The sequence below is a fragment of the Serinus canaria genome, chromosome 3 (assembly GCF_022539315.1).
Source record: "Serinus canaria isolate serCan28SL12 chromosome 3, serCan2020, whole genome shotgun sequence".
Lineage (NCBI taxonomy): Eukaryota > Metazoa > Chordata > Aves > Passeriformes > Fringillidae > Serinus > Serinus canaria.
Window position 1 is genome coordinate 61,606,963 of NC_066316.1, and position 1,149,224 is coordinate 62,756,186.

At 37.8% G+C, this 1,149,224-nt stretch overlaps 6 protein-coding genes across 10 annotated transcripts; 2 read left to right on the forward strand and 4 right to left on the reverse strand.

Moving 5' to 3' along the window:
- The first annotated feature begins 245 nt into the window (after positions 1-245).
- Positions 246-9,589, forward strand: HDDC2 (HD domain containing 2). The gene is made up of 6 exons (XM_030236310.2): positions 246-589; positions 1,103-1,224; positions 2,101-2,203; positions 4,401-4,469; positions 8,118-8,256; positions 9,451-9,589. The coding sequence occupies exons 1-6, from the start codon at positions 386-388 to the stop codon at positions 9,543-9,545; spliced, it is 732 nt and encodes a 243-aa protein (XP_030092170.2). The 5' UTR covers positions 246-385; the 3' UTR covers positions 9,546-9,589.
- A 1,827-nt stretch (positions 9,590-11,416) lies between these two features.
- Positions 11,417-62,251, reverse strand: TPD52L1 (TPD52 like 1). 5 transcript variants are annotated; one of them, XM_050972729.1, is made up of 9 exons: positions 61,740-61,840; positions 46,039-46,101; positions 42,610-42,725; positions 37,398-37,546; positions 26,469-26,570; positions 20,008-20,022; positions 17,423-17,461; positions 15,713-15,773; positions 11,417-13,222 (listed from the first exon to the last, which is right to left on the reverse strand). In XM_050972729.1, the coding sequence occupies exons 3-9, from the start codon at positions 42,655-42,657 to the stop codon at positions 13,091-13,093; spliced, it is 546 nt and encodes a 181-aa protein (XP_050828686.1). In that variant the 5' UTR covers positions 42,658-42,725; positions 46,039-46,101; positions 61,740-61,840; the 3' UTR covers positions 11,417-13,090. The 5 variants fall into 5 exon arrangements, with proteins under 5 accessions (XP_050828686.1, XP_018772515.1, XP_050828682.1 ...); XM_018916970.3 differs by lacking the exons at positions 46,039-46,101; positions 61,740-61,840 and adding an exon at positions 62,162-62,251; XM_050972725.1 differs by lacking the exon at positions 46,039-46,101 and having other exon boundaries at positions 61,740-61,836.
- Positions 62,252-85,606: 23,355 nt separating this feature from the next.
- RNF217 (ring finger protein 217) lies at positions 85,607-149,880 on the reverse strand. The gene is made up of 6 exons (XM_050972452.1): positions 149,086-149,880; positions 117,794-118,027; positions 111,031-111,195; positions 103,610-103,811; positions 97,183-97,254; positions 85,607-95,070 (listed from the first exon to the last, which is right to left on the reverse strand). The coding sequence occupies exons 1-6, from the start codon at positions 149,719-149,721 to the stop codon at positions 94,997-94,999; spliced, it is 1,383 nt and encodes a 460-aa protein (XP_050828409.1). The 5' UTR covers positions 149,722-149,880; the 3' UTR covers positions 85,607-94,996.
- Positions 149,881-201,772: 51,892 nt separating this feature from the next.
- Positions 201,773-715,957, reverse strand: NKAIN2 (sodium/potassium transporting ATPase interacting 2). Its single transcript, XM_030236153.2, has 7 exons — positions 715,850-715,957; positions 482,962-483,099; positions 443,073-443,153; positions 275,371-275,571; positions 224,464-224,524; positions 208,976-209,057; positions 201,773-203,494 (listed from the first exon to the last, which is right to left on the reverse strand). Exons 1-7 carry the CDS (start codon positions 715,901-715,903, stop codon positions 203,485-203,487), a joined length of 627 nt encoding a protein of 208 aa, XP_030092013.1. The 5' UTR covers positions 715,904-715,957; the 3' UTR covers positions 201,773-203,484.
- Positions 715,958-776,494: 60,537 nt separating this feature from the next.
- TRDN (triadin) lies at positions 776,495-995,283 on the forward strand. Its single transcript, XM_050973020.1, has 40 exons — positions 776,495-776,611; positions 806,867-807,076; positions 819,599-819,736; positions 821,739-821,765; positions 835,135-835,185; positions 841,450-841,509; positions 844,161-844,220; positions 845,607-845,666; positions 848,212-848,271; positions 849,593-849,790; positions 853,991-854,050; positions 870,960-871,037; positions 881,388-881,423; positions 882,567-882,629; positions 883,453-883,515; positions 904,112-904,147; positions 907,365-907,418; positions 919,362-919,394; positions 919,499-919,531; positions 920,714-920,740; positions 926,278-926,325; positions 928,941-928,964; positions 931,023-931,073; positions 931,594-931,638; positions 933,084-933,152; positions 936,595-936,645; positions 938,451-938,501; positions 939,071-939,121; positions 950,894-950,923; positions 963,446-963,472; positions 964,561-964,608; positions 969,040-969,084; positions 969,781-969,798; positions 971,400-971,447; positions 972,324-972,344; positions 976,484-976,510; positions 977,574-977,609; positions 977,783-977,827; positions 978,848-978,883; positions 994,144-995,283. The coding sequence occupies exons 1-40, from the start codon at positions 776,590-776,592 to the stop codon at positions 994,284-994,286; spliced, it is 2,283 nt and encodes a 760-aa protein (XP_050828977.1). The 5' UTR covers positions 776,495-776,589; the 3' UTR covers positions 994,287-995,283.
- Positions 995,284-1,056,590: 61,307 nt separating this feature from the next.
- On the reverse strand, positions 1,056,591-1,107,497 carry CLVS2 (clavesin 2). Its single transcript, XM_009092543.4, has 5 exons — positions 1,107,067-1,107,497; positions 1,098,436-1,098,610; positions 1,067,073-1,067,183; positions 1,064,335-1,064,555; positions 1,056,591-1,059,594 (listed from the first exon to the last, which is right to left on the reverse strand). Exons 1-5 carry the CDS (start codon positions 1,107,453-1,107,455, stop codon positions 1,059,507-1,059,509), a joined length of 984 nt encoding a protein of 327 aa, XP_009090791.1. The 5' UTR covers positions 1,107,456-1,107,497; the 3' UTR covers positions 1,056,591-1,059,506.
- Positions 1,107,498-1,149,224: the final 41,727 nt, after the last annotated feature.

Genomic DNA, 1,149,224 nt, shown 5'->3' on the forward strand with positions numbered 1-1,149,224 from the left:
GTCAGGTAAGTCACCGTGTTATTTATTCAACTCATAAAAGTGAGGGATGTGCTTGCAGCAAGATGCCGGGAGTCCACAGAATAATTTAAAACTCATCAGCAAACCTGATAACTATTCGTTCTTGTCTGAACAAAAAATGAGTTTCCGCTACTCTTTTTTTTTTTTTTCTTTTTTTTTTTAGGGTAAAGGTCACCGAGATGCTCAGTTTTGACAGAAGTTTAAGCCATTCCGGCCTCGGCGGCTGTCTTTTTCCCTGCTGGCCCCCAGCGGAAGAGAGGAGAGGACACGCCTGCCACCTTCCCTTCCCCACGCCACAGCGCTCATGCCCGTGAGCAGCTCGGCTTCTTTTGCAGTCGCAGCCCGTGTCTTTTTTTTTCTGTGGTGAATGAACCCCGAGGAGGCAGAGCTTAGGGGACGCGGCTCCCCCACCGCCACTCTCCCCACACGGCTGCGCCCGGGCCCCCCTGCGGACGCGTCCTGGCAGGAGGAGGAGGAGGAGCCGCGGTCGAGGCCGTGCTGCCGGCGGCCGATGGCGGCTGGTGGCGGGGTCGGGCTGCTGCCCTTCCTGCGGCTGCTTGGGCAGCTCAAGGTGGGCGCGGGGCAAGGGCCAGGCGCAGGGGCTGGGGCCGGGTTCCCTCGGCAGTGCCCGGCCTGGCAGCGGGGCCGGGGCTGGCAGGGGGCGGCCGCTGGCGGAGGCCGGCGTGAGCCGGGGCTTCCGCCCGCGTTGTCCCGGCTCCGCGGGCCCGGCCGGGCTGCGGCTGCGGCGAAGACTCGTGGGTGCCACCGTGTCCCGGCTCTTCGCCTGCGACGGCCCCTTCTGCGGCTGGGTCAGGCTCCTGGCCGGGGACAGCCTTGGGGCGCCGGGCTCGGCCTTGGGGCAGGTGTTCGCTGCGAGCATCAGAGCTCTCCGGAGCGTGGAGGCCGTGGTGGGGCGGAATTTCTGCCGGTGTCTCTGAAACGAGGGCCCGCAAAACCGAGGGGTTTAACCTTTACCGTGCCATGGTCTGGCGGATACGGTGGTGTCCGCCCAGAGGTTGGAGTTGATGATTTCTGCGGCCTTTTCCAGCTTAACTGATTGTGTGATTCTGTGACACGAGCGCAGAGAGTACCGCGGACGGGATGGGTGTACAGGAACGTGGCAAAGCCAGAGAGCGTCTCCGACCATATGTACAGGATGGCGATGATGGCTTTGGTGACTGAAGACAAAAACCTTAACAAGGACAGGTGAGACTGCCTCTGCTTATCACGACCATATGTTAATATTGTGGGAGAGCTGCAAACAAAATGTTAAAAGAAGCTGTCGTCCCAAGTAAGAGCTTTTAAATCACGCTGAAGGAATTTTAAATCCTTTCCCCTCTTCCCTCTATACTTTAAGCAGTGTCCTGTTTACCTGGTTGTTTGAAAGGGGCTAAAAACTTCTTTATTGCTTAACTGTGAGTGTTGAGGCAAGTCCTTAGTGCAGAGGCTCAAAGCTGGTCTTCTTTCAAGCAGTAAATAAACAGGCTGAAGACCCTTGTTAAAAAACAATGTCAAGCAACAGACAGCCACGTCAGAGCCCTAGATTGTGTCAATTTTGACAGGCTGAAGGAGCACTCAGCAGCAGTTAGGATCCCCAGAAAGCCTCTAGGATAGCAGAGAAAGCTCTAGCAGCTGACATGAAGGCTTTTTTGACTATTCTGCTGCAGACTGGCATAGCTGCAGAGCTGTGAGTGACAGATTATATACTGAATTTGGGTTTGCTCCAGATTAACTTCTACCTTTTGCCGGAATCATGTGAAGTGTATAGTGTTGTTAATTACCACAACATCTCCAAAAGCCAAGTATACAAAAGCTAAGTACATTACTTTTAAATATTATGCTCTGGTACACAGTGTGTACTTAAATCTACATTTACAAGCAGTAGATACTAGAAATCATGTCCAGGTGGAAAATAATTCCATTAACAAAAAAGTGAAAAATGTTGTATAAAGTTTAAGAAAGGCTACAACAAACCTTTCGAGTATATGAAGGGGGATAAATTCTGCAGTCTTTTAGCCTTTTGGATAAGTTTTCAACTGAAAATGCTGAAAAACTAATTATTCTGTCCCTCCTTCTTGTCAGATGCATACGATTAGCTTTGGTTCATGATATGGCTGAATGCATTGTTGGAGATATTGCTCCTGCAGATAATATCCCAAAAGAGGAGAAACACAGGAGAGAAGAGGTATGAACGTAAGGTGTGAAGCCACAGCTACAGAGCATTCTGTGTGTTTTTATGTTCTGGTGGTGGTGAAGGAACACCCCAAGCAATATAACACTGTCATTGGCATTGGACAAGCCTGCCACAACCAAGTAGAGTTTTCAGCTCATTGAGATTTTTGTACCTGTAACATTACCAAGTACAAAGTTAAGGAAGAGTCTTTGAAGTAATCTTCACCTTGGACATTTATTCCTGAACTAGCTGCAGTTTTAGTAAGCCTGAATGAGTCATGTTCAGCCTCCTTACTGAGAGGTGAGGAGCGGGGAGTAGGTGCACCGAATAGGATGGATGACAGTTCATGTCAGATTGTGTGTGTGGTGCCAGATCATGAGGTTGACAGAGACTTCATTTAAACCTTCTGCACAGAGCCTCAGATGCAGGTGTCTCTTCTGTTGTTGTGATTCTTGGAGTGCAGCGTCGCTTTATTTTTGGCCTTGCACTTATCCAAAGTGCTCTTTTGTTGTTTCTGGTTTGTGGCATTACTTGAAGAAAATGTAAACCATTTCTGTAGCTACAGCTAGAGGGCAATGTCATGCCTCAGAAACTCTTCAGAGGCTTTCTTCATTCAGTGTAAGAACACACAAGGAAATATATTAAAAGAAGAAACACCAAAATTAGTCAGTAAAGATAGTACTTCAAGAATACCAAATGCACCTTACATCTTTAATTTCCATTTTCTTAGCAAAGAGCTTACTCCTAGAGTTAGTCATGGTCCCCCAGCCCCTAGTTTTAACCAGATAAGCATAAAACAGGCCCCCTTTTATGGGTGATGAATAATCACTGGAGTGTTTGTTACACTCTTCAAAGAGCTTCAAAACACTGAACAGAAGAAACCTCTTTACTGGATGCCTCTAGAGGTTATTGTGTCACTGAGGATCAGCCTTCAGCTTTGGTCTCATTTGAATTTAGGCAAGGAAAAAGATTTCGATGCCTAGGTATGTTTAAGAAGTTTTCTTAAATATTTGCAGCTCCTTCTGCTCACATTTCAGTCAGTGAGGACTTTCTGTTGACTTTGTGAGAAGAAGAGTAAAGCATTAAATATTTAAGATGACTCTGAAATACTTTGTTGTAAAAACAGACCATGGGTAGCCACTTCAGGAGGTGGCTTGAGGTGAGTTATCAATACTCTGCTTCCACTGCACAATTCTCCTTTTTTCTGTTGGCTCTACAGCTGACATTGAGCTGGCTCCAGAGTTTGCTGCTTGTGCAGTAACTTTAACCAGTGAGTCTCACCAACACTAAGGCAGCAGAAAATGAACCTGATTAATAAAAGAAGTTTTGGGGTTTTTTTTGGAGGAGGGAGGGTGTTGTTTGGAGTAGGGGTTTTTGACAGGTAAGTAATTTTAGCCACCTGACCTTGAAATCTGGTGAGTTCCAGAGCTGGAAGGAGGTGAGAAGGAATGAGACCTTGATCCTTCAGTGGTGGCAAGCAATTTGGAACCATATTGTGACACTATATCCTGTATATGAAGTGGAGAAACAATCATGGCATGAAACCTTTGTCTTGCCTGTGATATTGGTTGTTCTAGAAGCAGTCCTTCATGTCACTGGGCAGACAATAGAGACAGCACAGAAATGAGACTGATCAACTGGGGAACGCAAAGAACGTGCAGAACAGTTTCTGGAGTCACTAGTTCTGCTGGGAGCCTGCTCCAGTGCAGGCTTCCTACAGGGTCACAACCTCCTCTGAGTATCCTGCTTCAAATCCTCCATGGGCTCCAGGTGGATATCTGCTCCACCATGGACCTCCAGGGGCTGCAGGTGGATCTTTGCTCCTCTATAGGACTGCAGGGGCACAGCTGCCTCACCATGATCTTCCTCACAAGCTGCAAGGGAATCTGCTCTTGCATCTAAAGCACCTCTTACTTCTCCTTCACTAACCCTGGTATCTGCTTACTTCTTCCTCTCACTTCTCATTCCTCCTCCTGGGTGAGGTTGCACAGGGCTTTCCCCTCCTCTTAAATATGTTATCCCAGAGGTGCTACCACCTTGGCCTTGGCCAGAGCTGTAGCCAAACATTGCCATGCCAAAACAATACAGTAATTTGCTGTGTAGTGGATGTTTCTGCTAGCTTGGTAACAACTAGATAATTATTCAGAAAATATAATTATGAAAGTGTTGCTCAGAAAATTGATAAATGAAAATGGCTTCTTTGTTTCAGACAGCTATGCAACAGCTGACCCACCTTCTATCAGAGGACCTCAGAAAAGAAGTCTATGAACTCTGGGAAGTAAGTTCGCATTCTTTTAATCCTGTGTTAAAATTCAGGGTGACCCATTCCCTTCTTCCCATGTACCTGTGAAATTGTGCCATCTCCTAGATGGCACAAGAATTTGAGATTTATTTGCCTAGAAGATAAAGCCTAACAGTATGAATCAAGGTCAGTTTTGGATCCTTTTCAAACAGAAAGCCTGGACTTTGATAAAATAACCATCTTCTGCCCCTAGCATCTCAGAGTTCCTGATCAACCTGTCTAGGGCTTGGTTTACAGCTAAAGGAAGGGTTTGTCCTCTACATCCACCCCTCTGGATATAAATATGATTTTTCATTACTTTATCACGTTCATTCATATCTGGCCATATGCAGCTTTTAATACAGGAAAAAAAAATAACGGTAGGTGATGGTGCTGTGGTTTATCTTCTGCTTTTTAAGTAATTTCTGTAGCTCTCATTTCTTTCTCATAAAGTCCATTAGACCAACTTATTTAGTAGTAACCTAAAATGATTAAGTAAACTAACGTTTAAACTAAATTGTGACAAAAAAAAATGCACTTTTCTACAAACACCAGAGATTTCTGGTCCTGGGTTCTTTAAAAGTTGTATTAGAAAGTATCTTTTGTGTTTGAAGGTGATTTAACCATTTTTATGCAAACCCACGCTGTTAATTGATAAGATCTTTTATACTTGCAAATGAGGGATGATTAAATTATTTCCAAACAATTCAAGTTTATAGTTATTGTGCTTTATCAATCCTTGTGACATAAGGTCACATGGGGGAAATTGAATCCACAACCTCTTGTCCAAGCATTCTATGTTTCTTGGAGTATATGTCCTGAATATCTTACATTCATATTCTTTTCTTCTTAGACTGTATTTAAATTCCAAATATTTGCATCCAATTTCTGCCTTTTGCTACAACACCCTGTTTGTGGTTTTGTTTTAGGTTTAGAGTTATTTTTGGGGTTTTTTTTCCTGTTGCAATTGTGTGGTTGAACAGGCAGTGGGAATGGGCACTCAGAGCTATATTTTAAGGTAAAGGGGGTAAACCAGCATCATCAGATATAGGAAATAATATGTATTTTTTTAGGGAGCACTGGTTCGTTCTCCCTTGAGAAACTGTTATAATTGAGGAAAATGAGGTTTTGATAGATAAGGTTAGTTCTGTATAATTGGGTTTTTTCTTTGGTGGTCTCAGTCTTCTCCAGTGACATTGTAAGAGCTGGTTCAGTATGGGGTTAGTTCTTTAGCATGGTAGCTTTTCATCATTCTCATTAACCATAATTTAATATGTGCACACTTTTGATAATTTGGTCTTTGTTTCTACCTTCAGGATTATTGGCACTGTGTCTGTAATTCATTAGCATGAGTGCAACCCACCTGGCAGAGAGGGTACCCTAAAAATCTACTATTCACATGTAGTCCCTCTAGTGTTAAGTGGAACAACTAGTTGCTCTTTAAGAAGAAGGAAAAAAAGAGATAAAGAAAATAACTTAGTGTGCTGATAACTCTTATAACTTAGTGTGCTGCTCTGCTCTCAGCTAGCCAGAGACATTTCCCTATTTTTTTTTTTTTTGTGAGTGAAGGTGGTCATGGACCAGAGCTGAACAGTGCTGAGTAGTACAAGATTTCTTGACACTCTTAGCAAGTCTTTCCTGCTCTCCCCTGCCCTTGTCTCTGTCTCTCTACGTTTTTCAGCTTTACAAGGACTGCTGCCTTCGATGGTCTTGGTGGGTACCTGGCGAGTGTTGTGTAGGGGAGAGGCAGCAGAAGGATGCCTCAGATATATCTTCACTTTGTAACTTAATCCCAAACATGTTTGAAAAAACAGTAGAGTAAATGAGTCAGCATATTTCAGCTCTGTCCTGCTTTTTTATTCTCAAGTGCAAAAGCATGGGAATGATTTTTAAAAGACGACCTGTGGTGTTGGAGAGACCAGTTAGTGTTTTTCCAAAGTACACTGTTATTTCAGAGTCTTAACCACCTGTGGGGAGGAAACAGTAAGTGTTTGTTTCAGCACTGTGCACAGTTGCACATCTAATAGCTGATGTTTCTTGAGGGCAGTGTGAGCTGAGGTGTGAATAACATTGGTTATATAGCACAGAGGTTGGCAACAGAGTCATACTCCCACCTAATTGTTGGAGGTGAAACTGACTTTTACAGGTGAACAGCCCTACTTCTTCTTTTCTTGAAGTTCTCCCTTGTAGTGCTGCCAAGAGTTTGTTGTCTTTGAGGGACCCTCCCCCCCTGCAAAAGAGATTATTAAAAAATAGAGTAGAAAGAAGTAGATTTAAGAAAATAAGTGGTACTTAAACAATTTAAAAATGAGGCAAAGCTCAGGATGAATAGAGAAAAACAAGATAAAAACACTGAAATGAAATTTATTATTAAAATAATGATGAAGATGTAACTGAAAATTCAAAGTACCATTGAAATTTATGTGGAATAATAAAACAATCAATCATGGCCATCGAAATCTGGATTTCTGACTTCAAAGGTAAGTAATAAGCCTAAGAACAGGCTCCTAATAGTATGCAAGACAAGGAAATGACTGTCACACTTACCTGAGCATCAGTGTGCTGGATTACAAAGCCAGGGTCTTTCCACTGTGAGTGACACTCACACCACAGTTGTTATCAAAAGATGCAGAAAGGAATGCCAAGTTCTGTGGTCAGTAGGCAAACCTCTTCCTGCACTCATGTTGCTCTTCCCTGTGGAGGTGCTGTGGATCTGGGAGTTTAGATGGTCCAGTGTGCACTTTGGTGTGATTAATGGTGATGGGGAATAGGGTCAGACCTGCCAGTGGTATCAAGGTAACCTGCGGAGAAGAAAACCCCTTTCTGTGGGCTTGGTTTGGAAGTCAGGAGAGTTAGGAAGACCTGCTTGTGAGACATCTCATACAATGCAGTAGATTTGGAAAAGAGGAAATGCAATGCCAAACCTGTCTGCAGCCATCACTGGAAGCAAATGACAGCAAAATTGTTCAAGTTGAGTAGAAATGTGAATCACTCATAAATATATACTGATGATGTCTGTAGAGAGGGAAAAGATAGCAGAGAGATTAAAGGACTTAAATTCTGAAGGGGAGGAAACCCCTTAACCACTCCCTATCTCAGAGGAGAGACATAAGGACATAAGCAGCTCAGACAGATTAGAGCAAAAAGATTAGGCAGGATGACAGGAGGAATATAAAGAACAACTCCATATAGAAACAGTAAGTGGTGAGAAAAGTGCAAAATAGGTCTTAAAAATAGGTGGTGACAGTGCATAGGCACACACTGTGGTAATTAATAGCCTTAGCCAGGCCTGAAATGATCTTTCTACATAAAATACAGTTAAATCAAACCAGTTGTTTAACTTGTGTGTCATGCAGAGTTGTCTCCATATCATTCCTGATTCAGCCAAAACAATTGGTATATTTAGAGTTAGATTGTGCAAAAGGCTGTATTTTACATCCCACTGCATTTAATATAAAATTGGCACATATTTCAAATGTTTTGCTGACCGCTGTGTGTTTGTAAAAACAAAGTTAAAGACGTAATTGTGCTGAATATTTCTGAATTGGCTTGTACTAATGAAGAAAGTTCTGGATATATAAATAGATTTTAGTGTTCGTTTTCAGAGTAGCAAAATTATTTTCTTATAACTGCAAATCTTTTCAGGAATATGAAAACCAGTCTACTGCTGAGGCCAAATTTGTAAAGCAGTTGGATCAGTGTGAGATGATACTGCAAGCATTTGAGTATGAAGAGCTGGAAAAGACACCTGGCAGACTGCAGGATTTTTTTGATTCAACTGCTGGTATGACATTTGGGTATTTTTTTTCCTCTTTCATAAATGAAATATATAAATTCCCTTTTTTTTTTTTTTCCTGACAGACATTCAGAGCAAGTGAGAACTAGTTATTTTACTCATTACTCAAGTCCCCTAATATTTCTGGGGAAACTTGATGCATTGTGAACATACCTGACATTTATCTGTAGGTATTAAACCTGAACTTAATTTATGACAAATTCCTTTTAGATCGCTTTTCACCTTAGAGAGAGGCTGAGCTTTCATTACGCTTGCATGTGTGTAAGAATGTCCCTGAAACACCAGAGTCTTCATAAAGGAGTCTTCAGTGTTCACCCATGCTCTGACAGCAGCTTATTTGTACTCTGTCAATGTTTCAGGAACCAGTGAGGTAGGGTTTGTTATCCCAAGTGAGCTGAGTGACCAGCCCAAGGTTCCTGTGAAAACCACCTCTGTGAAATGATTAAGTTCCAACTGTGTTACTTTTTATTCTATCCACTGCTTTTCATCCTTTGCAAAATACACTGGTAGTTTAAAGCAGAGATAGCTAAAATAACAATATTTATCATTTTGGCAGGGTAGTTGAACACCAGAGGAGGACTGTAAGTAACTCATCCTGTCCTGGGAAAAAGACTAAAGATAGATAAACTCTAGGGATAGGAGGACAAGCAGTCACCCAACAGAGTCCCTGACAAGTCCCATTTATACTTTGGTGATTCCCCAGGGAAATAATAATCTCTCTGTAAGACTTTGCTTAGCAAAGGAAAAAAAAGGACAACGTGAACAAAGCCGGTACTGCTTTATTTTCTAACCATTCGTCTTTGCTCCCCTACCAGAATTCAACAACTTAAATTGAACTGGTGTGTGAGTAGAGCCTGCAGCATATACCCTAAGTGCACCTGGAACTGGAGTGGTTTCCTGTAGCATGATACATCGTATAGATTATCTTGGTCAGGGTGCATCCCTTTATCAGCTCTTAAATGTTTTAATAGAGCACAAAATACAAGCTTTTTATGAAGAAGGCATGTAGCTACACTTACTCCATAGTTGGATTGAACTGGGAGCATTCACTTTCTTAAAAGAATAATTTGACATTTATTCTAAGCCTAAAGTGGTAATTCTGCTATTGTTCCAATTCCAGCCTTTCACACATGGCAAAATGAGAGCATTTTTCTTTAACCTTCCCTTTCTTTTGTTTTGCAGGGAAGTTTGTTCACCCAGAAATACTCCAGCTTGTATCTCTGATTAACACAGAAAGGAAAAAAAGAATAGCTGCCACACCTCATCCACATTCCTGATGTGTTCCTAAATGCTGTAGCCATAATAAATACTTTGGTTTATATTCTGGTCATTATTTTTTCTCCTCTAACATTACTATCTGCTAGCAGAATTTTTTTTTCCTATGCATTCACTGCTGAGAATCCCAGGACCACTTAGAGAGGAGCAGGTAGTGTAGTTGCCTCCCAGATCAGAGGTTGTGTCAGGGAACAAAATATATTTGGGGTTTTCCTTCTTTTTAATCAGCCTCTGATTAATGCAGTCTCAGTTACAAATAGATTCTCCACTGGGGAAGTCCATGTACATTTAAAAATTAGTTGATTGCAATCTAATCTGTTCATGTAATGCACTGTGTGGGGCAGGTGGTCTTGTTCTTGAATTTCCTAAACATGTATGGATTTAAGTGCCTTCAGAATGGGTTAATATCCACTCAGTGCTACACAGAAAGGAGACCATTGAGAATGTGTCTGTAGAAGCTCTTGACTGAGCTTAGAGATGAGATTTCTTTGGAGTGCACTAGCCTTAAGTGATGGTGCATAAAACTGGTAATCTCATTAATTATATTTTCTCGATATCTTTGTTTCATACAACTTTTCCCCTGTTCATGTGTTGTATCAGGGAATGGTGCCAGTATTTCCATAAGGTCTATATTTCTCACTCCCCCTCACCCCAGACTGGCAGTTTTACAGACTCCTTCACAGGTAATTAATAATCACAGAATACCTGAGGTTGGGAGGGACCTTTGGAGTTTGTGCAATCTAATGCAGAAGCCTTTACATCCATGTAGAGCTGGCTCTCTTCTCCAGGCTCTGGCATGCTGGGAGCAGTTCTCCCGTAAATGAGTTTCTGGCAGAAGTAGATGCTGATGTAGAAGTACAGAGTAATTGTGAAGTAAAGCTGTAGTGGTGGTAAATGCCATAATGAGGCCAGTGTCTGCACACCCAACTGCTGAATTGTGTGCAGCTGGAGATGAGGACAATGCCATGATTACCAAGTAGGCAAAATTTGCACTTGTAAAAATTACATGGTAGAGACTTGGAGTTCTCTATCTTCCACCTCATGTCAAATGAAGCAGCATAAAACTAAATTCAGTTGTCATATCCTTTAAAGGTAGGTAATGTATCTGAACACACATTGTCAGGCACCATGATTCAGGAAATGCTTTCTTTACATGAACCTCAGGGGCCTGACTGAAGCTCCCCAAGTGTTCTGTGGCTGGTGCCTTTCCTAGAGCACAGAGTGCTGTGCAGAGATGCTGGGAGCTTCTTGCCTCAATGGCTGGCACAGTACTCAAAATCTGCAGAGTGCATTAGTCTGGTTCAGAGGAGGTGGGAGGTGCCTGCTCTGCTCAGGAACCCCCTGGGGCAGCAGTCATGCCTTGTGGCAACCCTGGAACAAGAGGTTGCACTTTGCTGAGCTGACTAGTGGTTCTTGGCAACAGATTGCCATACTGCAGAGGGGGATGGAGTGGGGCCCACCGAGCTTTTGTCAGCATTTTTATTCCACCTGGATGCACACAAATGATAGTGTCCATTAGTTTGCATTGAATGCTGAGCGTGAAAGCTACAGATGCTGGAAGGGCAGAATTGAAAACATTCTCGACAAACCAGCAAAGCGGCCTTGAAGAGATGTTTGGTAGAAACACACCCAGCACAAATACTACCCAAAGCAGGAACAGTCCATTCAATTCATGCAGCATAGCAGGAGGCTTCCCCATTCTGCAGGGGACTGAGGGGACAGTGAGGAACCCCATGCACAGTAATCACAGAGTGGTTTGAGTTGGATGGGACCTTAAAGATCATCTAGTTCCAACTCCCTTGCCAGTGGCAGGGACACCTTCCACTAGATTAGTCAGTACTACTGGTAAACAGAATTAAAACATCACAAAGGGTAAAAGAGAGAGAAATTTATTTTTAATAAGAATATCAAGAACTTCATTTACACAAACTATAAGTTGTCAGTTAATATCTTCCATTTTAAATAAATTCACATTTATGCACAAAACCACGTAAAACAAGCTAGAAAATTGTCACAAGAATACTAGAAAAACAATTAGATTTGCTTCCATGCTAAAAATCACACTGAAGAGGCATGTGATATAAATGTCCAAAGTTAGCTTATGTCCAGTAGAACATTACAAAAGGACTTTCAACTTCGTAAAAACTAACAAAAGCCACACAAGAAAAAACAAAAATCACTTAAAGCCACATTTTCTCACAAAATTTTAAGCAGTCTGTAATTCAAACTCACTAACACTGATTTGAAGCTTTGGCGTATGCTCAAAAAACACATCCATTCTCAAAGTAGCCAGGCTCTTTTCCATCCTGTTTACTGATAACATCGTGCCCACCTCAGTGTGTGGTGAGCTGAGCAACGCAACATGCGGACTGACATGTGCTCACTACACAGCAAGATAGTGTCACAAATGTGCTGCTCTTCCCTTAGAAAACATGTTAAAAGAATGCAGTTCAGAAAACATGCTGAATCAAAGCTGAGAGACGCCTGGCTCTTGGTGACTGAGCGAGATAATGTGGTTGGTGGAATTAACATCTTGGAGCGAAGCACAGCAAAATTTGACACCAAAAGTGAAGTTCTTACTCATCCTGTGCATGGTCAGGTGACAGGGTCTACGCTAGCAGCTCTGAAGGCATGGGCTCTCTAAGCTATGGCACGTCTGAAGCCAAATGTTTGGTTTGTATTCTTTCACTTAAGGCTGTATCTTGACAGAGGCTCATAAACATATTTTCCCTTGGTTTTGAGGGGAAAATAGGGAGGCAGAAATATTAGAGGTTCCCTCCACTCCACTTGATTTTCTAATTAAGTTCACTGCCAAGTCTTACCAAACCAAAGAGAGCAAGCAATGATGCACATTTTGAAACTGAAACCTTTCCAGCCAAAATGACAATCTGAAATCAGCAGCTGTGATAGGTTGTTTCTGTATGAATAACCATGTGTCTCCTCCTGCTCTCCTTAACTCTGCTGCCTAACGGGCGTAAGGCAATGCCAGACCGTACCACTGAAGGAGAAACAGCTTTTTGTGACAGTAAGTGATTTTAATTCTGTTAGGAAATAGATGATGTACAGACACTCCTGAGCAAAGGGCACCTGGTATGGATGGTTGACAGCTGGTGTATGGGCTACTGCTGGCAGCTGAATGCTTTGCACAGCTCTAGGTCCATCTGTCTGATGTGGCACTGAGAGGGAAGCCAGAAACCAACAGATAGAAAAAAGGTAAACCAAAATAAATAAGAAACAGAGACTGGGAGATTGTTAGAGGGAAGTTACATGTAACTGAAAACTATTTAGCCACTTAACACAGAATTTAGTGTGTTACAGCCAATGACTTGCATGTGGTTTTGATGATGTACAAAGTACCTGGTGATAAAATGGCCCAGCTAAAATAGAAATAGGGAGAGGAAGCATTTCTCCAACACAAGGCCAGGATGGCAATTTTCCAAAGCTGACAAAACCTTGTTGCACACATTGTGTGGTGAGAGAGAGCTGAAAATCATTGTCTGGGCAAGTCTCTGAAGAGAGGCATGTGGGGCTCAGGAGGGCGTGCTGTTCAGCACTGAAGCTCTTCTTCACTTTCAGGGAGCCGGGTGCCAGCAAGGGAGCTCTGAGCACTAGCATGGGCTGTAGAGCTGAGAACTTCTTCAAAACTGCCTCCCGTGTGGCTTGTCCCACCAACCTTGGTCTGAAATAAGGCAAACAGAACAGCAAGATTCTCTGCTCACACTGAAGCAAATCCCATTTCCAATCCACCCCATGGCCAAAGAGAGCAGGAAACTTCAGGCAGAGAATGCGTAGGGATGGTTCCTTAGAACAACAGCTATAAATCCAGTCAAATAAAGCAACTTCTTTACTTCATAATTTCTAAACTAGGCTGCCATCATAAAATCTGACAGTGAAAATCTGACTGTCTCATATGCTTAAAGGAGACAGTCCCTAAGTAGATCCCAGGTAGGATCCTAGACCCTAGCAGTAAACCCAATGTGGTTGTTTACCTGAGTAGCTCACACTGGTTTCACTGCTTTTTTTCCAATTCTATGCAGGCTGGAAAAGAGATGGATACTAAAATGAACTAGTTCTTTTGCTGTATGGCCCACATGCCAGCTATAGCAACAGAGCCGCTCACCAAATTCATGGGATTTTGGACAGCAGAAAGAAATGTCGTAATCAAAGGACCTGAATCCCTTCAGGCACTTATATCTGCCTAGATACTGGAATATAAAACTGCCAGTGGCATTTTCATGGGAGAAGGCAGAGAAGAGATACCAAAATACATTAATCAAACATATCCAATGTGCTTGCACATCTACTTCCAGAGTGTTTCAGGTCACTGAATTTATAATAAGTATTAAAAATAAAAATCAGTAAGACTGAATCTTTGAAAAAGAAGTTTCCTAACAAAGACAGAGCTGTATCTAAAGATTTTGAAATGATCAAGACCAAGTGATGAAGAGACAAAGCTGTTGTGACTAGGTTGTCTTGGTAAGAGAGCATTCTATTGTGGCTTTGCTTGCTGATATGCCCACTCCAAGTTGATTCAAGCCTGAAAATAGGGCAAAACCTTTTACTCCATCCTAGAATTGCAACAGAACTCAAAGACAAGCTGATATTTTTTCAACCTCTCAGCCACTGAATGCTTAGAAAGATTATTTTAATTAAATGAACCTTGTGTTCTAAGTTTCCAAAGGGTTAATCCTATGTAATCCTGTTTCTTTAGCTAGCACAGCAGCTTACCTAGCTTGAAAGTCCAATAAAGCATTTAATTCATCAGAGTTCAGATTTTCAGAAAAGTTGAGAAGAATGAGGCGCCCTGGTCCTGTTTGATTTCCAGGGGAAAATGAAGTAGTATACTCTCCCAAGAAAGCTGCAACCCAAAGTCCAGACTCCAAGAGAAAATAAAATTTAATTTGAAATTTGACTTCTAAATGTTATGAAACCTGAACATCAGTTTTGGCAAACTGCAGAACACTGTAGGATCACTGAAGATTTGTAGCTGATACAGGGGTTGGAAAGATTATAAGACTACTGCTGTTCTTTTTTCAGGGGCCTCTCTCTGGGTAGTTCTTCACTTTTTGAGACCACAAGAAAACCCTAGAATTGAAGGGTAACTCCATGATTTCTCCCCCATCTCCTGGTCTTCCTAATCTTGCAAGCCTTGGAACAGAGGTAGGAAAAAGGAAGAGCAATGCTGAAACATTCCCATTTGTCTGCAGTCTATCCTGGTGGCACCCTAGATCCATGACTCCAGCTTCCCTTCCCCATTCACATAAGGAAATAAATGAAAGAAATGAAAGAATGGAAAGAAAGAGAAAGAGAAAGAGAAAGAGAGAAAGAAAGAAAGAGAAAGAGAAGAGAAAGAGAAAGAGAAAGAGAAGAGAAAGAGAAAGAGAAAGAAAGAAGAGAAAGACCGAACGCCACGAACAAAGAACGAAAGAAAGAACTCACGACAAGAAAGAACGCAAGCAAACGAAAGAAAGAAAGACCGAAGCCAGAAAGAGACAGACAGACGAAAGCACGAAGAAAGACCAAGACCGCACTCACGCCCACTCCCTCAAGAAAGACAGACTCCCGAAAGACGAACGAAAGAAACGAAAGAAAGAAGAAAGATTTTGAGAAAATGTCAGTGAGTTTGTCAATAAAGATAGACAATTAAGGTTCCATGAGATATGGAGGATTATTTCAGACTCAGAACTTACTGTATTGTCCTGCTTAATTACAGATTTCTTAAAGGATGATCACTCTGAACACAACAGGCTGAGCTGGCATGACAAATACTCTCCTCTAGAACACCTTTGCTTAATCAACAAAATAAGATCAGACTTCTCAAGCAGATCACTGTGAGTGGAAATGGTCTTCAGAGCTGTGCAGTTTGAATTACCTTTTTCTATTTTTGAATGACACATTGAGATGACTGGGAACAGACACTCCTTACCACCACTATTTTTGGCATTTCCAAGGCCACCTGCTTACTTTGGCAGGCATCAGAAATAATTTCTTAGCAACAAAGCAAAGGAAAACAATTTCTTTGCATATTGCCTTCATTTTCCATTAGTGTTCAATTAAATTCTTGATGGAACAACAAACTAAATCAGTCTCCTGTACAAGTGATAAGGACAGCTAAGCTGTCACACTTTAACACACACAGGCATGCACACACTCTGCCCCCAGCCTTTACCTTAAGGCTTGTGACAGTGGTTTCAACCTTCTCCTCAAAGGATTTGAAAGTTGGAGAATTCCTAGGAGAAAAAAAGTTGAAGGGAGGAAAAAGAGTCAATTGCCAGCATCATGGGATAATTCCACAATTTGATCAGGTCTTGCCAGGCAACACTGCCAGCACAGAATGAAGGCTGGCTGGCAGCACAAGGCTATGAACACTCACTTGTGCTCTGTCAGTCAAATCCAATTATGGTAATTGGATGAGTACTTTTTAGCTACAAATTTTCAAAAGTAGAACCTGCATAGTAATTGAAACCAAATTATAAGTGGCCTGCCTACTCTATGATACATTTGTCATGTTCTCAGAAGAACAACCAGACAATGCTGCCTGTAATGCTGCTTTTCTATGGCTTTATCCATTTGTATTGTTGCTGTAAAGAAATAAACATTCTTTTCAGCTGATGAGCAAGTTCATAACCTACATTATTAAAAAGATGCCAAGTTTAATGTCCTAAGGTTGGGAAGAAGGAGATTAGAACCACGTGGGAAGTGGGTCCCAAATGCCTTTGAGGAATCCTGCCCTGCCCCCCCCTTCCCTGTGATTTTGTCACTGCTGCTTTCAAAGACAAAGACTTTAGAGAGACTGTGTTCCTAAGGTGCCTCTCTGACTAAGCTAAGCTTTTCTCTGTGTGCACCCAACACAATGGAGACTTGGACAAGTCTACAGTGGGTGAAGGGGACCTTCTTCTGGTTCTCTGCTCCTTGCTTGGCACCTGAGAGCTCATTTAAAGCATACGTTGTGTTTCATTATTAGTGAATACTCTGAAGCTCAGGCACTGTTGTCCAGCACAGTTCCTCGTTGTGCAAATACATTTATATCATATCCCCCCATCAGGCTGAATTAAAATTACCCCAATTTAAGAGAAGGGCAAAGAGAAGCCAGTTGAAAAAAATAATGCAAATTTAATTTCTGTTATTTAGATGACAGATTTTTTTCAAAGGGCAAGAAGGGTCAAAAGGAGACAGAAACTGAGTTTTATAACTTATATTTGATCCATAGGTCACATTGGTTAATGCTTGCCTTAAACTACCCACCTGCTGAAGTTGAATGAATCCATCATTTAGTTGTGAGATTGTTTTTCATGCATGCTTGGCACGGAGTAGGGACAGTAATGTATTTAGAGGCCAAGGGAGTTAAAAAAAAGCTGGATACTAATTTTATTGAAAACAGTCAGAGCTTTACTTGAACAGACGTCAATATTTGGCTGCAGTCAAGTAAAGCGTGATTATAGCCATTAAAATATGAAAGCACTCATGTAAAATCCCTACATAGGAGCATGATCCAAAGCCTGTTGGAGTGGAAAGCATCTCTGACGTTAATGGGCTTTGGATGATGTTCTAGAGACTGCAAAACAACTGAATTTCAGATTCAGTAATACAAACCTGATAACAATCAGCTACCCAAATATATCTCAGAACTGCTTCATCTACTCAAAGGCTTGTACAAGAGATTAAGCAGTTAATACAATTAAAATGAAAAAAAAACCAAAACAAAACAAAACCACAGTTAGCCTGTCCTGCAGCCCTCATCTACATGAATAACATAATTGATTGAAGTGAGACTTCTCATCCAACTAAAAACTGCAGGATCAGGATCAAAGTATGCAAATCCCCCCTCATTACTCTGTTGAACATCACCACAGCAAATAGAATGTGGGTAGCACATTACCTCATTGCAGGCATGCTTATGGAATGGCGAATAGAATAGCTGTGGGATGAAAGAAAAACATAAGAAAAAACCAGCTGTAAAATCCAATTTCCAATATGATCATCATGTATTTTTTTAACTTAGCTTTAAATGTACATACACATATAGTCAAGAGAGCTGGTATTCTTCCTCTTCAGATGGCAAGGGCTTGTCAAACTCAGCACTAAAGATCTTACCACCACATTTTCATGTCAACTGACCAGCAATGGGGCTCAAAAGAATGATGCAAAACAGCTCCTGGCAAAATCCATTTAAATGGTGCAGACCCTGGCTATCTGCAGAGACACATGAGAGGGGCAAAGCGAGCCACCTCCATGTCCCGTAGTGACAGAGGACGAGCTCTGTGTTGGGCAGGAGGGATACACCCAGGTTTGTGCACATCAGCAGAGCTGGTTCAGCTGACTCCCAATCTCAAAAGGTTCCTGCACAACTGCTTACCTGAACAAGAGGTTTCTTCAGCCAGAGAGGCAGTACTCACATATCTGCACCTGTCCAGGACATTTTACTTCCTCCTTCACTCCTCAACTTTACCAAAGGTATGGAGCTATCTTCCACAGCTCTTATCCAGCTCTCTTTGTGACATTTCCCTCCTCAGACTTCCCAGCAGCAGGAGTATTGGAAAGTTGTAAGCAGAGGATGGCGCCTCTGCATTACTCAAAGATCCCCAAATCATGCTGCACACCTTTAGACCTCCAGATGCCACCCACGCTGACTGCTTGACTTACATGAGCCAAATTCTCCCATTTGAGACACCAACTCTATTTTCACTGCATCACCTGTTCCCTGCTGCTGGGAACCATCATGCCTGGTCAAAAATAAGAATCTTTATTTGAAGCTTGAGAACTTTCCATAAGCACATTTAGATCTGAGCACTTTAGGTAAAGTGTGTGATGCAAGAGTGTGTCTTTTTCCAAAAATCCCTGCATTGCTACTTTCAGATGTTGACTGACAGCTGCAGCCTGGTCTGACTGAGAACAGGGAGAGCTTTACTGTAAGCATCATCAACACTTGGCTGCAAGCAAAGCATGATTATAACATTAAAAAATCAAAGCTCTCATACAAACAGCACACGTGTTTGTTATAAACTACACAAAATCAGAGCAGCACTGAGTCTATATACAGATTTGTTTTTCCAAATTAAAGATTCAGAAATGGGGGTAGGGAAGGGAGGGAAGGGCTATTTGGCAAGCAGGTAGAATAGTGAGATCTAATACAAACTGTTTGTTGTATATATTTTAAGGCTTCTGCTAAGATCAGATAGACAATACCTGACAGCAGACAATGCTAATATTTCATGTTCAATTTTTCACATAATTTTTAATACTTATGAAAGATTAGCCCAAACATTTCACAAGTGCAACAAATCTTTAACAGTCCTCATTAAATTAAGTGAGCATCCTTGCCATTTTAGTTTTGCAACCCACAACAAATAGGCAAATATAGAGTTTGGAAGTATTTCAGCATAGAGTGCTCCTCTTTTAATAGCAAAACATTCCAAATATAAAGGTTTAAATCAGAAGATTAAATTCACACAGCTAAGAGATGGCACATGACATACAATCACAGAGATGGCACATGACATACAATCAAAATATTAAATGCTTATTTTTTTGAGTTCATACTTTAATTTCTCTAAAGGGTAATAATGCAAGTTATAGAAACAGTGCAAAATCTTCTTTTAGTACAAGCCTAAAATATTAAGCTTTTTTTAAAGACATGCATGACTGTGATAGTGATCATTGCAGAGAACAAGGATCCTTCATGACAGAGATCAGTAAATACTACAGTTTCATGTCAGAGTGAGTTTAGGAGGTCAATCTATGCTGTACTTTGAGGTTTACTCAGTAAATTAGAGTCCTTGTTAGGATAACTTAGCTGGATGGAAAACATGCTCTTGAGCTTTTCAGTGCACTGAAGATACTACAAGGCCAGAGGGAGTGGCAAGGCCTTCAGCACTGTTCAGCTCTCTTCAGGGTGAACTGACGTAAAGCCAGACTGCTTATAGAATCTTTGAGAACACATAAAATTGTTTTGTAACAATTTTTTTAATCATATATTCAAGTGCTTTACAGAATCAATAAATTCAAACTCTAATTATAAAGAACTCCGTTATCATTTTCAGAACTTGGAAATTTACCCAGGACTCAAGACTTTTAAAGAATCATGGCCAAGATACTTTTGATCTATTGAAGATAATTAAATACTTCATATAATCTTTACAAAACTCTGCTGAATAGAACTTTTTACTGTTTGTTGCTCATGTTCAAACCTCTGACAGAAAGAATGTGGTTGAGAGAATGGGATTATATATAAGTAGGTTTTCTCAAGACCGACATCTTTTGAATATGTCCATTATTTGAATTTAAGACTAATCTGCTCAAGGCAATCACTAAGTCCTTTTCTTGTTACAATCACCATGCTGTAAAAATGAGGCATAAAAGTTTAAGTAGCATATAATGATGCTGAAAGAGGTTACTGCATTACAGCCCATAAAACAAATCTCGTCAAATACAGAGGCAGTATTCAAGAAGAGTAATGTGTCTTACCCAATTGAATGCGATCTGGGGTGGATGCACAAGGAAAGAAAAGCAAGAGTTAAAAGTATTAGGAAAAGGTAACAAAAATAGACATACACATCTGTAGCATGTCAATCTGCCCAAGGAGAAAAATAAAATAATTTGCATTCAAATCTTGATGCTAGAATTCACAGTAGAATGTGGATCAGTTCAGATCCCTCCAAAGCAAAAATTTTCACACAGTCCTTCACTATGCAGTCACCTATTCTGTATGCATTGAAAACCAGAAATTTTATCTTTAAAAATGCAATTTTGTGTTCTCTTCATTAGAACTGATTTAAACAATGCTGTTTTCTTTTCTCATAGCCTCCCTTAATATCATTAAAGAAAAAGTATAGGTGAACTGGAATTGTACAGGTACATAAGAGCAAATGATGCTCTGAATCCCTTAATCATCTCTCAGTTAAAAAAGGGTATGGAAAAAATAAGTTTTTAACTCCTAAAAAAACATTTTCTAAAATACTTGGTCCTAGTTGAAAATAATACTTGAAACACATTGACACTGTGTTCCACCTCACAGGAAACTTAATTAAGGTGGAAGTGGGAGAGACACACTGATATACAATATTCAAAGGATGTCATTAATGTTCCAAAGTTGAGAAATGATGAGGCAGACAAGCCTCTCCTTCATCTCTGTTACTGATGTAGTCTTTAATTACAGACTACTTCAAGGGAACACCTGCCTCATGCAGTGAGCCAGAGAGGTGGTGCACACTTAATGAACATCTCTTCAAATACTTATTTTTCACATCCTTTCTCAATGTGTAGTGCGATGCATTATTTACTGTGCAATGTTCATACTTTGCTCCAAAGAAAAGCATTGATTTCTTCAGGTTTATTTACAAGGTTATACACATCATCACGTATACTGGTGCTTCTCAAACATTCAAGGGTTTGTCTTCACAACACATTTCTGCTTAGACCCGTTTAAGTAATACTGTTGCCCTCCTTATACTACCTGCTGGCTCCCAGTAACAGCCACCCCCTTCTCCATGCCAGTACAGATACTTGCACAGACATATGACGAAGAAATCTCTCTTACTGCAGACCTCTAAAAACCAGCACAAATTAAGGAGCAAATGTCCATGGAAATGAGAGAAAACAACTTCCTCTTCCATCAGCAAAAGAAATGCTTATGAAATTATGCTCTGAAGCAAGGTAATATTGCTATTTCCTTTATAGGAGTATCAAAAGACACAAAGGTTTGAGAATGGTACTTTCAGGCATGACAGCTACAGCATTTGAAGGAATTCAGAACTGACAGCAGTTTTAGGTGCCCAAAACATCCCTACATCACAGAAATTCTAAAAGGTTGTACAAAAACTCTGTCACCACAAACAACAACAACAACAAAAACCCCAAAAAGCACAACAATAAAGGCACAACAAAAGTCAGCTCCCAAAGCGGTAAAGCAGATTAATCACACCTGAACCATCATCAAAAGATTTTGGCCCCACAAGCTCCTAAAAACTTTAAATGACAGAGATTTCACAGCCTTCAGAAATAACCCCTGTTTGGATGTACTTGGGAACCACAAGGCTAGACTTGCTAGCCCTTCTCTGCAGATCTGCCTGGTCAGTGCTCCCCATCTCTGCTTTTGAACTTTTTCCCCATTTGGCAATAAAGCACGTTACACTTTCCTACACTGAATTTTATAATTTAAAATAATGTGGATTTCTAATCCTGGTGCCTAAAGTGCTTGCATACCCTGCCACTGCAGTCATATGGGAATTCTAAGCAATGCCATTCTGGCACTTTTATCTAACCCAGCAATGAAAATGCTGATGAGCAACAGACTCAGGACAGATGCCTGCAAAATCCTGTATTATGGTCAGCTACTGAGACCTATTCTTTGGATACAATTTTCAATTCCCTATGCTCTCTTTCTGCTAAAGCAGTAACACCTAAGCTGTATTTCTCTACTTCTACAATAAAAATACAGACAGCCTTATCAAAGTCAAGCTCTATCACATCTCCTCCCTTCCATCTATCCTCTATGACAGGTGCTGTCAGTTCAAGGTAATTGTTCTTGACAAACCTTTTTATGTTTTTGCTATCACGCTATCTTCTAGATGCTTAGAAAATAACAGGTTAATGCATTCCTCCAGTATCTGCTTTGTAGTTCCCAGAATCCCCCTTGCAGCTCCGGAGAGGAATTAACTCTGCCTTCCTCTACCCCTCTGGTGCCTCCTATTCTCCCAGGAGCACATTCAACTGCCACAGTCATGGCCCCAGGCCGTCCCTCCCTGCAGTCTTTTGTGTGTTTCCACCTGTGCCTTCCAACTCCTGGCAGGAATGAGGCATTATATTACCTTCATTCATCTTCAGAGCTGGCTCATCCCAGGCACTGAATTTGAAAGGGGTCTGTGTGATCATATAATTAAAGAAAATGTACCAGACAGCTGAATGAAGGAGCTATACAAAATGTAACTGCTGACGTCCTAATTTGCATGCATGCCTTTGTTAGGCTAATCTTTAAATACCTTTACTTGAGTAGCAGCAACGTATGTGGTAGTGTGCATATAGTAGTGTAGTGTGCATAGTTTATTTTTTCTTTCTTCTTTTTTTTCTTTTTTTTTTTTTTTTTAAAGCAACCCAAAACCCAGGAAATCTCTCACTTGGTATCACAACTTGTTTCTAAAAAGGTCATCAGGGATGAGACATAGATTCATACAGACAACTGCAGAGTAGTCCAGCAGTATAGCATAAAAATATTCAAACTTTAGCAGAAAGCAAAGAAAAGGATAAAGACCCTCAACTCTATCACACCTGTGCTGTTCTTAGCAAGAGCCATGTTAAAATGTCAGTGCAATCTCTAATACCGAGAGATCTGAGCCTCTGATCAATGCCCTGTGAGTGACCTGGGACCACCCCCTTCCTCTGAACTTTCCACACCAGATAAATATTAAAAGAGACAATGTGAGCTGGAGATGGAGGAGCAAAAAAAACAAAAAAAAATCTTGATGGCATATAAATAATCACAAGCCCTATTAATGAAGAATTTATTATCTTAGCTATATGGCTAGTGTCTGGTTTGTATCCTAAAGCAGAAGTATCTGTACACTGGTTTTATATGCATTTCTTGTATTTCTAGAAACACAATATTAAATAGGACGCATTATGACTGTAAAAATCCCTTTCAAGCTTATTAATACAAAATTCAGAAAATGTAAAATGCTAGTGATTATTCATGCACAAAATGAATTAGAGAGTTGTGATACTGTGAAGATGGGGTGGGGATGAAAGAGAAGCACAGCAGCTGCAGGAAAAGCACTTGGTCCCCAAAGGGTGGCATCTGTTCTTTCAGACACACAGAATTTTTTCATTTTTCTTACAGATTTTAACTTCTTGAATGTTAACATGGCAAAATAGCACATTTGGGGGAGTATATCTGGCCTGTTTTTATATGATATTTTAGTAATATTTTTAGAGATAAAACAAAATGAAAATTAAGACCCAATAACTTCAGAACAGAAATATGTTTTTTCATGTAGTGCTCTCTACAGTTGACATAGCAGGTAACATAGAAAACAGAATCTTGTTTCATAAAGAAGGCAGGGTTCAGTATTTAGTCAGTCTACAAACCCTTTCAAAATCACCATCACCAGGGGGTAAGGCTGCTGAACATACTGGGAATTATGATGACATCTGGATTTTAGAAATCAGTTTCAAATGTCTGCTCTGAGTGAAAGCAGAACAGGGATTTGCATCTGGATGTCATTGGTGACTATCAGCCTTAATGCCTAACCAAGAGAATTAAGCTAGAGTCTGATGTTTGTTTAAAACAGCAGTATGGGAGGGGGTGGTGATAATCCATACACTAAATTACTGAAATAAAATTATTTGGATTAGCAAAAAAAAGCAAGCCAACAATGACACAGAAAATTCCTGCCTCTTTACAGTTTAGTCCTCCAAACACAAGTGAGATTGGAAAGGGAGGGGGAAGATTTTTAATAATCAGGTTATTTAAGTGATAAGGTTTGTAATGGGACCCCACACAGAACTACACCTGGCCAAGCTGAACCAAGAATTTAGGCCAGCTTTGTTGCTAAGGGAAGCATACTGTCCATCACTCCAGATGTGCAGCAGATGCAGAAGGTCCAAGTCACTCCACTCTATAACTATGGGAACCTGGTTAGACCACTTGCTGCTTCATCATCAAGCATCAAGAAAACTCTCCTAACAGAACTGAAACCAGCAAGTATCCACAAAAAAGGCAGCACTGATACTTCATACTTTCCTGAAAAATTCCCAACCAGGTTTAAGGTAATAATTTCAATCAAAGAAAGCTACTAGAAATCCTCTTTTTGATTAATCAAAATGCTTTTGGACTCAGCCTCTGCTTTGAGCCCTTGGCTAAAGGGCTAATGGGATAAACACCTCCCATCTGCCATGTCAGAAGCATGACTGCCATGGGCATGAAGGCTGATACTGATAGGTAAGACAAAGGCATTTGGTAACAGTAATTAATTAAGGGAAATATTAAAGGCTGAACAGTGAAGACATTTCTGCATTTGCAGTTAATCTCACATCATGTGTGAAGGACAAGGATCTGAGAAATCCTGAACCAAGGATCCTTCCCTCATTAATCCAGAGCCAGTGCTCAAGGTATTCACACAGAAACTCTTTGGTCACTGCTGTAGAATCTAAACCATGGAAGCAGCAACTGAGCTGTGGGCTTGTCTTTTTTGCAAGAGGAAGTGTTAAAAAACATAAAATGAAACAGGGAATATGTGGTGCCACATGCATCACATGTATCTTATACATTTCTCAAAAATACAGAATATGACTACAAATGCAGGGAAGGCAGAAAGAATTAATAAAAGTAACAAAAAGGCCTGTGAAAGTGACTCATCCAACTGGAGCCTGGAAAGAGGGAACTCAAGTGAAATACAATAAACCCACAAGAAATAATGAGAGAAATGAAGGTCAGAAGAAGAACTCACTCACTGTTTCTCATAATGGAAGAGCCAGAAGGCACCAAAGGAAAGACCAGGGAGACTCCAAATAGGGAATGAATGAACGAACAAATAAACCACAGACTTTACCACATAAATTTCTATTCCTCTGGGGAAACATGAGGTTTTATGAATATCAAAAGCTCATATAAGTTAAAATAAATTCTAAATAGATAAATTTATGAAGAAAAACCTTCAAGAAACTTTTAAATGAAGGCTTTAAACTTATGTTTTAGAAAGTTTTCAGCTCTTAGATTTTTGAACACTAAAAAAAATTACACTAAGAAAATATAATTGCATGCCTGCTTATTCTTCTATCCTTTGATAGGCATATACTCATGAATGTTTAACTGTCTCAAGTAAAAAATTCTTAGTTATGTTCATACATAACTAAGTTATGTATGAAGGTTGCAGGTCATTCATTAAATCTCCATTTTGAACTGCAGTGTGGAAAAAGACACTGTAAAGCTGATGATAGAGTAGCGAAGATTTTCCTTTTTTAGTTTCACCTAGAAAAACATTAGTACTTCTTTAGAAGATTTATTAAGCTGTATATAAAAGGGGGGGACTCTAAAGATTTAAGATCCAGAATAAAAATAAAAAGGGGAAAAAAGGTTTTATTGACATGAACTAAGCTTCAGTCATTTGCAGCACACACGGATCTTAGGACATGGCTATCTCATACATTACAAAATAACAAAAAAGTGAAGTACAAACCAATGGGATAATATGCACTATTAATAAATGAGACCCTAATTACACAATTGTAATGAGTTATCCATGTCCACTTATAACAAAAAAAATCAACTCCTTCAAACACTCAGGAAGTTCTGTAATTCTACTACCTAATGAAAACTGGAATGCTGGTTTACAGTATACAATTTTTGCTCTCATACTGAGAAACTTTAAAGCCAACACTTTAAAAGATACATCAACATATAAAGCCTGACACTGAAGTTGCCTTTAGGTGGCAGTTCTACTGACCTCAACTCCTGTTACTTCTATCATATCTATTTTTATACAACTGCAGAACAAAACTTTACAGTATATCTTGAAAAAAAAAAGATTAAAAATAGCCTGAAATATTTTTTTGTATTATCACAAGCAGCTCCAAGGTAGGCTTCTTTTCTTCAGATGATATTTTTCTCTAGCATTCACATAAGAATAAAACTGGGTTAATGAAGATCTAACAGCAATTTTTGTTCCATTTCACTTATACATTTCCTTGAGTTTGCAAAATTATTACCAAAAAATTTTTTTTAAAAAAAAAACCAAAACAGGACTCATATAAAAATTCTATCTTTGGTCATCGTTATGCCTTCTTTCCAGTTAAAAACGTGAATGTTATTAAATACTCTAACTACACACTACTTGAACGTTTAAAACACTAATGTAGAAGGAAATGAAAAGCTGACAAATGATTTATACATTTAGTCCTCTAAATAAGACCAGAGAAGCAGCAGATGCCAATACCTCATATCTCCAAACTTCTTGCTGATTGCAGTTCCTACATTGCTGATAGCTGCTGTTGCTTTTTGTCCCGCATGGCTCAGGGTCTCATGTGTTTTCTTGTAACTGGAAACAAAAATAGAACAGAAATAGTGACAAGTATTAACAAAGAGAGACTAGAATCCCTGCAACTAATTTCCTTCAAAGTCCTATCCACTGAAATGTTAATCAACATAGTAACTGTGGCTCAAAACAAACATGGGTGAGGATGCCCATTTCTGCACAGCTTCCTATTTGCAGGATTCTCCAGAGCAATCCTTAACTTAGCAATCCTCTCCTTCTCTCTTGCAGATATCATTCCCCAGATGGGCCAGCGTATGCCAGTTAAAAGCAGAATGCAGTGATTTGTTGAATACCTGCTTGACACAACTTCCGTTTACAGAAAATCATATTTGCATCAAGTAAGTATTCTTTCAGCAGACACTAGCCTTCTGGAAAAATGTGCTGTCTGAAGCACAGAAAAGAATCAGGACAAATACAATTCTGCTCTTTCATGCATATACATATTAGGTACATTTAACAGATACACTTCAAAATGATTCTGTGATATTTAAAACAAAAAAAGTCATCACCATTTTCTTTTTTTTTCACTTTTAAAAATTTCTTTAAAGGAAGAAGGTTTGGGGAAGGATAGAGAAAGAAAGATGAAGAAACCTAGAGAGTGAATGCATATTCTTAGTAGGACTGAATTATTTTAAAAAATGTCACTAATTTAACTAATAGCATGCAGATTCAAATACAGAATCATCTTAATTTACTGATTCAGAATACATGCTCGGACCCATACAGACCCTTCAGTACAGGTAACTTGCACTCTCAGAATAATCAGTAAGCTTTTCCACAGAGATGATTTTCTGCTGACTAAACTAATTCTGAGCATGTCAGAGGCTTCCTTCTGAGTAAATTATCTGATACTCCCAGTGACGCAGACAAGCTCAGAATTAGAAGTACTGACCTAGTAACAAAAGGAGAGCACACTATAATCAGCCTTCTATCCTGTGGTGTGTGCTGGCAGACAAGAAGAAATGATCATAAAAAATTCAGAAATAAAACTCCACTGGTTCTCATTCTCCTTTGAACAAAAACTATGGGATTGCAAACATGTACCAAAATATACTGGCAACTGATTAAAAAAAAAAAATCCTACTGCCTAAGTCCTTACAACAGAGTATTTTCTCCTTATTATTATGTATATGAAAGTAATAACTTTGTGGAGGAAGGAGGGGAAATAAGATTAACATTTGCAGTATGGCACACCACATTTTCTGTCACATAGTTTTAGCCCCAGCAGGACCTATTGCTCAAAGTTCTCTGTTCAGGACTGTGTTTTACAAACCACTGCTTTGATGGCAGAGGCCACATAATGCTCTGTCTTTTCAGACAATATATTTTGATTTTATGTTCCTAAGCCACAACATCCTACTGACCTAACAAGTTCTTAAACTGCCAAGTGAAAGGGCTCCTTTTATGAAGGTTCTTGTCTCTGTTTTCCCTAACAAGGCAGGGAGCTACTGAAGACTAGGCTACGGAATCTCTAGGAGTCTCCAGTTAGATAAGCTGAACCAAACACATTGGCAATGTTGAATGACAAGGGCTAAAACATTGCAACACTGACAGAAGGAACACAAATTATAATTAGAAAGGAAGAAGCAATGGTTATGCTTGTTTTATTTATTCTAGTACAAAAGAGAGAAGATGGAAAAGATTGTCCTTTACGGAATCTCCTTTCTTCTTAGCCAGTCGTCCTTGGACATAGCAAGAATGCAACACTCTTATTTCACTGAGTCCTCATTCTCTAGCTTAACTAGTTTAATAGCTATTTCATTCTCTTGCTGACAGTAGATATACTCTCATAAACTAGAATGGGATGAGACCTTAAAATAAGGATTCTATTGTCAAACTATAAGCACATAGCTTTTTGGTAAGAGTTGGCTATGAAAAAGAAAAAAAAAAAATCAAACATTCTGTTGCCTGGGGCATACAAGTCTTAAAGAGTTTGTTAACAGAAAAGCTTCCTAAACTATTCAGCACAAGTGGACTTTTGCTGATGACAACATGAAGACTAAAATTTAACTTCCAAGTCTAAAAGGTCCTTTGTAGTGCAACCTATTTATGTACAGGTTGAATGTACACAGTAAAAATACCTTTCAGATATCCCTCTAAACTGATTTTTTGAAATGACACCTTGGAGTTAATTTTATTTATAGGCACATTTAACTTTATGATAAAATATCTCTATGACTTACCTTTTCACTGCAAGTTCTTCACATCGTGTAAAATTATTTAGAGAACAGTCCAAAATGCGCCACACAGAAGAGACCCAAATTTCACTGAGAAACATTAGAGTCCCCTACATATTTCTGAACATTACATTGGTCAGAACACATCTTCAGAGAATTGGCTGGAACATCACTGATTTTGCCATTCCAGCAATATTGTGTGTTCTCTGTAAATCCCATAAACCAAACATCTTCCAGTATTTCCACTAGCGAGGAAGACATGGAGACTGCATTTGTGTTCCTAATACTTTTGATATTACATAAGAGCACAAATCCAGCTAAAACTGTTATACAACTAGTCTTTTTTCAGCACCAACTTCAGCAAAAATGACCTATTGCATGTCCCCTCCTCCCTTCAGAAATGCTGAGAAGACCTTTAAGGAAAAACAAAATAACAAAGGTGAAAATGCAGCACAACATGCAATACCTGTCAGCAGAGACAAGAAAAAATAATTTGCATCTCAGCAGAGCTCTCTAATAGCTTAAAAATCAACCCTCCTGCCCATTACCACCTCTCCACCATTACATGTATCACTATGCCTTCCTCATAAATAATCTTTCCATAGAGCACATTGCCTCCCCATAGTTAGTTATGTGCTGTGTTGATATTTGGATGTATGATGCATTGCATTTTGGCTCAGATATATTTATCCTCATAGTTATTTTATATTTACAGCATCGATTTGATATCTTGCCAAGCACCCTAGTAACAATAATCTCTTCAACATATTCTCTTTGTCATCTGGGTATCTGCTCAGTTGTATTGCACATTAATAATTTGACCAAGCAGTTTTCATCCTCTCATGTAACTCACAGCAGTTTGTACTTCTGTTTTAATGCACTGAACAGCTCACATAATTTTCAGAAACCTTTACCTGCAGAAATAAAGTTAGATATTCTAGGTAAGAGCTACAAACATTTATAACTGGAAAAAATGCTCTACGTATGGTTTAAGTCCTCCTTGCGCCACCAAGTGCTCTGCATGCTAAGTTGTCTACAACACCTGGGTACTCTCATCCTTTCAGCAGCCACTGCTGGCAATCCTTAGGTGAGTGCTGACCACCAGCTCATTGAGACAGCTGACAGCACCTTAGGAGTCAGCCAGCAGCTCAGGTCAACCAGCGACCCCAAAACTTCTAGGGAGAAATACTCCAGCAAAAAAAAACTCAGATAATTTAGGATACAGGGATTGAAGAAAGACCACCTTCCATCCAAGCCACTGAGTGCATTTTTAGACAAATACATCTTTACACTCATACAAAGGCACCATCAGCAAAGTGCATCAGCAAAAGTAGAAACAGCCTACTTGATTTATTCAGTTAGAGTAGGAATTCCTGCTCTGATTTTGTGGCATCTGAGCTGTAGCACCTGGTAGCACGGAAGAACTGCTGGTAATGGTTAACAAGGGTCATATTCTGTGCTTTCACTCAACACTTAACAATAAATGTTTATAATGTATTTCATGGACAAGAGTGATTAAATAAATAAGTTATATCAACTGCTGTCTCAATTTTAAACTTGTAAATAACACTCACCTGTGAACATTTGAGCATTACCTTTATATAATGACATTAACCTAAAAATTTAATCCATCAAGTTCTGATGATAATTTTGTTTTTAAAATAGGGTATTTCTTTAACAGAAGCAATTATTTATAGTGATTATAAGAGGTTATCACAAAACATGCTGATATTGCAGTTATATTCCAATAACATGCCCAACATAATTAAAAGGAGCTTTAAAGATAACTCACGTCTCCAGTGCTGTAACATACTATTTAGACAAAGTAGATTTGCAGCATATTTTGACTGCACTTTCACTTGACAGTGTCACATTCTACATTTAGGTAATGCTATCCTGTGACAACCAGATCTCACTATATATATCTCACTGTGATTTTTATGGACAGTGAAAGGAAATATAAGGAAATACTGTTTCATAAAACACAACATGTGAAGGAATGAGTGCTTTATAGAGTGAACAGCCAAGCAGCAGCCATATATAGAGATCTAGACATTTAAATGGCCAACATCATCTGCAGGATATGACAGGACAATCATCCTCATCTCATCTCAGTAAACACTTGCCCTTTACATGGCAGAGTTAAATGTACCCTTCATTCACAGGTGCAACACAGAGTGTGCTGACAGAAGTAGGCTACACACATAATATTTATATTTTGCATGTCAAGCTGCACGTTTGATGTACTGCAATAAATGATAAAGAATGTTAATTCAGCTTCTGTAAAATTAGTACATTTGCTAATTAGTACATCTTCATTCAGCATTAAGCCTCTCCATCAATGCTTGCTGGCAAAATTAATCCATTTGAGAAAGCCTCGCCTGTGATAAGGCTCACAGAAAATGCAACAGAACACAAACAATTAACAACAAAACCCTACAGTAGAGCAGAGCCTGGTAGCACAAGCTGTGCCCTATGGAGCTTACTTCTTTTCAGTTTTCAAACCATTAGTCATCTTAAGAATGACTTTTCTGCAATTGATCTAAAGCGTCTGGATCCCTGAGAAACTCTCAGCTACAAAACTCTTTTTCTGTTGATTTTCTGGGAGAAACAGGGCTCAGCATTAACCAAATTATGCTAATAGTCAAGTGAGATAAATGCATATATGACAGATAAAAGGTACATAAAACATTCTCTAAGAGCATTCTTATTGTAATTTTTTTTCCACAAATTAACTCTAAGCTGTTGTGCATTATTTTGGGTTTTTGTTTTGGTAGGGCTTTTTAGTACTCTCCTGAAATTCATTCCAACTACAAAAACCAAATGACAGACTTTTTTTTTGTCATCCTTCCCATTGCCAGGGATGTTAAGAATTAATTGAAACAGTGCTGGCATTTGGATGGGTACATACGCCCAAACCTAAGGAAGTAAGCCCAGGTAGTTCCTCTCCCACAGAGAGAGGAAGGAGAGAACTAAGGGAACTGAACCTCTGCAGGCTGCAGCAGAACCTCTGCTCTGTGCAGCACTTGGAAGGTGACTTGACTGTTCAATAGGCTGGGGAGAGTCACAGGTCAGTGCCACATAAAGGTGACAAATATTCTGCCTTGTAAATTTCAAACACATGGGAAAAATATGGGATACAGCTGTTTGAAATGCATTATTTGTGCAATGCAGCATAGAATGGGGGGTGGGGGGAAGTGTGCTACGGTTACGCTCCATGTAGAAAAGCCAAAAAGCCAAAATATCTTTGCTAAAGCACAGATGATCTTGAGACATTAGAGGCAGTTCAACACACCTTAAACTGTATCAGTAATGCTGTCTGTGGGCTATGTACTGTGCACTAGATCAAAAAAATTCTGCAAGATTAAATACATCCCAGTCTCTCTTTTTCTTTCTTCCCCTCCCTTTCTACCCTTTCATTTCCTTTCCCTTCCCTTTCCCTTTCCCCTTTTTTTGACTAACTCTTTCCTGGATATTTTTAATCCTTGTAATTTCAGAGATCTCAATTTACATTCAGGCCTCCCTTCCCATCCTTACAGTTAGAATTACACACATAAAGATCACTATAATACATGTTTATATTTTCTGGTGCCCCATAATAATTACAGTGGGTTTTTCCCTGAGAAACGAATATCTGGAACAGATCACCTGACCTTGCTGTGGAATTTCCATTAGCTGAAGGCTCTTGTGCAAACAAATGGACATACAGAGTAAAGTTAACTTCTAGAAGTCCTTTCTCCTTATTACTCTACCCTTCAAAATTCAAGGCCAGAGACACATGTGGAAAAGCAGCAAAATAATTCTCTTTGAAGACAGCATGAAGGTTGCCTGATCTGACCCAAAGGAAGCAAAGGAAGTGGAAGGGAAAGGCTCCTTTTACTTCCATATAGCATAGACCGACACACAGGTAATGTACTTGCTAAAGCCAACACACAATTTCTTCACTTACACAACTGTTACATTTACTTGCAAATTTAGAGAAGAAAATGTCAAAAGGTGATTACACATTGCAATGAACAGAAACACCCACATTTCTTTTACTACCACTCACAAGAAGTAGGTGTGTGGGAACACAGTTTACTTAATTCCTAGAAGTCACAGTAGGACTGTGGCTGTCCACAAATTATATCTGATTTACTGAAAAAAGTTCTGAAACTTTGGAACACATTACTATATATTTAAAGCTATATTAACAAAGACTGCCTGTACCATGGATTGTAAGGCTAAAACACATGCAGTGCAACTATTACCTTCTATTTTCCTATGTCCTGGCAGAAATTTGAACTATAAAACAGTAAGTTCCCAATGACTGTTGAGACCTATGCAGTTGTCCTCAAGTTTCCTATCAGCAGAACAAAACTTGCTCACATAGTTCAGTCAATATTCAATGAACTGATCTTTATTCCACCTCTGGAGGAAAAGGCCAAGTCCATATTGAATGTTCTTGTCCCAAATCTTAAATATCACATGCAAGAACAGAGCAACACTGAAACCTTCCTAAAAAGGCTTGAAAAGACAGTCACCATCTAAAAATAGCCCAGGGCCCTGTCTAGGAAACATGCCCTTGGGAGCCAGCACTTACAGTTCTCTTGATTTTGGCCTATAATTCATGAGCTTTTCCCTTTCTACAACTGAAAATTTCTGTCTGAGGTCAAAAAGATGAAAAGCCATTTTGAAAACAGCTTTTTCAGATTCCTGTCCTGAGTGTTAGCCTTGTGTGGGTCCACTCTCCATCACATCAAAGGCTTCAAGCCCCCCTGTTGGAATCACTAAGCATACAGACTTTGAAACATTTTATATCATTTCACTACTGCAGCCCTTGAAGACAGAATGGGTTTCCTCTAATTTTCTAGCTCTTCTAATAATTTATTTGCCATGGCAGTACTGATGCTTACAGTGGTCTGAATGTCTGGAGTATTTCTTTTTTTGGAGAGGTTTAGTAGCAAACCACGGATTTTCATCTCCCTAGAAGCTCTGTCCATAGTTATTATTGCATCCATGGGGGGTTGAAAGGGTAACCATTTAAAACAGGAGGTTTATGTTTTATAACAGTTGATAGCATTTTAAGAAAGAATGGCAAAGAAATCTGTGGGAACTATTAGACTGGAGTGAGTTTATTGGTGAGTAATTTTACAGGTAAAACTGCTCCTTAGAAACTCAGTAGAATTGAAATATCTCACAAGAAGACAGGACTACAATGGCTTACGTGTTTTTTTCCAAAGTACTAGAGAAAAGCACCAAATGAAAAGCTGAGGGGCAAAGCTGAGTGTGGTTACAACATAAATGCTCAGCAAAGGGCAAGATATCTTGTGGATCCATAGTCTTTAGTGCTTAATATGAGGAACTAGTGAAAGGCTAAAGTAACCCTTGTAACCTTCTCCATATATAATGAAATGCAATTCTGTAATTGCATTGAAGAATACAATTGGGACTTGGTCTGAAAAAAAAAGAGGCAACAGGAGTCTCAGTATGTTCAACAAAGGGCAATGCAGAGTCCTGCAGGCTGGGATTAATAACCCAGTAGAGGATGGGGATCAACCAGCTGAAAGCAGCCTTGCAGAAAAAGGCCTGGAGTCCTGGTAGAGAACAAACTGGACATGAGTCTGCAATGTGCCTTTGCAGCAAAGGTTTGTGAAGTGATCCTTCCCCTGTCAGCCCTGGTTATGGCCATAGCTGGGTCCTGTTCTGTGCTTCCCAGTACAAGGCAGACATGGACAAACTGGAACAAGTCCAGCAAAGGTGCATAAAGATGGTAAAGGAGTGGAGCACCTCTCATATGAGGAGGCTGGGAAAGCTGGGGCTGGGCTGGTCACCTTAGAGAAGGCACATGGAAGGACTTCATCAGTGTGTATAAACAGCCTAAGGAAAGGAGGAAAGAAGGCAGAGGCAAGCGCTTTTGTGTGGTGTTTAGTGAAAGTGCAAGAGGCAACCAGCACAAATTCAATGCAAGAAATATTAAAATATATTGATATTTTAGTATTTAAGAAAAATGTTTTTCACAGTGAGGGCAATTGAAGATGGAACAGGTTGCCCAGAGAGGCTGCAGAATCTCCATCCTTGGAGATATTCAAAACCTGACTGAACATAGTCCTGAGCACTCTGCTCTAGCTGGTCCTGACTGAAAGAGTCAGTTGGACCAGACAGTCTTCTGATATTGCTGTCAACACCTCAAATATTCTGTGATTCTGTATGAAATCAGCTTAATTGTCATAAATACTACATTCTACCTTAATCCACTATATGGTGAAAATCTGAAGTATGGAAGGTAAGGAGACCTGTGGGAACTTTACAGAAGCACTACCAAGAAGCTTCAACTGAATACAATGCATTCAGATTATATAAAACCTTTCTTTTGTACCAGAACAATAATTAGAAAAGCTCAATTATGGTCTTTACAAATATCCATGTAAAGACATTTGTAATTATTTCTTAAGCTAAAATAAATAACCTCAAAATCTACCAAATTGACCCTGCTTCTGGCATCTAAATAAGAATGAATTATCTATTTTTAAAATATAAAAAACCTGCATTGCTAGAAGTTGAATATCCACCCACCTCTATTCACTGAAAACCCAATCATTAAAAAGGTGTGTGTGGGAAGTCATTCCAGTTGAATGCCTTACCACCACGAAACCAAACCAAACCAAACCCAAGGCAATCATTTGCTCTGTAGTTACTGATGTCCTCTATAGCAGAACCCTTTGCCTCCTCCAACACATTATATTAAAATATAAGAGATTATACTAAACATCAATGCACTGAATAATATAGGAAATTAACAAGAAAGTTAGGGCGAACCATTTAACATGTAAATGCTTTAAAATAGTCAAAATCTCAAGTTTAAATTTAGTCAGTAGAGGTGGCATGCATCCTGTAAGTTAGGTCATGACTCTTAACTAGTGGTCAAACACACTTTACAGGACTGTTTCTGAAAGAAGTCCACTGCTCTTCCTTTAAGTCCACTGTAAACCTAAGAATGCATCCCTAAATGGAGAGCTTAAAAACATTAACAATACGTAGAAAAAAACAGGTGCTCTGTGGCTTTGAAAAGTTCCCTGCTAAAGAAAAGTAGTTTTAACTTACAGGAAAGCACATCAGCTAAGTGAAACAAAATTTCACCTCTTAAAACCAGATAATTTTAAAACTTAAAATGAGTAATTGTGGATTTAGCAACCTAAACCAAAGGCATGTGAATATTTAGAACTTTTTTTCTTCTTTAAAAACCCAGGCTTTTCATCCTTCCAAAATCAGAGAATCTTGGTGAATAATGCTGTCCCACTGCTATTTTGGTACAGCAACAATGAATCACCTCTATTACTCAACACATCCATTCTTAAGAATGCTGTATTGCCATGATTTGTATCAGCACTGGTGTTCTGGCATGAGGGTCTAGCAGAATTATACAGCAATTGGACCATAAACATGAGAATTTTCTGGGGCACAAATGGGACTCCTGCTGCTCAGTTCCACATAACAATTTCTGGACACTTGCCACCTAATGGACTATAGTCTATGAAACTCATCTCAAATTAAAAGTAGCAGCTACCACACTGAAAAAGTCTCCCAAGTCTATCTTTGTGGCAAATGTCAATGTGGAGTAAAAAGGAAAACCTATCTGGGAACTTGTTATCAAATTTCAAGTAAAAATGAAAGCTTTTGCTTCAAAATTTTGCTAGTCTTGTCCAGTAATTCTAGTTCATGTCTTGTGCCCCCTCCTCTCCTCTAAAGCTTAGTGTCTCTAGACTGCTCTCTCCTAGCACATGGCAGACATCCTCACCAAGGCAACAGTGATACCCCTGCTAATGACATGTCATGAGAAACAGGACCTAGATGAGAAACTGTCCAACAGTTAGAGACAGGAGACATACAAACTGTATTTTTATTAAGAGGTTTATGCCTTATTGGACTTCTCATGAAAATACAAAGAATAGTTCTTTTAATGTCAAAGTGTACATTTTAACATCTTTTACCAAGTCTCTGTCAGCACCTTGAATGCACCAAGAGGACCTGCTAATGCTTTCCCCCCCACTACCCTGAACTTGGCAGCTGAAGGTGAGATCTGGCAGTGCACAGCTGTGAAACCTCAGGTAAGACTGATGAAAATGTTGTGCAAGAGTTGGGAGAACCTTGTTAAGCACCTTTTCCCTTCATTTGGGACCTATATTAAAGCTTAGACTGAATTTAATGTCAAGTCATATTACTGATATATCTGTATCTGTCCAGGTACCTCACAGATCTTGAACTCACAGATTTGACTCCCTGGCTTGATCTAGGACCTGGCTCATCAGTACACAGGCACTTGGAGACCTGAACTCTCGGCTTGACCCTCTTTGCTGTCACTGGACCTGCTCTGCTCTCTCTGTTCAGGTATTGTGAGACTGTTCCTTCTTGGATGATGCATGCCACTGCCCCCTGCCTTCCTTGCCGTCAACTTCCAGCTCAGCTCAGTTGTGGAGAAGCATACTTTTCCTTCTCCTTAAGTGTCAAATTCAGTTGTCAAATGAAGAGGGAAAAAAAAAAAGCAAATGACTTTTAAGACAGCACTTGATGAAGGTGGGTGGTTCTTTCTACCAATGTTGCTATTAATTCAGCCCAAAAACTTTTGGAAAAACATGGTATGTTCATATGTGTAAGTATAAAGATCAGTACTCACGCAGAAGTTGTCTGCATATCATGCCAGCTTTTGCTAAAGTTCTGCTTCAGTTCATTCATCAGACTTATGCCAAGTTTTTGTTTAATTTCAACCAGGTGCTTCTCTTTGGCTGCTAGCACTTGCCGCAAAGTTGAAATTTCATCCTCTAGCTGAGGAAAACAAGGAGAAAGGAGTTAGCCTGTTCCCACAGAATGATAAACACATACAATGCTAAAGGCTAAATGAATCTCACAAACTTGTGCTTTTCGTAGGTACCTAGAGAGACTGAGTCAAGTGCTTGTAGAGGTCACAAAGGCATGCTCAGAACAGAGCTGACTCTATGTTAAATTAATGTGTCTGTGTCACCTATGTTCACCATCACACACATGCATCTGATAAGAGAGAGAATTATCCAGTAAGGAAGCAACTTCACCCAAATCTGCCTTAGAGCATTAGGAGTCTTAAATACCAGCTTTTCATTCACTAGTAAAATGGGAATGGACAGGACAAGAGAAGACTGGAAAATTCAAGCAAATATCTTTCTTTGAACTTCATACTTTCAGGTTTTTAGTCTTCTGGTCCTGAAAAAAACATATGCAAATTCTTAGGAGCAGAGAAAAAAAATAAAAAGCTGCATGATAATATATGACTTGAGAGTACCATCAAATGTTATATCCTTGTCATATGAGTTTTATTTATGTATTTTAGGCCCTACATATTTCAAAATTGTAACATAAAAATTTATAGTTGAACTATTAACATGAGTGATCAATACCTAAAGCATAAAAGCACTCAGAAGACAGAGCAGATTAGTCTTTCCAGAGATCCTAGTATTTAACCGAACTCTGCAGCTAGATCAAACCAGATAGCTCCTTCTGGGAAGGTGTGGGAGGGGGAAGACACCAAACAGAGCAATATAATTCTCTCTGCAGTAGACATTTTTTTAAAACATTTAATTAAAGCCAGTGTTTTACCAAGGGAAGAACCAGAAGACAGGACTGTAAGAAGAGGAACTCCAGAATGGTCCTGCCACTGGCTCAGAATCCTGCTCCTTGGGCAGCACTCCTGCAAGTGAGCAGGGATTTGCATTCTTCACCTGGAAGCCTCCCAAGCCAATCTATACAAGCAGCACACTGAGATACTGAAGCTAACAAGGGCAAGTGACACCAGAGCAGCTCCTTACACTTCAGGTTTAGAAATTCCCCTACCAACTGTGTTCCTTCCTCCATATGTTAGTAAGGTAACATATGGCAACTTATCTGATTACCATATGCTAAGTTCCCTGCAGCCACAGTCTCCCTCTGTTTTAACTCCATTGGCTGCAGGGAATGATGCAAGCACCAGCTGAAGCAGTACTGACCTCCAAGGCTATATTTAGGATATCAGCACCAGCATTTATTGTACACATTCGTGCATTCTGCCTCACTGTAAAACTGGCTGCAAGCTCACTGTTCTTGGAAAAGTCTCATCCTTGAATCCCCCAGCTATCAGTTTCTTTTGTCATTACCTGCTATTTCAATTTACAAGCAGCTCAGGAGTTAAGCAGCAAGGCTATGAACACAGAGCAAAATCATGACCTGAGTGAAGCAGATATTAGTATTCACCAATGCCTGTGATGCCAACATCTCACCAGTACTGTTGTTAGATCAACAGCAATCCAAATTGCTTTGATCCTCCCCATGTCCTTTATGCTCCATTATATTCCCAACCTGCAAATGGAATTCTGTCAAGAGGCAGGAGTCAAGAGGCTCTCTTCTGAGAAAGTAACTGGTTATATGCTTATAGAAAGAAAGCACAAATGTCAGCTTTCCTCAAGCAGCAGTTCAGAGCTCCTTTTTGTTGTTTCTCACCGAGAGCAAACCCCTTACTGCACGACACACTGAGCCACACTGCTAAAGAACTTTACTAAACTGATGCCAGGACGCTTATGGGCCAGCACTACAGTGATCATCAGCTACTTGGATACATAAACATTTCAGGTCTTCTATTAAAATTACCTTCCATCTGTTCCACCGAATAGACATCTTAAAGCTGTGATAACCTAAGCAAGCGTTAGCCATGTGCTCAATGGCAGAAGTATGAGCAACATTTTTGATTAAAGAAATTTATTATTTATAACACAGCAATCAGTTTTGAATTGTCAAAATCCTCCTAAACTTCCATCATTTTGAAATAATGACAGATACAAAGCCGCCCTCAAGTGCTCAAATATCAGTGATGAATCTGAAGTAGGTAGAAAGGATTAGGGACTTACAGTAGGATCTTGAAAAGCATTTAAGCATGTAACATACCTAATTCTCATGGAAGTCAGGCATCACCTGTTTCGGAATTTTTTAAGTCCACTTTTGTTTATAACTCCTTTATAAAACTAGGGCTTCAGACAACAGAAATACAAGCTTCTAATTCTCATGGTTCCCTTCTTTCAAAGTGCAACAGAGTCAGAAGAATATAGGCACATCATACAGAGACAAAGTTTTCTTCTCCCATAAGTTTGCAGGAAAAGGTATTATTATAATGTTTCCTCAAACTGGGAACAAACATGCAGTAACACACACTGCTGATGCTGTGCATCAGCTAGATCAAACCAGATAGCTCCTTCTGGGAAGGTGTGGGAGGGGGAAGACACCAAAGAGTAAATGAGTACTTTGATGAGTGTAATGGAAGGACAACTGACAGCAGTGAGCAAGGTAGCTCAAAATCTCAGCCCCCAGCATGACTCAAGAGTCATTGTACAATGCTCCTCACAGTGAGGGGGATAGGGGGAATTTGTTCTGCTAACAATCTTCTGGCCTTATGTAAAGCTTTTGGGCTACAATTTTCTGCTGTTATTCTGAAAAGTCAGACTGACCTCTGTAAATTCAAATGACTGTTAGAAGTTTCTGTAAGAGTTACTCATTTTAGTTTCATTTAGTAGAAATCCTAAGGCTTGATTAGAGTCAGAGCCCTGCTGTGTTAGCTAGGTTACAAATACAAGAGCAGAGCAAGTCCATGTTCTGAGAAGTTTCCAGTAAAAAGAGATTATTAGCAGGAGAATAGGAACAGAGGATACAAAAAAATCCTGCCAGAAAAACAGTAATGCTTGTTCCTCTCCTAATGTCAGAGCGAGAAGAAAGAAGAAAACAAAGAATATATACATTAGATACACAACACAGAGATGAAGCACATATTTTCTGCTTAAATAAATGCACTACAGGTGCTCACAAACAGATCCCCATTTTATCAACTATTGATAGAAGAATTAAGGATGATTTTTACCCCTCAGAACAGTAAGAGAGGTGCTTGTTCCTACAGGCTCAAACAGATATTACTTAGCACATAAGGACACAGAAGAAAACAAAACTATCATTGGTGGAGCAGAAAGGGCTTGTAAGTAAAGACTAACAGATTTTCAAAAGGAAGCATTACCCAATTCCCACATTAGCAAATTTTTCTTTTTGAAGGAGGCAATGTCACACTTTTTTTTTTTGCAGTCTTTTATAAGAGTCATAAGCCTCATTTAACTTTAGACGTTGTTCAGACTTTGTTCACTCTACATTCAAGTTTTCCAAACCTTTCTTAGCATAACTATCAGTTTTATTTTTCTTTTAAGCATCAGCTGCATGCCAGTAAACTGCTATGAAGAATTCAGAAAATAATTCCTAGGTCAGTCAAGATCATAATATTTGACAGGCAATCTCTCACTTGCATGTTAGTACAGGAATTAAAGCATTTCCAGCACAAGCTAAGGCGAATTTTCTCTCCTATGGGAATCAGTAAGCAGAAGGAACACCCAGAAACATTTGAGATTAATTCTGTTGAGAGAGGCATATCATTCTCAGATGATTGCAGGAAGTTCTGGCCTTTTTTCCTTCCTTGTTTCTACCTGCCTGTGAAGACCCCTTCACCAGAGAAGAGAATCACAGAATGGCTGAGGCTGGAAGGGACCACTGTAGGACATCTGGTTCAAGCCCTACCTAGAGCATGGTTCCCAGGACTGTACCCAGACAGCTTTTAAATATCTTCAAGGACAGAGACTCCAAAACATGTTGGGGTACACTGCTCAGTCAAACACACACTAAAAACATGATGTTCAAGAAGAACGTACTGTGTTTCGGTGTGTGCCCACTGCCTCTGGTCCTCATAAAAAGCCAGTAATGAATATGCCAATTCCTAACTAATTTGATAAATTGAACACTTGATAAATTTTTGATAAATTTGATAAACTTTCAGCTTCTTTCTGATTATTTACAGATGTGACAGGATCAGCAAAGAAGTAAAAGTTAACTAATAACTGAGAAACACTAAGATTGATAAAATATTAAAGTGATAAAATGGTCTTCTGTTTCACTTGAAAATCCTGAATCAGTACTGCAAGTAAATTACTTGAAAGTCATTGCAGATGTTACTTCTTAGAGTACTTTGTAAGTACTTTGTAAGTACTCTAAGTAGTACAAATTAATATCAATTTAAGTATTCCAGTTCCATAACCAACTCCTAACATTCATATGGCTGTGATTTCTGTTATTTGACTCATATTTCAAAAAATTAAACCCACAGTTTTCCTCGTTCTCTCATTTTCCATTTTGGAATTTCACTTTTCTGCAGTATTCAGCAGCAATAATTAAAAGTGAATCCATCCTTCCATGGTAGACCAAATTTAGACAATTTCTTTGATTGTTGTAATAAAGAGATCATGTGGTTCACACCTTTTTCCTCCCATTTCCTTATTATTTTTAAGCCTCTTCACAGTGTCCTGAGTTCCAGACTCCTGAAAAAAGATACTACCTTCTCAAAACACGTCAGTGCCAAAGGAAACAAAAATGTGATAAAATTACTGTGCTTGTTATCATCAGCCTCTTCTGTAACCATCATCATTACCTTTTCCTCTGAGCACCAGAGATTTCTTTCACAAAAATAAATTTTTCTATCAGGTGGCACAACCATATTGTAACAACAATACCACAGATCTAATGAGAACACCATTCATTCTTTTTCAAGGAATGTTTATAAATAAAGACACGTCTTGCCTAAGACGGGAATGTGCATTTGACTTTCACAGTACAATCATCAAGTAGAAGACATTTAACCTTCAAAAACTAGGTATATAAGAAAATTATAAACTACATTGTTGTTGCCTAGAATAATTTCAAAAAGGAAAGGCATGCCTTTATGATGTATACTTCATCCTAAAATTAATAGTTTCCAGTTTAAAGAAGTAGAAACAGTAACACTCACAGAAATTCAAATTCATTACCTTGGCTAGCTCAGTCTTTAACTCTTCTTTTTCTTCTTCAGAAATCATATTGGTGAAATCAACATCAGTGACCACATCTTCATCTGCTTCATGGAATGACTGAGTTTCCAACAGGCCTTAAAAAGTTAAAAGGTCAAGACAACCATTATTCATTCTTTCAACTATTGTATTGGCCTCCCCTAAAATCTGAGTATGATATAGTAGTTACCCACTAGGAAAAAAAAAACCAAACCCAAACAAAGAAAAACCAGACTTTTCCTGCTATAATCATTTGCATTCAGCTTCACTTCTGAAAAGCTATTGGAAGTATCAGAGGGTAGTGTCTGCACAGGAGCAATTTAATATGTGTAAACACCACTCATTCCCAGAAATTAATCACCTTGGACCCTACTAATCCCTGATAAGGCATTTTCTTGCTTCTAACAATACAGAAGGTAAAAAAAGAAAGCTTTTTCTTCAAAATAAGAAAGCTGGCTAATGTGGATCACTGATGCAAAGAGCAGCAATAGTACACTGAATAATAAAGGAAGTATATTACAGAGCCAAGATTTCTCTACAAGTACCTCTGAGTGCAGCAACTTGAAACCTTACAGATGCATACAGTTTGCAGAAGCAAATGCCACACCTATTGTTTGAATTTTCTGAATGTTAGTGAGAAGAATTCCTTGATTGCTCAGTCTAAGCCTGTGAAGGGGGACAAATACACAGGACCTTGTTACTTTCTTCTGCACACCCAAGATCAGGGTCAGTATCTATAATGAGGAAGGTAAGTGCATACATAAATGCTTGCAAGACCAGGGTCTGACTGCTATAATAGGTACTGATGAAACAAAATACCTCCTATCTCCCAATCATTCAGTGGAGATTGCTGGGGCTCCAGCCACTAAGAGCCTCTCATTCTTTATGGTCTGCAGAGAAAACAATGCAAACCACAAGATAACAGAAAACATTCTAGTCACTTTGGAACTCGTTTTAAATTCTAGATCTTCTTCTGTTGTGGAACAAAAATCTCCTCCAGGTTATACCTGGGACAGCACTTTTCCCTTTATTTCAGTTCCCTAGCAGGGTAATGAGCCATCTCTGCTGACTCCTGAGATCTGTATACTGCTTAAAATGGAAGAGAACAATTTCTTTCCTAGCTCCACAGAGGCCTGTAAACTCTTATTATACAGAAATTAAAATACAGCTTAGTTAAGTTGGGGCATTAAAGAACAGAGAAAGGAACAAGTCTGTTGAAATTGAGTACTTTACATTTTCATGCAGAAAACTAAATTCCCTCCAGCATTCTGCCATTTCCTTCACCTAGAGTCCTCCATTGTACCTGGATTTCTTTCTATTTAACAGAACAGAAGTGATTCGATTCATATTGTCAACTTCCCTGCAGAACATGATAGAGTGAGTTCAGCCTTGTTAATTACAATCTTCCCTGAGTGGGAAGATAAAGAGCAGCAACACAGGTGCTGAACCCCTGCTTGGCACCATATGCAGAAATAGATCACACCACCCTCAAGCACAAAACCTTTTAAAAACATGACGGCATACAGAAGTAGTTGAAATCTTAGCTATTACCCAAAAAGCAGCTTGCCAGGAAAACCTAGATTGCTGAAGTCAGGACAAAGGAAAGCATATTTGTTCAGTAGGAACACTCCCAAATCACCTTTATTAACACCCCTACACCTCTAAACATGATTGCTATTTGGTATTTGAGGATTAATAGTGTTGCTATGGGACTCAAGCTAAACTTAGTCTGCACAGTCTTGAATGCAGTCATTTTTTCATGGATGGAGGAGCAGTGCTACAGGGCAGGGGCTGGAAATGGTGGAAAGGATCTAAGGGGAAACAGGGTTGCAAACAAGCCTTGGGATAGATGTTGAGATGAGGTGATTTCAGAGCAACTGATCCTTAAGCCAAAAAGAAGGCAGATCCATGCTCAAGGGACAACAATAGTTTTGGAACGGCTAGGTAAGTGATAAAAGCCAACATGGACAAAATCACCAGAAACAACGGAATAACACCTAACACTTGGCCCAATGGTCAACTTAAAACTTCAAGACTGGACTGAAATTACAATTCATTCCAAAACAACAAATACATGTCAGTCTTCTCTATGATACTTTGCAAACTCATCCAGTTTCTCCCCCAATTTTTGTCCTTTGCTTCTTGTTTAAGTCCTCTAAAATCTAGTCTGATCCTTCAGTCTCTACTTTCTTGTTCAAGCTACGAGAGTCCTCCATAATGGTCACTGTCCCTCTGCAAATGCTTCACTTTGATCATCTTACAGCTCCAGGCTGAACATTTCTTCAGCACACTGTGGGTCACAGCCTCCTTTAGGTCAGTCTGAGTTCTGAAACTTCCTCATGTGAGAATACTTAGATTCTAGCAGCAACAATGGCAGAGTGGTTACAATTAGGACATTATAGTTGTAATGGAGCACAGCGGAGGTCAGCATCCACCAGCTCAGACTCAGACTGAAGTTACAGAGCTCATCAGCCCAGGTGTGCTGATAACCTAATACAGTGCTTTGGAGCCTTGAGTTAGGACTCAAGGATGTTTTGGATCACAGGTGTACCTATTGGTCAGGATTTGTGGGTGTCTCTGCACTGTGTGGCACTGCAAGGCCAGCAGAACATTTCTTTCAGTCACTGGTTTCTCTCTCTAGGTACTGTCATCTCTCACACTTTGGTCTCCTGACTGAAGGAAGTTCTGCGATTCCCTGACCATGCAGGAGACAGCAGCCTGGCACCCTCCAGTACAACTGAAGGGATGTAAGCCCACCTACAAGTTCTGATCTCGTGCAGCCTCAAAATCCAGGGTGGGCATGGAATAGAAGCATAGAATCATAGAATATTCTGAGTTGGAAGAGACCCACAGGGATCATCAAAGCCCAGCTTCTGACCCTGCACAGGCCAAGCCCTAGAATCATACTATGTGTTTCAGAGTGCCCAAGCACTTCATAAACTCTGTCAAGCTTAGAACTGTGACCACCTTCCTGGGAAACCTCTTCAGAGTCCAACCACCCTCTAGGTAAAAAAACCTTTCCTTAATATCCAAGTTAAACCTCCCTGAAACAGCTTCAGGCTGTTCTCTCAGGTCCTGTCCACTGGTCATGAGACAAGAGATCAGTGTCAGCCTCTACACTTCCCTTCATGAAAAAGTTGTAGACTGCTACGAGGTCTCCTCTCAGTATTGAAGAAGACTGAGGCATTTTCCTCTCCTGCCCAGCTACATAACCTGACAACACACAGGAATTGCTCTGGGAAAGACAGTATTTTTGCTTAAAGATGCATAGGTATTAGTTATGAGCCATGATGGCTTGATGACTCTCAGAACGGAATTGTACAAGTAGCTGAGTTATTTTCAAGATTAACATAAAGTCATTAGTAGCTGGAAAAAAGAATTGCCTTCAAGTTGCATTTCCTTTCCTCTTACCTACTCCTCCCAGAAATACTGAAGATCATGCCTTGCTTCCAGCTGTGGTCAGATCTGGAAAATCTGGAATTGTGATTAAATTGTTATTAATTATTCAGATGCAGAGCTGCTATTATTTCACTAATATCCAAGTGTGGTATTGGAAATTATCTTTCCACCCTTTTAGAAGAGCACTTCAGTTGTTGGATGGTTAAGTAACTTTTGCTTTACCTTGTAGTATAGGTGTTACAAGCTTCCCTGAATGAATTAGGAGCTTATCCAGTGTTTACCCGCCATTTACAAGAACCTGTGGCATTGGTGATGTCCTGTATCTCTAATGCCCTTTACTAACAGCACAGTATTTTAGGCATTGACCTCCACATATAGATCTAAAGCACAGGTTTTCCAAGTTTCATTCAAGCAGGCCACTAACAGGTAAGGCATGAGGATAGAGCCTAGACACTACCACTAACTAACATCTGTTTTCTTCTCCTACTATGTCTTATACAGATTAACTTAATTCTGTTGCTCCTGAATTTAATTTCAGTTGCTGTGCCTGGCCAGCAGTTCTACTACACTAAAAAAACAAAAAAATCACACAAGAGGCATCAATTGAACAGAAGCTGTCTTAGAACCTGTTCCTTGAACTTCCCCTCCTTCATTTTCCATGGTCAGCTAAGGAGGTCTCATTACCTATCCCTTTCTCTCCACTTCTCCATTTGCAATGAAGCTCAATCCAGAGATTAATCAATTAATCAACAATTAGCTCTGGGATATACTGTCACAAGACTCTGCCCAGAGACAGATGCAAGACCCAGCCCACCTCCCTCATTATCTTTTCCTGACAGCCTTGTCTTGTGGTATAGGATTGCTGGAGACAAGACTGCAGGTCCTATGGTCTCATACAACCTCCTGTTACTACAGCAAATTACACTAAAAATATACTCGTGTGTAACTCATTTACCCTCCACAAACAGGCAAACTAGTGATTTTCTGCACATATGTTACCTCAAAATAACAAAAAACCCGCCCCCATAAAGTGTGGGAAATCATAAAATAGGTTTGAATCAATGCAAAACACTGTTTGGCTTCTAGTTTAAAGAAGGTTTTAGTACTTACTGTCACATATATCATTAGATAAAATATGAATGAAACATTAAAAGTATGGGATTATCAGTAAATAGGAACTGCAAGTCATACAGAAGGACCCAAGTTGAAACAAATGAGCAGAAAACCCTTTGTATTAGGAGATTTATACAGAAAGAAGTAGGAGGAGCTGGGGAAGCACATTTATTGTGTTCTTCTGAAAGATTCATATGACAAAATAATACTACAACCATGCAAGTAGTTCCAGTGTGCTGAAATGGGCATTTCTGATTTTCCCCCAAAGTTCACAGTGGTTGTGGCTAAGACTAGCGACCCTAATTCTACAGTCTGCTGTTAAATCTGATTTAATGCAAGAAACTGTTTCAGCATTGATCAATACCTGTGCATAGGTTTGCCACTAGAATTGTAGGGGTGACAAATTTAATAAACCACTAAGAATCTAGAAGATCTGTAACTATTCTACAAAATTTAAAATAACCAAACAATACAATGACAGATTTTTTTTACTTACTAAGGTATCTAAGGATTACCTAAATAAAGATGTTTTAGTTAGTGCTTTTTGTGTTTTTTCTTTGTATTCATCTCAGACCCATGTTCTGGAGTAGATTGTATCAGACTATTTTTTGTATTGACTGTTTAAAAAAGAAAAATAACCCCAGAAGCCCCCCCAAAAAAACAACAAAAGGAAAAGCTTACATTATAGGTACTGATGTTTGTTGAATTAACCATAATGACAGCAAAATTAAGGTAAAAAACATCAAATTTCTGTTTGTGTACATTTTTTAACATTCATTCAACGAAATATATAGATGAACCTTTGTGTTAATCTATATATTAACAAAGCATTAAGAATTGAAGTGCTTTTACTGCTCTGCTTTTTTGTTTTCCAACCAATTAAAAATACCATATCTACCTTGTTATCTAGCATACACATCAAATAGTGAGGAAAACAAATTACATAACCCTTCTAGTAAGCAAAATGTCTTGCTACAGCTTCTTTTGCCATGTCATTAGAGTTCCTTATTTAAATTTGGAAAACACTTGTTCACAAATTTAAATTGCAATTAAGTCTTCAAAGGGATGAAATAGTAAGTAGAACAAAGGAACTGTCCAGACACTGCATTAGTGTCTTTGATCTTCTTTATAATGTAGTCTTAATGCCAGATATAGAGATTAAGGGGGAGACAAGGGGGACTAGAAGCATGTACTAAATAACTAAATTGATCAGAAAAATCTATCAGAAGTTGCAAGGATTTCCATACCATTTTTTCCACCACAAAGTTATTATTGGAAGATCAAAATAGGAAAATATGTTTTCATTTAATTCATCTAGAAAACAAACTACTGAAGGAAGATCTTCCCTTCTGTGTCTGGTTTTAACTGTGGACAAGTCCGAACTTGTCTTGAACTTGCTTAGCCTTGAGCCTAACAATTACATACAGCCTGCCACTCTCCGAAAGGACTTAGAACTGAAAATATATGGTTGATTTTGAAGTTATGATTGAAAAACAAACTCAGAGGCTGGAATCACCTTGGCTAAGAGAGGGAAATACTCAAGATGCACAGGTGATAGATGAAAAATGTAAGTATAACAGAAAAATGTAGGTTCTACTTTCTGCAACCAAGTGGGCTCAGACTTCTTTTTGCTCTGAGTATGTTCCTTCAAAATGAGAGATGGATGTGCAAGTGTCTTCACTCCCTCTCTCCCTGAGCTTTAGACTGGCAGTAGTGTCAAGGATAGCAAGAGTACAGCTTTTGGGTATTCAAGAGTTCTAGGATGTAGTCTAAAATCAAAGGGTAGCTGTCCCTGGTCATCCTAGAGCAGCTAATAACTGACTTTGTTAAAGCTTTGCCTTCCATCTCTTAACCCTTGCAAACCTGAGCAGTAAGAAAATCTATCCAGAGCTATGAGATAGATCGGCAGATTTCCAAACAAAGGAAAACTTTTATTTGGAACCCCTGGATAAAAAGACAGTTGTACTGAGCTGATTCTTTTCTCTGTTTTAGTACAAAAAAAATAAATTAATCATAACTTGAGGATGTCTCTACCTTTTTTTTCCCCCAGAAACCACTGACACAGCTGCCAGTCTATGCCAGTGAAAAGAGACAATCTACACACGAAAAACTAGCAAAAAGAGACTCAACAGCTTGACCACTGCACCAAGAAACCATATACACTGATAAGGAGTTTGATAATCATGCCAAACATGGAAACACAATGGATAAAAGTGAGAATAGCAATAACGGTTAAAAAAATACCTATCACTTACTTCAACCTTAGATTTCAACCTGGGAACTGATCTTCCAAGCAAAATAATTATCTAAAATGTCCAAGAATGAAAGGATGAACTTGCACATTTTACCCTATAGCAAGTTCTCTTTGTATAGAATAACAATCCTGAATGCCTAGACAAGACAAGGGTAACATTTTCAAGCTGTAGCTATGGAAAAACAAAGCAATCATTGTGAAATGTAACAGTTTAAAGACAGTAGAAGGTTCCTTCTGTTATGTCAAACTGAAAGTAATGACAGCACTGTACCACTTTCTGTGCTTTCTATTGATCATGCTGCACAACTTTCTGTGAAGTCAATGGTAAGAGAAAAAAAGCCTCAAGTAGAAGAGTTGTCATCTCTTTTTCTTTAGGAAGAACAGGGGGAAAGAAGGAAAAAGATGAAGTCACAATGGAATAATAGGGAATGAGAAAGTGGATAACACTGCATCACAAAAGGGACTTGTTCTCTACAAATAAGGTACTCTGGAAACTGTAACACACAGCACAAAGCAAATGAAGGAATAATGCATATGTAATCAAACTAGAGAAAAAGCAATGTAGGGGAAGATAAGAGCTATGACATGGAAATGCTGGCAGTCAGAGGTGGAAGTTGTCAGTCACATTTCTTAAACCCACCCTTTCATACTAAAAATACATGACAGTACGTTTTTCTCATCTCTGAACAGAGAGGCACCTGGGGTCCCATCCTCAGCTGGTAGAAGTGACGGCTATACCATCAATTGTATAATTAAGATCATGCATCTGCTTCACTGAATCAAAATCACTGAAACTTAATCGCAGGATTTAATAACCTTTCTCTCCTAAGAATGAATCAGTTTATTGTACTTTTCTAAAGCCAGGTGCAAAAGAGTATAATTAGATAGCAATCTAACTGCAGTATAATTAAACTCAAAAGCCTCCTCAATTAACTTTCAACAATGTACCTGTACTGCAAGAAGTAATAAAATTATATTTTTAATTGCAAAATAAATTTTTCATGTAGTCATATTTTGTGTCCTTTAAATCACAAAACACGTAACTAACAAGATCTTTAAAAGTGAACTTAAAAATGAGCAAAATCATGCTGCAGCCAGCGGGTTGCCTGCTTTTCTCACACCCCCTTCCAGCTATTTCAACATGTAAGACAGATGTGTCACTTTTGATCCTGTAAATGTACTAGGAAAAATACACAGGAAACAATTATACTTGGGTGCATGATAGATTCTGTATCCTCTTCAGGCTCAAATTCATTATTTCCATTGTTTTAATACAGAATAAATGTCTCTATATTTATAGTTACATATACTAAAGTTAAGATTTAGGAATGCTGGGAGAAAAGGGACAAACGATCTTTCTCCTCTGTGATCAATCTCTCATACTGGGAGAGTAAAGATCACAGTTTTAAAGGAATAGGACTACCTTATTCCAAACTGTTTGCCACAAAATATCTGTGATCTCTGACTAAGCTTTGTAGGCAGAAAAATTACAAATTAGCAACACTAAATTGTAGAATAGTTTGAGTTGGAAGGGACCTAAAAGATCACCCAGTTCCAACCACCCTGCCTTGGGCAGGGACACCTTCCATTAGACCAGGCTGCTCAAAGCCCCATCCAACCAGGCCCTGAGTGTTTCCAAGGACGTGGCATCCACAACTTCTCTGGGCAGCCTGTTTTTTTGTCTCACCATCCTCACCGTAAATAATTTCTTTGTGGTATTAAATCTAAACCTACTCTGTCAGTTTACAGCCATTTCCCCTTAGTCCTGCCACTACATGCCCTTGAAAGAAGTCCCTCTAGTTCTCTTGCAGACCTTCAAGTATTGGAAGGAGCTGTAAGGTCTCCTCAAAGCCTTTTCTTCTCCAAGCTGAACAACACTAACTCTCTCCACCTGTTTTCTTAGAACAGGTTCTCCAGCTCTGTCATGATCTCTATGGCCCTCCATGCCTTTTTTAAGTTGGAGGCCCCAGAGTTGACATCACTCCCTAAGTTGGGACAAAGGTGCAGTTCCTTTTCCCAGAGTTTTTTTTAATTTTTTATGTTACATTATGTAAAAGCTTGTGGCCACCAAAATGAGGCACTGAATCAAACACTTCTCAGAGCAGACATGTCTTCTGTGTTGTGTCTTCCACCCTCCCAGCCCTCCATTTTTTTAAGCACCACCTGCTTCACCCCTTAATCCCTTCATAATTAAGACTAGCTACTTTGTGCCAGTGCACTTTTGCCTTCCTAACAGGGTGGGGGGAGTGGGGAGGGGGGCTGTGTCATATGACAATGGAAACTTCCCCTAGTCTTCCCTAAATAAACTTGATCTACTCTTGGATGCATCTACCTGCAACACAATTTATTAAAAACCAATAAAAACAAAGCTCATTTATATGAATATTATTTGAAAACAACACATTTTGATAAAGACAATGGCCATGTTCTGTTGCAGAGGCCCTCTATTCAAGATGAAACTATTTTTTATTTTTTTAAAGGAAATACTCCAAATATATTGACAAACAGCTCACTTGAGTGCCACACCACCTCCTGCAGACACACTGCTTTTCAGCCAGGATGTCTTGCTGCAGTGGTTTGCTCTGATAAACCTGGAATTTGGAATTAGTGTAACAGTAATTCCCTGCACACAGGCCACAAAAAACACTTCTCAGTCAGAGCAGCACCATCTATCTGGGCCTGTCCACCACCAAGTTTTACTTGTTTTTCCCCACAAGCTTTTTTGCCAGCATTCTGAGGTGTGAAATGAAGCACTTACTATTCTGCTCCTAGTGTTAAGCTCCACGTTAAGGCCTTCAGAGTTTTTGGCATCGTTAACTTTGTGGTTTTGCCCACTCAGCGTTATGTAAAACGCCACTAAAAAGAAATGTGTTTGTTTAGTGGGGCTCTGAGTGGAGGCCCCTGGGGTTTAGGGCCCTGGCTATCTGTGTAGAAACAGGTGGCATGCCCCATGCAGCCATCCTAGTGACACAAAGACTGTGCTTCAGGAACAGGGGATATTTATGGGACCAGAAGACAGACACTGGCACATCCAGCTGCACCATACAGCCTCAATCTTTGAGGTCCCCAATTCACTCTCAAATACCACCAGAAAATGGCAGCTGACACAGGCAGAATGTAGGCTTTTTTTTTTTTTTTCCTTGCAGATCAGCTGGGAAGATTAGCCCTGAACCAAAGAGGGTGAGCTTCTATGACAGCTGCTGTGGGCACAGGCAATGGCAAGCCCATGGGCAAGAGAAGGATGGGGTTTAGCTAAGTTTATGGCATGAGTTGCCATGCTGCTGAGGTTGCATTAGACCACACTCAAGTGGAAGAATATAATTCAAACTTCCAATCTAGAATCTTTACAGATCACCCAGTGTGAAATAATGCCTATTTTAACTTCAGTACCTTAAGAAAGTCTAGAAAATGAGCACAAGACAGTCCTTGTCTTCTCTTCACTCTTCAACTACCTTAAGTAGTAGTGTTTTACTGCGGAACTTCTTGCAAGAGGGATATAACACACTGTACTTTTCTGAAATAAACCAGAACTACAATACTTGCATCTCTGCTAATAGCTTTCATTCACATCTTCATCCCTACTCAACTAAATTGTTAATTTTTTTCTCCCTTCTTACCCTCCCCATCCTTTACTCCCAAGCACAGCACATAACCATGACCAATATGCTGCCTCTCCCTTTTCAGAACACGTCCATGATCCACATTTCTGTTCAGAACAGGGCACAACTGAGAAACCTTCTAATTCTGGATCTAGGTCTAAATCTGGTTCCTATCTTTGAGCCTCTCCTAAATGGGTAAAAACTATTATCATTACATACTCTTCTTTATTCCTTGTGCTTACTGCAGGCTTCATCTATATTGCTGATTATCTATGCTTCTCTGTTTTCTGAAGCAAATTAAAACCAAGAGGACACAATTTTCCTCCCTCTGTAGTATTTGATTTCCACTTTCCTGATAAAGTCTGTTATTTAGCTCTGCAAAGACCTTACTTAGGTCTTCCAAGTCTTTAATCTTCATTGTGATTCAGTTTATATGAATGTCTGAATGACATTATTCAGCAGCCTTTTTTTTTTTTTAAATCAGTCAGGCTATTCAAGTAATTGCTCTTTCTTCACCGTCATCTTTTCTTTGCTATCAAGAGCTCTGAACCACCTATCTCACTACATGACTAAAGGATTTTCTCTTGCAAGAGCACATGGCTTAACTGGTTCTTCATATGCACACAGTAGTGCACAGCACTGGTTAGGTAATGACATGGCAAACATCATTCTGTCTGATTATGACTTTGATTCCTTCCTCCTACAATAATAAGTTAATAGCTGCCATCTACCTAAAATACTTTGAGCACAAAGTAATCTTCTGTTCCTGGCATAATTGCCCTTCTAACTCTGTAATGTACATATATTTTACTCGTCTCTAAGAAAAAACTGGATGTGTTTAAACACAACTATCTCTGATCACTTTAAAATGAAATTTTAGCCTGCAACAGCCCGGCATGCACCAGAGAAAGAACATAAAGTATTTAAGGCCTTCAGAAGACCCTCTAGCTAGACACATTTTCTCCATATCATCCTCTAAAAACCTTAGAGTGACCTGCAGTCTACTCTGTGCTTTTAAGAACATTTTAATTCAAATGAGAAACATAGAAAGAGGAAGTTAAGCACCTAAAATGCCTTAGCCAATATCAGCATGACAAGTCACTACTAAATTCTTCTAAAGCACAATGAAAGCAGTTATTCTGAGGCAACTATGCAGAAGTATTTTAAAAATTTGGAGGGTGATGAGCCAGTTTTTGTAACCACAAACCTGGTGGCAAGGCAATTTCCTGGTGAGGAAACTGGTAAAAAGACAGTTGAACAAACAGGTGAACAGAGAAAAACCTAACTCTTTATTGAAGAAGCAAACATAGAAAGCATTACCTCCCTTCAGCTACCCTTTATAAATATTTCCAGAACATAAATCATACACCCTTTTAAATTCATATCATATGTAGTTTTAAACTATGCTTTATTTACGATTTCTATGTTAGTGACTTTAATTATTAGGCAATTATTTAATACAATTTGAAAGCATGGCACAGGTACAAAATAGAGACAACTTATGTATTTGGATGACTAAGGAGAAAGGGTGTTTCACAAATTAATGCAAAACTCAGAGAAAAATCAGACTGTATAAATGCCAAAAAAAAAAAAAAACAACCCAGAAAGAATGATTTGCAATATAGGAAGAAATAGATTGGAGAGGATCTGAGGATCTGGTCCTAACAACTTCATTGATAAGCCAACAAAAGTTGGCTGATCAACACTTTCAGCAAGAAAGCACATGAAAATAAACTGCACTGCCTGCTACGTAAACACTTTGTGCAAACACTTTTCACTGGGAAAACCAACACTATATCTATAGGCACTTCACACTTGTATGACTATCAAAAGTATTTTCCAAATGTAGCTTTAGGTCTCTCTCTGCCTAAAGCACCACTGCTGTTCCAGTTTCTGTGTACTTTTTATTATGTTCTTGGTGGACAGCAAGGATAATTGCTGGCTAAAGTACATTAGTAGTGAGAGCAGGACAATTTTACAGAAACCAAACCCTAGAAGGCCAACAAAAAAAGCCCCAGAAGTATTCTTCCTGACAGCCCTTCTTGCTTCAGAAAGAACTGACTGCTCAAGACATATCAGTGCCTTCCATTTCTGGAAATGACACAAGTCATTAGACCTCCTTCTGTTCTTTATACCCCCAGCCTGCTTCTCTGAGCTCCCGGGATTCTCCTTAGGTGACCAGAAATGCAAAGAGGTAAAAAAAATCCAAGAACTGGTTCCCCGACTACATAGCTCCTAAGCATCTGAAAGGCCATTAGTTGGGGAGCAGACTAAATGAGAGAAGATACTTTATTGGGATACACACACATTACCATGACTTTTCCTTTTCTCTGTAAACATGTCTTTATAAACTTTACTGCTGTATTATTATTTGTTTGCTGTAAAAGACTGAGACTTTACCTACAAGCATGAGATATTTTTCAACAATCAGCTTACATAAAAAACATGATAGATAATGTGAAGAAAATACAGAAATTCCTAGTATTTTATGCAACTATTTGCAGTGGAATCTTTCTTGTCTGCTTGGGGATCCAATAGTGGATCCTTCACTTCATCATGTCATTAACCACATGCCATTAATATATGCACAATAACATTTTGCTGGAATAAGTAAAAAAAGAATCAAAAAGTTCAAGAAATCTTACACAGAAGTAATTAATTAACCAGAGCAGCCTTTTAGGAGCCCTTTTTATCATCCTGCAATTTTAAATCCTAAAAGCACAGAAAAGGTAAAATGTACCCAAGCAGGAGAGGGAAAATTGAAGACACGGCAAGTGCTTTATCACCGTGGTAGGATGGCACTCCAGGAAGTATCACTTTGTAGTTGCTGCATTCTTGCATTGTTTTACACTTTTCGATAAGAACATTTGCAACAAGATCCTCACTGCTGCCATTCTATTTCTATGTATGAAGTGAAAGAGGGCCTGAGAGACAGCACAAGAGAAAGAAAAGGGAGATTCATTGCTAAAGCACTTGCTAAATATGTGGTTTGCAATTACTCACCTGCATCACTTAACCACATCATGGATGCAGAAGTATAATCATGATAAATAAGATTTTGATCCGTGGGCCTAAAAGATGGCTAAGTAATATTATCTCTGTCCTAAAGAATGAAACAAATCCACTTATATAATTTTGAAGGGTTTTGAAGAAGGTCAGTGTGACATGATACTAAAATCTGTATTTGTCATATTTCCCTTCTCACCATTTCTCACACAAGACAGGTTTAGAGGATGCAGCAGCCAAAAGGCCCAGTTTAGACAGCAGTGATATGACTACAGCATACTACATATATAAAATTTGGCATTGCAACTGTGCATTTCTATGAGGTACAAATAAAATCAGATAAAACTAGCCTGCCCAGATCTCATTTTTATTTATTACCTCAAGAGGTATTTTCTAATTAGAAAGCAAGAAATCATTCTACCCTGAAAACACTTTCTGAGTCAAGGGTTGAGTACGTTCTTTCTAAATCCGAATTCCAGGATTGTGCTAAAACAAGCTACTAATTGATACATAAATTTTTAAATGTGGCAACATTCCTTCAAACCCTCTGCAATCTTCAGTCAAGGTTGTGCCACATTCTTCAAGCAGCACATGGCTTAAGCAAAGCACCTCCAAAGTTCCATGCACTTCTCTACTGTACTTGTCAGTGAGGCATGTCAGGACAGCATCAGCATACTCATCTTTCCACTAATGCACTTTAGCACAGAGAGCAGACAGATTATACTTGTGCTGCTTTCTAGGGCTCATACCATCAGACCTGTGAAAATAAGACACAGGAATAAAAAATAGAGCAAGAATTTTAAAACATGCTTTCGAGTCAGATGCCTTTGTTTTAGCATGTTCTGCATTTGATGTTCTCATGGCTGCAAAACTGTCAAAGTTAAAAATACTTGTAAAATTGGCCCTAGATTTTAGATGAGGTCTCTTTTTTATACCTCATTTCTGAATCCCATAGTATACTACTTTCACTTCTCAGGTGTAGAATGAAGCCACTCTAATTTTCTCAGCCTCAGCACACTGAATTTCAACCTGTGACAAGAGTAATGAAGCTGAAAAAAATACAGGTATAAAAATGTAAGAGAAGCACTGCACTTGATTTATTTCATTTACTTCCGTAAAATCTGATATACCAAATAACTCATTCCACACATGCATTTTCTCTCCTTGTAGAAAAAAAAGCATGAAAGAGCTATTATTCTGAGTTTTGTGCACTGTTGTTAAATATTTACGAATCCTATCATAAATTACAACTCTGCCTTTTTCACTTGACCTCCTCTACATGTGCTCTTATTAACACAGCAGCTGAAACTTCCATCGTGCAGTGAAATAAGCAGGTTATCACTGGCTGGTTCGATTATTCCAAATGCCCCTTTGCAAAGTCCTCTCTCCTGCTTTCCATAGTGGGGCAATGCTGAGCTCTAGAAGGCACTACAGAGACAGCACAAACCCCTGGATAACTAGAGTGAATCCTGATGCCTCAAAAAAGCACTGGTGGACAGGCACTTCTCATAAAACAGTTACACTAAATCAGCTCCAAACAGGTAGTTGTACTACGTCCTTAGGGAAAAGGTGAACCACATAGATCAAAACAGCCAGTGCTCCTTGGTAAAGCACCAGACTCAAACATGAGGATAGGGAAGGTGCTGCCCTCTCCAGTGTGACACTGCTTTGGTTGATGGCTACAGCACTGCTGCTGCAGTGAGGTAGCATCACCGTGTGTTCTCTATCCCCACTTTCCCTCTGCAAGACTGACTCTATCCAGATTCCTATCTGGATTAGTAACCCCACTAGCAAGGAGAGAGAATGCTGACCAAGCTGCCAATGCCATTTTGGCAAGTCTTGTACACTGTATCAAGGCAACACAAGTCCTCCTCACCACTGCCTCCCATCATGGAGACTTCAGACCACCTGAGTGGCAGGTGCCACAGATGGCAGGTGCCACTGTGGCAGGGAGAGGGCACTGAGCTAATGCTGTGACTTCCAATGATATTCCTCTGATCACAAGCTCCACTCAAATGCACGTGCCAAGGTGCTGCCTCTCTGCTCTGTTACATAGGACAGATGCAGCTGGCTTGAGGATCCCAGAAGCAGCGTGCCAGCTGCCCACAGCAGAGGGAAGAAGTGAGGTGCTGCAAGACTACAAGATAAGGCCTCAAGAAGGAGTCATCTAACATCTGAACTAACTACAATACCTGCAAGCTATTATGGCTACAAGGAATAACTGACTGAGGATGCAGAACATGTGCCAGGAACAGCTCTAAGGAGAATTGCCAGGACAGAGTCATGCCTCAAAAACCCCTTCAGAGGCCGGGAGTGCAAGCAGCTGGTTGAGCTACCTGTGTAGGTAAAAAGGGAGCAGAAAGCTGCACATCAAAAGCTTTTTATCAAAGTAAGAATTAAGAGAGGATGTGACAAGGAAAGAGGGTACAACTATATCTGAATACATACAGAAATGGAGAATTATAGCTAAAGGAGAGAAATGTGTAATGAGCAAAGCTCCAGTGTTAAAAAGTCACATGGGGCTCTCAGATGAGAGACAGAGCAAGACATCCATGGTACTATCATTATTACAGGACATTCATAGTTTTAAACTGGAAAGCAGGACTACATGTGATAGTCAGTTAATCTGGATCTGGAGTAGAATGAGTATGATGAGAAGCAAATACACAGCTTGGATCTTCCTCACTTTCAAAGAGAAACACTGTTCTTCAGATTTCCAAACTTTTCACTTGAGAAATGACTGGCAGCCATAGGAAGGAAAACAAATATGGTCTTAAGAAATTTTTAGCAGCTAGTCCAAGCCTAGCTGGTGTGTTCCCAGATTAGCTCTTCCATTAAGAATAAAAAGTAATCAAAGAGAAAAACACCCAGAGGCTTAAAGTTTATATAAAGTATTTTTAAAAATTATTTAATTTTTTTAATCATATGAATTGTTTACACAGAACATGTGGCTATTTCTTTTGAAAATAATTTAAACATGAATTTCTATCACCCTCTGTCTGATTGACTGTCTTATCAAGTTCATGCAAATGAATGGTGCCAGACACATTCAATATGTTTAAGTATAACAGTAATTCTGTTTCACTCCATGAACTCTCTCTACTACTTTAAAGTAAGTATCAGAGCAGTTAATTTTCACAGTCCTCAGGGCATGGACAGATACTGCCTTGTGCCTTAAACAACCCAAAAACTCATGGAATGCAGCTGTAACCCCTACCCAGTACCCTGATACATTTACACCTAATACTTTTCTTTTGTCCACAGTTGCATTAACCCTCATGAAATTAACTCATCCTGCTATGTAAAAATGCTGACAAAAATTATTTTTCTGCTCTGAAGAAATCTGATTTTTATACTTGCATGCATTTTTTGAAGATAAAATTGCTCTACTCAGGCATAGCCTGCCTTAAGGACAATATAAAATGGCACAAACAACACAATTTTGCTTTTAAACACATAGCTTTTTCTTTATCTTTTCAGTTGGAATACAATACCCCAGCAGAGCACACTGGAACAAACCATTCAGCATTCATTTCTCTGTGGGCATCTGAAAGTTCTTTAGAAGCAATTAATAAACTCATTCAAATGCATTCACATTCCTCCTGCTGCTTAAGGAGATATTGGAAGTAAAGCAATCTTTCAAGGAAATTGCTACTGTTTTGTTAGTAAAGTGCTATAACGGTTCTCTGCAAAATGTGTAACTGGGATTGAAAAATTCAGATTTCTGGCCAGTGCTTAGATGTACTTAACTGAATCTGACAGCATTAGACATACAGGTTGAATTCTTTTTGCCAGCAAGGCTCCATAACTGCAGTAGCATACACTAAAGTCTAGAAGGAGAGGGAGGGTAAAAACAAGGTTTGCTGGTGTGCAAATACCTACCACAAAAATCTTGGATTGTACTGCAAGTTTATCAAAGCAATACTCTTTTTTTTTTTTTTTTCTTAGTAATGGGAGACTGTTCTGAGAGACTGTAGAAATAAAACACTCAGGTGAGAAACCAAAGGAAAAAAAGTGACTCAAGAATTGAATACAGGTAACATTTAACATTCTCTCACTAGCCAATAATCATCCAGAAGAAGAATTCATTCAAGACCTGGGGAAGTAACAGACCTGCTGACCGAAATATACATTAGCAAAACACACTTATTGACCTAAATTTTTAACACACACTGAGAACATGTGTGTTTACTCATCTTACTAGTCAGAGAAGGCAAAAGATTCATATGTACATACATCACTATCCAGCTAACCAGAATCTGATACTGTTTTCCATCAGCTCTGCGAAACAAGAAATTATCCAAATTCTGTATCATATGGAGGTCCTGTTTAATGAACAGGACCTCCCATCAGAGTAGCTATACAGATGTATTCAGAAAATTAGTTTAAATAACAGTCTTATGCTGTAGACTTAATACTGACTTCTAAAAATCCCAAGAACTGAGCCACAGATCAATTTATTTCAGCAGGCAGCTTCAGCCATGCATCCATTGGGACAGCACATGCACAACACTTGCCAGAAAGGCTCTCATTCACAAGCATCATGAACTCAAATTTCCCACTGTACTCCTTCACATAAAAACACATTCGCAGCCAACATTGCCTCTTTTAATTGTATTTGTTTAAGGCAGATTTTAACTACCTTATTAGGAATTAGGAAGCCTATTTTTTCAGTTAGTTCCAATGAGCATATGTCTCCCGCTTATTTCATCTCCATGTCTTATAGATGACATAAAATGTTTCCTAAAAGTTCTGATTTTGCAGAAATATTCGTACCACCTGCTTAGTGGTACAAATCCATGTGTCACAAAGCCATGAGGTTCTTTAGAAAACAGAAGGAAGATTATGAAGGTGAGCAAGACCTGTCTGTGCTAAATTTCTTTGGCTGACCCAAACATCATTTGTAACTCGCACGAAAAGTTTCTTCAATTCCTTGGACCCCAATTAACTTTATCCAGAGAGAGATATGAACAGCTAAGTAAGCCGTAACTGTTGCAACAGAAAATGCTCACTTTGAGCGCAACAATGCCGTGTTTGCAAAGCTGCACAAATATTTTAGCGGATCCAATTTTAAGCGGCTCTCGGCGGATCCAGAGCTCTGCTGGAAGCCGAGTCCGAGGGGCTCTGATGCTGGAGGCGGCTCCCGCCCTCCGGCTGCCTCCAGGACAGGGGCGGCGATGCCGGCTCCGGCTCGCACCGTCCCGCTTGTCCCCGGGAGGCAGCGGCTGCAGCGCGACCGGGGGAAGGGGACAGCCAGCGGAGCAGGACACAGAAATACCTCAACCAACCAACAAACCTCGATGGCAAACAACACAGTTGTCAGCCAGCTACCTTACTGACCACGAAACGTCTAAAGCCAGCAGCAGGAGAAAGCGGCAGCCAGCATCCCAGCCATAAGGAAAGCCAAGGGGATGCCGGCTCGGGATGGAGGACGGGGCGCAGGGCGAGGACGCCCCGCCCCGTCCTCGGGTCATGCCGCGCTCCTCGGCAGAGCCCGGGGCTGCCACAGGCGGCGGGCACCGGGCAGCGCTCCCGGGCACCGCTCACCGCGCTCCTCTCACCGGCCCCTGCCTCCTCTCACCGGCCCCTGTCCTCGGGCTCTCCCCGCCCCGGGCGCCCCCCGCCCCAGTTCGCGCTGTCCCCGCGCCGGCTCGGCCCCCCCCGAGGGCTGAGCGCAGCTCCGGGCGGCAGGGACGGGACCCCCGCGCCGCCCCGGAGGGCCCTGTCCCGACGACACTCACCGCGTGCCTGCGGCTCCATGGCAGCGCGGAGCTCAGCCGTGCGTGCTGAGGCGCGGAGCCCGCTCGCAGCCCTCTCGGAGCCCGGCTCGGGCGGCGCTGACAGCCGGGGCCGCGCCGCCACCGCCCCCCGCCCCCGCCGCTCCCGCCCCCGCGGCGCCACCGCCCCGCGGCGCCCCCTCGCGGCCAGGCGCGGGCGCTGCCGCTCCCGGCCCAGCCGTGCGCCCGCGCCGCTCTGGCTCCGCACAGGCCCCGTCCCGGGCCAGCCCCGCCGCGCCTCCGCTGTTCCTCGCCGTCTCCACCGCACAACACCTCCGGCTGTCACGGCTGTGCCCCGCGAAGGGGAGGCACTCGGCACCGCCCCCAGGGGAAGCCAGGAGGCGCAAGGCACCGGCCGCACGGGCTCCCCCTGAGCGAATGCGTACCTGGTGTATCAGCGGCACAGTGGAGTAGTCAGGGGCCTGACGTGAACGAGTTCATGGCTTATCTCAGTACCTGGGCGTGTCAAGTTCTACTACCTGCTATGGTAGAAGCACGGGAACACATGCAAAATAATGACAGAACCTGCGCTATCATGTATACTTAGAAGCTTAAGTAAAAATTGGGTTTTTTTCCCAGCACATATCCTGTGCTGGCATCCTGCTATTACTGTGTGGCGTGACCACAGACAGCTCACGCTGCAGTACTGATTTACCCTAGGGTTGCTCATGCCAACATAACTTCCACACTTTGTTACCAGTCCACATTAACTTCACTCCTGGAAGAGTCCAGAATATTGTTTTAGCAAGGCTGCCTTCTCCATGGCTGATTATCCACGTATTTATCAGTATCTAATAAAATAATAATAAATAAACTGTATCTAATTTGAGTCTACAATACTACTTAGTGCCTCCAGGACACACTGAGGACACATAGCTTCCCAAGGCCTGTGCTACTAAAAATTACAAAGCTAGGCAGTAAGGGCAGATGAAAGGAGTATTGGGCATTTGTTTGTGAAATTATACAAATAGGTCATACTTTGATTGAAGAAAATTATCTGAAAGAAAATGATTATGTGGTTTGGTCGAAGAAAAAAGACCATTTATAGCTAGAAAAAAAAAGTTCCTTTTTTCCTTAAAGTTCTGTAGCAAAGCATCAAAATTACTTATTTCTCACCTTTTTTAACCAAAAAATTAGAAAACGAAGGCCAAAGCAGCTTTAGTTTGTGCATATCTAATGAGGTTTTCCTTTAATACACACACACTTGTGGGTTTGAATTTTAATTTCCATAAGGCGTGAATTATCATTATTTTTTCCTAGGCAAACCTCTCTTCATTGTGATTTGACATCTCCTTGAGCTGGAGTTTACCACTGACAAAAGCAGAACAGAGGCTGTCAGAAGAATGAATTCCTGCACTCATGTAATTTCAAATGCAGAGACATCTTACCGTGACAAGATTTGAGCTCAGAAATGCTAGCAATTTTTACATGAAAAAAACACAAAGCCAAGTCCAGCCACGAATGCATGAAATCCCTGAGAAATTTCTCTCAACATGTGAAATTATCAGCAAAATTAGAAAATGTACTTTTATGTAAATATAGGCAGGACTTTCTAAAGCAGCCTAAGCAGTTCCTATGAAGCATGATGAAAACACAGCACCCAGTCTGCTTACAGGGCTACAACAATATTAACAATACTGTTTATGTACAAACCTAATTACAAATCTTACAGCAGCGTATGCTATTCAAATTACTGAACAACAGGAAGTTTTACCAAATGCTTATATGCTGAGTTTGATTTATCCTTTACATTTAGATACATTACTTCTTTTTCCACGCCAGGAATGCCCTCTACTGTAAGGAAAATCCAACCAGTGTTTTACCTAACAAGTTATGGTGAACAACAAAACTAGTTCTGCATTTAAGAGAGCTACAAATAGGAAAACAAACCAGTAAGTCTTGAGTTCCACAGCAATATGTTCATCTCGTGGCATGTTTGACAGGAAAAAGAAACCTGTCATTAACAATATCCTCCTGCAATATGCAGCTAGGAAATCAGCGTTTTAAAGGTGGATTTTATTAGAAAATGACTATCCCATTGAAATGATGCAATTTAATTGTAAAATAGCTGATTAATTTTCTACCTACAGTACAACAGGATGCATTTTCATATTTTCCCACATATATCACTGATTTAGTGAGATTCCTCCTCAAATTTGCCTTGCAAGAGATATTGTTTCACTTCTATGTCTGAAGAGACTGGCATAATTCAGACTTTGTTTTCTGTCTTGAAAGGGCTCAATCAAGTTGTAGGAGCTTAGTTGTTGCTTGAGAAAGGTCATTGTCTCTCCCATCATGCTGAAATTAAAAACAGTTGGGTTTTGTTTGGTTTTTAAGAGGTCAGACAGAATGAAACAAAAGCCAGATTATTTTATTTTCGAAACAATTATGTATTACCACACACTTCAGATCACACCATTTTCACAGCCATAGGCTTCAAATAAATGTATCATGTTTATGTCATTGCACTGACTGGTTCTTGTCCTCTAACACAAAAGTGACAACATCCAATCTCGTGCAACCCTCGTGCCAGTGGGTGTCTTTTTTCTTGGAGGGAGTAACTACATGCATTTTGCAGTTGGGGATTAAGGCAAGATTCTGCATAATAATGAGTATCCTAAACTCTTACTGACTTTCCATGGAAGGTAATGGGGAAAAACTGCTGAATAATTCACAGAAGTGCAAACCATCTAAAGACTGTGAAATAGCAGTGGGATTTGTTGGTGCTAAAGGCCAATGATTGTTTAACATGATGTTCTGTGGCATGTGCATACATGCACTTTGGAGAAAAGATGGCAGGCTGCAGTGAAGCACAGCATTACAGTTGTGACACAAAGCTAGATCTCCAGCAGCAGGTTAAATCTTTGTAGGAATCTGCCATGGATAGAAAAGCCAAGGATATGCTCTGTGCCTTCTTGTACAAGGTTCAAAAACCATGTGTTCACCCAAGACATTACGATTTATTTCCTTCCATTCAGATGTCTTTGCCAAATGTGCTTTTCTAAATGTTCAGTTCTCAGAATATTGTGGGTTCTGATATTTGAAAGAAATACTGAAAATTAAAATAGAATATGCTCAATCTTCTTTCAGAGTTTTTCTTTAACCTTTAGTAAGTTCTTTTGATTTTCATCTCTTATTCTTTGTATACTTAATGCTTAGGGCAATGTTGCAATTTAGAGCATGAAGTGTGAAATGAAGTGTTACTACAGTGTACAACAGTGAGATGTTACTTGCATTGTGTATTTTACAGACAGGGATTGTAGTTTAGCCTGCAGTTTCATACAATGGGATGCTGGCTCCATGGGTCAAAAGGTACTAGAATAATACTAGAAAGACACTAGAAACACTATAAAAAATAGCACTGAGCTAAATTATATAAATACATTATTACAGTACAGTATACACACACTAGACCTTACCTCTTAACAGTAGCTATAACTTTTAACTACTTTTTCCACTGGTGCTAGAGTGACAGGGAATGTGCCTAAAGCATCCGATAAGCTCATGAAGGTGAGTTCTGATGGGGACTCAACCACATTCCTCAGGAGATTGTTCCAGTGATTAATTACTCTCATTGTAAAAAAGTCTTTCTTATAGCAAGATAAAACAGCTCCCAGAATCTCTTCCAAAATCTCTCTCCTTTACCTTCTTTGGTAAACCTCAGTAAAAAAATAATGTATAGCAGAGGACAGGGCTAGGTCTGAAGATATAATGGAAATAGGAAGCATTAAATTGATTTTATCACATGTGTGTCTACCATAGGACAATATTTTCCTTTACACATGTATCTGATCCATAAGATTGTATGAAGAGATGACAGTTCAGCAAAACAGAATTTTGATACTGGTTTAGGAGACATTCTTAAGTTTTCTTACAGGCTGTAAGGATGCTTATACTAGGAACATGCAGAATTATTTGGAATACAATCTAACCATGTATTAATTGTGCCATCACATATGTCATACTACCTGTAACTGGATGTCAGGCCAGGCCTGCAGCAGAAGACAATTCTAACAAAACAAAAAAAAAAGATTGAACAGGTTGCTCTTTAGTGATTTACTTTGAACTTGAAATTTTAAATTTATGTTTTTATCAGCAGATTTTCATGATTGTCCTGATGGTTCTGAAACTAATTTTCCAATTGTCTTAATGGTCTATTTATAAAGTAAAGTTTAAAAGTTCATTTTTTCTTTTTCTATCATGAAATGTTTGGTTTTTTTCTCCAGCTGTAACTAACAGAATGTAAGAATGAACATACAAGCCTTGTGTGGTACTTTTGAGTGTGCATAACTTTGTATGAAGCATGCTCTGTGATAGAATCATGAGCAGAAAATTATTGTATTATTATTGATATGAATTAAAAAGATCTGCCTGATTCTTAGGCAGCTCTGTTTTCCTTCAAACACCCTGACTTCTCGTGACTGGGATTAGTGGAACTGAGCTTCGCATCAGTGATCCAGCTTGATCACTATGCTCCTAATGTCAGAGAATCTGAATCAAGATCCTTTTCTGATGCCAACATCTCTATTAAAATAATAAAGTTCTGATCACTCATTACAGTTGTCTTGGATAAATATGTAACAGGACTACCAGTGACAGTATTACTCTGAGTTTTTACAATTCACAGAGGTTATTTAGAATATTTTTGAAAAGTGAAATACTTTTTCCCCCATTGCTCAACAGATTTCTGGCTGTCCTATCAATTGAGTCTTTTTCCCTCTCTCAAATGTTTTTCCAGTTTGCCTGGGATGAAAATGGATACTGTGAGGTGAAAAATGGAGGATGAGCACGTGGGAAGGCACATCAAACTCTTCACCAATAAAACAGAGAGAGAGAGAGAGAGACTGAAAATGAAGGTTGGTTCAGGCTCGAATTTATACATGAAGTGATTACAAACTGCGGACACATATCCTGGGGCTTGTGGATACCGCAGTGTGAGCATGTGTTGTCATTAGGCTTTCGGGACTTTCTAGAAGATATATATATATATATACTACCATAAAAAATTCAGCATGCATACCTAAAACTTGTGAGATGAAATACTCTGTTTGTCAATGTAAAGGTTCATCTCTCATGTAAAAATACAAAAGAAACCCAGCATTTCTAGGAGTGGGTTCATGCCACTTTGACACACAGCTTTAGAGTGATTCAGATGAACTGCAACTGTGAGAACTCAGAGCTGATTCCCTCGTGGCATCTTTCAACACCAGATGGCACACGACTAAACTTAGCTGCCTGAATGAAGGAAGGCAATTAAATGTCTAAACATACATACATAGAACCATTTTAGATGTTCAAAAGACCCAAGATACCCACATGAGCTGGCATGTATCACACAAGATCTGTGGGAGTTCTGTGAAATGTCATATTGGGACAGGCAGGATACCCTAGGATTTTTAAAATACTAGTGGATATTTTATTTTAAGCACTTGAAATATTCAGTACAGAAGGAATTCTGTTACCTACAAACATCCAATGCCACTTGGGAGTTCCTGGAGAGTCTGGGATGCCTCGATAGAGCAGAGATATGCAGCCCAACCCCAATATGAACCCTGAACTCTCTGAAGCAGCAGCAGATCCAGACCAGGTTAGACTCCTTGTGATATCTGAAGTGCTTTTCATAAAATTGAATCCTGCTTTGTGCAGCTAGGTGTGGGCTAAATGTCTGTAGGTTGAGTCCCTGTTAAGATGTACTTAATGTCATGCTGTGTTTGTAGAATTGTTGCATGTTCAGCAAGTCTGCCTGACAATGCGCATCCACCCCTACCAGAATCACCTCATTCCTTTCAAAGAACATCCTTGTCACTTTATGTAAGCTGTAAGTATCCTGGTTTGTAAGTCAGGTTGCCACTAGGCTTTTGTTCAGATCAGTCATTAACCTTGAACAACTTCATTGGTGGTGTATGGAGTGAAAAACTTGCTGGTTTTATACTCCTAAAGCAATTTAATTGTAAATTAAATTGTAAAATAATAATTGTAAAATAGCTGACCTCCCCCACCTCCCCAAGAGCATAGCCAATAGCCCTCCTTCAGAAGTAGGGCATGGGCATTGCTACTACACACGTCAGAAACTAAACACCGGCCAATCAGTTTAACTCACGCAGATGAAAACGTCGTACAAAGCCATTAACCTGAGGAAAAGGAAACCCACACTGCCCCAGCCTGCACCCTGGAATAGGGCCACAGGCAGCTAGCTGTAAGTTCCCCCATGGCTGTGGGAGAGGGAGTTGCTTCCCCCAGTCACACTCTGTGAAACTTAGACTGCATTTTCTAATTCAGAGGCCCATCACCTGATTCTTCTTGTTCATACAGGTTGTCTTTGGAATCCCTTTGGAGCTCCTCTTTATTGTACCCATGCACATATCCTTTGGTGAAATTTTGTTCAGGTTTTCCATTTTTTCCGACAGCATTGGGTGTGCTCCCCAGCACAGCACAAAGCCCAGGGGCTGCCCCAGTGATACTGCAAGCATCAAGTATTTATACCCAGTGATGAGATTCTTCCTGAGCCTTCAAGCTAAACAATCCCAGTCTTCTCAGCCTTTCCTCAAATAAGTATCTCTCAATCTTCTTCATTGTCCATTGCTGGACTTGCATGTCCAACATATGTCCATGTTTGCCCAGAACTGGACTCAGTACTCTACACATGACCTCACCTGTGCTAAGCAGAGGGAAGGATCAACCCATTTCGCTTGCTGGCACCACTCTACCTGTTGCAGATCAGTACAACACAAGTAATTGGCCTCCAGCTGGGCTTGGGCTACTCTCTTTGAACCCTGTCTTTCAGTCAGTTTTGGATCCACCTCTCTGTCCATTGATCTAGTGATGTGCCAATCCTGCTGTACAATAAACTGTACAATAAAAATCCAGGTTTGGCAAATGCTGCAAAGTGATGCTGTATTAAGAAAGTTGACTTGGTGAATCCATATTATGACAATTAATTTTTTAATGGGTTAAAATCAATCTTTGATACAGGTAAAATAATCATGATAGATGTGATTTAGTTTTCACTTAACAGAACTGATGTGGCTTCTTCTGTCTTCTTAGACTGTTTTCTTTATACCCAAAAGATAAGAAGCCATTCTAAAAGCAAGGACAGAAATTATTTTTCACATGTAGCTCAGAAGTAGATTTCTTTATTGGTTTAGAAAGCATTCATTTCTGTATATGTGCATTGGGAGTCTGGTACAAAAGCTATTGCTAAAAAACATTTAATTCAAGTTCTTAAAGGAGGTTCTTCTTTGAAGTGCTATTGATACTGACGGAATGTCTAGCAGATGGAATTATTGCTGCATTGCTGGATGCAATACCTATTTCTGGGGTTTAAATTCTACATCTCCAGACTGAAGTGGAAGTGCATCCTGCCATGTGACTGGGAGTGACTGAACCAACCTGACTATTATCTATATCACCAAGAGAAAAACATAACAACTCTTTCAAAAATAGCAGAAAGAAACAGGTAAGTACTCTATTGTAATGTCCTTACATAGGTATCCATTTAGCATCATGATGCAAAGATATGAATCACACTTCACTGAAAAGTTAGGTTTTTAAAAAATTTTCCAATTTTTGCAAAACCCTTGGGATGGATCCTTCTAAGAATGGAAACCCCCCCTAAGATTTCTTCAAAAGGAGTTCACAGTAAAAAGGATGCCTCTTTATGATCAATCACAGAATCAGCAAATGCGAGAATAAAGTTTAATTTCCTTTTCTCTTAAAGAAGAAAACTGAATAGGGAAGAACTGCCAGCAATCTATCACAATGAGCAAAGTGTATTTAGAGAATTGGATGCCCAGTTAGAGTGACTTCAGCTTCCGTAAGAGCACAACTGATTCCCAAAAGTAGAATGCCTTTAAAATTGAGTCCTGTGCCTTTAAAATCCCAACTGCCATAAGACAAATCACTTGGTATCACATGTTATCTACTCTTGTGCCATCACTATTTAAAAAAATTTCCTCCTCTGTGTCATGTATAGCCATGGCAATTTCAGAATCTCTCTCCTCTTTTTAGAAAGTGGCTGCTCTACGGCTGTTTGTTGTTCTGCATTTTGCTTTAGCTTGATAAACATACATATATAAGAAAGCAGAACAACATCAACATGAAGATTCAAATTTTGGTCAGCTGACAGCTTACCTGTAAGCCATACCAATTATTTGGGATGCCAGTATTCTGGGATAAGAAGTAGCTTATTTGCAACACATTCTGACTTCATCTTTTGCTAAGTAGTGAGTGGTGGGAAACAGAGCAAATATTGAATAGCTCCTCAGTTTTTACCTAATTTATTAAAACAATTAAATCACAGACTGCATATTCTCTTTTGATGTGTCTTTGTACTTTGCAGGGGTTTTTTAAAAGCCCTTGTTAAGCCATGGCTTTATCCATGTGATAAAGTGGCATCACTGCATGCTCTTTTGGTTTGGTAAATTCTAAATTCAGGGAGAATTAAGATGACGTGAGGATTGAGCTGAAGGATGTGTGATCTGTAGAACAGATTCCTCTCAAAGGTGTGAAATGACACACCCTGTTACTCAGACTATGCCTACAAAAGCTTCCTGAGGCTCACACAAATAGCAGTTTTCAGTGCAGCTTGCCTGTGCTCCAGCTCAGAGGGACTCGAGCCAGTCCTGCACTGAGCCCCAGCCAGACAGCTGAACTGGAGGCAAGGTACATTAGCTTGGATTCAGGGCTGTGCCAGAGTGGGGATCCATGGCTCCTGCTTGGGAGTTGTCTGGCATTTGGGTGGAGCTGAGACACCACTCTGCTGTTGGCAGAGCAGCGCTGCCATTCCCCAGATCATCTTCCCTGCTGATAACAAAGCCTGCAGCAACCTTTCCTCTTCACCTCTTCATTGGAAAATGTGGGGTTTGGGAGGATGACAGCAGAGTGCTGCTATCAGTCACTCTCTTACGAGTAGTGGCAAGGCCTCTACAAGGGAATGACACCAAATTATTATTGAAGACTTCATGAAACTCAGTGCATCTCCCTTGTCTCTCTCCCCATTGTTCCCTCATAAATGTCTTTTTTTCTTCTATGATACTCTCACACAGCACTCATGTATTTTGGTCCTGATTAAGCTGGGCAAGCTACTACAATCAAGTGCATCCAGTATGTAAAAAAAAAAAAAAAAAAAAAAAAAAAGGACAATTTGAAAAACTTTTTTTTCTGCATGTAATGTCCTAAAATTTGGTCAAGATGTCACAAAAGGTCATTAAAATTTCCCTTCCCCTTTTGTGAAAGTACAAGAAATATATAAAAAGCATAATGTTACAAGCTATGGATGCAGGAAGATGCTTTGCATCCTAATTTTCAGGGAGCCTGCTGCAGTCTGCAAATGCTCTCCCCTTCCCATTATGACAATCCCAGGTTCAGTTAACACTGATTTCAACTAACAGTAGAGAATGAAGTCTTCACTTCTTACTAAAATATTGAGCTTATATGTCTGAAGAGTAGAATGGAAGAAATTAATTTAAACTAACATTAATAATTTCCTTTTCTGATAAACTGAATTCAATCTTCTGTATCCATAGCAAAATGGAGAAATATTTTCTACATCAGATACTTTTTCTCCCATAAACATGAAGATTCAATCCATATAAATGCTTTGTGTTATTCAGTGATATCAGGAAAAATACCTTTGACTGTAAGACAAGGATTTTCTGTTCACTGTTATTGAGGTTGGTTTGCTGCCTGGCACAAATTACCTGTTTTTCCTCCTCAGAGGTCAGCTCATCTGCCTGTCTCTTCTATCTCTTCAGTTGTGTGACCTCATTCACTGGAGTGTGCATCTTATTAAAATAATTTTTTGAGTAATAAAGAAGGTTATTTTAATGGGTTTGGGCTTTTGGTTTGTGGGTTCTTTGGTTGGTTGTTTGGTTTGGTTTAATTTGGTTTTCTTTAAGAAGAAGAAGGTCTTTTAATCCCTATTTGATAAGCACACACTGGCAAAATTAAAAACATTTATGTAACAATCAACCAGTATAATTATAGATAATTTTACCCCACAGGTAGATCTATTATTTCTTTGATCAAGTTATGCATATATTAAGTGTTATCCATACCAAAGCTGGTACTAATTGAAATGATGCATGATTACAGTATAATTTAAAGTCTCTTCAGATTTCAGAATTGGGTTTGGCCTAGAAAAAGGCTTTGTTGCTGTTATTATTTTAGAACCAAATTAATTGTGCTCTTTTAAATTCTGTATTTGGTTTCTACTCATTTTATCTGCCTACACATGCCTCTTTTGCAGACTGCCTTTACCACTGGCTGGCCCCATTCAAGCCTATTCAATGGCCAGCAAGGAAAAGTTAAGCAAGTCTCATAAAAATGCAGGTTACTACTTCTGCTTCCATTTTACAGAACTATTGTTTTAAGACATCACCAAGGAGAATAATAAAAAAGTTCCTACAAGCTTCTCTGCTAAAGTAAACATTATTTCTATGCTGATCACATGTAAATAGACTCAACTCCAGTAATTTAGACTGAAAAACACTGAAACTGATTCCCATGATATATCCAAGTGGAAACAATAATAGATCCAACTTGATTTGCTGGAAACAAAAACATTTAATACTGTACTTTTCCTGAGAAAACCTTGTAAACTTTTTCAAATAACCCTGATAAAATATATTCAAAAATTTCTTTAGGCTCCTTTCTAATACACAAATACATCATTGTTCCCTTTTTTATTACTGAGACTGCTATGCAGGAGCAGTCCACCGTTTTACCACTTGATGGTGCCAAGTGTTTTACACAATCAAAGCTAAAAACACTTAAAAAAAAATCTTCTGAAAAGGAGTTTAAGTAGAAGCTTGAATTGTATTTGTTGTTTATGGAAAACATACATTTATCATTTGATATCAGGGCTATATGAAGATTAGGCATTATCATTCACTTACTGTAACTTCACTTACTGTAACTGAAAATTGTTTTTAAACGTGTGTATCTTGTATGTGTGTGTGTGTGTGTGTGTGTGTGTGTGTGTGTGTGTGTGTATCTTAAATATCAGCGCAATCTGCCAGCGATTCCTCTGGCCTCTGTCTCTGTGATGCTGAGCTACTTGGTGTTTACATCCTCTAGGTGAGGACAACCAGGCATGTACAGATCTCCAGTGTGCTCCTTTTCCCCATACACATCCCTGACAGTGTGTCTACTCCACAGTCACCTCCTTTCACAAATCACTCTCATGTCCTCACCATTTGCAACACTCTCATTTTTATTTGAGTCCAGGATAAAATTAGCTGAGCAAGTTGACTCAGCAGTGAAATGTGACTGACTCATAGCGCTTGGCATAGCATCACCATGAACAGAATTTGGCAAGAGCAAGCACAAGATTGTTCAGGGGGCTCTTAGCTTTGGTTAGAACAGAGAATTTAGGTAGGATTGATTTGATATTTAGGACAGTGAGCTACGATAATGCTTAGCAGCAATTCAGCATCAGAAGAGGAAAAATAATTAGAAAGAATATGGGTGGAGATCTGTGCCTGTTCCTTAGGACTTGGGTGTAGTGAAAGACAGTGGGGTGGGAGAAGGCACTTGTACATACTTGTGCCAAGGAGGCTGCAGGCAGAATTTACAGGCAAGTTGACGTGTTGGTGTAGTGTGGCTGACTTTGGAGGAGTTACAGGAAGGAGACTGCCCAGATGCTGATACTGATAACCTTTTGGCCATAGCATTATTTAGGACACAGAGGAAAGATCTCCACTGGCTTGCTCTGCTTCAGGATGGACATGAACAACATGCTGTACATTTGCAAACTCCTTTTGAATACTAATTTCCTTAAGAGAAATGAAGTTAATTATGAAGTTGCAGCAAGCATTCTGTGCAGGTCTCCTTTACAGCTCACAGGGATGGGCTGTATGCTTATGGGGGCTATATGCTTAAGAAGGTCTGTGGGTCCCTTCAGAGAGTATGAAAGAGGGAGAAAATTGTGCATCAAGATAGATTTGCAAAGAGAAACTGAAAAGAATGATAAATGCAGAATGAAAAAGTGTAAGGAGGGAAACTGCAGAAGGCAGCTGTCTCAAGGACACCTTGAAGATGTTAGGAAGCCATTTAGCTGCAAGAGAGTTACACCCAAGTGCAAGCTGAGGTGTTGAGTGGGCACCAATCCATGCACTTGGGCAATTACTACCAGTCCTGTGAAAGATGCCATGTGACTTACTGCAGTCAGGCAAAGGGATTTAGCTACACTTTCTGACACCTGTGCTATAGTGGAAGTGTCTCAGCCATGTCTCTGCAATCATCTTCACTCCTGCTTAATTTCTGACCTCCTGATTAACTTCTGATCAGAGTGAGATGCTGGTGTCAGGAGCTATGTTCAAAAATGCTAAAAGCTTCTACAATTTTTAGAAAAAATGGTGTTTGCATAATAATCTCATTACTATTATGCCTGGCATTTATCTGCTACTTTTGTATTTTTCAATTGGTTTGCAAAAGTCTAATTGAATCACATTAAACAGCACCTGTCCTCAGCCAGTGCTCCAACCCAGGAACTTGAATACACAAGCTTGTTAGAGCACAATTAGAATCGAATTGTGAAATCACACATCTGCCTCTCCAGCTCCAACATGCTCACAAAGCACTTTTCAAGGCAGGTTTTTCCTGGAAAACAGTTCATGCTTCCAGCTGCTCAGTTCCAGTTTTTCATCTGTTGTGCTGAAAAGAGCACATAGTAATTAAAAGTTCAATTCACACTATTCTATTGAAAGAACATTTCTGACTGTTCTGTGCCAAGATCTCAACTGTTATTGCTCCTCTTTCCAATTCTCACTTTTAGCACCCACCTGTTTAGCTGGGATGGGCTCTTGGTTTCAGCCTAGCACTCCTGACATGCCCTGACATGTAAACATGCATTCCCAGCTAATAAACAGATATGTCCTAACCTCAGGTCACCCATGGTGGGAAGGATTTATTAGCACACATTGCCACACCACAGTTTCACATACAGTTCAATACAGTACTGTTGCCAGTGCTGCTGCTTAAGTGTTTGTGAGAATTAATGCATGAGCCTACTGCAATCAGATGAACATGATTAAAAATTGGTAATACTTAACAGGATTCAAATTATACATATATAAAATGTACATAGCAGCATATACTTTAATATGATAACTAGTAATGAACATGTGTTTCTGTGTATATATATATATATATATATATATATATGTATATATAAGCTAGAGGGAAAAAGAACAGTATTTGATTATTTTACTGTTTTACATAACCATCCAAGTGAAACAAACCATTCAATTTAAAAGCTTGGCTATACATGTATGTCCACAATGTCAAGAAGCAGGCTGAATTTTTTTCTGATGAGTTAACTTACTAGCGTGGGTGGAGAAAATGACAGGCAAGGAATTTTCCTTGTGGAAAGAAGTCTGCCCTTTAGTTCTCAAGGTGCATAAGAAGTCAGTGGATGGGTGAAAGTGGAACATTTTGAGTAATTTAACAAGTGGGGTTTGAAAACTGATTGAACAAAGAAGAATACCAGAACTGTGAAAAAGGCCTGGGAAGGACCCAATCCCTTTCCCAGCTGGGCATATATTAGCAATTTACTTCTTGGTATTTAGAGGGAAGGTTCTCTTACCAGAATATTTAGCTTCTGCCTGGTGCATAGTTTCTTGTAACTCTTTTGGAAGCAATAATCAAGAGGGCTCTTCAGTGCTGGAGATGGTAGACTAAAATAGAAAGAGTAACTGCTATAATTAGAGCTATTCCTCAGATTATTATATTGAGGAGACAGGACATATCTATATATAGGCTTATAAAGTGAAAGAAAATCTATATTTGAGGAAACATGGAGTAATAAATAATCTAAAAAAAAAAAAAAGACAGAAAATTGCATCAGGACTAAATTTATTTTCCAGAAGGAAGAAAAAAGTTAATCAGGAAGAAATTGAAACAGAAGGAAGAAAAAAGTTAATCAGGAAGAAATTGAAACAATCTCCTAGATTCTAGAGTCTCTTTACCCTGTGTGGCAACCTAGCCAGATCTCAATTCAGTACAGAACTGAATTGGTGTGAGACCTTGGTGTTTGAGTGGGACTTTCAAAGAACTTTCACTTCCTTACTCAGTAGTCAAAAAAGCCAATCATGCATGAAAAATGAGAAAGCCATTATAAGAGTCCATAATTTCCCAGATATTCAGGGCCTTGTGTGTGTCTCATCTATGTTCTGTCCTGTACCACCTATCTCAAAAGAAAGTAGAACTGGAAAAGGACCAGAGAACAGCAATAAGAACAGTCAAAGTATTGGGAGCATTTCTGCTGTGTGAGCAGCTCACAGGCTAAGGCTCTTTAGCTTGGAAAAGAGATGTTGGGTGATGGAGAACAGGGAGAATTTGACATAATGTTATTTAGAGCAGGGGCACACAAGTCTCACAACATGGAGGCACTGGGCAGGGGCTGACAGTTCACTGGCTCTTCCTATGCAGTGCCTATTGGATTCTAGTGGCAATTCCAAATTAAAAAAAAAATACTAATTCAGATAATGTGTGCTAACTTAGCACCTCCCTTGCTGTGGAATATTGTGATTAATAAAAATCTGCATCTGTTTAAAAGTTATTGGGAAATTTCATTTAATAATACCTGTAAGGACAACAAAACACAAAAAATACCACTTCTTCCCCAGCAGATCCTGCAGAGCCTCCAAGAGTGCTTAAAAAGCCCTGACTCTATTCAAGTTGTGTGTTACCAGATTTTGTCTGATCTAGCACAGCTGCTGTCACAAGTTCCCAAGGACCAGGTATTGATTCAGGAACACTGTTGTGAGCTACTAGGAGAACATTACAGTGCCTGGGGGACCAGAAAGCTGCCTCAGAGTGGCTGTTCCCACACTGTTCTCTTTGTGCTGTCCTAACATTCACAGTCTGGTGTGAAATATTTCACACTTCCAACTGAAAGGTAGAAAGGGACTGAAAATCTGTTAGAAAAATTACAGGCTAGAGACCAAAAATTGGAAGCAAATATGTTGCCTTCTGGTAGCAAAGCAGAGGATATTTATGATCAGTGGAGAGATCAGTTTTACTAAAATGTAAGTGGTCTGTCAAATTGTGAGTGTGGGAGAGAGAGAGATCATGAAAAAATGCATTTGTGAGACTGTAAAAAGTATTTATCATCTACAATCTCAGTCTGGCTATTAACACACTCCTTTTTTTGTGCTGAATACTTTTCTGCAGAAAACCACACTCCTTTTGCTTTAGTTCCAAATGGAAGTTGCCAGCCTGAGACCACAGTGCCTAGAAGAAAATATTTAGTTTTATTTACCTCATTAACTGAATGTTTCCATTCAAGAAGTCAGCCTTATTGTTTCTCAGGTCAATCTAGTAATGATCCTAAAAATTATATTAAAGTGATTAAAAATGCATTTAGATAGAAATTTGCACACTCAGTGTCTGATAGCATTCCACAAAGTCAACATCAAACTGCTGTCTCCTTCTTGCTGAAAGTGGTATGTCCAGACATGATAAAACTTCAAATTGTGAGTATGGAACATTGGTCTCAGCCTCTACAATACCAACAGTAATGTTTCAACTAAATTAATTCTAACTAGTTAGATTGATAAAGCAGGACACACAAAGACTGCTCTTTGTGAGGAGTATCATTTACCTAAAAATATAATTTTAGACATAACATCTGAATATATCAGTCTAAAAAAACCTGTCTGCCAAGACAATTTTTAAAAATAGATTGCTATGTAATTTGCTTTCTTACCTTTTAAAAATGCTGGGCCGTTTTCAGCTGGTCTTGACTCTTATGCTTGTTTATTCCTAGTTGGTGCTACACAACTCCTATCTTAAAACCTTCCTGGCTCCTAGTAGTCTCTCTAGAAAGGTGCTGACTATTCAGGGTGAATTGGACTGAGACTCATTTACATTCCATGGGAGGTAATGCTAACTTCAACTACCTTTGAACTCATGAACAATAAAATGGAGACTATGCCTGATGGCTAGACTCTATTTTGAAAATGCAAGTATAGCCCATTATTGTGCAAAAACCTTTCAAAGATGTGTGCTTCTACCATCCACTTTCAGGCAGTTCCTTGCCCTTTAATAAAGAAGTTGGGGCAGCATTCTTCAAACACGTAAGGCTGATGCTAGGCTGCCAAGTACATGGCATTTTTCCAGAAATATCTTGCATCCATCAAGGTATTTCTGGAAATCCACTGAGGTCAGTCATATTGTGCCCCTACCCCATTTCAATGGCTTTCTGAACAACACTCTAGCCACCATGTGTAGTCCAACTCAGTTCAGCTATATTCTTCAGTGAAATCACCACATGTTTTCCTTTTCCTTACATGAAAGACGTCTCAAAAATGCCTTAATGTGATTTATAATAATGAATATGCTTGATGTACTCTTCTTCTCCAAGGTAATTTTTAACTTTTGTTAACTCCCGCCCAAATTCCTTAAATGCCTGGTCACAGAAGAGCATGTCCTGCAATATTACTCAAATGTGATGTAAACCACTAACAGACAAAAAATGTAATGCCACGTCTCTTAACCCAGTTGATCAAGTCCCTTTTCTGGCATGGTGGGCTGTCAATAAAATAAGCAGGTATGAATGTGAGAGATTTACCAAAATGAAGTACTTTGTCTCCTAAGGCTCCATATATTTGCCAGTATAACCAGACTGAGTAAGAAAGCTTTTCCTGCATTTAGTTTATATTGAATTAATATATGGAATATATAATAATAGGATATTTATATGGAATATATAGAATAATGTACCTAGGTACAGAAAAGGTACAGAAAATGAACTCTTCCCTTACTGGCTTTATCTGTCTAGGTAAGGAGATAGACTTTGGTGAATTGCATGGCCTAAACAAAATGATAAACTGAATGATAAAAACACACAGTTAAGCTTAGCAAACATGCAGTAACTTGAAACTATTTTAACAAGTTCTTAGAATCTGACATCCTTTTAAAACAGCTTTTTTACTATTAAAAAATATCCAAACCATCACAACTCTGAAATATTTTAGGCTAGACCATTTACAGAATAAATCTAACCAATAAAAGAGTAGATCCATGGCTTTTTTATTCTGCACAACTCTGATGATTTAAAGTTAAGTTTGCTAAGTAATTTTTCACTAAAGTTATATAAATGCCATATTTTTTAAAATGTAAAATAAAGAAAATTTACTTCATTGAATAAAAGATGAAAACAAATATTATTTATTTTTATTAGCAGTTTTCAATATCCTTCCCTAGCAATTGTTTGGCTGGTGGCACAGACAGCACCAGAAGGAGATTTGAAAATTCCAGTTACAGGAAGTTTCTGCTGGAGATTCATTGTAGATTCAGACTCAAAACTTGAAGAAATAAATAGTCTCCATAGCCAGGAAATATCTGGTCAAAATATCAGTATCAGTATCTCTATCAGTACTTTTTAATTTCTATTCCTATCTCCAGAATTTGTTCTGTGTTTGTCCATGTACCTCTTGTCATCTTTTTCATACCCACTGCTAATAGTGTTATCCAACACACAGCTTGCTCACTTTCCATTATTTAATTACCTTTGCTGTGCTTTAATACTAATGTTCAAATAATGAAACCTCACATTGATAAAGGGAAAATCTTAAATCTGCATATATTAAAAAAATCTCATTTTTTTCTGGGATTCTAAAGAAATGAGGCTTAGAACACTAGATTGTGTGATGGCCTAGAGTAACCATGCTCCAATAGGATTTTTAAAATCAGTACCAGGACAAAGGCAACTGATGTAGGAGTGCTTCAGTTGGGAAAAAGAGTGAAGCACCCAGTCACCACTTCCTGATGGGCAGCCAGCCTGCCTGACAGCTCCTGAAAATTGGTCTGGCAACCATCACAGTTCTCGTAGATGATCAACTGGCAGCTATGTGCTTTGGGAAAAGGTAGAGCATGTGATAATTCTTGCTTAGATAGAGATGGGGAGAAGGCACTGTGTGAGATTTTAGAGAACACTGGGCAGAACCAGTGACATTTAACTGGGAGAGGTAGGTTCATATAGGCTGTACCAGGTGAAGACAGGTTGTAATAGAGGAGCACAGAAAATAAATTCTCAAGGAAACAGACTTTTAATTTTCCCATTCATGGAACAGCTAATTTTAAATATGGTATGCCTAACAAGCTCAGTAGCCAGCAGAAACAATGACAGGTTTCTGCTTTTAATCACTGAGTTGTATAAAAGTTTTTGGGTACCTCAGTCTAATGTGGTCAGTCTCTAACCTAAGAAATGCACATTTCTCATCAGATGTGCCTTCATGTCAGTGGTTTTCCTTTATCTGGTAATCCTATTTTGCTATCCTCTTTATAACTGAGAAAACTTTTTTTAGTTCTTGTTTCACTTTTTAATACACACAAATTCAAATCAACAACCATTTTCCAGGACCTTGTTCTTATCTTAAAGGAGGTAGACAATCATTACATAAAAAAGCAATTACTAAAGCAAACAAATACATTTGCACATTGGAATGTAGATAACTCAGTGCCAAAGAATGCCATCAAGATAAGCAAATTAGCAAAGGAGTAATAATAAAAAAGCCCTAGAGGTGTATATGAACAATAAAACAGGCAGGTAAATTATTTTACTGCAATTCTTTTGTTATGCAGCATGACAAACCAGCAAGGAATGAACAATGCTGTTGGTTTGCTGTTATTATCCCCCCATAGATGAGAAGATACCACAGAATAACAGAATGGGTCAGACTGGAAGGGACCACAGTGGATAATCTGGTCCAACCTCTCTCCTAAAGCAGGGTCATCCTAGCACACACAGTATAGGATTGTGTCCTGATGGTTCTTGAACATCTCCAGTGGGGAACACTCCACAACCTCTCTGGCCAACCTGTTCCAGTGCATGGCCACCTGCACAGCAAAGAAATTCTTCCTCATATTCAAGTGGAAGTTCCTACAAATCTGTTTTTTGCCCATTACCTCTTGTCCCTTTGCTTGGCACCACTAAGAGCTTGGTTCCATTCTCTTGGCACGCTCCCTTAAGATACTGACAGACATTGATGAGGTCCCCTCTTCTCAGTTGTCCCTTCTCGAGGCTGAGCAGGCCCAGTTCCCTCAGCCTGTCCTTGTAAGAGAGATGCTCCAGTCCCTTAATCCCCTTTGTAGCCCCACACCTGACCTGCTGCAGGAGCTCCAGCTCCTCAGCTTGTGCTGAGGAGGCCAGAACTGCACACAGTGGCCTCACCAGGGCTGAATAGAGGGGGAGTATCATCTCCCTGAGCCTGCTGGGAATGCTGTGTTTGATGCACCCCAGGACACCACTGACCACGTGGGAATGGTGCTGGCTCATGGGCAGCATGTTGTCCACAAGGATCCCCAGGTCCTTCCTTGTAGAGCTGCTTTCCCATCAAGTCAGCCCCCAGCCTATACTGGTGTCTGGGGTTATTCCTCCCCAGGTGCAGGACCCTGCATTCACTGAATTTCAGATGGTTAAATAAATAAATAAATAAATAAATATTTATATATTATTACATTATAATATAAATAGTTACATATTACATACATACTTTAAAAAAAAGTAAGAAAGCAAAAGCTTTCATACCATATGCATATACACAATAAACTGAAACACGTAAATGCATTTTTCTAAATTCTGTGTCTTAACATAGGAAATATTTGTTGCCTGAATTTACAGCAGGCAGAGAAACCCTGTGCTGAAGGATGTTGATAGGTCTATGAAAAGATGATAGTTAAAAAAATTATACTTAGTAACATGTTACCTTTATGCACATTGACAGGACTGGGTCCTGAAATGTCTTCCAGTAGCAGGTCTGGGATGTGCAGGGCTCTGTTGTGACTTGACTGGACCTGTGGCTCAGGAGAGCCTGCACCCTACACAGCAAATCCAGGGTCCTAGGACCTGCTAGTTCCCATGCACACACCCCACATGCAAAGAGCTGGAGGAAATGGCAGCTCAGGACAGGCTGCCACCAAAGCAACAACCACAGCTCCCATTCAGCCACTTTTTTCTGAGAAGAACTCATCTGTCAGGTGAATGCACAGAGACAGCTGCTCCACTTATCCACCATCAGGTTGACAAGGGGTCCCCACAAAGGTTGATTTTTATGAAGTACAATTCTGACAGCCATGTTTAGTCCTTGAATGCTCTTTTGTGGGAGAGGAAAAGTCAGCCTTTGTCTACCTTGTCTCCTTTTACTGCTACAGGAGAGATAACATCGCTACAATCATCTCTAAGGTTCAAAGCCATAGAAGAGCTCACTCAAGATTACAATACATAAAAAAATGATAGCTAAATGGAGGCTCAATGTTGCCTGAAATCTATGTAATCTCTTTGTTAAAAATAGCATCAAAAGGGGAGTGGTGACATGGAGTGCTTGTAAAGGAATTTGAAAAAAAGGCAAAAACAGACACAGAAGGTCTGAAACACTGAAGATGTTATTGGAAAGCTCTGTTGAATTAAAAATTGTTTGATTTGGCAAAGGTTTGTCACTAAGCCCTTTATTATTAGCTCTACTTGTCCATCACCTCATAAAAGTCAAATGAAATTAAAATGAAGCCATGTATGAGAAAGTATTTTTTAATAAATGACAAATATGATCAAATAAAAGGTAAAAATAGACATGGTTTGAAGAGAAAAAGTTAAAATTAAGAAGCAGGGAGAGCTGTTGGTAGATGCCTGGAGCAGTCTGGGGCAGAGGGAGACAGGTGCCCCACTATACTCCTGCTGCTGACACGTGTCCTTCCCACCACTGCTCCCACACACCATCTCCTGCTCCATGAAGGGTTCTGGGGTGATGTACCAATGACTGGAGCCTGCCATTACTGTTACTCGACAAGGTATGAGTTAAAAGAAGAGAATCTACAAGGTGGTTCTTAGGCAGGAAAGGGCTGGAGGTCAGGGACATGAACTGGCCATGCTCTAGCCCCAGGGGATGAAGGCAGCAAAGGGAGCCAGGCCCAGGCACTGGAATGATGCTTTATCCATCAGACTCTGCTATTGGGAGCCTGACACAGACTCACAGGTAACGTTTTAGATGCATCATTCACATGTTAAACCAAAATTAAAAAAAAAAAAAAAAATCAAAGTGAGGAGTGTACAATTATCAGACAGGGGAATCTCTGCAGAGTCCCATTTAATCACTAAGTGCTGCTTTTCTGCCGTTGCAATTTTATTTGGATTTGCTGCACTTTTTCTCTTACCTACTTGGAGAGACTGTCCAACAGTTCTTTGGCATAAAGAGAACAAAAAGAGAAAATATAATTTACAAAATAAAATGGGATTGAAAAAATAGAAGGCAGACAAAAGTGGGTAAGGGACACCTAAAATGGCATGCCATTTAGAAATATTTCTAGAGAAGTAATGCTATTTATTTATATCCAAATTGGCCAAGGAGCCAAGGTCTGGGTCAGCACAGAACACAGATTTGGATGCATACAACACTCTTAGAGGATCACAAAAACAAATCTTAGCTTCAGAAAATTTCAGTATTCCAGTAAGGGAAGTATTAAGGAAAACAGCCTGGGAAAGGATGAGATGATCATGAAACCATCCCAGAGAGTGTAAGAGCACAAGCTAGGTGGAAATTAGGTTGAGGCAAGAACATTAGAGCAGGAAAAAAAATTGGCTGGTGGTGAAAACAGTACACAAAGGGGGCACATTTGCACCACTTCACAACTTTGAAACCCCTAGCTTACCCATCAGCATCTCATCCATGGTAGAGTGTTTTCTATGGTCAAGTAGGATGGAAGAGGCCATATCCCTCCCATTCTCATTGGATCCCTGCTGGGATCCACTATGACATTACCCCTACCTAGGGAATTCTAATTAAGAGAAAATTACCTAAAAATACCGGAACAGAGCAATGCTTCAGGAAACCCAATAGTCTCTCTGACAGTAAATAAAACCAGGTATCTGGGGGAGAATGCAAAATACTGCAAACAAATACTACCATCTACTACTGTTCAGGCATCCAAAGATTTTTGACTCAAAAGACTTTCTGAGCCAAACTGGGTATTCTATACATTAAGTGACTTGCCACCACTTTCTCTCCTGTAATTGCTCCAATTTTCCTGTAAATGCTCTCAGCATTTACAATATCCTTTGGCAGGACACTTCACCAGTCTTTCATTGTTTCATTAGGATTCACTCTTCTTTTTTGTTATAGATCCCATCTGATGACTATTGTCAGTATCACTTAGAGACCTTTGGCACAAGCACAATAACCAATATCTATCAGTCATATCATTTAATGCAAAGAACGTACCTACCTCTATTTTGTTATTGTCCAACCCCATTTATTTGGTTACAGTAACTAACTCTCATCTCTTCACTCCCAGGTAACTCAAGATTGTTTATTTCCTCATTGTTTAACTTTTTCTTTAGATAATTTGCAAATATGGTCAAGAGCAAAGCCAAACAAAAATCTCTGCAGAATTCAATTGGCATCCTCCCTTCATGGCACAAGCTATTTACTACAGTCAATTTCTGTGTTCTGACCATACTATGCCCACCTTGTCCACACGAGATCCTCCTTCTCAGCCCATGTCTAGGTTTAATTTGAGACTATTGCAAGGAATTACAGAACTTGCTGACCTGCCAATAAACTTTGTGGTTTGTAAGACAGGACTCCTTCAAAAAAGCTACACTGACCTTTTAGAAGCATAACAGGTGTACATGGTTGCTAATTCTAATTCAGTATTTCACATACCCCACAATGATTCATTTCACTGCTCAAGCCAACCTACTAAGCAAATCATGAAAACCCTCAAAAGCACCAAATGTCAATCAGCTGAAGAGGAGCATCTAGAGATTACAATTCTGTATCTGCAATCTCTGCGGAGCTCATTAGTCCTTTTTACTTGGGGAAAAACCATGCTTAAAGTCAAAGTCTGCTGTCTGTCTTTTGTCAAACAGTTTGAGATCGCCAGTGAGAAGTGAGTTAAACTTCAGTTTCAGCTCCAGGGCTATCGATTTCTTTGGCCTGCAGACTATCCCTCTTCCATTGCTGCACACTGCACGCTGGAATTCCTGCAGATAAGGAGCCTCTGCTATGATGTCCTTGACATTTTGTTGCAAGTCTTGACTGTTTGGTAGGGGCCTGGGGAGGGGGATGAAAGGCTTTTTCTCCACCAGCGGGACAAAGTATAGGCCTCAAGATTTTTCCTGAGTATTTCTCAGCAGGGAATTGGTTTTCAGCATTATTTCCTACAGAAACTAACTGTAGGTAGTGGTGATACCTTGTGTGCCTGTTCATGAATGTGCAAAAATCCCCAACACATCAGAAAACACATTCCATCACATAGTAAGGAAACACATTTCATCACCTAGTAAGGAAACTGAACACAGTTCCTTTCCAGAGAAAACAGGCAACCGCTTCAATTGATGGGTTACCAATTTCAAGTTTACAGCTACAGACTGCTTTCTCCAAAACCCTTTGAAAGTGATAAATCTTTATGAAGTAGTCATAAAAAGGGACTGGGAAAATTGGATTCCAGCAATTTTGTCCTCATTCTGCATTCAGTTATTTTATGCTAACATTTTAACATTTCATGAGAAGGTAAAATTCTGTGTTGCATATCAGGATGCTTTGAAAAGTGAAAGCCACATGACAGGGAGTATTTTGTATTAAAATATTCACCACAATAAACCGGCTTTTTACTTCTGCTTTCATTTTCAGTGTTACAGCAGCTAAAGAGTGAAGTGACTCTAATACAGGGTTTGAGAACACAAAGATTCTGAAGTTTAAATTATTTAGTGTGATTTTAAAAAAAGTTTATATAAACATCATAAAAAGTATTACAAATTTAAGCAAGACTCCTTGGAGATTGTCAATGCATAGAATTGCTTAAAGAAAGAGTTAAACATTCAGGCAATTTAATTTTTTCTTTTTCAAAACTTTATTAGGTAGACATTACTAGATGACATTGTAAAACCCCTTGTGTGCAAGTGAACGAACTCTACAATGTATGTCTCCCCACAATTAATCAAATCCACTGCCCCCCGCCCCCAATTCTGAATAGTGATTCTAAGATGGGTGGAGTGCATTCAAATGCTACTTCACATTCTTCCATTTCATCATGGGGAAGCACTTTTTCAGTCTGTTGCTAACAGGGGCTTGGGATGTCAGTGTAAGTGAAAGGAATGCCTTCAAAGGAAACAAAGTACCGTAAGTTTTGTCTTACGAAATTCAGTTTCATAAGAACACCAGATTCATCGCAGAGTCTTTTAAAAATTAAACTGCTTACCGTGATTGTATTTAGCAAAGTGAAGCAATACAGAGACATATCTACTACTGAATACTAGTGAGGTAACATTTTGAAAATAAAACTGTTAAAAAATTCACTTACTTTCGAAAGGTCCTGTCCAGCAGGACAAACATTGGCAGAATACCTTCCCTTGTATCCATGCATGTACATGTGCATATACAACCTGTGTCTACTATAGCTTTTTAAAGAACAAGATTTTAGTTATACATTCATCAGGACAAGTTTAAAGATCAGACATTACTATGGTAGATTCAACAGAAGACTTCAATGAACCATCTTTCTAGACCTCCTAAATGAAAAGGCACTCTGAAGTGGGTAGGAAGAGGGTAAATAATCCTTACAAAACATTGACATGAACTAAAGCAGCCACATAGGTAGCACACTGAACCGTGATTATTGTTACACATTTAAAATACCAACTTGAAGATGAATTATTTGTAAAATATTGCCCAACACTACTGAATATTTTACCAAGTTATTACAGCATGAAGACCATTGTTGCAATACTAGGCAACAGAAAATATAGTTTTAGATAAAGGCAAGACAAAGATAACAGGGAAATCTTATCAGCATTTTGGTTGTGTGAATGCTGGTTCTAGGAGAGAAAAAAATTCATTTAAGGAAATAACTAGTACAAATAAACAGTAACTCATAATGTTGAAGGAGTATTTTGACACATGGCATCTTCTACTTAATAGATTATAGAAGAATCAAATTTTAAAATTCTGAGATAATGCTGAAACAGAAGTCATTAAGATATGTACTAATTCACTTATAATTTTATTGCAGTATGGCTCTAAATCAAATTCCCTATCACCAAAACCTTTAGATGTGCAAGCTGAATCCTGACTAAACACTCACAGTAGTGTTCACAGTATGTGAAAGCTATATTACAAATTAGTAACTCCAGGATGGGAAAAAAGCCCCTCCTACAGTTCTGAAAAACTCATGAGTTCCAGGAAAATAAAAGGTTCAAAGGGATACTCATCTTAATTTCTCCTGCTTTCCTTAACAAATTCTCAGTGGAGGAAATTGAACATATTAAAACTATCTTGTGATCATGCATCTATAAAAAAATAAGACCTTCTAAGCATCATTTTTCTTCTTACCCCCCATTAACTCAATTTCCTTCTGATAATTACCTTTTTATACTTTTTTTTTTGGCAGATAATTGCTACCATAAGCTTATGAAATTTAAGATAGTTTTAGAAAAGTAGCTTATTCCTGACTTTAACAGTAGATGGACAACAGTGGCATCAATGTTAATAAGAACAAACAGGTTTAGTAGGTTTAGAACCTAAAATTCCACTGTGTTCTGGAAAACGAAGCAAGAAGAAATAAACCCCACAACACCCATTTTGAAGCTATGAGAAGATGGCAAAATGAGTAATACTTTTCCAGATCACACCTCCCACCTTGCAGTGAAGGGCTGGGCAGAGATCCCAGAGCTGTGCCACCATCATCATTGATGGTTTTGTCCACCAAGATATCCACCCCACAGGAGTTACCAACTTGTATTGACAGGATACGTTAGCTCCAGTTGGATAACACTGAAGTGCTCTCAACCTGCTTTAAGGCCCAGCCTAGTGGCAGTGCACCTCCATGTGCCATATTCCTTGGTGCTTCCACCTCCAACAATTAGGGCAAACAAGGGACGAGTGAGCCCCCGAGCTGGCAGGTGCAGCCACAACAGGCTGTGCTCAACTCCCCTCTCCAACAAGCTGAGTTTCTGTCAGTAGTTGAAAACTCATGGCTTCTTATGCTGGAGGAGCCAGACCTACTCCAACTTATGATGCATTTCTGCAGAAGTCTGAAGGAAGATGGGAGGGATGGGGGCAAAGAGCAAGTTTAAAAAACCTACAAAAATGAGATCATCAGAATTAAAATAAGCGTGCCAGATTAATGATAGGCTTTTATGATTAATGATAGGCTTTTATGATAGGCTAACTTCTTCCCTAATATAACATCTGTCAACTTTCTCAGCAAACCAAAACTCATTACTTTAGCTTAATGTAACTGTAGGATTCCACAGAACAGGAATTCCCACATTGCTCCTCTGAGGGGTATGAACACCTTTCATTTGTTTCACGCAATAAGGCACTTACACATTTATAAACCCTTAATTATACAAAACACTAAATACTGGAATTCAAGTGTTGCTTTCATGGGCATTGCCTTCCTCCAGTTTTTACAAGTTCTTAGTCAGCCCATAAATATACTACAAAAAGTTCCCATCACTGATGCATCTAGCTTGTATGCTGCCCAGATGTAGAACTAGAAATTGCTTTCTTCATGAATCCACAGTGTTTGGCCAGCACCCTAGTTGTGCCAGAAGCCTGTACACTAAAAAGGGTGTGATTTATTATCTCACTACCCTCACACCTTGCCATTAAAATTAAACTTATTTTAAAGAGAACCCTTCACCCTAAAATACATAAAACAAGAGATGGGGGCAAGGGAAGACTTCTCATTGAACTGTCATGGAATTAAATTCAGCTTTTACTCCTCAGAGATAATTTTTTCTTTTTTTCAACACTATTCTCATCTCTACCATAGTGACAAGAACTAACAAAGACCTGAAAATGTTATTTTGTACTCAGATGGTTAGTTATGTAACAAAGATGACTGTGCTGTTTAAGTAACTTCTAAAAAATTAAAAATTAAAAGCCCTGAAGAAAAACAGATTTTAGCATCTTGCTTTTAAGTAATGTAAATACAACAAAATTAATATTTTGCTTATATCTCAGCAAAGCATTAATGAAGCAACTTATGAGATCACATTTTACAGGGTGCAATTTGATCATCAGCCATTTTCACGAGTCAGTTTCAAATTATGAGATTTAGAACGAGAAGGAGTGCATACAAAGTGTATAAGAATGGAAACACGGTAAACAATTTATTATGAGATGGTAAACAGTGCAATGTAAATCTATCCCTGTCCATGCAACTTCTGGACACAAAGCACTAGGATGCAAATTGATATGAAAAACTCTTAAGAGTGTGTTTTTTATGCAAAAACATAGTCCATGACTAAAGACTGAATCCATCTACTCACCCAGAGCTTGCATAAGACATGAAGATGTTTCCTGACTGCATCATAATTTTACAGGATGGGTTTAAAACACCTGAACAGCTTCTCTGAATTCTGTAAATATATTTCCTTCTAAAAATGAGGTAAATGTGGCATTGTGTTAGTAACATCATGCTTTGTGACAGTAAGTTAAAAATTTCAAAAATACTGTCTTCAGTCTGACAAATTTTCAACACGGTGAACAGTGAATGGGGTTGGCATGCAATTGTGTTTAAGATATGTGCAAAATTCACATTAATGCTAAACAAGTATTTTTACAGAATAGGCTTCTCTTCTGCCTTTAATCTATCCAAACACCTCAAAATAATTTTTCATGTTTTGATAAGCCAAATAAGCACCAAAAAAGGCTTTTCTTTTTGCACAATATGCATATTTTAATAAATGCATCACTATTATAACTATTATGTTATACAGACAGATTTATAAATTAACAGCTGGAATTATGTTTCAAAATGTATGTTAGTTTTGCTATGGAGTAATTAAAACTTATTACACATTTTTAACTTTGAATTCAGAGCATGCACTCTAAGATCAGTTTTTATTTCCCTACTTTATGGCATTTGATTCTTAGGCCAAGAGAAGAGAAGCATCAGTGCAGTCTGTTCCTTACTGCAGAGAGAACATATGGTTTCTGAACTCTTACGCACAGAAAGGAAAGGAAGAATCAGCAAGGAAGCTTCAGTCTGCAAGCAACTGCATTTGTTACAAAAATGTTTTGGAGTGTTAAGTACTCAAGCTGTAACAACAGTGAAAACACTGTCTTCAATCGAATCAAGGCTCAGCTGGTTTTTCATGTAACAGTAGCAAGAAAAACTACCACATAGATCAGCAACATAACTTTTTAGATGTTGCGCACCCTCAAGTTTGTGTTTTAAGTCCTAAAAATACTGAACAGCTGCAATTCTATTTCTTACAGTGTGTTGCTATTTGTTACATTGAAGAAAGCAGAATTTGAAGAAATGTTACTTAACACTGTCTTTGGGTGTTGTTTCTAATTTTACTAGTGACTCAAAGCATTAAGGTTTCTTTATTGTATTAAAAGCTAGTATCCCCTCTCCTGACAATCTGCTCTAGTGAGAATGTTTGGAAATTCTTCCCAAATCTTTCCCTCTCCTGTGCTTACTAAACACATTGGCATCAATCTGCAGTGAGAGGAGTGGCTCCATAGTAGTTTGCACTTCTTAAGAAGTGAACCAGGTTTTCCATGGCTATCAACATGCTTCCAGATATTTTTATAAAAGTATTTGTGACCAAATTCCACACTGGCATAAAAATAGCTTTCTCTTGTTTAATGGGGCTGTGACTGATGTCAGGAATGAAGCTGACTCACTGCAACTATAAGGCTTAAAAATTAAAAGAAAGTACGAAATTATTGAATAGTTTCCTCATGTAGGATTCTTTCCATCAGCAGAGATCTAATATAGATTATAAGAATAACAGCAATCTGTGGTTCTTATCCACAACTTCAACCAGCACAATTAGCATACCAAAAATTATGATGTAAAGTTTGCTCAAGAAACAAAATAACACAACTGAATTTAAAAACAAAACAAAACAAAACAACAAAAACTAACAAACCAACCAAGAATTTGCATGGCAATCTGTTTGGCCACTGAATATTAAACAGTTTCTTGAATCTAACTGGCGTAAGAAACCGTTCCATCACTGCTGAATTTGTATCCTCTGGGAGAATTACTGCCCCACCTACACACCATTTAACATCACACAAACTGTGACAGTCTTTGGAAGAGCAAAAAGCCTCTTGGCTAAAAAAGAATACCTGATGGTGATCCAAAATGCTTTCTAGTTAAATTGGCAGTAGTCCCTACAAATTAATATTTTTAATAAAGTAAAACTTTTATAATGAATAAATAGGTGTAAATTACAAAAACCCTTAACACACCAGGAAGAGTAAAGAAATCAGCATTAGGAGCATCAAAACCAAACAAAATCTTCCCTTACACATTTGCACAGCCTCAAAGGAAGATAATAGATCACTCAAAGTGCACTGTACTTTAATGACACTGAACAGGTAGGAATATACTGTTTATTACAGAGGTGGTGAAGAGTCACTGACTTTTTTGTACAGAACTAAGCCTGATGGGTCAGCTCAGCACAAAGCTACTTGGAATTGTTTTTCTGCTTCTTGCTTGTATTCCTACTCAGCTTATTACTCTCACTGGCTAATAGACTTACATAAGGAAAAGCACAATTATTTTTTAGTAACAAGCTCCTGGATAAACTCTCTACATATACCTAACTATGCTCTGAGATGCCACGGACAGAAAATGATCCTGCTGCTGATATGGCTGAGAAGCCCTGGGACTTGACCCCACTACTGAAATACAACTAAATTCTGCATAGTGGAGAAAGGGAGAGCAGCTCCTGCGGAGTGGTGTGTCCAGCCAGCCCTCCCAGCAGGAGCAGGATGGAGAACACACAGCCACGGCACAGGATGGGGAACACAAAGCCACGGCAGCACGGGGAGAGCCCCAGCTCTGACTGCGCGCCTGCACGCAGGGCTGAGTGCACAGGCAAATCCGGCCCCAGCAAGCTTGGAACAGATAGCTAGCGTAGAATGGATTTAAGCATTTCCTAGTCTGAACACAGGCACTGATGAGCAACATCCTTGCACAAAGATAAATAATCTTAAATATCAACTGTTGCGAAAGCAAACACAATGACCATGACGATCAGCAAACAGTAGTGTGGAATCTGCCTTAGCAGGTTAATATAGCTGCCTGATGAAGCTTTCTGCTAATAAACATGGAGTAGAACAGCTCGATGGTTTCTTTAGAGTAGCTACAAAAACCACAATACACTTAGATAATTTCCTTATAAAGTTCATTCAGTTTCTTTCAAAGGAATAAATTAATGTTTTTAAAACAAATGACATGGCTTCGATGCACATAAAGTTTGCTGTGATGAGTTGCTGAAAAGCTAATGTTTAACCAAATGAAGCTTTGTACTGAGCTACTTCTCATGCTTTAGTAGGTTATATTATATAATATTGATAAAAATTGTATTCATGTACTTTTCAAGTGGTAGTATTTTTATAAAGAAGGGAAAAGACTTCCATACCCCTATTCTGCCGGGTTCTTGAACATTTATCCTGTTCTACAGGAATTATTGTAATTCTTTGCAATTGCAAAATTATTAACTGCAAAAATTATTTTAATTCCTTTTTTTTCTCTGCAGAAAAAGCACAATCAGACTCATTCATCTTTACAAGGTCAAAGATGTCTCTTTCCACTCTGTATAGAAAATGAAGAACCATTTCCCCTTGATTTAATCTGTTCTGATAAAATCAAAACGGCCTAGATGAAATGATAATGTAGGAGCTGAGTTGTATGTTCCTCTTCTCCATCCACAAGGACATACCTTCTGAATAGAAGTGCAGATCTATTATCTTCCCTTTTATGTTCTTTATTCTAATATCTTCGTTTCAGATTTTACTGAACTCTAGTTAAAAACTGAAAAAGGCAAACATGGCAGAGTGAAAACAGCTACAAAGACTGTAAGAATATCTCTCACATTTATACAGAATCAGGAAAAGAAAGGAAATTAATCCACTGTGTAGTTAAGTACAGATAATCTCAAGTACTAAAATATTCTAATATTCTCAAGTGGAATCGTTTGACACCAAGTTATAGACTGCATTGCAAACCCAACTCTATCTATATATATCTCGCTCTGAGGTCTGAAGGTTTTTCTAAATAATATAAAAATATCTTCATTATTTGACATTTAAAGAGAGGAATAAAAATCCCTGAGTAAGCCAAAGACAACTGATATGTATAGCCTCAGAAAACACACTCAAAACCAATTTTAAGGCAGCTTCCAACTTCAGACAGAACACAAATAGAAAACTGATGTGTCTCAGAAAAAGTAAGTCTAAATAACAGGTGAATTTGCATTGACAATAGGCTTTGAATTTTATTTCTAAACATCACTGCTTCCCTTCTTAATTTGAAAATCTTTGAAAGGTACTATTTCTGCTGTTAGGATAACAGGGTAAACATGCCCTTAAATTCAAACGGAAATTATGAAATAGTTATTGACTACTATGGTGTGCTAGAAGAAAAAAAACCACAAGAAAACAAAACCAGAAGCTGACAGAAAACAAGCATACTAGCCAACTATGGTAAACTGATATTTGTGTTTCCAGGTAAACAAAAGTTATCAGCTTCTTCCACTGAGGCTTCAAAGTATCTTGTAACAATATTATGTTGGTGGGGCAGAACACTATTTGCTTAAAAATTACAACAGGATTCAGATTTAACAACAATTTTCAAAGAAAGTGGTACAAAGTACATCCTCTTAAATTATACGTTTTTTTGCAAGGCTAAATTTTGAAGTCAGTAGACTCTTAAGGACATTTCCCTTCTTCCTGCTTCCCCTTTCCCCATATATACATAAACATATATATATATATATATATATATATATATGCGTATCTTCAAAAACAAACTGAAAAGAAGTACCTTCACAGTACAAATCCAATCTTATTTTCTTTAAGATTAGCTTGTATTTTTACAGTATTAAGTAGATATTTATTTTTATTCAGTTCCTTTCTTTATTGTTTCAGTGTTCTGTCTAAACAAATTTATTCTAGTTTTTTAAGTTATATTTGTATGATAGATTTGGATTAAAATTAAAAGTGTAAAAATTCTCAGTAATTGACTCCTTATGCTGAATTACATTTCTTTTGGATTTGGTAGCAAACAGTAGAACTTAAGGAAAAAAGAGCAAAGAGAGCTGTTCTCTTCAGAACTGTCATGTGCCAGGAAGAGAAACACTGGAAGCAGAAAGTCAGAATGAAGTGGTCTCCTAAGAATTTATGATCGCCTCCCTTACCCAGGATTCACAGATTTTCCTCATAAGACATCAGCGGATACTCCAAGACTTATGTAGTAGTAGCCTACTCAAGGAAACAAACAAACAAAATGTGCTATTTAGGCTGTAACATTTCATCAAGACAATCCTCACAAAGGTAGTGTGTAGCATGTGTATCATATTCCAAGTCAGAATAAAAAGAGCAGGTTTCCAGCTTCCCTGAAGACACATTTCAGGGATATCTTGGGACAGATTAGGCCACTGACACATCTTGTTATCTAAACCCTTCGGATTTTTTCTGTACTGTCAGAATTTAAAAAGGAAGTCCTGCTGTAAGAAATCTTCTCACACCCTCTGCCATTAATATTAACAGACTGTGATAAATAAATTACTGAAGAGAAACCAATCAGCATCTTGTTAAGTATCACGGCGCTCCAGTACTAAGGGTATTTCCCTCTGAGGCACTGCAGTTTGGCGGTGGCAATGTGCACTCCGCTGGCAGGAGGGCTCAGAAGATAACCAGCTGTCGTGCTCTGGCATGTGATGGGGTTTCGGTATGCTGAACAGAATGCTGTGTGATGGAAGTTATTTACAGAAGTCGTTTTTAATACCAAAAGTAGTATGCTCAGTACACAGTAAGAGTCCAAACACTTCTAAGCATTTCCACCTTAAAGGCCGACACTGAAGTTAAACGAGCACATGTTAGCAGTTAAATGCTTTCTTCACAGGCCAAATCGGTAGTAGAGTTGTGGCTACAATACAGACTTGGATTGTCTGGTTCAAAAACTTAGACTCAAAAAAACCCCTCCAAAGTAATAACTAAAAAAAAAAAACAAAACCAAAAAAACATTTAAAAAGCAGCAGTCAGGGGGCCCATCTTGTTGAGAGTGCACCAGAGCAAAGAGGCTTTCTGGTCTGCAGTAGTGTTTTCAGCTGAGGGAAGATGGCAGGAGAGCCCCCATCCTTCTTCCAGGGCGGTGGCTTTGATGCTGTAACCAGCACTGTATTGCTCTGTTGCACAAAACACGGATAGCCCTTGCAGGACCAGCTCAGTTCAGGCGAGTCATGTCCATCCTCACCAGGGCATACCTGTCCGTGACCTTTTCCTCTGCTTTTTACAAAGGCAATAGATAGGAAACACAAATAAACCTGCCAAAAGAAGGAAACATGAAAAAAACACATAATTAAATGCAATCCTTTGTGCATGTGTTCTTTAGATATATTAATTCAGATGGAGCTTTTCATGTCTCAGGAGAATTTAGACCAAGCATTTGGACAAACAGAAAAATAAAACCTCACCTGCAACAACCAGTGTCTTTGATAATGAGTTAAGCTACACTTACTCTTTCTTGTTACAACAAGTTCCTACTAACCCTACACTTACCTCTGACAAATTAATTTCTGAATCATGCTGTTTGGTAAATGGTACAAACAAAACTTTTAAAAGCACTCTGGAAATTCTTAGATCTAAATTCAAAGCTGATGTATCTAAACTAGTTTTCAATTAGATTCACATGCAATAGAGACAGAATGTTATAGTTTTACTTTTTATTTATTTTATAAGCATCCTCATCTAATATGAAGTAATACCAAATGTTTATCTTTAATAATATCAAGTGTTTATGCTTGCCTGGACAGGGAATTATTTATTCTTAAGTCTTTTGAGAGAAAGAAAGCTGAAGAAACAAAAATAAATGAATACATCACAATCATTTGGGTGACAAATAATTTGTCAAATAGTCTGTACTCTTTCAAACCCAAATGAGAAGCAACTTCCTCTTTCTCTTGCCACCAGCTGACTGAAATGACCGAGGATTTTCTTTTCAAATACCACTACAATAACAACACAGAACAAAAGACTACTACAATCACAGGGTTGTTGTTTTGCTCAATAGCCTTGTAAATGGTGTAGTATGATTTTCAGCTATGTAACTGAAATTATTCTAATAGTGGTTGGCAGCAAATATTGCTCTAATTACCTCAAAACCAAAACTTTCCTATAAATAATCAATGTTTTTGGAACTGCTCATACTGCTGTCCTTGATCATATCTTATCCAGCCAAGCCTAGGATGAGACTTCAATGGCATTCTGATTATTATTGCAAATATTGTTACTGTATTACTGCAAAACTCTCTTGATTTTCAGTATATAAAAAATAATCGGGGGGGGGGTGTTCCCCCCCCCCCATACACAGATTATACCAGATTGCAGACCAAAATAAGATTTACTGGCACTAAGAAGCCTTTATTGTTTAAAATTTTGATATAAAAATGCTATTGAATAGAATAAATATTGAAGATAAGCACCACTTACTCTCTCCATTGAAGATGGTTGGTCTAAATACAGAAAGTACAGCAATATTCCTTATTTGGCCAGATGTAGTCTAGAAAAGCTGTAACAGTATTTTGTTTATAGGTTGACTGGTTACTTCCAACCTTATTAATATAGCTATGCTGGTGTATTTTGGCTTTATTGTATCAAAATAAAGGAGCCACACCCCAATATACCTCAGGGCTGGGCATGCACTGCAAATTCTCAGTGGAATAAGCAGTTTGATGAAAAGCTGTGAAGCAGCATGATCCCTCAATGACATATTGCTGCCAATATAAAGAGTGGATATGCACTCACATGAGCAAAATTATACCTTGTTGTCACAGCTAATCTATTTTCTGTGGGAAAACTCAGCTAAGCCAGGCAAAGAGCAGCTTTGCTGAAATATCTGTCCACCCTAATACAACCACATTAACAGAGCTTTGATACTGTAATCAAGTGAGTTCAGAGTACCAGTTTTTGTAATGGAATGCAATTTGGCAGCCTTTGCACTGGATCATGTTTTGAGACTGACTCATCCCAGTTTGCTGCTTTGTTGCTGCTGCATCTTCAAGCTGGTGAGCTCTTAGTTCCCTAAAAATCTTGTCATACAAATGACCAAGATTATAAAATTGTAATCCAAGGGGTTGATTATAAAGCTGGGTCCAAGTCAGTCAGCACCCCAGGATTATGTTTAAATTACTCTGAAGTTTTTGCTAGTTAATCTACAGGAGTTAAAAACGTTTATTTGGAAAATGAAAAATATGGGAACAAAAATAAAGCTAGTAAGCATAAATTTAAAAACACTATTTTTTAAGAAAAAATTAATGTGCTTAATACTAAAACAGCATCTGTGAAATCTGTACTTTGTCCCCATGTCTTTGATATGTCATATAGAGTAAAGTCACTGCATAATCAGGATTAGTTTCATTCATATATGTAACTCTTACCTATTACAACAGCTACAGCTCCCAGTGCCAGTCCCAGAACCAATATTAGGGGTGTAATGAGTAGTTTTCCAGCTGAAATGCAAAATTCATCAAACAGTTCAAAGAAGGTTTCACTTTTTCCTTTCCAACAATTCATAAATATTTCAATATCAGAAAATATTTTAATCTATTATTTTAAAAATATTCTTTACCTCAAAAATAGGATTCCTATTTGTAATTTCATCCTACAAATTCAGCCAGGAACTACCACCACGCAGTCAGTTCCCTATACACATTTCTCTTTGCCCTCTTCACCCATGACAACTCTCTGAGCACAGCTTATCTCATACATTAACAGCTTGCATTTATTTCTGTTTCCATTCTGAAGTCCCTCAAGCATTGACAGGAACGTGACAGCTATAAAGCTACTATAATTTGGCTTCTCTGGAATCCTACTGCACAGCAACCAGCCTGGAGAGATGCCAAGCAAACTAGCATCTTGGAAAGTTTAGGATAGCTCAAGGTGATGAGACCATCACCTTTAAATACATTTCTGCTTGCTTTAAAAGGTTACAGTGAAGTGTTCATGTACAGCTGTGATTTAGGTCTAAGTCAAACCACAGCCAAGTCTATTTTGGATCTACATTTATAAGGATATGCTGTAGCTCTCACATGAGCAGGGCAGTGATGTTGAGCAGCATACTTGCTACAGCATAAGACCAAGAACAAATAAAAAATGTTCATGTTCTTTACTTTCTGATGAGTTCGTGATTTGTAGAAGTTCACACAGTGAAGGCAGGGGGTCTTGCTGAAAAAGTGAATTTGAAACTGAACCAGAACCCAAGCTATCTTCCTTGCACTGCATGCTTTCAATGGAAGAATCTCCCTGGCTCTGGTGGCCGAGCAGTTGGAACAAAGACATCCCTTAATTGAGCTGTCTGAAAATGCAGGAGGGCAGGCATTTTTACTGATGCACCAGCAATCTGAGCAGGGACTTGAAATTCTGCAATTCTCTAAGTTAGGTATGTGTTTAAAAGGTCACCTCTAGAATGGGAGAAAAATTGAGTTGGTTACCTCTCTCTTCCCTCCCTCAAGTCCCTCATATCAGATTTCAGTAAGTGGATTACTACATTCAATAATGATGTAAACCTTTCCATAACCTGAGACACTAATTTGAGCAGTCTAAAGGAAAAATGAGATATTTTGGAAATATTTACAGCAGTTAAATGAACTGGTCTTTTTCCTGCTCTGTTTTGATAGCTTTTAAATTTCACAGGAGTGCAGTGGGTGGGAAACTTTGATTCCTAGAAGAAAAAAAAATTGGCAAATATTTGTATTACTCTAGTTGCTAGGCATCCTAATGGCGCACCTTTCTGGGACTCCACTGAGCTGTGTTCTATACACACAGAACTTGTCAAGTACATTATTCAAGTGTAGACAGAAGAATGAATGTAAAGTGATGGAAAACCTTAAAAAAGGTCCAAAAATAAGAAATTAAAAGCATTTTAAAACACCACCAGAGTCTTCAACAATTTCAAGTAAAACTTGTTAAAGATTAGAGGCTTAAGGTATGAACTCCTTACTTCATCAATAGGCATGTAATTAGAATGCTAGAAAATTATGATATTTGGTACCAAAATTATTAAAAACTTAAATCACTGAGCTGGTGACTAAGTATGTAGAAACAGAGTCTATGGGAAGGGCTAAGCCAGTCTTCAATTGGAATAACTTCTTTTCAGACAAAAAGAACAGTTCCTCAGCTAATTCAAGAACTTGTTCACTTATATTTGACAAACTCGGAGCTGAAATAAAGCATGAGCAGTGTCTCCTTCTGCCTGTGAATATGAAGTGATGAGTACTGTGTAGTTATCTTTTATAATTTACCTTATAGGATAAAATGACTTATAATTGTGAGACCATATCTTCCTTTGGTTAGCAATGCATTATTTCGAAAGACCAAATTTCAAAACAAATACTATTTCTTCTTATATAGCTGTCACACTCAAATCCTTAATATTTCTCTACCTTTGTAAACTAAAAATAACAAACAATACAAGGTGAACAAGGCTTGCAAATGTTATCAGGAAGAGTACAAACAGCAGCAATCACTGGCAAAGCAGAGGGTATGTACTATTTGCTCCAATGGTTTTTATTTGCATTCTATGAAACAATTATAAAATGCTCAGTTTTACATGTCAGAATTGAAAATTACTTTATATTCAATTCCAGCTTGATAGACATTGTTTGTCATAGTGCAAAAGATTATGAGGCTCTTTATCATATAGGGAATCATGACACACTAAGAAATGTCACTGAGACTAAGGCTGTTTGCTGCAGGCACTAAACTGTCCTACGTCTGTTACCTGAGAGACTGAGAGCACAGAGAGCAAATGCAATGCCTGTCTCAGAGCTGAATAAAATCTTGGGTCATTAGCCCATGTGGTGATAACAGCAGTAGGCTATGACAGTCAGTCTGCTGTTCTCCAGAGTTCATTTTTAAAGGTAACTTCACAAAAAGCAATTGAAACAGAACCTTTTTACAATTGCACTCAAATTAATCATAAAAAGTTTCTCTACTGGGTGGCCCAGCATGAAGATGCAGGCATCTGTGCTAATACAACAACTGTATTTGCAGGTGTCTCAGAGGGGTTGCCTTATTTGTGATACAGAGAACCACATTCTTCTGCAAAATAACAAAGTATTTCAGGAAACATGAGGGAATACTTTTCCCTTGCATAACTTTGGGTTTAGTTACAGGTTTTAGAGCAATATATCAACTGTACTGTCATAGGACACTTCTCTAAAAACCATGCTGGCTAAAGAAGGGAAAGATACATCAGAGATCACTTCTGCTCTCAGGTTTTCTTTTCCCTGTGATTACTATCACCTTTACATAACAGCTGGTTGATGAAGCAAAGTATGTTTAAATTATGCTGCCATAAATGCTTTTCCCTTATTTTTACTGCAGTTTTCCCTTATTTCTACTGCAGAGCAGTTTGTGACTGTACACACTTGCTCCTCAACAGAAATCATGCCAGCCTGCCATGCGGTGATCTTCTACACACTCCAACCAGCCAGATTTTAGGAAGAACCCAAAAAACCTTCACTCCATATGGCTTCAAAACCACATTTTAATAAAGTACTTCTTCTCCATAGCAATAAAGTAAAAAGTCATACAATACCCCCACATTATCTAGCAACACCTCACCAGTCTCCCAGGTAGCCAAGATAACATTCCTTTAGTTTCCACTACTTAGCTAACTAGCAGAGGCATTTTTCTACAGGAAATCCACCCTCTGTTTCTCAGGAGATGTTACTAAAATGTAGAGCCTATGCTTTTAATGGCATCTCTGCTACCATCTCTTCTTCTGTTGACTTTCAGAACAGAACCAAAACCCAGGCTTCTGCAGTAACACCTACTGATGATAATGCTCCTCTTTTGCCTGATAAAGTATTTATATATTTATATTTTCAGTTCTAGCTACTGGGACCTCTCTGAGCCTTGGTGTGATCCCTAACAGAAATTCCACATTTTTAGGTTTTAAATTTGATCTTAAGTGATTAAGACTAGTAAGCTTCAGCTCAACACATAAAACACAAACAAAACAAAAAAATAAATCCAATATCATGACAAAGTAGAATCTAATGGAAAGTCCATAAAAATGACATGAAAAGGCCAGCAAGCTATTATTATTTACTCAATTTCATGATGACAAAACTAGCCAATGAAATTATCAAAAATCAATAAAAAAACCCCAGGACTTTCTCCACCTGACACATAGTGAAATTCTAGAGCCTCTACCAGAAATGTTGTGGAAGCCAAAATTTAAGAACTGTTAAAACTAGTGAAGGATCCATCGACTGAGGGTTACAAAGCAAAAGTTCAGATACAAACCTTAACTAAGTGTCTAAAGCAATGATTACAGGAAACAAACAGGGAGTGAGATCTTATTTCTAATTGACCACTGCTGGGGACAGACTCATTAGGCAGACTTTTATACAAGCCCAATTAACAGCCACAGATTGATTCTGTTGAATTCTGTTTTACAAAGAGAGGTGATCCTAGCAAATTTCCAGCATTGAAAATGGCATAATCCACAAAGTGTATCACAGTTTGGGATTATACCATCTTCAAAAAGTCAGGAGGTACAATCTTACAGCAATATAACACATTTTTATAAATCAATGTGAAAACCCACACGTACACTCATGTGGAAAAGAGTACAAAAACCTAGACTGGCTCACATATGCAAGTTACAGCCAAAATCTACAGCAAAGGAAGAAGAGCTGTGAGCTCAATTCCAAAATTCAAATCAGATGCAAATTTCTGAAGATTTTAATTTTTTATTTTCATGTATGAGTTCTGTTAGGTCTCTGGAGTATTTTGGTAGTTATTCATAAAGTGTATCAGGATCAATATTCAAATCCAGAGCTGTAGAAATGACAGACATCTAAGGTCATAAGTACCAATCAAGAATTTTCTGAATTCTTGTCAGTTTGAGTGTTAACAAGCTACTGTAAAAATGGGGCACTTACTACATGTGCTGACAGATTCAGGTACCTCTGTCTCTATTCAGATCATGACCATTCTTGTGAGAAATCACATCATATGACAGTGGGAGTTTTGGAGAGACATTTTTAACAGAAAACCCTATATGAAATGTAATCTGAGGCTTTGAGCTTTGCTAATCTTTCTTGGTTTATTAATAAATGCAAACCACAAGTACACTTGCAAATAGGAGATGAAAATAAAAGTATCTTATACCTTATTTATGTGTGATCCTGTAAATATGAGCATACACATATTTACCATGGAGCTTTAATAACCAAGACCTGGCTGAATAGGGCTCTGAGCAACCTGATTTAGTTGAAGATGCCCATGCTCATTGCAGGTGGCCTTTAAAGATCTCTCTCAGCCCCAAATTTTCTATGATTCTAATAAGGTTACCCATGATTCTGCAGGTGAGCAGAACTGACTTGGTAATGTCTTCAAGTACAATCTATTGCTGCAGCAGACAAATTACACCAAAATAACGAGATCTATTTTAAAAAGCTTACATTGTTTGCCATTGTGGCTATGAAAGCTCTTCTGAAATCTTACTAAGTGCTTTGAAACAGTTCTTGAAGTTTAAGCCTAAATTTTTAATGAATGTTCATATTCATGTGCCCTAATGCCAGCATTGTCTTTCATGTAGACTAGATCTTTTGGTGTACTGCAACTAATCTCTACAAAATGTTTCAGAGTAGGCACCTCCAATTTTTATCTCCTTTCTAGTTATTTCTTTAAACCACTTCTCTCAAAGTATCTTTAAATCACTTCTCTAAAAGTTTGTTACCAAAGCCTTGCAAGCTCTTAAGGTCAAACTAATGGGCTTGGATGCCATATTGCCACTTTTTTAAAACAAGCATTCCAGGTCTGCAAATCCCCTACAATGCAGAGCAGCAACACTGGCATTTTCATTTCCAGGTCTACGAGTTTGTGAGTCAATTCTTATGTTGCTCCTCTGGAAAACACCAAGTTTTCTTACTGGAACATGTCTGGCTCAGGAGTAATGCTTTCACCTCAGGTTTGCTTTTTCCCACATGTTCTGTCTCTTGCCTTTACCCGTACAATCAAGCTCAAAGCATTTCCTCATGCTAGGTGAACTACAAGTCATCCCCAAATTTTATGCCTTAGTTCAAAGTATGGAAAGTTCTATTTTCCTTGTCAAGTATCCATTTTTTGACATTTAATACATCCATTTCTTGTAACATTATAGGTCACCTTACATGCTGTAAACTCACTACAATGACTGATCTTCACATATATGAAAGACAACACATAACATAAGAGTCTACTTTATTATCTTGTGCTTCTCTAGGTTGAGACAGATATCTATCTGGCTCAAAAGCAAATTATGAGTGCCTTTTGGTTTAATAAAAAGACATTTTTAGCATCAAACTTTTGTGAGCAAAATTAATGTATAGAAATTCTTTTGCTTCGAGCTGATTTTATTTGAACTGAAGCTAACAGTTAAAAAAGTGTCCTCCTATTTATATGGGAAAACCCTGAGTTTTTCTACTCAGATCAGGTTCAAATCAAAGAGCACTATATTCAAACAGACTTTCACCAAGGTTAATTTAAATAAGGTTTCTCCTCTGACCCATTTCTCCAGTAGCCCTTGATAATAATGAACACACCCAGTGACATGCATATTGACAGCTCTTTTACAGTTTGCTTAAGTATTATTTTAAAAAAATAGGAAACAAGCTATCAGAAGAGGACAAAATACTTAATCATACACAGTCCATCTAAAAAGGGAGGGCAAGTGCCATATATTTGAATATACTTAATAAGCCACCTTTTGAATGACTGAAAAACAAGTTGTCCATCCAATCCTTTAAACCACTAGTTTTAATTTAACTATAGCATTGTGCAGCTCTCCACAAGGAGCCTTAATGCACTCACCACAGACAGAGCCTCGCACTAATCTCCTTAGATGTGGTCTCTCGGGGAGGTAGCGGTATTTGCATCCAAAGATACTGAGGTTTGACGTGTGGTCTCCAAAGAAGCGGAGCTGGCGGTATCTCTCCCCACAACGGTAACAGAAATTAGTGTTACACTGTGAACAGGTCATGTGGTCACACCCTTCGGTTCTCTGGATGTGGATCTGTATGAGCAGAAGGAAAGAAGAAATATTTTTTCCCCCTTCCTAAACACAGGAAAGCGGGTGCTACCCGGAGCAGTTCACGTGCCAAATGAAAAGAAGCTGCAAGCAACCCCCTGCAAAGTCAGTACTTGCATTAATTAATACTGCACCTGGCTTAAGACAATAATGGTTTTCTGAGGCATGTTTCAGAGCACTAAATGTGAGTTCTATTGTTTCCAGATTCCCACTTCCTACATAATCTTTTTTTGTTTAAATGCTCTTCATATCAGATGAGAAGTCTTGCCCTTACTGAAATTTTAGTTTTATTGCTGAAGTAGGTATGCTAGCACCAAAGTTTATTAAAAATAAAAGCAACACAGTGAATATAGTTATGAATTCTGTTTGACCCCTCCCCGGATAGGTTTCTCTCTTAGACCAACTGTGGCTCCACTCCCTTTTCCATCACAAATTAATCTGGCATTTTGTAATAAACACCAGAAAGACACTGCTGTTACATTATTTGGGAAGTATGGATGCTTTCTCCTATTTAAAAAAACAAACAAAATAATTCCACAAACTATATGTGGAATAAAAACTTTCACCAAGCTTTCATGATACCCACAGCACAGCATGAAGCAGGGTTGCCCTTGTTCTACAGCCATCTTTCTACCGATTGCCTGCTAAATAGCTCCACATCCTGCATTCCAAGACCACGTTCCACAATGGAATTGGAGATAGCCTAATAATTGAGGTTGAAACTGATGCTCAGGGGTCATCTATTTTAACCCCAACTCCAAGCTGGGATACCTCCAGACAGATCACATTGCTCCAGATCTCATCCCATTAGTTTAAAAAATTTCCAAGCATGGGTATGTCACAGCCTCTTTGAGCAATCTATATCATGCTTCACCATCCTCCCTGGGAATACTTTTTTCCATTACATCCAATTTGAATTTCACCTGCTGAAACTTGCAACAGATCCATCAATGCCTCCTGAAGCCTTCTATACTTATCTACACATATTTATTTTGCAGGGAGGTACAGGCAAAGACATGGCATGACCACTCAGCGGCTCTGCAAGCACCAGAGACACTGAAAGCTCAGTGAGCTCCAGAGAAGCTTGTGACTCCTGGGGTATCCGACATTCTTGAGGGTCAAATGCTTTTGTTCTTTGGTGTTTATCAGGGGTGATGTGGGCTCTCACCTTGCTCACCCAAACATCTACTGAAACTGGCACTCTATCCATGTAACAAAGAGTTACAAGGGTAGCAGTAGCTCCAGGTACCTCTGCCAGCCTCCCTGCGCCACAGCAGCGATCTCAGGATTTGCTTTTCTATACTTTCAAATGCTGCTTTTGTACAAAAGAGGGGAAAATGTTCACAAAAGAGAGAACTGGGCTATTAAAAAAAAAAAAAGTTTTCTAGTGGGCAAGTATTCTAGTACACTTAAAATTTGTCAGACCAAGCAATCATCCCCTTTTACCCCAAGGAATTCTGCTGTATTACAGGTGCCCTGTTTTCCAGAAGCATCTGAAAAAACACCACTGCTGATGAGCTTTATAAGCCACTTGACTTCAAAACTTTGACAGTTAAGCACTGACAGTAGACAAAGCAGAAGGGGAACTCTACCCAATATTACATCAACTTAAGCGAAACTTAAGAAGATACACACTTTTTTTTTTCCTAAAAGGGACATTACACTGTCAGTTCAAATTCTTACTTCTCAGGTTACATGTGAAAAAAGATGTTGACTCCAGTTCTGGGAGCCACAGTTTATTTACCATAATTCCTCAGATTAGCCTGAACTGAAATGAAGGTATTTTAATAATGGCTTAAAGTATTTTGACAAATTAACTTTAAAATTTAATTAGAATTATTTTTTCAGGGAACCAACTCAGACAGCAACTATAGAGACTTTTGTAATTTAAAGGATTATTTTCCTCATCTGCTGATTCTATCTTAAAAATGTAAATGAGGGAACTAGATTTTGTGACTAATGAGAATTAACTGGTTGCTTTATTTTCTTTTTGAATCAAGACTGTTGAATTTTCCTCTCTCTACTCCAATTTACCAACCCAATTAAGTTATCATTCATCCTCATTCTAATTCTGCAGAATTGTGGAACCTATAAAAATCCTAGATGCAAATCAAAATTACTTCACATTCCAAAAATAAGGTAATTTTTATTGGTAGTAAGAACTTCAAGGAGATGCTAGCAATAGCCTTTTATGTTTTACCATTCATATCAGAAATATCCACCTTTTAGAAACTGCCTGCCATCCTTCTACCCATGCTTTCCTAGAAGCCTCCCAGCTCCAGTTAGTCATGCAATTCTCCTGAATCATTTGTCCATCTACTTGTTCCTGCCCTAAATTCTCCAGACATACTGTCCTCTTGAAACATGAAATAAGTTGATAAGAATTTATTATCTTACAGATAAATACTGCAACTACATGCACTTCATATTTGCTTCTCCAAAAAGCAAACCATAAAAATATTTTAGTCAGTACTCATCTGCACATGTAACGGTCTTCAAATGCTGCTAATCTGGAATAACCAGCTGACTTGCCTATAGCTCTTTATTGCAAAAACTTTCCTTTTTTCCAGTGAGTAAAGACTTGATTAGAAAAAATGAAGTGAAAAACCCCACGAACCTCAGATGCAGGGCTTGAACTCCCTATCACATGCTTTACAGACTGACAATGCCAGGTGAACTTTGTATCATCTGGTCAGGCTGCTTTCATCCCTACGACAACATCTCACCAGATCAACTCCATCTCCGGTTCACACGGGCATGCCTCCAGATAATCCACTGACAGAGATGGATTACAAACCTATAGGGTGGGAAAGCCATCGCCGATGGCTCGGGTATCATGAGTGCTCCTGCCCCACTGGCAGCACCACGGCACAGGAGGCAGCCGGGGGAACGCGTGGGGCCGGGAATGCTGCTGGCTGCGGGAAGCTGTGGCCGTGTGGGGCTCGGTGCTGTGAGACTGCAGGCTCCCCTGCAGCACGTCCACTGCAAGCCCAGGTTCTGCCTCCATGCATTCAGTCAAAGCTACAGGCTTCATCCTGCACCCACGGCCTGTTCAAAACCAAAGATGTACACTCACCTTACAGGGGAAGGTTAGCCATTCAGAAACCCAAGAATAACTTCCAGAACAATAGGGGTGAAAGCTACACACAAGGGCAAACACATCAGTTGTCTGCTTAAGACTCTGAACTGGAAGTAGCACAGTGGCTATTTCAGACCTCATTTTACCCCCTCTGCATGTTACATGCCCTCTCAAAGAAATCTTCTAGGGAAATCGCCGCCAAGACTTCTGAGGATGAGTGGCCATGTCTCCTCCACCTCTGAAGAAAACCTGCACAGCTTTATCACTCTGTACACAAATAAGGACTCTCCTCCCTCCAGAAGATGAGAATTAATTTGCAGAGTGTTTCCAAAAACTATGCCCTGACTTATTTGATAATGTTTATATGAATCAGAACAGATAAGAAGTACACACTTCTTTATTTACATTGACTTGTTCTTTAAGCTTGTTCTTAAATTTCCACTGCTGTTCAAAGCCTTCTAAGCTAGAGCTGCTATGTGGTGTTTCCTCAGATAGTGCTGCTTTTCTAATCTGTGGTAAGATAAAACCACTACGGAGTATTTCCTTAGTTTGCTTACTGTAAAAACACTTGTGTAAACAAAAGCATTTTGTTGCAAACATACCAAGAAATCGTAAAAAACAACCCCTTAAAACTGGGAAAAGACAATGTTATAGATTTTGGCAAATGACATCCAATAATGTAGCAAATTTGCACTTATTAGCCAACTTATTCTAGAACAAGAACAGCACTTTTTGGACAAGTCTTGTTGAGAAAAATGGTCTATACTGACTCTCAAAATAGTGTATAGTAAATTTGGAAAAGGCTGTATTAAGAAAAAAAAGTCAAAATAAATTTAAGATACATTTAAAAGAAGTAGTATTTTTCCATGTTTCCATACTGACACACAGTCACAACATGAATATATAATTAAGCATTTGGATTGTGTGTAACATTTTTATTATCTTACGTAAACACATCTTGGAGAGACCAGGTAAATATAAGCAATTCCTATTAGATGTGTTAAAAGCTGTATCCTACTACAGGAAAAAGAAATCAAGTTTAAGATTATCTAACAGTCCCTGCTATACTGACATTACAAAGGATTATGTTCTTTCAAATCACTTATCCAAACCACTGAAATACTCTTATTTGCCTGAGGATCTGCTTCTGTATACACATATCTCCAAATGTGTTTTGATTTTCTCACCTGCATGCCCAGAGAAGATAATGCATTCGATTTCTCCATGGTACAGCTAAAAAGAGTCAGTGTGTGTATGTATCTGTAGGTATAAATAATTATCTCCAAAAGCTATCTGCAAAATATGGTCACAGTTTACACTGTCATCAGTATCACACTGTGGAACTTACCAGCAATTTTACATATTACTTCAGTAAAGAAACTATCTCGACTTAAGTTTCTACCTTTTATTTCCATTCATTTCAGTTTAAGTGTAGAGATGAAATACTAAAATCTTAAGACACAATTTAATATTGACTTTCCCTCAATCTGTTTCCCAATTTTGGCTGCTGCAAATTGTCAACCAAAACATGAAAGAGGTTAAAACTAAAGTATTTTTTCACCAGAAACATGGCCTCTGTGGACCTAAAACATGGATAAATCAAACTGTGTGTTACAAATTATTTTCTTTGTCACTATTTTATTTGGAAATAGGATTATCATCTGAATCAATATTATTTTATATACAGGTTTTGGAGGGAGGGATGGATGGGAGAGAGAGGCAGAGAAGTATTAGATTTAATCCCCCTGACTGCAAATTGTTAACTGTCAGAATACTTATCCCTGTGTGCCCAAACACCTACTAAAGATTTGATGAAGAATACTGCTTAAGATGTATTTTTTTAACTACCCAAAGATGTACTTTTTTTAACTAACTTCCAGTTAAGTGGTACTTTTGATTACTTTCACGTTATAGACTTGATTTAAAGATAAACAATATGTTGAGAGAAACATTTTGGACACTGTAGGCAAGAACTTTTTTTCTAAAGAAAAAAGTATCAAGAGTTGGGGTAGCAACACAGTTTAATAAAAGGTTGAATTCCCTCTTCAATATTCACTTACAGTGCCACATTACCAGGAAGGGCTTAACAGAGGTTCTTTTTCTGTGCTAGTTCCATAAGTTTCCATACTGCCTCCCACCATGTAGGAGGTTTTATTTTCCCTTGATTAAGAAAAGAAACCTCAAGTATTTTTTTAAATTAGCAGCCAAACTCATGCAACTTCATGCTTCAGAATTAGTAACAAGCCATGTAAGTTTAAAGTGTCCAACCTTTTCTTTTGAAGATGGTGAAAAGAGTTGAATATTTAAACACAGCATTTTAAATTTTAACTTATTCAGGCTGAATTTTAGACTTAGCAGTTTTGGTTCCTTTCTTTTTCCAGCTGTCAGCCTTCTTACCACCCCTGGTTTTCCACATTCTTTTTTTTTTTTTTTGCTTGGTCCACTTTCTTAATCTTTTGGACAATTTATTTAAGTTACATCATTCCCATTGTCATAAAATCTGACACAAGTAAAACAATTAAAATCAAAACAGATACTTCTTCCCACTCTGAAAGGAAGAAAGTATTTTACTTTAAGACTTCCCAGAAAGTGAACATTTTTGGAACTGAGTCAAATCTATCAACTCTTACCAAAAACAAGCTGCAAAAGCTCTGTTAAAAGGTCACACGTGTGCAGGATGAAGGGTAAACAAGCAGCTGCTGATTTCAGAGCTTTACAATTTTGCATAGTGTTTTGAAATCTTTCAATTTCAAGCTATGATATCACAGGCTTTTCTTTCTCAAAGACCAAAATATGATACTTAAGAAAACGTTCATCATTTTACTATTTGCACAGTGTAGGCTCAAAGTGTTAAATATACTTTGTATGCTTATAAGTAAATCTTCCCATTCAATATTAATTTTCTACAAAACAGTCCAGCTTTGACTTTCTACTCTGTTGGTAGCTCCGAAAAAAATAGTGAAAAATTTTAAGAATGGCCTTCATTAAGGGCAACTGGAGCAGGGGTGGGCAGGGCTGTTGCATCTCATCTGAGTAGTGAGAAATACTTCTTATCTCTTAAGGGATCAATGACATTTTTAGGTTATGGAACTGCATTTCAGTGTTGAAAATTAATAATGAGAAAGACTTCAGAGAAGCATCCATGTTGGAAAAGACCTCTGAGATCACCAACTCCAACCTTCAATCACCACCTTGTCACCTGACCATGGCACTGTTGCATCCAGTCATTTCTTGAACACCTCCAGGGCTGGTGACTCCACCACCTCCCTGACAGCCCATTCCAATATTTAACAATCCTTTCTGCAAGGAAATTCCTCCTACTGTGCAGTCTGAACCTCCCCTGAAGTTTGATGCTATGCCCTCTTTTCCTGTCACCTGGGAGAAGAGGCCAAGCCCCACCTGCCTACAACCTCCTTTCAGTTGTAGATAATCAAGAGGTGGCCCCTGAGCTTCCTTTCCTCCAGGATAAAAAGGAGGCTCAGGGGACCTCAGCCACTCCTCACAGGACTTGTGCTCCAGACTCTCCACCAGCTCTGTTGCCCTCCTCTGGATTCACTCCAGAACTTCCAATGTCCTTCTTGAAGTGAAGGGCCCAGAACTGGACACAGCACTCAAGGTGTGGGCTGTTCAGTCCCACCTCGAGGTACAGCTTGTGAAGTAGCAACATTCAATCCTACAAAACTTACAGTTTTGCCAAGTCTTACTTTCCCTTAGTTAACTTGTTGACAGAGTATTTCCAGCCTTAATCAGACATTGACTACACTCAAACTCTCTGGAAAACCTGACAAAGGGCACTGAATTTCCCTAAAGTTTTCAATTTCTTTAAAGCTTTATTTTAGGATTAATTTACTTTGTAATTGATTGACCCAAACATTTCTATGATTCATCGAAGTCCCCTCTTAATAATTTCCATAATGTTTCTTTACCTGCAGACACTCTGCAGAATCAGTGCAGGAATCAGCAAAAAAATCTGACCTGTTTTTCTCAATGGGTCATTCATAAGAAACTGCACAGCAAGTGTAATTTCATTTCCAGTGCGGAGCAGAAGCTCAGCAAGTATTTATTTTAAGTGTGTATTTGAACAGTTTGAAGCCACTACCTGCAAGCCAAGGGAGAGCAGCTCACCTTGCATTTTGGACACTTCTGGGCATTCCTCTGCCCGTGTTCGATTTCGTTGGCCCAGTGACGTAACAGCTTGTCTCCCTTCTTGTATTCTTTGCAGTTAACGCCTTCATGCCAGGGAGAGTGGCACTTGAAACACCAGACAAATTGGCAAGATGGACACTGGATCTGTATAAATGAGAAAACACCACACGTTTGCAAGTTGGGTGCTGATACAACTAGAAAGCCTGTTTTAAAACCACTGCTCCTCAATTATGAGAGCAGCTGTCCAGCAAAGACCTAACCTCTTTTGGAGGCTCTGTTTTAAAAACACAAGAGGTTGTGGAAGCTAGCTTGTTCTTTTCCTTTTCAAAATAGTGAAAATACAGAAGTAATTGCTAAAGCTGGGAAAGGCCTCAATCAAATGAAGCACAAGTAGCTTGGCTTAATCACAGGCTCTACTTCCCAAAGTGACTGTGTGGGTCAACTGACAAAAAGCAGAATCCAGAAAGCTTATTCAATTGCCTCTAATACATTTGTGAGAACACTTGAAAATTAGCTGACAGTTTTCAGTACAGCGGATCTGTCTTTCTCTAGGAATAAACTGCACTGCCAAGGCTATTACAGAAAGTACTTGGTCTTCTGAAGGGGCATAAAGGAGCTCGGCTTCATACAGGTTCTGAAGGTTATATTAGAAATGGTCCTGGGAAAAGAAGCCACGAGCAAGGCTCTCATCCAAGAGCCACAACTACCAACGGAAGTCAGGCACCTCCTTTTGCTCTTGACTGCGTCAAGGCAAGCTGAGCCTGTGCCAAACAGCCCACTTCTACAGACCACACCTAATGGCAAAACCCACAAGCCATACTCAAACTGAAAAAGGATCTATTCTTTCCACTCCCTCAGTTTTAAATCATTGTGTCAAACAGGTACCATCGTCATCACGTCGTCTTCCACAGCCTGCTTACGGTTTTTTTTAGGAAAAGCTAAGGCAGCTGCTCTGTTTGCAGGAGTAATAAACAGAGGCACATTGGAGCTGCTTATATGATGAAAGGCAGGCCTCCAACCCGGATCATGACTAAGGACAGCACGACCTAGAAGACACCTTAGGCTCAGGCATGTCCTGCAACATGTTCACTTCTGCTGTGTTCAGCAGCAAAATATCTGAGCCATTCAAGTGACTGCTGAGCCCTGTCCACCATCTCCAGCTGCAGTCTATGTCTGGCACTGCCCTGGCTTTGTACTCAGTTGATGGATGGGACTGAGGAATTCAACCAGCCAAACCAAGTAGTTTTGGTTATATCTGTGTCCAGACTTGGTTCACCACCAAACCACAGAAACATCTGTGCTGACCATGCATGGTGTGGGGGTGCTACTCAGGAAACTACATCCTAGTGTGTAGTCACATGTGAAGTCCCCAAAACATATATCTCAAGTTCTCACTCCCACCAGCTGCTGTGCCCTCCTGTTGAGTCATGACAACTGGTGCTACGCTTCTTTGACAACAATTAGTAAGAGCCCAAAGCAGATGCTCTGATCTCCCTTACGTGTTTTGCTGGGGCTAGCCAAAATTTTTACACATGCAATCACTACATCTTGTTTAAGGAGAAACAACACATTAGGACTGAAACATGTGGATTACAAACATTGTTAGTTTTTACCTGAAAACCTGTCCAAGACCATGATAAGGTATTAAACAAAAGCAACACAAAGAAGTGCCCTTTCTCAAAACCTAATGAGCCAGTGGTCAATATGCTGAATCAATGAAAATATACTAACTTGCATCTCTGCTTCCCAGATGAATTCTCCTAATAAAACCAGCTTAACAAAAAGGAAATTTCCTGCTCTGAGGAACCTAAAGAATGATACATATATTTTTCTACTAACAAAACTAACACAGAGCACTGATAAATGTTTACACAATACATTAAAATCCAATATGCACAAGAGAGTCATCTAACCTATCCTAACCCATATCTTTCTATCTTTCTTTTTTCCTTTTTGTCCCCCATTCCCTCCCTGCATTGAATTTGTCTTTCAACAACACAAGTCAGTGTCCTACTGCTGGGAAGACAGATTATAGCAAGCATCATATTGAAGGGCTCAGTATTCGTTATGCCTCAGCCAAAGATGGAGCTTGTAGCCACAAGTCAATGTTCTACAACCTGAAAACTTTTATCAGTTGCAGTATTCAGATATTTGAGAGAGAACATGGCTGTTAACAAGTACAACCCAAATCAACAGGTCAGGAAGTTAAAGCTTCTTCCTTAAAAAAAAAAAAAAAAAAAAAAGCAACATAATTTAAACCACAAGTTCTGTGGTTTTTTTTTGTTTGTTTGTTTTTTGATGAATATGTGACAAATTAATTGCACCCTCTATCTTTCTATTATAGCATGTACATAAGTGAAAGCAATGCAGCAGCCACCAGGATATGTATTAAAACTTACACACGTACACTGACATCAGGTGTTTCCAAATACATTAATCAGAAAGTACTGAAATACAGGATGAGGCTATAACCACAGGAACTCAAAATAACATTTCTTACCACAAATGGCCCTAACTGAACTAGTGAGAACTCTGTGTTTCATTACCAGTTTCCTCTTCCACCTGTCACTCTGACAGCACCTTCCTCAAAACTGAACTTGTAAATAGTTTTTATATTTTGAATGGGCTTTTTCACTTCTCTGTGGGTTCAATGCTTCCTGAGCAAAACTGAAGCAGGCAAAGAAAACTATGTACCTTAAGTACTTATGAACCTTATTTTTCTTGGAACTAGTAGCTGCAAAAAAAACCCTAGAACCATTCAAACTTGGATGCAATGTGATGCCCCTGTGCTTAAGAAACAAACAGAACAGGGCAATTAAAGCAGTCTTTCACATTCTTATTCCACTTTTTCTCTGCTTTTATGAAAGGAAAGTCAAATGTTATTTGATTCCTGCTCTAGTAGTTATGCATGAAATCACCATAGCAAGGATGCAGAAATGCTATCTACATATGATTTTAAACCAGTAACATATAATATAGCCCAGCAAAGCAGAAGAACTGTATCTGCAAAAGAAAACATTAACCTTGTGTTTTTTTAGTTACGTGTTTTCTCACACAAACAAAATTTTCCCACTTACTTTATGATTTCTATTTCTGTTGATTAAAATTGAGAGAAGGGATACCTACACAAACTTCTATGTCACCTGGAGATCAGCCTCCCTTGAAATAGAAAAGATTACACAATTTTGTGTTTTAAGTCTTTTGGTTCTCAGCTTTCTGAAACACTGACCTTTGAGGCTAACATTTTCCATTTTCTTAGCAAGCCTCTTTACTACAAGCTACTTTATCTACCAGTTTCCTCACCTCACAGGAAAAGACTTTTCAAAACTGATATATAATTTCAACACAAAACACAATGTGACCTGATGATAGCAAAACTGACTGCTCATAAAAAATATTCCTATAACCTGAAAGTGCAAAAAGCTTAGTGGGATTTTCTGCTGCTTGGTGGAGCAGTAGTTCTATAACAGGATGGCCAAATTAATCATGCAATTAACTGATTACATGAATTACAGTCTCTAGCTGCAGTCACTGTCACTTTATTTGAAAATAAATATGGGCTCCAGTCAAAACATCTTCCCTCTCCTCATCATCAACCTATGCCCTCCCCTCTCCTGAAACAGCTGAGAATAAGCAACAACAAAACAAACAAATTTTGTACCCCATTAAGGCAGATCTTTGATCCAGCTCCCAGTGTGACACCAAAACATCAACATAAGCAAAAGCAGGCTGGCAGGAATTAAATGCTGAGAGAAGGAGGGAGAGCACAGCAAAATCACCACACCTGCAGCAGCTGAGGCCCAAGGCAGCTTGAAGCCATGTATAGCCATGAAGATATCTGCCACTTAAAGTTAAAATCTGACCCAAAAGTGGGGAGCTAACACATCAAAGCATCTCTGCTGGTACAAATTCCTGCTAGTTCTAGAACAACTTTCAGAAACTCTTTAGTAGTTCAAAAAAAAGGCAGTTTGTGTAACAACTGCATTGAGAAACCATCTACATTTCCAAACCCAAGCACTCAAGTCCTCTTTTTATGTGACATGTATCTCTTGACAGAAGTGAACAAAAAAACTTCATTATGAATATCACAGAGCAGAGTATTGCTTCTCCAGGGCAAGTGGCAGGTCAAAAAACTAACTCTAACAGGCAAAAGCCAGAGCTTCCTCACTCTTACTCACTCTTGTGAAACCTTTACCTGTTCCATGCACAGGAACTCAATCAGCAATTTTTCAATTTTTGCCCATTTCCATTGCTCTTTTGCATAACAGCTCTGAACAAAGGTTTGTTAGGGTCTTGTCTGCAACCACATTACACTCTCAATTCAGGACATATGAGACGGGGCAAGGAAATTTTCAGAGTTAATGCTAGATCCATTTGTGATAAAAATATTTTATATAGAAAATTCAATAGTTCTCTTGTTGTTCTGTGTGGCCCTAAGTGGCACTAATAGTAGAAGAAAGGTTTGGATAAGCAAGCTCTCCTTTTCTTCCCCTCCTCCTTTCTCAACATACATGTTAACTTTCTAGCCTTAGTATACCAAGACTTGAATCTCAGCCAATAGAACTGTTGGACCTACATCAGCTTAGCTGACACAAATCAGCTATAATAAGAAAAACTAATTTATAACTTTCTTTAAATTTCCATGTTACTTATTATTATTTTAAATACCATATAAAATTTTAGAAATGGCATTAACATTTTTAAAGCATCAGTTCAAATAAAGTCTTGGATTTTAGAGTGCTTTCCCCTTGCAGTGTATAAAAGAGTGAGCGTACTGGCTGTGCTATGACCCTACCAGTCCGCTTGTGCACACGTGTTCCCCACACGACTCAGTTCTCTTGAAGCCAACACTTGCAGTGCTGGAGCAGAATTCATCTGGTGCAACTGCTGTTCATATTACTTGCACATGAACAGGGCAGCCTCAAAAGCCTCCAGTCAGATGTCTCCTATGCTATAGGCAAAAGAAAGTGCGTCTTTGCCTCCAAACAGCTTAAAATACAAGACACAATGTGTACATGCAATCACATGAGAACCTAAGAAAACAGGTAATATTGGTCCACAGCTACGTGTGTATGTAAATTACTCACATATACTCCATGTCATATATAGTCATCTTTTTAAACCTTTTCCCTGCAACAAAATTTCTCTTTGTGCTAAGCTTAAAACAAATCACTAAAACTGTACCTATATCAGAAAACAGTTGAGGTTCAAGGAGTATGCTGAAGCACTGTGGACCACTATCATCCATACTGCTTGCCAGCATTTTCCCAATTATATTTCTGACTAGCAACAAGCAGACATTCTTGCACACAACACCTGGGCTCAGCTCAAAGGACACATTTTGCCTGAGTCTGTTCCCAGGAGATTTCAGCTCTGCAGATCACAGGTATACACACTGAATCACCACATGACCAGTGAACTTCTCCTGGCTTGCACTAGGCATCACACAGTCTCCTATTCTTTTCCATAGTGGTTTGTAGAGCAGTTGGGAACATTTTAACTCATAAAAGAGCACTGGTTGCACCCTAAGGAATGTTCTCAGATCTGGCAGGCCTGTGATACAACTGTTGCACCACAAATGACCCATACTTGTGGGACAGTAACAGCCTCTGGCACCTTAAGAGAGGAGACTGCCAAAGTACCACAAGCTATGATCTACCCTGGGTTACGTCTGATGTGTGCTGATGATGAAGCAGATGGGTGAAGGAGAATAGCTTTGGGCAGAAGGAATTTTACTTGCAGTTTCAGATTTTTTTCACCTCAACGTAAGATGACAAAAATTTGAAAACACTGACTCCAACAGAGTGTGGCATGTAATTCATGCCCTAGAGAGATATGCACAAGTAGCTCATAACTTAGCAACTCCAATGAATACACAACCTTCCACCTTTTAATCTTCATACTGGGCTGAATCTTATGCTGTGTAATTAGGGCTATCTAAACAGTCATCTAAACTCCTACTGAGGAGAACTGGTTTGTCCAGGAAAGGCCAGCTCAATCATGAAATTAACCACAACAAATCTAATAACCAGATGGAAAACTATCACAGAACATGGTGCTGCAGACCACTGCTGCCTTCTGGAAGTCAGATGGACTTTAGGCAGCTCAAAGATTATTCCAAATTCTTGCTTTTTTCATCTTTGATTAAAATCACAGTATAAGCAACTCTTCTATGAAAAGAAATGCTGCAGAAATGGCTTTTCCCACCACCCTATTTCTCCAAATTCTGCATTGTGAATGATGAGACTACAGTAATGTATAATCTCTGGTAAGGGAGCGAAGAAATCAGATTCAACAAGAAGGACAAACAACAGCTCTATTATTAAGGAAGAAGCAAAGCCAACTGCCTAACATCATAGATGCCCAGAATTCACCCAGAGTTTCAGGAAAACTTAGAAGTTCTGTGTCTAAAATTATCAGTTGTAGTGGTAACTCCCCATTCCCAGCCTCTTCTGACTGTGACCATATTGTTTGCATGTCAGAAAGAAAATACCCCCAAAATTAAAATGCATGTCAGGACAAAATTATGCCACCTACCAAAAAAAGTATAGGCTGAAGAGTTCAGCTGCTTGAACTGTCAGAAGTCAATTTAGTACTTAATCAGTGATGTACTACAGGTTCACATTCCTAATCACAGCTTGCACACAGCTCCAGTGAAACAAAAAAGTTCATTTAATGCTCACCAAATGCTGTCCTACTTTTGCAGTGCCATCTAACCCACAGCCCCGGCAAGCATGCTCACTTTGTATTTGTTCTCCAACTTGGCAGGGGTAGGAATGTGGCCTCTCCTCCGGAAGGTTGTAAAGTGCTTGCACTGAGGGCATGGCTTGGTGCTGGAGTCAATGCGGCTGAGTTCCAGGAAGTATTTATACTTGATGATGTCGTCATGGGGCAGGTTATAGAGGACAGTTGTTTCATCCAGGTGTTCGCTGCACTCTGTGATGGGGCATTTTATATCCGCTTGTCCCAGCTGCACCTACATATAAAAAAAAAAAAAATAAAAAGCTGTATGACCTTTTGCCTGGAGAAGTTAAGCACTGGTGAATTTTGTGAGGAAAATTAACTGCAAATACTGTAACAATTCAGAGACTACCCAGCATACAGTCTTCAAATTATTTAATTTGTGCTCAGTGGAGTTACACCAAGCACACTGCAATTTTTCCAGAGAGCGTTTTCAAATCCAAACTGAAAAGCTAATTACCCTGACAAGTGCAATTATTAAACATATTCTCTCAGTGCATGCACCATGGCTACATACACCACAAAACCAAACACAAGTCCTAACTAACGATGTCTACTCCACACTTTGGGTGTAATGGTGAGTGCACCAGAGTTATGGCTCACAAAGGCTGTGAGAAAGCAGACAGTGGAAACATTTGCATACTGTTTCACTGACAAAATGACCTGGGAATCACAGCACAGAGAAATTAAAAATCAATTTGGGATCAGCAACTCTGACTCCAGAACCGTGAGCTGGTTCCTGTTCAGTACACTCAGTGCATCTGCAGTCTGCTTTCAAGAAGTTCCTCATATGCTATACTGCACATGCAGAAAGTTTTAGTTGAGCTTGGGGCTGATCAAGCTAATACATTTGCCCAGAACTCATGAGTTGAAAGTTTTAAAAAACATGCACCCCAACAGCATTAAAAAACCTCAATAAAACCAAACTAAAACCAGACAAACAAACAATCTTGAGGTTAACAGGGCAGAAACTGCTGCTGATCTAATGAGTCCTGATGGTCCCAAGCTGATCCATATGTTCAGAAATCCGCAACGTGTTTCTAGAGCTCCTGGATCCAAGAACCACGCTGGACCCAGATCTGCACCCTTCACGCTTGGCAGGCTTTGACTGCTTGGACTCCATGCCAAAACAGCAGATCCTACTTGGTCTGGAAGAACCACAGTTGCATTTGCTTGGCAGTGAGCCCAAGTTAATAAACCCTGCTGGATCTTGAGAGTCTGCAATGACCCAGCTAGAGCATGTTTGTGTCTGCCCTGAGTGATCTCGAATGAGTGAGTTTTGACTGCACAAGTGCAGCTGACCACCTTCCTTATTGACTATCTCCATGAAGAGACAAAGGGTGCAATCAGCATCTCTTTCCAGGAATTACTATTTGAAGGTTGGCAAGTTTGATTTCCCCACACTGCTTATTCTTTAACATCCTCAATTAGAGAAATCTGCTGAACAACACACTAAATAAGACAGAAACGCCTCAGATTTGGATGCAGATCTCATTGCTGCATAGTGGTACCAGAAGACACAAGGACACTAATGCAGTATTTAAGCTAAAAAAGGAGGGCAAAACCCTAAAAAGCAACACAACACAACCCTGTCATTGCTGCTTCAGCAACTGAGCCACATGAGCTCTAGTGAATGACAATTCCGTCACAAATGCTAGGATTAGAAGTCATAACAACATGGTATCAAACCCAAGCTTTATACTGATTAAAAAAAAAAAAATCCTACTGCACCACCTCTGTTCTCAGCAACGTAGCTAAAAATGCAGGGTGTGGATGGTGACAGTGAGTCTCAGACCAGATCAAGGTGGAGAACACCTCAGCAAACCTTGGTGCCCCCAAGCAGCCTTGGCTCATGACACAGGCAGGTCAGGATGGAGGCAAATTTGCCTGCACTATGGAGGATAGGCAGCTCCCCAGTAAAGCACCCATTTTAGGAGGGAAATTCCCCACATTTCATTTCCAGCTCTAAAAGATGAGCAGAGCTCTGCCACATGCAAACAATGCCAGGCTCAGTTTGGCTTTTACACACACGTCTACAGGAAGAGTATGTACTCAAAGATATTAAAAAAACAACAAAAAATCCCCCAAACCTCACATACTACATGTTGGGGAATGCCAGCATTTTATACCTGTAGAACATTGATTGACCTGCAGCAGCATGTAAACTGAAACCAAGCATGGACCACTGGACTGTTCTCAGAAGAATCACCCAGTGCATCAAGGAGCTGTACTTAAAAAGCAGATGACAATCAGTACAGCACTACAGAACACAAACATGCTGAACTAAGAGAACAATTTGCTACAGAACCACAAAAAGTTACTGTACTAGGATTAGCATCAACTTTTGTTTAGACAAGTATAGGTACACTATAGAATTGAAGAGTAAAATTAATCCTACCTATGACTGCATCATTAAAAAAAAAAAAGTTAAGCATTAGGGAGGTATTAAAAGAGCCATATCTTTTTGCCAGGAGTAAACGAAGCTACAATGGAGTAGCACTACATAATGAGAAGGTGCACTGTATCTGACAGTACTAAGGCATTGGTTATATTAAATGCTAGTTAGAACAAACCTGCATTTATAAAACCAAGGAATACAAAGCTCAACATTTTCTGTACTTCATGCCCACACAGAATATGATTAATATATGTGGTAAGAGTCAGGTGTGGTTTCCATGTTTATTTTGAAAATACGTTTTACACCCACTTGAAATAAATAATTTTTAACCTCTGTAATAGTTTCAAGTTTGGCTAAGACTGAGACTTTTCCTGTGTTTTGAATGGTACTGAAGTGAACAGAGCTGGCTTGCTTACTAGCAGTAACTTCAATGGAGCCTTGTCCTAGCAAACAGCCTATCTTTGTACACTAAACAGCAGCAATTGATGGAAGTATAGCTTTAGAAGTAGCCTGTCATGCTACCTGCTGCCATGGACTCAGGACATGCTACAGAATGTTTTATTTAGTTTTTCCTTTCTCATTCTGTTATGACACTGGTACAAATAATTAGTTTTATTCTTTTCCTAATTTTTTTTTGTTTTGCAGAGCCTTATCCCTTCAATATCAGCTTCTCACAATGTCAAACCCCCAAGTTTTAAGAAAACCACTGTGTATTAAGAACTTTAGAACCCTCAGTATACAGAACAGCATGGTGTACTTTCACAGCATGAGAAAGGACTCATATGTCTAAGAGCAGCTGAGCTGCAGCAGTGTTAAATGTCAGGCAGTATCCAGCTCTGATACTTGTTGTACTTCACTTCTGTAAAGCATCGCAGGAGGGGATACTCTGCTTACAATTCAGAAGGAGAAAGACTCCAGCTCCTTTCATCCTACAGAAAGGCAACATTTAAATTATCCGGAGAACAGTATGTGCCTCCTCCTGCCAATTCCTGACATTCTATTTTAAAAGTGTTTTTATTGGTGAGTGGTAGAGAGGAGAAAAGGCAGGAGGAACAGAGACAGGACACACACATGAACTCTACACTGATTTACTTACTGCCCAAGAAAGCAGTGATACTACCAACAGAGAACAGAAACAGATGGCATGATACTTTAAATCAGAAAATCATTTCCACACTCTGAGCCTTCTTTTAAAGGAAATCTTTGTTTCAGATTTTGCACAGAAAGCAAAGTTCAAACTAGACCAGAAAGCACTGATTTATACCTGTCATTTGGCCTGCCCCGGGCTGGATGCAATGTGACATTTGCAGGCTGTATTCATGCTGCAGTATTGCAGCTGTATTCCTTAAATAAGGGGCCATTCTATTTTATAACATATATCTACAAACAAGCATTTTCTAACTGAAACTTCACTCTTAGTTCAGAGATGCACATGCTTAATTGCTCTTACTTCTTAACGCAGAAAGAGAACATGGCCACACCAAATACACACTTCTGTAAAGAAATTTAACTTCTACCAGTGTGGCACATTGCTTCCTGTAAATTACCAAGGAAGTTATGCATAAAAAAATAATATTCTGGAAATCTGCAGATGCAAGGGAAGGGACAGTATAGTCTAGAGGACTTCAGAGGACTTCATACTCTAGGTAAAGAAACAGCTGATTAAAATTTCCTTTACTTACAGGCAAAATCCTATTCCTTTCTTGTTCACTGGAAACATTTCTTTAATTTTCATTGGTAAGCTACAAAGCAGTGAAGAATTTCTTTTCTTGTACATTTGGAAAGTGTGACATTATCAATTTATTTTCTTTAACAGTAGTAGTTTGTGGAAAATACTTGAAGGAATCACCACGATTCAGAACTCCACAGTGGCAGGTGCTAACCAAATGAAATCCAAGTAGACTTGATTCAAGAAGTACAAACCAAAGACTTTTCAAACTGTTACTACACACTTTACACCTGCCTTTAAGGCATTTCTGTGTTTTTAGTCCTAACTTCATCAGTCTGGATCCCTGATTTGTGCCAGTGATATCCTGGCATTCTCCATCAAAATGCTTTAAAAAAAATCCTGTGAAATACATTCTCTTTTTCAGTTCATTCATCCTCCCTCCTTGCTCTCAAATGGTACAGATCCCCAGTGGTGCTTCAAGACAAGCAAGAATAAACAGCTACAACTTAGATCAGCAGCTTAGACTTAGGTTCTATCACTACCCAACAGTAAAAACATCTTCTGTTTTTTGTGTGTCACCATCTCCACAGAACATTTTCACACAACTTCTTGCCTGTTGCTCATTACTTCACAAACCATACCCCATAGGGTGTTTCACTTTTACTCCCTTTAATTCATTTCTCAACAGACTTGCAATAAATTACTTCTTAAATGTCTGTCTCATTCAGTTGCTCCACCACCTTCTCTTACAACCATCTGTAACATCAGTCAAGAGTCATCACTCCTCTCCTCAGGAGGGAAAGGCTTCACTAGCCTTTATCAGTGCATGTATCACTGTCCTCAAAAGAATCCAGAAGGCATTCAAAATATTATATTTCATCTGTCATTAAGATCATCTAAAGGCAATTTGCTATTAAGAAAAGTTGAACCAGAGTATTTTCTACTGTGTCACCAGGTCGGGTTTGTGAGGATGCTCCCCTTCACATGTCCTCAGAGTCTTTGTTTTCCTTTCACAAGTACCCCACTTGTGGATGCAGCCATGACAATGACACTGTGACTCCTGCTCCACGTAACATTCACTAAGACACAAACACTGCAGGCTTAAGGAGACACCACCTCTTCTACTTTTGACAACAATTTGGTCTCAATGAGTTTTGCATTAATTACTACACTGCCAACACTAAAAAAGACACAAAAAAAAGCAAAGTCTCAGGGCCTTTGAAGTACCTGCTAGTCCCTCTTCCTTCAGGTGAAAGAGAGTCAAAAGCAAGAAGATGGGAGAGAATCTAAGTGTACATAACTGCATCCAATCACCACCAGCACATCAAAGGTTTGGCCTTTCTGCTCCAAAAGCAAGTCTTCTGAATGCTTTACAAAGCATATTTAAATACAGCATCAACTTTAATTCTCAAAGGTCATCTGGTTTTTACAACTTTAACCAGAGTCTGAGATTGCAGCTTCATTCATAACTCTGAGGACCACTGTCAGGAGCACACTTACACACATCCATGTCCCCAGAAGCACTGTGGAATGGTGCAGCTACACACCAGCGAGGGTCACAGCCAGCACCACCTGTGTGGGAAGAGACCAGAGTGGCTTTAGCCCCAGAAACGACCCCAAACTTTAACCGACAAAACTGTCCTAGGCTGCCTGGAGCAAAACCCCACACCATTTTGTCTGTTTCCCATTCAAACTTCTTTTGACTCCAGTCACATCTACGACTCTCCTAAAAAAACTCTGAGGATAAACTAGAAAGATATTTGTCAGAATGCACCTAAATGCCACTAAACCTATTTCTTAAATGCCTCTTAATTTGCTTTCTCATTTAATGACATGGTGACACATAGTTCTACTCCTTTTTTCTTCCACAGAACTAGACGTTACATACTCACATGGATCTGATATCAAGAGAAACATTCAGATTTTACTTGTCCTCACCACACAGCAACAGGATTTACAGAAAATTACTTACAGAAAAACAAACTAATAACTGAAATTCTCCTTTGCAAGAAGTGAACAATTATCAACATGGAGAGCTATCCCTTTTTGTCTTTTCATGTCCTGTTACTTCACTGAGTGAATTAAAAAAGAAAAAAAATTTATCTCAGCAATGCATTCAGAAAAACTGCATTGCATTAAATCATGCCTCTGCCTGCCACTACTCATCAATCCCAGTGCACATCACCAGCAAACATGGAGGTTATCTGCTTTCTGTTCTGGTGTTCTGAAATCCACAATGAGCTGAAACCCAGAGCAGAGGTAAAGCTTAGTCCCATGCCTGGACAAAATTAAGGCTGGTACACCTGGAATGGCTGCTCATTGAGCTGGGTCACCCTCTGGCAATGAGGCATGCCAGACTGATTGACTAGTTAGAGACTGACTAGCAGAATGCTTCATCCTGCACTCTCCAGGACTCCCAGAGGTTGTGAAAGTTATCTTTCACCTTTCCTCCCCACACATGTGTGAGGCCAGAGGGAGGGGGAAATCCCAGTGAAGGAAGTTAACCTGGGAACAATAAATGGCAGAAACTGCAAACCTTGGAGGAATCTAACCCAAACCCACAGCCCTCTCAGCATTCATTAAGGGAAGAATGAAAAGCACAAAAGCTTTCTGATTTTGCCCAGGTGTGCATATTACCAGTGTAAGTATGCTTATGCTAACTTTTCTACTCCTTAGATCAAAAATTCACTTTTACTAAAGATCCAAAGATGCTCTTGAAAGAAGAGCTTTGAGGACAGCAGAACAAGCCAGATACCTACCCTTTCTCAGCTGAAAAAGAGAGACAGTTGCTCCTGCCTGAGAGAACAAAAGACCCCATATTAAAACTGATCAGGTGCAGGAAGGGAATTCAGAAAAGAAGCAAGACCCAGGAGACCATCCATGTACTATGATAAATTTAAATAACCTGGGCATCTCAGGAGTAAGCCCTGCTTGGAGGGTCTCAGTAGCATTAGGAAATACTACTGCAAAGTATCAAAGAAGCAACACCTTCTTTGTAATGGTGGTGGTTTTTCAGGCTTTCAGTACGGGTATAAAAACATTTCCCATGCCTTTCTTAAAAGGTGAACAGAAAATTAACATCCATAAGATGATCAGAAGGCTGGAGCATCTCTCTGATAAAGACAGGCTGAGGAAGTTGCTCAGCCTGCAGAAAAGAAGGCTCCAGGGAGACCCTAGGGCAGCCTTACAGTTCCTAAAAAGGGCCTATAAGAGAGCTGGAGATTTCCTACAACTGCATGGAGTTACAGAACAAGGGGTAATTGGCCTTAAACCAGAAAGAAGGTAGGTTTAGATCAGATATTAGGAGAAAATTCTTTACTGAGAGGGTGGGGAGATACTGGCCCAGCTTGCCCAGAGACGTTTTTGATGCTCCATCCCAGTAGGTGTTGAAGGCTAAGCTGGACCAGGTCCTGGGCAAACTGATCTAGTGGGTGGCATCCTTGCTCACAGCAGAGGGACTGGATGATCTTTAATGTCCCTCTCAATCCAAACCATTCTATGATAAGCTGTTATAGAACAGTGAAAAAACATGGTCTCAACCTTCACTTGGAATCATCACTTTGGTCTTCAGCTGGAAACAAGAAAAATCCATGAACTGTAAAAATTTATCCTACAGTTATTTATGTTGAAAAAGACAAGATCAAAAGTCCATTCTTCTACTTTTCTGCTATGTAGTAGTCAGGTTCCCCACCAGACATGAAACCTGGAATAGGCTCCTGAGCTCCCATTTGCCAAGCAGTATTTTATTTGTTTCAAATAAAACAGGGCAAATCACTGCATATTTGCACAACCTATTCACTAGAGCCTGTATTACTGAACTTCTAATACAGATAAGCCCAACTGATATCATCAGCAATAATCAATCAAGCCTTGGTTTCTCCAACAACAGCTGCTGTTATGTTTTGCTGTTGTACCTACAGAAACACTTCATGATGCTTGATATTCTTCCAACAGAAAGTGGTACTTAGCATAAAATAAGAAAAGCTCTCATAATCAAGCAAAGGAGGTAAGAGAAGTATACTCCTGCTTATCTCACTATTACATTCCAAAAGACAACTACAAAACCTGATAGAGTTGGCATGGATGTGGGTAAACACTTAAAAATAGCAAGAACTTTTAACACAAATGTCTCAACTATTCTCCTCACCAACCTGATCATCTACACTCCCCTGCCCATAGAAAAAAGGACATGCATTTTATAGCTGTTCCTAAACTGTCCTGCTTTCCTTCAGAAAGATACCTACAACTAGTTTCCATGCCTTTGCCAGTTTTGACGTTTTGAGTTTCCCTGTTAATAATCAGTATTTTCATGCTTGACTATCAGAAATAAAATCAAATTGTGCCCTCCTTACATGATGAATTTAATAAAGAAACAGCAGAGTTGCACAGGTACAAGCAAAAGCAGAAGAAAGACTGAAAAGTATTTTCTAACTGGAAGGCCACTGTCAGGAGTAATAGTAGACATTTCTTAGATTCAAGGTATAATGTATGATGTTAAAATACCATCACTTGTCTTCCCCTACAACAAGGTAACCTGAATAAATTACTTTATACGATCAAGTCGTTACAAAAGAGCTAAGTTTTGATTTATAAATAATTATTTTGCTCTGCCTTTTTGAAAAGTAACCCATCTCATTGTATCAGTACCGATCCCCAACACAGCCAGTTTTGATGAAAAGCTGTGTTAATAAAAGGTACCATGAAGAGACAGAAATTGGTAACTTTTACATGGCTTCAGTGATGGATGTGTATGCTGACCCATTTTCAGGAATAAATCTAGGAAAGGCTAATGCAGAACAAACTTTTAATCTTCTCCCCATATGCCATCACTTGGACAAACTGTAGATACTCTGCTGTAACTTCAGTGTCACGCTACTTCATCAAGTAATTTCTCACAGTGCATTTTAAGTTGAAACCACATTTTGATTACATTCAGTGCAACGATGGATAGAGCCACCGCAGGGAGCAAACAGGCAAGATAAACAAGTGCAAACAGTACAGCCTTCTCCAGGGAGTTGTTGCAAAAGCTTGAACAGTGATTCTGATCCATACTTGGAGAAGCAGAACAGAAGTGTCTGTCATCCCAGCTGGGAGCAAATTACACATCACCAAAGAGTTAAACTGTTACCTAAGATACCTCAGCAGAAACCCACAGCACAGAAGAAAAAAAATCATCTTATGAAAGTTGAAAGTCCGACAATTCTGTCCCATAATTGATCTAATCCTGTAGAGTGCTGCACTCATCTGGAGCACAGTAATTTTTAAACAGTTAAAAAAACAGCCAAACTGTGAGAGTTAGTTCTCCTGATAATCAAACTCTGGCTGTAATTCTGGGATTGTTACTGGGTCAGGTCAGTCTACCCAAGAATCTGACAGAATAGGGTCCCCACTGAAGCTGGTACTTCAGATTGATTATAGGACAGTTTGTGTGTTGATTGCTGCAGAACTTGTTTATCAAAAGCAGCTAAAATCTTTATATCATAAACCCATTAGAAACAGCAACACAAGGGGGGAAGCAGACAATACAGATGTTGTACACTAGGAAAATCAAACTGTAACCGTGTTTAGAACAATATATTACACTTACACTTTCTCCTAAAGCAGAGAAAATATGAAGCAAGTTCATTTAAATTCCTAAAGGCAGTACTATCAGCTGACAAGGCTATTAGCATACTCATTTTTGCATCAGGCTTACAACAGGAGGAGAAACTGCAGCTTCCTATTTTTTACAAATTCTCTTTATAAACACAAAACCCACTACTAGTTATCTCATCTGCTGTTTATATATGCAAATCTATGTTTAACAGAAAAGTATAACATACCATGACCTTTACTACAAACCTTTCACTATTTCAAAACATTGATATGTATTTCACAAAGATGTTGCGAGGTAGTGTTGTGCTCAGACAGCCTGCTTTTGGGATGAGGCAAAAATGAACAAAGGTAGACTGAGTAAAGTGGCCTGGGAGACTCAGGGCTAAAATCTCAGTGTTAACAGCGAGGAGCTTTGATTTGTGCAAAAGTACCATTGTGATCAGATAAGGCTGTGGAAATACTTGCATGCAGGAAAAAAAAAACAAAACAACAAAACAACAGAAACACTGCAAAAAGAAGTTTCCTTTCCCTACCTTAAGTTTTAAATCACTTTGAGAATAACAGCAATCCCAGACAGAGAATGAATATGGAAAGGTGAACAACTGTTGGTATCACTGAATTCAGATTGCTGCAATCATCCTTTTTGGCTGGTTAGAGACAATGACCTGGGATAGAAAGGAAAAAAGAGGACTCCAACCCACACAGACTTCTCTTTCTGGATGGTATGCCAGTTTAACCCAATGGCTCCAGTTAAGTCATCAAACACCTATATGGACCTGAAAGGTTTGGGGTGCAGGTCCAGACAGACCTCTCCCATACCAGCTGTTCCCGGCATCCCTACCCTGGTCTCAGACCCCTTCAGCCACTCCATCAGGTCACAGTCAGCCAAGACTGACATTATCTCAGACTCCACTATGACTAATGGATAGAAATTTATGGAAAAAGTCAATGTAGCTTTCCCTTCTTCCTCTCTCCTTTAGAGAGCAATTGCAAGGCTGCAAGGAAAGAAGTTTCAGTTAGCTAACACAGGAGACTCAAGTGTTTTTAAATTAAGTTTTCTAATTGATGAAGCAGCTGAATTAATTCCCCCTGTGACACACGATCACTAGTTCACAACCCAAGAAAAAAATGGGAAGCACACAGACAAGGAGAGACTCTTGCAGGTGTAGCAGGTCACCAGTTGTCTTACCTGTCATGTCAATCTACACCTTCAGATCAAGTACCAAGCCCATCTCATGTTAACTGTGTTTACTTTTAGGAAGCTACAAGCCCAAAACATGCTCAGCAGCTCCTCCCAGTAAAAAAGAAAAGCTTAATGCCAACTATAACACCAGGGTTGGAGGAGTGCACTTGATCACTGCCTCCATGCGAGTCAAAGCAGCATAGTTTTCTGCACAGCTGTCAGAATTTCCCTTCTTCAGAAAGCAGCTGGTACCTTGTTATAGCTAGATGATTATTAGGTTTATGAGTACTAAAGTATATTTTCCCATTTTGCATGAGTACTTAAAATGCTCAGCACCATGCACAAAAATCCTTCACTGAGCTTCAGGTCTCAGCCCAGCATCTGCCCTAACACCCACCCCACAGCCCTTCAGATGGTCTTCATGCTTTCGACTTCTGTAGGCACAATTCCTGCTCTCCTCTCAACTGTCTCCCTGAAGGATACAAGAGTCTTATCTGTAAAGCCAGAGCAACAGGAATTGTAACGAAGTAAGCACGTTTTTCAAAATGAAGAAATACATGACTTGTAATGAAACAACTAAAGTTAACAGGTAACCTCAGCAACTTTGGACCAAGAAGCAGAGAGGAACTCTACCAACAACTGTCAAAACACTGGTACAAAACATTGTGAAGTAGCTGACTATAAGAAGAATACAATGATTATTAAAAGACATACAATGAACAGAACATCTCATTAACCTGACATACATTGCAAAATGTTTTTACTAAATATGTTTCATTTTTCTATTCCAACAGTAAAGATGTTACCTTTGGAGACTCCAAGTTAAAAATGGTTATGGTAGGAGAAACTCCCTACAATCAGAAGAAAACCACTACTTTTTATTTCTGTAGGTACTGCCTATCTCTTTACAAGCAAAAGTAAAATTCAAACTTGTCTCAACATCACCCCAGCAATAAACCAAAATGGAATAAAAAATAAAATAAATAAAACCCAAAAATGGAATAATCAAAGATGATTGAGTGCAAAGGTTTAAAAAAATGATGAACAGGTTGTTAGACACCTGGATACTCCACTTCTGCCAGTGTTAAACTTTTGTGGGGCTGCACAAACTGGTTTGTCATACTGAATTTTTATAGAAGCATTTTTGCAGTACCAGAAGTTAACAGTTTTCAAATCACTACCAGAAAGGACTGGGGACCAGGAGATGGGCAAGGGAAGTGAGGTAAAGAAGGTATCAAGTCAACTATATGCATCTCCACTTCTGAAGCTTCAGACTCTAGTAGTAATTGAATTCAATACCAGTTGAGGAAATTCTAGTTTCATTAATTATTTCCAAAGAATTTATATAGTCCTCAGTGGGAGAAAAGCTACTAAGTAGGAACTGAAGCAGCACAGGAGTAGAAGTTACAAAGCACAGTAACAGAACACAAGAGGGTTTGTACACAAGGACATACATCTCCAATTCCAGATTTTGCCAGACCAAAAAGAAAGGACCAACAGATTTAGTGACAAAGAAACAAGCAGATAAACAGAATGATTGGTAGCAAGGAGGAGAAAAGGAGAAAAGGAGAAAACTTTTCAAAATCATCTAATTTACATTTCTTTGATATTGTCACTGAAATGGAAATATCCCACATGATGTCAAACACTGAACTGTCCAGCCAAAATACTAGTTTTGTTTCAGATTTTTAATGGGATAAGAACTATTGTTTTTTAGAAAAATAACCCAACAGTTCATCTAGATCTGCCCACTGTGATTATTCCCTATGGTTAAGCAATCATTGACCACCATTTACCACCAAACAAGCTTCTCTAGAGTCCTGGTTAGCTGCAGTGATTCCCCTCAGAAAGGGGAAAGAAGTTGCAGCTTTGATAACTTGTTTGGGGAGAGGAAGAAGAGAAGAACAGAAAATTCAGGAAGAAGAAGAGGGACACATATAAGCCTTTCCTAAGAAATCCTGCCTTTCCCATAACTTGCATATTTTCTCTCCTGGAGTTTTCCCCTGGAAAATAACATCCTCTTGCCTGACATTCATGGGGGAGAAAAGTCTAGTCTTCAAAATTTTCTGAATCCACCTACTTTTCCTGAATTTAATAATACACACACAGGCTGGCTCACCTCTGAACTGTTCCAGTTGCTCCACATTTTCATCCAGTGATGACTCTGCACTTGTCAAGTCTCTTTTTAGCCAGCATCAAACAGCAGAAGCTCCCACTTAAAGCTGCTGCTGTTGCTATGCAGGAAAGTGCTGCCCCAAAGCACACTGACTTTCTGTGCAAAATAAAGGCAGGAATATTTGTATTTGTGACTAAAGTAATAATCAGCTGCATTCTTATGCATAGGGTAACCTAATTATGAAGCCATTTTAAATAATGAGGTCTTTGGAGTCTTCTTTCAACCTGTACTGAAATTCCTGTCTAGTAAAATATTTTAATGTAACCACGGTAAGAATTATAGAAGACCGAAGAAAACACTCACATACAGTTCAAGGGGAATAAAAAAGTATCTGAGCCTTTCAACTGATCAATGATTCCCCCAAATGATCACCTACATATCATGTTTTCATATGCAGAACAATTATGCAAATTTTGCAAAATAAACAACTAAATACATATGATAAAGTTTAACAAAACTATGTAACTCAAGAAAGCAATAAACATTAATAAAAGGAAAAAAATGAAACTCCATACCAGTGCTAATTTCCATACACTTGCAACATTTTGTCTCTCTAAAGTACAAACCGTTATGCTTAAAAGTGCAAATTACAGTTCTGTTTGATTTCTCATTTGCAAAACTGTAATCAGTAAGAAAGAACAGGCTAGCAAGTCTACACAAAGAAAGATAAAACAAATCATGTAAGCATTTTTTAATGTGCCCCTTCAGCAATTTCTGCACACAAAACCTCTAAAGAAAATTATTCATTTCTCATAATAGAACATAAATGTCTTGCAAGTAAGAATGTATTTTTCCTAACACCAGCTTGATTGACCTCAAAGCACAGCTCCTAGTGATTTTGAGTGCCAAAGGTGAGTTCACAAATTGAGTCACTGTACTAAGTGGTCACCTGTGAGAAGACCCCAGGGACTTAGCTGGGATCATCCTGGAGGGCTCTAATAGTACCAGGAAGGGGAAAAACTGACAACACAGTTCTTCTACCTTCACTATTACATTATTCTCTCTCATCTCATTGCTCCTAGACTCATAAAAGTTGAAACAATCCTCTACACCTCAAAAACATTTCTATGTGAGACTGTCAGCTTCTACACACTTTTTTCAGCAACGTGGAAATCAATCCATCACATACAGAGGAAAAAAGCCATAACCCTTGATCAAAGGGAATAGCTACTAGGAGTAGCAGGCAGTTACCTCATGCTGATCAGCTGCTAGGAAGATATGTGCCAGAAGAGAGCACTTCCCAGGCAGAGCAAATGTAGGGAGAGGCAGAGCCCTGCAGCCTCAGCTGCACCTCTCCTCTCCTCTTCCCTGCTCTGCTGCCACTGCTCCCCGCATCTCTTCTGGTCTCTGCACCAGGATTCCCACACACCACACTGGTCTCACTCCTCACCAAGACACACAGTCAGCCCTCATCCCCTGCATCAGAAGCCTTTAGTGGATGTCCACCGGAACGCAGGCTGCCCTCAGGACCCTGCTGAGGCACAGCATCCAGAAACAAGGAGCCCTGTCCCATGCACTTTAATCCACCACAGCATACTACACGGGTCTAGAATTGCCAGCATGAACAAAAAGTGCATCTAGTTTAAATCCCACAGGACTGGGACACCTCAATGCTGTAAGAATTAGTGAGTTAAAACACCTAAATGAAAAAATCTGCACCTAATACATGGTGAAAAACTGCAGCTAAATATTTCATTCCCTGTGTACAGTATTTGTAAATATGAAGACAGACATCCTGCAATACTGAGTTCCTCACTCAGTCACTGAGACACCAAAGATTTTCACTGAAATAACCTAAATGTGACTTCTTGGGGTGAGGTTGAGTAGCTTTTTCCTTTTTTGGTTTTTTTTTTTTTTTTAGGGTTGGGTTTTGTTTGTTTACTTCGTTGGTTTGTTTTTACATCCAGAGGAGCAACCAAGTGGGTTTCTCCAAAGTTCATGCTCAGAATTCTTCAAATTAACTGTTCACTCAGATTTCCCCCATAGATTCAAATAGGATGGAACATTTCCTTCTGGAAGAAACCAAGAAAATCTGTAAGTCTGTGTTAGGACTCTTCAATTCTAACAGCAGACAATAAATTGCACCTGCAATGCAAAAACTATAATTTTAGTAAATTAAAAATACACCTGCTGAATTCTCAAGGGACTTCACATAATTTTCCTCCTTAGCTACAACAGCAGACAAATATCTTAGGATGGAAGATCTTGGATTCACATCCTACATGAGACTAGACAAACTGCACGTATGCCGTACTGAATACCACACAACAGAAGTACTTTTAAGAGACCCCTGGAAAGTCCCATTAAACTGTAAATTTGAATGCAATACAGCAAAGAAAATCTGGCCAACCTGCAGAAACTGCTTGAGCTAGAACGAGAAAAGTGGAACAAAAAGCAACAAACAATGTCCACAAGAGTAGACTGGAACTTTTATTGAGACCCCACTAAAGATGGGGGCAGGCCAATTCTACCTGTATTACAGGAACTTTACATTTACTGAGGTGTGCAAATTCAGAGAGCAGAAAGGACCTAACAGCAGGAGTTCAAACACAAAAATACAAAAGAGAACGTGAAAGGAGAAAGGAAGTTATGCAAAATGTATATATTTCCACTTTCATTAGATGAGCTGTAATTTAACTTTAGTACGAGAGTTTAATTATCATCATGTTCATATTATTACCATAATCAGTGTAATTCAATACACTGTTTACAGGTTCAAGGAAATTTCAACAATCAGGTACCAGTTCCCCAAATTTACAGCTTTTGTGGGGGGGAAAAAAAGAAAGATTGGAATTTTACAAGTTGGCAGCTAGCTTCACATGAAACAATACCAAAAAGCAACATGTTTTTCCCAAAGAGTTACGGCAAAACTGGTTTTTAAAGTAGTTTGAACTGGATCCACAATTAGGCACGATTCCAAGGATTTTTCCCTGTGGTCACCATAGGACAAGTAGGACTGAACTGCACTCCTAATTCTGTTTTTCCAGTTTAAAAAATCCCAAAAAACTAGGAGTCATTACTTGTTTGCTTGGTTTGCACGATGTAGTGTAAGAACAACTAATTTATCTGTTACACAACTCAAGGCATAAAATATGCAGATAATTTCTCTAAAATGTACACCCCCCCAAAAAAATTCTTAAATGTGAATAAGTAATGAAAACAACAGTATGCCAAAACAACACTAAATTTCTTGATGCCATGTGATATGTTCTGTAAGTTGGACAGTGAGAGCTTCTCTGTTATTAAAAAAAGCCCTTTTTTTTTTCTGGTCTCATTAGTGCATCCCTACCTGCCCAGCTGTATTAGTCACTTCCTGCACAAGGACATTTGGACACCTACATGGCATCAAAACACCTCGTAGTCCATCTAACACAGTATAACACAGGTTTGACTGAAACATTAAAGCTGCATTTGGAGTAACCCTGTCTCTTGTGACACGACACACAGGAACTCTACTGCTCCAGAAAGATTAGATCTTTTTTCCAATGCCCTCCCAACCCAACCAAATTCTGTTCAAAGAGAAAGAGAGGAGGAGGAAAAAAGGAAGGAAAAGCAGATAAATGAAGTTTTAATCTCACAGTTATTCCATTCTCTTATAGAATGGAATAGAGCTTGACAGGTAAGAAAAGGGAGAACAAAATCTATCTCTTCTAGGAGATAGATACGACCTCAAGGAGATGGGTGGGTGCCTTCCAAAACCTTTGGTAAAAACCAGTGCAACAGTAAGATAACATTACATGCTTTTTTATACTTCCAAATTTCACAATCGTTACACTTTGCAACCAAAACTATTCATATAATAGAAGCACAAAGCTCCTGAGCTCTCTCTTCAAAACCAGTGTGCTGGAATCACAGCTGAGTAACAGAGTAACACAGGCTAACCCAGAATTTCTGCAAGCCACAAGGAACAATGCTTCCCATGACCATGACTGCTTTGGACATAGTTCAGTCCCCTCTCCAGTGGTGTACATCCTAGCAAGGAACAGAGAAGCCAGCTTTACATGGTGTGTCATGAAGGTTCAACCTTGTCTTAAGGGTCTTAGCTGAACACAACAGAGTGACAACAGCAGTGCAAAGCACAGACAGCTCTCACGGAAATCCACTACCTGCTCTAAAGCTTTCCTCAGACAAAAGGATGTGACATATATTTACCAAGATCCTCCTGCAAGGAAGTCTCTCTCCTGGGCAATTAAACATTGCCAGGAAGAAAAACAAGACAAACACTTCAAGACAACGGAAATAAGAAAAGTTCACAATGGAGTAATTTTTACTTGAATGGCACTGATGAACTATCTATAATGCGATCAAGTTTTTCAATTCTGTAAACCTTTTCAGAGTGCTACTACAAACACCGTATGCAAAAGGATTGCTGTGAAAAGGAAACTGCATTTCAAAACACTCCTGACAGGGGAAAGGAAACTTATCCAGGAAAGGGAAGAGGAAAGAGAGTAAAAGTTGGAAGCTGGTGAGAACAGAGGTCACTCTCCAGGATCTTTACAGCACTCACTAGATAAGCATGTATCTTTTGAAGAACCTCAACTTCCTGCCATGAATAAAGGTTTTATAACCCACTCAAAATATGTACCAGCAGCCATTTATTTCTTTTAGTCCATCTCATTACTTGGGCAGTAGCACTGCATTTTTCAGGTGTTTCAATGGATCATTACACAAGATATACTATTATCTGATATATTCCAGAGAGAGTTCTCATCAGTTTTTCCACCATGGCTTACATATATGAAGAACTCCATTAAAATTATACAACTGTCAGAAATATTTTCAATGTTTCAACACCTGAATGTCGGTGGCAGCATATGTCAGTTTTCATGCTTGTGCAAGGTTTGCTCAAATCCAGAAGCAGGCTTGCTGTGATCCAACTGGTGCTCATACTGACTGTAGAGCCAAAATTTGCATCTATCAGTGCTTCCATTAAATTTGTCTTTCCAGACAGACTTCACTGGTGAGCTCTGAGACGTGAAGTGATATAACCCTGCAGGAGACCAGTTTAGTCTCATATAAACCTAACTTAACAAGAACTGAATAAAAAAAAAATTCTTTTATGTTGCACAGTCTTCAAAGGTGCAAACACATACACAACATTAATAACATAAGGCATGTATGCACGGCTACCAAGCCTCCAACTCTATGCAATATTTATTATTTTCCCTGTGGATCTAGCTTCTACATAAAGCAGCTATAAACAGCACAACAGCTTCAACAAGCTCATCTAGACAGTTTGCAGATGTACTTCATGACAAGTACAGAAACTCAATGTTTACTGCATCTCAGCACCAAAGCCCTCCCTATGCACACACCAGGTCAGGCACACAGCCAGGATGGACGTCACCATAATCCCCAACGAACTACTTTGCAAGCACCCTGAGCTTCCAAAGGACTACCTGGCACCCAAGATAAGTACTCTAAGAATGCCAAAATCTTTCCACTAAACTTGACAGATATTGGTATATAAAACTAGAAAGGGAAAAAAAGAGTAAAAGAGAAAGCAACAACTTAAGAGTGAGATATCAGGAGATGAATCCAGAATGATAATGCTGCAGCCTGTCAACTGAAGCACACAGCTAACTAACAGACAAGGACATTGAACAGCCAGCTACTTCCTTCCAGTAAGTTACAACAAATTTGCCCAGGTGGTAACAGTTAGTTTCATCAAAAAAAAGTATTTTCCAAAACAGACCCCACGCCCAAGTCACATGATTTCAGAGATTGTTTTTCAATGTTACATAGCTCCTCCACCTTAACCATCTGTTCTGTTCATTGTTTTAAAGTAAAAGCAATCAGTGGAAACTAAAACAATCACTGGTCTTTGCTAAATGCTCTCTCTCACAAGTTTCTTTATACAACAGCCTGCATGCATTCCCTTGGAGAGTTATTTCACAAAGGCATCCTCTATAGCCTAGGTCAACTCGGGTAACACCAATGCAGTCTCTCCTTTGCCAGCAGAGGGAAGGAACTGCTTAAAAATTGCTCTGATTCAGCCAAAACAGTCTAATCAGAAACTGCCTCAAAAACTCAGGCCTGAAATTTATTTGAGAGCTATTTCTCCTAAAACCAGTGTGAGATGCTTGACTTCACCTCCCATACAAACAAAACAATGCCAGATACAGAGCACTGTTTGAAGCATGCTGCAAGCAGGTACGATTGGGCACTAAAAAGTATTTTACTGTTTTCAATGGTCAAGAAAAAAGTAACCCCAGACAATAAAGCTCTTCTACCATTTCCTCATTGGACACCACCTTCTCAACAAAGAGCACTGAGAAGCCCAGGCAGCCTTACCATCTAACTGGGCCAAATTCAGCTCACAGCGAGGCCACACAGAAAGCCTTCTTTTGAGAGTACTGAGGGTGCTGGCTTTGCAAACTGCTCTGATATTGCACCTTTCTTCCCAATTTCAGAGACTGGAAAGATGCTCCAAATCCCTCTCTCCGACAGAGGCTCATACTGATTTCCAGCAATATGTTGCAATTTTTTGTGTTGTGCCAAAAATTCTTTACAAGGGCCTACCCAAATGACAACCTCTTGCATTTAGACAGAACAGTTATTTCTTCTCCCAGTTCTGCTTATGCTCAAGTAAAGAGTTCTGCATCTGCACAAGAGCTCTTTTCTCCTTGCAGTCCTCCTTGGTTCCATTTTTCTTAAACCTGATTTGCTTAGTTTACATTGCCTGGTTTGTGGGGGGGGGAGGGCAGGGAGGGATTACAAGGGTGGCCTCTGTAAGAAGCTGCCAGAAGCTTCCTCCATGTCCGGCAGAGCCAGTCCCTGGTGGCTCTAAAGACGGATGTGCTGCTTGCCAAGGCTGGGCCCATCAGAAATGGTGGTAACATCTATGGGGTAACAGATTTAAACAAGAGAAAAATAATTTGTTGTGCAGATGTAATTGTGGCCAGAGAAGAACAGAGTGAGAATATGTGGGAGGAACAGCCCTGCAGACACCAAGGTCAGTGCAGAAGGAGGGGCAGGAGGTGCTCCAGGCACCAGAGCAGGGATTTCTTTGCAGCTACACTGTGCAGACCATGGTGGGGCAGCTGTGCCCATGGAGCTCCACAGCAATGCAGGGATCCACCTGCAGCCCACAGAGGAGATCCATGATGGAACAGGTAGGTGGGAGTCCCATGGAGAGAGGGGCCCACGCTGCAGCAGCTTGGCCTGGGGGGACTGCACCCTGTGGAAGTGTGACCCATGCTGCAGCAGTTTGAGGGGGACTGTTGTCTTTGAGATGGACTCAGGTTAAAGAAGTTTGCAGAGAACTGTCTCCTGTGGGAGGGAGACCACTGTGCAGCAAAGGGAAAGGCTCCTCTCCCTGAGCAGGGGGAGAAACTCCTGATGTGATGAACTGACCATAATCCCCATTTCTAGTCTCCTAGCTCCCAGGAATAGGAGGTGGAGCTGGGAAGGAGTGGGGTGTGGGGAGATGGTGCTTCAAGGGTTTATTTTTACCTATTATCCTGCCCTGATTATGTTAGCAATAAATTTAATTAATATCTCTAATTTGATTCAGTTTTTCCCATGATGGTATTTGGTGAGTGATCTCTCTCTGTCCTTATCTCAACCCCAAGTATTTTCTCTCTCCTGTCCAGCTGCAGAGGAGAGACAGAGAGAGGCTTTGGTGGGTGTCTGGCATCTGGCCAGCATCAACTGACTACACCCAAGACTCCAAACAAGCCTCACCTGATACAAGTGCCTCCTGCTCTCTTCTCTGTACTAGAGCATCAAATTGCATTCAGGTTTTAGTGGTTTCATCATTATCAGCCGTTTACATCATCTGCCATCATTCACCCAGATCTGCTGTCTCCTACTAACATTCCAACAGCTGGACAAGCTCGTACTTGAAAAATAAAAATAATCAAAGACCTCTTCCTTGCTCCTTTTCACCATAAGGATAGATAAAATTCTCCTACATGGAAACTTGATACAGAACCAAAATGATAAGCTAGTATCATAAAACTTATTGTCTGGTGCCAGTTCATTACTGATGCAATGACATAGGATTCTTCTCCTGCTCTCCTCTCCTTTCTCCAAACATCTCAAAGCTGTTCGCTAAAAAACATGCTTCTAGCCTGTGAAAGCTGCAGTCACAGCCCAGTGCACATGCTAGAACTTTTCTAAAAATCTAGATTTTAAAAAGAGACTTAAAATTTTTACAGGTCAAAAGCAGTACACCTACAGAAACGTAAAAAATCAATTAGAGTGGAAAAGAATTTGCTGGAATAGTCATTATTTTGGTTGCCTTCTCCAACAGAAATGTTAGGTTTTCTACTTATACCAAGAGACTGTATGACCAAGCTCAAAAGAACCTTCACTATCAAAATCTAATCACATATACCAGTGCCATACCTTGCACAACAGTGCCATACCTTGCTCTGTTGTATGTTTTTAAATGTCATATTCAATACCAATGTGCATTTTGTGTTTTCAGAAAAAAAAAAACCCAAACAAAACACACCAAAAAACCTAACACCCCTATCCCCATCCCCCCAAAAACCCCAACAAAACACAACATAACCCACACAATAAAACCCCCACATTCTTCTATAATTTTAAGTTCTGCATCTTTTCACTTGTTATTCAAACGGATTTGGAACAACAAGAAACTTCCGTTGAGAGCTCTGTGGTGCAGAAAAAAATTTCTCTCAATAAAATAACAACCACACTTGGCATTGTTTGGCTGCAGCAAACTAAAGCTGTTGAAATACGCAAGATCAAGAGAGAGGTTCCTCATTTGCAGCATATTCACAGGAAAAACTTCACTTGTAAGACTATCTTCAGAATAATCTACGTTACAAAACACATGAAGATGCTTTAAAATTCTGCTAGTTGAAAGCTCATATGTAATGATGCCACAGGCAGCGGAGACAGGAGCAGTGGGTACCAGCCTGGGCTTGACTGGGCACCTCAGAGCTGTGAGCAGCTTGAGTAACTCCCTGGACCCTGCCTGTCCAAGAGCTGTGGGTGCAGATGCACCTTCAGGCACTGGATAAGCTGTAACTTCCCTCTGGATTGTGAAAGAGGAAATGATGCAGCAAAAGGACCAAACTGCAGTTTTGATTTCATCGGGCTCAAATGAAAACCCCCATCTGCCACGTTTGTGAACATGTCATTTTTAAATGTTTTGGTCTGACAGGCAGCCACAGCTGCCAAAATAAACTGCCCGCCTTAGCATTTTATTCAGTACCACCTCATGGTGAAATAAACATTTGTATATTCTGCATAACACAATCAGAAACTAGGTAAGAATAAAAGAAGCAAAAAATGACTGTGAAAGGTTGCTTTTCAAACCAGATCTTTTTTTCTGATGATGGATCAAATGATGCACAAATAGTAGGGAACAAGTAGCAGACTGGGGTAAGCAGCACTGCTAGCTAAAATCACTGTACAGAATCAGCTTTAGACAAGTTTCCTTTTCTTGACATGGAGAGAAAATAGAATGAGATCTAGAACTCATTTTAGATCCTTAATTTACCAGAAGTGATAGCTTGGCCTTGTCTGACTACCTGTCATGGCTTGGGTGAGGTTCTCATGAAGCATTACACTCTGGGATAATTCAGGCAGGATTTGATGAGTTGCTTTCACTGAAAGAACAACAAATCAAGCCTTGACATGAAATACCTACTTTGCTGAGACAAAAAGCACTCAGTGATGTCCATCAGTAACAGCTGCACCTCACTGCAAGGAAGATTTATATCTTACTGCCTGGGAAGATGCTAGTAATTTAAAATAAAGTAAGAACTCCAAATAAGGTATTGAAAGAATTGAAAGAATCTTCAGAAGTTTGAAAGCTACTCTTTAAATGTTACTGAGAAATACAACAAAAGCAAGGCTACATTTACTTTCCATTATACAAATAAGTGAAAATTTCTGAGTCTGCTTGATTTCCACTTCCCTTATGTAAGACAAATGGGGACCGCCAGATATGGGCATATCCAGATTTTTTGAAATATTCAGATTTTAATACTGTATTTCATTTTGGCCACTTTGAGGTCTAGGTGCACCTGTATATGTCAACATGCATACATGTCTAACAGAAACAACACTTAGACTGCCAGTGTTTCACAACTCCTTTTCTAACCTCCATATAGATCTGTTCATCACAAAAAAAAACATACTAATATGTACACTTTGTAGTTGGTATGCAGCACTAGACATCTAAATACTGTGGGCTATCATTGCTCTTTTGCAGATCCATCCATTCAAAAAAAATCCACAGTTGCACATTCTTTCCCATTTTTAACCTGCATGCTAATGCCATTAAGTTAACTAAAGAGTTTCCAAGCTACTGCACAACTGAACTGCACATGCATGTAAAAAAGCACTGAGCAATTTATATGCTTGCTCCTGTGAGGCTTCTAAGAGGACAGATTTTACCCAGCACTGCACAGATGCATTGGAATGGAAAGGCATAAGATGTCCTCTCCCCACTTAACACTCTCATAGTGAGCAACATTAAAATGGCTGAAAGGTTAAGAAGTCCTTGTCCAAATTTCTTTGCCCCCCATACAACAGCAATAGTACTGACTACAGTGAAGGACACTATATTCTTTCTGCTTCTGTAGGGAAGTGGCACCTCACATGCACTCTGTAATCATGTTACAGATAGGATGTTTTACCTACCTACTCCACCCACCCTGGTGCCAGGGGGGTATAGAAGTCTTCCAGCAGCTCAGTAAAACACTAACCCATTATTTTCCTGGAAGTTCTATACTTTAAACTGTGTTTAGAATCCTTACTAATTTTTTTTTTTCTTTTTTAAGGCTAGATTTATTTCCTGCCTACCTCCATCCAACAGGAAACCAGAAAAAGAGCAAGACGCATTTTACTTTCTGGCCACCATTTACCAGAATAACTGGCCAGTATTCAGCTGCAACTTTAAATAGAGGCCAAGGATCCACCCTACATGGAGGCCACCAACCTTCACAATTCCCTTTTGTTTTATGAAAGCTTACCCTGAGCAAGTCCACCTTCTGGAGCAAACCAATTCCTACCCGATCATCATGCCCTTCCCATCCCAGCAATCTTCTTTTCCTGTTTCTTCCTTCCTTGTATTGTGTGAGCAACCCCCACAGAGCCACATCACAGCTGAAACAGTTTGGATAGGACTTCCCTTTCCTACAAGCTAAAGGGACAGAGTCACTCAGATCCCCATCCCACATGCCCAAGCTGATACACCACCATTCCTACAAGATCAGGAAGCCAAACCAAGTAAATCAGAGGTGCTTGCCTTTGCTGCCATCCATATCATGTTAGTGGTAGAAAACAATACACAATGGCATCAGGATGACTAAGCTTGAGATAATAAAACTTTGCCCCTTCTATTTTCCAGTACAAAATCTTACACTGTTTGTGCTGTACTTAATAAAAACATCACTGGGGAAAATGAGTGCGCTGCGGTCTACTTAGCAAGCTTGTAAGGAAATGGAAGTGTGATATACTTGGAAATTTCTTTACCTTTTCATGGACTTCTAATCTAGAAACTGCACAGCTTTTCTCACAATTGAATAAGTAAATGAGAGCAACAGCACACCTCAACAATGCTGTCACTGAAAATTTACATCAATTTCAAATCAAAGCAGTAAGGCAGCATTTAAGGTAAATGTGGACTTGAACAAGGAACCTAAATCATTTCAGGTTTAATTCCAAATCTGGCCTAAACTACTGTTAAACTTCTGACCTTCCCAACTGAAATTCATTAAATTTTCTTCTGAGTAAAGTCTTGATTTTTTTACCCTAGTTTTTAACTTCCAAGTAAAATTAATTTCTTTGCCTTACCAAAAATTTTTCATGTACTTAAAAAGGGATTAAAAAATTAAATAGCCTTTTCACAACAAGGCAAATTTGTCACTTTTTCTAGTATAGAAAAAATAGTATTTGGCTAACAAAATGCGATAGATGAGGACTTTTTCACTTTTAAAATATAATTCATCAAGAAAGTACTTTAAAAAAAAGGAGCAAGAGAAACATAAGTACAAGCAGATAAAGCATACAGAAAGAGATAAACCTGGGTGGGTAAGTAATGTACTTCTTCAGGGGGAAGCCTCCAGTTTGAATTCTTTTAAAGAAATTACATCCCTTACACCTCTTAATCATTTTGACAATGTACTGACATCCTGGCCATTTAAAATACATACTTTCCTCGAGCCTGGCTGGTTTAGACAGCAGGAAGCAAGATATTTGTACAAGAAGAAAAGAGGAATGAAGGGCCAAGAGGCCCCAGAGCAGTTGGAAGAACAGTTGCTCTGGGTGGAAAAGCAGTTATGGGGCAGAGGTGAGCTGTAGGCCTTCCCAAACCTCATTTAACTCCTCCATTTCTTTTTGTTTGAGCAACAGAACACCAACAATTTGGTTTTCAACTCATTTAATTTTACATTTCCTGGACTGATTCCATACCTGTGCCTGGTAGCTCCTGTGAACAGCTGGTGGGAGCAGGGAGGGAGGGCATGCAGCAGAAGATCTCCTGACGGCTCAGCCTGTCTGTGGTCCCCAAAGCCAACACCACCCACAGACCAGTGAGGTGCAACACACTGGCTGTGAGACACCGCTGACAAGGAGGGCTTCTTCTTCATAGAAATAACACATTTTCATAATTAGGTCTCAGCCCCAACTAAAACAAAACTGTTCTCCATCTCCCACTGCAATTTCCCATTCATAGGAAAATTTTACACCTCAATCAACTTTACTATCAACATCAGCCGACTTATGGTATCACGGTAGCACCCACCATTTACCCTTACCACTCACTAACAACATCAACATTTCATGATGCCATTTATCCTCCTCTCAGGAACTCAGGCCTTTTTCCATCAGCAAAACCCTGCCTGCAACTGTTCAAACGTGACACCGCGTTTTATTCTCAGTATCTCAGATCCCAGAGTTTTACTGAAAATGTTCTTAGCTGTAAGAACAGCCACTCTCTTCCGCTTCACTTCGTAAGCACGGCTAAGAAATGACAGCCACAATTCCAGCTCTACATCTGCTAAAGACTTTTCCAAACAAGAGGAAGTCATAGCTAGCCACATAGAGTAAGCCTGAAGCTACATCTGCACAGGGAACAAAAATACCATGTGCAGTGCTCATATGCTGACAGAGTACCTAGGCTTACACACAGTGGGATAACTAGGCAGTATTATCATTCAAGAACATTGCTCAAAACTAGTTTTCTTGAAAACTAATTTCAAAGCATTTTCATCAATGCTGGATTTTGTAAACTGTTCCAAATTTAAGTTTTGGCACAAACTGGATTCACCAAGAAACATTCAAGATGCTTCAGATTCAAAGTCTGCCATGTATCTTGACAATATGAAAGACTAACTCTCACAATCTTAGAGGTATCTGGGTAGCATCCTGAACTGTGATATCTGCCTAGGCAGCAGCATTTTGACACTGGTACTGTATACAACACATCAGGAGAACACAACAGATTTTCAGAAGCTGCTTGCTGAAAATGACAGAGAAATAGTTTAGGTGCTCCTGCAGCTCATAGGCTGCTTACATCTGATGGACCAAGTCTATCTGCCTTCTTCTCCTCGGGAGCACAACCGGCTTACAGTGGCTGAGGCTGTTGATTTGGTTTAGAAAGCCTGTAAACCAGCACGTTCTTTTCTCCTCCTGCATCTCTCCTCCTCCTCTGGAAACTTCTGCATTCTTGCAATGTCAGCTGGAGGGGTGGTCGCTCACCCTGCCATCACCTCCTGGCAGGCAGTGTGCAGCCATCCCAGGAACTCAGTAGCTGGTGTTAGAGCAAGGTTTTAGATTAATTACCCTTGCAAACACAGAGCTGCTTCTACACTGAATGACAGTGGCCCTTCTGAGCTCTGGTTTGACTCAGGGCACAAGCAGCTCATTAACCATCAGATGATTCAGCACTTGGTGCCTACATTTCTGCTGGCTGGTTTTCATCAGCAGACTACAGCTTTGAAGATGTATCATTTATATGATACCATCAGACACCTGACGAGACACAGGTGTCAAGGCCCTCCAGCTCCAAGCCAGTACTAGTTTTATGTGATGTAGACTGCTCCTCAATTTTCCTCTTCACTATGCAGCCTTATAATCACATTCCCCACAAAAATCCTGACTGTAACAGTCAGCAGCTTTTTTTCTCCAGCTCTTTCAGAAAAAAATCATGCACAGAAAAGAGAAGGATCAAAAAAAAAAAAAAAAATCTCAGGTCACAGAGAGAGAAAGACTGAGATCCTGAGAGGGAAGATGATCTCCACATTTCATGCTCAGAAGAAAGAAGGATCCCTGTCCCACCAAAGCTAACCATGCACAAAACAGTCAGCTGCTCCCCACCCCCAACCATCCCTTCTGATTTACTCATGGCTACTAAGCTCATTAGAGTTCCTATAATTAAAGCACCATAAAATCTGATGAAGAATACAGTATGGTGTTTAAATTAACTCACCCAAAGTCTTTTACTAAAAGAATGACTACTCCAACAGAGTTACAAGATTTACAAAATAAAGCTTCACTAATGAGCACAGCATCAAAACAGGATTATCAAGTTTCCCTATTTGCATGTAGAAAAAGCAGGCACTGAGGTTTCTATAAAACTTTTGCAACCATTTTATAGGAAAAGTGAAATGCTCCCTTGCACATAAAACTACAAGCAGCCCAGAGTGGTTAGACAGTGAATAACTTTTTTAGCAAACCTTGGTATGCACAGTTTCTGAAATAATCTGGGTTTGGTGCCATGTTTAATGAAGAGAAAGATGGGAAGTGAATGAGGTGAAGGAGATACAGATGTAATATCACACCTGTGAGATTAAATGTCCTGGGTCTTGCTTCCCAATCCCAAGTTTGTATCCTGGATGACAGAGTGCAGAAACCCACAGCTTCCAGCTGAATGGGAAATGGTTCTTCCACACTTTTGATCCCAACCCCACTCAATACAAACCTGAAAGTCCATGGAGGGAGAACAGACAATCACACTCTTCAATCTCACCCATTAAGCATAACAAACAACAGCTCTGGGCTGCATCAGTTCCTGGGGACAGGGCTTGCTGGGACCTGACTCAGCCTCTGTGGCATCCACACCAAATCCTGGGCTCCACACAACCTCTTCCACAACAACCCATTACCCATACCCATCAATTACCACATCATCAATTTCTTTGAGTCCAAACAAATGGTCACAGATTTTTTTTGTGAATTGTAGATCAACTGGTCATACTCAGACCCCAAAGTGCTCTGTGACTATCAGGATGTGAGACAGAATAGCTAAATTGAGGCAGAAGTAACATCACATGATTTCCTAAAGTCAAGCTCCAGATCAGCCTGGGCATTCCAGGCTTGCCTGCTAGCCTTCTGCTCCAGCCACTAAATCTTTGAAAGGGATCATGCAGCAAGGTGCCAGCAATAAGACTGACTTGACCTCTAAGGACCTTCAGATGTTACCCTCATTTTCCAGCATGATGAGCAACAACTCTGCAGTTGGAGTATTTTCATCTGGCATTCCTTTTAAGAATGCCTAAAACTTTGGTTGATTTTCTTATCTATAAAGGGCTTGAAGGTAGAAGTTCTGATGCTGTTATATATTTGCATAGAAGAAAGCAGGGTGCATTAACAGAGTTTTTACTTTGCTACTCCATTAAACATCATTTCAGGAATCACAATGAAGCTATCATGAAGAATACAGTTTTCTTCAGTGAGAGAACACACACAGACATCAAAGGCCGCACAAATTACTTTAAGTGCTATACTTCTGCCAACATATTCCACATTTTCAGCAAGAGAGACCACTCCTCTGGAGACGTAGAGTCAGCCAGGGCAGATATTACTATTTCTCTGACAAGAAAACCAGATCTAAACTATTCACAATGCTGCTTGGCTTTTTTTTTTTCCTATTGTTTTTCGTTTGTTTTCAATTTTAGGTACATTCTTAAATCATGCTGATCATATCCAAAAGTAAGATCTTTTAAAATTTTCAAACAAATACAGCTTTTCAGCATTTATACCTTTTGAGCGTCTCATAAATTTTCTTTTTCATTTCCTACAAAAAAAAATGCAAAGTCTCAAACATGAAAGGTAACTTGATTTCTAACCTATACTGGCTTTTCACTCATCCTTTCCAGAAATTCTTCTAACATAACTGACACGGAGATGCCTTTCTCTCTCCCCAGGATGACTCACAGGGTCCTTCTACAGCACAAAGGAAAGAGAGATCACTTCTTGTTCTTCTTGAAGAAATATCGCTGTCTTGTCCTTTTCAAAAAGGAAGATAAGGGAAGAACACATTGGACTGTTATTTGTTGCATTTTGTTTCATTTTTCCCTAAAAATTTTATCAAGCAGCTAACATTCTGCCTGTTCATAAAAGCATCTGTAACAACATGTCCACAGAAGTGTTCTGTGAATCTCACTCCTCAAGATCTGTATCCCTGCCCCACCTTTAAAGTACAGCAGTTAAGTACTCATCCGTGCCATATGGGTACCTTCCTTTTACCAGCTGCTGGGACCAGCTTTGCAGGTGCTTAGCAAGAGTAGTGGCTTCCTTGTATCCCTGCATCCACATCCAATACCTGGCCAATGCTAAACCCACTCCATAGCACATATACCTGCTTCCTAGGCCAGCCAGCTATTTCAGCCACCAAGCTGCTGCTTCCTTCTCCAAGAGTTCAGCCTAAACCAGGCAGAAGAGTTCTTCAGTATGGCTTTAAGATACCAGATCATGTAAGTTCCATTACATCACTGTAAACTGCAGGCACCTGCAGGACATGGGGAAGATCACCCTGACATCACAACACTTGTCAATTTCCAGCTTAAATGAAAGTCAATACTCTGACATATGACCCGAGTGGCAGATATCAAAGCAGCACAAATGTCCACAAACAATATAATCTAAAACTTACTGAGAGTTTGCAGTCTACCACTTATCTACAAATCAAATAATTCTGTGCATGAAGTCTCAAGAAGGCTTATTAAGTGTTCCTGAGTTTCAGTGTTACAGGAAACACACAAAATATTAACTCTGACCATCCAATCCATCAGTTCCCAAGTAAATCCTTTGCTATTATCTAAACATATCCAAACAAGATCATAAAAATGCTACTGAGTTTATGATTAGCCAAAACTAATGCTACCAGCACCAGCAAATGCTACATCGGCTACCAGGGCCCAGAGAGGAGCAACTTGCACTTCACGTGCAATTTCCAAGCAGTGAAATGTACTCTGGCCAGAAGAGGCCTGTCAACTATTTATGGATTGCAGGGGTAGCTGTAATCATCCATTCCTTCCCTACACGTACAGCCCAGCAGGAGCACAAACTGCCCCAGCACAGCACCAAGCCCCAAATAAGTGAAAAAATTCATTCCATCAACAAACTAGCACATTTCCACCAGGCACATCCTAAAAGCTTCTGCGGAATAAACTCATAAAGGTGGTAAGCAAAGGGTTTAGTTGATTTTGTTTTTCCCACATACACCATACTTCTCCCATTGTTGTTCCTGTTTAGGGTATGACTACACTAGCAGCAGAAACACACAGATATTCAGTGGTGCTAAACTAACTACAGAAAACATTAGCCAAGACAGAGCTTAGTTATCAAGCTGCTGATTTTGGTTTGAAACAGGAGTTCTGACTGACAAAACAGTGATGAGCATGTAAGCACCCTATATGCCAGCTATCTGCCAGGATGAGCAGCTGCCTGACTAGGATGGAAAAGTGGTGTTTTCAAATTTTTTCCTCCAAAGAAGTTATTGTTCACTGTTGTAAACTGCAATTGTCCACCAACAGTTACACACACACACATACACTATTTTAAGCTAGCACAACTGGCGCAACACCAAACGCGATGTGTCCTGCGAGGAGCAGGCTGAGCGGCTGCACCGAGGGCCCGAACATCAAGCGGCAGCGGGGAAAACCCCCGGCTCCCGGAGACGCTTCGGGGGCGGTTGCCAACGCTCCCAAACTCCGCTCCTTATGACTCCTTGGCCGCCTCTTAAGAGAAAACTGGCGCCGCCGGTCAGGTAACAGCAAGAGAGATTTCAAAGCGAAAATTCTTATAAAGACGGCAAGAACCTAAAAACGCATTAGCGACCAGCCCGACCAGCCGCGTACGAACGCGCAGACCAGCGCTTCAGGAACGAGAGGTGGCTGAACCCGCAGCTCGCACGCAGGTGGCGGCCGAACGCGCTCCGTCCGGGACGGGAAAGGCTCCCTCTCCCTCCGCACCTCACGGCCCAGCCCCGACAGCCGGGCCGCCAGGGCATGCTGCGGCCACAGCCCCCCCAGCACACCCCGGCTGCGCCCGCTGGGAAGTACCTGGGAGCTGAGGTACCGCCGGAGGCACTCCTCGCACACCGCCTTCTTGCAGCAGGACAGGGGCTTGATGGGCTTCTCCTCCAGGCACACGCGACAGCTCAGCACCAGCAGCGGCCCGAACTCGCCCGCGATCAGCCCAGAGAAGGGCTCGGGCAGCAGGTACAAGTCCACCACCTCGATGCTGCCGCCGGACGACAGCGGGTCGTCGCCCGACACCACTCCGCGCCGCGCGGGGGGCTGCCCCACGCCCGGGCCGCCGCGGGGGGAGCCGGGGGCCGCCACCGGCCGGTCATTCTCCACGCAGTAGACGGTGCAGTACACGTGCCGCCGGGGGGGGCGGCGGCGGCCGCTGCCTCCCTCCGGCCCCTCCTCCGCCGGGGCCGCCGGCTCCCCCGAGCCCGGTGGCTGCTCCGGCCCGGCCGCCGCCTCCGCCTCCTCGTCGGCTCCTCGCCGCTCCGGCCCGGCGGCGACCGGCGGCAGCTCTCCGCCTCGCCCCGGCCCGGCCGCGCCGCCGTCCGGCACCGCCTCTCGCGGCGAAGGCGGATCGTCCGGCCCGGGCTCCCGCGGGTCCCCGACCGGGCTCGGCGGCGCGGCGGCCGCCCGCGGGGCGCTCAGCGAGCTCTGCTGCTCCCCCATCGCCGCCCGCCGCCGCTCCTTCCCATCCAGCCGCCTCCCGGCCCCGCTTCTGCTTCCGGGTCCTGAGCCCCGCTGCGCCGAACCCCGCGCTGCCCGCCTGCGGGAGCTGGCCGCCGCCGCCCGGTCTCCCCGCCGAGGGGCTGCGGGCACGGGGGAGGGAGCGGCGGCAGCGGCGGGCGCCGCTCCGGTCAGCGCCGCCCGCGGGGTGCCGGCCCGAGCCCGACCCCCATGCCGGGGAGGACGCGGGCAGCCTCCCCTGGTGCCGCGGGGCAGCGCGCCCGGCCGCGCCCCGCAGCCGCCCCGGCCCGCCCCGCGCGTCACCGCCCCCCGCCCGCGGCGGCCGCCCCGCCGGGCGCGTCCGCCTCCCCCGCCCGGCCCGCCCCCGCCCGCGCTGACGCAGGTCCTCGGCTGCGCCCCTCATTCCGCCGTAAACACTGCGTGGCTGTTCGGTCGGCAGCGCCCGGCATCGGCACCGCAAGGCGTTGTCCTGGGCCCCAGGTTCCCTCCGACGTGTGTACCTGCGGCCCGGCCGCAGAGTAATGTTCTCTGAGTAAATGGTGAGCGTCCGATTAAAAATCAGCCCCGAAGGACAAAAATTGTGGTGAGCATCATCGACTCCATGTGAGAGCCATGCACTAACATCCAGGCAATAGAGTCACATTCATAACAATAATTGAAACTATTAGCAACAGGAGTATCCTCACAGGTCCAAAACAGTATTTGCTTCTTCAAGTACTGATGGGGATTAGGGGGATGTATGGACATTCTGCTCTAGAGTTGGTCAGTATGCCAGTGCCTCTGTTTGAAGATGGTATCTCCAGGCCTTGATGTCATCATTTACATCATCACATAGGGAAGATGTCATGGACCTGATGCTGCAGCAACTGAGTACCTTAACATGGATTGTGCAGTTTCCATGCCGAACTTTGTGTTCCTCGGAGGTTAATTAGACGCTCTGCTTGAGAGGACATGGTGTTTGCCTTAACTAGAGTGAGAGGAGGAGGTCTGCAAGTCAGGAGATGACAGTCAGGGACATCATGGCTGTCTGCATGTTGCGCCCTCAACCCCAGTGAGCTCATGATCTCAGGCTCATGCAGGGAGCAGCTCCATGCATTTCCCTGGCTCTATGTTTGAGTTCAGCAGTGCAGCTGCTTAGCTGCAGTGTCCCAGAGTACAGGGCATTAAGGACACTTTATGCAGCCAGTCCAGCTTTTGGTTCCTGTGTGGCACTGAAGTACATGTGCACTCTGGGAAGGAGCTGAGCATCCCAGAAAGCCACACAGGGTGGCTACAAAAGGCTGGCAATGTGGAGGCACTGCAGGCTCTGTGTAGCAGCTGGCAACAGCTGCTGGCTTGGGGGGGCTCTTCGCCTTGAAAATGCTCAATTTCTTGCAAACCCAATTAGATGTGGAAGTCAGTGGGTATGAATTTGTGCAATGTCAGACTACAGTTACCCTTCTAGGAAAACAATGTAGGGGAATTATTTCTTTTAAACAATAGGTATAACTTTTCTTAGTTGAGCCTTTAGGGAGTATGATCCCAAAGCTTACTTTGAAAATACTCACTGTAGAACTTCTAATGATTGAATAAACATGAGAATTAGAAACAGGCCTACCGCTTAAGAACTTGGAACTTCAAGTAACAACTAGAAAGATAGCATCATTGCAAGAGCCAGAATGTTGTTCCACTGTTAATTCAGAAATGTGTGTGCTAAAGCACAGCAGGGGAACAGGGTCCTTCAGGAATTCAGAATGGCAATGATAATCATACTTAGCTGAGGCGAAGCATGAAGCAAATAGGAGTTACAGAATTGCCTGTGCCCTACCAGCTAGTGGTCCAAGGACAGGTAGTTCAGTGGCCTGTGCCCAGCCATGGGTCCTGCTGCTCCTGGTTGTGAAGAGTGAGCAGATGTGCCAGCCCAGCTGTTCCCAGGATCCCCCATTCTGTCTGTGATTGTGGGATTTGCCCTGGCCTTGGCTGGTGAGCAGCCCCCACTCTTTAACAAACATATCAACCAAGTCTTTGCAACAAGTCTTTGCCAAATTGTGTACGTATTCTCTCAGGCATATTGAAAAAGTATGAAATTATACAGTAGTAGACAGAAAAAAAATACAGGCTTGAGGTAAACATAACATGACCTGCTAGTACGTATTGATGGCCTTTCCCACTGTGCCTTTACACAGACGCATATTTGAATGACATTAAGGGAGAATTTTCACAAAAAGACCATCCCAACCTCCCACCAGCCCCCAGCAATCTGACAAAATAGGATTTTGTGTTGCATGGCCCTTGCTTATTCTGCAAGAGAGCTGGTGAGAGAAAGAGCAGTCAGTGAGGGGTGCTGGTTCTGTTGCACTGCTGGTAGCTGCCTGGGTGCACGAAGCACAAGTCCATACAGGGATGAATGTGCGGATCCCAAAGAGGCTGCACTGCTGCTGACAGGCTGCATGATGTGTCTTAGGCTGGCTGTTGCACAGGTTTTGATAAACCATGAGTCAGATTTGCATCCAGAATGAGTCTGTTGCTAAAACTTTCTTGATTTAAAATCTGATTTTAGATCCACTCATTTTACACTCTCTGTAGAGCATGTCTAGCCTTACAGAAGATATTAGAAAGATAGCAGCACTGCTGGATTTGCATAAGATAATAGATTAAAATAAATTATCCAACAAAGATAAACCATTTTATCACCAAACTGTTTGGTTTACAAGAACTTCATTGTGTTTGAGCACAGTTGTGTAGAACTGAGCCTAGTTGCTCGAAAAATCACTTTTCTCCCTGTGATGTACTGCCAAGTCAAACTCCACAGAGATTCACACATTTGAACTCTGCAAATGAAGTATGAAGAAGCAGCTGGCAGGGCATTAATTATTTGTGAGACATCCCTGGTTTTGGAAAGCTCTATCCAGTGTGGTCCACCAGAACCTAGATTTGCCTATCTTTGGGAATGTAGCAAATTCCATAATGCTTTTCTTTTCTGTTGAATAAAATTGGAAGGTTTGGTTTGAATAGGTATGTTTATGGCTGGTCCTTTTACTCATGCCTGATTTTAAAGTTCCATAGCTTAGAACCAAGGTTCTAGTAATGCCCAAATTTGGGATTGTTTTGGGTTTTTTATTATTATTGTTATTAATTATTCACATTGAACAAAGAGGTTGTGATTTTGTGAAAATTGTTGTGAAAATTGCATTTTTCCAAATTTGTAAAATTTTCCGGAGTAATGCCTGAGACCCTCCACCCTCGTTTGCTCTCTGTTTTCTGTCCTTCTTTCCTACCTTCCTTTCTTTCCTTTAATAAAAGAGCACAAACTTATGTAAAATTTCAGCAATAGAAAGTACTGGGCTATGCAGCATATAGGCAAACTGTAGAACTCATTGCTACACACAGTCACGAAAGCTATTCTATAATGAATTTCAAAACTGATTAGATACTTTCAGCAATGTAACAGAGCTAAAGCAGTCTGAGCTGTTTGTGTCATACATCTATCTGTGTGTATACTTATATGTAAAAGGAGGATTTAATTTCCCAGGGCTGTGATTCCTGAGACTTCTTGAAAATTACTTTTACTAAAAATAATTAATGTTTTTAGGAAAAGTAATTAACATTAATTCTTCTGGGCTTATGCTGATAGCCTCTGAGGAAATGTGAAGCCTTCTCTTTCTATGTAGTGAGTTAGTAACTGGCAGTATGGTACTGAGTCACTGGGTGCAGAACTTAATTTTTGAGGGGCATTCTTGGGCTTCTGTTCATCTTGTGAGGTGGAAGATTCACATATATTTTACAGAAAGTGTAGGTTAGAAAAAGGCATGCACTAGAATAATTTCTTATGAGCATCCTAATTAGATCAGGAAGAATGGCTGTGTGCCTAGTTTAATTGTTACAGTATTTATTTGGAAAACAGTCTGTGTCATTATTTTTATCTAGCACTATGGAAACAACCTTCAAAACATAACTGTGTATCTTACACATTGCTTAAACAGATCAAACCCTCTGTGCTACCTATGATACTTACTGCCTGCATCTGGGCTAAGGACAGAAAATGCTTTTCTAGAATTTATGGATCTTTCCAAACAGATCTTATTAACATCTCAAGTCAAATTTTAAAGGGCACTTAGAACCTTAATTGCTGCTCTTGTTTTGGAGTTATTAATTCTACACACTTCTTCAAAGTCCTTTTTTTACACTTGTAACACTGTTTTTATTTTCTTGTTTTCTTGCCTGCATCACTAATTTTTAGTATGTTTATCCTTTTTCCTATCTCATCTTCTCTTCCTAAAATTGTCACAAAGATCTGTATGTAGCCTACAGCTTTGTAGAGAGATTCATGCCTGACTTTGTGTTCTGAATACTGCTGAATCCAGTTTCCCACTGAAAGCTTGACCAACCAGAAACTTAAGCTGATGGAAATTACTTTCCTCTCCTCATCATTCAAATCTTTTATTCTTCCAAGATTTTCTGACCACATTATGTCTGTCATGTCAACTGGGTTCTTAAATGAGGAATCACTTTCATCTTCAACAAATGCAAAGAACCACTTGAGTGAAGCAGGAAACTTACTTTTCATAGAACAGGAGTATATATTTTCAAGTTCTTGAGGTTAAAACTGAGGAACTGAGCTGGGAATATCATGACCATGGCTGGCTTCCCCAGGTGGACTTTTTCACTGTTAGTCCCAGAAGCACACTGGACTCAAGGTACACTCCATGTACCCCACAATCACTGTTTTTTCCTTAACAACAGGCAACACCCAGATCATTTATCAGCATTAATCTGGAATGAAATGCCTCAATGCACAGCCTGGGTGCAATGCAGTCATTTTGGGGAAGCAGGAGTTATTTACCACCATCAGCAGCAGTACAGCCATGAGACCATGCTAAATTACATCAGCATTTTAAGATTCTCCCAAAGAAAGAATCCTTCATCACTGCATTATTTTTATTAGTATTTCTTTGAATTTATTTTTGTAGTAATAGTTGGCCACAGGATTACCTGACACCACCACAGTGAGAGGAAATTCTGCTGAAGGGCATGTATATTTTAAAGCTATTATTGCATTGATTAACTATGCAGAATGACACACAAATAGAATGTTTTGTAAAATAAAGACTTAGCAGCTACGTTTTTGAAAATATTGTGAGTCATTCTCTAATGTGCAAATTGCTATCTTTTCCTTCTTAGCTTCAGGCCTGAAAAGCAGTTGAACATTTGTTAAAACAATTGTCTACCCTTATTACTGGATTATCAAATTGAGCTTTTCTCATTTTTTACTAGAGGGTTTTTTGCAATGCAAATAATTTAAAAGGATTTCAGGAAAAAAAAGTGAAATTAAGCAATTAACCTGATCAGACACTGGGGATACATAGAGATATTCAAATTAGCTATTTTTTAATTATTCTGCTTTGCTTCTTAAAGCCAAATTTCAGAATGCTTTTGAAGACTTCCTTAAGTTCATCTCTGTAATTCAACAACCCCCACTGTTATCAGCAGAGACTCACTCCCATGACACGCTTTGTGACTCCATGGAGACTCACCACGTCTGCACAGGAAGCTGCTGTAACAAATGGAGCTGCTTTCGCCAGCCAGGCAGGGATGGCAGTGAGGTCTTGTGGTGAGGGCACTGGGGGTGGGGACCCCCTTGTCTAATCTCAGCTCTGTTACTGACCAGTCGTGTGACCTTGGATGAGATACTCCTGCATCTCCGTTTCCCCTTTTACCCTTTGCCTGTCTCCATTATTTAGACTGTAAGCCGAGTGTGACAAGGAGCGTTGGCAGCTGCAGCACTGCGTGACCCAGTGAATCCCCTGGTCTTGGCTGATGCTCGAGGCACTACTGCTGTATCACAGACAAAACACAGTCATTTCCTCATGCAGAGTGCCGCGTGAAATTAGCTCATTAATAACACATTTTATAGTTAAAAGTAAAATTACATATGTTCAGATACTTCTTTCTAAATTTAATTCATTTGACTGCGGAACACCACATTCACAAGAATATTTCTGCTGGGCTGTAGTCATTACTGAATAGCACTGTGTGTGCTCTGAGGGTTTTATTTGCATAAGCTAACACCAGGAAACTTAACCCACCTTCAGCCTTATGCTCTCTTTGGGTAAGAATGCAGGGATCAAAACATTTTTCCCTTACTCAGATCATGTGTCCAGATTTCCAGTGGGATTTTATCTAGTATACCAAAACAGGTATTTAGTAGGGTATGCATGACAATTACACCAAGGAAAGAAAGGCCAGAATAAAACCTAATTCACTAGCAGGATCAAAATACTGTAATTTCTCTCCACAAATTCATTTTTGTTACTGCCACAAGAAGTAATGTCTGACTACACTCAGTAAGTCATTCTGTAGAGTGAGGTGATGCTGGTTTCATAACTTCACAGGTCAAAATACAGATTTATTTTATGGCTTTGTCCCTAATTTGCAAGTCCCTGTGCTTTCCAAGCTGGCTTCACTCTGGAGGTACCATGATAAGAAGATCTTCTCAGCTAGATGGAAAATAGGAGTCTGAGTTATGACTCTGCAAAGTTAAAGTGGTGATATATTGATTATACACTCAATTGATTATTCTATAGATAGCTTGACTGCAGTGGGGATTGAGAAGCATCAGAAATGGAAACAGGCAAGAGAGCAAATTGCCTTAACAAAACTTAGTACTGAACTTGCTGCTACACAGATCCAGTGTGTGACACAACACAATGTCAGGAGCCACGTCTTTTCTGAATTGCTGCTCAGACACAGCAATTAACAGGGAATCAGTTAAATTATTTCCTTGAAAGGTAATTTCAATATTTTTGCTATGGACTGTTGGTTTTCATGTAGCATTCTTGGCTTGTCCACACTTTAAAGGTTGATTCTTAAAGCCTTCATTGCATACATTGAAAAAGTTGTTGGTACAAGTCATGTATTTTACCTTAGGAATTGCTGTATACAGCGGAAGACCACACTCTTTACATGCATGAGTAATGAGTCTATACACAGCTTCATGAATCTTTTTGCACACAGTACTCAGCAACGTTGAAAAAACTGTTCCTAGAAGTCTTTTCCTATATTCTCTTATCTAACATGTCTTGTTTTAAAACAGGCACCAATCATACTATTAGAAAGTGCTGACCAGCTAGAACAATCTACAGACTGCAATGGAAAGCTGTTTTAAAAGAAAAGTTTAGCTAGGAACCTGATAAATAGAAGGGAAAAATGGTTTGTACTCTCCCTTCAGATGTTGTTTCTTAGTAGCCATTTTAGACACAACGTTGGTACATCATGCCCTAACAACAAGGTCAGTTGTGTAGTTTACAGATTAAGTCCTGGATGGAAATGTCAGAACAATCCCTGGTGTAATAAAAGAGCATCAGTAAATTTCTTATCCTAGGGAAGCCTGACCTGGGGGAAAAAATGTAACATTTGAAGATATTGTCTGGGCAGAAAACAAAATCCTTATATTGTCAGAGTGGAATCTGAGACTGCTGCAAGCCAAAGCTGCGGTGAAAGCCTTGCGCTTTGTTTTGTGGTTCTGGTATGCTTATCAGCAACATTAAAAGTCAGAAATGCCAAGCTATCACAGGAGCCTTCCCAAGGAGCCACTCACGTGGCTGTCTGCTGGGAAATCAGCTGCTGTGATGGGCTCTTGTTACATGAGTTTGTGAGGATGAGAACCAAGCCTAACTTATTTGATGCAGCTGCAGAGCACGAAGATAAAAAGCGTTGATTTCACTTTAAACCTCGGACAAACTTGAAGCAGATTAGTGGAGAAAATTCTCACCGTCATACTCTTCAGTGCCAGTCATAAGTTTCCCTTTCATATGAACACTGGCAGGTTTTACAAAGAAATAGTAAATAGAATTGCAGCAGTGCTCTTTCTATTAATTAGATCAGGAGGTATCTGGCTACTTATGATTGCTTGATGTAGTGTGATCTCACCGGCTACTTGGAGTGATTTGATCTGCTTATAAGAGAGAGCCTAAAAATAAAGAAGAGGGCAACTGTGTAGTTGCAATCAGATTTGTCTTTTAAGTTTTTGCTGCCTATAAACTTTTTGGCATGTGAAAAAGTCTAATGCTAGAAGACTACTGCTTAAGCAATAATATGTGAAACAGCTGTAGGCTTGCTTTATTCTGTGGATACTAATGAAGTGCATCTATTCACTCCTTATTTTCCACTGAAAACATTTATCTATTGTTCCTTTAGGATGCAACTATAAAGTAAATGGAATATTTTTTTCATCTAAAAGTTGATCTGAACATAGCACTAACAGCTTGATTTTAGATCAGTGACATTAAAAGGGTGCAATTCAGAACCAGTCAAAGTAAACTGGTTCAGCTTGCACCAATGCCAATGAAAAAATATCAAAAACAAGATGTGTTTATTTAAATAAATCAGTTAGCAGTGTATGTTAAAATAATGTACTTCTAGATATCGTCTTCTCAGTTTCTTTAGTCACATCAAGAGCACAATAAATTGAAAAATGGGTAAAGCATTTATCTTAGTGTTTCATAATATTATTGTTTAAAGCACATTAAATTGTGACAGAAGTAATATACATGTAAAATAAAGATGAAAAAAGTGGTAAATTAATTCAAGAAGTAACCATCAGTAGGGAAGGATCATCAGGTGGGGCTGTTTCCAGTAGAGTTCAGTGGGGATTTGTGTGAGTCCTGGCATTGCTCAATTATTTCATAAGCAGGGAGAAAATATATAGCATGACTAAAAGCTAGTGAGTAACAGTAAAAAAAAAAAAATCACAGTTTTACAAAGAGGTTTGACTTGACTGTGTTAGTCTTGTTTCAATAAAATATCTTAATATAATTAAAAATAAACTAGTATGTTTCAACATACAAATCTAGTTTGTAACAGACTTTATAGCACCCCAAGTCTTCAAGAATAAATGCTTTTCTAGAAATTATCTTTCCATCAAAGATATATTAACTGCACTCTGTATATCCTGAATAAGTAGAAAATGAGACTAAAATCTACCAGAAAAGTCCTTTTTTATTAGTTTTTTATGAATCTGTTTGTTAATAGCAAAACTCCTGCACATTGATCAGAGCTGGTAAAAGCAGCTGTCAGTTGTCACCTGAGTGTTTAGGCACAGTGCTGCTGCGGGAGTCTGGGCTTTTTCTGTGCAGCAGTGTTAGGCATGAGTTAGGGTCCCAGTTCTGCTGGAACACCAGAGCACACAGAAGGCTGACTGGGAACAGTCACAACAATTCCTGCAAACAAAAAGTTAAGAAAGCTTTTTCCTGGTTAATAACTTCACTTGCAGTGCAATTTTTTTTTTCCCTGGCAGTTATACCAGGGAAAAATGTTTGCTTCCACATTTGTGGATGCTAGTAAAATTTCAGCTTATAAGTTTCTTCTAGGAAATTTTGAAATCTTTATACCTTCATTAAATAGCAATGAAGAATTGAAAGTGCAGAATAGTAAAGCTTAATTTTTCCACATATTTTTTATTATTAATATATAAAGTGTGTGGAACAGAAAAGGATTACAGATGAATAGCACTACTTCCCCTGTAATCTTTATCCTTTTCCTGACTAAGTGCTTTCTGCTCATACAAATCCCCAAGATCCTGACCTTTCTTTTTTGCTTTCCTTCCCTGCAAGCAGGGTGGAGGAAATGATTCCTGTCACGTAGCCAAAGGGGGCATATTTACATGGCTCCACACGATGTGATGAGGAAATCCTGTTGCAGAGAATTCAGGAGGGGAAACAAGTAGGTTGCCAGTTTTTTTTTTGTTTGTTTTTTTTGGGTGGTTTTTTTTTTTTGTTTGTTTGTTTGTTTGTTTTTTTAAGTCCTGCCTCCACTCCTCTACAGGTTTGCTTCCTGAAAAGCCACTTCTGTGACTTTATCAGTACAGATCTGTTTTCTCAGTTTGCTTTTTCCATTTTTGTATGTGGATGTTTCCAGGATGTTATTCTTCTGCCTGATATCTTGCCATATAATAAATGATTGTAGTGTGATCTGCTATGGATTATTGCTTTGCAGATTTTGCTTTTAGTACTTGAATTTTTATTGCTTCTCCACTATTTATCTCTAAAGCTCTGCACAAAGTAAGGGAACACTGTAAGTGCTTTAATTCTGGTCTCTTCTGGGTTAGGGGAAAAAAGGCTTCTCTGCGTAGAGGAGGATATTGTAATTTCAAATCCTAAAGCATTTAAACAGCTTTAGCTGTATCCTAGAGGAAATTAAACATTAAGTGTTTTTATTTTTAAGTGCATTTAGTACATATGGAGTTCTATAGTCAATATTTTCTGGATTATATTATAAACAATATATGAAAACTTGGTGTGAGAGCTTTCCTTCACCTAGGCTAAATTCACCAAGGCTGAATTCCATTTTATACTGACTTTGAGACCTGCAATCAAAAAAACAGTGAAATGCATCAGTTGACTAGAAAATAAACCTTTCATGAATGTAGAACCTGGTGTAAAATCAACATGGAGCAAATGCAAAAAAGCAATTTTATTAGATGCATGAGGCACTAAAGGCTAAAGAGTGATTGTTAAGAGAGCATGATGGGTGTGAGTGTCATTCTGCCATTTCAGACCAGTAACATGCTCCTTCAAGGGCTAACCATGCCTTCAGCTGGCAGCCAGGTCATGTGTGTGTGCTGGATCCGATCAGAGATTAAGAACAAGAACACTTTCTCATGGTAGCATTAGTTTTGATCCACAGTACTGTCCATTAAAAGCTTTAATGGAACTTAAAAAAAAGCTTTGGGAACATTTTGATCTGGACCCAGATGTTCCCTGCTTCATGCCTCAGAACGACTGCTACTTTTGTTCAACAGATCGTAGACTATTTTAAAAAATATCTGATTTCAAAGAGGAGATTTCCTAAACAGAAAGACTTTTTATGTTTTATTCCAACCCCATAATTCTGCATACTTATTTTGATCTGTCTCCTGTCTTTCAGAAGGACATAGAAGAGTAGGCCTTCAGTGATCAAATAAAATTTACCAAGATCAAATGATGGTACTGTTTTGCCTTTTGCCAGTCTCATAATATGGAGTGTGAGATTCAATTTCCTAGTCTGGCATCTCCAGCATGGCACTAATTTAGATTAATGGTCTTGTCATACCAGTTAAAGAGACTGTGCAACCGTTGCTTATTTTTTATAGTGATTTTCTTCTTTCCAGTGATACTAGAATTTATCCAATGCCAAGAACATTTTTTATTTGCTTAGAGATATTTGAGTTGAAAACCTGACATCTTGTGTTTAAGGGAAGAACTACTAGGACAATACTGTTAGGCAACAACCAAGTCAGACTTCCACAGTACAGAAGTGTACAACTCTTGGATTAGAAAACTGTAGAATATAATAAACACTTTAGGAGAAAAAGCAATGTTTTCCATAAAAATAATAAAAGCATTGCAATACTCATATTAGGAAGAGCAAAAATATAAAGACCTCTCATTCTGAAGTCCACCTCTTTCACCTTTCTTCTTCAGAGTGCAATGTAAAAAAATTTAGAACTGGAGTACAAGGACGAAGGCAAGAAATATTAAATGTAAAAATATTCTTTGGGTTTTCCCTACTTTATTTGGAAAAAAAAAACACAACAAAACACTCAATAAATTAAAATTCCTGTTGCAATTTTCTTTATTAACAGATCTCTTTATCTCAGAAGGTGAAGGAACCCTGGAGACGACAAGACAATTTAAAAAGACAAAAGATACAGTTCTAGTGCTGCCTTAGATTTTTAAAGGGGATAAAACACCAGTATAATGATGGAATGTCAAGTTTCAACTCTTATAAGATCAGGGTTTTCCCCCTTGCAATTTTCTTTCAACAAGTGTGTAGGGAATGGTGACCACCCCTAAAGGGCTTGAGTAGAATGAGAAGGTGGCACTATGAAAAAGTTCACCAGGACTGCTCATAAAGACCAAAAGTACCTCAGCCATTGGGCCTGTGATTTGGAGAGGCTTTCCACATGCCTCAGGACACGGGACCAGGGCTGAGCAGCCGCACTGTCTGTGTGGCACCTGCCCCACATGTGGCCCTCAGCTGGCTCAGCAATGCTGTGGGACAGCAGTGTCTGCACTGGCCCTGCTCTGGGCACGGGACACTGCAGGATACACCACCCACAGGCAGTGGGATGGGAGCTGGCAGCGTGTGCTGCTGATGTTTTAAACTGAAGTAGGATTTCTTGCACAGATTTGCTCAAATGCAACTTCAGCGTGTTTGACTGCTACTTTATGAGGCATCAGTTTTTAAGAGGGTTTTATGTAGTCTTGATCTGGGCAAGCATATTTTTTAGATAGCTCCTGTCTAGTTTTTAGAAGAAAATAAAAACTACAAATAAAATAATAAAGATGGGCAATAATAAAAAGTCTGTAAGAATTTTGTGTATGTGAGGCGAAGATTTAGGTTTGAAGTTGACTGACAGAAAGAAAGGGAACTGTAGATTTCTAAGATGAATCATTGTGCCTTGTTCTTCATAAAGTTTAATTTTCAAGTAGTTTAGCAATAATAAAAACCCTTAAGGATTTTGTGTGTGAGGGGAAGATTTAGATTTGGTTTTGACTGACAAAAAGAGAGGGAACTTAGGTTTCTAACATGACTCATTGTTCCTTGCTCATCATAGAATTTCATTTTCAAGTAATTTAGCCTCGGATTACCGGAAACAATTTCTGGTTCCACTCTAGATAATGTCAATGAGACAGCTGTAGATTTAAGGGTCATTAAAGAATTCTTATTCATAAAAGTATGCACTTACCTTTAATCACATATTTAAGTCTTATTGAAGCTAATGGGGTTTAAAAATCTTCTTAATTCCTTTCCTTTTGCTTCCAATGGAACTTCAACATTTTTTTCAACTCTAGATTCCCTTTAATATTTTTCTTAATTGGGGACTTTTCCATCTTCTTGCTTTGAAGAGTCAGCCTCTAGGTCATTCCTCTTGGCAGGCACAGGGAGGGGCAGAGAGAGCCAGGATCTAAATGGGAAGCAGGGCAAGGCTCTACCAGCTCCCTCTACTATGTAATGGAAGATATTCTATGGGCACCACAGGCTCTACTGTGTGCCGGTATAGTGGATGGTCTCGAGCCTCCCTGGTAAACCCACTCCTGAATTCCTGCTCATGTGACACAGGCAACAAACACTGCACCTTATTTTTCCTGCTGCAGGTAAAATTAAAGAGGGTTTTCCTTGAGCTTCTACAGATCTGGAAAGGGGTGGGGGGGGGTGTCCATTTTTTAAGTGCATTTTATGATGAAGTTAGGTGGATGATTTTCAGTCATTTATCCTCAGGATTCCTTTAGCCCTGATATGTTTTCTGCTCTGTGGGGAATTTCCCACTTCATACATCCAGCAAAACATCCCCAAAAGTACACAAGAGAGTAAAACCTTAATATTTCATTTTAGAAGATTTTATACAGAAACATAATGATGGTTATTGTTTTATTTAAAGGAGAAGCTCCATTTAGGGACAAAGAAAACAACCAGTTTAACAGAGCTAGTCAAATGACTTTCCAGAAATGTTAACATCAGTGGAGGCCCTGAGTGACTGATACTTCAAATCATTTGTCTTCTCTGTTCACTTGGTGACAGAATTTTTGAACACTTTCAAAATTATTTGGAAGAGACTTAGCAGTGAATAATCTATGTTTTCTGTCATTTTTTTCTATTCCCTGTGAAATTCAGTGAAGATCTGTAATTCAGGCATGGTGTAGTTCTACCCACAGAGTAAGAAAAAAAAAAGTTTGATAGTAAATATGCCTGAATATATTTTGAATATAAGGCCAAGATGGAGACCCATGGGGTTGTCAAGGAGAAACATGGGTAAATGGACTTTATCTGCTCTGCAGAAAAATAGAGAAATTATTTCTTTCTTGCTATCCATCACACAAAGATGTTTGCCTAAGTTTTTATCTACCAAATAATTAGTGTGTCTTTTAAAGTAATTTTTAATTTATCACTACATCACTGGAAGGAAAGAACATAGTTTAATTTCATTTTTCTTTGCTAGCCAGTAGATATGTCCTGATTTGTTGTCTTAAAACCTGGAGAGGAACAGATATAATAGTACAGTTCTTTATTATATTACTTAAGCATTTGAAAGAGCTTAACTTACTGACTGAGTCCAAGAGGTAGTTATGCCATGTTTCAATTTGTACCAGTAGTACAAATATCTGAACTACACTAGTTCCAATGCCCCAGATAATTTTTTTAAGCTATGCTACTATTTTATTTAAAAATAAATAAAGAATGGCTTTGTAATTTGAAGTTTTGCCAAGACTTTGAATGTAATCACTTTCAATAAATCCCAAATTGTTTTATGAATTTAGGCAAATGGAGTAATCCATGTTGCATGTCTGTCTGGGCACAAGCATCCATGTCTGTCCTACAATCTTTATCCTGCCTTAAAACATCCAGTTGGAATCACAGTGCTGTTGTGGCTACCTGGTTAAAAATATCCCTGTTGGCACCAGGAGACACTTGTCTGCACTGAAAGCAGCCCATACCTGAATGTGCCACTTACAGAGCTGGCTCTGCTTGTCCTCAGTACCCGCCTGTCTTGGCACTGGTAGAAGAAACCTGGGGTCTCAGGATTTTTCCCAGGACTTGTTTGCGCTCCCACAGGACGACTGCTTGCTTTGCGTGCCAAGCTGTCCCCATCAAAACCCAAGGATCAGAGGATCGTGGTGTCCTTCTCTTGTTTCCGAGGGACCCCACCTTGTACCACACCTGAAAGTGTATAATTTCCTGGACCAGCAGAACGGACCAGAGCCAGGAACATGGCAGTGAACACCTCCCTTGGGTTTACAGGCAGGGTAAGCATAGCATGGCTGGGATTCTGAGCACAAGTCCTCTTCTCAAGAAGCCTGTCAGGGGGCAAATGCTGTGCACTATTTCTGGCAAGAGACTGTCGTGGTTTAACCCCAGCCAGAAACTAAACATTACACAGCCACTCACTCCCTGTTGTTGTTAATCAGTTCCCAAAATGAACTTTTTCTTTTCTCCCATGGAGGCTGAGGTGAAGAAGATGTCCCCAGTGCTGCAGAGAGGAGCATCCCTGCAGGCTCTGTGCCCCAGAGCAGTGCAGAAGTCATAGCAGCTGCTTTTGGCAAAAGAGCTCCTGAGTAACTCTTGAATAGCCTGAAGCAGGTAATTTCACAAGAAAACAGAGAAGGCCTTAGGCTTAGCCCTGTTTCTGGAGTTGGGCCCCCAAAGAAGCCTCATTCAGCTGCAGGGACAGTGCGATCCTCTTCTCCAACTCACCCAGCCACACCAAGGTGTGGGTGAGCTCTGCCTTGGCATCTGCCCCCCTCAGCTGCCTCCAGCAGCACCACAGGGTCTGCTAAGAAAACCAGCATTGGTTAAGCCTCCTTAGGGACCTCCTCAACCTGCTGTGTCTTTATTCTGGTCCAGTAGCAGTTTTAAACCCTCAGTTGCACAGAGTGTTTAGAGGGATACCAAGGGTTTGTTTATAGACTGGGGAACGAGAGGCTGCAGAGCAGCCCCATGGAAAGGGACCTTTTGGTCCTGGTCAGTTGTGGAGTGCAGAGTTTCAGGGACATCACACCATAACCAATATGATCAAGTGAAGCCAAATTTATTATCCCTAAAAGGGCTATATTTCTAATAATTCTCTACTATCTATGTGTCTCTAGCTAATGTGTGATTGGTTAATCCTAGCTGTTCACACGTCTAAAACAGAATGCTGATTGGATCATCTAATTTTTCACACATCTTGCTGCGGTCGTCTGACCCACCCATGGTTTCTCTTTTTTCTCACTTTCTCGAGCTTGCTGACAAACCTGCTGAGTCTCAATGACTCTTCTTCTTATATCTTTCTCAAGGATATACCGACCCCATTTCTGAATACGTCTATTATCCATTGTTTGTGAACATGTCCATTGTCCATTATTACAAGCAGGCTGGGTTGTGCATTGGCTGAATGTGGCCATTACCTTACAAAAACTCCTCAACCTGCAAAAAATCCTCAACAGTCGAAGATTTTGGCAAGTTAAACATGAGTCAGCAGTGCCCTGGAAGCCAGGGGCCAAACTTTTCCTGGAAGGCATCAGGCACAGCATTGCAGCTGGGCAAGGGAGGGGATTGTCCTGCTCTGCTCTGCTCTGCACTGGGGTGGCCTCACATTAAGTCTTGTGTGCAGTTTGGGGTGCCACAACATAAAAAAGACATAAAGCTATTAGAGAGTGTCCAAAGGAGGGCCATGAGGATGGGGAAGGGCCTTGAGGGGAAGCCTTATGAAGACTGAACTTCGTCTGTTCAGCCTGGAGAACAGGAGACTGAGGGGTGACCTCATTATGGTCTTCAACTTTCTCATGAGGGGAAGCAGACGGGCAAGTGCCAATCTCTTCACTCTCATGACCAGTGACAGGACTTGAGGAAATGGCATGAATCTGAGTTAGGGGAGGCTTAGATTGGATGTCAGGAAAAGGTTTTGCACTGGAACAGACCCTCCAGGGAAATTACAGCACCAAGCCTGACAGAATTCAAGAAGTGCATGAACAATAATCTCAAGCATATGGTATGATTCTTGGGGTGTCCTGTGCAGGGCCAGGAGTTGGACTTGATGATCCTGATAGGTCCCTTCCAACTCAGCATATTCCAAATGCTCCCCTGCAAGCCCCATATTCTCTATTTATCTTCTTTACGTTCTTGCACTCCAGAAGATTTCCTGAGAGGACTCCCTTCTCCAGTCCAATGGTTGGCCCAGAAAAAGAGGACTTTACCATGACTAGGATCCATGCCAAAGTCCAATGGAGGAAGAGGAAGGTGGTGAGGATGAGGAGAGAGCATTTGATAGTAGGTGGCTCTTATCCCTGGTTGCAGTAGAGTGGAGCAGTGGGGCAGATAGAACACAGTATTTTCTATCCAGAGAAAATGCAAGGATGTTAGGCTTGTCCATGTGTAAGTATTCGTGCATCTGGGCTATGAGCAGAGCTGGTGTCTGTTTACAGTGACCAGCTGGCCTAGAGTAAGTTTCAATGACTTTTGTTTTCTTTCAGACTGGGGGTGGGAAGGAAAGGAAAACAAGGAGCTGCCTGAGAACAAAATTAGAGTCAGACACACACACTTGTGGGATGCCGGCCAGTGAGGCTTGATGTTATTGTCTAGAGCTTTTCCAGTTCTGCTAAGATTGGCGGCCTGAGAGATTTTGTCAGCTGATAATCACCAGTAACAGAGAAGAGCTCTGGATTGAGAATGGAGGGGAGATGCTGTAAGTGTGAGGCAAGAAGCCATGGCAGAGTCCAGCCGTTGCAACCATGCTACCCAGGAAGGTCACTGCCAGGGTGGTGTGGGAGAAGAGCCTTTTGATTCTGGCCATAGCCCGTCCCTGGTGAGAAGAGCATGTTGGCTCAGCAGGGCATCTCTGCACAGCTATCCTCCTGCAGCTGCATGTGGCAGGGAGTTGGGACTCTGCTGGGTGCACTGAGAGTGTCAGCAGCTCAGAACATGTGTGAGCAGTGTGAGTGCTGGTCAGGCTGTGTTGCTTTGTGGATCCTTCAACAGACCTAGGTTTTCTACATCTCCTTAAACTAGAGAGTGTGCAGAACACCTCAGTAGGTGGACATCTAAGTGCCCCATGGGGTTTTTTTCCCCCAGAGTTCTTTCTCTGACTCTGGTTAGATGCAGTCAGAAGTTGCAAAAGTTACTCTTCTGCAGAAAGCAGTGGGAGAGACAGCCTAGGAAATCATATTAACCTTGTCATCACATCTTGCTCTCATGCTTCCGAACCTGGTTGCATACTATTTGCTTTTACTTTGACCACCATATATGTTCTAGTTTAGCAGCAGACTAAAGGTCTAAAATGCAGTAATTAAGTACCAACCATAGAAATGAAGATGTAGAAACCTTGTTTAGGAGTAGGAAACATAAATTTCCAGTCAGTCCTTAAGGCAAAAATACTTGACCAATGTAGTTCAGATCCATCCAGATATCTGTTCTGTTTAACATATTCATAAACAGCCATAATTAAGACAATGTCAAAGATTGAAGATGTCCCTAATTTGTTTAAGGAAGTAAGACTAATTGTGGGTTGCAGGGAGAATTCATAGGGGCAGCTGAGCTGGCAGCAAAAAGGCAGATGAAATTCAGACTAGGTATGTGTAAAGTAAGAAGGTGAGTTTTTCCACTGTGAGACATGAACCCAACTTCTCAATCAAAGGAGGTAGATGTTAAAAGAGGAGCTGGAGCAAGTTGATAGAAGATTGCAAAGAAAGTATATCTAGCCCTGAAAGTCCCCAAGCTGGAAATAATTGATATCTGGAAGAGCTTTAAATGTGTAGATTGCATATACTTTTTCTGTTCTTACTCTTTGACAAGCAATTTTTTATGGCTACTTTTGGCAAGAGCACAATGGGCTAGATGGACTCTTACACATCATACATTATACAAAATAAACCATGAGCATATGTAGCCCAGTGCTTACTGTTCCTTCCTGCCTTCCTACCTCCCTACTATCCTCCTCTCCCTAATGCAGGAATTATGTAAAAATGCTGATGGTTAAACAGACCTTTAAAATTTTTAGCAGCTGCTCTTTTCAGGAGGGAGGAAAACAAATCCAGGAGTTTCCAAAAGGAAACTTTCTAATTTCTCATGATGCTCTCTTGGCATCCATTGGATGCAGATGCAGGCAAGGAACAGGGTTGCCTTCACTGAGAGACAAAAGATGCCCTAGACAGATTGCTCCCTGTTAGTGGAATAATTTAAGGTTTTATTCTATACAAATGGAAGCACTGATGTAATTGTGATGGCTTAAGGATGTAGATGCAGCAATATTTGAAGAAGAAATAATGGCTGTAGTTAGGCTGGCTGACACATCAGCAAAAGCCACCAGGCAGTGCTGGTGCACAGGCGCTGTGGCCTTGGGCACACAGCCCTTGCCCCAGGCAGGGACAGATGCCTCTGACTGGGACACGCAGGCCTTTCTTTACCCTGAATCAGGAGCTGCCCTCTGAGATGGGAGGAAAGGCTTCTGAGCTCCCTTGTTTTCTGTAGCACTACCAGCTGGCCTGATACAGGAGCTCATGCCTCACTTGCTGATATCTGTTAGGGATCTCACAGATGAAGTGCCAGAGATTTCTGTACCATTTTTGGATACTGCAAGGCTATTTAGATTTTTTTGCAAACTTCTTCTGTGCACAGTTGACATTGGGGCTTTTTGATAGGGACTTCATTAAAATAAAGAATAGGGAACCCAAGATGAGTTAACTGACAACAAAAATGCTGGTACATACAGTAGCTGGTCATAGATGATGAAGACTTCCCTTCAGACAGAGACCTGTCCAGCTCAGGCTCAGGACAGCTAGGATGTGCCTTTAGGAGCCGCCTGGGATGAGCAGTGCTGCTGCCTGTCTTAGGAAGTGATGATGAAATGTGGAAAGAGCCACAGCTTGTCATGTCTTCAGTTGTCTGGAGTTTGCTCTTTCAAGTGGCATAAGTGTAGCCAGGATGGTGCCATACCTGCAAAACCACTTTGCAAACTGAGGAATGCAGACAGGGAAGAATCAAGGGATTTACTTACCCTGATGTAGAAAGACACAGCTCACAATGGCACCTAAGTCCTCAGTTATGTCCAAGACCAAATAATGATAAAAGATCTGTATCTTGGTGCGTGTATCCTATTGTGCTTTTCTATACTGCTTTTCTACTGAATTGCTTTGATGTGGATCTCCCACACCCTGAGTGAGCTATCTAATAAGTCACCTGCTGTGTAAAACCCGGATACAGTTCCTCCTCCCACTGTATTTTTTAATGAAAATAACCATGACATCTGCTTTGGTCAGGCTTTCAGGGGCATAGCTTGTCTCATTTCATAGTGGGGCCTGGGAAGAAAATAGGAGCCAAAATGTACCTAGGTTACTGAAACAATATGTAGGGAATTTTTCAATCCAAACAAGGTTTGATTTAGCCTTGACCAGGGATTTGATTTCATCTAGCATTGGTCACCTAAAAGAGAGGTGTCTGCTCTGGTTCTGACCTTCTTTCAAGCAATGGAGAAAGTACCTTGCAACAGAAAAGCAAGTTATTCCCTCTCATCTAAGTCCAGTTTTAGGGATGGGGTTTAAGGAGCCCACTTTTCTTCACTTCTGTGGGTCTCTGCAGCAAGTCCAGGTTTACCTTGCTATGCACAGAATATCACTGGTGCTAAATATCCATTACTCACACTCTCACAGTTATGCATTGTGTGTTATAAGTATGCACAGGCTGAAAAATGTATTGGTCAGCTAAAGAGCAACCATAAGTCATTACTGTTCTCTAAGAAAAAAGGTAAAAAAACCCATCAAGTATTTCCTCTGAGGTAACAAAAATCTAAAATACTTCCATGAATTAGCTGTTGGCCAGCTGCTTCAATCCAAAGCACCAGTTTCTCAATACCATTTAAGATAAAGAGATAAAACATGCAAAAAAATACAATTCTGTGGGGTTGGTTTCCTGGGGAAAAAGACATATACATTTCTTTCTTTTCTGATTTTAAAGACAGAGTGTCTTTACTCAGAGTGTGCTGAGTACAGACAAACACATCATAAGTATTGACAAAAGGGATCTATAGTATGGGTTTTAACTCTGGTAGTGGCATCAGAGATAGCTGAAATGCTCTGCCATAGCTGCATTAGTCTTTAAGTTGTGCACTGCAGAAGACATAGGCTCCCAAGACTCAGTTTAAGAAGACAAGCTGTCTGAGCTAGATGAAGTGTCCTGCCTGTGGGAAACAAAACACCAGCACATATGTTACAGTTTTGGAAAACTGTAACACATGATAAGTACTCCAGGTAGACATTGTTGAGAACTTTCTTTTATACTCAAGAAGACTTTATAGTAGATTCTTATGTTTAAATCTGCTGAAGTAATCTTTTTGGTTCAGTTTTTAGAATTTCTTTCAGAAAATTATCTCATGGTGCAAGGTTTGAGACACTGTAATCAGATGGGAGTAATGTTAAAAAAGTGGTAACTTCTGAGGGATGCAGCCATTACTGCTATCCCACTTGCAAATAAAGTTGTAAAAAGTCTAAAGAGAAGCAACCTGGAAAAGACCTTGTGCACACAATAAAGGGACAAGGACATACTAAGGAAAGAAATCTATTTTTCTTTATATATCTCTAAACTCCATGCTTCTACTGAACAAACCTAAAATTATCCCGACTGCTCTCCAGTTCCCGTTTTTCAAGCTGACCTATCTCAGGAGTTCCAGGAGCCTGTTTTCCACCTCTTCCTCTTCTGCATGGACTAACACTTAGGCCACTCTGATCTCATAATCCCAGAAGGTGTTTATGTTACACAAATCAGTCAAGAATGTTTGTAAGACATATTTCTGCAGTTGGAATATACAGGTTAGATTAAGAACATCCATTGATGTTGAAGGGCTATAGGGCTAGCTACAAAACTATTTAGAGACATTTAAAAAAAAGCTGACATTAAAGCTATTTTCTCATCATTCCTATAATCCTTTAGTCATCATCCTGTGTTCAGCTTTGCAAGTCTTCTTTAGTGAAAATCAGTCTAGTCCTACAGCCCCCTCTCCTGTGCATTTATCATCAGTGCAAGAAATTCAGCAATTTGGTCAGCTCTGTAGCATTTGTTTCTTGCATATTTATGCAGGGACTTAAAATTTTCCTCAGTATTTCAAGCTTGAACAGTTCTTAGCTAGTAGTGAATGTATAATTGTTGCACTTCAGTGTGTTAGGGGAGTACTATTAAAGAGAGCAGCTAAAAAGGAGGCAGAAGTAGCTACATTTATTAAAATACTTACAAAGATATAGATCATCACCTGCTGTGTTATTCCCAAATGCCTGAGCAAGTTAAGTACTTAATTTTCAAAGGGAGTTTATTAGAACCTGTTTGTGCTTATTTGTCTGTCTACCAAATGCCAGCATTCTCCCTGGGGCTTCTAAACACCTTTGAAATTCTGCTTGGAGAAGAGCTGAATGTCTATGCTGTGGTGGCAATATTAAAATAGCTGAGATCAGGGTTTAACTTCTCAGTGTCACTCTAAGGTTGTTCAGAACTTTCCTAGTAGAACTAGATATTAAGCCAGGGATTTAATAATGAAGCTATCATTCCTTAGGTAAAAACTGAAACGGAAATGGTTGAATTTATTATACTGATGGCTCTTCCTCAAAAGCCACCTCTGCCCTTTCTGTCACATATGGACACTGTGGCTTCCTTCACCCAGGCCGTGCAATAAGCAGCACAACCATGGCAAACTCCTGGCCAGCCAATAACCAGTGGAGTCTTCTGTTCCCTGCATGAAGCTTTTCTTATGTGCACATTTCATCCCAGTGTGCCACGCTACTGATTGTCCCATTGCTTTTATGAGATATGTGTGTGTGACATACAGAGGCACCCCAGAGCTGGTGCCATGTGCCTTCTCAGGCCTGGAGCTGTCTCAGCTTGCAAAGTGTTAGAACTAACAATATTTACTACTACTACAATATTACCTTAACTCTTAGCTTGGTGGCATCAGCTTTGCTTAGCACTGTTCAGTACTACTCAGCCCAAAACAGGCTGATAGACTTCCAACCTATTGTTACATATGCTCCTCATAACAAGGGTGCCACTACCCTTCACAGCACCATCCTTTACACCGAACTCTGAGGAAATAAAAGAGTGGAAGAACAAATGTATAAGAAAGTATATGGAAAACAGAGGTGAAAGAACGTCTTTTCTTATGTGTCACAAAATCCTTGCAGAGGGACAGCAAAGAAACTGCTGAGAAAATATAATTCCATTGCCATAGCCCAAAATGGAAAAGAGGTTTTCCATTCTGACATAGCATATAAAATATGGTAAGTAGGGAGAAGCCACAAGAAGATGTGACATAACTTCTGCAGGTAGAATATTCAAATTATTTGGTTAAAAATAGTCTTTGCTGTACTTGCTAGTTTGTGATGGTCTTATAATTTGACCAAGTTTGAAGGAAATTTTCACACAAATTATGTTGAGACCTGTCTTCACCTGAGCTGTAAGCATCATTACTGTCTCAATAGTTATAAAGACATTTTTAATAGCCATAAACAAATTGTCACTACCAACTGCTTGCTATAATGTTTGTTTGTTTGTTTTTCCTTTCTTCTTCCTGAGGATGCTGGAGATATCAAGCAGAGTTTTGCAAATCCTGGTCAGGGTCCAGAGCAGTGTCATCAATTGTGCCACTATGGAATAGCCACAACAGTTGTTTTTCAAAATTCTGTCAATTCATCAGCATTCTGTCATTGTTTGGGAGTGAAGTTCCAGACCATTGGGGATGAGAAGTTCTCTAGATACCTGCCTATATTCTTCCACATGCTTCACACCCCATGATCATACTCTCATGGAGCAACTGCTCATTAATCTTAAACAAAACCAAAGCAATATTCCCAGGAAATACCAGTAGAACTATTTTAACTGTTTTACTAGAATAGTTCTACCAGTAGAACTATTTTAACTATTTTAACATCCAAGGATGTTTAAGACACTGGCAATTTGCTGTAATGAGGGAGAAAACACCACAGAAGAAGATAGGGAAGGTGCCACTGTATTTCCTTCACAAAAGCCTCTTAGAGGAAGAAATATAATTGTTAATTGTCTCCAGGAGATGGTACCCAAAGTACAGTAATGACTTCCTTACAGGGCCCAAAATAACAGATTAAGCTCAAGGTCAGTGTTTTAATAAAAAAAACCTCCCAGTCAAAATATCACTACTCACTACAGAGCACAGCAAACTGAAAAAGCCAACTCCAAGCTTTAATATCTACAGCAAAAAATTGCATGGTACAAGTCTGATAAACTAATATTGAGAACATATGAATCAATGTTGTGACCTACAATTGCTAATAGATAGAAATCCTTTCTAATACACTCTGGTAATCTGCTGTTATCTCAAACTCTTTGAGCCTTACGTTGGGCACCAAAAGAACTGTCATGGTTTAATTTCAGCCACCACACAGCTGCTCATTCACTCCCCTGCTCAAGCCCCTGGCAAGTTGAGGGTAAAGAAAAGGTAAGAGGGAGAAAATCTGTGAGTTTAGCTAAAATGAGGTTAATAATGGCAAAATAATAATAATGAAAAGAAACCCAAGGAAGATAAGTGGTGCAAACAAAAACAATTTCTCCCCACCAACCAACTAATGCCCAGCAAGTTCCCCAGGGAGTGACCCCCTGCCCAACCTTCCCAGTAGCTTTTGCTGAGCATGACTCCAGATGGTGTGGTATAGCCCTTTGGTCAGCTGGTGTCAGCTATCCTGGCTGTGTCCCTTCCCATCTTGTCCACCTCCTTCATGGTGGGATGGGGTGAGGAGCAGAAAAGGCCTTGTCTTGGGGAAAGCCCTGCTCAGCAGTGACTAGAGCATCACGTGTTATTAACACTGTTTCCAGCACAAGTCCAAATCATAGCCCCATAGTTGCCACTATGAAGAAAATGAACTCCAGCCAGAACCAGCACCTTGTCTGCCCCTGCTGTCGCAGTTTCCCTTCTTTTTTACAGTTCCTGGTGTAGAGCAGTGCCATTCTGCTGAGGCTTCAGCATCTCATGTGACTGCAAAGAAGGGAATGTCATGCTTTGAATGAGGGAGGTCTTAACCTACATCAAGCCTGAGTGTAGGACACCCCAGCAGTGACTCCATGATTAGCACATGTGGATCTATATGAAAAGCTGCAAAGAGACCTTTCAGGAAGCCCTGAGGTAGAGGTCAGGAAGAAGTCATGTACTGCCTGTTGCTGGTAACTGGTTTATCACTGCTGCTGACCCTTGCATTGTCCTGAATGCCAATGGTGACAATCAAATCAAATGGTTGATTTGAAATGAAAGCTAATTTGATCCTAATAGCCAGTGCTGGCAGCCAGGAGCAAGCTGCTGTGACTGGAAGCTGTTGCTGTGATAGGTGACCTGACACTTCTGCTGCCCGCTTGCCACAGTGGAAGTGTCCCCAAACTCAGTTTTGCTGAGTAGCTGGCCAGTCTGCCAGCCACAAGGCTGCCAGACAGGGGATCCTCTTACTGCTCCCTGCTGGGACCCAGCCCTATTCTGTACCACTCACCCTAAGAATCCTGTCTGGAGCTCTGAGATATTCCAGTTAGTATTTGGAGCAAAAAAATGTTTTGGAGAATGTGATTTAAATGAATAGTTTTTAGGCAAAAACTTGGCATGAACTCTTGAGTTTTCTGGAATGGAGTTTTTAATTTCCCATCTCCTCTATCAACATCTGGCCCAGGTTGTGGAGTGGTGGCATAATGGTGATAACAATCTAAATACCTCCTGCTGAAATTACTCTGTTTCCCATGAAATAAAAAGTGCTTCACAAGAATCAGAAAATAAAGAGACCACTCTTGTAGCTTAAAAGCTGGGATAACTCCATGTTTTCCCTTCTTGGCTCCAAGGGCTGCTCTCTGACTTCATACTGTGTAACATACAGGCATGAATGACATGAATAGGGATGGCTGAGAGGAAGGACTGGAACTCAGGGATTCCTCTGTCAATATCAATTCCTATAATATTTCTTATGGTTTTCCTTCCCCTCTTTCCCCAATGTTTTCTTCTCATTTTCTATGCCATAACTGAAGAAAAAGTACATAGGAGACAAATTTCAGTTTTAGTGAAGGAACAGGACTTTGGGAGGCTGGAGGTGATCAAACATTGCTTTTAAATATCCCTTATTGGGAGAAAAAACATTGTAAACTCAAAAATTGCAGTATCATTTAAATGTTTCTAACCATTTTAACTATTAATTCAGGTATATAAAGAAAATTATATTTTTATACATGATACATTTTTTATTTAATGGAATTAAATAAGATCATCATATTCAAAAAAGTGCATAACAATTAAATGTAACATTAGGAACATCTTAAAGACTATTTCATTTGCCAAATAAGTACTGCAGGGTTTTTGTGGAGGGTAAAAATTCTAGTACCTCCTCCTGATATTTATAAGATTGGGATGAGGGGGAAGGGTAGAGCAAATATGTATTTTTATCCTTCTTGTTTTTTATTTTCTTATGAGTCATTACTCTCTTCTTCTTAGTGCTCCTTATGAGAGTCCACAAGACTCTACACATTCTCTTAGCTAATTTATGGATGCATTAAGTATTTTTCAAAGTTCAATGTATTCTCTACCCTCCAAGCTACTCAAGTCCTTTTTTTACTTTGTTTTTCTGAATCACTAACAATATTTTACCCTACTCCGATCATTACACAAAAGTAGCTATTATATGGGAAGGGAGATATGAGGAATCACTTTCACTTATTTTCCTGGAATGAAAGCCTCATTAGCAAGACTAATTTTCCTTTGGCAACTGCTCATTTTGACCCTGGCCTGGGAAGATATATAATGTTGTGTGCAGCACATCACTATACCTTGGAGACAGGGTTTTGTTATGGATGGTCCCAGTGGGGTGTCTGTCTCAACGGGACTCCCACACCTGCTGAGAGTCTCTAATGTGATTCAAAGACAGGAGCAGGGTTAAAAACTCAGAAAAGAAGTATCAGATGTATTTTATCGCTGCACACAATCAGATTGTGAGAGAATAAGGTAGCCATGAAAAGATTATGGTTTTCAATTAGTAGAAAAGGTCTAACTATGTGAGAGAAAAGGTTCATAGACAGCATGTTTTGGCAGCAACACAATCTGACCAAGCTTTTTTTATCACTTGGGTTATTGAAGGATGAGGAGAGCTCATCTGCTATGCTGTTTCTGCTCTGAGGATGCTTGGTTTAGCTGTTGCAGAGTTTTAGCTGACTGTGCCCTTGCCTTGTTTCTCCTGCCTCCATGCTGATTTTCTACATGGATTTAGATACTGCAGTGGGAAGGTTAAGCTGCTCTTCTGATCTTTCTTGGTCTCTCAGACTGCATTCCCTGTTCAATGTCTATCACTATCTTTCTCTCACAGGAGGCTTGCACTGCTCTCTCAGATCCTGCCCTGAACTGCTGCCTCCTGTGCCTCTGTGGTTACCTGAGAGGTCTAACTTACTTGACATGCCTACAACACTCTGGGAGCAATAGCTTTGCTTCAGAAAGAAAAGTTATGCACAAAAGCAGAGACATTAGAGCAACAGAGTCACACACATTCACTTCCAGTTTGCAACTTACACTTTCTAAAGCATTGAGTCCCTGAATGCTGCCATACATAATCGCAAAACTGTCTCTTGCTCTGAAATGTATAATTTAAAATCCAGAGCAGTTCCTTGAGCTCTTCATTTAGATCAAACCATGACTGCTTACCTGTCTATAGCTTTCTGATGCCAATGACTACCTCCAGCAACAGTAAACTGGTCCTGCAATGTGATGGAGACAGAATAGAAGAGCTGTGAATTGAGTAGCTCCTAACACTGTTTTACAAACGTAAACCAGAAATCCCACAGCCTTTATGTTTATTTTTGAAAACCTTTTATTTTTTCTCTTGTTACGAGGTAAATAAAACCTTTCAGATGGGAAGATTTAACAATTTCATGGAGGTTTTCATTGTTTCTGATCAGAGACAGATAAGCAATCACATTGAGGTGTCAAGGAAAGAACTAAATGGAAGTGTTGAACAGGTGGCATTACACTGAGTGACTGGCTGGTATTCAGAGATGTGAGCTAAGGCTCAGCTCCTGAAGGAGGCATCTAAATTCAATATCACATGAGCTTGGTGCCTAGATTTTCACTGCTGTCAGAGTTATTTTGGATGTCATTGAACGGAACAAAGAGAGGTGTCTTGTTTGGGGAAAAAAGTCAACCAAAATCTCCATGCATGATATTATCTAGTGCCTTGATTCAGCTGTCTGACCAGAGGAATCCAATGTCACTTGAGATGCCCTCAATGGTTTGGCAAATATGACATATGAGCTGCAGAAGCCCATGCCCTTCTGGAAGAACAACCAGAGGCCAGTGAGACATCTCTGGCTGTATTCCTTGACTCTTGTGCTTGAGCATTTCGACAAAAATACTGAACCCTTAAATTCCACTGAAAGCCAGCTCACATGCAGAGGTTTAAATCAGTTCCTGTTTTCAGGAACTGATTCATACCCATAAGTGGCTTTTCTGGCTGTGAGAATACTGGGAGAGAAATTAGGCACAGCTAAATGGCTATAGGCCTTTCCAGTGTGCGGTGAGGAAAGCCTCCTGCCATTTGATGTGGATCCAGGGGAGCCCCTCCATTCCCTATTGACATTGAGTATGAGGGAGAACTGCTGTCAGGAATCAAGTGGAGAATGAGCCTAAGCAAAGGCATACATGGAGCACAAGGACAGCTCTGACCTCTTGCAGCTCCCAAGAAATCTTCAGAGCCCAGGAAGAGGTACAGACATAAAGCCCCAGCTCAGCAGAAGTACCACAGAGGCTCTGCCGTGGTTTCTGTCTCCTGTGCTGGCCAGCTGAAGGTCATTGCACATGTACATTTTGCAAGAAATGCCTTCAGCTTCTACTCTCTCGGCAGTAGATGGCAGTCAGCTGTTAGCAAGAGCCAGGGCTGTTTATGGCATTTTTGATCAGTAAGTAGACTGTTTCTGTACTCAGTGCTATGCACTTTTTATGTCTTAAGATCACATTTTCACATTTCTACCACTCTTTCAAAATTTTCTTAGTTATAAAGAATGAATGATATAACAAGAAGCTGGCAGATCTGACAAAGAGCCTCAGTAATAGTCAGCATTAAGATTCTTTAATTAAAATTATAAATACGGCCTGAAATGTCAATTTTCTCTGTGAAAACTCTGATCCAATCATGATTTTCCTTGATTTTGTTTATAACCGTAATTTCAGATCAAGCTCTTTAGCACTATTCTGAGCTGAAAAGGACAGGATAGATTTTCTAGTTTAATAGTGTATATGGGAATATACCTTGTGAAGAATGAGATGGGGAAAGGAAAAGGTGATAGTGGGAGAATCCCAGGAATTACTGATCCCACGAATAATGTGAAGCTATCACATGCAATCAGGAAGGTGAGCAGACAAGATATCTCTTTTGAAAAGAGACAGTATTACAATCTCACCTGTAATGCTACAGCTTTTTCCCTCAGGTCAAAGTAGTTAATCCCTCTGCTGCATGTCTCATTCCCTTTGTAACTGTGTGATTGTTAGAGAAAAGCAAAGGGAGAGCTGATAAGGTACTTTTAGCTCTTGTAAAAAAAAAAAAAAAACCCGTTAGGGACCAGGATTAGGATTCTTTGATGGAGTCGAGATAAAATATATCAAAACCCCCAAAGAAGACCAACAGAGCAGATCCTTCTATTTCTGCCCAATACCCAAGGTACAAAGGGCTGATTAGACTATTTTGCAGGGCACTCTTAATGTCTTTTGCTTATACTTGCTGGGTCTGGCTCCTCCCTTCTTCTTTTATAAAAAAAGAGATAAGCTACAAGCAACCTTAGTTTGGAAGGAATACACTCTGCCACAGTCATTACCTGCTTTTAAAAATAGAATTTCGACATTCATGAGGGAAGGAAAATCTGTAGATGTCTGTGTTTGGATTGCACTCACCTTTAATTACAGTGTCACACAAAATTGTAATCTCAAAATTAATTCAAATTGAGGTGGAAAGGGAAACTTGTCATGCAGATTGAAAGCTGAGTGCAATGCCATAATCAAAGGGTGATAGTAAATATGGATGTACTTCATTCAGACCCAAAGACTCCTGGTGATTCTGCAGACTGATATAATTTAACAACTTAGTAAATAATCTAAAGTAAGAAGCAAAGGTTGTAATTGTCTCTTGGCTGAAACTCAGGACTGGAACAGAGTCCCTAAAACATGAGGTTGATACATAGCCTGAACTGTTGATTTGGGCTGGAAAACAACTTTTGTGCTCCACAAATTGAAGCACCAGGGGAGTTTTTTATCTTTCATGCACCAAAGGGTAACATTGATAGTATAAATACTGTTGAGATATGTAGGTACTGGGAATAAATGTAAATACCTAGGAAGAAAAAGGAAAATGACAAACAATAATAACAACCTGACCTCAAATCTTAGAAAAATAAAGGAGATACCCATGGGGAGTATGTACATTTGTTTAGGTTTTTTCATTTTTTTTTTTTTCTAATATCCTTTGTTGGATCAGGTTAGGCAAACAGCAGAATAGAATTCAGAATAAGACACTGAGGAACTGGCTGGGTGCAATTAAAAGAGCATGTTCAAAGGAACAGAGGAATGTAGAAATGCTACAGCTGAAAGAGAACAATGGATGATGGCAGACAGCAAAACTGTACTGATCTGAGGGCTTCTGTAAACATTTTGTCATGCTATTGCTGTGAGGAATCAAATCATCACTGGGAAACAATGTCCTCAATAATATTTTATTGAAATAAACGTGCAAACTTTGGAAATATAAAAAACTTACGTAGTGTATTTTGCAACGAGTGCTTGCCACTCTTGCGCTTATCACAATACAATGTCCAGATACAGAGATCTGCCACAGTGTCTCCAGCTGTATCTTTTAGGCAATACTTAATGTCTAGTGTCTCAGACACCCAGGGAGTTGATCATTGCTCTCTTAGTGTCTGTCTTTACTGCAGATGCCAAATTGAAGGGTAGTGTTAGCCACTCCCTCAATTTCTTTTCAAGCCTACTCACCTGTCTATCTAGAAATGCCTCCCACCCAAACTCTGCCTATCTGCTTGACAGGAATCAAGTAGAACTGTGATCTCTTCCCACTGGCCAGTTTATTTCAAATACATTCAGAAGTTTTCATGAGAAGGGACAAGTACAAGTAGATCACAGCTATGTTCTCTTTGTTCAGTTTGCAGCATGGACAGAGTTTGTGAATACCTTCAAAATGCACTAAAAATTAAGAACTTATGCAGAGCCAAGGAGTATGACAGAGGTCTGCTTGGTCAGAGACCTGACTGATTAGTGTTACTTAACCTGAGCTGCAGCATGACATGGCAGCTCTTTCCTATTGAGGTATGCCTAAGCCTTTTAAAATCTGAGTTCTCCAAAGGCTCTATACACTGTAGAATAATTGTGTATAAAATAGTGATGAGCCATTGTCTGAAAATGTGTTAAAGGGCAGAATATCAGGAAATACTAATTTCAGAACATCTGAACATGATGCATTTGTAAGAAGGCTCTTAGATTACTCCTAAAAGAACAATTATGTTTTTCCAGTTGTATTGCAACTTCCAGATGCACAGGCCTGAGTAAATGTGTCATTGCACTGTAAATCCAGCAGACAAAGTCTGAACTTGCTTCTGTACTCTTGCCCAAAGTATCTTCCCTTTCAGCAAGGGAAGAGGGGGGACTGGGTGATTAAGGATGGTTGTGAGGTGACACTGGGCACAATGGAGGCTGTAGATGTTGCTCACTGTAGCTGAGCTCTGGACCATGGGACAGAGATTATGGGATAGCAGAGATTATGGGAGCTACAGAGATTATGGGAGAGCAGAGATTATGGGAGCTGCTCCTCCAGAGGCTGATGGTGTGGTGGCATTGAGCCAGCATGTCCCCACATTCACCTGTGCTTGCCATGTGGATGGATGATTCAGAGAAGTCCAAGAAAGCTCTCTTCTCCCTGCCACAATATCCCAAGTGGTTAAATAAATCTGATATCAAACCACTGAGCAAGTCTTGAAATGGTGGCCTGCCTTCTCCCGCTAAACAGATTTACAGATAAGTACCAACTGTTTCCCTTGCAAATCAAACTTCTTGACACTAAGCAAAGTAATTGCAGTGGGTCTTCTGGGAATTAAATATATTTACTGCTGACGTTGTTTTTAAAAGAGTTGTTTACCGGGTGTCAGATGGTATGGCTATGTATGACTTATGGCAAATGACCACATGCAGGAACTTTAAACTCTCCTTGCATGGTGACTTGCCTAGTACCTGGGTTGGATGGAAAGAGAACATTTAGTGTTCTGCTGTAAATATACTTTACAATTAGCACTCTTAAAATGGAAAATGGGAAATGCAGCATAACAAGCTCTGTTAACATTCATATAAACACCATTTATCAAGAGCCTTCTGTATTGTATTCGTCTTGCACTTATGTTCCAAACTGACCATTCTTTTCATCTCAGAAAACATTTTCTGTTATGACATCTTTCCTATTTTTTTAAATAGGTTTGAATTTTTAAAAATTGTTTGAATTCTGTTTTGATTACGCTGATAGACATCTGGAACATTTTGAAAGACGTACAACCGGTTGCTTCATTGTTCATTACGCTGTACCTGCCTAGAAGTGAATGGAGAATTCCCCTGTACTTGCCATTGTACAGTTGCTGTAGAACCTGATTAAACCTGCTAATGTGTTGCATACATGGCTGGACAGCTGCTCTGATTTTTTTGGGTCCTTCTAGAAACTGCTTAGGCACAGGGTGGCAGCTCTTTGGAGCAGTTTAGACAAAAGGCAAAACTAATTTTTTTATAGGCCATTTATTTTACCAGTTGGAATGAAAGATGTCTTCTGCATGTGTAAAATAATGCCACATATTCTTTGTAGAACTACTCAGCTGCTTCTAAGAATTCTTTCTATCTTCAAATCAAATCTGCAATAGTAGAGGTAGTGTAGGAAGGTCTGAGAGAAGGTATCTGTCCCTGCTACCTGGTCAGTGGCATCATCAAGGGACCAAGGAAGCAGGTGTGGATAAACTGGTATAGATATCCTAAGCTTTACTATAGACAAAATCTACTTTACTTATTATTCCAGGAGCTTGAAGAGAGACACTGGACCTATATCCATGCTCAGGATAAATTTTTTCATATTCCAACCTTCTAAAGATCTGTGCACTTGAATGGCTATTGGACAGCACTAGGTGAGGCATGAGTTGTACTCTTGACACAGGTCATCTGCAATACTTTCATGAATTAACTCTCTCCCACAACATATATACACATGTACAAACAAGCACACGTTCAATTTCTGCAGCTATTTCCAAAATCTTTGTGTGTAGATGTTCTTTGAATCCCGCACTGAACTTCTTTATTCAGCCTTCTGAGATGAAAATACCTCCATGAAACAGAAACAGATTTAAGTAAATTTTGTTTTAAAATTTCTATTGCAAATCAGCACTGAGGTTTGTGCTTGGATGATGATAATTTCTGACCTCAAGACAGACTTGTAGATCCCCAAGGCATACATCATTCCCACAAAATTAGCATACTATGGGTTATGCTGGAACTCAGAATGATTTATCCAAAATGCATTCAGTGAAATGTTTGGTATGTCATTCTGTTTAACAGTTATTATTAGCAGAAGTTAATTTGTTGGCTTCTTTTTATTTCCTACTGAAAAAAATGCAGAAAGATAGCTTTAAAACTGGTACATAAAACTCTAAGGGGAATACATCATGGGCTACTTTTTCTGTTAATTGTACTTATAAATCTTAGAGTAATGAATTTTTTTCATTACATTAATTTATTTCCATGTTTTTTCTCTTTTCATCTCTCATCCCAATTATTATTTTCTTTTGTAATGCTTTTGTTAAATACTTACAATCCTGCTGTAATCTGTTGCCGCAGCATTTGCACAGCTGAAAAGAAAACATTGCTGAATTGTCAGCATGTTTTCAACTTCATTAAAGTTGACAACCTGGAAATCAGCTGTACAGACTGTACTACTACAACTACAGGGAAATCTAAGCTATTTTCCTGCCATTACATCATCTTAACATCAAGCATCATATACTCATAAATGAAGTTGCTCAGCTTACATTTTCATGTTTCCTAAATAAGCTACATAGAGAGGATTTGGAATTTTTCTCATCCATCTCTCTGGAAAAAAAGCTGCTCCCTAATCACGGTTTGAACTGGTGATAGATTGTCGATGTAGCTGTGATAAGTTTACTGGGGACAACTGGTTTTGAAATTAAGTTTGAGCTGCATTAACACTTATTTTAATAACTGAAATTTTTAAGGAGCCAAGAGTCCTGTTAAAAGAGAACTGACTTGCTTAATCCTGCTTAAACTACATCTTTGTTTCACTAAATTGTGTTCTTTTGGAAATGTTGTGTGCACAAGTAGGTTGTTTTTATTTTTTCATAATTTGCCAATTCAAACCATACTGCTTCCTTACAGGCATGTTTTGAAAGGGTGCAAACACTAAACTTGGCACAAACAAAATGCAGTACAGCCAAGGAGAATTCTTTTCCCTAAAATAGGAAGAAGAAGCTAATTAGTGATGCATGACTAGTCCTTCAGGATTAGGACAAAAGTATTTCAGGATTTGGTAGAAGAAAATAAATTACTTGATGCTAAGTTTGCAGCTGTCCATGCAAAGCTTGAAAGTTAGTGTGGAAGAAAGTAGAGAGGTGCTGCTTAGAGAAAAGTCTAATTAGAGTTCATCAAGATGAGCAGAACTGAACTGTGGGAAAAGAGACAAAATGTTTTCCAGACACAGGCAAGGTGATATTTTCTATAGGAAATAGGAAACAATCTGAAAGTGATGCAAAGGGACTTAACAGAACAATTTTAGAGACAGACACAAAGAATTATGCAAAATAAATGGTTCTTGGCCATCAGATGAATTTAAATCAAGAAATATAAATAGAAGGAACAAAATGACAGCAGCTGCAGTAGTCAGATGAAACTTCTAAGAGAAAAATGAGAGCAATTTCAGACAGGGGAGGACACAATAAGGGTGAACAAAGGCAGGAAAGGAGCCAAAAAATATTTCCTGGGTCAAAAGAATCATTCATGATATATAAGTGATGGAAAGCCATATGGCCAGAAATAAAAGAAAGAAAGAAAAAAAGAAGTATGGAAGCAACAGCAGGGTACAAAAAGCAATTGAAGGAAAGCATGTGGCATAGCACTATCACAGGAAGCATGTAGTGTCTGGTGTTGGATAAGGATATTAATGAATATAGCAGGAGCAAGGGCTTCTGCATGGAATAAGCAGAGAGAAAAACTCAGTTCAGGTCCTTGCAGGAGGGGATGGAAGATTTAGCAACAGTGCAGCCGCTTTTACTTTTGCTGCAATGCAGTATGAGAAAATGTACATAACCAGTGGTTGTTACCTGAACTGCCCTGCCAGAATGGGCAGAATAACTCAGAATGTTGAATCTAAGCCATAAAATCCATATAGCTTTTGTCAGCAAGGCTGATAATGTCCTAAAGGCCTGCTGGGGAATGCAGGTTTAGATGTAAGCATTTGGACAAGTCTTGATGCCTGTGTGATAGCTGTGACAACAGAGCCATTCCTAAGAATATTTGTCTTAGTTTCAGGAAGAATGATAACAATTTTATAGTCTATGGGATGCCTGAGAATTTGCCTTCCAGCAGAAAAGATTGAGGAACCTTTTCTTGGTGTGTTTAAGGGATGCCTGATGCCTCCAAGACTCCAGGGATTCAGATACTTCTAAATGCAGTGTGACAGGGGACAGCAGCAGCCTATGGCTGAGCATAAGTGAAAAAAGGGGAACCTCAGCAGCTGGGATACCCAACACTGGTGTGAGATAAGGGAATACAAGCCTTCTGTAGCTACCAAAATCAAGTATCAGAGCTAAGAGTCTCTGCTGAGCCTGAGCTACTGTGCCCCCAGACTTCTCCCTTTTTCAGCTAGATTATGTGATTATACAGGACCTTATTCTTGGGGCAAATGTCTCACTTATCCTTTCTTCTTCCTTACAGCTCAACTACAGTCTAACCAGCCTAAAGGACATCACTTACGTGCCCACTTCAGCAATTAAAGTCTGCTTTGGGACACCATGTCAGATTGGACAATCTGAAGAAGAAGGAATTGAAGCACACACTTTTGTCGGTCTGGAAGACAGCTCTTCTAGAATATACCTTCTCCTATGCTCACAAGCTCAGAAAAGGTACAGTGAAATGGAATAGAAGTCCTTGCTATTGACAACCTAGTATACAGAGACATTCAACAAAAACCTAATGGCCCAACTCATAAGATGGAGTGCCATCTAAAACTGAATCACAGCAGAATAAAAGTAGGTGTAGGTGTTCTGTGAGTTACTTTGGCCAAAACTTAAGAAAAAATACCTCTGGACCTGTTCAAACAACATGAAGAAAATAAAGCATTCTCAAATCTCTAACTTCTTGCTTGAAAATTAAAATCCATGATACACATGATGGTTTACCCATTAACAGATTTTTACAGATGCTTATTATGAAGCCCAAAATAGAAAGTACATCTTACTGTGAAAATCTGAGGAGAGTTTTGAGAACACGGAGGCTGCATCATTTTTAAACTACAAAAAATGGCAGCAACAAACTCACTGGATATGTTCCAGGGTATGTTCCTAGAAATTCAGGTCACAACACTGAAAAGGTAGATAAGCCGTAAATAATGGACAAAACAGTATTTTACAGGAGACTCTTAGGGGGCATAAGGATTGAGAGCATAGAACTATCACAGGAAAATTATACTCAAATAGAAAAGAATTTACCACTGTCACTGGATGTCAGTACATACTGTGCAGTGTAGCTAAAATAGATTACAAACCTTAGGGGATATTTTTGACAAATCTGAAGCTTCTGAACCATCTAGACTTCGCACATGATCATAAACCTACAAAGGCGTGACTTCAAAGTGAAGCACAAGCCCAGAAGAGAAATTCCTGTAGCAACATGAACTAGTGTCTGAAAAAAAAAAAAAAAACCAAAAACCAAAACCCACAAAACCAAAACCACAAAAAAAAAAAACCAACAAAAAAAACCGCAACCAACCAAACAAAAAAAACAAACCACAACAACAACAACAAAAAAAACAACCAAAAAAAACCAACCCTGCAGGAATGCTAAAGAAAAATATAGAACATTAATATGATGAATCTTTTAAAGGAATAGGTCAGGATGTCTTGTTCAAAACCAAGTTCTCCTGTCCTATCCGGACCTCAGGAGTTTGAAAAAACAAAGTTAAGCTTGAAAATGATTGTAAAGAAAGCAGTGACACTGAAGAAAAGTCCTTCCAGGCATCTGCAAAGATTTATGGATCAGACAATGATGTTATGGAAAGTCTGAGGATCAGACATACTTCACCAGTTTCAAATGTGCATGAAAGACAAGATATGGTTAGGACTGCTGATGATTTGTAGATTTTTTTTTCATGTGGCGATAATATGTGTATAACAGCATCTGAAACATTTGAATAAGTTGATCTGCATTAGTGAATTAATAGATACTTCCATTATGAAAACTGCTAGAGGCAGAAGCAGAGGCTCTTATTCTAACAGATGATGCACTTTAGAGAGCCCAGGAGCAATGGATAACTGATTTAGAGGATATCCTTAGCCTGATTATTATGACAAAAATATGTTTGAGGCAGCTCCAATAGACAATATACTGATGATCTCTGGACTGGGTGACACAAAGGCGATGTTAATGAGCTAAAGCAGCAATAAAAACCTCACTGCACACAATGAACCACAGGGTATGTTTGAAAAATTTCCAACCATTAGTGTTTTGTTTATATGCAGGCACACATAGACCAAGAAGGGCAGAGGCAGCCACTGGCTCTGCTCACCCTCCTTGGGGCTGGCTGAAGGGCACACAACTCTGCCAGCAGATTCTGATAGTGTTCAAGGTGGTCAAGAGTGCTACCTCTTTTGTTTTATTAAGCTGCTAAACCAAACTTCTGGAGTCAAACATTTCATCTTCACAGGCAAGCAGAAAGTGCAAAGCTGTAACCCTGTGAAAAGCTTGTGTTTTCCTTCCCAAAACCTCACACCAGGGTGAAATAAAACAGCTGAGTGAACAGAGGGAATAAAATAGGAATACTGCTGGTGATAAAAGTGCCAGTTATACAAAAGTCCTTCCAAAAGAGGATTATTAGAAACAGTGCCACTTCAGTGAGAGAACTGAACCCCATGGGCTGGGTGTTTCTGTGTGAAATAACAGATGCTTAAGACCCACTTGTGTCTCTTTGAGTATGGTGGGTGTTGAGCACACAGGCTCTGATATGTGTGGAAGGTGATTCCTATTGAGCCATCTCCCTCTGGGAGAAAACAAGCAGCACAGCTCACAGCCTTGTTTATCCTAGTGACTATATATAAGAATGTGCAGAACAGACCATGATGCAGGTGTGGGAAAAATCCAAATTTAAAAATTAGGGGACTTTTACAGCATCTGCTGAGGTGTCTCCCCCCTTGGCTTAACCATATTAATTCCTAGAATCCTTATCCTGATTCAGATCCTGTGGTTTCCTTGAGCTTCATCTTCCCTATGGAAACGTGTATACTGAGCTTCTGGTCAGAGACCCCCAAAGGTGCATTCACTCACAACACGAGACATTTACCCTACACAGCAAACTCCCTAAATGCATGTCCCATGCCTGGGCTTGTATTCCCCATGGAAGGAGTGAACTGCATTGTTACACAGACTCAAATGGGAGCTGCGTCCACCTGCATCGGGGTAAGAAGTTGGGGGACTGATTTGTGGTTTGATCTTGTGAAAACTGACCAGGATTTTTTAAAACCAGGATTTTTTAAAATATATTTTAATTTTTTAAAATATTCTTACCTGTGTCTCCACCTGATCTAAAGCTGCCTGACTCTTTAGGGCTCTTCCTCTGCCAGGCATATGTCTCGTTCCTAGTACTTTCCTTCCTGTCTAAGGTCTTGATGAACTTGTGGTACCCTTCATAAGAAAGAAGTAGAACAGCACCAACCACCTCCTCAGGGTGTCTAGGAGATTTCATTCTACACAGGAGCTCAACACCTAGCAATTCACTGTGATAAGGTCCTCCAACTCTCACAGGCAGCATTTGGGGTACTCTCTATTCCAGACACCTTACTGTCCTACATCTTGAGTTGTTTCCTCTTGCCATTTATGCATTCAAGGCAGGTACTGAACTGCATGCTGATTTAAGTATTCTACAAGCTGTGATTCTGGAACAGCGTGTTTTTCAATTTTGTATGCTTAATCTTATGTAACAGAGAAGTATAGAGATGCTGAGACACTGAGTTTGCAAGAAGGGCCATGCTTGCCTTATGTGAAAAGTTCTGACAAGGATGGCTGCTGCAGCTCAGCAAGAGGCCACATTTGCCTGAGTTACAGAATGGCTGAGGTAGGAAGGCATCTCTGGAGATGGGCTACTCCAACGTATGGCTGAGCAGGGACACTGAGCAGGTTGCCCAGGGCTGTTTCTCATTTGGTTTCTGAAATGCCTTTACATATCAGAGGCCAATATTGTGACAAACAGCCTTTCACTGACAAGAAACTTCAGGGCTGCTATCGCTCTTTTAGGTTAAGTACCAAAATTGCAAATTATGGGATGAAAGAACGATTCACTTCCAGTCCAAGGGATCCTTTGCAAATAAAAAGGCACAGTAGCAGATGTTTTTACATCAGCTTACAGTCTTATTTGGAAAGACAACACCCAAGAGAGGTGATCTGCCTAAGGAATTAGGCCCTAATTCTGACGAGTGTGGAACTGTCATGTCAGCTTTGCCAGCTGAGCAAACCAATCAGCACAGCCCAGACTCAGTCAGCACATGAAGCAGTTTTAAGGTGTGCTATCATTTCATTTCTTTGTACTGACTTTCAAAGCAAATAAATAGTTCCTTGACTTTTTTCCGAAATGTCTCCTCCTGAAGTTTTCTTCCATTTCAGAAGCTATTTCAGGCTGGCCTCATAAATATTAACCATTTTCTTCTTGAGGTTTTGGAAGGTTCCTGGAAGATGCTGATTGTAGCTAGGACATTTCTCTGCTGACCAATCAAAACAGGTAACAAGGGCTACCAAGCTGTGGCTAGAAATAGCCCCTGCTCTCAGCCAAACACAGGGATCAAGCAGTGGGGACAGGCATAGATGGCCTGGAAGCTGAGTGCTGTACTGACTAACACCTGATTACCAGCTGACAGCATGACTCACTGGTGTGACTCAGACCTGCAAACCCCTCATGGATGTGTGAAGACTAAATTCCTCAGGGAGAGAATGCCCCAAAGTCCCCTGTGCTGCCTTAAGACTCTCCAACTGCCCAACTGATATGTGCCACTGGAGTTCACCCACAGCAACTTGAGGGCTGGCATCTGCAGACCTCGTGTGACAGAATGCAGTTGTATTGCAGCAATGTCAGTCATTTCATATCTGTAGCACTACTTTTTCAAGAGAGGAATTGTGAGTAACCCTCAAGTAATGCTTCTTGGTCACTATCAGCATGTGCCAAGCCTGCGTTCCTACTAAAAGAAGGTTTCTTAAGTTTTCATTAATTTGAAATCCTGTTAGACTCCTTTCAGGCTAATCTGATCCTAGATCACTTGTTCCAGATGCCAGTGCAGTAGGACAGCACTGTCAGCTGTCACAGCCAAGAGAAATAGGAAGAGGACCTTTGTTCTGAGTCTGTCATTGCATGGGTGAGTAATTTGTTCCTATGCAACACTGTTGATTTTCATTACATTCAGAGCAGTTAAGACCAAAGCCTGACACTAATCTGGATGGAAGTTAAAATGAAGTTAGGCTGTTCAAGATGAGAAATAAAAGTGAGAAGACTCTGGAATTTTCACTCAGACAGCTATTAAATGACTTGGTACCCAATATTAAATAGTACCTGCTGCTTGGGAAAAAAAAAATACTAAAAATGCTGTAAAAAAATGTTGAAGGATTGTGAAGTTGCTTATTCAAATTTGACTGTGCAAAAGCTGTCAGGTCTTCTTTGAGAAAGAAAAAAAATGCTATTTTTGTAAAATCAGTTTAGGCTCCCTATCTTAAATTTTAACTCCCCATACCATGCTACAGCTGCAATACATACTACCAGATACCTTGAAACCATCTTCTCCAGGCCACCAGAGTACCAAGCACACACTATGCCCCCAGATTTAGGTCCTGTTGCCAAGCCTGTGGGTAATCCAGACCTCCTCGCTGTTTTTTCCCTCTTTAACAGAAAGTGTCAGCAGCAAACAAGCCGTGTGCTGGTAGCATTTCTGCAGATAGCTGTGCACAAAAGCCAAAACCTGACGGTTACCATAGGATTATCTCATTAAGCTTTTACTGAATGTACTGCTTTCTTCATTGTCTGGTAATCTTTTATATTCTCCCTCTCCTCCTCTTCTCTTGCCCTCTGTGCAGGAATGTGAATTGTATCAAACCCCTTAAAGGGTAAGGGAGCTGCTGTGCTCTGTCACCCAGCAGAGTGGTTCCATGGTTGCTTTTGTCTTGAAAAATCCCATCTTTCAAACCCTCTCCAAAAAGGCATTGCTGTGTATTTTGGAAAAAAAGAAATCAGCTACTGCACCTGTTGTTACTTATGAATAGTAATAAAAAGCCCTGAAGAAGGAGGATACTTAACCTGCTCTCCTACTGAGAATTGGATCAGGTTCTTGTTTTCCCCAAGCCGCCTTTGTGCTCCTTTAGCAAGTGCAGAAATCTTCAGATGGGTGTGTTTTACAGTTGCTCCTGTGAAGGGCTATTTACATTTCAGAGAGACACAAGAGGGTCCCAGTAGCAAAGGTGGTTATTATTTAACGAGAACCAGTCCTTTCTGGTTTGTGCATTCCTCCTGTGTGCCCAGGGTTGCAGGAATGGTCCCTTGGGAAGACTTGGCTCTATGGAAATATTAACAGCATCTGGTGTTTCAGCAGAAAGATTTTTGTTCTTTTGGAACAGGACGTGGCATAACCCAGTATGCCCAAACTGCCAGGGAGGCTGGTGCCACACTTTAATGCACACCCTTTTTTACTTAAGGGATTTTCTTCCCCCTTAGCTCCTCAGGTGAAAGAGCCTGAGTGACAGATTTTCCCCACTGTTGTCCAAATCTCCAGTATATTCCAGACCTGTCAAGAAGATTGTCAGCTATTGCTTTGCTCTCCTGCTATGGCTGTGCCTGTTTGGAGACAGCTGCTAGCCTGGGTCAGGCTGCCTGCGCTGGCCCCAGGTGTTCCGTGGGCTGTGGTACAGAGCTGCTGCTGCTGCTGCCGTGAGCCCGCAGTAGGTTTAAGAGAGCTGGGAAGGGAATTATGGTGACTTGCTGCTGGCACATTCCTGTTAATGTGTTTACTCACTTTCTTCAGGATCTTATGAGAATTGCCAGTGAATTCAGACAACTGACAGGATCTTAGTTATAATTAGTAGCAGCTTCCATTCTGACACACGGGAAGGACTAACAGCATTTTTCTTAAGGCAGAGTTGTTATGCTCTTCTCCAGAGAGGTACTTAAAAACGTACATTTTCTAGCAAAAAGCCTCTCCCACTTGTTTAGGACAGATGGGAGAGGAAGGGATTCTGAAGTGATAGAGTTTGAGGGTAAAAAATTATTGTACAAACTGTCACAGAGCGTGGGCTTTCAAAGTTCAGCTATTTTTGTTATTACTGACTTGCATCCATTATATCAGGGACTCAGTATTAGAGCAGATGTGGATGAAATTTATATTTCTTTGTTCTAAAAGCTGTGAAAAATCACAGGGAAATTAGCAGAGTGTAATACATGTGGAGACCTGAAACTTGAGGGCTGAATCAAATTACTGAATTTATTTAGCCTGATGAGCGAAGTGTACCTGTCCACAGAGTCTAATCACAAGACACTGATTTTCAACGGTCCTTTTGTTCTGCTTCAGAGGAATTTGAAAATAAAAATAAACATTAGTGAACATTCAAAAAGTCCCAAGAAGCTAAATACCCAAGAAGAGTTTAAGATCTGCTGACTTTCAGTGAAACTGGGGGTCTGGTTTGCGGGTAACTCTCCTCACAAACACCACAGAAATGAAGTGGCTGATGGAATGGCTTTGGCTCCAGTTTTTTACAACTGCAAGCAGCCCCAAAATGTTTGAGAAGGCCCAGCCTGAGGAGCCCTTTGCCATCAGTATTTCCTCTGAAATTCTCTTTGTTATACATGCCTGCAAGTCCTTCTAGGAATCTGCCAGGTCTCTTTCTCCAGGTTCTGTTATGGAATATACAAATGAAAAGCAAATAATTCAGGGACAAAAACTGAGCTATGAACTTCCATTTCACAAACCTGGAGCCCTTATCAGTGCAAATGAGAGTAAAGGGGATAGGACTGGGAGATGATCTGGGGCAGTGACCAGTCAGTCATGTAAGTATAATTTAACAGCCTGAGATTAACAGAGCTTCTGGCCATAACTATATGACTTCCAGGACTGAGGAGCTTTTTTTGTAGTGTAAATGGTTTATAGGCCTGAGCTTGGGGAGAGTTTTTGAGATTGATCCTGATGGTTAACTTAACAGTCTGCTGGTGTTGTAGAATACTTTCATGTCAATTTTTCCTGCTATTTCCTTTGATTTTTCTTCATGTAATATGTATTAATTTTAATATAATCAATAAGCATTCATAAAAGTAATGACACTAAATAACCATGCACATGACTCAGGGTGTCTTCACATCGATAAAGGAGGCTTGAATATGTTCAAGTTCAAACAGTGAATTATCCTTTTTTTACTTATAGTTTATTTTTCAGAAGTATATGTGAACAATAGCTTTCCTAGTTGAAAAGAATTGAGCATTGTCCCTGCTTGCCAAAACTACCTCCTCTATTTGAACTTGCTCTTTACCAAGTGCAAAGTGAAGCAAGGCAGGACTTTGCCACCTCAAATGTAAAAAGCTGTAGCCAGACAAAAGTCTGATTTCTTCTCTTACAAGAAGGACATGATCTGAGTTAAAACAGAGACTTTGGAAGTGATTCCTACAGATGCAGACTTGCTCTTCCTGCTGGTGCCAGGAGATGGGACCTCTTGGATGATACCACTGGTCAGCTCTGGGTGCTACTGGTGATGGAGCCAACACAGGGAGTGGGAGTTTTTGGGGCTCTGGCAGAAGCTAGGAGCGGGGACATAGATGTTTTTGCCCTTCCTGGTTGCCTCTGCTTGAAGGATTCTCTACTCCATTTTTGCCTAGATCTGTCCCTGCTCTGGTGGCACAGCACCACTGGAGGACTGGATGCTTTTCCACTAAGGATGTAGAGACCCTGCTTAATTTTAATTGGCACTCAGCAGTGGTTCAGCTCAATAACTCAGCGTGCCCATGACAACTGAGACTGTTGGGGGGCAACAGCCTCAAGTGCTCAGGTGTGAGAAGGACAAGCTCAAGGGAACAGGCCTGAAGGAGAGATGCTAGCTTCTCATCTGTATCCTTTCAGAGCAGAATATGGGCTGTACACATCAGTGACTGTCAGGGTGGGAGTCTCACCCAGACAGAGTTTTGTCAGGAGCTGCCTTTCAGGCTGTAAGTTAATGAACAAGAAGCGTTTTTGTACAGGAGAAACTCCAGAGTGAGAAATGCCTTTGGCAAAAGTATTTGATTTCTAGAAGCACTGTCTTGGCAAAAGTATTGGATTTCTAGACTGTCTTTTGAGGTGGTGCTTTATCTTTCTGTTTGTGTGCAAAAATTTCCCTGCCGCTGAATTAATTTGCTCAATGGAAATCTTATCAAGTCTGAGGAGCTCTGTGCAACTGAGCAAGAAGCTAGAAGAATGTGAAATACTTACACTAAGAATTCTGGGTTACAACTAATATTTAACTTGTATGTATAAAGGGAAAAGAGGCTATGTAGTAGATTCCTACTATCACATTGGCCAAATAGCTATGCAAATGTCTTTTGATTTCTCCCTAATGCTCATGTTTTGCAGAAGGCCTCCCAGGATGTTGATACCCTGGGTGATATTCATTCATATGAAATGAAATACGCAGAGGAGTGGGAATGATGGAAGTATTTTACTGGCACAAATGTGGCAATGAGCAATTTATATGGGTCAGCACAAATGAGTACAGATAAAATTTTTATAACACCAGACCATGTATTTCACAAATGCTGGGCATGAAAAGGGAAAAAAAACCAATTTTTGTAGATCATTTAAAAATTATTGAGGATAATGGCAGTGGGTTTTTGTTTTTCAAGGAAAGCAAATATTCAGACATCTTAATCACAAAGTACGAGATCTTGAGATCTCATTGAAACAATCAGCAGGATTTGCACTGGCCTTAATGGAGCTGGGATCTCATCCAACTGGCCAATTATAGAAGACTCAAATAAGGGAAAAATAATAATCAATGCATTTTAGAAACTGATGGGGTTTTTTTCTCTCTTAATGTGCAGACCTGTTATTTTCACTCCAAAGGTTAATTCTGAGACTACCTCAGACCAAAAAGGAAGATTTTTGCATCCTTTTGAGATGCTAGGAGTATTTCCAATGGGGAAAAAACATAGCTTGAATGAGAGGTGAATCCCAGAATCAGAGATTGGTTGAGGCTGGAAGGTGCATCTGGTAAATGTTGAGTCCAACAACCCTACTCAAGGAAGGCCATCTACAGAATGTTGCCCAGGACTAAGTCCAACCTCCTTGGGCAATCTGTGCCAGTGCTCGGTGACTCTGACAGTAAGAAAGAGTTTGCTGATGTTCAGAGGGAACGTCCTGTGTTTCTCTGTGTGTCACCTGCTATTACTGAGAGGTGTCTGTCTCCATCTTTCTGTTATAGTAGGTTTAATAGGTAGGGTAGAGTTTTCTAAATCCACTGGGGAAGGCTGTCACATGATGCAGACTGCCAGGGCTCTTGTCACTGGGTCTGTGGTCTTTCGCTTTTCCTGAATTGTTCCTAGCCACCTAAAAGTGAAATAAGAATTTGACCCTGCTGAAGATGCCTGAAAATCTGTTCCAGATTGCAAGGCAAGATGTATTCCATTACCATCTCTATGGGAGTTGTCCTGTGTCAAGTGGGCAATTCTCCTTATCTCTCTCCCTGAGTGATCATAATCACTTCTCCCTTGGCAGAGGACATCTGCTGATAACAGGCTATTGAATGTCACTGCATGGCTGATAAGAGCTATAACATCCCATTGTGAGATGCTCTGCCCAGAGGGAGGAGCCAAGCATTGCTCTCCAGCTATAATCTGGAGGTTCTGAAACACTAGCACTGCTTCCCACTGGATTCCCCAGAGGAACAGCAGCTGCTTCTACTTTCACAGATCTGCGGAGGAAGAATACATCGGACCCCCCTGCCCCAACAGAACCACACCTGACACTTCAGGAGGACTGCAGCCACTTTTCCAACTGGACGGCTACCAAAACCCTGACCAACAGGGTGTCAGGTTGAGTCCTGACTCTGTCAGTGTTGTTCTAGTGTATTGCATTGTTTTATTTTATCCTTTTATTTTTTTCCCTTCCCTATTAAAGAACTGTTATTTCCCGCTCCCACATTTTTTGCCTAAGAGCCCCTTAATTTAAAATTCATAGCAATTCGGAGGGGTGGGGAGGGTTTGCATTCTCCATTTCAGGGGAAGCTCCTGCCTTCTTTAGCAGGCACCTGTCTTTCCAAACCAAGACAGAATCACACCCATGCTGCATGTATGCATGCAATGAATACGTTAATTAAAAAAAAATAGCTGTTCAGTGTTCCTGAGAGTTTAAAATAAAAATATTTGCTCAAATAGCTGTTCAATGTTCCTGAGAGTTCAAAATAAAAATATTTGACCAAATAAGACTCAACATTTTCAAAGAATGGCTTCCTTTCAGTTTCAGTTCTTCATCTTTCACAGACCTCTGTTGTGCCCAGTGTCTGCCATTTTGATTTCTGTGACTTGTCCTAATTTGGCCATTTCTATGTATTGACTTTGAAGCATATACTGTGACAGTATTAAAACAGAAAATCATGGAATCATGGAATTATTTGAGTTCGAAAGGACCTTAAAGATCATCCAGTTCCAAAACCCCTGCCATGAATAGGGAGACTTTTCACTAGAACGGATTGCTGCTGCCTGCTGGGATGAACTAAGATGTAGCCTGTGTCCCTGTGTGTCTCTGCTGCTTGGCATTGTAAGCAAGGCAATGAAATAAATGCAGTCTTTGCATTTCATCTGTGGTTTGATGATTGCCTTTGGTTTCCTGTATGTGCTGATTCCCTCACCATTCAACCTGGCCTTGAACACTTTCAGAAATGGGGAATCCATCACTTCTCCAGGCAACTTGTTCCAGTGCCTAACCATCCTCAAAGGAGTGTATTTTTTTCCCAATATCTAATCTAAGCTTCACTCTTTCAGTTTTAAAGCCATTCCCTCTTGTCCTATCACTTCTTGCTCTTGAAAAAACTTATCTAAATTTATGGAAAGCATCATGAAACTGCTGACCTCCTTAAAACATTCTTGCGTTGTTTTCCTGGATTTGAACTACAAAATATAAGGAAAAACCAAAGAGGGAACAGTTATTCTATTTACTGTCAAAAGTGTTCAAAATGATTTCCTAGTCATTTCCTGTCTAAAGTTTAAGCAGGAAGTTACGCTAGACAGGAACTTACATCTTTGCCATGTTGAGCAGACACTAAAAGCAAAGATTAAATGAAAAACACATCTTTATATTAATTATAGATGGCTAGTGTTTCTCAGGACCTGAGGGAAATAAGCAAAAGTTCTCAGCTCCTGAGAGTTTGGAGTGTACTGCTTTAAATCAGTAAATGTGGACAATTTACCTGCCTAACATGCCACATATCAGCATGAAAACATTTGTCAGAAACTGATGAATGAAACAAGAAGAATAATGAAGAAAAATGACAGTATACAAACTGTCCAGAGAGAAAAATAAACAAAGAAAGTGTTTGGTAAATAAATCCCTGCAGAACTCTTAGAAATGAGTCACTGATTAATTGAATCAATCCATCAACCTTTTGTGATTGCATCAATATGCAATTCCTTTGATGTTCTTCTTCCATAGCTACTGTTTTAAATGCCTTTAAAATGTAAGATAAGATATAATATGTCCATATGGAGCTACCATAAATTAATTGGATATCCTAGTAAGATATAATTGGCTGATTCTTATACTTAATTATTATATGTAATGCTGTAAATAACCATATCACCTTCTCCTTTTTCTGAATTTTTTTTGTCACCCACTTCTTTGAATAACTGAAATTTAACAGCAGGGTGGGACTGTGAGATCATATTTTTCTTTTATTTTCTAATTGAAATGGTCTCATTAACTTACTTTATTTATCACATAAACCCGTCATAAAAAGGACCGTCTTATTTACTCTATTCATAGGTTGCACCATGCTTGTGCATCCAGCAATTATCAGAAATAATAATTTTTGTGTACCAAATGCCTGTCTAGAAAATAAACACTTAGGGCTTTGAATGTCCTGAGGGGAGGGATAGGAAAAGCTAAGCAGAAAAGGTGAGAGACTGTGTGTGGTTATGTATCTCCATAAAATATAGTCACATAACAGGTGTGTGGATGTGTGCATGTATGTGTGACTGAGTGAACTGAGTCAACATTTAGCACAAATGCACACAGATGCATCAATAATGGAGAATCCTATGCAAATTAAAGCAATTGCACATACTTGCCTGCTCTCCTAGGAACAAAATATTCACCTGCATGCATAGAAATCAACTATCTAAATGTTTGCAAGGGGAAAAAACACAATCCTGAGAAAATTCTTGAAGAAAATGAAACGTGAATCTAATTCAGGAAATGTGTTCACAAACATTTTTTATTAATTTCTTCTGATTCACCTGTGCCTTTTGTAGCTCTGGATATTTATGACTTTCTGAGTACTCAGTGAGCTATAACTTTAGCAAATGGAATTGCACATGTGCTAGTGATTCCTACCAGGGCTTGCTGCGTCTCGTGGCTTCTGTAATGCTGCCAACCTTCACCATTCTGTTAAATGTCTCCCTGTCTGGGGCTTTTTGAGAATGTACATAACCTTGTGCTTCCTCTTGTGGTTTTGCACACATCCTCAGTGACACTCCTCCACAACTGCCATCGCCACCTTTGTGTGAGTTGGAAACAATGGGCGTGACAAAGAGCAGTATGTAATTTTTAGAGGGTATTTGGGGTAGTGTTCAGGAAGAGAGACAGTGAGAATGGCGCAAGAAGATGATGACAGAGAGAGAGAAATTAACTAGATGTGAAACATCTGTGTGGCAGAACTGGGGGTTGTTGGAGAGCACATGCTGGATGTGAACATGCTTCTTCACCTTAAGCTCCCCATAACCTATTTCCCATCAAGACAAAGGCAAAGCTGGGAAAATGATAAGGTGCTAGATGGCAATAAAGACCCTTTTTCATTGGTGGATGGAGAAGCATGGCTTTTGTAGAGATTTAATTTTGGATCAGAGGTGAACACAAGCATTATTTATTTTTTAATTCTCATTTTTCATAGTGCTTCTATCTATCCAAAATAATAATCCCAAGGCATTTGGAAGTCCAAAGAGCTAAGTCTTCTACTCAACAGAGAGCAGAAAAATTGGTGGTTTTATTGGATTTTTTATTAAAAAATGTCTTTCGTGATCTTGGCAAAATTTTGGAAGACACTTGTAAAAGACATAATCTGTTGCAATTGGTTTCTGAGAGATAAAGGAAAAGTGCATTTTTAATAGACCCTTCTTTTGTACATATGGAGAGAGATGTGCAACAAATGTATGTATGGTGCTACTTAGAACTTCACATCTAGTACAGTATCTTCCTAGACCACTCAGCTATGCCAAGGACTCAACTTTAACTAGCTGTAATTGCTTCTCATGTTGAAGGTCTGAACAGAGGGACTTGTCAGGACATGAGATCAAACAGAGCTGATTTCTCCAATCCATGTCAGGAGATGAAGCATAGTGGTGACTACAGGAGGAAAATCTCTTTTACTGATTGATGCTGTGCTGTGCCACTTCTGTATGTGAATGAGTAATTGCAGTCTAAAGAGCAGTTTCTTTTATGCATTGTAATTGCATTTAATACTGCACATAGCTTGAAGCAGACCAATTAGCTTAACAACTGTCTTCATCTTTCTCCAAGGAGCAGTGGACACAGTGCTGTCTGCAGTATTGCTGTGTATTGGTTCTTCAACAACACCTGGCTTACCTTTAGTGTCTGCTGTCAATCCACCTTTACTGCGAAGAAGCCAGATTTGGAATAGCTAGAACATGAACTCAAGAAGTCCATCACTTTCATCTCAGCTACTCATCAGGAGACAACAAGCAATACATACACATAGACTATTAATGGAGCTTTCCATTCTCCTCTTAGTATTTGCCTTTAAAAATAAAACAGAGGACTGGAAATGAAAATATTGCAAGGTGGGGTGATTCACGGAGTGTGGAGTTTTGCTTTGTCTACTATCAATGTGCTCAAGTGGAAGGTGAGCATGCAAGTGATGATAGGCTTCAGGCACTGAGTTAATGGCCATTCCTATCTGGAGACATCCAGCAATCAATACAGGACTGTGCCAGACTGTCAAAATGCTGTGCAGCAGTGGAGTATTGTAAACAGTACTTAGATTAAGCAAGTGGAGCACAAACCATTTCTCCTTACCTGACTGAAAATATCACTTGCACTATTATGAAGTCTTAAAAAATCCTAATAAAAGAACTCTCTTTCTAAGGAGTCATCCTAAGAGAGCATGACCGAGTATCTCAAAATCATTCTGCTCCATCTTTATTAAATGACCTCTGGCAAGCTGTCAATATATGTGAGCTCTATAAACATTTTGCCTAAGACAGGATTCCATCATTTCAGTGCAGGGAAAATAAATAGCATATAAAAGAATAAGAATGCAGAGGAAATATCCATGTTACACACCTCCTTCTTAACAAGTATTATTTTTGCAATACTTAACACTGTTGGCAACTCTATACCTATCATGAGCTTTAAATTCCTGATGAGTGGGCAAAAACAGCCCTGTTTTCTAAGTAAAGAGTGTGTTGCAGTCAGCCTTGTAAAAGAAACCTTTTAGTGTCAGTGATAATGAAAATACCTGGTACATATGACAGCGTTAAAATGGTGTCATGACCTGGCAATTTCTATTCAGTGCTGTCACATGCATGCACTGCACAGATTGGGATTGTCATCATGTAAATGTAATAGGATTCTTTATCCTGTATTGTTGCTCAGCTGGGAAGAGTAATTCTGAGTTTCCTGTAAGTTCTGAATAGCAGCAGGGGGCCATGAATAGCTTGGAAACCTATATTTTTTCCATTTATTTTTTTAAATGCAAATTACACTAGTAAGTAAAAAAAATCACTTTTGTTAAAAATACATTCAGAATTAACAAATGCCAAAAAAGAAAAGAAAAAAAGACACATTTGGATTGTATCTCTTGCCTTCTGAATATTTTAGTTTATAACAAAAGCCCAGCCTAGAAAAATAACATTCTTTACTGGTTTTTGAGGAGGATACAGCTGTACAAATCAAAAATGCCATCCAGATATTCTCACATTACTGTGCTCTAAACTGCTTCCAGAAGAGATCTGTCTACTAATCATTTAGTTGAATAGTCAACAGTCCTATTTTTTTTAATGGTGGTGCTCTAGCTGCAACTTAAGCAGGGTTATGAATACCGACTTCATATAGGTATGCATGTATATATATATATACTGTGTGTTTGTGAGTGTGTGTATCTACTCTATATGTAATATATGAATACACATTTATATTGCAATCCATAGTAGTTAGATGTGCTTCCTATTTCCTAAGCATTTTACAAACATTAACAATTCAGACCTCACAAAAAGCCTGTGAGGCACATATTATTCCCGTATTATGGATGGGAAGACTAAGACACAAAGAAATTAAGGCCAACATTTTCTAATTTAAAATCAGGCCTATTAACTACGTGTAGACACTTCATTAAATTGTCTCACTTCTAAAATTGCTAACTACCAGTAGCCGCTGTTCCATGGGAAATCACTGAAAGGCATGAAAAATTATCTTCTGAAAATTGGATTGCTGCTTAGGTGCCTAAACTGGTTTCTTTTCATGTTAAAAAATGATTTTTATAGAAATATCATTTTGATTTACTGGTGTACAGGGAAAGATAAAATAACCTGCTATGACATTTTCATCCCGTTTAAACCTCTTCATTGTGTTTAATACTGTACATCTGCTATATTTAATACTACATAAAAGTAGAAACTTTTTTAGTTTAGCAAGTTATGGGAAATTTCAGCCTGTCACTTGGAAGTTGCATGGGGTTTCCAGGGGGTGAAAAGCATCTCTAGCCAGCAGGAACTCATATTTTTAGGTACTCAAGTATGAAAATTTAAATTTGAGATCCAAATCAGCAATGAATGCTTTACAGGATCAGGCCTAGGGGACATTCATATTTCATGCATGAAATTCCCAGTAGTATCTGAGATGGGAACCCTTGGTCCACTGCATCAGAGTCTTCCTGGGTGATGCAGCCCCCAAAAATAGTTAGTCCTGTGTATTTTATATACATAGACATACACACACCTTCACACACTTACATATATATATATCTATCTATATCTATATAAATCTCACTGAATCAATGTAGGTATAGCTCCTGAATGTGTCCCGTATCTTGTTTTCACTGGTGAATGCCTGTTCCTCTGTCGTTGTCCAGAGTTGCTGCTTGTGACACTGTACATCCATGCAGACACAGCAAAGGGCACTGGCTTGTACAGGGATGGGTGAGTGGTGTGAGCTCACAGGCCTCTGGAACAAGGGTTTGGCCAGCAGGGAAAGGGGACTTGCTCAGGGGTGCCTTGAGCATTTCCAAGAGCTGACCTTCCCTCTTGCCCTCAAAAGCTACGTGGTCACCTCAGGTGTGGTAGGTGCGTGCGTTTGTCTACGCAAGGTCTGAGCAAAGAAACAATGACAATCCAAGTTTCCGAAAAACCTGAGCAAAATATTGGGTTTTCCTAGTGAAAGCCATCTACGTTCTTGAAAATACAGATCAGATGTAGAATAAAACATATGTTCCTAGGAGTTCAGAGTATTTCATATACACATTGACCTACTAGCAAAATTCCCAAAGGCATCTTGTTGCCAACTACGTAACAGCACAGAGGGGTTTTTTTTCAGCCACAATAATACAGGAAGATAAAATACACATTCTAACACACAACAGATCCCCCAAATATACCACAAAAAGGTCTTCAGTATTTCTTCAACTCAACTAGTCCCTCCCTGCCCTCTCCAACCAAAATTGAGAAATAAAATATGTGGATCCCTTATGGTGCAATTAGGAAAAAAAAAGCTCACTTACAGAGAATTTTTAGTTGAAATCAGATATAAAAGAGTAAACATAGCTAGTACATATTCAGTTGGCCTTTGTTCATAGAAATCTGCAGATGTCTCCGTCGTTAGTAAAAGATGTTTAGAGATAGCTATAAAAGCACCTACAGTGCGATAAATAAAACCAGCGGGATTAAGAAGCACTGTTTCTGCTGCTTATTTCCAGTAGGTTCAATTATTAGTTTCTGTTACCCCTTTCCCCATCCTGACCCCCAAAAGGTCTCAGTTATTTCTTTGTTTATTTTTGTTTTTAATCATTATAAACTATTTCTTGACCACTGTGGAGCCCCAAAAGTAAAGCACTTATCAGACAGCTGGCAGTTTTCTACTTGGTTGCTCTGGAGCCATAGAGCAACAGAGCCTTATTCCCTGACATGAAAACAAAGCAAAACCAAACAGAAGAAAACCACTGACTTAGAAATCGTTCAGAATTAACAGCAGCATGTTAACTTCAGAAAGCTTGCACGTAGTTTCTCTAATGTGCAACGCAGTTGGGTTAAGGCAAGTATGAACTGTACAGCCTTCAGGGCAAACAATGCGCTGTCTATTGACTTCTGCTGCAAGGTCATCCTGGTATTTCAGTGTTGTGTTGACTGAGGAGACTCAGCCCGGAGTGTGGAGGAGGCTCCCACAGCACTGAGTGGGCTGGGTTCATGTCTTAATCCAGACGGGCCGTGCTGGCGGTGGCCAGGGGAAAAAAGGGACAAAAGGTGGCACCGATGCCTCTGCTGTGTCCCTCTGGTGCTGAGAGGCAGGAGGTTCAAGGAGGGAGTCTGGAGCATCTCCTTTAGTACCTGTTAGAAAGAGAGGCTGCAGGTCTCTGTTGTTTTCTGTCTCACTGTTCAATCAGCTTTTATACATCATTTTTAGCACAAAAATTGGATTTCTTTTCTCTTTGAAGAACCAGGAGGCCATCCTGAAAGAGATTTTTGAACAGGTCCTCTAGCCCACCTTGAGTAGTACCCATGTTTACTTTGACCTAGAAGAAAGACAGAGAAAGAACAATATTTATAATCCAGCATATACTTTTCTGATCCCTGCCCTGCTGCTCTGGTGCCCTTTTGCAAGCAAGTGTAATCCACAAACCAGTAACAGTTCAGATACACATGGGAGGAAGAGGACAGAAAGACAAAGTGTTTACTCACGTAACTGCCTGGCTCTCTCTGGAACGTTGTCAGAGAAGTCAGCACAGGTTTTCTAAACAATCTTAGGCAGGAGTTATATTTAATTATAATCTTAACTCTGTGTCAACTGGAATATGACCTGATTTATATAATCCATCAGATATGTAGCTGTCTTTGTAAAATCAAGAAGTGATTTTAGCAGAGACCCTGTGCAAGTGCCACAGCCTGACCACCTTAACAGTACTGTCCCAAACCTATGTTTTGTAACTAAAACTTTCAGTCTAAAATGGACAAGATGTTGTTAGTTGATCGTGAAAGCTTAGGTGGTAGGTTATTTAAATGTGTCTGAATCCCAAAACATGAGGACATAATTACACAGAAGATTTGTACTGCATGAACTTGTGGAGCGTCGTGGTGGTTATACTCTAGGTGCTAGTTTAGGTGTCTTTTTTTTTGTTTCATTTATACTTTAAGTGAATGGTGAAGTAGGTAGCACTTTCAGTATGTGCAATTATCTAGATAAATGCCTATATATGTGTGTGTGTGTGTGTGTGTGTGTGTGTGTGTGTGTGTGTGTGTGTGCGCGCACAGGAGTACAGATACTGCAAATATTCTCAGGCTTCACAATAGGAGGAAAGCATGCTTCACTTTAGGGCTGCACTGCTTTTGAGCAATTTCTCCAGTGCATTAGGCATCAACATCAGACATGCATGGGTTTTTTTGCTTCACTTCTTCTTTTCTCGAGCAAACAAGTTCAGTGTGAAGAACATAAAGAAAGATCTCTCTCCCCTCCCTCCTTCCTACTGTTTTTAGAACAGTGATCATGCAGTGCAGTCTTGTTCCACAACTACAACTGGATTTTTTCATGTGCAGCAGAATCAGTGTCAGGGAGTGTTCAGTCACCTTCCTCCGTCACCTCCCAAGAGGAGAATTTTGTCTTGACAATTGATTTCCGCCATCTTATTGTGTCCTTCTCCCATGGTCTGGAAATGAGCACTGGCATCTCCGGCACAGAATGCCAGGAAGCTGCTTTTGAGTACATCAGCTGTGGCCACACTGCAAGGAGGTACATGAGCATCGGTTCTGTCCCGTTCTGTTCAAAAAGCGTATTCGTTTTGAAGGGACTGTCTAGGCTTCTTGGCTTGTACAGCATAGAGCACACTGTTGGCACTTAAATAATAAAAAAATCCCATTTATAACAGGTAGAGAAATGTCACCATAAGAATTCTTCCCCAAAACATAGTTTAAAATTGCATATAGTTTTCACTTTAAAAAGTAAACTGATTTAAATTGAATACTAAATTGGAAGAGGTGATAAGGAAAACTGTGATTGGAATTTAAAGCCTAAAACATAGAGAAAAAAACTTCAATGTGAGTCTGAATCTCATGATTCTAGACTATTAAAGGTAACAGTAGCCAGACTTAGTCACTTCAATTAACTGCCTAAAGATAATATTTCTTTTTCAGAAACCAAGGTTTTTTTTTCCTTAGATATTTTCATTTAGGGTAGTTTTGCATAACTGATGAAACACCAGAAAAAGTGAATAAAAAAGTGATGTGTGTTTAAAGTGTATTAGAATGTTCTTAAAAGTAGAGCTTGATTGATGACAATCACAAATAAAAAGTAATATGTCTTTAAATTAAATAGTCTTGACGACAGAATAGAAATGTAAATATGAGAAGCCTGAATAGATCAATATAATTTGCACATGTTAAGTTGGCATAAGTTCAATACAACCTCCACATTAAAAATGAAGTCCTAACTTTAGCACACAGGAAGAAACTGGTTACAAAACAATATGTCTTAACAGTTAGCAATTAGTAAACCCAGCATTCCTTCAGAAGAATAGTTAAGTAGTGCATGTATAAAGGAGTTAAAATTTATTTCAATCACTTGGATGAAAAACTGACTTCCAAAGAAATAAGTTTCTGTTGATGGACTTCTGCCATTGCAATCCACTAAATTCACATCAGCAAGCACTATGTGGGTAATGACTGAGACCTAACACAAAATTCTGTATGTCTTCAAGATTTGTGCTAGTTCTGTAAATGAATCAATCTGATAAATATATAGGGGCTTCTCTGTTCTGTACTAGTGAACTGCATGTTGAAATTTGTGTTTTGAAAGAATCTGAGCAACCATTAGAAGCTGATGTTGTTTTGGTGAGCTCTTCAAAGAGGAGGCCACATGCTCTCCTTCCATTTTGCAGGATGCCCAGCACACCACAGCACAGAGAACAAACTGCTGTTGTGCCTCTGCATATAGTTAGCAATCAGATGATTTAAAGGCACCTGTCTCCTGTTCAATTTCTCTAATAAATCCAGAGCTCCATATGAGATGTGCCCAGTGTGAATCTGAATAGGACAGGATGCAGTGGTGGCAAAAAGTGATCTCTGTATTTTCTTGATCATCTGCAGGAATTAGAGGAATTATGGCCTGGGACCGTGGTGCGAGCCTGGCCCGGGCCGCCTTGTCCCGCAGACAGGGGTGCGAGCGACAAGAAGCGCATGGCCGAGAAGAGACGTCGCAGAGAAGAAGTATAGGCCAGCCGCGACGCGAGGCACGAGAAGCGCAAGCGACGCGAAGAGAGCGACGAGAGAGACGCAGAAAGAGAAGGAAGAGAATAAAGGCCGTAGAACTGCCAGGGCCCTGTAAGTACGAACCGAATCGATCAAGCGAAGGAAGAAGAAATAGAAGGAAGGACAGAGAGGAGAAGGCGAACATTGGAGAGAAGAAACGGAAAGTTCGAGTAAAGGGGGGACGCGCGCCGAGCAGCGAGCCGAGCACGTCAGAGCCGGACGCGAGCCGCGCCTGCGAAGAGACGAGCCGGAGCGCGGCCCGGCAGCGACGAGAAGCGGCAGGAAGCGCCGCGACTCGCGAGAGCCGGCAGGAGACGGATGTAAGCGCGGCCGCGACGAGGCAGAGGAAGAGCCGCGCAGAGTAGGAGAAGCGCCAGAAGAGCAGCGCAACGAGCAAGGAAGTAAGGAGAGGAAAGAGGACGCGAAGAGAAGAGAGAAGAGAGAGAAGAGGGAAGAAGCTGTTTTCGTCAGCCTGCCAGACGACCACGTAAGAGCAGTTCAGGGAGCAGAGAAGCAAGAGTCAAAGCGAAGGGACGAGACAGAAAGGAGACAGCGCAGAGACAGAGCAAGAGCGAGACAGGAGTAAGCGGAAAAGAGCAGGAAGCTCAGATGCCCGAGCCGAGCCCGCTAAGAGCCGTGGCGCCCTCCGACGCGCCCGACCGCGCCGCGACGAGCCGCGCCCGCCGTGCCGAGACCTCTGGCGCTCTCATCTCCGAGACTCTACTGCTCCTGCCTAGAGAGATGCTCTGAAGGCCTCCCAAGAAATGCTTTAAAAACAAGTATTTTAAAGGCCTGCTGTTTTCATATCAGCATGTTTTGATTTCTAGTACATAATATTGCTGTAAATAGTGCTACAAGCAGATCAAACCTTGACTTGATTAACTTGACATTCGAATTTGTCACTCCACTACCTAATGGACTGCCTACATTTACAGAGCAGCTGAATGTGAATACATATGCATGCATTCCTAGTGTGTAAATAAAGAAAGGTATTACTAAATGCCATACATACAGCTTACTAAAAGCTTCTTAAGGACAAATTGTAGCAATCCTAGAGAGCCCTGTCAAACACTGTACAGTCAGAGGGAAACATGAAGTGTCTTGATTTGACTGTGGCTGGGACATGGCAGTACTTTTGCAGGTTGATTGGACAAAATGTCCACTCACATTCTGATTTCTCTCTCTTGGTCAAGACAGCTAAATCACCTATACTCCAGTGAGCATGCAGCACTGAAATAGGAGAGAACACAGTTTACATGGATTAATCATCTATCTCTTCATCTAAGCTACAGGTTTAAAACTATTGCCTTCTCTTTTTTTTTTCCACAGGTCTAGCTTTCTTTCCAGTCAGTATGAAGATGCATAGTAAATGCAATCTGCTGTTCTGGAAGAAACACCGAGAGCATAAAGAGAATGGGATAATAGCTAGAGGGCTCCATATGTTGATGACAAGGTATGGTCTACTGAGAAAGAGATAGGATTAGAATTGTTCTAAGTACCTATGTACCTCATACAGTACTATGAAGGAAATAACATTTTCTAAATGCGCAGCACTCTGCCAAAAGTACAGGTGAAAAATATTTACTTGAGCACAGACAGATGGGAAGCTGAAGCTGAGACGACATTGGAGATATGCACTATTGTAATTTGAGATTATTAAAAAGCTCCTAGCAAAGCTCCTGGAGGGCCCAGTTCCAAACACCAACACAGAACAGATTGTACCACTAATAAAGGAGTAAATGCAAGATTCCGTCCAAAAATACCTTAATCCATTAGTAGACTTGCTTTCACTGATCCGAAGAAATGAAATTACATTCAAAGGTGAGTGGAATTGTGTGTTGGAATGGGTACTGTTTGCTTGAACTTAGTTCTTTTCCACAAAAGAAATGTTCAGATGAGAAACAAAGGATTAAACGTAACTGTTGCCCCTTTATGAGTTGTTTGGTGCTGTGCTTTTAGTGTGTAGGGCATTGATGGCAAATAAAAAATATTTCCAAAGGCTGCAGCAGTGAGGTAAGATTTATCTGGGCAGTCAGGACTGTTCTGCATTTCAGATGACATCAGTACAAGAAACATTTGGAGACGATTGTTCCTGGGCTATGGTTGTGCTTCATCTCCAGTGTGAATATACTCCAGCTGTGTGTATGAGTTGAGATTTGTTTATCCATTTAATTTCCACATATATCAGACTGCACTCTAAGATGGAGTTGTCAGTCAATGGTTAGGTAAAATACTGTCTTCTATTCAAACTAGTATTAAATGCCATATGTTGTTACATTTGTTTCGGCTTTTTTAAATCTGGAAACTGGAAATGAGGTACAGAGGTGCCTTGGTGAACAGATGCTCTGGTAAGACAAATGCTAAATGCATCCACTAAATTAGCAAGTTTCTGAACTTTTGATAAAACTTCATAAAAATCCACTTTTTTTCACAGCCAAGGTTTGTCATATGTGATTAGTGTTTTTTCTACACCAAATTGTCACTGTCTCTGAGTGGAACCTGCTTGAATGAAAATAGGGAGAAATCAGGTGAGAGTTGGATGCTCTTTGAACGACTGTGACACATGATATCCTACCCTAAGAATTCATTATAATTCAATACAAGAGTAATGTTGGTTCCCAAGTGTAACTTTAATTCAGTCCATCAAAAAAGGCTTCTGACTATTCTGAATTTTTAAGTCACGCTATCTTTCAGCTTAATGATCCTTTAATATCAGGCTGCCACTCTGTTGAATATCCTAGAAGTTAAGTACTTACATATACATGGGCTGAAGCTGTAAATGAGATGTCTTCTGTGGACCTTGATAGCCGTAAGAGTCAAATCCACCTATGAAATCAACTGAAAGGAGAGAAATTGCTTTCATTAGAAACATCTTTTCAGAACTGATAGGCACTATCATTCAAGAAACACCCAGTACACAGATTATTTTTGACAGTTCCTGTAATAATCTGTTAATATTTAACCAGCTAATTGAGAAGATACAGAAAAACAGTAAAAAAAGTAAAGAAAGGCAAAGTACCCCTTTTTTCCCCCCGTTACTTTTAAAATTATTCATTTCAAAACCACATAAAAACAGTAAAAGATTTATAACAGTCATCTTTCCACCAGAAATAACCACACATCCCTCTTTTTCAAGAAAACAAGCTCACTAATACAAAACAACATGCTATTTAGACATTACAAATGCTGAAAACCATTTATTTATTGGCATGAATGCATTGCTTCTGACTGTGATTACTGTGGCTGGCTTGCTGTCATACCATGGCTCAGCAGAGGATGTAGAGGAGGGAGTACATTGATCCAACTCCGTCTGAGAGACAGAAGTTTCTCTGATTCCCTGTTTTGACATTTGGGTTGAAATGCATGAACAGAGAGTTGGAACAATTTATCTGAGCTTCAGAGATGAAACTTCACAGACCTAAGGAAACCTGCATCTCTCTCAAGATGCTGAAGGTCTGCAAGAAGCTTGTAGGGTGGGAATTATTTATTAATTCACACAATTGCCAGCTCCTGATGGTCTTCTCATGTTTGTTTTAAACAATTTCCAGGAAAATTAATCTCATCTGAGCCCAAGACCCCTATATCTCTGCTAAAACATTTTCTTTGCACAGGTAAAAGGGGGCCATTTGCTTCCTTTGTCCCAGGAGACTCAACTATCAGCTTATAGGGGTTATTGGGGGGCAGTTCTTGTCCCTGAAATATTGTCTCTTACATCACAGATCTGAATTGGACTATACTTTGATAGAAAAGGGCCAAAGAGTTCAGGGATGAAAGTACATTTTTCACATGTCTGGTCACTGCTACTGACAGACTGGCTCTGTGTACATTAAATGCAAAAAGAAAAAAAGAAAAAGAAAATAAAAAGGCTATTTGATAGACAACAACTTCTTGTAGATCTAAAATGCAGTTACAGTCACAAACAACAAAAAGTAAATTTACATGCTTTGAGAAATTCCACAGTGGTTGGACTCCTTAACACTAGCATTTATAAAGTTGTTTTAATACTAAGGTACCCCCCCAATTTGTGCCACACTTAGTGATACTTATCAATACAGCTTCAGCGATTCCAGACATTTACCAAAAAATCAAATTCTTGTAGGCCTCCTTTCACCACTTTGCAAGCAAAGAGCTACCAAAACCACTGGACTGCCTGGGTACAGTATGTTTCCATTGCAACTGCACACATGTTGAATCTGTCATAAAGTCATTCTTTGTAGGCAAGAATGGCCCCTGCAGAAATAATTTAGCCAATTCTGTGCCCTGTAGCAGCATTATGTGTATTCCTATCCCAGAAAGATGTGTTACTAAATTAATCCCTGACATCTCTAACGAAGGAGGTTCTATAGCCTCTCTGTGTTGCTTTTCCCTGTGCCTAATTTCCTATTGTCTAATTTAAATGTAATTTCCTGCAAATTAGCTACTTATCTATATTTTGGCTATTTCTCCCTATGGATATGAGGAAAAATGAGCCAATTTTTTTCTCTTATAACTGGTTTTAAGCCTTTTAAAAAAGTATTTCATGCCATCCATTGCTTTCCAGTTTAAGCAAACCTAGTTATTTCAAACTTTTTTCACAGCTAGTGTTGTCCAAGCATCTACATTTTGAAACCTGAAGCTCTTTCCTCAGTTTACTTATGTTTTTCTTACAGTGGGGTGCACAAATCAGGGCTAACTGGGACAACTGCCATACAGTCTTCTGTTCATTACCTGAAATGATTCAGTAGGTTTTGGGGTTTTGTATGTTTGGTTGGATTTTTTTTCTTGTTTTTGTTGTTCTTGTTTTGGGTGATTTGGGTTTGGTTTCCAATTTCTTTTTTCAACAGCATCACACAAATGCTTAATAATCAGCTCTTTATTTTTTGTTTTGACACTAACTGTAGCCTAGCCTAGTCCATATTTTATTTGAAGATTGATTCTTCCCCACAGGAGTTCCTTTGCACTTGTCTGTACTGAATTTCACCTTCTTGATTTCAAGCCACTTCTCAAGATTATTTTGACTTCTAATCCTATATTCACAAGTGCTTGTAACCTTCCCAGTTTAATCTTAAATTTTTTACACATGTTCTCTCTTCTATCCTCATTGTTGCTAATAAAAATAATGAAGAGAATTATTTCCCTAGCTGACGTTCCAGTGGGATCCCATCTGAAATGTCCCATCTGCTTTATAACTACATTTCAAAGAGAATTTTAAACAGCTCTGCACTCCACCTATGCTGGCTGCATCTGGACAGTACTGTCCTGAACGTCTTACAAACCTTTTATAATGTCAAAATATTGCTAAAATAAAGACAAATGCTATTTGTTGCATTCCACTTAATCAATGTCTGTAACCATCAGAATATATTTATCAAAATGTTATCATGTCTTTGGGAACATACTAAGTTTACAGGTAGAAAATGAAGGATATTGTTTAGTGAAGTGCTAGGCTGGGAGGAAAATCCCCCCCCTCCATTCAAATACAAAGATTGTGGGAGAAAGGATATGGATGTATGGTTTGTTGCAGGTATGGTTTGTTGTTTGCTTGCCCAATTTTCTTTTTTTGTTACTCTTGATCTCTGATACCACAAGTCAGAAAATGCCTGTGTTGGATCAAGTGCCTCACTGTTGTGAACTCATGTCACTTTAGGGATATTGCTCATACTCATTTGTCCTGCTTTGCATTTGTCCAGCTTTGCTTCTTTACTTTTCTAGAACATTTTTTCCCAAGCAACCTGTAAAACATTATTAGTAGGCTGCAGGCATGGGCACTCTGCTTTGCAGATGTGGGGCAAAAGCTTGTCTTCAGGGCTGTTTTCAGAAAGCCAAACCAATGTGTTAAGAAAAAGATTTCTTTGCAGAAATGATTTTGTGTGAGCACGAGGGAAAGATGCGTGCTGAATACCTCTTTGTGCACGGTGGCTTTGCCCTGCTGTACAGAGCAAGCACAGAGTGTTAGTAAGCCAGATTGCCAAGTTACAAACAAAGCAAGGTCACAGAGACATTTGTGTTCAGCTCACTATAGAAGGTCCCATGTGTGCAACCAAATGATGGCAGGGCAGCGAGTACGACCATGACCTCACTGGAGACATACAATGGCTTCTTGCAGGCAGCAACAAGCTTTGCAAGGTAGGTGAAGGGAGGTAATAGAAAGCAAACTCCAATACAAAAGGATTTCATCAATTTGTTTGCAGCAAGGTTTCTTCATGGCAGCTGCTTCTCAGCACTGCAAACCCTGTGGTGTCCAGACTGTGCTAAAAGCTCCCTGTGGACTCTGAGCTAGTTTCTTAAAGCATGCAGCAGGCTGCCCTTTCTGCAGGCATTTTATCCTGGCTGTGCCTGAAAGGTCACCAAAATGTCATACAAATGATACATTCCTGGCAGCCATAACATCAGATGAATAAAACAAGGCTCATTAGCTGAATCAGTACAGAGGTGTCCATCCTTAGCCTCATACATCAAACCCTTTTTTGACTACTCTATCATATCTTACATGTCACTGTTATCACAAGAGGCTCATGTTGTGTTTCACTTTAGTAAAAGCACACATGAGCATACAAACATAATACAATTCCTTTTGTGGTGGGTTGACCCTGGATGAACACCAGTTGTCCACCAAAACCACCCTGCTGCTCCCCTCCTCAGCTGAACATGAGAGAGAAAACGTAACAAAAGGTTCATGGGTCTAGATAGAGACAGGGAAAGATCACTCAGCAATTACCATCACAGGCAAGATAGCCTTGAATTATTACCAAAGAAAAGCAGTATAATGAGAAATAGAGCCAAATATTAAACCTTCTTCCCAGGTTTATCTCCTGATTCTCTGTCTTCTCCACCCCAGTGACATCGGGGAATGAGGAATGGAGGTTGTGGTCAGTTCATCACAAGTCTTTCTGCTGCTCCTTCCTCCTCAGGGGGAGATCTCCTTATTTGCTTCCTCTGCTCCAATGTGGGGTCCCTCCTATAGGAGACAGTCCTCCACAAACTTCTCCAATGTGAATTCTTCCCATTGGCTATAATTCTTCATTAACTGCTCCAATGGGTCCCGTCCTTGTGGTGCAGTCCTTCAGGAACAGCCTGCTCCAGTGGGGTCTCCTGTGGGGTCACGAGTCCTGCCAGCAAACCTGCTCTGCTGTGGGCTCCTCCTCTCCACGGGGCCACAGATCCTTACAGGAACCTGCTCCAGCACAGGCTTCCCACAGGGTCACAGCCTCCTTTGGGCACCCAACTGCTCTGCCCTGGGGTGCTCCATGGCTGGGGTGGATCTCTGCTCCCCCATGGACCTCCCTGGGCTGCAGGGGCTCAGCTGCCTCACCACGCTCTGCACCAGGGGCTGCAGGGGAATCTCTGCACCAGCATCACCTGGAGCAGCTCCTCCTCCTCCTCCTCTGTTGGTCTTGGGGTCTGCAGAGCTGTTGCTCTCACTCCCATTCCACTCTCCAGCTGAAGTTGTTGTGCAGATTTTTTCCCCTTTTTTAATATGGTATCCCACAGGCACTACCGCTATCAGTGATGGGCTGAGCCTTGGCCAGCAGTGGGTCCCTCTTGGAGCTGTCTGACATTGGCCAGAGAAAGACACAGGAGAAACTTCTAGTAGCTCTTCGCAAAACAGACCCCTGAGGCCCCGTCAAAACCTGGCCATGCAAACTCACCTTTGAAATATTGTGAGCTGAATCTTTTATTTTCCTAGCTGGACTTGAATAGGATAATAGTAGTACTACATATCTGTAAAATGTCTTATAAAAAATTCAGATTATTTTCTTCTTTTGCTTGTGTTAAGGGTCTTGTCAGACATATGATTGTTACAAGTGTAACACAGGACATATGGCTCAAAGTAGGGACATATTTTTTATCAATAATTACCCACAGGAATGTGAAGTTTCAACCTCTGCTCATGGTCAGAATCCCCACTGTTTCTGCAGTACATCAGGACAGGATGAGAGCCATAAATGGGTTTTTCATTTTCCATTTCTGGAAGTCTGTGGTATATAGAAGGACCACTAAAATGCGATGCACAAAAAAGACCCCAGTGCTTGGCATTATGATAGTCCTTAAATGCATCTACTAAAATAATATAAAAAACCTAGAATTACCCATGATAAAGATGATACCTTTTAAAAAAAAAGAGTTAATGACCATGGATGTGCATGTGCATGCCATGACTGGACATATTTCCTGTGTGGTATAGCAGAGAGACAACACGTGGTGCTCATATCTGCATCTGACCTGCGAGGTCTTAAATTTATCTGCAGTTTCTCCAGAGGCCAAAGACTTGGCTCCCTGACTCAGGATTTTGAAGTGCTGCAGTTGAGCTCCACTGCCACAGCAAGGCACATCACTGCAGGTGTAGCTGGAAGGAAGGAGAGATGGCAAACCAACTACAGCTAATAATATTACTGAAAGCAGTGCTGGTGCAGAAGTGAGTATGTGAGGCAAAAGAGAGCTGTGCACAAAGAGGGGTAGCTAAAAACTGGTCAAATTGAGTAAAAAAAAAAAATGGGGGGGAGTAAAATTAAGTTTCATTTTAATACCTTGGAAATTACATGTGGGGCAAAAAATATAAAAAACCATATGGGGACACCTTTGCTCTTGCAGTTTTGCCAGTTTCCTGCTACCCAACTCTCTGTTTGGTGAAGACACTTCCAAACAATTCTGTTCTGCTGCCTTTTTATGCTGTGAGCATGGTCTGGTGGCTGCTCCACAAAATAACACACAGGAGGAGATTTGCTTGAATGTGATCTCTATAAAGTTTGTTTACAATTATAATCAAACATTATTGGTCTTTGTGCTGAGTACACAGTGATTTAGGCTCTCAAACCACAGCAGAGCCAAACACCAGGGAAACATGGGGAAGGAGACATCTGCCAGCACATGAGGCTGTGCCCTTTCTGCTGTCACAGGAGGATTCAGAAATGGCATAAGGACTTGGACATCAGGTCCAGTTCTTGTGGTGCAATGAGCAGCATTTCTGCCAAGCAGTCAGTAATGAAGGGCCTGTGAGTGCTCTCAGCTCAGCCATTTGCAAGGTGAATATAAAACCTCAGATTTTGAAACTGTAACCTCATGGCATTTGTGAGCTCTACAATGGCCACTGGAGCTGCAAAGGGAAGCCCTTACACAAATTTTGATGGAGTTTCTCAGCTCAGATTTTGTTCCACTGCCACTATTTTCGTGCTGTTTACTTGTATAATAATCAAAATTATTCAGTAATTTTTGCTTCACAGGGCCTTGTCCTCCACTTTTTTCTCCTCTTATTGTGCTTCTTGGTGTAAGGCAGCATGTTCTGTCTCTCTTTCTAGTGATCCCCTGGCTGAATCATTTATCAGCCCATCTGAGATAAGATGTAGGAGTGGGGAGGTACTCAGGTTTGTGAAGTCTAATAAACATGATCTGGTGTTTCTGCCCTCACAGAAATACAAGCAGGGATCTCTGCCTCTTGCTCCCTAGAATTATGGAGCAACAGGTATGCAGATATTGCTTTCCAGGTGAATCGAGCTCATGGTACCCAGCTCATGGTACCCAGCAGAAAAATACCAAGGTGAATGGTGCTGCGGGTCCGGAAATTAGGCAAGTCACAATTTCTCTCAGATTCCCAGGTAGAGAAGGCATCTGGTCGGTGGCAGGTTCTTGGACCATGACATGAGGAAGACCAAGCTCTGCAGGGCAGGGCTGGCCAACAGGGGGAACCATGTTGAGGGGATGGGAACTAAGGTGCTTGCTGAGCAGAAAGGAGCCAGGATGAAAGTTGTTGGGAATAACCAAGCAAGGGCTGGGAGGCATGAGCAAGTCTTTTGTAGCTGAAGGCAGAAACTGGGACCAGGGATAAGGCAGGCAGGGATAAGGACCAAAGGGCAAACAGAAACAACTGGAGCATAGCTGCAGCAATGAGAAGTACTGGACTGAAATGGCCAGCATTGCCTTTTATACCTGACAAATACAGCAAGCCTGTACACCTGGAAATAGGGCTGCTGCCTGACCTCTGCAAGGCTTTGCAAGGATTGTCTCCAGACTTGCAGTGGGGCTTGTCTGATGCTTAGTAAAGAAAGAATCAGTAAAAGACCTCCACTCAGCTAAGAGAGCAAGGGAACAATAATAAGCTAAGAGAACAATAAAAGTCTGAACAATATATTATTTTTCTAAACTGGATAGACTTCAGCATTGCTGGATAATAGCCATTTACTTTCAAATTTTCATCCCTAAGTGCTGAGCAAAAAAATATAGCCCAGCAATATAGATTTTGACAGACAAATCATTCTAAGAATGAAATGTGTGGTAGACTGAATTATTGTAGAAGTTATCAAATGAGTCATTAGGAAAAATTGTTCTTAGCCAGATCACTGCTAGGGGCGAGCAATAAAGAGAAGAAAAAGAAAAAAAAGAAGGAAAAAGAAAATGCCTGGGGCAGTGGCCTCCAAGTGTGACTGCCACACTAATAAATTAGAAAAAGAGTCATTAGTAGGTGCAACAAAGGGGAGAATTAAGGCCCAAATCTATGAAAGTTAACAATCCAATGCTAATGAAGACCTATCTAGAAATTTGAAAGGAGAAGCAATAAGGAAAACTTTAACAGGAGTCATGCTGATAAAAATAATTTTGTACAAAGCTATGTTCATGGCATGTAGGAAACTGCAAGGAGCTCACACTGACTGTCTCAGCAGGAAGGACACTAAGGCTGTGGGCAGGTGTCCTTCTCAGGGCCACTGGAAATAATTAATTAGTCTGGTCCACCCACAGCAGCCCATCACCATTCCTTTCAAAGACTCTGCTATCTGTCAACCTGGAGTGAGCTTGGATGGCTGGGACCTGCCATTCCCAAGATTAGATTCCCCTAATCTTGGCTGAAACCCGAAGAAGACCAGGGTCCCTAAGACAGCTGCCCTCAAAGGGTGGGACACCAGGGTGGGAAAGGGGGCCAGCAGCCCCACATGGCCACTTGCAGGCTGTTCCTCTTCAGAATGCAAGCTGCCTACCCTCCTCCTCAGGGGATGAAGGAGGAGATGCTCCCCATGGGAGTGCGGCCTTTCAAAGACAGCCCTCCATGTTTGGTGCAGTTTCTGCAGGAAAGGACTGATGCTGAAATGGAGTCTTTCACCAGCACCACAACAAAACAGGCCTGAAAGTATTTTGCAAGCAATTTTCAGCTTGTGGAGAGTTTCAGATTTTGCTAATTTTTTCTTGATTTTGAATATGAGCTTTGTCTATTTTTCAATGTCTAAACATTTCCATGTCCAGGAAGACCACGCCCTATTCAGCTGCATCAACAACCTGAGCGTTGCTTCAAATGATCTGTAGCCTTTTTTATCAGAACCATCACTAGTTACTACCTCATTTCTGCTACTGGCTCGACATAACTGCCTGGGACAATGTTTCATGGTCTGAATGCCTTTGTGTTACTCCCCTGAAATAAATAATTTATGACGAGTAATATTTTCCCAATGGTTTGGTATGAAATGCATCTTGCTTCAAAAAAACAGATGTGAGCAGTTCATTCACTGCTGACATGGGCAGATCTTTTCCAACACTTCTGCAATGTCATTCTTGAATAGGTAAAAATTGTGTGGTCTATAGTTAAAAAAAAATATTATGTAAGGTAAGTATATTTTCCTGGCTGTTACAATGCATTGGTTTTATTAAACAGTATTGCATTATGATGAGCTGCTGGAATGGCAATGTTACTTCCTTCAAGCTTTACTTTATGCTATTTAGACATTTTTAAACTTGGGGTTGACAATCCCCACAGGAGGTGGTGATGGATGCAAGGGGAGTGGCAGGGAAGACAAGAGAGGGAGAAAAGAAATTATCAGAGATTAAGCCAGCAATGCCACCATTTTCCCTTGCGTGATTTTATTTATATATTTGTCTCATACCACAACCATGTCTCCTAGGGATTCCTTGAACATCAACTTCATTAGTTACGAAGGCAGCAATCCATAACCAATTTTCTTTTCATGTCAAGCTTGTTCATGTATAAACCCAGCCCTTTTGTTGGAAACATTTGCGATTAATCCCACTAACAAAGAAAATGCAAATCATACAGTCTACCCTAAGCAACCCTTCTGACTCAAGGCCCTGACCACCATCTATTATACACTAAAATGAATTGAAATTCCCACTTTGAGTCTAACCTAATTTTCTAGTGATAATAGGCATGGATTCCCAGAAGCATTGTATGCATCTAGATAGTAACATCCTAATTTCCCTTCCTGGTAAATGTTTTAAATAAGACTTTAGCACCAAAGGAAATTAACCTTTAAATTAATTGTAATTATAAAATGCCATCACTGATTTTGTCTTCAGACTAATTACTTGCCATTATTTAAACAAACTGCACCTCCTCAGAGCTTTTAAGTTTGTTTCTCTCTGCAGTGCTGTGCCAAACAGAGCAGGCTGTGTAATGTCTGCCAAGCCCTGTGACACCTTGGACTGCTCAGCTCCATTTGCATCTCAAATGCAGCCTGTTTCACTTGTCATATCTTCCTGCCATAAACTTGCTCCCCTGTGCTTCAGCCTTGCGCTCTGCAGCTCAGATGTTTTCAGCCTGCGCCGGGAAGCAGCGAGCGCACCTTGGGGGACAGCGATTGCCTGTGCTCTGTGCCAAGGAGAGCACCAGCCTTCTGCTCTGTGAGGGGCCCCTCCCAGACAGGACATGACTGGAAATAATGACACAGGACCCAGCTATTGATATGTGCGAAAGATTGATGTTGTACAGGCATGTCAGGGAATTTCCTAAATGTTCCTGGTGGCATCATGGCTCTCCGAGGCAGCTGTCCTTAGAATGACAAACATGAAGTAGCACCTTGGGATTTCAAAGGCTTCTCTCCCTCTGCACTTCTATCAGCATCCTGACAGCCAAGGCATCCCATTTTCCTCCCTCTGGTTTACTTAGATCATGTAGCAGTCACCACACTAACTGAAACAACTAAATGGAAAAAGCTTCTAATTGAGCTGCAGGCTGTAAATTGAAGAGCACAGCTGAGCAAAAACAAGCTGAAGCTTCAGAACTGTAGTGTATTCCTTGCGTTCCCATTCAAAATGACCTGTTCAACAATTTCGAGAACAACTGTGTTTTAGATATTGGCTTTTATTTGTTCCTGTTATTATTTGTTGCTGGGCTGCCTCTGCAGGCTGTCCAGGCTGTCCCTTGCCCCAACCAAACAAGACAGACCAGAGAGTCCCCCTGTCATGAGAGAGCTGTCTACCACAGATAGGGCAGGTTGCTCTTTGGGGTTACATCCCTGCCTCCACTGACTGTGGTGGAAATCTTGACTGTTAATTTAAGCTGCAGGCCTGCTAATATGTGGCTGTAGGAGTGTGAGATGGATGCCACCTGTGACAGCATGGAAAAGGTGAAGATGTGTTCTGGTGTTTTCCAGAAAAAGACTCAGGACACACTACACAAATGGTAGGTGCAAAACAAACAAAGTGTATAGCTGAGGTATCGGATCTCCTTTTCTCAGGAGGCTGTGTTATAAAACCTTTCTTGGTTCAAACATAGTTTCCCACAGGAAAGAAAAGACCACTGTGGGAAACTAAATACTGCTAGACCTCTTGTGGTTAAGGAAGCCCATGAACAGCAAGTTACTCTCAAGAATTTCTGGGAACAACAAACTTGGGATGGGAAACAAAGAAGCATAATTAATACTCAAATGTTTGCTACCAGTTTCTCTTTCTCTTTGTTTTAAAGGTTGTTTTAAGCAGGAATGGAAGCTGAGGTATTATTTCTCTGTAGTGTCTCGCTAAGCAGATTGTGACAAGCATTTGGCACAGAAAAAAAGCAATACCTGAGCATATTCTGCACTTCAATAGTGCCTTTCATCCCAGACGCTCAAAGTTAGGAAACGACACGCCTGTGAGTTTGTCCCTGTAATTATTTCCCATTTTAAATATGGGAAACAGAAGTATGGAGAGGGTAAACAACCTGCCCAAAGGTGGAAGGTTGCCTATAACATGGATAAAAAGAAAATATTTTTCTGTCTACCTCATGTGCATGTCAAAATTTCACATCTCTCACATATAATCAATTTAATACTGTCTTTCAAAAGAAAATCTTTGTCATTGCATTTTGTACTTCCCAGGTCAGAGTGGATCCCAGACTGGAATATTGTTTGGCACCAAGTTGATTGGCAAGTAATGCTGTATTGCTCACCAGAAGATATTTCCTATCTAGGGTGTTGCTGTCTTGCTGAACATTTTCAGTAATTCAAATGCAGTCTTTAATCCAAATTTTTATTGGAGGGGGAGGAGTGAAAGAATTGTAAAGGGTTATATAGAGCTTCACTTCTGTGCCAAGACATCCCCAATAGCAGGGTTCCTGGGAATATGCAGCAAAAATCTTCTAGACAAAGTTGCCATTTCTTTTGCTTTGCAGTTGAACTGGAAACAATGCCAGGAGAAAAGAAGAAAGTGTATGTGCAGTTTGAATCCCTGCTAGCATCAGATGGTGCAAAGGTTGTACCTCATGGTACACAAGGGAACATTCAGAGGGGCCATGTTTGTTCTCTGATTGCCTTGCCATTGCCTAATAGTAGGTAAATGCTATTTCTGCTCCCTCTCTGGGTCAGCAAGAGAGCCTTCTAGGTTAGGATTTTACACTGAGACACAGACTAAATTAGAGATTTTCTCTTAGCTGGGGTTATTCCTAGCCAAGGCTGTCCCTCTAATAACAAGCAAGTCTCCTTACTCTCAACAGAACCTGTGAGTGCAGAATTCCCATTTCAGTAACCTAGGTTCTTTCTTAATTGCTAGAGACAAAAAGCTCTGGGAGGATCCTGCTTATCTGCTTATATTCCAGTGTTTCCCACAAAATGTCTATACAGTTAATGAAGTTTTCAGAAATACGTTGAATTTTCTTTTAGTAAGGCAGTAGCAGCTTATAGCAGGGAGCCAAATTGCTAGGGAGAAAATGCACATTAAAGGAACATTTCGATGTTATTAAAAATAATGTGCATCCTTTGAAAATGCAGGCCTAACATGATTTTGGGAGGCAAATGAGGAGCTCCAATAAGTTCACAGTCATTGAATGCCTCCAAGTAATGGCTGTTGCTGACATTTTCATGTTTTATTTTTAATTGATGCAGCTAATAATGCTAATGAATGGCTTAGGCATTCCAATGGCAGTGGTGAAGAGGAGAGTGTGGAGTTGGCAGCAATGCTGCCGGGGACTCGCTCTCCCCTGTCTTTCCCAGAAAAAGACCTGAGGCACTCCAACCTTCAGAGTTCCTCCTACCTCTGCAGTCACAGGGTAAATGTTTGGGAGTGGTAAACCTCCACTGAGGAAGGCAGCCATGGAAAAGCTGCTCTTGTCTGCCCCTTGGGAAGACACAGGTGCTGCACTTTGACTCTGGTGCACCAGGTGGGCAGCAGAGCACTTCTGGGGTAGTACCAGGAGACAAAGCAACTTCCCCTTTAATCCTTGGTGCAGAATTAACCTAAGGTAGATTGTTCTCATGAAAGGTAGCACAGACTTGAGCTTTGATTTAGGGGGCCTGTGGCTGGATTTATTTGGTGTGTGAGTAATTAAAACCTCTAAACTTGCTGATTCGGTCCTAGTTATGACCGTGATTTTATCACTGTATTGTTCCATTCCTAATCCTTTAGTGAAATTAGAGCAGGTTAATCTTAGTGAAATGTTTGCTTAATTCCACCACAATTCATTTTTTCTCTTAATAAAATCTGCATTAAGAATGGAGAAATAGTAATTCTTTCGGCTTGTTCCAATTACTTTGAGAGCAAAGCTAATTTAGCTGAAGCAGCTTAAGAGCAACTTGACTGCGTTTTTACAGTTGAGGCTGTGTGCCAACAGGAGATGAGAAATGTTCCATGCTCCAGAGCAGTGTCAATATCTTCATCTGGGTAAAATCTGGAACATGCCCAGGTTTGGCTCTTGGACGTTGCATGGCTTTTTCTCCAGTCTTATGCCTTGCTGCTCACTTCTGCCAGGTTCAGTGTTTCTGCCTCTTTTGCTTCTCTGTTGGACTGCTGTTGTTCCCATGGCCCATCAGCAAAGCAGAAGGAATGGAATTGACTGTATGGGTGCTCACTTTGTTCATCATGAAAAGCAAAAGGTTTTCCTGTTGGTTCTGCCTCATCAGAATGGACTTGTGGCTAAATGACTCTTTGGTATCACCCAACACATTTATCCTTACAAATACTAAATAACATGACATCCATAGGGGATACACTTCTCAGACAAGCATGATAGATGCATGTGTTGCCAAAAGGGATGGAAAAAGCGAGAAAATGTATCTAAGAAAATAAAAGAATTTTAAATTAAACCTGAGCAGGAAGTATTTGTATAGACTGCAGGCCCAGGCTGTCACAGTGAACACTTGGTACATGGCAGCATGAATGTCTCAGCAAGGAGAGAACTAGAATAATTCTTACTTGTTTCTTCATGAGGCCTCTCCATGGAAACTAAAGCTATCTTCATTTTATGATACTTTGAGGGGCCAGATCCAATCTGAACAATATTACACTGTTGGCACAACTCAGCCACAGAAGTTCCCTTTCCCTTTTGGCCAGCTAAGCTTCCAAACCTTAACAGAGGGGAAGCTGCAGCACCTGAGCTTGTGCTGGCTTCATTGCAGAGGGTGGGGATTCGCCCTGGTGCCTCCGAGAGGTGCTGGCAGATGGGTGAGGTGCTCTTTGACTGGATGAGGAGACCTGGCTGGGGCGTACAAAGTAACAATGAAATCTAAATGACAAAAGTAAGGACAAAATAGTCAAGGTGATGGCAAGAAAATGTTCAAAGAAGCGTGACAATCTGTGGTTGCTGAACAGCAGGGAGCTCTTGGTGCAGAGAGAAGAAAACAATACCATATTTGCCATGGCATTCCTGCCAGGAATGCCGCTTTATGAACCATGGGAGAAAGCTCCCAAACTTGTTCTGACTTCTGTGTTTGATTGGTGAGCCAAGTCTCAAGTCCCTTTCTTGCTTTTTACCTATATCATGCCCTAAAGCACTACAGAATAGTGAAAAAAATATTTAAGCCCTTAGAAGAGAGGGCAAGACAGTATTGAATGGGATTTCATTTTGGGGGACAAGGAATACCTCTCCTTCAACTCTGTGGATAATGAATGCACTTAATGGGAAAGCAGGAGAAAATGCATATGACTGGGTACTTCTTTAAACAGAGAACTCTATTTGTGACAGACCCCTGCTCCACACAGCTTCCCAAAGCCTTTGTACTCTTTCTACTTTCCTCACTTCCACAGAAACACAAAGACAACTGAAATGAGCATAGTTGAAACGACCTCCAAAGTGTGGTGGTTTGATTTCAGCATTAAATCTCCCCTTGATGGTTTGCAGTGACACTGTATTGCCAATAGATTACAGGGTTGTAGCTATTTTCCACGCAGGAGAACACACAAAGGAACCCCCGCCAGCCCTAGCAGCGCTCTCAATCAAATAAAAACCCTTTAGCTTCCTGTTGCAGAGCTCTCCCTAGGATTCATGTATATTTTATCAAAGCTACATGCAGTTCTGATACTTGTTTCTAAAGTGCTTTGGTATGAATCCCAAGATGTACTGAAATGCTGCAGTGGACCTCTTTAAAAAAATCCAGGTTAGAGTACAGAAAAAAAAATGAAATGGCTTGACTCTACAAAATGCAACAAGAACAAATTTTGCTCAACAGGCTTCTATTGATATAAATAAGCAGAAGAAACACAAATCTACATCTATATGAAATCATTTCACTTCAAGTAAGCACACCCTGGGAGCAGCAGGAACAAAGAGGAACAAAGGGGAGCTCTACTGTTTAACCTCTCATAAATTAAAGTCCTGCAATGATCTAAAGCTATTTTTTTTTTTTCAGAATTGCTTTTACAGGACAACATACAACACAAAAGAGCTATAACTTCAGTTTTAACCAATTACTCTGAAAATAGTTAATAACAGGCTGGAGCAAGGAAATAAAAAAGCTTGTTTTTACTAATTGGGATTTTTTCTTTCTTTTTATTAAAAAAAAAAAAAAAACACCAACAAAAAACCCCAAAAAACCCCCTTGTTTTATGTCTTAAGCTAAGTAGTGAGATAAAGAGTTGTAATGATCTTTCCAGAAGAAAGGTGTATGTAAATTTAAACCAGTATTTCATTCCTCCTTTGTCTCAGAATTTAGAGATTTTAGACCAAGAAGGATGGACAGAAAACACGATCTGGCTACAGTATAATAAGGCATTCAGGTTGAAGTCAGCAAGAGCCAGCATAGTGGAGAGGTGATTAAAAAAAAATAATTCATTTTGTATGTAATAAAGCTTTAGTACTTACAGCTGTCCTCTTCTTCAGTAATACACTTCACAACATAACAGGCATAGATGAAGCCTGCCAGCTGAAACAAAATGTAATAGTGTTAGATGTAAGACTGATACCACAGAGAAACAAGAGATGGCTTTAGAAAAGCGACTACAGAAACAGAAACAACAAAATTCAACAGGCTTTCTTTGAGGAGGTAAAGATATTTCTCCACAAGAGTTTAATAATTTTAATTAGAAAGAGGGGCAATCTGCATCTTTCTTGAAAAACACATCCTTCAATAAAACACCAAAAAATTGATCAAAATTTTTCCAATACCTAGTTAACTTCTTTTCAATCACTGAAAAAAATACAAAAATGGATGAGTTTTTGGATGGATGAGCTTTTAGGTACTGAAAATGTAAATATTTCTGTCAAAATCAGATTTGCTACCCAACAAAACCTGGCCCTCTAGCAGAACATTTTTTAAAATCGGAACTGTGCCAACTAAATCAAGGACAAATTCAGTGCACTTGTAAACCAGCTTTATAATGACATTTTATCAGTTGAAATTAGGGCCGTGGATTAATAGAACTTCTTCCAATATCTGCAATAGTCCCCAGGCCTCATTACAAGTCACTTTGGATAGTCCTGGATGTGTTTACATCAGCATCTCACACAGCAGCTGGCAAATTTGTATCTTGTTCCCTTCAATCCTCTCTGCAGAGCATGCCCAGAATTGAATTGTAAACAGGAGAATGGGATTTAAAGAAAATGAAAATCTGGAGTAGTTATTGAAGTACCACCTGAAAAAAATGATAAAAAAAAAGGAATAAATGGCCAATGTCATACATGCAACAGGCCAAGTATCACGTGAGTCAGCTGCTGGTCCCTCCAGCAAGTTCTGTTGTTGCTAAGTTAGACCAGAAGTAAAAGAACAAAAACTGAAGCAGCAACACGTGTCTCATGTGGCCTGCTTTACCCAGCTTCCTTTTGTGTAGGTCTGGAGAGTTTATTCTACTCCATTAAAAGAAATAATTTTTCATACTTTAGCTCATCGCTGAAGTTTGCATGGTAGGATGTCTAAAGAATTCCAGTTATTTGATCTCTGTGTAGTGAAAAGTGAGCTGTGCTGCCAAAATGTGTTATTCTGCACAGACCACCTCACAGAGATATTTTCATGAGCTGTAAAACCATCTGTACACTTTGGGAATTTGTTCTTTATATGGATAACAAAAATGCCTAGAGGCTTCAGCCAGGACTGAGCTCTCTGTGAATGGTGCAAAACCCATAATCTCCGGCTGAGGGAGATGATGATCTTAGCTTCAGTTTGAGTAATTGGTGGGTTGGACAGTAGAAGAAGTGAAATTTGAGAGACCATGTATTATGAATGCTGGTTAGTGAAAATGGATTTTTTTTCTTGTTAATCCAAGGCATATGTACAATCACTGCAATATTGTGGGTTACTAGAGCCCTTAATATTACCCATAAATAAATTAAATGCAAACAAATCCATTCTCTTTTGTAGTGCCTTCATGCCTGAGGCAGTAACCTTGCCTAGTTTTTTCCAGCTCTTACACAGATATTCCTGGAATTTCTGTCAGTTTTCCATGTAGAAAGTTACCTATACCCACAAATGCTACCTTCTAATATCTATATGGGTTGGAGATGGCAAAAGGGGGGGAAAAAAGGTCAGCCTGAAGGCTTTCCTAAAAAAAAATCAAGACTTGATTTGGAGATCACACTGAAGCCAGGATATGTGTTGTCTGCTCACAGTTTAAATTCTTGTTGGAAGCCCAGAAGCTGCATTACAACGGAACTAAACCATTAATTTCGTCATTTATTATAAAACTGCCTTACAGTGCTGCTGGGAAAATTTTACACCTGGGAAGGATGAAATATTCACTGCTGGACACAAAGAACGTGCTGTACCAAGAAGTGGCATTCAGCTAATATTGGCATTTCATCTCTCCTTTATTGGATCCCTCTTCCCTTTTGTTTCTTGGCTTCAAGACAGAGGGCTAATTTGCTCCACTGACTTATGCCCTGCATAACCCCATTGACTTCAATGACATTACTTGAGGTTTAATTCAGCAACAAATTAGGCCCAGAAAGGTTGTTCATAAATGATTCCATTCTTGGATGTGAACCTTGGCTTAATAGTTTCTCTGTTCTCTTTTTACAGACCATCAGATCCAAGATAGCTGAATAGTTGCATCTCTAGCAGGCTCCTGTGCTAATCCTTTTCTTGCACTACATTTCAATACTTTACTGTCTTGTTAACCACCACAAGTTCATGTGTTATTAACTGAACTTATCTTACAAAGCACAGCAAACAAAACGTGTCACAAATGGTGTTTACAACTGATCTTTTAATTGTATTCAGTTACATCGCTTAAATCTCTAGGGAACTCCTTTGATATATAAGCAAATCCTACAGCATTTCATCAGATGAGCTGGTTGATTAAAAGAATGCCTTAAAGCTCAAATTGTTCTGATCTAAGCATGAATGTCAGGGTTTTTTTCCCATGAGATAATCAGAGTTCATAAAAGAAACTTCCCCTTCTCCCCTTCTCCCACATTTATCCAACCCTTTGCTTGGTAAACAAAATCATTTTGTTGTTATTTGAATCTCACATTAGTTTTTTTCTTCTCTCTCTCTCTTTTTTTTTTTTTTAACCAAGTAATTTATCAGTTCTCAGACAGAGACAGTCATTCAAGTTTACCCTCTAATTGCATCAGCAGCAGTGGGCACGCACTGCGAGCTGAGGCTCAGAACCAAAAGGGGCAGTTTTCACTTTGATGATACTCAATGACCTGAGCCCATGGTAACTGTAGAGATCTCCAAGATAGAGATCAGGAACATTTCCTTCCCTGTGGACTTGGACTTCCCATAAGAAGCTACAGCTCATCTATGAGCTACAGCTCATAGCTACAGCTCATAATGAGCTACAGCTCATCTATGCAGATAGCAGAGATTTCTTGGGGACATGGTCAACTAAAATTTTTATTGAATTCCCACGTGGATTGATGGGTCTCCCTAAATTTACTACCTTTGTTACAGTGCAAGACTTTAACCTTTTCTCTCTAACAAAAACACACCACACTGTACCTTTGTATCACAAAAAATACCCCCAACCCCCCCAAAAATCCAAACAAAACAGTGAATAACTCCTCATCCTAGAGAAGAAAATGGGAGAAGAAACAAAACCCAAACCAAAGCAAATAATTGAAGTTAGTCACATCACTTAAACGGAAGTCCTCAAACACAGCACTGCTCAGTGCAGTATGAGAATTACACAGAGTAGAGTCTTCCTGATTCAGTATCTCCAAAAGATTTTTGTCATACATGAGAAGGAAGGAAATGAGTCCTCAGAGATTAAGAGGAGGAGGAGCCTGACTGTCTCAGAAAATTTGTTCAAAACTGTGAAAGTTACTTTGAAAAATCTTGTTGCTTTGCATTTCCTACCAATTTTTTTTTTTTTTTTTTTTTTTTTTTTTTATTTTATTTTTATTTTTTTTCTGTAAACCATGCAGTGATTGAAAAAAAGAAATAGGTGCAATGACTGGCTGGGTCCCAGACCCATCAAGCTTAGGTGTCTACATCTGTCCCACTCACATTTTAATTCTGTAGTATGGGCCTCTAGAGAAGGAGCCATTAGCAACATTCCTGCTCATTTATACATAGAGTGATTAGTGAATGCATGTTTTTATGAACCTCATTTTCTGCACCTTGAAAAAATCTGCTCTTTACAACTTTCCCTGATGTGTCCATATGAGAGTATAAATGAATACTGCTCTTTCTAAAAGTGACATATTATCCATGCCTGCACCAGCTCCCTGGGTGTACTTTGATGGCATCTGATGACCTTAATTTTAGAAACAATGATCTCAAACACTTAATAATTTTGTGGGGTGTTTTTAATTTTTTGGGGTTGTTTTTGTTTGTTTGTTTTTATAAGCATGTTGATAAAACCATTTTCCTTCTGCCAAGAAAAAAAAAAGAAGACAAGCAAAGCCTAAAATAAGTCACCAATAAAACAGCATTACTAAAGCTTTGGTAATAAGATTATCTACAAAATGAAGTTAATGCATTTTATTGCCTTATCATAGCTGTATAAGGAAAACAGAAAACTAGAATATTCCCACCTAAGTCAAGGATGTCCCGTTACAACTCTACAGACTCTTGGCAGAGCCTGAGTCACTGTGAGTGTACTTCCAGACTTGCTCAAAATGTCAAGTGCTGTGATCAAACTCAATCAGGATCAGTATCGATTAAAATCCTGTCTTGCTATTTTTTCTCACTTCTTTCATGGAGATGAATGTTTTTATGCACTGAAAAGAGCACCAGATTTGGAAAAAAAGCTATCATATAAAAAAACATAATTTCTGGTCAAGCTTCCCACACTTCCCTCTTCTAAAGCAATATCTATATAGGTAATTACTACAAGTTATGTTTATTAAGCTGGGAAATTGAAACAAAAGAGTGATGGCAAGGAGGAAACAAAAACTAAAAGGGGATGTAATTGGGATAGGGTGGTGAGGAGCAGGCTTGAGATGAAGATTAATGAGTTAAGGGTTGTGGAAATAATACATAGTCTTTGTTTCATTGAATGAATATGTTTATAATCTATAACCATACTTGGTCTAGTGAAATGGACCTTAGACTTAGAAATGGACCTAGACCCACAAGTTTATTGTGTTTTCCTATGGAAAAATGTTTCAGTTTCTCTGAAACAGCTAAGGTTTGTGCATTTATTTTTCATTATTAGGTTTTTGCAGTTGTCTATAAACACTCTGCTTTGAAGACCTAAGGAGAATATGGGCTAGTTCTATCAATAATATGGCAGAAATACATGGATGTAATTCTGGCCCTGGGAATGCTCTATTGCAAAGCTGTGTTGTTACATCTCCAGCCATGTGCAAATTAATCATATTTCTTAAGGTTGCACTGGTATGCACACATAAAACCTTTGTAGTGATGTGCATTTAAGGGGCAATGTTTCTTTAAAATGGATTTTTGGAGTCTGGAGGTATATTGCTATATATATATATATATATATATATATATATATATATACACACACACATTATGAGCAACTGAAGAACTGGAAAATTACTGTCTAGAAAGCTTCCAGTGTATTGATTTTCAGAAGAATCATACTCATTATTTAGCAGGAAAGGTGAGGCAGAGACCTTTCTCTCAATATCTGTAGATTTAAGTCAGTGTCACGGGGGTTCTAAAGCTGCCCCCTGCAAAAACCCTTTCAAGCTTGATTTCACTGCCTTCAGCAGTGCTGCATCAGTGAATGAACATCATTGCTGGGGTTTAATGTAAAACTCAAGCTGTGTTCCATGGAAACTACTCTTTGAGGTATGCTTTTATTTGTGCTTACATTTAACATTATGAGAACCCTGTCATGCCTCCAAATTTAAATCTCTTTCATCATAAAAGGAGAGAATAGGAAAACTGTTGGTATAAGGACAGACTCCTGATAGGGAAGGTAGACTATGTGGCCTTGTTGTCATTCTTTTACAGAATTAACTATCTATGTACTGTCCAGAAAAATGATTTCATTACTATGGCCAAGTAGCTTTATTCTGTAAAATAAAATAATTACTTAAAAGAACTAATGTCAAACTGAAATGTCCATAAAAATATCTAGTGGGCACTTATGAAATTTAGAAACAAGCCAAAATGATAACTTCTTAGCCTGTGTAATCATCAAATTATTTTTCTTTCCTCTCTTGAGAAAACTCAGCCCCACAGGTTTTTGGTTTTTCCTTTTTAGAAGACACAGTAAAACCATGAATCACAAATTCAGATAAGTCTAGGAACATTGGAAAAGAGAAGTGTGATAAAAATTGCATTTATTTCAACTAGTGCATCATAATCTTTTTTTTTATATCAACTGCCTAGAAGGTGCTTAGCATAAAATCTTCCTTTATTTCTCAGTGGACTCTTCAGTTTTCTAGAGATTTCCTTTTTGTATAATCATTTGAAGATCCCCATGGAGACCTGCTGGAAAGCTTTTGTTTGAAATGCTGCTGGGTGCTTGAGAGCAGTTCTGTGTTGTTCAGGGTTCCCTGAGCCTCTTCCCTGGCAAGCCTCTGCACCTGATGAATTGGAGACTACAGGGGCACTGAAAACCACAGCACTATGGCTTGTCACAAAAGAGCAGTGCAAACCTTTAACAACAGTAGAAAGCAAGAGATACTTACCTGTTTTGTAGCTGTATTACAGACGTTTGGCTTGACCCAAATTTCCAGAGCGTTTAAACTTTAGCGAGAGTTTTCTGCAATTTTGACCTAAAACTTTCTACAAGTCCTCACTCTTCCTAGGATTTCAGAGTGATTTATGCTTTTGATAACCACATGATATTTGGCACTTTTCCATGATTTCATCTCACAGCTAAAGAGTAGCATGTCCTTATTTTCCTGCCTCAGACTTAAAAGGTAACCTAAAATACAGGGGCTACCAGCTCACATGAGGCAGATGTGGGATGTAGGGATCAATTCCTGCTGACCTCTGTGTTAGCTGAACTGAGGAGTATCCTGTAGATTCAGGCTTAACACTGAACTTCATATTCTTGCTCCCACAGGTGAAATGCCTGAGCCAGAGTTCTGCTGTACTCCCTCAAGAAGCTGAGGCAGGCACATCTCATTGGACAGAGGGTGGGCTCACCTGTGCAGATCCCCAGGTGAAGCTTAGAGCAAGGATGGGGCTGAGAGTCCAGGAACAAATTCCCCACCTGCATTCAGCAGGTACTAGGTGCAGCTCAAATGTGCATTGCTCAGTGCAGGCTGAAGGCATTAGTGATGCCAAAAAATGTGTTAAATCTGGAGAAATTTTAATTTTATATTTTCTGCTTTTGTAAATTTTTTCCACTTTACATTTTCTGACTTCATTAAGGTCAGAGGTGATTTTTGGTTACATATTTTTGTTAATTCCATCCAATCCAAGTGTATGGGAAGTCCTGAAGATGGAAAAGTCTATTGCTCTGTTTCCTCTTATGGTGTAGCTCTGTAGCCCAACTTGTCATTGTGAGAACAGAGTTTTGATTGCACAGGGGTCAAGTGTGTGTTGTGTGTGGTGCCTGATCTTCACATTAAAATTATTTAGCCATTAGAGCTGTGTAGATTGCACAAAAAAATACCATTTATCTTTAAACAAAACTACCTCTGGCCTCTTGGCAACAAAAAAACCCCAACAAAGAATGAATTAAACAAACAAAAAAACAAAGTTAAAGGTTTTAAACTACACATCAACCAGTTTTTTCTGTAAATAGAAAGAATGGGTTATTAAAGCAAAAGTGTATACATGTCTTTCTGGGGCCTTTGTTCTGAAGGTTTTATAGCATGATAACTTCTATGAAAAAAACTTTGGGCCTTTGCCTCCTCTTGTCTTCTGGGAAAGCTTTGGAATGGTTTAATCATCTGGCTTTGGTATCTTACTGCCTTTGGCAGCAGTAACTTTTCTTATCATTATGTGAAACTCTGTGTCACCTTTTTCAGACAGCCACAGGATTAGGATAAGAAAAATTGGTTCTTTATGCTGCAGATCTAACAAAGCCACAGACTCCTTGCAGCCCACTAAATGAAAGTCTAGCATTTTAAATTGAACTCTGCTAGAAGACACAGTTGATTATCAATGCTACTCACTCTTTTGAGGAGCTGTCGGAAAAAAGAATAATTGTGCAGATTGTGTAGGGGAAAATATTTTGAAGGTACAAGAGAGCTTTGAATTTCTGATAAACAAACACATATGAGAAGTTCTGTTCAGTGAAAATTCCTCCCTCCATGTTGAGGCACCCATATGGCAAATAAACTTCATTGCTTTGAGTGTGAACACCAGGCCCTTGGATCTGGGAAACAGAAACATTCTCAAGACAGTGAGTAGAAGATGAGAAGGATGTGTTGTGTCTGCCAGTTTCTCAGGACTGTGGCCAACCACAAACACTGTATAGAGTAAAAGTTCAGAAAGAAAGCACAGGTAATTTTCTCTTCTCCAACATCAGATGTTGGATTAAATTAGATCATTGCTGTCACACAAATGACAAGAGCCAGAACATTTCATCAGAGATAAGAGACTTTTCAGTAACAGCCAACTCTTTCTCTGTGATGATACTTATTTTCCCTGTGATGAATTGCTGTTTATTTGAAGGCTCTGATGATGGTCCCAGGGTCAGCAAACGTCGTGGAACGTGACAGCTTTTGCACTGCAGTGACTTCATGGTGGTGGTTATGTTGTAGCAGCCTAATAATGCTGTGATCAAAGTGTTCCTACAACAGCTGGTGAGGGTGGTGCTGACAAGGCAGACGGATGCACGGTATGCAAAGTGCACAGCTCAGCTGAAGCAGCTCTTCAGCAGCCTCAATAGTCAGGCTCATTACTTTAACATACAGAAAGAAAAACAAATAAGGCATTCACAGGAACAGCTCTAAAGATTGTGATCAAGAGGAATAGGGCTTGAATTTAAGAAACCTGAATGCTGATGGATTATCAAAATACAGTAATAGTTATTCAGCAGCTCAGTGGGAATTGTGGACTAACAGCAGAGGAATTGACAGATCTCTCTGACAGTGCCAGCAGCAGCAGAGCTGCCAGGAAGGTGACTGTCAGGTGGAGGCTCTGCCTGAGCCCCCTGGCTGTTCATGTCTGTGCACAATATGGAAAAGTGGGATACCTGACAGGACAGCCTCCGTCTCTGGCAATGCATATAAGGAAGATGAGGATGAATGAATTTATCCTAACTGAATAACTCCCTTAAGCCTCATGCTCTGGAGTAAAGAAATAGAGGTATCTCAGAAAGGCACAAAGCAGTGTGCATAGGGTGCTCCACATCATTCCATCTCCTTAGAGTCCATACATCTAGAAATGCACTGCTCAGCACAAACATTTTGCTCCAGGTGCACAATATAACAGCATCAAGTGTCAGGAGGGGTTTCAAAGTCAAAAAAACCTCTTCCTGTGGTGTCTAATGTTTAAAGTAACTAAACTCAGCTAATGTTTCAATGCTATTTTCCCTCTCAGCATTAGCCTACTGCAGGCTTTGTCCACCTTTGAAAACTATAACAAAAGATATGTTTTAGGGCTACCTTTTCCATTCAGCAAAATCAGCTAAGCAGGCTTCAAAAAGCAAATGCCAAAGCGCTTTGTGAAAACCCTTCCTGCAGAAGGAGAACCACTGGAGAGTTTAAATGAATATCACACCATGCAGCCTAGGCTGGTACAAAGAGAGATTATTCCCTAGAGGCTCCAAGCAGAACAACAGATTGAATTCTGTGGTCAAAGGCACCTTTCCCCTTACAGACCTTCTGCTTAAGGGCAGGGGATCACTCTCTTGTTTATTCAGCATGAAAAATAGTGATCTCCTCGCTCTGAACGGAAATAGTTTGATGGCAGACACCCCAGTCACCACCTGGGGTGGCAGAATACATATGAATGCATTCTGCAATACTTGTGACCAAAAAAAATTGAACCTTTTGGCTGAAGATTCCAGTAACATCATATCACATGAGGCATTTCGGGGGAATGACAAATTACAACGAGAGAGCATTCTCGGAAAGGCCATGTCCTCAGAGTCTGTGCCTCATTGCAGAGAGTTAAGTGGATGAGTTATATCTCTGACAGTTTATGAACCTTGTTAATATAATGCAGTACCTGGGACTGTGCCAGCCATGGTGATCAAGGAAGTCTGAATTAGACCTCTGCCATCATCAGACATCAGATGCCCATTTAAAAATAAATGTTTCATCTGAACTGGGCACGTTTCTCTCTAAAGCAGTGATCACCAGCTTGAAGCTCTGAAGACCTGTGCGGCTCTCAGTAACACGGCACACATCTCTTCCCTAGGTTTCAGTAACAGGCTGTTTGACGTGCTGAAGCAGAAGCTGCTTGGTAGGAAGAGCACAAGTGGCAGCAGTACATTGACATGTTAGTCTTCATGAAAAATGTGAGGTTTGTGTTTTCTTTAACCCACATGTGGTGCAGGCTGCAGCTCTGTCACCTGTTCCAGGCATGGGTCACTCAGGGCAGCCCGTCTAGTGGCAGATTAGGTTGCCTTGGCCCCAGCAGGAGAGGTGAGGGAAAGCCTCTGCACTAACAGAGAAGGCCATTCCCCATCAAGCCTGCACACTGGCAATGGACTGCATGGAGTGAGAGCAAAAGCCATAGACCTTTTCCTTCTACTCTGACAACTGCACACAAGCAGCCACCATGCTGGTGCAGCAGCTGTGTTTCTTCTTTTTCCCTGACAACACTCTGCTATTCTTGCCTCCAGAAAGTCCCAGTTCTGTGATGCAGACCCCTAATATGAATATCAAAACAACACAATCAATCACGTTTTAGTCTTTTTTTTCCTCACAAGATCTTTAACATAGAGATAAAGGTGCCTGTTTTTCCAGGGCACTGCAAAGTTCCAGTAAATGTTCTGACTTTTGGTTGCAGTTTTTGCATGGAAGGCATGAAAAGTGCTACAGCTACATATGCTATTCTATGTTGTTATTTGTCTATAATAATACTCTGTGCAGAATATCAGCAATGTGTTAATGCTTTATTTTTAACATTGTTTTTATTTAATTTGTGTATTACAGCTGTTCATAGTGTCACATCTTTTGCAATTTTCTGTCTAAAGTATATATTTAGTAGACAGGAATTTGGTGTTGATTTGAACAGATGCACCAAGTCTTTGAAAAATGAAAGACAATGTTATTTCCTACTGAAGGTTAGAGAAAAGATTATTTTTAGATGTTTGGTTCCTCTACTTCACCAGTTCATTGCCAGAGTGGAAAAATATTTCATCTGGCTGTATTGACTTGGCAGAATAAAGGGTAGAAAGTTAATTTAATTGAAGAGCCATGAGAGAACACAGCACAGCACAGCACTGTGCAATGAGATCCAGAGCCATCTTTGCAGACCACTGAGCTGTGTAGCTGCATAGCAGCAATAAATATAGGGTAAAGTTTTAGTGAGGGGTTTTCTTCCCCCTGGTTTCTTACATACCCAAAATTAGTGGAAAATTTTAAATTGAAATCTTTGGAAGTTAATTTCAATGGAAATCTTTAGAAGAGTTTTAGGGAAAGTGTACATAAAGTTGTGTTAGTCTTCTCAAAAGAAGGAAAAAAAAATTCTGTTGTCAGAGGTCAGTTCTAGTCATGTTTCCAATTCAAAAGCTTTAATCTGAGATGTTTTCTATGGTCTAGCCTATTTTCAAATATCAAGATACATGATACGAGTCAGCAGCAAAGTTGTATGTACTAGGAAACATCAGGAGAATATTCCAAAGGAAGAAGAAAAACATTATTTGCAGTATAATGTGCTGGAGAGCTGCGTGGTCAGAGGGGAAAGAAGAGTGCCAGCACAGATGGAAAGAGGACCAGGTACTCAAGTGCACACAGGCATGCTGACCTACCTTTCATTGGTATTTTTCCCTGGTGCTCCAATAAATTTCATAAACTCAGATTTATTTGGTTTTTCACATTTAGGGCAGTAAAATACTACTACTATCTTTTGAATAGAAGATACTTGGAAGTTCTTGGAAAATGAATAACAGTATTAGTGGGCAAGAAATCATGAATCTGTCGAAGCATAAGATTGCAGCATGAACCCAGAAATGTACAGGTATAACACATAAGGTTTGAAAGTCCATTGGAAGGCCAGAGACATTGCAGAATAAATTCAGATCTATAGAAAATGGAAGAAAAAACACCAGATATTTTCTGCCAAGACAAAAGAAACAGCAGCCAGTAGTCCAGTGAAAAGGAACTGGAGTGGCAGCAGTTTTTAGAGATCAAAGATTTGCAAGGTTTGACATATGAATGTGCTACCCAAATAAAATAGATCCTTTGCTTGGTTGCCTATGAACCAGAGTAGATATACAGGTCCAATAAACAGGTCTCTATTTCCCAAAAACCTGAAACATATCAAAAACATTAATAATACTAAAGAAATAGGATAAAATTACGTGGAAAATGCCAAAAGCCTTCACACACAAAATTCATTAGGGCAGAAAAATCCAATTTCCAAAAGTATTGCAAGAAGTGTCTAAATCACAACTTTAGCCAAAGAGCTCTAATCTGATGGTCTTGGTCCCTTTGCTTGAATTACTGTGGGCCTGGTTGGGACAAGCACAGCACCTGCTTAGCATGTATCCAGATATTTTTTCCTGTGGAAACTTTGGGATCACGAAGCAGAAGATAAGTGAGCTCAGTCTGGGCATGTGAGAGTGGAGATCTTTCTTTTACAAACTTCACAGTCCTTTGTTCAGATTTGCAGAGGCCTGCTGTTCCTCTGCAATGGAAATGAAATTTGCAGAGGTAGGTGGCTGCTTATGTGCCCAGAAAGTCTGTGTGCTCACAATTTTTTTCTGAAAACTCTGCAAAATTGTCAGTGAAGACATAATTCCACAACAAGGTGTTAGACTTCATGCTTAATATGGGCCTAATTAGTAGGTGCTTGCCTCTGAATTTCACAGTGGTCTTCAGCATGCAGCAATGTAGACACTAAGAAAGACTTTATAGGAGTGGGCAGCAAACAGATGTGAAGCCCTACTGGTATTCAGAGACAAGTTATTTGCATAATTCATGAAGATGTCTATTTTATCTGGAGGATGGCATGTAGAACAAAAGCCTGCCTTGGGATCCTTTAGCTTCTCATACTGATCATTCAGCCAAGCCACCTCATTCAACTCCAACACAAAATCTGGATAATGATCCCTCATCCTTCCAACTTGAATCTGAGAGTCATCTTAAAATCTTCCATGTTCTTTTGGAGATATCCTTCCAAATTCTTTTTGGGTCATTGCCTCTTTGTACCAAATATAAAGGTCCTGATGACTGCATGTTTTTTTCATCATTCTTATATTGATTTACTTGATCTTGAGCTCTTACTGATGCCACTAAGTACTGCAATTGTCTTCATTGTCTTTGCTGCTGCTTCAGTTAGACAGACTTTAATTTCTGGTAACAATATTTTTTCAATCAATTTAGAGTCATCTTTTGCAACTTTCACATGCACCCTTTTGCATGCTTTCATTATTCATGGCTTCTTCACACTGATACTGTGTGTATCAGGGGGAGATTCTATATTCTAATAAAATATCTTTTGTCTTCCATATGTCAACTAGACTGTTTCCTGCTGTCAAGAAACAAAAATTGTGGCCTTATAGTTTCTATTAACCATCTAGTGACTTCTTGTACTATTTCCATCAACTCTGTTTGTCCCCTAGTCAACCACTATATTGCACATGAAAAGACATAAACAAGTACACTTGTATGCAGGTATACTAATAAAGATGGAAAGGTGTCACAAGTACACTGGAATGTTGAATTAGCAGCAGTATTTACAGCTAACCTTAGAGTAACATTGAATGTTTGAGTCATTTTAATGACTGGGGTATCCACATCAACTTTACAATACTTTCCAGTTAGACCATCTTTGTCATGAATTATTCACTTTTCCAAAATGAACGAGGTAATACCGAGGCAGTCCCTGTGCTTAGTGAGAGATTAATGGAACACCAATACACTGATGTTTCTTCTAAGAGCCAAGAATTCTTCCTTAGTGCTTCACTCTTTGTGACATAGGAGAATGGCCATGATAAAAATGTCAGAACTAGTGACAAATATAGATATATCCCTTTTTTCCCCATAATTGTGAAAACAAGTGCCAGCTAGCTTTCCTTCGTAGTCACTGGAGAGCCAGGCCACTCTAGAATGAACAAATTTCCCACCTGTTTCAGGTATCTGAATTCTTCAAAACAGGTTTGGATGAATCTCTCCAGAGATGTCTGTCTTGTTTCATGTCTGGGAAAGTAGTCCCATTGCTGTCTAGCTTCAGCAAGGTACCAGCATTTAGGAGACTGAAGCCTTGATGATTTGGTTTAGCCTATTCTAGCAGAACAAAGCAAGAGGTTCAGAGTTTCTGTATGCCTACAGCAATCTTAAAAATCAACTGAATTTAGAATATGCAGACTGGAGGACTGACACTCCTTCAGAACAATCTGAACATCTTGATACTGCAAGCACAAGCAAATACAGTGTTTGAACACATAGAGGCAAGAAAGCTTGTCTCACAGATGGGTTGTCTGTGGAGCAGTGACTCCAGACCTGTGGTTCATAATGCTTAATTAGGAACAGCATTAGAATGTGGATTCCCAGTTTAACACAGCTTTTGAGGAATACATTTAGTGCCTTTAGCTTGGTGTGGAGCTGCAGTCTAAGTTGCAGGTTAAGCTCTGTGGGGCTGGAGTCTGAGGCAAGAGACCACAGAGTGGCCCCTAGATAGTCAGACAGGAATGTTCCTTTAGCAAGGTAGCTAAACAGATTGTGTGGTTATTTAAAAGGGAACTCTGACTCCAAACAAGAGTTGTCTGTTCTTAACAGTGGTACAATACATGCTGATTTTCAAAATATTATTTTAAGTCCACACTCGAGGAAGGATTTTGAAACAATGGAGAAGATTCAAAGAAGAGTTCTGAGAGTGATTAGAGGGCTAGGAGGAGGAGATAAATGGAAATTAACTGTCATCATAAAAACAGCTAGTAAAATATTCCAAATGACAGGATGATGTACTTTTGCAGATAACTGCATTGTAAGCACCTGGACAGAAAGCTAGATATTTAGACAAGTTAAAGGTAAATTTTAACAAGAATTGTGGTGAGCTTTCAACTGTGGGACACTTTAAGATCAATAAGAAATGTTTTATAACTTGAGACAGGAATTAATTCAGGGAATCTCTATGCTCTGTCTTACTGTCTTATGTAGGATGTCAGACTAGGTAATTTCAGCATTTTCCTCTGTCTTCATGTTTCTCTACTATAATATGGTGTACAGAATATTGGTATGTAAGGATTTTAGTATATAGGAGTCTTTGTGAAAAAAAGTTAATTCTGAAAATTGGGAAAAATGACCACTGCTTTAGTGGAACAATAACAGAGAAACTTGTAGTGAAAGTAAAATATTTGTAATTAGTATCTAGCTCGCTGTGGTGCAGTGGAGTACAATTATCCTCAACTGTATTATGATTTCTTTTACTTTTTTCTTCTTGAGTAAATTAACTTCAATTTGCAGACTCAGTAATAAGTAGCACTGTGAATATTACACCATTATTACAACACCTAATTCATTAGATATGTAATTTACATTGCTATTTATGTAAGTGCTGAATTAAATCCGAAGAATCTCAGGAGAGGGGTAACCAGCTTGTTCCAGATCTCAGCTTAATATTTAATATGGAAATATGGGGAAAGAAGGCACGCCTCAAAAGCTTCAACCCTTATGTCAGGAGCTGCATGTGAGTTTCCAGAAAGAAAGAAAGTAGTATCTTAAAATATACATCCAAAACAGAATGCAGAGGATTTTAAGAAGGTAAGGAGCGCTTGGGAATATCCCAAAGAGAAAACTGAGGAAATATGTCACCTTGACTCACTCTTTCACTTCCCTTTTTTTTTAATTTTTCATTTTTTATGGAGCATATTATTTCTGACTAGTCTATTCTAGAGAGGGCTGTGGATTAGTATGAAATGTGCAGAGGGACACAATTTCAAAATAGACATTGTACCACTGGCAGGAGGTTGCCTGAGGCAAACACAGCTCTTCTCTGCTGATCACCACGAAACCTCAGTGTCAGACATTTCCTCTTTTGAAATGATCAGGTGCAGAAAATTCAAGGCTACAAGAACACTGGGGCAGCCCATGGCTGGTGGAGCCCTCCCTTGCCAGCAAGTAGCCCTCATGAAACATATTAAGGGAAGTGATCTGTAGAGCCAGCAATGACAGGAAGATGTACAGTTGAGTAAATCAAGTGTATTGTGGAATAGGGCTGCACTCATGTCACAGAGTGACACTGCAGAGCTGGAAATATTTTATCTTCATAAAGCAGAGTGGGACCTGGGCAATTAATGATGCAGGGAAAGATACTCTGCATATGGCTATGTTGCTAAATAGGAAAGGGCCAAGAGCCAATGTCTGGTTTCCAGGCCGAATTTTGTAGATCAGCTTTTGACAGCACTGCTTTGGTGCATCTCTAGCTAGAGCACAGGGGCCATGCACAGACTGCACAGCACAACTGGGACTCCTGTGAGTCCAGAGTGGTAGGGACTGACAGCTCTGAGGCAATGCCATCTTCTCTGAGCGGTTACTTTTCCCATTCAAAGTGTCTGAAGCAATGAGAGCTGAGTCACAGCCCAGCAGAGCGAGGTTTTGCACTTAGTTTACTGTTGCTGTACCATAAAATGGGTGTCTCATATCAGTCCATCCAAGTTTTTCTCATAGTGAAAGTGGCAAGGCAGAGGAGAGAGAGCAGAAAATATTCTTGTTCGATATTGATGTCTATATTGAGATGGTTCCTCAATTTTGTCTTTAACTCTGTAAACTACTCTTGGATGCAAGACTGAGGATTTTGTCATGCCTCTCAGATGTAACAGAAGAGTATGTAGGGGTGCTTGGGATTTCAAAGCATCTGGGATAACACTGGGAAAATGTGTAAGCTTGAAGGAACAAAGGATGGTCCTATCTCATCCATCCTGCCTTCTGGGAGAGTTCTCTGAAAGGAGCTATCTCCAGTAATGTATTCATGTACTGTCATAGAAAATGTTCGTGGGAGTACTCCAAACAGAGGCAGGGTGTAAGCTGAAAAATAAGTAATGCCATTTATCAGGAGGTCAATGCTTGAGTTCTCTCTCTGGCTCTGTCTCACAACCAACACAGATACTCCCTTTGAGGACCCTCGCATTTTCAGCATTTCAACATCTATGACCCAAAGGGTTGCCAAAATACTTGAAACACATATTGGTAATGTGATTATTATTATTCTGTAAATCTTCACAGTCACAGCAGTATTTACTTCCCTCAGACAGCCTCACTGAGATTAATGGTCTCCTGAATATTAATGCAAATTAGTGCAAGTAAGAGCTTCACAACTGGAACCAGTCAGACTGATTAAGAACAAAGTTTCCCTTCACATTTTTCCACTGACCACATTTAGGATCCTCCTTGTATCTGTATGGAGATGTACCACATCTCTCAGTTGGAAGTTAGCTCTTCAGCATTTGCATTAACCTTACTCTGTGAGCTGTTTACTCTTTTGTACAGTGCATAAAATGGTGCACCTTATTTGTTTTAATTTTTCTTTCTGGGATGCTTAGATTTACTTTCAGACATGACTTCCCTTCCTCCTCTCTGACATCTTTTAATAAAGGATATAAAAATGATGAAAGTAATTGCTAGACACTAGGTGATTTAAAATATTTTTCTGCAATGGGTATGTGCTTATGCTTCTGTGCACACATGCATATGAGGACAGGCATGACAAAGAGGGAGGAAAGATTTTGGTGCAAAGGGACAGGCTGTACTTGTTGCTTCATTCCAGCTACATATTAAAGTTTATGAGTTTCTAAATGCAGAGAATATATTTTGTTCCTCAGACTAACCATAGTGAAAAAGATGTCATGTGAAACACAGTCTGGCAGCCTCCCAACATCACTCTTCAGAGGCTTGAATATCGTAGCACACTGACATCAAGTATTAATGTCATCCAGGCTTTAAGTCCAGCTTTAGTTTAGTGGCTGCTTAAGTAAATATTAAAGCACAAGGTCAAGGAAAGCTTAGAGTTGACAATAGCATAAAAAAAAAATATATTCTGTGATGTCTGCTTAACCTCTCTGTCCTTACTGTGAGAAAAATGCATATGAATGCGACATAGTATTTTATGGCAATGAAAGAGTGCACCAGCAGAAATCGGAACACTCAATACTGCAGCTTCTTCAGCCATTTTTGATATTTAGATTAAATACAGTAAAACCTGCCCAGCAGAAGCTTTCAGCATGTAGCACCACTTGTCCACTTCTTCACCAGAACTGATGAATCTGAATAGTCTTTCCTACATACACCTTAAAGCCAGCAAAAACAAGTAATTCCAAGAAAGTTCTTTTGTTCCCCTCCACATAAGCCAATGAATTGACAATGTTATAGCAAAGTAGCAGGCAACCTATTACCTCTGTTTTCAAGTGCAGAATGGGAGATAACAATGAAATGGTTTACCAGGAGGTCACTTGTATTTATACTCTGAGCAGAATTGAAGAACACAGGCTTCAATCTTGACTCAAAGGCTGAATTTCTGTGCAATTTCAAGTATAGATAAAACTTCTCTACAAGCAGAATTGGTACTCCTTGGGACTTGACTCCTGGCCAATATTTAATTCATCAGACCTGAAGGAAAAGAGGGTTTTCGTAGGGAAAATTTGGAATATTTTAGGAATAACTTGGCAGTTGATGCCACTACCTGGCCAAGTTTTCCACCGCACATGTGCACACAGAGTTTGCAGCAACTTTTTCTCATTCTGGTTTGAGCTTCATGTGCTCACCACCACCACCTGTGTTTTACCACCTTTAACACCCAGTTCTGCCCATAGCATCATAAGGCATCACACCTCCTGTGAGTCTGTGATCCTTGTATTCTGTCATAGCCATTTCCAGAAGGAATGAGGAATGAAAAAGCAAGTCACTTTTCTGGCCTGTTAACCACTGCCTTTTACAGTCCCTATCCTTCCCACTTTCTGATATTATTTCCTGATAAATCTTTTATCGTTTCATCGTTTTTACTCTCACTTTAATGATTTTACATCAGATCTATGCACTAAAAGGAAAGCATTTTGAAAACACTTGACCTATTTTCATAACACCTACACAGCAGCCTGCTGTAACACCTAAATTTTTCTTTCACCTTGTCTCAAAGCATCACAGTTTTTTTTTTTTTTTTTTCTTGGCAGTCTTGCATGTTTTGGTTTCTTACTTATTTTGTGCTGTTTCTTGATAAGGTTCAGCTGGAAAAACTCATCTCTCTGAGGACCCAATCAGGGTTTTACATCAATTAGTCTAATTGACAGAAGGCTTAACATATTTCTTCATTACGACAGCAAACACCTTCTTGGAGGAAACCCCAAAGCACAGTAGTTAAAAAATAATAATGAAAAAGACACCAACCTCTTTTCTAGTAAGATAATTTTGGAAATATTTTAGAGGTAAAAGACCAGGAAGGAAGTTTCCTAAGGGAGGGCTATTTTACCATGGTTAAAACTGCTTTCAGCCAGAATGTTTATTCCACTCCAAAACTATCACCCTGTGCCTGACTGCAAAAATGTAAATGATCACATAAATAATTACAAAGAAAGAGAGAGTAAGATGCATATAAGGGAAATACATGAAGACAGAAAATACATAACTAGCCACCAATCTACCAAAAAGCCTCCAAAATGAAACAAAACTTCTAATTCTTCAAAAATCAACTGGATTTTTTTTTTAAAATTTGTAACAGGACATCTGAAATAATTTGTGTTTATTTAGATTAGCTGTCTTGATTTCTTTTTAACTTATGCTAAACTTCATTAAGCTGAACCTCATAACTGAGACATTGAGCTTAAGAGACAGTTTACATTATAATTCAATATTGTGTGTTAAACTAATCTTTACCTTCTATTTCAGATTCTAGTCTTTTATAATAATAAAAATGATATGGTGTTTATGAAAGATAAAAACCTGCACTTTCTCCATATTTCTGTTACTGTGTTTGTCGTTCTACCTGGTATCCTGTGCTCTGTGTGAAGCTGTGGGAAGGCAACAGAAAAAGGCAATTCTTGGTTTTCAGAATAACTTAGAGTCATAAAACATTTTCAGAAAAGGAACCCCTGAGGGAGGTATTTAACCTTAGTCTTCGCTGGTATTTTTGAACATCTGGCCACCCTACTTGATAAACATGCTAGCAGTGTTGGGGTTTTTGGAATGTCTGTGCTGCACAAACCCCAGACAAGCAGTTCAGAGAAGAAGAGCCTTTAGAGAGGAGTATTTAAAGGAGTACAGAGGAGTTCTCTACATAAATCCCGTGGACATATTTTCTGTGCAGCACACTCCAACCCAGCACTCTATTACTTAGCATTGCTTCCCTGCAGTTGGAGTCAGTGTCAGCTGCAGCAGTGTTTTGGAATAAATGGGCCATGTGGCAGTTCTTGTGGGTATGTGTGAACACAGAGGAAGAAGGTCATGACGTCTCCAAGTGCATATGCTCCACACTGAATCCAATTGCCAAAATGCCATTTCCTATTCTAGCTACACTGCAGCACCACCTCTTTTCTCTTTAGCATGGGACATGTCCCATACTCTTGAAAGCTTTTTTCCTAGAACTTCCCTCAAAAGCATCACAGCAAGCAATTCTTCCCTTTCAAGCCCCTAATTTTGAATAATGGAAAAGATGAAGTTTTCCCTTCAGAAAGTACCCTCAACACAGCAATAACTATGCTAGACTATAATAATATAATTTTTCTCATATGTTTTCTAGCTCTCAGGTGGGAATTCACTAGCCCTGAGGAGGGAAAGGACAGAAAGGTGTCATGGTGCCTTATTTCCTTTTAGCTGGTTTGGAGCTTGTCAGGATTGGAGTTGGTGGTTGGGGCATGTAGAAAGAGCTTGGGGTCCTAGGCTTTTCACCACAGGCATTACTTCATGTAGGATTTGCTCTGGATTAATTCAGTGCAATTTAAATTGTAGGAAGATTCAGCCGTCCTTTTAATATGTATGAGGGCTACTCCCTCCCTGTGGAAATAGGCAGGCTGCTCTGTGAAAATCCTGGTGTATGACAACATGTTCCATTGAAAGGTGAGGAGGTGAAGAGGACTCCTCTTCCCTTCTTTAGTTCCAGCCTAGATACTTATCTCATTTTCCCTTAACAGCTCTAAACATTTCTGCTCCTTACTCTACATCGTCCTCAGCAGAAAGGCAGTATTTTTTTCTAGAAAAGGTTTGTCAACTCATGGGGTTTAGCAACATGGAATTATGGAGAGGTGTTAGTGGCAAATCTGTCTCTTTTGTGACTTCCAATGCTTTTCTTTATGTTTTCTTTAATGCAAGTCAACACTGCAGGTCAAAGGGGAATGCTGCAAAGTGGATTAAGCTCCATTCAGCAGCCTTCACTTCTACTCAACTTCTACTTCTGTCCCTTCAACTCAAGTTAGTTTCTGTTCACCAAATGAGTACAGCCACGGTGCACAATCTGTCTTGCAGGCAGCTTCTGTGCAAACCCACCCTGTGAATCCCCTCTGTTGTCTTAGTCTCCCTTGGTCTATTATCCCACACACCAACCCCTGATTAATAGTGAATTAATGGGGGACAGAAACCAGGCAAAAAAAGACGGAATGTTTATGCTCCGCTGTGTGTCTTCACTATGCACTGCCCAGATCCCAGTGCTGACTGTCCTGAAGGTAACATGCTGTGTCCAAAAATGCTGTGGAAGGGAAGCCCATCATATGCTTGGGGAAATTGTCCAGTGAAACAATAACAGGAACTCAGGGCCTGTCTTAGAAAAAGGATGGAAGCCGCTTATTAAAACCTTTTCTGTCCCCTGTGTGTATGTGTGCGTGTGTGCAGAATTACTTCCTGGATCACACTCCTCAAGATTATAATCTATTTTTAAAGAACACTTGGGGTCATACGAAAGAAGGGAGAAAAGCACACCTACGCATCTCTGACTTTTCCAATCTCAAGGCAGAGATAACTCTGCCTATACTGTTCCTGACAGATGTTTTGCTGGATGAGTGAAAAATGCTTCAGAAACCTCTCCTGGAAAAAATTCTTTTATTAGCTCACTCAATCAATATCAGTAACTCCCCACTTCCATGCTCAGCACAGAACTATGCTGCTTCTGAATTTTCTTCATTGCAATTTAAACTCAAGGTTTGCTGCCCTAGTAAATCTAGATGATGAGAAGTGTATTCCTGTTTTCCTTTCTAGTGTTCATTTCTGAAACAACAATTTTCTAAGCAGGTGGGACAGGGGAAAAGTCCAGGGTTCTGGTCTCTTCAAGCAGCAGTTTCCAAGGACCCTGGTGCAGGGTCTGGTCCTGGCCTCTAGCTAGGTCTGGGCTCACATCCTCTGCCTCTAGCATGACTGCCATCAAGCTTGTTGCAGCCTTCTTGCCTCCAGCTTAGCAAGCACTGAAATTATGAAGTCAGAAACAAACACACCACTATTTTCTCTTTGCAGGATCAGTTTTCAGCCCTTGTCTTTGTTTCTCAGCTGAATGGCTCTTAAGTGCCCATCATGGGCACTGTGGGGTCAGTAGATCATCAGAGCCATGTTTCACATCCAGGCATCACCTGCAGTTAACTGTAAAATCAGAGCAACTGCAAAATCAGAGACTGAGGGCACAGATTAAATACAGTTACCTAATGTTCAGTGACAAGGAAGACTGATACTTCTGAGCCAGTCCAAAACATTAGATGTTAAAGGAAGTCTACTGGTGAAAACTCAGTAGGCTCCAGGCACTGACAGGGTGAAATGTCTTTGCACCTCAGCAGAACAAATGCAGCAAAGAGTTAATAGTGCTGTCTAGCAATAGGCATCTGACTGATGCTCTGAATCACCTCTGAGCCTTCTCTACCATACAGAAAGGATTTTACATTTTATTTGACATAGCCTGAATCTCACTAATCAAACGTAAATAGCCCTACTCTGCCAGAGCCCTCTTTTAGAAGATTAGGCTCTTTTTAGATATAACTGCCAGAGCTGGTCCTATGAAAATGGCAGTAATAGTGAAAGTAGCAAAACAGAAATTAATGTTTCTTTTTGTTGTTGTTTGCTTGCTGTTGACTGCAGAATTCATATTTGTATTTCAAAATGGTTTCATGGAATACGTTGCATAACAATTCATTGAGTAGATGATTGTTGTAGTTTATCAGACTTGCTGATGGCAACTACAAATCTACTCTGTTAGGCAAAAAGGAAACTGATTGGTTTAGACGTTTTTATAGACTTACTGAAATGCTTCATCTCTAATGCATACTGCTCCCCAGCACAGCAAAGCATGCACAGCATTACCTTTACAGCAGGATTTGAGCCTGGCACGACAGAATAATCTGTTTACTGGAAAACAATATTCTGTAATATGTGGCTCGAGAGCATGCAATTCTTTTTTTTTTTCCTATTACTTGCCCCTGGTGCCCAAGAGCTGGTGTCAATTAAATTGTAGATGAGGGAGGCTGCAATCATCCTGATATGCTCCAGCAGTTGTAATTTGGTTAAGGCTCAAATCAATGTTCTGGTTCTTAACATTTCTTGAATGTGTTGAAAATCTAACCTAATTGTGAGAAGCAGTTGTCCTGTCTCTGGGAAGTAAACAAAAGCCTTCATTTAGGCTTGAATGAGAATGGACTCAACTGAATTTTACTATCTTTTAATTTCATCTTTTATAATTTTTTCTTAAATATGTTTTGCAAATAATCATCTCATTTTTTCATTGTATCTGTAATTAGATAGTGCATATGCCTTTTTTCTGTTTTTAGCAATACATGATAAACATATAAAAAAGAAAATGTGAAACAACTGAGGATGAAGACACAAAGTTAAGCTCAGAGGGAAGAAACTGTGACTAGAAAAATGTACCAGATATTGATACCACCCTACAATAACCTCTAAGACATTGAATTACATTTAAAGAGTACTCAAGAACCCTTGTGAACACAAGATTTTACAAAGGCAATACACCTTTCTGCCCCAATATTTGGCATGTCTTCTCTTGTTTTCCTCCCCTATAAACCAGCTGTCACTGATTTAAGTGCTGATATAATGACTTGTTTCCTTGATCAACAGCTGTTCACAATTAGTTATTGCAGATTATTTCCTCTCTGAACTTCTACTGAGGGTCTAGAGTACCTTAGACCTTTCTGCTTGGAATGTTAAAAATAATAATTTATCCACATGGTTCATATTCATTTATCTCTGAGACTGTGCCATTCTAACACACTGAAAAAAGAGGTGTGAAGTCTGACAGTGATTTTTCTGAGTGTTAGATTTGCAGGCTGTAAATGAAAAATTGTGGCAGGCACCCCTACTGAAAGCCTATTAGAAAATGTGACAGAAGGAATTTTTTAGCCATGATAATCATATTATATTTAAAAACACAAGAACTAGAATAAAATCAGGGATAGCAGTCAAACTTTTGTGCAATTATTTTTCAATTTTCAGATAAATTTCCTTATGAGTTAATGAAAATCAAAGCAAAGTGCAAATGATAGAAAAACATTAAAGATTATCTCACAAAGCAGTTGGATTTCTAAGCTGTTGGATTCTAAGCAATTTATTCATGTCACAAAAACATTTCTTAGAGGAATAAATGAAAAATATAAACTATGATGTCATGAGGCCACTTGCTGGACCAGATAAATATTCTTAATGAAAAATATAAACTATGATGTCATGAGGCCACTTGCTGGACCAGATAAATATTCTTTGTTCTTTCCAGTCATCACAAAAGGTGACTGTATGCATACTCAAGATAAAAACTGAGTAGAAAAATCCTCTTACCTTTATGCTACTTACTCTGCTTCCTTTTTTCCCTTCTTTTTTTTTTTTTTTTTTGAATTATGCTAGAGGACAGCTAACCTGGGAATAAGTGCAATTGATGTACACCCTGATTCTACTTGATAGTCTAGAAACAGAAAAATGCAGCTGTTCCAGGAGGATAGCTTGTTCAAAGATCAAAAGAACTACTCCTTTAAACTAAGCCCAGCTACAGAAGTAGAGAGAATCACAACCTATGGTGTGTGTGTGCTATTAAAAATCCCCTCTTATACCAGAAAATAAGATTTCAGTTTCTTACTTTGTAAACTAAGAGTAAATGAAAGAAGTAAAACTTTTTTTGAAGATCATGAGGAATTACAAGGCCTCCAGCAGAAGGCTCTTACATAGTGCCCAGATGATTTATCAGCTCATTGAAAAAATTTTTTATGTAATACAGACACTTCTGTTTTTTGGTTTTGTTGGTTGTGGTGTTTTTTGTTTGGTTTTTTTGTTGTTTGTTTGTTTGTTTGTTTGTTTTTCCACTGTGGGTGAAATGGGAGCAACTAACAGTGGTTTATTGGCAATTGGAAAGCAGGTACAATTTTATTTAATATTACTGAAAGGTGGCATATTTACAGAATACATTAGCTACCATTTGTTTTCTTGAAATAAGAGTAGGCATTAATGACAGGGAAATTTCCCTATATTATTTTTCTGTGCTCCAAAAGACAACCTTCCTTAAAGGGTACAATTTTTCAAGACTCAGTTTCCCATGTTTAGAAAAACATTTTAAATCCAGGTGAAAAAAACCCCACAAATGGCAGCTTCTTGAAGCTGTTTTGTCAAGGGCCTTGGTTTAAAGCACATTAGGAAGAGTCTCTAACTTGTTTAAAGATTTAACTATCCAAGCCATGTGACTGGATATGCAGACACTAATGACCTACACCAGACACCAGGTCTCCACACAAGGGCTGGACAAAGCTGTCGAAAAATGAATGACTTTGACTTGAAATGAATTAATAGTAGTTTACTACAAATTGCATATGCCACTAATAAAATTAGTTCAGGAACTGTTTGCTCCCACCAGATCTGTGCCTGGCATCCTTTGTATTCATATGGATTTCTGTATAATTTTTTCAGACTCTTTTCCTTCCTAACTTATGGAAAAGCATCAACTCACATGGATGGCACTTATTTTCTGGTCTGGTCTTGCAAGTGCCTTTCAGAGTACATGCAACCCAGGAGGAACCTCGTCTACTGCAGGATGTAACAAATTATTATATTCCAGTCAGACCTATGGAGAATTAGTAAACAGTGGCAATACAAAAACAAGTCAGGGCAAATCAGACCAGTGATTTTTTTTTTTCTAAACCTGAATAAAACCTGGAAAACAATACCAATACACAGCTTACCACTGAGTGGTATATGTCTCATTAAAAAGGAAACAGAGAAATAAGACACAATAAATTACCTGTGGTAAAGTGAAAATTGGCATCAGACAGAAATCACACCATTGTGAATTCAGATTTAAAAGAACAAAGCAAATTGGCTCATTTGGAACTGTAATTCCATGTATACCTCATCACTGCATAAAAGGAATTGTGAACATCAAGAATGGAAGTAGAAGACGTCCTATTGAAGCATTGCATGTAGGGCTTATTGCAGCACTCCCAGCAGCCCCTGATGCACTTCCATTCTTGTAATTCCAATTATTTACCTATCATTTAAGACTCTCCATAATTCATACTGTCATGTGTTGTAGCCTATTATGCCACTGTGATACCATAAGGATTTGATCAGTGACTGAGCTGCTTTAACTCAATTAAGTATACTTGACAAACTGTGTGATACTCTAAATTTTACAAAATTATTTTTAACCATGACAAGATGACACATCATTGTCTCTTGATTGCTAACCTAGATGGGATGATACCAGCTGATAGTGGAGGCTATCTGGGATGACATGTGTACACAGCAGTAATCGAGAATGCATCATGCTATTAAGCTCCTGCAATTGCTTTACTGCTGTTATAAATGTCAGTTCCAACCTATGATAACACAATTTTCACGGCAGGGCTCTTACTCACACTTCTTTGGACATCGAGACTCATTTTTCTATCAGCCTGAGTATTATGAAAATCTACAGAGAAGAGAGAGTTTGAGTTTCTTCTAAGTAAGTCTTATCCAAAAAGTTTAGAAACAAACTGAGATCCATCTTGCAGTCCTGGAAAGTGCACATTTACATTGTTTCTTTAGAAATTGCATTTAGGTTTTGCCTGTACAACTCAATGAACATAAATACCTGCTTTGTTCTTTGGGTGGTTTTTTTTTTTTTTTTTTGGATTTTGGGTGTTTTTTTGGGTTTAGGGTTTTTTGTTTGTTTGTTTTGTTTTTTTTTTTTTTGTTTTTTTTGTTTTTTTTTTTTTTTTTTTTTTTTTTTTTAATGAAGACTAGAATGTAAGTATCTTGTAACTCAAGTGTCAGTTCTGGCTCTTCCATGGACAAGACCATATTTCTGGCTCTACACCTCACACCATGCTTGCAGTGATGCTTATGGCCTTTGAGTCTGCTTGTTCAGCGACCAAACCAGGTGGCATATTTTCTAACTAGGTTTGTGATTGTTTGAAAATGGTACATCCAAAGGAGCTCCCAGTCCTGCAGTGTAGGGCCAAGTCTTGTAAGCGACAACACTCTCTGAGGTGAGTGCAGAAATCTTCACCGTGATCAGAAGATGTGCACCCATTGGGCCTCAGGTGGTGTCAGTGGGGACAGCCAGAGTACAGGGCTGAGAGGAAGCCTGTAATGCAGATGTTTTAATGAGAGCAAACCTAAGGAGAGATTTGATATGTGAACAACCTACATCTTTGATAACTCTCTATGGTATTTGATTACTATGCTTTGATACAGTTTACAATATTGGATGTCTTTCCTAGAACCAGACCAGTATTTGCTAATGGTAGAGATGAATGGGAGTGTAAACATCTTTGTTTAATTTTAAAGAATGCAAAATTTTCTTCATATATATTTTCACATATATAACATATTTTAGTCATGAGCTTTTTCCCTCAACTTTCTTCATTCTTGCCTTTTCTACCTTTTCATTAATCAGAGGAAAATAGGATAAGAGGAAATCTTTTTCCCTCTAGTAGGCTGTGTAAAAGGCTGTGAGAAATGGGTATCTGAAAAAAAAAGAAAGTGTATTGGGAATAAGCATAATTCTTTCTATCATTTTTAGTATTTCCAAGGTATTTAATTATAAAGCCTCTTTTCAACAGCAGGGTAGCCTAGGAGAAGGCATGCAGCATTTCAGTTACCTGTCTTTCAGACTGTGACACCATCCAAGTAAAACTGACATCACAGCCATAAGCCTAGAAGAAGACTGAAGGGATGAATATAACACCAGAGAAAGGGGTGCATACTGGGAAGTTTTTGCATGACAATTTTAACTGCATAGCTGTTTAGACCTTCCTCTGGTAATTGGATAGACTAGACTATTAGTATCATTGTAATTTGGCTAGTAACAATTGTTTTGTTTTGATAGGATTGTTAAATCTTTAATTGGTCTCAATAACTCTTAGCTGCACATATCAAGCATGTAATACTTGAGTTTGACAACTGTGCAATTTAAAGTGCATTGTAACTGAGCTAGAAAAAATGGTTGTCTCACAGGCAGATAAATTCAGACAGAGCAAAGTGTTTCTAGCCTGTAACCCAGCGGATCAAGGTGTTTTCTGGGTATTTTTGGGTGGTTTCTGTGGTATGAGTTAAACGTACTTTTTCTCTAAATTTCCTCATATTCTTACAGCTCCCTTAACACTGGTCAGATGACCACTGTATTATTATAAAGGAGAATAAAAAGAGATGCAGGTACATTAATCTAACTTAAGCAACATTAGTTATTTTTTGTTCACCCTGTTAAAAAGTCTTTTGAGGTTCAATACAAATAAGAAATACTCGGATGATGAAGAAAGAATCATTGTCATCTTCCAAATTCTCAACAGATGCTGTAATACAACAGGAGTCAGAGAATCACAAAATCACATAATAAGCTGAGTTAGAAAGGATCTTCAGGGATCAGCGAGTCCAACCCCTGGCTTTGCACAGGACCATCCCCAAGAGTCACACCATGTGCCTGAAAGTATTGTATAGACACTTTAACTCTGTCAGACTTGGTGCTATGACCACTTCCCTGGGGAAGTTGTTCCAGTGTCCAGCCACCCTCTGGGTGAAGAACATTTACCTAAAGGTTCTTCAGCCTAAAGCACCCCTAATACAACTTCAGGCCATTCCCTCAAGTCCTTTCTCTGGTCACACAGAGATCAGTGCCTGCCCACCTCCTTCTCCCACCCCCTCCCCCAAGAAGTGCCACAGAGAGAAATGAAATAATGATTTTAAGGAAAATGGGTGCAATATGCATTTTTTTCACATCTGGTGGATGTATTGGGACTGCTGGAGCAGGGTAGAATGGCTGTCAAACCCTACCAGTCCATCCAGAAGGATTCATCCTTTGGTTGTGGGATAGCTGGAGCTGACCCTATCCTCAGTTGCTGCTCCAGCTACATTGGTGGCCAGGCTCTCCAGTCTCATTTGGGGCTGGGAACACACTGCTTTTGGACCACAGAGGAGTTACACAGGTACATGTGTACATGGGATGACTTTACTCTCAGATGCATTTGATCAGTCATTCTTCTTTTCTGTGTCCAATGAAAGTTTTTCTTCCTTAGCAGATATTCTGACATGGGAACAAGTTTGAAATGTGTCTCTACAAGGTTTACTGACACCAGCTAAAATTTGAAGTTGGTATCTGCTCCAGCCACAGTTAGAGATACCAGCTATTTCCCAGAGGATTTGGAGTGGCAGTAGAGAGCAGTGGAAGTTTGGTTGGAGATGTCATTATAAAGTTTGGTGTGTTTGGACACAATAATCTGTACTAATACACTGCTCTGTTAGCGAGAGTGTGTGGGCAGATGAATGTGGGAACAACTTGAGATTTGTGACATGTCATTCTGCATAATAAAAATAAATGAAATTTTAGTCTCTGCTGTGGTCATGTAATCTCAGCTGTGGGGCTCCCTCCACTGCCCTCTTAGCCCATGTAAAGCTAGGTGTGTCATCAGTCAGATGGCTGATAAACCCATTTCCAACCCACCTGTAACACTTGTCTGTCTAAATTCCTGCCTTGACCTGGCACAAGGTGAGCGTATCTCAGCTAAAACAAAAGGGATGCACTCTGTACAGCTGGCCCTGCTGGTCTGCACCCCCAGCTCAGGAAGCAGTGCCAGTGCAATGTGAAAGACTGTCACAAATAGGCTTATGCTATTTCAAAGCTACAAGGGAAGAGAAATTGAGTTCACATGCTGCAGTGAAGCAAATCAAACCCCATAACGTTTGTATTAATTGCCAAAAGCAGATAGCGCCCGGGAAGCAGAATAGAGGGTGGAAATGCAATAAATCTTCAAGCTTAAATCTGGAAATGAGCCCAGGTTTTAGGGAGTTAGAGTCTAGTCAAGCTTGCTTTTAACAGTATAAATCTATCAGAAAAAAAATAAATCTGAGAAGTATATTTTAGATCTTTGGTTTTCTTTGGTTTCTAGCCAAATATTAATCAAAATTGTAAGAAAGAAATAGTCTTTTTTAGAACAACCAAATGCTCTCAGACCCTTTATTATACCTAATATACAAGTTTTATATTCTATTTAGGATAAAAATATACATTAACCATTAAATTAACAGTACAGTGATTTGGAACTCTTCTAGGCTTTTACTAATGAAAAAAAGTGTGGAAATAAAATGTATAGCATTGCTGTGCAGTGATACAGTAATAATTTCCTTTTCTGCAGAGGAAGCAGCATCAGAATTCCTGAGTTCATGACAATTCTGAGGTAAGTAAGGAAGCCCACAACCACAACCACAAGCCTTGTGGAGACAGCCTTGGCCAGGAATTGTTTATCAGTACAATACAGGTGATGCACTCCAGAATCAAATGTATATTGGAAACCTGAGACAAGTTCATGCTCTGAGAGGTAATCTTACAGCTCTGAAGTTGATGAAAGGTTGAATGTTTTCTCACATAAATGTGGTGAAGATTTGACTGCATGTGTTAGGCAGCTCTTGTATTCTGTTAAACTGGCAACAAGAGGAAAATGAAGAGGAACTGATAAGGTTTGGGTGATGCTAACAAAGGGATAAACTAAAGAAAGAGAACTAAGAGTAGTGGAAAGAAATTTTGCTCATTTCACTGGCAGTACTTGACCTTTCCTTTTCCAGTTCTTTTTTCCTGAGTTCTAGGGCTCACTGCATACTGTCTTAACTAGCACCCTGCTGCCTACAGGTCATTATGGCTTTATTTGCCATCCAGAAAAGCTTCTAAGAAAGGAATTCAAAGAGCTAATAACAATGATATCAATGAAGCCAAAAAAGGTAATTTGCAGGACATTCTAGTGCTGCTAAAATTTATTTATTTTATGCTCTAAAAATAATGCTTCTTTTTCAAGTGGAAAGGCAAAGGATGATGTTGCTTGCACTGAAGCATTTACTCATCATTTTTTGCCTGCAAGTCAATGAAGTAAGGAAAAAGCAGAGGTATAACATTAAAAGGGAAACATAGATCTGCCCTGAGAATCAATACAGCCACACAAGCAAAGGTTTCTAAAAGAGATCTAGAATATATTGGCAAAACTAGTTTTCTGCTTCTATAGCTTAAGTAATTTCCACTACTGGATTTCAGATTTATTTTAATACAGCAACATAAACATCTATGTTTTTGCTGGTAAAGCTATACAGCTGGGGGCAGGAAAATAAATTAATAGCATAGACATTCATAATGGCATTCCATGAATTTTCATATCCTGATTCCATGGAAATCCACATATTCTTTTCTCCTACTTAACAACCCCCATGCTTGGAAGGGTTTCATCTATATAGATGAAACATTATTCGCTTGCCATACTTTTCAAATTATTTCTGGCACAAATCCATGCAATTCTAATGAAATTCAAACATATCAGGGCTTAAAACAAAGCAACTTTCTGATATAGTTGGTCACTACTTCTGATAGCTGTCAGTCCTGCCTAATTTACTTAGGTTCCTTTCTGGTAGCTTATGCACAGCTTTTTTAGCCCAAGAGAGAGACAGAATGGGGGAATAAAAAGGATTGTCTGGGTGACAGCACACATAAACAGAGACTTGTCAAATGCTAGACCAGGTAAGATGTCCCTGGTGAGTCCATAGCACTCTAGTAAGGAGAAGCAGTTGTGCTGGTGTTTTCACTGAGATACTGTTGGGATTTTCTTTTCCTGCCTCTTTCTGTGAAGGCATTTGACATATGGTTCTATGCTGTTCAATTACACATTTCTTTTCCACTCCCAGATAGGATTTTTCATTTATTTGTCATTTCCCATTCTTAACTAGAATTATACTTTATTCATCCTTCCACATAGTCTTATGTTATTAATTTTTATCAGGGATTGGAAAAATTTAGTCTGGAGAAGAAGTTTAATCAGCACAGAGCCTGGCTTAGAATAAGTCTCCCATTTTAAATGGGCTGGGAGTTAGTCACTAACACAGTTTTTCCCATGCACTTAAAATGTGTTTAAAACGATGTCATTTGATTAACTTGTAAAGTCTGAGAGTAGCTAGCAGATTCAATTATGGATTCAAATTATGCAACTAAATTGGTCTAATTTTTAAAACTGATGAATGGAGTGCATTAAAAGAAAGGGATAATAAAGGTCTAAAGAGGAATTGGCAAGGATTCCATTAATTAAAACTCAATGAACAAATGCATACCCTTACGTGAATGGGTGCACAGCTATAAATACATTGATTTGCATCAAAAATCCAACTTGACATAATGTTTACATTACATTGGATTTAATTTCCTACATATCTGAAATCCATTTAAATACATGTTAATGATGACAGGAGATATTAGAAATCTGCTACTAATATTGCAGCAAGCAATAACTCTATTAACTATATTAGGGTGAAGTGCCTTTCCCAGAAGACAGAAAGCTGCTTAAAAACATATTGAAATCTGTACAAGATATAATATTGTCTGACAAGACATAAAGCTGTCTAACCCTAATTACAGCTTTTGGTCGTGTCAGGAATAGTTCAAGGATAAAGTTGCTTTCTAAGAAACCTGAAGAGAGGATGGGTCACAGAGTTTTAAGTGCTGCACCCACAGACCAGCTCTCAGAGGCATCCATGGCATCAACAGTGTTTCCATGGGGGTCATTTCAGACCCTGCCACAGCCCAGGAACACGAAGACAGGAGGACACTGAAAGCTGCAGAATCACCTCATGGCCTCTGCTGTAACTTTCACTTCTTGGGATCAGGCCATGTTTTGATCCACCTGTGTTGGTGAAGTTTTAATTCCATCTCCCTTTTTTCAAGGATGGAAAGCATTTACTCCAAGACAATGGTTTGAAATGACCACCTGTTCCAGTGTGGATTTTCACACTTCCTTTGTAGACAAGACCTCAATCTCTGCAGGTCCTTTTCTGCACTGAGAAAGAGCCCAAACACATTGTCTTGCAGGTGAGCCATCGCCCAAACCAATCTATATCTGCATTTTCAGTACATTTCTGTTTTAAGCAGGAGTATCTAAGAACTGAGTGACCCTCTGGAGTATCCTTCGTTCTACCTTCCTCCAATAACTTAACACCATTGTTCAGCAAACTAGATCAGGACCTGCATATCGACCCTTTTCATCCAACCTTCTTGGTTTTTTAAAATTTTTAACTGATGAGCTTATTCTTATCAGTTGCTAAAAAGCTGGCACACTTTCCTGCAGCTGGTGGAGAGAAGAACCTGCTTGCATGCCTGCAAAGCACAGAGCTAGCTCCTCAGGGACAGCCTTTCTCTGACAGATGCAATGTGCATCTTCTGCAAACACTCAATTACATTTTGAGGATGAGAGATTTGAATTTCAAAGGTTCTCACAAGTAAATCTCCAACTGCCTAAATTTAAAGTATTTTCAGAAAATAATTTCTTTTGTATTTAAAGAATTTGTAGGAAATAAGAAAAAGTGGGATGTTTCAAGTCCTTTGTGGGTGAAACTTAAATGGCAGCTCAAAATGAGGAGGTTGTGATGTGATCAGTGAGGTGGGGCTGGAGGCTCAGGGAGGTGCACCCACTGACAAGTCGAAACAAATGGTTCTTGTCAAAATCGTGGAGAGACAGCTGGTGTTGCACAGGTCAAACATTGCCCTAACCAAATCATTTGCAGCTCATAGCGAAACCTCTGACTGGTAAGACTGTCACATAACAAAGAGTACAGTTGGTAGCCTGGGAACGGAGGCTGCCTCCTGTCAAAAGAGTCCTTGATTCACCCAATTTAAAAGCAGCTTTCCCCACAGTCTTTCAGGCGTCCCTGCTTCCTGCTTCAGAGACTCCATCTCTTGGAAATAGCCTGTCAGGTCCCATCTGTTTTTTTGTGAAGCTGCCAGCCCCTTGAGAGGGGGTCCACCATTCCAATCTCCCATCTGATGCTGGAAAACCAAAGGGGAATAACCTCTGCAATCTGCCAGAAATTGGTTTTTTGAAAGCAAGGACTCTGCTTCAGAGAGCTGCAATCTACCATACTTAAGGGAAAATTAGTTTTCTAAGTACAGTGCTTTCTTCTGTTAAATGCTTCAGCCCTCTGTCTTCCTGTGCTTCTTCTCCTTACACTGTGGCTTGTGGGAGCTTAAACCTAAATAACTCATTAACAAGCAAAATCCAGTACACTATATTTCTTATTCCAGCAGGTATTGTGAAGGGAAGGAAACAATGACAAAGTAACTTTCAGAAAACTCTTGCTATTTTAATGATAGTGAAACTGCCTGAGCACTAAGCAGGCTACAGCTGGTATAATTAACAGCTGTTACATTTGTCAGTACTTCAAAAATGATTAGCAGGTGTCCTAGTTGATTCGACAAGTTCATTAATCATTGGAGGCTTTCCTTCCAATTGGCTTATCAGTCTTAATGTGCCTTCACTACTGCTTTACAGAGGGCAATAATTTTAAACTGAGTATTATAAACATAAACAAACTGACATCATGTGCCCCAATGGGCTTAGACAAACATGCACAGTAAAGACACCATGGAGCAAAACCTGAGAAAAAGTGTTTGCCATGAGAACGAGACATCAGAGAGTTTCAAAGTGGATTTGTGAACACAGAGTAGTTTCAAAATGGAATGGAATGGTTAGAAAACAAATGGAAGTTGTACGACAAGCAAAAAGATTAGAGCGGTCGTGGTCATAATCCTTTACATAAATTTGAATTTTTCAAAAGCTTTAAGATAAAACATAAGGTTTTAGGGTGATTCAGCGAAGATAGTGAAAGGTGAAAGAAAAACTGCACCATTTTGCATAAAGGACAAGGAAGACAAGGGAAAGGCTAAAAAAATAAAGTTATGGAAGTGCAAAACAGCTCTTGGGAAATGACAGAAAGAGGATATACAATTTAATGAGCTAGAGCATCCCCAGTGAGTAAAGGGAAAAAGAGAAGTAGCCTAGTGTGCATGGAAAATTTTCAGAGGTGAGAAGACGACTTTCAAGTGATTAAAGGGCACAGGACGGGTGGATTTTCTTGTGGCTTTCAGTTGTTTTGCTTGTTTTTGTTTTGTTTCCTTTTTTTCTGGAAAATGAAAAAATTTGATTCCTCCTTAAAGGATGGCCCATCCTCTAGCAAAAATTTCTCATGCATCATTATTCAGAGCAGAACACAAAACTGACCCCAGGAACTCATTAGGGAACTGAGCTGACTTCCAGCTTATTCTGACATATTGTTCATTGGCAGTGTCAGAGATTGGGTTTTGAAGCTGATGGACCCCTGAATTATTCTGATGTCTGTACCATGTCTATAGAACAATGTCTTTGCTGATTTTCTGCAACTTCTCATCCAGACAGCAGACACTGGGTCTGAAGCTGAATGACAACGAGGGACACAAGGCATAAATCTTGACATGTTAATGATGACAGGAGATATTAGAAATCAATAGAAATTTCTTTGTATGTTATAAGAATGCTCTACTGCACATTGGCTAAAGATCTCTGATTGGACTGCAGTGAGTTCTGCTTCATTCATTTCATGCACAAACATGCAGAGGTGTATGTGTGTTGTATAGATGCCTATTCTTGCTTCCTACATTTGCTCTTTGCACTGTCTCTACCTTGGTACAACAGGGGATCATTTTTGAAGGGGTCTTGCATACTAGTTCATAAGTAGGAATAGATGTCATCTTGAAGAATCCTAGCTGACCTCATGCTACTTCCAAGCAGGGCTAAAGCTGCTGTCATGTCCTCTTTCTGTCTAAACAGTAGAGATGTGAGTGAAAAGTGCTACTAACTTCGAGAGCAAAATACTGAAGTACTGTTCTAAAACTATGCTGGCTTCTGCCCAGATGTCCCTAAAGCTTAACATCTATTTGTACCTTAATTCTTGAGTACTCTTGAGCTTTTGAAACCCTCTGATTTGATAGATCCCAGAGGCTGAGGGAAGATGTTACTGCTGCTGACAATAGTTTTACTCAAGTTGTCTGGGCAAAAGAGGTATTTCTTTGCCTATCCTGAATGTCAATGCCAATTGAAAGGCTCCATTACAAGAAAATGGTGCAAAATTCTGTCAAAAAGTGAATTACCAAGACAGGCACTGCTACTAAAAAAGCAGAACAAACTCTGAAACAATGGGATAATTTTTGCACAGTTATTCAAAGGTATCAGCAAGCAGACACTATTTGTATGGAAAAGCAATTATTACAGGAAAAATGTGAGCCTGTAAATGTAGCACATATTGCTTTCCTATGCTTTTTATGTAATTGGTATCATTATGCTACATAATGACACCAATTACTTAAAAATTAAGCACACAATAATGCATACTTCATATTTATTATATTCAGGTGGAGTTCCTATCTGCAGCACTTCAGGGCCAGACATCCTTTAATAAATTCTACATGTGCCTTCAGTATTTTCTCTAGGGTTGTATTTTTTAATGCTTACTCTTTTAGTGGGGAATCTCAGGCATAAAAAATTAAAAAGGTCAATTTTATGATGAAACACATGAGCCTGGATATTTTAAGTGGCACCCTAGACTGCAGAAGCTAATTGCTTTTTGACTGAAGAACTCTCTTAAGTGCTCACACTGGAAACAGGTTCATGTGAAAAGCAGGATGCATCTCTACTCTGCTTCCCAGCCTGCTGGGATTTGTTGAGATGAGTGATGCTGGGAAAAATAGAAATCACCTGGAGCCTGTTAATATCATAATCAAGTGAAAGCACAATTACTGCTGTCTTAATCCATCTGTCTGCATGCATCCGCTCCACTTCCCATCACCTGCTTTAGTCACTGGTGTATTATTATTGAGATGGCATTCAAAAATCCAAGGCAGGCATGTTCCAAATTGCTATGTGCTCTTCCACGTCAGTCTGTCTGTCTGTCGCTTCAGTGAGGCCATTCGTCAAGAAGGAGAGCAAACAAAGGTCGCAGATTGCATGAAGTAAAGCCGAGGTACCTTTGTGTGTGGAGGCTGGCTGAATGAAGCCCAAATTTAAGTTAGCAGATTGCAATTTTGACAAGTGCCATTTATGTTAAATGAAGGGAAAAAAAAGTCAAACAAATGTACTGAATTCTAACAACTCCTGTAAAGCTCAGTAATGCTCAGTAGATGCCATGTCACGTCTGCAGAACACTAAGGTAGCTTTGGTAAACAAACATAAATTTGTAGAGTATGATGGCAGTTCTGCAAAAACAATCTGACATGATAATATATTTAGTTTTTTATTTCACCCTGAATGATGTTTGATAGTGTAAGTGATCAAACTGAGTGACAAGAATTCTACATGATAAAATCAAATGACAACAACAACAGCATCAACAATCAAGCAAAAACAACTGCAACAACAGGTAGTAATTTTAAATATAGAATAAGAAAAGGCTAACTGAACTAAGGGTATATTTTCACATTTTGGTAGACAAGCTATAGGGAGGAATGTTGGATAGTTTAACAATTGAGATGTTCACCATTTCTAGCTAACAGGTCTTTTTCATGTGAAACTAAATCAGACATTCTTTTGAAAAAGCTGAATATTACCATGCAAGTCTCTGATTCACTAAATGCTTTGTATAGAAAAATATTAGATCCTGGGATTCATATTAAAAATTCTTCAAATATAATCAAAGAGACTCTTAGGAACCATTTTGAAGAGCAACAGGAGAATGGGTTTTGAAGGTAATTGTAGGTATTGGAAAAGAATGGTAGGTTCTTGTACACCCCCTTAAGATATTAAAAATAAAATTTTAAAAACAGCTAGCTTTCCAGAAGTGATGATAAACACACTTTTGTGTTTGCCTGCACTAACCAGGAGTTAACTTAATCTCTCAGCAGTTCAAAATTCCTTGCTCTTTTCCAGTTGACAGTCTGTTTGGGAGAGAAAAAAATCTTTAAACAGTCTTTTAGAAGAATGTTACTTTTTAATTTCAGTGAAGTTTTGTTTAAACACCTGAAGTTAGAGGAAGAATTATAAACCTCCTGAATGGTCTATGCAGCTGCATATGCTGACTCCAAAATGCCACCAGATCTCTCCATGAGGCAGCTAATGGCCCTAATGCTCTTCACACTGCCTTCAAAATTCCCCCTGAGACTTGTTCAAAGCTCTGTGCACTGAGTCAAGCTCTCTAAGGAGCTATGGATCAAATGGAGCCTCTTGCTCCTAAATGTGTCAGAGCTGAGGAAGACACCTTTGCAAAGTTCAGCTCCAAGTTCAGACCTGTTCCGAGATCAAAATCTCCAAATCAAACCTCGCTCAAGTGCACGGTGCTTGTCCAGTCCACTGAAGTCAGCTGTCATCTCTGGCTGCCCTTGTCTAGAAATCCCTTGTCTGGAAATAGGTGGGATTAATTTTGTTTTTCTGGAAGTTCATGAATTTGTTGGTTATGGATCTCACTATTCAAGGCAATTCCCAGTAAGGGCAAAAAAGGCACATCTTCATGTGACTTTGGAAACAAACCTGTTGGACCTGTTGGATTTTTTGTTTGTGGCATTTTTTTAAATTGTGTTTTGTTTGTTTATTTGGTTGGTTTGATATGGTTTACATAGAAGTATAAGAAACAAACCAGGAAAAAAACAAAAAAAAACCAACCAACCAAAAAAACCACACCGTCATTCCTTTTTCTTTCTCAGGTTCTTTTTGACTGCTTCAATGAAAATAAATCACAGAGTTTAAAGAAGCTAAACTTTTGTAGACAAAAGGAGTATTTCAGGATAGAAAATACAATGTACTGTGGAGGGATTTGGTTCATCCACGTATTTAAAAATCATAGCATTAAAATGACTACTACTGGTAATTTTTAGGCTCTTCATAGTGAACCTCTCATAGCAGTATTATTTCCAGAATAGAAAAGAGACTGGAAATGCAGCATGCATTGCTTACCTATGTCTCAGATATAATCAGTATAATAATTTTTAATGTGACTAACCTCTTCCACTCAGTCAGAGCTTCATAACTCATGTGCAGAAGACATTTGGAAAGACTTGATGCTTTAAAAATGACAATTTGTTTTTTCATGCAATTCACATTTCTGTAACATTTGCTGCATCGTTATATTCTGATGGTTGCGGCAGGAAGCAATAATCATGGCAAAAAGAGCTAACAGCCCAGGGAAAAATCCTTTTCTTATGATACACAGTGATTTTAGAACGATCTTTACAAGCCACAAAGCCACTGAAACCTAAAATGTAGGTTCAGCCAGAGTACAAAACAATGATGCAGCAGATTAACATTTTTGAAGATGAGATCAATTCGTGCAATTTGTAACAGAAAATGTTTGCAAAAGTCTGCCTCAACCTTTGAAACGTATCTGGGTTATGTATTTTGTACCATTGCTACTGAGACACAGCAAATTTTCTGCAGGCATCTCTAATGGAGAATCAGGAGGCTGCCATCTGAAAATGAGGCAAGCACCACCAGCTGATACAGCAAATGCCAAGTGGCCATTTAGCAGTGCCAGCTCATGATAGACTCACACAGAAAAACTACCTGGCCCCCCTTCTCCCTTTTGTACCTAAATCTTCAGGAAACTAAATCACTTCCTAAAAGCAGGGATGGAGAAAGCAGTCTATTATTCCCTGGCACACCACAAAGGACTGCCCATATTGACAATCTGTTTTGTGTAGGCAGGCTGCAGAAGCAATAAATCCTATTAACCTGTTCAAAGTCAAATGAAGACATTTAGAAAACAGAACTGCTATTACCTGCAGTGGTGAAAGAAGAGCATATCAAAGAAAGGTTAAATGGCTGCACCAGTATTAGATTATGCAGTTGCAACTGTAAAATTCCCCAAAGCTTTCTATCAGCTGCTCTTGCCCTTCAGGATATTAATTATATTCCCTTCAGGCTAACTAGCTGACCATTCAAATATTATCTTCTGTTCTGTCAATGATAATTTTCAAGATAAAAAATCAATTTCAAGCTAACAGGGCTTCTGTGGAAAATGCTTATATTATACTATGGTTTTGCTAGTGCACACTTCCTCTGTCCAAAACATATGCCATTTTGTGTGTCCAGAGCATTCTGGAGATTTACTGTAATGATGCCATGATGTGCTCATTGTTATGGATTCAGCAGCCTTTCTGCCTCTCTACCTGTTTTGTTCGAGAGCAGCTGCTAGCTTCAAGCTGTTGCCTGCTTCCAGTGGCAGAAGCTGAATGAAGGAGTGCTTTCCAGGGAAGACATGTTTTGAAACAGACATACTGACAATAAACTGGTTCACTAGGGAGGCATAACATTGACTGGATAAAAGTTGAGTAATCATTCTATGATAATTTGCTGAAACTGGGTGCAATTTGCTTTAAAACAGAAATTCCCTCTGCTGCTGATGTTGGACTTGGAGGACTTTTACTGATAAAAGGGTGGCATTTGCTTTTATGAAGTAGCTGATCTTTGGAGATTTATTAAACCTCATTATTTTTTCTTATACATAAGTGACTGTTAATACTTATTCACTGAATGAGAGGAATAGGAATTATGGAGTTGTCTAAAGCAAGGCTTCTCTTCCTCCAGCTCTCTCTGCTCATCATGATCAAATACACTGAATTGAATTACTAAGGAAAGCCTTGATAATCTCTTGGGAAAATGGTGAGCTCTTCGAGTGAGGCTGCCCAGTATTGCCTTGATTTCTGTGGCTGGTTTCAGTCGTGAATCAGATGTGTGCAGTCAGTCCAGCTCCTCCCAGGGCTGTTCTTCTCTGGGAGTGGGGAGGATGTGCTGAGGATCCAGCCCCTTCTCAGTAGCCACTTCCCAGAGCACTCCCAGGAAAAAGGGCTATCTGAACAGCAGTTCACCTAAATGGAAGGTAGGGAATTGCATCCCAGTCCCAGATCTATATTTCCTAATCTTTAGGTGAAGAGTATGTGGAAGAGGAAACAGTTAAATAATTAGGTGCAAAACAATAGTGCAAAAACGTCAGAGATTTCTCTGCTGTGTTCTTGTTACAACCTTCTCTCTGGAAATGGCAGATATTAATATTTTATTTACTTGAACCTCTGGGGTAAGTTCCAGATGTCACTACTTGATCACTGTGAACATATAAGGAAAAATAAATTCTATCATGGCAATGTTGAATTCCCATCTATGGAAACAATTGTTACGAGAAGACAAATGCTTCTGTGGCTTTGTAGATGCCTGTTTTTCCTCTGTTTGTGATTATGCACACACATCTGATCTGTCTGCAGAAAACATGGATATACAGAAGGAAAATAAAGCAGAGGAAAAGTCACAACATTTCATTATTAAATTGTATACATTAAGAAATAGCTATTTCCTTTACAGTGCTCAGACCAGAATAGAGGCTGACAAAGCTCAAAGGTAGAGTTAAAAGAATGCTGCCTGCTGGGTAAAAACCTGCTCCAATGGTTTTGAAAACATGAATCACTTTATGCCAGTCTGTTTAAAGCAGTACTGAAAACTGATGTCTCAATAGTGCTGCAGATTAGGTGAAAGGTGCTGCTCAGGGGCACACCTTGAAAGCACCCCAAACACATCAGAAGTGCATGCAGGTGCTCTCTACCTGCCCAGCTGGTGCTGAAGATAACATCTATTAAAGAAGTGGTGAGAACTGGCTGATGTCTACTGAGAATACGAGCAAAAGAACAGATAACCTCTGATTTCAAGGGAAAGCAATTTTCTTCAGTTAGATGGAACAATGACTTTGTCACTAATGAATATTACCTGCCACTTAAAATCTAGGCTTCAGGTGGAAATTTCAGAAAATTTACAACAAAAAGACTCAATTTTCAATCTCAGACTCCAGTTTCCTTAGAATTGCAGAAGTCAGAGGGCCAAGAATCCTTAGGTCATGTCTGCCGAGGACCTTTATTGCATGCATTGTTTCGTGTGCTACATAAGCACTAAAAAATTAAGATATATGATAAACTTTTCTCTCCCAGTACAAGGATGTCAATTCATGTTTCCTTCCTGAGCTCCAAGGTCAGAGTCCACTGCATGACTCAAACACTAGCTGCAGATCTAGATACCATTAGTATTGTTAAATGTCCAGGGAACATGGACATGATGTTGTGAACATGCTGAAGTGTATATAGACGTAGTATCAAATGAAATCACCTACAGACTGTCTTCTGACCTAGAGGCCAAATGGTATAGCACAGCTTATGTTCACACAAATAAGCTCTTTTTCTGCCTCAGAACAAGATGAGCAGATCCAAACTGGCTAACAGAGATGCTCCCCTGGTTTGTGCTGCCTCTGTACCCATGGCCCAACAAAGTCTGGCACAGTGATACTGGTCTGGGCTGAATGCATGACAGGGCTTTTAGCAGAACTCAAGCATTATGAATAATCATGCTGCAGTTTTTAGGATGAGCCGCATCCAAGTATAAATGTACTATGAAATTCTAGAGCCCAAGCAGCCAGCCAAAAAGTCTACCTGAAAACCAGGTGCTATGTTAAAGATCACTTGCCTGCACTTTAAATTAAGATCATGACACTGTTATGTTAAGACAAAACATTTCAGGGCTGATGCATTTTCAAAAGAATCATATTCCTTCAGAAAATTCCCAATTAGCTCTGATCCTGAGATTGCAAGAGAAACTTAAGTTATCAAAAATATTGTGAGCAGTTTTCTGACCCCAATACCTTGGTCTGATCAGACACTTATTCCAAGGGTTCTAGGGTATGCAGCTGCATGAAAGCAAGGTACTTTTAATTTTTTTTTCTGGAAGGCAAAAGCCTTGTTATGCTGTCTGTGCTAGAAAATGGGGAAAAATTGCAGAATTCATAATGTCATACAATTGTTTTTATCATACACACACTAAAGATCAGGGACACTTAAATACTTCCTAGATTTTTATTTTCCTTAGACACACTTATTCTTTTTAGTGAGGTAGTTAGCTCTACCAGAAACACTCAAGTTGTATTATAGAATTTCAGGAATCTATCATTGATCTGTGCCTTCAATACAGGTTCAGTTACAGCTGCTGACATTGTTTATCTTTGGTGAATTTTACAGATCAGATTTTCAGAAGCATGGTATTGTGACCAGAATAGTCATGACTAAGGCTGCAAAACAGTTCATTCTATATTTTTGTAATGCTATATTTCTATGTGCTCAGTTCATCTTCTGCTTAAGAAGCTGTGCTAACAGCACACAAAAATGAAATTTGAAGCATGCCATCTAAAGTATACCAATGAAGTTTCACCACAGATTCAATAAACAATCATAGTTCTGTCTTTTTCTATTTTTTTTCTGTTTTTTTTTTCTTTCTTTCTTTTGGGTTTTTTTTTTATATATATGTTTGTTTCTATAATGAAGTGAGGAAGTTGGCTGTATGTTTTATGAATCTCTATATTATATTCAGGAAAAAAAGTCACCTTAACTCATGAAATGAGTCCTTGTACTTCCAGAACTAGAGGGGCTTTTTCTGGGAAATGAAACAAAATGGCAAATGTCACTTTTGTATCAAGCAGAACAAGACAATACTGTAATAACAGCAGGAATACCAAACATGGAGACACTGAGGAATAGCTGTACTGTGGATGGGTTTTCAATATTTCCAAGCAGCAGCCCTCATTTTTATTGTACCTTCAGAACCAGCTCAGGAATGGGGTTGGTGAACCTGGCACTCAGCTATGAGTTTTCAGTATGAAGAGGTATTGCTTTTTGTTTAACTACATGTTGTAAAGGAATACTTATGATTATAGAAGCTTGTGCTACTTATTGTTATTGCTATTCTTCTCAGCACTATTTTTACATCTCAAACAAGTGCAATAAGCCTTTTCTACCCTGTAAATTCCTTTGTATAGAGAGAAAATCAAATGGACCAGGCTTTTTATCCAGAATCTCTTCAAAGAGAGAGGCTCACCAAGACTAGGTAGATAGACCCCAGTCCAAGTCATCTGACCCGTGTTTAGCTGGAACACGCTCACGTGCAGCTGTCATGCTATGACAGTGAAATAAAACTAGGACTATGCCAGTACCAGAACTGAGGAATAATTTATATCCCACCTGTGGGAGGCAGCAAGTCAGAAAGCATCACCAGTCAGCACAGCACCCCCCAGATCACACAGCCCCAGGACAGCCATGAGGCACTGAACCCAGGGATCCTTAATCTCATTGCTCTATCATATCACTACAGGGTCAGCCAGAATTCAGAGTCCCCTGTGTCAAGGGATACATATGAGGTGGTCAAAACAAATTCTCAGGAAAATTTCCTCAGGCCTCAAAGTAATGAGTCCAATGTTCAGTTCCTTTTTTCTTAATTCCAAACCCACTCAAAAAAAAAAAAAAAAAAAAAAAAAAAAAAGAATCACATATGCTATTTGCCTTTGCTTGCACTTTGCTTCTCAAGTGTGAGAAGCAGAGCTGCTTCTTCCAGTCTCAGCTCATGCTGGTGCTGTTGTCTTTCTCCCCACCAGGGAAATAAACCTTTCAGAGACAATCCGGTTTCCCTTGATTAGGTAGGACTGTTTAAAGCTGACTTCTCTCTTCTGAGTTGGAGAAAACTTGTTTTCAGACAATTACATAGCTTAGCTTTATACAAACACAGCTCATTAAGAAGGGAAGCTTTTAGGGAGATGAATGAGTACAATTCTACTGACAAAGCAACCTACTCATTATGAAAAACGTTTATGCTTTGATGTGTAAAATTCAGTTTTCTGCAAAAAGTAGTGAAGAAAGGCAGGTAAAATTTGATAGAAGCAATAACAGATAATACTTACAGGCATTAAAAAAACCTCTTATAGCAATCCTTCAAAATACTAATGACATGTACTTTAGCATTATTGTCAAACACAGAAGCAGCAATATGCTGTCCTCTGAACCAATGTCAAAGATGCCTGAACCTGATGCCTGTCTGCTAACATGGCAAGACAGTGTTATTAACACTTTATAATGATTCATACCCTCTTCACATTGTCCTGATTTTGCCCAGCCCCACAGTGAAAAAAAGGCTTTCTAAAGTACCAATCTACATCATTAAGAATCAATTTTCTTTCAACCACTGTATTGCCCTAGAAAAGAACTTTACCTTAATTAAATAATGTTATTTTTCTCCATTAGGTTCAAAGAGTCACAACTTAATTACATGAGCTCTCACCTCCTCACTCACATTTAAATATTCTCACCACTCTAGAAGCACAGGAAGAGACAGCTGATGTGCAAAGTACATGTATGAGCATAAGCATGTAGAAGATGTGGAGGCTGCTGACAGAAGAGCAGTGCAGGAACAAAGTTATCAAGGACAAACCTAAGAATGGGCTTTTATGTGCAAGATATACTTCCTGCACAAATGAAAACCTTTATATTGGGTAAGAAGGACTGGAAAATTAAGAACACAGCATTAGATTTACTGCTGCATTTGATGTTTTGCATGAGCTTTGCTGCACTTAGTTTTTTCACAGCATATCACACTGTATGCATTGTGAGCAGAGGAATGGAATATGATGGTTTATTGGCAGAACACAAGGGCTACATTAATAGTCACTCTTCCTAAAAGATGGCTATAATCCATCTGAGCATGGTAAAGGCTGTTACTACAGTACAAGTTTTCAGAATACTCTTTTGCAGCTCAGGGACCTGCCTGTCTAATTTTAGAATTTCAGCTTGGACTACCCAGGGCAAACCTCTGTGGTGTTTCCACTCATGAATATTTTGGGACACACAGAAACACTCTTTGGCTGTTTGCCTCATTCCTAATGACATTATTAGTTAGCTTTTATTTTCCATGCATTCCAGTGACTACTTTCCACATCTCCCCTGCCTTTGCTGTTCTGTCTCTCCTTGTATCATGCAGTGTGTCCTGCTGATATATCTTCTGCCTGAGTCTTTCAGTCTTGCTCTATAATTTGATAGTGTATCTGGAGGATCTTCTGCCTTTTTTCTTTGCTCAGGTATTATTAATATCTTCCCAAATAAAAATAAAATTAAAACCTCAAGGAAAAAACAAAGAGATGGAATGTACTTCCCTAGCAGAAGGCTTGTTTTCTCTTTCTGTTCAAAATGCCAGAGCTTTACAAGCTCTCATTTTAACCTTTGGTGTCCTGCTTATATCCTCTTGATGTCTCTGTCAGTCTCAGCTTCTGCCTCTCCTCCTGTGCCGTGTCTTCTCCTTGCTCCTGAAAATGCCCACTGCTGGGATTATTTTCCACCTCTTGCTTTAAAACCTTCAGTTCTTCTCCTCAATTTCATCCAGTGAAATTCAACTACTTCATTCTCTTGTAAGACTTTCTGTGGCCTGTCCCACCTGGCTTGTCCCCTCCTGTCAGTATGAGAGTGCACTGCTAATGAGACACTAGCTTCTTGTCAGCTAATTCCTAAATTTCAGACTTTCACACACTTCTGTCTTTTTCTGCTTTTTAGGATAATTTTCCAGCACATAAAAATTTATCAGAAGTTTATTCATTCTGAATCATAGGACTTTTTTATCATGCCTACAGGAAAGCTGACAATGGTCAAAGAAGAGGTCCCATGAAACTTCAAACTAATATTCCCTCTCTGTCTTCCTGTTTTTTCCTGTCCTTTCTGTATGGGCTGGCTGGCTTGTTTTATACTTCAAAGTTTAGGGGAACCACTGCTTTTTTCCCCAATCATATTTCCTCAGCAAAGTTAAGGGCCTTTAAGTGTTAGACTCTGAGTAATGTATTTGAGCATGGAGGTCTAAAACACAGGTAGATAGTTCAGTAAATATATTCTTGGAAAAGTACACTTTTACTGAGTACTCCTATCTCTCCACCCAGGCATGAAAGTATTTAATGCCACCTGTGCTATGCAAACATTAAAGATTTTAAGACTATCCTATTCTAATTATTAATCCTTTAGAGAAGCAGGGAACATTAATGCTATTCTACTGTTCTAAGTGCTTAAATACATACACAGACCACCTTATCATAATATTGGATTACCTGCAATGTTTAATGGAATTGTCCTGGCAGCATCTTTCTGAAATATTTAAGAACCACTGTTTATATAGTACAGACAATAATTGGCATGAATTAAGCACCTTGCCAAAGGTCTTGTGGTAAGTCTGCAGCAAAGCAGAGATTTTGATGCTGGTTCCCTAACTTCATAGCTGTACTAGTGCATTTTAATAACACAGTTATGCTTCATGATAGCATCAGGGCTTGAAAGGCTTGAAAGGTATTGTGCATGATGCAGAATTCAAACATTATACATTTACTGTAAATACTACAGATGGGTAATTACATATTACAGATTTTGAAGCATGAAATAATAATTTTAATGGTTGCATGAAACATATACTCAAGCACAAGTACAGGAAGGAACAAAAAAAATCTGACTAATATATAGCACATAAAAGTCAGTGGACAGGATCACTTTGAAAATGGTCAATACTTTTATGTAAGAGTTTACTTATGGTTTTATTTATTCGGTATGTAAATTACCATCAATAATGCAGATGCAGTACATAAGAACTGCCTTTCTTCCACTTGTTTTCCTGGAATAATATTACACAGTTAATCTTTTCGGGGGCTATATAACTAAAAATCAAACTGGCTAAGGCGATGCCTTCACATTAGTCTTATTCCCATAACTCAGGCACTTATCTCCACTAAAATCAATAGATTTTTGAGCGTGCAAGAAGTAAAAGACAAGCATACTAAATACTTTTAATCCTGTGTTGGCAAATAGATTTGTAATTCTGTTACACTTATCTCCAAGGCTGATCTCTAATTTGCATCTTTTCAGAGTTTTGATCTACAAATGGGTTTTAATTTGTTGACTTTTGCAAGAACAGACTTGTGGGAGTGAGGGCAGGTCATACATAATCAAAGTGTAAAACAAAGACAAAAGAAAGATGCAGAGAATCTGAGCTCAATTTCTGTATGAAATGCAATTAACATTATAATTTCCTTGTACCACATAAGGACCTTCCTGCATATCTAGGGGCTTTTTGAAAGATTTAAGAGATCTCTATCTAGGCAAATGGTACAGAGTCTTATGAAATGAACATAAAAAATTTAGGCATGCTTTTTCTCTCTCTTCCGTACCTTGAAAGAGGCACAGAGAGATGAAATGATTTCAAAAGAACATTGTGATAGATCTGGAAGCAGAACCCTCTGACCTGAACAGCAGCTCAGGTCCTGAACTGAAAAACTTTTCACCTTCTCTTAGAAGACAAGAATTCAACAAACTGTGGAAATGAAGAAAATTGTACGTAGTCTCTGTAGGTAGAATTAGACATTGATATGTGTGAGTGCTTGAGAAACTGCGAGCTCCAGGAGGAACTTTCAGCTGCGTGGCAAAAGGCTGGGATGCAAATGCTATTTACACACAGAGCCAATGACTACCTTAAGCCCTGACACGACGTGCCAAGATTAACAGTGGTGTGTGACCTGCACTGTGTCCTTCCCAAACACTGCCCTTCCAGTGGTGAAGTTGCAGCTATACCTCCTATTGTTTAGAGTTAGGAAGTTTCAGTCAGGCTCCACTCTGCAGATACTACAGCTCAAATAGCAGCAAATCAAATCCCCATTAGTACTACTGACCTCATTCTTTACCTGGAATAATTCTCTCCAGAGATCAGTCATTTAAGTATATCTATCCTTGATAACCCAGTAGGCCTGAAAATGAAATAGCTTCTCTAATGCAAGCAACAAGAATCAATAACCTTTAAACACACAAGGACACTTTATTTTCTGAAGCATATGAGTATATGAGTCATGCCATCACTAGACCAGTTCATTTTGGTAATTTGTAGACATAAGGACAGGCAGAGTTGTGGTCCGTGGAGAGCATATTGGATGGATCAGATGCTCAAGACTTGGAAGCTCTATAAATGAGACTTCCCTGGGAGAGAAGTGCCTGGTGGAGAGTATATGAGTACAGGCTACATTAAAGGTTAGTTCTTTCCAACAAGAACATTGAATTAGTTGTGGCTAAAATTATGCATTTTTCCTGCATTTATCAGCAAACCTTTTAATAGCTGTTGCTGTCAAAGTGTGATGAAGCTAAGATCTCACCTTTGCAGATTCAGCTATGATATTGACCAGGAACTGGGAAGGGCAGGAAATGAGGGAGCTGTTCCATGGAAATACAGAATCACAAATTCACAGAATTGTTAGAGTAGGAAGGGACCTCTGGAAATCATTTAGTCCAACTCCACTGACAATGCAATTCCATAGGAATTCCACTGATTGACACAACGAAAAGGGGGGAGGTATATATTAGAAGGGGGTCTTAGATATTAGGAGACTCGGAAAGTCTGTACCTCTCAAGTACCTCAGCCAAAAGGGAAATGTGGCTGAGAAATTAAGATAAAAATGAGGCTGAGGTCTCTAACAATTTGAGAGACCCAATGGGAAATGCCCATGACCTTTCCTTTTATTCAAATAAACTAACAGGACTCCTCTGTCTCCATTTTGGATATAAACCTCTGGTATTTGTGGATTAATTTTATTGACACAAACAGTATCTGCTCTTCTTACTTTGTGCTATATGTCACTGAGCTCTACCAGTTTATTCCTCTGTTTCCCCTTTAATCACATTTAATATGGGAGTGAATTTACACTAGCATTTCTATTGGAAAAAAAAATAGCCACAATGGGAAATGTGAAAGTGATGTAAACAGTTGTCAAGCACAAAGTTTGTAAATTGACCCAAACTTATGCTGTGCAGCTCTTTACCTGTAATAACCACATTTAGAGTAACACGACTGGGAATATGACACAGATGTAGTTAGCTACAGCTAGCAGATTACTAATGTCTTGTTATTTTGAACCATTACTCTGACTTGACAAGAATGAGCTTATCCAAAACCACAGCTCTATTTAAACACAGACACACAAAAAACTTGTTGAATCAGGAATGGAACTGAGCTTGAACTACATATACCTCGAGTTTCTTGTTCATCATTTATTTAATTACAAAAATAAAAGGCAGGAAAAAATAGCCTGGTTATCTGTTTTTGAAGGCTTGAGGGTAGGAGGGCTCTGCACAGGGATCTGGGCAGGCTGAATCAATGGCCAAAGCCAATTGTATGAAGTTCAACAAGGCCAAGTGCCAGGTCCTGCACTTGGGTCACAACAACCATAGGCACTGCCACAGGCTGGGGACAGAGTGTCTAGAAAGCTGCCTGTTGGAAAAGGACCTGGGGATGCTGGTCAGCACTGACTGAACATGAGCCAGTGTGTGCCCACATGGCCAAGAAGGCCAATGGCATCCTGGTCTGGATGAAGGGAAATCAAGCTTGCACCAGGGAAACTTTATGTTTCTTTACTGGATATTAAGAAAAAATTCTTCACCAAAAGGTTTGTTGAGCACTTGAACAGGCTGCCCCGGGCAATGGTGGAGTTTCCTTCCCAATAGATACTTAAAATATGTGTAGATGAGTTGCTTAAGTGCAGGCTTTACTGTTGGACTTGGCAGTCCTGGATTAAGGGTTGGGCTTGATGATCTTAGAGGTCTTTTCCAACCAAAATTATTCTATGAAGCTATAATTCCATGCGTCAAGCATGAGCAATATAAAATGCTGGGGAATAGACAGATGGAAAAGCTGACTACTTTTTGGATAACTGTGAGCTCCATTATGCATTTTGTCCCCCAAGCAAATAGTTTTCATCCCTTATAAATTTTCTGCAGTGCAAGAATGGATTCTAGTACTCCTAGAAAAGATTTAAGATCTTGTGTTTTGGTTTTCATATAAGTGTAACTTTTTTAGGAGGGGAGGGAAAACCTCTCCCATTGTAGTCTAGTGTCAATTAATACAGTTAAAGACAAATTGATGAGTTTGAGTCCTGTGAAATGATCAGTGAATCTATTTTTACTGTTGGTTTGTCTTTTGTATTCAATTTCATATTTAATTTGGCTTTCACAACAATAGCTGTAACTTGCTATTATGTCAAAACTCATATATTATAGTACCAGGAAAACAGAGTGTGCCACTTCAGTAGTTCTTAGTGCAATAATAAATATGTATGTTGGAAATTTTTACATGCAGCTATCTTGAACTGACTGGATGACAACTGAGTTTCATAACTAAACTAAGACCTAAACCCAGGGTTTGTGAGTGAATGCCAAAACCATCCACTGTTCCAGTAAAGACAAGAAGAAATCCTGAAAAGGTGGTGGAATTGAAGTTATTTGTAAACACTTACTGCAAGGAAGATCTGAAGAGAGCTGTGAGCCACTTCTATGTACTGGTACTCAAGGAAACACCCCGAGACAGTGATATAACGATGATCCTCTGGTGCCCAGTCTGGTGCTGGGGTTACTGAGGTCACGGTGCAGCCTGGCCCATTCTCCATCCACCAGGAACGGTGCATTGAGATGTTAAAGGTCAGAATGAGATCTGTTTCCTGCAGAAGAGCAAGAGAAGAATTGATGTGTGGGGATGGTACTCTGGTATCCAATGCCTCAGCAAGGGATTTCACAGCATGCATAAAGAAGCAAAGAGCTGCAATAAAACTGTGCTGTCACATGAAAGTTAGTGGAGCTTGCCTGCTGTAAGCAGGAGTAGCTGTACCTTGTCAGGCAGAAACGCTTTGGAGCAGAAAAATAATCCTGCAAGCCAGCATCTGTTCCTAGAGATCATGGCAGCCTAGACTATAGCACCCATTTCTGTTGATTGCCCATTTTCCAGTGGATACCATAAGGATTGATGGCCCATGTTTTGTTGGTCTGATGTACCAAACTATACAAGAATCCCCCAGAATCAACAGTTTATACATTTCAACATACATACATCTGTAAGAAGATTTTTCTCATAGACCCAGCAAAGGAGACTTATGGTAGTTCTGCTGAAATATTGGAGAAGATTGAAGAATCCTGTGCATTTACTTGCAGGCAAATCTTTTTTCCAACCAAAATTATTCTGTGAAGCTATAATTCCATGAGTCAAGCTTGAGTGATATAAAATGCTGGGGAATAGAGAGATGGAAAAGCTGCAATGCCTCTCTCTGATTTCTAATTTCCTAGGATCCTGTAAGGAAAGAGTGAGTGTTGCCTTGTCTAAAGCCTACTGGGCTAGGTAAGAAGAAGGGGCAGAGGTGTGCAACCTTTGACTCTCATACAGCTAGTGTGATAGAGTAACTAGTCAGCCATGCCTTCCATTAGAATTGTATTTATAAATAGTTCATAAAGGATTAATAAATTATTAATACACATCATAAACAATACTACGGATATTACTTTCATAAATTATACGTGGTTGCACATTACTCGAGGGTGTTACACAAAACTATAACAAAACTATGGACTCTGTGGATTCTGTAATAGCCTACAGTGTTTACCAACATTTTATAAATAAATTATAACTGTAACCTCATTGTAAAGTGTGACTATCTAGTCTATGTGCACATGTGCTCAGTCATGCAAAAAAAAATTGCTTTTAAGTAATGTCTTTGCAGAGCCAAACTCTCTCCACACCTAACCTACATTTTTCCAGCCTGTTGATGTCATTAATAATTAAGATTCTCATAAAGATTTTAAAATGTAACTATTTAATTAGGCTTACCATGCCAAAAATAATAGAATGTTATTCTGTAGCAGATAAGTTGTATTCACATTTCTCTCCCTTCAAAAGATCTGTTTTTTCAGTCCCACTTATTTCACCTTTTTGCACTAACTTATGAAGAGGCAACTCCATCCAGTGAGGTTTTGGATAATGTCATGTGTCAATCGATCTGTGACTGCACTTGGCTCTGCAGTGTAGCTTAATGCTTTTTCTCAGATTTGCAGTTTGTACCAAAAGTATGGAATTTTTTTACATTTAAAATAAAAAATCAATCACTACCCTGCATAAACACCCACAGCTATCATATGTCAGGAAGGACCTTAAATATGTTTGCAATGAATAATTACCCTTCATTCCCACAACAGTCCAATCCAGCAAATAGTGAGCTGCAGGAGAAAATTTAAAATGCTTCATATGAATTTAATCATACAACTAACTTCAATCATTTGTTAGTTTTGATCAAAGCTACAGCAAATATTTCTGTAAACCATGCAAATTGTGCCCAAATATACATATTGATGTATGGTTGAAGTCTTCATCCCCAAGAACCATCTCCTTTCTCTGGATCCTTCCCTACTAAAGCCATAGACACTGAAAAGTGTCTGCCATGTTTTTATTGGAAATGGGAATTTTTACCTTTCACCCAAGCCAGAAGATTATTTTTCTTTCTGAAGGCTGCTACCCCTCAAGTAGAACACCGGTCTTCTCACTTGGTGTAAGAAGTTGTAGAATAGACATCTTTGGAGTAACTTTGCTTAAAGTAATAGATTTATTCCTAAATGACTGAAACTGGAATTCATCATGTTGCTGTCAAAAGAAAAATTCAGCCATTCTAGTTACCATGGAAAATTCAAAACCTCTAATCTATTATCAGAGATGCAGCACAAATGAATAGGACTCATTGTCTATTTATATTTTAGCATTTGCAATACCTTGAGAAGAATCGTGATGGACTAAATATATTTTACAAAATGCAGACTAGGGATGAAAAATGTATTCCTTGAAAAAGAAAGGGATAAACTGGCTTGCAAGAACTGAGTATGTTATGCATCTGCCAGATGAAACGAAAATGGATCAAAACTGGGCTCTGTGTGTAGAGTATAACTTCTCTAGGGGCAGATAATTTTGCTTACCACAGATTCAATAGTTAAAACTTTATTAGTTAAAAGCACAAGTAAAGCACAAGTAAATATTTTCCAAGTTACATAGGAAATATAGTTACACATTCAAATATTTAAGATTACATGTGTAAATAGAAACTTCACAAAATCTAGCCTTCTTCCATCACTGAATTTATCCTCAGATGATTTTTTGACATATTTACACTACTCCTTTGCATTCAAATAATCTTTTGGCAGTTAAGTTGAATGCTGTGATTAGGATTTGTTTTGTTCAGGAATAATTTTTGAGTGCTTACCAGTGAAAAAGTTACAGATTTTTAACAGACTTATATTCTATTTCTTTCTTTGAATAATCAGTAAATTACTATTCTGGTTTTTTTTTGATCTTAAAATAGATCTGATACCTAGCATAGGAATGTTGTATTCCTTAATAAATAATAACAATAACAATAAAAATAACAATAATAATGAAATATTATCAATAACCCTACTGCAAGACACAGCTGCAAATCTTAAAGAACTTTGAATAATGTAATTGAGAAGGCTTTTGAAAAGCAGTTCTTACTTTTGTTATGTACTGAGCCAGTTAAGAAAAAAGGTCAACTTAGAAAGCAAAACAATAAAACATGAAATCTGGTTGTGTAAGATTAGACACCATTCATGTCTCAGGTCCAACTTGGATGGATTAAGAATGACAATGAAATAAAATCTTGAGAAGTCAACATGTAAGTCAAACCTTGCAAACTTCTATCCCCAAAATATCTGGGATCAGAATAAGCATAGAAGGAGCCTGTTAAGTACAAAGCTGCTGCACAGCTAAATCTCCAGTATAAGTTGTTATGGTTTGCTTTGAACTTGCCTATAACCTTCAAGCCATGTCCCCTTTCATGCAACCGTATTAGCAGAGCAATTCCTGTTGCTCAGTATTAAAGGTCACCCAGCTTATGAAAAAAGTTTTTCTCAGTGAGAAAACACTTAAAGAATTGAATCCCATTTTAGAAGTGTGGAATCCAAGAAGGGGATGATGTATCTATCATTAACATCTCTTCTACTGACAGCATTCAGAGCTATTTTTGGACAAACTCTGCTTGCCATTTACTTTGTTCTCTGTTTGAATACAGTTTTAGTGGACACAGACAAAGTCTACAATGGAAGCTGGGGATTTATTATGCTCTCTGGTGTATTTGCCGTCTGTTTCCCTTCCAACATCTGTGGCTCAAACTTTGTTCAGGGAAATGCAGAGAAACGGTCTGATAAGCCTTGAAGCTATGAAAACTAACAAGAATTGTTGATACACATTGGGCAAGCCAATATGTTGTTGTTCAAAGTCTGTATGTCAAGGAAGATTTCATTATCCTAAATTCAACAAACAGCTGCTTCCTTTGTGGACACAGAAATACATCTGTAAGGGCTTTATTGCCAATCACTGTGCTGCTTTTGCAAATTCTGCTGGTATTTGTAAAGCTTTTTTGTGAAAATTAGTGCATTAAAGTAGATTTTGATACTCATCAAGGAAAAAAAACCCAAAGGAAAGCATTTTGTAGGACATCTTTGCTGACATTCTGAAGATGTCTTGATATTTGTAGTGGTCAGGAAAAGTACTGCTAGATTAGACAAGTCTTGAAGTTTGGAGGTCTCAGAGACTCAGATTTCTGAGATTAGGATATGAGACATCTTCAAATTACATCTGTAATTTTATTTCAGCTTAGTTGGTAAAAAATTGAGCTCTGATGGTTTGGTGCCTATGTTTAATACAGTAGATGGCAACCTTTTTGGAGGTCAACTGCACAGTACACAGCATTTTCTGGCTGAGGACAGCTGATAACAGACCATAGCAACATAAAGCTTTGTAAAAGCTGCCAGAAAAAGAATAAAAGCTTCTTTGTAATCAGACACAGCAGGAGGAGAGCAGTGCTTAAAAGGAAGACAGCTCTTTGTGTATTGTATTAGCACTAGCACATACTAGTTAAGTGCACTGTCTCTTTGCAGAAATTACAATATATTACTGTTTCAATGATTTTTGTTGGTTGCACCTCAGAGAAGCTAATTCCAAACAGTGCCATGAGAAAAAAGAGGCAAGAGTGGTTCAGGGTGATTCTCCTTGAAAGTCCAGGAGATCTCCCAGACTCGGGGAAGTTGAATTGTACTGATTTCAATGGTTGTGGCTTGCTGTGTCATGGGAAATGATTTCTTCTATTTTTCTAATTAGGAATTGCTGAAATCTGTGCAAACCTGCCAAGCTTCTGTACATCTTTTGTCGAGTACAACCGTGTAACCACTTGCTCCATTTATCAAACTCAAACTAGCAAGAGCTGGCTGCTTGGAGAGTGAACAATCACACGAGGTTTCAGTGATAAAAGATCAGGGTCTGAAAGCATTTGTAGTTCTGGATGCCTAGGATGCACTGAGGCCTTTACAGGCATTTTTTCTTCTCCTGTTATCTCACTTTTCCACTAAAACTAACTCCCACCAGGCAGTACCATTTTCTCATGCAAGCAGACTTTTTCCTGTCTAAAGAAAAAACTCTCCTCTCTGAAAAACCAAAATAGAGCTTGTCAGCTGTGTGGGATTTTTTTTTTTTTTTGGTTTGCTTTTAAATTCAAAGTTTATATATAGAAAATAATTATTGTATAAATCTGTAAGGAAAATGGATATTTAAAGGTTATTTTTTCTATTTCATTGCATCTGAATTGGGTTTTTCCTCCCTAATTTTTGTATAGGTGTGATGTTTTCAATTAAATTTGATTTTTTTTCAGTAACCTGGAATTCCCTTCTTTAATTTCCTCTTGTAAAGCCAGTTTGTACTAGTATAATTGAAAATTGGTTACAGAATCTGATGTACCTATGTGTCATTAATTAGATAAGGTTTAACCAGTTGGAATATACCTGACTGATATACTTTTGAAGCTCGCCAATGAAAAATGGCAAAAATTGTCCCCCTAATAGCTTTTCTCAGTATTCTATTTCTCAGTTTAAAATGCTACAAATGTATTTTAAGTGATTTCCAGTGTACCAATGTACTTCCGAAGGATTTAATTATAAAGTTCCCAGCATGAAAGAGATGACTCAGATGTCCTGATTTTCTTCTCTAAAATGAAACTAGAATATTATATTGATAAAATACTATAAATAATCCTCAAAAAGCATAGGCACTGCTATACAGAGCTTGACACTGTCAATTATTATTCTGTTATATCATACATGTCAATTATCTTCTGAAATTAGTAAAGCTACAATTAATGCTATATTAATTTAGATCTCCATTTTTTTCTAGTAGTTTAATATGTACATTGAAAAATCTAAAAATTTTAATCTCCTCTGTTTCTACTCATTAAAAAAAAAAAGATACCTGCGAGGCTCCAGAATATTAATTTAATTAGTTCAGTGGCATCAACATTTTTTATTAACATCATTCTTCAAAAAATTTATATCTATTTAGTTCTTTAATGTACATACAATGAAAAAGGAAGTAGAAACTTCAGTTTATATTGCTAGGATAACATGATTATTCTTCCCCATGAATATAACTCTTCCATGAATATTTTTTCATATTTAAACTGAATATTTTTAGAATGATCTAGACTATGATCCATTGTTTTTTTTCCTTGTGCAGAACATGCAAATTTAGCCTTTCACAGTAGTCCAATGTCATTTTTCATGAGGGCGAGTTGCAATCAAATATAAATTTTAATTTAGCTATTATACATATTTACTGAAGAGCCTGAGAAGCATAATTTTTGTAATTTCTTGGAAAATGACTTTCTGGAGAAGAAAACACACTGAAATAGAAAGCTAACTATGGGTACTCACATCCCACAGTAGTAGCTAACTCTGTCGAATCTTATTTATTTCACACTGTGCAGTAATCAAGGATATCATTCTGGAATTGAGAAAATTTGTTTAAGGAAATTGAGTTAAATATAAAACATTGTTTTGACAAATTGCCATTCTCTGACAAAGACATCTTATACCCAAGCCCAGATAATGTGAGTGCACAGTGGACAGTTTTCCAGGTGATCTCTATGGTTCTGTCCTTGGGATTACCAGATCTCATCTGTGTCCCATGAACAAGACTGGTAAAGAATTTTATGATTGAACTAAGATCAGTATGGGTCTGGGTTGCTTTTAGAAATGAAGTGAATGTTCTGAGAGGTTTCCAAACCCTGGTTATTAGTACGGAGCTGAAAATGATTACACTGTTTTCACAATATATTAGTACCAGATTTTTATGAGTAAGGCATAATGCTTCTAAAGATGTTTAGTTCATTACTCTCTTGGGACTGGTTTTTTTCCCCCTTTGTTTTTAAACAGTAAAGGAAGTATGTCTCTTTCTTGGTTTACCCAGGAAAATACACAGATCAATAGTGCTTAGAATTTTCAGACACAAATATACATAATCTCTTAATTCTAAATAAAACCCCTCTAAGGACAAGTGTTGCCTATAAAAGACAAAAACTTTCCAAACAATATTAAGAGTGATAATGTGAAAAGCAGATATTTAATGCAATATTTCAGGAGCACAAGTATGGCTCTGCACATGTATACATTTGATTTACTACAAATTTTATAAGGTTAATGGGTACATCCAATAACAGAATAGTTTCCCCAGCAACCCACCCCGGAGTCTGTCCCTTGGAGTTGTTCCAGGGGCTTTTTTGCCCTATTTCTTGTTATGTCTTCTAAGTTCTAGTGCAAAATAGAGTGTGCTTGTTAGAATTTGTCTTCTTGAGAAGAAGACTTAACAGAATTTCAGGAATGTCTTTGAAAGGGTTAGCTTATTACTCTAAAATGTGAGAAAAAAGGGCAGAAAAACTACTGCAAGCCATATAAACGTCTATTAACAGTCTACAAAGCTACAAGTATATGAAAAAATATATAAAAATAAAACGTCTTTAAGCATTGCAATCTTATACTTGGATTGTATCCAAAAGACTATGCAAATCTTTCACTGAGCTGGAGTCACCATTCTGAAGGCTGAATACAGAAAGGTCTAGGACTTGATTATTGCAGCATGAAATTAATTATCTTTAAAATTCTTTTCTTTTTTAGGATAAATGGCTTACCAAGTTACCAAACCATCTCCAAAATACTTCGCTTGGTCATCTCTGCCCATGGAAAAAATTTTAAAATTGCCCAACATTTAGTAAGGAAGGATGCAGAAGTGTATGATGTAGAATGTAAACACCAGAAAATTTATAGAATGTATGCACAAAGACACTCAAGCTGATGCAGTTTGTTCAGTGTCCTCTGCTGCTGGTTACTGTTTAGTGTTAGGTTCTGTAAAACAAAATGCATGTGTACAGTGATAAATTTTTGTTTTCTGTTTCCTTTTTTTTTTATTATCTTTTAAAATGTAAATAATTTTCTGGTGCCTGTAGTGTGTTCAGAAAACAGTAAGATGACTTTGGACAGAACTCTAAAACCACAAAAATGGTGTTGCTATCCCAAAAATGCTATTGCTATACCAAAAGCAGTGTTAGGAAACCTGAGAATATTGTAACACAGGTAGGGTTCATGAAATACAAAGCTGAGGAGAAATACATGTTATGTACATTGTGCTCTAAAGCCCGAGCATTTCTAGTCAGTGGTAATTTTATAAGCATTAACATCTCAAAATGATTAAAATGAAGCCTAGATAAGTCAGAAAATGACTAAAAATGAATATGGAGTAATCTTTCTCAGTTTGATTCATATCTATTCCAAAGCAAATATTTTCTAAAGGATTTACTTCTGTGGGGGGGTTGCAAGGAGCTAAAGCATCAATTTAAAAAGCATAGCTTGTTCTCACAACCCATTTGCATTCTCAGTGCAAATTAAAATATCCAGATTTAAATGGTTTTAATTCTTCTGAAGTCAGTAGAAAGGACCCAGTTGTAACAGAGTGGTAAATATTCCTGAAGGACTCTGAAAAGCTTTTTTTGAAACCTAGATGCTGAGCAGCACAGAGTGGTTATCAGGAAGCACAGAAGGAGAAGTGTGGGCTCTCTCCACATTGCCCTTGGGCATTGTTCAAGAAATGATGTGGAATAACTGTACAGCACCAGCTACTTCAGGCTCTTTCACTGTAACTTATTCCACTACTGACCATGGTGACAGATGTCATCACCCACAGCATTAGATTCAGATCTGAAGCTGTGCAACGTTCATGTACCTTGCAAATTTGGGCCAGTAACACAAAAGTCAGATCTCTGCAGAAACACTGGTACATGCCCAGCATGAAGTGCACCAAGCCTGCCTGGAACAGTCTCTATTGCAATACTGCTGAATATCTAAGGTTTCTGACCATTAGTTTAGCACATTTTACTGCTCAGTATGACTTTCACCAGTTTGAAGGAATTGCACAGCTGCAATCCATCGCATGACATAGGAAAACCTGTGTCACAGTTTTCAATGCTTTCAATGGATGGCAAGGGGCTCCTTTTGCCTGAGCTAAACTTTTGCCTAACCCTATACCTACCCTACAGACTTTAAAAGCCACCTTCAGCTCCAGTCTGAAAGATCTTATTTGTTTTTTTAAATGAAATGATATCTGTCACGGGAACATGTTACACGACTCTGATAAACTTCAGTTCATAAAGTGTTTATTCATGTCCTTGTAGGTGATGATGGTTATTATTAGAATACCTAAGGCTATATCAGATTTGATAAATCAACCTCTTTTCAATTTACATGAACTAATTAATTTAGCAGTAGGTGAAATTGCTCTCTCTCTTTGTGGTGTGATATCATGTCACTCACCATGGACCACAGATTAGTTTTATTAAAAATAATTTGACTATCAAATACTGTCATTTAAGGACAGAAATAAGAAGATCTAAATTATCTTGAACACAGAGAGAATTATGGATGTTTTGTACATTGGCTGCTTCCTGTGTTTGAAAATTATTTTAACTAATTTTAAGAAACAAAGTACACAGTTGATTCTGTCCTAAAGCTGATAACTATTTTTCAGGAATTTTTTGTGTGGGTTTTTTTTTTTTTTTTTTTTTGGTGTTGTTTTGTTTTGTTATTAATCTGTGTGTTGGAAAAAAAATTTGAATAATGAGACTGCTATGGATGAAATCCATTTTTAGCTAGTTTTTGCTTTCAAAATGAAAAGGACAAGAAAACTAACTACACTGTGGAAAATGTGTTTCAACATTTTCATTGTAAAATGTTACAGTTTTCTATACCTGAGGTGCTTAGTCTGCATTTGCAAACTGGAAAATATTAGCAGTCCCACATATCCGATGGAGGGGCCATGGTTCAAATCCTTGAATCAGAAATTAAAAATAAGCTATTCATAAACTTCTATTCTGACATTAAAAATCTCATGGAAACAGATGAGAAGAAACTTAATCATCTGCATTAATAAACAAACTATAATCTCAACAAGATGACATAAGCAAAACTTTTCCAGTGGGTGTCCTTTCCTCTTGTGAGCTGCTGCTATGACATGACAATTCTACCACTGCAGTAAACCACAGCCTCCTAAGGACAATTCAAAGCCCTTTAAAAATAAAAAGACTCAGTGTATAACTCTGGCTAAATGTATGGGTTTTATTACATTTTTAAAAGCACCCCCTGAGGAATAATCTTATGATACCATGCTAGACATTTTTGCTAGTATGCAGGAAAGCATCTCATGTACTGCAAAAGAAACTGCAGCAATTTAAACCAGCTAAGTACTAATCCACAGATGGATGGCATGTCTCTCTTTTGCCTGTTGTGGCATGTAATGCTGCTAAAGCCTAAGAGGACTACCTGCTTGTATAAGAATATTTGTGTTCTTACATATAATGCAAGAACACCTAAATGAAGAAGGCAAAGTCACCTCAACAAAAAGATCCATTAATTTTCTGATCTTATACTTAGCATCAGTTTGCACACCATATATAACTATATATATAGTATATATAAGATCTAGGAAAAATATGCAGATTAAGTGTGTGGGCTTACAGTTTTGAACTGATGGTGTTATTAGGTGGTAAAAAGTAATTTTCCAGATATCACACTCTTTCTTTCTAAAACTCTTTACATCTGCTTTTGTTTCCCATTATTTAAGAGTCTTCTCTCTTAGATTCAAATATTTTCATCTCATACTTTTGTAGGAGATATAGAAGATAGAGTGTAGAAGATATGTTACTTAATGACAAAGCAAATTTGTTTGGTCTTGTATTTTCCAGGGCAGTCTTGCAGAAACTTTATTCTATTTTAAAGAGATAAATTAAAATTTATATAAAGAGAAATTATATGGACTGATTAAAATCTAATCAAACTGCTTTTTTCTTCACGTGTTAAACAAAGGTATAAGAGATATTTTAGAAAAGACAACACAGCAAACCCTGTTAATTGAAGAGTAAGATCTAGTACCTGGCAGGCATCCTTAAATATTAATTCCTAGATCAGCTATGTTTTAATGACAGTTCACTGACTGTTCATGTCAGCTGTCAGCTGCACTGGTACTGAAGTTATGTTTGGAGGATTTGCTAATGTTTGGATGCTCTGCTCCATCTCCCAGGGCTGTGGAAAAGGGAAGATTGGCTTTCAGTTAATACAACATTGACTGCCCAAGAGTGTTTGAATGACTGTGAGGGGTCCCTGGCTCTGCTCTCAGACAGGACCATCAGCAGTTTGCTCCCTTTTCAGAGAGATTGGAGCTTTCTCTGTGGCTCAACACTGACTGGCAGGGGAGCAGCTGTGCAGAAAGAAACCTGGGAGTGCTGGTGGGAAAAGACTTCTGGGCAGTGTTGGGGGAGTGTCACCAGCAGGCTGAGGAATGTGATTCTTCATCTCTGCTCAGCACTGGTGAGAGGGCTGGTCCAGTTCTGGGCTTCCCAGTCTGAGAGCAGAGTGGAACCAATCCAGCAAAGGCTTCCAAGCTGGTTATGGGCTAGAGCACAGGACATTGTAGGAGAGGGGGATGGAGTGAGGCCAGTTCAGGATGAACAGCTGAAGGCTTGTGAGGATGCTACACCTGCCCATAATCACCGAAAGTGAGAGCTTAGGGGAGGCAGAGGCAGCCTCCTCTCATAGGTGCACAGCAGAAGGACAGGAGAAAACAAACATGAGCTTAAACACAGAAAATTCTTATTATTTTTAAATATTTTTTTAAACCATGAGAATTTCTGAAGACTAGAACGAGTTCCCAGAAATGAGGTAAAAGCTTTGTCCTTTTCAATATCCAAAATATGACCAAAACAGCACCTGAACAATGTCATTTAGTTGGCCTTCCTTTGAGGAGAGGGTTACACAAGGTGACCTTCCAACAAAAATAATTTTGTGATTCAATGTGTCTTTCCTTGAAGGCTTTAGAAGGGTTGTTGCAGTTCTTTGAAAATCAAATAAAACTCAGACAATCAATGAATCAACCAACCAAATCAACAAGAATTCCCAACCCCCCTGGTTATAGAATGGATTGTTTTCCTGCAGCATGAATATCTATGGGGTGTCTCTAAAAATCTTACTGGAACATGCTGGGGACCATGGTAGTAGTGAAAGCACCGTATTTGAGAATGAAAAGAAATGTGAGTGTGCAAAAATTCAGGAAGTTTATTTCAAGATATTTTCTCCCTCTTGCCTCCATTCCTTTTGAATCATATCACAGTTCTTCAGTGTTCATATTTTACTTGCAAGCTTTTCCTACTGGCTAGCTAAAATTTACTTCAGAAAATCTCTTCAATATCCAGCTCTGTACTCAAAGACCCTCCAACTTCCAGCCAGGATTAAGATGAAACACTGGGAGCGATGACCTTTAATGAGCATAGATTGAGAGGAGTACCTAGAACAGAGCTCTATCTCTGCAGACCAAATCAGTGATTGAAAACTTTATTTAAGAAACTGATGGGGAGTAGATTTACCACTCTAACTCTAGTGTCTGTGTCAGTTTCTTAAATTGAGTTTTGAGGAGCTGATTTAGCCCAGGGAAATGGAGGAATCTGGTTGAAGCATCTCTTGGGGCTGCTTATACTAAATTTTTTGTTTGTGTTTAGTGCTAATGCAGAATTAGATGAACTCCACTGCCAAGATGTTAGAAGATCAATGCTTTTATTACTTGGAATTAGAAAGTTGGTACAACAATAGAACAGTCACAGGGAGAAGAGTGATACAAAGAGCTCTTTGGTTTCCTGGTGCTTAGGAATATTGAAAAATACTGTGAATTCAAAGAAACAAGGTTCATTTTTTTAGTCAAGGAATAAACATATCATGTCTGATTTATTAAATTTAGCCTGGGTAAAAAATATTTTCAAGGAACTGTATATCTGCCCACTGGAAAAATATATAAAATTCAATAAATAATTCATTTTTTCAGAATCTACAGAATCACTTCACTGTGAAATGTCAGTAATGCACCACATGTGCTTTGTCATTTTCTTTGGAGTAAAACTCTCATAAAATAGTTGTGAGAGGTGTCTTTTCTCTACACAAAGTCACGTAATTTTTACATCAACATCACTGGTTTTTCTTTGCTGAAGAAAAGCATTAGAAGTACTAATGCTTCTCTGAATTCCCAGGATCACAGCAGTTTTCTACCATGTGTGTTAGTGCAATTCTGTCTTCACTGGGAGTTGAATTTGCCCAGAGAATGCACCAATCTAAAATACATACTTTAATTTAATCTGAGAGGTGAATCTATGGAGTATTATTACATTAAAGGCATACATCTCTTATATCCAAGAAAGAACCTAATATCAAAAATGAATGGCAGGGTAAAGAATGAAAATAAAAATTACATGCTTAAGTCCTCAAAGCTTAGGAAATGACAAAATCCTTGGTTCTGCCTTAGTGTGCCTCAGCACTACAATAGAGTATTAATTACATACAAATTTTTATTGCCTGGGCTGAACACACAGCATCCTGTAAAACTTCATCATTAGGCTCTCATGTATTTTTTGGTCATTTAACCTGCAGAGACTAACAGCTTAATCCAAGATAACTTCGGATTTTTTTAATTTTTTTTTTAAATACTGGAAATAATTCCATTAAATTAATGAAACTTTCATAGGATGTGAGATTAAATTTGTTAAACTGAGACTAGACATTCAGATAAACACTTCCCAAGGCATTATTATGCTTTATATATATTTGGACCCATTAATATATCTTTCCTTATTGATGATTATATGGGTATTCTTTCATTTTGGGTATGATTTTCCTTCTGATTTTGATAAATATACTGTGATTCTTTAGCACACTGAAGTGAATGTCATATGAGACTAGCAATTCAAACAATTCAACAATGTCAAAAAAAAAAAAAAATTCTGATTTACCCATTAGATAGTCTGCAAAAAAGGGGAAACTATTTCCAGAAGGAAATTTCAGTAGTTTACAGTCATAATGGAAAGAAATATGAAATGATGATATACTGTGATCTGTTCTGGGCCCAATATTTTAATTATTATGTGAATGACTGAAAAGAGGAAAGGCTTGCTACTATATGATACTGAGAGATTGCAAGAACATTTGAGGAAAGGACTGGCATTCATCATCTTGAGAAACCTCAGATTTTTCCTGTAAAGTGCTATTCAGTAAGGACAAGTTGAAAAGTACATTTGTGTTGAAACAACTAAACATACAAGCACGGTATGGGTAGCAAAATTCTGGATGTCACTCTCTTACAAGGAAGAGGAAAGCTATCACAGCACAAACTCTCTCTAGTATTGGTAGGGTTTCAACCCAAAGGACTTCAAGAAAAACTGTGGACTAGAATGAGCAGTTGTCTGAAAACAAAACCTGTGAAGAAAGGTAAGAAAAACTGGGGTTTCCTGGCTCAGAAGCCTGGAAGCAGGACTGGCTGTTGGAATGAAGTGAGTAGCCTCTTTCCCTGCCTGTATTGGGGGTACTTTGTCACTGGCCCAGGAACTCCACTGCCTGGCAAAGACATTGCAAAGAAAATACAAATTAGACCTTGGGGGAGAAAGTTTCTGAAGCCAAGGGAGAGGTAGAGACCTGACTTGGGAGTCTGTGTGATCTATTGTTACTGGCTTTTAAGAACAAAATAGACTGAGTTCTATCATGTATTCATGCATATTTAGGCTGATGACATGTACTAATTGACCTACTGAGCCATTCATCAGCGTGAATCTATGATTCTAATAACCCAAAACACGGTTCTGGGAATACATAATATTTATAAATATGTAACACTTATCACCAGTCATCCCACTGAGATTTGATATATTTAATATAATAATTGGAAGTACCCAACATGTAACGCGTAAACATAACTGAATTTAAATATAAGACTTTTCCCTGGAGCTTTCTAAGAGATATGAGCAGTTTTAATGCAAGAAAAGAAACCTTGTTTATAGAAGTAATTTTAAGGGAATGACTATAAAAATTAATTCTTTCTTAGGTTCCCAGCTTTTGATAGGATATAACACAATATGCACAATATGCAGTGGCACTCATGACCTGTAAAAGCTGGAATGCATTTCCCTAGCCTTGGCTGTCTACTTCTGAGCTAGTTGCCTATGGAGCAATGGAGCAGAAAAAGCTTTGTGAGGGTATGAGTAATCTCAAAAGGTGTGGAGGTTTTCTTCAGCATGAGGTGAATCATGCCTTACAGTCCTTTGGCTTTAAAGCAGCTCAAGTTACTAATCCAAAGGTACATATCTGCATTCATTTCAACTCAATATACTCAAGAAATAAAACCAGAAGTATGGCTATTCTAGAATAAAAAGAAATCAGATTAAAAATAAATAATTATATGTGTGTATATACATATATAAGACCTGTGAGCCAGATGCTTATTTTCTGCAGTAGATGTGCTAAAATAGCACTTCAACTAGAAATAAGTGGTATTAAAGCAAATATTTGATCAGTTGGAAATTCCCTTATGAATAATAAAAAACATTGGTTTAGTTAAATATATAATGTGGCATTTCCTTTGGAAGAATACTGACGTTCTATTTGAAAATTAAGAAGATTTTTCACTTTAACACTTACCTATGATTCCAAAACTCCTGAAGGTTTTTGGGAACTTGACCTGAAACAGCTACGAACTCATGCAGCATAAGAAATTTGAGGACTCTGAGAAAAAGTTCCTGGGGGTCTGCAGTACTAGAAAATTGATTCCTGAATTAATCAACTAAATAGTTGATTTATGGGTGTCTGTGAGCTCCAGGAACTGTGACAGTGCTGTAGGCAGTCCCCAGGATTCTGCCATCATTTTGCCATGAATGTACTGCTTTGGATGCAATATCCAAACTTCAAAACTTCCCCATTGGAGCACCAAGCTCTCTGGATGATATTTTATATCCCACCCTAAAACTGGAAATAAGAGATACTCTGTGCATAATATCAAAACTTTCTATGGAATTTTTGTTTGGCATCACAGAGTTGATAAAGGAGCCAAAAAAAAAAAAAATACAGGCAGCTAACTTTTACCTAGTTCTTTAAAGAGAAATTGGTTTGCAAACTGAAACTACAAACTGAAACTACAAACTGAATAAAAGGAGACAATATGGAAATTTAATGCACCTGATTTTTGTTGTGTTTTCTTTTTTGACAGCATTATCTCGAACACAAATGTTAAATTGCCACAAAGAAAGCAAAGTCACAAATTATCAGTTATTTAAAGTCTCAGATACAGAAAAAAAGCAACACAAATGAAAAATGCTGGGATCAGCAGTAGCTCGCAGTATTATGGAGAATATTTGGTTCATGCATTATTCAGAATATTAAAACATGATATCACTTGATTTTGGATCTTTAAATTAAAATCTGCCTGCAAATGAAATGGTCCTTGATACAGTCTAGATTTTTCAAAGGTGAGCTAACCTGTATTTAGTCTGTGCTAAGTGAGACAGGTAACCATGTGTAGAAGTTCAGCTTTCCTTGTACGAATCTGAAAGTTATTTTCCTATTTTCAAATTTGAGATGAAAATATCCATAACTTTTAAGTCCTGATTTCCTACTCAGTATCATTTCTCTTCTTATCTTCTGTCATACCAGTTGCCTTTATTTTTAATAAGTCCAGTTTCAACTTCCTTCACTACCAGCTGTAATTGCCAGCCTATATTCATGTAATATACAACTGATTGCATTAGATCCAGTGGTTCTTGATCCCTGCACAGAGTTAATATGCTTTTGAAATATCACCTATTTCTCAGTACAAATTAGATATTAATCATTAGACTCACGTGCAATATGTCCTGCTGAACAACAAGCAGATTAAAGTTTATGATTCCTGTTCTGTGTGCAAGTGTCATGTTCTGTTCAATAATGCAACTCCCTAAATCAGTCTTTAGTGGCAGTGTTTGCTCAATAGTGATGAACACTTTCATGGGATCTCTGTACATAATTCTGTGTAATGGAGTTTCTGATATTGCCACTGAATGATTAATTGAACAATCATACTTTGTATTTTCCAGTTAAATTCAGCTGTTACTTTCTAGTAGTGTATTATTCCTCTGATTAATACAGAGCAATGTATATTAATTTGCCTTTAGTAAAAACTTAACAATATTTTCTTCATTAAGAGCATATCTGAAACATTTTTATTCATTATATGAAGGTTTTTTGAAAAATGGATAGAAAAAATATGATCAGTATGGAATCTGAGAAAAGTGTTCCTTATTGTATTATTGTTGGCAAACTACAGTCAATGCTATCTTTATTTAGCTGATCTCAGATTTAGAAACCTTTTTTAATTAATTTATCAAGATAATGAACCTGTTTCCTTAGTTTAGGATGCCGGAAAAGTGTAAAGCTTACTAAATATACTAATTAGCAAACTCCCTGATGTTAATGTGCTGTTCAAATCATCACTATTGGATCACTAAAAAGAAAGCTACAATTTAATGTGAAATCTCTTAAAAACGGGATTTCTGATTTTGCTTCATTCACTTTAGTAACATTTGAGTATAGGAGAATATGTGTGCCTGGAAACTACAGGTCTGGTAAAATTGCAATCTGACACTTGTGAACTTTGCAACCACAGAGTGTTCTGAGGAGGAGGGGACCCACAAGGATCATTGAGTCCAGCTCTTAGGGGAATGGGCCCCATAGGGATCGACCTTGGCATTATTAACACTGTGTTCTAAACAACTGAGCTGTCACAACTCAAAGAAGAGGAAAGTTACAGATCATATGGGTAAGTATCTTGCATATGCAATATGCACACTGGAAAAAAAGAATAGAAGAACAGCCACCTCTATGCAAAAATACAACCCAACAGTGGTGTATAAAGTCAGTCTCCTTTATCACATCTAAATTCAGTGCAGAATCTTTACCTTTCAACCCTCCTTCCAACACCGTTAGAACCATATTGAGCATGCAATATTTTGTCAGAAAGCTACAGTACAACTTATAGATCCCTCTGTAATCAGGAAATTGTATATTAAACCCAAGAAAATTCTAATTCTATTTTAACTGATCCCACCCTGAATTTTCATAGATAACCATACTGCAGTTGCTCTAATGAATATTTAGTTTTATAATAGCTACTGAAATTCCATCTATCTTCTAGTCATTATGATAATTATGTTGCAAACTGACATGTGAGTTATTCCAGCATGTTGGCTCATATTAACTAAACTACCCAAGGAGGAAAAATTTGTCTTGTGACATTGAAATTCAGCATGCATTTGCAGCTTAGATGTACATCTCTTGGTTAGCTTTAATTTAACTAATTTTACTTAGCAATATTCATTAAGAAGATGCACAGAATAATTCAGCCACTTGCTTAGACACCCTAGATGGGCTTTGCACAGTAAGATCCATATTGCTGTGAATATATGATATGGCTATCTAGATTTAACCTAAAAAAAAAGCAAGCTGTCATGGTTCTGACTACATCAAATTACATAAAATGCCATCTCACATGTTACTTGCAATTGGAATGCTATTTTTAGGTCATACCTAACTTTCTACTTCCTTTACTCTGGCATGTAGTGTAATATTACTCTTTTCCTGGCAGAAAGGGCATCTGAAACAACTTCATGTATTTGAGCCAATATGCTTGGCAGGGAACAAACAAAAGGCCTCATGTTTTGTCATTTCTCTTTCATTGTCCTTCTTTTTGATAGCCATCCACTGAGGCAGAAGTAGCAGATTTGGAATAGCATAAAATAGCCTCATTAACCAGTCAACAAAGAGGGAAAAGAAAAAAAGAAAGAAAGAGGGGAACACTAAGTTGTCATCATAATGCTATGTACAACAAAGCAAGAATTACAGGTGTGTAAGAAACTGATTTCAGGGTTTTTATGTATGGAACACTTCAACTTCCCAAGTATTTTTGCAACGGACAAAGGTTGTGAATAGCCTTATGTGTTTACCATATAAACTTCTGCAAACACATCCTAGACTTTCTGGGTTGATTGTCAACTACAGGGAATAAAGTGACACTACAGATAATGTTGCAGAAAAGTCCTTTGCAGTCCTGTGCAATTTCACACAGGTCAACTATATTTTTCCATTTTGTTTACAGATATGGATTCCAAACTTGTCTTCTGTGGTATATCAAGATCTTAAAATGCATTGCTATTGTCATTGTTATTTTTAAACATGTTTTGATCCTTCTGACAGATTATTTCTAGTGTTCTTTTATGGGATTTCAACTAGATCTTTCTGGCTTTAGATGCCGTGTTCATTTGCTTTTACTTGCTAGAAAACCCTCCAAGCCTTTCAGCTATTTTTCTTTAGATAATAATAAATTTGACTTGAACACAGACATGCTAAAAGGTTTAGTTTGCAGAGTCTTGACCTAGCATAATTTGTCAACTAAACCCCTAAGCTTTAATGGGACAGCAATATTCAGTTCAGAATTGCATTTAACACTTCTTTCTTTGGGCACAATTGTATGAAACATGTGAAATTAACCTGAGATAATGTATCTCACAATAGCAGTTGTAACTTCCCTTATTATATATCAGTATCCAGAAAACCAGGAGGTGACTAATAAATGGGACAAAATGAATTATTTTCTTTCTGTCCATCCTTTTGTATTTTACAGAGTGTGCACATTAGAGACAGAATGATGCAGTGCAAGAGGACTGAGCTGGCATGGGTTGCTGTGACTTTATGCTTTCAGCCAGAATGTTTGATCATTCATTTGTGTAGCATTAGTTTTCTAGATGTCATTGTGCTTCTTGAAGCTGAACTGTAATTTGTCCCAATGCTTTTCAGGAGTTGCCTGTCAAGATGGAAGCCTAATAAAGAATTTTAATTCTACTTGCATTAACATTTCTTGGGTTTAGGCAGGGGTTTTTGGGAGGTTTGTTTTTTTGTTTGTTTTTGATTTTTTTTGTTTTATTTTGTTTTGTTTTTTGATTTTTTTTACAGATGAAAATTAAAAATGCTTATCTTCATGCATCTGAAAACCTTAAAAAATATAATAGAATTAAATCAATTGAATGCAGTCAGTTATATCAAGTCTAGTAAGAAAACAGACAAGAAAATTATAGGTTTCAGAAACACCTTTTCCCCACTGTTTCTGGACTAGATGAAGACCTCCTCACTTCCACAGTGTATTAGAAGTTACCACTTTCTTGGATGAGTCATTTAGTCAAAACCAATGCTACCATTATCAGTCAGTTTAACAGAGAATAACTATTTACATTATTTAAACTTATCTGCCTCTCTTGAACAACAAAGAGATTAAGTGCTCCACAAGGATTTGATAAACTTTGACAGATGTTTGGATGATGGAACATATTTGGGCAGCTGAGATCCATGTGGTACAATCATATCTGAAAAGTCTGATTAAGCAAAGCTGGTCGACACCATTAAGCCTGGCAGTCAAATAATAAAAGGATGCAGCCTTGACCAGAATCTTTCTTTTCATTGTACAGGAAATAAGCATGTCTACAGTGCTGTAACCAGTTACCAGCTTCTACCAACCAGCAGTGACAATCAGTTTCTTGGAGGTCTGGCTTGACCATTGAGCAGTCTATTCCTACTTCCAGGTCTTGCTTTTCCTTGTGCTACCTCACTAAGGACTGCATGCCTTCCTCAGATATATCTCAGATCCCAGCTCTTCACAGGTCTGATGGGTTACCTTTTCACCTGGATGCCAGCAAGCAGTTACAGTTTTAGGCTTTCCCTGCACTTATTTTTGATTATCTCCCTTGGGCAGTGTGCTGAGATCTGCTCCACAGGTTGGAGCTCCCTGCCTCTTCGCCTCACTGGTGTGCTCACTGGTCCTCAGCAGCCAAGCTGGTGCCATCTGATGTCTGCACGGTGTTAAACACTCTGAAAGAGTGAGGGAACTCATCTGTGTGTGTTTTCCTCTAGTCTCTAGAGTAACTAGTGAATTGCTCAAAATTGACACTTCATATGACAGTTATTTAGCTAAGATTTCTTATTAAATCAGGTGCTTTTCTGATTAAAAACCACTAACATTCCTTGTTGGTTTTCTGGGATTCATGGGAAATTAGCACATTTGTGCTAATATCTAGGCATTCTTTTAATCTTCTCTTAGATTCTGCGGGTTGTTTAATTAAATGATCAAGAAAACTTTTATTAGAGCAACTCAGAGAAAATGTTTTGACAATTTACATAGCTTGTGAAATTGGACTCCTGTCAGCAGATCACACAAGTGTTTCTGTGAAATTACCCCAGTTTTTTACAAGCCTTCAACTAGTTAGTCCTATGATGGCGACTAAGATAAGTTAAAATGTTATGCTTTAAAAATTACATCAAATTTTGTTTTGTATAATATTTTAATTTTAATCTCATGCTGGTGATCAATCACATTTGGTATCATTCCCCAAATATTTTCCTTTTTCACTATTTTTAAAGCTGCCCTATATGAAAACATGGTCTATAGATTTCCTGTTGTATTGCCTCCATTACCTACTGTACTCAGAAGAAGAAAAATATTTTTATTGGTTGTTTTCATGTGTTTTATGATGACACAGCAATCTGGAAAATCTTCTGAGAAAGAAAACCCATTGCTGATTGAATGCCTCCTCCACTTTCCTAATTTTTGATGAGAAGTCAGCAGATTGGTGCCTGTATAAAGTGACTAATTTGAATTTCCTGTTGCCTGATTCTACATGCACATTATGTAGTACTTGCATCTCTTTATTGATACTGCAGCTCTCTGATATGACCAGTGTTTGGGGCAGCACAATAAATACTGGTGTTTCACATTTACTGCAGAAAAGAGCCTGTGATTCTGAAACTTCACCTATGTTAGGTAGTGCTGTTTTGTCTGAATAAATCAAGATAGTGCACTTATGTTCATGGTCTCCTGTTTCAGTAGAATAATATTATTTTGAAATTTTTTCTTTGTGAGGAAGTGAGAATTGTGCAGGATTTCCATGACATATAAAAGTCTACTCTATTTTGATAGGCATTTAAATACTATAAAAAACCTGTATCAAAAATGCTTTGGGTGGTTAGGTTTGTGACAAAGAATAGATCTGAACCAGCCTCCCAAATCCAGCTTGCTGATTGAACGATTTGATGGGTTTTACTCTCAATAGGACTTCTCAGGAATAATCTCAGATTCTACAAATTGATATGTAATTGCTTTACTACTACCTTTAGATTTAAATAGGTCACCACACCTGTGCAGAAAATCACACACATTGTTTATTGAAACAGAATTAATTTTTGCATTTTTATGGAATAATAACCAAGCCTGTTGCTGGGGTTTCTTTCAGAGTGCAGGTCATATCTTTGGGGTTTTTATTCCTCTGCCAGTACAACCATTGCAATGACATGGTCTTTGACAATCTACCTGCCACTTACAGAATTTCAAAGCACATATTTCTAAATTAAAATCATGTTATGCCCAGAGATGCCACATACAATTACCAGTGACTTCCACTGAGATCTGAACACACATACTAAAGGGAATATTTGGGTTTAAGAACACACAGATTAAGGATATGTTACAGATCTGGTACTACCTCTATTTTTTAAACTAGCTGTAGTTGACAGTGATGAGATTTCTGGAGGCTTGCATTTCATTGACACTTTCAGAAAGGAGATTCTGCTAGATTGTGTAGAGCTGCAGATGAATAACAAAATTAATTTGTAAATAGAAGGGAAAATTATTTTCAAAGTCTGAGATCTGATCATTTAATAGACTAAAATATTTGAAAGTCATTTAGGTGCATTTTAATGAACTCAAACTTAAATAAATTTTCACTTGCTTATTTCTTCTATATTCAGATAGGTTCTGATTGTCTTAGTTTTGCTCTCATCATCACACTGCACAGATAATAGCATCCTGTTTAATTGCTAATTATTCTTTGCAATTCTGTTTAGACAGTTTAATTTTTTTGTTCATTGATTTAATAACAACATTTGACTCCTTATATTTTCAAAGAACTTTAAAATTAATGAATAGCATGGGATATATAGTAGGTGCAATAAAATCATAGTAAGTGGAGAAATCCAGACAGCAAAGTGACTTGATTCTAACAAATTAGGACTGGGGAGTTATTCTTTTCCAAATTTGCTTTTAGACCATTAGACTTAATCCTATCTTCCTTATTTTGCTTAATGAGGATTCAAGATTACAATTTGCTTTAGTTAACAGTAGTCTAGATGTTCCCTTCAAAAGACAAAGATGAGAATAACTTATTCATTCCATATATTAACATTATATACAAATGAAAAAGGAGCAGATCCAAAATGCATTTTAGACAATTAGAAGCCTTTTTTCCCATGAGTCTGATTGAGTTGGGAATTAAACTCTTAATGCAATTTTGATCACTTTTTGTGGTGCTGTAAGTGAAATGCTTTTAGAAAAGTACATTTTGTACAGGATGTTTTGACCTGTTTTTAAATTCTCACCTCCAAGAATTTCAGTGAATGTGTAATTACTTAATATTGAACATTTCTAGATTATTGTCACTAATGAATAGACAGGCATAAAAGTAAATAAATTGTTCTCTCTGCTAATTATGGAGGAACTAGCTTCACTCCAAAAGGGAAAATACAGTTAGAATTTATTACAATATTTTTGGGCAAAATATTTTCCAGAGGAAATCCTTCTTAAGAAAATCCCACAAAACCTCAAACCCCAGCCTAATTTAGTGTCATTTATATATTTGTGAGTTACCACATTTAGATCCATGTCAGACAACCACATTGCATTTTAAGCTGTCAAATGACTTGAAAAACATATCATTGCAAGTATACACAGATTTTGTAAACTTTTCTATATGCAGAAGGATGTTCCTTCAATAGAACCTACAGTTCAGAAGAAGAGAAGTCTGTTGGATCATGACTGTTTTATACTCCATGTTGCTTTTAATCAACTTAATATATCATCAGCCTGTGGCTATGAAGGCCAGTTGTCAGCCCACAGGCTTTTTGACCCCAGATTCATCTTCCTCCAAGTAAACCACAACACCAAATGCTGCAAAGAGATAGATACTCAGAGCTTATAAAAACTTCCTCCTCTGGTGGTAGCATCAGCACCAGAAGCAATTCCCTCCCCTCCTTCTTAGTGAGCAGTTCAGCTCCATCTATAGCACCAAATACCAAATAAATTGTGTTTGTTCCCAGTTCTGACTGGATGTATGAAAACCCTTGCTATGGAGGAAATGAAAATAATAAACAATATTTTCTCGTTCTGGATCAGTTACTAGCTATATTTACAAGGCAAATTTAACAACCCACTCAAAATGTAAACTATTAAAGTAACCTCCATGTGGCACAAAGTTTTTTCAATTGCACACCACCATAGCAACCTAAAAACTTCCTCTATTTTTCTTTTCTAAACTGTCTTCTATTATTAGATAATTCCCTACAAAGACATGGATTTTTTTTCTTTTTAAATTTTTTCTTTCTTTTTTTTTTTTTTTTTTTGATGGAAATACACCTCATGGTTCTTGTTTTGGTATGCATAGATATTGCCAGACATCTGCTGCTGAATTTTCATCTGCTAAAAAAATCTTATGCATTTCTCAGAATTATATGAATTTTGGTAACAAAACTAAAGATAGAAAAAAATTAAATGAAATGCATCTTCTGACAACTTTCATCGTTTTTCCAAGTTACAGAGATGAATTAATGAGATCTAAGGGAAGAGTTCTAAACTCATAAAGCTGGATGCTTTTGTTTTGGTATTTTACAGGATGTGTTCTGCAATGAGTCAGAAATCTGGTTTTGTTTGTTTGTTCTGTAGATTTTTATGTTTGCTATAAAATCCCAGACTTAGGAAGGGATTAATGGAATCATGGTAACATGCCACCTTTTCCAGAATTTATAGAAAGTGAGGAAGACTTGTGTTGCCCAGTCCAGGGAGTTGTTTCCCACCTAGGCACAGTTTGCTTCCTTCCATGGCTCTATCCCTTGCTGGTCCCAGCTCCATCTTGAACACCTTTGTGGAGTCCAGACTTTTGCTGTATGGCAGCAAGGCACGTCATCAGTTTTATAACAAGAGTAAAACATGAACTCACTGTTGCAGACTTTAGAAAGTGGGATAATTTAGATTTTTTTCAATGTTTCTTTCCATTCTAATTGTCCTTCCACCTATCAAAGAAGAAATTCCAGCAACCCTGCTTAAAGAATAAACATGCTTAGATATGGAGTTTTGCTCTTCACTTCTAAAAGGATTATAAAATCCATTTCTATGGGTCTTGGACTCTCTTGAGGATTGATTGGAGATCTTTAAGAATCAGATTTTAAGTAAGTGTTTATGAGGGTTATTTGTAGCCTGGGATGTGCATGGGAACATAACCTTTGCAGCTGATGGGAATATGCATGAACTCTACTGGAGCAAATGACATTTCCTCTTGTTAAGTATAAGTACCACTCTTTAGGCTCCCACAAGTGTCAACATATATTATAAAACAAGGAACATAAGTGCATTTGTAAGGACACAAGAGGTCTGACTTTTTAAGGATTTACAGTTATGTTTCATTCACTTAGGAGGTTTCGTTCTGTTGGAGCCAGAAGCCTTGTGCTGGAGTCACCCTGCAGCTGACAAATTCCCTCTCTCTGACCAAATATAATAAAAAGCAGATCACCTTTTTGAGACAAGGGTTTAGCACTAGCAGCAGGCAGAGACCAGATGCAGGTGCTTCAACTTCTGTGATCATTTGGGGAATGCTACTGTGCTACTCCTAAGATTAATGCTGCTTCATTCTGCAAGGTGACAGTGTTAGCAAATTACTGACACAAAAGTGCACTTGCCTGACAAAACCTGCTGGAATGGTGCTTTCTGCACAAACCTCACAGGCAGAACCAGCATGTGAGGTGCAATAAAATGCTTCATGGCACATTTGTAACTGGTCTGATGTAACAATTATGTTTAAGTGACCCAGTGTTCCCTTAGTTCTAATTTTTTAATTGTTGCTTTTCCCATACTCATTTTTTTTTGTCAATACAGTTGCATGCATTCAGATAATAGACTCAGCCTTCACAGTCTATTTGGCAAGAGGTTCAAGATTCCAAGATCACCTTCTGAACTGGGGGTTGTCTGTACCCTTACTATGAGGATGAAGAGCAATGTGGCATAGGCACACTAAATATATAGAAAAATTATTATGTTCATTAACATACTTTCTGGATTAGTCTTCAGAGAGCTGACATTAGTTGCTCTTCTGTCCTACCACTCCTTGAAAAAACCCACAGTTACCAGGTTATATTATTAAATTTTTTAACTAATTATATCTTTGTATTTTTTTTCCATCACATAACTTATTTGATGCCAATACTTTAGAAAGGAAAAAACTCTGCCATTATATCAAGCTTAATTATATGTCTTCTACAGGAATGAAAGCAAAAAAGACTGGAATAATGAAACAATAAAAAACCTACATATCATCCTTCTGTGTAAAAAGGAAGTAGCACTACTACATAGTTTAAGAAGCATCTCTCCTTACTTAGGAGAGATTTGCAAAGATTTAACAGTAGTGGGGAAATAAGGATGAAGTTAAGACTGTGAGTACTACAAAAAATTTTCAAATGTCTTTCAACTGTTGCTTAAAGCCAGGGAAAAAGCATGCACAAATGAGTTGAGGGGAAAAAAAATGTTCCCCAGGATTTATAACTTGAAAATTTGTCACACAATATTGATTGCTTCCAAAGAAATGCCTAGAATGTAACCTTATTTTACTCTTTAGTCACTGAATTTGGAAAATTACTTTTTTTTAAATCTGCCTCACAATTTTTTGAGTTTAACAAAACCTAATAAATAAAAGTTCTTGATTTTTTTAGATATCAAAAATGAATCATATTTTCCAGATCCCAGATGCCTGGTATCATATCAATGTATTAATAAGATACAGTAACACAGAACCTTCTCCAAAATGTGTGACAGTTACTCACCACCTGAGAACTGCCTGAAGACATGTGCTACCACAAGGATTTAAGCCACTTTTTACAGCTTCAGTTTGTTAGTGTAAATTCAAAATTAATTAGGTCAATCCTTTAGTATACAATCTTCCTCTAAATTAACCTAAATATAATGTTAACTTTTTCCATTCTAGGATAAAGCATCTGGAAATAGTTAAATTATTATCTTAAAATTTTCAGTATTAAAATGTGCTCTATATTTGTACAAGGTTTCTCATAGTGAGGTGTTTTTCCATTCATAGGGCTCCATTTTTCTATCCAAAGCCAAATATAAAATGTATCACTTTATTATTTGACATAAGAGTACTTCATAAATGATGCTATTAGAATGTCTTTAAAAGTAATGAACTGGACCTTGTCTTGTCAGCAATTAATTACAACATCTGCTCCATATTTCATATGTGTCTGATCTCTGAGTATAGTACTGTGACATTTTTTACCCCAGCTGACTTTGCCCCACACAAAAATTAAAAGAATGAACCACATAAATTTCAATGGCATTCAGCTTAATGAATAATATGAAATTTTCAATACTATCCTACACAGAAGTGGTTCAGTAGGAATATATTCTAGGCACATGATTTAGTATTGTCGTTTTATTATTTTGGAGATGCTTGATTCTGTACGAGTCCAGTATTAGGCACCAATCAACCAAGCCTAGATATCTGCAAAGGCAACTCTCTCATGGAAATAGTTTAACAAAGACCACTGTAATTTCTTAGAAAAGTAGAGGATTAGAGAATAGGAAAAATCTGCAAAGAGAATTCAAAGAATTAGCCATTAGATACAAATTCAGACATTCACTATGAATGAAATTCTATCAGTAATTTCATGCTAGCCCAGGAGACTTGGTGAGGCTGTCCTGGTGTTTTAACAGCTTCTTTCTTCTCTCTGTAACATGTTCTATAACATTAGGGAATCTGTCTGTGTCTTGCATTTCAGTACAGAGTAAAAAGATGTTTTCATTTTCTAAATTCAGGAGCTTTGCTTTATGTACTTCTGCTAAGTCCTCCATTTATAGATTGATGCTTTCACTCAGCTTCATGAAGTTTTTAAGAATCATGATGTGTTTAACCCAAAACAAAACAAAGCCATTTGCCACTGATATAAACTATGGAGCTAAAACATGACTGTGGGTGCTTTTGTGACCATTTTGTTCTACCTTGCTCTGTGCTCCAGAAATGCTGTCACAAATCCAGCCTCTCTGCTCTCTCCAAGCAATTCCATTTCATCTGATACAGCAGCCTTATACTGATCTCATCACTGTAATCTCCAGCTGCTTTCCAGCAGGGACTAAAACAAAATTACCCATGTCTGTGATGTGTTGTTTCCTTTCCTATTGTTTGGAGGGGGAAAAGGTGGGTGCAAAATAAGTTTTTGATTTCTGTTTGTGTATATAAATCACTTATATTGCATATTATAAGACATACTGTGTATTTACTGCTTTTAGGATGCCTGACTGAAGCTGTAAAACTTTTTTGACCTTGGCATTTACAACACACTATACTGCTTTTTCCAAGGGAAAACAGTCCTGCTTTCACATATTTTGCTTTCACATATTTTTTTTCCTAGGTTTTGTTCGGTGCAATGGTGAAAATCCTGCTCCCTTAATTACTTAGAGTAACTCTGCTTAAAAAAAAAAACCTTAAAAAGATATTATGGACAGACAGGACAAAGCAGAGGGCTTTGCCCAGTTTTATAGTGGATGCAGAAAACTGCATCTCTACTCAAACTCGCAGTCAGCAGTTCTGAAATTACAGGCATATACTTTTTAAAGCTCCCTTATACACATTATTGCTGATATTCTGCTTGTTTCCCTGAGAATGGTGGTTTTACAAAAAGCTGGGGAATTTTGCAATAATTTAGGCCAGTACAGAACAGATTCAAAACGCAGCTTTTTTCTTGAAAGAATCTTAAAAGGGCATAGTTTTTCTTACAGTTCATTGTCTAAATAGAGAGAAAATTTGGCATGGGATGCTGGAGTCACAGCCTCGGATCATCCAGGAGAGAGTTTGAGAAATTTGTCAGGGTTTTTTTGGTGAGATATAGAAAAAATATATTTTTTTTGTCTGTTGCTGTCTGTTTACAACTTAGTAGTTGGAGAAATTAATATAAAATTGTGAAGATAGTGGAAGGTATAGATCTATAATCAATTATTCCTGGAAGAACTAGATTATCATTCAAATGAGAGTTCTGTCTCAACTCATTCTTGCCCCAAGCCACATGGGAAGGATCTGCTGATCCCGTGCCTCTCTACTTCTGGGATGTGTTCTCTGGTGGGTTCAGTGCAGCTTGCACACTGTGAGACTAGAGCAGGAGCAAGGTGCCAGGATTAAGAACAGGCGACTTGGGGCAAACCCTGTCAGCACTTTCTCAAGAGGCGCACCAGGAGATTTTAAGACTCCTCTAATTTGGCCAAATCTGACTTTCAAATGGGGCAGATGTGTATCTCCAACAGCAGTTTTCACTACTACTGCCAGAATGCTGTTCTAAGGTATAAATAGTCCAGAATGCATCAAATACCAGACAATTTGTTTTGGTAAAACTATCTACTCTCATTCTTTGAAGTGCTTGAACCTCTGCTGAAATTTAACACCCATCTCCCTAAAAGAAAAATTCTGAAGTATGGAGCAAGTACGGAAAATTTCAGCATGAAAAGTTGACCTAAGGCAAAGTCATAAGCTGCTGAAAACTGGGATTTCTTAGTGTAAAGTATTATGCAGCCTCAAATACAGATTTCTTATACTACCCAGTGCCAGAGGAAGACACTTTAATTTACTTTTAGTACCTTACTAATGATACAGATTTTTTATTAGAATTTCCTGCTGAGGTAGCAATACAGAAAGACAGCACTTTATTATACAACCTGTGCTACAACAGGTAAATACAACTTTTAATCTAATGTTGACAGTTTGATAGCAAAATTCCATAGCACTATTATTCTTGACAGGTGGCTACCAATGGGCAAAGACATTAGCTGCTTCACAAAGTTCCCCACTTAACTATTGTTCAGAGAAGTTTCTTTGACCTCAGTGCAGAAACATCAGTTAACTTAGCTGCTGATAGGAAACAGAAATTGGAGCATCTTCCAGAATTCAGGAATTTTGTAAAAAGGCTTTTATAAAGTGGGGGTTTATCCTGAAACTTTTGTTTAGTAGTAAGACTATTAAGCTCGCAGTTAGATGTTTTGCTGCAGGAAAGGAATGACTGCTTGACAGGTTTAAAAAGTCACGCTTGACAGAATAGTTAAAGCTGTTTTATAGTCAGACTTAAATTTTCAGCTTTATTGGATGACATACTGAAGAACAGAGAGACTATCAAAATAAACCTTTTTTTAATATATACTCCTTTTTTCCCCCTACTTAATAATCCAAGGTTAAACAAGTATTTTAATCACAAACCCTCTGAACTTTCCTGCTCGGTCAGGGAAACTGGAACAAATTTAATGCTCTTTTCAATGCCTTTGCCAGTCTACATACTGAAAGTGCATTACATAGCTGTGTGAGCAAAGGCAAAGCTTTTTCGTGATTATCTAGGGCTATTGTCCTTGGACAAAAGCTTTTTGAATGGAAATTTTAGACTTTGTAAAATAATCAGAGTTGTGAATTTCAATAATATCCCAAAGCTTTTGGTGACATTTATATTTATTACAAAATTTGGGGACAATTTAAAATGATTTCAAATTCAATTTTTTTTTGTCTGATATTTCTACATATTCAGTAATATAATAAAGCACATTTTCATCCACTTTTTTCAACATGTCTGATTCTTTATATGAGTTCTTTTTTTATCATATGTTATTGGAGAGCTCAATCTTGATCAGCTTGACAAACAGGTAACGTTGTACAAATTTCTTTCAAAAGGTAATGTTGTTGAGGATGAAGCTATAACATTAAACTCTGTTTACTGGCAATGACATGATATTCCTCAGGAAATTTTCATTCTTTAAAGCTTTTGCTGTAGTACTCTCATATCAATCAATAAACATGACAGGTTCCTTGAATTGCAGCTGAGGGGTTCAAAAGAAGTGGCTTTTTTCTGTATATTTTAGTACCTTTCATATTGATATTGATATTAATTTTAGTATGATTATTATAACTATATCTCAAATCTATTTTTTTGTTTGCCCTTCAGTACCAATCACTAATTCACAGTGAGGGGAAAAAATTGCTGTGATGTTATATTTAGAAAAATAAATTTTCATCTCCGCTTTTTCTCAGCTATATGAGGATGTTTCTGCCTTCGTGTTTATTCCTATATATTGATTACAATGCACCATTTACATATTCAGGACTATTGATTGTACATAAAAAGGTCATTCATTTGATGCTAAAATTCTACTTAAAATGAAGAGAGAAAAGAGATTATTTTTTGAACTTTTAAAACAGTTTTAAAATTGCAGTCTTTCACATCCGTCTCCCATGTTGCTCCTAAGGTTTATTATAAAAACCTCTGAGAGTTCATTTTTTTTTCTCCTTTAATTTTCCCAGTCATTTGGCAGTAGGGGAGAAATATTCCCTTTGCAACTCCCATTATTCTTCATTTATGTTGCAACTAGAGCCCTAGTCCAGGAAATAGCTGAACACATCCTTTTTTCCTATTGGGCTCAAATTATTTTCACATCCTCTCTTTAATGTAGGTCAAATTTTGTATCTATTTATCTACTGAAGTATATATAACCTTTAGAATACATTTAATTGCTAAACTCTATGACTGTTTGATGCAATGAAACGAAAACCTCTACATGAGGAATAACTTGGACTATATAGAAAAAAAAGAAATTAAAACAGTGTTAAGGATTTATTTCAATGGTCTATATAGAGTGCCTGATATCCCAGAAGATTCCACTGAGTTCACTATACTTTCAGAATAAACCAATTCCAGACATAATTATGGACTGAGTCCATAAGTCTTCCCTTCAGCTGGATTTATAATTAGCTTGTTAGTCCTCCTACAGCCTAAGAGAAATGACCTTTTTAGAGTCAAGATATTCTTTCTCATAATAGCATCAGAGTTATGAGAGTAAAAAATGACATTAATTTGTTTATTGGACTTGCAGTCAATTACAGCTTTGCCTCGTAATATGATAGGAATATTTCTTGAAGTCAAATTATTAAAGAGTTAGAGACCATTTGTGTGAGAATATTATCACCCATGAGAAAAAGTATAATGCAAATCACATCTGCTATCCCAGGCAGATATTCATCCTGCTTTGTGTTTTTTGTGACTGTGCAAGTGCTTCACCTAAAGATCAAAAGGAACTGTATCACTGGAGAAAAAAGGATTAGCTGCATCAGAAAAACAATACTAATTTGTCAGTGATTTTGCTAACATATTAAATGTTGTAAGGAACTCCCTGGCAACTTTCTCCAGCATCTTTGCCAATGGTCAGTGGTGATTCCACAGGAATGGAGATCAAAACCATAAATAAGAACCTGGCCTACCTTGAACTCTATTATAAAAACTCTTATGTTATAAAAATATTTTCAGTTCAGAGGCTCAGATAAGCAAGGTACTCAGGATTCCAACAAACCTCAGCTTGGCCTGTAGCCTAATGCTTTTAAAAGGCAAAAGCTAGGCATAAGCCTCAACATCCCACTGAATAAGTGTCAGAGGAATGACATTCTCTATTTTTTTCTTTTTTTGAAACACACTGATGTTTTTTCTTCCCAGTGTGATATTTTTGTTTCTGAAACTGCTGACAAAAACAAAAGCAACCACTAGGAGGATGAGGTGATACAGGATGCAATTTTCCTTGTACTTAGAGAATGAGCTCTTGAGACTTTCTCAAAGGTCTTATATATTTCAGAAGTCAATCCATCTGAAATTCTGTCTATTTTTCTACTTTTACTTTCTTCTTTTGGTAAGCTTTAGTAGTCAAACCCTGTTCAATAGAATTCAAAAGAATCAGTTTTTATAAATCCTCCTATCAAGTTGTATCCAAAATAGAGAAAAGAAAGGTACTATCACTATACCTTTGTAAGAAAAAAAACCAAAAAGAAGTATAAAGGCATGCAGAACATTGTTTAACATAATGGCAAAGTATTTAATAAAAATCTTTGTATTAGTGCAAAATAAATTTTTTCTTTTAGCTTCATAAGAGTGGCTGGATGTTGAACATCACTTCTGTCAAGAAATGAAATGTTTTTCCAGTGGCTGCACAAACAGAATAAACCAGAAAAAGAACATTATTTTATATAAGTGATCAATCTCTTCATGGTCCTTGAGGCTCATTTCAGAACAGATTTCACTGAGTCTGTGATGCATGTAATGGAATCTGAGAGCTCCAATACAATTCCAGACTGGGAGGATCCCTGTTTATCTCCAAGCTCACATTTCTAGCATCAGGTCTAGATTTAATGGCTTTGGTTACTTTCAAAAGACCAATAAGCTGACCTCTGAAAACAGGTTTTATCTGTAGCTCTATCTGGTAGCTAATATAAGGTGGTATTTTACTTAGGAAACTGAGGGAAATGACAAAGCTCTGTTACATATTTAGCTTCTTCACATATAAGCAGATTTGACTATTCCTGCTGCAATATTTTCTCACAAGCTCAAGTGCAGGAGAGTTTATGCTCTAAAAGGAAGCACACTGAATTGCATTCAGTTGCCTTGAGCTGTAATAAAGAAGGTCTGGATACCTCTGTGGAAGCTAAGGAGTGCTCTGCAGCTCCACAAATCAATGTAGGAAGACATAAAAGGTTTCTTTAAGCAGAGAACTCAGCTCCATTCCACTGCTCCTTCTTACCCTTTCCCATACAGACACCTTCAGTATTCACAGAAATTTCATAGTACATGTAGACACTCAGTCATAAAAAACAAAATCCTCTATAAAGGGAAAGCTTTTTTCATCTAGCTCCTGCCCAATATACTGAGAGAAATTAATAATTCCTGGAAAATAAAAATGCTTTCCTTTGTTCTGAAATCAGCTTTTATTTACCTTAACCTTGGAGCGCTAGTGTTGCAAATATTCAAACGGTTGAATTGTGCAACATACATAATAAAGTGAAAAATAAAAGAGACTGTTGTTCTGACCTGCCTGCATTCACAGCACACTTTTAAGTTTGTGGAAAAGAAATCACATAGACAGATTCTTGGTGAAGAACAGACAGAAAAATTTATCAACTACCAAGAGCAAGAGCATCAACTTGTATTGCTAATAGAATATGTACTCCCTCATCTGCAATTTTCACCACTGAAAGCTTTTACCATTTGTCTGATTTAGAAAAGCGGCAAAACATCAGTATCAATAAAAACAATCAAAAATAATTTCACAATTAAAAATATCCACTTTTATGCTAGATATTTTTAGTTTAATTAAAAATATGTATTTTTTCTACACCTGCTTGAAAACAAATTTGAGTTTTCAGAAAAAATTACAGAATTAATTTTAAAATTTGCTTCACGTTCTCACACCCTTTTTGATCCTGGAATGCAAGTGAGGAAAAGGAGTGTAATGAAAATATATTAAAAATCTTAGGGGATTCGATTTCAGATCTGTATCCAAAGCCAATATTTTTCCTAGAGATCATTTGAGAAAAGTCTATTTGAAATGTAAAACTACCCATGAACCTTGGACATTTACACCAGTTAATTTATTCACCTGCACTTCCAAGACAAATGATACAAATGGAATTTACTCTTATCAACACACTGTAATTAATGTCAGAGCTCAACTTTTTGCTCCAAATCTTGCCAGGCAATGTAGTCCATATAGCAGGACAAAGCAGGATAAAAGTTCACTTAATTTTGCTGATAATTGTTCAACATAGTTGTGACACATGTGAGGGAAAATTCCAGAGAAAAAAGTAAGACAGAGCTGGTGTCAAAGATTGATGATGGATAAAAAACCTATCTTGCATGCATTTTTTTTTTTCATTGCTGGGGGGATATTATGTACAAAATTGAGCAGAGAAATCATTACTGTATATCTATATTTCAAGATCAATGCTCAAAAGACAAAAATTTATGGATTTACAAACTTTGTCTGGGCTCCTTAACACAATCTGCACAAGGACTTTCTCCCAAACCAGAAGAGGAGCAACTTGTAGAAAAAACTTTTACTGTCAGGAGCCTAATTTATAACTCTTTTAAAGATGATCACTGATAATCCAATTTAATGATGGTAAAAATGTTCATCTAAGAAGACCCTGAACTTGCTGTTTTTTAGCAGTAAAATACTAAAATACCCCATAGAAATACTAAAATACCCCATAGAAAGATTATGAAAATAATGGGATGGGATGGAATGGAATGGAATGGAATGGGATGGAATGGAATGGAATGGAATGGAACGGAACGGAACAGATCAGAACAGATTAGACTAGACTAGACTAGACTAGACTAGACTAGACTAGAATAGAATAGAATAGAATAGAATAGAATAGAATAGAATAGAATAGAATAGAATAGAATAGAATAGAATAGAATAGAATATTTTGGATGGAAGGGACATACTATGAAGGAACATACTAATCCTGCTGCCTGACCAATTTAGGGCTGATGAAATGTTTAAGCATAATATTAAAGGCATTGTTCAAATGTCTTAACACTGATAGGCTTGGAGCATCCCCTTCCTCTCTAGCAAGCCTATTCCAAAGGTTAGCCACCCTCTTGGGAAAGAAATGCTCCCTTAATGCCCGAATCTAACCCACCCCTGGCACTGTTTTGAACCACTATTGCTCTGAAGTATTCTTGCACCTACTTCAGTGAAAGGTGGCATATGTCATTTTAAGGCACTCTGTGACTAAGGACAACTTTGTAATAGATAAGAGCAATTTTATGTGCAGAGGTTAAGATTCATCTCTCTTATCTTTGGCTGACTAATCAAACTTAGTCAAGTTTCTAGACAGAGCTAGGTGTTTAGTCTCCTTTGTCAGGATTAAGGAGTGAGGGCCACCTCCAGTGGATGAATCATCCCACCTACCCAGATGAATACCTCATCTGGGATTAGGCAATTAGGATATCCAGGTGATTAGCTTTGCTTTAGACAACTCACTGTCAGACAGCTTCCTGTGACAGGCAGTGACCTTTGAGTAGGTCACTCCTACTCAAAGTAAAGCCAGGCTTTCATACCTTCACACTGAAATAGAAGACGAGATTACATGGATTCAAGGCAATAATTACACATCTGGGGAAGCCTAAAGACAGATGTTACAAGGAAAGCTGAGGTTTCCCTCTTTGCCACCTTTTTGATGTCCCTGTGCCACAAGTGATCAGACTCTGTTCGGGGATCCCACTGCCAATGTTGTGGCCAGCTCCCCTGTCCTTGTTGCCTCATTCTCATCCTTCCAGAATGATCAGAAACCTCCGACAGGGAAAACTTCTTTCAGGAGCAGCTTTTCCAGACTGTGAAACAAGGACAGTTGGTAAATGTTACAATACCAGTTACCAAATGATCAGTGGAGCTTCTTCAGTATTCCGCTGCTGCTTCCTCACCAATTTCATTATCTATGTGCCTTTCCAGGCTTCTAATGCCTTTTTGTGTTGTTTAAACACAGTCCAAATATATTAAATTATTAGACCTTACCTGTCCTCAGTAAAGTTTCATTTTATTGGTAGGAAATAGTTGTTTTCACCTCATAGTTTTGAATAGAATTAATTCAGTATGGACTAAAACAGTATTTATACTCTTACAAATTGTACTGTTACATTAAACTATATGTCTTTCCTATTAAGTATCTGAGCCTGCCCTGCAAACTCAGTCAAAAAGAAAAGATTTTTCCTTAAATCTGTACAGAACCTGGCATAAAGGTGGATACTGAACCTGGTTGCTTAATTATAGGCACACGAGGTAAACAAAAGCAACACTGAAATTTTTGAGACACTTTTTAAAAGCAGATCTTTTGATTCTTAGGATTTGAAACTTCCTTCAGACATTTCCTTCCTTCCCACAGCTTTCAGGCTTGTCACTATGTGGAACAGTCTGCTGTACAGGTTGTTCTCTGTGAAGATGGGCTTTGTATGCCCTAGGTCATAGTTTCTGCAGTCAGCAGCCTTGCCCAGAAGCTTTTACTAAAAGAGCAGAAGATAAAATGGAAAAAAAGGCCATAAATCAAATGAAAAAGTTGTATTGACTTTTTTCTTCTTTTTCACTTTTGCATTCTCTGGATGTTTATTATCTTTCAGATTACAGACTGTGTTGGTGAGGGATTGTGTACTCCTCCCCTATTTTATTGTATACAGCACTGTCTCTGAGCAAGACTATACTTATAAAATGCACAATGCTTTTGTGTTCAGTAAGACCTGAATAAACAACACTTGCTTTGTGGCCAGACAGGTATACAGATGCCTGATGATGAAGAAATAAACTTTTTTTTTTTCCTGAAGTTGAGAGCTAGACAAGTCTTTATTTTCCTTTCTTTGGCAGCAGCAGACTTTGATGACTAAATACATCATTCTGTAATAACCAAGAAATGAACCATGCTGCAGGTTTCTTCAAGGAGATGAGTCATCACATCTTACATGAGGATCTGTCCTGGAGGATGGCATGACCTCAGTTGAAGCTGAATTAATGGTATTGACCTTTCCTTAATTTTCTGAATACTACAGACATCAACACTAATTTTGATAAGGTTCAGTGAAAACTGAGAGATTTACAGACCAAAATGTCTGAATTTAAACCCAGGCAACACAGATTCAGAAGCTGTCATAAGACAAAGTTGTGCTCTGGATGAACACTCTCAGACAAGGTTTAGGCTGCAGTAAAATCTGAACTTGTAGCAGTTTCTATAATTTGTTCTGCCAAATATATAAAAGAAGGGGAGAAACAGGTTCCCAACTCTAACCATGAAGCAGAGAAAAAACAAAATCCAACCCATTTTAAAGAATATCATCCTGAAATCCAAAGGAGAAAAAAAATCAGTTTTTATTTTGTTCTTCTTATTATTAATCTCTTTGAAAACAAAAAGACAAAGAAAGATATTCTGAATTTTTTTGTAGTTAAAATTGACCCCCAAATATTAATCAAAAGCTGTGCCATGCCCATCCTCCTAGCAGAGGCCACAAGGAAAAGAAAACAAAGACAGAAAGTCAAATAGTGGATTCATTCTCTGTTTTGTCCAAACTCTGTTGAAAAAGGATCTTTGGGCCTTTCTGTTGTGCAAAAGCAAATATGAAGATGTAGACATGCCTATCCCTACTGTTACATAACTGGAGTTGTATCATAAGTTAAATATCATATTTTCTATTGATATAAATTTAAAAAATTTAAAATGGATGTAAATTTAGAAAATTAATTTGTAACTTTCTCTGTGTTGGAGGGCTTTGGATGGCATTAATTGGCATTACATGACAGAAAAATCATATGTTAAAATACAGTCCATGCTTGATTAACAGCTATAAAAATGACACCACTTTTTCAGTAAAAGCACTGTTCAATCACTGCTAGTGGTTGGATTTCTCCTGACTGCTAGAGGAATTAGATCAGATCCATCAGTAAAATAAAATTCTACAACAGGGAAGCCACAGCAATTAAAACCTCTTGGTTCGACAACTTGAGAAGTAAGATGTGTTAAAATATCAGAATATCTTTAAATAGTAGATTAGGCTTGTATTAATCTACTTAAGGATGAACATTTAAAAAAACATCTGCTTATTGATCTCTCCAGCATGATGTCATTGGCAGTTTTTCCCTCTGAAAATTCCTGCATATAGAATGTGGATGGAGCACCATAAACTCTAATCAATTCTTGTTCAGGTGAGCTGAATTGCATGGAGAAGTATAAGTGGATCTGGGAGGAATGAAAGTAGCATTACATGATACTTTAGAGCTGTTCAAACTGCTCTTCTGCTTTCTTCAAATGAGAAGTCTGGTATGTCTCTTTGAGGGTCTGCTAGGACTCAGTGGAAAACTAACAAAACCCCAACATGCCCTCCCTCCCAAACATGAAGCTCAAAAAACCCCAAACTAAAATTCTTATTTTTAACTATTGCGGGGCTCATTCCAGTGCCCTGTGTAGCTCTATGGTGCTTGGATTCTGGCAGCATGAACATGGTGGTAGAGAGTCCCATTGCTCAGCACCAGAAAATCAGGCTGAAGAATTTAATTCAGAGGTCTGCTCTCCCCACACTACTTCTGCAGTTACTCAAGTGTGGCTGAAAGCTCTACATGGACGATCAGAGAAGGAGATTAACTTAAGTGATACAACTATACTATGGAAAAGTTTATGGAGGTGTTTACAGGGCAGCCAAGCCGGGTGTCTGAGTGGTTGAAATCCTGGGCACTCACAAGACCAGAGATTTTGCACCTGCATTTTTGTGCAGGCAGCCATGGAGAAGGCTGTGTTTCAGCAATAAACAAGGGAGGACAAGGTCTGGCACCTTTGGGCCATTTGATATCGGATGCATAAAAGCCCTGTAAGAGCAGATGAGATGGATGAGGTCTGGTGCTGACCCACATGGCAGGTAAATACAACAAGGTGTTTTGTAAGACACAATTTTCCCCAGGGGTGCCAAAGCATTTACAGGACTGCTTCTGCAGTTGCTGAATCTGGTCACAAACTATGGCTGTGGAGCTGTTTCTGTGCAGCAGAGCATCTTCAGTCCTCCTCCATTTCTCAAGTCCGTTGGATGCTTAAGAGGCTTCTGACTGATTTATTTTTCCTGAAGATACATGAGGTGTCTATGACGTGTTTTGGTCTTTCATCAATGAATAGTTTTCATTTATTGGACTAACTTTATAGCTCCTGATTGGTCATTTAAGTGAAATATCCATTCATACTCTCACACAGCTAACAGAAGCATTCCTTGCCAGCGCCATGACTCGCTGTATTAGCACAATAAATCCAGTTCAGTCGGTCATTTCTGGATTTGGGAATCCAAGTCTGAGTTGATCTGCCTTGATATTAGTCAGTCTAATCATTCCTTTCCACTGAGATAAAAAGAACAGGCTAGTGCCTTTTGAACGGAGCTTTTACATTACGCTCCCAGTTAATTTTCTCTTTCTTCAAGAAGGTCATCACAGTGTATCCTTTTGGTGTGGTTTACCATGATTTCTACTGATATTTGCCCTAAATGACACAAACCCGTGGTCAAGATTAAAAAAAACCCCATAAAATTGCTTCTTTATTTCTACTATATTTAGAAGTAATTAATCAGTTATGAGTACCATTATACCAACAAACTTGGCATTATTCATTTTGGCAGATAAACCTGGGCTTATGGGATGTATCTGAATTTGAAACAAACAAACAAGCAAAAATATACATATTGTTAAAAAAGCACTCTGGAGCAGGCTTTGGGCATGTTAAAATGCATTAGGAGGGATTCCAGTGACAGATGCACTAAAGCTAGTGAGATTTGCTAATTAGAACTTTTCAGGAGAGATAAAAGAATAGGCAAGAGATTACATGAAAATCATAAACCAAATGTAAATTTAGAAATAAAATATGTGGAAAAAACGACCAGAAGAGTCAAGCTTTTCTTTTGCTACATTATGTTAACTACCACTTGCAATTGTTATAAATGTCACTTGCAGGCTTCCAGCTGTTCTGGAATGGGTTTGTTTTTAAAGCATTGACTGAATAGAATAATTGTTTTGTAATGTTGAACTGTATGGTGTGCTGGTTTTGCTTCTGCTTTTTAATGTATTTAACTGAATAAACAAATAATGTTCATGCCTCACATACCTGCAATGTGAAAGGAAATACTCATTCTGAGTATCTAAAGATTAATATTCACTTCAGTGATTTATCTAAGCTGTATATGTCCATTGTGCAGCATATAACTCCTATGCCTCTGATCAAAGTACTCATGATTCAAGACTTCTGTAGGTTTTAGCTATTGTTCAGCAGCTAAATTTCTATTAAATTCTTTATGGTTTTGTACGATGTTGTTATCTACATTACAGTCTCCAACCTCGGCAACACACTTTCTTAATTAGTAGAGCATTTTCAAGCTGTAAGTTTGGTTTTATGACCTGCTTTGATGATGTCATCCATAAATTCCCCTTCTCCTTTTATTGTTGTATAAGCTGGGTGGCCTAAAGCCCTGATTCTCTTTTCATGTGGGTTTTATTCTGTGAAATAAATCTAATGTCTTCAGGAAAGTCACTTGTGATTTAAACTCACAGCAGAGGAAAGCCAAAGCTTCAGGTTACAGTAGTACAATCAAACACAATTGAATTGCAGTGACTTAACAAGCTGCCTCCTGTCTGTCGGAACTCAGGACATCCCTCTGGGAGTCTGGAGTTACCTGGGACCCTTGCCAGGGGGCTCAGAGACCCTGGCACACAGCCCAGAACACCAGCGGGTTCGAGTGCGGGCCATGGAACAGCTTGGCACCTTTGCATGAGGAGATAGAGGCCACGGCAGTTTAGATGGTATAGGGATAAAGTATTCACAGAGTGTAAATGTAGGTTTTAGGATTTTTGGTATAGGGGTTTCTGGTGACAAGATGGAGGGATTTGGGCGTGTCTAGCCTTTCTTCTTCTTCTCTACCTCCATCTTGTCTGGTGATGTTGGCACTTTTAGATTGGTCTAGAGTAGAAACTCACTGTCTAGCGTGGATGATAGGTATTGGAAAATAACTGTAAATATTGTACACGTAGTTTATAGTATATAAAGATAACACCGCCCTGGGGGGGGGCGGAGTGCCTCTGACTGTCCTGCCGAACGGATCTCGGCTGGACAGGGAGAAAGAATTTTATAGATAAGATGTAATAAATAACCTTGAGACCGAAAAATGAAGAGCCCTGACTCCTTTTTCAAGTACCGGGCTGGGAAAAGAAACTTTTGAACTTTTTCGGGGTCACTCTGACCAGATAGAGAGAGAGAGACCCCGACACTGGCAGTCCCTGGGTGGGCCGAAGAAAAGGTGCCTAAGCGTGTGTGGGGACAGAGACAAACAGCCGGACTCCACACCTGTCAGCTGAGCAACTGCAAGGATCCAGGAGCGTGGTTTTTGTCCAATTAATTATGAAAGAGTATAACTTAGCTTAAATGAATGAATGAGGGTGAAGACAACAGAAGACATCAGGACAAATAAAAATAACTTTCTAGGCTATTTAGTGCTTGACCTTAAGCTGTAGCTTTGGTCTGTAACCAAAATCTGTGAACTGTACTCTGGGATCCAGGCTTTTACAAGCCTCTTGCTCTCATCCTGACACCAGGCTCCTCCATTGCCATGTTACAGGCTCCCATTTTACAGCCAGGGGAGGCAAACATCCAATTTTAACTGTGATTTATATGACTTGTATTATAGATGATTTTTTAGATGAGGTGAGTTGCATCCTAGAGCATATTAACTGTTAAAAATAATTCTGGTAACTGTCAAAGGAGAGAAAGCTGGCTGATTTAAACACAGAGTTATGCATTGCCAACTGTTGAATCCCACCTGAGTCTCATATAAGCAGACTTTATTTACTCAATGTAGTAACTGAACTGAAGTAAGGAGCAGGCTTGCCTTGCTCTTTTTTCTGGGCATGGAGGGAGGTATTTTTAAATATGTAAAATGTAATAACTAGCAAAGACAAGCTAAGCAAGGTGTGTGGAATCCCTTTAGAATCAAAGAGAAAATGTCCCTTTTAGAGGTAAAAAATGTTGTCCTTTATATCTATATATATAGGTCTCTTTCCTATATAATGTAGGGTATCATACTCTATTTTTCTACATTGACTTAAAATGTTAACCTGAATAATAGTGTCAGATGGAGATACTAAGAGAGAGGAATGTTCCAGCATAACGTAACTGAGAAACATCACACTCCTCTTTTGTGTTATGTCTCCTGTCTTTTCCTCTTCTCTCATGAAGATTTTTCTCTCTCCACAGGTTGAGTGGAGGACCAAAACATTTTCTCATTCCATATAAAAATAAGAAAGTACATACAGTTAGCAAAGTTTCTTCAGGTCAGAATAATTGTAGTGATCAAACATGGCACTCTGTTGGTGACCAAAGACAGTGGTATCTTTGTGTGCCTCTTCTCCCAACAACCTCTTTCTTTTTCCAGCTCTCTGATGGATGATGTGGTTTGTCCTAATGCAAGAACACCAGGTGGGTATTTCAGGAGGAGCTGTCTGGATGTTCACATAATCAATGCATTCCAGAAATGGGGGAGCTGAGATGTTTGTGATTGACTTTGATGCACATCAACTTGCAAAAGGGGGTAGAATGCTGCTAGAGCCAGGATCATCTAGTCTAACAGGGTTTCAGGCAGCTTCCAGGTAGATCCTCTTCCTAGGTCCAGCTTGAAGATGGGAAACACTCACTTTTGGATGGGACAGTATAAAACATTAAGGCCCAGTCAAATAAAGTTGTCCAGACATAAAGTTATCGCCACCTAGGTGCTTTGTTACTTTGTAATTGTGAACTCTGCAAAGCCAGAGGCTGTAAACCTGTACATTTCTGGCTGAAACTGCTTATATGACTACCTTTTAGACACAGCCTGTTGCCCAAATCTGAAACTCAGTGGGCTAAGCCACACCTCACTTCTCTGAGAAGTTTAGGGAGCATGTGGGCTTCACTAAAGTCATGATGCAAGAGGAGGGACCATGACTGGATTAAAATAAAATCCATTGCAGCAGATGATGAACTGTTTAGATACTGCACTGGCAATATTTAGATACTTTATTAGCAACAAAGCTAATCATAATCATCCACATGATCACTGAAACCTTCTTGTGCCCGGCCAGGAACCTTCTCTTGATCACTCTGCTACAGGTACACAACATTGACCTGGCATGACTTGTTAAATCTGGTGAGCTTCTCACCCTCGTCAACAAATCTTTCTACTACATCCAGCTAGAAATTACAGGAAACGTAACAGCAAACTGGTAACAGATAAAGTCAAATTAATAACCAACTGTGCAGAGTCTAAAAGACATTACAGACAGCAAAAGTTCAAAATCAGTGGAAAATAGTGTGCAAACCTTCATCCTTTACACAAGGAGTTTGCAAAGAATTACAAGACCAGGGCTTTTAAAATTAATGACAACTCTTCAAATGTAAGTTCTATAGACTTGTTAAATCAGTAAACAAGAACCATATGATGTGAAAAGTGAATTTGAATTTTAACTTCACTTTGTAGTTTAATCCATCACAAATAGCTTTAGACACAGCAGTAAAACATCATAATCTCATCTTTTGCCCGTTTTAGTTGTCTGTATTCCGTAATCCAGAAAATTGCTTTTCTAGAGTATGTGGTATGGTGTAAAACATGAATTTCCATTCCCCAGTTTGACTGTGGCCTCAGCTTCAAGAGGAAATAGAGATTAGAGAAAAAAAAAACAAAACTTCAGCTAAAATATACTGTGCAGTTTTGTTTACCTACCACAGCATAAGCATTATATCTTAGGGTTTTGTTGTCTCTAATTTATTGCTTGGAAATATTTGAATAGACTCTAAGGAAAAACATGGGAAGCTCACACTGACAAAAGCTATAATTAAAAATAAAACATTTTTAAAGGTTTGTTTTATTTTAAGCAGTGAGATAAAGTCATGATAAATTTGTGTGGATTTGCATTTTATGTGTGTTTTGTAAAGCACATAGGAAAAATGCAGCCTTCATGTTGATAGAGATTGATAGGATATTACTACAACACTTGGGACATGAATAGTAGGAAAGGATTATCAGCAAACAACAGTCTAGCAGAGGTAGTCTTGAATAAAATGTCATGCAAATCTCTGAAGTAGACTATGAATATAGAAGGCAATCATTAAAGATGAGAAACTCTTTAACGGAGAGGCTCGCAGGAGAAGTTTCCTCATCTATCTTCTAACTTTCTGGTTTTAAATGTTCATCTGTGGGAAATAAAGCTTTCTCTCTCCTTCATAAAATTTCAGTGTTGTATTGTTCTCTTATCAGTAACAGTTAAGTATAAAAACACATTGAAAGAACCCATAAACACTTGTGAAGAACTATGGTTCCCACAGCACACCTCTGTGTGCATGATTCCTCTTAGAAGCATTGTTTAGAGGCTTACACTTCTTATGCCATTACGATTTCATTTGAATTTTATATTTTCAATGACTGTAACATTTCAGGATGCTTCTTTCAGATAACAGCCACACTGTGCCTTGACTCAAGGACTTCACAGTTGCACATATAAACCTCTTGCACCTTCATCAGGTAGTTCAGCTCAGAGAGGCCTTTCTGCCTTGCTGCACATCACACTGGCTCATAGGCTTGAGCTGTTCTTGCCTAGGGTTAGGCCAAGTCTAGGAGGTTCTTTGTCCTGCTGTGATTGAGTGTGTTTCTTAAACAACTCTTTAGACATGTGAGAATGTCTGCTCCAGTAGATGTTATGGTGCTCTTCTTCTCCAAGGACATTCCACAGTAAAGATGACACTAATACTCTAATTTCTCTCTGTAGAAGCTAGCAACTTACTACTGGTCTACATTTACAGAAGTTTATTGTTCCCACTGTTCCTGTCACCAAGTTAATAGGTGTAGGCAAAACTCCCAAAAAAGCTATTCCCTTTTTCTTTTTACATTGTGGCTTGAAAGAGAGAAAATTTTGCTTAGGGAAGACATAAGAAATTAATAACCTACATAAAATGCCTGAAATGATAGACAATCTACATTTGCATTTTCTTTACTAGACTTAAAACTAGTAAAGGAGAATCTTGTGAGATTTTAATTACTACTATTGTTTGGGTTCACTTATTGCAGGTACAAGTCTTACAAGGATTTATTGCCATGATCAATTTCCAGTTTTATTGGCAGAAGCCATCTTGCCCAAGAGGTATAATGTTTCAAAGTGTCCAATGGAATCTGGAAAGTTATGGTGCATTTTTTTGTGGTGATGAGCTCCCTAAGCTTTCTACTGAGTGGTGTGCAATCATGGATCTGCCAATTTGTTATTTTCAGCTTTCCCCTACTCACATAAATAATACATGTGAGGAGAGGAAGAGTTCTCAGCTCTCCAGAACTTCAGAGAAGAAGGTGTGCCTGTCTCAAAAAGGGATTTGGGAGCGCAATATTTGAAAAAGGATTACAGACTACCAAAAGAAAAAAAATAAATAATAAAAAGGCCTGATATTACTTTTGGAAAAGGGCTCTGAGACTTAGAAAAACACTGATATAAACTGATAAAGGTAGAGGAAAGAGAAGCCAGGAGTTCTGATTATCTTGCTGCTTTAATCCTGACAGCATCTTTTCCATTTTATCTAATAAAGACCTGGATTTTCTGCAAACTTCACTCTTCTATCTTCAGTAAAATTATAGAACTAGAATATTTGAACACAAATATTCTATCTTCTCTTGGGTTAAGCTTTTCTCACAAAAAAAAAAGGATCATCATGTTAAATGGAAACAAATGCCCTCAAGAAACAATAAAATCCAATTTTAATTTTCACAAAAAGAAATATTAAAGACTTAAGTAACTAGTAGCAGCACCAGAGACAATCATTACAGGTTGAGATACCTTACTGTAAGATGCACTCCCTTCCTTGTTGGTTTTGGTTACTTATTTTAAACAAACATACCCAACCACACAGACAATGCTCATACATAAAACTGCTGTGGACTGAGCCTAAAAACATCAAGGAAAGTATAAGTCAGGCCCATGAATCCAATTCATATTTGGCAAACAGCTGATGGTTTTTAGAACTGAAAACAAAATTCAAAATCTCTCAGATACCACGGAGGTTCAAAATTCAGATTTTTTCCCTGGATTGCGGAAGTTGTTTGAGAGGCTTGAACAGCTATTTAATACTTAACTGAGAAAAAACAATTTGCCTTGTAAAGGTCAGAATTATATAAAGTTTATGATTTTAATGTATGCTAATTTCTAATTGCAACTCATCCTAGGTGTTTAAATATTTTTTTCCTGAGAATTTTCCATTATTCTTCAGGGAGATCCAGCATCCTTCTCACTTTCAGATCTCCATGCTTTTTATCTTCTATATTAGAAAAAGACACTCTGCTCGAGAGTAGAACTGCTCATTAACTTTCTTTTGTGTTTCCTCTCTTAAGCTTAAATATTTTCCCACAAATTGTTTAAAGGTAGTTTTGATTTTCTTCTTGCCTACACTAATTGAATAAACAGAGAAGTCATCCTTGACATGTAAAACAATATTAAAAAGTTTTGAATTATAACCATTTTCTCTAGTCAGAGCTAAGCCAAAATATTGCTACCACTGATTAGGTCTTTCATTTTTACCAGCATCTAAAGGAGAGCTTCGTCAAAATTTCTCTTAGGGAGTGTAATTGCATTGCATAAGGCACTACTCAAAACGGTTTCTCTGTCCCATCAAGACCTTCCCATTCAACCAACACCCTCCAGCAACTGCACACTAAATATGGTTCTTTTTCACAATCTGAAGATTTCAAAATCCTCCCTCTTCAAAGATGTCTATTTTATTTTATATTTTGTTTTAAGTTGGCTATTAAAGCCTAGGTTTGTTTCTGTGGTCATGCATTGCATAAGAGGGTCAGTTGGAGTTTGCCAATTTACTTATTTTGACTATGCATCCCCTGAGGTTTGCAATATGTCAATGGACTATTTTCACTTGTCTTTAAACTATTCAACTTAATGAATGGCTAAAAAATCCTTCAGATCCCAGGATGCCAAACTGCACATATGAAAATTTTGTTACACAAAAAGTAAACCAGGTTTCAAAACCAAATAGGATGTTATTCCACAAATATTATTTTAACAGGTAAATGAAAGCAGTATACTGAGTAGATCATGACAAAGTAAAACTTTAGCCAACTAATCTGAAATTATAGGAATAGTGGAAATATCAGTGATGTTGACCCTCCCCCAAAGTTTACATCTGACCAAGCAGCACCAGTTGCAAGTAAAACAATTGAGCCTTACCTTGAACTCCTCTTTTCCATTTGAAAAACAAGCTCCCCTGTCACAACAAGCATGCTTGCACTCTGCAAAATCCCTTAATAGCAACAAGTTGTTAAGTGGAATTTGCCCTAAATTGTGCTGCTTGAATGGCAAGATCAAGCTGGGAATGAAGCTATGGACATAAATTGACCATGACAGCTGACTTGGCAGGTGAGAGCCTGGAGTTCTGACCCCAGGTCACCTATGCTGTGTTAACACAGCTTTAGTAATCTAGAGCAGAGAAAGGCAAGGTTTTTATATTTTTCAGTAGATGTTTATTATTAGATGTTTCAAATCTACATGTAAGACACAGCTGCTCATTGTTTTCAGAAGCCTGGATTTTAGCTGACATACATCTAATCACCAGCATGTCTGAATAGTCTGAAGAAGTCACCTAAATGTCCCTTGTGACTTTTAATTTTGAAGTCTTTCTTCTCCCAGAGTTTTAGGTACCCCCAATCAGCCTAAAATCCAGCAAAAGGAAGTAAAGAAATTGCATTTCCTTCAAATCTTGATCTCTGTAATGCTCTAAATTATTGAGAACATCCCACAAAATTCTTTGTTTTATCTATGCTCTGATATGCAGTTCTTACAGACAGGCTCGAAAAGCAAAACAATACAGAAGAAGAAAGGAGAGATAACAAAGGTCACTATGTCAACAGATGTATTTTAATACCATTCTATGTAGCTATTTAGAAAATCAAGCATTTTTTGTTAAAGAAGAGGATTCGATTTTAGTGCACCAAGAATTAAATTTTTGTTTAAGGTGTGGTAGTGCAGAATATCACTGCTGAAGGACCAAAATTTAATTTCAGTCCTAACTTTATATAACTTTTATTGAAATTGGTTTTCTTGGTTGATTTGGCAGTATCCCTTCATACACTGTTGTTATTTTGTTCTAATCCCATAAGTAGTAGCATTACTGTCATCTAGCTGAATTCTTCAGCAGGTGTGCAATGCATGAGCAAACACCAAACATGCCTTAGGTCGAGATGCCCTGTTGTGAAGACTGTGCAGTTTTGTTTTGATCAAATTCATCAAAATAAAGAATTTATTTTTCATTTATATACTCAAGACTGTGGGAAAAGTGTTAAGATTTATGAATCTTAAATAAATGCCATGTTAAGATGGAAATCCATCAAAATGCATCCAAATCAAAATATTTTGTTTGACACAAGGTTTTATAGGCAGTCCAGGGCTCACCCTCAGCCCAGATGTGGCACAAGCCAGGTGCTGATGAAACACAACATGGACATGCACCTTGTTTTATGAGGGGTTCACAAGCCATGTTCCCAGGACAAATCTTACAGGTGGTCTGGCCCATGGGGCATCTTGCTTTCCAATGACTGGCAAGAGGTGCCTTGTTCAAGGGGACACATCCGATCAAGGGACCTCTGGATGTCATCTGCTGCAAAGGGAGACAGCAGGGAGATGAAATAGTGTGATCCACTTTCACTAAAGTGGGCACACTCTGTCACCTTTCCTCCTTTCAAATTTGAGTGTTTTCTGGATGAAAGATTTCATTTTTCTAAAAGCTAGGACGGTTTTGTTCCTCTTCTCTTCTTGTATGATTCCTAGGGACATTTTTGTATGTTTTTTGTCTTATTTGGAAGACAACCAATTTTTCTTTTTTTTTAACTTAAAAATATTTTGTGAAATAAAATCCCTAAATTTTCCTCCTAAATATTTTACTTCAGCTGTAGTGGCTTATTTTATTCTAATGCATGACTAAATACTCATATTGAATATTTACATGAGAGGACAGTTTATAGATCTCTATGAAGCTGTTATTTTCTAGGCAACTGTATGGCTGGGTTTAGCTTTTATTCTTTTAGGACCTGTAATATCACTGGACAGTGTGGGATTTTTCTTCTCTCCCATCTTTTCAACTCACTTGATTACCTTCAGCTTTAAGTAGACTGAGAGAAAGAAAAAAAAATCTTAATTTTACTCTGCTGGAAGTCCATGGAGGTGGTGTTTCCCTGGGTGCAAGAAATGCACCTGTCACACTCTGCCTCTGGAAAGCAGGTGTTCTGCTGAGCTGTTGCAAAGATGCAGTTTGGCTCCTACCAGAAGTTCCTGTTAGAGCCCACTTTTGGAGAGGATAGAGAATGTTTCTACTTTAATTTTTATTTATATTTTCTAATATAAAATACAGACAGTTCAGAAAGTATTATGCAATTTGTAAATATTTCAGAAGTAAAATATGTGGAGGTTGTGATAAATATGCAGAGGTGTTAATGCTTTATTAATGTAGATGTTAGCTTGCTTATTGGCATGCTGTTGGGGTTTAAGTATTTCTCTGTAGAGATCTTTCAAATAGGAGGATGGGGAATGTTCAGTAGAGTCACCTGGCAGTGAACATTTGCAATTCCTTTGTGCATGGGACAGCACATAACTAGTAACTGTGGGTCTTTGGTCTGATCCCTGCTGAGACCAGAAATGAACTTTGAAGAGAAGGACTAAAGGTCTCTAGAGCTGTTAAGAAACAGCCTTGACAGATTTTCATGAATTTTCAGGTGGAGAAGGCAAAAATGAGACTCAAGTGTGTTTAGGACACAAAATTCCTTTGGACCTCTGGAGGCACCTGTCCTCAGGTGGCAGGACTGCCAAGTAATGTACCTGTGTCTTTCTAAAAAAAATTAAATATCTATTTCCCTGTATAAATTTTGCTGCCCTGGCCAATTTGGGTGGCTGGGATAACTGTTTCCCTGTCTCTCTGCACCAGAGAGGGAGAAACTCAGGTAGCCGGTAAGACCAAACCAGCATGATGAACAGGTTATATGGCCAAACTGTGGATCAAGAGGCTGTAGAGAGGTCCTGTGGAAAGAGAGCTGGGGGCTTGAGTGGATGGCAAGTTGAGCAGTGTGCCCTGTAGTGTGCCCAGTGTGTCTTCCCAGCGCAGCAGCCTGGGGCCAAGTGTGTCCTGGGGGGCATCAGGCACAGCATCACCAGCCAGGCAAGGCAGGGGACTGTCCCACTCTGCTCTGCACTGGGGCAGCCTCACCTTGAGTTCTGGGGGCAGTTCTGGGTGCCCAATATTAGGAGGCTGTAAAGTTATTAGAGTGTACTCAGGGGAGAGTGAGAAGATGATGGAAGGACTCAAGGACAAGATTTATGAGGAAAGGCTGAGGTAATTTGGTTTGCTGAGCTTGGAGAAGGCAGAGGGTTTGCCCTCCTTGCTTTCTCAAGGGGGACAGAGGAGGGGGAGGCGCTGTCTCTGTCTCTGGTGATAGGACATGAGGAAATGAATGGAAATACACTGTGCTCAGCTAAGTTCTGATGGACATCAGGAAAAAAATTCTTCATTGAGAGGGTGACTGGTCACTGGAACAGGCTTTGTAAGGAATTTCTCATGGGATCAAACCTGACAGACTTCAAGGAGTGTCTGGACAATATTTGTAGTCATATGGTTAATTTTAGATAGTCCTGTGGGAAGAAGGGAATTAGACTCAGTCATTTTTTTGGATCCCCTAGAATTTAAGATATTCTACTGTCATGGTGCGTGGGAGGTGAAGAGATGACACACATCGTTTTCAAGCAGCAGAGAGAGTATTTGGGTGCACAGCTTTTTTGTGGGCTATTCAAAAGACTCCACATTCAACTCTTGATTGGTCACAATGCACCCCAAGAGCCACCTGCTATAGCCACAGATATGTGGCTCTCTGTAGCCAAACCCCTCCTCCTCCTCAGAGGCACACAGTCCATCCCATGCCATGATATTCTACAATTCTGTGCTTCTAGGTAAGTGTCAGCAGGCTGCAGCCAGGGAACACTGAGAGAAATGAAGAAAGAGAGAAAGGGAGGGACACTAGTGCACTCCTCTGTGAAAAAGCAACAAAGGGGAAAAAGACAAATTTCAGTCCGGGCACACGGATCTTGCTAAAAGTGTGTCAACCCTGAACTGCTAAGTAGTTAAAGCTCCTATGCAATATTATCTTACTTTGCTGAGAAAATAAAGTCAGAATATTTCACTGAGATAAAGCTAGGGACTTAATCTTGAACTTTGGTTTAAGCCCCTGGTTTTAAATGAAATACCTACATTTCCTTTAACTCAGCTATACCTAAGCTGACTGAAAATCAAAAATATCCCCTGCAAAGATAGCAACATAATTCCTTTGCATAATAATGTGTACAGAAACTGATTTGCCTTAAGAGGGTATATCAATCAGACATCTAATCTCAGGACAGATCTTTGAGTTTTTTAATTGTTATTTAACATTTATATAAACTTTGGGTGTAAAAGAATACTTTAAAAGCTACAGCATTTTGGAGGAAATGTTCTAAAAATGTTTTAAATGGCCATATTTATTCAGATCATCAGCACAACAACTTTTACTTCTCCTCGTAGTGTGTCTGGCAGTATAATGCCATGTTTATATTTCCTCCAAGAATACTACATAAAGTTATTTCAAATAAAAATAAAATATAATTTAAAAAGTAATTTAAATTATTTATCAATATAATTAAGCTTTATTAATGCTCTTTATTATCCATATTAAAAATTCACAAGGATTTTCATCCCTTTCATCTTTATTAGATGTGTCATAACTTGTTACGTATTTTCATGAACTATTGATGAATGTGAAATGCTCAAAAGCAATTTTTCCCTTTTAGTTATAATGACTATATGGGGAGTTTATTAATATTTGAACAAGTAGCTATATTTCTAGTTAGTATAATTTCTAGTTCTTTTCCTTAACGTGCAGTACAAAGGAAACATCCTTAATGCACAAAACCTGCAACTACTTGGAGCTGAAAAATAATTTTATGTAGTATATAGCATAATTACCTCTGCCTCCTTATCTCATAAAAGTAATGGTATCAAGACAACATAAATTCATTATGATGAAATAGGCATCAGTTTCTCTGTTAGAGGCAAGTTCATGAGGAAGTTGATTTTTTGTATGAAAACCTTAGGGGTCTTCTTCCCCAAATTAAAGTATTTTCTCTTTAAGTTAAACTCATCTTTTGGAGAAGTAAACAATTAAGGAAGACTTAGGAATTTGAAATATAGGCCAACTTAGGACTTTAGGAATTTGAAATATAGGTCAACTTGTATAAGATTTTTATTTTTAATTTTATTTTATGGGGGTTTTTTGTCTTTTTTTTTTTTTTTTTTACTTTCAGTTCTTTGTCTCTTTTTATTTTATAACCTGGATATTGAGAAAGTGTTTCTAGCCCATAGACATCTTCTGATACATTTGGCAGCTAGTTTATCAAGATCTCTAAATCATTTATGGTGTTTTATGCTGACCAGTGCATAAAACTAGTAGCACATAACTTCCTAAATTGCTTAACTGCTTTGAGAAAACCCATCCTTTAACAGCCAAATGAAAGGTATGAATATAATTTATTCCAAATGAAAAGTGTGAATATAGTCTATTCCTAAGTGTTTTGACCTAAAAATTTGAAAATAGAAAGAAAATACTTAGTGTTTAGAAAGTGGAAGTAATAATGCCTCATTGACTGCAAGGCAATTCGGGTTTTAAGCTACAAGGACATTAGACAACTTAGAGAAAAAACACAACAAAACTGGAATTGGAACTGGAATTTGAGCCCTCAGACAGCAATATTCTTCACTTTCCAACTCAAATTTATTTGCAGATCAGTTGCCTTGTGTAGGGACAGATCCTAAATTGTGTTATACATTTGCACAAATTGAAACATAGGACTAGTAACTGCTCATGTGCAGAGGAACGAAGGAGTTGCCTAACTACTTGCAGTAAAAGACATTGCTTTTAAAGGGCCATTTTATTTCTTTGCCTCTAGATGTGCTGCAAAATTCAAAAGCAATATCCTCACATTGATGACATTAAAATCTACATTCATAATTTTGATGACATTAAAATCTATATTCATAATTTCTTCATTATTTCTTCACACAGCAATGGAACACAGGAATGCACAAGATTTTGAAGTTATTTTTTATAATAAATCATGTTGATTAGAATTTAAACAAATAATTTTAACAATTAATTAAGTCTCTTTGACATGAAATACTCCATATTTCCATGGGGAAAACCAGACAAAAACAAGATGTGAAAAAACTGGAAAATTTTTTCAGCGAGAAGTTGAAGGTAAAGTTATGGACTAGCTTCTGGATCTAATAATAGAATTAATTAAATAATAAAAAGATAGATTTCATCTCCCATCTTTTAAATTTTTAAAAAATCTTCCATTTGTTCTTTTTCTTGGAAAGATATCTCAGTGCAAAATTAATGCAAAAAAAAAAAAGGAAAAAAAGGAACAAGAAAACCCAGTTATTAGACAAAAGTTATTTTAGCAGTGGACAGTAACACCACTCAGAAACTCAGGCAGAGTTTCTGAGGATTAGAACCTATTCCTCCAGAGCAGCAATAGCTGTCTTAGTTTTTTTCTCTCTTTCAGGTTCTTGCCTTACTATTCCAGATCAGCAAAGGAATTCCCTCAGACAGTAGTCTCTTTCATTCTTTGCAGGTGATTTATCTATTCCACTCTGCAATGAACAAGGCAGAGATATTGAGGAAAAATAGTAAATCATAGTATAATTAAAGATGGTATCATAAGCCACAGGCAACAGAGGCAAATAAAGACTTCACAAAAAACATTACTATTTAGATATTTTGGAAGAACGAAGCAATTAATTTCTGTGAGGGTGGTGAGGCACTGGCACAGGTTGCCCAGAGAAGCTGTGGATGCCCCATCCCTGGAAGTCCACAAGGCCAGGTTGTATGGGGCTCTGAGCAACCTGCTCTAGTGGAAGCTGTCCCTGCCCATGCCAGGGGACTTGGAACTAGATGATCTTTAAGGTCCCTCCCAAACAAGCCATTTTATGATTCTGTGATTCTATTTTACCAACCAAAAGATTTCTCAGGCCAGAGAAAACTATAAGTAAATACACTCTTTAGTCTGTGGGCTATTCCACATTACAGTAAGTCTCCAAAATAACGTTCACTCCTGGGAAAAATATGACACATTATAACATGCTCTTTAGATTCCCAAAGAAAAGATGCTGCTGCAAGTGTTTTATCCAAAATGTAAAAGAGAGTGGGTACCCTCCCAGAAGACAGCATTTAAGAGAAGGAAATACTTGAAACATCAAAATCAAAAGTACATCAAAAGGCAAATGGCAACCTATTTGTCATGGCAGCTCATCCATAACCTAATTGCATGACAGATTCATCCAGAGGTAACTTGAAAGACGCTTACAGACGTGTCTGATGGAAATCTTTTGGGAGACGGATGCCACTTTTGGAAAAAGAGACTTTATGGCTGGAAATTGGATTTGCTGTGATTGTTGTCCAGTGATAAGATGGCTGAAAATATGGTTGGGTGTTCTGCAAACAGAATCCAATTTCTTCAGTAGTGGCAGCAATTTAACAGTATGTTGTCTGGTAGGATATAATGACAATATAAAGCCTCCCAGAGTCTTTTTGAGAAAGAATCATAAAAGGTCTTTGCTGAGTCATTTAATTTTTACAAGTATCATCTAGAACTTTCTGCTTATTTTCATGAATACACTGAAAACAGTGCATGCAGTCTGTAAAGGTATTTAGAACCCTCTATCCTAAAGATGTAAATGCATTATTACTAAGGAATTGTACTTGTTCAATAAAATTATCTTGCCTTAGACATTTGATTCTCTTCAAACTTGTGTTTTTTTATGTTACACATACAGTTATTTGAAATACTTTCCAGTTAAATGCAGTCAGTTACTTTATGGACTCATCTTTATCATAAGTATTTTTCTCAATAGAGTTCTAAGAATTCTCAGCTGGATGATGAATCAATGTTTGGAATGTTCTTAGAATCTTTTTTAAGCACAGTAAGTACCATAAGAAGTTATACATGATGATGTGTCTCTGGCTGTTCATTAGAGCACTTTTAAGGAGGGGAAAGTTGGTGTTTGAAAACTTGATTTCAAGCATAGTTTAGTAATTACCTTATAAAAAAATTCGAAGCCATGAGACACTGGATAGGCAGGATTTTTCCTTCCCTTTTTTATAACACAGGGATTAAGGAAAACCATATGATGAGGTAGATTGACTGGTATGAACTAATGTACACTCTGTCTCCTTATGCAGCCTTCAGAGGCTGGGAAGAAACATCCCTAAGTGTCTGTGGAGTCACTGACTACGTTCACACAGAAGAAGGCTAGGGATGAGTGGGCTGGTCTCAAGCTACACAATTCCCTGATCAATCCCATGTGTACATGGCAAGATGTAGACAGTTGCTGCTAAGTCATAGAGACTGTCTCTCACTGCATAATAATTTTTTGTGCCTTCTGTGCAGCCACCACAACCCTTTCAACTCCTTTGCATGGAGTGTAAAAGTATTGTCCTAAACCTGTGATCAGAAAAAGAGATGAGGATTCTTCCTACTCTTGCAAGAGGGACCTCAACTTGTCACTGAGGATTTATCTGAAATCCAATTCACCCAAGTGATATGCAGTAGCATAAATTGTTTAAATTGGTTTCCACAGAGCCCACTGTATCCTGCTGCAGTGTACTTACTGACAGCAGGTTTAATTTACTTGGAAATTGAAAGTACAATCCACATCCTTCATGCAATGCAAAACATTGTGCATATTTAATAAGCTAACTTTTTATACCCTTACTGTGTAAACGGAACCTTTAAGGTTGATTGAAATATGATTTAAATGTAAATCTGTCTGCCTACATTTTTATCTTTTAAAATAGCATTAAATACTTTTTACAGCTATTCAGCCTAGTACGTTCCCTTGTAGAGGGTAGATAATTATATATAATTTTTGTGTGAAATTTCATATGAACTACCTCATTTTCTGAGCAGGTACAGCAGCATATATTAAAGCACATCAGAAATTATTCCTTTGTTGCAACACAAGATAAAACCCTGATGTGAAATTTGATACAAAGTTTTGGTTGGGGTTGATTTTCAGGTATCCTGATGTAATTTGGGAGGGCAAAACAGTTGAAAAAGAAACAAAAATCCCACAAATGAGCAATCCCAAAGTAATTCTGAGTGCAGAAAGAGAAGCTTTGAAATGTGTTTGCTCAGCAGTGGGTGCAGTTCAGCACAGCTGTTTTTCTGCAAGTGGTCTTCATGGGAGGTAGAGAACAATGTTTGTGTTCATCCTCTGAAGGTTGTGTCTGATATTTCACCTTTCCAAAAGTCTTCCTTGGAATATTGTGAAGACAACAATTTGCATGTAAATGAAGCAAAAATTCTCCCTCCCTGTTACTTAGAAAATCAGTAATAATCTATACTTAGGAGTTTAAAATAGATTAGAATAGATTGGAGAGTGACTTTTGTACACAGGCTCCCTGAAGGAGTAAATTCCATCCAACCTGAAAACAAAAAATCATCCCTGTCATGACTGAATCACTGGAAATCCAGCCTCTTGAATTCAGAATCCTCTTTTTCTCCTGCTATGACTCTACAGATTGGTCATAGTGGAGAAGGCACACCATTTCTTCAGCAGAAGTCAACAATCTCCTCAGTGGGAAATAAAACATGTCTTAGAGGTAGTCTTAAAAACCCTTTCCTACTTCAGATATGGCTGTTTGTTGTTTCAGCACTTCTCTTCTGTTAAGATACTTCATATTACTTTAAAAATTCCTTAGAAATAAAGGACCATCCAAAAATAATCCTAAGGGAAAAAATTTGAATCTTAACAGTAGTTTCAGTACCTTTTCTGATTGAGCTGGTCAGCCTCTTAAAAATTTTTCTTTTTATAAAGTAAGCAGTCAGAAGATATGTCTGGCTATAAAATAATTTCTCATTACTTTTAGGTGTGGAAAAGTGTAAAATATCAGCCACAGACTTCTCTAATGACTGCCCACTGTATGTAAGCCTGAGGAATACAAAAACAGATGCATTGATTACTTTGGAACAGGTTGAACTACTTAGGAGAAGGAACATGTATCAAAACACACAGAAGTGGCATGGACTTGCAATAAAATAATCAGAACCAGACAACCCTCTTCAAAGACTACTTTTTTTTCCTGTCAGTTGTAAGAGACAAACAATAAAAGCATCATCTTTTTCCCCATTCTGCTTGTTCTTTTTCAGCTCAATCAGTCTTTCCAGAAGATTCTCAGTGTGCCTATAAGCCTTTCCAGAATACTTTGTCCTAAATACTGTACCTATAGGCTTCTTTTTCCAGCATCTACTAACAGACAGCCAGAGTTTCCACTCCCTCAGCAAAGAGTAATTTGCAATACTGTTGGATTACTATTTCCAAGTTAATGTGCAATAGAGGGCAATAAAATGGTTCTGGTCACACTGAACATGATAAATATTATTTGAATAACACAAGATACTCAAGTAACAAATGTAGCAGAAATAAGATCCAAATGACCCTTGAAACAAAGCTGCAAATTTCTGGCTAAATATGAGTAGGAGTATTGAAGAGACCTTATCTAGGTGATTTGAAGTCAAAAGGAAAAAAAAACCTGCACAGCACCATAGGTGTGGATGCCCACCCAGGCAGGGAGGAGCTCTGTGTCGTGTGGCATTACTTGGGACTCTGGGTTCCACCTCGCTCCGAGAGCCTTAGCCAGTGCTTGGCTCCTCAGTGGGTGCTCCTGCTTCCTGCTCTGCTTCCCAGCAGAGACCTGACATCCACCAGTGAGAAATGTATCGTGCTGAGGAGGGCATCTCTAGGCCTCCTAACAGCAACTAACCACCACACATAACCATTTTACTGTGACTGTGTAAAAGGCAAAATGCAATCTGTTCAGGACACAAGCGTGGGACACCAAGAGAAAAGCAGTCTGGCTAGGTATGAGTGTCCCTCCAAGGACATCACCATGGGATTTTCCATGGAATGCAGTGCTATTGGATGCACTCCTAGGCCCTCCAAGACTCCATCAGAGAGACAACTGCAATGCCTGCACAGATTTGAGCAGGTCTCAGCTAGCTTGGCTAACTACTGAGCTGCAGCTCACAGTACTTGGTGGGAGTCATTCAGCAAACCAGGCTGTGGGGGAGGCATACACCCTTCCCAGTGCATCCAACTGCTGTGGTCACATCCATCCCTTTTCTCTGGAAGTACAAACACTGTTTAAACTGTTTACATTATGAGAGTCAGGATAAAGGTTTGTGATGACCCACATGCTCCTTCTAATTTTGAGTTCAGATCCCCCAGTTGCAAATTACAAACCTTTCATTTTTGGCAGGATATTTGGACAAAATAATGGATGTTACTTCCCCTGCCCTTCCTCCCTCACCCCACAAATGTTCTGAAAACATGTTCCTTATCAGGTTTAACTGGGTAGGATTCTGACCTAATCTAAAGGCAAACTTCTAGAAGAACTTAATCAAATATTAGCATTTGATCCAATTCTCTACTGACTATTTGGCCAGAGCTCTAGTACACTCATCAGGAATTATCAAAATCCACACAGTTATTTCAGCTGTTGGGTGCTTTAAAAAATGTACCTGGAAATTTTTTAATACCTCTTCTACACAAACTTATTCTTGTTTGATAAAAATAAATTAACTCATCTCAAAAAGACTTTTAAATTTCCAAGTGTTGCAGATGATTTGAACAGAAAATAAATGAGACCTCATAGGCCACATTTGCTCTGTCTTTCTGAAAGATAACCAAACATCTTATTTTTCACTCTATTAAAAAATCCCTTGAAAATATCTTCTCGCATTATTTGTTAATGTATATGATAATTGCAGGCAGAACACCATCCTCATCTTCCTAACTGAGAACAAGGATTACAGTGCTACATAATACATTTTTTCAGATGAATTTTGAATGCAAAAACATATTTTCCTGTTTGAAAGGCTGGGATTTATGCAGATAGCTATCAATACCATTAATAGAATTACCTGCATAAATCCTTTTATTTAAACAGAAATCTACAATTTATAAAGATTTAATGTAATTTTTGGCTCCACATCTTATTTTTCATATAAAGAACTTTTTACAAAAAGTCTTTACTCAGCTAAGAGAATTTAGTACATCTTGTTTGCTACATAAATCTGATATATCTATTTAAGTAACTTTTGTGGTCTCTTCTGCTATTAATGCCATAACACAGCATGTTCAAAAGCCATGTTGGAGCAAAAAGTGGAATTTAAAGAGCTTGTTGTTGAGTTACTGGTAACACAGTAAATCCCACCCAAGTGAGAAAGCTTGTGCTTCACTTTGGGTGCTGCTCAGCTCCCCACTGCAGGGCCGGAGTTCTTAGAGGTCTGATTTTTTATTATAGTTGGAAGCAGCGAATAGGATTTTACCATAGCACTTCAAAAAGGTGCCCTATAGATCAGATCTTTTAGGTGTCATAGTGAGAAAGATGCATTGCTTGCCTTCTGACTGAGGCCATTGATTCATGTCCTGGGGAAGCCCAAAGTCTGCAGGTATGGAGCAGGCAGAGAGGAAGAGAGCATCCTGGGTCCTGGGATCTGGTTTTTTTTACACCTGCTCCTGCTCCTTCTTTTAATCCAAGCAACAACAACAAAATTTAAGGCTGCAACAGTAGTATGCCAATGCAACAGTAAGACATTAGGCACCCATAATCAATAAAATGGATTGTCATCCCAGAATCATAGAACACCAGGATGGAAGGGGACAATAAGGATCATCTGGTCCAACCTTTCTTGGCAAACAATGGTCTAGACAAAATGGCTTAGCACCCTACACAGCTGAATTTCAAAAGTGTCCAACACTGGGCAATCCATCACTTTCCTGGGGTGATTATTCCAATTCCTTCTGTTCCCTTTCCACAGAGGTACTCCCCAGCTGGGTAGATCCCAGCCTGCACTACACTCACGGACAATATTTTCCCAGATGCAAGATCTTGTTGGGCTTGATAAGATTTTGTCCCTCTCTTTAAGCCTGTCCAGGTTTTCCTGCAGGGTGGCTTCCCTTCCAAAGTCTTCAGTTTGGTCTCAACAGCAAAAGTCATCAGAGTACACTTGATCCTATCTTCCATGTCATTTATGCATGCAGCAAGCACCATTGAGCCCAATATCTCTCCCTGGGGATCCCTTGTGACAGGTTGCCAGTTTGGAGCAGAATAATTTCCCAGCACGTATGCTGTTCTGGGTGACCTGGTCAGCCTCTTCCCCACCCACTGCACAGGCCACTTGCCTAGACCATAAACCCCCAGTTTCTCCAGGAGGAGGCTATGGGAAACCGTAGTGAAAGCTTTGCAGAAATCCAGGCAGACCCTGACCACTGCTTGCCCTACATGAGCCGAGCACGTTACTTTGTCAGAGAGGGTGGTCAGGCTTGGCAGGCCTGGTTTGCCCTTGCTGAATCATACTCATACTTAAATGACAGCTATTGCAAATTGCTGATGGTATCACTGTGTTTTCCTGTAGATAGACAAATGCAGGTTACAGGGGGATTGATTAAATTACCTATCTTGAGTGCAGTAAGTGCCAAAACCATATCCTTTTATTTTTTCCGTGGCTAATCTATGAATCCAGTAAACACTGCACTCTTTTTTAATTATTTAAAAAAATTAAACCTCAAAAATCTAGATAAGGGCCACAAATGAAACACTTTTGCCTTTTGACATGAAATGCTGACTTGGCATTTCAGTGCCAAGCAGTGAGTAAATTCCTTTTTTTAATTTTTGATTTTATCTACCCCTCCTGCTTTGTTCCTGCCTGTAGTCAGTTCTCTTCACACAAGGCCTGAACAATATAATAAGTTTTTAATGGATCTCCAGTCAAGCCCAAAGACATGAGTGTAGGAATTTTCATGTGGGCAGTCTGCAAACAGTGTTTTACCTCTACTGTTTTCTCAAATAAATAATTTTGTGGTAGTACCTAAAGCCTAGGCTTTGAAGTATATCATGCAATGTCATGTTCACTGGAAAGGGGTTTAATAGTTGGACAGTATATGACTGAATAAAAATACAGGAAAATCTACTGAGTTTTTGGAGGGTTCTAATGTAATTGTGCTTCTTGTTTTGGAAGATTTGGGGAGATACAATTTAATAAGGTCATCTCTTTCTCTGCATTATTATCAAAATGAAGCTGTTCTCATATCTCATGTTCCAAATATATTTGATCTGTTTTTCTGGCACCCCCCAAAAAAAGTATAAAATTAAAGCAAGATATCTCTTCCATCATTCAATATTCAGCCTTACAGAAAATGGCTTCTTAGCCTTAGTGAATAAAACATTTGAGCCTGATATGCTCAAATTCTGTCGCTGGCATAGGTGCTCACAAAGGAAGCACAGCATCTGCTCCCACTCTGTTGCACAACACTCAACCCAATAAAGAGCTGCAAGATGCAGAGCAGAAAGCAAGTAACACGCAACTAATTAACATCTCTTTTATGTCTCTGTCTGTATCTGGCATAACAGCAACACAATTTTTATTTGGTTTTAGTGTTGTGGTTTGTTTTAGTTTTGTATTTTCTTTTACTATGGCCATGCCTCTACTGGTTTTAAACTGCTTACACCTGCAGAAAGAGAAGAAAAATATATTCCTATACCATCTTATCTATTTCAGACTTTGGTCCTACTAAAAAGGCAAAAAATTGCTTCCTCATTACTGTCAGCCTCCTACTTCTCCCCAGAGAGCAGGGAAACCTCTCCACATAGCTGCTATTTTGCATTTATCTGTGTACTGTGAACAGAAGGGACATGAAGAGACTGGGATGAGAAAGACTTATTCTGCTGCTCTTCATCATGTCTCTTTGCACCATGCTGCTCTGCAGGAGCAGTCATGCTGCTTTGAGGAGGGATAAAACTCAGCTCTTTTTTTTTTCTCAGAGACTGTGGCAAAACAGGAAGAACATCCAGACTGACAGGCAAGACTACAGCCTGCAGTAGGACACTGGAGAACTCCCAGGGCAAAGGCAAGAGAAGGGTAGCTGGATGAGGGACCTAGATGCCAGCAGAGGACTGGCCCAGGACTTGCCCTGAGCAGTGGAGAAGAGAGGGAGCTTTGTCCATTGGGACTTCAGGACTGCACTAACGTGGATCTTCCTTGACCCAAGCCCAGTGCGATTTTGCCCAAATACAAAATGAAGCCAGCACAGGTGTTGCTGACAGTGAACAAGGAAACCATGGAGGAGAGGCAGGAGTTTCAAACAAGACTGCCCTAACCCAGGTCTGAAGACTTGCTGTAGCTACAAAAGGTGGTTCTTTACATCAGGCAATCCCATCTGAGTGATGAGATCACATTGCCTCAAGGCTGCTCAGCCAGGAGTGCAGCAACACTGTGCTGTCCATCAGAAACACCAGGATACCCAGCCCTGTCCCCTGCTAGACTTTGAAAGAGATGGAAAGGGAACATTTTCCTTCATTTGCCTAAGTACCAACTAAAATAGTTACAGAATGGCAACCTTATTTATGTAGGGGGATACAGTATGGGTAAATGAAGATAGTATAGAAGGTAATCTTATCCCCCATGATTTGCAGCTGGACCAATTACTAAAGATTAGAAGCAGGCCTGATCTTAACAGGCCACACATGTAACCAATAGAAACAATTGGTGTATAAGAGTGGATTTGTGGGATCTGGAGTAAGAGGTGTTGTGTGACTGCTGCAAGGACCAGGACCAGTCAGTACTTAGAGGAGCTGCCTGCAATAAACATTGAGGAGGTATGAAGCTCTGACAATATGCAATCCTTAATGATGTTAGAACTTCTTCTATCTAAGACAACAATTTATACATAAAACTTGAGTACGCTAGGCTACGTATCATAGTAAATAATTTTCTGTCCTTTTATTGTACAATATAAAATCCATATTACACAGCTGAGTAAAAAGGCACTAGAAACTATGCAGAAAAGAAAGAAGAGTATCTGTCCCAAGTATTTTAAAAAGAAGGAAGTGCAATTAAAATAAAGGAGCATGTCTCCCTTTTAAAACATTTTTTTTTTTTAATAAATGAGTGCAATGTGAAAGCCCTGATAAACATTTATGCCCAAAATTTTTTTTCCTTTTTTTAGATTCAGCTGTCAAAACTTGTGGGATTATAAAAAAGCCAATACATGTACTTCTGCAACTATTCACATATAACTTTTTTTCCAGTTTGAAATTCATATTAAGTCACAGACACCTGTACACAGAGTCATGCATGCAGAACAGGTACAATTTTTACCTGACTTTTCCTTTTTTTTTTATTTATTTCTATCACATAGACTGTGATGAACTTATTTCTATTCCATGCATTTAAGTTTTTTATGCTTCTGAATTATTTCTGAAAAATAATGCATCTGAGTCATTCTGGAGAGGAAGAAAAAAGAGCAGGAAGCACAGAAGCAGCAGCTGTACAGCTCTGTGAGTCAGACAGAGGTATTGGGCTGGCATTTGCTGGCTGCTCCTCCCTCACCCCATGGAGGTCCAGCAGTGGGAGCCAAACAGATGGTGCAAGGCTCTTCATCAGCAAGACTCCCACAGCCACATTTAGCCACAGAGAAAGTCAGGGGGGTGTGTGGCATCCCAGGAGTGCAGCGAGAGGCATTTTAGCACGACTTGTCTCAGATACACTACTCTGAGCTGGGCTTGCAGTAAGGATGTACCCAATGTCTACAAACTGGAGTGGCACAGAAAAAATAATGTTTTCCTGATGTTTCTCAGAGGTCATACAGTGTTTTTTTTCTGGCTGAAAACATTAAAAGAAAAAGTAATGATCAAAAAGAGAAAAGAGGCTGGAAGAAGCCTGCTTTGCACAGTTTGTTCTCATCCCTCACAGAAAAATGCTGTATTGACTGTCTATCAGGCTACTTTGTAAAAACAAGAAGTAGAACTGATCTGGCCATTTGTTCTAATCACAGGAAAATACAGATAATAAATGACATGGGGTGTAGTGCTTGTTTATAGACTGAGTTCTGCTGCTATAAATAAATATTGCAGAACTGTAGTCCATGTGTTCAGTTGGCAAGTTCTGCATTTTGGGGAAATTCAAAGAAATTTTCACAGGAATCTCAAGGCAGTCATCTCAACACACAAAAGGTGACTTGGCTTAACTCCTCTGGCAAGGGATTTCATTTATAAAGCTAGCTTTATCCAATACACTTTTGGATGTGTCTTTATTTAGGGTTTTGTACAACATCCAACGTGCTGTTCTCTCTTGGCATGAGACTCTCAGTGTTGATGGCCTCTGTAATACTCAGTCATTAGGAAAGAGCATTCATGTTGTTTTAAATTTTCTTAAGAGTATATTCTCCTTTACTGGAGTACAAGGAGGCAAGAAGAACTAAGCAAGCAAGCACGATATTACCTGGATTTTGGTACAGCACTCACACCAAGATCCAAAAGATCTGTGCGGATTTCCAATATTTGGAAAAAGAATATTATAATTGAGGAAAAAAGACCCTAAGCCTGTTCTCTTTCTTGGACTTTCTGAACAGAAGATAGTACTACTTTCATATTTCACAGCAACACAGGAAAGATAAGGGGTTTTTTTTAAGGATGCAGTGTTCCAGAGAGAAAGCTGCAGGTAGGTAGCAGGAATAACTTCCTGATCTGTCCTTCTTCAGGGAGTAGTGGGAAATGCAGGAATAAACACAGGAAAAGAGGACTAATTTTGTGCTGATGTAGAGCACCTGCAAATCCTATTTCTAAAAGAAGCAACATTTTCTAGAAAGCAGATGCTATCTTCTAGAAGGTCTAGTTGTTGGGATTTTGGTGGGTGTTTTTCTGTTTGTTTGTTTTTGTGTTTGTTTTGGTTTTTAATATTAGTCAGGGTGAGATGGGAAGGTGGTAATTTAAGACATCAAGTAAGTAGCATGTGCCATTTTTATTGCTACACCCTAAAATTCAGATTTCCATGAAAACACACATGCTTGCTTCTCACTTCTTGATCTGTGCCCAATGTTTAGACACAAACAGTGAACACCTCAAAGTTCCAGGACATCACACACATTTCTGGAGCAGAGAACAGCCTTTCTTGAAGTATCCTTATGCTTTCCTATTATGGTGTTTCATTCTTCACTTACATTTGCTACAGAAAGGAAGATTATTTCTTTCTTTAGTCCCTTATGAATGTTTTTTTTACCAGTACACACAGACTTGTTTTATGGAATCTCTCAGAGATAAGAGGAAGGAAGAAATATTTTGTTGCATTTAACATCTGATGCAAGGTCAGAGACTGGATCAGTTAAGGGCATGAATTACTTCCCTGGTCTCCAGAATCTGTACCTTTATAAAACCCAGAGGAGGAGATTTGTAGACTAGTGAATTTGTAGACTGCATTATGCTGAAGAGTAGATACTACCTGCATTATTCTGTAGATTAGAAACGTGGAACATTTTTGAGTGCTACACTCACTTTAATTCATAAAGAATGATAGAGTAAGAAAAGGATTGAAATGTGGCATTGATTCTACTTCAAGAACTAAACATTCAATTATTTTCAAGAAAAAATATTGTGCAACAAGGTCTATCTTTTAGATGCAAAAATGAGAACTAAAGTAGTATTAAATTTTGGGGGTTATGGGTGCAAAAATCATCAATCAATCACTAATGGGATTATTACATCAGCCATACTGCATATTTTTGCAACATACATTAATGCTGTAGACTAATACATTAGGATTTAAGGTAATAAAGAGAGAAAAATAACAAATCCTGGATTTATGCAATGAAAAACACTTAAAGAAAGAGGAAAGCTTTTGTGATATTTCTATATCATCTGTATCTTTCTATCAATATCTATATCATCTATGTAATCTATATCCATATCATCTATATCATGTGTATCTATATCATGTATATCTATATAATCTATATCTATATATTTGTATATCTCTATATATAGATATAGATTATATAGATATAATCTATATCTATGTATATGTATATCTATATCTTTGTCTGTATCTACTGTGGGGGTTGTTGAACATGGTGCCATGATCACACTGCTGTCAATCCCTGCAGCAGGCTGGCTCCCTGGGATGGTGCAATGGTGTGGTTTTCTCAGTGTCTCAAGATTGTCTCTGTTACCTCAAAGAATATCTGCAAATATCTTTTAAATAACGAACTTAGTGCTTCATAAACCTTCATCAGGCACTGGTATGAGAATTTTCTAACTGGAGGAAAAACGAAAAACAGTGTGTAAGGTAACGAAACCTGCATATCAAGGTACTGTGTTCTCAGAGAAAATGAATGCATACTTAAAAAGTGGATGAAAATTTATCCCATGTCACTAAAAAGTAATTAACATAACATGAGCAACAACCCATAAATTTGGGATTAATATTAATGTTAAAGGTGTAATGCAGTCTATTTGTTGCTGGATGCAAAATAATTCCTCATTTCTCCACAGTTTTCCTACTAGAGGTGCAGAAACTGGTGGTATGCACCAATCTAGCTAGACATGAGCAAGCTGAAAGGGGGAACCAAAAGTCTAGTGTGCCTCTGAAAGTGAAAGGTTTGTCTTATTCACTTAAGAAGACCAAGAGCATTCTGGCTCTCATAAAGCTCCTCTCCCAGATGTAGAAGAGGTTGGAGAAGGGGAGGAAGGCAACATACACAGATCAACTTTTGAGTTATCATGCTTTTGAATTAGTGGGGCTTGAAATATCAGGGGTCAGCTGCACCCACTGTGAGGGAAAGGAAATAAAAGGGTCTCCTGTCAGCACATTGCAGCACTTGTGCTCCATCTGTTCCACTTGCAGGAAGGACTGGTCAATGCTGCACATGCTGCCAGCACTGAACTCCTCTGCTTAACACAGGATGAGCCATTCAGGCTGATACTGTACAGGCCCTGGGCTTCTCCATACCCCTGTTTAGTCCTCAACTCCTTCCCATACCACCCTTGTACCACTTGACTTTCCAGGCTGCATTATCATAAGTTTTGGAATTGATTAGCCTAATATTTTTAACCCTTTTTCTCTTAAGCTTTGTGCTCATTTATTGATTAGTTCTCTGCCCTGGCATTTCCCTGTAAATATGTTCAGGCAGCTGATAGGTTTCAACTCATCATACAGTGAGAATCTGAGACAGACCTGTGCAGCAGTGATTTGCATTGATTTGGCTTCCAAAATTTACCTTCTAGAAATTGAATTTCTAGACAGATTTGCATTAAAATGGCCTCATGAAAAATATTAGCATAAGGATTATTTTGTCCTTGAGGTCTTTTTCCTAACATCTCTTTCCTTTGTACCACAGTGGCAGCCTCTGTACTTTCTCCTCTTCCCAAAAACTCATCCACATTTCTCTGCCTCTATCCACTTTCTTTTAATTCTCCCAGGTGTTTTCATGTGATTATCTGTGAGTTGGCATTCACCAAGCAAGGCAAAGGCACATAAACAGGCAGCCAGATGCTTCTGGTTATTGCTATTTACAAAAGAGACCAGAGCTGTGCATATCACAGTTTAGATACCTCTTTCCTGAGGTAATACTGAATTCTGTGTATTTCTCCACCACAATCCCTCTTTATTTTGCTTAAAGATGAGCAGGTGTATTTTCATACCTTGTCATTCCTCGGTCAACAAAAAGTGCGAGTTGTGCTTTGGAGGGGCAAATTCCCATATAGGGAATCTATGGCTATCTTGGTGTATTTTTATTGTTGGGGACACAAAGGCTTAAATCCCTGTGGTCTGGTGCTTTGTGACAATTTTTCTCTGCACCAACCTCTGTGAGATTTATACTTCTATTTTCCTTCTTAACACATAAGTTCTTCACAGCAGATTGTGAGGTCTTCCAGAGGAAACAAAGCCAAGCAAAACAAAGCCAACCAACAAACTATAGAGCAATAGCAACACAGTGCTTTCAACATGCAGATCAGCTGTCACTTCTTTATTTCAAAATACACATGATGTGCAAATGCAAAAGTCAGATTTGTCTGTAGCATAAACCACAATAGGTAGCAGCATGTTTGCTAAACCTGAACAAAAAAATCAGCTGGAGAAAGAAGAAAACTGTTTTTTTTTTCTTAATAAGAAAACTAACAGTTATGTTGAAACAGGAGAGAAAGAAGTTACTTATTTGTACACTCAGAGACACATAGCTTTTATGTTGGGTTGTGGTAATGTAAAATAGATTCTTAATTTAAAAGAGAGAGCTTAGACAAAGAGCACTCTGAAAGAAACCACTTTATCATGATCTCTGATCAATAAATGAAATTTATATGATTAGAAAAGGTCTCTCTGTGTTTGCAAATGAACAATATGCCATGACATGTGTACAATTTTTTTCTACCCATCATGTGAAATAATGGTTATTTGCAAGCAGGATAGTTCCTAATTTATTTTTCTAATAATCTAGTCACTGAGTAGCTATAATACTTATTGATTGTGATTCTTCCAGTTCAATAACTTATTGTCAAAACAATCCTTTAGTTGTTCCATAAAACAAAAGAAAAAATGATGAAGCAGTATTTGCTGTACAGAAATAGCACCAAGTGCTTCATTATGCCATCATTATGTGATGTTACCAAGGAAGACTGAAGTGCAGTCCACCTAATTTTAGTCATCCAAAGGACAGATTTCAGTCCATCCTCTAAACTCCCTTCTTATTCAGAGAGTAAGATGAAATAAACTTTCTGAAGACCACAAAATCACAGCACCATCAACGTTGGAAGAGACCTCCAAGGCCATCTAGAGTAAGCATCAACCCAGTACCACTGTAACCACCCCAAACCACATCCCCAAGTGCCACCTCCTGAGCATTTTCAGACAAGTGACTCCATCACCTGCCTGGGCAACTCATTCCAATGCCTAACCACACTTTCAGTGAAAAAAAAAAGAGACCATGTCCACCTCACTACAACTTCCTTTCATGTTGTAGATAGATGCCAATATATCTCCAATAACTGTAGAAGTTGGTTTTTTGGTGGTTTTTACTAGCTCACAGTACCCCAGATAGCCCAAAATGAGGCAGAGCTATTAACCTGTGTATAACTAGATTTTTTTTGTGGAAGAGGATGGAAAGGCTTGCTAGAGAGCACTTCAACTCATGCACTCTACTATGGAATATTTATGAGAGGAGTCCAATCCAAATTTCTCCCTATGTATTTGGGTTGGTTTACAACCTCAAACATAAAAATCTTGAACCTGTCTCTGAGAATCCTGGCATTAAGTTTAAAAATGTGAGCATTTAAAAAAGAATTGTTTCCCTTTGTTGGTTTCTGAACCTTTTTTGTTACTGCTCCAAGACTTCAAATACTTCTTAATGAATGTGAGGGTTGTAATTAAAACATTTTTACTTAATATTTTTTTGATCCTTCATTAAGATACTCCTAAAATAGAAGGGTATTCGGATGGTGAATTTTGTCTACAGGAACAGGAAATCAAGCAAAACACAAAATATTACAGCCATAACTGCTAAAACTGCAAACTTTTTGCAGTTTTTAGGAATCTGAGCAACTGTACACTGATATTTGAAAGAGGCTGAAGGTATTGCTATGAAGCAGCACACTTAACTTCTTTCTGGGGGTTCTGGGTCCTGAACTCCCTTGCCCTGTGTCAGTCAATCTTTCCAGTCATTGCCCTGTGTTTTTGATGAGGACCGTGACAAAAAAAATTGTGCACTTAGAGTAATGCCTTAATCTTCTCTCACCTTCTTACGCACACTATGTAGAAAACTAAAGGAATATAACTTCCTTAACAAGGAATTAACCACAGAAATATATTTTGACCAAAACCAATTAATATTTAATTCTGAAACAGAAAAGAGTGCCTATTTGTGATAGAAGAAATTCTTGTGTGCTGTCAGAAAAAATATTTCAGGTAAGCAGGTTAGCAATGGGGCATCTTGCAATACTAAAATTTTCATTTTCTTGAGATCGAGATAATTACACACTTCTCTGCGGTTTTGTGAGCAATAGCAAATAAAGCAAACTCAAATGTTTTCTGTCACCTAAAAAGGTGTTTCTGTAAGCTAACAAAATAAATACCAAAAAAACCATCCAGAGAATAAACACAAGCTTTGCTCACTAAATAGTCATTTGACACCCCTTTTCACAGAGTTTGCCCCTTGAGCAAAGATCTCTGTGATAAGGACAACTCACATTGTAAATGCTACTTTATAGCCAGCTATATTGAACTGAGTTAAAGGCATTATTTGTAGCTAATATTACTGTGCAAATTTCTTGCTCTTTTTGAGCTAGCTAGAAAGGCAATGCTGCTGATGTTTCTATCAGAGCAAGATTTCTCTCCAAACTTCTGCCTGTATTTTTCAAAGCTACTGGAATCGGAATTTTTAAAATTATTTTTCTTCCTTTTTTTGTTGATTTTGCTTTGCTTGAAGACAAAGCTTTTGCTTTACCTATTAAATTGTCTTTATCCCAGGAATTTTCTCACTTTTAGTCTTAATTATCTTCCCCATGCCCCTGGGAAGAGGAGATGAGTAAGTGTCTGTGTGGACCTGAGCTGCCTGCTGGGGTCAATCCACAACATAATTGTTTCATGGTCAGCCAAAATGAAGGATAATGCCTTAAATTCATTCCAACTTTGGCTGTTACTTAAAATATAAAGTTCATATGAAGTGAAGCTCAACAGCAGATCCAGCCTATTCTCTACCTTCTGGTTGTAGAAACAAGAACGTGCATGCAGATAAAATTATATTGATTTCTATTGTGATTTACACAAACCAAGGGTATTCTTACCCTTGGTTTGTGTAACTGGTCTCACTGAAATTGCCCAATAAAAACGTGTAAGTCATAGGCAAGTTAGGACAACTGACATGAGTAGAGGTTCCTGTTTAAGTGATAGTATGTTATGATTCCCTAAAATACTTAATTACTACCCTCCTTCTGTGTTTTAAGATTTTAATGTTTCTGTGTTCCTGTTCTTGACACTTTTTTCTTCTAGAAATGCTATGGCCAAAATTTCAAAGGGAAAATCTAAAGCCTACTACCAAATCTGTGCAGTCTGCATTTTCAGAGATGATCACCAATTTTTACTCACTTGTGGCCACAAACAGTTTAGGCATCTCATAATCCAATTTTGACTTATGAACACACTGCATGCTTTCAGAAATGTGCTTGCATGTGTTTAATAGATATGGGGTAATGCTTACAGCTCCTGCCAAAGCATTCACCAGAGAGCACCCTGGAGAAGGAGATGAAAGCAACCAGAGCAGCAGCCAGACAAATTGGAATGTGGGGCAGCAACAGCAGGAGCCCAGAGCAAATGAAAAGTTAATGCAACATTCCTGGGAACAAGAAAGGGACTGTATCCCCAACAGGGCTTAGAACAGGTCCTGAGATTGGCATGAAACAAACTGGCAATTGTGAATTACCAAGATACTGTTCTATCTTGGGATTCGTGGCAACTCTGTAAATCACGTTTGCTTTTCTGTCATGATTTATGATGTCATTGAAAACCTTTGATAGATGTATAACCTCATAAACAAGATTTCCTCTGTTTAATCTCTGTCTTTTATATCCAATCAACAAATTTTTGTTTACAGCAAGTCTGACTTACTTCTAATACATTTGAACTCAAGGACCTCCAGAGATGAAAAACAAAGCAATAATCTACAGTTTTCCAAGCCCACCAGAATACCTTGTCACAGCGATGGAGGGTGGGAAGGAGGGCATTTCTGCCTGTGTGTCAGCAAAAAAAAAGGAAGGTGGACAAGTAGGTTAAGCATATGTGAAGCAAAGAAAATATATTTTGAAAGGCTTGCAGTCATGCAACTCCTTAAAGTCTGTGTGAGATATTTGGCTAAGTTCCAGGCAACACTGAAATTTGAGGGGCAAGTCTTTATCCATTAGCTGTGATGTAATTTAGTTTGAAAACTTAATGAGAGTGGGAAAATAGCATTTTGGGGGCAAGGCATTTGCATAGCCCACTTCTTCTGCAGGTGTCTAATTGGTAGTGATACCGGTTTCATTAGAATACGCAGCAGGTTGTGGAGCTATCTACAATGTCACTGAAGATAAATGCATTTTGTTATCAGCAAATGTAACTGCTTGCACTGGGAACCAAATGCAGAATGTACTGTATGACAATTAAGGTGCATCCACCCTTTCTTCCAGCTCTGTAGAAAAAAAATAGAACACACAAAGAGTTATTAACACCTTGTATGTTGCCGAGAAACTAGCTTAAAAGACACAGGCAAGGAAATCTGAAGTTGGGGTGAGTAAAACCAGTGTAGAAGCTTTAGTAGTGCTGTATTTGCTGCAGTCCTTGCTGGAGCAAAAAAAGCAACAGAATCACAATTTGAAGTCAATGCGCGTCTGTGCTTTCAAGACATGATGTAAGACGTTAAAGGGGTTTTATACTAAATCCTGTGTGCAGGATATTAATTCTCAGATCTGCTCTTCTCTTGCAGATGTGAAGTATTTGTGCATAGAAGATATTAAGAATTGTTGCCTGAGGAGAAAATTGTCTTGGGCTGGGAGTGGGTAAGAAATACAAGTCACAAACCAGAAGGAAATACTACTTTTAGACCGCTTCTGTCACTTTACTCTTTGTAAAAATTGAGTGTGACAGCAAATACATATCTTTAAAGCAAGTGGTATCAAATACAGTACTGGCCTTAAACCCACAAACATTGGCAAAAGTAGACAAAAGCAACCAGCCAAAGTGGAATATGGAATGAATACGTAGCACAGAGTTGCAGAGTTAAAGTACATTAAATCAAGTAAATGGTTCACACTTGTAGCATTACTGTTATCTTATGTTCCCTTGCCTTTTAGTTTTGCCTTCTACTTGAAATTGTGAACACTTTTACATTGGACTATCTTTCTTTAGAACACTTGGCAGAGATTGATTTGTCTGGTGCTGATAGTCCTGGGTAATGTGCTTACACACAGAAGAGGTGTCATTAGTAAGAAAGCATCTGGCTATCTTATTATTCATAAGAGGTGGAGTTCTTGGGTATTTGGGAGGGGACCAAAGAGGATCTTGTTTTGTATTTTTGTTCTTCTAACAGCAAGAAACTTAAAAAGTGTTATCACAGGTGGAAAAAATCTCTGAATTCTCAGCATGCCAGGTGTGAATACTGGGAAGCATTTCCATCAGTCAGAAGGTGATTTCTTTTAAGGATCATAACAGTTTACTTGCAGTTACAGTAATAGAATATATTGGTGTGGAGGGTTTTTTTTTATTTTTTTGTTCTGGCTGGTTTTTTTTACCTTCAGGAAATGCACAGAAATTTGTAACACAGAGACAGACAGGCACCTCACTGACTGGTACAAAGGACATCTTAGTACAGAATTGGGGAACCTGATAGATTTATTGTGCCCATGTTTGCTTTCAATAGCCAGGGCTGCTCAGGTCTTCCTGGGCTTCTTGGCTGCCAAGTAATGAAAAACCACCAGAGCTAAATGTGCTAAATGTCCCTTTGAGTTCCCACCAGTCTGAAGATTACATGAGTTCCTTAGGCCACTAGTACTGACTTTTCTGCAGGCTTTTCATGCTTCATGCCAACAACCTTCCTGCTGTGCCTGCCAGGATCCTACACTACATTATCTGTCTTTGAAAAACTGCTATTTTCAAGTACAGCTAGTGTTTTACAGAAACTCTGAGGCTGTTCTAAATCCCATTTTTTGTGTATTAATTAGCAAGTAAATAAATATTTAAAGCTCTGTACTTAACTATGTATTACAGGAACTTTAGATTAGTTTTATAAGGGAAAAAAAAGGCTTACAGCATTCTACCACCTGACTTGATATATTTTCTTTCTGTATAACTCCTTCTTTCCTTCTCCTATGTAATTTTTGAGCCTGTTGGCAGATTTTAATCAAATTTAACAGAAACATCTAGATATTAAAATCATACAAATTTCATGGAGAGAGAAAACAGAGAAGAGGAAAAACAATCTATTACAGAGGTACATCCTACATCCACAGAGGGGAGGTTAAAATGTGTCTAAAGCTTTTTCTGTGGGCTGGCTTGGTGTTCCACCAAGCAGCCCATGTACCTGGACCAGAGAAGCAGCACAAACAGAGCTTGCAACTCAGCAGAACCAGCTTTTCTTGTCTGGCCAGGTAGGTAGCAAATGTGACAAGGTGTTAAGCATTGTGTAAGTGCTTTTCTTTTGGGGTGTTGTTGTTGTGTGGTTTTTATTTGTTTGTTTGGTTTTTGTTGGCAAATAAAGTATTACTGCAGTAGAGAAGTGAGGGTAGGGATGGTGTGGAGAAGAGCCGGAGTTAGTCCTGGATGCCACTAAAGGAAAAAAATGAGAGTATTGAGGAAAAATAAGTCTTCTGGGCAGAGGGCAGGCAGAGTAATAACTGTAAGAGAACCAAAATCACAGGAAGTAAAATCTTACTAATTACTCTGCCTATGTAGCAACTTGTTTTTCATTTTCTAATCTATATTCTGTCCTTTTTGGATTCTGCATTTGCACTTTGTTTTTCTACATATAAGATTATATTCTAAACAGTCAAACTAACTTGTTCCCCTTTTTAGCTATGAGCAGAAAAAAAAGCTTTCCCAACTTCATGGAGGACTGTTAATGAACATATTTTTCTTGTCCAAGCAACACAATAAAAAGTGGATATTTATTGTGGATACTAACTATGGAGAAATAACTTTTCTCAATGAATTCAGTCATTCTGCCAACTATTCCAGAAAAGGCTGTTAATTAAATCTCTGTATTTGTGTATTTGTCGTAGTTTATATGCACAGTTTTAAACCTCCTGTAGAATTTATTCATAACTGGTCAGTATGATTATTTTCTGTTTAGTCTGTGCACTTTGATTAATGACCAAATCAGATGGTATTATTTCTGTTCCAAGACTGAGTGACCTATGCATTATAAACAGGAAAATTGCCTTGTTTGTTAATGAATTATACATGAATATCCACTGGTTTTGATGGCACTTGTGATAAAGACAAAAAAGAGGCTTTAATAAATGGCTATGATGCTTTTCACTAGCTGTGAATACCCTATAAATCTATTCTTTCTAATATTCACAATTCATTCCCTTTCTTGGACTATTCACATGAATAAGGTCTTCCTTGTACAAACGTTTGTGAATAAAAACTCTGTGAGTATGACTGAAATCAATCAGCAGATATAGTCACAAAACACAGGCAAATATCTTGTTACTTGGTGCACCTCCAGTTCAAACACAGTGGGAGATTAATCCTGCTGGCTATATTAGACAAACTAAAGTTCCTAAAAGTAGGAAAGCAGAATGATTGTATAGCTCTTGAAGACAGAGAGAATTGGATTTTTTCACAGCTGAAGTTGCACAGGAAGCCCAGCCCTGCATTGTTCATTAGCACACAGTGTATCTTATAGTACCCATTGCATTTGGAAAAGGTATAGCGTGTATGACACTACTTGTTAGAGTAGAACAGATTTCTGTTCCTATTGTCTGCACAAAGCAAGAGATAAACAAGAATCTGAGGGGTATTTTTTGAAAAAAATTGGCCTATACTAAATTCTGAGCAATAACAGTAGGTGCACCAGAGTGTACAAAAAGGTTTCAATTTGCAAAAAATATTATACTTGTCATGAAATATGTGCTCTATGAGACTCAGGAGGAATACTGTTTGGAAAGGGAGCAATAAACTAGAATAAAAATGCTTTAAAATGCATAATTATCATGCATTAAGCTGAAAAAACAGGGGATAGAAATATCCATGCTCCTCAAAATGTCAAGTTGAACACCTTGCTGTGAGCCTGACTGCTTAATGTAAGTGTGGCTTTCAGTTCTGAACTTCTAACGCATAGAGGACAGCATGACAGGATGTTATAACTTTATAAAAAGGACATGAAAACTGTAACATTTCATTAATATTAAATCAGTTATTAACATGTCTGAAGAATTACATTTTTGAAGTCTGATACTTTATTCAATGAACAAAAGTTAAAATGTCACATGCCTTAGACCACTGCTGTGCTCAATGTCTTAGTTAAGGATGCAAAGTCAAGGGTCTCTGTGTTCAAGAATATCAAACAAAGCCTCTTATTTTTTTAATTTTCTAATAAAATAAATAAACAAATCTTGCTAATCTATGAAGTATTTTATATTGAGTATATTTTGTTCTTTTTCTTTCTGCTCCTGAGTCATAGCAAAATCTGGCAAAAAGATTTTTTATGACCCCTTTTATGATCAAAATTACTGCCTGAAATTCAGGACCTTTTATTTTATTTTTTTTTTAATGTCCATATAGTTGTTTAAAAAAGGCAGGTTTTTTTCACTCTGGGCTATGGGTAATTCTCCTTGCTGACTCTGCTGTTGAAAGGCTTAATTGTAGCACTAGTATTTGTGATGGGTGATGTCTCACTTCATGAAAATAATCCCCAAAGACAGAAAAAGCAATTAGAATCAGACTCCACAACCTAGCATGTTAAAACACAGCCAAACTTTTTGATCCCTGCTTCTAAATAAATATAGCACTTATTGAAGGGCTATGGAAGCCCAGATCCCAGACAAGTCTAAGTCTGCTCTCTTTCTCTCTTTTTTTTTTTTTCCTAAGGATAGTTTGATAAAAGCAATCAGTTTAATACAATGACCTTGCTTCTGAAGACCTAGGTTACTGAAGATGATTTTGTTTGCATATGTAAATGTAATTATTTCCTGTCTGAATGCAGATAGCTGCAGACCAAACCTCAATATGCAGAATGAACAATGATTCAGGGGTTTAGGTAAGATATCAAAACAGCTGTACATCCTAATTTGTAATACACATCCATAGAAAAGCCCCCCTATGAATGTACATACAATCAAGGTTTCTCCTTCGGAACTTGGTTACTTTTCTATTCACTAGGCTACAGAATATAAGGGAAATAGGAGATTCTAAATGCCACCAGGATTTCAGGAAGTTGCAGAGTATTTGCTCCTTGGAGAAATATCTTAATATTACCAGGAATGTAGTTTTTAAAGTCAGAGGGGAGTGTTAATGGGATTTTCTGCATAACAGGACAAAGAACTTCAGACTGTTCCACCAAGTATGAAGATACTGCTCAGTGACATTCTGCACAGAATTCAAAATAACATACAAGTGGTTTAACCACTTCAAGTGATGAAGGTTCCTCCAGCTCTTTAGGGAAGGTTAATTACTTCTATTTCATAAACAAGCCCTTTAAATTTATCCACCTAAAATTTTCAATCATAGTTTTTATTGCAACTTTAGTTTCTCCTAGATTAAAAATTATCTGCTAGGATTTTTCTGGTCATTACACTGGAGTGAACATGCTGAATAAATTGAGTTTCCTATACTTCTTGCTATGTTTTATTAATCACTCTTTCCCCATTGCTCTCCTGTTGTTTGCTACCCTTCTAAAAATGTCAACAGCAGAACTGCATCCAGAGAGCAACAGCTATTTCCAGCTGCAGTGCTCTATACCCACAGGTTGTCTTTATCCTCAGAGCTACAGTATCTAACTGAGACTTTCCTTTATCTCTTGTGCCTCCCAATTTTGTCAAACATCAGTGCAATCCAAAATATTCTCTCATCTCACAGGAACAACTTACATCTTTTTCTCTTGGATGCATGATCTTGGATTTTATATTTGCATTTTTCAGGTGAGTCTTCACCAAGCAATCAGGATTAATCTGTAAAGCTCACTTGAGTCTGGGAAATTTTTTTTTTGTTTGTTTATGATTTGGTTTCAGTCCTAATCAGATCCCAATTTGTGCCCAAATTAGACATGGAACTGGAAGGTCTGCCTCAGGGCACTGATCCCACAAGTGACCCCTTATGGCTTTTAAATAAAACAGACATTTTTCATACCTTTGTTTGTAGTAGAAGTGTCAGGAGTGTCAGTTTCTTGAGTGTACACCTATCTGTCATCCTTACAATTTTAAAATATAAAAATAGTTGCTCTATTAACTTCAGGGAAGGTTTAACAATATTACAATTTTGTGAAATCATATCTAAATCTCAAAGTCAAAATTTATACAACCTTTCAGCATTTAAAATAGGAAGCAATGTCCAAATCCTCAGAGAAGAAAGCTTGCATAAGTACTTGCCCTTGTCTGTCTGTGGAATAGGCAAACCTCCCTGCAAACAAATTCATGGGCACTAAACACTGTCTAGACCCCATTATCAGAACCACAGAATGGAGTTAAAAATGAAAAACTAATCTTGAGGATCTTGTGCTAATTCTTTTTAGGAAGCTGACTTGGGGCATGCCCAGGTGCTTGCAGCAATGATCAGGCACAGACTCTGATGTTTAGACTCTGTCTTACAGCAGGCAGAGAGGGAAGGGAAGGGAACACAAACACCAGGGCAGTGGCTTGCCTGGGGACTGTCCAAAAAGGCTGTCTCCTCCCAGCAGCTCAAACAGAAAATTAAGTTCCCCAAACCATGAGATTTCTGGATATGCACCTGTCTGACAGACAGGCACACATCAGGAGGGGGTTTGCCAGATTCCAGGGATCATTTTTTCCAGCTTTTCCAAGTGAGCTGCCACTCTGTGCTGAAATGTGCCAGCAATATTATACTGTAACAAGGTCATGCATATAGATTTTTTTTTCTATTTTCTAAATTAGTGATTTTAAATCAGTAATTTCAGATGTTGTTGTCAGTTCAGTTCAAAAATAATGATATGACTGACTGGAATAAATACTTTATATTAACCTTTAATTTACTCCTGGGATAAGAGCTTTATCTAAGACATATCAAAGCAATCCAGCTCTGACTGCTACTATAAGGAAAATGCTTTCTCCAATCTTACCAGATTATAAAGAGCAACAAACAGCTAATTTTGGTTTCACCTTGACAAGAACCAGTTTTCCTGTTCTCTTGAAAATATTTTCTCTTCCCAGAGTTAGAATAAAGTAAAATCTTTCCAGGCCCAGAGACCTAAGAATAGTATATGTGTATTCTGCAAGCATTTATGTGCATGTCCTGGTCTGTATTTGGGATGTGGCACTGCAAATGGTTTTAAATGATGTTGTGAATTACAAGTTTCATAAAATTTTGACAAAAATTGTCCGAGGAGTTCTGGCTCTAAAGGCATCTTTTATGTTTTTTTCTAACTAGCAGTTGACAAGCTTGTTAACCTAAAAGGAGATGCTGCATCTCACTGAATCCAGCTGTATAAATATTTTAACATCATAAATATTTTCCCTAGTGCTGCAGCACATGGTGGTTTCAACTTCTAAGCACATAAGTATAGTTGTTCTTTTGACTGGCAGGGGAGGTAAGAGAGAGAGAACAAACATTTCCAGTGGTGAAGGGAAGGCAGGTGAGGCTCAGGAAGGTAAGAAACCAAATGATTCTTTAACAAATGACCAGCTTGGTGTTAATTTTGTATTCCATTTTCAAGTCCCACTGGGATGCTAAGGTGCATCTCTGGAATCTATTCTTATTTTTAGTGACTGCAAGTGTGTTTCTTCTCGAGTAATTTATACAATTGCTAGTAATTTCTTTGAAAAGAATTTAATGCAGTCAGAGAATCTTGCTTTCAAAGTAAGAAATTGCTGCTAGGTGTTCTTAATTTTCAATGAGATGTTAAATACAGCCTTCAAGAATTATTCAGAATATGCTTTTGAAAGAAGAAATAAAACTCTTAAGAAGATATTATCAACTTTTGTGTAAACTTTGGTAAGGAAACATGCTGCTCCAGTTTGCAGCATCAGAAAAATACTTATTTTGAGACAATGTTTTTGTACCCAAATGTAAAAGGTTTGTTATATAGCTTTCAGGGCTACTATACAGCAAGGTAGAAATAAAATTTTGTGTGATAAATGCAAAGCTTTATAGCAGCAAATCCTTACATCCTCTCAGCTTCCTATTCCTTGTTCCAGGAATGGCAACTGTACCAACCCATGCCACAATCCTTCCCTATTCTGAGAGGGTCTGAAATTTCCACTGACTCAACAGAAGTGCCACAAACCCCCAGGAGGGCTCTTTGGCTCTGCTTTCTGCCTACACAAATGAATGAATTTATGAAGTGGAAACCTATCTGATTTTCACTTCACTAATCCATACCAACCATAAAAAACTATAAAATCTGTGCTTTTACACAGTTTTCAAATTATTCATTTTCTTGAATTAGAGTGTCACAGAACTGAAAAGCCTTTGTTTTAACATTACAAACTGCAGAATTCATTTAGGACCCTTACCCTGTGTGTCTGATGCTGTTACACTTTATGAATAAAAACTCGGTCTAGCCAGTCACAGAACAGTCCTTAAATATTGATAAAACACACTTTTGGTGTACTTTAACCCAGGGAATGCAAAGATTTCTGGGGCACTATTGCAACACTGGCCTTTTAATACCATATGACTTGTGATAAATAATTGACTACATTTTTCTAAATAATGTATCTTCATCAGTTCAAGAAACTCAGTAAAGCATGCTAGAACCATCTGCCACTTGCTTGAATCTGAAATGTGTGGTCCTGAGCACTGCTAGCATTTACCTAAACATTTCTGGAGTAATGAACATAACCCTATTGCAAAATACCCTAAGCTGCAAGAAACTGGATCCACACGCAGGAGCAGGGCAGACCACATCTAAACCTTTGGCTTGCAGGATTATGAACTGGATATCCTTGCCTTTAACCCTGACTGTGGCCATGTTCTGCTGTTCACCTGAAGAGACCTTGGACAAAAGCCATGACCTTTTAGCTGCCAACAAGACCTTTCACTGGTGCCATGTGGACCTTGCTTGGAGCTGTGCCCAGGTCCTTGAGGGCACTGCTTGTATTGTGGTTACCCAGATCCCCCCAGCTCACCATCCCACGCTAGGGCAGCCCTGCTTTTGCTTTTCCTGCCTGTACCAGAGGACAGTTTGGACAGCACAGCCTGCCTAAGGGAAAGCAAGGGATTGACAGAAGTTATGAATGTTTTCCGTGTTTAAGTTTTGAATGCTTTCAGCTCCATCTTGATGTTTCTTGATTGCTTTGTACAGGAATGTACTAGACTAAAATACAAGTTTCATAAAATAAAACCTGTCTACAAGGACACTGCAGTTGCCTGCCATTATATCTGTTTACACATGTAATCTGTTTTCCAGGTACCAGCTTCAATCCTTTTCCCTATCTTCCTTTTCTCCTCCCTCCTGAAAATGAGTTCTGCTCTGAAACTTCAGGACTAACCCCCTGGTACCAGATATACAACCATAGGGGAAAGTTAGCAAGATGATCTTCATCCTCAACTTTTTTTCTTTTATAACCAAAACCATTCTTCTGCTGCATTGACCAACATAATATCCTTTTTCTTGTGTTGTTGCCACTGAGGGGAGACAGCTCCCAGTCTAGGACAGTTTTTCCTATTTGAATGTTTTAATGTGTGGTGGTATAACACAATCAGGACCCTTTGAGGCTCAGCCCGTTTTCTTTCACTTGTTTTAGCTCAGTCAGGATTCCTCAGTCTCAGAACCTCAGCTCCTTTGCCATTAAAGGGTGCCTGCTCAGCCTGACGTTATCTCAGCAGCTTCTTTGCAGTATTTGAGATTCCTCTAATGGACATTGCATAATTCTCGTTAGCATGAGAAAATGTTTTGCCCTTTTGGTCATTCCTGACAGCCATTGTTGAACTTTTCCCATATTCCTTTTTCAGTGTTTATGGGGTTCTCTCCTCCCTCTTGGAGCACTCTACCTACCCAGCCAAGCTTGTTTGTTCACAGACAGAAACCACTTTCTCCTGAAGGGGCTGACAGGTGTGAACAGGACCGCTGGACTCACATTGATATCTTCTACACATTTTGAGAAACTGTTTATGTGCAGGGCAGAACCCCACTTCATGTAAGTCCTTTACTGTTTCCTAGAAGGTATTTGAATTTCCAGCATAGCCAGCATTGCCTTTTCTTCACTGATTTGCCATTTTCTTTCCTCTGAGGTGCATTAAAACCAATAAAGTACTGCATATTGTATCTTATGCTGCACTGTGGCATCTACTTCATATTTTTCTTACTGTCCTAGTGGTTATTTCCTACCACTATGCTTTTTTTTTTTTTTTTATTTGCAAACTCTACAAGGCCCTTATAATTCTGTTCCAGTTTGGCAATATCTTGGTGCCACACTGAAATTAAATAAATGGATTTCTCTATCCAGTTTCCTAGTCCTCTGTGCTACTGATGTTTGCAAACATCTATAAACCTTGACTTTCTCAGGAACTTCTTATCAAATTACTGCATGTTTCCACTGGCATCATAATGTTTTCTTATTCTAAAACACTGTAACTTGGTCATGCTCCTTCAGCATGGTACTTCTGCTTTTCAGTGTGGCAGGGGTTGCAATGCATCTGCCTCCACAACTCAGCTGAAATGCAATTTTTCACTGATCTAATAGCATAGATGAAAAATGCAGCAGTTGAAAGGATTTAATCCTTTGTAACAGATGAGATGTTTTGGAAGAATGCAATAATAAATATTCTATTGACATAGATGCAGGGCACATGATGAAATGTCCAAAAAATGTTGCATCAGTGTACTACAAGAGTTATATGTATTTCTGTGCAGATACAGAAAGCAGGAGCACATGGGTGTTACCTGCTCCTATATCCATAACTTCCACAAAGGGGAGGAGAGGAGAGGAGAGGAGAGGAGAGGAGAGGAGAGGAGAGGAGAGGAGAGGAGAGGAGAGGAGAGGAGAGGAGAGGAGAGGAGAGGAGAGGAGAGGAGAGGAGAGGAGAGGAGAGGAGAGGAGAGGAGAGGAGAGGAGAGGAGAGGAGAGGAGAGGAGAGGCGAGGAGAGGAGAGGAGAGGAGAGGAGAGGAGAGGAGACATTAAATCAGAACAAAAAAATCACAGACTAAGGAAAATTAGTTCCTAGAGGTGCAATAGGCAGTGTTAGGAAGGCAAGGTGTGACTGTAGCTGCTTATTGCTCTGTGATCTATTTCCTCTCTTCTTTCATTCTGAAAAATATATACTGTGCTCTAAAAGCCTGGCCAACTTTGACACTGCCTGGAAGGAGCACCGTTGTTGGTGCTGGTCTCACACAGCCCTGCTGGGATAATCAGAGTACAGGAAGCCTTGAAGAGATGGCTAGGATTATTTCTCACTCTCTTCCCACCACTGGATAGCAAGTGAATGTTTTCTCTCCAGACATGCTGATCTTATTGATAACTGTAGTGGACATTATATGACTAAACACTCAGTGTTTCTGTCCTGCTGCTAGAGCTCTTGAAGCTTAGCCAGAAGCTCTTATTCTCCAGCAGGGATCATCACCTTTTAACTTTTACCCTTTGTAGCTTGGCCACTCTTGTTTGGGAGTCACTTTAGTGTAGCTAAATTCATTGCTTTGAAAAATGCCTCCTAGAAATTGGTGTTACAAATCTCACATCTGATCCTGACTTTTTGAAAACTTTGTATTCTTCTGCAGTGACTGGTGCAGCGCATCCCAACTAAGAAAAGAATATTAAGGAGCAATATTAGAAAGATGAGTAAGAGGGTAAGATGAGTAAGACAAAAAGTGCATCCTGACTTGTGTCTTGTCTCTCTCAATGGCCAGAATCAGGTGCCTTGGGAGGCAGATAAGAAGGGGCAAACATATTGCCTTTTATTTCTAAAATGCTCTTACAGCTCAGTGTTCAACAATCCTTACAGAATTTATTCCCCATGAAAATAATTTATTTGCATTCAAAGTAATGAAAATTAGGAGAAAAATCTAGAGCTATTGAGGAACTTGAAAAACTAATAAACAGCTATGACAAACATGTTAGAAACTCCCTAGGTACAGCCTTGTGGCATCTGTGGGGATCAATAACTTCCTGAGACCCATTTCTGGTTTCAAAGAAGGACAATTTTGTTTTTCTTTTTTAAATGTTATCAGTTTGGCCTTTATTGATAAAATCTCTTCCACCCGACCTTTTAGTTTCACTAACAATGAACTAAATGAAGATTTCTATAAGAAATAAATAATCTTTGACTTTTGTTTTTTTTATTATGGAATAAATTGCTTCTGGAGAGGGGAGTCTGCAGGGATTTATGTTTAGACAGGGCACCCAATATCAGTAGCAGAACAATTTTCCTTAGAAAACAGCTCATATCCAACTTATTCTCTCCTGTGTGGCAACACTCCAGTGTTTGCCAGCCATTTGATGGAAAGTTATGTCTAGCCACACTGTCTCATTGACTTCCTAATTTGTCCTTTAAAAGGGGGAGTAATGAACTTCATCTTCATTTTCTCAGTTTTTACTCTCATCCCCCATAATCGCTTCAAACACAATAATTAATTTTCGTTACCACTACTTTCCTGTTTATGCAAGAGTGCTTTATTTTCCTGGAAATAAGGATTAGAGGTAGTCTGAGTCTTTCCTGTATGCCTCCTGCTCTGTTCCAGTATGTTGCTTTCCTTTCCTGTTAATCACCCTCTCTTCCTTGCTGTGAGAGGTTCTACTTTTCTTCATGCATTGTGCACTGTGTAATTATATTAGAGGACCTATTCTTTATAAGTCTGAATTGTTTCGTTATTTCTAAGAGCTATTTACAAAAGTGGTAAAATTAGATGAAGATTACCAGCTCTGGGCACACAGACTGGTGTCCTGCCTCTTTTTCCAAAACACTTTCTTGTTTTGCAATTAGTGTTTCTTCACCCAGATTTCAAGCATACCTCTCATGTACATTTCTGGCACTGACCTAAATGTCAGGAATAACAAGCTGAGGAACCTTACAGCTGAGGAATCCTGCAGCTGATGAATCTGTTTTCGAAATACATTTATTGGAGCTCATAAAACTAGACTGATGTCAAAATGGGATTGATTAAGCCACTGTAGCTGGATCACTACTTGCACTAGAATATGAAATCCTGAGGAGGATGACAGTTCTATTTTGGCACAAGCATTTCCATATAGGCAGGGGAACCTTTCTGCTTCAATGACTACCCTGTTTGTCATCATTTCAAGAACTGCAGTTTGATCCTTGATTTTCACTGCTACAGACAAGTCAATTTATTATTGCATTTAATAAAAGTGGCAGTTAAAAATAACAATAAAAATGTAGCAGCAGATATTCTTTGTTTCTCTGAATTCTTCATCAGCCATCAGGAGGCATCCATAAAACTATACTGTACCTGAAAAGCTCAAAACTTTCAGGGGTTCAATTTTCTGTATTTTCACAACTAAGATCAGAATAAGAAAAACACCAGTTTTCACTTTGCAATGAGGGTTCACTGGTATTCACCAGAGCACTTATAATTTCACACATTTGGAAAGTTGCAATTATATAAGATTGAGTGCTTTAACTTAAGAATAATTATATTTTGTATATATGGTTAAGAAAAGGGCTGATCAGAAACTTGATGAAGTTCAACGAGGTGAAGGGCAAAGCCTCACACCTCTGGGAGAACAAACCAAAGCACCAGTGCAGGCTGGAGGATGACCATGTGGAAGGAACCTTTGCAGAAGAGGACCTGAGGCCCTGCCATGAATACACTCTCACACCAAAGAAGGCCAGTGGAATCCTGGGCTGCATTGGGCATTCCAGGAAGGTGATCCTTTCCCAGCCATTCCAGGAAGGTGATCCTTTCCCCGCTACTCAGCAGTGATAGAGTCACACCTGGAGGTCTGGGCCCAGTTTTGGGTGTTCTTATACAAGACAGGCATGGACATATGAAGACGGAAGGATTGTAGCATCTGTCATATCAGGAGAGACTGAGAGAGCTGGGATTGGTCAGGCTGGATAAGAATAGGCTCAAGGGGAAAGAGGTCACAAATGCCTGCAGGGAAGGTGCAGTAGGATTGAGACTAGCTTTATTCAGTGGTGCTTAACTAAGCAGAGGCAATGACTAGAAACTGAAATGTGGAGGTTCCCCCTGAATATCAAGAAACACTTTTTACTGTGCTGTTTACAGAGTACTGGCACAGACCATCCAGAGAGTTTGTAGAACCTCCATCCTTGGAGACACTCAAAACTCATTAGGCATGGTTCTGGGCAATGTGCTATAGCTGATTCTGCTTTGAGCCAGAGGAATGGACTGGATCATCTCCAAAGAGTCCCTTTCAGACTAAGTTGTTCTGTGCTTAGGCCATTCAAACTTTCTGCATGTGTAACTTTCAGGTAGACCCCAAACAATGCTTGTCCAAAGGACACCTATCTTTGAAATATAGTATGGGTAGAGATGAAATGCATCATCAACACTGATGTCATGCCATCCTGCAATGCCAGTCTAATAAACAATCATATATTCTCCCTTCCTTAAAAAAAAAAAAAAAAAACCACCAAAAACCTAAAGCATAACAAAACTGAAAACAGAAGGGTTTTTTCAAAGCACCTTATCTATCTTGCAGTGATTTATGCACCTTGGGGTTTTTTCTCCATGCAATAATTCTCTGGTGAGAATCCATAAAACAGGCAGGGGACAAGGGCTTTAATTGGTCTTCCCCCTTCAAGGGGAGTAAGCTAACCTTTTGACTAAAGAGTTTGATCCTTTTGTGCTCCTTTTTTGACTCATGTATACTTTGCTGCTCTGTTTCCCAGCCTTGGTTTACCCATATATTTTTCAGCTGTTCTGCACCCCATCTACTAAAGACATCTTTAATAAAAGTAGCAGATGAGGATTTGAAACCCTGAAATCTGATTAGAGACCTTTTACTCAGATTCAAGAAGGAAATTGCTTTCATTATTACACTATTTGTAAAAGATAAGGACTATATCATCATTATCCAAATATCCTTTTCCAGAAACTGACTTTTTTAAATAAATGAAGCATGGTCTGTTTGGCATTTACCTAAATTCTGTACAATTTAGCTTGAAACAATATTTTGGGCCTGAATAAGAAACTTACATTCCAACAGATTTGTTTTTTACTTGCTACCATGACTTTTGGTATAAGATTTTCCTTGATCTTTAATATTCTAAAATAACTTGAAACATTCAGGCTTCCTTTTATTGTTTGTTTAATTTTCCTTTTACAATTGAAGGGCATAATATGAAAAAAAATCTCAAAAGAAGAAACTCAAATTTTTCATTTTCAAAACATAAAATATACCCTTTAAAATTTAGGACTTGTTTTTAAACTGATACAGTTTTGTAAACAAAGGGATGTATCAGATATACTAGTGCTGTAATTTTGTCTTTTGCTCAAAAAGAACATGTCTTGGGATGAAATGTTTCAATCAACATTTCTTTTCATTTATACTTTTTTTCCTCTATTTTCTTTTCTTCCTTGAAGTATCAAAATGTATGCCACAATAAGAGTTAAAGAGGAAAAAATAAAATAAGCAAAACATTAGTCTTCCCACGTATTCTGAAACTGTCATTAACAAAAAAGCAAACAAAAGAAGAAACCAAAAATACTGTGATTTCAACGGAAAAATAAGGACATTTAGCAAGGCTGCATGTTAAATTTTTTATCAAAAATCCTTTCAGCTACTGTCCATAGTTTCTTTCTGATATGTGGGGGTTTGCTACTTATGCAGCAATCTTTCTTCAGTAATTTTAGACTGAGGGGAAAGTAGTGAAAAGGAGTCAGTTCCCCCCATTTGAAGCATCATGTTTAGCCAAGGCTCTCCTAATTCACAACCAAGTCTCTAATTGAATTATCTCTATTGATCACACATGCATGACAATAATGAATTTTTTCTCCTGGAGGCTAAAAGCACTCATTTTTAATTTTATGCACAGGACAGTCTCATGAAAGTGAGTGTTTCTGCTCGTGTTTTTGTGTTAGGCACATAACTGCACAGAACAGGTCTGAAGTCAGAAGGTCTCTCTACAGTGTTTTTTAGGCCAATAGAGGATCTTAAAGCAGAAAATGGCTTGTGGATGCAAAAACTGCATTTTTCAATGTCTGACTACCAGGTCTTTCCCAAGACTAGACCATGACTTTGAGGTGCAGTTGCATTCAATCATTGTGCCTGTGTACAGGTAATGGTCTTACAAAAATGTTTCAATCCAAATATTTCAGAACTTCTTTTGGTCTCTATGTGATAAAGCTTCGATCTTGCAGAAAAAAATGAGTTATCATTTTTATGCTTTAGGAAGGTAAGGAGTTCCCTCCCAGCTGACTTGAAAAATCTTGCAAAAAATGTCAAAAGAGCAACTGCTATTAGATCAGCTCTACCAATAATTCCAGTGACCTTATATGCTTAGCACAGCCAAGTGTTTTTTAACCCCCCGATCCCTACCTTTTTCTCTCAGTTATTGAATTCCAGAAAGAAGTGCAAGACATTAATATCTCAGCTGGAACACCTGAGACTGAATATTATTGAGCTTTCTTATTAAAAGTGGCATTTTCATTACATTTCTTTTCTTTGCTCTGAAAAATCATGATGTTGTATTGTCTGTTCTGATACAAGAGTGTTGCAGCAAGTGCCTAGGAGGTAATACAGTTTAAGAAAAAAAATACATGTGATGGCTGGCCCAGAGGTAATTTATGCATTTGTTTCCTTGTTGGCAGGCTGTATTTTTAACAAGAAGTTATTCACCTGAAGCCTCAGTGCATTGATTTCTTAGTGACATAATAGACAGGAAGGTTGTTTTCATAATCTGATCTACAAGGACATGTAAGTCTGTCAAGAATGACAGGAGTTGGATGTTTCTGTTAAATTCAATGGACTGTCATGTGAGAGTAAAAACCACTTCAGAAAAAAAAAAAAACAAAACAAAAAACCAAAACCAAACCATAGAATAATAAAAGGGAAGTGAATGACATACTGTAAATTTGGCTTATGGTTTGCTATAGAATTACAGATACCATCTTCCTTTGAATCCTTCGCCCGTCTGAAAACTTTGTGCTCTGTGCAGACACAAGCTGGTTTTCTTTCATCATAGATGCTCACTCTTAACTTCCCTTCTCTGGAGGAAAAAGAAGTCAATGAAATAATTTGATTTCCCTAATCACACATGGACACCATTGCTCTGTTTCATAGAAAGCAACTGCTGTCCCTGGCCCTGCCTGTCAGTGAGTGGAACATGAGGGAAACTGGGGAAAGGCTGCCCAATGTGTGAGTAGAAGAATTGTTTCCAATGTCTTGGCTCTGACAGCTCTATGTGAACTGTGCAGTAGTGAATGATGTTTTTAACCACTTTGTTTTCCTTGTGACTGAGATACAGCTGCTTAATGCAGAGGCATGGGCATCTCTGTTGCCAGGGCTTCTCTTCGTCCTCTATCCCAGCCCCAATCTATCATCACAGCTGTGCAATGGGGTGCCATGGACCCCAGCAACAGCCACAGTGGCTGCCCAAGGAATAGTCTAACAGTATCCTTCCAGGTTTGACACAAGGCTTTGAGACAGCTCATGAGAGGCCAGTTTGCACTGTGGAGGAGGCTTGCTTGCAGTTACCTGTAGGTAACCACAGGGACATCCAGCTTCTGGTCCTGCCAATATTCAGACGTGTACTTAACGCTGACTTTTTATTTGCACGAGCTGCCCTGCTGGAATCAATGAGATGATGACTGGTGTGCTACGAGACATCGAGCTGGCAGGGCCAGTGCCAGGTGGGCCCTGTTCAAGCAGGCACTCAAGCCTGGGTCTGCCTTTGCCCATTCAACAAGTCCCTCTAATGGAACTCAAGTGTGTGCCTAAGTGCTTTCTTAAGCCTGAGCAGTGATAGCTCCTATAATTGGGGTCAATGAACAGAAACTGTGTTAGCAGCCACATAATGAATAGCATTTTCTCCATGTCAAGCACAGATGAAGTGTTTGAAAGCAAGGAACAGAATTAGCCATTCCTATTATGTATGCAAAGAGCAAAAATGATACCTTGGAGTAATTGCACTCTGGAAAAGAAACTTTTTTCTTTTCACTTCTTTCCAGTGAAGCCATTCTATTATATTTTGTCTATATTTATCTGGAGAAATGAAGATGTGAATTTCTACATAGATATCAGCTGGAAAAATAAATTGAAAAGTACTTCTCAAATCGGTGGCAAAGTGTTAACATCCAAAAAGTGTGTAAAAGTAGTTGAAATTGTACAAAATTAATATATCTGATTTCATCACCAAAAATGGAATTAAGAATTAAAACTTAGTTAGTATTATACTTACTAATGGGATTCAAATCAAAAGCATTTGTTTCATACTGAAAGGTTGATTAAAACTTTTGAAAAGATACTTCAGAATCTTTTTTTCCAAACAAAAAGTAAAAACAGAAAACCTCTTAAAAATATAAATTAAAAAGTGATGATTTGATGAAAACAATTTGGTTTTTTGATCTAGTTCTTAATATGGACCATAGAATGCAGTTTTTCACTAAATTATATAAATTAATGAAACACATCAAATTAGTCAGCTACAGTCTCACTACTCAAGTTAATTTAGTTCAGTTATCAGAACAATTTGAACATAAAATTATCTTAGATATTTCTAGCTTTAAATTTGCCAGAAATCAAAGTCTGGATCACCAGGAATGGAAAACAGAGAAGATCTTTGCTCTCTAACTCATGTGCTTTGACCTGCTATGGGTTAGGGTTTGCATAATTTATAAAAACAGCACAGGAAAAAAAAAGACAAATCCACTTTTCACTTGCAACATTACTTTTTGTGTTAAAATTGCAAAGACCCCAATGGCACTGCAATGAGTTCTCATCATTCTAGAAATACAGATTTTCCATACAAAGTAGAAGTGATTTCTGAGTATCAGATCATAGAATATATCAAGGCTTGAGGAGACGACAACCAAAAGTTTTGAAAGATATTCAGCCTGTCTTCAAGTGTTTAGGTAGTAATTCGGGTAAAATTTATTCTTCAAAATACTTACTGGTTTGAAAGTGGTTCAGGGAGCACTTCTGCTAGATCCCTCAGTACCCTTGGATGAATCCCATCCAGCCCCACAGACTTGTGTGTGTGTCTAAGTGGTCTTGCGGACCACTGACCATTTTCCCTTGGATTATGGGAGCTTCATCCTGCTCCCCATCCCTGCCTTCTGGCTCAGAGGGCTGAGTACATTTATGTTGATGTTCAGTTCTCCTAAAAGTAACTTCTTTGTTGAAACACAGATGTGCCTGCTAATGATCTTCCAGCCTTTCTGCCTTTTCCCATCTGTATCTTTAAACTTTTTCTTTGCTTGTCACAGAGGGACTCTTGTCGCTGTAAAGCAGGTAGATCTTGCCCTTCAGTTTCCGTAAGTGATGCAAAAAGAAGTAAAAGAAAGTGGATGGAGTAAAATGAGGGTTGTAAAGCTAAGAAGTGATTTAAGTATGGCAAGATGACCCCAGCCCTCAGCTGTGAGGCACTGTCTGTGTCTGTGCATGAGAAGAGGAAAAATCTGTTCCTCAAGCACATGGAGAAACGAGTTACTGCTCTTCTGCAAGAGAGGAATTAATAACAACAGGCAAAGAAAGAGGAGAATTATTCATTGGCTGCAAGATTTCCCTGCAAATTGATAATTTCTCAAATTTACTATATTACAAGATAGTTCCTGTGGAACTCAAAATCTTAAATTTATTCCATAAACATATTTATTCCAAAACCAAAAATAAATTTATGTTGTAAATTAAAAATTCGCCATTCTGCCAGTAACACACAATGTTAAGTAATCTGGTTTTCTTGCAAAGGGAAGGCAGATTTTTGAGTCTATTCTGAGACCCTGACATTCTCTTGCTGAAATCACTTGCCCTTTTAAAATATACTCCCTTTTAAAAGATCAGTGTATAAAGATTCACATTGATCTGAATAATCCTAATGTGAATGATTTGAACAAGAAAACTCTGCTGGTACTTATGAAGCCCTTTGAGAGATTCATCATGGCCAGGTTCTGGTTTCAGGAAACAAATCCAGTGCAAGATCAAGTCACCTAATGATGTGTCTCATGTATGTGTATGTGAAAAACATCTACATTCCCACTGTATGGGCCTATAAGGCTCTGCTACAGTGGATGGAGACAGAGCCAGTGGAGCCCAAGGAATTATTTAGATGTCTAGGAGATGGAGATTTGCTTTTGGAGGAAAAGTCTTGCCCTGATCCCATGGTGGGCTCCACGCTGTTGACAATATCATAGTTGCATGACGTGGAACACAAGATGCCTCTTTATAAAAGGTGCCTAAATCCTGGTGCCATGATATTGAACTAAAGGCCTTGTCCAGGGGATGGCAGGGTTTCCCTGGCCCAGCTGGGGTTATGCTGCTTGTGTGCAGCTGCTCCCACAGCCTGTGTCAGAGCTACCCAGCCAGCACAGGGTAGCCAGATGCCACAGGGCATTTCTAAGGGTGCGTGATTTCATGTCGCTTGCCCAAAATCTGAGAATCCTTTGAGATTTGAAATCCCCCAATTTCCCAGTTTTTTCACATCACAAGGGTGAGACTAATTTAGCAAATTTTTTTGGGGACAGGACAGCAGGTCACCTCACTTTTGGCCTCAATTTACACTGCAGAGCAGGCCCAGAAATACTGCAGGGGAGCCCTTTTGGGCAAAAAAAACCCCAGATGTACTCTAGAAGTGTTCTCAGTGCTGCAGGCATTGAAGCCATAGGGTCTGACCCTGAACCCTCCATACTGTGTGAGTCAGGTCCACAGCACCAAAAACTTTCTTCTGAAAATCTCCCACTGGGCTGCATTTGTGGCTAATGGAGCTGTAGGGCCAAATTAGCAATGAGCTCATTTTGCTGCCCCTGTGTAACAAAATATGTCCTAGGAAACCTGAATACTGAGTTCTGCATGGGGTATTTCAGGAGTGAGAACAGCTAACTCCATGGATTACAGTATGGATTTTTAATTCACATGTCATGCCTGATTAACCATCTGGCATTACTTTAGTTGTTGAGTTATGTAGTGATAGGTCTAATGAACAACTTGGCTAACTATAAGTTGTTGGAAGTGTTTGAATTTTAAGCACGTTTATCACAAATGAAAGTTGGACTTACTGGGTTAAGTACTAGAACTGTAACCTAAAAATCTCACACAATGAGAGTGAGGCATAGTTAGGTCATATGTAAAAAAAAAAGGCTGTATATAAAAAAACACCTTGTGTTAATCTTATATTCACTCCTGTGTTAAGCATTTCTTTCCCTTTGATATCCACCTCCTTCTGTCAGGTCTTCAATGTAAAAGTGAGAGGGAGTCCAACCTTAAATTTGCATTTCCATAAAAAGCACCAGGTGTTACGCTATTTGCTATTCATGTTAGAGATAAGTTCCTCTATCTTTCTGAAGTTGTATCACTGCAGGAAAGGGCATGGATCCACAGGGCTTTGGGAAGTTCATTTAAAAGATGATCATCCAGAGAGATCAAGGTTTGGATATGTTCTCTGAAAGGTGTTATTCAATATTTTAGCAGTGGCTTTGAAACACAAAATGCACAAACAGAACAGAATAAGTATATTTTTCTTGTAAAAGGAGTGCATCATTTGCAAGGCAAATGTGCATCCTCCTCTACAAATTTCCTCTGTGGCGTTCTTCATTGTAGAACCAATTCTTCAAAATGGTAGAGAATTTTTAGCTTGTTGACTAAGGCACCATCTAGGAGTTGGGAGAAGTTTTGGTTTTGAATGCTGTTAAAGGCAGGAAAGAACTGAATCCAGATGACCTATTTTCTAGGCAGAATACAGGCACACAAAACAGAGCTTAGGTGTGAAGCAGGATCCTCAAAAAACAGCAGTTCTGCCTCAGTGCAGGATCACTGAGTACTAAAGAGTTTTTAAGTCAGTGATGTGTCTGATGATATCTTTGTGGTCAGATGATGAACCTGAATAATAATTATTTTCTTTATACCATAATTTGCACTTTTGTTGCTCAATGCACATTGTGGATCAGCACAATCTTCACAAGACCTTAGCTGTAGTTCTTTCCTCATCACTGCCTATATTTTTTCTGCTTAACAAATTTGTTGGCAAACCTGTGAATGTAAGCCTTCCAGTCACTGTTTTTAATGTTGATTTTGTTCACTTGAAGGCAATTTCATTAACATAAAAGGAAATTTTAACTTTTTGATCAAGTTGAAGCTTCTGCCTTCTGGTTGTTTTTATATCATACAGCACAGATTGATCTCTGCAGTGTTTTGGATGCAGAAATGAATAAGAAACTACTACTGAATACAGCAGATGTGAAAATGTTGCTGAAAGGTCTGAGAAGAAACATTAATTAACATGTGACTATGTTTCAATAAAGACAATGAAATAAAAAGTGTCTTGCAAGATCATCAGACCCATCAATTTTCTGCTCATCACTAGACAAAATTTTAGTCAGTGGAGTATTTTATCTTGTGGAATTCAAAGAAATCGATTTTCTGGGCTTTTTGAGTTCAACACAAATTCAGTGAGTCTCATGAAGGATCAGTGTTTCTTAGTTCAGTTCTCCTTCAAAACAATCCCCTGATTCTTTCTCCTTCTTTCAAACTCAGAAATGCAGAATTGAATAAATTAAAAAAATATTTTTTATATAATCACTGAACAATAATGACATTTATAATATTGATTATTGCTTTTACAGTTAGAACTGTTACATACCTACATATAAAATCTGAAAAATAGCATAGCATGCATTACATAGAGACAGGTGGTGTGACATAAACTGCTTATTTTTCAGATGACCTTTCTGAGTTCACTAGACTTAATTCCCAATAATTTTACAAGTCTCCCCTCTCTCATCTTTTAATTTCCCTCTCTTATAGTCAGGACAGTTACATTCATTTTCTTAATCAAATCCCAGTTTTACAATTGCTTTTATAACAATAAAAATGCTGCTCTCATTACTTTCATAGTTTTAATTGGTGAATTTTTTTTTATGGATTTAAAACTGATTAAGTCTTATATTTGCCTTTTCTGGGATGCCCAAGGGCTAGAATACTTCTTTCCTACCACTGCTTTAGATTAATCATACTCACAATTTAAATATGTTTTCTATAAAGAGCTATTCCCAACTTTAACATGGGTTTAATGCCAGCAATTACACACACACAGAGAAAAATAAAAAGCAAAAAAACTCCAAAAACCAAACCAAACCAAACCAAACCAAAACGAAACAAAACACCACACAAAAAACCACCCCAAAAGAAAAATCCATAAAGAAGCATGTGATTTGAATTGTACAAGGGAATTTCTGGGGTCTTTAGGATAATCTGTTTCATAGATAAAGTTACGACTATTGATTGACCTTAAAATAAACAATTTTGCTCATGAGATGATATTTAAAACTAAAACACTTGGAACCCATGCTCAGTATTCTGAATATCTACGATTTCAAATACTAACTGTAATCAGGAACCATGATTATAGGTTGAAGTCCATAGGATCTATTTTCATTTTCTCTTTGACTTGTTATTTTAAACTTATATCATTATTCTTTTGACAGCAAGAAATAGATATAAATTCTTCTGCTGAAGAGCATCAGACATCAGTTCTGATGATATTTCTATGATCTCAACAATGTTAAAGTGGCCTGCACAGTGCAAGTGATAGCTACCAATGAGAAAAGCAAATCTGCTCTCAGTGGTCATAAAATTGTGAGGGTAAAAATGTCAGCAAAGCCTCCTAATATTATTTCAATGTGGGGGTTTACTTTTAGATACATTTATTATGCTCTAGGAAAATATATTGATAACAGGGAAAGAAAGAAGTAGCAGGTAAGGTAATTATGCTGCCATGGTTACTCCGAGAAGAGAAAGCTCACAGCAAATTTTAATAAAATTCAAAAAGGATAAAACCAATAGCATTCAGCCAACACAAAGAATGTCTATGTAGAATATTTTTACAAAAACATTGCAAAGTCTGCCTAAATTTGTGGGCTATAAATATGAATCAGAGTAAAGTTGTGGCCTGGTGGGAAACTCCCCTAAAAATAAGAAAAGAGGCATATTAGTGTATTCACTGGCTTCATATCGGTTAATCCCTGGATAGAAACTCCTTCTAAACCCTGTGTAGAGGATGGTGCTGAAATGGGGGCAACATCTAAGAGACCCCACCACGGGTCACTTTTTGTGAGCCACAAACCCCTGGAGCTGTCTGAATGCTCCTGGGCATTGAGGTAGTTCAGAGGAGGAAGGCACAAGAACATTTTTGCAGCTGCCTATTCTATTTTGAAGCTGTAGAGGAAAGGCTGGAGAAGTTAACGGACTGCACCAAAAAAACCTCTCAAAAGCAGACTTGTCTTAAGAAAAAGGAATTCAGAACCAAGGCTCTCCTACATAAAAACAAAACCAAAGAATAACTCTTTCCCCCTCCAACTTCCTGCTTGTGTGACATGAGATTTGCAGAATTACTTTGTTAGAGAGAGACTCAGGAAAGAAAGGTAAGGTCCCTTGGTTCTTCCACTGATATAGTTTGAACATTTATGTGCTTCTGAAAACAGACTGATCCCATCAAGTCTTAGGGAAATATCCTCCTTGGAGTTTGATTAAGGTACATTTATACACTCTAGCAGCAGTAGAATACATTAAAATGTTTCTGTGAAGAGACAAGTGCACCTGTCCACTCATTGCAAAACAAAATAAAGGCACTTTCGGGTAAGTAGCTCCTTAAGGAACACAGCTTTTGGCTCATGCATCATTTCCATAGAAAAGATGCCTACATTACCCTTTGCTAAACTCAAGTAAGTTTCCTAGCAACCCAGTCATTATCTCTGTGGGGTGTAAAAAGACACCACCATTATAAAAAAGTTGAGTCTTTGACAGAATAGAGTTTTTTGACCACAGTTAATCACCAAACCTGCTGGCATCAGTCTGAACTCCTCTTCTTCAATAAGTATCAATTAAGTACTTTGTTAGTGTTAATGCATTTTATTTTTATTTTCTGCTACAGGATAAAGTCATATTCTGTATATCTAGTATACTATGCAAAGTACAGAGCATCCTAAACAAAACATCTTCAAATTAACCTCCTGTTTTGCATCTCCAGTGTCAAGGATAGCCAAACACTACATCACAAAGATGTCTTCTTAAGATTTATTCTATTAGGTAATTATTGGCCTAAATAGAAAACTTTTCTAGTAAAAAATCTCTCTCTTTTTTTTTTTTTTTTTTTTTTTTGTTTCCTTTTAGGTTGTTTGTTTTGCTTAACTTGCAAATTTTGCAATTGCAAAACTTAATTGTTATTAAAGCAATTTTTCCAGCTCTGTAGTGTTAAATAATACCCAACAATTTCAACTAACTGGCTGTTAGTTCCAGGACTGGAGCAGTGAAGAATATTGCAACTGAAATATTAGGATCATTCATTTATGTTGCCCTGTGTGTATGGTTATGGTATCAACAGATGAAAGATATCTCAGAAATACTAAAAGCAAGACACAAATGACGAGTGGAAAAAGATTCCCCATTATTGCTTCATGACCTGTGTTGAAATGTATTTATCTTTGTACAGAAGAAACTCACCTGACAGTTCTCAAATTTATGGAATGTATAAAGAAAGTATGTCATTAAAATTTACAGATCCTTTACTTTTAGAGTAGATTATTTGTGTTTGAGCAAACATGTTCTTGAATAAACCTCGACTTCCTCTCCTTACAAAATTTCACTAACAGTTCAAAATATCAGGGTTTTGCAGTAGTTGCTTTTCCTTCACACTAGAAGTAGGAACAAACCAAACTGAAATAACATATCACTGCAGACTATAGTAAAAAATTATATTCATTTATTGGTAGTCCACCACTTTAGGGAAAAAGAAAAAGAATTTTAAAAAAAAGGAGAAAGAGAGGAATTTCTTTCAGATACATATAAGCATGGAAAAGAAGCAGCTAATTCAAAACACCCTTTTTTCAGAAGCCATGCTACTCCAGAAAGAAAAGGAAAAAGAAACATGTGTGATTTGTGAGGAACCTATGACAGCACTTCCTGTGTAATTCCTTCCCTTACAAGCAGAAGAAAAAAGTGTTGCAGGTTTGCTGATTCCTGACCTTTCTTAAAAGGTAAATCTCCTACCTATTTTTATTTGAGTATCTGGACTCAGTCATCTTTGAAGCAGTGTTTTATGGGGTTTTTTAGGTTGTCCCTATCACCCACAGTGATAAAATAAGGATTTTTCACCTATAAGGCAGTCTATTACAGAGATGTTTGTTTTCATTACAATGATTCCCATAATATGCAGGCAACATGACTACAAAACAGAAAGTGCAGACACCTTGTATTACCTCATTGAGGTTATGGACTAACGTTAGGATAATCTATAGCTCCATTGAATGTGGTTTTCTAATAGAATTTAAAAGAAAGAAAAAGAAGCAAGCACATACAGCCCTGGTCTGTAGCTTAAGACAAACCAAGAATACACTTTTTGACTAAATGACCTCATTAAGTTTTAGGAGTCTGTTATTTCTTGCCTGCTTATTACTCTGAATATAATACTATGGTTTCTGTGACTCATGCATAGTGCCTTAGGATAGATTTCTTTTTGATGTACACTGCATTAGTCATACTTATCTATGAACACAGATTATATACGGTGCAACCTCTGCACCTACTGCGGTATTCTAGAAAGGAAATATTAATATTTTACTTGGGTCTGTAATTAACACTAGTACATAAACCCAAGCAAGTCCAAAATAGCTTTTAGGATTCAGGACTGGATGATTAAAAACAGAAATTCTTCTCCTCCAAGTTTTTTCATGGGTACTGTTAGACATAATTTATTATGGTAATAAAAATTCCTCTAGTTCTTTTAAGAAGTATGATGTTAAAGAAGAAAAATATGAAAGCTAATGGAGAATCTCTTCTGCAAGACACAAAATTAGCAGTCATAAAGAAAGCTAATAGTCTTTGCATGCTAAGAATCCAAAGACCTGCAGTTATCATCTTTGAAGAAATTAAAAATTACACCAAATGAAACGATTCCTGATTGGCTCACAGATGTTGTCTGCATATTTTCTAGTCCAAATTGGCAGGTTCCATGCTAAGATTTGAACGGGTGTATCCTAGGAGATCAATTGTGAAAAGAGAACTTCTTTGTTAATAGAGCATGACCAAACTTCAAGTGTAAACTGAGGAAAGGATGTCTGAAAAAGGAGCAAAAGTATCTGTCCTTTAAAAATTGAGCATCATTCCTCTGACCTCTTCATAGTTAAACAAGGTGTAATGTCCTGAACCTGGGGAAGAATAACTCCAGGCACCAGTGTATATGCTGGAGGATGACTATCTGGAAGGCCTCTTATAAGAAAAGAGGGACCATGGTGGACATCAAGCTGAAAATGAAGCATCACTACACTCATGGCAAAGCTGGCTGGCAGTAAGTAGCAGTATTAGACTGCATTAGGAAGAGCACTGTCAGCAGTGGAGTGTCCTCCACTCAGCACTCTGCTCAATACTGCTGAGAACACTCCTGGGGTGTGGAGTCCAGTTTTTAGTTTCCCTGAACAAGGCAAATATGGACATATTGGAGAGCTTCCAGAGAAGGGCCACAAAGTTTATTGAGAGTGAGCTGTCAAATTAGGAAAGGCTGAGAAACTGCTACTCTTCAGCCTAGGGAAGAGAAGGCTCAGGAAGATCTTATCAGGGTATAAAAATACAGTAACAGGGGGTGCAAAAAGTCAGGGTCTTTTCAGGGATGCCCAGTGACAGGACCCGAGGCAATGGGCCCACACCAAAACACAGGAGGTCCTTTCTGAGCATCAAGAAACACTTTTTCACTAAGAGGTTGACCAAGCACTGGCACAGGTTGCCTAGGAAGGCTGTAGAGCCTCCATCCCTGTAGATATTCTTAAGCTGTCTAGATAGAGTCCTGGGCAATTGGCTGTGGATGGACCTGCTTGAGCAGGGTTGGTAGATCAGATGTGCTTTAATGTCTTCTTTCAACCCTAGCTACACTGTGTTTCTGCAATTCTGTTTCATATCCTTTTATAGATGCACCATCCTGTAGCATTCCTTCACCTCCTGAAGAATGCATCTTATGAAGGAGCTGAAATGGAACTACATTTTTGAATCATTACAAATCCAGCAGGATGTTCTAATACAGAAATAAGGTTATAAAATTTCCGAGTAGGGGAAACACAGTCACTAATCCTTGTCTTTCTAACTCCACACAGTAATTACAAGAGAATGCTGGATCTTCTAAAAAAAGGAGAGCAACTTCCCCGGCATTCAAAGTCCTCCTCTCCTGCTTGTCTCACTCTTATTCTTGTGAGATATTTTGTGGTTGTCTTTCTCTCCCTAATCTTAGTGCTGTGAATGCTTTTAAGTCATCTAGCTTTGCAGGTAGATGGATATTTGGGTTTCAAAATTAATGGAAGCATTTTACTTAATGAAATTTCAAATGAAAGTGAATAAAATTTTTTGTGCAAAACAGAAAATAAAATGTCATTGGGAATGAATGAAACTTTTTCTTTCTCTCTGCTCCTTTTACAACTTAAGAATATCCACGTGATATGGCCAGAATAACCAGTATCAGATGACTTAGCAGCACAAAGTTTCCCCTCCTGCTCTGCTCAGGGGAACTTGACATACACGTCAAGTCCAACTATGGGATCATGCACCTCAAAAACTTCATAGTCATTATGTCTCAGTGTGGGTGATTAGGTACATTGTTTCAAACATCCATAAATAAAGGATGGAACCAAGGACTGAGATTTCCTGGTCCCTGTAACTACACTGCAAGGCAAAGCATTTCTTTCTTAGTTTTGTGATACAAACTGAAGCATTGAAGATTAAAGTTGTGATTTATGTCATAATTTGTAAAGACCTGTGTCTATATTGATTTTGCTCCCTAACACTGACCAAAAAAGGTGTCCCAAGGTGTTAAGTACTGGCAGCAGAACTCCTTGAAATATGTGTAAAGAAGGAATTCCTATAGTATGGCCAATTCAGAGGCTGGTTTTTTAAAGTGCCCTGATGGTGCACTTGATCCAGTCAAGTGGCAGCACTTCTTTAAGCACCCCCAGGAGATTGTTTCTTGTTGCATGCAGTTTTACTGTTAGAAAAATATGGCTATAAAAGAAAATGTGCCAAAATCCTACCCTTACTTCTATTCTGGTTACTTCTCTTTGAGCCCCTTCCTGATTCCTCTCTCATTTACCCCTTTAAAACACTTACAGATATTTAGCATGCCGTTCATGAATCATTATTTAGACAGGCACTCCATATTTAGCTCTTCTCCTTTCCTCATAAATCAGTCCCTTCCAGACCCTCAATCATTTTTATTGCTCTTTCATAACTGCTGATAGTACTCATAAATGAAATGTCTGAAATGGCACTAAGCAAGAAAAAGGGAAGAGACTAAGTCTGGAGTTAATAAAATAAAAATAAAGCATAACCTAACTTGGGCATCCTCTTTATTTTGGCAATCAAACAGGCATAAATGATAGCACAACATGGCAAATGAATTACCAGAGGCCCAGGCACACCTGCTGACATTTCTATTTTCCCTTGTATTTTTTCCACTGTAGAGAGAGAAGAAGAAAAATAGCCAATGTGGACATCTATTTCTGTTTCTTCAAATCAATATTCTAACATTCTGTGGACATGAAAGGCTGCTGAAGCCATCAAACTTCAAACATCTCAAAGCAGGACTCATGTTAAGTCCAACATTTAAGAGCAGTATTTGTTATCACAGGGAAACTTTCTGGACACTTTTTCCATAACTCTTCTGGAAGATGGGACACTGTACAGTAGTTTAAATACACAATACACAGAAATTATAATTTTACAGGAGTTATAATTTTAATCAAGACAGATTAAAGGCTTAGCATGGAAATAGTCATGCTTTTGGCAGTCTGATATTTACTTCACCCTTGTAGTTTTAGTTTAAAAGGGAACCTCCATTTTGCCTGTGAGGCCAAAGAATGCTGGGATCTTGGATTTTTAAAATTAAATAGTAAGAAGCAAGCTTTAGGCAGTGTTTTAATTTTAATTTCTAAATTACTTTTTATAGAAGAGGTGAAAACTTTATGGAAGTTCAAATAAACTGCCTTTGGCCAGTGAGCTGCTCTCTCTGTGCTGTGTGCAACAGTGTACACATCACAAATTTCTAAATGTATGGAAAACAGGACATTTGAAGATGAATCCAGTTGCATCTATTTTTAAAATATTTTACTGTGCATTTGAAAAATAAAAACAACTGGACAAGTAAAATTTATTTAAAAATTACTTTCTACAAGAAACAGAAAAAATGATGACTCTTGAAAATGATAACTCTCAGTATGTGCTTAGTTACAGCATGTTGGTGCTCATATAGCTTTTACACCCTTTCTTACAGATCCTTTATCTTGCTAGTCTTAAAATCTAATTTTAATTGCCTGTATCTAGATTGGTTTAGGTTTGTTTTGCTCTTAAACACTGATCAAGATGTTAGCCTTTTAGACTAATTCGAAATTAAAAAATATTAAGTGTTAAAATGTTCTGGCACTGCAGGTATGTAAAAGCATAGAATACTTAGAGTGAAATGGGATACTGATAATAAAAAAAAAAACAACCCAGATATAAATAAGTCAAAAAGAAACAACTGTCAATGTTCTCTATATAGGCTAGAGCCTATATCAGACCAGGTCATGCCTTGTCAGCAGATGAAGATTTAAACCTGTTTATTTTTTCAAGCAGAAGAACATCAAATGCCAAAAAAAAAAAAGATTAAAACACTGTAGAAAAGCTATTTTAATAATAACAAAATATCTACTCACTTATATTTGGAAGATTTAGGAGAACATTAGGGGTCATGGTTATAAGGCTGCGAATTCATAGAGGGGTTGCTTATTTTACAAAGAACTCAGTTCCTCTTTTATGCACACACTCTCCTCTCTATTCTTCTCAATGATTTAGACAAAAGGAAAGAAAAGGATCAAAATCCTCCTTTTTTTTTATTTAGGTGAAAAATAGGCTGAAAATGAGGTATCGTGATGCAAAAGGCTCCTACACCTGCCCTCAGTACTTCTATCAGAAATTTTTCAAACTTTTATCTGTTGCCTGACTTAACGGAATACTTTCCTAGTTTGAAGGCTCTAAACTTGTCTAATGAAACATTTATGACTTCAGTCCTTTAAGTTAAAATGGTAAAAGAAATAATCTAGAGTGAGTATTAAAAGCTGAAGCTTTAATCATTACCTCTGATGGAGCAACTCCATTCATCAATCATTCTCTTTCAAAGTCCATGAATAAAGAAGGAATATCTATACACTGCAATGAAATACTGGCATCTGATAAGATACTCAAAATAAATTATAGTCCTGGCACCCAGAAAATCTGCTTTAAATGTCTAGGATATTTAAAGGAGGCAAACAAAACATTCGTTACCTTTGCTAGAAGTCTCAGAACCATAAGACCAATAGAAAAGATTTTCCTTAAACAGCTCTAGAAGTAGCAAATACCATATTAAGAAGCAAAGAGTCTCTGAAAGACATGCAAGGTGATCCTTTTCTCATCCCAGCACTGGAAATGACACAACTGGTGCACTCCAAACACTTGTTCTGAGCACCAGGTTACCAAAAAGTCATGGGCTGACAGAGATGCACATGACAGAGTGAAGATGAAGAGCTGCAATTATCTGAGGAGAAAGTTCAAGGCTTTTGGCACCACAAAGGCAAATCTGAGTGGGGGCATAGCAAAAGTTGATGCTAAGCAATTGGCCTATTGCATCTATGTAAAAATAGGACAAACCTAGCAGATTTACGTAGAATATTTCCGTTTAATATAATAAATATCTTCTCATTATAAAGTCATGATTTGAACAATAAACTTTATTTAATAAACTTTGAACAATAAACATGATTTCCTACCTTATAGCTGCATCTAGAAAGCCCTGTTTTGAGGGCCAAAAGGGTGCATTTAAATTGTCTAGGCAATGATTTGATGGCATAGGACAAAAATATGTCAGGGACCTGGCTAAACAATGCAAGAATATGGACTTGAACCAGTGATTCAGTCCCTGCCTGAGTTCTTTTAAGTCTAGTAATATAGACATAGGCTGCATACCAGGACCAGACACAGTCACATCTTTGAATAAATAATATGTGAGAGAAATTCAGGGCTAACTGCTGCAAAGTAGCTTTACTTTGAAAACTTTAAAAGAAAAATAAAAGAAAACTTTACAAAGAAAAGTGTAAATCTCTGCTTATATAAACTCATTGATGACTGAGTTATGTGTAACTAGTCAGAAAAGAGCCTTTGGAAAGATTGTAGACCTAAAAAAGTCAACCACAATGGAAAGACAGACAGAATATATTAATTATTTTCTATAGAGAGTGTAGGAAACCAAAAAAAAAAAAAAGAGGAAAAATTAAAAAAAAATAATTATGCCAGCATACAAATATATAATGTATGGAAATCTCAATTACTGTCTGCACACTTCAGGCCACTAATCTCAGACACGAGGTTATGATACTCCTCACAGTACACATGAAGTGGCAAGGATGGCTGGTAGTATGGAATAGCTTTCTATATCTCAGGAGGTTTCTAATACTGTGAGTCACAGAGGCAGAAAGAGATATCAGGAAAATGACTCCCTCCTCTTGCCATCTTTCTTACAATTTTCTGAATTCAACGGAATAATTTGGATCCTCGCAGGAATTTCTTGCAAGCTCTCCAAACCTCTGATCATTCCAAAACCTTCTGTGTACATCTTTTATTTTCAAATACTTGGTTCTTGGCTGCAAACACTGGGACTATACTCTGCATTTGGTATGAAAATTCAGCCATGCCTTATAAAACAGCTTCTATACTTCTAGTGGAGATACCTTACCTGACATAACCCAGTGCAACATCTGTCTTTTTTATGATCCCATTACATTCTTAATAGTCATTCTATGGTCAAATAATGAAAGCTACTGAATCAAGGAGCACAGAAGATGCTTTATGACTTTGAAAAATCAATCTATTTTCATTTAGGTACATGTTAAAGTGTCTAACAGTCAGCCATCAATTAAAAACAAACAAACAAAACCACTGAAAACAAAGCAGAAAAAATATAAAATATGAATAACTGGAAAAAGGTTAAAATAAAAATTGAGAAGAAGCTTAAATTATGTCTTCTCTTCTGTTTTCTTTATTCTTTGCATGACTAATGATTTCAGCCATGGTATTTGTGTTTTAACATAAAACATCACTAACATACTGATTGCTAGAGTTCACATTCTAATTTTAATTAAAATCAAACATATCTGGTGGTGTACATTTTGCTTCAAAAGAATAATTGCACATTTATGCTGCTTTAAATGAGAAAAGAATTTAGCTCACTACATTTTTACACACTTCACTGGCTTGGTACTGAGAATGTCTTGCTGGATTGGCTAGACTTTTTCCTCATAAGAAACAGACGTGATTATTTTTATTTCGCAGTTAAACACCTGGTCACTAAATATTTAAAATTCTGAAATGAAATGCCTCTCAATAAGCTGTGGAGCAATAATATGCAAATACTTACTTACACTCAATTGGCATATAACAAGGTATGAACAATGTGTGTGCATTGTAATGAAGTGATGCAAATGACCTCAGAAGCTGGAAGACACTGCCAAAAGTTTGAATTGTATCCAAAATAAGAATGTCTGTTTTCCCTACAATCTGCTGAATGCAGAACACATTAGTATCTCAGCACTGCACAGCTGTGTTTTTCTATCAAAGAAGGATAATGCCTGCTTTCAGACTTGCAGAAAAAAATCCTTCCTAATGGAGTTGGGTACCTTTATCTGCATTCAAGCTGCTGCTTATTTATTTTTAAATAACTGAATTCTGGCAACATTTTATCCTGAATAAAACACACAGTTAAAAAAGAGTTAGACATTCCCTGTCAACCCTCTGCTATGAAAACACAGTACTTATTTAAGATGGATCTTGACCTTTTTTTAAATGTTTTCTCATCACCAATCAACCAAAATTTCTTGGTGATCTAACTTATGGCCTCAAGCCCTTTCCTCCCTGATGTCTGATACAGTCTTACAGGGCAATTATAACATACAACTACAGTCCTGCCTTCCCCTGCCCTGGTACAACCTCCAGCTCCTTGCTTCTTCTTCTCCCTCTTTTAGAAGGGGAGATCTCATCTTCCTGAGAAGCTGTCCACCACTTTCTTCTCCAGGCTTTTCTCATGTAAACAAGTCCAGAAGGTCTGGATTGCTTGGCAAGACAATATCAAACACAGGGCTTCTCAAGAGAAGGCTTCAATATAAATCCAGGTAATGAATGGTGCCTGAACAGCTCCATGGCCCCAGACATGAAGTGTTTGTGATATTTTTGTGAAGCACCTCTTCTTCCCTTTATCTTTTCCTGGTGTCACATTGAGGACATCTATCCTGCTGCATTTGGCACATGTGAGAGTGCTGTTGAGCTGCCTACAATAAACGTGTTTACTCTTTGCTAGGGAAGAATTCAGGGAAGTCAGATTAAAAAAATATTTCAAAGCCTGATGAAAGTGATCTTCAATAAAATTTTCCATTAAGTATGATCCATGAATGATATCTATACCAGTAGAAAATATTCTTCTTTTGCAGCAGAGCTATACTACTCCAAATGCCTCTTGTCCACAAAGAGGCCTCAAGTTGCTGCAATAAAAGTATTTCCAAGGCACTCTGTTATTCTGAAGTCAAAAGCAGTTTCTTCTTTTCAGTCATACTCCACTAGAGCACAGGAGAACCTGTACTTACGTGGTTAGAGATAATAATGGTACAGAGTCCCAGTGGGAGGAAGTCCATAAGTATGTGTTTAAGTCTCTCTTTACTCAGGAGTTTGATAGAAGTGAGGCACATGCTTGAAGAATAGGAATGGTTTATCTTTAATGTTTTTCTTTGAAACTTTGTTGGTCTGCATTTGCATTTGTGTATGAAAGAATCACATTCCAGCAGTATGTTAGAAGAAGGTAGATCATTAGATAATTATATGTCATTGCAGTTCCACCATCTTCATTATAGTGAAGAACCTATCACCTGAACCAGGATATTTTGTACATTTTATTCTTACATCTCCCTAATGACACAAGGACTTGCTTTTCAGAGACCTGATTAATTTATTTATATTTTCTAACTAAATAGATTTTCATTGTTTACACTTGCTCTTGTATTCTAGCAAAACCAAATTTTTATTTCATAACCTTGCTTTCTATCTGATATATATCAGTGAAGTACAGATGTGCCCTGATTGCCATGTGTCAAATGTGACTTGTTCTGTATGTTTCTAGTAAGATGTGGAAACCATATTTAATAATCTTTTATCAGTTTTGTATAGGAAGAATAAAGTTTTGTTCACACAAGAGATTTGTGGTTATTAAGTTTTTTTCATAAAGCGAATTAGCTAAACTCCACTATGTATGTATAACTCAGTTTAAAAGCAGTTTGTTTCTATTTAGCTTAAACAGATTCCAATTTATCTTACATTGAAAAATGCCTCATTTAAACTGCAATAAAAGTAGCTGCACAGCTTCATTTAGTGGTTTAGTTAAACTAGTTGGATTTACTGTATTTGGTTGAACCAAGATAACAGTATTGTAAAATCAAGGCTGAAATTTTAGACTAACATGCATCATGTCATCTGACAAATTTTGCAATTTTGGCAGCAAATATCTGCCAGTATTGCTTTGACAGTAAATCTGCTGGCTGCTTTGGGCAGTAAGTAACAAAGCCCAAGTCTGAAAATGATTACTGTGCAAAGCAATTGCACTATGCATGTGAGACCTAACAGCATGTTACAAAAATCTACCAAATACTTCATATGAAGTTGAAATACTCAACAATCCTCAACAATCAAATGCTATGAGGTGTTTTAAAGAAAAAAACTGAGTCTTATGGAGATCGTCTTTATGATAAGGAATTGATTTGGTAAATACATCTTTGTTTTCTGAATCATTTTTTCATTGGTCTCAGTGAGCTCACATTGAAAAGGGTGAACATTACTTTGAGCCATCTAAGGATTTTCTGAAGTTATTGTTATGCATAACCCTAGCCCAGGTGATAAAAACTCACTCCTGATGTGACTCGTTGGTGCTTAAACTGCATTATCAACCAGATTGAAAGCTTACTGAAAGTATGGGTGAGGATTCAGCTGAGCAAAACAGTTAGCAAAGAAAGATGATTACAAACAGGAGACAGAAACCCCTGACCTTAGGGCTTCCTGGGATCTGGGCTTCTAGGGAATCTGCCACTATCTTTCCTTCATGTTCTTGATGACCAAAATGAATTCAAGCACATGCTGAGGCAGCACCTTGTTATTACTCTGATGCATTTGCAGAGATACAAACTTTTGCAGAGGGACATCAGATACCAGAATCAAACTGCATAAAATTTTAGCTTTACCAGGCAGAATAAATAAACATTCACACAAATTATAATTATTCAAACTCTATGAGTGGTTACATGGTCAATTGCCACTGTTCTTTATAGTGTTTTTCCCAAGCAGTCTTTTGAAATGATCAAATAATACCTGTAGCTACCATTTTTTCAACTACTGAAGCCTTGTAATTCAGATGTCATTCAAAACAAATTTGTGACTAGACTCAATGCATTTTTTTGCTTTATTTATATTTGCAGTTTGAAAACATACTTAGCTTTTCATAAAATGACAGAAAACATGAGTTCTCTATTTAATATTTCACTAATATGTATTTTCATTCAGCAGAATAGGGCTGCTATAAATATTAACCCTTTCCCAAAGCATTTCTTTGCCTACTTAAGTTATAAACTAAGCACTGTAGTGCTTTGCTTTGCCACTACATAGAGTTAAACAACTCTAGAAACTTCCAACTTATGCAGTCATTTGCATATATCTGCATACATTCATATGCATAAATACACATAACACAGAAGGTGAAACTCAAAGAATGTGAGTAAGAAACTGAAATTCTCTTCAAGGGCTGTGCTAACTTTGAAGGTAGCTCACTGACCTGTGAGGAAAACCAAGCACCACATAAATAAATACACTTACTTTCTTCTTAAAAAGAGAATCTGCCTTGCAAGCAGATTGCAATTAATACACTACCTTGTCAGCTTGCAAGGTCTAAACTAAGCACAGAGCTCTTTTTTGTTCTCCACCTAGTCTGTGATCCTTTTTTCAGAAGGAGGGAATCTGCTATTTGGAAATTCCATTTGCAAGCATTTTCATATCAAAATAGATATCTTCACATGAAAGTCAGAAGAATCTTTTTTTGAAATATGTCCTTTTTAAGTTTTTCAAAGAATTCTTTTCAGAAAAGGCAAGAACCTCATCAACTCCCACACACACAAATCTTCAAATGTTGTTTTTGAAGAATTGCATTTAAAAGTATGTTCACTCATATACCAAGCATGAGAAGCCAAAAAAAAAAAAAAAGTCTTTGAATTTGAGCTACAGCTCATCATAATCTGGTTAAAATTATCTTCAACACCACCTGTCATTATTAATGCAGGAAGAGAGGCGGAAAAATACCTTCAGCCCAGCTACATTATTGCAAATAAGGTCCATCTGCTTTTCACTGTTCCATCATACAAGAATAGCAGTTATATTTATGATGGATTTAGGATTTTGCCTGTAGTAGGTGAATGTGAAACTGATTTTATTAAAAATTTTTTGCTTTGAAGATGTTCTACCATTTTAGCAGACTTTATACCCAATTTTTAATGTGGAGTCCTTAGTCTTTGATATATTCCACTGCCAGGTAAATTATTTTTTCCAATTAATTATATTCTTATTATATATATAAGACTACATATACATAAATACTCTATTAAGCTTTTTGTGGTAAATGGTACAGCTGTGAAGAATCTGATTTAAGGCATAATGGCTATAAGAGCCATTTTATAATAGTCATGGTAAAATATTCATTATCTGCATCCTTGAAGGAACACATTAAAAACATAAAACCAACTGGGTAAGAATTTCTAAAAGAGAAAGCAAGGATGTTTTATGAAGGCAAATGAAAAGGTAAAGCCTAAGACACAAAATGCTTGCTGTTATCATGGGAAGTGTTCAAATCATAGGAAGGAGATTCAAAGTAAACAATGGGTATGTCTATATTAGGCATTAAATTGTGGTGTGGTGCATCAATCCAGAGCCTGTGGTGTGAGTTATTCTTGGCTTGCTCTCTGCTGTCCACAAATTTGAGTGCCTTTGCATGGCCTCAAAGAGTATTATTGTATGATGAACACTCATCATTAAGATTTTTAACAGAACAAAAAAGCTAAAAAAAAAAAACCCAAAATAAAAAAGAAGAAGCCATCTTCAATAAAAGATATCTTACAATTAAGAAATTGTGATTTGTGTTCAGACTAGAAGAACACAAAAGAGAATATAATATCTGAGAATTTAAATGCAAAAGTATGACAACACAGGCCAAAAAGAAAGTGTGAAGCATTAAAGGCATTAAAGTCTGAAAAGGCATTTAAGTCTAAAAAAGCCTTTTTTTTCCTAGGCTCATTGGAAGAGCTCATCCAGACAAATAGTTTTCAGTGGCTGTAGATGTCAGTATGTTGTATGAGCACTCAGAGATGGCAGGAAATAAGATGTTAAACAGTTAGGGTTATGTACAAACACCTTGAATTTTCCTTGAGGTTAACTGATACTTGTTGGAAAAGAAAAGAAACAGCACCACTGAAGTATATGGCTGACATTCCAGAGCCTGTGAAGGCCAGCAATCTAGTTTATGTTATCTGTTGCTACCATGGGAATAACTCATTGTGGTAATGAGTTTCTTAAATTCCTGAAGCAAGGTCAGCTCATGAGTAGAGAATCAACAGGATTAAGGGTCTTGCAAAAACTTGCCAAATTTTGTGACTAAGGAAACTACATTGAAGGGATATTCTTTTATCAGTACTTTTGATTTGACTAACAATTTGCATTTCATTACATTCAAGTGCAGCAGATATAAGCTACAAATATGCAACAGCTAGTTTATTTTGGCTTTATGTCTGATATATGAATTTGTTTTAGTAGGATTGACTTTTTTCTGCTATTCTTGAAAAGAGCAGCAGCATCTTGTGCAAGGGTGGATAGAGTTAACTGCAATGATGCAGTAAACTGCAATTTTAAGCAGTAAAAGAAAGGAACTATCAATAACCTAAAAATGCTAAAGAGACCTTTCTTAATCAAAAAGATAAAAAATTATAAATAATCATGTTTGATTAAATTAACTTATATCAGAGAATGCTGAGTTAAAATCTTATTCCATAAAGACTTTGCACTGAAACCACATGGTACTGTTAATTGAAGCCATTTGAAATAAAAATTCCTTCCATCTAAAGCCCTGAACAATTATTCACTTTTATACCTTAATATTACAAACTCAAAACACAGTTTATATTCTAATAATTTAATAAATATCTCCTGAAAGTTTTTTCTCCTCTGCAGTGATGCTAAAACAGTACTGAGAGAGGATAAAGCATACAGAAAAAGCAAGTTCTCTACTGTTAAAACCACCAGGGATTTCTCCCCTGATTTTTGAAAGCTTTTCAGTAGAAACAAGACAGCAACATAGCAGAATGTAGTGGGTTTTTTTGATTTTGTCAGGCTAAGGATACTTTGTTGAATGCTGCAACTACAAGTCACATGTCAAATCAGTTTCACATAAATTAGAAGGTGTTTTTTGTTTATTTTCATATTTTTTGAGGTATAAAGAATAAAATCTATTTTTTTTTATAACTGACTGAGAGACAGAAAGGATTCCGAATTAATTTAACTTCATGGATTTGAAATATTGTCAAGTCAATTTAAGAAGTGTTGGAAGAAATAATTATTCTAAATTTAAACTTCAGTGAATGATTTCTGTGACTATGCATACATGAGTGAGTAGAGATTTGCTCTTATGTGTTCCAGAGAGTATAACCCAGTCATCCAGAGAGTATAGCCAAGCCAATGCTGTAAAATGCATGCCTCTTTTCATATTAAGGAAGTAGAAAGATTTACTATAGTGTTTTGCTGAATGTCATTTAAACATGTGTCAAATTTCTGACAAGCCCCCAATTTTGGATAATTCCTTTAGTCTGTTTGAGCATTTTCAACATACCTGATATTTGCAAGTCCTGGCCTGCCATGAGTAATGTATTTAATAATGTTATTATAAGATTTTTTATGGCAAAAATACTGTCTTCATTGTAATGAAAGCAGACCAGGAAAATCTAACTTTTGAAATAACTTCCATGAATTATCTATTTGAAATTGAGAAGTCCCTACTCAGATGCTGGGAAGACCCACCCACAAGCACCCAGTGACTGTGTCTGTAGGAGGTGTGACTGAAATGTGGGAGACCCAGATTAAGTACTCAGCTCTGACTCAGGACAAAAGCTCCGTGTGAATGCCTCCTCCTTGGCAGTCATCTGTGCCTCAGGAGTATTCCAGGGCTGATGTCTCTGGCTTTGATCAGTTAATCTGTCCACAAGCTGTGAAATGCTATAAACATGGTTTAATAAAAATTGCCCTCTTCTCACAAAAAACAAAACCAAACAAAACAAATGAAACAAAACAGAACAAAACAAAAAACCCTGAAAAACAAATCCAAAGAACTCCAAATAATCAAAACAAAGAGCTACAGCATAAAGAAAACTACAAAGTTCAAAATCCTGTAAAAATTTTGAAATATTTTATTTTTTTTTCCCATGAAAAAGGATTGTTTTGTGCCGCAATTGGGATGAAATACTATTTGGATCAGGAGAGACCAACGTGTGTTGAAATCTGTGATATTTTCAAAGTTCAGCTTCATCTTCAAATGAGGCTAAATGTGATGCAGTTTGATGCAAACTGGATGAACTCAGGATATAAGCTATACCAGTAAGGTAGAGCTATATTTGGAAAGTTTAGCTGTGTTGTAGGTTTTGCCTAATCTGATTGCTAACATGTTCTATAAACCAAGGTATTTACTGGAAGAAATGTACATCATATATATTTCTTCCTGTAAACCATCTAATATGACCCAGTTGAAGGGAAAAAAAAAAAAAAAGAAATCAGTTCCTTACTTCAGAGTCCTACTGGATTACTGATGGAAAACAACTTTTTATTGTGCTCATCTCCACCATGGCTTCTGTGAAGGTTTCAATTCACCTGAATAGTAACAGTCTTTAATCAATGCAGTGAAGAGAGTGGATTCAATGCTTTCGTCTGTGGATTTGTATCATCACTCCACTAGCTGTTTTTCTTTTCTGACAGGCTTCAGTCACTTCATTTTCTCACATTTCTGGCTCAACAGCTCAGAATGAAACTCGGCTGATGTTGCATTAGGAATTGTTCAAGGTTTTCTGTATAAATTTCTTTTACTTATACTCTTCAGGCTTCATATTTATAAGCATCAATGGTTATTTTTCTCCCTGCTTTTCTGAAGCCATAGGATTAATACACAGGATTTTGCTTTTGAGGCTTCAAGGCAAGCATATTGAAGTGACTGCTGCACAGTAAATATAACATCAATTTACACTGGATTTTCAGATGTTTACCATTTTAACTAGCAGGAAGGTACCTCTCAGAAAACTGAAAATTCTATATTGCAATTCAAATTCCTACTGTTCCCTTTAATAAATCATTTTTCAATATCGTATCAAAGGCCTAAAGGTCACTTTTTATTTACCATAGTAAGAACATACGCAGATACCTCAATCATTCCTCATTCTTTTAGGACTCCACTGCAGATGTCAATCAAATGGCAAAACCAGAATATTTACTTGTCAGAAATTAGCATTTGGCCTAGATATGAAAAGGAAGGATAACATATTTAATAAAAATGGGGTAATGATTGCTACTATTAATAGGTTTTGTTTTCATGGATTTTTTTTTTTTTTTTTTTTGTTACAGGTTATGTAATTATTATACATTTCAACAGAATGAGCTACCCAAAATGAAGCACTGATATGACAGATCTCTTGATGAGGAGTAAATGTGATACTGGAAAAGATGCATTTTCTGTCACTGTGTGAGTTATCTCAAATTAAAACTTCCCACCATCCTAGGCATATTTTACACTAAACACTTCTACTTCTGTGTATAGAAATTAATATGCATTTAGCATGTATTTTTAGAAGGAAAATAAGATTAAGTTATACAGATGCATTCTATACATATTGAGGATATTCAGGTGACAAACAGCAGAGATATGTGATGAATCCCATCCGCCTTCCAGTTTATGTATTGATTTTTTTATAGCACCCACCACACTAAGTGTGAATTACACATGCAGCTCTGAACACTCCACCTGCACTCTGCCCACTACTGCATTTCTTCCAAGATTACTTGTAACATATCACACCTCTACACAGTGTGAAATGTTTGCCATTTTTATTTCTAAAACCCATCTTCTAAGGAGTTGTTTCTCTCTTCACTGAAAAGTTACAGTTGTTTAAGAGGCAACACTGGCTACATAGAGAGTGAGAAAAGGGAGGAGTTTTAGCTTTGACACTCTACAATCCTATGCAGAAACGGAAGCTGCACAAATTCCTGTAAGGAGAGTGATTTTGCTTCCAGTGGACAACCACCATTTCACTTTGGCGGGGCCTAAGGAGACCATCACCTTTTTTCTGCAACAGCTGTCTCTGCAGTGTCATTTGAAGTGCCTCATGGCTACATAGCACTGCCTGGCACACGCTATCCAATAACTCCTAGCAGATGGCACGCCAGCTTCAAGGACTTCCATGGAAACTGTACCTACACTGCGTTACAACTTTTCAGCTATTATCATTCACATTACTCTCATTCTTGCAAAGCAGTTCATTATTAATCTGAAAACATATTACAGCATTTAAAGTACAATGGCCTGAAGAACTCAGGTGCTGCTTCACTGCCTGTGTGCTGCAGGAGTTCTCGGCTGTTTAGATCTCCCATCACTGTATGTTTCATAAACTGACACCTGCAGAGCTTTCTTGGGCCACCTGCTTGGTGTGCCAAGCATTAAAGTTACATACACATGTCACTCCCAAATTTAGCACTGGCAAAAGATAGCTTTCACTTGGTGGATGGTATTTATGAGGTCTACATATGATAGCCTCTTTTACTTAGAGACAGGAACACCTGTGACAGAAGTTCATTCATTTTACTGCCTTATTTGAATCCATTTACTTTCTTTAGTAATAAACTCAGGTTCGATATGATTTAAGCTCATTCTTATGCAGAGATGAGACCTTGAGTTTTGTTGTTTTAGAGATCCAGACTAGACTCTCCAGCACTGTCTAAATGTCTGCATTCTGGAGAATGACATTTGGCAGTTAGTCACTTATTCATGTGTGATGCTGATGGGAGAGAATTGATGCCATAAGTATGCAGGGGATCACTGCATCTGCCTCCTGTCAACATCCTTCTAAATGGCAAGGGCAGTCTGCTTTTATAGTTCTTTGCTGGAAAGACGAGGCAGTTGGCAGAAACGCAGCCGTTATAAGAGAAGTAGTTCAGACAGGGCAGGGAAGCAGAAAAGAAGATGCTCTCTCCATCTTTTACTGGTATAGAGATTTAATTCTCCATTAATATTCTAGCTATTTGCAACGGCAATTTGAGATCCCACAGTAGCATCTGTGGCCAAATGTCAGTACTTAAACCATGTGTACTCTGAAGTTTTTCCAACAGTCTGTCATTAAGTATAACCTGACAAAATTTTAGTCATGCCAATATGAGATGAAGACTGTGCTACTGCAAAGCCTTTTACCTTGAAAAAGCCTTTAATAGCATTTGGACAACTAAATATACATTATAGCTCTGAGCTCTCAGTTTCCAGAGAGTAAAACCAAATTCTTTCCATCCATACAACACTCAACCATAAGAACGCCCGGCGTCTTTTTTTATGACATAGAGCAGTTTCAGGAGCTTCAGAAGAAAACATGTGCACACATATATACAGTCATTCTCTGGTGCATTCTTCCAGCTTTGAACACTCAGTAGGTTACAGACTGATCTGCTCCTGTGCATCCATACCCTCTGTCACACAACTGTGAAACCTGAAAACTGGAGAAGAATGCAGAGCATTTTTACAGTCCAGGTCAAGCAACTCCATGGGATGGTGTAAGGATTTAAAGCATGCACTTGCCTGTCTCAAAGAATAGTCATGGCCACAGAAGGAAGTACAAGATAAACCACAACAACAGAAACTTGAGATAAGCTCAGATAGCAACATCAGGAAGGTTCTAATTCCTGGCCTAATGAAGGTGAAGATTTGGTTAGCAGGCTGGACAAAAATTCCCACTGTGCAGACTGTGAGAAAGGACACAAATGCTTACACCCATGTGAGCCCAGGCTGTGGGAATGTCTGCGACCACCCTGAGGATACCCAGAAGATGAACTGTATAAAGGTAGTACTGACAGAAAAACAACTCTGAGCCCCCCACCACTGAGAAGAGCAGGGTGGAGGAGGACCAGCAGGATGCCACTGCATCCATGGGAGGTAATTATCTTCTGCTTGATCTCTCCATTTCTCTCTCTCTCTCCCTCCCCCACCCCTCTAGCTTCCTTCTTTTTCCTCTTTCTTTCTGTTCAGCTACCTCAAATTTGCTGTTAAATAAAATCCATACTATTGACTTCAGCCTATGATCTTGTTTGCACCTTAATTCAGGCAGAGACATCTTTTAATAATTGGATCATAACAGCTGGGGACAACTGTCAGTGACTTGACAGTCTGTCACCCCCTGCAATCCTTAACTCACTGGGATCTCCTTACCTAGACACTGATCCCATATCCTGCCCTTCCCCACCCCTTCCTGCACAAATGCAGTCCCATATCAGAATACCAGGAGAGAGTCCCACTGAAATTATCTGTGTTTTCTTCTCATCATGTCAGGGGTTTATGGAGCAGAAGCTTGAGATATGCTTTTATAAAAATCCTTAAAATACCACAGAATTACCCTACTATGTAAACCAGAACGAGGGAAGAAAAAATGTCCATTTTATATGTACATCCCCAAGCAATCTCATCTAAAAATTACTAGCAATTTATAGTTGCAAGATTACTGGACTTAAATTTTATTTCTTATTCTGACTCTATCTTTTAATTTCTCATCTTAAAGTGCACATACTTTTCAATTAAAATGATACAAACCAAAGAATTTACATTTATTTCCTATGGATAACTGCAGTGCAGTTAACATTGAGATGAATCAGCTGAAAAAACTTTCAAACTATTTTCAGCAGTGAAAAGATTCTTGCAAACACTTCTTAACAGGAAAAAGCTACATGGATGATTTTGACAGCCAAACAGCTGCTCTAGAAAGATGTATCAAGTCTTTTAACAAGAGAAAAAACATACCTGTTAATTACAATTATCTTATTATTTTGTATCAGGATTGTCTCAGATATGTAACTATGGCAAGTATCAGTTTCTGAAAATAAGAACTGGCAGTAAAAAGAGGTCTGTTTTCTATTCAGTTTACTTGCTAAAATATGTATTTCTGTTACATTTTAATTTACAAAACAGCATATCTACTTATATATTCACATATGGTGCTTTAAATAAAAGATTACTTGGCAAGCCCATCTAATTTTATAAAGGTATAATTTAAATTTTATGGATTCTTCAATTAATATTCCTAAACTTTTGAGGTTGTGGTTATGACAAATTTTAAAAGCAATTAATGAATTAAGAAGCAAACACATTGTTTTTCTTGACAGAGAAAAAAGCAATATTACTTGGGAGGAAAATTATAAAATGTTTTTCTTAATCCAAGGCACCTCAAATATTAATTTTCAGAGAAATTTTTTTATGCTTCTTTAGCATTATTTAATAGGTGGAATGGAGCCTCTGAATGCGTTTCCAATGTCAAAATTCAACAATTCAAGTAGAAAATTTATGTTTTTAGGATAAAACACTATTAAAAGATTGTTCACATTGTTTATAATTCAAAGCATTTTAATTCTTTTTTTTCCCTCTCTTCAAGAAAGCCCTAGAAAAAAGTTAAGCTAAATTTGCCTCAGCTAATTTGATTTTCACCTGAAATCTGGTGTGGCTGAAAATGACTTCGTTTTGTTGTTTAATCCATGTGGTTTTATTCAAATCAACACTGCAAAACAATGTTTATATATGATAATATATATGTGAGAAATCATACTGAGATTTTTTCATAATTGTGGTTTTAAAGATGTCATCATCAGTAGATATGAAAGAACTGCTGATTTTATTTTGTTTTTAATTTTTGTAAAGAATATTCCCCTTTCTCTAGACAGTTACAAAAATTTCAGTCAAATTCTTTTACTTTGGGGCCTGAGTTGGCAATTGAGGATAGCAGACATTTATTGTTAAGGTAAACTATTAATAATGGGAAATATAGGTCTGAAAATGGAATATTTTTTTTAGAAAATAATATTTAAAGAGCCACAAATAAATACATTACTAGTTGTTGGTTTATAGTAAGATTTTGTCCACTTGGAAAATATAATTTACACAAAGCAAAATCACTGTCATAAGAAAGATCAATACACTAAAATCAAAGGAATTATTTTTTCTATAAGGAAAATGGAGGAGAAATATTTCTGTCTAGATATCTATTAAAGAAAAACAAACAAACAAACAAAAAAACTAGAAGCAAACCGAACAAACAAGTAATCAAAACCCCCACAAACTAAACAACATTTGCACTGAACTATACTGAAGCCTGGCTGAGTTTTATTTGTCCATCTGAAGCAGCCCAGTAAAACAATGCCAGATGGTCATGTTATTTCACTCCTAAATTGAATTTTAGATTTGAGTCAGATAAATACCTATTACATAGTTTGCCTTTGAAGCATAGTCTGTTGTCTAGGAGACCTAAACAACATCCATTTTTCCTTTCAGCACATAAGAAATTATTTAGATCCAGTATGCTTGACATGTTGAAAGATCACAGATAGGCCCCTTGTGACTCGAGGAAGATGTTGTATAAATGCATTGCTTTGTTACTGCACTGAAGAGGCTGTTTAAATTCTCCATTGCTCCCAGGTCAAAACCAGCACATTTTGAGACACAGATCTTATATCTCAAGTGAAAGAGCAAAATCTTGATTCTTCATTACATACATTTCTTGAGATAATGCACTATGTTGCTTTGAGGGAGATTGTTCCTTTCCCATTCCATAAATTTACAAAACAATGCATTCTGGCATAAATGATGCTTATCAAAATATGTGGCTACATGCATTCACCACATCTGCACCTATTTTTACTTTCCTAGAGTCTGAGTATAATCTGATGCTGAACAAGTGTCCTTACAGAGGCTGAAGAGGTGATGCTGGTGTAATGGAAAGGGATTGTTGGTGAGAACAGCATCTGCAAGTGAACACTGTGTTTAACCTTGAGAAGAAATGATTACTTCTCTGTGTGTCCTTAAAGAACAAAATGCCCCATGAACACTTCAGCTCGGTTCTGTTCATTCATTGTTTTTGAAAAAAAAACCCAACAAACTAACCCCATACAATTGGAATAAAAAACCTCCTGAGATTAAATATTGCCCTTGCTAAAGAGGGAACACCATGAGGGAAGGCTGACAGATTTTCTTTTTCCTCATTCCATATTATCACTATGGTATCTTAAACACCAAATTCAGTAAGGAAGCCCTGTATACCTTGAAGTCACTTCACATCAGTTTTCCCAGAAGAGAGTAATTCCCATATTTCCAGTAAGAGAAAAGTAATTGTCTACATTTACTGTCATATTCCTAGGAATATAATTGGCTTTTAGATCAGTTCGACCTGAACAAATCACAGACTAGGCTGAGATTTTTTTTTAAATTTAATTACTTCTGAAATAGAGCCATCCTTTCATACTTCACCCTAGCACTAATCTCGAACTACAACACTTGGTAGGATTTTGCAAAACAAAAACTACATATATAAAAGGAAGAAAACCTAGATTTGTTAATTTTCCCATATTTCTCCTTATTCTCATGAAGCCATTGAACAAACAGCAGATGTGTGCCAGAATTTTTTTTTTGCCTATGTACATTTTGCATTTGGCAGTGCTGGTCATAGAGATTGTTGCAAAAAAACCAAGAACAAAAACAAAAACAAAACCAAAAAAACCAACAAAACCCAAACAAGCCAATAAGGAAGGATGAAACAATCAAATTTAAGCATAAGTTGCAGTTTTTTAACACTTAGCAGCAGTAGAATGGGATATCAAACCTTACAGAAGAGAGGAAAAAGCTTGAATGGGGGTACAGCTTCTCAAAAAATATAGTTTGAGTGGGGAACAAGTGAGCTTGCAGAGGTCTTAGGTTTTATTCATTCTCTCCAAATATATAAAGATCTGTCAACATAGTATTCAGCAGCACTTGCTAATATAACGAGTGCAGGTAACATAAAGCATGTTTTCTCAATTTCTCAATATTTCATGTAATATAATTTGAGGTATCTTCTAAGTGTCATGTCTCCTAACTGAACTGCCTAGAATGTCTAACTTGAAAAAGAAGGAAATGTGTGACAGATTCTGAATTTATAATTCTTATTTTTTAAAAATGAGATGCTCATACTGTTTATCACTGAGCTGAGGAAAATCACCTTCAAGTATGAAAGGAATAAAGTAATTGTCCATGCTGTTTTAGTCCTGATACTCTGCTGAACACAGACTGAGAATTGCCAATTAAGCCTAATTGTGATAAATTATATTCTCTTTATTAAGGATAATGGGGGACTACAGTCTAATAACCCTAAAGCACTCTTCTAATTGTGGTTAAAACCTCAGGCTGAGTTTAAATGACCATAGATGTAACATGCCAGTGCTCCATGTACTAGACCATTATTACAGTATTCTCATTTACATACACAATTAATTTTGGCACAGTGTTAGACAAAATTTGCCACAAGTATGGCTGACTAGACTTTCTACCAGTGTGAGTTTTCATTTGAACTCTTTTCTTTTGAACTCCACCTGAATCTGTATTTGGAAAGAGACAGGAAGTGCTTTTGCATTATATTCTCCTTTTCTTGCCTTAAAACAACCCCTGTAGCAAACAGCATTCTGAAATAAGTAAGAAGTTTGAAAAAATGCAAAAATAAACTTTCCTCTATATGAGAGAAAAAACTAGCCAAGAAAGACCAATCATTCCTGGACTGATCAATACACAGAGATGGCAAAAAAAGGCTTCAAACCCTTCTAGTTGGAAAAATAATTTCCTTTAGGCAATCATGTACATTAAGTGTATCCATAAAATTACTCCTTGGAAATACTTCCCAATTTTCAACCAAAGCCAGTGTTTGTAAAAGCCATATTTCCAGTCTTTCACTGTGAAGATGAAACATTCCTCTATGAATTTTAGAAAATAGATTGTTTATGTGAAAATTATCCAATGCGATAAAAATGATACTATGATAACCAGATGTATTCAGTAGCTCAAAAAACATGTCACCACCACTTTAATCTGCAAGAGCCAAACTTCAGAGAACTTTTCCTCAAAATTTTCATCCAAAGTGTTAACTGATTTTCCCAAAATCAAGAAACAGCAAAATGGTAAAAAAGAACAATAATAATAGTTAGAGAGTTTTGTTCCCAACGTCTTTAGATGGCATAGGTGTTAATAAAAAGAATTTGTCTATATAAAGGAAGATGCATACTATAATTTGTGGAGAACTCTAAATGTTCTAATTTTGAACATACCTGGATCATATTTCAGTGATTATACATGTGGAGAGGGAATTTGAAAAATCCCAGTAAAACTGCTAGACAGGACAATTCAGGTTGTATTGTGGTTATCATGATCTTAACTGGCTTTATCACTGACAGTTTTGCTGACATGTATTTTAGAGGCCTTCTCTATTGCTTCACAGCTGGTTTACATCTATTTTTCATGCATCACTACGAACTCCTCCATTGTGCTCCTTGGTGGTAGATTTCCAACCCTTAAGCAATTTGAAACACACACACCTGAAGTTCTCAAACACCATAAAGCCTTTTAAGAAGTGTAGTGATTTTGCTAAAAAGTTCGAGAAGATTAAATGGAAAAAACCTTTTGCTATAAATATCTTTACATTATGGAAAAGGCTGAATGAAATTCTGCAAATTGGCAAATTATCACATAAATAACATACATATTTTTTCTCTAACAATCTGTTCTATTAAAAAAATCTTTTCATTATTTTTTCATCCCACTATGCATTCCCCATTCCCTTCTTACATGTTAACAAACCTTCAATGTTTTATCAAAAGAATTTTGCATCACACAACCTGTGTTCTATCTGTATTAATATAACCCTCAGCTTATTTTACCATCCAGATGAACATTTTCTGATAAAATGCTTTATCCTAAATATGCATCAGAATATTCAGCATTTGAAGTATTGGACTCAGTGACATAAAATAAATTGATATTTCTATTCTCCTTTAATATTTGTGTGACAGTTCTATAAGTCTATGTATGCATTGAGTGTGGAATATGATTGGGATTGAGAGATGAGTTATCAAAGATTCATAAATTTTTGCTGACAGATTTATTTTTTTTTTATTGTTTACTCCAAATTTGAAAGATATTTTCAGTTAACTAAAATTCAGCTTCAGGTTTCAGCGCTTAAAAGTCTGGAACAGTACATAATAAGATTCTGACTTTTCTCTTCTGATATGGATAGCATCATTTAATGATTCAGATCCTTTTTTCTGTGACCTACTTTTGGGAGAAATTCCAGTCTCTTAAGCTCAGAGCATGTTTTTGAGTTTATTATTTGAAACCAAATTTAAAGAACAGGAACTTAGTACTGGTGGTTTAGAATGAGTCAAGTACAAGCAGGCAATAACACAGCTTTAAATCTACTTTCTATTAATGTTTATAATTTCTGAGTTACAGAGCAGGGGCACATTAAGAATATTTATAACCTGCTTATATTTCAGAAAAAAGGATTCATTACCTTTTCCCTTCCAGTTTCTTTCCAAAAGGCACTGCCTTTGTTACAAGACTGGAGCTTCCTAATTACCCACAATGCATTAACAATTGCCCAAAATCTGATTCATGGTGTCAGATGAGCTCAGGCACTTGTGGAGACCTATCCTCTCCACAGCAGCCCTAAGAAAGGAGAGAGTAGGAAAAGACTTCTCATCAATGAAACAAGGAAAGGAAATTACGTGATGGAAAAGAAATGAAGATGAGAGAGCCAGAGTCTTTTCTGTAGGACCAAGTGAAAGACCAAGAGGTAACGAACCTGAATGACAATTTTCAACAATGGAAAGTGCCAGATTCTTCACCTGGGAAGGACTAACCCTGAATGCACAGACAGACTGGGGAGCGAGACACTGGGAAGCAGTGCCACAGAAAGGGATTTGGGGGTCCTGGTTGATGCAATGTTGGATAGGTGTCAGTAGGGTTCTGGGAGCCAGGAGGGCCACCTGTGTCCTGGGGCACATCAGGAACAGAACCATCCTGGACATCCTGCTACAGCTGACCCTGCCTGAATGGGGAGGGTGAGTGTGGTGCTTGGGAAGTGTGGACTAGATGATTTCCAGAGTTCCCTCCCAGCTTCACCTCCTCTGAGATACTGTGATTCTGTGAGCTGAAGTCTCCCAGTTCGAAAAAACAGCATAATACAGATTCTGATTTCAAGGGCACTGAAGTAAATCTTAAGAAATCTGATGCCTTTCCCTGAAGTCAAATCAAAACAGGAAAATAGGTTTTTCAGAACAAGATTCACAGCCCCATACAAGCTTGGGCATTCATGGAGATCTTCATTTCCAATTGGGAAATCAAAACAATTTTCTCCCTTAAAGAAAGGGACAAAATTAATTATTCCATCCCACTGGGAAGAAAGTAACGTGAATCAAGAAAGTAAAAACCGACAAGTTTTATTTGAGCTTGTGTTTGATTCTTGTGTGGAAAAAATAACTCTTGGGTCTCCTCTGAGATGACAAGCCATTTTATACCACTATTGAAGTAGTCTATAAGTACTGGGATGAAAATTCATAACATTTCAGTCAATCACCTCTATGTGAGTCAGAGAACAGTAAGCTGAGCAGCCAGACCACCTACGTTGATAGCTTAATTCACACTAAAAGGCAAAAGCGTAAACCTTCAAAATTTAACACAGCCCAAAAAATGTGCACTTCACTGAGTTTTTTTTTTTACTTATATAAGGGGCAGAGCAAGATACAGATCATAAAAAGATAAGTAAAATCTGACATTAGACTGAAGACTTAATACTCACTTTTTTCCACTGCCAATGTAATCAGAGAAATAAAATTCCAACTACTACAAGCCAAGCATATTAAAGAAGCAGAGTTTATCTTCCCAAAAACACTGCATTAATTGTCTTGTCAAGTATTAGTAGTCAAGTTTTATCCCTTAATGAAGAAAGCGTCATGAATTAAGAAAAGTGAAATGACTAGAATAATAATCATAAAGTTCAAGAAAATGAAAGAATGAAAGAATGTGTACCATTTTTTTAAATTATGATGATTTGAGATAGAAAAACAAAACTAAAGAAAGAGAAACTAATAAAAGTAGCAACACATAGTAAAGCCATTATGAAAATAAAGATACAAAAGCAAAATACATATCACAAAGAAACTACACTAGTTTAGCATAATGACATAAATTATCCACTGCAAACTCAGCAGGTAAATATCAGTAGAAGGTGCACAGAATTAACTCAGCATAAGTAAGAGTGTAATTCTACCTTACTCATTTCTTCACACTGTAGGATAATAAAGTCTAAGCAGAATATAAAGGGACCATCAAAAGCTCAGAGAAAGGCAGAGGAACTTCACAAAATTCCGTAACACAGTCAGAAATACACAAAGGCAATTAAAATATACCAAGATTTTGAAAACATTTTATGTTACAAATATACTCATTTGCTATGATAAATGTGTACCACAAGAACACTGGCAGACTTAGGCAAGCTTGCTTTAGATGGAAATAAAAAAATCTTTATTTTTAGTTGATTTGAAATGCAGCTGACATTTTCTACTGTAAATCATTAACACAAAATTTAAAATGAATTATTGAATTAGGAAACAAAATTTTCAACTGAAAAAAAAAAGATTCACAGTGTTCTTATTCAGTGTCAAGTGAAACAAACTATTAATAATGTAGTATTTATGAAAGCAGTGAAAATCTATGTCCTTCATAGCGTTGGTAATATACACAATGTGTAGCAAGCTTTCTAAGAAAGAACAGACATAACTACTAAAGAATCCATGATCCCATTAATAAAGACCAAAAGGCTTTTGTTTTGGTTTGGTTTTTTAATAGTTACGAGCTATAAGCAAGAACAGTAATGAGTTTTTCAGGTATGACCTTCAATAAACCTGGTAGTTTATATTAATATGGCCAAGCATGTGCAGAGGCACTATGGTACTGTTAAAATCAAAGTGATTAAAACAGCCTACTCCTAAAAAAGAGTAGTTTTGTTAGGGTTAAACACTTATTTCTTGATACAAGTGGGAAGGAAATCAGTCATGCTAAATACCAACCAGTCAGTGAATAATTAAAAGATGTGGCTGGAGACTGTCATTTTGTGGAACAAGGGGGACCCTCAATCCCTCTTTATTTTAAATGCATATTTTGGACAAATCAAAATAATGGTATAAAATGTGCATCATTGATTTCTAGATGTATCTGTATGTTTAGGCAGAGAAAGAATTCTTGCATGTCAGTGAATTTTCCAGCTTGTTGGAACTGGATTGCTACAAATTCTATGTGACAATCAAATCATTAGTTCTTGTTGCCATCAGAAGTGACATTTTCATTTACAAAAGAAGTTTGACATGAATTTGGTCTCTTGTCAGATTTTTCTCAGCATCTTGCAAAAGGGAGCTGGATGCAAATTCACCAAATGAAAAGTTTGCCACTGGCAAACATCAGTTTGAAGAAATCAAGATATTTCATACAAAACCACCGATTTCTACTAAGACTTTTGAAGATAAGGAAGGAGATGGTGCTCCTCAGACCCCTGTGGGCATCTGACACTCTTGGTACCCATGTTCTGATTCACAAGGCCTAATCTTCAACCCCTTAAGTAGAAATGATCAAGAATTTTATGGCATATAACAGGTTATGCTTGAAGGGTAAAGAGCATTATTACTTCAAAAGAGAATCTTGCTGCCAAATCACTTTCTAGTACGGCTGGAGGTTTCAGGTTGACTTTCCCAAGAGAGAAGGAAAATCTGAAATATCCCCCATGGCAGGTGACTGTAACCCCAGTGCCACTGTGCTAAATGAAGAGCCAATGTTCCTGTTGACTGGCTCCCTGCCTGACCCAGTAACAACTGCCCAGAGTAGCATATGCTTCAAATCAGCAAATGACATCAAAGTGACATATTGGCTCCCCTCCAGTACGTCATCAGTAATACAGGAGTTATCCTCCTCCCTTCTGCCCTTGAAGGTGTCTGGATCATGCTCTGAGAGCCCTACTGATAGGAATTGCAGAGGACTGCAAGGAATTTCACATATTTTCCCTTAGCAGACCATTGATGTTCATTGACTCAACCCAAATGTTTGAATGAGCCGAAGTTCTTGTGGACAAGAAAGCAGAAGACATGGTGGAGCCCTGCAATGGGGACCACGAGCCAGTTCCACTGGGTACTCTGGGCTGTGGGTTTGGAGACAGGGCGGGATGGAGGCAGTGCTGTTACATCTGCACCTGTTATACCTGCATCTCTGAAACTAGCTAAAACAAATCCACAGCTGGAACTGTCCCTTGCCTCCTGCTGATGATCAGCATCCTTTATTTCATCTCCAGAAATATGTTAGCCTAAGCAGCAAATGTAGCTGAGAGATGGGGACTCCACCTTGGCCCTGACTCTTATTCATTAGGCTTTGTAGCACGCATGGCATTGCAATGCTCAAGTGAATTGCATTCACAGACAGGTACTTCATAATGGTTTGCACCATCCAGTTATTGCCAGAACTGTGTCTGAGGAGAGGTGTATATGTACAACTCAATCTGATATCATATAAATCCAGTAAATCTAGCCCAGTGCCATTTCCTAAGTTTATTTTTCAGGTGATATGAAAAAGATATGAATAAGGCAGCCTTAAAGAAATCTTCCATGTCAAGACATGTCTTTGCCTTTAATGTTTATCTTTTGTTAATTGAGGCCTCGGTTTTTTTGTTTTTTTTACTTAATTATGGATTAAAAGAAAGTAACTTTCATAGGCTCCTTTTAAGTTTTAAGAGAATAAACATAGTGTCATTAGATAGTTAACATTCAAAGCTTCTGCTGGTATCAGGATGGTATGCTGTAAAGACTTCCTCAACTTTATTATAAACACTCCAGTTTTTCCTCACTGTTGATTCTACTCTAATCCTTGAACACTGTTGGAAAATCTAGATTATTAAGGCTCAAATAAATAAAGCAACAGCATCCCTACTGCGGTTCTCATCTACCTAGACCATGTATTGAGTCCAATTTTCTTCTTTAGATATTATCCATTACGATTTTACTTCAAGAAATGGAGAAGTTGTCATGTTACACCTTGAATTGCTGTACAGAAACAGCACTCCATTACTGAAAAACAGAGAATATAATAAAGAAATCTGAGCAGTGATTCAACTACTAGAAAGTAAATTATTTGATCCCTGAGCAAGATACACAATTCCTCACCCTGTAAAGGACTTTCATGTCAGCCCATGTGAGAAAAGCAGAGTGATGCAATTTGGCGACAGATTCGCCTATTACGAGCTGCACAACTGCACAGAGATTGAAAATGGCTCAGCTGCATTCTTACAAGCTCAGTTTTACAGCAGAATTTATATAATTATTCCATGAATAACTTTGACAGCAATTAATACCTTCTAGTAAGTTCTTATCTTTTTTACACAGGCTCTCAACCTGTAACAGCTCTTAAGGTTTTACTAGAAAATAAAATGGAGATAATGTAATATAATCATGCACATATTCACCTGAAATTCTGTAACTGAGAAACTCACAAGATACTTTCCTCTTTCTGAAGATAATTTTAATATATAATACTTGTACAGAAGGGCTGATTCCAGTACAGAAGTCATGGCATTGTTGCACTTACTTCAAATCCTTTGGTTCTCCACAGACTTTGGTAAAAACTCCACATATTTGTGGTTTTTTTCCTTGCAAGTACAAAATTAGAGGCAAAGAATAAGACTCTCATTCAACAGGATGTTAAAAAAAATACTAGAACCAGTGCCAGAAATCGTGGGAAGGCACTCAGGCAGGCAATGTGGAAATGCCCATGTGATACTCCTCAGCTATGCATTCATCCTGCCTGATTATCTCAGTTCTGGTTTGCCTCTGCTGTTGGTATTGTCAGCTTTCAGAGTGGCTCTGTGACACAAATATCTTTCAAATGTGAAATGTGGACCGAAACTGAAAATTCATTTTGTCTTTCATTGCTGATCTGGAATCTCCTTTGAGATCCAGAATGTAAAAAGGATACAGTTCACTTGGGAAATATGACAGAAGACTAAAGGTGTACCAGCCACCAGCAGAGCTTTATAAAGAATATTTTAGGACGTTCTTCAAATTCAAATGCTGATTCAGAACATTTCAGAACAATGTGTCTGATAATCAGTTATAGCTATGCAAGATGGGAAAATACTTTCCTAGCACTCTCAGTCAAGATGGACACATCTATAGTGAAGTGGAAAACAGGATAAAATTAGACAAAATCTTGGCTCAAATGAGAAATTATTGCCACTTCAAATTTTGGAAGTCTTCATAATCCTATGACTTGTAGTTCATGCTTCATAGCTGAGACTACAAGAAACACAAACCAATTTTAAATTTGAGTTCAATTCAAAGAGAAATCACTCCTGAACAATAACCTCAACTCCAGTTATAATTAACTTCTTGGAAAATCTGCTAGCTGAGGAACCTGATATATATGATTTTCTCTTTCCATTTCCCTTTCTCTTTCCACCTTTCCTCTTTCAGTTCTCTCCTCTGGCTTTTTCAATTTTTGCCTTCTTTCCTCATCCCCTTCTCCATTTCCTTGCCTTGCCTTTCTGCCATAATATTCCCACATAGAGATACAGGATCTTCAAGAATGTGAAAAATCATTTGAAAAAATTCAGTTCCAGTTCATGCTCCATGCTTTAGTCACTGGAGAGAGCAGGAAACAGTTGCAGTGAGATAATACTCATGGAGCCTTGGTATGCTAGTTTGCTATCCCTTTTTATGGTCAGTTAAAAAAGACAAAAAATTGAAGTGCTGCAGGAATCCCTATGAGTTCCTGCTCCTTGCATAGAGAATTTTAAGGCTCTGCCATAGGATTAGTATCTCCTGTGTTCAGCTAAGTGAAAAACCAAAAGGAGTGGAAAAATATGTGGTGATAGGTTTTTTTTGGATTTCTCAAGACTAGATTAATGTGTAGTTCCTTATCTTCTTTAGAGTTTAAGAGGACAGATGACTGATGTCAAACACAGGACTCTATGACTGTAATCATCCTGTTCTTTCCTTACTCTGTCTACACAGAGTTTGATCCATTTATGACACACTTTGCTTTTCAGCCCTCTCTGGCTCCAGGAGAGAGGAATACAAATCAGAAATTGTATCTTTGTATTTATTATTCCTAGATGAAAAATTGTCTATTAAATGACAAACCCGTTAATCTGATCTGACTTTGAATTTTTTTTTTCTATTTTTGTAAGTGCATTTACTGAGATTCTCAAAGCTTAAGAGAAAAAGATTAAAGATAGAATTGGTACACAGCTTTCAGTCATTTAGGCAAATGAAAGCAGCACAGTATTTGAAAAAATAAATGGTACCTATTAGTAATGACAGGAATGGCTCAAGAACACGGGAAAATAACCTAGGCAAAACAAAACAGCTAGCAGTGTTTTAAAAATTCAGGTAAGAAACCATCATTTTGATATTAGCAATATTTGTCTTGTCTGTGCTTTTCTACAAATGTAGAATGTTATTGTTATTCCAAATATTCATAGCAAGATAAAAAGAAATCAAATAAAGTCCGTCATCATTAACTCTTTTGGCACTAGGTTAGTCATACCTGCAATGCTTGTACAGCCTTGTTCTTCTTAGATTGTAAAATGAAACACCATCTCAGCCAGACCCAATACATAATGAAAGACATATTTGATAATAATTTGAATTTTTTTTCCTTGTGAACTCTTTAGCTTTTATTTTCAGTGGGCATATGATGAAAGGAATTTCTGCAACTGAATAGGTATTTAAATTTGTTTTGTCCAATCTATGGACACAAGCAAAGACTTGGAGTCTGTCTCATTTCTTCAGATAAATAAGGGACAGAGATATAGTTGTGCTGACTGATACAGGCGCAGTAGTGTTTGATTCACAACATAGATTTGCAAACAGAATCAGGTAAATAAGACATATCAGGGAGAGTGAGAACATCACAGACTTGTTTCTAACTGTCATATAAAATTCTCCTTTGGGAGTATATCTCTATCTTAAAAAGCAGCCTGGCAATAACATCTGTGAGTTTTGGGCACCACAACTACAGAAGATATTAAACTATTAGAAAGCATCCAAAGGAGGGCCAGGAGGACGGGGAAGGGCCTTGAGGTGAAGCTGCATGTGGAACACCTGAGGTCACTTGGTCTGTTCAGCCTGGAGGAGACTGAGGAGAGACCTCATTGCAGTTACAACTTCCTTGTGAGAGGAAGAAGAGGGGCAGACACTGATCTATACTCTGTGCTGACCAGAGACAGGACCAAAGGGAATGGCCTGAAGTTGTGTCAGGGGATGTTATGGTTGAATATCATAAAAAGGTTCTCCATCCAGAGGCTGGTTGGGCACTGGAAAAGGCTCCCCAGGGAAGTGGTCACAGCCTGACGGAGCTCAAGAAGCATTTGGGCAATGCTCTCAGGCACATGGTGTGATTCTTGAGGATGGTGCTTTGCAGAGCGAAGAGCTGGATTCAATGATCCTGATTGGTCTCTTTCAACTCAGGATATTTTATAATTCTATAATTCTATTATCTCACCCTTGTAACACAACAGTCCAGCCTAAGAGAATGTTTAATGCTGACATCTAGGGACCAAATTCATTACTGAAAATAAAAATCACAGAAAAGGTAAATATTTCAGCATGAATCAGTAAAGCAAATCTGGATTTCTGTTAAGAAATCTGGCTGTGCAAACATCCTCATCATAGCTTTTTGTACAGACACCAACAATTGCCAGGAAAGTTCTGTGCAAAAGAAACACAGCATAGTATAAAAGTCATTTATGCTGATCTGTTTTAACAGGAGCACATACACAGCAAGTACATCAGCTTTGTCCTGAATATTTTTCTTCCTGGAACTGGAACACAGATATTTCTAACAATTTGTAATTGTGGCAGATGAAAGTCCTCTTTCCTCTGGGCATGCACAGGTGGCTCTGAGGCTGTGTTTGTATTGCAGTCTTGTGAGATGGATAGTGACAAATGCATTGTATACAAAATCCCAGCAGATTGAGGATTCTTTTGTTTTTTCGGCAAGGGCTATAAATAAGGCATGTGGCACAAAACAGACTGCTGAGTGAAACAAATGCACACCCACAAAATAAATCACAAAAACCTTAGCAGTTTACAAATGGACATTTTCAACTTGATCCACACAGAGAGATGAAGGGCTGTTTTTATACAAAAGAAAGAACAGCTTTACTACTTTCTACAGGCACTTATGGGAAGAAGCTACTATCAAATATTCATGGTAGCCTCTTGTCTACACAAGTCTGGTTGATGGAGTAATAGTGTCGACTCACCTTGCACAAAAACTCAGCCATTTTTTCTTTCCCCATCCAGTAAATCTGTGGCTGTCAGTGATAGGAGCTGATGGGAAATGATAGCCTTATTGAGCTGCCTCATGAACTGTAACTCATTTGTTCTGAAGACCCAGACTGACAGCCTCTGCATTTCTCCCTTCCAGAGAAATTGAGTATAAATCACTTTATCATTTTTCCCCATGACAGTTTATCAGAATTCTGGAGTTTTATATGAAGTCATAGAGGCTGGTGGTAGAAATAAGACTTACAATCGATCTTGCTGTTGGAGGGCATTGCATCTTGCAAGGTTTAGCAATCCCATGAAAAATTGCAATTTGACTTGCACTAACCATACACATGCATAGACATACACACACATACTTGACATGCGACAGAAAGGGAAAGCTAATCAGGCTCACTTCTACTGGGCAAGTAACCTAAGCTTGTGGCTCATGGGAACTTAAAATTTGCAATCACTTTCAGTTCTTGGTACGTTAATTACTTATTTTGTCTTGTAAGTCTCTTAATAGATTTCGTAACCAACAAAATAATAAAATCCTTCTCAACACAATACTACTTCACTGGAAAAGTGACCTTTTCTTCTAGTTTGCTTTCATTCTTAGTAAGGCACAAAATAGAAGAATAGGATGGACATACTAAAGATAAATGTAGATAGTTCCTTCAACCTAGAAACTATTTTTAGGAATTTGTTATTTAGAAAAAATAAAAGACTATCACGGTGGATCAGAATTACATAAAGTCAAAGATATTAACTAGCACAAAAAAACCAGTTAAGTTAATGATTTCTCTTCTTTCAAAAATCCTCTGTGAGTTGATATGTACTATTCTCCTAAGGTGACCCAAACCATGACAACTGTGTAAATATTATTAATTAATACTAGCACTAAAGAACTCGCTGTACTTAAGCAAATAGTTATCTCTGTTAAAAAGGTAAAAGATGTCAAGCTAGGCCCACAGACCCTCTACAGGAAGCAACAAAAGATGAAGACACTTAGAAATATATATAAACGTGAAATACAATGACTTAAACTTATGACTTTGATCATTATAACTTCAAGGAAACTGGGATTTGATGCCCAAAGGAACACAAATCATTATCATAAATAATTTCTATGAACACATGCAAATATTTGGAGTCAGATTTTTTTTGTTTGATTACATTGAACTAAAATGTGTTTCCTTGCACCCCTGGAAGTAGTGCACAGATGATGACCTAAGTTGAAATAACTGAATTTTGGGTTCTTTTGGGCTCTAGGACAAGCAAATTCCTCCAAGTGATTATTTTTAGCTTTAGATGTAATACATAAAATTTTATTTTCTTGATGCCTGTGCGTAGGTATTTTAGAATGCAAACTGTTCTCTAAAAGTGACAGGACAGGAGGCAATAATTTCTACAGGTGGGTGACATAATGAAGCTATGTGATATAACATGTTCCCTGTTCTCTGAATTTACTTTGTCAAAATGCAGCTCTTCCTGCTTACCAGCTACATTTACTGTGGAAAATTCACAGCAGAACACGTTATACTAAATAATAAAAGTCACCCCAGTAAGGGACATGGCTGAAAACTGAAACCATTTTGTCATTAATGATTAGGTCACAATGTAATGCATTAATAAGATGAGCTTAAAATTGGTTCAACAAGAGCAAAAACCTCACACAACACCAAACCTTTCCCCTTAGAAGGCATGTTAACACCAGTAAGTTGCAAGGGAAAAGGTATTTTAGTTTGATGGACTTGTCAGTGTCGGGTTAATGGCTGGACTCAATGATCTTAGGGGTCTTTTCCCACCTAATGGATTCTCTGATTCTATGATACTTGTATCACAGTAGGTAATGAGCATGAGTCTTAATTATTATAAATGGTTGAATAGTGACATCAGCTGCCTGTTTTCTACTCCCTTAGCAGTGACTACTGTCATTCTTGACACTCACTTGTGCAGCAGAATCCTCCCCCACCTTTCTTTATTAAACTCCACTAAATGTTATAATGTTATTTCATTTGCTTTTGTATCAGGTTGCATCTATCATTAGACAATGAACACTTGCTTGCCCCATTAACTCCACTAATGACATGGAATTTTGCACAGCTGATGGATCAGTAAGGTAGAAAACATGTGCACACAGTATTCAGCAAAACATCTGAGATGAATCTGAATTAAATGTAAACTAAAAATAAAGTATGGGGGGTCCCTGGGAGATCAAGCTTAGGACCATAAATAGAATATCGTAAAATGTTTCAAAAGTTTCTCATTAAACCCAATGCCAAAGGAATTGAGAAGGCAATTTATATCCATGACATGAAGCTAAACCATGAGTGAGTGAAATATGAATGCAACTGGATCCTCAATGGTGCAGGTATAGGAGAAGAAGAAGAGTAGATATAAAATTTTTGAGTGTTTGGGGGTGTTCTTTGTTTGTTTTACATTGCGAAAATCAAAACACAGGGAGCCCCAGTGGTCAAATGCTTTCATTTTCTGATCTTACTCTTGAAACACAAATTGTCAAAATAATCTTGATAGAACTTCTCTTCTTAGATAAATTAACTTCTAAAGTTCACAGCCTCATGTAGACTTCACAGAAACAACCTTAGAAAGTTAACAGAACAAATATGTATAAGAAATAATATTGTGGGGCATAAAAAGGGACTTAAAAAACGAAATAGATTTTTTTTCTGTTTATAAAAATCCAGGTTATCCGCAGAAAATACTGTGCAAATGCAAATTTACTGTATTTATGTAGGTATATATTTTTAAAAAATATTGTAAGGCTCTTATGAAAAATTATTACAGTTTTGAATTCTGTTTCTGTCTTCAACTTCTGCAAATATGCTGACATTGAACATTACCCTTAGGTGAAAAAAAGCCAAGAAAATAAATGTTCAGAAAACACACTGCCCTGCAAATGTCATAAGGCTATTGCTGTTTTCATGTGGAGAGTTTTAAAGGCTGTTGAAATGAAAAGGAATTATAGCCAAGTCACTTAAGTGTCATGAATTTTCCACTGTGCTTCAGGCATGTTTTTTGTGAGCTTGTGTGTGTGTCTTGCTAATAGCTTGACCTTCATGGATTATTAAGACAAAATTTTATGCAATGAAAATGCTGATAAATTTGAGCTGAACAGCGTACTTTGAAATGACTATGTTTAAATATGCTAATTGCAGCAGTTTTGTAAAGCAAAATGTTATCATAATTGCAGACAGGATTGAGATGCTGGCTATCACACAATGCTATGCAAGCAAGCCTGTCTTAGCATTTTATGGGAGTGGTTTCTTCTTTTGGGTAGCTTATACGCTCTTCTGTATTTATTTATGGATTGGAGAACACACAAGAGAAACAAAAAGCATCCTTTCTCAGACATTTGTCTGCTCCCACCCAAAGTGAGTCAGAAAGATAACATTTCTTAGCATATTAATCAGACTGATATTTCATCTACATTCCAGAGAGAAATATGCATATTGTAAGCAAAGCTGCACTGCTGTTGAAATGATAGCCCTGAAACACAACAAAGGCACTGAAAAAGGAGGCAGGTAAATGGTATCAAGGCAGACTCATTTTTATTGCTGCAGATGAATTGCAGGTGTTCCATGAGGGTCATGGGCTGTGATCAATGAAAAGGATTGTAACATTTCTGAGCCAAAGCACTGCAATTGAACTCTATGAGAAAAGCATTTGGATATGGAGGGAGACAAGAATCACAAAATGACTTCTGTGAAAGAAAAAATAGATCTTTTGAAAAAAGAAAAATCAAGAGAGATTTTGGAAAGATTATGAGACTGCAAAGCAACAACTGGCAGAAAAGATGGGAATTTCTGGAGTTCAAAAAAACAGAGGAGGCAGATGGTACAAATCCTTGACTTTATGTATATGCATTTTGGACAGTAACATTTCACTTGTAGCATGTTTTATTTCTTCAGGTTTGTTAATTCACTTTTTTTTGGTTGTCACATTTTATCTTTGCTGCAGGATCCAAGAATCCATATTTGGGGACATCAAAGGAGAAGCATGTTTAAACAACTAATTCCAGCATTGCCTAAAAGGAGTATTCTTATGATATATCACTTAAAAAAATGAGATTGTTTTTGCCTCTTTTCTCTGTTTTATAGTATAATGATTAGAAGATTTAAAATTAATGTGAAATCTTCTTGACCTGTTTTAGACTCTCCCATCACCCGGATAAATACAGATTGTCATCAGCTATAATGTGTGCTGAAACACATGTGTCTCAGACTTGATAGCTGAAATTTCAGGCAGATCTAATAGCAATACCTCCTTCTAAGTTCATTGTTGGAAACTATTCCAGTTAGGAGCTATTCCAGTTTGTAAACTAATAATGTATTCACAGAGTCAGAGAGTGGGAATAACTGCTATGACCCTGTGATTAGGTTTCCCCTATTATCCTAGGGTGTCTCTACTCTTATGTCTCTGCCTTTTGAGTGGAATCACTCCTCTGGACTTCACTTTTAGTTCAGTTGTCTCAGAGGTGAGATTTAGGGTTTCTTTTTTTCTGATAGTGAGATCTGTATCTCTCCCATGATTCTTTCAGGTCTGCACTGCAGCCTTTGATTTCATACATTTTATATGCATATATATATATATATATATGTGTGTGTGTGTGTGTGTGTATATATATATATATATATACATGTATATCTATATATATACATATATATATATACATAATATATGCTCTTCTTTCCATATTTCCAAAAGTATGAAAGTATGGAAATTAATTCTCCCACAAAGGTAGCTTGGTTTTTATTTTCATTTAGTAGGACTGTGGTGTTTTGGGTGTTTTTTCTTTATTTGGTTTGCTCTTTTTTTCCCATATAATCAACAGCCAAACATATAGTGAGTTATTGTGTTCTTATACATCTCTCTACTGTTTTCACAAATTTTAGATATTAGGACTGCCGTGTGTTCATAACTGAGATTTATTATCCATGCACTACAAATATAGTTTCATATCTAGTCCTGGATTCTGGTTCACTTAACCTAATTATATCCATCAAATACTAAGTTTCCTTGGAAGCAGATCTAAACAAAAAGTTCATTTGCTTGTGGATGCTGGTAATGATGGGAATGCCTCACCATCTGTGTCTCCTCAGGTTGTGATCTCGTCAGATCTCATAAGGTAAGCAGATTCTGACCTGCATAATAATTGGTTGGGACCTTTCCAAAGAAAATCCCAGGTGCTAAGGAAAATAACACTGATGATTTGATATTTGGCACTCCTCCCTCTGTTCAGTAGCAGACCACTGTCTCAGCATAATATTGAGAAACCATTTGGTAACAGTGTGCCAGCTACCAGGGGGGGACACAATCAGTGCAGACAAGACTTGCAGTTAGAAAATATCTAGGGTATTTCTTGCAATATGAGCAGACAAAATAGCATTTTTGGATATAAACCAAAGATTTGCTTGTGCAGTAAAGTGCTAAACTGGCTGGGAGGATTTGGTACATGCCATTGCAGAACCTGTTTTAGTGCACTGAATGAACAACATTAACACACAAACTTCCATGAAATATTTGGGGATAATTTGTGAAAACTGCTTTGGACTATTGTTGGCATTAATTTCTAGTTACTACTGCTGGCAATTTTCCTAGAAAGATAGGCCAGAGTTTTTAGATTCAGTGTAATTGGATTATTAGGCACCCTTAAAATAAGTAATTTAGATAAAAGAAACAGTTCCCATCAGATCAAGGAGTAGGCAGGGAGCTGAAATGACTGATTTGTCTTCCAGTTCTGTTAATACTATTCCTCTGGCAAACCATTTGTGTGTTGCAAAGAAAACTGGACTGTCTTATCAGGATGCAGTTTGCATAACTATTTTTAATCTATTCATGTAATGTTTCAGTGGGTACCTTTGCATGCATTAGTTTCTGACATACAATTAGCTTTTAATAATAGTTACTATATTGCTTGCAAATAAAAGTTTATCATGGGATAAAAGGTGTCCTTATTATGGCTATGCACTGCACATACTCTTCTTATCAAAGGGCTGACTATTCTGTAAGAAAAGTTTGTGTTTATAAAGGCAGCCTTCAAGAGGACATTGCTATTATTCTATGCAGAGACTGGAAAACCACAGGATCAGTTAGGTTGGAAAAGATCTCCAAGATCACCAAGTCAGCTTTTGACTGACACCACCACCATGCCAACCAAACCATAATGTCACATTCAGTCATTTCTTGGGAAACTTCTGGGAATGGTGACTCCACCACCTCCCTTGGTAAGCCCATTCCAATGTCAAGGGTGGAATATGCAAATGCATATTAAATCCAAATCCAGTGCAAAATGTGTAACAAATAATTTATGTCCCAAACAGAAATAACACACTTCAGTTCTAGACAGCAAAGTGCACTTTGTTCACTTAATGTAACCATGGTCCTGATGTAAAAGTGGTGTATAAACATTTAATCACTTTCTATGTAGTGTTGCCTTCCCAAAAGGACAATAAATTAGGGCTTCCCTTTTCCAATGCCTGAATAATAGTCTTCATAATTCAATAACATGGATTGCAATATGGTAGGGTTGGCCATATATTTTTTTCTGGATATAAAAAAATCTACATGGAATTGAAAATTTTGACTGTAATTGTGAATTATAATCTATCCTGGATTTAACATTCAGTGGACCATTTACATGATAGCAGCACAGTGAGAACAACACTTAAGGACAGACTGAAAACAAAGAGAAAATGTTTTCTCTATGAAAAGGTGATCCATAGAAAAGACAGGTATTTAAAACATGAATTATCATTAGCCTCATAATTTCACGACTTCCCTGGATTTTATTTTCTTAAGAGAAAATAATATGCAGGTATTATTGAAATAAATGTTTAGGGAGAAGAAAATTAAACATAATTTTAGCCTTTCCATGCTTTTTGATTCTTTCACTGAGTATACTCTATGTCATGCAACTAACAGCTACCCCATGTGTTTCTCTAATCACCTTGATCAAAGGGAGAGAGAAATGAGAGATAAATGTGCATTGGAGTATCATTTTTTGGCAGTATTATTGCTGTTATATTTGAACAGTATTATTATATGTGCACATCCTCAAAATAGGTTTTGCTCCGTATTGACATTAAGAAAGAACAATGTGAGACATACGGTCATAGAAAGACTTGCTGAAGTTTGTGACTGTTCCTCAAGAAGCTCATTTTTTTCTTGTTAAAAAAGCAATATTCTTGTCTCTCAGAAAAATAAATCAAAATTAAGGTTTGTCATCTTATTAAAAGAAAAGAAAAAAGGCAGCAAAAAAATTACACTTTCCTTGGTAGCAAAACAATTTGGAATGGTAACATTTTCAAGTCATTAATTGCATATGCATCGTGGAATTTCATATTGGAGCAATTACATCCCAAAAGCTAAAAAAAGGCAAGAAACTTTGTAAAAGAGGAGTTCTGCCCTGACATAGCTGTCTTTTCTCTGCCCCAGATTTACAGTGAAAATAAAAAATTTGAGGCAACTGAAGTTCTCTCTATTCTACACAAGACTCGGTAAAAGTAACAAGTCTCCATGTACCCCTGGAAATTTTCTTCAGAAACTGGATCCCAGATGAGCACAGGAATAAAGACCTCTGACTGAAAATGAGCACTGAGGCTGTTTCTCCTGCTTTCCTTGTACTTCCCCCATCTACCTCCCAAAAATGAAAATAATTGAGTTTACAAAACAAAAATATAGAGAAACATGATAAATCATATTCCAACGGCTAGAACCTGACCCCAAACAATAAAATGTGGGAAGGAATAAAGGAAAACAATTAATCAAATTTTTATCAGTGAAAAACTGCCTGTTCATCTACCATTTTCTTCTTCTCTTTGAAATCTGTCTATTTATTTTATTTTTAGGGGAGTTTTTTGTTGGCTTTTTTTTTTGTTTGTTTTTTTAATAATTTATCAGTGTTTTTACCCTTCTCTTCCCTCAAAACTATCTGATATGTTTTCCTATCCTTAGATATGAAGCCAACAGACATGATTAGTCTTCACCTTTCCTCTGAAATTTATAAGCAGACATGACTGAAATCTGAATAAGAAAAAACACATTATATTAACTAATTAAGTTTTCTCCATACCAACTATGTCATAATGCTGTCAAGTCTCTAAAATACCTTCTAAACACTGGATTTTTACAGAAGGAAAATAGGGAGGAAAAGCATCCTTAATTTTTATCAGTAAATAAGCAAACACAAATATTTTTTCCTCTTCAAAAAGTATAACTATAAAAACTGGACTAATAATTTAAAAATACATGACCAAAATAGCTATGGAAACTAGTCCACTTTTAGGCCTTCTTTATTATCTTTTTCGTGCAATTTTTATACCATTAGTTTTGTTAATGAAGCTTTCCCTCAGTTTTTTAAGCTACCATTAATGAAAATAAAAAAGACTTAAGAAAAACTAGTCTACTTAAGAGAAATTAGTCTTACAGAAAAGAATGGAAAATATACAAGAGTCTTCTGTCTCTTTTCTGCACTGAGATACAATACAATATGGTGAATTTTCCATAGCACTGGGGGAAGATAACTGGGAGGGGCTGATTGCTTGGGGCTGGGCTGGACATCAGTCAGTAGGTGGTGAGAAATTGCACTGCGCCTCACTTTTCTTTTAGGGGGTTTATTCTCTTCCTCCTCTCTTATTTTCATTATTATTATTATCACTAATAGTAGTAGCCATGCCAGTACTACATTTTTGTTTAAATTATTAAACTGTCCTTATCTCAAACAATTAATTTTCCTTTTTTTCTGACTCTCCTCATTGTGCTGGAGAGAGTAAGTGGCTGCCAGCTGAGGTTAAGCCACAACAGTCCTACCTGCCCTACCCTCATCTTATATCCTGGACATGATATTCTTTGATTTAGAATAACCCTTTGGACAGTTTGGGTCAGTTTGGGTCAGCTGCCTGGCAGTTCACTGGCAGAGCTTGGGGAGCTAAAAAGCAAGGACTACACAGCAACAACCACAACACCAGTGTGTTATTAACATTATTCTCATGATAAATCTGAAAAACAGAACCGTGTCAGCTTTTAAGTAGAAAACTAGCTCTGTCCTAGCCAAAACCAGGAAAATAACCTGCAAAGTTTGCAGCATAATCAAATGGAGAAAATTGTAAAAGAAAGCTGAGTAAAATTAAAGTTCAAAAAAAAAAAAAAAAAGCCTCCCAAAATTCATATATCACCTCATCACCTTATGAACACATGTTTGGTGCTATTTGCAGATAAATCTCTATCATCTTCATAAGATAATAATTAAAAAATAATATGGTAATAGTATTGATATAAAATCAGATTTTTGTGGCATACAGTTTCCATGGAGAACAGAGAGGTACAGTTTCAGGTGATGAAACCAGGATGAGACTTTGTTTGCCTTTCCATATTAAACAGTTGTCTTTAAAATGTGAAATTTTCCATTGAAATGCAAAGCACACCTGCAGGAAGTCAGACACCACATTGAGGTCTACTGCTAAGGACTCACAACAGCCTCTGGCCACAAATAAGCACTACTAAGTACGGACTAATTCTAGGTGGAAGTAGGCAAACATCACCTATAAACAGAGTAATTGCAATTAGGTCTCAGCTAAGGGTGGGAGTTAATTAGAACTTCTCTAAAGACTGATCAGTATAATACACTTACTTTTAAAAAAGGTGAAATTCAAGGACTTTTAGGCATATTATAATTTAGCAACTGAATTTCTCCATCATATGTGTTATGTTGAATAGGCTAAAGATAATTTGTGTCTCAGACTTAGGAAACTGAGCAGGATTTTTCAATAACAAATTTTAATACCTTGGAAGGAGAGTCATTATGATTAAAAATTATCAGTCTTAATTAATCTTCAAGTTACTTTGTCCCAGATCACACATATACATTCCACAGATACTCCTATAACACACTGATAATAACTATCTTCTTTACAGACAAGTCAATGGTGTTCAAGACCAGAAAATTATATGCATACCAAAACCATATATATAAATATATATATATATTATTTATCCATTATAAATTAAAATTTAGTGAAATCACTTAAAAAGGAAATACTCAAACCAACTTTGAGGAATTTTCAAACCAATTCATGTACCATTTTTGAAAGCACAATATCTGAACTTTTCCCTGGTCATGGAATCAAACCTAAATATATTGCCTCCAGAATAAGTGAGAAGTTTTGTTTGGTTGGCTTTGGTTTTGTTTTTTTGGTTTTTTGGTTTGTTTGGTGTTTTTTTTTTTTTTTTGCTTCTTTGAAGCAAACTTACATAAACATCCAAAGAAAGTAATTTGGTTGATTCCTAAAATCAATTTGCATTAGAAAATTTCCTAAAAAAAAATCTCCTTAGGAGAATTCTGGATCAGAGACGTTTTGTAGACTCCTTGTAGAGAAATGTAAACTACATTAAAAAAAAAAAAAATTCCCTGCTATTTCATATAATTCCAAAGAAAATATTTAGTTAGAAGAATTTTTGTCTGGGGAAATACCTTGATTAAGCTTTTTACATGTACATGTGCATGAACATTTCATAGCAGTTGCTCAAGGTGACATCTGCTATGAATCCTCAACTGTGGCATAGTATGCAGATCATACTTTCTCTAAAATTTATTTATGCTTCTTATACATTTTAATACACTTTTTATAAATATGCATAATCAAATAGATTTTGTTTACACTTTTTTTCTTCCACGCAGAAACCAGGGTTATTGCACTGTATTTTCAATCCCTCTAGAGTTTTGCTGATGTTTGATGTATTGAAGTGCCACCTCAAAATAGAAGGACTTCCAGCATATATTTTTTGCTAGCACATTTCAAAACCACTCAGTCCTCCAATTATTTTCCAAGATCAAAATGGCAACAAAATGTGTATCTGATTTGCTAGTAAAATTACATTTCAAATCATAGCTACTTCCTTTGTACATGCCAACCTCATCTGTTGCACAAGAGAAGACTGGGTTTGTAATGTGGAAAATATAAGCTTTTTTTCCTAAAAGTGCACCTCTGAAAGGGCAAGAGCAGGCATGAAAATATTGGATTTTTTTTTCCAGAAAGTGTTCTTTTTCTGATTGTGCTACCTTTCTGGGTTTTATTCTTTGCTATAAAAGAAGGCTCAGAGGGAACCTTTTGATGTATTAATCTAAAAACATCATAAATACTCCAAAAGAATGCTAAATATTTAAAGAAATCAGAAAGGTTTTTGGTAATGCCATGCAACTCTGGTAACTCTTCTTCAGGAGTAAAAGAAAAATATTGTGTTAATGCAATTCCAGAATGATTATGGCTGCTCAGCTGCTGTATAAATCATAATGACATCACGTAATTTAAGAGCATTGCTCGTTGACACTGCTTTACCCTGGCTGAGCGCCTGGCCCTGAGATTATAACTACAAAAAGATCATGAGATTGAGAACTACAGATCCATAATAGATAAATATTCTATTTTCTAAATACAATTAAGTCTGTCTGAACCATCATCACTGAAAGCAACACATGCTGTGTAGTGATCTTGATCCATCTTCGTGGTGTCTCTGGGACATGCTTTCTGTGATGTCCCAGACATCACAGATAACAGACAAGACAGTGATACTGAGCTGTGGCACAGGCTTTGAAAATGTACCACTGAAAGATATTATTTGAGATATGGAACAACTTAATGGAGCAGAGAAGAGTTAAAGCAGGTTGTAACCTTTCCAGTAGCATCATCAGTATGCACGCTGTCATGAGATAAGTAAGTGATATTCAGCCTCTGCATATAGATTGCAAATATTCTGCCCTGTGTCAGACAAGCTGTCCCACGGCCTGCAACCCGAGTTCTTTTCAAGGACAGAGTACACAAAACTGTACTTTCCATTCTGTAAGGAGATCTTAGGCTATATTTGTAAAACATAATGGAAAGGAAAAGGAGCTGTAATTGTCTATTGTAGCCTATTTTCTAAAGGGTAGATGAGATGACCCAAATAATTTACGGTCTGCTTTAGTTGAACTTCCGTTCTCGGCAAAGTCGCAGAAAAGCTGATGCAACATAAAAGTACTAAAGAAATAAAGGATGGTGGCATAATTAGTGCAAATCAGCACAGTTTTATGGAAAACAGATCTCATCAGAACTTTTGATGAGGCTACAAGTTCAGTTCACAGAGGAAAGGGTGTTGACATAATATGGCTTCTCTAAGGGCACTTGTCTGCACAACATTCAGATTAAAAATTAGCACTACGCAAAATTCCCTGTAGCACATAATAAAAAAAGTTGTTCACTGTCTAATCTCAGAAAACAGCTGTTAATTGGGAACCATTATGCAAAAAGAAATTTTTAGTGGGCTAGTGCAAAGATCTTGATCTATATATTATTCATACCATGAATGTGCATGTTGACAAAAAAAAAGGAGGAATGATGAACACTCATGAGAAGCAGACATTTATATACCTACATTATAGACCAAGGCAGATTTTCAAAATAATACATTTTGAAATATCTTAGAATGAGGAAGAAGGAACACACATCACATGTTTTCTGACGGATGCCTGAATTTTGGAATCATAGAACCATAAATCATTAAATGGTTGGAGTTGGAAGAGACCTAAAAGATCATCCAGTTCCAGTACCTCTCCCATGGGCAGGGACACCTTCCACTAGACCTGATTGCTCAGAGCTCTATACAATGTGACCTTGAACACTTCCAGGGAGGAGGCATCCACAACCTCTCTGGACAACCTGTTCCTGTGTCTCATCACCATCACACAAGACTTTCTTCCTAAAATTGAATTTAATCTACTCTCTTTCAGTTTAAAAAAATTCATTTTTCTGTCACTACATGTTCTTGTGAAGTCTATCTCATCTCTCTTGTAGGCTCTCTTCAGGTACTGGAAGGCTGCAATCAGGTCACACCAAAGCCGTCTCTTCTCCAGGCTGAATAAACCCAATTCTCTCAGCTTTTCCTCTTAGGAGAGGTGTTCCATTCCCTCTAATCTTTTTTTTTGGCCTCCTCTGGACTCCAATAGGTCCATGCTCTTCCTTCCTGTGCTGGGACCCCAGAGCTGGATGCAGGGTTCCAGGTGGGGTCTCACCAGAGCAGAGGGGCTGCTCACACTGCTTTGGATGCAGCCCAGGACAAGCTTGGCTTTCTGGGCTGGGAGTGCACATGGCTGGGTCATGTCCAGCCTCTCATCCACCACCACCCCCAAGTCCTCAGGAGGACTGCTCTCAATCTGTTCATCCCCCAGCCTGTGTTGATACCTGGGGTTGCCTCAACCCGGGTACATCACCTTGCACTTGGTCTTTTTAAACCATGAGATTCCCATGGACTCAACTCTCCAGAGCGCCCAGGTCCCTCTGGATGGCATCATGTTGTTCAGGTGTCTTGACAAAACTGCTCTGCTTGGTGTCATCTGCAAATTTATTGGGGGTGCACTCAATCCCTTCATATCTGTCATTAATGAAGATATTAATTAGAACAGGTCCCATTATAGCCCTTTGAGGGACACCAATTGTCAGTGATGTCCATCAGTACTGTGAGCCATTGATCACTACTCTCTGGATCCAAACATCCAACCATTTTTTGATTCATTTAAGAGTCCACTCACAAAATCTTTTTCCAACATAGAGAGTAGGAAACTCATTCTCAGGAAGGATTTTGAGCTCTATAGTGATCAATGAACTAGAATTCACAGAATGAAATCATGAAGAATAAAAATACAAATCCCTGAAAATATATGTAGTATGCGTATGTTCGAAGTGGACTTTTTATTTACCCTCTTCTTTACATTGCTGAGATCATTACTGAGAAACAGCTCTAACATCTCACGTTTGAATGGAAATTGAAAAAGAAAATAGTTTTGTGAAGAGTTAAAAAAATTATTCTGGATCTAGGAATTCTGAATCACAGAGAGAAATTTAAGAATTTTAATCTATATCACTTAGTCATTTATTATCAGTAATTTTATAGCTGAAACTTGGTAAAGATGATACAGGACAAGTGGTACAAGAAGGAAGACAATATAAAGATGAACAGAACATTTCTGACAAGACACTGAATTTAGCAGACAAAGGTATAACAAGATGCACAGGATGAAAGTAGAAGATAAATAAATTCAGATGAGATAGGAGCACTGTTTTAGTCCCAGAGATACCTACTCAATAAAACAGAGAACAATGGATTTTCCATAATTTTAAATCTTTTTAGACTACAATGAGTTTCTTTCCATAAGATAAGACAAGCTCCATCAGAATCTGAAAAATTACTCAGTGAAATTCAAAGGACTGTGTTATTCAAAAGATCAAACTAGAGGACCATAGCAGGCTCTCACAGCCTTAAAATGGTTTACTTACATCTCTGCTTACAAGTATGCAATTTTTAACAGAAGAGTATGTAGCAAGTGTAAAAGCAAAATTGCCCTAACATTTCAAGAAATACCCTTGACCCTTTTACTCTATCCCCACAAAATATAGGTCTATTTACTTCCTCAGTTTGAGTTTCCATTCTAATGACTTTTTCTGACAGACAATATATATGATGAGGGAAAGTAGGGCCAAATTAAAAGATTTTCCCATTAAAAAGAACCACAAGTCCATTAATATTATATTTTTGTTAAGACAAGTCCCATTATTTTTAAACTGGGTTACTTAAATATGTTATCTTTACAGTAACAATAAAACTATATTTCCCTCTCATGTAAAATAATTTTATTGCTCTTCTTGTGCACCATCAAAGATCTCTTGTAATACTTTCCAACTCTCTTTTTTCCTTAACTTCCTTTCTTTTCATATATTAAAATTTTCAAAAGCAGGTGACTGCTTGCAGTATTGTTACGCTTATTACATTATAATTACTGAGAATATTCTAAATTTAAATTTGTGTCTGCAACCTTTGAGAAGAATAAGAAAAACAAGGTGTTTCTTAATGAATTTTCTCAATAATCACAATTTATGTCCTCAGAAGTAAAAACTTTACCTCATATTCTGACAAAACCTCACTGTTTTATATGATCTTTAATTTAAAAAGAGAACCGTAATGTATTTCAACGAAAAGATGTGCTACAACAGATCTGTACATATCTACTACAATTCTCAAGATGTGATACAAGAATTACAAAAGACTAAATACATGGCTCCAATTATAATTTTTCTAAATGTTTTCTAGATAAAAGAACACAAAATTCAGTCTAGAATCTGAAGAGATTCTAGACTGAATTTTGTGATAATGATAATGATAATCTTCTTTTATCATGCCACTACCTAGGCAAAGATTTGTTGAGATAATTTACGGCCTTTAAATCTCAGACCTGTCAGTAAAGGTGTCTCCAAAATGTGTCTAATAATGTTCCAGAATTTTAGAAGTATAATTCACTAGATAATGCCAATGATTAGACAAGGAAAAAACTTACCCCTCTACCTGTCCATCTAATTGCACCAACACTGTAATGAGGCAACAAAGGAGGAACATACACAAATTTTGTCAATAAAAAGGAACATCCTAAAATATCAGACCTATTGAAGAAAACTATTTTTTATTTTTCTGCACAGAATATTTTATACACCTGTTTTTATTATTTATACACCTGCCCCCTACATACTTCTTGTGCTAGTATGTACACCACCCAAGTCACCCCTATGCACAACCACCATCATTCTCACTCATACAACCCATAACCAGAATCCATTATTTGAACTACATGGAATTGTGTCTTAAGCAAAGATGAAACATGTAAACTTCTTTATTACATGACTTGTTCAAGAAGATTTTGACTAATTCCACCAAGCATTCCTCCCGTCTTGGGGCTGATGATTAGGAGTTCTACTTTTGGCTGCGAGATATACAATGTTAGAAAAAAAAATATTGCAATTTTAGAAGCAGAAATCTGAAAGTAAAAATTCACATAATATTTCATCTACATGAAAATATATTCAATGGACTTGCCAATACTGTGCATTTTTACTGCCACAAGTGTTATTTATATCTAAAGTGCTAAAACCTTACATTCTATGAAAAAGAAAAATTTTGGTGTTAACCACCAAATCAGTTCTCTGAAAATATTTAGATATTTTTAGTGTTGCACCATTAGCATAGAAAAAAATTATTCTTCTATTTTGCATATGACAAAAAGATTTTTAGCAGTCCAAAAAACTACTAACAATTACCACTAAGATGCAGATAGTTTTTCCAGTTACTGCAGCATTTAAATGTTACAGCCTAAATCAGCAGAGGAGGCATCATTTTATCTTCAAAGTGCATTGCATATTTGAAAGCCTAAACAAAGCCATAAAATGACCTATTATAAACCAAGCACTGTAAATGCAATTTTTGATGGCTTTTTATATATGATGACTTAAAAATTTACAATATTTCAGCATTAAATTCAAGATCTAAGTAGTCATCACTGGTACCTTTTTTCAAATAGCAAAAATGACATTTTATTCAGAAAAATACCACAGTGAGACTTATTAGGATTTTCTTCTCTTAGCTTAATAGTTATTTGAAATGCATTGCCTATCATTTAAGCTGTGCAATTAATGTCAAGGTACTGAAAACAGAAAAGACTCTTAATTCAGTGTTTTCAGAATTGTACCTTCATTAGTTTGTTTTTGAATGTTTTTACATTTTCATGGAATTATAAAAATAAATTGAGATTCCTCCTAAACAAGCCTACAGTGTATTTATAGTCTGAGTGCTTTGCACACTCTAAGTCATTAGGCACAAAACCTGCAAAAGGAGCTGGTGAAGGGAAGGTATTTCAGTACTGAAGGGGAGATATATGAAGATCCCTAGCAATCATTTCACATTCACAAGCTGATGCTCTCTATCACTCTGGCCTAGCATTCCTTCATCATCTCTTCTACACCACATATCAGCAAGGTGGCTCCATTTCCTTAGCCTGCAATCCTCTGTTGTTGCAGGCAGAATTGCATAAACTAAAGGGAGGGAGATAAAATACAATTATTTAAATCCCCCCTTACCCCAACACTTTCAATACTGAGATCATGAAGGGCAATAACCTGTACAAAGACTACCAAGACAAGCAATCTTCAAGCAAGAACAAGCATGGCTCAGTCTGTTGGCATGAATTGACTGGACACTGTCTTACAGTGGTGCTTCAAAGTAAAGACAATTGTGCTCAAAGCACGGCTTTTTTAAAGGTAAAGCATTCAGTGTCTAGTAGGGAAATGGACTGAAAGCAGTATTTCCAACTTGGGGAGCTAATCTGTCACAGATGGAGCACTCAGCTCTAGCAGAAAGCTCACAATTTAAAAACATCCGTGTGATACCATCTGGTAGTAGAAATATCTAGCATTAGATGGGTTAATGGGTTCTTTTTTTTCCCTGGTGTTCCACTGCAGCCTTCTGATTGCACATTAGGACATAACTATGGATAGTACATGATAGAACAGGAAAAACAAAGTAAAATATAAAATGTCCATAAATTAACATTTTTATAAGAATTTTTATTACATTCTGTGCTTCAATATCAAGAAATCAGAAAATAATTCCACTTTACTCTTTTAATACTTTTTTAATAAATCTCATATTGTTTGGATTCAATGTTAGTATAGGTTATTTGCCTTGTTATTTTATGCAGACTGAAGAAACTCCAAGCAACAGAGTTTTTTAAGAATAAATTTGACATATCTGGAAGAAGGGAGTTAAAACAGCTTGTAATCATCAAATCGCTTTCTAATTTTGTGCTTGCAGTTCTTTTTACATTATTTTCATTAATGTAAGAAAAAAATCTGAATGTTCTCAACACTATTTTAGCATGTGCATTGATTTGGAAAAGAAATACAGAATGCTCTTACAGTTGCCTTTCTTGAAAATGAAGCATGTTCTCTCAGTGACAGGTTTAAATGAAACTGTAATAATTTAGAAATTATAGGAATCTACAAAAAGTAGACATGTTTCACTTGCAATATTATACCCTTTCCATGCATTAGGATATACATTTATTAACATTTTATGGTGGTTGTAATGCTGCTCATTAAAAATGCTTCATTTGGCTTAAAACATTAAGTTGCCTAAAATTGCATTAGTTTCCTGAGAAAATGAAGTATTTGTAACTAACTCCAGGAAGATTTTAGCGAAAAGATTAGTTTGAACAAGTGAAAGAAAAATCCCCACAACAATTAAACAAGTTCACAACACAGTAGCTGCAGGAGAATATTAAAATTAAAAAAAAAATTAACTTAAAGTGGTTGATGCTCCTGTATTAGCTGTTCCTACAGAAAAAGTATTATTACTGTTGTTTCAGCAAGGCTCTGATTGTTTAGTGTGCATGCAGAAGCACTCACTCCTTCAGTGAGTCTTCACTGTGCTAATCCCCTTGGAATGAAGCATTTATCACCTACCAAACAAGTGTAAAATATTTCCATCCAGGAGGATTATCAGCACTGTCTTCCACTTTGCTTTACTGGAGCAGAAGAGGAGAGGGAGGGTAGGCAGGCAGAGTGATTCATCAGCTACAAACAAAAATCCAATTACTAGTAAATTCCTAAATAATTTGGTTCAGTTGTCTTTATCCTTCAGTTTTTTATTGTGTATTTTTTTGTTGCTATTTTAAGAGGACAATATTTACTAGCAAAAAATCAGAACACACTCTCTTTCCTGAAAATCAAAACGCATGAGAATCCTAGCCTAAGCTGAAACTATAGCCCTGACAATGTAAGTGTAAAAACAATACTCCAGGAAAACATTCCTTACTCCAAGAAGTTGTGACAGTCATCCATCCATCAGGAAACCAATCTAGCCTCCCTGTTCCTTCTTAGACAATTTCAACAAGCAGAACTGGTCGCATTCCCGAACTCTGGAGTTTGCTGTGGTTTATGCAAGTAGTACAACATTGCTTGCCTGGTGATCTGTTCCTTTCCTAGTAAGTTTTAAGATTGTTTTTTCAGTGTTGAATTGATGATTTCAAAGAACTAGTCACATGATAGACCTACTTCATAAGTGGTAACAGGTAATTTAGAGGCATTTGTCAACCATCAGGGCCAGCTTGTCCTATCAGCTACTTTGCAAAATACAAAGATTGTGAGATTGTTCTGCAATTCTACCTAGACTCAACTTTGGCAAGCCTGAAGTTCTTGATAGCTATTTCTGTAACCTGATTTTATTCATCATTTCTGCTTGAGCAGTGCTGAATATTCTGCTGGAGAAAATGTTAGCACAGATCTTGCTAGGATACATTGGCCAATTCTACCCTTGTGGAAATTTGTTTTCTAATTTTTGTGTCCTATCTGATATTTGATTACCAAATAATATTTTAATTAAAAAATAAGTTAAAAGGGAAATAAATAGCATTTTACTGGGAGAGTATTATACAGCAAAGTCCCTGGCTTTCTATCTGATAAAATTTGCATGACTGAAGTGACATTACTCTAAATTTTCTTTCCCATGGAAAAGCCTCAGGTCTCCTGGAGGGCTAGCTGTAGGTGGAGGCCACACTGGGCTGAAAAATAATCAATTTTCTGATAGATTTCCGTTTACTGATGGTTCTGATAAATTGTCTCATGCTTAAATGTTTGTGATTGCTAAAGATCCCATCATATTTTTGTAGAGAGGCACTGGCCTCTGCAGTAAGGTAGATGACCAGAAAAATTTAATTATATCTAATAAGGTTAAATGATAACCGGCATATCTAAATTCTTTTTCTGATGATATCCCTCTTCTTCTCTAATCTAAAAAGGATTGTTCATACCTCTGCCTTCAGATACTGCTATGGTTCAGCTACAGATTGTGTTATTTCTATATCTGTTTACAATACTTCAAAATAAAAAGTTATGCCTAAACATAAATCAGATTTTCTTTTTCCCTCCTGAGATTCTTGTTTAAAAAGTCAGCTGTACTTAATTTCATGCCACAGGAATAAATATTAAACTTCCTTTTCTCAAAGTGATTTCCCATATTATTTATCAGGGGAAATCACCTTTCCCATAGGAAAATATAATGCCTTAAAAAATGAAAAGCAGAAACTTTCAATGAATAAGTATTCATTGAAATTGATTGTTGTTGATCTTCATGATTTAAGACAGAATATGTGTTTTAAGAACTTAGAATATTGTACAAATGTTCAGCTTGCATAATCCCTAAAGTAAATATCATTTAATAGCTCTATGCAACTATCACTGAAATTCTAAAAGAATCTTGTTTAGTTTATCATCCTCTTTTTTCCTCTGTGCCACAAAAAATGAAATGAAACATAGACATAAAGATTCCTTTAACCCAGAAGACTGAATCATGAACCAGTTTCTTATCTTAAGTAAATATACTGTTTCCAGAAAACATATTTTTCATATCAATCTATAAAACACAAATGTAACAAGAAAAGAAAAGTTGCAGTTACAGATGTATGTACTTAATAAAAAACAGACTGAAATGTTGGTCTGTTCTCTGAGTTGATGTTGACCAGTTCTCTTTTCCAAACTCATCACCCAAAACTTTTGCCCAGGCAAAAGCTTTCCAGGCAAAAGATTAAAGACCATTACAAGGACCCTGCCACATATTTACTACTTGTATTGTTTCATTGACTGTCATTCTTGTAAACCCAATATGCCAAACAGACTCATGTAGGCCAGTTATAATAATCAAATCAGTAAAAACAAAAAATATTTTGGACCAAACTCCAAAATGTCAGTTATTCAGTGAACAGCTTCTAAAAAATATATATTTTTTCCCCATAAAGTTCAAAAAATAATTTGAATATACAAGTATGATAAAGTCATCACAAACATTAGCACAAGAAAGATTAATTATATTGTTGACTAGTTGTCTTATTAGCAGTAGGCTGAAGATGCACTGAGGAAGGGAAAAATTCATACATGAGCAAACTTAAAGGGATCTGATTCTATGATCAATTCCACTTTCATGAAGAGGACCAGGCATGGTGAGCCAGCAGAGTGGGGTGTCTCCACTAATACTGTGAGGCACTGTGAACTTACTGATTCAACCTCACTATGATGGTTTCCTTTTCACACAGGCACCTGCAAGCATCTTGTTTTACAATAGCAGGAACTGACAGCAAAAGCTGAGGTAAAAGCTGTGATTTGCAGGAAATGTGAGTCAGAGATGAAAACTGGACTTAAATCTCCCAAGGTTCAGTAAAGCGATTTGAACTACAAAGTCATGCTCCTGTTCCACAGTTAAATAACTGGCTTATTTGCTGAGATTTATTTAATAGATTAATAAATGTTTGCTTCTTCATGTACATATTCAGATCCTCCAAGATTTGCACATCTTTTATATTCCAGTTGCATAGAAATATAAAAGCAAAAACCAAAACAGAACTCATACTATTACTCATATGTCTATCTGTGTTTTGTGATGATAAGTACAAGTACATCTTTTTCACTAAATCAAAATTAACAACATTTTGGTGAGGATGGAAATTATCTATGAATGCCTTACATGGTGTCAGTTTAGACAATGAATGCTTTCATGATGCATGCTCCATAACATGATTTCCATATCAATGAAACTAAAATATTCTCTTCCATTATGGAATTGTTTTTGATGTGCTGAATTCTTGAGACATCATCATGCTTTTAGGGATGAAACTTGGCACTTTGAGAAGCCCTTGAAGACTTTGTGTTAGCTACTGGCCTCATTGTACTAAATGGAATAAAAATCCTCCCATGTATTGACTTCAACAGGGACATGATCTCACCTGAAATTTCTGACCAAAAAAAAAAAAAAAGAAAAAAAAGCAGAACAAATTAAAAAAAAAAAAAAGCTGATGAAGCAACTGTAAAGTATCAGAAAGACAGCCATTGTTTTCACAGTTTTAGAAAAGTGAATTAGTAATTGATCTTGTGGTTCTGTAACAAAATTTTTAATCCATCAATCCCTGTGCACCTATGAAATAGTAAAATGAATATGAGCAGTTCTTCCTGAAATCACTGTCCTTCTTCTGTGGCAGGTGATTTGGATGTGGTGGTTTTGGAGAGGCAGAACAATAGACAGGACCTAATTTATTCCATCTTATGACACTGGGCTATGTGATGTCCCTTATACACAAAGAAATTGCATAGTGCGTGTAAATCACCAGAACAACTTCCACAGCTGGTTTAAAAACTGTTCACAAAAAAGAATTCATCAGTGCTTGGGTGTTAAGCTGAGAAAACGTTTGAAGAGGAAGGTGGGCGTCCACTCAATTCAACTCAATTTATTTTTTCAGTAATTATTGGATTATAGGGTTTAACAGTGTTTATATAGTGCAGAAAAAGGATAGCAAATGCTGCAGAGGGCAGATCTCAGCAATGAAGAACAACAAGGTGAATTAAATAAAGAGCAAAATGCTTCCTGTAGGCAGGAGAAATCAGACAGAATGGCAGCAAGTAACATTTGGCAAGGTAGTAAAATATGGCAGAGAACTGGAGATTGTAAGAGTGACACAGAAATGAAAGCCAACACTGTAGCATTGAGCAAAATCAAGAAAATCTCATTCAGTAACACTTAATGGAAGTTTTATAATAAAATACTAAAGGTCCTATGGGTCAGTTTTACTTGGTGCTGGGGAAGTCTTAACTGAAATAGCTTTTTTTTTAAAAAACACTCCATACTAAGAAGACTGCAGAGTATATGAGAAGAATACAGTGGACTACAATAAAAAGAAAATGCATAGAAAATATGAGTGATTAGAAAACATGAAAAAAAAAATCCACCTTGTCAACAGCAGCGAAGAAAAATGAAGAATCAACATAATGAAAATATTTTAACATGTACATAGTAAAATAATGATAAAGTAAATAATCCCAAAGGAGTTTATACTTAACATAGTTCCATGTGACTTTCCATGTATAAAATACAGGAGTTCTAAATTTTTTAAGTTTGATATTTAATTTTAAAAAAGTAAACTAAAATATTTATTTGCTCAATGGCTTCCATATTCAAAAGTTTGCCTCCTTCTCCTTTTTTCCTGATCTAACATGTACCATGCAGCCCATCACAAAAGAAATACGACAGAAAAAAACCAGCCATTAATAAAAATTTAATCTTAAATTTTTCAGTATGCTGAATATATGTCCCTTCCTAAGTATTGGGAATCTTCATATCAGATCTTTTGCTTTGAATTTTTCATGCAGTCTTTCAATTTTTCTCATTATAGGCATCTTCTATAGTACCAATCAATACAGAGCCACAAATTCTTGACACTGCTCTTTGCTTTGAAGCATGTACTTTACTTCATTTGCCTTTTTAAGGATTTCAGGTTTTGAGATTCAGCTGTTTCATGTTCTGAACCAAAAGCTTATTATTCATATGCATGTCAGTATGATGTTTTTTTATTAGGCATTCAAAACTGACTCTCACTGTTTCATGGGTATGGTAAGCAGGTTTTTAATTTATTTCACGTGCAGCATCACTGCCTTATTCTGAAACAAAATTATAATCAATGAAGGAAGAGAATCAAATAATATGAACTGAAAACAAGAAGCAGTTTTCAGTATGTCTATAAATGAAATCTCCCCCATTGCCATTCTTTCTCCTTTTCTTGAAGGCAAATCAATAAATGCAGGATTTTCAAGAAAGGATAAGGATTTTTTTGCTAGAACTCAAGCCTAATTTTCAGAAATTACTAACAGACAAAACACTTAAATTTCTAATTAAATGCAATTTAGGCTCCATGCCACCAGATTTTTAAATATATTAGGAGCTTATTGTTAAAGGAAGGTATTCTGTTAGTGCCTAAGTACCATGAATTCAGTAGGTGATAAGCACTTAGGGTTGGATTCAGCTGATTTAACTTCAGCTGCCTAGAAGTCAGGCATCCCCTCTGTGCTATATTGGCAGTCTAGGAAGAGAAGTAGGGATCTCCAAAGGATGTTTCAGCCCAGCACCACCTGCATCAGGCAGGTGTCCCGGAAAAGAGGGGAAACGTAAAAAGAAGGAGTAAGAGAGAGTGAAGGATTCCACACAGGAAAGGGGCATGTCCTATGGGTATGGGAGGTTAGCAACACACCAGGGCATGTCCTGCTGAGAAGGAAGATTTTTTGAGTATTTGAAAATAATTTTTAGACTTAGGATTATCAAAGATCTAAGTTACACATGAAACAGCACTCTACTTATTACCAATTTGCCACAAGTTCTCTTAGAATTTTGCTCTGCCTCTATGAGATGGTACTTGACACTTACCAGCTTTAAAAGCATCACTCTTTATGAAAGGAAACAAAGGAGTACTGTCTTATACAGCACACAGAGATATCAGTGTGAAAAAGATATTATTTTTATAAATTCTTTTTAACAGAGACATTACTGCACTAATGAAAAAAATGAAAACATTGCCTAAAGCTAAACAAAATATGTACAGGAATCAAAGAAATTTTCCATGTAAGCTTTTTCAATAAACTTTAGTCTCCAGTGATTTTTCATATAGCAGCAACTTTTCTCTGCAGAATCTATTGTTAATGCTACATGCTGTGACACAGACAAACATCCTTTAATGGGAAGCTAAAGAATGTGTGCTACACTCATCTTCACTTTGAGACCAGAATGAGAATAAATGACATTATCTCCTGGAGATGTTTTGCCAGAAATTTAACATCAAAATTAAATCTCCAGTCTGCTACAAGCTCCTGCTTTCACTATGCAGACAGAAACATTTCTTGAAGTAATCCCTATTACTTTAGAGTTGTACTTTACACTATTTCCAAATGTGAAAACCCAAGAGTCTGGCAATTATCATTATATTCTCATTCCTGTAGCAGGTTGTGTATGCTAATGAAGAGAAAAAAAATATAATTATGTAGTATCATAGTCTGTTGTTACTGAGTTCTCCTGTAGCCTCTTCTTCCAAACAGCTGTCTGAGCTCATGACTTTTTCCTTTATTAAAAATTAAAACCATAGAATTCATGAAGGAAAACACAACAGCCAGAAGTAGTAGTTTTAGGAAACATCTCATGCTTTTAACCCCGTCCTTGTTTGTCAGCCATGAGAAATGCACATTTAGAAGCTGCAAAGATTTCTAATTCTGTGCAAATTATGCTATGTTGAATATCCTTGTGCTGAGTTGGATGTAGTTTTGTGATTGAAATACTTTAAAGGAAGTGGAAAACACTGATCTAATATGTATGTATGTATGTATGTTTAAGTCTGTTTTTCAATAAAAGCAAGTGGTTAGTTCTCTAGGCTTAAGAAGCTTTTCCAGTGGAGGAACCTCTTAGTATTGCTCTTGGCAGTGCTTCAATGGCCATTTGAGCACCTAGGATTGCATACAACTGGGTAGATGATAATCATGGATAAGCTTTGCACAACCCTCAGTATCACTTTTTTACATAATTCTTATGTGAATACTTGTGCAAGTAGTTTTTATACTGTATATTATTTCAATTATATCAGCAATATATTTAACAATTTTTCATTACAATTTATATTATTATGTCATACACAGTATGGCATAAACTTCATATTGGCATTCCAATGAGGAAAAAAAGATGTCTTTAAGTTAAACTTTAAGATAAATATGTTCCATCTGCTTAACTTCTTCACCTAATGCAAATCAATCTCCATCATTGCAGATGCAGGACAAATGCCTTGGACTTGTGATTTAAGAGCATTTGTGGGACACTTTGAATCAAATGCATTTGGTTACAATGAGGAGTCAAGAGCAACAACAGTTAGTGTGTTCTGTAAACGGTGATTAAGAGAAATACCTAAATGAGCATGCACTCAAATACAGTGTTTCCTTGTGCTCCCAAATAACAAACACCCTGGCCAGTTTAGCCAAATCAAGATGGAATACCTCTGGATGTGCTAAGTGTCAGAGGAATGTGCCAGAGGTGAGAAAAGGCAAGATAAAAAATGATCAGCTTTAATAAGCTGATGGAAGAAAAGAGAGAAGTGACAAGTATAAATTGCCAGGAAGGAGAGAAAGAGAGGATGTGCTCTGTGCATCTGATTGGAAGTCACAAAAGGACCCCTTCTATGAGGCTGCTCTATAAAAGGAGAGCCCTTCACTTTTGTGATATGATAAAAAGTTTGACAAATCTAACCCCTTTTATTTTTTCATTTTAGTAGTGAGGTGTATCTCAAATTATCCATAGATGAGGTTGTTCAGATATTTTTTACCACTCTGATCTTATTATCCTTCTGCATTGCAAACAGCAGTTTTTCTATAAAAGGATTCATTGGCTGTTTAAAGACACCAGTGAGATACTTAGATACAGCACATTACTGATCACCTCATTATTGCTGAATTACCCACCTGTTGTAGGGTGGAAGAGAAATAGCCTGAGTTACACTTGTGGCCTGCTGAAGAACAGGCTCTTAGTGTGAAACCCACAATAAACCACACTTCAGTTCAATTCCTAAGGTTATTCAATCAATCAAATCCTGCCCTCAAAACAGGGAATCCAATTTCTTAACAAACAGGTATTTGTGGCAGTTTGATAAGAGGGATGTGGCACCGTACTACAGCACTCCTGAACAGATAGGATGCCCCTTAAAATTACCGTAATTGAAGTAGGAGCAGCAAGTTTTGAAAACAGCACTACAGTAAATTTATCCTCCGGGGATAAATTCACTAAGGTAATCATTGAGTTTAATGGGTTATTAGAAAAGGACATCAAATATTTTCATATATAGTGCTTCATTCTGAGCAGAGAGAATCAACAAAATGAAACCAGTTGTGAGTGTGCTGTCAACTGCAGTGTGACAGCACTGAAGTCAATGGGAGATAATATTTTTTCTGTTTATTGCAGACAATTATCAAAAAATTATCAGCTAACCCCACACTGGTTTTGAAGTTGACATTAGTTAATTCACTTATCCATATACCACAGATCACTCCCTTTCAATACCACTTTTGGAGACATTCTTTTCATGGGAATGAGGAAGGAAGAAAATGACATGAAAAAGATTACTAATATTTAAAATATTTCTACGGTTTTGCAAAAGGAAAAATTAATTTCTGTTTTCTCTTAAATAGCTACATTCCAACATGCTTCTTGAAATTTGAAATTCCTGTTAAAATGTTCAAGGAAATTTATCTAGTGAGAATAAATTCTCTCACGGTGCAGAAAGTGTAGCATGACTCTGTGACTAGGGTAAACATTCACTTTGAAATATCTGTGACAGTTTGACCCCATTACCCTCTCCTTAGCTTTCTAGAAGAGCCTTTTGTAGGAGCTGCTCCCATGCAATGCTCCAGTGCAAAGTTGTGTCTGTGTAAGAATGGATTGTATGTGGTTGCCCGAAGTGCCTTAAGGCACATCTGTGTTTTCAGCCCAAAGACAGATCATGAGTGCTCATGTGGCAGGACTGTGGGAGTGGGGGCCTCCAGCAGAAGGGGAACTGCAAATAAAGAGTCCTATAAGATGATGAACTGCTGCAACAGGTGATTAGCCACCACAGGCATTTTCAGTGCATGGCCTGTGAGCCCGTTGCTACCACTGCAGTGGTGAGAAAGGAGTTTGGGCTTTCTATATTAAACAGGATCAAAACCAGAGAGTGAGCACTTCACAGCTCACACTGCTTTCCCAGGTTCAATAAATGCTTATCCATATGTAAAAAGATGCTGAAGGCAATACAGAATTTCATTTTCATACTGCATTAAAACTGGGAGAATTTTTAGTGGCATAAGGATCAGAATGGCTTCCTTCAGAAATTCCAAATAACACAAATCTCCTCAGAAAATGCATGGGCTTAGAGCTGCATCGAAATTTTTGGTAGACCCCTGGTTCACAAGATGGGGTTTATTTGACAGATTCTAATTAGAAGGTCATTGATATATTTAGAGGAAGAGTAAATGTAGGGAAAGCATATTCTATCCATTGCATATTTAGAACAAAATATTTAGAGCAAAAAATTGCTAGTGTCTCTGTTATTAATGTATTGGACCCATACCCCAAAAGAATAAATAATATCACAAGGCTGACACCATGAGACAGGGAAAATTAAAAAGCAGAGCATATTTTTGCATGCTTTTATACTTTCACAAAAGACAAATGGTTGCTCTGGCAGACTCTCCTGCTTTCAAGTATGGTAAATCCCCTCCAGCCCTTGTCCATAGCTGACTCACCTAGCCATAGTAAAGGTACTGTGTATGACAGGCAGGGACAACGCCCAGATGAGCTGTCACAGAAAACATGCATTCTGTAGCTGTGATCTTCTGAGCATCTGCCTGACCGGAAATAAATTTAGATTCTGATCTTTCATTTTGAGCAAAATCTACAGTTTTTCCCCCAGTGCCTTAAACAACTGGTGAAGTGCTAGCAATGGTGCACTGCAGCATACAGAAGTGTTTTCCTCACTGAAGTGGACCATAAAATGCTGGAAGAGTAGGGCTTTGTGTCACTCAACTATCAATCCTCACAGAGATGGGAAACAGGGGGAAAAATAGAACAAGAAAGTTGTGAAAATCCAGACTTCATGAAGAATTCCAAAGATATAACACTGTTTTGGATTTTCACAGCAATCTACTAGTTTTTGGTTTCCATCTCCCATTCTCACAGAATCACATAGTAAGAGTATGTACCATTTAGTTCACTTATGTGTGTCTAGGGTTCACAGTATAATGGCACCCTGATATCAAAATGGGGCCACTAGATGGTACTGCAATATAATTAATAAATATTAAAAAGTAATCTCATAAATATATATTTGGATATTTTTCTGCAATGTCTTGGCTGCAACATCTGAAAGACTTGTAGAAATATTCATGGCACTGCCTTTAGATAAGTAGGAAAGCCTTCATGTAACTATTATATCTGCAGCTTTAAGGTACATGATAAAGTGCATGCTTACCCATCTTAACAGTATAACTGAGGTACTCAATATATATGTAAACATACACATAAGTAAATCATCATATGGAATTACCATCTAACCAGTCACTACACTTATTTTCATGTGTTCTGTATTCAGTGCAAAGCCATTGAATTGTGGGAAAAGTGAGCGTATATAAATCAACGGGAAGTTGTATGTTTATTCATAAACTCAATGTAAAATATGTGCCAGGATTTTAAAAGATAAAACTGTTACAAATAGCAAAATATATACAATCATATTTCATATTTTTCTATACTTTGAATGATTTGCTATCACAATTTACTTCACCATTAAAAGATGAAAAATTCCACTTTTATCTTAATGCATTCCACCATATGCTATGTCTACAGTATTAAACAGATTACATTTTATAATCAGTTATTTTCCAGCTGGTAAAGATCTTGAGGTTTAAAAATTGCTGCAGAACTAGATTTTCTGAAACTATGAGCATGCTTAATAGTATCTACCCATGAAACTACCCCCTGAATAACCTAACACTGCTGGTTGCCAGCACTATTTTCAATTTTCATCTGTTAGATATATGATCAAGCATGTCAAATGTGCCCTAAGTAATAGAAGTGAAAAAAATAAAGTCATTTACTTAAAACATTCTGATAGCTATTTATCTGAAAACCCTGGTCAGATTTACTGCTCAAAGGCATTTACCTACAAAGTTAACCAGATGCTTTGAGTTGAAAACTAATTTAATTTCTCTGTTATCTTAACAGGACATCTGTTAAAACAACATCCAAGGAAGGTAATATGTTCAAAATTAACCATCCTGCAGGTTGTTTTATTAAAGTATATATGACATTGACATTTAACTTCTATTGACCACTGCTTTACAACGATAATTAGCAAATGTGGAATCAAAGCAGTGTAATAATAATACCAAAGGACACAAAGTAATGTAGAATGAATGCAAAAGTGGTGTAAGTTCAATCTTTTTTGCCAAGTTCATTGCTTTGTTACAACTGAGTTATGCTGAAGATGAATTACCCTTTTCTTTTGTTTTGTTCTCTCCTCTGCTTCATCGATGTATGAAGCCCTCCCTTTAAAATCAGAGCATATTAGCTGCATAAAGTGTTCAGCACTCATAGCCAGCATGTTTTTTAAGAAGCATGAGTGACAAGCTATGCAAATCATATCCTGAAGTAATTTGCATTATTGCAGTTCATTTGCATATGGATATTAACTGGATTTCAGAGCAACTAGGTATCAATCCAAGCAGTGGTATATGAAAGTCAGACACATAGGTGGATGTGTACTTGCCAAGGTTGGGATATTCAAATGGAAAAATACTACTTACTGCAAGGTGTATTTCTGGCTGGTCCTTATAATTTTGTGCAATAAGATGGTAGGGACAAATGGGGACAGCTGGAGGAAAAATAGGCTCCATATTTCCTCCCACCCTCCCCCCTCCTCCCATTCTCTCCATTTATTTCCATCAGCAATCTCTGTTGGTGCTAATCTGTTGACAAGAGGTACTATGACCATTGCTGCCACTTCCTCTTCACATTAGGGTATCCCAATGGAAAAGGAAAAGATAAAGAGCAGGCTGCCCTGCAGGAACTAAAAGTCAGCTATATCTGTCTAATCCTGGACTAACATCTCAGATCAACAAGGGAAAGGAGGATTTCTCAGTGATGGAAAGTGGATGAGCATCATTTGCAGGTGGATTTCTAAACTGATCATTTCTTCCTTGAGATCATTTGCATCAGCTGCTGTCCCACAGTGCAGGTTGCTGGCTGGGTCTGGCTGGAGGCAGCAGAACTGATGGCTGTATCCTGAAGTCCCTTCTGCTTTACTTTACTATGAACCATGACCATGAGTATGTAAACGCTGACTTTAAACAGGTTGCACATTGGCAGCTGGACATGATTTCTTACATTTGTCTTTATTCCTGTGATTTCATTATGTGGAACGCAGACTAGCTTCACTCCAGCTACAGAGTGGGCAGTCCTTGCAGATAATGAAACAACAGCAAACCCTCTACCTAAGTCTTCAGTCCTCCAGCTTTGCAGAGCTGACTCTACCCAAGGGTATTCCCCAACAATGTCATGACAATGACTTCCTCCTGCTCCCTAGCAGTTACTTGGGAGCCTTAATCAGGTTTTGGTTAACCCTCCCGATTCGCTTTCCTCAGCGGGAATAGGGAAGAGTTACATATTTGCGCCATTTTACTAGATTGCAGGGTTTATGAACAAGATTGTCAGTTTGTTAAATACAATATAAGGAAACTTAAATATTAGCATAAGTTGAATTCTCTTTGAACTCAAGGACTCTAATTCTTTTTGAACGTGTTACTACTTTTTCCAAACATAGACAACCTATATACACAAGATACTATATAGCTTTACATATGTGTGAAGACCCTTCATTTTTCTCCCATAGTAAAGCAAAATTGTGAAAAGTGAACTGATTATTTATTACAAGATCATTAGGAATTTTCTTGTGAGGTGCAACAAACTATCTGTGGTTTGGAAGAAAATAGGAAGTCAACTACAGAAAGAACAAATAGAAAACCAAGTACTCAGATTCACTTAAAAGCCTAAAGGGAATGTTGGAAAAGGTAGACTCTTCTCAGAGTCACACAGTGAAAGAACAAGAGACAATGCCACAAATTGCAGCAATGGAAATTTCAGCTGCATATCAGGAGAAAGTTTTTTACAATGAGAATGGTTAAGAAATAGAGAAGTTGTGAAACTTCTATTCTCGAAGACTTCTAAAACTCGACTGGCTAAAACTCTGGGCAACATGACAGAACTTTTAAGTTGGTGCTGCTCTGAGTGGGAGACTGGATTAAGTGACCTTGAGAGGACTCTTGCAGCATGAATAAGTGATTTTGTAAGTCTATATTTCCAGTTATTTGTGGTGGGTAAGAGAGAAAGTGTTCAGAAACCTTTAATTTCCCTTAAAACTTCTGGCAAAAAACAACCTGATTACACATTTTCCTTTATGTTTACATTTTAATAACTACAGAAAATTCAGTTCTTTGCATTATACTTAACAATTTCAATTTTAAATTAGTGCATATTTTAAATTTATTCTTTCAAGTTCACCCTTTTGCGGTACAGGGCAATATAGGAAAGGAAGTAACATGATTTGAATGCAAATAGAAACTCCTTAATTTTTTTTTTTTTTTTTTAAATTAAGAACAGTTGCTCGGACCTGTGTAATGAATGATGAGGAACCACAGTTTGACTACTCCCAGTGATCTATGTACACAATATCACTTCTATGCTTAGAGATCTAAGGTGCCAGAGGTCTGTACCTAACCTTTCCTATTTTTATTCTATATGTTTTCAGATCAGAACTGAACTACAGGATTTACCTTATACTGTTATTAAGCTTTTTCTGACTGCTGCAGTGTATGGAGTAAGATCCAGTATGTCAGCCTCATTCAGCTGCCAAAAAGTCATCTCTGAAATAGGCTAAGTGGTACAGAGAATAAAGAAAAATACACAGTTGTGACTTCATCATTAAAAGGTATGTAAAAAAGAATGTAGAAGAGAGCTAAATAATGCTTAGTCAAGCAGTCTTAATTCTGGCATTTCTTGATATCAGACTGACTTTCAACCATCTAATTTTTGTGTAAAAAATATAAAAGTACAACCTTATAATTTATTATAGCAAGCATAATTTTTTTTCCATAAATAAGGAAGACATCAAGAATGCCATTGAAATAGAAACTAAGTCAATTTCCACAGTAAAAAGGAGCTTTTCAGATGTGTGCTCTTGCTCATATTCACACAGTACTCTGGGAACTATGGTAAAGTGATTACAGAGCTCAGCTGGGTGACAGTGAGAGGAGAATTCTTGGATCTAGTCACACAAATAGAGCTGAATGCAGAGAGAACCAGAAGTACTGACTCAAGGATGGGACCCTGTGCAGCAAGGGCTGCCTTGGACCCTGAGGCCCAGCTGGTTCCCCTTGTCCAGCACCCCAAATCCAGCCTCTGCCTTGAGTTCCAGCAGCTGACAGCACCAGTCTCCACTACCACGCTTGTGATGGGACCAGTGCAACCTCAGGAAAGGGTTCCTTTCAGCAAAGAGTGTTTACTCATTTCAAAACTAAAAATGGGAATATGACAGTTCTTATTCTGCTTATTTTCTGCTTGTGGTATCATTAGACATCATTAGGGGAAGCTTTCAAATGCCTTGAATCGGGAGTGCTGTTCTTAATCACATGAGTATTTTCTGCAGTTGTTCTGAGATAGCTGAATTTATCTCCTTCTCTACTTTCCTGGGTTTAAAAAAATCACAGAAATTTTACATTTTCTCAGAAATGCTTTCTATTATGTTCTCTTTTTTTTGTGTGTGTGTGTTTTTTTTGTTTCACTAGTGTACTTCAGATGTGCCTCATTCAAGATAAGAGGTTATACTTTTTATGTGCTACATTTGGTTAGCCACAGGCCAAAATAAATAATATTACCAGTCCTGACACCTTAAAATCCTACTTATAGAGAGTACGGCAGTCACCAGTAAGCAAAACAACAGACAAATTAATTAAGTATTTTTGAAGAATAATACTGAAAAGCAAGTCTGTGAAGTGGGTTTTCTAGGCATTTATTCACAGATCCACATAAAAAATCAAGGTTAAGAACAAGTGATTATACTTCCTCTTTGTTACAAACCATTCTTACAAAGCCATAAATGTTCCATCTTGCTGTGATAGAGTTTCAGCAAAGATAACTGCGCCTCAAGGACAGAAAATACTTGGTGTGACACCATTTTCACGAGATATCTGTGATTGTAAGGGTGCATAATGCAAAGAGATTTACATGGATGTTCACAAATAGTCCTTGAATCTCCTCACTTTCTTTAGAGATGCTTATCTCATTGTTCTGAAAATTTCTGAGTCTTTACAGACCTGTTTCAGTATAATAGGAGAAGCTGTAAAAATGTCATGACCTCCACCCCCACAAGTAAAATATTAACAATTGAAATATGTCCTCTCCATTTTCTCAGCAGGTGATGATGGAAAAATTGTTGTAAACATAGAATAAAAGCTTTCTTAAAACTTTGGGAAAAAAACCCTGCCTTCTCTTTATTTTATTTTGTAGCAAGCTATAAATAATACATATAAAAATAAACTATACCAATCTGAACTATTATTAGGCTGTAATTTTAACCTATCAAATCCTAAAGCCATGCTGCACAGGATCCTCTCTCATGGTTTGCAACCTCAGAGGCATCCCCCTGGTAGTTGCCTAAAGGTTGTTCTTTTATTCTCTATTTAGAACAAGTTCACACCCAGAGCTTTTCTCAAGGTTCTACCCACCATTTCAAAAAAAGAAAATACCCAGGTTTATCATCACAGATTTAAAAGTGCAGTTATTCCCAGATGAAAATATAAATAATAAAGAAGATTCAGTGCAAGATTTATGAGTAGGCCTGAGAAACATTGCACTTGAAATGATCTATTCTGTAAGATGCCTCACTGTGTAAAACAGCCAGAGCCTCTGAAGGATCTAGAATGGGGGTGGTGGGGGGAGGGGAGAGGGGGATATGTTATATCAACCTGAATAGTGGGGTGTCTTTGCATTTGATGTATATTTCCAAGTGCTAGATCTTCTAGAATATTTCCCATGTGGGGAAGTCTTGAAGTAGCATTTGAGTTGAAAGGGAGAGGAGAAGATGCTCCACATCTGAATTAATTCTTTTGTAGATAATGAGTTGATCTCTACCATTTTTTAAAATTCATTTTTGTCTGAACTTTTCCTTTTCCCCATCTCTTTACCAACTCTGGTGCTCTGAAAGCCAATTGAAGTGGAAAGAATATAATCTACTGGGTATTTCAAGGCAGATCATATCTCTGGAGCTAATAATACCTCTAGAGACCAAATAAAAGATTAAACTGCATTCAAATATAGACCTGAACCCTATGATTGTTTGGGAAACATTCTAGATGATGATTTCTAGACTTCAGAAAAAAAAAATAATTTCAAGGTTTAGGTACCATTTGTGGCCCATTTTATTTTCAGCTAGTACTTAGGTTCTTATCCTGTTTTTATGCCCAGTGCTCAAACAGCTACTTCTCCTTCCTCCATTTTTCCCGCCCCCATTCACTTCCCGAGGGAAGGTAAGCATCCCAACATTTACAAGTTTAGGAATGCAGGTGGCTGAAACAAGCAGGTGGAAAGAGGGTGGATTGGGTTGATTATAACTGTACAACAGGTGCTGGGTTTGTTGTATGTCTTAGTTGACTTGGCAACAAAGAAATAATTTTGACCAAATTAAGGATAATATATGCAAGTTCTATTATTTGCTATGTTTTTGCCAAGCTTTTAATGAGATTTGGGCTGTCTGAAAATATAAAACCAGGAAAGGGTAATGTTTTACCTGCAGAAAATTACTTTACACCCTCAGGAAATGAAATTCTGATCCTTTTGAACTGAGCATCTTTGAAGAGGCAGAATACATGGGGATGAAGTACTTTGTCTCTAGTAGTTTTTGTACTTTGGGGGTGATTTGAAAGAAACAACACGCAAGGAAGTATCTCTGCCTCATTTATTCTTCCTATAATTGTGTTTAACCTTCTGCATAAAAAGGTATCAGTAACTCACAAAGGATCAGAGGATTACATCTGTAACCTACAGTTGGGCTAAACTCCCTATAATCAGGTAAAAAATTAAAATCTGAGTCAAGAAGACACTGTGATGTGTTTGACACGAGGGATTCTGCTTGATGGTCAGCTCATAGCACTGTGAGCATAATTCAGCAATAAATAGACTCAGTGGAAGCATATTAACCTAAAAAAAAAATTGTTGCCACTGCTAATCTTTTATCCCACAAATTGCCAGCATTCTGGGAACACCTTGGAAAGTCGGAGTGTTAGTGTGAGGCCATTACCAGCCGCCACTTTATGCATTATCACACTGTCAATAAAACTCTATAAATATGTCATTCTTAGGAAAATATATGTTTGCTATAGATTTTTACAATGTATAAGTGTTCAAGGAAAAATTCATACCAGAAGCACAAACTTTAAAAACACTGATGAAGCCAAATGGCAATCTGTTCTGGTGCCTCAATTTACATCTTAATTTAATGAAAAACCCCTTCTTTTACAACTATTATGCTATGTATAAGACCCCTGAAAGGAATCCAGCTAAGTAACAGCAAGCTAAAAGGTACAATAAATATTTGTTTGCCTCAGATATGGCAATGTTTTGTATTCATGAAACCATTAATTAATGTCTCTCACATGGGTGGAATTTGCATTGCAGGGCTACTGAGGGGGACAAAAAAAGGTAATTTTCTTTTAAGAATATATACAATTATTATTATGGGCAACAGAATGTATATGCTCATTATTGTCTGGTTTAAAAGTTTCTAACATAGCCAGAATGTTCCAAATTTACATCATGCTATGACATTCATTTAGGTAACACTAAAAGAATGAGTGAAACAGAGCACAGCCTGGGGCATGTTAACAAAGAGTTGATGGCTTAAACGTATCCAACTACCTTTGAAAGGTCTCCAGCCTCCAAATAGAAGCAGATAACAAACACATTCCATGTAACCCAAAGGACCAGCCAGACAGCATACTGTAGGGAGGAAGAGAGAAACACAGAATTAACAATTCCACTCTCAACTGAGTTAAACTTCGTTCATTAGATCAATCCACGACAAAACCAGATTATAAGTCTGGTGCTTATGAATAAAAATGTTACACATATGAGAGAATTACAAATAAATTCTTCCCTTTCCCTGACACAGTGTCTAGTGACCTAGTGAGTGCTCAGTCCCAGCAGAAAACCTGCATCTCAGCAAACAGTGATAAATCTGACATTTTAATTTGAGACTAATCTCTATCTCTTTTTTTGTTCAAATGGGCAATTCAACTCTAGCTTACTAAATAACAGCCTAATTGAACTAGCCCTGGATTTTTTCAACACTTCATATTTAGTCTCAAGAAACCAAGCATATATAACCTAAAGAAAATCTGCCTATCTATCTATCTATCTATCTATCTATCTATCTATCTATCTATCTATCTATCTATCTATCTATCTATCTATCATCTATCATCTATCTATCTATCTATTTTTTGCAGTATTTCTACAAAATATGGGGTAATATTGTGACCTTCCAAAGCAAAGTTCCTAATTATTCAACACCTTCAGGAGGCAGACTGCATTTTAAATTGCCACTTTCTTTGGGCTTTTAATATTTTTTTGTTTTGTCTTAGAACATATAGGAGAGGCATTCATATTTAAGCAATATATGTTCATTGGTAGTTGCCAAATGTCTTATTAATCTATCTGATGTGAGTAGTGGAATACATTTTTTTCTCTCCTGTCCACTATTCTACTTCTGTTTCGTATTCAGAAGACCCTATGTTCTAGGACTGGAAAGTAAATTCTCCTGCTGTAATGCTGGAGGATCCTGCACAATAAAAGGCAGGATTGGTAATCTTATCTGATGTTTGTATTTAAAAATTTCCCTTTACAAAGTATTCTATTACCTAATAAACATGAGGATCCTCAAATGTTTTTTTGATGGCTGTTGTAGCCATCCTCTAGTCCACAATTCAATTCTGCATGTTTGTTTATTTCCTTCCACAAGGCCTTGCATACATGTGATAGGATACCATTCCCTACCTGCAATGGCTGAGAGCTCCTTTCTGCTTTTATATCACCACCCCACTTCTCACAAGTATCTACAGGCTTACTCTTCATGTTTTGTAGCCTTTTCTCCAAACCATATTGATTACATGTTGACAGCTTCTTTTCCAAATCAGGAAGGATTATTTTCTGCACACCTCCAAGTGTTCACATTCAGAATAAGCAGACTATATTTTGGACTGTATAGTATCCATTCCATACAAAAATACCCCAAACACATGATAAACTATTGCTTGTCATGAATGACAATCTCTTTCTCTTCTTTCAGTAACAGCATATGCAGGATTCTTCTTGCATTCCTCTTGTAAGTGATGTTCTGCATTACACTGTCTATTATTCAACATGCCATTTTCAACCTAATCTACTAGCTACTGTGAAAATTAAACAATTCTGCTGTTTCCCAGAATTTAAAGTGAGTCTATATCCAATACCACCAAAATTTAAATCTGTTCAAGTTTCTTATTTTTATAGATAACAAAATAATTTCCAGCCAGCCTAGCTATTAGTTGGACCCTGTTAAGATTTTAAAAAGTTATGATAAAAATAGTTTTGATTTAATGGAAGCTAACACAGCTATAAATGCTTGGATTGCTTTATGCAGAAGTAATTTCAGGTAATTTAAAGCATACAGATTACATATACTTTATAGGTCAGCTCTTTCTGGTCACAGATGACAGATTTATTTAGGTCAGGACAACTCTCTGGAGGTCACCTGGTTCAATCACTGCTCAAAGCACAACCAGCATGGATCAAGTTTTGCAGGGATTTATCCAGCTGAGGCCAGAATATCTCCAGAGATGACCCAGCTAATCCACATCTATACTTTGAATCCACATCTACACTTTGAATGTGGGCTGCTAATAAAACTTTGGAAAATAGGAACTTAGTTCAGCTGTAGAGTGTAGAGCTTAACAAACTCATTTTATTTAAACAAAATTTTGAGGCATTAAACATATTAAGCATTTCATTTTCCTGTAACTTTCTCACAATACACCCCGCTTCACATGTAACATGGAGCATTATAATTATAAAAGAAGAGAAAACATCAATTTAGATTCAAAAACCCTAATTTGGCTTTGTTAACCAACTTTGCAGCATTTTAACTTGTTGGATTTTGACAATTATTGTGATAGTGTAATGTTATATATTCTTATACAGATCACAAAAAAACTCTCCTTCTGACATATTAAGGTAACTGGATTCCTTATCTAAAAATGTGAAAATTTAGTGAAAATTATAAATACTGCATTTAGATTTGTTTCTCAAAGATACAAAATGTGCAATTTCTGATCCCTTGAAAAATTTTTTGTGTTCCAGAACAATTTTAAGAAAATTGGGCAAAAGAATACAAGATTGGAGGATACTTTTTCCACAAAAGTTTCAGGAAATTAGGCATACAAATGGGAATAGAAACTATGAAGTCCTTATACAGAGAAAGACTTACAAAGTCATCATTTATCAGTCAACATGAAGGAGGAAAAATATGTGAGAGAGACACTGGAAACCAGGTTTCAATAGGTTGGCTGTTCATAGCACAACATCTCCCACTGGATGTAAGCAACAGTGATTAAAAACCTCAGCATGCATAGAACATTCAACAGAACATTCCAAGGAACTTTGGAACTGCTTGTGCCAGCAGAGAACCTTATTACTTGAAGAAACAGAACTTTTCTTTTTTGCTGCTAATTTATCACCAAAAAATGGACACATTTTTCTGCTATTTAGATACACTCATTTAACAAGAATCTCTCGTTACAGGACTACAGGTAAGGCTAAAAGTGTCTTTTAAAAGTGTTTTAAACTTCTTCCTTTTGAAATGCTGTATTTAGTGCTTGTTGCCTGAATTCGATGGACAAACGCTGAGTTAATTGTCTTGAAATAAAAGGATGTTTCTGCTTCCCATTACTTCTTATTTCAGAGGCTTTAGATGTAGCTCATCTCTTATCTCTGCATCACATGCAGTCATAAATGCCTCTTGTTTTCTACGTGCTTCAGAAAACTGTTGAAGAAATTCAGCACTGAGGGTCTGTGACAGTGAACAAATCCTCCTGACACTCTCTATGTATCTAATTAGAAGCACATTTTATAAGAGTTCTTCAAAGGGCTACAGCTGTATTTCTTTCTTATACGTGGGAGTTCAAGACAGCTGCATTACCTGACAGAAGCCACCACAATGCTACAGCAATCACATAACAGCAAGACGAGAACTTTGATGAATACACACTTGACCAAGCAGGAGACACTAAGGGGCACAGCAGTGACAATAAAGCTTATTATTTTTATGGAGATCCACACTGGAAAGAGGTATAACTGGGTTAAGACTGAAGACTTGAATAGTAAACATGAATTCATAACCCTCTGCAAAGAATTTCGAGAAGAAGTAGGAATTTCACGATTTATTGATACTGTGTAGTTGCACTCACTATGAACCATCTTAAATGAATATAATATTTTTTTTTTCTTGGGGAATGGAAAACTGAGATATTAAAATACCTGTACCAGTACTGAGAACCTATACATCTCACCTCACACTTCTGTCAAAGTTGGCTAAGTCACATTATCTCCAATTTACTAACAGGAAAAATGGAGGTCAAATAAATTAAATCATTTAATACCTAAGCCAAATAAAAAAGTGATCACAAGGGCACAAGAAGCAAATGTTCAGGCAGGCCACAACTGCCTTTGATATAAGCATGGTCAGCAGAGCTCACATCTAATACTCTTGTCACACTTTGCCTGAAGGAGAAATATGTCCCATACCTTTCAAGTATAAATAGTCAGGAACTCTGTAAACTATGAGTATTTTAAATTAAATAATTGTTTTTCTTTTCCAAAGAACTTTACATGGCATTTCTCTTGCTTCCAATTTCTTTTCTGATAAGTGTGCCAGTTACAAACACATTTGTCTGGGGGATACAAGAGCTGAGACCTGCATTGTGGAATTCAAAGCAATTGAATTGTTCTTGTCATTAACTATTTGCTATTTATTTTATTTTTAGAAATCGATACAATTTTAGTTTCAGATTCTTCCAAATCTGAAAATATTCCCCAATATCCTTCTGTGCTACATTTAGGAAAAAGAAACTGAAGGGCTTTCTAAATTTATAATTAGTACATTTACCACAGTCACTAAATAAGTGATTATTAATGCTATCTGGACAACAGTTCTTGAGTTCTTCCAAGGTTACCTAGACCCCAGCATGTCTGGGAAGAGCATGAAACTTTTTCCAGTAATGCAGTAAGAAATACCCACAATATAATTATCATTGTTTCTAAAGTTATTTTCCCCTAAATTCCCCAGTCCATAAAGGTAAATCTCATAGAAATACAATTTTCAAACCTATCTCTTCCCCATCAAATATGACAAAAAGTGAAATTCTGAATCAATATACTTGACATCAGTAAGTATATTGATGTCAGTATCTCTGCCTCTTGTTTCCAAATGTCAGGAATTGATAGAATCCCCTGGATTCCCCTGTGAGAAGTCCATCTGAAGCAAACAGAACATCAGTCTACAGTGGGACTTCACATAGCTACTTATTAGGCACCATCTCTGGTTTCATCTGTTCTGTGCATTTTGCTCTTTCCTTCCTATTCCCATTGCCTGAGGCTTTTCCTGGGGAGCTGATGAAGCTATGGGCAGCACAACATGGTGGAGAGTCCAGTCCTAGAACCCAGCAGGAGCCACACATCACTGCTTCCAGTGCAGAGCAGGATCAGAAACCACAGCCTGACTCCAAAGAGGAATCTGAAGTCAAATTCTCACCCAGTAGAAATTCAGTGATTGAATGCATGAGGACCAAAGAGAGATACCGTGTTCTGCTTTTAATAATTGAAATGAAAGTCTTTCCTGCCCAGCAGTTATCTACAGGCCTCACCTGAAGTGAGCTCAGGGCCAAAACCAGTAGTCTTGACAACAAATAATATTCCTGGCAGCAGAGGACTTTGTGCAACCAGGTCAACTTCAATAAATGTTCATTGACATTCCTGAACGTACTGGGAAGCTCTTGCAAAATGACATAATTCTCTGGATTTTTTTCATTGCTTGTTGTTTGTCACAGCATGAAGCTTCCACTAGTTTTGCTTGGCTGAATTCTTCCTATCATTAAAACTTAGATATTTATTTTTTTAAGAATTTCTTTTTAATCATGGTTATAGCATCAGAGCACTGTCCATCCTTGTGAGCATCTGCTTCTAAGCAAATATGAATTGATTCTGTAGCATCCATTTTGAGTTGCTGTAGTTTTCTGTCTCAAATTGCAATGACAGTCTAGTTTTCTGCTTGTGTTTGTCAGGGAAATTTTAACCCATTGGCATAGTGATTCCTTGACTCTTCAGTCTTTCATCAGTCACACATTTACGTATTTTTTTATATTTTCCTTTGTTCCCTCAGGTAAAAAAATCTGCCTGATACTTTATTTCCTTGTCATTATACTTTAATAATTAGTGTACTGTGCCAAGACTGATTGAAAGATGCTGAACTGTCATGTGTATCAGAACTGGTCACTACCAAACAGAAAATTGCTGTTGGAATGTTTTTTTTTTCCTCTTGAGCAATTAGTGCTTGCAGATATAGAGCAAATGCTGCTTAAAATTTCTTTCCAGAGGCTTCTATGCACCCCATGGCTATGTACAAACTTTCAAGTTCCTTGAACTCAGTTATAAGCTCTGCCTTTATGTTATTCATTAACTCTACTTTTCCCTTGATGTGCATGAGAAGGATTCATAAGCATAAAAGACAGGAGGAAAGTTGAGGCACGTTCTGGTCAGGTCATAAAAGGATAAAGGCACAGCCCAGAGCCCCGTACATTGATATGATGTGCAGTCAGCCCTCAATCTACTCATGGCCAAGGGGCTCTAGCTTAAGTGGGACTCACTGGGCTTCTTCTTTCTTTTGGCTGCTTCTGTTTTGCTCCCTCTTCTTTGTGCCAGAATTATGCTGGGAACAGAAAGCACAGCAGAGATTTGCTTTTTGTTCGGAAGACATGGCTCCAACTCCTTTTGCATAAAATAAGTTGAATTTCTACGGAGCACATTACTGTCAGAGTACCATCCATCTGCCCACATTTAGGTGTCTGCAACGCAGATGTCCTCCTCTGAGCAGCATCTAGATTCTATTACACTCAACTCAGAGGAAAGGCACTTTCAGGGCTCGGTTCATTTCCCAGTGTCTGACACAGATCACTCTACCCTTGCTGTTTGGAAAGCTAAACTTTTCAGAGGTGAAATTCCCAGTGTCACAGAGCCCATTAAAAATCTTGCACAGGTGACATAAAGAATAAGATAGTAACACTACACTATGCAGATATATACTCTTCCCCCCCCCATAAACAAAAATACCAAAGTAATTTAAACATCTCAAGGGTAAAATATCACAGATGGACTGCTGAAGATACATGTTCTGAGAACTACTGTTGTTTATATCCTACATTTTCTGACGGTCCATTAATGCTTAAGTTTGAATAATTCATTTGTTAATTTCCTGTTAATTTGTTAATTTCCTGTTTCTTGAATTCATAGCTCTTTAGGTTTTAGTGCAAAAGATTGAGAAAAGTGGCTTTTGGTATTGCATCACATTGATTTGTTCTTCAGCTTCTAAATCGGTGTCCAACTACACCACTGAAGATATAACCCACAACACTAAATGACAAACTTCCACTCCAAGAAACCACAAACAGCTCTGGAGATACATCAGCCCACTCATACTGCTTTCCTAAGGAAGATATGCAGACATTTTCTCTGTATAGTAACTCTGTTCTTACAAATGATAATAATAATTTCTTTCAATATGATGCTAGAAGTGTGAATGGCCAAAATGTAAAAGAAAGTTTATATTGTAGCACTATAGCACTGTTCTGTCAGTTACAATAGGGAGTTACAAATAGTTTGGATCTCCAAATGAAAATATACTGGAACTAACAAGTTACTTTTAAAAATTAGTTTTCTTTAAAAAAACAGTTTTTCTGCCATTCTTCTTCCAAATGAAAAGCAAAGAAATTTTCTTCTTTTCATCTCAAAGACTTTCCTATTGTCTTGGTTGGGTTTTTGTTGTTGTTGTTGTTTGTTGTTTTGGTTTTTGTTTTTTTCTTTGTTTTGTTTTGGGGGGCAGTTTCTTCTGCATCAGCATGTTACAATTCTTGAGCTTTTTAACAAAAGTGTATTTAATGTATAAAGAAAGTAAAGTAAGGCAGAATTTCTAACAGGACATATTTATTTTACCTTTTGACATAGCAGTAGAAATTTAATTGGTTTGGCTTCATTCATCTATCAATTCCTTTATATCTTTTGATCACATCTTTGCTGTGAAACATTTATCAGCAGGAAGTAACTTCAAATATCGGAATACTCAATGTACTACAACACAGTACATATCCAACCAGCTGCAGACACATGAAAACATACATTCACAGATGGACTGATATTTTTCCTCTTATTATTTCCATACTTTTTCAGTAGTCTTTCTTTTGTTTGTAGAACAGATTATAAAGTCTCTCAAATAAGAAATTACTAATTAAATGTAAGTAACAGGAAAATGATAGTTCTCATTTCAATAGAACTCAAAACACTTTATAACAGAATTCTTGTTATATCTCTGTATTTCAAGACATAACTTGAGCTGGTTACACAACAGTCAACCTTAAAATAGCACTGCTTTGAACCTTTTTTAACCTTTCTGCTTCAATTCCAATATTAATCTACCAGGATCTACTTCAAGAGCTACTAGCAGTAGAAATCAATGCTGTTCAAGATATAAAAACATGAAATAATGGTTTTGAAATGACATTATTTTTGACCAGTTCTAATCAGCTGTTAAATTTATAATTAAGTTGGCATAAAATAAAAACTATAGAAACAAAAATGATGTGATTTTGCCATTTGATTCTTCAACTAAAGCTAGAAATATTTTGAAAGAAATTTTTCAAACCCTACCTTCTAGAACACTCCTAAAATACTAGGAATTTCAAGACCTGGACTTTCTCAGAGATAATACATTATCCAAATATATTAGTTATCAGTGCAGAAATTACATTCACAGGAATCCAAACTGCCTCTGATGGATATAGTATTTGTAAGAAATCTTAGGAGAAAGTTGCAGAAATTGTTGTGGTAAAATTCCACTATAACTTGTGGCTCCCCGGAATATTTTACCAATTAATTACCAGTGAAAAAGAAACATTAACAAGATCATTGGATATTATAAATTGCTTTGTCAAAGGCTTCATCTAAGAGTCAATACTGCTATGAAATTACCACATCTCAAAATAGAAGAAAAAATTAATAAAAAATTTTCCACATATTTAGGATAAAAGGGATAGGTGGCAGAATGGCTTTATATGTACAAGTTTGCCTCAGTTGTTAAGAAATATTTGAAAATGTGCTCAAGAGGATTATGTAATTGCTTTTCTGCAGAATATGTGAATACTCCCTTGCCAAGAAGTGGGGTTGCTCACTACTTCCCACTGCCCAGTCGAGGGATCACTCTCCTGAGAGGCTCTGCTGATGGTGCCAGTTCAGGAGGCCACGCTGATGGCCCTACCCCTGGCAGGGCACAGTGCTCCTCCATGTGGGCTCTGAGCTGCACTCACCTTGCCACATGTCTGCATTCCACCCAGGTAAGCCAGGCTCACCAACTGGGAACCACTTCTCCCAGCCCTTTTCAGCCTGGGGCAGTCCTAGGTGGAATCTGCCTATTCTGGCCAGCTCTCAGTAGGAATACTTTCATTTCCTCCAGTTGGAATTGGACAATGTTCAGTGAGGAAGGAAAGGTGTTCTTGTCAGCTAAAATAAACATGAGACACGTAACCTCACTGTAATCTAACGAGAAGGGCTTCTCACTGGAAAAGTGGGAAGCAGTAATTTGCTTCAGACGTTAGCAATTGATGGAGCTAGACATGTATTGACTGTTTCCTTGGTGTCTCTGGGCTTTTCAGAAACCCCCAAAAAGAAAAATCTTGATTATAATTCAGTCATTGAACAGTTTATTTTAATGGAGTGTTTAGCAGCTGTTCCCATTTGAATTCTCTATTAAAAATACAAATCAGGACAATCAGAATTCTTTCAGTGTTCATTTTTAACAGAGTGCAAAAAATAAAATCAATAGCTACTGTTGCTAGGAACAGAAGTCTACTGACATTTATTTAGATTCTTTTATTGATGCCTCAGTATTTGAGTGCCAACTACAACTATTTATAAAGGGAATCCATCCCCCTCAGAGAATATACTGAAATGCTTGCTAAAACTAAAACTAAGCCATTTATAATAACATCTTTTTGATAAATTGAGATGGTTTTATTCAGCTTACCAGGTATTGTTTTCCTCCTTCAGTTTTCTTTGTCTTAATGCCTTAACAGGCAAAGTCATGAGGATTCTAGTGGTTGAGTCCACAGAGCTTTGAGTGTGGTCTTTAATGCTCATATTCCAAAGCAGATAAATTTTAACTAAAGTTTTACCACAGTAAAAATAAATGAGGACCATCAAATTCTTTCTTGCCTCTCTCCAAATTGTTTTTTGCAGCACATTTTTAAAGAAATTCCTTAGACTACTCCAAAATTTGGGAAAAAAATTGGGATGTGGCTAAGATACTAGGAGACTTTGTGTTTCTGAGTTGCAGAATGGAGCACACAGACCTTCAAAGTCACTGGCAGGCAACTCTGTTCTGGGAGGTTAGCAGCTGCTTTGAGAGCAGCAGTCAATGGTCACTTCCCATTCTTTGGAGATAACACACAGGAACTGGATCTGCAGAGTGTTTCCAGCCAGCCATACCATGGAGCCAGACTGAATTTTGTTCAGGAGGTTAAGGTAGCTGGAAGGGAGGGAGCCAAATTCAGGAGGCACAAAACTGACACGTTTTCCTTGTGTAGGAGGTGCCTACCTGTGAGAGAATCACTGCCCCACTTCTGTGGGATGGACTCTGGGAGTGAGTCTAATGAGTCACAGCTAAGGGAGAGAAGACAGAGAATGCTCTTCCAATTCCCTTATTCCCTTCTAGTTAATCTGATGGGCAAGCCTGCCTGATTGACAAGATCAGTATGTTTTAATACAACATGGCTTTTTTTCCAGTCTTTTTCAATCCTGAAGGTATAGAATTAAACAAAAGAGAAATCTGAAGTTTTAACAATGAATGTAGATACACAAACACCACTTGCAAAAAGGGGATAAAATACAAAATGGATTTAATTTTATAGTTTCTTCAGGGAGATTTATGACTGCGCTTGTATAAAAATATTATTTTGTGTTGAAACTGTAGTGCATATATTCAAATGAAGCACTATTTTAAAAGCATTTTTCTTTATCAATCAATCAATCCCTGATTTTTCTCAAATCACCAAAACACATTACACTTTTTTTTGCACATTGGATGCATTAGGACCTTCCTCAAGGAGGTTTATACATGACTCTGTGTGCAAATTTGCTCTGTATCACTCAGGAAATAATGAAAGTTCCTTGTCTTAGATGGTATTAGGGAAACTGCCTTTCCCTTTTCTTTCAATTGGCATAAAAAAAAAAATTAGCTAAAAATATTCCATGGCCTAGGTTTTTGAAATTCTGAGAAGAAACCTGAAATGAAATCAGATAATGTTGTGGTCCAGCCCTCTTAATATACATAGACTGGTCAAATTCTATTTCCCTAAATGTGATATGATCAAAGAATAGCATATTGTTCTTTATTCATGCCTTTGAGAGTGTTTCTTTCATGGCATCACCTCCAAATTCTTTTATTGGTAATATTCTGGTAAATGTATATCTCTGACTGTATTTGATTTTCTTTCTCTTAAAGTACCTGTTACTTCTCTCCTCTGCATATCTCTAATACCCTGAAAAATACTATTACTTTCTGGAATTTTTGTTTGCTTAGTTTTGGGAGAGAGCATGCAGCTGTTTAGGGCTGGGGAAAGTTATTCCTATTATTTCCTTTACTGCTAACCCTCTTGTTCCAACTATCATCTAGGTCAAGCATTCCCAAAAAAATTCCCTATAATTTATAAACAAACCATGAGAAAATTTCAAACACCATTCAGCAGTAAGGCTGGCATCTCTGTAACTACAGATGCAAAAAACTCGAGACATTTAATCGTTAAGACATCACTGACTGGGAAGCCTGCCACCAACATCCACACTTGATGCACATACATTGTCTTTTGGCTCTCTGTAGCTATGCCCATCTGCTTTGGTGGCATGGTGCCTGCTTATCAGCTAGTTGGACGATTTCAGTACACAGAGGTGCCAAAAAAAGGTTTTACATGGGTAGCTTGTATAGCCACAAAAGTGCCATTTCTTTTGTAGGAAGAAATGCTAGAGCTGAGATGCTAATACTGTCTTTGTGCTTTTTTTCCTTCTTTTTTTTAAACTGCTGAAAACGGGTCTTGCCATCACCATCTTTGTATCTCATTTACAAAGAAAAATATGGTACTGGGACCGAAACAGAATAAAAGCAGATAAGACACTGATGAACAAAGCCACTATGAAACAAAATGAGGGTAGGGTAGGTTATGAGTATAGTTTAAGTATTGTTCAACATATGCCTCTAATTCAAAGGAAAAAATAAGGCAAAAATACATACTCATCCCATTCTACAAAATTTGAAACCAGAAAAGCTTTGCAAATGGAATTTGATTTGATCAAGAGGAAGGCAAACAAATTATTATATGAAATAATAGAGCTGAGATAGAAAAATAATCTTAGTTTGTCCTAAAGATATGGCATACGATTCTGACAGAAATTTAAAGATTATTTGTTGGTTTTGTTTTCAGGACCATCGTTCAGAGTAGATATTATTTCAATCTAAGGCTAGACCTCTTATTCTTCTTATAACACTCCTAACTCAGCAAATTGGAATCTAAGGAGATTATTTAAGCTTTAAATTAAACAAGTCTTTAAAAAAATTATCGAGAAAAGCGCAATGAAGGAATTAAATTGACTTTCAGTGTACAAGATGCATATGAACTTGTCATGTATCATAAATACAATCAATTGCAGCATAATTTCTGATGTAAGAACATTAGGAGATACAGCAAATATAGTCAAGAAAACTAACAGTGCCTTGAAACATCAGATTGCAGAACTTAGCTTCACTTTTAGATAATCATTTGGTAAAATGATTATCAGGGTTTTTTTTCCAACCCAGCTTTTCTTCCGATTCTTTGATTCTTACATATCTTTCTTGGCATTATGACCTATGCACAGCTCAGATAGAAAAGCATACACATTATTTTGGTAAACACTCAGTGCTACACAGATCCTTTCCCAGCACTTTCCAGAAACAGTAAAAATAGCAGGTTGTTGAAAGAATGATAGCTATAAGAAGGTAAGAGAGGTCAACAGTGAGGGGGAATAAAGATCTGATACTTCAAATGGCGTGGGAATATACCCAGATGTCAAGATGGCATTCGATGACATTAGCAAAAAAAGGCATGGAGCTTCCACATTGAGGCAGAAGAGCCACGTGACTTCCACTGGAGCAGCCCAACTTGCCATGCAAAATCTGAGCACGGCTGAGCCAAGAACCTTTGCCAGTGCCCCCAGCACTGCCACATCAGAGACTGTGATGACAGTTTTATGACAGGAGACAACAGCATGACAAACTGATAAATGTGCTTGGAAAAGCGTTGAGTTTTTAAGCAACCAGACTGAATCATCCCAAATTCTGCAAGTTATAATGAAAATTGAATGGGTTTCTCGTGCTCTCCAATTTTATTTCAAAGTGCCAGAAAGAGTGTTTACTCCACCAGGTACGTGGAAATAAGTACTGAAACACCCAGTAGGAAAATAATGCCATTTTCTAATTGCTGCTGTCTCAAAATCAGCAAGATAATTTTGTGGCCGATGAAAAATCTTGTATCTGTGCAAGCTAAAGTTCAGGCTTATATTTCATGCTTGAATTAAATTACAATATTCTGCTGGCCTGATTGCTTGGATACTTAAACACTACATTTCTGTCCAAGCACAAAATGTATTCCATGAAAAGACAAAAATAAAGAAAAAGGGGAAAAAGAAGATATTTCCAAGCATCCAAATGCAAGTTGAAGTAAAGTCCTGGAAAAATTAGAAAAAAATGAAAAGTTACCCATGATAATTTACATCAACATCCATTTTTTTTTCATGTATCATAGTAGAGGTTCACTGGATGTTGCTGTTCAATATTTCATTTTGCCTTTGTCACCCAGTCCATACTTGTGCTTTATTTACTGAATATCATCCAAATTCAATGTTTGTTGGATTTTCTTAGGCTAGCTAACTTACTGTAGCTTCTGAGTGAATCTTAAGCATGGATTACCTTCTTAAAGCACGGCTGGGCAGGATAATAGTCATTAGTCCCATGTTAGAGATGAGAAATTTCTGCTGCAAATGAGTCTGGGGTGCTGAAGGCAACCACGTTATTCATTACCAGTGCCAGAAAACCATGTTGTGCACTAATAAGGAGATGCTCACTTTGATCACACAATTAAGGACTGTGGCATAATTCAAAAACTCAGGTGGCTAAATAAAGGTCACAGAGGAAGCCTCAGTTTGGGAAGTTTCTAGGTCTCAGATGCCACATTTGCAGCTTTAATAGATTCTTATACCAGGGCTTGAAAAAGTGTGTGTGTAAGCATTTTCTCAAGTGCACTTGTACTGTGGACAGTGGGTGTTTTGCAGTCAAGTAGCCACAGTTAATAATGTGTGATGAGCAGTGTCTTCCACATGAGCTGATAATAGCTCCCAGGTGAGTCTTCTGTTAATACATAGATATAAATACTTCTATGCTGTCTAAAGGACACATTGAAAACAAAAAGAATCCCAAACCCACTGTTACACGGAGATGTTGTTCAACATGTGAGACAGTAGAGACTCTCAGCCTCTCAAAAACAATTGTGCCAATCAAGGCAGCAAAACGACAGAAGGCAACACCCAACCACCCACAATGATACGGACTACAGGCTTCTGTGCTCTGCCCTCCCCTCTTCCCCCAAACTGAAAGACGGCTTCCTGCCTCTCCCCTTCACCACTGGCAGGAAGAAACATGGTCCTCTTTGTTCTCCCTTCTACAAAGGTGCCAGTTGCCTGAGCCAGGAGAAGCATGGGTTGAGTAAGGGCCTGAGTAGCCCCCAGGGTTCATCCCTTTGTTCAGCAGAAGCAAAGCCTGCTACCTCAGCACTGTGGCTCAGTTGCAGGGTGGATGGCTGCATTCTGGCTCTTCTGCATAGAGTTTGTTGCCATCCCCTGATTTGAAATCACTGCCCATTCTAACGAATCTAGCTGAAGAGACAGCCTGAAATGATGCTCTGTCGTGTCTCTTCCCTCTTTCTTTCTATGTCAAATGTCACAGTGACTTTGCAAGAAAGAAGTACTAGAACATATTTATGTTCAAAACAAAAAAAAAAACCCTTCTTCTAATTTTTTTTGTTTTGTTTGCTTTTAGTTCCTTCGATCTAGATGATCAGACTGAGTTGCTTTAGTGGAAAAAATGATAAATAGATTTGGGAAGAACTTTAGTTTGAAGGGTCTAAATGTAGTCTGTTCATAAAAGTGGTTGAATATCAAGGTTCTGTAATGAAACCACTGAATAACTTTACATACAAACACTTACTGCCAAACCTGACTATCACTCTGGAAATCGTTAAATAGATGCAATAATTTATTTTTCCCCAGCCTTCTTCAGAACTTCACGTGTTGAGTAAATGCACTGCTGGGACTTCAGTAATTAGATGATATGTCCCTATTCATTGATGATACTTAAGAGAAACAGTCCTATCAAAAAGATATGCTGTCCTTTTTCTACAAGAAATTTCAATAGGTTGCCCAAATCTCGCTGCTCTTTTCTGTTAATCTCTCCACATTGTTAAATATTCCTTTGCCCTTATTTCTACTTTAAATGTATCCCATAGTCTTAGTAATACAGAGAACAAATAAAGCAAAGGGGAACTTCCAAAGCAAAGAGGGTAAGGAAGATAGAAGTATTAATACTGCAAAGAGATATAAAGTCTCAAAACAGAAAGAAGCATGTGAAAGGTTAAGCAAATAAGATAATGTTCAAACATATAAGCCACAAGAGGTTATTGGAGAGTATGATTGCATTTTAAAGAATAAAAGCATAAAAAGTGCAATTTTACTGTCAAAAGAAAAAGATAATTCTAAAATGCAGACAGGATCTGTGTCTCACATAAGCACTGGGGAACAAAAGCCCAGAAAGATAAAACTACAAAACCCTAAGGGGTAAAAAGAAAGGGAAAAAAAAAAAAAAGAAAAAGAATTGCCGGAGTAGCACTATCAGGTCAGTAGTGATCAGCAAGAAATTAGACCAAAATGATTAAGAAAACTCCCACAGCAGCTGGATTCTGTCCCACAACACTAATGAAATGGCAACAAAGAGAAAAGAAAGAAAGGTTCTGTTTACAATCTCAGCTGCAGGACCACCCTTCCAACGGAAATGCAATGAAATCATCAGCGAAGGAGCTTGGCATTAAAATGAAAAGAAAGAAATCTAGAACAACCATAGACTTGTCATCTAGCTATAAAATTAGAAAACTCTCCCCTACCAGACAGAATTGGTCCAAAGGAATCAGAAAGTCTTGGCTGAGCAGTATAAATATGGATTCACCTGGGGACTTACGTAAATGCTCATTGTATTAACTGATTTTTTTAGCAGATGCAGACCTAGAAAGAGGAAAATACTTAGAAATCTCTGTCCTTTCCCTTTCTAAACACTTTCTTGTCTCACCCAGCCTCAGATCGCACTTTCCTGGAGGCTCACGGATGGGGAGAAAAGGATAATTAGAGCACCCTGGTACTCTGCTGAGCTCTCACACTTGCAGTGTCTTTGGCTGAATTAATTCTATAGCCACTTTGTCTACTCCCAGGTTAAGTGAGAACCTGCTGTCGTGGTGACATTCCCATGGCACTCATTTTTGAACAAAGTTCTGCAGAAAGCAGATGAAGCAGCATAAGAGGCTGCTGTGTAGCCTCAAATTCTAACTTACACTCCCTATTTTCCTCAGCGCTGCTCTAAGTGTCTTCAAGGTTTTGCCTACTGATCATGTCTTAGGAAGCAATGAAGAGGATCTTTTTCTCATTATCCCATGGGATATACTTGCAGAGCATTCAAACTAATAGATGGCAAGTCTTAGAGAAGGTGTCAAGTGCAGATTGCAGATGCGATCCCCTAACTTTCAGTGAAAAGAATACTGGTCTGTACAATTGTTTTGATTCAGTAGGGATTTTTGTCTTAATATCTTATTTTGCTGTGGAAAATAAATGACTGCTATATATATGAATCTGCAGAAATTAGGTCTTAAAATGCCTCCAATGCAACATTTTTATTGATGAAAGAAAGGTATGGGAACATCTACCAAAACAGAGAAAAGTCCTGAATTCTTAACTTAAAGAAACATGTTGGTCCCCTAAATTCTTGATTCTGGCATAAATAGCAGTGATAAAAATTCTGGCACTGATATGACAGATCAAGTAGGAAGACCTGTTTAGTGTGGCAAGCTCCTTTCCATATGTTTTTTGACACCCAACCTTGTGGATCAAATATAGCAATAAAGAAGTTGCAGGAATTAAATGGAAAGAGACAATATATTGTCCAGGAAATTTGAAAATTTTTGTATAATTAGTTTGCTACTTTTGCTGTCTACGTGGTAGAAGGCAACTAAGAAATGGATGCTAAGATGGATAGGTAAAATATAGATTTATGGCCAAGTTTATAATTTTATTTTAATTCTAAGCAGAAGAAAAGGCTTGCGTTCATTTAGTTTCACAACTGGAAAACACCAAAACTATTAGCTACATATCTATATTTTAAAAAATTTATCACAAAGTTGTGGCATTTTCATAGATTAACACTTATTAAAGAACAATTTTATGAGAACCAAACTTGATTATATATAAATATGTAAATATATATATATAAATGCTGCTTCATTACGATGCTAACCCCCTTTCCATTAATGTGATTAAATAAAAAGGATTAGAAAAATTTTATATACAAAGCTCCTAGTTCCTTGTTATTTATAAGGATATTTTTGGTTTAGTTCAGTATCATTTTAAATGATATGACAAAAACAGTGCAAATAGAAAGACCAAGGACTCCAAACATCACCTGTGCAGACAGTAACATTCAAATATCAGCCTAACGCCTTTTCTTTCCAACACTGAGTTTACAACTGTTTTTTAATTTTTTAATTCTGTTGTCCGACATGATGTTGAAATATTTTTTAGTTTGTTTTTAGCTTTGCTGTACTCCAAGAATAATTTTACACTTGTCAGTTGCTTCTGGCATTTTTAGAGATTTCCCAGCAGTATGAAATTTCCTGCTTTGTGTTGCTTCCTAAGAAAGATCAGGTAAACAGTCTTCAATGTTTTCCCTGTCTTAGTAACTACTTATTTTCATTTTTATATTTTTTATTCTCATAATGATGCCTTCTTATTTTCTTCTTGTAATTTCCTTACCAAAAATCCCAACAATCGCCTTCCCCAAAAGCCTACAGTTTTATCTATTAACTTCTGTTTCTTTGTGACAAAGTGTGTGAGAAGCTTTGATGGCTTTTTTTGCCTCATTTTCAAGCACAAAAACTAGAAAAAAAAAGTTACCGTATCTCCGAAGAGCCTCCATAAATTAAAAAGAAGAAAAAGCAAGCAAACAAACAACAACCTCAGCATCATCTTATTATGATTCCTGGCAGAAATTCTTCAAGCCTTGTCTAAAGACAGCTAAGGTTCAAATGATGATGATGATTTCCACCTTCATAAAAGGACCCTTGTGTTTCTCAGCACCCACACAAGCATTCATTAGTTTTGTTTTAATTTCTTGTCGCCCAGTATTTTTCCTTTTGCCACCCAAATGCATTAATGATAAAGCCTGACTCACAGTTCACTGGTTTTAAAGGCTAAAAATCAGAGACACAATGCTGTAATTTATGGTGATTTCTCTGCAAAGTTCTCGTTTCTTAATGACCCATAGTAGAGTTGCTGTGGAACTGTTTGCTTGTGTTTACACTCTCTCTCTCTGGGTGTGCCATACATCACTCCCAAATGTCCATTTGTGTTTCCCCTTCAGCAAACTCCACACAGTGCAAAATTTAACAGTACATTTTTCTATGTGAGAAGAAAAGTGGAAAAAATATTAAGCTGGCACTGGAAACATTTACACAGCATGTTCAGGAATTTCACACTGGATCCAAAATGTAGGTCTAAGCCTTTATAGATGTAAAGAGAACAAATCAAAGATTTCTCAACCATTTCTCTTATATGGCAGGATCAAACAGCTTCAGTTAACAGCAAAAGGAATTCTGGGGTCATCATCAGATAATATCTATTGCATGGGCAAAGATCCTCTACAATTTTTTGTTATTGAATGCTTTAAACTAGCATGATAAATTAAATCCTTACTTGAAAATACATGTAAATATAAATTATTAACGTCAAGCAAAGTCCATTGGAATCATTGGAACTTAAGTACTCACTAAGCATGAGATAGCTGGCGGACCAAAATGCAATGATAAATGTTATACTGTTGAAGAATGAACTTTGGATTTGGTTTTATTAAATTCAGTGGCTGTCTAACAGACACTACATATCAAAACTTAATTATTCTACCAGTGTTTTTAATGATGTTATGAAACCTCCTCTATTAAAATAACAATCAGAAACAAAAAAAACAAGAACTAAGAAGAATATATATTAAAAATCTTCCTAAAGCAGCAGATTATGCTGGAAGAAAGATGTTATGTTTCTATCTATATATTTCTTTTTCAGAAAAATGACCTAATTTTCTCAGTTTTAAAATGCTGATAATGTGAAATATTAGTGAAGCACTTAGAAACCACAGTATCAAGTGCTGTAAAAATACCTATTTTGATCAGATTATATGTGGCAGACAGGCCAAAGATTCTGTCACGGAAAATTTACATACATTACTATTGGAACTAATCCACTCTTCCACCTATTGGCCTAGGATGAGCTACCTGTCAGGTTATAATGCAGATGCTAACACAGATGTCAATTACAGTATGCTCATGGCTGTTCAGAGTACAAAAAAACCCATGACTTAATTTTTAATGCTATCAAGTTGCCTCTTTCCATGATAATTAAATTCATGTAACAAAAATAAAAAGCAAGTCCTAAACTAAATTCTGCACCTGCAATATCATGAGATTTTTGAAAGGGAGGAAGGTGTTGACAAAATAGATACTAGTTATTTTCAGGCTCTAAAACAAGTACTCCTCCAGTTATGCTGCTAATTTGGTGGTGGTGTTATTTCTTTTCATTTACCAAGGGGAAAAAAATATCCCTTCTTATCAGCATTACTTTTAGCCCCTAACCACAAATTCTTAGCTAGTACATTCAGTTAAGTTCCACTGAAAGCAATAGCTTCCCATGTATTTACACCAGGCTATAATCCAGACAAGGATTTTATATCCTCGTGTCTGCTGGCCTGTGATAACTGTGTCATCTCTTTGTGACATCCTGTATCTGATACAGGCTAGACATTTAATAAGGTGTATGTCATCTAACATGTCATCTTGTTAGAAAAGGAGACAAAGCTGTAAAGACGCTTATCTGCTAGCTCATTTTTTTAAGATAATCAATAAACTCTTCCATGATAATTGTACCCCTGCAGGTTTCAAACAGCAGACACTGGACAGAGGCACAGTGATCCCTCTCTGTTCCCCAGGCAAATGAGGTAAAACTTCTGAGGAACTCTCCTGCCTTTACAATGACAGAAAGAAGCCAGACAGGGAACATCAGAGTCTGAGACCTTTCTGCAGGAATGACTAGAATCCCCTGTGCTGAGCTTCTGCATGGCCTTGCCTTACTCTTCTGCTCCAGCAGCATCTTCCAGCACGCTGAGGGTGTGCATGGGGTGATGCTCCCACTTCCAGAGTCTCCAGGGAGTTTGACAGTTACAGGAAACCATACAAAAATCCACCGTCACCTAGTGCATGGTCATTAGGTGTTAGGATCTAAATGGGGGATCCCTTTGCACAATGGCAGCCTGGTATATGCACCTGCCATAAAGCAGGTGTCTCCTCATTCAGGTTTACTCTTGCCTTTCTCTCTGTGATTGTTAGATTCTCTCACTTTTAACTTCTCTCTCCAAGTGACAGTGTTATCCCACCATTGCTCTATTTATACACTGCTTAGCACAACAGAGCACCTTCTTGGTTAGCACTTAGAATTTACTGCAAGAAAAGTGATTAATAATGATATTAACTTTACAGACCATGCATTTTACTGTGTGATAATTCAAATCCCAGCATTCTGACATGAAAGCTTAGTTAAACTAAAAGGTGTGAAATTAGTCTTCAATTTTCTATAGAAGGTATAATTTACTACTCATATAAGTAGGTGATAATGCTTGGAAATGCCTTTTCAAAATTGAAAATGCACAGAAACAAAATTTCGTACACTGGACATTTTTATATCCAATTAATCAAAAAGTACTTTTGCAAATATATTCTACATACTCATATAAGAAAATTTCTTGATACATTGGCTGCTAGATACCAACTTAACAGTAATACTTTATTCCTCTCTGCAATTTTGGTGAAGACAATACCTTGTTCTGTTGTTCAGGTTATTTCAGAACTCACATGAAAGCAAAGCTGCTTTACATAAGTGAAAAATCAAAACAATGAACTAAGAATATTCCACATGAATGTAGGATTTGCTTTCAACTTCAACTAAAATGGAAATGTTCAGGATTATAATCATCAGATTGTTTTCTCCCTCAGTTTTGAAGTTTCATGCTTATTAAGGTCATTTAAAGGAATACTCCCAGGAAGGGAAGACATGCAGAGCAATGTAAATTATTTGATATGTTGCATAAATATTATCAAAAGTGTTTTTGCAAGATTGACCAGATATATTAGTTTGGTAAGATATCTTCAAAATCCCTGCTACAAGTGCACATCCTCCATATATCTGAAATGCAAAGTCATCATTCTGTTTATGAGGGTTAGAAAGCTCAGTAGGCAAAAAATCCTCTCATATTGTAGATTTGCATTTAAATTTGATTTTATTTAAAAAAAGAAGTTGTTTTTTCTGTTCTGTGTTAGTTTTATATTAAATTCCAGCAGAAATTCTCTTTTCAGTAAATCATATTGTAGATCAGAATTTATAACTGCAGTTCTCCAAACGTGGTCATGCTTGTCTTCATACCTAAGTAATCCTGCTAAGTTCAGTGTTTTGCTGATAAATAAAAAGGTAAAATGTGCACGTAGGTGTATGTAGGATTGATTACTTAGTTGTCTGAATATCTTTGTTCACTTCAGCAAGCATCTTGTGACTCCACACAGCTGTCTATTCATGGAAAATTAAAGAACAGGTAGTTCTACTTCAGGTAGAAATGAAATTAAAAACCTCTAATTAGATCCTGCGTTTGCATCAACATTAACCTTTTTTTACTTTTAATATTCTTAGTAGCTTATTACAATACTCGTGATACTTGCTAAAGGCTGTGGAAACTAGTAAAATAGTGATATTCTGTACCCATTTTATTCTTCCAAATAAAAGAAAGGAACTTTTAAAGGAAAAGGTAGAAGTTAATATTCAAGTAATGCCTGGTATTTTGTGGACTGCAATTTTTACTAGAATCAAATTGAGGTCACATATAATTTAGTTACAGCAAAATTCTCCTCATTTGGCAGAAATAGAGGCAAATTTTTGGAAAAGTGTTTATTCTGGACAGACATACAGAGAGAGAAAACTTACAATTGGAGAAGCATTTTAAAATAAGTAGCTAGCCAAACTGCAGCTATTTGTTGCTTAAGATTTTGTTCCTTGGATTAGTGAAAGGAAAAAAAGAGAATTTCAATTACAAGTGTTATCTGTTATGTATATTAAAAGCTTTCCATTTTCACTGGTGACAACCACAGCATACACACAACTATTGACTAAAAGCCTTTTATAAGGAGTGGATTAATAGCATTTCTCCTTCTGGTAGGTATAAATATTTCATCTATAGCTCAGGAAAACTTCAAAAGTTAAACCGTTAACGATGTCATTCTCCATTCTCTTACCATGTTACTTCTCACAGAAGCTTTACAGCAGGGAAGCCTAAGACAGGTGAGAATCAGATTTCACTGCAGCATTGCACACTCACTTTATGCTTTTCTAAATGTCCCCTTGTCATGTGGTTTTCTTGGGTTTGGTAATTAGAAGTATAACTGAAAGCAGTGCATGCACTCTAGCTTCAAAGGGAGACATAGTAAGACAGAACTCAGCATGGCTCTCTTATCAGAGATGCACAGAATCATTTATGTGGGAAAAAACCTCCAAGATCATCGAGTACAGCCTTTGACTGGTCACCATTCTGTCAACTAGACCATGGTACTAAGTACCACTCCCAGTTATTTCTTGAATGCCTTCAGGGATAGTGACTCCTCGACCTCCCTGGGCAGTCTGTTCCAATGCTTAACAACCCTTTCAGTGAAGGAATTCCTCCTGACATCCTACTTTAACGTCCCCCTGGTTTAGCTAGTGGCCATGTCCTCTTGTCATGTCACTAATTGTCTGGGAGAAAACATCAACCCCCATCCTGCTACAACCTCCTTTCAGGCAGCTGTAGAGAGCAATGAGGTCACCCCTGAGCTTCCTTTTCTCCAGGATGAACAACCCCAGTTCTTCCAGCTGCTCCTCATAAGACTTGTGATCCAGACCCTTCATCAGCTCCATTGGACACACTTTGACACCTCAATGTCTTCTTGGAAGTGAGGGCCCCAGACCTGGAGATGGTACTGGAGGTGTGGGCTCTCCAGCCCTGAGTACAGAGAATCAATCTCTTCCGTGGTCCTGCTGGCCACACTGTTCTTGATACAAGCCAGGATGTCACTGGCCTTCTTGGCAAATCTCTTAGCCATATCTTACCAAGGTCTTTACCCATCCTGCCATAATCCTGTCTTTAAACGTATGGGAGTAACCCTCTTTTCACAAGAGTTGGTGCAAACCTCAACCACTTTGAATAATTTGAAAAGGGTTTTTACTTTTGGTATAAAAGATCAAAAAAAAGTAATGTGATTTCCCGTCTATGCCATACTGATCAGCTAACAAGTCCTAACAGGCAGTAGATCTTTGAAGAATATAAATAAATATATTCTACTAAGCCATTAGTTTCCATATATAAGTTATCAAAAAAAAAAAAAAAAAACCCAAAACTAACCCATTGAAAAGTGTAAATGCTTTCTAATAAGTGAGAAGAAATAGTTCCAAATAGCAGTGAAATGAAACAGCAAACTATGCACAAGCATATTAATGAATATTTCTGGCAGTCTTAACACAGTTGCCATTGACATTCAGCACTCAGCACTCACCATGCAGCCTCAAACAGATTACATAAAAACGATGGAGAGACAGATGATAGATTATTTATTGAGAGTCAAGCCCTACAGGAAGAGGGCTAAAATGTCTCTGATTTTTATACTCCCTCAGGATAAAGGTTACACTGTAAAGAAATGGAAACTGTCCTCCCCTTCAACTAAGGGCAGGATCCAACTGCAACCAACTTGATAGATTTAGATAAAATAGGAAGCAACAAATGCTACAGTTACTTAGTGTAAAACCTCACTCAAAAATCCAAACTCAAACTTGCAAACAATTCCCCACAGGATACTTAACACCAAAGCTGCCCTCCCACCCCCCAAAAAAGGGAAAACAACAAAACCAACCCTTTCCAATTAGACAAAATGAGATTTCACATTTGAGGTTTATTTTCAAAGTGTATTGAAGAAAAAACCTAACCCAACAAACTAAACCCAAAAAGCGTAAAAAGAGAACTAAACAGAAGTCATCAAGAAGCTGGCCTTATAATACAGCCCAGGATGTGTAGGAGCAATTCAAAGCCTACATAGCCTTAGATCTTTTTCCCTCATATCTCAGTGGAACAGTCATTATTGTATTGAGTAATTCTACTTTCCCCTACTAGCCTCCCCACATAGGTCGATTTGAATTATCTTGGTAGAAAGTAATTCGTTGTCAAAACAATTATGTTACCATGCCAAGTTTAAAATGTACTAAAATTAGGCTTCAAGCAATAACAAAACCAAGTGAAAAATGCTAGTGAATGAGAGCTATTTTGCTTCTGTCATGAGGTAAACTCATGGTTCAATTAGCAAACAAATGCAGCTTGAAGCATTCCTATCTCCACCCAGATTTCATAGAGAGAGACTGATGAAAGCAAATCCTAACCCTTAACAGCAACACATGCCATTTTCTGTGAAAATGTACGCTACTTGTAGCAAAAGAAAATTGCAGTATTTGTTGGCCTAAACCTGTACAGTTGCTAGATGTCAAAGCTGATATGGGATATCTGAGTTAGTGTTTTGAAAGCACATAAACATACTGAAATATTTTGCCATTCAAATAATGTCAAAATACTTGGGTACTATTAGGCAACTAATTTAAAAATACTGTCTGTCCAACCTACTGTCCTCTAATGTACCCCAAACTCCCTGGGAATATGAGACTGAAGCACTCTAGATTTCTGATCATAAGACAATATGTTGTAGCTTGTCTCATCAGAATTGTTTTAATGACCTGAGGAATAAAAAAAAGTGAAACTCAAGGAGTCTAAAACTTTGTCTGGAACATGTAAGTCAAAATTCAGATGTGGAACTGAAGTAAGTTATGTTCAACATGTACAATATATATTTGAACCAGACTCAGAGGAAATTGGTGGGGAATAATCGAGTCATAAGAAGTAGTAATTATGCTAAGGAGGCAGTCAAATAAACAAACAAACAAACAAACAAAACCAAAACCAATCAAACAAAAAAATTGCTATCCCATTGGTTTGTAGAGATAGGAAGGAAAATTTGAATTTCCAAAACACAACTGATGCTGAAAGATGATGAAAAACTACAATACTTTATCATAGGAACTTGTAAGAAAGTTCAACGGAGACACAAAGACTGATAAGAGGATTAAAAGAAATTAAAAAAGAGAAGGCACAAAAAACTCACAGAGCTGAACCTTGAAATAATCATTTTTGCAGATAGGTTAACTACAGCACGGGTCCATAGGCAGCAGAAGTGTGCAGACTCCATTTTTGAAAAGGGAAGTGAGTGGAGAATTTGCACCACAGCAAAGTCCAGGAGAGCAGAGCTGGCAGAGTATCTCATTATTGCCTACATTAAGGAGCACAAGATCTAATACAGTGACCTAAGGTATTGAACAGTGAGGAGAGAACATCCATTAAAATTGGCAACTACTCAATGAAGGGTTTCTATAGAAAAACAGGGCCAAGAGTAAATAACACAGTGTAACTAATTCCATATTCTATTTATGTGATTTTACTCCCAGGATCACTCTGGTGATACACACTCCTTTAAGGCGATAAAAAGTAAAAAATCCTTGTGTATTTCAATGTGTTTCATTCCTCATGATTTTTAATGCCAGAACTTGGAAGTTCTGTTTCCCAGATGACAGAAAGGGATAAATCTGAGAGTCTCATCCTCTCTCCTACTAGTAGAATGAAGACTAGTTTTATGGGAAAGACAACATTGTATTTAAAATTCCCATTCATGATCATGCATGAACATTCACAACACTTCCCTGACTTAACCAGAGCTTTTAAGTTTCTACAGACTGTCTATGATGTGGTTTGGGCAGGAATCCTCCTACTATGCACATCTTTTAAAGCACAGTTGAGTGCAAATCACAGCATATAAGGATAAAACTTCTTTACCCCATTCCATGGTCAGTGCCTGAATAACTTTTGTGACCATAAATAAAATTGGCCATTTTCAGAATCTGTTATCCCAGAAGTCAAATATCAAATGGTAAAAGTCAGTGTCAATAAAGTTGTCAAGAGACTTCTCACACAGAAACAGCAATGTATTTCAGAAACAGACACATCACAAAAGGCTGCTTATTCACACCATGTCTACACCCTTGTGAATTTAACAATGACATCTTTATGAGAGAAAAGCACTGTCAATCACCCTAAGACATTCAGACAAATGCATTAATATTGGTAGTAATTAAATTTATTACAAGGGTAAATCTCTCAAGACAGAAAGAGGATCTAATTTTGCTGCAGAATTCAGAGCATCAACATGAAATAATAAAATTGGCTTAACAAGACAACTAAGAGCTGTAGAACCCAAAACCTTTGTACCATTTATGTCACTAAAAATATTTCAAATCTATGAAGAGGTATTTCAACAAGACTAAAGACAGAAGAGTGCTTACTATTTCACAGAAAGTAGTAGTACCACCTAGGTAAAACAAAACTCATAAATAAAATCAGTGACAGGCTTGTTTCAACATTAAATTTCAAACAGGAATTTGCTCTTCAGGGAGATGCAAAATTAAATATGTAGAGTGCTCAGTGTCATAGGTATGAATAACTTTTTGGTTTTTACTCACAACAGAAACATTTTGAAGATTACTTTAGATCTAGACTAAAAAAGCCCAACTGATTAGCAATGAGCTGATAAAATAAATTATGCCAATTTAAAATTAATTATTTTGATTTGAAATTTATCACCTATTCAAACTATTTAGCAAAGGACACATGGCTTGTTTATGCATTACTTACATTTGGTATCCTTTAACAAACTTTTTATCCAAGGAACAACCTATATTCTCTTCCAAAAGATGGTGATTTAACAAACTTGAAAACTTCTGTAGTTATTTCTAATGAGTTCTGCCTTTTTCCAGTTGGACAGTAAATTCACAAGCTAAATGTTTGATTTTGTGAGCCATAAATGAAAGGAAAAACATTCACTGGTTTCAGAGCACAATGAGCACAGAATCTTTAACTGGCCTACTAGCTGATAAAAAACAACATGAAACCCAAAATTATTTATGTCTCATTCACCCAAAATTGATACTGAAATCAATAAAAACAGCTTCAGAGATTAGTATAATAAATAAATAAATAGAAATCTAACAAACAGGATGATTGAAAATAGCTAAGAAATTACAGGTAGGAACCAAACTGAGCAGCAGCATTATTGGTTGCTTGAACTGGTATAGGGGGAATCATACCATTTAATTGTAGAAATAAAATGTTACTTTACTAGACTTGTATAGAAGAAAAATTTCTATTGATATGCAAAATTCTGTCCTTAGAGGCATTTATAATTCAAATCTTACCTGCTGAGTTCATAGCATGTAAAATGCTGCTTCACTATGATCTAACCAATATGACTGTATATAGCATTAACATCTATGCCGAATATACATAATAAGCCATAAAACAACATGCAAATAAATAGCGCCCTTGACAGCTAAATTATAGAGGTAGGGAGCATTGGAAATTTTGGAACATGCTTAATAGTGCATTTTATAACTCTACTCATTGTTTATCCTGCCTTTCATTGTCATTCAGAAAATATATCTCTATTGGTAATGTTCTCACAGCAACAGGCAAAACTTGAAAGAACTACCATGCCCTGTTTCTTGTGGAGCTTTGGGAGTTGAAAACAATAATGAAAACATCAAAAATTTTAAAAGGTAAGTACAGATGGGAAGAGAAAAACATCTCTGAAGTTCTGAAATGAAGATTTGTGACAAGATTTACAAATGATTTTTAAGTAGGTTCTTGTTCAGATCCAAAAAAAAGGCCACATTTGGAATATAACTAAAGAAAAGCATCTCCATCTTCTCTCAGAATTGGAGATGGGGATTTGTAAATGAATAGGGTAGTACCACACTTTGTGTGATTCTCAATGCACCTTTCTTCTAACCTCAGGGTGACAATGAAGCTCACAAAAAAGAATCAGCCACATTTCCTAGGAAAAAGACCTCTTGAAAAAAATATGAGGGTGGACTCCAGGTCCTGTCAGGTCACCCTGTGCAGAGATATAAGACAACTATGACTAAAGTCAGCTTCACTCAAATTACTAAGATTACATAAATTTTAATCAGTTGGCCAGAAGAACTTGGTTTCAGTACAGTACTGGTCAGCAGGGCTGCTCAGACTTCATTTAATTTAAAGCTAAAACTTCATTTTAGCTACACACAGTACAATGCATTTTCAAATACACATGTAGAGATTAGCAACTGAATCAAGGTGAAGAGATTAGAGGGAGACATAGAAGTACAGGAGGAGCTGGAATAGAAAGAAGAGCAGCAGCAGAGTTTTTGTTCTGTGATGGTATTCCACTACAAGCCCAGAGCCAGGAGCCAGTTACAAAGGAGAGGCAGCACAACAGAGGAATGTGACATTTGAGCAGTTAGTTTGGACTAAAGGCAATGTTTCCTGTTTTTTCTAATGTATATTTCACTGTGCTGCAGAATTTTAATTAAAATGTATTCATTCCTTGGAAGAAGCACAACAAGAGATACCAGTAGCCATTGCAACAGCCATGGAGCCTGACAAAAGAGTGATCACAAAGCCAGGTTCAGGCATCAGCAAGTTTTCCCTTGCTGAAAGAATGTGCCAGCTTTGTCTGGGATAGCTTGCTTCAGAGTAGCTGGTATGAAGCCTCGTTTTGGGTTGGTGCTGACAACAGTGTTTATAATATAAAGATGCTTTTGCTGTTGCTGAGAAGAGCCTGTAGCCTGCCAAGGCCTTTTCTGCCCACCAGCAAGGAGGCTGGGAATGCACAAGCTGGGAGGGGACACAGCCAGGACAGCCAACCCCAGCTGACCCTGGCAACACTCCATGCCATATGACATCATGCTCAGTATATAAAGTGGGGGAAAAGAGGAAGAGGGGCATCTTTGGAGTGATGGCATTTGTCTTCCCAAATAATTTTTAGGCATGATGGACCCTTGCTTTCCTGGGAATGGTTGAGCTCCTTCCTGTCCATGGGAAGAAGTAAATGAATTAGTTTTCTTTGCTTGCATGTGCAGATTTTGTTTACTTTTTTAAACTGCCTTCATCACAACCCGTGAGTTTTCTCACTTTTACCCTTTCAATTCTCTTCCCCATCCCAGCAGAGGAGCATAGCTGACAGCTGGGACAGAGAGTTACTGTCCAAAGTCTGTTTTTTTGGTTTTCTTGGGATTTTTTTTCTTGGTTTTTTTTTTTTTTTTTTCCTTGCAGAATTATTCCACATTGTTAGGTAGCTGTGATTCCAATCTTTATTCCAAGACTTTATAGACAGTTCGCAGCATCCCAGTTTGCTGGATGCACTGGGTAAAACACAGGCTTGTACCGAGAAAAATGGATTCACATGATTATCTCTCAGAGCCTGTCATCTGATAATGGGAAAATGTCTCAGACCTTTAATGTGTCAGCTCCTACGTTTTAAAGCAGTGTGGGGGAATACTTCCCTACTCCAGTAGTTTGACACAAGGCCAGAGACATTAAAAGCTCTGAGGTGGACAGACATCTCCACGAATGCCTGCTATAAACACATAAAAGATAAAAAGATAGAGCTATAACCTTTTAGACAAGCAAATGTCAGTATAATTGATATACAGCAAGTAGAAAAAATATTAAATAAACAATGTGAAAATCCACAGTAACAAATACAGGTGTAAGTCTGGGAAACACAAGGAAACCTGATTATGCTAGATAAAGAGAAATATTCAGCACTGAGAAAAGGTCATCTTAGAGCAGTGGAAACATTACTTTATCCTTGCTTGGTTTTTAATTATATCTAACTGTCCAAGGCTATTGGATGCTTAAGAGAATTTTAATGCTTTCCACTGCAGTTTAGGTAGAGGTAGCAAACCCCACGGATTCCATCTCTAATCTCTTCCTTTACATATCTGTTTAAAGACTTCATCTGCTAAGTCATTCATTCTCCATGCTCTTTATAGTATTTCAACCACGTGCCAATTAGACATTATTTTAACAGAAAGGATTGCTAGATGTTCTAAAGAGAAAAAAAAAAAAAAAACAGTCACGAAGTACCAACCCCACTGTAGGAAAAAAACCCACTTGTTATTAGAGTGACAAAACAGAGGATCTCTTCTAAAGAAACAACACTAAATGCAGAGGAACTTCCATGGTGAGCTCTCTGGTTTGAATGCAAATAAAACGCAACATTCATTATGCATTTTTTTCTGTTCAACATGGAACTTTACTCCTCAGTGGCAAATCCCTGGAAAACCATCTTCCTTTGCTGAGGAATGGGAGAGGGAGAGCCATTTGGAATGGCTACTTTTTAAATGTGAATACAAAACATTGTAAGGGAATAAAAGCTCTAGGAAAGGGTGAATGTAGCTGAATTCTACACCAGTCAAACCTGTCATGAGACTAATAAGTGTGGATTTAAATTAAAAGTATCAGTCACTGAACAGGTTCTGCATAAAATTTCCTGGGAACCAAAGCTGCACTTAATTATATGATGCAAATTATAATCTTTCATCTTAAATTAATCAGCATTTTAATCACTTTAAAAAACAGTATTAGCTAAGTGTCTTTAAAAGGACTTTTTTATAACTGAAAACTTAGAAAACACTCTGAAAATTAGTGAAAATCCATCTCAGTCTGAAGGAAAAAAAAAAAAAACCCTGTTCAAGTAAATTCTGTATTGGAGTCTTGTCCAGAGTGTCTTTAATAATACTTTCTGAAAATATATCCAATAATTTTCAGGAATCAGTGGCTCTAAGAATCAAATAGATTTCATGTTCAAATAAAGGAGAAGACTATACTGTGTTTTTAAAATGCTTTCTTTTTAAAAAGCCTCTTGGATTCTGGCCATTTCTCTTTTGCTCTTTGGAACTGTTTTCTGACAGCAGGAAACTTCTGAGAAAGTAATGTCCCACACAAATCTTAAAGGAATTGGAGACTAAGGAGCTCTTATATGGGACCACTTCCTTTTTATGTCTTGACTAGTTCTCTGATCAGCAGGGGGTTTGTGATTTTTTTTTTTCCCATTGTGCTTTCCTAGGGCTGGCAGATTAACTGTCTGAGTACTCTTTAATCTTCAAAGAATATTTTACACTTTTTAAAGAAGAGTCATCCTTTAAATAATTTCCTTTAGATTAATTATTTGTATCCTCAATGCCTCACACCTAAATAAGTCCAAGTAAAGAGAGCAGATGAAAGAAGTCAAACTTCACCCAGACAATTACAGGAAAAAAAATATTCTATCCTAAATAATAGGAAAAGTTTAAAATAAAGAGCCAAAAATGACAGAAAATGCAGAGAAATTTACTGTAGACTATCTTCTTTCATCAGCTTCCATACAGTCAAGACAGATGCACTCTGTATAATATTATACTGGAAGTGATTCTTGAACATATATATTCAAGGCTTAGCCGAATGTGCAGGGCTTAAGAATTTGAAATCCACTGAGATTTCTTGCAAGTTATCAAAATGTATCTAAAAGGAGAGGTCAAAAGTACAGGGTCATCAAATCTTAGACCAACTTTCTAGACTGATTATCAGGGAAAAAACAACATCTTTTTTTTAAACATGTATTTAATACTCCACCAATAAGCTAACGGATAAGCATACAGAAAGAATTACTTTTTGAACACTGGAATAGTTAAGCTTTTGTTTGATCAAGTTCTGTAGTGTTAGCCATTAGACTAAAAATTTGTATTAGGGCTGTGACACTGACCAGCCAGCCATTCACAAACTTCTACTCCCTTCACATTCTCATCCCTACCCTAAAGCAGGCTAGATTCACTTACAAAAGTAAACTGCTGAGCCTGTCCTTTTAAATTTAAATTAAAGTACATTTGAATCCACAGCATCCTAAAATCTAGTCTTTTAACACAACAGCAGCAAAGCACTCTATTAAACAGAATACCTCCCTGTGAATCAAATCCCTTTCAGCATATGTTGTTCAAAGCCCAAAGGGCAATCTTCTACTTACATCCCTACTGATTTTTCACAGCATCTTCCAGACGTGAGCCAAACCCTCCAATAAAATAACAGTCAGCCAAGTTTACAAAGGTCATTTGTATGGAGGTAGCATCAGTAGTAAAAGGACAGACTATAAAAAGAATCCCAAACTCTACTCTTCCTTGGCATCCAAATTATCACTAATCTCTTATGAGAATTTTTAAGAGAAAAAAGTTGCAACAACGTGCTCTTGTTCCCAGTATTTCTGAACATGGAACTATTTCAGAAAACACTGACAAGACTTGAATAAAGACTACTGAAAAGGTGACCAGAATAAAGGATATTTTTTAAGAAGAAGAGCCTTGACAAACATTTTTATTGGGCAAACATATTATTGAGCAAGCATTCCTCAACCAAAATATTAAGTATAAATTCTGGAATGAAAAAAATGCTAACATATTGAATACCTAACACGGAAAATGCCAAGGAGAATTTATGCTGCTATTCATGGCATGGAAAGCATTTCAAGAAAATGCTCCTATGCCGAAACTAGTACACCATAAAATACCAGTGCTTCATTAGCATCAATTTATCTGGCATAACAAATATTAAGCTGTGAATGAAGCAAAGCTAATTCAGGGTTGAGGTGAATTCTCCAGCACTGCAAGAGTCTTAATTCATGCTATGGAGTTTTACCAGTGTCCCAAGCATGTTTCTGCAAGGTTTGCTAGTGCTCTTTTAAGTTTCGTAGTTTAAGTTTGTATTTTTTCTTTGTCCTCATCCTCTTGGTCACACACTTTGCCCTTCAAAGCTTTTATTTACTTCAATGCAATCCTATGCTGCATTACAGTTTTAGCAACTTTACATCTCCATTTACTTCATCAGACACAATCTTTCACAGAAATGTATTATAGTTAACTGTCTCTACTAACTAGCTATACTAGTGTGCTGTTTCTCCCTTGCTTTGTCTCTTTAATTTGGGAGTTTACAGAGATTCTAAAGCAATATTCTACTGAAAGTATTCAAAGAAAACATGTAAATTTGGTGCTTAGGGAGATGGTTCAGTGGTGGGTTTGGCCGGGTTAGGTTAATGGTTGAACTCAATGATAATACAGGTCATTTCCAATCTTAATGATTCTATCATTCATTGGTTTTTCATGAAGATGAGGATTAGCAAAAAATGTTGGCTTCTTGATATTTCCGGAGGCACAGTGACCACTTATATTTTAGTCACTATTAGTTGATGACTAGATATAATTCTGTTTTTAAGAACTCATCTGGTTTTCTTTCAACTGAAGAAAAACTATTTACATACCTAATTTTTAATCAACAGCCCCAAGAATAAAACAAGTAAGAATTGAGGAACTATTTTGTTAAAATTTCACCTGAGCATTTGTTCTATTTAGATGTAGGCAGAGCTTTCCATAGTGGCCACTCTGAGGGTTGCCAGCACCTCCTCAATCTTGCATAGTTGGTATTTTCTGAATGTTTTTGATTGTTCTGATTGAAAAGATAATGGTGGTGTGCTTATGATGCAGCCACTTGAAACTAATGGATGGCAACCTTTACTTTTCCTTCCCAAGTGTAAGAACATCTTAATACACATGCAGTTCTCAAATGAAAAGCTGCTTTGTCCTCCCTGTTTAAGGCACATGTGAAATTTAATTCCTGGAATTCTGTGAAATCTGGGGAAATTACTATTCTGTCATTATTATCTTTCATTGCTTATCCCTGAGATACCTCTCTTTTTTGGTTAGTTTTAACTTTTTCATTGGGTAAGTGTATATTTTTGTAATTACCTAAGTTTTCACTGGCACAGATTTTCTTACTAGCATGGAAATATAACTGTGGTCACACATGTCCTGGTTGATCTGGCTTGTAAGCACTAAGATATAAATCACCTTGCATCACACTGAGTGAAACAAACAAATCCTGAAAATTTTTATACTGAGAAGATTATGGACAATGAAAAATTTTTCATACAAGTAACATTTCCAGTTTTAAGTGGATTTATTCCAGTCTTGTTCAGCTTGATTTCTAGCTCACATTCAGCAAAGATTTTAGCAAATAGAGTGACAGAATATCCTAAAATTTAATAATTTTGTGGCTGGAATTAGTGATAGTTCCAGGAAATTATTTTTTTCAAGCCCATTTAAGTCAGAAATGCAATTCTAAGGGGCTGGTCTTCTCTGATTTATAGTAGATATAACAGCTAACTTTTTTCTACTCACATTAAAAATAAAATTATCTGAAATCTATGTGAGTAATAGAAATAATTTATGCATTACATTTATACATTGAAATACAGAAATGAATATATAGGTATGAACACATAAGGGACAGAGACAAGACAGGGGTATTTAATGCATTCATTCCCTCTGACTTCAGCATGGAGGATGGGCCAAGAGGGTCTCAGTGCTGAGCTGGAGGACCATGACTGTGAGAATGATCAGCTTCCAGCTGATCCTGAACTTTTGTGGGATCTGCTGCTCCAGCTGGATCCCTACAAATCGATGGGACCTGATGAGATTAACCCAGATTCCTCAAAGAGCTAGCTGATGACACTACCAAGCCTCTCTGGATGATTTTTGAGTGGTCTTGGGAATCCAAAGAGGTTGACTTCCAGTTGACTGGAAGCTAGCTAGCATTGTTCCAGTTTGCAAAATGGCAAGGAGGACCCTGGAAACTACATGTCTGTCAGTCTCACTTCAGTGTCTAGTAAACTCATGGAAAATGTTATCCTGGGAGATATTGAACAATGCTTGGAGGACAACACAGTCATCAGTCACAGGCAGCATGGCTTCATGAAGAGAAAATCCTGCTTATCAAACCTGTATACAGGCTTCCTTCTACAACAGAATAACCCACCTCACTGATCCAGAAATGCAAGGAAATGTATTCTTTTTGGGCTTCAACAAAGCTTTTGATACTGTCTCCAACAGCAACCTTCTGGAGAAAGCACCCAGTTCACAGCTAGACAGCTGTGTTATGTGATGGGTGAGCCACACCCCGATGAGCTGGGCACAAGGGATTATAGAGAATGGGGTGACAGCATGGAACCCCACTAGTGGCTGGTGTCCTGCCACTAGTGGGGTTCCATAGGGCTCCATCCTCAGCTCTGCTCTTCAATATCTTTATTTATGACTTAGATGAAGGACTCAATGGAATACTAAGTAAGTTTGGCAAGGACACCAAACTGGGAGGAGCTGTCAACTCCCTCAAGGGCAGAGAGGTCCTACAGAGAGACTTTGACAAATTAGGGAGATGAGCAATCACCAGCCATATGAAATTTAACAAGGGCAAGTGCCAAGTTCTGCACTTGGAATAGGGCAACTCTGGCTGTGTGCACAGACTGGGGAATGAGAGGCTGAAGAGCAGCCCCTGGAAAGGGACCTGGGGGACCTGGTCAGTGGCAAGTTGAGTATGAGTCAGCAGTGCCCTGGCAGCCAGGAGAGCCAAGCATGTCCTGGGGGGCATCAGGCACAGCATTGCAGCTGGGCAAAAAGGAGAGGATTGTCCTGCTCTGCTCTGAGCTGGGGTGGCCTCACCTTGAACCCTGTGTGCAGTTTTGGGCACCACACCATAAAAAAGACATTGAGTTATTAAAGAACATCCAAGGGAGTGATAGGATGGAACAGGGTCTGGAGCCTCTTATGAAGAGGAGCTGAGGTCACTTGGTTTGTTCAGCCTATAAAAGAGGCACCTGAGGGGAGACCCCATTTTGGTTTTCAACATCCTCACAAGGGGATGTGGAGGTGCTGATTTCTTCTCTCTGGTGACCTGTGACAGGACTTAGTGAAATGGCATAAAGCTGAGACAGGGGAAGTTCAGGCTGGATATCAGAAAAAGATTTTTCACCCACAGGGTGGTTGAGCACAGTAACAGGCTCCCCAGGGAAGTGGCCACAGCACCAGCCTGTCTGAGTTCAGGAAGCATTTGGACAATGCTCTCAGGCACATGGTGTGAATCTTGGGGTGTAATGTGCAGGGCCAGAAATAGAACTCAATGATCCTGATGAGCTTGTTCTGACTCAGCACATTCTATGGTTCAATGATTCTAAGAACAACAGAAAAAAATATTCCCATTCATTTTTATATATGACAAACTACTGAATCAAGGAAGAAACTGAAGAATAGTATTTTGTGTGCTTGAGCAAACTTGAACAAACAAGTCATCTTTCCAATGGCACAGCTTGAAACAGAAGCAGAATCTTGATTCACAGCCTCCTGTGACAGCCACCAGACAGAGCTGCTACTGAAATGTTCAAGGTCATTTACTTAATTGTACTTATTATTGGGCATTAGCTCAAAATGATTATGCAGAAAATTATTGCTTATGTTCCCAAATTATCTTTTGCTCTGAAAAGTTGTGTAGAGCAGAGAAGTAATATCTGTGTGCCTCTTTCTATAAATAAATATCTACATTTCAGTTGCAACACAGTAAGTACAATTAGCTGAAGCACTGAATTGTTTGTCTCAGAATGGAAAAGTACTTCCTAAAAAACCTTTTACAGAGAGCAGATTCAGATAGGAGTCTGACTTCATAGACTTCAAAATTTTGTGTCTTACATGCTGACAAGAATGCACAATGACCTTTCTATTTAATTTCATCATCCTTTTTGTTTAATGGTTTTACACATAGGTTTTTTTTCCCCAAGTGTTAAAAAGAAAGCAGAAGTAAAAGAAGAGGAAAAACTTGTTTACTGTGCAGATGAATGAGCAGTAGAACAAGTTGCTCTGAGAGGTTGCAGAGTCTTCCTTAGTGGAGATATTAAAAAATCATCTGGATGCAATCCTGTCCCATGAGACCTAGGATGACCCTGCTTGAGCAGGGAAGTTGGACCAGATGATCCACTGTGGTCCCTTCTAACCTTACCCATTATGGGATTCTGTGAAAATATATTTTTTAACAATTTCTGCACTGAGCTTAAGTACACACTCTTTCTTATTATAAATAAAACCATTATCTGGAAGATAAATCTAATTATGTTAATAAGGTATATTAATGCCAGAACTCACTTATTAAAAATGTTAAGCATAAGAATCCTTTTATTATAAATAACTGTTTTATCTGAAAGTTGGTTCTCTTAACAAGATGTATCACAACAGTCTTCTGAAATGTTTTCTCACCAAAAATCCTGGCCAAATCATTCACCATATGGAGACTGTTACTTTCTTTAAAATTCAGAAAGGTGGCTCAGAGGCTTTATAATTTCCCATGGCATGATTACAGCCATTGGATAGTATCCTGGGATGTACATATGGGAGACGAACTGCTGCACATTTTCAGTGCTACTTTAAACATTTTTTAAGAAAGGAAGACAATAAATTTCAATTTAAAACAGAGATATCCCAAACCTAAATTGGTAGAGTCAGGGCTACTTGTCATATACAACATTAAGTGGACCCCATTAGGTGTGTTGAGCAATTGACCATGCCTAGTCTTTAAAAAGACATAGATTAACTCAACTGTACTCTCTGGGGCCTAATGGTTTGGCAGATGGATGACGCTGCAAAAAGCACAGATATAAGTAATTCCCTCTTTCTGTTTCTCTTTTTTTTTTTTTTTTTTTTCACATGTATATCAGCAATTACATGTTAAGTGATGTACTAATTTTCTATCCTTTTCCAACAGACTTAATGTGTACAGGTACAAGCTTGGAAGGGACCTTTAAAAATCCTCTAGTCCCCTGCCATTGGCATGCATATTTTTCCCTAGATTCGGTTTTTTCAAAGTCCTATCCAACATGGCCTTGAACACTTCTAGGATGGGGCATACACAAATTATCTGGTGATCTGTTTCAGCATCTTGCAATCCTCATTGTAAACATTTTCTTCCTTATGTTCAATCTAACCCCACCTTCTTTCAGTTTAGACCTATTGTTCCTTCTTCTGTCACTATCAGCCCTGGTGAAAAGAGCTTCTCTCTCTTTCATATATATCCTCTTTATATATTGAAAGGCTACAATAAGGTTTGCCCAGAGCTTTCCCTTCTCCAGGCTGAACAATTCCAACTCTCTCAGCCTGCCTCTTGAGGACAGATGTTCTACCCCACTGACTGTTTTCATGGTCCTCCTGCTCTAACAGGTCCATGTATTTCTTTTACTGTGGGCCACAGAGCTCCTCTGTTGATCCAACTAAATAAAGGATGAAATTGTTATCACTATGCTCTTATTCAAACAGTCTGTGGTAACTGGCATGTTCAGGTGTCTTTTACAAACTCTGAACAAGACAGTTCGATCTTAGATTGGTTCTATCCAAATCAATGAGATGATGCAGAGAGGCAAACTCACAAAGCCAGATGGGCTCCACAGTTGGGGTGAGCTCTAAGAAAGATGTGTGCGAAAATTAGTTGGAACAGTGTTGCACCAACCATATCATTCAGAAACTCATGTGAATGAACTCAATTTATAAAGCTGGTGTTCTTCCCCATTCACAATGCACTTATCATAGTAGCAGGCCATTTCAATTTAATTTTTTGTTTAGCTCAGTTATCCAGTTTATGCTCATGCTTCATTTAATGCCACAGAATAGTCTTGGGATGGAACATTTAACCCTTTTTCTTTAACAGATGCTGGAATTTTGCATGTTTATTTTCAAGTCTCTTGCACTGGTCAAAGTACCAGAAATGAAAGGAAACTCCAGTTCAAATGACTCCCAGTGTTGTAACTTGAAGGGAAACTAAATATTTAAGGCTTTCAACATACTTTTCAATGTTGATTGCAAATTTTTTAGAATATATGAAAATGTTTGCATGCATAAAGGCATCACAGATGTGGATACAAATTTTCTGCATAAGGAGATCACAGAGACAGAAACACAGACAGTAATGCAATATGGATGTTAGCACAGGGGTAAAAGTAAAATCTTTTTATATTCTGAGTGACTGCTGGTATATGAGGGAGAAATTAACAGAGGGACTTTGCAGAAGGTACAGACTCAGTGTAGTTAACACAGACAAGAGGTAAAGGCCTTAAACTGAAAGAGTAAACTGAGAATAGGTTTAGATTAGATATTAGGAAATCTTCACTATGAGGCTGGTGAGACACTAGAACATGTTGTCCAGAGAAATTGTGGATTCCCCATTTCTCGAAAGGGCTCAAGAGCAGGTTGGAGTGGAGTTTAAAGCAATCTGGCTTACTGAAAGGTGCCCCTGCCAGTCTGAAACCAGGTGATCTTTAAGCTTGCTTCCAATGCAAACTGTTCTATCATTCTAAGATCCCCTTGTTTTCACCTGACCTGAAAATATGATTGTGTATGGGCAAATTTGTCAACTCCCATCTCTCAAATGTATACAAGCTTTACATGAATTAATAGTCAGTTTTGACTGTAATATTGTTATGAAAATTTAACAAAAAGTATTCGGAGTTGTTTTTATACTTTCTTTGTAGAAGTACAAATGGCAAAACCCCCACAAACCCAGAGTTTTAAAAGAGGATTTAATTAATACTGCATTGTGCCAGAGAGCACAGACATACTAAGTCTGTGTATAAGGCGTAGCTGAATAAGGAAAGAAATGGATTAAAAATATTAATTGAGGTCTAAATCCTTATTTTCATACTGGAGCCCTCAGTCCATTATTTTCTTACCATAACATCATACCTCACTTTCAGGTAGGATTATAAATTCTAGTAGGCATGTACATAACAGATAAGCACTGTAGCAACAGAAGTTAATAACAATAATGAGTAACCATAATGAATCATGCCTCTGTTGGGGAGGTCCAACGTATCTAGGAAAGTTACAGCTAACATTTAGACTAGCTCTAAATTCCCCTAATACTGAAGACATTGTAATTCCTTAAACTGACTCCACTTGAAAGTTCATACTGTCATGCACTTAATGACCATATTGACTTTTAAATTTCAGAGACTGTTACCAGTTGATTATTGCAGGTGTCCCAAAAGCAAAGTAAGTAAATGTCAAAATGTTACAGAAGAAAATTAAACTTAGATAAGGTTTCTATTTGCTTTAAGAATGATGCAGGTTGGAGTGTTTATCTGTTTGTTTTTTTTCACAAGCACATCAAAGTAAGTAAATGAAATGAAATACTCACTCCTGTTATGTAACGAGGTCTATACTGGATGGTTCCAAATAAGCCAAGTATGACTATAATAATGTGTATAAAATTTGCGAGGATGGGTGCCCACTGATAACCAAGGAAGTCAAATATCTGCCTCTCGAGCACAGAAACCTATGATTAAAAAGCAAAAGCATAAATAGATTAGAAAAAACTTGAAATCATATATAAAGGTATGTATTTCCCCTTCCCATATCCAAGACAATTTCTCTGAGTTAAAAAAATACTTGTCAGCAGTATAATAAGATGAGTTTGAAACGCTTCAACTTCTTGTTTTAATGAAAGCTGCACTTCTCACTAGTTACTGAGTTATATTCTACCAAGATACAAAACTGTTCACCTAGAATGGTGTGTTTGCAGGAGGAGAAACACAAATCACCCTGTGTACAACAGCAAATGATTTAGGGTATCAGTGCTTTTATCAGTGTTTTCATTACAATGTTTTAGGGTATCAGTGCTGAAAACGCGATAGGTTTATGAAATCTTCTCAGCTACATTGTTTCCATTTACAACACAATCCTTTAGCGTGGTCCTTCTCTTCCACAATTTTACTTCATTTTGATTTTTATCTCTTCTCTCTACCCCAGCTATTCTTTCACTGGGTTTTTAACCTGTAACCAAATGCATGCAACTTTTTGACCTGGTTCTACTGATAATGACTCTAGTTTGCTTTCTTCCATCGTCAGAAACATCAGCTGAAGTATAAATTTCCCCAAGACTCTAGATAAATAATATTAAAAATCAATTGAAAAACAATCCCAGGCTGATGCTTACTGTTTATAAGCAATACCATTCCAAACAGACAGATCAGATATTAGAAAAAATGGCTTCCTAACAGTACCAGTAGAAATAATTTCACAATTCCAATAGCAGGTGTCCCTTAAATGGTGTTCTAACATTATGTAAAAATACAGTACTGTAGCCCAACCCAAAGGTAGTATGACATGTTTTGACAAAAATAATATTTATGTTAATATTAGAAGGCAATGTAATGGTGAAGTGAATTTAGACAGAGAGATCAGGGAGTTTCTTTGACTGCAGTCCAACAATTTCACTAACTGGAATGGTGAATTGATGAACTTCATGAAAATGTGAACAATGAAATGAAAAAAGAATTACTATAAATTATTATTATTGATTATTATTAATTAATTATTAATAAAAATAATTAAAAGAACATCAATGTAAACACCACAAACATAAAAAAAGAGAAGGAGAGAAAGTGAGAAAGAAAGAAAGAAAGAAAGAAAGAAAGAAAGAAAGAAAGAAAGAAAGAAAGAAAGAAAGAAAGAAAGAAAAAGAAAGAAAGAAAGAAAGAAAGAAAGAAAGAAAGAGAAAGAAAGAAAGAAAGAAAGAAAGAAGCAAGCTCAGGTTGTTGTTTCTTGAATAAGTTTCATTAAATAGTTTCATTAAATAAGTTTCATTAATAGACTATTTACTGAGTTTATGTTATCCTGTGTATGAACTGAATTAAGTTTATGTGCCAACGACTCTGTTCATTTAAAAAATAACATCTTTTGAGATCAAGTACTAAGTGAGTAATTAACTATTGCTTTTATATGGTACAGCTATAAGAGAATTCTTCAATTTTCATGCAACAGTCCACTATCACATGAACACTTCCTTTTTGAAATTAAATAAGAAAACTTTTCATTAAAAGACAGCCTACGTTCACATCAGCATTGCAAATGTGAAGAAGCTGTTAACTACATGCTGTGTACTGACACTTGTTGAACTTTGAGATGGAGACTGCTAAAATAATCCTGGGAAAGTTTGCCAGCCATGTAATTTCAAATTTGAGTGTTCAGGTTTCATGTTAAACATGGAATTTCTCTTTTCAACAAAGACTCCTTTCACACAATGCATCCTTTCTATAACCAGTCTTGGTATTTTGACTACCATTTTATTTTACATATTTATTGAAAGAAATTATGTTTCTACATTATCCAAAATCTTTCTGAACTATTTGTGCTATCCTACAACTCTCCCTTGCAGAAGGAAACCACAGAAGAGTTCCCAGAATCCCAAGACGTGTCTAATGGTGACAATGGGATGAAGAAGAAACAAAAACTTCATGAAAACTCAGATTGTCTGTGCTTCTAAGTTTATCATTAAGAAATATTAAGAAATATTTCCTTGACTACAGACACAGTAATTTATATTAAAAAAGGCCAACCTGCGGCATGAAGCAGGTCAGTGTGAAGTCTATCAGCAAAAGACCTGTTACAACTAAGTGCTGTTAAACAAGTAACAAAGGGAAAATGCTCCCTCTGAGCACAGAGCTCCTATTTATCAGATAAACAAAGGGAAAATGAGAAGAGCAAAGCAGTAGCAAAAAGAATATAGACTGTACACTAGACTGCTTCTAGTTTAGTACCAGTAGAGATTCAGCAAGCAAAAAACAACACATGGGAAGATGCAAATCATTCAAACAGCAGGAGATCATCCAGTTAAGTATGCCAATTATAGAGGAAAATTGCAGCATGCTAGTTAATTGTATAAAAAGTAGAAAACCTTATATTCCTGACACGACATCTAGTCAAAAATGAAACTGTGCTACCCTGCATAAACATGTTTTGTTTTGCTTGTCTTGGCGAAAGATGCAGTTCCACCAAAACTTCCTTGTGGGACTGCATTGGATAAATGGCTGTTCTGTGAGAATCTTTCCTTTTCAAACACCAATGTACTTTTTTTTTTTTTTTCCCATTACTAGTAATTTCTTCAGAACCAAGCAACCACTCAGATTTTGTGGTCATGTTGAACTCGGGTGAGTAAATACTAGACAGGAGGGCACACAAGGGAGGGGTTAAATACAGAACAAAAGGACAAGTCTGCACCGCTTCTGTCCATGTATATCTACCTCTCATTTGCCACAGGCAGAGTTGCTATTAGATTTTCTCACGTCACTTCAAGGAATCAGCTGTCTGCAGGAGCTGCTGGATAAATGAAATGGCAGCACTGTGGTCAGGTATGCACAGAAATGCCATGGAAATGCAACTCTTCCTTGGAAGATCACACTAACGTGGCAAGGTGCGTTGTGGATTTATGAAATTGAAATTCCAGGACAGAACTAGATCTTTATTCTCACTTCCTGAAGAGACAAAGGTGAAGAGAAACTAAAACTTATCCACAAACAAACATAAATATAATACAGACTTTCTACATGAGTTACTTTTAAAAAATTCTCACTGTCTGTGTTTCTAAAAGGAGAAAAGTGGAAAGTAGGACAAAGTAGTAACAAAGACTATTAAAATAGTATTATGTAGCTTCCTCCTCTTCCACAGATGTCAGAATCATAAGGGATTTCCTTACATAGCAAGAGAAAATATAGATCTTATTTTGAAAGCATTTTATCCCTTTACTTCACAATTTTTGGTTAAACAAGTGAACTTCTTCAAATCATACCTGCTAGCTTCAAACGTTCAGTGATGTTTCAAGGATATTACAGAGAAAAAGGAAAGAACTAACAAAGAAATATTAATCTTTAAAGTCAAAGGATTTCCTTTCTTCCTCCTCAGGGGTTGGCATTGGTACTTTCAACATTTTTGTTATTGACGTGGGCAGTGAATTTGCTGATGACACCAAGATGTGTGGTGCAGGTGACACACTGGAGGGAAGGAATGTCATCCTGAGGGACCTTGACAGGCTTCAGAGAGCCATTTGTGTGAACCTCATAAAGTTCAGCAAGGCCAAGTGCAAGGTCCTCCATCTGGATTTGGGCAATTCCAAGCCCAAATACAAGCTGTGCAGAGAACGGATGGAGAGCAGCCCTGGGTAGACAGACTTGGGGCTGTTTGTGGACCAGAAGCAAAACACAAGCTGGCAAAGGGCACTTGCAGCCCAGAAAGACAATGCTATCCCTGATAGCATTAGGCTGAATCAAAAACCAGTATGGCCAGCAGGGTGAAGGAAGGGATCCTGTCCTTTTTCTCTGCTCTGGTGAGACTCCAGCTGGAGTGCTGCATCCAGCTCTGGGGTCCTCAATACAAGAAAGATCTTGACTAGTTGGAACAAGTCCACTAAGGCCACTAAGTTGGTCACAGGGCTGGAGCACCTCTCCTATGCAGACAGTCTGAGAGAGTTGGGACTCTCCAGCCTGGAGAAGGGAAGGCTTCAGGGAGGCCTTACAGCAGCCTCCCAGTAGCAAAGAGGGGCTTACGAAAAACCTGGAGAGGGATTTTTTAACAAGGGGAAATGGCTTTAAGCTGAAAGAGGGTAAATTTAGATTAGATATTAGGAACTCTAAGAAAGTCTTTCTTGTGAGTGTGGAAAGGTATTGGAACAGGTTGCCCAGAGCAGTTGTGGACTCGTCAGTCTCTGGAGATATTCAAGACCAGGTTGGATGGGGCTTTGAGAAACATGTCTAGTGGAAGGTGTCCCTGCCCACAATAGGGGTTTTGGAACTAGATAATCTTTAAGATCCTTTCCAACCTAAACCATCCTGTGATTCTATGATTCTGGGAAAGAGTTTAAATTGAGAAAAGCAAAAAGGAAAAATGGATGCTTTGGATGAAAAAGTATAATATCATTGGAAAAGAAAAATATGCTTTAATTCAATTCCACTCTAATAATGCAGTGAACTCAGAATGTAGGGTTATGGACAGTCAGGTTCTTATATCAGAAATTAATCACTCACCAAATTGTCTTCTTAGGCAGATTATTTGATGTATTCACTGATAAAATTACAGAAGACTTTATTTAAAGGGAACTATTTTACTAACACATTATTTTTTCCAGACCCCTACAAACTGTTGTAAAAATAAATAGAAAATAAAATGAACCCATATAAATTGGCATAGCTCAAAAACTATTTCCAGATTCTTGTCAGAGGCTGGTTGTTGTTAATAGATTAAGAGTGCTACTGACCTTGAGGGATCTATGAATTGAATTTCCAGAGGAAAATGAAAAACATTTGGAAATGATTCCTGAAGGATATGATTGGACTAGAATTCCAGACAGGAACCACAAAGAAGAAACCAGTCAAAAGATGATTTATAACGCAAACTCCAAAATGGAAAATGACTAAGTGCCTTTGCTCAGAAAGCTCCTTGAGAAGAAACTCAGCCACGACTACTTTACAATGATACAGAATCCAAACTTTGCGCTGATATAAATTAAAGTTCACCTAGACAGAGACACACAAGAGGATATGTACAGCCCCAGCCAGCCAAGGTCCTTGGACAGCAAACACAGCGCACAGGCACTCAGCACGCCAGGGCTGGGGCAGGGTCACACAACTGGCTGAATGGTGGTGACAGGCTCTCAGCAAACTCCAAAGGAAGAAGAGTATTAGCTTAAATTACAGTGCAGGAGAATTAAACAACCATGCTTATATCATTGAATGGCTCACACTAAGAATGAGCTAAGGAAATTAAGCTCTAATCACTAACTCATTAAGTCCCCTCAGCAAAACTGTGTTTTATCAGATGCCCACACCATCTAATAATCCCCTTCTGTTTTTTATGTTAGCTTTTAAGTTTTTTAAAGACTCTCAGTTCTTGCTCTATAACATAGAAAATTAAAAAGAGTCAAATAAATACAGGTATTTTTGGGCCTTTAGCTTATGAACAATTTCTTATGCTAAAGCCTGCCTGCATGAGTACAATATCCCCAGCTAACACTCCTCCAGCACTTCCATCATTTTGAGGCAGAATGCATTTATTTGTGCAATTCCTTAGAGAGGTTCATTTAATTTTTCATCAAAATTTCAGATGGTATCCTGAGATAGAGGGCCCAGTTACTCAGAAAATTCTCCACAGTCACCCAGCAGAAAAACAGATTAATATTTTGAAAGTCAAATCTATGTGAAATACACATACACATCTGCAAGCGTGCATGTGCACGTGAGTAAATTCCTTTACTGTGAGACAGCAGGGTAGATAAAAGCAATTTTTTTTTTTTTTGTAAGAAGAAAGGCAAAAAAGGCAACACTGAAATACTGAAATTAAATACTGTTAAGAGCTGCAGACACAATGGAGTTCCTGGTGCATTTCATATAAACCATCAAGACCATAGCAAGAACAGGTAATTCAAGTTAAAATCAAGAAGGAATTAGTTTCCACTTGTCCATTTGTTCCTCAGAGGAATCACATATATAATACTAAGTCACCATCCTTAATCCGTTTGATGTTGCTGAGAAAAGGAATAGGCCTCCACCACTCTTGATAAGAAGCTAATCATAGTTTTTAAAAATCCTGTGTAGGACCACATTCCTCCATCATATTGTGTATAAGTGGATTTCTGCTGTGACCTACTAAGGACAACAAACCTTTCCTCAGGTACAGAGTGCATTTTTAGTCTCAGCTGCTGCCTTCCCTAACTGAGCACAGCAATAATAAAATAATGGCAAGTCCAAGTTTTCTGCAGTAGGTTTGCTGTTATGGAGTAGTGAGAAGCATATCTGCACAGCATTGTTGGGATAATTGTGCCTCAAAAGGCCATAGTTTTTACTGTATAAGACCAAGTTCACTTCTACTATTTAAAACAACAAAAATCCCAAATTTGTGAGCCATAATACATTCAATACTGTTGAAACCAGCAGAGCATTTCAGTTAATTTCTTTGTTTCTAAGTTTTGTATTCAATTGCACACTCAGTCCCAAAGACTTGCTTAGATGGGTTAGAGCCTTAAGTTCATGACACAATTTAGATCACAAATATTAAAATCAGAGTCCAGCAAATTTTGTTTGTGTGTGCATATGTGTATGCTTTAAGACAACTGAGTTTCTTGTTTCTGGTTGGCCACCAGTAGCAAGACTTAGAGATGTGTCAGAACACATTCTTTTGTTTGTCTGAAAGAAAACTTAAAAAATCCATCTCATGTAAACTCCTCTACCCATGAGACTATCAATAAGTTGGTAGTTTGACTACAGGATGACCTTTAGCAACAGGTGCTAAAAGTTTTAATCCCTTTAGTGTATTTTATTTCCTGCTCATGAACACTTGTAATAGCAATTTGCAAATTATTTAATATTACTTATTTGATGCCACCAAACACAGGGAGAGGTGCATAAAAGTGGTTTGCTCTCAAACTGATAAATTGGGTCAAGTTATTAGGTTCTGTTTTACCTTAAAATCAAAATAATGTTGTAGCACAAAACACTCAGCTGCCAAATCCCAGCAAGGGGGTATAACAAGAGGGTTAGCTGGGACTGTGGCCAAAGGAGGGATCATGACAGATGGGTTAGTGACCACCAGTGGGAATTACTTTAAACACTGTCAACATATGAGTTTCCTTCCACCTCTTTGGCTGACCCTTATTTCTCCCTCCATCTCTTTCAGTCTTTCTCTCTCCCTTCCCTGTTCACATCCTTCTAGCAAGAACATTGAAGCACTGGCACCCACACTCTGCTTTAAGGTGGCAAAATTCAGTTTTACTGACACTGCTGAGAAAGCTTGAAACAATTCTAAATGTAAAATTGTTTTTGAATTAAGATTTAATAATAATTTATAATTGAATAATCTGAATTGGCCTGCAGTAAAGCCTGAAGGCAAAATCAAGCATGCAGAGATCATTCAGAAAGATTAGCCTGATCAAATACTTTCAAATTGTTTCTGTCCTTATGGAGATATTTATCAATAAAATAGGTCTTTGTTTCATTAAAAAAAATACAACTAGTTTTACACTCTGGTTAATATTATGCTATGTTAAATTTATAAACTCAAGAATGATGTGATAATGCTGTAATGGAATTTACAGAAAGAAATATCTCAGGTATGTTCAGGTAGTGAACTTATCTTTTATGTATGAGTCTCAGTCCAGAAGAAACTCTGGCTTAATACCCCCCCCAAAAATAATTACCCTATTACAACAGCAAAAAATTAGTCTCTAGTTCTCAGCAGGAAAGGCACACCTGTAAGAAACCTCATTAGCCAAATTATTTTGAGGGGAGTTGGCAGGGATCACTCATTATCTCATCAGATCTGAGTCTCATCATAATAATAAGAACCAGGCATTTAAAATCAGAATGAAAATCGAGTGAAAATAGCCAATCTAGAGTCACCAGTTGTTGTGTCCTGGTGGTTTTATTTGTATGCAGGCATATAAGTGTCCACAAAGCAAGAGAGAGAATGACATGGTGAGAGAATGTCAAGTAGCCCATGTCAGAACTGTAAGGCAGAGAGGGCTCCTTTTAAATCTCTCATTCCACAACTAAACCTGGATAAGCAGAATGCTGACTTTACTGTCCTTATAGAAATCTCTCCCTTAAGATGCTTCTACTGGAGCCATCATTATTACTACACAGAATATTTGAAGCACCTGCTACATTTTCATGCCTACATTTTCAGGCATCCCCTGAAAAATGAGATTTAAACTATGTAGATCACTTAATGGAAGAAAGATAATTGACATCAGTTATAGAAAGAAAAATTTCTACCTGCTGAACTTTGCTTATTACCTGTGTATAAAGCCATCCATCCTTAGAGAGCTTCAAGTACTGGGGAAGGAATGAAGGCATTTTCTCTGCAACATGCCTGCCTTAGAGTCAGGCTTGTCATCTGGTCTCTACACAGAGCCAAGGGAGAAGCACAAGGTCTCAGATCTCATCTTCCACATGCCCAGTGTTCCCAATTCCCAGGTCCAGCGCCTTTAAATTCAATGGCAGCTGGGGAACACTGATTATTGCCTACAACCCAGTTCTACAAGAATACATTTCTATCCAAAGCATCAAGGTTTTTTTTTGTTTGTTTGTTTTTGGCTTTTTTTTTTGGTTAAAAAAGAAAATGTGGTATTCAGAAGCTAGTTCAATACTTAATTCAACTCAAGAATTTTTGATTGGAACTGGCTAATTTGCATCATATTTCAATATTTAATCATTTTTATTCAGTATTTTTTGGAGCATAATTATAAGGGGAAAAAAGGCAGCACATGAAGAACTCTGTGCTGTCATTGTCATGATAAGAAAACTCTAGATCATTCCAGCTCCCATGGACAGCTAGAGTGACTCACTCAGACACTGCTCCCATTGACTATTTCAAGGAAAACACAAAGAGGTGGGTTTTTCCTGATGTTATGAAAAAATATGTTTTAATGAATGGTACCCTAAGCTTTCTGTTTTGAAAAAATACAAAACCTATCACCTGCCCCTGGAAACACAGTCTCTGTAATATAAGTAAGCAGTACAGATTATAGTCTCATCCTCTAGCCTTTTCCAACATTAACACTTCAGTAAAATTATGAAACACTCTGATCAGTCCTTTTCCATAGCCCCTATTACTAATGCAATGAATATAAAGCTAGTCTGTAATGAGTAATGTATTTATTAGGTGTGCTGAACTCCTTTTCAGTAGCCAATTCATGTATGGATACAAATATTTCCTTCTCTTCATACATTCTTTCTGAAATACTGTCTATTTGCATCCAAGATTTATCAACTTAAAAACTAAAAAATACAGAAAAAGGGAAAACTTTATTAAAATTCCAACGTGGTGAGATGCAAATCTCTCCTCCTAGTCTGTTATACAGAGAAGTTAAAATGTGAGTGACATGGAAAAGGATAGATGCAAAGCTCTGACAAAAGAACAAACACACAAGATGAATGCTTGATATATTATATAGAGCTACTAGGTGTTAGCAGTGATGAGAATGGTGTAAAAAATATACACTTCCATGCAAGTAGATTGTCCAGAAAAAATGTATGTGGAATAAAATTAAAAGTTTCAAAAGAAAGGGAGGTCAAAACCAGCCAAGCAGTAAAAAAACAGTCACAGCAGTCAAAAGCACTTTTCTGAGAATAATTTACATCAACTAATTTGAGACTAAAATCAGATTTTTACTGGGTGTTTAGTCTGTGTTTTGAAGGCTAGTGTTGTGTCCTAGATTAAACTCATTTGCTTACCCAAACTATACACTCAAGCACAGCAGCACTTTCTCAGTAGATATGTTAATGATGAAAATATTGTTAAGTAACTAAAATAAGGCTTTTTAAACTTTCCTTCTATTTTTCTTATGGTAAAAACCTGACAAAAATATTATACATCTCTGTATTGAAGGAATAATAGCATCCATTTGCTGACACCAGTTGGTACCTTAACATTGTGAGGAAGGCTGGAGAGGGCTGGCTAACAAACCTGCACGGCTGACACGACATTGTTTGTGGCAGGTTTTCTCTTCATAAGGAGAGCCAATCACAAACTGTAAGCCAAGAATTGGCTCCTTGTCAGATTTTATCCTCTACTCTTCTGCATTTGCCTTCGAATCTTTGTTTTCCCCACCTCCCAATTTGCTTTCTTTAATTCAGTGCCCACAGCAGTTCCTCTTGGAAGCAGCAAAAGCTATAATCTAGCACTGCTGCAAGCTCTCCCCCAGCAGAGGCCTATCCCTGCCAATAGCTGTCATCATTCAAGTGGCACTTGCTGGCAAGATAGCACAGAGTTGCAGCAATTTCTTTCCACTTTTGCATACCTCATATCCCCAGCTGTTCCAAGAGGGTGATCACCTTGCTGGTTTCATGAGGTCTAGAAAACGCAGCAATAATTATTGTGCTGGCAGTGCTGAAGGCAGCCAACATCACTAAGGCAGGAATTGGAATGCAGCCCAACCAACACAGCAGAATCTACTAATTTGTTGCACTGAATATTCTGTTGTAAGAAATAATCATGAGCCTTGTGATAGACTATGAAAGGCAAATTACATTGCCTGAGCCAGAGCCTTCTACAGTGCCTAGCAAAAATAAAAAAAAAAACCCAAAACAACAAAACCCCCAAAAAACCAAAACAACAACAGCAAATCCCAGAAGCAAAACCAAACCTGACAATTTTAGGTTAGCTGCTTAAATCTAGCCTTTTAAATTCCCTGGTTTGTCAGTAAATTACTGCCTTGAATTTTCAAAAAACCCCCAAGCTTCTATCTAGTCATGACCTGTCAAAGAAAGAGAGGTGTTTATAATTGATTTTGACCAATTTTGTGTGTATTACACTAGGAGGGGAAGGCTAACAGTGTTCACTCTAATTTCATATCGCATGATACCTTACACAAAACTGTAAAAAATCTGACTGTTTACCTTTCTTCCTATAAATTCATTAGTCAATGTTTGAAATTATGCATGTCTATGACTTTCTAATCCCTGCTAGGCAGCAGATTTTAATACAATTATTTGAGGGTAACTACAGCATCTTTTCCAAAGCAAATTCCTATTATTAATGGAAAAATAAGAAAAAAATAACATTTACATAACACCAAATGCCGGAGCACTTCTTAGTGGTGTAGGTGACCTCTCTGGAGAGAGAGTATTTTTAACTCAAGGAAAAGATAATCTGATAATATTGTGCTTGCTGCTTCTCTGCTAAGGCAACGACAGGGTTTTTTCAATGAATGCAGCACCTGCTGGCTCCTGCTTTGTGCTGCATGGCACTGCTTTGACTGTGGTAATGGTTTACCCAGTGGTTTGCCTCTAGCCTGATGACATTCTGATTGGAATTCCACTTACAGTGAAGATACAGGGAACTGCTGTCCCTGGCAAACAATGCAGTTATGTGGAAAAGGAACTATGGTTAGAGAGAGATGCCTTCTTTCTAAGCAGGAAAAGTAAAAAAAAAAGTAACTGAAGCAGAATCAACCTCCCTCACCCCCGCTGCTCTGTTACCCAGCCAAGGAAAAAAGGATCAATGTCCATTCAAGATGCCCTGATATTGACAGGCAATTCTACATCGGAGAGAAGAAGGAATACATAAAACTCGTGCACATCTGAGAATATAGGAGGAAAAAACAGGAGCCATCAAATTTCCCAGCAACATATCTCACAATACAAAGTAAATTATGGTGAAAAATAAAACTTTAGGGTAAAGAACACTTTTTACTCTGGGAAACTAATCAAAGATTTCTTAGATTTCTGTTGAGAACTGGCAATGGTGGCCAACACCAAGAATATTTTTAGGGATATTCATGTCTTTTTTTTGTGAGAAGCTCAGGTAAGAACCATTGATTCCTGAATAGCTGCTCTCTAGATAGAACTGTCTTCCCTGCTGTGGGGAGTGCTGCTAAACTGCAAGTCTCTTCCTTCATCCCCTGCTAGCAGGTGTCACCCCACACATGGCTGTATAACCCTTTGAGCTAAGCAAATGCACCTTCTTCTTGCAAGGATACTATCTTAGAAAAGAAGCCACTGGCCCACCCCAATCATACCTTCTATTTAGAAAGCAGAGGCGAGGTCCAATCTACCTAATGTAGGACTCTAACTCCTATCCACATTTTAGTTATTTAATCTCCACCAAGTTTCTGGTATACTAAATTAAAGCCTGTGTCACTGTCAGTCTCCAGAGGCAAATCCATTCTAAGTGCAGGGAGCTAAGCAAGAAAAAATGACTATGACCCATCCCTTTAATCTAAAAGAACCATAATTATGACTAAATTAATCAATACGTGTGATAGTCCAAGAATAGACTACTGGGGTCTATGCTGTTTCAGGGACTGACACAGATACCCTATGGGATTCAGACAAAATCTTTTAGCTTCAAGGTAACACAGTTAGGCAGTATTTAAATCCTAATCTCAAAATGGATCCTCGTGGAACTTTAGATTTCACTGAGTTTCTCTAATAATTAAGATCCTATCTTAGTTAAGTAACTGTGAATATTTTATTTTGTTTAATCTGTAAGGCGAAAGCTGTTCAAAGGCAAGTATTAACTTTCTGCATTATCATACACTCAACTTTCTCTTCTACTCTTGTAGAAATATGCCAGGAGTCAGAGGTGAGACCAAGAAATGTCAACAATCAGCGTGATGGAGTAAAAATTTGCTCAAATAGTATTTGACCAGTTTCTTCTCATCCTGTATGGAAGATTACAAGTTAGATTGGGGAAAAAAATTGATTAATGCAATTTTTTAATGGGAGAATTAACACTATTTTTGCTAAAAGATGTTAAGAAAAAGTGACTGAATCTTCCCAGTATAACTTCTTTCATAAAGCTTCAGCAATACTGAACACTTGAAGGAAGTATGTTTTAATAAGAAGTTATGTGGGAAGGTACAGAAACTTTATGTCTATCCAAATCTGCAAAGTAGACAATAGTAAAATTGCCAGAATATTTTTGGAAAGGATATTACAACAGTGAATGAGTAGGCATCAAAATGATAAATAAATAAAGTCCTGATAAATGCAAAATTATGTACCTCCACGGGAAAGAATATTTACCATACACAGTGGATGATTCTAAATTAACAATCACTACTCAGGAAATTGTAAAATTATTTCAGAAAATTAGCATAAAATGTCAGCTTGATGATAAACAAACCCCAAATTTCAGAAATCATTAAGAAAGAGTGGGCAATGAAACAGAAAACTGCACTATTGAAGGGAGCACCACACTGGCAACAGTAAAGCTGGAAAAGGACAAAGAAATATAATAGGGATTATCAGAATAGTGGAAGATTTCTACTGAGGACAGACAAAACCAATTAGGACTCTTGAAATCAGAAAAGAGAGAGCTGTAGGAGAATATAAAAAACTCTTAAAAATCAAGGATTACATAAAGTAAATAGGTAAGGAGCAAGTTTCATTACTTTTTCTAGCACTAGCTGTAGAGGCAGTTGGCTGCAATGAAGTGAGAAAAACTGAAAAGAAAAAAGAAATCTATTTTTACAGGGTTAATAATGAACCTGGGAAATATATTTCCACAGGCTTTTGTGTTTTAGACAGAAAAAATGCAGATAATTTCATGGAAAATTAGTCCATTGATAGCAGATAAAAATGATGGTCTTGCTACAGCCTTTGGTTTAAGAAGTCTCATAATTACCAACTCTGAAAGCTGAGAGGGTAAATTGAAGGAATGACCATGCTCTACAGGGTCCTGCACTGTTCACTAGGCAACTGCAACTGGCTGCTGCTTGAGGCAGACTTCCTCAAAAACTTAGGTGATCATTTTTTCCCATCTAATATGGCTTTTTTATTTTCCATTTGAAATAGCTTACAGCTTTGGGTTTGATTTTTTTTTTTTGGGTTTTTTTTTTTTTTTTTTTTTTTGTTTTTGTTTATGTTTTAAATTTAAACTGCAATGACATGACTGCAAAATCACAAACCTTATTGAAATTATGACCATTTATACTTATGCTTAAACCACAGAACATTATGCCTTCAGACACATGAAATCTGAAGTGTTAAGATTTAAATTGGGTCAGGAACAAACTCAATATGTTCTACAATCATACTGCCTGAACTTATTTATAAAAGGACTTTGAAACATGTAATTTTGGAGACATTCCCTGTTTACATTTCAGGAACTCTGCAGGACAGTAATCTCTTTCAGGTCCTGTAGAAAGCTGCTCTCTAGTGGCTAATGCGAAAGACCAAGAATTAGGAGAGTATAAAATGAAACCACTTCCTTTACTTACAAATGTTCATCCGTTTTCATTTTCAGCTTATTGGACACATACATAGCCATGAAATTGAACAGCACTATTTCAAAACTTTTGAATTATACTGTAAAAGGCTCCATTTACTTACACATCAAGATACAGGGAGGCAAAGAGGGAGGACAAAGCTAAGGAACAACTCATTTAATTTGTGGATAAAATGAGACTACAAGAAAACTACCTCAAGCTTGGATTTAGTAATCCTTTGTGATGGGTAACTCTTGTCCATCCTGGGATAGGTATTGCAGTGCTGATCCTACTCAGTTATTCCTCTTCAATTCTTTCCATCCTCTGTGGTCATTAGCAAGCTTACATATCTAATTAAATAAATGTGGAATTCTGCAACTGTGCCTTTTATCTGAAGACTCTTGTAAAAGGACATGAAACACTGCTATCTTAATGTTAAAAATAAGGACTTGAAGAACAAGTAGGCTACAGATCTACCAAAATTCACCCAGTTGAATACACCATCATGGAGCTGACAGTGAAGTAAGCAGTCTCTGCTTGCTCTGAAGACAACTGTTAAGTGGCACTTTTCTTCAGTTATCAAGAACCTGAAGGCAGGCACCTATCCATTTATAATAAACATCTGTTACTAATATTATTATCTGGCTCTAATAATGTACATCATGAAAAAATACAAGACTGTCAGGTACATTAACAATAAATTGATGGTGTTCCTGAATCTTTAAAAGCTTACAAAATATGAGCAATTCCTTATTTTAATGAGCCCCTTCATATCAGCATAGCTAGCATGGCACCAAGAGGTGACACATCTGGTAGCTGCTACAGGACACACCCCCACTCAATACTGACACTGCAATAAGAACAAACCAGTCAGTGCATTTTGAAATGAAAAAAATATTGCTCAGATATGGCAGATTAGTGCCACATCATGCAAGCTGGAGCACAGGACAGAAAAAGTCTTTTTCAAGCTTAAAGTGAAATATTTTGAAGAGAAAATATATACTCTATTAAGTCTGGATAGGAAGAAAAGGATGGCAGACGGAAAATTCCACTGCATGCTTCATGAGCCACTCACCAACCACTGAATGGCCAGTAAAAAAAGCTACACCCTATTAAGTTATAAAGGGGAAGGTGAATTTAGCAGTAGTGGGAAAGTGCAGTAATTTTGGTTACTGATGAATAGTTGCCTCTAAATAAAAGAAATTCAAGTTCTGCTTTCAAAAGGGCAGACATAACTTAAATAATGACTTTGGGGCAAGGCACACAAGACCTTGCAGATAACCATCCTTTTAAGTCTTATTATGCAACTAATCTTGAACTTGAAACTTTTCATACCTAAACTAGCAATCTTTTTGCTTTGGACCAGAGAACATGAATGAACATTCAATGAATGAACACAAACTCATAAATGGGTTGGATAACGGAGTTTCCTAGGACTTTGCACAGTTTCCTTGAGATGCAGGTAGCTAAGAGGTCTAGACTCCCTGGCTTTGTAAAATTACAAAATTATTGTGTACCATTTTGTTATGGTACACAATACATATCTTCTTGGAAGAACAAAAACATTAAAATGAAAAAAGATTATTTTAAGAGACCTCCAAACCAGCTCTTTCTTCTTGTGAGTCCACAAACAGAAGTGGCTAAAGATAACAGAAAATGCAGTTGGTATCAAAAGTCTATAGAAAAACTGCTCTATTGTGGGAATAATACAACAATTTCATTGCCTTGGAAAGTAGCAGTGATAGCAATGGCAAACAGGTAATGATTAATAGCAACACAAATCTGGACACTGAAAGTATTAAGGTAGAGAATCAAACTTCTTTTCCTGCTATTTAAAGGCAGCAAACATGGATTTAAGCTGAACCAGGCTGACACTTAGCATTTGCAAAAAAAGTGACTTATGTACATGTATAATATGGGCTTACAAATCTGTGCTTATGACTGTGGTTTTTTACCCATTCAGTTCATTAATCTAGGCAATGGAAAATATAATTCCACTTGTATCTAGATATTATGACTACCATAACAGGAAAGCTATTAATATTTTCTGAGGGACAACATCATCAGATATCTCAACAGAATCAAAATAATATGAAACAATACACTACAATGTTGAAAAAAAATAACTTTTTTTTTCATGAATACTTGAGAAAGTGTTAAGACACAGAGAGATTTATGATTTTATGGTATATGTTAACCTGATATTTTTCATTTCCAGTAGGTTTCCTAACTTGTGCTGTTCCACCATGTCACTGTGCTCCTTGTTCTGTCCTTCTCTGGCAAAACTATGTAGAGTTGAGGAACCCCAACTTTTATGGGATATTGCCTAACACAAGTTTGTGTGACTCTGCAATACTTCTAGGGCAGCATTTCATCACTAAATCTGATTAAACTATTGTAATCCCATTGTTGCAAAACCAGACATTGTCACAAGAAACAGAAATCCTATTAAACTGGTACTATTCACTCTCTATACGCTTTCTTCCTGAGAATTTTTATGCAAAATTACTCAGGTTTTGGTGATTGCATTTTAATTTATTTAACTTCCTACTATAAATTAAGAAATATCTCATTAGTGAACTAAATTAAAAACCTCATAGTTATGAGAAGTATGAAGCCTAGTCATGAAAAAAAATCAGAAGAAAGAAATTGTCTATAACTCATACTATTTTTATTCTAGTATATTTAATTAACTCACATTTTACTTATAAACCTGTGCTGGTTGCCCAGGCAGTGGGGGACCTGCCCTATGTCAGACATGGCCAGTTTAAGTGGGCTCCCACTCACCCTTCCTAGGAAAAGGCTGAGCCCCCCAGACACGATGGCAGTGCCTTAGGGAAGGGCGTGTAGGGATGGGCAGTACACCACCCATGAGCAATTAATGAGGGGAAAAAGGTGTGAGAAACAGCTCTTTGAGGCCCAGGATGGAGGTGGGGAGGAGGAGGTGTTCCATGTGCCTGGACAGAGTTCCCTGCAGTCCCTGGAGAGGCCAGGCTGAAGCAGAAAAACAGCATAAGGTTGGAGACAGGAGAGAATTGTCATGGGCTTATCCTAACCCTCCTATTCCCCATCCCTATGCACCAGTCAGGGTGGGGAGGTAGAGGAGTTGGGAATGACAGAGTGAATTTGAGGCTGGGAAAAAAAGCCAGGCAGAGGGTAAAGTGTTTAGTTTTTCTCCAAATCAATTTTAATTTGCAATAAATTTAGATTTTTTTTTTCCAAATTGCATCTGTTTTCTCTTTGACAATAATTGGTGAGTGATCTCCTTGCCTTTATCCTGGCCGATGAGCTTTTTCATCTAATATTTTGTCCCAGTTCTGTTGAGGAAGGGGAGTGAGAACAACAGGGTGGGCACACAGCAGCTGGCCAAGGTCAGCCCACCACATGGCTGTGACAAAACCATGACAAAAAATACTGCTCTTAATATCTATGATTTTGACTAAAGGTATCTTAGGATTTTTATAATGGTTCACTATTTCTGCAGAAGTCCATAAAAACTGCAGCTGGTGGTTCAGCACCTCCCCAGCTCTCAATTTTCAAAAAATATTTGCTCAGAAATGGTTTAAACCAATTACACGTATACATAGCCCAACAGCTTGTATTAGAAAAAGTAATATCATTGATCAAAATGTCTTTGAAAGATAATTTCTGTGGCTTTTCAAAATTTGAGCTGTTTTACCAACCTGCATGACAAACATGTTTTTGAAATCAGGAGCTATAGTGCTGCTGGAGCTACAGTGAATCTATTCTACCCTGACTTACCTGACTTACTCTATGAAGCCTTCAATTATTTTGGTTGAGCTTGCCTTGTCTTGCTGGCCTTTATAGAAAACAGAAGGCACAAAAGATAACTGAGGTTTCCCCATCTGTTTCCTTAATAAATGCCCTTTGCTACAAAGGACTGGTGTGCAGAAAAGAAAATAGGACTCACTTATCAAACGATACACTCAGTGCCACCAGAGATCCAAGCTGTGTTTTGATAAGGATTTCCTGGTTGATGTGACAAATTTCTGCCTGGATCTCAGAGGTATGTTAGGCATCTGGCAAAAACACTTTATCCAGATCATGAAAACAAATCACTTTTAATTAGTTAAGTCCTAAGCCCATCTCTTCCCACCCCCAGAAAAAAACAAAACAAAACAAAGCAAAACAAAAATCTCCAACTTAAATAAAATACCTCTGGCTCTGACATTTGGAAACATGATGCCATGCTATTTCCTAAAGGCCCACATGACAAGACTAAATAACAGAAAAAAAAAAGACAAAATCAAAACCTGACTTGTATGTAAACATAAACCCTTCAATTTTTAATCAGAAAAATCCATAAGTGATTACTCCAGTCGACGTTCACAAATTATTAGTCTGGTTTTGAATATATTTTTAAATGCAGCTGTATGAAATCAGGAAATGTTTTTAAATACACACAGCTAACAGAATTTTTTTCCGGTCAGATATTTTATTACAGATAAATCCCTGTATCTTTAAACAAAAAGAAAGAAGAATCTGAATGCCCCCTTTATTTAAATTTCCCTTCTGTTACTAATTTCAACATACCAGATTTTTCCAATGTAATTGGCCAAAAGTGCTTTTTATGCCAATACTGTGATTGCAAAGCACTCTATCAAGGATGCTGCAGTCCCTGCACCTTGCATGGAGGACAGGTTCTGTTGGAATCTATCCTCTCTCCTGTATCTGGCTTTCTCCACAGTACCCTAAGTTACCACATAACACCAGAGCTTCATCTTTTTTACCTCAGACAAAGGAAATACAGACAACGGGCTCTCAGGCATGCTGCAGCCATAGGTGCACCCGTTACAAAAATAATTTTAAAAAATATTCACAATCAAGTTGAAAGAATCAATTTATCCTACTTCACTCAGAATAACCCAATTGTTCAGGTGCCATGTGTATGATGTCTTTTTTGGCAGTGTGTGTTATAAGCCACTGCCAGAGGCAGAACTTTGAGATAAATCAATGACCATTCCCACATGCCAAACCAAGAAACTGTCAATAGGGTGAGGCATGCTCCACTTTAAATGCCTGAAGCACCTTCCCTATGTCTTAGTAAGGAGTGGGGGTCTCTGACTGGATTAGTCTTGATAGCTTGGGAAGGAAGCAACACATTTCCCAGAGATCTATCACTCTGGAGAAAGCAGGAAGGAGAGAAAAGGGTTTATGGACTACAAAGCTCTTTGGCAAAAGGTCAAACAGTAGATGAGTATAATTCTTCAAGGAGAAAAGACAAGAAGACATTGAAAATGTTACTTTACAAAGCAAAAGAAAAAGCAAACTCACAAACTGATGAAAGAGCTGAGATAAAAGGAAATCTGTGGCACAACAATTAGACAATTTTGCGGGGCTTTTCTTGACAGACTGAAATTTCTGGGTTTGAAATAGTTCTTCTGGAAAAAGATTCCCCGAATGGGTTTTATAGGTTTCTTTTCTGGATACAGATCACTCTAACAACTTGCAGAACTGCAAGAGTGAGGATAATTGTATTTGTAATTCTCATACAGTGGATATTATTGTCTCTGCTATCCCTGAAAATGGATCAAAAAATTACCCTAACATCTGAAATGGGAACAAAAAAAATCCTGTTCTCTTGCTCTTCTTGTGAAGACTAGAGATTTTGGGACTTTTTTCCCCTTTACTGAGAAAGAAAATACCTTACATTAAAAAAAGTGTTAATACCTTGGAGTGACACCCATGAAAACAGTTTGCAATTCTGAATTCTTCCTGAGATCAACATGTACAAGACTGTGTTTTTCTTTGGTATGTCCTTTGTATTATGTAAAAAAGGCAACTCTTTAATAATCTTTTTTGAAATAAGTTCATTGTGTAATTATGCTTTACTGTCAATGAATCTTTGGTAAGCCCTCAGCCAAGCATTTCACAAACTGCCTTTCAATACATAAAATCAATCTCTCTTTTCTTCTTTTTTTTTTTTTAATTCATAGGGTTGAAAAAGGGTAACCAAAACATGCCCATCTCAGAGTTTTCTGAAGCAGGCTTAACTCACACCTTTAGCAAGCACAGAAGAATTATTGAAACATCCTTGAAACCATTGCTGCATTGACATTTACAGCACAGATTTCTTTGTGACACATTGCTACCTTGGTTTCAATATGACTTCTCTGACCTGAAGAAAAAGGATTGATATATAGACATTAAACCTGACCAACTGTAGTGATGGGCAGACCATCTAAATCACTGTCCTTAAACCACCACTGTCACAATAGCCTTGATCCTTGTTCTGCCCTTTATGACCTCCTGATTGTCTAGCAATAAGTCCAGGTACTAATGTCAACCCAGAGTCTTCAATAGCACTCTGTATCCCCTTTCCCAGGGCTCCCAGCAATGACCTGAGTAAAAGACAAGATTATTCTGTGGTGGTTCTGAGTCATACTGGCACTGAAAGGTGCACTTGAAGGTACACTGAATGAGTATTGCTGAATTAGAGCCACCAAGCAGGCAGGAAGCAATACTTAGGAGATCAAGACAAGATATGCACCTGAAACAGAATTCAAAATTTCATGTGCAATGTTAATTTGTATCCTTTAAAAGATGCTCTGTCATTTGAATGAGCTTGTTCTAAGCAATTGGGATTATTAAATTGCTCTTAGATTTCTTGCTTTGTGCTTTCCCTCCTCTCACCTCTCAGTAACATCAGAATACATTCCTGATTCTGTAAAAATTCTGTCTTAAACTTCATTTTACATCTACTCCAACACAAAACCTGAGTAAAACCAAGCTTTGCTGAGGAGAATGGCAGCTTGGGCTATTTTGACCTATACTTAGTGATGTACACTTTTCAATAAAATATTCAGTCAAACATAACCAAAACAGCAAAAAGCATACTGATTTTAGAAAACCATACTGGATGGAATTTATTCTAGAACAGATGGCTGGAATAATGCCAGTGCCCTTAGTGAAGAACTCTTATGCTTATCGACCATTCTGACATCCAGAGATCCCTGCTGCTTAAAAACTGTACAAGAATGTAACACATAAAACAATGTCTCCATTTGCCAAACAACATGTGATGCAAATGACTTTCTAAAGAAAATAAAATAGAGCAGAGCAGCCTTAACATCAGGCTCAGGACATTGACCAATGTTTCCAGAGTTTTGAAGCACTTGTCACAGTACATCTTCACACAGTCATAAATATTTTTTTTTGTAAATTAAGAAGACTTTGCTTAATATTCCAAGGATTTCAGAACAATGACATTGGTATTCTTTTACTGTGTTTACACAGTTGTTTGAAGACTGTAGGAGACAATGAAGCCTTCTCAAAACTGTGGGGTGGTCCTTGCATTGCTCTTTTACTTTCTCAGTGTGTAGAGAAAATAAAACCTTTGGATTTAGAAACGTTTGAGGAGTTACCAGGTAAAAATGTTTACGATGCCTCTTTGCTGCCTGTGCAGCAAAGGCTTGGTTATTTTGCCTAAACTCAAATGTGGTCCCCAAACCAAGTTCCAACAACTCCTTTTTCCAGCAGACTAATTCTGAAGGTGTAACCAGGTTGGCTTATCCTGATTATTCATCTGTGCATGCTCAAAATTGCCTCAAAAGGTATGGGAGATGACATTTCTTACCAAAGACCCCAGTTTGGCCTGGAATCCAGCAACTAGACAGTATTTAAAGTCAATTAAAATTGAGCTAATGACCTGTTTAACAGCTTGATGGTTAAGCACAGCTCCAGAAAGCATCTGGCATTCATTCTAAGCTGCACACAGCCCCTGGTGCTCCCCAGAAGTGCATTACATGAAGCAGGACCATGTTAGAGTCAGGGGCAGAACCAAAACACCCACACTTAGGTTAGCTAAAGTATCCATACCAACACTGCAGGTCTTCAGTTGCCTGTTGAGTCTTCTGTCTTCAGTTCCTTTTCAAGAATTTTAGGTAGTCAGTCTGGCAGCTAGAGATGCTAGTCAGCTTTAGAGTCTACTGACACTTATAGTAAAAAACAGGGCAGGAATAATAAAATAACTAGATTTGGAGGCAGCCCTCACCTCAAGATGTAACAGCTCTGGATTAATCACTAATCCAGGAAATGGGGCATGTGATGATGAAGCAGAAAAGGTGGGAAGAACATGCTTGTATCCCAGCCACGTAAAGGATTTGATTTCTAACACAGAGCAGATAGGTAATGATATGGCTTCCATAAAAAGAATTAAGTTTTAGGTCCTCACTGACAGAGGGTGTGTCTTCATAACACAACTGTGTCTAATTTTCCTTGTTCACTCTCCCTTCATAAATCTAGTATTCTTGGCTTTTTGGTGTAAGGAAGACAGAAAAACATGAGAAAATATGAAGAGAAACAGGGAAGAAAAGTTTTGGAGTGAAGAAAACAAGAAAAAGGAGCTAAGGATAAAAAGCTTAAATTTATAATCCACAAAAAAGGAAAATCATTATTTCAGTCTATAAATACATTCAAGCTAACAATATAAGAATATATGTGAACACAGGACGGAGGAGTAAGAGCCTCTTGTTATGAAAAAAATATAAAAGCAGAACAGAGGATAACTTCTTCCCAAAAACAAGAATACTATGAAAAAGAAATAGATTACATGAGGAAAACAGGCAGGACAAAAAAATCTGTACATGTTCAACAGCTATTCAAACCTTTCACTACTGAACGAGTAACAACAATATCAAATGGAAAAAAAGCGGCTTTCAAAGAATGACCATAATTAATAAATATTTATGTGATAAAAGAACTAAGACTGATTTGGTGCCAGAGTTTAGAATTTATAGAGTTATTCATAAAAAAAGAAAAAAAAAAGACTTAGAGTACCTTAAGCTTAGACATGCTGAATCAGATTAAAATCCATATGGCAAAATAGAAATTATTATGATATTTCAATAGGGAACAGAGAAGTTTTAAATAAAAACCAAGACATGAAACATAAAAGAAAAATCCCCATATCTCATAATAATTAAATCTATAAAAAGTTCTAAATACTCACATTTAAAAAATGAGGATCTATTGAAATCAATAAATTAACACACAATTATTATTGTTTATTTTTTTCCTAAACTGATGTTAGAACATACTGATGGCAGAAAATTAATCTTATCTCTTAAACAGTACATGAATATGTACACATAGATAGACAGACAGTTAAATACTGAAGAGAGCTTGATAAGAAACTTAATGTAGTATTACAAATGCAGATAAATTATTTATAATTTATTATTAGACTATACATTAGTAAAACAGAAAAACTGCAGCCATGATAACATATGTGATTACACTGAACCTCAGTTGAGGATATGTTTTCTGATTGTCTTAATTGTGTAAGTCTAAACTTGGAACTGAGACACTGAGCAGCACGATTGTGTTTTGATTTACAAATTGCTCTTATTCTATTCCATTGGAGAAAAATGAATTTCAAAGGTAAAACAGTAAGAGAGTATTTCAGACATACTTGGTATTTCAGACATAGTCTATAAGAACAAGTTCCACGTTCACGTACGATTTATCTTTTAAGCCCTAAAATGATAATTACATTTAAATTACTCTCCAATTCCATTGCATTAACATAATTGTGTGTCAACTAACAAGATGTACTTATTAAATGGAGAATTTCTGGCCAATTTACACATGTAATAACACGTTATTGTTAAATTTATTGTACACCTAACAATACTTTGCCTAGCAACTCGGTCTCACTGAAAATGGTGTCACTAAATAACAGCAGCTCTATTTCCTGTTGACCTCGACAAGCTCTTTAGTGCTCTGTAAAGAATGTAAAACTTTGCATTGTGCTACTGCACTTCTCTGAAGAAAAACATACTCTTTAAACACAAGTCTGGAGTAAGCATTGTCTTAAAACTGCAACACTTTCTTCATCCTAGGAAGGAATATTGTCTTGGTAGCAGGCACAGTAAAAGAAAGAGTTAGTTTTACTTTCATTTTGTGCCAGATTAGTATATTATTAAAATTCTTTAAATTAAACTAGGCAATTTCAGTGGTTTGGTGCTGAATGCAGGAAACAAAATTTTCTTCTTACCCCTACTAGTACTATCAAAAGTTCACAATTAGTTTATTTCCTCTTTCAAAATTTGTCCTTCAAAGTGAGAATTTAATCATCCTAGTGCAAACTGTTAATTTGGTTAATCTATACACTAATACACACACACACATGTATATACATATAGAAGTCACAATTGTAAAAGTTTCAACCAAAGTCTTGGTGTAAATTTAGAATAAAATGTCTGATGCTAAGAAATAGTATCAGGTTACCATATACTTGCTTTTCCATCCCAGTGCAGAATTGCTCACAACAGCATGTATGTTTCTGAAAGCTAAAATGTGCATATGTAATGCTTGGCTTCTGTGAAACACTGTTAAATCTAAAAAGTCCTGTGAATGTTGAATGATCTGCTTGCAAGTTATCTCTTGCAAAACTCTGTCTTTACCTAAAAGACAATAAATCCAAAAGTCTAGAGTCCTGGTATATTTTATTGTTTAAATACTGATTTCTCTGTGACAACAAATGCACATATTTATGATGAGACAGTCTGGAAATTTTTCTGCTCTACCCCCAAAGCAACACTGACTCTGTACATTCAGAAAAGTCACAGAAGATGCCTTGATTTTATTTGCAAGTAAAGTTTACACGGAAAATTGAATGTACTCATTTTTCACACACAAGTTTGTCTATTTTTTGGGATTGTACCAAAGAAGGAAAATGCTTCCCTAGTTCTATATTTTTCTCAAAAATTCTTGGATATATGCTACTAGTTTCCAGAAACTGCTAATTTCTTTGAGTCAAATATTCAATCAGAATGAATATTCAAGAGAATGTTCAACCAGAAAATTAAATCTCCCATTAACAATCAAAGGGTATGCACAATTTACGGGTGAGCAGTTGTTGTAATTAAAAGAAAAAAGTGAAATAGAAAGTGACTTAAATCTGAAAATAGCTACTGAACATTTTCACGAGCTACTTTGCTAATCCATGCATTCAGAAGGGCAGCCACACTGTGTGTAGACCTGGAGATGCCATAGCAGAGAGAACAGCAGAAGGGCTGGCACTCCAAGAAGCACAGAGGGAAAAAATGCTTATTAAGGCTCATCCTTTCACTGTCAGTACGTTCCCTACAGTATTTTTCTTCAGCAGCACATTGTATCTGGTTTTAAGTGTCTCAAGATCTGAGGCTACCAGCTTTTTTCTAAAGAGCTACCTCTAAGTCAAAAGGAAGAAATTAATTTTATCCTTTTTGATATTGTATACCTGCACTCTTACAGTAATGTTATCAGTATGTTATCAGAAAATCAGTAATTTTTCTTTTCCATTATTGTTTTTAATGGTTTTACCACATTAAAAACAGTAATGGAAAAGAAAAATTAAATGTCTTTCAGATACTTATACCATGTTTCCCTTTGGTTATGAAAGGAACATTGTAAGAATTTATGGCTCACTGACTTTAATATAGTGCTAGTTCAGGTAATTTATTTTGTGAAGTAAATATGTATAATTATTATTATCTTCAAAGCAGTTAGTTTCTGGCTTTTCTATTTCTGATATAAAGCTTTAAACACAAACCTGTCATGGTTAGAAATCTATTATTTCCAGGTTGAAATAATTAACTGACAGTTTGTATTCAACTAATTCTCTTGGTAAAACTAATTTCTAACTTTGTAATTTTCTTCTGTCCTGTATTTATCTTTTTTGTGGGTTTAGAGAAAACAATCATGTATGCTTTTGGCTTGAGGTTTTCTCCAGTTTCTTGGTATCTTCTACTTTGTTGCCTTTTCCCCCATATTGATTCTTTTGGGATGCTTTCATTCATCGATTGCACTGCGAATTCATTTTTTCTTCAATTTAGTGTCCTCAATTTTATAAAGATTTTCAGAGGACGCCTTAATACTTCCTTACACAATGACATTATCACTTTTTAATTTTCAGAACCAACCCCTCAACTAAATTTGCTTTCTTCTCGTCTTAATGATTTTGAAGATTCAATCATCTAATACATCTAATTATTTCCCCCTTCACCTACTGAACATCTCCTACTGTAAAAACTTGTAAGAGACTCCAAATATATTACTATCCATTGCACTGATGAATTTAGTTCCATGTACCCATTTTTATTATTTAAGCCTTCAAGTTTTTAAAATTATTTCTTTTCCCTATGGTAGTTTTATTTAAAATTGACCATACATACTGAAGACAAAACCAATGACATACTTTTACCTTTTAGACCGAGGTCATTAAGGAAAATACTAATTTAGAACACAACAAAAATGCTAAAAATCACCTGCAATAACCCCCTTCTCCTTCAGTGTATCTTATCTGTTTTAAAATCACACATGATTTTCTCCTCTTTAGTCATTTCCTTGTAAGACAATAAAATTCTTGTAGCAATCCTATTTTTATTTTACTCTTTGGCACTAAATCAAATATTTAACAGAAGTCCAAATAGGTGAGTTTTACTGCATGTCATTTGCCTGGAAAATTATTTATCAGAGAAAAATTGCAGTTAAAAACATGTCCTACTTTGTCCTATTTCTAATTGCCTTCGTACATTTCATTATAATTGCCATTGAAATTTATTGTAAAACTTTGCATGTGATAAGGGCCAGATGAATCCACTATCCCAAATCTCTGAATTCAATGCAAAACCCTCACTAAATTTAAAGTGTAGGCTTTAGCATTGTTCTCTGAGTATATATCTGTTGGGAAAGGTTGACTAAGAATAGGTTCATTGAATAGATCCATGGTTTTAAACTGTTTTTTTTCAAAATTCTGAAATGAAGACTTTCTAATCTTCCCCATCTAGATCACATGGAATTTTTAAAGATTTTTTTCCTCTGTGAAACAGTAAGTCACATTTCCATGTCCTCATTTTCAGAATTTTTTCAATATTAAGGACCTTTGTCTTTATAGAAAGCTTTGATAAGATTTTAATTTAGAATTTGAGGCAAAAAAGAACCATTTTACAATCTGTCTAATCCTAGAATAAAACCCCTTTTATTTTCTTTTTTATTCTTAATTTAACATGGATAACTATTGTTTGTTTTGATTACCTTTTGTATGCTGCAGCTTGGCTTGAATTTTGACAATTCTCACACTCTAAGTGTGTGCCAAGTTCTAATATGTAGCTTTCATACTCAAAAGTTTAAAAAAAAAGCTGTCTGCTTATGATCACTAAAAAAAAAAAAGTATAAAAAATGAGGAGTTCTTTATTTATCTGTCTATGAACTTAAACTATTCCTAATGAAATGTTTTCCCTTAAGTATTTTTTGCTTTCATGCTTAAGAAAATTCTAACTCTTCCTAATTTTTAAATTCTGGAACTGTTTGGTGCACCTAGTTTTACGAGAGAAGCTACATAATTATTCAGATTTCCTCTTCTAAAATTAAGTACCATGTATACATTCTGTACATAATCCAGGAAATTGATTCATTTTAGGAACACTCACATGCAGGGTTGTTTTAGAGCAACAGGTTTTATAGAATGACTGGTCAATGTAAGATATAAAGTACTCTTTTGTTGGTAAATTGATTATGTGGTGTAAAAATACACAAAACCTGCTATAATTTACAGCAGTTGTTCTTTAATTAGGCAACTTCAAATATCCCAAAGGAAATTTATTCCTGTAATAATAACAATATTGCACCCAACCTTTTACAACCTAACACTGGCAATCTGTAACAACTCTCAAATTAGACTCCTGAGTCCTTTCCACACTTCTGTCACATATCTTGACCTACAGATATTCAATTTTTAATGATCACTGCCTTTATTAGCCCAGCACTTTGTAAATAGTCCTGCTTTAGTATGCTTGCATTTACATATTTTCTCACTAACTAGTTCTTCCTGTTTTTGAATGCCTTCTCTTTGCTAAATATGTTTTCATTTTCTGTCAATTTTAGTTATCTATGAATTTCACTTACGTGTCATCTACTTCCTTGAAATCATTAATTTGGAAGTTAAATCAGAGAGTGTCCTGCAAAGACCTAAGTATTTATTTACCTTTAACCTTGCAGATTCTCACTGCATGGTATCTTAGATATTTTGTACCTTTTCACATGCATATATAGAAAGTATAGAAGTCTCTGGCATCTGAAGTTTCAATCACAGAATCCAGTGAGCTGCTGAGGGGCATCCATTGCACTCCATCCCATTTGTCTTTTCCTTCACTATTGACTCAACTACAAACCTCAATTATTAAGACCATTTCTCTCATCAGCCACAAAGTCTGAATTCTGCCACTGATTAGCTCATGATCCAAGCCTTCATTCAGTTATTATGTTTAAAAAAATCTGTTTCTCTCCTCCCTGGTTTGCTTTTCAGATTTTGGAAGATTTCCTTGTAAACATGGGCAGAACTACCTCATTATTCTCCTTCATGCCTTTTTATATTTTTTTTTCTTTTCCTTGAAGCCATCATAAAGTTAGATTGTTAACACACTACCTATCATACTCATCATCTTTTTCCTCTTTCATCTATGATAGGGCAGTTTCCTGACATGAGATCAGACCTTTAAGGCACCAAGTGTCATTTTGTTTGGTATTCACACATAGAAGTCTCAGCCATTATAGAGTTTTCTACAAAATATTAAAAGCAATAAACAAATAGACCTAGCAAAATAGACACAAACACACACACACAAGAAACCTCAAGAGTTTTCTTCACCCTGATTTTTATTGCCATTATATTTTTTAAGTCTTATAGCTAGTAGTGAACCAGCCTACTAGTATTCCTCTTCCAGCCAATAAGCATTGCAATATGTTTTTTTCAGTGAACAGATGCTGTGTCCAATCTCTTGTTTTCAAAAAAATCGAAATTACAGGAAATTATCATATGACTTAGCGTGGTAGTCATGGACTGCAAATAGCAGATACTGGAGGCAGAATATTTATCACAAACTGATAAATAGTGATGCTTCTGCAAATAATTTGCCAGAAAGAGGAATTTTGCCTTCACCATGTGAACCTTCCTATGAGAATATTTTTCATGGTATTTCTGTGAATAGCCCTTTTTACCTTTACAGAGTGCATGTTTGAGGTGAAACATGGAATAACTCTGTATCCTACTGCAACCTCACAAATTTTAAGTTTTGTGGCATTGGTTGCTATGATGCAAAATCTACAGTCCAAATTTCACTAGGAAATTGTTGAAGGAACTGATTATAAAGCAATCACATTAAACACACAGTATTTTAAAAACTAAGTTTTACATGGTGCATTTAGCTAAGCCAGTATAGATAAGCAAGATAAATTTCAATGCAGTCAGTGATTCAAAGCTGGGTATTTTGAAAGCATAAACACCTGGGCAGCTCCTGGATGAATAACTGGAAACAGTTGGTCCAGAAGACTCCTGTTTATCCCCAAATAGCCCATTCAAATTATGTTTGGTTCAAATTCATAGACAGTAATGGTCTCAAAATAACACAGACCTTTTTCAGGTACAGAGACAATTCTCTAGGACTAATGAAACCAAGCAAAGATTTTCTGAATCACTCTGTTGACATCTCTGCCTTTGGATCTTTTCTGCCCCCTTCCATTCTGGGCTCATTGAAGCTTAGCCAATAAACCATGATAAGAAGACCAACTCCTTACTGGTTATTTGGTTTAGAGGTCTGAAGAGTGTAATGCAAACATCCTTATCCATGGGGTGTACAAGGGAATCTAGTAATCCAGCAATCACCATTTCTGACATTTTTTACTCTTTTCTTATCTTTACCTCCCTATTTGATATTGAATTTCAATGTAAAGTCAGTCGCAGATTCTGGGAAAAGAAGAAAAAGGGCCCCCTAGGTTTTTCAGAACCTTCAGAACCACTGTATATGAGCAGTCTTCTAATAATTTGTAATCATTTTCATTACTGATACACGTAGTTGCACTTCATACAATTTTTTCTAGATAAAATTTTAAATTTAGAAGAAATACAGAACTAAATTAATCATAAGAGAGTAAAAAATACTCTAAAACATGCAGCCAACTTGATTTGAAAACTTCTTTCTTCACATGTTCTCATTTCATTATTTTTCTTCAGACCATAAAAAGAAGAAATTGAAAGGTCAGTTACAACATTTCTGACTAAATCATTTGGTTCTTGAATTACACCACTGTCATAGTCATTCTGTCATCTGAAACACAGAAATACTTTTGCCTTAAATTATTTAACCATTTTTTTTCTTCAAACTGTCCCTTCACATCATTTTAGCAAAGATTTTGATATTTAAAAAGGCCTATTTTTTCTTTCTCTGTACACACAAGGGTTCTCACTGAATCATGTCAGATTATATTTTGTATTTATGCAGTCAATAGAATTTTACAGATGTTGAAATTGTTCTAGAAAGGCAGAAAAGCTGGTTCTTCTGCTTCAAACATGAAAAGGCCTTGCAAGCCAAGAAAACTCCATAATTCACAGAAGGACATATGCTGCAGAGGCCGAGTGATGGGTGAGTATATGGTAGAGAATTCTGGTGTAAACATCAGGATGTAGGAGGATTTTGACAGCTGGGAGGAAGGGAGAGGATGCCAGGTCCTCTCTCCTACTGCTGCTGCAGCCACACAGCACAGTGAGGAGCACCTCAGAAGCTGGTTTACAAAAAATGCTGTTTCCCTCAACTATGCAATATTCAGGGGGCTTCTCTGAAAAACCCAAAGGCTTTTCCCTCTGCTTGTCCTTCCACTCCCTGACTTTAAGACACCAGACTGCATGACTCTAGGTGTTAAATGTGAGCAAAATTATCGCCTTCTTTCAAAACAAGAGACATACTTGTAAGTCTCAGCCTTATAAATTTCCACAGAACCAGAATATCTGATGGCAATCAAGGCTGTAAGCTTTTAGTTCAGTGCTTGGACATTCTGAGTCTTCAAAAAAAAGCATATTAAAAAATGGTGCATCTTCCACAACATTAGAATAAAGGTGAGTGTAAGTTTACGTCTGTTAAAACTGAATAAACATAGAGTATCCGTTTAGCCTGAAGAGATGTATTTAAAATTCTCCCTCTCAGTCCCCTGACAATTGATGATGCCAATTACAGGACTGCTTCTTTAACATTGAGTTAAAGTAATGAAAGAACATCCCTACCAGCAAAGCAGAATGAATCAGAGCTTACAGTAGCTACTTGAGAGCTGTCAGAGCTACTAAGCTCCCAAACTTCTATCCTGGCCCACAGCCCCACTACCACAAAGCCAGAGTCAAAACACAATTTTACCCAAAGGTTCCTTTAATTAAGAGATGTCTAATCCTTTTTCTGGTGAATTCCCAAAGACATTATTTCAAACAATAGTGTTTGGATTGTTCAGGAACTTACTCACATGGGGTTTTTTTTCTGTTTTCAAGCAGGGGAAAATTGCTTTAAATATGTCAAAATATTCTGAGTGATAAAGATACATGAAAAGTTGAAAAGTCTTTTTTGCTTGGCATGTCTGAGGTCAGATTCTCTTAAGTCCATGACTGCATGCTTTTCTTTTATATTCCAGTTCTATTTGTATCAGCTACTACTGTCTTCTAAATCTCTTTGGTTTAGAACTACTGTAAAAATTTCCCTAGCACTGTCATCCTTTCCTTGCAAAGTGCACTTGCATTTGACCACAGAAGAAAGAACACCAACTACAGCTTAAATCCCATCCTGACTAGGTCTTACTCATAGCATTTTTAAAGTAACACTTACTTGCTTTAATTAAGATCTTTGTGTCATGGTGAGCTTAATCCCCATTTCAGAGACTCCTTCGAAAAGGACTGTTGGAATGGAATTCAGTTTATCCAGGAAAGAGATTTTACTACAGTTTTAGACTTTAAATCATAGCAAGAAAACCTATTTAAATAGAAGATAAAACTGTGGGGTTTATTTTTAAAAGAATACATACCATTCTTTATTTGGGGTTACTATAAACAAAGAGTGTACATCAGCAGGCCTAAATGGTCTCATGGTCTCACTGAAATCAAGGCTTTTGTCCTCATCTTCTTCTCCATTATTTATTTTTCATTACACCTTTCACCTTTTTGAAGTGAAGAGTTGAACTGCATGGATAATCTCTTTATTAGTGTATCTATTAAAGTACAAATTGAACAAGCACAAGCTATAAAATGGTCCATAAGAGAAACATGTGTCTTCAGAAGATAATACGTCCATCTGCTGGAGTTCTGCAGAGCATTTGCTGAGTTCAGCAGAGGGGAAGGAGCACATGGGCTGATCAGTTACTGCCACATGAGCCATCCTTAACAACAAAGCATGGGAAATATGGATGAATGCTAATTCTGCTGGGTAGCACACAAAAGAACACTTTAAAACAAAGCAACTATGTTCACTACAATACATTTCAAAGAATTTCTTTATCATCTGAGAAGCCTATTTTACCAAATAATTTAAATAAATTGCCCATTCAGCTATAAGCAGTATGGACACTTCCAGAAGTGTCCCAGTCAGGAAGAAAGTATTGCCACCTTCTGAAAATAAGAATGTGGTTTAGATGGTATCTGCTCGAGGTTGCTTGCACTGCTATTCATTCGATGTTTATTAGAGTAAGCAGTCACTCAGGTACTTAGCACTAAAAAGGAAAGATTTATTGCAAACACTAACCAAGCTTTCTTTTTGATATTAAGTATCAGAAAATAGCTCTTTTATGAGGTTTTTTTTTTTTTTTTGAAAGACATGTATTAGTTCATTCCTCAAAGTATTTGTGGTAACAACTTTCTTATTCTCAATTTAAATCACTATTTGCTATTTGTTTCTGGCATGTTGACCATTGGCAAGAAAAAAAAAACAAGTTGTCCTGCTGATTTGGCAACTGCACACATGCTTTGAAGCATAAAGGCCATAAGCTGCCCTGACTAATCTGCAACAGCTCAGCTTCTTTCCCTACCTCATCAACACCATGACACTAAAATGACATGTCCTATTAGAGACCTATTCAAGCTTGAATTAAACAGGATCTTCCATGACCTAATGGCTTTTAGATTATGTCCTAGAGCTCCTGTTCTCAAATACAGAAATGTCTGGGTATTTTGGTAAAGAACCATCAGATCTATCAAGTGACTGAAGAACTGATGCAAAAGCAACACAATTAAGCACTGCTTGACCTATTGTAACACATACCAAAAGTACAAGGTCACCTTTTAACCATGCAAGACGTCACGGTTTAACCCCAGCCAGCAACCAAACCCCACAGAGCCACTCGCTCACTCCCCCACCAGTAAGACTGGGAATAGAATTAGAAGGGTAAAAAAAAAAAAAAGGTCATTGAGACAAAGGCAGTTTCATAGAGAAAGGAAAAGATACACACACAAGCAAAGCACAGCAAGGATTTGATTCACTGCTTCCCATGACCAGGTGGAGGTTCATCTATCTGCAGGAGAGCAGGGCCCCATCACCTGTAACGATTACTTGGAAGACAAATGCCATCACTCCAAATGTTCCCCCCTTCCTCCTTTTCCTTCACACTTAATATACTGAGTATGATGTCATGTAGCCTGGAATATCCCTTTGGACAGCTGGGGTCACCTGTCCTGGCTGTGTCTTCTCCCAGCTGCTGCTGAACTTCCCAGCTCCAACTTCCCTTGTCAGCCATGGCAGTATGAGAAACAGAAAAGGCTGTGGCTCTGTGCAAACCTTGCTCAGCAATAACAAAAACATCTCCATATTATCAACCTCATGTCCAGCAAAAATCCAGAACACAACCCCATACCAGCCACTGTGAAAAAAATTAATTCTACCCCAGCCAAAACCAGCACACATGCAAAGGAACACTGTGATCATCAAGCTGTGCTTGATGTTACATGGTGCCTAGAGCTGAACAGGGTTAAAGGGATACAGGCCCAAATGCCCTTTGTCACAAACACAGCACAGCATGGATTCGTGGATCTAAGTCTATAACTTTTTGTTCTGCAACTGGCCAGATGGCCGAGTTCAGCGTGCCCTAGTGTTAATGCTGTCTCTTCTTGATAGAAATGGGTTAGAGAGCAGTGACCTATGCTGGTATGCTGTCAGATATAAAAGCAAGTGAGATGTAGGGTTAAGAATTATCCCACATGCAGATATAACCTCTAAAATCAGGAAAAGCAAAACTGACTTTTTGACTTAACACCTTTCAGTGAGGTTGATGCTATGACTTTTGATAGGGTGATAAAGAATTCCAGGGCAGTTTTGACCTTCTACAGATTTGGTAATATAATGGATCCTTTCTGTCATGCTTTTAACAACAGTTTTACTGATATATCACAAACTCAGAAAGACAAGTGAAAATCAAGTAGATAAAAATTCATCGTGTAAAATTTGCTATACTGTATCCTTTGAGACATGCTAGAGAAAGAACAATAGAGGAAAAATACTTTGTATAAGTCAAAACATAAAGGGGGGAAAATTTTGATCTTTATTTCCTATCCAAAATGGAAATCAAACTACTACATCAAACACAGATGAAGACAAAAATCTCGAGAGCTTCATTGTGCCTAATGCGGCAGAAGCGCTTAAAGATTACAAGGAAAAAATACATCAAGGCATTCAAAATTTGAAGCATCAGGTCTGCAGTCAATCCCACTGCCTATTTTCTGGCTACTCAGGACAAAATTAGTATCCTTCAGATACATGTTTCCAAGAAAAAAATTCCTTGTAGCCTAGGAGAAGCACACTGATCTATAAACCAGAAGAATGCATTCTCTTCCTACTTTTCTTGGAAGCCTTTTATGCTTCTGTGAAGAGTTTTGTTGAGGGTAAGCTGGTGTTAAAAGGCTGATCACCAGTGCCTCATATTAGTACTAGCTTGTAGTGTTGCATGAGGAAACTAATATCCAGTCTGAACTGAGAATTTTTCTGAACTCTGCTGAATGTGACCTCAATCCAGCAGTCTCATGCAGTGCCTCACACAGCAAATGCATGAAGTTTGTATGGGTTTCTATTAGACTACTTGTATTATTTCTTAGCTAGCTAGGAGTTATGCCATTATTATGAAATATGGCCATAGCCTTTACTTTGACTGACAGATACTTGTAATGAAAAATAGCTTTTAAATTATTGACTGTATACAGCTTTCTTTGGATTATACATAAAGTAGCTCAGATTCATAGACTTTTTAAAAATTATTTTTGCAGCCTAGGTTATTTTTCAAGCTAAGAAAATATTCTAAATAAAATATAATATATTAGAAACTGTAAAAAAAAAAAAGTTAGCCTAACTCTACACAAGCAATTATGGTAACTGATAAACTTGACAAGCAATATTTCATTTTAGGGAGCAAACAGGAAAGACTCACCTGGGAAAAGTAGCTACTAATAGCTGAATGAGAATTTTGGGATGGTTCAATTTCCTCAAAACTTTGCTCTAGGTAATTTGAAATAACTACTTATGCATGATGAGGAGAAACAGTGGTAGTATTTCCTGCTCTCTTTCATGTTGTGGCTTAAAGTACAGACTGACAGAAGAAACATGACCTGTTTGGGTGCTCAAACAGGGATTCAGCATCAAGATGTCTGACAAGGGAAACTATTTCTAGAGGAATGGGGTGAGAAGAGGAATATGGCACACTAGTGAGGTAAAAATGATGCCAGCTCTCACAGTAAATCTATAATACATTAGATGCTGTAAAAATATGTTGGCTTAAACTTTGTAAAAGACCTCAACCCTTTTTAAAAATTATTTTGATAAAATAAGCAGTACCCTGAAAAGTCCTGGCAGAGTTTAATACCACTGATACTTGTTTAGAACCATCTATTCATCATCTGTTTATAATTCCTACATTTTCCTATTGAAGTGGCACATCTGTGAACCTTTATTAGAGAAAATTATTGATGTTTACTATGCTTTCTTACAAAGGGCACCATTACTGTTATACTGCCTCCTGCTAGTAAGAACTAGCAGGTATCTTATTTTCAAAACTGCCAACAGTTCATCAATATAGATTACAACTGAAAATTTGTAATTGTATAACTATAAGAGTTACAAGAGGCACTTCATATGGAATGTTCAAGTTCATGTCACACAAGGGTTTCTATTTGTGTTCACATTTGTGTGTGTTCTATCTTTAAGAAAACTACGCCTTACTTGCTTAACTGGTCTAGGGTAAATCACAGAGTAGTGTGGGATTTTTGAGCATTCAGTAAGTCAATGGTAAAATCTTTTTATTAAGAGATGCAATTTGAAAAAAAAAACAAACCCACTTTATGTCATCCAGTCCCCTTCAGCAAAAATTAGTAGCATGTGTGGGAGTATTTTAAGGTGTATTATATGGAGTGCATGCTACAATTTAGGCAGAATGAATAACATGGTTTAGAATATTTGTGAAACTTTTTCAACTCAACTTTTTGAATACATCATTTAATAAACCTTTATGCTCAGCTTAAAAAGAACTGGCATAGTACATCCTTAAGAAGTGCAGTTTGGGATCTCAAAACATTCAGCAATTCCTTCACAGCAATGACGGTTTTTATAATGATTCTTGCTGCTGAGACTTACTGGACAAGGTTGGGATTTTTTTTTCCCATCCTGCAGTACAAAGGACTGATTAACTTGAAATAAAAAACATGGATATTTAATCCACTGAAAATAACAGCATGAATGTTCTTAAGCCATTCATTTCATCCGGTAATTTTATGAGCAGTTCTTTGTACAGCAGTGCATCTTGCAGGAGTTGTAAGCCATTTTTACACTTCATTTATGTAACACAGGAGATGTGATTTGAGGATATAACAATGCAGAGAATCTCTCTATATTCAAGCAGAATTCTAATTGAGGGTATGAAGTTGCTGCATCATTAAATGGCTTAGAGTATATGATACCAAGGCAATGCCGTGGGTGTCTTGGACCAGGAATAATAAAACCTTAATAGCTCCCATTCAAATGGCATCATTCTAGGAAAACAGACTACCAAAGTCTAGGGAAAACATTAGATATGAGGAAGAAATGTTTACTGTGAGGGTGGTAAGGGTGAACAGGTTGCCCAGAGAAATTGTAGATGTCACATCCCTGCAGATGTTCAAGGCCTGGATGGCCTGTTGAAGGGCTGGATGGAGCTATAAGCAAACCAGGTCTAGTGAAAGGTGTCCCTGACCATGGCAGGGTGGTTGATACTGGGTGTTCTTTCAGGTCTCTCCTAACCACAAAATTTCTATGATTGTATGATCCCATGCATGACTTCCTGCTCCAAGGAGGTAATGGCTTGGCTCAGTAGAAAACAAATATGGTTCATACTGAGAATGTGAGTAAATCAGAAATACTTGCACAGTACTTAATGAGCAATAATTTAGCACATATTTTAAAAATTAAACAAAATTCTGAAATAGTTTGCTTTAAGAAAAGTCATAATTTTACTGTAGATACTCCACACTATGAACAAATTCCCTCTTATCAGCTTGCCTGGCCTGTCAGAGTCGGTGATGTGTGTATCCTCCTGCAACCTGAGAATCTGATACACAGTCATTACTTGCCTGGTGGAAGTTCTTTTCTATAAATATTTTTGTGCAGTATGTTATAAAGTAGAGAAAAAAATTATTACTTTTTAAAGAAAATTTCTTGTATTTCAAAAAATTGTGATGTCCATGATATACCTGTCTGAAACACAGTGCCACCTGTGCAGTGTCAGAACACCAGATTGCCAACTGCAGCCAAGTAGCAGGATTCATTGTGCATGGCCACTGTGCCCTTGGCAAAGTATAATTTCAGCAGCTAAATACTTCAGGCAAGAAGTACTACAAACTGAAAGAGCTGAAACTATTCTACAGAAATATAGAATAGTTTCAGCTCTTCCATAGCAGCTTTCTAAAACAATTAGGTTTTTCAATTACTGCTTTTTAGCATGTGCAAAGACTGCAGTCTTAACATCTGACTTGACAGAGATATGGAATTCTTGTATGTATGGAGTTACAGCTTGCAAGCACAATTGATAAAAAGAAACAAAAAAAAACCCCAAGACTTTCTCTCTCTTTTTTTTTTTTTTTTTTACGACATGCTGTCTTTCTGCACCCTCTGGAATCTACATTTCTCCTGACACCAGCCCTCTTCTCAAGTTCACATGCTCCATCTGGCATCTCCTTTCCTATATACCTTGTCCACAACTACAAAAAACAGTGTTGCTATAAAACCTTCCTTTCATACTACCCATATTTATCTCACCTGAATTATTTCTGATATTTACCCCATGGTAACAGATCCCAGATTTTGTGTGGGTATTGGCGCCTGAAAACTGGGAGGGAGGGAAAAAAGAAGGGGTAGAATCAGGAAGGGAGAGAAGATGGTGGTTTGGTTTAAATACACAGGAGCAAAGACAGCCCCCTGTGGAGATACAATTAGCTTTTCAAACACAATACACTCATGCAGACTTTGATAAAAAGTGATAATTGGTTGACAGAACATTAAATTTATAATCATTCATGAAAGTAATTATGGTAAAGCCTTGTATTCTCCAAATGTGTTTTGTTTCAGATGCAATACCGTCAGGATCAAGTCAAATTCTAGCTATGACTAGATTTCCCTCTTTAGTTGTAGATAAATCAGTACTTTCAGTTTATGAAGTTTCTGGTTGTTGCTGTTTCAAATTTTGTGTTTGTATGAAACCAGACCCACCACTCACACTCAGTAATGTAAAGTTTTCTTCCAGAGAAAGCTTATGTGCAACAAAGAGGCTGCATCACAACAGAGAAAAGGAGGGTGATTTGACATTAAATTAGAACAATTTAACTTTAATTATGCAGTCAGAGAGGAGATAAGAATAGCATAAAAGTAGAATATAATGGTTAAAATAGAAAAAGCAAACAAACAAAAAAATCCCAAAAGCACCCCCAAAAGCCTCCAAGACACCCTAAACCTGGAACTCCAGCTATTATTGTAAGAAATACAATGGAGATTATTTTTCTTCTTTTTTAAGGGTCAAGTAAGAGATTACATTCATACAAAATTAATTTTCCTTCATCAAAAATCAGAGATTTGAAAGTTAAATTTGAACTTCTGAAGTCTTATCTCTTGAGCATATGAATATTTTATGTACCTTTTAATTACATAATGATATACTATCCTTTGACTCAGGTCTCTCTTTATTAAAAGAATGTTATTTTTAAACCAATTCAATATTTTGAGCTGTCTCAATATTATAGTTCCCATAGAAGAAAGCCTATTCCCTAGAAATAATATAATAAAACAGAAACTCCATGTGGAACTCCAAGAAGAGCTAACACTTAGTAAAAAGGTAGATATGCACTTGCAGGAGAAAGCCTGCTAGCATTTTCAGTCGCAAACATACTGATTTTCAAAGATATTTATTGACAAAATGTCATATATGAGATTGAGCTACACTTCAAAGATCATTTGTAAGGAGATCCCACATGAAACTGTGTTGGAGAAAGTGCTAAATTTTGAAGAGTAGAAATATGGGTAGAAGATATTCTTAGCTCTTCTTGCTTCAGGCTGATTGATTTGCACTAATTGCATCACTTTGTTTTCTTCCATTATGACTCTTTCATAAAATTTAGATGCATTTTACAGAAACTGATCTTCATGAGTTTATATCATATATTCAGTCTTGATAGAAAGAAAGATGCTTCAAAGCAAATAAATTCTATAAAAAGACAGCTTGCCTTTTGGGTGATTCTTCAAATAGATAGGCTTCAACATAGAAACTATTTAATCTATTTTTATATTCAAATTTTGATTGATATTGTAAACTCTAGTTCATTTGTGATATTCTAAGTTAACGGCAGCTTCTGAAACTGCCATCAATAACTGCTGCAGACATGACAAATAGTGATATGAGGGTCACCCTTTTTTAACTCAGCATATTTAAAAGCTTTTCCTGCTAAATTTGCAAGTATTCAAATTGTGGGATGTGTACATGCTGTTTTAACCCACTTGTCAGCTTCCGCTACCCGTAAAGGCTATTGTTTCGCAACTGACGTAGAAGAGACATCTTCCAAAGAATGTCAGAGAAAGGAATAGCAAAAGAAGAGACTGTAATCTCTCTTTTCCTCAAGAATTAACAGTAAATGTCATTCTAGCTTGGAATTATGAGCAAAATACAAAGATGTCTTTGCTTGAACAAGGCAATTACCATGGCTGAAAGGTATATGGAAAATATGTGTTTCGTTCAGAAAGCACTGAAAGCCAAAGCATTTGACAGAAGTAATTTTCTTTCGGTATCTGAGCCTTAATTCTTAGACATAAGACTTGGAGAATCTCTGTAGAAAGACACCACAGGTCCTAATTAGCTCATGCAGGAATCCCCTTGAGTTACAGTTTCCCACAAAAAGGGCCTTTACTTCCAAAAACAAAACCTTGATAATCCTCAGAGGTCATAGAGACATAAAACAAAGCCAAAAGCTCAACTTCATGGGACTTATTTTCTCTCTTAGGGGCTAATTAGCTATTTTATTTTAATCTCAAAGTAGGAAGGTTGTTAATCCTTGACTTCAAAGACCCCCAAATCTAAAATGTAATTAAAGGGAGCAACTCATTCTTCCAGCCTGGGAAGTGTTGACTTAACATTTCTGTTTCCTTTCTTTCCCTGCTTCCAAGAGAGACTTGATTTGCAGGAATCCCTCCCTGCCATTTAGGTCCTATAACAGTGCTTAGGGAGGTAGGACATCACCAGTGTTAGATTTACTTTTTACCCTTTCTAGCTGTCTTGGATTTCTACCTGTGGGTTTCAGGTAGCGGTGCAAAACAACTACACAAAGTGGAAATACAGTGACGACATGGAAGAATAGCGCACAGCCAATGGTGGAAGGAGAACATACAAGCACATACACTCAGATCTGTCATAAAAGCATGACTAAAACTGCCCTACAAATATATTTCATAGAAAATCATAAAGAAGGAGAAAGACTTATATAATGTAACTTAACTTCATAGGTAGTATCAACATGTTACAATCTTTTGACTTTCAACTGAAATCAAATACTTATTTAAATTGCAGATTATTTTCCCCAAATATGTTTTTAGTGAATTTCAACAGTACGTAGAAGGACAACACTTATTTGTATGGATTCGTTATTGGAGAATCCATTACGTTTTGTGAAGTAAAAAGTAAATCAGTGTTAGATCTTTTAACTCACAACAAATTATAGCAAGTCGGATCTCTAGTTACCATGGTTACAGGTCCCAACAGACCATTCTTTAAGAATTTTCTCCTCCACCCAAGATAGCAACAGTCTTTTAAAAATATTATCTAGACTACAGCAAAAGGCGATTCATAGTATATTTATGCTGATATGCAAATTACCAGAGCATTTGTTAATGAGACTTCCACTTGGGCAAAAGCATGGGCATCCTTATACTAAGACTGACAGCTGCTGGAAATTATAGACCTTAATTCTAAATAAACCATGAACGCTCTAAAAATAAACTCCACAGAATTTTAGCTTGACAAATATGAAAAATATTTCTTGCAACTATCAGACTAACCTATGAGAAAATCCAACAGAGTAACTTTTTCTCACCCACTTCTGTTCATCTCTGACAGTGCCTCTGTTTTATTTTGCACCAATCTATAATTCTGATAACTGTCACCATAATTAGTAATCACCTTTACTCACAGCTTTTTACTAAGCAATTTAACCTGTTTGTTGCAAGGGATTTTTCTGTATATTTTTCTTAATCATCTGGAGCTTTCATACAGGCTCAAAGGAAAGGAATTTAGTACAATTTACAAACAAAAAATCCCAATTAATTTAAAGGGAAGGTTGTTCATTATCTTTTCAAGATAATCACAGGGAATAATATAAAAAATGGATTTGTAAGAAATCTCTTTCAACAGGTGTGAGGCTTCACTACAATACCCAAGTGCACTGACTGAGCTGTCAGGTCACCCAGATTTTCTTTTCAGATGTAACCATCAGACATACACCAAGGAGACACAATTCTCAGATTTCTAGGAACAATGGCTTGAAATGACAGCAATAATAATAAATATTAATGCCTAGGCCAAAACTGACATTTGCTAGTCTTTTACAGATAAAATGATAAAAGTCCAATGCTAATATTATTAGCTACAAATTTAAGAATGTCAAAGAAACTGGATGGGTTTTAGCTACTGATGGCTTTGTCTGGCACACATGGAGTCACATGTTTGATTCCCTATTATGTTATCCTGGCAACTGTCTAAGGAAATAAAATAAAGAAAAAGTGTGTAATATTTATCTAGAATGGATTAAGATGAAGCAACAGACATAAAAGTATATGTGAAATTTACAATATTTACTTTGTGTCTTCCTTTCGCAAAGGTTGTTTCATTTATACAGATAACAAAAAAAAAGTGATGCAAAATCTATCCATGCGTTACATTTCCTCTAACTATTGTGTTTTCTGTTTTTCTTCCTATCAAGATTTTTTTCAGTCTGTCACTAACACTCTTTATCGTATCTTACAGTTACTATGAACTCCTGATAAATTTCTATAAAAAAATCCTTTTTCTACTAAATTAATCTTAATGTGCCAATATGTCCATTTTGTGTCTATATAAAACATCGATGATGTTAAAAAAGCAGTTAAATATTCAGGTAAATATTAATTCATCAATTCATCAAGGTGTTCTACCATCTGCTCATGACTAAAGAATTCCTTATCATTGACAATGGTGGGAGAGAGTGTGGGCAGCATCTGCTTGCTGTAATGCCATTAAGGTAGATGTATTTCCAGGTGTAGGAGAGAAGTCATCATCCCATGCTCATTTAACAAACCAGATCTGCTATCTAAATTGCAGTTTAACTACCTCAGATCCATCTTAGGTCAACAACAATATACTCCACTTTCTAACTTAGGGTAAATGAGTTTCTCACTCACCCTCTTTGAGCCAGACTGTGGGCAGCCAGGCATGGACAAGTCAAGAGCCAAACAATCAGAAATATCAAGAAAAAACATAATTATAGAAACGTGTTTGGCACTGAACTGGCTCCTGGATGCTGCTGCAATACTATTTCTTTGTCTAAAGCATTCCCAGTGGAGAATGTTCCTGTTCATGGGACTGACCAGAAAAACAGTAGCGTCTGTGGTCATAAGGAGAGAATCTCCCCTTTCCAATAAACTGTCAATCATTGCTTCTGTTCTTCTGTGGCATAAAGTGGAAAGAGAAGCACATCTTCATTCAGAATAGGGATTAGGACATAAGGTCATGAGTTCAATCTTTCTTGAAATGAATAGTGCCAAGAGCCCGGGTTGCTACTCCAGACAAGTGGGGCTTCTCTTGCCAGACAGTGAAGGTGGTCAGAAGTAGCAGCAGTAAGGTAGTACCACATCCCAATGGATGTACATTCTGCCAAATAAAGCTCAAGGAGACAGGAACCAAACACCGACTCCTGGCTCTCTATACTTGAGATAGGCATCTGACTTAAAAAAGATTGGACTGCGTCTTCCTATTGCCTGAACTGCATGTCTCTAGGAGTAGGAACATTTTTATGATTCAGCTCACAGGGTTCTTATGTGGTTGAACCACACAAGGGTTAAACAATATTTATGTGACATGTAACCTGCACCTGCAACACTTCTGTGCTTATCATTTTATAGCTTAGCTAGCTAGAATTCCCATAACAATTATAAACTTTACTCAAAGATAATAGTGGAGTCATCATGCTTCCACTGTAAATTGCTGGAGACTTTTAATCACTGATTAACACTAATATCTATGGCCATTCCATCATTTTTGTTTTGAACAGAGAAGTATTTTAAAAGGTAACGAATACAACAACAGGCGAAGATTCTCCAAGGCTGTATCTAAAGATTCAGAAGTATGTTCTGAAACTGATTCTCTCCTCTGGTCCCTTCATTGTTGGAGCTGTAAACTACATCATAGCTCCTTTATGGCTGATGAACCCAAATTTTCTGCCTGTGGCTGACAGTCATGTTGATCCAACCTTGGCTGGAAGTCAAGTTACAAGAAGGACACATTGCACAGATCTTTTTACTGTGGACACACAGTTGTACTAACTCATATACCAGCTGTACAGAGCCAGGGCAGGGTAAAACAGGAGTAAATACCAATACAACAAGCATTGAAATCAATTGCAAAAGATAAAAGATTCTGATATTTAATTGTGACAGCAATTAAAGAGAGAGAGGTCATAGGAAGAGAAAATGCTACTTTGCACTGCAGGCATAGTTAGTGAATAATTTTCCTACTGCCGAAAATTTTCCCCATACTGCTACACAAATAAATATCATCCTAACCTAAGCACATTTATCCATTCCCTATGAAGATTAAAATATTACACTTTGTCAAAGACTCTTTTTAGGTGTTCATTGATTACTGAACACAAATTCACCTGAACCAAACCCACTGGGCTGGAAGGAGCTGCCCAACAGTACATCCCACTGCCCTAACATGAGCAGAAATTCATGTGGTATAGCTGTTCTGTAAGGAACCATGAGTTTCTGACTGGGTGGCCCAGTCATTACACTGACAATAACTGAATTATAATTCTAAAAGAAAAAGCTTGCTTTTATTGTCATGGGAAAACCTGAAAACAATAAATCTTATTTATTTCATTGCTTGAGGCATCCATACCCTTTACATAAAAACCAACAATTTTTTCTAGAAAATATCATTACAATCTGCCTCCTCATGGGGTAAATTACTATAATTTCTAATACTTTTTAATTTTCAAAACAGAAGAATTATTTATATCTACCACAAGTAGAAGTGTATTATATTATTTAATTTTCAATTATTAAGCCTTATCAGCTGGTTGAGGTAGAAATTGGGAAATAGAGTTGTATGTACTGAGACTTATAATACAGACAACTGCAGCACTCCCAAATTAATGCCACCAACAAGAGATAGCTAATTTCCTTTAACTTCTATGATTCTTATTAAAAGCTCTTATAATAGCTGGCTTTTTGAAATCTAAGGTTTGCTTCACAGTACACTTCCAATATCAATTATCTTAGTGTGACACTTCTGAAAAGCATAAGTTCAGTAGCTTCAATTATTTATTAAAACAGGTGTTCACACACAAATGTGTTATTAGAGGCAGCAAAGAAAATGAGGCTGTCTGAGAGAATTATATTACATTTGTCTGATTTTCAGCTGAGGATGTTCTTATAAAATAAAACAAGCGAGAACTATCACAACTGATCATAAACCTCTACTTTCTAACAATTCCCAAATTTATTTTCACTGTTGCATGTAAATAGATGCATTTTAAGAGAAGGGAGAAACAAAAGTTATTGCAAGCATTGGAAGCAGTAAATAAGGTACTGGAAGAATTGATTACATAGAATAAAGCTAATGAACCTTGGCAGCACTGTCTGGTTAATCTCTCTTTTTTTTCTGCTTCATTTTTCCATTGTCCATTCAGTTTAGGGCTACTAATTAAAGAACCCCCTGAAAGTCTAGCAGTTTTATAGTGCCCAAATTCTCAATTTGGAATGAAAAAGCATCTTTGGTACCTAACAGTCTTCTGTGAGTTGCCTTCCTTTTGTTCCAGTGGCATCCAGCCTGCTTCTGTATTCATCTTCTGGTCTAGGCAGCAAAATCATTTTCTTCCTAGTTGTACAGGAGATGACTGCTCTCTCATGACAAGGCTATTTTCAGTGCTGGTTAATTAGCAAGCACATGGTCGCAGAGATGTCCAGCTTGTCTTTTATCATATAAACCTGGCATTTTTATGCAGCACATGAGGCAGTCTTAATATCAGGACAAATCTTGCAGGGGTAATCAAGTTCTTACACTTGATTTTTTTTTTTTTTTAAGTAATAATTCATTTCTGAAGTTTCACCTATCTATTCATTAAGTGATGAAGTGTCAGGGCACAGAGGGAAGTAATCTTTTATGTTGTCTAAGCATAATTTAACTCTTAATTCAGAAGCTGGAAAATCATAAATACAGCCAATTATTCTCATGTGCATTAGGGTTTTTTACCTCCTCTATGATCTGTGCTGTTAGGTATGTGTAATAGAAGCCTAGCAGCTTTTCAATCTGTACTCTAGACAGCAAAGTCAATGACTGAGAAGTCTACAACACTAGCCTTTGCACAGAGGAGTCCTAGAGTTTGCAAAGTGTGAAAACATTGCAAGAAGCTACAAAAAAATGCAGTGGTTTGAGTGTCTATTCTAAAATTATTCTAGGACACTATTCATCACACTTGCTGTCACTCTGATATAAAATCTGTGCAAACCTGTCCTAGAATATAATAATCAAAATCCTGGATTTTGTTCAACAAATGACAGTAAAAACATTGAAAACACTGCTCAAAAAAGTTTCAAATATTAGGCTACTTCTTTTAAGAAAATGAGCTTCATAATTTATTTATGAGATTAATATGATGAAGGTTGCATAGTATACAATGAATTCCACATGTATTTGCTAATATAATCAATACCAATGTTTCATTTTATACATTAGAGAAATATTACCACATTTTATCAAATAATTTTAAGATATTTCAAATAAACATGTCAAGTTAGACTTTTAAGAAATAGTTCTCATTTTAAAACATCTCAAGACAGAAGGTTTATAGTAACTACTTTTTCTTCCCTGTCAATCTTCACATAAGTTTTGAGTGGGCCAACTTTAGGTAGATTTAGCAAACAGGAAAAGGCTCAAAAAGAATTTGACTTTCTTAAAAATGTCCAAAAGATGCTATAAATTTGGAAACTAAAAAACGGGGAGGTAGACAGATAACTGTGGACACAGTTACATCCTGAGATACAATATCCTGAGGGGGAGGTAGGCAGAATGTAACAGCTACACACCCCGTCTGAAGGCAGCTGGGCCAGGCAATCTGGACATATCTAGTTGCAGACTAATGACAAAATGCTTTATCTGCAGGGGTGTCACAGACAGATTCAGGAAGGAACAGATGTTATTTCCATGGAAGACAGATCTGAGCGATTAAAGGACAAAAGCCAGTAGGAAACCAGGCACTGTCATTAGCTCTACAGCTGATACAACAACTAGTAAGAACTCTCAGTAGCATATTCAGTAGCATGCTTAAGAAACCTTCCTAGGTGTCTGAGTAGAAACCTTTTAATGGCCTGTCATAGGTGATGTGTGTACACTGACAGATAATCGCACAATTTCTTGTTGTGTGGCTGCCACGGAAGAAGGACACATGGTGTTCCCTCAAACTGAGAGGTATTCCCTCAAACTGAGAGGTATTCCTACAGCTCTCATTTGTAGACCACATCGGACAACAGAAAAGAGTCAAAGAAGCACAAGGGGCTTTGTTGTCCCCTGCAAGATTTACTAAACAACAATATCCATACTCCAGTTACCTACGGCTCGACTGACTCCATGGTGCAGATCCTACTACAGGAATGGTCACTAAATTTAATTTCTCTTCAAGGCACAAACATGAAGATCTCCAGCTCTTAAAACTGTACAAAATACTGAGGCCTAGCTTTACTGAAGAATGTCTGCCATGGATAACTTGTGCTTCACATTTAGATCCACTGGGAGTCCATACAGATAACTGGTGTGCTCACAAATCACTGCAACAAACAATAAACAGCTAACTTCCTTCAGGCAGGTCATAAGGACATGCTTGCCATGGGACAGGTGGGCAACCCTTTTTAACATATTCCTCTTGTTCCTAAAAGAGAAAGAATACTTGCATAATAATAGATAAATTGAACTTTTTTATCTCAGAATCGAAAATATTTAGAATTGTTTTCTTGGTGACCACAAAACTAAATATGTTCGATTATGTTTAAATTTGCAAGGCTTTCCTAGGCACTAAGATTTCCTTTTACAAAGGACAGCAAAGTCAATAGCATTAGGAGGTAGACAGCTAATAGGTAGAACCAGTCAAAGTATAGGAACTATGAACATGCTTTCCCTTTCCAGTACAAATTTGATATGAACTGCTGAAAAATACTAGTGTCTGTATATATACATTTTTTTTTTATTTCAAATACAGCTGCTTTAGGAGCACTGCAATGATTGGTATTCTATTTTATTGTATTTAACAATGTTCCTGACATCCTAATAGCTGATGTACTTTCCTGTTCTTGGTGGAGAATTTTAATTATTCAAAGTGTAGCTGTACTATATTAATATCATGAATGATTATTTCCAGCTTGTAGAAGAACTTCTGGATCTTCTGATCAATATCCTGAACAAGAACAAAACTGTTGTTCTCTCAAATCTTTTCCTGACACTTTTTTAGTCTCTTACAGACTTGAAATGAATTTACTGCTTATATTCAATAATAAGTTTTGTTGCCTGTGTTGAGAAAAGTGACTGATTTTACATGAAGCCTTAATTTGCTTTTTCATCATTTGCTAAAAGTTTCTGAAAATTTTCCTGGCTTTGGGGAAGATTGGCCAGCTTTTGTAATTAGAACTGTATGAAAAAAGAGACTGAGGCCAGGCATTGGTTGGAATTTCTCAATCTTACATCAATTATTGTCCACTTAAGAGACAAGCAGCAGTTGCCAGTTTAATCGTTTTATGAGACTCCATTTATCATTCATGTTAAAATGGCCCTGGGTAGGTTCTTTTTATCCATTATAAATCAAAATAAATAATGAATAATGATAAGTAATTGCAACTAATGAATCAGACATGGCATTCCTTATTCCCACTACATCAACTCTACTCCTGTGCACTGCTTAGAAGAGGCAGAACTATCTTCACAGATAGCAAAAAATAGCTAAGAAGGCAACGCTGTTACTTCAAAGAGATTTTGCAACAATTAAGTATTTGGAACAAGAGGACAACCTGGAATTAATGTGGATGCTTTAAAAGAAAGAGAACAGTTCTGATTTTGTTGTTGCAGAACTCTGAGTTGGACTTTTATAACGAGTGAATAGTTTTTGACACAGATATTATTACTGAGCAGGCTACAACATGAGAAATAGTACTCAGGTCTACACTGCTTAAAATTTTTCATACCATTTACAAAGTCCCTTAGTTCTATAAAAATAGATTTGTGGATCCATGTCAGATAATATTAAATACATTTCTTGCTTACAAAAGCAGTCCTGTAATAAATAACACTTTTTCCATTAACAGTTTAGGATAGTATACATCCCATATGGTGGTGAATGAAGTTTAAAAACTATGAAGCACTCTCACTGTTGGGAGTAGCAAAGGAATTCCAATGATAGAAAGACAAGAAAATAAAAATAAGTACAAGAAGATAAAAATAATTAGTTGATACACAAGTGCTTTTCATTTCTTTAAAAAACTTCTAGGCCCCCCAAAATACAGTATGTAAAAAGACTTAAATTAAAGGAGCATATGAATACTAGAGAAGCATTAAACACATCTTCCTTAAAGAGTAGTATCCAAAGATATTTGATACAGTAGGCATACAGAAAATAGCCATAGCAATTCTGCCTCCAATGTAAATTTGAGCCATGATCCCACTGTTTGGCAGATCAATACTCTATTTTATAATAAATTTTGAAAATAAAAAAACTTAACAGACAAACCAGGAAAAAAAATTAGAGTTAAAAAAAGGTCAAAAAATATTTCAATTTATTTAATCTGAAACTCACTACTTTTTGTCAAAAACTTGAGAAATAATGACTTTTTTAGAAAAAAGTACTTTTAGATGAGAAATGGGAATAGCCTTTTTTAAGAGATATAGTTTTTATGTTTTCATTTTTTCAAATCTCAAGAAACTAATTTGTTAAATTAAAAAAAAAAAATTACCTCAATAAAATGGAGCACCAAACCTCACTGGAAAGTGGTATGTCAGAAATTTACTTCTATAAAATATGTCAAAAGGATCTTTATGAAAGTATTTGTGCTGATCTTGGAGGAACAGCTGAATGATAAGAATGTCTCTGTCATAGCCTTAGTCATAATGGAGTGCTATTATGAGGGGAAAATATAAGTACATTAATTTGACATTTTAAAGTAACACAGGAAAATAACTGATGTTTGATTTAAAAGAAAACAGAAATAAGACCAATTATTTGAATGGTACTTTTAATAAAAAACGGTATGCAGATTTTTTCCTACATTTCACCCATGATTTATCCCTTTTCACAGCAATGAAGAGCTATATAGGAAGGAACTAAAGGCTTGCTTGAACAAAGTCAATTGCATCCTCCAAATATCTACTGGTTTTGCAATGATTATTTTCCCAAGGCACTCCATTGATCATTGCTGGGTTGATCACTATGCAGCCCATTCAAGCATAAACTCCATTTGACTTGGCTTCATTCAATTTTCAAAGCACTACCCATACAATTCCTTTCCTATGTATTGTTTTAATTTGTCACAGTTTCTATCCCTGACCAAATAATAACACTGGTATTGCTACTAGATATATTTTCAAACATACCAAGTCTTCATAGCTGTCTCTAATGTCCAATAGGAGTTCACTGTAAGCATCCAGAAAGACTTCTCTTAAACCTTACTTTAAGTTCTTCCTTGAAACGCACTGGTGCCAGACAGTGATTAAGTTGCTGGCTGTTAGGTAATGCCACCCCTCCATCTAAGCAGATCCACCTCATTTTTTCAACATCCTTGCCAAAGGTCTGCACCAACCTGCCATCTCTTGTCTTATAAACCTATCTGAGCAAGAATGACATTTTCATGCCACGTTGATATACTACCTGGTGCAATGGGATTCTGATGCATGCACGAGAATGCAAGTTTGATCAAATACTGACAGAACATTCACAAAAATATGCATAAATAAAAAGTGATGTTGCTTTGAGTTAAGCTTCTGTTTTCTAATTAAAGCAAAATATTCAGCACCACAGAGCAAATGGAAGCAAGTTTGTCTGTAAAATGTCACTGTTCTCTGAGGGCTGTAGGCTTTGCATAAAGCTGTGGTTATACTCAGTGTAAAACTGGGAAGAGGAGAGGAATTTTTCTCAGGTAGAGCTTACAGAACTCATTATCAGCAGGCTCGCAGAAAATGCAGAAGACTTTAACCAATGGTACATTAATATGCTTTCCTTGCCTCAAGAGTTGCTAACCAGGACCCACAAGAGCCCTCTGGCACCAAACTGAAATGCGTTCATTCCATTGCCACTGTGGAAAGAAATTTCCCTAGTACAGGAAGAAAAAATTACTTTGTTCATTCTGACACAAAGGTATGCTAAGTTTGCATGAGGATCTGTCCTTCAAAACTGGAAGAAAAACAAAGTATTTGTCCATCCTGCTTTATCAAAAGAAGTTACTTAGGAGGCAATGTGTAAAAATCCCTTTGTAACAGGTAGGCAAGACACAGATGTTGCGAGTATCTTGTTTGGAGGCTCTGCTCTCATAAGTCAGTATTAATAAGCACAAGTGATAGAACTGAAAGGATATGCCCAAAGTAATTCATTTATACTGGCTAGAAAATTAGACAGAAGCACTGAGTCTTTCATTGTTCCAGGATGAAGAAATATCTTGCAGCAGGAATGCAATTGTTGAAGCATAACAAACAAAAGGCAGACATCTGAAATGACATCTGTATTTACAGGATAGAAGACAGAGTTTCCAATTCATAGATCATACATATAAGAATTACTTACTTGTTATATTTACAAAAAATTATCTGAATTCATCTTCTTTTTCGGTCTGTAATAGGAAACAGCAGTGGTGCCTTTGTAAATCAGGCCTGAGCTATTAAACCAGGGAACTTGACATGCAATGGAAAACAAAGGAGCTAATGTGATTCTAATTCTTCTTCACCATGATAACTTGCAAGTGTTTTCAGAAACCAAGAAAAGTGTGCTCTCAAAATTAAAAAAAAAAGAAAAAAAAACCCAAACCATGTCATAGCTTTCCATAGTCTTCTCTCAACTAATAAAAAACCAAGATACATGACACAAACAATTTTTCAGTGAGCTATAAAAAGATTTTAAAAGCAGCAATTTTCCACACCCTACAGATAAACCAGTTATTTATCACAATCTACTGAATGCCTTAAATGACAGTGGCTTGTTATATGAAGGTACTTAAAGAAGCACGTCACTATTTCAGCTGGCAAAAGTTCATGATAAATACTTCAGGTCAGTTTTGCATTTACTCTCTATTTACCAGTTCAAAAGAAGAAAAAAAAATCATTAATTACTATAATTTACTTTTCCTTTTTAGTACATGGGTCCGTCAGGAAAATACTTGTGACTATGGTCCATGCAAGTATTGGCATTGATTCAGAGAAACTATTTAAGTAAAAATCAAAGCTTTGAGCAGTTATTGATTGTTCATGAGTCTACATCATTATTGGTGCTGACAACTTAGATACATTTCTGACACCTTAGGTATTCTTACCTAATTAAAAAAGCTATTCAATAATCCTGCATTAAACTACTAAAATATACTTGCATACAAAAAAGGTATAAGTGCTTCGCCCTCTTATTTTAATGATAGTTCTGGAAAGAAGAATCCAAGAATTCAGTAGTGTCAAATTATTATTAATAATTATAATTCTCTGGTAAGTGATTATGAATCTTAATAAAGGTCTTACTATACAGATGAATCTGTATAGTTTACAGATTAACTCACTGTTGTAATGATAAAGATTCACCAAGCAAAAAAAAAACAAAACCAGCCAACAAAAAAAATCACAAACTATACAAGATAGAATAGATAGAACAGATGAGTCCTTCTTCTCTTTAAATGCTTGAATTTTCCCTTGTAGCAAAATTGCTGAAGAGGAAACAACATATTAAATGTCAAATTGACCAGGGACACATAATATTACTGGATTTTAGCCATCAAAATTTCCTTTTATCTTAATTGGCTATTAGTCTCTATGAACACAAAATTCTCAGGAGAAAATAAAGCTTTTATCTTTGTTTTCCTCTTGCAGATTTGGTCGTAAAGAGTGCACAAAACCCAGTAAACCTTCACACAATGTACACCAGGTTCTTTGTGGAGTATGAGACTTTGAGGATTTATTCTTCTTCTGAACACAAAGGATCAGAACACAAAGAACAGCAAAGCTAGGTAAAACAATTGATTGAGCTACCCAAGTGAGCTGCATATTTTCACTTCCAAGTAATTATCTTTTATAACTAGCAGTGAGTGCAAGTAAAGAAGCTCAAATCAAATGATAATCATAGCATTTAATCAGATACCCAGATGGTTATTAAGCAATATACAAGTGTAATTAAACAGGACATAGGAATGAATGTGTTCATTCCAGGCTTTTTGTAAAAATAACTCTAAAAATTGATTGCATCTACAGTTAGTAACTACCTATGGAAAGTTAGAGTCAATGGAAATTATTACTTTAAACTGAATAAACAATATATGAACTCCTGTTTACTCAGGATCTATGTCTTGCAAATTTAATAATGAGGAAGACTTGAACCACTGCCGTGTTCTTCAAGTTTTTTGTTTCTATCACCTCATAAAATTGCACCATTGCAAAACTAGAAATTATTAGGCTTCTAGCACTTGAATTCCTCTAACAACTAGAATGAGGCTATGCATTTTAGAAGAGCTTTGGAGCTTCTCTAAAATAGAATCAAGTAAAAGCTCAACCAGAGCATTTAGACTAATACACTGGCATGCCATGACAGAAAGAAAAACACGATGTAATAGAAATTGTACAATTCTGCCAGCTGAAGGCTTTCCAGATATGGCAAAAAGTCTAAAAGCTCTGACCAATATGAGTTGAACACAGAATGAGCTAGACATCTTGTCCCAACATTATAAATCAACTAGCAGAAGTAATTTCAATTCCAAAATCTATATCAGAATAACAGAATAACAGAATCACCATTACTGTCTTAAGTTGCTGCTAGCTGGCTGATACTTTTGGATCAACTTAAGACCAGCAAAATCAAAGAAAAACCTTTAATTTTTCTGACAATTATAAATTGCTCTATCATATTATGTGGTATTTTTAATTTGAAGCCATAAAGAGCTCATTTCTTCTCTTTAATTTTTAAATAATAGCTTTGCTTGAGAAAGAATACATTATAACTGCAAATGTGCCTATTTGAATAATTACAGATACTGTATTCCATTGTTTAGTTACAACAGAGATGAATGCAAGCAGCATAGAAACAGGCACTAAACAGCACCCAACACCTCCCCCCACTTAGTTTTACAAAGCTTATCCCCTCTGACATCTCTTACCAGGTCAAAATAAACCTGACATAAAATCCAGCATATCCTTTTTTTGGGAAGTAAAGACTGGGTGCTCTATTATTTGTATTTTGGTTTTGGAACGTGCTTCCTCTTGAACCTCTTAGAGAATATTTAAATCTGTGAAAATAATATTAACCCTTTCATGATACATTTGGATTCTAGAAAACAGTTCTAAGGAAGACTTGGCTGAATGGAAATGGTGATAACAAACACGGCATGTTAGTAAAAAATGTAATGAAACCAATGTCTGCTACTTTCATAATTCTGTTTTGATTAGATTTTATGGTGCTTGCATGCTACTTAGTCCTAACAATGTATGATTCAATATAATCTCAGTTCTCTAAGGTAATAACACATGTACTGGGTACCTCTGAAATCAACTACGTGTGCTGGAAAACTAGGCTTGTTCTTAACTACTTGCTGAATAGCAGTCTCATTTACTTTTCATTAAAGTTGATGTAAGGACTCCCACTCAATTCTGGCAATATTCAAGTCTTAAACTCCACATCATGTTGTGAATTATGCATGGATAGACACCTGTATCCCATTCTTATTGGTCAGCCATAATATTATGGCATTGCACCTTTAGCTATTTCTCACACACTGGAGAGCTGGCAGGGCATCTGCATTTTGTCCCCAACCTGTCCCTTCTCCACTGTCCCATCATCCTCTGCCATAGTCCCTCAGCTGGTGATCTGACTATGCCAGTGGAAGGTATCAACTGACTACAATTGCCTTGATATTAAAGGTGCTGATCTAAAGTACTTCAATAGTTAAATTTATTCCTTTGCCCACCCAAATGAAAGGTTAAAGACAACATTAGCTCCTTCTTTGGCCTTTGTAACACTTAAGGAAAATTGAAATCTTCCAGGTAAGTAAGCAGGAAGAACCAGTTGGGTGTCAGAGGAGGTACCCACAGTAAACCTATAACAAATGCTAAGGGTGCAGCAGAACTCCTGCATAGGCTCAAATGAAATTCAGTAAATGTACTTTCCATTTTATAATTTCCCCCTAAAGAAAAGCCCTGCATTATAAAGTACTTTTGAGACTTTAAGACCTAATTTTTTAAATAAAAGGAAGTTACAAGGCCCTATCACATCACTAACAGTCTGTTGCAGTGATAATTTCAGATTAAAACTAGTGAAGTAATTTGCACCTTTCCATTAAGAACTATCCCTTTCATCAGAAAAAAAAAAAAGAGTGAGGTGGTTTGCATAATAAATCATAATTTGCTTTATGCCTCACCATAGCAGGAAGCATTATGTCATTCACTCTCTTTTCAAATGCAGGAGCTAGGGAGTAACAAATGAAACCTAAGAAGTAGCAAGCCAGGGGAAATTCTGATGAAATGCATAGTTAGTCCATGGAAATACTTTTTCAGAAGTAAATAGATGATAAATAGTTAGATGAAAATAAAGGGAGGCTATACAAGCTAAGAGAGAAAGAACTTTCAGATCTAGTAAATAGAAAGGTAGTTCCTTGAACATAATGGCTGATATTCTGAAGAACTGTTTTGACCTGCTTATTCTGACTTGATCCATTTGCATTTGATAACCACTAAAGGTTAGAGTCTAATAAGTTAAAGAACTTCTTCTCTGATCTTGATTCCGTGGAAGTAACCAAAACACTTGACATTCAGTTTAATTCAGGAAGCCAGGATAACCTTCCAAATTTTCTGTAATATCTAGTATTGGAGCATGAGCAAAATTGAGACCTTGTTTTCCTGAGTACTGAAGTAACATGAGAAATTCTTCCTGTAAGGGGCCACCGACCACCAGAGTTTCTGTTCTTGTGCAGCAGCTCACATGAACAGTTGCAGAATTCAATAAGAAAAGTGCAACAACTTTGTAAAGCTTTGATTTCAAATTCTGAAATAACGCTGAAGAAAGAAGGGATCATAAAAGCTATTAATTAAACACACTTCAAATATTTCTGACTGCTCTTCAGTCTCTCATCAATAGATTGGCTAATTAATTGCAAGTGTCTTAAATGCTTCACTGTGTTTTTGAATATTTTGGTTGTCTCCATGTTTCAGGTGAATTTTTATTTTCCCAGCCAATTCTTAAAGGAAAAGAAATGCTAAATTGACAACCTTTTAAAAATGACCTTTTCTATTGTGAAACATTTGAGAGCCTCTTTTTGAATTCAAAAATAATTTGATATGAAGAAGATTCAAAAATGGGAAATCAATCCAGTCATTTTATTGTATATTGAGTTGCATTTCCTTTAGCTGTTTAATCTTTTTCTTGCTTTCTGTATTGCTTCTTGTCTCTATTCTCCGTTATCTGTATCACTGATATACAGCAAGTGAACTAGAGCAGAACTCCATCTTTGATAGGAAGCAAGGTAAGAATTTATAGGAATGCCTGTCTCAAAGCTTAAGTTACAGTGTCTGAAAAGTGTTTTAACATAGTCAGCCCTAATGTCATTAGAAATGTTACATTTAAAACACTGCACAGTGTACCTTTATTAAAAAGTTGCAACACTGGCTAATTCCAGAAACCTTACTCAAACAGAGAACATAACAAGATGCTTTATGGAAAGAATATGCCTTATTACAGAATAATCTGCCCATTGAGAATGTTTCTTCTTAACTCTTAAGCCTGAAGGCACATTGCTTGCAAAATCTTTATTTGACATAATACAAAGTCAAAAGAAGCATGCAAATGTCTAATTCATTTTTAAACCATATGAAGATCTTGGCCTCAATTCTACTTGGCCTGTGAAAATGAGATTTACACATAGTTTGTGCTTAAAAACTTTGTATTTTAGAAAAATACGTTTTTGTTCTTTATTTTCTTTTATTTATCCATTCTTTTTTATACCATAACAAATTTAGGTGTGAGAGAGTACTTTATCTTCCTTGCGTGTATCTACATTATATCATTTATTTTATTTAATCCTTTCTAAATAAAAATAACATGACGAGTCTTTGTATACTCTTTATACTCATCCTCCCTTCAAAAACCAACCAGCCTTCTATGATGGAGTAACTACATCAGTAGACAAGGGAAGGACCACAAGATCTTTCTCTTCGAATTGGAGACAAACGGGCTTAGTTGATGGACTGTATATGGATAAGAAATCAGTTGGATGGTTGCATCCAGAGAGTAGTGGTCAATGGCTCAGAGTCGCAATACACATCAGTGACAAGTGGTGTCCCTCAGGGGTCTGTACTGGGGCCACTGTTATTTACTATCTTCATTATTAACATATCTGAAGGGATAAAGTGCACTCAGCAAACTTGCAGATGACAATAAGCAGTGTTGCCATTGACACACCTGGAGGATTGGGTACCCTCCAGAAGGAGCTGGGCAAGGCCAAGAAGAGGGCCCATGGGAATCTCATGTGGTTTAACTAGACCAAGTGTAAAGTGCTGCACCTGGGTCAGGGCAACCCCAGTATCAACACAGGCTGGGGATGAAGAGATGAAGAGCAGCACTGCCCAGAAGCACTTGGGGGTGCTGGTGGAGCGACTGGACATGAGCTCCACCAGCACGCATGCAACTCAATAAACCAACCATATATGCATGCAACTCAAAAAACCAACCATATCCAAGGCTGCATCAACAGAAGAATGGCCAGCAGGCTGAACAAGGTGATTTTTCCCTTCTGCTCTGCTCTGGTGAGATCACACCTGGAGGATTTAATTCAGTTTTGGGGTTCCCAGAACACAAAGGACATTGATGTGTTGGAGAGAGTCCAGAGGAGGACCACCAAGATGATTAGAGGTATGGAGCACCTCCCATATGAGGAAAGGCTGAGAGAATTGAAATTGTTCAACCTGGAAAAAAAAGGCTTCAGTGTGACCCAACTGCGGCCGTACAATTCCCAAAGGAAGCCTGCAAGAAAGATGGAGAGAGACTATTTCCAAGAACATGTAGTGACAGACAAGAGGGAATGGATTCAAACTGAGAGTAGAGGTTTAGATTAGGTATTAAGAAAAAAAAATTACTGAGAGGCACTGGAACAGATTGCCCAGAGAAGTTCTGCAGGCTCATCCATGGAAGTGTTCAAAGCCAGGTTGGATGGGGCTCTAAGCAAGCTGGTTTAGTGGAAGGCATCCATGCCCATGGCAGAAGGCTTGGAACTAGATGGTCTTTAATGTCCCTTCCAATCCAAACTGTTCTATGATTCTACTATATACCTACTCTCTTTTCTGAATTAGCTTTTTTGACCAGAACTGTCTTATTCCAGCTGAGTTGTAATTGATTCATGTGTAACATAGCACGATTCTCTGACTGTTTGAACACCCTGTTTGCTTTTTCTCTTTCTGCTGCAATCATTGAACAATCTTTGACAACTCTTCACTGCTCAGTTAGAACCCAGCAATGTATGGCTAGCTCACATTATGCCTCTCAATGAGCCCTAACTTTCACTTGTCAACTATGGGGATGTAAACACTGAGATAATCACTCAACTGGCTCTGACAGGCCTCTCCATAGTCTATTCCAGCCAGCACAGGCTTGCAATCTTATGAGTTATAAAACTGGTCTTATTTTTGTCTAGTCAGCCACATCTGAGAGAGACAAGGAGATACAGTTAGAGCACTGAGAGATTTAGCTGGTTATAGCTCACCTGCTGTAAAAGGGCTTCAGGAGGCAGCTTTGTCAAAACATCTGTGCCATAAAAGAGGTTCTACTGTCTGTGGTCTCTTGTAGAAGAATTCTGGCTCACTGAAACTGCTTCATGGGGATTATTCAGTTTTTGCCAATTTACTGGAACACCCATGTTTTCCAATTCCACCTGCCAGCTTCTGATACTCAACTGAATATCTTGATCTTCCAGGTCTTACACTGTATTAGGCAGAAAACAAGACAAGAGCTGAGACACTAAGAGTTGTCTCAAAAGCTCTAACCTATCCTATAGCCTGGGTAAAATCCAAGGATTAGTTTTGGAGAATGCAGAAGCTCTGGAGAGGTGCTTCTGAACAAGCTCACAACTTCAAGCTCACGACTTCAAGTGGTGGATAGGAAACCACCACTTTTGCATTTTCCATGTCTTGTGAGTCTGAAATGTGTAATTCTGCTTTCAGGCATCCAGATTTTTTTTTTCTTTAAATTTCATTCCACATTGGAATGAACTTTATCTTTAAAACCCAAAATCTTTACTGTACATTTCTACTTCACTTCAACTTTACAAGAAAATTGAATATTTCTGATGAAAACAGGGCTTCCTATACATTTTTATCTCATAATCTTGTAATAAATTTGACAGGACTGAGAAAACTGTGCTCAAATACATCACCAGTACAACTGCTAAACCTGCATAACTTTTTATGAAAGTTTATCTGCTCAGAAAGAGACTTCCTTGTTATAAATTACTTTCTGTATCAAATAAATTCTTTTATTCTATGGCTCTATGGTACAACTTGAACAGATAAGAAAATTTTTGACAGAAAAATTTCCCATCAGAAAATAAATATGATTGCGTAAAAGCTACACAGAAAGGCATTCTGCCAATAACAAAACCTATTACACCAGTGTACACTTTCAGATCAAATTTCATTTTGGGAATGGAACACCTATTTTTAAGTTCACAGTAAGCTTCCTGTTTCAGTACATTCCTATGTTACAGAAAAATGTCTTTTTAAAGGTCAATTATGTTTTGAATTTTTTTATTGCAATTTTAATTTTAATTTTCTGCCTTTGAAGCTTGCCAATTTAGACTTTCCAGAATACTAAACAAAATAGAAATTTTAGTTTGTTGCAATTCTAGTCAGGGTAGATTTTCAGGTTCTGCAGTACCTGTTTCAAGAGGAGATAGCAGTCACTGCAAGTAATTCTTGTCAGTTTCTAAGCATCAAAACATGGTACTGCTCTTATACATTTTTACAAGCTGTATTGGCTGGGAGTCCTCATACACTGGGAATAAAAATGAGTGGAAATACTGATTGCTAACCTTTTTCTGACTTAGATGAAAAGCCTTCATGCATTTCTGGCAGGCTCTGCAACAAATGGCAGTTATGACTACTTGGCAAAAGACAGGACTGCAATGTTTTCAAAGTAAGGGCAGGATGTGCCCTTCCTCTGGCAAAGCCCACCTCCAGCAGCAGCCATTTAAAATTTTTAGTCCACCTCTGAATTAATTTTTGTAACAGTGGTGCCCAAACTTTCTTCTGCATCATCTGCACAGATTATACTCTTTCTAACTCTATTGCACTTAGAAAAGACAGACTAACACCCTGGAGACAGAGAGAGAGAAGAGCAACTTTCAGTTTCCTTTCTTTGACACTATTTCAAACTGCAGAGAGCTGCTGTGCTGCTGCAAGCCAATCTATATTCAAATCCTGTGTGAGCTGTTAGTGTGGCTTTTAAAACCATTCAGCACTTTGTGAGAATCGCTCTTTGGGCAGAATCCACAGATAAACATGGCAATAGTATTCAATCTACACTTACCTTGACAATTCACAGCTCGTTTTTTTACCTTGTACATGTTGAAGGGGGGGAAAAATAATAATAACAACCTGGAAACTAGAGACTTCAGGATGTCCAGAAAAGGTCATCTGGCATACATAATATTATCTCCAGTGGCAGGACAAAACCTTAACAGTCAAAACACTAAGAAGGCCAACTTAGTTCATTAAGAAACTTAATGCAAAATGCATTGAAAGATAGCCCCAAATAATTTATAATGGTATTAACACTTGTGGTGAAAAGGCTGTTATAATCATGCTCAACTAGTAAAATTCAAGCCTGGATTAAGCCCCAGGGGTCTACTAAAACTAAAGCTTGAATAGGAAAAAATCTAGTTTGTTACTGAAACAGAATGTAATCACCCAATTAGAATCTGTGTAATAAACGTTTGTGCAGAAATGTACACAGATTTATGTGAACATGAGTTTTATGAAACAAAATTGTAATCAAAGGACATTAAAATAGTTGCAAGGTTGAGTACTCAAATGAAAGGCAATTCCAAAGGCTGACTTTTCCATAGACACTTCTGCATTTCAACATTATTATGTCTTTGACTGCATGCTGGGTTTTTTTCTACATAATCTCCACTTTATCTGAGGCTCCTGATGGACAGTAAACACCTGAATAAGTAATAATTCAATGTTTTGCTTTCTTTTTGGTGTTCAACAGATGTTCTCCATTCATTACCTACAGCACACTATTCACATCCTGTTCTAAATACACAGTTTTTAATTTTTTCTAAGAGCTATTAATTTTCTCATAGCTATTTTTCTGGTGCTTTTTTCCACATGATGTTTTTCAAAACAATCTTTTTTTTTTTCACAGTAGCCTTAGCCTTTACACTGCTGGCTACTACAATTGTAGCACAGAGAGATCAAGGTCAAGGCTTTTCTTTTTTTCTGAGGGTCAGGATGAGATACTTAAGACTTGATTTTCAAGTTCTCAGCACATACAGCATTTCATATATTGAAGCCCATTTTCCACATCTCCAAATCTGTATCTGAGGTTAGGAATTTTAAAATGAAGAACATACAATCATATCTAAGAAAATCTGCCTTAATTTATTGTCAGGCAAAAGGAACTTGGCATTAGTGGCAGGCTTAGAATACAATTTGTCAGAGCAAGTGCCATCGCCTTCTATCCTGGAGTGAACCCCATTATTCTGTATTCCTTTGTCTACTTAGCCTAGGCTTTCCAACTTTTGCAACAAGTGATGCAGAAGTCAGTTTAAAAATATATACTTTGGTTTGATTACCCAGTATTGATGAATTCCCAGAGTAGACCCATCCTTCTCTTTGCCTGAAGTGTGAACAAGAAAAAACCTTACAGGTGTGTTAGAAGGGCAGGACACGGACATTGCAGAAGCATCTAGAGCATTGTAATTTCTAAATGCTAAGCTCTGCTTTCATCACTTTAGTTGTATTCTTATTCCTGCAACTGATTTCTCATTGTCTAGTTTGATTTTAAAAGCAGAGTGCAAAACAATAGCGCATTACCTGATATTTAACTCAAATTTATGTTCCAGTATCAGCTATTTGGGGAACTTTTACATCTTCCACATAGTTTTTTCCTTAAGGTAGCAGAGCAGTAGTGGACAGGTGACTGCTGGACACCACCAACTGAAACATCAGCCGAGAATCTGCTGGAGATTTTCAGAAACATTTACAGCTACCAGAACAACTGTGCTCAGTCTCTGTAGGCCATCTCAAGGCACTGACCATCTGGGGAACAGACTCTTCTGCCTGATCCTCACAGGCCTGATCTTTCCTTACGGTCTTTTTACAATCAGCTCTTCTCCAGCTCCTGGAAAAGATGCCAGCTCATGACTTGAATGACTTGATCCAGGTGTGCTGCTCACTGGATCAAGAACTGTCTGGGTGGCCTGGCCCAGAGAGAGGAGGTGAATGGTGAAGACACTTTGTGCCTGCTCAGTAGTGGTGTCCCTCAGGGATCTGTGTGGGGCCAGAGCTGTTCAATACCCTTACTGACAATCTGGACAAGGGGACTGAGTGAAGCCTCAGTTAACTTGCTGACTGCACCAAGCTGGGTGAGAGTGTTGGTCTACTGAAGGGTAGGGGAGCTCTGCAGGGGGATGTGGACAGGCTGGATTGATGGGCTGAGACCAATAGCATGAGGTTCAACAAGACCAAGTGATGGGCTTTGCACTTTGGCCACAATAAGTCCCTTTGGTGCTACGGGCTGGGTGTGGAGTGGTTGGAAAGCAGCCCAGAAAAAAGGACGTGGGGATGTTGGTTGACAGCAGCTGAATTCTCTCCAACTACCTGCAAGGAGACTGTAGACAGGTAGGGGTCAAGTTCAATTGACTTGTAATGAGATTTTCTTTGAGGTAAGGTCTAAAAGTGCCAGGCATCTAATGGTAAATGCTTACTGGCCATGTATTTGATACAGTAAAAACTGTGTAAAATCAATTCAATGACATAAGTTTGGATTTGGGCATGCCTGCCAAGTGTGACAATCTGGAAGTCTGAGCTAAATTTTGCAGCTACACCTAAAAGTTAGTGATATCATGCATCACATGGGCCTTGTACTTTCCAAGAGCTTGTTACGATATTAAGGCAACCCTGTTGTGAAAAGAATCTATGAGTGGAGAGAAGCTATGCAAATATTTAGGGAATAAAGCACATACAGTAAATGACTTTCTACACTACATTTATTAATTTATACTGCTGAGATAAAAATCTTATCCTTCAGTTCCATCGTATCACATCTTACATTAAAAAAATAATAAATCTCTACTTAAGCCACAATACATTATACTAAAAAATATTCCTACTGCTTTCAAGGAGCATATCTCCTAGCCATTAGAAAAGAAACAGGACATGAATTTCTCATGACCTTTACCTCAACAGGCCAATAACTGCCACTCCCCTAAAAAAGGTTGCAACTGAGTTTATCATAAGTCTAAATTAGTCCTTCCTAAAAATACATTATTCTTTCACCAGTAAATTAAATTTAGGACTGAAGTAAATTTTTGTAAAACACTTGAAGTGACTTGAAGAGGTTTCTGAAATATTTTTTTATACTTTACTGCAGAGTAGTAAGTAGATAGAGAAAAAGAGTAAATAAAATAAATTTAAAAGGAAGGTTAAATGTATTTGTCTATACAAAATGCAGACACTAAATTATGTTAAAAAACATTTATTATTAAAATAAGTATATTAATTAGGGTTAACAGTTACAGAATGTGTTAAACACTAGAGATCTGAACTTGCATTTGTCAATAATTGAAATCATTCCTTTGTTTCATCTGCTCAGGGATTTGGTAGTGTAACCATCCCTGCAGGTATTTAAAAGATATTTAGATGTGGCACATGGTTTAGTAGTGGAGTTGTCAGTGCTGGGTTAACAGTTGAACTTGCTGATCTTACTAAATGCCGCTACGATCACCAAAGATAAAATTTTAATTTCACAAACTCAAATAATCCATATGAGGTGCTGGTCACCAATGTGGTTATCTAGTACACAGCCACAAGAGAATGCTCTGCTGGAACAAAGTAAACCAAGAGGTTGCCATCTTCTACCATTCTCTCTGAGGAATGTGCACACTGCCAGTAGTTCACAGTTGTTTGCTTACATAAAGGGTTTGAGATATCATGAGCTTTGCTTAACTCTCCTGATCTATTTCTCACTTTTTATTTCCAGCATCCTTTTCTGGGACCCTAACTTTGATATCTCTGGGACCCTAACTTTGATATCTCTGGGACCCTAACTTTGAAATCCTGCCACTGCCATTCCCTCCATCAGAGGCACAGATGTAAACTTAGATTCTTCTCAATCTGAATTCATTACTTCAAAGCAGGTTTATAACCACAATCTGGTATATCCTGCAATATCCTACTAAAGTTGTTTCCTGATGTATGCAGACTGAAACCTTGCAGAGAAAACTAAGGGACACAAATCCAAGTGTTTCAGTTCCTGTGCCCCTAGCACTCCTGCACACGACAAGAGTTGCAGTTGTAGGGAGTGCACAGCTGTGGCAGATTTTTGTGAAGGTTTCACAAAAATAAATTCACGTTTCTGAAGACTTGAGTGCTTGTTCTGCCAGTCTTGGCCCATGAACTGAATACCTGCTTCTCAATCTCCCTCCCTCCTCTCATGGCCTCTATGTTCACATAGACAGGGGGCATTGATCTCTTTCTCCCAGCCCATTTTTTTCTCCTTGTCTCCAAGTCTATTCCACTAGAGGATTGTGGAGCTACTCAGAGTAGATGAGGGTGTGAGAAGTAATACTAACATAAAGGAGACAGGGTTTCTGATCTTTCCATTTGAGTCAGGCCACCAAATTGTCCAGCTTTGCATAGTGATAAAATTAATTATGTAGAAGTCTTAACAGTTCTTAAGTATCGACTTTCTAAAGCTTTCCTTGAAGTTTGTGTTTGCAGTGGTCACTATGACAAAGGCACTTTGGGAAGAAATACATTTAAAATCTGTGGTTTTGAACATAAATTACATATACAAGGGTAGAGATGCTTTATAATCCTACCCATACATACATACATGTGCAGAATTTTCCTTGTCTTACTCAGGCTTTGAATTCAGCTGTTCTTTTGTACTAACTCACCTTTTAGGGGGAAGGAAGTCAGAATCGCAAGGGTAGGAATTAATCCTAAACAAACCTAAAAAAGATTATTCATCATAAATTGCATACCCTTATGTGCCCTGATCACTTGTTTATCTTAGATCAAAAGTCTCCAGATAACACCAGGATGAGCAAACCCAGCAGCTTCAGATGCTTTATTCTAATGTGAGATGTCTATCTCATTAATAAAATCCCATGAAGCTTCTCAAGGTATTTCTGCCTTGGCACTTCCAATTGCAAGGAAAGCAACAATTCCCAATCTATGCTTCTTTAAAGCAGTTAAAGATCATGAATAAATTACTGAAAACTTCAGCATGGAAAGAAAATGGACTAGTGCCAGAATGAAAACATAGAGAGGTATTATAATTAAAATCCTCATCACACAGAAAATTTCTTTACAACATTTACCATTTTGATACCAAGGAGGCCAAGGTTATAATGGCATAGCAAAATATGACCTTTTACTTGTCACTGTGAACAATAAATAAGCAGGCAAAATGCAAAACACTACTTTCTGCATTTATCTATATTAGGCATTTCATTAGTATAGTTTTCTCTTAGGCCTTCAAATTCTTTGTATTCCCATATATCTGCATAGAAAGCACTCAATAAAATGTCTAAAGTCAAGCTATCTCCATTAGGTGGGAATTAAAAAGGCAAAATGATAATATTAAGTAAATTTTAAAAATCTCCCAAATAACTTCATGTTCACTATCAAATGTATTTAAAAAATGACTTCAGGTAGCCATTTTTACTTGAACTACTGTGATTTATTTTCTTCCAGAAAGAGAGTGTAGATTTCCTCATGGAACCTCCTTGAAACTCCCCAGTTACCATTCAGCATCTTAGTTTCTACTGTTGGCCTCTGCAGCCATCAATCTCAGGGAATTTCAGCAATTAAACATCAACATGAAAGCTCTAGAATTTGTGAGGCTTCTTCTCACAGCTTTGTGACAAGCTACATCTTCCTTACAGAGCAAGAATTCTATCTGATGTAGTAACACTCCACTCTGTTTTGTGTTTTTACAACAATATTTTTTAGAATTTCTTTCTCTTACAACTTAACACAGGCCTGTGAAAATCTCAAACGATCTGGAGACTGACATCTCCTAATTTCAGTCAGACATTACAACACTAAAGGAAGACAAAAGATATTTGGCTGCTATAATTATAGCGAAAGAAAAGAAGAAAAAAAGGTGTAATAGCAAAGGATGAACTGAGCAGAGAAAAAATGGGATTCTCACCACAACAGGAAAACCTAGCCTGGCTCTTCGAGTTTCAATGCTGAAGAGAGGCTGCCCTTACCTTCCATCTGCAGTCCACATTCCTAAATGTTTTTCAAGGCAGGTAAGGAAAGCTATGATTAGATTGACCAAACAAACCAGATTAGAATCAGATCTTAAGTATCATGTTAGTGCAGACATTTTTCCTCACTCTGAAGTCCTCCTAGGCATCTCTAAGGAAGCCAAGAATCTGTCTAACTCTGCTGTGAAGAAGCAACTAACAACATGCAAGGAGACAGCATTTGCTGCTTCATTTTCAGGGAGTGCAATGCAAAGTTTATAGCTGTGCTCAGAAACTGGTCTAGGATCCCACTGATAACAGAGCCTTTCCAGATGCTGGAGCTGGGCTCCCTGCTGCTCCTCCTTTCCTTGCCCTTTGCCCCTTACAGTCCCAGCTGTGTGGTTACCAATTCCAAACAGGGGTGGACCCCATTCCTGTCCTGCCCACAACTGCATGGCCACCAGGGCAACTGAGACAAAGATTCAAGCCCATGAGGGCTGAAGAAAGTGGAGGTCTTCCAAGGGAGACAGAAATCTCCCTTATCTCACTAATGTAACTGAGGCTCTCATTTTCTGCCAAGCTGCACTTAATCTGGGGTAGGAATAGTAGGGCTATAGACAAGCAAGCATGCATTTTTGACTATGACTTGTGAGGAGTTCTGAATTCATCCTAAGTTCTTTCTAAAACTCCCACCTTACAATTTTAAATCTCATGCATGTTTCTTGAATTGGAAATGGACCCTGTCCCAAAACATGAAGCATATTTACAGGTCTAAAGTGAGCTAGGATATCACATGCAATGATATCCTAGCTCACTATCAATAAAAGTAAAACTCCATTTAATACAGAATGTATTTTTATACTTGATATTTCTCTGTCCCCTGTTTTTCAGCATTATATTGTTAATAGAAATTTATAAGTGAAAAAAATAAGTTTTGAGAAACATTTGAGAACTGTTTAACAAAATTGTCTTAGGTCCTCTTCCAGAACCTAAATCAAACAAGTATTAACAAAGCCCAGCTCCAAACATGTCCAGATAAAGATACATATTAAAAGAACACCATATGATTATCTGCTGCTTAACCAAAATCCCAATATATAGGTCAGCAGTCTTGGCACCACCAGCCCCTACACTGCAGCAAACCACTGTGCTGTGCCAGTGCTAAAAGCACTTATTGATTTTTTTTCTTCTGAGAAAAGGATGTGAAAGTAGTAAGAAAAATTTAGGCAACAGAAAGCTGAGGAAACTAGTCTGATGAAAGGAAAAAAAGAGTAATTCACAGTGGAACACCAACAAAGTGAAAACACAAAGTGTGTAATACATCACCAGTCTGGAAAAACACAAGTAGGCTTTTTACAATTCTTTCAAGTTTTCAGGTGACCACATCTAATTGCCAGAAAAAGAAATCATAAATCTATGAAGCAAATATTGTAATACACAGATGTGTATCCCATTCTTCCCTTTCTTGCTGCTTGCTGCTCCTGCTGATTTCTGTGAGTGGTGAGTACATGAGAATATTTGGTCTCTGCTGCTCATAAGAAAAGACAGGATGACAGAATTGCTGAACTGAGACCTACTATGGCCTGTAAATCTGATTTTAAATCCAGTGTGAATAAAGCACTCAAATTGCTGAAGCTTCACCTAGACACATCAACTTTTGCTTTCCCCTCCTCCCCCCTAGCAAGGATGTGGATGTTGTTATATGTGTTAGTGTTAGAGGGTCCCACAGCATTAAAAAGCTAATTTTGTGTTAGCAAATGGTGCTGGATTTACAGCTCTGAAGGATAAAATGCTTTAAAATGGGTAAATAATTTGACGTTTATACAGCGACTTTAGTCCTGAAGATTTGCTACAACGTGCTTATCAAACTGTACACATTTGGTGGCACTGAAATACAGCCAATTTGGTGTGCAGCCCAGAGCACAACAAAGCAAGATCAGAAGGAAGGTATTTAACTAGGTACACCAGGGAAAACCTACTCTCAAAACCCTTTTTTTTGAAAATTCAGTGTTCATATTGACCAGAGGGAGCTGTGGATTTCAAAGGTACAACCCCAAGGCTGTCACAAAGACAACTACAAAACAGGTTTCTGTTTTCTCTCATTCAGACAGATGCAACTGTCTATATACAATGACACTCTTTTCTAACTTTGTGTGGGCCATTAAGAGCTCAATTTATACTAAGATGGTGTGCAAAATAAGAGCAGCCATTGCATTCCTTCTTGCTGCCAATCAGCTCACATTTGTTCACCGGTACAAAATATCTCAAAACTTAAATTGGAGTTTCTAGTAGGCATAGCTAATTTCTGTTCTGCATCCTACTTGATTAGCAATTTCTCAGCCAAGACTACAAGCAAAAAAAGATGGAAAATGAGAGTGAGTTTTGCGACTCTGGTCCTGAACTAGCAAAATTCAAAAGATCAAATACCCTAATGTCATACAAATACAAAAGATCAACTTAATTTGACCTACTCTGAATTTTCTGCAATCCCTCCAAAATTCCCAGTAGACTACTTGCACAGAAATGTGAATGTATACACATGCACATGTAAATGCACACACATATTTAAAATGCTTAGTAAGGTTTTCAAGAAAGCATGAACATTTAAATAAAACAAAGTAGGAGTAAGTCACTCATGGACTGCCACAAATGTGATAAGAACAATGCATAATCTAACAAGACGAGGCTGCAGTCTGTCAGAATGATCCAAGATAAAGACTATAGAAACTAGGAGCAAAATTATTTAGATGGCTGTTTAGAATGTGTAGGACCTAGGACTAAGTGATTCCCACTCTTGGAGAGCTTTCACGCTGGTTTTTTGGTTTTTTTTCATTAATTTGGAGAACTGAATGAACGTCTGGGTTTCAAAATGCAAACTGCAACTGCAGTGGTTTGCAGTACATTTATCTAGGTGTTTTGCTGAAAAACTGAACTACAGTACTGATAAAGTTGAAAGAAGAAAAGAGTTTGGAGTTGATGTAAAGGGGCTCCTAACGATTTTCAGCAACATTCACTTGAAGAAAGAAGTCTCCTAGTCCACATACTTCTGATTTGCTTTTGAAATATTCCACCTTTTGTTTCATTCCATTTGAATCCCTGTGATAGTTTTATGAAAATGTCTCTATTTTTGCTCATGTCTTTATTTTTCCACTTTTTTCCCTCAGTCTTCCTTTCATGACCAAGAGATACTGAAGTAGATCTATGAATGCCAATCTAAATAAAATGACTTTTCACTGCCAAATGCACACAGAGCAAAGATTTGACATACTACACATTACTTACACCCTCCACTGAGAGGTATTCTTTATTCTTTTGGGGGGCAGGGTGGGGGAAGGATTTATGTTCATGACCTTTACCAGCATCTGAAAGCAAACCTCTGCAGGTGTCAGTTCTTTAACATCATGGATAATGATAAGAGAAATTATCTAGGAATAGAACCTTAGACTATCAAAGGTTATTTATAGCAATTTGATTAACCAGTGAGGCTTCAGAGACACTGCTTTACCTCCCTCCAATAAACCTCCCAGTCATTCATTAAAATTAATACACATTAAAAAATCCATTTAAATTACAAGGTTGTATTTGAGATATTAAGAATGAATCCAATTACATATTTTACAAGTAAAAGATATTAATGAGGCTTTCAGGAGCTCAAGCAAGATAGTAGCTATTTAATATTACCAAGAATATTCTGTTTTTATTTGCATACTTATTTATGTTTTACAAGCTAAAGTGTCATCACTTGGCAGCTGACTATTTGGTGTTCACACAAAATATGCTCAGCTTGAAAATTTTCTTAGCTCCTTGAAAACAGTGAGGTCCAGCCATAGTCCTCTCCAGAAATATGTTGTCCTAATGCAAAAGCACACATAAACAGGTTATCATGTCTACTCATCACTAACGTCACTGTTGATGAAACCATCTGTGATCACAACACACTCCACAGATCTTCTGATGGAGCCCAGTTACAAGCAAAAAACACTCAAACTGAATTCAGCTTGGAAGCTCCAGTGCATCCTGCAGAATGCACCACTAACAGAATTTTCTGACTTCCATACTCAAGAGAGGATATTCAAGGGAAAATCAGCATGTCAGCTACTGACCTCTGAAAAAGCTTGGTCAACAGTGTCACCAGGGGCCACACTTTTGATAAATTGAAAACAGGAATTTAGCTTTTTCAAGCTCTGTGACCCTCAAATGGACATTAAGAGCATAGAAATGTAGCTCTGGACTCTTTTGAATGCATAATTTCAAATGTCAATGAAAAGAATTTTCTTTTGGCCAGAGAGGAGTCAAGAATCGAAAAAAAATCAAAATCACCTGTCTGAATCTTCAAGAATCTTTGATTCTTGAATCTTGAATCTGTCTCACCTCTTCAATCTGAGTTTAGTGATTCTTGATCTTGAATCGCTAAACTCCACGGTATACTTTTGATTCTCCCAAATATTTAAGACTACCAGCATGATCAGAAAACACTCCAATGATCTGAGATTTTTTTTGTTTCAGTTACACACCACGGTATGGGAGAGTTGCATCAAGCACTCCAGGATTGTCAGTCAACCAGATACATATAAATAAAATGCACATGATTTCAGCTCTTAGAGTTATCTGGTCAACATATAGATCACTTGATTAGGGTCTTTGATCTCCAGATTTGAGGATTGGATAGAATTTGTCATGTTAGTGGCTGTCTCCGAAGTCCAAGCATGATGAGGACAGCATACTTGCAGGCTTGCAGGGAGGTGGTTATGACACTAGCAATGCCCTTTATTCTCTTCTTTACCTCTGGGGCACACTAGTTGAGGCTGTTTGTTTGTTTGTTTGTTTGGGTGGGGTTTTTTTTTTGTTTGGTTTTGGTTTAACTCCTATCTTCAATCCTTTAAGTGTTGGAATTTATGTAAGATAGTGGAAAATGCTTTGTGGCCAGTTTTGTAGAGGCAGATGTTTTATGGACCATCATGATCTGTGTAGCTGCTTGATGCCTGTCTGCTGTTGTAGAGTACTCAATGTAAAGATCTCCTTAGCAATCTCCTACAGCCTTCTATTCCTAGCAATTGTCATATTAATTTTATAACTACTGTTCAAATGCATTCTTAAATGTCAACATTTCTTCCATGAACACATAGTCTATGAAATATAATTCTATTCTAGTGATATTGTTTTGATTGAGTAGGTTTAAAAGGAGGAGGAAATTTTTTACATCAATTTGAAATAATTGTGCTTGTTCAAGCAACCAGTTTGTATCAAACAAAATTTGCCTACTTAGGAACCAAATATTGTATTCAGATTAGAAATAGGTTTCTGAGAATAAATTTGATCATTTAAAAAGTACATTTTTAAAATATTTACTTCATTGTATGAAAGCTATCTACTATCTCAATTAAATCTTTTAAATTAGAAATGCATTACAAATTTGTAAATAGTTTCAGTTGTGCTTATTCTTCAAAGGAAACCAAGTTTTCAACAAAAACAAAGTGGTCCAATACAGCACCCTCTTCATGTTTTCATATGTGGTAACTACAACAGCACCTAATAAGTTTCATGAAACCTATTTCAAGCAATTAGCTCTCTAGCTATTTTTTCATCCAGTCTGTCAGTACCAGAGTTTATGACACCAGCATACAGGGCAATAATAAGCAAAATTAACAAAGATGTATTTTCATGTTATGCATTGCTATTAAAAAATGTAAGTTTCCAATTTATACAAAGAATATAAGCAGCAATAGATTATAATGAGTTCTGCCCCAAACTGTTCAACTTTTACCCAAAGAAAATGACAACTAATCTGACATTAAGGCAGCAATAACACTTTTCTTTTTGGACAGCACCATATGGATTTTGTATTCTCAGAAGACAAGACAATTGCTAGAAGTAAATCTCCAAGGTCACATGCACTTCCATAAACCTTGCATTGTACTGATTCAGGGGTATGAATACAAGAGCATAGGTAAATAAATAAAACAAATTAATCCATAAATGAAACATTAAGTGCATACAAGCACATCAACTTTGTCAGATACCAAGCAATCTTCATCAACAACATGATCAATTTAAAAAATTGCATCATTTTTCATCTAAGATTTTAAATTGAGAATTTAGAAGACCACAGTAAGGATTTTCTCTTCACTCTTGATTTTTTTTTGCCTGTAACAAAAAGTACCTAGCACTTTAAGCAACTACCATATTGATTGTGCATTATCGAAAGAGCTCTCTAGATGGCAGAAACCATTCCTCAAACCATCTTCACCAAAATATAGACACCAACTCAGAGAAGACAGGCCAGACAATATCTGGAGTCACTTGCTTTCTTGTTCTTTTTTTGTATTCTTTCTCCCAGAACTCCAGTTTTGGTAAAAATTACAACAGGAACAATATTCAGAGGAGAATTTCAAATGAGACAAATAATTTGAACCAAAAGCAGAAGTAATAGAAATGACAACATGAATAAGATCAACTAATAACTAACAAAATTTATGTGACAAATCCAAAATCTAAGAAAAATACAAGATGATAAAATTTGGTGGATTAGTAAATTATAAGTGATAAATGTAATGTGGGCACAAAGACTGGAAATTAAACCCTACTCTGGCTCTGATAAAGGAAATATTAAAGGTAGTCAACAAGGCACTGGCTGGACTAAACTACGAATATTGCATTCAGTCCTGATCAATTATTCTCACAAAAGTCAAACTGAAAGCTACTCCTACTTTTGTTATATATATTATAAATTGAAAGAGAGAGAGAAAGAGAAAGAATGATACAGTCCAGTACTATATTTACAGGTAACTGTCAAATGTTTTTTACAGAACAGTATACATAGCAAACAGGGTTTTTTTTTTTTAATTATACTGATTTTTTTCTCCCTGTTCTAATTCCTGCCATGAATGAAGTTCGAAGAAAGATTTCTAGTCTTTACTGCTCTGAAGAACTTACGCTATGATACAAAAAGAACATGAAGAGTACTTCTGCCAGAATATGTAGTCTCTTAAGTCAAAGGAGCACAATTTGCCATGGAAACTTATCTGGTATTTAAAAGTCAAGAAAAACAAACCTTGTTTCTCCACAAATTCTTTTCTGAATAAACTACGGACAAAAACCACAAAAAATCCCCCAACAACAAAAAGAAACAAACAAACAAAATCCAAAACAACAACAAAAATCAGTAACAAAACCAAAAAACAAAAAAATCCCTAGCCAAACAAAAACCAAAACCAAACAAACGCCAAGAAAAACAAAACCCAATGACCCCCATTGTGGCATCTGTGAAGCTCAAAAAATCACCCATTGGACAGGTTCAGCCCCTCAAGCAAAGACACAGAATATTATCCCCATGGTTAAAAATTTATTAATAGAGACATTATTCCAGCTTCATGCAACTACAGCTGTTTTCAACCTTTTATTCTACTTATTTGAAGAAAGACAACTATCTTCAAACCTACTAGAATTGGAAATTAAAGCCTCTGGGAAGATGATCAACAGCATTAACCTGCACAGACATCAGTGCAAGTATCTCTTTGTGTCAGAGAGATCTCCTTGGTGTGGATACTCTTAACTGTTCTCAAAGACACTGACTGGAATCCTTCAATGAAACAAATTATATCATGATACTCTGTGCTGCCAAACATAGGAATATCATGGGCAGTGTTATGTTACACTGTTTAAGAAAAAGGCTGCGAAGGCCTAAATATTAAAAAAAAAAAAACTTCACATTAAAACCAAAAAAAATTCAGATCAAGAATAATTTTTGCTCCACAGAGAAAAAAACCCCAAAGACTCTGACAGAAAGGACACATGATAAGGCATAATCCATAGAGGGGTAATTGAAACCAGCACTTACTATCTTTTGTCTTAAGGAACGTTACTCAGTGGAGGAGAAAGCCATCAAGCTTCTAATGTGTAGGAGAAGTCAAACTCCCCTTAAAATGCATATTCAGGAAAAATATCTATGACTGAAAAGAACACTGAACACCTTGGTATAACTATCTTATTCAGAATTACTCTGAGATTTCCAGTGGCAGCTAAAGACATTAAAATATTTAAGAACTCTAATCCTGTGAGATTTGTAAGCAACAGCTAAAATGCATTCATTAAACAAATCACTGATGGTGGATAGACACCATAGGGAAAAATAAACCTGATACAAATGAACTTGCTCCCCAGATTAAATATATCTATGCCTATGAGATTCTGCCTCTGCCCAGTGCTACTTTCAAAAATGAATTATGCCCTGGAAAAGGTGGAACAGTCACCATAAGTACACACACTTTAAAACATTTCATCCAAGAAATGAAAGAGGACAGTAACATACTTAAGACTCTGGTAATAGCTACTGCTTTTTTTGAAAACTGTGTCATGCCATAGATGGAAATTATTATAGATAAGATGTTTATATGCTCAAGTTGCCATTCATAGCTATCCTGATCTAAATATTGTATGTGCCAAAGAGAATCCACCCCTTATCCACATATCTCTGTAGCTAAAATCTGGTTTAGTGTACCAAGAATAAATCTGTTCTTCATCTTGTGTTGACACTTCACTGGATGGACTTTTATGGTAAAAGGTAAAAAAAGTAAAATGCAGGATATTACAGATAAACTGTTTAAAACTGGGAATCAGCCTGTCAGAAATATATTACAACTTGCATTCTGTAGGCAATAATAACATTTTCTAAAGCCAAAATTTAATCAGAGCTTAATCTGTCTGGTAGGTCTGGAAAAAGACAAAGAAAGTGGTAGTGCAGGAGGGATGCAAAGGGCGCATTTACATAACCCACTTAGAGCACTAGAACCATCCTTTTCACTCGCTCAGTGACAGGAATGCATTGCATTATATCTGGATTTCAGTCCTGTGGTATGGACCTAACTGCATCTTGAAATGAACTTGAAATGCTTTCTCCAGAGGTGCAAACAAGGCTGAGGTAAAATGCCAGGGCAGAGTGATTCCCACAGGCTAAGAAACAAGATGATGCCTTCCTCAGGAGAACAACACATCCTCTCAGAGGGTTTCCAGCAGTGTACTCAATCCATATGCATGATTTCTTTTAGTAACAGAAAGCGCAATGGGGACAGTCATCTGGGAGGACTGTATAAAATCTGCTGGATGCAGGTTCATCTTGTGTACCTAAGAACAGCAACTAGCACCATGTCCATTGCCAGCATACAGAAAATATAGATATATGGTCCTAGAACAGTATCAGAACATGATAAATCAACATTGTCCTTCTTTCTCCAGGTTGTGCCAGGCACTATTAGAGACACAATGTAAGGATGTTGGCATGATGGGATATAGGACATGCAAGGCTGCATCAAGAGGGACATTGCATAATTTATGGCAATCATTTCCTAAAGGTAAACATTACTTCTGTTAACTACAATTTTGATCACTAAACATAACTGCTCAGAGATTTGCTGCAGCAATAAATCAGATCTCGGGACAATAGTTTAATTATCACTACTCTTTCTGAGTGACAGGTGATCAATTTCATTAACTCCTCTTCATTTGCACTTGTACTCTTCTTCATCCAGGCATCCTTGACTGATTGTCTTTTTCATCTCATCACAAATCTCAGTTTACTGACTTGCCTTCTAGTTGATAGTTTTCTGTCACACAAGTCTCTTTATGAAACTGACCCAGCCAGAAGACTTTCTCAGTGACCATACAGCTCTAAACAATTCTCTCTAAGACCTAGTTTCAAGCATCTATTAAAAAATAAAATGAAATTTAAAAAAATCTAGGGGTGCTGCATTCTGACTCCAAAAGATAAATTTTACATTGAAGTTGAACACTCCTTAATAAACCTGCCAGGGCTTTCTTTACTGTATTGGGTAATAACTTAGCCTATATAGCAAACTTTCAATCTGAATAGAACACTCTCCCTCTTCATCAGATTCCTGCTCCTTTCTCTTTTGTCTGCTTTGTTTTGTCTATTGAGTGCAATTCTATACTCTTCTCCTATGATATGCATCCTTTTGTTCAACTACAATCTTTCATTCATCATCTTATGAAGTATATGAATTTTTTATAATTCATGTACCTCCAATTACTGGAAAATCTATTGTTCATCTTGAAAGATCTCTAAATCCTTCCAGCACCTCTTTTCCTTTCTCTCTGTGTGTTGAATAAATGAGATGGCATTGAACATCCTCACTTTAGCCTTTTACTGACAGCAACCCCTTTATTAATATTGCTTCTACTTCTTTGATAACTTAAGTTTCTATGGCTCTTGAAGGTCTCATTTTAAGCCCTAAGTACTATAGAAAATCTGTATATATAAAAAAAAAACTTCTAAATAAAACATGATCTTTTTTATTTTTTGTAATGCTGCTTTTTTCCTCATAGCTATAGATCTCTTTTAAAATTTTAAACACTTTCTTATTTTTGCTGTAAAAAATCACCAAGTCAAAGAAGGTTTATATGGAAACGGAACAGGTATTTAGATTACCAGCAAGGAAAATATTTAATTGTAATGTATGAAGGACTCCATGACACAAGGACATGTAGGTGATGTAGCAAAAAATGTTGACTGTGAAACTAGTTATATCTCTAATGGATGCTGAAAGTTACAAACAATCAGAAAACCTTGTACAGACACTTTGAAGGGCTTAATCCTACTGTCACATATATGGGTGACCATCACTGACAACAAAATCAGCTAAAGATGCTTTCAAATGCATTTTTTATTCAAAGCAGGTGAAAATATAAGTATTGGAAAAGGGTTTAGAACGTATGTAGAACTTGTCACCACAGGTAGATTCAGGTACTTGAAGTTTGAACTTACAGTGATGTAGGAAAAAAACATATCTGTTAAGTATATGGACAAGATAGAGATTTTTTTTTTTTTGGAAGTCACTCAAGATGTTAATGAAAATAGACAGAAACACCAATTCCCAAGAATAAACCAATGCTGAGCCCTAAGAGAGAGGTTTTCCTCTAGTCTGAAACCTTTGATATCTGATTACATTTGCTTTTCACTTCCTATTTAGTGTAAATGTTGGAATTTCCTGTGCTAATCCATCCAACTCTGGACCCTTCCACACCTTTGAAAAAAAGCCTTTCAAAACAAAACCAACATCAGGATCAGCATCAGCATAAATCTACTTTCCAATAACTCTTCTACTTCTATGTCTGAAAAACATATTTCTCTCAGGAGATTTTTCTTTACTAAAAGAAAAGGTAGAAAATACATCAGGTATCAATTATATCAGCCACTCCCATGAGAAATACCACCTGTAGACACTGGTCTACAACATTTGATCTGGGATGTGACACCATATGAAGATAACTAGTTTAATTTGCTTGATAGCTTAGTGGTTTCCTCCTTGAAGTGAAGGCATGTGCTGGTTTTTAGCTGGATTATACACTGTCCTGCATGGAAGAGATATATCAAAACCAGAATTTATTATTAGCTTTAGTTTCCATGGCTATTTAATATAATGTGGGTGTATTAGATGACTCTATTGCCCTCCATCTTAATGGGCCACCTCTGGTCAAACACAGATGTTTGTGTGTAAATAAAATATTAATGTTTTATAACATTAAAGAAAAAAACCATTGAAGCTAATGTCATCACTTATCTGCTGGAAAGCTGACCTGGAAGATCACACACTTCAGCATCCTTCCATCAGAGTAGCTACAGTGATGTAATCAGACAGCTAGTGTCAGAAAAGGGAAAAGATCACCATCAACACATTTAATTTTTCATAACTTTGCTTAAGTCTCCCATAGGAATCAATAACTTGAGAGAGGTGGGGGAGGAGGCTTGGGTTTTGTGTTTTTCAAAAATATTCTGTTCAGTATTTTCTCCACTGTTTTTGATTTAGGGCATTTTTGAATAGAATGCAAATAAAGCAATATTCAAGTTTAAACCATAGTAGTGCTTTTCAATACAGAGTAGCTGAGATGGTTTTAAACTAGACAAAAATCAGCAAGAATAGAAAGTGCTAAACAAATTTCTGCCAAGTGACTTTCCATGGCACAATTATTTTGGTCTTTTCTAAAAATCTTAAACATTGGAGTTTTTGCTAGCTGCCAAATGCTGTGTATCTTTAGAAAGTTTAATTCCTTTAAAAATACACATACCATTTCCCAGCTTCAAGTGTCTCTGAATTGCTACAAGTTTCAAAAGGTGACAGAAAGCCTTTATAGCTCTCTTTCCTTTGTGGTATTATTCAGCTCTCCCAGTGGTTTGCAGTTGGAGAGAGCTAAAGAGAACCCTATGACCCCATCTGTAGCTATGGACCAGGAAACGCTGCTGCCATTAAAGCTCATTGTGTGGGAGGTGAAATTTTCTGTATGCAAGTAAAATGTACGGCTCTTTCCGGCTTCCCTTTCTGAAGCTTGCATTGAGGCTAAATTTTCCCACTTTTAACTCAATTGCCATTCAGCAAATGCAGCCTTACCAGTTTTGCAGCACGTGGGAGTCAGAATGTGTACCTTATCTTGTCTTTCCATCGCATACAAGGAGAATATTTTTAGCCTTCAGCACCTAATTAACAAAGGTGAAGCTGACATCTTCTTCCACCCCTGTGCTAGTTGACACAGAGCATTGCCAATGACTGCTGGGCAGAGAGAAGGTGAGCTTTGTCCAGCTTTGTGCTTCAATCCAGGCCCATGCTGGCAGGCAATTTATTCCCCTTGCCAAAGCCCTTGTTTTCTCACATCCCCAACCCCTGGTTACAGACACCATGAGCTCTGCTGGTCTTTGCCTACGAGCAACATGAAGGAGAATCTTGCCTTTGCTGGAATGAAAGAGAAATTAATGGTTAGACCTCAGAGGGATGGAAGGCAACTTTAATTACTGCCCTGATCACCATGGAATTTAAGAGATGGTTTGAACTCTCATGCTGCTGCTAAGCCACCTCAAAATTTTGGGATTAACCAACATTGCTTTTGTTCCATAAATAAAAAGCATTAATTTACATTAATTTCCACTCCCAATTGCACATGTTTAGAGCTTTCGCTTGATAATTTCTATAAAATGTACTATCTTTGTCCTTATACTTAATTGTCTTTTTTCATATTATTATTATCTTGTTTTATCTTGCACTTTCTTAATATACCCAAAGATTTTAAATAATGGAAATAACAGATTAATAATAATTACTTTTGTTACAGTATTTTGGGAATTATTTGAAATGTTATAGATCTAAATTTAAGAATAGAAAATTGTATACAATGATTTTAAAAATGGAATTGGATTTGCTTTGTTAACAGCAACATAAGAAAAACATGCTAGAAAATGTAGATTTTATTATCCCTGTATATTGTAATTTCAAAGTGCTTTCTGCAGAATTGCTTTAAAGGAGTTGCTCATCAGCACCATGTTGCTACACAACCTGAAGTATATAATCTACTTGCTTTAGAAAAAGCGCCCTTGTTCCTCTGGGTCAAGGAGGTATAATACCAATTAAAGTACTAAGAGAAGGCAACATAATCTATTAGACAGATGCATTTATCTTTAAAAAGCAAGAAAATAATACATTAAAAGAACCACAGAATCAAGTGGCAAAAAAGAAAAAAAAAATCCTAAGCAAGAGAAGAAAGATAAACAGTTGCCTTACTGAGAGCTCAAATGTAGGAGAGAAGCCTGATTCCTAAGAGCACCTCCATGGATAAAAATGAGCTGCCCTTACCCCTACATGTCCATAATTTACACTACAAGTCAGATTCATCAAGAAAGAGTGAGTACTGAAGAAAAATAAGAGATTGATCTTCAATTCAGATCTCCTAGAGAGGCATCTCTTTTAATCCTGACCTCTGGATTCTTTCTGTACCCAAAAATTACAACATGTTGCTGCCTAGAGGACTAGGTTGGGGTACTTGATAAAGATCAAATGAGTGAATCCTATTTGGAATATTTTCAGAGAAGACACAAGGCAGTGACTCTTGTTTCATATGGTCCTGAAATATGTTTGCTGAACCACCTTGGAGAAGTGAAGGACCTAGACTTAAACATTAACAAAACAAAGACAGAATAAAATCTAAAAAGTGCTGCTTTCCATATTAGAAAAAACTTGGTACAATGCACAGAGGAGCAACAGAGCAGGAGAGATGAACAAAGAAACTAATGCTTTTATTGGCATCAGAAGTTCAGTGATCACTTCTTCCATTGCATAATACTTTTCTTATAAAACCTGCCTGAAACTTGTATTGGAAATTTTTGTCTCTCAAATTAACAAACAAGTCCTTTAGCTACTCTGAATATAAGGAAATTATTGCTTTTCTAAAATAGGATTCCACTGTACTAGTTTTTCTGGTTTTTTTTTTTTTGTTTATTATATTTGGCAGAAATATTTAAGTTGATGCTAGGTAAATTGTGTCAACCTAACAGTAAAAGAAAATTCAAGTAGATGTCACATCAGCCAATAGCCCAATCCGGCCAGCAGCAGCAAGGATTTTTCACAAAACTAACTCATTACATTTACTTTTGTACATATCCAGGGCTTTTGCTCAGCTTGTGCAGCAAGTAATCTGAACTGGTAGTTGCAGAGAAGGTTTCTGCTTGAGGCTCACAAAGTGCTGGGCCAAATGAGACAGAGACAAGAGGACTTTTAAGGAATGTCCTACAAGCACCCTAACTTCCCAAGCTGAGAAAGGAGCACTTTGCTTGGGAAGGGGATGTTGGAAGAGTGCAGTCACCACAGGAGCTGCCAAGCCAGCTGTTAGGTGGGCATCTATCCCCACACTCTCTAGTTTCCTCTTATCACTGTCAGCAGAAATGTGCAACAGAATGTTAAGGAGCATTACAGCCCAAACTCAACCCAAGTAACAATAAAATTGCTCCTCTTTGGTGAACCATTTGGGAGAATTCAGACACAGGCATCTCTGGCGATAATCTCATTCACAAGATTTAATGGACAAGAAACAAAGCAAAAAAAACTGGTCTCCTTCCCTAAAGAAAAAAAAAACAAAACACCCCAAACATTTAAAGTTACTGTAGTGCTTCATGCTGCAGTCATTAGAGCAAAAAGGAATGTGCTTAAGTCACTGGAAGCTAAAAATCAAACCATAAGTTTTTTTCCAAACACTCCTTTAAAGTAAGTAAGAGAGAAGGAGAGAAATTTTTACATTTTAAGTGTGGTGTGCATGGTTATCATTGAAAGGATCTTGAAAATAAGTTGCATTTTCCATTAGTTCAGGTTTGTTTGATCGGAAAGCATCTACAGGAACTACATTCAAGTTGAATTTGTAGTGCATTACCAGAACCAAAAGTAGTCAGAACACCCATAAGAACCTAATTGCTTTATTCAGTTTTTCGAGATCCATTTTTCTTTGCAATGTTTGAATTTTTGTTTACAAATTGACAGTTTAAATTGCTCCTAAATGGCTTTCTATGCTACTTTGGAATGGGAGAACCAAACAGGTAGTTCCTTTTATTTTTATTTGTGACTACACTTCAAAACATTCATCTGCTTTCAGTTTATGGTCCCAGAGATCATCTCCCACTCAGTCTTGAATATTTGTATTTAGGGCCTATTAAGGTACAAAAAAATCCATGTGACTCCTCTTTATGATATAAACTGTGACACAGCTTGAAGCATAAAAGAGATTATGGTGAATGTAGATTTTTAAAAAAACAAGTTTAGGGCTTTTCAGGAAATATCTGTGTTCTTTCTGTTTATGTGTTTCTAGACTACTTTTCTATATTCACCTTTTAATTAGACAGCTCACAGTCATAGTCCTGCTCAGAAAAGAAGAGATGTAAAAAGTTTTGTTCAGAGGTTTATCTTTCACTAGAAGTGCCTGTTTCACTGTTATTTGGACAACACAGATATGAATTATACTCCTACTGCAGTTCATCTGCTTATTTAAATATTTATTTATGGGAACTGTACTTCTTTCACAATAATCAGATATAAGACATATTAGATATAATGAATATTCATAGGTTTTCAACCCCACTATAAATAGAAAAACAGCAACCCGCCTTCATGAAGGAGATCTTAAATATAGATTATTAAGAAGAATATATGCATGTCTCATTACTTAGTTGGATTTGCATCTACATCCATTTAGCATATCCTATATAAATAATTACTTAAAAACCTGGAACCAATTAAAAAAAAAGGAACCTGTCAACCTGAGCTCTTAACCAGTGCAACAGGTCACATTGTAAAAGGAAAAATATCTGCAGAACAGGGATCTTGTTTTGCATCCTAATCAAGTCCTAGTACAACACATTCAGCATAAAAATTATTGAATATATCCTTGTTAAATACAGTACTATGATGAATGGGAAAAATTTCTTGCACTATTGAAAAATTTAATCCTTTACTTAAATGAGTTAATTCTTTTTATTAGTTCATTAACACTACTAAAACTACAGAAAAAATTACAAATTCTTCTCAGAGACTGCTACAAACAAAACACAGTGAGCTTGAAGAGATGCAGATTTATGCCAATGACTTTTGCCCTTAGCATCCATGTGCAGTCTCTCCACTGTTCTGCCTTTAGACTGATTTCTCTACCAGTTTAACTATGACTTCTTTGTCCTCAGATTTTGTCATAAAACAGGCAAAACAAATTAAGCATTACCAGTTCTCTGAAATAATGCAGTTATGAGTAAATTGTTGCCTATTTCCCCACTATATTTGTTTTCATGAAACAATGGCCTAGAAGTTGAAACAGCTTTGCTGAGATACCATGAATTTGGTGATTTTTCCTTCCTTCCATTTATTTTGTATTTGATCAGCATATGAGGCTAGGGGGTCAGGAAAAATATAAATCTCATATAGAAGAGTTATCTCAAATTATAGCAGTCCTGGCAATATATTTTTCATTCTTTTCTGTAATAATGCTCTGCAAAATATCTGTTTTGCTTGTCATCTGCTAAAACACAGCATCAGTCTTAAAAATCAGACAGAAAATATACTTAAAAGCATTAAACCAGAAATACCTTTGGTGTATTTCTATTTCATTACCTCAGAAATATTTTAACTTTCTTTTCATGGTTGTTTTTTTTTTCTTTAACCCTCTCTATTAAAGAATGCAAAACATACTCTGATGTAAGTTCAAAGCTTCATCTCCTTCCAGACATTCCTCTGTTGATGAGATGAAACCTCAGCAGCTCTTGATCACACTCAGCTCATGCCGTGCAACATACAGATGTACATACTGCATTAACTCTAAGCCTGCAGGTCCTGCATTATGTTTAGAGTCTCATCTCCAAGTGATGTAGGTGTTTGCTCTTTATAATTGCCATTAATATTAGTGAAAATAATCACACATTTTATGCAAACCTCAAAGCAACAGGTACACAGCTTCTATGTTTCTATGAAAATGGCAACAGGAATTTTCTGGTAACTCTCTGGGATTTCCTTATGAGTATGCTGCAAATAATTAATATTAATTTTTATTTCTAGAAAACAGAAAAATGTTTTTGAAAATGTATACCAAATTCAACACTATACTCTGTTCTTATCTGTAAAAAGTGCCTTTTATAAATGTTCTCTAGTTACTTCTGCAAAAGGACTTCATGTCAGCCCCAAAAATGCCATAGCAACAATGATGCAAAGGGCATTTTAGGACATGGTGGTATTGAGAAAAATGCCTCAGAACCTATTAAAATTTTCAGTTAGATGAAGGATAAATTCAGGATTCCACCAGAACTAAAACTGAGAACATGAATTTAAATTAATGTTTGACTATATCTTTTTAAAGACATAAATGGAACCAAAATTGACACTACTTGTCTTTTTAATTGATTCGTTGTGGTAGATTCAGCTAAAGTATTTCAGATTTTTCCCTCCCACAATCTACAATGAATTTGTTTTGAGACTGTTACTAAATTGAATTCCAAAAGTGAATACAACAAAACACTAAGAATTCAGTTTCAATGAAAAGTGAATCTGGAATAGGATTTTTGTAGGTAGAATGTTTACTGTAGAAGGCCATAATAATCTTTAGCTCAGCTAAAAGAAAGCTTTTTGATTATGACAGGAGGCAAAAAGAGACACTTTGTTTTAATTTCATTTTCTTGTTGTAGCCTTTTTTAATATGTGGTAATTATATGGAGAATCTTAACCAGCTTTTAAGTAAAATGTCTGTAACTGAACAGGGAGAAAAACAAACTTCACCACTGATAATTTCAGCAGGTATTAGTGATTCAGCTATCTCAGCTAGGGCCAAACCTCAAATGCACTTCCATGCAAGTGACCATAGGCAATGGGCAAAGCTGCAAGGGGAGGAAATTTGTTCCCACTTCACTCACACTTCCACTATTGAGACTGTGGAGGGTGATAATTAAATGGGAGTAAAATTTCTGTGACCATACACAGTCTTGAATGGGATTAGGGCACTTGACAAAGATAAAGGGAAAAGATAAAAAACTGGAAGAACTGAGGGCAGTCAGAATAACTTATGGAAAAAACCTCACTGTTTTTGGTTTGGTTTAGGCATCTGTAAATACCCCCTAATTATTAAGGATCTGTAGTGATGGAAGAAGTCTTATTCAAGGAATAAAAAAATTTGAGAAAGATGAAATTAAAGGAAATTTTCTTTCTAATAAGCTACAAAAATGTAGAGGAGAAAAGGAAAAAAAAGCACAGGGGGAAGATGGCAGCACAAAGGTGCCAGTGACATTGCAGTTTAGTGTTTGGTCAGTGGTTTTTATACAACTGTATAAAGTAAGCAGAGATGGTTTATTCAGTGACAAAATAATGCAGACTATCTTCAAAATATCATATTTATTTTTGAGGTCAGATTGGCATTTGTATAAAAAAGTAAAGTTTAGATATCAGGGATGTGCAAAAAGACAAGAGCAAGTAAGGCCTCACATGACATTAAAGCCATGGTGTATCCATTTCCTGAACAGCAGAAATGCCTTCTCTTTTACAAGAATTCCAGAAATATATTGAGGTGTAGATAGTCCTTGAGATGCCAAACATTTACAACAGATGGACATCAAAATCCAGACTGATTTAACTTCAACTTTGCTGCGTAAAAGTGTCAACAAAATTTCTGACACATCAAATTCCTTAATCTTCCATTCATTGATTGGTTTGTCCAGAATGAATGAGAACTAATTCAAAGTGACCATATGTGCTCACAGTAAATTCTCTCTGTAAATGTTCTACTGAATAGAAATGCTAAAAAACTTAAATATCATACTTGGCTACTATCAATAATAGTCTTCACAGAACTGAATAATCACTAACTAATACAGACAATACCTTTGATGCAACAATTAAGCATTTCCCCACTGCAAAGGAAAAAAAGAGAAAAAATATAGAATTCTAATTGTCTAATGCCATTTTCCATTTATAATATTGGAAGTGTGGACAACTAGATACACTTTACATCACCTATAAGTTAGTGGTTCATATTATTTTGTTATTTATTCTGATTTTTTATCTATAAAGCTACTAGGGACACTCTAGTGTAGTGATTTAATTGGTCCTATGATGACATCCAGAGACATCAGAATTATATCTGAGTTATACTAAGGCAAAAAATGTTATCTCTTTCTCCTAGTCCTGTTCCAGGGCAGTACCAGCAAGACTGTCTGGAAAAACATATTCAATAAAAACTACTACATGAAGAGGGGCTCCAGAATAATTGCACAAGTGCAGTATATATATTTTTAAAATACTACTTACTAGTCATTTTGATAAGGCAAAATATGAAATGAATAATTTTAAGACTGAAAAAGTGTTTTATACTTTGAATGTCTTCAGAAGTTGAAACAGTTTTAAAATCTAGAGAAATTAAATTTAAAGAAAAACTATAACCATTTTGGCAAAGATATATGGCATATTTTTTAGTCTCTGAACGACACTTCTGAGTGACAGAAGAAACATATGCAAGAAAAAGGGTTTGTGTGCCAGAAATCTTGTCTGACTCCCTCCTCCAACTATATCAGCTGCTCTAATGAAATATAGATTCCTTATAGGCATTTCCTTACTTACATCATTAAACAATCACAGCTATACAATCATTACTCAATCCCCAAAAAAACATCAACACATACACAATCCACATTTCATTAAAATGTTTGTCAGATGTTTAATTATTGCTTTCACAATGAGCAATAGCATTTTTTAGGAAGAACATACTAACTTTTGGACTTCTGAAGAAAAAATATAAAAATAAAGTATTCCCCAAACACAACTTTTTTTTTAATGAAACTTAATAGCTTGGTGTGAATTCTCTGGTTTGACTTTCTTCCTCCATTTGCAAACTGCTTTCTTCATTCTTTTTTGGGTTTAGCTTTGACAAAATGACTGCATTATATTTTGTAGCAGTTTCAGTATTTATGACTTGTCATACTGGTAGATGAACATCCATAATTTGCTAACGGTACAACTTAAGGATCATGAAGCTTCAGGAAGCATCTAGGTTGGCTGCAAAAATATGCAATAAAAACACAACAAACAATTACACATGGTTGCCTCAAAGCAAAATACAGATTAATTCTTTCATCAGGCTGTGTCCTGCTGTGTTATCCTTGGTACAGAGATAGGAGTGGGAGCTTTGACTGTGCAAGGAAGGGGGTACTGTGCACGCATTAAGGAAATACCCTTCTTTTGTACCAGCAAATGGGAAATTAAATGATTGCATCTGTATCTATCAAGCAGTGTCATAGAAATGAAATCATGGTAATGGGACTGTTATCACGGGATCAATGCTGCCTGTTTTGAAATTTCTTCTGATTCACCTTGTGGCCTCAGCCTTTATGCAGCAGCAAAAAGCCATTATCTGTTCTATTGCAGTGACATTTACTCTTTCTCCTCATCTGTTCAGATGTCCATTCTTTGATGGTTCTAGTATATCATGCTTTTTGTCCTCTAGCAGTTATTTACGCCAACATTTTCAACTACCTGAATGCTTTGGGTGAGAGAGGCTTTTTTTCCTTTTTCTCAAAACTTCATAACAGCTGAAATTCTGTTGGTCTAATTAATTGATTGCATTTTCTTAATCCAGTTAGAGGCTCCATGAAATCATATTAGTGCAGTACAATCTTTGGATCAGGTAGAAAAGCTTTCTCATCACTAAAACATTGCCCAAATAAACTATGAACCATCATTTAAATAAGTTAAAAAACACTAGTCTAGTTGTAAAAGTAGTTCCTGGAAAGTACAAATGAACTCACTCAGGGTTTCCAGTTGCTCACAGATTTCACTGCATCTCTGTTACTTCACAAGGATCATAGGTTTGTACTATGAAAAAAAATAAAACCAAAGTACAGCTATCACAGTCAGGGAGCAACTCTACACAGAAATCAGGGTGTTTCTGTATTATTTATGAAGGATGTAGGATATCTTGGAAAAGTTGTATAGGCCAGCTGAAAATTAGCCTTTCACTATAATCTTCAAGGATAATGTAAGGATTAGATATAGGTTTGGAGTTCTTAGATTATTTTTATTCCTTTTCGAAACAGATGGAGCATAGGTTTTTCATTGAAACTTGAAAGTACACTGATGCCTTCTTCTAACCTAATCTCTGAAACAGCAGAGAAGCTGGCTGTGAATCTATAGTAATTATTATAGGTACTACTCTTTAAATATAGCATTAATATCCCCCCAAAGAGTGAACTTGAAAGACAACACAACTCTCAAATATTCAAAATAGTAATTTAACTATAGCAAAATGACTGTTTTACTAGTACAACTACCAGCAGTTATGCTCATTTTAATTTATGCAATTAGAGGTGACATATACAGAATACAGATATTCTGTAGAGTTTACAATTTTTTTCTGACACTGGCAAATTGGTTCTATGATTTTTATTATTCAAATTCAAAAGGCTAAGCCTTTGGAGGAATAAAAAAATAATGACATAGCAAAAACAGGTTGGAATTTACACAGTGGAAGTCTAAAACACCAGGTGCAGAAGAGAGACAAACAGCTTTCAGATTTTCAGTGCATTTTCTTTGCGAAAGCAGGTCTTCAATCAGCACAAAAAACATGCCCCCTCATTGAGGATGACAGCAGCAGCACAGCTGTTGCTCCAGGGAAAGAAGCGAGCAAGGCAGGCTGTCAGGGGCTGTTACAGCCACTTCAACCTCCAGAGACACCTCCAAGGCAGCCCTGTTACCTGAAAATGAAAACTCCCTTCAATGATACAATGTTGATCATTTCAAATTCAGTTCACTAATTACACTAATCAGACAGTTGCCATACCAAGAAAACATGAGTGAGACTAAGATGTGCAGCACAGATTATGTATGCTAGAACTGCAGTTACCAGCACAGAGGTTTGGTTTGCCTGGTGCTTGTAGATTCTGCTCTACAGCCACTGCTGGTGCAATCCCAGTATGGTGCACGAGAACCCCAAATCAGCACAACTGAGAGGGTGGATCGTGGAGAGATACCACACCTCGTCTGCAGCTTAAGAGAAGATGCAGATTAAGAGAAGAAGCACCAGGTTTATCTACTTTTTAAAGAAATGTTTCAGCTTTCTTTTCCAGTTGTGGATGTCCCACCCTGGAAGTATTCTAGATCTTAGAGCAAACTGGACGAGTGGAAATTTGGAATTAGATTATCTTTAAGGTCCCTTTTTAACGCAAACCATTCAGTGGTCCTGTGATTATGAATTATATCTAGGAGAAACCAGCATGAAAACCTCAGATATTCTAAAGAAAAAATCAGTTATAGGTTAACTATTCAATTAATGATTACAATAACATAATGATTCATTTGTAAAGCATATGAAGGTAAACAAATTCAACTGCAGATGGGAAAAGAAATGAAAAATTAGGTGGCATACAAAATGATCATTAAAAATAAATAGGAAATAAAACTAAAACTGCTGACTCTTTCCAGAACCCTGCAGCAAATAGTACACTGTAATGATTGTGATGGCCTCTATTTGAAGAAGATGTGCATGGCATAGAAAAATGGAACAAGATCACACTACCACTGTAAAACATGCTGTTCTCAGAACACAGCAGGCTAAGGAAGTTGTCAAAGGATTTTGAACACCACCACCAAGAACAGCAGATAAATGATAAAGACAGCCAGGTAAGAAACAATACCATGTTCTCCACATTTAGCTAAAATTTGGTGCAATATAAATCTGCTTCATATCCAGTGCAAAATTTACAAGTGCTTGATTAGCTATATATTATTTAAAACAATGCAAAAAGGCAGTGCAGCCATCTTTTTACCTCGTTCCCATCTCTCTTTGCTAGGCTGACATTTCTAGTGGGAGAAAGAAAACACCTCTTTTCTGAAGGAAACTGGGCATATCAGACTGGGAGAAACTTCTGCAGAGCCTATGGGGCTGTTGATAAGAAGGGAAAAGGAGGCAGGCAATGTGCTGTTTTGTCAGTGTTGGGACACTGCTCTGAGAAGTAAAAGGTTTCCTGCAGTAGTGAGATGGCCCTGAGAATGGACAGAAAGCAAGGGAGCCTGGATCAACTGGAAAATGAGCTGGAAGCAGAAAGGATCTATCTGCAAGGCTCTGTTTTCAATAGGTCTCAATCAGCAGACAGCAAGTCAGTATGACAAATTACTTATGATCTACCTACAAATTTTGGTGGGTTTTTTTTGTGGAACAGTATTGAACACTTGGGAGCCTTTTGGTATCTTTCAACTTGTTCTCTGTGAAACCAAGCGTGGTGCTTCCATTCTCAGCCTGGGACCAATTCAAGAATTTTTTGCAAAATCCAAAAGAATTCTTTATGCATAGGCAAAGTTATCTTGAAATGAGACATGATAAAGTTGTCTAGAAACAACTTTGTCTTTCTAAACACTCAGAATACTTAGACAAATATCTGACAGATTTAAATGGATTGATGCCCTTTCATTTTATACTTAACAAGTATGAAAATTTATGTCTGATTATCATAAAAGCCTTTGATAAACTTCACACACTGCTGGTCAGTATCCACCTATTAAAAGGTCAGACATTTTTCCTTCAGTGAAAGGCTTTATAGAACTGCAAAAAATACATATGCAGTAGAAATTGGGTAGGAAAATGATCCTTTATCTAGGCCAATGGAATTATGCTTTACACCTATGTTTTCCTTTTAATTTTGTCCCATCTTTAAGGGGGCATCTGAAGATGAACATTTAATCTCTGCCCATGTCAGAAAGCTTGCCCAAGCCGCTTAGGAAAAGCGTTTCTCTGGATCTTAAATACTTGCTATTTTTGCTACAGTTTAGGAGCTCAAAGAAATGTTGAGCAAAAGTATCGCTGGTGGGACATTCTTCTTAATTCAATGGTGCAATCCTGGATGACAAAGAAAACGTACACATAAGTTCATAGAACGAGAAATGGTATGTTCAACAGTAAAACAAACAACTGGCTTGGCCTATCATGTAACAGAACAATTAGCATAAAGTAATTTTCCATTTAAAAAATAGCTGTGAATGTATGCTAGCATGAGCTGTTTGCCTAGTCATCAGGATTTTTTTTAAATTGAAAAAACTGACAGGTGGTGCTACACAGTTGCATATCACTTTCTGTATCCTAAATTGTTTAAGTCCAGACAACAACCACTGCAACTTCACAAAGAGTTATGGACTTTCCAAAGACAGCATTACAATCCATCATGATCTAATGCAAGGCAGAGTACTGTAAGACATCAGAGGCAGGAGGAAAGCTGCAACTCTAGTATATCACTTTCATTTCCTCTGTCAATCAGTTTAACAAATAGACAGAGCAATGACTTATTCATGCAAACATCTTTTTTTACTTCATTAGGTAATCATCTACTTGTTTCATGGAGGTTTTGTTTTGGTTTGCATTTGAGTTGATTTTTTTTGGGGTGGGGGGTGAGAGTGGCACAGGTGATGGTGTTCCTTTTTCTTTTGCATTTTCTAAACTAAGCCTTTCCAGCTCCTACAAATGATCTTGCGTGGCTCACAAGCTACCTGTGAAAGCGATACGATCAAAGCACAAGCAGAGATTTGGAAAATGCTCAGGCACGGGTATGGATGTGCAGCAGTCACACCAAGAGGAACGCTCACATTGCTGCGTGCGCGCGGCAGCTCCACCGACTGCTATTTCCAATGGCACAGCAGCCATTATCACCATACATCTAACAGCACCCCTGGGAACTCCTGAATTTGATGTTTAGTACAAAGCAGATTGCTGAAGAATCTGATCACTTCCTACACCTTTTCCAAAAGGGAGAGAATAAAACTGGAGCTCTTAACAGCTGTTTCCTGTATACTGACAGACTGAACGCTTCTCATACTACTCTTGCAGAAGAAGGAATGTTCAGTAAAATATGCAGATATTCTTAAACAATAGAGTGCAAATTTACAAGAAGAGGCAATAACAAGATAGTAGATGCTTGAGGATATGGGTGCATTTAGAACAACTAACCACATCTGTAGAATTTTTGTCTCCTACCTGCCCGATAAAATCAACTGCTCATTCATTCACTCATTCCCATGAGAGATGTTTTAACATTTCAAATCACTAAACAGCTTCATAGCACATTCTGCATGCAAAAAAGTTTCCACAGGTTAAACCTTTTCTTTTAAAGCCCATGTATTCTTTCTCCTGGAAACAAAGATTTTTTTTTAAATGTTACCAAAAACAAATAAAACCCAAAAAAAAACCAGCAAAAACCCAATCAGGAAACAAAATAAAAAATTAAAAACCCTCCAATCAACCCCAGAACACACAAACACAATTTTAATATTACAGAAAAAAACCTGAACAAAACCAAAAGCCAAACACCATTCAAGTGGTGTGATCTTATACTCTTGAAGAAGTAGATTATTTTTAATGAAGTATAACATCCCAAAGAAACCAGAATTTTTTATTTTGTAATTAAGGTAGAAATTATATTTTTAAGCTATGTAGAAGCTAAAGAATGTAGACTTTAAAGCATGTTTTGCAGTTTTTTGTTACACAGTGATCAATCTTATTGTATATTGGATGATATGGATATTTTCATATTACTGAAATTGATGTGATATTCATGTTACATATTCATATAACTCAGACAAGAACAACTAAGGCATGTGTCTTTTCAGTCATTAAGATATGAAAAACAGCTCAAACTGGAACTGAAGCAGCAACCCTTACAATAAACAGCAGTAAACCCTAATACCTTTGAAGTTGTGAAAAGCTTTTGAGATGTAAAAAACCTCTAGCAGAAACAAACAAAACCCCCAACCCAATACAAATTGAGAATTAAGCATATTTTCAAGTTCAAATACAACAATTTGATTATATTGGCCTGTTCATTATTTTATTTTTATTGGGAACTTTTACCCTGGAAACCTTAAGAAAACCAGTACTGTGCTAAAGAGGATCTCAGACATCCTTTGTTCTTAATGACACTCAGTCCTAAACCCTCTGAAACTGCACATCCTGTTCATGAGCCTTCATATGTTTGTACTACTGCATCTTTCCACACTCACGGATAATTCATTGAAAAATCAAGCAAGCATTCAGCTTTTTTCAGAAAAGGAGTAGCTAGCAGTGATTTCATTGGTTTATATAAAAATAAAAGTATTCAATGATGTCTCAGTGCAACTCAATTCCTTAAAAAATTCCTCAATTTCTTGGAGCACACTTTGACTCTCCTAATGTGTGAAGACTGCATACAGTTGCAGGATTCTGCTATGCCACTGCCTCCCCTTCATGTTTGTGCAATATTCTTCCAGCATTTCTGTTTACTTTACCATTCCTTAAGAGATTTCACCTGTTCTATGATCCTTTAGGAGGTGGCAATTCAGGTGTGTAACCTTCTCTTTTGGGTAATGGGGGCTGTGATCAGTTCATCGTGTGTTGTCTTTGCTGCTCTTTCCTCCACAGAGGGAGGAGGACTCTTCAGACTCTTTCCCTGCTCTTTCATGGTATCCCTCCCACACAGGAGACAGTCCCCCACCAATGTGAGTCCTTCCTAGAGGCTTCATCCACTCATTCATGAACTGCTCCAGTTTGTGTCCGTTCCACAGGGCCAATCCTTCAGGAGCAGCCTGCTCCAGCGGGTGCCCCCTCACTGTCACGAGTCCTGCCAGCAAACCTGCTCTGTTGTGGGCTCCTCTCTCCACGGGGCCACAGATCCTTACAGGAGCCTGCTCCAGCACAGGCTTCCCACAGGGTCACAGCCTCCTTTGGGAAGGTCACACCCCACCTGCTCTGCCCTGGGGTGCTCCATGGCTGGGGTGGATCTCTGCTCCCCCATGGACCTCCCTGGGCTGCAGGGGCACAGCTGCCTCACCACGCTCTGCACCAGGGGCTGCAGGGGGATCTCTGCTCCAGCACCTGATACACTTCTCATCCTTTTTCACTGACCTAAGGATGTGGGGGATGTTCCTCTCATGTATTATCAGTCCTCTCTCCTACTGCCAATGCAGTATAATAACTTTTCCCTGTTCTGTAATGTGTTTTCCATGAGGCACAACCACCACTGATGCTGGGGTTGGCACTGGCAGGTCCACCTTGGAACCAACTGGCACAGGCTCTGTCAGACAGAGAAGAACTCCTGGGAGATTCTAACAGAAGCCACCCTTGTATTCCCCTGGCTACTAAAGCCTGGCTATGCAAACCAAATATACTTTCAAAGCTCCAGACAAAACAATTCTTCAAGCCAGTAGAATTTTAGAAGCAATTCTTCTACCCACTAAGATTCTTCTATTCACTATATTTTATATGTCTTGCTTGTATATTTCATCAAATCCAACTTTTCTAGCTGCAATCTTTTCTTAAAACACCCAAACTCACCGGCCTGTTTTGAGCAATTAGATTGAATGAAAATCCTCCTGCTTCCCCATTAAATACCTCTGTTCTGGTAACTGCCTGTATAACAGCCTTCCCTGGCTTGAGCAGGAACTGTTTGGCAGAGAGGGGTAAGACTCTCCACAATGCATTCTTTCCTCCAAGTAATTTCCAATGCTTTTAAAACCAGAGTCAAAATGAAATCAAAACACTGCAAAGAGCTTGCCTTGTTTCAGAAAAGACTTACTTTCTTACAAATGCACTGCAAGCTGTCACCCTTTAACCTCTAGTAAACATCCTTAAAAGGATTAAAACCCAAAAAAAGTCAAAATGATCCTTGTACACAATGATTCAAGAGCATGGGGTGGGTGGAAGGAAAGTGACACTAGACCTCATAAGTGAGGATGCCTGCCTCACATACAAGTGGGAAGGCATTTTATAAGCTCCTGGATTCATTTAAATGCTACGATGAAGGATCTCCTGCTTCCTGCTTGCCTGCCATACTCCCTGCCATATGGTTACACCCTTGCCTCCGTGTGAAACAATGGCTCTGGGCTTCCACTGATAACTGACTTCCTTCAAGACAGCCAGAGGCTCCCAAAACGTCAGCAAGCCTGAGTACAGTGCCACAGACCAGCCTCTGCCCTAGTGAGAAGGCTCTGTGTGCAGCCACAAGTCCCATCCTTTCATGGAACATGAACTGTTGCCTTCACAGAGACAAGACAACAGTGATCAAATAATCAATATCACAACAAACAGTGGCTCCTATCTCCTGCGGCGCGCTGGCTCCTGGGAAGTCAGTTAACAGGAACCAGGAGGCATTGATCCCACAGGAGCAGAGTAACTTCAACAGCTGCCTGGAACACTTGCCACAACATGTCACTGCTTATAGAATAGATAAAAACAGGGGCATAGCATTTCCTCTCATCTGGAAACTGGGTAGATTTCACCCAGCACTAAGCTACCAGTGTTACACACAGCACAGTCCCAGCAGTTTCTTGCTCAAACACTGAATTCTGCTAAAGCCCAGGAAATACTTGTGTTCCAGAAGAATGGCAGATGAATATTGACAGAATTTAGATTAATATATTTGAAAGTGCCAGACCAGCCTTACAAACACAAAACAGCACTAAAGAACAACATTTTACCCCATACTGGAGAAAGCCACCATCTGCTTTTAGCCTTAGCACTCTTTGGATAGGCAAACAAGGGTACAGCAATGCAACCTGAACAAAACTGCAATACAGAGGAGGAGAGGCATAAAGAGGTTAACTTTAGAAGTTAATATATAAAGGATACAAATCTCCCTCCTTGGGAAAGCTATAATATTATTAAGAACATATCCAGCTTTCAAACTCAGCAATACTAAGCCTCTGGTACTTCAGCCCGGGAAAGAGAAAATTTAATTTTTTATTATTTCTAGAAAATTATAATACTTCTGTTCATACAGTCAAAATTTTATCTCATTCCTTGCATCCTGTATTTCATATTGGTCAATTTAGGTCTTCATAAAAATAGCAGAAAACTTGAGGCTGTATCAATGTGGTAAAAGTATCCAGTCTTTTTCCTCAAGGACAAAATGTAAGACTTTGAAGTATTTAACTGATCATTGATGCTAAATGAAAGGGCAGCAGGGTAAAATCTGAGGGAAGTGGACACTACATTGCTACCCCAGTGAAGGGTGGAAATGCAGTGCTCTGCTTATTACCACCGCAAGATGTGTCCCAAAACCTCCAGGCTCTCCCTAAATGTGCGTGCCAGTGCACAGCATGAGCACAGCAGTGAATGTGGATAAATGGGGACAACAACGTTTTTTCTTAAGCAAAGTAGCGACAGGGCACACAGACAATTCCAACTCTACTAAAATATTAATGCCAACCTCAGTTAAAAATGCCATTGTACCCATTAAAATTGAAGGAAGTTTTCAGTGGAAAAAAAGAACTGACTGGGTCTAGCGTTATATTATATGTATAAAGACATAACAGGAACAGGAACAAAGGAGTTTCTCCTTTCTTTCAAGGTTTTCATTTAAAAATAAATAAAAATCCTTAGAAAGCTCAGAAGATAATGTCCCACTGTAAAAGCTAATATAGTCTCCAGGAATTCAGTAGCAAGTCTTTCTAGACAGAAATTAAGGTATACAAGATGCAATAGACAATGGGACCTTGTAAGACCTCTAAGGTCAAACTCATACTAGAGAAACTCCTCCTAAAATGGTTATGGTGCACTATATATAATTACAGGAAGAATACTTTAGATAGTGTTAAAAACAACTGTGTTTTTAAAGCAACAGACATTCCCAGATGGATCACTATAGAAATAATTCCCTGTGTTTGTCTTTGAGGTAGAATAGCAACCCTTGGTCCATAACATACAGAAACCATTAAAAAGCAAGTTAGAGATCATATTTGCTATAGTATGCATGTGTCAACATCAAGAGGATGCTGACTACCCCTTTCAGCACACAACCATTTTTCAATTATACCCTCTCCATATCAGCTGGGATTGATTTCTCTTGAAGCACTGAAAATCATTCACTTACATGTCCACAGAAAATCCAAATTGGGAATAAACACATTTGAGTGTTTTCTTTTTTTAAATCTCCTATACTTTGCGAGATGTAAAAATAATTAAATTTACACCTATTTATGGTGTAGACAGAACAGTGTGTCTAACTGAGCATTTGCACGCATGCACATTTCTTATTGGCAATATAAATGTTTGTTAAAGTTGTTACTTTTAGCACTATTACTCTGCCATCATACACAGGTCTTATTGTTTCAGGACACTGCTTTACTTATTTAATCTTTGTACTTCATACTTAATGTATACATTAATAACATTATTTTAAGGTTGATAATATATTCCTATTTAGAAGCCAATTTTTTTCCAAGACATGTATTTCTTCTTATAAAAACTCTGAAAAACTAATTCCTCACCAATGCACAGCCTTATAAATGAAAGGAAGCTTCGTAAGAAGTGACTCATGGACAGAAAATGTATAGATTTTTCAATTCAGAGCCAGCATAAAAAAAATCCCCATGGTAATGCGATTGCAAATGCTAATTGCATTCCAGTAAATTGCTTTACATTCATCAAACAACAATCAATGGGAGACACTGCTATCTTCTTTTATTTTAGTGATGCTGTTCTCAGCTATACAGATAAGGTAGTGTCAGATAGCTATAATCTTTCCCCTTGCTATTTTTGGGAGTTTATAATTTCAGAGTAAAAATTTATCCTGAAATTTAGTTACTCAGCCCAAGAGTCTTCATTTTTAATTGAAAAATGTGCTAGTATATATCTTGGAGAGATAAAGGAAGACTAAGACAAATATTCCAATTCAAATACCTAAACTAAACTTATTCAAATGTATCATTAGAAAAGCAAAAGTTAATCCAGTCTCTAAATTTCAGAGGTACTGCTCCTTTGAAAACACCACGAGGCTTTTATTCTAATCATGCTTTTCTTTGTTTCAGTTTTAGAAAAACAAGGTCAGAAAATAAGCCTGTGTGATTTGGAGGTTATATTCAGAGCTGCTGACCATGCCACATCATTAAGGTTTGTTACAAATTAGCAGCCCTGTGTCGACATGTATGGTGCTCATGCCTATACTTTTTAAAAAGCTGTGTAGATGTGTAAACACACATGTACATGCACAGAGAAATGTATGTATATGCATGTAAAATAAAATTGACAACTCTGTTTTTATTTCTAAACGTCACCTCTATTTCAAGGGTCTCTGTTGGCAGTATTGCATTACCTGAATTTCAAAATATCTTGTGCTCCACTGTCTCCCAAGATAGAACAATGGACATGATTCACCAGATGGTCACACTTTCAGGGAAGAAAAATACCAACAGTGGGTGAGCACAATCCATATAAATCTTGGCTATGGGAATGAGCTTAAAGCAGTAGATGATCATCAAAACTTTTTTAAAAAAGAGGAAAAAGAGAGAGTTGAGACGAATGGAAAATGAGTACACAAATACTCCCAGCTGTTTCCTCATACTTTCACTAAAATAAGTCCCCATAGCTAGTGAGATATTCAGATAATACAGTAACCAAAATGAATGCCTTTTTACTACTTGAAGTACAAGTTCTAAACCGAGAGCACTGTACAGATAGGGCATGTGAGGCATGAATAAGAAGACTGGAGAGTATCTGCAAACACTGAAAAAATATTATTGTGAATGCGTCAGAGTGGTAAACATAGAGGAAATACTTAATTTGCAGGATTTTCATTCTTTTTGCTGCTTCTTGGATTGTTTTGCATTCTGCTAGAGTGAGCACTCTACCTTGCAAAATGTTGCTTTGGAGATGCAAGAGCACAGACATTCTTTTCAGCTGTAGTGTCTCCTGAAGTTGAACTCATGGCTCTGTATCATGGAAAACTACCTTGCCAGGTTTTCACCTGCCCTCTCTACTCCTTTTACCCTTGTACCTCAACAAATTTGCTTATTAACTGACACTTGCTTTTATCTATTATTTTTTAACAAAGTGCTTGAATTTTATGTATCCATCTACCCTCAAAATTTGCCACAATCCCTGGGGTGAATTTGTCATGCTTTTCCTTCTGAACTTGCACAGCCCACTGGGTAGGACAGCTCTGACAGGAGTGGGAAGAGAAATTTCTCCCTTCTGCTGGCAGCCAGTCATTCAGGCAGCTGAGCAATGTGTGAGCTAGTGCCAGATCAGTGTCTCATGAAACCTTTCCATGAAAGGGGTATTACATGGAGCCTGTGTTCCTCAGGAAGGAGTCTCAAAACTCAGAGATGCTCTTTCAAATGTCAGTTGTGCTCATCAGATTGAAATGCAGCAGCTCAAGTGACAGCCACAGTAGGTCAAGGAACAGCCACAGTAGGTCAAGGAAGCCTACAGAAGGAATATAGGTTGGTGCCTCAAATTCAGAGATGCTTCAGAAGACCAAGCACTTAACAGTTAGGCACCTATATGGTAGTAGAAAAGAAAGGGTAGAAGAATAAAGAAAGGTAGAGGGAACAAGTTAGGGCAACCCCCTAAAACACATCTTCTTAAACTTCAGAATTTCATAGGATCACAGAATTGTTTGCATTGAAAAGAACTTTAAAGTTCCTCTAGAAATAATATTGAACACAAAAACTGAAAAAAAGTTAGTGAGCTGAATTGCACCCAGCAAAGCCAATGACAAGTTCCAGAGCAAGCAAGGGGGAAGTCCACAAGGAGTAAGATTGATGCAATGGGAGAGAGAAGCTTTGTCTGCCCCTTAAGCAGGTTTAAATTGTTATATTAAATCAGTTTTAATGGTTAGCATTCACTCTGGAGGAGATTTGTTGGTTTTGCCTGCATAAGCAAAATGGTAAGTTAAAAGTTCTGATTTAACAAAACCTTTAGAGTATGATTAAAAAGCACTTTTAAAATGTAGTTTCATTCTAACAATTTCTTTCAAAACTGGGATGCTTTTGGATGGTGAATATTTAGTATTTTATCTATTAGTTTCTGGAAACAGAAAACTGATAAAATACTGTCATTAACAGGCAACTCTTACAAGACATACTCTATATTAGTTCCTATAGTAAACAATTTTGTTTCCATATATATTAATTTTTCTTCAGACTTTATAGTTCAGTGTTTTAAAACTGAAGTTTCTGCTGTTGGCTGTCAATTAGATGTCTGTTTTGAATTTCATGACATTTAAAAATGTTATAATTTGCTTTTTATCAGCACAGACAATTAGTGATTTCTGTCAATACACTTCAGTACAACTGATGTTTCCAGTAAAATTAGTTATAAAACACAATATATTCACATTTGTCATTTTATCAGATTTTCAGATTTTATATAAAACCATAGGAAGTATTTTCCTTTACAATGGAAAGGAATGTTTCAGCTTTTGGTCCTGAGGTTTCTGCCAGGAAGCATCACTGTATACTTATAAGATCAGTTGTGTGTTGGCATAATTAACTTCCAGGTCTAGGTGAACTAGCTAAAATGAGAACTAATATAGTAACTTTTAAAGCCCATTCACTACATGAAAATAGTAGCCTCCCCTACACTCACAGTCTCTAATGGAGACTATGGCTGATAATTGGTCCTATTTGGATTGCCATCTGAAAGAAAGAAAATAGTAATAATAATGTTTCCACTTCAATTCTCTAACAGAATTTATAAGATGACCAGCATTAGCAATTTAGCTAAAAAACAAGATTCTGCAAATCTACAGTCTAATACACCCTCTGATGCACATCTTTCAATAGAAATTCTAATCTGGTCAGCTGAGAATTAACTAGTTTTTAACTAAATGCTTGCACCATAAAACATCCCTTTAATTAAGAAAATACTCTGACTTCCCCCATCAGTTTACTTACCTATTTCCAAGGGAAAATGCACCTCAGCACTCATATTATTAAAACAAATCCACAGTTCCCAAAATATAGGCTGAAAACTACTTCCCATTCATATCCTCAAAGAAATAGTCTGGAACTCAAAATACTCAAACCAAACAACTGGATTTGTGTACTATTAGTACTGATCCAAGATTTGAAATTACTACATGCTGAGCATATGACCCTTTTTCTCTTGCAAAATATTTAAGTCCTGTACTTAAAGCTCGCAAATGTTCTCACAGAGGTCAACAGAATTCTAAAAATACTACTAGTTACAGGTTGCAGCACTTAAACCTCCTGGAAAACTCCTGCTGTCCACTGCAGGTCATTCTTTTCCTATTATGATGCTACAGGGACCCATCTAGAAAAGCACAGTGCACTGTTACAAAGCTCTCTTCCTGCACTACATATCTAGGCTTAAAACTTCCACAGAATCCACTGCTCCATTTTCTAGAGCATTACTTATGTATTTTGCTCTTGTTGATGGGAAAAGAGAATAGTTATTAAAGTACAGCTGCAAAGTAGGCTCCCGTAATGAATATACCACAGAAATTCATTTTCAAAGAACTGATTCAGTGACAGTAGTACCAGTAAGTCTCAGCATCAAGATGATCCCCATTTTACTCCTTTTTCCAAAAGCTTCTGTACACCTTCTAGGCAGTCCAAAAAAGACCAGTTTCAGAACCACATGACACAAATGTGTAGCATCCCTCAGCTACACAATAAGAATTCCTTGCTTACCAAGAGCCACATCTGAGTGGAGGTCATAAGGGCATGTGGACTAAAGAGGGAGAAGGTGTTGTTGCATGTTTATCTCATTTCTAGAGGTCCTTTATGCAGCTCACAACTCTGCAGGGAGAAATCTTACCAGCACGCCTCATCTCCTTTATCAGCAGACACAAATGAACCAGATCAGCTAATTTTAAGCTGTAGAGATCCAAGGCTGGTAAAAGTTAGGCACTCACATCAACAGCAGTTGGGGAGTATTGTCTGCAGTGAACACAGCTGAATTTTGAAGACTGCACCTGTCCCTGTATTAATTTCTAAGCTTATTTAGAGATTAAATGTGGCAAATCCAAGTAATTTAAAAATTAGCTTTAACTGCTACAGAGCATGGCCCTGGCCATCCCTCACCATCACCCACATGAAAGTTTAGGACAGAAAAAATTGTTTAGGATACGGCCTAGAAAACTGGATAGGCATTGGTAGCCTGGATTCTGGCACATTGCCATCGAAGAGACTACCCCAAAGCAAATACAATAATTAAAACTCATTTTGGCACAGATCTAAAGGTGGGAAGAAGGAGCCAGATTGTGACAGTGATCACCAGCATGAGTAACACCAGAGCTGTTATCATGCATTTTCATGTTTCAAGGTTGCAGTCTGACTACACAACATGTGCTCACGCAGGGGTGTGGGGCTGGCAGACATCTCCCTGCCTCCAGCACCCAGCTGCTGCCAGAACCAGGACCCAGTCTAAGAAAGCTGCCAAAAGGGCACAGGTTCCTGGCATTTTCTCTAAAAGTGGCAGGCAAGTCTTTGATCTTTTGCACAAGGCCACACATCCATCCAGATATAAGCATACTGCATGTGCCAAGGCTGATGATTATTTCTGCTGTATCTTCCCTAATGTCTTCTGGGGTTTGTGTGAAACCCAGGTGGAAAACAGCTGTTCACTTCAATCCAACTATCCTCCTTACACATGCAAGCTATATATTTGTAATTTTATTCCATATGTTACAGGACTGTGGTGGGTTGACTACAGCTGGATGCCAGGTGAACACCAAAGCTGCTCTCCTCAGCTGGACAAGGAAGAGAAAAGTATAAGGAAAGGTTCACAGGACAATGTAAGAACAGGGAAAGACCACTCAGCAGTTACCATCATGGGTAAAACAGACTCAGCTTGGGGAAATTAATTTATTACCAATCAAACCTGAGCAGGAAAATGAGAAATAAAAACTAAATCATGAAACACCTTGCCTCCACCTCTTCCTTCTTCCTAGGCTCAACCTCACTGCTGATTCAATACCTCCTCCCCTCCAGCCGTGCAGGGCAATGGGAATGGGGGTTGCATTCAGTTTATCACGTGTTGGCTCTGGCACTCCTTCCTCCTCAGCAGCAGGACTCCTCACATACTTCTCTCATGCCAGCATGGGGCCCCTAATAGATGAAATAATCCTCCATCCACTTGTTCAGTGGGATTCATTTCCACAGGCTGCAGTTTTCCACAGACTGCCCCAGTGTAGGTTCCTCATGGGGTCACAAATCCTGCCAGCAAACCTGCTCCCATGTGCTGTCCTCTCTCCATGGGCCCACAGATCTGTCCACAGACATCTCCTGGGTCACAGCCTTCTTTGAACATCCATTTGATCTGCTGTGGAGTCCTTCATGGGCTGCAGGTGAATCTCTGCTCCACCATGGACCTCTCTGGGCTGCAGAGGAACAGGTAACTCACCACGGTCTGCACCAGGGGAAGCAGGATTCTCTGCTCCAGAGTCTGGAGCAGCTCCTCCCCCTCCTTATCCCTGGCCCTGAAGAACCCTAGCTGTTGGCAACAGGCTCAGCCTCGATGAGCAGTGGGTCCATCTTTGAGCTTGTTGGTATTGTCTCTGGCAGCTTCTGGCAGCTTCTCACAGAATCCAACCCTGTAGCCCTCCCACTACTAAAACCTTGCCACACAAACCCAATACAACGAAATCTGCTTGCAATTTTGTAGTTCTTCTACCTGCTCTTAACAAATATTTTCAGCCATTCCTACCACAGTGCACCTTGACTTACACCTTAACCACAGCCTTGGTAGTACTCACATGCTCTCCCTTCCACACGTGTTCATTACACATTGCTTATCTCAGAAAATTGCTCATCTGGTCTTCTATTATTTGATGGTACACAGTCTAAGAACATGTGCTAATTTCTTCCCCCACCTCTCAGTTCCACTGAGCAACCCCACAGGCAGTTTTAATACCCTTTAAAAAATATTCCAATGTCTGTCTCCTGGCCACCACTCCCCAGCCTTCCACTCCAAAAGCAGCACTGAGGGGATTATCTGATCTAGGCAAAACACACTGACAGTCATAACCCAGTCTCCTAGAAAGAAAAAAGCATCAGTGTAAGAACTAGAAGAGGTATTGACTCTTACAGCAGCAAAGCCACAAACTGTGCAGGGTCAGGGAAAGGCAGACCTCATCTTTCAGATGGTCCCTGCAGAACAAGGCTGCTGTAAGAGATTGGAATAGTTGGCACTATTTCTGACTAAACAGGTCTGTTGTTTTCTGCCCATTCTGAGTGGATAGAGGCCAGAGCTCCTCATACTTCACTTTCAATGAATAGTAAATTTAAAATGATTTATAAATTAATGTGCTTCCTCCCTCCTCCTCTCACTCTGTAAATAATTGCAGCTTTCGATTTATCTGTGTGAGAGAAGAATTAAAGCTGGAGGGAGTTTGATGCTAGAGGAAAAAAAGCTAAGCAGATGATGATGAAAGCAAAAAGGGGAGAATATAACATCAGCTCTGTTGATTAGCATAAGAAAGGCAAGCCTCTAAAGAATAATTCTTCCTACAGTGAAAGGTTGTCATCTGGGGAGAGGTGGGTGCTGAGGTGTACAAACTCAGCAGTGATGTGCCTGTGCTCTGTTCCTCCACCTCCCAGAAACTGCTCCCCAGCACCACTGACACCCCCTCACTCTGCTGCTGTTGGCTCCCAGACACAGGGAAGCTGGGAAGCCCAGGAGGAGAAGGGGCATGATGAGGAAACCAGATGCTTTAAATGAGCTCAGAAACCCCATATCCATAAAGTGCCTGGTGCCTTATCTGCTGCTCTCACCCAAGACACCACTGGAACAAAGAGCCAGCATTTAATGATATAAATTACTTTTGGAGAAAGGAGCACATAGGTTATGCTTCTCTCTTTTCAGACTCACTAATTGTCAAACTCAATGTGAACCATATTGCATGTATGTGTGTATGCATAAATAAATACCACGAAGCTAAAATTTTAATTTTTGCAAATATAATTACAATAACCAAGTCAAGCAGAAGCTCTTAAAGAAACCTCAAGATTTTTGATCAATGAGATTAACTTCTATATTATTACTTCTGAAGTTAAAATTTACCAATAGCTTGTCAATGTTTTAATAATAAACAAATTATTATAACATAGCACTGTTTTTAAAGCAGTACTAAAATAATCACAGAATGGGCCAGGTTAGAAGGAACCACAGTAGGTCATCTGGTCCAACCCCCCTGCTCAGGCAGGGTCATCCTAGAGCACATTGCACAGGACTGTGTCCAGGCAGCTCCTGAATATCTCCAGTCGGGGAGACAGATTTTGGACACAACCTCTCTGGGCAACCTGTTCCAGGGCTGAGTAGAGGGGCAGGATCCACTCCCTCGACCTGCTGGGAATGCTCTTTTAGTGCAGACCAGGACACCTCCTTGGCCACATGGGCACACCGCTGCCACATGGACAGCTTGTTGCCATAAGACCCCCAGGTCCTTCCCTGAAGAATTGCTTTCCAGCAGATCAGACCCCAGCCTGAATTGGTGCTTGGGATTATTCACCCTAAGGTGCAGGACCCTGCATTTGTCTTTACTGAATTTCAAACAGTTATTCTCTGCTCATCTCTCTGACCTGTCATGGTCCTTCTGAAGAACTGCATAGCCCCGTGGGGGATTGGCCACTCCCCCCAGTCTTGTAATAATAATGATTAAAACACAAACAAACCTCATAATATGAAACCTGATATGCCCTGGTGTTTCCATCTTTGTGATAAAATTACATGAAGGACAGGGGCTGGCCAGTTCATAAGATGTCAAGGGGAAATATAACAACAGTTTTAAACATGTAAAAAGGCTGCATCACTCAGGAGAATTAACTGCTCTCTCAATCCACTGTGGACAAGTAGCAAAGGGGCCTGTAAATCCTGTGAAGGAGTTTTAAGTTGCCTGGATAAATGATGATCATATTCAGATATAAATAGATACATGTGTGTATGTCCTGCTGACAAGCACACTGAAGTACTGAAGCAGATAACATGGAAATGTTATAATTGCCTCCAACAACAGAGGTTTTCAAGATCTTGCAAGTAAGATGGATGAAGATATGATGTTTTCCAGGGACACATTGTCTGACTTGATGAGTGTCAATCATGCCCTTTTCTATGACTTTACACATCTAAATAATTTTTTTTTTCCATCTGCACAGTACATCTTTTCTATTTGTAGTATCTGCTATAACAGATGACAAAGGAAACAACAAAGAATAAAGACCTAGTACAAAGCACAAAGGGATGCAGATATCCCAACACATTTGCAATTCTCTATTCACTGCATCTATCAATGAGCAGAAACAGTTAATGGCATAAAACTTTAGCTTCCATTGCAAGGGAAGCCCTAGCTTTCTTTCTGGAGCAGCACAACTGCTAGGAGGCAGGCTCTGAGTTAACCTCTGTGCATAAAGAAAAGATGGGTTGGGAGAAGGGAGAGAAGGAGTAGGGGGGAATCAACACAACAGTCATGCATAAAACTATCGAAAGCATACGGAAAAGCTAATATGGAAATTACTTCATGTCACTTGGATAATACATGATCAGGTGAGAAGCTGCTGCTTCCAAGCAAGCCCATGAATGATTAAAATCCTGGAAGCACATTCACACCAAAGCTCTTTTATGCAGATAACATGAAGCAAAAGTACATGGAGAAAAATTCTGAGTAAAACTTTTAATTCCGTCTCCAAACTGATAGCACTATTTTAAATAGGAATATAATTTTTGGTAGTTTAAGTATCACATAATCTACAGAAAACAAAACAGCATAAAAAAACTACCATTACTTTATCACTTGGGTGTGACTAGTAATTAATAGAATCAGTAGATTCCCAGTAGATTAGCATTAAAACCTGAAGTATCTCAGGCAATGCCAAGAGCTTCTCCATGTTTGGTTTTTTTTTAAGACTGTAAAATTCCTCAATTTTTTACTTAAAGCAGTTTCTTCAGTGTACTGTCAGCAGACTCTTTCCCATGGAAAAAAAAAAAAAAAACATGCCAGAAGCTGTTCTTTTTTCTTTTAGTAGGATTTGAAACTGATTTATTAAAAAAACCAAAACCAAACAAACAAAAAACAACAATAAACAAATCACTTTTAAATGAGTGAAAACACACTGTGCTGGAGAATTGAAAGGCAATAAACTTTAGCTCCTCTTGAAATTACCACTGCAAGCTATACACCTAAAAACTGTCTATTCTGTGAAACAAAGTACCAAAATGCTCCTTGAAACATTCTTTCTAAATAGAAGCTTATTAAGAATTTTGTCCAAAGACTTGGTGCAAACAGAATCACTACAGCTTTTACTGTACATTACAGATTTAGACTTCTCTGTTTTAATAAAGAGACCCATAGTTTATAATGGTGATTCTCTTACAGAGGAAAGCCTATTAATCAAAATGCTGTTTTGATGGACTGTGCAAATAAATAGCAGTAAAGTTATGCTTAGGGTGGCTATGGTGCATGAAAACCTGCTCCCAGAACAGCTGGAATGAAGAATTGTTCATTTACAGTTTCTAATCACATTCAGCATCTAGAATAAAAATTTGATGTTTGTTAATTGCTTTGAGTATATGATTTCATTTTTCAAAACCTTATAACACAATACTGACATTATTGGGACTGTTTCACACCTATAGCATTCATTCTTTGAAAATAAAATGTTGATTGCCCCTTGCTTTGTACAGGAAAAGTCTACCTTCGAAAAAGGATACAAGAATGACTTTAAAATATGCTGCATAAGAAGTTTTCATCTTTTATGAAAAGTAAAAAAGCAAACCCTATGGGTAAATTTTGCCATATTTCTCATGCATCAAAGCTAACAGGCAAAAAAAGCAGTGTGATTCCTCTATGTGGGAAGGGAGGATTAGTCTCTCAGGGCTCCTGCAGATCAACAACATTTAAAAGGATTTGGGGGTAAACTCAGGTCTGGATCATCAGATCTCAACAGGGATGTTGCAAGTAGAAAATCAACTCAGATGAGGTCTCAGTTGTAAATGTGAGAAAGTAATTACTTTAAGAGGTGACTAGAAAGAGCCTGAGCCCTGGTGGGAATAGCAGGGGCATCCACTTTTGTTAACCAAGCAGCCAAGTTTAACACCTTCAAAGGAAAAATTTGATTTCTATGTTCTTTAACAAATACAAATATTGTGCTTGTAAACCAAGCTCTGTTTATTTTAATATCTGTGAACAACAGCTGTGGAGACCAGACCTGATCTCCCTCACAGGAAGTTATGCACTTGCATTTTCAGCTTTAAGGGCAGAATTGTTTTGTTTCTGCTCTCCTCGACAGAAATTACTGCAGTGAGTATTGGTCATACTTACATCATATTTATTTTTTTTTAGTGTAACTTGGATAGATATACTTGCTTTAAATTATCTGAACAGGGCAATTTTTATACATCATAATTCCATTACTCAAGAATTTTACTCTCCTCTTATGAAAATCGTGTTTTGGCCTTTTTTTTGTTTGTTTGGGGTTTTTTTTTGGCTTTTTTTTGTTTTGCTAATACCTTCAGAAATACAGAAGTAAACTTCAAAATAACCTGATTCCTAGATTAAGTGTTTGTTGGAATGTTGAAGGACACATGACAGATGATGGACTTTGGACCTGGGTAACATAAGAGATTTGATAACAAGATGCCTTGGCAAAAGCAAATGGAACTTTGAAAATTAGACCTGGATTGCAAGTAGATTAAATCCAATGGGTTTACCGGAAAAAGAAAATCCCAATCAACTCTGCAAGCAAGAGTTGTTGTTATATGCATAAATTTGTGTCTGTGATTTTAACCTAATCATTGCAGTACACATTACTAGTCTCCCTGAAATAGTATATAAGTGTTTGTATCCCACAATTAAATCGGATTCTGATCACTGAGTCAGTCTCCGCATCGCTCTCCATTGCCAACAAGTGTTAATGTCTAAAAAAAATATTAAAAGATATGTGCAACTTGCAGGTCCTTCTAACCATTTAAGTAATACATAAAACTGACATTGGGGTGGATTTTTATAGGACTTTATTTTCTTCATTCCTTGTAAGCAATTTCTTTTGACATACTGGTGAATCATCACCAGTAAGGTACAGCCTTGGCTACTCCAAGATATAATGATGAAGCACAAAAAATAAGGACACTGCAAAGCTGTTAACCAGAGCCCTTTGCCTTGCCCTCCTGCTTCTAATGTCCTTAAAATATACATGTTCTTTTGTCTGTGCATTTATGACCTCTTACTTTCTACTTGTCTGTTAAGCATTGTCATTTCTCCTGTGACTTTTTCGTAAAATGAGCCAACCATTCCATATCAACTTGGACTGATTTGAAAATAACCTCAATTGCCTAAAAGGGGATGAAACTACAGCTACAAAACTTGTCCCACCATGTCATTTTATCATCTACTACAAAGGTAGCCAGGGCTTGTCTACCTGAAAAGGTTGTATCAGAAGATTTGAATTTCAGGTTCTATACTTACATATGTTCACATATCCTTTTGTGAGCACTTGCACTTAAACCCAAAACTAGACGTATGTAGGTATGTAACAGCTCCTAATTCCATTACTGACCTGGTTTATTAAGTCATATTCATAGTATCAGGGTTACTATTATGTCTAAAGTCCTTTTTTTTTCCTTTACAAGTACTCTCTACTTTGGATTTTGTTTTCCAGATGTATGAATATCAACCTGCATGGAGACACAAAGCACTACAAAAGACTACAAAGATGTGGCTCTTTACAGATTTTCTTCCATCTTGCAATGCCTGTATTGCTAGAACCTTATCTGATGCCTGAACTTTTTCCCTAAATCTCCTAAAAGTCTCACTTTCTACATATCTACATATTTTTACAAAATGTTTAAAGATTTCCTTTACTAAACAAAACTTTTATGTATTTATTGTGTTTTTCACTAGATTTCCTCAGTTTCCTGCAAATATGCTGTGGACCATGGCTCTCCAGTGTCTCTTGACAGTCCACACTTGGGTAAAGCATTTTACAATTACCATCACTAAAAGGGAGAAAAGAATCAGATTCCATGTTCATAGAAGAATCTGTTTTTTCTATGTAAGCCTTTCTCCAACAGGTTAATATTTTCCATTTCCAAGAAACAAACTTGAAAAGAAAGAAACAGTTGCTGAGGATGGTTGTAAATCCATTTTTTCTTAATATACTATGATATTATCTGAAACAGATATGAATATTATTCAAAAAAAAGCTCTTTTTTGCACTTTTAATTTCAAAATACTCTCTTTCTTGACAATTCACAGTTCATCACACATTGAACACCACATCTAATCTTCTAGTTTAAATCTTCTAGATTAATCTCCTATTAATCATGCAACAGTGGATAGATATTGCTTAAGGATCATTCATGACACATTTTAAGGTATCCTTTAGAGCACTAATTAAACTATAAAAAGATCAAACTAAAATAAAAACAGCAGGTACATCCATAAATCAATTTTTTAACAGTTGATCTGTTTTTCCTACAGAAATTCTTTCTGTAGCATCCACAGAAAATTGCTATTTCATTCTGAAGACAAATGATCAATATGTGGTCATATCCCCCTTCCAAAGTGGAGAAGTCTCTCCCTAAAGAAAGGACTTTTTTGGACTTGGTTCCTAAAATTTATCGCAATCTAGCAAACAAGCATGTTAAGTAATAAAATTAAGTTCCAAGTAGTCCTCCTGATGCAAGTGATTTCATGTCTAGAACACCAGGTGAGGAAACTGCAAGGTGTATGAAGCAGTAAAAGTGCCTTAGTGCTCTGTGGCCAGGCAGCTTATCTCCTCCACAGTTTGAAGAGTCTATATTCTCTTTGAAAACCTTTCTTTTACACATTTCCTTGCTGAAGTTTATCAGCCATAGCATTCAAATATGAAACATTTGAAGAACTTGAGGGGAAAAGAAAGTCAACAAACAAAAACCCACAGCATAACATTACAGTATTGGGAGACACCAAGCTATTCCAGTTGATCACAGTTTGCCTTCTTTTGGAAAGCCTGTGACATGTATTAAAATTCTCTGCAAAGCCTTTACCATAATAATCTTGCAGAAACAAGCATTGGTTCCTCAAATTAATGCACTTCTCTCCTTTGAGAACCCTTATACAAATACTGTGCTTTTACATACGGTCTCTAGGCAGCAGTGAAGCACTTCTGCCCTATTAAGCACTATTTCTTTAAATTATCTTGAATTACAAAGAAACCCCAAACAAATCACACCAAATACTCTTTTCTTTCTGGCAATATATATCTAGTGCTAGTAATTTTACATTCCAAAAGTAGATGCATGCAAGTTTAGTCAGACTCTTGAGCAGTGGATATAAAACATGTTGTGTAAAATTTCATCAAGTGCTATAAACCCTTTAATATCTTGGCAACCAGTCAGTTCAGAGTAACTCAAGAAAAAATTTTTGTCCTTACTTGATGGCTCATGGTCTGAAGTGAACTATAAATAGTAAGAGAATTGAATTGTTAAACACTCTGGCTTTAAAAAGGTTGGCCATATGAAACAGATTTATCTTATAGAAATATCCTGTAGCCAAATTCTTATTTCACCAGGTCCTTTTCTAAGCCTTTCCAAAAGGTAATCCATACTCCAGGAAAGTATAAATTCATGTATCTTCTGCAGGCTTCAGCAAAGTTCTTTCAGTACTTTCAGCTAAGAATTGGGTCTTAAAATCTTTTTCCTTTGAACAAGATTTTCAGTAAGATTTACCTAATTTGGCTGAAGTTTTTTATATGAGCAAAAGAGTCCCATCAATATTTACTTTCTAGCTTTCATTTTATGAGAACTCACACAGTATATAAAGTTTATACAAGCAAATTCAGTAAATTACACCCCCCCCCATTCGACACTCAAATTCTAGAACCCAGGTACTTGGATGATCCAAACATATTGCTTGAGGACATACCTTTCCACAGCAGTCTTAGTGAGCTTAATAGTCTTTTGTCAGTCTGGAGTATTCTTGCACTTTGTGTTACTGGCAGCCTTTACCCGGGGAATATCACAAATATACAATAGCAAAGAATGTTAAAATCCTCTGTGGCACATTACATACATTGCAATTTACATATAGGAGATGGAACAGTGAAGTTGCATGTACACATCAATGTCATCAAACACTTCCAGCCCTACTAATATAAGTGTGATCCTACTGGAAAGGATTTTGTATGGATGGGCTTTAAAGGAACTGTGCTGAAATTCAGATTGGATGAACCACACTGGGTTCCAGGAATGTTGTAGCAGCTTTATTTATAAAAACTTGCTCAGAGAAAAAGGCAGAGTGACAGTAGTGACCAATGAATTAATAAATGATAGAAGTTAAAACCTCAACCAGATTGGAGCAAAAAAAGCCAAGAATGCAGAGAAGTGGAGAACTTTTCATAAATCAGATTGTCAATAACCTATTCATGACTAACAGATGTTTTGTGCTGTAGAGGGTTGTTGGTTTTGGTTTTTTGGGGGTTGTTTTTGTTTCGTTTTTTAACTTTTTTTTTATTTTTGGTTGTAGTTCTTTTTAAATGTGGATCATTAAGAAAGCATTAAATTGAACAGTTTTGTGCAAATTTATACTAGCTAAGTATTTGTGGCTGCCCAATATCAGGACAGAAATAACAGAAGAGCACCAGATCAGATATTCTTTCCTTAATGGTGCACTAATTCCAACAGTTGAGGCCAGGACGAGTTAGACACATAATCTCTTAGTGAACCTGGGCTCATTTCTGAATTATTATCATGCTGACGATGGCTTGTGGCACAAAGAACAATCCCGATCAGCATAGCTGAACACACCCATTTTTAAGAAAGATCAATCTACAATTTTTCCCAGGTTATACATCTGCCTTTCTAATTCACACTTATTCAAAAAGTACAGACTTCTCTCTATGACGTATTTGTGGGTGAGCTCAGAGCAGCTTGACAAAAACACTAGTTAAGATGCTGACTGTGTGTTAGATATTGAATATGCAACCATAATTGGGAGCACATTGATTCATCTGCATAAAATGTCATCTAACAATTGTTTAACTTAGGGCAGCTAAAAATTGCTTTGATTTAGACAGAAATACAGAGAAAGATATTTTTTTCTTGGCTTTCTTTGTTTCTCATGTTATTTTTTTTTTTGCCACAAGTGTTCTGAAGCCTTTTAACCCTTTCTTTCACAACAGATTCCTCTTTTTTTCAAAAAGGAAGAAAGTTCTTTCCTAGTGTAATTTTACTATATTTGAAAGAGGCTAATGGCAATGATACAGTGCTTAAGCCATTCATACAAAACTATTCATAGTCAGCCAGGCACGTTCCCAAGATCTGAAGCATGACTCCTTTTCTAGCTTTTCTAACACTAAGAATTTCCTCAGGCATAGTCTCAGAAGGATGACTCTACTGTTGTGAGTCATCTTCATTGTTCCAGGCTTTTAGGTGCGAAAAAATTGGCACCTTGGAGCTGATTTCCTCAGTTGTTTTCTGAGTGTGTACGCTTGTGTGGTGGTAGACAAATCAGTGTTCCTGTCTAGTTGGCTGCTCAGGTTTTTTTGATGTGCCGTCTGTGTCCTGATAAGCTGAACTCACATGTTTTACACGTGGAAGTAGCACACAAACTCCTTAAAGGAAATGAATAACATCCAGTTTCAAGACCCTCTTAATGACACAAATGGAAACACTGTAAACACAAAAACAAAGTCCCTAAACAGAGCAATGTTCTGAAAAAAACCCAAACCCAAAAATACACTGACAGAAACAACACAATCACCACATCAGTGGCCAAAAGGAGTACACAGCTCGGCCATCATGTGGTACAGCCAATCCCACAGCTTTTGAAAATCGCTGTGCAGAGAGAGTAGAAGCCTTCTAAGAGAGGGAAATACAGCTAGGACAAATAAATTACTACAATGTGGCGAGAAGCCACTCCAACTTCAAGTACCAGAGCTATGCATTTTTGAGGAATCTCTACATTTAATGCAAACATACTATATCCTGAAATGACTCACTACTGCATATTTTGACTGAAATGCATTATTTTTTTGCCATGAAAAGGTTTTTTATGGACTATAAGTTATGAACATAACAGAAGATACAGAGTTTAGATTGGATGGTATGATTTTATAGCACACAATGTTGTTACGTTCTGGCACTTCTAAAGGATTGATTTTTTTTTTTTTTCCAAGTCTCCTGTTTAGCTGGAGGGCATGCAGATATGTTTTGCTAGCAAAATGGTTAATAGATTCAACCTTTTGAGAAATGCAGTCTTTACATGCATATAATACGATGGATAGTTAACTGCATGCACATTAGTAAACAGAGGTGAAAAACAAATTAATTGGAAGGTATCGAGTTTATTGTTTGTTCTCTGTTTGATAGATGGATCTCATTATTTTCATTGGACAGAAAAAGCCATAACAGTTTCCAGAGAAAGGAGAAGTGGCAGCTCCAGGAAACTGCTTACAGATGGACACCCAGCAGGCTAAAAATATTACTTCTGTCCACCTCATCAATAAACTGCCTCCATGCAGAATGGCAATTATTCTTTTCCTGCTCATGTTGCCCTTTGTGAGGCATGAGAACTATTATTGATAACAGGGTATGGATTGCAAAATATATACAGTAACTCAAACTCATTTACTGTGGTAAATCCATACTGGGTAGTAATGATGCCTTTTATGCAATTATTTAAAGTGGCAGTGTGCACTCATCAATGTCCAAAAGGATTAAGTTGATCCTGTGTTTTGCTACTGGCCTATTAATTATTAATGATACAGTTATTATTTGCCTGTGTTAGACATAGCACATTCTGAGCAGAAAGAAAACTCTGTAATATGTCTTTAATGGATTAAAATTTTGCAAGCAGCAGGATTTCCTGATCTTTCTTTCACCCAGGGATAGATCCTAACTTTACATAACCTGGAGAAGACAAGTTCCCTCAGATAAAGGCACCAGGACTACAAATGTGCTTTTCTGGGGTGTCAGCAGTGCTGTCACCCAGCCCTGACTGCAGGGTGGAACAAGCTTCACACAATGCAAGAAGCCATGAGACCCTGGGAGCAAAAGGTGTTTGAGAAAGTGACCAGAAATATTTTCTGTATGAATTGCTGACATGCACAAATGGTTTATATACATTTACAGTCCTCTACCTTTAAACCAAATACATTTTCTGAATGCAAAACAAACTGAGTTATTCTATATGAAGAACTATGATCAGCATTCCTTATAGGGATCCATATGGATCTGCTGACTACCAGCTGAACTTCATGTGGGAGTGGCTATGCAAAGTTTTCAATACTTAAATGTCAATTTCTATGTGGCACATGCATTTTAAACTGAGAAATACTAAAGGCATGTTGCTTAAATATACCATACCCATTCAAAGGGTAATAATTAAGGTCCAGAGATATTGTAGGAACTGCAGTGTGCCTGAGGATAGGAGATTTCTGCCTATAAAGTAGGTTAGATGGACACTTGATCTTATTCATCCTAGAAGAACTTTTTCAGCAAACGAGCTATGTGACAGGAAATGTTAATTTGATCCGTAACAAAATCATTACTTCATGAGGTCCAAGGTGAACTGCCCTTCTGAAATGAAGAAAGTTAAGATAATTAGAAAAATTGGAAATTAATTCAATGCAGAGATTGGGGTAGATATAGAAGGCTGTATCCTGAAACCACTAAAGACAGTGAAAATACTGCCACTAAATGAAGTACAGTCATGTATTAGCTCACTGTTTCAGAGAGAATTCCCCTGCAGACACAGAGTTACACCTATGTTGCTAGTGTTGCTATTACTATTGACATCTAGCCCTTAGAAAGATACTTTCACCTGTGCAGTTTATAGAAATTTTCAAATATTCTGTATTTCAGAATTTTTAAAAAATGTATGAAATTACCTGTTTTTATTTCTGGTCTCAGCAGCCCTGTTGCTGCTGAGACCAGAAATAAATAGAGTCAGGGGTTCTACACCCTCACTAGATAAGTGATATTTAAATTTGCTTATCTGTGTTAGTACCTGAGAATCCCACCTCAGCAGCTGTTTGGTATATGCACACAAACCTCCTTTATCATGCTCATTGTGTAGAATAAAAACTTTGGTTGTTCATTGTCACCTGAATATTACAAATATTCAGAGCCCAAAGCCTGATGGCAGCCATGCTTGTGGAACAGTCAATGTGACACCACTCAAGAGTGATTTGCGTGGAAAATGAGGACAGAATAGCACAAACTTGTTAATTTACTTAGTATTCTCCATTTAATGACCTGGAAGCCATTGCTGTCTTTCCATTTCATCCAGTAGATTCAGTGTATTAGTAGAAAGCAAAAACCCAAAGCTTCACAACATATACATGCCAAAAAAAAAAAATTCTCTATGCTTTAGAACTTTCATGAAACTAACCAGCATCATGCCTTCTGAACACAATTCAAATATGACCAAAAAAAAAAAACTTTAATGCCTTTGTCAGAAAACACTTCTTTTTGTGTTGTCTTCTTGATGATTAATATTTAAGATTCCTTCTCAGAAATAATCTCACATACTCAGAAGAGGTGCCTCTCAAAAAGAGACACTTTATGCTCTGTTTTCCTAGACCCAAACAGAAATTACAATTACTCAAACATGTTAATCACTGTCATTGTCCCAAATTTCTAAGAATTAGTAAATTTAAAAATGCATAGCCAGAACTATGGAATCATTAAAAATACATTAAAAAGCTCAAGCCCTACAAAAACTTTAAAACATCCATGATTCCCACCTATTTGCCTAAATTTTTTTTGACTCAGAGCTCTGCAGGACCTGGAAAGTACGGCTACTTCTTCACTTTTTAAAATTTTACAGTAGGTCTTCATTCAAAAGTATTTTTACTGCCCAGAATGACATTCAATCTATAGTGTGGTGATATGTCTAATTTTTATTGGAGAATGAAGATACGAATTTCTAGTAAAAGACTCTCAAAACTACAATTTTTATAGGGTTTTAGATTTGCCTGTGTTTTTGTTTTGTGGTGTTTTCTAATTGTCTTTTTTTCATTTTTAAGGATACAAAGGCTGGCTAATAGGCATCATCTATTTTCCTTCACTGTTGTCTGGACTACCATCAAACCAAGAAGCAAAATGTGGATAATTTCAGTAAAATCTAAAGTTACTGGAAAATTTGCTAGCTTTGAATCATATATAGAACAAAACCAAAAAAAAAAAGACTCTCTCTTTTAGAACTACTGTTAGATCACTAGGTCTGTCTTGTAGTAATTCACATTACCATTATTCAGTTTTGGATAATTTTACCAAAATATTGTTTCATCAAAATTTCACAGTCTTGCTCTAGTAGGAGAAAAAAGCAACTAGATTTTGAAGGGTTTGTTCCTTCCATAAATGAAACATCTCACACTGCTTTAAACTCAATATTTCTCATGTCTATGCACTTAATGCTCTGCTAGTTTTTATGACACTACTTGTCTCACAAGTGAAATCAGGCTACTGGTCTTAGCATTCTTACTGTTCTCCACATATGGTTATCTCCTTTATGACCTAGATGAATTACTTTTGCTCCTTATTTCCCATGTGTTAATGAACATCTTTGTTTAATTTTATTCACAGTCACAGCAGCTTCTATTATTCATTCAAGCCTAGAAAGGCAAGTTATTTACCTATAAGCAGAGACTTTTCCCAGCACATTTATAAGCACACATATAAATTAGAGTTATTATTTTGACCGTGCAATAAAGTTTCCTTAGAGTTCTCTAATCACTTTTAGAATTATACTGTAATGAAAATCTATTCCTCTTATGGTCCTTTACACACTACAAAAGTAGCATTTCTAATGCAACTTATAGATCAGGGCAGGAAGGTGTGGAAAATTAACCTTTTGCCATTTCTAAATAGGATAGGACAATGAACGAGTGCAAAAAATTTCTTTTGAAAAGTTATTTTCTTGTCTTTATGAAGTAATTCTTTGGTTTATCTGTGTGCCAGTTCTGGCCAGGACTGGGTTTGTTTTTGCACAGCCAGGGTGCGTGGCTTGGATGTTATTCTATCCCACCTCACTGTCAGGTGTGGAGAGAAGGGTTTTCTTCTGGTCCAGTGAGCCTGGCAGGCAAAGCCATGCAGTGTTGTTGGTTTTTGGGGGGTTTTGGAATAAATTGTTCCTTTCTTCTACCCTTCATCAATACTGTTGCTGTTCCAGTAAATCGTTCTTGTCTTAATCCATGATGTTTTTCATTTGTGCCTCCAATTCTCTTCTCCAACCCCCTGCAGAGGGAGGGGAAAGTGGGGGAGCGAGGAAGTGGCATGCTCTGGTGGTTTGGAGAATCTTAGTGGGACCACCAAACTAGAGAGCAGCATTCCTAAATCATGACAATCTGTTGGGAAGTACAACGTGATCTCTACTCATATGTCTTCACTCATGAATAAAACAAGGCATGGGCTCTAAAACACAGATGAGTGGCTGTACTTCAACAGTCCTTCTGTTTAGTACTATTAATTCATTCCTAGATGATGTTCATTTACTCATGTAAATAAGAAAAAAACATTTAATTTTTATGAAGAAATTTTGATGTCTAAGAAGCAATGGGCAAAAGGGAAAAAATACCCAAAATCAAGTATTCAAAAGGGTTTTTCTCTTCTTTCCCTTCGCATCTCTTCAAAAGTGCTTCCAACATGACACAACAAAATAATTAGGTGAAGGTGACTGTTGGACAATTTTATTCTTTTCCTAGAAATGGCTGTTGTCTCAATAAAGTATGTTAAGATTCATTTTTTCTAAATCAAAGGTTTTGCCTTACTGTAGGACACCACATTTGGCAAAACATTTTTAAAGATAGGACACAGCCAGAAATTGTAGTTCAAATTTTTGTACTGAAAATTTTGTTAGCAATAAAATCTGGATGCTTCTTCCAAAATGTAATACTGATTAAAGACTGTGTAGCTATTGAAATCCATTAAAGTCATGCTGTTGTCTTGAATGAGATTTTTTAAAGACTCCAACTCTTGCAAAAAGAAGAAAAAAAGAAAAAAACCCAAGAAATTCGTTAATTACTTCTACAAGTAAGAGAATTAAATATCTGAGGAATTAGCAACAAAACCATTCCATATTCCTTGTGTACATCTAGATATCTATAGAAAGGAGAGCATTCACTGGCTAAGTATTGTCTTCTATTGCATTTGCAATGAGATAAACAGAACATAGGCACATGCTGGATTTTCATGACAATGTTAACATGTTTTACATACTATTTTCATATTGGGTGGGGAGAAACAGGCAAAAAAGGAAAGGAATTTGTGTAGCAACTCTGATCTTGGTTTAGTTATTTTGAGTATTGCATTACATAAATTCTGATTCCTTAAAAATTAGTTAAATGTAATTTAAAAAGAATAAGCTGAAACACTATAATCACTACCACCATAAAATAACTAAGCCGCATTTTTAAGCCTCTGAGACAAAAGTTACTAGGTTACCATCCCTGTTTTTTATCAGTAAAGAATTAAGCTCTTGTGCCTGAGGTTTGCAGTAGTTGTTCAGACAAGAACAAAGATATATGATAACAAAAAGTAGAAATGGATTAATTTTGTCAAACAGATACAACCCAAAGTATGAATTTCATTGCCAACATTATTTAATTTTTCTGACAAGATTGCAATAAACAATTAGCACTGTGGTATATTTCCATGGGTCCATATCTCATTGCTGTCAACCACCACCATGAACCAAGCCTGGTTTTCTGATGAACAGAGAAAGCTCGTGGGCCAGAGCCTTACCTTTTAATGTGTGCCCATGGAATAAGGCTCTAGCCCCTAAAGGAGTATTTTCGTTATGTAAATTGCCATTCAGTGTTGCCATTCTGGCATGGCAAAACAAGTATGTTAAGTTTTTTACTCCACCTTATCATTATTTACTTAATTACAGATATAAGAAGCTTCCTGAAGGGGCATCTGTAGAGGAAAAGGGAGATCAGGAGGCAAACTGTATCCTACAGAGGTGTTCTTAGATATCCTGAGGCTGCTCCTCTCAGGTGCTAAAGAGCTTGGCTATATGGACTAGAACCAAACTGAAGGCCAACTGAAGCTTTTGGAAATACAGCAGAATGTAACTATGAATTTCACCCCCTAGGGGAAAAAGCAAACAAATAAACAAAAAAAAAAAAAAAACCAAACCAAAAAACTCCTCAACTGTTCAAATTTAAAAGCAAGTACAATTGCCCAGTAGGATACATCCTTGGAGTCTGATGGTTGCTAAGCTCTCTTAGAACTTCAAAAAGAAAATTGTAAAAAAAAAAAAAAAAAAAAAAAAAGGAAATGCCTCTTTAGTCAAAAGTAAAAATCTTTTTTCTCCAAGGAAGTCAAAAAGTTTTCCCAAAGTCTTTAACAAGTACACAATTGTACTTTCTATACAAGAAAATGAGAAAAAAAAGTGGAAAAGAAACAGCAAAGTTTGTTACAGGCCTCAGTCCAAAAACTTCTTACTATTGGCCTAGATGTGTATTGCAGTTGAGGAACTCCAACAGATACAGAAAAACTTCCAAACTTTGACAGAAGCAAGGAACATGTCACTTTCATAGGGGTCTGAACTGAAAGCTACCAGAGCACAATTTTATGCACTAATTTATCCTTTAATACAGTAGAACAAATGATGGCAAAGATCCTGATCCTTTTAACCCTCCAAATTAGTTCCAGGAAGAGAAGCAGTCATTCAGTGAGTGCCAAGGATCAGAGAGTATATGGACTATAAACTGGGATGTCTCCTGACTGCCCAAAAGGAGCTGCAAGAATAGCAGTGTAGCATGTAATATGATGTAATATGTAATTTGAAAGGATTATAAAATGAAGAAACAGCCTCCTCAACTACCCATAATAATGATAAATGAGCATTCTGCCATAATGCCACTTCCCTGCATAAAACTGAAATAAGTGAATATTGTCACTTTGATAATTAGTCATAAGTAAAAAATATTAAACATGCCAAGCTTGAACATTTTACTATGCTAGGCAGACAAAAATTAATTACTGATGATGATATAAATACATAATTATTGAGTTCAATCTGTAAATATGGAAATTATAACTCATAAAACTGGTAAAACTCCTATTTCTCTATTTCGCCTAAGCAGTATGATATAGAAATAAAAGTATTTTCACCAGTTTTGTAATTTCAAAAAAAAAGCTCTTGGGAGCCTTTTCTGGAGTAAGCACACATGGATCAAGGCACCAATGGTCCCTCTAATCCAAATATTTGCCAGACACCCCTGCTTTCCCTTGAAATCTTCCAGCTGCTGATGACTCAGCTTTTGAGCTATGAACTAATAGCACCATTCACTTTTTCAGTATTAGAAAAGTGATACTGCCTGTTCTTAAAAAGTTTGCAGGATTGTAAGCACTTGTAAAGATTAAGTAGTATTCTGTACTATGCTGGTACAGAAAACATTCCTTCCTCATGTTATTGCTCTTCATCTGTGCAGCTTCTCAGTCTTTGCCACTCAAAATTCAGACATTGATGTTTGTGCCTTATGCAAAGCATTCTTGTGCTAATTACACACCATGATTTTCATGCAGACCTTGCAAGACCTACAATCATCAGTTGTAGGTCACAGCATCATTTCCTTCTTTTGCAGCAAATGTCTAAACAGAAACAAATGAGAAAATTCTTCCCTAATCATCATCCACCAAGGTCGACTAATGCATATAAAAGAACTCTTTAAATTACTGTTTATAGATTTCCTTTATTTAATGATCTTTTTCTATTATCATGTTTTTGTATCACTCAAGTCACTCTTGAGTAGTTGGTGTCAGTTGAAACAACCAAAACTTCTTTGCAAAGGGATATAAGCCACCACTGATGAAGATGTTGACTGCATATAGGTGAGTATATTAATGGTATTAAGTTGCCCGAAGACCTCTGCAGTTCCTGACCCTTAGTAGGTGTTTATCAGCTTTGAAAATCACTAATTCTAATTAGACACTGAGTTCTCTTTCCAATAAGGTGCCATTCTTCAGTAACAGAGATTGAGTGCTGGAAACAAAGCATGAAGGGCACTGAAGCCCTGCACGTTGTTACTTTACACAGGGCAAAAACATTTCACCATTTAGACTGGAGCTCCTGGAGGCAAGCTGAAGTAACAATTGATATTGTGTGTGTGCATTAAAATAAATCATTGTTATTGTTACCCAGTAACACTAGGTTATCCCCTGAGTCACACTAGGTGCCGAGGAATACCTCTGCAGGGCATAGAAAGCTTGAGGGAGTAGACAATCATGAAGATTTCAGAAAAAATCAGAAGATGATGACCCGTTGTTCATATATACATTGTATGTATGCACTGTTCTCACATACATATATAGTCTAGCTCCTCTTTAATCCACAATTTCATAGTGAAGGTTACCAGAGTTCTGGGCTGGTATGAATGGTATGTGTTATATTTCAGTGATAGTACTATGAAAAAATAACAGAAATCAAAGTCCATTTGATAATCTGATCTTCATTTACCAAAAAAGGTCCCATTAAAAGCCACTAATAAATATATTTACATTCTTCTTTGAGTCCCCATTGTATGCAAGGCTTTTGTAGCTTCCTCTAACTGTGTACAATATTAAAGCAGTTCTTCAGTTCTGAAAGCTCCAGTGCCCCAAGTTTAAGTGATCACTATGGAGAATAAAAAATTGAAGCTTTTGACTAGATAAAAAGAGGGAAAACAATCAACCTACAGGGAAATAATACTTCAATACATGGTAGGAAGGGAAAAAAGATAATCACCTACAAGAAGAAACTGAGTAATTTCATCTGCAGTTTTGTAGCTCAGTATTTTCAAGCTATCCATGAAATGCAAGCAGATCAGTATTCTCACTTCAATACCATATTTTAGGGCAAGAATGAGACTTTGATAATTTGAATGCACTGTGATAGTGCATCAAATTAATTTAGTCCTGAAGAGCAAAATGCTTGTGTTTCTGAACCATAAACTGATGGCAGAGAGAACATGAGCGGAAAAAATGAAAGCTTTATTCCCCCTTCAGAAGCCAATCTTTGTAATGATTTCATGAGCAGTTAAAAACCACTACTTTGAAATAGAGAAAAAATGAATTTGAAGATCCTGAATACTATGGGGTATAGTTTTGCTTCCCCATTTTACTAACAGGCAACGTAGAGGGTTTATTTTATTGGTGCTACATTTGTAAAAGGTTTGAATGCAAACAAACAAAAAAACATAACCAAAAGGAGCTTCAGATGTTTTTTTGGTTTTTTTTAATCTTCTAATAAATGTAAAAGGAAATTTATTCCTACACTTTTATTCCTACACTTAAAAAATATGAGGAAGTACACTTTTTCTAGAAGAAAAGGATTTGAGAAGTCTAAGGAAGAAAGTGATTTTTTTTCTAGTGACCATGGGTGGGATGAGGTTGTTTAAAGAAGCAAACAAACAAAACCCCAAATATTAACAGAAAAGAAGTCCAGTTGAAGGAGGATTCAGTAATGTACATATAACAATACATAATAATAAAGGAGATTTCTGTTATGTGAAATAGTAGATTTCTACTTGGAATATTAAGTTATTCAAGATTTCTAACCCACAAGAAAATTCTTTGGGACCTGAGAAAGTCTGATTGAGCAATGCCTTATTTTCCTATCCAAATAAAAGATATAATTTTACCTACACTTTGCCATTTTGGTGCATTTAATCTGCCCAGACACAGATTTAAATACTTTAGTTATCAGAATTGATAGAAGGAAATGTGCATTTCCATGAAGTCAGCAGACTTGCTCCAAAAGCAGATATTTACATTGTGGGAATGAACAAACTGCTTCCTTGTGCTTGTTTCCCTCCAGTCAGTATAGAGGGGCTCTAGACAACCAGTTGAGTTAAATAAGTTAAGTTGTTCTCCATTGATAGGGCTACACTAAGACATAGAAATACAGCAGAATCATGCTGATGGCAAGCTCAGCCATTCAAGAACTGTAAAGGAAGTACATAAAGGGATGAGAAAAGGGAGGCAGTGACTCGGAATAGTCACACCAGCAACGTATTCTTTTCTCTATTGTACATTTGAGTGGTAAAGATCAGCACTAAGGACATAGTTTTCACATGTATTTTAATCTGTCCACTCCAAGAATATCAGACTGGTGCAAAATTTTATATAAGAAGAAGGAAAAAAAAAAAAAGGTAAGTATTCTATGTGCAATTATGGAAGCCAGGAAAACCTGGCTTCAGGTACCATAAGGGCCTACTGTGTAAATGTACCATGGCTAAATCTGAAATTCTGAAGACAGCTAAAACTTTAAAACCTCAGCTTTGATATTTTGCCAGTCAAAGGTTATTGCATGCCCTCTGATTCCAGGCTTACCGTCAGTTGTATTTCTTGCAAACTGTCCCAGAAAATCTAGACTACACTATTTGAGATTTGAGAATTATACCAGAACTAATAAATGTTCAGTGACGCAATTGCTCTTATTTAACACAAAAACACTTCAAGAGATTGGTTGCTAAATAACAGATCCTTTAATATTTGGTGAATACTTATTTTTAGTCACTGAAGGTCATATACTGTCTTACTCTCTACCTATCCAGTCATGGGCCAAATGAGTGAAAAAACAGTGAGTGAAAAACTTCTTTTGCCCCATCTTCCTAACTAGTGCTAGCATACACACTAAAAATCAGGAAAAAAAAACAGATGAAGAGTGACCATTTATACTAGCAGATAAAGTTTTGAAATACAAATATTCTTTTGTAACAATTGTTTTAGCCCTTTTCCAGAAGTATGGTTTCCAGATAAGCAAATACTCAGAAGAGCAGGTAAGCTTTATGGACCAGCAATCATTCTAATGAGCAGGTCAATGAGAGTTTTGAGAGCTTCAGAGCCACAGAATCCATTTCACAGCTTTCTACAGCCTAAGTGCTAATGCAGGCAGGAAAGTCATCCTGCCAATCACAACCCCATCTCTCCAAATCTTAGACTGAATCCCACTTAGAGTCAAACACAGCTTTTTATTTTCCTGCCTATGATTCTCAAGTTGCCCTTCCAGGTGGTTGTTTTATGACCCAGAACAAAAGGAAACTGCCTCAGCCATTGGAAGTACCAATTACTGGTCCTGAAGGGCATATGGCTAGCAAAGGAGGCAGACTAAATAAAAGTCTAAGCAGAAATGATGACACCTGAATCACCTTGAATTTTGGCTCACCATACTTGAAGCTAAAGAGAGCTTCATAACGCTATTAGTTGTCTGCAAATTGCCAAGACATCAAAGGAATATTTTAATGAATGGTTAGAACAGGAAAAAAGATGAGGGAGGAGGGAGAATGATGAAAATCCAAGGAGTTTCTCATTAATCAAACCAGAACCTATAGATCGAGATTCTAAATTAAAACCTAAATTGTTTAAGGCTGCAAAGAGTGGTTGCAGAGTCTCCTTCTCTGGACATATTCAAAACTTGCCTGGATATGATCCTGTTCAACCTGCTCTAGGTGAACCTGCTTGTGCAGGGATTTGGACTAGATGTTCTTCAGAGGTTACTTCCAACCTCAACCATTCTGTGATTCTTCAATTTGCCTGTATTGAATAAAAAGAAACATTACTGTGTTTTCCACTTGCAAATGCAGCTCAGCTAATAGACACCAAAACCATGTAAAAAGATTTCATCTTCCAACCTAGGCAGTTGTTTAAGTTATTCCTGTTTCCCTGACCACCTGTCAGCATTCATGACCCAGTGAAATTGCCAACTGAGTTGCTGATCAGGCAGTTAATAATGTAGAAGTTTCTTTCTTCTGTGGGCTTGTGTTTGTCATTAATGATAGAGCCACAAGCAAACAGTTCATCTAGTCTATAAATGGAACAAGTGTGAGGTAACACTGGTCACTAAATTAGCCAAATCTTCAGATGTCTTTGCCTGGAACCATAGTAAAAACAAAGAAAAAGAGCTCTGCTCTTATCAAGAATATACCATGAACATACCTAGAGTTATCATCTAGTTAGTAGCTTCGTCCTTTTTATATGCTGCTCTATATCAAACTAGGATGTGAAAAAACTCACATCAGAGTTTTTCTGTTTTTTAGAGTTATCAGCTAATTGCCTCTGCTACTGGGCTTTGTCTAATACAGACATGTATTCCAAGGAGCATAAGTCTTCACTTTTTTTGTGTGTAATCTCTCCATTGAGCAGAACAGATGAAAAAACATATAAGGGTAGATAGCACTCATAAACAAGAGCACAGAAGTCACTGTGCATCCAACTTTTCCTACTTATTTTCCTCGTTCTTGTTCTTCTCTTTTTCTTACCATGTTTGGCAAAGATGAGATATTTGCCACAGTGTTGCTTATTCCTGCACATCCAACCCCAAATACCAGTGCAGCTGTGTGTGGGAGTCAAGGCTATGAAATAGTTGAAATAATGATGTCTTTGGCTCATGGGAAAAAAAAATACCCAATAGGACCAAATGTGTTTCACTGCAATATGAATAAGTGGCAATTTCCTGGGTGCTTTGAGTCTTGAAGTTTCTTCATAATTGAGTCCTTCATTAGCATTTTTTAAGCATCTCTTCTCGTTTTCATTGCTTCACTGAAAGAAAATTATGCTTCAGCCTTACTTTATTTCCAACATTAATACAAGTCAATATTCATTCCGCCAGCACTCTCCCTTCAAGATTGGGATCTTCTTTTATGAAAAAAAGGACATCCTCTGAAAGCTTGGATTCTACAAAAAATATTTCCACAATTTCAAGAAAGTGAAACCTGAAATTTCAAAGTGTCTATATTTTGGTACTATCAGGAAATTAAAATAGCTTAGCAGTACAAAGACCAGAAAATTAAATTCTCCAATAATAGTACAGTGCTATTTAACTCCTCTGGCTGAAGACAGCTTAAAGAGAAGTAAAGCTTAAAGTGCATGACTGTGTCTATTTTAATAATGTTTCCTTCCCTCTTTCCAGTGCAGGACCATGGCATATTCAGAAAGAATTACTGCATTAAAAGTTTTTCTTCCATGCTAACTAGAACCAATGGGCTCTTTTGTGACATTCTGTGCCTTAAATTCTTTTGCCGTACCTCAAATATTTCTTGTGGTCTTTCAGAAGACCTAACCTTTCATAGACACATTTTGTCAAGTTTATACATTGCAATTAGAATAGACATTGCAACTATGACCATTAAAATAACTGAATTAAAAACAAAATCAAATGTGTATTTTGGACTGAGTGGTTTTATTTTCATTTAATTGCAATAACACTTTCTTTCAGAGCAGGAATTATGCAGAGTCATTTGAGAGCCTAAAAACATGTATCTAGTGCTTTAAAGTATCCTGATTGTTCTCCATCTGCCACTCCTGAAGTGTCTCCCATTAATCACAGAGCCCAGCTGCCCAGCCTCTGTTATATCCTAGATTATATGTTGTGTGTTCCTCTGATGGCCCTCCTTAGGCACCTAGGTTGCTTCTTTACAGTTTAGTTTGCCTGTATAATAATAAGACAGGTAGGAAGGTCTGCTGCTCCATAAAGCCAAAAAGAGGTTTCAAGAGTCACTGATCAGCCTAAGAAATGCGAAGAGGCAGCCAAAATTGGCTTCAGTAATTTGGTACATTAGGAAAGTAGGGGATTTGTTCAGGAAGGCATTATACTGTGCTGCTGATGAATGGGAATCAACCTGCATCACTGAACCAGAATACACAGCCCAAGTAGAAATGAAGTGTTGAAGCACCCCAGGTGATGTGGTACCATTAGGAGAGGAGTTAATAAGAAAAATTGTGATCTGGAGAAACATCAGGAAAAATTAAGTTGAGAAATTGTAAGAAATGAGGTCTGGCTGCAGTCTATTGGAAGCTGACTTTGAGCCTAAGGAAATGCACTTTATCTCCCAGGCAGATGGCTCCAGCGGAGCTCTAGAAAAAAAACTCTTAAGTGCAGACAGACAATTTTAAGAGCATATGAAAAGACAGAATAACCCCAGGAAGAGCTTTAGGTTTTCTGTATTGACAGTGAACTATGAGATGCAGTTCAATGAATCAGGATGGAACCATGAAAATCTACTTTTCTTTTAACATTCAATATAGTAATAAAATTAGATTAATTAAAGTGGGAGTAGCAAGCTATAGAATAAAATTGAACAGGGTAGCAATTTTTGGAGGGATTTTTTTCCTAAGTTCTTTATTCAAAGGAATGTATGTTAATGCCTGTTAAATACTGAAATAAAAACAAAAAAGGGAACCAAAACAACTGAAGCTTAAACAAAAAATATCAGTTCTTTTTTTTAAATATTTCTTTTTAAAAAGAAAAAATATGTGTTTGACTGATTTTATAGATATTTTTCCAATTTTATTTACTGTGAGTCTGATCCAGCATACACTGAAGCAACAGGGAATTACATAAGACAATTGCAGTCCACGAAAGCACATTTTACAACAAGACATTTTATTCCCTATCAGAAAATCCACATACTTCAATACAGCATTTTAAATACAAACATGAACACAAAATCTCAGATTCTTCCTAGACTTTTGAAACAGTGACAGTGCTATTCCTGGAGACTTTAAAAAGTATTTTCTTATCTAATCTGAAAAAATCAAGTTCATTATATGCAAGAGTAAAAAGAGACACAAAAAAACCAGCCCAAGAACATCTAAGAAAGAGTGCACTACCCATATTTTTTTTAACTATTTAACCATTATAACCATACATTGTGTGCCAATTACTCACAGAATCTCCATGCTGTGTTGTCTTTTCTAAGCAATAAAAGTTATGGCAGTTTGCTGTTCCGTTTTTGTGATATGATGTTCTGGTTGGATGATGGCTTCCTTCTGGCTAATCTTTCAAATCTCACAAGAGCATCCTGATCTTGCCACTACTCCAAGCACCCAGCTGCAATCCTTGCTAGGCTGGGTTTTATACATTTTAAAGAGTTGTTTATTCTTAAAAAAAATTATAGGCTCAAAAATAAAAATTACAGTCTCATTACACTTCTATGTCCAGCCTTGACTCACATAGTAAAGCTTTGCCTCCCAGAATCTGTCCATAATACTGTAAACACTGGGGGAAAAAATAAAACAAAAAACTCAAACAAACAAAAAACCAACCAACCAAAAAGAATGGCTGAAGTTACCCTGCTGCTAATACAATTCATTCTCCAATAGGACTCTCTCATGCTTCAGTCTTGTGCCTGCTTTTACATTCTTTTAGGAAATGCGCTTCAACTCCTACCTTAAGTAAATTTTTAATTCCTGCAGAAATTTTTTCACTGGTTGTTGTGCTTTACCCAGAAAAAACTGATACACTGCTCACAGACCAACCTGTTGTAAAGCATATTGCCCAATATTTCCCTCATCTTTCTAATGGGCTGCATTTAAAAATCTGCTATCCATAGACAGCAAGGTGGTTGCATCAATCTCACTTTTTTGCCCCTATGGAAGTTTGTGGAGTACAAATTATTAAGCATACCCATGCTAAGGAAGCAAAAGCAAAGAGATCAAGCTGGTTTTTTTGGCTCTTAATCATTATTCCTGCCCATGCATGTACAGATAACTTGGTCCTAAAACACACCCAGCCCCTAGTGCATGAAATCTCCCTGGCACCTGGCAGCTTAGCAGGCTGCCTTATTTCTATGGCAGTCACATACAGTGGAAGGGCTGGTGCCTCTGAGAATGAATGACCCACTAAAATGTACCCAGTGTCATGACAGCTTGTATTTCTAGTCAAGATGTTTCTTTACTCTTTGAAAAACAAAACAACAGCCAGAAAAAAAAAAAAAAAAAAGAGAAATATTGGGAAAAAGGGAAAAAAGGCTTCAGGGGTGTCTGCTTCTTTCTTCTCTTCCTTTTAGACCTCAAAATTAATATCTTAATTTTTATTTGTTAAGTGGATTTTTGTCTGGTTAGCAGGTTGGGGTTTTTTAGGTGTTTTGGTTTGGTTTTTTTTTGGGGGGGTGTTGGTTTTTTGGTGGTGGGTTTGTTTCTGTTTGGATTTCTTTTTTGTTTGGTGTTTTGTTTGCTTTTTGTTGCTTTGTTTACTTGTTTTTGGTTTTTTTTCAAGGAGGGTGGCTGTTGGGAGTAGGAAGGCAGTGGAATTACCACAACATTTTCTGCCATTACATCCTAACCTGCTAGCAATGTTTTCCTCAGTTCAAGTATACCTGATTCCACCAAATTTTGTTTGTTTAGTGTAAAAGGAAGAAGTTCAGAAAGGAGGGTAGCCCTAGGACATAATAAACTAATTCCCTAAGAGTATGTAAAAAACTCAAACCTTGCTGTACTCAGAATCACACTATAGCTTGTGTGCCTTACACAACCTCCAGGGATGGTCAATGGCTTGTTCTTGACAACAGGCACAAAGATCCTTCATATTTGCAGAAGAATTGTTCAAAATCTTAAGGTGAAACATCATTTACTACAGGCATGGTTCACTGTAATTATTCTTCTGATTAAACTTTCATAAGTGCTAGATAGAGAAGTAAAATTATTAAAAACAAGAAAAAAAACTGCTATATAATTCTTCAAATTTATACCAGCAAAACTTCTTTTTATGATCTCTGGAAGCCATTTTAGGAGGTGTTTTTCCAAGGACAACAAAAAAAAAAGAAATCCCCTTTATTCTTTTAGGAAAACATACCCAAAAGGCCTGCTTTAGACTGTTACTTGTGCTTTCAGGTTTTTGAAAAAGAATTGAATGCTTTTAGTCAACATCATGAAGCCAACATTTTGCTTATATCATTTCAGTTTAGCCCTAAATCTTTCCAGGAAAAAGAAGGAAATTATATTTACTTCATAAGCCTCACACTACTTTGATAAAAATGCATTGTGAAGGTGTTAGCCAAAGAAGTGATTATAAAAAATGAAAAGACTAAAGATAGGTTTAACACTAAATCACTTCACTGGTTATTATCTAAACCTATTTGAAATGAAATCTTATTGTATCTCCAAAAATTAAACAGCTCCTGCAGCCTCTGATACAGTGCTCAATACAGTGGGGAATTCTAAGGTATCTCTATTTTGAGCTACAAATACTAGCAACACATTTTGAAATGTGTGGTAAATTGCTGCTAATCAAGGTAAATCAAGCCTTGCATAAGAATCCCTTTCAGAAATAAGTAAATAATTCAGTTTTATCTTCCATCTACATTTTGAGAACATAATTCTTGGAAGACAGAGCATCAAACTTTTCATAAGGAAATGAACTAAATCCATTCCTTTTTCTTTTTTAGGGAATAATTTAAAATAATGTTAAATAACAGGCAAAGGAAAAAGCAGTTCAATTCAAGGAACGTGGATACAAGATGAATGAGACGTTACTAATAATGGTGCTGTCACAGTTAACAATTTTACTGCTTACTTCAAGGCATGGCCAGTTAGGCTAGAATTACTTAGTAGCACAGTCTCTGCAACCCAGTGGTATTTTTATTTGCCACTCAGCTGTTGGAGGGAAATGCAAGTCTTTTAATGAACTATGAAATCAACCAGTAAAACGCTTCAGCTTACGAGACAGGCTGACTAGCACCAAGGTGATATATCACACGTGTGGGGTGCCACTCCGTCGGCCGCGCTACAGTGAACCCAGCCTGCAAAGCTACAGGATCCGCCAGCAGGCACTTACCAATAAAAGCTTTCCAAGGCAAATGAGGGTGTCTGAGGACAGCTTTAAAATATTTTATTGCTCTTAACTTCGCAGAAAGCGCAGCAGGGGTTGGAGAAAGGGAAGGGGTTTTCATTTCTCTTCTTTAGCGACTCCACACAAAATTGGGTTCCCAACATAAATCAGATCCTGCTTCTAACTACCAGCCATTTCTGTGTGAGGAAGTTCTGGCTGGGCTCTTTCTAGCAGAAGCATCCTTATTACTTAAAAAATAGAAGGAACATTCCTGTTACTTGAAAATAAAAAGAACACTCCTGAACACTTCCTTAATGCTTTGATCAGGCATTTCTATCATAGTCTCCGATAACTCAATGTTTACAATACACAAGAATTAGGGTTAAAAATACCATAATTGCTTTTTCAGTAAGTACACTCAAATTAATTGTACATTAATATAGGACAAAATTATCCTTCGATATCAGAGCACAAGAAAGAGAGAGTGAATAGATTGGATCACCTAGTTTTTTTCCTTATACATGGATCCTGATGGATAAAATGCAAAGCAAGCAAAGGAAGTTAAAACCCTCAGTCTTTACAAACTCATAAACCATGTAAAAATATTCAAGGAAGTCATACTTTCATGGGCTAGTCATAGTAATGATAGGAATCACAACAGGCTATGAGGTAAAGGCAGAGGACAGAGATACAATAAACAGTATAAAACTGACATATTTCAGAAATGGCCTTCTTGACAGCAAACATCACTTTAAGCAACTTACACATTTAAAGATAAGCATGCTCAGGAGTAGATAAGCATATGAAGACTTAAAAGTTTCTATCAACAGGTACTTCAGAAGAGCTTCAGTTTCCTGCTGAAGCTGTTACACTTTTCTTAAGCCAAAGAAAAGGTAACCAATGTTCTGGAGAGCATGTTTGTGTCAATTAATTGAGAGAATGGAAAAAAACCCAACCAGATTCCAGACCTTTTATCAAGGGCATTATGTTGATGATGCCTTGACCACCCAATAGGAAACAACACCATCAAATCATGCAACACTGCTAAGCAAAATCAGTGCAGCACTGCTCTGCATTTTTCCCTGATGACCAACCAGCTTAACCTTTCTCCATATTTCAGTTTTCCTTCTTTAAAATAAGGGAAATAGGACAGAAAAGAAGCCCTAATCTATGAGAAACATTCATGAGCCTTGCATATGCTGGATTTGATTGGTTGGGGGCTGGACTAGGTGGAAAAGCGTGAGCAGAGGTGTAACATAAAGAACAGAAACTTCTCCAAAGAGATGCCTTTCAGTTTTAAATAGAGATTTTTTTGAGAATTAGCACCACTAAAATAAAACTAAGTATAGGACCTAAGTAAGAAATATGCATTTATACACAAATAATAGAAATTAGCTCATGATAGATGCTAAATAGAGTCAATGCATCTATAGGCCAGCCTTTAATTTAAAATCTATTTCTGATATAGCATACTAAAACCAGTTACTCCACACTTAGAATTTTGGTTTGGCTTTCCTCAGTTTTACAGACGCCTTTGTGAAGTTTCTCTACAGATGTGATGAAAGATTGTTTGCTTGAATAAGCCAAAAAGAAGTATATGAGCTGACTCAAGTCAGCTTTGCTTAACTTGTACAAGCAAAAAGAAAATTCATGCAGGGGAGAGGAAATTATAGGAAATACGATATATTCTCTAAAAGTCACACACTGAGAAGAGAAATACTCCAAGTAGTCAAAGCAGTTGGATTTCCCACCGTCCAGTGTTTGGATAATATAGAAAGTGTCTAAGGTCCATTAGTAAAAGCCCTAAGATGACAGTAAAAAATCCCACTACTGAAACTGTTGACTCTCATTCCCACCCTGGACATCCATTTCCTTTTAAATATCTTGCTGTGCATGCTATCAAAGAAAGACCACCAAAACAGAGGACTTTTTTCCTAGAAGGAGAGAAGGTTTTCTGAAGCTAAGCAAACATTTTTACAGAGAAAATATGTATCATCATGACATGTTAGCTATTGCAATGTAAATATATTAATTCATTACTTGTTTTGAGTGACAACTGTGCTCCTTGCAAACTGCACAATAGAATTCTTTGATGCCCCACAGCAATTAATTATTGCAATAGTGAAAAAAAAATCTCAAAGCTCCAGTCCTCCTTGCCGAATTGCTACTATTTTTCTTGTTTAATGGAACAAGATTCTTAGGTCTCTGGTTTAAAAAAACCCCAACTTTACATGTGGCACTATAGAATCTCATTCACTGGCTAACATTTATTTTGAGCATTAGAACAAAGGGATCAAAGAGATGAAGTGTACTTGTGCTTTGAAATGTGGCCATAAAAGTGGTATCCTTATGGTCTATGCTCATTGTATCTCAATGACCAAATGTGTATGATTTACATATAATTTTCTTTTGGTCTACCTTCCAAAGGAAACTCTACAAGGGAGGCTGTTACATAAACGTGCACTACACTCAGCAGTGGCACAATGGCATTAGAACAGTCACACTGGAAGATGGGTATGTAAAAGAAAATGTTAATTTGGGGAAATAATTACAAGATACATGCTCTCAAGCTAATATGACCTTTTGTACAGACTGGTAGAATATCTTACAATAACAGTGTGTTTTTGTTTTCAGTGTTTTGAGATAAGAAAACTGAAGACCACATTCTTGCTTTAGTATGTGAGACCTGATACTGCCCCAAAACATTTCATCGACTACAATGGCTGTAGTTGCCTTAAAAAATTCACAGCTCTGGCATCTGTTATGAACAAGACAGAGGGACAGGCCTCAGAACACAGACTGATAAACACCCAGCAAGAATGGAGATCTGTCTTGGAGAAAAAACAGTGCCTGGAAGCTTGAGGAAAAGCAAGAAAATTGCTTAGAATGCAATGTGAGGTGAAAGAACAAAGACAATTATTGCTTGGTTTTATTTGATATTAGTTTTGTAATGTTTCATGTTATTTGTTTCTAACAATGTTGACAATTGGATTCATATAGTGGTGTGAGATTTTATGACCCAGAGAATTGCAAATTTTGCAGTTTGCTCTGGACAAACGAAAAGGAACATGAACACAAAAGAATTTATAGCAAATTAAATTTTTTTTAGCTAATTTATGATTGAAAACCATAGCACCACAGAAGCTATAAAAATGATCATGTCAAGGGGTGAATAGCTCTCATGGCATCAGTTAAACAGTATGTATGTTTTTAGAAGGAATACCACTAGTCTCTCCTTTTTACAGATTGAACTCAGCTGTTTTTTCTTTATGTCTAAGTGGTTATATCAGCGCTGCAGAAAGCCCACAAGATTCAGGGCTTATCAGGCAGTGTCTACCTAGGAATACACTAGCTCACCCGCTACCTGAAAGTCCTCCACACGCTGAAGGACCTTGGCTGACCACCAGATTGGCACAAACTGATCCTTTCTCTCTTCCACTGCAAACTATCTGCAACACCAGACTGTATATCATGTCTATTTTCTCTCCTAACTTTACAAAGACAAATCCCAGAGTGTGCAAGCACTCATGTATCGATGTTGAGGAAACCCATCATGCTGGGTAGAAAATAAATTGTGAAAATGCTGAAGACCTCTGCACTCCATGCAAAGGCAGTAATTGCACTGCCTTGAATCCTTATGCTCTCTAAAAATAGTTCATGGTTAGATAGAGTCCAAAACTGGAGACCAACATGCTGCTGACACAAGTTGAAGACTCTCAGCTCTCCACTGGTTTATCATTGCCATCTGTCTTCTGATGCAATATGAAATTACTTGGAGAATCACCAGTGCTGTGCTCTGATTTTGTTTAGCAGCAAAACACACACATTACCATTTCTCATGTTTGGTGATGGGACTGTTTCAGTCACTTCCTAAAAAGCTAAAAATGACCACCCAAATTCGAAACTTCCCACGTCTGAGATATGTATTAGAAGAACAGACTCTTTAATCAGTCAGTAAAATATGTACTTAAAAGGAGGCAGAAGAAATGTTTGTCTGCTCCAGGTGGAAATCAGGGGAGATTACACAGAATTATTATTTAATAATACAAAAGTATTACAAAGAGTAACATGCCTTAATTTGATACACTTCTGCTCCACCTAGGACAGGGATACACTGTTCAATATTCTTTTGATAGCAACTCTACAGGTACCCTAACAGACTCTGCTGACCCTTGGATCCAAGTCATCCTAATCACCCCCTACAAGACAAAATTTACTTATTTGGGCTGGGCGGCACATAGCACTGACTTTACTGCTGGCATCACAAAATGCTGCAATTGACAGTGTGTTCAGATGAGTATCACCTCGAGGTACTTGAGTGCTCTTCTGACAAAAGAAAAAGCGTAGGTCTTGCCATTCCACCTCCCTTAGACCACAAGAAAGAAAAGACCTGGCTTCTTCTGGATTATATTGGGATTGCTGCATTTGAGCACAAGAAAGGAAGAGTGAAGAAAAGGACCCAAGAACTGTATACATTTCCAGTCACACCGAGCACATTCCTCTGGGAACCAAGATCTGTTTTCTGAGAATGGAAAGTTTTTTAATCTACTCCTTCACTGCTTGTAGGGGGGGTGGGGAAGGCGCCACAACAACATATGGATTCTTTTACTTCTACAGCTGTCAGAAGACTCCAAATAAAACTCCTGTCATTTTCTCTTTATTACCAACATTAGAGCTCTCACTGTAGCTACATATCAGTAGGACTTTTCTGGAAGCTCAGAATAAAATGGATGCATTTCAAAGCTAACTACAGTCTATTTATAATCCAACTGAATGCACCTTCTCATCTGCAGTGAGTTTGTGAATTCATATTCAGTATAAAACTGCAGGGGCTGTCAACTGTTTCCAAGACATATCCTCAGTGTTATTCCTCTGTTCTCTCACAACAGTTGTGCTTCTTGCAAAAACAAAACCCTAAGTAATAACAAAAGTTTCAACACTACATGTCCAACTCATCACACCCAAGTACACTTTATACTGCGGAAGTTTCCACAATTACTCAGATATTTGCAACAGAAACTTAAAGCAAAGATTCTTTATTGGTTTAAGTATGATGCTACTTTGTTATGACAGTATAAAATTACACGTATGCTCATAGTTACTTTGACAGCACCAAAGGCTAGAGAGAAATTGACGTCCTACCAAAAATCCTGTTAACAGAACCTGAATAAAATATATATAAAAGATATTTTTAGACATCTCATGATGTTGAAACTCATGATTCATTAATATTTTTACTTTCCAGCCTGGAATATTTTATGTTCCCTTTTTCATTTAGTACCTGGGTAACCACTGGAGTCATTTGAGTGAACATACAGTTATCCATACATGTTTAGGTTTCATTGAATTAACATTCAAGAGCATGTAATTTTCTGGAAAAAATAGCTGTTATTAGAATAGATCAAAAACAATTTTATATTTTGTCTTTCAGACAACTTTGATTTCTCCTTATCTTACACATTCCAGGACATAAAAGCTTTAAAAAAACAAACCAAAAAAACCCACCAAGCACTCTCCTCCCTATGATTTTTCAACAAAGTCCAAGATGAAGACAGAAATCCAAACACCTCAGTATCCTACAAAACCTTAACGAGATTCCCTTTCACTTCATCAGGATGGGATTTCGTGTCTCTCACCTTTATGAAAATAACTAAATATTATTAAATTATTAATAATTATTATTATACTATTATTAATATTATTAAACTAAATGCTAATAATAATTATTAATATTATTATTAATATTAATAAACTAAATGCTAGATATAGAAATTTGTGAAGAATTTTTCTATGTTCTTAATATTAACTTCAAGAGGAAAAAAAAAATAATTTTACCTAAAACCTTTTAATTGGGCAGTAGAGATTTTTTTGCTTCCTACAGAATGTTTCATTTCATTAGTTTCCAAAGATCATTCCTCTCACTTGTTAGTCTTCTCACCTGAACAATTCACAGGACAATTTGCAACTCAAACCTGGGCCAAGATTCTCAGATATGTTCAGCTTCATTTCAACACCAAATATTAACATGATTATCACACTGGGTTCTGATCCCTTTTAAAAATCAGACCTGACAGCATAAGTGAAATCCTTGGCAGCACTGGTCAGCTTCTATAAAAGAGCTCATCACATTTCAGCTGCTCTAGGGAACTCCTCTCTCCTTGATATAATTGAACAAAGAGTTTTGAGGCAGCAAGCAATTACTAATCTATACAGGGAAAGCATTGTGTGAACAAACTGTAAGTACTGATAATTAAAAATCAAATCCTGATACTACTGTAATCTTTATAAATTTCCACTTACTTCAGCAGGGTTGAGATTCTGTCATACTACAGTAAATATATTCCGAAACTGCTGTTTTCTCATTTCTAATGATGTACAAAGCTGGTAAAAAATGGTTGCACTTATGCCCCTACCCAGCCCCACCACCTCAAAGTCTTATCAAATAACATTTTGTCAATGACACTGGCATTCAGCAAAAAAAACCCAGAATGTTTAGGTCTGCATACACATAAACATCTGCAAACTGCATCATGAAAGAATATTTTCCATGTAAGGTTCAAGCAGAGGTATCTGCATACTTTTTGAAAATTCCAGTTTGGACTCCTTCCATTATTTGCAACGTGTTAAAAAGATCTGAACAACATTCCCATTCTATTCAGTGGCTTCTCTCCAAACAGAAAAAATGTTCTTAAACAAAATACCATAATAACTTTACAAAGTGTTTTCAAGGAGGCACAAACACTGGTCAGGATGTGAAGGATCCAAATGAGGCACATTAAAAATGCATGCAGTTGTCCTTTCAGCTAATAGCTTGCTAGAGCTCAGATGTACTAGATGGCTTTCAAAAGCTGTTGCAGACACTGTGTTCAGAGGACATTTATGTTCCCACCTCAGTTAGGCCTTTTTTGTGGGTCTATCCTTAATGCCTTGTAGAAACTGTCTGTTCTGCTATTTTCCCCAGTTTATACTCTCTGATTTCTCAGGGAGTGTATTATTGAATATCTTGACATTTGGGGAGGACAACAAATGCCAGCATCAATTCTACTGTTATTTCCTTGGAAGCCTTTGTTGTTTATTTTGGTTTTTTAAAGCACTTTGAAGTACACTTCAATTTTTACCCAAACGTGGATAAGAATACAAAAATCAAACTAGGAAACTGCTACCTTGTAAATAAGTTTGAAGGAAATGTAGATGCAGTAGTATTTCCCAAATGAATTCCACTACTATCGGAAAAGGTTGTTGTTTTGGTTTGCAGGGTTTCCAACTTTGTGCCTACAAGCTTTTGCATGAACTTCAAATGGAATTTCTACATGATGGAGATTTTCAATGGAATTTCTACATGATGGAGATTTTCAATCTGGTTAACTCTTAATGGCTCAGACTACAGCTAGCAATTTCTGTGAACAGTCCAGCCTCAAGTTACTTCAGCACTGGTTTTCCCCTTCTTTGGAGCTTTGCTTCATTTGTTATTTTAAAAGAAAATATCAAACTAAGACAACTCATCTTCACCTCTCTCCTTTGGTTTATGTTAATAAATCCTGTGAGGTGCCAAGTCCTGCACTAACTCTGATGACAGGAAAATTTAGTTTAACATATCAAAAAAATTGCTCAAACCACACATATTCTGTCTCGAGGGAAAAAAAACCAAGACTTCCCTGTTAATGCAGAATCAGATGATAAACAAAGATAATTTTTTATCTGAGAATTGAAAAAAAAACTCATCTTATGTGGAGACTCATTATTAAGTATCTGCAGTTTCGACAGTGTGGCTGTTAAATCTATTTAAATGTAGCGGGTGTAAAAACACTAACATGATTTACATCTACAAACTGAAATGCTTTCAGGCCTTAAAAGTGACTAAACTCTCAATCCCAGCAGTAAAACACAAACAAGAAACCCATCTTACTCTGCAAATTTTAAGATGTGATGTAAATATATGGCCATAAATTAAATCTATTTTTCCTGTAAAGAAAAAAAACTATTAAAAGCCATTCTAGAAAGCATTTTTTAATAACAGTTTGTGGAGACCACTTATGAAAACAAAATTCTCTCTACTTCTTGACTTCATTGTGCTCAGAACACACACTGTGACTAAAGCTATAACAATCTAAAGAAACCTGTTCACAGAAATATTTAAAATTATTTCAAACTCATAAAGCAGTCAGGTGCCATGCCATATAAATTGACACAGAAATAACAGACACTCTAAATTTTACCTAAAGGGTCAAGAGGACTTCCCACATGGCTGACTACATGCTGTACTTAATTTCATGGTCTGCTTGAAATACTTTAAATAAGTATTTTTCTTCTCAGAAAATTTTCCATCAATATATGCAATGATTAATATTCATTACAACAAAGTGTTCTTTATGCATCTTAATTCTGTACAATGACGACTGGATACAACACAAGTAGAACCTTTCTCCCACCAAATCACATTTCTCAGTATATATTGCAATGAAAGTCTTGAGGGTTTTTTGGGTTTGTTTTGGCTTTTTTGTATTTTTTGTTTGTTTGTTGTTGTTTTTTATTTTTTTCTGGGTTTTTTTGGTAACTCGACTTCTTGTCCATTGACCTTCAAAGCTGCTGCTTTGCAGTTGCAATGTATGATGGTAATGCCAGCAAAGTATGAAAGGTAGCTCCCAAGACATCATGAAGAAATAATTTGTTTCTGCACCCACTGTCTGCCAGAGGCCCTGACTGAAGATCCTTTAAGAGTGTTGATGCCCAAGCAGCAGCACTGGAAGCTATCATGTTAATACAGTTTAGCATTATCTCCTGTCTTGGTTTCTCTGTGTTATCTGTTAAAGACTTCTCAGACAAGTTGGAAGATAATCACAGAAGGCTGCCTTTTGCCTACTAATATAAATTGCAGAAAATGGTCATCTAGAGAGATTTAGCTCACTAGGCTGAACTTACTCCTTCTGACCATGCCCCTGAGCATCTCCAGCACAACACTGGTATTTCAGTAATAATAGGTTATTGTCCTCTAGGTTGTATTTTATTTATAACCAGAATGACAGATTACCATCCTGTAAGGCTCAGTTTCACTGCATGGGATGTTTTTCTACACTTCTTCAAAGGAAATAGCAGAGTTGTTATCCCCCCACAAGTGCAAATTCTAGTAGTGCTGTCCACTGCAGGATGAAATGATGAGCTCTGACAGCTAAGTGCAGTTTGACATTCCCCATAAACCATTACTGCATTCTAAGCAGTCTCTCCATGCTCATCCATACCCTCCTTCCAAGGCTCTCCTTTGAGAGAGCACAATTAGTTTCTAGAATTGTGTGCGTATTTTTATGGCTGGGATATCTATTCCAAGCAGACCCAGTCCATCGTCAACTTTCTCTTTTCATTTTGATTCCAGCTGTTGCCAGCTGAAATTGATTTGCTATGAAAAATTGTTATGAAAAGATTTACATACCCCAGCATCACCATGCTTCTATTCATATGTCTACTACTGACAATAAAAAGCTCAGCTCATAAGCAGAAAAAAGAATCTAAGAGAATGACATTTGTACCATATAAAAAAATCCACATAAATTGTACATGGATACCAGTGAATCACGTGCCAGCTTCAAAGCTTCCAGTAAAGTAGGTTTATATAGAATCATTAAGGTTGGAAAAGAGCTCCAATACCATTGAGTCCAATCTTTGAGTGAACACCACCATGTCAACCAACAAAAGTGCTAAGTGCCACATCCAGTTGTTTCTTGAACACATTTGAGGATGGTGACTTCACCACTTTGCTGGGCAGCATGTTCCAATGCTTGACAACCCTTTCAGTGAAGAAATTCTTCACAGTGTTGAACCTGAACCTTCCCTGACACACCTCAAGATCATATCTTCTTGTCCTGTCAAGCTGCCTAGTTGTCTGGGCGAAGAGATTGGTCCCCACCTGGTTACAACCTCCTTTCAGGCAGTTGTAGAGAGCAAGAAGGTCACCCCTGAGCTTCCTTTTCTCCAGGCTAGGCAACTCCAGCTCCCTCAGCTGCTCCTTTTAAAACTCACTCTCTAGAGTCCTCACCAGCTCTGTTGCCCTCCTCTGGATTGACTCCAGCATCTCAATGTCTTTCTTATACTAAGGAGCCCAGAACAGGGCACAATACTCAAGGTGCAGCCTCACCAGTGCCAGTCCTGGCACTCCTCTAGTCCTGATGACTACACAATTTTTGATAAAGACCAGGATGCCATATTCAACATTTCATGCAAGCTACTTGCTTGAAGCTAGTAAACTGGGTTAGGAGCTCTGCTATACATCTTTTACTGATAGCAAATGCATGCTTTTTCTTACACTTGCCTAGGACAGAGAAGTCTCTGTACCCATAGCTCCAAAAACAAGAAGTAATTTTTCAATGATTCCAATGATCTGGTTGAGAATACTTCAACATTGTAATGAATATGCAGTTACAGCTCACACAGACATGCCAACCCTTATGCAGCCAAGCAGATGCTGCCAGTGGTGAAAACACAGCAATGAAAAGGGCTATCGGGGCTAGTGAGAAAACTTTTCGAGAGGCATCTCCCTTTAACTAAGATGACAAAAGACTTTTTTTCCTGAGGCAAAATATTCTTCAGGTGATGATAGGAGTGGTAATAGAGCCATTATGAAGAATTCTAGTTGGTTTTTAAGTTTCTACATACCAATCTCTTCACTCTTCTCAGTATTAAGTCTTACTCAGCATTATGTCTCACACAAAGAAAAGCAAACTCTCTGAAAAACAGTGGCAAAAGGGAGTAATAAACTGCTGAGGCAAAACAGCTTCAAGATATGCAATACCATAAAGCATGTTTCCACACTTTTATTTCTGCTCTTTCCAAAAACTAATTTAACAGTGTAGCATGCAAATGAATTTTTATTAATGAATCAAGCATGCAACAGACTCGGAAAACAAAACAAAACATGTAAATCCTTTGAATTTCCATATTAACTCCCCAGATTACAGGACAAGCTGGGTTTGTATTAACACTTGATTTCACAGGTAAATGTCACCTATTACTCAGAAAGAACTGATGAAAACAACTAAAAAGAAAGTGTTGAGTACTGCTTTGAATGTGTAAGCACTAGGAACAGCCCAGCCTTTACTCAGGATAAATATTAATTTCCCAAGCTAGAACAAGTTATCCAAAGGAGCTACTCCTGCACAGCCTCATGGTAACACAGAAGCTGACAAGTGACTGAATATTTCAAGGTTCAGGAGAACCAAATAGTCTGTTGTTGGTGTTAAACACAGGCACAGCAATTCTTTGCTAGGTAAATGTAGACAGTCTGCTGTCAATTTCCATCCTGGTTATAAATATTCAAGGAATTATTGGCACAGAGGAGCCTACCCAAAAAAACTCCTGGCTTACTTGAACAGGTGACTGCATGCAAACTATTTATTGGGAATATTCATCCAAGCACCTCATCTCCTGATCTCTTCATACACATAAACACAAATACTTGAGAATGCTAGCTATTACAGGCAAAAGGAGCACCTGAAAATTTGTAAACATTTTAATGAAATACATGTTCTTATTCCAAAGACCAAGAAATTATTTTGAATATAGACACAATCATAGCATCCGTCCTAGAAAAACAACCTGATTGGCTACAAACAAGCTTAATACAGGTTAGAGGTTTCATACTTTCAGAGAGAGAATGGGCTGAAATTGAGATGTATTTATTTGAAAAAAGGTACTTAAGAGTATGACTTACACGTACACAGACCACAGCCTGTGCTGGTCCAAGAAATTACAACCTACACTTCATCAATTTTATAAGGAATGAACTTAAAAAAAAAGAAAACTAAAAGTGAAGGATAACAATAGTTAGCAGTATCTGTAGCAGTGACAAATTGCATCCAGTGCTAAAGAGAAATGATAGGAAGGCATTATTCTGCAGCAGACTTTCCTGCATAATGACATTGTTACTTTCATCATTTTTCTAGAAATCAGAGTGTAACCATCTCACTGTAGACAGAAAGTTTTAATTGTGGGTGGCAGAAGATACTTATAGCAGTCAAATGTATCAAAATGCAATTTACAGAAAAAGTATACCATGTCAAGGCGAATCAACAAATGTTTATCTCCATTTGTGACTCAGCTAAGGAAATTTGCTGAGATGCAATTGTAATTTCATTGTGAATTTAAATTAAAAGACAGCTAATGAATTGTAATAGACATTATTCTACAGAAATCACAGAAGAGAAAATGTCAAAAAAATTTGCGTCACTTATAAAATTAAAGTAACATTCAAATAACACGAGAATGAGACAATACTCATATTTCTTTCAGTTGCAATTTTCTGTCTCTAATGTGTTGAGTATCCCTGTAAACAGTAACTTCATTTGGAAGAACAGCTTTCCCCCTTACAGTCAAAGAATTTTCTTGGATGTATGCAAGAGAAGAAAGCCCTTTGCATTCAAACTATTTCCTGTACCCAACAGATTCCAATTTCGAACACAAGGCAGAAGGAAGATGCTCTGCTAACAAAACTGCTGGGGTTTGCCTCTTCCTTGGAGAGCACCCCCAGGATTAAGGATGTCAGCCAGCAGTGTAACTCCCTGGCCACCCCCAGCCCTTCCAATGCCACCAGAGGTCAAGCAGAGCCTGAGAGCTCCCGATGCTCAGGTCCTCAGCAGCAGCCTTGGCACCACAACTGCACTAAAGCTGATCTGGACATGTCAGAGGGATAAGAGCAACAAGTGGGATTTAAATGTACCTTTAGGCTGATTGGGTAGGAAATATTATTAGGGTTTTGTTCACAGAATTATTATTGTTTTTATTATTATTACCACTTTTTTACTGTAATAAAGTACAACACAAACAATTACAGACAGAAGAGGAAATCTAAAACCGTAACTATTTAAGCTTTGAATCTAGTGGAACATAGTTGAATATAATAAGCACCTGTGTATTATTAATAATAGCTGCACTGAAGACAAAGAGCATGAGAGTACAATTATATTTTAAATTTTCACATTCCTTCTTCTGTTCTGCAGGTACAAGATTGATACTTGTGCTAACACTCATTCAAGTTCAGAGTTTTGATTTCTGGGACAAGTCTAATCTGGCTTGTAGCACCTCAGGTGCCCTGAGGGATGTTCTTAGGCTACTTGTAAAACGCTGCTTTTGCTTCTATCTGTCTTGCCACAATAGGAGGCTAGAGAGATTTAACAGTGACATTTTGGCATGTCTCTTCCAAAGGTTTGAAACCCTATTAAATAGTATGCCCTCATTTAACTACCATACCTCTATAAAAAACAGTGAAAGTAAAGGAAAGGGAAAAAATAAAGAAGAAAAGTTTTACTATTTTTAATCTTCAGCCTTCTCCTTTCATTAAGCATTTAAGCCAGGCCAGTCTTGCATAAGATATCATGAGGAAGTTTAAGAGTTTTTCTTTCTCCTTCAACTTCTAAAGCATTTATACTGGGAAACTTCAAGTTTTCACTCTGCCAGTAAAATATAAAGTTTCACCTTCCAAAAGTTAACCTATAGGCATCCTTGCTGGTATGCCTCCTCTTCTTCAGCATAAAAAATCAATTAGGGAGAGAGAGAATTGGGTACTGTTAATGTAGCTTTTTCCAGCTTTCCTTTGGGAAAGGTATTTGTCACATCACAAACAGGAATGAGCTGGCAGATGTTAAAACCCTGTTGGCTTTTCAACATAATGAGAGTTGTCACATCCTATAGCTGCCCTTGTGTTGAGATAGTAGCACATTCAATTATGGTGCTACCTCTTGGCCATCCAAAAATGAGTATTTTTTGCTAGCTTCTTTATCAGTTTTGGCTTGAAAAAAAAGTACTGAGGTTCCTTTCTTATCACAAAGACTGTTTTAATCTCTCAGTAATTAGTGGCTGCGCAGCTACTTTCCCATCCTTCTTGGGGAAGATGAAAAGAGACAAAAATTTGTATAGAGAATATAGATCTTCATTACAGCTGCAAACTGCTCAGGTAAGAAGAGAATTTTAAAAGATGAAGAATCATCTTCACTGTGTATTCAAACATATTTGAGAATAGCTTAAAATGGATGTGAACAAGAGTTCACACCAAGAAAAAAGGATTAGTGGCCTTCGTTTAGGATATCATAGTCCTTGATGGAAAAGATGCTGCCGTTCTGGCCTGCCCAACTAATCTTGCTGGGACAGCCCTACCTCTGAAAAGCATTTTTATTCTCCACAGCCTTTGCACAGGCAATGTTACAGCAAAAAAAGTGCTGACTGATGTGCAGGGATTTTTTATTTAAAAAGGGATGTTCAATGGAAGTGCAGTGGTTTCTAGATGCACACCTCACTTTGGCACAACAGTTCCAACAGGTAAAGATTTTATAATTTTTATCTATCCGCATAATCTCTAAGTGTACATCCATATACCCCTCCTACAAAGCTGCACTGACCCTGTTCTAAACTTGGGTATATGGACATTCATCTAATTTTCTAAACCACCAAACTGTATTCTATATTGTGGCTTTCAAGAGCTGAGTCAAAAAAACCCAACTTTCACTGCACCTAAAGAAAGGGCTTAGGTGGGGGAGCAGAATAAACTTTAGGATTAAAAAGAAATAAATAAAAAAGCAAAGAAACCTCCATTTTTCACTGAAGTGAACCAAAGAGGCAAAACACAGCCACTGTTTAGAGAAAAAAAAAACAAAAATTACCCAAACACAGCCTTTCCCAGACAATTAAAAGAAACAATATGGCAAGATTGCCATGCAATTTCTGAAAGCAATCATTTCCCATGTTAGCCTTTATCAACCTTTCCTGTAGCAGAATCTTGACCTCAGTCCAGTAAAAAGGCTTACACTAGTAACAATGAGCTAAATATATTTCCACTTCTTTTTTTTGTTCCTTTTTTTCTTCCCTGTATCTATATAGAAATAACAGACACAAGATGACTATCCTGCCTTTCCACTCAAGCTGTGATAAAGGACTTTTTACACAGTCTAGGCTCACTGCAGATCAAGAGAACTCAGACAGCAACACCACTGTTTCTGCTAGGACAGGGATTCCTGTGGAACCCGACAGACGTCTTCCTGCTCTGGCTGGAGTTTGCAGGAAGATAGTCTGCCTGCACTGGTGGAACGCTCCTCAGGATGCAATCCACCAAACATTTTCAGGATCAATGAATAGTGCTGGGGGTTTTCTCCCACTTCACAGTTTTTTTCCATTTTGGGTGCAAAATCAGTTTTGAGAGCTCCTAATGGAGGAACATGTCCTTTTTTCTGCATGGACATATATAAAAAAATTACAAGCATAAAACCTCCTCCAAAATATGACAAAAAAATAAAGATATTTTCTCAAATTACCCCGCATGGAGCTTTCTGTATTTGGGAGATTCTATTACGAAATACCACTCAAAACACTTTTTTTTTAAAAAAAGTCACAATTTCTTTAATATTTCTAATATTTTTTTATGCAGTGACCAATACTGGCCAGGTCTAACACAGCTTGCAGATCCACAAAAATGACGAATGTAACAGGGGGCAGGGGGAAAGGAGCAAAGTCTGTATTTAAAGTGTCTTTGGAGCACCCCCTCCAAACCAGGTGCCTGGATCAACAAACAGTTATAAACTCTGGGACAGCCTGACCAGCAGGGAATTGCTATCTACAGAGAATCCTCAAACTAATTGAGTCTCAACCTAAGTGAATCACAACTCTTCTATTCTCTTTCCAGCATATCTACGAAATATGACTATATCACTTAAACCTTAGGGATGATGAAAGTGCTCCTAGAGTTCAAGACCAAGGTAGAACTAGCTTTGCTTCTCTGATCCCTCAGGTATTTTCTGTGCTATACATTTAACACTTGCATGACTCTAGGGGTTTTGGTGACACATATAAGCTGGCTTTATTTAAGCAGTACTTAACAGCAATGACAATAAATCAAAAGTGAAATTTCAGCAGAGCTGAATGCAGAAGCGTCCACATCTCCAGACATGTGTCTTAACTATTAATAATGTTCATTGAAAGCTTAATTCCCCCAGACTGAAGTAGAGTCAAGCGAACACAGGAAACAATAATGCTGTCTGACATGCATGACCTTTCTGATTAAAGCAACTTGTCTTTCTTAGAGAAGGGAGCCACACCAGCTCATTCACAGCTTTGCACTCTATTCTTCAAAATACTGTATCAACCAATTCATATTCTTTATTTCTGGTGGCATTTGGAAATGTTTCAATTTCCTCTTGAAGTTAATGAGAGACAAGGGGTATTCGGTTGTAGGTCAATAAAGATGGATGTTGCCGTATAACACACCCATCTCTTTCTACAGAATATTTTGGGCTTCCTCCACTTCCGCTGCCTTCCCTCCCATTCTTGAAAAATGAATAAACTTATCATTAAAAGATCTGGGTAATAAACAATGTATTTAACAATTTTATTTTTACATTGAACACAATTATCAATGTGATTTATAGAAATATATTGCATTTTTAAAAGAACCAATCATGTTGCTGTCATAGGTACTATCAGAAACCCCAGGACATAATTAGAAGCCCAAAAGAGAAATGATAAATGATGCTTCTTTCACTAATTTGGCTTTCATATCTCAGTTCCAAAACCACACCATTGATCACAGACCAGGAATCTCAAACACAGAACTTTAACCATGTTGTACAAAACTCACTTTGAAACTCAAACTTTTCAGAACACAGATTCTTAAGTACCTAAAGAATAAATCTTTTATCAATGTACTGCACAAAAGAAAACACATCAACTGTCAGAACATCAGTGTGAATCTTCTAAAAGCACCATATTCATTTCAACGACTGACTAACCTTTCCACTATAATTCCCGTGACACCAAAGAGCTAAAATTGTAAGAACACTGGCACAGGGATTGAATTCCCATCAATCATGTGAATTTCTACCACCTTGTTGCCATCAGCATCCTGGGTTGCATCAAGAGCAGCACGACCAGCAGGTTGTGATTCTGCCCCTCCACTGTGCTCGCATGAAACTCTAACCAGAGTGCTGTGTCCAGCTCTGGAGTCCTCAGCATAGGAAAGATATGGATCTGTTGGAGATTTCAGAAGTTGATCAGAGGGATGGAGCACCTCTCCTATGAAGAAAGAGCCGGGGCTGCTCTGTCTGGAAAAGGCTACAGGGTGACTGAATTCCTTCCAGTACCTGAAGGGAGGCTAAAATAGAGACGGAGAGAGAGTTTTACAAGAGCATTTAGTGACAAGACAAGGAGGAATGGGTTCAAACTAAGCGTAGGTTTAGATTAGGTGTTAGGAAGAAATCCTTTACTGTGAGGGTGGTAAAACGCTGGAACAGGTTGCCCAGACAAGCTGAAGATTTCTCATCCCTGAGTGTTTAAGCCCAGGTTGGAGAGAGCTCCAAGAAACCTGATCTAGTGAAGGGTGTCCCTGCCCATAGCACGGGGGTGGTACTGGATGATCTCCAAGGTCCCCTCCAACCCAAGATACTCTGCAATTTAGAGATGCTGTGAAATCTGCAATATTTGTCAGGGGAAAATCTAACAAAAAGTTGCATTTGAAGCTTACAAAAATGAAATAAAGATTTTTTTCTAGCACAGAAAGAACTACGTACATCTAAACTCACATGAATGTTAGATATGTTGTCATGGATCTTAGCTTTCCCTCTTGTACAAAGTTTAGTTGCCTGATTGCATCCAGGGTTAACGTGGAACAGCTACATATTGAAAATGTAGTGATCTATTTGACACTGATAAAATAAGAGCTGTGGAAACACTCTAAGCAAAAAGCTATTGCTCAATATTTGTGTGTGCTATTTGGCTATTTGGGATATAAAACTGACAGCTTTTCCACTGCAAAATCCTTGGTTAATACCCACAGTTATTTGAGTATATTCTGTGATAAAAACCACATTTAAATGGTTATTTAAAATACACAAAAACTGCATGTGTGTATTTTTGCAGTTTCCTCCTCATTTGCTCCAACTAAATCCAGTTTTCACGAGAAAAAAAAGGAATTTGCTTTTCCACAGTAGAGGCTATTTCAGCTTTCTATCCCCCACCTCACTGACTACAGGAACATTTAAGCACAAATCCAAAGAGTCACTGAAGAGGAAAGGCTATTTCCCTTAGCTTTCATACACTATAAATGGTAGAACTGTAATGTTGCTAAAAATCCACAATAAACACCACCAGAACCACATTCAGGCAAGAAAGATGACTGGAAAAAGTCAGGACAAGGAGGAAAATATTACAGAAGTTTATGAGCAACAAAGTAGAAATTTGGAATGGAACCTTAGTTCACACAAACTTAATTTCAACTAGTAAACCCAGAGGCTGTTTTAATTGCTGTAGCACTTTACTAAGCTTTCACAAACACTTTTAGGAAGAATTATGAATCATGCAGTAAATTTTCTTTCTAGGATGTATTGTACAGATCACAATCAATCATTGGACCTGACCCAAAGGCTGCAAGTGCCAAATAATGCAGTATTACTGCTGCTGAGGATTTCACACTACATGTTGAAACTGTTTTTCAGGTTCTTCAACCCAAATGTTGACTAATTTCCTGCAACAGCCACAGTTGTACCCAATACTCTGTGAAGGATAAGTGATTTGATAATCAATTTAAATTAATATTTCCAGCATACAAACACCTGCTTGAGAAACGTGGCCATGATATCAAGAAGCCAGCAAAAGCATTACTGAATGTTCCTCAGAATGAAACAGGCTCAGAAAATTTCTGAGTTTATGGAGATTTAGAACATTTATGGAGAGTCACATCAACTTGGAAAAAAGGTCTTAAGAAAAGTTTTGCCGACCAAACCAGTAAAACAGCCACGAAATCCCAAAAACATAAAATACCAAACTGGGGATGCATTGATAGGACTGCTGTCTAACACTGCAAGTACTTCAGGGCACAGATTTTTAATTTTACCTATGCTGAACCTTGAATATCTGTCCTTAAGGTGCCCAAAATGAAAGTTAATGTTCCTCAAAACAAACCTGGGAGCAGCTTTTACTCTGCATCAATAAGGAACATAACTGACTTCAATCTCAGAAACACATCAATTTAACAAGTCTGTAGGTTATTGTAGCTGACTACATTTAAGATGCTCATTGTAGGTTTTGAGTTGGTTTGCTGTTTTGTGTTTGGGGTTTTTTGAGATCAGAGAGAGAAACAGGTACTATCTAGTAACAATTTGTTTTATCAAATTACAATAAAATACAAATAGAAATACAATAATCAAATATATCAAATTGCATTCCAATTAATTATTTTTATTGTGTAATCTTTTAATAAATCAGGTGTAGCAGACACATCTCCACATTGTAGGTATCTAGATTAGTTACAGGTTATCTAGATAGTTAAGATTAATCCTATTATGAAGCCTCTGGTCAGAGATTTGGTTGCCCTCTATATGTGATCTAGAAATTTTACTGCCAGATCTGATTCAATTGATTCAAGGTCATTTCACTGTTGAAGTCTCCTTTCCATACCAGGTTAAAATAAAGCTCATTAATTTCTATGTAGGCAATCTCATTCCAGTTTTGGGCATGCTTTCCTTTTGCTGAGTAAAAATGACATCTCATGTTGACTTAAAGCAAGCCAATTTCTACTCCTGGGGAGCCCCTCCATAAAACAGAAAGGGGGAAAAAAGATTACTGAATTTCCTAGTCTCTGTCCCCTTGGGGCTAATATCTGCCTGGTGTTCCAGTAATCATGCCTTACATGATTTGGCTGAAAGAAAGAAAATATCATGTTTTAGATATTCTTTTATTGTTACATAAAACTTTTGGTTTTCTTCTGACATATATATTTCCCCATGGACCTTGACTTTCTAGAGCTGCAGGAACCAGATCACTGTGGGTCAGGGTTAATACTTCACTGCCAAGGCCACTGCTAATATCTTATCTCCAGAAGAATATTGAATAGGGAGTTGCTGCTAGGGAGAGATAGAATATACTGTCAATTGAATCCTTACTTTTAAATTTTATTTTAAAGATATTACACCAGAAGAGCAATGCTTTAGCAAAATCAGTGGATTTGGTTAGGTGGGTCTTTTTTCCAATGCCACATCATTGACATTGCAAAGCTTTCCTTCAAGGATCTCTGAATTTATCTACATGTCTTGTCCTGAGGGGAAAGAATCAGACTCCTTTTTACTATTAGCATTTCTCCTTTTTCAGCTTATTTCCTACCCTGCCCCCCCACTTTTCCAGCAGTAGGTCTGGAATTTTTATGACTATTTGACTAAAGTATCAAAGAAGTCCTTTGGGAACAATCTGTCATGAGTTTCTGCTATAAAGTCCTGTGGGTCAAAAGCCAATACCTCAGCCTCCAACAAAGGAAGAAGCCTTTGAAGAGGGAGATGACCAAATGAGTTCTTAAGCCTCAGTGTACTTCTGAATTATTTTTTTTTCCTTCTCCCTCCCTTTCACATGAATTAACTTCTTCTCTGTTCCTAATTCTGAAAAGGAAAGGCTACCCTTTTGCATTAATCAGGTTTTCAGGGTCACTGTGACATCTGAGCCAGATTCCACATGCTAGTGCTTTCTGCTCAGAAAATCTTAAGCGAAGCTGTACTGGAAAAGAACCCTGTGTCTTGAAAGGTCATAGTGATGTGCTTCGACATTTTTTTGGTGGAAAAAATTCAAAAACTACCTGTGTGTTTTCTAACTGCAAGGCACGTGCTGAGTAAGAAAGCACAGTAAAGCTTCTTGTGGATAAGTCTTCCAAATTTCACATTCCCTATCCAGCTTGAAGAACCAGGGAGGACGTTTAAAAGTCTTGACCCACTTTTTTTTTATTTTTTTCTTTTTTCTTTTTTTTTTTTTTTTTGTATCAGCCTTGTTTGCAGAGGGCACAAAGCTGATAATCTAGAGACAGATCCAGACAGTGCTCTACAAACTAAGGGCTCCCTTTGTGTCATTTTGGCCTCCTGTGTGCTGTCCATCTGCTCAGCTGCAAATTTTGCAAAAGCTCAAAATTCTCCTGTCAAGTCAAAGGGTTGGCAAACATTCCTCTGTGCTGATGAGAGACAATACCCTCTTTTTCTCAGCCAGTAAGAGGCTTGCAGGCAACAAATACGAGAAATTAAGATTGATGTTAGGGATGTTGAGGAAACTTCAGTGATGTTTTTTCCACAGTTCTTTCAGACTGTTTTATCTGATGTTTTTGGTGCCCACAATGGGCCATAACTTCCTCCCAACTGCAACTGAAAATTCCCATATAGCCAGGCAACAGGCTGAGTATAGTGTGATAGCAGCAGAAGACAAAGGGATATTTGTGTTTTTAACTATCAAGTAGGAAACAGGGCAAAAAATTATGAGGGATCTCATTCATACATTCTTTTGCAAGCATCTCTCCAAGCAGAAACAGTGAGAAAATCACAGATTTAATAGTTTGGTAAATAGAAATAGTCCAAGAAAACACAAACATTATGGCTGAAATTAATTCCAGTTCCCCAAAACCTTAATCACACAAACACCGATGTTCCCATTTTTCATCCTGACTGCCAATTCTTCTCACAACTGTCTCCGGAAAGGCAGCTGAAGTAGGAATTCTAAAAACAGTATGAAGCTTTAGATAATATGGGAAATACAACAGCACTGAAACTAGCATATTTTTCAGTTTTGTTTTTCACTTCCAATGATTTGAATGAAACAATCTACACTGTCTGAATTTTCCTTCCTGAGTGCTAATTTGCTTTTGGGTGTCTCTTGCCCTCAAGCAATTAACTAGAGGAGGGAGTTGGAACAAGACAATACATAGAATTCCAGCTGATGCTGGAATTCAAGCTTTAAACATCAAGTACTAGAGCCTGCAGCTTTGCTTTCTTGCCCTCTTCTGCTGGCTGCCACCTCCTTAATTCTACTTCCATCTGTTGATGGATGGCCTCTTCAATTCACCATGTTGTTATCAGAGGGGATCCCATTCTGCCAATTTCCCTATTCATATCAAGCAGGATACCTCCTCTTCCATCACACACACACAGTGTTTGGGAGAGAAGAACATGTCTCAAATCACAAGGCTGAGATTTTCACAAAGGGCTTAAGCACTTGTAATCATATTTACTAGGTTTTAGCTTCCTAAATACATTTGAGTATCAGTTCTCTGGTATTTCTGGCACCTCCAATCAGCCCAAAAATGCACAAGGGTTTTCTCTTTTCAGACATCAGAAAGCACATCCTCCCAGCCTGCACTGAAGTGCTGACAACAGTTATCCAACTGGTCCTACACAGAAAGCAAAAAGTAAAAAAAAAATAAATAAATAAAAAGTCCCATGAGAATATGTTACCTGTTTGCCTCTTTTTGTGTGCAATCACTTTATGACTACAGCAAAGTACAAAAATTGGAGCAAAGAGCAGGATGAAGCAATCAGGTGGAAAACAGAAAGTCACAACACCCACAGTGCTAGGGGAACTGCCCACACTGCTACCTAGCATGGGCCAGTACTGAAGGGTAGATGCTTTTCCCCTCATTTGAATGGAGTCACAATTAAAATGAATGGGTCTCAGTTATAGCTAATCTTGCTTTATTGTCAGATTACAATTACTAATGTGTATGATTATGGGCTGAGTAACACTGGAAAGTGCATGTATCCTAAGGCTGATTAAAGACTGCACACACTCAAAGAAGGGTAGCTCTGTTAATCATCCTCATTTTCCAAGAACTTTATTTTTCCTTTCTCTTATAGTTCTTCAGCTACAGTAATAATTTGGAGAGTTAGGCAGCTCCCACTCTGGGAATTTAGCTATAAAAGTAGTTTTATCTTAGAAATTGTGTTGCTATAAAGCCTCCTGAAACTTTGGTCTCCAGAAGCACAAAAAACCCTAAAGATTTTTATTTTATATTGTAAACACTGTTACAGATTCAAATGGTGCTTTAGTAATTTAGTTGGCCAAAATAAAACCTTTTAATCTAAAATGTTTCTTATGCGAAATATATCTTTTAAATTGAACACTAACTCCAGAGTTCTGCAAAATGTTCTCCAGCTGTAACCAGTACATTCTCAAAAATATTGCAATACACATAAAACAAAATAATAAAAAAAAAGAAGCACTCATGTCCCAGTCGGAAAAAACTAACAGGAGACTGATTTTCACTTGTTGATTTTGGCGGAGCCACATTATAATGACTGATCAACAGATGAGCCACCTCATATTTTGTCTTCCAGCACACAAAAATAAGTTCTCAAAATGCAGCACTCTCCATTTTACCATAGATCATGCTGTAAATTTGTGTTTTGCAGACCTGCCTCTATTTCATGAAGCTAAGCAAGACAGAAAGAAAAAAGTTCTTAACCAAGATTGTCTTTCCAGCCACAACTGATCCCATTTTTTTTGTTCCACAGCACTTCTTCATCAGCTGACTGCTAACTTTTTCTAACACTATGTTGCATTTTGGAGATATCATAATTTTCCTTTAATCAGTGAGCTAATTTAGGGGAAAAAAAAACCCAACTACTTTTCTTGATTGAGAGCATCAAGTAACATACTAAGTGTACAGGATGAAAAATTTTAATTGATCTTTTCTGCTGTCAAAGAAAGAAAATCCATTGTTTCTAAAACTGATCAGAAGCATTTCTTTTTTTCTCCTGAACATCTAGAGGTCTGACATAAAGTTGTAAATTTGTCCTTTATTTACTTTCTACATAAATATTTCTTTAGATCGCCTTCTAGACCACCAGCAATGAAGGTATTAGGTCAATACACTTCAATAATGAAAAATCCAGTGCCTCTATTTCTCTGCTTTATGTAAAAACAGTCATAGCTTCAATAAATCTGTACACCACTATTCACTTGCTAAATATTCAGCAAGGATATTTTTACTAGCTTGGACCCAAGGAAGAAAAATTGTCTTTGGTTCTGCAGGCCCTAAGTGTGATTAACTAGAGTTACCTGCTCCAGAACCCTGGCCAAAGAATTTCACCCAGTGATTCCTCATTAAAAGAAGAGCTTTTAATACACTAGCCTTTGAGCAATTTCTTAAAAATGAAAAAAACTATCATAATCTTCCATCAATTTACTAACATCATGGTCACATCTTCCCAAGTTAGAATTCCCTAGCCGGAATTCTATATTGATCTCTTCTTGCTCTCACTTTTAAATCTCAGGTCAAACTATGTATGTATGTTTCCCTTCTTCCCTGCCACTTAAACCTACTCTGTGGTTCATTGAAGGTAGAACCAACCAGTAACAGAGAACAAGATTTCTTCTGAAGCAGATAAGGTCCTTTGTCCCTCTCCAGTTCATTTGCAGAAAGCAATGTATAGCATATTCACAAACGCACATTGAAAGCAAGAAAATTTTTTACCATAAAATTAACGAAATACACCTTATTGTTTAAGCACACTCAAACTAGCAGATGTTAAAACAACTGCCAGATTTGGCACCTGGGATGGGGCAACCCTGGATGTACAGACAGGCTGGGGAACAAAAGACCAGAGAGCAGCCCCATTGAAAGGGGTCCTGGTCAATGGCAAGTTGAACATGTGTCAGCAGTGCCCTGGCAGCCAGGGGCCAAGCGTGTCCTGGGGGGCATCAGGCACAGCGTTACAGCTGGGCAAGGGAGGGGATTGTCCTGCTCTGCTCTGCACTGGGGCAGCCCCACCTCCAGTGCTGGGGGCAGTTTTGGGTACTGCAATATAAAAAATTATGTAAAGCTATTAGAGATCATCCAGAGGAAGGCTACAAATGTGGTGCAGAGTCTAGAGGGAAAACAATACAAGGAGTGGCTGAGATCACTTTGTTTTTTCAAGAGGAGAACAGGACCCTGAGGGGAGGCCTCACAGCTGTCCACAACCTTCTCGTGAGGGGAAGTGTAGAAAAAGAAACTGATCTCTTCTCTGTGGTGACCTGAGAGAATGGTCTGAAGCTGTGTCTGGAGAGATTTAGATCGGATATTAGAAAAAAGTTCTTCAGCCAGAGTTTGGCTGGGCATTGGAACAGGCTCCCCAGGGAAGTGGTCACAGCATCAAGCTTGACAGAGTTCAAGAAGCATTTGGACAATACTCACAGGCACATGGTGTGACTCTCAGGGTTGTCTTTGAAGAGCCAGGAGTTGGACTATGATGATCCTAGCTGGTCCATTCCAACTCAGGATATTCTCTGATTTCCTACATATTTTTCTGTATGCAGAAATTGTTTGGGTCACCCAACAAATCTGGTCTATTCTTATCCAAACCCTAGTCTGACTCCTCCCAATAGGTAAACTCTGACTATTAAGAGTCAAGGCAAAGACAAGTTGACAACTTAATTCATCAATGTAGTATAATTTAAAGTATGCAACAGACTATTTGAAAGCAAACCTCAAAACACATCACCCCCTATTAAAAATCACACAGAAACCTTCATGCAAAAGTGCTTAAATATTTGAGTGTGCAAAGACCATGCAATATGACAAAGGTTAATTCTATTAGTGAGAGAAATTTCTTCCCTTGACTTCAGGGGAGACAGTTTTAAAGCCTATGAGAGCAAACCAGCCACACTTATGCTATATATACATACACAGAGAGAGAGAGAGAGATATTTTAAATGACTGCATTTGAGGAGGAAAAGATCACTAATCTTGCACACTTGCATAGATTATAATTTTCTTTAGGACATATTACTTCACTGCTACTTCCTCTTGCCCTATATTCATCAGTTTCCTACCACTCTACTGAGAAAAAAATTTATTTCCACTGAGACTCTAAGAACCATTATTTAGGATTTCCCACGACAGTGTGGGCTATGAACTGCTGTATTTCCATGCCTCAAGAGATCAGAGTATTAGTTAGGCTCATGGGGTCAGAGTACTAGTCCAGTCTTTATCACTAAGAGCAACTTCCATAACAAGATAAAACCCCAGCAACCATTACTACTCTGGATTTTCACTCATATCCAGATTTTTTTTACCCCAGGCTATTTAACACAGTCTCCCTGTGGCAAATCAGCCCTATAAGTCTACAGGAGAGCTAGCACTGCACAGTAACACCTGCTGAAGTCCTTCACTCTCTATTTACTTTAAGATTCAACAGGTTTCTCTTTGTTCCCATGCATCAACTTTCTACCATTAAAAAAGTATAAAATAACCACATATATATAAAATAACCACATGCAGTGGTAAACCTCCTTCATCCAGATAAAAAAAAAGGCAATTTTACTCCAGCCATCATCCCGCACACTGAGTAGCAGGCCTGAGATAATAAGTGACATTCCAAAGATGGATAGAAGAATAACTCGCAACAGAATTCAATTTAATTCACCCACCCACACAAACCACTCACCCTTACCAGAGGTGAAGAACTACCTGAACTTGTTTAAACCTTTGGCCACTGAAACATCTTTATAAAGTTATGACATTACAACCATTGCAGTGCTAGCCTTCCATACAAGCAGAATCTCACCTTTCTCATTCCCTCATAGAAAATCACTAACCTGAGTTTGCTGAAGCTTTTAGTCATAACCATCTGGAAACATCTCATAACCTTTAGGCTCTGTTTTCATTTAGATTGGTAACTAGTCTAGGTTCTGTGATGATGATGAAACTAAATCACTGAAGGATTGAAAATGTTTGAATATCTCTCCGCAACACTTCTTTTTTTCACCAGATTCAGGAGCGTGAATTAGTTCTTCTTTAAATCTTCAAGTGATTCTTCTCAAAACACCTGAACTTACAGCTGTACAAAATAACCCAAGCAACAACTCTCCACACAAGCAGTTCACCTATCTACAATGACTCCTTTATAACCCCTGCTGGCACTGAACAAAGGTCAGTTAAAACCTTCACATTTGGCTACTAATTACTTAGGCTAATAAGGGGTGAAGACACACCAAAACCAAACAAGGAAAATTAATCCTAAATCAAAGTAGAAGAAAAGCTACTAAGCACTTACTTGCTTCGGCTACAATAATCGGAGGTTCTTCTCATGGAAGAGCATAAGGTTACAGTTTGTATTTATGGGCTTACTGACTCAAAGAATAATGTCTCTCTCCTGATACTGAAGCAAGCATTGCACAAATCCACAGGTCTGATTTTAAACCTTTTTAAGAAAAGGTTTAATGAATCAGGAACAATAGCAATATACAGCAAGAGAGCTTTATGTAAAAGTTTTAAGACTTATTTCCTTTTGTTGCTGAAAATAAGACTGAAGGCAAGTCAGTGGATTTATGGCACTAAGCTTTTCCAGCTTTGTCTTTCTTCACGATAATATCACATATGGATTTACAATTACCAACATGCATTTTCCACTGAGGAAAGGGATAGCTGCAATTGAAGACAACAGAACTGTGAAAGTGAAGATGTCTGGCTCTAGGTTTCTTAAGACATCAGACTCAATCTTTTAACGCGACTTTATTGCTCCAAATATTTTCAACAAGATTATCTCAACCCAGACTTCTGCCCCACCTTGTTTTTCAAATATTTACCTCCCTTGAAAGTTGATAAATCTTGGTTCCAAATTATCTTGTCTTCACATCCCTGTGGAAGTATTTATCCCACTTGTCATGGATGGTTAGTTCCAAAATACCAGCTGCTGAATGTGATAGACAGCTGCACCATTCTTCCCTTCTAAGGAAAATCTTGGAATGACTTGGAGTTCCTGATTACCTATGTCCACACTCAGAAGAGTTTTCTGTCTCCAGTGACCTCTGGCTTACCTTATCTGGTATAACTAGAAGTTCTGAAATGCATCAGAATAAGATAGGAAAATTATGATATTAACCACAAACACAATGATTTAAGGAAGCATAACTTCTTATTAATTTTTAAGTGTCTGAATGTTTTTCCAGTGTGATACTTTATCTGTATAAAGTAAATCACTTAATAGGTGAAATTAAGTAGTAAGTTTCACTCTATTACAGGGTATCTTATGCTGAAATCCAATACAATAGTTAAATTTTTTCAAAAATTCTAGCTAGTGTACTTCCACGTATGAGCTCCTTATACCTTGACAATGGATGTTATAATCACCAGGCTCATCTTCTGAAATTTTTTTGTTAAAGAACACACACATGTTGACAATTTCTTTAGAAAAATGTTTTATTAAGTGTTTTTTTAATAAATTCATATATTGGATGAATTGGATTTGATTGATGGGATCAAATATTCTCTTGCAAACTTACTTTTTATCATTTCGGTGGGGTAAAGATACTGGAGACTATCTACCAGTAGATTATCCCTGTCATATTAATGATCTGCAAGCAGAAAGTTATCATCTTGTACATGTAGCAGATACTTGGTGCAGCTGGTCCACACACTGCCATTTTGATAGTTCACTCCTACAGCTTCTAGTGACAAAGCTGTTAAAACAGACCTGTTTGGATCCAGAGAAATCAAATCCTGCTTTGATAGGAGGTTGAAGGCAGTGCCAGTGAACCCAGCCCCAAAACATCAATGTCTTGGCAGGAATTGCCCTGGGTGCAGAAGCTAGCTTGAAAAGCTACCGACACACCTCCACAGGATTTAAGGAGATATTTAAATTTTGCCATTAATGATGGGAAAGCTAGTTCTACATACCCCAGTCAGTCTGAAATCAGGACTTAGCTAGACAGAGAAACATATTTGCACAGGAGTACTTTAGAGCCATTATTCATACAGATGTTCTATATAGCCTATTTAGAAAGAAAAGCTGTAAATATTTTCTACAAAAAATGTAGTTGGTGCAGTGTCAGATTTGTTTTAATGTGGTAGCTGGTACTTTGCTCACCTGTTCAGTACCATATATTATGTTCAGAGGGTTAGAATTCTCAAAAATTGCATGCATTAACCATTCAAAACTTGTTTTTCTTTGCAAGGTTTCTGGCAGTCACTGATTGATAAGTCATAAAATGTTCATTCCTTGCCCGGAGCTTCTGATGAGTACTGAAGATTATACCATTTAACTCTCCCAACCACTGAAGCAGAGCATTAAGCAAAATTAGAATACTTGGAATTACATTTCATCCAAATATGGTTTATTTGGGGTAAAACAAGCAGTTACTTTACATATCGTGGGTTTTGTGCACTCCTCTGTATGTGAAGCTATAAGTGATTCCCAGAACTGAGAAAACAATCACACTTTTCTCAAAGTCAAGACAAGTGTAAACACATTCAAAAGAATCACAAAAGTAGCTGAACTGGTTAGTACTAAACAAATTCTGAGAACAGTAAGCAAAATAGACTTTAGTGATTAATAGATGAATACAGCTTCTTGAATTGCTTGCTCTTCATCCCAAGGATGAAATAGTCCATGAAGTACTACCAGGTTTCAAAGTAAGGGAATATGCTGGCAAAGGTGGCATTGTGATCTCTGTGCCTGGAAGAGGAAAAGTTAAGCTACATTCATTGCTTCCCCCATTGCAGAACACAAATCTTCACCATGGTTTTTAATACAGGGAGAGAAAAGTTAGCCACAATATGGTACACATTATTATGAAGCCATGGACAACAAATGCAGAAGAACTCCTGGTGCTGTATGAGCAAGTAGATGTTCTTTCTCATTGAGAGTTTGTAATGCTTGCTTAATGACTTAAATGCAGAGACTTCAGCTAAACACTGTGGGGATTTGGAGCTACCCTAAAAATAGACTGCAAAATACTACTCTTACAGAATGAGTATGTATTGTGGAAGACTCCTCTAATTAATAGTCCATAAAACTTTAAATAAATCTGCCAGTGAGTGAGATCTTTCTCAAAGAGAGAGGAAAATCTCTTGTTTCAACTTGATGGAACCATATCACCCTGAGGCTCTGTCCTGGTTACCTTAACATATAGCTTTATGATCTCTGAAAACTTTATAGGCAATCTTTAGAAAAACTTCATAACAAAAAAATTAGGAGTCTGATGGAAATTCTAGAAGGGTTGCTTTGTTTTTGTGTTCTTTTAACATTAAAAGACTGAAATATCTAAACACTATGATTAGGGTCTCCCTAAACAGATTATTAGTGAAATTATGCAAACAAATGGGATCTATAGGGATGCATTTTTTAGCAAGAACTCAGGACCTGGATAAGAAAACCAGAATGAATGACAAAAGTTCCAGGAATTCCTTTACCAGTTCAAGAAATCCCTGTAGACATATTAACTATAAAGATGCTGTCTCTGATTTATAATTGAGACCACAGAATATTCTCAGCTGGAGGACACTCACTAGGATCATCAAGTCCAGCTGTTAACTGAATGCCTGTACAGGGATTGAACTCACACCCCTGGTGTTGTTGCCACCATGCTCTAAACAACTGAGGTAGTCTCAGGCTCAACTCCTGGAGGCTGAGACTATTCTGGGGAAGTATGACTACATGGGTAGCCTTTCACTGTTGTCATCTTATTGCAAACACTCCACACCTTCTCAGTGATTTCTCATGGGCAGCTCCTCACTACACCGACTCCTTATTCCTCACAGACCAACCAGAAAACTCCAACGCTCTTCTCAATGAGCCAACCCACTCTTTTACAGCACTCATCCTCACTGGACTCAGCTGGGGCCTGTTAAGGCCAGGCCTGTTCCTAATCTTTGGTGATTAGTACAGCTGCAACTCCTCAGGGGTGAGACTACCTTCTGCACTTTATTTTCTTTATTTTCTTATTCTTTCTTTATTATCTTTATTTTCTTACATTCAATCCCCCCACATTTAGCTGCACTGTTCCTACTCTAAAGGTGTTGGAAAGGGCATTATAGGCTACTTAGAGTTTAGGTCTGTCTTTCTATAGACATTATGTTCTTATATCAATCATATGAAGAGACAATATCATAAAGGCTTACATCTCATAAACCACACAGGTCATCTGGTCTTTGTAAAAAAAAAAGTATCCTCTTTGTCTTTACTTTGCCAGGACCTTTGTATCAGAAGTAAATAAGGAGAGAACTGCCAACTCTCTTAATTTTGTCTGTAAGATGTTTCCAGGCTGCTTATCTAGTATAGACACAGTTAGGAAGACCTGCCATACAAAAAAAAAAAATGCAAATGGATCTCTAGGTGTTGTCAAGTATTTACCATCATCTGAAAATATAACAAAATATTGGAGGTCTTTCTGAATTAGAACATCATAAAAAAGGCAGGGAGGGTTCTCAAACCCTCCTTTTGTGGGAAAATCATGAAACAGTGTGAACAGAAACTCTTTCTTATTCATGAGTAACTTACCTCCTGAAGATCACAGAGATGATCCAATTCCTTTAGAAACAAATTCTGGGAAAAGTGGATTCTAAGGGGAAGATAAAACAGTTGGGGGCAGGCATGAGGCAACCTACAACATTCTCTGACCTTGAAGTCTATGTTTTCAAGTATGTCAATACCAAGAATGAGTAAAGGTAGCTTGTAATGCAAGGAAAAGTGACTCAAATCCAAAAAAATGGCAAAATGGCAACTGAAAACAGACTTGTTAGGATTGTTACTAGATTAAATCAATAAGAAATGAAGTATTTCATTATACCTTGAGCAGGTACTAGGGTCTTCTTCCATCCTAAAGCAAAAACTTCTCTATTTTTTTCCTACCCTGTACATGGACCAGCTCTCAAAAAATTCTGTTTTCTTTTTCTGCAGTCATATACACATTGAAAGGAAAAAATAGCAAATAAATCCTCCAAAGTGTGAAGGACATTGCCCTTTTTCATGCAGAACTAATTTGCATCATCCAAACAGAAGATCCTTCTCTGATGACTACACTGCTCCTGGGATCTCAGAACTCCGGAGCCAAGAAGACAGTGGCTCATTACCACACAGATTTCCATTGACTGTAAGAGAGAAACTGCAGCATCCAGATCTGTTTCTAAAGGTGCTCTTGCTGCTCACTGTCCCTCAGCAATTAGGGATTTAAATTCTTTTCTATGCTCCTGTGGTGACCTCATCAACAAAATCTGTAAACTTATTATAATTAAGAAAATCATAACATGCCAGAAGGACCTAATAATTTGACATTCTAAACTGCAAGCTTGCCAATGAATAAATGTTATGACCAAGCAGATCTGATCATCTTGGCTCCCTCTCAGCAGGAGTCTGCATCAGTCTGTTCAGTCCCTACAAATGGTACACAGTTACATGTATATATTTTCTTGTTTCCTGCCTTTGAATCTGCAATGACAACTCAAGGTCCTTGCCAGATATTTTCACAGGTTGCAAAATGAGGCCTCATTAATGAAAGCGCTTTTCTCCACAGCAGAGAAGTGTGCAGCATGTTCAACAATCTACAGGTTTGGTGCACATTCTTATGGAAAAATTTTGAAAAAAATGGTTTGCTTTCTGGCAAATTGCTGGAAACTCCAAGAATTATCTTGGATTCAAGTGTACTAGATGGATCACCTTGTATTCTAAAATAAGGTTTGAATGTTTTTTTTCTTAAGTCTCAAGGACTGCCCTAACAAAATTCTTTCTTCTGTTTATAGATGACTTGGTGATATCCTGGAGATCAGTTAATTGGATATGAGGCAGGAAGCAAGAATATTACTTAAAATATGTTGAAAATTCTTTTTGAAAGAATGAAATTCCTTTTCATCTTTTGCTATCCATTTTCTAGAAGTACTAGTCAGGAATCCTTAAAATATAAGAAAATGTTACAGTATGAGGAACGCCTGACTTGGGGAAAATAGTCAAAGTTTAAAACTAGAAGACAATAATCTTACATTCCTTGTACTTGGGACACCTAGTGGAGAATTTTTTTACAGAAGAAGAAAATATAGGGAAAAAAAAAAAGCAGCTAAAGTCCTATGTGTAACCTGCTGCCTGAAAGTTTCCCATGAAGCAAATCTACTCACCTCTGGTGCACTAGTCACTACTTTAAAAGGACTGTAAGTTCTGCTCCTACTACTGAAGCTAGGAAAAGAGTAAACAACAGAAAAAAAAAAAATATTTACCAGTGTCATTACAGTGTATTATATGTATATTATATTGCCTAGAAGCCCAAGTTATAGACCTAAAATAATTGTGATAAAAATTTGAAATTTGGGAGAAGTTTCACTTTTGTTTTCCTGCAAAGGTCATAAGCTGCTCATCTAAAATGCTGCATCCATCCTGTATTCTACATTATTTACTAACCCTGAACTTTCATTAGCTTGAGCAGAACTCTGAATCATGTTTCTTTTAAAAAGGTACAAAGAATAATTTTCTCCAATAAAAAACAGGCTGATCACTTTGCATGGTAAAGTTGTGCATTCTAAAATCAACACAATGTTTGTCAGTTTTCACAGAATGTTTCTCAGTCTAGTGCATACATGTTAGAAGTGCTCTTATTGGTAAGACACAAGCAGAAATCATCATTTCCCCACAATAACAGCCATTGTCATAGTGATTCAGACCAATTCACCTCATCCAATACCCTTTCTGACAGCGACCAGCATCAGAGAAAAGGGCAAGAAACCATGAAATTGGCAATTATGGAATTATCTCTCAATAGGTAAAGTTGCTCCTTATATCAGAATTTAGATGTGAAGTGCCCTGAAGCTCAAGTATCCATAGAAATTGTGTTAAACTTCTGACTCATATTGTTTCTTATGGCAGCAAGTTCTAGGCTGCTCAAATTTATTACTGTAGTATTATTATATAAGCTTAATTTCAACAGCATTTCCTTCTGCTTTTAATTTTCTTGCACTTTTGCTCTGGAAATGTAAAAGGTAAAAAGAAGTTTTTGTGACTGCAATTTAAGCAGCTCCCGTATTTGCACTCAAAGCAAACACAAACCACGTTTCTGGGCTCCTAGAAGGAGAAGTGAAGCACATAAGATAAAAGCTTTAAAAAATACTTTACATCTGGTTACATCCCTTTTCTACTCTCTCACAATTTTATGGTATACATGCATTCATATACGTGCAAATATTTATTTCTAACAACCAGCCAATACCACAAGTGCATAAACGCACGCGGACATAAATGTTAAGCCCTCTCCGTTGCTGAATTCAGTTTTAAACACAGAAAAGCAGTTTCATTAGCCCTTGAAGGGAATAATGAAGGAGAAAATGGCAAAATAAAAAATTTAATGTACATTGCTGGAACAGCCTAACAAATTTAGCCATGTATTTAGTCATTAAATGCAACTGAAGAAATGTGGACTCTACAACTTCAAAACCGCCAGCTCAATTGTTTGGAAGCTCACTAACAGAGGATCCATTGACCGCAGAGCAAAGCAAATAGAAAACCTCCAAGACAATCAAAAAGTCAAATATACAGTTCAAGTCCCTAGGAGACAACATCAAAAATCAAAACCTACCCAAGCAACAAAGGAAAAAACCTAGAAACTCTGCAAAGGAATGATCCCTTTATATGGTAGAGGGACTGAATGGATCAATCAGTACTGAATGGATCTTTTACAAAGGTTGATGCATTGGGTAAAGGTGTCTTAATGAATTTGCTTATTGAGCTGCCCTTGTGGAATACAAACTAAAAATACAAGTACTGAAGTCAGCGCACCTGATTTATAGGAGAACTAATATAAATTGTATAGATACATGTAACATGCTCATACAACAGAGTAATGTGCAGTAACTATTGTATCTTACAAGGAAAGAAAAAAATAGTAGCTGTAACAGCTACTGATACCTAACAACAATTTAGTAAGAGAACCCAACTCAATTGCTACATAAATCTGTAACTTTATCCCCAAGAGTTCAGTTGTTCTCACCAGACACTTTCAAACAAAACAAAATGTTCCTGAGAGCCATATCAAACACTGGCTGAAATTCCAGGAAAGACTCCCATTGACTTGAGCAGCTTTTGAATGTAGAACAAAAATTATTAGATCTGTTATCTTTGAAGACACTGCAAAACTTAGTATTTATGGTTAGTCCTATGAAGAACCAGTATTTAAGAAACCAGTCCTCCTTAATGACAAATCACACCTCCAAATTGCTTTCACAGTGTGATACCCTGGAGCTATGCAAGACCCTGAGCTGTCCTTCAGTGTTTTGTCACTAAAAATATTGCCAGTAAGTACTGTTCTGTTTCCACCTGCAGCATACTCTAAATGAAGGTAAATAAGGCATTCATGCAGGAAATTAACACATGGCATAAAATAATACTGAGCTTCAGGGTGAAAGCTAGCATCATGTCAGAGAGAAAATCAGAGTGTAACAGTATGTGTGCAATCCCAAGCAGGGGCTTTGTAAGGCAGCTCAAACCCCTAATGAATGTATTGACAGATCAGGCACACAAACCAAAACTAACATGTTGTCCTTTGTGCTGAAAAACCACTGATGATTTTTCTTAATTTTGTCTGATTTTTGTAGTATTGATGTGTTCTTATCATGCATTTTGTTAGATTGTTTGCAAAATTCACATTCAAGTTTATAACTAAACTAAACTATCTTAATATATCCTTCACCATTCATGTAGGTTTATAAGCAATGTGATGCAATTCCCACTTCCAGTACCAGTCTGTGTGGGTTTTGTTATTTGGGGTAGGGAGGGAGAACCAAGGTAAATCCAAAAGTCTATGGGAGTCTCTCTCAAAAGCAAGGCCCAGAAACTAGCTAAAGAGTTGAAGTAATCTAAAATACTGTGCCCTGCATCCTCGAGGGGTAACAAAAAGGTGACAAGTGAACCTTCTCTTTTTCAGACTCCATCAGATGCCAAAAAATCCTCTAACCTTTATATTTTAGTTAACCTGAAAAATTTCCATGGTCCATTTGCAACAGATTAGCTGGGATTCCACCACCAGAGTGCTTGAGGTATTTCCTATTTCACAACACTTCCTACTTTCAGATTCAGTTCTGGTATATCATCAGCCTTGGCTTTTCCTTGGATGGCAACTTCTTACACAGCAAATAAAGTGATTTTAAATTGTGTCTGTGCCAGTGGCACAACAGCCTGGTTACCCATGGGTATCAATAATACCCACACAAGACTATGGTAATATTCAGTACACTAATAATTCATTAGGATTTTTTAAACTTCCTGTAATGTACATTCACAAACTAGTCTGCAGTCAGACTGCAGCACAGAAGTAACACGGGAGACAGCTGAATTTTTATAGTAACATTCACACAAAAACCTGAGAAACAATTTGTGAATTAATTCAGAGTTCAACTTTAAAAAAAAAAAAATAATCTATGGACAGATTTTTACCATTAATGCAGATGAGAAAAGATGTAAGAGCAGTAACATCTTTTGAGAAGCTGCAAAGAAGTTGCCAGCTCAAAAAGGTGAAAATTTCAGGAGAAATGCTTAAGAATGGAGAAAAAGGAGCTGCTGTGAAGAGGACTAAATTTGCTATTCCTACCACAAGTGAAGGAAGCAAAGGTCAGGGCAAACAGGGGGCATAACCCAGCCAAAAATGCAGAGTAGGTGTTTTGGATGATGCAACACTGTAAACCAACCACTAGGCAAGGAAGAGGACACAAAGAATCTTGTGTTTGCTGATACTTGTGCATGGGGGCCAAAAGCAACAGAAATCAACAGAAAGAATAGTTCTTCTCCACAGGTGGCTCTGTACAGAGGAGACGCCTGGGGCTGGGGTGGGGGGCAGTGGGACACTGCATCCCTCAGCCAACTGACCTCTCCAGTATGCTGCATAAGGGAGCTTAGGAGACAGAAAGTTTGGGGCCAGGCCAGAGCATCATTGTACAAAATGGTTTCACTGAGCCAAAACTCTCCATGGAACAGCTGGTCGTGTTTGCTGCATCCCCGTACTGTGAAGAAGAAAACACAAGTCTACTGCCTGCTGTTTTCTAAGGAAAGCTCTCTGTAAGCCGTTGGCACTGCGTTTGTGCTTTGCTCTATCAATTTGCTTAGGTTTTCAGGAGGACAAAAAGGGGCAAAGCAAAATAAAACAAAGATCCTGAAAAGTAAATGGAAGATGTCTGAGAGTTTACAATGAAGAGAAACCTGGGGGAAGAGAAGAGGATGGAAAGGGGGAAGAGGTGAAAAAGAATCCTTTTGTGGAATCTGATTCATCACACTATTTTCCTGTTAAGGTTATAAGAGTCTCCTTTATTTTAATATATTCAGGAAATTACTTTATTTCAATCAGAATTGTCTGGGGCTGAAATGACAACTGCTAATGGCAGTCTATAAAACCCAGACATTCTCTCTGACTCATTATATATATTTCTAGGGGAAAGCAGAAAATCATCCATCTATTGGAAGTCATTGCTGTCTCTTGGCCAGGTAAACATTCACCAGCAAGCAGCATGGAAACATCCTCCAGGAGCCCCAGCTTTCCTGGTCTGAGCAAGGATTTACTCCATGGGTCCAATATCTATACCCTCTGGTTTTTAATGGTCAATTTATAGCCTTTGCAATTCAGCATTTGCCTTCAGGAAATAGTACAAAAAATCAGTTTATTAGGAAGATTTTCCCAAAAAAAGTATCTTTAAATGAAGATAAAACCTTGAGTTTAAGGGGTTATCTGTTAATAAAGGCTAGGAAGACAATTTTCCATCCAAAAAAGCTGATACTCTTTCTAGGAATACTGTCCAGTCTGGGACAGAGATGTGGACTGGACTTGATATGGTCTTTCTATTCTTCCAATAAAGCAATTCTGAAAAAGAGTGAGTATAAATTTTCCTAGAGGATATGAACAAAGTGCTCAGTGAAGAAAATTACTTGTTGCCCTTATTATCTTACATTTTCCTTCATCTTAGCCCTTTTTGTTAAAGTAACACTATGAATAATTCAAGGCTACTAATTACAGAAAAAAATGTAAGGTTGTTGTGTCTAAACACAGCTAAACATAGAACAGTGTTTGACTGTAGTAAATACAAACAAAAAATGACAAAATCAGAACCAGCTGAGTTAGAAAAGACCTTTGAAATCGTTGAGTCCAACCTATTAACCATCACCACTAGACCATGACACTAAGAGCCACATCCACGTCCAGAAACAGTGACTCCACTGTCAATAATTACAGGTAAGTGATTTTGCTGTTGCCCTGTATAGCTTTGTACAGCATAAAACACTTGGTGGATACTAAATCCTCCATTTGAATATTTTTTAAGATAGGGAGTTATTTATTTGAGTTATTACTTCTTTAAATTATCTTTAAAACATAGTATGTAATTTTAAAGGCTTGTTGTTACAATTTTTTGAGGCTTTAACAGGGTCTTGTGGGTGAAAATATTAACACACTGGATAGATTTTGCAATTCTTGTTCTTAGTAATGCTACACAGTATTGTGTCTCAAAGCAACAGAGAGAATATCCCTAAGAAAACACAATTTCTGTAAATGTCTAAGAGACCAGAAAAAAAGAAAATAAATAATATAAGTTGAAATGAAGTTGACATAAGAGCATGTTGACTAAGTGTTTGTGCCTCACACCATTAGGTCACAGCAATTCCTTTAGACAGTTACAATGTACCTTTATTTGTTTTACATTATTTTATTAACTAACAATATTAGTGCTATACTTTGGGTCATTTATAAAATGTTACCTTCCTCCAGTGCACCTTTTATCACACAAACAAGATATTTTTCATTTCAAATGCAACAACTAGTCAGTGATTTTTTTTAATTTTTTTTCCCCTCCTTCTCTTGCTTTGGCTTACTACCCAAGATGTGTAAGTTGTTGGGTTTTTCCCCCCTTTTATCTCAATATCTAAATGCAATAATAGAAGTAATTAGCTGTTTAACTTTGATTTTATGCAGAGTAGACATCTGATGAGCAAATCCACCCAATGCCTGCAATTAGAGCAACTTGTGCAGCTGCACTTCCTCTTGCTAGCTGGAAAGCTCTTCCCTTTTGCTCTGAACCGATTTGTGATGCACTTGATGTACAATGTTCTATGTACAGATTTGAAATAAATGTGGGATATTATTCTATCTTCAAGGCCAAAACAGAGAAAGGCTGCATTAAGCATTTAGGTGGGAGAAGGAGAGAGGGAGGGAGAGGAAAATAAAATGAAAAGGCAATGACTGCAGATGCCCAGGCTGTATGTGGCACTGGAAAATCATTGTCAGCTTTGCTGTCATTGTCACACTAAACTTCCCAGATGTTCATATCAGGAAATGTCACAAAATGTCATGGCATAAGTTGCTGTATTTTGTTTTCTGTAGAAAGAGTGAACAATAATAAAACAGCCTCGGGAGTGTATGGCTAGCCAACAACAGCTTGTAAAGGTCTCAGTAAAACAGCATGTGTGCACATTCTGGAAAAAAAGCAAACATCAGCTTCTTTTCTTCTTCCTTTCTTCTTTTTTTTTTTTTTTTTTTTTTTTTTTTTAACTAATAACAGTGCTTGAGCTGATAGAAATTTAACATTTAAATTAAACATAAAGAAAAGGCTCTTATAGAATTTTCTCCTGATCTCAAAGCTGCCTTTGTCCATGAGCTAAAATGCTGATGTCAGATTAGTTATTAACAGAGCCAGTAAAAATTCATTCCATGTTCATTTATCTTCTGGAATTTGATGTAGTGCTCTACAATTAAAAGCAGAAAACTCTGTGAAATAAGCTCTTCATTACTGACAATGTGGGAGAAAGATTTGTATTTTAATGCAAGATCTTTCAAAGCACAGATTTTATCTTCTCCACAAGGTTTGTGGTTTTGAGTGAAGTCCAGGTCAGGTTCTCTCTGTAATCTTTCTCTCAAATTACTTTCATTTGCTTTTCAGAAAGCAAAACCAACTATACACGCATAAACTCAACAAGACACCCTCCACTTAACCATTAAGATTAAGCATTATAAAATGGTATCTGCAGTCTATACATCCAAGTAAAACAACTTTGGATAAAATGATTTTGGCTCCTTTACTAAAGAAAATAAGAAAGGAAATCAATCATCTGTTTTTCTGCTCATAGAACTCAAAGCAGATCCAGAAGCTACAGTTAAAATCCTTTCCTTACAATCCTGCTCTTGCATGTAATTAAGTTCATTGTAATACGTTAATATTACAATGCTGTGACCTACTTACAAAGTCAGAACTGTCAAATGGCTAAAAGTGACCCACTCACTTTCACATCGATTTTTACTAAGTCACTAAGCCCGTTTGCTCTTGTGTGAATCATGTGCCTCTATCTACACAGCATGTGTGGGGCACACACACTCGTGCCTTTTTATAACATATAGCATGACACCTACAGAACAGAGGTGGGCACAAGGAACTAATCAAGAATAAATGCTGAACCAGAATCATTTGTTTTCAAAGAGATATTTGCTCCAACACAGTGACTTATTTCAATGTCTATTTTATATATGCCAAATGACTCAGATGTCATCATTAAGTCTTGCAATCCTTGGTATATTAGTCTAATGTAACATCACTGAGAAGATGTATTCTCCTTTATTTGAAGGACAGGTGGCAGCCATACTTTGGTCAACTGTAAATTTGTTCACTCCAAATCTTTTTCATCACACTTTGCTTTAATCCATAATGGTTGGCTCTACTCTTTTGCAGTGTTTTATTCTTTTTTTTAATCCCAAGATTTTATCAGTGTTAATAAGCAATCAAGCTCAGAAACATTTAGATGCTTTTAAGTTATTTTATTAGATACTATGTTTCAAAAGAGAGGTGAACTATTCTGTTTATTTAATAGAAGCATATCACCAAGTGATGGATTGTGCACATCATTCTGGTCATTTCCGCTGTCATCTGAGGACTGAAGATTTTACCTGGAAGTAGCCATTTATCATCCACCATTTCCTGAAACAGCAGGCCTTGCCTCCCACAGTCAATAAATCCACAGGAATGACTGCCAAACCCCTTTAAAACAAATGATATTATATTTGTATTACAAAGGGGGAACAGACTTTCATAAGGCCAGATCGGTCTCCTTAATTTTTTGTTATTATTATCTCCATCTTTCCACCTCTTCCTAAATTCTGGGCTGAACAAGTGGCTGTAATTCCACTTAAGAGTTCTCCTCACAACCATTCTGGCTCCTGGTACCACCTGGCTTCTCAAACCAGCAGTGCAGCTGCCTGCAGTGTTGTCATGTTAACCCATTGCTGAGGTGGCCACTGGGAGGCTGATTAAAGGCCCCCGTCCTGGTTTATGCATTTGCCAGTTGCAGCATGTACACTGCACATTCTCTGCTGAGAAGGGGTGTGGGGCCTCCCAGATGGGAGTAGATGATCATCCTGAAGTGGATGTGTTTGTCTGCAGCACAGAGCAGGCAGAATACACAGTAAGCTAGTAGCACCCAGCAAAAACAACGATTAAGAGGCTCCTAAAACATGGGTACAGGCTCAAAGCCAAACCTCAGAGCTGATGGCAAAAAAAAGATACACAGAGGTTTCACAGAGGTTCAGAAGAGGCAATGCAGAATTTGCTGCTCCTCAGAGAGGTGGTGAAAGTTGCTGGAATCACAGCAGGACAGAATTCACTCAAGAATCACAGCAGGCTGGAAGGGGTAAGAGATATCTGCTGTCAAACCTTTTATTTTAATACATCTTGACCAATAAGCCTTGAATTTTCTCTGTTTCAAGAGCTTTTTACCTTTAGTTTGGGGTTGTTCACTTGAAAGAACAGATGTGGCCAGATCTCCATGAAAGAACCAACCCAGACTAAGTTGTCAGAACACAGAGGAAATGTGCATATCACTTCAAACTGTTCATCAGAAACTTCTTCCTCTGCTTGGCCTCAGTTACTTTCCCATTTAGCAGCTTTCACAAACACACTCCTTTCAAAAAGGTATGTAGTAGCCACTGTCAATTCTACATCATGGAATGGCATCATTCTACTCTCCTTTTTTCACATAGGTACCTCTCTGGAGTATTTGCAGCTGTCTGTTATTCAGACTGTTTTAGGGACCTAAAGAGTCAGGTTTTCAGGGAGGGATTAGCTTACATCTTCTACATCTAAATAGTGTATGATGTGATTCCTTGAAAACATGCATAATTCCCACCATAAGAACTTCCAAGGGCAGACAATGTCAGCAGGAAAGTGATGCAGCATTACAAGAGTACTTACAATACTGTCAGAAAAAAAAAAAAACAAAACAGAAAAACAGAACCAACCAGAGGAAGAAAAAGAGTAAAAAATAATGCAAGCAGAAACACTGCTAAGAAATGGTTTTCTGTTAATATACCCCATGTGGCAATAAGTGTTGACATAAGCACAAAACTTCTAAGTCAACCTCTCACTTTGTTCCAGCTTCTACCATGCTATTTAGTACTCTGCCTAACAATTAAGATGTTATTTCTATTTTATGTTCTAATGGATGTGTGGCAACAGCTTATTTCATTAAATGAACAATGGAAGTGCAGTGCCTGGAGTCTCCTCAACATTTCAAGGTATTTAAAAAACTGCAGGCTTTTCTTCTTGCTTGTCAATATCTTCTTTAAGGAGGGGAATGACTTTCAGGCTTTCAGTGTACTTGAATACAGTTGTCTTCATTTATTAATATCAATACTATTGAAGCTGCATCTGTCTATATTTATTGAACTGAAAAAGCCTGGAGATACAAAATTTCTGGTACAAGAATTCTTATCTCCCTAATTCATTTTCAGAATTTGTTTCTTGGTATACAGTATTTACTTCTCTGCATTTCAGATTCTTTGCTTGAGTTGCTACCTGTTCCCTAAAGCTTTCTAACAAATTAAAGTACTGTACCAATACCTGAGGCAGAGTTTCCTGATAAAGCCAGTCTACTGTGTCCTTTAAGATCAAGGTAGAAAATCTTCATTCCAAAACACTAAAGTTTGCAAATCTAGCTAGGGTGCTACACAGTAACTTTATAAAACATTTTATTTCAAAGAAAAGGGCTGTTTTCTGAAGACAGCTTTTGACATTCAAGACTCCAGAAATTAACTAAGAATCTCACTTCTAATTTCTTAGACTGAAAAGTTCCATTTTTGATTTAAAATACCATTTGGCGGGTGGGGGAATTTATCTATAGCAGTGCAATAATACACAAAACTGAAACAATATTACAGAATTACTTCATTCTATTTCAAACCAAAAACACTTTAATACTGTGGAAAAGACTAAAACAATTTGAATTTTTATCCCAATTTGGAACATTATTATTTTTAATGCACTTCTGTTTTTTAGAAGGTCAAATAATTATTTTTCATTCATATTTTTCTCTAGCTATAGAATCTTTGAAGGGCTCCCAGTCCTATTTCTTAAATCCTTTCTTATATTACATTTTTTGGATGAGTAGATGATGACCAACCTCAATATTACCTGTGGCTGTCCCTTATCAAAATCTTTGTTCTAAGAAAACATTGAAGACAATATAATTCTTTTAATTTCTCATTTTATTGTTTCCAGTACTTAGTAATATATCTTTCTTTCCCACTATGACTATATAGCCTTATTGTCTGCTTCAGTCCATAGTGGCACACGCTGTGTTAATTCCTGAGAAACATTCCTGGCACTGTGACAGATCAACACAAACTACTTGCACTATCATTTTAGAGGTATTGGTTACTTTCATTTTAATGAACTTCTAGGAATCATGCTGGAATTTCAATATCCATTTGTGTTTCTGCACACATGTAGGGTAGGTAGAATTACACAACAGGAACTGATCAGCTCTGATGCAATCTTCGGTCATGAAATTCCCACAGAAAATAATATTAAGGATCCCTGATAGGCACTTCTTTCTTTTGGTTCTACTTTCTTTTGCAAGATGTTATAAACTGAGGATAGTCTGCACTATTTCCTCCTCCTTGAAAGGACTAAAGCTGAATATATTATTGAAAGCCTGTAAAACTTTCTACTAAAAACATGCCTTCAAAAAGATGCAAAATTGAAAAGGGTTCCTTTCTGTCAAGGACTACAGCTCTACTGCATGATTCTGTGACCTAAAAATTTCTCAACAAAATGAGAACATAATCCTATAGTCTCTTTTTCTTTTCCCTTCTTTAATTGTAAAGCTATTTATTTTTCTACAGAGACTGGTTAGAGGCACAAAACCAAATGTCAGCCTCCCACATGGATGCATATTTATCTGTAGTCTTGGGGTCACTGCGACACATCCTGTGCTTAGCTCACTTATTCAGCAGAAGCCATCTGCTTCAGCCCTAACCTCCCCTAGACTAAAAGTGGTCAGAGGTGGGACCCATCACCTGTTTGTACAGCATATGCTGGGAGGTTTCATTACCTTACAAGTGTGAGACTAATCTGTGGTTTCCTCACTTTCAGATGACAGGATTTTATTTAGTGATTGTTAATGACAATTCAGACATGTGCTTTTCATAATCTAAAGCTTGAAATGAATACAGAGCTCTAGTTTTAAGAACTTCAGGTCGCTGTTTTAAGCTGCAACTTAAAACAGTGCTACTTGTGCTACTTGTGTTTTTCTCCCTAAAAATTGTAATTTAGGTGATCCTACCCCTCACTTTAATCCCTTACACAGCTGCAACATGACATTTAGTACATTTACTCTTTTGTTTCTTCTTTAGGAGGAGGCCTGAATTCCCATGTTTATATATATAATAAAAGCATGAAGTAGTGGAAAAACATATGTAGGTCACTAAGAAAATCCAAGTTCTACAGGGAATATTACTGGGAAATTTTTTCCTCCTCTTTTTTTATTGGACCATTCATCTAAGTAAGACTACTGGAACAAAGGCTGTTGAAGCAGTAAAATGGTCTCAAGAATCCATCAATTTAACTGGGGTGCACAGTCTCTTCCCAATAAATCAAACAGAAAAAAAAAAAAAAGTGAAACACATTTTCTTACCTTTGAATACTCTAACTCTGCATTTGTTTGAGCAATGCTTAAGTAAAGATAAAGATAGCCTTTGCCACTCCCTGATCAGGGTCAGCTTCTTAGCTCTCACAAATCACATAAGGTCTTTTCTTCCTCTTTCTGTTCTTTCATTTTCCCCAGACACCACAGTGACCCAGGATGTGCTGCAGGCTGATGTGTTTCTGCCATGTGTCTCTTCACATCTCTCTGGGGGAGGTCTAAGGGAGTTAAGGAAAATCTGGCTCTGCTAGCCCCACATTAACATAGCAAAATGTATCCAATTTCTGGTGTCTTTGTCCAGGCAGATTGACTCAAACAGAGAAAAGACCATGACCTTTCCATTTCATTCTTCCTCACTGCCATGACATAGCTGAGCTGGACCATTCATCAGAGCATTTAAGTGTGTGGTTTTAGTTATATACATGCTTTGCTGAGTCCTAGCCTCTATAATTATGGGAAAAATTAACAATTGCCTAGAATACAGTTGTATTTTCCATAAATGTCAAAGGCATTTCCAACCCCAGATGGGTGCTCTTTAAAGTGTCAAATAAATCTAAAATAAATACACACTACTAGGACCCACCAAAAATAGGAAAAAAAAAATCAAATACATTTGTCTTCAACCAGAGCAGTTACTCCAATAAAATCAGCATTCTGGTCCTTTCACTTGTCCTCAGAAAAAGATTTTTTTCATCTGTGCAAACTTGGGAAATTAGCACAAAAGGAAACATTCTAATGTAAATCTTACATTGTAGCTTCTTTCCTCACATTCTTAGTCCACATAGGTTACACAAAATAGGTCATTGAATGGACATTGAGGACCATGCAGGACAGGGAAGGAGCTCTTCTTTACAAAATAAATAATACTCTTTTACATCTATTACCTATTCCTACAGGGGGCAAAAACCCAACTCTCCCCACCCACACTCCCCCAATATACTCAAGAAATCCAAACCAAAATGAAACAGAAACCAACACCCAAATGAATTAGCAAACAGCTTTTATTTACATCTCAAAGGAAAAAAAATTAAAACAGTAAGTTTTCACACTTTTGAGCCCTTAAATGAACTCTACATGAAGTCAGTACAGTCAATTTTGTGCTACAGTTTCACTGACCTAGTGAAAGCTCATGCTTTTAGATTTAAAATATCTTCCATTTCCATATTTTCTTTTTTCCACCCAAGGACACTGTATTACACAAAAGATGGAAAGTATCTCATCGCTTTCAACAGTTGAAAACTCGCAGAAATGAAGCTGTTGGTTACACTTATCCATGGCTGTTAAGAAGTCATACTGTGGCTATCCATTACTTGCCCTTTAGAAGCACTTAATCCTCATTAGATTCATAATCAGATTTTTTTTCTTGCATAAGCGCTGTATTCATCCTACAGTTCAAAAGATCACTGAAGTAAACAAACACTTTCAAATATTTTAATTATCTCTGACTTCCAGAGGATTCAGAGGAATTGATCAGGATTGATCAAATGAATCAATAAATGTAAAAAGTATGCAAAAGTGCTGAAAACCCTATAGGCAAAAATAAGTTATTAAAGAGAGAAGCTAACTTATGTAAATTACACATAATTTTAATATATCTAATAGAAATAGCCTTCAGGCAAAAATTTTCTTATGTTATTCCTTAGAGGGTACTTACACTGAAGGTAGGGATCATTAGGTGGCAACTAAAAATAATTTTTTCTTAAAAATGATATGTCATTATGCCTAGTCACAGTAATATATTACACCTGCAACTTTACTTTCAAAGAAACTTCTTAAAAAGGAAAAATGTGCAATAGTACCACATTAATTAAGGTCATTCACTTCTCCATAAAGATAAATTAACCAAATCAAGGGACACCTTATATTCTCTTACATGCACAACCACAATTAAGTTAATGACAACTAAGAGGAAATACATAGACTAAACCATGCTTAGTTGATTCAACAGAACAGCATTACATGATTCTAGAGGTACCAGAAACCAGAAGCCCAAGAAATCTTAGAGGGTGCTGGGAACATGAAAATATATTCATTCTGCTGCAAAACCTTATTGATGAAAAAAGACTAGAGCTTCCCAGTAAAAATTCTAAATCTTGTTGTAGTACAGATATACCACCACATAAATTAACTGAGATTAGGCAATAATCAAATGGTATTTCCCCCTTATGAGAGCAGGGAAGAAATGGTCTTCAGTCAAGGCAGAATCAGTAAATAAGCAGACTTTCAAGTTTACCAATCAATGCAGCAACAACATACCTGCAGTGGGGTTACTTTCAGTGCCAGACCGCCCCTGAAGCATACTGGACTAGGCAGGTACCTTGAACATGCACAAAAGCCATGAGAAAACCAGAAGCCAAGCTCCTCTACCAGCCTAAAATGTATCAGGCTCTCACCCACCAGGGGAATCAGCTGCAGCCTGGTGCTGGCCTGTTAGAACTTGATGTGAGATAGGGAATCAGCCATAAAACGGGATTAAACTTTACACACACACTGAGAACTGTGTGTCTGAGTCATTTTGTGGAATGCCTCATTTCCCACTAGTACCTCAAGCACAGTGAAATAAAAATTACAAAGGGAACCATTTCATTTGACCCTTCAGTAAGAGCTTGGGAGGGGCCCATCTACTGCCACAACAGGTGAATGACAGCTTTGCCTTCATGTTTCACTTTGGTTCTCACCAGTCAAAGAGACTCAGGTGAAAAAAAAAGGGAATAAGGGTAATGATAGTCATCCACCAATCTAAATCCAGATGCACCAGGTTGGAAATGATAAACCTTTGCTTACCATGTCAACAGCAATGACAAGGCTGTTTGCACCACAGAAAGGTAGGCGGTGGGCTGGTGGGGAAACAGAAGAAAGCTAACTAGAGGTAGTCACACTCCACTTACCTCAGTGCTCTTCTCAGCTGTAGCTTTTTATCTTAGGTTTGTTGCTATATTCTAGGTTGGTTTTTTTGGGTTTTTTTCCACCTGAATATAGCAAAACATGCAGCAAATAATCTGCAGATCAAATAACTTAGGGTTGCACAGTGGCTGAGGATACTTAAATCCTGACTGTAATGGATCTAGTGCCAGAAGAATAACCTGAATAGTCAATCTGGCATCTTTAGCCAATAGCACTTTACCAAAGAATGCTCCAGAATCACTTAGGTATGTCATGTGGTGCACTAATGGCCTGATCACCACTTGTGGCTTAAAACTCAGTGAATAATTGTAAAAAAATGTTCCTTTTTATCAAAAAATACTAAAAAACAAACAAAAAAAAAAAGAAAAGAAACACAAACAGAAGACTACCTTAAAATCATGGGAACATGACAATATACATGGGAATATTTAAAATAATGTGAAACAAGTTTTTAGTTCTATAGTGAATACCATTCTTCAGGACAATACATTTGTCAGACTGGCAAAAGATAAAAACAAAGGGTGTAAGCATTCCCCTCAGTAATGTTTTCAGAAGAGTTTCTATAAGCTAGGATATTTATCTATATTCACTCTTATTTATTTCCATTTGAAAACAACATCCGTTGCCTCACCTACCAAGGCTTCTGCATTAACTTCAGAAAGAGCATAAAAATTTTCAGAATACAGATCTGAAGAGATTAAAACCTAGTAGTTGCACATGCCTCAAAAAAACCCCACTCTGGCAGAAGGGAGTAATTTTCAGGAAGGTTTGGAGACTGTTTTCTGAAAGGCACATTGAATTGCTAACTAATTGCAGTCACATTATTTGCCATATCATCAGTGGTGAGCATTTTATGGCTGGATGCAAGTAGATTAATATCAATTAAAAAGATGAGGGCTTCCTTATCATGTATTTTTATTTAGTCTGACAGCTGCTTTCTGAATGGCACAGAAGGGTGTCTATGAAATAATAAACCAAGTGAATAAATAATAATAATAATCAGTACCCTCTCATATATTCTTTAGCTCTTTTATAGGTGATATACTTCATAAAGGAGGCAGTTCAATGATAGAGTTTAAATTCTGCCAGTTGTCATGCTTGAAGTTGCATCCCAAAACTAAGCAATCTGTACTGTCTGTAATGAAACAGGGCATATTGAAAGCAAAAGAATGAGGAAATACTGCTAGAAATTACCAGGTATGAGTATGGAGATCTCACTGTAAAGCTGAAAAGAGGCTGAAAAAAGAAAGCAACAGAGAATCAAAAGGAAGGATACGAAATACTAGAGGAAGGCTGAAACTGCCTCTGCCTTTTTCATCTAGCATTTTCTTTTCTTTTTTTTGCTTTCCTTTGATTGCTGTACCTTTTGAGACCTTTGGGATAAATAATAGCCACTTACACAGCTTCTTTGTCTGTCCTGAAAAGTAAATAAACATTTAATCAAATCCAAATTTGTCACAAAACATTGATATTGCTTTTATGATTAAGGCTGCACTTCAAACACTTTCAGCAACTGAGACGATAAAGCCCGACTGCCACTCACCAAATGAGACATACTTCAGCCTTGCATGAAGCTTCATCTCAACTCATGTCATGCAGAGCTTGCCAATATCCTTATGCTGGATTGTTTGCTAGGCAGGAATTCTTATGCTTTTGTTCCCACATTTTTCTGTTGAACTTTCAGTTCAGGTTGACCTTGCTCCTGCCACCAACAATGCAACACTGGCAAGACAAGGAAGATGAACTACAAAGTATTTGCGTGGTGGATAACAAACAAGGGAAGTGGTAGAATTCCCTAAACTTGCACAGACATCTTCTATATTAACTCCTTCTAAACACAAATGAAGCTGACAAGATTGATTCTTTGGCTGTCAATTAAATTTTTGGTTGTAGCTGCCTACTGAAATCCCCAGTAGAACATGCCAGTCTCTTGACAAGCAATCCAGAAGTTATGACTCAAAAACCTTTTAAACATCAATGGTTTTCTATGGTTTTGCTCAGTTGATGTTTTAGGTTTGTTCTTTGTGTGTTTGTTTTGGGGTGCAGGTTTGTTGGTTTGTTTTGGTTTTTTTTCCTTGGAATTGAAGGTAAGAACATTGTTTGCAGTTGGGTTTCTGGCAATATTAAAAGTATTTTCTACATGGAAAAAAGCTGAAGAAGGAACTCCAATATGACAGAAGTAGGAAACCTCCCTTGGGTTAACATTAGAAAGGCAATGCTAGAAAGGCACCTTGCAGGACAGGTGGAATATCAAATGAAATTACGGCTACTCAAGATATTAAAGAAACAAAGATTTTCTTCTCCATATAACTAAGTGATGTGGTATGCAATTACTGAGAGAAAAGAGCTATGGAATGTGGAAAAAAAAGCCATTGCAAAACTTTGGTGCTGCTGTTGCCATATTTTAACGCGACTTTGCTTGTTTATTTATAGAAAGCAATGTGAAAATGTGAAAATGCACTACCCATTTATCAATGTGCAGATTGTTTTATGACTCCCAAGTAAAAGAACATCCTAAGCTTAGCTAGTCAACAAATAAGCAAGCCTGGATTTCCTAGGGTCCATCATTTTTAAGTGTCAGAATAATTTAGGAAAGATACTGTGACCTTCACACTCATCATACCTCTACCTTTTCAAAAATATGTACAAGTCTACAACAAGCTGCCTAATTTCTTTCTTAGTATAGGCTTCATTTGTAGAGAGTTTCAGCGCCTCCACCCTCAACTGTTAAGTGGTATACTGCACTTTATTAATGAGAAATATTTTGGAGACCATCACGTGAGTAAAACTATTTGGTGACAAATCTTTTGACAAAGCTATCTTCACATGATTTGACAGTTAGCCCCCTGAAAGAATAAAAGAAGTACAAAATCTCTTTCAGAATCTTTTATTAAAGGATAATTAATAAGTGAGACATTGGTCATCATGCATTACCATCATGTCATACATGATGGTTCTCATCCTTCTTTCTTACTGGGTGTGTTTCAAGCCTATGCAGGATCCCTATATCTCTTTTGAATCTAAGGTGTTCCAACAGCTAACCCACATTAAGTGTTTTGGTTTTCCTTTAACCCTTCCTTTTAGTTCTCTCACTTTAGTAACATGATCTTACAGTAATATGGTGCAGTTCTTGCAATTTCAAGAGTGGTCAAACAGTGCTTTTAATAAACATTCCTGCAATTTAATTCAACTCTTCTAAAAACCTTCAGTGACAAATTATGAACTTGGAAGTAGGGATCAAGAATACAATGATTCTGCCTAAATTAAACAGTGATAGATTAGCTAAGACTAGCTGAGCTCTAGTCTAGTTAATCTTCTCTACTCAATGAGAGAAACAGGCACAGATGAAATGTGTTTCATTTCATCATAAGGACATGAGATGCTTGCCGTTACTTGATGTAGCTGCTTCTCTCCATTGGGTGAGTGAGACTCTTGGGATGATTAGCTTTAGAACTTGGTGGGTGAAAAGAATCTCCATTTACATGAAAAGATGGAAAGTGTGAACCCAGCTGATAGAAATATGGTGCAGGAAAACCTGAAGCTAAAATATGAGCTTCTTTCTCAATACTGTTCAGTGCTATCAGGGGTGAGAGCTTGAAACACAGATTACATTGATTAAAAAATTAATTTATAACTTGTAACTTTACAGATCAAGTTGCTCTTTTTGAACATCAAAGAATTACTGAACAAAATCTCCTAATGTCACTTGCGGTACTGGCACATCTAAGCCTGCTGTGTATGAACTCCATATTGAACAATCCACCCCAAGCTGTAATTCAGACTGGTACCTTTAGTGGTTTCTCCTGCCAGCTGGATCTCTTGCCAGTTAGCTCTCTTCTACAAATTTGCCATTCATTTAGCTCTATTTCAGAAGTGCTATGACATGATACAAATTTATTACTAAGTCTTCTAAAAGACTGTACAATACCAGCAATTAATTCAAATCTGTGATCTTAACACTGAAAAAGGCAATGATTACTTTTGGCATGATCCCATAGTGTGTTGAAAATCTAACATTTGGAAAAGACACCAACATATTAAAACCAGGCAAGAACTACAACATTTATTTAGCAATTTTAAACATCGGAGAAAATAAAACCAATGTGAAACAGAGACATAGAATACCACATATGAGAAGACAAGTAAAAGAAAAAAAATATTTTTAAATAGTATTAATTCTCTCCTCTTTGTGTTTGCAGGAAACTGGATTATCTAAAAGGAAAGTTTCTTCAGGTGAAAAGACTTATAAAATACCTAACTTCTTGGATGTCATTATAGTCACAAAAACCTACACTACTAAAGAACAAATCTCTTACCTTAAGGTCTGCAATTTAGATTATGTATTTCCTGTAATCTTTTTGAACTGTCTTTTAATTTCAAGACTTTTTTGTGTTCAGTACCTGTACTGAAATCTCCCCTCCTTCTCTTTAGAAATCCACAAAATTATGCAAAATCACCATGTAAGTATAAAGCAATATACATTCAGCTGAAGGTTTGGCACAATATGGGGGTAGAGCTCAGCTGCAGTTTTAGTAAAAGAAATCCTTCCAAAATCACAAAAGGTGGAACTTTGACAGGAACTGACAGAAACTGGTACTTAAGGCTGTAGGATGATTTGAACTGCCTGCATCATGTTTCCTATACATAAGTCTATTTGACAGAAGATAGCAAACTGGGTCCAAAACTCAGTTACAAAAACACCACAAGAAAAATCCCATCTCTGAAACTTCATACAATCACAACAGGCACAGCAAAATTGCACAGGACAAAAAAAAAATCTTTGAGAAAGAACTATTCACCAAATTGAATAGGGGTCCTTGAGATGGAAGGTAAGTACACTGAGAAAGTAATGCAAGGAAAAGAAAGCAGTTGTTCATGTTGCATCTCTTCTCCTTTAAGGACATGCAGCCTGAAAGGCCACTCTTCTATTAGGGTTAAACTCAGTAACAGCAAGAACACATAGCAAGCCTGCTCTAGAGTATGAAATCCAGCAAAAAATGAAATCACAACACATTCCTTTCCTTTAGTTAAAAAGTCAGGAAAAGTAATGGTGAAATAATATTGTCAAAGCCAGATCTAATGTGAAACAGACTCTGACAGATCTGAAATGATACATCAAGGCAAAGCAGAAACTAAATGGAATTTCTTTGAAAACTGATGAAAATGTACAGTAGTTTTTAGTGGTAGTGGTTGATCCTCAAAGGTATCACTAGCAGCTACTGAGAAATTCTGGTCTTTTTCCATTTCCTGGTCCCAGCTCTCAGATATGTGATTTTTGCGACAGAGGAAGAGCTGACAAGACAAGATGAGCATTGAATCACCAATTCTTTGTACTCCAGCACTCTCACACAGGCTGAGATCATGTCCTCAGCAGCAAAAGTCAGTGGGGGTTATGCTGGCTCTGCCTGAAGCTATACTTCCTGTGGTCCTCAACAACTGACCTCTCCTGGCCAAAGGCTGCCAAAGTGGTGCTCAGTACAGCCCTTGATTCATTCTCTCTAATTGTCTCTGCTTCCCTAAGCTAAGCCTTTGATGTAGCTCACACTTCAGGGGCTGTAGGCAGATCCACACAGTACTGCAGTGCTCTGGCTCAAGGCTACTACTTGCACACAGAGATTGTTTCTGTGACCATCAGGTTCCTTTATGCTAGGAGGGCAACCTAAAGAAACCTTAATGTAACTGAATCATGATGGCTTCTTGCTACTTGCCTTTTTCAGAAGTAGATTTATTTAGTTATCTGTCCCTCAGCTCCCCAAAGCGGGACATTAACCACTGTAGATGTTCCCAAAACCTTTCCTGACTCATGACAAGGGATGGGCTGTACTTCCACAGGTTTCAGTTCACAAATGAGGCATCACAGCACCTAAAGGGGAGGAAATCTCTATTTTGCATGACTCAGACCAATCAAATAAATTTAGAAAAGTTCATTATTGCATTTGGTACTTTCAAATGTCCCAGCAGATGATTTGAGAGAATATTTCCAGCAGCCTCATCTACAGTCCTAGCATGCTTTGTGAATGGCTTTTCCTGTTCTTGCTCATATCCTTCAAGGCTGTGGGATTCAGTACCTAGCAAAGGGACGGTTGATAAAGTAAGGACATTTTCAAAAAGCAAGAAGGAATGTTCTGACAGCCTTGGCAATGGCAGGGACCCATATCATGGAAGATTTGAATTTAGATCTTGGGAAAGGGATCTTGCCTCTACCTGAGATAATATCTCTTGATCTTTGAAAAGAACAACATGAATAATATTCTACTTTACAACAAAAATAAAAGCACAGCACCTCACTGTTCTCTTTAAGAAAACTATCCAGCAGCAATAGTGCAAATAGTAGAAACAGACTTGGTTAATAATTTATTGAGCTTTCAGAAAAAAGTCTGAAAACCGCCTGCTAATATCCTTATGATCTCAAGTTTTGGTAAGAGAGACGTACCAACTACCCTGCTGCTTCCACTATAATTCAAACAGTTTTAGTACTTGTGCTCAGTTGACAGAAAGTCTAGTTTTAATGTGAAACTTGCAGCAAATCAATATAATCTGCATTACAATACGTGGTCTGATTCAAGTGACAGGATACTTTTTAATGATCTCCCACTGTGTATCACTTTTATGTTTTATTGCTGAAATGTTATTTCAGTACCAGTAATTTCACATGGAAAAATAATAAAAAAGAGAAAAGATTGCTTTTGTTTCTACCAGCATCAGCTGCTTTATTTCGGCATTGCCTGCGTAACATTTCCAGTGAGTTCCAACTTTCCCACAGAGATAAAGGCAAGGATGTATGTTAAATTGTGCTGTTAATTTGATGTATGTTAGATTATGCTATTAAAGTCATTAAGTATGCATCGAAAAAACCCAAGGAGTGAAAGATATCCAAATGCAAACACACCCAGAGCAACCCACAGATAGATGACAAAGTTTCTGTTGTTGTGACCTACATAGTACTTTTTAGTACCTTGGAACTAAAGCCTAATGACCAAGAAGCATCTACTTTTACTTCTTCTAGCAAAGTAGCAATCCCTTTCCAGACATTTTTATCATCATGTTAATGTTTGGTATTACTCTTTGAAGCCATACCAGAACTGACTACACAATTTCTCTAATCTATCCTCACTAAAGAGGAAAAACTAAAAATTAGAGAAGTTTCCTGGGTTTTTTTTCAATATTTTGTATTTGCTCAGGATTTTATAAAATGTAATTTTCTTATATGGCATGTTTCTTAGAGAAATAATACAAAGAATAATACATTCAACAAAGTGGCTGAAAATTACTAGTTAAGACATCAAGGTTTTGTCTGCAGTTTAATTTATACATCTCAATATTAACTAAATTTGGGCAAAAATTATTTCTTTCTCTAAGGGATTCATAAACAGCCACACAGGGCATTAGATAATATGGTCAATCACGAGGCCCATGGTGCACCCAAACCTCGAGTGTAATTTTCTTGACTCTTAGTTGTTGCCTACAGTAGAGATGTTAAGAACACTAATGAAAGCCAAATGAGAGAAAAAATTAGAATGACTTAAAGCAGGGCAAAACACTAGTACCAGTAGACCTTTGACAATTTCATGTTACAGCCCTGCAATCTTTCTCCTTACAAATAGCCTGCAATATCATGGAGAGTTATAACCTGCACAGAAAAGATAACAGTAATAAGAATACAGAAAAGAAACTTAAAATACTTAAGAAATTAAAGGGAAAAAAGCCACTGTCTGAGCATGAAAAGTCAAAAATATCCAAGCCCTTTGAAAGGCTGGTAAATTCTTCTCTTACAGGAAATTTCTGATTTACCTTCAATCATCATAACTTACTTAGTGAAAAAACTATGAAATAATTTAGAGAATTAAATTAGTGGCTGATGTGTTACTAATAATGCCCTTCTCTCATGAGTATCTACGAAAAATCATTTTGGAATCAAAGCATGAGACCTACAGAGTCCTGTGGGAAAACAATGTGAGTAGTCTGCAATCCTAACTTTTTCAATGACCAGCTGGCTGATCAGAGAGATGTACAGATCATGAAAGAATTCATCTCTCCGTCTTTTCATGAGCAAATAATTTTTCCATTTTAGTTTCCATAAGGGTGCTAATGGAAACCCATATTGGGCTAAACAGATGATTAAGGCTAATGGATTGCTAATGCACATTACTAGCAGAATTTTATGGAAGTCAAACTCTCAAATTCACATTTGCACAAACAGTTGAATGTAGATGTGGAAAGAACATTAACAGTAGAGATTGATTTCTGAGCATGAATCTAAAGGAAGTTACTGGGCAGAGGAAAAAGGAAGAGAGTGACAGTGATGAAAACAGTCAAGATGGGCATGACAAAAATGCAGCTTTGTTGCATACTTGTAGCAGTGTACTGCTGTGGAGTGGCTTTTGTTTCTACATCTGCATTTATCTACTTCCAGTGTAATGGTGACCAAAAAAATTAGTTATATCCTGCTGCAAACCATGCAGCATGGTTAGAAAACCATGAGATGATCTCAGGTGCCTGTATGAAGCTGCAGATACATTCTGCTGATTTGTCTTGAAAACCAGAATATATCATTCCTTTTCACTTCACAAGGAGAAAAGTTAAGGAATCTGTAGGGATTTTAAGTATGGTATTTTGCAAAGAAAATACAGACTCCCAGACAGCTCTGGGAGCTTTCAAATGAACAAGTTCTGCTTCGTAGTTAAAGTTGTGTTTAAATCAGTCCTGAGAAAGATTTCCAAAAATTGAAAGAAGGGCATTTCTGGAAAGGCCACAGAAATTATTTATCACAGCAGCTTTTGAAAGATACTTATTGTTCTGTCACTGGAAAAAACATCACGTTTATTGCTAAATCACCTCTCTGGATCAAGCACATGTTTTATGCTAACCACTTGCCCATTCTGAAGCAGTAATTAACCAAGAAACATAACTGACACCCTGTGTTAGTGTAATGGACAGAATAACTGAACAAAACAAATTACTTCAAAACTGGAAAAAAATAATTAGAAAAGAAGATAGCAGGAAGATAATTAGAAAAGAAGATAGCAGGAAGAGTTACTGACTACACAGGTGCTCTTTAATAGTTTGGTTGCATGCTTGATGCTTTATGCCCGTTTCGTTAGCTACTGCTGAAATACCAGCTGGACATCCTGGTTTGTTGGGTTTTTTGGGTTTTTTTTTGGTTTTTTTTTCATGTAACAAAATTCCCAGGGAAAAGTCCACACAGTAAAGTTTTCAATCTGACAAAAGTATATTGGAACTCTTACAAATGTTTCAACAGCATGCACTAAAATATATATATCACAAACAGTGAAGAATATATGTTCTCTGAGCATATGCATGCAATATCTGTTGAACCATTCAATGTTTAACACACCCTAAATTTATCTTTTATATTGCTGCTGCTTTTAGACAATATGATGAGATACATTAACAAGATGAATTTCTACTGTGTTATTATGTTTCTGTCATATTTTTATATCATTAAGGTGTAGGTGGGTTATATTTAATTTATTGAGCTCTTAAAAAAATAAATTCAAAGCAATTATTTGAAATATGTAAAGAGAAAAAATACAGTCTTGAAGAATAACATCATTTTAGTGCTCTATGTATGGTTCACAGGTTTGACCTTTTTTTAATTCCTTGGTGGCATAAAATCACTCTGAAAATGCAGGGTACAATCTCTTAAGAGAAGAACCACTATTTTTGGGAATCAGAAGCATCTCACTCTATATGTCAAATTCACCTCTACCATCTTCATGAGGTGAGATTTTTCTTCATCTTATTTTCCTAGTGCAAATGCCGCTGTGGCCTATTTTCAAATTAATAACTCATTCTGGTTAGAATCACAGATACACAGAACCATAGAAAGGTTCGGTTTGGTTTAGAAGGGACTTCTAATTTCAACCCCCCTGGCATGGGCAGGGAGACCTTCTACTTGTCCAGGATGCTGAGAGTCCCACCCAGCCTGGCCTTGAACACTTCCAGGATGGGCATTCACTACTTCTCTGAGCAACTTTTTGCAGTGTCTCACCCCATTCACAGTCAAGAATTTCTTCCTAAAATCCAATCTAAACCTACCGTCTTTCTGCTTAAAGGCATTAGTCCCTCTTTTGCTTAGAGCAATTCACAAATACTAGTCAGGTTTTACCCAGAACAGATGAAAATCTCTGAAATGTGAGCTAGAAAGGCATTCTTTTGTTTTCTTAGGTGTAACTGTTCTAAGTATATGACATATAACCTCTCTCACGTAACAGTCTATTAAGGTATGCTGCACAGCTCCTGAATGTATCCTGCATTTATTTCAATTTTATTTTTTTAATAATGATTAGAGGATAATCTTTCCTTCCATTTGGGAAAAATTCTCTTGCCAAGTTACACAAATTTTTATGAAATTTTTATTAAACTCCTTGCATAATATATATGATTCTCACTAGATCATTTTAGCTCTGAGTAATATAGCAGCTTAAAGTGTTTGCTCCTAATTATCTTTTAACAGAGAAGCATTTTCTTATAGGATATTCAGTATCAGTAATAAGGTACAGGTTTTGCCCCAGCTGTGTCTTCTATAATAGCCGTCATCTGTTTGGACACATAATGCTGTGTTTTTTCAGAAGTATGTATTTGTTCCACAGAGATCCTTTATTAACATATCTGTCTGCCTCTGACCCAGAGGCTGCCAGACTAGTGCCCATCTGACCCTCTTGCTGAGGTTTGTGCCATAATTCCCACAGCAGTGTTAAGCTCAGCAGCCATCAGATGTGATTTTATGTGCCTCAAGAATGTCACCTGAATACCCATGAGAGCAGTCTAACTAGTACTTGGATGGCGGTCTACTGGTTTTTGATACAATGTTTTCTCAGCAGGATAAAGATATTTGACCTTATAGCTCCTGTGATTTGACACAAATGCCCAACCCAATCATTTAGTTTTAAAACCCAGTCCTAATTACAGAGATGGATAGTTGAGGAAGAGGGTGAAATCCTATTATGACTACTGGCAGCATGTTCAGCCTATGAGTTTTTAAAACATGATGCTTTTCTTTCAATAGAAAATGCCTAATGATTGGTTCAACAACATTGCCAAAAGCAGAAGATGTTTTTTTCCAGACGCTGGGCACACTAATGTCTTTTGTATAGGGTGGATTAACTGAAGCCTATTGAAGAAGAGCTTGGGTGATGTTAATTGAACCTTCTGTAAACTTTTATTGAAGCTTCGGGAGCTTGGGTTTTTCCTTTCTTTGTATGTAAATATATTATTGTCAGATTCTGAAAGATTTGAAAGGGTAAGAGACCTATGAAGCAAAAGGAATGTAAACTTTAAAACTAAAGATCAGAACATAAATTTTCATCTTTCACTGGAATTATATAATTTGTTTTTATTTTAAAAAGATTCATGATTGAATTTGCTACACATAAAATGAGGGGGGAAAAAAAGAAAAAATGGTTGACTTCTTCATAAATTCCATTGTAGATATAACAAAGATAGAAAAAATAGATGAGATGAAACTGAGTAAAGGGTCTTAAAGAAATACATTCTAGCATGATCAGTCAGAAGTCAACTAGATCCTTCCCTAGATGTCTTGCACATACGATAATCTGTTCTCTGCCAACCTGAAGACTAAGAACCCAACATAAAACTTACAAAATAGCATTTCCAGATCTTCCTGTTTAGGTTATCTATCTATCTATCTATCTATCTATCTATCTATCTATCTATCTATCTATTTATCTATCTATCTATCTATCTGTCTATCTATTTACCTATCTATCTATCTTGTGCTCTGTTCTCTGCTGGAGGCAAAAGCAAATCTTGCAGAGAATCACTGCAAAGCTTATGAATCACTCAAGTCCCATTTGAAACAGTGTAAGGACAAAACTCATTCCAGTTTAATGACAGGAATTTTGGTAAGATAATGCAGACCAGAATGCACATTAGTGGTAAATTTATGTGGCTTGTTAATTGTAATAGTTCCATTTCTACATATTGCTAGTGGAAGATTAAGGCTACAATATTCAACTTTTCTATCCTGTTTTCACAGATCACTTTGAGAAAAGAACTGAAAAACAAACCTCAACAAAAACATTGCGGCTGCCCCAGAATATTTTAAAGTTTTTCAGGTGTACAGTATGAAGATAGGGTTCTGTGTGCTACTCAGCAACATTGTGCAAGCTTTTCTGTCAAAAGTTCACTACATGGCAACTCTTCCCTACTTCAAGCTCTGGAGCTTCCTGACAAGCCTATTGAAGCATACCAATAAATTAAGCAACTTTTTCAAATGTGCCCATGCCCCAGTACACCGTGTATAGAACTGAACTGTCACCTCCCTGAGCCAAAATGCTACAATCATTCTAGGTACATTGCTCAAAAGCAAATTGCTGTTCCACTGTCAAATTGAATTATATCACCACCCCTTGATCTTCTTTTTAATAATAATTTTCTTCACTTCAGTAGTATTTACAACTTCTTTCAGTCTCATACAATCTCAAAACACAATTAACAAAATTGTATGCCTCTTCAAGAGCATTAACACAAGTGTTGGCAGACACTGTGCAGTCCCTTGGTTCCAGGTGGCACAGGAGAAGGGAAGGACTGCTAAAATGTGTCTTTTCAACTGGCAAATTGCATGTACAGCTTTGGGATCACTCTGCTGTACACCGGCTGGCAAATATAGAATGAGAAAGAAGCAGAGCTTTACTCCACAAAAATACCAAGGTTTCAAAACCTTTTTACCAGAATGGGAACTAACCCAAAATCTTAAAATAAACTTAGGCAAAAATGCTGAGCAGAAAATAATCTTGAGACCTGCACACCTTCTTGACACCTGTGAGTCCAAGTTTTAAATTAAGCACGGCAGAGACACTAACCTGAGTTCGTGTCCTATGGAAGTGTTTCAGCACAAGCTATCCCAGGAAGATGCATCTTGGTAAGACAAGATGGGTGCATGGCTCCCCATACAAATTTCACCAAAACTGAAATTATGACAAAGTTTTTTTGTCAGGAAAAAAAAGTTCTTTTCTGAAAAAACATTTTGACAGAAAAGGTCTGTACAGATTTATTGCTGGTACTCCCAAGCCACAACTTATTACCTAGTCAGTGCTGCTGGACACATTGCAGGAATTCACAACCATTCACTCATGTAGTCTGGGTTATAAAGTAACATTTTGCAAATATCTCCCTTTTTCATTCCTAGCCAAGTACTCAGATAAGGGACTAACTCTTTCTACAATAGTCTTCATCACTATTTTTTCTCCAGTGTAGAAAATTGCATTGTTAGTTTAGCAGGTGACCCTGAGACACACTGATACCATTAATGGCAATTCCAAAATGCCTTCCAAATGTGACTGGAAGTCCAGTTCTTCCTCCTTTTTAACCAATCCATGCTTCATGTCTTTTTCCTCAAGACTCTCAAAGCATGTGGAGATGCTGATTAATTTTTGGGTTTTTTTAAATTTACTGGGGACTGGGTTTAATCTCAGTATTTCGTGAACAGGTTCAGATTTCTTTGTCTTGCATTTTAAGAAAGTTCATAAAACTGCCAATATGTGCTGATGAGAATTATACTCCAGAAGCTCATGGTGACTTGATTCAATTATCTTCTTGGCAGCTCTGGGTGAGTCATACGATTGTAATTCATGAACAGGAAGAAACAAATCTGATGTATGGCTGGAGCTCAGCTGCATGCTGCCATTTTCAAAATCAATAGGTCTGAAAAGGCAAGGATGAATCAGAGAAAGAATAAAGTAATGATCAGTAATTCTTAAAGTAAAATAAGAATGAACACAAACTACTCTGTATTACACTAAGTCCACAAGTTTGGGCTCATGGCAGAATGAAAACAGAATCACCTCAGAAAATCTTAATGCAGAGCCCAAAGAGAAAAATTTCTTCAGACTTCACTTGTATAAGAGGTAGTGACTCATTGTGATGCTGAATCTCAGCTCTGTGAAATTATTGACCCTCCTCAACGCTTCTTCCAATCCATTCTCCACTTGACTAGAGTAGGAGAGGAATGGATGAAGAGACACAGAGTGGAGGCAGGAGCATGTAGTAACAGCAAGCAGGAATGTCAATAATGTCTCTAGCTCACACAGCTCTGACCATTTGGCATGCTAATGACAGTCCCTCTCCCCTCCATGTCAGTCTGCCTAACTGAATCACCCACACTCTCAACATATGCAGCTCTACCTACACATCTCCAGCATTTTCCTGTGGTTCCCTCTGGCCTAGGATGGACACCTGTTCCAAGGAGAGCCCCAGCCCCAGCTCTCCTTTGGGTGCTGCCCAATGACCGGGCACTTTCCAGGCCACCTGCCTTCCCTGATTGATGAACCTTCCCCATGGCATTATTTTACGAAGTGCACTGCAAAGGGTGTTTCATCTCTCTGCTTCTAAAGCTGTAGATAGCAAAGATTATGTCTAAGAGAAGTTTTTTCCCTCTGTAAAAAAAATATAGTAAAATGACACAAAACTTCAAAGCTGAAGAGTTTAGAGGTATTTTTGGTGTTTTCATATGTTACAGGAGTACACAAACAAAAGTATTTTGAAACTAGGTGCAGCCTGAGGACTTTGAATGTGAGCTTCCTGCACGGATTATTTTTCTTTTGTGTTTTTTAACATAAAATCCTCAAACAGCCATTTTAAAGCAGGATTGATTTAAGTGATACTGGAAATACAACTTCATCTCTTTTTTGGAGGTGTTTACAAAACAATAGGGGATTAACAGAGTTGGTACATAGGGTACAGAGTATGATTTTATCCATGCAGTTGAAAGAAGAATCAGTGTTGGAATGAACAACAGATTAACAAAATGTACGTTGCTAGGATGAAAGGTTTTCCATGCACTTTCTACTGATGTGTGTTTGACTGAGAGGCATTTTGAAATGTTGCTTACTTTGACACAGTAGGCTTCATACTGAACACACAATGACTTTCTTTGTTTGCCTTACAAAGAGCAATAGAATTAACTTCTAAAAGTTGCTGTGCACAAGATTACGGAGATTTCTGAGCAATACATTCAATATGCAATGAATGAAAGTGACGCAGAAGGGCTTTCATAGTTAACAAAGTCATGGTGAAAACTGTGTCATCTGACTTCAAAACTCTATAAATAATTTGGATACATCTGAACTAGAAATTCCATGCTGCCTATGGTGAGTGGAAACAAATAAGTCTATCCTGTGGACAATTCATTTCAACATAAGACAGAAGCCTGAACTGGACAGACACCTCCTTTTTCATCCTCCATTGCACCTGTAAGCAATTTTATTTTGATGGGTCATCTTTAAATATGCAGCCCTATTTAACACGCCACTTCCTAGGAAAAGGGATATTTTGGATTTTTCTCTATCCTCTCTTCACAAAATCTTTGTAACACTGCTCTTCTGAATGAAGGTTTCATATTGAAAGATATGAATTTGTCTACCCACCTGTCCCTATGAGATATAGAGCTAGAATTCTGATAACTAAAATGTCATTTTTGTTTATCTCTTTCACTTTCAGTGACTTTCATTTCATTTTAAGGGGGGAAACCCCCAAGTTGAATATAGGAGGATCTGTCTTCTTTTATTTCTTTTCTTTTTATTTTTTGCATAGATGATCATGTTACATATTTTTAAAGAGGCTAATTCCGTAAAGCTCTAGACTGTAAGGGCCTGATGTAATGCAACAGTTTCAATAAAGGTAAAATCAGTGCAGCCTGTGGCTGATTTGATGGTTCTGGAAAAGGCCTGTTCAAGGGCTGAGAAGAGACAGAAGATTATTCATCTCTACCAAGTCAATGCCCATTAGTGCCACTAGTAACAAACTACAAACTGGATCAGGAACCAATCAGATATTTACAATGTTGCCTTTTAATAAACTCTTCTGTGAATGACTGAGAGAAAAGGATTTTATGTTGGTGCATCTAATGGTCCTTCTGTATACAATGGAACATCAACAAATTAGTCAGCTAACAAAACATCATTACACTACATCGTAAAAACAAAATGAAAGGCATACATAAAGTCTGACAGTGTTGTTATTCCCAATTGATAATGCTGTATATAACTTTGACATCCATGCTGAAATTACAGCAAACTCTTCATATGCAACTCACTCATCTCAAATGTCTTAACAGATTGTTGCAGCTCAAGAACTCTTAATTAAATTCTCCTACTTGAATGCTAGCTTTCTTATTTAGCCACAGCAACTCTCTAAATTCATCCATTCCTCACTTGTAAGAAATATTTTTCTTTGAACTTGCAATATTTAGATATTTGCAATATGCTCATTGAAATGACCTATCTCTTCTCCCTGGCAAAAAAGATTTGGTTTGTGATGGAGTTTGATTTTGCTTTCAGGCACTTGGTAGACATAAGCTCTTATTAAAGAACAGAACAATACCCTCTTCTCAGTCACCAGAAAAGATGCTGTTTTTTAGCTCATTAGTCTTGTAAGACTCAGAATTTTTATCACTTTTACTCTTCAGAAATAATTTCTTGTACATCTGGATGTAGCTAATTAAATACAAGAGAAGTTAAATGAAACTATGAAAACGGAAGCTTTGATCTTCTGCTCCCACACTGCTCAGGAGCACTACTGAGGTCTTCAGAATATTGTGCATTTTCTCCCCTTTTCACTGGAGAAATAACTCCTTTAAACTAATTTCTATTTGCTGCCAGCTTTCAGAACACAGAAACCATACTGTGACTTCTGAAGAGCTAACAAAACATTTCTCCCATTCTTGTCTCCACACCACCTGATTTTCTTCCCCAGCACAGACTACCAGCTAGGTTCACCCTTCGCTTTGGCAAGTGCTTTAAACATGGTCCTTCTTTTTGATGCTTGGCTTTTTCTGCACCTTGACACAGCATTTCTCTCCCCCATTAATGCAGAAAATTGGTCCTGCCATGTCTCTGTTCACCTCTGCCCTAGAAAGAGGCAAAAGAGGCTTATTAAGAACACAGTCCTAGTGGTTTGCATGTCAGGCACCTGAGTGATCAGGTCCAGGACTGAAACTGGGAAGTTCAACAGAAGACAAACAGTGTTGACTATTACCAGTAACTGCAGGCAAAACAGACTCCCTCCCAATACCATTCTGTCCTTTCTGATCTGCAGCTAGGCAACTTTCCCCTACCAGCACTTGAAAGCCTAATAGCACCAGATTCCTAAAGCTTATCGTAAAATCATAGAATATGCTGAGTTTGAAGAGACCCACAAGGATCATCATAGTCCAACTCCTGGCTCTGCACAGGACATCCCAAAAGTGCCTGAGAGCACTGTGTAAAAGCTTGTTGAACTCTCTCAAGCTTGGTGCTGTGACCACTTCCCTGGGGATTCTGTTCCAGTGCCCAACCACCCTCTGGGTGAAGAACCTTTCCCTGACATCCAACCTAAACTTTCCCCACCTCAGCCTCATGCCATTTCCTCAAGTCCTGTCACTGGTCATAGGACTGAAGAAATTGGCACCTGCTCCTCTGCTTCCCCTCATGAGAATGTTGAAGACCATAATGAGGTCTCCCCTCAGCCTCCTCTTCTCCAAGATGAAGAGTGTCCTCAGACACACTCCATAAAGCTTCCCCTCCAGACCCTTCAACAGCTTCATGACCCTTCTTTGGACACTCTCTAATAGCTTAATGTCTTTTTTTCATATTGTGGCACCCAAAACTGCACACAAAACTTAAGAGGAGGCTGCCCCAGTGCAGACCAGAGAAGGACAATCCCCTCCCTTGCCCAGCTGCAATGCTGTTCCTGATGCCCTCCCAGGACACGCTTGGCTCTCCTGGCTGCCAGAGCACTGCTGACTCATATTCAACTTGCCACTGACCAGGATCCCCAGGTCCCTTTCTGTGGGGCTGCTTTTCAACTTCTCATTTCCCGATCTACGAACACAACCAGGGCTGTGTCATCCCGAGGGCAGAACCCAGCACTTTACCCCTGTTAAACTTAATATGGCTGCCCAGCCCTCTGTTTTGTCAAGGTCTCTCTGCAGAGAGAACATTCATATTACAAATGTTAAATCATGTAAATCTTTTCTTTCATGAAGCTATACATTCTGTTAGTCATATTTACCTGCAAAATGTTGAACTGCATCATACAGCCTAAAAAAAAAAAATCACAAAATACCTAAAAACCCCCGAAACCCTATCTGCCTAAATCAGTAAGGGTTTCTGTAATCCAAAACAACATTTGAAGCCACCCATAGTGTGAAGCAACTGTTTTTTCTATTAAGAGAAGAGCATTTCACTATTCTTTCTTTAAAATGAGATGTGGGCATGTGGACTCCACACAGCACCCACATTAAAACAGCACATGTTGGCTTCAAAAGAAGCCATTATGTAGTCTATAAGTTCAATGATCTGCAAAGCAATAAAGAGCTTCTTCTGTAGCCCTCACGGCCTATTGAGTAAATAGTAAGCATTTAAGAAAACTCCATAATTACATGTTTACACACTGGAGCCATTATGGGCAATCTAAAAAAGTGCATGTAGTTTTAAAAAAAAAATCCTTAATCAAATTTTTTACATGATTATTACTCCTTTACAGCCACTAAAGACTACCAGCTACAAACCAGACAGACTTAAAAAATCACAGTTACAGTCTGTGTTTATATGCAGTGATGACTTAGCAGGATGTCGGCTGAATATTTTAGATATTGAAGTCTAATATTTTAAATTAAATACATTCTGCATTTCAGATGTACCAAATGGTAAATAATTGGTAGAGAATTAAATAGCTAGATGCTTTTAGCTAAGCCAACTGGGAACCCCAATGTTTGTATTCTTGGAGACCTGTGTCTTGGACTCATTTCCCTGTCTGTGAATCACAGTTCCATGTCCAGAGCTACAGCTGCTCTACCTTGGTCAAACAGAAACTTTGGCTGTAAAACCAGCCTGCTTAATCCCTGCCTTATGTAGAAATTTAGATCTGAGGATTTAGGAGACTGTATCATATAGATAGAATATGCCCTGAAACTGAATTTGTATTAGCTTGACACAGTGGTCCATGGGTAAAAAACAGAGTAAAAAAAGGACAGCATCCATTAAAAATGGGACTGACCATGTATTTTTCATATGTTGAAGACATATACGGCAGATAAACAATTTAGAGTTGATACTCATCACTCACCTGCCTTCAAAGAAGCATTTGCAAACAATTTGCATCAGACAAAATGCTCTTATACATGCTTGTACACTGCATGCTGTAAAAGTGACAGACTATTCAGTTAAGAATAATTTAATTCATATTAAATATAAATAAAATAAGCAGCATTTCTGTTCCTTTCTTCACATTTTGTATTCTAATTAAACAATCATTTTTCATAGTTGTAAAACAATGAAAGCCTGTTTACCAGCTCGAGAGAACATTTTATGTTTTATAGGAACACAGTAAAATCCTGAAGAAAACATGAGTGAAAGGCTCCTTGAATAACTGTGGTTTGGGATCAAAGATGTTCTTTTAACTTGCAAAGACTACCACACATACTGGGGAGAACTCAGTTTATTCTTCATATGAGTAAAAAACAGATTTCTCCACTTTTTTCTTTGCAACAATTAATGATTAAATTATGGATCATTTGGCATTACAATAATTCAGGTACTTTGGTGATCATAGTATACTTCTACCTAAACTTCCAACATGATACATCTTTGGAAATAGCTTCGGAACACATTCACAGTCACAGGTTACAAGCACTGCATTCAACCTACTGCTCCTCTGCAACATTACAATAGCCTTAATAACTTTGACAGAAGTCTATGCAGACCAATTAAAGTAATGACATCCAAATGAACACCTACTTAGGATAGCTTCACATTAATTTAAGACACTGAATAGCAACATTTGCATTCCAGATGCTGAGGGACCTAAAATGTCAGGCAGCAGTGATTGTTTAATGCACACCACAAATGCATGTGCCTACTGTCACATCAGATATTGTGTCATAATTACCATACGCCATTAAATAACAGAACCCTGTAACAACCACAGATAATCTATAATAACCTGAAAACAAAGATTGATGGAGAACATGAAATTCTAGCCAGGACACTGATGCTTAACAACAAAATTCTCTGCCATTGAGTAGTACTGTCAGTCAGACATCCCTGCTTGACAAATACACAGGAGAAGTAGGAATAAAATTCACACTGATATTAAAATGGAATTGAACCAGAACTTCAGTTTAAATTGGTGTTTAGCATGGGTGTAGTAGGTCATATTACCTGGACAACAATTTTTTTAATACATCATGTATTTTCCAAAGGTCATTTATAATGAATGAGAATATTCTCTTTCAGTGTATCTTTACTTGCACAGCTCTTCCTACCATTTAGATGCTTTTGCAGACAACAGTAGCACAAAAGACAGCAAAGATATCAATGTGTGTTAAATAATAGATATGTGTTATTTAGGCATTTAACTCAGTGAAATCAGTAGTAGGTCAGCATTTAAATACCTTTTAAAACTGATTGTGAGAAAGTTGTCCTTACTCAACAGGTCCATTATGTTTAAGTAGTCAGCATCATGACTGCTCTCTCTCGCAAAAACTGCAGTCTGCACCACAGATCAGCACCGTGAATTCTGGAAAGACATCTGTCTTTCTCATCATCCTACCATTATCCACAGTCTCTTTACTGCACTTGTGATTGTGCTTCTCCAGCACAATCATTCTACCAATAGCTTCATGCTCCTTGATGCCTTTTTCAGGTAGGAATCAGTTGCAATGACCCCAGCCCAGTTTTTGGCAGCAAACTGGACATAAGGCAGGCCACAGCTCTCCACTGGGGATTCTTAAAGAAATACCACTGCAGAACTAAGGTGAAGCACAGTATTACATATCACATGCACTAGTGCAGCATATAGTCAACCAATATGAAAATAAAAACTGCACTTTGGTCCCATGAAACCTTCCAAGCTAACACACACAGCACAAAGTGGAGCTTTTCATTCTTGAGTCAATAGGACAGCTTGCTAGCTCTGATCTGATGCAAATATAAAGGCCCTGAACATGATTCACCTGGAAAACCTTCTAGTAATATAAACTAGTGGTCTGAATCTCAGGCCTCAGTCCCAGATATACTGGTAGATATTTAAAGATGCATTAAAAAAATAGTACTGCTTTACTTGTAAAGTGTGCACTTATGAGAGGCAAAAAGATAATACAAAATGGAACCTTGTTATGTAATTTTCAGAGAATTGCTTTTCAAGTCAGAACTACATAAAATTCAACACTCACAGCACAGGAAAGCTAGAAGTAGCACACAAAAGAGGTTTTATGCTTTGACTAATTATAGTTATTTCGGAAAGTAGTTTGACTGTCAATAAGGTGATGCTCTTATTCAAAGAATCATAGAATCATAGAATCATTGAATGTTTTGAGTTGGAAGGGACCCACAAAGATTATCAAGTCCAACTCTTAGCCCTGCACAGCACCATCCCCAATAATCACACTGTGTGCCTGAGAGTGCTGTCCAAACACTTGAACTCTCAGGTTTCACGCTGTGATCACTTCCTGGGAGAGCCTGCTCCAGTGCTCAACAACCTTTTGGGTGAAAAATATTTTTCTAATATTCAATCTAAACTTTCCCTGACACATCTCCAAGCCATTTCCTCAGGTCCTGGCTCTGGTCACTACAGAGGAGAGATCAGTGTCTGCCCCACCTCTTTCGCTCACAAGGAAGTTGTAACTGCAATGAGGTCTCTCCTCAGCCTCCTCTTCTCCAGGCTGAACACACCAAGTGACACCTGCCAGTCCTCATACAGCTTCCCCTTTGTTGCTCTCCTTCGGATGCTCTCTAATAGGTTTATATGCTTCTTATAATGTGGTGCCAAAGATAAAATATTCAAGCTGAGGCCACACCAGAGCAGAGCAGGACAATCCCTTCCCGTTTGCCCGGCTGGCCATGCTGTGCCTGATGCCCCCCAGGACATGCTTGGCTCTCCTGGCTGCCAGGGCACTGCTGATTCATGCTCAACTTGCCACTGACCAGGACCCCCAGGTCCCTTTCCAGCATCTCATTCCCCAGTCTACACACACAACCAGGGTTGCCCCATCCCAGGTGCAATTCATGCTATTAGGCAATGAGTTTTATGTACATTCTTCCACCCATGTGTCTAGATTTGCTCGCATATTAGATGAGGAATCATGCTTTTAGATGGCCAACACAGACTATTTCCACCACTTTATGCTGGATCCAAAGTTCAGTGAAGACTCAAACACAGTATTTGACAAATGGGCACACAACCAAAAACAGACCAAGCATTTATACTCTTCATACTAAACACAACTAGAATACCTATGGGCCATTTGCAAGAGACTATGGTCTTTTCAGAAAATTGGCTTTTCTCTGTTATCCACTTTAAGCAAGTTACTTTCTTCCGGAAAAGAAAATTATTCCTCTCATACAAAGATTTTATGTTTTCTTTTTCTCTCTGGAATACCAAGCCAAAGGAAACAGAGACACAGACATTTATATAAACTGTAAATAAATGAATAAAGAAAGTGACAAGGCAAAATTGAAGAGCAAGTAACTTCAGGCTATCAACTCAATTGACCTTGTATACCTTGTCCTTGCTTTCTTATACTACATAATATATGACGATGATCACATGTTCACAGTTAGTCCCAAATAGCAAGATGACATTAAAACAGCCTGGAGGGAGATTATTTTCACAGATGTTAGGAGTAGCTAGTAACTTCATCAGTTAAATGTGTTTAGCTGTATTTTAGATAAAGTCCTCTGCATTTCAGACATATGTATAGGTGATCTCACTGAGAAGTAAGAAAGCACCATCCATCCATCCATCCATCCACCCATCCATCCATCCATCCATCCATCCATCCATCCATCCATCCATCCATCCATCCATCCATCCATCCATCCATCCATCCAAGTTTAATTAAGTGGATTAAGTCTTAGTGGATTATCTCATGGATTATCATAGAGCAGATAAAATATAAATTACCACAATCAAAAGTTGAAAGCAAAACATAACAAAAGTTTAATTAAACCTAAAACACATGAGCTCAATAGAGAATTCTCTGTGATAGCCATTTACTTTGGAATGACAAATAATTTAAGTATGGAAACTAGCATTATAAATTTGATGTTATAATTACACCTTTGCTTTCTAAAACATAATCCCTCAAGAGGAAAATCCAACAGGGAGAAAGTGCCAAACTTCACATTTTCATATTTCAACTTTATTATGGATCAGAACCTTTAAATGTATATGTTTAAATTATCAACCAGATTACACTGAGGTGCTACCATTTTGTAACTTGTCAGACCTTTTCCCTAGATCTCAGTCTAAAAATGCCAGTGACAAAATCCAAACTTCCCTTTTTCCTCACTCATCCTATCAGCTACTAAAGTTCATCTTAGCCTCTGTATTACCTCCATTAGGGAGAAAGAAAAAAAAACAAACCTAAAGCTAATACATACACACACACACAATCTGTCTCCCGTCTTACTCTATGCATGTCCTCCTTGGTAATTAACTTGTCTGACTCCTTTGTTATTGATGTTTGAAATCACTCAGGGTCTGAGGATTTTATTTTAATTAAGGAAGAAAACAAAGGTGTTGATCAGGTTTATTTCTGGCAATTGGTTGGTCTGATCAAAAAGTCATGCCTTTTGAAAAGTTGCAGTTAGGGGAAAATGACAGAATCAAATGGTGTTTGCTATGATACACATTTAAGAGGGGGCCCCAAGCCCCCTGCCTTCAAGACTCATACCAAAACTGTTATCCAGGCAGGAGATAACAGTCAGACCTCACACCTCAGGGAGCCAAAGGAAATAGTTTGTAAGATGTGGATATCCCTTATCGCCACTGCCACATCTCTGCTTTTCTGTGAGGTACAAATGGCACCTTGGGGTAAGTCAGCTTCTTTGTGCAGCTCTGCTTTCGGGTGAGCAGGTCACACACACATAAGGGCCTGGACCATGGGACAGCATCATGGGGCAGCTTCTGAGCCCCTGAAAATCACAACTCACGGGAGTCATGCACGTGATCCTGTGCCATGGCACTGAAGGGGTAAAACAACCAAAATGAAAGTGAAATACTCCATCAGTGAAACACTGAGTGGCAGAACAATTTCCTATGCCATAAGTTTCATATTAAGAGAAAAAAAGTCATTTGCCTTTGGTCTTCTTTGTGGGGGAGCTCTCCAAAAGTCAACAACTTCGCAACAATACTGGTCACCAGTTTGCTGTTCTGCTCAACCACTGCTCTCCATGTTATGTTCTTTTCCACTAATGGTGGGTATGAGACAGTCATTAGCTGAAGTAGGTAGATTTGTCTTCCCCCACCCCTTCCCTTAATCTTGTTACAAAACAACCAGGAAATTGATATTACCCTGAATGTAATCCTTCATTCCAGTGCCTCTTTGCAAAGAGAAAACAGAACAACTCATAATATCTCTGCCTGTCTGTAGTACATGAGGACAGATGACAACAAAAAATGCTTCCACTGTAAGCCTGCTTAATGATTTTATTTTAGTCCAGTGATAGGAGTATCATCACAAACAGCAGTAAGAGCTCAAGAGCCAAAAATCTGACCTGCCCCCCAAACCAACCAAACAAACCAGCAAAACCCCCAAACAGCCCCAAATCATGCTATCTGGCTTCAGGTAAGACAATGTGAAATTCTACTGGAATAAGAGTTTAAACAAGTATCTGGAAAAGACAATATGGAAATACAGTTTTAAAATAATTTATAAGGACAAGTGCCTGAAAACTACATGAAAATCAAACATTTACACATCAGATTCAGGAACCAAAGGAAGAATATATAAAGACTAAGAGAGACTGGAAAACAGAAATATTTGCAGTTATTTCACCAGAAGCTAATAAAACAGATGACATTCTACTCCTGAGCTAAAAGCTTCCATAAAAAACAAACAAACAAACAAACAAACCAAATTGAAAAAAACCCCAACATATTAGTAATATCAGCTTCCTTGTTTAGAAATTTCACAAAATGTCCCTGAAATTGCAAACACATGAGTAGAACAAATAACTGTGTAGGCCAGCCCAAAGGCTTTAGGGTATTAATGAAGAGATCACCAACTTTCTGATGATTTCACTTGGTCCTTGTTTAAGTTTCCACTCTGAAAAATAGTAAACAAATCTGTAAAAGGTTGATGCCCAGAAGGATGATATGACAGTTTTCCAGGATTTTGCATTGAACAGATTTCTGAAATCATCAGAACCCACAGGGCTACAGATTTTAATATAAGTACTATTTGCTTCAGTCATTTGCGGACAACAGAGAATTAATTTAAAAGGGCGATGAAGGACAGGATTGTTTTTTTTTTCCCCCAGCAAGCCTGTCTATCCCACAAACAAGATTGGGAATGCAGGGGGAGGGAGGGAAGGAAGCAAAAGGCTGTGGAAGTAAATCAGCTATGGAAGGAAATCTTTCATAAAAACAGAAAGCTAGAGCTTGATATAATATTAATCCAGTTTGTACAGAGAAGTTCTGCATACTTTTGATTGCCTCTATTTTGGCAGATAAGGAACTAATCTGCTAGAAACAAGCTGGCTAGGCTAGTCAGGGTGGTAATTAAAAAAAAAAAAAAACCCAAAAATCCAAAAAGGGGGCAAAAACATCAATTCTTCCAACATACAAACTGTCAATGTGCAAATGCTCAAATGCCAAATTTAAAAGAAAAATATTACAGACTCGCTGATATCCAGAACCATAAGGGTAGGTGGGGAGGAGAAAAATATCATCATAAGCTGATCAAAGAGCCTGAGTTGAAGGTCTGACATATGCAATCTGGCAAGCAGTTATCACTAACCAGTCAGAGCAGAAATAATAAGCCAGGTTCTGCAAAGCCAAAGAAAGCAATGTGCAATGGTTTCATGTCAAAATTTATTCTGTCCCTTTTGGTTTGCTTTGATATTGGAACTTCCCAGATCCACGTGCCCACAGATGCGTGTTTCAATGCACCTATACATCAATATGTGTGCATTACATTATTGATTACACTCTTGTTTTACAGAGCAAAAATTTTTCACCAGTTGGTTTTCTTACTGTTCAAGTGCTACTTGAAAAGCATTAAAGTGAATTCTGAGTCCCTTTGCACCATTGATGCTGTGTCTCCAAATCTCTATTGACCAGTAGCAGTTGACCTGCACTTAGCTTAACATGTTTTTTGCTGCTATAAATCATTCATCCTCAGTAGTACTGATGAACATGTGGGCCTCATTATGTTTCTCAATTATGAGCTTTCTGGAGGCAGGTGAAAAAATAGGAAAAATGAAATAGCAATAAAAAAAATGCATTAAATGAATACTTATATTGCGCACATTATGAAGCTAGGAGATGCACATGCCACATCTTGCTCTTTACTCATCATGATATTCCTTTTAGTTAATTAACTGCATTATAGTCCTTCCAGCAGGCCTCTGGAGTGCTCAAGATAAACCATGCCTACTACTCAAAGCAGGTCAGTAGAAAATAGTGTGGCACAGCACTTGTGTATTTTTGAACACAATAATGTATTTTGGAAAAGAATGCATGTGTTCAGAAGACTGCAGGTGCCACTGAGATCCTGAGAGCATCAGCCAGTAGGCTGAGTATAAAGCAGGCTCCAATTCTTACATCATCAAAGCATTTTGACTGGTTATGTCTTATTCTGGGAAAAGTGTTTTTTCCTACTGGAATTTCATGTCTGAATTTCTGAAGGATCTAAGAATTGCTATTGTTCTTGAAAACCAACAGAAGTGATGAGCTAGGAGAATCCACATCCTGATAAAGATACCTGAAATATTTTCCTTCCCATTTTTAGTGCTAGCAATGCTTCAGGATTAGTGATTGTATGACGTAAGAGCTTTGAAAGCAGCCTAATTTCAAAGCATTAAATGCTACAGTGTTGCTTTGAAAATTTAGTTTTAGACAGAGAGATGATTACATCATGAACTCCAATATAAGGAAGAGCATGGTAATAGTGGTGTTTTTGTAGTGTGTAAAATCCATGTTAGATCTCAGGACTCAGCACAATGAAAATACAATATATGATAGCAAATGAAGCATATGGCATGTAAGGAAGGTAGCAGAAGGGTACAGACAGTCAAGATACCTCAGTGAAGCAGACAGCTTTAACCCTGGTCAGCACAGCAGACTGCAGCCTCAGCCTACCTGCTGGCACACTAGCAACAGCCTCGATGGTTTTATGGAAAGATATGGAAAAAGCCAAATTAAATAAAAATTGTGGCAGTGAAATAACTTCTTTCCTGTGCATGTGAGCTGAAAGAGCTTGTGTGGTTTTTTTAGCAGAGGCAGGGCAAGAGCAGAATCTGCAACAGGGCAGGCGAGCACACAGGTCAGCAACACAGCCACTGACCGTTCACTTGCAATACTTTATCGCCTGGAAGCAGGCTGACTCCTTGATAAAGCATCCCTCTTTCTAGGTCACTTGGCTGAAGTTTGCTTTGCCATACTCTGCTGAGAACAGCTGACAGCCTAATAGCAGTGCTTCTCCAGCTATTGATTCCCTGATTATTTTTTTTTCCCTGCAGACTCACTGTATATCTACTTTATTCTGCACATCTAATGAATACATACAGCATTGTAAATAGACGGTACAGCGTTTCACTGATGTTCCATCAGAGCAGCGAAAAGAAGGTAACAAAGTGAAAAAAGCAAGATGTAGCAAAGGGTCCTTCCACTCCCTACTCTGGATCACACACAGCAAGGCACAAAGACATGTATGCCAGAGCTGTGGCACTCTGGGCTCGGGGCACCACAGACCTTTAACTGTGGCTCCCTGAGAAGATCATGCTCAGCACGTTTTCAGGTCAAAAGCAGCAACATTTTGCTCTGTGGCCCACCCACCCTCAGCAGTGGCAGCAGTCAGCCCCAATTTATCTCTGAGAGCTTATGCTCACAGCAAAAATCAGGCACTTTAAACAGACATATGAAGGATGGCAACAGCAAGCTACATAAAATGCACATTATCATAAAATTATAACCAGGTCCTTGTCAGGATTGCCACATGTTGCCAATAATATTCACTGTAAATAATCGGAGGGAGCACTGGAGAACAGCACCAAAACAGACCCCTAATGGAATAGCAAGCCCTCTGTGCTAGAAATTACCTAGTGTAAATCCATGAGCTCCAGTATTTGATCCCTGATCCAATCTATCTGTCTACAAATACCTACCTTTTAGGTATAAACTCATCAACAGACTTGTTCTTTGAATGCCTTCTGATTGTTGCTCTAAGGTCCATTCTACACTCACTTCTGTGTTTTTAAATTCTTAATTCAACACATCCTGTACCACGCATTGCCTTCCTTTTCATCCCTGCTGAGAGGGAAAAAAGCCTGAATTACACAGACATTCAGTGAAGAGTAAATTTCTACTCTTGTTATTATCAATGACTCTCAATGAAAACTGCAAAGCTGTTATTCTTACCTTACTTAATAAGTAAGCTGCAAAATGCCTTTTAATTTCTATAAACTACAGTCTCATAATCAACTTGTAAATTCCACTAGAATAAACTTTTCAGTGATGCAATTTACCATCATATGCTCTTCTTGCAGTATATTTCTTTTACTTTCTTTCAGAATTTAATAAAATCCACGTATTTCATTCATTCAAATACTAGTGAATTTTCCTAGTTCCATCATACGGGGACTGGAAGTTCATTTTTGAAGGCCCGTACTTTTGCAAGGGAGCAACAACTTCATGGATCCCACCAAGTAAATCTGTGGTTTAAAATCAACTGTTGCATCCAAAATCTACAGCAAACAGAAATTGTGGCTATAAAACCCAGTGAAATTACATCCTTGGTATATTTCAAGTTGTACATTTAAAACTGAGCTATCAGAAAGCAATGACCACTTCTGAAAACATGGTCATTCATCCACCTAAAACATTTTTCTAATGCTTACAATATATGTACTAAAAAAGGGTAACAGAAAGACAAAGTGTTGTGTTTTTAAATATACAGAGCATACTATAATACATCAGCTGACATCAGAACTTGCTTATGCTTTTGAACCACTTGAAATCTTCAGTTGCTCCCAGCTACTTGTGAAAGAGCTGTATTAATCACCTCCAGCTGACCCAAATGCTCTCCTGTTCCCACTTTCCTCTTTCCCACATGCTAAGGACTCTCACTCTGCTCTGTTTCTCCTGCATCTTCCCTGCTCCCACAATTCTCTTTCCTTTCCTTCCTACCTGGGAAGTCCTTCAAAGGATTAATGATATTTAATTATTCTAGGAAGACTCAGAGGAAGAGCATTGCCCTGAAGGGCTGCCAGAAAACCAGCATCAAACTTAATGTCAGGCCTTGTATTATTCAGCTGTTTAACCTAGCAATTAATTATACAGTAAATAAAAACTATTTCCATGGGGAGTCAAAGTGCAGTCCTGACAATCTCGCAGACAACTACACATCCCCAGATCAGGGACAATCACATTACGACAACTTTGTGATTAATGAATTCATGATATTCAGGTAGAGTGACAGCTGCAGTATTGCCTGTGGCCATTGCTCTGTAATTCCATAGCTGCTTAAACCCCTGAGTGACTCATGGAAAGGACCATGACTAGAGACCTTGGGCCTGCTGATGAAATTTTGGACTCAGGATCTTCGAACCAATCACTTTAACAAAGACTGAACTTCCTTTGTGTATCTGTGTTCCAGATTGCAAGGCAAGATGTATTCCATTACCATCTCTATGGGAGTTGTCTTGTGTCAAGTGGGCAATTCTCCTTATCTCTCTCCCTGAGTGATCATAATCACTCCTCCCTGGCAGAGGACCTCTGCTGATAACAGGCTATTGAATGTCACTGCATGGCTGATAAGAGCTATAACAGCCCATTGTGAGATGCTCTGCCCAGAGGGAGGAGCCAAGCATAGCTATCCAGCTATAATCTGGAGGTTCTGACACACTAGCACTGCTTCCCACTGGATTCCCCAGAGGAACAGCAGCTACATCTACTTTCACAGATCTGCAGAGGAAGAATACATCCTTTTTTTCTACAGGATCCCCCTGCTCCAAAAGAACCACACCTGACACTTCAGGAGGACTGCAGCCACTTTTCCAACTGGACTGCTACTAAAACCCTGACCAACAGGGTGTCAGGTTGAGTCCTGACTCTGTCAGTGTTGTTCTAGTGTATTGCAGTGTTTTATTTTATCATTTTTTTTCCTTCTCTATTAAAGAACTGTTATTTCCTGCTCCCATATTTTTTGCCCAAGAGCCCCTTAATTTAAAATTCATAGCAATTTGGAGGGGTGGGGAGGGTTTGCATTCTCCATTTCAGGGGAGGCTCCTGCCTTCTTTAGCAGGCACCTGTCTTTCCAAACCAAGACAATCTGCTATGCTACTGGGGGGGTACCTCAGGCAATGTCAGGAATGTTTCAGCAACAGCACCCTCAGGAACTCAGTAACTGCTTCATGAGTCAACCTTAATTCCACCAAGATCAGAGAAGCACCAGCCAGATGGGGACCCCACAGCATTTGGCTCACCCCTACTATGGACACATCCCTTGTGACTTCCCTTGGCCTCAGGAGCATTTAAGCATTTCCCCACTCTGACTTGGAAACTGCCAGGGACCATGACAAATACTTGCTGTATACATCACTCCCATTCATTAACAGATCCTGTTGGCCTGACTGCCAGTATCTTGGAAAATCCAGTGTAATTCCCATTTCTTTAGTGTAACCAGAGGTTTTTGCAGTCAAGAATGAATAGAACAAACAGTATGAGGTTCTCTGAATAAGGTGTACATTAAGGCACACAGAGGTATTTTCAATTTGAGTAAGAATGAAGTACTCTTCCAAAAGATGTTATCCAAGACTGTGTGATGTAACATCACACAGTGATTTTATTAATCACTCTGTCAGGAACACAGGAACTACCAGAATTTGATACAAACTCTTTAAAAATTTACATTTGTCTTATTTAGAAAGTGACAAAGTAATCTTAATTTCAAAATGTGGACTGGAATGTGGCCTAACAGTTTGTAAAGTTAGATGAAAATACATCCCAACAATTACATTTTTCTCCAAAAATTAATTATCCAATTAGAAGTTTAACAGCTTAGGTTCATGTTTGTTTCATATTTTATAGAACCACATCTCATATACTGAACAAAATCACATGCCAGAGATTACAAGAACACATGAGAAATTACTCTTGCTTCCAAATCACCACTGGTCTCACCAGTCAAACCTTCTTCATTTACAACAGCATTATCAGGTTAGACATCAGACATTTTTCACTCCAAGGCTGCTGATTTATGAGGAAAAGCTGGACTCCTGACATGGTTTCTGCTCCACTAGCCACATCTTTCTTCCATACATGAGCTGGTAATCTAGGGAGGATGTCAGACCTCACTTGAAACAGTACCAGAATCTTTACAACACACATCCCACCTGATGTGCCTACATAAAATGAATATCAGGAACTGCTTCAAATGTGTCTCTGAGGTGGAAGAGCAATATCCAGAAGAGGTTGACAGATGACAGCACCACCTGACTTCAATCCACTTGGGCTTTTTTCTGTGTCAATGCAATAAAATGTTGTTTTAACTTGCTTTCAGTCATGCCAAATGATACCAAATGAAGGAAGAGGCAGCCTGACACCCACAAAGCAGAACAAGGAACAGGGAAGAAAAAAGGCTGTAAGAAGAAAAATGAGGCAGGACTGAAATGAGAAAGGAGGCCTGGAAGAATGGGAAGGATCATGGTGGGTGGGAATGAGGAAAGTAGAAAAAGATGAACAGATACAGCGAGGTAGGAAAAAGGGCTCAGATGATGTGGTCCAGATAGACTAAATTGATACTAGGAGGGAGAGACATCATAGTTTATCACTTCTAATACTGAGCCATGTACTGGAGCAGAGCTCTTTGCCTCTTTAAGGGGGCCAAATTAGGAAAGCGAGTGAGTTAAGAGTAGGTGGGTTGCAAGGATACAACAGATGGGACGTGGACAAACCTAGTACAGAAGTGGGAAGGGGAAAATGACACCCTGTGCAGCACAGAGAGATGAAGGAGGGAGACATTTGGTGCAGTATGAGGCAGGATACATGGTATGGATACTGCAACTCTCATGATGTCACAGGAGATGCTGGGATGCTGGTGTTGAAGTCCTGCTGTCCTCCAAAGTGTTTCCAATACACTGAGCACTGGTCTAGACCCTGAAGATGCTGAAAAGTCAGGAAATTGAAATCATAACTAATATTAAAGCCTATCCAGGAAACAGAAGCTTTCTTTCCCATCCCAAGTTTCCACTAAACCCCTCAGTTCCTATGAGAGGTTATAAGGTTACTAATAGCAGATCGTATGACAGCCAGAAGAATGAACAGAGCATGCCATCAGTCGCAGGAACTTGCTATTTTGAGCAGCTATTTCTGGAGGTAGGACACTTTGACAAAAGGATTCTTAACTGCCTGCTGAGAGCAGGTAATGCTGAAGACTTACAGCTCCATAGTCAAGCTCCATGTTTCACAGGAAGCACCATTTGGCTTGGGATGGACATCTCTGCATGACCCAGAATCAATGAAACCGTACATCCTGCATGTTTCAGTGCTCCTCAGCTGCCAGCACACAGCTGTGAAACCCAACCACAGAGTGCTCTGCAGGCACTGCACTCTACTAATGACTGATGAGAGGCAGGACAAACAGCACACAACAGACTCTGCACACCCCACTAACAGCTAACAGCGGCTGAAATGGAGGAATTTCAGGTCAGTGGTCAGTGCATAACGTGTAGTGTGCACTTCCCAACAATAATTAAACAAAGCTAAAATTCTGATAAGAAAGTCTGAAGAAAATGCACATGCATATTTTAGAAAAATGTCAAGAGGCAGCCTCTGCAGATTTAATTTTCAGAGTATATGATACACCATTAAGTTATGCATGATGATATTGTCTTTAATCATATGATACACAGTTCTCAGCACATATTTAAAACATACTAAAAGTAGGTTGATAAAAATTACCTTTAAAAAAATTGAGAGCCAAAATAATCAGACAGAATTCTGGATTATTATTTCAGAAGTCTGTTACCCTGTGTATCAAAAGCTGTCTACCTTTTCAAGTCAGAATCTTGTTAGGGAAAATAAAAGTAATTTTAAAAATCTACAGTTTTTTGCACAATTAACTTTTTCATGATAAATTTGAAAGCTACCTTAAATAGAAGAGCAAACTTGAGGAATCATCTTTTTCTTCTTTTTGTCCTCTGTTCTGCCATTTTTAAAGTCAGAGATGCAATTTATAAGTAAATTTTTCCTGAATATCACTTCAACCATTGAGAATAAGTAAATACTTGAAGAACAGTATATAACAATTTGGCAAGAATATCTATTTAAAGAAGAGTTGTAATTGAAAAGAATACAATATTAATCAATTGTAACTTTTATAGTATGTGCTACAATTTCTAGGTCAAAGTCAAAGAATAAATTAAACACCAAAAATATTTGAAGTTGATAATACATTTAGGTGAAGCAAACATATATATTAGGTGGTGAATAATAAAGTACATATTAAAATTAATTCTACCAATTGCAATTTTTATCTTTATTTAAAATCTGAACACTACCCTCTGAGAGATTTCTTGAAATAGACAGATGATTAGCCCAAAATAAAGGTGTTAACCCAGACTGTGTTTCACTACCAGAATAGCTACAGATTTGATCGCTGTTGCTCTAGATTGAACATGCCTGTATATTTTTTGAAAATTAATACACCAGACCAAATTCACTATAGCTTAGTAATGAGCATTTCAAAATACTTGTTTGAATTGGAAAACATGGGTGACTCACTTTGATCATTCCAACAATATTTATTTCTGCACCTTGAAAATAATGTTGAAAAAAAAAATTTCAGACGAGTATTTTGCATTTAGAAATCAATTGACACCATACTTCAGTACAATTATTTATTACAGCTTAATCAATGTGGCAACTTCAGATTTTCAGTTCATATGAAATGCAGAGAGATGGCTGTCCTTTAAATATTGTAATGAGTTAGATTAGCATTGTAAAAGAGTCTGAAGATGCAATGCACTGCAAGAGTATACACACATAACAAGAGCAAGAGTACATGCCAGCTACAACATCACAGAGATGGTAGTAAAACAAAATAATTTTACACTATCATAAAGTTTAGAGATAACACGCTGGCCCTTGTGGATAGATTTCTAAAATGAACTGGCATGGTGACTTGTTTCCTCAACCTTCAGTTAAAGGATGACCACTTCAAAGCCAAGTCACCTTCTCAACTCTGTTTTCAAGACTGCTATCATCTGAACTTCCATCTCAGCAGGCATCATCACTGGCAGCAAAATACAGTGCTTAAGAAAATTTTCAAATCTACAAAAGCAGGTCCTTAATACTTTATTGTTTGCCACAAACCTTTCATGTACTAGGCTGAAAAAGATAAGGCAACATGAAGGGCAAAGTAATCATGCTTTTTATTACTGGTAGTTTGGATGAAAAACTGAATCAAGACAGCAAACCTACTACACTAATGTTTTTGCCAACAAAAACAAAACCATAATGGTGGCTACCAATAATTTCCTTCAATCACTTGTCAGGCTTCATGGACTGGCAATTGCAATAGAGACTCCATAAACTAAGACTTTCAAAGCTGTCAGAAGGGCATTCGGGTGTCCATTTTGTATTTAAATTTTAGCAGATCTGAGTGACTGAAAACAGAGGCAGCTTTCAAAAACTTGAGTCTCACTTTCACAAACTCAGAACTGGTCTGCTGAAAGCACGCTTGCCTGGATTAAGACACAGGAAACATGAAGATCCCTGACCATTGATAAGACCAGAAAGCACAACACCCATCTGACATACAAGAACTGTACTTAGGAAGACTGCTGGTCATAAAGAGATACATTTCAACTGTAAGGGTTTGGGGCTTTTCTTGTGGTGTTGGTGGTGTTTTGGGTTTTTCACTTTTCTGTCTGGCAGACAGCAGTAAGATTAAAACAAAGCAATCAGATAGACAGGCAAGTAATAAACCACGTCCTTTTTCGACCTCAGATTCAAATAAAAGTTCAGCTAAAGAGTAGGATGGGTCAGCAAATGAACTGCTCAGCTCTGTCTGTGGGACACCAGGGATAGAATCATAGAATGCCTGAAGCTGGAAGGAACCCACAAGAATCATGTAAAATATGGGACAATGATCAATAAAAACACCATCCTGTGAAAAACATTGCCTGAAATGTTAAAGGAACACCTAGGAAAGATGAATCTAAAAAGAAATCTTAATTCCAACATCAGAGAATTTCATCAGGTCTGGGCATTGCTCTAAGGAGAAATAAAACATCCATAGAGGGATACTCAAAGGCAAAAGGCCATAATCTGGCAAGGAATGACACCTCTCTGGGTGCTGCCACCAGCCCCTCCCGAGTGGCATTCCACATCTGAAGGACTCTCACAGAGTCTGTGGCAGGCGACACGCCCACAGCACTGCCCTGCATGGGGGTGCAAAGCTAAAAGCATGAGCAGAAAGGAGTAATATTAAAACAATTATCACCCTGTCCATATGAAAATTTATTCAGTATTTCTCCTAAGCACACAAAACTCCAAGTATATTGATTTTTTTATTGTTGAAACTGACTTAATGTCTCACTGAAAAAATCAGACCATGAGCAGTAACCGAGCAGAAGAAAGCAAGCTAAGACATTTCCCCCTTGTGAAGCCTATTTTAGATAACTACTGATTGTGATAGAAAAACCATAATTTAGAGTGTAAGGGAAAAAAACACAAAACCCAAAACCAAAAAAAAAAATTAAGTTTGGTCTTTTTACCATAATCTTGCTTTCCCTGTCAAAGTAACTTGGTGTTGTAGCAACAGTAGTCTTTATAAGGGATCTTCCAGGGACTTTAGCTGATATTTTAATGAGACTTTTCACTTCATAAAGAGGCTTTTGTCCTGGAGCTTGAATCTACTCTTTTGGTAACAGAGATGATTAATGTAGCTAATCTTTGAACCACTTTACTGAAGAAAAAATGAAATAAGATCAGTCCTGAAAGGGAAAGCATCAAGGGTTAAGGATTGAGCTCCAGTTCTCATTCCTTGATGTCATGACTCAGTGAATGACTAAGATTACTTCTGCCTGACTCTGTACCACACTAAATAAATTCCCAGAAGAGATCTGCTTCTAATACTGTTTATGCATCTTATAACTCTATCACAGAAAATTAGTAGAGTGGTCCAAAGAGCTGAGTCCAGGTACATTTCTTTATGGAACTCTTCTATTTTACATAGAGAGAGCTTAGGCATCTTCTTTCTCTGTCTTGTTCTCGGTCTGGGCTGATAGGAGCTAGATAGTTCCCATTGGTTCTGGACTGCTGGCAAGGGTACTCTGAAAAGGGCTGAGAAATGAAGGCTTCAGCTTCTCAAGAGGGCCAACAAATGTTTTTTTCTTGTGCACACAAACTAACAAGTCATTTACTATGTGAAAACTGGGCAGCGCTACAGCTGCCACTACTCCTTCTCCAGACACACCGCGTCATGGACCAAGCCTCATCTCAGGGAGGACAGAGCAACCTCAGCTCATGACCCAAGCACACCTTGCAAGTGTGGATCTTAACCCCATGTAGGCATCTAACGTGTGCAGTGGGTGGTCAGTTAAACCCAGCCAGGAAGGGGAATGAGAAGCCTTCCACACCCTCAGAATGACCCAGGAGTACTTCTGCCTGCTCTGCATGCCCTGTTCACAGCAGACAAACCAGCAAGCAGCCCATGGTAGGACCTAAGGCACATCCATGGAACTGATCTAAACAGCTTCCACTATACTGACTGTTTCTTAGCTTACCAAGGAGCTAAAGCAGGAAAGTATATCCGATCTTTAGGTCTGAGTAGCAGCTAAAATAAGTAAGGACAAGTACAGGAAAGAGAATTAAGGGGGAATGATCTAGCCTAGATGCATCAGTATGATACCAGTAAAGCTTCAAGGGAGTTTAGTACATACTTAAATTTTGATCAAATTTTTTCAGAGATGACTGATAAACTCCAGGAAACAAACACAAAGATATTTAAAGGACTACTGAAATCAAGTTAGGAAAAAGCAACATTAAAAGCTTGTATCAGCCGGGATTAATCCCCCACAAAATCAAAATAACATTAATTATTATACATTCAGCAACTATAAAGCATGTACTGCTTGACAAAAAGTGAAAGGAAAAATGGAAAAGGACATTTATTTTATGTTTTGTAAGCTAAGTGAGTGAAACAGCAAAAAAGAGCAGGTTTCTTAAGTAGAAGAAACCTGCAAACAATTACCTTGTCATAGCCAAATGCTCCCTCACTGTGGGTAGTCTTAAAAATACCATAGTTGTCCAACTGTAATGCATTCTTTCCTCTCATGTGTCTTGTTTGTGTGGGCTTTAAAAATCAACATTTATACAATTTTCGAATAAAAGTGTCTAATTGACCTTACACAGGGTGCCTAACTTATGTTGATTCCTTTATTGTAAAATCTGAGCTGAAACTTAAATTTTAGTAGAGTTTCTAAATATATTCAATATAACCCATAGACTTTATCACAACTTTTATACTACTGCACTAAGTACTTTTAAGGTTGCTTTTTTTTTTTTTTTTTACAAAATGAAGTTTAAATATGTCTGCTTCCTGACAGGGCACATAAGCTAAAAGTATGGGGTCTTTCAACCCCCCTTGCTCAAATACCTGAACTGATTCCTCTGTTAGATGAATAAGCCATGGGTGATTGGAATTAACAGAAATGCAGGGTATTTCTTCACCAAAAGAACATGGACAGCAATACTGGTTACTGGCATAATAAAGCCAACTCTGTGGGCATGCAACATCTTATCCATCCCTCTAGCAACAAAGCTCTCCTTTCCCTGGACTGCAGTCCTAATGCCTCTAAGGAATGTCCAGAGATCCCTGGTCAGCAAGATCCAGCAGCAGAAGCCCTCCCTCTGTGCTTGCTCCTGGAGATTATATCACCTCTGAAGAGCAGTTCTATATTCCTGTGTTTCCAGAATGACCCTGAGTCTCGACACCTTCACTTATCACCCAGGTTATTTTTTTCTTTTGCTCTCCTTCCTTTTCCTTTAATTTTCCTGCCAAATTAGCAGTCCAACACTGATAATAATAGTAGGAAGTAGCTGAATGAAGGACCTTTCTCATTTAATTCAATGACATAAATAGGAAACATTTATCATTTACTCAACTTGTAGGTCTGCTAAAGACAAATTTGCTCATGACACATGCAAGATAAATTCATATCTCTTTCTAATAGACTTCCATTAGTATCAGACTTATCATCCATTCCCCTAAAGTCTTGAGTACCACCCATGCAGCGTAGGAGATTATGATTCTATTCAATTCAACAGGATTCTATTTTAAAAACGCACAGCACACACATTCAGAGCTGTGACTTCATTCAGGCATATTTTCTTAAGCTGCTGTCTCCTTTGTTGCAACACTGAGCTGAAAATGGGTATGTAATCCACTGCTTATATGCACCCTCTATTCAACATATTAAGACTCTGCCTGTGCCTAAGCTTCATCTACTTTTTCCCAGAAGCCAAATTTCCCAGCTCAAGTGGTAAAGTTATGTGAGTTTTTCTTTGTAAGTCCCCAATTCTATGACACATTCAGTGTCATCATGTATGCACTGCAGTACACCTGCAGTACCTGACACATCACTGCTTAAAGCATTAATTCAATGTCAAGTATGACATCTTCCCACATCTCTGGGATATACACATTTTCTCCTGTTAGACAAACATATAAACACACATTTCCTGTATATATATATATATATACATACATTGAATAAATATTTCAAACTGACTTGCTTCCTTCAAACTCTTTATCTTATCTGAACCACGAATCCCTGAAAAACTGTTGTCCTTTTTGATTTCAGACCAGTATAAAAAGAGGTTAGTCTAGTGGAAAGAAACCCCTCTGAGAACAAATTCCCCAAATTAAAAAACTAGTTCCATCAATTATGTTATTTTCTTTCTTTTCTCTTCCCTCTATCTCTTCTCCCCATTCCTTCACTCCTACATCGCATGGAAGCTGTTACTGCAGCAGAGACCAGTTCTTATTTTCCTACCTGCACTTCTTGAACTCAATAAGCCTTACTGTCATTTCATTCATTTATTATCAGGGGATTTTCTTTCACTAAAGGTGCATTTCTTTAAGATGTGCAATATTTGGGGGAAACAGCTCTGCCTCTTTTTCTCCTGTCACGCTGCAACAGAACTGGTATTCATTCACATTGGAAATGGGAATACCTATGGGAATGAAGATGATAGTCCAGTGAAATACAGACAGGTGTATTTGGCTACACATTGCCTTGTCACCAAACAGATCACTGACTGACTGCAATGAAGAAAATTCATGCAGACTCAGTAACCTCTGAAAGAACCAGAAAGAGTGATTCCATCCAGAAATATTTCACATTTATTAGCAGCTACTAAGTAAGCAATCCTTGCTGTTTGTATAGCTTAGCTTATAGCTCATGGCAGCAGCAGAAGGCAAGCTAATATAAAAAAATACTAACTAAGAAGTGGCTCCATGTAACTTTTCTTCTTTCCAAGACATTTCAAGGAATTAAAACAAGTAGGACTTGAGTAGTGAAAATATACGAACAGTGACAAAAAGAAGATATGAAAAAAACCCACAGTCACATAATCCATTAGTGCATGTCAGCTCTTGGAAAGCAGAGACTCAGACACCATTATGAGGAGATGAATTTTATTCACTCTACAGTTTTCCTGTTTGCAATTAATTTACATCCATCTTATTTCATGAGTAAACCTCAAGAAACAGTGAATAGCCTCTTTTTTGTTTGTTTTTTCCTTGCTGTATTCTGCAGTTCCATAAGGAGATAATATAACTTTAAAAATCTGGTTATGGCAGAGCATGTGCTTGTCAAGAAGATGGGGCCTGACTCTTTTCAGTGATGCCCAGTGACAGGGACAACATGAACAAACTGAAATACATGAAGTTCCACCTGAACATGAAGAAAAACTTCTTTACTTTGAGGGTGTCAGAGCACTGGAACAGTCAGCCCAGAGAGATTATGAAAACCTGCCTGCTCCTGTGCAAGATGCTCTAGGTGAAGCTGCTTTAGCAGAAGGGTTGGACTATGCAGATGGAGAGATCATCTCCAGAGATCCCTTCAACACCAACCATTCTGTGATTCTGTGAAATATAAAAGGGGGTAAAGAGAAAGGGGGGAAAAAATTATCCATATTTTAACTTATTTTATATTTAGCACCAAGCATACATCAAATGTGCAGGGGAGCAGAAAAAGCACAAGTATCCTGTGGATTCCAGACACCTACTTTATGACTCAATATTCTGTACCAAGTTCATGGAGATACTTGTCCTTTCAGAGTGTGATTTAAAGCACTTAAGTAAAGTTTCAGAATGCAAACAAAGAGTAGTGAATTCACCCCTAGAGACCCCTGCCTGCCTCCATCTTCCTGAAAGGCAGCCCAGGCACTGAGGTAAGTACCTGGAGGGAATTCCTCTCAGGTGCTTGCATGCATGGAAGAGTATGGGAGAAAATGAAGCAAGCAGTACAAAAAATGACATAGATCTCCCATAAAGTGCACTAGAAATACTTACTTTAAAGGTTATATTAGCTGACTAGTGAAAGACTGTGGTGACCCACCCTTAAGAGGAAGATAGCACCTTGTATTACTTCTACAAGCATAGGGAGACAGTGCAGACACAAGAAGAAAGGTTTTAGAAAATGCCTGTATGATATATTTCAAGTATGAGTATTCTCCTTAGAAGGACTCTACAGATGCATCTTCCTACTGATCATTTTGAAAATGCTTCCCTTTCCAAGGCCAACTTCCTTACAGTAGCAGAATTCAGTGTGTGGGGCACCCAGTAAAACCACTACAGTGTAAAACATTCTTCTTCAAGAAATTAGTAAGCCAATAATGTTCATGCAAATATTTATTTTCTTACACTACAGGAACATTAACCAAAATACAGAATTTTTTAACATGTTTTTAATCAAAAATAAGGATGGTCTAACATTCCTAAAACACTAATGTGCAGACAAAGTGTGGAACAAAAATCTAGGGTAAAGCTATGTATAACGATGGGCAAGATGTGACAATCAGAAATATCTATGTAAATTTGTGAACAAATTTTCAGCTCACCATCAGCTCCTGCTGAGACAATTATTGATCAATATTCTGTCAAGTATAACATAATTCTAGAGATTTATTTTCCTTATCCCTCACTTTAACCTAAGACCTGCTGAATTTCAACTGAAGTAAATACACGATCTTTACCTTTTTGACCTTTAAAAAAAATTCACTAAGCACATTTTATCTCTATTAAATTTGATGTTCTAAAGAGATTTTGGTGGCTGTGTTTGTATAGTGACCTTATATAAGTCCTAGGATGGCTATGATGCAGAGGTTCCTCATAAATGTAATTAGACACTTTATATGGAAACACTCCTGGAAGATTAGTCATTCCTTCGCTCAGCAAGCATGTCTCAGCACACTCCTTAACAAATTTCACATCTTCAAGATAAGTGGGATAAAAGCTCTAAGTTGCAACACACCACTAAAGAAGACCAAAGACAATCCAGTGCAAGAGTCCTGGGGTCTCTGCACGAGCACAGACTTTCTCCTTCACCTTCCTGCTGGATTGTCTAGGTACAAAATGGATGTAACTCACTGTGAAATAATTTTACACTGTAAGAATGCAATTCACTGGCTATCCTTGCACAGAGGTACGAGGACCAGCATGGCTCGGTCCCCTGGATGCCACCATTCACAGCTCACATGGAGGACATGGACTGTGTCCGCACCACAGGGCACTACCAACACAGGGGGAGGTCTATGAGAGCAGAAAAAATCTTGTCCTGAATTGCGCAGGTGGGCTTAGCGTGCAGAAATTAACGTCATGTTCTCATTAAATTCATAGAGGCAAAAAAATGAGATTGGCATCTAGTTATGAGAGACATACCTTCAAAACTGCCTCAGAGAGGGCTGTCAAGAAGTGCTCCTCTGGCACCTGTTGGTATCACCAGCTTTCACACTTTAATATATGTCATACAAAAAAAAAAGTTAATAAAGTTTTTAAAGTTTACTACTGACACACAGTTTCATGCCTTTCCCTTTGGTCCTATCATTGGTCACCACAGGGGAGAGATCAGTGCCTGCTCCTCCTCCTCCCCTCACAAGGAAGCTGCCATGAGGTCTCCCCTCAGTCTCCTCCAGGCTGAACAGACCAAGTCACCTCAGCTGCTTTTCACACAGCCTCATCTCAAGGCCCTTCACCATCTTTGCTGCCCTCCTTTGGATGCTCTCTAATTGATTTATATCCTTATACTGTAGTGCCAAAAATACAATATTCAAGGTGAGGCCACCCCAGTGCAGAGCAGAGTGGGACAATCTGTTCCCTGGGCAGACTGACCATGCTGTGCCTGATGCCCCCCAGGACACGCTTGGCCCTCTTGGGTGCCAGGGCACTGCTGATTCACGCTCAACTTGCCACTGACCAGGACCCCCAGGTCCCTTTCTCTGGGGCTGCTCTTCAGTTTCTCATTCCCCACCCTGTACAAATATCCAGGGTTGCCCCATCCCAGGTTCAGAATCTGGCATTTGTACTTGTTAAACTTCATACGGTTGGCGATTGCCCAGCCCTCTAATTCGTCAAGCTCTCTCTGCAGGGCCTCTGCTTTCAAGGGAGTCAACAGCTTCACCCAATTTAGTATCATTGTGCTCATGCTGAACATCAAAGCAGCTGGAACCTTTAGCACAGCCATTTTCCAGAGAGCTCAAAATGAAAGGTAGTAGTGAACTTACTGTAAGTCTAGGTTTTTTAATTCACATAAAAACGTACTAGCAGTTTGTCAAAAGTCAGCTATTTTTAAATGACATAAGCATAAAAGGAAATGTCAAATATTAACTGTTCAATCCATTCATCACTGTAGCTTTGTATCCTGTCTGAAATTAGTAAGGAAACTGTCTGGAATAGATGCTGCAGTTTCAAGATGAATAATTTTCACCTTCCAAAAAAAGTCAGGGCTTGTGCTCACCAAGAAATCTAATTTGTCACCCCAAGTAGTGCAGAATTTCCAATTCACTCAAATTTTGAAAAGTAAACAAAAAACAAAAGAGAGACTTGAATGAACATAGAGGCATGTGTTTATATTCCCTAGGCCAGTCTGGGTTGCCTACCAGGCAGCTCTGAGCCGAGAGAAGCAAGTGCTTACAGATTTGCATATGCAGCACATTACAACAGCTAAAATGCCAAGAGGTGGTTCTTGAGAATAAGTTCTTGGGCTTGCCATGGTCAATAAACCTTGCTGTTCACTGCAAATGGTTTTCTCCAGCTGAGTTTACATTAGTTCTTAACAGCATTATGATGGCACTGTGCCATTGCTATGTTCTTTGTTCCAATTCAGTCCATTTCTCAGCAGAAGTGACAGCAGCCAAAGCATCATTACAGCATCTGAGTAACTTTGGAAAAACCTGCTGGTCACTCCTTTTATTTTAATACTGATGGGAATAAAGAGAGACAGAGGAGATACCACAAAATGCTTGGATGGAAAAAAAGTTGGAAATATCTCCTGCACACCAGGCTTCCTTGAACTGCTCTTGGGCTGATGAGGTCCTGAATATCTGGCTTTCTAGTGAAGACACTCAGCATGCACTGAAAGACTCAGATGTTGAGCATTTTGACAGTGCCTTTTTTTTACTCACCTCGTTAAAAGGCCAGCTAATAATTGCTGGAAGTTCAAAACCTCCTTACAGACAATGAACTCTGAACAAGCAACTGAATAGTTGAAGATCTGTCACTATTTCATTCCTGTTCAAATTCCTGTTTCAAATTCAAATTTTTAGGTTTTATACCTAAGTTGTTTAACTGAAATCAGGAGAACTCCAGCAAGCCCTGTTGGTAAAATGAAGAGGAGGGTTATACTCACAACTTATATTATCATCAGTGGTGGTTACATACATGTGCTGGGCAGAGAAGAGCAGCTGTCCTCTAATAAGGTGCTAGTCATGACAAATATAATACTGATATGGGACCCACATAATTTTCTTTAAAAGCACACTGCAAAGCAAGAATGATTGCAAATGGCAGGAAGCAGAAGAAAATCCCCAACATTTTTCCATGGCTTTTTAATTTCAGTTCACAACGAACAGCACATTTCTGCAGCAAATAAAGCTTACTAAACCAGCTGCCTTTTGTTATTATCCTTATGCCTATCTGTGATATTATACAACAGATACCACTTTATTGGTGTCCATAAATAACTTTTATTATGCATCTGAAACAGCACAGTTTAGCACGTTGCACAACAGACATTTTTCCAGTCACTGAAGCCAATAACTTTACTTCTGTACCTGCCATTACGACCCCCACCACTGGGTTATGGCTTTCCTTTACAAAAAAGACAGAAAAACCAAATAAATATTGTACCAGACAGTAGGCCCTCTAAGCAGTCTGAAAGATTCCTAGGACTAGAAATAGGCATTATTAGGAATATTGCTGAACACTGCATCCAACTCCAAATTGTTGTGAGCTTCCTTCTAGAAGTACCAAATTTCCTGCCAGCTCCCCACTCAGAAACACCCGTCTGATAAAATCCAAGACAGTGAACTCTGTTTTCAGGATACACTGAAGCCCATATCTTATGTTAACACAACCAGTGCCATCATCTGGCTTGTTACCAAGCTGCTGTCACTGCCTGCAACTGCTGCAAGTGTCAAAGAAAATAAAAGCTAACTGACCTCAAGGGCATGAAATGGGCATGGACAATAACTTAAATGTAAATTAAAAAGAAAAGACAGGGAAAAGATAAAATCAATTTTATAACTCATGACAAAAATAATATCTAAATTCTATATTGTATTTTATCAAGTGAAGCCTCTTACTGTTTTGCATTCCTTTAGCCACTAATGTTTTAATTTGTTTTAATGCTATTTGCTCTGCCAATTTGAACAGTGACATAATGACATATGACTCCCTCATATCCAGTGGTACTCACAGCACCTTTGTCACTGGTGGCTCAAGAGCACAATGAACAGTATCTTGAGTTTAATGTATTTGTGGCTTTGTGAAGGCAGCAATGACACACAACGGGGTTTATTCTCCTTTTGTTTCTGTGCTCTGTAATAGAACACCCTGCCACAAAGACTGTGACCAGAGTATAATGAAAAATGCTAAGCCATTGTCAGTCATGGCAAAAATTTGCAAACTTTACATTTTGTTTAATTATTGAAGAATGGTTTTCCAAAAAGACATGCATTGTTCTAAAGAGGCATCGCAGCATCTATCTTCTTCTCCTCACAAAAGCTTTTTATCTTCAGACAGGAAGAATATACTTGTTGAGGGCCAATTACTAGTCTGTCTATGAAGAAGTTTAAAAGAATTTTTAATTAGTAAATTGACCCATACTATGAGTCACCTGGAGAGGAAGGACGTAATTTCCTAAGACAGTTACACTTTCTTACACAAATATGAGTCAGTGCCTTAGATTCAAGACCCTCTAGCTCTTAATACTATCTTGTTCTTGTACACCAATTTAATTCACTATTGCAGCATCACTCACAGTGACAGTAAATGCTACTCAAGGTGAACAGGGGCAACCCTCTGACCCTTGTTCTAGGCCTCTAGAACAACTTCCATTCATCCAGAATAAATGCTATGCATCACTCAATTATGTTCTGCTTGAATTCTAAAAAAAGAGTTTGACAGTCTATCTAATCTTCTTTAGTACAAAGATATCATCAAAAATAAGCAGGCTTAACTGTATAATGTGGTTAATAAAGGTGCATGCAGAAGAGAGGCCTATACAGTCAATGAAAAGAAGCAGCCACTTCCAGAAGCTGGTTCAGAGCCTATTCATTAGGTATTTGAATGAGATAGCATGAGTCTCTCTCCCACTATCTACAAATGGTGCCGCATTTTTTGCCTTCTGAAAGGTGATGTATGTATAAACATGACAGGCATCATCATTTTAACATACCTCTTAGAAATAATAGAATTAACCTCACATGCTGCTTTCTGTAACAAACTCCACTAATGAGAATTCCTTCATAAGAAAAGAAGAGTGAGGAGAAAACCAGAACTCAATCTGTTATGGTATGAATATAGAATATGACAGACTTTTCTTATTCCCATTCACACAAACTGGTAACTTGCCAGTTACATGTAACTGGTGACTTTCCACCAGAGATACTGCCTAACATTCCAAATAAAAAAAAAAAAAAAAAAAGAATTATACTCACCCCCACACACTGCTGCCCCAAACTCTAATCTTAGAAACCTATTTGTTCAAACAGCATAGGAAAATACGAGATTCATTTATGTCAAATAATGGGGGTTTTTTAATGTTTTCAGCAATCAGTAAAATAATCAGCATTTCCTACATACTTTACGTCACTACATAGGCAGCAGAGAAGCAAGTTGTCTATAAAGATTCACCTTAATCCAAGCATCAGTGAGAGATATTTTCAGGGTATCCATATACATGCAAACGTTTAAGTAGGAATCAGATCCCCAAACTGATAAACATTTCTCATAAGTTATGTATGAATTAAAATCAAGTTTTTATTAAAAATGCATAAGTATGATCTGTGGTGAATAGAACCATTAGCTATGCATATTTACTCTTTAGTGAACACAGAAATCAGTAATATTTCTTCTAAATGTCATTTCCATCAGAGGGTTATAGAATGATAAAATGCTTAAACGATTCTCAGACGCCATCCAGCTGGTACATGTACAACTGGGGAGAGGACATAAAATAATGAACTGTGAAATGTTTATTTGCCACAGGGGCAAGAAAATGTCATTTCAACTATTGCACCCATTCTACTTTACAAGTCAGGTGGCACTTAACAGTCCCTCACTTTCACTCACTGTGATAAAACAAATAAATGAAGGCTAATTTGGATGATAATAAACTATCAGATTCTCTAAAGTTATTAAATTTTCAGCACACTCTTTTTGATCACACATTATTTACAATGCTCCATGTCTTCTTCACTCCTGTTGGAAGCTACACAAAAATCATCCAAACCCCAAAGTGAGCATAAATTGGTTTTAACCATGGGATTTTAGCATCATATTTTAGGGGATCATAAGGGAGTATGCACAAAGGCTGACACTGTTCTAACGAAAGCAGGCTCCTCAGTTTCTCTTGATAGTCAATGAAGACACAAGTACCTTTCCAAAACAGCATTGCTCAATCTGTAGATCACAGTTGTCCTTAAAATCAAACATTCCTCACCGAAATAACAAGTGAAAATGCACGAGTAAGGAAAATATAAATAATTTGTACTGTGAATGACTAACATCATACAATGGGTCTGTGATTTTTCTTCTCCCTCCCACTCCCAAAAAGCCTACATTAGCTGAAAGACTTTACTTAAGGCACAACTCTAATGGTCACTTTAAGCCAAGAAACAACATTAGGAAATCTGACCTATCCCCTGATGGACCCCCTCTTCTGACTGTAGGGAAGTCTAGAGAGATTATTCTGATTTAGTCAGATCATCAATAGTCTTGTCCTCATCCAAATTTGAAAATACTCACCATTATTATTCTCCATAAAACATCATTTGAATTCAGAACCTTAAATGAAATCCTGTAAAAATTCAAAATTTTTGACACACCTTTTACAAAAGACCACTGGAATCTGCTGTCTCTTTTGGCATTTCACACCTGGGATAATCTCTTGAGCTCAGTGGGACCATGGGACCAAAACTGAAGTCTGGAGTGTATTGGGATACACAAATAGCTCACTGACATCAGCCTCCAGAGCAAACACTGTCTGAATCTCACCAGTCCGTAAGCTCAGGGGAGTTTCCAAAAATGTCATGCTAAATGAAACTGGATGTTGACATCTGTGTCATCAAATGCACCAAAATATTGAGAAGACCCCGTATGGATTTAGATTCATTTCTGGAACAACTCATCAAGTACTTGTTTTCACACCTTATCTGCTGCACTTTGCAATGCAGTGTACATTCTCATGGCCCAGCCTGGGACAGTAGTCACTACCAACTTAAAATGTTTCTGTTTTCAACCACAGAACTGTTCCTTTCTGTTAACTACAAAATGAGATATTTCCCTTCACTGACTACAGACTGACTAGAAGGAGCCTTTAGTGTATTTTTAAAATGCTTGCTTAGTGCTTTTTTTTAAAGCAACAGAAAAACAAAAAAAAAAAACGAGACAAACCCCAAAAATAAAACCATACCGCCACTCAAGTGTTTAAGATGCTAGCTCAAGTCTCTGTCAATATGAAATTAATTCCTAATGTCACAAATTTTCCCCATGGCTGTACAAAAAGGGTAACTTTGCTAGATATTCTAGGTTCCTATAACCAGGTAGTTCAATCAACTTCTCTCTATCTATTTAAACCTTTCCTTCTTACCAAACACTACAGTATCAGAATTTGGAGTCTGCCAACTGAACTCTAAAGGTACTTCAAAACACAGTGAATTAAAACTTTTATCCAGCTGGTTTTAAATCTTTTACCCCTGTAACTTAACACAACACACTGCACTTTTCTTAAAGTGCATAACCAGTTACTCATTATTATTATTATTCATTTGCAGTTCTACAAAAAATAATACTGTCCCATTCATAGCAAATGTCAAGTCACTAAAATTAAATTATATAATGGACTGTTACCTCAGGCACCCATTTTTTTTGCATTCATCACCCCTTTTGAGCTCAAGTTATAAGGAACAAAAAAGTTTGGTTATGAATCCTTAGTATTTTATCTCAAAACCAGAATTTTTAAAAAGTGCTTATTTTTCCACAAAGGTCTAACAGACTTAAAAACATTGCTACATGCTTTCTCATGACAAGAGATGTTAGCTCTCTGAATTCATAACCGAGTTTCTGGTTTATCTATTTCCAGCAACACCTCAAAATCTACTCCTTACTGTTATACAATAGCTCTCAAACACACATCTGCTGAAAGTCTGCTATTCACAGACTGTTTCCTTTTCATTGCTAGTAGGATCACATGTTTTTGGATACAATGAAACTTTCACTTTCCTATCAAATTTGAAACAAAGCAACTTTAAAGGAGGAAAACAAAGCAGGACTTTAAAGAAGGGACAGATGAAAGTTGTTGACATAGTCAGAAATTCAACAGTCGCACTTAAGTATTACCCAAAACTGAAACCAATTCTTTCTATTCTTTGCAGATTAATAAAACTACAGATTCACAGGCCAAGTGCAGTAACATCACTTCCCATTCCACGTGAAAACCCCACGTTTTTCATTTCCCTTTTGCTAGCAGAAAATGTAGGAACATGTACATGTCATCAGAATTTTCCACTGCAGACACTTCTCTCCAAAAGCTGCTATAGAAAACCACTGGCAGCAGTGACAATGAAATACAATCAAAACATACATGCAAAAAGAAAAAACCCTCTCCCCCAAACCCAGCAATTAAAAGCAAAGTCCCAAAATTTCAATACCGCTTCCCTTTAACAAAAATGAAAAAAAAGACATTCTACATTCACTAGCTATGTAGTCTGGTGCGCTATGGCAAAGTACCTGACACTGTGCATGGTGTAAGACCCACTATTAACATAAAATATGTACTTTATTGCATAATACTTCAGGATAGCTAATTCTAAAGAATATCCACCGTGAATGCCTTTGCTTTGCTCTCAATGGGAACTGAGCTCGAATCCAGCAAACTTCATTCCCTTGAAGTCCTGAGAATTAAACCTCAAAACTGTTAACCATGAGGTTTTCTCCAAGTAAGGATATTCATGGTATTGAATTGTATTAAACCTTGTAGCTAGATTTGTTATATAGACTAGATCCTATCATGATCACCATTCCTGAAGTGTTTGAAAGAGCATAAGAATGTTTGCTATTCATATTTAAAAAAGGCAAACCTAAACTTTACAGGACCTATTACTAAGGCAGACTTTTTCCCCAAGTATCACACTCTGTTCTCTTTAGTTACATGTGCCAATTTTTAATAATGCAAGGGGGAACTGGAAGAGCACAAGGAACTCTTCAGTACTATATTAAGTGTGCAATATCGATTATGGACATCTCTCGTGACACCTCTTGTCATAGAAGAAATATGGTAAATACTTCTTTCCGTACTAGTTTGTATGTAATTAATTTCCTGGGTTCCACCATTCTACCTGCTGCAGTTCAAATATGTATCCTCATGTCCACCAAGCAATTAAGTACGTGTTTATGGACACCAGCATCACAGCTAAGTATAGAAATTACATCAGCTGAAACAGTTTTTGAAACAAAGTATTTTAATTTTCTCTTAACTAGCATTATTTGTGAAAAAGCACAGAACGAGGACATTCTATACAAACCATTTGCATTCTGATAATTTTGTTCATTAGCTCAAAAGGGTTGGCCTCTTAGCAGGCCAACCAAATCTGGGTATCTTTTTCATTCTGCTTGGCCAACATGACAGACTTGGACAGTGGCTTCAGCCAGACTGTAACAGGGTGAGTTCAGAAAGAGTCACTACAAGCTTGTGTGCTCATAGCCCCAACTGTGAAGTGTCAGCAAGAGGAAGGAGAGACTACTAACATCATATATCATGTACTGGTGCTTGTGAAAGACACCAGTTTTCAGAGATTCAGATAATGTATGTTCATTATAATACATACTTCTTTAGAGCATCAGATCGAGTACCTCACAATCACTAGCTGACCCTTTGCAGATATATATATATATATATATATATATATATATATATATATATGGCTTGTTTACAAATTTTGTATGGTTTTTAATACTTAGTTGGAATATCTGAACTGCAATGCAGTTTACTCAAAAAAAAAGAGGAAGAAAAGAAAAACAACAGGCAGAAGAGGCAAATTTTACAGAAATATTTATATAAATTAGTTCAGTAAATTCAGATGGAAACTGAGAGAAGGGAGTGTAAAAGTTGAATTATCTAATTTGCCTTGGGAGTATGGCAATCTTAGTCTGATGGTGAGAAACAATAAGGCAATGATTACTAGGGACTTGAAATTTCCTATGAAATACTGTCTCCTCATCACTGCACTCGGAGGGGAGACCTTCTAAGTTGAAAACATGCTGTACTTTTTCTTGTTTTGTCATGCTCAAAGTTTTCCCAAGCATCAAAAGTGGGAAAAAAGAAAGTTTCAAATGGTTTCTGTGGGGCTCTTCAAAACTTCCAGAAATCAAAATAATCTTGGTAGTTTTACCTTTTCTGCTCTTTCTATTAAAAAGACTAGGCAACAAGACATTAGTGCTACTGATGCAAGCTATCAATAGAAAAGGAAACACCCAAAAATAAAGAGGTTCAAAGGACACAATGAAGTAGCAGTGAAGTCTTTTATTGCAACCAGTATAGTTACCATACAACAAAAACCACCAGAGCCCCTGTGCTGAAGGTTCTCTTCAGAAGGGAAATGAGCAAAAGAGACCAAAATTAGTATCTATATATATCTATATGGAGAGAGAGAGAAGAGATAACAAATTTTGTATACAGAAGGCAATTTCTTTCTCCTAACATGAGCAAAATTAGCTTTTATTTGATGCTAATTTTTCTCATTGGCTACAAATGCAGAGGAAAATGAGCTGTCAAAGGTTTTTTTCCATAGTACAAATGTGAGCTCAAACAGTGAGGTATACGTATGTTAATAAGCACAGAGCAATGATCAGTATGCCCCTGAGAAGCATTCCTTGAGGTTTCTGATAATCTGATGGTATACAGTATGTTGCCTTAACTATGAGCACTTAAAATGCATTTATGAAAATAATTCTGCTTGTGCAGGGTCTCTCAAGCTAATGCAGCTCTACTCCTGCACCAGTATTTGAAATAATCTCCTTTTTTTACCCATTTGTGACATCTACATCATTTATGTAAGTACAATATGCAACAGCTTTTCTAATGAACTGAAGTATTCCACAATACTGTTTGTGCAGTGCCTGCAAAGACCAATTAGATCACCACACCCAAGCTTTGTAGAGATGAAAGAACATATTTACACTAAAAAACCAGAAAGAAACCTTTCTTCTTACCAACTTTTTTCCCCAAAACAAAAGTATACTTTCTACTCAAATATGACCATTTTAAGACTGAATCCCAGGTACCAGTAACACAAAGTCTTCACACTTAAAGTATAACACTTTTTTTTTTGAAGTATGGTTATCAGCGGTGTGGAAATGCTTCCCACACCCATCTCCTCAGGCCACATAACTACTAGATCCTTTTTTTTGATTTGCATCTTCACTAACGTGGCTGATAATTCCAGGATGAATCTTGACAGCATTTGCTCCTTTAAGTAGTCATTACCTTAAAAAGTAATGACAACCAACTAATCACCCATGGGCCTACTGAGGAGAGTTAAATCTCCTTGACTTAAACCTCATAACCTATTCCCATCTGATGGTATATGGCACAATAAGGAATATGACACGTGATTTTAATAAAATGCGTATTTTTTTCCATTCTGTCTCCTTTTCCTCGTTTAAATGACTACTCCTGCTTCTAACCTATCTAAATGTCATGACACAAGTGTGATCCAGAAGTTTTCATTGCTGTTAGCACATACTTTTCTTGCTCAATAAAAATTTTCAAGTTGGCTTTCAGTTTATGATTCTCTTAAAAATTTCCTTAAGCTACTCCAGAAAACAGTATTTATTTTCTAAAAAACTTGTTTATTTCCCCCTGTAGTTTTACAATTAGTTGTAGGAAACTTCATGTAGAAAGTAATGCTACAACTCTGCACTAGCTTACCTGCTCATCCACCTGCTGATACATTCCTACAGGGCATTTCTGTTGATGTTTTTATGAGTTTTGCAAGTATTTTTTGTCACCATGAGTTAGCAAATATGCTTAGCTTCACAGACTTTCAAAAAAATAACAATTTAACGTCTTAGCACATTCTATAGTCATCATGACCACCTGGTTGTTAAATGCATTAAAAAAAAAGACAAAAAAAAGCTCTGCAAGAGGCACAATTTAAACAATTTTTGTCCCCTTTGGAGGAAAAAAAGAAGAAAAAAAAAGTACACCTCTGAAACTTAAATGGATCTGCAGAATTTCAGACATTAATTTTATGTTTCCAAATTGCTGGAAAAGACAACATTCCTATCATTCCACTCAAGATTCACTCTATTGCTACTATTCAAGATTCCTTTTTAGACAATATACATGAATAAATCATGTCTGATAAGATACATCCAGTAACAAAGAATTAAATAACTTAGGTCAGGAACAGCATATACAAATAAAATGTGTTCCAGAATACAAAATGATTAAGGATTGATGACAACTGATGAAAAGATCACAGGCATTTCGAATTTCTGATCTGCTAACACATCTTTCTTTCTTACATACTGTTTTACTGATTTGGTTCCTGAAATCTATTATTTTTCTTCTTTTGTAGTTCTCTTAGTACCTGCCTCCAGGAAAGAAATTGGCAACAATGCTGGTTGCTATTGACACTGGCTTACACTTTCTCAGCAAAACTATTCACTAAGAGGCAGAGGGATGGAGTAACATGAAATATTTCATTTCTGCCATAAGGTTAACTGCTTAACAAAGCTCCTTCCAGCACCTGTTCTGCCAGCACATGAACATTCAATATAATGAGAATAAGAAATGGGGCATATTACATTGATAAGTCTTTATCTGTATGTCCCTGCATCCAAATCCACAGGAATTCTTACATCATGTATCTGATTCCACAACAATGAAACAACCCATTGTATACATTACAGAAAGGGATATGAGTTTCTTAACTTTAACCCCAGTCTCTTTCAAAGTGCCACAATACAATCGCACAGCCTAACCATCGGGCTAGGCAGATCTATTTTTAGGCAGCTTCTTTGTTATTGTATCTCAGTGCCTACTTTTTAAACTCAATCTAGTTTCGCTGGAAGCTGAGCTTACAAGTGCTGCCACATGTCTCCAAAGGTAAATATAAATATGTGGCTGAGTTCTGTAGCAACATAATGATACAGTGTTAAAATACACTGGACAAGTCTGAAAGAAAACAAACAAACAAAAAAAAAACCCTACATCTGCAGAACAGCTCAGGCGTGACAACTTCACACAGAAACACACCTGTATGGCAAACTGTGTGCAAGCTGCGCATCACCCCTGACACGCGTCTCTGCCTTACACAGGGCCAGTCAAAGGAAACCAGGTACCAACTTGACTCAACGCTTGGGAGAACTGCCCGAGTTTATTAACTCCGCCACGCGCCCACCGCAGCCTCCCCGGCAGAGTCCCCGCCAAACTACCTGTAACACAGCTCCAATTTCCCACCCTGCCGCCTCGCTCGCATCCCCACGCCGACCCCCCGGGCCCCTCCTCGCCTAAAGCGCGGGCGCTGCCTTCCCACCCTGCCCCTCCCCGAGCCCCCACTCCGGGCAGCGGGGGAGCCGCCCCGCCGCCCCCTCCTTCCCTCCCGCCTTGCTTCCCCCCCTCCATCCGCGGGCCGCCCCCGCCGCCACTCACCAGCTGCGCGCCGCACACGGCCACCAGCGTGCACCGGCCGCTGCAATAGCCCATGGCTCCCGGCACCCCGCGCCGCCGTCCCGCGCCGCGCCCACTCAGGCGGCGGGAGAGCACCGCCCGGCCGCCGCCCGGCTCCCGCCTGCCGCCGGCGCTCCCCAGCCCGGGACCCGCATGGGGGCGCGCCCGCCGCCCGCCCGCCCGCCCTCAGCCGCGGCCGCAGCGCCCGCCGCCTCGGCGGTCGCGGGCAGCGGGGCCGGCCGCCCCCGCGGAGGGCGGCAGCGCCGGGGGGAGGGCGGCGGCAGGTGCCTGCAGGAGCAGCCGCGCTCTGCCGCGCAGCCCCAGAGGCATCTGGGCTTCAAAGTTTGCCCCCTCAACTCCGCTCGCAAACCATCCGGGCTCGCAGCCGTCTGCGGCGGGGGGGAGGCGGGGGGGGAGGAGGGGAGAAGGGAGGGAGGGACGGACGGACGGGGAGGCGAGGCAGGCGGCGGCGCTAAGCTCGGTTCACGCTCGCAGAGCGGCTTCCCTCCTGCCCACGGCATACTGGTCCCCCGCCCGCCTTCCTCCTTCTCCTCCTCCCGGTAGGGCTCAGGCAGCCCCAACTGTGGGAACCCCTCTCCCGGGGGCTCCCCCGCGGGAGGGCGCGGAGAGGCGGCGCAGGGGCGGAGGGCGCCTCCGCTTTGTCTGCGCGGGCGCGGTGAGCGCGCTGCACCTTCCTGGGCGCCTTTGTCTCGGCGGGACATCTCTCCGCGCCCACCCCGCGCGGAGCTCACCCGCACTGCACTGCGCTCGCCGCAGCCCCGCCACCGCACAGGCAGAACCCCTCCGGCAGGGCGCGGCGGCGGGGCCCGGCCCGGCCCGCGGTCACGGCAGGGCTCCGGAGCGGGGCCCGGCCGCGGGCGCGGAGCGGAGCCGGCGCGGCCGCAGCCCCGCGGTGGCGCGCGCTGCTGCCGCCTGGCGGGCCGCGGGCGGCGGTGCAAGGGAAGCCGCCCCAGCCGCGCTTGCTCCGCTGCAGCCGGCACCGGGGAGAGCTCCCCGGGAGCGCCGGGAGCACGGCGGCCCCCAGCTGCTCGCCGCACCGGTGTCACTCCCACCCTGAGCAGAGCTCACAGGCGGAGGCTGATCTAAGGAGTCTGACCTGGGACACTGGGAGAGGTCCGAGACAGAGGTTAGGAGCTGGAGAGTGAGGGCAGGAAAAGAAGGACAAGACTGGTCCTATTGAAAAAAATATTAGTGTCAGGGAACTGGTTTTGCCCACAATTATGATGAGGAACGTTTGCACTTAGTGACTTGATCCGGCCCTCCTTTGTTGTTAAAAGCATTCAGAATACATTGAGTTGGTGGTAAATTATGTGTCACGATCCGGTGTGTCAATCAGCCTCCAAAGGTTGTTAATTGCTGTGTCATCACCAACCACCTTGACACTGCATTTGGACCAGGTTGCTCTTACTGAGCTGCCCATTGACAGAAGTAGTTTTGTCTGGGACGTTCAATTATACTGGAAGAACATCACTGGGTTTCCTGAGCACATATTTGTTTGCAGCACAAATACCCTGTAAAACTGGAAGCTCTCTGGGAGCTTATAAACCCATGTAGTTTTCTCTCACTCTATAAGCAAGTTTGTCAAAATCATTGGCAAACTGTCAGATGAGCAGTTATGACTCCTAAAATTCTTATACTATAATGAGCACTCCACAGGGAAGCAAAACAGGCACAAAAGTGACAATGTTTGTCCTCTGCTCCAAAAGTACATTCTTCTGATTGTCAGCCTCTGTGCTGTCAGAAACAGTATGGACCAGTCAAATCTCTGGGCACCAAACACAATGAACATAGTCACTTGAGGATATAAGGAGGCAACTACTAGGGATAGCCATAGCTGAGAACAAATAAAGCTGTGGAACAGCTGAGGCTTAGAAAGCAGAGCTGTCCAGCAAGTGGCAGAGAATAGTTCAGGTACCTCTGCACTCTGTTTCTTCTGACTTCTTCAGCATATCATGCTTACACTTACAGGATCACAGAATGGGTAGAGTTGGAAGGGACTACAGTGGGTCATCTGGTTGAAATTCCCTGCTCAAACAGGGTCATCCTATAGCACATGGCAGTGGCAAGAACAGTGTGTCTCATTATCTGAGACTGGGAGCTGGGAAGCTAACAGAAAGGGCAGTTTGTACTCATTTGGACTCGTGTGAGGAAGCAAAGAGTTCTCTCTCTGTGCTCATAACTGATCTGGTTGCATTACAGTGGGAGGTTCCCTAAGGAAAACATGGGCAGTAGTGGAAGAGTCCAAAATTACAATCTCCATGGACTCTAACAGCTTTCCAGAGCTCCCTGATCCTTTTTCTTCTCAACACCTTCTCCTATACTTTTGCATTGTAGTAAGAATCTCAACTTGTTTGCCTTCTCCTAAGTATGTTTAAAGTAAATGTGTCTGTTTCTGTGCTGTTATCCATTTCCCCCTTGTCTGTGGCTTATCTGTCCACACAAACTTCCTTTCTCCTTGTCACTTTTATCTGTTTAATCTCTTTTATCAAGAGGACTCAAAGCGAGCCACAGGACTGAGCTCTTGTTGGGTCAAATGCTCAGGTCGGGGTCTTTTTGAGTCCAGTCTAAGCCTGTTCTTGGGGCCCTGCAGCAGCTTCAGCATGCAGCAAAATCAGCTGTGTACACACAGCAATACTGGTTTTTTTTGGTTCCTAGTTAGACTTAACAAAAGGCCTGTTATGTGTGCTCAGTGAGTAATTTCCAAACGTTCATAACTTTGTCAAAAAAAACCAATTTTCTTCAAAGGCAGGCTGTGCAGTGCTCTTCTCTGAAGGTTATTCCATGCAAAACATTAACTTGTAGGTTACAGTGCTTTCACCAGTTGCTTTGTAATCATAAAGAGGTAAAAAAAGAAAAAAAAACAAAAAAAACCCAGACCGAACAAAACAAAAAACCAGATAAAAATAGGTTTCCCTGTTTCCCTCCAGTCTTCTCAATCAAGTGTAATTTTATTCCTATTTCTATAACTCATTTCTGGGAGGAGATCAGTTCAAAACTCTGTGACTGTCACTAATGACTGGAAACAGGAGGTTACAGATTCATTTTACATTTCCAGTTATAGGAGCTCATTGCCAGTGCCTGTACCCAGGATGTCTGCTCTTTGGACACAAGAGGGGAACACGCTTTTTGGCAGCATAATGGTGAAACCTGTGTCCCCTGGAGTGCCTTCCCTGTGATTTGACAGGACTTACTAACTGCTTTTAAGCCTAACCCTAGCCTGCTCTTTCCCTGAGCCTGGGGGAGCACCTGAGCAAAAGGACAGCCCAAGGAGAGCTGCAGCTTCCAGCCTGCTGCATCAAACCAGCAGCCACAGAGGAGAGCAAGGACTAGGGAGAACAAGCTGCAGGCCAAAGAGAGCAGCAGGAAGGGCCACTAGTGGCTTATGGACCGTATCCCTTTCTTTTAATAAAGCTTTCATGTGAAATCCGTTTAGCCAGCGCAGTGTGGGTTCAGCAGCACGTTATCCCAAGCATTCCAGCCATGAAGGAGCTTGCTGCCGCCAGCACCACCTCCCCAGGCTGTCCCAGGTGCCAGTAAATCAGCATGGGCTCTTACCTACTGCATCCATTCTTGTATCCAAGCAGTCTGAAAATGCTTTGTAATTGATAATGTTGTCATCAACAGTAAAGGGAAAATATTGTTTCGATTTAACCAACACCTTGTTAACAGAGCAGACGTTGCTGTATGACGTGCATGGAGAAAGAATCAATTAGGGGGAAAAATAAGTGATTAAAGCATAATACAAAATTATTGCAGGCTTAAGAACACTGCAATAAAAATTCTATTCAAACCTCTACGACTGTAGCAGTATTAAATGATTTTTTCTGAACATCATCTCTACCATAAAGATTGAGTGTCAGGTACTTTTTTTACCTCCTGCAGGATTTCAAGAGTTGATTGCCCAAATGACAGTTTACTTATTTTACTGTCACATACTTTTGTGAAATGCCATAACAAGTTGATTACAGGTTTCACATTTTGCATAGTGACAAAATCATCTGTCATATAATAGTCTGATGACTGAAAAACCATTTAACTAAGAAGCAGTTGCTACTGAAAATAATGATATTTGAAACATTAAGTGGGTTTAAATGTGTACATTTACTAAGCAAGTCTTTGTTTTATCTGAATGAGAAGAGCAGTGTTATCCCTTTCAGGCATGAATTTAAGACTTGTAAAAGTCACCAGACAACAACTAGCTAGAGGGTGAGATAAAATAGGAGGGACATCATTTCATGAATGAAATGAAAAATAGAAATTGAAAGCCTAGTGATACATCATAGCTTCTACAAAGATGAAGTCCCTGGCTCCTGTTTCCAAAACCTGTTATTCCTACTAACCTGTGCTGGAGATCTGAGGCCATGTCATGCTCTCTGGCCCCTGAAACAGAAACAGTCTCCCTTTCCCTTATGGTGAGAAATATTGGGTCTCTGTAACTGGTGTGAAGAAAAGAATAAGATTTTACTTTCTTATTCAACAATATCCATACCTTAGATGAGATATAAGTAACAACAGTAATAAGAATAATCCATTTATTTAATGTATTCAGTTTCTTGACTGATTCTAAGTGACTAGATTTGGAAATAATGTGGTGTGTCATTTCTACTTAGCAATACTTAACCAGTAAGGGAATTTTCTGGGCATTTTATTTCTGGTAATGAGTGGATGAAGTAATGGTAGTAGCAATCTCCCTTCTCATGCGCAGGCAAAGGACAAGCCAGTTTTCAAAATGAGAAGGGAATGGGATGGGGAAGCACAGCAAGCTGTTAGATTGAAGAAGAGAATGATGTGTCTCTGGCACTCTGTCATATACTGACTTCATAGACAATGCAGCCATCACATACCTGCCATTACGAATGCTGGTAGAAAATCATAGTGAATTACACATGAGGTTGAATGCTGAACCTCTCCTGAGGGGTGCTGCACCCAGGTGCTCAGCTGACCTCCTGCAGTGGGCTGCAGCACAGGGTAAGAGCAGAGATCAGCAGAGTAGTGTCCAAGGGTGTCTGACCTTCCTGGGCCACCAATTGCAGCACACCACAAGTGGCAAAAACCCTGCTCTGGGGCCACAGATCAGTGACAGCCAAGTGCTGTCACTGCATCCTTGCTGCTGAGTTTTTTTTCCACCCAGGCTGGAGAGACATTAAGGATGCAATAGCTTTGGCATTTTTCAAACTGTTCCACCTGTGAGAGAGTGGGAAAAATAGGAATCAGAGGGGAGGAGGAATTCCTTGCCATGTTGTCTTCTTCACAAAGAGCATGGTTAACAAAATTGTCAACCTGAAGGCTATCATTGCCCTCTGTGGACACAGTTTGTACAATGTTTTTCTCAACTAACCTGTATTTTTCTGTGCACTTATTTGTCTTTCTGGGGAAAAAAAAAAGAGTCTAATAATGCTATCAGTGCTTTATTTTTAGTCAATGTTTGCTCACTTGTGGACATTATAACACTGTATAGGTAATTTAATATTATTGATCCTACATTTCAGTAGATCTGTGTACGGAGATTTGAAACACTTCATATGTTAGGTATGTTGGACATCCACACAGTAGATTTTTCTTATCTGTCTCCTATAAACTTGTGTAACCTTTAGCAAGTCGATTAAACATTCTGCTTCTTATATACTTCATCTGGAAAATAAATGTGTTCTCATTTTGCCTAGGGCAAGGTAACACAAGGGAGAAATCATTTTCATAGCATTGGAATTTCTTCTCACATTTAAAATTGGCCAATGAGGAGGTCAGATTATTCTTTGTGACCACTGTTTTTACTGTTTGTTTCCTTTATCCCATGAAATAATGGATGCATATCCATTAAAATTATATTTTAAGCATTCTGCTATTAATATTATTGAAAGTTTTATTCCTTAAGTCACTGTCAAATCTAATTTTCATTTATCAAGTATTTAATGTTACCTATTTAACAAATTATTTTAACATATTTTAATTCTGAAATAAACAGGCTCTGTTTTCAGCAAATATTTTGATTGCCAGTGAAAAAAAGAATCCTGACGTTTGAGAACAGAAGGATGCTTTCTTCTGTGACACAAGTGTGACTACGGTCTTCAAAAATGGAGAAGAATGGAGAGAGGGGTAAAATTATGGCTCGTATTCAAGGAGGAGATTTTACGGGCAAATAGAAGAAGCAGAATGAACCGTCGTACTGCCAGTCTCCAAAGCTCTGAGCAGTTGGAGGACCTTTAGTAGCGCCCAGCTGCAGCTGAACCTTGATATTCTCCGTGAACTGAAACCCGTCAAGAGAGGGCACTGCGTTCATGCACAGACACGGCGCCCGGCGCCCGCCGCTCTTGCGGGTACCTGAGGATGCGCAGATTCCCACCCGCAGCGCTCCCACCTGCCCTGCCCTGCCTTGCCCTGCCCAGCCCAGCCCAGCCCTGCCCAGCCCAGCCCAGCCCATCCCAGCCCTGCCTGCCCTGCCCTGCCCAGCCCAGCCCAGCCCAGCCCTGCCCTGCCCAGCCAAGCCCAGCCCAGCCCAGCCGTGCCCAGCCGTGCCCGCGCCACCAAGGCACGGAGAAGCCGCCGTGGATACCGCGGTAGAGGAGGCAGCCGTGCCTAACGCGGTCTCCCTTTGGCACGCAGGGAATCGATGGGCTTCATGAGGAGTGAACTGCAAGAAGTAAAAGGCGTGCAGCAGGTCTAATGATCTCTTCTGGACTCTGATCTTGGAAAATCCTGGTTTTTTCCTGAGGTCATGGGTGGCCTTGTAGCTCGCAGGACACATCAGAGAGAAGAATAACATGAGTTATGTTTGTTTATAACGTTTTAATAGCTTTCAAGGTGAAATGGAGTCCCTTTGTTTATCCAGACTGGCCTTCTGCAACAGGTGATAGGACTTCCTCGGGCTGATTTCTGTTTGAACTGGATTTGGGAAATACTGTTCCAGACATTATTTAGAATTTACTATTAACAAGGACTACATAAAACATTCTGTAATAAATCCTAGAGATCCAGTAGAAGAATTATTATCAAAATATTACATTTTATCTCTAGTCTAAAACTTAAAGAACTGCTTCTTGCTCAACTTCTAACAGTAACACTAAAAGTGGCTTTTAGAAATCAAAAAGGTTGTTTTCTTCTCTCTCTAAGCTTGTCTTGACTCTTGCCATTTTAATATATAATCTTCCTTCTGATAAGATAAAGACCTTGGTCTCCCTGTGCGTTATACTACCAGGTAGATTTTTAAGTCCTTCAATCACTGTCACAGATTTATTTTTTTTATAAATCCTCCCTAAAAGTTCAATATTTTCTAGAAATTCGGGCGGTGGAAGTAAACACAGTATGTTATTAAGGAATGTGGCATTTTCAAATGCAAAAAGCCTCATATCAGATTTGCTTTCATCATCCTCATGAAATGTCCTGTCCATCTTGTTCATCTCCTGTGCCCTCTAGAGCTCCTTCTCTGGTTCTGTTTCCTGAGATAGGCTTCTCCATGGATTCCCACTGAATTGCCTTGTCTTTTCCTGGCTACAGGACTTTGCATTATTCCCTGCTCAGATAAATGTTTTTTTATGTTCGGCTTTCCAAGTTACCCAAGTTACATAGAACAGCCAGTCCTCTTCACAACACTCCACTGAAACTATCTTTTCATCTTCAAACTATATTGATAGCAATTTCCTTTCTTTTTCCTTTTCTGTAGAAAAATTTTAAATGGTAGATAGTACAAGGTGCTATTGACATGTTCAGAAGTTGTTTTCCATTTAAAGTTCCTAATTTGAGATTTATCATTAGCTACCTTTTTTACTAACTTAATAACTTGCTTAACTTATGCTCTGTGTTGAATTTTCACACTTCTAGTTTTCCTTGTTAAATGGTCATCAATATGAGTTCAAAAAAATCTAATTTACAGTTACCATCCTCATCCAAACTTGTAAGCTCTTCAATAAAAGCCATCAGGTTAGCTTGATAAGGTCTGTTTTCCATAAACTCATGTGGATCAGCATTCATTATTATTAATGATCAGCATTAATTATCCACCTTTAATTCTTTATTAATTGAGTCTATATCAGCTGTTATATCATATGAATCTTATATAATTTTGCCTCTAATCAGTGTTAGACTGACAGGTCTTCTCATTTACCCCTTTAAATATTGGTGCAATATTAACTTTTCTCCTTTTCACTGGGGCTTTTCTGGTGTTCCAGTTCTTACTGACAATCAACATTAAAGGTTCAGAGAATTTCTTTACCAGATTTTTCTAAAGCTTCTCAATGAAAATTACCTGGATCTTTTTATTTGGAAATGTGTGCTGTTATTAACTACCTTTTGATTCTCTGGTGTGACCACCGAAATGGAAAGTGCTTCAGCCTTACCTTATGATAAAATTTCTACTTTCTCCCCTCCTAAACAGAGAATGGGGCTATGCACTGAGCCCACATGGTTTGTCAGCATTATTATTCTTTATTCTGTGTTTCCCATCTGCTAGTACAAAACCAATATTGCTCTTCTCTTTTATTTGCTTTTAATATCCTTTTAAAAAAGCCCAAATAGTCTCTCTTCTTATTGACCTTAGCAGCCATGGCAGGTATTATTGCCTTTTCAATTTTGTAATTGATTAATCTTGATTTACTTGAATCTGATGAGGTCCATTATTAAATGATTGTGTATTCTTTTACCTTTGTTTCCTTTATTTCCTCTGGTTCCTACTTCTATGTAGGCTCATTATGTTGTGATACTATTTCCCTCCCCTTCCATTTCATTTGGTTCCTAATTGCTATCAATTCACTGAAATCAACCCATTTAAAAAAAATACAGGATCACTGCAGACTGGGTTTTGTTTTCTGTGCAAACAGCAAATCTAAGAATTTTTACTAATATGATTTTTACCTAGTAATATGTTAGAAATTTTTACCTATAACTTTGAATTCTAGGAGTATGCTAACATTAGCATCAGAATTTCTTCAGCATATGTCATTCAGGCTGAAGTTCCTGTGATTACACAGGCATTTAGTTTTCCTTCACTGTAGACAGGTGCTCACCTCTGCTGTGGCTTCCTACTGTGATATGGTAACTTGCAGCCAATCCCAGCTGGTACTTTGTACTTTGCCAGTTAGATATTCACCCCCAAACTTCCAATATTTTTCACTTCTCCACTGTCAGCACTTAGTAAGAGCCATTTTTTGACATGAAGTGTCTTTTTGCACTCTTTCTCCCAACTTATTTCCTAAATAGATTGCAGCCAGTGATTTCAGTATTCCAGTCATGCAGATTACCCAATCAAGTCTCAGTAATGCCAATGAGGAAAAATTCATGCTCATAAATGAGCCATTCCAGCTCTTGTTTACTAAAAAGGCTCCAAACCTTGCAATATATGTAATTAAAGTTGTTTTCTTCCTCGTATCCTTTGGATTTTTTGATTAATTTTGTCCTAAGTGTCTTCATTTTTTGCTAAATTTGATGGTTCTCTGCCCCTCATCCCTGCATCATTCCCTCTTGTTATTAGCTTGTCATCCTCAGACACCACTTGCAAAAGGGCTCTGGTGCCTTGCTGTTTGGTAAAACAAGCAGTAGAAGTTCCCAATGCAATGTGTGTCAAGGGGCGAAAAGTGAATTTACACCAACAAGTGCAGAGCGCTGCCAAAGATAGGCAGTATGGAATTTTTCCTAGAGTCTGGCATCTCCTTTGGCCATGGTTCACATTCACTCACAAGTCTTAGGATATAATTTCTCATTATATTTCTACTAGTAGTAAGATCAGTGGAAGGAGTTTCTGTTTTTCCCTCTCAATAAGGCGTCCCCCATGAGGAACCACCTTCCCAGAGATACTGTACAATTTCTCATCAGAGATGAGAAGAAATTCAGGTTTCCAAAAGACCTCCTCTGTGCAGGCTGAGGTGTTGGCGAAGTGCGCTGGAGAGCCACACAGCAAGCTTGCAAGTGGGACTGGGGCCCTTGATAGTCCTTGCCCCATGGCAGGGGCAGGGCTGTGGCAGGGCTGGCTGCTGGTCAGAGGCACAGAAGCAGGAGAAATACCTTTACCTCTACACACTTCCCTTCTGTGCTGGGGGAAAGCAGGGGTGGCCATCTGAATTTTCAGGTCCTTCTGGCTCTTAGGCAGAAATCCTCAGCATTGTTGATGGGGAAGACGTAGCAAGGAGATCTCTTATGTTGCTCCTCTCGTGTGCCTGGAAAGCTGGTACAAACAGCACAGGAACAGCTTCCAGCTCTGTGGTTAACATGATTCACGGAGTTGGGAAAGGGCTTTCATGGATCAAGGGGTGCTGACTGGCTTAAAATGTTTATCAAACCTCAATGCCACATTTTGTGTCTCAGCATTCAGATAACAGCAAACCAGCTTATATTTACCTAAAGATGATCCTTTCTATTTATTTTTCATAAACAGTGATTTTCTTCAACTGTATAGCTGATACAGAGATTTGTAATTGATTTAAAATGTGGAGATGATAGTGCAAGATATCATTGTGCAAAAAGAAGATACATGTTGGAAAATTATTAACTTTTCAGACTATGTATCATGTATATTATAGGACCAGATAATGTATATTCGGTTAGTCATAATAATAACTCCCAAACAGTTTCAGCTTACTTTGGGGTTTTGGTTTTGTTTTGGTGGGGTTTGTTTTGGTTTTTGTCTACTTTTTTTTTTTTTTCCATATTTATTTTCTCTTTCTGCTGAAGTGAAAGAAAAGAAATTTAGGTCAAATACCTCCTTGGGACAAGAATTAGATCTTTTGGTGGAAGAAGCTGTAACAAACTTATCATCATATCATATCATAAAAACTGTGAAATAAATTTCTTCCCTGCTGTCACCCAACTTCACAGGCCTGTGGAGCTAGTTTATGCCTCAGGTATAATTAGGGTGGTTTTTTTCTTTTCAGTAACAGGCTCCTGAAGTGTCCAACAATCTGATTACGTAGAAGTAATATTATGTGATTATTTTTAGAAATTTAGGGTTTATTTTGTTCTCTCTCACACATTTATTATCTTCTCCTTCTTTAAATCTTTATTTAAAATTAATCTCTGATATGTTTTTTCCAACATGAAATATATTTTCACATACTACTGAGACACCTGTAAGCTCAACAAGCAACCAGCTGAACAGTGTAGCCTGAAACTACCAATTTCAATTCTTTTCATAAAATGCTATTTTTTTTTTCCTAAGCTGTGCTTTAAATATAAATTGAATTCTTGAGGACAGAGATTGGGCCTTTAACTGTATCATAAAATGTTTAATACATTTGGACATTTAAGAAATGACATGAAATAGGCTAGGCCATTAAAAACTGTGTTCTTTAAGCTCCTATTTTGTGTATCCTGTTAAGATTTATTGCAGAGTTTTTCAGTTGCTCTTAAATTCACTACGTATTTCAAAGGGATTTAATTTTGTTTTTTTCTTTAGCTGTGGCAGATGTCAGCTCTCTCAGTTTTCTTCCAATTAATGCTCTTACCAATTTTTCATGTTCTGCCTTGAGGTTAGATTTGAACAAGAAGGGTTTGTCAGTTCCTGCAGCCACCAAATCTGGGGGTTTATTGTTGTTCCTATACTTTTCTGTATGTTTATTATCTTTTTATTTAAGATTTGTTGTTGTTCTCTTCTCCATATATCTTTTACTGGTGGTCCAGAGTGTTTCTTTATCTCTGGGAAAAGCCTTCCTGCTTGAGAGACCTATTGTATTTGCTATGTGGATGCAAACCACTCATCTCTATTTTTGCATTCAGGAAAATATCTGTATTGTTTCTTTTTTGGCATTGAAGTTCATGCATTAGATTTCCATTTATGCCCTCGCCTAACAATACACATATGCCTCCCATGTGTTTACCATCCATCCCTCCAGCCAGCTACTGGGTATTACTATCCCATGCACCTATTCTAGAAGCACACAAAGGTTGACTAAATTTGACTTGATGACTTCTGAGAAAATGCTAATTTTGCTAGATTTTTCTACAGTTCTTTGGAAATAATGCAAAAGCATTCTCATTTTTACTGACCAACAAGAAATAGAGCAGTATATGACAGTGAATAAGAGGGTAAATAATGTAAAAGACTTTATTTCTGAGGGCAAGAGTTCAGCACCATTTCTACTATTATATTCAGTAGAAAGCCAAAATAAATCTCCCCTTCAGTCTATTTCTCAGGATTATTTTGCCTAAGAAGGTTTAACCAGCCTGGAGTAATCTTTCAATACATGTTAGGAAGATTTCACATAAATAAATCTTCCAGAATAAAACTGTGGTCTCCAATTACATTGTATTCCTGTTCCTCTTCTTTCTTTCTACATCACTTTTCCTTTGGTTGTTTTACTCCCTGATACTCTTGAATGTGTTCTTTGCTCACATATTGACTCACTTTCTCTTTGGTCTCACTGCCTCTAGGTCTTGCTTCTGTCACTGAGCTTTCTTTGCTTCACTGAAGTTCTTCACTTGCTAAAATCCCTTTCATACCCCAAAGTTTCTCAAGAACTCTGAGGTTCATTTGCAGATAATTCCAGCAGGAAACTCTCAAATTGATCTTTTTTTTCTAGTCCTGGGGCTTTCTTTCCCAGTTATTTGTTTTTCTTGATTCTCAAAACATTAGTCAGAGTAGAGTGATTATTGCTCAAACAGCGCTGTGGGGAAAAATTACATAAGCTGCACATTCAACATCTGTCCACAGGGTAAAAGAGAGGAAGACTCAGAGATGCTGGATATTCTTCTCACTTCTGCTGTTTCTTGATTATATCAATTTGATCAAAAGATATTGAAAACTATTGAGAAATTAAGATACTTCAGTCACGTAGGTTTTGACATTGCCAAAGTTCTCTATTACATGTGAATTTTCAACTTGCTTCTATTTGGAGCTTTCTTTTTTAATTATCTAAGAATGAGATGGGAAATGAAATCTAAGTGAAAAAAAACCCAAATATCAGAAGTGAATACCCAAGCTATAAACCTTCATTTTTCTTCTTACAGTAAGCAACTTCTCCTGTAAATATGCAGAGTAATAAAGTTATAACATAGGAATAAACAATCTTGTTCTCCGTGCCCTCTGCAAACTATATTACTAAAGCGATTTTCATTTCATCAAACAAGATTCTAGGAGTGGATAGAGCTGACTGGGATAATGCAAATCATCACAAATAAAGGAATATGATCAGTGTTTTGTTTTTTTTTTAATGCCAGCCTGTAGAAGTTGAATTTATTTTTCCCTGCTTTTGTCTGCTTTATCTCTTCTTTATGCATTTATTTTGGATGATTCATTCAGGGTGATCTTTTTAGAGCATACATATGGCAGTAGCCATCTCAGTCAGCATTGTGGGACAGTTTTACTGCTCCTCACCAGAGGCACAGTCAGCCTGTAAGACCACAGGCTTTCTTTCCTTCCCTCCCTCCCTCATATCTCTGCACATCCACCCCACACACCATGCAATCGGCTTATGGATACATCAATTGCACAGCAATAATCTTCTCCCCTGTGGGCTGTGGCTTTTGCAAAGGAGAAAGGCCTTCTTTTTTACATTTTACAGATGTGTGGAGCTCAGCCTCACAACTTTTTCCAGTCTTGATTATTCTTTTCATGCAGATCCACACAATTTCTAACCACATTGCAGCCAACTGAAACTTCTGATTGAGAGTTTTGCCTTCATGTGCTGGGAAGCAGAAAGTAACTCTGCACTGGTGAGCTCAGTTTCTGGGCTAACCCATCTGCAGCTGCACAGAGATAGCAGCTAGCATCTGCTTTTCCTTGGTTCACAGGCTTTTTTATGAGATCAGATGAGCAACCAGCAGAGGGGAAAAGTGCCTCCTTGGTTGTATAGGCTAACATTTGCTGTTAGCCTGTTCCACATATGGATTCTAGGGCTGCAGAGAGAAACAAGTATAAAACTGGGTCTCAGAGAAGCTGTCTTTGGGAGCTATTCAAGGTATGTGTGGGCTTCAAAGGGTGTACCTCACCTGTATTGAAAATAATCCTGCCTGTAATAATAGCCTGTGTATGAGTAGCCTGGGTGTGATTCTTTTCTTCCTTCTTGTCCATGCAAATGGAGTAAATAGATACAGGTGAGAGAACAGAAAGACAGAACAGTCGAGGTGTAAGTATTAGACAGCTACCTGGATTTCTTCAGTTGGCCAAGCTGAGATTCATAGACATTTGAGACCGACTGCATCCATTTTCCTATATTCAGTTGGTATATCTTAAATCTGGGTGGTCAACAGAGCATAAATATGTTGTGCATGTGCATTCTGACAGCACATGTATCAGAAGAAAATCTCGCTAAAAAGCACATAAAACAATTGTCACAAAAACATTTTTTTACATCACAGCTAGTCATCTGCCAGCAAGATGCCAGAAAAAGTGTTAAAAATACTGTAAATATTCAGCTCAAAGTGTGTTTACATTTGCAATATGTTCTTTTATGTGAAAGAACAGAGACAGAATGAAAGGAGAATCCTCCCCTTGGTAATGACTATTTTAATGTCTGCTCAAAGCTTTGTAAATAATGCAGCACTATAAAATTTAGTCATAAGAAGTAATCATTATCTCTCAATGAAAGAGAATAATTTTTCCATTTGACCTGACATATAAATGTCTATAAACATTATATTTATCTTTAAGAGTGTTCCCTCTATTCATATGGTAATGCAGGCAATGTGAAGATTTCTAGCATCTCAGAAAATTACCCCACTGTACACCCTGTATTTTCCAAAAGCTGCAGTCTTGAACAGGGATTTTTATGCTTCCAACAGATTGGGTCAAAGAACATACAGGCACTGGAATCTTCTTTTGATTGTTTCTAAACTTCCTTGGTCAGTGACTGCTAAGAGGTATGTTAGTGAAACATGCTCCTGTTCAAATGGGCCAAAACCTCTTTTCACAAGATTCTTGGATGTTTCCTTGAGTCACGATGAGAAAATTTTGGAGGATTACATTATTTCTTAAAACAGAACTTTTAAGTATGGCTTATTAATTGGAAGAAAAAAAAGAACAAAAAAAAAAAGAAGCAGGTGATTATTAAGCAATTTTAAGTTGTGCTGTCGTGAGAGAAAGTTGGTACTTGATGACTGATACATTGCCAAGGGATTTTATTTTCTTGTTTATATGTAGAGTGCTGCTGTTATATGGTCACAAGTTGTGACACATGCTCTGTGTGCCAAATGGGGAAGTATTTTTATTGTATTGGTTGGCATAGTGAATAAAAGTGCATTTTGTGTGATGCATTGCTTACAGTTAGATAAGATTAAAATATTTAATGTATGAAAGGGAAACAGTAGCAAACAGCATGACACAATACAGCACAAATGTAACAAAGGATGCATCTGGGTTTTCCAAGTTTTTAGTTCTCAGGTCAATCTTGAAGTACATATTTAATAGCTTTAAGGTTTCCATTTGCAGAAAGAAATGAAAGATGAGGTATGAGTCATGAATGCTGCATTATGACTCAGGCTTGGAGTCCTGATTTGTGGAAAGAAAAGCCTAAGCATAGATGCATCAGGTTATCCTGATGAGACAAGAGAAGGCTATGCACCACCTCTGCTCCAAACTTTTCTTCTCCCCACACTTCCACACATGCTCCAGTTTCTCTGCAAAAGAAATGAGTGCACTTTCCAGATGGGATCTCTGATGCATTCCAAGCAATACCAAGCAGCATGCTGCAGGCCTGGGGGCTGCACATGCTGTGCAGCAGGAGACAGCAGAGGAGCACCCCAGAGAAGTCCCTCGGTCATGCCTGCGTATTTACGAGTGCTTCAGGGAGTTGCAAGTTTAGGTGAGACAGCACACTGAAAAGTCTTGCTTCACTCTTATTATCTGAAGATTTCACAGGTCTGTTTTGTGCAAATGTTGGTAGCCAGAGGAAATAACCTCAGCTGCTAATCAAGATTTTTCCTTTTCAATGCCATATGTCCAGAATAGAGCACTGATAGTCTCAAAAAGAGGCTCAGTATAATGTCTGAAAGAGGCAGTTTCTTTACAAACCACAAAATACAGGTATAAGCAACAGTTTCTTTGATCTTTCCTATGAATAAAAAATCAACAGGAAATACTACAAAGAGTGGATTATCTGAAATCTTGCTAATAGCCATTTCCTCACGGTCTTCAGTCTTCATGAAAATGGAAACAAGCAATCAAAAAATGTCGTTCTGCAATTAGTCTTTTATGAATTCCATTAAGGAAGATATAACTGGTCATCAGTCTCTTACAAAGTGTGAGCCAATGAGGAAAATGTGATTGCATGTCTCTTGTATATAGCTTGGCTAAATAAACTTTTTCACCTCTGTTAATCACATAATTTCATATTTTGCTTGTAGCAGCTGGGTCTTGTGAGACTAATCTGGAGAAGCAGCTATGCCCTGCTCTGTTGTCAAGGAAACTCTCGTAATCACCAGTTAAACTGCAGTAGTAAGATGTTTCTCGTGTTCATGGTAAAAATGGGACATTCTGCAAAGATATGGGAGAAAGGGGAAAATCAGATGCAACAAACCACTGACAAGAGGCCTTACCTGGGAGATACTTCCACCCTCTGGTTCCTGCTCCAAATAATTTTGGTGTATTTTATCATAGGATTATTAAATATACAGTCTTGGAAGCAGAGAGGTTTAAATCTCCAACTCTATTGTAGAACTGTGCTGGATTTCAACAAGAATTTTATGTAAGGGCCCACAAACCCTACCTAAATAATGTGAAAATAACTTGAAAATAATCACAGTTGTGTTTTTTTTTCTTAATAACTATTACATAATTATTTTTAAAACAAAGAAAGAGATATAAAATTATATGATGATTATATAAGAGAAAAGTCACATAGCCATTAAATGAAAATGTTACCTATACACAGCTAAGATTACTGAGATGGCTCTTACTGAATCAGTGATAAATCTTTTTGGTTTTGTTTCTAAAATGAAGTCTAAGAACAAGGGGAATAAATGGCATCTTTGTGATCTAGGAGACAGCGCACTGCATTTTGTGGGGGGAACAAATATATGCTTGACATATGTAAAGAGCATGCATTAACATGGGAAATAATTACTCCTCTTCTGGTATTACTTCAAATGACTAATTCCAGAAATCTCTATAGTAGGATTATATTGGAAAAAAAAAAAATTAAGGCAGGTCTGAGAAGAATCTTTTAAAGATTTTAGCAGCTTTGAAAAAAGTCACCAAGAAAAGTGACAGATCACATGCAGTATGCATGTAGAAAGCACAGGCACCTAGATCATTCAGCAGCACTGAAAAATCTGACCAGTATAAATGCCCAATTTAATTCAGAATTCTTTTTTTTCTCCCCAAAACTGTAAAAGAATCTAAATCTGGAACCTAATCCTGAGAGTGTGCACACAGATGCCAATCTTTCAACAGATAGCAGTAGACTCAGCCTAAAACTCAAAGATGAAATTGAGTCTAATATTCCAGTTGTGGTTATTGCTGAGTTTCATGGTTTAGAACTTAACCTCCTCACTTGTGTATGCTCTTATTTTGTAAATGAAGATCAAAATGAAATCTGAGAGTCACTTGGATATGTAAGAGTAAAAGGTCTGGTGCTTGAAAGAAACAACTCTTCAGAGAAAATTCAGAGGAATAAGATATGTTTTCAATTTTTTTTTTCCAGATGTAACTACATTGAGCAATGATGACATTATTAAAATTGAAGTAATTTTAGAAATCATCTGAAAAATCATCATGCAGTATCTCTGTAGTCAACAGACATCTGGCACTAACAATGAAGAGAAGTTATAGATGCATTTACTTTCTCAAGTAATCTTTGTGTTGACTACACAGGTTTGTTTCCTTTGACAATAAAGCCAGTTTGTTTAAAACAACAGTTTCATATATAGACATTTACATTGTGGGCAGTTAAAGTCTGGGTCAGGGAATGATGCCTGAATTTGGGAAAACAACATTTCTGAGTTAGGGTTATGTACATGGAATAAAGATGGCAACCTTTTTCATGTTCTCTGCTTTAAACTAGGAAAATAAAATGTCTGGAGAAAAAGCACAGGGAAATTATCACAAGCATAAATGCCTTTCTGTCTGTAGAGCATCAATGGAACTAATATGGGAGCTTGGATATTTTCCTTTCAGGTCAATTGGCTGCAATCTGGCCTCACTCAGCTTCTCCCTGTGTGCTGAGATCAGATATTTTCTCTGTGAATAGGCTCAGATCAGTCTTGTTTCACTCCTGTATGCAAGGATATACTATGATGAAGGAGTCTTTGCATTACACTGGCGTTGCACTAAGGGTGATGAGTTCAGTAAAAAACCACCTATGCAGGTCACATTTCCTCAGATGTATTGCCAAGTCCTGTGACATGCACACGCCTGTAAAATAGCCCAGAAGAAAGAGAAAGGAGTAGCCAAATTGTAAAAACCCTATGGGCATTCTGAATCCAAAATCTAGAGAAACTGATTTTAAGTTGGAACAGATGACTGAATAAGTTATGCCACAGTGGCCCAGTAGAGTTTAACAATATGTTGCCTTTTAGATAACTTTCAGTTTGCTAATTTGAAAACTGCAACCATATGAAAGCTTTCAGAGTGACAGCACATTTGTTTGTAGTCTGGTATTTGAATATGCCAAATATTGGTTCTATTAAACTATTGTAAATCTAAACATCTACATCAGACACATTTTCTTTCTGCATGAACACAAAGGCATAATGTTCCATGTTTTGCTGATATCTGCATGACTAACTACATTTGTTTTCTATTTACTACAGAAAGCTGTGCTCTGGAAAATCTACTTGAAACATTTAAGCTTTCACACAGGGACATTTCTCCCTGTATAATGACCAAAGAGCAATAGAGGTCAGTAATCAGAAATCTCTAAGGACACCAATTTTTACAGCCTCATTAGTAGGGTCTTAATTAGTTGTCACCCAGGTTAGCCTTGACTTGTTAAACTGATACAGAAAGCACTGAGGGGCAGCTGATGTGTCCTCAAAATGTCACATCTTGTGTCCAGGCTCCATTTTATACTTCTGTTTGAAAAGGTGGCTTTAAGTAAAAGACAAGAGGTTTTCTGACCCCTTTTATATCTCTTAGTATGATCGGTGGATTTGCCCTTATTTCATGAGGAAAAGAGAATTATTTTAGAACATTTAATATAAGAATATTCTTTTTACAAATGCAATTTCTATTCATATATATATATATATATGAATATTTATACATCCTTTTTTTTTTCTCTTTCCAACTTCCATGTTTCTATCTTTATAGGAGGGATGTGTGTGTGTATACACATCTGTGTAAAGAGAAATGTATATATTAGATATGAGAAAGGTAACTGAGATATGGTGTTCTTTAAAGTATTAGATACTTACTAGTACTAGATTATTTTCTCATGAAAGTTCTTCTTTTCCATAGCTGTCCTCATGCTAATAGAAAGAAATAACTTGCTATTTCCAGCCTAATTAGTGAATGTATGTCTGCCTTGAGCAAGGAGGTCTGGACAACCTGACCTCCAGAAACCTCTCCCAATCTAAGTTATTCTGTGACCTTATTTATACACACAAAAAACCCCAAAAGTGTGTGCACACACACATTTCCCAAGTAAAAATGGATTTCAAAAATGCCTTGATGATGAGTAATTGTCTATTTACATGTCTCCAGATTCTCAGTAATATGGAGATTTAAAAACTTAAATAAAGAAAAGATACCTACAAGTTGTGGATATGGTGATGATAGGTGATCAGACAGGTGGTACCTTTTGTAGCTCTTAACCTTTGAGTCCATGTTTTGGAACAAGAAACTTCTGTACAGAGAGTAAGCTCTTCAAAAACCTACACAACAGTTGGAACAAACAGTTTTACTTCATATTAATATTACACACAAGCTTAATTATTATTATCATGGTGTTAATCGTGTTATTATTAGTATTACCTCCTGATAGACTTCTGAATGACTTTGCATCCTGATTGGTGTATGTCAGCAGTGATCTTTACATCTCTGTGGATGAATGACAAATTTGAAAGGTAAAATATATAATACATATGGTTAAATTATGTGGATTCCTAGAAAAGAGTTATGGGTGACAAAAACTGTGTTTGATTTTATCTTATAAATGGAATCCTCCACAACTAAAATGATGAAATTCAAAAGATTTTCTAAAGAATGCTACCAAATTGACCTTATAAGTCACAAGCTATAGAGATACATTAAAAATAGCTACATTTGAGATCACAGGGTTGTGGTGAAAGGATTTTTTTCTTGCTGCTTATAAGTAACATTTGAACCTCACTGGACAAAAATTTCCCCAATGTATTTTCTGACTGTGTGTCAGCTGACCCTAAAATAGGCTGGCCATACATTCCTTTAAACCTTTAACCAGCAGTAGTAAAACTACCTGTGAGATGAAAGAGCTGTGCTACTTTAGACAGTAAAATAGCTCAGACTATTACCAGCATATGACTCACACAAAACTCTGTTACCTTCTCTCCTCTTCACTGACTTGCCAGACACCCTAATGGAGTGGGTTATAAAGGGAGGGAGAGAAGTTCTCAGTGAAAGAATAGGTGGAGAATAAATTAAATCTCACTTGAAATAAATGAATATAAGTGCCCTCCACCTGCCCCATCATCATCTGCTGGAGTGAAACATTGGACACTTACATTCAGTGATGAAAAGTAGTCCCCTGGGTAGCTGAGGTTTAGGTGGAGTAGTAGTTGGTGCAATAATATGTATTCTTAGTGAAAAAGACTTTTTTCTTTCCTGGGGAACCCAGTGATGTGTTGCCAATATCTTGAAGGGATTCCACTCAAAAAATATTCTCCTAACTATGATAAATTATTTCAGCAAGGATTTTGATTACTGAGGAAAGACAAGGTAGCAGGAGGTATTTTTATTTGCTTGCTTAGGCAGAAATACCTTATTAGAAAAAAATAGTTTTCTAAAATTATTAAAAGAAAGAAAGAATGGACTCAGTAGTTAATAAACAACTAAGAAACATTGAGTTTTTGTCATATGATTTGTTCCTGAAAATATCTCTCATACATCTCTCATTTGTCTCATACAACAATTGACAGATGGTACGGTTCAAAAGGTTGGCTATGTTAAGACAGTTTTTAAAACAATGTATCAAGATCTATTTGGTCTATAAAAGTCAAAATAAAAGTATTCATTTGTCCCATTATAGTGATCTGAATCTAGGGAGTGAAACAGGTTCCTTTCTTCCTGCATCATATCATGGCACTATTAAGTAATTTTATGTATTGTGCTCTGCAAGAGAAAACACCCAGTTGTTGCTTCCCTGTCAATCAGACATCTCAGTGGGTAATTATCTGACTTTTCTTTAAGAGCTGGCTGGACTGCTGTTTTGTGGACCCTGCTAATGAATTTAGAGATAAAACTTTTCTTGTCCTTTCAGATCACAGAAGGGCCACCAGCTACTGGAATGGTGTTTGCAGCCGTGCACACTCACACCCATTCCCACTGCTGAACAGCCATCTGCTGCACATGCTGCTGCTACTGGTCAGTCAACAATTATTCTAACAATTTTCAAAATTTAGTTGATTTCTGAGGCTGGATGAACTCTTTAACTCCTGCATTCAGTTCTTTTCGCCTTCCATTACAGTCATGAATTAATTCAGTTAAGCAGCAAATTGTAGTAATATACTTACTGTGAGTTATTGTTATTTTATAGCTTAATTAGTGTAGTTAATTATATTTTGTAATTATACCCTGTTTTGTTTCTATAAACATGGAGGTCATATTATGTGTAGTCAGATCAGCTGCAGAGTTTAAGCCAATGATTATTTAATTATGAGAACTTATTTTTTCAGTTTTAAGGCTACAGACTGACAATAGAAACTGGGGATAATGTTCTGTATTGACCCACTTTTGCATCCATTTTATCTACAGCTTCTGTAGTTTAAAATTCATTGTTTTGTTGCTCTTTTGCTGAAGATGATTACATTTAATGTTTAAGTTTTCTCTGTGATCTCTAAAATCCCATATGGGATTCCAAAGGTATGAAATAATTGGATAATATGAGGAATTTTGTTTACTCACCTGCTTACAGAGGAAAGAATAAATACAAGAATTGTTGAGCACGTACATGGTGTTCTTTTACTGTGTTAATGTTCTATTAAAGTAGTCTTTTATTACATTATGTAGTGAGGGTTTTTAATGCTCAGATGTAGAAGTTAATATGCATGGTAGTTTGATAAAAGATGTAGCAAAAACTAATCAACTTTTAAAGTTATCTTTTATTTTATTAGTATAATAAATCGTGCTTTTGCATCCAAATGCATGCTGATAAATACACCAGCATAAAAAAATCCACCTCCCTGAAAGAATCTTAGCATACAAATGTGACTTTGATTCAGTTTGGGGAGTAAGATTTTAATTATGCAGTTCTTCAAATTCAGCTGACATTTTTGATTGCTATTTCTGTTCTATTCTCTTGATGATTTTGATCGTGATAAGGTTTTTAATTTCATGACTATATAGCACTAGTGAATATGACACTTTATTCTTTTATGAGAAGAATTTGACAAAAAAGAAATGTACTCTGTGAAATCTCATAACACTGAATTCATCATATATGCTATGTAATCTTTTAAGAGAAGTTGTTATGATAATGTATGCTGATATAATCACATGAATGGGTGAATCACTCAGAGAGGATCTATCAGCATAATAGGTATAATATATTTTAAGAATTGACAAAAAACTTTAAGCAAATTCAGAGCTAGGATGGCTTTGCACTGCAGTTCAGTGCACAGGTTTGCTGTAACAATGCTTGCCTCATATCTTGCTCATCTAATGCCAGACCATCTCACATGGTTTGTAACATTTAAAATTCTTGCATTTTCATGCTTCTGAAGATTGTAAACTTTACATATAAAAGCAAAAAGAAAAAGAAAAGCTCATTAAAGATAAGCAATTAAATAAATACAAAGTTCTAAGTCTCTTGAAATTTTTTGATGCTGTTATGCCAGCACAGCTGAATAACTACAACAGAGAAAGTTCCAGAAGATATAGTCGTTAATTCCCATGCTCTTTTCAGCCATTATGGGGTAATTTTAGCTGTTTTTCAAATGCAAAGAAACGATTAATGTATATTTTGTATTTTATGCCTATATTATTTGTATTTCCCATGTTAATAAAATATCTTTGCAGACTGTGAAACATAGATTTTTGTTAATGTATAATACAGCCAACTTTATTTTTCAGTCACACATTTTGGTTTCAGTCAACTGAAAATTTTGTGATTTGAGCTTATGACTCATATATGAACAACAGTGACCTCATGTGGCTATTGCTTGAGGGATACTTGTGTCAGGCAGTACAAAAGAAACACATATCTTCATGGCAGGAATACAAAAATATTAAATTATGTCCACTGTGTTCATTATAGTTATTTTTCTTTTTGTATTAAAACAATGTTAACTACAATATGTTCATTAAAGTACTTCTTGAGAAAGGAGCTTGATGAATACAGCCATGAATTTGGCCAACAAACTCTTTTACATAGTTAAGATTTACCAAATACCTGCTCAAGATTTTCTGATTTCTTTCCTGATAACTTTGGTGAGTATTAGATAGCGAGCAAAAAGCGCCTCGCCTCGCCTCGCCTCGCCTTGCCCCGCCTCGCCCCGCCCCTCCTCTCCTCTCCTCTCTCTCCCTTTTTTTCCTCTATTAATTCCCAGGCTTCTGAACAAATGGTTACAGAAGCTGCATGAGCTGATCAGTCATGTCAAACTTCACTTATTCTACATTAGGTCAGTTCAGGTGCATTTATACCACAGATGGTGAATTTCTGATTTCTGCACTCTCCAATAGTCATTTTCTCTAGGAACATGGATTCACATACTGTGTATCCATCCATCCATCCATCCATCCATCCATCCATCCATCCATCCATCCATCCATCCATCCATCCATCCATCCATCCATCCATCCACCCACAATATGGTCTCTATAGTACAGTTAATCTAGATGTAAAAATCCACCAACACAAAATAATCCCCATCTAAATGGCATAATTACTTCTTTGTGGCCCTTAATGGTGAAATAAGCAGGACATTAGAAATAAATTAAACATGACTTCCGTGCCAGCTGATGCAAGAAAGACCTTGGCATCTACTTTGTTGTGCTTTCCATGCTAAAATATTAATTGTTTAGACATGCTGTGTGGAATGACTCTGAGACTTTATTCCAAAACAGGCAGTATTGTCTAAAAAGCTTCCCTAACTAATAACTAATTTTGACATCAATTGTGGAAAAGAATCAATATGCTTTAATGCAACATCCTCTCAAAAAAATGGTTAAACACACATACTTCTACATCATGAATAAAGGCATGAGAGGAGAGGAGAGGAGAGGAGGAGAGGAGAGGAGAGGAGAGGATAGAGGAGAGGAGAGGAGAGGAGAGGAGAGGAGAGGAGGAGAGGCGACACGTAAAAACAGAAGCAACGAACCGCTCACCTCTCACCCAAGACCCAACACACGAAGAACAACCCTCCCCAGACCCGACAAGACCGACCTAAAGACACTAAGCCACTAACAGCAAACGACAAGAAACAGAACAGAAAAGAACGAACCATACAAGACAGACAGAATCAAGACACTAACGCCCTACACTAGACCGAACCTAACAAGAAAGCGAAAAGAAAGAAGAAAGAGACAAAGAAAAGAAAGAAGAAAGGAGCTACTCCATAAGAAACCAGCTCTAATTAAGAAGCTCTAACCAACTTCACTGTTTTGTAGACACTCAGACTAATTAGGTGCTAGTTGGACCTATCTGTAGCAACATCCTTAGCTGTTTTGGTGCCAGGAAGAAGTATCAGCTTGGGAACTGCACTATGCAGAGGGCAGATAACTCTGGACCTGAAATATTTCTATTTAAAAATGCATCCAATAATCTGGAACACAAAGAAGAATGGCTGGCTTGTGGAAGAGCAAGAAACAGTACTTGTGATGTCTTCCCTGAGGGGTTTTCTTTAGGATGGGCTTTCCAACACACCACTGCTGCCAAAAAGACCTTGACTAATTGGAGTAAATTCAGCTGAGAGACACTGTGATGATTAAAGACTGGAGCACATGACATGTGAGAGGAGGCTGAGAGAACTGTGTTCTGAGTGGGGTTCTTAGTCTTTCAACATCTAATGAGAGTGTACAGAAAACAAAGGAGCCAGACTGTTCTTGGAAGACACTGGTGAAAGGACATATCCCAAGATGCAGCAGGGAAAACTCTCAGGAGGTAGTAGAAAGAACTACACCAGAGTGAGTGCAATTAAACACTGGAATGGGTTTCCCAATGAAATCTTGCCCTGAACCACCTTCTCTAAAGCTGCTCCTGCTTTGAGAAAAGATGCCTCCAGAGGTGGAGAACAAAATGCAGGGCTGTTTTAATTATATGTAACAGATTACACGTTCACAAAAATTTTGAAGGAGTTTTTGATCAGCTCCATTAAACGACTGGATTTGGATAGAACATTACTGAAACTGATGAGTTTAAGGGTTTCAGTTTACCAGAAATAGTGTGCTTTCAAAGGAGACATCTGAGTAAATGACAGTCCCAAATCCTCAATATGAAGCACTCATTTCCACCCAGTTCAAAGATAGAAGGACATTTCTCAGTATTTTCTGGAATAGATAGGTATATGCATGCACATGTGTGCATGAAGAAGGAGAGAAAAAGAGAGGGAAGCAAATAGAAAATCAAAGAGGGGAGTTGAAAGTATCATGTCCACACTGTAAAAGTATTTTAAAAAAAGTTATAAAATCAATACTCTGACTGAAAAAGACTTAGAAATGTGATCAAGAAAACTTTATGGAGATTTAATTTTTCTCATATTCAAGACAACATGATGATTACATTCATATTAATAGAATATTATAAAAAAGGCTTGATTTCATCAATAGATCATCCTCAGAATTAGAACTACCAGGCTGATCTGTATTTTATGGGTAGTTAGGGAGGAAAAATTAATGCGTATTTATTAGATATGAGAAAAACTATTTTCATACTGAAATTCTGCAACCAGCTGTTTCCTCTGCTCCAACCCAGACAAGTGAATTCTGTCATTTTTATTCAAACTCTCTAATTTTAAGATTCTCTCAGTATTTATCTAGAAAGTGCCTCTTTTAACAGCACTCACAAAAGCTGTTGTGAGGCAGTGGCCTAGATTATGCATCTGCTTTGGCAGACTGCAATGAGCTGCTGAATTCCAGCTGCAGGAGGAAAAATGCAAGTTGCCAAAAATATTAACCTGTCTTTTTGGCCAAAAATCATAATGAAATTTGTTTTAGATGAATGCTTGCTTTCACTTTTTTTTCTCTGCTTCTTGAACTAATGCTCTTAAGCTGGGAGGGAAAGATTGTGTGAGAATGACTGCGGAAAAAAAGGAATAATGTTTCTTTTTTTGTTCTTTCTGACTCACAGTACGAATCAGCCAAATCTGGCTGCCATTGTTCTCCTAAATCACGAGATTTTGGTCTAACAAAGATTCCTGTAAATGAGTGTTTCACCTTCATTAAGCATTTATTTAATTTCTTATATGTGAGAAGTTTCACAAGCAAAAAGCCTTTTCTAGACCACAGTTTTCTGCAGATTTTTTTAGGCTTTTGTCCTCAGCTCAAAACTGTGTCTATATTTAGTACAACCTTTGCAGTAAGAAAGCCAACTGAATTCCAAGAGAACTGATATCAGTATTCCTTGTTCTTTTAAGTGGTGAAATCTTCTGCCCGCCAAGTTTTCCATTTCAAAGCAGAGTTAATAGTCAAGTGCTTTAGTTGGGAAGGGTTCTACCTGATGATTAAGGGTAGCAGGATTTCACCCTGTGTCTTCCTACAAAAGAACTCCTACATGCATTTACTGGCTGCTGGATTGCCCTTTAAATGTAAGAAGTCTCAGAATACATGCATAAAAGATATTTCTCTGAGAGAACATCACTTTTATGTCCATAACCATCCATCCACTGCAAGATGGCGGGTCTTTTCTAGATGTGAAACTTTTAGGAATAAAATAAACCAAAAGAAAACAACATGAAATAAAATTAAATAAAATATATAGACAATGAGGCATATCTAAGCAGGCTAACAGGGGAAAGGAACTGATCTCATCTAGGCTTCCTCTCCCTTTTCCATGGAAGGCTGGACCTGATGGTCTTTGAATAGCCCTTCTAGACTGGGCTGTTCTGTGATTCTATGATCCTGTGACTTTGAGTTATCCCTTAAAAACTACAAGGATGCTTTTTTTCACAATGAAGTCAATTGCAAAAACTTTTTGACTTCAAAATAAACACAGCAAGGCCGTAAATTTATAAAAATACATTTCCAGACAGAATAGAATGTAATTATAGATAATGAGTTGGAACTTCTTCAGCTGGAGCTTTAGAATTGATTCCTTCTGAAAGTCTTTGTAGCTGAACAGGAAAATTCTTGCAATAGTAGAGCAAGTTGGCATCACACAAACGTAAATAATGACTTGTGCACCAAGGAAAGAAACATCTTCTGTTTGTTTTAGTTCTGGAACAGAAGGAAAAAAAAGGACAATCATCTTTGTCTGTGTGCATTATGAATTAAAGTTTATTTTCTTATATGCTTATATGCTTTTTATGTTTATATTGCATTTTTCACTTGCAATTGCTTCTTTGATCCATAAAATTATTTGAAGAAAAATTGACCATACTCTTAGGACAGTTTGCAAAAGTTACTTAAGAGATGGATTGATGCTAGTAGTGGATTTTTTGTTTCCATATGAAGAATATAGTAACCCTGAATACAGATAATCCCTAATTTTCCTTTTTTCCTTCCAGTTTCATTGTAAGGAAAGAAAAAAGGCGCATATAACTGCTGAGAGAAATAGATATGAATGAATCATGCTACGTCTGCTTACAAGTGAAAGTAAATGTCATGGCATCAACCTGAACTTATCTAAAGTAGGAGCATAGAATTTAAAATACTGGGACAATTTGTCCATCAAGTCCTATAAAGTATTGTCTGGCTCAGTCCAGAAGCTGAAACATTACAAAAAGAAAAATGTAGAGACAGGGAATATTCAAACAAATTATGCTTTCCTTATTGCTGCCTATGCTTTCTTATTTTAATTTTTTATCTTTTTTAATTCTGGTGACTGGATATTGCCACTTGGTATACTACAATAATCAGATGCTGAAGAAGCCATCTGCTTTCACAGGCAGCAGCCATATCAACCAATCTCTTCCTGGACTGGGAGATAATGCCACAATATACAAGTAATTCCAATGATTTTTTTTCCCTGTATTATAAAGACAGTTGAGTCATCCAGTAAAATCTTAAACTTCAGAAATATGCATTTGGTTGTGTTAAGACAGTTGATATGAAAAAGAAATTCTGTACCTTCAACATGACTGAAGTCACAATACCTAAAGGAAATTGGGTTTTTATTCTCAGTATCAAGGCTATCACCTGATAGTATAATTTAGCAGTAATAGTCTTTTGGAGTGTTTCTAGATCCAGTCTTGAAAGAGTCTGAAGATGGGGTCTGGTTAAGATTGCTATCAAGGCTGCATAGAAGACATGCGAAAAGCTTATAAATGACAAGAGTGGCTCAGGAATCCATATGATTAATGTCCACTTCAGTGAAAAGTGTTCCATCAAAGGCTGGCTTGGATTCCTAAGCACTGTTTATAGTAAAAGTCTGAGTTGATGCTGAAGAGAAGAATTTAATTTTAAGTACCAGTCAAAGAACATGCCATGACAATTCTTCATTTAATATTACATTACCACTTATTGAAGGAATCCTCTACATACAGAGAAAAACATGGTTTTCCCTCAGATTCTTGGTGTAATTGAACATTTTTCTCACTAATTTTCAGACAGTTCAAATATGCCTTGGGAAGAGAGGAATAAAAACTTTCAAAGTGACTCTCCATGTCATTGTTTTGGGAGATGTCCTGTTGATGTACATTATTGTTAGTCTTAATCAAGTACATATATCTCAGACATAGATGCTGAATATTTCAAGGGTACTGATGAATTTAATTCAAATGTCTACCATGAAGGTTCAGGTTCATGACTCCAAAGAGGAAACTGACCCCAACCACCTGTGGGATCATGTTCTGAGGCAGTTCTTATTAATTTACTTATATTTGCTTTGTATAAATGGAAACTTTGCCTGGATGTTTGAGTCTGGAAACAGGACCAATAAAATCATACACTTGCAGGGTATTCCTTTTCATTTTCATTTTATAGTTTTAGCTAGGCTTGTAGGCCTACTAAATAAATTGCATACCAATACAGCCCAATTTCTAAGTTACTATCAAAGAGTGTGAGCCAAATCCAGACTTTGTTCAAGTCATTCATTAGCAAAGATCTCTGAATTGCATCAAGATGACTGGAATGTTTATATCCATGACAGCCCTGCTTTACCAACCAATTATTTTTACAAGTGTCTGTGGTACAGCATGTATTAATCTAATTAAGAGATAATACAAATCAAGCAGGAGAGTCACATGATAATAATCTCTTACTTCTACATGCATCTAAGGCAAAAAATAAATAGCAAAGGCACCCTAAAACAGTAATGTTCAAAGAGATATTTCTTGTTATTTGGCCCGAATAAATTCTATTGAACCAATGTTTTTATGTAAATCTGATCTCGAGCAGCACCTAGGATAGTTTGATGCTTGAAGAGTAAGGAGTTAATCTGTACTATTTTGCTTAGGAAAAAAAGAAAAAGGAAAAAAGAATTTTAAAAAAGCAAAAAGAGAAAATATTTGGTTTGAGTGAACTCTAAGTTCTCATTTTTTCCCAAAAAGCTAATTCCCATTTTTTCCCTAACTTTCCCTCTTTCAGAAATTACACACTTGGGTCATTTCCACCTATTTAGTTGGTAAGAATTGAGCCTCATCTCACTGATCCTGAACTCACCTGTCTCTGACATATTTACTGAAATTTTCTATGGCAGACACTATCATAATTTAATCTTTTCCCTAAATAGCCCTCTTTAAGCCTCAATGTTACTCTGTTATTATTTCTACCACGTGAGCTGCATTTGATTTGGATTCTCCTCTGCAGTGTCCAAAAGTATAGTGAGAAGGTGATTGTTGCTTTAAATTTAAGTATGTAATGATACGTAGCAGGACAACCAAACACTTGACACGAGGTGTTTGCTCCTGGTTTAATTTTTTTTTCCCAATTTCAAATATGCAACTATGGTGCAACTGCCATCATAAATTCCTCACATTCCAGAATAAAATGGGTTCTTTCACTTGGTCACATGCTGAGCCTTTTGGGACCCAGCTCTCAGGATTGTTAAATAGCTTCTTATTTCCAGCCTGAATTAATTCCTCACCAATGTACACTAATTTGTTTTATGTCAGTTCTGTCCTTCATTGTAAATCATTTTTACTTCTTTTTTGTATTTACCCTGTGAGTGAGCAATTAACTCCCTTCCAGACACTTGATTTTAATGGCATTTATTCTTAATTTGTATCTGGAAAAGGAAGATCTCCTGTAAAGTCTTTCAGAAATTTTGCCCTTATTTTATTAACAGTACAGAGTTCTCTAGAGTGATGGTACATAACAGCTGTAAAACATTTTAAATCACTTTCCTCAAAAGAGTTTGACTCATATTGATTCTTTTGTCTCTTTTTGTTCTACTTATTACTCTATATTGTCCCATGGCTCTAGAAATCCCTGTGAATCCTCTTACTTGCCTTTATTTATACCTTTTCTGGTCAGTTTGTAGCACCTGTGTTCCATCCCATTCATATAAGATTCAACTTTATGTGAAGAACTGGTAGCAGGATATTACAATTAAATAAGTAATGTCACTTCATGAAGAGTTAGTAAATAGCTTAATTCTCATTAAATGGGTTTTTAATGAACAAAAAAAAAGAGAGAATAGAATAAAAAGAATTTTAAAAATAGAATAAAAATAAAAGCAAATAATAAAATTTAAATTTAAATTAAATCAAAAAATAAATATAAGAATAAAAAAACCCTGATGCAATCAGTTGAGTCCAAGTTTTCTCTCTGTAGATGGAGAATACACAGGAGTAGGTAAAGTGTGGAATGAGGACAATCAGATTAATAAGTGAAGAAAGGTGACATTATGGGACTAACTCCTATGCAGAATGAGAGCTGCCACACAGATGGTGTTATTCTGCATTTGCTCAGCTTGCAGGTACACTGTAGCTCCTAATTACTCCTTGCACAAAATTCCTTCCAGGCTGTTCTCCTAGGGAGGACTTTCAAAGACACTTCCAGGGGGACTTTAATGTGTAAATCCCTTGACTGTTTTTGAAGATTCAAAACACAATATGTGGCAAGAAGCTCTGGAATGGAAGTCTTCTAAAAAATGAGTATTTCTAACAATTCCTTTTTTTACTTGTAATTATTCTTCTGTAGTCTCACAGATTTGTGTGACTACTTGACATAGTTATGTGAAATGTGTAATTTCCTTCTATTTTTAAAAGTTTTCTTTATTCTTGTTCCTTGAAAATCATCTTATTCTCTGTAGTATTATTTAATTTTAAAATGAATAAACATCTAAGTGTTAATTAATGGACCTATCATATTCTCTGAGTACAAGAGGTCAAACAAATGACAAGTGAAAAATCAATGTCTGAAATACTTAAGATCTGATATGCAAAATTCAGCATGTAGCATGAAAATAACCCTAAAATAATCTTGGTAGGATTACTGTTCTGATAGAAACAGACACTGATACTGTTACTGTTCTGATCTCCTATGAAAGAGTTGCATTTTAGAAATTGAGATAAATTAAGATATCTCCCTACTTAAAATCTACAGCAATAGAATAATTAAAATAATTAAATTTTCTAATATAACTAGAGCAAAGCATCTCCTAACACAGGATCAATTTGCTGTTCTTGTAGTTTATAAGCCAGCTGCTGAGTTAAACTTTTATGCTTTGGGGATGCCTAGACAGGGAACAAGAAGCTGCAGTACAGTTGCAAGAATATCATACCAGCTTCTCTTCTGCTCCATTGTCCTCTGTCAAATATCCTGAAGAGGAAATTGACCATGTGTTTTTGTTTTGGGGTATACAAACACACCTAAAAGGAGCATACTTTCAGCTAGGTTCACTACAGGAGTGCAAGAGTAACTCCAAGGAATTGTTTGAAAAGTGTGGATTAGTTTCTCATTTCAGCTGCTCTGGTAAAATGTGGGAGCAAGTCATAATGAGATTTAAGCTAACCTACAGGAGTGAGATAGATATTTCTGTTCTGGATTTTTTTTCTACCCAATAATTTTCTTTAAATCTCCAAATTTAGCCCTAAAGAATTGTCAGAAAGGCCTTGATTATAACTTAAGTCTCTGTGTGTTTGTGAAGCAGAAATGTGAAGCTAATGATGAAGGTCAAATGAAGTTAAGAATAAAGTAAGAAATGTTATTTTTCTCCTACCTCCATACATATAGCATACTAAACCAAAATTTCTGATTTAGTGTAAGCTCCTTTCAGCATTTTTGTTATTTAATTAAAATGCATTGAGTAATAATGTATGCATGGCATATACATGGCACATACAATAAAAGTACCTAAATAGGCTAATGGGAAACTTAGCTATTCCAATGAAGAATGGCTCCATCTCCTGCTTTTGATTCACATATCATTATGTATCAGTGGGGACTGATTTGTAAAATACCTCACAGACTTTGATTGACATTGACTGGCTAGCTGTAGCTGCCTTAATGATAGACATTTGCAATAGTCTCAGGGGTAAAAAGATCAGTATTATGCAACTTCTGATATAGCTCACTTGCACCTGTTTGAGTCTATGAAGAATAAGGTTACAGCCATGGAACATAATGTGGATTGACATTTTCTTCCCAAGTCATGTCATATGACAAAAGGATTCACTTTTGTCAGAAGCATTTAACCTCATTACAATTATCTTCTGACACATGTTCTTCAGTTAATGGGTTTGGTTTGTCAGTGCAATTATTGCAATTGGTTTACTATGCAAAATCTGTGGCTTTCCAGATTCACCTCATACAGAGATTTTTAAACCAGTTTTATACTGATTATGTCAAGCTGAACTTTTCCTCAAAACAAGCAAACAAACAAATCCCAACCAAAATCCAGAGATACAAAAACAAAAGTACAAATAAAACTATCTACAAAAAACTGTGCCAAATTAGGGTCTGACACACAGGAGTATGACAAGTGTGGGACAAAAATTGCTGCATTTTGAGGATTTAGAAAAAAAATGAATTGAGAGGATGGGATTATCTCCCCAACACACCAAATTTCTTTACTGAAAGAAGTGAGATCCACTCCCCAGGGTCCCACACCCAAGTTCTTTGGGGTTCCATTGTAACACACAAAACTTTCAGAATGAGTTGTGAAAAATGCCCTGAACATACCATGTCAGCTGAAGACAACTAAGTGCAAATGCCATCTTCACGGTATGAGCTAAAGCATTAATACCACCACCTCTTCCCTCACATCTTTATCTCCATTTTCCTTTTCTGCTTTTTTGTTTTCTTTTCTTCCTTTCTCTTTTGGTCTGTATTAAAAAGAGCCTGGTTTTGCCAGCTACAGCTTCATCTCAGATATCCTGCTGAAGAAATATCCTGCTGCTGATGGCGGTTTTATTAACCCCACACAGAGACTATCTAGTGAGCAAATACATCATCCTTTTCTGGCTGACAAAAGGATCTTCAGGCAGCACAGCTGTGAACAGAAAAGGACATCTGTCTGGTGGGGGGGATGAACATTGTGGATTAGCTATGGCAACCTCCAAGCCCTCTGTGTATCCAAGTGCGCTAACAATTTTTAGGAGCCTTCCTGTTACAGAAGGCTCACATCAACTTTCTGAAGTGTGGATTAGAACTGCATGACCTCTGTCCAGGCCACTGGAGTTTATTTGCCTCTTCTCATTATGGGCAAATAAACTTACATATTACTCAGACACCTTGCCAAAAACAAGTAGGGAAAGGAAGCCCCAGTGCAGGACTTGAGTCTTGCCCTGGATTATGCAAGTCCAAAGCAGGAATGTGTCCTCTTCAAATCAGCCAAAAGGAGAACCTGCCTTTCATCATAGTTAAAAAAGTAGTTATAATCTAAATCTAGTCTATAATTCAAAAGTGAAGCTCAGAAACAGAATCTGAATTTTCCCTCTCTTTTTATTTTTTCCCTGCTCTTTTTATCTTCCCTTGGCTTCTGTGTATCCTGTTTTTTTCTGAAGGACACAGACTGCAACAACAATCTCATTTTAAACTGCTCTTCCTTTTTTTGTCTATCCCAAATAGACAGCTATTACCATCCAGAAGCAATGATATAAGTCTCTTTCTAAAAGCTTTAGAGCAAAAGAAGAAAGTAGTGGGAAAAATGTTTAAAATGAGCCTTGCTTAGTTCCTTATATGCCATAAAGCTTAACTGTTTTCTCTGGTTATTTCTCTATGTTTAATAAAGGTTAAAAAGATTTTGGATAGTATTTATTATCATGAAACTCAGATTCTGAACTTTACTTAACTGTTCACAGTATTGTAAAGCAAGTGTTATGAGAACAGCTTTGTAAAGTCCAGTCAACCTATCGCATCTGAATTAGTGCAGCACCACTATATTTTTTTGGTTTTCTGTTAACACCTTTCATTGTACTGTCCGAGCTCCTAAACACATTTTTAGAAATAAAAACAAGCCATTAAATTACTTTAGTAACAGGATGGATATAACTTAACCTTATAAACTGGGTATTTTAAGATTTTGAAATTGCCATCCCCTCTCTACTTTCAGAATTCTATTAATATGTCTCTTCTCTTGTCTCTTTCTTGTAGCATTTAAAATTAATTCCTCTCTTAAAAAAATATAGTGATTTCAATCCTGTCTGCATTTCTTTGTCCACTACAGAAGACGCAGTTTACCCTAGCTAGATGCATGTGTGTTTTGTTCACACAGCAACTTTTTATCCCCAGAACCAATTTCTAGAATTAAAATTCTGATTTTGGGAAAGTTTCATTATTTGAAGACACATTTCTAACAAAAATCAAGCTCAGTTGTGCTCAGTGTCCTGGCTCCAGACAAGACAAGGTAAATTTTTTGCAGTAGCAGGAATGGGCATGACCAGGACACAGAAGTTATTGTATGTCACCTCACGCCCGTACTCCAGGTCAGGGGTAGTGTGGCAGTGGTTCAGGAACTGCAGGTTCTCACCTAGTGAGCTTTTTTCCTGTGTGAATTGTTGCCCTTTCTTGTACACACTTTCATTAATATTGTTGCTGTTACCATTTGTTTCTTATTTCATTTCTGTTCTCAGTAAATTTTTCTTATCTCAACCCATGACCTTTACCTTTTTTGCCTTCAATTGTCCTCTCCATCCTGCCACAGGAGGACAAAGAGGAAGAAGGGGGAGTGAGCAAACAGCTCATGGTTTGGAGTGTTTTAGTGAGAATCCTAAATTAGGAACACCATGCCTAGTCCACTATAGCCTTATTTGCCACCCAATATGGGGCATGTAGTGTTAAGACAACAACAGGCTTGCCCAGTGAGAGGGCTGGAAAATATTTGATCTGAGCATTTGTTGTGTAATGACCAGAGACACTGCTCACAACGTTGCTTGGGCTGTTCACGTGTACAACACTCTACATGTTTCCATATATGCAGCATGGGACTGAAGCTGTGCTATTTTTCAGAGCAGGGGAAGGGATCAGGATTGCTTTGTTGCTGTACTATGTCATATCAGCTTATGACATGAGAACATCAAAGCCAGTGAGGGTCATTTGGGATGTGCATTCCATGATGCTCTCCTACCCCTACTTTGGGCGCTACATTTTGACATCTATTATAAGCCATACCCAGTCTATGGACACAACAAGGGAGGTTGATTTTCCCCAGCTTTTCTCACCCTTTTTCTCCTTCAGACCTGCTACAGCAGCTTTTGAGAATTCCAATTTCCCTTTGGATCTTAAGCAAAGCATGCTATTGTTGGTATGTGGGCTACGTATTCTCAATATGGTCTGAACCAGGTTTAGACTCAGTACAGTCAACCCCATGTTTAGATTCTGGACAGAGATTTCCAGGAAGGTGATTCAGAGATCTGCCCTGAGGATGGATAATCATGAGTAGCATGAAATGTGGGAGAAAACAGGCCAGCTTTTGAAGGACTATTCTCTCCAATGGTTTGGAAGTACACCCTTGAACAACTGCAAAACTCTGATTAAGTGACAGAATATTTGTAAGGAGAATGCTGTACTTTCCTTCCAAACCCTTTTATAAATATTGTTGCTGTTACTGTTTCATTTTTGTTTCACCACTGTTTCCAGTAAATTGTTCTTATCTCAACCCATAATTTCTATCTTTTGTGTCTTCAATTCTTATTACCAGCAGCCTTAGGGGGAGAGTGAGGGAATAATGAGCAAATGGCACACAGTTTGGAATGTTTCAGTCAGAAGCTGAACCATTCCTAAACCAAAACTCTCAGAAAAATTAAACACCAGAAGGAAGTATAAAGAAGAATATATTCTGGAACACATGGAGCTGTTTCCTTTCATAAGTATTATTTTTGACTCAATTAACTTTTCACTGATTTCTTTAATGATGTATTTAGTCTCAAAAAGTTAAATTTCAATGAGAAGCCTTCCCATCTGCAGATAACCTCTAGAAGCTGCTCCAAGCAGAAGAACTCCAAAACGAGTTCTGATCAGCTTATTCCAAGGGGAAGAAAATTCCAAGATGGTTAATGATGTAACCTGAATATTTCTGATGGCTTTTAAAATAAGAAAGGTAAGATTTGGTCATTTTGTCCACAGTTAGATGAATATTGAAGTACTTGGTCATATTATATAGGACATGAAAACTTCCTGTATTATTCCTGGTTATCCCAGTCTGCCCTTAAATGTTTAAATCACTGAAAATCTTTCTCTCATACCTCATAGGTATCTGAATCATTGCTTTTCTGGGATAGAATTGACAACCACAAATACTTTTTACAAACCAGCCCTTTATTTATTTGTCTTTTATATAAATTAACAAAACAAAATCTATTAGTCTGCTGTTAACAACGAACATTATCAATAATAAATATTTATTATTATTTTGATGCAAAGGGATTTTTTTTTTTTTGCTTTTTGCTTGATGGGCTCTAATTTTAATTCCTTGCATTCATTTTCTGCACAGCTGAAGTGCAAAAATACCTTTATTTCCCAACTATCATTTGCTTTCCCTTTGCCATCCTGACAGTAAGCATGTAGAAAGGAAAATACTGGCAGTCATGTAAACATTAAGAGAGTCATCAGAATTAAAATCTATGTGCTCTAATTTATATTCTGGAGCTCCATTTATGGGAATAGATGGTAGAGAACAAGAATTAAAACCATGAACTCAAAAAGTGTTGATTTTGTAATGCAACTGCTTTAAATGTGTGTTTATTCATCGTGTAAGTATTTACAGGAGTGAAATGGCCGTTTTGAGGGCAATAATAAGACTTGGGGAGAATACTTTGGCAAAAGCTTACAGTACTCTGAATGCTCTTAAATTTTAGGATAACAGGAATCTTTAAAGTTTGCCAAGTATTTTCAGGAGAAAAGGAACTGTATTCAGAGAGAGATACATTAATAAAATGAATGAAATGAATTAATGCCTTTAGTTATCTGAAGACTGGTAATTTGTAACGCTTTCACAAGAAGAACAAGGGAAGACTTATGGTCCTAAACTTCAGTTATCAGGTGTATCAATACATCAAAGGTTGTTAAAACAAAATTTAAAAGTTTTCTACATGGCAGATAAATTAATGCTCCTGGCCATGATGTCTCAGGGGAATGGTTCCCAAGGCTTGAAAGGTTTTAAAGTCACTGTAATAGATACATAAAGCACTTAAGTTGTTTAAACACATCTCAAATTTAAGATTTTAACAGACGACAGGAAGCTGCTTCCCTGAAAAAACAAATTAGAAATATTTGGATTTTTAGCTATTGAGGTGGCAAAACCCTGATGAAAACTCAAATTTAGCAAACAAGATGCAGAGTGTAATGCAATGAGCACTTCTTGGAACATATGACAATGCTAAACCCTGGTCCTAATAGGAAAATGTGCTCCCCATTTTATCATCTCATGCTCACACAGTCAGATGGGATTATATGCTGATTATTCCTTGAGAAAGAGGAAGGGATAGGGGAACAAAACGGCCAAGAATGACAGCAGGAGGTTGCATTCATTAGTGGAAGGGATAAGGGATGGGAGCAGCTTTTTGCAAAAGCATTTAACACTGAAGAGGCTGCACTGCATTTCAGGGACCTGGATACCCAGGACTTGGCCACATTTAACCTGAGGCAGCAGCACCACCAGTAGGCAAAACCAGCAAAGACTGAACAAGAACCTGAGGCAATTTTCACGGTAGGAAAAAGAGAGAATTAGATGGGTACTGAAATAACCTGATGATAATGGGACTCTTTGTGGCAAGCAGTGTGCATAGCAAAAATAGGAGTACATACTCAGCAGCTCATGAGCATGAAATACAGAAGGCAGTGAGTAGGATGTATGTGATGAGAGCCAGAGAGACAAAGACCAAACCAGGAGCTGAAGAATAGAAAGAGCAAAGGTGTGTTCTCTGTGCTTCCACACCTTTCTTGTAGCTGATCCAAAAAAGCCTTCACTAAATGTTGAAACATTTGCATTACTTCTCCATGATCCCCACTAAATCCAGAAAGTTGATTGTACACAGAGAAAATCCAGACCAATGTCTTCATCGCACAATATCCTGCCAATATGCAAGACCAAGTCTTAGCCCCAAGAAAATTAAAAAGAATTATGTATTTCTTATATTATTTACTTGAAGATGTGTTTGAAAAAGAGATAAATATATTATGTTCCATTTGAAGATCATGGCTTTCATATGCAATCACATTTCATTTCAGCTTTGTAATTTTGAGGAATATGTTCTTTTGACTCATCATTTAATTAATTTTCTAGAAGAAAACAGAGTTTATTTTGCTAAATCTTTCTATTCATGGAAATAAAAAAAACCCAGAACTATCTCTAATAGTTTGAAGTGCTTTGTGCCCTTTTTTTAACTGCTTAATAAAGATTAATTTTTTACTTCTTGAAGACAGTAATGGATGAAAGAAATGCATTTTAAAATGCTTTTGTTAGCAGCTTGGGGAGCATTTGCATGGTAATCAAACAGTGGGGTTGCAGATGAACCAGAACTGATTTATAAACAGCTAGTTCTGACACCAGTACCTCTGTAACGTAGCAATACTCTGGAGTTCAGTCTAGTAGCATGACTCTTAGCTAAAATTTCCTGTACATAGGGTGTTTTTCCCAGTCTCTAGTTACTCTTTCCTCTCTACTGTGTTATGGCAAGCAAAATAATCCCTGAAGAACATTTTTTTTGCAGGAGATTTTCCTAATGCAGTCACGGCACTACAGTTTTCTTTCAGACAGAAAGACATAGCCTTCATTATTATTTTTGTGACTTTTCAGTTTGGAGTTGCTAGGACAGCAGCCTGCTGTAACACCTGTGACTGGGTATTCAGGTGTTTATGTCACAAACAGTAGAAGTGGCTTGATGAAGCCACCTTCTAGGGCAGAATTCCCTCTAGATTGTGAAAAATACTTGCAAGAAGCAGGCTTCTTTGGAAAATATTTTTCTCTGGGATTATTGCCAAAATTGTCAGGGTGTACTGTCACAAACACAGAATAGTACAATTGCTTAAATAAGAAATTATGCAGTCTTAAGCCCACAGTGTTTTCCAGGTCAGGAACATTTCCAATTAGGCGCCAATGAATATAGGTTTCCATGGTGATTAGCTAAAATGTGGAATGAACTTAATTTTGTGATAATTGCTACATGTTTGTTAGTGAAGTGCATCTTTCAGTTTCAGCCTAAGATTTTCAGGTCTTAATCACAGCTCTGGATCTGAATCTACTGATGAAACCTATAATAACATGCAGGGCTATCCTCCAATTTTTGGTGGCAGGAGGTTTTACAAGAGACTAAATATGATTTTTGTTACCACTTTTCATTCTTCTGACTTCTCCTTGGTTTTTTTGTGTCATCTTTGAAGAAGCAATATATATTATACTTTTAAAAAAACCCCAAGCTTTTGTTAAAAAATCCCTTTTTGCAGCAATTGGGAAAAGTATCCAGTACTTTGATTACCTGTCACTAGCAGAGCTGCATGTTTCTGTTTTTCTCAAAGCTTACATGCAATGCTACAGTTGTTGAATTTCACTATGACTCTTTCATCCCCTATACTTCCACACATTTTCCATCACAGCACACTTGCCAGTAAAAAGCAACAGCACACCCTTTCCCACTTTTATGACATTGTGAATGTGCAGCAATTAGCCTGCAATAATAGATGTCAAACACTTCTTTCATAGCAATTTTGGAAGCTACCTTTTCTTGGTGGAATGAAAAACTATTTACAAATCCATTTATCTTACAAATTTGAGTTGGGGAAAGATTTTGGGGAAAGATTAGTCTGTTCAATTAGGCCCCCACGCTGATTCAAAATTGAAAGGTCTGTTTCTCTCTGAAAGGAACATGGCATACTCCTTAGATTAGATCATATCCAATTTTGGAAAAAAAGCTCAATCTTTTTTTTTTTTTTTGCCCCACTGGTCTCTGAGCTGTGTAGCTGATTGTACAAGAAGAAAAAAAGCTTTTGCTTTCACCTACTAAAATTTCTTCCTTGAACACACCTTTTAAGGATTAATATTGGCCACTGTTCCATTGTCACATTACTGAACCTGATTTCTGTAGATGTCAGCACTGCAATAGTCAGAGATCCACCCTGGGAAACTGGGAGCCACTGGCTGTGACCTGAGCCTTGAGAAGGACACAAAGGTCACCTGTGTGGCTGTTGAGCCCCAAACTCTTGGTCAATATGCTCCAAAATGCCAAAATTGTGACTGTAGCTAAATACCTAAATGGCTTCTGTCGGTATATGATGAAATATGTTGGTATAGTATAAAGCTGAAGGTGTCTGGGAAAGAGGATGGATTTTACAGACTTCTGAATTTTAAAAATCTGAGGTATATGTCATTCACTAAAGGATTAGGTTTTATATAATTTTTCTTTGTGGTATTGGAAACTGCTGGTATTTTTCACTTATAGCTCAAAAATGGATGTTTGGTAAATCAAATTCTTTATTTCTGACTATTAATAGCACCAATCACACTATGAAGTCCATTTCTTACTGGCATCCACTACAAAAAAAAACTCAGTTCCTCATATTCATTGTCCTCAGTGATTTGTGTAGATTAGTCAGCAAATGTAGGAAAAGGAAAACTGCAGCATAGGGCTTTTTTAAGTAGTTAGATCAATTTTACCACTGGTGATAGATGAGGTATCAGACTGATTATTAACAACAAATCTTTCCCTCCCTATGCAAGAGGCCCTTAAAAATAAAAAAAAAGTAATATATCCATTGGCATTTTTTGTCTTTTCTTTTCTTTTCTTTTCTTTTCTTTTCTTTCTTTCTTTTCTTTTCTTTCTTTTCTTTTCTTTTCTTTTCTTTTCTTTTCTTTTCTTTCTTTTCTTTTCTTTTCTTTTCTTTTCTTTCTTCTTCTCTCTTTCAAAAAGAAATGCTATTGCTCTAGAATAAACACTCTTTAAACAGAGATGGAAATGTTACTAGGCCAGTTTATTTAGTGCAATTGCATTCTTGCAGACTGAAAGGCAGAAGTTGTCATTGCAGTGGAAATGACAATACACAGGTTTTGAAGCAAAAAACCTCTGATATTCATTTTATCTATGACTAATGTGTCACAATGATCAGTAAAAGGATGTACTAATGGAAGAACAGCTCTCTTAATCACTTGATTAATGTTGCAATAGGGCTGTATGCAAGGGCGTGTGAATAGAAGAAGAATATCTGAAGATAAGTGGATGTCTTTGCAACAGGAAATTATGTTTTCCCTTTGATTATTTCAATTTATTTTTCTGAATATTTTTGAATTGCTTTCTTTAAAACTTACCGCAGACTATAAGCATGTGTTTTGATAAAAAACAGAAATGGAAATGATTTTTAAGCAGATTTGATCAATTTGGCAAGCTTTGCCCTACAACAAAACAGCAAATCTACTAGATAATATGATCCATAGATGACAAAGGATTTGTGTGTTTCTTGAAGAGTATAGAGGTGATAAAAAAATTAAAGGCAGTGTAAGGGTTTGAAACCCAAGAAACCTGGTTTATATTTTAAATTATGTTATTGAGTAATTGATGATCTTGGTAATTATATTTTTCTCCCTATGATTTTGTTTCTTATGCCTGGAAATAGCAGCAATAAGGTTATTTCATGACACAGAGATCTGAGAACCACAAAAAAGAGCAACCTATAACAGAGATATAAATAATGGCCAAGGTTTGCATACTATCTACACTTTCTTTTTGGTTAATGATGAACATTGAGTGTTATATATTGGGTCACTTCCAACCATGGAATATCCTGGTTGGAAGTGACCCATGAGGATCATCAAAGATCAACTCCTGAAAGTGTTTTCATCACTTACATACAGCTATGTAGAAGCATTTTTTTCTGGTTGGACTTTTGTTCTGACTAGACATTTATTCTGGACCTAAATTATCATTTCATAACAGGAATTATAGTTTTATAACAGGAAGAAGTAGTTTGTTCGGGCATCTTTGGTGAAAGAAGAAACTTCAAACAAGCAAGTGGGGCTTCCTTTCACATCTCCATGCTTAAGGTGCCAGTTGAAAGATTATAACAGGACCACTGGACCCTGTCAAACATTGCCTCTGAAATCTGCTGGAACTGCTTATTAACAAGAATATGTCAGGTTGGATCACACATGGTTTGCTGGGCCTCTAAGGAGTTTCAGTTTGTAACAATGCCTTCCCAGAATTTATTTATGTATTTAACAGCCTTACCTTGTTACTTAAATTAATTTGAATTTGAGGGTGAAAATATGCACTGGTGAAAACTACTAAAATATAGTTTGTATACAAAACCCTTTCTGAAATCTACTTATTTGACTGCAAATTTTTCTTATTTCCTTCAGCTATTAATAACCTTTACCTATTCCTATCACATTTTGTAAATTGATTAAAAGCTTGTGATTTTTTCTTGATTCAAGAATTCCCAAAGCTTTTAGACAGCATGGTGGGTTACTGTTAACACATTTTTAATCTGTATTCTTTCCATCTGCTGCACAATGTTCTGTAATTTAGATAGAAAATGTAAACACTAATGAAATAAGAAGACTATTATTAGAGTTCTGCTATACTCATAGACATGATTCAGAGGTGAAAATACATTTTTACACTCTGTATATGAAAGAAAGTGTGAGATTTTCCAAAATTCCTTCTATTTCAGGATTTATTGAAAAATTTTGAATGCTTTTCCTCTCTAAAGTTTCTTGTTTAGCTTCCTATCTGGAATTCTGCTCATTTTGCAAGACAGGCATGATGGACATTGACCAGAATGCACCCCTTAAGATCTTCACAGTGATAACATGGAAAATGAATGTGTAACTCAGCCCTTAGCATTTACTGTGATGTTATTTATAGCTTGGATTGAACACTGCTGGGAATGCCTGGAGGAATTGCCATCATGGTATAATCAAACTCCCTGTTGTATTCCATTGATTAATAATTTTTCCTCTCTTTTTTTCCCCCATTTTAAATTTAAGGAAGTTTTCTAGAAGCTATTTCTCAATTTCTTTTATATATTGTTATTTAGATATTTTCATACCTTTTCAAGATTTATATCTGTTTTATCTGGTATTTTATTTGGTTTTATATAATGTTAACTGATATTGAATATATAGAAAATATTAAAAAAACCACTGTACTAATCAAATATAAGAAATTTTGAAAAAAATGGCATATTCCACTCTGTGAATATGATTTCATTTATCTATTGCATGAAAAAAAAAAGATAAAAAATAAAACCAAAGAGAAGAATAATAAATCTTGGCTATTTGACATGAGCTAACCTCAGCTAACCTTGAGATAAAGACTGAATTTAGTGATGCATAAAGGCTGTGAAAATTCCAGATGCTGTGACTCAGAAACTGAGGAAAACAGAAAAAGGAAGGCTCTTTGCAAACTTTGCAGCAGTCCTGAGGTATTTTGGGGACAGAGACAGATGGAGAATGACAGGCATGTGATTGATCTTGGCTATCCCAGTGCCCATGGTGAGGTCCACTAGAAGTGAGAAAAGCACCATTTTGGGGTATCTTATAAGGGTGTCACAGGTATTCAGGGTGATATTATTAGCTATTACAAATCTCCAAATTAGTATGAAACTGTAAATAGAGTTGCCAGGCATCTCAATAAGGATTTTTAGTCACCTTCAGAACCGGCCATTCAATCATTAATTCCATACTTGGAAAGACTTTATATACACTACTTCTTTAATGATGCATAGTAGGATTGCTGAGGAGAGAAATCTTCCCTTCTGAGGCTCCTGTAGCACTCCCTGGATCCTGATCCTGATTCCATATGGAAGGTCAGGCAACATCAATCTTTTAAGAATTGAGTAATTTCCTTCTGTTACGGGGTTGACAAGGACTCCTTAACATCAAGGTTCCTCCCATTGTTCCATAGTACTGACCTTCCTACATGGGAATTACCACAGTAAGTTTCGATTTGTCCTACTATGGCTCAAAAATGAGAAATAAAGTGAGTAATGCTTGGTTTTTTTCCCCCAGATTTTCCATTCACTGAGGATCTTTACCATGTCTAATATAGGCTGATTTTTAAAAAAAAAGTGCTTGGTCACTGACTGTACTGCCTGTGTGTGAGAGGGGGGTGGAGATCCTTTCCTCTTTCTCTCTAGCCTGTGTATAGGACAGTGAGCTCATGATGATGGCCATTAATGACCACTTTGGCAAAACTCCATCTCCACAAACAAACCCTTTGTACCAGTGCACTGTGGAATGAGTTGGCAGGGAGAAAAAATAGCAAGGAATACAATCCCTTTTCCAGTGTCAGTAAATGCAGACACGTAAGATACCAACATATCTACAATACTCTAGTCTTGAGCAGCAAATGAAACATATCTACAACTTTGATCACAGAAGAAATGTTCAGTACTGAAATAGTCTCAGTTTAAAGCACTGAAAGAACCTAGAGATATTTAGCTTATTTATGGCAAAATATTAATTCTTGTTTTTCATGTTTCATCTTTTTTTAGACTGTTTCTTTGAGTTATAAGTTGAAAGTGCTCATAGACTTGAAGTTATAGTAATAATAAAAATTATAAATCAGCTATTATTTGTGCAAAAAATGCAGTTCTGATAATATTTGTGGGAAAAAGATAAAAATTCTATATTTTATACCTCTTGTGCTTGTCTACTCAAAAAGCAATCATTCTTTCAAAGTTTGCAGTTTCAAATACATTTACAATATATTTTTGTGAATGTGACACAAGGTATTTCCTATTTTTTTTCCCTTATACATGATAAAAGTCTTTCCAAGGAATAGGTATCCTTATGTAGAACAAGAAGGACCAGGGTACTTGAAGTTCTAAGGAGATCTCTTTTTTCATATTTGCCATTGCTTTTCTTTTTTCTACCTGTCTAGGACTGAACATCTGGTTGTCACTAACACATGAGGAATTAATTTCTTATTACTCCAGCTGTTATCCTATGCTCCTAGGGAAAAAAAGCCATAAGAAATCACCAATGGAATAAAAATTAGGAGTCTAATTCAGGATGCAAAAGGGTTGGATTTAGAAGTGACATTCAGACACTCTTACTGTATTTCAGGCACAGTAAACCATTCACCTTTTACTGACCCTATCAAGCGCTCTTTCCTAGAAAGTGAATCTCACTGAATCTCTTGGAATGGGGTGTCTATAGAAAAAAAACCTTTAAAATGGCTTTCTCTAATGGCAATGCAGGTGGCAGATGTAGCATCTTCCCTCCAAAATTAATTCCCTTTGCTCCCTGTTATTAAATTTCCAGTTGATATCTCCCACTGCATTTGAAAACTGAATTTTATGACAATCTGACTTGAATAATTTTTAAGAAATTGTGTTTATTTGCTTTTTTCTGGGGGCTTCCACTGTCTGTTCCCTCTGCTGCATCTCTCATATTTCCTGAGAGGTCTGATATAGAAATAAGGGCTCAGTTGCAGGGTATTGAAACCAGCCTTTTCACTGAAACACTAAGCACTGCCTTTCTGAATTCAGGTTAGGAGCAACAAAAAGGTGGCTAAACTCTAAATCCCTTTAGGGCGTTTAGGTTTGAGCTGTTCAATAGAGGCCTGACAAGAAACTGCTAAAAACTAATTCTTTGCTTTCAAACTTTCCTTTTCATTACATGTAACTTTTAAATTCTGTTTTAGTTGCAGTAATAGTTACAATAAAAATAACATATATCATTATATATATCATATAAATGTCAATAGTAGACAGGAGGAGAATCTTATGATTTAGGTTTTAGTCAGTGAAAATTAGTAGAATTATTTTTATTCAGTTTGCAGAAATCTCAAGACAGTTTTCAGCCAAGTGGTCCTTCCATATTTAAAACAAAGAGAGAGAGAGGGAGAGAGAGAGAGAGAGATTACATACTTTTACTTTAGGAAGAAATACAGCAGAAGTAAATTGATTCATGACTTCATTATATCTTGGTGCAAAGAAATGCATGTCAAGTTGAAATTTTCAGTGATTTCAGTAATAGCCAAACTACCAAAATAATTAATAAACCTAAAAAAGGAACCCTGTCAATATTAGAGGCATCTTCAATATGCTCTGAGCCAAAAGGATAATTTCAGTCAGCAGCAAACTGTAAACCACATGTAACAGTCTAGAGTCCTGAGAGAAGGCTTAAATGAAGGTCAAAATCACAGGACTATTTTTGAAGGGAATATTTTTATTTAACACAATTCTCATGAAAAGTTTTTTCTCTCTTTCCAAACCCCTGTTACACTGCAATGAAGAGTGACATGGGTAAATTGATATCACTGCTCATTCACAATAAACTTAAAACCTGATACATTTCAGCTCCTTTCGAGTGAGAGCTTCTACTACTTAGAAGTGGATTCACAGGTCCCTTTGGTCCTGATATGCACTGTTATATTTTTTTGTAACTAGACTCTATTAAAGTCTTTGCAATGGAAAACCAGCATACCTTTGTACATTCAATTAGAGGTGTTATAATAAAGCTTTTCCATGGAATTTTTTGTTACTACGCACCAGTGACTATCAGTGCTCCAATACTTTGTTCAGAATAATAAATCTTTCCTTCTTCAGTAAGTTTTAACCACTGGCTTTGTTCTTTATTTAGTTTTTAGTCTCCACTTTAGGTTCACATTTGAAATACAAAGATGTCCATATCTTGCACCTGAATTTTGATCTTTAAGGAGATTTGGCAGGGAGAACTGAGATGAGTGAGCTGAATCCTAAAATGGAAACACTGATGCAACTGTCTCATAAATTAGGAAAGCTGTCAAGTCAGCTGGAAGCAGGTAGGTGTGCAAAGACAGTGAAGGTCTCAAAGGATGGATGTGATTATCAGCTCCATAATTTTGTTTTTCAAAATGGGACAAACCTTGAAATCAAGGCAACAGGTAGTTAGTGGGTTTTGATTTTGGCCGGTGCTTATAGTCAACCTTACATCTGCAACAGGTACTGGAGATTTTGCAGTCACCAAAGAAGCAATTGGCATTATGTGAGACCACTATAAACAGAAAGGGGGAGCTGCCAGCCCCCTATCTGGTGCTGGGTGCATCCAGAGGGAAGCTATTTGTCAGTAGCTGCTTCTAAGTTCCCTAATAGAGGGTATTAAAGTAATAAAAAAACCCTCCCTTAAGAGACAGGTGTAGCTCCATGTGGTTAGAAACAGTACCAGGAGACTCACAAGGGAACAAAAGCTGTGGCTGGTTCTGCCTCTGTCTGGCCAATTTCTACAGAAGGATTTTTGGTGATAGAGACTGAATGAACTGCATTAGGATAATTTATTTCTTCTGCTCCAAGAAAAAGTCAGCTTAGTCTAACCACTGATAGACTTGGAGGTATTCTGTGTCGTGCTGATCATCTCCAGTCTAAGCAACTCCAACATGACAATTGTGCAGCTTATTTCTGGTGATCCTTGCAACACAAAGTGATCCATTGCTATTCATCAGCCCATGTATCCACCTCAGTTCCACAGAGCTAAGGAATAGAATTGTTGGGGTGGTAGAGAGCTTCCACTGGAGCAATGGGGCTCAAAATGACAGCAGTCTCATAGTGTTCACTGGTTTGGATTGTCACTGGTGGGACTGGTGCTCCAAGGTGAGTAGGGGCAAAACCTGATGGGAACAGATGGAGCAGGTCTGCAGGGCAGAATGACTGTGTGTCCATGCAAACTGTCAGAGGAAAGTAGATGTGTGAAAAATACCAGGGGAATATTTAGTTCTAGGGCTTCTTTTGCAGCAGAAGATCTCTAAAGTTGAAGGAAAAAAATGATAAATTTAAGCTGGTTTTAATGAGGACTTTGAGATAGAGCAGTGAAACAAGGCTATCAAGAAGTGCCTAACTTCACCTCAAACTCAGCGACAGAATCAGTCTGACATTGCAAAGATTCAGGAAATGCTTGAAAATCTGGAAGACAAAAGATCCAATTTGTGAATGCAAAGTTTTCCAGAGGGAAATGAGAGAGAAGAGAGACTGTCATTTTATAAATAACTTTTAAAGGAATTCTTTACAATCAAGTAAAGGCGTGTGTGCCTGGTTTTGCAATAAAAAGCCAAGCCTTCAGCTGACAAGTCATCAAGTGCAGTGGTAGTAGAGTTTCTGACTCTCCAAAACATGGTGCTGGTTTTAAAATTTGCCAGGAAGGGAACATAAAGTTGATATTGATTTGTAAAATAGCTGCAGTATATTGATACAAACTGACCAATGAGCTGACATTTTGGCAGAAGAATGCTTTTTCTAACAGCAGAAGAAAACCAGAAGTCTGCTCACATCAAGTATAATTTTTTTTTATTTCTGGATTTTTTGGTATTTCATTGGCAGGTATGACCAGACAGTATGTTTTCATACTGTGCTGGATTCATGTGTTAGATTTGCTCCCTTTTATGTTAGGAGATTCTTCAGAATTTTCTCTCTTTGCAAAATTAGTGTATAAATTGCACAGCAACCAAAGATCCAATAATCAAAGAAAGTGAGGGGATTTTTATTCGTTACAAGCTTGCTTTGGCTCACTGAGATCACCAGGGCTCCAACCCTATATTATCTTAAAGGGGATGTGTGCATAACACAGAAAACTTGAAAATTCTGATTATTTTTTCTATTTTCAAATCAGGAAGGATAAGAGAATAATACTTCTGCCACCCTTATCTTGCATACACTGCTATATAATGTTATTTTGATTTTGAATTTTGGCATTCAGGCTTTCTAAACATACTTTTTTACACAGCCAAGTTTGGTTCTTTTTTTCTGAGTTTAGCTGGAATAAAATGCTGGAATTGTCTCCAAAGTCATAAGGTGTGAGAAGCCATTATCTGCTGTAACAATGAGAAAAATTTCAATTGCCACTGGAATTCCTGCACCTCAATGACATTACATTGTGTGGCTGTCAGAAGGCTGAGGCACAGTATTTCTCTCACCAGTGGTTCCTTCTAAACAGCCTCAAAATACACTCTTATTCTCTGTGTAACATAAGTATGAACAGTATAAAGAGCAAGGCATATGTATTTAATTTTGCCCCATTGGTTGTGACTGTAAAAATAGAAGCTTGATTTGAAAGGAGAACCTTTTAAAACCCTTTTAAGACTAAAGTGTTCATACAAATCACTGTGTTAATTATATATCCTAAAAATTATGCAAATAATCTTTTTAGCGGTGAATTAATAATGTTAATTATTTGAAAAATAGCATCTAAGTGTGGGGTTTTTTTTTCACAAAAATGTGTCAAAGTATTTAAAATTCTCATGCTGAGTGTACATTTTAACAGTTCTGATTTATTTCCTTTTTAATAGTGACAGATGAATAGTCCCTATACTATTTCGATGTTGACAACAGAGTCAGGAGTCAATCACAGGTGTAAAATTGTTACACTGGGTTCCAGATTCTTGCACAAATTTTTAAGTAATCATTTAGATTTCACATCCTAATGTTTCAATTTATTTGCCTGTGGCACAACTGAAATAATGTTAATGGAAAACACAAAAATTGTAGCAACAAAGAGAGACACATTCAAGTGAGGCTATTGACCTCTTCTTTAGAGCTGTGGACATAAATTGCTGCCCAATCTGAAACTTTGTCAGAAAAGAGTTCTCATGACCAGGGCATCGGTATGCATCTGGATTAGAACATTTAGTTTGTAAATTATTTGATGTACCCATGTCTTTTTAGCTTCCCAAAAGCATTTTTATGTCTAATACCTCCTCTGGTGAAGGATAGCACAACGTCAAAAGCAAGATAACCCCTTCCCTGTGCCTCCCACAGCTGGTGCTACAGCAGTAGACCTTTGTTTTCAAGCATATTTAGGCACAGGTACTACAACACTGTTACTGTCTGAGCTGGGGCTTTCTATAGTTTTACACCTGGACCACTGATGGAAGGCTTTGAGTCCCAGAATTTTCCATTATTTTGTCCTGGGAGTTATATAACCTGCGACTATGATGTGGTAGGCTGCTACCATTGGGTGAGACTACAAGATAACACTCAAATCATGAACTACTGGATTTTGTACAATGTATCTCTAGTACTCCAATGAAGAACAAAGCAAACTAGAAAAGTTTACAAAATTAAACTTAAATCTGAGAGAGAATGTCTTAATACTCTCAGTTATAGAAATAAAGTTTCAGTTCTGTGGAGTGTATGACAAGATTATTTTATAAATAAATAAATAAAAGTAGACCACAAGGTTTGTAAAGAAATATAACTGATATTATATGCCCTCTTACACTGAGAATAGAAAAAAAATAAAGGAATAAAAAGTGCGGCTGCCATTCATTCATTCATTCATTCATTCATTCATTCATTCATTCATTCATTCATTCACACATTCTTTCCATAACCTGACTCAAATTCCTAGCTATGTTGTGCATTTGATGAAGGACAACTGATCAAGTGACTGTAAAACTTTTGATAACTCAATAAAATTATATTTCAGTATAATCATGGCATATACATATTTTCAATTAAATACTAATGTTTACAATTATTGATTGCATATGCAATGCAAATACACAAGCAATAAAGTACATAATTAACATTTTGGTTTTGAAAATTCTCACAGTTCTCACTTGCTTTAGCTGAGACCTTTGAAAACTCTGAAAATTGGCCTTTAATTGATCAAGCTAGGTGAGAAAGAGGTTCTTTGGTGACAGAAACTCTACTGCAATGCACGTTTAACCACTAACAGCAAGCTTCTTCCAGATAATTATCAGGGGGAAAGGTATGTTGTACCATAATTAGATGTTGTGCTTGCTCTTTTTTCTTCTCAGTGATGGTAGATTTCTGGTAAAGAAAAGTTTTATAGATATGAAGACACAATGTCACTGCCACAGGACTGTGAGAAATCTTTTTTAGTTAGTAGATTATATTCAGTTCAGTCCCCTGAGCTATTGCATTAGATAATATTGCTCTTTTTCAGGACTCAGGAAAAAACATGGTGTGGGATAATTTCCTACCTTCTTGAAAGAGTGCTTATAGTACACCAGATTGTCTAACATATCTAATGCACAGTCTTTGGTTTATCAGAAAGTTTATGAGATTTTGCTTGGGAAGGACACTCCAAATTTTACCCTTATTCATCTCTGATTAAAACAGGCAATGTGGAGGAGTCTGTAGGTTGGGTTTTACACCTGAAGGTGCAGGAGAGTTGGTAATCTGGCAGAACTCTTCACACTAAGGACTCAAAAACCACTGATAAATGCCAGTGACGAAATCCTAACTCATCAGCAATGACTGACACAGATGTTATTTTTGCAGATAACAGTCTTATGGTACACGAAGCATTAGTCATATCTTTTAAATAATTCAGTAGAATATTAATATACTCCAACTGCCTTGTACTTAAGAGTGACAGATGTGTTTAAATTAACCCCTCAAAAAAACACCCAGACCATCCAAGACATGAATTTTCTTCGGGACCACCAGGTTTAAGTGCCTGATTCTCCACACATTTTGACTTCAATAAAAGGGTTGATAGACATTGTATACTCAGACAATATAAAAGAGGGTTTTTTGTCTTTTTGTTATGCACTGATGCCAGTCTTTTAGGAGGAAAAGAGCAAGACTAAATTTCTGTTACAATCCATTGGTGTTATTATGGAGTGGAAAACTGGATATATTACTAAGAGTGGTTGAAAAAGACCATTAGGATTCAGTCTGCCAGAAGTGTTTACCTGTTGCTGTCAGGGCACTGCTGTGACAAATGAAAAATTGGGGAGTTTTTAACTAAAACCAAAATTTAGCGGTGGAGAGAATGGGGGTAAGAAGGCCTCGTTTGACAAATGCTATAAAGGAAGTGGAATGGCATTATTTACAGAGCAGGTTTGTCAATTCAGGGGACCATTAGTCTTCTTGTGGCGTGAACCACTCACTTCTTGCAGTCTTCTGCCTCTGTATAACCTTCCCAGGGCTGTGCAACATCCACATTTCTGTCAGGCACCTCTTTGCTGTATATGGGTCACAAACATGATTTTGAACATTAGCTCAAATTTGGTGATGTGTGAAAAGTGTATGTTCTGGTTGATTGTGCAAAATGCATGTTCTGGTGGATTGTACTTACAGTCCTGTGTGTATCTGTTATTGTGTGGCCTTTTCTATTTCTGAAGCTAAACCAAAGGTTTGCCCCATTCAGCTGTCATGCTCTGCTTCTTATTTGTAGAACAAATAACTTTTTTTTGCTGTTACTCTGAAAATGTGGAAAATAGAAGTATTGTTATATCTGCCTTCTTCAGAGACTGACTATATGCCAATGCAACAAAACCAAAATCTCTTTCTCAATTGTCTGTACCTCTGTAACAATAAACATGTTTTTTCCTTGTTCATCATAAGGCAACATCGCTAGGTGAAGGAGAATATTCAGGCTACCTTTTCTTCACAAAACCTTTCTCCTGACATGAACTTGCATAAAACCTTGAAGTTTCCAGTTAGCTCAGGAAAGTGGAAGAGGCAGGGGTGACCAGAGAGAAAAATCTTTAAGGTACAAGGCACATAAAATAAGATTTTATAGTCAAAATTCCACTTCACAGGCTGCCTATGAATTTAAAAAACCACAAGTACAGTTATAACTACTTCCAAGACCCACAAAATGATCTCAAGCACAAGCCCTCATACCGGAGGCCAGATCCTGCAGAGAATATTTGCGTCCCGGTCTGGATTGTTTTGGGGTTGCACAAGAGCTGGACGTGCTGCCCGGCCGGCTCTGGCTGCACGGCCCCCTGGCCCCGCAGGGAGCACCTGCCAACAGCTCCTTGGCAGCTGCGCTTTGTGCCAGCTGTACCAGCGCTGCACGCTTCCCTCAGGCCCTGGGAATGCATCCGGGACCTTCCAAAAGTCCCCAATGCCCTTGCCTTGCCTTCTGAGCTCTGGGGACGCAGCTGAGGAGCTTCTACTTTGTGCCTCTGGGGTAATACTTTTATTTTCATTTAAACTGGGTATTTGGAAAAAGAAATGGTGTAGTTGTCCTTTAAGGATTATTGTAGTCCTCTACATTTGGTCTATTTGTGTTCTGCTCTTTCAGGGTGTCTGGAGAGGAGAAAGAAAGACTTAGCAATTCTTTTCAGTAAATGCTTTGCAGAGAAATCTTTTTTTTTGGTTTTCCTCAGGAAGTAGACTATGGACATGTGTTGGAGAACAGGAATCTAAATAGATTGACAATGACAAATGGTGGTGTATTATTGAAGGAAAATTAATATATATGTGCTCTGATGAGTTGTAAAGACATCAATGCTCAAAATTATATTTCCTTTTAAAAGATCCTTTAATTTTTAGACGTATTTTTTCCATTGCAGTCACAGCTGTCAGCACTGACAAGGTTGAATTTACTAATTCATGACTTCCACTTCTACTCTGTAAAGAAGCTAAACTGCCTAATGAAGAAGCTCCCAGATTAGATTTTCTTTTTAAATAGTGATGATGATGATAATAATAATAATAATAGTAATAATAATAAAGTGGCTTCTTCATCTGCAATTCCAGCTTTGATCTCTCCATGACTGTGACTAGAATGTAGGAGAAAGAAAGAGGAAGCACAAAGAAAAATTATGTCTGCTTTAGAAACAAAGTTTTTTATAAATCTGGTTTCTTTCATGTAATTTCTTTCTTAGAGATGATAATTGCTGAAATACTTTGTGTGCTTTACATTTTTCTCCTTTGTTCTCTATCCGTCTCTCTGTGTATTTGTGACAAATAACAGATTCAACTTCTTCTTCAGCATTTTGCGTCAGATGTTTCTGTACTGCCTGATGGGTGACTGTGGCACATAGAGAGTTAATCATCTGCAGGATTTTTATTTCATTAGAAAATGACCTATTCACTGCCAGGAGTTGATATCTATTGTATCTGTAGAAATGCATAACTCAAGCAGGTCCTGATGTCTCTGGGCAAACAGGGACCTGGGAATAGCAGAAAAACCTGATGTTCAAAAAAACCCAAACAAACACAAAACACAGGAGACACAAACTCTCGGCAAAACCCCTCTTAGACTTGCAGCTGTATTGCACACAGAAATGTCCAGGACAAAAAGTGCTTGAAAACGGCTTTGAATTCACTGTGCCTAGATACTGAGTGTCAGCTCTCAAAGTATGAAAGCCAAAATCCAGATGGTCCTCCTGACACTTTGGCTGGGTTTATTTACAAGGTAAATACTTTGGCAATGTGACTGGGGGAGGTCCAGTCTAGCCTACATCTAAGAACATGTGGTACATAATGTACCATAGCAAGCAGAAGAGTAAGCTATTGAATGGAAAGGAAGATGAGGTTTCCCCTTTTTTGTGAAGGTCAGCCTGAGCAGATAGTTTGAAACATCCCAAAAAGGGTTCACATTACTGAAGATACCTGAAACTTAGTTTTACTTCTTGTTTTTTTCCTCCAGTACTTGGCATGAAAACATTTGTTTGTCTTTTTCTTTTCGCATCAGACTTTTGTTCAAAATTTTATTTCTCTCCATCTGTTTTTGGCAACATGCTTGACTATGGTTATATCTGGAAAAAAAACCAAACCAATAAATGCAAATTTCTATAGAAACATTTAATAAGTCTAAGATGTGAAAAAAATTTAAAATGTATTACTTGAAATTTGGAGCTGGGTTTGAAACTTGAAGTTCAGGAGCAATTTTGCCCTTTGTCTACGTATTTCTGTGTGATATATTTCTGAGTCTTGTTCTTCCAACATAAAAACTTGGTTTCAAATAATTTTTTTTGAAAGTCAGTGAATTTTTTCAGAAAATTTCTCTTCTCAAGGAAAGTCATGGGAACAGAAGTTATCTTGCTTTGCAAGGACATTTTTGATGGAACACACTTTGGTATATTTGAACAGTTCTCAATCAGTATTTGACAGGGGAAATTCATGGTTTGTCAGAGCCAATCCCCATCTCTAACAAACTTTTGGCAACTTTCTATGTTCTGTCCGTGGTCAAGCTTGGATAGAGATTGTCCTGAAGAAAAATATTATTGTAGTGTACTTTTTGTCATTGTTTCTTAAAAATGGTCAGCTCCAGATATTCCTTTTTCAGTGTCATAGAACTTCTCTGTGAAACAGCTTCTGAGTAATTTTCTAGATGTGAAAGTAAAGCCACATAGGTGCTAATAGAACAATACTCATTAAGAATAGCAATAATCAAAGGAAAAGGAAAGACACATAGAGCAGCTAAAGGTCATCCAAATGCAGTCTACCTTGACATGCTGCAATAAATGCTCTCCCTGAACCTAGCTTATAGTAATATAAGTTATATAAATAATATAGTAATAGAATATAATTTTTATTATATGGTAATATAATTTAATTTTTACAGTAAAACAGACAACACTGTAAACATGCAGATCTCTTAAGCTAGGGGGCTGCTTTAGTCTGATTTCCTGCCATAGACTGCCTACTTGGCCAGCTTACAAGCAAACTAAGTAGGGTGTTCTTGTTTCCTGGAAGTAGCTTTACAATCATTTGGCCTTCTTGGATGTTAGAAAATGTTCATTATTCACACACCTCGACTGAAGCTACTTCAGCAGTTTTGCAGTACAATGACTAAGAGTGATATCATCCATAGTAAAGCAGAATAGTCAGTGTCATAGATATTTTCTTTTGTACCTGCTGTGTTTCTATCATGCTTGGAAATGTCCTTTAATGAGCTCAGAGTGCCAAGGTGATGTGATCCCTGTGTGCTTGTCAGCTGTCCCCAGGCAGAGGCTGATTTGCATTCAGACCAGTCAGCCTACAGGGACAGAGCTCCTTATCCGTCCATCAGTAGTTCACATTAAATGTAGGACAGATCTACTATGGAGTTCAACCTACTGTCTCCTACATATTAAATAAAAACTTGTTTAAAGGTACTATGTATGCAATTCTCTGAAAAATGGTGCAAATTGATTTATGAGACAAACATGTATGTGTCAATATTTAACCTAGATCAGATGTGATACCAAGGTCTTGCTTTGTTTTGCATTTTGCGTGTGCTTTAGAATATCCAGAATATGCCTGTACTTTTGCTATGCTGATTCAAAAAAATCTTCCAACCATTAATTATGAAATACCAATCACACAAAAATTACTTGAGAGTTGTCTAATGGTCCACAGAAAGTCACAGCTCCATCTTTGACTTATCAAGACTTCAAAGGCATCAGAAGGTGTGCTCCTATTCATAGTGGAAAACATGATATTACTAGTGGGGCTAGTAAAAAAAATCTCATCTAAGAGTAACAGCATTTCTAAAAAAAAATAAAGCATAAAAAGTAAGAGTCTGTTTTGGGGGAAACCAGCTTTATGTGCACATCAAAGCTCAGTTGGCAGACATCACTCTAATCCTATATTTGCTTCTGCATATGTCTCTGTTACTCACTAGATTCAGTACCATTCACTCTCTCCTTGGCTTTATACTTTCATCCTATATTTAGTTCTTATCAGTTGATTGCTGGTTGTTTCTGATAACAGCATACTCCCATGTTATCTGGGGATATCATTGGGTGTATCAGAGTTAATGTTAAGTTTCCTTTCCTTGGCCCAGCTGTGCTGCTGAGCATGCACTGGGATACAAAACTCTTTTCTTAGGAATAGTTTGATTCTCAGTAGGACTGAACTCTGAGAATCCATCAGTAACATGTTAGCAGACAACTCAAATATTGTCCTGCATTTTCTTGTTGAATGACTGTTATATTCAATGCCTCCAATGTCAGTATCAAAGTCTCTCCTCTTTTTACCTCATAATTTCATGTGAACTGTTGCCTCTCTTACTTCCCTTTTTAATAATATCATCAAGACAACCCAAAAATGAGCTCATAAATTATTTGTCTATTCCTACTTTGATTATATGAACAACCAAACTTTTCACTAATAAGCAGGAGTTTTCATTGGAATCTGGCAAATAGTAAACCTCTGGCATTTTCCTAAAGAAATTGCTCAAATAATTGCTTTACTTTGTTCCATCAGTCAGGTTTCTAAGTGAAATATGCATTATCTGAGATCAAGCAATGTGGCTGCATGCAGACATTAGTAGCAGCATGCAGTACAGTCCTTCTCCCCTTTTCCTAGGTACTGCCACTTTTTTCCCTATCCAGGCAACTATAGAGAAAAGAGAACTGTCACTTTATTTTGTCTAACACAGATTTGTGTGTCTGAGGAATCTGGTGTGAGAGTGTAGCTGTTTCTGCACTTCCCTCCCTTCCTTCCCACCACTGAATGTGAGAACTGATCCCAGTACAGTTCATTTGCTGTGTAACCCCTGTGAGCAGGAGCAGAATATTTATTGCTAATTTGAGCCAAGAGCATTTTCTCATTGTGCCCAAGGCATAATCAGAAGAAATTATGAGAAACTTGTGTGTGTCAGGTTTAGATATCACTTGCAAGAACCAAAGTAGTTTTAGATTTTTCATTTTCCATGCTGTTTGAGGAGCAAGGAGAGAGAAAGGACATCTTACAAAATAATATTTCTGGTCAGGTTAGGCAGAAAAGGTTCACACTAAAATGAAATTTTCAACATATAAACTAGGTCAGGAAAATATGTTTACTTTGTTGCATGAAGATTCGTATGAATTTTGCAGTTTCCACATACTGTGAGTTTCACAGATTAGTTTAAAAGAAACTCCTGAATTGAATCAGGAGCTAAAGTTTAGATTTTGAAAAAAACTTCGAACTTGCCCTTAAAAAGTTTTCAGATTTTTTGGTTGCTTAGACTTCTAAAGAATAAATGTGATATTCTTTATCATTTCCAGATGGCAATGTTTTTGTTTCTAGATTAAACATATATACACATACACATAACTTGTTTTATTTTAGTTCTGTGTATTTTCATGAAGGCTGTGATTATCTCTAATACATATGACACCCAGATCCCTTGACTTTTTCCTCCTTAAAGGGAGCAACTGTGTAACTTCCAATACATTTGCCTGAAGCCAGACTTTATGTGTATACAAGTATAGATACACATATATGTGTGTAAGATAAACATACATATATGTAAGATATTGGTTCATATGTCATCTTTAGCCTGCTTCCCAGAATGAAAATTATGTGCATACAAGGGATGCAGAGGGTACCAACCACTTCTCTTTCTGGCCACTGGGCTGATGTTGTGGAAAATTGTTTTCAAATTGGATTCTCTCACTTCTTCTACTCTTATATTTTGATTTCAGAACAGCCCATGATTGAGGGTAAGCATAAATAGTAACAAGGGAGTAAGGCATAGGGGAAGGAGGGCAGATAGTAGGATGCCACCAATGTAAAATGGTGAGGGACAGGCAATCAAGCAGATATAGTGTGCATATAGTTGTTTGTACATATAGTTGTACAAATACCTTTGTCTGGGTAGAGTCTACAATCTCAGAATCTTGCTACATAAAACAAGAAAATATTCAGACATGAATTTTTTCCCCATTTATCTCTCTCCCCACTTTCCAAAATGAAGACTTTATTATTTTATTGAATTTGAGTAGGAATACAAGTGAAAAAAAATCCTGACTTCTCAGGGTTGATTAGCTCTGTGATTCAGGTATTCAGATGATCTATTTCACATCTTAAGCAAGCAGTAAAGCTGTCAAAACACAGGTTACCCAAAATATTTAACTGTTCATGTAAAATGGAACTGCTTCAGCAGAAGACATATAATTAAGAAGAACAAGGGATTTGCCTTAGTGTCACACCTTCATCCTTTACTAACCACTGACATTTTATGGGCAGCTGTTTTGTTGATATGTGAATGTGACTCCTCGGACCATTCTGGTACTCATGAAGGAGTATTTTTGAAGAAATAAGGTTTTACATAAAATCTCTTTATCAGCCTTAGTAAGGAGGATCTACTGAAGAACAGGCTTTGGCTAGAAGAAGCTACCATCTTCAGACAGGTGGCAGGTATGAAATGTGTTAAGAGTAGAGGGAAGAGGAAAAACCTGGTGGTGATTTTGCTGTTCACTGAACCTTTTGCTTCTGCATCTTGTGCATTGGATAAATAGATTCCTTTCCTCACACTTTGCTGCAGAGCCAGGTGCTTATATCTCCTGGGGGGAAGATGAGAAGTGTAAATGCCAACTCATGTAGCAGAGACAAGGTGACTATAGGTTCTCTAGCAAGAGCTGTTTAAGATGGTTTCTGGTTTCATGTGACGATGACATTTACTCAAAGGTATGCTGGCTTGAGGGCACTTTTCTGCTAATTTCATTTTCACCCTATTGACCACATACATAATTCTACAGCTCTGGAATTGCAAGCAGTGCAAAGAAAAGATTGCTCATGTTTTAAAGAAATGATTCTTATTTGAATTGTTCGAATTTTACTTTCTCTAAATGTTTTTAAGAATCTACTTGGTTTTAGTTTTATAAAATCTTTTTTAAAATTCCAGAATTTTTGAGCTACTTAAATATTTTCATGAATCAGACCCAGAAAAAAAAATCTAGTCTACTTAATATTTTTGCATATTGACATCATGTATCTAGACTATATAAAATATTATTATTAAAATTTTTAGCAGTGTTCTGTAATACTTAGATGAATTTCACAGGTATATGTGATAATTACAGCAAATTAGAAAAGGACCAAAAAAAAAAAAAAAAAAACCAAGACAATTTTTTTGGTTCAAATTGGTGTCTTAATTGGTTCTGAACTGCAACTAAGAGTCTAAGTGGAGAAAATCACCTAAATTTACCCTCCCCCTTAGTCAGCGGTGAGCTTCATAGGACCCTCCCCAAGCCATATAAGGCCAGGAAGAATGTGCTAAGCACTGAGTGTGCTAAGAATAAAGTTGTACTGGGATGGATAAGGTTACTTTGAACTCTATATTTCATGTTTCCTGACATACCCCCCAAAGAACTGCAATTATGCTAGCAAGGCTGTAGGAGCGTTGAACAGTTCTTTCCCAGTTCTTTTGATTTTTGTTGCCTCTCCAAGCATTCCTGTTCTGTTTAGAGCTGTGGTTTTTTACATTTTATTTCTGGTGTGCATGGTTCTGAGGATATTAGAAAAACTTGCTGAAGGTTCACTCTGAGGCATGGCTATTTTTGTTAGAAGCTGATACTTTAGACTGAGCTTTAAGTGTTGCCTCTGGAAGGCCTTGGGAGGCCAGGTCTGCAGAGGAAACAAACATTTCAGGGAGCATAAAAGAAGAAGGAACACAATTAGAAAAAGCAGAGGACCTCCCTTCTTCTCATTCTGCAAGTCCTGCGAGAGTCAGCAACCCAGAAGTACTATCTAAGCTGCCACAGTAAATCTTGACCTTTCAAACAGAGTATCTCTTACCATCATCATGGCTGAGATAACAGCAGAAGGTACAGTAACTCTTTTCAAATATAATTAACCAAAAATGATATGTGCTTTACAGTATAAATGAACTGGCCTGTCAAAATGATTTGTTGTTCTTAGCAAATAATGTTTTCACTCCAGGATGATTTAATTTTGTTTTAAGCATTTTCTGCATTCCTTTCTATTTTTCTTTCCTGTTTTTTCTTCTCTCTTTTACTTTTTCACTCTTGTAGCGTGAGTTTTTACCAGTTACTGAAATAAGTTCTCTGTACACCTCTAAAAATAACCTTAGTTTCATTTGCAGAGCACCATTATTTAGGCAGCTCCATTAGAGTGATTCAAACAGTGAATGTCTGAAGTTCAGGGTTCTCGTCTCAAGCCTTTGCTCAGAAAAAAGCTTTCGTAGTCCCTTATAACCAGAGATTTACCAGAGTCAGAACAGCTTAATTTGTTTGCCTTGATTTTCCCATAAGGGAGCACAGAGTATTTTTGAAGGTAACGTGAAGTTACTGAAGGGTAAAAGGTAAAAAACCCTCTGCTATCCTTATTTAGGTAGACTTCTAAGGGAGTCAGTGAAAACTGGGCTGAAATAAATATGCCAGATGTCAGCCTGCAAAAATGAAAGAGAATGGTATTAACCAATAAATACATATTCTAAAATGTGAATATTTCATGTACTTTAATATTTCCTGAACATTCATATTTAAAGTACATTTTAGATGCACAACAATATTTTATCAGCTGAAGTCAGAAAGGGAGGTATATTTAAAATGCAACCCTCTTTAATACTGAATATTGTAGTTGAATTTTACTCTTTTTTTTCCACTGTTTATCTGAATTTAATAATGACAAAAATACAAAAAAAATGCTTTTAAACAGTCTTCCGAGAGTTACTTTATTCTGCTTCTCAAGATTATGTGGTGTTTCAGTGCACAAGAGATGTTGGTTTCATCTTCCTTTTTTTATTGTTCATACTTGTAAGAGGATCTGCATTAAGTGCTATTAGAAAGTGATCCTGTTCCTTCTTAAGGGCTGATGTTAGGATTGTGTCAAGTAGTACAATCCATGCTTGATGTCTGGTTAGCCACATCAGGGAGGCAATGTGATTTTTTAATCAGCAGTTGGACTGATCTATAATTTACTTCTGGCTGCAAATACTGCCAAAACAGGTGGCTCAGCCTGACAGCCCTAACCCAAATACTAACACTGGTTTATTCAGATACTCTTAATGAGGTTTGTTGGAAACATTGGTTATTTTATAGCTGTTATGAGGCAAATCTGTCAAATAACCAAATTAGTGAGATTTTTGGTCCAAAATTGATGGCAAAAAATATAAGACTTTACAACCAGTCTGACTTTTCAGTCATTTAGTTTATTAAAGAATAGGAAATTAAAAACTTAGAATGAAAAAAAAAGACCATTAAAGAAAGAAAATAGAGTCTGAATTTTTTTAATTTTGTTTATATAGTGTTTTTACGGGAGTGTTTTTACAGCTGTAAGTGTGTGTCTTCTGTGGGGCTTTTTGTACAAAGCATAGACTTAGATGATATGGGGCATCAGCTCCCCAGTAAGCTGACCTTCCACATGACAGGGAAATAAGCTATATAATTAGTTTAGTTTAGTTATGTTTGGCTTAGTTTTGTTTTGTTTCCATGTACTTGGAATGCACTTGTAGAGATTGACTGATTTTTAAACACTGTATGCACAAGATGGAAATTTTATTTATGGCCAAAAGTAATAATTCAGCCTGGAGCTAATGTTTCACTACAGTTCGTTTTCCTCTGGGCTAGTACTGGCACTCACAACCTGAAAGTTTATATCTAAACTTCAGCAACATATAGTTTGGATAAACAAAAAACTATCCAACTACCTATTACTTCGCACAATTTATTTTGTTTTCCATACCACCTCCCAGCCCATGATTTGCTGGGCTCTTCATGACTTTGCTAGGCCTATACCACTTGCTCCTTGCAATAGGTATTTATAACTTTTTTTCCACTGTCAGTCACAGAGCCAGACTCTTGGGCTCCTTGCCTTTGGGGGTACCATCCTGACACATCAGAGAGCACAGCAGTGATGCAGGCACTGCCCTGGACAGTGTGGTTTAGAGATCTTGCCCAGGCCTGGCAGGGTGTGCTGGTGCACATCTCAGGGTTCTCCTTCTGACAGTCTGTGTCAGGACAACAATCTATTCAGGGATGAGCAGAGGCAATTGGGAGCTCTTTCATGTCAACAGCATGATAATAACAGTGAGATTAAATAACTTAAATATGTAGCCAATAAGAAATTACCCTGCACTGTCTACTTGCACTGAAACCCACCAGTGCTACTTATTCTTTCACACAGCTACAAATTGTTAGTTGTGGAAATACTGGTGAAGTGTACACTGTGAAAGACAAAATGAGATCCCTGAAGACAGCAATTCATAAATGTCCTTAGAAAGTTGGCAGGACCTATGTCTCTAGCTGTCAAGTATTTAGGAGAAGATTCCAAAGGATTATCTTCAGCATTCTCATATTACATGTCATTGCCATCACAGAAATGTACTATTAAAAAGTGGAAGTCCTTAAAATTGTATTAAAAAAAAGTACAAAGAGTCAGTACAGGAACTAAGTGCTCTGTCTTTGCTGTACTCTCAGGATCTAATATTATTAGTAGTATTAGTCATATTATTACAATTAATAGTAATTATTGCTCTTGTTATTATTACACTTAAGCAGTTATTGAGTATTCTTGTAGCAGCCAGGATCTTTTCTGGGGTCCACTTAAGACTTTGTCTAAAAAGCCATGGGTCTCAAACTGTGCTACTCCACTGTGCCTGTGAACACAGGGCCTGGACTGGACTCATGGCAGATGTAGTTGGGGCTGCCACCACTGAAACACGACCAGCAAAAGGCTGACACCTCTGAGAAATGGCTTCTGCCAATGTACAGCTTAATCTGAATGTGTACAACAGCTCCAGCACCAGCCCTATAGCTGGTCCTTTCCAGTCCAATCTCCTGCAGGTCACAGTGCAAGGTTGATGGGCATCCCCTGACACTTCATCCTCCCACACAGGGAAGAATGAACAGAGACTCAGCTCTGCTTGCTGCAATGCTCTGGAGACTGTGCACTGATCTAATCCAGGAAGGTGAGGAGAGGAGAAAGACAAGGTTCCTGTGCCAGCTGTTTGTCTGCCACAACTTATTTCCCCAGTGGAGCAAGAGAGAAGCAGGAGTCAAATAGAAATGTGACAATGAGTCACAGTTTGGTCCTTATTTTGCTGCTGAGAGCTGTGCAACTACATATTTCCTCTGTCTGGGAGCAGGCTGCAAGGAGACAGGCTAGCCCCAAGGCTACACACAGCTTGTCAGTGACAAAATCAAAATTAGCTTCTGCATTTGAGCCCTTTTCTCAGGCTATTGGATAACTATGAAAAGTTTTAAGATGTAAACCATTTCAAAAGGCAAAAAATGTGTATGCTTGAAGATTAACAGAAGTGAAACTACTGATGTATGAGAAATAACACACAAGAGCCGGAGGGTAAAATCCCAATTATTTCATGAGTGTGATGGTCAGAAGCTAACAGAGCTATTCACTTGGCACAATGTTTAATGAAAGCACACTGGAAGCAAGAGGCAGATAGCTGCTTCTCGTGGTAATTCTTGAGTTGCTGCTAGATGTGCCAGTTGTGCTGACTGCAAGAGGGGCCTAGATGAATAAATTGAATTAGATTATTCATTTTGATGACCAAAGGCATAAGAGGTGTTTCTTACCCTCCTTTCTTACTGCTGTTTAGGCTTGGAGCTAGGATGTTTATATAGAATCTATTTGCACCTAGCAAATTTTCAATGAAAAGGTGTCTTCTTTTTCTGCCTTTCAATGTTGATGAGGAAGAAGATAGTATACCTGTTACAGCAGGGTAAGGAAAATACAAAAATTTTAGCTATGATTTTTGAAGGAATCTGTCTGTTCTTGTTCAGAACAACCAGGTAAAATCAACAGCCTAATTACACTAAGTAAAAAAAAAAAGTCAGAAACCCCAGGTTGGCCTGTGAAAAAATCTTTGTGGGGAGCAGATGTTCCAAATTCTTACCGAAATTCCTTAAGAATTATATTCCCCTGTGACTGTGGGCCTGTACAACCATGCTGGTTTGGCTTCAGCCTTGGTGTTTTCTCACACTTAGCCTGTTGAGGCAAGCATGAGGACAGATTGGTTAGCTTGACTTTTAGGTCTAAGAATGTGTGGACAACTCTGCTCAAAGCTGATACAGTATTTATGCGCCTTCAGTTGGTACAAGGCAACACTTACACACAATTCATTGCCTAAGGTAACCCCTTAGAGAGTCAGGGGCTTAGCTCTGGAGAGCAGGAAGAATGAAAACCTATAACCAGAGGGCCAAGCTAATGCATCATGTTAGTACATGACAGGCTAAAACTGTGTGTGTACTGTCAGCTCCTGTTGTGGGCAAACAGCTGCACTGTGGGTATGAATGTTTATTCACTTTTGTTTTTGAAAGATCACAAAGAACCTTGTGATCTTAAGTATTTGGAGCATATTTTAATGTTACTTACAGAATGGGAAATGTTTTTAAAGTCCTACTTGTGTTTTCAAGTTATTGGGAAAATCAGTTACCACTGACCTAAAAATGAAATCTGTGCAACATTCTCAGAATCCCAAGATACAGTTTCAGAGACCTAAACATTGAAAAAAATCTAGTCTAGAAATATTTTGAGTACTTTCACCCATTGCCTGCAATATAAATACTGAGTAAGAGGTAGATTTATTCTCTTTTTACTTCTCAGTTCTGGAAAGCAGAAGCTGTTCTACTTTAACCCATTTCATAATACAAGTCTGGCTTCAGTTCAGGACATACTGAGGAGAGAGAAACAAGTCAGAGTTACCCCATTTGAAGCAGCTCATCCATTTACAGAAAGGAAAAGCTTTTTCCTTTCTGATGCTGACAGTCACTGGTTTCTTCTCTGTTTAAAAGGATTGAACTAATGCAAATTACTAATTTTACCTGGTAAACGATATTGCAGTAGTAGAGGGTAAATTGCTTTAAATTCAAATGGTTGAAAAGACTTTTAGATCAGCAATTTTAGTCATGATTTAAATCAACAAACAAGAAACCGGGATTTCAAAATAGCAATTTTCAAGTTTTTTGCAAATGTCATCTATCATTCTTTTTCCCAAAAGGGACTAATATGGCAACCAAATACAGCCTTTTTCACTGAATTTGTTCCTTTTGGAGAGAAATATAACCTAAATATCTGTCTAATAAAAAATACTATATTTTGGGAGACATTTATCCAGATTCTTAGTTTTTTTCATACTGGGATTTTTTTGTTGTTGTTGCTTTTTAATGCTGGAGAATGGTAAATGGTGCATTTCTCTTTAGCTAGATAATGGTTTCATTTTTACTTGTGGTTTCTGTCAAGCTTCATTAGGATGGAAATTTAATTCAATTAAAATGGTACAAAACCAGCATTTAAAACTTGTTTATATGTGCATATTTACATACTTAGATAATAGAAATAGGTTAAATAGAAAAATGTCCATTTTAAATATAAGCTCTTTTGATAGGTTAAATGATTTATTAAACAAATATAGTGCTATTTCTAATTTAGGTTCTTGGCCACTGCATCCTTTAGGAATATATAACTGAGAGAGCTCATTTTTTTTCATGTAATGTTTATTCAAAGGTTAGGGGGAAAATGTGGTCCTTAACACAGGGTTTTCTTAAATTAATTTTTAATTTTAAAGGACATTTTTTAAATGACATTTATAGAAAACTTTAGTTTATTATTCAAAAAGCATCAGCAATTATGTTCCCTGCCTTTATCCCCCCACTGCAGCCTCATTTTAGTGGGTCTTGAAAAGGAGGATTGTTGAGCAGTAATACTGAAATGTCTTCAGAGAGGTGTGAAAGAGGAACACAGTTTTTTTGCTGATTTAAAGGCAAACAAAAGGTATGGTCAGAGGGAAGTTGTAGAGACAGGCAGGCTTCATATCCTTGTGCTTTACATTGACAGATCAGACTGGCATGAAGCAGATAAGCAAGAAGATATAAAGTCACTGCATATAAACACTTAGCTTAAGGCTATGGACAACCATAGCCTTAAGCTAAGTGTGTTTATCATATGGGTGCTTATTGCCCATATGATGCCACTATCATGTTCTCTTGTCAACTTTAAACATTTTTTAAAAAATATTTAATGTTTTAGTCATATCCCTGTACCTTTATGTAGTAGTCATGCTTCATGCATTGGAACAAGCCATTGAGATTTTAGATTCTGGAGTGGGAGTGTGATTAAGCTCTATGTGGTCAAAAGGGACCTGAAGGATTTAGCTTCTGGTTTTTTCCTAATATGTGCCTACAGCAGAGTTGATTTATGTAAGAAAGTCTACTTTGGGAATTGTGAAGCAAGTACATGGCTACCAAATCTTTGACTAATGGTAGAGATAGTGACACCAAAAGGTAGCAGAAATACCAGAGGACCCTGCTGATAGGTCTTGTCTTGTCCCGTGTTCTGTCCTTTTCTTCAGAGCCTCTGATACTTTTTTTGTCCCCCTCCTTTAAATGCAAAACACAATGAGATGAAATCATAAAGCACACTGTAAGCAGCTACCTATTCTTTAGACTCATTATATTTTGAGTAAAAGAGATGAGCTAACAAAACAGCTCATGCAATGTAGAGGAGGCTAAAGAGAAAAAAAAAACCATAGAAGGTACCTTTTATTTTTTATCCCAAATAATCCATATGCTAAAACTTACCTATGTTATGCTTTCAAATCAGTTCAGTTGCTCAAAATCATAGTCAGCGCTGAGCTTTATCCTTACAAATCATAATGAAAAAGCTGTGCCTTAAAGTCTTGAATAAGCCTTACTTGAGTCCAGGGGCAGATTTGACCTTCTTTTAGAATAAGTCTGAGAACACAGTATGATCTTGTATCTGGTCTGGAAGTTCTACCTGGTGCCATGCAAAGGCATTTACCATAAGAAAGGAAACTATTAAATGCCAGGCACAGAAAAACTTTCTCACTGGAGAAGTCTCCTCTTTGTATCTTCAAAGATAGTTTTAAAAATCCTTTACAAATATGAAATGAGTAAAGACCTGCTACTCCCTCTACGTGCTTATGTTCTCACAACTTCAAAAGTATCTCTGCACCTTTGCCTGGAGTCAAATTGTCAAAGGCACAATGAATCTAAGTCTTTGTAGCCTCTTTTGGTATGTAAATGAACTCAATTCTTTCCTATATTCCATTATGCAGGTTTAAGTTGTGGTTCTCTGTGCATGTCAGGAAGGCTAAATCTTGTTTCAGTCTTTGCTGAGAGGCCGTTCACAATTGACACAATTACCATAAATATAGTTTTCTGGTAACTATTTTACTGTTTCTAGAGGCATAATTTAATACATCTATTCAAATGTTAATGTCCTTATTTGGCATTGACCTTTTCCTCCTGTAGCAGGAAGGACCTTAATTTTGACTTCTGGTCTATCCATGCAACTCTTACTGAAGTCAGCTGTATTAGTACATGAACACATCTGGTGTAGGACACACCTTAACACCCCAAAGAGGTGACAACCCATGTATATGGTACAGATCAGGTCACATACATTGAATAGTTTATAATCACAATATTTAAACTGGAACTACAACATAAAAATTTAGTCTAATTTCAATGGATTTTTCTAAGGATAACATTAGAACTCTCTTTTTCCTGGAAGTGTTTTGCATCACCATTCATGATAGGAGTAAAAAATGTAAGCATTTTACAGGAAGGCATCCAAAGTTAAACTGACCCTTTTATGTATTTACTGTTGATTTGGTTTGTTAGGGCTTTTGTTTGGTTTTTTTTTGTTATTTTTTTTCTTTTTTTTTTTTACCATGAGTGTTAGTATGACACTATTATAGCAAAAGATCTGTGGTAGATGAATGTGAGCCCTGCCTGTCTGGGCTAGATCCATGACAGATCATAGGTGGCTGCCTGCATCCTATGAGCTGGAGCAGAACAACTACTGCTTTATCCCAAATTTATCTCACACTTCATGAAGTCCATGAAGATGTTATTTTGCAGTGGAAAATGAATTCTGAGAACACAATTTTTTTTGCTGATTCAAAAATGGAAGGGCACAAAGACCTTTTCTTTTTTGTTTTTAATCAATAAATACGCTTGATAAAATTTTCACTTTAGTAAGAGGCATGACAACTTAAAACTAAATACATGAGCTTTTTTTTCCCAGAAAAAAAAAAAAACCCAGCCCTATTATCAGATGCTCAAGCAGAATTAATCCATGTGAGATATATTAACCTATAATGCATCTCTTGTTGTAACATTGTGATTATGCATTGATTACATAGAAGCCACGTGAAATGCTCTGGAGAGAGCAACGCTCTACTCTGCTGTTAGCAAACCAGATGAAATGGTGAATTTCCAGATAAGTAGAAGGGAAAATTCTCCCAGCTTACTCTCTCCCTTTCTTCCCCTTCCAGACATAAGTGCAGTGTGTCCCTCTGCTCAGAGACATAGCCCCATGCCTATTCCTTTCATTTATCACAAGGGAGATATCCATAGATTTTGTAATACCACTTAATTTTATTTTGCCTGCAAGTTCCTATTGAACCAGAAGTGCCCAGGGATGTGTTGTTTTCTTTATACAGAGCTCATGTAAGAACAATCACAAGGGAAATTTTGCTAGGTCACTGTTACTCTGGAAAGAAAAGAGCTTTGGAAATTATGTGGAAAACAGCTACAGATATATGAGAACACAATTTTGGGAAATCTTGGCAAGGTTAGCTACAAATATTGATGAGGTTTCAGCATACATTTAAAATTAAAATTAAATGTGAATAAAAGTGTGCATATGCAGATATTAGTGCATTGGGAAGGGGAATCAGCAATTTTGCCAGAGTTAATGAATTAAGATAATTTTAACTATACTGGGAAAACAGTGATGTGAACTAGCATTTTGTCTTAAAAACTAATTAGTAGAAAATTCCTTTTAAGCATATATTTGCCATTGTTTAATTCATCAATCAAGACAGAAAATGCATTTTATACTGTGAATGCTAAGGGCAGTTTCATAAAAGGGAAAGTTAGTCAGTTGTAAATCTAACGTTTACAACAGTGTTGCTGTCCACTCTTCAATATGTCATTCTAAGTATTATCAGAAATAATACCACATCTGTGGAGGCTGTCAGGACTATAAAGAGGCACTGGATCTCTAATTTTTTTCCCCTGTGGTAGTGCTTAGGTCAGGCTACATTGGTCTAATGACTATACTTCATGCAGCAGTCTTTACACTAGAATCCTAAAATAATTTAAAGATTCTTTGATTTCCCATTTGTTTTATAGAATTAAATATATTTTTTTGTAATTATTTTAAGCTTCAAGGTGCTTCCACAGTGAATATTAAACTCCACAACTGTCCAAAACCACCCTCCCTTGCCTAGAGAAAAGGAGGTTCTGGGGATACCTCATCTCTGTCTTCCTGAAAAGAGGTTGTAGTGAGATGGGGTTCAGCCTCTTCTCCCAGACAAGAGGAGATAGCCTCTAGCTGCACCAAGGGAGGTACAAGCTAGACTTCAGAATTCCTTCATGGAAAGGATTGTAATACATTGGAATGGACTGCCCAGGGAGGTGGTGGAGTCTATTCCTGGAGGTGTTCAAGAAACAGCTGGACATGGCAACCAGTGCCGTGGTCCAGTTGGCAAGGTGGTGATCAGTCAAAGCTGGAACTCAATGACCTCAGAGATCTTAACCCTAAATGATTCTGTGATTCTGTGATTAAATTCTGGAGAACATTTTTACTGCTTACTTGAGCTGTTCTGATATCTAAATTGTGCTTTACATTTTCTGCTTGATGATTGTGTTTTTACATGAGTAACACAAGAAATAAAGTGATTACTGCACTCTTTATTCTTTTGGACATGGCCACATCTGGTAGGCTTCAGGACCTGTGAGATTCCTCACTACTCCCTGCCAGAGCCATTTGCAGTGGGATGCCTCTTCTTCCAGTGCTGGATGGGTGTGGTGGTCCCATGTGCAGCTGAGCTGGTGCTTCCCACAGGCACACACCTCTCCAAACCACCTTCATGCCTCACTTTCCCCAACTTTTGTACTCCCATTAATTATTCTGTCTATTAAATCTTATTTCTGCTACCTCAAATCAGTGCTACTTCAAGCAGAGCAGGCAGCACAGTGCTTCTTAGTTCTTGTAGTTACTGTGTTTTTGAGTTTATTCTCAAATATCAGAAATCTTCATATTCTGAAATAGTTTTTCAGCATAGCAGGAATTTGTCTTGGATATTACAAACCTTATAAAAAATTTTAAGTAAACCTCTCCATTGTTCTCTCTATGGTATTGAGACACTCAGAGCTGTGAATGCAGAATATTTATTTGCAAAAATCATGAAGTTATAATCATTGATTCCTTGTATCTGCAGACTCTGCCACTTTCCCCTCTGTTCTTTCATCAAGCTGTTTACATATTCTTGGCATTTCTCAAATGTGAATGCAATTTTAACTTCCAGATGCTCCATCTTCCCCTGAAAATGCCCAGGTAGGCAGATATGTATAACATCTTCTTTTGAGAACAGATGTACCTTGGTTGCATTGGAGCAATTCCAGTGTCGGTCTTCTCCCACTGGAGGAAGCAGCTGTTCTTCAGGTGAAACTATTTAACTAAGAACAAAAAAGCACCTTATAACATGTGTCTGTTTTCTAGCCCAGAAATCTGATTTTTAGCCAATTCCACATCTCCCTGTTTTTCTATGTTTATGCAAATAAGCAGGAAGGGAGACCTTTCCTCTTTCCCTGTACAACATCTGCAAAAAAGTTCTGCAGAAGTCTGAATTTTGGGTTTTGTGGGCACACAGGACATAAAAATAGTGATGATCAATATTAGGTCCCCATGTTAAAGATGAGAAAGAAATAGTGAAATAAGAGCTTGTAAGTCCTTAAAAAATTCTCTGGATTTTCTTGTCACTCTGACTACTCTTTTTCTCAATTGTGAACAGCTTGTAGTTTGCTATGTAATATGGAATCAGTCTCCAATCTGCATACAACCAAGCAACAAACCCAAAAAACACGAATAGAATTTCTTCTTCTGCACAACAGTAGGTACCAAAACAAAGAAAATATATAAAGTGTGCTAAAAAAATGAGTGTTTACAAAAGCCTGTGAAGTCCTAGTTGTACACGATGTTCTTCCTCTTCTCTTCTCTTCTCTTCTCTTCTCTTCTCTTCTCTTCTCTTCTTTCTCTTCTCTTCTCTTCTTCTCTTCTATCTCTTCTCTTCTCTTCTCTTCTCTTCTCTTCTCTCTCTTCTCTTCTCTTCTCTTCTCTTCTCTTCTCTTCTCTTCTCTTCTCTTCTCTTCTCTTCTCTTCTCTTCTCTTCTCTTCCAAAGTTCCTTCTCTTTTAGGGTATACTTTATTTAAGTAAATATAAATTAAGCATGAGCTACATTAACACACTTTAAATCAGAATATGCTGTTTATTCTGCAGACAGAGAAATGAAGGTGCAGAGTTCATGCTCCTCATTGAAGAACTGCATCCGGTCTTAAAGTTTAGGTTGTAGAAGCATGTTGTAACATTCAGAAACTCCAGGGTTTTTTTAAAGCATATTTTAATATAATAGTTGTCTCAGTAGTTTCCTCACTAAAACAATTTTCTTTTTTTCTGTTGTCTATAAGGAATATACTAGTGAGACCCACGTTCCCATAGACTGAACTGGTTCAAGTTAGTGGAAATGAAAACTCAGAAAATTTTAATAGATTCAGCTTTCACAGAATACATACTCTATACTCCATTTTTTGAAGATAACATTCAAAGCTATTTTCCTATCTTGCTCCTATTTTTATTCCACTTTTGGTGTTTACTGTAAACTCTTTTACATTTGCCAACTTGTTGAATATTTCCAGTCAATGCCTTTGAAATAGCCTTTGTTGCTATTACTAATAACAAAATTCTTGTTGTCTTTAAGGTTTTTGTAGAGAATAATTTCACTTTGTCTGAATATATAAGTCTTCAAAAAGTAGATGTTGTCTGCATGAAATTTGCTAAAACTCTGAATTTGGTTTTGGAAAAGATTCACCTGTTTTCAGCCACAGTCAGGACTGTCTATGTTGGCTTTCAATCTTTCCACTTCTTCCATGCCTTTCATTATTTTAATTGAAAGAAACAAGGTTTCCTGCCACATTAAATGTAGAAATATTATCTTTTATTCTCACAATGATTGAATCACTTTGAATAGAACTAGAACTGTTGTGGTGTCTCATCAGCTGAAAAAGAACAGTACATATTCTATGTGAAAAAGCACATATTTTGAGTCTTTTATTAATATTTAGTACCCTTTTGATTTATTTTTTGTTGAAGAAACATAACTTTTGTTTTAGCTTTACAACTTACTTAAATGTCAGGGCCAAGAAGAGGGAAGATAAGGGAATAGTAAATTATTCTTCGGTGACTTTATAACTAGAATTTAATGAAGACTTTTTTTTGGACATAGATATTAATAATGTGAACTTCCAAACATACAGACTATTAATTTTCTGTGGATCTCTTGTACAAATATCATTTAAATGGCTTCTATGCCTCTGAAGGTATCATCAGAATTTATTCTGTATAAAAGTCACCTGCCAAAATATCCACTATATGAATCTGCAAATGCTTCAACAGTCTATTTCTTTTTAATCTATGCTTCTTTCTGAAAATAGTAGCTTCTGACTAAAGGTGATGTGAACTGAAGGATCAGTTTGGACAGAAATACAGAAATGATACAAATCATGCCACTGTTTCTCCATGACAATTAGATCTTACATTTTTTTTATACGTGCAGATTTGTTATCAACATTTTCAATACTTGATCATGGGAATGGTGACTTTAACAAGCCCTTGATGTCTAATGGTGCTCTATGTTCATTTGTGTAGTGGTTTTCCAAGGGAATAGCACTCTCTAAAGAGTAAATTCCAAAGAGACTTCTTGTTTTGCAGTGCTCCAGGTCTGAACATTTGCAAATGGAGTGAAGACCACCTAATTTACGCATGTCTATTTGTGGTCAGGGAAAATGTTACAGCTCTCTCTCAGAACACCTATCTCATGGATGTCCCTTTAAAACTAACACTGCTCCTGTCCTGATCAGCAAGATGAATAAAAAGAAATTGTTGATCTGGACTGTTGTTCAGGTTCGGCTGTATGTGAGGCTGATGTCTCATTGTCACAGTTTCCAGTGATGTAAGAACCATAAAAACACTTAAGCTTTGCTCCACTTACCTCTCAGAAGTACACTGCCTGTTCAGGTCCTGAGGAGTGCACAGGATGCTGTGCAATATGGAAGTAAAGTTCTTTAAGATCATCCTATAGAGTTATTCCACAGTCCCTACATAACACTTGGCCAAAAGTCTAAATAAAGCACGATCTTAAACAAAACCAAAAAACTCCAAACCAACCAAACAACCAAACAAACCAATCAACCAAAAAAAAAAAACAAAACCAAAACCCACCAAACCAAAAAAACTACAAACCAAACCCAGAAAAATAATTAGTACAATGTCTTTTGACCTTCATTTATTTCATATTGGGAATGCTACTTATTACTCATTCAATTATATTAGATACATCTTTGTATTGTTGTCTTCCACAGTAAGAGAATTATGCATCTATTAAAGCATTGTGAATGTATTGTAGCTCTGGGGGCATGGATTGTGTTAGTGAAAGGAAGATTATCAGCTACATGACCATAAGAATATAGTAAATGTAAGCTGTAAGGCTGAAATATTGACTGTAAAGTAAATGTTAATTTTCAATAGATGTGAAAGTATGCATTTTTATTTATTAGCAGTTACATTATAACAGCTGAAGCTGCACTCTATTGATATAATAGAAAAGGAAATTAATAAAGAAAGGTTAGGTGATGAATAGGCCTTTGACTAGAATACAGCAGCCAGCAAAATCTTGCAAACATGTAGGCAGAATAACTAAGTCACTCTCAAAAGCTTTATTAAAAATTTAGAAAGGAACATCAACTTATGCTGTAAAGGACATCTCTATGTCTTTTCATTATACTGGCAAATTTATGAGTTGAAACTGCTGTACTAATACTAAAGAAATATCAAGACAATTGCTTGAAAGTTTATTGAAATTAAAAAGTAGCAGTAGCTTAGGTATTCTTAAAATCCAAGCAGGAAATGTTCGAGGAACTTTATACATATGCTGAATGTGTAGAAAAAGCTTGTCACTGACATGTTTTATGAAAAATCCTTTCCTTAGATTTTTCCCCTCCTGAGAAACTGAGAGGCCTCAGGAACAAACTGTAAACAATTCTTATCTGCTGCTGTGGAATGCAACAGGGGGAATCTCTGATTGACCTCATCAGGCTGTTTCCAATTAAGAGCCAATCACAGTTCACCTGTCCGGTCGGTCTCGGTCTGAGAGAAGACCTTTGTTATTCATTCCTTTTCTATTCTTAACTTAGCCTTGTAGTGAGATCCTTTCCTCTATTCTTTTAGTATAGTTTTAATATATTATCTATGATATAATAATAAATCAAGCTTTCTGATACATGGAGTCAACTTTCTCGTCTCTTCCCTCATCCTGGGACCCCTGTGAACAAGACCACAAAAGCTTAAAAAAAAACCTGAAGAAGACAACTATACTCATGGGAAGCCTGTGTTGTGTTTAATGTAGAGGAGCAGAAAGCCAGAAGTTGGGACATTCCCACTGCTTCTTTTTTCAGAATGAAAATAATGTGGCTTTGCAAGGAGTGTGAACTGGAGGGGAGATAAATATTAAAACAGTAGGGGCAACTAAATCCAGATTTAAAAATCTATAAAAATACTCAAAATATAATTCCACAATTTGAATATGACGCGGGACTATGTGAAGATTTAATAAATAGAGAACATTATATGGACATGGGTGAGCATAATTAGAAAACTTGTGAACAAGGACAGGTTGTTTGGGTCACAATACCAGCTACCATCTCTATTTCATCCATGTGAAACAAAAAGAAATTTCCTGTCAGATGGAAACCATTTTTTTGGGACAAAATCAGGACAAACATGCATGTTCATGATTGAACTTCAGGCATAGGTATGCAACTTTGTTCTTGTCTTCTCCTATCCAACCAGCAGTCAGAGAGCAAAGCACAAAACAAGGAAGGTCAAGGCAAGATGCCAGGAACATTACAGAGATCCTGCAGGAGTCTGATGTTCATGCAAGGCGCTCAGGCTGGGTAGAAACTTTGCAGCACCTGCTGTTACTGTGGGCTAGGAATACTGCAGCTATATGGATCTGCTCTACAGAGAATGTGGGGAGGTGTTACAGCTCATGAAGCATGGCTGAATGTTTTTGTGATGACTTTGTGCATGTTTACAGCAGATGCTAAAGATTAGTTGATTTAGACTCCATGGGAGGTAATAAGGAAACTCTCATTCCAACCAGGTCAAAATTTTTCCTTGATGTAGTCCACTTTCAGTTCCAGTTAGCAATAATGACATTAAGGGTCCTCCTCAAGATGGTGGATTTTTTTTTTAACTTGAAATAAAAATCTTTTGAACTGTACTGAGGCAAAGCTTTAACATTATGAAAGCTTTCAGGACTGATCATGTCATTAAAACAAGTGGAAAGTTTTTCTTCTCATATCCTTGAGTATTGAGGACTGCTCTGCTGAAGTCTTCTTACATTAATTAGTCTTCCACTGCCAAATTAGGCTGAACCCTATGTCTAACACTATAAAGCAGACACAGGAATTGAGAGAGCTAAGAACTTCAGAAAAATTCACATTGCACAAATATAAGGAAATGGATTCCTCATCCATACATAGGGAGAGAGTTGTTCAGAAAGAGGAACTCAGACATTTCAACACTTTTTTTCATTTTTATGCCAATGTTGACTAGAAAAGTGCAATGGCAGTCAATTAAAATTATTGATAAATTTGCATTCTATGCTGTTGAAGATTCTAGAGCACAAGCCTTATGAGGAGCACCTGAGGGAACTGGGGGTTATTTAGCCTGGAGAAAAGGAGGCTCAGGGGAGACCTTATAGCTCTTTAAAACCCCCCCAAAAGGAGGCTGTAGCCAGGTGGAGTTTGGTCTCTTCTCCCACGTAAAAAGCAATGGGATGAGAGGAAATGGCCTTAAGATTTGCCAGATGAGATTTAGGTTGGATATTACGAAAAAAATTCTTTGTGGAAAAAGAGGTTAACTACTATAACAGGTTGACCCAGAGAAATGGTGGGGTCACCATACCTGGAGAACTTTAAAAGTTCCGGGGGACACAGTCTGGTGATGGCCCTGGCAGTCCTCAGATTTAATGGCTGGGCTCTGGATAAACTTGAAGGTCTTTTCCAAAATAAAGGATTCTCTGATTCCATGCTCTGACCAAAAATGTGCAGTTTGAATTTCTTTTCTAGAACTTGGAAGCTTATACGAAGATAATCTTACAAACATGTCTCAGTAGACAATAATTTTTACTTCCCATAAGCTGTTAATTAATGCATTCTTCCTGGTTTGGGTTTTGTGTTTAGAAGCTTAATGCATGTAGGGTAAAGAAAAATTTTAGACATAGTCTATATGGATAGATTTTTAAACTAACTCATCTTCTGCTTTAGTATCTTTTCATTGAGACAATATTTTTATATTATCTGTCACTGAATAAGGACTGTTAATAAAGTTTCAAGGACTGTTAGCCTACAAGTAAAACTTTCATGTGAATAATTTTCAAAATTAAGATGGCACTTCTCTGAGACACTTAACAACTAAACCATAAATCTAATTTTTTCCTCTCCTGAGGCCTAAATCTTATACTAAAAACATCCTTCTTGATTATATATTTTATATGCATAAATTTTTACGTTTTCAAAGACATAGAGAAAAAGCTATATTATTTAATTTTATAATTCAGCAAATTTATACTGAAAAAATGGATATATTCACATTAGGAATTTGTTCTGTATTACTATTCACAAGTTTTTGCTTACTGAAAAAATCTATTTTTTTTTCATTTCTTTATATGAAGATTAATAATACTGAAGGTTATGGCATATGTGCTTAAAAAAAATTGGGATTTTTTTCTACTCTTTCAGATGTAAAAATGAGTTAACATCTTTTGTAGGAAACAGGAAAACCTAGAGTAATAATCAGTTGATAACTGCCAATTCTTTCTCTGTAAATCACAAAAGTTTTATAAAACCATTATCATACACCAGAAAAAAACTAAGCAAAGAGAATATCCTGCCCTATAATATACAACAAAAAAAAAGTACTTTATTAAACTTACATTTCTTTATATGTTTCATGCATATTCCCATGGCTATCAAATGACTTAGATGGCATTTCATGTTTGAATTGAAATAGAAATTGGAATTTCACTCACAGTTTGGAAATGAAACAAATAGCCTTTTTAGGTCCACACATCAAACTGTTCCTTTTCAAGTATTCATTTTTGCAAGAAATCTTCTTAACAGACACCCAAAAGCTGAATTTGCATTCCATAGTTTCTTTTACCAAGTAATAGTGGAGAGTTGTTGAACTGCACTTGTGCATTGATTTTAACCCAGACTTTCCTTTAATTTCAAATTTTATTTTAAATGCCACATGAATATCTCACTTCCTAATGGGGAATATTTCTAGGAATTATTGTAAACATTGGCTTAATTTCTGGAGCCAGATAATGGAGGCAGCTAATCACTTCTTGCATTTATCACTAAGTTAGAGACCCAAATTTCCTATTTACGTGGTCTTTCTTATAACATCTTGAGGTCTTTGTTATAATGTTTTGTCTACTCTGCAGAGGTCTGAAGAGGTGTGATAGGAAAATTCAAATGGTAAATCTCTATCCCCTTATAATAAATGAGTTTGGGACCTGATATCCAGGTCACAGACACATGAGTCCCTAAACCAACATTTAGGTTATTCATTATGTTTCTAAGGCTCTCTCTTGCTTGTTTTTTTTTTTCTTTTTTGGAATGTAACAGTGTGAAAATTATCAATATTATATGTTCTCTGGACTTAGGTATGGTTACAGGACAGATTCATTAATAGTCTCACTTGTTGTTAATTTACTTGTGGCTAAAACTCAGATGTTGCCAGCAATTTCTAAAGGCTAATCATAACCTCGTACTGCAGAGAGGCATTGATTGATTTGGGCTGGCAGGAGGGAGGATGCAGAGAATGGGTACAGTTGCTGAAGGAATTTTGTTTTTTCCTCTGGTAGCCTTCAAAGAATCCTCAATTTTCTTGGTTTTTTTCAGTGACATGAGGTTCCACAAAAACATCTGCATAGGGAGAAAAAGAGAAAAGAAAAGGTACCTAGGGCTCTGTACCTGTACATGAATATTATGTAGTGATTTTTCTCACTAAACTTACATTGAGAATTTTTTCACATATTCCAAAACTTATTCAGAGTATATTCCTGAGTAAAATTGATTAAAGTATGGATAAATTATGGTAGCCAGTTCAGGAATGGATCTCAACAATCTCAAAAATATCCCATTTTTCCAGATTACTTAATACTGATTTGAAATAAAGTTTTCTTCTAAGATGTGATCATCTAAGACTCTATTAAATAAATCTTTGTAAAATAGTGTAAGGATTTCTCAGCTCTTGAGGATTTCAGAATACATGTTAGATGACAGGTGTGTTGTGAATATGAACCCTCAACAAAGATCAACTGTTCTCACTGTGACAGCATATCCTACATGTCTCAGCTGCCCTTAGAGGTCATGCCTTTTTCCAAACAAAGATTAGAGATTAAAAATATTATTAATTTAGTCTATCAAGGTTAAACTTCCACTTTAAATTACAATTTTAGGAATTGTTATTACAAAAATAAAATTATGAAACACACCATTAATTATTCACCTAAATGCTGAATTCTATTTGTCTGTGTCAGTTTAAGATCCCTCCTGTGTCTTCAAATTGAAAGAATATTTCCCAAAGGATTTTTTCCGATCAAAAACAGAAGAAAATTTAAAAAATAAACCAACCCAAACCCAAAGCCTTCAGATGAACCATTTCTATGATTGCCACTGCTTCCTAGAATTCTTTTCTTACACTGAATATAAAGAGCATATCAGAAATAATTTAGAGTTTATATTTTAAGGTATAAAATACTATAGGAATAGGATAAGAATATAACTTTAAAATCCAGTTTCAGAAAACCTAATTTCCCTGGTATTTAGGTGCCTATGCTGTGGGCTTGCCTTTAGCTATTCTGTAAATATACAGATGGAGTACTCTTGCATTTATTTGAGAATAACTCCCTGAAAGAAGATAAACCTTGGTTCATCTGTTTACTATAGCTAACTACTCTCTCTTGGGAAATTGGTTATACTATTTTGTAAGCAACGGAAGTTCTCTGCAGCAGCTCGCTTTCAGTTTTCTCTCTCACTGACAGGATGACTTATAATGTAGCTGCAAATTGCCATGTACAGGTGAGATCTAACAGTGACATAGATGGCTAACCTGCCACAAGCACTTATTTTAGTTTTCCTCTTCTGTCAGATGAGAATTTTTTGCTCCAATTATTAATAAAGTTTTCTCTCTCTCTCTCTCTCTCTGTATAAATATATAAATATGTGTACTATATAACTTACCATTGCAATTTCTGTTGTTTGCCAAAATACCTTTATCTTCTGTCTCTGGTAAATGACCTGCAACCAAGTTTCCTCAGTATGTCTTAAGAGTATTTACATTCAAACTGTGGATGTGGTGAACTCCATATTTAAGTGCTGTAGTGACTGGGTAGCTCCATATGGAAGACTTGTCAGATTTGCACCATCATTTGCAGAGAGTATAGTAAATTATTGTTAGAACTACTTTTGTTTTCAGAATCCGTAAATGCTAGTACATTAAGACATATAAAATTGGTCCAACCTTCACAGTCATGTTAGCTTGAAATAAAAGAAATCAAGCAAATAATCATATTTAATATTCCTCAATACACTTATTTGAGAGAAAATAGTAGTTCCATCAGAGGAAGCACAGATCTGGAATTGTCTTTATAGAATTTCTTTGTACTGGTAGACTTGTCCAGAATGAAGATAAGCGTGTGGAACCTTACTATTTATTCTAGTAAGTTTCATTATTTTTTAGGACTGTCATCCTAAAAAATAATGAAACTACAGATGAGAACAGAAGAAAACTTTTTTTACAGATGAGAACAGATTAATTTTTTTCAACAATAAAAAATAAGTCAATGTTTTTTTTCTAATCCCTTCTGAATATTTCAAGGATGTGTAAAGTTGAGTTTCCAAAATCCAGTAACAAGGGGGCTGCACACAGTGCTGTGGCTTCAGAAGGTCTACTGCTATTTAGAGATAAATGGCAATCGTTTTCCTCCAACTTTCATTTTGACATTTTAAAAGATAAGATGTACCTCTCAGCTTATATCTGCTCAGAAGTGTGTCTAAATATCCCTTTGGCATCTCTTTCTGAAATGTCAGATTGCTAAGATGAACAGGAAGGTAAAACTTTTTACTGTTTCAGAGCACCAATTTATTTCCGAAGAAAGGAAGGTATTTCTACCAGTCAATAAAAAAATTCAGATGTGGAACCAAACAAATAATGGATTTTTCAGGCTGCTGTTAGTTTAGGATTGAGCGCTCAGAATTCAGTTGTGTTCTTATCTCATCTGCATCCTGAGAAGCTAGAAATGAAACATTTGATTTTTTCAAGAAACACATTTCTAAGACAATGTAAAAAACGTATCAAACTGAAGAGATACTTAAAAGGGAAAATTTTAAATTTCCAACTTTCAGATCATGAAAAGGTGAAATCTGGTCCCTTTTGGAAAAGAAGCAGCTCAGTGTCCCTTTTCCATATCTTAGAATCTAGCTTAAACTGCAGTAAATTACATTTCTCTTGTTATTATTAATTGCACATCCTCCAGTTTTGATTTTATAAAATTTTTATTATTATTCATTCCTGTGGTCTGCTAAGGTCTCAAGAAATTATTGCAAAAAATGATATAGTTGTAATTAAAATCTGTAAAATTTCACAATAAAAATTATTTAAACCTGGTCTTCAGGTCTTCCCTTATTGTTATTTCTAAAATAATTTCAGGTATGAATTATTGCAGATAGGTTCACCATATGACCAGTCATATAAGACTAACAGCACAGAAGATCTTTTAATTACTACTAATGCCTTCTTTGTCTGAGGTACTGGAATAATCAGAATAATAATAATGTAAAAGCTTGCTGCAATGCATATGCACACAGGAAACAATCCCACAGAGCAGAAGGTTAAAGCTCATATCAGCCTAATGTTCTTTAGAAGCAATTTGGAGTGAAGAAATTTTTACACTTCCTTGCTAAGTTATAAGACAAGATTTCTTCTGCTTAATTTGAAGAGTCAACCAATGCTGTACTAGAGTATGAAATTCAAACATGTAAGGAAAGATGAAAATTCAGCTCCAGATCTCTGAAGTTCAACTTTTAGTGTGATTTAGGGTTCATTTTGTATGAACTTTCAATGGGATGTAGACACCTAAATCCTTCAGATATCTGCTGACCTAACCAGGCCCTCTGAAGACAAAGGTTAGAAGTATGTCAGCTGAGAGGGAGTTAACTTATTTTACTGCTGATTGTATTTTAAAGCCCAGTGTAATTTAGATCTGGCTGAAATTGCTTTTTATTTTCCCTACTTGAAGTTCTCAGACTGTTTCAAGACATCTGCACAAAAAGTAGATATTCATATGTAAGTTATTTAATCCTGCATTTCCTAAGTTGGCCTATTCCAGAACAAGAAACAACTAGTATTGATATTTCTTCAACAGGACCCAGTGATGCATTCCTGAAAAATCAAGTTTCTTTCCTGCAGGGGAAATCTGATTGGAGCAAAGAAACCTTTTTGCAGTTATGTATACTTTTTCCTTTCCAAAATCTTCCAGTTATCTTTTTTTATCAGTTACATTGTTTGCTAGAACAAATTCCAGGTGTGCTTCCCAGAATTTCTTCCCTACTACCCTGCTCCATTCTCTGAGATTTTCTAGACAAACCATCCTCTATTGCTCCAGCTTGAATTTCTCTCCTTGATCAGTAGGGAGATGAAGTCCAGATTTCCTTCAGGGAATTCTGACTCCTTTTGTACAGCAAAGATCCAAATCTATCATTTGAATGTGCATGGCAAGGAGTTAACCACATATGTCAACTTCTTACATGAGGTACAACCAATCTTTATATACACAAAAGTTTTCTTTAGATATTTGCAGCTGTCCTCAGGGAAAAAATATTAGATACATGCATTCAAATAATTTTAGCAGATGAAAAATGAAGGTCTGAAAGTATCTTGTCTTTTTCAGCAGCCACTGTTGAGGAAAAAGTTTTGTTGTAAATGCTTAGACTCTGCCCAGCCAATATACTTGCTCAGCCTTCAGGGAAATGAAATTAAAAAAATTCCTGAGCCAGAGATTGTATCTTCATATTCAAAAGTCCTTATTCCTTACATGCAGTTGTCCAGTCCCTACTGCAACCTGGTTGTACATCACTGGAAAGTAATTTTCTGATCATACAGCTATGGAGGTTTTCTAGTTAGCATTAATTATTTTCAACTGAGATCCTTTACTTTTTTCCACATAGCCCATAGTAGTGTACTGCATCCACACTGAGTTTTCATGGAAAGATTTTGGTAGTGGGGGAGGATACAGAGTTAGTTCTTGAATGAAGTTGCCAGAAGCTTCCCCCATGTTGGACAGACCCAATTTCTTATGGCCCCAAGATGGACCCACCACCGTGATGGATTCTATCATGATGAGAGTACCACCTCTGAGATAAATTATTTAGGAAAGGGAAAAATAAAAAAACTTCAGCCAGAAAGAGGTGAGAGAAGAAGTGAGAGGAACAGCTCTGCAGACTGCAAGGTCAATGACGGAGAAGGTGTCCCAGACACTGAAGCCCAAAGTGCAGCCCATGGTAAGGCAGGCTGGCTCCCTGCAGTCCTACAGGGGAGCAGGTATTCACCTGCAGCCCCTGGAGGACTCCACACCAGAGTAGGTGTGTGTCCACATGAGGCTGTGAGCCCATGGGAATCCCATGCTGGAGCAGCTCCTGGCAGAAATGTGACCCTCTGGGGAATCAGTGTTGGAGCAGCCTTTTCCTGAATGACTGCACCCCCAAGAAGGGACCCACCCTGGAGTAGTTTGTGAAGAACATCCCACAGGAAGGCATCAAGCTGGAGAAGTTCATGGAGGATTGTCTCCTATGAGAGAGATCCATGCTGGAGAAGGGAAAGAGTTCGAGTCCTCCCCCTGAGGAAAAAATGTGGCAGATACAGCATGTAATGAACCAACTGACCACAACCCCCATTCCCTCTGCCCCTGCACCTCTGCAGGGAGGAGGTAGAGAAAATTTGAAATGAAATTAAGAGAGTGGCTGAAAGATTTAGATTATGTTTCTAATTACCTGTTCTGATTGATTCAACTAATTTCCTGAAGTCTGGCCTATTTTGCCCACGATGATAACTGGTGCCTGATTTCTTTCTGTTCCTATCTCAACCCATGAGCCTTTTCTTATATTGTCTATCCACTGTCTAGGGAAGTAGAGAAGTATTACAGCTTTGGTAAGCACCTGGCATCCAGCCAGGGTCAACCCACCAGAGTATCCTAAGCAACTGCAATTATTGCAATCCCAAAATATATATCACACATTAGTATGCAGCATTAAGAGTTTCTAGTTTTCACCCCATAGCAGTGCTATTAGTATTATTTACTGATACTGTATGAAGTACACAGTTTCTTTGGACTTGATAATGAAATGGCTTGATAGAATGTATCTTTTCTTTTAAAAGCTGCTTATTGAAATCGGTGAAATGAAAAGATTGGTGTACATAATTTCTTGGACAATGAATAGAAAGATTAATACTATCTACTTCCTGAAATTATCAGATGTTCTGTATTGATCAAAAATAAAACCAATACAGATATAATAACAGAAAAGGAAATTAAAAACGTACACAGCAGCAACCACCATAATAATTATAAGTGCCTTTTCTGAATCCAATCATTCAGCTAATTTTCATACACCATCTTTTCCACATTCCATAACCTCTATTCTGTTTCTTTTGTCATGTAGAATTGGTTGCTGTATAATCTCCAGCCCTGTTTTCCACATTTCATAAAGATTATTACATTTTTGTAACTCTCAGTCACCGATAAATCTGCATATGTTCTGGCATATACAGTCCTAGACACAGCTTTCTAAGCCTCTAGTCTGCAGCAAGACTACCTTAAAGTCTGAGAAGATGTGAATATACTCAGGTGTTGAGAGGTTTTTTTCTTTGCACTTTAATTATATAAACAGTAAAGCAATACTTTGTGTAATTGTGTACATTGTGTAATGAATTTAAAACTGTGTAAATTATGGTATCAGTTGTGAAACTCCATTAATTTATTTTTCCATTTAGGTATTCCATTGGCCTTTGTTCCCTCATATGTATAGAGATATAATTTGATACAAAAGAGGAGAAATTGCTGAGTATCAGTAGTTTCAAGAGAAGATTTCTGTTGCATCTCTAAATTAACTATTTTTTTTTCAAATTTTCACATTTCTGTTCGAAATATTGTAGAAGCTTGTCCATGCTCAGAAGACCTAGACTAGTTACCCATCACCCCTTTTTTGGGCTGCACTGTGGATCCTTGTCCTACTAATAATCTGTTGCAGATAAGTGAGAGGGAGGAGCTTTAAAAGATAAACTCAGTTTGCCTATTTAAGTTGTCTTTCCCTGTTTCTATCTCCTTCTCTGTGTTAGAAAAAGTCTTGTATCTATATTTCCATGTATGTCCAGTAGAAATCATGATCTATATTAGTGGATCTAGCTGAGTTTCTAACCTATAGAAGTTTGCTGGTTTGCAGTTTGCTACAGAGCTTTCACAGAAAATGGTTTTAAATCCACTTTAATTGCATCCTTTTGCAATATTTGGAGGAGATCAAAAGATTTGGACCAGCTGCAGTGCTCTTGCTCTTTCTCCTCTGAAATATTCTGCACTCTGTTGGTTGTTGTCCAGTATCTGCATTTTTGGCCCCTGGTGCTGGCCAGTTAAGATGATAGAGGCTCTCTGTTCTGTGCACACATGGGTCTTGAAGGTCTCTCTTCTCTTTGCTCACCATTTTGTTTTCACATAAACATATAAACAAGACAAAAAGCATTTAAAATTCATTAGGTTGTTTTAGGAAAAAATTATTATTACGAATATTTTATTGTAAGGTACTAATCATTGACCACGGAAATAATTCTGTTTTTTCCTTTGTGTTCATATAAGCCAAAGAAGAAGGAACTCTAGTAGGGATATTGAAACGGGAGGATGTTGCAGTCAGGCATAAGCATCCCCTGAACAACAGGTGTAGGTGTAATCCTGCCTTGTGGTACAAATCATTTTCCTCACATGGGGAAAGAGCGATTATTGTGATGCCTGCAGGTCTGTGGACTCACTAAGGGTGATGTACTGACCTTGAAAAAAATGCAGCAGATTATCTTACATCCATTGCCCACTTCTTCACTGAAGGGTTCTAATCCCTTGTCCTCTTGTCCCTGCAGTGCCCTACTTACTGTAGGCTGAGACTCCTGCCTGCCTGATCCCAGCAGTGCTGGGTTGATAAGGTCACCAGGTTAAAGCCCAAGGCTTGAGCTGGTGCTTAACATACAGTGTGGATTTATGTAGCCATTTTTTTCTTTCCTGCTTCCTTAGTTAGTATTTAAATATTCCAAGTGAAGTGGAATAGGTCAAACAGAAGCCATTAATGACCTGAATCCAGAATATTTTGTAGCCTATTTACTGGAGTGCTCATCTGGGGAGTACAACAAACATGTCAAAATCTACCAGCTCTCTCATTTAGAGCACACTGCACTGAGGTTTCTCACATCCCAACTGCATTGCCTTAGCAACAACATTATTATTTAAAAGAGAACAACTTCTTTTTTTTTTAATATTGTAACTAGACCTCTGCTATTAATATGCCTAGCCTTAAAAAGGCATTGCACATTAAACATTTTACTTTAATTTTTTTGTCTTGTTGGTAGAATAAGATTGTTATACATAAAATAGTTATGAAATTACATAAATACAGAAAATTACTCTTTTCACCTGAATGAGTTTGTGCAGAATCGGTTTATTCATTAGTTTTGGATGTTTAGTTTTGTTTTGTTTCATTTTTCTACTAGAGTACTAGAAGGTATAGCTGTTGAACTCTAAAATCAAGTCTGCATCCTTAACCATGGACTCCTATGCTCACTAAGTTTTAAGGAGATGATGCCTCAGCCCACAAGTACAAAGGATATTTTACCTAGGCTGGCAGGACTACAAGCTCACTCTGGATTCTGAAAGTCACACGGTGTTCTCCTCAAAGTTGTCACCAATTGTCAAGGTATATTTATACTTACGAGACCTTATGGGTCTTCAGATTGTATTCTAAGTGACAACTCTGAAACCAGAGGAATAGTAAGAACCTCAGAGTTTTAGCTGTTTGGAATTTAGCAAATCAATCTGTTGATGTAAAGGTGACATTTGCGACCTGATGGGGCAGTCCTGTGTGCATGAGAAATTGTGATGTGCAGTCAGAGTTATATATCCCTGGAGTAATCTTTTTATAGAAATATATATATAACTTTTTAAAGTTCCCATCCTCATTGAAAATCAATACCAATCACAACCCAAAGTGCCAAGAGGCTCTAGCAGACATGTGGCAGTGGATTAAAATTGGATGGCTGAAATTGTAGCAGCCTTCAGCTGCACCCTCCACTCCTGTGATGGATGTTGCCTCTCCCAGAGCAGGGACAACTGATCTCCTCATGAATCTCCTGATCTACTGCAGTGCTCATCAAAAGTAAACTGACTTGGATTCAGGCTGGCTTCAGAAATTTTTCTTGGGAGAGAAAATGTTTATTATATGGACAGCAAGGATACCTAAGAAATTTCAGCAATCTGATTTTAACTTGCTGCTGAATGATCACTGCTAACTGTAAATGAAGAACTCAATAGGCTCCATCAGGTGATTTCAAAGCAAGAAAAATGCCTGTTTGGGTGCCTCAGATCCCCACTGAGCACCCAAAGCCCCACTGACCACTTGGGCAGGAGTTCTGCCCAACTTTGGTGCTTTTCTGAGAAAAAGGAGAATCACTGCTGGCTGAACTGATGAAAACATTGTATATACATTCCATTTTTCTCTGTCATCTAGTTTCATAGATATTATCACTGAAGGTTTGCAGAGAAAGTTAGAACTGGTAGAATGTGGACAGAAATTAACAGAGCACCTAGACACTTGAAAGCAAGGAAGAAGCAGAGAAAAACATGAGTATAACACCTTGGGTACTGCAATAATAGAATGCTTGTGGTATCGATATACAATCCACCCTACATGAGATTATGTAGCAGCAAACAATGTCTTCCTCAGGAGCCACCAGATAAAATTCTCCAGTCAATTTTGGTTTTATAGGCATCTAGGGACATAAAAATCTAATTTCTATTTGCTTTAGGACATCTTGTCTGGGTTTTGTTTTTTAAGCAGTTCCAAAGTTACTGTCCTGTAGATTTTGCCTGCCAATCCTGTGGGTATGTTTTTGATAATGTAAAGCATTTAAAACAACACTGGCAATCTTTCTTAGACCCCTGAATCACGCTGCAAGCACCTGTATCAGGAACATCCAGCAGTACAACAGTACTTTCCTAGCTTGACTTCCAGTCTAATTTGAATCAAAAACTGTTCATTCACACTTTTATGAATGCAACAACAGCAATTTTATTGTATACAATCCTGAGTTTTTAAGGGGAAATCTGACTTGACTACATCCACAGCCAAAAGCTTGTCACATCTAGCATACCTGAGCTCTGTCTCTGCAGCATTGCTCTGATTGATAAATCATCAGTTACTATTTTCTTCACCAAAGACACCTAGTGGTCTGAGTTTGAAAAGTTAGGTATACTAAATAGTGAGGAACTATTTTTTCATAGCAATAAACCTAGAGGAATGATCCTTTGACTGGTAATTTTAAGTCTATATATGTGTACACACAAAGAGTTTTGATTGTTTGTATTATAATTGCAAATATCTGCCACTAGGATGTCCTTGAAGACGTGCTGTGGTACTAATCAGATTTGTCAAGATGAGACAGTACCTTTCTATTCTCTCTTACACATCATAAACTCTGACTGATATCCCCAAGGGGAAGAAATGCATAATGTGTCATTTATGACCTGTTACATGCACAAATTACTTGCATCGTGTTTGCAGTAGGATGACAAAATGCTGTTGATTTTGAATTTGACTTAGGAAGCTGATCTTTATTCTTAGTTGTCACTTGGCAGATTTTTCTTCCTGCTCTGAATGGTTTGATCTAAAATTTTTGTTTGGAGAAATGGAAGCAATGATGGTTTTATTTTTTATTTAAATTGCATACATTCTATCCTAGGAGATAGACATTTATGAGCAGAATAAATATTCTATACATAAGAACAAATTTCACATAAGTAACACAAAACATGTAATATGGCAATCTTGTTTTTCTTTTACAGCTCTGCAGTGTAGCAGAGCAGTTTTTCCGGGCTTGAGGCAAGGCACTGATCAGCACCAAGATGCTTGTGCAGAAGCAAAATTAAAAGGCAGAGCTAAGGCAACTACTCATTATTACAATGCACTACATAATAATTTTCTTTTAGAAAAAGAATCCTAGAAGAGATTAAGACATGAATTTGAAAACTCAGCAGGTATGATAGACTAAGAATTAGGGAACCTCTTCCAACAAAATTGTCCTTCCCAATTTTATATTTTTTGTCAGATGCATAAAGGGGAATTTCAGTATCACATTAGGATATTGTGTTAACATTCTACAGGAAAGAAAAAAAAACATTATTCATTAGCATAAGGATCAGCAGATTTGTTTGGGCAAAATAGGAAGGAAAAAATGCATGTATATAACATAATAATGATTTTATCCTTTCTTCATTTATTTTTTAAAGAATATAAATATTGTGATTCTCAAAGAGAGTCTAAATAGAAATTCTGATGGTAAATATAGGAAAGTCTTTAACAGCCTGTACCTTAGCTCCAGCAAAACTTTCTCACTACCTATTTGCCATTTTCTATGCCAAAAGTGAAATTGAATCTGCTTTCCTTCATTCAGAGCAACACTGTCAGACAGAAAATATCATTTTTATAGGTTGTATCAAGTGACAAGTGAAAAGCAAAGATCTACACAAACCAGGTGCTACCTGATTCCTTAAAAGTTTAGATGTCTATATGGGCAAGGGTCTCTTAAATAATTGAAATTAATTTATGCAAGTTAGTGTCAACAACCAGACTAAGAACACATGTAATATATCTTTGAAGATTTTAACTCTAACATACAAGAAGATGTTGCAATCTAAGTGGAGATGCTGTGGTCTTCTACTAGAAGACTTTGACACTTCTATTTTGAACTGTTGTCTTCAGAATATTTTACTGTTTTTATTGTATATAATGAAGAAAATGTACCTCCCTAGATTGTTTAGGTTATCAAAATGTATTTTATGAATCAGATTAAGTTGAGAACTTTCAAATGTAGTTAGCTTTCAGTTACCATAGTTTCGGTTTGTTTGCATAATTAACGTTTTTAGTACCCGAGAAAGTAGGTTAAGTCACTAGTGTTAATCCTGTCCATTACACAGTTAATGTGTGTCAGCTGGTCACTTATCTAAGTAGCATTCGACTTCCTACCAGCTTTTTAATTACCAAACCTATGCTTTCTGCAATCAAGTTTGCTTTGCCATTTGAACTTAGGAGATTATTTCATTAAGTAAAAAATTCCACAAACAAAGGTATTTAAAATGAGCTACAATCTTACTCACAACTTTTAAGGATTGTGGACACAGAAATAATTTCTGTTTCTGTGGGATGAAATGAAGTATATATATTGCTATTGCTACTAATGCATGTCCTTCACAGCAGAATTCTAGCCAAACCTCAAGTGGCATAGATGCAGTAGCTCCATTAAAGTCAATGGAAGTTCACTTAATCACATCACCTGATAATCTGGCCTACAGCCCGTAACAAGACAATCCTTTGGAGGGTAATAATATTTTATGCTTTCATCAATCACTCTCCTAGGCCTGTAGCTATTTGTGGCAGACTCAAAAATGTCATATAATAAAAAAGGCCGGTTGTGACTATTTCTTCCAGAAACTCCAAGAACCATTTTTTAGTAATAAAATATTTATATTTATTTTAAAAATTCTGATGACAAAACAATATCAAAAAAGCATTTATATTCTTGGCTTTAAAGCTCCAAGATGTTACACTGTTTTCCTTTGTTTTGTCTGTCTGTATAGGACCCATGTCTACAACCACGACGATAATAGATGGTAAGAACGGCTCCGTTCCTTCGTCATCCATGAAAGTGGGCAAGAAGTCAGTGACAGAAGACTTTGTGAACACGTTCAGCTCTCCAGCAGCATGGCTTCTTGTTGTTGCTCTGATTGTTACCTGGTCAGCAGTAGCTATTGTCATGTTTGACTTGGTGGATTACAAAGACTTAGCAGGTAAAACTTAGCATATTCTGTTTGACACTTTGTATATTCACATTTAAAAATTTATTAAGCAGCATCTATTACACAAATATGCCAGTGTCTCACCTCCTTGGGGACAGCACAGTGTCTCTGCTGAGTTTACCAAGAGAGAAGATATTGTGAGAAATGTCAGAACACATATGTTTACACCTCATACACCTTTATAATTTAAGTCTCTCCATTTTGCAGCCCATCCTCATCCTGGAAAATGAATATGTTGACAGTAACGTAAAATATATATTAGCACGTAAGGTCAGATTTCTGTTTTCAAATTTCTGTATAATTTTTTTCTAGAAAAATGAAATTAGTATTAATTAATATTTTCAGAAATATAGTCTTTAACAGCTGCCTTGTGTATTCTGATATTTGCTTACGCATTTCAATGATCAGAAAAATGTAGAACACATTAACACTAAAACTGATCTTCAAAAACCATAAGTACAGAGGACCAGATTCTTAATATTAGCTAAAATACACCCTTGTCTTCAATAATCTAGCCTAGTTTTAAGACTTAGATAGATAAATGAACAAGATGAAGCTTTAGGGTAAACATAAATATGATTGAGTACAAATATAGTGATTACAGGGGACGGTGATGAAAATGAAGTGGGTGGTACAAGGACTGTGATTCTAATTGAGGAACAGAAAAAAAGAGTGGCAAATAAAAAGAAATAGAATATTTATGCCTTTTATAGGACAATAATATTAAATGGACAATAAAGTAACTACATATGTTTGTAAAGGGTATGTAGCGTTCAGCAAGCCTGCAGTAGTAAAACCTTTGCGAAGCTAACAGCCATTAACACTTGGGAAACATGTATGGTGAACCAGAAAACAAATTATTAGGGTCCTTGTCTTCCTTAAATGAGAACTCCAGCCCTAAAATTATTGCATCTGTCACAATAATTAACTAGGAATTGAAATTTGAATTTCAGCCTTTTAATTCAGAAGAAATTGAGTTGATGTTTTGGAGTAAATTTCCTGGACTTTATTAGTTTACTGATAAATATATAGATTTTTTTTGTCCTGCTATATATCAATATCGACTTCAAGATTTACTTAGAAAGCTTTTGAAACACATATAGATCTTGAAAGAAACCAACAAATCCTGGATCAATAGATGTCACAGAGCTTGAAATGTGGAGAAAATGCACCACAAAACTTTCTTAAATTTTCTTCTGATCTGTCTTTGTTTTCAGAAGGACATCTCTGGAGTACTAGGAAAACATAAAGTTATTTTTAAGACATCCTTCCAAAATAAGCATCAGATTTTAGTTTGGACACCAAACTCTTGATGTTACAACAGAGAGACAAGCCGAGAAAGAAACTGTCCTACTCAACTTTAGTTTTTTTAAGTTTTAATATTTAATATTAAATATTAATCAGCCAATCAATCAGTCAAGCAATTAATCAATTTCTTAATATATTTTCAATGAACAATCAAGAACCAGGACATAACTCAGACTAAACTCTAAAACAGAAATTTCTGAACTTGCTATCAGGTCACACATGGTCAATAAACAAGGGTAATGCTAAGTAATAGGAATCTCTATCTGTACCAGACTCTGAATGGAAACTTTCTAAGCAGATGGAAATCTGTTCACATTGTGCTGGGTAAATGAGCTTAAATCTCACAAATATTGATGGAAACTGCCATTTTTAGACCAGGATGTAGAAATAAAGCAATGTTAAATTTAATCTACAGGGTGGGTTTTTATTTTGTGAAGGTCTCTGAGAGATACTTCAGTATTTAGAGTTCATGAGTTTGTTTCTTTTCCTTCCCAGCAATATTTCTGTTCCTAAGTGATTAATTAAGCCTGCACTCAAATCAGGTCTTGGTGGTCAAACGTTAAGAGACAGAACTGTTATACTTCTTTACACCAGGATTTTTTAGACTGTTTTCTGTATTTACATACATATAAGAATAGTTGCATAGCTGTTATCACAACCCTTAAGTTTCCACTCCTGATTTCTTACTGTTTTTTTGAGTTAAACCCAGTAATTTGTAAAAATACCATGGAAAGAGCTGAAGATTGTACATAGAATCACATAGCTGGCATTATTGATACTAGAATGATTTTCTCTTTTGGACAGTTTGCCCGGTGGAAGTAATGCCTCCTTTTCCTATAGAAAGTAGAATTTGAGGCATATTTCTAAGTGGCACCTTAAATCTAAAATCCAGTGGTTTTTTTGTCTTGGGTTTGATATTGCTCTTTGAAAAACCTGACCTGAAAAAAGTAAATAGTTATATTCGGGACTGTAAATTTAGTTTTGCAAGCAAGATTAAAATTTATTTCCTAGTTTTCAAATGCAAATGAAAGATGCCAAAAAAATTGTATTCACCTGTGTGCTTTTTAAATCCATAAACCACAGAAAAAAACCAGTGTATTTCTCCTCAAAGAAAACTTGCCTTTCATAAGCCAGTGCTTTCAATCTCTTTCCTGTTTCTCTACCTGAAGTTCCATGAAGTTCATGCTCAGAAATTCTGCATAGCATATGAATGAGGCAGGCTGGGAGAGCTGAACTCAGCCTAGAGGAGACAGGAGGGTGACCGAGGAGCAGCCTGCAGGTTTTTGAAGGGCAGTTAAAGAGCTGCCAGAGGATTCTGCTCTCGGGGCTCCCACAGGGACTTCCACTATGTTTCTGTGCCAGAAATGACCGTCTCCATGGCAGAGCTGCAGCAGTGACTGCGCCGCACAAGAGTGAGCGCAGCAGAAAGCAGGAGCAGGCTGACCTGGTAAACCAGTCAGGGAACTGTGTGGCTGAGGAATAGACATGGATTTTTTCCCCCTGATTGCACTACAGAGCTGCTAACCTCTGGAAAATACAGGAAGTGCAATGCCCTAGATTGTGAGTTGCCTAGAGTACGCAGAGATTCATGGAGTACAGTAAAAACACTGCACGTGAGCTGAGAAGGAAGTACTTTAAAATTGACCCTGAGCTTTCTTTTCCTTCAATAATTAACAATTTTACTCTCTTTTGCCTGAAAGACAAATATTTCCAAAAATACATAAATTATCAGTTATGTGTATTTTAGCTCTTATATATTATTTTAATTTATCAGTATGAACTTCACACTAGCCTCTGTGATTAGAGTGCCATCTCTTGGGTTTGCTTCTAGATTGCTATGGTTTCACATCCTTTTAACAGTAAACTATCAAATCTGTGAAATTTTGACAATTTATATAAGATTACATTTGCCCTGGAATTATATGAAAAAGAGATGCTTAGTTTCATCCCAAAGTAGCTGTGGTAAATTGCTTTTTGCTGGTCCTCTTTATTCAGTGTTTGTAAAGTAGCTTTTGGAACCAAGGGAGGCTGAGGGAGGTTAACACTTAGTGTTTAGGTAAGTGAAGTTAGATTACATGAATTCATGATCTGCTCACAAGATTTAAGATACAATTTTGTGTAATTTTACACATGCAGTAGTTGATGGCTGTAAATTCTATAGCACTCTGTAATATTGAGGAGGTGTTGCTTATGACATAAAATATAACAGGGGGGCCCTGTGTCACAGTTTGCACGTGTAAAGCTTTGCTTCCTGGGTGGTTATGTGTCAGTTTGTTCAGAAGTTAGGACAGGGAGAGAATCTACAAATCAGCTTCAGCTTTAACTTTAGCAGTGGATTTCACCCCTGTTCTATCTACCCAGAAGAAGGAAATGAAATTTTGCAGGGTTGTGCTTTAGTGTATTATGCTCATTCCTTTGAGGAATCAAATGAAAGCTTGCATTCCTATCATGCTGTATTGTACAACTATGAACATGAATGGAATATTTCTAACATGGTATGAAGGTGACATGCATTATAAAAACTTGAGAGAAGAACCTACAAATCTCATGTAGTACACAGTGTGTACAAATATGGAATAAGTAGTATACCACATTGAAGAAACTCATATATTTTCAGAAATGAAGAAAAAAGTTAATTTTGGCTTTATGTGTGCTTTGCAACAGTTCGTTACTTCCATTCTTTGTGTTAGAAAACACACCTTTTTAACAGGCTTCATAATTCATGAATGTATTTCATGCATTTCTTGTACACATAACTGGATTATACATTTTAATTGATAAATGCAACTCAATAATTTAAGATTATTTTAGTCCTTAAGACTGATTGCCCAGGAATCTATATTTGCTAATGGGCTAATAGAGCATTCAAAATTTCCTGCCATCTCTGTGACCAATTACAGCTAATTAACATCCCCCTAATTTCAGATCCAGAGTGTTCAATATTCAGAGCAAATTGACAGTGATTTAGCCAGTAACCTAAAGGCCAGACTAAATCAAACCTAATGAAGCCTCACCAAATCTATGAAACCCAAAATTACCTACAAAATAATATAGGAGAAAACATAGAAAACACACACAGACACACTTAGCAGAATCAGCCTGCTAAATTGTTTTGATAAGTAAAAAAAAAAACCATGGGTACACTCTTTGTTGGGGCTAATTTGTTTTCCTCAAATAAAGAGGCTTTTTAGAGACCTGTAGCAAAGGCAGAACTTTGTGGAGGCAATGCCTTTAGGAATGGGGAGTTAACAGTGCAAGGAGCTCCCATCCAGTCAGCTGCTTTCTCTCATTATGTATCTCTAACCTTTTTAAGTTAATGCAAACATCTGGCCAAATGCTGTGGAGCTTCCCATGGCTGCTTCTGAATAACACAGTCTGAAGTCACCATTTCCTTGCCTGAACCTGTGGTCATTTTTATTACTGCCTTACAGTCACAGATAGATTTTGTCTGGCCTTGAGGAGTATCTGGTCATTATCAAGAATATGCACATACATTTTTCTTTTACAATGTCATCTCACTGTAGTCACCCTGTTGGGCTAATGTTCACTGGAAAGTTTTAGGAACTGCAAAAAAAGAGTGTAGCTATTTTTGCTCCTATGTTTTATGGCTATATATACACCAGTTTTTAAACTGAAAATATATTTGCATTTAGTCAGGAAAAAGAATGAACTTCTGGATTAGTTTAAACCACCAGCAAACTTAATGGAACATATAATTCTTTCTCTTTTCCAGACATGCAAAGCCTTAGACAAACCTCCTATTCTGAAATGTATCAAAACAGTGCTATAGTCTTCTGAAGTATATTTTATACTGTATTTATAAATGTAAATTCAAAGCAAGATTGAACAGCTTATCTGCTTCAAAGTTCTTAATGAAGTTCTTAATTGAATTATATAAGACTTCAATTCATGTACCTAAAACCTACAAAAATATTTTTCTCTCTTCCATGAAAAAATCCTTTAAAGGGATTTAAGTCCAATTCCAGTTTAAAGAAGGGCTGCTCAGATGACATCTGGTTTCTCATGTTTCAGTCTGCAGCAGATTTCATAGCCGAGTTATAAACCCTTAGAAAATGAGTTTATACTGAAAAGAATGACAGTCTATGAACTATTGCAGTATTGCAAGTGCTGCTTTCATCCCAAAAGGTCCAGTGTATAAAAGATGATAAAATTTGATAGATTAAACTTTGTGAGGTTATGCAGTTTAAAATATGAAATTCCAGAAACTGTCTCAATGTATAGGGAAGGATCTAAGAGGAGAATTCATGGTTAAATTTGCTTCATGGGACACAAAACACAAAGCAAATTTCCAGTGCATAATGGTATCTGTGAAATTTCTAATTTTAAAGAAACAAATCAAACCAGTAATTCATTCCAGTAACAATTGCAGTGAGGCAATTCTTTGGTTATTTGCTGTTCAAGAAATTGAAGTAACTCAACTAGAATCACCTGTATGTAATATATTCTTTTCAGCAATAGAATTTGTTTGTCACTTGTGAAAATACTGTGCTTTGTTTGGCCACGTTTTTAGCTTGCTGTGATTCACACTGTATTATCTCACACCTACAGCATATTGTTTCTTTTTTTAATGAACTCAAATTTCTGCCGCATAACAGCAGCCCCACAGAGATTAAAGTTCACTCCTTAAGTGCTTCCTTTAGCCAAGAGACAGCTGAGAACATTCATTATTGCTAATGGTGTTTCTTCATTTTTTTTGTTGACCTTTCTGGGGGTCATGCTGTTGCCATCAGGTATAGCCACCTATTCCCAGCATTGCGATGATCCCTGTTTCCCACCTGGTAAAGACCTTCTGCCTGCAGTGTTCTGAATATGTGTGTGGGTGATAACAAAGCATGGGCACGAGCAGAGGCCAGCACAGGGCAGCACTGCTTCTCAGCTAACCCCAACTCTGCCGGGCTGGGGCTTGCAGCAGCCTGCTCCTCATTTTCTTGTCATGCTTGAAGTAGATCTGACAGCTAAGAGATGCCCCCAGCCAGGAGAGTCACAGGAAATGGTGTCAAGCTGAGGTACTAATTTTACACTTTTAATGCCCTTTAAAGGGCATTACAGATGCCCTTGCAGATCTGAAGATCTGTGTTCTTAGTCAGAGAATTGAACCCATAGAATAAGAAACAATAAAGCTTCAAATTATTTTAGATAAAATGTGTTTCAGAAAACACCACCTAATGAAGATCTGAATCAAAACCTTCCATTTGATATCAAATCAATTCACACAAACTACACTTAAATCCCATCCTAAACATGCACTCGTATCCACGTGTAGGTCAATATCAAATGGACCTTAAAATACTCAATTACTTTGTGAGAGTTTGTGAATTTCTTTCTAAATTTTGTCAAGTAAATTCTAGTTATAACAGCTTCTTCAGTCACTTTCAGGTGAGGTTTCCTCTATGAACTTGACCTCAATATAATTATCTAAGTTTGGTATTAGAAAGAGACAGCTACAGACTGTAGTCTTAGCCTGTAGCCTTAATATTTACAATATATGTACTTATTAAATGGAAATTACTGAGAAAGCTGACTCTGTGCTTTTTTGTCAGTTTTTATATGTAATATAATTAAAAATTCAATTAGTATTTTTATACTAATAATTCAGTGGTACCAACCAGAGTTTTACCTGTTTATGCCTTAGAGCTATGAGCTTGTCAAAACTGTTAGTCTATGAAACAGAAAGGTAACACATAAGGACAGTTATGTTGATTAACTGGGACGTTACTAATAGGAGACTATGTGTATATTGACTTCAGTATCTTAGATGCTACTTTCCAAAAGATCACAGAGCAGAAATAAAGAAACTTTAAAATATGTAAACTTTCAAATTAAAATATAGGTCTCCATATTTATAATAGAATATTCTACTAAGAATAGAATAGGTTTTATTACCAAAAGCTAGTGTTCAGCTTTTGTATTTTATCAAACACAACAGAAATTCTCTGTCTTCATCAGCTGTACCTTGTCAGTGTCAATGAAGTAGTTTATATCTCATAGATCAATCTTTGCACCAGATAATTACCATCATTTGTAACTTAATTGCATTCTATTCACTGGAGTCAAAATATGCAATTGATGAAAATCCAGCAATTATTAACTAATTTGCTGTGATTCATTAAAAAAAAGGGCCACCTTAACACAGGTTGAACTCTGAGTACACATTTAACCATTTGACAGGCAAAAAAGATTGATAGGAAACTGCATTCCTGGCAGAGTTACTAAGACTCAAATAATGACTGAACTGATTTGCACAGATAATCAGTTAGTCACTTTTTGTTGTGCACTTCACAGGAATAAATGACATAGACCATTAAACATAACCAAATTTGCTTGAGAGGCTACAGCAAATCATACCATGTGATTTCTCAATTCTTGTATTCAAACATCACTTGTAAAGTACCCATCATCAGTCCTGATGAAAAATAAAGGGGTTTTCCATTCTGAAATATTTTGTCGCTTTATGGAAATTTCCTTCTATCTTCTTGTTGATGCCAGTTGTAGGACTTGAGAACTTAGTCATTGTCTTGTTTCAAGGACCTGTGTTAAGTGTGGGTTATTAATTAGCATTAAGGTTAAAATTTTGATTTTAAAATAATTTGGAATTAAGTTTGTGAGCCAGAGAGACTTCAGAAATGAAGAAATTAATTGTTCAGGACTGTTGTTCTCACGTTTTTAATCAAATTTCTGTTTCTGTACCAGTAATGCTAGAGAGCTACAAAGAATTGTAGCACTTGATGTGCTGCTTCCAATTACACTGGGATTTTTCAGAAGTACCTACAACACATCTGAAACTATTTCTTAAGTAATTATTTAAAATATATTTGCATATGTTTAGTATGGAAAATCCAAATAATCCTCCAGATATCTCCAGCAGTTAACAAACATTCTCCAACCAAATTCAATTGAGTTGTCCTAGGATAAGATCTCTTTGAAAGGTAGTATACAAATTCCTTCCATTTAATTGAAATTCTTCCTCAATCAGCTTCTACTCTTTCAAATGTCATCATTTTCCAGAAGGTTCTGGAATTCTTATGTTTCCTCTAAAACAAAACAACGAAACTGTTACTATGCTTACAACAGTGAACATGCCAGCACAAGCAAGAGGAACTGTTACTATCTGAAAAACATCTCTTATACTATGCCAAGTAGTAAAATACTTTGACAAATAAAACATTTTAGCAATGCATTTTTGTGGAATTGGTGCTGTTCTGGAATGTAAGTAATTTATCAAGGGGAATAGTTGTATAGTCTTGGCTTTAATTATGAATGTAAAGGTTCAAATCTAAGTGCTTAGCCAAAGTGTGCAATAACAAGAAGGCTTTAAACCTGAAACAGCATCACTAGCAGGATCCATGTCACATACCTCAGCAGCTGGAAAATAAGGTGATATGTCCGTGCTAATTTTTCAGAATTCCTTTCTAGTCAATGGAAAGGAGTAGGTGTCTTTAAAAATTGATTCATGTAACCCTTAAACAGATTTCAGAGGAAAGAGAGACACTTGACTTCTGAAGGTTGCAATAAGTCTTTCTGCACTGGCTTTTGAGGGAGTTTAGGAACACCAGGGATTAAATATCCTTTCAGGTATATTTCACTAAATAGGATAATCTGAATTTAAACTATGATTAAAGGTAATTATGTAGTGTCACCTAAATTTTTCAATAATAATTGTATCTTTCATGTCTTAACCTCCTCAGTAACCATTTACTTCATTTCCCCTCCTTCAACAGGCATTTATTAATTGTTTATTATTTTATCTAAGATTTAAAAGTTGGCTCAATCTCTATTTAAAAGTTAAACAATAGCTTAAACTTCACAAGTCTATATCTATCTGAGAAATATTCTGAGAAATAGCCTCTTTACAGTTTAAATGCAAAATCCTGCCCCCTCTGCTTCCAGAGCAATGGATTTTATGTGATATATGATGCATCAATTACAGTTTAGATCAATTATATTAATCTATAATAATATTAGTTAGTTACAAATTCTACATACACACCGTATGTTAGCAAAAGAAATGTATTGTGAGCTTACTTTGAAAATAATTAGTCTCCTAAGATTTGCTAAGAAATGAGAAGTTGGATAGAAGACTGCTAATCCAGTCAAATATGTTGCCTGCAAGATGATTGTAAAAAAATCTCATCATGCTTTCGATTGCTGGACATCTCTAAATTAAAAAATATGAAGCTCAAACTTTGTTATTGAAATCTGCATTCTTTCAGCTTCATTCTTGAAGCAATAGTATGCAAATATTTTGGAAATTGTTGTCTTTCTTTGCATGTGTGAGGTAAATTGAATCTTTCTCTGTACTTGTTAACACCAGAATTGTTTTATTTCCTTTGTATTTCATTCTACCAGGGACCTTTTAGCACCTGGTATTGTCAAAATTGTTGGGAGAACTAAAAGCATGGATTTAATCAGTCTTAATTTTCATTTCAGCATTACTTGGTCTGGTGTTCCTAAGAATTCTAGAACACGTCGTTACTATTAGCACTACTCTTAAAAATGTTGGAAATACAAGTTAAACAGAAGACCTGTGCATGAGGACATAATTTTTCAGGTTCATGCCATTTGCATCAGATCTCAAGGGAGCTCACAGTATCTGTTTGAATACAAAATTTCATTTTGCAAATACCAATAAAGTGTCCTCTACACAGCTCCAAACTGATTTTTCTAAACTTTCTATGTTAAACAGGATTTGCAACTCACACCTGTTATCATAGGCATGACTGGACACACAATTTTGCCTCTGGACACTTAGAATTTCTAATCCTTTTTCATACTGTGGTATGAAGATGTTATGAATTAAAGACCAGGATATGATGTTGAAGACTGATTCATCAGCAAAGATGGCTTGCCTTGGGGTGGTTGGAATAATTTCCTCTGCTCTTGATCTTGCACTTCTCTGAGCATTTCCCTTGCCTGCCCAGGGGGGACAGCTCTGCTACCTGTGAAACAGAAGCAGTTTTTGAGCTGCTAGTTGATAGCCCAGTTAATTAAAATAAATTGATACCAACTCTTGTTGAGTTTTATAGCTGTAGTCCTCGCAGCTGTAAAAACCTGTGGCTGTAAAGGCAACTGAGTCCTCCCTAAGCAACCAGTGGGTAAAAGGAGGGTGGACAGCCACACTGAAAATCAAGGCAGCTGTCCAAAGTTAAACCATCCCTGCTTGTGAATCAAAATCTTGATTACGCTAAGACACCTCTGGCCATGTCCATTCTATTAGTCCACTTTGACTTCTTAGCAACTCTAGATTAGAGTATCTGGGGTCAGATCTCTTTACTTTTAAAGAGCCTAAGTATAGGTATTCTTTCTCCTGGTTAACACTTGAGATAACAATTTGTGGCAAATCACTTGAAAAAATTAAATCTCTGCATCTCAATGCATGAAGAAAATGCAAATAAGTGTCATGCTAAACAAAGTAAATATTTGCTGGTTTACTACTCAATCTTTCTGAATAAGATAGTGTGCACTGTAATGCACTAAATTAATTTCTTTACAACTCTGTCATTGCATCATGCCATACCTTTAATTTATTTGATGTGTCTGATTGTTCAGCAGCACATACCTATATAATACAAAATTCATGAAATATTAACTACAATATTTATTTGGTCTGCATTATGAACAAGGTGATGCAAACCAATAGAAAGTCAGCCTGGTCTCTTGTGTTTCAGAATAAGTAATTAGAAATAAAATGAACATAAATAGTGATGCATTTATATTTCAAATAAAGCTACATCTAAGTTTCGTTACAGCACTTTAAGATAATAGCTTTTCATATTGCTGTCACTGAAAAATTTCCTTTAAACCTGCACCTTGCATGCATTTTAGTCTGCAAATCCATGTGAGACTGCTTCTGATTTTGACTTGTGAGTCAGAACACTGCACTCAGAAGTAGTTCTGAATAGACTTGTCTTTAGCTTCCTACTAAATTCTTTGCCTACAGAAGTATGGTTCCCACCTTGATAGTGTCGAATTCAGGGTACATATCTCTATTGAAACTCCTAGGAGCAAGACTAGGCCAAAGGCTCAAATCACTTTTGAAGTCTATCTTCAGTTGTTTATATTTGTGGAAAAGCTTTGCACAGACCAGGAAATTACTCTGCAGTTTCAAGTACAGTGGGCAGTAACATAGACTGAATGAGGGTTTCCCTCTTCCTAAGCAATGTTTGGTGCAAAGTTCAAGAAAGTAGAAAATTGCTGCACAGAATGGTCAGAAGAAGTCAGTCAGAGATAGGAAAGTCCCTCTGAAGTAGTGTGTCAGGTATGGAGAAATCAGGTTAAATCCCAATGGGAACAGCCTTTAAGGGAATAGTATTAGCCACTGATAGCTGCATTGCCTGGGTGTGGATACAGTGGGGAGCAGGAGTCTCATTTCCATCAGAGGTTCCAGGAAGGTGAAGGACACGAAACAGGCTTCCTTGTTTTCTAATTTGCTTGCCCACAGGGGGAGTAAGACCAGAACAAGTATACACATGTGCACAAGTGTACATGAAAGAAATTCTAGAAAAGTTGTGAGAGAAGTACCAGAATCACAGGAGTATGAGTTTGAAAGCAGCAGTCTCTGTGCCACTCTCTGGATTTGCATCCTGTTTTATCTGAGCTCAGGTTAATTTTGGCCTGAGTATGCACAGCTTTCTTCTTCCCATCCTATATGTGTGGCCCATGACAATGATGTGACCTGTCTGTGTAGCTAAACCGAGGCTCACCAATTTCTTCAGCCAGGACTTGTGTGAAGGAAGGAGCTCTGCAGGGAGATGTGACATAAGTGGGACTGAATCCTAGATGGGCATCAAGAGGCAGGGGATCTGAGATTAAAAACTGGGCTGAAATGAAGTGATTATCTAAAATAAAGAATATTAAAGTGAAATCTATACTTACATTTTGCCCAACCAAGCCCCAGAAGGAGAACCAGAACTTGGAGTACAGCATCAAACCAAACTGTACACTGGGTCCTTAATCACTCTGTGAACAGCAAGTGCAATAAGATACAGTTTATACCAGCCTTCCACAGGAAGGAGAGCTGTCCTCAAATGCTTGAAAGATGAAAAATTAACATTCACAATCCTTGTTTCTGCTAAAAGAGGTAGTATAATTAGTCCTGTAGAAAATGAAGATGAACTTTTACTACTGAAGGACTTGTTTGGTTTGGGTTCTTTTTTCAAATTGCTTTGTTTTAAACTCTGCACTCAGGAAGATCTGTTCACAAGCTCAGCACAGAACCACTGAGAATCATTCATGAGACACTGGAAGAGTCTTCTGATTGGATTTATGGCTTTTTTTCTTTACTGTCTGACATCGTATGGAGTGATGATGATGAGAGTGATGAAGGTATTTGTAATGTAAAGACTTCTGTAACTGCTCTAACTGCTTTTTTACACGCATTAAAATGGCTTACTCAGCTTTTAACATCACAGACAAGAAGGTCAAACAAAAGGAAAAGTGAACATTGTTGCTAATAAAGCATCCAGTGGCTATTCCAATCAGTAAATTGGTCTCTTTGTTAGCTTTCATCTCATGTTTAATGTACTATTACAGAAAAGCTGTCAGAATTAAATATTATCATTAGTACATCTTGAAGAAAAGAAACTCATTTATATACGACTTCAAAGCCACAACCAAAATATGCATCAGGATATTGCTTCGGAGAATGGAAATGACTATTTTCTTTTAATCAGCAAGAATCTAAAGAACCCTGGAAAATATTCAAGATGCATCAAGAAATTTAGAACTTTTTTCAATCTGACATATTGATACTGGGGCAATATATTGAAATGAAAAAAAGATGTAACATTTCAGCTGAACTTACGGGATTTTGGATGGCATATTGTAAATAATTCAGTTTACCAGAAATTATTTTGCCATTGTGGTACCATTCTTCATCTGACATTATCAGATAAAGTAACTTGGTAATATTTTGATTTTGGAAATAACTCTCTTTCTGTTAATAAAAAACAAAAGCCAAAACAAAACAAAAAAATAAAACCTAGTTCCCCAGTATGAGCAGAGACTGCTCACTGTCAGTAGTGGATCATCATGTCACATCATATTGGTCATTCTGACAAGCGATAAGTTTGGGAGTGACATCTCCATTTCACGGTAGTTTATTTTATATTCCATTTGGCTACACCAGGATATAATTAAAAAGTGACATGTACTGAAACTGACTTCTACCCATTTGTACAGAAACCTGAGATATTACCAAGTGTTTACCTTTTAAATATGTGCATGAGCTTTTTATATTAGCATCGTTTATGAATGCTAATAGATAGGCTGCTACATGTGAGTCTGTGAGTTGGGCATCCTATTCTGAGATATGATTTATAACTAGCAGAAAGCCAGTCTCTCCTAAGGGTGACAAAGAGAAAAGATGAAAAATAGAGAGCTTGGTAAAATTTGATCAATGTGCATTTTCAGGATTTCATGGGTCCCAAAGCATGTGCAAACTTTCAAACACTCGAGTGTCTAAGTGTTAATGGCAGTAGGAAAAGTCATAAAATACCTGACAGACAAAAATTTGAGATCTGATGTTCGCTAGATTTGGAAACCTTAGCTCTGGCAGTGTTTTGCCCAAGTGGAATTTCATCATCAACCAGGAGTGAGAACAGGCAGCAAGGCATCTTACTGCACTTTATCATAAAAATTAAGTGCTTTGAGCACCCTGCCCACTCTGTGCTGCAGTCAGTGCAGCTAAAGCTGCACACTGGCCAGTCATTCGGGATCATTCCTTCAGATTCCACGTCCTACATGGAAGTGCAGTAACACATGGCAGCAATCAAGTGCTTATAGTTACACTGAAATGGATTATTTTTTGCCTTGGCCATTGCTAAATATTCAGTCTTGCTTAATTTAATATATACTTTATTTGGAATTTAAAAAGAACCAGTGAGCCTTTCCTTACAATGTGGAAACACACATAAAGTGAAGCAAATCTTTTATTGTAGTCACAAGTTAATATTCAGAAGCACAAATAGAGATTTGGATATTTCCTAAGTTACTACTGAACCTTGAATTTATCTACCCCAAACTGTATAGCAAGTTAGATTTTTAATGAAAAATTCAAAATCTCAGAATAGATGCTTGTCATTTAGCATATAAAGAAGAAGAAAAAAAATTTTTTAAATAAAATGAGCCAACATTAAAAAAATGTGTTGTTTTTTGGTTTTGTTTTTTTTTTGTGAGTTGTTTTGGTTTTGGTTTTGGGTTTTTTGTTGGTTTTGTTTTGTTTTGTTTTGGTTTGGTTTGGTTTGGTTTGGTTTGGTTTGGTTTGGGTTTTGTTGGTTTAGGTTTTTTTTAATCTTTTCTCTGATACCTGTTTTTTCTTTTGGTTTAGGTGAAGTGGAACCTTCTCTGAGAAAAGGTTGGTCAGTTGCTTAATAATAGAGGGAAAATATTTTGTAATCTTTTAAAGAATTAACTGTATATCTGTAATATAAACTCTGACAATAGTTACATGGCAGTCTCCTAGCATTTTCAGTTGTGCTCCAGCAAACCTCCTAAATTTAAAACATAAAAAATAATATTTACTGAGCCGTTTGCGGTAAGAATTTTTAAGAATTCTTTACTATTTCATTATTAATTTGCTATTCATTATTCTTTATTATTTAATTATTAGAGAAAATGTGAAAAATTTTAACATAAAAATAGAATTACAGAAATGTTATTTAAACCCTTGTCATTGTTGTGGGACTTCTGTTAATGCAAAGGAGTTATATGAATGTTTGAATAGAAATAAAATTCAGGAATAATAATATGGAAAGTATATTTAGTGAGAAATAATGATGAGGTAGTGTCAAGAATTTTACCTGAAGCCAACACAGGCCTCTAAAGAAAGGACTGTGTCCTAATCTTCAGAAAAAATTACTTAGTTATCATTGAATTTTTAAAGCAGACTAGTGAAGGAAGCAAATTATGTTATAATCTTTATGGATATTGAAATTGTTTTGCTGAAACATAAAACTTATATTCAACTTCTATTAAATCAAAATGCAAATGTATTAGAAGGCTGGAATTACTGATGATAGAATGTAAATCTTTTCAAAACTAGGGCATGTTTTTTCTCCATATTTAGCAAAGCTCGAGAATAGCAGGATGTGTAAGCAGCCCTATGTAAACTGAATTTGCATCCATCAACTTCTCAAGGGGTAAACGCCCATATTGAAGGATCTAGCACCCCAGTTGCTTCTGACATTACAATCCAGTTTTCTCTGAAGTTAAATGGAACAGGATCAGGCTTCTACTTAATGAAATAATCTGTCAATCTCAACCTGTACTCCAAGGAATTAATAGACTTGAAGACAAGGAGCAGTATTCTTTCTATTGACGACTCCTCATGTTAGGAAAACTTAGTGTAAGAAAAGATTCCCTCCCTTTACTTCATCTGTAAGAACTGTAAAACCATCAGTCTTGTCTCATTTCCCATAGAGAAAGGTGTGTTTTTAATTTTGAGGAAGGTGCACAGAGCTGTAGCACATTGTTGGCAAGGATGTACACGGGTGGAATGCGTCTTCTCCCAAGAGGCCGGTGCAGGGGCCAGGCTCTCAGTGCTATCACTTCATGGCTAGGAAGGCATAATCCATAAAATCACTATGGACAGCACCACGCTCAGCATTGCAATCCCTTCTCTGGGAATCAGTTGGGTGCTAAGCCCCAGCTAGGGGATAACAAGGGCGGGACAGACTCCCCTTTCAAGGCTCTGCAGAATCCCGGCTACGCAGTGGAGGTTTGGCTCAGGAACAAAAAGGCAGCAGCACAGGCCCTGGGGTGGAACTGGGGTAGCTTTATTCCATGGCAAAACTCCCTGAGTCCAGGATCCCAGGACCCTGAACGGAGGGCAGAGGCCAGTTTATAAACAGGGGAGGTCTCAGGGGAGGATACACTCCTTAACTAATCCAGAGAACTGGGGGTGGAACACAAGGCGGGGAATACAGCGTGCAAACCAATGGAGGATTTCAAGGGAGAAGAATGGCTTAAGTAAACTAATGGGGTTTAGAAGGATACAAAACTGGCAAGGAAGTTTCTACAGGGAAGGGCAGGTTTGAGGAGGGAATGACACTTAATGGAAGGAGAAGTAAGGAGGGTTCTGGGGAAAAGGGTAGGGATAAGGGGGGTTAACAACTGGGAAGGGGTGGGGGGGGTTTAAACTTGTCAGGGAGCTGTCGGTAACAAACAGAAAAACCATCACTTAACTGAACTGAATAACAATAAGGGAACTAGTTTTAGAAACACAAGATACAAAATGAGGGGCTTGTGCCACTCTATAGACGGGGGGAGGACAGTACAGAAGGATTGCAAAACCACAAATTAAACAGTGAATATGCTAAAGCAATCAGTGACATAGGCCTTACCCATTGGATTGGGGCAGAAAGATGTAGAAACAGAATTCAGACAAGCCATCTAAACAAACTCAAGGCTGCTTAAATTGTAAGCAACTGGAAGTTATTGTATGTAGATTGTTTGGACCTAAAATCGCTCCATCCAAAGAGCTGAGTATCTAACTGCCAGCTGGGAATGTTTCCTCACTATTCAAAGCTCCTGGTTCTGGACATGAATCCTGAGAGGGTCTTCTATCATTGGTATAAAGGAAATGGACAAGAACCTGGTGGTTTCTCCTGATCTGGTACCTTACAGGATAATGCAGCCACACAGATGTGAAAAAGCCCAAATTCAAAAAAGCTTCACCTTCCTGAACAGTAAAACAAAATTTTGAGTGGGCTTTTCCACTTCCTGAGTGTGTGCTCAAGGTTCTCCCTCTGTCTTTTAGAGTACAAGCATTCCCATGCTTGTGTCCCTGCACAGCACTTTCTCCTGACTGTGCCTGCTGAAGATAGTGCCCCTTTCTGTCATGAGTATTGCCACAAGCTTTCACATTGCAACATCCTCAAATAACTTACCATCTCCAGGTGACTGGAGGTCTCCATTTCATCCTGGCAGCCAGGATCTGGTCTTGTTTATACTTGATTTTGTCACTTCTTTTACTGAGCTACAGAAATACAACATTTGTGGCCTGAAGCCACGAGTCCCTTGGAAATGCCAGCGCAGAGTCCCGCACGTGTCCCCTCAGTGACTGACGCCTCTCAGCCCCTCAGTTGTTCCTGTGCCTCTTCAGACTTCACTTAAAACTGAATAAACATCAAGGAGCTTCATTGCTGGGGTCTAAGGCTAAACTGAAGCTTTCTGAGAGCTCTGTGGTGTAGTCTGTTGAACAGCCTTTCTCCTTGGGCACAGTGAAATTCTCTCCCAGCACTGAAGGTCGTGAGAGCAGAAGGCAGAGCCCTGGGAGGTGAGCTGAGGGCTCAGGTGAGCTCCTGCAGGTAGCACTCTCACAATCATCACAGTCTGTTCCCCTGAGCTCAAGGTGCAGATCCCTCCAAGGAGCTTTTCTCAACTAATTTGTGCTGTCATTTACATGGTCCAGAGATTAGACTTCCAGAAGAAAAGCTTTCTAAAACCAAACCAAACAAAATAAGACACAGAATTGGTGATTCTTTTCATGTTGCTGCTGTTAGGGCTGGACCCATAAGAGGACCATCTATACAAATAGATCTGGGGTTTTTTGGGTGCCAAAACATTAGTTTGATTCATGAAATTAGAAGCAAAGCTTTTGGTTATGGAATTTTACCTTCCTACTTGTAAGGGCCATTTCTGCATCAAAATCCCTTCTACTCTCTGCAGCAATTTCATCTATAGCTTTATGAAAGATCCTTCTTTAGGTGACACTGAACATTCTTTAAGTGGCATTTCAACATTCTAAACAAGAAAAAAAATACCAGTGAGATTTTGTTGTCTCCAGAATATGAACAAACTGACATTTTTTCATATTTTTATGGAAAACCTCTCTCAAATTTCACTCTGGAAATGTGCACTATGGTTGCTGTGCCTGATATTTAGGTGTTTGTATTGGATCTGACTCAAAGTTATTGTGTTATTCATGAACAGAATGAGAATTTTTGAAAAATCTCTGTGTCTGTTTTTAGTGAATGGACAAGCCTTCACTCTAGCAGCTTTTTTGAAGGCTAAAATGTTTGCATAAAATTTACTTTATAATGTAATATAGTAACTGGAAAAAAAAGATTGCTGATATCACAGTACAATTGTATATTGGAAAAAATTCAAGGGGTATGGCAAGGACATTGTCTAGCCATGAAAGAGGAAAAGTCTAATCATAATTATGATCCCAAAGAAAGCAAAGATCACTTTCCTAGAGATCTAAATTAAAAGCAAAGATAATAGAAGTACAAGTAATGACAATGGGCTTCCACAGGCAATGGGATTAATATCAGTTTCAGAATCCTTTGAAGATATGAAAATATCTTTCAAGCACCTTTTTTTATTGCAATTATTTTTGCCAGTCCAAGTCTTATCACTAATATTTATCTTCAATAATTGGAAAAGAATGAACATTTAATATTGTCTGGAAAACAGTATTCTTCAGTGGACATAGAGAAAGATTATGCTGGAGGGGATTTTGCAGTCTTTAACAATGCATATTCTCAACATACAAAAACTATAGGGCATTTTCACAAATGGCAGAGAGGTACAATTCTTTCAGGCCTAATTTGCTTTTAGTTTCATTTTTTTCTATAATAATAATAGTTATGACTGATAATCTTATGCAGTTTTTCAGGGTTAGTTTCACCGTTAGAGGCACAATCTATTATTTGAGAGCTGCATGCCTGTATGTTTTTATTATAAATTATTGCTATAAAAAGAAAGTGGAGGGTGTTTTGTTTGTTTGTTTGTTTGTTTGTTTTTGTGGGCCCTTCTGGCCTCAGTTGAGAGTTTGGAAAAAGAGTTGACAAAACACAAATTTGGAAACAAAGATGTATAAATAGCAAAGAAGTACAAACATTTCAACACTGAGAACCATTCCTAAAAAGGTCTTTATTAAATTGAAAATAATTTTAATTCAATAAATACTATTCAGTTCAAAAGCAGAGAAAGAAATAAAGCACCATTGTGACAATTATTCATCTCTGTATTACCAAAAACTTTTATAATTGGCATTAGATTATTCTTACTGACAATAAAAAGAAACATTCCCTTCAGGTAGAAATAGATCTCTAATTTTCTGTGAGTTAGTCTATATGTGAGACAGAAAAATATGTATTTGACTTTTTTCTTAGGAAATGTGATTAAAAAATCATAAATTACGACAAAAAGCCAACACAGACTAGAAATTTCTGTTAAAGGTCTCAAGAAATTTTGTACAAGACAAATAAACTTTTTGGCAAAGCACCTTATCCATCTGTCCTCAGTTCAAATGAGAGTATCACTGTCAGAGTATTAGGCTGGTTATTAATAAGCTGAAGACACATCATGCTCTTAAAAGATATGTCAGCTTCTAAGGGGATTGTCAGTTACACTGACTCACCCTCAGCAGCTCTGGCCAAGGTGTAGCTCCCTCTATTAACCCCTTCTGCATCCCCAAGGTTAGGCTTGTCAGAATTTATTCATCACAATCTACTGGCTTGTTCAGGCCTGGGTATTGATTTGTGCTAACAAACAAAGTGCTCCCAAAAGGAAAGGTTCTCAGACCAGACAATTTCCTGCATGTTTTTTTTTTGGTGCAGTAATCAAATAAAGAAGGTATTAGTCCTACAATTTATCATGCATGTCGGACTGTTTTTTACTATTAAAGTACCTAAGAATATAGGATTAGACCAAAAGCTCAGATGACTCAGTGGATGGGACAGAAGTCCTTATTGCTGCCCTAGAGTGACCAGTGCAAATGCTCAGGAAGTATATCAGAACTATTAAAAACATAGTTTCAATTTCCCAAGAGATCTCTCCATACCCCAAGCATTTTCCCCAGTGAAGGGACACAGTGTTTGCATGGCTGTAATCCATCTACAGCTTCTGGTGAACCCAAGGCTACAGACAGTTTGGAAATGAGCTAGGGACAATAAATTCAGAATACCATAAATGAAACCTGAAAATTGTGTTAGCAGTGTAGTTGTCATATAGACATCTTAAAAAATAATTAGACAGTTCCATTCATCCCTAAAGTATATACCTCTTTGTACTGATAATGCCTTCTGAATTCAGTTTCTTTTATGTTGCTGCATGGTAATGTTCACTCCTCTGTATATGAGTTGCTATTAAAGATCTCACTAAAAGGCTTTTGCTGTTTCCCTAGGCTACATTTAACTATAAAGCATTTTACATATCTTTGTGTAAAGTACTCTCTGTGTTAAAAGATGGAAATCATTGATTGGTTCAGTTCTCAGATGTTAAAGTGCTTTTCCAGACATGGTTTGTTTTTCAGGTTTTTTATTTCATTTTTCATTTTCATGGCATCCATTTCTGTTATTAATGTTCTTTTAACAATTTCATCTGGTTTTACTTACATTGATCAGTACAGCAATTGCATATCCACCATAAAATAGCATTTTATAAAAGAAAGAAAATATTTTCCATATTACACAGATGAAAAAAGGCAATATACCACAAGGGTACAGGGATGTTCAATTATAGTTCTTTTGCCTTTTGCAGAATAGTGATTTGTTTTCAGCTTGAGCTGAAACTTTTCAATTCAAACTTATCAACTATATTTTAAAAGAAAAAGAGAGAATTGTGGGCTGCACAGCTTGTAGAGACCCTGGACAGAAGTGTTAGAAGAGAGGTTTGCAGCTGTTGAAGGTATCCTCTTAAATCAGGGAAAACCTTTAGTGAAGATATCCATGCAATCTTCATGGAAATCTTAATTTGTTCCCAGTAATGGAGCTCTGGGGATGGTCTCACTGAGAGGACAGGGTATTAAGCAGTCCCCCACTGGCTGGAGTCTGCTGTGCCTGACCTGGAAAATAAACAACTCTTCCAAAACTCAGTTAAAGCCGCAGCATCAAAGCTGGGGGCCTTGTATATTTCTGAGTGAACTCAGATCCCTGCACAGCTGCTGCTGTGCCAAGGAGAGGATGTAGCAATTGGAGCCCATGCTCATGACCCACAGAAACTTCTCTCTTCTGCATGCCAAGCCCCTAAAATAAAATTGATGGGATCCAATGTGATTGAATTTGCCAAGGACTGACTATTTACAGACTGATACAGTAAGGTAGAATCTGCAGAGTTCATGTTTTTGAAATCTTGGTAGAGTAACTGAGTCTGTGATCTCTTTTTATTGTATTTTTAACACCTTTCAAAAACAAAGAGAAAAAACCAAAAGACCCGACCAAACAACAATTAAATAGATTTGGATGGAAAAACATTTCCTTGGTGCTAATCAAAATTAGAGATTTTAGGTATAGTTGTATATATAATTTTGGTCTAAGAGGTCTACAAGCCTTGCCTACATTTTTTTTCTTTAAAAAATTACACTCAATTAAATGCAGACTGATAAAATTTGCTATGAAAAATATAATTTACCACTGGACCAGTAACACCTTGCAGACTGGCATCCATAAGGAGAAGCATGTCAAGACAATTTTATGTTCCACTGGTTTTGATCACGTGGCTCTATCTCTGATTTGTTTTTTGGTTCTTAGTTTTAATCAAAGTGCAAGTAAAATTCCTTTTTCTGATTTTAGAACCTAAAGGTACAGGACTGCTGTCTGGGAATGAAAAACACAACATTAACATCTTTATATATATTAAGAATAAAGCTTAATTTTATGTTAAAATTTATAGGATTGAAAACTTTTAATATCTTTTACTTTCAGTTCTTTCAAAAGCCCAGTCATTAAAAATCCATCATAATACCTGCATATGGTCTTCATGAAGAATGCCAGTCACACTTACAGGAAAATTAGTCAAAGATAATTGCAAGTACCTCCCTCTCTGTAAAAACTTTTCTGATAAGATATTGCTTTTCTGTTTCAAATGTAAACCTTACCAGAATAAAAAAAAATTAGAAATAATAATAATTAAAAAAATATTTGGGAAGAGAAGGGAAAGGAAGGGAATCCTCAGTTTAACAAGACAAATGGAATTTGACATGGCCCTTCCCTTCCCTTCCCTTCCCTTCCCTTCCCTTCCCTTCCTTCCCTTCCCTTCCCTTCCCTTCCCTTCCCTTCCCTTCCCGTCCCTTCCCTTCCCTTCCCTTCCCTTCCCTGCCCTTCCCTTCCCTTCCCGTCCCTTCCCTTCCCTTCCCTTCCCTTCCCTTCCCTTCCCTTCCCTTCCCTTCCCTTCCCTTCCCTTCCCTTCCCTTCCCTTCCCTTCCCTTCCCTTCCCTTCCCTTCCCTTCCCTTCCCTTCCCTTCCCAAAGAAGAAACCTTCATTCTCACTCTAACATGTAATTGCAATTTCCAAAGAGCTGGATAAAAAATTCTAAAATCATATTTAGCAGGCACTGTGATCTGGTTCCTCATGCTGTGGATGAGCGCACAAACTGTTCAGCATTTTCATTGATAAGAGCAATTTGTCCCCTGCTGCATTTTCAAGAACATTTACAAGACATGGCTTCAGGAAAAGTTATGCTGTACCCCAGCCTGAAGTTGCTTTGGGTCCCCAGAACAGGGCAAGATCTAACAGAACACTGGGGATAATACTGTGCTACTGGCCAGCTGGTAGGGAAGTCACCAGGATAAGCCATGTATGTCATTCAGGCTTTCCAACACTGAATGCTGGTAATTAAGGTCTTCTGTTACACTGCCTTTGGTTCCTGGACATGGACACAATAAAAAAATGCACCAGTTTAATTCCCCAATCAATTATTTCCTGCTTGCTTTTTTTTTTTTTTTTTTTTTTTTTTTTTGTTTTTTTGTTTCTTGGGTTTGAGGTTTTTTTGTTGTTTTTTTAATTTTTGTTTGTTTGGGTTTTTTTGTTTTGCTTTGGTTTTTGGTTGGTTGATTATTTGTTTGTTTGTTTATTTTTCCCTGCACTTTTTTCCTGTTGCAAGGTGATTTTTGGTTTTGCTGTGGGTGTTTTGCCTGTAGAGCACAGCTACTTGATGTATCAGCAGTCAGATAGAAGTTGCTCTCATGCACAGCTTCCTTTCTTCTCCTCCTAGCCCCGCAAGGATAACTGTCACCCTCACCAGCTGGCACTATCTAGATTAAAAATAGACATCAGCTGCACAATTCCAAATTTCTCCTGAGGATACCAACAGCAAGAGAGTAGACTTTAATTCTTCACACAGACAACATCTAAAAACACATTAGAAATGACATCTCTCCCATCTTCTAAAGCTCTTAACACCACTCACTCTAGCCTTGCCCTCAGTATCAGTTTCCACCAACTCTTCAGGATAATCAGCTGCCTGCTACCAATTAGTCCTGATAAACTAGCAAGGATAGAGCCCCACTGAATTTCTGGCAATAGCTGTAAGGATTTTAACTGCTCTAAAGCAAATTATTAACCTCTGGCTCACCAGACTCTGATTTGGACTAATTTTCCTTTTCATGTTGAGATAGTTGTAAGAGAGAGAATGTCAAAGCACTGAAGGTGTAAATCGCTGTGTTACCTGGAACAGCTGATGAGAAAGATGACCAGCTGGTAAAATTTGTTAGGGAAAAAATCTGTTCTCATTTCAAAGAAAATTCCATCTGCTTAATTATACCTTTAAAACACTAGATATATTAGAACTACATTCTTTCTTCACTGCAGTATTTAAGTACAAACGGGTTGGCTTTAAGCATGGAGGGTAATGTTAAATGTCGGGTTCAGAGGAAAATCCCCAGTTCCTTGGCTGACTTTCTGGGTTATCTTGGGTAAAACATTCTTGTGTTTCAAATGGAGACTCTTTTTTTCCTCGCTGTCTCTTATATCCTGGACATTTTTAATATGGTTTTGGGGATTTTTTTAAAGGTATATTTCATCTGTAAGATGGAAACTCAGCAGAGGGTGAGGTGTAGGTGCTATTTCAACAATATGAGAATGCTACTCACCATTTTATTCTCTAATGAAGCAAGATGCAAGGCTGTGCTTTCTCAGTAGGAGAAGAAATGCATCTCTCTTAAGTTTGAACTCCTGTGTTACAGAAATGAGATATTTATATCATGTTATAGCTCCATGTGGTACCTAAAGTAATTCATGTAGGCTAAGGCTCATGGATGCTATTCTAACACAAAAAAAATTAAAACAGCTGAGACTAATGCTACCCATTTTACTATGTTATAAAAAAGGGCATAACAAAAAATCAAAATCAGAAACACAAAGGCAGACAAAGAAGGGAACCAGGAGCCAGGAGAATCTCCTTATGCCCTAGTATGAGGAGCTGTGCTCTTCATTCACACTGATGTAAACCTGCACAGTGCTGACCCTTTAGTTCAAACAAATTCAAGGGGCTGAATTTATTTTCTCCCATCCTGATCTTCCTGGAGCCAGAGTGCACAGCCAGTGCAGTGCTCTCAGTAGACACTGTCAACTGCTGTTAATGAAAATTAGCCGGGTGAGGGGTGGGGAAGCTGCTGCCCAGACCCTCTTGCTCAGCAGGGATTTCCAGTAAAACTTCCTGCAATACTGATCCTCAGCTGACTGGTAAGGTCTGTTTTGGGTCAACAGGACAAAGATAAATTAGCCTGACAGCAATATAGTCGTGTGTGTGTCCTTTCAGCATCTTGAAATGGTCAGTGAGAGGATTCCTAGCTTTCCTTCTTGGACCTGTTTAAAATAATCACCCTGCATGTTCTCTATGTCTGCACAAGACCTGGGGTCTAGAGAAATTAGCATCAAGCAGTATCCATATTTAAGGAAATACTTATCTATTCAAAACCCAAGCAACATAAGGGGAAAGATATTTTTCCATGTCTGCCTAATAATTTAAGAAAACAAACAATGAAATACAGCTTTTAAAATACATACTCCCTTACAATAATTTAATAAACCGTGCTGTCACCTCATAAAGAATGGTTGCTGTGGTGACAAAGATTATCCTTGCTGCTGCTTGATTCTGTCATTTTTCTAAACATGAATTCGTAATATTTAGGATTTATTAACCATGTGTCACACTGATAGAGATGAATTACATGCTTTAAACTGGCCATGTAAGTCCTCTATGATATTACAACCACTTTGTCAACTCAGCAATAAGATATAATGTGATTACTACAAAATTAAAGCTATTTGTCATAAAAGATGAAGCACAGAGTATTAGAACACTCATAAAACAACAACAAAAAATCTCCAATAATCTGTTTCCTGATTTTAAATACTTCGAAGTTAACAAATAGTTGCTATTTTCTGTTTTGTAAATTGATTCAGTTTAGCTTATATGAAGACTAGATTTATTTGTACTGGGAAAATTTGGGATGTAATGTGTCAGAATTGATGTGATCCAGGCTGCACTTTTTAATGATGGTTCAGACTGTAATGGGAAGTTTGTGAAGAGACCTTAATGATGGGACACTTTGCAGTGTGTAAATGCATATATGCACATACTTGTGTGTTAAGAAGATATACTTCACTTCTAGGAATTTGTGTATGTTTTCTTTGTGATGTGTGGTATCCTAATTGTAGCAGAAAATTAGATGAGATTCTTAGTGTGGCTGTCTGAAAAGGTATTTTTTTGTGCAACTTACTGGAATATTTGTTTGAAGCAAGCTTCACTACTGATACAGTGTGAGCCTGATTTAAATAACCAGCTCTAGATCCATTGCTCCATACATATTTTCCAAACTAGCTGTAATTTCCCTAAATCAAAAGTAATTTTAAAACTTTTTTTTAATATCAAGGATTTATTCTTATTTTATACTTATTTTTTTTCAAGAAAAATAGGCCTTTTCTCTGTAGTGAGACACATAATATATAGTAGAAATGCAGCAGAGCTGAGGCATTTTAAAGCAAGCAAGGACTATATGTCTGTGTGGCTCTGCCTGAAGAATATGATTTATTCATATTCATCTCAGTGTGTAGGGTGACCTCTTGAACTGGGTGAGATATGTCTCCACTGAACGTTGCAATGCAGAGGAAGTGACTCAGCTTCCTTTCAGTCCCCTGAGTCAGTGTTTGAAGGCAGTGGCACGGAAAAATGCTCAGATGTGCCCAGAATTAGGGAGCAGTATTCCATCTGTTACTGTCTTGCACCATTCCTACCACTTATGCTACCTAAAGTCGACCATGTAGCTATGAAGGCAAAACAAGTGGAAAGAGTTTGAAAATCCAGCAACAGGATTTTCTCAGTTGACAGAAATAAAATATCCTCACATATTTGAAAGAAAAATAATCCAGGCTCAGCTGAAACACAGTAAATCAGTGGAGTATATTTCTTCCTATTCTCACTCTTTGGGTTTTATAGAACTACAAATGAACTGCCACCCAGGCTGAAAAGAGCAAGATGAGAACTGAACAAAAACTTCTTTTAGCCCAATGACATCATATAATTAGCTTAGTTATGTTTCCATACATTAGTGGTTAACAGTGATGTATTTTACCCTTTGTTACTCTTTATCTCAGTGAAACAATATTCTCTCTCTGTCTGAAGACAACATGGCCTGATGCCATAGAATAGCTATGTTTTTGCAAACTACACACAATAATTATTTCAGATACCAAATACTATACAATAAAAACATTCTGCATTATTTTCAAGGGCTTATGTAAACATCTGGGGAGGGAAAATTCCATTTTCAACTACATTTCTTTGGCAATGTGTATCCTGAGAAAATTACTAAGTTTGTAAAGTGAAATATTTCAGTTGTCTTCAACAGATATTAGAGTAGATTCTTAGACTTGAGGTGCAATATAAATAGCTTTTCCTCTGTTGGATTAATTTTGGGGTCAGTGTTCTTGTTATTTAGACCCTGCAGACCACAGGTAACACTGAAACACAAGAAGTCATCTCCCACAGAGTCTAGTGAGATTTGCATTTGCTTTTGTCAAAAACAAATTTCATACAGTATTTTAGAGCGGTTTCCTTCTGCAGGAAATATGTGCACAATATGTAACCCAGGCACTCTGTATGGACTTAATGACTTCATTGCACAGCTAAAATAAATGCTCTTTAAATTTCTACAACTGTGGGCAAAGAGGGCTATGCGCATTTGATTCAATTCTGGTTTGCTTTTTCAAAAATTCAGCATTTTATCTTTTTTTATGTTATCCTGGTTTTGACACAATAAGGACAATAGAAAAAAGATTTATATGGAGGTATATAGCCAAAATTTAATATCAGTATTACAGCTGAAAAAAATTTGCTCAAAAGGGATGGCATAACAAAGGCAGATAAATACTGTACCCTTTCCTCCTCTAAGAAGACAGTTCTCAGATTTTGGTGTACAGCATGATCAAAATGAGTCATTCTCTGAGACAATCCCTAGCTTGGGAACTTTTTTGTCTTTGCAGTTTGTATAGAGCATTGAGTCTACCTTTTGTAGATACCAATTCAGTATGTGAGCTTTAAAAATTTTAGAAAATGTAGTGAAAAGACCATTTTTTCCTTCCAAAGGTGATTTGGAAAACATAAAATATTAATCTTGGTAAACAACTCAAGATAAATACAAAAAATGTTTAGCAAATAATGTTTTTCTGAATCATGACCAACACGTGTTACTGTATAGCTGTTACAGAAAAGCAAAAGTTATTCTTGCCTTTAAAAGCAGTTGTATGGCTCAATTAAAAACAGAATAATTATTAAAGACATTTAATATTGTGATTTTTATCCATATGTATTGACTATGTGTATATATAAAATTGAACTATATTGTATGTAACTCTGACTATGCAGGTGAAAAACCATGGTGCAGCCATAATATTTTAAGCACTTTTAAATTCTTTTTTAATATGAGAATACATTTGATATTTTTTGTGTGAAAGTTATTTTAATATTGACAAATCTCCATTGCATTTTTTTCCAGAAATTCAAAAACAGAAAGCAGAGAGACCTGAAAAACGAACACCAACGAAGGGTAACTGATTTTTTTGTCTGTTTGCCCACATATATTTGTGTAACATCCAGTGTCTTTGTAAACTACATAATTTTTGTTTGTTAACTTGGTTAACTGCTGCTGTTGTATCACAGAAACATTCAAAAATCAGCTGGCACAGACTGCAAATGATCAAAAATTCATATATACCTTAGCATTAGCAAAAAAAATGTCATTTTATGCTTGTGTAGCTAGATTGAAAATGCACATTCGTAATAAGATTCTTCTGCCCAAACTTTTCCGGAAATCTTTTTTCTAGTAAAAGTGCTAGAAAGCTGATGAACTTCCTCTGGTGCAAAAGGCATGAAGTGTGTTGGGCAAGGAAAAAAGTAAATTTATAGGCCAGTGGGTGCCATCCAACTTAGGAAGTCGTAGCTAAGAGTGAGCCAGGTGTGTATCAGAGATAAGAAAACTTCCATTTTAAGAACCTGCTCTTTTTCAGACTGTTTAATCTCCTATAACTTTCACTTTCCAAAAATGCACAGAGGAACTGGTTTGGACTGGTTTTCAGAGGTCATATAAACAAAGGTGTCTTCTGGGATATCTGAAGGGGTTTTTTGCCTAACAGAGTTCCTCCATAAAGGCTTGGCCACATAAAACTTCATGAGCATCCCTCTAACACACCAGTGCTCAGCTTGATAGTGGCAGGAGAAAGAAAGAAGGAGACTTATTAAAAATATTGTGTGTACACATACACCCTCCCTCATGCAATTGTATTCATCTCTATGTGTATTCTTAGTGTGGTTTTATAGTATTTTACACCTCTGTAAAATGTTTTTATAGTGTTTTTCAGGTACAGTTCTGTGCTAATCAGAGTCATCTGAACTGACTAAAACTGTTTCCAAACTACTTAATAAGTCATGTTCTATCAAAATGAATTTTTTAGGATACCAGGGGGCAAGCCAGGCAATAATGAACTCAGATCCATTAGCAAGGATTCCAGTTAAGGTTTTTTCAAGAAAAGTAATCGTAAAACACAAATGATGTTGCAATCTTGACCAAAACAGCCTCTTGTGTGACATTTCATCTACACAAAAGTGCATTTCTTTACACAAAATAATAACAACATTGCAGAAATTATTACAAAGAAACTATAAGTTGCCAGGAAAAACAAGTGTTCAGGTGTCATTAGTTAAATCCCATTATTTATGTGCCTGATAATGTAGTCTCTAGTTATACAATCAGTTGCTGAAGCACAAAATAAATGTTTTTTTTCTCTATTTTGTTTTCATGTTTTATACCAACAATGCAACTTGTACATAGAAGGAACAATGACAAGAAAACTTCTGTCTGACCCCTGTCTACAGTGTGATAAAAGCATGAATCCTTGGGGAATTTTACTGTTACCTTCTAAAGTACCTTCAGGAAATATGCACAAAGACAGTCTTTTATTGTTTTTAACAGACAAAAAATCCAGAAGTAAAATTAATATTTTTAATAGTAAGAAATGGAAAAATATTTTTGCCTTCTGCCCAACATGTGGGAGCACTAGAGTTTAAAAAGTAATTTAATTGTATTTTTTTTAAATAGTCAAATCCTCTGAGTACAACTCCCACAGTTTACAAGGGAGTTCAGTCTATAAGCCTCATTTTTGAAAGATTGAAGTGAAATATGAGGAACAGTTATAATGAATAAAAATCCCAGATGGAAGTGACTGAAATTAAAAGATTTAAACAGTATTGAGAGCTGGGCAAACTGGTGTCCTAAAATTTGCTTTTAATTAAATATTTTGATAAACTAGTAGCAATAATATCTATTTCAATTATTGTAATAAATTTAATCCTGGAAAGAAGAAATACTCTGAGAAATAATTTCACAAAGCCATTGGTCATGCTTAAGAGCCCTGAAATCAAATTATTTCATGATAGCATGTACACATAAGGACAAGTTCACTACAAATTAGGGGCTTTCCAATTTGGTATTTGAGGTATTAGTAATTTCATGAATGCAGTGGCACCTGGACTGCATGACCAGGAGCTTGATCAGCCAGCAGGGGTACAAGGGATTGATTATCTTTCTGTACACAACTCTCCTGAGTATCTAGATGTTGTGTTCTAGACAGATTTTGCAGGACTTTGAGTTGCTTCTGGAGTCTGCGTAAGAAATAGGTGATATAATTGTTATTACTATGACTACCAATAAGAGTTAATTACACATTATTTTGGCAAAAAGTAAGAAAAACAGTAAAAAATATTGAGATAAAAGTACATGTTTATACAGAAGGTCCAATGACAATTTCTGATTTTTATGGAAAACTGATCTCACCAGTGAAGTGAATTGCCCTGCAATTCTGGGAAATAGCTCTAATTAAAACAGGCATTGAGAAGGAATGGGAAAATGTTTATTTACTGTATGACATTTCCCAAAATCACTTCACTAATACATTGCTATTGGGCTGAGGTATGGAAGAAAACAATGTAATGATGGTTAATTTGCTGTAGCTGGAAGACAAAGTATTTGAGGCAGCTAAATAGATAAATAGAGCTAGATCCTACAAATCCTGGTGTTCTAGAAACCCACATAATTTCACCAAGTTAATAAATTAAAAGTCATATTTCATACACAGACAAATCTGTCTTGCCCGATTTCTCAAGGTACAGCTACAACTACTCCTGCATTAACTTTAAACTGGAGAACATGGTACAGATGGCAGCACAGCTGTAGTTCCCTTATATTATGTATTTGGACCTGGGAGTCTGTGCCCCTCTCCAGACCAACCCCTTTTTTTTCAGCATTCCTTCAGGAAGAATTAAGTTGTAGCCATCTAAAGTCTCTTTGCTTCCGAATGAAAGCATCCAGGCAGAGATTTAATGCTCTCTGACTAATGCACTCTAACTTCATTGTATTAGTTCATTTATCTTAACTTTCCTGAGAGTGCTGCTCTGTAGACAAGCACTTAGTCTGTTAGCTGGAGCAAGCAATCTCTGCTTCATGCTTACTGCACTCATCACCTGGCTTTGTACTAAGCAGCAGACTTAAGACTTACTCAGCTGGAAACTATTTTTGCTTCTTTTAGGTACAGAAGTTGTGCCTTACTACAGCTCTTCTTTTCACACTTTCTGTTTTGGAAGGTGAAATGTCTTTGTTGGAGAACTTTATCCAAGAAAAACTAAGTCACATCCCCCTTCACAGCCTTCAATTTGATGCAAATAAAATCTGTTCTGATGATTGAAATTAGGAAAATACTCTCACATACATACAATGCTTCTTATTTTATTTTTTTGTGAAGTAGATAGCAATATTAATTTTGGAATGCATTGGTAAATTACCTTAAAATTTTCCATTATAAGCTTCTATTTTAGATTATTTATAAATTTATCACACTCCAGTCACTTAGCATGAGATTTCCCATGTTCATCTTTTTGCCTCAGGCTGAATTTTCATTCAAAGACATGCAAAAATGTTTCAGCAATTTCCAAAATCTAGGTTAGTGGAAATTAGGTTGGGGTGTTATATTTTTTCCAGTGTTAATATCATTTCAGTCTGAGCTTATGACTTTTTGGTATTTGCAAGTAACTCCAGGAAAATTTACTTTAAATTTTAGCTTCCACAATTGCCATAAATCTACTTGATTTTAAGTCTAGTTGCTATTTTTCCTTATGGATGTCACCAGCATCCTAGTAGCAAAAGCAATAAAAGAGGCAATCTTTTTACTACGAAAGGTGTCATAAAGCTAATAAAATAGTTGAATTCAAGTCGAATGAACAGCTTTAGTTTCATCATTTTTCAGCTGAAGAGTGCGTAAGTAATCTTAAAACATTTTTTTATGTTTGTGCTCTTTCTTCCCTTTTTTTTTAAATGGAAAATAAAATACAATCAACTCTCATTTTTTTTCACAGAAACATGGCAATAAGGCCAGCCTGGCTAATTCTAAAATTGAATGCTTGCACCTAGAATTCTGGGCTTCAGAAAGAGCATGTATTAAGCCCTTGACAAAGAAAAATATATCCAAGTTACAAAATATGGAAATGATCTGTAGACAGTGATGTATTTTCTATGACAGAGCTTTTATAACTACATATGAAGTTGAACATGAAAATATTTCAGGGGAGAGTTAATATGCTAAGAAACATCAGATTTAAATTTGTCAGAACAAAAGCTTCTGTGGATTTTGTTGGTCTTGTGACTGAAGAGTCAAAAATGGCCAGTGATCACAGCCCTGAAACATGAACACTTTAAATTTTGGCAGCACCTGCCTTTCCCAAGTAAGGGAAGCCACAGCTCCGACCGTGCCCATAAGAGGTAATGATAAACATTACAATCTGAGATTAGCAACCTCTGAGGCTATGGGGATATCAAAACACAGGATAAGGCTCTCAAACTAACCAGAGATCACCTTCAGCCTATAATTGGGAAGAGAAAAATAGCTTATGCTTATGCCAGCCTGGTCTCTGCTTATCCACATTCCAGGCTCCCTGCCCAGATACATCAAGTTCCTTTTCTTTCTCAAGAAGGGGCCAGCTGATCCCTTCTTCATGTTTTAATATTAGTATTTCCTTGCATTTTTGCTCTTTGCGTCACTTTGAGGATGTGAAACAAATTTAAACTAGATTTTTCTGTCCACTTTCAGGTCTACTGTCATTCAATTCAGTTAGTGTTATTCAAGGCTCATTTTAAGGGTTTGCTGTGTGGGTATGGGTTTTGTTAGTTTTGATTTCTTTTGGGTTCTTTGGTTTGTTTTTCTGTTGTTGTGTAGGTTTTTTCTCAGATCATGAAATGAGGAAATTCTATGGAAAAACTACTTCAAATTTTTAAAAACCCACAATAATCTCTCTTACAAAAGTCAGATGCCCTGTGGATAAAAACAAGCTTTCTGATTATCAATCTGTTCTGCATAGTTCAGCTGTATTTTTTGGCATGGAGACTGCAAGAGCTTTTGTCTGAATGTGCAGAAGCTCATGTTTCACTCACACTGACCATCACATTGTTTGCAAAACTCTGCTGTTGATCCTGACAAAACTGACAAAAGTGTTTAGGATAGCGCCAGCATCTGCTAATACAAATGCAAGATGTAAAAGCATGCTACAATTTCTGCAAAAATACTCAGATTGGAGAAGGTTTTTTTTCTTGGTGTGCTCCTAGATCTGCTAAAGCATTTTAATGAGTTGCAGTCTGTAATTCATTCAATAATACATTGCTGGTGCTGCTGTTTTCTTCACAGCCTGTTTTTTTAGTGTAAATTTGCTGTCCACATTCTTTAAAGACTTCAAAATATCTCTCTTCAATCTTTTTCAACTGTATGGCTGTTTGTTATCACACTAATTTACTTGTTATGACTAAAAATGAATGTTGGATAATCCAAACACATACAAGACCTAATGAATTTACTGAGTGTTCTGAATGATTTTTCCTAATGGCTACAGCCTGCTTTTTAACGTGGAAACACTCAGCCAACAAAAAAGTGCTTGCATTTTTGTGAAATGGCATTCACTGCAAAGCTGGTGAAATGAATGGATACAAAAGAACAATGTGCTTGTTTATAAAGGTCACCGTCTTCTAATCAGAATTTGTTTTACTTTTTCCCAGAAACCTGGGTACAGAAAAGAAAACAATATTTCCCTGAAATTATGAAATGCTAATCTTTTAGTAGTATGGGTTTACTAAGAATAAAATCATTAGTACATGGGATTGAACCACTCCATAACATGGTCTGAGACCTAGGTGGGCCAGAGAGTCTCTGAGGACTCATGTTTGCCTGCCTCTTGCAGGACATGGAGTTGGTTGTGTTTTGAACAGCTGCTCATCCTGAGGTTACACTCTGATTAAAAGAGATGTTTTCTCTTTAATCCATCCTGTGAGGGAAGTGACAGCTCAAAATAAAGAAAAAAATAGCATAGAAAGCAATATGCTGGCCGGTTCTTTGTTAAGAATAGAAAGCAGTGCTGTCAAGGGCTGAAAATAATTTCCTCTGTCAGAAATCTAAGAGTCAGGGTGGTTGTGTAATGGGACCAAAAGAGAAAGGACAGATTAGATTGAGGTTGCTGAATAATCACTTCTTTCAGAAAAATATAGTCTGATATCTGAAGACTTATTCAAGAAAAATATTTCTCTTGGACCTGGAATTAAATGTTGACATTCAGAAGGTCTTTACATCATCAAGTACCTGTGACTCAGACCTCAAATCCATTATTTGGGTTTACTAATGCTTTTCCTTGATCATTTTCATGAGATAATAAGTGTGCTTAATACATCTAGATGACAGATTTATTGTGAGCTGGGGTTTATTTATTTGTTTATTTTTTGTAGCAACACACAGAGACAAACCTGAAAAACAAGAAAAAATTGAGAGGAAGGAACCCCCAAAGGGTATGTATTTAGCTTTTGATATTCCTTGCCTTTTTATCAGTGATTCAAAATAGTCTTATCTATTGACTCTTAGACTGTTCTTGTAGATCCAAATAATGTTTAAGGATGGAGGAGGTGTTGTGAAAGCCAGCTGGAAGGAGAATGAGGATTTTGAAAACAATTTGAATTCATCACTCTACAGAAAAGCTGAAATTACATTCAGATATTAATTAATAGGTCTTTACTGTACTAGTAAGTTATGTAAAAAGTACCTAGAACACATATTGTGTCCTTTTTATTCTTCTTGAATAAATCCAAACATTTTATTTGCCCTTGAGAATATTTTTTGCACCAAAATGTAATTAGTAAATTATAACATACAGGAAATGGTCCATGTAGACATTCTGCTTTGGAAATCTGCTTAAAATAAAGAGAAAAAAAGGAAAAATAAATTCCTCCAGATTAATTTCAGAGACACTGGGGAGAGGTTTTAGAGAGAATTTAATAATTTGCTGGTGGTATGTGCCAACAACAAATAACAGATCTTTGTTGGAGTCAGAATCAGGATACTGCTTACCCTCCACCCACAACTCATGAGTTAGCTCTGGGTTACAATAGCCACCATCTAGTTTACCTTTTGTCAGGATATTTTAGCAAAATGGAATTCTGGTGGAGTGCACCTACTTGTCAAAACAGTTGATTCTTCTGAGAACATGTCCTTTGCACTAACCTATGGCTAATGAAGCCTTGGGCTGGAGGAAGAAAAACATTCCGGAAGAGCAAACAGGCCAATGATCATAATAAATTACCAAAAAAAGAAAAGGGAAGACCAAATATCCAGCCACAGCAGACTTGTTCAGGCCAAGAACTCAAGTGAAGGAGAACCTCCTGAAAGCTGTGCTTGACTAGGCCTTTCTAACAGTCTCTGATTGGAGCTTTTCCATTTCATATAAGCAATTCAAAGTGCCTTGAGCTAACAAGAATGATTTTAGAAGTTAATGGCAGGCATATAAATTGAGGTGTCTCTTAGAATGAATATTTATTAGTAGAAAATAGAATGGTGATAACATGGGAAATTTTTTCTGGGGTTTGGAAAAATGACAAAGAAAAATCAATAATGTCCCATATTAAAACATGAATTTATCTTTAAGACTTTTGCTATAATGTGGAAAATCTGTGGAACTCTTCAACTTAATTTCACAGGAGAACAATATTTAATGTTTTATTAAGTTTCTTAGAACAAGAAAAAGATTATCTCAGCCAAACTCAGCCAGTGAAAAAAAAAAAGACAATTATACTGCCTTAGCTTTCCATAAATCCTATCAATATTCTGTCTACCTAGTGGTATTTTTTCTTGAAGTGAACTATTTGTTTTATGTAGTGAACTATTGATAACTGCTACAGAAACACTACCGTGAATAGATTCTCTGTGTTCACAGTGCTAATAAACATTACTTTCAGACTGTACATTAAACTTCAAAACTAAGACTATGAATGTGTGTCTTTCTAAGATCCATTTCATTATAGAGTGACTGAAAGACTCTAGAGACTCATCCATGTATTTTTGCTGTTTATTTTCTACATTAAATACATTACCTTTTCAAGATCAAGATAATGGAGAGTATAAATAGCATCTTATTCTAATCTATAATCAGCTTCTGGGATGAAGTTTAAGAAAGTTATTTAATGACACAGAGATTAATTAGAAGTGTCTCAGTCACTTAGCAGTGAGATGTCAGCCATATTCTCAAGTATTTCATCACTATATTGTTTAAAAATGTGGAAGCCTGAATATTGCCTACCACTCTTCTTTTGTATCCAGTTACATATGGAATTCATGGTACTGTAAAAGAAGTTTCTTATCTCCTCTTGTTAGGCAAAAGGAATTATACTAAACTTGAATGAAATCTCCACAGGAGTTACTTAAGCTAGGCTTGCATTTTCACAGCTGTTCTTTCAGAAGTGCTCTAAAACCCACATGCTTGTTTTTCATTTTCTGGAACATTACGGTGTCAAATCCTAAGAAAAGTGAGCAAAATGTTCTGTGAACGAGTGGATAGCATAGTGCAGTTTCCACTGTCACAATGTCAGTTTTCCTTTGCACAGACTGGGTATCTAATTATGGTTCTGAGGTCATCATTGCCAGGGACTGATCTCAGCTAGTGTCCATGACTAGCTGTCTGTATCCATTACTAACCATCCATATCCATTACTGGTTACCCATTTCAAGCCAGCTGGCAAGTCACAGATGTATCACTTGCACATGTGATTCTCTTCTGCTCCGAGATTGATTCCAGGCTTTTTACAACCTGTGCCTGACAGAGTATGGGGTGGCCAATGTGAAAGCCTCTTCCTGTCACAGGCAGCAGCATTTAATGCGAGCTGTGCCTTGGTAACCAACAGTTTTCTGGAATTCTTCTGGAATTGCAAGAGATGATGTGATGCAGCAAACAGCTGAGGCATGTTACCATGGCAGTAACTCGTTAGCCAGAGCTGGCTGCTCACACCCCTGTAGGATGATGGACACTGTAAAAATAGGCACAGGGCAGCTCAGCAGGAACACACTCTGCCACTTACTATCCTAAGGCATCCTTGGTGAAATTGTTTTAAATTCTTAATTTTTCCCATTTTTCTTTTGGGTATATACATATAACACTTTCTTTCTTTCTTAGTGACAAGTAAAGACAAACTGGAAAGACAAGAAAAACCTGAAAAAAAGGAAAGGCATGCAGGTAATTATTTAATGTCAGAATTTATTTTACATTAGGAGGTACTCTAAAGCTTATTCTCTACTCAATTTCCATTTATGTATCTCCTTGCTTGCAGAAAAAAAAATAGTTATGAAATATTATGAATAAAAATAATGAAATCATTAAAAATTTGAAGTCTTACACACTAAGTTGCATTTAATATTCCTTCTACATGTTTTTGGTTAGTTTCTTTTTTTCCTGGGGAAGGGGGGATAATATATTTTGTACTCTGGATTAGTGTAATCTTATGATAATCACTGAGTATTTCTAATACTTGCAATAAGAATGGTTGCTAAGAGACTATGGTCACCCAAGAAAAAGGCACCTGACAGCCCTTTCACAGAGGTAATCAGGAAGGCCATGTCTAAAATAAAGCATTTTCAATAAAATACTACATAGGGCCATTGTATAGCCACTGACTAGGCCAGGAATAGTTCTTTCAGTTGTTATTTGCAATAAATTGTTATCTAGCACTGTTTTATCTTCCCCAGTTCTTACTTTCTTTTTAAACATGAGCTCCATGTTCATGCATACATTTTTGTGTTCCTAGGATAACCTCATACCTTGTACTCAAATAGGGAACTGCGTGTTTTCACACACATGATCCTTGTAGGTCACCTCAGGGCACATCAGCCCATGCATATATCAGTTCTGCACATCCTTGGGCAAGTTACTGTGCACACATTAATCCCAAAAAATTAGCAAATCAGAGCCCACACAGGAGAATATTTCAGATTACCCTCTACTCAGTGACTACCACACAGCTCAGGTGTATTCTGAAACCTGAGCCAGAAGTCTAGGAACTACAGAGCAGTTAATTTCAATTTGTAAGGTGGAAATTAAAAGCAAACAAAAAGCCCCAAAGAACATTAGTTATAATGTCACTGCAATTAGATTTGTAATTAATTATAGTGCTTAATCATTCATAGCTGGAAAAATTGTTAGTTGTTCTGTGGAGTTCAGAAAATCCTTCAGAAACTAACCAAAGTAATAAACAAGAAAGCTAAAAAAATAACAATAAACCAAAATAAACCAATAAATTACAGGATATAAATATATTAAAGAAAGAAAAACCCAATATAAATAAGCATGACTCTTCTTGACTATCTTCTTTCATGGGATTACTTGAGCTAGAAATGCTGCTGGTCCTCCAGCCAATGGCAAAGACTTCAGTGATGGCAGATGAATTTTTGAAAGTTCAATTCCATGTTTTGGCATCAACAACAAACAGCAGCAGCTGAATCAATCTTTCTCATTATTTGCATGCATGACCGTGGTGTCCACTTGTGTTTCTTGATCCTTTTTCTCATTCAAATGCAACTTTTTTTTTTTTTTGACCATTTTGTTGACCATTGGTTTTATTTCTAGCTGTTCACAAAGAGAAACCTGAAAAGCCAGAAAAACAAGAAAAGAAAGCACCATCTAAAGGTATTGATGATCATTATTAAAAGTTGTACGATTTAAGTGCTTGAAATCTTGGGAGAGTGTGGAGATAAGTATTTAAAGTACACAGCTCTTCTAAAGTGTTGAACACTTTTTGGGTGTTGTCTCTTTTGCTTGAGCAGGTCTTGATCAGCCTGAGTGAAGTCTTGCTCAGCATATTTTGTTTTTGCTTTATTCTCTCTTTTGTTTTGATGCACACAGTTTATTACAAATCATTCTTACACAGTGAAAGAATGAAACCTTTGACTACTTTCTTTGTATTCCCTGATGCCTGTTTCTACACAAAGGGATTCAGTTTTTGCCTGCAAAGAAGTTTTTCTCTTGTGTATTAGTTTTCAACTGGATGCAGACTAATGCAACAGTATTTACTAACTCTCAACCTGGATCTTCCATCATATCCAAAAATAGAATTTCATTTTCTTGCCTTTATTATTGCCCTTATTTTTTTTTCAACAGCATTTTATTTTCAGCATATGATTTGCATTGTCTTCTATGGCAGCATTGACTTTGGTTAAGATTTACATATCTAATAATTATCATATATATTATGAAGCAATATCGTGGGTGTGTGAGAGGTGATTTTCCCTATTCTTTTTACTGATAATTCCATCTTTAGCTATGGTTTAGACAGGAAACTTTAAAAATCCAACCACCTTGCCCTGTTATGCCTATTTTTAAAGACTAACATTTATTATTGCTTGGCATTTGAATGTTTTTCTTTGAGGTTAGATATTTCTCCATGGCAGATATTTCTGTAATGAAGTTCATTTTCAGTCTTTGTCTCTTTTATTTTACTCAGTTGACTCTTGAAGAAATAGTATGCAACTATATTAATATCAGTTTGTTATGGCATTGAGATTAATCCCATGATGTTGAGGTGCATGAATTAACTAGGTTTAATTTGAATATGTTCAGACAATATAGGAAAAAATATACAAATCGTTCTTTTTTTACTTGATTCTAGTCTAAGGAGAAATGTAAAAGAGAAAGTAAAACTGAAGAAAGAAAGAAAGAAAGCAGAATGAAGACTTAAAGCCTTAAAAACACTTTTAGGGTAGCCATTGTCCAGTTTCTCTTTTACAGGGATATTGTTAGTTTTTTTTCTACTTTCAGTGTATAGCTTGAAAGTGTGGGATTTTTTTTCATAAAATGAAATCATGCTGAAGTAAGCCAGAGAAAATAAATGCCCATAGTGTCTGTGTTGATTTGGAAAGCAAATAACTTCCAAGAATCACTGAGATAGTCCTAATAAGCAGCCTGTCTCCGTACCCATTTATCTTCTGCTAGCTAACCAAATAATCACTCAGAGCCTTAATGTGTTTAATAGCAGCCATGACTCCCGTCACTGGCTGGAAAATTTTATGAAGAATTTGGACTCTGTAGCTGCAGAGCTTTGTGGCTGCAGTGTGACATAGCCATGCTGCCCTCTCTTGGGTAGTTTCCCTGCTGTGAGCCCCTATGGCATCAGGGCATGAGGACAGTTTTCCTCAGCATGTCCAAAAGGGCATTTCTGCCAGCACTGTGCTGCTGAGCTTTCCATTGCCAGGCCCACCTCCCTTTTGCCAGGGGTCTGCTCTAAACTGGATTAGCTACCAGCAGTGCTGAGGGGCTGCTTCAACCACTTGCAGTCCCTAGGAAATGGTAATGTTCAGGTTCTGGCCAGCTCTGGGGAATAGAGTTAATGAAAACTGTGTGGCTACTTCCACACAGTCAGGAGGTTTTCTTTATGCTCATTACAAAGACTCAAGGTCTTCAGATTCTGATAAAGGCTCCAGAAAGCCTCAGTGATATGAGTGTTTTTTAAGCATTTCATCTAAAAACATCTCAAAAAATAAAACCAAGTCTAAATGTCAATCATGTCTCGTACAGGCTGGAATTCCAGAATGGAATTCAGTTAGAGATGATTGCTATTATGTAGTTATCAGTTGAAAGAAGTGTAATTAACTCTCAAGGCTGGTTTGTTTTGGCATTCTGTCTGGATGGTGACTAGGAGGTCAAAGATAGAGGTCTGCACAAAATTTTATCAGCCTTTCTGGAACACAGTCTTGTGTGTGTGTGTGTGCGTGTGTGTTTACACAGTGTATCTTATGCAGACATGAACTCACTCAAGCTGGGCTCTGAAGTGAGCCCCAGTCTTTTGGCTGTGTTTATTGACAATGAGCCCAAGCTAAGAAAAACACCTTTCTGTAAGACAAATAGAGCCACAAGGCTTCCTGTGGGCTGCAGCACAAGGCTAAATCCGTGTCTGATCAGGACTTGACATGAGCAAGTTTGTTTCATCTGGACTATGTAGTAAAAACACTCCCTAGGAAGCTTCAGATCTGTGTGACTCACTTGTCTTCTGATTAGAGAGACTCAACAGATATTTTGAAGTTTTTACCCCATTATATGAATCTGAAAACAATTTTGAAAACTGAAAAACAGGAATTGTAAGGAAATGTGAAATTTCCAGTGATAATGTTGTGTTTTGGCAATATTTTCTTGTTCTTTTTGAGATTTTCCCCTAATATACAGTTGTTCTCATTTCTAGTAACTCAAAAAGATGCACCTGAAAGACATGAAAAAGCTGAAAAGAAACCTCCTCCCAAAGGTATTTATTTATCTATACTCCAGTTTTTTAAGCTGAATTGACATTGAAGTGCATAAACTTTATTTTATTCAAGCAGAGATTGTAAATGTGTGTGAGAAATAGCTACATGAAACTAAAATGAAATGAATATATAATCAGAATTAAAATGTTTGTAGAACATCCAGGGGCTTATTCTATGCTTGATCCCTTTCAGAAACTGTTGCAATTTCAAATTGAGAATAAAAATATGAACCACCATTTCACTGAAAAACAAGTAAGCCTACCTGCAAGTGATCTGTCATACATTTTCACTCTAGCTAGTTAAGGAAATTAATTCTCCATTAGCCAGCAATACCTGGTTTTGTCTGGGAGTAGTAATGCTCTTATATAAATGTCTGAATTCTGGTTTGCAATAGTTAGATATTCCAGTTTACATATTGATAAAATCAGTTTAGCTATCTCAGTGATTTTACAGAAATAGAAGTCTAGAGCCTTACAGAAAATATAAATTTGGCGGCATACTCGTTGTGCCTAAGCATGGAGACATTTAGATCTGTGAAGAAAATTGGAGTATGGGCTTTGCCCTAAACATGTAAATTTAGAACATATCCAGTGGTAGTTTATACTGCTGTTGGATTTTCCACTGGGGTGAACTAGAAACACACATTCTGGGAGCATGCATGTCTCAAGTGCTGACACATAAAAGCAGAAAGAATGCTTTGGGTCTCACCAAGGTCTTGTGTAGCTTCAGCTACTGATACGTACAGTATCAATGGTAATTCTCCTTGGAAGCCTCCTCACTCTGCTGAAGAGCATCTCATGGATTGGTCTTAGACACTTTCAGCCCTGAGAACTCGTGTAGAGTCAGACTCAAAAACTCAAAACTTCTTGGAAATGAGACCTAGAATCAATTCATGAAAACAACCCTGTAAAATAACCACACTACTTCTCCAGCTTACAAGAGAGTTTAACTCTGAAGTCTAAACTTGTACAGATAGTACCTCCCATGTTTGTTTGCTTAATGACCAACATCTTTCTCCCTAAACATAGTTTGTACCATAAAAACTATCATATTAGAAAGACTTAATAGTATTTGGCATATTCTATCATATTTAGCATCAGCCAAGCTTGTGGTATAGCACTGAAGATAAAAACTCTTTGAGTCTCATATTTCTGTTTAATTCTCCCTGGTTTGAGGGGATTATAGTTTTCATCAGATCTTACCAAGCTGTTAATATTGAAGAAATGCTCATTATTAATAGCACAATATAAAGTAAATGGCACTGAATGTTATGTTGGGGACAGAGAATGACACTGAAAGCTTTTTCTTTATTACCTGCAGAGGAGAAGAAAGTAAAGAGCACTAAAGTGGAAGCAAAAGTTAAAAAGGAAGTGAAGGATGGAAAAGGAGAAGCAAAGGCAACGACAGAGAAGGTCAAGCAGGCAGAGACAAAAACAACAGAAACTGGGCTAATAAAGGCCAAAACGAAAGTTAAGGAGGAGAAAGCTCTTCAGACTGTAACTAAATCGGACAAGAAAGGTAAACAAGATGAGGAGGAAACAGATGAAGATCCTAAAAAGGTAGTAGGGAAGAAAGAGAAAGAATGGAGTTAAATCTGTCAAGGACCAAAGCGCACCCATGAAAAACAAAAGCGCAGTCCAAATAAATTCCACATGAACCTCACACAGCTAGGATGTGATTACAGAAAATAAAATAAGTTTAATGTATATAATCAGAAGGTTCTAGAAGTTTGTCATGGCTAAAGTTTCATTTTAATTTAAATCCTTCTTTACCAAGGACCAATTTCTCTTCAGATAGGTCTGAGACTTTATGGATTTCCTCAGTAGTATCTAATGTAGTAGATTGCAAACAGGATTATTTTTGAAAATTCAGACTGTCCAATAACCTATTGGGAATTTAAGTTTGTTTCTGCATCTGCATATGTCCTCTGTAACCATAATGAAAGCAACAACAGAGTAAAAGGAATGTAATAATTTATCTAACATCATATTGTACGAGGCAGTTAGCTTGTCAGGTATTGTACAACATAGTGACATACTTGCCTGATATAAGTTAAAGTGAACATCTTCCAAATTTCTTCCAAAAATGAAAGAAATGCTATTGCTCTAATATAAGGAAGAAAATAAGTGATGAAACAAAGACTCAAGGTGTATCAACACCATATAGTTAACAAGGTGTTAACTACATGCTCCACTTTGTCAGAGTAAGCCTGGGTTCTTCTATTCCCTGGTTCCCTGATTTCCCTGTGGCATTTCCATGGCACTAAGTACAATTTTGTATGAATGAAAGCAGCAGGACCTGGCTTTCTGTATGAACTGCCACACAGCAGCCACAGGATTATTCTGACATTGAAAGAGGCAGCTCAGTGTTGCACAGTGCACCTATCTGATCCTTTCAGCTGTTAACCACAGATAAATTGCTGTGCCTGAACATCAAAGAAGCTCTGCCTGCCTGCATATCTGAGTCTGCCTGATCAGATTCTCTCAGATTTTCATAACCATTGCTCTGGACCCCTTAGGAGTTGCTTAAATTATACTTTTCTAGAAAACTGAGAGAGTTTGAGACATAGCCCACTTTCTGACATACATAGTGTGCTGAACTAGTATTTTTTAACATTTATTTGTATTCTAGTTAATTTTGTCCTTCACTTGAAATATTGGACCTTTGAGGCATGGAATCAAAGCAGCATCTATCCCACTGATTGCTGTGACCAAGGACAAAGTTCAGCAAATTGTTCTGTCAGTTTGGGAGGTGAAAACCTCTTTCAATTTTTTGTTTGCTCTGGTGGAGTTTCAGTGCAGAGTGGGGTCTGCTCCATACTGTCCAGGATAAAGCTCTCAGAAATAAATGCTGTGCAGATAACAACAAAATATTTTAAGTAGGGATCAAAGATTAAAGACCAATAGAATAGTGGTGATTTTTTGTTTGTTGGGTTTTTTTTTTTGTAGGATTCCCAACTACTTTAGCAGATAAATATTAGCAAAATGATCCATCTTGACATCAAATATTAACAAATCCCTTTGCAAGTCTGCTTTAGAGTGCGACCCAGTGCATGGAATCCCAGCAGGTGAAAATGAGAATGAGCAGATGGAGTGGAGGAAGGAAGGAGCCTCTTCAACTGCCTTTATCACTGGAGACAGGGCTATGCACACCTAGTGAAAGCTGCATTTCCTACTATCGTGCTTCCTTTTCCCACAAAAAACACTGCTGCCCAGCTGGATGCTCTAAAAAATTTCATTTTTATATTTCAGTCCCACTATGACCCAAGGTGAACATAATTTTAAAATCAATGCAGTTTTTCAGAGATTTCCTGATCCTGCAATCTTTACTTGCTCAAGGGAGTATTTCTGCCAGCTTATCTGAAACTATAAAAAATACAGCAGTGACCACAAAAGAGTTTTTGCATCATTTCATATTGAAATTAAAAATTAAAAAGATAGGTTATCTTCCTGGGTAGATCACATTAAGTCCAACAACAAAAATATCTATGAGTATTTTTATTGTTAGTAATCTAGTCTCAAATTTTGATGTGATCTTTTAGTACTTATATGAATATTTGTGCCATCATTACAGAGTTATAGGTGAAAACTAAAGGGTGAAATTCTCATTTTAATAAGGGAGTTTAGATTAAAATGGATTTTTAGCCATGAAGAGGCACTTGAAAAATCACATTCATTTAAAATTCCTTAGATTTCAATCTTTACTGATTGGTTGTATTCCTATGAACTTAAATAAGATGTTATAGTGCATCTTGCTATGCCATATGGATGTTATATTTTTGTTATTGAGATTTTTGCTTTCTGCCTTCAATTTCTTTTATAAATCTCATTTTTTAGGTAGAGCTGCTAAAGATATAATATGAGGAGAAATTATATAAAATCTTATTTCTGAGGTGCAATCAAGATTAAGGCTTTTTTTAAAAGTTTATTCAAATTACATTTCCACAAAAAAAAAAAAAAACACAAAAAAGCTCACACAACAACAACAAAAAACAGATAAACAAAATCAACCACACAGTCTTGTTTATTTCTGGTCCATACTACTGAGTTTAAATAATAGATTATTTTAATATCAATGAAATGGTGTGATTCTAGGGCCTCAGGCTATGTCTATATCACAACTTGGATAGAACCAGCACAGGCTTGTGCTGTGCCCTGGGATTGTCCATTGTAGTGTGCTGTCCCCTGCCATGGTTTTGTTCTGTATTCTCTAGCAGTCTTTTGTACAATGCCCCAGATGGTCCAGGAAATCTTCCCAACAGGCAGCAAGGAGAGGGGCAGCTTGTTTTGGCAAAAGAGAAATAATAAAAACAATTTTTTGTGCAAGAACTGAGCCCTGCCATTTGCTTTCTGGGCTAAAGTGTTGGCATTGCTCCATTTTATTTATAACTACTTACTAAGGCCCTATTGCAACTGTGTCAAACCAAACTTTGCTGGTTTCAGTAGCTTTAGGTGAGCTTAAGGAAACAGATCTGTCTGTGTTTTCTCACACACACACACTGTTTTTGGGGTTTATTTTAAGAATTATCATATAGACCTAAGGCAGATACTGTAGCCTTAAGGAAGGAATGCAAAGTTGGCGTCAGCCAGAATGATAAATTTGAATTCCCAAATATGAAAGTAAAAATTATTATGAATATTCATTAGAGGTTTTAAAGGCAATGTTTACAGCCACAGCCCTGAGTACATGCTGAAAGTTTTGCCCCAGGCTCTACAATCCTTACTAGTATGGCCCTTGCCATCTCAGTAACACTAACACAGCTGCCTAGGCTTCTATAAAATAGAAAGAATGTTTGGCTATTTGTTGAGTTGGTAAACCTTTTCCTAATTTCTACATCTGCATAGGAAATAATGACTTGAAAGCAGTAGCTCTTCATCCAAGGACTGCTTATCAGCCAACATAACAGAGCAGCAGTCACACAAATGCCTCAGCATCAAGTGATACTCATGTACCAGTGACCTATGCATGAAAGTCAATGATGTAACAAGTGTCACATACTTGGCAAGTACAGTTTGCATTTAAATGTAAGAGCAATGCCATTTTAAAAACTTTAATTAGTCCAAAGCCAGCATAATTTTATTTTGGAGTTGGCAACGGGGAAAGCAAGTGGCTTTGTGAGTAGGACAGAGATGCCACAGGAGGTGGAGAGAGGAAGAGATGTAACTTGTACAGCCTAGGAACTGTGCTAGAAGAGTCTTGGACAGAGGGATGAATATGCTTCACTCAGGGAAAACTGAGAACTGACTTAGCTAACCACACCTGGCATTTGGACATCAACATCAGCTTTCAAAGTAAATGCCCCTTAGAGTCCACTGGGGAAGGAAGATTTTTTCAATACAGAAATATTGAAATTCTTCATGCTCAGTTAAAGCTGGTAACTTTTCCTCACCACTCTCAATGTTAGAAATTTTTATTGAGCTCTCCAGCTCTGCTTCTGTATAGGAGAAATAGCAATCAACACTTCTGGAATCAGCATTTTATTTAGATTCAGATGCCTTAATTTCTGAATAACATAGTTTTGAAAATTTATATATATATATAAACATGTGAACCACTTGAAGGTCAGGAAAAAACCACAAATATATAATAAGTAAGACTACCTATTAAAAGACTACTGAGATGACTTTGCACTGCCAAACTTTATCTTCACTGTTAAATACAAATGACATTCTAAATTCACTTTCTTCATTACTCTTCTTTTCCTTTTTGCTCTGTTAGATCAATATGCATTCTGTCGCTATGTGATTGACATGTTTGCACAAGGGGATTTTTATCCAGGTACTTTCCTATATCATTGAACTCTGTTCTAATATTCTGTTTCCCTGCAAGTTTTTGCTCATTTATGTATTAAAGGTGTGGTTTTTTATTATTGAAAGGACTCACAAGAGCAACAAAGAGTGTGCAAATAGTTTTAATAAAGCATAAGAGCTAATGGCTGTTTTCTTAAAGCTTCTAATTTTCTGTCTACAATGCATGAATTAAAATCAAGGTTAGGTTAAAAGTAGAGTAAATGGAAGGCTGTAGAAATTGCTGAAATTTTCCATGCTTCTTTTGGCTGAGACGCAAGAGGAAGGAGCTTATTGTTAATAGCTTATTATTTGGTTTATTGGGGTTTTTTTCTCCACAAATAGCAAGGCTTAACTCCAAAATGCTTCAAAAATAGAACTTCCATTGTTGCTAGTATATAAAATACTTTAGCTGATCCACCACTTCTGTGCTTTATCTTCTCTCTTCCCACATCTCCATGCTAATCTGTTTTAACACAGACACTTAATTCCTCACTGAAAAAAGAAGATAGAGCTACTGATGATGAATGAGCATCATCTCATAATCTTAAGTCAGTCGACTCTGACCTTATTTAATAAATATTCTTCCTGCTGAAGTCTAGACATACTGTAAAGAGACATAACCCTAGGAGGGAAAAGCAATAATATTAATGAAAAGAGTTAAGGAGAGAATATTTAAGGACATTCTAAAACCTTGCCAGCTTTGTTTGTTCAGTTATTTGCTCAACAAGCTCTCCACTGGTACACCTCTGAACTGGTTGTTGTTTTTCTTATCTCTTCCTTGTGGCTTACAGCCTCTCTTGACATGGCCAGGCTCAGACAGAGCTGGGAAGTCTTAAGGACGTAGCTGAGAAAGAAAGACTCTCACAAAGGGGAGAGGGAGGACACAGATTTTTTTAGAGAGAAAATGAACAAGCTTGGGATTCAGTAGGAAGAAAGTTCCATCAAAAGAGAGCAACACACTGCATCTCTAGGACTTCTAAAGATAACCAGTTAGAAACACAGGGACTGCTTTAGGCTCAGAGGGGGGGATGATTAGCCAAAACTTCCAGAGAGTCAGTCATGGTTTGAGTTAAAAAATAACATTCTGTACCAATGTGAATGACTTAGTTTCTGGATTTACACAGCTGTACCATCAACAATTCACATCAGAAATACTTTAATGGAGATCTTCAAGATCTTTTTTCCAGTTCTCCTGACATTTACAAGTAGCAGCCAAAAAAGCCCCTTTTCCCCAGAAATCTCCCTGCCTGTTTGACCCTGTCCTGAGGCAGAGCAAACATGCTGTAGGAAGGGACAGTTTGGGTTTTTTCAGTTTTGATATTCCAGCTACAGGGAAACTGGGAAATGCATGAAGGGAAGCAGTGAAATAGAGAATGAAGTCTGTAGTGACTTGAATTTCAGAAGACAAAAGATATGACTCTTCCCTTCCAGTGTTTGTCTTGGGTCATACCAGTGTGCCATGACCAGAGGTGAAAGAGCTGAAAGACATTAAATGAACATAGGGTGATTAGATGGACTTACAAGTGAATGGAAAACTAGGGTGACAGGTTTAGGCTCCAAAAAGTGGAAAGAAGTTTTAAAGTATCTAAAATGATCTAATTTTTAGGTGAAGTGATAAAGGAGTATCCCTTAACATCTCCCAAAGTCCACCTGGGGCTCCACCTGTAAAGTGACTGCTTTTTGACCTCTTAAGTCACTTGTTCAGCCCTGAAGTCAGATGCGGCAGATGGTTGTGGTGAAGCCAGATGTGGTTTTGTGCGAGGGGAAAAAAAAAGCATTGCCTTGAAAACAAGTTTTATTCAACTCACCAGCTGTGAAAGGCAATGCTGGAACATCCAGACTCCAGAAACACTACTCAGTGTTTCTGAGAAGCAAAGTGGAGGTCAGGTATGATCAGCCTTGATTTATGGAAATCGTTGAGAGGAGTCCAACCCAACAGCACTGGATTAGTTTGTTACTGTCTTTCTCAGGCAAAATGCTCATTTTACACTGTCCTTTTGTGAACAGAAGTATTACTGTAATTCATTTTACTGAATAAATAAATGTGGGGAATACCTCCTTTAATAACCCTGATATCCAATTAGATTTACAATCTGGTATATTTTATCCTTTTACCTGTCTATATATTTTATGGCAAAGAACTTTGACCAAACAAAGAGTTCTGAGTGCAAATCAGCTGAGGAATTAAATTACAGTCACCTTGGCACTTCAATTCTTTCAAACAAGGAATAATTTCTATCAATCTCAACATTACTATTTCTGAAGGAGAAAAAAACTTTGTCAGTTTTGTCAGAGAAAATTCCTTTGCACAGACATATTGCAATTTTCTGTGACTGATTGCATCAAACATGAATTTCTGATTCCTTTGGCAAAATTTATAATGTCATTTTTAGTAATATCATTCAGCATTTTTTCTTAGAAAATACTTTTGCAGTGTTTCTATTATAAAAAATCATAGACATTACTATAAGATTAAGGGCTTTTATTTTTATATAAATATTAAGCAAGAATTTATGGAAAAGTAGTTCACTTAATATGGCATTTTATAGTGCTCAAACAATTAACATTAAAAGTGAAGCTCAGTTCCTTAGATTTCATTAATAAATACACTTTTTAAAATATATCAAATAATGCATTTTGTCAGTCACATCAGTCTGTTGGAGGTCACTTAATGCTCTTATGTTGACTTTAACAAATGAAGCTGAAATATTCTTCATCTGCTCAAAGTTTCATCTTGACAATGCAGTCTTAGCTATAAAAAATGAATGAAATGTACACAGGGAATTCAAGGAAGCCATATAAGGAAGAATTTCTGCCATGGTGCTTCATGCAGCATTAGCTGGTTTTCTTGTTTCTCGGGTTAGTATTTGTCCTTGATACTGAAAAATTTCATGGATGTCCTCTTTTAAAACCCAGTAATTCTGTCAATATCAAATAACTTCTAAGATTCATATTTTAATTTTTATGAAAGAGAAGTATTTGAAGCTCTCAGTTCTTTACAATGTTAATAGTGGAGTTTTAGCCATAAACTGATTTTTTTCTAATCCAGAAGTCCTTCCCATGAATATCATGACTGCAACAGTGACCAGTTGGGTTCTACTGATACATTTAGAGGTAGACCACTTGAGTCCTACTGCCCACAGTATAAAAAACTGCTTTCTGATTTTATCTCTTGAGAAATCGGCCCTAAAAATATTTTTTTTATCTTCTGTCTAACATGCTCATGATAAGTGACAATTTCTCAGAGGAATTGCTGTACCACCTTTCATAGATTTTCTGGTCCTATTTGTCCCTGGGTACAGCTGCTCAGCTGAGGCAGTGCTGTCTCTGCATTAACAAATCGCTCTGCCCAAACTGCTCTGTACTCCTTTTGTCTGCCTGTGAAGGAGGAACCAACACGCACTTCTTACAGGATTAGTTTTCCAAGTTTTCCTTATAAAGATTAAAACCTTAGGTGTAAAGTTTGTTTATTTAAGAACATGAGTTCTGACTGGTACCTTTATTTTTCTACTGGCATTTCTTAGGTTCAAGATAGCATTTTTGATGCAGAAGGTAACTGACATGGTTTAATTGATATAGTCTATTCCATGTATTTGATAATTTGTTTGATATTCCTGGTTTTTTTTTCTCAGTAGTATTTCTAATGTTCTTATTCATAGTTTATTTTTTATTGGCAGGAGAAATGGTTCTATTTTAGTTGAAATTTTAAAACTTGTTTTCATAGCTATTTTTTGATGTTAGAGAATTTGAAATCCTTATCCATGTGGAGGGATTTCAGGAACACTAATTGGTCACTCTTTCAGCATGGAGCACATGATACTCTAGGTTAACTGGATCGACTCTGTTTTATTCCCCCTGAGCCATAAGCCTGTTTCCTACTCTTCCCGTGCTTTCCCTGCAATGCTTGCCAGTCTGGCACTAGTCTGGCAGATCAAGGAGCTGTTCTGATGAAATGCCTTTTTTGCTTTGCAGCTACTGAAACTGGATTCTTGCATGTCTGTCTTTCTGCATGGCACCTCAGTATGTTGTTGTGCATGCTGAATTAAGAGTGACAAGAATGTCTTGGCTCTTTAGCAATGAAATGCACTTTTTTTGTCCTCATGGGCATGTTATCTACTTGTGATGTGATTTTGTTTTCTTTTTAATCACTTAGAAGTTTATTTTGCATGCATACCTTTACTCTGTTCTGGTTTTGGTTAAACCACTTGCATTTCACAGTACACCCGACTCACTACTGGATGATCTTTACAGTTGCCTAGTTGGCAACAAAGACAGTGGGAACACAGATGTGGTATTATTCACAATTTGGAGTTTCTAAAACCTTGGCACTGAAGAACATGATTGCCCTATGGAGCATGTGCCACTACATAGCTGTTTCCAATAACAGCTAGACTGCAAAGGAATGTGGTCATATCAGTTCCTTTCATCAATGTGCTCTTATATTTATTTTGTATTTCCATGCCAGGGTCTCAAAGCCAGTCCCAAAGCCACTATGAAAGCCAATATGTTTTAGACAATTTTACTTATATTATACTGTTGAAAAAAAATATATGACTGGGAGAAATTCACCAGGATTTCTGGCATGTGTACACTGCAAGAGAGTATCCCATAGGGTAAAAGAGTCATCCCACCTTCTCATTAAAATAATCATTGAAGCCTCACCTTTTGCACATATGCTCATAAACACCCCCTCCCCCCCCAGCCCTAACCAACCCACCCCCCCTGACAAAGTCAAGAAATTGGGGCAAGTTGTGATGAGTCTCCATGGGGAATCTTACAGACTGCTCACTCCTGGAAAGTGTAGACTGAAAATCCTTCATGTCTACAATATTCTTCCAAGGCTTACCTCTTCCTCATTGTGCAGAAATATTCTGTTAAAGAGAAAGGACTACTGTTATTACACAATATGGCAAGAGAATTTCAAGACTGTCAGTATGATACTTGCTATTGAATATCCTTAAAATATGGAGATACTGGTATAAAGGTACATCAATATTGAAAGATCACGGACTATATTGCTGTGAAAAAAAGAACCCAAAATACCTAGAACAATAAAGACTACTTTAGAAAGCAAAAATGCCTGTATTTGCTGTGGGTGGGCTATAGCACTGGAACTAAATACTTGCCCTCCACTGTTGAGATAGCAAAACGCTTTAGGCTCTTGAACTATTTTTAAGTGTCACTCCTACTTGATTAGACTAGGATGTGTTATGGATATCTCAGTGACAGGGAGTAACATTTCAACTTGTTACATTGCATTTACATGGAGACAACTTTGATATAGATTCCCTGGGGATATATTTAATGAAGTGCAATTAGAAAAAGAAATAAAAATCAGTCAACATAAATAAGAAAGCATATTATTAGCTTGCTGTTTGGAGAAATTCAGCATGGAAAACTTTCAACTGAGTTATGGGCTTTCACATTTGAGAGTAAATGCTAAAGGAATCTTTTTTTTTTTTCTATGGAGAGATCCTTTCTGGTGCAAGCTACTCAATAGCCCAGTCCCCAGTGGCAGAAAACAAGCAAGCCAGATATTTTTTTGAGAGAAATACTAAAGAAAAATATGGGAGGCAGTGAGATGCTTCCAGTTTTACTTTTTAAACTTTTTACTTTTTTACTGCCTGCTGAGGGAAATATTGTACCCCAAAATTTGAAAAGACTCATCTGGATTCTTCTTCAGAGATGGTAGTTATTGTCCATGAGTTTATCAAAAAAATCTGATCACATGATAAAACTCTTGCCAACCCACTTGTTTCTGTGGATGGCATAAATGGTGATGATTGAATGAAAAAACTATTTTTTCTCTAGTAATATCCTGGGAGAGTTTTCAATGAGTTTGAAAGGAAAGAATTAATGAGCACTAATTTTAAATAAATGTATGAAAAACTGAAAATTAAGTTTGAGTTATTAAAAAGTTTTCTAACTAAGTTAGTAATGTGCAATTCTTAAAATAATCATTATCTGACATTTCAAGTTAAATATTGCTTCTTTAAACTTCTATTCTGTATGAGAAACTGTGAGAGGATATCCACTGATCCCATTTCAGCAAGACTCTTGTCCATGACTGCTCCTCAGCCCAAAACCTGTCTATTTTGTCAAACTCTGAAATGACATTGATCTCTCAAAGGGGATGTTATCAGCATACAACCCTGACACCATCCCACAGAGGCAAAACAACTGCCCATTATTCCCAGTATGTATCATCCCACTGTGAATCAGAGCCAGATGCTGGCACATGAAGCTGCATCTGTCAACACTCTTATGGCACTTCATTGTAACTTGGCCAAGAAATTTCCAACTACTCACTCTCTTGGAAACAGCTACAAAGGGAATGTGAGGTATTCTGCTTCTGCAGAAAGGAATGGATGTCTTTGATAGCTCTCTGCAAGGCATTCTGAGGGTCAAAATTATGAGATACAAGAGCAAGGCACAAACCTTTGCTGACGGAAATGAGTCTAAATCTTTGATTTTAATGGAAACAAACTAATTTAAGCTGTGAAGGCAGAGAAATTAGAGTAACCAAATTAATCTCACAATTGCATTATGTTTATTGCTACAATTTGGTATTAAAAACATTTCACATAGTTCAGTAAACAAGTTTCAAATGAGGGTGATTTCAATGGAGGATCATCACAAGACCCAAATACTTTAGTTTTGAAAAGTAAGCTCTTAAAAAATAATGGCATAAGTTAAATGCCAAAATATCCCTCCTAAACAGCTAATAGTAAGCAAATATTTTCCTATTTAAAATGTGTAAATAAGTTTAGCAAGGGACTTTGTAAAATAGTAATTGCATTTAATGACTCATTGTCATAATTGATTTCCAGTTAGAATTATTACAGCAGATACTGATGCTACAAAACATAAGTTAAAAAATGGAAGAATTCTACAGGCAGCTTGAAGCAGCCTCAAAGCCACAGCTACAGATTCTTGGGAGGGAATGTAACTATCTTGATATCTACTGGAGAAGTAACACAATGCGGCACAAACAGTCCAGGAAGCTCCTGTAAACTGATGACAGCTTCCTGACAGAGGCAGTGGAGGATCCCACAAGGAATGGGGGACTCAAAGTGACAAACAAGGAAGGCCTTGTCAGAGATGTGAAGGTTGGGAGGCTGCCTTGGCTGCAGTGACCATGAGATTGTGGAGTTCAGCAATGGGCAGGAACAAAGCAGGGCAGCAGTTAAGATTGCAACCATGGATTTCAGGACAGATGACTTTAGCCTCTTTAGGGATCTTCTTGGAAGAATCCCATGGCAACAGATCCTGTGGGAAGAGGGGTCCAAGAGACCTGGTTGATATTCAAGGATCACTTCCTCCAGGCTCAAGAATGATGCACCCCAATGAGCTGGAAACCAAAGAGGGCAAGAACCTTGCATGGATGAACAGGGAACTCCTGTCATTACTCAGGTGTAAGCAGGAAATGCACGGGAGATGGAAGCAGGGTCGTGCCACTTGGGATGAATACAGGGAGGTTGTCAGAGTAAGTTGGAGGCAAGGCTCTATCACAGAGTTGCTTAAAGTAAACAAGACAGACAACAGCATCCTAAAGGCCAGCCAGTTCAGTAAAGCAGGAATCCTACATGGATTGCAAGTGAACATTTGCCTTTGATGAAACATGATAACCCACAATCTTCTCCTTCAGTCAGTTTTTTAAGCCCAGGTTATATAACTCTGAAATTATAAGTGAGCTAATGAATCTGTTATCTTTAGAACATAATTCTGAAAATTCTTAGGAAAGTTAGCCACCATACATTGAATTGTTATACTGAATCTCTCTCAACTTTAGCAACAAGGAAAATAGCTGACATCTATTGTGCCTTTAAACACCTCCTGATGCTGAATACACTGAAACATCATGAAGAAGGAAAAGGTGTGTTCTGATGGACTTCCATATTTCTCCTGCATATTTTGTTAAAAATAAGAAACCTATATCTCTATTATGAAACTAGAAGTTACTCTTCTCATTACAATATAGAATTCTTTGCTGTCTCTGTTGGAAAATTGGGAGGATCACGTTGAACAGTAATGGTACCGGTTTACTGTATCACAAAGATAAAAAGAGCATAGAAAGGATCCAAAGTACTTTGACAAGATACATTCCATCATGAAGCATTTCAGCTTAGTAAGAATTCCTCACCTCTTCTGGTCTGAGAACATGAAATGCAGTAGACAGAAGAGTGTTTAGCTTTGGCCTAAGCAACACATCCCTGCCTTGTTTTATACCCACCTACTTATGCATCTCATCTGCAGCCACTGGGACTGTAAGTTGTGGCAGATCCATTCCTTTCACCATTCTTTCTTCAGATGCAACTTTATTTTGATGTCAGCTTTCTTCCTGCATGTATCTGCCCTGTCAAAAAGATGTTTAACTTATGACATATACCTATAATGAGTCAAAAACTACTTTCTTTTTTCTTCATCAGGAACCTCTATTCCTCCCTCTGACAATTTCCTTTCTATTGTTTCACTTTGTCCTTCAATACACCCAGTATAATGTGACAAAGGAAATAACAGAGATTTCAAAAGGTGTTAAATGCCCACACACATTATACCCAAACATTTTTTGTTTTTAATTAAGCTTTAAAAAAGTCTTCCTATATGTGAGATTCATTCATACAATTTTTGGTTGTTTGGGGAGCAATGTGTTACCTATTTATTTACAGTGTGAAAAACCATGCATGTGTATTTACAGTGTGAAAAACCATGCATGGCTCTTTTAGCCTTGGAATATTTTGGTGGCATGAAGCGCCATCTTTATGGACAACTGCAAAATAAAATGTTTGCAATTCATTGCACCTCACTTAGATACCCAAAAGTTAATTGCCCAGCTTTAACCTTTAGCTGTCTTTATAGCCAGTGGTATGAAATGGAGGCCTCCAGAGGACAATTTCATCCTAAGAAAGATGCCTAAGATAGAAAAGATGAATCACCCTTTGAAGGTACCAATTTCTCTCCATTGACTATAAATGGATCCCTTGGGTGACTTATCTAGATATAACTGTCTGAAAGTTAACTTTTAAATGTCTGGTAGTGAGACAGCCTACATACATTCAAGAAATATGCTGCAAAAGTGCAAGCAAGAATTTTCAAATGAAGACTTGAAACAAGTTTTCTAAAAATTTCAAATTATGTTATCAGGAGCAGCTGTTGGTGTAATCAAGGAAACAGTGGTGCCACTTGGAAAAAAAAATGCATTCCAGCTGCTATAGAGTTTTGGGAGTGAGTGAAAGGGGAAAAGAAGAAATGGATAGAGAAATATTTTCTTGAATAAATGTGGAAATTATTCCCTATCCAAACGATTCAAACAAAAGAAACCTAAACAATCTTTGCAGCAGTACAAAAGCTCAGCCTTTAGAGCTTCCAATTTCATAGAATTTAAGATTTGGAATTTTAGTTTCTGTATGCTCACAATGTTCACTTTTTATTTTTTTTTAATTTCTGTTAGATACATTTATATGTTCAATGGAAAGACATGGTGAGTTAAGTCATTTTCCCAAAAATCATGGAGCATGCCTTGAGCACTCGGGTTAAAACTCATGGCAGTGAAACCCAGGACTCTTTGTTCTAAAAATAACTTCTTTAAAGCATAAAGCATCTTCCCTGGCAAAGACAAAGGGAAAGAAGAATCAGTAGCTACCAAAGCATTATTGGTTTAAAATAATAATGATCTCCAGTATTGCTGGTTTTTCTTCCAGTATTTCTCATAACTACAGCCATGGAACTTAGCTCCCAGTGATTTCAGTGGGAGTGAATAAACACACAGGAGTTAGGAGCCAACACCTCTGCAGCTTTGGGCCCTCCTCTGATATTTGATCTAATAAAACCTCTCAGTTCCTTTCCCTCTAACTTTAGACTGCATTATTGAAAGTCTAACTTCTGAAAAATGGCTATGGATTCACTGTCTTAAATGATTGTCAGGTATAGACAAGGCAGGTAACGTAATCATTAACTCCTTGTTTGTCTCATTCCAGCAAAATGACTCAGAGATATGAAAAACTTTGTGGCCTGGGGACAGATATACTTGGATTTAGTTTGACTTCCAGTGATTTCTATATTAAGTATATTTATTATTCACAAATATCTGTAATTGTGAGAGATTATAAAAATTTGTAATTTTATCTGTAATTTGATTTTATCCATGTTAGGCTGGTTTTGTTTTGCAAAAACTGGCACATACACTCTTTCTTGAAAACAACAAAAAGCATTATCATTCTTGTAGCAATCACTTATAGCTTTTCTGGAATAGAGCACTGACTGTTTCTTAGATGTAGTTGGACTAAGGATGGTTGAAACTATGATATGTACAGATAAACCAATGCAAAGAACAGAAATTACTAAGCAGTGCTCTCATGGCACAGTCCGTGTCTATTACTTTCCATCATAACAGCCTATAAGGCCCCTCTGTTCTCTTTAATTGTTAACTGCAAGTATTTAGTTGCAGCGTTTTCTGTTTTAATTGGATATTTCATATTGTGGAAAAAAAAGCATCTATGCCAACTCCTGATATTCATGTTAATTATGCTAGGGGTCACTGTATATGATAACAATTTATTAAAGGTTATTTGGGGAGAGAGAGAAAGACTGAATATGTCTTTTCATTTTATAATCTGCCTCTACAGTCCTTTTGTACTGCACTGTGCATATAATAACCCATCATTACCACACAATAACCCATAATTTCCACTGTCCTGGTACTTAGTTCTTTGAGATCCGTCTTTTGATATTTCTAGATGTAGCATGTCAGTTTATTTTTACCTGCTAACTGCCGGTGCTAAATATTGAGAGGAAGTGGAGGCAGCAAATTAAATTTACAATTTTTTCAATTCAATTTTATTTGAGTGTCAGGAAAGGCTGTGTGACTTCTTAACGTATAATGACAAAACTGTTAATGCTTAGCTCTTAACTCCTTAATGACTTCAGTCTTCTGAGCATAAAAATTGGAACAGTTTTCACAAATATGGATTGAGCTAAAGAGGGATTTTGTGGTAAAAAATCTGTGTAAGGGAGTTCTAACAGATATACTTCTGTAAATAGATTAAACTGAAAGCTCTGTCATGCAGCAAAAATACATTACATGCATTTCTGGACCCATAGTATCCACTTTAAGTTAAAACAGAAAAGAAACCCCAAAACACCAATAGCTCTACCCATGCCTGTCTTGCCTACTTCATTTGTACACTTGTTATGCACACTTGCTTTATGTGAGATACAAATGCACAGGAAAAAAAAAAATCAAAAATATTCCCAGCTGTGACTTTAATTGGATTTGGTGTCTGAGTGAAAACACAGCAACTGACGTTCTCACAACATCCAGGAGTCTGCAACAATGATTCTCACACCTGTTTAATTGCCAAATCAAGTATTTTCTATTCAGAAACATCACTAAAACATGGTAGGAAATTGAAAATAGATGGTCCCTTTGAACCCTAACCTTCTTCTAGTTCATTCTAAATAAATATTGATATTATTTATATGTTCATGCATGCATGCACATGTATTATAGCATAAATTATATTATTACTACATAGAAACATAAGAATCTGTTGTCAACAACAAAGGATGAACTCAAATCTTTATGTATTAAAAATAGCAGTCTATCGAGTTGCTGCTACTTACGTTTGGTGTCTTGAGAAGAGAAATTTAATCCTTCCCCTTATACCCTTTCAAAAGAGCATTTAGAATATCAGTCTGCATCCTTCCTTCCTACACCCTCAGTTTTAACCTGCTGGTCCTTGCTTTCAGCTTAATAAATGAATAGACTCCCAAGGTGGTTAGGTTATTTGTATAGGCCTGGTTTCACTGCCTGTGTGTTGAGGGAGTATCTCACAATAATGTGCTTTACTCTAAGTTAGACTCTGTTTAGAGTTCCAAAATTATTTGTGTTATTGTTAATGGATTTAAAGCACATAGATATGTGTTTCCACATAGTGGAACATAGCTAGATGGATAGATTTGTCATTACCCATGTAATCTATACTTTTCTTCTTTTCTTATGCATCATAAAAGAAACTGGCTGATAGTCAGTGTGGCAATACTAAAGTTTAAAATATTGCATTGCTGCTGGTAGTCACTGTATATACTGTAGTGTAGGTTTTTTGTAATATCATCAGCCTTATGCAAAATCAGAGTTTCACTTTATGATGGACAATTAACCATTTGATAAAGACCCATCTTCTGAGTGCAATTAAAAAACTGAAATATATGTTGGCTACTAAAATATACTTTTTTAAAAGTCTCATTTTATTATCCACTAAGTCCATCCTCCCCTGCCAAAAATTTTGTTCCAAATAGGTCATTAAAATCCTGCTTAGAATTTTTTTTCCCATTTGACGTACTTTTGTTAGGTGGCCACATCTAGATTACTAAATCAAACGCAACTCAACTGTTCTCTCTCTGAATGTGATTTTTTCTCTCATAGAGAGATCCACGTTCAGTAAATTTCCTCAAGGTCAAAATGGGCTTGATGCATCTCAGCTATCTCTTGGGAGTTGTCCCAGGCCCCTACCAATTCCTGAACTGTACCAATGAATTTTTTGAGACACTTCTGATTGGCACAACTCAAAGTTGTCAAAGGCTATCCAAAAGCATGTTGCAGGATATGTATATCTGAATTTTAGAGCCCAGTAATGTTCTCAGGCCCCATTTAATTGCCAGTGTGCATGAAGTCCTTGTGTCACAGTGTGTTCCTTAGGAAAGAATGCCTATATGGGGCATCAGTATTTTATTTCAAGCAATACATTCCAGAAAATGAGCATTTGCATTGTTCAGTTCAGTTACATAATCTCACCTCTTGATCCTCAGCTGTTCTTTCTCAGTGAAAAAACAGTTGGCTCCTTTCATGCACACATAATAAGCAGAGAAACCCTTCCCCAGAACAGTCACAGCCTAATGTCTGGAGAGTAATGACTAAGGGGAGAGACTCACCTTTAACTTGCAGCAACTTACACCTCAAAACGGGAAGCCTGGGCAAAAGGGTTGAGCTCCATTACGTTTTCAGTCCTCTAAAAGCATATTTGGCAGTCTTGCCTCATTCTGCTGATCCATGCCTTGTTCCAACATTCATTAAACATTTGATTGGAATTTATTTTTCATAACAAATGACTCTGCAAAGACAATTACTTTATTTGAATTATTTTTACCATCACTAGAGAATGATGTTGTATTTGAGCAGAATGAGATTTATCTGAAGACATTTTGCTGCACGAGAAACTGTAACAAAGTATTGGTGCTGTTAGACCATAGGATTCCTGTTGTTCAAGGAACTGGTATATGGATATGAGGAAATGAACAGTCATAGGAATGTTATTTCCACATATTGAATTCTGTGATGGCATTATTTGCCTCCATATCCAATTGGAATATTCACCAGTCTGAAATGTTGGTATAAAAATAAAAATAATAACATTTACAAGTATTTAATCTTTTTATCAATAAAGATATATTTAGACACTTTATTAAGGTTGCTGCAGACAAGTTGAACCCAGAAGATCAGGAAAGAAGGAAAACTCATATAATTTGATATTGTCATAAATCAATTTATAAAAAATATTTAAATATGACATTTTTGACACACATAGAAAGACATTTCCTAGATTGAGAAAAGTAAGGTAATTAAAGTTTGTCTTATATTCCTTATCATGCAATAAAAAATCTAAAATATTAATAAACCAAGTCAGGATTAATTTCTTCAAGACATCTCAATCAATTTGATAAACACTGATGACAGAAATTTCCCAGAGCTTAAGGACTGTAGGACTGGAGCTGATTTTCAATGAAGTATTCATGTTACCTAGTTAGAGCCCTAAACCTACTCATCCTTCCAGCCTATTTATTTTCTTTGAGTCTGTGGAGGAAGGTACTCATGTCTTAATGTGACACTTTTTCTCCTGGTGAGATCATTCCCATGAGCTTAAATCCAAAATATTTCTCCCTTTCTGTTTTCATCAGATGTAATTTGTTGTCAGCTTTTTGCAATATCATATATGAAGGAGATATCTAAAGCACAGCTGCATGAAAAGATGACAAATGGAAGTGTTGTGGATCAACTCTAGGGACAGACTGGCATAGAAATGCATGGACATTTTTGTGCTTGCAATTACATATTTTGGAGAAATCAAAGCTTACTTATTTTTTTTTAAAGCAGTTTAAAGGAACCTTAGTGGCTTATCTCATAGCAGTAAAATGAAGGCTGTGCTGGAAATGAGAAGCAAATGACTGTGCAGTACTTCTTGTGGCTGCGTTTTTAAAGCTGTGAGATAAATGTATGTCCAGCAATAATAGTGGTAATCTGGATAACAACTTCTCGTAATTCATGAACTAATCTGATTGTCCACTGAGAGCATTTAATACATCCTGCCTTCCTCTCATTTACATCATGGATATGTGTCCAACTGGCCACTGCCAGAGTCAAGATAGTAGACATCATAAATACAAATGGTCTGATCTGTTGAAGCCAATTCCTCATTTCTATTTATCAGTTCTCTGTTCTACAGAAAATCACTTGTGCTTTATAACTTAAAGAGGAGAGAAGAAGGAAAAGAAAAGAAATTTGACTTAGGTTATCCCCTTTAACATATTTCATCAAAAGAATGGATAAAATATTTATTCATTTACTGTCTTTTACATTCCCATCAAAGTGAATAGAGAGACATTTAATAAGACATGGAAACATTAAAGAAGCCTTTTATCAGAGTGGATGGAAACCTGCTCAGAACAAACATTTTGGCCTAAGGGAAAGTTTTTGATCTGTGAAGCCTAAACTTAAAGCACTCTCATATTGGATCGTGTGGTCAATTTGCATGAAATAAATGATTTGCTTAAAACTTGTAAAGCCATAAAATAGAACTTGACAAGTCATTAGCAATAAGTGGTATCATACTGGCATTATGTGCACACTGGTGCTATCATTAGAAAACTGCTGCCACAGCAAAGCACAGGGAGATAATGGGGCCAGCCTACAATTTGACCTAGAGGAGTTAGATCATTGCCCCACACTGTAGATACCACTCTGCACTCCAAATTATCGACTCTCCTTCGTCATTACTCATCTACTCAACATTCTGAGCCACTGCCCTTTATCCTTTTTCACACAATACGTTCATCCCAGTTATAAAAATTATCACTTTCTCTAACTGGGGAATAGGTGGTCTAGTTCTGGAAAGGGAAAAAAAATGAAAAAAGAAAAAATGGGGAAAAAAAAAGAACTAGTGTTTATTCTAGGAGTTTGATCAAATGTAGAAGGAAAAAAAAATTACTCATTCTTCATTAATTGCTATGGGGTTTTTTTTGTTTTCATTGTAAACTGGAAATTTAATTGCTCCAGTTTCTGTGTGTTGATGGTTATGTTCATGGTTATGAATATAACTTTTCTATTCTGGTTGGCAACAAAGGTAAGCAGCAGCTCATTAGTTCAGTTTGTACCTTCAAGATTTTTCTTTTTTTCAGACATAAAGCATTTGGAAAATCATGGCTAAATATCAGGATGCCTGAAGTTTTCCAAACATTCATTTTAAGGCTATAGTTATTCTGTCATACCAGTAAATATGGACTTGGGTTTATTGCCAAGACAGGAAATACATAGAAAATGTAGGATTATTACCACTTGTTGTAAAACACCTTCAATACATTGGTTCTATAAATGTGTTAAAATTTTGTCAGGGACATCTGGCTGAGGGACATGTCAAGTTTGAGCAACTCTGTGTTTGATATTTTATACAAATTACTGGATGAACTGAATCCCATGCTCGCAAATTATGTGCCTTCAATTGTACCTGTGTTGATGAGATGCAATAACATTAAGTCCACGATGTTCAAATCCCACTGCTGTCTTCAAGATGATGTTTTTCTCATGCATTCCCCATGAGTATATACACCTTTGCAAAGTGAGAGGGGTAAGTAAGATGCTGCAGTTTCTAAGGCCCATTAAAGTCTTTATTTATTTTCTGAGTCTATCATTAAGCATGAGGCATGGCTTTGAGTTTTTGATGTGAAGCTTGACCTGAGCTTTGACAGTCTGTTTGCATGTGGACTCTGGTGCAGTGAATGTATGCTGGTGCATACAGTGAATGTATGTTGGTGAATTGGTTTAATATTTAACTATTTTATTTTTTTCTCTGTCACAAAAAAATGCACTTTCCAAATGACAGTGACAGAATAGCTACTGAGACAAAATGCCAGTGAAATAAAAAGAAATAAGGAGACTGCAAATATGTCATAAACTAGAAAATAAGCATAAGTAATATAAGAATATATTAAATATGTTCACGAATCTGTGGAGAAATGAAGTGAGGAGTGTTTTGCACAAAACATGACATCTGCACATAGGCTAAGACAGTAGAGAAAGTCCCAGCTGAACACTCTGAAAGAGTAGAGGTGTTTGAGTCAGCAGCTGGAATCAGAACCTCATCAGTGTTTACAGTGCATGACCTGGTTGGTATTGGCTAATTAAGAAAAAGCCTTAAGGATGAGAAACATCATAATTTTTACTAGTGTTTCCAGGAGCTCATTAAGTGGACTTTAGGGAGCAACTGAAGATCATTTGTTTGACAGAAGAAAATAAGACACTGTTGTAGAAGAGGCATCATGTGTATGCAACCCTATTATTATAGTATTATTATTATCTTTTGAGTCTAAGGAAGAAAACCAGAACTGTAGCATTTCAGCATATGTATGAGTCACATGGACTTCATTGGTTTTTAATGTGACTCTTAAAAATAAATTACTCTCTTTCTTGAGAAATACATTTCCTTCTTATAGTGTCTGAAAGATATTAGCTTTTATGCACACTGTAATATTTTTAACATGAATCATTTTGAAGGGAGCTCAGCCTCCCAGTGGAACTGCTCAGCCTGTTGGTGAATATATTTTCTATGCTTCATAACCTGTATTCTTAGGTGCAGGACATAAGGAATTTGCACCACCTCGTCTTCTTCTGGAACACAGTCCAAGAAAGAAACCAGCAGCTATTGAAGGCAAGTTTGAGTTTTTCCACCTTTATTGGCTTCTACTTATTAACTTGATTATCTGGTCTAATATTTTGGTTGTTTTTTTTTTTTTTGGTTTTTTTTTGTAAATATAACCTATCTAGGCCTGGGACAAGAAAGACACAGTGACATAGTCATGACAAAACCTAAATGCTCCTTATAGTAGTCTCACAGATGGCTTGGGGGATTTCCTGAGTGAAACAGATTACGGGATTGAGGACTAATACTTAAAATGCTTTGAATGGCTTTCAGCCATAACTTGCTATCTAACTATAAACATAATCAACATTATCCTCTTAATATACTTTGGATTATTCTTTCACCTATTGTTATTCAGTAATTTTTCTGTGCTTTATTTGTAATAATGAATGTAATATTTCTGGCTCTGCATTTATCAACCCTATTGCTATTGTTAAAACCACCGAAAGAGAAATACAAAGTCAGATCTTACGTTCAGAAGATTAAAACATAATCCCTGCAATTGAATTATATTGTTTATAGTCTGATCATTACAGTAAAGTGATTGAAATACTCATTTTAATTTTAAAATGAACTATGTCTGATGACAGAACTACAACTGCAATGTATGTACTTGGTCTTTACACCATACAATTAAATAGTACAAAACAGCCGGGTCTTTTAGTGTAATTATGTAGCAGTTTTCATCTGATACTTGAGTCCTTCAGTCACGCCATGGCACTTGTTAATTTCTCTCATAGAGGTCTTAGTTCTGTGTCACCCAGAAAGCAATTGCAGTTTAAGAGAGGAGCAGATGGGGTGGCAGCAGAGTAAGTAACAAAAGCTACAAGTTTTCCTGCATTTGAAGACAGAAAATGAGACTTAGGTTTTGCCAGGACCCGTGACTGAAACAAAGTGTTACATTAATTAGAGATTTCTGTAATGTGATTATTGTGAATCAGAACACTTGGATAAAAATAGTTATGTGACTTATCATGTCTTTCCCCAAAAATCTCACCTCAAATGATTATTTCTTTTTAAACATGCTGTTTAAAGGAGTATAAAATTGTGGTTATTTTGAGACAGAATAGAAATAGATTTGCACTCCTGCTTTCTTTAGGAAAATTTTTGAACCTTGCTTATTCGCAGAAAGAAGCCCCTGCAATGTTAAACTCTGTTATTTGTCAATTAACCATGGAAAAAAAACCATAATAGAACAAGGCAGACATATTTGCTGAATGATAAACTTAATCTTTAAATATAACTGTTACACAAGATGAACTAGCATCAAATTAACATTAGATTCTTGATTTTCAAAATCATGAGGAGCATGCAATTACTGCAGTTGCACATAGAAATGACTGTTTATGACCAGTTACACATTTGTGCGTTTCATTAGCTCATTTATGCATGCAATTCAGGTAATTGGCACTGCAAATTAGACACCCATTTGGCAAACAAATTTGGGGGAGATTATCTGCTCAGAACCATACAACTAAATTCCTTTTAAAGCTCAAGGCCAGTCACTAGGATACAATACTTCTCATGCAAGATTTGGAAGACATGAAGAAGGCAGAATTACTTGTAAAATGTTATCAGGAAAAGCTGTTATGTTGTTTTCCATATATGAGAAAATATGCCACGGCGCCTTAAGGAAACCTAAACCCTGAAGCTTTATTTCAGCCCTAGAGGGAAAAAAGTATTTTATGAGAATATTTGGCAAAATGTCAGAAGGGAAAAAAGGAGTAGGCAGACAATTTTAAATCTTTAAAATAGCTGAAGAGACATCTTCATGTGACTTAGTGCTTAGATACTTTTATGACTGGTACATCACTAAATATCACTGATCAGGAGAAGGGACAGATTGAAACAAAAGATTCTTCTGATAAATATAGTTGAAAATGGTATCATAAGTTGTTAGAATAGAGAACAGACAGAAGCATATTTTAATTGAAAAATATACTTTATATAACATCAAAGACTGGCTTAGCCTTTGACAGAAGAAACCAGCTCTGACAAAAAGGTAAAACTGTAGGAAATAATAGAACTTTTTCTCAGAGAAAATTTATGAAACGAATGTACTTACACCTTAGGCTTTCCAACTCAGTGATATTCAGACATTATACATGTAATTATGGAGCTGGTGCAGGCTGAAAGGATCTTACTCTTTTTCTAGATTGACATGTTTTTACTGCTGCCTTAGGGAATCTTGGACTATTCTTGTATTGTGATAAGATAGAAATAGTTGTGTGTATGCACCACGTATCTCTAAAATGTTTAGATTATTTGATACCTTCAAATGGAATGCTTTTCCTGGATAGTATCCAATGTCCTGTAGAAATTTTGCTCTGCTGAATTCTTGAGGCCTTAGAAAAAGAGCATATCATTATTATATATTAAATCTCACATTTTCTCCCATTGTCATTGTCTTTTTCTCTTCCTTCAGCTCCACAGTAAATCTTTTGGAAACGGGGTAATTATTTAAGACAATCTCAATTTGTACATTAGGTTCTAGTGTACAAAGCAATAAATTGCATTGAAGTGTGTGATTTGAAATTTTCAGATATCTCCTGGTCAAAAAGACAAAATGCTTTGTACTAATCTGGTCAGAAAGAAAAAAACATTGCTTTCTTATTTCATGGTTGGTTGGCTTTTCCAAAGATCTTACCTTAAAACTTCAATGAAGAGTTTGGATTTTCAGATCACGAGCAGAGAATAATAAAACAAAATATAACAGTGAACAAGAGAAAGAAGGTAAAGGAATTTGTGAGGATAAAGGCATTGATATATAACATCTACTTGTATTTCAAGCATGGAAGCCTTGTTTGGTAAACTAGGAACTAAAGAACTAATTTTAAATTCTTTATCTTATCTTTTTATGGAGCTTTCACAAGTATTTGGAAGCAGCATTCTCAGCTTGGCTGACACTGATGCTGCCATGTCAGGACACTGGTGTCACCAGTAATTTGAACAGATCAGTTCTTCATGGCTATCTGAATTTTGACTTTAACATCCTCCTTCTTCCCTTGGTTGTAGTCCACACCACTTTTAACTCTAGATTTCTTTAATTTTGTTATTCATGACATTCTAAAACTTCTCTGCAGTGTATACTGCTTCTCTGTGATTCTCTCTCTCTTGAATTTTTGCCCAGCTCACACTGCTTTTTCTTCCTCCATTTCAACATTCACATGAAAAGGACCTTACTTTCTGGTAGTCCTCCCATCTTTCCCTCTCTGACATGGCAGGGTAATCGCCCAGGAAGACTCTGCAGTTAAACAAGTGTAAAAAGTAAGATCAGGGGCTTACCCAGTTATTGGTGAATCTTCATGTTAATTGTTCCAGAATAGCATGTCTTTGCCTTCTCACAAGACCACAGCATCTTTGTGAGAAACCTGTGTCAAAATCCTTCTCCTGGTGGAAAGAATCTTAATGCACATGGTATATGATCTCAAGCAGACCTATGCTTTTTACCACTTTGAAGAGTACTGGATGACAAAAAGCATTTGAACAGCATTGTATCTGAGTATGATTTTCCAAGTTATATTGTCCTAAAAGTCTGTTCCTGTATTGTGGTGGTGTTCACAGCGGTCTCAAGATGGGGGAAGAGTCAAGGATCTGACTCCAAGTTTCAGAAGGCTTGATTTATTATTTTATTGTATGCATTATATTAAAACTATACTAAAAGAATAGAAGAAAGGGTTTCATCAGAAGGCTTGAAAGGAAAGGCAAAGAATGGAATGATAACAAAATCCTGTGTCTGACCAGAGATACAGCTGGACTATGATTGGTCATTAATTAGAAACAACCACATGAGACCAATCACAGATCCACCTGTTGCATTCCACAGCAGCAGATAAGAATTATTTACATTTTGTTCCTGAGGCCTCTCAGCTTCTCAGGAGAAAAAATCCTAAGGAAAGGATTTTTCATAAAATATGTCTGTGACACTGTATCTTTGAGTGGGAGAGCATTTACCATGGAAGAGTCATCAACATAACCATTGTGATCTGTTAATGAATCATGACAAGTTCTGAAATATCCCCCTTCCTTGACCGCAGTATACTGGCCATTCCTTGTCATCTTGACAGTATGTGTGATATTAAGTGAGAAGGAAAAAAATAATCTATAACTTCTTCAGAGGATCTGTGAGGAAAAAGAGTGTTTTCTCTAGGTCACTGAATCCTCTAATTACAAATTTTGCAGAATGCAGTAAAGCGGGTTGCTGTGAAATGTGTTTAACTTCCTCCAAAACTCCTGTGGAGTCTAAATTGGCAACTGCATCTGTGTTGCTATATAGAATGTACACTATCTGGCTGCCTTAAGAAGAATTTCTAGTCTATATCTCTGTTCATGAATTAACATTAGGGGATATAACCAAGAATATCTAAATTACTGAAGTCAACACAAGTTTTGACAAAGCTCCCTTGATGTACAGTAGTGTATAAATCTTACAGAAATCAATCTGCTTCTGTACAGTCTGTCAATGTCTGCCTTCTCTTCTGTACATGGATTGCTCTATAAAAAAACTCTGTTTTTCTTCTATACTATAGAATCAATTACCTTTAAAAAATCTCTTCAGTAAGAGATCATGATTCAAGACACAACAGAACCCTTAAAAAAAGGCACAGTTTTGAAAATTTTCTCCCCATTTAGAATATTCTTGGTAAAACTGACTTGACTTGTGGATGAAAATCCATTTTTTTAATAAACTTTATTCCAAGGAAGAATATAAAGAGGAAAAAAGAAAAATATTCATATTAAAAATGTTGTAATACAATGGATTAGGTATAATCTAGGTTAATAGATGAACAGTTTAGTTAGCTTTAATGCTCTGCTGTATTTACAGCATAAAAAGGTCTCTACTGAAGACAATAGAACCTTTGAAATAATATTAACAGGGTTGCAAAGTGAAGTATTTTATGATTTAAATTAGACATTTGAGCAGTAAATTCTAATGATTTAGTAATGATGAAAAGACCCCTAAAACTTCCCTGTTTCAGAAAGCCCTTGACATTTCCTTCATGACATCAGGCTCTTCTGTACCGCTTCTATTCTATCATAAAATACAAAAAGTTAAACAGAATGAGAAAAAAGCATACTAGTGTAAGAAAAAATATGCATAAAGATATGTATATTTTGATTAGACATATTATTATATTTTCTCAACCTTTATAATAATGCCATTTAAAATGTTAGAGTATGCATTTGAAAATAAGTATTCAGCAAAGTTTACCCAATAAAACACAAACAAATATCTCAGAGGATTATTTTAACTTTTCATAGTGCTTTTTAAATGTTATAGAAAAACTATAGTCTTTTGCATATGTTGCACCTGCAAATGGAAAACACATACTGCAACTAAGTTAATCTGGGCTTTCAAAGGGACAACTCCCACGTTTCTTTGGAAAGAAAAAGGAAATTCTTACAAAGGTCCTGCATAACCTCATCATCCCATTATTCAGACATGATTGCTCAAAAGCATGCTGCATAAAGAGTATCAGCAAAACCCTTCCCAGCACTGGCAACAGAATTGGTCCTGACATTGATTCCTGTTGTCCAGTAGAAATTTCGGTCACAATGAGGGAGAAGGCTAGCCAAGCTACCTTAGCTGTGTTGGTTTGGCTCTCACTAGTAATGGCTGCACCATAAAACATCAGTGCTCCCCTGGGAATTTAGGCAATCATCATTATAATATTTGTGTCATATTTAGCATTGACCATTGTCCAGTAGAGTTTCTGTTGCTGTTCTTGTTATAGAAGTTGTTCTGTTGAAGAAGTTGTTATAGAAGTTGCTCTTTTTTGACTTGCCATGCCTACTCTAGCTTCATCTCTCTTGTGGTTTTATTCCTTTGCTCCACACTGTGCTGTTTAGTGAGGGCGACATATGGGCCATGCTGTTAACAAAGAGTTCTGGTGCTTAATGCAACAGAGCGATGAAAAAAAGTCTATAATCACTACAGGAAGAAATAAGAAACATTTATGTAGGTCACATGAAAGCATTAGGAATTTCAAGCATGATATTTCTACAGCATAGATTCTGCAGACCTCAAAATTATCTCCACAAGCAATCTTCACAGCTGCCAAATGGTGTTTCAGACTGGGATTTGAAAACAGTGAAGTAGTTTCAAAAAAAGCAGTCAATCTGGAGAGATAGCCTAGGCCTTCAGGGTGTGCTGTATCTCCAGTGAGCTGTGTGCCCCAAGAGTCTTTCACTTGCCCAATATGAAAAGAAATTGTATTTCCTTACTCTGCAGGGGAAAAAAAAAGTGGTGTCATTTAAACAGAGCTTTTCAAATAAATGCCCTTCATTTTGGCCTAAGCACTGTAAGTTAGAAAGAGCATGTGTGTGCATGTGTGCGTGCGCTTTTTGTGTCTGCATGTGAACAGAAGCAACTGTAAGAACTTTATGAACTTTAGATTAATACTAATTAAGTTTCTTTGATCTTTCTTGGCCTTTCAGTAGTTTGGCTCAATCAAGACAGAATTATTTCTCATAAGGTAGCCAAACCAACAAGGACTCTCTTACCCCAGAACGAGATTTTTTTTTTCAAAGAGTCAGCTGAAGTCAATTTTTACTTAAAATTTAGATTTCATCTTAAAGTTATGACTTTGCATGGCATCCTAAACTTAGCAGAAATATCTCCTTGTGTTGTATATTCATTTCTCCAAAAGCTCTGTAGCTCTTAGGGGATCCTATTTTGTTAATGGGTGTTAAATTGTTTATAGCCAAAAGTGCAACTGGCCAGTCATTGTCAGTCTCTACCCTAAGCAACAGCCCAATGGGAAAGAAAAGAAATTTCATCAAAAACTGAAATGTAATGAGTTATTCTAATATTTAAAAGCATATCCAACTCTCATTGAAATCAACAACAAAAATTTTATTGAGTCCAGCAGAGAAAGGATTTCAGTCACCAAGTAAAACAAAGAGGAACTGTAATCCCTTCAAAATTAGTAAGGAAAAAAAATTTAAAGGCAGCTTGTGTTTTGGTTGAATGGTCTTTTAAAATTATGCCAATGACAGCTTAAGGTGTACAGAGCTGCTTGGACAAAAATGAAATGAAGTCTTATCCTGAATGAAGTCACTGCGTTCAGTCTGAATTACGGTTTCTCAGGAAAAGCTGCATTAATGTTTGTTTTGTTCTGTTTTGTATGTCAGTGAGTATACATGTGTCTCTGCTGATCCTGATTTCTGCCAGGACTGGAATCTGTAGGCAAGAAAAGCTGTTGTAGCATTTCACAGTCAGGCAATAAATATCCAAAGTCTCTCACAGGAGCTTTCCTCCTGAGGTTACTTGACAAGAGGGTTTTAGATAAATGCTCATAAGCCTTGTATAAGGATCTGAACTTTTGAAAGCTAAAGGGAACCCAAACATCTCCAAACTTCTGGCATTCAGTCCCACTAGTTAGTGTTTGCTATATGCATGCCTCTCCAGCAGAAGGAATCTGTGACTATATTTTACTTCCCTGCTTACCTCAGTTTCTCAGACGGGATGTAATGAGCTGACAATTCCTTCCAGAATCAGACTTTCCATAAGAACATGGACCATCTGGAGCAGTATGGTAAAGAAACTCTAAGAGCACCTTCTTCTTCCAGTTCCTCTGCAGCATTCCTGTGACACTATGTCCTGTAACTCATGTGCATCCCTAAATTTAGATTCCACTCAGCACTGGCAGAGTAGCACACTGGTTTTACCAGGCCTGATTTCAAGTGCCACGTTCTTAGCATGCTTCTGCTATCTCTCCTCCCACCATTGTCCAAGAATTAGCTGCTCTGCTATGAGAATAACACAAAGGCAAGGTGCTGTCAAGATGGGTGGAGAAAATTCAGGTTGAAACACCCCTTTCTTGGTCTTTGTAGAATCTTATTCGAATTTCTACTGGCCTTGGTCCTTCATCCGTTATTAAAAATAAATAATTCCATCTCAGAGGTTACTTTGCTTCAAGGTCTGTTCTGTTCAATCCAGCCACTTTGCAAGAAAATTATTCTATGTTGCTTCTTTTTTTTTTTCACCTAGGAATAAGTTTTTTACCTGAATGTCTCATTCAGTAGTACATCACTGCTTTAATTCACAATACTCATCTTCACTGGACTCCTTCTTATGCTACATAAAGCTCAACTTCTGCATAAAGTCGACAGAAAAAACTTGACTAAATGAAAAGTCCATTGTTGGCTTTGCCGACTGATTCTGTCATGTACTCTTCCAGATGCATATATCCTTATTTAATTCTTGTAAATGTATTGCAGGCTTTTGAAAGTGAGATTTTTTCCTACTCGTCTGTCTTACACTGTCCATGAAGTGTGGCTCAGGACTAATGCTACTAGTGAAAAAATCACGTTAATTAAGAAACAGTTGCAATAACAATAGATTTTTCAATATTTAATTGCACTTGAATTTCACATCGTGGTGGATGCCAAATCCTCCAAAGCACCTTGTGTTTCCTTGTGTAACCCACAATTTGTGCATGTTAGGATCCCTCTGTATGCAGTTGTAACTGTTCCAAGCTAAAAAAGTAAGTGCTTTCAATTAATAGATGGGGTTTATATTTTACAGTGCAAAAGACCAGCCTAAATTCCTATTTAATTATTTTCTCTGCCTCTTAATTTAACTGTGTACATATCTGCATAGAGCCCACTGCATTTACTGCTTCAGAAATTACAAGTTTCGCTGGTGTTAAACATACACTTAATATACAACATTCTAAATGTGAGCTGCTCAAATTGGGAGGAAATAAATTTATTCAAGAAATGGGATTACTTCCTTAAGTCAGAAATGGTCCTTTCCATAATACTCATTTACCATAGTTTTCATTTACAGAAATTTCTCTCAGTGGTAGCTGTGAGGGGCACCAGTGGGGCTCGATGCAGCTGAGATATGAATGGAAGCTCAGTGACTGTTTTTCTCAGACTTGAGCAAGAGTGCTTATCTTGCATTAGACAGTGTAGTAGGGGCCACAGTCCTTTAATTCTTCCATGTAATCATCCCCCAGAAACTTCAAAACAAATATAGACATCTCAAAGTTGCCTGGACACTGAATAATGCAACTTGAGAGCTTGATGGAAGAAAATTATGTCAGTGGGATTAACTCGTGGAATGATTTGGCAACGAAGATTCTGCAGCCATGGATGTCATCATCTTTTCTTGGGTTATTAGCAGTAAACATTCCTGCCACTACCTGTATATCTTCTATACAAAGCTTCACTTCTCAAAGCTCAATGCCTCAGCTTGTGGTTTTCAAAATGCATATGGCCACAAACCTTGCTATGCAAATTAAGGCAGATTTCATGTGTTTTTTTCTGAGCCCCAGAGGCATACAAAAAGCTGTAAATTCAAAGGCAGAAATAGTCTCGGATTAAAGAGAATCTTGTTGTAAGGACCTTGGGCTTACAAATTATTGTCATGCATCGCCTAGCACCAGAAATTTAAGAAACCAAAAAAATCAATCTAACTCACCAGAACTGAGGCACTCAAAAAAAAAAAAAATAGACATTACAGAAGTCCGAGCAGCACTTCAACATCTAATTACTATGAGTAAAGTCTCATAGAAGGAAGAGAGAAGGAAGCTCTTTTCTGTCAGTAAATGACACACACTTTGCATGTTTAACAGTTTTGGTTAATTCAGGCAGAGTATGCAAATAATTAAACCACATTTTAGAAATTAGTGGAGATCCACATTATATGTGGAAATAACCCACTGAAGAGTCATAGGTGGCACAGGAAATGGAGCTGTGGAACAGCTTTTGTGAAATCTGAACAGTGAAGACCAGACAGGTGCAATCCCTAGCACAAGTCTCTGGAGAAGTGTGTAAGGGAGATAGAGATAGGAAATAACAAGAATATTAAAATATACAAGAATATGAAGTTCCAAACAAGTTAGTGTAGGATGAGCGCTACTCTGATGCTCTACACATACCTAGGAAACCTCACAACACAAAGGAATTTGTAGCTTGAAGTGTAGTGTAGTGCTCAGAGTTTCAGGAGGAAGAATTAAACCTATAAAACTCAAAGAAACATTCTCTAGAATGTATGTGAGAATTTTCTGAAGACAATAACAAGAGAAACACATTGAACAAATCTGTTTAAAACAAGAAAGAAGTGGAATACATCTATATTAAGCCTAATATTAAAAGCAATTGTCAGAAAATCAGCAGAAGTATAATTTGAGGAGACCCTGAATATTGATAAATACATTGCCTTCACAATAGACAAAATAGCTTTATTCATGAAATCAACATAGACAGACTGTGGATTTCAGGTATTCTGTAAACCCATCAATTTTTCAATTTTTCAAAAATCAAACACAGAGATATCTTTTAGTTATGGTAAAATGCTCTTCAAATTTTAATTTTTTTCCCCTGTGTGTATATATTTTTTCCATGTAGAAGAAAAGTCTGCTGTGGTACCTAGAGAAGTGAAAAGTAAGTTGATTTTCATTTTGGTTTGGTTTTGGTTTTTTCCTTTATCTTCTTCTTAGTTTTGTGCAAGGGACAGGAGGATATTTTCTTCTTGAATTTGAAAATATTCCTATTCCTTAAATATTTTCAGTTAAAGAAAATACTCTTGCTTTAAGTCTCATGGTTCTTTCTTCTGTAAGATAATAAATTTTGGTTTCTGATCCACATTTGTAACAGTGAAAGATCACAAAAAGAAAACACTAGTTTCGCTAAGTATATTTGAGTATCAAATATAGTTAGCAAAACTGAAGCCATGCTGCACAAACTGAACGTGACAAATTTGGCTTTTCCTGGATGAACAATTTAAAAAGCCCTTAAATTAGCTATTCTTGTACTCTTGTATTCTTTCCCATCAAAAAGGGATTCATTTCCCAAAGGAAAAATAGAATTATAACTTTCTCATATCCTTTACCAAACAATCTATTTTCTAATTCTAAACATTCACAAAATAAGTAATTAATTTTTTTAAGCTTGTTTTAAAAAAGGAAAAAAATATTCTTCTTATTTCTACTGTTGCCCTAATAACTGCCAAAATAGAGGCAGATGCTTTTGAAATAATGTCGTGTTGTTTTGTAGATAGTGCTTTGAGTACAACTCTCCATGAATAACAGAAGTCCTGTAATGACAGTTTCAAAGATTCAATTGTTAAAAATGGTTATAAAGGTATATTGAATATGCAGGCTTTTCATGGCATTCTACACTTGCTCCCAAGTACCACGTGCAAGTTTTGCTATCGTTCAGTCAGGCCTTACAAAAGAAGCAGAGGAGGTGAATGGCTATTGAGTCACCACAATGAACTCTTAGTTACACCAGTTAATGGGCACAGTTCCTTGAATTAATATTTAAGTAATAATGTGGTGTGCATGTTTGTTCCAGTTTTATCCTTAGCACCACATTCACTCTCTGGGCAATAAGCTGTGTTTCTGAACTGCTGGCTGCTGACCAGCTTATCAAATCTTGAACATATTGCAGCTAGTGGATGCCCCATCCCAAATACATTTATACATATATATATATATATATATATATATATGTATACATCTATACATGGTTGTTTGTGTGTTTTTGTGTAAAAGTAGCCAGCTGAACTTCAATTTCTATTTTTAGAGAGAAAAGAGGAGAAGAAAAAGAGTGATGAAAAGAAGACTACGACTGAAACTAAGGTGAAAGGTATGGTTTGGAAACATTTCTTACTGGCCTCATTCAGCTTTTATTCACACTTCTGGCTCATTTCCCATTGTTTTCTGTTAATTCTATGCTTCTAGCTGCATTGTCCTTCTCCTTGTTGCTCATTCACTATTTGCATTTTTCCATTTCTTCAGTATCTAATATCTAATGTGTTCAGCATCCAATATTTCCTAAACTTATTTCCTAACAAATTAAATGTCCTGTTTTGTGGCCATCTATGGGCTTTTTAAGCAATGTACTGGAGTCAATATATAAGAGGACGTAGTTATACTGCAGTACACAAAACTCAGGGAAGATATCACTCAATCCATGGTACATCAGTTTCTGAGGGAGGGGTTGTTCTATTTATTTATAGAATCACAATTGAAACTTACAGTGACTAAACTACAAAGTCATGATATCCATCTAAATAATGTTCCAAACATACATTCTCAGAAAGAATCTAAAATCCACTAAGGTGTCGCTTCATGAGAAATATTTAAGTCATTCATTATTTTTTAATGATCTCGTTGCTACTGGAACTTGAGCTAAAAGCTGGCACATTCATGCAGTGGTGATTTTTGCCTAACTTTTGATGAATTATTAAGGGTCCAAATCATCCATAGTTGATGCATACTGATTAATTTTCATTTTCAGCTGATTGCTCTGTGGCTAGTTGGGTGCAAGTGCTATAAGGGAATAATCTGAACTCCCAAATAAGTCATAATTTTTTGGTATGTGCTCACCAGGACTTGGTTGACTGCATATTTGAGTGTATGATTCACAGTTCTAGCACATCAAATTACTATCTTTAATTAAATCGTAGAAAAAACAGGAAAAAAGGAGAAAGCTCATGAGAAGACAGCTGTCCCTGAAATTAAAAAAGCAGGTAAGAAATTGAACTTTGACTTTTTCTGCACTGATATCTGACTATTTAGTGTAAACACTTTCAAGTTTTAACGATTTGAGATAAGAGTGTATTTAGTTCATTATCATTCAAGAATCCAAGTAGAGAGATAGAGAGATAGATAGATAGATAGATAGATAGATAGATAGATAGATAGATAGATAGATAGATAGATAGATAGAGATATACCCCACTATATATATATTATATATGTATGTACACATTGTGTCTGTGTTTATATTACATTACATTATATATTCTACTTTATTCCATATTATGTTATATTATATATTATATTATGTTACATTATACATATCTGTATATATAATACACGTAATTTTCTGTCCTATGATCTTGGGACTTTTACAAATATAATAAATTTGTAAGTATAAATACATTTACAAACAAATTACAAACACTGCTTTCACTCACACACTAAATTTATCAAGAGCACAACTAATTTCAAAAGCTACAAGGCAAAGAGTAAACAGAGAGTATTTTTTTTACACGAATTATTTTAAAAATGCAGATAATTTTAAGCAATAAGTGGAAATATTACCATATAAAACTACTAAGTGTGAGAAAATAGATGGTTATTTTCTGAATTTTTACTCATGCCCAGAAAAGAATTTTTTAAAATTTTAAGTTAGTGAATATCCTAAACCTAATTGATTGTTTCATGTATAAAAATACAAATATTTCAATAAGATTAGAAATTAGCAATTTGGGTCTTGAATACACTAAAAATGCTGTATTTTTCTTCCCCATTATTTCAGTAAATCTGCAGGTATATTTAATGTGTAAATGCAAAAGTGTCTCCAGTGGGTGACACAGCCTGCAAAACTGTCTCACTAAAATGAAGGAGAAACAAAATGCTCAGTCTAGCAGTAGGTCACCATCTGAATACCTAGAAGCACTGATTCCAATTGATGCTCTATCTGTCTTTCTATATAACATCCTACAAGCCCCCAAGTACTCAGATCACCCTTTCTGTAGATCAGTGCAATGCCTAAAGCCACAGAGAAAGGTTCAAAATAGGATGCAATATTTCAGGGCTATATTTACCATGTCCTCAAGGCAAACCTTGTGCTCTCTTTTCTAACTATTTAAATCGGTTGAATATTATCAAAAGCTGAAAGGGTCTATATCCCATTGTTTACTAATATTGTGATTTACATATGCAAGTTTCAAGAAGCAACTAATTTCTTTGCCACTGAATCATATATGGACTGCATAAGTTTTCTTATTTAAGCATTTATGGATGGGAAGAAAAATAGTAATTTATGTTTGGGAAAGCATAAAAATGCACAGATTATTTGGGACAACTATCTTGGTAACCCCATATTTAAATATGTCTTTTATAGTAGGGAGTTGTACACACTGGGGAAGGGATAGGGATGAAAGAGAATATTCTTTTCCTTGTTAAGTTGCATATTTTAATGTATAAACACAGGTTTAAAAAGAACATAAGCTAACAATTCAAATATCTTTTGTAATTTTATTCTGGTTCTAAGCTCGTATTTCACTTGAGAATACAGAATTGTAAAAGATTACATTTTATGGCAGAGCTGCAGTATAAAGTTATTAATATGTTCATCTTCATAAGCAGTTGCTAAATCCAGTGAGTCATCCTTTCTAGCCTAATGCTAGAAAGACACAAATTAGACAAACCAAGATATCTGCACATTTCTGTCCCTTTTATTAGCTCTGTAAGTTGCTGCATTTTTGGAGTTTGCTAGCCTTTGTGTAAGAGGATGGTAATTCATAACATATTCTAGCTACACATGTTGCTGCTATTCCTCTTTCAGCTTGTTCTTTGAATGCATGTGCACTTTCTAGCTTTGGCAGCACCCATTGTTATCCCTAATATGTTTTAAGCCTGAAATGTTTGCCATATTTGATCAACAGAATAGTAGTGCAAAACCCAGTTTTGAAATGAGGCACCTCAATGTCTTTACATAATTTGGACAGACACAGAAAATCAGCCTCTGAGCATTTGAATCAGCAGAATACATAATCATCCAAAAGCAAATTACAGCTTTCTGTTGTCTTACCTTTTCCCTTCAAAAGGCTAGGCAGAGGCCATTGCATTGAAAATAAACTCCTCACCCTGATGTCCAAACTCTTGCATTGCCTCTGAAGGTCTCTGGTTTGCGTCGCCTTTTGCTTCCCTTGACCTTTGCAATCCATGAAGCCGAGGTGTTTTCAGGGCAAGCTGCCTTCTCAATGCCACCCACACTCATCCCCACACCAGTGGGCAGCTCCTTCAGCTCCAAGTTCCTCCTGGCACCCAAGTCCCACTGCTGCTCCACACCCTTGCATGCTCTCTCCCAGAAGACTCATGTCTGGCTGGAGGGCCATTACCCAGGCATTCCCCGTGGAGGAATGGTGGCATGTGCAGGCTGTCAGGCTCAAGAGAGAGAGACAGAGAGGAAGAGGTGCTCTGAAAGCACTAAGTGATAAAAACATCTCTAAAATAATGTTCTGAAAGAAGCACTTCTCTCTATTCCTCTCCATCTCTCTTGCTCTAACAAGGAATGCTTGTAATTGCAAATACTGAATAAATTTTCAGATTAATATTTTAGATTGGTCCTTTGGTCCAAGAGACAATTTTATCTCTACTGCTACCGGAATGGAGGTTTTTTATTGCACTTCATTAACTGCATCCCTGTGATATATTTATTTGCATGCCAGCTCACTTGTTCTCCAATTCTCTCTCCCTCCATTTCTCTCTCCCTCTCCCCCCTCTCTGCTGCTGCAGAGGATCAAGAGTCATCTAATATGAAATGTTCTCAGTCTTTAGTACAGAGCAAACTGGGTGATTCTTAATTAGCTTTTAAAAATGCTTTGTAGATAAAACCACATTAATCCTCTGACCTTCAGCTCATACAAAAGCATTGTGTTAATTGTCCTGAAAAACAGATAATTCCATTGTAACAAACTCAGAGGTCTAACTTATACAAACATAATCATCAGACACAAGGGTCTGGCACAGTCAGACTTCAAAACCTTTTAGAAAAATCTATCCAGTGCTACTCTGGATAGAGAAGGAACTGCATCTCCAAATCCCCTTTAAGGGGCTTGCTACACTTCAGCAGATATAAACCTTTGCCAGGCTCTCCCAAAGGTTTTTCTGGTGCTTGGGACACATCAGCCCAGGGGGCTCCAGTCCACAACCTGACTGAGGAAAAGGACCCTCTGTGTTAAAGTTTGGGGTCCAACCCTAAATGAAAATGAATATACAGAGACTGGTGCTTTCAGGCACTAATAGTTTACTTGCAGATTTTTTCCTGATGGTCCCTTCCCCAGAGTCTGGAGATTCCCTTCTCCTTCTTGAATCAACTTTTTAGAAATTATTTTCACACCAGCCCTTGTCTTTGTTGCAAATTCCTTTCCCACTTTATTTTGGTTCTCAAAAGAAATCACATATGTTAAACGAGTTTATATAGCAATAATGGTGGCCTGGTCATCACATCATTTCCTACCTAAAATTCTGCTTCGACTGTCATTAATGATCTTCCTGTTATTCTCTTATAACTGTTACCTCTTGTGCTTTAAGAAAACAGTCAGTGTCTTTTTCTCCACTTTCCATATGTGGAAATTCAGGTACAGAATACAATCCAGGCCAGTTGTCCACATATTTATCTTCTGTTTATACATATCTTCTGAAAGCTAAACCAATGCTAGCTGGACTAAAAATCCCACATTTTTGTACACTTTCACTATTTCACTTGTGATAATCCAGAGACATCAGACAATGCAACTGATATCTAGGAAGAAAATGATTTTGCTAAAATCATAAAGCCTTATCAGAAGTACTAGTGTTCAAGAATTTCTTGGTTCTGACCTCAGTGACAAATATTTTAAGGCCACCACACTGCCTCCCTGAGCAGTTCTGGTGTGCACATCTGCTTGTCCCAGTTCAGGGAGCATGATCTGACTTCCATTTTGTTGTGTTGGTGCATGCATGCTCCCCACAGAGTGCAGAAGCCCCTTCAAAGAGTATTGGAGCCACTCCATAAATCAAGGAACTAGCTTGAAGTGGTCACACACACATTTTTTGGATGCATCTCCCACACAATAATAGAATCATTTAGGTTGGGAAAAACCTTTAAGATTATTGAGTCCAACTACTAATATATCACTGCCTAGTCACACTAAACTGTATCCCTACACATTCAAAAGTCTTTTAAATACCTTCAGAGCTGGTGACTCAACCATTTCCCTGGGCAGCCAGCTCCAGGGCTTGACCACTCTTTTAGTGAAGAAATTTTTCACAACATCCACTGAAACCCCTAAACAGTTTGAGTTCATTCCCTCCTGTCCTATTGCTTGATAGCTGGGAGAAGAGACAAACACCCACCTCGCTGCAACCTCCTTTCAGGTTCTTGTAGAGAGCAATAAGGTCCTATCTTGAGCCTCCTCTTCTCCAAGTTAAACAACCCCAGCCACTCCTCATAACGTTTGTGGTCCAGACCCTTCACCAGCTCTGTCTTTCTTCTCTGGACACATTCCAGTACCTCAATGACTTTCTAGAAGTGAGTGGCCCAAAACTGGAGAGGTTTCAAGGTATGGCCTCAGCAATGCTAAGTAAAGAGGGACAATCTCTTCCCTAGTCTTGCTGGCCACACTATTGCCGATGGAGGTCAGGATACCATCAGCCTTCTTGGCCAGCTGGACACACTGCTGGCTTACTTTCAGCTGGCTGTCAACCAGCATCCCATGTACTTTACTGCCAGTCAGTTTTCCAGCCATTCTTCCAACAGGCTGTAGCACTGCATGGGGTTGTTGTGACCCAGGTGCAGGACCTGTCACTTGGCCTTGTTGAACCTTATGCAATTGGCCTCGGCTCATCAATTCAGTCTGCCCAAATCCCTCTCCAGAACTTTCCTGCCCTCCAGCAGATCAACACTCCTGCCCAACTTGGTATTGTCCAAAAAGCTGACTGAGGGGCACTCGATCCTTTCATCCAGATCATTGATAAAGATATTAATATGGTAAAGATATATCTATGATACATGATACTGTGTCATATGTTTCACACCAGGCAGTGTTAGCAGAGGAGGGCAGTGGTGATGTCCCTCTTTAGATACCACAGTAAATCTTTGCCTCCTGAATAGGAAAAGTCTCTGGGGGCTTAAAATTACAGACACTGAAGTATATTTTAATTATGGCACCGTAACAACCAAGTGAAGTCTCTCTGCAGTCATGAAAGAAGCAAACTGAAAGTTTATCTTGGACATAAAAATTGAAAATAGTATCTTATGACTGCCACAAAACTGGGATAATCAGGTTATTCTTGCTACTCTGTTGCCCAGTGAGATCAAAACAGCAAGAAAGTCTGTCTTAAGTCTGTCTTCTTGGAGGAAGAATGTTAGTAGTAGGTAGAGCAGAGTGGAGGTGACCAGACAAGAAGCAAACTTGACTGACCATGTGCCAGCAAGTATTTGCATGGGTTGATCACAGATGGGTTTTCTTTAACGGACAGCCCTTGTAATTTGAAAACAAACCCACAATGGTTTAGTAGGAAATGGAGGAAAAGATCATTTTATATACCAAGAGTATCTTCTTTGTTATTGCCCTCTATACAGGCAGGAAGAGGAATTCCTTCAATAATTTTTAAATTCCTGGTCTGAACAGCAATTTTAAAATTGCATTTAATTTTGTGACGACCTTGTCTCAGCTTCAACCTTTTCAATCTTGATATTAAGCCTTCCATTACAATAAAAGAACCACTACTGACACCTGGTGGCAAATTATCTTTTTCTTTCAATCCATATGCCTGAGGGGTTTTTGGTTGTTAGCTTTCAAATATGTCTATTTAAAAAGAGTTTGCTGAAGTAATGATGAACCTCCTACTTACCTCCCCATGCTGCTCATCCTACTGCTTTCATGGCTAGAAATATGTTAGAATGTCAACTAAATGTAACACCATTCTCAGAAGAATAATTTTGGAATGTAAATACTTTCAGTACAAACAGAGAAGTAAAAAATTAACTAAAATAGACTATATTATATACATATTATAACATGACAGAAGCTATAACTAGGGAAAAAAACGTGCTTGGCTAACCCACTGATCTAGAGAGGGAGATGCATACCACACATCCTGAAAAGCTTTGGACTGATCTAACTGAAATAGTTTGAATGTTTCATCAGTGATACAAATGTTGATCCTAGGTTTTTCCTGATGAGCAAATGGGCTTTAGGAAGACATTTGCAGGAAGACATCTGTTGCCTCTCAAGAGCAGGGTTTGAAACTCCTCACTCTACCCTGCCCACTGCCAGGAGTGTATTTCCAGCTGAGTGTCTGACAATGTTAAGCAGCCCAGCTCGGACACTGTGATGTGTCTCATGTTCCCTTGTATGATAGATGCCACATGACAGAAGTCAGCAGATGGCAGGATGATGTGTGTTTCAGAGGAGGCCACAATGTAAGGTCTGCAACAGCCAGTGAGATGTAGAGGCTGTCACAATTTATGTTACTTACAAGGGAAAAATGAAATTGTGGAATTAGAACAAGAGAACCTAAGGTATTTTGAAAGTGGTTGGTCACATACAGAAAATGAAACATGTTTATCCACAAATTTTCTTTCTTATTAAAAAAATTCTGAGGAAAATGTAAAAACTGAGTCGCTTAGGAACTGGAGTGCATGTGTATAATGCATTTTGCATTGATCAGATGTGTTTTCAGAATGGCTGCTACAACAAGTAGAAGGTAGGAGTTTTGAGTGGTAGAACCCCATCTGACTCTTTTTTTACCTTTTTATTTTTAATGACAAGAAGACACTGTATTGATTTGACTCTGGCCAGCTGCTAATCAACCAGCCTCTCATTCACTCCCCTCTTATCAACATGAAGGGAAGAACAGGAAGAGCAAAAGTGAGAAAACTCATGGATTGAGACAAAGACAGATTAATAAATAAAATAAAGAGTAGAAAACCAAATTATGTAATTGCTCACCACCTTGCCAAGCAGACCAGTGCCCAGCCAGTTGATACAGAGGACACCCTTTCCCTGTTCTTCCTCTATTCTCAACTGTTATTGCTGAGCAAGACATTATATTGTAGGGAATACACCTCTGCATATATTCCCTGTAATCTGGTTCAAATGTTCAACCTGTGTCCTCTCCCAACCTTTTCCCAGCTCCCAGTAGGCAAAGACAGAGCGGGAAAAAGAAAAATCTCTGATGCTGTGCAAGCACTGCTTGGCAATAGCCAAAACTCAAGTTTGCTAACAATGTTTGAGTAACAAATCCAAACCACAGCATCATACAGGCTGCCATGAAGGAAATTACCTTCTCCCTCCCAGCTGAACCCAGAACAGGAACGTACAGTTTGCATTTATTTGCAGCTAAATTTAGAAAGATTAGAAGAAGAAACAAATGTAAAAATTAAGCAACAGAAATAATGAGTTGTTTTGTAATTCCTCATGGAAACGAATGTATAAGAGCAATAATTAAGGAAACACACTGTGTGTTTTGAAGCTGTTTTTGGGAACACATTAAAGCACACACACCTAAACAAAGGAGGAACTTAAGGACCTTAGAACTGTGTGATCCTTCTCTAAGTTTTTCTTACCAATATTCTTTTGACAGTTTTCTCTGCTAAACTGCTCATCCATCTATACATTTCTGCAGAGGTTTGGCTTGTTGTGGGTTCATACAACCTTTAGCGAAGCCCCTGGCACTGATTTCATCTTAATTATGATTCCAGTTAGTAATATCATTATATGAATCAATGTCCATACATAAAAGCCAATAAAAACTACCTCCTTTTCCCAAATGGACAACTGCAGCTTCAGGTTTCATCTCCTCTACTACCAAGGCCAATCCATTCCTGACTAATAACTTGCTCATGATCCTATTCCGCATGTCCAGCCCATTCTGGTTTTTCTCTTCCTGCTGATCTTCCCCATCATTCTATTCATAATTCACTTGCAGTTTCCTGGCATTTTTTTCATTAGTAGATGCTTCTGCTAATGGAAAAACTATGCATGCAGCCATCAGCACTGGTAGCATTTACTAACCCACAGAAAAACTGGATTAGAATTCCTGCACCGTTACCAGCAAGTGATGTAAGTTATTCTTTTTTCTCTTACACAAACAGGGTTTAGGGGCATCTCTTAACTTTGATAACAATTTCCTGTTCATGGGGCTTTTACAACAAAATCACAGAAAGAAGAGATGGAAATGACCTACTAGGTCATCTAATCCTTCCTTCTGGCAATGCAGGATAATTCCTTAACGAATATCTTCAAGTGCTTTAACCAGTTTGGTTCTAAATGTCTGAAGTAACTAGGCCTCCAACAATTCCCACAGAAGATTATCCTACAACCTCATAGATCTCACAGTTAAGAAGTATTTCATTCCAGTCTGCCTAAATTTTCCCTTGCTTAATTTTATGCCATTACTCAGAGTTATGTTCTCTTGTGACACCCAAATATAGTCTTTCTAACCTCAGGGCCCAGTTCCCTACTGTCTCGTGTAATATTGGCACTTACATCTGGAAGGTAGCTTTATAACTGACAAGGTGAATGGAAAATTGAGGTTGATACTTTTTCATACAGACATGAAATTATAAACCTTGTAACAGGGGACACTGACCATGGTCACACATCACCTGTCTATAAAGCACTGAAGAAACTGGAAGTTGTGTGTAATATTGGAGGAAGAACAAAAAAAAAAAGTCACTTGAGTTATTTACAAAATAAGGAATTTTTATTTTTTTTTTCACATAGAAGAATAAATTATTCAATTAATCTCTTCAGAATGAGATGACTTGGTTATTGTGGATACTAAGTACCTTTGCAGGAAAAAAAAAAGGATTCTGGCTGCAATAGCTCCCTTTAACACAGCAGGGACAGTTAAACAAGAATGAATGACTGGGAGCTGAAGCTAACTGAATCCTGACTGAAAATGAGGTACATGTTCTTAACACTAAGAGTGATAAACTACCACAGCACAGGGTGGATATTGCTTTCCCTGGTGTCTGCAGAAGATGATTGTTTACCTAATGAAAAATACACACCAGCTGAAAAGGCACCTAGCTGAAATATAGGAGTCTCTGACAACAAAATGTCAGAGTAGAGAGCCTGGTGATGTGTTCTAGCCTTGAGCATTACAGAGGTATACCCTCAGAGATATCCATAATAATAAGCTAAAAGAGAATGTGGTGAAGAGTCAATGCAGGAATGCAGTTGGAGACAACTGCCTTGCAGGTTCTTTGGAAGAACAGAAATTCCTTTCTGCATTACTTTTATAAGCCTTTTTAAGCTGAGTACATGACTGGTAGTTAACCTCGAAGTATTAATCTTCTATGGAAAACAGAAAAGCCTGCTTTCCTTATTGACATTTCCAGAAATCCTCAAGACAGGTATGGCCATTTATAAAAATCAAATTGTATCTATCCAAACAGATAAAAGCAGGTTCAAAGTGAGGGAGAAGGGAAAAAAATCTAGCAGAATAGAGATGCAAACACAGCAGAGAGGCAATTACCATGGTCTCCATGTGACTTGTTGAGACAAAAGGTAGTTCAAACATATCCTACACCAGAACTTCAAAGCACTTGAATTCCGTGCTCCATCATCATCAATGATTGACAACATGATTTTAAAGCATGCCTAAAGATACAGCATATATATGCTGGTGGGTATACAACCACGTTACGGAAGGCCAGACACATAACTCCCATTGGCTTTCTGTGAGAGAGGCTGCAAAGTCACCATGGTGTTTCTGCACTCTATTACCTGTTGAAAGAGTTTTTCAAGTGGGAATGGTAACATTCATCTATACAAGAACAAAACCAAACACTTGTGCCATTCCAGGACATGGTTAGCCTTCAGTGTTCAAAAGATGGAAATTAGATGAAATGCAAAGAGACAAAGAGCTAGAGAAAAGTTTTTCCTGCCTTCCCATTGTCTCTCCTTCACCTCACAATAAGAACTGACTCAGTCTTAAGATTGACTCTCCATTGCAGTTGATGTGGTGACTCTCAGGTGGAAGACTCATCTCCAGTTTACTTTACTAGGAATCAGCTTCAGTGGAAATTGATCCTTTCCCATCCTTGCTCACTGTCATGTGGAAAAAGAAGATTTTCTTAAACCCTTAATGTTTGACTAGTCTGTCTGTTTCCCAGGAAAACTGAGACCCTTGTGCCCAGCCAGCCTGTCAGTGTCTGTGGGAGGATGAATTGTAAGAGAATAGAGATAGTGCTGAAGGCAATCTCACCCTTGAGGAGCAGCTGTACTAATTACCAAAGAGTAGGAACAACCTTGCCCTTAATAGGCCACAGCTGTGCCCAATAAGGATGGTCCAATAAGGATGGGTGTTATAAAAGAGTGCTTTAGCTGGCTGGGAGGAGAGTTGGAGTTGGTTGTGCTGTGAGGTACAAGGGTTAGGTGGTTGTGCAAGGGACAGGAAGGAGTCAGCCAGCTGTGTGGAAGAAAGAGAAAAGGAGTCAGTGTTGGGAGGAGTAGCCTGTGAGAAGTTACAGAGAAAAGGTATGACAGCATTGCAGTAGGATGATAAACTGATGGTGGCGGTCAGTTCCCATCCACTGTTGACTGGAGCCAAGCACTAATCCTGACAAGTGTCCTGTTATGGGGACTCCTCACTGAGCATTTCACCAGATCAGAGGCTGCTTGGACTGACTTGTTCAGAGTCACACACCAAACAGAGAGACCCCATCCTGGATCTCCACATCTTTACCTCTGTCAGTGACTGCTAGCACCCATTAAGGACTCACATTAACAGTTCCCAGAATAGCACTCTATTAATAAAATTGTGACAGGTTTAGGTTGAAGGATTGCCAGTGATAGTGTCTGACTGAAAAATGTATTCAAAGCAATGTATTAAGGAGATTGGTCAGCATGCATTGAATACAGCTCCTACCCAATATGTGTCCCTGTGGGGGAGAAGAGAATTTCAGGCCATTGACTGAGCCCAGAAGTTATGATGGAGTCTTCCCTGACTTCTGATGATTTCTAATTTACTTTTTTATTTATGTGCACTCAGGCAGAGCTCGAGTGAGTTTAGCCATGCATCTATACCTTTACTCATTGAGGGGTGGTGGTACCTTGGTGGTGGCTATCTCAGTATAATATCTGAGATCATCTTGGTACTGGGACATGCATCAGTCCAAGGAAAGTGATTTTACCAGAGTTGCTGACTTAACAGCAGGTCTTCCTACTTAATCTCTCTTGGTTTTCAGCTCTTATGTGGCTTATCCGCTAAAAAGTACCACTAAATTCCCTCATGTGTAAGGGTTTTGACAGAATCTGGCTGCAGTCTCCACTCCACCCTCTGTTTAGTCCCCCCAGGTTGTATTGTGTGAGGGAGGTTGGGTTTGTAATTTCCAGATTGGAAATATTTTTATTTACTTCCTATCCTCCCACCCCACCCCCAGTATGTTGTACAAAGATCTTCAGCACAGAAAAAAATGAGTATCTGTGAAATGTTAGTAGCACACAAATAAATGCAGTGCACTTTTCACTGGCTCTTTTGCAGAGTATTAGGAGTTGAATGCTTCCAAGTCAATGCTGAGTATTGTTCCATCCAGATCTGATGTTTTGTGTTTGTTCTTTTCAGTCTTGGACTACACAAAGTAGGGAGAGATGTGAGAGAGGCAAATGGTGAATGATGTTGGTAAGATATGGTTGACAAATAATTAGGAATGTCAACAATTTAATAAATATAGATAAAAGGGAGGAGGCTTGGGTTTGCACTACCACTCACTTTTTGATGAGTTGGCAAGAGACCTTTCCTTGAGCAAAGCAGAGGAGTAAGTTAGTGTCTGACAGGCAACCTCTTCTGACACTGTACTGTCAATCTCATAAAAGAACTTTTTGGGGAGATATGATACTAGAAATAATCAAGCATGAATGTGATAAGTAATCTAAAGCCCACACAGGCAACCAAATAAACAGTTTGCCTTTAAAAGTTCAGGTATGCAGAAAGAACTACCTGTGCTGTGCAAGCAGCTGGGTGGCATAGTTTTAATTAAAGAATGTCATTTTTTCCTCAGTTCTCTTTATGGTGTTTGGGGATTAATGTAATGTTTATTTTTCCAGTCACATCCAGAAATAACAGGATTAAAATATGCCTATGCCTCAAACAATACAAATTTAATCTCTTTAATGAAGGAAAACTGTTTTATGCTCTCAAAATAAGATGCGTATCTGAGTCAGCAGGCCTGATATTTGGGATAGTTATTCTATGTTAAATGTCCATGCACAGATACATCTACCAGGTTGAAATGACATAACTATGCAGTGTTATTTTCTGCTGTTGCTAAATAGACAAGCTAATGGTTTGACTCACTCTGGAGTTAGTCAGGAGGAATCTTCAGAGTCTGAGATGATTTTCTTTCTTTTCTTTTGCTTTACATTTAAAAAAAATATATATTTTTTCCTTGACCTTGAAATAAAGCTTTAAAAGCCTTTACTAAGTTTTGATGAGCACATATTAGATAAAGACATTCATGTCACTGAATTGAAAGTATACTTCAATCTCTTGTGTGCCTTTCCCCTATAAAGGTTCATAGATCAGAGGTATTTCTGACTTAAAATATAAGCCTTTACCCTTCACTTTTAGTTATGATCCTTTCAGTAAATGTTCCCAATGGCCATGCTTGTTCTCTTGACCTGTTTTCCAAGAAGCAGAGCCAATTTTGTGGTTTGCTATATGTAACTCTGAGAGACTAAGTCAGATAAAGTATTGTTGAATGAACAGGAAAATAGAATAGGCAAATGTTCTTTAATGGGAGAGGCATACATAACTGTGGTTAGAAAAGCATTGATTTTTAGCTTGATTGCAGTATGTTCTGCATGAAGTTGCTTTCTCATAGATTCTGCCTCACTTATGAGAGTGTAATTAGATAATTGTGTCACCTATAAAGATAAATAGATGGACATTTCTTTAAGATTTCCCTTCTCAAAGAGTGAGAATGTTGACAGCCTCTGTGTTCAGAGATAGGAAAATATCTTCTTCCTTGTGATAATGCCTATAGATGCCATCTATACATCTATCCAACAGACAGAAAGAAATGGGAATGTGTTGAAGTGTACAGAAAGAGATACCATGAGGATGCATGGCATACATGCTCTTAACAAAGCTTATTCTAACCCAAAATTCTCTTCTGAATCATTCAAACACTATTGGTGCTGAGCTTTATTAAGAAAGTTTAGAGTCCCCCAGCTGCTTCAAGGAATGAAAAAGAAATGCTAAAGAAAATTCTCATCTCATAATATTTATACTAATTCAAATGAAAGGTTATTGCAGGGAAATATCTGATTCCTAAGTTTTAGGAAGGAATGTTATTATTCACATTTGCTACATTAAAGAAACCGCTACCTTTTCTTGAAGGGACTGCAGTTTCTGGAATTAGCTGCACTTGTGGCTTCCTGTGTGTGGATGACTGCAATCTCATATCATGCTCCTAAGTTTTGCTTTTTTAAACCATTCCTGATGAACACCTTTTTGGGCTGTAAAAGACCTTTAAGCTTATTGAGTCCAGCCTTAAACCCATCACTGCCAAGTCCACCACTAAGCCATGTCTCCAAGTGAACAAACACATACACTTGAAATACTCCCAGGAGTGATGGCTCAACTATTTTCTTGGGCAGCCTCTTCCAATGCTTGAGCATCCTTTCTGCAAATAAATTTTTCTTAATGTCCAATCTAAACATCCTCTGGCACAACTTGAAGCCATTTCCTCTTGTCCTACTAGATAATTACCTGAGAGAAAAGGCCAATCCCCATCTTGCTGCAACCTCCTCTCAGGTAATTGTGAGAGAGAGTGAAAAGGTGCCCCCATAGCCTCCTTTTCTCAAGGTCAAACAACCCAAACTCCCTCAGCTGCTTCTCACAGGGCTTGTGGTTCAGACTCTTCACCAGCTCCACTGTCCTTCTTTGGACTCACCCCAGTCCCCCAGTGATTTCTAAGAAACGAGGGGCCCAAAACTGAAGAGAGGATTTGAGGTGCAGCCTCACCTGTATTGAGTACAGGGCAATGATCCCTGCCCTAGTCTGTCTGGCCACAGGATTTCTAATACAAACCAGAATACTGTTCATGCATGAGAATGTATTTAACATGAGCAAGTTCCTACCAGCTCTGCAGTATGAGAGGCTGAATTCCTTCCGGGAATTATAAAGGAGAAATCACCAATTAGTGGATTCATGAACCACTGTTATACTTGAAATTGGCCACTCCCAAAGTGACAGCTTTTTCTTACTGTAACTGAATCACTTGCCTGCTCACATCCCTCCTCTACTTGCTTTATTTTTTGCTCTTTTGAGCTAACCCTTTTAATGATCTTGGGAAATCTGTTTGAGATAACATTTAGCATTTCATCCATGTGCATTGCCAAAACACTTTCTGAAAAGCTCTGGGGCTTTAGGTTACTATCTGCTTCTGATGCTCTGGTGCCCAGGGCTTGCAGTCAGGCTGCACAGAATATAGAGCTGCCTTGCCAATGGTGGTGTGAGGTGTCACTGCAGAGACAAAACAACAACTCCAAGGGCTGGTGAGCAGAAGGGACTTGGAGACACAAAAGAAATTTAAAAACTATCAAAAAGCCTGCTACTCTGAGTGGAGAGGAAATACAGACGATGCTGAGGTGAGAAGATAACCCTTCTCAGAGAATGGATGGAAAGTTTTTCATGTTTTTCCCGATTCAGTGGAAAATGGTCTGTCTACATTTAAGAGTACTATCACCAATTTTCTGTTGTAATCAGCAAGAGAGGAATTTTAGTTAGCTAACTCCTTTTTCTAAATTATTCAAGCACCTTTACATACCACATCAGTTATTGGTTCATTTTTAAATTTCTGTCTTATAGTCCTGTCTCATGTTGCTTGAGGAAATTTGATTTTAACACCCAGAAGCTCTGCATCTGCCCATTTTACTCAGCTATAATAACATTATCTGCAGTTCCCCTTTTTTTTTAATGTGGAAATCTCTGCAGGCAAAAGATAGAAATGCAAAACCTGTAGTCTGGATTCAAGGCTTAGTGGTCTCTGCCAATGAATTTCCCTGTCGTTCCCATTATTCTCAAAGCAAGATAGTGAAACTCTGGTCAGAGAGTTTATTGTTGTCATGTAATGGGTCAGGATCAGCTCTGAAGCAGTAGGGGCACTGTACCTTGCTTTTCCTTGTGCACAGCTTCAGCCTCATTGGTGAAATGAGATGCCTTTCTCATGCCCACCCAGAAATGTAATTTTGGAAAGGCAAGAGTATTTGCCAGAAGTTGTCACAGAGCATATGGCAATACCATGCTCAGTGATTAAGACAAGGAACAAAATCAAGTGTTGGTCCAAACACAGAACTTTTCATGCGGGAGAAATATTGATATTTCCAAATAGCTCTTTTATGCTGTAAGATTTTAGCGGTTCAGTGATATCACATGAGCAATTTTGATAGAGCCTTCATAGATTAATTCTACTAAAAAGAAGAAATATTATTTCGTTATTTCTATGTTGTAGGGAATTTTTAAAATCTTTATTGTAAAATGGAGACATTACACCAGAAAGGTGTAATTTCTCTGATATAACACCCCTATATGTGGGCATCTGCTGTTTCAGAAGTGCCTTAAATCAATATTTAAAAATACTCTGAAAAGTTTTAGATCTGGTAAAGTAAAAATTACTTCAGTAATGCATGTAATTAGTGAAAAAATATCAAAAATAAGTTAAAAGGCAGTTTAGTAAGGAATTCTTAAAAGCAATTCAGGAATGAACACTTGCCAGACTTTTTGGAATATTAGTTGAAATCAATGCTATATTGTGGGAAATAGTTTTAAGAACTCCAAGTAAATGAAAAAAATGTTAAACCACAATATATTTTAAGAGAAGGTTTGACAATTCTTGTTTAATTACTATATGCTCAACTGCAGTTCATTTTGAAAAATGCTCAGCTATCCAGGGTGTGTTCCTCTTTTACCTCTGTAAATCACATTAGCTGCAAATTGTGCCACTTAATAAATTGCTTCTAAATTCTCATACATCTGCTAGCTTGGGAGCAGACTGTAGTAAGACTGGTCTCTAGGTGACTTTAATTATGTTTTCCATTCACATGATGGAAGTTCTCAGCCACCAGATGCCATCTGCTATCATTCTTATTTCCAGTCACGTGAACCCTTGCTCAGGGCAGCAAAGGGAACCCTAGCTGTCATACTTGTGAGATGCAATCTCATGGAAACTCTGCTATTGCATTGTACTTGCAAAGCCAGAACCAAGCTCCCAAAGCATGCACTAGATTGACTGTGCTTTGGTTGGTAATAACAGGCAGGATATTTCTGAAAAACCAGCAGAGTTTTGATTTCAAAGCTCTGGAAAATATTATTTTTATTTTCAACAAAATTCTTTCTGATTCTTGAAGTTTCTGTTCCTTTTTCTGCCATCTTGTCTTTTTATTCTCTGACTTTTAATCACAAGATGAATTGAATACCTATCTCAAAATAAACAACAGAACCAAGAAATGAGACAAGACTTCTGTGAGTCTCATTAGGAACATTCTGCTTGGACATCTATGGTCACATTGTGTGAGGCAACCTATTTTCTGTGGGTATGTGTAGACCATTAGCCAGTCAGTGGGGTTTGAATAAGTCCATTCTAATATGTGATCATCAGGTACAAAACAGAAGTTGAAAGTTTTAGCTGAGGTTTCAGGTGAGAATTCCTCTTTCAGTAACTGCTCAACATTTTAATTTTTTGTTTAGTTTTTGATTCAGTGAATCATATCTTCCAGAGGCATCTGGTAACTCCCCAGGGTCTTGGTGCTTATTCCAGATCATCAGTAGAGGAATCTATGGGGTTACAGCATGTTTGATTAGGATGTTTGCTACCATTCAACTTGGACACTGTGGTTGCCCACTGATGTTGAAGTTAGTTTCTGTTTGCAAATTTGATATTACCAATGTGTTCTTTTGTAAGTTTCCAAATAGAAAGTTTGTTTTAGGTACAACATGTACAAGGGCTTTTCCAATTAGAAGAGTTTTAGCTTCTATTTAAACACGGTGCGTCCTTATCCGAGCTATCAATATATTGTCTCTGAAATACTCATTTATCTGAATAATACTTTAAGGGTTTTTCAATACCCCTAGGTATGTTTGAGTGGAGAGATTTTTAGGAAAAAAGACACAGAGAAGCCTTTCAAGAGACTACAATTTGAGATCCATTAATTTCCCAGAACTTCCTTTTAGTTATCAAAATTATAGGTTTCATGGAGCATATCTCCTGTTCTGAAATGTACAATGTACACTGTATTATAAATCCATCATTTAAAAGGTGTAAAAGTTTTGTGAACCCCAGATCTGGAATTCACTTCATAGCAGTGTTTGAAATATTCAATTTTGGAAGTTTGTTGAAACTCAAACAACCAAACTCTGTACCAGAGCACTGGGGCATCCTTGTCTAATAGCTTATTACCAACCTCCTTGGGACTCACTGCCATGAAAGGCACTATATAAGCTTAGAGGGATTTTTTTTTTTCTTGCCCCATGTGTAGTTTAGATGTCATTTGCAGTTAATGTGTACTGGTAGTTTATTTCAAACGAATGCTGATCGAGGCCTGAGGAAAAGATTGAGCTATGTGCTAAAAAGAGGCAAAAAAAAAAAATAAAATACAGCTTTGCTGTTCTACTGAGATACATCTGTGCTGGCTGCCAAATGCTCATTCCTACTTCGAATTCAAAACTGATAGTTTTAGCCTGTAGAGATAAGAACAAGGATCATATTTGTTTAAATATTCGGTGGGTTTTAAAAAAATAATTTTTTAAGTATTACTGTACTTTAGCCTTTCACAAGAGTCAATAAAAGAAAAACCTGTTCATTCACCTGAGGAGCGCTTGTACAAGCATGTTTACTTTTTAATAATATAGACCAGAATACAATTGTCTCCAAATACCTCCGGAGAACAACTGTAAAAAGAAAAGGGTGCTTCACAGTGTTCCACAAATAATTAATTATTTAATCAGCTTAGCCTTTTAAAGTCTCATGCAGGTTTTTTCAAGAAAAGAAAATGGATAGGGTTGTCAGAGGTGCTCAAATCTTTGAATTGCACAGTACTTGCGTGGTTTACAGGAGCCCTTTAAGACCTAAATATCAAATATGTCTTCACATGTGTCTTTGCGTGTCTTCAAAATTTTATGGAGACGCTTATTTTTTGGAAATTCCTTTTCTTAACTAACATGAAAAAAATACCCACCAAGAAGCAAGAAAACATATTGCTGTTGTTTTTAAGAAAAATACATAATGAAACCTGTGTTCCCAACCACATTCTCATAGCTTAAAAGTTAAAACATAGACCTGTGCAAGGTAAAAATGAATGAGATAAATTTCTCACTGTCTCAAATTGCACCAGTATAACTCATTGACCAATTCATTTTTAGTATTGTTTTCCATTGAGTTAATAAGCTATGTGTTAATTGTGCCTTAGAGCAAGTAATCACATTTAGGCTCTTCAGAAGTCCTGATCAGCTTCCTTCTGTAAAGTCTACCAGTTGTTCATTTCTTGGCAACTTGGTGATTTATTTCATTGAAGTGTGTAGATGTAAATGCTATTTACACCTTTTAATGTACTTCCATGGCTCAAGGTCCTACACAACCTCCTCTGGACAATTTTCTGTAAATCACTCCAGCCTAGCTGGATAAATACAGCTTTAGAAATCAAATATGAGACCCTGGCTTGAAAAGAATATCCTAACACTATTTACATTTTCATCATGATATGTGCTGTTGGAATCAAGTATTGGTAACTTTTCTGCACTTTAAAAACAAACAAAAAATACACAACCCTCCCAAAATTATAAGATTTTCTTACTGGAAAAATTGTCCAGCTATTTTCTATATTTAATATATGTTATATATTTCAGATGATAGGAAAACACATTGATTCTTTCAAAATAAATTAGGGGTTTAAAATATATGAATGTATCTTGCCCTAATAAATGGCAACTTATATGAAAAAAAGAAATAACTTGAAGGTTTTATTTAGATCCAGTCTGTTTTTGTAAATGATGCTGTCAATTTATTTATTTTTTAATAACCTCCAGCAATGGAAGATTATTTTGATAAATGATTCATATCATTGCAATATATACCTTTCAAAATTTCCATATCTGGTAACTAATAGGCACTTCTTGAAGGCTTCAATAGGCTCCTTAGCCAGATAGCATGGCTGGAAGGTGCTTCATGATTAATTTCATCTAAATGTGGTAATTATCATACTTTGAAGTAATGCCTGCAGAACATGCTTTCACAGAGGGTTAGCGGAAGCAGAGGATTAACCCAGAAATATTTCAGTTCAGAGCAACATATCACCCAAGTAGAAATATATTTTCTTCCAAATTTTTCAAGATTATGAGACTACTTGGCAGTCATTTGCATTACCTTATCTCATATCAACTTCTCCAAGCAATTTAGAAAGCAACAGAAAAAGAAGCAGCTTTGTATTATTAGGAGCAATGGGATAGTCTTAGATTTGAAAGCAATTTAATTTGACAGTTTCTGCCCTGAAGTATTTCTTATACTAGTATTTAAGAGCACAATTCATTTATCATTCATATATGTTGTGGACATAAGAATCATCCTGCCTATATTCAAGAAATGCTATAGTTAATTAGAGATGACATTAATTTCCACGTAGCCATCCAGGGGAGTACCTTCTACCACTGCTCTCTGCATGCCTTTGCTCCTGTCTCACAAGATCCCCAAGAGTAATTTCTTGGCTGTACAGGCGAGACGAGTGAAAAAGGTATGTGAAGCACCAAGAATGTCTCTAAAAATGGATAATTTTGTACTCAGTCAAAAGGCCTGAGGTAGAATAGCACCCAAAATTATATGGAGAGTGACTCTATCTCTGCATATTTCTGCACACTTATATCACCCCAGTAAAGATTCTAAATCTCTCGGCAATCAGAAAAAAATGTCCTGCAAAAAGGTTGCACAAAAATCCTACCTTAAGTGAGACTGAACAGCCTAGTTAAGTCTTTCTGGTAGATTGCTTGGCCATGCTGCATTTTGATTCAGGTAAGTAATTTCAATTTTGTTCTAGTCAACCAGGGATGAATTTTTCCTGCTCTTACACAGACTATATGTAGGGCTGAGTTCCTCTAAGTTCAAAAGGTGTTAAGTGGAAAAATCTTCCAAAGTAGGCCTCAGCTGTGTGATTGTCAACAACTGCAGGGAGAGTGCCTTTCATTACATCTCTGTTCTTAGGCTGCTAGCACCCCCTCCTTTGTGTTCCTGCAGCCTGACCGTGTGCACACGGTGAGCAGCCACAGCTCAGACGCTGCATGTAAGCCATGGTAACTCAGACACGTGTCAAACCCCACAGATCACCACACCAAAACTAAACAAAAATGTTTAGGGTCACACAGGCTTTCCCATATTTACCCATAGGGTTAAATTAGTGCCACTGTTCCATGGACCAAACAGAAGTGGAATGAATCCCTGTATAATACCAATGCCCTTTATAGCAGAGAAGCTGTTTCAGCTCTAAAGCACACACTGCAGTTTTCTGTCTACCTTTACCCTTTCTGTGTTTTTATGCATATGTGTTTGGGTTTTTTTTTCTCTTACAGATAAAAAAGAAGCTGCTGTATCCAAAGAACTCAAAAGTAAGAAACCACTATCTCTTTTATATGCCATGCAGTTTCAAAAGTTCATTTCATTATTCCAAAAATAATATTAATTGAGCTGAAAATACAAAGAAGAAAGCAGCTACACCATTTATAATTGAAAAATGACATATTTACACTTCAGCTGCCTCCTACTTTCTTAATCTATTCTTATCCAACTTCTAACTGCACACTCCTGTTTGTGACTGACAGTTTTGCCTTTCCCTCTTTCCTATCGCTGTCTTCAAAAACAAAGGTTTCATAGGGGAGGAAATGTCAAATTGAGGTCTCAGCTGAATGTGATCTCAGTGGCAGCAATTTTCATAACTGGGCTGGGAAGGCTCAGAGTTGAACATGCTGAGGAACACCAAATTTATCTTCTAATGCAAAACAAGGGCCCTGCCTGTCTAGGTAGCTCTGGTTCCAACAGAGAAACTTCTGCAGCTGAAGAGAATGGGAATTGTGCTCTTCTGAAAAAATAGCCAAAAAATGCTCTGAGAACTTGGTGTCATTTAAAAGGGAAGACCTACGTCTTCCTTTTCTGCAAATTTGCAAGTGTCAGTGCCTCAACACAGTAAGGACAGTAAGACAGTATCTTTGGTACAACTTCATCTGCTCAGCACTCTGCTCTGAAAATACAGTATATAAAAAATTAGGAAAAATATGGGGCTTCCAAATCTGATTCAAATTCACAATTAAAGACTTCACTGACTCTCATTTCCATGTATGAACTTTTATGACTTCTATGGCAGAAAAATTTCCTGCCATCCTCAATTTTGCAGCAATTTATTAAAAGATTTCTTTTGGAAATAAAAAAGAAGCTTATACTTTGGGTTCTTATGCAAATTTTGCAGAAATATCAAACAAAACATTTCATATACTTACTCTACAAGTAATGTCCTGTTAGTGAAATAAGAACCTGTTTTCAAGCAGGTTTTAAAGGACCTATAAGTTTGGACACATAATTCCTCAGAGCAGCCTTTGAGTGCCTAAATGGAACCTGCAGGAGAGCTGGAGAGGGACTTCCCACAAGGGTATGCAATGACAGGACAAGAGGTAATGGCTTTAAACGGAAATTAGGTTTAAATTGGATATTAGGGAGAAATTCTTCACCGTGATGGCTGTGAGCTGCTGGAACGGGTTCCACAGGGAACTGTGGATGTCCCCTCCCTGTAAGTGCTCAAGGCCAGGCTGGATGGAGTTTAAGCAACCTGGTCTCATGGAAGATGTTCCTGCCTGGCAGGGGGTTTGGAATGAGATAATCTTTAAGGTCCCTTCTAACCCAAACCATTCTGTGATTCCTTTCATGGGAGAATTCCTCAGCAGCTGTCATAGCAAAATTTCCCATCTCCACCACATGAGTGATATTTCCAGCTGAAAGTAGTTCATGTAAAGATGCATGAACTCACTGGCACTTAAATAATTTGTGAATAGCAAACTAGTATGCCTGCAAAATCCAGTCTAAACTTCGGGCACTTTTGTTTCAATGCTTCTAAAAAATTATATAAAAATTAAATAAGTTATGGAAATTTTAAGTCAAACATGTCCTAATTTATTTTTTCTCAAAATTATTTTAGTTTCTCAGATATTAAATATTTAGAATCAAAATATTTATATAACACAAAGAATCCTTAGGGTTTTTTCACAGATGTTATAAAAAATGGTTTAAAATATTCAATGTCAACCATACTCTAGCTGAGAACTCAGAAGAGGATAGAGTCCTGCTATTTTGTGTTAGGTCCATTTGACACTTGTAGAACATGTGTGTTGGATCTCTTCTGCAAAAAAAGGCACTCAGAAAAGGAATACTGATTAAATTCTTCTTCAAGGTCTTCTACAAATTTGCCTGAAGGAGGGGTGAGCGCCCCAAATAATTACAATGCTGTGATAATAACTAAGTTAGGATATAATTATCAGCTGTGGGCTTTTAAGTGGATGGAAATAAAGCAATCCACATTGCACATGCAAACTATATTTTGTTTTCATTCCGTTTCACAAGACAATCTGATGCATCTTTTATGAACTTCTCAAAAGACTGGAGGGGAAGGACTCAAAATTACATTCCTGATTTAACCATGTTCGTTTTCATTGTAATAATACAGTGACAGATGTGCAGGATTAACTAACATTTTTTGGCATTCTGTAATTCAGCTTGTGATTAAAATTATTAGTTATTTCCTCTCAAGATATGAAAATGTGAATTTCAATTTAAAGAACCTTCTAGCTGATACAAAAAAGTCTTTTATGACCATTGGTGAAGTTTAGCTTGTGGATATTTGTTAAGCTATTGTGGTTTAAGTACGGTTTGTTTTGGTAGTTCCTGAGGATAAAAACAATTAACAAAATACTAATAAAGAGTTAATAAATCTAGTAGGTTACTTAGGTTCTTCTATATGGGATTAGGATTCCCCAAATCCATTTGAGGATGCACACACCATTCATCATTAGGGCCTTCATTCTGCAAGGATATGCTCTACAAACAAAGGCAGTATAATGCAAATGCTTCATGAAATGACCAAGAACAGTGAAATGGCCAGAGAAGGCATATTTCTCCAGGAGAATACAGCAGTTGCTCTTTCAATTGCAGTATCAAACATGAAGATGTTCTCCCAATGCTCCTCCATTTATCAGGATGGAGGGAGATTCCTGGTATAGCCAACTCAGTGGATGCACTTTGCAAAAGCAGCCCAATTTCACCTCTTCTAACCAGGGCCCGTTTCAGACTAGGGGAGAGGATGCCTCTGTGAATAGCTGTGGGATCCCCTGAGGTACCAATACTGGATTCACAAGAGTGAATCCCCAACAGCTGCCAGAGGCTGGTTCAGGACCTTCTGCTCCCCTAGCTGCAAGATCAGATGCTGAGGCTCCCAGCACACAGCTGCTGCCTGAGGGACATGGCCATGCTGAAACCCCTACATGCCTTCTTTCCTCTGCTTTGCCAACAGGTATTGAACTAGTGAGCAGAAAAAGCTGAAAGAAGGGATTCAATGCCTAACCACAGAGCTTACTAGCCCTTCAGCTTGTTGTTCTGTTGTTGCCTTTGAGTTTATTGAAGACAACTTAGCCCTTCTCCCTTTGGGTAATCTCTTCATTTAACTCTTCAGTTAAAAAAATTGTTACAGGTTGCCTGGAAGCCTTTCCTCAGAATTCTGTGGGGTTTTTAAAATACAATGCTTTGTAATAAATGGTTGATTTTTTTTTTTTTACCTTTTTTAAGAGCCAGCAAAAGCTCCTGCAGCCAACCCAGCCATCAAAAAAGCAGCAGCACCAGGTAAAGTGTTTGCACGCAGTGTGTTTCTTGTTCTCTTGAGCCAGTTTATTGCATCATAGCACCATCTGCTGGATTGCACACAAGCCAGTGGTTTTTGTTAGTTGGGGTGATTTTTTTGTCTGTTTTGCTCTAAATCATTGTGATAATTTATATGTGAAATATTTTCTAAGAAAAAAAAGTATTTTGCACTTATTTTTAACATTATGTTTGCTTCTTGTCCTCCCATGGCAGCTATGAGGTGCCATATTCTGCAGAGCTTGAGATAAAAAAAAATAATCTGGATGTAAAGTCTGATATTAAAAGCAGTATTTATGGAAATTATTTTCCATGTGAAGCTGAATTCAAGCCCTTTGAAAAGGGAATCTGGTATTTCAAAGTGTTGGTCTCACAGTAACTTGTCAAAATGCAGCTCTTGGATAATCAGAAATCTGCCCTGAAAAGACAAGCAAACTTTTTAAAAACAAATAATGGCATAAATTCCTATCTGAATTTAGACTGGATTGTAAAAATCTAATAATTTTAATTTATTTATGATCTCATCTGCTTCACAGCTATCTTCAAAAAATCCACATCTCATTTCTGCTTAATAAAATAAAACCCAATATAATGAATAACAACCTGAATAGTCATGATATTTGTAGTTTGACTACATTTTATATTAACTGTCAAGAAAATCCTCGGGAATTTCAATATTAAAGTGTGGAGAGTATAATATTATTTTAGTCTAAAGCAGGATAGCTGGTGCTGCACCAGACTCTGTGCCATTGAGCTGTGCCTGGTGCTGGCATCCCAGCAGTGGCCAGCCCACACTTCCTCTGCTGCTTCTTGCCTCCAGCTGATCCCCCTGTATGGATCTGAGATAGCTTTTTTTTTTCCTTTAAGATTGTTGTCTGGGTATCTGTCTCTAATTTGAGTTGTTCCAGTAGTCTATCTCAGAGCTCTCCTCCACTGAAAAAGGGAATAATGCCTTGCATCAGTAGGGGGGACTGGGAATTGGCGAAGGATCAGTGCAAGCCAGGAACACCTGCATTGTCTCTACCACGGAAGGACTCATAGCCTGGAATCACAGGGGATGTGGTCTATAGCAGCACATATTGTGTGGCTGTACCAGGCACTGTGTGACACTGGCCTGGGAAGCACCATTTCCCCACCAGTGCTCCCCATCCCTGCCTGCAGTGTCTGTTTGACACCACGTTCACCGCTGCTAACACAACAGGGGGAGCAGTGCCAAGCACCCCATTGCCATGGCTAGCAGCTGAAAGCTCTGCTAGGAATGTGTGTGTGGCAGGGTGTTCAGCCTGTCAGTGAGGCTTGCTCCACAAGCATTCACATTCCTGTCACTGATAATTTCTTAAAGCAGCTTTGTTGCCACAGTGTGTTGTATAGCTAGACCCTTAGAAGTCTCAACAGTGCTCTGTAGAAATCGTTATGTTAGAACCATATGCTTATAATTAATTCATTCCACCTGCTTGCATCCAATATTTGTGTTCATGTTTGGAAAATATTCCAATGAGTCTGCTTGTTGGCAAGAATGGTGATGACAGTAATCTGCTTCAGAAAAAGGGGGAAAACTGGCATGGCTTCCTATGGAAAAATAAAATAAGTTAAAACGCCTTAAAAATTATAAAGAGCAGTAGGTTTTGAGTTCTACATTTTAGCTTCCCCTCCAGTTCTCTGAAAATTAATTTACCACCAGAATAACTTACCATAGCAAAATATTAAATATGCCTGTTTGGCAACATCATAAGTAGGCTGCTGCCTATTAGCACAGCAAATTAAATACATTATCCGATTTCATATTTCATTTTCTTCCACATATCTTATTACATCATAACCTGTACCCAAGAATGCCTAAAGCTCAAGGTTTACTCCTCTTAACAGATTGAACAGACTGAGAGCACAGCTGGTCATCTCACAGTGCATCTACATCACATATGTTCCTGATCTTAATGTCACTGGTTGAGAAATTCCTGCCAAATTCAACATACATTATTTTAATCTCCCTGCATGTATACAGAGAAAGCAGAGAAAGTGAATATGGAGTTTGGAAGTCTATGAGAATTTCTAGATCTGCAAGCAGACAGCTACTCTAGGAAACCAGCCTCAATACATTTCCATCACTTAATTTTGAAAGTGGATATTTTCAAACATTTCCAGACTTCTCTAACTGGAAAAAATCACCTCTCTGGCAGTCTTTGGAAACAGGGCTTGAAATCCCAGTATTGGGCTGTAAAGCAGAACAGTTTCTTAGATATAGGCAAGTGATGGTGTTCTAAGGAGAGAAATCAGGGTTGAAGATGTTTTGCTACACATCTTCCTCAGTAACCCTGTTTCACCTTGTTCTCATTCTAAATCCTGCAGGCATTCTCTCCTTTTTTTCTGCACAGTGCATTGTGCCCCAGCTGTGCCAGCAGAACAGGTCTGAGTGAGAGAGACCCACCCTTACAAAATATCAGTCTGTCCTTGTGCCCTGAGGAGTGGCACAGGTTTCTTTCCCAGGAATTCCTCAGGCACCCTTTGTGTGCTGGGCCCAGCAAGCTCCATCTGAAGAGTTTCTCAGAGCCAGAGATGAAGGGGTTAAGCAGCTGCCTCATCCTGACATCTTTTGTCAGGAGACGGAGGGCTAGGAGGGAAATCTGCCTCTTATTCCCATGCCTCTGGAGCCTCACACCTCAATCCTTTTCATGCCCCACAGCTGTAGGTAATTCTGCTGGGTGGGGCTGAGTTTAGTAAATTTGCTGTGTCTGTTTTGTCCCTGTGGGAAAAACCAATGCATGGAGGTGCAGGACAGGGGAGAGAGCTCAGGCTCAATCAAACCATGCAGAGAGCATTTCCAGCTAAATTAGCAGGAGGCTGACTGTATTCCCTGTCAGGCAGTGAGGAGCCTCAGTGCCACTGGTTAGTGTACCCAGGGAGAGGGATGGGAACAGCTCATCTCTGAGTCCCTCTCAGGAGATGATCTCCTTCAGAGGCAAGACTCCTGCACCCTCTCTAAGCACCAGTGACAGTGCTTTCCCCTGATAATTTTCCTGATTTGAAAAACAGTTCTAACTCTTTTCAACACTGCAAAAATTAAATCCTAATTGCTGCTTAGAATTTCCCTGGAATGGTCTTGAAATTTTTAATTAATTTTACAGTATGTTTAACAGATTTTGTACTGTCACTTAACTGCCTAATTACTGGGTCTTAATGGCTAATTTTGCCCATCTTCCTTTACACACACATGCAAAAAAAAATCTTATTTATCACTTGCTTTGGATTCATAACAGAAGCCCTTTTTAAGCACAATTTCCCCCTTGAAAATCAATAAAATTTAGTCTGGATCCAGAAAGAATAAAATAAATATGACAGACAATAGCTAATTTTAAGTGTTCAGATGTCAGCTGCATCCAGTCTCCCAAACTGACTGCCATTGTATCAGAACTACTATTAATTTGTTATGCCACCAATCTTTTCACTGTTTGTAAGAAGCAGAAAGAGGATATTTTGTATGGAATTATGTAGGGAATGAGTCCATGGGGTAAGTACAGGATATTAGAATGCGGGCTATACTGGAAAACTTGGTTAGAGGATGGGTTGTAAAGGTTCAGATCACTTTGTCTAAAGCAGGAAGAACAACTGGTTTCACTGGTATTATTTACTTAGCAGGGAAGTAATTTTAACTCTTGGTTCAAGATAAATGATTGTAACTAAAATGGCAGCAGGAAAGCTATTGCCAGAAAGTATAACCAGTTTTAATCGACATAAAAAGGAAAAAAAATCCAGAAGCTAATGGCACAGTGGGTATGTTTGAAATGTAGAAATGGTTTATCAAGGAGCTGGATTATTGATTATCTTCTAATTATTACCTGCAGGACACAAGTATATGGAAAGGTAATACCGTATGTTACAGAAGAATAATAAAATTCAGCAGTTCTATTGCACAATTTAGCAACACAGTGGAACAGGCAAACTTATCATGGATTGTTTGTCTTAGATTCAAGTCACATGCCAGGGATGTATTTTACTCAGAGCACCACACCCTCTGCATCATCCATCAAACTATGTATTCTCATCCTGTGTAGATATGTGTAGTCAGTCCAAGAGGAGTGACTTTGAAAATCAGGTTCAAGTTTATGTTGTACACCCCTGTAAGTACTTTTGGAGAAAGGAAAGGAAAAGGCACCTGTCTCTCTCTCTCTCTCTCTCTCTGTAGGGACCTAGTAAATTTTTCCATCCTACATTCTCTTCAGAATCTTATGTCTGAGAGCCTCTGTGTGCCCTGAAATTTCTCTTCATAAGCAGCCACTGCACCTGGTGAAAGCATCTCTGCATGTATTTCTGTTGTACTGATGTTACCAAGAAAATTATTCTGGTAGCTGGAGTAGACAGTTCAATTTTCTGTTTCCTGAAGTTAACCCTCTCAGACTTTTTCAGAACATAAGCACAGCCATTCTCAGGGTTTATATTTCAGGTTTACAGTTTTAGTTTTTTGCTATCTTTTTGGCAACATAACTTCTTGAATGCAGAAGGACAAGCTTTGCAGTTTATTTCTGTACAAAATAAATCTTCACTCAGATAGCAGGTGTTTATGCAGGAACAAACAAAATAATGAAGCCCTACCTGTATTAATACTGCTGCTCAGGGTCTTTGGATTTAGCTCCAGGATCATTCTGCAGTCCTTCTGAATCACCAGAGCTTTCTTTTCAGTCCATTCTGGCATAATTCTTCCTCTGTCCCACCTTAGCTTTTTGGGAAGTTGAATATCCTATCTTCTCTTAGTAATTTGCTTTCTGGTTTCAAAGGGATGGTTCTAGGCTTGCCTTTTTTTTTTTTTTTTTTTTTTTCACAGTAGAGGGAGATTATCTGCAATATGCAAAAAGAAAGGAGAAACTGGGTTCTGGTCCTCACCTCTTTGTCCCAGGGTGCTTCCTCTAGGCTTTATTGAAGCCTCAGACCTGGTCTGCCAGGAATTTATTGGAGCCTCTACTCCTGGTCTGCCAGGAATGCACTGTACCCTCAGCAGCTAAAACCTTGTTTCTGGTACAGTAGTCCATCACTCAGCCACTTAATATCTGCAGGAATCTATTATGTGGATGGAGATGTATTCCACAAATCATTTCAACCCACTGACATTTTCATCCCAGTTGAAGTCTGAGAAAATATTACAGAACATGATGTCTTAAATTGTCCACAGGATTATGTAAGCTGAGCCATTATCTGACTCTGAATGGGAAAGAAAAAATGAATTCTTTACTTATGTCACAATAGATGATGCCCTGCAAGGGAAGACTTTTCTGATGTTAGAAAATCTTACTTTAAAACCATGAATTCTTTAGACATAGGATTTATTTAAATAGAGCATGAAATAGCTTATTTTACACTAAGCTTTCTAATCTGAAATCCAGTTTGAATTCACCAAATTTTTGAAATGTTTTTGAGTCAATGGCCTAAAACCCATGATATTTTTTTCTACTTTTGCTAGGATGCTGAAATTCCCAGTCTCATGACTTGGCACATTATTTTGCACTTATACTTTCTTAAGAGTATTCTCTGTTTCAGGAAAATATGGAGTTAAAATAACTTCCAGTACTTCCTTTCAGATCACAGTGTGTGTGAAGACACTTGTACTGTAAATGCAGTCTTGTTTCTTTTTTTGTCAACAAATATTTGCTATGCATCAAAGTACTTTTGTATTGCTGACACAAAGACAGCACTACTTTAAGAGCAAGGCAGGGGGAGCAAGTTAACTACAAAAATTATTTTTATTCATACATGAAAGTAACAATAATATCAATAAAAGAGGGTCAAATTAGGTGCAATTAAAAAAATCAGAGCTAAAAGGATTCTAGAAGTGTCCACTCTTTACAGAAAAGGCATTTTAAGGTGCTTTGTTCTGAGGCTGGCAAACTTTCATAACCCTGAACTTGTTTAATTATTTGAGTGCACTTTTGGCTAGAATTGGGCCCAATTTCAACAAGGATTTAACATATTTTTAACTCCATCTTGAGTTCACAGAATCACAGAATTCACAGAATGACTAGGTTGGAAGAGACCTTCAATATCATCAAATCCAACCCATCCCCTAGCACCTCAACTAAACCATGGCACTGAGTAGACATCCAATATTTTTTTAAACACATCCAGGGATAGTGACTCTACTACCTCCCCTGGCAGACCATTCCAGTACTTTATCATTTTTTTCCATAAAAACTTTTTCATAATGTGTAAATTATATTTCCCTTGGCACGGCTCAAGACTGTGTCCTCTGGTTCTGTCAGTTGCTGCCTGGAGAAAGAGACCAACCCCCACCTGGCTACAGCCACCTTTCAGAGAATTATAGAGAGTGATAAGGTCACCCCTGGGTCTCCTTTACTCCAGGCTAAACACCCCCAGCTCCCTCAGTGTTCCTCACTGGGCTTGCGTTCCAAGCCCCTCACAAGCCCAGTTGCCCTTCTCTGGATGCACTCAAGGGTCTCAACGTCCTCCCCAAACTGAGGGGCCCAGAACTGGATGCAGCACTCAAAGAGTGACCTCACCAGTGCCAAGTACAGGGGGAGAATGACCTCCCTCTACTCCCTCCCTCCTCAATGTGCTCCTGCTGGCCACACTGTTCCTGATACAGGCCGGGAGCCATTGGCCTTCTTGGCCACCAGAGCACACTGCTGGCTCATGTTCAGCCAGCTGTGGGGCAACACCCCCAGGTCCCTTTTTGCTTGGGCACTGCCAAGCCTATAATATTGCACGGGGTTATTGTGGCCAAAATGCAGGACTCAGCACTTGGACTTACTAAACTTCATCTTTTTGGACTCCACCTATCCATCCAACCCTTCCAGGTCTCTCTGCAGAGCCATCCTACCTTCCAACAAATCAGCACACGCTCCCAGCTTAGTGTCATCTGCAATTTTACTAATGAAAGACTCAATCCCCTCATCCATGTCAACAATAAAAGTATTGAACAGGACAAGCCCCAGCACAGAGCCCTGAGGACACCACTGGTGACTGGCCCCAGCTGGGTGCAGCACCATTCACCACCACCCTCTGGCCCCGCCATCCAGCCAGTTCCTAACCCAGCAAAGAGTGCCCTGTCCAAGCAATGGGCTGCCAGCTTTTCCAGGAGGATGGTGTAGGAGACAGTGTCAAAGGCCTTGCTGAAGTCCAGACAGACAATATCCACAGCCTTTCCCACTTTCCCACATCCACTAGGCGGGTCACCTAGCAAAGCATTCAAGGGCATGCTTAAGCTTTGCTGAATCCAGACTATCATGTACACTATGGATATAATTTTCTTTCCAGGCAATAATGTTTTGGAAGTGGTACCAGCTTCACTTTGCAAGAATGGCAATAAATGGGCCTCATCCAGTTCACTTTGATCATTATGAAAATGCCACTTGATTTGCAGGGCAGCAGTGGTGTGGAATAGACTTTTCTATGATATATATGCTAATATTACATCTGCAATTTATGATGGACGGTTTTGGTGCCATTGCTTTCTGCCTGTGATGAAAAGCCTCAGACCAAACAGATGGAACTAAATGCAGTTGCATTTCATCCAGGCTTTTCTTTCTCTTCTTTGCATCAAATTTTTATCAGATATTTCCCAACAAGGTAGTAGATTTCTGATAAAGATATTGATACAGAGAACTGTCACCTGCTTTCCTTTTCTTCGCAAAAATCCATTGGGAAAACTGTTGCCCTCCTCAAAGGATGATTGTATGTAGAGGAGTGAGTATATGTGTGGCATGATTTCAAAATGTAAGAGATTTCCTTGGCGTGCTCTTATTCCAGAAAGAAATGTATTTGTACAGCTCATGATCTTTATAAATCAAAGCATAAAACAGTGGTGAGGTTTTTCTACAATGAACAAGAAAATAAGAATAACAGTGAAATATAGAAGAACACATACTCCTTGGGAGCAGGAGAACAGGAAAAAGTTATCATTCCTTGAGGTCAAGGTCTAATTTTTCACTTTTTTTGTACTTTCAAGTAGTTAATATGACACATACATTTTAGTTTGATGCAAGACTGTCTCATGTGGATTATCTCAGGTCTAACAACATGATTGAACACATATTGCAACATTTCCCTTCAGCAGAAGGGACTAAAGGGATCTCCTCTTTATCCAAATGCTTATGTTTGTAATATTCTTCATGACAGGATAACTTGGAGAGCTTTACCACTCTGTCTTATTTGGTTTTAATTAACCAACATGATATGAAATTATGAGAAGTTTTATGCACAGTATATAAAGCCTAGATTACAAAACCAAAAGACCAAGCTTACTTTCTGCTAAAGATTTAAGTATCTAAGACACTGCATAGAATATGACAACAGGCTTCACTGAAATATTTATGGCAAAAGATAAACAAAACTACAGAAAGCACCATTTTTATTCAGCTACTGAGTGCAAACAAAATGGTGTTGGTTAATTAACATGTGATGCATCCCACACAACAGCATGTTTTTTCATACCCACTTGAAATGCCATTTATTTAAACTTTTCCAATCTGTGTCATTCCCAATGCAATTTTTGTTTTCCTGAACCATTCTTGGATGTGAAAGCTTTATGTGAATTAGGAAATCACAGGTTCACAGAAACACTCATAGATGTGTACCCACACCTATATAAATTATGACAGGAAATCAACTGTTTTTCCTGTCAGAGGGTAGCAGAGGGTCACACTTTGTGACTGTCTATTCTGGTACTAAAGATTAAAATATACCTCAACAAATTTGCCAGCCTAGATGCTTTTCAGCACTGTTTTTCCTTTAGGGAATAATGTGGCTTAGGGAAGAGCTACAAAGGCAGGTTCAGGTTTTCTTCTCTCTCCCACCTTCTCTGAATTGCCTAGGAGTATGTCACTAGTAATGAAGCAAAAACCACATTTGTATGGTTTTATGAGCATTTTATACATAACTTTGCCAGTTTTCATAAAAAAATAAAAGCCATTTGTTTAAAGCATCAGAGCAAATAAAGATGGTAAAATGTCAAACTAAATCAAACCTCAATTCCATGCATGGTAGAAAAATACTATATTACCAGCAAAACTTCCCTGAATAAAAATATGCTGTACAGTCTCACATACATGCAAAAATGATTAAATATAAAAATAATGACAAATGCCATGGCAAATGTCTGATGTGTTTACAGCTGTCAGCATCCTTTCATGTGTCATACTAACTAATTGAAAGTACAAAAAAAGTAAAGAATAAGACATTGCCATCAAGGAATGATAACTTTTAGCAAACAGGAAAGATCTAGGTCTGAAATTTCCTGCAGCTTATGGCTCATGCAATAAAAGTTTTCAGTTCATTCCATTCAAATATCAGGACATGAATCACCTGAAATCTCATGTCAGATTTCCCAGAAATGCTTGATGTCAAATTCTATGTTATTCATTTTTATAAATTTCCTCATGGAAAAGGATTTTATTTCATATGCCTCTGGAAATAAAACTATTACAAAAGAAATTCTATAGGCCTTCCCTAATGTTTGCGGTTTAGGGAAACGAAAATTGTGAAATAAAGCTAAATAAATGGATTATTTTATATTTTGCCAAAACACTTGCTTGAGTGTTGCTAGGATCATTCTGTTCCCTGATCTCCTGAGAGCTGAGAGATCTTAGAATGAGAGAGGAAAGTAATTGAACCACTAAAGACTGAATTACATTTCCTTTCGTTTCCATGAAGCTGTCCTGAGTAATTGTCAAACAGAAATCTTCACAATACCAGTGAAAATTATAATTTCCAGAACGAGTCCTAAAATATCTGCAAGAAAGTGGAGAGGCTGAAGAGCACTCAGGCTACACAAAACCAAAGCTGCAGATGTTGTCATGATTAAGAGCATTGAGGCGGCCAAACCACTGAGTCCCAAACTTTTGTCCTCTCGGTTTTAGCTATATTTTCCCTCCTTGACCTTTACTAGAATTGCAACCCAGGGTAGGATACCATCAAGAAGGTACATTTATTCAGGCAATAAATACCAGCTTCCTCTCTATTTCCATCACTTTTTCATATTGCAGGGAAAATCACAGCCGTGACTCTTTTTTTTTTATTTTGATGACACAAACCTGCTCCATCATCATTTCCACTAAAAATTTTATTTCTCATATAAAATGTGTCTTTAAAGAGCCTACAATATTTTTAACATTTGTTATGTAATCAATACACTAAAGTGTTCTTTACATAACTATATTAAGACTGGTTCGTGATTTCAGTCAATCTTGTAGCTTTGAAATGTTGTTCCATATAAGATTTTTCTGGGGTTGGAATATGGAGTAATGACATGTTTTGTTTAGAACCTAAAAGTTGTGTGTTCTTTCATATTTAAGATCAATCTGTACTTTCAAGTAGTAATTATTTTCATAGCTCTGCATGAAATATATATTTGATTTACTCACTGTGCAATCAGTATAAGCATTGATTACAAATTAATATTTAATTGAAGTATTATTCATATTAATGTTGTTGACAAGTATATTTAATTTTATGTCGGCAGGTCTTGTTTCCTTTTCCTTATTCAATTGAGTGATAGATCCCATCTGAGAATAAGGTTGCTTTTAGTGAGGGTACAACATTCAGAACCACTTTGAACATGGAACTTTATATCTTGATTCTAGAGTGGAAACTGTTTAAACATTAGTGTTGCTCAACTCTATATCACAGCTTTAATACAAATATAATCTATAATAAACCTGGAGAAAATGTTTCATTGGATACTGGTAAGTGATGAGCTTGTATTTAAAAGTATTCTCTTTGAATCCTGTGTGCAGTTTTGAGCACCACAATATGAGGATATAAAGTTATTAGGAAGCATCCAGAGGAGGACTGTGATACTTCAGTGTCTAGTGGAGAAGTTATATGAGGAGTGGATGAAATTGGTTTGTGCAGCCTGGGACTGGGGGTAGACCTCAATGCTGTCTGCAGCTTCCTTTTGAGGGGAAACAGTAGCAGACACTGATCTCTCCTTTGTGCTGACCAGTGACAGAACCTGAGGGCATGGACTGAAGCTGAATCAGGAGAGGTTTAGGTTGGATATCAGGAAAAGGTTTTTCACCCAGAGGGTGGCTGGGTGCTGGAACAGGCTCCTCAGGGAAGTGGTCACAGCACCAAGCCTGACAGAGCTCAAGAAGCACTGGACAATGCTCTCAGGCACGTGGTGTGACTCTTGGGGTGTTCTGCGGAGAGCCAGGAGCAGGACCCAATGATCCTTTTGAATCATAGAATCATAGAACATTCTGAGTTAGAACTCAATAATATCCTTTCCAGCTCAGGATATTCTATGATACCATGATTCTGTGATCTACCTTGCAATCAGTCAGCTCAGATACTCTTGAATTTAGGAAATGTTCCTGTGTGGATCCCAACTTGCACAGCACAGCCTTTCCATGTGCTGTTTAAAAGCATCTGCAGACAGAAAAAGCTTAACTATTATTTTTGCCACTGTGAATGTCAGCACTGGCTGGTAGATGTTGTTCAGTCTCTATCTGTGGCAGGCTGCCCTGCTGCTTCTGTGAGGGGGTGTTAAAGCACATTCTTGCAGCATGGGAAGAGATATTACAGAAACTACCATGAAAAAGTAGTTGGCCTCAAGCACGTCTAGTTGGGTTGCAGACCTCCATTTAAACACCCTGAGGTAAAACTGCAGATGTTTTTACCTCCGCCGTTTTTATGGTTTCCTTTTAGCACCTTATAAGAGATGAATCCTCTACTCTCCCTTATTAACAGCTAATCTGTTTTCACCCTGTTTATCCAGTGTGAAAAACACTGAAGAGATGGATTACAAACATAATGGCTTTATTTTGACATACTGGAAAGCAGGGAAGGACTCACTGAATTGAGAGTCCATAGAAATGTGTCACATTCAATGGCCAATAGTAATGTGAAAAATCATTGTCCAAGGCAATCAAACAAAACATTACAAGAAGAGAAATATATGCTTTACTTTTTTTTTTCCTTTTCCAGATCCACACAAAAAAGAAAAAACAATGGACTATGGTGAATATTCTCTCCTTTTTATCTTACTTTTAAATGATCCTAATATTTTCATTAATTCTTGTCAGAAGTTAATAGTTGATACTTTTTAAAATTTGTTTTTACAGGCAAAACAACAAAGAAAGAATCAAAAGTACATGGTAAGTCCTGTAAAAGACTGTAAGTTTTAGAGTCTCATTTATCTGGTTTGATTTTCAGTTGAGACAGGATTACATGGAAGGATAAAAAAAGTAAAGCCATGAATATAATTTTTCTGGTTTAATTAAAGTTACTTAAGCAATTGAATGGATGTGGAACAACCATTCGGTCTTCTGGAACTGAGGTCTAATTAAATGTTGAGAAGAACAAGAAGGAAAGAATTTTTTATTTAGTCTTTTAAAAGGTTTCTCTTTTTTAAGAGAATGGAGAAACAAACACAAAATACAAGATTCAGAATGTGGTGGGTAGGAAAAAAAAGTAGACTGTTTAATTTTTTTATGCCAAGCACCCATGCATTTTATTGTTGCAGCAAGGTGCTCTTGTTCCCAAGGGGAACCCACTTCACCAGTTTATTCAAATTTGGGAGAGCATAAAGATTTTCTCCTTTTACAGCCAAGCTTGATGACTCATTCATCAGATGACTCTATTTTCTCAGATACAAATTCCATGCAAGAAATAGCTACAGTAGAAAGCCAATTTGTAGAAAAATGAATCTGTCCTTTTCTATAACATAAAAATTTGTCACAGTGCTTCAGAATGAAGGTGTGAATAATAAAAAAAAAGAGAAATGTGGTGGTTCAATTAATTTGCACTTAGTTAATGCAATTGTGAAGAATAGTAAAGAAATTATCTGAGAAAACTTATATAAAGGAAGAGTTTTGAAACTGTGTCCTCCTCTGTAGCAATTCTAGAAGTTTCAATAAACTCAAAACAAAAAAAAATAGTGAAAAAATTCCTAGCTTCTGCAAATCACTGAAATTGTAAAAAAACCCCCATTTCTGTCACATACCTTCCACCTCTGTTGATTATCTGCTCATTCTGAAGCCTATTTTACTCCTTGTCTCATCCTCATACTTGAAAAGAGCAGAGCTATTGATGCTCCATATACAACTTATCAATTGGCCTTGTTTTCCACTGCTTTTAATCTGCAGGTTAATTAGTCATCTGCCATGGGACTATCTAAACAAGCAACACATTTGTGTGTCAGTTGTTGTCTACATAAAAAATGAACTCCTGCTCTGCCTAAATAAGTAGCATATTGATAAAGGGAGAAGGTGTTAGGATCAATTTTAATTACTTTATTCATTTATGCAATTTGTTTCTGTGAATGTTTTGTCTTACAGCATCTGTGGAAACTCCAAAGTCAAAAGGTGAGTAATTTGATTGGTCTTGAAAATTGAAATGAAAGAATGATGCTGTTAGTGTGACTGTAATGAAAAAAAGCTGCTTGTGAAAAAAACTTTTAACAGTATGATTTAATTGAAACAAGCAGCCTTTTAAATGATAATGTTGTCTTCCTTGTAGCATCTCAAAGCAGGCATTGTTTCCTCAAATTTTTCATGGACTAACTGTAATTCTCCAACACTCTGAAATTCAGTTTCTAACCCTAACTCAAGCCGTAAGGTTTTTGTGACAGGCAGAAAGGAGAAGTAACCAATCTTCTACGGAGACATGACACAAAGTAATATTTCTTTTTTTTGCCATTCTAACTGCAGGACAAACCCAGTGACTGAACAGTTGTTTTCTGTAGGGAGTCTATAGAGTTTTGCAGGAGGTTTGGTGTAACAGGTTTTGCCTACCTTTCATACATGAACTGTTGAGGGAAGGAGGTAGGAGGTGCGAGACCATCAATGCTTGCTCCAAAGTTCCTCCTTTCCACAAGGCACAGGGCACTGGGGCTGGTGAGAAACATCAAGGATGTAAATTCAAGCTGAGCAAATATAGCAAATATTTAATTGTTTCATATCAGAGTCTGGGTTTTACATACATACAGTGTAAGTTACTAGCTCCAAATTGCCCTCAAGAACATTACAGATTTCTGTAACTTAAACAAAAACAGAAAGTGGAATGTCAGGTTGCAAACTGCCCCTCACTCTTAGTCCATGTTTATTCATGTCAATGACCAACATACTTTTATAAGCATTCCCTTTCTGACAAACGGGGGGGGGAAATGTTTGTTTTAGGAAGTTCAGTTAATTAAGGATAAGTAGAAACTGTGGGTTTCCATTATATAATATAGGAATAATTCTGTCACTTCTGTTGTCAAAAGAACAGTCTCACAACTAAAAGTGTTGGCCTCAGCCATCTTAATTTTACCATAGGACCAACATAATATTGAACCTGAAATTGTTCACCAGTGTCTAAGTAATGACAACTTTGTTTTATTCTTCATTAAATAAAAATGAACTGATTTTAGCTCTGGGGAAATTGTTGATTTCTTAAAAATTTCTTGTTAGCAAGTCCTCTAAATTTAACTTTATGTTGCTAATTTTGAAACTCAAACATAGCCTGTACTCCAGGGAGAAAATCATATTTATATGAAAATGATACAGCTCTTCCTTTTGCCACTTAGTAAGAATCACAAAGAAATGCTGTTATTTTCTTCTGTATTGTTTTGTGATGCAGACAAATTCTAGTAGTGTTTAATAGTAGTCATTTATTAATGTTTAACCTTTCTTTAAGTCTGAAGAAAGTCATAGCTATTAAATCCATGTTTCTTTGTTCTACATTGTTGCTATATATTTGACTGCTTCTCATTTTTCTGCTTTTAGTCCTTAGAGACTTAGCAGCTCTCTAGACACAATTTTTTTTTCAATATTCAGTAGGTGTTGACAAATGTAAATTTTTTTTGAGCATATTCATGGAAGGCAAACAATTCTGTTCTGAAAAAAAAGCAAGGCTTTTGATGAAATTCTCTTCTTTGGTAATTTAGCAAAATTAAACAAAATTAATCTGCTGGCATAGAAGGAGGTCTGGGCCATTTCCACCAGCCTGGTCTTCAAACTCACCTGGAGCTTTCTTGCATTTTCTCACAAACCACTACAGCATGAATTTTTTTTAATTTCTCCATATAAAAGAACAGTTCCTAAACCATAACATGCACTTCTTAGGTTAATGATTTCTTGATTTTTGTGATGTCACAATGAGGAGTTTCTGACCTCAGGGTTCAGTGAGTGAAATGGTTTTTGTTTCCAGTGGGAATTATTTCTTTCAGTCTTCCATCACACTGAGCAAATATCTCAAAATAGCTTTAAAATCAGTGACATTTTAGAATGCATATTTTTGATGTGGATGCTAGTTATGCAACCTGTTTCTTTTGGAATAAAAATATTCTGACAAATTTGATTGTAGCCTACAACTATTGACACTGCACAAATATTTGACTGATGAATTGCTCTCCTGGCTACTTTCAGCATAAAACAATATCTGCTGAATTGTATCTCATTTGTTTCCTAAGAGCTTATGATGGAATCTGAGGAACAATTATAAAGTAAATTGCCCATTTGATCTGCATTATGCTAAGTTGTCAAGAATTTTGCTGAGAAATGACAAAATATATGTGGGAGTATTACTCCATTTATTTAATCTATTTTTTGAAACTATATTTTACTGAAAATATGGATCCCTGATGAATTCCCGATTTTACCTTCATTTTATTTTGTATTGTTTCATGCAGGAGTTTTCATGGGTTTGGTTTGGAACAGGGGGTTGTATTTTTATTTTTTTTTAATGCCTGCCATTTTACAGAGGAAAAAAATTATAATACATTACAACATTCATATTACCTGAGTCAAATGGCTAAAAGATCAGCTTTTCAAACAGGGAATACCTGGAACAGGGTTATTTTTCATAAAGACATCTTTTAGGCTGCCATTCAGAAGTGGTAAGAACTTTGAAAATGCCCAGTGGAAGAGGTGACCTACTTCTAGACCTACTCAGAAAACTTGTCTCTGTTCTGATAGAAACAGAGACAACCAGACCTTCTGAATCTTATTCCAAACACTGACTCTGCATGGATGGGCTTCCTGTTTATCGAGACTTCCAAAGTGACAACTCTTATCTTGATGACAAAAGACCTCTCAGCATCACCAAAGTAGCTCATGCCTCTCTTCTGAAAAAGCAAAGGGAATAACAGAATGTCCTGTTTGTCCTCCCAGATGCTGCTCTTCCATGTCTAGATGATGTTACTTGCCAGTTCCCAAAAGTTACTGGAGCTCTGCTCTGTCTCAGCAAGGTTTTCTTTACAAGCACTCACTCCCTCATGGAAGTGGTGTTGCATTACTGAATGCACTGCTAGCCAGAATGCTGTCAATGTATCTATAACTGGTTGTTACAGCAGTCTCGATGTTTCTCAAGGATGGATGGCTCCTTCATGATAACCACACTCATGCTCTACCACCACTAGACACATTTGACGACTAAACACCTGATTTTCTCAGAAAGTTGTGTTGCTCTTCTAGCGTGCAGTTCAGTATCCAGAAAAAATACTTTTATTACATTAAAATGGAATAAAAGTATTTATGTGGTGTGAGCAAGTGAAAAATTTTACAGAAATTTACAAACCAAAACTGCTTTCATTTCAGCTGAAAAGGATAAAAATACTTTGAAAAAAACAATAGTTCTCAATAGCTCATTTAACCCTTGTCATAGCTGCTTTTGCAGTTTTAATGCTAAAAATATATTTTGAAATGAGTATGGGACAGGTTTCTGGTGTCCTTTTTCCTATGTTTCTTTCCATATTCAAATAGGCCTATTCTTCAATATACCACTTCAGTAAGCATATTAGAAGCACTGTGATATTTATTTGTTCAGTGTCAGGGCTCAGTGCTCAGATTTATCTTGGCTTGTCAGAGTCTATTTCATGGTTAGTATAAGTAGTACTGCTGATCCAGGCCCAGGTAATATGGATGATAATAGCACAGGTCTACAGTAAATATTAAGGGTCTTTGGTTCTTTTTGACTTTCTTTGTGTCCATGAACACCAATAAAAAATTAGGTACTTGGATAGAAATGGAATACTCCCTTCTTTATTTGAGGATTGAGTCAGACATATTTTAAACCTAGATTTCATTTTCAGGAAAATTGAAGATTATCTTCAATAAAATGAGTTCCCTGAGGTAACTGAGGTGCAGAAGTGCAATATTGCACTGTTTACATGGAGCTTGCTCACAAGCCCCTGCTCACATCACAAGGGAATAACTGATGCCCGTGAATGGGTTCATCCCACTCAAGATGAAACAGTCCATCTATCGATACCTGACTTTTCACTGAATCTCGGGTTCAGGGAATCTGGGATCAAAAGATCATTCCTTTGGCCACCAGCCCACCAGCAGACATTGCAGACAGGCCATAGTTTGTTAACTGAGCTGGTCTGCTTGAGCCATCATGCCCAGCAGTTCCAGAATGCTCTTGAAGAGATGTCCTGCTGGCATCCCTGGGGCCAGACTTGCAGTCCAGGCAGCATGGAAGCAGTGAGCACACATGGAGGCACTTCCTAGGTCATTTGAATTCCCTGACTTTCTTAGCATAAATAGTGATAACAGAACATTACCCTCAGAATTTACTTTGTCTCTAAAAGCCAGACTCTTAATTTTCAACTGTGATTGGTTCTAATAAAATGACAGGGTGAAATAACAAGCTAAAAGTTTGTTATATGTGCTAATCACCCCAAAGCTGCAGACATTTTCTATACCCATCAGATGTAACTTAATTTTCACTGTCCATTCTACATCCTTCCACTTATGCTGATTGTTTGTTCTTTACAGTACTTTCCATCAATGACAATGAAGCTTATTTTCTTAATGCCACATTTTTTGTCTCAAACACTGTAAGATGATAGCCTTTTAAATTAAAGCAAGGATTTTCTGTAGCATAATAATTATAAATTATGGCTACATAAGTTGGTTTCACAGAAGTGAAGTGTTGGAAGTTCCATTTACAGCTAAACATGTATATTTATAGATTTTCAATATTTAATCCCAAATAATTCAATGAAATGAGAAATATATAGATTGTCCTAAAGATATAATTTTGTACATGACCAAACCTGCAGTGTAAATTGTCAGAAACTATAAATGATACCCATATTTCTGTGAGTAAAGTCTAATAGTACCCCTTGTACCACCTCTTCTTAGACAGTTTCATCCTTGGTATCCCTTGTCTCCCAAGATGTGCTTGCTAAGCTTGTGAATAAGCAGTTGGATATGTCCAGGCATCCTGACCTGGGCTGTTACAGCTGCTTCCCCTGGTGTCAATAAAGGTTAAGCAGCCCTGCTGCACAAGTGGTCTGGGTCACACTTCTTGCTTGCCCACAGAAATGTCAGTATTCAGAAGGATCAAGTTAGATACCACAACATACACTCCGTCTGTGGCCTGCTACCTTCACTGAGCCTAACCATGTACTTAAAGCTGACAATATGGGGCAATGTTTTGCTGTGTCAGGGCTGCAGAGGGGAGGTTTCTGCTGGTGCAAACAGAAAACCGTGCTTGCTTGGGGGTGGTTGGGCAAGGTAAAGATCTGCTCGCTTTGCTCTCTTCACTGTTACAAAATATGTGCTGCAGTTTAGCCCCTGTTTCACCTGACATCACAGAATCATGTCATGGTTTGGGTTGGAAGGATCCTTAAAGACCATCTAGTTCCAAGCCTCCTGCACTGGGCAGCCCCAGCTTCTGCTTGATCAGACCTACTATTTATTTTCAGAAAGAAAATAAAAAAAGAAATCACTCTTCTTTCAGACAGATAAAAAAATTTCTAGTATGTATTCATATCTTTGGGGGGAATCTCATGATTGGAAATCTTTGAAATCTTTTGACTCAAAACAATGCATAAGCATTTAAGAAGAGCTTTGTCTGATGTAGCAACACCTCTGACTAGAAATTTTATTTAAACCGTATCTTTTATTTGCAGCAGGACTTGAGAAAAAAGAAGGAAAAGCAACAAAGGCAGCAGTGCAAGGTAAAAAGGAAACAAAACGTGTCGGCGTTATCTCTCTTAAAACACAATAGCACAGAAACTACAACCTCAGATTCAGAGAGCTGGATGACAGCAACCTTTAAATCCATTGGTTCACCAGTATTTTTTCAGAGTTCTGCTGCATTTGTCATAGCAACAGGTTTAATTTCCACAATAAAACTGGCTTTGTCCCACAGAACTACCACCCCAACAAAAAGATTCAGGTAGATGGCTGCCCACTTCAGATGAGAGGTTCTGTGCTGGGACTCAGTGTCCCACTGATCTTGCAAGAGGTTTCCTGCCCCTGTAGCCTGGACAGGGATCAGCCTTGCTACTCAGTCTGAGAGAGTAATTTCCAGTGAAGTAAAAGGGCTCTCTGAAGTCAGCTGAGCTACCCTTCTTGTCCCAGATGAAGCATCTGCCCCATGAAGAGCCACCGCAGAGAATCTCAAAAACTTTTGAAACCAGACCTTGTAGAAATTTTTAGCAAAAATCTTAGGATTGGCATGGATAAGGCATGAGTGGGGATGTCTGAGTGAGAGCACCAGAAGAAAGGCTGCAAGAATCAGGTGTGGATGGCACACAGTTCAGAGGGACACAAAGTCTATATCCAGTGTCCCAAGCCAATGAAAGCCGGAATACCAAGGAATAGTCGACACCAAGGCCAAAACAAAACTCAAGCCACTGAGTGAACATGAAAAAAGAAGGACTGATGCCTAAAACCATCTAAAGATGTGTCTTTTCCTATTATATAGATTTCTATTATTTATTATTGTTATTATTGTTATCTTCAGCATTATATCCTGCATACTTACTTCTTGTACACTTGTTAAACGCAATCCATTCTTTTTTTGGTTAGTCTGGTAAGAAGCAAAGTAATAAAAAGGGTGTCAAAATCCCCAAAGCTTATCAGCTCAGGCTTCCTTTATGAGATTGAGGTGATTTTTATGCTTGCTCATGCTCATGCTCAAATTGGCAGCTAGAGCCCTGATAATGAACTTGCCAGTAACCCTTAGTATAAGGGTTAGTACAAGGTGTAAGAAATGTTTACTGGTGTAGTTTTGGTCAGTCGAGCTATTATCCCTTCCTTTTTTTCAGTTTCTCAGCTTCAGCTTTACTCAAAATTACTCAAGCCAGCACAGACACCCTCCAGCAGCTGTCAGCTGCCTGGTAGTTGTCATGGAAAATGTTATAATTAGGTGGGCCTTGGCCTAGATTTCAGGCACTGTTAGGCTGGGTATCTTCACATTATTTTCCATTGCCACACAAGCGCTTCTCCAGACATCTACTCTGCTTCCTCTCTTTTTGTCTGTCTCATGCAGCAGTGAGGTGTGTGGTTGCTATAAGATTTATCCTTTCTACTATGTAGCACCACTGGCTGGGATTTTTTCTGCCAAACATTTTAACTGTGCCATAAAGAGCACAGGCTGAACAGTACAAACTATAGTTTCACATGGTTGGCATGGAGCAGGGTTTTCTAAACCACAAGTTGTGATACCCAAGGAGCTCAAAAGGGGGGCAAGCTGTTTCCCATGACAGCAGTCAGGAGCAGCAGCAGCACTGTCTCCCCATGCCAGCACTATCTAGTGTCTCCAAGTCAAAGGAATAAGAGCAACATGTAATGTCTGTCACAACTATTTCTGCAGCTACTTCCCAGTGTTGGCAGCAGCTCAGTTCCTCTGATTCACAGAAGTGAGCACCAACACTTTCACACAGCAATTCCCTCTGCTTTTCATTTCTGCACCCTATATGTATGGAGCTGCTGCCAACACACTGATCACCCAAAGACAAACAAGCCCAAAAAAACTCTTTCTGGATGCTTTTTTAATATTACCATGTACTTATATTATTCCAAGAATTTGCATCAGAGTGCACTTCAGAAAGTAGAGGGATTCAGTCCTGGTCAAAACTGGGACTTGCAATCTACAAAAAACAGTGTAAGAAGACTTGCAGGAAAATCTGGCGTGTTGTAGGCTGGATGTGCTCAGCAATCAGGACATAACTTCATTGTTTCAAAAAAAGGTTTTAGTGATTATTGCAGCTTTGACCTCAAATCCCCACATCTGGAAGTGAGCTGAAAGATTGTAGCAACATCTCAGTTCAATGGTCTTTTATTAGCTGTAAAGCCAAACTACAAGTGATATTTTTAACTGTTAGAAGATGAGCAAGAAGACACTTAACTTTAACTCTTTGACCTATTTTTTTTTAAAAATGTCATGAGCAAATATCAGATGGTTTCCAGGAATTTAACCCCTGTTGCTGAGAATTAATATTTAAAAGACATGATAAAAAGGTAATTTTTTTTTCTGGTGATATCCAACAGTACTAAGAAAGTAGACTTGCCATCAGTTAAAAAAGATCATATCAGACTAGGGGGTTCCATGTTCTTTGTGCATGTATGAAAGGAAATAAGTGGGAACCATGAACTTTATTCACATACTCTGCCAAAAACCAGTGGAGGTTCAAGAAATATTAAAGCATTTAGGGTCAACATGTATTTAAATGCATTTTCATTAGTTAAACATATTTTTAAAAATTTCCCATGAGAACATGTATTCTAACATTTCCTTTTTCTTTTCTCTTTTCACTTTTGTTTCCCTTCCCTTCTCTTCCTCCAGATAAACCAAAGATGAAACAAGGAAGTAAGCTATAGTTTTACTCATGAAAGTAACATCTTCCACAAGAGTTTGAGTAACTGTGCTCTTAATAATGGAGGTGTACAACAGCTTTAATTTCTTACTGATGGGCTTCTGAAAGTAAAGGCTTTATGTCATGGTTCAAATTGCTTATTTTGTCTAGAGCTCTGTATTCAGCTGTCTACTTTTGTTTGTAGACACTATTGCACTCTACATGAAACCTCATGGGAATTTTTTATTACACATAAGAACAGAAGAAAATGTTTTTCAGTCTTCCCACTGAATTTTATTTTTCTTCACAGAGTCTTCTGTGGTTAACTTAATATTTAAAAGTAGGAATTATTTTGTTTTTAGGACTATGAATATGTTGGAATATGTCCACCGAATATGCCTACAGATATCTGCAGTAAATTGTGTATTTTCTCATTCTGAAAATAAGGGACTGAATAATAAGTTGGTGAGCACACAACATGAAGGTCAAAGCATGAAAGCAGGAGCAGTTTCTGAAGCAGATGCCTGAGGAGTAATGAGGAATAGAAGAGACAGCTTTATTTCAATAAAATTGCACTTTTGACCTTGTTCAACAGATTTCTTTTCCAAGTCTTGTCCTTTAAAAATTATATTGTATGGAAGTATCTAGTATTGCCTTTTTAGAAACGCAATGTAGAAGGAGAAAAATAATGAAAAATGTATCTCTTGACATCAGTCCCAACAGAACAGGTCTTTCAATGTCAACAGCAAATTAGGTTTTTCCACTTGACAGCTATTTCTACCATAAATAAAAAGTTATTATTTATGGATTCCTTCAATTCAGATTCCCCAGGACCTCAGTTTGTCTTAGTCAGAGATAAATACTAAGCCATGAACAAGAAGCTTTATTGATATCATGATAAATTGCTATTTAGACTGCTACATAGTCTATGCTTTTATAACAAAAGAGACAATTTGTGAACTGTGTGTCAATAAGGCAGTAAACAATTACCACTAAAACTACCTACTGTAGCTTACAAAATTTTCATATCTATCTACAAACACAACCTCCATCTCCTAAACACAAACTCCTCCCCATCAGGAGTCTTGACTTCTTATCCTATGTGTAGAAAACAAGAGAGTCTTCTAACAGTTTAGTTTAATATCTCCTGGCACTGAATTGCTGCTGAGTGTTTCAAAAGAAGGAATTTTTTCTTCATATGTGATGGAGGACCTATTTTTTTAGTTTTTCCAGAAAACACCTATTAGCATTTCTCAGATGACATATATAAGACAGTTTAACAAGCAGAAAGGTGGTTAAATTACTTATAATACAGGAAGTCAAAATCCAAGTCTCTGATTTTTTGAATTGACTGTTTTGGGATAGTCTTACCTGCCCTTTTAATTTTGTGTTGGAAAGCTTTGGAGACCTTTCATCAGTCCAGAATAATGATCTCACATTTCGTCTGAAACTGAACTCTCTTCTGTTTTCTATCTGATGCAAATTACTTCTCATGCTTTTTTCAGAGGACTACCCTTCCTTGAGGAAGGCTGGTGTGGCCCAGCCATCTTCTCTACCTGTCTGTAGGCAGAATAAAAGCAGCTCTTCAGCCACCTATTTGTCACTGCTGTGCTGCTCACTCACTTTGATCAGCATCTGGCCTTTAGAAAAGAATAGATCCAGTAAGAAGACCCTTGCCCTGCTCAGCAAGAATGGGTGATCCCAGATGAGGGAAGTAGGACACAGTCAGCTCCAAGGAGTCAAATTTGGCAAAGCATCAGTTTTGACATTTCTGTTTAAGAGCACTGAAAAACTGTCCTTGTCTCATACTAAGCTGAAGTTTCCAAATTTTATAATTAAATCTACGATAGTTAATCAACAAAACGCATTTTGTGGACTGAACTTTCTGAATGATACGCGGTGAATTTTGTACAAATCTTCCAATAACTCAATTGTAACCATGTCTTCCAATACCTAGTTTTAGTCTCTTGCACAATCTATATGCTTCATTCTTAGCTCTGGTTAAATCTCATTTCTTCACTCATTTGTGGTTTCTGACTGTCACTCTATTGGTGTAACTAATTCCTTTACAGATCCTGGAAAAGATAAAGAATTGAAATCACCAGCTGCTACAAAAGATAAAGGTAACATGGCAAGACGAATTTGTATATAACTAAGATATATGTGCATCCAAAAAAAAAAAAAGCTTGGAATGCATTGCCCTTTTGGTTTTTAAAGTATGATATAATTAGTAATTTATAACCATAATAGTATTTCAGTAAATTTACGATGAAACTTAATTGGCATTACCTGAATTAGAAGTGCAAAGAGTAGAAGTGCAAATTTTCATACTGGTTACACTAGTATGAAAATTTAGAAGGCTAAATTCAGAATTTAGGAACACTTGTTAACAGTTATTACGAGCTGCAAATTGAAATAAGTTTTGAGTGTTCTTTGTTCTTTCTTCAAATTTAAGAAAATTTGCGGTTTCACTTTGTGAGCATGCTAAAACTGATGAAAATTAATTAATTTTTTGCTGTACATTTAATTGGTATCTTGTCTCACTTAGAAACCAGTGATTATTCAGTCAATCTTTATCCTAGAGGCATTAGATGTTAACCATTTCATACTCCAACTTGAAGATTAATAAATTATTTTTTACAGAACGTGCTAAAGAAAAGGAAGGGAAGAATCCTACATCTTTAAAAGGTATGAATACATAAAATATAGGACTTGCTAAAATCACACAAAGTAGAATGAATATGCTAATTTTTTAAACAATCATTATTAGACTTTCTCACTATAAATCTTAACCAATCATAATTTATTTAATTAAAATATTCTACAGGATCTACAACATTAAAAAGGTGGGAGGGAATATAAATAGAATATATTGAGACTATTAAAATTCAGAGTTCTCAAAATTAATTAAATCAATATCATAAACCATTCTGTGCAACAGTTAAATACCTTGCAAACAAGGTCTGAACAATGCCAAGTTATTAATAGGGACCAGTTGAGAAATTCTAGACTGAATCATTTCACAAATGTGTAAATAAAATAGTAAGAAAGTAAGGTTTATGAGCACAGAGTGGGTACTCTGTAAAAGTTATAGGTAAAACCCCAGAGCTTCATCCAGTCAGCCATCTGGAACATGAGAGTTGGTCTGAATCTTTCTTGTATTTTTCATCTTTTTTTTGGCAGTTTGATCAGAGTATATGGTTAACTCAGTTAAGTTTCCTTTGATCAATTGTTTTATTGGATGCTTTTTACATATCTTATTTCTTCCCTCCTTTCTAGAAATAACTTTATTTGGAAGAAGTTACTTATGGATAAATCTTATTTGACATCTTCAGCATAAAAAGATCTATCATATATATAGTCAACTTAATATTTATTATAAGTAATATTCTATAGCTATCATCAGTCTCTACCTATATATAGATAGATGTGGTCTGCAATATATAGACTTAGTCATATGATTCAACTTGCAGTCATTCCATGAAATTTCAAAGGAAGAACTGAAGGAGGAGATCAATTCAAGCAGTTTTGAAAGATGACAATAACATATACAGCAAAGGATGAATAATTTTTTGCTAGACATATTTTCAAAATCTAGGAGCTGTGTTCATTCAGTCGCTTTGTTCAAAAATTTAAATTAATTTATGACAATCTGGAAATTCTGTTGGTGCATATATTGTTAATCTGTGTGTGTTCTACTCCTAAAGTTCACTTGCCCCATTTACACAAGCTTAGTTATCTGGACCAGAACTGTATATCCAAACTCTATGGGGTCCTGTGGCCCTCTCCAAAGACTGCTATAATCTGTGTCTGCCTGATGGTGTGGTGCTGGAAAATTAAAAGAAGCACTTGAGTGACAACTCTACCACTCTATCCCTGCATGGAGCATGTGTATTCAGCCTGCTGCTCCTTTCAAAGGATAGAGGGAGGCAGGGAGAGGAGAAAAAGAGAGAGAAGACCCAAATCTTTTTTCTCATTGATAAGAGTTTCTTTAGAACAAATGGATAGTGGTTTGTCAGCACTGAAAAATTTCTATAATGTGTCCTTTGTTGAGAGTGGCCACAGCCCTGCTTTTTGTCTCCCATGCTCATGTTTAACTTACCAATTTCAATTACTAAGTTATTAGTAATTAGTAATTGCAGGTCCTTCTAACGTGACAAAGGAGGCTAGACTTTCTCCGCCCAACCTTCAGAAAAGAGCAGGTAGGAATTTCTTTTAAATGTCAATACAGTTGAAAACTTGCTGCTGAATATATCTGTGAAGACATCACAGGCTCCTGACCCCCTGCAGTAGCACTGATATCCAGCCCAGCTGAGCCTGTCCTTCAGATCCTGTGAGCTCTTGCTGATGCAGCCACCACTGTTTCCCATAACAGGCATCAAACTGGCAAAATTCTGTGCCTGTGCCTAAAAACAAGGATGCTGATTAGTGAGCTGTAGAGCTCAGTTGAAAATATATCAGCATCAAAGACTATAGGGACAACTTATAAAGCTGTGGGGAGAAACTTCTAGAAACTTTGGTGCCTTTCTTAGTTGTGTATTTCCTTATTGCATTATGGATCACTCTACTGCATAAACATATATTTTACATTATTTTTCCCCCATTTCAGTCATCATATCTGCCCAAACTGTGGTTCATAAATTAACTAAAGCCTATTTGCATGCCATTCCTTCCCCTCTCTATCACATCTTCATGAGTGGGCTTCTGTAAATGTTATTGACCAGGTCACTGGGGACTTCTTTTTACCCTTTGCTTCTTGGTGTTTTGCAATTTTTTTCTTAAAGTGGATATTTCTGAAAAATACAAATGTATCAAAGGACACAGGAAAGTAAAAATTTTTAAGACTTCATATACTTCCTATTTATGTATCTTGGGAGTTTGTTACTATTCATGTAAATTAAATAAAGGAACGCTTCTTGGTGAAGTGTTAAATACTCGTGGTGATTAATGTGTGTCTGGCACCTTATGCAATAAAAGAGCTATCATCACACCTCATTCCCTTTGAAGGATGGGCTAAGTTTGAATGAACAAGGATGATGTCCAGACCAAAAACCTTATGCTAAAGCAGGCTATTTTTCATAAACTGAAGCATAGTGGTTTTATTTAAAGCAGAAAGAGGAAAATTAAACCCCTGAATCTGGAGTTGTTGCTGGGATACTCTATAGATCATAACCCTACAAAGTTACTTCATCTATTTTATGAGGTGAATAAAATGTCTTCAGTTTTGGAGCCTAATTTTATTGAGAGTAGTAAAGAAGAAGGCTGGAATAATACATTCTTAGTGGTACAGGACATCTCAAGACTCTGTCTGAATTTATAACTAACTTTTCGGCTCTTCCCTGTAGTAAAGAAGAGTGAAGAAACTATTTACTCACGAATATAAAAACTGATTTTCTGTTGACATAAGCATATTCAAATAACTTGAGGCCAATGACACTCTAGGTTAAAATTTGCCACATGGTTTTTGGGTAGGTATCTTACCAGCTAAGTAGAGTAGAAGTTCATTCCACTCCTCTTTCAGAGGATGTAACAGTGGCACTAAAAGTTTGTAATATTTCATATATAACTGTTCACTGAATTTTTCTAAGATATTTGCATTGTTCTGAGTTATGGACAGCATCTATCCTGTATATATAACATAAATTCCTTCTCACCCTGTGTTCCATGACTTATTTTCCAAAAAAAAAGCTCTGTTTTCTTCTTCTTTGCTTTTTATATGTTTTGGGATGTCTTTGAATATTTTCTTATGTCAGCTATGTGTGGATAATAAACCTATTTATTTTTATGCACAGTTTGATAGGGAAAATAAGTCAGTAGTGCATATTTCTTTCTTGCCATATATGTTATAGTATACTGTCATTAAAGAAATGAATGAGCTGATTTGTACTTGCTATGCAATACTTACACTTCCTTTAAAGCAAATGTAACATGAAATAATATCTTGCCTGTGGCTTTTTTTTTCCTTAACATGTAACATTTTTTCCCCTTTAAAAATGGAGCTATATTGTGAACAGTAGCAGTTCACATTTCTGCCTATTTCCATTTATTTATCCATCATTGTCATTTACATGAGAACTCTATCCAGAGGATACCACACACTGCTGCTGCTTCATCATTCTATGCCATCTTCCTAACCTGACCCAGCTTCACCCTCGGAGTAGAATGTGGGAGGAGAGCATTATGGTGGAAGCTGGCTTTAAGCCAGCTTTATGTTTTTCCCCTTCTGGGACCAGCAATAAAGTGGTCGTTTGAGAGCAGAAGTTTTCAAACTTCTGAAAAGTCATCAGTGAGTATCTTTTTAAACTTCTGAAAATGAAAAAATTCTCCCTGGAAGAAAAGCAGAACTGATGCTCTCAGCAGCCTTGGCTCAGAGGGTGGGGAACTTGGCGCACCATGTAACGTGTCCTGCACTGAGAGTTGCACCCAAAAGTTGTAAGACTCAAAAGTGCTGAACCTTCTTTAGGAGCTACATATTATAGGAAATCTAAGGGAGAGCTGCTGCATGGATGGCAAAAAACCAGCATGGGCATGTGGCACAAAACCGACAAGGCCAAAGATTTGTGGCTGTGACTGCAAGGGTGCCTGCTGACCACCAAGATAACCAGTGTGCCCAGAGTTAAAGTGGTCAAGTGGGGCAGCTGTTGCCTCAAGTCTTTTCATATATTCAATATAGACGCTACTTCAAAGGGTTTCAGCTTCACACTGGAAATTTTCTCTCAGTCCCCTGAAGGAGAATCCACCTGCTGCTGTGAAGATCAGGCTCCTAATTTCATAACCTATCCCTGCACAGTGTAGTTTCTCCACCAGCTTCATCCACCCTGGAAGTGGGGTTTTTTTCTGTTACAACTCCCACTTAAATCCAGATGGATAAGTGGGATCACTTCCTGGTACCACGGCAGCCAGGAGGATGTTCAGAGTTAAAATTATTTTTGAAAGTATCTTCTTTTAGCATTTTCTGTTTTGCTGAAGATTTAGTTTACTTTCATTTGGAATAAATGGCATGGCTTTTTTCTATATGCTTAGGTGCTATATCCTGTCAGATGGAATGCAACTGGGTCTGCAGGCTGTGATATTCTCTCACTCAAACAGCATACATTCAAAAGCCTATCAAATTATTTCTTCATTTTGGAAAAAAAACTATTTTCTCCTAATTTCCCTGATAAATACACTTTGGGTGTCAAGCAACTGTTGCTTGAAAAAAAAAATATTTAAACATTAGTTGTTTACACAACATAGTGTATGGTTTTCCTGTGCTTGCTGACCCTGAATTCATGTTCCCTGAAGGACTGAGGTAAAGATGTATTCTTCAGACAGAGAAAACAGAAACTGTCTTCATGAAGTTTTGGATAGGACCCAAAGAATTCCTAATCCTGTGTCATTGCTTGCATTTTCCTCATCTTTCAAATTGCTCTCTTCTATGTGGTCTCTACAGACAGTCACCAAATGCAATTTCTATTCTTGCTTTCGCTACTAATGTTACTGTACCTTAAAAATATGAGACAGTCTCTAGAGAGGATATAAAGAAAGGTCAAGCTTGCATCTATTTATGTTCACAATTTTGGTCATGGCTTCTTGGCTTTTCTTTTAAATGTAGAAGGGTACTCCTGTCTTCTAAATCTCAGAAACATAATTATCTTCCTACAGATTCCCTGAAAGTAAAAAATCCCAAGAATCCAGAAAGCATAAGAGAAAAAGGTAAGTGAAGAAGTTAAGAAATCCAGACCTGAATATCAGAATAGCTATTCAGTCTAGAAAGAGCTCTTGAGTAGGTATATAGAAGTGTGGAAAATTAAACCCATCCTGGTTCCTGTTTAGATTATTTTAGCCATGATATTGTTTTTAATAATATTTCTGCTGTGCAGATCCCAGTAGGATCCCTAGAAATCATCTGAGCTTCTTTTCAATGTGAATATTTGAATTTACGTCTTGGGGGAAATACTAAAATTTGGTTTTTTACCACTTTTGGATGTTAGTCTGTCAAAAATGAGTTGTTTAGATCCCATAGTGGGAACATTACTGAAGGAAACTAGACTAAATCAGGTCCATGTGGCTACAGCTCAGGAATGTGGGTGTCTGAGAATGAAACTGGCTGAGGCTACTCACACATCCAGGTGTTTGAGGGTGACTGATATGACAAAGTTTTTTCTTAATTTTTTGGCAACGTGGGCACATACCTCTCTGTGTCTAATCCTTTCAGCTTCAAGACCACTGCTAACTGTTCACACAGGGGTCATGGGTTGCTTGATAGCATCTATTTGGAACAAACCCTGTTTGTTGCAACGTGTTGTGTATGGAACACTCTTTCTGGAGAGTACTGAAACAGCTGAAAAAGTTAAATGAAACAGCAAAGGCTGTCAGTACTGTGCCTGGTTCCTGAGCTGGAACAGCACACCTGAAGTACAGGTTGTTACAAAGTCCCATTTTTTTTGGAAGCTGGAGATATTGGATGTAGTCCAGATTACGGCTGCTGAATAGATATAGAGCAAAATGACACACTTCTGCAAGGAATGGAATGTATTATTCCTTGTAAAAACTGTAGAAATTAAGCCAGGACGTCCCTTGTAGCTGAGAATTCTCTTCTACGCCACTGCTGTCAGTCCCTGTGTCTCACCTGGGCACCAAAAGAAGATCACAGTTTTCCTTTATTTGTGTTTACCTAACTCCTGAATTTTTGGGGGACTTTTGGGGGGTTTGTTTGATTGGTTGGTTTGGTTTTTGTCCTTGAGTTCTGCCTTGTCAGTTACTAGAAAGGGAGAACTAGAATATCAGGTTTTGTTTCTTTCTCATCTCCTTTAATACTTTGCCATATACTGAAGAAAAAAAAAATTAAAGATACAATTAAGTCCCTGGACTATTCCTTTTGACATAAAATATATGAATGTACATTTGAAGGATGAGCACTGCTCTTCTTTTATAGCCAGTGTGCCTGTCATTTTAAAAGGCTCTATACACACTGGAAGTGAAATTCTGTTCACAGGCAATACCCATGTGGCTTCTTTAATATTAAAAGAGTATTGGAGTCCTGAATGAGTAGCTGGTCCTTTTGTCACTCCTGAATAAAAAAAAATTCCACTTACCTTTGTCAGCAGCCTCTGGCTTTCAAGAGAAGTATTCCTAATATTTCAATTGTATCAATGTGGATTAATTTTTATTTGGGTTCAGCAAGAGAAAAAATCATTGATGCCAACTGCTCTGTAGAATTTCTTACTTCTTTTTAAGTAATTCTTCATTGCCTGCTTGAGAGAGGGCTCCACAGTCTCCTTAAAATTCAGAGAAACTAATGACATTTTGAAGGCTTATTATTTTGCATATCCAAGACTAGAAAGATGAATGGATGACCTTGTTTTTTGTCCTGTTCTTTATTTCCATGCTGTTAAATCTATTTAATTATCACATGTCTTTTGCTCTCCACATATCAAATTGTTTGACTTGCTTTCTATTCAAGTGTCATCTTATTTCCCTAACCTGACTCGTGATAAATGTTAAATGTTTCTTTCTAGAGACCGGAAAAAGAAAAGATGTGAAGCCTCCAACAGCCTTAAAGGAAAAAGGTAACACCTTATAATTATGTGGCTGGCAAATAACAAGCCTTCTGCTGGTATCTCAGTGCAGTTTTGATATATTTTGAATTACAGTCTGTTGGCAAAAGGGACCAAACCTAGATTCTTCTCATTTAAAAGAACTGATACATTGAAAGGAGCAGTGTCTGACATGATTCAGAAATAATAAAGCCATTACACTTCTTATTGTGGTGTTCTTTAACTGCTGTCTGACCTGCACAGCCAGTATTGCAGTGGGAGTGCTAGTCTGTTCTGAGTGAATTATAACAGAGCAGCTGCTGAATGCACATGGCAGGCTGAAATGATAGGCTGCACAGGAATGAGTGTAGGGTTTGACCCGCAGAAACTTGGCCAGCAAATTCAGTGGGAATTATTTTTGGTTTGCTTTCAACTTTAGTTTGCACCTTTTATTGAATTAAATGGAAATTCTAATTCTTAACACATCTCTTTTATGCATTATGATCTGGTGTTCTGCACATTTGTTACAGTACCAATGATCACAGTGTATATTTATGTTGCTAATTTTCTTCTTTCATTTTTGTGTTTGATTTCTTTTTCAGACTCTTCAAAACGAAAAGAAATTAAGGCTTCAACTAATCCTAAGGAAAAAGGTAACAATCCCAAGTCGAACTGAAACTTGACCTAAGTTTCAGTTGAGAAAATAAATCCATTGTTCAAAGTGTCACAAATTAGATCCTAGTTTCTTTGGATAGTTATTCCTGAATATCCTTGAATGTCATCCTTTGCTGCTGAACATTCTTTTTACCTGATTGAACAAGTGACAGGTGCATATGAGGCTATACAAAGTTGTAGCTGTGGTATTTTATAGACTCCAAAGTCAAGAGGAATTATTTTCTTTTTTCTTGATTTTTGTCTCATTCTTTCTATTTAAATTAGTCATTTCAGATCGCATTTTGCTTCTTCTACACATTATTTGATTGTACTTTTCTCTCTCTTATATTGAAATATCAGCACTAACCACCAAATAAAAATCAATTAAAATTTATAGTACATCTCAAATACATACAAATAGGCATATTGCATATTTTAGGCACTGTAATTATAATTAACCAACTATGTTCAGGTTTATTTACTCATACCAGATAAATTAAAACAAAACTTAATTTACTTTTATCCTATTTGCATATGGATTAAATCCACTTTTTCATTATAAAACGGTTGTTCAAGTTAAATGTGTAAATAACAGATAACATGGATAAAAATATGCAATAACTTGTTAGCCAACAACAGTCATTTGAGTCATGGGAATGTAGTAGTCTATCTTAAAATCTTCCAGTCAGTTTTGAAAACTGTTTCAGATAATTGAATAATACTGCTTCCTAACTTTAGATTTTCCCTAAGGAATACTAGAAGTATTGAGGCAATATTTTCTCTGACAAAGTTATGAGAGACAACATTTGCAAGTTTTTAACTGCAGGTATTTCTCCTAGAGTATAACAGAATAGCAGAAATCAGCTATTACTTCACATAGCTGTATCGTTCTGAATCAAAGTGAAGGCTTAAGTGCTGCCAGAAAAAAGTGCTATTGACAGTAGCCCTGTCAAGAAGGACTTGGAGGTGCTGGTGAATGAGAGACTGGACATGAGCCATCAATATGCTCTTGCAGGCAAGAGACCCAATTGTACCCTGGGCTGCATCAAAAGCAGTGTGGGCAGTGGGTCACAGGAGGTAATTCTTTCCCTCTGCTCCACTCTGGTGAGACCCCACCTGCAGTGCTGCATCCAGCTCTTGGGTCCCCAGCACAGAAGGAACATGGACCTGTTAGAACAAATCCAGAGGAGGCCACCAAGATAATTTGAGGGATAGAGCACCTCTCCTATGAGGAAAAGCTGAGCAAATTGGGTTTCTTCAGCCTGGAGCAGAGAGGCTTTGGTGTGACCTAATTGTGACCTTACAGTACCAGACAGGAGTCTTCAAGGAGGATGGAATGAGACTATTCACGAGAACATGTAGTGACAGGACAAGGGGGGATGGCTTCAAACTGAAAGAAAGTAGTTCTAGACTAGATCTGGGAAGAAATTTTTACTGTATAGGTTGCCTAGAGAAGTTGTGGATGCAAGTGTTCAAGGCCAGGTTTGGTGGGACTCCGATTTATGTGGCCTCATCGAAGATGTCCCTGCTGCCATGGGAGGGGGGTTGGAACTGGGTTATCTTTAAGGTTCCTTCCAACCCAAACCATTTTATATTTCTATGAAAATGATCTAGGGCTTAAATAGTCTGAAACTCCTTGTAGTAGTCAAAGTAGATGAACCTGAATTGTCAGTTCAAGGTCCAGGGCATTAGAAAAATAAGGACACACTATTGTACCATTCCATTTAGTTTTCTTTAGCCAACGGGGAACAATAACCCTTCACAGATAGAGCTGGTAAGTGTTGAAAGAGGCCATACAGAGAAGTGGTAGTCGCCTTTCCTGAAAGTATTTTAAAAATTTATTAATATGGTATTTGAGGACACGGTTCAGCAGTAAAAAATGGTGGTGGTGCTAGACTGACACTTGGACTTGATCTTAAAGGTCTTTTACAACTTTAATTCTATGATTCTAAGTGTGGACAGATTTTTCTATATTGATTATTGGTTTAATAGAACTTGGTTTATTGATTTAATCTTGAGGCAAGCAAGGCTATGGTCTTCCTGTTAGGTTTTTGCAAAAATGTCTATAAAACATGGTTAAATTAATGAACAGTTAAACATTAATTAGACCCTTAAGTATTTGACTCTTCACCTTTTCAATGAGTTTATTCTCTAATTCTTCTCATAAATATTTCTGGTTGGAAGATTGATTTATTTAAGTGATAATGAGAATAAAATCCTATTTTCTTCAAAAGATCAAGAATTGCGAAGAAGAAAACATGTCTGTAAAAGTGTTTTAATTGCAATGCTAATGAATTAGCTTTAGTGAAGTGTCAAACACCCACCCAAGTATACAAAGAATAAGTATTTAAAAATTACTTTGTTTACTCAGTTTCATCAGCCAGTGAAACAACTGGTGAATAGCAGCTCCTGTCAAATTCCAAAACTGAATTATTTGAAGAAAGGACATGTTTAGTTAAACACTGTATAATTCCACTGGCTGCACATGAAGCGGTTTATGCTCAGTATATTTGAAAAGGAAAGTACTACCCAGAAATGATGAATGCTACTGTCTCTCTTTCTTTATAGTAAAAGTCTTCTTCCTCTTGTAGCTGGTATGCAAGATTTTTCTTATGGTATAGTATAGAAAGTACAAGCTATATTCAGAAATGGACTTTCATTTTATGCAGATTTTTTCTACACGGCCTAAGTTTTTGACCTACAGATTAAAACACCATAAGAAACATAAAAATCTATGTGGTTGTGTTGTCTTACAGTCTTATAGTTTTCTGCTTGTCAAAAGACAAGAATGAAGATTTGAATGCTTAGTGTGAAGTATGCTGAGTTTAACTCTACTGAAGTTTAAGGTCACATTAGAAACACCTATGGTTGTTCTCTTAAAGAAGCATGGGTGAAGTCTGAAATAGAATTGATTGGTTTATATTACAGCAGGGTATTTGGATGAGCAATGGACTCTGTCAAACTCTAGTGGAGTTTGATAGCTCTGGGTTTACACAGCCTTTACCAGCTTCCCAAGAAAGATGAGCACTGCCCACTTCAGTAATTCCTACTGCATTGCATACAGCCTTGTATGTCACCTATGGATGTACTTGATGCCTTGCACAGCTCTCTGAGAACAAATGATACCTCACACCTGAGACATCACTTCTCTTTGACTCTAGCTGACTCTATAAGAACTTAAAATACTTGTATTAGATTCTGTCTGACACATGACTGGGCCAACTGCCTGCTAAGTCTTGTGTATCTTAGGTCTGCCCAGTGAGCAGGACTATAGATCCTTCAAGGCCCTGAAGCAGGACTGCAACAGAAAAGTTGATTAGGAAAGTTGAGCTCAAGTGGGAAGATCTCAGGTTGCATACTCTTACATAGTGACACCACTTTTATGTCAACAATAGGATTCAGTACTTTGCTAGTCATCAAAGTTCTTGACACAGCAAATCTTATTTTCCTTTGGAAGCAGTTCAGCTCAGTGGCTGCAGGTTTTTAAAAGTTGTTTCTGTCTTTTCTGTTTCATGTGACAGATTTGCTATTTCTTACCTTCTGGGATTCAAACAAGTACAACATTTCCAAATACAACTAACTCAGTGACACTGAATATGCATGACAAGACATTGACATTTTGTCAGAAGAGTGTAACCCCAATGCGTAAAGTGGCTTTAAGGCTTTGTGTGGGATGCTGCGCATCACTAACCCTCTCTTCCTTAACAATGATAAGTGACATGTCACATACATCAAGCAGACAGTTTGAGAAAATCCTCTCTGGAGAAAAGTATTGCAGAAAATTTTTGGCCATTGCCCTGTAACTAAGTGTGAGCAGGAGGTCACCTGTATGAGCGCTTTATGTTTTAGCCAACTGACAGTGCATGGGGTGCTTCCTCAGAGGACATCTCAGGTTAAACTAGCCAACCAAAAATGCCTTGAGAAATAGCAGTGTTTGGATTAGCACTTGCTAGCACTAGCACTTTACAGAAATCTGTCAAATCCAGTGTAAATTGCAACAACAGAAGTGGCCTCAGTGTAATCCCTTTGTTATGAAAAGTACATCTCTGAAATGTGAAAATCAAATTCACAGAAATTCAATGTAGAATTATAATGTAAAATAGAGAACTAATATGAGAGAACTAATAGAGAACTAAAATGTAAGGTAGATAGATTTGATATATAAAAATCTCAATATCAGCCTGTTCAAATGACCCATCCATTACAGAACATCATAGCTTCACACTGTCTGTAAGAAATACTTCAAGAAAATACCAGAGCTTTAAAAGGCAGACTAACATAATGACACATTTTTAACTAAGACTGAGTCATAACAGCAGGTATAAAATTTCCATTTTGAGTCAGCAGTTCTCTGTAAATATTCTTCAATAGGTTATATAAAATAAGGAAAAAAGAACAGAAGTAACATATGTAATATGAATGAACACCAAAACAAAAAAGGGAGTTAAAATTTTAATTCCAAAAAATAGGGTACATAAAGATAAGGTATGTTTTATGGCAAACCACAAAGTGTGAAGCTGTCCTCATGGCTTGATACTTGATTTTTTTTTATTACTTTTCCCTAAGGAAAATATTCAAGCTGAATAATATTCATCTGCATAGGTATGTAGAAATACACTTTGGTAGTAAAAACAGGTGTGTAAATAAAAGTGTCACCTCCAGATACTTCAGGTATTTCCTGGAGTTAGGGACTGCTACATGCTGCTACATGCTGATACAACAAGAACTCCATAAGAGCATCCTGAAAAATCCTCTGAATCACAAAATCACAGACTCGCAGACTTATTTATGCTGGAAAAGGCATCCAAGATTATTGAATCCAACCTTAGACAGAACACTTAATTTTCAACAAGAAAACTGCCATTTCCAGTTGTGTTTTGAACATCCTGGGAAGACCATCCAGTGCTTAGTAAACCTTCCTGTGAAGAATTCTTCCTGATGTCTGATCTGAACCTGCCCTGGTACAGTTTGAGGCTATGTCCTCTTGTTGTGACTCTGGTTGCCTGGGAGAACGGATCGACCCTCACCTGCCTAGAGCCTCCTTCCAGGCAGTTGTAGGGAGCAGTAAGGTCTCTCCTGACCCTTCTTTTTCTCCAGGCTAAATACCCCCAGCTCCCCCACCTGCTCTTCATAAGACTTGTGCTGCAGATCCTTCAGCAGCTTCATTGCCCTTCTCTGGACACCCTCCAGAACTTCAGCATCCTCTTTGAAGTGAGGGGCCCAGAAATAAATCTAACTTTTTATTTTTGCATGTTTATGCAATAAATCAAAATTCTTGATGCATAATATTATTGTTTCACATATTATTTTAGATCAGAAACAAGAATTCTGACTGGGATTCTCTCTGACTGGGATAATCTGCTTCTCAAGAGCTGACAGAAACAGGCTTATTCTGTTTTATGGCCATTTTTCTCATAGACTAATAGAATAGTTTAAATTAGGAGAGATCATCTTGTTTTACTCACCCTGGCATGGGCAGAGACACATCAAACAAGACCAAGTTCCTTAAAGCCCTGTCAAACCTGACTTTGAACACTTCCAGGGATGGGTCATCCAAAACTTCTCTGAAAACTTATTTCAGAGCCTTATCACCCTCACAGTAAAAAAATTCTTCCTAATATCTAATCTAAAGCTACTTCCTTTTCCCCTTGTTCAGTCACTGTATATTCTTGTAAAGAGTGCTTCTCCCTCCTTCTTTTATGCTGCTTCAGCTATTCGAGGCTGTTAGAGGGTGTCCCCAAAAAATTCTCTTCTCCAGGCCAAACAAACCCAGCTCTCTTAGCTTGTCTATGTAGCACAGATGCTCAGGCCTTCTAATCATATTCATGGCTCCTTTAGATTCACTGGAATTCTTCATGCTCTTCTCAAGTTGTGGTCGCTAGAACTGAATGTAGTACTGCAGGTGGGATCTCACCAGAGTAGGACAAAATCTCTTCCCTCTCCCTGCTGGCCCAACTGCTTTTGATGCAGCCCAGAACATGGTTAGATTTCTGTGAATGCACATTGCTGGGTCATGTTGAACAACTTGTCTACCAACATCCCCAAATAGTTCTCCTTTGGGCTTTCTCAATCCATTCTCTGCCCAGTCTGTATTTGTGCTTGGGATTGCCCCAGTCCATGTGTGGGATCTTGTGCTTGGCCTTGTTGAACTTCATGAGGCTCACACAAGTTCCCAAGTGTGTCACAGTCCCTCTGGATTTATGGCCCCAACTGCATTGGACCAGGCTCCATACACATTCAAAGGGAACTTGTTTAGGAATATTACCATACTCTTGCCTCTTCTACCAAGTGACATTTCAGAGAGAGGACTGTGGTGTTTTAGGAATGGTATTCCTCAATTTAGGGTTCCTACTGGAGCACTCCAAACCACGCACTGCTCAGTCACTTTCCCCTTACTCCCCCACCGTGGTAGGCTGGAGAGGAGAATTAGAGGCCCAAAAGCTACAGATCGTGAGTTGAAATAAGAAAAATTTGCTGGAAACAGCAATGAAAAAGGACAATGAGCAGTAACAGCAACTGTATTAATGGCAGAGTGTACAAGAAGAAAAGCAAGTGATTCACATGTGAATGTTCCCTGTGGAACCACTAACAACTGACCTCTCTGTCCACCACCTAACCAACCTGGAATCCATCTCTATCTCCATCCCCAGAAAATGATGTGAGGTAGTAGAGAATTACCTCTGGGTCCTGGCTATGCTCCCTTCTGACAACGGTAAAATTTAACCCTATCATAGCCAGATCCAACACATGGGGTTAATAATCCATACAGTGTGAATACTGATAATTCAACTCAGAGTTTACACACTTTCCTTCTAGACAATTCTCATTAAGGCATTGCTGGTGATAAAGAGAAAAAAACACTGTAAACTTTTGGGGGTTATCTAGCAGATAATTTTTTTCTTAGTAGGTCAGCAGCTATGTCTTACAAATTAAGGCAAAAGGGATAGGCAGGTTATGAGGGAGTTCAACTATAACATAATTCTTCCCCATTAGTGATAAAATGCATGAATATAATTGAATAAGAGCTTATTTCTCTGAAACTGTTCATTAAAATCTGGACCAAAGGAGGAAAAGGGCAGGAAAGGTTTTTCCTACTACTGAATGAGAATCATTCTAAATAACAGAAGTTCTAGACAATTTAAAAGCTAAATTCTCCTCTCTGATACTCACTATACTGATTCTTTTAACTGAGGTTTGTTAACATGAGTAAGATTTCACTTGACATGAATAAGAGAAATTTTGAACTCAAAAAGACTGAAAGAGGAGGAGAAAATACCTTCTAAGAAGGTCTGAGAGAGAACTATCACTGTATATGGTTCTTAAATATTTTAAAACGGTACCTTCTTCTCAAGCTATGAACAGATGGACAATTTATGGTGAGATGGGCAAAGACAGTATCAACTCAGTGAATGCCAGATGCTTTGCTCTAGCTGTCTACATGAGGTGGTTTTCACTTCAGCATTACAGCACGCCTATGAACAGTTATCACAGAGTACCTGACACATGGGATGAGTTTGTACTGATCATGTTTCACCATAGCTTACAGGTTTATAAGCAAAATAAATATAAGAACTTGGCCAAAACTTTGATTACTTTCAGACAAAACAGTTACCGTGTCAGGGCAAATACACTTAAATTACTCCAGAGTTATTCAGAAATTAAAAATTTGTCAGAAATTTGGTGAATTCGTAATTAAATTAATAACAAAACCAAATATCTGGAAGTTCCAGCATGTGTTCTATCTAGAATGGAAACTATGTCTTAGTAATAACTGTTTCCAATAAATTAATAAAGTCATAAGCACAGCATTTATTTAATGTTTTAAATAGAGCTTTTTAAAGTTTCATTTTAAAAATTACTGCAGAAGCCAAGGAGCTGCTGCCTAAGACCTACAGTATTAAAAAAAATAAATATCTGGTCAGGAATTGGAGAGCAATTGATTAATTTTCATCTTGCAGCTTGTTTACAGAATACTTGCTTATGATTACATGTCTGGACTCATGTTATATTCCTTAATTAACAGGATTAGATAGAAATAGCAATGTAATGAAATTTTCAGATGACAAAATCAGTTAAAGAATTCAGGATAAGAAGGGGCTGTGGTACATTGAATTTATGAGGGGAACAGACAGCATGATGTCAAAGAAAATTTAGTGTCAATAAACATAATGAAATATGTGGTGGAGGGAAAATATTAAAGGAATATTTATCTCTAAATTCACTGTGTAAATCCAGGAAAGTACCAAAGTATTGCTGCAGACAAGTCAGTGAAAAACTCTCTTCCATATGCAAATGCATTAGGAAAAAAGCATATAATATTCTAAAGCTATTGCATAAATCAAAGCTGCATCTTGTCTAGAGTGTTGTGTACAAAACCCTTACATGATAATGTGGCACTGGAGTGGGCTAGGAAAAATAACAAAAGTCTCATACAAAGTGAAATGGGAAGGATTCAAGATTTCCTCGGAGATTAATTAGTATGATCATGATAAGACTGAAAATCACAAATCTAAGTCAAGGGCTCTTTGGAAATGACACAGAGGAACTGGATATCTGTATGGAAATGTAGTTTTCATAATTAATTATTACACATTTAGAAATAAAGTTAAACTTCCTGTTTCAGGATGGAAACCAACTGCTTCTTATAAGAAAATAAAAGGAGGATTTGTAGAAGAAGACACTTCTATGACAGTATTTGACTAAATATCTGTTTCTGGGTATTTCTGGGTATAAAGCTACATAGAATGAACTGATTTTGAGTAGGAACCAATCTTTTCATGATTTTTGCTGCTTTCAAGATATCTTCACTATTTTGAAAAGGTTTGTGTTTGCTCAACAGCTCAGAAAAAAAGTTGTTTGAAAACACCACTATGTATGAGATTTAAGGACTGCTGTTGATCGAGGTTCAAGTTTCTGATAAAAGCCTGAAATAATACAACAGTCTTAAACTTGAATGTTTTTCCTCCTTGAAAATACTTACTGCATTATCAGTTTTCTGACCTTTCTACCACTGGAATTTACCTTTCTTTTCCCTCCCTACACAAAAAAAGAACAAAGTCCTACAAGGTCCTTCATGGCTTGTAAAGATTGCTTCAACCTATTCTCAAAACGTAAAATATGGCAATGCTCATTTCTGGTTTCTGGAATTGTTGTCAATCTAGACTTGTAATTCCAGAACACGGTTTTTGTATATTCTTGATAAATGTGTTTTGCTTTGTATGCTATCTATATTAACTGAAAAAGTATGTTTGGATTTGGACAGGCCTAGAAAAGACAGACTGTGATTTAAGGCTGCTAATAGAGTCCTCTTTGAATAGCTTTGTGTGTACAAATTCTTAATTCAAGAACTACAAGACCAGTCTCTTCAGCACAGAGCAAAACAAATTGGCTCAATTTTTTTTTCTTTCTCCAAATAATCAAGGTAAAAAGAAAATGGCCAAGAGCATCTCTTATATTGGAGCATCACATTTTCTAGTTCATCACTCTGTTTCATGCCCTTCCCTCCCCAGCTACCATACATTATTCAGCAGGTAATCTGGCCTTTTATCACCTGCAAACTAAGATCCTTGGGTAAACTATCTATCTTTTTACTGTTTTTCAGATTCAGACACATGGCTCAACTTCTGAAATAGCAATGTAAAGGACAGTGTTCTTCCCTTTTTCATTTATTCCTTATCAGTTTACTTTCGAGTAGCAGGATTTGACCAGAGCAATGCTACTGGCTGCAGTGGTGGGAATGAGGCCTCTTCTGTCTCATGAGATTTGTTGAGTATTTACAGTACATCCCATCAGAGAGACTGTGGCCAAGGTGAAAATTCCAGCAGATGTCCCAACAGGATATAATAGCATGGTAACAGAAGCTGGCCAGCTGTGAGTGCAGTAGCAGGCATGGAGGGGCCCTGCTCTGCCTGGGGAGCAGAAGCACACTTAGCCACATCCCACGAGCTGGCAGCCAGGAGGAGCCCAGAGGTGCACTGCACATTCACCCATAAGCCCTTCCCAGAGTCTCAATATTTGGAGCACCTGTTGATTTGGGAGTCACTTCAAAACACCGCAAGTGGCTATATAAGTATGCCTTCCAAAAGTCATTGTGGCCCCTATAGCAAACTTTGGGTGTAAAAACTACTCAATCTGCTGTAACCACAGCTTGTGAAATGTGCACAACACAGCTTTGATACAGACATTACCTAAAAAAGGGAAATGATTCCAAAGAGGACCAGATCCCAGAAACCTTGTGCCAGATTTTCACCGATTCTAGTTATGAAACCTTTTTTTAAGCACATTCTTGAGATGCTTAAAATTTATCTAATTCTCAAAGGAAGGTAAGTGGTAGAAAACATGAAAAATCTGTGAAATCAGAATTTTTTTTCCACAAGCCATTGATAAATAGCATTTTAGTAATTCAAGGTTTAGCTGGTTCCTTCTTGATCTGTTTTATCCAAATGTACAGTTTGAAGTAAAATGATTTCTCATTTCAAGAGCACTGAAGACACAGAGATGAGCACACAAAATGTGAACATTTGAAACTACTAGGGAGTGTCTTCTGACCTCATGATCTTTGATTTCAGGGCACATTATCCAATAATTGCAGAGTTACCCTTCTGCTTGTTTCATTTCCAGTTCCAGTGCCACATCAGATCCATTCATATTGGCAGCCTGGTGCTGAACACCCTTTTCGGGGAAGTACAGGCTCTGAATTTTAATTCTCTCTCTTCTTTTGCCTGCAAATGCTAGCCTAAGGCAGAGGCTTACTAAGACCACTTCTAACAGACATTTCAAAATAAAGGGACATCTGTAACTACATTTTTTGAAGTTTCAGTCCTATAAATGTGGGCTAGGGAATGGATTTTGAAGAGATTTAAGAATAAGCTTGGCTCATCTCCTTCAGAGTTGCAGCAGTCATCTGTAAATGCAGGTAACTCTCATTTTAGACACCTCATCCCTTTTAATAAAATTTTGTTATGATTTCACAGCACTTGTAGATGTATGCAAGGTTTTATTGGAATACTGGGCTGAGTTTTAGGGGACTTTTATTCTGTCTCCAGAGTCTGAGTATTGGGCACACACCACAGCTTCCAGTGAGGAGCTAATTCCAGGTTTTTAAAATTTGATTTAAATTTTAAAGTACCAGTTTTCTTCCAGTCTCTTTCCCATTTTCTTTCCCACAACACTCATGCTGTGGGATTTAGAGGGGGGATTGCTGGATAATCAAGTCTTGAAAGTCTTGATATTCAGCATAGGCTTAGAAACATAATTTCAGGCAGTTTTTTACTTCTTATTTTATGGATATTTTTAATACTGCAATTTCTAATAGCAAAAAAGTAAACATTTCTCTTAAACTGATGATGTCTCATAACCTTTCTCTATACTCCTCTTACCCCTTTCAATCTATCCAACTCCTTCATTGTTGATTTTGAAATATTCAACCCATGACTCTCTCCCATTTCAATCTATCCAACTCCTTCATTGTTGATTTTGAAATATTCAACCCATGACTCTCTCCCATTATCAGTGTCAGGGAGGAAGGATGACCATGACTACAATTATTTGGGAGAATGTAGAAAGCTGGAATATGCTTTCATCAGTAGCAGAGCTGGGTGTCTGTGAGGAAATGTTTCCTCATCTGGCAAAGAAATTTATTGCTTTATGGCATAATATATGTGTGATTTGATACATGTATACAAATGTCCATTTAGATGTTTGAATTATTTTTACTGATACTGCTATTAACTTCAATTTTGAAAACACTGTCTTTTTTCTTTCTGTTTCAGCTGCAGTGAAAAAGGAGGGGGAGAAGAAAGGTAAATCAATCTTTTCCCTTGACTGAAACATCTTTCAGGCTGCGACTGCTGTGAGAAATGTTTCTTTCGTTCAGTGATACAATTGCCATGATACACAGCATTGTGATGACATGCAGCCCCGCCTGCGCTACCATCGGCCAACTTTATCTGCTCCTGCTGTGATAACACTGTTGTCATTTCCACTACTGGTAGCTCCTTTTTAAAACCGGCCAATACAGACCCGTGTCAGACATTTCCTCATTCTGGCTGGGAGGAAAATGAAAGGCTTTTGTTACCACGTTAGGATTTGTCAAAGAGACCAAAACTTGCAGTGCACCATGCATGCTGACCTGGCTGCTTGTTCTTGGCAGAAGTTGCTTTTCTAGGCACATTTAATTTCCTCTTTTCCTCATATATATGGAGCTTGCATGTAACCTTTGCTGAAGTCATTCTCTGATATTTTAACAGATCAGTGGAAAAATTTGCCCTAAATCAGAACAAAAAATATTACTTTTATTTAAAGATAAATATGTTTTTATCAGATCCTAAATATCTATTTATAGTGTTGTCTTTCAGAATAAGATTTGCTGAGTTAAAACTTTTTTTTCCTAATTTTCTGTTTTTATTTAGACAGCAAAAATAATACTGAAGTGATATTTTTTTTTAATCTGTTCAACTTTATTAAGTACCAGGCTTATAAATCTTCTCTTTCTCACTAAATAGAGCAATGGGAACATTTTCAGAACATATCTATATATTTTTAGGATTATGCGGGATTTTTTTTTTTAATTCAATGAGAAAAAAATAGCTCATTATTATTGATGGGAGATTTGGTGGAGGGGAGGGTAAGGGCTTGTCTTTTGCCATTTGGAAATTCTATGGTTCACATAAGTGTACAATGGAGCCAACCTGTACATGAAGACATTTTCAATCCTACTAATTTATTGGGGTTTTTCTGTTATCCCTGTATAGAGCTGTTAACTGAACTGAAAAAAAAAATTATAGTCTCAACTGTTTTATCAGCTCATGAGTGAAATCTTGGCTGTGTTGATGTTAGTGGCAAAATTCCCATTCACTCCACTGAGGCCAAAATTTCACTGCATGTCTTTAACAGAACAATAAAATTAATTTCAGTTATCAAAAACAACCATGCTTAATAGGTATTAAGTAGGATATTTTGTCCAAAGATTAATTTGCAACAACTGAGGCGTGAAAGGTAGCACATGAAGCATGGAGAATCAGAAAACTGGCAGCTACTCATAGAGCCACTGGTTTTCAGATATCAAAATGTCTGCAGTTTTCAAAAAAGACCTGCTACATCCTTGATGGAAAGGAACAGAGCCAGAGGTAATTGTTAAGGGTGCTATTTCTCTCACCCTTGTCAGATTATGGACCCATTCTTTTACAGAAGGATACCAAGGGAATTTGTTTTAAACACCTAGTGCTCATTTTCCACCAGCTAGGATTTTCTTCCCCCTTACTCAAAACCTTCGCCACCAAAAGTGATTGAAAAATGCATTTTTCAGGAACATTCTTTGAAGTTAGATTGATTTTTCTATTTCATTTTCTTTTCTATATTTCTTTTGCTTTAAAAAATTTCCTTTGATTTCATAGTTGAAAGGATTTTGCAACAAGTGTGTGTAGGCTACTTTCATGCACCTCAGGCTGTATCTCATCCTGCTGGTTACCACCAACCTATTTCACAGAAACATGGAAGTATGAACTGAAATTCAGTTTTAGTCATTCTTATGATTATCATCCCTTTATTTATTTTTTTGATTAAACCACCCTCTGGTTTTCTGAGATCATAACCAACATTTTCAGCTTGGAAGGTAGTGATTCTAGGGAAAAAGAATGCCAGACAAATGAAATCTTCCAGTGACTAAGGCAAACTGGTTCAGTGATGTTCATGCCTTTAGTAGATATAGGCTAAGCTGAAAAACTGGAGAGAAGTAATAAGGTCTCTTCCAAAAAAATGAACATGCCATGCTTTAGTTGCCATGCTTTCTCATCTAGCTTCCCCTTTTCTGCAGGCCCCACATGGAAAATATTGCATGCTACTAACTAACTCCAAATATGATAAGGTTTTATTTATTTCTGCTTATTCAGTTGTCGCAAGAAATTGCTCTAGGCTGCATGTGTATTCCTCTGACTGGCAATAAAAATAGGGTAATGTTCACTGGTTTTGCTTAAGGATACAGTATTTTTTGCACAGCTGCAAAAATAATAGAAGTAGCCAGGCAGAGCTCTAAATTGACTGGCTCATTATCCAAAATATATTGTGGTAGTAGCACGCACAGTTCAAACAACACTTTACCATTTCTCCTGTGAATCATACAGCACACACACTGTACTCTACATGAAGCTTTCTCCAATTATTTTGTCTTATTCAAATACATCCTTCATCTAGAGAAACAAGAATAATGAGCCATACAGAGTGACAAGCCATCATAAAAGAGAAGAAGATGGAATGATGCGTTCAGTCAATGGTACATTCTGTGCATAGCATAAATCAGACTTGAAGGAGCTGGCAAGAGACAGAAAAGAGCAAAATTAGGATGGGGAAAGATTACATATTGTGCTGATTTCTCCAAATATGGATGATACTAACAGGAACCTTGAGGCACAATTAATGCATGAAATTTAGGCATTCACTATTTCTCTTTCAAAGGTGGGGTCTCTAGGACTTTGTGACCAAAGTCCTAGAAAATGGGCAGCTTTACCTTCCAGCATCATGTCATGCCTTCTTTTAGCATGTGTGGGATAGAGAAGCTGTCACAGAAATTTGTGAATGTTGTCAATTCCAAAAGGGCAAGAGGCAGTAAACCTTTGCATGAGGAAGGCACTTCCTAAATTTCCTGACAGCAAATCTGGCTGCCAGTACACAAAAATTTTTTAACTCTTGCTAATAATTAAAAGCATCTGAGCAAGGACTCAAACTAATTAAAATAGACCCAGGGGTTGCTGAAGTGATATAAATCCCATAATTTCCAGGGCATCTCCGGAAAACAGGAAACAGAAATGTTACATGCTGAACTATTTCAGCATTTTTGCCACATGTAATTGCCATTTTAAAATGAAAGAAATACAAATAATTATTTTTGTTTCCATAAACCAAAAGAGTATTTTCATATTTCAAAAATATTTTATAACTACAGAGGGTTACAAAAATCCTTGTTTGGAACAGAGCCAGATCAAAGAAAAGTTCAAGTTTTCCTAGTTCTGCATAAAGTAGAATTTCTTATTTCAATTCATACCTCCCATACCCTATTTATTTCTGACAATAGAGGACACGGACTGAGTAGGGGATGTCAAGCAAGTATGAGGAGTGAGCTGTCTTTCCAGTCAGTGTCAGAAAGTCTTGTTTTGTATCTCTGTTTCTAGTGGACCAAACAGGATTCAGCCATGACACAATCCCTGTGGTTGCTCATCCTCACAAGTATGTGTAAGAACACTCTCATTTCTTGAAGTGACTCATGAACCTGAGCTGCCACGGAGTTGGTTTCTCCAGCCTCCTTGGAGCTAATGAGCAGGAGACAGAGAGCAAACTCTGCCTTGCTCCTGAGAGCACACCCAACTCAAGACCTCTTTGAGTCTCACCTGCTCTGTAGACTGCCTACAGTCAGATATTATGAAGACTTGTAAGTTAGTGAGATGCAGGTCCTGGTTGCCTGTCAGTAGCAACACTCCATTCTGATTTTCAGCATTTACACTCTGACACCTTGTTCTTAAATTTATTTACTGGTTTTTAGAAAGCAAAATGAAAATCATATTCATGTGACAATTTTCATCAAAATAAATTGACAGGAGAGTGTGTGGGATCACATTTAGACTTTTTCTCTATAAATGCATTGTGGTGTAAAAAGTGCATAACATCTGAGTGCAGCTAAAATCAAACAAAAGGAAAAAATGGGCAAGCCATGAACATTCAAGCTCCAAACTACAACTTTTTGTCAATTCAGTAAAGTACAATTTCCTTCTAGTACTCCTTGTAATGATATGGCTTGGAAACTGCTGTTCTGCATACAGAGGGTGGAATAAACTGGCCAAGGCACAGTGGCATCCCTTTTCAATATATATAAAAATCAAGATGGTTTCCAAACTGAAAAAAACCCAAACCAAACCAAAACTGGGGGATTTCAGAACTGCTTAGTTTTGTAATTGACCAGAAAAACTGGAACTCAACCATCTTATTTATAAAACAAGTGGTCATGATAGCGTGGGGTTACTGCTCAGCTGCAGATGCCACTGGTTCAAGATGAATCTCAGCTTCATGACATCATTTTCTAGCAAGAGCTAAAGGATAAGAAAATAGAGTATCTGATTCTGTAACTGCAAAGTGTATTACACACTCCTAATAGAACTTTTAGTTCTAAAAAAGGGGATTAGAAACCCCAAATCATTACAAATCCTTTAAAAACCATTTTCTTAAAAGAGGGTCAAAAATTCTGTATTATATACTAGAAAACAATAAACAATAAATACAGCCATATGCTGTTGAAACTATTGGTGATATTTTGACCAGCTGAAGGCAGGCAGCTCTCTCAAAGGAAACAGTCACTGAAATAGCCACAAGATGGAGCCCAAAGGATCTTCCAAACTGAAGTTAATATTGTCATCCTGCATCAGATTAAGAGTTAAATAAAGTGATTTTACTGAAGAACACTCTACATGAGTCTTGTTTCTGAACTGGAAACAAGATGTTTTTCAATGCCAATCCACTCCTGAATAAAGATGTTTTAAATTTGATAGATGGCTACCCATGCACTAATGAGCTTTGATTTCCCATACTAAAATATCAAGCCCCCAGCATTTTCAAGGAATATTGATGAAGAGATAATTTATATTAAATAAATAAAATTATCTGAAAAGACTAATCAGTTAACTGAAATTTGCTTGACCTCTGCTTGCCTTGTCTCAGCTATCTTAGGGGTATAAATAATTTATGTCAGTTTTACAGGGTTATGTGAGACTTAATGATCTGTACAACCTCTGTTTAGTGATGGACAGAACTTCCCATGTTGCAGATGTTTCAGTGGGATAAGACATGGCCATTCAATATAAGCAGGTAGAGGAATGACTGTCTGAAGCTCATGACCATTCACTGAATTCATAAATTTTAAGAGTTTTTTTAGATACTCAGATTAATGTAGTCATTACGAAACTTTACCTCATGCAAACCTAATGTCTAAAGTTGTAAATCTACATTGAAACTGTTCATCCAAGTCTCAGTTTAGGGCTGATAGAGAGAAATGAGCATCTGCAAAGTGTTTCATCTGTTTTGTATCTGTCAGAATGCAATTACTTGCTCCTCTGGAGATATTTATACTTCTCACTAATAATAACAGGGAACATAGTTTAGGTTTAGTAACAGGAACAGAAAACAAACGTCAATTAATATTAGGATTGTTTGTTGCTAATTAACAACTTTCCCTCTCTTTTAAGAACCTGACATTGAAAGAGAAGTGAGAATAAGGAGCACGTAATTTGTAGATCTTAAAAGCTGATTGAATACTCACTCTTACCATACTTAGATGGAGAATCTAATGGTAATATTTAATCTAGACATTTTAACAATAAGGTGAAATCTCCATGTTTATCTAGCTAACCTCTGAGCACTCACAGCTGAAGCACATAAAACCAGTGAAGCTACCTTGCATCCATGTTTTTCTCAAAAAATGCCTAAACTTTTATTCTTAGTAGTATTTAACCAAAACCTTACAATCAATCAGTTTTAACCTTGATTGGTTTCAATTTTTTAATCTATTCAAGGTCAAATTGAGATTACTCTTTCAAGTCTTATATAATAACAAACCTGCAAAACTATTCATTTTGATAGACCTGGCGTAACATTTCAATTGCAGTTATGATTACAACTTGTGTTAATTGCTCTTAGTTGCATTAAAGTACAACAGTAATTTATTCAGACCCTGCTACCAAAAACTGGAGTCAGTTAAACTCCTGTTTTAATGATTATGAAGCAGCTGTGATTTCTGAAGAAAGAGTGCTCTGTGTAATTGGTAGCCTGGGTTGTTACTGTAAGTTAGGTATAACACCTATATATATTGGCATCACGTCAGAAGCACATCTGTCAATCAGCATAATATGCTTGAACACCTGCATATCCACACAACACATGTTTAATTGGCTAAAAATTTCCCCGTGGGATAAACTATTACTTTATTGCTCTGCACAAAGATGTGTGCAAATGAATGCTCAGAGGTATTCTATTCAGATGCAATTCCAGAATGAATCGTTCTTCTAGTGTCAATCTACCTTCCTTTTTCTTATCTACACAGACATCATTTGTAGTAATGTACTTTTGCAGAGTGGTAATTAAAGCAAAAGCAGTGATCAGCAGCATTTCATGAGGAACAAAGATGGTTCAGTATGTTATGCCTCTAGAAGTTAGTCATTAGCCCTTTACTTTAATCACCATGTTAATTTGAGTAGCACACTGGAAAAAGTCAATTTTTTCAAAAGTCAATTAATTTTTATTGTTCCCCACCCCTTACATCAACTAATCTCTCCTGCAAAATTCTTATTTTCTAGATTTCCATGGCCATCTTATTCTTTTCTAATTTATTATTATTTCACATTTACTTAATAACATATGTAAATGTATTTTTAGTCATTCTGATGCTGTTACAAATCCAGTCATAGATAAGAAGGACCTCAACTAAGAAGTTCCTTTTCAAAGTATTTGCATGGAATCTGGACCCAGGGGTGTTAGTTTGCCAGCTTTCACCAATAAAAGGCCTTATGACTGAAGAGTCAATTATAACAAATATTAACATCAGCAAGAGGTACTACTTTTGGCTCCAGTTTTTTATATAGAGTGGTGAACATTTTTTGCATAAACTAACATCTATATTCTGAAAAATCATTCTAACATCCTATGAACTTCAGTCTGCCTGATTTCACTCAGCTGCCCTTAAAGAGTCAATAATTCATGTTGCAATAAAGACAACCCAAGCTCCACTGTGTTTTGCCTTAGCTATATGCAAATGTAAAACTGATATTTCTAAAAGTGAAAGCTTGTTAGGATACTCTCCCTCATCTGTATGTTCCCATCCCACAGTTTCAGGGAACAGCACATGAAAACGTCAGAAGCTGAGGATGATATTGAGAGGAAGCTCTTCAGGTCTTTCACCACACGTGCCTAAAGATGAAATGCATTAATGCAGCAGATGTACCTCATCTACATTTGACTGAAATTTTGTTCTTTCCAGCTCTTTCGATGGAAGATTTGTCCTCCTGGGATATTAGGACTTATACTTCTTTAAAGATATTAGTTTTCAGTGCCATCATGCAAGATTGCTGTTTCAACAACTTACATTTCCCAGAGCATTTCTATTGTTTAAGTGACAAACTGGGAAACAGAGAAAGATTGGGATCATTACTAATGATTCCTAAAGGCATGCATCTCAGATTGAAGTTGAAACAATTCCTCTTATTAAAAGTCATTTAAAAATGTTGGAAATGTCTCTACTTCTTTGCTACTTCTATTATATTTACACCATGATAAAGTTTCTCCCTTCCCTCCTCTCTATTACTTTTTGGTTTTCCCTGTTATATAAAATACTCTTGAACAGCCAGTGGAAAAAAAAGTCTTAAAAAACAAGTTGTTCCAGACAACGTCAACAAAATCCTCCAAAACCAAGAGTCAGCTCATTTTTCAATATGCAGCCCTGAGGTAAAAAACAAACCAAACAACAAGGACACAAACACGACAGCTCTAGGAAAGCAGATAGATATCTTGGGCTAGGCTGCTCTGATAAAGAAAATAAAGCAGAAAGAACTGTGAGAGCAGCCTGACAGCTCTTTTTAATGGAAAGTGGCAATAGGAAGATCAGTTTGTTTCAAGTGAATACCATACATGCTCTAATATCGATGGTTAAGTATTAATGATAATGGAAAACCATGGCATTTTAGGAGGGTTTGTCTCAACAATTTATCTTATTATCATCCTTCAGCCACTGCTGATAGAGTGATCCGTGGAAATCTGTGGAGATGCACAGCCTCAGAGGAGCATTCCTAGACCAAGAGACCAAGTTCTCTGCTTCCCTGCAAATATTCCAGACAGTCTTAAACACTTCTCATTTCATACTTGTCATGTTAATGTGGTATGATAATTCCCTAATGTTTACAAACCTGGGCAAATATCTTGGAAAATACTAGGTTTAAAGCAAGCCAGAGAATAAAAATGGATGTTGAAGGGAATTAAGAGATCCTGTGAGGACAAGGCTAGTAGAGCATGCAGTTTATTTTAATCATGTACCAGCTTACCCTATGTGTGCCATCATCACACACTTCTTGCTTTCTTTATTTTGACTTGGCCACGGGGTAACTGTTGGTCATTCTCTGTCAAGGCAATTTTTCAATGTAGAGCAGAGGTCAGGAGGAGCACAAGCCAATCTCTTCTTAGGAATGCTGCTGCAGCTAATCTGGTTTTTGAGTCACTTTTTTAGACATATGCTCAGTAGACTGGCTTTGCAACATAGTCTGCCTGCTTCTCATCTAGCCAGAAGAACTTGAGTAAGACAGGCAGATATGACAGATCAGGTCTGCTGATCTTAAAAATTTATGCAAACATTTGACTTCTCCTTTGAATGATAAAGAGTACAGACAACTTCACAAGTGTAGGGAACTGCTCCTTAACAGAGCAGTAAGTCTTAATAATGCCCTTTTTTTCTGAATTCATTATCTGAGACATGTGAGGAATGTATTTTATTCTGTTTGACTTTTTTATAATACAGTTGCGTTACAGTTTGAAAAACCTTGACCTACCTAGACCAAAACTGTCTTATTTAAATTATGCACAATGATGTGGCCTCTAAGTTCTTGGAACTTAGGTTTGGAAGGAATAATGCTCACTAATTGGTCCAAAGGACAAATAGTTCATTTGTCTGTAGTTCAGGGAGCATGAACTCATATTTAGTAAGGAAATCAAATTTTACTTTTGTCATGATGCGTAAACTGGAAGGTATGCATTTCAAATTTTTATAATTCTAATAGAAGATTCCTGTTGATCTTGATCTCTCTCTTGCCCTGTAACGTTATTACAGATTAACCTTGTGTGTGTGTTGTGGATTCATGCAATGTCCAGTCCAAAACATGGTAAAGAATCTCTGTGCTGTCTTTAATGGGAAACAAACCAGGCTCTTACTTTGTCTAATGGAAAGTAAATTCCTTATTTTAATACACCTGTAACTATCTAATTGGAAATAATTTTTCCCAGCTACAGCGTGGGTTATTATTCTGTTTTTCTTAACTAAAACAAGTACTTCTGGCATTGCTTTCATTTCCTGCACAACATATTCTTTTCTTACAGAATGTGCACACTCACAAAGGTATTTGCTGTCTGAATGGCAAATACCTGTTACCCAGCTGGAAAATAGATGTTATAAACAAAAAGCACATTCTGCTTTTAGCTTTATCAATTTATGGTTCAATAAAATGCAGGATTTCATTTCTGAACCTGTATCAGAATCTAATTTACAAAAAATATGCCATATATAATTAATACCCTCATGGCTTTCAGAATAGCAGGCAACTAAAAAACATTTGAAGTGAAAAACAGCAAGATATCTATGAAGCCCATTTTCCAAGTTTAATTTAGAATGGCAGGAAAGACATTGCAAATTTTTGCAGAGAGTAGAACCATATAATTTCATTGATCCAGTTCTTGTGTAGCTTCAAATACTTCATCAAAATCCGACTGTTTTCATTCAATTCAAATCTGACCTCCTCTAGTACAATTTAAGTGTTAAACAAATGAAGATAAAACACTTACTTAGGACTGAATTTGCTGCCATTGTGAACAATAAGTACTTTTTTACCCAGTAGGTAGTCCTGTTAGCTAATCACATCAGAACAACTATTTGAAATGAGAGCAAGAGTTGATTTAGCCCAACACCCTCTCACCAACAGTGGCCAAAACAAAAAACGCTTGTTTGCACTTTCAGTGCAAGATACTACATGAAGTGTGTGAGATTCCCAGAGGTGCATAACACAGCCTTTATTTCTCACCCTTTAGGCTAAATTACATATATCATTACACAGTTTGCAGAGTGTGACCTGGACTATCATCTTGCTATTTTTACTAAGTAGAATAAAAATCAAGGTACCCATGTTATAGATAATTGTGATACTGTAAAAACGAATCTATTGGTCTTAGGATTTCATTTTTCAACTTTGTGCTTAGTCTAGATGTCATTTGAGTTACATTTTTTAATGAGATAATGACACAGAAGAAGGATGACATTAATATTGAATTGAGTGAAATCACAGTTCGCAAAACATAAAGATTTATATTTATGGCCCTAATACCATTTCAAAATTTTGCCTTGGTGTTTCGTATTGGCTTTTTTAAGTCAAAAATTATCGATATTTTTTAGAAATAACCAACATTCTAGAGACTTTTAACTTCAGAAAATCTCCATTATTTCATCAAACTATCTGGTAGAAATATCTCTGAGTGTTATGCCAGAAATAAGGAAGCTGCACTTTCAGGCAAACTGCAGATAGCAGTAATCTCAGTCTTCAATCTGTCTTGATGCCCACATTATACGAGTTTGTCTAATTAATGCCTCCACAGAAAAGATGGAAAAGGACAACAGAGGTACTTTCACAAACTTCAAGAACCAGACTTTAGCTGAGTTCCTATTGTTTTAAACATTCTCTGTGGCTGATATTTAGCATAAAAGGGGAAATAACTGTATTGGCTTTACTAGAAAGTTAAAGAGTAATGGTTTTGTTTTCATTTTAGCCAGATCTTAGATGAGGATATTACAAAAGTTTGCTTGTAAAATTCGCTAAACAGTGTCAGAATAGAGTATTTAAATTAACACTGTTCATATGTGGTCTAGCTCTGACATCTTTGGGTGATCACTGAGTTATATGGCACAATATTCTGTGTTAGTTATTATTAGTTATTAGTTAGTTATTAGTTATTATAAGTCATTATACTAGCTACTGGTATAATGTTCAGATTTGGTTTAAATATTTGCTTTGAAATTCCTTTTTGAAAATTGAAATTTATATTCCCTGAACATGTCTCACTATGTCTTTTGACACAATAAAAATAATTTCCTCTACAAATTTCAGACATATTTCATGGAAACTCAGTTGCAATAGAATTTGCCTCAGCTTATGATGCTTAGGGAACTCCATTTTGGTTGGTTTTGTGATGTTAAATGAGCCTAAATTTATAGAAAGTTTTTTTTACACTCATAAAAATAACCAATGCGGCTTTGTCCTTGGACTTTTTTTTTTTTTTTTGAACTCCTATTTCTGATTCCTCAGTTCAGAGCAAGCATATACACTTGCTTTGTATCTTTACTCTTTCTTTACTCTTTATTACCCACAAAAATGTTCTGGGCTTTTTTTACTTTGTTCTGTATACCATTTCCAGTTGCTGTCTCCTTAAATGCCCAAGAACTTGGATTAGAGACTGGATGTAAAATGGGAGTGGATTTTATACTGCAGGGAAAACAAGTGAAACAGAAACCCACATGCACAGCAGTTTTTGTCCCAAGTGAGAGCTGGGGAGCTCGGGAGCTCAGTGAATCACAGCCTGGGAGCTCACAGCAGCAGTTTTATTGCTTGTGCTGATGGAGCTGCAAAGGCAGCTCATCCCCTGCCCTGCTGCATCTCTCTGTGGGATTTCTCTGTCTCACACACAGAAGACATGCAGGTGGTGGAGCCTTTTTTCTCTTGAAAACAACAGCTGCATAGCAAAAGTCAAGAAGAAAAATCCAGCTGGAGGGCTAGGTCTTGACATTTCACTTCCTTCTGCAGAAACAATAATGGCATTGGGTACAGCTGCCAAGCTCTCATTTCTTTACCTGAGAAATGCTGTCTTAACATCCGTGGAAAGTATTCATTTAGTTTTCAATTTTATCTCTCCCGGGATTTTTTTTCTATAAAAATGCAGAAAATTAAATGGCACAAAGTTTAGAAGTCACAGCACTGAAATCCTTTTGTTTAGAAGTGGCTTAATGAAGTTAATGAACATTTTCAAATGTCTTTCTCCTTGTTGGAGTATCACTGAAGCCATCTGTGAAATTCATTGGCCTCAAAGAGCAGGTGCAATTGTCAGGGACTGTCACCTTTAGACTGCCCTCAGTGTTGTTTCCTCACTCGAGCTAAAATTCGTTTTCTGTCTTTGTCTGGTAGAGACCTTATGGTCTGAATTTGCCCTGTCTCTTAGTGGGCACTAAGGAAGGTAAGCACCTTGCTTAGCCAGGTAGTTTCCCCAGGTTTGGTGAGGAGACTCAGCCCTCAGAAGAGGTGCAGAGCCTTCCCAGGGTGTTTGTACCAAATTTTGGCCAAATGAAGAATTCAGGATGCCTGTGTTCTGTAGCTGTGTCCCATTTATGCATCTGGGGTGCACAGTGTAGGTGACACAAGATAACTGCTGCACACTTCAATACAGATTTCACTGAAATTTTATATGTTTAAAGTGTCACTAAGAAATGAACTAAATTCTGCATCACAGCTACAAAATTATTAAAATATTCCTTTTTTGTTTACTTCTAGCTACCTCAGAGAACCCGCACGAACACAGTAAGTACCAAGGCAATACAGAATATTGTTATTTTAACTTTCAGAAGGAAGATGTTTCTTTATTTTTACAAAGTTTTAGCAGCTTAAGGTGGAATTCATCAACACAAACTCACACAACATTTTGATTTATGAAACTGGTTTTCAAAGACTCATTCTGCTAATGCAGGACCAGGTGTGTTTCACAGGTTCCAGTGTGCATAGAAACCCTTTTCCAGTTCAGCTGAGACCCACCCATACCTTTTGTCTCCATGGCAGGTTCACACAGGGAAACAATCCAGGGGGCCACAGATGGGGAAGGGCCTCTGCAATTCTCTGGCCAGGCCTCTGGTCCAAGTTTTAGAGATTTATTTCTTGGTATGCTGCAATGCTTGCCTGCTGCACAGCTTAGACTTCAGAGCTACAAATCAGAATTAAACATAGTTTTTACATTCCTCTGAAATATTTTCTCTCTCATAATGTTGGGATCTAGATAGCACACTGGTTTTAAATAGCACAAAATTGCATACACATTTATTATAATATAGAATAATATCCTTTATTATTAGTGCCTCACAGTACATTTGTGGGATCTCCATACTAGCTAACATGAAGAAAATTAGCTCTAGTCCAGCCAAATCCAGGACAAAGAGAAACATGGAAAGCTTTTTTCTCTTTTCCATTATGCAAAATAATGAACATTTATTTGTCATTCTTTACAAGAAAACCCCACTTCTGTTGCAACAAAAACTGCCATTGTTTCTATATTAAAGATAAAGGAGAAATTTTCTATACAGAAGATCAGTGATAACAATTGCAATTAATACTAGAAGCAATTCATAATTTTAGAAATTCTATTATATTTCTAAAAATCCACAGACAATAATTAAGCCACATTTAAAAAAGTTTAAAAAGACTTTTCATTATTTTAATTTTATAGGGAAAAATAGCTCAACATCGTTTCTTGAGAAATATAGTTATCAAAATATTCTTCTCAAGTCTAGTGGAAATATGTAATACAAAGTCTATTTTAAAACTATAATGGGAATCTTTTATTTTTTAAATCATCTAAAAATTAAAAATCCTTCTAATACAGGGGTTCTTATTTTCAGAGCATGAACGTGTCAAACATGAAAAAGCTGTCTCTCAGACTAAGCCAGGTAGGTTTGGTGAAGTAATCTCCATTTACACCCTTATCCACTTAGTGTGGATATGTGTGGTGTGAAAAACATGGACACTTCCTTGAGCCAGGCACAGGTGGTTTGCTTTGAGCCATTGTTTTTTTCAGTGTCTTGGAGAGGAGCAAAAATGAGGGGGACGTTTAACTAAAAGGACTCAGCTGTCACAGTTTTTGACTTTTCTTGTGACTTTTCTCACTAGTGTAGTAAAAAGCATTAGCAAAACCCGTTTCCCAGAGTGTGAGGAAGGAGTGCTTTAATGCCCTGCACTATGTCAAAGAGCTGCAGTGGGAATTAACCCTTCTCAACCTTTTTAGTACATTAGTTATCACATTAGGTGTGTGTGGGCCCCCCAAAAAGGAGAAGTTACAACCTCATTGAGTACACACAGTAGTCAGCCTCAAGCTCCTGAAACTCAAAAGTAACAGGAGCTGAACTAAGAATAGCAATACTAATCCTGGACTGACTGTGCACTTGGGTGAACTGTAAATAATACCTGGCTGGAGCAGGACAAAGGGTCTCCCTTTCAAACCAGGGCTCTCTTCTAATCATGTTTTTTGAGGAGGAAGGGCCTAAAGGATCCAGAGCTTAGTCTGGTGTGAATTAACAAGACTAAGAGGGTAACCTCACAGAAAACTCAGCTATTGATGCTCAGCTTACATCACTCCTGAGTGGTTTCCCAGTCTCCACTCCAGAAGCAGTGGGGACTGGAAAGCAAGCATCCACATCCCATTGACCTTTGCTGGAAGTGCTGCTGTTTGAACTTGACATTGAAATGAAGTGATCATGAATAAGTGATTGAAATAAACCATTTAAACCTTATGTGTTCAATGATAAGCAAGCAGGCTTTATTTAATTAATTTTTTCCTATTTTTTTAAGAAATAAATTTCTTCTATGTATTTAGTACTTTTCTCATTCATTTTTCTAATGTACAATATTCTACCTTGAGGGTTAAATATTTTCATAGACATTTTCATGTTTCTGGAAGCCTTGAGGATCTGATTTACTGAAGATATATTGGTTTTGAGTCAATAGGGAAAAAATATTTCTCTTCTTCTTTCAAAGACACATAGGCTAAGCTTTTTATTTAACTCACTGATCACTTTTTGTGTATTAACAGCTAGCAGAATGCTTCAGGCATTAGGTGAATTCAGTCAAGGCAGGAATGAGGAAGCCAAGCTGGGTGGCTAAATTTCCTTGGTAGGGCATTCTCAAACATCAGAGCCCTGTGTCACAAACCAGTGTATTGGACTGATTAGGATTTTACTCTTGCATAGTACAGTACACTCCAGACCCCAAGCCCTTGGTATTTAGGTGCTTGAAGGGAAAAAAAGATAGAAAAATGCTTGCTAAATTTCCTTTAGCATAAAATCCCTATTCTCAGATGATAAATGGTTGCTTTGGAGAACAGTGGCTGTTTTGAGTTTCACTTGATGACTGGAAGTATTAATCTGCAGGCACTGGTGGTAATAGTGCTTCTGCCTGCTGTGTGCCAAGGAGTGCTCTTGAGTTAACAGCTTGAATAATAAAAGCTTCATTCTGAACAAAACAGTGGCCTCCTTTTTCACCTTGATCCAGTGCAGCTTCAAGCCATTTTTCTTATGCCTCCTGCCATCAGACTTAGAAGTATCACATGACTAAAATACTATAGAATTTCAGAAAATACATTGATCCCATAGGGAAAAGTTTAAATTAGAGTGTTTTGTGTATGTCAGTGAAGGCAAGTAAAGCAAAGGATTCCATTTCTGATGTAATTCTGCTGAAACTGCCTGCAAGACACAGAGAAATGTTTACAGCCTTATTTTTTCCATTTAAATTAGGTACATCAGGGAAAAAAAATTAATATTAATGCTTGTAGTGCTGCAAAACTGGAGCCCTGCAGAGCAAATAAATTCTCTTCAATGAAAGATTTCAGAACTTTAAACTTTGGGCTTACTCAAAATCAGGGTTTTTTCAATATTCATAACAATTTTTTTACTCTTTATAGCTTTATGAAGTCCTCAAAATTGTTTAATTTTTTTATTTGGAAGACTCCCCATGATGGGGTAAAAAAGAATACAGGAAAAATTATAAATATTACTTCAGTTCTTGGCAAAATAATATGTATTATCCTAATCATATGGTTTTCTCTGCTTTTCCTCATACTGAATGTGGTGAACTGATCAATTTTATGAAGCTTCCTGATGTCTTAAAGTGAATTCCCTTATAAGACAGTTCTCCTTAAGTCTGGATATTCTACTCCTTCAGTTTCCCTTCTGGCTACAACCAGTGGCTGGAAACTCAGAGAAAAAGCCAAGAAGCCACCACCTATAGTTCTGCCAGGGAATGCATTAGGGTGTTCTCTCCAGTGGAATCAGCAGACCAATATTTGCTGTGTGGTTAGGTTGCAGAATGTGAATGAGTACCAAAGAATTACTGTGCTCATTCCCAGGTGAATGCAAATCCACAGGCCTGTCCTGTTTTCAAGATAAATTCATTCTGAGAAAAAATACTGCCCCTACTTTCAAATCAATCAGATGTGCCACCTACTCACAAACTTATTTCCTTACTTATTTCCTCACAGACTTGTTATCCCAGAGTTACAAAGCAAATATTGCTGTACATTCTCAACAGAATTAGGAAGGAAAAATATCTTATTTAATGTTCAAAAGTGTCTGGATAATATCCAAAGAAAGAGAACCCTTTTTATTTTTACTTGTCATTAAACCAGGGCATATTAAAGGACCTTTGTTTAAAGGCAGCATACCACGTTTTCTTCTGTATTGTTACCAAGAAAATTTAATGTCCCAATCTAAATTAGTGAAATTCACTGTTATATGTTAAAGCTCCTCTAACAGCAGAAAAAAGACACTTTCTCTTAAGTGAGAATAATAAGTTGCATCTTCAAGCTGCTGGTTGTGCTATAAAACATTTCTAGCTCCACATTCACAACACGGAGATGAGATTTTTAATTCATGGCTTTCATAAGAAACTGACAGCAACAATAGCTGAGTAAGGTTGATAAAACTGCCCTAAACTTAATACAAAGTAAGAGAAATTTAATTGACACATACCAGAAAACAAATGAAAAGCATAGCAATGAAGAGCTATGTCTAATTTCCAATAGAAAATATTAGTAACCGGAGAGCTTTATCCCTCCCTATATTTGACCCCATCAGTGCTGATTCTCTTCCAGAAATGGACCCAAACAAACAAGAAAAGGGGACCAAGAGATATCTGCCCAACCTGATCTCCACACAGTCATTGTCATCCTTGATCTGATGGCTTCCAGAGGTCTTAGTGGAAAGGAAGGGGCCAGAGGCAGTGGCTGCAAACTGCTTTCAGCAAGAGGAATGGCAAATACAGTCTGACTGTGTCTTAAGCATATTTAAGAAGAATTTATGAATGTATGTGATTGTTGAAAGGTAGAGTTTAGGAGGGGAATTCAATTATGGAAAAAGACATAAAAGGGAGTAGAGCTATAAAAGGATGAGGTAGGGTGAATTTAAATCAACCAAACAGGGCAGAGTAGAAATCTGAACATAAACATCCCAGTTTCCCCCTGAGTGGGACACTGGGAAGGTAAAACAAACCCCACTTGATTAGAAAGTGTAGTCCCACCAACTTACATGGAGAAGAGGAAGTTCAGGTCTTGTGGCCAATGTTAGCATGGCCCTCATCATCTGAGAATTGTGCTGAGCAAATCCACATGCAGCTCAAGAGCATGGGGGCTTGGGCAGCTTTTCCTATAAGATTAGCAGAAGTTCAAGGTTGCTCCAAGGTCCTGTCACAGATGTCCAGCTAGGTCTGGGCAGGCTTGTCCAGTAGCAGGTGGTATGGACTGGCATTTTGGACTGTCCCATGTGTCTCTCTGTGACCTGGTACGTGCTGGGGTGTCTCCAAAACTTTTTCATCTTCCGAGTGTAGACACATGTGAATACCTCCACCCACGTTTGTAGTTAGACAGTCTAGAAAGGTATTTGGAAATAGTAGTTAGAAAGTTGGAGTTAGAAATATTGTAGTTAGAAAGTTCTAGAAGGTATTTGGAAGTTCTTAGTGTTGTTTAATACCCAGCTGTTGGACTTAGACACTCAGGAAGGTGCTGCTGGCAAAGGTGTAATGGATGCAGGAATAGGATGGCTTCCACCTGAGTGCCTGCCTGAAAGATGCTGAAGGGTTTGAGGCTATTTTCTGGCAGCTGAGACATCAGGCCCAGTAATTTACTTTTCCCATGAACATGATCTCACCATGCAGTCAGAACTCATAATGCCTGCATGCTGTTTTACAGTGCTATAATGGTACAGTGATGGTGAAGACATGCATTTATTTTGTCATTGTGAGCCATATGCATAATATCACCTATAGAAATATCTTTCCAATTATATGAACCTATGCTAACACATTGTGATTTTACTGCTGCTTTCATGATACAGAGGAGAAAATGAAACAACAAAAAACAACTCCTACTGAGAAGTCAGGTAAGAATAAGTGATTCTCCCCTGACTGATGGAGGGGGAGGGGGTTACTAAACACAATTCAGCACTCATCTAGTGTAGCATATTTGCATTGCAATATTTTGGTTTAAAATGTGTAACTGATCACAAAGCCAAACCAAAGAGTGGAAATTGCAGCTTCTGTTCTATTAAGAATCGTCTTTCCAATGATGAAGACAGGTCAAGGTCTTTCAGTTTTTGACTGCTTGTTCCAGCCTGTCATTAGCCAGAGCTGGGCTAATGAAGTGAGGTGTAGCTGTAAATCAGACCTCTGAAAGGATCCCAAATATGAGGATAAATTACCAGATGGATTGGACTTTGGATCAGTCCTATGGAGAAAATGTAAACTCAATCTTTGGGTCTTATCTGTGATTAAGACCTCATAGTTTTTTTAATGTAATGCTGACAGGAAACAAAAAATCAAGCAATAATGAGTGTTCTAGAAGCTGTGAAGAGTCAGTCAGGGAATTATAACATCCTCATCATCACTGGCAGTCAACACAAAGCTGTCTAAACTTTGAATGCTGTGCATCCCTGCAGAAGTAGGGGGAGCTAAGGACAAGTGAGAACAGACTCCGATCAAATGCTTGAATCTTAAAAAAGAAAGGGAAAAAAAAAGAGGTTGTTTTTTTTTCTATCTGTATCTAACTACTACAATTTTATCTCTTTTGTCTTCTGTAGCCCAGGCAAAGCCAGCAAGTATGTTATTCTTACCTTAATCAGAAAAATTCCTGTAAAACTGTTGGATGCATGTACCTTTTTCTACTTTTACATAAGGAAGCATGCCCTTGGCAATTTCTAGTTTTGCTTTAAATTATAGTGTCTTTATCACTATTATGTCTCCCATTCCTTTCATTTAACATACTGTCTTGTTGCTATTTAAAAACCCTTTTGACATAACCAATTGCTACAGTGCAGGAGTGAATTCATTCTAAGTTTCCCATATAAAAAGTCCCATCAACAAAAATTCACACAGAAGTTAAAGTCTTTTAAAAATCACTATTAAAAAATACCTGGCTTGAATAAATGCTCCTGGTAAGTTAAAGAAAAAAATTGAAATTAATATTAACTGCATCCTGAATTCTTCTCAGTCAAAAAGGACTCAAGAGAGTCAATACCTTAACTTACCACACAGCCTGCTTATTGATTTTCTATACCTTTCACACACCTTCAGAATGCAGATTCAACTACAATAATAATAATTTAAACTGTCAATTAATTGCCAAAATAATTAAATGATCAAAAAAAGTCCAGATGTGAGAAATGATTCACTCTCCACTGAACCAATTTTTCATTCATGCTTCATAAAAGAATTTCCCATTTGAAATTCTGTATGATGTCTTCATCTCAGCATTTCTCAACTTGTCTCCCCACCTGAAATCACAGCTACCAGGAGTTCAATTATTCATCTGAGTAGCAGAAAGGCTGAGGCATATTGCCCTTTTTTCAGAGGCCATTCCCATTTTCAGCACTTTCCACTTTACAGCATGCTTTTGGGTCCTCATTTCTCAAAAGGAAAGTGATGCACAGACCTTGAGCTGAGAAACAAGGCCAGCAGAGCTGTCCATTGATTCCACAGCCATAAAATGCATTTTGGCCACAGTTTCCATTGCATAGCTGTTACTGTGCCATAAGATCTGCACAGTAGGGTTTTTCCAAAGTCTGACTTTTGTTTGTTAGACCTATTTGAAAAAAAAAGCTGCTTCAACTTTTCTATTTCCAGCAACATAAATTATAATTTTTTCAGTAATAATTATGAAGTAGAAGGGTGGGAGGAGGGGTAGGAAAACAGGCATGTGGAGATGAGATGAATTTTCTAAATATAATTTATTCATATGTAATAGTATGTGTCCAAGACTTTGGGAATTCTGCTCAAGTGTATCTGAATCAAGAACAAAGGATGAGTGAATGTTCGCTGAGTTTACTCTGCACTATCCTTTCCAATAATAAAAATTGAAAATGGATAAAAATTGCATTGAAGAAATTACAGAAGAACCTGCTAACTTACTTCTTTCTTAAGACACATGCATGACTCTTAGTAGATTAATAGTAGCTATATTTGTGAAGCTTTGTGCAGTACTAATGAACTTTGCTATTTTGTGGCAGATCCCTCAGCAGATAATCTTTTAATAACCATTAATTTGTGGGTTTCTTTTTCAAAATAACGGCATTAAACAAGAGAAGGCAAATGTTTAAGCCTGAAAAACCTACATGCAATCCTTCTTACTAAAACAAAAAAGTGCAAAATGTAACTGAGAAACATTATGGCAATTTTGTTATGCTGTTGTTTTTTTGTTTAGAGCATGAAGCAGTCAGACATGAAAAAGATGTTCCCCTTACAAAACCAGGTAAGCACTCCTGTAGTTTTTTCTGCATATTTATTTTGAAAATGTTATTTAAAGAAATAGTGAAATACAATTGCATATGACAAATGTCAAAACCATTGTCCTGTGATGTATTTTGATGTATAGAATAGCCCTGACATGCCGTACAACAAACTAAATAACACAATACATACTTGTAATGCTGGTTTTCCTTTTAAGATATAGATATATGTACGCATCAAAGGTCAAATTTCTGCCTCTGTAATTCTATTGATGTCAAAGGCATATGTCAGTAAAGAATTTGAGCTGCTTTCTGAACCAGCTTACTTTAAATGGTTCCATTTTGCTAATTATTTGGGGGGGGTCTGCCTTTTATTTGGACTCCACAAAAAGTGAACCTCCCAGCATGAGCAATAGTTAAATTTTCATCCATTGCAGGTATCATATGATATAGTACTTAGATCTTGATCTGGCACCATCCACATTCTGTGGTAAATGTCTCTGATATCACAGCTCACGCACAGTCACACTTGCACATGACAGAGCAAAATTGATGCTGGTATAGGAAGGAGCATTGTTCAATTTCACTGTGGATTATCATCATGTGTTTAAAAAATGTCTGCTCCATGCTTCTTCATGAGAGGAAATAAGTGAAGAATTAAAACTTTTATTGTTAATATTAGTCATCCTTAACTCTACCAAAACAATCTCAGTCTGTAATTTAGAACACCCCTACTAATATCATTCATTATTAGATTGTTCTTAATTACTGTGAGATTAGTAAAAATATGTTTTGATACATGGAAACATATAGAACAAATAAGCCATTTTCTGCCATAACAATATTATGCCAAATCTGACTGTTTATCCCATTTTTTCTTTCCTCTTTTTACTTCCCAGTCAAACCGAAAAACACTGCAAGTACGTGTAATGACTTATTTCTTATGGAATATAAACCTTCTTTTCAGATGCATGTTGTCTAAATTTACATTTTTGCAATTTTCTCATGTTAGATAATGCTATTTTCTTGCTTATACTACAGATACTCTTGTATTCTGTCTGCTTACTGACAGCCAAACACAACAAAATCAAGCACATTTATAATGCAATATTGTGAAGATGCAAGATTCAAACTCTTTGCAATTTTTGCTCCCTAGAAAATAATGTAAATTACACTGGTAGCAAAACTGATATTCTGGTGGGTTTAGATGAGATGAGTGTAGATGTATAATTTATATTTATGTAAATATACTGTTTATTGAAAACAAGAAAATAGCATGTAGCATAACTGAATTAGACAACCTTTTCCTTAATTCTTTTACCATTTGGAAATTACTTACATCGTTAATTCACTAAGCATGTCACTGGCCTTGTTCCAATAAAACCTTTTTTTAATAAAAAACCTAAATTAAATTAAAGAGAAAGAAAGAAAAAGAAATATTTCCAATTTAGATTAGGTTTGAGGAGGATTCAAGGGGAATTTGTCACATTACAAAAACTTCCACTGAAGTCATGGGATAATGTCCTTTTTAAGGTCATTTAAAGAAAGGCTTCCTAACAGATGAAGACTGGGATCTATGCTTATTGTGGCTCATTACATACTGCAAAGCATGGTCAAACAAGAATCAGTAGGACAGTGTTTGTTCTGCATGCTTTGAATTGTGAAAATGCTGAAGTGTGGACCTTCACAGATGAATTAGTTGTTGCCTCTTTAGCACACCATTTGTGCCTGGCACATCAAGACCAAACCATGTGTTATTCTGGTGGAAAGTAAGCTGATGACAAGGCAAAGAAAAATTATTCACTTTAACTTCCTACACCAGTCACCTGTGCTAAGTGCTTAAAGTAAGAGAGGATGAATCCTGCTCTGAAATACCTGTAGGAAAACAGTGCTACTCTGAACCCCAGATGTAAAGTGAAAGTGTGAGCACAAGGTATCTGAAATGTGCTTACACTGAAGGATCTCCAGCCCTGAATTGCAATGTTCCATTTTTGAGTTCTTATTGAAAACTTATTACTTTCTGTGAAGCTGTCAATGGGCTTATTTCCATTTTTGCCAGTATTTTAAGAATTTTTCTCTATTTAATTCTATTATTCCCTTTTGCTCAGTCTTGTTTTCTCTGGATCTGTTTACTGACACCTAATGTCTTCTGCAGTGATTTATTTGAGAGACCCAGTGATGGCACTCACTACTGTTAGAGGCTCATCAGAGATTTAAGTGACTAATGCCTTATGCTTTCATCATAAAAATCACTGTCTACAATGCTTTTTTATTGAGAGCTATATTACCCTGGTATATTGTGAATATAAGGAATATCCAGGATATTTTCCCTTGACCTTTTGCAGAGGGATGTTTGTACCACATTCTTGAGCTTATATTCTGCTGCTTGAAAAGATTATAAAGGTTAACAGTGTCTTTAGAAAAATGAAACGAAAAAAGAAAAAGAAGGAAAAAAAACAGAAACAAGCAGACCTATGGTCATTTTAAAAAGTAATTCTCTATACACTGCCCCTTTTTCAGTAAACCATCCTTGAACAGATCAAGCTTAAGGTTTTAAACACCAGAGTTGTCTATTTTAAATTGATTTTCTCCACTTAAAGGAGAGCACTTAGTTGGATCACTGCCTTCTTTATTTATAGAAGTCTATATAGCTTTGCTTCATGTATTTCTTAGCCAGGAGTACTTACCATAACTTGAACACAGCTATCATGTAATTCAGTGTGAGATGTGTCAGTAGACACAAAATACCCACTGATTTTGGAGTTCAGGTCCAGTGGAATGTAAAATAAATTAATATGTTTATCCTGGGCTGAATACATTCACACATTTCATCTTGCTCAGTCTTATTGTAAAAGCAAATGTGGTTTAAGTTACTAAAGAAATTGGATCATTAGGGAATGTAGGTATAAACAGAAAGAAAAGGCTGAGTTTGAAAACTACCCAAATTAATGACACAGACAACTTCATAGTAGTAGCTTGCTGCCACAATCTAACCTGGCAGGCAGGTATACACCACACAGCCAATCACTCAATTTGAAAAGCAATTAGTAAATCATCTTATTTTTCACTCTTTCTGTTTTAGTGTACAGGAGGGTCTTTGACATCAAACTTGAATGTGTAATGAAACAGAATTAACTCCCTGCATACCGACTAAAGACTCACAAGTTGTGAGACATTACCTTGAACAGAAAGCAAAGCTGGTGGCTGATCTTAACATGCAGGAATGCCAAACTGCAGTTTGCAGTAAAGAGGAAGAACATGTAGGCTAATTTTTTAAAAAGACCCTAAGAATTGGCAAATTATATTCCCACTTAGGTTTACAAAGAAAGCCCCATAATAGAGGTAATTTGTATCCCAATGTTCTCAGAGTAAGTGGAAGCTTGTTGATGCATTGAGAATAGGAAATGGCTCTTATATTTCATATGACAGAGGGTAAAACCTAATGCCTTTGAGGTCAACAGTCTTCCTGTACCTGTCCAAGGAAATCAATTAATCCTAAATTAGGGTACATGCACATAACTGGGCCCATCCAGATCCCTCAGCTATCCCTGTTTTCCTACAGGTATTTCAGAGCAGGATTCACCATCTCTTACTTTAAGCACTTAGCACAGGTGACTGGTCTAGGAAGTTAAAGCAAATCATTTTTTCTTTGCCTTGACATCAGCTTACTTTCCACCAGAATAACACATGGTTTGGTTTTGATGTGTGGGGCATGGCACCAAAAAAGCCCCCACAAATCCTGTGCTAAAGAGGCAACAACTAATTCATCTGGGAAGGCCCACACTCCCTCAGTTAAGAAGTGAGAGCATGAAACCTTTTCCTAGATTCAGTACCTTGGGGAAAAATCATAGTTTTTTCTCCTGAAAATGAAAAAAACATATTAATTATTCCACGGTTCACAATGCAGTAATGTGTCATCTTTAAAAAGCTATGAGCAAGATCATAAGCAAAAAGGTAAATATTAAAGGACTTTAGCATCTTAGCATTTAATAGCAGCAAAACTGGCCTTTGTTGAATGCCAGTGGTTCCTAAGCATTGAGCACTGACATTTACAGGTCTCCATATGGGCCAAGACTTGAGTGAAAGTTTCCTGGGATGCATTAGGGAAAATGATGCTTAATTGCTCAGTCTTTCCATGGAAAAAGCATTGACGGAAACGTTTTCAGCTTGGTGTGAGCTCATGTTCATCTGAAGCTAAAACTCAGCAGGTAGAAAGTACAGACAGCTCCGTCAAAGGAACACCCTTAAATGCTTTGTGATCTTATTCCTTTTTTGTCCTGCTCTAAGTTCTAAGAAAAGAGGCTTTGCTTTTTCTTTCAAATTGTATTCTTACATAAAACTAGGACTAATGAACCAGTGATAGGTAAAAATTATTGGATTCAAAATGACAATGTAATTAATTTCTATGATTTAAAATGAGTGATGATGATTTACACCAGTGAATTTCTATCTGTTGGACTGACCAATTTTCATCAATTATGTTGGGTATTATAATAGCACAGGAATATATGCTTCTCTTGTGCTTGGTGGTGTGGAAAGATTTAGTCAAAGTCTCTCAAGGGATTTTATTCTTAAAAGGCAAGTCAAACTGCTAGTGTGGAAGAAACACTTAGGGGTCAAGGCCAGCTATTCAAGGTCAGTGTCAGTCTTTGGATGGGAAGTGTGGATGATAAGAGAGGTAACACTTAAGCTGAATACATTTTTTGGAAAAGAGCATAGTCAGCTATAACCTTAAAGGCACACTTAAAAATGAGTCTGTTAAAATATTTGCTTGCTGGAAAGCTTTGGTTGGTGCAGTGTTTACATTTGCAGGAATCTTTGTATGCTGCATTTTAGTACTTCAAAGAGTGAGACTTAGTTTTCAGTGTGAAATTCTACATGCACGACCATTGCTAAGGCACATTTGTTTGTAAATTAATGCCCTGCAGAAAATTTTCAGATAAAAGAGATCATCTATTTAAATGGTTGCTTGCCCTGAAAAAACATGGTACTGAAATTCTTGTTCTTTTCCTTCCCTTCCCTGCCCCCTTTCTCTTCATTACTGGTTATTTTCCTGGAGAGCCAACAGCTGAAATCCCAACATCAGGTAAACATTGCATTTTTCTAGTATGCCTCATGGAAAGATCTAATGATTATACCAGTGTTGATTAATGCACGTTGCTCATCAGCAAGGAACAGTGATGACATAAAGCAGCATGGGTGAAGTGACAGCCCTGCAGCTACAGAGGTCCCTGCCATTGGCTCTTCTTTCCATCTGATCATGTCATTTTCACTGCTCACCTTCTGCAGCATGTTTTGGTGAGCTAGACACAGGTGATGCTCACTGAAAGAGCTGGTGTGAATCAAGTGACACAAGGACACTGAAGAAAGCCTTATTACAACTGGTTGGATGATGCAAAGTGCAAATGAACCATTTGTAGGCAGCCAGCTATTTTTCTGCTGTAGTCAACAGGGAATACTGAAAAGGGCTCAGGTGCCTGAAGTGATATACTTTGCCTAATTTCAATCTGCCTTGATTGGTTGAATGGAGTCACAGACCAAATGCTTTTGCAGCTGGGGAAAAAGGATGCAGAAAAGGAAACAGCACATGTTCTAAGTGAATGTAGACTAGGAAAAACACCCCCCAATAAAATAAATCCCAATCTATTGCTGCAGGACTTCTGAATGATCACATACGGCAGTTCAAAAGGTCCATCTAGTTCCATATCCTGGGGATTTTTGTTTGTTTATTTCTTTCAGCTGTTTGAGATCACTCTGGGAAAGAGAGTAAGAAGCAAGCAATAGGCACAGTCCTTCCCTAGTGTATTTTGGCAACAAACAAATAGGTACATCTGGCAGTAGTTAGGGAATTGCAGAATTCAAGTGCTAAAGTCTTTATCAGGATTTTCTAAACTACTCTGCAACCAGCAATATTCCACCAATTTCTAACCACTCTACAAAAAGCCCAGAACTCCTAGTGCCACTAAGTGTAGCAGGCACTCAATACTGCAACATTACAGACATTGTAAACATGCCATGAGACACATTTACCACAGTAATTCTTCCAGGGAAATTGCCAGTGAGACAATCTTTGCACAATGTACTTACTGTAAAAGCCCTGTATTTCTGATGCCTGTCACTTAATGTTATTTCTTTTCAAATCTTTCTAGCCACAAAAAAACCAAAGACAATTAAGGAAAAAGAAGGTAGGAATTTATTTTATATGTTCACATATATGTAGAAGATAACAATAAATATAGTATGAGATTGCAAAAAATTATCTGTGTTAATTCTCAAAGAATTTTATGTGAAAATTCTAGGTAAAATCTATTCAGCAGTCACTTTACTGAACTTTAACTGTGATACTTTTTCTTTGTAGAAAAAACCACTGCGAAGAAACAGCTGAAAGATGAAAAACCTAAAGGTAATAAAGGGATGAAAATCTCAGCAATAAAAATGCAACATTCAGGTTTGGGGGATTTTATGGGATTAGAAAGAGGAGCTTTTTTAGTCTTTCTACATACATGCAAGTAAACCAAAATGATGAAATTGTGCACAAATCCCCAGTAATTGAATGTCTGGTGCCTCCCTTGCATATGAGTATCAAGGATTACAGCAGCACATCCAGTCTGGCTGCAGCAGTGCCCTGCCTGTGACCCTCCCTGACTGGCACAGCAGGGACCTGTCCAGCCCCCAGCACTGCAGCCCCCAGGATCCCCACCCAGTCTGCTCCCAACGAGGTAGTGCAAAGTTCATCTCCATAGCTCGTCTGGTGCCTTAGGTCACCAGCATCATTCCATAAAATAACTCCACTGACACACGATAACTACACAAGAAGCCCTTTTTCATACATAAGACAGCCTTCATGATCACCCATGTTCTGGCTGACCTCTTGGTCACATTTTCAGAGGTATAACAGAAACCATTTCTCTATTTGCATAGAGGTATAACAGAAAGCATTTCTCTATTTGCATATTACTGTGAGGAAACCATCACTTGATGGTTTCCTCACAGTAATATGCAAATAGAGAAATGCTTTCTGTTATACCTCTAAAAATAATTAATAGCAATAAATTACAGTATTTTATTAGGTAAGGGATTGAAGACATAAATATCTTCTCTACATTGGTTAAATTCAATGGCTTGCACATAAAATTTGCACATTGAAATCACAGACCTCAAAGGATAGTAGTAGCACTGGTGACAGCACACTAAACTACTGTCTAGGAGCAGTTTGCTTACATGGTTATACTGGACAGAAAATGTACCTGTTTAAATTATTTACTAGGAGAGTCAGGCTTTAAAAAAAATATGGTTTATAGAAATTCTTATCTGAGAGATGATTCCAAGAAACAAACATGTTTCTTATTGAAATTTACTTCAGTATTTTGATCTAAAACTGTAGATTAATTTATTATCTATGTTTTTTAATGTGTCCCACCAGTAAAAGAAGATCCACGACATCAAAACCTGACATCAGGTACATGATTTTTTTCTTTTTTGTAAAGGATTCAGGAAAGCTGTGGTTTGTTTTTTGGTTTTGTTTGGTTTGTTTTGGGTGGTTTTGGTTTTTTTTAAGGGAGATCACACTTATATTTTTGCATTTCTAATTCAAGTCTATGGAACAAGATGTGAGACAAGCCAGGCAAATGAAATCCATAAATCTTGTTCCTGTGAAGAATGAATTGCTGAAATGGTATTGCTTTACCATTGCTTTACCACCTTTCCAAATTTTTAAACCTGTATTCATCTGATTACCTTATAAAACAAGAGGTCTGTAATTAATATGGCAGCGCAGTATTTAAAACTAATATTTTCTCCTCATAGAAAATCTTTTCTTTAGCAAAGTCACATAGGGAGAAACATGTTCAATTTGTTTTCTCTCACTTTCATAAATATTGTCTCCCATCACATTCTGCCCCCAGCAAAAATGGTGAATAAAGATGGGCATCTCAGGAGAAAATCTCCCTCCATTGTGTAATCATGTTTTTACTAATTTACAGCAAAAGGAAATATATGTTCCAGATTCTTGACTGGTATAAATTAAATTAATAGCTATGACATCAGTGGAACTGCATTAATTCATGACAGACAAGGATCAAAGTCTTTAATCTCACCTGACATCTAACTGGTTTACACAGAAAATTGAGCTATATATGAATATGGTTCCTCCTAATGCAACTTTGTAGTCTTAACCCACTGAGGAAAGTATTTCACTTCTAAATATCCAGACTATTTTGTTGTATATGCTTTTTTGACTTCTTTACTGTAAGTAGAATGATTTAGAGTCCTACATTCATGATATAAAATGTGTGACATATGTGTAGTTATATGTATATATTTATGTAGAAATATCTATTTACCTATATGTAGAAACTTTAAATCATAGAAAAATAAAAAAGATACCAAGTATAAAACAAGTGCAGAACAATCTGTTTTCAAGGAAGAGAGAGTACAAATTAAGTGCTAAATAAAACTTGGATTGGTTACCATGTGTATTACACAAAAGTATTTGCACACATGGCTCACTTTGTTTAATAAGGGCAACTAAATCTACAAAAAAGAACAGCTTTACTTTTTTTTCATCTTATTTTCTTTAATCAGGAACACAGAGTTATGGAGTCCATAAATATAGATATAGATATAGGCTAGATAAGATATAGATATAGACATAGATAAGATATAAATTTTATTCCTCTTGATTATTATGTTATCAACTGACAGATACAGAAGGTAGAATCCATGTTGTCAAAAATTTATTGCTATTTAATAACACAGATTTTTTTATAGATCAGGATATGTTAATCATAATATATAACCAGTACATTAAACCAAAGATTTTGCCAGGAGAGAAAAGAATTCTCCTATGCATCAAAATCTCAAATTTAGTGTAAAACAAAAATGTACTAAAAATTTTCCCTCACTGGACTTTCTCTAGCTGACCACCCTCCTATAATGTTTACACCATTCAAAAACTGTATTTCTGTGACTTTCATTTACATTACTTATGATGATTGTTTAATTTAGTTGTACATTATCACTGGGCAATTATTCTCGGCAGAATGTTTCTCAGATCATAGGCAGCTCTGTGCAAAATCAGTTCTTCATAACTGGTTTTGCAAACAGAACTTACTATGTAAGTGTTTTTAAAATAGTCATTGTCCATCAAAAAGAAGGCTTATTTTTCAGACAATGGATAAAAGCTTTCCAGAAGAACATCAAAGTTACTCTTATGGATGTTGGTTTTAGGTACATGTTCAAATTGAGAATTTAAAAGTTTAGACCAAGTCCTAGGTCATGTATACTTGAATTGGAGCTTGATAAATTTCACCTCTTCTGTTTGCAGATTAAGAGAGTGCTTTTTTTCCCCACTTCACTGAATACTAATTTTATTTTTCTGATAAAGTAGAAAAGGATTTACGCATTCTGAGCTAATCTAAAACTTTAAATAATAATCTTCATTTAGCCTTCAAAAGTTGAATAGATTCCCCTGTTCTTAGATTTTGCTCAGAACTCTTCAACTTTTCCCTGGTATTAAAAAGCAATCAGATAAAGAAGATTAAGCAATTCTAAAAGCTGTATATAGCTGCAATTTTAGAATGGGCCACATTTGAACAGAATTTTAAGCATTACTGCACCTTTCATAAATAATGCTGCAATGTGCAGTAGACACTCAATTTCACTCTCCTGTAGATCTGCAAGCAATTAATCAGAATGCTTTCCTCTTCTTTTTCCTCCCCTAAATGTCATAGTTGACACCTGTACCAAGGCTGAAATTTACCAACAGTAAAAAAAAAAAAAAAAGAATTCTTGGAACTTCATTTTTATTTCTATCTTATAACAAATGTATTTGGAAGCACACAGAAGCAGTTTTTTGACTCTTGGAATGAAATTTAAGGAGTGTAAAAATTCAACTCTCTAGTGAGGATTACCTGCCATAATTTTTATATGAATGGCTGTACACTTATACATGTTGATTTTTTTTTTCAAGGCTAACATCAGAGAAAAAAAATCTAAATCGTTCAAAAGTTCATTATATTTATTCTAATTACCTTCCAACTACCCTCTTGAATGAAAACTCTGGAACTAATGTATATTGTATTTATAATACAGTGGGTTGAAGGGGTTGACATTTTTACTGCCCACAGATGTGCAAATGTGGCAGAAATAAAGAGAAGCTGTGTTGCAAGAGCATGAAAAGTGAGAATTCATTAAACTGATACTATTCCCACATGTTGGTTTGGTTTTTATTTTAATTAGAATAGAATGTGGATTACTCTCAAGGTCAAGTGAAACCAAACCAGTCATGATAACTCCCTTGTGGATGTGTCAGAAATAGGCTTACATAATTTGTGCATCTATCCTCATACATTAGAGGTTTGAAACTTTAGTTGGTGTGGGAACTGTTGTACTTACTGTTTAGCTAAAGGACTTGTACTTTTGTGAAAACTGAAATTAACATTAAGCAGAGTTGGAACACTGTTTGTATGAACATACTATGCAAAAACTTTTATGGAAGGAAAAGCACTTCAGCTAGATTTTTCATGTACTTCTGCAATGATAGAGATTCTCAAGTACAATACTCCCAAACATTTTCTAGAATTAAGAGCAATCACTTCATCATACTATCAATATATATTCAATGCCACATATTAATCACCACTTGAAAACCTCAACAACTGCAGGGGGTGAATTCATTATATGCCTTAAAAGCATGTGGGAATTGGTGTATTACTGAGCTTGTTTCAGTGCTTTGCACTTTCTGTGTAGTAATATATTTTCCAAAGCAAAGATGATTTCCAAGTCTGCAAAAGCAGAAAGTTTTATTTGGTGTGAGGTTTGATATGACAGCCATTTGGGAGATTATGAAGGAGGTTTCATCAGTGCTGAGAGAACGCAAACTTGTCAGCAGTGCAATGTGTGAGATTTTTCCCATATATAATTATTTTGAAAGAGTGTAAGATGGGTTCATTTTTTTCCTTGGTTCTGCAGCATTTGAAGACTTTGGAGTAGATCTTTTTCATTGTTCTGAAGTAGCAAGTTTTGTCAAATTCATTAAGCACAAACTGGTAATATTCTATAATACAGAAGCATTGAATGACACATTGTGCTGTGGTCAAAAGACAAGGCAAGAACTTTGTCTCTGCAGTGCAGGTAGTCTCACCTATAGACAGGTGCTGAGCTGCAGATACTATATTCTCTGCTCTCCTTGCCACCCAGTCTCTGTGTCTCAGATGTATGATGGTTCTGATATACTCTCAGCAGTTTCTTCAGCTGAATGAAATTCTACTGACTAGAATTTTCTCACCAGAATTCAGCAATAAATCACTAATATTTATGCTGTTGTTTTCTGGGTATAAGAAAGTCTGCTGTTGGCTAGAATACCATTTGAAGGAACTGACAGAAGTTTCAGAATTTCTTGTAAAAAAATCTGTTTCTTACAAGACCTGTGTCTCGTAGGTTATTCTCATTAAGATTTTCATCACGATCCAGTACAAGAATTCAGCATTAGAGCAGGAAGAGCTGTGCACTAAGGCTGCTTGCAGAATCCTACATTCTGTGGATATACAGGAATGTCCCAAAATTTCATGTTGGTCAGAATTGTGAGGACCAAGCCTGTGTATGTAGGCTTTCCAGCAACTTGCTATTAGTCATTGCATTATCCTGAAGTTGGGTCTTAAGCAAATACTTGGAGACTAAATCTCATCAGATTTGTCTAAATGAAGACACGGAGGAATGCTGCCCATTTAGAAGATGCATATGTTTAAAGAGCACAGTTAAACCATGCTAAATGCTGGAGTGGTCATTTATTAAAAACTAAGGTGACCTTGATTTAATTTAGTTTAACCTATTGTGGAATTTTCACTGAGGCTGCTTTCATTCTGAATGAGCATCTATACAGCATTTTATATGGACTAAATAATCTCTTTTTAATTTATCTTGAATTAATCTTGCTCATTTTTTCTATGTATAAAAGACATCCAGTGAATTTCAGCCATATTTTGGTAACTAGGTAAAATTAAAACTTTAGGATCTGTCCTGAAACTGACTAAATGTCACTGGAAAATTTCTAATAGATTGCAATAAGGATTGAAAATCAAAATCTGTACAGACACGCCAAAAGGAGAACAAATATTGGGTTTTATGTTAATGATGAGTTTATAAATAGCCTCTCAGCATAGTGAGATTATAATTTAAATTATTAATTCCAGAGATTCTACTTAAATGCCCAAAGTTTTAAGTTCCATCTTTCAAAACAAAACAACTTCACAGTGAGAACCTACAAGCACTTTGGGTTCATGTTGTTTCTTCCACAGGAGATTCTACAACATCCATCCCTTGCTCTGAATTAATCTTTATTAATTTTGGCTAAATTTGGTAATTTAATTACTTTATCTTGAGTAGTCTAGATTTATTTAAAATTGGGAATTACTGAGACTGAATCTAAAATTCCTATCTGGCAGACATGTTTTGAGTACAGCCAAGCCCCTTCATCAGGCCCTTGACAAAATGCAGCTGTAGGTACTTTGCTTTCAAAACGAAAGAGACAATGATCATTACTTTATAGCATTGTAGTCATTGTGCAGTCTCTAAGGGGTTAAAGTGATACTCTTTCAAAGCCCTCTTCAACTGGAAAGCCTCAGTTTTACAGCTTCTATTTTCCAGAAGGGCACTAGGGCTTCTGAGTTACAAAATAATGTAGGTAGAGTACAAGCTGTTTGTTCCTCTCAATTTTGCACAATTCCAGATCCATCAGTACCAAGAGTCATTGGTACCTGAGGTAAATAGACAAGACATCTATTTGATAATTCTGTTTCTGTTTCAGAAACCTCTTTATACAAAATACTTCAAAACAGTTACAGGGTGAAGTAACTGCAGATTAATTTCTATGCTCCCAGGCACACCCAGTAATGCATGGAGATAGCTCATGTGGCTCATGCATATGCACTGCACTCAGTTTAGTATTTGGAGAGCTCTGCAGTTTACAGTGGAGAGATATTTCCTGGTGTCATTGAAGATCTGCTTAGTGAGCATGATTTCAAATGTGGGCGCTGGTACTCAACCTAAATCTTGCTCAAAGTGCCTGAAGTCCCCACTAAGTCTTGGTCCACAAACATTATTAGACCTCTCACATTACTCTTGATAATGTGCAGCATGAGCTTGGAGTGGTTTTCTATACCAAAAGAGGATGAAAATGATTATGCCAGAGAATACACTAAGGGAAAATCACAGAGAGCAATCCCAGAAATAAAGGACATTTGAAAAAAAAATTAATTGAAGGAGAAGCAAAATTTTTAAATGCACAAAGTAATCAAAAGCTGTGTTTTTTTACAATTAATTTATTAATTTATTCCTTCTTATGTTAATCCCAAAATTTATTTATCTAGCAGATTATTAAAGAAACACCTATGTTTTCTATAAATGCAGGACAGATTGGTGAAACTAAATATACAAGCCTATGGGAAAAGAAGAAAGACCATGAAAAAATTTATTATTTAGCACACTGGTTTAGGTCCAGTAGAGAGAAGCTGTTTTGCTTAAATTTGAAAAATTAATCCAGTTAGTAATGTTATTTATGCCTGTTTAACAATGAGTTCATTCTTTTCCCCTTAACTGAGTCAAAACATTTTTTTAAAACTAAATTAAAAGGCTCCAAACACTTGTAAATATATATGAAATTTATTTCACAACAAATGAAGCAAAATTATATCAGTATAAGTCTCCAAAAAATTTTGCCATAAATGTCTAGTATCTTAGTGAAAATTGTTATGTTCGCTTTGCCCTTTAGTTTGACTGGCATATCTTCTTAAATTACATTGCCAGAGAAGAGAAAAAAGTACATATTATGTATTCCCATGACATACTTTGTGGAAGTAAAGTTATATACAAAATGTAATTCTTCAACAGTTTTCTGAGTCAGAGATTATTTATCTTTGTTTCAGATAAATGGCCATTTCTTCAAATCCCTCTTCAGCTTTAGGAAAGTAATTGCTGCCATATTTTTTCATCAGCATAGGTTTTGTTTTTAAAAAATTATCAGCTGAAGCTAGGCTTCCTGATATTAGAGTGAGTTCATGTTTCCAGACCATCATCAGTATAGTGAAATCCAGTGGAAAAATCCTAATTATGTGATTCAATTTTTAAATCAGTGGCAGCAGATGTTGTGAAATATTTTAAGAAGACAGCCTATTGAGTTTCTACAGTGTCTTCCTGTCTTTCCTTATTCCCAGAACTGTGCAAATTCAGGGTGAGGAAAACATTCTAAATTAGCTCAATTTTTCATTGTAAGTAGCACACAGGCACAGATCGCATCTTTTCTAATCTTAAACACTTAGGAAAGAGCATATTTTCTCCATGGTATATCAGAGAGGAACTTCTCCTCTGAAGGGTTACTCATCCCTTCAGAATCTGAATTGCCTTCCAGCTTTGTGTCATATGGCTAGAGCTAAACCCAGAAGGTAGTGCCTCCAGTGCCTGTTGTTAAGCAGGGTGAATTTGGTTCTACCAGGGTTTGTCAGCAGTTCAAGTTTATCAGACAGTTCAACATTGTCTCTTTACTGAGTTTTTATTGTCAAAAAAGAAGTCCTGCTGTTCCCAGCAGAGGAGTTGTTATTGAGGAAGACAAGTGTGTGAACATAACACTACACAAAATGTGAAAATCCCCCAAACCTTTATTTAATAAAGACTTCAGTTAGAATGATAACTGAAATGAAGAAATCACTTTCATCATTCAAACCCCAACTTCCCCTTCACTTGCTGCTTTATGCCTTATCATACACTGTTTCCCTACTCTCCCTTCTCTTCTCCTCTCCTCCCCTCCTTTCTCTTTCCCATGCCTTTACAGCAAAATAAATATATTAACATCCAGTTACTTGGTATCCATTCTTATTAGTGTAAAAAAGATCCCTGATTGTTTATTCCTTCTTCTTTAGGTTTTCCTTTTTTGTGCACATAAATGTGTTTGTATATAAAATTTAAACCAATATTTAAGTGTGAATAACAGTTAATTAAAACAATTATTTTCTTGTGATATGGTGAAATTACATTAGTTGAAGGTACTGGACATAGGAATAAGTTGACAGACAATGTCATGTCAACATGCCAAAATTTCATGTCCAGCACACAGTGTATCCTACCATGACACTGTCAGTGTTTATTGAGCAATAGCAAGAGAATCCAATTCAATTTTGCTGCCCACCAAAGCCACTGTACTATCACTATTACTGTTGTATTGTGAAAAAATTCAATAACCTCTGGTCCCTCTAATAAATAATTTTTTTAATGATTCATCCATTTTCTCCTATGTTTCAGTAATAAAACAAATCATGCCAGTACTGGACTCCTTTGAAAATTCAATGCTAGCAAAATTGTAAAGCCTGTGTGCTCTGATTATTGCTATGCTTTGTTGGAAATGTCTGCATTACCACATATGTGTTGCACTGTTACATCTTGCATGGTTTTACTGTCTAACAAAAAGAATTTTTTTAATGACTCTTGGGGGAATGTCACTTTGGGATGTTCACACATTTCCGGGAGAATTACGTGGTTTGTGTGCAGTGACCATAACATGGAATGTAACAATATTCTATAAATGTACAGCTTATCCATTTAGCCTTCTTACTAGACAAGGCAAGAGCCAGTTAACTAAACACAAATTTTTTCCTTAAATCCCTAAATGGTTGTTAGATGCAATCTATCACACTCAAGCTAAAAGACAGAAATAATAAATTTCACCTTTATTGCAAAATTGGTTTTCTTAGAATAAAGATCACATTCATTGAGCTTTGTTGTTATGTTTCAAAAAGAGCACTGACTTTGACAAGTGACAGATCATAACTGTTCTTAACCAGTTCTGTACCCGTAATCTTATATATATTTTTACTGTGGTGATATTTTCCCCTCTAATGACATTAACTATAATGAGAGTGCCCTTCTAGTGCAATTGATTAGATATATTTTCATCATATTTTATACTAAGAAAGTGTTATTAGAGACATGTACTACTGACTTTGCACTGATACTATTTTTTTTCCACATTGAAACACTGATAAAGGCTGATTTCTTTTGTGCATTCAGCAAAATTTGGGACCACAGACACTCATCTGAAGCAATCTTCTGGGTGTTTTTTTCTCACTGTTGAGAATTATTTATGAGAAAAGGTGTATTAAGTCCTATAGAATAAATCTATTCTACCTTCTCCAGATCTTGCTGGAGACATCCCCCAAATGCCTGAAAAAGAGCTGTTAAGGAGAATCTGAATTCTCATGGCTATAATAACAATGTTATTGCTAGTATTTAATTCTCCTCCTCAAACATCTTTAGCCCTTTTTCATTAAATAACTTATTATCTGACAGACCCCTTGATAAAACGGATATGAAAACTTGGACAGTCTTTGCAAAGATATGCAATTAATTGCATTGCATCACAGACACTTTGAAAGGAGCTTTGGGAGCTACTTTTCAAATATTCTTCATTTCCTTTGTTATTCAAGACATAAGATGCAAAAGAAATATCCTCATGGTATAATTGCTTTATTTTTCCTGTCTATATATTGTCTATACAATGCTAGAAAAATGTCATTTAAAGAGGATGTTTTTAGATATATAGAACTGATTCAAAGTGGTAGTGTTATTTCTTGTTTATTTGTAATGGACATATAAATATTTTCTCCTCTTTTTTTTCCCATCCTTCTTCTCATTAAACATTGTAATTTCTGATTTCTGAGAACAACAGTAGTATGACTGTATAGCATGATCAATAAGAAAGGAGTTGAAAATAATTTATTGAAAAATAAATAATGCAATTTTTGACCCAAATATGCTGTTTTGAATAGCAGGTATCTATGGGCCATGTTGTGAACCTAAGAAAACAGTATTTGGACTCCTGCAGAGGCCCTCTGCGTTCAACTTTTCATTGAAGAAATAAAATGTAATTAAATATGATTAAACTAAGATGTAATTAAAAGTTGCACAGGGCCACTAAGCGCAAAGACTTACATTCTTCTTTTTAGCAAGTGTGAAGGCAAAAAACTATTTATAAAAGATTCCACCTGATTTCCCTTCTCCATCTGCTCTGTGCTTTGTCTGGTCACTTTGTCATACTATAATATCCCAAAATATTACATAACAGGGCTGAAATTGACTGACAGTAAAAGAAGCGGAGAAAGAGGGAAACTACTTGCTTCTATTCCTGATCCTTTAGAAAGTGAAAAAATCTTTGGTTACCAAGTCATTGGAACAAAATTTTTTGCTGTTGTGTGGTTCAGTTTTGATTGCTGAAATTTGTTTGCACTTCATGTGCATTCCTGAGAAGCAGCCACAAGTAAATGAGTGTAGTTGTTAAAGTTTTTCTTTTATTTGTAATTGCTTACTGAATAGTAGTTTCTAATGCAATGATTGTCTGAATTTTTGTGGTTTTTTAATTGTTTATTTCTATTAGGACAGCCTCTGAGTGAAGAAATTGGATTCAAACTAGAAAATAATTGTCACATATTCACTGTAATATTCTCTTAATAACCAAACCGTTATTGCCTAAAAGAGTGTTCTTTTTAGTGAATATTTAATTTGGTGACTTGAATTAAAAACAGCTATCTCCTTATAGAAAGGAGACTTTAATCATTGTAATACCTAAACAGGAGCACCTTTATACTCTTTAGCATTATAAAATTTTATTATAGGATTCTTTCCTCCTTTCTGCTAAAGAATTGAAAACACCAGGACAGTACTCTTGCAATATTCCTCACATTTTTTGAACCCAGCCCTCTGTGTGACATGCACATCACTTAGACATCAAGAGCAGAAATAAGCTCCTTTTGTATACTTCATTGAGTAACTATGGAAGGTACTTAGCATTTCCACTATATAATCCCTAAATAACTTCACACAATCTTTGAATCCAGGGGGTTCTGATTGTTTCTTTTCTTTCTGGAACTCATCTTGGCTGTTCTCCCTCTAACTGATTTCCATCCTGGCAAAAATGACTTAAAGTAATACTCTTTTCTTTTTTCTTTTTTTTTTTCTTTTTTTTTTTCTTTTTTTTTTTTTTTTTTGAGAAAGTTCCTTAATATCCCTTCCTCCAGCCTTTTAGAAACTAATTCATCTTAGGTACCAGATATCCTTATATAAGAGCACCAGTTCTAATGTCTTAAAAAAGCATTATGACACTTTTCCAGCATTGGCTTTTCCAGTAGCACTCATAGGGGAATTTAGGTAATTATAATAGTTCTCATAAACTACATCCTAAACAAAAGTGTAGCCCAGATATAAGGTTTTTTATTTTCTTCCTGCTTAAGCTGATAACAATGTCTATTTAATAAGTCTACTGTTAAACCACATTTTTCTCCTACTGTTCCCCCTTTTTTGTTTTTGGTAACATTTGCTCTGAAGATATGAGACAATACATTCAAAGTGAGAACTCTCTTCAGTTCAAAAGACACATTCTGCATTCACATTGAATGTGAGAATTGCAAAGGCAGTGTGGGATGTATTTGTATTCTTATTTGCATGCCAAAATTCAAATTGTTCTCTTGACTATGGTTTGTATCATAACACTGTTGCAGATACAGTAGCAAAGATGTCATTATCTTCTGAATGAATTTCTTATTGCATGTTTTGCAGCTAAGGTTTGCTAGATGAAGCAGCCTAAGAAGGGTAACATGAAACAGAAACCTAAAGAAGTCATATTAAAAAGTGTAATAATGAAACTATTTCATCCTGTACAGATTTACTATATGGACAGCTGACTTTATTTTACCTGAAAAGTTTGAATATGATAGAGACAGAAAATTCAGTTTTAAAAACATATGAAGTTCATCAGCCATAAAAAAAAAAAAAAGAAATATGAGATACTTGCCAGAAAATATGGAAACTTGCAGTATGTCTATTTCAAAGCTCTGATTGTTTAGTTAGCTAAAATAGTAAAAATCCATTCCATTGTGGAATGATGATGAAATTTGCTTTTATAAGTGAGAAGTTTTGCACTGGGAGAATTAATAAGACAAAATCCACAAAGATAGTATGGGAAAAAGACTTTTTTAATAGATTGACCTTTTTCAAAACCTAAAAATTACATCTTTCACTACCTACATTTGGAAGCATAACACCTTGCTTATCAAATTTTGTACTCCTGTAAGTGTAGTCACTAGATCACACATACTCTACAATACATCAAAATAGTTAAATCTTTTACCAAGTGAATCTGCTTAAGTTTTAAATCAGGAGTAAACATTGCCTTAGTATTAGGATAAACTCATTAAGCATTGTGCCTTTAGTTTGTCTCACCCTCAAAAGAACATTTGAAGAAAATGGGGACTTTTCAAAACGAAATAGTTCATATTAATTCCAAGGAAAATCCATTTAAAATTTTTTTATACAAACTTAACTTTTTTTCATATTTGTAGATTGTTGAAAAAATACCCAGAACCCAGAAAAGTTTTTTCCAAAGCTCATGGATTGAGATAAAGATAGTTTAATAGATAGAACAAAAAGCCACCTGCTCAAGAAAAGTAAGGAAAGGAATTCATTCACTTCTTTCCATAGACAGGTGGGCATTCAACCATCTGCAGGAAAATAGAGCTCCATCATGGATGACCATTGCTTGGGAAAACAAATGCCATCACTTCAAATGTCCTCCCCTTCTTTCCTCCCCCAGCTGTGTCTGCTGAGAACAATGCCATGTGATATGGAATTTCCCTGGGGTCAGCTGGGGTCAGCTGTCCCAGCTGTGTCCCCTCCCAACTCCTTGTGCACACACTGCCCCCACAATGGTGGGGTGGGATGAAAGGCAGAAAGGCCTTGATTGAGTTAGTCCTGCTCAGCAGGAACTAAACCATTCCTGAATTACCCACACTATTTCCAGAAGGAATCCAAAACAATGTCCCATATTATCTACTATAGAAGAAACAAAACCCATCCCAGACAAAACCAGCACATCCTGGAAGAAGAATGATTGTGTTTTCCTCCTTACCTTAAAACCTGTTTTGCATATTCTGCCTTTTCCAGTTCCTTTTTCTTATTCCTGTCCCATTTGCACTCTTCATGCTATCTGGATTTTACACTTCACACAGAGAAATAAACAAAACATCCTGTTGTTGGGTGAGGGGATTGGGGAGTTTTCTTTTGTTTTATTTATATATACCTTTTGAGGGTATTTGGTGATCTATGCAAAAAAAAAAATTAAAAAAAAAATATATATATAGCCTGCAGCCAATTTCAGCACTGAAAGTTTCACAAATTGGAAACAAATTATGTTAGTCTTATGAAAACAATTAACAGGAAAATTTAACAAAATTTATTACTACTATCCCTATTTCTCCTGAGGTTCCTCTTTATGCAACATTTTTCTGGTGTTTTCTAAAGATAGATGATAAGTAATAGGCTATATAAACATGTGAATATCACTTCACCATATTGAAATCAACATGAGTACATACCAGCCAAAAAACTGGTATCACTTCACAAACACTGCAGATAGAATAACACAACAAAGCATTAACATTCCACATAAAAAATGATACAGTGATATTTAGCATTACACATTCCAAGTAAATGTGATTCCTAGATAATATTTTTCAAAGTAATTAATTTCCATCTCTTTTTTTTTTTTTCCAATTTAGAATTGTGGGCCACATAATTATTTTGTCGCTGCTGGCTGAGTTGGAAAAATCTTAAAGCTTGCCCTTTCCCTTCCTCTTCATTATTTTAGTGGCAAGAGATTATACATGAGGTTTTCAAATGAAAGATTGCAGCTGCTAGTTCTACTAGTGGTTTTAGAGTAATGATCTGGTAACACTTCTGGAAAACACTGTAATGTCAGGCATGCTATAATTGCAATAAATAAATAGACAAACCATGTTTAAAATACTTGCAAGTATGTAGCTGTGTATGTTGCTCTTTTACAGAACTTTGCAAATACATGTGAAGAAAAAAGAGGTACATTTTTGCATTCTGATAGCATGTAAAACACAGGGGTAATAATTGTTTTACCCACAAGTAAAATATTTATTTGTATTTATTTGGGCTAGAAAGTGCATGGTGCCCTACTTGCCTTCTTTGTGAAGATTGTAATTGACCTTTTTTATTTTCGTTTTTGTATCTATAAAAGAAAGACACAGAAATCGTTTCCTTCTAACAGTAAAAGGTGAATTTGTAATTGGCATTTTTCCTCCTTTAAGAAAGTTCTCTTTGTCAATCTTGCATCCACTGCGATTAAATTTTAGGGAATTTTGTGTTTGTGGAGTTTTTTTAAAAGATCTGATTGAAAAATCTCTGACTAAGTATTTTGGTAGGTCAATACCAATTTTAATCATAGTAGGTTTTGTGGCAATAAGTTGTTTTTAGGTAATTTTACTCATAAAAATTACCTTAGCTCAAGAAGGAGTAAGTCTATTTGTTGAAATTATGTCTCAGAAACTTTCTAGTTCTGCCCAAGTGTGTACATAGAAAGGTCAGAGGTGGAGGACTCAGCACATTCACCCAGTCCCTGGCTTGTCAAGCCTCACAGGAGAACCTTGGTCTGACACATTTGGGCTGTGAACTCTAATCAGGGGAGTTGCTTTATCTCTGTTTTCTAAAAAAAGCTGAGATCCATCTCACAGAGAAACAGAAACACTGAGAATTTGGGGGGAAAAATACATTCTAAGACTTAGTAAAAAAGCAGTAAGTCATTAGATCCAGAAGGATCTAATTTCCAATTTTATTTTAAAGTGGGATTTTAGACAAAAAAGAATTAACCTTTGTATGTCAGGCAAGAAAACCACAGAGGATAATACAACTGGGTGGAAAACACCAGCATTTCTGACACACTGCTCTGTTTTCCACCATTTAATGGGACTTGGAAGTCAATAAATAAACCCCAGTTTATAATGCAGGGAGTCCTAGACTCTATCTCAGTTTAGAATTGTCACAGGGAACAACTAATTATTTTTTTCTTTTTTTATGGGATGAACAGCAGGGGAAAGAAAAAGTCATCAGAAAATCATCTGAATGAAAACTGTTTCCCATGCCAACATTCCTCCAGCCATTTTCCCAAACACCTAACTGATTAAGAGTTGTCTTTTAAATCTTGTCATTGTTAATCTCACAGTGCAAAACTCAGCTTTTCAAGCAAATTATATCAATTCCATCTGTGCTGAAGCATGTGCTTTTGAAAGCTTTTAAAACATGATGGAAAGTATGACTACACATATAGTACTCAAAAACTAAAAGGAAGAAAACATCCATGACTATGAAAGGTCAGAAAATAGTCACAGTCATTTATGATCCCTTTATTCACAATAAAAGATAATTCACCTGAAGGCTATTAAAAAAGAAATGAGTTAGATATGAATTAAATATGAGTCTTTCTGGAACTCTTCAATATATCTGAAAGTCACGGTGAAATATAAAAACCAGAAAATATATGTGTGAGTTTTGGGGCTTTACATTCAGCTATCCCAAAATGCAAGTATTCATTGCATTCTATTGGGAGAAGTGGGACTACAACTCTGAGAAAAATTATGTATTTAAATGTGAAATTTTCCATGATTTCTCATCTTGTGCTACAAGATCTCTCATTGAGCTTTTCAGCTGAAATCTTGTTGATATGGGAAACCTGGCTTATGATCACACTAGAGATTTGTGATGTTATAACTGACTTAATGGGAATGAAATCATGCAGATGTTTTCGAAAGAACATGGAATAGACTCATGGCCCCAGTTCGGAAACCATAAACATTAATCATCTCTTCCTTGTTTTCCTAGCTCCTGTCCGCTACTTTCAATGTGTCTTCCTAAATGGACCTAATGGATTTGGGCTGCAATTTCCTATTAATTCCCCTTCAAACAAGGAAGAAAAGACTCACTCAAAGACTTCCAAGAGAAAGACAAGGAAACCGGGGCAGTAGAGAGACTGAGTCCTGTGATCACTGACATTTTGCACTTTATCTTTTCTGCTGAGGTCCACAGTAGCTACAGTGGTACTTGTCATTGCAGGAACGTGATCCACTTGCACGCGTGTACCTGGAACTGTTTCCATGGGGCAGCGGCAGAACAAGCAGTAATGAACGGTGTTAAACAAAGATAGAAATGAAAAAGCGCCCAGTTTCTCATGGGAAGGCTGCAATGCTAACAAGGCATTGATGTGACTGTGTGTGTGAGCATGTGCGTGTGTTTTCATGCCTCTTTCGCTCTTGTTTTCCTTTACCTACATGCTCAGCATTGAAGTGAGTCTGTTTTCCATTTAATCTTATCTAAGGAGTGAAAGGTTGAATGTAGCTCTTATATCAGCGAGATTGCAAGACTAGCTGCAATCCTAAACCATTTCTTCTTAATGTTCAATCAAATTGCTGACAGGAAAATGCCTCACTAAGTCATGAAAATGTGCTCTGTGACTGGTGCTATTTTTATGTCTCATTGACCAGTGTAGCCTGAAGCTCACACTTACTTGGAGCAGCTCAATACACTATCAGTAAGTTGACTCCACAAGTCATGTTAATGATGAATATTTCTATTTACTCTGAAACTTAAATGGACTGTTTGCCCTGCCTATTGGTGAAATACAAGCTCTTCCCTTCCTAAGACCCTAAGTGAGAAGAGAAAGTGAAACCACATGGCAAAGGTTAGGAAAACCACTGTTTTACCGACATGGAGGTTTGGAGAAACAAATGAAGTAATTATAGTGCTTCCACTTTTCTTCTGTGGCTAAATCAGATTGTTTTGCAGCAAAAGCCATGTAAATGGACAATATAACAGCCAACAATTTGCTATTAGCTTAAGCCAGATGAAAAGCTAGGATGTGAGATGCCATTCACAAAACTAAAGCAACCCAAATTTGCAGTAATTATGTGAATTTTATGCTGTCTCAGATCAGTGAACAAAAACAAAAACCAAAACCAACCCATATAAACAAGGAATCATAAAAAAATGAAACATAAACCCATGAAATAATCTAGGTATCTCATTTTACTAGATGAAATGAAAGAACTTCCTCACAGCACACTGCTGTAAATGGCTTACAGAAGAACTGAAAGTAGATGTGCTTGTCCTCAACCTTCTTTTGTGCATCTATGAAGAAATAGAGAATTTTTTGCCCTAACAAAGAGATAAGATGGCATTTGATCCATTTAAAGGCACATGAATGAAAATTGGCATCTCACCAGTCTATATCTGGCAATGTAAATAATGCCTTTTTGCAAGCTGCTATTGTTTGCATTTCCTTACTATATTTTTTGCATTTAATCTGGGAAATATACAGCAGTGACCTTAGTTATGTAGTTGCCTGCTGAAGGAACATGATCCTCTTTGTGCAAACCCACTACTTGTAGTCTGAACAAGCCAAAAACTGTATATCACTTTTTTATTTTTAGTGTAGACTAAGATAGCATTGGCCTCCTCCCTCTTACACTCTCCCTCCCCATCATCTTTCTTTAATCAAATAATTGACTCATGTGAGTTTTGGACAACTGATTCTTTGACAGATTACTGCCATTCAGAAAGCTTTGCTGTTACACTGCTGGGTCCAGTTGGTGTTTTCTGATTACTGGTCATGGCCTTACATGAACTGGATCCTTGGTCTTAATGTGCTCTGATATTGCACAGGTCCTGAGCTGCAAAAACTGTCATTGCAACAAGCAGTTTAGGCAGTGGTGAGCAGAAGGAGGTAGGAACAGGTCCTGCTCTAGAAGTAGCTATTCCCATGTAGAATATACCACAGACATGAGTGTTCATGGTGAATGTCCCCACAGACCCCTGTGAGATATGCTCTGGAGATAGCACTGCCAACAGAGAATTTTGATGGTAGAATTATGATTTTCAATTTGCTTTTGGTGTCTCTTTTTATATTTCCAGCAACTTTTTCCTTCCCAATTTGTGATTTTGTATATATTATGATGGATGTTATTGCCCTAGGTTTTTACTGTGAAAGCTGTCTTAAAAATGAGATTTTAACTTTCTGAAAAATCAGTTTATTCAAGATTTTATCTAATGCAAACAATCAGGACAAAAAAAATTATATACTATAAAGCTTTATTTTTTTCATCTTCTTTTGGAGTTTTTTTTTTTTTTCATTATAGTTAGCCTTAATCCTTCCTTCCCATCTGAGATGGGAGATAACAAGAATTTGTTCTGGATCTCATTTCCATAATGTTTCAATGTTAGATATCTGAAAGCTTTGGAAATATAGACAGTAAATATAATTGCATAAGTGATGTAAAACCAGTAATTTAATTTTGTTTCCTGATCTATGTCACTGCCTGGAAAAACATAAAAAACAGGTTCACTCTCAGAGGGGCAAGTGTTTTTCTCTTTAAATTCACCTGGAAACTTTAAAAAATTTCCTGGTTTGCATGGCTTTACTCAAATTAGTCTGAAATATTGCACAAACTTATGCTGATTGTTATATATTTTGGAAAATAAAAAATATAAACCCTGCTTCAGTGGCTGTGATATGTTGTTCTGTGAATTCAAAAGTGCAGGACATGGGTTTACATATGCAAGCTTTAGAAACCTTGTGATTATAAAGATGCAATTAGGCTGGAAAAATTACTAATCCAGCATTGTCTCCTAATGGGCTTTTAGCAATACTTAGCCAGCTTTTTTACACACTTTATTGATTTCACTCTGATATATGGAAAGCTAAATGGTTGCTACAGTCATTCATGGCTGGACTTCATCTACAACAAATAGTTTATGTTCATCAAAGTGCTTATTGATGTATAATACAACTGCACAACCAGTACAGACAAAACTGTGATCTCCAAAGACAAGTTTATAGTTCAGACAATTAGGAAAGTGGCCACCAAGAAACTGTGAGTGCAACAAATGGTGAAATTTCCAGCTCCCACACCGCACAGGAACTATGGCTTGTCTATGTCAGCAATGGTTAAGGCAGATGATCTGGTGTGGGAAGCAGACTACAGCCTGGACGTGACAGAGCTGCAGTTGCTCAGCTCTGCGCTGGGGTTCAAGAGTCCTTTGCCCTGCAGAGTTTGGTGAGCAAAGGACACCCCACGTGAGGTGTGTCACTCAGCAATTTGCCTGCACAATTTTCTCTGAGGTGCCAAAATCCTGATGAAGTCAACAGGAGTGGTGAATTTCCAGCAAGAGCAGTGAGATAAGTTTTACGCTGCTGCCTGACCCAGAGCTGTTCGCTCTTGCTGGTGCAGTCCTCAGACCCCATTCCCAGCCCTCAGTCCCTGTTCAGTTTCACACTTCTACCTATGTCACAGCTGGAATCCAGTTCTGTCCATTTTAAAACCTTCCAGCAAAACTGAGCTTTTCTCAGTGGCTCATTTCTATTGCACCAGTGAGTGATGGGGTGCTCAGAAAGGCTGACTTAGGTCTTCTTTAGTGATTAACTGTGCTGGAGCACAGCACTGCAGGTGCCCAGGTGCTGGTGGGGGCCCAGGTGCTCTGTGAGGAGCAGCCCTGGGCTGGACATGGGCAGCTCCAGATGGCTGCAGGACACCCAGCTCAGGGCACAGCTCAGCCCTGCTGCCGTGATGGCAATGCCTCAGGGAAAGCATTTGTCAGGAAGGTTGGGAAATGCCACAGAGAAAGAGAGGAGGACAAAATGAGTGAGAAGCAGAAGGTGGAGCACCAAGACCAGAAGATGAGGAGGAAGAGGAGCTGCTCCACACCAGAGCAGCTGTGTGCAACATCCATGCCAGAGCAGGCTGAAAGTCTGAGAAGGACAAAGCAGTGAAGAGGAACCACCATGGGCCAACCATTACTGACAGAGATTTATGTGAAGGAGTGACTTTAAGCTTGAGAAAGGGGGAGGAAAGATGTTAATTTAATGTTTGCCTTTCTGTTTCCCACTATCCAAATCATGAAACCATACATTTTTGTGAGCTTATTTTCCCCGATTCTTCTTAGTTCACAACAGTAATTAGTAAACAATCTGCCAGTCCTTAGGTTGACCCGTGAGCCTCCTCGTTCTTTTTCTTCCTATTTTCTCTTCCTGAGGGCAGGAATGAGCAGCTGGGTGGAGGTTTGGCTGTTAACCAATGCTGGCCCACCACAGCTGATTATTATACAGACCCTTTACATTAAAAGTCAACAAAATGCTATTTGTCACATGCTTCAGGTCACCACTTAGAACACAAGACAGAACATATGTAAATTGTACATTGCCACAAAAATTTATTCCACCAATCCCCAACTCTAGAATTCTCAGCTAGATTTTTATACACAGCAACGGACTGCTTATTGTAGTCTTGTTTAGATGTCAAATTCTCCGTGATAAAAACTCTGGGACAACATAATAGAAGTGCAGTAAGCACTTCTCTAAGCACTAGAGTTTTTGAGAGATGTCTTTATCTGCTAGGACACAGGCACTCAGGAGAGCAGCTGGAACACTTTTCCCTTTCCTATCTTAAAACTTTTCTTCCACCTCTCAGTATAGTAAGAAATGACAGACTTACTGCCTTAGAGAGAGCATTGGTCATTTAACTGCTTTGAACTTTAGACAGTCAGCATCTGGCTACCCTCAGTTACATACCATTGGCAGCACTTCTTTCCAGGGACTGAAGATTTTGGAAGCCAAACAAAAAGTTAAAAGTATTACATGAATAGTAGTGTTGTAAGTGCAGATGTGAGGGGCTGGTAATTGATAAAATAGAAGGAAATGAATAATGATTTATGAAGGTTCCTAGGCAGGAACCATATATAAAAGTAGTATTTGCTAAATATTCATCTTCAAGGAGGTGATATTTCTGCCACCTTTTAGTTCTTCAGAAGGAAAAAATACAAAGGCAATTGCAAGTATGAAACATGTATTATTTATACACCTGAAAAGGTCACTAGATTTCTAGCTTGCATACAACCATTTACCCTGAATTAAGTTCTCCAGAAATTCCCAATTAGCCAAGTACATAAGGAGTCATTCACCTATGGGCAAAACAGGTACACCTCCCAATGCTGAATTCTTAGTCATTTGATTAAACAATGAAATAACATAACATTTTTGGGGGTTTTCTCTTGGTTTATGGATTTTTGTGTATGCAAATCATTTGTGATACATACTCAACACAATCATTTGTTCTGAAGTTCTCACATCTCAAGGACTGGGTTAGTAATTGTTGTAAATACTTCTCATGCTGAAGCAGAGTTTTCTTCAGTTTTCAGTTTTGTCTTTTATTATGATAGAGATTAGTAAAAATTTTAGAATACGTTTTGTTATGCCTGGTCCAAAAACCTAGCAATTCATTCAGTAAAGTTTCCTTTGGGAAAAGAATTGTAAAAATTGCACTTACCAGATACCACTTTTATTACACGGCTCTTTTACCAATATTCATTAGATAAAATTTCTTTACAACTTGGAGTCTTTTTCTTTGGCTGAATTGCTTATTCTCAAAGAGAAAAATATGTTCTTGCTCAAATAGTGGCCCCTGTGTTCCCTTTAGCTTCATTCTTGCTCTGTATTAAGAATAACTTAAGTTGTTCAATTTTTCTTCTCCACCCATTGCAGGAAAAGCCCGAGTTCAAAACCGTTTAAGGAACCTGAAGGTGTACAAGTCCATGGGACCTGACAAGATACAACCATGGGTACTGAAAGAACTGGCTGAGGAAGTGGCTATGCCACTATCCAACATATTTGAGAAGTCATGGCAATCTGGTGGAGTTCCCACTGACTGGAAAAGGGGAAACATAGTACCTATTTTTAAAAAGGGAGACAAGGAAGAACCAGGGAATGACAGGTCCGTCAGTCTCCCACCAGTGTCTGGTAAGATCATGGAGCAGCTCCTCCTGGAAACTCTGCAAAGGCACAAGGAAAATGATGAGATGATTGGTAACAGCCAGCATGGCATCACTAAAGTCAAATCATGCCTGACAAATTTCTTGGCCTTCTATGATAGGGTTACAGCAGTGGTGGACGAGGGAAGGGCAACAGGCATCATCTCCCTGGATTTGAACAAAGGCACTGTCCCACATGACATCTATGTCTCTAAAATGGAGAGACGTGGATCTGATGAGTGGGCCACTGGGTGGATAAAGAATTGGCTGGATGATCATGCTCAAAGTGTTGAAGTCAGTGGTGCAGTGTCCAAATGGAAAGCAGTGCCAAGTGGTGTTCCCCAGGGGTCGGTGTTTGGACTGGTGCTTTTTAACATCTTTATTGGTGAGATGGAAAGTGGGTTTCAGTGCACCCTCAGTGAGTTCACTGATGACAACCAGGTGTGTGATGCAGTCAACACGCTGGAGGGAAGGAATAACACCCAGAGGGACCTTGTCAGGCTTGAGAGGTGGGCCCAGGTCATCCTGATGAAGTTCAACAATGCCAAGTGTGAGGTCCTGCACCTGGTTTGGCGCAATCCCAAAAACAGCTTTAGGCTGGGCAGAGAATGGAAAGAGACCAGCACTGGGGAGAAGGACCTAGGATTGCTGGTACCTGAAAAGCTTGACATGACTCAGCAGTGTGTGCTAGAAGTTAAAAAAGCTGTCTGTATTCTGGGCTGCATCAAAAGCAGCCTGGCCAGCCCATCGAAGGAGATGATTCTCTCCCTGTACTCTGCTCTGGTGAGACCCCAGCTGGAGTACTGTGTTCTGGACTGGGAACCCGAGCACAAGAATGATGTAGGCATGTTGGAGCAAGTCCAGGAGGGAGTCCTTAAGCTGAGCACAGGGCTGGAGCACATCTCCTATGAAGACAGGCTGAGAGAGATGGGGCAGTTCAGCCTGGAGAAGAGAAGGCTTCGGGGATACCTAATAACAGTCTTCCAGTACCTAAAGGGAGCCTGCAAGAGAGCTAAAGGAGGAATTTTCACAACAGCATGTAGTGACGGAGAGAATGGCTTTAAGCTGAAGGAGGTCGGGTTTAGTTTAGATATTAGAGAGAAAGTTTTTACTGTGAGGGTGGTGAGGCTCTGGAACAGGTTACCCAGAGAAGTTGTGGACTCTCCATCCCTGGAGGTGTTCAAGGCCAGATTGGGCAGGACTTTGAGATACCTGGTCTAGTGGAGAGTGTCCCTGCTCATAGAAGGAGGGTTGGAACTAAATTATCTTTAAGGTCCCTTCCAACCCTAACCATTCTATCATTCTGAAATTCTAAAGGATACTCTGCCAACAGGCAAACTTCTTCCCAGATTTGATTTTACCTGAAATGTTCCATTAACTTTCTTTCAGAATACCGAATGGTAATAAGCATGCCCATGTCTTAAGCCTTTGGGGTTTGTCTCACTCACCAATAAAATTGTATTAGATAGTATGGCTGGTGGCTGAATCTGCAAACCACTGAGTTTGGGTAGTAGCAGAGGTAATAAGAAATTTCTTCCTGTTAAGTGTGATATTTGCTTTCATAATTCTAAATTTTTTTCATTTTTTGTGCTAAATTTTGCTCAGAAATTAATTCGGTTTCCTATTAATCCCATGTTGAGCTCCACCTAGAAGAAAAAGCAATCTTTTTAAAAACTGAATCACGAAATTGAAAAATTTTAATTATGGTAAAGAGTAATAGAAGCATTTAATTCACCTGCTTTTTTAATTATAAAGAGAGGTATTACAAATTGGAGGTCTTCTTGGTTTTGAACCTGCCAAAGAAATGGAAAAATAAAGCTGCTACCATTAATACTCCAAGCATACTTTCCAGCTGAATGACAAAGATATAAATGCACATTTATTGTGCAACCCAACTCCTGTGGAGTTTCTTTTCCTTCAGAAAAGAAACAATGAAAAGGAGAAGTCTTGTGTACCATGCTGTTAAATTAGGGCTTAGAAGAAGCATTTCAGTGAAGAAAAGGCAACATGAAGACAGCTTGATGAGAACCTTCCATGCACCTCTCTAATCTGCCTCTTCTTGCCAAAGTCATACAGCCAGCCTTCCCCAAAACAGCTGAGCCTCCTTTGCTTTGATGTGAATATGTATAAGTCTGCCTTGAGAAAATCTGAATAAATCACTACTGCTTGATGGTTTTTTTTGAGTGTGAAAGTCAATACAATGTTGTGTCTTACACATAGAAGTGATTACATAGGTACACTAGCATACCTACATTTCAACTGAAATGATGACGTTCTCTGATAAATCAAACTTGTAAACTAGAACAAGGAGCTGGAGTGATGAGTCAGATAACACTAAGAATTCTTTTTAATTCACACAAAAAAAAAAAAAAAGGAAAAAAATTCAAAGATAAAAACTAAAATACCCATTTTTCTAAGATTTTAAACTCCTTACTGTTTAAATCATACAAATCATCCTCCTTGTTAGTTTATCATCAAGAGTGTTTTTTCCAATTAATGTCTTGCCAAGTGATTTATCATCTCTGGGCAGATGTAATAGAAGTTAATAGGTTCCTATAGATGATAGGGACATTTGGATCCAGCTCCAAATTAACATTTTTTTTAACTGATTGATCATTTAGCTAATTATTTTGGAATCTTCCCCAAAGACTAGAAGAGAAAATTCAAGTACCAAAGCATTTTGTCATGTATTTATTTTCAAAACAAAAGCTGAAAAGGCATTTAAAAAATTAGTACCAGTAACAGTGAGGTTATTAAATGCTAAATGTCATGAAAATGAAACATCTGGGTGCTTCAGTTTCTAGAAAATAAAACCAGCAGCATGACTCTAATTTGCCCAAAGTTAATGATTTAAAGGAGAAAATAGTTTTGCATTTTCAGCTGATAGGAATGTTGTTGATGTCCTACAGTTTCAGTGGATTACAATTAGTCAAAATGACAAGTTAATGCAATCAAGGGCAAGAATACTTCAGAATTAATCCAGGTATGGGAGACAAATTCACATATTCATGGGGGTATTTTACAGATTTATCTGCTTGTGGGCAGCTGTGTCATGGATGGGAGTGACTGGCAGACTACAGTGAAAAGGATTTCTGCAATGCAGTTGACAAATTCCCTTAAAAACCACAAAATTAGAGTAGTGAACAAGTTTGGGTATGATCCCATTTGACAGCTATCACCCTTCATATTGAGACCTCTGCTATGAAGGGGTCTTTTATCACATGCAATCATTGTCATTCTTTTTCTTCCAAAAATATTTGCTGCTTTTATTTAGATAAATACATATGTTAGAGTGTTAGTCATTCTCTGACACTTTTTAACTAATACTGTTATGCTGTATAAATAATATAATCAGCTAAGACACAAAGAACTCAGCTGTAGGATGGAACTGAGAACTTTAGACTTGTAATGGAACTCTCAGTTTAAGAAAATTCTAGTATCCATTTTTAGATCAGACCCTTCTTTTATTTTTGTCATATAAATGTCTTAACTAAAACTTTTAAGTGACAGAAAATTATTCAAATTAAATTGTTTGTTACTTTTAATGAGATCAAAGGAAGACCTTTTCCAATAATTGTATACACTTAAAAGGTTGTTTTTATAAGACAGCAAACAATGATTAAATCCAGAAATACACAACAGAGGTGCTATCTTCTGAGGTGCCAGCAATGAATTCTTTCCACACTGTTTCTGACTTCTTACATATTGATGGCCCACACAGGCATCACTTGTAGCTCCATTTAGTGGAGCTACACCCTAGCTAGCTATCAGCACTTTCACAGTCATTGCAATAAAAGCATACAGAGACTGATGAGAAGAAATGTCTGTGTGGATGCAGGAAAGCACCCGTACTCCTATGGACGTGCACTTGCAGAGACCTAAGCACACCCCCTCTGCACACATTTGTAAATTCCTGGAATCTAAAGTTGGTCCTTTTATTTTAACCTGTGGCCTTTTATATGGAGTATAATAACTCAAGCTGCATTATAGTGCAACTCTTTAAAATCTGTTTCAGCTAAACTAAAGAAATTTTTGTAGATTAAGCACTCTCTTTATCCCATGCTGCCTGTAACTACAAGTTTCAGTCTCCAGTGATGGAGACCTGTCTCTTCTTTCCTTAAACACAACTACAGCAACTTTAGTAATGGTTTATGTTATTGTTCTCCTATCAACATTGATGAATCTATACCAATTTATGGTTATATTTGGCTCTTGAAATTTGATTTTGCCAGCTGTGAAGGCTCACATGAGGCAGAGATCTGAATCAATCACTTCAATGTAGTTCATTGATGAATCTATGCTAATCATTATTGTATTTTATTTTGAAAATCAGATTTTTCCTACTGGGAAAACCTTCAAGAGACATAGATTCAAATAAACCCCATCACTGTTATTTTCCGGGAGATGAAGAAGTGGAAAAGCTGCAAATATTTTTAATTTTGGAGCACTGAGATGCTTAGCTAGGACAACAACTTAGATCATATTAAATGTGCACATATTCGCACATTAAAAATTAAAGTTTGTATATTAAAATTAACTGACTTTAAATTATTTAAAAGTTTGATACTGACTTTGTCTTAATAGAAAGCCTTCCAAAACAGCCAAACGAGGCACTGGTTTATGAAACCAATTTTTAACTTCTGAAAAAAATACCCAGAGAAACTCTACTGAGGGGAAAATCACACACATAATAGTGAGAATTTAGGACACAAATACAAGTGCAACCATGTAGTGCAACCATGTTAGTGGAATCTTTCCTTCCTGAGAAAGATCTTCTTCCACTCCTTCCCTCTCTCTCTCTCTCTCTGAGAGGTCAGATCTGCAAGTAGTTGTTCACCCCAGGAAGAAATGAGAAGCAGGAGAACAGTGAAAAAAGATAAGAGCAAAGTCAAGGCACAAGGGACATGATGCTCTGGGTGATTTGGACATAATGGAAGCCAAGAAACCATAAAGTCACTGCTACAAACTTAGATTTTCTACTCTCAAGCATTTTCTGTTCCACTCTGGGACAGTAGCATTCAATTTTGCAGGTATTTCTGAAGGGTTATCTTTGGATGTCCAGTGCTAATGATCGAAACAGGAATTCAAGTCATTTCCCTTGCAAACCACAAGCAGGCTGTGTCTGCTTTTGTTTAATTTTCTTTTTCTTTTTGTAATAGCTTTGATGGATATCAATCCCTGATCCAATCAACTGGCCTAGCCAGCATAAATCTGCAAGCTCTGCAGCTGAATCTGCTGACCCTCTAAAAAATCAGCATTCTCTTCCTTCCTTCCCTGTTTTCTGGCAAGCACCCAAATACACCGAGATGTCTGTCATCAGTAGATGGACAAACACCACCCTTAATTTTGACTGCTAGTTCCTCTGGGGGAAAAGAATGCCTCTGTGCAGTGTGATCCCAGTGCTCTTTGGGGAGCTGATGATCACACAAGGGATAGTAGACCATGGAGGCTTGCATCTGTGATGTGCTGGAAAGCTTGGCTCTTCGTGGGCACTGAACTGCTGAATTGCTGTCACCTCACAGGCAAGTAATTAACTCACCCACCAGATATGGCCTCAAAAGTATTTATGGAGATGACCTTCATCATGTGTGTGAAGACTGGGAATTATCTGCTTCATGAACTCTCAGAACCCAGCTCATGCCAAACAGGGCACCCAAGCAGGGTGCTCCTGAACTCCTCTGGTCTGGTTCCGCTGTTAATTGTTGTTATTGGTTGCCAACATATTTGCATGGAGTTTGGCACACATCTCATTAACATATAACAAAAATAAAAATAATAATCTATATTATTAATTATATACTATGATAACGATAGTTTAGTTTAAAAATTCATCTTATCTTTAACTATCAGGAGTCCAGTGTATAATATTGTGTTAATAGTTACCTTAATCTGAAAACTGACAAAAACAACACAGTAACAGCTAAACTCATCTGATTGTAAAACTTAGAAATACGTGGGATTACACAAAAAATGTAATGAATTCTGTTCTCTAACTCAATTTCAGTGGGAAATAATTTCTGTAATACTCTCACTGGTGCAAGAAAGGAAAGCAGAAGGCCCCAGATCTCATCATTGTGTCAGACAGTAAACCTACTCCTTACCAAAATTAATTAATTTTGCTCCTTTAATGCGTCCAAAGGCTTCTTCATATGTTTAATTTCTTTTATCTTGGAAAAATATAGATAATGCAACCCTTCTTTCTTTGTCAAAAGAAAAAAATACTCTCTACTATGCCATGAGATGAGTATCTAAGCTCAGGAGGAAAAGTGCAGAGCCTGATATTACACCAGAAAAACTTTTCCCGTTCCCACAGTGCCTGTCTCAGCTTTCCACAAGATTCTATGAAACATTTGTTCCATTGCCTGCATCTTCCAGTCACTCATGACAGAACAGAAACCAACCCAGTCTTTTTAACCACTACATGTTCTTTGAAACAGCAGCTCTGGGCTTAATAATTCTGCCTTTACTTTGCAAAAAAGTATAACTCCATATAACAATACTAGGAATACTCTATGTGGAACAAATATTCATATCTAATAATATTTTTTTTCCTGCAGAGTAGGCTCCAACTCATTTGATCTGCATGGTGTATTACTTCCAGAAATGTGATTCTGGCAGCTGACTAAAATTCTGATGTGTGAGGACAAAAGAAAATGCGCACACTTCTCTCACGGCAGTAATAAAAATGGGATTAGATTCTCTGCCTGGCTCCAACTGTCAAAACAAAAAATAGAAATACTTCAGGGTTTTGGTTAAATGTTAGGTACTACTGTCTAGCTGTAAAAATAGTTACTGAGTGGGAAACTTTAGACCCCAAAAAATTTTCATAACTTTTAGTTAGGAAGGTTTGATAAACATGTGTCGAGAGACACTGTAATAGCTGATCCTGCCTAGGAGCAAGGATAATCACTTCACAGCCTCCATTCTAGCCCGAAGTGCTATGGTTGAATTAGTATATATCCTTACTCTTTTCCTTGCTGTAGCAATGAATACCTGAAGTGACAAGAAATTATATGCACCTTTAAATTTAACCAGCTTCTAAAACAGCATTTGATGTGTTTCATTGAAACTATTGCATCTTGGCAGTCAACACTATGGCATATTTTCAGATATTTTTGAAAGCAGTGGGATGCATTAAGCTTCTTTCTAATAAGTCAGACCTCACTTCAGTAAAAGCTTTGTGAATCCCACTGGTGCAATTGCTCTTTCAGGAATGCTGAGCAGCACCAACATAAAGAAATGAAATCCTATTGTTGAAGATTCCTGCAAATGGACTAACTCCTGCATCTGGAGTTGCTTTAATTTGTAGAGGAATGAAAAAAATCCATCTGCATTATATATTTCTGTTACTTTAGTCTTTATGAGAATAAATCTATAAAACAAACTGTGAGCAGGCTCTGAGGCTGCATTTCTGATTTCCCAATGGGTCACAGTGAAGACATGTGACTATATAGAAGAAAAGCTAAATCTCAGAGTGAATACAAAACTTTATCACTCAAAAGGCACCGAAAGTGATTTGTCTCACTTTATCTCTGTTTTGTCAGGTGTCCAGTCTAAGGCATTTAAAGATAAGTCTGGACAATGTAAGAGACTGGTAACTGCTGATGAGTTCACATAATCTAAAATAAAAATCTGAAGGGTGGGATGAATCACCCATGAGAGAAACAAGCCTTTCTTCACTTGCTGTTAAGAGCAGATCTCAGTAGCTTTTACAAGACTAAAACTATGTGAGACTCACCTATGATTCTGTGATGCTGTGTGACTAGAAGTAAAGCTAGAAATGGACTTGGTTTTAATATATGGCAATAATCCTGATGCATAAAAAGTACAATGTAGGACAATTATGTCAGGTTTTAGATGCCAAAACAAAAGCATTAATATCAGATTTGGTACATTAGTATAATTTCTCTTGTCACTCCCTCTACCCTTTTAATTCCATGTCACCTAGATTCCACTAGAGTTTCTAATTGTATTTTTCTTCTCACCAAGTGAAGGGTCTTTGATGTTTTATGACACCTTCTAGTACAGTACAGCTGCCTCTTACATCATCGTGGTTGAGTTAATTACAGCCCAACAGAAAGGAGAATACCTTCAGGTCCACTAAGGACATGGTTGTCTTGTGCTTCCTGCATCTTTAGTGAAAGTGAACATACCCCTACCTATCATTACACATAGAGTGCCAACATTGTGGGCATTTTTTTTTCTAAATGTGTTTTTAGACCAAAAAAAACAACAAAAAAAAAACCACCAAAAAACATGTGCCATGCCCACTGTAGAACAGGTCTCCAATTCTTCTCTTCAACTTGCAAAAAAACCAAAAAATAACATCTACTTTTTCAGATATAGCATATTGAGATAGGCACAGATGGATCAAGAGCATGGACACATTATGAGGAAGGGAAGTCTGAAATCTGGACGTCAGAAGACATATCACCTTTTTTCATTATAAGGAGAGAAAATTGTTTGACTGTCCTTCAATATCCTGATGAAACAAAAGCACTTAAATTGATACTGAATGTGTAGAGAACAAAGAAATAATATATTTCTCTATATTCAGCATGCTAGGAAGAGAATTATTTTAGTTGTTGAACCATAAAGGACCTAGATACATGAAAATTAGTTTAAAAAAAATTTAGGGTTATAAATGGAATACTCATTAGATACCTTTCTTTTTGATCTGATACCTTTGCACACCTACAAGTTTATTTCTGACAAAGTGTAAAATAGTCAAAACCTTTAAATATGCTTCACGCTTACTGTGGAAAAATCAAGCTCAAGGACATAGAGAGCACTGAAGGCCCTCACAGGACTCAAGGTCTCATACACACTGCCACGGTTTTACCACAGCCAGCAACCAAGCCCCATGCAGCCACTTGCTCACTCCCCCACCAGTAGCATCAGGGAGGGAACCAGAAGTGTAAAAGCTGGGAAACTCTTGGAATGAGATGAAGACAGCTTAATAGGTAAAGCAAAAGCTGCCCATACAAGCAAAGAAAAACAAGGAATTACTTCACTGCTTTCCCCCACTTTATATACTGAGCATGATGCCATATAGTCTGGAATATTCCTTTGATCAGTTGGAATCCTCTGTCCTGACTGTGTTTCCTCCCAGGCCTTCCATGCATCCCTAACTTCCCTCTCCAGTGTTTCACTATGAAAACTCAAAAAAGCCTTGGCCCTGTGTAAGCCTGGTCAGCAGAACCGAAAACATTTCTACATTATCAACCCTGGGCCCAGCACAAATCCAAAACACAGCCTCAAATCAGCCACTGTGACAAAAGTCAATTCTACCCCAGCCAAAACCAGCACTCATACTCACAGCATGCTTAACACAAAAAAAAAAAACAAAACTGGATTTTTTATTATTGTACTGAATAAGGCATTATACCTCTCAATTTTGCTATACTGTTGACATTGTTGTCAATGTTTCTTAAGCATGCTTGGAATATGTCTGAAAGAATCAGCTTCCTCAAAAAACCAGATTTAGATGTCAGGTCACATTATATTTATACACAAACTCTAAATGGGTCTATGGAATTGAATAAGCATCCAACACGAGATATTGCAATGTGACAGCATGAATTCATGGACACCATATCCACACAGTTTTGCCTGTAACTGAACATAATCTTGAATTATTTTTAACAAGTTATACCGTTTTATCAGATGATATCACCTTTCTATTATAAAATATTTTTATATCAGAAATACTGTGTATGAATAGCAGCCTTTTAAGCATTTCAGATGAAAAAGCCATAAAAAATAAGGTTGTAAATCCACTGATTAAGAGAAAATAGGAAAATAAAATTAAAAGTTTTATCTTTGTCTTAATTTACAAGTTTTTCTTCATCCTTTTCAACATTTTTCATACTTTGTAGATAAACTTGGATTTTTACTAAGATTCCATGTGTTGGCAATTTTTGTCTTACAAAAAGTATCATAATGAATACACAGTCAGAACAATGTGATTCAGTTATTCACCATAAATACATTTGTGGTTGCAATGTTTTTTGCAGGTACCTTTTTTGAGTGATTAAGGTATAATAAAGATATAGTATAATACTCTTAAAGGATTTCTATTGCTAATTATTTTTACTGCCTGAATTTGTTAATGAAAGCAGTGCAAAGTTCACTTAAATGAAAAATTATAGCTGAAATAAAATTAACAAGACTTCATTAATAAATCAAAATAAACTTCATTTGGCATGTTTGTGCTGTAGATAAGGAACAGTTCTAATGAAACAGCAATTATTAATAAAAAGCAGGCAAGTGACACATAATTTATGAACGCTCTGTCTGCTTCATTTAGCATGTGATAAAAGACTTTATTATTCAAAATTTTAACGTGTAGATACCAACTTATTTATTTTTGTGATAACACATGGCCATGATAAGGTTCTTCAGAAATACTTCACCTATGGAGTGCATCCAGAGAACCATATACATGAAGGGTTAATAGTGAACCACATTCCAAGTTACTGAATTGCAGCACCAGTGAAAGGGGTGACATCACATAAAAGTGCTTCTATCACTGGGTGAAGGTCAGGGCTTAAATTTCTCATCTTCTTGTCCCTAAAATTTGGCTTTTTCTTGTTTCTTCTCTTTATGTTTTAAGAAAAGATCTAGTCAGTGAGTCAAAGGACATGTCCAAATTCTTAATGGCTCTGAGTGCAACAGACAAGAAAGTGACAAAAAAATTAAAAATTTATTTAAATAATTAAAGTGAAAGTACTTTTTTCCTTTTTCTGTGATGGGGAAATGAAAGTCCCATCTAGCCAACAGCAGCATTTTAACCACCACACATTCTCCTACCAACATGGCATCTATGATGAGATGTGTCTTTATTTCTATATTATTAAAATATGTGGGCTCTCCATCCCACCAACTGGACTAGCTCCCACATTCTAACTTCTTCTTTGGTCTCTTAGCTATTTAACAGATTGAGGGAACCTTCATTCATTTTCTGTGCCAACATGATCACACTGAATACCTCTTCAGATGACCCTAGTGAATTCTCTGCACCAAATACATGACATTTTGTGTCGTGTCTTTATTCAAACTCTGAATCATTTATTTCCCATACATAACCCTCTTCTGTCTCTCTTTTTTTTTTTTTGTACTAATATGTAAATAAGGAGTATTAGTTTACAAAAGTTGTTCTCATGTGTTAATTGACATCTATTATGCAATTTCTGTTCAGCCTTCTGATAGTACTGAAAGCCACATACATGCAAATGGTATAAACAGGATAAATGGTATGAACTCCCAGATTAGAGCACTTATCCATTACAATTATCAATGTTTGCAAGCAATTAGAATCACGTATTGTAGTGCTGTTAAGAGTGGCCCAGTCAGTCAAGAGAGATAAGAGGTGAAACTTGTTTGTTTCCCTGGCAATTGCAAATATTCTCCAGATATGAAGCTATGATGAACCCACAGGAAAATGAAACATGAAAAAGGGGAAAGGAGCATCACCTAATCTCATGAAACGACTGAGATCAAAGAGTTGCTTGGCAGAGTTCATTTTGCATACTTGCAAGGTTACGGCTATATTGAAGTCCACAAGCAAGCTAGGTGAGTGAGTGGATTAGGATCCTGGAAGTATATTTAGAAGAAGCTTGGGTAAGTCTGCAGTGCACTGCATTGCACTAGCAATACCACAAGGGTCACCTAGACTGAGAGATACAACCTGAAATGGGAAGTCAGAAGGATTTCAATTCTCCAGTCTACTCCACGAACAATTAACAATCTAAAGAAAAAGTCACACAGTACACGCCAAAGATAGGTAAAGTAAACACAGTCTCTTCTAGGGTAATAAAACAGCATACCAGTTAACCAGACTAGAAACTTTTCCCTCCCAAGTAAAAAAATAGACATATTTTTGCTCTGCTTAGACCAGTGGCAGAAGATGCCTAGGAAATAGTAAGAATAGAGTAGACGTATAATAGTATTTTCCTTGGAAAATCAAAAATGTCAGAAATAACTTTCCTGAACTGAGGCTCTCTTTCTAATTAGTAATCTTAAACAAATTCTTCTTTCATGAGTTTAACCAGTTCTTAAAACTCCGCAAAATATTAACACCCAAAACATTTAGGAGTGAATGGTCCCCAGTGCTCAGTAGCATGCAGTGTGAGGAATCATAACCTTTATTTTGTCTTCATCTGCCACTTGCAAGGTTCATTTCCTTGACTTCATTTGTGCACTAGAAGGTATTGCACAGTCATTTCTGTTCTTTATGATTCTCCTGATTTCATGGCTTTCTCTTGAATCCCAAATCATACAATATTTTAACCTGAAGAGCCCAAGCCTACACTGTCATTCGTCAGAGAAGAAATATTGAAACTGGGATATCTTTTTTGTGCTGTTTTATAGAGGAATGAAATAAAGCTAAAGTGCACTAAACCTTCACATTTTTTCCTGGTATAATTTTTTTTATCTCCAAAATTTGTCAAGAAATGAATGTGTTAATTTCCATTAGTACTTGCACAAATGATCTAAAACACAGATTTCCTGTGAGAGTACTCTTGCTTAGGTGTTTATTTTAGAACAGGTGTCTGAGCTCTGAAGTTCCCAAGAAAATGGAAGATCTCTTTGGTAGTGGCTTTTCAATAAACCTCTGGGGCACTTTATATCAGGGTTTAGAATGCAAGGTTAATGTGCTGCAGACTGTTGACTCCAGTATAGTGAACACGTGCAATGCTGCTTGACTCTTAAAAGGATGTACTTTGTTACCAGTATTTAGTAATAAACACTAAGAATAAGCTGTGTGCTGAAATAATTCAGTATTAAACGTCTGCTTCCCTTTTAGAAGTTCTTTCCATACTGACAGTTCTGTGCAAAAATCTGGCTGTGGCCAAGTGGCTTAATTGTAATATGGCTATTAAACTGAAATAGAGTAGCCTTTTGCATATGTCAGGCCTGGAAGCCTCTGTAAATGCTTGAGCACATCTAACACATAGATTGCAAACATACAGATTGACAACATCCAACTATTCTGCAATGGAAAGGCACAAGGAAACACAGGAAATCTAGACAGATATTTGTATCTATCTAGCAGATTAACTTACAAATTTATGGCTGTGAAAATAAAAAGTATAGTATGAAGTAATGAGATATAAGGCCTAATAGCAAAGCAGAACACCAGAACCTAATAAAAAAATTCATCCCCTAACAAAAATAACCCATCATCAGACATCTGGTGAAAACTTCATTTTCCACACCATGGTATTCAGAGAACTTGTTATTGGCACATGACTAAATTTTATAATCACACAGCTGTAGAGATCAAGGGAATAGCAATGGGATAGCAGGAGTCAATGCTAAAAGCCAATTTCAAGCCAGACCTGTCTTCTACTGGCTGAGCATTATTTCCACATGACAGTGCAGCCAGCTGAGACAGCAATTGTTTTCTCAATTCACTTCCTGAAGAAAAAAGCCAACATTACATAAGCCAGCATCACTGCTGGCCACTCTTGATTTGATCATCAGCACTTTTTAAACTTTTAGTGCATAAAGTCCATCTCTCTTCTTTCAGTGAATGTAATAAGGATTGCCCTGTCTCACTTGCCTTGCTGAGTATGACAATGCCAGATATTCAGGTCTCCACATGCATCCTACACAGACATACAAACACATTTACATGTACACACCACCTCCCTTTGCATCATCTCTGATGGGCAGTGTGGTCTGTCCTAAGAACACCAGGTGGGGATTGCAGGAGGACTGTCTGAATGCTCACATAATAAGCACGTTCCAGAGATGGGATAGCTCAGTAAGACCTTCATATGTACTTCTGTGATTAACAGATCTTTATGCATAACCAAATTCCCAGCTTCTAGTGGAAAGCCTACAAATATTTATAATTGCTCCACTCTTGAACACATGGGGTTTACAGTTCAGCACCTACTATGTTTTATGGGGCAGGCATTATGTCAGACCTCTCAGTTTGGCCCTGGAATGTGTACTGATATAATAAAGACTGATTTAAATCAAAAGCCACATATTCGGACTAGCAGTAATCTGCTAATATTGATTAATTTATGATATACTATTAAGAAAAGGTTCTCCTGTGCATGCTGACTCTACAGAAGTTTACCTTTCCCTAATATTTACAGTTGATTGGATCTTTGAGCTTGTCAAGGACAATTTCTGACTCATCAGTGTGTATCCTCATTTCTCCCAGGGTTATTTATCAGCAAAATACTTCCAGTTGGATGCACTGACCTTTGCTGAAGTTTTGTTGTCTGTCCTCCATTATATCTCAAGACGTGGTGGTCCTTGACACAACTTATTTGTCTTAATTAGGTGCTTGTAAGTGATACATGCAATGACCACACAAATACCAAAGCAAAACTAACAGTAATATTTCAATTCCCGGTACTACAACATGTACACTGAGCCAAATGCACTAAGCCAAAATCCAGTATGCTCCATAAGACAGATAACATTGACATGCTACCAGGAAAAGAATGTTCATTTGTATGAGGAAAGCACCTTTTTAGCAGGCTCTGAGGTGAAATGACTTTGGATTCTGATTCATCTTGATGGTCCCAGAGTGAAGTGTGTTCAGGTTTAGCGCTGTGAAGGCAGAGCTAAGTCCATCTGCATTTGACCCTTCTGTATGGAAACCCCAGTGCAAAGTTCCCAAATGTTTAAGAGTCTGTCAGTGCTCAGCTGTGATCATTCATATCAGGTGGTTTTGTTGAGTCTCCCTTAGAATCTGGTTCATAATTAATGTTAGAATCAGCTGCCTAATGAGAAATGTAGAATAGAAAAAGAGATTTCATAAAGAAGAAAAAGACTGATCATCTGAATACATACTGTGTATATAATGTGTTGAACTAACAGCTTTCATCAAGATCTATATATCTCAACAAACTGTTCATGAGATGCTATTAGGAAAGCCCTGACAGAATCTGAAATGAGATCCTGAGTCACCGTTTTTTCTCATATGGCTCTGGCACAGGAACACTTGGGCTCCTTTTTATCAAGAACACAACAGCTTCACCCTCTCTCCATTAGAGAACAGGCATATTAAGAAGTGGTCTGTCAGCTGTACCACTTTGCTCCTTGATATATTCTGGTGCATCAACAACTGAGTTACCACACTACACTGATGGCCTCCCACCAAATATGGCCTGAGCGGGGTATTTCTATTCCATTCATGTATAAATATTTAATGTAGCCAGTGAAGATAGAAATTGATTCTGATTACTCTGAATCACCTTCTGAAAGTGCTTATCACTCCCCATGGACTAGAGAGGCAGTCTAGGCAAACTTAGCTACCTGTATTAAGTTCCTTCCTTATTCCCAAAGAATAATAAATGCCAGCTCTGCAAAAAGTGTCTGAAACACTTGATTCCTGTGATTTGTGAAACAGAAGTAGATGAACAAAGAATCACTGTCAAAGTGTCCAAAATCCAAGCCAGTCCTTTCAAGGAGTAATGCCAATGATTCATCAGTGTGACTATTTACCTGCTTTTTGGAACTTTCTAGGTTTTGCATTGCCATTTGATGTCTGATATACACTGCACAATTAATTCACTCATTATAGTACCACTCTTTTCCATTCTTAAATGTATCTGTAGTAGACTTTTTATTTCTTAAAAGGGCCCACCATTCTCCACCACCTCCAAGGTTCTTTCCAGAACACTTTTGTCATCAGACTTTCTTTTTCACTAGTTCAGCAACACACTAATGAAGTTAATTAACTCTATATAAAATTTTCATGACATATCTTTGCCAAAATTTGCACACTGCCCTATTTTAAATAGACTCACCTAGAGTCATGTTCTTCAGAAGATTAATAGCAATTTTTTTTAACTGCGTGCTTCCCTAAAATATGGAAAGAAAGCATCATTACACATAAGAGCAAAGGAAAAGAAAAGTAAAGATATTTGTTGGAAATCATAATGGAGAGCAGCATTATTAGTGCAGAATGAACAAATTAAATAGACAAAAACTAGTGTTGTTCTGCAGCAGCTGAATTAATGTAACCCTCATTTCCTTCCATGACAGTAGTTCCCTTCCATAGTCTGTAAATTTCCCTGTCTCAGATGTGTGGCTAACCCTTATGGCCTGCTTCCACAATGTCATGAGCCCTTTGACAGTACTCCATGGCACACTGCATTTTTCCAGCAAATTAAGAGGAGTTCAAGACACTCCCTGTTGAAGATGTTCTGAAGAGCACCACCACTTGGATGGCTTACTGCAGCTCCCATCTCCACATGTTTTTACACCATGACAAGCACCGATAAGGCCACCTCTCTTCCACCTACAGACCACTTCATGTGACATTTGCTGGAAGAAAGTCAATTTCAGAATTAACTCCTCTGAAAAACTTTGTTGAAATTGGCCTAACCATTCACAACTGCATAAAGAAAACAGTCATGAGCAGTCATAAAATCTGATCAATGACCTTTAAGAAACTAATCTTAAAAAAGTGTTTATACAGCTCAGCTTTATGGAGGGCTTTCTAGTACTTAAGCTCTGTCTATAAAAATCACAGATTTAGGGATTAGTAATATTTCCGTACCAAATTGGGATTTTTTTAATGACATTATATATAGCTATTACCTCATTGTTTTCACATTGCTATCTACTGTGTATAGCTCTCTTTGGATGACAATATTTTATCAAAAAAAGGTAATGAAATACCAGGTAAAATTCAATAATTTGGTAATTTTCCAATTTCCAGTTGCATTAATCGATTCCACCTTCCCTTAATTTGGTCAATTAATGACAAATAAATTACAAACCTTTAATTTATGAAAACCAAACCAACTCTGCTACTTGTCAAAGAAGCCTTTCACCTCAAATATTATCTTGCAACAATTCATCTTAATGGGTGCTTTTTAACAATATTTAATTTCTTTTCTTTCCTCTCCTGATTCTCCTGCACCTTATTTCGTAAAGAGTAGCAGAAGAACAACTTCTGTGGACCTGACTTTTTATTTCACTTTCTCTTCAAAAAAACCTTGATTTTGAAAATACTCCAAGGTTGAATTTAAATCCAGCTGAATAAAAATATTTATGGAGTCTGCGACCAAATAAATGGTTAAACTAAAATAATACAAAGACCTTTCAAGTTAAATTTAGGACAATTATTCTGAAATAACAAAAAATATTTTTCTAATAATACAAATGTTAGGTATGACTCCTACAGGCTAGCTAAGTGGACTTTTGCTAGGATGGAAGTGGCATAACTACACTGAAATAACTGGAGAAACAAGGTTTCTCTATCTCATAATTTACAGACCAATGGTTTCAGAATAGAAACTCTAATAGTCATTTTATAAAAGTCCCACAGACTTCAGTCCAATTACTAATTACTTTTACAACCCCATATAGAGGTGAAATGAGAGAAAGCATCTACAGATGGTGAATCATATTGGTACTGTGCAATCAGTATCAGAGGTGTGGTGTTTGCCTGAACAAGCAATTCTTTTCTATTTATGGAATGTCAGAGAAATAATGCCAATGGAAGTAGTATTGCTGCCTATCAAAGTACAATTTTCACTAGAACAGAAGCTTCAAAAGTATGAAGAAATTGATTGTAGAAGAAGTAATTTTTCATCATTCTTCATGGGAGCTAGTTGGTGAAAATGAGAAAAGCTGTTGATTAGACATCATTTGGTGTTTAAACTGTAGTTTCTTGATGGGGAATGGAAATATTTGAACTTGTTAATGAAACAGATTTGTCCCACATTAATTTTTGTTAGGTTGAAAGTATCAGCATTGGGACAATAATAGTTCTCTTTGATTCCTCTTCCCTTTTTCTAGGGAAAAGGAAACAGCAAGATAGCCTGCTTGGATTAATGATTAGTAATTTAAAATTTTAAATTAATAAGAAATTAAAAATTTCTCTGGTTAGATTCCTGTAACATATTAGGAAAGCATAATTGTCCTTTCTCATGTTTTTATTTTTGTTTGTCCCTGTCCGTCAAATTCAGGTAAACGTTCACAATTTCTTCTTTTATTCATTCTCCAGCTATTTCACTTGGAATGGAAAGAAGCCCCGTCCAACAATAATTTCTGGAACCAAACAGTTTTTTCTTTTCAATCCAAAAGCATTGTGCAATTTTCCCCAGGATAAATCTCAAAATGAAGGGCTAAAGGACAAAATCTGTGTACTCAAAAGGGTAATTTTCTTAAATTTTTATGCAGTGAAACCACTCCCAGCTGTGACTACCTTATATAAAATTAGTACTTTTATAAAGAACTTGTATAGTATATAATATTTTTATATAATAGAAAAGTGTTTATGCAGCATGATGCCTTCTTAAATTTTTCTAATATAATGCTGCTTTTAACTGTTTTTTAGTTCCTCACTGACATCTCTGCTTATTGCATGTTAGACTAAATCATTCTGTGATTTAAATTTTAAGTCTTAGATACCAGTGACTGAATGTTAATGTTTTTTCTAAGATCATGTAATTGTTTCACCATGGGATGTCTTAAAATATATAGACAATTTATCCAAACAGGAAAGATACTTACTTGATTTTATGTCTGATCTCTTCAGTGCTATGGGGGCCTGAATTTCCTCAATTTTCTTGTAGAAAGAACTTTGATGAAACATAAAATGAAACTATAATTGCTTCTCATGTGTGAAAAAGATCCCTTTTGTAATCCATTGGAAATCAATATGCCAGGCTGGGGAGCACATTAAGAGAAATGATGATTCAGAAAAGAAGTTCTTCAGCAAAATTAATTTAATTTCCTAAGAACATTGTTGAGAACAAAATAACTAAGACTGTAATAATGAAACTTTTATAAGGCCTAATAAAGAATAACATTATCAGTTCAGGGATGATAGGAAAGAACTAGATGATACTCAAGACTGGAGGAACAGGAAGAAAGATACTGAGGACTACAAAGTAGAAGGTTGTTCACAGAGAGACAGTGATTTGATAGCTCATAATTCTGAAATGAAAAAGCATGAGAACAAGGACTGATGTTTGAGGGAATGGTTATCCATATGATGCAGCTGTGCACACATACACAAAAAAAATGTAACTAGGCAAAAAAATACTGATGCAGTTCCCTGTAGATGAAAAAGCAAATTATAAAGCAAATATTACACTTCCAGCATCTTATTTGCACTACACTGTTTCTCTTAACAACAATGTCTGTATTCATCTGAAATACTAACTGATCTAAATGAAATATATCTTTGTTTCAGATTTAAAATTATGACCATAAATAACAATTGCCCCAGAATCCATTGCCTACTCTATTAAAACCTATATATTGTTTGCTGAAAAGTCACCCAGTTTTGCTCCTGTGGTTTAGACTTCAGCTCCTGAGGGCAGAGCCATTTGTTCATTGGAATAAATCACTAAAAAAGCAGTTTTATTCACCGTGTCCACATACTTCATGTCAATTTCCCCTTAGTGGGTTTTCACAACATCTTTCCTAATGCAATATTCAGTTATTAGCTATAATTAAATCCAAGTCCAATTTGAGTTCTCTAAGATATGAACCTGTCCTTTTCCACTTCCTGAGATCAGAAAAGAAATTTCAAAATGAGGGAAAGCAGCATTTTATTCAGAGCAAAGAGAAATTACACATTTGTAATAGTCTCCCTTAAAAGTGCATATCAAAATTGCTAAGACTGCTGAGAAAACAGGATGAAAGTTAACTTAAATAATTAAACATACCTAGGGCATCTCACCTATGTACTGCACTGACTTTCAAAGTAGCTATTTGTGAAGAGCATTTCACAAGAGAAAACTGGGGTCACTGTGACTTCACATCCTCTGTGGAAAAGTAAATAATTCAACAAGTAATGTCCTGGCTACATTGTGGAAAGCATCCATTGAAACAGTGGAAAAATGGGGAGACATCCAGTGGTGAACAGAGTCTTTTAGCTTTTTTGATGAGAGAGATATAAAAACCCACATTTTCTCCAGTTAGACCCTCTTAGATTTTTAGTAAGGACTTTGCTCTGCTTTATTCTCTCCCAAAATGTGCTACACATAGAACATTACCAGAAAAAAAATACTCTTTCTATTTACCTCATGAAAACTCATGCATTCCCGATAAATCATTCCACAGCCAAACAGTCCAGTGCTGTTTCCTGGCATCATGGAGATTTGTTTTGCAGCGTTAGCAAAGGCAGAAACAGGTGAAAGGACCCATTGCCTCTATTGTCAAGGCTCAGGACAGCAGATTATTCTGTACCTTCTAGATATTTCATATTTAGATGGACATGAGATATTTTTAGCTGGAGAGAAGCATAGAGGGATGTCAGTAGCAGCACTCTGGAAGGAAAATTCAGGCACAAAGTAGGCAAGAGTGAAAAAGAGAATGTTTCATTCCTGCCAAGTGACCAGTTCACTCTCCTCATGCATCAGTGATTCCGATTCCAGATTAAAAGATGGAAGAGGATGGGCAGTGAAATGATAGGGTTGGCATCCAGGCAAAAGGTGATGCCCAAGGCTCTAAAAGAGAACCACCAGTTCTTGGTTCTGCTGGGTGAAAATGGTATGGTGAGAATATGAATAAAATCCTTTGGGGCAAAGAGTCAGCTAAAGTACCCAAACTTGAGAAAATTATTCTTGATATTTGCCTTAAATTCTATGTTTTCATTCCCTGATGCATCAGGCCCAAGGCAAGAAACCACTGGAGAGACAGAAATCTCTGTGTTGCTGGTCCAATATCAAAGCACTTCCATGCAGAACATAAGGACAGTAGAATAAAGGTTGTTTCAAAGATGTCTTTACATGTCTTTCTTATTATAGTTACATCTGAATTTTGCTTCATAACTAAACATATACATAGTAAATTTTTTCTACAAGTTAAGCTCAGATCTTGCTCCACATTTCTAACAAAAGGCAGAGCTTTTATAGGTCTATGTAATTTCCTTCAGGCTTATCAGTGACTTTGCAATAGGAAATCTTGTCTGAAACTGTGCTATTTGTAAGATTTATTGCATTTTAATTACATTTTTTACTGTCTTGTTTCTTCTGAGCTGAAATTCTGCACAATAATTGAGGGAGAAGAATTGTAAATCTTTAACTTGGCTTCTAACTATGTTTTTTCTCTGGTTTCCATTCTGTGTTCCTTGAAGACTCTGTAATTAGTCCAGCATTGGATCATCAGCGTAAAATCAGAAAGTGTGACAGTTTCTGGTGATAAAGTGTTACCAAAAAACCTGTAGAATGGAAAAATATTATATTGCAGTGACTTTGCTCAATGTTATGCCTAAACCTGTGGGAGCACAAAGGAAGCATAAGCCTCTAGATATTCTGTAATCTTTTAGATCCAGAAATACAACTTCTCATGGAAATCCTCTCCCAGGCAACTCAAGCAGAAAGCTTTTACCTGAGAAAAATACACCAGTTTCATTCAAAGCATTTTATGTGATGAAATGAATATTTTCTCAATGAAAGGATGGGACTGTAAAATACATAAATAAACAGTCAAGTACAAAGATTTAACAGTACTAAATACTCAAGCTTTTGAAGAAAATCTTCAAGAAGTTTTGAGGAGGACAACTGCCTAGAAAACCACCAATACATTATGGAAAACAAAAGAAGGCACTGTCATTAACTTTAAACAGCATTAGAATAAGGATTCTGAACCAGCCCTTCCAGATGTTATATTGTTAGGGGGACAAAAAACCAAAACCAACTATCTGGTTTTAAGATGAAGTTTGATAGGTTTATGAAAAGGATTTTATGCTGGAGTCATGATATTGGGACAGTAATTACCATGATACTATCTGTTACAATTTCTTATAAATTCTGACTCTCGATGCTTGGACAAAATGTTTGGGCAAACTCCTTGTTCTTACACTACTTCAAAGATTCTGACACTTAAACTCTCCATTTGTAGCAGTTTGTAGAAACATGTGAAAGTGCATCAGGTGGCTATACAGCATGGAGGAGGGATTGTGCTTCATTTATCATGTCTATCACCACACTCACCTCTGGAAGGCAGGACCTGGCCAGGAATGCTGCTGACTGCAGTGCCCTCTGTGGGCAACTGGGCTGCTCAGAGGCAAGGAGTGGAGCACTTGTCCTTCTAACCACAACAATAACAGACTGGCCTGAGGAAACAGAAGATGCTTAAGAAAAGCTGGTCAGATGCCAACAAATTAAACTAAATCCTATTTAGTTCCTACTGTGTGGAGAGTACAAATACAGAAACATTATGTGTGCACTCCAGAAAGATGTGCTCTGAATGAGCAGGGACTTGAATTTTGTTTTAGTTTCAGTCTCCAGATGGTTGCAAAGTATAGTCCTTGGTAAAAAGGATTGCAAAATCTGAGCTCAAAGTAATAGATACTAAATGTGTGGCTAAAGAGATAAGCCCAACCACACAACTAAATGAGAGTGAAGGACAGGGTGCAAAACTAGATGCCATCCTCCATAATAGCTCTCTGATTTTCTAATACTAGCAGAGAACTAGCTTCACTCCTGTTCACTGCTTTGAGTCAAAAGTCCCAATATTCTCTTTGCCATCCGTCCCATAGGCAGGGCTTTGATCCCTTTCAAATCAAACACCAGCCAGCCCCCCCTTGGCCCCAAACCCATCCTTATCTCAATACAAGATGCAGTTGCCATGGCTGGGTTGGGTACTCTGCACAGATACAGCTGAAGGTCACAGGGTGGACCACTCCCACACCAGACCTACGTTCAGAGAAGACAAAGGAAATGCTGATAACACCCCGTCCACAGAGATGGATGATGCACCATGTCCTTGCTGAAATTCTCCTCAAGAAACACATGCAGAAACTAGATAAGTTAGAATGGAAGCTCTGAGAAAAATATGCAGACCCTACAGCTCCTATAAAATGTTTATATATTTTAGTGAATATTTAAATTATACATCTGTAGAGAGGGCTAAGATATTAGAAGAAAATATTTGGGTTTTAACTATAAGAATTGTTCAAATTAACTGTTTTGATCTTTCCTAACAAAACTCTTACATTTTTCTGCTTGGAAATAACTTTTGTTTAAATTAGACTTATAGCTAATCTAAGCACAATCAATTTTTTTTAAATCTTGGTGACAATTTTTTTATAAATTAATGTAAAACATAATTTATTTGAATTGAAGATGCTTTGGACTTCCAGCTTGCAAAGTCTTGTGATGGTTTATTCTAATTTAAAATAGATTTATTTTGATTCTTAAATCCATTTTCAAGTAAAATGAGAGAAGTTCTCATTTCCTCCTGAGGTTGTCCCTGCAGCTGCAATTTATAAAGGATTTTAATGTAAAAAATATCTCTATCTGTATATTATTCAGGTTATGGCTACTGGAAGAATCTTGTTCCAGATTTCAAGTTACTGAAAGATGCATTATTTTATTTTGCAGACAGGGACTTTCACTGAGATGCATGCTTCAATTTCTTTTTCAGTCTTTGAGAATGGCTCCTACATTGTGTGCAAACCTGGAAGAAGGCAAACAACAAGTTATCAAAATAAATCTCACTCAGTTGAAAAGGGCCAAACAGAGGTTAATCTAATTACTTAATGGTCATCTCCTTTGGCCTCTTCCTTCAGGCAGCTGTGCTTTTATATATTCCATTTCTCTCTGCTAACAGGATTCTTTAAAGTTCTTACCTTCATAAGGGAAAAAGTACTTCATTGTTCTCTCCAAACAAAATCTTTTTCCATTATGGAGGAATAGAAATATGGGCAAAAATTGTGCATATAGTGTTGAAGTTACTCCTTTAAATCAAGTACTCAATTTTCATTTAGAGTGAACAGACCACTGCTCTTAAATTTTGAGGTCAGAACTCTTACTGAATTAAATATATGGTAGGAATAACACTGAAAATTTGATCAATAACATTAATTGGTTTGATTGATAACATTAATGTTTGACTCCAGCAAATACTTTACTCCAGAGAAAGTGGGATAACTAGCAATAGGAGTAAAATATGCTTAGTAGAATTCTAATTTAATGAGAACAAAATTTAATAAACTTCATGCAAAATTTTCAGCATTCCTGCTTAAAGGAAATTGAGTGTGCTGATTCCTGCTAAGATTATTCCTTTGGAAGTTTAATGCTTAATCAGTAGCCTGCACAAATTATAACTGTCCTATAGAGAAGGAGGGAAGAAAATGAGCAGTGAATGAAATGGCTGGGACAGTTAATCTTTGGCATCCACTTGTACCTAGTGAAATAATCATTCTGCTGCCTTTAGGACATGCCAGCATGTTCATAGCTAGAGTACTCAGAACTAGACCTCATGTGCAGATGCACAGCAGTCCTCTCTCATCTTCACAAACATCCTTGCAGTGATTTCTGGCACTAGCTGAGGTGGGCATTATTTATTACCCAGTCAGCCTGACTCAGTATTTCTCTCTCCCTGTAATAACATTACAATATTTATGCTATAGACATTTTCCAGAACAGCTTCTGCTTGACAGTGTATTCAGACATGAAAATCACTCTTCTTCACTGATAAATGAAAATGAAAAACTTGCTTTCCCTGTGTTTTTTTGCTGTTCTTCACTCAGAGTGCAAAATTTTAAGTTATAGCAATGGAACTAGGAATACAGAAAATGAATTAAAAATAATCACTGTAAGATCTGGGGAGATGGACTGGATGAATGGGCTACAAGATGGGTAAATCGCTTGCTGGACCAAAAACTAGCTCAAAGTTGGGATCAAAGATTCAAACTTCAACAAAGATCATTTTTATTGCCTTGGGACAGAAAAAGGAAGTGCAACAGTACAGGCTAGTAACTGGCTGGCTGGGTAATGATTCTGCAGAAATTCATGTTAGAAAACAAGTAAAGGTGAGGCAGAAGTGCATCCCTGCAATGAGGAGGACTAACAGCATGCTGTGCTGCATTAACAGGCATACAGTAAGGGAGTTGGGGAAAATGGTTATTCCCCTCTCCTTGACACTTCTGGGGAGGCATGCACCGTCCTGTCCCCTGTTTTGCCACCCCAGTACAAGAGGTGTGACTGGCAGAGAGGCCAGAGCAGGGTCAGTCTCATGGTTAAGGGCTTGCATGGGGAAAGGTTGAAGGAAGAGGTTTTTTCCAGCCTGGAGAAGACTAAGAGTAAAGACTAACTGTAATCCTCCACAACCTAAAGTGCAGTTACAGAAAAGGCAAAACCAGGGTCCTCTCACAGACACAACAATCACAATTTCCAGTAAAGAAAAAAATAAAACCACCATCAGACTGGTTAGCACCAGAATAGGTCCCTAGAGATACAACATAATGCCTGTCCTCAGAGATTTTCAAGATTTCACTGGTCAGTTCCTGAGTAAAACTATACAATTTGGAAAACAGTTCTGCTCTGGGCAGGAGGCAGTGTCAGACCACCTACAGAGCTTCCTCCTAACCATAACTGCCCTGTGAGTCCCTCAGCCTAAATTCCAGCCCTGGTCCTACTCTGTGTTGAATTAAGTTCCTACCACAGTAAATCATTATCAAGGTCATAAAAAGCTGATCTATATGGCTTCCTACTCATTGCACAGGAGTTGTGAAACACATTAAATGGCAGATGTTCCTTCAAGGACCTAGCAAGGGTGATTTACCCAAGGTCATGCAATTCTATGGGAGACCTGGAGAGAGAACCAAACACAGCTTTCCAGCCAGCTCCCTGATTAATCAGCTATCCATTCTCAGTATGGTAGCTGCAGCTCCTACAGAAACAGGCCTGTCGAAGTGATGCCTTCCATCTGCACACCAAAAATTTTTACACGGCCCAATAGTGATTAAAAATGTAAATCTTCAACAAACTGGAAGATTTACAAAAGAAATCATTCTGCTATGTCCAGTTCTTTGAGTATATATTTGTCTTTGAGTATGTATTTTTGTTCTTGGCAAAAGGTCAGAGGCATAACAATAATTCATTCATATCCCCTTCAGCAGAGATGTTATTTTGATTCAGCAAACTTCTATGATCTTAGCTGTAAACAAAAGACCCTGACCAAGTATCAGAGAAATGAGATTAAAATTATGGGATGTTTTAGAAGAAAAGGAGCAATATAATAATAATTAAAGTATTTTCTATTTCTGTCTTTCTCTTTGTGCAAAAGCTCCATAACTCCTTGTCTCTCTCATTAGTGCCTAATTAAAACTCTTGCATATTCATATTGATTTGTAGATTTTTTTTTTAGGTGCCTTATATTGCATCAAATATTAATGGACTTATTTATACAAAAGGGTGAATTATAACACCATAGCAATCATGCCTCTGAAGTAACAGACAATAAAATGGTGGATGTAGAAACACATCTGAGGTCAGTCAGAAATCCTGTCTATGTCCAGTCTGGATCCAGAGTCCCCCAATAGCCTTGGTGCATTATGGAATTTTTCCTTGTTTTTTGAAAACCCTTAGATATAAGCTAGGGCAACAGGCAGTCTGTAGGGTGTGATGAGCCAGTGTTTTGATCTGGTATAGCAATCTTATGTTACTGTGATGAAAAAAAACATACAGATACAAGAATCCTTTTCTGTAATCAACCACATTCCTCACAATATTGACACACTTGCTCCCATGTAATATGTTGATGTGGTGAAGAAAAATCAAAAGGCTCATGTCAACAATTATTTTTAAAGTACCCATCATTTCATAGCTTCAGAGAAAAATGTGATAGGAGAAGAGAGGCTTTAAAAATTCTGCAGTGAGATCAGGTTAGCCATGCCCGTCATTTTGCTTTTCCCTATGTCTGTTCAAATGTGAAGTGCTGAACACACAAATATCAGTAAGTGCAAGCTGACCCTAAAAAACTGACTCTCTTTCAAATATATGAGTTTTATTTTACCCATTTCCTTATGAAAGGGATAGATAAAATGCCAGAAATCTCCCATTGTGAGAGAAAGTTCCTTAATCTGCCCAGGTTTTCTGCAGTGGAGAAAATCATTGCTGCAGGGTATGCAAACATATTTCAAAGAACACCTCCACGACTTGCAGTAACAGTTAGGCTTTAAAGACAACTTGTGTTCTGTGCAGGTGAATTTGAGTTTTCAAAGTCATTCACAAAGCTCCCAGAGGAGGAGGCTAAAAGAGGAGATTCACCTGACTAAACAGCTGTCTTTGCTACAAGTCACCATAGCATTCATTTCTCATGAATGGAGAACTTGTCTGCAATGTCAAAGGTGTAATTTATAAACCAAGCATCTGAAAGAGATGGACTGTGGTCTTCTATTGTCTGCTAAACAAGTCTATACTGTCTAGCCCAGGCAGACCCCTAGACCCCTAACCTCTGCTTCTGCCTAGAACACATTTTCCCATTATTGATAGAAACAGTAAAAAAAAAAAAAAAAGTGATTCTGGTAAATACTGTAATTTAAATTTTCTTGTATAAGCGTTTTTTGGGCTTTTTCTACTGAGTAGCATATATCCTTACACTGCATTTCAATGGCTTAGAAAACTGATGCCAGCTTTTTTGGGAAGGGACCTTTGGATACTCCTGCTCCAGTCCTGCTACAGTGTGCTCAGTACTGAGGTCAGAGGGGGCTGTTCAAGGCTGTGCCCCATTGGGACTGGAAAGTCCCAGACCAGAGCTGACACAGCTTCCCTGGGCACTCCACATCTCAGCCCCTCTGGCCCCAGGGGAGAATTTATTTATTTATTTATCATTTATTATGATTTTCAACTGCTGTAGAACTGAAAGGAGACAATGCATAAAAAAGAGCTGACTTTGTCTTTCCACATTTCCAAACTTCCTAGGAGACCTGCTGAGGTACCTGTACAACAGCACTGTTCCACCAGGGCATGTGTCTGTGTCCACTTCTCCTGTCCAAGAGGAGGTGACAGAGAATGTGGTGGTAGTAAATCCCAGCCTCACTATGAATAAGAATTTAAGCTTTTTTCTGGTCTGAAAATGACCAAATACTGCTGAGAAGATAAAGTCAAGATAAGGTTAGAGATAAGTGTACAGCAGTCAAAGCCACTATCACTTACTCCGGGTTTAACTATAGAAAAAAGCAGAGCATTGAAGGAATGTTATTTTTGGCACACTCAGCCTTCAAATATGATTTTTCAGGCTGGCCTTTGATAACAGGTCTGTTTCATGCCCATTGCCTACTTTATACCTGCATCAAAAAAAACCAGATCACCATCAAATGTATAAAAATCCTCCAACTTTAAGTCTTAGAATTATGATTTCCAGACCTGTTTTTCTAACTGGATTAGGTTAGGTGAACACAACAAAGTCACGAATTCATGCTGTTTTGGAGTCTTTAGGGTTTCTTTCCTGTCATATTAAATCATGGCAGAGAAATAAAAAAAAAAAACCTGAATGAGTGTATTTGGCAATATTACATTTGAATAATTTTCTGAGTATTGTTTCTGAGTCTTTAATGTCATCATTTCATATTATCTATTTAATATCATGCTGGAAATGAATATTTCATGTCTATCTTTCATGATAATACAGTATTTGGTCTGTACAGTTATTAAAACCAATATCATATACACAAAATATTTTAGAAGATTCTACACTTATTAAACTACAGTCAGGTTATTAAATTCCAAATATCATATTTAAGTTCAAAATCACTGTGTTCAGGGGCAAAATAATTGAGACTATGGTTTAAAAAATCCACATCAGCTGAAAAAAAACAAATTAATTTTAACAACCAGTGTCAGGTTGTTTTGAACTTTCCTCTGAGCAGGTGGTGTAAATGCATATTTCCAAAACATCCTCTGGTACAAGTACATCAAACTTTGTGGTGATTAAATTCTGAATCAGACCTTCAGGACATATTTTATCACCTCTGAAATAATATATTTTATGTGACTTGGAACCAGTTGTAGTTTTCTCGATTCCAGAGAAAGATATATTGGTTTACCAGAAGAATTCCACATCACTGAGGTTAAAATGAAAGAGTTACATTACATTCCTGGCAAAGAAAGACACTAATTTAGAGCAGCCAGTGACAGGGCTTGCAAGACACTAGATTGTAGAGTCATCTATTACAAGGAACATTTTGTTCAGATCTAACAATTCAATTGGTTCAAAAATCATAAGCCAGGTTTACAAAATCTCAATATCTTTAAAACTGTAAAGATTAATTTTATCTAATTTAAATGAGACTTCATCATTCTATCTGTCCATCAGTCTCCATGATTCACTGTTGCACAGTCACTAATATTAATCACATTTTGACAGAGGTACTGGGGTCTCACCAAGTTCCTGCAAGTGCAGGGAAAACCACCAGTCAGGTGGAGTGCCAGAGGAGCACCAGGTGCTGGAAAGGCAGGGGCAGGTCGGCGCTTCTCTTTCTTGCCCCACAGCAGTCAAATTCTCAACAGTTTTGGGTCAATTGGTGCCTGTCCAAGCACAATTATAAAGAAACAGGGTTAGCAAACGGGGTTCCTCAGGAAGATCAGCACCTTTTGATCAGTCAGGAAAAAAAAGTTCCCATTCTGACCATCTGAGGGGGGCTTGAAGGAAAATGGGCAGTATAATGGGAGGGAGCACAGAATAGTTGCAGAGAGTTAGAATTATGATGGTGGAGGAGTAAGAAATGTTATGCTGCAGTCCAAGGGAGAGTAGGGCTCCTCAGTGCTGCTGTTCACAGAGAATGAAGTTCTATTGTTAAATCCTCCTTGTGTTGTGTCCTCGGGCTATCTTGGAGTCAAGTATTCCAGCCTTTCTCTGAAGGTAGGAAGTTACTTTTAAGTTTTTTCATTGACAGCTAACAGTTCTGGAGGATGGAGATTAAAAGAAATAAACTAAAATTTTAAAAAGCCACCCAAAACTAAAAGAAAAAAAAAAAAGACCAAATAAACAAAAAGAAAGAAAACACAATCCAGTTTGAGATATGTGGTAAAAATTAATGAATAACAGAAAATTAAACTGGAATGAATCTTTAGTAGGTTAGATAAACTGTGCCTAGATTATTGCAAAGAGATTTTTACCTGTCTTATTTTTTAATCCCTCCAGTAACAGAGATGTAAGTTTTCCTGGGTTCCAGGGGTTCACTATCTCTGCATCAACCTTGCCAACATCTCCTGCACCAGTAGCTGTCACTGTCATTGCTAATGCAGTACTTCAGAATAGCAGGAAACCTCTTACCAAAAAGGAATTGATGATCATTGTAGGCCCCTACAAACTGGAATATTCTAAAAATTTAGAGAAAGAGAGGACATATGTTCCTTAGCCATAATACAAAGATCAATGAGCTTTTCCATTTACCTTGACTTTTGGTGACATGGGGAAGAAAGGACCTCAGAAAAACATCCCGTCAGTGGAACATTTTAATATGAACAGGAGTCTAGCAAAATGAAGGCAGAAGACAAAGTCTTCCTTCAAGTTCTTACCACCACATCTACAGCTACACAAGTTGTACAAATGTAATGTACAAAAATTCTTACCAGCTGTCTGTGAGTAAAATATTTCCTGTAGTTGGAGATCTGCTTTACATCACTTTAATCTGGGAAGGATTCTTATTTAAAAAGCTCTAAATTTTAAGTCAATTGGATTACTTTCTTTGTATTTTGGACAGACACTTGTTGACATCCTTTTGTAGAAAACAAAGTAAAGGTTCCTTGAAAGAAAACTTCAAGGTGCCTCTTACCTGTAGCTTCCCAGCCTACTTTGCTGCCTACTATTAAGAAATTTTAGAGGTCTCACGCTATGCCACTTCTTTGAAAGACAAGAAACCTGACCCAGGAGTTGGCCATGGGCATTTAGATACATATGATAGATTGAAACATAAAAGTAAATTTAATTCATAGCAATAACTTCTTGTTAAAATATTAGAAGGAAAGCAGCATCTGCATGTGTAGTCTAAAGATACAGAAAAATTTCGTTTTCAGCTCTTCCTTAAACAATCAAGATTGCTGCAAGTAAAACTGAAATGTGACTACTATGAAACCTCTGCATTGTGAATATTTGTCCTTCTGCAGCATTCTGAAAGGAAAGCCGTCATTTAAATGTAATTACTTTAGCCTAGGGAAGAGAGGCACTTACAGGAAAAATCCTGATAGCTGTAAATAATCTTATAGCAGCCTTAAAATAAAATCAAATAAATACCAAAATACTAAATAAAAAGATCTTTCTCAGAAATTATGAAACTGAGTTTGTAACATCAGTTTGTTTTGCTTGGTATTCTGAAGAGCGTGCTTGTGTGAATGTATGTCTCATTATTTAATAGTGCAGAGATCCTTAGAGTTTGAAAAAACAGCTAGAATAATATGGCTATGACTTTGAATCTGAATTTGCAAAGATCAGTGGGGTTTTTTATTATCCATATAAATGTGTCAGCCTCCCTTCCCTCTCCCAAAGGAAGCAGTAGCCACAGCTCCTGCCAGTGAAGGAACCTGGTTTGTGTCAGGTTCTCTCGCACAGGCGTCACTGGGAAATTAGGGGTCACACAGACACCAGCTAGATCTGACTGCACCACAGCCTTCAGTGAGGCAAACCTCTGCAGAGCACCACCAATTTCCACTGACTCACATAATTCTAGAGGGTCACTGCTCCCAGCTCGTGCCATGCAGGTACACAGTGGTCAGCAGGTATGGCTCTGGGAGCCCAGGTGGTGTACCAGGCTGACAGGTATTTACTGTTGCCCAACTCCAGCAGACAGAGTTCCTCTCCATCACTTCTAGAGAAACCTCTTTCTGCAGACTCAGAACACAAACATGTTTGCTAATACAAACTTCATCATCACTCCCTGCCGTGTCTGGCAGCCTGGTCCCTGGATGCCAGCCACTAGAGCAAGTTGCCAGGAACTGGGTGAAGATGGATGCCTCCAAGCTGCCAGCACACTTTAACCCATGCTCACTGGCTGCTTCTGTTAGATCCAGTCCCTTTTGTTTCCTGCTTTCACTCAGACTCTTTTCCCTCACCAATACCAGGCATTGGTATTGGTGAGGGAAATGTCTTACAGGCATTTCTGTAAGACAAATTATTTATCTGAGTCAGAGGTAGTGGATTCAGAAGCATAAATCTTCATTATTTTCCTATGAAGTCTTCATTAAAATAACTAAATTACTAAAAATAATTACTTCAAGTAATAATTAAAATCATTAAAATATGTCACATCCATTTTATTAAAATTTTGACTTTTGGAGTTCTTCCAGCTTTTTGCCTCATACTGCACATGGCTTTTATGGATAAAACTTCAGGAAAGATGGAAGACTATGGCTGTATGAGTCCCTCCTCAGTACCTGTTCCAGCTTCCCAGTGTCTGCAGCAGAGCCAGAATGAGCTCCTATCAGAAATGCAGCATATGAGTCTGGGGGTTAGCACCATTTCCACAGTCACCTCCCAGAAACACTCAGAGCTTAAAGTCAGGATAAGAAATGACAAAAAATCAACTGAAAGTCAGAGTCATTTTGTTCTTGAGAGACCTTGAGGATTACCCAACCCTGACAGCCCTGACTGCTTGGATTAACTAACTTTCAGAGGGCTAAAGCCTTCATGATTGTTTCTCTCTTGGACACTGAAATTACCTGCAGACTGTCCTCAGGGACCCTCCAAAGGGACAAGCATAATAAGCCACCAAGCCACTCTTTTTCTGGAAACAGACACTAAATAAAGAGGTCAGAGGACAAAGAGGAACTGTTAATGTCTGTGAAACTATATCCTGCTGGCTCATTAAAAATTTTTCAATTCGGCTTTTTTTAAAAGGCTATGCAATTACTAAGAATACATAATTCTAAATACAACTATAAAATAGCAGCATTATATAAAGAACAGTTGGGAACAACCCTGAGAATATTAGTTAGCCCAGCTTTGGCGGGATCAATTATCCCTGTGTTGCTCATGAAAGACATATGGCTAAATTGTTTTTAATATCCCCAGCAATTAAGATTTTACAACCACTGCAGATGCCTGCTCATACAGAACAAATCTATGACTAGCAGTGTCACTTTCCTTTATAAGGAGGAAGTGTTTCCTAATATCCAAATTGATCATTTCTTAATGAAAACAAACCTTATCACTGTTTATTTATCTACCAAAAGCTCAGAAAACAATTTATCCTCTCTTTTTTTGTAGCACATTTCCATATGCCTAAATTCTATTACATTGTCCCAAATATTTTCTATTCTGTCTTATCCAGATCCTGTTTTTTCAATATTTCCCAAAGGCCACCTTTTCTAGAGATTCTCCTGGATTCTCTCATGCCTTTCTCAAAGTGTAACAAAAACAGCAGTGTAGCTTGGCAAGAGAGGCCTGAGAGGAGCAGAAGCCCTGTGGGCTGCATTGCTGCTAATATGTCCCAGACATGATGTTCACAGCTGCACAACCCCATTATTTTAGGTTTAGCCTGTGATCCACCACACACCACATTCTGTCTCAAAGAACAATGTATTTCATCCTGTTTCTGTTTTGACCATTTTTCATATCTGCCATTAAGCTCCAACTTTGTCTTTCAGACTACATTGGGAAGATCTGCCTACATACCTGCAGTGATACTTTCCTGTTCTTTTTAGCTATTAACCAAAAAACTGTTGGGATATACTTTGTACTTTCAGTTACCAAGTACATTATCTTATGCAAGGCAATATTTTTTTGCTTCTCTCTTATTTGTCCTGCCTGACCTTAGTATACCAATTTTTGTTCATATTCTATTCATGAGTTATCCCATCCCTGTTATGCTGTTAATTTCACAACAGTGATGAGAGTAAGTTTTTTGCATTAATATAGAGATGCCTATATATTATCTCTGGTATTTAGTCTAGAAAGCTTTGATGGGTTGACCAACTGTTCCCATTTTTATTTTTTCTAAAAAAACCTTTTAGGGACTTAGTGGCTACTACGAATAATATTTTTGTATCTAGAATCTTGTTATTTGTATTTAGCTAGGATCTTGTCACATATCACTGCTAAAGCAGTCTGATACCACTCCTTCCTATATCAGAAAGAGAACAATTTAGGATTATTTAGGTTGGTGAGGTGATTCTCCACTCTTCTGAGGTGAATTCAATTTGTCAGGGGATCGCTGAACTTCATTTCCTGCCTAAAGGACCAAAGCTTATGCTCTTGATGAACATTAAGGTAGTCAAAATTTGAGTTTCAGTTACAAAGAAAGTATTACACATGCAAATATGTCAATTACTTATGGAAATTGCAGGTTATATGAGTACCTGTTCATTTGCATGCACAATTACCCAAACTGAATAAGAAACCATGACAAATTTAATGGGCCAATTGGGTGTGCAGTCAGGCATTCAGCTGACTCATGCCTAATTGGGCACACTACATTTTGAAAATTATTTTCCCAGGTTTGTGTTTACCTTTAACATTTTGGGTGAAGGCTCTATAGTAATTCTCTCACAGTTATAAAATTGAACAAAGGGTAATCACAGCTGTCCACAAAGAACACACAGCAGCACTGCCTGTAAGCTTTTTTCTACTTTTCTTTCCAGTTCATTCTTGTCTGAAAGCTATACAAGGTCCAGGCCATGATGTTCATGTTGTCATTAATCAGTTTGCAGAATCCATTCCACAGAAATCATTTTTTTTTTAAAAAAAACGGCATCAATAGCACCAACATGCAGAGGTTATAACTGACTTTTCTCTCGATTTTGGGATTTAAGGATTGAACTACATACACCTAATGCTTGCTCACCATGAAGTTATGCTTCTAATGAGGATGACATTTAATTCACTGGGGACCAGAATTTTGGAGACAGGCAAATATAGGTATTTGTGGATGCCTGATTTATGCACATAAATGTCAGCTGGATTATCACAAATCAGATACCTGCACACATATCTACATTATCACAAATCAGATACCTGCACACATATCTACATTATCACAAATCAGATACCTGCACACATATCTATCTATTACTTACATTGTGAGTGGCTCTGCACATAGGCAAACTGATAGAGGTGTACAGATCCACTCCTAAGTCAGACAGGGGTTAATACCTGGGGTGCAGTACAGACACCCACAATCATGTTAGTCACAGCTAAACTGGCTGCAAAGAGCTGAAGAAGAGTCTCATAATGAAGCACAAACGATTTCAAGAGGAAACAATAAATGTAAAGTAAGTCTCATGAAGGTAAGCAATTGTAATTCTGTATGTATAGCAGCAGCTTGCAATAAGATTTTATGACTCACTCATACTTTTAAATGAGACTGTGAAGATCCTGTGAACAACTCTTTGGGAATGTAAGCCCAGTACTCAATAATAGTTACAAAAACAATTAGAACATGTGGATTATCTTATAAATTAAAAAATTAATTAATTTTTAAGCTTAAAAATTTAAATTTTTTAATTGAAAAATTCATGGAAAACATGAATAAGAGAAGAATGGTATATTATTTTTATTGAATATAAGATAAAGGGTAAAAAATGAAGTTATAGGCAGCAGGTTTAACATTAAGAAAAGGAAGCAAATTTTATGAGGTATACAATTAAATTGTAAAATCTTTTGCCACAGGGTGATTTGGATAGCACAAATAATAACAGGTCCAGAGATTTTTTAATAAAATTTGGAAGTTACACTTAGGTATTCTAAAATATGATGTTGGAGATGTCCATCCACTAAGCTGCTAATCTCAAGTGCCAGAAGTGCAGAACGTGTCAGGAGAGGTGGCATTCTGTCCTTCCTGTATCTTGTAGTCTTTTCCTAAGCATGAAATGTTGCTAACTGTGAGACACAGACACTGTTGGACTGTTGACCTTGGTCCATATGGCTGTATTCACAATATATCTCAATCCTTTCCTTGGGAACTTTCATTTGCCTTTTCCCTGTCTTGTGTTCTGTTCTTTTTTCATGTAAGTACAGTGTTTGTTCTCAAGATTATTGAACTGCAACCTAGTTTTTTCTGACCATTTCCCCAGCTTGTCAAGATCATGATATTTAAATCCATTTCCTCTCGTCTTCTCTAGTAACAATGATTACATGAAGAAATGACTGAACACAATAACACTAAACCTTTGAAGACCTGCACAATAAAATTGCCTTAAAGATCATAAAACTGACTGATGACATATACAAGGGAATTATAGAATTTTAAAATTGTGATATAGATGTCAGGATAGATCTGGAAAGATGAAATGTTATGGTTCCCAAAAGTCTATATGATTTTCCTTCTATGTAGTCCTTTTGCATAATATCACTATTAGTATGGAATATCCTAAGAGTTGTTTCTGGCTTATTAAAATTTATAAGATTGGTGCAACTACTGTTCTCAGTTTGTAGGCACATGTTAAATTAAGATGAGTTAAAAAAAAAAAAGTCTAACGTGATGTTATTTTTGAATTATTTCATATTACACTTTCAAGGGAGGTTTTCCTTCTGTTACCAAATGGTGATACTTAGAGGCACAAAAACCTTAATGCACTGAAAGCCTGTCCTTGGGCTGAAGACCCCAGTGCTCATTATTTTCACTTCTGGCAGTAGGACCAGGAAGGAAAAGAGCTGCTATGTGCAACATAGTGTTGCTCCCTCTGAAGAATTAAAGTATGTTAAAGCTAGCAAAGCCCTGTGCTAAATAACAGCTTGACCAGTGGAAACCCACATTTGCCAGGCTTAGCCAGGGGGCTGCACATGCACAGTGACAGACAGCAACCTGTGCAGATATCCTCTCAGGTGTCCAAAAATGGATCGCACAAAGGCAGACCTGGGAGACATCTAAACTAATCATTCAGAAACAGAGATGGAAGGAAGGAAAGCAGGGAAGAATTCAGGCACTCTATCCTGTTTTGCACCTCTTTCTTGTTCTGTTCTGCCATCTTTCTTTCAGAAGATAAGGAAGAGCCAGTGTGTTTTTTTAAAGTGTGTCTGGAACAGAGGGCCTGCAGAGCCACTCAAGCTTCCACTCTTTTTTTCAACACCACAGTGTACTAAGACCTCTCTCACTTTTGGGGAACAATGTATTCAGGGAGGAAACTGCCAGAAAGAGAGGAGCAAAAGGTATTTTTATTCCCTTCCTCTGGAGACACTAGACCTTATACTAACTCACTTTTCATGAATTTACCTGAAAGTGGACTGTACATGGGTTAGAGGTCACACTCATGATTCTAAATTCCCTCAGTGAAATTAGCCCTAAAGAAATATTTTAGAACTTTTCTCTTTAAAAGATATTTTGTTTCAGATTTGGTAACTTAGTCCCCAAGATGACTGTAGCTGTGATTTTCTTTTCTGAGATTTCTAACTTGACAAAAGTAATTTGTAAAGTCTGCCTTTCATGAGGTGTTTGATTTAGTGCCACATATGAGTCTTATTACAAAATTAGTCTCTTATACACCAGTAGAGAAGACATTAAATGGATTAAGAATACACTAATTGGCAGATGCCCAAATGCAGCTGTCAATGGAGACTTATCATGAAGTGAGGAATATTCTGACAGGATGATGATCTCTGTACAGGGATTAATTCAATAATGTTTTATTAATGCTCTCTAATAATACACAATATCATTGTGGGTAAAATGTGTGGATGACACATAGATTGTCAGAATAGTGGATAATAATGATGTAGACATCTAACTTGTCAGTCTGGGCCCTCTCAAACAAATGATCTTTTTAAGTGCCAAGTATCTCTAGACAAAAGCATCCTGGACCATGCCTGGGAAACTAAATGTTGCATATGAAACAGGGACTTGGTTAGAACCAGACAGAATCAGCAACTGAGCATGAGATTCCAGGGTGATGATAAGGTGAGAGGGGGCTAATGAAGACACTGTCAGTATGCAAATAGGGGAGCTGAGGCTGGGGACGAGAGTGTACTTTGTTTTGTGACACTGGTGACAGCATGAATACTGCTGGAGAAACTTCCAGTAATTGCCACTATCTTCACACACAGCCAGCAACCTTGCTCATGGTCTGTTGCTCATCACAACCTGTTTTCCTTCGTCACATCCTTTGGACAAAGCCTCCAAGTTGGTTCAGGACTAGGAGAGTGCTGTGAGCACTGGGCAGCAAAGCATTGCTGTGCTTGCAGCCCCTTTCCTTCTGCCCCTGCTCCTTTGCTCTTGGTATCAGCTCTGCCCAGCACCCCATCCCAGCAGGATGAAGCAGCAGACTCAACCCCACATCCATGCTCCCCCACAGCCTAATAACTTTCTTCATTCTTATCAAAAAACATGCAAGTATTTATTTCACAGTGAGGCTTGATGTATGGCTGCATGTTTGTGGACATTTGGGCAGGCATAAATCAGATACACTTTTTTTTCCAGTAAGATATATCTTTGCACACCCATCACATTCTTGATATTAAAAAAAAAATATGTTTATATAGTGAAACAATAAGATAAAAATTTATAAATCCTCAAATAACCTTTTTAACAACAACAAATCTAGACCCACAAGGTTTCTCTTCTTACTACAAACAGCATAAAAAACCTATTACAGATTTGTGCTATAAAGACAACTTCACCCATTCTCAACGTCTTCTTTTCATCAGATTACATAGCTGAAATAGGCAAGTATAAACTACTATTATTGATAAAGACTATGACAAATTATTGAAAACAAATCTACCACCCTTGGAGTCACAGTGCTACTAAAGATTAAGATTCAAGCTGCTTAGAAAACACAGAAATGTCTAATAAGGGTTTTGATATTAGAAGTTCCCCATTAACTAGTTTAGACTGCTCACAATAACATTTCAGACTCATGCATAAATACATTATTAGCTAAATTATTCTTGTTACTCTACTAACTGGAACCTTTTTTCCCACTAAAGGAATTTATGCCCAATGCCCAAATACTGTCTTCAAAACTTTTAGGTGCTCATCTAAAAGCACACCTGCTTTCTGCTTGAATATGTCATATTTAAAACACCCTTGTAAAAATACCTTCTTAAATATTGAAATATCAAATTTTGACAAGTACAATAGCATGCTCAGTCCTTATACTCTCTCTCACACACTTGAATTTGACAGGAAGGTTCCTTCAGGTCATCCCTACATCAGAAAAGAAATCTGACCCCTCACCAGCCCATATGTGAGAGCAGTCAGACACATGCATCACACTAAGCACACACTCTTGTTCTCTTCCTAAAGCAGACAGAAGAGAAGGACCTTCTCCACCCAGCTGAAAGGGTGCCTTGCCTGCACACCCAAAGACAGAGAAAAGTGCATGCAAGTTATAATCACAGAGGAAACTAAAGATATGTCTGGAAATAGAATGTCTATCACTCCTTAAAAGAGATGTTTTGGGTTGTCCTTCATAGCCTCCCAGCTCTTCAAGGAGCTCCATGCCATCCAAACTGAAGACCCAAGCTCTAGCCTGCTCCTCTCATTAATGCTTTTGGAGACACAATATAAGAGACCGTGGTCTGAAGCCGAGGATTGCAATGTCATAGGGGATGGGGAAAATAACACAGATCTTCTCAAAGGAGGGCCTGAAGCTGCTGTCTGAAGTGCCAAAATCACCTAAATCTGATGTGTCATAAATTCTTTTTTCCTTTACATTTACAGTTGCTTTTTTTCCTTTTTCTTTTTTTTTTTTTTTCATGAATAATGCACCAATCCTCTAGCATGAAACCAAGCTAGCTCCAAATCACACCAGGCTGATTCCCCAGAATCCCAGAGGAAGACTATAATCAATATACAACGTCTTTTTGCAAGACTTTAAACACAGTAGGACTACAACCAATTAATGTATTTTAGAGAAGCCAGCCATCCTAAATCATTGGTAAACACAAGTCCAGAAGATTAGACTGCTGGAAAACCTATCAGTGAGGTGCAATGGATTGCTATTATTAAAGTTTCTAGTGGGTTCCCATGGAAGGAGTGATTGATTTCCAGTAAAAAGCATTGGATTCACAATAAGAAAGCTACCACCAGCTTCTGTTTAAAAAGAAGATGTGAAATGTATAAAGTAGTTTGTGTACAGCATCCTCTTTTCCTGCTGTTAATTCTTTAAATTACCTTTTAACTGCGTCTGATATAATTTCTTTTTCATTCATTAGTCTCAGGTGGCCCTATCACAGAATTCTCAAAACAAACAAGAAAATATCCTTCAAACCTTTACAGCTAACATTGTTACCATCCAACATTTCACAGAAATGTGACTGTATAATGAAACAACAGGTACTCAGATGTATAGACAATTCCATGGCTGGAGCCAGAAGAGCATAGTATAAGGATATACAAGAGGGTAAGAGCTATTCCATGTGTTCCAAGCTCAGACAGTCTGTGGAAACACAGAGAGAAGGGTTTTTTAAATTGTTAAGAAGAGCATGTTGCTATTCTGAAATAAACTCAGGCCACAGAGTGTTCTGATTCCTATTGAGATGAATACTGTCAGGCCATACTTGGTTTTCAGGCTCTCAAATTTTCTGATTCTGCCCTCAGTCATACAGGAAAAAATTGCCAGACTAAGATACAGGAGCAATACATAGACTTAGGCTCTGGTTATGCATCCTGTCATTTTTGGAGGAGAGCCATACACATGTTGGTCCATCTGCAGCTTCCTGTGTCTGCACAGCTACCAGTGGCTCTGGCTGCTTTCAACACCCCATGGAAAAGGGTGGGTGCTGTGGCACTCACATTTTCTGAGCAGAGAGACATAATTCTCTCTCTCAAGTTTTTTTCCTAGAGAAGCACAGAGAGAAGAAGAAGAAAAAAAATTCTTATCTCTACTTGCTGTGCCTGTTGTTTTACACATGTGGAATGTGTTAGAAAGATTGTTTACCTGAAGTGATTTGTCAGTTGGATTCTGCTGAGGATTGTTTTGTTTCCTTGGCCAGTTGGAAAAAGCTGTGTCCTGACTCTTGGGAGGCAGTCATGGGTTTTCTTTAGTATTCTTTGTAGTATAGTTATAGTATAGTATAATGTAATATAATATAGTTTAACAATGCAATTATTCAGCATTCTTAATCAATGGAGTCAGATGCCAATCTTTCCCTCTGTTGGGGGACCCTGATTTTACTATAGGTGGCTGCTTAAAGAACTCTTACATTTGAGAGCAGTTTCCAACACTGGATACAGTAAATCTCCAACAGACACATCAAGATAGACATCCTAATTCATGAAACACTTTCCTGCCACCCCTTCTCTCACTTTCCTTTTACTCTTTTGCCTGCTTTAAAGCCTCCATTTGCCTTTAGTTGTCTTTTTAAATTTCAGAACAAGTGAGTACCAAAATAACTTTTTCCTGGCTGCTGCAAGCAGCAAATGACAATCCTTCCTTTGCTGACTGGTAGGTCAAGAGAACCAAAGCTCCATCTCCACTCCCTGTTCCCATATGAGTCAATGTTCAGCTAGTGCTCAAACACAAAATTTCATTGCTCAGAGTAAGGGTCTGAGTTATTGACATCTCCCAACCAAGTTACAGGTAACTTCAATCCCAAAAGAGTGTTCTGAAGATTTCCTTCACTCTATGAAAAATAGAGTAATTTTTAATTTAAAAATGTGGTAAGTTCCAGCTGCTCCACTTAAAAGAGCTGTTGATCTCTGGGTTATAATACCCCTCAGCAAAAGTATGGTGAGACATTAGAATGAAGCCTCTGAAAGAAGTTTTTTTGGTCTCCATTGCTGTTTGAATGGAGGCTGATTTTTTCAAGGAGGAGATTTAGATGACCACACAAGAAGTGTTCTCCAGATCCATAGGCAATGAGTCCATGGATCCAGCAGAGGACCCTATGATTTTTGGATTTTTTGATTTTTTAAGGGAAGAAGAAAAATGTCAAACTGTAATGTACACCCATCTCATAAGCTAGTTTGATGTTCAATATTTGCTGAATGTAAAGAGGCACACTGCAGTGCCCTTTATTGATCCATCACAATGCAGATCAGTTGTTCAGGAAGCCTGGACTTATATTACTCATACTTCTGAGGACTTGAATATTCACCATAATAAAGATCAATGCAGAAAGGTTTTCTGCCATATCACAGTCCATTCATTTTGCCTTGTCTCTCAGAGGAGTAGCTGGGGCACATTTCAGTACTTCTAGCATGAGCTGACACATCTTCTGAAGGAGGTGAAGGAGAGGTCAGATGTGTGCAGCAGGGCCTCTTTGATGATGCAAGCCTTATTAACTGCATTTTATTAAGCAAGAATTGCCTTTTAGAGACTTACCTCTTAATTACACATAAAAGGTGCCAAACTAGCTTCTTTCATTGTTTAATAACTTGCAAAGAAACAATTCTCTTCTCCTGTGGACTCTGTGTGCAGTGCATGGGCTGTTTCAGGTTCCCATTATGCCTCCCCTGCCAGTCATACCAACAGCTTCCCCTAGCTAAGATTTCTGCTTTAGGAAAGGATGAGTAGTGCCTTAGAAGTGACTGTTCTTCTTTATTGATGAGGGTGCACAGAGCTAGGTCACATGTAAATTAATGCTGGTCAGGTGAATGCCACCCCTTTTAACTCAAGCAGTTATTTGTCAGCTGCTCTTATTGTATGTTCTCCTTCATGTAACTGTCCAGCAGCTGTAATTTTGCATCAAAACACCATAACAGCAAGCAGTTCCCTACAGATTAACAATGCAAACCATAGCATTTGGAGCATAAATTATATTAAGAACTCTGGCTTAAGGCGGATGGAGTACCTTCCATTGTGGTACATTTAATTTGTCTGAAGAATGAGTGGTGAGCAATTTAAGGGTCATCATGAAGAAACAATGACCTATTATAGATGCAGATCAACAAGAGAATGATTTTCAGCTTTGAAAATAATATACAGATATTTAGAGGTGTAGGTATAATTGTAAGTATAGACACAGATATTTGGGAATCTGGTTTTCACTCATAAAAGGAAAAACATTGACGTAACACACTTCTTTCCATATGGCAGAAAGAAAGATTATTTTATCTTGAATACAGAAACAAAACTCAAAATAATATGTCATACAACTGATACAACTCTATTGTGAATTCAACCACCAGGAGCTAGGGTCCAGTTTCTCTGAACCTAAGTGACAGCAGGCCACTCTTCCTTGTGCTGCCCTTCAGATGCTCTGCTCTGTGTTCACCTCCTGTCTGATATTATTCTTAGGCAGTTTCATTTCCATCATACAGCTTTTTAGTCAGGACTGATTGAAATGCATATTTCTCATTCCTAGCTAGCCCTCTGAATTGTAGAACCGGGATTTTTGAGAAATAGATGACAATCAGGAAATTAACATATTTTTTCAAGTCAAATTTATCTTTTCCAGATGTGTTACACTCACAAAGGAAGAATAGGATCTTTCCTGATAAAAAAGATGTCTTTGACATCTTTGTGGACCCCAACATTGCTTGAAGTCTGTATGCCAGAGAGATTCTCCAGCTGACTTGCCCTTGCACTCTTGTTTTAGAAAATACACCACTCTCTCCTTGAAAGAAAAATTCAAAAGCCACTTTTTTTGGATTTTTTTACAATGTGCTCCATGAGGGAGGAAGCAGAACCAGAATACAGCTCTCTGCTTCCTTCCCTTTCTTACCTGTTCTCCCCTCACATTTTCTCCAGCGTGGATGCCAGTCAAGGGCAGTGAGAGTTAATCTCTTGGCTGCCCTTACAGAGAGCTGTGTGTTTCACAGTGCACAGCTTATCTCCCAGGGGAGATGACAATAACTATGAGTTCTCTTCTCCACTGATCAGAGCAGGGATTCAAGTGATTACCTCACATATAGATGTCTAAAGTCAGGTAATGTGAACTACCCACATCTATCTTAATGATATCAAGCCCCTGCAGCACAACAGTCTTTGAAGAATCCCAGAAGAGGACAGCTCTTACAACCAGCAAATCTCAAATCCATCACAGTGTTGGACACTAAATAAGCCTGTAGCATACAAGCTGTTTTAGTGAAGGTAGGAAAAGCCATACTGGGGAAGACTAAAGGTCTGCCTAGTCCTGTCTCTGACAGTGGGCAGCAGCTGATGCTCAGGAAGGATATGAGAATACTGCAAGCAGGAATGGATGTTTTGTCACCGACATAGTTTATGAAAAATCCTTTACTTAGGAATTTTCCTCTCCTGAGAGCTGAGAAGCCTCAGGAACAATTGTAAACAATTCTTATCTGCTGCTGTGGAATGCCACGGGAAAATCTCTGATTGGCCCCGTCGGACTGTTTCCAGTTGAGAGCCTATCACGGGGCACCCGTCCAGTGTTTCGGGCTGAGAAGACTTTTTGTTTACACATTCTTTTCTATTCTTAGGATAGCCTTGGTAGTGAAATCTTTCTCTTTATTCTTTTAGTATAGTTTTTATATCTTATATATCATATTATAATAAATCAAGCCTTCTGATGCATGGAGTCAACTCTCTCGTCTCTTCCCTCCTCCTGGGACCCCAGAAAACCATGAAACAGATGTTTCCCTGGTGAACTGTAAGAATACTTGGAGCCCTGTGTCTCAAGACCTCCCTGAGACAGTGGACATGCTCCTTTTGTGTTTAATGACCCTGAATAAGTAGTCCTTTTATGAAAATCTTTTTGGAAGTCATATATCTTCAGTATCTACAGTTCTCTGTAGTAATGGTGAAAAGAATTTAATTAGAGGATGAATGAAGACTCATTTTTTTCTTATGCATCCTGAATATGCAGCCTGATAATTTCATGTCTATCTTTGCAGCCTGGTAATTTCATGTCTCTTGTGTTACTCCTTGCTCATGTAAGAAAAAAAAAAAACAGAAGACTAAAAACCACTCATGAGTTTTTAGGCTTTTATCATACTTCAAACCCCACTGGCTATTTGCAGGGCTGAACTGTCTCAGCACATTTACTCTCCATGTGCAAATGCCATTACATCATCTTTGCTATCACTCTATTAAAACCATTCAGCTTTATTATATCCTTGCCTTGATGTGCAAGCAAGCTGAATACTGTACTTTCTAGACTGACTATTGATGGTAGTCAACAATGACGGTACTGCAAAGAGAACAAATTTTTTTAATAAATAACACAACAACATGATGTGCTCTCTGCTAAAGTAAATTGATTTTTAGTTGAGAGCTGATCAGAAAGGAAAGGGAACCATTACGTGCTGGAATAATACTTTGAGCATGGCATTATTTATCCTAACCCTTTAGTTCCTTGCTATCACTGTTGCTCTAGATCTTCACTTTTCTCTCTCTCTCTTATCTACCCTTCCATAGGGGATAGAGGGAGGGGTAGATTGGTAGATTTATTTCCTCTCATAAATTTAGAAATTTGTTGGTTTTCACATGTGAAAGTGAAAAATTAGAAAGTGATTCTGACGCCCATATCAGAATTGTAGGATTTTGAAAAGATGCAAAGCCACAAACTCATTTATTTATTATGCATGCCAGAAGATCTGAGGTTGAGGTCTTTGGCTGTCATCAGGTGACAGAGGATAAGGCCAAAGCTTTGGGGAGGATAGATGAAGAGAAAAAGAAAAAAAGAACAAACCTTTGAATGGATGGAAATGGTTCTGAAGGACTGGAGGTACACACTGATCAAATCATGACCTTCCTGAAAGACACCTACAGCAAACAAGAGATGCTGATCCAAACAAAAGATAAAAAAGGAAATTTAGTTCATAAGAAAAAGATATAGATTTTGAAATTATACTTGCCTCAAATTATGACTAATTGTAAAAATCCCAAAGGTTTTAACGAAATAAAATATCCAAGTTGAACCAGAAGCATTTTATGCCATAGTTTTAACAAACACATCATCAAAGGAATAATTCTGTCAAAATAAATGTATTTAAGCTGTTTTAAAAAATTACTTCAAAAATGTAGATGATATTGAAACGTTTTACAGTTTCAACTTTGTTGTATCCAAAAGATTCAGTAGAAAAGAGCTTCTTGGAAAAATTCTGACCAGTCTCACTCAGAAGAATAGAGAAAGATGGGAAAAAATGCAAAGGCTTAAAACTGTCCCTTCCTGTGCAGCCTGACTCATCACACAGATGCAGGAATGCAAACAGGGTGGCATTAATCATCTGTGCCCTGGAATTACAGACATCACTATCTGAGCATGGAGGCAATAAAGCTGAGCAGTGCATTGCTTAAATTTATAGAGCAGGTGCAAGCATTAACTAAACTTTTCAGAAGACTAGTCTTGCATTTTAAGATGGGAGTTAGTGATGTTATTATTTTCTAGTTCAGTAAATCAGGAAGTAAGTGACTTTTAGTGTCCTCTTAGACTCTTTAATCTTATTTCAGTTCATTTGGTAAAGGAACCAATATATATTTGTGACTTACGACTTTATATGACAGAAGTCAAGCAACAGAACACATTCAATTTAGGATCTTCTCTTCCATGAGAAATTGTGGTAGTTTGGCACTAGAGACACAAAATCAGAATGGACATGAGAACAAAACTTCCTTTAAAAAGCACAATGCTGATCATTCAGACTCCTGATATCGCTTTTATAATCAGAATAGCAGGCTTGATTTACAAAAAAAATATACATTGTTTTAGTTATAGGTTATAAACAGACAGAAAATCAATTTAAAAATCAAAGCCATTTTGAGAAGGAAAATCAAAGTCAGGTCATTTTAATCAAAATGCTCTTGCAAATAATGACTGCAAACTTGAACATTAAAATCAATACCAGTACTGCTACTAGCCTCTGGTAGTTTTCCTCAGAATATAAATAGTCTCTTGGGAAACTCTCTCAGCTTGAAAAAGCTGACAGTTTTATTCTCTGCCTTCCCAAAATTAGTTCTCTGATGGCACTGATACTTTTCTCCCTAGGGTGCAGCAGTTCTGTTCAGTGAAGCTGTGTGACAAAAATCCCATGGAAACTAAAACCCATATAAAGTACCACTTATAAAGAAGATGTTTCCATATCTGAAATGCAAATCTAGGAGCTGTGTTGTAACTGTTCTCTATGCCCCTTATTATTTAATGACTTCAGCCAAACACAAACTTACTTCTGCAGTCTGAAACCCACAAATACCACTCTGCAAGCAAGGAGCAGTAAAAGGCAGCAAGTAGGTTCCTTTTCTTTATGTGGTGCCCAACCAATGCACAACTTTTCCTGATAGACTTTTGTAGTAAATAAATTCCTACCTGAGATTTAAAATGTAAATAAATAAATAATTAAACAGGGGTCATCTTATTAGTGCTTTTTTTTTTCCATCTGTGTGAATAAAGAGAAAATTATTTTTATCCTGCAAAAAAATGCTCAAGACAAACAGCGTTATTTGCATTTTATTGTCTCTGCAGAAGTGTAAATTGCTGTCATCTTGGGCTTTAAATTGCACTGTTAAGGTGCTTGTAGGAGAGGGAAACTAGGCAGGAAATTGGCATCATTATGCATTTTTAAGGTGCTTATATTTAATCATTAAAACCAGCAAATATTTGAATAATAAACTGGGGGAAATATAAAGTCAAAAATAAATGTTTGTAGCTACAGGATTGTGAAAATATCATTTGATGAATTACCTTGAAAGAGAGGAAAGGACTCATTTCCTCCCCTTCAAAAAAAAAAAAAAAACCACCAAAAAAAACAACAAAAATTAAAAACCCTCACAAAAAATCAACTCATCATGAATAAAATTGGAAGACAGGAAATAGCAACAAATGAAGATTAAAGAAATTATTCTCTAGTAGATCCATCTGCTTCCTTTCATAATTCAGGACATTAGCAGGGAAATTTAAAGGCAATGAACTTGAGAAGAAAAACAACGATACCAGGTCACATTCCCAGCTTCTCTGAAAACCTCTGCAAGATCTTCCACCAAACATGAAGTGGCAGAGGATGTTACTCACAGGAATTGTGGCTTCAGGTTAATCTCTGTTAATGACTGGATTTTAATTAATCCACACTGCACTGTAGTTGCCTCTGTATTTTACTAAATCCTTATAATGAGGCATTTTTATCATAGTGAGAAATTACCAGCAGGCTAAAGCTTAGAATCACAAAATGGTTTGGGCCAGAGGAAATCTTAAAGACCACTTAGTTCCAACCCCCCTGCCATGGGCAGGGGCACCTTCCACTAGACCAGGTTGCACAGAGCCCCATCCAAACTGGCCTTGAGCACTTCCAGGGATGGAGCATCCTCACCACCCTCTGAATAAAGAATTTCTTCCTTACATCTAACCTAAATCTCTCCTCTTTTCGTTTTAAACTGTTCCCTCTTGTGCAATCACTATCTGCTCATGTAGAAAGTTGTATTACTAGAAGACACATTCCTTTTCCCTTGTCTTTAATTCTGGAGGTTGAAGACCATCATTCCCTAAAGTGACTGCAAACCACATCTCTTTAAGAACTGTGTATCTGACAGGTAAGCTTGCAAGCATTTTTTCAAACACTCTCCTGAGAGTAGCATCATTATTTCATTGTTAACTTTTTTCTGTATTTTTTTTTTCAAAAGACACTATATGTCAAAGGGTTTTAATGACACTGAGACAACTTAGGAGACTATTGTGGTGTAGCCTGCTTGCACAGGGGTGCATCAACTTGATGTAGCACATGAACTGAGATCCATGGCCACAGTTTTCTTAAAGAAGAAGAGAAAGTCACATGAACAAGAAATTAAATCAAAAAAGATAAGTTGTGAAGTGCCAGGTCCATATTTCCTTTCTTTTTTTTTTATTTTTCTGCAAACAAGACAATTTGTTTCTCCTTGAGGTCTTTGCTATATGAGCATTAAAAAGTTTTAATAGTAATAATATAGAGCCTTAATAGAAAAAATCCAGTTCATAACATAATGCACAGTTGTATCTCATACCTTATTCTGAGCACTTTCAGATTTCAGGGTATGTTCTCGGTTTTTGGTCTCTTTATCTGAACTAAAAGGGTATATGCATTAAAAAAGGGTAAAAGGGTAAATGCATTAAAGGGTTAAAGGGTATATGCATTAAAGAAAAAGAAAAAAATGTAAAGCTTTGAATATATTATTTTCCACTACTGTGTTAATTTAGAAATTAATTTGAGGCTTCATATTTCAAATTTTATAAAATTTAGTTTATGTGTCAAAATCTAAAAAAAAAAAAAAAAAAAATCTCACTAAGATCAGTGTCCCAGCTGCTTCTTCATCAGGGTTAGACTTTATTTGGTGATTCTAGGATTGGGACATGGTTAAAATCAGTCTCATTTTTACTTCATTGCTCCATGAGGAAGAAATTACATGTTTGTTAAAAAAACATTTTTAATTTTCAGAGACTGAAATGAAAATTAATGCTATCAAACCATATGATTATCTGTTTTCTGCAGCATTACCACTGATGGAGATAAAATTTAAGCAGTCATATTTAAATAATATTTTTTCATTCATATTTTTTCTGTAAATTTAATGGTGTAAGTTGCAAAGTTGTATATCTGAATAAAAGAGAGTGATAGTGTAAAAAAAATTATACCTTTTTTGACCAGTGTGACATATTTTTGCTACATAGGCTCTTTCTCAGTTGCTAATCTCCAGGGGTTTCAGCAGTTAAGCTGATGGATGATGGGAAGAGGATTTCTTGACAGCCCAGTAATCTGTCCAGAGGGGAAAGGATGCTGTTGGTCAGGGATCAGGTAGTGGAAGGGCTTTTGACTGGGCAACCATCTGGACACGTCTGGAAGGCCAAGGGATGTTTTTCCCCAGTACTCAGCTCATGGGAATGAGAACAACACTGCCAAGAATCATGCAGGCAGTGCAACAAAACACTTTATTTGCTACTGACACAAAGAATTTCTGGCTTTGTGAACACTTACTTGGTTGATATTGCGCTCTACAGACAGAGATGTGTGTAAACACTGCCAGTACAATTGAAATTATTAGCACAGCTCCCATTTTCACTGTCCACTCCTCTACCCTTCATCACTGCAGCATTACTGTGAACTGCACCAGAGCTGTGGTAGCATGATAGGTAATTAACTCCACAGACAAAGCTCCCATACTCCTGAAAATCCTTGTGGCCATGCCACTACACTGATGGGAGTTACACTGACTCCAGTCTCCTTTTGATTGGAGGTCATGTATGGACTCCTGCCCACAGGGAGCAAAAAGCATTCCTCTGCCCACTTACCCACTCTCATGGTAGTAAAATGTCTGTGTAGCCCCAGTGTAGGTCCCTATTGTCTCCCAGTTCCCTCAGAACAAAGGCAGGTCTGGCACTCTTTCCCCCATCCTCCAGCCCACAGGCTGGTCCCTTCTGGTAGGAGCTGAAGGTACTGGAGCTGCACATGAACTCCAGCCAGCTGCACATCAGAGCCAGGCAACCTGAACATGCCACAACACACAAGATGCCAGCTTTGAGACCTCTTTTTCCCACAGAAAACCAACATTAGGCAAGGGGTCCAACGTGGGAGCTGGGGTGAGACAAGCAGACGTACAAACACACACACACACACACACACACACACACACACACCACACACACACACACACCCCAGAGGTGACACACTGAGATCACATTGTTTGCAGGGAAAAGCAGCCTGGCAGCACACAGATGGGTAGTGGCTATAACTCAGAACTCTGGCATTGCAAACTACACCATCACAAGGGAGCAGAGAGCTGTATTGGCACGTAGCTTGTACAGTTATGTCATGATGAAATGCACCCTTGTGCAGCCATGGCTTATATACTGTGTACAGCCATGCAGCACCTGGGAGCTGAGGGACTGACTACATTCTCACATTGATGAGAACCCATCAACATTTTTTCAACATGCTGACATAAGGAATGCATCTGCATACAGCACTGAAATTATGTATGAAACAAGAAGCTACTGCAGCCTATTTTTTTTTTTAATCTGTGTAAACCAAAGATACAGAAAATATACAGAAGAGATGAATAAGTGTCCTTGTGTCTAAAGCAAGGCATACTACAAAAATGACATTAAAGAAGCACATAAACACATTACTGTAATTTACTGGGCCTCACCTCTCATGGGAAAAAAATCTAGAATGAAATGTGGTCGTTCAGCAGGCAGTGCTCCAATGTCACACAGACTCCTCTATCCTACCCTGGTTAATCTCTCCTGAGAACAGAAACATTTTGCTGAAGAAAGGGACATCTCTGTGAAGAACTAATACCACTTCCCCCTGATGTGGCATCAAAAGAAAAGTCAATGAACACGAGACGATGGTAGGGAACGCACTACACACGGAGCTTAGAGGCAGGAGAGTAGCAATTATCTTGGAGGGGGAAATGAGCTTTTCTTGTGTTGCACCTCTAGTGATCTTCTCCTGTGAGATAAAAGAGACTTCCAAGTGACAGTTCAAAATGGTATTGTAAATGTGAAATATGTTAAATCTCTAAAACTTACTGATGGGTGTAAGAGCCATTCAGTGTTACCAGACTTTCATGCTGACATGCCACTCGGTATTTTTCTTTCAATACCTTGGTAAAAAAAATGCAGTTCATCCAGTTAAAGTATGTCTTCCATATATGTTTTACCACAAACAAACACTCCCATGTACAAACACGAAAATATATATGTGTTTTAATTTTCATTTGGTCATATTTTATTTAACAGAATGTCATTCTTCCTCAATAACCAATGATGATTCAAAGTAGTAGCACTCTCCAAAGCAGCCCACTGATCACACAGAACTGATGATATTTAAATATACAATATAAAGAGTGATGTTTCACAAAGTTGTTTTATCTTCAGACTTTAGGTTAGAACACAACTGACCAAAATTAACCATTTCACTAGGTCCAAGAATAAAATTCAAACTGACAACAAGTTGTGAAAAGAGAATAGTTATTGAAACTTTACAGAGAAAGAACATGATTAATAAACTTGTCCTGGCTTTACAAATCTCAGACCCCCTGAGTCCTAACAATACTAAACTGAGAAACAAACAAATTTTATCCTGAGGATACAAGCATTGTCTGTAAATTACTCCTGCAATTTAATTTTGAATTTTGATATGGTGCTATCATATTTTCCATAAGGCTCCAAAGTAGATTGCTGCATGCAAAAAGAACATTATTCAGTAGTTACTGCTATGCAAGTACTACAGATCACAGGAGCCTTAAGGCACAGATTGACAATCTGCAATTTTAGATGTCACCACGACTAGCTGTTAAGCATTATTCTCATAACAGAGCTGTATTAATAGATTATGTCAGTGCTCTTGTATTTGCATGAGTGCAGAATCAACAGAGTTAACATGATTTGTGCACAGCCTTCACTGGGACAAGAGTACTTCCATAAAATGTTGATTAAAAGTTGGGGCAGTAGCTCCTATGTGAAGAGTGACAACTAACAGTCAGGGAAGCTAACATCTTAAATCACAAAAGTTGTTTCACCGACACTTCTAGCCAGACTCTTTCGTTTTTCATTCCTTTATGATGTGGTTGGCCTTGGTCTCATTTTCCGTCTCACCCTGTTAACTGGAGATTTATAGAGGGGAAATCTTTAAAATACTGGTCCTCAAGATCTACTCTGCAGATTATCAGTATGTTTGGGTTTTTTTACCATTTTCTTCAGTTATTCATAGAATAAAGCACACACAGAAGACAGGATGCTGTTGAACACAGGAGGGTAGGAGAAGGGATGAAAAGCTGGGAATGTTTTGCAGAGCGCATTTCACACAGAAATCCTTAGGGTGAAAGAGCTAGAGAAGCAAACAATTTAAAAAAGCCATTATTCTCAACTTGAACACTAGAAAACTGCAAAACAATTTTTCTTAATATTGGCATGTAATCCAAATGTGCCCCTCTGAATATATTCATAGCTTTAGAATGACATTTTCTACTATTTTATTCCTTTTACCATGGCTGCATCAAAGATGCACGTGAACCTCAGGGACAAACACACTCAAAGGAAAGTGATTATACACTAAGTCCCATCAAGGGTACAATGCAACCAAACCCTGGAAGTCTTTAAGTTATCATAATCTTAGGCATTACTTATAACAATAACCAATTTAATATTCTCAGGCATTAAGTGTAATGCTTAAAGTTGTCAGTTTCCTTTAAATCATCTCTGCTCTGAGTGACTAATGGCTACAATTAACATCACCAGCAGCACTGTTTAAAGACACAGGACACAGATCACCAGCTACAGCTCGAAGGCTGGATAATTAGCACAAGACACTGAGGTTTGCAGGAGAGATTCCCACACCACTTCCACTCACAGCTTTCCACAGAGTAGGGGCTGATACTGATGTCAGGGCAAGGCAGGCTGTAGCTTGAGCAAGGGCTGAATTCTCCCAAAAAATTTTCTCTGCAGCAGGGTTTTGCAGAATATGTCCCTCCCTTCTCTTCCTATGGACAGGTTGGTGGTGCTCTGCCCTTCCAGCTCCTGCACGGCACATGAGACCCACATCCTGCTAGCTACTGTGGAAACAGCAGCACCAGAGGCACTTCAGGTTTAGCATATGCATCAGGTTTAAATATATCCAAACTGAGTTTGTGTGGGAAAGTGAGAAACATGTTATCTCTCCTTCCTGATGACAGATGCGTCATGGGGTTTGTAAGTCCTCTCTAATATCACTGAGCAGGTGAAAGCCTCCCTCATAATTAAAATAGTTAATGAGTTCATTCCAAACACCTAATTTTGCTTTCTCCTTAGGCCTGCCACCTTTCCTTACAGCCACAGGGCTCCTTTCATTATCTCCTTCTTCACCCAGGCAGGACATAGCACTTCTCATATTCTTGGGACCCATCTACATGTGAGGCTCTGCTGCCTTATTCTCACCCCTTAAATAATATTCACAAGCTCAGCTACAGCACCTACTATTTTACATGGTAACTTGTATTCTAAAGATTTGGGAAACTCTATTGTGGCCATACATGGTAGACCATGTGAAAAATGGAAACTCTGCTCATAATGTAGAGGAGGGGGACTCATAATAGGCCACTGATTAATTACTTGGAAGTGTTCATGCAAATTCTATCACATCATTTTTGCCATTCATACAGCTTTCCAACGCAAGCTTGCTTCTTTCTGTTTTGATTTTTTAATTATTTTGTTTTATCATCTTCTATTATCTCTCCCCTTGATTTTTTTCTACTCTTAAATTTTTATTAACCAAGGGACCTGATTTGAGATGCCTGCCTTTAGGCACTGCTGTTTGTGGCTGATGATGCGACAGCCTCTTTAAGGAATCACAGCCGCATTTCCATATCAAATATAAATCCTAATTAACTCCCACCATTTGTCTACTGCAAATTGACAGATACAGCAATTCCCTAGAAGTGAAGCCTCTGCAAAAGGAAGCTTTGTCATACCTTTATTTGAGAGGGAATGATTATGAGCCACTGGTTCAGAGAGAACAGATCTGGCTGACCACAGTCTCTGCAGACAAAATACTTTGGCCACATTTTAACAAGACTTGTACCACAGGGAATTATCAGCATCTTCCTTTGGAGGTCTCTCTATCTGCCCTGTGTGTAATGCTTCCCCCTGCCTTTGGATTCCACAGCAACAGCTGATCAATTCATATTTTGAACTCACTGCAGAAACTTCTTTTTTCTCTAGCTTTGAATTCATACCATGCCACGTCTTTTATCAATCAAAGCAGTTTACACACACAGAACACCAGAGGAGGAGGGACAAGAGTGGGAACTTCTCACACATGTTTCAAATTCACCACTGCCCAGCACTGCACAAGTTGTTATTTTTTAACAACAAAACCACTTTGCAAATTATGCAATCCAACAGGGGTCAATGCTGTTTTGTGCCAACAGACACTTACGCAGGAAATAAATTAAGATCCCAAAAGCCGCTAGGAAGGAAATTCCTACACAACTGAAAGCTGAAAAGCAGACTGAAGGGAATGTCCAAGGTGATCTGCTAAATACAGATTTTGACACAGGATCATTCAGTTACAAGGCAATACAGGATGTGGGATTCTATCTACCTAGCTTGCACTTTCATTTGGAGTCACCTGAGCATGCCTCTAAACAAAATGCTGAAGTTCCTTGTATAGTTAATGGAAGATAAGTATCTTGTTTTGTCCCTGACAGATTTCTTTACAAGGCAAATTTCATTTTGGGAGAGTCTCTGGATTAAACTATCTTTTTTCCCCAATGAAATGGGGAAGAAAGGCATTTCATTTGGGGGACATGCACACTTTTTGCCATTTTCTCTGCATAAATGGTTAAATGCACACTTAAATTTAACTCTACAGGAACTCAGATCACCCCTGGTTTGCAAAGATCTCTTGGTAAAGTGTTTAAAGAAGCTAGACATGAGTGAATCATCAATAAGACCTTCTTACATAAAACAGGAACACACTATTTTCTCTCCTGTCAAAATCACACTGAGTGATCAGTGTAATCTTTTCCACATAGAAAAATGTCTTCCATTGAGTTATGTCTCTAACACGCTGTGCTCCTGTTTTACTACCTGAGAAATGGGATGGCTATTATTTTCTCAATTTCATAGATTGAGAAGTTTGTGGACAAAAGAGCTTTCTCACCAGCAGAAGTACACACTCACAGGCTACTTGCAAAACACCTTTCTTTAGAGGGACCTAATCCAGCTAGCAGTGTGATTAAGTGTTTTCTTCAGTACAATGCTTTGAGACCTTTGCTGTTGTCTTTCACATTGATATTTATCTTCCAAATTTGTCTTGGAACCCAACACTGCTAATAGCTCAGCAGGACATTCCCCAGACATAGTTTAAGAATATAAAATCCAAACTCCCCCTAAAATCCCATTGTAATATTCTACATAAAATCCTGAAGCCTGATTGATTTTGGTTTTTTCTCTCTTGCATGCTCTTTCTCTTTGACTTTATCAAAAAACTTGACAAATACATACATTGATAATCATAACAGAAACAAGATCATAACAGGGATATGACCAAAGCTTATTGCAAAGTGTTTTCCAAGTAATGCTAAATGGAAGTTCTTATGATGCTTGACAAACTTTAATTTCCCAAGCGGAACAGGAAAATAATAAAAGGCATAAACAAGATACTGTCAGGTTACAATTTTGTCAGGTAATGTGCTTAGGCTTGGCTGTGACTGTGATTAAATAATACAAAGAGCATTCCATGCAAGGTACTGAGCTAAAATATTTGAGAGCGACAGTAAAGTGAATCTGCTCCTCCACATATCAGTGACCTCTTGAGGTCCCTTTTAATCCTCTTTTCTTTAATTCTGTTTTCATTTTGTGACTAGGCATAGCATGTTTGTAGAGTGCAAAACATCTTCTTAAATATGCTATACAGTAAATTTACATCTCTGTAAAGACATCTCCAACTATTTTACAGCTAATAAATATTGGGAGGGAGTCTGTGTATTTGCTGGAGCTTAGTGGGTCTGATTACCTGTCTCTATAAAGCCAAGAGTCTATTAACATCTCTGATTACAAGTAGGTTTTGGTCATGGAAGTTTCCACAATTTTTCCATCTATTTTTAGACATTTGTGTCTTGGAAACGTCATTATGTAAGAGGATATTTTTAGATCTTATCAAAGGCCCAAAACTATCAATTTTTACACCTTTTTTTTTAAATTCTCCTTTTTTTTATGTAGTTGGACAGGTATATCCAGTTTCTCCACTAAGTTCCTTATATTGCAGGATATTTTTATATGCATATCAGCATGCATAATTACAACAAGGTCTTATTCTACCCAATACACAAGAAAGGTAAGAAATTAAGAGGAGTTCCTCCCAAGCATGTGCATTCTGGTTTTAGCACTTCAATTCTGCTATAAAAATTAGACAGCAATTCCTATGATAATAAAGATTGGAAAAAGTTTTCAGTCCAAATTCATCTAATAAAAATTGAACTACCTATAAAGATTTTCTACAAGAGAGGTGGAACCCCTTATGTACCCTGATATGTAAAAGAGAAATGCCTTCAAAGAATAGTGAGTGTATGTAAAGTATATTTATTTCTTTTACCCATTTTCATATTCTTTTTCAATGTAACAATTGCAATTACCACTGTCAGAATTTGATTCAACAAAATAAAAGCTGCAGCCAAGATGACCTGTAGCCCAACTCTTCAAAGAGAGAGGATCTTATTGAAAAAGAATTTTGTTCTTACTGAAAGATGAAATCCCAGTTACACAAAATTATAATATATCCTACTTTCATTTTCTGGAAAAAAATGTATTCATACTCATTACCTTAAATTGAAATCAGATATCAGAAAATATTACATAAATTACAGTTAGGTGCACAAATAAACAAAATTTGATTTTCCAACAAAAATTTATAAGCTTCAAAACAAATTTCAAGTTTCATACAGTGGAACACATTTTGTGATTAGACAGGTGGTGTACTCTGAAATCAGCATTCTACTGATTCTGTCTTACACCAGTCTGGCCCATGTATCTAAAAGGATTCATGAAGATTTTGATCACCACTGTGTCACAGCTTGTATAAATGTGGAGTACTGACTAAATCCTGAAGCCCTTATAAGGAGAAAATTTCTACTGATGTTTTAGTTTTATCTGATAAGAATTTTTAAATCATAACCATGGCAATATACTATTCTACTAACCAGAAGTGTGGAAATATATAACATACATTCAAAAATGGCACTTTTGCGAATACTGGAGATACATCTCACTTTTACAGCATGATTTTACAAGGAATGTGAAAAATACAACTGAATAAAAGAGTATATAAGAACTGATCATTTTCTCAAGTCTCTCAAACCACAGAAGTAGTATTAGGACAGTTTCTACTACTGACAACTTTTCAAACAGACTGATAAGAAGTTCAGGCTCCATATCTTTCCTCTCTGCATTTCCTAACACATGCCATGGAAACAGAATTAGGAAAGCAGAAAGACAGTGAGTTGTTCAGACAAGTTCCTGCAAGCTGATGGCATATTAGGGCATACACTATTTATCACTGCTGCTAATGACATGTGAAGTAGGAAAGCTTTATCTGTGATTTGCCTGGGCTAATCAAGGCTGATGCTGGAAGAGTCAGGGTCATCTCAGCCCTGAGAAATGCTGAAGCTGCCACCACAGGAGCTACAGCTCAACTCAAGACAAGAGACTTTCAAGTTCTCACTCTCTGCTCTTAACCCGTCTCAGTCTACCAAATCTTACAGCTGTAATCATCCTGGATGAGAAGAGGTGACCTACAACCAGTAACTTGGAAAGTTCACCTACCACTGGAGTGATGGAAGAAATGTTTTAAACTCTAGCACTTGGGAGGCAGGGTTGCTGTGAACTATCACCTCCAATGTTGTCAGTGTTTTCACAACTAATCCCTGCACTGCCTGAACATGCTCTTAAAATACCTCTAATTATTCAGATGTCTTGCTAGGTACCCTGTGTGTCTTCCCACTCTGAACATAAATAAAAAAATCTGTCAAGTCCTAATAAGAAGTTACATTCTCGCCTCAGCACCCCACGGGCTGCACACAGATCAGCCAGCACACAGAGATGACACAGCCCCTGTGTTTCAGCAGATTTACCCAATCCCTAGTGAAACCTGTTGCCCTTTTGAGGTAAAATATATTTCTCTGTTATGGCACATGTTCAGAATATACAGTTACACTACAACCAAAACAAAGGTGTCCCAAACTATAGGCTGAGATGGTTGACTAAAACTTATTCATTTTAATCTTTGCTTGGAGTGGGATGCTGTTGATCTATGGAAAGTTCTACTATAGCAATAATGGCAGTGTCTCAATATACAATCTATAATATATCTAAGTACATTGAATAGGTATGATTTCTTGTATAAACCTTCAGTGAAATATACTTATCTAACAATGTCACCTTGTATGCTTGTCAGAGATTGGTAAAAATATATATATATATATATGTATCCAGTCTCCCAGTGCAGAGGATTCAGTGACTAACCTCTGCTGCCAGGCTTTTCTTTAAGATACTGGTTATTCCACTGTAGTTAGAGGACTAATGTCTCACTCCAAGGGAGAACAGAGTTCTGGAAAAATTCTTGATGGGCACCAAAAACGCAAGAGAAGTAACTCCAATGTGTCCCACATTACAACACCCAGATTACGGTACCAAGCCAGGTTACTTGTGTAAATGAAAAGTTAGGGAAGAAATCTCAGAGACCCATACAGCTAAATGACAAAGCTATCCAAGAGTTGGTTTCAGTTCACCTGTGATCTTTCTCACAATGTACATTGTTTATGCTAAATAACAATCCTAGACCCCAGTGTTATTTGAGAAACCAATTCCCACAGTTAGGAAACATTGCAATGATTACAGCATCTCCCAATGCCATACTCCCTCTTTATCTTAGCACACTATGTGATCACTGCAGAAAAATCCAGTAGTCAAAGTACTAGTTGGCTTGCCATGGGAAGGACAACACTTAATTGCCTTTGATATTTTTCTTTGTTCAGCATGTTTCTCTGTGCATGTGTGTGTGTGTGTGTACATGTGAGAACACACATGTTTTCTTCTCTTTTTTATGGTGCACTTCAGTGACATATTTAATAGTCACTCATTTCCATAGCACTTGTTTACCATAACTTACAAAGTAAAATTGGAGGATTATATTGTATTTACAAACAAGTTGGCACTTACAGAATAAATTATTGATTCCTTTTCTTTTTTTATTTAATTTTCTTTTTTTTCTCCACTTCTTTTTCACCAAAGGGCTTCCAGAATTCAGGCAGAATAGTTACACCTGCTGCCAATATGCTACATTAACATGAGTAAATAGGATTCCAGCTGTTACACTCCTTCCCAATGATTTTCTTGTTGCTGAGAGGCAGTGCCTTCCACCTCAGTTCATGTCCAATGCTCAAAAACTGTTAGTCAAGTGAAAGCAAAGGCTGCATGTTTTCTTCCTCATTCTTATCCATGCGTTTCAGCACCCCAGGATCCACAACTGACTGAGACCTGCAGAGGAACAACATGTTTATGTGACATTTCTAGATCAAGACAAATGAGGGTAAACCTCAGCTTTCTTTTGTTTATTTTAATTTCTATCAGGGTTTAAAAATAAGGGTACAGCATTACCCAAGCATCTGGTCATTGCAAATCATCAGGAGGGATAACAGGGCTCAGTGCTGATCTGTAAATACGGGAGCAAAAGGTGGAATAAAGTGGATTCTCTCTTCAGTGAATTTGTGAAGCAGGGAGTATCCTCCACACACAAGAGCAACCTAAGCTGTCCTCAGTAGTGACTTTAGCACTGACTGTCTCTCCAGAAGGTTATACAGCAGTGGGCTGGCAAAGAAGGTACAATTCAGCCACCCAGCTGGCTTATCACACACTGCAAGTAGCAGGATGTGTTAGCTGGAAGCAGAGGTTGCTCATTTTCTGAATAGTATCTTAATTCAACAGTGTGAGATCCTAAGTCAAACCTAGGAAAGGTGCCATGGTTAGCAGGATTTCTGAAGCAGCACAAATGTGTCAAACTCACTTTTCAGCTCAACTGAACAAGGCAGGATAAATTCACTGATGATTGTAAAAATTCTGCAGATTCTCTGATTCAGCCCAGAAGCATAACATGATACCAGTGCCCTGCAACAGCCATATGTGAGAGGCAAAGAGGAAAACTGAGTCTCCAGCAAAATCAAAATGTCCCATTGAAAACAAATCCTGGAGTGTTAAGATGGGGTCTCACATCAGCCATGGCTCAGCTCATCAAAAAGCAGCCACTTCTGGGCTACAGTAAACGCAGCTCTGGTTAGATGTTTCCTTTAGTGAGAAAAATCTCAAGCAGGAAATGCCTACTTCTCTTTCCTTCTGTAAAGATTTGAGATGACTAAAGAGCATGTGTACATCTCTACAATGCAGGCATTTATTTTTGATCAGTGGAAGCACACTGTGCCTGCAGCATTGCTACAGATTTGCCCATTTAGAGGGCTACAGTGCAGAGAAAAACCTTTACAAATTCTAACCTTTCCTAAGATAAGCATATGGAGTCAATCCCCCCCTCTTATAAACTGGCATCTTCCAGTGAAACCAATGAATGAGGCTGATGAGGTCTTTCTCAAAAAAATGTAAAGAAAACTTACAAAAACACAAGAAAAAACATCTGACTTAAAGCTTTGGTGAAAACTTTAGACACAAGGTTATTTTCTAATAATATTTATCCCATTCTCATACTAATACTAAAAAAAATACTAAAAATAATACTAAAAAATCAAGAAAATTAGCTTTTAAAATATTATCATCTCTCTTGTGACAAGCATAATTTAAACTTTTTTAATTAAGAGTGTACAATAATACTTATCCTGAACACTAGTCAGTTCCCCAGGCAGAAAACCAAACCACTGAATTAAAAATGCTTTTTTAAAATCTTCACCACAAGGTACCGTGCCAATGCAAAGCTGATTGAAAATTTGCTGGTGGGAAGCTGCACTCATGGAAAATCCAGTTCATCATGATAAAAATTGCTGTGGAAGCAAATTAACTTCAAAGGTTTGTCAACTGGATGAAAGTGCTAAAATTGAGCCTTTTTCTCAGCTGCCAGTGACTGAGCAGACAGGGTTTCCTGTTCTCATCTGGGGAGAACTGAAGGGCAGCTGGAATGCCTGCAAACCTGGCCTCCAGTTCCCAGTGAGGAAGCTTTGGCCATTGATTCCCAGGGCCTCCAAAACCCCCAATGCCAAGGCAGGTGTGAAAATCAAACTGCACAAATCCATATCTATGGTTTGTAAGCTCAGATGCCCAAATGCCTTGAAGAAGGAGATATAGTTTGCACTCAGTTTTAAACAGAAATATACTGTCATGCTTCATCCCATTCAGCAGCAATTCACAAATGAAGGCATGTGAAAGGAAAAACATTTGTGAAGTCTGTAGCTCCTTCTCTTCTGCCTACATCTCCCAGATAAATTTACAGACATTACTGAATACATTCTGAGAAAACACAGTGGGCCTGAGTTATACTACAAAGTCCCATTGCAGAGGTGAGGAACCAAACCACACCTCCACTGCAAAGTTTATCACCACAGACACCTGCCCTGCTGGGTTAGGTGAGAGGAGGATCCAGGTCTCCAGCTGGGTCCCTCGGGATGACAGCACAGGTGACCACAGCCACAGGCTAAACCTGAATGCTGAGACAGCTGCAATGTTGCCAGGTGACAAAAACAAGTTCTCCCCAGAGGTCTGTGCTACAGGTGACATTAATTCCTCCTTATACCCATCATCCTCCTCCCAATTGACCTTCCTTTCAAGGTGAGGTCATCCAATTCACCGAAGATTCAAGGAGATCTGGAGAAATGTCAGTGGTTCACATTCGGGGCAAAAAGAAATGGGGTGTAAAAAAGAAATGAATTCTCAGTAGCAGTTTAGTTTTAGAAAGACATTCTTTCAGGAAGTAAACTAATTTTAAAATGGTAAGCCAAATTAAACAAGATAACTGTTGGAGATCTGCTAGATGCTTGTGAAATTTGTTCTAAGCTAAGCACTTTTCATTGCCTTAGTCATGGTTTTTTATATATTAAAAATTTTATGCACGAACATATACTGGCTGTGGGTTTAAACTGAGAGAAAAAAACCATCAGTTGCTGAATACAAGTTAAATTTAATTTTTAATGAAATAGAGTTTATCTGGTTTATCATAACTTCTCTATTCCTGTTTTAACAGAGTCTGCACTTAGTGCACTGAAGTCTTGGGACTTTCTGTCAGTCTTAGTACTAGCCCAGTAAGTCTGCTTAGTGCCTTTTATGTCCAGCAGCAGGGAACAAGGATTCCAGCAGATGCTGGAGGCATGCTAGCTGAGAAAGAATGCATAGAAGGTGAAGAAATGTTAGCATAATATTATACAGATACAGATTTCAACATATTTATTTTCTGCACCAAGTCTCCTACTGTGTTAGATCACCCAGAATGAAAGAATATAAATTTGAAGATTACACTGAGGTGTTACACTGTGTGAAAAGAGTTTTCAAGAACAAGTTAAATGAGAATGAAAAATTTGAGAAAGAATGAAGAATCTGGTCAACTCACTGCTTTTCCACTTAATAATATTCTAGCCCAGGACAATCTGGAAAACTCTGCTCCAAACAGGACACTCCAAAAGGACTTGTCACAGGCCTTCTCATATTTTATTCTGTTGCACCCTTGGATGAAGTTATTTACTCTTACAACATCATTTTACAGCAGAAAGACTTCTGCATTTCAGTTCCTTAATTCAATCCTTCTGTCTAAGACAGCTCCTCTGTTGTCTCATAATTCTTGTATTATGTGCAAATCATATATAAGTATATTGCTCATCTTTCCCCTCTCCTGGCTCTTTTTCACTGTCCCATTTTCTCCATTAATTGTGCTAGTTACACATGTCTAGCTTCATATATCTGGGCATTGGGGATTTTGGAGGCTCTGGGAATTTATGGCCAAAGCTCCCTCACTGGGAATTTGAGACCAGGTTTGCAGCCATTCTAGCAGCCCTGTCATATAGTTTCAGAACCTTTTTTAACTTCTTATCCTAGCTCATTCCTATCCAATTTCTTGCTATTTCCCACCTCCAATAAAGTGAAGGCTTTTTCAACACAAAATCCTTAAACTTTATTGGGTTTTTTTTTCTTTTTTTAAAATTTCCTATAGCAATCTTATGTTTTCTCCTCTGTTTCCACAAAAATAACTCCCTTTTAAACCACACTGTCCTTCCCAGTCTAGGAAATATTTTCCAGCCAAAATAATCTTCCTGGCTGAGAAATCTGAAAATATTTTACCCTGTTTGATCTGTTTCTAGAGTTTCTTTCCCTTCTGTATCACATGCTGCCTCCTGAAACTGGGTTCTCAGCCTAGCATATCCCAACTTAATTTTAATGACTTTATATATTGGTTTCTACCTTGTTTGTTCTTTTCTGATCCATTGCTAGGCCTGTCCCTTACAAGCTGCACTCTGACTTTTGCTGCCCTTTCTGCTGCCCTTTCTGCTACCTTTTCTATCACAGTTGTAATCTTTACCCTTTTCTCTCCTACTGCCCAGCCAAGCTTGGATCAGATTCACCCCTTCCAAGTTAATGACCTTGCTGCTTCCATAGCTACTGGAGAGGTAACTAAGCTCTTCCTATACTTTATTTTGAATGGTAAAATGCAGCAAGAAATTACACTGTACTTCCTCAAAGAGAGGAATATCAGAATGCCAGCATGTTTACCAGACTTGAGTATAACAACTGGCACTGATTTTGGTCCTGGTTCTCCTCATATTTTCTCAGGCATGCAGTCCCTGTGACTGAAGGTTCAGATGCCATAAATGTCCTGGCACCTACAGGCTGGTGGGTACCAGGCAGTGGGCTATGAGATAGAAGAAGGTAAGAGCTAACATCACCACCCAGAAAGATAATTGGCCCAAATTCACCCTCTGCACAGAGGCTCACTCCAGCTAGCATTGTTTCTCTAATAAGTACCGTAGGCTGAGGTAAGATAGCAGCTTACTCCAAAGACAGTGCTGTGTATACAACCTATATGGCACCACAGAAATAATCAGCTGCACTGAGTTCACCAATCACACATGTAATAGTCATGGCCATGATCTCTCATCAACACTGACCTTTTTAAGAAGGGGAAAAAAAACCCAATTGTCTTCCTATATGATAGACTGAACTACCTACAGCTTCATAAAGGAGGAAGAAGGCAAATGTTAATGGCAATACTAGAAGACAGCAGTACCTTTAACTCACCTTTTCATGGATTTGGGAGAGAGGTCCTTTTCTATATCCTTTGCAGGAGTGTTGTAGGAGTCCGCGTTGCATTCACTGTCATCATCGTACTCATGGTCAAGCAGAGTTCTTGCCCACGTGCCCATGTCATAGGGGGGCAACATTCCTCCAAACTCTGAAGGCAGGATCTCAGGGTGTATGAGCTGATGCAGGCTGTTGAGGTTGTTACCATGCAGGAATATCTGTATGTACACATGCAGGTAAAGACACAGGGGTATCACCAAAAAACATTGAAGCCCAAATGACATCATCATTATTAGGAGGATATTGTACAATTTAAACATTCTGGTTGTGCTAGCACAGAGGAAAGGACACATCACTTCTGCCTTAAGCATGGTCATATTATGTTCATAAATCTCCATAGTGATTAAAGCATAAATAACTTTAAATGTTTACAGGTAAGATAACTTTTAATGTTTACTGGTGTCTGGTAGCTAGATGGACAGAATATTAGATAGACAAACGGCCTTGCTAGTCTCTTGTCAATTGCTCTCCCTAATTCTGTGAATTAATTTAATAAATTAGGATTACAACAAATGAATAAAAATAATATTCACCATATACAACAAGGAATATATATTGACTTTCAGCATGTAGCCATGAGTTCTATAAATAAGATAAATTGTGCAGTGTAATGATAACAGTGCTGGAAATATTTTCCTACTTAATCTAGACATACCAGTACCTGCAATTTATATTTGACAATACATGAAGTAAGTAATAACAGGAAACCACTGTGACAACACTGAGGGAATAGCTGATGGACTATTTGATATATTCCATCAGTGTTTTGGTAGTCTGATATTCATATATACTTTACACTTATATATCTGTATATTAGTATAGTGTGCTATGAATACTTGTATTTATGTTTACATTCAGTGTTTCCCCTCAGAGATCTTTCATGTTCCAGTTCAGCTTGCAAGGGCTCCTCTGGGCAGCTACACCCTTAGCATGATTTATAAGAGTTAAATTCAAAAGGCAGAAAGACAAAGGCCAAATATATGTTTGTCTTTTAGTGCTTTCTCCAGACCACCTTCCAGTCAGCTGTGGACCCAGGAAAGTTAGTATGACCATGCAAAACCAGTGACTTTCTTTCATCTCAGAAAGGAATTTATTATTTTGTGAAAGAACATTTATTAATGGTGAAAGTTATTTGCTTTAGGGACCTTTACAGCTAAGTGTTTCAATTCTTAGCAGTTGTTTTTATATATGCCTAGTACTGCATCTATCTGAATGTAACTACCACTTGCAAATCTACATGACAAATTAAAAAATGCATAATAATTCAGGATAAAAACAATGGATAAATAATGAGCCTGATAGAAAAAATATAAAGATATTTCTTTTGGATTTGAGGGGTTTTTTTCCCAATTATTTGTTCTGCATCTAATATTTTTTTAAAGCTGATTTTAAATTTTATGTGCTGGTCCTAACTTTTACACTTTGACACTAAGTTTAGAAATGTAAATCAATATTTAACCACCTGACTACTTTTTTATAGGTATTTGGTATTGATAAAAAACAGTTGTAAAAAGTCAGCATTTCTGAAAATATATGCCATTGATTCAGGTGTCTAAATAAAAATTTAGATGCTAACTGATAAGCCTCCACGTTCAACTGCCTTGTCACTTATTTTTAATGCTGTAACCCTTCCATGAGCTGCACTTTACTCCCTAGTTATGCATATGCAGCACTTGAGTTGAAAAGGCCTCAGATATATCTGGCACTACAATGTTCTTTCCAGAAGCTGCAGTCAACAGAGTGCAACTGAATCCTGCAAAATGGGGCTTCATTTGCATATTTATAACAGATATTACATAAAAGGCTTTGTGATCTATAGTTCAAAATCTGTAAATACCAGAGGCCTCTCAAGCATAATCTGTCAGTAAAAAACAGCTCAACACCAAGGATCATTGTGGCCTTGCAGAGTGTGTTTGAGGAGAAAAAACACAGGGCTGCTTAAGGAGCTGATTCCATTGAAAAAAAAATATAATCATGTTCTTTGTAGTGCCGTTGTACATGATGTTGATTGTGTTTTCCTGGATGACAAATTTCCTGTTACAGAAATAATATCATTCTATACGCCATCACCACCAAGCTCTAATTTAATTGCACTGATGCAAATGCTACAAATTCAGCAACATCTCAGAGGCTGCTCATGCTTATGCACAGATGCATGCACACAAATTCCCTTTTATTGGTTTTCATTCAAATTAGTATTTGCAAACTAATACTACTAGATGCCAGCTGGGTATTTTAGCTCATGCTAATGTCAAGGAAAGCACACTAGGAAAGGACTTTGTAGTCACTAACTCTGTTTTTAAAAGAAAGACACAAATAATTTTAATAGAAATTAAACAGAACTGAATTGAATACAATCTTAATAGAAGCTGTAGTGTTGGCAGTATTTTTAATATAACCCCCAGGAGCAAGCATACGCTTACATTTTAAAATACATTTAAGCACACTGCTTGACTGTGTCCTTAAAGGATAATGTTGTATAAGTTTCTAAAATAGTTGAAGGTACCCTTTACAACCCAGATATATTTAAACATTTTCCACCAATTGCAAGCTGATATCTCATGTTAATCTACTTTATCAGAGTATGACGCATCTGCTGATGACGACTGCCAGGAAATGGACAATTAAAAAGAAGAATAAGGACAATTAAAAAGGACAATTAAAAAGAAGAATACCCTTTTTCGTGTCTTCTCCTTCAGAAAGGGCCGGATAACTGTGTAGAGGGCATGGATATACCACGGCTGATTGACGAAATGTATTCCTCCAAACCGAGCTGGAAAGCTGTCCTGTGTGCCACAAAACAAATACACAAAATTTGAGCCAAGTCCTAATATATGTAGCATATGCATAAAATACCTTTTTCTTTTCCTGAATGCCTTCATCTTAGCAATAAACCTTTAACAAAAAGAAAGATTATTCAAAACTGTGTCCTCTTAGTTGAGTTCCAGCCTTCCTCACCAAGGAGCAACACACCTTGGACAGAAAACGTGTGGAGGAAGTGTTCTGAGATAGCTTTGCTATTCAAATGAAGACAAAGCATTTCTAACCTCCAGAAATTCTTTAAACATTTATGATTTGCCTATAATCCATCTATACAATGCATTTTCCTCTTTTCCACTTCTATGAATTTTATTCATTCTTAATAGTAACAATCTCAACTCTTCCAATGTCATTGAAGAGCGCTAAAAAAGTCCCTCGTCTCCTCCTTAAAAAGAAATTGTAAATCTAAGATACTGTTCAGAATGTCTCCAATACAATCCATATTTCATAAAACTGAGACTGCATTAAACATTATGCACAAACCGTTATGCAATATCCATGACAGTAATTCTTGTCACATAGTCAGAGGCCTTCTGGGAACCTAAATGTAAGGATAGCATATCTGTATTGAAGCAATGGCTTTTCTTTTTTTACTTGCTGAAAATCGCAAGGGGCAGATAACTCACTAGAAAAAGATTTCGATATGCATTTTCAATTTCTAAGTTGAGAGAACATGCCAGAGGGTTTGGCAGTTTCAGGAGGGCAGCCACTCTGTCCTGGAATACAATTGTTAAATTCCTCGTGTTGTCCTCATTTTGTCTTCGCCTGGTTGATCATATGCACAAGCAATGCAGTAAGCTAGCTCCTATGTTTCCTGGAGTTGCACCATTGAGGAAGGAGGAAAGAGACGTAAACAGGTGCAGTTGATGCATGCTCCCTTTTGTTTTCATGGCTTATGACAGAACCTTCCCAGTGAAGAACCTTCTCCTACATATACAGACTTCCTAAAGTAATAGCTCTCATTTGAAGCTTAATTCAACATTTGACAGCATAGGCAGCCATGGCAGTCACTTAGATCACAACCAGGTTCCTCACTGCAGCAGCAGCTCCGGCTTGACCATACAGGTAACAAACAAGGACATCGTTTCCAGCTACACCTCCTCCTCTTCCTCTTCTCTTCCTCCTCCTATGTGGGTGCAATAAAGGTAAATTCAGGTCTGTGCCACTGGGATCAAAGGCTCAAAAGGAGGCAATCAAATGGTCTGACATGGTGCTTTGTGCTAACAGACCTATTTTGCCTCCTCTGGAGACAAGAGAGGAGGCCCTACAGAAGCACCCAGCAACCTCGGTGTATTCTGCAAAGCACTGCTTGAAGCACAGGGTCATACAGCACACGCCAACAAAATGGCCAAGAAAAGAATTATAAACTATTCCAGCCAATCAAGAACTGTCACAAAAGGAAAGCAGAAACTCCAGGAAGGAAATCTTTCATTAAATGTTTCCAGATAGGAATATACTTTGCAACTGTCTGCATATCCATAGAAGCTTTTTAGTTCTGCAAATGTGTTTAGACCTGTGGGAATAACGAAGTACAAATCACTTACTCCTCTCCAAAGATCCATTCACATCCTGTCAGGCATGCCTGACCCAGGGGCTCTTTACAGCAAGGTACCTCTCGCCTTCAAATTGTAACAGCTTGCTGGATTTTCCATCAAGGAGGCAGCACCTTGACAATAATTTACAGGGAGGATGACAACCACAACACACACTATTCACATCTGGCTGGCCAGAGCACAAGTCAATGCAATCAATGGTCTGTTTTGCAGCTTTTCTCCTGAAACTTTTGATTAACAGCAGCCTTGAAAGAAAACAATCCTATCAAAAGATTGCTTCAGAAGCCTCATTCTGCTAAATGCACAATTCCTGTCAGCACTAACTAAACGTCAAACAGGATGGTTGATAATTTGACACATAATTCACCCTGTTCAGTATTGTAAATCCCCAAACACCATTCTGAGGACACAGCTATGATGTGCAAAAGGTAATAAATTATGTTTGTATCATAGTGATCCAACAAATCCATTTGGGAAGGATAAATCACCGGATGACACCTTAACCTTTAGTTACAGGAGATTGAATTCATCTACAGAAGGTTGTTTTTATTTGGATTATCACAGCTGGTTCTCCAGCAAAGAAATCAGGTGCTCCATGATGCATACCATGCACAAAAGAGCACACATTTTGAGCTGCAGAAATCTCAGCAGAGCTGAGAGTCACACAGCAACTGAGGATAATTTGTGAATAAGAACATCTCAATAGGCAAACTGGCATGCACAAACATGGATTGAGAGCAGACTGCCAACGGCATTTGTATTCTAATGTGGCCTCAGAATACCCTGTATCTTTTTAATGATATTAAATTTCCAGCAGACAAAAAGATTATCCTTAAAAACTACCACTTTGACACATCTACTATCTTTTCCTGCATCTTGGAAAGCATTTACATGGAGGATCACAAATATGTGTGGAATGATCCTCAAACAGAAGATGCCACTTGATCTTAAAAGCCAGTTTGTTTCAGTGTTTCTCAGAAATTCTGAAAGCATCTTCTGGAGCTAAAGAAGATGGGTATTTGTCAGTCTCTGTGACTAAACCAGGGTGCCCAAATTCAGAAGCAGGTCCTAATTACACCATAAATTTGTACCAAAAAAGAGAAAGGGTGATTTGGTCAGAATGATCCTGCATTGTACACAGTGCTTAAACTAGTATTCCAAAGCTGCTGAAAGTCGATCCAAAAGCAAATCTCAAAAGCACCTGCTGAAAAATAAAAAAGTAGAATAAGCAACTACACCTGCTGGAGAAACAGGTGTCAGAAGGTTCTCTTGCTCTTCTCAGATGTACCTGATTTCCACATGGGGATTTGCCAGACAGATGGTCATCCTTACATAAACAGCAGGTAGGAATTTCTTTCAAATCAGTGATTCTTCTGGGGATTTATGTAGATTAGGTTAAAAGAATGGTGGCAGTCACAACTGCCTCTGCAGACACGCTGCACTTCAACAGATGAGCCTGTAACCCATGAATCGCATGAATTCTAAGTCAAAGGAATCTGTTGCCAGAAAACAGCAAGAAATGGAGATCAGCTGTAAAGTGAGCTGCGCTTCTGACTGGAAAAGTAATAAATCTGATGGGGTATTACCAAATGGCAAAAAAGATCTAATTATGTCTACACAGTGGGTGGATTTTTCTTCACATTCACTGTAACCTATGTTTCAGCAGCAGAACATAACTTTTTCTTTTCTCTGGTGAGCACAGCTTGTGACATGGCCATGCCACAGACACAGACAAAGACAAGCAGGCAGTTACTATCAGAGAGCACAGACCCCATGGCACGAGGCTTGCAAGTGACAATTAACAGGCAGCCAAGGAAGAGGCACACCCCTACACTACTATCTGCAGCACTGGGGGATGACCAGCCCACTGGCAGCGTCACAGAACGTTCCCTCGCTGGGTTTCCAACTCCTCTGAAATGGTTCTGTGCACTCACAGCACAGCAATTCTACCCTCTCTGCCAAACATAATTTATACAAACTATCTTTACAAGCTTTCTCTCCAAGGACCCAGCTGCTGTTGCCTGCTACCACCCTTGGCACATACAAAGAAGCCAGGTTTCCACTTGCCAGACACCACATTCCACCCTGTGCTGGACTCAGCCATCACCTGAGCCAGCTCTCAGGGTTTCATTGAGAGTCCCCTGCTCCACTCTGGCCTTAAGGAACTCTTACAGCACAGGCAGTAACAGCAAAACCAGTATATGACATTTTCAACAGAACTTATGGGAAGAAAGTGCCAAATTCCTACTGAAAACCAATGTGAGTCTTAATGGTATCAGGACTGTTATCATAAAAATGACCCATTTTTACCAAATGCAAAAGATCAAAGAACTTCTTAAAGGCCACAGCATTCTTCACTCCTTGAACATCATGTAGACATTTAAATCGCTGAAGTCTACTTCTAATGAAGCAGCCCTCCTAGCTGAACTCAGTGCTGTAATCAAATTTGTCTGCACAGCTTCTAGAAGTGTAGTCTCAGAAACTGCTGAGTCCACTGTGTGCCCAAAGGTGCTTTGGCAGCCCATTGTCATCAGAGCCTTAAAAGTATGCTGCACATCTACAGCAAACAGACTGTCTGGACACATCTTGTCACATTAACACCAAGAGAGTGCTTGGGCATGTGTGCTCTGGGGTTATTTTTGAGGGTTTGCTGTCCTTATGTGCAGTGAAACTGTTTTTGCAGACAGTCTAGAGACGTCCTTCAAAGGACAGTCTAGACAAACATAATGAATATGCTCACACCCTTTACTTAAGGCTGCACTTGAGTGCTCTGATGAATTCAGGGTGTTGCATCTGCAGACAACAAGAGGTTACAAAGTCAGAACTGCAACAGCTGTATCTTCCTAACAAAAACTGCAAGTTCAAAGAAAGCATAAAAAACTATCAATATCTTAACTGACTTAAGACTTATTCCTCAAGACAATACACTAGTCCTCCTTTAGATTTTCTGCTAAGTCAAGTGCTTCAGGGAGAAAAAAAAATTATTATAATGAACCAAAATAATATCTTCATAATGGAAAGCTCCACTAGAAACTGCAACATTCTGTCGAACTGCAACAGCTGTATCTTCCTAACAAAAACTGCAAGTTCAAAGAAAGCATACAAAACTATCAATATTTTAACTGACTTAAGACTTGTTCCTCAAGACAATACATTAGTCCTCCTTTAGATTTTCTGCTAAGTCAAGTGCTTCAGGGAGAAAAAAAAATATTATAATGAACCAAAATAGTATCTTCATAATGGAAAGCTCCACTAGAAAGAAACTGCAACATTCTGTCTTCTACAAAATGCATCACAACTAAACTTCATTTTGAGCATGTTAAAGAGAAAACTATGAAAACTCATGGAAAGAAAAGACTCAGATTAGAAGGAATAGCTCACATTCTTATCCAAGAGGGGAACTACCAGAGAAACCACAAGTTACAGCCACCTACATCAGGAAAGGACACCCATCTAGCTACCAAACTGCAAATTTCACCAAAGGTGGGAAAGAAAAAGGCATTCCTAATACCAAACTTCCTGCCAGCATCCATCCATGACATAAGTACTTGCAATGCCTCAAAGAAACAAATTTTATGTCAAGACTGATCACCTGCACTCAAGACATGACTGGAACCAGTGCTGAGATTGGATGATTAGGAGACTGGAAAGTGAATCTTTGAAAATCTGAAAGAATTTGGGTTAGATTTTTTTAGGGAAACAGATGCTGAACACACCAGGGAGAGAATAAATAACAGATGAGGAAAGAACCTTTCAAAATGAAGGACAATGCAGACAACGAAACAAAGGGGAGAAAGTTGACCAGAAACACAACTAGATTGGAAGCTGGTAGACAGCTTTGAATCACCAAACATGCAGCAAGACTGGCACCCTAACTCATTTTGAGAAAATTAGTAAATTCTCAAGGAGCTAAGCTTCAGCTTGTCTAACAATAGGAGACCTTCCCTCTGTACCTCTCTGTTAAGGTGCTTTTAAGGTTCAGATCCAAAAAAAGAAGACTCAGGTGGTGAAATTTTGCTTGGCCCCTGGAGCAGCTGCACTGGTGATTTCCCTCTGTATGACTAACATTTTGTTCTCTCCTAGTCTGAGCTTTTCATTTTTATTACACAATGTTGAGCCATTTCTAAGACAAATAAAAAGTGCCCAAATAAATTTTTGTTACTGTGTTCAACCAAAAGGACAGTACCTAAAGGCAAATTGTATCATTCAGTGATATTCCTACAAAATAAGATTTAATTATCTAGAACTGGATGTTGTCATTTGGCTAAGAAGCTTCCAATGAAGCAATTTGACTTTTGGCAGTCCTTTTCATTTCTATTAGTCATTTTATCTTACAGCTCATATAGAAATATGTTAAGTTGAATGAAATGAGAAGAGAGATAGTATCCATCCAGTGAGAATATTGCTTTTTTATTGAAGTATCTGTTTTAATTTCAAAGAGCCTTCCACCTTGCATTTCACATGCTACTCATAAAAATTATATATTGTTTAAATTAATTAGGTGGGATTTAAATTTCATTTGACCGTAGGTGTGTGCATGTTTATATATAAATATAATAAGATTTAAAACCTATATAGATTTTGTGCTTTCACTGTTTGGATAAAGGGATTATGTCACTCCAATTTTTAATTAGGAGGGCTTGATAAAGAAAGTATTTTGTGTAAAACCTTCATTTTAATTAGAAATTACTTTATTTCTTCACAAATTATCTTCAGAAGGTTTTGATCTTATTTAAGTTTTAATTAGAAATTGGAAATTCTTTTAGAAATTTTTCTTCATTTTAGTGGGGGCTTGGGGTTTTGAACATTGGTCCTTGCCCTATTTGTTTAGTTTAAACCTTGAAGATGAAGGCTATAATTTTAAAGAAGAAATTCAAAATGATGTTTTTCAAGGACAGTACTGTTTTCAACTATCAGCACTGCCTCTTTTCTAACACTTAATTTGAAATGTGAGATATTAAAAAGAAGGAAAGGAACCCAAAAATTTTTACAGCCTGATGCTATTTTCCAAATAAGCAAAGCCAAAAAGAGAATAAGAAAGAGAGTAGGAGTAGGTTCTTCTATTCTGTTTTCTACCCTGTGATGAAAATCATTCTTTACAATAGACAATTATCAGATGGTGATTTCTTCTATTCCCATAGGGAAAAAAAAGTCTGTTTTCCAGGCAGATTGTGAATGTCTTATTAGATTAAGATTACAGACAAAGAGAAAACAACACTATACTGCAAATTGCTGTGCCTAAATACAGTAGCAATACTTTCATAATACTGGTGGAATAAAAATAATGTGGAAAATGTCCATAAAGGATTCCATACTCCAGTATCCAAAGGCAGAAGTCTTTGGCCAGGGACTGCATAGCAAGAGGTGAAATGCCACACCAGCATCTCAGCTCGTGCCACCCCCATCCTGAAGTCGCCCTCTTTTTGTCAGTGAGACTGTCCAAACAGCCCCTGGTCTCTGCCAAACTGCTGACCACAGGATTACTGTCAGGTTGCTTTTCATCATGCAGAAAGCTTCCCACAGGCCTGAGGACACTTCAAAGAGGAGCATTAGTAGCTATCAGATACCAACCCCCCCTACCTTGTACCTGACCACTTTCAAATATGAGCAGGTTAAACAGCACCCGGGAATGAAGGGATATTTTAGGATAATGTTAATATGGGGATTGAAAGAAACAAGGCAAGGCAGAAGCCACAGAAATAAGATAAAAGTGAGGAGCAGAAGAAATTAAATAAAAAAGTAATTCAGGGGGAGGTATCAAGTACTACTGTGATCCGCAAGAGAAAAGTATTCATCTTGTTCCTTTTCTAGCCCCTTTTCAAAAATTTCACAGGAAGATAGGAAAGAGAAATAGAAAGTATTTCCTGCACGGAGGACCCTTGTTATACAGTCATATGTCAAGACTGCAGACCTAAACTCAAACAGTTTATAAATACCAAATAAATACCAAATCCTATACCTTCTATGTAATTTTGTATACCATTCCAGCTGACAATTTCCAGGACCAGATCCAGCCTAAGTATTTTCAGTTCGGGATTGACTTCTGTCAAAATTTGCAAGAAGCTAATCTGAACCTGTCCAAGCAATGGGGCACACAGGTCTGCTGATGGATAAGGTGAAGAAAGATCCTGCACAGAGGCAAAAATGCATGTTTTCAAATAGCACTGCATAGCTATTCAATGCCAGTAAGTTAGTGAGTTAAAAGATACCATTTCTCCTACCATAATATTGACTTTTTCTCCCCTAGAAATGGAGAACTTCTAAACTGGTGCCTACAAATTTATTATTCAAAGTTCCTCCAAAAATGCAACTCTCAGTTTCAGACAAGATGCATTAAAATTGGATTAGTCCTTTGTAAGTTTCAATTTACAACAATACAATAAACTGAAAACTATAGTGTTTCAAGAGTGATTTAATGAGCCATGTGTTTCCTCATACTATGAGGAATCAATCTCCATCACTGCAGTAAGCACTAAGAGCCATAATCATTTTAGCCATCCAATTTTAATCTGTCACTCCATGCAAATGACAGTCCTGAGAATTGAACTGAACCATAAAATTGGAGTGATAGTGATTTGAGAAAAATCAGCTGAGGACAGCCACTGAGATCTAGCATGCAGCATAATTAAGCTTTAAATTACTGAGGAAATTGAATAACTGACTTGAGATCCATTAATAAGTATTATATTTTATTAAGAGTAGAGGTATCATGAACTATGCAGCATACATAGTTTCAAGAGGTCAGCTCCCCACAGGACAAATCTAACTCAAGTTCCAAAAAGTGTTCCAATATCTTTGTCACAGTACAGAATGAAGATTTATTTCAGCCTTTCAGCTTTAAAGAAAGCCTTAGTCTGAACTGCTCAGCTACACTTTATCTTTAAAAAAGGTGCTTGAAAAAATATGATTTCCTGCATGCTGACTCCAGCTTCCCTCTTCTGCACTCCTGAACGACTGCTGGCGGTACACACATGCAATATGTGCCTGGGAGTCCAGGGAGTTTCAATATTGTTTGAGGGGGAACTGTCATCCAAGTTATTACTCTAGAGGACCATAAATCATTGTTGTTGAATTCTAACTTCAGACATCAGCCCCCTGTCTTTGTAAAGCCATATAAGCATGGGTGTCTCTGGAGGACAGAGACGCCCTTTCTATGGAGGAAATCTTCCAGTAAAACCAGATATTCACAACAACTGGGAAAATAAATAGTTCCATGTTTTACCACACATATCTAGGACAAGGCTAATGTGTTTGCTGCGCTATCAGGATATGCCAGTAAAGAAGAAATGTGGTGGTGGGATCTCTCTTAAAATCACACTTTTGAAACTCTTGAAAATTCATGTGAAAGGAATTGGGAGCTCAAAACCAGAAATGCAGATGTCTTCTTGCTAAGATAAAAGTGGAACCCATATGAATGTATTCTCAGCAAGAGTAAACAACAGTAGCCTCAGCTCACATCACATGGATACCTACAGAGAGAAGAACTCAACTCTGAAACTGCCTGGAATGCAGGCTCCAGTGCTGGGCTTCCCAGAACAAGGCAGACAGAGACATACTGGACACAGTTTGGCAAAGGGCCAGGAAGATGACTCGGGGATTGGATCATCTCTCATAGGGACAGAATGTCCAGCCTGGAGGAGAGAAAAATCAGGGGAATCTCAGCAATGTACATAAACACCTGAAGGGAGGGAATAAGAAGCTGGAGCCAAGCTCTTTTCAGTGGTGCCCAATGACAGGATCAGAGGCCATGGGAAAAAACTCAAACACAGAAGGGTCCTTCTGAATATAAGGAAACCATATAAGAGCACACAGTTCTAAAAAACACTGATGAAAAACATAAAATAAGAGGTTAAATAGACTTTTTACCTGGTATTTTTCAAACCACTTACCACAGTTGTGATATTTTTGAAATTCCTCAACATCAGAAGTAACCAGTGTGATGACAGACTCCTCAAAGGCAATTAAATAATTATTTGCTGGTAGATTTTAATATTTACACTCAAGTTACTCAAGCTTCTTTGCTTGGCTGAGAGTACTCATCTTAACAAGTTACCAAGTTTGTCAAAAATGTGCTTGGCTTTCTCCACCTAAACAAAGGCTTACCCTACCTGCAAACCCTGACATTTCATGCATCACACTCTTTGAAACAGGAACAAAACATAGCCATTGCCAAAGCTGCCTCCACAACACTGAACAAGTTCAGTTTCCAAAGGCTGGGAATGAGCTTCCTCCCAAGTCCTGGCACCCACCAGAGGTGGGTGGGCCCACCAGTGAGCCCACCTTTTCAGAAATGTCAGAGGGCAACACCGGCAGCTCACAGACCAAGAAAAGTCAGCAACAGTCAAATTAACTCCATTCATTAACCACACCTTGAGGAAAGAAGTTCAATTTCTTTTTTTGAAACTGACAATTTGCTGCTCTGCTCTTAGCTCTAGAAAAATAACAAAGGGTGGTTGTGATTGAAAGTATGTCTTTTTTCTAAATATAGCATTATTTACAAAGATATTGCTTTTGCATATGTAACATCTTGAGATGTTTATAACTAGAGATTGCAAAATGTTTATTGCTCTACTGCTAAAACCTTATTCCAATTGTAGCATCTTAAGTGCAATCCAATATGCTAGACCAGTGTAACCTACTTTTTCCAGGAAGTGTAAGAATGTATGCAAAAAAGATCCTCCCTCCCTCCCTTATTGAATTTGCTGGGTTTCCAGATGAAGGAAGGAATGATAAATCTGACTCCATGTTCTTAGAAGGCTAATTTATTATTTTAAGATACTATATTATATTAAAGAATGCTATACTAAACTATACTAAAGAATACAGAAAGGATACTTACAGAAGGCTAAAAAGATAATAATGAAAACTCGTGACTCCTTCCAGAGTCTTGACACAGCTTGACCCTGATTGGCCAATAAGTCAAAACAATTCACATGAAACCAATGAAACAATCACCTGTTGGTAAACAACCTCCAAACACATTCCAAAGCAGCAAAACACAGAAGTGAAACAGATAATTATTGTTTTCCTTTTTCTCTGAGGCTTCTCAGCTTCCCAGTAGAAGAATCCTGGGCAAAGAGATTTTTCCAGAAAATAGGGCAGTGGCACTCCCTCACTTTCCATTCTACTTTTCTGATTTAGCCACATTCTGATTTGCAGCATGGCTTAAATTTTCTGCTTTCCTCTACTCCTGTCACTCCAGCACTAGTGGTTGACGCTACTCAGAGAATTAAATCCCCAGCACAGGGATGATGGCATATGGCATGCGTGAGTGGACTGAATGGAAGGCAGAGAGGCCCTGCTGGCTGTCTCTTCTCCCCATCCATCAGCCCCACACAGGGCATCGTGTTGTGCTGTCCGGCACATCCATGCTATTAGTGCCACGGCCGTGCGGCCGCCATCCGCGACGAGCAGGCTGCAGCTGTAAAGGCCCCTGCTGACACCTCTGTGTGTACCTCAGAGGGAGGCTGAAAATACACAACTCCTCACTTCAGTGAGAGTTTCATTAAACATTAAACCCTAAGCAAGCTTCTACCACCGCTTAACTGAACAGGCAAGAGTCATTCCTCAGCAACACAAGACGAGCTGAAATAAAATCAGAACCAATGCTAATATGAGCAGACATGGTCTCTTCCAACCTATCCATTCATAAATGGATACTGCTGCTGAGATGGTGTCACAAAGCTCTTGCACCTGTACAAAAAAAATAGTTTAAGCAAGCAACATCTTTGTTAGGCATTACCAGGTGTGGGGTCACAGCAGGATGCAGATACAGATCCAAAATGCGCCACATTTTCTAGACAGAAGACATCTTCAATTGCCAATGAACAGAACTGCATTGAAATCTAAAAGGAACATGTCAAACATGTGTGTCTGTGTATAAAAACCATTATGCCTCAAACAGTAAATTAATCTCTTAAAAAAATATTAACATGGATAATTGGGCAATTTCCAGTAGTCTATTCACTTTAACATAGATTTAAGAGCTCAGGCTATCAGCATAGGACAAAAAAGGCATTTCCTATCTAGGAACGAGAATCAGTTCCTTGTGCCCTACTGGTGAATCAATTATGTATTAGAGCTGCTGCTGCTTGACTTTTAATCCACATTAGTTCACAGACCTTAAACAAATTTGATGCTACCATATTAAAAAGGGAAAGCACTAGAACAAGTTATACATAAACAAAAAGGAAAACAGATCAAGCAAGAGACCAATTAATCAGTCAGATGTTGGCAGTGAGGGGACAGGCTGCCTACTGACAGCACACAGAGAAATAAGAAACACACAGATAAATCACTAAAATTTCCTTAAATGTAATTAGATCCAACCTGGAATAACCGTAAGATGATTTTTAACATGTTTCTTTGTTAACCTTAGCTTTTGGCAATTCAGACAAAGAAAGTTGCTGACGTGTATATATGTGTATAGTGTAGTACTATAGATCTATAATACCTGTTCTCATCCTGAATAAACTACATTTCTGGACCCACATTCTGGACAGCATACATTCTGTATGCTTAGCCATTTGAAGATCCTGGCTGAGTATTTACTGAAATAGATAATTTAAAGCAGTACTTCAGTCAGCTCTGCTCATTTTGGAGTCTGGCTGATAAACCTTCACACGTAGCCGAAGGATTAAAAAAATCTTCCATTTTCTGAGCCCAAATTCCTGCATCATCGTACCCACTACAGTCTTTCAGCACTAAAATTAAAGGCAACATGAATATTTCAATGTTCTGTGACAAGAATGTAGCAGTTAAATCTGCCAGTATACAGAATGCGAAGGCTACCTTAGAATTTGAGTTCACTGGAGGGAAGGAGGGAGGGAGGGAAGGAAGGAAGGAAGGTAAATGTAAAAAAAAAAAAAAATGCATGGGGGAAATTATCTCAGAATTCTTGCTAGCTATTGCTACTGCCCACCAGGAGCTGTAGTTTGAGTGCTCTAAGCTTCCATTTCCTTACAAAGACAATGTTATTTAGTTGAAATATTTTTTCCTACAGTGCACAACAGTGTCTCCTGGAGACAGGAACAGATACAGCCTAGAGGTAAATGGGGATCTGAATGCTCCACTCAATGCTGGCAGCTTTCACAAAATTAAACACTTCAATTTTGACCTGATAGTTTTCAAATAAAAAAATCTTTAGAAGGGAGATATTTTATAGAAACATTTTATTTTAGTTGTTATGAAAAATTTGTGATTCTTCTTAGCAAGGCTTTAGAATCAAAGACCATAATGTTTCTATTTAAATTTTTAGAAGAAATTATTTCTGTGGATAAGAAGGCAGCATCTTGGAGCTATTCTAACAGATATCATTCTGTTACTTGCTGTGATCATACACAACTCAAGCTTACACCAGGATAAGGAATTGAATTTCATGCAGATCTGATATGGAGAGTTATGAGTTGCAATAAATCATAGACAAGCACAATCCTGTGTGTCCCAAGACACCCTCAGTATTCAAACAGATTGCTCTGGTATTTTAAGCTGTCACACTGCTGCAAAATTCATCACCCAGTCCTGTGACTGTGACAGACCTCACCTGCAAAGTGAGGCCATGGAGAACGACCTCCATGTGGAACCCAAAGTGATGCCCAAATTGGCACTTCAGTAATTGGTTCCTCTCCTCTGGCTCAACTCTGCCCCAAAGTTCCAGCACAACTGAACAGTTAGTGTGCTCACTGAAGCTGCCAGCTCTCAGCAGGAAAAAAAGTAATGAAGGTTCTTGACCATTTCTGGGCGTATAAAGTCCCATGGTGCCATTGTAGACAGAGAAGCATTAACCTCAATGACTTGGTCAAATAACAACTTGAGGAATCTCATTCTGCCTATCTAAATCCTCTCTATACTTTCAGCTGACTCCAGCATTTTTACAGCAGCATTTAACTGCCTCAAAATGTCATCAAGAATGGGAAAACACCAGACACGACAACTTATCCAATGTAAGATGTGATCATGTCAGCACCATGAATAAGAGCTTACAGCAAGTGGGCCTGATAGCCTGACTAACTCTGTGACATTCCAATCCTGCTACATCAGCCTGCAGGGGTGAGTGCAGGCTCATCAAAGATATCCAAAGCAATGTTGTTCACATAACAGCTCCCTCGTTTCAGCTCACTGTGGACTTGCAGCAGTTTGATTGTATTGTGTGCACTCCATCATTTCTAACTACAGAGCCAGGCCTTTCCCTAATGATATGTACCATAAGAAGAACCAAGATACACAAGGTAACATTCTACAAAATCCCAAGCAGCATCTACACTGCACAATTAACAGTGCCCAGAAACATTCATGGAAGAAAAACTCATTTATCTCTACCGTGAAACTCTTAGAGTAAGTTATAGCCACCGTCCCTCTCCCGAACAATTAGGAAGGTAAACAGAAATCAAGCCCCATTTCCAAAATGACCTTTGAAAGCAGCTATATGCTTAGGTTAACAAAACTAATAATAGTCAGGACAGTCACTACAGCAGAAGGGAGCAGCCCTGGGCATGTCTGTTTTATTAATGCATAGTTACATTCTCTTAGTGATGTTGTCCACTGCCAGCTGTCTATTACAAACTAGCAAGAAACTCAGGAAAACATGAAGCAATTTTAAATTATTATGCCTCATATAAAACAAACATATTCACTTTCAAAAGTTAGCTATGGATTTTTAAAATTCTATTCATCACATAGATTAAACCTTTTAAATACCATTAATTAAACAGAGTGGCTACTCAAGCACTATGAGGTCTATTGTGTAAAAGTAAGGAGTCCTGGGAGATGTTTTTGTTCACTACAGTGACTTCTACTGAACAGCTTTTTTTTTACAAAAATTGGTATTACACCAATGTTTTTGTTCATATCATCCCTGTCGAAATTTTTATTGTCCATATTCTGTACAGGTGTAATGGTGACTAGAAATGGCTGCAAGATATAAACAATTTTTCATGCAAAATATGCATCATTATTACTTTCTTAGCTATCAGGTCTTCAGCATCCCAGTTCCTTTTCAACATCACTTAGAAATGTACTGTCATTTACATTTAAGTTATAATTAATTAATTAAGTTCTGACCATACTAATTCATCAGGTAACTCAAAGATTTCAGCCAAGAACCCTGGGATCAGTAAAGGTAAAGGGGAAAAGTGAGGGAGAAGAGCCCAGATCTGAATATCAGTCACAAGGGAAGGACACCAGAACTGACTCACAGAGAAGCATAGTGAGAGCATGCTGGGATTTGGAGAACCTCAGTCACAGCAACATAACTGCCTATGAGGAGCTGGACTCTGCATCAGGTGAGAATCAAGTCCAGTGTGAGTACACGACTGATAAATCCAAAATAAATAAAATCCACATGCAGGGTTGTAAATGTTGATGATAAAAACTATTTCTGACAGTCCTAAAGAGCAACTCATCGGGGCTATGTGATTCTCCTTTTTCAAAACAACATACCAGTCTGAAAACAGTTCTCCACCACTGAGTATCTATTGAATGCTTTTTCTATGGAAGAGGCTCCATATGTGTACAATAAAAAAAACTTATTCCCTATCATCAGTAGGGTGAACAGCACCACCCGAGTGGGAACAGGAGCTAGATTAACAGACAAGCTAAATTCAGATTAAATAAAAAATGTGAGCAACACCTCACATGGTTTTGCATTTCAAAGAGAAAAAAAATGGATTTACAAGCATTTTATACTTTTGAAATGAAACTTTTCCCTCATTGTATTGGTTTTCTTTAACACTAACAAAAATGCAGCTGTAGATGTGTTTCCAAAAAAATTTTTATCTTTTGTACAACACTATTCTTAAGCAAGTGTTGACAGATCAATATAACTCAGAATCAGAGCAAAGACCTTACAATATTTATTCCAACAGAGCACAAAGTTTATAAAATAGATGCATTGTTGCATGATCAGTAGGTTGTATATAGTTTTATATAGTCCACACAAGCTATAATTACTCCCTGTTCCATACCTATCATACTGAGACATGCTTTTCAGTACTACACAAAGCAGTAACAAGTACAGATGCTATTTACTATCAAAGCATGTGCACAAGTATGAGCATCATTTACAATTTCTGCAGATGAAAAGTATTCCCAGCGAGGATCATACTGCACTGCCCTGGACATGGCTTCCAGCCAGGTAGGGAAGATATTTTCTCTTCAAATGAGAGATCTGAAATTATGCCTGGAGCAAGAATCAAACCAGAAGTCAAAATTTTGAAATTCAAGCAAGTAACTCTCTGTCCAACCTGGCAGGGCTAGCTTTGTTCAAATCCACATCAAATTGACACCAACTCTGATGATCTCCATGGACAGGAGACCGCTGCCAACTCCCCAAAGCTGCAGGGCTTTGGAAGGACAGGAGGCTGCACCAGAGCTTGCAGGAGCATGAAGATGGGCACAGAGAATAGAGAGAACACCTAAAGGCACAGAAAAACACCAGCATTATGGATGGGAAAGTTTGGACTTCCTGCACTGGAGCATCACGTCTAGCTCAAGAAGAAATAAGGTTTGGATCAGTTTTAGCGAAAGTCACCTGCACACTCCTTCTGCAAGGATGGAGAGCTGCATTCATTACTTGAAATGTGTTAAGTAGAAATTTGATTGTTAAAACTAATTAAAGATATTGAAAAGCTGGGTTTGACTCAATGTTATGTAACACCAAGGGAAATAGATCTATTTTAGGACTCTAAAAATGAGCGTAAAACAAATGGCACACACAACCATGGGCCTCTATCCCCAGGTCTCACTTCACAGCCTGGACATCTCCCAGCCTCAACACACTCACCTGTTACCTGGGAAACAACATGGAAATTTTACTTTCTAGCACCAACTCCTCTAAGTCTATGCCCAATGACATTTTCTTGCAGTGACAGCTCCTATTTTCACCCCTCCTGCTCCTTCTCATTAAAATAAAAATGCATTACAGTGCATTTCATTCTAAAAGAACTTTCTGTTCATCCCATTTCTATTTTACAGTGAATGCTGAAGAAACAGAAAACCCTCAGTTGTTGCCATTATCCATCCTCTCTGCCTTCTCCTCAGTCTCCCTGATCCATACCAACTGTCCTCCCCAGGTTTCAGCGCCGTGGGTCACCTTTCAGCTCATCACCCACAGACTTCAGAGCTTTTTCCTTGCTCACTTCACATTGAGCATCATCCCTAGAGAACTCCCTTTTCCTATGAGCATTTCAGTGTCATTCCTGTGTCAATACACATACAAATTCAACTCATGTCTTCCGCTGCTAAGCCTCACCCATCATTACTACTTGTCTGAAAGCTCACTAACAGCACTAAGCTCAAATTCACTCTGTTTTTATTCTTTTCCAGCGTTACAGCAATCCTCACTATGAAGTCAGCCAGCAAACTCACAGCCCTGGGTTTCTCTGTAAAATCCTGTTCTCCTCTAACACCACTGTGTTTGCAAGACCAACACTTACCTTGTCTTTCCACATACAATGTTGTGGGAAACCTGACCCTGTTATCTTTAATATCCTACTACCACATTTTGTGCTGCCTAAAAGTTATTCTAAGGGTTGAGGCTTTTTAATCAATATGTGTTTGATGAGCCCAGGGCTATGAATTTCAGTCCATGTTGAAAGGATCAAACCAAAGAGAGAAAAGACAAGAACACATCACCCACCTAATAGGAGCAAAAAGGGAAACTAGGCTGACACTATTTGCATGACAAAACTGTGATCTATGCGAATCCTAACTGAACTCCCTTCTAAGTTTTTATTGTGTGTTGAAAAGAGCATCAAGGTTCTGAACAAGGAGGGGTGAGAGAAGCAAGCAACACCTGGCCCAATACGATGCACAAATAGCAAAAACATTCCTTTTGATACCATCTGCTTTGCAGCAGAACATGTCTCCTGCCATACAATATGTGAGTCAAAGCAGATTATGCCCGGGCTTTGCTGCAGAACATGGAACAAAGCAAGTCATCCCAAACCAGCCCCCCTGCATCAGGCTGCGATGGATGCAAGGTCAGAAATGCCAAATAAAAAGCTGAACAGCCTGCCAGGGCTGCACTCGCTCCATCCGGCCTTACCTCAGGAAGAGGGACAGATGGTGCCAGTGACTCAGAAGAATGCCAAAAGGCTCTCATCTCACAGCAATAACCTATGTCCTGGCCCTGTGACAGTCTGTCATCTGAGCAAATGATATTTTTCAAGGACATAAGTGTGAACTTGATGCTGGTAGCAAAATATGACAGAGTGCTCTCACAGACAACCTCTCTTTTTGAAACCTGGGCAAAGATAATTCTACTCTGCAGTGTCACCTGTGTGCTTCTCTGTGTGAGGAGGCAGGGCCTGGGGTAATAACGCCTAGCAACATAAATTACAGCTTAGTGTACTTCTTCTGACTAACTTTAAATTGTCAAAAAAACTACCCAGGAATAAAAAGCCTCAGGGAAAGCATAAAAGATTTGTGAGCAAGACTTCATAACCTTAAAGAAAATCAATCTCAACTTTAAAATGTGTAAAAAAAACCCCAAGAAACCATATCCTCCAGATTCTGCTTTTCTCTTTTCTGCTTTTTTTCAATTACTGTATTTGCAAAACAGAAAAAAGCTATTGCAGTTCTGTTCCCTGTCTCTTTATTTTTTTTTTTCCATTTGCAAAGTGCAAAATAATGGCTTCCCATTTCTACTGTGGGGAAAAAAATTGCTACTGCACTTCTTTTCCCCAAAAGCAGGCACTGAGTGAACAAATACAGGGAAACACTGGCTCAGCATCTGGCCCCATACAGGAGACAGGACTAATTTAGGACAAACAGAACAGGGACAGAGCCTTGTATTGATAGACCAAGACCTGGGCACAAATGAGCTGCTGAGAAGACCTGTGCCAGTAACAGCTCCTATGATGGCATTCTCAGAGACACAATGCTGTAATGACATAAGCACATTAAGCTTCACTGGGAAGAATAATTTTCTGCTATTAGACAAAATAGCACAGAATGAGACAGCTACATCTTGGCCCAAAGTGCTTTTCCACAACAAAAGCTTTATATTGCTCCTTTATGTCCCTTATGACACAGACACTTCTACTCTTCCAGTCTCAGCTCAGTACACCAAACACTTGGGGGCTTGTCAGCAACAGCTCAGTTTCCATTTGCCCTCCCAACTCAAGAGCTGTTTCTCAAAAGACCCACCCTGCTCCACATGGGCCCCAAAGTACTCTGCCCTCTGTCCCACTGTCCCATTATTTTTTTTCCATGTGTCAGTCTGAGTGTGAGTTCACACATCACCTCTTGCTGGTAGCTCACACAGAGATATCCCCAGTGCTTTTCTGAACAATAATTTAAATTTGCAGTGTGCTGTTCTTAGAAATGTCCAGCTAAAGCCCAATGTAGAACAAAAAAGACATCCTAAACCTGCCAGCCTTACCACCATTCTCAAACCTTGCACATGACAGAGCTGAGTCATTCATCACATTCAGGCCCTGTTATGTTTGATTTCAGCTGCTCTTGAGCCCCACACATCCCACCTCTGTTTACATTCTGCAAATTCTCCTTGCATGGTGTTGCTTAGACAGTGTAAGTAGCTGAGAAAGTGTGCTCACCAATGCAGCAAATTATCTTTTTTTTCCCAAAACACAGAAGCGAGGCTTTCCTGTTTTTCAGGAAGATATCAGTGCTGCAGATGCACAATTTTTCATCTCAATCCTCATGTCTCCTTTCCTAGCCTGTGACTTAATGAAAGATTAAAGACTAGTTTATGAAAGTTCACCACGGCAACTGCTGATGTCATTGGGAACTGGATTCACAGTCAGGACTTAAAGAAAGATGAAGACCATACTGATAATTGACAATATTTCTGACATTATTCATCTACCTAATTAAGCCACAACTCCATGCCACTTCATATGCTCAGAACTGAATGAACAGAAGATGTAGCACCATTAATATGCTTAGCTATTGGTGTTACATAAAACTAGCCCACAAAAATTAACTGTTCATGGAAGATGTAGATTATTTACTCCTTTCTTATGAAGCAGCAGAAAAACAGAATTATTCATTCATCTACTTCATGATGCCATGCCTTTAATAATCCTACTGAAAAAAGTATGTGCATTCTACACACAGTAAAAAGTATGTTGCATCCTACATACTGTAAAATGAAGCAAGATTTTTTATTCATTTAATTGCAAGCACATTCAAGCACTGAAGGAAAGGAGACACACTGACAGCCTGGACAGCTTTGCTGGTAGTCATTGTCACGTTTGCCATCCTTTAGGGAAGAGGTAAAACTTTTGTCTATGTACAAACACAAGAACAAAAAGCACATTCAAAGTAACTGAAGTGTACCTATGTTCCCCTTCTGACTTTTTCTGAAACAAGTTACAGCTAAAATGCCTCCATGGTAGTTTGTTACTCACTTCATCCTTCTGCAGCAGCCCAAAAGCAAGGTACTGATGGGCAATCAGCCCACAGCATGGAGATACACCCAGTAAAGGAGAATATCTGCCCCAAACCCATACCTTTCAGGGATGGCAAATAAGGGGCTGTTCAGGACTTTAGCAGATTTCATGAGGAAACAATGCAATTAGGGGAGGAAGCAAAGGTTGATTATGTTTAAGAAATGCTAGCAATGACTACAAACAGTTATGCTTAATGTGTCTGCTATGATCACAAGGATTTTGAGGACAGGAATTCTATGGAGGTAGAGAGACCATCTTCTCCCTGCACTTAAGTGAAAGCCATGAGACCTGAAACTGTTGGACACACAGCCAAGAGGCTCTGCAGCTTTCCTACACAGTGTGGCTGCCATCATCATTACAAAACCAGGCTAAAGTTGTGAAAGGGGAGCTCTTAAAACAAGACATTTACAGTGTCCATAAGAAACTAAAACTATCCACCAAGAAGATTTAATGGGACAAAGTATAAGAGGATGAAGAAAAAAATGCACATTAAGGCTCAACTTGCACGTAAGATGCTGCTTAGTTTGGCTTGATTCTCACAACTTAAAGCAAGAACACACATGTTCTCATGGATCTTCAAATAAATTCATTCTTAACTGGCTTTCACACAGCTGTCTTTAAAGGCTTGTGTGCTACTTTCATTTGATACTGCATTGATTTTCTCTGAAGTTTCCTCCTACCATGGCTACCCTGATCAATTAGTGGGCTATAAATAGAGCAGTCAGATTCCTTTCACTGGTCTCATTAAATTGCACTCCTGCTGAATTTCTGTGGAGAACAGAACTGGATCATACTGATGGCGGTAGTATGAAGATGTCCTAGCTTTTTCCAGAGAAAATCAATTGCTCAATATTCCTAACAAAATGCTTTGAAAAGCATGACCCAATGAATCTCAGCTAATGCCCAAAACATATGTCAGACCTTGCTTGCAGGTCTGCATCTCCAAACCACTGAAAAACAAAGGATGAGAACATAAGTGGTTAAGAGGCTCAGGCAGCTTCTCACTAGTACGTAATCCCTCATCAATCACAACTATTTAACTGCATCCCCTCATAATGGAAACGTTGCTAGAGGTATGCAGTAACCCATGTAACCCATGTAAAATGAATTAAGAATTTGAGGAAAAGCAGAGTCTCAAGGCACACTTGCTGCCAAAGTCACCATGTTATGGTGGTGTGCTCAATGACTAAAACTAGAGGAGAATGATAATATCTGCTGCTATTGTAAAGCTCAGTTGCTGCAGCAGATGTGTTACAGCTATGATTTCAAAAATGTTAATCTTTATTTTCCAACGGCAAGCCAATATAGCTTTTAAAAGATTTGTTTTAGAGATGACAATTTAGTCAATGAGGCTTGGGAAATATAATTGTCTACTTTGAAATATTTCAAAATCTAAACTGAAGGGCAGGTTTTAGGTCTGTCTTCTGCCCAACACCTTGCCCTATCTTTTCATAATTATCCTGTCTTCTCCTGACATCCTTAGTGTCCTCTTTTTCCCTCTGTTAAGCACTATCCTTCAAAACCTTTTCCATCTTCCTTGCAAAATGAATCTACATTTTCACCACATACTCTTCTGCAGGTTGAAAACCCCTATTGCAAAGCCTGGGTTTATAACTGCACTTGAAATACTGAATGTATCCATTGTTTCTACACGGACTCACTGTGGAGCATAATCCGCGGGGTTTCTGTGTAAAGACCAGGAAGATCCACTGCAGATTTCAGAGGACTGGCTGTACCTTGCCAAGACTTTCTGAGGAGAATGCTGGAGGACTACCAGTACTTGATGATTTGCCCTGGGCTCTTTATACTTTGCACTGTGGCCTCCAGCCAGAAGATGCAGCGCTCTAAATTCATATTATACTATTTAATCTATGCTTTCAGTCAAGTAGATTAGCACGAGTTGAAGGCAGGTCCCAACAAACACAGAAGCTTTTGTAGGTAAAAAAGAACATTCAGTGCAATGTCAGTAAGAATTAATGAAAACTGCAGGTGGAACACACCTTTAGGGAGGTCCTCCCCTGAATCACAGCACAATCTCCTTCTCCTTCCAGAAAATGTTTTCAATGGTGGAGGCAGCCAAGGGTTGAAGCCCCGTTCTCAGAAAGGAAGCCCTACCCCAAAAGATTTTAACAGCTATCAAGGATTCATGAGAACCAACTAAAAAGAGCAGGGAAATAACAAATACATTTGAAAACACAATCTTTAATCACTGATTAAAGATTGTGTTTTCCAATGACACTGTGTGATGTTAGAGTCAGTCCTATAAAATAAGGGACAGGAATACATATTTCACAGTCAAAACCTATGCTGTGAGGGACAATGTAAAATGTGATCCAAAAGAACAAGCAAGCACCTCGGCACAGCCAGAACTGTGCTGGGGGTGATGCTGACTCAGTGTCAGGCGCTGGAGTGAAATTCTTTTTTTTTGATTGAATGTAAATTTATTTTCCTCAAAAAGGACGAAATGTTCAGCCACCTCGGATTTCAGCCCATATCCACATTTGGATATTCATTATGTGTAAACAAATCACTACTACCCAATCCTTTTCATTACAGAAAACACTGGGAAAGATTTAAAGCAGTATTTTCATATTCCACATAATAAGAAGATATTTTTTTAAGAATATATTCTGACTTCTGCAAAATATACAAGAAAAGACCACAGAAATGCTTTTTGGGGAAGGGAGATTTTTTTAAGCATATTATCCAAACTGTAGTATGATATTTTAGAAAGAATTAATACTTTTTTCTTCAGAAATACAATTTCTTCCATTTGTCATATATCTAAACTTTCAGCTCCTGAACTACTTTAAATCACCACTAAAATATCACTTATTTAAACAGTTATGCCTATTGAAACATACAAAAATTGAATTTTCTAAATTGTTTTATAATTAGGAAACATGAGATGAAAGAAACCTTTACTAGCCATATAATTTTACCTTTTTTATGGTGCTTCCCCCAGAGAAACTTCCCACAGTTTTCAAACATCAGTGAATTATGACAACAGTATTCTTCCTGCACAGCAATCACTTATAAACAAAGTCAAACTTTTGCTTATAAACAAAGGCAAATTGGATTCATAAAAAGAATTGTAAAAGGAGGTGAACACTTGCTAAGGCATATAAACCAAAATCACAAAAAAATTATATTATATTGTTTTGTGGATTGTTTTGTGAATGGAGCACTGTAAGACTTTGCTGGCAGAGGCACTACATGCATGGGCAGTATGTGCAGAAGACACTAACATAAAGACAACTGTGCACAGCCTAACAAGATCACAGAGAATTTATTAGCATCATGAAAAATAAAGGTTTGACTGATTTCAGAAAAAAATTACAAACCTTCTGTGTGTGTAGTGTGTACTTTTGAGGTAAATGTGACAGATGTATATATAAAATGGATTAATAATACAGATGAATTGAATACTATAAAAAAAAAACAGATTTAGGCTCTCCAAATAGAGAGGATCCCACTGATTTTGACATTTCAACATCTCCAGTGCCAAAGAAGTCAGGAGGAACATCTCTAGGTCCTGATTCCAAATCACTGCTGCTGCAGATAGGTACTGCATCAAAACAATTCCTTTCTAATGGCTACTGAGAGTCACATACCAATTCCTGCTTTGGACTCAACAGCACACAGTGAAATAGCAAAGGGTTTTATAGGAGTTGACATTTTGAAATAGAAAAATTAGGACTAATGCCGAGAGGAAATCTGAAGAGCAAGAAGTCTTAGAGAGGTTTCCAAAGAATGTGCCAGACTTGCCTTCGAGCTTTTAAATTAAACTGTGAGAAGCACTAGAAAATATAATGCACAGGATAATCTTGCCTTAGCAGGAAGGTGAACTATGATCTTAAAACATGTCTTCTGTCTCTAACATTACAACTTACAACAAATTAGTTTTATTTCTGAGTGACCTTACAAGGAAGACTACTATTTATTCCCTTTATTGCCTTAAGATACTGAAGAAAAGAGAAATATTTAGACTTTGACTGAGAAAAATCACTTTCAAAAATAAATAGATATCCTGAAGCTGAGGAATGGTTATAACCATATAGTTGTTGAAGTGTGGTTTACCAGAGACAACAGAAAGTCATTCACAGTGACAAGAATTAATTGCCTATACTGAGTTTGTGCTACAAACCCTTCATGTTTGTGTCACTTTACTCTTGTATTCGTTTTCCAGCCTAATCAGAGCAATTAAGTCTCTCACTTTAGTTAATGCATATAGATTCAGTTTCCTAATAAAAAGAAGAAAAAAACAGAAAAGTGGATAGCTTTAGCAAAAGCTCAAGGAAGAAGCAACCCTCATGTACGAGTCTCTACTATTTTCCTTCTCTCAAGATGCAATAATTTTATTTGGATGTTTTTCTCTGTTGACCAAACTGATGGAAAAATGTACTTTGAACATTTTCATTGGTTTCTACACTAACCGCATATACTTTGTTGAGTAGAAGAGAACATCAGATTTAAAAAAAAGTTCTTCTTTTTCTAGATCATGCCATGTCTTTGCAATAACAACCTCAGAAGCTCCCAATGTCTCCTGCCTCGGCCCATGAGGGGTGAGTCATGTGTACCAAGCAGGCCAGCTCTGGTGTGAGGAACTAAAAGGAGAGTCTCCTTAACAGCCTGGGATCTAAAGGACTCATTTGGCATGCGAACAGATCAGGACTCACTCTCCAGTGCTACTTTTGTGACTGTTATGAAGACCAATGAGAACACTGGTTAAAAGAAGATTTGGAGATGGGAAGTTTGAAGGTGATTGGAAGCCAGATGTGGAGAGCATTTGTCCAGTGAGATCACAAAGGGCTGAAATCTCCTAAGGAGCCTAAGACAAACTTAAGGTGCCATGCAGTCATCCATGGTGACTGTGGTTTTGGAGGATGCCATCAGAAGAGAGACAAAAACACCCACATGAGTGAAGATTAGGACAAAGTCAGTGTCAGCAGGAGTGGGTTGAGGAACTGGGGAAACAGTAGGACTGTGGCAAAGCCTGCTCAGAGCAAAAAGGGCAGGAGGAAGGAGGAGAAGAGTCTGTTCCAGTCAGATCAAAGTGTCTGAACAAAAGCCAAGCTCCCCACAACTAATCACGCCTTGCTTACAGCAAATATCTGCAAACCACTGGCAAAGTGCCCTCTGTCTGTCTTTGTTCAGGTTCACATGGAGGATGACAACCTACTGCAGGCAGATACTCCACTAGCTCCAGCAGCAGTGTTTGGAGAGTGGATATTTAACTCCATTAAGCTTCCTTGCAGCTTTCAGTAAGATGCCACAGAGCAGAGTTTCTTGGGGGAAAAAGAGAATTAAGTTTGCTGCTGCTTCTCATTTCTTTCAGAGGTGGGAGCCCACGTGGCACTATGTGCATTCAAAGAGAATCAAATGAGCAGCTCTCAATTTAGCTGTGCTAGAATTCAGACTCCTGGCTTGGGAGCTCAAGATCAAGACTAAAGTCTTGAATCCACCTGATCAAAAAGAAATGTCAGCTGGACTCCAAATATATAAACCATGACAGAAAATCAGACCATAGCCTGTCACAGTGGGCAACCCAAATTAGGAAACAAGTAACCTTTCAGTGGAATTATGCTCAGCTGGGGATAGAAAAATAAGAAGAAAAAAAGATTATGGTATCCCCTCATCTTAAAAGTGTGTTTGTGAGAATACATAAATCAACAGTCCGAAGGCATTCAACCATTTTTTTTCATGAGCATCATAAGAATCTAGCAAGGGAATTAATCATTCTGTCTTCAGATAACAGGTTAAAAACTGAGACCACACTGAATAATGTCTGTGTCTACACAGCCATGCCTGTTTGTAGCTGAACTCGGGCTATGGTCATAAAGCCCTTTCTCACCCAACAGGTCAAGTCCATCCAGAGAGCAGGTGAGGAGCTAGAAATAACATGCACTTCCAGTCTGCCCAGTTTCCACAGTAAATTGCTGCTAAGCATTTTTATGGTCTTTTTACAAGTAAGGAAGACCAAGTGTAAGCAAACTCTTGAAAATAACAAGCTCTTAGGAAAAATATCCCATTTAACTGCTGTTGCTACAGAACATGAGTTGAACTGGTATGAAATTATGCTGTTTACAAGTACATCCTTCTGTTCTCTGGGAAGTCCTAGGCTCAGGGGACCCCAGCATTTATAAATAATTTAATTCTTTGATTAAAAAAAAAAACCAACTGAATAAAATTATTTACTAGACTTCCTAAAAATGGAAGATACTTCCATTAAAAGTTTGAGTCTGCTACTTTTTAATATTCTGTCAAGCAATATGTGAAGTGTCAGGACCCTGTTCTCAAGAAATAGTAGAGAATTCAAGCACTGAGTGAGAGGGGTGAACAGTTTTAAGTCTGGATATAAAAACATTCAAAGCTTTATTTTGTGCTTTGCAGCTCACTGCTGCTCACTGCTAGTACAAACTGTTCCTTCAGCTCATTCTTAACAATCTTATGCACTGCATGGAGCATGAGACCATGTAATTACATGAAGTCATGACACTGTTTCCAGAGGCGTCCTTAGTTCTGGAAGTTCCTGTTTTAGGAATCCTTGGCACTGCAGCACGCTGGTTGCATAGATGTAGCTGAACCAGGTGGCAAAGTTTAAGAACTCTGTGCTTGTTGAACCTACCCTAATGTTCAGCAAGATTCCCTGCAAGCCACTGAAAGAGCTCACACTGAAAGAAAATGGGAGTAGCAGGTCCTGTCCCTTTCATCACCAGACTGTACAGAGGCTGTGTCTGGTACTTCCACCTTGCAGTGCTGCAGCAAAGCTGGCTGGGGATGTTGTTCCTACAGCTCACAAGAGCAGCTGGATGAAAGATGTTTTTGAAAGTAATTGTAGCTGCAAGGATGCTGCCTTCATTTACTTTCTGGTTTGCTTTCATTTTTACAGGCCCGAGTTTGTTTTAACTTTTGAAGCCTTCCTCTGTTACAAAAAAAAAAAAAAAAAAAAAAAAAGGCAGAGTTAAATGACCTGCCTTGTCCCCCATAACACTATCCCTGTTTCTCCCAAACACCCTCGTCCCAGAAGCAAGAGTCTTCTGTCTGCTGCAACAATGCTGACTGTCCACATATGCTCAGCTCCCCATTTAAATCTGTATCATCTCTTTTCCACCAGCTTTTTAACTAGAGAAGCATTCACATTCAGCCAACTACACACTTTTACAAGGCATTGAGATGTACAGCCTGCCTGAGTGAAAACATGCATGAAAAAAATCTGTCATGCATGCAACTACTATTATGCACTAAATAGAAATCAATATTTAAGAAGGAATTAGTGGTCCAGGTTTTAGAATGCTAAATATCTGTTAATCAGTTAATATGATTCATGCATACCTATAATGTTCCATTTTGCAAAACTCAATTATAATTACCCCCAAAGCTGTCTATCAGAGTTAATAATAATTACAACTTTCAATATAATTTTCAAATTGAATTTTCAGTCTTTGAAACTGTTTTCACCTGCCTTATGAAAACATTGCTGTCTTGATTATTAAAGTAATTTTTTTTTTTAAATCCATATAGGGGTTTATGTAAAAAAGGACTATCACCAAGAAAATAATCATACCCAGAACTCCCTCCCTCTTTCTTCCCAGGAGTTCTCAGCTAGGTGTTTTGGTAACAGGGGTCAGGGCAGTGCCAGAAGCAGTAAAACAAAAGGCAGGTGTTCAGAATGGGCAAAGAAGTGGAATATACAAACCTTGACTTAATCATGCCATACCAAAAGTCCACCTAGCCTTATATCCTGTCCTTAACAGAGGCCAAAACCGAGAGCTAGAGCAGCTACAACTTGGACAACATATGTGATTATTTCCACTCAGCATCCACCTCATCTCCAACTTTGTACAGCCTAAGCAATTCTGAACTTTGATTTGGTTTTACCAATCCTCTGTTCATCTCCGTTTTCTTTTTCCCTAAACACAGCTATTTAAGCATCCAGAATTCCTCATGGCACAGAGTTCCACAAGTTACCCAGATGTACAAAGGTGTCTTACAAAGAGTCAGGCCTCCTCCTCCTGTCACCTGATGATGCCCATTTCTTAAGATGTAAATAACAAATAACATCTGCAGCTTGTCCACTCTCTCCAGCCACCCACAATCTTTTTTTGTATCCTGGTCTGACCTCATAAGGGACCCTGCTTTAAGGAGGAGGTTAGACTTGCCAAGCCTCTGAGGTCTTTTTCAAGCTGAATGATTCTATGGTTTTACAGATTTCTGTACTTTCCCTCTACAGTTTTCTTCTTCCATCCAGATGAATTCCAGCCAATTTAATTGTTCCTTATCCAGAAGCCATCTGATACATTTTGGGCTTTTTGCTCAGAGTTCATCATATCTACAGAAATTTAGGACTGGTTTTCTTCAGAGCTCTCAGAAGTTCTCTCTTCTATACGAAAAATAGCTGAAGCACACAGATTGCAACCCGTTACCGGTGAAGGAGGAAAAATTTTGTAAAGATTTTGAGAGAGACCTTAGGATGAACTCGGGTATTGAAGCACACAATGCTGTAACACTCCCTGCTTTCAGGAGTACTGCTGCTGAGCAACAGGAGCTGCTTTTCACAAGCCTAAAATCAGTGATTGGCTACAGAAATCAATGAATGGGGAAAAGTGGGCACCTAAAGACTGGAACTCACAAACATCCACATACTGAGGGCAGTAGGGAGAGTCAACACAAAGTCCTAAAGTCGAGGCATGTGTTCCAGCTCTCAAAAAATGTTTTCCTTCTGACTTTACACTAGGGAAGGTGAAGAAGCTCCAAGTGCAAATCCTCCTTCTCAATGATGAGGAGCAACAGGAATGCTGTAGGCACAAGCATCTGCAAGGAAGAGTGTTGCTCCTTTTTCCCAAAAGCACACAGCCAGTGTATGAGCTAGGACTGGAGCATCAAGAGTCCCGGCTAAGTGCCCCCACCTCCACATAAAGTTTTCTTGTCTAGCAAAACCATTTGTCCTACAAATCAGCACTGACCTACACTGCACCAATTGTTTGGTACAGAACTGTTGCAATGGGTATGCTAGAATTTCCCATCAGATTACAGATAACCACTGTCCTGTAAGTGTCATGATCAAAAGTCTCTTTTCCTGGAAACAGCTACCAAGGAAGTTTTCCTAATTTATAAAAGTAAGTTTGGGGTATGATTATTCTTTTCACACTCTCGTTTAACACATATGCAGACAAAGTATATACTAGAACTCATCTTCTTCTATCTATACAGTAGAAAACTGTATATTTACTACTCTTACTTTCAAAAGCAATTTCTTAAACATTAGGCCGTTGTGAAAAGCCAGAAAATGCCACAGCTTGTAAAGCCTTTGGTACATACCATACTGAGTATTCTGCTCACTATGGGAGCTAAGCAAATATAAGGCAAATTCAGTAGATTTCATTCAGGAGGCAAAGGGATTTGGTTAACATCAAATTCAGTGGTCACTAATCCCACTCTCACTGTCCTCTTCTGTCTAAGTAACACAAATATTTAAATTCTCCAAATGGTAAAGTTCAGCAGCTTGAGCCCTGTTAAATCTTATAAGCCAAAGTAAATTTCATTTCTCTGATTAAATAGAAAGTATTTACAAAAATCATAAATAAATAGTGTGTGTGAGTTTTTCTTGTTCTCTTTCATTTTACCTGATTAAGCACTTTTTACTTTGACATCCTTCAGAGTGATGCTTTCGCTATGCATTTTCCTCCAAAATAAAAGGTAGTCATTAAAATGCCTTTTCCTTCTTTCTTCTGGAGTATTCCACGCCCATTTTTGCATCACTGCGGTAAACAGCACTGAAGGCAGTGGGCACAAAATGTTGCCATATGTGCCAGCCACCATCAGACTTGGAATATTCAAAACTACAAAGCTGGGGGCATGGCTAAGTCAAGTAAGCAAAAGGACTTCTCCTCAGTTCAGTCATGAACCAATCGATGGCAGGAGAATCACGAGTCTCAGAGCCCACCTGAAGTTTGGTGGGTCACCCCTCATATTTTCAGATGCAATTATTTACTGCAGCTGTCTTCAAAATGACCACCTCTGAATAATGCCCGAAGAATAAACACCACCATTTGAAAACAAAGACTACTAATGCATTTGCTCATGTTCTAAACCAGAAAACAATGGCTAACTTTGAAAAAAAGCACAAAAAAAGAAAGCAACTTTGAAAGCAATAAAAGGAAATGCAGCGCTTCTAGAGCACAGGTCTCTCTGCTGCCTTCTAAGGTAGTTGTGAAGATGATGAAATCACGCTGTTGCATAATGAAACACAACAAAATGAGAACTGAGATCTTTGTGTCGTGTCACCACCCTTCTGTGTGCGACAGCAGGCTGAAAACTAGCTGAGCCATTTCATCAGTTAGATCGAAACTCCGTATTACTGCCATACAAGTTTCTTCAGAAATCTCACTATCACAGTGAAAAAAGTTCAAAGGTAAGGCTGTTATTTTGCTTCATGAGTAATACAAATGTATAAATTATAGAAACATTACAGAAGAGGAATACATGTCCTTCTAAAAGCAAGGCACACTGCCACAGGAGTGAATTACAGATATTTTTAACGTGGCAACTCAGGCTTGTGTAGAAAACAACTACCTTAGTTTCTCATTTTAGCAAGAACAAAATACCATGGGAAAGAGATGCGAGTTATGCAGTATCCTTTCCACCAATGTGCCTGTGCCATGTAAAGTGCATTTACAATGAGCTGAAGAGAATTTAAATCACTCCATACTCAATCCCAGAGGCTGCTGCTCAGATTAATCTTGACCCAGAAAAAGAGCCAAGCACATGTTGAACTTTGAGCAAATAAATAGTCCCAGCTAATCACATGGCCCTACGCTTTCAAGACAAACGACATAGAGCCTGTCTCCAAAAGAATCTCCAAAAATCAACCTGGCACGGCAGCAGCAACCCCTATTTCATTAGCTCTGTGCATAATTACAGCATGAACTGATTACTTCTAACTTCCTGTTGCAGAAGCTACCATCTGAATTTACAGAAAAGCATGCACTTTGGAATAAAGACAAAAAAATTACCTCATATTTATAGCAAGGAAGGAGCCTACACATCAGGAGTTACTGCAGTTAGCTGACTGAGTTCACACTTTTGTCACAAGCAGCTTGCCTGTACACCCACACGTTAAGGTGTTAATAGCCTTGCTATTCATAAGTTGTTGGAATTTTGTTTTGCTTTGGTCTTTTTTATCAACCTAGGTTTGTAATGAACTGCAAAACGAAGAAGAATTAAGAAAAAAAAGAAAATAATAATGGTACCTGAAGGCCTTCTATGGCTAATCTAAGCATGCTTGGTGTGAGCTTGGAGGCCTGCTTGAAGGTGAAGTTGCTCCAGTCTATAATCAAAACAAATCCATTCACTTGCAGCTCAGGGTCTTCTATCATGGCTTCTAAAGAAAGAAGTATGGCACGCAGAATATCCACCAGTGTGTACCTGAGAATGGGAAGAGGAGATTTGGTTAGGAAAGGAGCAACAACCACAGAGGTAGAGAAGTTCTGAGCAGTCTCCCTTTGTCAAAAGTTTAAATTAAAGAGTGCAAATGTCTCCTCAGAAGAGCCTAAAGCTGGGAAATCTTCAAAATCCCAATTAGTTGAACTCATCTTCTGGACCAGGATTATGTACCTATAGATCATCAGCCAGCCAGAACAAACTACAAGAATGTAACACATCAAAAACAAATTTGAACTTCTCCATAGTACCCTAAGCTGCCTTAGTATCTTTATGTGGAATTATATGTCTGCATAAGAGCTTCTACACAAATTGTATTTTTCTAAAATCATAATGATACCAAAATCTGAGACTAACACCAGAAGCGTAGATCCAAAGTTTCCTCCTATATTTTCCTAAGGAAGTGAAATAATAGGTCCTAAAAAATTATCAACTAAAATTGGGAATTTCCACATGCTCTCCTTATCCCACTCTCTGAGTAAGTTTTTCTCTTAAATCCACAAGACAGAAGGCTGATTACTCAAGGATCTTAAAAGCAGAAGGTAACACACACTAGGGCTTTGAGGTGTTTGTCTTCTGAAGGTGACCCTGTTCATGGCAGAAGAGTTAGAACTGGATGATCTTTGAGGTCCCTTCCAACCCAAACCATTCTAGAATTGCAGGATTTTATAAACAGTTACCAAAACAGTCGTAAATATGCCAGTCCACACCACAAAATCAAATGAGGCACTAGAAAGTTAAACCTGAAAAATATCAGAAATACAAATATTCCAGAAATGAAAAAGTTAAATATTCAGTGTAACAGATATTTTTAAGCAAAACCCTTTAAATGTCTCTCATGATGGCATCAAATAGAAGTTTTCAAAATTGTGAGTCCCCTAGAGAATTCTTCACCATTCTGCATATGTAGCAAGGAGCATGTGTGCCTACTTAGAAATTAAATTAAATTATACTGAATTTTACTTCCTTTAATACAATGGCTATACTGTTCTGTTGTAAAAATAACTGTATTTTGAAAATATCTGCAAAAGGAAATAACACAAATGAAATTAATCTGTTGTAGCTGACTCCTCACTTCCTTCCATCTTTGTTTATTTAGCTAGCTAAAACACAGTGAACTTCCCAATTATGCATTCGTTGGAAAGGGATCAAAAAAGGACTCTCCTAATGTCTGAACAGGAGAAAGTGTGTTTTCCCCAGAAAATAAAAAAGGGAAGCATTAAAAGTAATTTTTTAAAAACAAAATTATTCTCTTCATTTTGAAGACACTTTTTTTTTTAATTTTGTTTGATTGACAGGGATGAAATTTTTAACTCTTTTTCTAATGGTTTACTTTTCTGAGATCTAAGGTTTACAGGAAGCTTGGAATGCCTTGGTCTGAGGATGATTTTGACCACAGCTCATATAAGGAATAGACATTAAAAATGTTCAAATTCTAAAATTAGCCTCAACCCTACCTGAATGGGTTGTCCCATTCAAAAGACCTCATTCTCCATAAGGGCTCTACAGTGCACAACCCTACATTCAGTCCTGGAATAAGGGTCCCAAGTTCCAGATGTACATCTCTACTGTCCTCCCTAAGGAGTTTAAGGAGACTTCACATGCCTTGGATTAACACCTTCCTAGTGGCACAAGGTTGCTAGAAATCTGGTGCATCAGGCATAAAGATTCTTTGTTTATGAGGCCAGTCAGGTCTCTAAGACTGACCTAAAAATGCTTTTTTTTTATGTATACCTAAGAGTCCAATACAAGATGTATACATTTAAACAGAAATTATGTGTTTAATTCATTTAGGTAAATGGGAAAACTGTCAGGCAGCAATGGGAACAGGATTTCAGTTGCCACAGAGAGTAAATAAGAGTCACAGGGCACCATAACTCCTACTGTAGATCTAGTGTAAGAAATACAGTCCACAACAACAATAATATTTATGTTTACTCGCTGAAAATAAAAGAGAAGACCTGCACAAAACAGGTCCAACTAAAAGCAATCAACACTTTCTGCCAGAGGGAGGTACCTGAAGTATTCTAAAGTCTAAAAAGCAACATCAGGAGTACACAAGGACATGGCACTAAATGCTTCCCACCTCAAACACCCTTCATGGCAAATAGTGGAGGAAAGGAGCTATTCTTCGTTCTGTACTGGATCTCTTCTCTTGGTTCCAATACCTTACTTACAGTGCAGAGCACCAGAGAGACAAATCCATTAGTGACTATTTAAAGCATGAACACGTGCTAAGGCAAGCCAGAAATGTAAACCTGGTGTGGTAGATGAAATCATAGGTGGTGCAAAATGCTGAGTAGTGAAAGTATCAGCTAAGCAGCTCAAGCAAAAAACCATGATTGAAGAAACTGCACAGAAGCTTTCCCACAGCACAGAGTTGCTTGTGTAAAGACTCATCTTTAATCCATTCCAGCCCGTGTTGTCTGAAATTTCACCTCACTGCTACCACTAGGATGCACAGGCTCTGCCATAAAACACTCTCCACCCCTGGCTGGATTTTGGGGAAATCAAAATCCTACATAAAAATTAGATGTAAAAAATTAGTCTGGATTTTGTTCTGAAACTTCTGTTCCACACTGAAATTACTTTCCATACAGATACAGAAATATAACCAGTCAAAAGTGAGAAAAACAGGACAAGTTAGTGAGTGTGAAATATATTTGGTCCAAGACAGCTTTGACTGACTTTCTAACTTGAAGGAATAGAAAAAAAAGAAAATATTAGCCTTTAATTTGAAGAGAATGTGGTGTACAGTCTGAGGGGAAGATGGTTCTTCTTATTCTTACCAATCTGTGCTAAGTAAAAATATGTACTTAAGGAACAGCAAGACACACATTTTGCCCTGGCACCAGTTTTTTAATGACTTGCCCCAGTGCTGTCAGATATGTAGGGTGTGCTGGGCCCAATTGGCTGCAGTGCATGTTCTGTAGCAGCCTGAAGTTAGGCTGTGAATAAATAAATCCTAATTTATTTATGGCTAAATCCAGTTGCATTCACTTGTTTAAACAGACTCTTATGGGACATATTGTAGCTAGCAAGATATTACTAATTGCTAGGATAATCAAAAACTCACAGTTAATTTAAATGTATTTAATACCTTCTATTTATAGAACCATGCTTAATTCAATGGAAAACTTGGACAATTTCTTTAGTCCTGTTATTAATGTGAGTAACAAATGCTGGAAATATGTTACCACATATTTAATGCACTCTTAATGTTCCTTTTTTATGTGAGTCCTAGTTTGAGATTGAGTGGAGCAGGGACTAGAGTGCAAGACATACTCTGCTACCCCTTGAAATTTTTCATTCAGGTTGACTTGAAAGTAATAGAGCCTGAGAAGGAGTGAAGTGAACAGCCACACTGACAGTGATTCTTTCAAACGCTTTGGGACAGCTACAATTTCTACTCCAACAGTGACACAGCTTTTGAGGGAAATGCCTCACTGGGGTCTTTATTTGTCAAGAACAGAAGACCTCAAACAATTTACTGAGCATCCCACTCTCTTGTAGTTTAACAGTGGCAGCAATTTCCCTTCTACTAAAAAGTTATATGAGATTTTCTTTGTGGGACATGAACAGATTCAATGTATTTCCAAGGATTTCTGGGGAAAACAGTCTGGAAGACATGGCTGTCAACTCCTGGTAATACTTCACCAGAACCTTTCGCCTTTACCTCCAAGATACGTGGTCTATGCATCCTCTTGTATGCATCCACTGTGATCTCCACCAGGCCAACATGAAGAGAAGAGACAGGGAAAATGCAGGGTACAGATGTCTCATGTCAAACTCAGCTGTGTCAGCTGTTTTCAATACTCTATGCTCTTGATGATGAGTGGCATCAGCCATATCATCTGTTTAACCAGATTCTGGTTCCAGTCAATTCCCTTTTGCCCTGAATAACAGATAATGGGATTCAGCAGAGTTGCCCTACTATCTCTATGGCTATTTGTCATGTCCCCCCTAAAAGAAAGAAATTTGAAGTAATTTTGAGAATTAGGTCTGAATGGCATGAATCTGCCTCTCAGGATGTGAAATAGAAGAGATAAATAGAAAGTCTCCTTTGCTTGAATTCAGCCATATGTCTCTTGAAGGTCTGAAAGACATAAAAAATGCACTGTCTGTATTTTAAGCTCCTCACCATTTGGACAAGAAAAGGCTTCTGTCAAATGAGCTCTTGTGCCGTTGTGATTTAAAAGAGAAAGTTGGTCAAGGCTCTGAGCCATCATACCATCTCTAAGGTACTGTTCTGGCTCAATATTTTTAGAATTTCACCAAAACATGAGCCCTCAAGATACACAGAGGAGTACTTTGAAATGGTGCCTCATGTCTCCCTAGTTTGTCAGTCTGGGTAGATATTTGAATGCTGAGAAGATGGGGGATTGAAAGTTCTTTTATGTCTTTTCTGCTTCAATAGTGACAGCATGCCCTGAGGATATCTTATTTTAAATACAAAAAGCACCACTGCTGTTACAAAAAATGCAAAGAAAAAATAAAATAGTTTCAATAGTTTACCAGATTAGCTTTTAGATTCAGATTTAATACCATTAATTATGCCACATATTAGCCCAGTGGCTAAAAGTCACAGCCACAGATGAAGAGTCAGCTGATCTAAATTTTACATTGATCATAAAGCTCCCTAGCTTAAACCCCTACAGTCTAAGTACAGGTGATGACAGGCAGATAGGGATACCTGGGAGAAAACTGGGAAACAATAAAACAGCATCACTCAGCAGGAGTAACTGTAGCAAAAATGACAATGTTTACACTAGTTAGTAGTTATCATTTGGAAGATATAACTTCCAAAGAAAAATTGACTCTGCTAAACAGTTGGGTTTTTTACTGATAACATGTTACTACTGTTAGCATTGCTATTTATTTTGTCATACTGCCTCCATCAGAGTTTGAAAAATACCTTGCCATCTTGCCTGTTGTTTATTGTGAGCTGAGGAGCACAGCAGCCTCCTCATAGCTACAGAAGTTCCATTTTCATTTAACAGGGGGAAAAGTTTCTGGCACTTGAGCACGTGAAAGCCTAGTTTTGATTGCAAAGCCATGGACTCCTCTTTGCCCTGCTGTAAACTGTCTGATGCAACAGCAGAACGAGCAGCAGATGAGTGCAGGGGATTTCCATATTCACTGAGCTTGGTGTGAGCTGACTGGGTCACTGTGACACCAACAGAACTAGGTACCATTTCACTTTTCTAATGCACTTTCTAGGGAAAAAACAGATATAATTAATACCAGAAAATTTTCAAACACATAGCATCAAAACAGGCTGATGTACCTGGGGAATGTGTGTCCAGGGGCCAGGAAGAATACACAAGACCATGCATGACAACAGATCTCTTGCAGCTGAGAGCTGAAGTTAATAGCACTATTAACTGGAAAAAACTTCACCAGCTGGACACATTAGAAGAAAGGGAGTTTTCAAATGCACATAGACACCTACAAGCCAAATGTAGTTAAGAATCAACAATCTGGGAGCTAATAGGGAAAGTTGATCCCTCCCTGAGTGTTATCCAGCTTCCTGGCAGGAATGCTACTGAACTTCATTTTCCCCATACAACAGACAGGGTAGAAAGTTAGGCTGGGTCACACTGAAAAGCTGCTGAGCTACTGAGAGCATTATCTTTCACCTTTCCTTTTTTGTTTGTTTGTTTTAAATACATGTCTGGTTGGGTTGTTCAGATGGCAGGACATCTGGTACGGTTTTCAGGCCCTGCTTTAATTTAATGATTTAGTACACAGGCTTGTTTTACCACAGAAATTTTTTTGCCTCCCACACTTTTCTTTCTAATTGGAACTATGTAAATCACAGGCTGACAGTGCTATATAAATCATCTCTAGCATGTCTGCTATTCATTTAAATAACAAATTGAAACTTTTTTTCCTAATTGTTACATCCTGACCATAATAATTTGCACATATATGATGAAAAGTGGAGGCTTGCTGTGCTCTATTAATTTAGTTTATGAAGCACACAAAGAGAGCCTAACCAGACAGGCTTCAATATGTAATCCTCCTATTGTTGCTGTAAGAGGAACACTGGGTTATGTACTGCAATATCTCAAGTCAGTTAAGGCATAAGCTTGAGACATATTGCATAGCAGCCCAGGCATAAGTTCCACAGTGCTCCCCAGGTTCAGCCTCTGAGCATCAGATAATGGAAGGCACTAAATTAATTAGAAAAGAAAGCGACCTAGCTCCATTCCCAGATGTGTGACTGACTTGTCATGTGCCTCGGAGAAAGCCACTCCCCGCAGCTGGGCTTCAGCTCCCTCTGCTTTGTCTGAGTGGTCTGCGTGAAAACAAATCCCTTGCTCGGGAGGAGAGGCGTGCCCTGAGCATGCAGTGCTCAAAAGCAGTAGGCACCCAACTGCAAACACGTCCATTAAGTACTCCAGTGTACCCCAGCCACTTTGGTGTCGTAGCACAAATAATATTAATCATACCAATAGGACTTCATGAAAAAAACCACAATAAATTCATTGCTGTGTCAGCTGAGCTTATGTACTTTAAATATCAGCATATCCAACATCCAGAAGAAAATAAGCCTATTCTTCTACATGGCAATTATTATTTTAAATGCTCTTTACCTCTGCACTTGAATTTTTCGTATTCTTTTGACTAGGATCAAGTCAAGTAACACAAAAGTGTCACACAAAGCTTTAGGATTTTTCCATTAATAAGAAACAACAGTACACAGTAGGTCACGCTACCTTTAACAAGGGAACTTCTTCATCATAGACATACAACTTAATAAAAGTCCAAAACATGCTAATTTCTTTGCTAATTCTTCCTTCAGTGATTTTTAACAGTTTGTGGAGTTGTTTTTAAAATTAAAGTTGACCTGGTCCTTATGTGGGAAACAAGGAAGGTCCTTATCTGGGAAAGAAAACACACTCAGGACTCAGGGAGTCCTTAGCCTCATCACCACTGCTCTTCACTCAGCTTTTATGCTCCACCTTCTAGAAAAACAAAGCAGAAGAAGGACACTGGCCCCAGCTCTGCATATATTCATCCACCCTTTCAAGTCACTACCCTGGCTGTGGGCAGTTTTGATTTGTGCCAGACAGCATTCTCTTAGTCCCAAGACTCGATTTCACGGGTTAGCAAGGGACAGGAAACTTGTCCCACAGATAGTGTGGGTGAGGCTGGCATGCCTGAAAGAAAGGAAAGCCAAGGTGGGCCAGCATCCCTCTGGACAGAGACCTGTCCGTAGCTGTAACACCAGCTGGGGCAGGGAGGTGTGGGAATGCTCCCTGTGATGGCAATCCACACAGCCCACAAGAGGACAGCTAAACAAACACCTGAAAGGCAAACTTAAACATGCCACTCCCCCAGATTTTGTCCTTTCTATTCACACTGACAGTTGTTTGAGTCCCCCAAGGTTTCACAGTAGCTGAGCTGAGGATACCTGCACTGAGCACTCAGCACTATGTTGATGGCAATAAGGATGGCAACTTACAAGATTCTTAGTTTTCTCACTATAAAAGTGAGAAATAAGATCTTAAACATGCACTCAGGTTGGGAGCTGAAAAAAACAGTGCAGTGCTCACAGAAGCAGGTTTTAGGGAGTTTAAATGTACTGAAATCAAGCCATTTTTGTGGATATAATTTTAGACTGCAGGAAAAACAGAGCATGACACCCCCACAATGTATTTAGAATAAACAAATAGTGTGACAGAATATCAAGCCAATTGCTAAAAAGGGCCTTGATGTGAGACAGCTCTTGGGTCACCCTACTAAATCATCTTCAGGTTAGAGTAGTCCTACAAAAAAGATCAGAAAGTGTTCTAGAGACCAGTCTTCAATTTGCTGTCAAAGCTTTGTGTATTCGGTTTATTATGCAGAGAATTGACATTGGGAACAGCACGAGTAGAAAAAGAAGTGGTTACAGGAACTTCCATCCTGGCATTTCTAGGTGGCTCAGGAAGAGCTTTCTACAGCTGAGGGAAAGGATTCAGAGTCTCAGCTTCCTGCACAGGCAAACTTTTCAGCTTAAAAGCCATACTCCTGTTCTACACACAGCATCTCCCACTCTCTCCCATGGCACCTGAGCAGCTCTGTGTGTGCTGAAATCAACCAGCCTTTGTCTGGGGGATAAGCACATCATCTATGTGCCAGCTCACTTCGGCTGAGGGGAGGCAGAAGGGTGTACACCTCCTGGCAGACAGTTGAGAAGAGCACTCCAGCAGTGTCTACCTGCCTCCCAAAATTCACACCCCAAAGGATGAGCTGCTTGAAAGGGCCCTAAGGCACAAAACGTATTTCTCCTTTATTCCCTCTCTCTGCCTTCCAGGCTGCTGCCCAGCCCCCTGTGGGCAGCGCCGGGTGTGTCCCTGCTGCCCACCCTCTCTCCCTCCGCGCTGGCACCGCTTTCCCACGCATTGCCCGGGGGAAAAGGGGTTGAGGTGGGCGAGCGGCTCTGCTTTTACCTGCTCTGGTCCCAGTTGGCAGCAAAAAGGACGAGGATCTTCCTGCCGTAGTGGTCCAGGTTGGCCAGCCCGCCGGGGAAACCATCCTTCAGCGCTTGCTTGATGCCTGGGTCTGTGGCCTTGAAGCTCTTAAACATGTCCAGGTTCTGCTGGCGATATTCAAAGTATTGGGCCAGGAGGCGAAACGCCTCGAAGTGCTGAAACTTCCTGGCCCGCAGAAACCGCAGGATGAAGGCATCGTCGGTGCGGAGGAAGCCGATGTCCGGCCGGGTGATGACCATGTCCCGCACCTCCTGGATGTCCTGGTGCAAGGTGTCGGGGTTTTCGTTCAGCTCCAGCCGGGCTTTCTCCAGAGTCTCCGGGGAGAGACCTGCCTGCAAATGAGTCATGGCGCTGCCCTCCTCCTCCTCCCCGGCTCTGCCGCCTGCGCTCCTCAGCCTCCCGGCCTCTTGCCCCCCGGAGGCGGGCTGCCCCGGCACGGCCGGCCGCCGCTCCCCCGCCGCGCCGGGCCTCGCCCCGCCGCTCCCCGGCCCCGCCGCCGCGGCCAGTCCGTCCGCCGAGATGCGAGCGGCTCCCAGGCAGCCGGGTCCCGGGGGGGGCTGGCACCGACACTGCCCCCGGGCTGCTGGCGGAGGCGCGTTATCTCTCTGACATAGCGCCCTCCCCGCCGCGGGGTCCAACGCGCCGCATCATCCCCGCAGCCGGTCCGCGGAGGTGCCGAAACCCGCCGGGAGCGGGGCTGCGGAGGTGCCGGCTGCTGCTCAGCGTCCGCCCCCGCCGGTGCCGCTGCCGGTGCGGATCTCGGGCAGGGCGGCAGCGAGGAGCCCGGTCGCTAGGCAGGGCGAGCGGCGCCCGAGGATGCTCCCCTGGCCCGGGGCTGGCAGGGGAGATGCCCTCCCCGGAGCAGCACCATTTACGTAAGATCAGCGCTCACCCCGTTTCAGAAGCGTCTCCCTGGATTTGAGGGAGGGTTAAGAAGGAAAAAAAAAAAAAAAAAGCACCACCACCACCAAACTGAAAGAAGCCAGCGAGGAGGAGGAAAGCCGATCCGCAGGTACTTCGCCGGTACTGCTGCCAAAGCGCCTGCCGCTCGCCGGCGCGGAGCCCGGAAAGCCGAACGGAGCCTCGGCCTGGAGGATGCTCGTGCCCCCCTCCCGCGCCCTCCTCCGCTGCCCGCCCCGCTCACAGACGGCACCAGCCGGCGCGGGGCTCCCCGCTGCGCGGCCCCGCCTTATGCGCGCCCCCGCTCGGGCCCGCACCCGCTCCTGCTCGGGCGCGCGCCCGCCGCGCCGCGCCCCCGGCCGCGGAGGCAGCTCCGGCGGGCGCTCCGCCGCTCCCCGGCTCCCCGCACCGCGCAGAGCAGCCCGCGGGGCGCGGCGCTGCCGGCGGCGGAGCGGGAGAAGATGGTGGTGGCCCGGTGCGGGGCGGTGGCCGAGGGGCTGCGGGGTCAGTGGGGCCACGCGTGCGCCCCCGCGGAGCATCCCGCGGGAGTCGGACCAAGCGTCCGGTCTCGAGGTCGTGACAACAGCGAGGTGTTGTTTATCAAGCGGTGGTTTTCCGAGCAATCCTCTCTTGTGACCGGATTTCCTAACGTGGAGCACTGTGAGCTCAAAAATCCTGGAATAAAATAAAGCAGCCCTCTTTTGTGGCCTCGTGTTGGAAAGCGGCATGTCTTTAGTTGCTTTATAATGCAAAGGGCAACTATCTTGCTTCTGTGTGCAGAATATTTCCCTGAGGAAAGATGTCTTTTTTCATGCGGGAAAGTTTGTTGCTGCAGTCTCTTTTGGGGAAAACTTTCCGCTGAAAAGCATTTGACCTTTATCTGTAGGACTGGACCTTCCCGATGCAAATGTGCCTGTGAAAATCAAGCTTACACAAAAGACACGGCAAACATGGGAAAGCCTGCAACATGTACCTCCTCCTCCTCCTTCTTATGGGAAGGGCAGCTGTTTGGTACTGCATTGGGCTCCTTTCCCAAGGTGACAAAGCCAGAGCACACAGGCTGAATTACTGAAAAGGCACGGAGGCCACCGCTCCGTTCAGAGGGTGTATACGGAGAATAGACCAGAACAAAGTCTAGGATGGATTCTCAGACAAATAGCGGGGCTCATAGAAACATTTCAGTGTTAGCCTGTGTGGGCTGCAGGCCAGTACCAGGTGCTTGGCAGCAGGAGGGAGCCCTCTGCAGTGAGCAAGGTCCAAGCAGTGAGCAGTGCTTTGGTAGCAAAATTGGCATTCTTTTGGAGGCTAAAGAGAGGTTTTTTGGGTTTACTGGATTTAATATGGGTTCCTGCACTGGGATCAGACTGCCCATGTCCTAGTTTAGGGAGAAACTGTTGGAAGGACCAGTCTAATAATGCCCTGTCATTGTGCCCCAGCTCTGTTCAATGTGAATTTCATTATGTGATTTGAGATGTCTCACAAGAGAGACAGATATGCTATCTATCTAAGGACTGAATCACTCTCTAAAAATGCTTATTTCTCTTTGTCTGATAAAATGACTTTAAATTACCCCCCTTTTGTGGATGTGATTCATCTGGATTGATACCTTTTTCTTAGAACAGTTATTGCACCTGAAGTAGTTTGTGCGCTTTTTTTATTATTTTCTATTATTCTGAAATTTTCATTTCCCTTTGCTCTTACTATCTTCCTCTACATTACCTCCACAGAGAGCCTTTCAGAATAGCAGTTCCCATCACCCCTGTGGAACAAACTGCCAGACTTTTCCTGCTATCATTTTCCATTTCTGATGCTTCTCCTCTGCCTTTTCCACTGCAACTAAGCTAATAAAAGAGTAGGTCATGTGACAAGTGCCTTAAATTCACTCCGTGCGAGGCAAGCCGCAGGCATCCAGTGTCTGGCAAAATCAAGTCCATAATGTATCCTGTCTGCGACCTTGGAGTGGGTTCATGCTGGCTGAATGCCAGACACCCACCAAAGCCACTTCTCCCTCCCCCACCACAGGGAAGAGAAAATATAACAGAGGGTTCATGAGTTGAAATAAGGACCAGAAGAGATCACTCATCAAATACTGTCATGGGCAAAACAGACTCAAATTAGAGATATTAAATGAATTTGTTGCTAAGAAAATCAGAGCAGGATAATGAGAAGTAAAATAAGATCTTCTTTGCACCCTTCCCTCCTTCTTAGCTCTATGTCCTCCCCCAGTGCCACAGGGAGACAGGGAATGGGGTTATGGTCAGTTCATCACACATTATTTCTGCCACTGCTCAGGGAGATGAGTCCTTTCCTTGCACCAGTAAGGGGTCCCTCCCACAGAAGACAGTTCTCCATGAATTTCTCCAATGTGAGCCCATCCTACAGGCAACAGTCCTCCTCAAATTGCAGTAACCTGGGTCACTCTTCCACAGGGTGCAGTCCTTCAAGGACAGGCTGCTGCAGTTTGTTTCCCCCTGAGACCACAAGTGTTGCCAGGATACCTGCTCCAGCCTGAGCACTTCTCTCCATGGGTCTGCAGGTCCCTACCAAGAGCCTGCTCCAGCAGGGGCCTCCCATGGGGTCCCAGCCTCCCCTCAGCCATCCACCTGCTCCAGCATGGATCTCCTCTGTGGGCTGCAGGTGGATCCTTGCATTGCTGTGGAGCTCCATGGGCTGCAGGGGCACAGCTGCCCCGCCATGGTCTGCCCCGTGGGCTGCAGAGAAATCCCTGCTCTGGTACCTGGAGCACCTCCTGCCCCTCCTTCTGCACTGACCTTGGTGTCTGCAGGGCTGTTCCTCCCACATGTTCTCACTCTGCTCTTCTCTGGCCACAATTACAACTGAGCAGAAACTTTTTTGCCTCCTGTAAAATCTGTTATCCCAGAGGTGTCACCATCATTTCTGATGGGCCCAGCTTTGGCCAGCAGCACGTCCATCCTGGAGCTGGCTGGCATAGGCTCTGCTGGACATGACAGAAGCTTCTGGCAGCTTCTCACAGAAGCCATCCCTGGAGCTCCCCTGCTACCAAAAGCTGGCTCTACAAACCCAACATAAGCTTCTAGTAATGCAATCCTTAATCTGCTTTAGTTTTCTTTTGCAAATGAAAACATAACACATGCATTAGATTTTCTCCTTTATGCCAGAACATAAATGCACTGAATAGAGAAAAGAAGCAAGCTGGCCAAAATTGAAAGGTTAAAAGTTTTGACGGGTTTTTCTAAGGTATATTTTTGGCATGTATTTCTAAGGTTCTTAAAAAAAAAAAAGAATTATCTGGAAACTTTCATTATTATTCCATGTTTTGTTTTTCCCCATTTCGACCATATTTAAGGCATAATACTTAGCATTTTTAAAATTAAAAAAAAAAGTCCATAAAAACACGGGGAAAAGTATGAAAGAAGAGGATAAAGAAATATTGAAGTTAAATAAATTAAATTCATCAACAACTCTCCATTTTCTATACACTTCCTTTTTAAAGACAGGTTCAGTCTCCATAAAAATTGATTTAATAATGTAATTTCTAAATTTTACTGTGTCATATTAAAAAGAGATTCACTGAACTTGAACAGCATTTCAAAAAAATCATTTTGACAATGAATTATTGAAAGACAGATCAAAACACCCTCGTGGAGGGCAGTGTGGAGGTGGAAGGAGGTGCTTTAGCTAGCTCTTTCCTGAAGTGATTAGATTTAGGAGGTGGATACTATGAAAAGCACATGTAGCAAGGCAGCCTGAAGACAGACCAGGTGAAACAATAAGATATTGGTCATGTTCTATCTGAGCCACAGACAATAATAATTTTTTTTCAATATTTTGAGATCTTGCATGTAAACACACAAAAGATCTGGTTTAAATATAAGCAACTTGGTAGAAGGAATAAAAAACTCTGTCATCTATAAGCAGATTTATCAAACCAATTAAATAGGATAATGAAAAAATATGTGCTTTCCAACATGTTACCCCACCTAAGTCATGAGGGGGAAAATGGAGCCACCAATGCAATTAGATGCAACCCACTGATGGCAGATTGTAATTTATTTATTGTGCACATGCACTTTTCCCTCTATAAAACAGTAGGGGTGTCTGACTAAATCCATTATGTAAATCTCAGCATCTTTTCACTTGCACTTAGAAACTATTGTTTTTCTTTGAGGCATTTATAGTCTGAACTTGATACAATTAAAATCCAAGTGCTCTGCAATTCTACAAGCACTGCACTTAGGTACCTGATTTGAAATAAAGCCTAAACACAAATAAGGCACAAAGGTGTTTGTGTAGGTGTTTGATATCAGAGATCTTTACTCACATTCAGAATTAAATTGTTTAAAATCAGCAATAGAGCAGTGTATTCAAGACCAAAAATAGAATGCAGAAATAAAACTTAAAAAAAATATATTGATGGGTAAGAAAATAACTGTATTAAGACCAACGCTGGTACCACACTTTCTCTGAACTGGTTTAAGATCCTAGACAGTTCTTGCTGTTGCTTTTGATTAAGAGTAACATTGTCCTCAGCATCCTGCTCTGGGCATTCCTTCAGGACAGTTGTTCACTTAGGATCTAATTTCCAAGACAGTTTGTCCTACATGGCTGTGATATAGCTAAAGAGATGAGAAATATATTTGAAAGTACATATAACCAGGAATGTATATGCTCACATCCACTCCTCCTCAGCATTGCTTTTGTGGGTACATATTAAGTGTGTCCTTGAAACTTTTGAAAAGTGTTAAATACAACTTTGTTGAAAGCACCTAAATGACACCTAAATCAAAACCAGCTAAATTCAAAGTCTAGGTCCCATCTTCAGAATCAATTTAGAAACTTAATTCAAACATTTTAAGAGCATAAGAACAACTATAGGTGGTCTGAACGAGCATCTTTGTCAGTTCATGGTGTGCCTCCAGAATGGTTTAATGTGGATGCCTCAGGAACAGTATCAGCTAATGTTAGGCTCTGGGACTCCTGAAATATTTTCTTCAGTGTGAGTTAATGTTTGAAGCCTGCTGTGACTTGACAGGTTCCTATACTGCAACTGGGACTTGGCAACTGACTCTAAATCATGGAATGACTTGGGTCAGAAGGTATCTTAAAGCTCCTGTAGTTACAACTCTCATGCCTTGGGCAGGGATGCCACCCACCAGATCAGGTTGGTCAAAGCCCTGTCCAAATGGGCCTTGAACACTTCCAGGGATGAGGCATCCACAACATTTCTGAGCATCATATTCCAGTGTCTCATCACCTTCACAGGAGAGAATTTCTTCCTAATCTGAACCCACCCTCTTTCAGTCCAACGCCACTACTCCTTGTTCTATCACTTGTGAAAAGCAATCCTTAACTCCTGTCAAAAATCCCTCTCCAGCTCTTACAGGCACTGAAAGGCTGCTACAAGGTCTTCCCAGAACCTAAACGATCTCGTTCATGACCTTGTCTCACTACAAATAACTAATAAATCTTGGCAGTTTTAATCTCAGTGGAAGGCACTTTAAGCTGAGGAAGAGCTCAGATCTCATTCTGTAACTAGGTGAGTTACAGGAATGCAGCCCTGTCTTGGAGCATGATGGGAGTTCTTTACTTAAGCATATTTGTAGAAAATGTCAGGATGCTTGACCTAGAAAGTCCCATTATATCTGAAACAAAGGAACTTCTAGAACTGAGCTCTGTAGGAAATCTGGCTGCAACTCCAGATGCCAACTGGCTGAAAAATTGGCTTCTGAGAACAAACTAGGCATCTGTCTTTTATTCATCATCATAGGTCTCTAACAACATAAGGATAAATAGCTTTACAGGAGCCAAGGCATAGCATCAGACCCTAATCAGAGAAATATTTCAGTATGACAAGCCTACTCACAGAATTATAAAAAAAATAAAACTGGAAGGTATTTTAAGAGATTGCCTAGTTTATCTATCCCCCATCCTGATGGATGTTTGTCTGAATGGCATTTAAAGCCTCCAGCAGCAGACACTCCACAGCTTTTCTAGACAGTCTGTCCCAGAGTTTCACTATCCATACATTTTTCCGTACATTTTTCCCAATGTCAGGCCTATCTATCACTTGCTGCAATTTAGCCCCCCCCTTTTTTTTTTAATCTTATCTACTGTAGACTGACAGAATAATTTATTCCTTTATTTGGAGACTGTTATAAAATCTAAGGTAAAATCTCCTCTTTTTTTAGTTGCACAGCCTTTGTTCTGGCCTTTAAAACACTTCAGATGTACTTTGTGAGGGGATGGGTGTCAGGAGGGCATTAACATGGGAATAGCATTTGGATGGGCTTTCCTTGCCTACCTACAAGAGGTCTTTACTTTATTTAAGCAGTCCTTAAATAAATTAAAACTGTTGGGGCAGATGGACTTACAGAGGCGTAGTTGTAAGTAGCAATAATTAATCTGTGACTTAGAAAATCCAGCATCTTACAAACAGATGATACACAAAGGAAAAAGTTTCACCTGGCAATATTGCCAACACAAATATCCTATCTGCTGTGTTAATTTGGGGGAAAAAAAAAAGAAAACAAACCAAACTTGGGTAACTGCAGGATTCTATCAAGCAAGTTCAAACATCAAATTAGTGTTAGTAAAAAAGGTATCTGGAAATGTAATGAACTTCATTGTTATATTAATACCATATTAACTGGGAGCAAAGCACTTAGACATATTTCACTGCTACAGAAATTTGCATCACAGAGATATGTAGGGAATAAAAAATAATGAATTCATAACTGAGCCAATAATTCCAGTAAGCTTAGTCAAAACGATGAGTTAGGACTCTAAACATTCCATAGTTTTGGTACCTAATTAATATAGAATGCTGATTAATGCTAAGCTTGGAATAAATGTACATTTTATTAAAAATGTATGAATGCAGTCCTGGAACAAAATTATTCATTAAATCATTTTTAATGCAGATATGAGAATGACATATAAGCCTGAAAATCTTTCCGTGATGAGCTGTGCCTTGGGTTTCTTGAATTCAATATTCAGGCTTGCATCCCAAAGTAGAAGGTGATCAGTTTTGTCCTTGAACACATCCCAGCACATGCTTTAGATGGATGAGAAGCACAACTTTGGATGTGATGTAGAATGACAAATCCCAGTTCTTTCATTATACTGTCATTACATATGCCAGAATAACTGCAAATTCATGTCATTGGAAAGCCAGGTAATGTTTGGTTTGGCTGCCCAAAGTGCATGTCTTCGTGATTTCCATACACCTCATTCAGTTTACAGCTCAGGAAGCTGAGTGCCTTCCAAGCTAGTATCAGCTGTTTTCTTCAAATCCTGATGGGAGAGATGCTGTAGGATGGATTCAGTGCTGTGAAGGTACTCAGAAAATTCCTTTGCCAAATCTGGAGACATGTTTGCATCTTTTTAAGTGTGGTTATGGGAAACTTCAGTATCTCAGTTTTAAAGCCTCTTGTTGAATTTCCTTTTAGAGTAAGTTACAGCTTTCATCTTACTGGAAATGCTACCTTGCTTTGTTTCATAAAGAATGGTCATCTGTTTCTGAAAATCCAGCCTTTGAAAAGTTGTCACTGGCTTGTAACTCTCCTGGCTTACTTTTCTGTCTGTCTGTGTGGTTTCTAACTATTATCTTGTTTAGAGCTCATTTTCTACCAAACAAGTAAGCATTTCCTATTACATCCTGGCTTCAAATTCTCATTTCCTGATATTTCTTTATAATATGTTTTAGCGCCTGCTTTGTCCACATGGTCAGGTAACTCTGTAGTTCCTCACTGAAAGTCTGTTTTGCTTGCTGTGTGACGTGGATCCCTACTGGCACACACAGCATCACACATTTTATCTCTGTAGGTGACACTTTGTACCACATCATACTTCTTGATAAGGCACACAGGAATTTTTTTCTCTTTAACATAGCACCTCCTGAAGGATACTTTTCCCTCGGTATGTAGTTTCATAAACAGTTCCATAGGTACCTCTTGGTACAGTATTATCCTTAGTGTTCTCTGGGCAAGCTTAATTCAAGTCATACCCACTGCAATAATGATATATGTGACTCTGCAAGCTGCAGGCTGGGTGCAATTTCTGACATTAATCCTACAGCACCACCACACTATTTCTGGCACTGTTTGATCCCCAACAGCTAGATGCAATAACAAATCTGTCATTGTTGACTTGGTTACAGCCACTGATCAGATTACTTGGTACAACCTGCAGGTGAGCTCTTGGTAAACATTCACATCACCCTTTCACACACAGCAGCCTTCAACTACTTCCTTTCTGTAGAAGTCGATTCTTTTCATCTACTACAACAATACAGTATGGACAGAAACATCCATTCTCATCTTAAAGGTCATAATTTATACCCTTTTGAATGACTGAGTTTGTGAATTTGGCTTGATTCTGTCAGTTACTTTGAAATATCAGAAACTGCTTGAAAGCAAAGCAATTGAATAAAGCTGAAGTCAGCCTGTTCTGTGGCAGCATTTTCAGCTTGTTCAGCAAAACGTACTTGCACTCCATCACAGCACAAATACTTCAGTCACAAGATAATGTAACTACCATTAGCTCTCTTTAGTAATACAATTTCATTAGGATTTTCTAGTTTTCTCCTTTCTTTGAAAACTTGGTACGTCATCCATATATTTTGTGATTTTCAATTTTGTTTTTAGAAAATATCATGAAGGATGAAGAAGTTTTCTGCCATTTAAATTTGTCTCTAGCCTTTTTTCCTTTGGTTAAAAAATTCAGGCTGTTTGAGAGCTCCATCTATTTACTAAGTCAAAAAAAACAGATTGCACCCAAAAGCTATTGAGTGGCAAAATTGCCTTCTCCTGTAACTTGTTTCAAAATAAATGGAGCCATTGAAAGTCATTAAACCAGAAGGGGAAGAAAGGTGGCCTTGTTTTCTAAACTTACACCCATGGAGAGCTTGTAGTCACAGCATCTCACAGACAGTAATGGTAGCAGGCAACAAAAGTTCAGTTTTCTTAGAAAACACTGATGGGAAACAGCTCAATGCTAACGAATGTAGGCACTTTAAGTTTTGGAAATTAAGGTCATTCTGCTACTGCTGCAGGTGATTTGATTTTAGTACCTTAAAAATGTCACTTAGGATTCAATTCTTTTGCCAAAGCACAGGCATTTAGGGTCTCTGGAGACAGCTTCAGTAATGGCACTTGGTCTTCAGCCCAACCCTATGTAGGTGCCAGGGAATCTCACTTGGTGGTGGACACCTGCCTTTTGAAAAGCAAATTAGGCACTATTAAATAGCAACAACGTATGTTTGCATGTTTGCTTTCAGTCCAGCTTGAGCATTTAGCTATCTTCTGGATGTCAGACTGTTTGTAGAGCTAAGGAATTGTAGGAGGGGAAAAGGACACCTACACCTGACCTGTTAATTAGAGAGACAAGCAAATACTTTTATTTTTGCCTAAGTCTGAGGTGCATTTATCACTGAGAAATTCAAAGGAGGACAAGTGCTAAGTTAGATGGCTGGCAAGCACTTTTAATGAACTCCCGAGATCTTTCCAGGCACTCTTTGATTCATGCTAGAGGCTAAACAACATTCATGGGTCACATGGCTCACCTTGGGTCTCTGCAGTGACTTCTTCTGCAGCCCAGAAGACAGGAGGAAAAAAGAGCTGGGGCTACACTGAGGCACACAGACATATTTGCAGCAACAAAGGGAGCCCTTTTGGTTGAGCTCAGACCACCCAGGGAGAAACCCCAGCATCTCCTACAGTTGTTCTCAGTGAGTGAGAGACCACTGGGTAGAAGAGATGCACTTTCAAACAGCTGAGATTATCGGAGAACTGAGCATGTTCAGGACTAAGAGAAGAAATTGTGAGCTCATTTCTCTATCACCAGTTGGAAGTGTAGGAAATTGAATGGAATCAAGAGGTAACACCATGGTGCTGCCAGGGCTCAGCAGGCTTTGCTCTCACTAAGCCTTTTTTGGACAAGCAATAATGAAGGTGAGGTACCTTGCTATCTTCTCTTTCAGTCTCACCAAGTTTACGAAAGAGCCTAGAGAGGACCTGAGCCCTAACCCAATAGGTCCTGTAAGTAAAAATAAAATATGATCTGCATTTTACCAGTCTTTTGTAGAGCCATAAACTTCCCCCAAGCCCTTTTCCACCTCTCTAAGTTCTTTTGAACACAGGTGTTCTTTTCTGACCTTTAGCTCTCAGCTTCTTTCAGTGGATTATCTTAGTGAGGTGATAGCAGCAAATCTGGAACTAAATTACCTGTTTTCACACATCAGTGCCATGAAAATATCATACCCACATGAAGTCTTGGTCCACAAAGTCAGAGAGGCTTTTCATACTGCCTTTGAGAAGTAAGGGAATTCACTCTGTTCCTAAACTACTCTAGGAAAGAATTCACTCCATTCCTAAACTTCTCTCTTCTTGCAACACAGCTTAAACTAACACAGCAGTCCCCATCACTTTAAAAATACATGGTTCTCTAAAGCATAATGTTCATGAAAAGTTTAACTGTCTTACTGTTGATAGTGAAATAAAAACAATTATATATTTACCAGAGTGCTAACTAATAAACCTACTGCTAAGGAGTTGGCAAAATTCAGAGAAAGATAAAACCTGAATCATTAGATTAAATTAGCATCTTCTGAGAGTCTGAATATTTTGTCAGAAGTTCATAGAAAATGCATCTGAATGAATAGAAAATGCTACTGGTGAAGCAGCAGGTGTACTTCCACAAGTTCTTTGCCTTTCAAGAAAATGTGCATTGCATCATAAAAAAAGGCATTTTGTTTATTGGAAAAAAGGCATTTGATATTCTAGCACCATAGAAGGGTTAAGTAAATCCTTGAATACCTTAAGTCAGGATGCCATCAGATTTTAAACTATCAGGACCACACAAAATGAGTCCAGGATATGCCCACACCCATTGTAAGAGAACTTCACAACATTAATTCTGAAAGGACATTTGGCACAAGCAGCATTTCTGACTTTCCTTATACAGTTTCACAGTCTGTGGCATAGAGGTAAATTTCAGTTTAGCACAAAAGCATTCAGCTTCTTAGCTGCCACAAATGTTAATGAGAATCTTTTGGCTAAACCTCTTCCTGCAAATTGGAAAGTTTACATTTAAAGGTCAGAAGGTTTCCATGGCATTTGAAGACAATGAAATATATTCCCAGGGCACTCTTTATTCTGCCACAGAAAATCAAGTTGCTGAGACTCAAAAATCATCCCACTAGCATTTCTTATGGTTTATAAAGAACAGAAATCTACACTGGTTGTTAAAATATCGGGAATCCAGCCATATTTTCCTGCACTTTACTCCAGAAATAATCACAAAAGCAAATGAAGTATAAAAATTAGTGAAAAAATGAGTGATACAGAAGCATTTCTAAGCTTGCAAGTTTGGATGAGGTACACGGGCGGTTTTGAACAAGTTTCTACCTGCTAGTTTGTTTCTACCATGAAGCAATGGCAAAACTAACCAAAAAAAAAAAAAAGTCAAGAAACTCATTTACACTGTAATGCTGTTACATACATATAAGCCAAACAAAAAATAAAGTGGACAGCCCCTAAGTGGTTTTGAGATTTTTGGGTGGGGTTTTATGAAAATCATTATTTAAACTGCCAAAGTAGAGTGTGTGGAGAAAAGGATGACACAGAAATCTCTCTGCTCTCAGGAGCTGAATGTGTCCTATCATTTGAATATGGCCATTTATCTGGTTCTGTAGGATTTTTGGCAATGGGCTTCAGAAGAGTTGTGAAAGGCATGCCATAGCTTCCTCTTCAGAGGAACAATTACTTTATGACAGGTAGCTCACATTTCTTGCCATTTAATACGCAGCAACCCTCCTAAAATGCAGTGATCATTCCAGAAGTATTGGAACAAGAAATGCAATAGCATCTTCTCTATTACTTTTTCACAACATTATCCCACAGAATCTGTCCAGGCACAGATTTAAAGCTGTTTTCTTCAGATAGCTGCAGCAGCAAATTGGTTCTGTCTTTCACAACTCTATGAAGAAGAGTTACAAAAATATAATTCTCCTAAAGGTTCCCTACCATGATCTGTATTGTATGGCCACATGTTATATTAAAAATGCTAACGTTTCCTGAAGAAGGAAGAAAGAAAAGTAGATTATTGGATTTTCTTCTGTTTGTCAGGAGCATACTACTCAACCACAGGCCCTGAATGGAAGAGATACCACAGTTTAGTAAGTCATGGTAATTGAACAGCTGACCTAAAAGGTCATTTGACTGTGAACAATAGGTATCTGTTAAGGGGTTATCACTGCTGCTGATTATAGTATCAAAGACTTGCTTAGAAAATGTCACAAATGCTTAAGAGGAGCAAGCACTTTCTTCTGTTATCTGAATTTTTATTCCTGTAACTACACTAACCTTAGAGGAATTATCTGTGATTTATAGTAACCAGAGATAAGAATCAAGACAAAGATTGCTTCTTTAAGTTAGATATGTGTCCCATCCATTTCATGGGGCTATTTCAAATTAAATGTAATAAAACTGGATATGTTCTGTTTGGGCATAAATACAGACTAAAGACAAACAAGAACACGTTCTTGATGAAAATTGACACAAGAGAAGATGAGATGCATTAACTGAGTGTCTAAGGTAATAAATGGTGGACAGTGCTGAAAATGCTCCTTCATCAGCCAGACAAATCACAAGTGTAAGAAATCTTGTTCTATCCACTAACATTTTTATATGGATCCTTTTGTTAAACTTTGGATACTGAAAAAAATTTCCTCAATAAAAGGCAAAGTCCATTCTCCAGCAACCTTGTACTCATGATGAGGAACTTGAAAAAGAAACCTTTTTTTATATTCTTTGCATTCTGTTGATGTAAAATTAGGCATTTTTTTATTTCTTTGTAATAGCTGCAATAGTTTCTACTGTGCCTTTTATTGAAAAGTGTTGATTTTGAAATGTGCTGCTTTCATGTTCCATATTTTCTTTTATTATTTCATATATTATTATCCTGTACTCCTTTATTTTCTGTGTCACTAACTGTCACCCCATTCATTCCTTTTATTTATTACCAATTAGACTGGTGGCTTGCACAGGAAAAGAAGGAATGAAGGTGAAGGAAAATTAAAAGAATGAGAAAAGGAAAACTGAGAAGAAAGAAAAATACAAGGCATGGGTCAATATTATAGTGTAAGTTAAATTAGGAAAATAAAAGATCTTTTTAAATAAAGTGCCAAATCTCCCGAAAGATTTGTTAGCTGTATTTCCTGAGGTCATTTAACCCCAGTTTCTCTGTCCTGTGAGTCACTATAATAAGTATCATAACTATCAACTGCAGAAGGCAGTAAGTCCTGGGTTAGGAAAACAGAGCAGACCTGTCACTGGCTAGGCTACTTGGGATGTGCTGCTATTCCTTTTTAACAGCACATCCCACACCAAAGCCACTACACCATGTAAGAGGACTCCCAGGTGATGACAATTGCCGTCATAGAGGTGTCGGTACTGAAGCCAATGGCTTCAGTACACAAGGAAGTGTCCCAGAGCCCCTGATCCTCATCCTTAGTGGGTGGCACCATTCGCACTCAGACTTGCCAAGAGCTGAGTGCTTTTCAGTCATCCTCTCCTTTTCAAAGTGATCAGTTACTCAGTGAAAGCCAGTGCCAAAACTGTTGCACGGAATCTGAGCCATTGCACTCTTTCCTCCCTTGTGCAGTTCCTTCCACAAATGCAGTATAATAATAAATACTGAACTGAAAAGTAACATTAGGCACATTAGCATTATTCCCATGAAATGTGTGCCTGTTCTTGGTTACTTAGAAAAGATCCCATTTAAGAATGCTATGGCCACTCAAGCCAGCTGCTTCTGACTTCCAGGGTATGCTGGCTCTTTTTACCTAGTAGAGACTATGATTTCTCCAATTTTACTCTGAATTTTTATCTTCAGTACTATAAGTTATTTATATGACAAGTTTGCTCAAGTGGATTTGATTTGCCATTGAAGTGTTGAAAATAAACTTACAGATGTTTGGAAAATTAAACTTAACCTTTCAAACCTGTGGAACGTCACACTTTATACTACAACTCCTTGCCATGTAAGTTCCAGCCACTGAAGATAATGAGTAAGCACGGATAACATCAACTGAATTAGCACAATGCTCACAGAAGCATCATTGTTTCTTTACTGACATCTACTTTTATTTCAGTTGTTTTTTTCTCTATGACATATGTGCATAGACAGCTGACATATCCACATCAGCATTTGTGACAAATGGCAGTGAAGGTAAGTTGCCATGATAGGAATGTCAAATGGCATGGACATAGATACAGAATGTCAGCTTGCCAGTTCTGAAGTGGAGAGTCTCTGTTTTAAAATAAAACCCACTCAGAATGACAAAAATTCAAAGGGATATGTTAGCTAAAAGCTGTGGCTTTAGTTTCTATCAAAGTCAGTGGTTTATCTTTGGATAGTTAGCCTTTTTCGGAGTGTTCTGATCTGTAGTTCTTTTGAGCATTACTCCTTGGACTTAATTGGCAATATAACTGAATGATCAGGGTTAGTGAGGCCAGTGAACATTTTCTTCAGAAGAACAACATAAAGCACTTGGATCAGTAACAGTAGAAATTATCTCATCAGTGACTGCCAAAAAACATATCTTCTTTTATTATTATATAAGAGCACATATATGAGCCTTCATGCTCGACTGATCTTGTGTTTCTAATACAAAACTTCAAAATGTCCCTTGTTGCCTCTTTTTAACATGCAAGTGGAATGATGGATTCTGTATCAATCCTTAAAAATGCATATTACAGAACCCTCATGATGGAAACCAGAGTCAACCTTCAGCCCACTAAAGTTAGAATAGAGTCTGATTGATTTCAATGAACATTTTACTGTATCCTAAACACCCATATCTCTCAGCATGGCTATGAAACTACTTGGAAATCAATTAAACTTGTCAAGACTTGAGGAGCTAACGGGCCACTTCCCCATGATTTCTCTTTTCAGTTTACATAGTATTCGGAGGTCATGGGATAGACTTGACACTTGGCATTTCCTTTCCCTTCTCTGTGTCTTTGCAGAATTATGCCTGACACCCTCAGGCTGTTGCTGAGGTGTCTGCAGAGGGCAAAGCAGAAGAAATGAAAGGTGATTCTGGCAGACAACAGACTCCTGTTAGTCTGTCAAAAGAATTTGTGCTTTAGGTATTTTTGCCACCATTCTTGTCAGCTTCAGGTTGGCTTCTTGGGAGTTTACAGAAGCCCTTGTCAGAATAATACAAGCAGAATTATAGAAAGAGAAATGTAGGAGACAATGCAAAAGGAGAGACTTAAGATTAATTGCGAAACTGCACTTTTCCATTTCGATGCTTTTTCTGCTAGCTGGTCTCAAGCTGACACTTGACTCTTGTAGGTGTCCTTTAGCACAGCTAGATTACAGAAGTAGAGGGAAAACTGAGGGTGGAGAATTTCTTTGTCATCATGAGTTAGGCTCTTTCTCTCTGCAGAGAAATTAACTCTCCTTGGAAAATCCTCCCTGAAAGGATACAGGCTAGTTAAGTGTTTTGAGTTTTGTTTTGCTTTTGGGTTTTTTTTTTGTGTGTGGTTTTTTTTTCCTTTTTAATCCCTCTAGAATTTTAGATTATATATCTTATTCATGTCCTATAAAGTGCTTGAAATCCTTCTCTTTTAGTATTGTTGCAGTGCCCAGTAGGCAAAGAGTAGGTTATCCTAAGCTCCAGAACATTTGGAAGGGACCAACTGTAACATTCTTAATTTGTACAGGATTCTTGGGATTTTTCTCAGCACACAGTATTTTAAAGACAGTACCTCTTGCAAGGACAAGGGCCTGATACAGCTCATAATCAAGATTCTTAACTCTCCTCTCAAGGTAGATGAGCTCTCATGCAATCAGAGGAGGATGAATGCATAGTATAAAAGTGATTGCAGCAATGCTTCCCCATGTGCTTCCAAAGTTTTTGTGCTAAACTAGTCAGTGACGTTATAAATTAGATTTACTTCATTCTTTTTCAGGCAATATTTGGAACACTTTCTATGATTTTGATCAATCTAGAACATGTATTTCCTTTATGTGGATAAAGGATATAAGTTTTCATAATATGTAACATTTTGTATGCTCAAAGTGGCTCATGGATACCATTCTAGACCCTGGTGCAGCCCAAGAACATTGAGGAAATAAGTTCTATGCAAGGAGATATAGATGGGGCTATTATCAGGACACATTAGCATTAGATCTGGAATCAAAACCTTCTAGTGCCAGAAGCTCCACTCTCACTTCTTGGCAATATTGGTCAATTTGCAAACATCAGGATAGCGGCATACTCAAAATACCACTGCAGGACAAGAAGGAGGAACTAAATTTAAATTGTACCTACTGGAAATGAACCAGTAAACAATGTTTCTGTCTATGGTCCCATTTTGAATGCCTGAGACTTGCTGGGAAGAGAGGTGTACAAAGGCCATTAGTGGCCTCTTCCTTTGGAAAGGGCAGGAAAGATTTCATCGTATTACACAGCAAGTAATGTCATGTTAAAACACTTGTCATTTCTAGGAAAAAACTTCCATTTGGGAGAGTTTTGCTGGCCAGAACAGGGCTCTGGCAGACATGAGAGGGCTGCTACCCAGGTGCCTTATGATCTCTAAAAAGAAATGGAGCAGTACATTTCACCTATGCATTATGGAAATAAATGGCAATATAAAGAGGAAGGATAAGGTGGCATAAGGTAAGTGTATAAAACAGATGACAAAGATGATGCTAAAAGGTTTTTCAAGAGGGGCTGAGGTTTCTTTTTTAGTCAAATGCATAGTACAGTGGTGAACAATAGCACTCAATGAGACAAAGTATAATTCACCAAACATTTTCAGTTTGGTGAAAGACAAATAAACACACTTATATGACTAGTGGCAAATAAGAAATTTTTATAGATTGGTCTAGGAAATGGCATTGAACAATTAATTCAAGCTTGTAAATTCTGCTCAGATGTCCAAGAAATTAGATGCCTCATCATCCTGTCATATAAGTATTTGCCTCTAGCTGAGACCAAGACCCTGAATTATTTTTCTCAAACTAGGCCAACTTGATACAGCTTTTTTGGCCATTTCCTTTATCAACAATGTAGACATGCTAACTAGTGTCTTATTAACCCACTTCTAAAATTTGTATTTTTCCTGTTTTCAGTATTTTTCTTTCTTTTTTTTTATCAGTCTAGTCTATATGTGTGAATAGGATGATAGATGTTATCTATAACCCATGCCAGCCTACAGCCTGAAAACCTGTGTCAGAATGGGCTAAATATGCCCACTATTGCAATAAGGGTTATTAAGATGCAAGCAAAACATATCTCTGATACAGCTGAACAGTGCCAGAATCAAAGATTTCTTGTTCCTGAGGTAAAAACAGGCAGAGCTGCTCTTGATGGGTGAGGAACATTTGGACAATACTGAACATGTACAAATCCATTCTCCCATGAACACTGAGGGAGGTGGCAGATAACACCAAGAAGCCACTGTGAAAGCCATAGCAATTAGGAGAGGCTTCCTGAGAAGTGGAAGAAAGAAAATGTCACTTCTGTCTTCAAGTAGAGCAAGAAGGAGGATTATGGGAACTAAAGGTTTTTTCAGCATCACGTCTCAGCCGGGGAAGGTGCTGGAAGAACTAATCCTGAAATAATCTCCAAATATATTTGAAGGTGATTTGGCATAGTCAGCAGGTATTTATAAAAGGTTCCTGAGCTTTGTGGTCTATCTAGTCCTGTTCTGAGCTAAGGGGCTGGGATAGATGATGTCCAAATGTCCCTTCCAATCTCAGTTATTCTGTGATCCTGTGATCTTTGCTTTAGGATGATATTAATTCCCACAAGTTCTACTTCCTGAGGAGAATAATAAAATTTACTGTTCTAGTCTCATCTTGAAAATTGAAGGGATAATCCTCAGGGGTTATTTCACCTGAGTAAACTTTAGTTAAATTTTTCAAAGAAAGTGTATTTCATAGCTCTGTCAAAAGAGATGTAGTCAAATATATTCTTTTAACAACTTCAATAAAGATCCTCCACAAAGACAAATATGAACAGGGAAGAAAATCAGACAATAATCAGCAGTTCCACAGAATTCAAGGAAATGAAGACATCCTCTAACACAGTATAAAATCTCGTTATGTCAGGAAATCTCAGAAGATACTCAAATGTCATTAAGAGTGAGACAGCTTGCTGAAATCCACAGATTACGTTTTCTCAGACATGATTTTTATTCTTTTTCATGTGATTTTTGGAAGGAAATGTAATTTCTACCTATGATTATCCTCACATTGGCCAGAGACATTATTTTAGTGAGCACAATATTGGAGACATTCTTTACATACTACTGAGAGAGCAGACTTTCATTAGCTCAGTCTTATTTCCCTCTAGGTTGCCCTTGGACTGCATCCATCTCTCCACCCAGTGAGATTTAATATTCCAGCTTTTGCAACAATGTCTAGAATTACATGGTGAAAGCCCTCCATTCTACCTTCTGCTCTTCTGAATTGATATTTGTCTCTGGAGGAAATGAAAGTTGAACATTACTTTCCTGAAGGCAAGAGGGTTTTTATACATTTTTAAACTGATCACAATGGTTATTTCATTACTTAAACATTCAAAGAATGTAATAACAATCCCCCTCTGAGAGTCACAGCTACTGCTGCCCCTTCTCTCTCCATTCTTCCTGCTGTCAAGGAAATGACACAGGCAGGTACTCCAGGCACTTCAAAGTGAGTGGAATATGGATTCTTGAGTAAGTTGGATGCTTATAAAAAGTTTCATCTGAGAGAACCGGAGATAAAAGTGTGCAGTGGCCATGGCCCTCAGCCTGGAAGCTGAGAAGTCTAGCAATACATAGTTTTCTCTGGAGCATTGATGCTCCCAGCTCAGATGTAGCTTCTATACCATTTGCCTTTTCAAACCTGTAGCATGACTATGGCACTCCTGAAGTCATCAGAGATGTCTTTTGAAGTATCAAGCAATAGATGGAGGGATTGATCTATAAAATATTTCACCAGTTTTATGGTACAAGGTGATGCAGTTGGGATCAGTTCTAGGTCCTTTACAACACCGCTGCCAAGAGATCCAGGAGCACAGGTGGCCCAGGACACCACTTCATGGACCTGGCTGTGGGTTCTCAGGACAGACCCTACCCCTGTGGCCTCTGAGAGCTGGAAAACCCCAGCCAAAATGCCAGTAGCGTGTTGTAGTCCAGCTGCAGCTTGTTAACTCCCCAAATATACATTCCATGGGAGACTGTCTGCTTACACCTTTACCCTTTAGAAGGCATAAAACCCACAAAAGTTTAATCAGCCCTTGCACAGTCTCCCCTGGCCTTTGGTTTTTTATTGTTTCTTTGTTCCTTTGCCTTACCAGTTGCAGGTGATCATTCCCAACCATGATCCCACCCATGAAACAGCTGTATAGTACATTGTCTGCTCACCCACCCTCTGATCCAGGTATGCATCACTTGCCCCTTTGCCAGATTCATCTGCTAGCACATGACAATGGAAAGCAAATTCAATTTCCCAAGGTTGCTTGCCACATTGGACTGCCTGCAACAAGAGACTGATTATCTGGAATTCTGTCCTATCATAGTGAATGGCAAAATCCACCACAGTCAGCCTGAGAGAGGATCACACCTATTTAAAAATGAAGCAGATGAAAGTTTTTGAGAAAAAAAAAAAGAATACTATTGCTGTAATTCTTTGTATCTTTTGTATTTGTTGTAAAATGCCTCCAGGCTTCCAGAGATCTTGCAATTATTAGAGTAGATGACAGGATATATTTATGTGCTGCTTAGAAAGAGGAATGTTTTCTTTACTTTTATAAATAAATCTTCTGTATTTTTGACACCTGCAAGCATTATTTGCCTGGTTCCAAACATCACAATAATTTTTGCTCCCTATTAAGCCTTTGTCTGCATTAAAACACATTACATAATCAAATTAAGAAGCTAAATAAAGTTAAGAATCAATATTATTATTTTATTCCCTATAATTTTAATTTTTAAAAATCGACTAAGTGCAAGAATAGTTTTTAGATATTGTATTAGCAATAATATAACCAAAATCCTAGAATCATAGAGTCATTTAGGTCAGAAAATACCTCTAAGATCTTCAAGTCCAACCATTAACCCAGTCCTGCCAAGGCCACTAATACACTGTGTCCCTAAACATCAAATCCATGCATCTTTTAAATACCCCTAGGGCTGGTGGGGTATTTAAAAGATGCATACCACTATCCTTAGCAGCCTGTTCCAATGCTTGACAACCCTTTATGTAAAGAAATTTTTCCTAATACCCAACCTAAACCTTCCCTAGTACAACTTGAAGCTATTTGCACTCATCCCATCCTTTGTTACTGGGGAGAAGAGACCAACCCCCACCTTGCTACATCCCCCTTTCAGGGAGTTGTAGAAGAGTGAATGGCAAAAATGCATGGTACAAAAAGTTATTATGATAGAAAACAGCAAAATGTGTTCTGCTATTTAGACAGATATCCCTGGGATTCAATTGACTTAACTTTAGCCAATGAGAAATTTAAATCTTGCCTAGAATAGCAGTCTAATCACCTGGGGGGGGGGGGGGAAGGAGGCACCTCCAGGCAATTCACCCACTCTGTCCTGAGATGGATATCTAAGGAATGTAGGATAGATCACCTTTTGGAGAAGGTTCTCTCTTGCTGCCTTTCCTGCTGATAAGAAGGAGACCAGACAATGAGCTTAGGTGAGATATTGACCTTTTAGAACACTAGCATTAGGTGAAATTAGGCCCCCTCTAAATAAAGTCACATCTTTCCCAGGGTTTTCATGTTGTTCATGTGATAGTCATTGTGCATGTTAGCACAATATGAAGGCCAAATGCTAACAACTTTTTACATGGATTCCTCCCAGAGATTGACTGGGATTTCCATCAAAACCATTGGAAAAGAGGCCACTGACTCTGAAAGCATACTCACAGTAGCTCTATTCATTTCTCAGCTCCTCTAAGAGCAGCAGCCTCAGGTTGTGAATCTCCCCATTGTACATCCAACCCAGCTTACTTCTTGTCCTTGGTCTTCCATGACCAAAACAGCTGTCAGGATCTTTTACTTCAGGTTATGAACATTGCATGCAGCTTCAATAGAAGCCAGAAAATTATATTCAAAATCCAAATCCTTATTGATACTTTTAGATATTGTGAACACTAATGATTTTTGTTTGTAGCAAGTGCTTCTTTGAAAAGAAGCTTCAGGGGAAAATACAGTGCATTTACATACAGACAAGTAACTTCCCTTTACTTGAGAAAAACTGCTTCTCTGTATCTCAGCAAAAGGGAGCTGAATGAGCTGCTTTTATGGTAGAAAAAGTAATTACTGTTCCCTGAGCCAAAGTGGATCTGTCTGGCCTTGCTTGCCGTAAAGCTGGACGCTGAAAAGAGTGCTCAGCCTTTAAGTGCTTGTCTTTAAGCATGAGAATGTCCTGGAAAGAACAAGAAAACATCTTTTCTTACAAGCATACATCTTTTCTTACAAGCAAACATCTTTTCTTAGAGACACATGTTTTTTGTCCCAGCTGTGCTTTTTAGTCCTGTCAGTTACCGGACGAGTTCCTGAGAGCTCGAGGGTGGCTTGGCTGGGCCAGCCCACAGGTCAATATGCCAGCAGCATGCTCTCCTTTGAATTCCCTAGATTTCACTGAAAACCTAACACAACCAACCACTTGGCTTTAAAAGCTCCAAGGTACTTCCCCTTGGCTCCCTCAGTCTCATCCAATACATTCACCAGCACTTGCTCTTACTGCAATTTCGTGTTTTGTTCATAAAGAAAGTCACTTTGCTCTGACTCTGGTTTTTGTTTGCAATTGTCAGTCAGGCTGATGTTTTGAGCCTTGAAAAGACATTCAACATTTCAAAGCAAAGGTCAATGGAAAAAGCTGGAAGAGCCTTAAATATTCTTGGTGGTCACCAGGTGCAAAAGAGAGACTGAAAACGAACAATAAAGATGCTTTGAACATAGAGCTGGAAAAAATAATCTTAAAAATCCAGAGGTAATCTAAAAATTGTATTATTCCAAGAAAGAGAGCAGTAAATTCAAAATACAAGTTAATGGGGGCTGTGACTGTGGGCTCAGCAAAAGCAGTTGTTGACATTATCAGTGCAAAGGAGAGAAGACAAACAAGCTACACTTTCACGGCTGCAAAGATGGGCAATGTAAGCCTGATGCTCAAGAAAAGAATTAAAACAGCACACGACTTTGTCTAGAGCAAAAATTAAATTCCAAAATACTGTGGTGATACAGTGGATAATTGATTTATTTGACCTCAGTTATTGGCTGATATTCTGTCAAACAGAAAAGAATTAGCAAGGACATTAAAAAAAATCATAAGATAAACAGTTAAGCCAATCATGCATATGGCAGACACAAATGTATCCCAATATGAGTTGCATTTCAGCATTTCTTGTAGTTCCAAGAACACGAAAGATATTAATTAGAAGGTAGCTCCATTAATTTTCCTTCTGAAGCATTGTATAAAAGTACAAGTGGTTTAAAATGGAAGTTACAAAGTAATATTTAGCTTTTCTTTTTTCTTTATCATGAAGTCAATGAGTCCTGGCAATGAGGGACACCACAAAAAAAAAAAAATACTGCAAAAGGAAAGCAAGTGCATTCAGAATTCAAACTGTCTTATTTCACAGTGCTGTATATGAACCAGGAGAGCTTGGAATTCTTCCCATAAAGCAAAATAAAGAAAAATAGCTCATGCATCTTTTCCTTCATGTAAAAAAGGGTTCATGCTCATCAGTGTCTTAATTCACCGTTCCAAATCAAAATCATAATACTAAAGACATCCCAGTCTGTAGAGATAAATTTCCTTCTAAAATAAAGAATAAAAATTTGAAAATTATGTAACATTTGTCTTTTTCCTCACTAGGATAGATAAGAAAGCACAGAAATTTAGAGCATATCAAATTACAGTGGCTCTTCCTGAATCCAATGGCACATTATTATGAAAAAACCCCGTGACCTCCATTTGTAATTTGATTACAGGAAAACAGAGCAGTAGAGAAAGCAGTTTGTCATAAGTGGCAGTTGATACCCTGTGACTGAATGCTTGGTAGGTTGATTTTTCCTTTAGGTTACAAACATCTCTTTTACATTTTTGGGGGGGAGTTCATTAAAAATGGATGTCAAAATGCTTGGATAAAATCCATATTTTTAATATATTTTATGCATATGAAGGTGCAATTCTGTTAGTTTTTACTAAACTACTGAGAGTTGCTTGTCAGTGGTTTTGAAAATGTTACACACAATGTCCACCATAGTACTATCAATGAAAGTGCATTACTTTGACTGTGTTTAAATTCATGTCATGATTTTGTTGAAAATCATAATTTATAATTAGGATTTCATATGAAAAGTACTTTTCATGAACAATCTCACATCTTAGTACAATAGGCAGTGTTTTGTTTTTACTTAGGGAAATATTTTCATCCAGCTACCACTTTCCAGCTCACAATAATAACAACAGGAGATAATCTTTTACATAGGTGAGGATCAAAATACAGATATTTGAGGGTTTTCTTCTGAAAGCCTCTGAAGATTATAAAGTGAAATGAATACCATGACATATTCAAGTTACATCCTCTTTTTTATATTTCCTAAAGAACATTAAGTGCCTGACAATTTCTTATCTTTATTGTGTCTCAGCCATAAAGCTTCAGTTTAATTATAGTTTGAGATCTAAACATTAATATGTTCATTGCTTGAACATCACTTTTTACATATAATATGACAGCTACTGTATAGCACAAACTATGTATGTACACTAATGCACTTTTTCTCAGATTCCTGTATTCTTCTAATTTTGTGAATATCTTTGAACAGAAACTGTTTATTTTTAGCAAGAACATGTTCTTCTACAGGTCCTGCTTGTTTAGGAAGGTATTGATATAAATGCCACTTGGAGTCCTTTCAGTTTCAGAGGTTTTATCAGTGAGATTTCAGAAGTCATATATGCTACTCTGTAGGTTAAAGTTACATTCATTACAAAATAAAGGTTTGTGCACTGATTGGCAAAGCTCCTTGCAAACTTTGGCAACTTGTACATGGGTTTAATCAAATTTTGCTTTTATATCTGTATTGAATAGCTTCTAACCCTATCAATGCTCTGTGCATCCCACATGGTCTAAAATACCCTGTAGATATTTGACCAAAAGCATTGCTGCAGTGAACAGACTTGCCTTTTCTCTGTTGCCTTCCCCTCTGCAAATCTGTTCCTTCTCTCCCTCTTTTCCTCCCATACAAATCCTCCACTCTTCATCTTTCTCACATGAGAAGTGCTCCTGAATGCAGCAAGCTGTTGCCCACAGAGAAAGAACATTGAAAATACAAATTCTTGCCTGTCCAATAATGGCATGACTCTGGCTCTTGGACCAAGGCAAGAACTATCCTTTTAAAACCCACAATCTCCATGAAAGCTTAACTTTGGACAAGGAAAGAAAAATATTTTTTCTTATACTTGGTGACAGAGAAGTAAAAGAATAATCTCCCCTTGCTGCATCTCTCCAAATATTAGCCTGGGAGAGAAAATAACCCATTTTCAACATTCAGTGCTTCAAGGTGAAACACCTGGGACAAAACAACCACACTGACACAAACGCAATATGATTTATTACCACTGTGTAGGAAAGAGATGCTGTGTCACAGTATAGCTCTGTGAATGTCATCCCTGCTCAGCAGCAGTCAAAAAATCCACAAATAAGAGGATCATACTTTATGACAGCCTCACATCTTGAACACTGGGTACACCCCAGATATACAATATAATAAAAACACATAGTTGATTTTTAAAAGGGGGGGAAGGCAGCAAGACCATGACCACACAGTCTAGAAAAAAAGCAAGTGAAAGTGAAATCAGGCCTTTTTTTCTCTAAGTCTGAAAAACAACCACTGAATCTTTCAACACACCAGCCAAGAACACACAATCTACTGATTAGACAACAGCTGCATTCCATGCACAACTAAACTGAGGAAATCGCTTTCAGTGTCAAAAATAATAATGGGCTTAAAAGTAGAGGAATAATGGAGGGCTGGGTTAATGTGCAGTTGTTAAATGTAATGGTCTTAATAAAACCTCAAGAAAAAACCCTATGCCACAAACAGCTGGGAACTGGGAGAAGAACAAGGGGAGGAACCCTGCACATTTGCTCAGCTCCAGAGCATCAGATTCATGTTATTGAAGGAGTCAGGATTTGAAGCTGGACAGAGCTTTGATCTAAAGGAGCAGGGTAAATATTGCACTCTTGCGATAACCCATAACTAGCTAAGTGCTTCTGCTGAGACTTGTTTAAATTCAAAACAGTATGTAAAGCAGCCACCTGCTTCCCTTTTCACCATAATGGTTCTGGTGACAATTGGAAGACGCAAAATGAGCCAGATTATGTTTTATGCCTTCCCCCAGAGGCCCTTCCCTCTCAGTGCAATCGTACTCTGCAGCCTGTTATGATGTTCCCATCTGTCTTAGTCATTGTGCAGCCAAGCTATTTGTATTTAGCTCCTTAACCTTTCCTCGTGAATCAATTTCTCTAACTCTGTAATCAACACTGTCTGACAGAGAATGGAAGTAAATCTTGGATTTAGAAATAGGGCTTCAGACAGCAACTCCTGAATCAAGAGATGCAAAAAATTCTCTAGGTCCCTTGTACTACCTTTGTTTGCATAAACTTGAATACTTATGGGGAAAACAATGAAGCAAAAAGGATTGACCATGTTTGGAAAAAAAATTGGGCACTGGGTAGGAAAAAGCACAGAAAAGTCTTATAGCAAAAGACAGGATTATAATGTGTTTTACTCTTTCCTGCTGTATTATGAAAGTGCATGTGTTCATCCATCCATCCATCCATCCATCCATCCATCCATCCATCCATCCATCCATCCATCCATCCATCCATCCATCCATCCATCCATCCATCCATCCATCCATCCATCCATATCCATCCATCCATCCATCCATCCATCCATCCATCCATCCATCCATCCATCCATCCATCCCTCCTTGCTCCTAACATCCTGTTACTAACTTCAATTTTTTCTTACTAACTTCAAACTATAACCAAAAGTATAGTTGTAATATTCAATTGATGTTCATTCAGTGAACATGTACAGTCTAACCAGTTTATAAGGGTTATCTTGTTTAGCACTGTGCTGCCAAAAACCACGAGCGGCAGCTTTCAAGAAAATTTTGGAATCAGACTGAAAGACAAAGACATTCAAATGAGCTCAAAAGTATCTGTCACTGCCCAGTAGTGAGAGCAGCCATTTTTGAAGCACTAAGGAAGCTCAGTAGCTGCTACAGCTGCTTCTTGACTTTCCCAAGAGTCACTTTTCCACATTTGCCTTCTTAGCCGTTCTCTGTCGAGGACTGCTTTCAAAAAATGCAAGTAAAAACTTCACCCTGTTCAGTTCCAAAATGAGGTGAAGAAATAGCATTAAATTGTTCTGAAGCAATTTGTTGTTTGGAGCAAGACCTCCTCATGTTTGCCTTGCCATGGACTCTTTGTCTAGGTTATGCTCATGCAGTTAATGTAACAAGACTCAGGGTGAGACCTTATGGTAGGAGAAGTGATATCTGTCACCAGTGGCACATGCTCATCTTTTCAAGCTGAAACTCACAGGAATCAAGAGGAATGTGTCAAGAGGAAGGTGGATGTTCAGGATTTCTTGTGTGCAGCCCAGGAGGAAAGGAACAACAGCTACTGTGGGTCCTCACTGTGTTCTTTGTCTTCCTCTTGAAAAGCAATGACAGCATGGGGTTTGTCCACACCTTTTAAGGCTCCCTTTTGGAGTCAAACAATTATTACTGTGGGGTTATTCCTTTCCTAGCGTCACTGTCCACATCCTCCATAAATCTTAGACAAGGTTGCCAGGCTCTGCCTTTGGTTGCTTCTTCTGGGTATCTTTTTGGCTATCATCTGCCTTTTGGTTTGGAAGGAGAGAGCACAAGCAATGTGAACCTGTGTTTAAAATTTGTTCACTGAACAAGTTCAGCCAAAAATCATTACACAAACATAGCAGAATGAGGACTAAACAGTACAAGCCCATGCAGGAGGTCTTCTCTGCTTCTATAAATTGATCATCACATTACTGGGACTGAGAGACTCTACAGAAAAACTTGCAAGGTGTCCTGCCATGTTCATTACCCCCAAATAGAACAGGAATGTAGGAGATTTCATGCTGTTTTTTTCTGTCTCTCAGACTCCCTCACTCAGAAACTGATGACATAAAAGATAGACATCTAGATGTCTAGATCTATATCTATAATAAATGAAAGAAGTTTAGCCCAAGAGGAATCCATCCTTATTTATCGACTATTTCACTCAGAATAAAAATAATGATTTGATCCCATCTCACACAGATGTCTCATCCTTTTGGAGCAGGCAAAAGTTCTTGTATTCTGAAGTGAAAGAATCTTTTATTCTTATACTTCTCACTCTCCCAGAAAATCAAAAGGGTGTCTTGAATGACCAAGACATAAAATCCATTTCAATGATAGCATTGACTGAGTTTGGGGATGTGAAAACTGGCTTGACTTCACAACACACTATGCTGAAAAGAAAGTTGGTATCTGCACATAAATCAATGCTGCTACTGCTGCTGGTCTGTATTGCCTTCCTCTCTTATAACAGCAGGACCACTGCCATAATCTTGGCAATTTTACCTGGATATTAATGGCATAATTAGTTCTTTTTTAATGCACAGAATGAATTTGGAAATTAATATCTATTACTAGGAAGCATCAGTGGACAGAAGTAATTTAGCTTAATGCAGCCTTCCTAAACTGTATTTTCTGTCACATTTCATGTGACATAAACTGCTCAATGGATCCATTATTACATTTATTTCAATATTTGAAAATTTTTCCATTAATAATGGTAAGTCTGATAAGAAGAAAAGGTGATTATATGAAGACCAAAAGGGAAATAAAGCAATAATTTCTTCAGGATAAAACCAAAATTTAAATAATAATAAACTTCGATGATATTTTGTGCTTAACAAAGGAGGAGAAAAATGTGTATCACAGCCCAACATGCAAGGAAAGGGAGAATTTGAATAAATACAGATTTATAAAATAGCAGTTTAGTAATTCAACTTGTGAAAAATTACAGCTTTTAAAATTTCCCAATATTCTGCCTCACTTGCACTATTTGAACTTTCATTTGCCATTGAACAAACAGCAATATATTAATGGACACATAATTTTTTTTCAGGATTATTTTAAGACACAAGGATAAGAAAAATCATTAAGTATTTGATGACAGATGCAATATCTGCCTGATTTAGAAACAGATCTATTCCCAGGAAAATACAGAGAGGATGGTAAAAAGATGATCAATAAAACTCTGCTTATAAGTATCATATGAAAGAAATAAAATGAAGGTAACCAGATTCGATGGATTCATAAATTAAACTGCAGGAGGAATAAAATTTTTTATTTCTCTTGAGTTTTTATTCCACTGAAAGAACAAAACCAAAACCAAATTAATTCAAAACATTTTAAAATAAAAATTTAACTCAGTAAACTCCAAGGGCATTTTATCCCTGCCTTCAGCTGGGATGGATTATCATTTATTCTCAGCTCTTGCTGCAACTGGATCTTTATCTTTGTGGACATAAAAAAAATTGTTGACACAATACAATTCACTGGCAGATCTCTCAACAAGTTTTCAGGCATTTAGCCCATGTTCAGAATAGAAAGTTCTGTAGAATACTTCACTTGCTTTGCAGTGGCAGAGCAGCAGACAATGAAAATGGCACTATGGGTAGGATGAAGACACCTGTTGTTGTTTCATGCCATTCTGCCCATGTAGCTAGGTTAGATTAAAATTATTTTAGTCAGAGATGCATGGGCTTCAAATCTATTAACATTAAGCCTTACACTTTATTTATTCCAGTTATACTGATAGTAAAGCCTGAGGTAGGAAAATGTGTGACACAGAGGAAATTAGAGCTTGGAAGGAGTCAGAAGTTGGTTTCCTCATCCATGGTAAACCCAGGCTTCACAGCTGTTCCATACATCCAGGCCCCAAGACACCATTTTCTGGGCACTGCTGATTTGTTGCTTGGGCTTTTTATTTGCCTAAGGAAACATGCTTGCAGTGCATGGCCTGAAATGTCACACAGTAATTGGCCTATGAAATTTTTTGGTTGCACATTTTCTTCCTCTCTGCTTCTATTCTCTTTATTTAACTGACTCTTCTTCAACAGAATATCTGAGCATCTTCTTACAAACAATCTGAGACACAAAATATTTTGTTTCCTACCTCTTAAAAATAGCAAGATTCTCTTCTTTCTGGAGCGTACAAGAAATTTAATTTCTTTTTCAAGTTCAGGGCAATTTCATTTGGCTGCTTTGGTTCTCAGATAATTCATAATTGACTTGGAAAAAAGTCAGATTCAGCTTGGATCTAATCCATATCACAAGAAGCAAAATCACAGCTGACACTCTTGTTAGCACAGTCAGCAGAGAAACCCAGAGCCTGCTTCTATAAACATTACTCAAGCAGAACTTATATTCTGAGTAATTTATTTTTAAGAATTTTGCTAGCCTGAGGACACTCATGAAATCGAGACATTAGTCCCTTGAATGAGACCCTGTCTGTCCTCAAAATTACACCAGCTTAACAAAAAAAAAGTTCTTTAAGCATTTTTTGTTCACTGCTTATGTAGGGGTTGAAAGTTTTTTTGGTTGAAGTAGGATTTGTTCTACTTAGAAATAAACATAAATTAAACATTTGAAATGATCTGTTTTCCACCTGAGTGAAAATGTCCACAGTGGTTCTTGTATTGACTTTAGCTGTAAATAAAAGCAACCCACTAAGGTAAGCTAAGGCAGAACCCCTTCTTCACCAGAAAGGTTAATTGTGCCAGGGAAATTGTGCTTAGCAGTGCCTTGTGTCTAATCAAGGCACTGATAAGCTCTCATTACTCTTACTTAACCTGCAGGAGAAACTGGAAAGCCAGAGTTCATGATGAGCCCAGCTGAGAAAGGGATGGCTTTCCTTGCCCTGTCTGGTGCCTGGGTCTGCTGTGCAGTTACACAAACTCAGCCCCATCAGATGCCACAGGAGCATATGTGCAGCACAGGTTGGTGCTTAAGCTCCTTATCTCCCTCCAATCCATGCTGCATGCTTTATCATTCATGTTGACTCCTTTTGAAATGTAGAAAAAAAATGCCCTTTTTTCAGTAATATTTCTTCTTTCCTTCCCTCTGCCAGTTTTATTGCTGTGTCCCTTAATTGCTTTCTTTCATCAAAGGTTTCCAGGTTTCATCATGCCAGTAAATAAATTATTTCCATTTATAACTCCAAATAGTTTGTTCATAGCTGTCAATGGCTAATATAGTCATTCATATCCTGAAAGGGCCCCACATCAAAACCTAATTAACATTTACTGAGCAGAAGAAAATTGTATGGAGGAAGCAGTTCTCTCCAGCCTGTACAATACATACTTACTCATTTTCCTTTCCTGGATTTGTGTTCTTTACCCATATTTGAATGGATTTGCTCTAACTCCCTTGGCTTTAGGCATGGCACATACAGACCAAGAGCAGTGAGCATCCTAGTGGTATGGGAAGGTTTCCCACAGTCTCAAAGTTCGTTGTGAGTAGATATTCCTGTCTGCATCCAAGCTGTATTCCTGCCCTGCTCTTCCTGCTCTCACAGTCATATGTTTGAGGGGAAAATTTAACAGACCAAAAAGTAGTTTAAAATTAAGATCTCATTTTATAGAAGAGGAATCCCTTCTCTGGAGGATCAGACCATTTGAAATTGCCTTAATTCCATTCTGGGGGCCATCCTTCTCTCTCTACTGCAACAGGTATTCTTTGTCTCCCCTGGCAGTGGACAGTAAACAACCTAATATCATATTCTAAACATCCCAGAGATACAGGGATGCCTCCCACGGTGTAAATACATCAAAAATCAGCTGAAACCTTCCCCACCTGTTCAGGTTCTCTGCTTGGGCCATGGCAGCTGGAAACTCGACCTGTCCCCACTCCCTACCCTCCCTAAATCTAACCCTATAGGACAAATTCTCTCAGCATTCAATAGGGGACAATGCAGCTGAGTCTTCAATAATTTGGCACTAATCTGATGATAACTCTCCTTGTTGGAGGGGTCTGGACTTTCTGTTGTGACAAAAACTTTCCCAGACTGTACTTTGTCCTCCTGCCAGATTTTTTGTTTGTATTTCATTTTTGAGAGTGGCTTACCCAGAAGAATTGTTATGTACACACACCCACTTTGCTCTTTAACAGACAGAATTTGTCCACATGAGAGTGAGAAAACTCAGTGATCTCTATTCAGTTTCCAGCACCAGAACTACTATGGCTGAACATGGTGGAGGCAGAGCCTACAGAGAAATTACTCACTGTCCAGAGAGACCTTTGGGCAGCCTTCCAATACCTAAGGGGTCTGCAGGAGGAGAGGTGGAGAGGGACTTTTCCCAAGGACAGGCAGTGATGGGACAAGGGGGAATGGCCTCAGGCTGAAAGAGATTAGATTTAGATTAGGTATTAAAAGAAATTCTTTGCTGTGAGGGTGGTGAAGCACTGGAACAGGTTGCCCAGAGCAGTTGGGGATGCCCTGGGAGTGTTTAGAGTCAGGTTGGACAGGGCTCTGAGCAATCTGGTCTGGTAGATGTCCCTGCCCGTGGCAGCAGGGGTTAGAACCAGATGTTCTCCGATGTCCATTCCAAGAAAAACCATTCTGTGATTCTATGAAATTTAGCCCTTTCTGTGAGTTTCAAAGCTGAAACTGGTATGCACAAGCGAGACTAAACATTTCTACTGAAAGAAGTTAATGCCCTTTAGAATAACATAATTATTATATATATTTTAATTCTAGTAGAAGAAGCTATATTAACAAAAGAATTTCTGTATTATTTTGTCATTTAAAGATATCATCATCTTGTCTTGCTTCAATTGGAGAGCACAACCCACACAACTGCAAACAACAGATGAAAAGTTCATTCTTGCTTTTCGGTGACACTGATCATTGAGTTGTCATAAATCTGTGAAGTGCAGCTCTACTTTCTTTATGAACCTTGGACCTACTGTTTCTGTGGCACAATCATTTAGTTATTAATTTGCACAGAATAAAGAAAAAATTAATAAAGTGCTTGCAGCTGAATTTTGTCATTCAAAGGTCTAATCCCAGAGTGATTCTCTTTGTAATTGTTTAGAAATTACCTACTTGGCTTTTTTTAAGATGCAAGAGTACAGAATTTTTTTAACTCAATATATTTTGTCATATTGTTTTTTCCTAAAATAATATTAAACCAAATGTTCCAGGCAGTTTTTAAAAAATTATTTATTTTACTACTGTAATGTAGTAAAGATAAACAGACACTTATACAAAAAATATTTCCCATGCTGTATTTAAATAGCTCAGGCCAGAATCATCAGTCTGCACATGACAGTGCTGGCTACCAGTGCACCCCATCTCTGGGGGACTGCTGTAACAGGTGCTACTCAGACTTCTGTTGCAAACTGCTGGTTTAATTTGTAAGCTTGAACACCCTTCTGCTAATAAAGCCTTGCACAGCAAGAGCAGAAAGGCACCCTCTCAGAGAAACATGGCAATGCCCCACAAACAAAATTTCAGTATGAAGCACCGTGAAGTCAACAAAAAAATATTTTAAAATTCCACTTTTATAATTTTCCTAAGTGGATGTTTACTATAACAGTTTACATAATTCCATGAAGGCTTAAATTTTAATAGCATACTTTGAGAAAATGGTATCAAATGTATTCCAGGGAGGGGGTTAAGGTACATAGGCAGAAGGGAATAAGTCACTTGGGAAAACTCTAGGAAAACTAATTAAAACAGGGATTAATTTTCCTTACTTCCTAAGGTACAAACCAGACTGTTTGTCTAGATTTCCTGTGTATGGAAAGAATATCCAGAGAGCAATTCATCACAATCAACTTAGGTGTTTATCTTAGACTGAGACAAAATAAATGTGCTCTGAAGGTATCCTTTCTCTCCACTAACTATAGGGGAACTGACAGCTGTGGTTTAAATTAGACATATAGGTTTTTAACAGCAAAGTGAGGTGAGATATATGGCTTGCAAAGTAAAAATGGGAGCAACATCAGCAGCTGAGAAATAAAAGAAAACTGCAAAGGGCCTTTGGGGTAATAGGAAAAATGTGGAAGATGGGAAATAACATAATTAGGTAATCAAGTGGGGTCACACAAAAGGAGTTGAAGAGCAAGACAAAATGGTTTCACAGCAACCAGGTGAATCTGGCTGGGCTGTCATCCAGTATAAAAGAAAATAGAGAAAGTGATTAGGGAAAAGGTTTGCAATAATCGCTGCAAAAGTTGCTCTGCTCAATGCATGGATACAAGAGTCTCCTGTATGGATGCAAAAGAATTGCCAATCTTTGGGATATTGTGAAAATACAAAGGGTATTCAACTGCAGCGTCTTCAAAAGATGGGGAAGGCGCTGAAGGTGAAAATGGGTTGCACTTTTACTGTAGTGGAGATAAAAAATGTGATATGCCAAATTGAGTGAGAAAAGATTTTTTTTGTCTTTGAACCAGATCTGAACCTCACAAAGAGAAAAAGTGTATTGCATGTTAATAGGGATTTTTTCTGGTCACCTATTGGGGCAGAATTGCTGGCTGAGATACTAGAGATAAAAGAAACATTTACATGGAAAATCTTCAATCATAGACTACAAGAGGGAATCTATTCCATTGAAAAAATAAATAAAATTTACATGATTAAATAAAGAAATCTGTTTCTTGGTTATGCATTATACCACCTAGTCTTACCAGTCTGACTACACATTTAATAGTCTCAGTCTGTATATAACAATAAATATTGCATAATCCAGACAAAGAAAGAGCAGATTTGATTCAACCAAATCAGAATAATGAACTAATAAATAGCAAGTGACTGCAAAATGGCTTCCAAGGCTGGCTCATTTGACATTTTGAGAAATTGTACTATAAAAGCCTGTGGTGATCATCAATAACCTGTGTTATCTGAAATCAGTCACAGGGTAGCTGAAGGCACTTTTAGAGCAAATCACTGCTCATATTTAACTAAAATATTTTTATATTTTCCTTGCCCATCTTCCCAGATCAAAATCTGAGCTGTACTTCTTTCTGTTTTTCTAGGAATTAATCTAGGACTCCTGTTTTTTCTCTTAAAATGCAGTGATGTTTTGACTGCATTTTAAGCATAAATATTATGAATCCTTCCCTGTCAACTTTTGATTTACCAAACATTTGGCCAAGTCAATGAACACATTAAGCTCACTACATAATACCAGATGGCTTTATGGGCTTGTGTCCTCTCCTGGGCAAATCCTGCTGTCATCTCTGAGCATCTGCACGGAGCCACAAGGGATGTGTGCACTTTTCATTCATTCAGCTGGGTCACTCATCATTAATATTCGGAGGAGGAAAGGAGGTGTCAGACAAGAGAATTGGTTCTGGCTCCTGTTAGCACATTGACATGTCAATCATCCACCCTAGAGGCTGCCAGACCCAATTTAGAACAAAAGTAACTGCTGGGCTGAGCACAACACAAAAGGAGACGAGGTTTCTTTGTGTTAACCAGTCCCCACACAGCGCGGAAACACAATTAGAGTCTTCCTCACCACCAATAACACACGAAACCCAGTCACTGTTGGGACGTACTTTGAGATAAAATCTCTGACCCCAATCACGTTAGGAACGATCCTGCTGCAATCACAGCGTGTTCTCAAACTGAAATTGTATTTAAAGTGCCTCTCTCAGGAAAGTGGTCCCACCCAGCATGGTGATAACTGGAATATGCTAAATTCCCTGCAATTTCTTACATGACAGCTTTGATCACTCATGAAAGGTACTGTTGTTTTCTAGATTAATACAGTCACCTTTAAAAGACAACACAGCAGAAACAAATTAATCCTTAAACTGTTTGATCCCAGTGCAATTCCCCAGCAGCTTCATCTGCAGTAGCCTCCTAGTGCTCCCTACTGGAGTCCATCCAGAATGCCTCCTGCTTCCACAGAGCCTTCAGGGGAAAAGGTGGGTGCGATAGCAAAACCCACGTGGGCTGAGCTGCTTGGACAAGGAAACAGGAATTTCTGCTCCATGAACCCTTCAGCCTTGTCTTTCGAAATATTGATTTTTTTGGAACTTTGAGACAGTCAAAACAAATGTAAGCATCAGCAATGAGAGGGTTTGCTTTCACAGTTCATAACTGTGTACCAGCAAGGGGCAAAACTCATTTTGCTCTGATAGGTGGCTTCTCTCTCAGAAGATGGGCTAACATAGGACAGCTTTCAAGTGACTGCCTTTGTAACAGCAGCTTCAAACCCCTCAGACACTGGGATCTGAATGTCAAAGTTAGTTTCTTCTCTGGCCTCAGTTGAACCAACATCTAGGCTGCAAATATTCTGTGGAAGGTTAAATATTTATTGTATTGATCAGCTCTATCTCTGCATGTAAAATCTCCTACCCCCCACTGATATTCAGATAAACATTTTCTCAGGACAAGCCACATGTACACCAGTAAATCTCTGTCAGAATCAATAGACAGACACCTTTCTATGCCAGCTGAAGAACTGGCTAATTTAGTTCTAATAGGAGGTTGTCAAATACATGTTCTTTTCTCTTATGCTTGCAGCCATCTGCTGTTTACTACATGTCACACAAGAATCCACCCTGAATTTCTGCCTGGGTCTGAATGTGGGAAATCTTTCACCTCCAGCATTTCTCATAACAGATAGCCATTGTTTCATATACTTATTTTATTTCCTCAGGAAAAGATATGAGAAAAAAGAAGTATTTCAGTGTCTTTAATTCTCTTATCTCCTTCAGCCCCACTGACAGTATCTGACTGCATCATGAAAGATGCATTCTAACTGTGGCCTGGTTTCACAGTGAAGTTTTATGGCCAGCTATATTTAACCCAAAGTATGAACCCCATGCCTCTATTTCAGATCCTGTAAAACAAACACAGAACATCAGCAGCCAAAGGTTGTAACCAAACTGCAGGAGTAGCAAACAGTGACAGCAGGAAACAATAAACCACTTCTCCTTTAGCTCTCATAGCTATATATTACTAATGTTGTTCAGAGATAAATGTATTTGAATGGCTGCAACTCACAAGCAGGTGAGAAGGAAGCCTGACCTCCCTACTCATGTAGCCACCCCGGGTACAAGCAATGAAATATCACAAAACATTTGCCTTTGCCTCTTCCTTAGACTGGTACTTTGTCAGTACAGATATTTTGGTATTCAAGTACCTACAGACATTGTTGTATGACTGACTACACAAATTATTCTGCATCTCTATAATACGGTGCCATGCCCACAGAAAAGAAGAGTAAAAAGACAGTGGTTTGATGAACTTTTAGGAGTGCATTCTGATCATCAGCATGAGACCAATTCCCTTGTATAGTCTAAGAGGCTAAATAGGCAGCCCAATGGCACTTCTGCATGCCTTAATAAATGCTACTATTATGTAAATTACATTATTCCTACCATTAATATCACCTTCAAATAGCATGTTCTTGCCTATTTCATGTACTGGTGTAGTTTACTGAAAGAATATGGTACACAAACTCTGGCCAAAATATCAACAACAGTGAAATATATACCATGGCTAAAGGAAGAGATGTAGAGGAGCCTCTGTGCTCTCTCACAAATGGTCAAGTCACTGTGTGTGAGTCCAGCATCCCTTCTGAAGCTCTCTCCTCTAAATGATGTGAGGGACCAAGGAACTGATGTTCACACCTTTTTTCTTAAAGGTCTATCTTCAGCAAAACTCTGATCCTTCAGTACTTCAGACAAAAATATTGTGCAGAGGAAATATGTATATCTTAGGTCAACCTTAGCCAAATTCCCCCACCACCTGTCACAACATGAAGAAAGGAGGCTAATTCAGGTCTGAATAAGTGCCATCACTGATGATGAAAACATTTGTATGGCAAGTAACTCAGGGTGCAGTTATGTTGTTATACATGTCAAAGCTGTGTTACAGATACACATGTTTAGGCAGCACATCAGTGAGGAAGAGCACATCAGTGCTAACCTGCCAGAAAAGACAGGATCTCTCTTTGCTCAGCAGAGGTTTGCTGTGCTCATTCATCCTTTTCTGTTCCTCATCTCTAAAACTGAGATGAATGCTTTTTTTTACACATTAAGGAGATTTAAGAGGTCCTTAAGAAGAATATGAATAGCATTGGTATAAATATCTTCTTTTCATTGAAATTGTTTTTCCACAAGGAATGTTGCTGTTTCAGGATAAAGATGCTCCGATTTTCAACACACTGACAGCATTCTGATTAGTAACACTGTATTTTCTTCCCCTTGTTTCCATCATTGTGATTTTTACATAAGAAACAACTGGTCCCTGTGTAATTCATCTCTATACACAGCATTTCCATACAGAACTTTCTGAATTCAGAGATAAATAGTTTGAGAAGGCCGTCTGCTTTCATTTGCATCATTCTCCATGTGCTCTCTGATCTGAGGTTAAGTTTAGCAGCTGCCTAGTACACAGTCCCAAGACTGAATTATCTCTGTTACTTGTGAGGACAAGAACTCTTCACATTATGAAACATTCTGTCTGTTGCAGGAGAGGGGAAAATATACATAAAATGGAGGGATGAGGCCACCATTATTGTTCACTCACATTTTTAGGGAGTTTATTCACATTTTAAAAAACTGTACATGAAAAGAAACTGTACCAGCGTACTGAAATAGTCAAGATTTCTGAGTTGAATTTTTAACAATGGAGTAGTACCTAAGAAAACTCACACCAAAGCATCCAAGAGAGTATGCAGTGTTATTTAATGTTGAAGACAACTTTAAGAACATGTCCAATAGAGACTAGCACAAGTCCCAAGCAAAGAAGCCAACCAGCCCTCTGTGGTACAGTGCTGAGCTCCAGGGTGAGCTTTCTCAGCTGATGGTCCAAGAGCTCCTTGTTGGAAGAGCTGTTAACCACAATTGGAGTCTTTATTCACAAAGGGATTTAAGGTTGAAAATTCCTCTTCAGGACCTCAGGCTGTTGGAGTTAAGTTGCAGCAGCACTCACAGCTGTGGCTACCAGTAGGTCTGAGACCACAAAGACCCACAGATGATGGATGGATGGATGGATGGATGGAAGGAAGGAAGGAAGGAAGGAAGGAAGGAAGGAGAGAGGAAGGAAGGAGGAGGAAAGGAAGGAGGAGGGAAGGAGAAGGAAGGAAAGGAGAGGAGGAAGGAAGGAAGGAATGCAGGAAGGCAGGGAAGGAAGGAATGGCAGGAAGGAAGGACCGGACGGAAGGCAAGGAAGGCAGGAAGGAAGGAAGGCAGGAAGGACGGAAGGAAGAGAGTGACGGACAGGAGCCGGAAGGAAGACGGAGCGTCTGACGGAATGACGGACTGAAGGACGGCGAGGAGGAGGGAGGACGGGACGGGCAGGGTAGGACGGAAGGCGGAGCGAGGCGAAGGCAGGAAGGAAGGGAAGGGAAGGAAAGGAATGGCAGCTGCTGGGCAAAACCCAAGCGAGTGGCAATAGTCTGAGCAGGGAGTGATTTTCTGGAGGTCAGACTGAAAGAAATGGCCTTAAGAGAGATAAGATGACAAAGACTGGCACAGGAGAAAGAAAGGGAAAAACAAAGCACGAAGCAAAGCTTAAAATGATGAGTAAGATTTGCTACAGAACAAAAGCTTCAAAGATCTCAAGAAATCCTGGATCAGCTGATAGAGGAATGGATTAGGGAATCAAAACGAAAAAGCTTTAAAGGAAGAAGAATAAAATTCTCCAGCCAAATTTAGAGCAAAACAGAATGAGGATGAGAAGACATATAAGTGTGCTGCTAAATATAGCTGAGAGGAAAATTCAGCAAGCCCCAGAAATTCTGATCAAAACTACCCCACAGAAAGTAAAATGCATCAAGGAAATTGTTTGGAGGAAAGAAACCACCGCTCTCAAAGACAAAACTTGGTGGAGAAAAACGTCATCAACAGGAAACAGAAGAAAAGATCAGAATAAGAGATCAGAAAAGGGATTTGTTGTTAAGAGTTTTGAAATCTGTCAGGGAAAAAGTTGGAAAAAGTACCCAAAGCACCATATGGACTGAGTCAAAAGAAGAAAAAAAATAGTGAATATTTAAGCAAACAACTAGATATCTTCAAGTGCCTCTTACAGTGCAGATAATCTTAAAACTTAAAGAAAGATTACAGCTAATCTTTCAAAGATTAGTCCAAAAGATAGCTTTCAATTTATTCTTTTTGAGATTTGGTAAGAACTCTGGATTGTGTTGAACTAAAATGGTTTCATTTTAACCTTGCATTCAGTGAATATGCCAGTCACTTTCTCTCCTTGAAGCCTGGCCTACCTCCCTGCTGCTCTGAAGTCCTTTGGTGGCACAACACTTGAAACACATGGTTAATATACCTAATTAAGATAAAATTCAAATACATTTAATTAAATTTTACTAGATAACCTGATTTGTGGAAATAAAAAATAGAGATCTCTTCACAAGATATGTTTACCCTTCATGAACTTTGCATCTTTGAGGAGAAAGAATTGCTTGAATCTGTTGTGAAGGTGGTTTTGCCTCTGGAACGCAAAATACAATACAGAAATTTTTCAAAGTTACAGTTATTAGTCCTAAAACAAGAACACAATTATATTTAATCTAACATGTAACTAGCTAGTTTGCATTTCTGTTGTTGAATACACCATTACTCCAATAACTGGACCAGGAACAGTGTCACCTGAAAAAATGAAGAGCTTTCTTTCCCAGAAAATGAAGGCTGAAAAAAAGTTCATGCCATTAGGCTCTACACCTTTGGAAGGAAGAGCAACAGAGCATTCCAAGAGCTGGCAGTTTCACCTGATGGCAACTACACAAATGGTGAATGATGAATGGGAAATAGAGTGCATTGGAGAGTAAGCCTTGGTCTGGATGTCATCAAAGACCTTTAGGAGCTTCTGCCTTGTGAAACTAAGTTTGGTTTTTCCCAGGCATGTGGTTCAATAATAATGTCTCTCTTCTAGAAGAGCAAAATTCTGAGCAAAGCAGAAAAATCTAAAAACTGGGAGAGCCTAACCCTTTCACAACCACTGCTGGACATTAGAATATTAGTTTTGTTCAAGCTCCTGTGTCCAATTTTCTAACTTCAGGCTGCAGCCTAACAAGTCAAAAGCACTTCTTGACAGAAAAGAAAGTAAAACTACATTTTGCCAATATAAATCAACTACAATTCGAAGACTTTTTTCCTGCTAAAAATTCAAAGAGATTGTAGAAGCAGGATAGCCTGTTTAAGAACCCTAGAGTTGGAAATACATATGTTCCCAGTAGAATTGAGGAATCTAATCTGTAAATCATAACAGCAAGATATTTGCATACTTAGAAATCTACAATATTTTCTACACTTCCATCATAGTCATCTGCTGAGAGATTCTGGTTAAACTTTCCTGCTTTTCAGATGGAGCTGGAAATTGTAATCGCTGTGATTCTGATTTCTGTGTGCTGAGACTGTGGTGAGGCACAGGCAATGGACTGGTTTGCTGCCTGCCATGGACTATCCAGCAGTATAGAAACTTATTCCAGCTCAGTAAGGAACCCTAACACTACACAATTCATATTATTTCTGGATAAATATAGAACTGTAACCAATTTCTCTTTCAAGGAAAACATGGTGTTACCTCTTTCTGACCTGAGCAGAGACCCAGGAGTCTGTGGTCTCGTGAGTTATTTCAAATGCAAGAGAAACTCCCAGAGGCCAGAATATCAACATTTTTTGTAATAAGCTAATATATAAATTAGCTCATTACAAAAAAATGTTCAAAGCAACATTTCCTCAGTGCAAGAGAAAATAAACAACAAGAGCAGCAAAGAGGTAAGATTGTCCTTTTGAACAACACTTAGAATTCTCTCTCTGTTTTCTCCCATGCCTGTTTATAAATGTCTTTTGTAGGCTTTTCTCCTGGTTATTTCTGTAATTCTGCATCCCATAGATTTGAACATCATCATATTACAAAACCCATTTGTGCTGTGACTTTTTTCAAGAGAAACTATTTTTGTTACAGTTTTCTGAATACCTACAGAAGCACAATCTTTTCTTACCTTTATCCCTCACAAAAAACTTTTGTTAAACCTATAAGCATTTAATGACATCTAGCCAACTATAACAACATCCTGGTTTTGAACACTTAACAACAGCTGCAGAATTTCTCATTGCTGCAAACAACAACCATATCCAGCCCCG

Excerpts from the sequence above, each read along its gene's own strand:
- HDDC2 (XM_030236310.2), top strand. The coding sequence starts at position 386 with ATGAACCCCGAGGAGGCAGAGCTTAGGGGACGCGGCTCCCCCACCGCC. Across the intron at positions 4,470-8,117 it reads AAGTCTATGAACTCTGGGAA|GAATATGAAAACCAGTCTAC; the intron begins GTAAGTTCGCAT and ends AAATCTTTTCAG. Across the intron at positions 8,257-9,450 it reads TTTTTTTGATTCAACTGCTG|GGAAGTTTGTTCACCCAGAA; the intron begins GTATGACATTTG and ends TTTGTTTTGCAG.
- TPD52L1 (XM_050972725.1), bottom strand. Across the intron at positions 37,547-42,609 it reads TAAAGACTGAGCTAGCCAAG|CTAGAGGATGAAATTTCAAC; the intron begins GTAATGAATTTG and ends TGTTTTCCTCAG. Across the intron at positions 13,223-15,712 it reads CCACTGTCACAAGCCTTAAG|ACCAAGGTTGGTGGGACAAG; the intron begins GTAAAGGCTGGG and ends GCCTTATTTCAG.
- RNF217 (XM_050972452.1), bottom strand. The coding sequence starts at position 149,721 with ATGGGGGAGCAGCAGAGCTCGCTGAGCGCCCCGCGGGCGGCCGCCGCG. Across the intron at positions 118,028-149,085 it reads GGCGGTACCTCAGCTCCCAG|GTGCAGCTGGGACAAGCGGA; the intron begins GTACTTCCCAGC and ends TTTTATATGTAG. Across the intron at positions 111,196-117,793 it reads AGTTGGAGAACAAATACAAA|ATCCAGTGTCCATCTTGCCA; the intron begins GTGAGCATGCTT and ends TCATTTATACAG.
- NKAIN2 (XM_030236153.2), bottom strand. The coding sequence starts at position 715,903 with ATGGGCTATTGCAGCGGCCGGTGCACGCTGGTGGCCGTGTGCGGCGCG. Across the intron at positions 483,100-715,849 it reads CCGTGTGCGGCGCGCAGCTG|GTTTCTGTGCTCGAGAGGCA; the intron begins GTGAGTGGCGGC and ends TTTTAATCATAG. Across the intron at positions 209,058-224,463 it reads TACTGAAGAAGAGGACAGCT|TTGATTTCATAGGTGGATTT; the intron begins GTAAGTACTAAA and ends CTCTCCTTTCAG.
- TRDN (XM_050973020.1), top strand. The coding sequence starts at position 776,590 with ATGGCTGAGATAACAGCAGAAG. Across the intron at positions 854,051-870,959 it reads ACAAGGGGATTTTTATCCAG|GTGCAGGACATAAGGAATTT; the intron begins GTACTTTCCTAT and ends CTGTATTCTTAG. Across the intron at positions 971,448-972,323 it reads TGTTCCCCTTACAAAACCAG|TCAAACCGAAAAACACTGCA; the intron begins GTAAGCACTCCT and ends TTTACTTCCCAG.
- CLVS2 (XM_009092543.4), bottom strand. The coding sequence starts at position 1,107,455 with ATGACTCATTTGCAGGCAGGTCTCTCCCCGGAGACTCTGGAGAAAGCC. Across the intron at positions 1,067,184-1,098,435 it reads TAGCCATAGAAGGCCTTCAG|GACAGCTTTCCAGCTCGGTT; the intron begins GTACCATTATTA and ends TGTGGCACACAG. Across the intron at positions 1,064,556-1,067,072 it reads AGGAGAAGACACGAAAAAGG|ATATTCCTGCATGGTAACAA; the intron begins GTATTCTTCTTT and ends GTGTACATACAG.